At 40.8% G+C, this 1,087,701-nt stretch overlaps 11 protein-coding genes and 5 long non-coding RNA genes across 49 annotated transcripts; 6 read left to right on the forward strand and 10 right to left on the reverse strand.

Moving 5' to 3' along the window:
• Positions 1–54,141: 54,141 nt before the first annotated feature.
• On the forward strand, positions 54,142–591,337 carry FHIT (fragile histidine triad diadenosine triphosphatase). 2 transcript variants are annotated; one of them, XM_065075569.1, is made up of 8 exons: positions 54,142–54,384; positions 159,296–159,342; positions 190,947–191,068; positions 451,330–451,475; positions 452,351–452,380; positions 508,577–508,645; positions 583,910–584,013; positions 591,018–591,337. In XM_065075569.1, the coding sequence occupies exons 3-7, from the start codon at positions 190,969–190,971 to the stop codon at positions 584,009–584,011; spliced, it is 447 nt and encodes a 148-aa protein (XP_064931641.1). In that variant the 5' UTR covers positions 54,142–54,384; positions 159,296–159,342; positions 190,947–190,968; the 3' UTR covers positions 584,012–584,013; positions 591,018–591,337. The 2 variants fall into 2 exon arrangements, with proteins under 2 accessions (XP_064931641.1, XP_064931643.1); XM_065075571.1 differs by lacking the exon at positions 159,296–159,342 and having other exon boundaries at positions 54,252–54,384.
• On the reverse strand, positions 487,347–491,031 carry LOC110362654 (uncharacterized). Its single transcript, XR_002420205.2, has 3 exons — positions 490,537–491,031; positions 489,180–489,228; positions 487,347–488,208 (listed from the first exon to the last, which is right to left on the reverse strand). It is a non-coding gene; the product is annotated as an uncharacterized LOC110362654 (long non-coding RNA).
• Positions 547,170–806,853, reverse strand: LOC110362652 (uncharacterized). The gene is made up of 32 exons (XR_010475128.1): positions 806,643–806,853; positions 772,252–772,424; positions 732,066–732,143; positions 691,706–691,872; positions 665,369–665,466; positions 663,308–663,393; positions 660,350–660,439; positions 653,186–653,252; positions 648,431–650,906; positions 647,941–648,308; positions 647,273–647,505; positions 646,117–646,263; positions 643,751–643,895; positions 643,119–643,384; positions 640,038–640,167; positions 616,379–618,267; positions 615,059–615,468; positions 614,612–614,801; positions 608,325–608,394; positions 605,966–607,434; positions 603,717–603,853; positions 597,804–598,080; positions 594,723–595,153; positions 594,053–594,184; positions 589,089–589,224; positions 586,941–587,122; positions 583,602–583,785; positions 579,908–580,174; positions 572,923–573,642; positions 572,197–572,292; positions 549,662–550,006; positions 547,170–548,611 (listed from the first exon to the last, which is right to left on the reverse strand). It is a non-coding gene; the product is annotated as an uncharacterized LOC110362652 (long non-coding RNA).
• Positions 806,854–830,259: 23,406 nt separating this feature from the next.
• Positions 830,260–876,429, forward strand: CFAP20DC (CFAP20 domain containing). 9 transcript variants are annotated; one of them, XM_065075572.1, is made up of 18 exons: positions 830,434–830,572; positions 831,862–832,088; positions 833,509–833,595; positions 835,760–835,849; positions 836,333–836,426; positions 837,285–837,357; positions 841,366–841,480; positions 842,364–842,520; positions 845,082–845,243; positions 848,077–848,213; positions 848,403–848,583; positions 849,142–849,288; positions 853,206–853,534; positions 855,790–856,203; positions 858,922–859,125; positions 864,256–864,317; positions 873,556–873,647; positions 876,092–876,429. In XM_065075572.1, the coding sequence occupies exons 3-18, from the start codon at positions 833,575–833,577 to the stop codon at positions 876,199–876,201; spliced, it is 2,388 nt and encodes a 795-aa protein (XP_064931644.1). In that variant the 5' UTR covers positions 830,434–830,572; positions 831,862–832,088; positions 833,509–833,574; the 3' UTR covers positions 876,202–876,429. The 9 variants fall into 9 exon arrangements, with proteins under 9 accessions (XP_064931650.1, XP_021150295.2, XP_021150292.2 ...); XM_065075576.1 differs by having other exon boundaries at positions 833,514–833,595; XM_065075575.1 differs by having other exon boundaries at positions 831,862–832,074.
• Positions 871,718–899,745, reverse strand: LOC110362666 (uncharacterized). 6 transcript variants are annotated; one of them, XR_010475134.1, is made up of 5 exons: positions 899,229–899,745; positions 895,798–895,910; positions 887,236–891,777; positions 881,335–881,544; positions 871,718–876,208 (listed from the first exon to the last, which is right to left on the reverse strand). It is a non-coding gene; the product is annotated as an uncharacterized LOC110362666 (long non-coding RNA). The 6 variants fall into 6 exon arrangements; XR_010475130.1 differs by having other exon boundaries at positions 887,236–893,203; XR_010475129.1 differs by having other exon boundaries at positions 887,236–895,910.
• FAM3D (FAM3 metabolism regulating signaling molecule D) lies at positions 897,464–903,258 on the forward strand. 4 transcript variants are annotated; one of them, XM_005507592.3, is made up of 10 exons: positions 897,477–897,675; positions 898,426–898,493; positions 899,254–899,361; positions 899,670–899,690; positions 900,325–900,448; positions 900,708–900,766; positions 901,120–901,170; positions 902,481–902,565; positions 902,709–902,835; positions 903,050–903,258. In XM_005507592.3, the coding sequence occupies exons 2-10, from the start codon at positions 898,481–898,483 to the stop codon at positions 903,137–903,139; spliced, it is 678 nt and encodes a 225-aa protein (XP_005507649.3). In that variant the 5' UTR covers positions 897,477–897,675; positions 898,426–898,480; the 3' UTR covers positions 903,140–903,258. The 4 variants fall into 4 exon arrangements, with proteins under 4 accessions (XP_064931661.1, XP_005507649.3, XP_064931660.1 ...); XM_065075589.1 differs by having other exon boundaries at positions 897,464–897,675; positions 902,709–903,140; XM_065075590.1 differs by lacking the exons at positions 897,477–897,675; positions 898,426–898,493; positions 899,254–899,361; positions 899,670–899,690 and having other exon boundaries at positions 899,787–900,448.
• Positions 903,084–937,290, reverse strand: LOC110362664 (uncharacterized). Of its 4 annotated transcripts, XR_010475137.1 has the most exons (5): positions 937,167–937,290; positions 936,712–936,869; positions 927,939–928,187; positions 917,401–917,478; positions 903,084–915,254 (listed from the first exon to the last, which is right to left on the reverse strand). It is a non-coding gene; the product is annotated as an uncharacterized LOC110362664 (long non-coding RNA). The 4 variants fall into 4 exon arrangements; XR_010475136.1 differs by lacking the exons at positions 936,712–936,869; positions 937,167–937,290 and having other exon boundaries at positions 903,084–913,920; positions 914,963–915,254; positions 927,939–931,247; XR_010475138.1 differs by lacking the exons at positions 936,712–936,869; positions 937,167–937,290 and having other exon boundaries at positions 928,044–931,247.
• Positions 906,085–935,467, forward strand: FAM107A (family with sequence similarity 107 member A). Of its 3 annotated transcripts, none has more exons than XM_021294616.2 (5): positions 906,085–906,290; positions 917,620–917,683; positions 927,491–927,665; positions 931,247–931,403; positions 932,531–935,467. In XM_021294616.2, the coding sequence occupies exons 1-5, from the start codon at positions 906,267–906,269 to the stop codon at positions 932,636–932,638; spliced, it is 528 nt and encodes a 175-aa protein (XP_021150291.2). In that variant the 5' UTR covers positions 906,085–906,266; the 3' UTR covers positions 932,639–935,467. The 3 variants fall into 3 exon arrangements, with proteins under 3 accessions (XP_021150291.2, XP_064931667.1, XP_005507614.1); XM_065075595.1 differs by lacking the exon at positions 906,085–906,290 and adding an exon at positions 917,473–917,489; XM_005507557.4 differs by lacking the exons at positions 906,085–906,290; positions 917,620–917,683 and adding an exon at positions 918,503–919,091.
• A 940-nt stretch (positions 937,291–938,230) lies between the features above and the next one.
• ACOX2 (acyl-CoA oxidase 2) lies at positions 938,231–954,762 on the forward strand. Of its 2 annotated transcripts, none has more exons than XM_021294615.2 (14): positions 938,231–938,394; positions 938,863–939,025; positions 941,320–941,474; positions 942,068–942,175; positions 942,892–943,011; positions 943,421–943,536; positions 943,940–944,112; positions 945,196–945,358; positions 946,238–946,428; positions 947,554–947,715; positions 948,695–948,800; positions 951,090–951,307; positions 953,016–953,148; positions 954,030–954,762. In XM_021294615.2, exons 1-14 carry the CDS (start codon positions 938,235–938,237, stop codon positions 954,090–954,092), a joined length of 2,031 nt encoding a protein of 676 aa, XP_021150290.1. In that variant the 5' UTR covers positions 938,231–938,234; the 3' UTR covers positions 954,093–954,762. The 2 variants fall into 2 exon arrangements, with proteins under 2 accessions (XP_021150290.1, XP_005507613.1); XM_005507556.4 differs by having other exon boundaries at positions 941,323–941,474.
• LOC135580472 (uncharacterized) lies at positions 938,385–949,148 on the reverse strand. The gene is made up of 3 exons (XR_010475139.1): positions 948,816–949,148; positions 948,084–948,344; positions 938,385–938,516 (listed from the first exon to the last, which is right to left on the reverse strand). It is a non-coding gene; the product is annotated as an uncharacterized LOC135580472 (long non-coding RNA).
• Positions 954,763–956,155: 1,393 nt separating the features above from the next.
• Positions 956,156–964,201, reverse strand: KCTD6 (potassium channel tetramerization domain containing 6). 3 transcript variants are annotated; one of them, XM_065075592.1, is made up of 4 exons: positions 963,981–964,113; positions 960,942–961,122; positions 958,749–958,856; positions 956,156–957,555 (listed from the first exon to the last, which is right to left on the reverse strand). In XM_065075592.1, the coding sequence occupies exons 3-4, from the start codon at positions 958,773–958,775 to the stop codon at positions 956,869–956,871; spliced, it is 714 nt and encodes a 237-aa protein (XP_064931664.1). In that variant the 5' UTR covers positions 958,776–958,856; positions 960,942–961,122; positions 963,981–964,113; the 3' UTR covers positions 956,156–956,868. The 3 variants fall into 3 exon arrangements, with proteins under 3 accessions (XP_064931664.1, XP_064931663.1, XP_064931666.1); XM_065075591.1 differs by lacking the exon at positions 960,942–961,122 and having other exon boundaries at positions 963,981–964,201; XM_065075594.1 differs by lacking the exons at positions 960,942–961,122; positions 963,981–964,113 and adding an exon at positions 963,809–963,932.
• Positions 964,202–964,323: 122 nt separating this feature from the next.
• On the forward strand, positions 964,324–968,694 carry PDHB (pyruvate dehydrogenase E1 subunit beta). Its single transcript, XM_065075587.1, has 9 exons — positions 964,324–964,659; positions 964,835–964,942; positions 965,014–965,076; positions 965,159–965,194; positions 965,293–965,578; positions 966,307–966,417; positions 967,062–967,153; positions 967,599–967,740; positions 968,117–968,694. Exons 1-9 carry the CDS (start codon positions 964,522–964,524, stop codon positions 968,260–968,262), a joined length of 1,122 nt encoding a protein of 373 aa, XP_064931659.1. The 5' UTR covers positions 964,324–964,521; the 3' UTR covers positions 968,263–968,694.
• Positions 968,695–969,434: 740 nt separating this feature from the next.
• PXK (PX domain containing serine/threonine kinase like) lies at positions 969,435–1,006,512 on the reverse strand. 7 transcript variants are annotated; one of them, XM_065075583.1, is made up of 19 exons: positions 1,006,283–1,006,512; positions 995,530–995,580; positions 994,823–994,870; positions 990,126–990,312; positions 988,112–988,189; positions 987,875–987,948; positions 986,910–986,984; positions 985,582–985,686; positions 985,326–985,427; positions 984,511–984,672; positions 983,054–983,171; positions 982,545–982,623; positions 980,521–980,569; positions 979,769–979,846; positions 979,230–979,316; positions 978,560–978,629; positions 977,550–977,609; positions 973,838–973,920; positions 969,435–970,529 (listed from the first exon to the last, which is right to left on the reverse strand). In XM_065075583.1, the coding sequence occupies exons 1-18, from the start codon at positions 1,006,382–1,006,384 to the stop codon at positions 973,865–973,867; spliced, it is 1,581 nt and encodes a 526-aa protein (XP_064931655.1). In that variant the 5' UTR covers positions 1,006,385–1,006,512; the 3' UTR covers positions 969,435–970,529; positions 973,838–973,864. The 7 variants fall into 7 exon arrangements, with proteins under 7 accessions (XP_064931655.1, XP_064931654.1, XP_064931652.1 ...); XM_065075582.1 differs by having other exon boundaries at positions 977,550–977,612; XM_065075586.1 differs by lacking the exon at positions 969,435–970,529 and adding an exon at positions 974,187–974,221 and having other exon boundaries at positions 973,841–973,920.
• Positions 1,006,513–1,008,822: 2,310 nt separating this feature from the next.
• HTD2 (hydroxyacyl-thioester dehydratase type 2) lies at positions 1,008,823–1,009,373 on the reverse strand. The gene has a single exon (XM_021294659.2). It carries the CDS (start codon positions 1,009,371–1,009,373, stop codon positions 1,008,858–1,008,860), a length of 516 nt encoding a protein of 171 aa, XP_021150334.1. The 3' UTR covers positions 1,008,823–1,008,857.
• RPP14 (ribonuclease P/MRP subunit p14) lies at positions 1,008,823–1,011,860 on the reverse strand. The gene is made up of 5 exons (XM_065075600.1): positions 1,011,705–1,011,860; positions 1,011,493–1,011,577; positions 1,010,763–1,010,839; positions 1,010,097–1,010,175; positions 1,008,823–1,009,473 (listed from the first exon to the last, which is right to left on the reverse strand). Exons 1-5 carry the CDS (start codon positions 1,011,788–1,011,790, stop codon positions 1,009,417–1,009,419), a joined length of 384 nt encoding a protein of 127 aa, XP_064931672.1. The 5' UTR covers positions 1,011,791–1,011,860; the 3' UTR covers positions 1,008,823–1,009,416.
• A 2,137-nt stretch (positions 1,011,861–1,013,997) lies between these two features.
• Positions 1,013,998–1,067,749, reverse strand: PRKAR2A (protein kinase cAMP-dependent type II regulatory subunit alpha). 3 transcript variants are annotated; one of them, XM_065075598.1, is made up of 12 exons: positions 1,067,305–1,067,728; positions 1,047,571–1,047,606; positions 1,031,908–1,031,960; positions 1,030,255–1,030,338; positions 1,028,434–1,028,540; positions 1,026,323–1,026,476; positions 1,023,087–1,023,188; positions 1,021,301–1,021,375; positions 1,019,493–1,019,558; positions 1,018,676–1,018,814; positions 1,017,984–1,018,124; positions 1,013,998–1,014,511 (listed from the first exon to the last, which is right to left on the reverse strand). In XM_065075598.1, exons 1-11 carry the CDS (start codon positions 1,067,552–1,067,554, stop codon positions 1,017,991–1,017,993), a joined length of 1,200 nt encoding a protein of 399 aa, XP_064931670.1. In that variant the 5' UTR covers positions 1,067,555–1,067,728; the 3' UTR covers positions 1,013,998–1,014,511; positions 1,017,984–1,017,990. The 3 variants fall into 3 exon arrangements, with proteins under 3 accessions (XP_064931670.1, XP_064931669.1, XP_064931671.1); XM_065075597.1 differs by having other exon boundaries at positions 1,013,998–1,018,124; positions 1,067,305–1,067,749; XM_065075599.1 differs by lacking the exon at positions 1,047,571–1,047,606 and having other exon boundaries at positions 1,013,998–1,018,124.
• Between the last annotated feature and the right edge of the window lie 19,952 nt (positions 1,067,750–1,087,701).

A 1,087,701-nucleotide genomic window follows, 5' to 3' on the forward strand; every position in this document is an offset into this window, starting at 1 on the left:
TGCTGAACTTGAGTGTCATAAATTCTGTTATTGCAGAGTTACTGTTCTCCTGCCTCAGGACAGATGCATTCTTTTTAGAGTATGCTGTGAGGCTTTGAAAGTCTTAACAAGGCATCTGAGAACCTGCTGAGAAACAGAGGTGGAGGGCAAGCAAAGTAGCTGTGAGGAAAAAAAAATAAAAGAGGGGTTTATTTCAATATAATCACAGCAATGAGCTGTGTTGTTTGATACGTGAAGACATAAAAACAGATTAACCCAGAGGGGCAGGTAAAGCAAAATGTATGAAAAATGTTGCTGGGTCATGCAAACTCTAAGTAAAGACATACGCTGTAGGTCAGAGATGACTGCAAGTGTTATTAGGCTGCACATCTGCAGCACTTCCAACATTATGTGAAGGAGAGTATTTGAGCACTGACTTGAGTGATATTCCAAGATGTCCTGTCTGGGCAGTGTCCCACAGGGTTTTGCACAAGGTTCTTTTGGAAGACCAATACATTTCTTTTCTTTTGGTCTACAAAAGGAAGCTCCGCCTTAGGGTACCCTTAGGCTAAATCATTCAGAACAGCCACTTGGTCACAAGCTGAAATAGCTACTTGAAAGCTTCATCTTAATCTTGAACTCACACAGGTCTTTTGTCTCCTAAAATGGCCTCAAAATGACTGTATTCTGAAAAAGTGTGTGTTAGTAACAGGTGCGGTGGAGCGTCAGAGTGATCAGCAATGAGTTTCTCTCTTTCAACAGCAACTGCAGTTCGGAGTCCTGTGGTATGACCTTGCTAGGGCTGTATGTGTGTGCTTAATTCACAAATCCTCTCTGGTTGAAAGAAGAAAAAAAATCTACTATCAGTGTACCAGTGAGCAGAGCAAGCATGTTAATGACTGGAGCCGAGAGATGAGCATGGAAGACCCAGCTTGTCTGTTACCATGCAAATAGCTCACCAAGAATTTACTGTCTTTGCAGAATTTAAAGTGGAGACTAACAAGACAACAGACTTATGAACTTTGTTATTGAAAATATTTTTTGTAGGCTTCAATAATATTTGAGTTCAATGTAAGTCTGGGGAATAACAGTTGCAGAAAAGCAAAAATCCTTTTGACTGGGAAGGCTCTATCCAGTCTCAGTGTTTTTGACACTATCATGCAGCTTGCCAGTGAGGTAACTGCAACTATTAGGGGTTTTTCCTACACAGTAAAGTTGACCGAAGGACAGGCAGGATTTGCAGGCAGCATGAACTCAGGCTGAATGTAAGCTGCTGTAAGGAACAGCATGGGCGCAGTGTGCTGGACGCAGACATACTATAGATACCATTAATATCACCAGTCTTCTCATCTCTAATAACCCCTTGTCTTCCAAAGGACTCCAGAGAACCAGTACAACAATGGGGTACCTACTCCTTCAAAGGTCTGATACATTATAAACCAAACATCAGAGTCCATCTTTTCCCCTATAAGTAAATCGAGGAGAATGAATACACTTATTGAAGATGGAATTTCTGCTGTTTCTTTGCCCCTCTTCCATTTCACTGCTGCTTTCTGTCAAAGGAATTAGTGCAACATGCTCCTGCCTCCCTGCATGGATGTCAAAGGGATGTGTCAGAACCTGCTCATGAAGGGTAAAGTCACAGGTGTGCCATGGTCCCAAGGGGGAGAGGCAATAATGGCTCAGTAACAAGCCATGACCTTCTAATACGAACCTATTGCAAATGGTGTCCAAAGCCAGGCCTCTGAAATTGCTCCACAATGAAGACCAATCAAGCAGACTGCAAAAAACACTTTCCTAGCCAATCCCAGGAGAGCACTTAGAGGAAGAAAAAAAAAATCTGTTCTATAAACGGTAGAACTAGTCTCCAAATCTGTCTAAGGAGAGAAGAAAAACTTAAAGAGGAACATTTGCCAAACCCATACTATTTCAGAGAGACACTCTTTCTGAGTGCAGGTATAAGATGACGTGCAAAATTGTATGTTCTGGCTACCTTTTTTAGTTGGTAATATCTTGCAACAGGTTGTGCAGATGTGAATAATTACATGACAGAAATTAATGCAGTCCCTGGTGAGAGGGTGGGAAAGGCCTTGACAGAGCAGGGAAAGAAGTAACATTTGTGTGTTACAGGGACAAGTAAGTCTTACTTTTCTTTTGGGCCCCACATATTGCAGATAGCATATTGTAGGTCGCAGATTGCAGCACAGTTCTGTCTTTGCCATTCCTCTCTGGTTTCACTGATCTGTGGTGGGTTTGTTTGTGTTTGGTTTTGTTTTTTTCTTATAACATTATCAGTTACTCAAATACAGGCTTGTGTGAAGCATTCTGGATTTGAGTGTGGACAGGCAGTACATTAGCTAATACGATTCCATTAAAAAGGGATTCCATAGCCAGTGCCCCAATTAAATGAAGAAGCGTCAATATTAATAAACCTTCCAATGAAAGGGATAAAATCCGATACCCACAGTGACCCCACAGACATGAGCGCTAGTCAGATCGATACATACCCATAAGCACTGATGGAAATAGCTAAACAACAACATATCTAGGCCACTGAAATTTGGCAGTACAGCACACCCACAGAGTACCCTTTGTTCTCTCTGGTTTTGCTTTCCGTTCCCTTACTCTCCAGCCAAAGATTAATGTCCTGAGCTTGAGCTACCTGTCTACAAACAGTTTCTTACCGGAGTTCCTCCTGTCTCCTCTTGGTGCCTGGTCTAAAAAGGGTTTCTTGGAAGCGTAAACATGCTGTCCAAAAAGTTGAATAAGCAGTGATCCAAACCTCTGCCAGCTTACATCCCTAATGCAACTGAAATGATTTTCATTCATCTTTTCAATTGTCATCAAATATAGATCCACTGTAGCTGTGCACAACTCCGCTGACGTAAATGACTGGGCATTCACTTCCTTGGAACTACACCTACTTGGATCCAAGTCAAAGTTTTGCCAGTGTGACCAAATACCACAAAAATGGAGTTGTTACTTTCTACAGTGTTTTGCTACCTTGGAAGTGTCGCAAGGCTTTGCCCTTATCTTTTCTACCCAGATTTCATGTTCACGATGCATATCTTCATGCCATCAAGGTCTGGTGGTTACAATGCACTGCACTCACAGCTACAGTATAGAGGGTTTAAAGCATTTTAGAATTTCAGCATCTGTTTTATGGTGATTTGAGGAGGAGAATGGGAGGAAAAGATGCCAAGTTCCAGAGAGCAATAAACACTTCGGGCCAGATTCTCTCTTCGTCTGTACTGGTGTAAATCTAACATCTCTTCATCCAGCTGACAGATAGATTTGAGCCGATATAATATAGGGCAGAGTCAAGCCCTTTAATTTGGAAGAACACAATTCCTTCCTCTGGCCTATGCCCAAGAAAATATATTTAAGGTATACAATAGATAGTAGAAGAAATTTTAATTAGCAATTTTTAATGGGGATATTGGGTAAAAGCATTCCATTCTGGACTCAAAATGAGGCTTTCAGAACTGAGCCAAAAAGGAGAGTGTTTATCATAAATTCCCAAAAGAGGAGAACAATTAAAATGTGTTTAGAACCTTGAACTGTTCTGTTTAACAGCATGAACTTATAATTCTAGGTTTTAAAATAACTAATGATGTCCAATAGATTTTAGCATCTATATAGAGGTATCATATTAAGACACATTGTTGGGGAAAAAGGAAGCTGAGAATAAACTTGTAAGACTAATTCACGGTAAAGAAATATGAAACCTCATAATTCTTTCCAAAGCATCACAGTTAGTAAAATATTACACTTTTTTGCTACAGGAGAAACACAACAGAACAACATTATTCTCTAGTGGTCAACATTAATTGCAAACTGATGGCCACTTCTGAACATGGGAGGCTTCACTGGGCCACGTTTAATTATGTTAACGGCCGACATGTCAGCCAGCCCAGCTCCGGCAGCCCCGCTCGCGGAGCTGCTGTCGGTGGCATCGGCCAAAGCAGTGGGACCACACGGGGGAGTCTCTCTGCATGCACGGAAAACTTCATGTTTCATAAATCACTGGCTTTGAAACCTGATTTCTCTGTGCTGCAGCTTTGTCAGTTTGTCTGAGAGATAACATAGGATCTGCAACACTTGGCAGGGCAAAAAATAAAGCCTAAACCATGAGGTTTCTATAAAGGAATTGCTTATAAGTAAGGTGGATGGGATTTTGGTGGTGGAAGAGTCTGTGTTAGGCATGATTCTCTTTATTAAACACCGTTTAAGCCACCAACTTGCCTGGTATTTCCATATAGAACACTAAGAAAAGTTTGAGAAATCTCAGCCATCATGTAATAAACTACTACAGATTTTATTAATGATTTAGGAAAGCAGATGGTGTGGCAGGTTCAGTGCATAGCATGGCAACACGTTAGCACAGCAAAAATGGAACAAAAATGCTGGAGCAGGGTTCAGCCATTTCAATATCACACTTTCATTGCAATAGATAGCATAGCCTTCTACCGTACAGTTGCAGGAATAATGGGCATGGTCCCCGGTGTATGCAGTCTCTGAGCACACCTGTCCTGGGATTTAATGAGCCTGGTATCCTGACAAAATCACCTTTCATGAAGTATAGTCCATGAGCAGTGGACAGAAGCCTGAAAATCCTGTAACATATCTTGAGGGGTGAACCATCCTTATTCCCCAAATCCATCTCAGCCCAGATGATGCAGCAGTGATGAGGCTCCTGAACAACACGCAAAGGGAAGTGCTGAGGAAGACCTCTCAGAGTGGCAGGTTTTGTAGCACTGCGTAAGACCATCCTAACGAGGTTTCTCTTGGATTTTCATACATCATTCTTATAACCTTCCCATGCTACACAGGAGACTTACTTTGCTGGCTCATTGTTACCTGCTACTAATACAGGCTGCTGCTAGCACAATATACTATTATCCAGCAAAAAAACATGTACTGACAGACCAAACACTGTTTAGTGATTATTGGCTACCAACCTAATAAAGCCAGGGTCACTGCTGAACAATACCAAAAGAGGTCTCACTAGCTTCTTCTCTCTCCTCCATTGAATGAGCTGTTAATAGACAAGCTGTTATAGAGAAAAAGAACTAAGTAGTTTACAAGCTTACATTTGAAGGCATGTGAATTGCATTAGCTGAGCCAGCTGAGTGAGAGCCAAGGCAATCTCCCTCCCCACGACTGTAGAAAATGTAGCATTGAAGCATGTGGAGGCAAAGGAAGAATGACAGTGACCAGGTTTACAATATGCAAAGCTGGAATAATTACTGCTTTCTGTGGCATAGCATTTTTAGCTGAACTACAATATGGAATAAGCATCTCCTTTAAGTGCATAAATGTGCATGTGTGTTCGTATTTTAAAACTTTATTTGATGCAAATATAAATCTACAGCCTTAATAGGAACTCTTTGAAGTTTAATTTTTCCCTACTGGACCTTTCCCCTTCCTACCCCTCTTTCTCTACTTTCTCTCTCAGTAAGAACAATGACCACAGCCCTTTTTTATTACTCACTGTTTAATTTGTGCCTAGAAGTTATGAATAGGAATATGAAACACTTCCAGTTCAGTTACCTGGACAATTATTTGGGATGAGCGGAACTGGAATGTGCAGCTGAAAAGTTTTTGGGACCCTCTGGTTACCAGCCAAGAGGCTGACAGCGTTCTTCTTTAAAATTTATTTCTGTTTATTTCTGTTCTTTAACTTTACCAGAGACATAAACGTTTTGAAAAGTGGCAGAACAAGAAAAATTATTGCTACAGAAACAATACAGCAGAATTGAAAAGTAAAGAATAGAACCTTCAGGTCATTCATTTTAATACATTTAGTGGTGGAAAAGAATGAAGGAAAGATGAAGGAAAGGACAGTTAAAAACCAGCCACCACTAAACACTGATCACGCAAAATTTCTAACTTTGAGAAAAGCTCAGAAACTTTTGAGAGGTCAGATTTTCACAGAAAATAATTCTTTTGGATCAAACATAATTTCTAAAAGTTTCAGGTTGAAGATTTCAACCTGCTTACAAATTTCCATCTTTATGTTGTCCTCCCAAATTTATACAGTCTTTGTTTAGAAACAAGCCTGGTGACACCTTTAACCCATTGTTGCAATGACAGCTGTCTGAAATCCTGCAGTAAGAGCCGAGGTAGCGGGTTTAACACAGCCCTTAAAAACAACCCGAGGAGATCAGGTGATTGCTGAGAGGATATTCAGCTAGGCATAGCGGTGGCTTTTGCAGTAAACTCCATTAATGGGTAGCTATCTCGAATAGCTCATTTATAGTCCAGTTAAACCAGACAGAAATCAGCCCAACAGGAAACACATTTTTCCCTTCTTAAAAACGGATTTCTTGATATATTATCATATAAACCATTCACAAACGGGACTAGCCTTGGTCAGTGATCCAGACAGTAGCTTTTCTAGTCAGACTTGAGCTTTGCCCCTTAAACTTTGTCTCAGAATCTGAGGATCTTTAGCACAGAGAAACCTTTCAGTCACACTAATTTAGAGTACCAGCCACTTATTGCTTACGTCTGAACAGATGCATTGGTCTGTACTCAGAAATCCAACATCCCTGTACATGGGGCAGGGCTGGAGTAGAATTTCTGCCATTATGTTAAGGCCAATGGCAAAACTCATGTTGACTTCAGAAGGGACAGAGTGACTTGCTGACTTGTTAGATGTTCTTGTTGGCTTCCAGTATTGCAGTAACAGTGTAGGTGAATCAGTTTCTGGAATTATATTCTCCTGAGATCAGACCAAGTATAGATTGTGCCTTTTCAGGTCTTTGATTATGAAACTTCTTCAAATGCAAAGGTCACTCTTTCAGGGTATGCTTACAGTTAATTAATTTCACTAGAATTTCTCTTAATCCTTTTGGAACTCATGCTTTCACATACTTCAATATATCACCCTTTCTTCTGTGTTTTGGGGAACTAAATCCCTAAGTCCTATCTAAGTACTTGCTGATCAAAATTTCCTTTAGAGGCCTCAGAGAAACTATCATGTCAAGGGCAGTTTATTTTGGTGAAAGGCTTAGGATTTACCTAATCAAATCTGGAAATTGTCCCCTTTTGTTTTGGTGGGTTGGTTTTCCTGAGCTGTTCAGTTTACTCTCCTGTTAGATCCTTTCATTCAAGTTAGTAGTTTCCTCAGGTTGGTTGATCTTTATTTCTGCTTTTAATATTCTCTATTGATTTTATTGTAGTTCACTTACATGCTGTTCAACGGACCCCTATTACTGTAAATGAAATGAGATAAATAACTTGGCTTTCTTTCTGCATTTAAAATATTTGACAGCAGCCATCCCGTCCTTTAACTGAGCATTTGACAGTGTTACTGCCAGTATCTGTGAGGGCAGCTCCTGAGACCTGCATGCCCCTCACATGTCACCAGCATCCCCGCTGGTTAGATAAAGCCAGCTTGGAGCCTGCTGATACTACTGGCTGGCTTTATCCAGCAAGCAGAGGTACCAGTAGCATCTGTGCATCTGTTGGATGTGCAGATGGGGGCAGCTGCCCTCTTAGACACTGGCAGCAATAGCAGTGTTAATACATGCGTCTATGACCAAAAGAGATATTGCTTATCTGCAGCTTATGTTAAACTCACTGAGGCTCCCGTTTTCGGATCAGGTAGATGTTATTCCTATCTATCACTTACAGACTTGGGCTTAACTGGTCACTTAAATAACAATGATAAGATACAAAACACAGCTTCATCTTTCTTCCCTCTTGTGACTGCCCTTTGCAGGCATTCCTCTGCCCTGGCCTGTTTCACTGTCCTCAGGGAAACAACCAGCACAGTCAAAGAACAGAAAGTGCATTCCCCTTGGCCAGCAAGAGTCTGTAGAGCATTCCCGGCTCCCACACTCCCTTCAGGCTCCTTGGTGCTTGTGCTGTTACCAGCACAGCTGGAGCTCAAAACAACTGCTGGAGGGCTGGGGCAGCTCCTCAAGCTGAGTCTGCAGCCTGTGCTGGGCTTTGCAGCGCCGCAGTTTGCCAAGTCAGAGCTCACAGTACATGGCTGTGCAGGCTGCAGTACAGTCCTGCCCTGAGAGTACTGTCTTGAGATGGGCCTGCCCAGGGAGCAGCCACGTTACCAGAGCTTATTCGGGCCAGTCTGAGTATTGATAGCACAGCAGCTGACTTCGACTGCTTGAATGAGCGCCAGAATCTGCTGGAGGCTCTACGGTCTGCTGCAGCCAGCAAGGGGCCAGCTTTGTCATTTCACCCTGACTGAGACAGATTGATCTGGGTGCTGCCTCCACGACTTCCCAAGACTGACTGCACCAGGTCTGAGAGGCTCAGTATTGATGTCCGCTACCTCTGCCAGGGTCAGAGATTTCAGCCGTACTGCAGGTGATGCTTACTCGTCTTAAGTCCTTTCTTTCACACGTAGGTTTTGGGGTTTTTTCCCTGTTGTGTCTGTAAGCTAGCACTGAGGATCAAACCTGGGCAGAGGTTCAGATCACTGGTGCCAACAGACCGCTCTATCCGATCTCCAGAAATACACACCCTCTTGCAGATGTGTCTTCCTGCTGTGCTTTGCATGGCTGCGGCCAAGATACCCTATAAACAGACCTTCGCATGGAGTGTGTTCACATCCAGGCATGCTGAAACACTGCCAGCATTTTCTCCAGTGTCCCCAGTTCTAAAGATTTCAGTTCATAGTTACTGGGTTTTACTCATTTTTACTTAAATATATACTAGAGATCTAAAAAGATTGTGTTCTTTTAAATTTGTACTTGTAAAAATAAATCTGTTTCGGTTAGGGAATACAAACTATTTTGAAAAAAGTCAGAGAATATCCTTGTAAATATATTGTGAAAACAAGTAGTTAAAATAGTGAGCAAAAATCGTGTGACGTTAAGAAAGCACATAGAGAGTTATCAAGCAGAGTAAAACCAAACAAGATTAATTTAAGTTAGAGACTCACGTATATGGTGCATTGTATTCTTTGGACTGAACAGAAATGCACGCTGTGAAAGGGTGTTCTGAACTCTATTAGAGAGTAATCTTTGTACACACCAGTAGTGCTGTGCAGATAAATGTTGTGAGGTAAAAATAAATAAGTTTTGAGAAATGAATGACTTTAGCAGTAGTTTGCCAATTAATTAGAACAAAGAGGGAAGTCTACCAGACAACACAAAGAGATAAATAAGGAAGAGTTGAAGTTGCCAGAACAGCTTTTGCTATTCTCTCACTCTACTTGTTGCTGACTCGTCCCCTCACAAGCTTTGTGGGATTTTCTTGGCGGGGGGAAGGGAGCCAAGAGGATACCAAAGCAATTTTGCTCACTTTTGAAATGCTGTCTCAGGCTCTTACCTCAAAAAAGGTTAATTGTAACTTGATCCTTACCACAGTTTGTTCTAACAGGGTGATGGACTGTGAACTAGGATGGAGAAAGAATTAGACAAGATTTAGCTAAGTTGCTTATATTCTGGACAGCAAGACCTGTTACCCTACAGCAGTTAAGGAATTAACCAGTACAATTTCATAATTACTAGTTATCACCTCTTAGAATCTGTGGAGGATAGGTCAAGTCCCAGAAAACTGGAAGAGGGCATATATTGTACCTGCTTTCAAGAAAATGGAAAATCGAAGTCACAAGAAACCACAGTCTAACTTTAAACAAGCTATGACTGGAAAGAATAAATTAGATATTATAACATTTGTGAATGACACCATTTTGGAAGGGACTGGAAATACTATAGCACCACAATTGGAACTAGCGCTCTTGGTAAACTGGGAAAATGATGCCAGTTGAACAAGTTCACATTCACTCAAGTGAAATAAAAAGAACTACGTATAGGCAGCAGAAGCCAAATCTCCACATACCAAAAAAGGCAGCAGAAGCCTGGAAGATCTGAAGGTGATAACATCCACAGTAAATGAGAAGTGAGATGTTCTTGTAAGAAAGCAAATCTTGTAAAATGTTCTAACAGTAGCACTGCCTGTAACATGCCATACACCATTATTCAGGTGTGCTCAGAACTATTGGAGGTTTACTAGTTTACTACTGAATCTGGCTTAAGTACTGTATTTTAAAATAAAAGGTTCAGTCCCAGTGGACAGGAACAGAAATAAATAGAAACCTATAAACCCATAAGCTATGAGAAAAGTTTGGAGAAACAGAGTTTGTTTCGTTTACACAACTGAGGGGAGTATAATAGACTTGATTGTGTAAGAAGCTGCTAAAAGAAGATAGTAATCCAATACCCACGGAGGTCAAGGCATGAAAAATTGCTTTAATTTCCAACAAAGGAGATTTAGGTTATCTTTCTAACTATAAACCTAGGTGAGCACTGGAACAGGCTACTGGAGTGTCTGTAGAACCTCCATTACTTGGGGTTTTAAAGAACAGATTAGATAAAACAGCCATCAACCTTGTTGGGTGTACTTGATCCACATGCCTCAGCAGAGGTGGACTTAAACTAAACATCCTTTAAGCTCCTTGCCAGCCCTACCTTCTTCAGCTCCTGAAATGCTGCAGTTGCATAATTTTGTAGTTGCATATACACGCTAATTTTAGTTAAAAACAAATGTACACCCCCCCCCAAAAAAAAGTGGATCCTAGCATTTCAAAGATCAGAGTTGAGTAAAACAAGTCAGTTTTTTGCTGACTCTGATGAGGGCTGCAGGGGTACAGAACTTAGACAAAGAGGGAACAGAGATGCTGAATGTGGGGAAGGCAGAACCGTGGAATAAGCAACTTCTATTCTCCTACCCACCTTCTAAGAACCTTCTCCATATTTTTATCTCCTGGAAAACCTGGGAATCTGTTGTTCTGGTTTTGCTTGTCTCTGCTTTTGCAAAGAGTCCAGGAAGGGACCCTGTGAGATGCATGAGCAAGAACTTGGTTGGAGCTGGAAGGAGCACACAAAAGGGTCTCTCTGAACACCATGGCCACCATTTCCATGTTCTTCTCCAGCACCGCACAGTCTGTGGTTTGAGACAGAGGATCCTCAGAAAGGAGCTCAGAGGGTATATAAAGGCAGCAACAGAGGAAAGCAAGAGAATGTCTTATGCCGATTCCTCCCCCACCCCAAGAGAACCCATCCCCACACAGTGGTGTCCTCACACAGTGAAATTTGCAGGGACAAAAGTGGCAGATTCAGCAAACATTGGGGGGTAGTTTAATATTGCTTCAACTATCCTCAGGCACTATTATTTTCTGTATGTCCAATTATGCTATGGATTTATTGATAAATAAATCAAGTCTCTGCTTTCTGTTTGCATACTGAGGGAAGCCACTGTTGAGTTGCAGAATTGCAGGAATACAATCATCTTAGCATGTGAAATTCTCTTTGGACTTTGAATCCTCATACAGATAAACTGCACATATGATATTTATGGAGTATCAACATTTCCACACTTAGTTTATAATCCATAGTCCTCTGCCCTTTTGCAAATAACTTCTATTTTGCCCTGAAAGACAGTCTGTCTCAGCTCATGCAGTCTGTTTGTTTATGCCCATCTACATTATTCATATCTCCACTAAAGACATTCTTCTTTTACATGTTCTTATGATGGTGCCTATTATGTATTATTCGGACAGCTACTTTTTGTTGCTGATGAGTTTGTCCACAGCTCCCACCTTTATGTACAAGCTTTCAGCACACAGTTTTGAACGTCTGGCCCACCAGCAGAGTCTCAGTAACGTTACCTCAGCTTTATGCAACAGCAGCAGATTGCCATTTTGAAAGTGAGTTATCAGAGGTACCTGGTGATGTTTGGAGTTTGATCTCAGATTTTCTGAGTGATGCTTTTTCCTTTTGAAAACTCATAGTGTTGATGTTTACTTCTAAGCCGTCATAGTTTTATAAGTCCCATCCAGGAAGACATCAAAGATAGAGCCTACACCATATTTTTCTTGCTTAATTACACCAGGAGAGATGCAGATTCTCTTTAGACAAGATGTAAGTAGTGACTCCTACATATTAACTCGGTATAAAAATATTTGTATTCCACAGCTGGGGGATGAAGAAAACAATATTGCCCTCCTTTTCTTCCCTGATGTATCTTGACCTCAACTAAGAAAGATCCTTCCCCATCCCATCCCATTCCTGCTGAGGCTCAGAGAAGTGCCCTGTGACATCGGGCCAGCAATTGCCACCCATGTCCCCTCCAGTGCCAGCCCTGTGACAACAGCACAGGAGAACCACGAGCTGTCTCTTAGTGATTAGATTGGCAGGAAGCAATAGCTCCAGCTTCTCCTAGAACCTCTCATTTTGCCGTGCCCTGTAGAGAGATTGTAACCATAGTTAGATTTCTAGCACAGCACCTTCTGGTGAGCTACTTACACATTAAAGTAATGCCCAATCCCTATAGTAAGATACACCTGGGAAAATGTCTGCTCCCAGGAGTTACAAGGGAAGGCTCTTGGGTTTTCAATACAAATATTTTAGCAAGCTATACAGCCCCAGTGGAAGTGTTTGCTCCCCAATTCAGTCTGTTGATACTTTTGCCTGAACTAACCAACTCTGCTTTTCACTGTCATTTCTAATTACAGTCTATAAATATTTCATATTACTTTAAAATCAAGTTTTAAAATATTTAAATTAATTGGGGCTGGTGAATTAGATAGCCAGGAATTTGAAACTGAGCTTGTCTAATCCTCTGTGCTGCTTTTTTCAGCTTTTAACTGTAGCACAAACTCCCATTTTCTGTAGGATAAACCAATAGGAGATAATTTTACTTGTAACATATGAATTGTTTGATTCAGTTAGCAGTATTTTGGGGTTTCTTGCAATTATTTCAGCTAACTGAAACTGGGCTAAATGAGTCCCTTCTGAGTATTCAGGCTGCCAAAGGATGAGTTTGGATGGGTGGGCACCACAGAAGATCTGCCTGAGCCTTGTGAAATTTCACAGTTACAACCGGGATTCATCTGTAAAATGGGAACCTGTTGTGATATATCCTGTAGCCAGGCGATGTGCTGTGCCCCGTGTAGCACTCCCTGTATTCCCTCAGCTCTGCTTCAGCAACAAAAGGACCCAGTGAATTATCAGAATGTATCCGTTTCCATGATGTGTCTGGCGACCACGATCGAGAAAGGATGTTTCCAAAATATTATGTATCATAGATATGTCGTGGCAATTGCCAGCAAGTCCAAGAAATGTGTTGCATCCTATAGTGACTACTGGCAGGAATAATCCCACAGACTGCATGCTCAAACTTAAGTTTTTATTTGGCACCTGAGATATACATATAAAGGAAACTTCAGAGCTGAATGTTTTTACTTATTAGTGTGATGTTTCAGTTTAGCACAGGCTTGAGTAGTGTCCATGGAAGATTTCGGATGTGTTGAAATAATTTTGCAGGCTGTTCATCAAGGAGTAACCAGAGCAACAGGTGAAATCTCTGAGAATTTCAGAAAGAGCAAATAAACCTGATGAAAGTGTAATTACTACAGAAGGCAACTTAGAGGCCCTGGGTGTATAAGGTGACGGAAACTATTATGCTTATCCGAGTTGCTTTTTGGAAGTTTTATTTTCTTAAGAAGCTCAAACAAGATCTTATCTTTAATAACTAGCTACTAGTCTGAATGTCAAACCAGATACTGTCAGTCTTATTCAACAAAGCTGTCCATTTGCCTAGCAGCTTGTGCAGTGAGTGGATCTTTCAGAAGAGGAAGAGAAGAAAACAACCATGGGGGAAGGTACATTCCTGCAAGCTCCATCACCATTTATGGAGTTACCTCTTATTCTTTTTAATCATAAAGGGCAGTGTAATATTTAAGAAACATTTCTGTAATATTTAAGAAACATTCAGTATCTTTGAGTATGAAGCTCAAAGATACTGAATAGTAAAGCACAACGAACACCTTTCACTTCTTCTAGTAGAGCTTAAGGCAGTGCGAGGCCAGTGTCTTTTCTCATACACTTGAAACTCCAAGGAAAGAGGAAGTTTTGGGCAAACATATTTAGGATTTTTTCCTTACGTCCAGATCTTGCACTAGATTATTACCTTGTGTATTATCCATGGGCTGAATCAAACTACAGTTTCTCCTAGCATCCCACTTAAACCCTAGAAATAGGGTTTATTTCACACACGGTGCCTAGATGGGAGCAGGGAACGGTATGATCGATTTTCGCTGTGACAAAAGCCACCTGGTCCTCCTGGAGAGAGGACAGGGAGGAGGAACCAGACTCCTCCTTAGTTGAGCTCTTCATCTGTTTCTGCTCTACTAAAGATTATCTAAGGTCATTTTTTCCCACTTTGACTCTGTGTAAGTCATGCTTTGCATTCAAAGGAAATTTGTCCCAGGACTGTAATCATGGCATAAAGAGACCTACGCAGGGCCACCGTGAATCTACATTCACTGAAAATTCACATACCCAGCAGGTCTGTGAGGAACCATTCAATGAGCTGACTAAGTGCATAAAGCATTTGAAAACACTAGCCTTATCTCCTCAAGAGTCGACAGCAAAATGTATGGCCAAGTTGAAGTTTCTGGCAGTTCTAGAAATAGTGCCTGCTGAGCAAATAAGGTCAGAGTGGGTGGGTGAAAATAGATTGTTCTCAAAATTTGGCACATGAAACTTTAAAAGTGCTTTATGAACAGAAATCATTCTCTCAGGTCTTGATCCTGTGAAAGCTCATGTGGGTAGGCTTCTCAAACTCATAGATTTAAAGGTCTGTTTATGTGTTTGCAGGGTGGGGTTTTAGGCTAAATAAAAGAAGGTGAAACATAAGCCATAGGAGGTTTCACCTTCAAAGGAAGATGTCTGTTTATTAGTTTTCCTGTGAGCAAAATACTTGACTAACTCATAGTTTTCATTTGCCCACCATTTCAAAACTTAAGAAGCAGTTCCTCTAAGGCACTTGTTTCAATTTTCCCACTTAGGTATTCTAGGAACTTGCTAAAATCATTTGACGTTTGTGTTAATAACGTAAAATCTTTGTGATTTGAAATCTTTATATAATTAAGCAAAATAATACATCTCCCTATGTGGACTAAAGTAGTTCAGAGAAATTCTCAGTGGAAATAAGGATGACTCATTACTCAAGCAACAGCAACAATTAAGTATACATAAGCTATCAGTTCCCAATTGGAAAAAATGGGGACATTTATATAATAAAGGGCTTTCTTAGTCTGTGTGGAAAGATGATAAGGTATTTGTACGAGCTGAGATTGTATTCAGGAATATGTTTACCAGTACTCAAGTTTATTCTCAAGAGCAGCATCCAGCGAATAACACCATACTGGTGGTAATTTTAAGCTTCTCATACTTGTAAAATCATTATGCTGTCAGTTCTTTCTGATGCCAAAGTCTGCATGCTGTGCATTTACAATTTTAGGTTGAAGGACTGAAAAAAATGTCTACATTTAGGTATTTAGAACCAAACAAGAATTGTGATTTGGGCAAAATCTGAAGAAAATATTCCTTAAAAAATAAAATAACCAAACAGTCTTAGGTGCTGTAAAATCATTATCTTCCTCTTAGAGGTATTTAGTTTTGAAAGTCTATATGTCACTTGGCTTTTTCCTTTGGCATCAACATGCCCCCTTCCTTCACTTCATTTGCCATGGCGTGAGTCTGAGGTCTAATCAGGACCATGTCATTGCATGCTTCGTGCTGGGTGACAGACATTGGGAGCAGCCACACAAACCTGCGGTGCATTTACGTCACCTCTGCCATTTGGGTTTTTGCCTGTCCTGCTGACTGAGAGACCCCTGTGTGGAGAAAGTCAACAATTCCTAACTTAAAACACCACCGGATATCTGTTCCAAATTAATCATGTATTTGCACCTTTTTCTGCTCCAGACCCAAGCTAATCAGCCAGTCCCCATGCTGAAGGTTATGTGGGCTGTGTCGGTGACACTGGCCAGCAGCACTGCCTGGTGCCCCTGTTTTTCCCCCAACACAATTGGAATCCCACGTTATTTATCTCCTGTGGTTTTACACCCTGTTTCCCACTGAAATCTCATATTCTTCTCAACAGGTGGGGACCAGAGCTGAGAGGAGAGACAGCCAGGGTCACAGAGAAGGCTGTGAGGGATGGAACAGTCCTTTGATCCTGCCTACCAGAGGGGACATCCTGCACTGTGAGCCATCCAGATGCTGCGGGGATGGGACCGCACCACGACCAGAGCCAGGCACCTTTTTGTAACCTCTCCACTCCAAGTGCTTACATCTAAGAGCTGCTCAGCTGGTAACAACAACAGCTTTACTGAACGTACGGTTTTATAAATACCAGCACATCATCTATTCTTTCATCCTTTGGCTTTTTAGAGACAGCTTGTCAGGAAGCACAGCGTCTATTAAACACGCAGCTCGACGGAGATGGCTCTCTTGATAGCTAACTTCATTACACGTGTGTCTCTTTGCTTACACAATACACCCAGTTAGCTGCTTCTTTCCTAAGAAGTGAGACTTTTTTTTTAAACTGACAGAGGATTTGATCCACCGTGTTTATAGCACATATTGGATGAACCCTAATTTGCAGGAAGTCTTTACAAGTGGAAAACCTTGCTAAAACACATATTATTGAATGGATATCTTGCTGTGCTTGGATCAATGAAGCTTATACTGTGGCTTAGGCCTAATCTTACTACAATTCAGCCATTGAATCCCCTTATGTTAGGCTACTGGCAATGTTGCAGGATGCATTTTGTATCTGCTGATTAACTGTGTTCAGTTTGTGCATAAAATGAAAGAGAAATCAATGAAAACACTTAGAAAAATGAAACAGAGAGAAAGAGATGGACGTATCAAAAAGCAAAAAGAAAGAACAGCCCTGTAGGTTCTGTAGTGAGGCGGCAGGTTTCTCTGAATTAGTATCTTTTTCTTGGAATGGTTCTTATGTCATCACACTGAAAATTTAATTTTTAAACATTTAGTGCTTTAGTCTTAAAATAGCAGCAGCTCTGGACTTGTGGTGGCTTTATGCAGGACAACTTCAAATAGTCCACTGGAAAGCCATCAGCCATCAGCCAGGGTTGTGATGCCTGATAACATGGTCAAGCAGTGTTTCAAACTGGTTTCTTGGGATCATGCAGTTGTGGGGACGGACACAGGGATGGAGGTCTCTAACTCCTACAGCTTTCATCCGTGGTAGTAGGCTGCAAGAGAAAAGAGATGATCATAGCGCTTCTGCTAAGCGGAAGAAACTTCAACCATATCTCATGCCTTATTAGATATTGGGAACTGCACAGAGGCAATCTGGGTGCCATCCACAGAAAAACAGGCAATGCTGGTTTGGGCTGCTCAGGGAAATACTTGTTATTAATATGGACCTGGGAATTCAACTCTCCCTATTTAAGAATTTTGAAAGTGATTTTCACAGTTGGATTCATCTCCGAACGGCAAAAAAATGTAGGCATAGTAGCCTAGATTTTGATCTTGCAGAGCATTCCCAAGGCCTGTCACTTGGTTCTCGCTAAGTGGCTTCATGCAGCTAGGGACGCATCTTAGCATGTGTATTTAATGCTTTTGAAAGGTGCTTAGCTGAGAGTCTCAGAGGATGATTCATGGGCATATTCTGCCTTCAGACATGATATCAGTGAGAACTGACTTATGAGAGATGTAGGCATCTTACATTTTACTCCTGTCTCTCCTCTGTAACTTTGACTTATTTGCAGCCCTGAACCTTCCCCCTTTTAATTATCACTTTTAATTCTTACATGATTCTTACATGATTGATCAAAGTGTGCCTACTGGAAGTCAGTGCTGGGACTGCAGCTATATGAACACAGCTTGCTTCATCATTTTAATCTTTTTCTTTAGACTAGCCTCAGCATCCCTTGATGATTTCTATAATTCTCCCTTAAATGCCTCTGCTGAGTAAATTATTCTGTATTTGTCTATGTTCTTACACCTTGATCTGATGCAGAATTATCTCACATTGGATTTGTGTTCTGGTGCCTGGTTTTGTACTTGCATCTCTTCCACTGCTTTCCAAATGTGTCTGACTTGCCAAGTTCCTGTTTGGAGACTATTGCTTCCCCTCTCAAAGATCTGAATTTGCTTTTGTTTCTTTGATTTTTCAGTTGTCTCTGTTTTATTCTGTAGCCAGTGGTGCCCACAGAGCCATCCAGATTGAGCCTGGGCAAAAAAAGCACAGGTATCTAGACTGGTAGATAGTCATGGGTGTCAAAATTCCTGGGCTTGGCTGTGGGGCATCACTCTATTTTCCTTACCCCAAAGCCATGGTGACAGCCCTGTCTGATGCCACCAGAGAGGGCAGGGCAAGCAGAATATGGGGTGAGGGAGCAGCACCATCCTCCCTGCTCCTCCCACGAAAGCAGAAAGCGCTACCTTCCTATCCACAAATCTCCCCCTGCTCCTCAGTCCCAGCTCTTTTCTTCCAAAGAGCAAAAATCAAATTTGCCTGCACTTCTGAGAAACCAGGAGCTTTTTTTTCTGATGCCATGAGACTGAAGCATTATCTGCTCTACACTTTTCTTAATATTCACCCTGCCGCCCCGTTCAATTCCCATTGCTTAGAGTTTGTCGTGATTTGAATCATCTGCTCTCTGACAGTAATCAGATTAAAATATTAGGTTTCTACTTTTGAGATTTCCTTTCCTGACACTCACAGAAAAGAACTGCAAGATGAGGTGGTGCCTCAAAAATTGCTATCATAAAGTTCTATATTCACCCAAACTAAGTTGAAATGCACATTGTCTGTACTCTAAGCATCGCTTCCACAGATGATTTTGCCATTACTCTTAAAAGACAATGCCAACAAGCTCTTCTTATGCTGTACTGGTTTTCTAATTTCTTTTCTATTTTAATTTCATCTAAAATCTAACCATAGCCTTCCCACTGTTCAATCTATCGCTTCTCTGCCAGGAAATCATCTTCTGTAAGCATGGTGTTTGTCACCTAACAGCACGCAGATCAGGAAGGAACTTTTGGTTTCTAGAGTTATGCCCAGCGGTTAATAACTGCAGTTTGTAGTGCCAGGTACTTCTTCCTGAGAAAAAAAGCAAATTGTGCTTTTCTGACTAGTGGTAAAAATCAGATAACCCCAAGTGGAAATCATACTAAATCTGCAAAGATGGTAATGTGTGAAGAAGCTGGTCAGGCTTTGGATGACATGTAAAAAGGCCTCTATTTCCTAAGAAATAAGGATGCAAGTGAAGAAGATGAATAAAATCCTGTGGATAAAATGGAAAGTAAAGATCTTTCTCTTGTTTCCAATAAGTGCCTCTAGAGGGTCTCACAAGAGATTTCTGCTAGTCCATGTATTTTAGTTTCCTGGAGTTTCATTGTTTCAACGCAGAAATAGTGAAATAATATAAACAGATGTCACAGCAGATTCTTTTGCTTTATTATCAGCTGTTTGAAGTTTTTAATTTTGACCAAGGTGCTACATTTCATTATTTGCAGTTTAGTTTAGGTTAATTTCTCATCCTAGAGCTAGTGGATTCATTCAGACTTGCAAGCCTGAGTGAGCTGGTCAGGTTGGGGCTGGCAGCCCCCCTGGCAGAGATCCACAATGTGGGTACAACTCAACAGTTGTCCTGTAGTTTGATTTTGAATATTGTAAAAGACTGTTCTTTGATAACATTAGTGCATCATATACTTACGGTAATATTGTACAAACCCTGATTAATAATTACTTGTTTGTCAGTAAGTGTAGCTACATACACACAAAAATGTTTATACATTGAACAATGCTGACATGAACATGATTATGTAAGTGTATGTGTCTTTTGTGCATAAATAGTAGTTTTTATCGCGTTTAACTGCAACAGCCACACTTTTATTAATAGGTTATAAATTCCCTCAGTACAGGACTTCTCAATTATTATTAATTGTTCTTATCCTGGAAGAAACAAGCCCATTAGACTCCAGAGACTCCAGACTCTCATTACCAGTGTACACCTGTGCATAGATTGAAGCTGGGGAATGACTCCGCAGCACTGGGATGACTGGAGCAGTCAGCCTGGGCTTCTCCTCCATGGTCATAGTTATAACTGAAAAGCCAACAATCAAAATTCAAAGGGTGACAGAAGCTTTTGTCCGGGGTAGCATCCAAACCTCATCAGTGGTGGAATCTTCCTCTGCTGTTTCCCAGCAACTGTTTCCCAGATCTTGATTCAATAGCCCTTCTCCCTGCTCTGCTGGGGAGTGCCTCGCTGCAAAAGGCAGAGGGTATTTTCCCCTCTTGGTGCATCGCAGACATAGGAGTTGTGGGGTGCAGACTGTTAAATACTATTGCTCAGGCATCCTAATGCTTGTGAAGGCTCCAGCCACCTGACTGCCCAGCAGTCTGCCCCGTGATTCCCAGAACGGGCATATGCTGTGGCATTGGGCTGCAGCACATTTGCTCCCATTTCTCTGTGCAATAAGTTGTAAGTGCTGAACCGATGTTAAATTTGTGGCCTTTCCACCCTGCCCAGACAGTTTTCTGCCAATGAGCACAAAGGTTGTGATCAGTTGCTGTCCTGCTGCATGCCATGGATGCTTTTAGTTGTGATGGTCCCCACCATGTTCATCCACCAGCTGTTGACACAGGTTGGCATCAATTCCTTCTCATTTCTCATAGCTGTGCTCTACATTTAGCAAAATCTTAGCCTTTAATCTCAAAGACAATCATTTTCAGAAAGTGGTGCATAAGCAAGAAACCCTCCTGAATTTCTGAAATAAAGTTCAAGTGATTTCATGTAATTCTCACCTTTCAACTATCACTTTCAACTTTGCCTTTTATTCTTTTGAGTTGCTCCTTGTCATGTTCCAGTTCAGAAAACATAAAAAGTAACCTTTTCCTAATGTTACAAAATATCAGGAGAGTTGTCTGCCTGAGCAATGGAAGTGTTTAATTTGAAGGGGAGGAGGGAGGAAGTTATCAGCTGACTAATACAAAGGAAAGGAATTACCTCTAGCGGCAAGGTGCCTGGATGGGGACTCAGGGAGTGTCTTCCCATCTGCACTGTGTGAATGTCTTTCTATTCTGTTTTCTCTTTTAAGCTTTATATATCTCATCTACTTAGGCTTGGTGTTCTTTAGGGTAGGGGCTCTACCACGGACCCATTAAACGATGTGGCCCTGAATTTTAATTGGAATGTCTGGGTACTATTTAATTGGAAAAAAAAATAGTAATTATGACTGGCAGAAACTAGTTCTCTTAGATTTTACTCCTAGTGCTAGTGAGTGGCTTAGTGTAGGAAACAGGCAAGCCACACAGCCTGTCTGATTCAGACTCACTCCTAAAGGCACCGTGTTCACTATATTAGCCTTTTATCACTGTCTGAAGTTGGTTCTTTAAACATTCACGCACCAGTAAAGTGTATGCTGAAATTCTCATCTACCTCCTTGGGGTGTTATTAGGTTTAAGGCATTAATATTTATAACTACTTTTATATGCTTGGATGAAAGTAGCTATAGATATACAATAATGCTCTGCATCAACGGGAAGGCTTAACATCAGTAAAGCACTATGGAGAGGGAAAGGGGGACTTGCAGACAAGACACAGCCTTTCTGGGGGCAGCACGAGCCAAACAGGGATCCCAGTCCAGGGACCTTATGGTGGTAAAGTGTGTATTCCTGGAGATGAATGAGACAGGAACACGCTGGCAAGCAAGGCTGAGCATGGTGGGGAATGTGCTTGCTGCTCAGAGCTAGAACGGCACATAACTGTCCTTCCAAACTGCAGCGCTGCAATCCTACAGCTACTGTGCTTCTGCAGCAAGAAGTCTGAAGAGATTTAATTGCTCCAGTTTTAGAACTGGGTAATTATAGCTGGTCAAAGCATTTCGGCACTGAAGTAATAATTAACCATGTAGTGCGCTGGTTCTCCTGACAGACTTACAGTGGGTCTTTGCAAAGCTGATTTCTTCCTTCTCTATTAATAAACATTTGCAACAAAATCAATGCCACTGACCTTCTGTCTGAATGACCATTTGGGCATAGGAAAAGATGCAAGTCAGAACCTCAGAGTTTAAACGCATTTAACTGCACAGCAAAAAAAACCACCACCAACAACAACAAAACGAACCAAAAAAACCAAAAAACCAAACCCACATTTGGTCTGGAAACTAATTTCAGTTCATTTTGAAAAAGAAAAATCTTCATTAAATGAGATGATTTTTGAACGCCAAGATAATCTATTTAGAAAACTTGATGAAAGGGTGTTGCATTTCTGAGTTCCTAGTCTATTTACATTAGAAAAACTTCAGGTGAAAACCATATAATACAGACACTAAGTACATTATACAAATTTATTAAAATTTCAGATTTCAAAAATTCTCCTTGAGAGCAGTATGTGACTGCAAGTCCCTGGGAAGAACTTCCTAGTGGAAACCAAGAGTCCTGTTCCACGTGGACTGAAAAATGCAGCAATAACATTGGGTAGATGTGGAGCTATGATGATTTTGAGTAACATGTGCTGTGAGAGAACACAAAGAAAGAGAGAAACAGAGAAGTCAGGGTTAATGAAGCTGTCTGGCTGTTTGGGACAAATCCTAGAGACATGAGATATTTATAAGATGCTTTGTGGTTACACTGTGGTGGACTCATGGTTCAGTTCAATCCAATTAAATACACCTGGGATAATCAAAGCCTTTGTGAGGCAAGTAACAAGCATATCAGAATTTGAACCAATCTTGGGGTTTGATGTGATTCAAAGTATTATATTTTTCATTCATTTTATTTCAATTTATGTGAGTCTGCCTGGATAGGAAGCATTCCTCCACAACAACAGCAAAAAAGCTTTAAAACAGTGATTAGGTCTCTTGCATCACTTAGAAACCCTCCAACAACAGAACTGGGCAAATGCCAACCTTTTTGTTGTGTTTTGTGTATCTAGAAGCTTGTAATTAAAAAAAGCAATTGCTCTTCAGCAAGTGATCCAAACCCACTCTGAAATGCTCAGCCAGGGCAAGAGTGGGCTCTGCACCCAGGGGAACTGACACTTCTACTGGGGGTAACCTGAGGAAGCTGGTAACAGTAACAGGCGGCTCGTTGGCAGATCTACCATTTAAAGATGTCATTCACACTCTGCCATTGACAGAGATATAGTATTGAAGAAAGTTTTATTTGTACAGGCAGCTATTCAGAGATTCAAAGTATTTTGAACCCTGACAATTAAATAAATGCTACAATGCCAAAACATTCTTGAAATGGCTATTTAGTGTGAATGTATTTACAGAGAATTCGTACAACCTATATTCTAGTGTTGCACATTGCATTTCTGCTTGCAAAAAAAAAAAATCATTTGGAAAGGGAGAACAGGAAATGTGAGTGCATTGTTCTACTGAGGAAAAATAACCTATTTAATTAAAGAGGATTGACTAATTTGAAGAGGTCTGGAAGCTATTTCTGGACAATATTAAGGTGAAGGATAAAATGTATAGTTTATAGGAAACATGGCAAATGATATCTTCTCCGATGATTGGCTTGAAGTATTTGATATGAAACATCTGTCTCTTAATGAAATTGTTCCCCAAAATAATGATTACAAGGCGCTTCAGGAAATATCTAAGTCTAATTTAGCTTTATTACGAGTGTTCTAGGTTAATGAAAAGCATTCCCTATGCAGCTGCACATTGCCTGCTGTGTTTTTTCTTACCATATATCTCATGGCACAACCCACAAGATTATTAAAAAAATACATGCTACAGGGTCATAATGCACTTACAAGCTGGTAGAACAGTGTTAGCATAGAACAATCTGGCTACTGGCTCCAGCACCCCTCTCTGATGTCTGTGGCATTAACAGCAGAAAACAAGTATTTGTGAAGCATTATCCGTGTTCTCCATTTAAGAAAGAAAATAAAATGTAGTGAAACATCCCAATTAAGGTGCTGAAGCACTGGAGAGCCATTTACCAACCATAACTCCTTCCTAATGGAGATTTTTTTGCTTGAAATACTGTGTGCTGCATTATGTCTCTGCACTTTTCAAAGAACACCACCAAAGGTATCTGTAATGCAAAGGAACAGCCATTGATATGGTAATCAAATGTAAATGTCATAGTAGGTTACCTGAGATTATGTATTTTACAACACAATTACATTCCCATTAAATTAATACAGGAATCTTGCATTAGCAAGTCACACTTCGTAGCAAATACCTACTAAATGGTTGTCTGTTACGGTGCAGAAAAATGCAAATTATGACTGATGTTGAAATGCACTACTTTGTTTTAACAGAAAAACAATAACATTCTAGCTGATCTAATTCACAGCGGTTTGTGGGTTTATCTTTTCCTTATCTAATTTCTGGGTTTACAACCTGGGCACCTAATACACTGACCTGCATTTCAGTGTGATTGAAAAAATCCCAGCCAAACCTAATCACTGGGAGAATGTGTAAGTTTTCATATTCAAAGGGGACAAGTTCTAACGATTTATGATTCTAATACTATGCTCTCTTTATCTTCAGCACACACCTCTGAGTTCCAAACTTAAGTGTTTTCCTCACTTAGGATTTTGTGATGAAAATGTAAAAGTGGAACAACCTATTGTACTGTTTACAGTCTTGAGTGCTTCTCTGGCCATGCTACAGGGTTCCCTACATTAATGATTTGTCATTTCCAGTTGACAATATAAAGCTATGGGCATTTGGCAGTGAACATACCGACTGCACTGGGCTTCCTGATACAAAGGGCTTGAATCCCATTTTGTTTTTTTCTTGGTGCAGCAATGGAAATCCCTCCATTCAGCTTCCTGATTTGCTGGAGAGATGGGGAAAATCCTGATTCCTGATGAGAAGTCAGGGAGGAATTAGCATTCTAAAGATTTCCACCCAGAAGCTGTGTCCTTTTCCAAGAACTCTCCAGGACTAATCAGTCATTTGTTTAAACTCATTATGTCTAACTAGGCTCTTTGATACACTGGGAGATACCCTTACTATCTAACCTTAAGTGTTTTCATAAGACATGCTGGATGTTTTCACCTTCTCCAGTGACTGAAAAGAAACTGCTGAAACTCATGGAGGCCACTGCAAAATAAAAATCATTTTATGGAAATTTGGGGTCATTTCCTTGGCTGTGGCAGCTCAGAATAACTCACTAACTCAATACTGCTACACTTAATTACTCTGAGTACAAAATTTTGGTCCGTATTTTCACCAGCCTTCCCAAGCAATAGAATCTTTGTCGCCTACAACACAGCTTTCATGGTGGCATAGAACAGAATTAACTGTGGCCATGAAAACAGCACAGATTGATCACTGAAGTAAAAAGCTTTGCTGCTTACAAAGACAGACTTGCGTAAAGAATGCACAAATCACAGGCTGAGTCAGAGCAGCCTTTCCTATAGCTATTGTCAGAAGCAATGAAATAAAGTGTTTGTGTAGATTCACTTCTCATCACAGATATGAATATGTCCAAGTTCTTTTTTGATTCCTTTCTACAGCCACAAACCTTAGCTCAGTCCTTAATCTCTTGATTTGGCCTCAAACTTAGAAAAAAAAAGGTGGTCATGTAGCCTTTGCAGCTGACTGCAACATAATTTGTAGAATATTCATTTCTGTCTGATTTATTGATGGTGCTCACTTAAATCTTCTGTACCACGATGGACTGCATGTCAGTAAAAGGGGCCAAACCAAAATGGTATTTGGATGAAGTATAAAGCTTTAGACCCTGACCTGAGCACATTCCTAAGACTCAATGACTTCATCATGCAGCCATTGCTAAATTAAAGATGAAGAGCGTAGGAAGCTGCATGTAGCATATGCAAATGTGTTTTATATAGAATATGCTAACTTTGGCTATTTTTTTCTATTGTTTGCACACCCAAGGAAAGTAAGATGAATTTATAGAGATTCTATGTGGGTGTAGGAATTGCACACTCATTCAATAAAGGAAACTATACACATTAAAATTCATTTTTCTCGGAATTTAACCTAATTCATCTCTGTGAAGTAGGCAGTATTTTCATATATATACAAAAAGCCCATTTTTTTCTTCCACATACAAAAAATAATCACTCGTCATCACAAGTCCATCTTAAGAGATACATTATTTAAGTTAAATAGTAGCAAAATTAATAAATTACATCAAAAACTAAGTGATAATGTCCTTGTAGGAGAAAGACTGAATGTATGTTAATCCAAAGCTGAATATGTTTATGAAACAGAGAAAACTTTCAATATCCGCTCTGGAGCTGAAAAGAGTTGGAAACAATCTCCTGTATGCTGAGAAAGAGGTGAAACAGAAAGAAAATCTGAAAGCTGCCTCATACAGTAAGTAACACTATCTGTGATCTACATTTTAAGAGCATCTTCAGCAAGAACCAAGTCAAAACAAGGATTATCAATACAAAAGAATCATCAGCAGGATAGAATTTTATGGGCCTCCTTCCATGCTTAGACAAAGAGAAATAAACTTGTAAGTAGGAGGCTGAGAAATTATGACATAAAATGAAATAATTATGCTTTTGCTTCCACATGTAATCAAATGGAGAAACAACCAAGTAAAACTCAATATATCCTTGCTTCTTTTTCCCTTTGTCTGTCACTCTGATGAGGAAATTACAAATTTACAAGTGATGAAAAATAATAATTCACAAGTTATTCCTTCATTCAGTGTCAGAACTGCTAAACTGTGTTTATTTATGTAGGTATTGTGAATACCTGGAGCAAGGATCATAAGCAGGGTCTGGATTTGCGAACAGACACAAAGGGTGTCCACTTAAAGAACTCAGAACATATAAAGCATGACTGCAAAAAGGATAAATATGTACAAATGGTCATGCATGGAAAGCAACACTGAGTGATGACAATAGTGTTGCTGCTACTGTGACAGTGAACATTGCAGTCCCATCTTTCTGCACATGCTGCTTTTAACCCAGTCGTAGTTTCAAGTGCCATTGCTTATAAAGCCCCAATCAAATGTGTCAAGGTGACCCTGGAATGCTTCGGATATGTTTTCCACCTCTGTTTTTGATGTGTGTATGTTAAATCATTGTTAACTCTTGCTAACAAAGAGCTTGTCTTTTTTCTATTTCTGTATGAGAGCCTAGCTTTATATTTTTAATACACGCAGATACACTTTTACTCATTGTATTTGCCCTAAGCCTTTCTATTTTTATTTAACAGTTTGTTTATATATAACCATTTACTATATGAAGACATTATAAGTTAATAAAAGCAGCATTTACATTGTAATGCAAATGTAGCTATTTCAACCTGATTGACCTTGTTACAGCTCATCTTTCAATTTCTTAATTAAAAAGATGCAATTTTGTTTCTATAAAGCACCTAAGGAAGCTGAAATTCTGAGCCAAAAATAAACTAAACCTCTCTTGGAACTTATTTATAAAGAAATCTCTTATCATATTCCAATGTGAAAGGTCATTGATTTACTGCCCCTGACTAATTATAATTAATTTGGAAAACAGAATGTTTCTTACCCTCATTAATATTTTCCATTACTATAGGGACAGAGGTCCGTGACTTGGACAAAACGAGAAAGGTCATAAATGTAGAGCATCACTCTTTTTCTCTTTTGAGAATCTACTGAAGTCCTCAGAGAGCAAGGTATTTAAGACCGTGCTTCAAAGTCCCATGTCAGTAAAGAACATCAACACATTCTTCTGTTTGCTGGGAGATTTAAGTATCTTTTTATTGTGCCTGGTTAACTGAGCAATCTTTCTAAATTCAGAGATACAGCACAATTTGTACTGTAAGAAGACAGGGAAATATTAATAGAAACACAAATTCCAGCTTCCTTCTAAAAAGGAATCCTAGCATTATTTGTCGACTCCATTTTGCAGGGATGAAAATGGACCATTTATAGATATTTGCAAGATGCTTCCTTGGTAGTGGTGCTTTGCAGTGCGGATTGCTCTTGGATGTTTCCTGTTCAGAGTCTGATAACTATGAAGAGTTCACCTTTGTCTGATGGATTGTCATCCAGTCACTCCAATTCATATGAGAAACTCCATCTATAAAGAAGATGGTAAATTTTGAAAAGCAGCTGCCAGGCTTCCTATCGAACCAGTGATGAGCTCGGCATTTCAAGGAACAAAGGACATGCTACAACTGGTTTATCTAATCCAGCCAAGCCCAGCAGTGTTCTAAAGGTGCTATAGATGTTGTGACCAGTTTAATAGTTAAGGTTTTATTACTTTCTACATAATTTCATAAACAGTTTACAGGAAGTGATGCTAAGACACTCATTCAAGCATTGTGCTTGCAGTTTGAAAATAAACTTGGGAATGTGTTTGTATGTGTTAACGATAATGTCACCAATGTAAACTAAGGACAAACAAACGTAACATTAGCTGGTATACAATATTACGTATCTGAGTGAAAGCTCTTAGAAATCAATGGCAGTAAATCTGTCTGGGGACATCAGTCAGCTTGCTAAATACCAAAACAAATGTGGGTCATTCTGGAAGGTATTTGTGTTTGTTTTCTCCTGGAAAACTGCATTGTGGCACTTGGAATTTTTCCCCTGAGTCAATTAAAAATGAATGCAGGAGGAAGGACTTTTTGCTGAGAGAAAAGCATCTTCTTGATCTTAGATGATTCTAGGTTTAATTACTCACTTCATTAGTTGACACTGCTCCGAATGGCAGTAGTTAAGAAAATACCAACCACTGTTTAAAATCCAGCTTCAAGTATTTGGCTGCAATGAGTTAACAGACAAGATGGATGCAGAAGATGGAGAGGAAGACCTTGTGGCAGGAAGTGCCATGGTGCTGTAGGGCCTGTTGTTTGCAACAAGAGTTTCTGTTGCATGGTCCATTCCATAGGCTATACCCGCACCTATGGATTTTTTGCAGAGGACAGACTGAGGAAGTGGCCTTTGGGGTAATGTTACACATAGCAAAGATGAGAGCTTTTGAATATCATACGTTTATTTCCAGCAAAGGGACACCTTGTCAGCCACTGTCACTGAATGACACTGAATGACTTCTAATTCATCCTTGCCACTAGATGACAGCACAGCAGCACACATCTATGAAGTAATCAGTATTTTGCTACGGGAGAAGAATTCCTGGAGAAATAGATTTCAGGAATTTTAGGACTAGCCCCATGGCAAGAAGAGATGACATGAAATTTCTGTCTTTGGACTTTCTAAAGTCTTTGGACTTCATAATCCAACATTAATGTTGAGAAGGAACTTGCACGACTGTGCTGCTGCCTCACATAGAACCTAATGCTCTACATCTGGATGGTTTCCTTACGTTTGCATAGGTAACACAGAAAGTATGAGAACTGTGGTGGCTAGCAACTCTCAATGCCAAAACACAAACATGACTGCTAAATTCAAATGACTAAAGAGGGTATTTGGTATAAGAAGAAATTATGTGCATACTTTTGAGATCAGGTGATCTCAAAAGAGATCATATTTTTGAGATCAAACTTACAATGTTTTAGTTTAACAGGCCCTTTCTCAATGCTGATCTGGTGACTCCAGTGATAATGTAGATTTGTAGTCTACATATTGAAAGATTAGAGAACTCCGGTACTGATGGATGCTATTGATTGGAAAACACCAATAATTCTGCCATTATTTCATGCACACTTTTTGATACACTCAGCACTTTTTGTAAAGTGCGTAACTTTTGTCAGTTGTTCTGAAGAGAAATAAAGACAATCAAGAGAAAAAAATCCCTGGGTTCAATTTCAGTTTCATCCATGTTAATTCTGGAGAGTTTCCTTGAACACAGGTCTGTCTTTCTTCTCTTCTTCTCTACCCGAAGTTACACTATTCTTCCAAAGTAAGAGGCCGTGGTTTCCAACAACTAAAAGAAGAAAGCTACCACACAAACAGGTCCCTTCTCCAAACTGCTATAATCCATCCCATTTTTCTTTCAAAGTCATTGTAGTCCTTGATTTTGAATTCATACAATACCTAGCTATATTAATCCCTCACTCCCAAAGAAGGAAGATCAAGGAGTAAGTAGATATTCCCATGTCACAAGATAGGACTCTACACTAGACTGGTGGAATAATCTAGACGTAATTAACTGTTTCTTCAAATGAAGCCTTGGATTGGTCTCCCATGCTTGTGCAAGCACCCTACCTTCAAGACATTCTGGCGCCACTCACAGTCTCTTTCTTCCCCTCTACCTTTTACCAAAAATGTCTAAACTTAACGAATTTTTTCACTTGTCAAAAAAAATGGTACATTCCTGTGAAATTTAATTTGAATAGAACAGTTAAAAACCTCCGTAAAATATATATTTATCCTCTTTATCCTTTCTTAAAGATGTACATGTCTAATACTCAATGAAAATAGTATTTGCTTCTGCTTTCCTCCATTTTCAGTCAATGTCCCTAGTAATTAGTGCTACTGCAGTGTGCATGTGTTTTCCATATACAGGTTGTGACACAACAGGACTGTAATATATTAGCATTTTGTGACCAGTTCTTAAACATGTTTACAATTTTCTTCATAATTCTGCTTTCTTTCAGAGGGCAAGGAGAAATTACAGCCCACTGAGAAAAAGAGGAGAGAATAGCTGTGTGTGGGCAGAGAATAAGTATATTCCAGGATTTTGTGGCTTTTTCTTTCATCAATTTCTTTCTATTTGATAATACAGCTGGTGGATACCATACAGAGAGTACTTTATCACTGGCAAAAATTGTGTAGGAGAAAAAAACCCAAGCATGCCATTAATTGCTTATAAATATACGCTCTCAACCCTAGCAATCAGCCTTCAGGATTTCTAACCTCTAAGTTCTGTTCAATACCTTCATTTGAATAAAATTATCAACTTGTATCTTTTCTAGCATGATTAAACACATTACTTGCAGGCAAATTATGATTGAATAGGAAAGATTTGCATTTTTTGAAATACGCAGTCTGTGTTTCTCTCTGTACGTGTGTCTGTGCATATACATGCACCCATATACGCTTATCACATGTACATAAACACACCCATGTGTGTGTCCACGCCTGTATATAAATGGCAGGGGAGGGAGCAGGAAAAGAGCAAGGGAAAGGAAAAACAAAGCTAAGTTAGATGGAATCATCTAGATGTTAATGCTGGATTTTTCAAACTTCTGCAGCCAGTTGCATCCACTGTCACATTCAGAAGAGCTTAGTACTGGATTTCTCTGGCAAGTTTAACACCCAAGACGCTGAGCCTTTCTCACTCTTCCAAGCACATAGCTTAAGGAGCTCAGCTGGAGGTTGTTATTTCTTACCTAGAAGACCTGTGTTTTAAAAGCAAGTAGGAAGAAAAAAGAAACTCTCTCAGCTTGCTGAAAGCTTTTTCTTTAGACAGTTATTCCTCGCATACAAATGGCTGCACCTGCAAACGCTATAGGAACATTTGTGCAGGCCTGCTGAAAAGCTGGCCATAAAAGTAATTTTCCCCAAAGCCATGGCTATAAAAAAAATTTCCTTACCAAAATGTTACATGCTTTTACATCTGTTTTTATTTTCCTCACTTATTATTTACTGTCATTCCCCCTCCCTCTTACAGCGTACCAAGTAACCAATACAGCTGTGCTTGCAGAGAGACATAAACATTCTCTCATGTTATGATCTGACACTGTAAAGTGTTCTGATATTGCAATAATAAATGAGAAAATTAAATGCCTATAATACAACATGTCTGTATATGATAGGAAAAAACACACAAGTGATGGCAGGAAGGGAAGTATCTCATGTCTGCTAAATGGTAATTGGGGCTGAGGTGAGCACATTTGCTGATCATATGCCTGCCTGTGGCAACTGAGTCTGAACTTCATTTTTCCATCACTTGGATGGTTTAACACCAAGACAGCAAGGCTGTAAAATTACAGCCAACTGACACTGGTACAAGAGAAGGGAAAATTAAACCTCTTCTGACTACATATCATCCAGTTGATCTTCTTTCCTCATAGCCTCCAGCTTTCTTCTCCCTGTGGCCAGTTCAGTAGGAGGCTCCATGTCCTTCTAGGGCAGGACACTTAATATGAGGTTGCTGTTCATCTTGCAATTACAGCTGTCAATCAGCTTTAAGAGCTACATTGTCAGTTATGGCCCCATAGGGCCAAAATGCAGAGAAATTCCATGTTATCATTTTCGCTTGTGGTCTTCTATCATGAGAATCAGGAGTTTATCATCTTAATAAGATTATGGTAAGAAGAATGTTATCTAGGCATGACAAATTCTAATGTCATGGGACCCATGTGGTTAGTACAGCTTTTCTATCCATTCATGGATTTGCATTACATCACTGCTGAGAGACTCTGGTGTGCTCCCCAGTAGAGGAGCTTGCAATATAAACAGGCAGGACAGACAAAAGATAGGAAAAAGCACAGTCATCATTCTAGACAGAACTTCTCTGTCTCCATGAGATTAAATGATCTGCCCAAAGCTACACAAATAGTCGGTGGCAGTGACAGTTTTCTGTATTTCATACAGTTTTTTGTAAACCTCTGTGCCAGGTTTTCCAGTTGTCTTTTGACATGTCTTTCATACCATGATCTTATGCTTCAAAATAAGGCCATGACTACAATAACCACTGTAATTCAAAATAGTATACACAACTGCTGCAATTCTTTTGGCTTAATTCTTCACAGGAGAAGTTCCTATTTGATTCCTACCCCATGCATGAAAATAATTTTACATGTTCTTTAAAATGAAACTAGTTCTCAGAATTTCTTTAGTCTCAGTAAGGTTCAATGTTTAAACAAGGAGCAGACGAATTTCCACAGCTTTCTTTTATACACACTCTATGATACATTTTCCCTGTAAATTTTTTTTAACTACTGCAGAACTACTGCAGGTTTAACTGAAGAATGAACATTTTTGAAGTGCATTTGTCAGCTGAGATGACTACCTTTATGTTAGCATAGTTAATTTTAAATTCAAACTGACATCTACGATCAGAATTCTTCTCCCTCCACCATGGGACAACTGGACACCTATCGCACACTTCGTTTCCAGCCTTCAGGCTGAAAGCAACAGTATGAGTTTCAGGCAGCTCATATCACATATACTAATAAACTATATGACATGAAATTTTCTGCACTGTGTATGTGCAATGCCATTGCTCACCTGATGCTTAATTTAATCTCACTAGGTAGAACAGGTTTACCTTGCTCAGTGATTCTCTTGGATCAACAATCAAGCTAGCTTGCAACAGAAAATAAACTGTGCAGAAGTTTGATGAGCTTTACAATACATCCCAAACCTGGCAAACATGGATTGGCTTCATTTTCTGGTTCTGCTCCCTCAGAATTTCATCCCCCTGGATTGCAGCACAGTGGTGGGACACCAGTTTACCCCTGAGGATCTCATTCATGCATCCTCCCTGGCTTTGCAACCTACTGGTGCAAATGCGTCACTTTTGTGATTCTCTCACCACTCAACAGGAGTCAATGATTCTTCGTTGTAAAGAAAATTCACATCATTTTTAATGGGACTTTTACAAAGATACAAAGAGGGATAAAGTTAAGGAGTAGGAGTAGTTTTAAAAATGTATTTGGCAGCAACAAAGCAAAAAGATCTCAGTAAAGTCATGTATCCTGTAACACCGCTGATTCCAGGAAAAGTCTGTCAAATAATTTTGACCCACTCATTTTTCTCTTTATGTGAGGGGTAAGGGATGCTCAGAAAAAGACAATCAGAAAGGACTAAACCAACCACAGATAATTCATATAAAAGGAGCTTATCTGTGTACAGCTGATTAGGAGATAGAAATGATTGTATCTGGACAAGAAAAATCCAGCATTATTTGTGTACTTGCATAGATTGCACTTAAAATGTTTGGAAATGGCATCCATAAGGTGCTAAAATTCTTTAATAAGCCAAATATGTATCTGGGTATATTGGAAAATCAGTTGAAAAAAACCAAGAAAAGGTGTTTACACATACAGGGCAATGCTAGCATGACAGATGGTATTTGTTTTATTTATGTCTTCACAACTATGTTTATGTTCTGTTAGGAAGTCTGTCTGGGCGGAGCGGCGCAGAGAGGGTGTGCAGGCTCCTTACACGGGGAAGCTCTGGACTATGTGCAGACAGAAACAGCTCCAGGCTTCATGGGACAGGCAAGAGATACACAGAATAAAGATGATGGCTTGAATCTCATGCACTGACACTGCAGAGATGGGAATGGGAAACTGCACAAGACATGAAGACACCCTTTCAGGGACAGGAGAACAGAATTTGTTCAGTGACTTCAGAAGTTGTTTAGTTGGCTGGAAGCAATCAATTGCCTGCAAGGACAGAGGGAATATTGGATAGCTGTTTGCAAACATTGTGATGCAGTTCCATCCTTCTCAACTGTTTTAAGTAGTATTTAATTTAAAAGTTTCCTTTCTAGTTTTTCTTCCAGTAAATGTATTTTTCTGAATTTAAAACCATTCTGTCTGCTCTGGGGTGAAGGTCTGGGCACACTGAACTCAGTGCTGTGGTTGAATCACTGTGCTGTCAACAGTCAAAATACAAAAAGTGTTAGAATTAACTAATTTAATACAAAAACCTATTAAGCATTTTCTGCCTTCTTGGGAAAACAGAAAGCACTAGAATTCCTCTAGTGATTATGAATCCTTAAATTATTATTTTGGTCTTTAAACCTTTTTTCAAGAACAACAGATTATATTTAGAAAAAATATGTTCCCTAAGTACTGTGCTTCAGGAAGACTCACACGCTCTTAATGGAAGTTTATTTTTTCCAGACATTTTTAGGAAACAAAGTCCCTTTGGCTCAATTGAATTTTCTCTTAGCACATAGTTCTATCTCCAGGTAAGTCTTTGGAGCAGAGCACTAAAATACTGTTTATTCTTGTCAGTTCTTCAGATAACTTAACTGCTTCAGGTGCTTTTTGGCAATTGTAAAATAGAACTCCTTTACAGTGAAAAGGTTTTGGTTTCTTTTCAGGATGTTCCCAGGAGAACTGGATCATTCAGCTGTCAGTTTCTGTTAGGTAAGCAGCACATCTTGGACCCTAGTGCAGGAGTCTCTCATTGCTACTACTGCATATAGCCTAATGCAAGCAATTTATACTTCCCATTTATGTTAATAGTGATTTATTAAAAATTCATCAGAACAACTGAAGCTGGCAGAATCCCTCAGCATCACTAAATAATTAATAACTCTTCCACAAAGGTGACCTAGGCTCAGCATGAAATACCTATTTTTCGGCTTACCATTGGAGTTTCTTGTTCCCTAGTAGAGCAAATAACTGGTGTCCCTATACCAGTGCCAGGGAAGAACTTGGTATCTTTCAAAGCTACATTGTTGAATAAGATGCTGCCTAATGTAACTGATAGTAAATACCAAGGAGAAAAAAAGTTATTTCCTAATCTCCACTCTTTTCTGGCATTTCCCTCCCTCTGAACTTTACAGATATGAATTGCTGGCTCTCTACTACAGATCTCTTTTCAAAAAATACAGTAAGAAGTGGTGGTGTTGCTACCTTTTATCTAGGTGATGGAGGGTTACAGTGTGAAGGATATGAAAAATACAGACTCAAATATTTTTTAGCTTCAGCAGATTTTAAGAGACATCTTCATCCTTCCAGAAAAATCTGCTTTCCAGCAGCTTGGTTGATTCTGAGAGTTGCTCCCAGTTTTGACTGTTATCATTTTCATTTTATATGACCTATCTAAAATAATATACTTAATTAGAAAATCTAAACTGTAATTGGAGAAAGAACCTTGGACTCCTCGCTTCCCAAGTGAAGAGAGTTTTCAGTAGTGCTAACTATTTTTATCTCTCTATGTATACAAATATATTGAATTTTCAATTAATATTCAATTTTTCCATGTGCTACAAGTTCAAGAGATGAGTATTCTCTCTTAGAATAATCAATAATTGGGTTTTGAGGACAACACAGCCAAACTTGCAGGGTCAAGTCCTCCTCAGGAAGAGAGAAAACTCAATAAGGATCTGTCACATCTTCCATCTGTGCATTTGAACATTTCAGCAAATTTGAGACAGGCTCTGAACTGCTCAGCACTGGCAAAAGGTGTTTCTGACCATGATCAGTTACTACTTGGCTGTTTATGATCATGATCAGCTACTGGTGCACAAGTTTTACATGGATAGACTTTGGGTGACAACTGAAGAGTGAATCTGAGGATGAAATGTGGTGTGTTTAAAGTCACAGGTATCTAAGTCCAGTGTAAGTGCTTCAGATAATCTTTCTCTTACTGAATTGTTATCAGGTGAATAACTAAGGCTATAAAAAGGTGTAATTCTGCACTTTTCATACTGTCATCTATGAATAATTTCAATAGTTTCAGTTGTACCAGTTGATGAAAGAGGGACACATTCATTTCAGTTCTATAGAATTGGAATTATAAATTATTTACATTTGAAATATTTTATATTATGATTAGAAAGATGACTAATAAAATACAATCATTTTAATGAACAATGAAGGTCTGGAGTCTGTTACAACTAGCTATATAAAGCAATACCTTCTTTTATAGCTGTGCAAGTGAAATCATTTGTGCAACTGGGATTCTAAGGTATTGATCAGCAAATCCAGTCCTCCAGTATTTTACCTTTTTTTGTTCCATAAAACTTAACTATCCATTGTCCTTCACCGTAATTTTATAAAAGAACATTGAAATGTATTCCTCCTTTCAAGAGGTCTGAATTACTAATTCTATTGGTTTGACAGTACAATAATGGTGAAGTCAGGAAGTGCTGAATTTGAGCCTGTCACAAAGATCAGAGGGTTTGGGTTTTTTTTGACTGCCAGACAAACTAATCTTAACAGCATATCTCTATTTCCACAGTCTCTAAATGTCTGGAAGGATGCGACAGATATTTGCTTACTCTTACCGAGTTCATGACAATCACCAAAGACATGAAATCTGTTAGTATGGGAAGTGGTTGTACAAAAGAATCTATTGGGCTGAGGGATGTTGTAAAGCGACAAAAAGAAGTCAACAGTGACCTTTAAACATTCTAACTAGAAGACTGCCCTACTAGAACCTGTTTACTTAGGCACAGGAAGAATCTATCTCCTTCACAGAGGAAAACTGCTTGGTTGTTCCTCAGATAACCTGCTTTTTATATGCCACTGTGACATTTCTATCCACTGGCCTTGCTCCTATATAGAAATCACAATGAAAAAGATGGTACAGAACTACAGAACTTACACTCTAACAGTGTGCTGTTCCTATAATGGGAATTACTTCGAGTGACTTAAATGCTTCTTAAGAGCTCCCTTCATCAGTAGAGTGGCAAATGGAGCTACACGGCACAAGGGAGACCAAACAATAACCTGGATCCTCAAACTAGAAGATCTGTGGAAATGAGTAAGTCGCCATCTTGAGTAAGTTTGCCCCCCACTCAGTCCTTCTTTTAGACCGTGATCTTCAGCTATGTGATTCTCCGAGGTGTCTGGTTCTCTCTGACTGAGTACTAAGGTAACTTTAATACTTTTGTGTCACCTTGAATTCTATTCTACTAGAGTGTTGTTGAACTCTTCCAGAAAAATCAAGCCTAATGTCTCAGAACTGCTTTCTGCCCAAGACTCTCGTAAGCTGGAACCACTCTGACTTGCTGCGCTGCACCCTTCCAGGACTGACAGCACCCCATACATGATACAGTAGTGAAAGCTGCAGAATACTGCAGATGGACTTAGATTTTATACATTACATCTTTTCATTAGTATTCTCTCTCTGCATTTTCCTCTTTCTATTGATGCATTTCAGCAAGTGTGGGGTTTTTTTCCAGTTCACTGGGATGATGACTTCAAGTACATATTGACAATAGCCCTTACATATTCTTTTTCTGGTCAGTACTCTGCACAACTTTTCTATTTAATAAGTACTTCCTACTTCCTTACACAAGCCCAAATTACCTGTATTGTTGGAGACTCTGAATGTCAGCTGCTCCTAATTCAAATGCAGTTTATATCCCTTGGTAAAAGCCACTGAATGCCCCTGTGGTTACCCAGCTATGTAGCCTTCCATTATATGCCCACTGACTCATAAGAACTGCACATCCTAATACCCCTGGTTGATGAGCAAGGAGACAAAGAGGAAATCATCTTCCTTTGTCAGACAATGTCTAGGTCTCAGTGTTATTATTACTGAGCCTGCACTCTTCTCCCTTACTGTGAGAGGCAATTTTTTCTTTAAAGAAGCTAACATCTAAACAGACAAGATAAAGGATGGAGAAAGGAAGAATATATTACCCGCTTTATAGATAAGTAACAAAGGTACAGGGAAAGTAAGATACACTCCTGTGGTTACACAGGAGGTCTTTGGCACAGGTATGTTCCAAACAAAGCCTTCGCTCTTTGGTGAGGAGTCTATGAACTGTGAGTTGCAAGGATGTTAAAGATCTTTTGTTAAATCACATTTTCTCTTTTAAGCAACTTACAGCAGGGCTTTTTGTGGGAATCTTCTATGATATTCTAACTAATCATCTTCAGACATATAATTGCAGATTCAGTATCTGTATTTTATGGAGCTAGCATTTGTTCGTTTATTTGTTTGTTTGGTTTTTAGGGGTGTGTATGATGAAACCCTACCTGAATTCCTCCAGGAGCTTTGTTTTGTCTTTATTAAACCTCACTGTCCCAATTTGCTGGCCAACATCCTTGGTTACATTAATTCTGTCTTTACTATGTGTGCAGCAGGTACCTGAGCCAAGTAACTGGCTTGTGCACATAGTGACCAGAGTTAATGGCCTCTGGTGCAGACTGCGTATATCTGCTCTAAATCTGGGATAAAGTGAGAGTGTGAAGCTGGCTGGGTTACCATTGGAGTTCTGTATTGCATGGAAGGAATAAAACCTGTCTCTGGTGGCATTGTGTCCGCACAGTGTAGCACTGCCCTTTCATCTGTATTAGGGTCTCTCTGTCCAGGTAATGAATTGCTTTTGTTCAGAGCTGGGTTAGGCATGAAACTAGTACGTATATACTGCGAACAACTGGAAGGCTTTGGCTTAGAGACAAACAAGTGAACCAACGTGCTAATTGAATTTTTCCACTCAGCACGGGAATTACACTTTTGGTGGATTCTAGCATGGCCTTTTCCCTGAGATCCTCACAGATGTCAGCAGAAAAGATCACTAGAGGACAAGCATGGAAATTTGTCTGATGGCACCATTCCACTTGTATTTCCTTCTCAGGCTGTCCCAGCTTTAGAGCATGGCCTGAAAACTACCATTAGACAGGACAAACAAATTCTCAAACATCTTAAATAATTGTTAGACATCATCTAAGTTTCCAGGAGTTTCTCTGTTCCAGAGGCCATGGCTATGAGGCAGGTCAGGAGCACATGTAGATGGTAACACAGACCTGATTCAGAATACAATTTTATTTGGGAATGGTGAGAATCGAGGGTAAGTGGCAACACGTGAAATGAAAGATATAAAAATACTTACAACTGTGCTCTTCTCAGGGAACAGTTTTTGTCTCAGAGGCATGGTTAAAAATATGACTAAATCTCCATGTGTGTTTGTGATCCCAGGAGTGAGTCAGGGCCTTTCTGTGATATGGAGGCACAGAACAGAGAAGCAGCCACAAAGAGCCTACACAAGAGACAGAAATTACTTTTCTGTTCTAGGATTAAGTGTATTCATCACATCACCATAGCTAGAATTTTTGTGACTCCGTTTCCTTTGTTTGGTTGCTTTGCATTAATATTAAAGGATGACTTGGGGGGAGAGAAGGAATGTCTCTTGAGAAACAGAAATGCAAAGGAAAAAAACCCTTTTGTTTGCAAGTGCATCAGACCTTATAAAAGTATATAATCCATGGATCATTGGCACGATCAACTGTAATGGCTCCAAAAGAGCCATTGTGTTAATGTAGCCGATGAACATGAGTACTACCTCTGCATACTAAAAATCCTCATGAAAATTTCAACAACATGCAGATAGTGGATAAGTGCAGCATGTAGTTGTTTTTAAAATTGAGAACACAGTACTGTAGGTTTCATCAAAATGCAGAAGAGAAACTAAAATATATCCACCAGCAAAATGTAACTTAATAACATCGGATATTTTTTTCTCAGATAAAGTAACTGATTTTTGACAAAGGAAATGAAGTAGGTCTCATTTATCTGGACTTCATAAAGGTTTTTGATATAATACCATTTGGGAAATGACTAGTTAAGCAAGAGAAGTTGGGAATAGTACAAGAAATCTGAAGTAGGCAAGGAAATATCTAAAGAAGAGATAACAATTTAAAGGGAAAGCATTGCAATGAAAATGGCATGCTAATGGAGTTCTTCAAAGACTGATTTAATATTCCCATTAATGAGCATGACACAGAAAGGAAAAATGTGGTAATGAAATTTCCTGAAAACAGAAAATTGGGAGATATCATCAATACAGAAGAGGACCAGAATATCATTTGGGACAACTTAGATGATTCCATGGTTGCAGGAAAACAAATAGAATGGCATTTAATATTGCAGACTGCAAAGTCATAGTTTCAAAGACAAACAGGAAAATTTTTGCTTTTAGCTGGTGAAAGTCCACAAAAGGAGATCTATGAGTCTTAATCAGCTGCAGGATAACTCTAGGGAAAAAATAGTAGTAAGAAAGGAAAACATCATCTTAGGATGTAACAGGAAGGTACAGGAAACAGTATCATATTTAGACAGCAATGTGAGACTTGATCTTGAACATGGTAGAGAATCACAGGCTGAAAGAACAGCATTAGAATTTGACTTGTTTAGCCAGCAAAATAAAGGCTGAGAAAGGTTCTGATTTACGTCTGCAAATTCTACAGAGAGGAAAACACCAGACTAGAGGGTAGATATTTTAGTTACAATTATTGCTGATAATGAACAGTTTCACATTGGCAATGCATACTTTTTAGTTGGAAATTAGAAAGATGATTCTGGACATTGAAGCAGTGACATACTGGAACAACTTCCAATAGGAGTAAGTGTCAAACACCCACGGGTTTCTAATATAGGATGTGAACAGGATGAACAGTAGCTAGTGGTGGCAAGCCCACAAGATGAGAACCATCTTTGCATGCTGGAATATTACCCTATGCAATAATATATTTTGAATAGTAATCTTACTAAGTAACCTCTGAGTGAAAAGTGTGATCTTGGCACATGATTATGTGATTCAAATAGACAGTTACTAACTCAAACTTATGTCATATCTTGTATTGTTTTCAATGAGTCCCATTTATGCTGGATCTGAACTTGTGCATTCAAGAATTTCTGTACAATAAAACGCATGTGTAATTTTATTTGTATCCCTCTTGATTGTTTCCTTTTACAATCTTTGTTCTTTAACTTTCCAGTTTCTACAGATTTTTCACTAAATATGCCATTTTATTGAGTAAACAGTCTTTTTGTTTCCAAATACTCTGGGTTGAGTTTTCTGAAACTCATTAGTTTTTACTTTTATCCAGCAATGATAAAGACTGAATGACATGAACCAAAAAGAGAGAGATGGACAAACACACAGAATTTACAGCCTCAAAAGAGTATTCTGATGTTGCTGTGCATGAAATGATACACTATTAGTTATATATTTACTGTCATATTTTGTATTGTAGGGAATAGTGGGAACTTGCTTTAAATTCCCCATTTTGTTCGCTTTTCTGCTTCTTAAGATTCATCCCTCTTCAATCCTTTGGTACCTAACCTTTTTCCATGAGGTCTCAAAGATGTCTGTCAGATCCTTCTCAGCCAGTTCCTTTAGATCCTTTGGTTGAATATGACTTGGACCTTCTGAATCATAAATATTTAAATTATCTAAATATTCTTTTACCTGCTTTTTTATTAATTCTGCTGCTAGATATTCCCAAAGCCTCATTAATATTTATCTGACTAAGCTCCATGCTTCCTTCTTTTTTTTATATCAAATACTAAAAAAAGGTAGATGTTGAGCAATTCTTTTTCTATCTGACCAGTATCAGTTGACCTTTCTTTTGATTTAGGATGATCTTTGTTTTCTTTTATCTACAGTGTATTTATTTTCTTCTCTCTTCTCTCAGGTTACACCTTTAGCCTGAATTCTATTTTGCCCTCTCCCTTCCTTATTATTTCTATTGTTCTGTATTACAGATGTAGCTGCTTGTATTTTTAGCTCTCGTTGATTATATGTTCTTTTCCTCCTTTCATTTCGTAAATGGGCTGTGTTGCCTTATTTATGACTAAGGGATGTTTCTATGTAGATCTTGTATATTAAAATGCAACGGCCGCATAAAAATATTAAAGTATGTACTTTTTATATTTTTCATATGTACAGCCATATAAGAATAACGTCTGTTTCATTTTGTTAATTTAAAATAATAGAATTTGAAATAGTAATTTAAGGAGGGTTGTTAGATGCATGTGTTTGAATATGACCACTGTGATTAAATGTTGGTATCATTGTAGGCTATGGGAATTTTAACATTGGCTTCAGCTGGGTTAGGTTTGCACTCTGATTCTGCACCTATACATAGACACAACTTCAAGCCTAGAACTAGACCCATGGATTTAGCAGAAGTTGCAATGCAGCAACATTATTCCTCTGCCTAAGAGTTTGCTGAACTGGGACAATACATTCCTAGTAACAAATGTTTTGACACAGAGAACAAAATAACGTAAAATTAAGATTTTCCCATTTTAGAGTTAGTGAACAGTCTGAGTGAAGCCTTCACGCGCATCTATTCAAAAAACTATATAAAAATACTTATGGACAATGTATTCTTTTAAAAGATCAGATATATACACATTCTCATTTGTATAAATGCTCTTTTGCAGTGTTCCATCCACAAGGCTCTTCAAAGAACAAAGCAGAACAATTAAGACAATATTTTATTAATTATCATTAAGCAATAAAAAAATCCTTAAATTATGACATTAAGGAACTCTAATTCTCAAACAGAAGGACTTGTTTGAGTTTGAGTTGAAGTTTTTATTGTTGATCTTCCTTGAGACAGGCTGCTTGAAATACTACTACGACAAAAAATACTACTGCTGTGCTATGACTACTGTTACAGTATAGGAGTGGATGTGTAAAAGGTTTTTTTATACAAGAAAACAAAACTTGCATCGTATAGATAGTTGGAGTGTCATCTAAAATCAGAAAGGTTTGCTAATTGTAAGGTATTCTACAAAAGGTCATGTAATTGATGCCGATATGTATTTGCAAGTGTGGTTGAATGCGAAGGTGAGACTATGTCCCACTGTCTGTCTGCAGACTTGACACTTCAGGCTGGTCCAAGAATACAGCATCTTTTTCTTTGTCTGCATTTAATTTATTGGTTGGGAGTAGTTCTTTGAACTGCATCCTGAGTTTTAAGGAGTTTGCTTTCTTATGTTGTGTAAATAGAAGTCTCTCCATAGATATGACAAAAAGGACTTACTCTTTCAAGTACTTTGTGCTGTTTCTTATTGCCAAGTTAATAGATACTGAAATTTTGAATTTCTTAAAAATTAAGGTTAACATGGAAAAAACAGACATTATATTACCTGTGATGAAACCAAATTTTGTTGTAAATATCATGGGTCCAGCTGTAGCTTTTTTATTGTAGAAGCTATCTTCTCTATTTCATTCAGAATCAATAATGATAAATAAAACAAGACCTTCAGACACTACATAAAAGGACTATATGTAGACTACATTTCAAAGACTCAGTCTACTTTTACAGGTTATTAATATGGATTGCGATTACTGTACTTATGTAATTCAGTTTCCATCTGGTTTTACCTTATGTTCTAGAAAATGCATGTTTGGAGAGTGATCTTGAGTATCTGTCTTACTGGCTAAGCTGCTAGAAGCTGTAGTGCCAAAAGAATGAATGTGAAAACTGACATGCTACGAAGGCTGATAAATAGAGATGCAATAGCATGAAAATTATGGTTATGAATAAAAGATCTATCCTCAAAACCATGATTTTTTATATAGTTTATATCATCGTAGTATACCATTTTCCACTGTCACTTACTCCTCGCTTGTGAGATTCTTCACAGGAAAGTAACTGATACTTCCAAGTCAGGAATACCAGCAATTGTTCAACAGCTAAAACAGGCAGTTGCATGAGAAATGGCCATAAGAGTGAGCTGGAGCTGCTCATCCGGGATCATTTTGTTTATATTGATCTCTTGCCAGTGTTTGCATAGAATAAAATATCTTAGCCAGTTTGTAGCATGGAAATAAATATAAATGTCTAAGGATGTACTGTCTGTATCCTTTCCCAAATGTTGGTGTGCCAGCAGGACTCTTTCCAATTTGCTTGTCTTTCTTCTTAAGTACATAAAAGCCCGTTTCTACCAAGAATAATTAAAGTAATATAGAAACAGATTATTGGGGCCCGACTAAATATAAAATGAAGATTCTTAAATATTTACTAAAGGTTTGTTGCAAAGTACCAGTGGTACTTGAGTAAATCAACAAATGTGGCCACCACCATTAACACAGAAATATGTATGAAAAATGAAGTGAATCACCAGTACTTCTCCACTGCTGTGCAGCTCTAACTCCACCAGTGTCTCTGGTGTGGCAATGCACTACTGTGATCTGTAAGGTGTAATATTTGAGTAAATACAATAAGGGCCCAGAGTCTGCTTCTTTCTACCAGACATTTATATGGTACAGTCAACAAATATCTTCAAGCATGTGGATGTGTCATATATTTCACCTGCTATTGTATCATCAATCGCTTGCTTCGCAGCTTGATTTCACTGGTGTTATGCTAGTGCAACTCTGCCAAGTAACCAATAATCTGTGCTGGGTAGAGGGGTTTCAATTTCAAGTGCATCAGCTGCCAGAGGTTTTCTTTTCCTGTAAGAGCAGGGAGTGGAAACAGAAAGATGCCTGGAATTACTGGGTGCTACTCTGTCTCTATCACAGGTTCTTTTTTAGAGTATAATGTTTAAAACCTTCGATCAAACACTGTGTTCTGCTCCCGGACTGTTGTCTCTCCACACCACTGGCAAGTGGGATGGCTCATCCTTACGCAAAGAGAGGAGAACCTGATGCAGGTGAATTGTTACAAATCACCTCTAACAGGCCCATGTTGTATCTCTCTCAATATTAAATACAAACCAGATAAAATTTTTATTGTGCAGCAAAAATGCACCCCGCACCATATTCACTGTATGTTTGTAAGTGGAATATTTCACCATGATAACTCCAAAGTTAAAACCCCATTGCCTTTGAGTTGTTACACCCAGCTCATTACAGGAGATGCTGTGTGCGGCATCCTTCCTGTTGTGCCAGATAATGAAAACCTTCTTTCTGCATGAAATTCTTCAGGCTTTTCTAAGTCATAGGTGACCACATTGCATATTTCAGAGAAAGGTGATTTTCTAAAGTGAGATGCGATGTGTACTTTAAAAGTCTTCAACACATTCTAAGTACAAAACAAATCGACAAAACGGAAATCTGGATTAATTTGGGTTAAATTTATCACTCAGAATCTAGTGATATCATTTCCACTGGCTTGTTTTTCTGAAGATGAGGTACAAATATCTTATATTACTCTAAAAATTGAAATTTTTCGTCAGATTCTGTTCCACTTGGTTAGTCCTGCACTGCTTAATTTGATGGCAACTTGCAGGGCTGAATTATGATTTTTCTATATATTTCATATTTTCTACAGTCTTTGAATATTCAGCCCAGTTAATCTGACAATGATAGCTGCTCTGAGTTTAGTAACACACAATAAACAGCACTTTACAAGCTTATGCTGCTCTGTGGATAAACGTGTCTTAGATAAGAATGTTATCTGGAAAGGAGACAGTGGTGAAACATAACTGGTATTCATTTATTTAAAATGCCTGTGGTGGATAATGTTCTGATAACTATTTTTTTAGTTTTCTGTAGAGCAATTACTTCAATTGATTTAAATCTAAGCCCTAACGAATGCCATGACACTCAGTCAAAGGCCATACTAAAATGAAATTTTTAAAAAAATTGTTTGGTTCCAACTATTTAATAGTATATATATATTAAAAAATCTCAGCTACTGCCTAGGGATTCACAGTGTAAAAGTAAAAATCTAGAGTAGCTAGCATTTCTAACCTATCATTCTAATCTTGCTTTTGTGCACTTACACATGGGGAGGTGGTACACATAGCAGGTATATACGAGATTTAAGTAAAGAATCCTTTCATAACAAAAACAGCAGTGACCATGCCAAATTAATTTTAAAACAGCCTAATTTTAAAATAGATATTTATGTATTTTAGTATTTTCAAAGTATAATCCTTCATAGTGTTCAAGTGGAATATCTGCAGTTTTAGTAATAGGCAAAATACCTGCACAGGGATAGGTATTATATTTTATGCTAAATATATTGAAATTCAAATGTCATCTTATGGAAAAGAGAATGAAACCGAGAGCCATTTATTAAACATCACATAAAAATTTTAAAGCAGCCAGGGCTAGATTCTGCTCCCTGTGGAGACAGATCATAGTAATGGGTAGAAGTGAGAAAGTAGATACTAGGAAAAACAAGAGGACTTTCTTTTTCAGCACAATAAGTTGGTTACTATTTCTCCTCAGTGCCCAAGGATAGGGCTGCACTCATTTGAACACTGTAGCTTCAAGATGGAATAGTCTTTTACTGACTTCCTTCATATCCTATTATCTATATCCTATTTGCATGCTACTCAGTGCATTTAGTCGTGGTGTTACTAGATCAAACTACATGTTCCTTCTTTGTCAAGCAGAGAGTAGCTACCCATGCATTTTAGAGACTGAGTAAGGAATGAGTGAAGACTAGAGAATTATTCTCTATCTTACAGGAATCATAAACTATATCAGCTAGTAAAAGCCTTTTTGCCTACTCACTGCCTGAGCCGAATGCCAACCCAGGTTAAAATTCTGCCTTTAGCTTTTAGCCATTGTCTTCTACCCAATATAATATTATCCTCTACTAAAATAAAAGAAACATTTTTTCCACCACTTATTTAGGCGAGTGTACTGCATTACATTTAAATGCTCCCATGTGGCCTGATGTTTGTGAGACTGGGATTTATCTGAACGTTTTTGTTGTCATTCTGTTGGCCATCAGTCTGGGCTTGCTGTCTTGCCAACTACGCGATCTTAGTAGTACTATCTGTTTCTTGAGTAGCACCTTTTTTCCCTGTAATTCTCTACTTGCTTCTCAGGTTAAATTTGCTTTGCTTAGAAGCTTCTTGTGATAGTTACGCAGTTTTGCTTTGTACTCGAATCTTTTTACACAAGAAGTATGAAAACAAAACAACAATTTAAAGGCCTGTGGATTTCTCTATCAACTCATGTTCTAGAATACAATTGACTTCATAATGGACCCAGTTGGGATATTTATAAAGGACTGAATCTAAAGCTCAAATGTATTGAATATAGCTTTGGATTAATTTATGAAGCTTGTATTTTTACAAGGCTAGTCTCAGTTGGTTCAGGTCACTTCTGGACGAGTGCTAGGGAGCACACAGGAGACAGCCACAGAGTACTGACGAAGGCGAAAGCAGAGCGGCAGCCCACTGTTAATTACTGTAAATCCTCAATAAAACCACATACCTTCAGATTCTCCCTCTCTCCAACCAGCAGTAGAGGCAACTTTTGTTGATATCTCAGGCTGAAATCCTCTCCTTTCTCCAAAGGAGTGGTGTAGGTGGGAATAACGTGACAAGCGTGTGCTAACTCTGTGACATTGACTGCTGCAAATTCCTGCCAGTCTTTGCACAGGGCCACGCTGCTTCTCCTACAGCTTTCCTAAATCTAGAATGCATTAATGGATTCATGCCAGATGTATGAACCATGTGCTAACAGACAAAACTGGCCATGGTCTCATGCTAATCAGGGAACACCTATTCAAAACTCCAAGGGTCTCTTATTGAAAGAAATGTAAGACAGGGTCAAGATGAAACCACATAAGGAATTTTAAATTTTATCTAAGGTCTGTAGATCCATAGGAGCCATACTGCTCACACAGAGCTTGTGTGTGTAGAGGTAGTCTGTAAAAGAGCAAAGCTTATGACAATGCTTAACTACGCTGCTTTAAGTGCTGTTAATATCGTGCAAATTTTCTCTTTTGTTCCTTCCTAGTAAAGCACAATCCTTTGTAAGTAAAATACTTGGCGAAAATTGAAAATATTTTCTAAATTCTTTTGACATGCCATGTCGTGCCAAAAGTAATTTTCCCTTGATTTTGCAACAAGTACTCCACTTTGATGTATGCCCTTGATAGCATCACAATATGAATATTCTTTGCATTAATATTCCCATCCATTGTTTAACAACTTTTGAAGCTAACATATGTGCTGCCCAACCTTTACTTCTATATTTAATTATTGTAATATGTGTTTTAGTTGCTGTGGCTCCTCGCAAAATTGCCTAGCAGATTTTGAAGGTTAAATGAGTTTTCTGTAGCACATGAGAGCTTCCTTGCGTTCTTTTTTTTTTTTGTGATAAAGATCCAGTTCTTTTTATATTAAAATTATCTTGCTTAAGGTTGTTGTTGCTCCTTTAGTTAAACAGGCACCATACACCATATTTTTTTCAAGCATAGCAGAAAGAATTAAAATAAAACCTGAAACAAACAGAAAATCTTTATGGTTGTTTTCAAAAAGAGGTACTGAACTGTGATCATAAGAGTAAGGTAAATATTGAAGTCTGTATGTATAAACTTGTTTCTTTTTCTGCCTTTGGAATTGATATTCTGTGTAACACCCCCTAACAGTCTCTGAGAGTGTTCATCACTTGGTACCTTTGGAATAGGCCCTCTGTCCACTCAGGCAAGCAGCATTCTGCCCACAGCAGAATCACGCCCACAGTATGTGTACCTCATACACTTGTGATTTAGCTCACTCTGTGTGTCCTTTCCCAGTAGTTTATGATTGCAACATAGGCCAAGTTATACAGTTAGTAAGGTAATTTAATAATATAAACAATTGATAGGTTTTCCTTTAAGCTAGCGCATCAGCACTAGACTTATTTCCAATTTTGTATCATTATTTGAATTATGAAACAGCTGGCTTTCTGTGATGTGTTTTCTTCTCAAAATGGAAGGCTATGTCAACTCTTCATTTCACATATCATGTTTTTACAGTTTCAAATTCTCTAATTTGACCTAAGAATTTTAGGCAAAAATTTGATATAATTAAGCATAGAATGGGAGAAACAGAAGAAAACCTGAGATATGGCCCTTACAACAATTATAACACTTTTTGTCCCTTGTGTAAACTGAGCATCATCAATTACCAGAAATATTTGTGCAAAAATATGTTAAGAAACTTAATTGCTCCTTAGTTTCAAATCACAAAATTGGCATTTTTGAAAGAGAAGTTTCCCAGTATCAGGAGACAAAGATCGGTCTTTGCTCATTCAAAGTACATTACTAACCATCTAAAGAATTACCTAATTTATTTAGTCTGTACTGATTAACTTCATTCTTGATGGAGACAGCTGCTATTTCATGTGATGACAAATGAGACTCCCTACTATGCTGCAAAGTTTTCTGACTAAATTGGCTGGTTTCCTACTAGCCTCAATGGCCACAGAGAGCAAGAAAAAAACAGGTGAAGGAAACATCTCTAATGAGTTAGAAAAATGTTAACAGTTCCCCAAATTTTTCCTTCATCTTTACCAGTTAGCTGAGAGATTGTAGTTTAGATCTTACTTTGATTTTTCTTTTTTTTTCTCCTAAAATTTGAATTCAAGTTAGCAAGCTGCGTTGATTTGAAAATTGCTGTTTATATTTTACTTATTGTATTGTATGCTATGACATATGTCTATGGCCCTACGTCAATTAACCAGTTTCTTTTTCAAGATATGAGTGTTGTTCCAATTATCCTTTTGAAATTTTATTTGTGGCATGCTGTAATTACACCTTGCACATATATTTTGTAAGGTTTCCCATTGAACTGAGAAACTGTGCATTGTGTTCACGAAAACTAGTTTGTTTTGTTCATTGTATTAAGCACACTGTGAAAGCTTGTCTCTTTTGCTCAAAATGTAAATTGGACATAGCTAATTGCATCTACTGCTGGTGAGCATGTTCAGTGAGTGCAGATTTCTGGAGGGGAATGTGCCTACGCTTCTCCTCATGCTTAGATGTAACTGTGAGTCCTCCTTTAGATACGCTCTATTATCGCCAGGGTTAGACTTCCTTGCCAGTGTTTCTTACGAGAAACAAAACCATTTTGTACTCTACTTGTTGATATAAACCTGGAAATGTTTTTCTGTGTTGGATATAGAATACTTCTCATAACTTTCTGTGCAAAACCCACTTCCTGAAATCTTAAGGGATGAAACTTTATCCTTAAAGTAACATTATACTCTTACGCTGTTTGTAGACTCATTCAGTCAAGAGAGAAGTACCACACCTAATATAAAGAGAGGCTGCAGCTCTGTGGTCAGCTGCAGCTGCTGAGGTAGTGAAAAGGAAGGTTCATAAAAGGATGTGGTGCTCTTATTGAAAATACAGAATCATTTACGGATGCCTTGTGGGTGCAGTCACGGGAAATGTAAGGGGTGTAAACTCAGCAGACATCTGGTGATGACAAGCTACCAGAGAGGAATTAATGACTGGTTTCACAGAAAGGGCTGTTTTGGTTAGATGCAGTATCACTGTTACTCTGCCAAAAACATGAATACTTTTCCCAGCTTTGAGGAAAAGAGAAATAACTCATAGTGAGTTAGAAGAAACAGCCAATTGGTCTTAAAAGAAGTAGCTGTTGAGTTGACTAGTGTATAATACGTTGTGCCTTGAAGAAAACATTAGTGAGAGCAAAGCTGCATCACAGTAATAAAGGAGTAGCCGTGACAGTGAAACTGCATTAATGCCCAAGACCCAGCCTCCTTAAAGTAATGGTAATACAACACAGTATATTCTCTGGATTCCATCTAAACAAAACTAACAAAAGATAGCTTTAGGATTGAATACTAAAAAAATAAAACAATGAAAGCTTCTTACAAAAGTCCTATGATGCTTTGTTGCTTTTCTCATGGCTATACACTAACGTATCTTTTTAGTTTGAGGATTGTCAGTAACGTAATTTCACATAGAAAGAAGAAATAGACACACGTTAAATCTCAGAACCCAGCAGAAACAGACCATAAGAAAAATCACCTTGTTTTATGAAGGATGACAAAACTGAGAGAGTTCTACTTACTAATACCATTGTTATTTCTTTCAGAACTACTGTATTCCTGCTTCTTGGATACACAACAAATATTAAGGCAGAAGGCAGAAGAAAGTTTGAAAATAAGTGCTATGTATCATCACAGCTCGAGGACTTGTAATTTAAGATGAAAGTAGTTTCATAATTGAAACCACAGAATTCACTGAAAAATAAACTACAAATAAACTACAATTCCCACGCATCACAGAGCCAGATAGACAATCACCTTCCAGGTAAACCAGCTTTTATAAGGATCTGAAACTGTGAGACTGGCAAAGACAAGTTATTATGGATTCCTGCTAAGGATTAGAGGAAGAAAAAATTTTGTTTCTGCATAACTATAAAGCAGCTCAGTATAAACGAACAAAGTGAAGTGTCCCATCAAACAGATAAGCAGTAGTGAGCTAAAAGAATGTTTTCCTGGGATCTCTACTCAGCTTTTCTTCAAAAGGAAATTCCATGCTCAGTTGAATGTTAGAAGGAGATTATTTAGAAACACACTCCACTTTTGCTTATGTATTGCGTTTGTTTTCCTCTGTTAATAACAAAATTCAGATCTATTTCTTGGTAAGCAAAAGCTTCTGCTGTAGCAGTAACCCACCTCTTCATGTGTTTTTTATATATTTTAGCAGCTGCAAGTATTTATGTAACACATAATCTCTGGTTACAGACAGAGGCTGGACCGTTAGAAATGGAGAATTATGACTAGAGCTATTCAAAGACATCAAGATTTGCAGTTTGTTTTCAACACTGTTGAATAACATTCAGGGCTTTTTCTTTTGTTGATTTCAAAACTTTCTGACATATTTAAGCACATTTTCTGATGTGCTGCTTTACTGAAGTCTCAATTCTTTTCAGTATACACTTCAGTATAGGGTTTTCACAGTTTTCACAGTACCACAAGCATGTGCCTGGAACAACCAAACAATCTGATTTTTTTATCTTTGTCTGCTCACAGACCTCAAAAGAGGGAACGTTCTTGAAATTTTAAAACTGTTTTAAAATATTGAGTACAAAACAAGGGACAACACACACAAAAGGATAAATGAGGGTGTGACGAGCGCATAATCTCACACAGTATGCTTTGATTTGAATGGAGTTCCATCTGAAAATGACAGTGAAACTGTCTATACAGTGAAACTGTCTATATAGAAGTGTGGTGGTCTTTACTTTTACTAGTGACATAGTCTCCTTAACAAGTAATGGCAGTAAAGCACGACATGAAGGGAAAGGTGAGATCCTTACAGGGCAGGATGGCAGGAAAAGTCAAATAACTTAAAGGCAGCAAGGTGATGCAGATGGGGCTGTTGAAGGGAAGAGACAGACTTCACTGTCTTAATGTTCCTTAATGACAAATGGAATCAATTTGGGGAAACAGAGTTGCTGCTATTTCCCTGCTGTACCATTATATATTAACTCAGTTCAGTGAGATCAATAAGACACGAGGAAAACTACCAAATCAGTGCAAGGTAATAAAATCAATGTGCAACTGTAATGTCATTAAAAACACTAGAACTTCATGATAGGACTTCAGGAAAGTACAAAACAATCTTTCTTGAGTCAAAATTTATCATACAGAAATTAGCATTTGCAATGACTTGGTAATTTGAAGGAAACCTCTGTCTGCCATCCAGGGTCTAACTGAAGAAGATAATCATTAAGAAATATACAAAAGTGACTCTGTGATGGCAAAACACTTCACTTGTACTAGATACAGGAATTGTACACACTCTATTTCATTTTGTAAACAAAACAAGCACTTAGTATGTTTCTCAGGATCAAGTGGATATAGGAAGAGCAGCCAGTACAGGATAATCAGTTGCATAATTCTAGAAGACAGGTGTATGAAAGGTAAAAGGGACATAACCGGGGTAGCTGTTCAGAAAACTGACACAAGGGAGCTGTCACTGTGCACTGTCACAAAGGGCTGGCAAAATATGTAACAGCAGGGTGAATTAATGCTGTCACTTCAGCATGGAGTGATTTTGGGGATTAGGCAGGGGACTTTGCTGTATGAAAAGTGCAGATATTGAGGCATTATCCATGAGAGTGGCATCAAAAGGCAATCCTGGCTCTCTGTTGGCATTAAGTAATAATGACGCTTCGTACCATATCCATGGCTGGTGACAACAACGTCTTCAATATGAGTGTACAGGATGAGCTATGATACTTGCAGAATTGGTCATGATTTGTGGCAGTGTTCATTAATACAGCAATAAGAATACAGCAATAAGAAAATCACCTTGCATTAATTCTCAGTGGTAGTGGCTCCAGCAAATGAATCAAACCTGTCTTCCATTTGTTATACTCATTTCCTTTAGAATATAAAATAAAGTTCAAGGTTTGGGCTTGAGCCCAGCATATCTGATTGCCTGAAGCGCTGCCATAATGGTAATGTTCAGCAACATCATTCCTCTACAGTGGATATACATAAAAGTAGCCATTTAAGAGAGCTTTCTTAAATATCACACTGAAAACGAACTTCCCTACAAACCGAGGCTCATTAGAAACCTGGTTTTCTACTTGTCTTCATTAAAAGAGCTCAGTCCAGCTGAACTAAAGCAAGCTATTAACCATGCTTTTCCTTTTTGGAAAAGCGGGGAAGGAAAAATAACGGCAGAAGCAAATTGCAGTGCTGGGTGCTCTGCTCTGGAAGATGCTGCTGCGGAGGGGCTTGAATGAATCTGGTGCTGAGCTGAGGAGCGTCACTGTCCACATCTGTGTCAGGGAATTCAACAGGGACATTACCACTGCACAGACCCTACAAGTTAAAGCCACATGAGATGAAAATTAATGGTAGCGTTGCGACTGTCTCCTGTGTGAGCCAAAAGCAAACACCTGGGCAACAGCAGGAACACGGGCCACACAGAATCACAGAATGTTAGGGATTGGAAGGGACCATAAAACTCATCCAGCCCAATTCTCCCACTGGAGCAGGAACACCCAGATGAGGTTACACAGGAAGGCATCCAGGCAGGTTTGAATGTCTGCAAAGCAGGAGACTCCACAACCCCCTTGGGCAGCACGTTCCAGTGTCTGTTACCCTCACTGAGAAGTTTCTTTTCATATTTAAGTGGAAACTGCTGTGTGGCAATACTTTCCCTATTTGCAAAGGTGTGACCTATTTGTCACGCTGAGCCAAGGAGAGCATCCCCACAGCTGTCAGACCTTGCCCTACCAGTCAGCTTGGGGCACAGCTGAACCCAGACACAGCTTTTACCGTGCAGGTGCGCTCCTCGGCTCACCCCCTGCAACTTGCCTCTCGAACGCTCCGACCCCAGCCCAGCCGGGCACCTGCAGCCGCGTCCTCCCACTGCAGGAACCACCGCGGGGCGCGGTTGGGAACACCCTCAGGCCACGCGCCCAACGGCCGCTCCGCGCGCCCGGAGCGCGCATGTCCCCGCGCGCCCCGGCGGCCATTAGAAGCCGAACCCTCCTCCTCGCCCGCCTCTTGGCTGCGACAGGACGGTGTTCGCTCGCCGCAGACCGCCCCTTCTCCGCCTGCAGCGCATGCGTGTTGGCAGAGGGAGTGTAAGTTTCCATTTTGTGTTCATTTTCCTCCCCCGCTCCCTCGTTGCGCTGTTGAGCGTTCCAGCGGGGAGGTGGTGGCGGCCCCTCGGCAGAGCGCATTCCGCAGGGCCGGCCGCTGCGCGCGGGGCTGCGGCGGCTCCCGGGCTGGGGCCGCCGCGCTGGCGCTTCTTCCCCGTCAGCCTCCCGGCTGGAGACTCAAACACCAGCACTTGGAGCTGCTTTAAGTGTTTCATTTTCCGGGGCCGCTGGGCTCCTCGCTGGGGCTTTGCGTTGGGTGGTGCGTGGGCAGCGCTGCGGTGGCGTTTTCCGGTCTCGTTCGTACACGTTTGCCCCCCATCTAGGAGATCAGGAGGAGAGGGGGGGAACCCGATTTCTGGACAGCAGTGGGTTAAGGCGAGTTAATTTATCTTTGTGCCCTGCAGAACCAAAGCAGTCATTGCAACAACCTACCTATGTTAAAATCACACTCTGGTCAATCACTTGATTTTAAGTTTATATATGATATTAAGACCTAAACTCACTTCGGGTGTTTTACACACTTTGTGCAAGTAATCGTTCTGGTGTCTTAACAAAGGATTTTAGCTGAACCTGGGTGACAACACGGTACACATAGCAAAGGTAGTTGTGTTTTTCGAAGCATAGTGCGTGTTCAAAGAACAGATTCTTAAGAAGTCACTTCAGACATTAGTAAAATAAAGATGGAAAACAAAACAATATAGTCATCTTGTTCTTAGTTCTAAGTTAGAATTGAAAACTGAGCTCAGGGACGTTCAAGTGAGAGTTGCTTTAGAGATAAAAAATATCTTAGTCTGAAATTATTTTTGTGGGGTTTGATATAATTAAAAATCTTATAGTGTTCTTAGAGGAGAATACAAAGTACAGTTCAAAAGTAATTGCACACAATATGACATCTGTAAGCAGTTTTATGAGTAATTAATTTTCAAATGTTGGATGTTGGTGATTCAAATAAGACATTCCAGAGCATCTGGTAAGATCTTGGCTACTTAATTTTAAATTGAATCACTGAAATGTCTGATGGAAAAATGGCATTAAATACTTTGCCTTTTTCCTCTGGGCGAGATGCCTCTTATCTCCGACAAATAGCAGGCCCCCTGATTTCATAACCTTCATTTCCCTTCAAATGCATTTTTAGATACTCTGAGTAGTTTTAAATCTTTGAACGGCAGCCGAGTACCATTCCTATCTTTAAAAGTTACGTTCTGTGTGCTGAAAAGAAATTATGTGCGCATACGCTGCTTTTTTCCTATAAGCGTTGGGCACGGAGTGCTGGTAAAAGCTGAATTTAGTTCACTTGTCAATTCTGCCACATATGATGAAACTTTTGGTTGTATTTCTTTCATCTTGTTTATTTTTTTTCCCTTGTATGATATTTGGGCAGAAATGTTGCAAGTTTCATTCCGTGTGAGCTGTTATGTTTCCAAGTATAGCACTTCTGATGCAAGTTCTAATTAAAACTCTTCAAAACATGCTGTTTATTTAATTGGTATTATAGTCTTGAGAAAACTTAGAAGAATTAAGGCAGCAATATTGAAAATGGTGGAGCCTGCTTGTTTTCATTTGCCTATTTATTAAACAGATTTTTTTTTAGTTGAGTCCATTTTTCAGGTGTTTGTGTTCAGCTCTTTAATATTAGTTTTATCTTTGTTATGGTTTATGTCTCTGTGTCATTGAGAGGAGTGTTAAACTGAGGCTGTAGTAATAGATACTTTAGTTTGACAGCCTCTGAGTTGCATGTTTGCAGCTTCCACTGACTTTATTAATGCACAAATTAATATTTTTAACTTGGGAAAACTGGAGGAAATAGAGATGATATTGGAAACAATGGCTTGGGTCAACTCATAACTTAATGTTGAGCACAGGATTATCCACTTGTCTTGCATATTACAACTGTATATGTACTTTATAGGATTTGCCTTTTTATCCTTACAGTGTGTAATCCTCTCATATTCATTTTGTGATCTGTCACACGAATCCTTTCGTGCATTTGCAGTAAATAGAATTATTCAGTTTTATACATGTTGAAGTCATTCTTTTCTTCTCCAGTGTCTGCAGCTTCATTTGTCAATTACATTTGTTTATGTAGTTTTATGTGTTTATAATTTTGTCTGTTTCTGCAAAAGTTACAACTATTGCTGTTTTACAATCTTGTCAAGTGATTTGTGTATAGACTGTCATTAGTGTGCATATAAACAGCTTCAGACAAATTCATAATGTTTACTACAGAGGCCCAAATGTTGTTTCTTGAAGTCTGCAAGAAAACTGTCACTGACTTGTATAGCCTGAATTCTAATACTAGAATGATTCTGAAATGCAAGTTGATTATTTCCAAATACTTTGTTGCTATATAGGCAACATTTTATTTTACGCATTAAGATTAACTGTTTTTAAGTGAAACTTAGGTTGACCAGTATAATCCATATTTTCACCTTTTATTAGTAATAGCTTAAATGTCTTGTTTGCCTTAGTATTGATTCTTCACACTTATATTTAAATTATTCTTACAGGACTACGTGTTTTTGTTGTCTTGTTATTTCCATAAGCTCTAGGGGAAGACGGATGCTTTAAAAAAGGTCTTAATAAATTACGTTCATTCTTCTTGTCTTTCTCTAGTACACCAGTAATTTTTCAAATAGAACTGTCAGATATGTTTAGCACAATGTGTTCTTTGTGTATCCTTGTAGTTTTAACTCATGTTTTCTCAGCACAATATTAAAATACGTGTCTAAGGAGGTTAAAAAAAAAAAAGGCCTAAGCAAATCTGGGTTTGGTTTATTTGGTAATCAGATGCCTATTGGATTCCTTTGGATGGCTGAGTCTACATGAGGGGAATACAGTCGTACCCAAAGCTAATTCTGAATATCCATCATTGATACTCAGTGTCAGAATTTGAAACCTTTCTCTTAGGAGCATTTGTTTTTTCTAGTGAAGTAGTTACCTATTTACATAATAGCATGCATGCAAAGTAAGGATAAAATTGGGTTGTATGGAATGTAGCTTCATAATATTCAGTATTTAGAAAGCTATACTATTAAAAATGAAACTTATATTAATTGAACTTGATTCCTGTGGGTTTTTTACATTGTGTCTGTAAACTGGATCTAGTCCTGTTTATGACTAACCCATCACTTGCTGTGTTGATACAATTAAAATTTGCCTGTTCTCTCAAAAGACAGTAAGCGACTCAGTTGCTGAAAGAGCTTCTGCAGATGTCCTTAATTACAATTAATTCCTCTCCCCCCTTACAGTTCGAGACAGTAAATATGTTAATTGTATTCCAACAAGGAACAAATGGGAGGGTGGTTGTTAGAAAGACCACTGCTCTACAAGTGCTTGGATTGTGAGAAGGAATCACAGGCTATAAAAGGACCCTAAATGGAGGTTCGACAGAATGCAGTCCCTCAGGTCTATCAGCATGGGAGAGGTGAGGTTACTTTCCAAGAGGAGCAGGGATATCGATAGGTTCCTGCAGGCGGTTCTGGTAACAGGTTGGAAGAAAAGACTGGTTTTGAGAGCACTGCACTTTGTTTTGAAAAATACCACCCTACGCCTGAAAGTTGAAATCATTAACATAAGAAATCTGTAGCTGGACAGCACAATGTATTGAGGCTTTACTTTCTAATTTACTTGTTTCCTCTGTCTTCAGGTGAAGTACAGGAGATAAGCATTGCAAACTTAGTGATTATTTTAATGGCTATTCAGTTTTAATTATGGTGATCTTTTTCTGTTGTGATATTCCACCGGAAGTGGATATCATTGTGCTGAATTTCTAAGATTGGGACAGTAATCAGATGATTCATTAGCTACATTTTAACAGTTATTATCTATACTCAGAGAATTTGCTTTGATCAGCGAATGGAACACTAAAGAATCATTCTTGATTGTTAGTCTGGTTAAGCTTTAGCTAGAGGTGGTGTTGAAGAGGAGCTTGATTATTCATATATAGGAAAACTTGCTTTCTGGAGGCACGTATTGCAGCAATCAGGTTATTATACTTGTGGACAATATGTTACTGACATTTCTAAGGAAATGCTTTGTTGACTGGACTCCTTTTTACTGCAGTAATTACAAATTTCTTATTCCCATTTTATTTCTTACCTGTAGAATGTTGATACAGACTAAGTAGGGTTCAAAAAAAGTAAGATTTTGTAATGAATAGGTAAAAGAGCTATTTTTGAACTTGTTGACGCTTTCTTCTTGTGGAAGTCAGCTACTGATACTGGACCTTTCCACTCCTACTTGCTTTTCCAGATCTTATAAGATTCCTCCAGTTTGCTTCTGCCAGTTGTTCCCTTTAAGTTACCAGGTTTCAGTTTCCTTGGAACAGAAGACACGCAAGATGTACATTTCAAGTGAAATATTCCCCTTGCTAATATTTTGAATGAAGACCAAGGAGTACAGAATGTGTATTTTGAAATACTTAAAAGCAAATTAGAGCACTGACTTGTAAAAAAAGGAAGAGCAGCTTGGGAGTACAAGTAGCTCAATAAACAGTGCTGTACACCTATCGGCCCTGGCCCCTCTTCTGGCAAGAATCCCTGGATCAAATTTGGCTCTTGCTTTATACATGCACAGCACAGAAATGGTGATTGTGTTGTAAAGATTCAGAATACTGATTTGTCTTTGTGTAAGTGAAAGCTTTTGAATGCTAATGTGTATGGTAGTATTGGCTTCTCCAGAAAAGCCATGGATCCCTTGGGTCTTAGAAAAACTGCACAGAAAAACATAGTCCTGTCACGTTATAAAACAAAACAAAAAACCAAACAAACCAAAACAAACAAACCCCACAAAACCCAAACCAACCACACAAAAGAAAATCTGTAGTAATCACTTAAAATAATTATCAACCTTCAACTCCATAGCAGAGTTAAGCATTGTTATTCACTGGAAATCCAATAGATTGCCATGGCTAGAAGGCCCTGGTAATTTTTGCTTTCTCTTTACTCTTAGAAGGAACTTGGAAAGGTCAGGCATGTTTAACGGTCAACAGTGAACAGATGGGCAAAATGTAGAGTTCAGGCAGATCATGCCTCGCAAGGTGATGTAATGAATTCCAGAGAGGCCATTGATAGCTGGTATCTGTTTTTCCTATGTTAAACCCCAGGTATGCTGTGTACTGCATTTCCTTCGAGATAAAGGGTTATATTCCTTTGTGCCACGAGAAACAAGAATATCTTTAGGTAGCAGAGAGGTTTGAGTAATGCCAAATCTTACTCTCACACATGTAAAATTATGGTAGAAATTTTCAAAATGATACAGTGCTGCTAAAGGGCGACTGGTTTTGGAAGTGCTGTGGTTATTCTAGTAGTAAACTTGAAAAATGCTAAATAGGCCTTGGGAAAAGAGCTGTTTCTAACCTTGTGGGCAAGAGTAAGGAAAATGTTCTAACTGAGAGATGTAAAGAAACCTTTTGCTTTTAATCAGAATATGTACTTTTCCCCTCAGCAGTTTCCACTGCAATACTGAATATTCCCAGTATAGCTCATCAGATTTGCAATGTAATGCAACCAACTCAGCAACTACATGTCAGCTTCACGTTTCTGCTCCAGATAGGGGTTTTCTGCATTAGCACTGCGGTGCTGCGTGTTACTGTATCAAAATAATGCTGTGACTGAATGCATGAGTAGTCAAACCCATCTTTGTTAGTTATGAACATAAATGATTCTTAGCATTTGCGCAGATTTAGCGAGGTCTTAAGTTGCTTGAAATCTGATCTGTCTGGTAGGTATTGGCCTCAGAAGGTATTTTGTTGTTTAGAAGTCATTGCACACTAGCATGTTGGAATAGTGTACATATGTCATTTAATTTGTTCTCAAAATTGTTTCTGAAATGTTCAAGAATAAGGCTTTAAACTGGCATAGAGCTGACATTTGGCACTAAGTATGCATAATATTTGCCCCATTCGATGGTGTTATGCAAATACTGAAAATTAAGTACCTTCTGAACTGTTTTGCTAGATTTGTGTACAAGTCTTAACTGAGAACTAAGAGATAATGAAGGCATGTCGGAAAGCACTACATAACATGCAAGGCTCGCATTTGCATTTAGCTTCAATTAAGACTGGGAATCAGTGTTCTATTAATAAAAACTAAATGGTGATTCCCTGAACTGATAAGAAGTAAAGTATTTCATAATATTTTTGGATTTGGAAATAACTTTTAAATGGCATTCATATGCTATTATTTTTCTAAATGGTCATTAAAGTGAAATGATGCTGCATTTTATGCTGTTTTCTGTTGTCAGTATTTTGTTCTTTTTGATGCTGTACCTGATTCTTACCACTTTTTTGATATTCTGCTTGCAAAAAAAAAAAAAAAAATCATTAATTTTAGATACTTTACCCATGATCTTTGGCATCTCAATGCATCAAAACCAGTAGCTTCATTACATGCTTATTTAATATACAGTAGTAGAGCAGCCAAGCTGACAGTCTTTAGATCCTTCTGTAAAAGGACTTTGAAATTACTCTTGCAGAGGAATGTACGTCTCCTTTTTATTTCTTGTGCTGGGACATCTCCTAATGATTTCAGGCTTTCAGTCTCTTTTTAGTGCCTGTTGTGTTATTAAATATTTAAGAATTATATGGCTGTGATGTACACTATTTCAGAATATCAGAATTCTATTCATTGCAGAGAAGTTTCCAGGTCAAATTTGGCGTTAAAACATTTGATTTTAGAAGGAGATGGGGGAAGGACAGAAGGGAGCTTACCTAAGTTTGTAAATGTCTTCTGTCATATTTTTGATTAGGCAGAAGTTTTGCTGAGGAAAATGTGTATTCTTGTTTAAAATATGATTAGGTTCACATATTTATGGAAAAAAGTACAGACAAGTACATCTCGAATGAAGAGCTGATAGTCTACAGAATATTTCAACAGAAAATTTTATGACCCTGGACTTGAAGCTCTACTGCTATGCAAGCTTTCATAGAAGTTGAATTTAAATTATCATGAAACTACAGTGGTATTATTGTTTTGTGCAATGTTGATTGTCAATCTAATGTGCCTGTTTGTGTGTTGCTGCATGTAGATGATCAACTAATATTTTTGGTTCAGTTACCATTACAGACTTGCGTAGGAGTAGTCATTTGCCTATGGAAAGCTCCAACTATTATAGTTTATGTAATAGATATTATCAAATATTTATTTATATAAGGAATTATTATAAATTTATTTAAGTTGTCCTACTAGGTACTGAATTGGAAGAGTGTTCTTGGCAGTTGGAATGTCACAATTAGACTGTTCAGTGTGTGATGGTAAGTGGTTACTAGTCTTGAACTTTGTAACAACTGCAAAGACTAATCCTGATTTTTGTTAGGTAAGAAAATACTGGGTGCAGGATTTAAACCAGGGAAGATTTAGTGGTGGTTGGATGTTTGCGCAAAACAGTGTGAAGAATCTTACTGTGTTTTTTATTTTGAACTCAAAATATGGTTTGAGGTATATTAGACAAAGTAGTGCATTGTAGTATAGATATTTTAATGGTAGTAGTCAAATAAATGAAAAGGGCTTTCTTAGGAAAACAAGTATTTTTAAAGTATGTGTGTGCCTGAAGATGTAGACAAGTCTTATGAGATTCAACCAGTACTAAAAGTAGGACTTACCAACAGAAACTTTCTTTCTTTATATGTATTTTTAATAGCATAACCAGCTCAAGGAAGTCGACATGAAGCAACTCCATCTCAGCTGCTGGTTTCCTTTCTGTGTGTAATGAGTTTGTTATCTTGGTACAGCTGTTTCTTGGCCAGTGGAGACATCTTAACAAACTGATTATACAAAAAAGGTTGTTTTCAACCTTGGCAAAATTGGAAAAGTTCATTGTTCCAATTCATTGCACAGCCTACAGACAGTTGCTCGCATGAGCTTATGCAAAATCTAGAGAGGTGGGAGTTGCTTTAGGTGGAGGAGGAATTGCCAGCCTTACTACCCAGAAGATTGTACTTGGAAACATGGGGTAACGGAGTCCCTCATCCTCTGAACCAGATTTACACTGCTGTAGTGTAGACAAACTGCTGCTTTATTTGTGCATTGTCCCAACAGAGGTGAAAGAGAACAAATTCTAAACAGCACTTTAGCCCTAGTCTTACGTGTGCAAATGCTTCTGTGAGTTCAACAGATTCATTTAAACAAGTTTGATTCAAAGTGGGCTAGATAACCATTCATCTCTTATTGGATTTCTCTGTTGAAAGGTGGCTGCTGCTTAGCTCTTAATGACAGTGGAATGCTCACAGTCAATTTCAGAGATAAGCTGAATGCTGTCATTTCTTTGCAGATACTGTTTACAGACTTTCAGCCATACAGGCACTGCATCAAAATTTGACTTATTCCACGTTGGCATGAAACTGGGATGTGGCCATGTCGTAATGGATCAGCAGCTGAGTTGCATTACTGTGTACAGAAGTATTGACATTAAAATACACATTAAAAAATTATGTATTGACATAAAAATATTGGACAGAAGTTCAGCATAAGATATTTTTTATTAGAGTGTATTACAGACAGGACATACAAGCTCTGCATATCTAGTCAAATAGAACATGGATAGATCATTGACCTACACTCTTAGTGGATTAACAGGGTTTTTCTTGGATATGCTTTCTGAATTCATTTCCCTACATACCTTTGGCAGCCTGCATAGTATATATATTGGATTAGAAGTTTTTTAAAAGTTAAAAATAAACTGCCTTAAAACCTGTTTCTTGAAACATATGTGACTGTCAATGTTTTGTGTTCATAGGAGAAACTTCTTTCTTTAAACTTTGCCGGACAGTTTAGGAGAACTTAGGAAGTTAAATTAGCGGGAATGCATAAAGTCAAGTCTCTTCCATAACCCAGCTCCCTTCCTCATTTGACAGGTCTTGCTGCGTAACAGCTGTTGCTGTTGTTTCAGGAAGTTAGAAAAAACATCTTAAACTGAGGTTGGAAAAAGAGAAAAGCATTTTTAACTTATAGTTTAATGTAGTTAACAGTTTTTACTTTGTGCTTTCTGACTGTTCCAATATCTCAGTGGTGTGTTAAACTGAACATTTCCTAGTAAATGCTAAGAAGTTAAGCTTTAAAACCAACGAGGCTAGAAGTAATCTGAACCAGCGTTGTTAGATTGAAGCACATTATTTGACAAAGCATTATTGTCCTATTGCATCCCTCAAATGGAGTTTAGTCTTGGGTAAATACGAAATGAGGATCTTTGTTCTACTCATTGCTGTTCTATTTTGAAGAGTACCAAAGCCAACAGCATTTTATAAGTGTCTTTGTTTAGTTAGTTGTATTTTAACTCTCACAGTATGTTTTCCAGTTTGGGCAGAACGCTGTTGTCGCAGTCGGGGCGGATGGTCTGATCTGATGGAGGTTGCGCGTTCTGAACCTAAACAGGACTTCCAAGTCAGTGCTAATTCTCATTTCATCAGGCATTAGCAATACAGCCATAGTTGCAGTAAGCTGTTCTGGAGGTTGTATAAAATAAAGGTTTCTTTCTTTGTTTTTCCAAGTGTTACAAGCAATAGTCAGCTTTGGTGGCTGGTAAGTGGTTTATATAATAGCTCTTGTTATAACACCTGTCCTTCCAGAAAGGAAGGTATTGTCAGCTGGTTTCAAGTAAGGCTAATTTGTGAATGGTTCTCAGAATTTATGTTTTTCATAACTAGAGATTTTAACTAGTCAGCACTGCTGGTCAGATTATTTATGCTGCAAGTCTTGATTATTTTTTACTCATTATCTCTGAAAATCTAAGATGAAAAACTTGAATTTTGGTAAAATGTCTTTTTTTTTTTCTTAAGTAGTTTTATCATCTTAGTGTTACTACATGGAAAAAGGCAGACAAACTGTGCAAATCTGATTAAAATTATCTGTGCTATTTCAAAGGTCAGGTGCACTCAGTGAATTTGCTTTCAAATTATTTTGTTTATTCTGTGTATGTATGCATCTTGAGCTGTATAAAGGTCAGGAGAGGAGATTCATTTTGGAATTTAAAGAAGTTAGGTTTTAACTGCTGGTAGCCTGTGTTAGGCTCATTCGAACTAATGAGAATTGTTTTTCTTTGTGTGGTGTTTTTTTTGCTGTCAGTTTTATTCCTCTAGTGAAGCTCCTTTATAACTATGAGGTCCATTTGAAAAACGAAACAGTATTAGGAATGCGTTTTATTTTTTCATATTTTATGACATCTTTAAAATTACTGTTTAATTTGTGCAAATTGTCTTACTTGGCTTTTGGTTTCTTGGCTTGTGTAATTGATATGGCAGAGTAATGTTTTCCTAGCTAGAATAACATATTTAAAGGATACACAGTATTTAACTGCCTCTTGCCACAAATGGTTTAATAAAATAGGGGTTGTGGTGCAGTCCCTTAGAATTTTGAACAGTCCTGCTTTTATTAATGTTCAGGTTGGGTAATATAACCACAAAAGGATTAATGTCTGTCAGTGAAGCATAACTAATTGCAGATTTCAGTCACAGAACCAATGACAATTAGTAAGGAAATAGGATTCTATTAAGTACAAAAGAAAACGCATCTGTACGATGTCTACTTTTGTCCTAAAAAAGGCTGTTCCTGAAGTCCCCCTATGTTGTGGTTCTGTCTGTAGAATGGTAGAAATATTCTTGTTGACTTTTAAATAACATAGCAATAGGGAGATTTTCAAAACAATAGTAATGATGATAGAAGTTGTCTATGTTGGCTTGAGTAAGGCATTTATCACAGTCTCCCACAGCATTCTTACAGCTGAACTGAGGGAGTGCTGCTCTGCATATTTTAATTGTCTTTGCACATGTATTAGATATAGTAGGATAGGACTACTTTGTCTAAGTTACTTCTAGTGTAAATTTGCATGGCGAGTGGGGAAACGGCAAAACTCTGACCGTGCAGAAGAAGGTTTAACGCACAGTAGATGTTTAACCTGGACACGTTTGTTGGCGTGTTCTGAGGGATTGTCTCAGTCCATCAGCTCACACTGGTTTCCCTGGGCACCTCTACATGATGCAGTGGTTGTACTACAGGTGTCTCGTGCAGCATGTGCTGGGACACTGTTACTTTCAACTTCTTGTGGATGTGTACTGCAAACTATGAAAACTAAATATGATAACTACTAATGTTTTCTTAAATGAAAAGAACACAAGTGACTAAGCTGTTTGTGCATGTTGTGTGCGCACCCATAATGTGAAATATTAGTGGCTGATGTTGGCTTCTGGCAACAATGCTGCTGTACCTGTAAATTCTTGAAGCTGAGAAGTTGTGGCTGTAGTCTTCCTTTTTTTGCTTCAGAGGTGTTCCATCATAAGCATAAATAATGTATGTAAAACATGAAAGTAAATTATGCTGAAGATGAGCATTATTCATTCTGTCCATATATATTATGTGTTTATGCTGTTATCAGTTTAGGGTTCTGTGCTTGTAATTGACTGAATTAGTTACACATTTGTTGAGTTTCATTTTGTTTTGGAGTGTGTAGACTGTGTCTTCAGAAAGTTGGAAGAAGCTGGAGAGTAATAAGAATAAAATATTGTCAGTGTTGAAAAAAATACATGAATCAGAAAAAATCTGATAACATTGTTTAAATAGCTTCTCCTAAACTCATAAGATTCTCATTAGTCCAACATCAGAAGACTAATGAATATTAATGAATGAGATCAAAGACATTTAGAAATCAAAGCAAGTAAACAACAATTATTTTTAAGAATTATGTAAGTTTTTAACTGCACAAAATTATGAATCTTAAGTGAACAGCTCCATGAGAAGTTCTTCTTGAAAATATTTTTCCTGAAAATATTTATGTTGAACTAGAAAGGCAATTATGTAACGTAAACAAAACAGAAAAAAATATACATCAAGACCTGAAATGTATAAAATGTTTTCAATGTGATTTGTTGAAATACCTCTAAATTCAGCTGTGGAATCTAACAGGCTGGGAATTTCTGCTTGACTGATACTGTCAGCACATTGATGAAATATTGAGAAGGAAATGACTTCAGAATGTCTCAGACTTCTGCTGTTTACTTCTACATTTCTAGTGCTTTTGGACAAACGTTACATGGCTGGAACATCTACATAGTGTAATTGTGTTAAAGAAGAGGGTTTTTGTATGTCACTTAATAAAGATTCAGATGACTGAATGTCAGAGTAAGATCAGAACTACCTTCATCTCAATTCAATTAGTAATTCTTCTGTTTCACTAAAATAAACTAAAGTTTTCTGTATGAGATGATTTAAACAAAATAATAGTTCTAGGCATCACTTATGGCATCTTTTATTTTCATTTCTGTGATTAAAAAATATATACCTGTATAATCTTTTGTCTTTAAAATTCTGTGAGGAATTTAATCCACTTAATCCACGAAAGACATAATGGAAATATTATTCCAAAGACAGAGATTCCCTGGTGCATCACAGGGAAATGTTCTGGTAGTAAAATATCCAATCCCCATGAGCAGCAGTGATATTATTTGACAGTTTGTGATTCCTACAAACTTTAATGGCAACGTTGCGCTTGCAAGAGAATTCTTGAAATATGGTCAAAGTAACAGTTTCATTTTGAACCTAGATATAAAGCTAATGGTATCTAACAGCTTTTAGTGTCACTGAATCAAATTCCCGAAGTAGAAAGAATGGTTGACATTCTGTTTTAAAGTGACCGTATGTTTGACCCAGTTCTGCGATCGTGGTGTCATCGCAATCGTATCGTGCTGCTGTAGCCTCTTGGAGCCTGACAAGCGGAACAAGTTGCTTCAGCTCACGTGGCTCATCTGTCACACTGAGCAGCTCCCAGATTTCTATTATCTGAATGAAAAGTGGAGGGAGCACTTCTCCATGCTCTCTGCCCATCAGCAGAGTCAGCAACCTGCTCACAGCCCTGGGAACAGAGTGAAATGAAATGTTAGAAAAAATAGAAAATAAAAAAATATTGCCAGAGATGCAAATGTAAGCCATAGGTAATAATTGAAAGGTTTGTGCTTAAAAAACAAAGCAAGCAAAACCAAAACTAAAGAAACCCAACCAACTGCACAAAAATCTGTCCAGGAACCAGATGGAGGGCTTTGGATTGCATGGGAGGTTAAAGTTCAAAGACTTGCAATTACCTCATCTGAAAAGAAAGATGAAAAGCTTTTAGTTGTATATGTAAGATCCAATGCTAAGAACAGTTCTGTTGTTCAGTAGGGCAGTGACAGTCATCCCCATTTTCATTGTGAGCATTTTCTTAGCATTTAAAATGTTGGAACTTCTATGAATATTTTAACATATTTTCCCAAAATAGTGCAGCTCTTGCCATAATTTCACCTAGATGAGGTTACACAGGAAGGCGTCCAGGCGGGTTTTGAATGTCTCCGGAGTAAGAGACTCCACAACCTCCCTGGGCAGCCTGTTCCAGTGTCTGTTACCCTTACTGAGAAGAACCCCTGGGATTTATGGATGTCCAGATTGCTTAACTGCTCCCTAACCCAGTCCTCATCAACCGAGGCAAACTCCTCCATTTTCCTGCCTTCCTCTGGGGCCTCAGTGGTACGGGGTTCCTCAGGACACCCTCTGGCAGAGTAGAGAGAGACAAAGAAGGCATTCAGTAACTCTGCCTTCTCCGTATCTTCTGTCACCAGGGCACCCACTTCGTTCATCAGTAGGCCTACATTGCCTCTGGTGTTAGTTTTATCTGCCACGTATTGGAAAAAGCTCTTCCTGTTGTCCTTGACCCCTTTTGCCAGGTTTAGTTCTAGGGAGGGCTTAGCTTTCCTAGTTGCCTCCCTACACCCTCTGACAACAGCCTTATATTCTCCCAAGTGGCCAGCCCCTCCTTCCATGAGCTCTAAACTCTCCTATTCCACTTGAGCATACCCAGCAGTTCCCTGTTTAACCATGCAGGTCTCCTGGCTCCCTTCCTTGACTTCCTACGTGTCGGGATGCTCTGATCTTGTGCCCGGTAGAAACAGTCCCTAAATACTAACCAACTATCTTGGGCCCCTTTGCCTTCAAGCAGCCTTGCCCATGGGATTTCTCCTAGCAATTGCCTGAAGAGGCTAAAGTTTGCCCCGCTGAAATTCAGGGTTGCAACTCTGCTTGCTATCCTGCTCTTGCCACATGAGATCCTGAACTCCACCGTCTCATGGTCACTGCAACCAAGGCAGCCCTCAACCTTTACTGCTTCAACCAGACCTTCCTTGTTAGTGAGGATGAGGTCCAGCAGCGTACCTCTCCTAGTTGGCTCCTCCACCTTTTGCATCAGAAAGTTATCGTCAAGGCACTGACAACTTCCTAGACTGTGGCTGGCTGGCCGAGTAGTCCTTCCAGTAAACATCAGGGAAGTTAAAATCTCCCACCACAACCAGGGCCTGTGATTGTGAGGCTGCTCTCAGCTGTCTGTAGAAGGCCTTACCAACTTCCTTTGGGAGATACCAATCGATATGACTTGTTACAAAGCTCAACAGCGGCTGATGACAATTCAGCTTGTGAGTTCTGTGGATGACTTAGAGAGCTACAAAAAATATCATCATAATACCCAAGACCTGTGTGGAAACACACTGAAAATAAGTCTCATAAAAATGAACTGGGACATAATGTTAGGGGTTTGAAAAATTATATATAGGTGTTCAGCTGAATTCTGTTTACCTGGTCATTATAGACAGTACCTGCACTCAATATCATGGTTGAGAGCATAGCAAAGAACAAGAATGCCTTCTGGTGATCTTAAACTGAGAGCGTAATGAACTTCCCAGAGTGCAGTTTGTTGGCAAAACTGTTAGTTGTTCGCCTCCTTAGAAAGAAAATAATAAAAAAAGAAAGATAGATTCAGAGAGCCCACCGGCTTGCTCAAAAGAAATAAAACCTGTGGCTTCTGACCAGAATGAATCAATGGTAATATCACAGATGTAAAAAAAATTATCCAAAACAAGCTCTGAAGTAAATGGTAAGTGAACAGGAACATCTTAAAAATGCAGCAGAAGGCTGCTTCTGTAATGAACTCTGCAATATATAAAGGCTAAAACATATATATATATATATATTTTTTTTTGGTAAAAGGCTGAATCAGTTTTGTGTGGATGAGAGAGGGACTCATGAGGGTCCAAACCAATATATGTATTTATTATCCCTTTGTAGCCTTGAAGTACTGAGAGAAGATACTCTGAAGGTAACTGTATTTATTACATTGCATTGACAAACATTGCCTTACACCTTTTGCTGTTATATTCACAGATCTAAGTGCATAGATTAAAGATAAAGCTGACAGGACAACTTCTTTAGCCAGCTGGCTTCCTTATTAAAAAAATGCTGAGTGATAGTTAGATGGAAAATGTAAAGGAACTTGCTTTGCTGAGGGTTGCCCAATCTCAGAGAATGGCTGCTGACTTCTGCTTTGTTCGCAGTGATTAAGTTATTCTGGTGTAGTTATCTTTGCAAAGATTAACGCTAGTGTATTTAAAAATAAATGCGCTGGTACTGCTGCTGTTTTCCAGCTGAATAATGCCAGGTGAGGGGGGAAAAAAAGTGGCTGTTTTGCTTGCTTAGGTAGTAGCATGTGTCAGCCATTTCTATGAAAGAAGGAAGTTAAGATACATAATACTGCATAGCTGTGGATTTTTCACTGTGTATTAAGTGGATAAATACCGAAAAGTGAGGTAGCAAATCATAATAGTTGTCTGTGTATAAAATATCACAGTAACTTTAGTCTTTCCTTTGAAGATAATGAATCATTCTGTACTTACTCATAAATGTGTAACTTAACTGTTCTTTGATTAATAGTTAAAGTAGTAATAGTTTTTGAACTAAAAAGAGATTGGATAATATATTAGGCACCCTGACAGAGACCCATGTTCATCAATAAGCTTGTTTTTGGTCAGATTCAAATATCCCATAATATCATATTAGATTTCTACGTCTTTCTTTCTGAGATTTTCTGTTGTCAGCTTCAGAAAAGTTGAACTGTGATTGTTAAAGCAGCCTGAAACATAAAAAAAAGATTTAGAAATTCAAGATTCTGACATTATGCAGTGAAATTTAAATTTATATCAATTTGTGGTGTCATAAATTGTAAATCACTATAATTAATTATTTAAACACTTGTTAACTGAGTTGTGTAACATAGAAGAAACAAATGTATGCTCTGCTGTGGTATAAGTTTTTTGGTTTTTGTTTCCGTGTTTGCATTTGATGACATGGTAAATTTCAGTTTTAATGTTTATATGTACAGTTAAGCTGTTTATAGGTAAACAAATACAAAAGAGAGATTGGAACAAACATATGTGTTGAATAAAAGTATTTGCAAAGGAAAACTTTTAAGAGAAGCAAGAAAGTGTACTTAGAGATGTGGCAGCAGCAACTTGTAGGTTTACAGCTGTTTGTACCTGCTTAATGTTCTTTTTAACTGTAGTTCTCATGGTACCTGCGGTGTTGTGTGCCATAGGGGACCCGTGAACCAAATAATGTATTTGTCTTAAATTTAGATAGGTTTAGCTTCCATTTCTTACAGTTCTTTTTCCTGTTCTCTTTCTCCTGTTCTTTTTTTTGGGCACAGAGTTAAAATATATGTTAGATTCCTTTTCAGTATCTGCGTCCTTTAGGTGGCACATCTGCACAGTTGCTGTCAGATGCTGTTACCTGCATTAATTGTCAGACTGGCTTTTTCTTCGACAGAAACTGGCAAGAAGAGAAAACTCTGCAGAGGAAGAGATTCATTCTGCCCTACAATGAGCAGATTTTGCAGGTTTTATAGTCCATGCAAATAGAAGCTCTTCACACCTTCATAGCAAGCTGGTGAATCTAAGCCAGCTCCATCCTGAAATTGCTGTCTCACCCTTTTAGTGCTGAGCTGAGCTCGAGCTACTGTGATTTGCCCCTTAGCATAAGCTACTGATCTGGGTTTGATGTCAAATTAAGAGAATCATGCAGCTTTTATTTGGATTGAGAAGGCAGTGTAGATACGCCTTTAGTATGTTGGTAGGACGCCAAGCAAACTGACTGGATGAGCAAAAATCAGTAATGAAGAATCTCTGTTGTAGAACCTTGTGCTTGGTGGTGATGGAGTTGCATGTGTTGATCTGTGTGTCTCACTGAAAGCCCAATTGCTTAGACCTCAGTGGGCCTGGTGAACTGGATCAATTTGTCCAGTGAGAACATGTGGCTTGAATTCACGATTCTCTGAGCATGAGTGCCCGATACAGAAAAGGGGGGTGCTGAAGGCAGCTTGGAGAAGAAAGGAATGCAAGTGTTTTTCCTTCTGCAGTGCTGTGTTCAGTTTGGTAGTGGAAGAGGTGTGAAGAGCTACAGCTGTTCTCTTACCTGGTGGAAGCCAGTAGTAATTTTCTTTATATGAAGTTTATATTTGTGTGTTTGTGTGTGTGAATTGGTAATCTCAAATAACAGATTAGACATGCTGCAAAATCAGAAATATTTTGGGACAACCAGAAGTATGAAAAATCTCTATCTGACCTGAGAAAGGAACTAGTTATGTAGGCAAAATGGAAAGAGTAGACTTGACAGCGTGTTATATCAGCCAGTCATCATTCTGAACTCTGGAAGAGAATTGGCATCCTGAGACAGCCAGGCCTAGAAACTTAAAGAATATATTCTGTTGTGTAAATGTCTATGTCATGGAAATTACTGAAGATGTAATCAAAGTCCAATCTTTTAAACATAAAAGTAACACATATCGAAGCTTGCATAGACTACTGAAATACTAACAAAGAATGTAATGATGAATAACAGGTGCCATTGTACTGCTGTGCAAATTACAGATGACTCTTTATTTCTTTGAGTTGTTGAAGGATTAATGTCTGGCTGCTCTTCTCAGACCATTTGAAAAATGAGGAAAAATTCTTCAAAGGCAACTCTGTGACTAGACTATTAGTCAAAAAAAGTGATGTGAGTGAGTTTGTTTTGTGGAGTATTGACCCACCTCCTGTAGGAGGGGGGGAAAAAAAGTTTGCCTTTTGGCTTGGAATATTAAAATAAATAGGGCTAGCCTAGCTAGAAAGGACTGAGGGAATTAAAGGGGAGGGAGAACAGTACTATGTCAAAATGATGTTGGGTGTTTGAGATACTGACTGTCTGGAAACAAATAATCCTGAATATTGGTTTCTGAGTACTCTAACAGGAAAAAGCACAAGAGACAAGATAGATGGGGTTACAGGACACCCAGCTGTAGTTACAGGTTATATAGATACTTTGAAAATATAATTGCATTGAGCAGCTTAGATTTTTTTTTTTTATTTATTTTTTTTTTAAATGAAATTACCTGAGTTTGGAAGTAGCGGTCTTTGGACTTCTGATTCTGTCCTGTAGAAAGCAGCCTGGTATAATTGGAATGTATGGTTAATATGTCCTTTTTAGAAAGAGAATGTTCATAGTAATAGAATACCAATTATTCTATTGAGGCACCAGAAGAACTGAAAGGTGATTGCTTGAATTAAGATGACATTGTGTGTGAGTGTGATCGAATTTAGGTTCCCTCTTGCCAAACACAATTGGTAAGCCCTTAGAATCTCCGAATAAATACTTGTGCTTTAAGGTCAGTCTAGACCTCATGGATTGCTTTTGCTTTCCCTGATAAAAGCAGATGCAAGCATGCCAAATTGCTTTGCTCCAGCTTAACCTTAGCAATGTTTGAATTCATAAACGCTACAAAAGGAGAGCTTATAAACTCATACAACAGTGAAGTGGAAAAATGTCATGCCTACCTAATCTATTTCCTGGGAAGGGGAGAAAAATCTTTTTATTCTTTTACTGAGACTCGGGGAATAAAATATGAGGACTGGATGTTATATACAAGAACTGTCTTCCATAGTTTCAGTGGATATAAGCCCGATGTCTTCTGTGTCTTTCTGATATTTTCTCTGAAATGAGATGGGAAAGAAACTTATTTTACTGTATTGAATTAGAATAGTATGCTGTATCTGAATTATTATTATTTTTATTTAATTGTATTTGATTACATTATAGCATTACATTAAACAGCTGTTTTTCTGGGGTTCTTGTTTTAAGGTTATAGTTCAACTGGTATCACACCTGTTAGTAGATGAAACAAAGCAGTGATGCATAATATAGTACAAAGTGACTTAGTTGTAGAATTAATTCTGCATCTAATGAAAGTTGAATCTTTCTCTTTTGTCAGGTGATGCTTAAACTTGGATGCCATCTATTGTAGTTCCAAGCCTGAAATGGGGCAGATAATTTTTAAGTTAAAATAGTTTCCCAAGTGTTACAAATTCCTAAAAAAAAAAACCAAAAGCATTTTAGTAGACAAACTGTCAGCCCAGTGGGATATAGACAGGATATTATAGGATGCAGAGGGCAGAGGAAAATCTAGTATTTCACTGCTAGCATATGTTTTTCAGTTTCTTTCCAAAGACAATCTGGTTATTAGGTTGCTAGTTTTCTCACAGAACACAGCACAGGCCTAGCTAATTAGATTGCTTTAGAGCCCATTTGGTAATGCCAATATTTTTCTCATAATACTTTTGCCCAGGGTAGCTTTTGTTAAAGGCTGACTTCTCAGTCTTGGGGGAAAATACTTGTTCACTGGGCTAAACATGAAAAAATGCATTATGCTCGTTGTTATGCTTGATGTTCCTGGTGAAAGTAGAATGTGCAACAGAATTCCCTTTGTATCATGTCTCTTCAAGCGATAGCTTCTGTGCAGAAATGGGGAAAATGTGTCAGATTACAGTGCAAGGGATTCCAGTTAATCATAGTTGGTAAGAAACTAAAGTTTAATCATTCAATTTAAGCTTTAGACCTAACTTTTTAAACACTAGATCAGTAACAAAAAAACCCACTTGGTCTGAGTAAGTATGTGTTGCTTGACACAGCCAAACAGTATGGTCTTTACACTAGCATATTGAAATTTTTGTAAAGGTGTAGTTTGTATTTAATAAAGTCATTGAAAAAATCACCTAGCTGATTTATTTTTATATGCTTTAGAGTTTACCACTAATGACATCTGTGTTGAATTTTCATCCAATTGAAACTGCTGTATGCTTTTTACAATTAAAAGGTAACTATCACGCTTCTGTGGGAGAACAGCAAGACTGGAAGGTGTTATCAGGAAATTGCTTATTCAAAGATACTCAAGCTCAGTTGCAGATAAGTGGAGTCACCAGGAAGATTTAGCAAAAAGCTTTGAAAACTTGCAGGAAAACTTGACACATTCAAGCCTCTCCATGTTTTATGGCATGGCAGGGCCATCCTGTGTTATTAACTATGAGAAAATAAGCTTTTCTTTTTAGATGGTCTTCTTCAGCTATGCTGAAAACAAACAACAAACAAACAAAAACCCAACAAAACCAACCAAACAAAACCCAAAAACTAAAACAAACCACCAACTCAAAATAAACAGAACCCCCCAACCTTGGCCGTATAGCCTCTGGCATCTATTTGTTGTTTTATTGAAAATTATTTCTTAAGGAAAACCCACTTAAATATATCTTCATCCTGAGAAGGGAATTATGTTAGGAATCGAATCAGGGATAGGATATGTCACTGCAGATTAGGCACCCTTTAAACTGATTCAGTTAGGAAGACTGTCAAAAGGTTAATGCAAATCAATTTTCAAAACAGATGTTCTTTATCAAGCACTTCTGAAATTGTGGTTTTCAACTCTTAGTAGAAATTAAATAAAGATTCTAATTTTGTCTTTTGTACTGTATACTGTCAACATAAAAAGCTGATTTAATTCAATAAGAGTTCCAATTTATATCTAGAATTCTATTTTCATTACTGCTACGTAGCTTAGGCATTATTCCTGCTTATCCATGCTAGATGTGTTTAATGTCATTTTTGTATGATGATGAAGTTTAATATCTAAATAATCATACCACTGCAAATGCAGTATTATATGTTACAGTATTTCAGACTTAAGAATAAAAATTTATAACAATTTAAATCAAAGTTGCAGTATTTTACTGTCAATAAATAGTCCAGTGACTACTCAGTAACTCTGCAGTAGTCCAACTCTCTAATAAATTGCTCTTCATTAAACAACTTTCAAGAAGCTTCTGATTACCATTACATACTTGGGATCTGAAAATGAGATGTCAGTTTGCTTGGGAATGCGACAATTCGGAGCAACCTTGAAGGTTTTTGTGTGTTTTTTTATTACTATGTCAATGGTTTTAAGTACTTTGGCAGGCAGAAATAGGTAGAAGGCTCAAAGGCAGATCAAGTTATCCTCAGCGTTGAGATGAACTAGATTTAAATGTATGCATGTACATCAAAAACTTTTTTGAGACTGTTTTCAGAAGATATTTTGAGTTCAGGGAGGAGTTGGTGGTATCATTAAATAAGTTGGCAATTTCTGTAACCAGCTTTTTGGTATTATAGCTCAAGGGAAAGTCAATAAACTTTGATTCCCCGCATTAATGTAATTATTTTGATTTTTTTTTTTTTTTTTAAATTTTCTGGCTCCTTCTGTAGAAGGCTACAGTAATATAATATCAGATGGCCAAAAGCAATTCAGAAAATCAGTGTCCCATAGGATGACGTACAGATGTAGGAAGACGGGGGGTGGAATAAATCACTTCCTCTGATCTTGTTAGGGATGAAATTATTATAGAGAAGCAAATGTAATTTGCTGAATGTTCTGGGAGGAAGAGAAGTATGAAGCTCCTTTGATTACCAAAGGTACTCTTTTTAAAGTGTTTTTCTCATCCTCTCACCTACAGTATTTTCCTTGCAGAGTATACGAAGGTGTTCTCATTACTACTTGTTTTGGTAGTTGTATTATACTACTTTAGATGAGCTGCTACTCTTGTGTTTTAGTTGATTTGGGATAATCAGACATAAATCTTCATCTTTCTCTTGGCCTAGTGAGAAGTTACTTCTAATGTTTCACTAAGAAAACTTGCATTGTTTTTCTCAGTAATTATTCTGATATTAATGTATTCAATTTCATGCTCCCATGAGAGAATATGGAAGACGGGTGAAATGGGTGAATCATCATAATAGAAAGGTGCTATTGAATAGTAGAGGCCAAAGAACTTGCAGATTGACCTTAAAACAAAAAACTCATGATCAACTTCCTGTGAAAGCTCTCTTTTCTATGAACAAATGAAAATTATAAGGTGATCTACTGAATCTTTAAAATGAAGACTTTCCATAGGTAAATGAAATGCATCTTGATGTGTCAGTTGATGAGGAAAAATAAGTGAAAGTGCAATACCTGTTTATACACAGTATTTTTTAAATGTATGTTGTTTTGGAGACCACAGTATGTAAAACAGAGAATCAGAGATTCCTATAACATTTTCTCAGCCTTATTTGCAGAGTTCAAAGAGTAAGAATCCTGACAATAGTTGCTTTTGATGTGTTTGATATTTTTTTTTTTTTCCTTTTGCCCCTTCCCTTTCTTTTTTATTATTTCTTCACTGGTATGTACAAATACAATAAAATGATTTTAAATATTTAGACCTTATCCTTAGAACCTTATCTGCAGAACTCTGGTAGTGACACAAAACCCAAACAGAAGGGGGGAAAAAAATAATCCCAAACAAAGAGTTTGTGTGCTGCCTCAAAGTGGAAAAGAATAGGCTATTTGTTTAGTGTAGATAGTGAGATTCATGAGAGGTGTAGGCAGAAAATGCTGGAAGGCATTATTAATATTATTCTTTGTGAACCTCCACGGTACATCCTGGTGCAGTGCCAGTCACTCTTGGAGCACTCAGCCTGGCCCAGGATGGGGTTTGCTTTAAGTAGCTGGTACGGGGATGATGCTGGAGGAGGATCCTCGGGTGCAGGAGAGGTGACTTCCAGACCCAGCCAAAATTACCCATCAGCTGTAAACAACCTTTGCTGCCGTTCCTTCACTGGGGAGCTGCAGCAGCTCTGGAAGGTTTTTGTTTCACCAGTCAGGCTTAGACCCAGCAGTCTGTCCTCTGCTCCCCAGCCCGATTTCTGCCAGCACAAGCTGTAAATTGTACAAGCACAGCAGACGCTGTTTTCCAGAAGCATTTTGTCTAAAGTGATATGTGGAGTCTCTAGAACATCCTGTTGGGGCTGCGGTTATTTTCACAGCTTCCTACCAAAGACTGCAAGTTAAAATCATTATCTGCACAGTTATTTGAGGCTGACCCACTACGTTGTGCTCAAAGTGTCGTGTATGGCAGTAAAGCTGATCGGGTGTGATTTAGCAGCTGTGGTCATGTAGTTCTGCTCTCAGCCACTTGGGCAGCCAGCAATTAGCAGCTGTCATAGAAGGTGAACTTCAGTGTAAGTCCCAATACATGCCTGCCCTGAAGAACCAAGCCCTAATAACTATTAATATAATGAGGCAAACACAATTTCATATAATTCTTAACTTTCATAATTTGATGTGCAGTGTTTTCCAGTTAAAGCCTGAAGTTGGTTTGAGTTGTCAGTTATTGTTAGGGAGGAATAATGCTCCAAATGGGTAAGTTTAAATGTAAATTTTTCAGATATACCCAACTGACTGAAGTGTGTAAATCCCATTTTTGGAAAAGGCTTATCTTTCAGCAAGGCTAACACTTTCTTTAGCACATGAATTGAATGAACAAGAAAAGAGACTGAATTTACTACTTGGTGGTTAACTCTGTAGTCATTTGCCATGTAAATATTTGTGGAGCACGCTAACATAAGATGCTTTTGTTTCAGTACCTCACACTTAAAACACACTAAGAGACATCTGGGGAATTAATAGATTGTTTCATGATTATTCTTACCTTTGTTTATCATAGTAGCTTCCCCATGAAGACAAATGTGGAGGCTTATCAGTTCAGAGGAACCAGTTTCATGAGGCAATTACAGGTTTGAATGATGCAGCTAATCATGTCTTATAAATCCCACTCCCTGCATTACTAGACATTTGAGGTTTTGGTGACCTCTGGTGATTAGGTTGCATGATCTGTTAAAACAAGGATAAGGCTCATAGGTGACTCATATGCTTTGGGAAATGGTACTTTGTGATGTTTATCCTGTACAAGTGGTATTTTCTGGCATTAAATAGGGAAAATCTTTTACTGCATGTAAAACTGAACCTGAAGAAGGTGTAGTCTAAGTGTTCCTTCCTTCATGATTTGTTCTTGTTTTTTCTAATTTTCCTTTTGGTAAAAACTGGTAATTTGAATATCAGACCTCTGGTAAGAGCTGTTTGTAGACCTGTGAATAGTGCTACACTTAGGAATGCTGCCAGGCCTTGCATAAACCATGATCTGATTTTTCTGCCCTTTAGGCAAGAGGTCAGGATTATGATCCTTTACTATTGAGGCAGGTTCTTGTGCAGTGTGACTAAAGCTTGAAAAATCTATCACATTGTTCTTAAATTTCATGTCTATGGGTTTGATAGTGCCAAGCTGATCCCATGAATCTCTACTTCAGGGGCTTCAGTGCACTGCTCACGAGTGTATTGAGCCAACATGACAGGGAAACACAATTTTTCATGAATAAAGAAAACATGAAAGATGAAACTATAGAGGCTGAATAGAGGCAAAAGTAAATAAATATAATTTGCCTTACTACTTGGTTTTACTTACTATATAGTTATCCTGCTGAAGTTCTGCAGGTAATAAGACATTTTTTTTTGTCACCTTCTTAAAATGTTTTGTTTGCTTCTCTTTCCTGAAGACATCATTTCACCTTTCCCGAGCATATATTTTGCACTTTGAAGTCATCATTACAGTATATCCCTTGGAAATATATTTTATTTACTGAGTTATTGAAAAATTTGGGAGCCATGGGCATATGAGGCTTGCCAAGTACAGTTTCCTGTTAGTAGACAGTAACAGGATATTTTTTTAGTGCTCTTGAGTAGAGACAACTGTCAATCATGTTTACCTTGGCAAAAACAAGTTCTTGCAAGTGGAATATGTCATAAAGGTGGCATGTAAGTAATACTCTGAATGAAAGTAATCATTAATGGTGATTATTAGCAGATGCCACAGTTGCATGTGAAATCGATTGTGTGCAGAACTGTCCTGTACTCTGTACATCTGAAACAGCTGATGTCAGTTGTTATATAGGTAATTAACGCATGTAATGACTTTTTGCATGCTTTCTTGAAAATCTACATGGGAAACCTGAGTTACGTTTAATAGTAGCATCACAGAGGATTATTTTGCATAGTGATGTGTGTTTTATTCCTAGGTGTGTATACACAGATCATTAAATTCCTCTTTGTGGTGCAAATGTTTGTGGTAGTTCAAAACCCTGAATGACCAAGCAAATTTTATAGTTTGAAGTAATCTTCCACAGGCAGTTGGCTGTATGACTAATAGAATTACATATGCGTAAAATTGCTTTTACTGTAGAATCCAAAATGCAGAATAATAGCTTGTCAAACTGTCATTTGCAAGTGAGATCATAGATTTCGTAGTCCAAATTAGGTTGTGTTCTTTTTCTTTTTGTCAGGTCACATTCTAATAACCATATCATGCATTAAACCCTGTGATTATCTGAACACTTGACAGATGGTAGGCTGTTAATTTATATGTAAGAGACAGTGATTGCCTGTGCAGTAATGGTATTCAACAAAATATGAAATGTCAAAATCCACTTTTTTTGTTATGTTTTTACTTGGCTTATTTCAGCAAGATAATTCTAGCAGAGTTATTTTTTTCATACCTAAACACATGCTTCATTTACTATTGTTAACAGGTTTTAGAGTTTTAAATCTTTTTATATTGGGAGATGTTTACATGTTGGTCTAGAGTACAAGAAAATTGTAGAATACAGTGAAAATTAAAAAGTTCTATTTATTAGTCTGGAGTTTTTACTATGTGTATTACTAAATTTCAAGGAAAATGAGATGAGTTTTAGGATCACTTAGGTCTTAGTATGATACCGATCAATTGGTTCAATGCAACTGTACTAACTTTATACCAGAGTTCTGTTAAATTATTGTCAAAGTGACTAGTTAGTTCCTCCTACTGTCTTTTTAAATTATCAGCTTAATTCACTGTTTTATGCAATATTTAAAGCATACCACAGTGGTTGTAACCTGGCATTTCCTTTTTCATATTTTGCAGAATTGTTTGTGACATGTAACCCATTTCCCTTTGAGATAGCGGAGTTCTCAAAGTCCAAACTTGCTGCCAAGAGTTAGCCAGCTATGATAGCTGGAAGAAAGAACGTTGATCCTCGTTAGTGCCTGCTGCTTCTTCTCAAAATCCCTGCTGTTCCTGAATAACTTCTGTAGCCTCTCGCAATGCCTGCCAGACACCTTGTCTATTCAGGTTTCATCTCTAACCTCATAGTTCTTGGAATGAGCTACTTCCTACTGCACTCTTTTCTTGAAGGCAGATAAGAATCAGGGAGGTATATGAATAATATAGAATATTATTAATATAATACATAAAAATAAGTTACAGTGAAACATTTTAATATCTGTACTGGAAATGAGCTTTACAGCTTTGCAGTCAGATTTAGCTTCTGAATTGAGAAGAAATGTGGTGTACTGGCAGACTCTGAGGAATTCTTCAAAGTTAATTGCAATGTAGGTAGTTGCAGCTGGATGAGTATCTGACGAGTTCTATACATGCAGAATAGTAACTAATTCTGTGCGTAGTTGAAGGAAAAGATACATGATATGTAGCCTTTTTGTTACTTTGCTTGTGATTTTTATATGGTGTTGAATATATTTTCAGTGCACCAAAAGTTACTCAGATACTACTTAAAAATTGACATTTTACTTGACAGTGAGTTGTGTTTTCAAATATGAATTATGTTCCAAAGTACCATTTCAAATACTAAGATTGTTTATATTGCTATAGTAAATCCATCTAAGGATCTCACAGCATTTCATAAGTATTAATGAATTAAGCCTCACTGCAAGGTAGGTATTATCCCAATTTCACAGATTGCAGGGAGGTTAATTAACTTGCCCAAAGTCACTCAGTGATCTGTGATGAAATTGGTTGCTATTTAAAAATGTCTTGATGCGCAGTCTCATGCTTTAACCATTAAGCTGTGCTTCCAAAAATCATCTTTTTGGTTGAAAGTAATGTTTAGCTTATTATCAAGTTGTAATAAGCTTGGTCTATGCACAAAATAGAGTTGAAGTGATCAAATTGGTTTTATCTAGGGAATTTGCAAGTTTAGAGTATAGGCCCCTGAGCGGAATTGCATTTGAGCTGGGTTTAATCTAAAATAAACTTAAATGTAAACCCGTTTCCACTCCTCTTACACCGACATGAGAAATCTGGTAGTAAATATTATGGTGCTTGTGTCTTAAGAAACCTGCAGCTTCTTCAGACTGCTGCTGTTTGTTCTGTATGTGTCCTCTGACAGGTCATTTAAACTGGTTTTAATAGTGTTTCTGGATTTGCAAAATCTGCATAATACTTGTACAGTACTTTGAAAGTTTGAAATCTGTTATGATCAGGAAAGTATTTTTATTATAAAAGCGTTAAAAGCTTTTCAAAATAGAATAACCTTTATTTCAAACTTCAGATTCAATCTAATAAATTCTAGTTAAATGCAATTTTGTTTAATGAATGAGGCTGGGATTCATTGCTTCTTCTCTTAATTAGCGGCACTTGACTTTATGCACCAAAATGCCTGATTTGAAAACTGTTAATCCTTTGCAGTTTAAAAAAAAAAAAGGGCATATAGGTGTTGCTTTTTTTTTTTAAATGCCGTATAAATTTTTCATCATGATTGCTGATTACTAGTGATGCAGCACCTATGTAGAACATGCAGTTGTGGCACAACATGGTCTCTTCTGCGAGCATTGTTGCTCCTAAGGTAATGCAATATGTGCATAAGTGAGCATTAAAGTTTTAAATAAGGATGGTATGTCATGTGGCACTCTCATCTAATTTAAACTGATTCTTACAGCTTCAAATGCAGTAAATTTTTAACATCCAGTTGAATACGTTCAGAAGATTTGCCCTGTTCAGAAATAGCACTATCGATGAACCTCTTAATACTTTCTGTTCCGTGTCTCTACTTTCCAATACCATGTTTTTGTTGAAGGCAAGCATTTATTTGTAGTTCACTAACTCGATACTAGTGTTCCTAGATATCTTTTTGTCCAAGCAATGAGAAAGCTTCTAAGCCTATTCTGAAGGTAGTGGTCTACTTCATGCTGACTGCAGCAACTTAAAATCTGGCTCTTCACTTGTATCCAATTTCCATAATGACACTGTGGCCTGTAAGTGTGATATAATATAAAAATACAACATGCTAACCAGGATAAACATTTCGATTTAATAAATGTTTCTCCAACACATTAATCATTCATTGCATATAATTACTTAGAGACTCAGAACAGGCACAGCTGTAATATGGCTGATGTTAAAGTTGAGTGTTTTTCAATAATGTATTTCATAGATGACTTTTTCAGGTTTCCTTCTCTTTGCATTGGGCAGAAAATTACTTCAATACAAAGTGGAATGATTAGGAAATGTTTAGTCTTGCTGCCGCTCAGGCTTCTAAGCAAGTAGACTGGATTGTTCAGTTACACAAATGTATGATTTATAGCAGGTAAAAGCTACTTGTGTTTGTTGGACTCTTCTGTTTTTGAATATGATGTGATGTCTGCTTGAGGAACAGAACCACCATGAGAAGTAGCTGTGCAGAGTTACATACTAACTTCCTATTCAAAGAAACAATACATTTCAAGAACATGTTGCAAACAAAAGCAGGGTCCCAGGTAAATGTATTCTCCAAGACTTGTTTAATTATATTTATACTGTCTAAAATAGAAGGAAGTTATGTATTTCCCCAGACGATTTAAACTTGCAGTATTGATAGTCTTGGTCATCTACTGCATTCTTGAAAACATAAATTTGAGTCAGTTTTGGTACGCACGACTCATTTGGCAAAGAGACTTAATGATTTCTGTTGGACTTCCAAAGTTGCACACAGCTAATGCTCTTCGCTCTTGAAAAATGTGTCCTGTCAGGTAGTGAAAACTGTTCTCAGTATTTTTTCTTCATGTTAATGCCTTTCCATTAATAAATAAGACTTACTAAAAGTAGTAATGTAGTTCATCTGAGTGCTTGGGCTTAGGAAAACCAATACTTAGTACCAAGGGAGGGAACATCAAAAGAGACTATGGCTTAATGCTGACTCTGCAAGTTTTTATCTTTCCTCCAGTTAATCTTGTTTTTAACACATGCCTGTGGAGTGTCAATAGCGTAAGAATTCTTCCCTTCAAAATTCTTACATGTAGTAAAGGGATTTGTTTTATTCATGCTCAGATTTGTTAATGTTCAGATTTGTTGTGGTTCTGTCTAGTGACTCAGAAGTGATTTTCTGACAGGAATTATGAAGCATAAAAATCTACTAAAAAGAGGTCTTGACAATTGAAAATTTTGGAGGAAAACTGGTTTTCTTTTTTCTTTATAAAAGTAACTAGGAACAACAGCCTAGTTCATACTGTAACTTCAGGGCAGAATGTGAGGCTGCTGAAGGTCCAACTGCTCACGTGGCTGTCGACGGAAGTAATTTATGAACAGCAAAAATATTTAAAGGTTTTTTCACTAACTTGCTTTGAGCATATAATGTATTATAGAAATCTGTAATAGAAGTGGCAGAACATGTTAATTTCTGTCTTAAACATGTTGAAAAATGAAGTTGTAGCAAAAAGGTTGGGTTTTTTGTCCCCTCTTTTTCTAAACTCCATGGTCTGTGCTTTCTGCTTTTCTGCTGTAGATTTCATCAAGTGCTTTAGTGAAGTGCTCTGAGATTTGAAGGCAAAAAAGTGTGGATTTAGAACTAAATAATGAAAATCAGGTCTGAGAAACATCTGCATCCTACACATGTTTATAATTGGAATATAATAATCAAGTATATCAGTGATGGAGAACTTGAAGGTAAAAATGAACAAAAAAGAGGTGCTATTCCTGTGCCTTGGCAGTGCATCTAACTCAATGTAGGAGTTATTTTGTATTAATAAGAATGTGTTTCATGTCTAAAAGTGATGTTAAACACAAATGAAAACTGCTTCTAACTATTATAACAACTATGTGTTTCAAATTAATGTTGGCTTATACCAGCTGTTACTGCCTCTACATAACAGCCTTCACAGTGGATGCCTCACCTGTATTGAGTGGAGTATATGCATAAATCTTTGCAAGACTGGAGCTCTAGCATTTCATTAAATGCAAAATGGTAAACTTTTATAGTTCTATGCTTAATGTTTTTGTAAACCAATCTATAATTGCATTATGGCAGGGGAAATTGTCTGAGTTTTATGGCAAGTTGTCTAAACAATGACATTTTCTAAGTCTTTTTGAAGAGGAGAGATAAAATAAATTGGGCTTTTGCAATCACTGGAATATTTTTTTTTAATTTTTAAATTTTTTACGCAGGGCTGGGTGTATCCCTGCACACCCTGTAATTTGAGACTTTTTTTTTTAATGAGCATCTTGTGTTGCTGCTTTTCTCTCCCTGTACTTCTGGCTCAAAGGAGAAAGGCATCAGCATAGGGTAAAAAAGCTTGTTTACTTAGGGGCTCTTGGTAAAAGCCAGTAACTCTGTTTATCCTATCATTGTTCTTAACTTTGCCATATGGCTGTTTTGGTACTCTCACCTATCATGTCATGTCTTTTGATCAAGGCTCTAACAGTTTCTTTTCTTTCTAAGCACATGACTTAGCCTGGTGAGTTGACTAATTGTCTTGGGCTCCCTTTGTATTCAGAGTGGGGGAAAAGCTGGTACAGTCTGTGACTTGGAGCATCTCCAGAGGAGCTGGCATCTCTGCTGCCTTCAGGTGCCACGTATGAGGCTATAAAATGTAGCTGTGCATGACTAAAGCTACATAGGTTGTTGACACACTTCAATGTCTCAAATTCCATTTTTGTGTTAAAAAGCAAGGAACATGAGATTAAGACCAGGCTCAAACTCTTAGAGGTTTTTATAACAAGTCAATACTTGTTTTGTAATTTTTTTTTCTAGTAGAAAAACTGCTTAAGTTTGGTGTTAGAGTTCACTTGTGCCCAGATTTAAAGCTTGTCTCAACTTAGTGTGTGTTCGCATAATACGCATCTTATCAAATTTTGCACAGCTGAGGTTGGAAACTTGTCACTTGGATTTGAATTCTGGTGGTTCAGAGAGGATTTGCTGATCTGGTGTTAATTCGTGATACATATAAGGAGGTAAAGTTCGTAGCGATCTTTAGTATGGTAGAATATAGAAATTAAGTAAAAATCGCCATTCCCCAGTGACTTCTGAATGTGATGGGTAGTTGGGGGTTGGGGGGGTCTGTTTTTTTGTGGGTGGTAGTTTTTTGGGTTTTTTTTGAATGATCCTGGAAGAAACCCAGATTTTTTCTTTAGTATGACTTAATTTTGGAAGTCGTAGCAGGGACAGATGAAAGGCACGTGAATTGAAGTAATGTCCGTTATGCATCTGAATAGCTATGTTAAGGTAGATATACAATGGTGTGTAGTTCATCTTCTTACCCGGCTGTGTTAAAGTGTAGTAGTCTTCTGACAGACTGACTTCAAATTAGAAGCAGGGTTTGTAGATACTTAGATATGTTGATAACAAGATGACACTGCTGGTGGGTTTCCTCTTGTGTGTGTGTGGGGGGGTTTGTATGTGTGTGTGCTGTTCTGTGTGGGTTTTTTTCCTCTGAAAAAGAGCAGAGACTAGCAAAACATGTCGTTTCAGTGATTGAAGCTATTGGTCTGATGCAAAGACAAAACTTCTCCAAACTTTAAATCAAGTAAGAGATCTTAATAGCCATTCTTTTGATTGGCAGGAAATACTTTGACCTGTCATAACTCGATTAAAAACCATAAAACTCAAAACACATTTCCAAGTTTTGTAAAATATTTTTGCAAGAATGAATTACTGATGATAGAATATACTAAGTGTTTTAAGAAAAGAAAATTAACTGTTTTTGTTAAATTCTTTTGGGAGTAAATTTTACTTGAAGCTGTGGTACATACAATTTTCTAAGACATATGTAAATGAACTCATTAGTGCACAGTCATACTGAAATCCCATTTTGGCCCTGGGATAATTTCTCTTTTCAAAGCACAACATGCCATTACTGATTCGTAAAAACATTTTTCTGTTTGTTTAAATGTAATATTATTTCTGTTTCTTCTTTCCATCTTCTTATGTAGCATCCAACATAAAGGTGATGTTTCCCCTCATTTTATTTTTAAATAGATGTTCAAACAAACTTCAAAGTTAATCTTACAGTTAGGCCAGTGGAGGGAGAAGATTAGTCTGTGGTGACAAAGAGCTAAGAATAGAAAATGTACTCCCTAGATGCTGGGAGGATAGAATTGATGGGCTGATCCCAATGGAACTGCTTGAGTGTCTAAAGATAAGTACGTAAGTACTTGCAAAATTCACGGCTAAGTGGCAAATAGAAGGTTTTACGTGGTGCTGCACTCGTTTTGATAAACTTGCTTAAAATAAATCCGAGCTTCCTACCATCATTTTGTTTTTTGTCGTTGTTGCTAAAATAAAATTTGAGCCTATTTGGAAATCCGCACTTAGCATATAATACATAAAGCTCATTTCCTACAGTTCTACTAATTCTTTCACAGATAGGGTTTTACTGAAATAGCAATAACTGCTTTTATTATTACTCTACTATAGTATTGTGACTTTTTTCATTTATTTAGAGAATTGGAGGGGAGGGAACACAGGTATCTGAGTAGTTTAAGAAGCAAAACAAGGTACACATCTTGTATATAAACTGATTGTTTCACAAGAACTTTTGGTTCCTGCTACTGCATCTGTAGGGTACTGGGTTTACTTGTGCTGTCTGATAGTGTTCTAGAGTGGATCTGCAGTAACAGAATTAATTTTATCAAGAAAGGTGAGTTTTGATGTTTTAAATATAAATGAGACTGTCTCTTCTTACAGGTTTTTTTTTTTTTTTGCTTATAATTGTTCAGTTTACTTGTATCTTGCTTTAGAAATGTATGTGCGAGATAATCTGATGTATGTAAATCAGAATGTAAAAGGTTTGTGCTCTACCTAGAATGTTACTGTAGGGAGGTTTGAACCAGGCTTGGAGCTGATTTACATCTGGCTTTTCTGTTGACCCACCTTGAGGTAGCTCTGCCCTTTTGTGACTTTCTTCTTTAGTGCTCATTTACAGGGATCACTTCAAAAAACAACAATAACAAAACCAACCCCAAACAAAAACCCAGTTGTGGTTAGCTTTATGAAATTATTCTAATCCAGCATCAGAAAATAAAAATATACAAGTATGAAACTAAATTGGGATATGAAGTCATTGTACATGATCTAAATCTGTAAATATGGAGGCCTTTTATCTGTTACTTATTCTGTCATTATATAAACAAATGTGTCTAGAATTATAGTTTACAATTAGATATGTAGTTTGACAACAGAGAACATGTCAAGGCTATGTATTTTCTTGACATGTTAATTTACTAAATACCTTTACCTTGTAAAGTGAATCTGTCTTGCAATTTGAACGCACATATTAGAATAAGTTGGAACAACCCCAGGTTCCAGTATAAGTTGGGGAATGACCTGTTAGAGAGCAGTGTAGGGGAAAAGGACCTGGGGGTCCTGGGGGACAGCAGGATGACCATGAGCCAGGATTGTGCCCTGGGGTGTATTAGAAGGGGGGGTGGTCAGTTGGTCGAGAGAGGTTCTCCTGCCCCTCTACTCTTCCCTGGTGAGACCCCATCTGGAATATTGTGTTCAGTTCTGGCCCCTCAGTTCCAGAAGGACAGGGAACGGCTGGAGAGAGTCCAGCATAGGGCAACAAAAATAATGAAGAGAGTGGAGCATCTCCCTCATGAGGAAAGGCTGAGGAAGCTGGGGCTCTTTAGCTTGAAGAAGGGGAGACTGAGGGGCGACCTCATTAATGTTGACCGATATAAAAAGGGTGAGTGTCAGGAGGATGGAGCCAGGCTCTTCTCTGTGAGAACCAGTGATAGGACAAGGGGTAATGGGTTCAAACTGGAACACAAGAGGTTCCACTTAAATTTGAGAAGAAACTTCTTCTCAGTAAGGGTAACAGACACTGGACCAGGCTGCCCAGGGAGGTTGTGGAGTCTCCCACTCTGCAGACATTCAAACCCGCCTGGACACCTTCCTGTGTAACCTCATCTGGGTGTTCCTGCTCTGGCACAGGGATTGGACTGGATGAGCTTTCCAGGTCCCTTCCAATCCCTGCCATTCTGTGATTCTGTATAACTCCAACCCTGTAGTACCTACATGAAAGTATCAAGGAGGAAGATTTTGTTTTAGCTCTTTGGTAGAAATTGAAACAACAAAATACAACCCAGCAACAAAAACTCAACTTGCCTGGATGCAAAAAGTAGGAGAAGAGTTTTTCTAAGTGTTTGGTTGTCTTAACTGCTCTGTCAAGGGGCCAGCCAGAATTGGATTTCAATCTAAGTTAATGTCACAACTGATAATAAGAGCTCTCAGCAAGGAGCAATACTAATAACCCCGATTCCTTGGCATGCCAACAATTCCATGAAGTACTGTGTTCCTTTGAGACACAGTGACTCCTACAGTCATATGGAAATGTATTTGGTGTCTTCAGAAGACTTAATAGGTTCAAATCAAAATTATCTTTTATGATGCTTAATAAACTGGAGACTGTAATAGGCAGTTGATTGTGCCAACTGGAACGGTACGGCTTTCAGCCATATGCTTAGCCCATCAGTCCGTGCTTTGTTTTTAAGGCAAAATAGATATGTGCTTTGTTTCTTGACAACTATGGAATCACTTTAGTTTATTTTTCAGTGTAAGCTCTATTAAAATTAGATAAGAGATGTAAGGTTTTTAATAATGGTTAAAGAGATTTAAAGCATCAAGGCTTTTAGCAACAGAACGTGTAGGGGTCTTATTTATGATGATGCACAACAGCTCTATTTATGTTCATTTTATGTTGGCTGTTTCTTAGGAAAGCTGTAGTTTAGGATGTGGCTGCTGTCTAGATTATGTGTGGGCAAAAAATAGAAATGATGCTGGATAATGCTAAAGCATTTTGGTAAAAAGTCTGAAAAGCTGTTAGAGGATTTTTAAAAACATGAAAAAGTATTTCATGGGGGCAGGTAATAAAATTATTATATAAACTTCAGGAATTTCGTATTGGTAGAATTATTAAAAAACATGCATTCAGTTAATTTATTTTGAGATTCTAAAATATAACATATGTTGCCAAAAAAAAATCAAGATTAGAAGGGTTTTCTTTTGTGGAGGTGAATAGCAGAAAATCCAGTTGAAATACTGAGTGAATGGATTCTCTCCCTTCTTCCCTCCCTCATCCCTTAACTGTTATATACAACGGACAGTTAAACAAGTTGCAGTGGCCATGCAGCTTTGCTGCCTGGTTTATTGTGCATTTAATTTAATTCAGTAAAGGTGACCCTTTTGTATTTCACTACAGAGACACAAACTTTGCTGGCTCTGATTACCTAGGCTTGTGTTGGAACTTCACATGGTAAAAAGGACGTGACAGTTGTCCCCATATGCCATTACCTGACTTCTGAGCATTTGCTTACCTGACTTGGCCCTGTTTTAATCTCCTTATCAGGGTTGCTCACTTTTAGTGGCTTGACTAAAAACTTTTGTCAACCATGTCCTTACCCACTATGTACAAGCCACTTCAAGTAACAGCTACTTCAGCACAGTGTGAAAACCTTTTGGGCTGTTGGTTGGTAAAAACAGGGGATGGTGAGTCCCTCTTGTGCTACTGGTGTTTCTTTGGGTCTGTGATCCACACAGGAATTACTTTGTGAGATATATTTATTTACGGCTTTGAATATATGATGTGAAACCTATTCTCTCAGGAGAAACAGAGAAAAGATGACTTGCAAGCAGCAGTTTCTTTGTGTCCATTCTGGGTGTAAGCTTGAGAACTGGCTGGCCCTCTGGTTAGTTCCCATAGTGTAGCAATTAGCCCTTTTGAACTGGTGGTGGTGTTGGTAGTGATTTTTTTTCAAGTCAGGTAAGGACAAAAAACCAACTGATTGACAAACTTTTCACCTGGACAGATTATCTCCTGTCTAGCTCTAAGTTTTCTTTGTCCTCCCTGGAACTTGGAGCTGTTAAGTCAGTCCTACTGGAAAGACTTCATCAGTAGAACTCTGAGTTACTTCTACTCAGTACTGAATTCCATAAGTAAATTTAGGTGGTTACTGTGAAATACTGATTTTTACTGTGCCTCTTTTTTGTTTCTGAATAATATGTCATAGAATAGCAGTAATTTTGTTCTGTGTTCAGCTCTAACATTGTTAGAATTCAATCTAATTGACATATTTCATTTTTCCAATAGAAGTTTGACTTTAATTTGATGTTTAGACCCAGGTTGAATCTTCTGTCTTTGCATATTAAAATAAGTATTCTAGAAAGGTATCTGATTTTCACAGCCATAAATTTTAACGACTTCTGTTTGTACAGCATTAGAAAACATCTGGTGTTATCAAAACACACAGACAAAATGAACTTGCTGGAGAGAAAACTGTCCCTTTCTGCTCATAATGACCTCAGCTGTTTATTCTACCCTTAAGTAAAAACAAATTTTTGTGTATGTGATAATACAAAGATGCCTGCATGATTAGACTTGGGTATTACATAAAATTTGAGGAGCTGCTTTTGCTTATACATTGATTTGGTATTTTTTTTTAATTTTGGTTTGTAGCAAATAGACATCTCCTAGTGGAAAAAGTGCAGTGTAAAAGCTGCCTTCTTCTAACTTGTGGAGAACTCTCTATTTTTATAGCTGTTATGCTTAAGTGTTTCTTGCAAAAAATACCCAAGAAGCGTAACACTGAACTGCATGAAGGTTTTTTAGAAAATCCATAGATAAAATTTTGGAAGGTTGCTGTGCATGTTTGAACCTGTGCCGTCCACCTGCGGGGGAAAAACCCGAACAGTTATTCTCTTGAGCTTCAAATTTTGTTCACCATTCTATGTGCTGCAGATCTATGGTATTAGCTCTTCATTAAGACAGACTGTCTAGGTCAGCTCTATTAATCTGGTTTGTACTTCTATTTATTTTTTTTTAATATTTACTAATATTTAAAGTAGCAGCAAATAAGAAACATTATCTAATTTAGAAGAATGTTCATGATGTGGGCCTGATACTCAGTCTATTAAGTGTAACTGATTTTTTTTTCCTGAAGGTTGAGGATTATAGTGCAAATTCAATGAGAAGCAGGATGGGCGTAAACAGGGTTTGATCTTCTCATTCAAATCCACCTGAAATAGAAATGACTGTAAGGAATGGAAGTGACCCTAGGGGACGGTGAAAGATCCAGTCTGGAGCTACACACCTGTGCCTAAGGACTCTCCTCAAAGTTGTTCTTTCAAACAACAGTTACAGCTTTTCACAGTAGCAGCATCTACAATATTATGGAAATTCCTCAAGAAAAATGATTTCCCAGTTACTGAACTCCCTGCAGAGTTGCTTTTTTCCAGATCTGATTAGTGCTGCTTACCAAGGTTTGTCTGTATTTTTTTTTTATAAACTTTTGGGTTATTTGAACAACAGGGAGCAAAATAAGCAAGATCTTGGGCTTTTCCTCTTGGGAATGTTGCTGTTTGGCTTCCAGAAGTGCTCAGCCAGGTTTGGAGCCCTGGTGTGCAGCTGCTGGGCTGACCATGGGCTCAGCGCTGTGCTGACAAACTGGCACGCAGGTGTTCTGCCAGGAGAAAATGATGCTACATGGCAGCCGGTTCTTTGGTTCTAGGCTATTTCTAGTGAAATTCATACATGCTTCCTTCAAACTGTGACTATAACAGCTTCAGGAAGGAAATCCTTGCTTGCAGTTTCCAGACCTGGCTCTATAGGTCACACTCTTGTTTTGTGCTCTCCTGGGATTAAACTCATAATGGCTTTTTGGCCTTTTAAAGTTTTTTTTCCTTCTGACACCTCCACAGAGTTAGGGTTGGGGTGGGGTGTTAAATCAGTGAAATGCCTCAGGCTTTGCAAAACCACTTCTACCATTTAAAGCTTGATTATTTTCCAAGAATAACTTTTAGCATAGACCTTTACAAATGATCCTGTGACTTGTTAAGCAGCTTCTGCTGTTTCAGCTACTTGGGTGTATTAAGGAGTTTAAGTGCTTATACCATTTAGCCAAAGAAAGGAGGTTTAGTTAATTAATACAAAAATAATCAAGTTAACATCAACAAATTATATGAGCTACTTTCTGAGTGTAACTTCTTGTGCTTTACTTATGCAGAATAGAAACAAAGGGGCCACTATCTTCAGGGAAGTTAACGTGCTCAGGACTGTCTAGGAAAAAGAATCAGTCCCTTATGCAAAGATATATGGAGAATTAGAGGAAAAAAGGTAGATCTCAGAAGAAAATCCAAATGGTAATTTTCATAATTTATATTTTTAAAATTTATGATAAGGAAGTATTCCGTAGTACTTTTTTCTTCACAGAGATGATCTAAAATTTTATTGTGGATACAACTTAAATTAGAAGTGTTTCATTCAAGGCGGTCTTCCTGGTTTTTATTGAGCACTTAAACTGACATACCTTACCTATTGTTACTGCTAAATTAAATTTCATTTTGACAGTTGACCAGCAAGTCAGTCTTCCACGGACTATTTTGTTCTTGGAGTGAATGTGACATAAGGCAAATGGTTTATCTGAATATTATTTCTTGTCAATGTATTTTTTTGTTGTTGTTTTTACTGACTTTGCCTTTCTTATTGCTGTGCTTGGATACTGGGTGGGCAGTGAGCCTGTCAGAGAGAGAAGCCTGTGCTGCAGTCCCGGCTGTGTTCTGTGGGACCAGCTGTGGTCCTGCCCAGGGCAGCAGCAGCAGTGTGTGGGGGGCAGGTGCTCTTATTGCTGAGCTGAGCTGAAAGATGAAGTTTAAAGAAGGAAGCTGTATCTTCTCATGATGCTGTTCAACCTGTGTGTAGAATGCAATTATCACTATTTTGATCTTTCAGATGATTTAGCTTTCTGCTTTTAAAACCTTTTGTCATTCAGGTATATTAATGCTTGGTTTTGATTTGGCTCATTACTGTCTGTGTAGACTAAACGATGACCATTACTTTTGCTATTAGAATCAGCAGTGTAACTGCAGAAGAAAAAGCCACAGCTATTGGGTAGACATTGAAGAAATATTTCTTGTTTGATGTTCAACTTGTCATGCCTTTTTTCTCATTGGGTTAAAATCTTCCTTTGTTCTTTTGAACGTTTCAGGAATTAGGCTACATAGAAATGACACTTGATCTGAATGTGAGGGTAACCTGACTGCAGCTGTCCCCAGAGTAGAACTCACCAATAACATGAATAAATGAGGAGGCTTTTCGTAGCTGTGAGAAACTTAAAAAACAGCTTGCACTCCCTGACAATTGATGCTTAATTGGTTGAGTTTTAAAGAACCTTAAGACAACATTTATTCATAGCTTTTTTCCAACAGGTTTTCATATTTCTTACCAGAGAGTTTTCTAGCATTAATACACTGATGTTTTGAAATGTAACTAGATAGATAAAAACCACTATTCAGCAATTTTTCTATATACATATGTGTGTATATATATGTATAAAGGGAGCTAGGTTTGTTCAAAGAAATCTGTATTATTTGAGGTTTCGGGGCAGTTTGGGGCCTGAGTCTAGCTGAACTTTAGAATTCTGAGGCTATTATTTATCATAGTCATAACTGCCCATCTTTTAAAATAGATTTCCCTCCCCACGCCTCCCCCCCAGCAGTATATGTATGTGCATTTTTTTACAGCTGGGATGATGCCGTTCTGCTAGAGTGTGCTTTTTTTCCCATTCCTTCTGGGAGACTGAGATTTGTTTGGTTTGCAGGTATCATCAGGTGATTCCATTTCCTCTTTACAGACCCTTATGAGGCCTAAGTGGGGACAGGGACAGACAGTTTGCATGGTCTGCGTGCACAAATGTGTGTTTAATTCACCTCAAGGTGTACAATAAAAACTCTAATACTTTCCTCTGTTGGTAAGGTTCCATAATAGATAACTGCTTCCAAGTGTAAGATAGTGTAAAACTGTGGGGGGGAATTGTACACTGGTAGATGACTATGAGAAGTAGTAGCTTTGGAGTGGGTTTAAGTACATTTTCTACTTGTATCTGAAGTTATTGCAGCTGTTGACAATCAGATTTTTTACCAAACAAATCTAGGAAGTCAAAAGGTGTTTTAAGGACTGGGATGTAAAATATCAGCCCTGAAACAATGACATCTGAATAACTAAGCATTTCACAAGCTGCGTTTCTCAAGCTTTGGTGAAGATTGTTATGGCTGATGGAGAAGTTCTTCCTTAGGAGAGAATAAGAGAAACCTTCCTCTCTTGGTCCCATTCCAGTGGTGGAGAATGAGAACATAAATAATTCATTGTCTCTCTACAGATTTCCAGTAATCTGTTATTAATGCTTGTATTCAAGTAAATGTAACTAAAGCTGACAGATATAAAAACTGTTGCATTCGCATCCCAATGATGCAATGAGGTGTAATAGAACTGGCTAGGACTGTGAATATAGCCTTCTGTGAAACTTAATGACAGTGTCGAACTTTATGATGAAAACACTGTATTGTGAATGTCAGTGCACAGAGAATTGTTTAGACAGACTGCAATCACAATTGCTAAAGAAATATTAAAAGCAATAAAATACAGAACAACAATTTTCCATTGGTTTTGTTATAATTCAAATATGTTATCACTTGGATAGTATAATTTCATACAGAGAATCACATGCAGTATGACAGGTGATTCTTTAAAGGGAAGTCATGGTTAAAAGGTTTGCTTTTAATTGATTAAAAACTTACTATGGATGTTGGCATATATTTTGTCTCTAAAGCCCAATATTATGGCAATTAGAAATGGAAGAAACTTTGAATTAGTTAAACTGTTCCTTATTTTTTTTTGGTGGGTGGAGTTTGAGGCTCTAGCTAACTTACGTTAATAATGAAAAGACCCACTTCTGAACAGAACTGATTTGGACAGTGTTCATACTTAGTGGAAACACTTCATTAAAGGGAGTGTCTGGTTGTACCTTTTTTGCTTCTGCAAATCAAGCAAACCAAAGAAGGCTGCTTTTCTGGTGCTCACCAACAGAAGGTTTGTATTTGTGAACACTTTTTGTTTCTTCAGGACTTGTTTCTTCTATTTAAGATATGTTGAAGTATTGTCTATCTAATAAATCACAGTATGATTATATTTTTAGAAAGGAGAAGGTTTTATCCTCTTAGTACAATAGGTCACTATGTACATGAGTTAGTAAAGCCCTCTGAGTTCCCTCGAAGTTGAAAATAAATTGCACATCCTTGATCTCATGGATCTAAACTGTAACTTTACTAGCAGATCTCAACCCAGTGGTTGGTGAGGTGAAGCCACACAAGCTGCACTACTCAGGGCTGGTACAATAGATGGAAGCGTTGAGACAATCGTGTTTGCACGGACTCTGTCTGATCAATGACTCTTTCCTGGAGCCTTCAATCGAAGTATTTGCAGAACTGGCTGCTGCAGTGGGCGTTTAGAGAAAAGCAGACCACAGGCTGTGTCCTGTGGGTGTGTTCAGCAATGCTGGCTGTTTTGGGGTAACCTTTAGTCCCCATTTGCATATGGGATTTAATCTAGTGGAAGAAAGAGCTACTTTCCTTGTCCACTCCTGCAAAACCAAAACCAAATTAATTAAAAGCTAAATAGCAACAGAGTCTTAAGTTCAGGTCTTATGTGAGCTTTTACATTGATTATGTTGTGAGCTGCTGACAAACTAGGATGACATCTTTTAAAATGTTAAACTTTTATAACTGTGTCTTGCTCAGTACTTTGTTCTGTCATTTCCAATTTCTGTTAGTATCTTCAATTCAATGAGCCCTTCCTAGTGTTATCAAACATGACTCAGTATTGGAAAATATGATGAGAATGTTAGGTTTGAGGTGTTTAGTTTTATTTTCAAGTTTCACTTACTGATAGGAAGCATCCCTCTTATATATATATTGACCTGTTGTTTTGTGTTGTTTCTCTTATGATTAACATAATTAATGAAACACTTCAAGTCCAGGCCATCTGAATACTGATGGTGAATTCATCTTTTGTTCTCTCCTATCCCTCCTTTCCTTCTCCACCTTGCTTTATCTGGATAGCTCATTTTTGTTCCAATTGATTTTGTATTGTAGCAAGGTCAAACTTCTTATTCTTGCTTTTAGGACTGAACTGTGTATGTTCATGGATAGTCTCTGCTTACACTTAAGAACCCCAGTTTTTCTCATGTTCTCCAAAGCTGACTTTTCCTACAGAGGCTGGGAAAGTGTTCTGAAGTCAGGTGAAATACAAACGTGAAAAGAGTGGCCAGGAATAAATGCTTTAAAAAATACAAGTACTGAGTGTGGTGAAAATAATCTTTTAACAGAAATGGGGTATTTGTTTTTTTTTCTTCCTTTCTTTATTCCAGATGAACAGGGTCTATAGAACAAAGGGTAATAGTGGAAAAAGAAAGCTGGGGCCACCAGATCACCTCGGTGCTCCCATTTAAAAGTAGTGATGACCCCTTCTTCCTGGCTTGGATAAGCACTCACCATTCACTCCTTGGGAGGCGGGCACCTGCTTCACATCCAATTTGTATTGACCAGTGGCTACATAATAAATACATGAAGATTAAGATGGAAACAGGGACTAGGGAGATGGTAGACTTTGTCTGATGGCTATTTTGACCTACCTATTTTCTGATTTAGTGGATAATTAACTTGTCATGTGATGTGTTATTTCAGCATTAAAAGTATATCTAAATAAAAAGTAAGTATTTGTCTGTAAACTTATTACAGGGACAAATTCAGCAAAAGTAGAGAGTACTATTCCGTGTTCCTTTTGTTGTTAAATAATTCCAGAGAACAGCCCCATACATCTTAGAATCTGTTACTGGTATGCTAAAATGCAGTCCCCAAGCACAGAGTATTCTTAAATTCTATGCTTGTGTGGAAATGCAAATTTGAGTGAAATATTCACTTTCAGTTGTGTGGGAAGCTCTGGAACATCAAGGGGGGATAACTGGGAATGAGAGGTGTTAAGGCACGTGGAAGAAGGTCTAGGCTAAAGGAATGGATTGGAAGCTACAGCAGAAATGTGTTTGATGTAGGACATAAACTAATCCATAGAGTGCAGGGATGATGATATACTCTTTTTAATATGTAGCTGGCACTTGTGTTCATCATTGGACCTGTAATAATTGAAAAATCCAAACTTTCTTTAAGGAAAAAAGTTCGGAAATAGCCTTTTCTATAATTAATAGCATATCTGGTCAGTGTGCTGCCAAACAAATGTTGAGTATTCCCACTGTGATTTCTTTTTCCATAATGGAAAGAGCAGGAATGGCTTTCATAAAAACTGTTTGTCATCTTTGAAAGCATGTATTGTTCTTATTTCATTGACAAACATGGCCTTTGGCATTCACAACTTGCGCTTTTCATAAATGCAGTTCATTGCCAGAGTTAAGTGTTCTGATGTCTGTAAGAAGCAGGATTGCATCAGTAAACTAACTGGGATGCAGGGTAACACAGACTTTCCATAATGCAGATGAAGTGTTTCCTAGGGAAAAACATCATCGGATTTTTTGACTTTTAATGGAGATACTTCATTTTGGAAGCCTAAATTATATTTGATATGTTAACATTATTTTGTGCTTTCTTCTATATGAGCTTAAATTGTGATTAGAGTGTTAGTTCAAAGATACAATTCATAATGAAGCCTGCTCAGCATAATAGATGGGAAGCTAAAATGCAGCTCCTTGGCTCCAGTTCAGCAAAACAGAATTTGTTTGGTTTTAAGCTGCAGTAAGTGGTATTTTCAACAAATTATTACACAGATGGAAATACTTACAGACCACAGAAGATTAATTATAAATAGATTATTATAGCATTATTAAATTAATATATGATACTGTCATAGATAATTCCACAGAAATATATTAAAAGCCTGTACTTTGTTCTGCAATAATACCCAAGCAGTAGTAACTACTGTTGTGGCTGTTCCTGCTACTGGCAGGTTAAGTTTTGGGTCTGTATGACATGAAATCAAGGGCTGTGTGTTTGTCATGCTTGGGAACCTGTACTTTGGACTTGTGCAAACAAATTCTATCTTTAAGATTAATATTGGCAAAATAACCTTTCCCATGAAATGTGAGATCTGTCACTGTAAGCTTGAGATCTGTATATTAAAAATAACATAGAGCTTTTTTGGAGCAACGCAGAAAGGGCAGTGGGAATCAGGGAGCTCCTTACTGCATGTTGTATTTGTAGAGTTTTTTATTCTCTTCTGTGATCATGGGTGAGGGAAGCAGGAGGTATCCATGGGGATATTTTAGAGAGTTTATTTTTCATTAAAAATGGTTATGCTTCTGGATTCAGTGTGCTTGTGGGTTTTTTTTTTTTTAATCACATTAAGTATTCTACATGAAACACCTTGCAAATGATCATTCCATAGTCTAGGAGGAGATTGTTGTCCCTAAGGAGTTGGCTGCCTAAAATAGGTGACCTTTAACTCTTTTTTTGGAGTGACATTCCACCAGGGCAGAGAACGTTGTTGTTTCAGGATTAATAATAATAGCCAATATTACGCGCATATGTTTTTCTGGGTGAGAAGAATAAAATACTTCATGTGTTAACTGTGACAGGAGTGATGGTGCTAAAGAGTTTGTGTTTGATACCCTTGAGAATTATGGAAGAGAAGGCACAGTCAGGTCTAGTTAAAGGAAAATATCTGTAAACCAGTGAAAAAGAATCTGGGTGGTCAAAACCAACTGGAGACCAGGGAAGATACACAGGGCAGGGAAGAGGCAACACTGGAGGAAAACAAACCAAGAGTTCAGGCAAGGGGAAATGAGAGGAAATCATAGTCTGACAGGGCAACGAAGATGATCAAGGGAGTGAAGCATCTCCCTTATGAGGAAAGGCTGGGGGAGTTGGGGCTCTTTAGCTTGGAAAAGAGGAGACTGAGGGGTGACCTCATTAATGTTTACAGATATATAAAGGGTGAGTGTCAGGAGGATGGAGCCAGGCTCTTGTCAGTGACAACCAATGATAGGACAAGGGGTAATGGGTTCAAGCTGGAACAGAAGAGGTTCCGCTTAAATTTGAGAAGAAACTTCTTCTCAGTAAGGGTAACAGACACTGGACCAGGCTGCCCAGGGGGGCTGTGGAGTCTCCTTCTCTGCAGACATTCAAACCCACCTGGACACCTTCCTGTGTAACCTCATCTGGGTGTTCCTGCTCCATGGGGGGATTGCACTGGATGAGCTTTAGAGGTCCCTTCCAATCCCTAACATTCTGTGATTTTGTAACTAATGTTATATATATAGATATATATTGCTGTTCCTTTTGTCTTTTTGAATAAACAGAGTAGGTGAAGCAGGTCACATATGCCTGAGCTTCACCTTCTTGCAATAGAAAGATCTTATTGTATGGAGGATTCTGCAGCAACTGGAAGGATTGGTAAAGTCAGGTGAGTCCTGTGTCAAAATCTGGCAGAAGAGCGAAGCAATGACTGTTTGGCTGTGAGGGTGTGCTGAAGAAAAACCTGCGAGAGATACTTGTCATCTGGATGGGTAAATCAGTGTGTGTGTGTCTGTACCCACACTGTGCCCATCTTTCTGTAATGAAACAGAACTGCTTAAGAGGCAAAAATGGGAGGCAGACTCTGGAATGGAGTTTCAGCAGCAGAGTTTTACAAGAAGGCATGCTGTTCTCCAAATGCATGAGGGTTTTTGGCATATATTACAATAAAGTAGTCAGTTTCTCACTTTCTGGAAAACTAATTTCAATTATTCCAGTTATCCTGTCAAACTCATGGGGAGACTTGTGTCATGCTCCTCTCCCCTTACCGTAATGAAGAACAGCAAATTGTAAAATGGTTTTTTATTCTAGCAATAATGCTGTTGCATTGTCTTGTGCATTTGTAAATCAAATTTTCTAATAGGATATTATATTGTATGTTTTCTTCTGATCAAGTGATATGAGAAGAAAATAATCCCCAAATTTTGGGGAAATGAATTTGCTGTAAAGTAGGAAAAATGTAATGAAGTGGTGTGGATATATTAGTTTTCTGTAAAAGGCTTTTCCTCTTGGCTGTTGTGTGCAGTTTGCACTTGTACTTATAAATGAAATATTCTTGCACTCCATGTTTATAGTAATTGTTAGTTAGTTTTACTTTGTCAAATCATACCTAGAAGTTTCATAGCTCCACATGTGCATAAGCTCTAAGAATTCCAGAGTAAAAACAAAACAAAACCCAAACAAAAAACCCACAACCCAACAACACCAAAAACCACAACCAAAGCGATTTCATGTAGTTTTGAAGTTCTGCTTCTCTGGAAAAACAGTGAAGTTCCGTAGAAGTTGACTTTTTGTAGGTTACAATATTTTTTATTATCCTTAACATAGTGCCTTCTCCAAAAGCCCAAAGCCTTCTAGAAATTTCATTTTCAACAGTTTTTAAGTGACATTCTTAAATCCCCAAGTTTTATTGACACCAGTAAGACTGAAAGTATATTTGAATTCCATATTAAGTATTCTGGTTTAGAAGGACATGTCCGGAGTTAAAAGAATACTCTTGACTTGTTCCCTCCCTATAATTAATAATTTTGTCATGTGCCTTGTCTTCGCCTCCTCAGTAACCACGATTCACCTTAATACCAGTGTTTGACATTAGAAGCCTCTCCAGAGAGGAAGAAAATCATTCAGAAATGAACTGGATAAAGGTTATTAAACCAACACTTAAAATTCTAGTCCTGCACATTTTCCTTTACCCCTAATTAAATGCCAAGAACAGCAATGTAGAATTTTCACTGCATACATACGCTGAATATACATTTATCAGAGGGAAAAAAAAAAACTGTCAGGGGAAAGAGACTCTATTCCCAGCAGTCACATCCTCTTATATATTTGGAATGCTGTTTTTTAAAATGGGGAAGAAATCTTAGGGATTGAATGTCTTAAAATGGCATGTTGAGGTACATATGTTATACGATTCTTTTCTTACCTTTGCTCCAATGAGTCAGGTTTTTAGCTTAAGTTGTCTTATTGACTTTCAGTAGTACTATTTGTGTAAGTAAAGGCAAACTACATGAGTTAAGTTGGCAATAATGGCTTGATATGTGTATATACATCACTGCTTACAAACTTGTAATTTGTCAGCTCCAGAAGGCTCCAGGACTAACTTCAATGATACGTGGAACAGCATATTAGTTTTCCAGATGACTGAGACCTTTGAATTGTGGGGGGAAAACTTTTAGACCTTCAATTTTTCTGATTCTCGCTCTTCTCCAAACTGTGTAATCTGGGGAAAAAAAATAATCATTAATCCAAAGAATGCAACATACTTTGTTATTTTATCTGTACAGGTAGGAGATACTGGCACCTGCACAGCAGTGATAATTTGCAGTGTTATCATTCTGATTTGCAGTGCATGACCCTAATGAGGTTGGGTCCTTTCAATTAGCGAGATCATGGTGTTAAATCCTCTGCTATTATGCTCTTTGTTGCCAGGTTCTACTTCTGATTTACAGAATATTACATAGGTTGGCCTTTTAAGTCTAATTCCCTCAATAAAAAATTAACACAAAAGTTATTTTATCTAATTTATAAAGCTATCTGGTTCTTTTTCTAACCAATTTTCTTAACCTTGTGCATGTCAAATTAATACTTTGTAAAAGTGTAAAAGGTCTATAAATCTTTAGTCTTGTGTTGGCTTTTTCAGTGAACTTTGCATAATTTATTCAAGTATTTTATTCTTGTGAGCAGTAAACAGGTGATTCAGCTTAGCGGAGTACAGGTACTATTTTTGATATTAAGCACTTACTAGAAAATTTCCAAATATTGTGGCATCTCTAAAAGCTTTAGAATCCCTGAAGTGCCATAAAACTGTGCCGGTCCTTGTCCAGGCTAACTAATGCTTTTTCCACTTCCTTGTGAGAAAACCAGGCTGCCCTGTAAGAACCAAGCGCTGCCTTTTGCAGCCTCTTGACTGAGCTGTCCTGCTTTGATCCGTGTTTACAGGGAATCTGACAGCAAATTTTATTCCCTGATTAGGCTTGTGATACTAAAAATAATAATATGGCACCCCAAAGGTAAATTTTAGCCAAGATGATAATTTCCTAAATTGACAGTACTTCTTATTGTAAGATGGTTTTCAGGCAACACAAAAAGCAATGCTAGGAAAAAAAAAAAAAAAAAGTGAAAATCGGGAAATTCTGTGTGTAGGGGGGTTTATTTTTTTTTTTTTTTTCCCATATGCACTATTTATAAAATAACATTTATTTTGTTTTTTCTCAGTTCTTGAAATTCAGGTAGTATTTGACAATAATGAATTGAAATACCAAGGATAAAATCACACTGATCTAATTAGATAAGTCAGAACAAGAGAGATATTGTAAAAATATGCTGCATGTCTGTACATGCTTTTTTGTTTGCATGTACACATAACCAGTGCTATTTCCATCTCCTTCATGGTTCAGTTTTCAATTAAATACCTGCTAGAAGAGATAGATAAATTGGGAAGAAACAATTACCAGGGAGTCATATCTTTGTGTTGGTTTCCCAGTTTAACATCTGTGAATGCAATTTTTTTTTTTTTGCTAAGTATACAGATTTTGGTTTTAAAGGCTTCTCTGTTTCTTTTTAAGAATGCATATCCACATTTTTGTTTTTATAAGCATTTTGTAATCCTAATTTGTAAATCAAATCATCCTGTTTCTTTTGAAACACTTTACCCAAGTGTAGTTCCGAAGTTCTGCCCCTTGTGTTATTATTGTTCTGTGCAGCATTACTGCTGCTCTTTATCTCTCAAAATTCATGTCACTTGCCTAAAAATCGACTTTAACGGGGCACACAAAATGAGGACATCTGTCCTAAAACTTCTTCATGCTATTTTTAGGTATCCTTCATTTGAATATTGTTTCTTCTCATATTGTTCTACTTTTCGGTCAAATGATGAGAAAACAGCTATACTGCAGTGTCATCGCTATTGATACCTGAGGAGTGTTTATACTCAGTTAAAAGACGCAAAGTTGAGAAATAACTTTTCATTAAAAACATATCTCATTTAACAAATGTAAAATTGAAGAAAGGCTTTCATTCTGCAGCTAGTATGCATATTAATGCACCAGTATTTGTGTTGTTCTCCATATTTCTTTCAGATTTTTCCATTAAAAAAGTGTAGCTTGTCCCATAATATTTTTCTGCTTCCTGCTGGAGATTTACTGGCTTACAAGATCGTGTTTAATTGCAAGCTAAGCTTTATTGCGAAGCATGCAATAAAGTATATAATTTTTTAAATTATTAAATGTTATCCTTTGATAATGTAAACAAACAAGCAAACAATGAGGACAAGGGCTGGAATTTTGTGCAGAATAAATGTGAGAATTTGTTCATAAATCTCTTAGAAACATGGATGGTGAGATGATGTATGTGCTTAAAAATAAGGAAAAAGTCCATAGTGTTTCTCTTCTGAGTTCACTTAAATAATTTTGAAGAAGTTGGGAGAGAAATCCAAGGGGATAATGCTTGAATTTGCCTCAGAGAGGATGGAGGGATAACAATTAAAAACCAACCAACCAACCAGAAAAATCCCAGAAAAACAAAACCACAAACCCAAAGAAACATTGAACAAACAAACCAACCCCAAACAAAACGAACCAACCCATTCTAAGTGATGATGTCCATGGTAGTTGTTAGTGGGGAGGAGAGTGGGAATGCTGCCATGAAGAGATTAATGAATAGTGGAAACAGTGGAAATTACTTCATGAAAAACTGTATCTGGGTTTCCTATCCCCCTGCTGGCTCTATTTGAGTCAGTTTTGTGCGACTCACTCAACTGGTTTTCAGACAGCCTTTTCCTGCAGCAGAGTTTTATGACCCAAAGGATTTTACCAGTCTTTCACGAGGTTATGTAGTAAAAACTGGTCTGTGCCCAAGGGTGGATGTAGAGTTGCTGTGGAGTAACTAATATGCAGTGGGTTATGGTACCAGAATGTCTCTGAAGTGCTCTTCATATTACCGGTCATGCAAGTGATGTTACTGATTTCCTGATCTTGCCCAGTTGGACTGACTGGTCTGGTAACTGTTTAAATTTCTGAGATAAAAGGTATCAACAGTACTGCATCCTTGAAAATCATTATATGGAAGTTTCTATGGAATTCCCTTCCACTCCAGCTGGGTCGGCTGTGAATGTTGTGGCTTGGTGGCAAAACCAGAATGAATGAAGATGTAAAGTTGATATATTGTTCTCTTCTCAACTCTTTTTCCCTCTATCTTCCTAAACAGCAAAACAAGGGAAGTGTTGAATTTTCTTCAAGCTCCCAGGGGTTATTCTGATTTTGGGAGCTAAGATTTTTTGACATTTTTACTTACATAGACCAGGCATGATATGCTGATTTTTAGTAATTATAAAATGTTTAGATACTTGACGTTAGCCTTTCAGTATTGTCTTTTAAATTACTTTTGTAATGCAGTCTGAATTCCTTGCTATTACTGGTATGGCTTATCTGTTGTTCACACATGCACAGGAGCACACACTTGTGTTTGTGTTCTACTTGTTTTTCCATCTGCCTCTGACTCTTTCACATCTTTTTTTTGGAAGGAAACTTGGGAAAGTACACTTATCAATTTGTAGACTTTTTTGTTAATTCAAGAGTCCAGTTGCTGCTTTGTCAGAATCTGATCTGTAGTGAAATTAATAAATAGATTTAATTAAGTGAGTTGGAAGTAGTATTCACTGAGACAAAGAAGCATTCTGATGTGTGATTGATGCTAATGCAGATATTACTGGTACATCTCTTGTCTAAATGATGTTGTTCTTATTTTCTGAGCACTTGGTATGGTTGGTGTCAACTTTCACGTTTTGCACTAGAAGAAAGGAGATGGAAAGTAGCTGTTTTTAAACAATGGAAATATTTTTTTAAATTTTGGCTATTCAGTGTCTTAGGAAAAAAAAAAAAGCATCCTGCTGTACAGTGCAAATCTGGCAATGTCGTGAAGTGGTGTTTGAAGTCCTTGTTAAGATAGTGCTAAAAATAGGCTGGACTGTTTTTTCCTTTATATTTGTCTTTATCAGTCAAATAAGTCACTCTGAAGTATCTGTCGGTGTGCTGCCTCATAAGAATTTAACGATGGCTTTCATTCAGTGTAAGCTGTCAGTAGGTCAGAGATGCCTTGTATCTTGGATGGAGTTATGAAATTTCCTGAGTTTATTACCCTATTAAAATTAATTTTAAATGTCAAAGCTTCTAATTTGTACAAGGAAACTTAATTTAGGAGCATCTTCAAAGTAACACACAATTTTCTCCTTCAGTATCAAGTGAAAGATAAGAATGTAAGACCTTTGCAGCATATGATATTAAATTATTTCTATGTTTTAAATTTAGGTAGTTTGCGGAGGTGGGTATAAGAAATAACTTTGTAATCTTTTATGACTTGCTTTTTACGCTAAAAACAATTTGGGGAAAAAGTCCGACTTGAACCAAGAATGCTGATTTTCTTTCTTTTTTTAAAAAGCCAACTTTCTCAGCAAAGCCCACCTGCCATTTTTTCCTTAGAAAATTCTGAACTTTTCTATACCCAGAATGACTCGTTTGCTTTGACGTGGTTTGTACTCGGTTTTGTAATGTTAATTTAATTTTCTGTCTTGCAAAATTCTGACCAGTCTGCACTACGCTGTGTTCTCTGTGTTGGTTTAGTGCGCATTACTTTGTCTTCTTATTGTATTAAGTGTTTTCCTAGTCTGGTACTTCCAGCTTCAACTACTGAACAAATGTTTTATGGCAGGTAGAAGCAAGACCCACACCTGTCCTGTTAGTCAGCTGCATATAAAACCTGAAGCTGCTAGTTTGATAAATAGATTTTTCTTGTTAATAAAGAAATGTGTCATTAATGATATCAGCTAACATAGGTATTGGTTTGTTGCTCTCTTATTAATTAATTGTGTGGGAGTATGAGGTTAACAATGGAGGATAAAATATCTGGTAAATTACTTGAGTGATAGAGATTGAGGGAGAGTAATCAGGAACAGCTTGCTGGTTTGTGGAGCTGAAATGTTAGATCATTTACAAAAAATAATAGTTTTGGTGTTTATATCCAGTATTACTAGATCCCTGGTGAGTTTTAAGGCTAGCTAATGTGAAGCTAAAGACAGTGTCTGTGATATCCGTTGGTATCATGCAACAGTTCTTATTTCAACAGGAAATTACAGCAGCATAGGAGAAAAATAATTGGAAGCGATTTTAAAGTAATGATGAATTTTGTTTGAAACAAACCTCTTAGTGGTTGATACCTGCATTGTAACTGAGTGTACATAATGTTCACCAGATTCCCCTCATTACTGTGGCTTTCTATAAATGCACATGTTTACACAGTCTAATTGATCATTGTTGTACGTGGGGGTCCTGAGTAGCTGTGCGTAAGGTCGTTAGTCTATACTAGATGTTAGAAGTGTGTATTGTATGCCAAAATCACTGTTAAAACACAACTAAATTGCTTACATAAAAAAAAGAAAGAATGACATGAAAGGAACTAAAAACTTAGATTTAATAATCAGATTTTCATGACTTGAACTTCAAAAGCATTGATGACATTCTGTGCTTATTTAGAATTCAAGTAATTGATATATTCAGCTACTTACATGCTAGCCTTCTCAGCTGAATGTGTTTTTCTGAGGAACTGTTAAAAAAATACTAGTTTTGTGTGTTTCTTGTGACCCCATAAGTAAAAGACTCTGGTTTTTGTTCTACAATGTGAACAAGAATGCAAACTATCCTAAATTCCTGTATTGATGTAAGAGGAGTTAATATTGGCAAACTGAGTGTCTTTCATGTGCTCAAAATGTAGGTTTCAAGACAGTTAATTTCAGAATGGCATATCTCAGCAGATGTGTGGAATTTATAATAGATTTCATCTTCACTATGAGCCATAATATATAGTTATAAAAATTCTAGGGGTGTCAAGAAGAGAAAAAGTCTCAGTGCAAATCAATAACAATTTAGCTGTTTGCTGGATCAGTTGTGTTCTGTGGTTTGTAATTTTTCAATGAATTGACAATAATGTTTTACATATGCATTGTCATTTATTTTGTATTGATAAATCTTAATAGTTCCTTCTAGTTATTAGTGTTGCTATTATTTGTTTGACAGTACCACCTAGCGAATGCAGCCGTTGTGTAAGATACCTTACCAGTAATACCAAAAGCAGGACAAAAATATTATCTCCAATTTACAGATGGCATGCTTAGTGTGAGTACTTACCTCATCTGCTGGGCAGAATTGTACAGTTTGTGCTGGAAACTATTCTGCCACAACTACAGTGTCCAGTGTCACTAGCACTTAAAATAGTAGATTTGAAACCATTTGGGTTATACATTTATAAGCTACAAAAACATCTCTCACTTTCAGTTGTAGGCACGCTCTACTGCAATGCGCTTCAAAGGTGTAACGGGTTCTGTTATTAGCCTTGTGTTAGCAAGAACTGGAGACAAAAGAATCTTCCAAGCTGTGTTTTTTCATCCTCCATTCGACCCAGCCCTGGCACTGGGATAGTTAGCACCTTACTCGGATATTCAGCAGATGTCATATTAAGCTCTAGACAAGGACTGAGTGGAGAGATCAGGGGTTACTGCAGAAGCCTTACCTCCCTGTACTTGGAGTAGCTCGTGCTTCTCTCTGATATTTCTTTGCCACTGAATTTGTTAGTGAACCTAGTTGCTGCTCTCTTTATTCAGGCCTGGAGGTCCCTCTTTTAGACTTGTGTGTTGGGAGTAGTTTCCTAAAAGTGACGTAGTGGTTGGTTTGGGGTGGGGGGTGTTGAGTTTGGCAGTGTGTTGACTGTGGCCTTTCACTACCCTTGTGTGTTTCTGGGCTCTTTACGCAAGTGCTAACCCAGCCTTGGTTGTCTTTTTACTTAGTTTGTGAACACCAGATTTTCTGCCGTAGCATATCATTTATTCTTGGAGTTATGCACCAGTATGCTTGAACACAAGTCTAAAGATGGGAAAAGGAGCTGTGTATGTTTAAACATATTTGGATTCTTCCTTGTGGAGTTGCTTTCTTTTACCTGTGTATACCCTGCTATGGGGACATCTCAGAGCTATCAACAAGTGACTGAGATGAGAAGAAAGAAAATGTGGAGGTTGATGGGCATTTTATTTCTCTAAATCCATGTCCAGAGTATTTTATCCCTCTGCTCCTGATCCTCACCAACAGGAACCAGAACTGCTGATGTTGCCTCTTCCGTTGCCCCCAGCTGACCGTGCTCCTGCAAAGCCTTCTCAAGCCAGGCAGCTTTTTTTCATTGAGCCAGCCTGTGAGCAGCCTGGTGCTGGGCAGGTTCTCTGCAGCTCAGTCTGCTCGGCCTCTGCCCTTGTCTGAGTGCTGGTTGCAGCTGAGTGGTGTCAAACAGTCTTCTGAAGGCTGGGTATGAAATATTAGCTTTTCTTATACCCACTCAGTGGGGGTTATGGCTTGAGTTATGACCATCATTTAGGTCACATATAAGAGTTTGTTCATGTAACTGAGCTATCAAAGGACAGTTTCTTTGTTAATTTAAGAGCCCCTCTACTAAATCAGACAGAAAATCATGACTGGCTTTTTATTCATCAGTGTCAAAAATAGTTCAGAATGAGTACAATGTGTGTATAGTTTGTATGCTTCATTGTTACATTGTTCAATGTACTTATGTACTAAGGATGACTTTCTGGTGTTCGTCTTCCTTGTTGAGTTGGGTAACTATATATGGCTGTGTTGCTCATTAGTTGTATTTGTGAGATTGAGTATTGTGATAGTTCTGTCTGTCTCCAGCTCTGTTTTTCTTTCTCTTCCTTCCTCCTTTAAGCACATGTAGATTTTTGTTGTGGCCATTATGAAAGTCATTCACCAGTTTTCAAGCTGTTGGATTGAAAGCTATATTTTGATAAAAGTAGAATATAAAGAATGAATTTAAACTAGTCAAGGAAGTATATTCACACTTCACAGTGCGTATTCACACACATAAAGACAGACTGTAAAGAATGTTCTGGTCCTCCCGACCACTGTTGTGATCCCCTGATTTTTATTGGCGCAAATAATTGTATCTTGATACTGAAGAGCATGTATCCACATACCAGCTCAAACAATAGAATAGATTTTGGTTTGTTCGATTTGTGTGCTTTTAATATTGTTTAATATAGGTATTGTTGAGTGAGCACATATTCTCTTAGGGGTGACACAAATTAATTCCACTCCCATCATGGAATCTCTCCATGGATTTGTCACAAATTGTGGCAGCTGTGAGTGATTCCGTGCTCTCATGAGAAGTATGAGATTAAAATCTGCCACTACAGTACTATTTTTAATTAATTTAACTTCCAAACTAATCATTTCCCAGAGCTAGTTTCTCTCTCTTTGGTTGAGAGATTAATTAGTTAATATCATATTAATTAGTTAATACAGTCAATGTTTAGAAGCATTTTAAAAGTGGTAAGAATGAGGAGTGCAGATTCTGTAAGTCTTATGGAAGTAGGGGTTCAAGCAGAAGTTGTGTTTTTACATTAGTCACTTGACTGCTCTTGTTGATGTGGACACGGAACACGTTTAGCTGCAACAGCAAGGGTGGAAGTTCAGATACCATAGTCCCAATAGCCAGGTCCTGAAGTTATATTTTTCTGATAATTTGGAAAATAACAAAGCAAAACAGTAATAACTGTGGCAGAGCCAAAAATAACTGTGCTGTGTGCTAAGGAGGGAGCATTCTGTTTCTTTTCAAACGGGAATTGAGGTGTCTTAAAAATAACCATAAATTTTTGAGTTTTTGAAAGTGTTTGAAGTTCTTAACATATTTTATTACTGAGTTGAGTCTGTGCATTCTTATTGAACCATGTCTTTGTCGTAAATAAGGAGGAAATTACTATTTTTACTATTTTAATGCAGAATGCTTGTGCATTTGGGTTGCCTGAGATTAGCCTTACAGGGAAGGCTTAGACAGGGAGTGGGGCAGTGAGCCTTGAAGAGCACCAGTACCTGGGTTGGCAAGGTCTTCTCATCATCAGTTTGAGGAAATCACCAACCAACGTAAGGACCTCTGATCTTGTCAAGTTGAGTATACTTTACTTTAGACAAATGGCTTCTTGTCCCCTCTCAAACAGGCGCATATGTAGTCTCTTATATCAATAAGGTTGGTTCTGCTTACTGTAATGATTAGAACTTAGGGGTAACATTGTAACACAGACACATTAGACTGATAGACTCCTCCAAATAAGTCAAGATTGAGTCTAAATGCTGAAAAAAAGAAGGAACAAAAATGATTCAAAACTTCTTTCTGTAGGAAAACACGTATAAATGGTGTTTGGCTTTTGAACTGTCCAACTCATACCCATATGATTTTCTGAGTACTTGCAAAACTGCTGAATACATATGTGAACTTCATGCTCTCACCTTTACTTGAAAACAGTGCTTAGGTGTGATTTCTTATAATTTCTGAGAAGATGCCAGACTTTAAATACCTGTCACAAGTACAATTTGTCTCTATGTGTAAATGCTTAAATTAAGACTGCTAAGGGTAATGGGATAGGTGCTCACTCTGGTAAATCTGCAGTACTCGGAGGCCCCTTGAGATTAATTATGTGCAAAATGATTATCACCACCATCAGCAGTGCTCTTAACTACCTAAGTATTATACATTAGCAAAACCAAGGTGATGAAACATAATGCAGATTGATTTTAATAGAGAAAATAACATGTCTAGAAACTTTCATGGTAACATGGTAGTTCTGGGTTGTGAGTTAGGTTTTCCCACTCCTGTCAGTTTTCTTGCTAAGGGCTCTGTTTGCCATTCCCAAGTGATGCCTTTGGGGAAAAAATAAATTTGGGAATAGGGCGAAAGAAAAAGATAGAAGATATACCACAACAATGCATGTTGGTTACTTTTTACATATAGATTGCCTTCAGTTAAGAAGATTAGCCTGTACTAGGTGTTGTAGGACTTGGAGATTATCTCTGCAAATATGAATATACTTTTGACAAACCATTAGTACATGAACTCTTTGCTCCTGCATTACACTTTGAGGTTTATTGTTTGTCATTTAGAGACACAGAAAGTTCAGAAATTGTAGAGCTTGGTGAGTTAGTGTGAAGTTGAGGTTCTGTAGCAAAGACAAAGAGATTCATTTTAATGGGAGCTTTAAAGCTTTTTTCATATAAAAAAAAAGAAAACGATTGTACATTTCAGCTGCAGGACAAGCAATGAAGAATGAGAAGTCACAGTTTTTCTTTCAAACACTTTTTTTTTTTTTTCCCCAGTATTTCAGGATTTGAATGAACTGAGCTCTAAACTCAGTGGTTTGAGTAACATTTATTTGATTATTGGAGATTTCTGGGTACTTTAAATTTTATTTCTGTGCTAGAAGAACTTAGTTCAATTTCTTGTTTACTTGCTGTGGAAAGTGACACCTATGTGTTTAGTCATGAGTGTTAAACTGATTTATCTCAATAAGCCAGGTAGGCAGAAAGGATGAATCTTTTGTGCTTAGCATTTTTAATTGTTTTGCTCTCTTACAAGGTCTGACATCCAGACTGTTGAATTAATTCACTGTTTTGAATGATCTTTCTCATCTCTGGGCCTCAGAATTAACCCTGCCTACTGTACCAGAAACAGAAAAGAAAGGACATTTTATTAGTTATTGCAGCTTTGCCATTTTCTTGTGCTGAAACTCTTGCTTATTCTCTGTGCTTACAGCTGCTGGCTGGGCGCTGCAGACAACATTATTAAATTACAATTATTGCTCTGTGTCCTGGCATGATGCAATGCTGTGTCAAGAGGTGCTGATCACTGAGAACGTTTTCTTTTCAGATGCTGGCACCAATACAACTCTGTTGAGATAATTGGCAAAGTAGTGGAGTTTATTATAAGTAATTGTGGTATTGCTACTAATCCCTGCTTGCTTAAAGAATGACTTCTCAAGTAAAGAAGTGCAAAACTGTGTTGAAAATCTGAGTCTCCTTTGATATAGGTAACATGAAATTTTATTTTTCCAATTTCGGAGTTTACAAAGCAACCATAGCAATTTTAAAAGTTGCTCTGATCTTTGTTAACTAACAAAACAAAAATCAATAGTGAAATATTATATTTACTACTTTTATATTGGTATACTGTATGATAAAGAGGCTTTAGAGCGTGGGAAGATCTCTTCTTTCGAGCTCTGACACGGAGGAGCTGTGTGACTTCAGGTGGAAGGTTCACACTCGGAATGCTGGGTCTCATCTCTCAAATCACCACCAGGCGTTGTGGCCCTCGTGTGGCTGACAGGTATTGAACTGCTGGATCTGTGAGCAGAGCCAGGGCCAGTGGCATGTCGAAGGTTGTAATGAGCTCTATGTTATACTTGGATCCTAGTCCAACTCCTGGTCAAGACAGAGCTGACTTGGACTTGAAGTTGGGTTTGTTTAAAGTCTTGCCTGTTGGATGTTAAAAATCTCCAGGACTGGGAGATTCCACAGCATGGATGGGCAGTCTGTGGAAGGAACTTGTATGTTATCCAGTCCAAACATCTGCTTAAAGCATGATTACTGCCAGCAATAAATCAAGTCAACCATTTGCTTGTTTAGTCAAATTTCTGAGGATGTTGATCTGCTGGCTTGCTTAATGCCCAGCTGAATCTCCAAATGTAGAATTGGTGACCATTGCTGCTATTATTAAAGTTATTCTCAAAAACCTTCAATGATGAAATTCCCAGGCTGCTTGGTTAGTCTTTCAACCTCTAAAAAAATATATTCTAATTCTCAAATATGCAAATTTTTCTAGCTTCAGGTGCAAAAACTCAGAATGTTGCACTCTGTCTCACCAGCTGGGGAAAGTCTTCTCTCACTGCTTCATTTGCACAAGTGTTTTGCATGTATTAGGAGATTTAAGTGGAGATTTATGCTCTATTGGGTGTATATGAGGCTAATTCTAGCGTAGTTTGTGTTTGATACTTTACGGCATACTCTTTGTGTCCAAGGTCAGTTTGTATAATTCAAAGGCTTAACCACCTGGTTTGATGCTCATTAGTGTTGCTTTGTTTTGTGTTATTCTGTCAGCTAATGGAGTTGTTCTTCCATTTATCTTGGTCTATGCTCATTCTAAGCATTACTATTTATGAGTAGTAAACTGACTTTATTTCTGAATGTAAAGTCTTTCTACCATATGAAAGAATTTTTATAGAATGATTAATTTTTCTTTAATACCTTTTAAGTGCCATTTCCCAGTGGAGCGGGCTTTATGCTTGCACAGTGCATACCTGCATCTATTCTTTGAAACTTGCATTGTGATGTGTGGTGGTTTTGTGTTTGTGTGGTGGTGGTTGTTTTTTATTCCCACCTCCCCCCTTTTTCCTCTCCCCTTCGCCCCCATGCATTCCTACCTACTCTTTAACACATAATGGAATTTCTCCAGTGATGACTCAGGTATACTTTGAATTTTGTTGGTGTTTCCTGTGTTTCATGCTTAATCTTTTCAAATGCTGTTATCTATGTGATATATTATAAGCTTCCAGGAAGAACAGAACATTATAGTTTCTACATGAATAACTTGTAAGAAAATGACTAAGTGGCCTTGTTTATAGACATAAAGCATGGGGTTTTTAAAAAGAATATAAGAACAACAGACCCTGTTTAACATTCAGTGAAAGTTGGCAGCTTTGTGTGTATTTGCAGATGTCTGCAGAACACAGATAATCAGTATTTGGAAGAGGTGTGCAAATTCAAGATCTACTTCACCAGTCATAATTACAACGTTGTAAGGACAGAGTGGCACTGAGAATTTATAAAGTGGCCTTTAATCTCTTGCACTGGCAATTATAACTTGCTTGTGGCTAGGAGAAAATATTTTGGGGGCTATGTTATACCATTTGTGTGACTGCCAGGTGGGGTTTTCTTAATGCTTTACTCTGAGATAATAAGCATGTGTTGTTTAAGAATTTCTTCAGAGAGAAAAAGCAGCTAAAATTGTGCCTTGTTTCTTGGTGAAAAGTTCATCTGCCACTGGGATTTGGCTGTTGCTCTGAATTCCTTTCTCTCATATTGAAAGACAATGGAGTTTTATGCTTTATATTTTATGACGTTTTAGCTGCCTGTGTTTTATTGAGGTACCACAATGTCTTATTTAGCATTTTAAAACTAACGTCTCTCTCTTCTGTTATAGAGAAAGTGTCTCCATTTGGCTGTTGTGCCGGTTTTACCTATTATTGTTCTTCAGGGTTTTTAGGAGCAGAAACTTTACTGCATTTTGTAGCACTACTTTGCTTTTATTTTTAATTTCTATATGCCCCCGTCTGAATTGTGATTAATTACACTGAATGGAAATACCAGTGTTTCTAGCATTTAAACTCTTCATTAAATCAACAGAAAGCACAAAATGTCAGATTTAATGTTCAGAAGAAAGAAGAAAATACTGAAATGTTCTAGAAGGGAAAATAATGACTTTACAGAATTGGACAAAATCATGCACTGTACCATGAGACCTGCGGGTAAACTTGAAGTTGTTTTGCCTTCCATTACAGAACAAAATTACTGGTGTTCAGAAACACTGTGTAAATTTCTCAGCCCTTTACAAGGGAATACCAAGAGGTAACATTAAGCAACAACTTGTAAATTTTTCTCTGTGTAAGAAAAGCAACTCCAGCATACCTTCAGGTGTAATAAAGCAGGTACTTGACACGTTGTATGAGCTATGTAGTGCAATCAGAGATGATTTTCTTCCACCAGAGGATTAGATTTACACGTTACTGCTAAATAGTGCTTCTCTGTGCTTTTTGTTTCCTAAGGAACAGCAAAATTTATAAGTTGCTGCTTAATACCGCCTGAAGTGCCAGTTTCGTCATAGTGAATTGTGCAATTTGCAAGTGGCTGTTTAACAATGGCCGTGGTCCTGCTCTTTCCTTATGGGGAAGTAAAGCATGTACAGTTCAGAAAAGGTTTTTATTGTGAGCACAGTCCAACATTGCTAACTGGGATGTGGAGAACGTACCATGGATTACCCTGCGGGAAAAGTTGCAGCAGAAGCCGTGGAAATGGGTGATATTGCTGGGGCTTATTCACAGGGCTGGGTACTCTGGCTGTTGATGTGTGTACAGAAATGTTATGCTGAGGATGCCAAATATTCCACTACTTGTACCAGTTGTTTCCCATGCTTTGAGCATACTTTGAAATCTGGGCTTGGGAGACTGTTCTCAGGTGCTCTGGACTGTGTCCATAATTCGGTAGTGGGAGCCAGAATTTCCACTGCAGTGGGTACAAGTAAAGCTGAGTGGAAAAGATACAAGTTCTGTCCAGAAAGCTGCAAGAGCTAATTGCACACAACTGTTATTAACACAATTCAGTATTTTTAGCCTGCTGGATATTCTGTTTACTATTACTGTTTTCTCCCTGATTACAAGAATAAATAATTCTTATGCTGACTGTTCTGTAAACACCTCAACAATAATTCTACTCTTGCATGATATTTTCAGCAGCTACCTGCTTTTATAACAATTGTGGCAATATAGATTGCACCGTTAACGTACTAAAGGAATGTCAGAATTTATGAACAAGATATAGTACTTGAGGTCTTAATAGCTGCAGTTTAATTACATTCATAGTAAATGGGGAATATTCTGAAAATAATTTTGAATTAGAAACTTGACAAGATTGGGAATCGCTGGTGGGTTTTTCTTTCTCTCACATGAAGAATGACTTCGCTTTTCTATTTAGTTTGCTTTGTTTCTACATAGACCAAATGCATTGAAAACTGGGGTATCCTGAGTAGAGCCTTGCTTTTAGGTTATAATTCAGGCCATCAGTTAGATATAAGCAGTCTTTAAAACCTCATTTAGTTTTACTAGCTTTCACAGTAATGTTGACAGAACTATTGTCAGCACCTTTGCTGTGTTATTTAAAGTGCTGACACAAAGGAAACCTGAGCTAGATCAAATATAGATTTATTTTTTTTTTTCTTTTCAAAAATGCCATTCACTTGTTTCTATCATACTTTGATGATTAGAGTCAAATAATTTCAAGCTTATTCTTTTCATTGACTGACTTATTTTTCTTTCAGCTACAGTTAGTTCAGTTGCACCAGTGCTGTTCAGGAAAAGATGGATTGATAGTGACTCTTCTGTGTCTCTCTTGTGACTATGCCAAAGCATCCAAGACCTTCCCAATCTTGCGCTGTGTGATAAAAGCTCTAACCTCCTTTGCTTTTGCTGTGATGCCAGTGAAGCCACCTCACCTGCTGCTTTTATTGCATCATTAGTCTTTGTTCCTTTGCTGATTTTTTCCTTTCTCCTTGTGTCAAACTCAAACTTTTCAATTCTTTCTATTATTTTCCAGTTAGCTGTATTAAAACAAACACCAAAAAACACACACAAAAAACCCAACAAAAAACCCAAAGAGAAAACAAAAAGAGAAACACTAAAAAACACCAAATGACCCCCACACCTAATTCCCTACAAGTGGCAGTATCATTGAATGTGTCAGCAATGTCATGTAATGAAAATTGCTTTCAATTAAAACCCCTCTGATAACATTTTCTGCAATTTCTGTGATCTTAGCATCTTTCTTGATCTGAAGTGAGCACCTGAAGAGTCTGATAGTAGTTAAAATAGATGTTTTTCATTTGTGGTAAGGGTTAGCCTAAGTAGAAGTTTACAATAGGCTGTGCCAATTAGTTCTAACCAATGTACACGCTCCATCTGACAGCCGGGATACATTTGTTGTTTTATGTGCAATTTCCATACATTGAAGCCTATTGACACCTCTGCCTTGCTGTAAAGTGTCACTCCAGCAGGAAAATATGACGAAAAACAAACAAAACCAGCAAAGAAAATGCAGGTTTCCCTTAGGGCAATAACTTTTGCTTTTATATAGCAGCCATTTTCTGAGAGGACACAGAATACCTCACTAAGCTTTCAAGTTCCTTGTATATTTTTCTTTATGCACCTTCCCATGTTCCACTCAAAGCATACAGAGATGTTTTATGCTTTTCTTTCTACCCCACTAAAGCCTTTCCTTGGAGGAAGAGTTCCTTTTCTCTTTGTGACCCTTTCTACTTGGCTTGTTTTGTGTAGAATTACGAAGATGGGAGTCAATACTACTCCTTTTTTTCAACAGAAACAAAATATATATTTTTTTCAAGACTCCTGTACTTAAGCAGGCTTGGAAAGCAGGAACAGGGAATGTAAGTAAATGCAGCTCTTACAGGCATCTCTTTTATAGACAGTGAGTATTTATCAAGCAAGATAAAAGCCTTGACAAACTTCAACATACATATACAAATAATCTCCTGAAATCTGATTTCTCTCTAGCATGTACTGATCTGAAACATTCTTCAAAACTAGAGAAATGATTTATTCCTGGCTTTTTTAGTGCTACTTTAGAACACCTTCATCAAAATCTCTCTGAAAGATATTCTTTTCACTTTGCAATAATATTAACATGGGAAACAGGAATGTTGCTGGCAGGAGTGATAGACCTGTGGTGTTTTGAAGATAAAAAGGGAAGGCGGTATTACTTAAACTAGTTTTATTTATATTATCTAAAGACTGAGCTCCATATATATTTATTTTAAAAAATAGATTTCCCTAGAGAGGCCAATGGTAAGGATTTGATGACTTTTATCATTTGGTGGTGGAAGTGGTGGCGTTCGAAAAGAAGAATAGCAAAGCAGAGCTGCAAAAGAAGTAAAAACATTAAAAATATTAGTAATAAAATTTTGGTTTTGTACCAACAAACCATTCCAGCATTCAGGATTTTCTGAGGCAGGTAACTTCTAAATACGATTGAAATATATTTCTGTTGAGACAACATTTTTACGGTGTTTTGTTCTACCATAGAATGAGCAGAGTTGATGAGAAGCTTTTTGTTTGTTACTTCAGACAAGCTCTTTGTCTTCCTGAAGGAACATGGAGGATGCTTTTAGGCTAATTAACCTCATTAATGTTTACAGATATATAAAGGGTGAGTGTCAGGAGGATGGAGCCAGGCTCTTCTCGGTGACAAGCAGTGGTAGGACAAGAGGTAATGGGTTCAAACTGGAACACAGGAGGTTCCACTTAAATTTGAGAAGAAACTTCTTCATAGTGAGGGTGGCAGAGCCTGGCCCAGGCTGCCCAGGGGGGTTGCGGAGTCTCCTTCTCTGCAGACATTCAAACTCACCTGGACACCTTCCTGTGTAACCTAACCTCATCTGGGTGTTCCTCCTCCGTGGGGGGATTGGACTGGATTATCTTTCCAGGTCCCTTCCAATCCCTGACATTCTGTGATTCTATGGGTCTGTGAATGTTTCTGTGAAACTCTCATTTTTAGTGTTCCAAATGGCAAAGGTATCATTCCCATGCATGAGAGATGGATCTTGGCCACTGCTGCTTTTCCTCGCAAAGCAAGATTCCCCTGGATCAAAGAAGACACGAGGCATTGGTGTGATGGTTGCGGCACTGGTTTTCAATTCTAAACTTGCAGCATGAGCTTGAACAAGGTCACTGTAGGGGTTTGAGAAGCAGAGCAATATTTCGAGAAATTCAAACTGTTTCTGCCTTTGGAAACAATGTGAAGTGTGTGCAGGAGAAAAGCTTCCCAAAGCTCTGAGATCAGTGGTATTCGAAAGCCCTGAGAGAGATGCACCTTTGAATTTTAATGCAGTGGTTTTATGTATCACACAAGAGTACTGGCTGGAAGGTTTGTTATTTGTTGGGGCTTTTTTTTTTTTTAATAATGTATGGAAATAACTTCTAGACTCTGCCTATGGCTGCAGATATGTTAAAATCCTGCTTGGTAAATCGATTTCAGTCTTTTGGGTGAAGGTGTGGAAGTGATTCCAGGTTAAGAGTTTTTGGCTGATTTCCATTGCCAGGCCCTGGGCTAAGAAATGTTATCATGCTTTAAAGTAAAACAAACCAACCTGCAAGTCCTTTTCCAAAGAAAATAAATAGTAAGTCAATGGAGACGTGATTTGTTTTGTGAATAATTTATTTATCCTTGAATAAGAGAAATGTTAATTGTTGGTAAAAAGGTTGCCTAGGTGAGATGGCTACTTATGGGATTCTATTGTTTATGAATTTAAATACATATCACTGTTAGAAAAATATAAAAAGTGGCAAGTATACTAGGGAAATAACAGAATGTAGGCATAATGGCATGTGTAACGAAAATTTACTGAGCAATAAAGTAGATATTGACAACACAGATTTCTTCTAGAAAGATGGATGACACATGGCATAATGGGAACGTGAAGTGTAGTGTTTTGTGGTACAAATAAACAACTCCCTTGAGAAACTTGAAGCACCTTGTTAAATGGGGATGTTACTTGTGCTGTATTGAAATGCACATTTTTACTCTTCTGCTTTTCTTATGACAGCATATTTATATTGGGAAAATGCTTTCTTCTTCTGAATGCAGCTACAGCACTGGAAGTTCTCACATTGGCATAATTATTCCTCCTTATGAATTACTATAATATAATACTGATATATATCAGTAAAAATTTGTATTCTGTGGCTTTCATTGATAAGATCAAGTTAATACCGGATCACTAGTTAATATACTTCAACTTAGAAAACGAATTGTTTACTGTTCTGTTGGAGCGTCTGGATAAGAGAAAGTTTGCTGTAGTAGCACCCTTAGGATAAATGCAACTAAGAACTGTACTGCTGCTGCTACAGTTTATTCGATGTGTTACCTGTAGAGTGTGCTGTTTGTGAAAAGACAGTTTTCCTTGTAAAAATGGTTTCTGTGCTCAGAATTCTGATTGGTGGTTGCACCTTATTTCTCAGGACTCTGGTAGCTGGGCCAGTGCAGACCTTGTTGAATATATATACAGATTATGCGATTTGTGTGAACATCAGCTTTAAATTCTGGCTGAAACTGAGGTTTAAATTGATCACCTGTGCTCTTTCTTAAGCTAGATTTTTAAGCCTAGTAATGCTGGTATAATGGCTTTAACTAATAAAGAAAAACACTTAAGGTAAAAGAGGTAGCTGAGAGAAAAGGCTTTGGACGTAAAAGTTAATAAATATTTAGAAATACTCAGCATTGATCTAATTTGATTAATTTTGAGAAAGTATATAAAAGCTTTCTCATGCCCTATACAGTGGTTTCTGAATAGGTGGAAAAAGATCATTGGAAAGGTTTTTGAAATTACTCTAACGTCTGTGAAATACCTGCTCTTTTGTTCTTACTCAGCTTGCCTCTATCAAGCCTGTATGTCTTACTCCTCTAATAATACATTTATGCCTAATGTAGATAGTGCATTATGTGAGAAGTTATTGGAATTTATGCAAAGGTATGAAAATACCTTAGAATAATTTTGCATTTGCTCCAGGGTCCTGGAGTTCAAGATCCTGTCTTCGACAGCATATTCAAGGGCTAGACGAGTGCTAAGACCTTCTGCTGTTTTTCCATGAAAAAGCAAGTAACTACATAATCTCCAAGGACACTCCAGCTGTGTCTTAAGCATATGAGCCATAGATCCATAAAATTATTTGTGCAAATCTTATTTGTATAGGCACTTAAATATCTACTTGAAAAGCATGATGTAATAATTATCTTTGAAACATTTGGGCTGAGAGAGATGCCAATAAAAGCAGGGAAACAGCAAATGAAGGCTGCAGTCTTGGCCTTACGTTACACGGCCATAGTGCAGAACAAGATGTTATGTGCAGTTCAGATAAGCTTTCAGTGCAGGAGCAGAACTGCCAGAAGAGGTAATGAGGTTTGCTGAAGATCTTGACAGCAGACTACGGAAAATGGCATAGATGGCCTAACACTTCACTGAACATCTGTCAGTGGTTTAAGGGAGTGGATATTTCTATGCCAAATGGGTAAAACCTTTTTCTCTCATCTTAATTAATAATAGCATATTTCATCCTTACCAACTTGAATAAGAAATCCTGAAAGCTGGCTTTCCTTTACTGAAGGTTTTGTGAGAGTGTAGAAATGGAGCTATATGCTTAGACATTTCTATATTTCATGATGTTGCATTCCATATAATGCCCTAGGTGTCATAGTGGTCTAGGGGAACTGACACATACGAGCTTCCAAAGGTCTTGCCATGAGTTCACGCATTAAATGTTCTAAGATAACTTTCATCTCACCTAATGGTGCCATATGTTGTTTCTTTTTAGTGCCTGATCCTTATTTTTGCAGATCTTGGTGCAAAATGCCAATTGTTTAGTAGAGGTTGGCAAAATAACCAAGGCAGAATCAACATTGTTCTTTCCAACCTCACCACTGTAAGTCTTGCACAGGTTTGCAGATTATCCTTCCTTCTCAGAAAAGCTAGGCACTGGTTTAACCTTGCATGTCATGAAAACACTTCAAAGATGTGATTATCAGATTTCTTGAAATCTTAGTTTGTTTAGAGTTGCTGATGCATAGAATGTAGGTGAAGATGAATGGAGACCTAGACTGGCAAGAATTATAAGTGTTTACTGTTATGTTACAAGCAATTTTACCTGCTGTGTTATTCCCCCAGAAGATACAGCAGGCATGTTGAACAAGCAGAATAGTTTAAAAATACATAAAAATTAAAAAAAAAAAATATTATGTGATTTTTATTTTTTTTCGGAGAGCAAAATCAAGGGAGATTGAATTGATTTCCTGACTGCCTGTTGGCTTCAGAGACTTAAAATCTTGACTTCTTACCTACCCATTCTCCTGGTTCATTAGTTTGCTTATGTGAACCGGAGGATCTACGTTTCCCCTTTGTTCAATGTTAGTGCAAAGTATATGTAGTATAAGAAGGTGATGCTGTAGCAGTGTTGCTGTTATTTATGATAATAATAAAGCTTCTATAGATTTAAAAAAAACCCACCCAAAACCAGGAAATTTGAACCTGCAGTTCTATGAATTTGTATGAAAGAAATGAACAGTTCCACCTGGCTCCTCTCCCCCGGGATGGGCATCTTCTCCCATCTCATCTTCGCTTATCACATGCTCTCGGCTTTTACTTATCTTAGGGATGACAAATGTGCAAAGAGTTCAGAGTTATTGCCAGGCTTTTTAAGCTTTTGGGGCTAAATATAATGCTTTCAAACATTTCTTTCTTTGTAAATTATTTTTCAAATTACAAATACCAGCAATAAGAAGGTTCATTAAATAGTTTGAAAATGTGCAATACCAGATCATGCTGATTTGCTACCCACAGGATGTCATTTTCATCTAAAACTTGCTAGGAGTCTTGAGTAAATTACAGTTTTTTCTTCTGTATTTTAATTATTATGATCCATGTTTAATGTGTCTCACCATGACTTTGCCAGCCACCTGATTTCTTTTTGTTTTTAAATGACACCTTTAATATGCTGTCCTATTGGTGAAGTAACTAAGTCCTTTACAGGACGCCTATCTTAGGAACAAGGTTTCACTGGTGTTTGTGGAGGGAGGAGGTTATATTATGCTTTTTCTTGTCCAGGGCCCTGTAAGTTCTCAAGTGTGCATTTAAGCCTTATTTTTAAAAACCTTAGTGTTGCAGGTATCAGTGTAAAGATGTATTTTGCTTTGTATTTTCTACGATTCTGAAAAACAGCAGTTGCTTATTTGGGTTGCAATAATGTTCTGAGATTGCAAGCAGCTGGAAGGTCCTCAGGTACTGGTGTGAACTGGAGACATCCCCAGGTTTATCTTTTTCCTTTATTTCCTACTCTTGACATCTGAAGGCTCCACAGACATCACTGAACTGGCCATCATTAGAGCCACAGAAAGATCAAGTGATGTGTGAAAAACTACTCTTGAAGTTTGTGACACAGCTAAGTAACAAACTCAGGTAACAAGAGTCTCAGTCTAGTGACTAGATGGTAAAATTATGCTTGTTGAATAAGGTGCGGAAAGGAATTTTATGTGAAGTGTAAACTCAGTTTTTTTAACAGTTTCTAAGCAATTTCAAACCTTACAGTTATCTCTAATATAATTAGAACTGTTTTCTGTGAAAGGGGGCAGTTCAGGAAACAAACCTCTCTAGAGATACATAAAAGAATTAAAAGAAAAAAAGAGGAAGAAAAGAAGTATGCCTTGCAGCAGTCACTGGGGAGACTACAATTTATATTTAAGATAATTGTGGAAGGTGGTAGAAATGAGTTTTAAAAGATTTGATACTATTGCCAGTTTTCTCAGACTTCATGCTGGCTGCTGCTCACGACTGCTTCATTGAGATTATTGGTTGGAATTTTAAAGCTATTTATAAGTGATTTATGAACAAACCAAATGGTAGCTTACCCATATCTGTGCTTTGTAAACAAACAGGCTTACAGGAATATAGTGACTTTCTAAACTTACAATACTTAAAGACAATCCTTAATGAAAATCTGTGCAACAAATTTATTTCATACTTTTGTCTCTAAGTTACACCTCTGTACTCCTATGGGTGAGCTTTCAATTGGAAGATTTACACAAGAACAATAGGAAACACATGTTGTGTTGATCTCCAGATTTCCTGGGTGATTTTTAAAAAATCAGTTCTGTAGTTGTTTACCAGCATGTATTTCTTTCCTTCCTTTGTCTACGTATCTCTGTGGTCTCATTGGTGTGATTCTAGACCTTCAGTTTATTCATTTTCTTTGTGGTTTTGCTGTTGTGCTGTCAGGTGACTGGTATGAGACTTTCCTACAGTTGTGTGAACCACTGTAAATGCTTTTTTGCAAATAAAAATTCCTGGGCATAATCATCTTGTTGGTTTCAGTTACAAATCCATTGGATTCATAGAACTTGAACTATTCATCAGCAGTTAACCGTGTTGGCTCGCAGTAGGGTTCCTTCCTGTTAATAGGCCGAGAAGAGTCTGTTTCAAGGCATATAAATCCCCTTTCTCCTTTCCAGCCCTGTCCTCCTAGTCCACCCCCAGAAACCATAGAAACACCCTAAACAAACCCTGAACTGCCAAATAGATAAAAGTACTTCAGACTTGGGATGAATCTTAAGAGAACTTATTCTCAATATCTTCTTTACTGAAGATATGTGCAATCACCTGTACTGTATCATCTCCTATTTGCCTGCTGCTGCACAGTTTCTCTGATGTGGAAATGTCTGATGGAAAAGAATTTTAAGATTGTTGTCTTTTTACTGCATAGAAAAATACCTGAACTTTTACAAAGCTTTCAGAAAATTATTTGCAGTCCATTTAGGAAAACTGGCTGAGCAATAGATAAGTCAGGTCTTTTCTTGTCCCAGGTAGTCTTGAAAGTGAAGAATGCAAAAGGCTGAATTTCTGCTTGAATTTAACAGCTGTGGTTGTTCCAGAGTGAGCACTGAAAAAACTACTGCATATTTTTCTCCAGATCTTCTTTGCTGAGATGATAATGAGGACTGTTGAGGGCATTTATTTTGATAATATAAAATGATAATTTTTCTTTTAAGGTAAGACACTGTTTCAGGGATCACTTTCTGATTTGCGCTTTCCTTAGTTACTCTGTCACAAAAATAACAGTATTTTCAGCTTTCAAGACTTAAGGATAGATTAGATCTTGCCTTTCTGTTTCTATGATTAGTAATCAGGTCCTATATTCCTCTGGAGGGAAGGGAGCATCTTAAACCGTGGGCCAACAAGTTGTGTGGATCCAGTGGTTAAGCCCACAGTAGGGAAGGAAATGTGTGTGCATGTTGTATATCTTACTACTTGTGCCTCTTTCCCACTAGAAGGTCCTTTATCCCAACTTAAGAGCTTGTGTTGTGAGAAAGGGAAGCTTGGGGCTTTTTTTTGTGGCATTTATCACTTGCATACATTATTTCTCATTTCTAAGTATGAAAGGCATAAATGAACAGCTGAGTGCCAGGTGAAGCTTTCTAATGAAATCTGATTTATAGACTGTATGTTCATCTGTTAAGATCTATGATTAAGTCTTGCACTCTCTTGGGAAGCCATCAAGATTAAAGCTTTGATGCAGACTTCAGTTTTAGGAGAGCATGGTGAAGGCTGTTTCATCTGGGTACCATCTTCCTATTTCAAGCAGTTGTCCGGATACTTTTCTAGGTAAAAGATGAGTGTGATTTGTGTAGAGGTTGTGGTGTGGAAACCTCTTGGTTTTTGAATTTCTTGATTGTCTGAAAAAAATATCTATTTTACCTTTCCCTTCCTCTCACCCAAAGCTGATAGTGAAGTGGGTAACATATGAAAGTGGGACTGTGAGCAACAAAAACTTCCACAAGGATTAAGCAGAATTTCAGGAAAAAAAGTAGCATTTTTATAGTGGAAAACTACTAAAGGCTTGAAGTTTTCCCCTAATCTGAATCTCTTGGAGTGAATGGGATGTCTTGAAGGATGGAACATAGAAGATGTAATATTTTATATCACCTGTTCCCCAACATGTTTCCTTTTTCATGTCCTCCCCCAGTTTCCTTTCTGTTGTATTTTTTCCTAGCTGTAAAATATTTAATGATTCTTAAAGTTTAGGGCATCTTTGATTGACATAGTCAATGCAGATTTCGAACAGAGTTCAGAGGAGTTTGGGAATGGTTAAGAAAAGATTGTGTGGGTGAACCGTTTTCTGTTACAGTTCATGGCATTCACACTGAGAAAATAATTTAACAGATACACTATTAACTGTTTTTAGATATTAGAAGTAATCAGGTGTTGTGGAACATCTCTATTGTTGGAAGTACAAGGGAGGAGTGGTGTTCTGCAGCAGTTTATTCTTCCCTTTGTCTGTATAAAGACAATGTAATGACATCTCTCGCTTCTGGGTTTGTGGTCAATGGGAGAAGACAATAATGTACCCTTCACCTAGAAGCCCTCAAAATACAGTTATTATTCAGTGTTTTTCATGAGTATTTCAGTGTCTATTCCCATGTGTTTGTGCTTGTGAAAGTAACTTGGACTTAGAGAAATAACACTGATCATTTAAAGAATCACTCATGATAAAGTATCTCTCTCTGGGAATTTGTGTTCTAGTAGTTTAGCATTATTGGTCATTCTCTCCTCACGTACTCTACAGATGATTTTAGAAATCTGAAGCCGTTATTCTTTTCCTGTCTGATGTAATTACCAGTACAAGGAATAATCTAATTAGAAGACAACAAGGATGCATTCTAATTGTTCTAATAAATTATGTCAATGCTTTATGCTCTCAGTCAGGTTTAGTAAGAAATCATTTGACAAAGTGACAGCTTGTCTTATAGCACTAGCAAATATAACTTTAGTTTTCTCTGCGTGAAGCTTACTGGTGGTAGACTTGAAACTTAGAGGGTTCGGGGTCCTCAGGTGCATTGTAGATTCTTAAAAACTTTTTTCCATCTAGTATTGGTATTACCAGCAAACTGTTCTGTTTCATTGTTGGGGAAATCGGGTGACTTCCTAACGTACCCTATGCAGTTCCTACTATTGTGCAGCAGGATGAGAAACAGTCATTCAAATAAGACCATTCTGAGAGATGCACTACTAAAGTGTTTAATGCTAGCCCAGCCAATCCACTGAGTCTTTTCCAAGATACGTAACTGTACCTAAGACAAAGCACACTTGGATAGTGCGCAGACATTTAATCCGTGTTTAGCTGTTTCTGTTCCCTTTCATGGATTACAACCATTCTAGTCTGCTCTGCAGGACTGTAGAGTTGAATCTTTGTAATAACCACATGCATGCTTCTGATGCCTGTAGAAAACTGTCAGTGCCCCTGCTTCTGTCTAATGGTTGGGGTGCCATTGCTGAGCACGTGAGTGTATGGTACCATATGAGGCTCTCAGGGTGCCTACAGATCTGCCAGGATGGGGTAATTAACCCAGGACTGAGTCCTTCACGTAGAATTAATAAGATCATGCTTATGGCAACAGGACAATGACCTGTGTACATTAAAACCACACAAAATGGAGGAATTGATGATGTGCTTAGGGAAACTGTTCAAATGGATTTTAAGTATATTCTATTCAACTTTTCATATTAGAAATTTCTTTTCCCTGCATACCATCCTTTCTGACGACATTTTCAATTAATTTTCTTTTGCTGACAAAATGTTTCTGGCCACTTAAATCTAATAGGTGCTCTCTCATTCTCCAAAAAGAGATGGAGTACTCAGTTCTCACTAAACTGATCGCTGCATTCACTCTTAATTAGATAAAGTACTGAAGGTGGCATTACTTTTTGTAGTCTCATTATGTTTCCAGGTCAGAGATGAATGTCTGCATCATCTATGATTAGTAGCATTAATGGGCTATTTTAATTGTTGGTAACAAGAACTCAGACTACTAATAAATGCTTTACGATATAATTTAGAAACCTCTTCTCTAGACTTCTGCTCTTCTATTATTATTTTTTTAAATGAACACAAAGTACAAGTAGAATTATCTCAGCCATCCCTGAACTGCTGAGGCCTAGTAAATATGTAATAAATAAAGACTCTTAAGATCTAGTAAGAGATTTAAGATTGCTTAACTTAGCTCTAAACACTGCGTTCAGACTTAACTTTACAGTTGGAAGGCCTGTCCTGACTAATCACCAAAACACATCAACCAGACCTTTAGAAGTTACAGTGATGATCAATAAGGTGGTGAAAGTTTGAATGACAATGAGTCAAAGTAGAAATTGTTGTTATCCTACACCACGTTAGTTCCCTGCATTGGCTTTGAGACATATAGAGGAAGGGTGTAAAAGAGATGCAATTTAAATATTTAAGTAAAAACAGCATTGGTGAAAGTTACATCCATCCTTCTGATGGCTGGACAAAATTGGACTGGGTTCTGTCTATCTCTGTGGGCTCTGTGGCATCCTGCTATTAAATAGTCTTTCTAACTGTGTGTGTGAAGAAGTACCTTGCCCTTCATTTGCTTAATCTAAAATTCAAATGCTCATTGCAGTGTGCAGCTGCATTAGGGGTACTTAGACAAATTAAATGATTCAGTATGGTAGCTTTGAAGAATCTAATTTCCATGTGGGGAATCGTTTTTTATCACCTGGCAAAAAGACAAAAGGGGAATTTTACGTCGGCTGCTTGTTTAGTATCGTTTATGTTGCATGGGGTTTACTTGATTGTTAATGCAAACTCAAAGCATGGCCCTTTTATTTAGCTCATAAATGCTAAACCAACGTTACAGATTTTTAATGCACGTACAGATAGTAATTTGTCTGCTCTGTTCTGATCTTCTCCTTTGCATGCAGGTTCCTCTGAGCTCTGCTGGAGAATTCTTGCACTGATGCAGTTCTGAACCATGATTTTATCTGTGATTTGTACCCAGCTGCCTCTGTAGTGCCATTATGGTTTGTAATGTAATTATGCATGTACAGAATTTAGAAGTATATATGTGGTAGATATGATACCTGGAAGATACCTATGATATATTCAGTGTGTCAATAACTGTTTTGTTGTCGCCTTGTTCTGCTGTCAATATTTCTAAAAAAGACTAATTCATCCCGTGAAAAGTTTTAGTCGCTTTGCAGTAAAGAAGCAGGCCTTTGGTACCTGTTAATATTTGTTTTGAAATCCTGAAAGTGTACAAACTTAAGGAGAAAATGGTATCTAGGCTGCATCTTCAGATATCAATAACCAGTATTGACGAGTTGAGTGAAGTTGCTTCGGGGATTAAAGCAAATTCTGAGAGTGGCTCCAGCAGGTCACGGCCTCAGGCTCCTTGGTGGATCAACACAGGTTGTAACAGCAGTTCTGAGGGAAAGCTGCAGAGCTGCTGCTGAAAGAACTTTCCTCCTTTGTTCATATTTTCTGCCTAACCTCAAGAACCTCAGATGTCATTCTTTTATTGCATTCCTTTTGGATAAATGTGGGCTGCTTTGAAGTTAACAGAAGCTTTGCCACTGGATCTAGGAGATCTGCAATTCATTGCTATGTATAGTTTAGTTCATGGATTTAGATTGCAGAACACTAGATTTTCGGCCTTTCTGTTTGTTTCAGTTACAAGGGGAATAAGGAAAAAAATTAACTGTCCATAAGGCAGATATCAATCTGAAGCTTTTTGCAAGTGAGCAGGAAGGTGATCAGTGCTGCCACATGCTGCCAACCTGCTGTAAATTCTTTATAGGCTCTTAGAAAGCTGGTGCGTAATTAACCTTTGCTTGAAGTTATTCTCTAAACTACAGAAGAAACCTCCCCACGTAAGTGTGAAAAATATAATGGACATTTCTAAATGCTTCTTTCCCTGAACATTTTATGGCTTATTCCCAAGTGAAATTGAAAACCATCAGGGCAGCAGCAGTCTGATCAGTGTATTTGAGACCTTGGGATTTCTGTACAGCCTTTTGTTTCATGTACAGGCCAAAAGTGTATTTGCTACTTTATAGTGTGTAGCAAAATACAGTCTGGAATCTCTGGTGTAGCCAAGACATGCTTTTAGCTAAAGAAGGATTTATTCAGGAAAAAAAAAAGGCATGAAAGTCAAAATCCATCAGGTAGTTCCAAGAATGGGCTTAAAGTAGTGGATGTGGGACCACATGCTGGCAGAAGCTCTATGTCTGTGAGGTTATCAGCTATAGTTCTGAACTAGACACTTTGGTCATAACCTTTGGGCAAATATTTGTTGAAACATGAAGGTTTTGTTGGGTTTAGCCTGGTTCTTTTTAGCTGATTCTAATCTCAGTTTCTCTTCCAGTGAATGCAAGCTGTCAGGAATTTTATATGTTTTTAATACATGACTCTGGACTTACTGGAAACCATCCTAAATGTAGGAGAAAGAGACACATTGAAGTTTTTTGCCTTGTTTGGCCAGGATTCTGGGTGTTAGTTTTCTTTAAAATTCACATTTCTCTCTGCTAGCTGAGGAATAGCAGATACTTATTTATCTTACTGAGCCAGACTCAGCAGGACTCCAGGGAACTGTACATTCAAAGTTCAACCTAGAAAGTTATGGGTGCGAATCTCTGTTTCCTGCATTGACTGCATGTGCTCGGGAATGTATTACGTGGTTTTCTGGTGTGGTATGGGTGGGGTTTTTTGTGTGTGTGATAGTGCTTTCCATCTTTTCGGCAAATAAAAAAGCGTATAAAGATGCCGAGAGAATAGGTAGAAGAACTATTTTTAAGAGGGTGAATAGAATTCTGGGCCTTTCACGTGAGAAGCAAGACATGGCCCCAAAACTGGAGGAAGATGAGAAAATAGGGCATGGATATATCTCAAGGTGATGAATCTTTCATGTCTTTTTCTTTGGTTTACTGTGTTCCCTGGCTATTGGACTGGCAGCAAATCTGGGGATACAAGTATGTGTGTCTCATTCAGTTATCTACTTTTTGGATAAAATGTTCTTCCCCAAGTATGGTCTCCTTGTAAATGCAGCAGTTTTATATTGTGCCTATTAGGAAAAGAGTGGTCTGGGAAGTGCAGGCTGAGTCCTGCTTTTCTCCAAACAAGAGGAGAAGTGATCATATTCACAGGCCAAGCTTTATATCTTCCTTACAAATGAACACTCTAAATTCAGTGGGCTTCTTCGTGTTGTTGGCTTTACTTTACAGAGACTTCTGAAATGCAGGAATTTTAGATGAAATTTGAAATAGCTGTGCTATGGGCAAGGCAAGGATCAGACCAGTTCACTGTCCTTCTAGTATGTGATGACAGTTTTTGCAAAGGTGCCATGGTCAGTATTTATGCGCTGTTCAGCACAAGCCAAGTGCCTTAAACAATGCATGCTTGAATATTGTAACAACTCCCAAATTTGTCTTCAACAATTTTCAACACGTCTTTATCTTCCCATGAAAGATTTTATTTTTTTAATGCTGTGGAAAAAGGTAATACTGGAAAAACTTTTCCAACAGAAAGTATTTTCTTGCTTTTGTCCTGCAGACCTAGGTGTTAGGTGTAAGGGTTCTGGACACAGACTCTTCCAAATCATATTTTGGTATTCCCATCCTTTTGACATTGCCTAAACACTCAGTTCCAAAAGCTTGTATTATCTTCAAGAATCAGAACTTTAGGATGGTTTCATAGTGACCATATACTCATTGTGTTATAAAAAGACCTGTCTTGAGGCATGACCATAAACTGTTATGAGGTTCTTCCAAATGGTTTTGAAATTTCTGTATCTCCCAGCTTTCGTAAATTTTACCCAGATGTCTGATAAACACAACATTTCAAGCAGTATACTAGCCTTGGCAGACACTAAATTCAGCAGAACGTAAATTACATCCTATGTTTTTTATTTATTCTCTTGGCATTTTTCTCCTTCTGTAGACTCAGCACACTTTGTTACCCCAATGAGTCCCATTTACTAGTAGGCTGGAATTCAACTGCATGAGATACTGTTTAAAAAATCTCAAGCAGCTCACCGGAAACTTTTGCTATTATAAAAATTACTTGCTACTTTATTTCTTTATGGTTTTCTCACTTGAACTGTGTATTACAGTTGGGTTTTTAGCATCACTAAACTGTGGCACTAGCTGTTAAATAAAGTATCTATACTAAAGTCTGCTCTAGCAGAAGCTGCTCTTAAATGACTTCTATTAACACCTGCCACTTGAAGGCTTGTACATAAGGATTTTTTAAAATTAATTTCTGTTTTCAAACTTTCTGTGTTTTCAGCTTGGTCTAAAGTCATCTTGCTCTCACACAATGGTAGAAACTTTACAAACACTTAAATCTCTCAATGTATTTTAATTTTTCACATTATATACTAAAGGTTTGACAAGCCATGTTCTCATAAATTGAATTGCTGTAGCACTGAGTAATCAGCTGTGAACCAGAACCCATGTCGAGAGCTGCCCTACAGACCTATGGGGGTAAAGTTTTCTGATCCAGAGAGCTCAGGGCCTCTAAGTGCAAGGCTGGAAGCCGTCAGTATAAATATTGACACGAAATAGGTGAGATTTTGGAAGCACAGAAATAAGGTGCTGGTCAGCATGCTGGGAAGTCTCAAATTCCCAAATCCTCACCTGCTGCTAAGGGTTTTGTAGGTATAACATGTAGGCAAAGTGAACTTTCAAGAATCTGAAGAGAATTTATTTTAAGAGCTGTTAAGCAGCTCTCATCCCTGAGTTGCACTGGATTGCTTGGGTACTCTGCAGCTAATTCTCTCCTTGAATGACTAGTGGACGTCACTTGAACAGAAATGAAGGTTAAATCCTGCCTGAACTAGCTTAACTAATACAGACCCCCATTAGCTGTTAGAGGTGTCTGTGATTAGCCTTCAGTTTAGCAACTACGGAAGAATGTTAAATGCTTTCATTTGACTTTACAAAGCAAAAACAATTTCACATGTTGTCTGCTTGCTCGTGTTTCGTTGGAATAATCTAGTGTTGCATATCTTCATAAAAAAGAAAACACCAAGACTAACAGTATGAGTAAAGCATACAGTAAAACTGCCTCTGTGAGTACTCTTTGGGTTTTGATTTTCTCAGACCGAGCTGCAATTATCAGCTTTTTCCTAGGAAAGAAACACTGAAAGATCTCAGTAGTTAAATATAAACCTTCTAGCTGACATCTTTGCTGTGCCTATAAGTGATGGAGTGAGTAACTGTCCTAGATGGGTTTGGTAAGTTACGTTTACTCCCTCCTCACAGTTGGGAATGTCTGACTGGGAGGGGAGAAGGTTATGTTGTAGGCACTTGCAATTTTTTTGTTAGATTTTTTGATGCAAGATGTAGTATTAAATTAGCGACAAGTTCAAAAGACTGGAATTCATTAGGAAATACTTCATAAATCAGGAAAAAAATAAAATCATCTATGGCAGGCAGCATGACAAGGTTTCAGGAGAGCTTTTGGCTTTTAGGCTCCTGTCTCATACTTCTGTACATGTTTCTCAGTGTTGTGGAACTGTATTTATTCTGGCTGGGACTTAATAAAATAGGATGCACCAATGTCAGTATTAATGAAAATCCATCCACATTGAAATTCAGATATCCCAGATATAGAATATATCTTACTATAAATCACTGGCAGGGGTATAAATCTTAATGTTATGGATGTGTCCAAGGATGAAAATATTGACATGAATTTTTAAAATCTGCAATATTTTAAACAAACAAATCCTTCTTGCTACTGCTTTTTTTAAAATGATGGTGTATGATTAGTGCCATTATCTGGACATGCTTATGTAACAGCTTATAAATCCATCTTAAACCCTTCCTAGAGAAGATAGTCTTTATTACAGTGGTCTTAGTAAATTACTGAGATGACAAACTTAGGAGAAAAAAAAAAAAGCCCTGTAACCCTCATAAAGGAATGTCTATTTCTCTCTTCAACATTTCAAGTGCCAAATCTATCTAAAAAATTCCTGATAGATTTATAAAATTTTTACTTTCTGCTTTGATTTTTCCGTACTTTTTCTTTGAGCCCTCATTATCCTCAAAGAGACATGGTAATTAACGATAATTGCTAATTCGTTGCTTGAGGTTATAATGAAAAACTCACTGAAATAATCAGGTTTCTTGCTGCTCCTTGTTTAAAAGGCTGTCCTGAGTTCTGCCCTGTAAACCTGAGCCTAAAACCCTCCGTTTTTTAAATCCTGTGTTCTTCGTTCCAAAGAGTCCAAATTGTGGACCTTGCAGTCACACCACAGAATAATAATTCATGAAACTGAGAACCTATGGAGTTCTAATATAATGAGTTTAAATCCTGCCTGTAGCCTTTGACAGTTATTTTCAAGTATCTTTCATGTGTCTGTCCGCTTTAGTCTTAAATAATGATTCTGAGACATAAGCTGAGGAGCGAATGTGTCATGTCAAGGAAGGTCAAATAACTGAAATATTACTATAGTTCTAAAACATACCTGAAATATGTTCAAGTATAAGGCTTCTTAATAAGCAGATGGCCAGGCTTTTTGTTAATGTCTGTCTTTGTCAGTCTCTTCGAAGTGTTGACTTGAAAACTGGTGTTTATACACTCTATGTAGATATATATGTATATATATGTCATATCTAAGTTGGTCTCTAACGTTGCCTTTATGCTGCCAAATTGCTTTTCTGGAATAATGTGGGGATGCTTTTTTGCAGGGTAAAGAATAATGGGATTAGGAAGGAAGACAAAATATTTTGGTGCTTCCTTTTATGTGATGAGGAGAATTTTCTTTTTTATTAAAATTTCTTTTAATAGCTTAGATTCTGTAATTATAATGCCTTTTGAAAGAGCTGCATTAAATCAGCTAGCCATGAATGGAAAAGAAAGGAAAAAAAAGGCAAACTATTAATTCCGGGAACACCAATGAAAGCAGCCATGGATGTTTCATAGCTCAAGTGAAGTTGATTTGAATGCTCATGCCAGGGCATTTTATCCTTCCGCGCTGAAGGCTGACAATTTTGTAACAAAGGTTGGCTTTGCTCTCACTTCAAACAGTAAAGAATGTGCACAGTAATCTCTGCAGGGACCGGGCACCCTGTAAAATGATCCCCTTCTGTTCGAGTGGCTTTGTTAGATGTCCCCTTCTAGCTGGGGAAAGGGAGAATCCACATTTATCTTCCTTTCCTTGTTCTTGGCAATGGTGAACACTAAAAGCAGCGTGTGACTTGGTGTTGGTCCCTGCTGTTGGGTCATGGAGACTCCTCAGGACATGGTATATGGACTATTCTGTATTCATTGAGTGTTTAGGACAAGAGGATACATTTGTGCTTGATTTTTAGTCACTAATACAGTAAACTGCTTGAACTACTGAAAATAAAAATTAGGACTCAAACCCAGGCAAATAATTGCTCTAACTTTTAATGCTGTCAAAGGTAACATTAAAGATGTGTTCCTGAAGAAATCTTTCGGTTTTAAGGAATCTGCTCAAGGAGTGTTGTGATATTTTGACCTGCCTTTGAGGATTGCTACTGGAGTGATTGGTTGTTGCTGCTTCTCTCCAGACTTTGTTTCCCAGGATTGTTAGTGATTAACATTCAATTATCCATGAGTTAGTTTTATTCTTTTTTTCCTTGGAGGTACTTTTATCACCTTCTCAATCTTGGGAAGTTTGTTTTTTTTTCTTAGTGCAGATCCTGGTTTAGATATGGTGCTCAAAAATGCTGAAACTTGTCAGCTGAGGATGTTGCTCTGGCGAAGACCCAAGGGGTGTTTTCTCAGGGCATTTTTGGTTAGGTCTCCCAACTTATACTCTGGGTGTCAACTCCATCACTTGCCAGTTCTAATCCAGATACTAGTGCTAAAGTGAACATTCTAGGTAGTCATTAGCAGTCAAGTGTATCAACTCAAGTCCTTAAGTTTTAAAATACTATTTCCCTTCCAACCAGAATTTGTACTTTATTCAAGCCTTTTTTTTGTACATATTTTTGCTGTGCACATTGTTGTTAACTTCTCGTTTACATGTGAGAAAAGTGCTTTGGAAGAATACAAAACCCAGTGTGAATTTCTCCATCTCAAACACTGGAATTATGTTTCTGAAAGCAAATATTTCCTCTTTATAGATGCTTATGTTACTTTTATGAAATCAAAAAGGGTTTATTGGGTGACAGTAAATCATATCGATGGCAACAAAAAATGGGTGAGTGGAAATGACTATCCCACAAAACGTGCACCTGGACAGAGGTATTTAATAGAACCAACGAACTGCTACTTAGAGCGCTTTCCAATGTTGTTAAACACTCTGTAGTCTGACAAAATGCCACATTAGTTTAATTCTGTTCATGGTGGCTTTGTACTTATGCATAGAGAAATCTTCGTGTCCCTAAATTACAATAACAGTGTGAATTGTTGCATATATTTGTCTTCTAAACATTGGCATAGGTCTTACTCCATGCTCATATTTTCTAATAACTCGTAATCAAATCACACTTGGAAAAGGGACTTCCGAATTACTTGGCCAGAATGCAGTCATAGGTTTGGCCTTACTCCTGACCTTCAGCAAATCATATGAGGCAGCTGCATACATCTTGTGCATGACCGGAATGTTTAATTCCTATTCTCGTGTAATGCACTAGGGTAATTGAGAGTGAAATGTGTAGGGTCATATTGTCCCTTCCTTGCATACCACAATATCAGTCTCATCATCCTTCACACTAAGCTATACGCTATGTGTTGTTTTTTTTTTTTTTCTTATCCTTGAAGCTAAAATACTTGTGTATTTAAAATAGGCCTTAGCAAGGAGCTCCTAACAGTGTACAAAAATGTTTTGTTCAGACACTGCATTGGTTTACTGTATAGTGGTGGGAAGTTATGTCATGTCATGTAACCCTTTCAGAAGACTGATCAGCTTCAGCAGTGCTATCTGTCAGGACAGCGTTGTGATTTGTTCTAAAGAGCAGAACAAATTAAAACTCAGAATTCATAATCTTTGGGCTGAGGCTTGAAAGAAAATCTGTATGAAAAAATGTAATGTTGAAGCTTCTTCCCAAATTAAAAATAGGTTTTTCAACTTTCTGCTTTATGGCAAATCTATGTTTAGTGGTTATCCTAAAATACTTGGTATTGATGGTAATACTTTCCAATTATGATACTATTTACTAAACAGACATTTTGGCAGCTGGTACTTCAACAGATAATTGATGTTCTAAATGCTAATGATTACTGAAATTTTTTGCTTTGGTGGTTTTGTGGCAGAAATATGTCCTATGAAGCAAGGTACACGTTTGTAACTATATGCAAAAAAAAAAAGTCATGTAGAAATTGAGTCTTGCCAAATCAAACTGTTCTATTCTGAGTTCAGTAAGATTCCCATGGAGAATACAGCTCTTCCCACACAATGAGCACACGTGGATTAATTTTTCCATTGAATAATTTTGTGACCCTCTCCATTAAAAGCCTCTAAATCGTGTTTTCCTTTTTCAGGTAAATATTGAGTAATACATAGAAGAGGCCTCTTTTAACTTCCTAATAAAAGTGTGTATTTCTCATATGAACATACTATGTTCACTGAGACATGAGACCCATCAGTGGTTTCTTTACATGGTACTGATAGCAATGAACAAAGAAATGAAAAAAAAAAATCCAAATTGCTAACATATTGTCGTGGTGGAGGTAGGCAACATGTATCCATTTCAGTACCCATTTAACCAGTCTTTGGAAACACCTGTTAGGAGGGAAAAGCCACCCCAAAACAGGTGAATCATGTAACAGGAATCTCTGAGTTGCTATATCTACATGCTTCATCTTTGAACCGGTGGCACAACCATGTGCATCGGAACATGTTAGAATGGAACAGAAGGATTACAATAGATCCAGTAATGCAAAACAGCTTTAGGTACTCAGAGCATGGGCTGTATATAAGGCTCTTTGAGTAAGAGATTAGGCTGGAGAGTCCAACCCCCAGTAGACGGAGCTGGGGTTATTTCATGACCTGTGGTAGAGCTTATTCCTCTGTATCTCTTGTAGAAATGTTTTAATCCGTTCACAACAGCAGATTTTTATGAAGCCAAGAGGCTTGGCATGGGTAAGCAGAGTGTACCCAGCTGTACACTTGAACCTCTCAAGAGAGACTGACTTTATCCTGAAATCTTTTGTGAGTCACAGTCAAATACAAAGCTTCTGCTCTCTTTTTCCTCCCTGCCTGTAGCCTTCTGCATCTTCTAATTCTTCACCAAGCCAATGTTACTTAACAGGGAAATGAATTGTGCAGCTGATGTGCCTACATGAATTGTAAAGCCAAAGTTTACTGAAGCCAGAGTATCTCCAGACATTGGAGCCTTAGTCTTTTCTGTTCAAATGCCTGTGGAAACAGTGGGACCCCAAGTGGTCATGCTAGTGAGCTGGTGACTCTAATAGTAATTCCCTGAAGAAATTATACAGTGAAATCAAAACCTTTCAATACTGAACTGTTAGTTTTGCAGGGAGGAAAAACCTCACTGGTTTTAATGCTAAAAGAAAAATCTTAATATAAAATGATCTCCTTATAAGGAACCACCAGGATACTTCTGATTTGGTAAGCAAAGAAGGTTCTTACACTTGGGTTTTATTGCTCGTGTTTGATAGGATTGTGTGTTTGTTTTGGTAGATTGCGTTGAAATACAATGGAAATGATTCAGGAAAGCAGGAGATGGATGATGTGGCTGGTGGTACAATATGTTGAAGTATCAGAGCCTTGGGTATATCATCGGTTTATCATCAATGGTCTCAGCTATTGGAGGTGGAGAGAAGTATGCTGTGTTCCCACTCTCTGAATGAATTTACTGATTAATATAGAACTGATCTAGTTGAAGAGGAATCTCACTTGATTTGACATTTCTTGAGTACTCCTCAGGCTCCAAATTCCTCAGAATTGAGGTAGCTTAGCAAAGAACCAAAACCAAACAAAATAACCCTCAAAACCTTAAGTCCTCAAAAACATAAATGACCATTGCAAAGAGGGTAAATACTTTTTTTTTTTTTTTTTCCCTAGGCCTAAACAGAACAGCTAAACCAGAACACAACTGAAATTTAAACGAAGTTTCAGGTTAGATAAGAAATACAGCAAGGCTAGTTAAGCATGCAAGTTGATCAGAAACTCAATGATCTTCCCATTATGAATATGAATAGGTTAGGACATAACTCCTGTCAGGCTACCTTGCAGCTCTTAGGCTCTTTGATCATCTTGGGTGAGTGAAACTGCTAATACAGAAATGACCTGGGTTTATCCAGCCATAGGGTAAAAATACGAACTACATAATATGCAGAGATACTTGCTTGCCCTTTGATTTATTGAGTGGCATAAAATGAACATGCTGCAGGAGAGTGGGATATCAGACTTCTCCCTCTTCCATTTGTATTTTTATAAAGACAAAGAATTATCAGTCAGTTTAAGAATAAACCCATTATTAACTGTGTAATGTGAAAGGAAAAGTGGTTCATTTGAAAAAGCAATGGATACAATTTGATTAATTGTTAAGCATTATGTAAAAAAATGCTTTGAAACTGCTTCTTGCTCAGCTATGGAATGAGCAACTCAAGCAATTGATGTATTAGCAGACACATATCTGGTAAATTAATTTTAAAGTATTCACTTTGATAACCAGCAGCTATCACATACGTTGATATTTATCACTTTTCCCTCGCATAAAGCTGTGGTTAGTCTGTCATTATAAAATCTTTTTGGAAGAAACTCTTGCTTTTTGGTGATGGGGAGAAGTTGCTTTTTCATTTTGTGCTTTATTCAAGGAATTTCTACTTTCTTACCTGTGACCCAGAGTTTTTTCTTTTTTAAACAGGTCACTTGCAAAAGGGAAACACAATTTAAATTTGTACTTTTTTCCTTCTGGTTCCTCCTCCATAAGCTCTGCTTTATTCTAGAGAAATGAGGTCTTGTCCAGTGGAGGGATACTCAAACCTGACAAAATAGCAGGAGACATTTTCATTTTAGTGACAAGAGAGGAACAAATAATTGTAAAGCTGGTAATAAGGAAGACACAATTATGGCGAGAAAGAGGCAGACACTAGAGCCTGAGTCTGTTATAGCCAGCTTGCTTCCCAAAGGAGCTAAAGAGAGATAGTTGTAAAGGACTGGAAGGTGATACAAGTCTTAGTTGCCCATGTTTTCACCAGCTGCAACAAGGCGATGCTGATAACTGTTAGTTCTGTACTCACATTGGAGATGTGCAAGGGTCAAGTGTCTCTCTGTAAGATGAGCAGCAGCTGATTGTCAGGGAACATCAATATTGTCTTGGCTAAAAGATAAAGCAAATTCCAGATAGGCAGGTGTATTGTTTTTAGTCTCTATTTTGAATCTATGGATATGATGGTTCAAATGCAGTGGCCTGAATTTCTATTGAAATTATTTTTTTAAACTGTCTTGTTCTTCAAAGTATTCTTGACAGATAAGAAATGTGCAATTCCTTATCTTATAATCATATCACCTCTAGGGTGCATCTGGAATAATTGTGTAGTATAATATTTATTTCCCATTTCAATAAATTTCAAATATTTTACTAAACACCTAATGTATTTAAAAGTCTGAAAATAATGATTGTATCATTTTGGATCTTTGCAGAGTAGTGTACATAGTGTACTGCTTTTGAGACAAAGAAGTTATAAATGACCATTAGAGATTTTAATACATGATATCTTTGACATCAGTGAAGTGAACCAGATAGAGATACTTGTGACTATGTCTGCTTGCTGAGAATAAACCAGCAGGTATTTATTTAGGAATTATTGAGAAAACAAACTCAATGTTCTGTTGTGTTATCTGACATCTGGTAAACTAATATATTGTCATCTTTATGGTGAAAATCACCATAAATCATTAAAGATTTTGAGAATCATTCAACTCCTTGCTTTCTAAAAACCACTAATTAAGGTAAAATTTTTTCTCGTTAGCAACATTATTGAATGACAGTAACCCAAGACCAATCTCAGTAGAATCTATTAGCACAGACAATAATAAATGTTAATTCCAGAAGCAGTTTCCCTCTTGAGCAAGCAGGTGGCTATGGTTAGTAGAGTTGGTTTTGTATTGCATGTGGTAGGATACAGTGGAGTTAATCCTGTGATTTAAACTACTTTATTGGTCCCTTCACCAAAGAACTGAGTATCTCTTGCCTATTCTACAATTGGTCAGGACTTCAAAAAGTGTTTTTCAGCTGTTCTTGATATTTCATAGAATTGGTAAAAAATACTGTTTTTTCTGTCTTTTAAAGATGTGGGATTCAGGGTGATGTCCAGATGGTACAAGATAAAAATTTTTTTTAATACACAACTTCAGTATATTCAGTATATTTTTGATGAGTAGCCACTTAAGATTATACATTTGGTTTTAAAGACCAAAATTATTGAATCAAAACTTGTGAAAGAAGTGAAAAAATCTTTAAAAGAAAAATGAAGGCTCTGAAATAGATGGCACAACACTTATTCCTTCACTGAAATGAGCAAGTTCAGGCAATAACATTTGGAGATGGAATCTCCAAGACCATTTCAACTGTCAGGTTCTTCTTGTTAAATCCTTCAGTTTTGTTTGGTGTCAATTTTCTTTTTTAGTGGACTTACGAGGCAGTAGATAGGGGTGTTATGCTGGTCATTTAAAGACGGATGGATGCAAAGCCTATTTTTGAAAAGGCCAGACATCTCTGCCTCTCTCTTTCTCTATTTGCACAATAACTGTCTTTCAAATGCTTGTCACCTTTTAAAGTTTATATCACTTGTTGCAAAGGTTGCCATAGTGGTTTATTTTCCATCGTAACTATTCTCTGTGTAAGGCATTTCTTCCAACATTCTCTTTGAAGATGACCTTTCCTTAGCTTAAGTTCATGCTCCTTGTTGTTATATTTGACACAAGCTCCTATAACCTTATAAACCATACCTTTTTTTTTTGACAATTCTTGTGTCACTTGAGAAGATCTGCTGTTAATTTATTTTTCCAAAGGCTAGACCTCATTCCTCAAAGGCTTTTTTCCCCCGTTATTATTATCCCAGGTCTTCTAGTACCTGCGTGATTGAGTGATATGTTTATATCTTTATTTTTGTATACTTCTCATAAAGCAGTGATTGAAAATGTGAGAATTGTTCCACATGTGCTGAGTCTCATATATGTGCAATAATGTTCCTCTGACTTAGAAACCGTTCAAGATCATATAAATAAGTAGTAGTATTATTTGTCGCGTTTGAACCCATGGTACTATAGGATTAAATTTTCGGTATTTTGTTTTTCATGGTAGCTTTTACTTAAAATATGTTTGTATAGAATTGGCAACTAAAGAAATGAACCCATTTATGGACATAATCTGCACTAGAAAAAGTCAGTTATGTACCAAAAGCAATCTGGCTTTTCATCAACTGAATTGCTGTACAAGTTCATCTACCTGCTATAAAAGTATCTGCACAGAATGGTAATTTGTCAAGATAAATCTGTGTTAATTTTCCCTCAACTCTGCAGTAATTGGTTTAAGTTATTTTTGGTTCTGTAGGAATGAATTTACCATAGGAAGAGAATAAAAAAATCTTTGAATTCTTTTTAAACATTTCTTTAACCATCTTATATGATCTTTAACATTTGAGGGCTCAGTTTGCTCTTGTGATAAGTAGTTTGCCCTATAAATAATGCTTTCACAGGAACTAGACATTTGATGTCCTTGTTCCTTTATGATTAATACTTTCAGTAATATTAGAATTGTTTATCAAATTACTAGGAAGTACTTTTGAGTCTCTTGGATATCTTTTAATTAAAAAATGTATTTTTTTTCCTTTTTTTTTTTTTTTTTTTTTTTTTCAGAGGGTAAGCTGCCTGGAAGGTTGTGTTCTGTAGTTCAAGCTAAAACTGATCTCAATCTGATAAAGTATATACTTTATGTAGGACGTATGCCATCTGAAACTCAGTGGTTGCTTGAACACTTAACTAAATAATTGTCTTAACAGTGTTGTTACCACTTACACTACAACTAATGAACTGTGGGTATCTTCTATGCCTTAATTTGCTACTTCTTTAATGTGCCTCAGAATTCTGTTTGTATCTATTTAACTTCATTGTTAATCTTCTGAAATCAACTCAAACTGTAAAATGTTCTAGTTCCTGATTGTGCTTTGCTGCAGGGCTCATTGCAAGCATCTGTTGATTTCTTTTGCCTTCCTGTAGGGGAAGGGACCAATTTAATAATTACCACATAAAATTTGTTCTGCACTCCACAGTATGACAGAAAACAGGCTTGCTAAGGAAAGTATCCTAAAGGTTGATTAGATAATCGTATTTTCTTTAGAATTCTGTAATTTTTAACATTAGCTGTATGGAAAGATTATGAACTTCATAATAAATTATTTTGAAGCTTTTCATAGAATAGTATTGTTAATGTCTGTGACACATGCTGCTTTTGTCTTTATTAAATCCTGTAGGATATTATCAGATGGATTATTCTTGTGGTGCAACGTAAGTTATAATTCATTGGTGCTTTTTAGCAAGCAATTGTCTTTTAAAATACTATTTTTTCGTTTTGGTTATAGAGAAGTACTTTGGCTATTTGTCATGCCCCATCAATAGCCAGCCCTGTGCATCAGTGCTGTTTGCTTACTGTCACTGCTGCTTTTTGGGTTTTTTGTTTGTTTTTTTTTTGTTTGTTTGTTTGTTTTTTGTTTTTTTTTTAAGTATTTGATCTTGGTAATATTCCTTTCCTGTTTTTTAAAAAAAATCTCAAGTTCAGTTGTGAAAAACGTAAATCCACTAAATATGATCCATCTCAGTGTTGACAAAACACGAAGTCATGGCATGGATACTAAGAATGCACAAAGTACCGTTAGTAAAACACTTCAGCACTGAATCACGTTGTTTGTATTTATAGGATGCTGCATCTTAAATGGTTTGAGCAAGCACTGTCTGTCTAAGCTTGGCCTTGAAGAAGGTATTTTATTTCAGTGTCCGTTTTTTTACTGTCTTTATGTTTGAGCACTGTGCCATCCATGAACAGGAAGATGAACATACTATTAATTACACAGACCTATGCAAAAGGAGCGAATAGTGTGGCTTTTCTAATGTAATACTGGATCCAATATCACTGTCATTTCCTAATTCTGCATATCACCAAGGTGTACTGTGGTGCAAAAGCAGCAGAATGTAGGAATTAATAAGGACTTTTTAATGGAAAGAAACAACATGCAAAAAGGTCTAAGGAAAGAATGCCCACATAAAATAACATAGTGGATTTAAGGATTCTTTCTGAAGATGAGGAAGAAAAACCCTGACTCCAAAAGCTTATTTACACATACGCACGCATGCACATGCACGAAGCTCAAGGTTCATTCTTAGATCTTTTTTTTGCCTCTGGCATGCACTTGGTCTGCCAGGAACAATAACGTTCAGTGCAGGGTCTGCTGTGTAGGGATGAACAAGTCATTCTTGTCATAAGAGTCTAAAGAGAGAGAAATCAAACATACTGGAACCTTGATTTGCATGAAGGAGAAAACAAAAAGTAATATGACAAGTCTCCGTAAGATTGTTTGTTCTGCAGGATATAATAATCTTCACTGACTTTGACTAAAGCTTCTTAGTATTGTCTTATGAAAACAAAAATGCTTTCAAACTATGTTAATATTAAGAATATTTCACTCAGTCTTAGACCATGCTCACCTCAAATCCGATATCCCTGGCATGGGTCATTTTTCTGCATTGCTCGCAAATAGCTGGCAGTACCTTTCTGAGCAGAACAGGCTGTGAATACAAAATATTAATAAACCAGAAACATGTAGTTCGAAGACAAGCAGTTTTTAAAAATTGCATTATGTATACTTAATGCCTAACTGACCTTTTCTGCTGTTTCCTAAATCTCTTAAAAATTCATCTAATTTCAAAGCCAGAGTATTAGCCCATTTATATGTAAATTGTCTTTAATTCATGCATTGATTTGAAAGACTAATCCGAAAGATCCTTTACCACAGGTGACCTTTTTGACACTGTACTTCTGGGAAGACTGTCAAGTGGTTTCTTATGACCTTACATCCACCTGTAGCATAACATATGCCTACTTCAGTCTGTATAAATCAGTCATGAGAGAATGGTTTTCAACCAACATTGAATTATTAACAGAATAACTGTCTCTGTTACAGTTATAGTTAAAATAGGTCCTGGTTAAACCAATTATTATTTTCTGTTGGTGTGTTTGCTCACTTTTAGATGTTAAACACAAAGTTTTTACTGATTATGCTCCTTGAATGATAAAGAGTAGTATGATCTAGTTCTCAAATGGCAATTTCTAAAGATTCTTAATTTCAAAAAACATTCAATATTTATTATTTGCCAGAATTTCATGTCATCACAAGAGCTACTAGAACAAATATGCCAAAGCGGACTTCTGCTGTTTCTTATAGTAAAGATGAAACACTTCCCTTTGCATGAGAGACTATGCAAAACTGGGATTATGTATTAAGGATTATACATTTGTTTTTATCCATTCATGCTCCAGAAAGTGACGCTTGCTCTACATCTGCCGCAATGCACATTGTCCTGCGGAGGGAACGCTTACCTGATGTGATAGGCAGTCTATTATTTATTATTTTCTCACTCTGGCAGGTTATTACTGGGAGGGTCCGTAATAATTCTGCTGAACTACTGCAGTTGTTTATTGCTAATACATTATATTGAAGAAAATAAATGCTATTTTTGTTCCTGATTTCCCTTTTCAGATTTTAGTTTTTCCAGCACTGTGCCCTTGTGGCCAGGAAGGCCAATGGTACCTGGGGTGTATTAGAAGGGGGGGTGGTCAGTAGGTCAGAGAGGTTCTCCACCCCCTCTGCTCTGCCCTGGTGAGACCACATCTGGAATATTGTGTCCAGTTCTGGGCCGCTCAGTTCCAGAAGGACAGGGAACTGCTGGAGAGAGTCCAGCACAGGACAACAGAGATGCTGAAGGGAGTGGAGCATCCCCTGTGTGAAGAAAGGCTGAGGGAGCTGGGGCTCTTTAGTTTGGAGAAGAGGAGACTGAGGGGTGACCTCATTAACGTTTACAGATATATAAAGGGTGAGTGTCAGGAGGATGGAGCCAGGCTCTTCTCGGTGACAACCAATGATAGGACAAGGGGTAATGGGTTCAAGCTGGAACACAAGAGGTTCCGCTTAAATTTGAGAAGAAACTTCTTCTCAGTAAGGGTAACAGACACTGGACCAGGCTGCCCAGGGAGGTTGTGGAGTCTCCTTCTCTGCAGACATTCCAACCCGCCTGGACACCTTCCTGTGTAACCTCATCTGGGTGTTCCTGCTCCATGGGGGGATTGGACTGGATGAGCTTTCCAGGGCCCTTCAACCCCTGACATTCTGGGATTCTGTGAAAAACGGTACAAAGATCTAACATTAAAGATTGTTGCCTACTTGCATAGTCATCAATAAGACAAGAAATTATCTGAAATTCTGAAAATGTATTTTAGTTATGATGCATTTTTTGGACTAAGGAAAAGCAAGATCTGCCTTTTAAAAATCCATTTAGGCAATGAAGTATTCCAGACAGTGAATTTCTATATTATTATACAATAAGTGAAGATTATTTCTGTGTTGCAGGCTTCATGTAATACAACAAAATACAGTGAGTTATAATAAAGGAAGAATGTTTTGCTAGGTTACATACACTCATGGAAAAATGCAGTAACAGAAACAAAAAAGCGTGGAGATAATAAGCTCCAGATTGGCCTGTGTCTATAATTATCACATTTTTTCAGTTGTATCAGGATAAATAAATATTAATGGTCTTTGTTGGAGGACGGGCCTGTCTGCTCTCTATTGACTAAAGAGATTTTTTTTTCTTTCCAGATGAATGAGAACAAGGTGGCACAGGAGTTTTGTTTTATCATTTGCTGTTAAACATGCAGAAAAAAACCCCACACCCACCTCCCCACCATTTTTTACAGGGTAATGTAAATTTTTTTGAGAAGATGATAAAACCACATAACAGAAAAGGGTGCTGGAAACAGTAGCACTTCCTGATAGATATTCTTAATATTGAAACTATCTACTTACCTGCTGGTTTAGTCATAAGTTGTTAATTACATCCTAACTTTGCTTGTGGAGATTTCCTACTGTTAGTAAGCTTTACATTGCTACTGGGTATAGGGTGGTGTTTTTTTTTTTACTTCTGAAATATTGATCTAGCATTTAGTTACTATGAGTAAGTGGTGTTGTCTTGGCATATAAAGATCAAAAGGATTTTATTTAATAGAAGTAAATGTGCAGAACATACTTGGTGAAAAAAGAATTTGGCATTTTGATGAGAACTGGAAAGGTTGGTAAAATCGAACAGTTTTATGCTGAATATTTTTTTAACAGCAACAAAAAGACAAACAAAAAGCCCAAAACAAAACACAAGAAAAAACACATAAAAAACCCCAACAAACCAACCAACCAATCCTCCACAAATAACCCTCCCCACCCCAATACAACTACCCGGAATCCTTGCAGATGGTGTGAAGACATGCCTAAGATCTTGCTTTATATAGAAGGCTTGAATGGTTTTAGCTGTGAAAATCACACGTGCAACGGAACTGAACAACAATATATATCAGTATCCTTGTCTGGTTTGCTTATGCATTTGATTACCCTTATTATTTGCTATGGTAATACAGTTGTCTGCTCAAAAATTAGAGATAATTAGGTAATCAAAGGGATAGCTGTAGGATGGCTACTGAAAATTAGCTGCTCATGCCAGCAAATGTGGTGGTATTTGTGGCTGAGCCAAGATCAAGAGCTAAGGTGTATAATGTGAGATTGGTAATTGCTCAGGAAAAGTTTGCAATGGTAGTATTGGGTTTAATTAGCAAACCCAGGAAGTAGTGTCTGTGGAGAGGTTACCTTGTTTTGCTCTTATTCATAGTGTGGTATGACAGAGAGTAGGATGTTGTCTGGCGTTAGAGAATTTATCAGCTTTTGGGTAGGTGGCAAGGAAATACACATTTCTATTTTTCTTAGACGGGTGTAAATACAGGCATAAACCTATGTACGTGTTTGTTTATGTACATGGACTTATTACCCAGAGAACAAAATACAAGAATAGTATTACCATGAAGTAAATAAGAATGAGATCGGGTGAAAAAGTTTTGATTATTTCTAGTATTTAAACATTCTCATTATCTGTTTCTCCTGGCTGGATAACGGTATGGCTAATAAGAGCTATTTTTCATTATCTTCTGGAGTGTACATGAGAAGGCTGGAGAAGGAAAAGCACAGAAAGACACCAACTTTTCAGGATTTTCTGAATTAGTGAAAAATGTGTTGCACTATGAAGAGTGGGTGATAATACTCATACGTGGCATTACTACAATTTGTTACTTTCAATCTGTCCCAGTGATAAAATTATTTCTGAAAGTTCCGTCCATTATCCTGCTCTCAGCTCTGGACTGGGTTTTGTTTAGCTGATATGAAAAATGTTGGATTTTGATATTGGGTAGCAGTGCAGACAAAAAGAGACTTGAATCTTCAGCTCTTCTAAATGGAAATTATTCTGCTTTGTGTCTTGCATGCAGAGATTTATAAGGTCTAACCATTACACATATATAACCTGTCTCATTTACTGTATGCTAAGTATATAAAATTAAGGACTTTATTTTTTTTTTCTGTAACTATTTCATTGGTATTTTTATTTAAGTATAAAGAGGTGTTCCAGTATAAAGTGGGAAATAGTGCTGCACCTACTATTAACTTAAATACCACTTTGAACAGATGTGAAAAATTAGCTGGAGTTTACAGTATCCATGATTTGAACTCCTTGCGTCCCCACTTGAATGTTGCTGAATGGTTCTCTTCACCATGGCATATACCAAATGTGTCTCAGCAGTGCCTCGTTCAAGTGAAGCCTCGGTTGCAGCTGGTGGCATTTAATGGGGTAGGACTTACAACTTTATGGAAGTCAATTCCTGAGAGGTAAATTTATGTACAAACCTGGGAGGGTGGGGGAGATTGATAATGATATATTCACAGGGTGACTGTCAGGAGGGACATGACTGCAATACCAGGGATAAATGAAGATCTTGGCTCAGCAACATAATACTTCGAAGTGACAGCAAAAATAAGATGACAGAAAACATTTGGATTGATCAAAAGAAATACTTAGCCTTGGGCTAAAGGAACAAAGGGATTAACACAAAGTCATGCAACTGGCATTCAGTGACTAAATTCTGACATGATTCAGTGGACACACCTTGGAAAACCTGTGAATTCAGGTGTCAAGGAGAGGGTTTGATGGCGGTGTTAGTGCTGAAGTATTCTTCAACTGGATGTAAACAGAAAAGAAAAAAAGGGTAGGTGAAGGGGCGTGTGAGGGTACGTACTGAGCTCCTTTCCAGTTTTGCTCAGACTGGTGTGGTGATGGCCCCAATGTCACAAGGTGAAGAAGGGCTGCAGTCACTTCTGTGTGCCAGGGAGACAGCTCGATGCTGCGGTTTGTGTGCAGGATGGCGTGACTTATTGCCCACCAAACACACAGCTGGACTCCCCTTCATAAAAGATGTTCCACTTCACCACGTTTAATGCTCTGTGTTAGCGTGCTTATGTTTTATGAGAGTTACACATGTTACAAGGAGAATGGGGGCCCTTTCTGTAAAGACAGATGAACGTTATCCCTACTGTAATTTTCATGGCTGGAGTTGCACCTTATTACAACAGCAGTACACTAATAAAGCAGGAAATTTATTTTTCCTCGTCAGAAAGGGGCAGTGGTGTTCTGTGGCATTGTTGAGGCATGCAGGGGTATGACATCTTGCCATACATGTCAGGTTTTCGGTGGCGGGTTCACTGCTCAATCTGGTCATCCAGTAAATGAAGTGTAGTGCTCTGTGCTCCCTGTAAGCTTCTGAAATGAAGGGCTCAAGACTCTGTAAAGCGTTCTGTCGGACTTCTGTGTCTCAGAGGAGCAACAGCAGTGTATTAAGCAAGTGTATCAAACATAAGGTGTATCCACATTCAGGCAGGTGAGCTGTAGATGAAGAGCTGTTGGATAACCAAGGGAGGACCACATCCATGTGGGGATGAGGTGTCTGCAGTCTAGTCTTGCTCAAAGGATACTCTGCAGTGGTCCTCAGGATGTATAAATCAACAAGTCCATGCAAATTGAGATTTGTCTCTAAGGTTCTATTGCACTGGAATTTCTGTGCTTTTTCAGGAGGTTTTTAGGATACTCTGCTGCAGAAAGCAGCTTACATTTTTGCCTTGAATTTTCAAATAAGAAAAGAAACTGTCCCTGCGAGCATTTGGTGGGCTCTAGACAGTGAACTGTCCCATTTTCTACCTCAGTTTCAATAGCAATAAATGAATGAAACTCGGTCAGTTTGCCTGAAGAGATCTCCTCTGGCAGAGGGAAAGTCTCTTGTGATATTCACCTATTCAATATCTGTTTTGTTTGTGTATCAGGCAAATGATAGAATGAGATGGGAATGTGGAATGGAGCTGACCCACAGCTTCTTAAGGGGTTGTTCTTGTACCTTTCCCAGTCCAAAGAAATACGTTTCTAAGGTGAGAGGCTTTCTGAACATAGTCCAAAAACATGACAACGAACTTTGACTATGAGCATTTTGTTGAGAACAGTTTCATGCTTTGACTCCCCCCTGTTCTACCTCCCCACCTCTCCTGCCCTACTTTTGTTTCCTTTGAAGTTGAAAATATCCCTGCTTGGAATTTTCTTCTTCCTACAGTTTTGCAGCTTCCAGAATCTTCAATATGGACTTTGTTTTATCCAGTTCTAAATTTCTTCAACACATTTATCTTTCTGTTCAAAAGGAATCATAGAACATAACTAGAAATTTTAACAATCCTTTACAAACCCTACATTAGATGATGACTGAGGTTCTGGTCCTTGTTGTACACAAATATTTAGCAAATAACCCACAAAAAGTTATCTTTCTAATTTACAAATGGTCATCTCAGAACCTTTATATCTTGCGTTTATTTTCTCATTTAAATTCTGATACTAGAGCAATTGGATTGGTTTTTTGATGAAGTTCAATTGAGAGCCTCTCATTGTTCTTCAGAAACTTTCTTTTCATGACACGTGGGTCTGATTTTGAAGTTGTTTTATTTTTTTCCTCTTGATATAATAGATAATCTAAATACCGTGCAATACCAGAGAACATTTTTAGCCTTCTGCAAATAGCATTTCTTGTGTGAATTCTGCAAAGCAAATGGTTTTGCTTGTCTAATTTGTCTTGTGAAATATGTAGTTAAACTAAAGTTTGAGGGTCACTTGTTCTTTTAATCTGCATCCTATTTTATATTTTAGATATAGTAGCTAGTTTCAGGCTAATTCTCAGTATGTGTAGCTCTTTAACCATGAGACATGTAGTTGTCTGATTCTTAAGTTCAAAGGTTTTTTGTGGAAATGGAATATTTACTTGTTCATATCTCTAGTGAATTATTTTCATCTTTAATTTCTGCTGCAGCATCTCTTAATCATTCTTGTAGAGTATGCTGGCTTTGCAGAAGAAAACCTGTCAGATGGGTCTAATGCAAATAACTTGATAATATTTCAGTCTTGTCTCAAAAATGTTTAATGTTATCAGGCCATACCATTCTGCATTACATGTAGTTAGGAGATTTGGAGTATGTTTGAAACCTTAAAGATGTGGTTATCAGCTCTGGCTGAGCAGCAGTTTAGTCTTCAATTTGGATTATAGGGAAGGTAACTGGTGCTATCACCAAGTGCAACAAAGCTGCTTGGGATCAAGGCAAACACCTGTGGTCCAGCCTCTTCTTTTTTCTTTTGGGGTGAGCAGAAATCTGGTCCTCAAGGTCTGAGAATGGATTTCTGTTCCATTTTTTGTTTTGTTATTGTTGGGGTTTTTTGGTGATATTTAAATCTTTCAGTATCAGTTGGTTTTAATAGTAGATGTCTAGTACCTCCACTACTTTTTTTCTCCTCCCTCTTGATATGAGGCAAAAGAAACATTCCACTGTCTCTACTGCTTGCTTCATATCAGGGAATTTGAAATTGTGTTTCCTTGGTTGCATCTTGTCAAGTGATATTTGCATTTGCTGTGGCAGAAGGAACACGTGTTTAATAAAACTATTTCCAGAGTTACTCCAATGTTCACTGATGATGGAAGGAATGCAAATGATTAGTTACACAACAGAGCATTGCTCTAGTTTTCTATTAGGAATAGAAGGGGTAAAAGAAGTCCATGTCTGATCAATAGAAAAGGACCAAATTCGTAGGAGAAGTCATTTTGAACAGAAATACTTGAGAACATTTCATTTGTGGGAAAGTGAACCAAATATGTAAAAATGTGAAAAAAACTTGAAAAATGGAGTTGACTCTCCTTTTTGTTTGATCTCTCTTTTTTTTTCCATATGACAATCTGATTATTTTTTCAATTTAAATCTTGTTTTGAAATGAGAACAACCTAAGTGAATGGGTAGTTTGAGGGGAGAAGGTTGGCTAGACTCCTCTGTCAATGTTATGTTGTATTCAGTTCATACTTCTCTCAATATCACAATGAAACTACATTGTGTAATTTCCATGCATCTTCTTTTGCTTTTTTTCCCCAATTCTAATACCTGCTTGCTGTTGTGTTACAAAAGAATCAAGGAACCAGCGTATTTGCATGAAGGTCATTTCAACTTCTAATGTGAAGGGTGATTATTAATTTTTGTTGTTATACCCATAAAGCTTAATTTCTGCATACACGAAAGATTGTGGGACAGGAATCCATTTTGGAAAAAAACTCTTTCAGATTGGCCTTTCACTTTCTGTCACTTGCTAAATGCAAATTAAAAAGCATACCAAGTCAAAATAGTTCTCATATATTTTAATTTTCTACATCTGTTAACCATAGCATTTGTTTTGAGAACTCATGCTGTCATAAATGTTTCTGACAATTTAGATTCTTTCTAAGTTTACAGTCCTTTTTCCTTCAAACTTTTTTTAGTTTTCTCTTTGCACATTTTTTTTTCTGGAAAATTACCCTGAAAGCTTTTTGGTTTTGTAAATTGTAAACCAGATATACATATATCTTCTTATTTGAATTATTTCCTGAAGGCAGAAATGTATTTGTTCTCAAATGAAATTAAACATAACTTAGTTAATCACTAAAAGGAGCTGCATGCATGGAAACTTATAATTTACTATCATTACTATATTATTAACTGTAACAACAAAGCCACAGAGGTCAGTTTGTTAATGGCATGAAAGGATATAGGTTCTAGTGTTTATAGGCATATTAAAGATAATTGAACACAACTTTGCTGTCTCCAAGAGAGGTGCAGGGTGATCTGAAATGCACTGATTGTTGGCTGGAACCAAGTCCCGTGGATTCTTCCTACATGCTGCTGGGAAAGGTTAACTTGACTTGTTCAGTTATTTATGAGCCCGGGTAACTGCTGGTGGCTGAGGCTCATGAGTGAACATGTTGCAATCAGAGAATCATAGAATGTCCAGAGTTGGAAGGGATTCACAAGGATCATCGAGTCCAACTCCTGTCCCTGCACAGGACAACCCCAAAATTCACACAGTGTGTCTGAGGGCCTTGTCCAGTCTCTTCTTGAACACTGTCAGGCTTGGGGCCGTGACTCCTCCCTGGGGAGCCTGTTCCAGTGTCCAGCACCCTCTGGGTGAAGAACCTTTTCCTAATGTCCAACCTGACCCTCCCCTGGCACATCTTCCTGCCATTCCCTTGGGTTCTGTCACTGGTCACTAAAGAGAAGAGTTTGGCACCTGCCCATCCTCCTTCACTTGTGTAGACCACAATGAGGTCTCTTCTCTAGTTTCCTCTTTTCCAGGCTGAACAAACCAAGTGACTTTAGCTGTTCCTCATATGGCTTCTCCTCCAAACCCTTCACCAACTTCATAGCCCTAATTTCCATGTTAGCTGAATAACACTGACGTAACATGATGTTCTGAGCGAGGAGCAGAGTTTCAGCACAACGGTTGGTCATCACCTTGGAGCATTTCTCCTGTCATGGGTTGAACCTTGCTGTTTGTGTTGGAGCTCAGGTGGATCAGCACTGAGGCTGTTTGCAGAGCCATGGACTCTTTGCCAAATAGGGAATTGATATCTTGCAGTTGGCCTATATTCAAGGCCAAAAAAAGATAAACTAGTTTTTAATTAAAACTTATGTATGTTAGATAAATATATCTCAAAGTATAGGTGGTTACATTTAAGTTTTTCGTATAACTTTAAAAATGAAAGTCCAACAGGAAAAGGATGTTTGAAATCTTAAGCCTAGCTTAGTAAGCCAGAAATTTAGTAAGTGATTATGAGTTAAATATCTGCTATAGCTAAGCTATCAAATGGAAGGTAATGTATTGAGTATTAATTGACCTTAATTGCTTGTGAAAAATCCCAGTATGCTCTTTTCAAGCCATATTAACAATTAAGAGATGACTGCAAGTTTACTAAATACAAGAGGCAGAAGAACAGTGATTTTATAGGTAAGCAATGACATGTTATTTTGACAAAAAAAAGAAAAAGGTGTATATAATACTCCCCAGTGCTTTACTGTGGAGTGGATTAACATCTTTGTGTAGCAGACAATGATTAATTTGTGTTGTAAAGATTGCAGTATTAGGTACTTTTCATTATCTATAGATAATATTTCTGTTTTGATTGTTGGGTATGGAAGTACATAACAAAGTACTTGATGCACTTAGCTGCATTATATTCCTTTGTAAGTAAATGCATGTTATGCCTACTATACTTTAGGTTATAAAGAATAAGAAGTAGTATAGAACTATAAATAAATACACTTTTTGTGCAAGGTGAAAAGTGCAAATGTTACTTTGTTTAAAATTGGTTAAAGTTATACAGAAATATAATATGAATGCATAGCTGTGATTTGTGAAATGTATAGTCAGGAATACAGTGTTAGACGTCAACATTTTAATTACTAATTTGGGAAGAATAGGAGAGAAGGGGATAATATTAATATGAATATACTGTGAATGAGTAGAGAGTTGCATTTGCTTACTCTTTAACAGAAGAAATCAATATCCTGTAGAAATAGCAAAGCTTAGCTTCAATCTGTGGACCAGTATGCTTTATGGAGATACTGCTACTTAGTTATTTCAGTTTGCCAAAAGATATGGAAAGCTGTTTTTCCCTTTTGTGTGATTCTACTGTATGGAGAATTTCTCACTTTAGATTCACAAAAAAATAAATTATCAATTCCTTTCCCTATACAGTAATTTCTTGTTTTAAAAATCCATTTATAGAGTTTTTTCTTGGATGATTTCTTACTCTCCTTAGAAATGGCTATGCTCAGATAATGTGGAAAGATCACTGGTATGGACTCCTGTGGATCGGTAGGTATGGTGATAATAAACCAGATTAAATGTTTAGTATGTTAAGTTAATAATAACTTACTCTGATATCACACTGTTTTACATTACTAAGAGAGGGTCTGACTGCACTGTGATTCTGTGAAGCTTGGGACTTTGGCTTAGAATTATCAAACAACTTGCTGTTCTCTTCAAATGTTGAACAAGAATAAACTCACTAGATCGTGCTAATACTTGACATTTTTCTTCCTGAGCTAGAGGACTCTTATTAGAAAACACATCTGCCTTCATACAGTCTGAAGCATAGGACAACTCTCTTCATATTGATTATGTTTTTTTTGCTTCCTCGTTACTGATTGCAGAATTTGTTTCTTGAAGAAGAGAAAATAATACACTTTCCCCTTTATTTACTGCCTGAACATCTCTAGACTTCTCAGAATTTGCCCTTCCATGGGATTCTTCAGGGCACTTTTGGAAATCCATAGCTAATCACTTTGGTAGGGTACACGCAGAAAGCGTGATACAAATAATGGCACAAGTAGAAGTTTTATTGACTTGAAAGTAAAAACAAAAACAAAAAATTCAGGAAAACTCAACAGGATATTCACTTTGCAAATACAACTTTTTTTTTTTCTTATTAATGTCAATGACCTTTGGTTGATTTATTTTGCAATCAGTGAACTTAGGAACAAACAAAAAATATTTCTCTTCCATCTCTTCTTTCTTCCTATCTAAAAATATTTCCTTCCCCAGCACTGATGATCTTTATTTGGTTTTATATACATCCTACCCTATTTGGGCAAAGTCCAGAGCATCTCATAGTGCTGCCTAGGGAAATTTTACCAGCATCAGAATAATATTAAGAGAAGAAATCAAGCAATTACTTTATTTCAAGGTAAGATCAGCATATATGACTAGATATTATATTACTACGTGTAGCAAAATTTCAAAGTTAATTTAGACTGTGAAGTCAAGTCATCCTTTTTCAAATGCATGAGAAGAGATGATTAAATTTCAGATTCCAGTGTAAATTAGCTTCTAAACATAGAGGTTTGCAGCTTGAATTGAATCAAAGAGTGTTTCAGAGGTTCAGAGTGTTAACTATTTGCTGATGGCTTTGCTTGATTCATTTCTGGAAATTATATCTCACTGGGGTTGTCCAATCCACAGTATATAATAGATTAATGGTTTGGAACTTTATCTATAATTCTTTGGTTTTATGTTTAAACAGTTCATAAACTCTTGATATCCTTTTTTTCCCTCTTGAATTCATTAAGAAAATACCATAAAGGAATGCTAGCCCTTTTCTTTTTTTCATATTTCATTATTTAGAAAATGCATGGTTATAGCAGTATTCTAAACCATTGTATTGTAGTAATTTCAGGACGTTGGGGAAGGAAGAAAACAAGAGTTAGACCTTTGCTGAGTCTCTTCTGTTAAGAAGAGCTAAAATGGACAAATTCATCAAATGCCTTATGGATAGGGTGGTTACCATTTTAGGGCTCAGAAAGCTGATATGCCTTTCCTTTGTAGCTCTTGCAAATCATGTAATACTTGTTACTGTGGGTATGGCAGCTGCTTGGATACAATACAGGACAATAATTGTTTTTATTCTTTGACTTCTTTCATTAATTTATGTGGTACTAACCCTAATCCTAGAATGTGTTCTACAAAAACTGTGATTTCAGTATTCTAAGCTGGACACATGTAGATCTGTCCATGTTTCCTGCCGTTAGCCATTGTCCTGAGATTCATAAGAGTGATTCTGTATCGTATTCACGCAGAATTCTGCTTATTTCCCACGCAGTGGTTTTCGTCTCTTTGCCCTTTGCTTTTGTTAGTCCTTACTTTGCTGTTATATTCAATATTTCTGTTTCAATTCATTTGGCCTAGATGATGAAATATCCTCCTTCATGAGAGCAGTGGCACATGGAGGACAGCATTCTGTCTGACAGCAGTAATTTGAGATGCTGTTTAGGGAGGACACCTGGTTCTTGTCGATGGTCTATCTTTCTTGTCTTCCTAGCATCCTCAGTAGTCATCTTTGATCTTTGCCTAGCAGCTCTAGTTCTGCTCCTTTAATTAGAAATTGAAGACGTTTCTAATATTTTTTAAATGATCTTTCCAAGTTCTAAGACACCTTTATGCTTTCCAGTTCTTTTGGTTCTTTGCATTCTCAATGGCAACATAGAACTTGCCTGCCTATTAGTCCTCTGTGAACTTGGTTTTATCAGTCTGTGCTCTCTGGTTGCTTCCAGGCTGCTTCCTACTCCGTCAGGTAATAAATAATGCAGTGGAATTAAAGTATGGCCACCAAACCTAACTCTAGATGAATGCTTTTTGATATGGATAAGTGAGAAGGAATGAGTGAATACTGAAATAGGAAAAAAATGGCAGGAAGAAATGTTCAATTTAATTTTTACTTCCCCTTCAGGTACACCAAGATAAAAGCTTGTTAAGTATTGAATGCTTAATCTGTGCTCCTGTGGAAAGATTTTCTTCATTGGTAGCTGATATGTACTAGCTCATGTGTCTTAAGAAACATTTCAAAACACTTTTGACACTTGCAATTTTCATGTTCCTTTCATCTTTGTTCCTTACCTCTTTCTTTAAAGAACAAAAGAAAGGCAGAGGGAGCTAGCTTTGTCCAAAATACACAATGTTTCCAACATTAGCAAGTTGGAGATAAGCCCCATGTCTGTGGAACCAGCTCTTCTTCAAATATTCAGCTCTCGGTGTGCGAGTACATCTGATTCAAGCCCAGGAGGCAAAGGGCCAGCTGTGGTTCCTGGGCGTTCCCAGAAGCATCAGCTCTTGCACGGCAGTAGTGTTTGGCTTGATAGTGCCAAGTGTGAGCTGTTCATTGGCTTCTCTGATCTTAGCTTTCCATTCTGGAAATTATACTTTGACAAAGAATCTATACTATTAAGAAATTGGGGAAAACCCAAGCTGGCTGTATTTGTCTTGTTTCCAGATGAATAGTAATATATATGTCTATAATTTTTTAATTATTATTTAATTTTTTAAATTTTTTCTCTCTCTTGAAATTCAGACTTCTGGGCATCAATGTGCATAATTGGTACGTTTTCTTACTCATTGTTCATTGCTCTTGCATAAAGAAATATTATCTTTTATACTTTACTCTCCTGTGTACTAAACTGGCTTGAGGCTTGCAAAAATTAGCAGCTATAGCGACTATCATTTCTGAGGAGGTTTTTCATTTTCAGACTAGTTTGATGGAACTGCATTTTTAATTAACAAGTCAACAAGCACTAGTGTGGTGGTAGTGGAGCTCAGGTGAAACGTAATCAACCAAACCCATAATTTATATAAAACCATTTTAATGAGTAGAATTACTCTAGAGATTAATCTGTCTTGATGTAAAGCGAAAGTGCTAGGAAAAATAGTTGCTATTCTACTTCCCTTGGAAGTTACAGCTGTTTTCCAAAATGTTTTAGAAGCAGTTAGGATTTAGATGTTAGAATCTTCTAAGCTAGGAGCTGGTCAATACTTGAGCTTTATATCCAGCACAGTTTTGATGTCAGATGCAGTATAGAATGGGACATTGAAATTCTTCTTTTCATGTGTATTAATTCTAGTTCTGGTTCCGTGTGAGTTTGTCTGAAAAGAACAAGGAATTAATTTTAGAGGCCAGCTTGAGACGTTCCTACTGGCATGTACTAGAAGCTATTCAGTGAAGGTTTTGCAGACTGCTGTCACAGTATTTGGAATATATTTTAACTTTCCTTTGGCTCAAAGATACCCTAATGCTAGTAGGCTTTATATTTTCATGTAAATAATAGGATAAATGTGAAGCTGTGTAGTCTTGCAAGCGGGATAAGGGACAGGGTGTCATATGTAAATTTTGTCTCCAGCTTTGTCACTGTTAAGACTTCTGCCATGTTATTTATTCCTTTTTTTGCCTTGTTCAGTAAAAAAAAGGGAATAATGCTGCCAGCTTAATATTGTAAAATGTTTTGAAGATGGGGAAAACTTACAGCATGGTGGTGTCGCTTTTCTAAATGTGTTACTGGCTAACTTCAGTTTGGAAAACAACTTTAATTTTTTGGGAGGGAGCAATCTCAGATCCAGATCCTGCATGTAAGACTTGGGGAACGACTGGGCTTTGGGAGCCTGAGTGAGCGCCTAATTGAAAAAATGCTGCTGCCACAAGAGCCAAGGGTGATCGCTCACCCCACCACAGTGACTGCTCCATTTTTTGGAGTGCTCTTGAATTTCTAGTGATAGGTTAAAGATTTTTTGAGAAACTAATCTTGATGTGGAATTATTCAATTTGGAAAATCTTGGATTAATTAATCATGCATGATTTTAATTTAAGGAGTAAATAAAGGAATTAGAAATGTAGCTGACGGCGGCTGTTGGTGGTTACTCCCTCACTTGTGTCTCTCTGCCATTCTGTTTCCTTCTTATGCAGTGATAAAAGCTTTTGCTTTTAGTGCCAAGCAGTATATTCTGCAAATGCGAGTTGTCCTTTCATTACGTCGATGTGTTTAGAGAAATGCTTTACCCATGAAGTGAAGAGAATGGGTGGATGGCACTTATCCACAGCAACTATTAGTTCCAATTTAACAGTAACATCTGAATAAATATGGTTAGATACCATGAAGAAAATATTGAAATGCTTGTTCATTGCCTTTCTAGATGCTGATATAGATCAAGACTGTGACAGCTGAGGACTGAGATTTGAGGTAAGATAGCAAACATTCTGTGTGCATTTGAGGTCTTTGAGCCATTCAAGTACTTTCTTCAATGACTTGTTTTTTCCCCCATATACATTGTTTAGATAATATGCTTGTAGAGGAGAGTGAAATAGAAGCATAAAATATAGAAACCTTTAAAGTGTGTCACTCGGTAAGGTGAATACACCCAGCAGTAGCACACTTCTGTGAAGTACTATGCCAAACATTAACATAACACAGGAAAAAAAATATATGTAGAAACTACAAACTTAGGTCATTGGTTGTAGCAGGATGGGTGTTTGACATAATACTTCAGTGTTTCCTCGAGTGGTAGAAATGGAATCCAAGTAAGTGTATTGATGTAGTGATAAAAAAAAAAAAAAAGAGCAGAATGCATGTGATGCTATTTTGTGTAGGCTATCCTTTGAATAACCTTTTCTGTTTTATAGTTCATACTGATAGTCTCTGTATTATAACTCGTTTTTCAAACAAGGCATTCCCAAATACCAGGTACATGGGGCCATGGACATCTCCAGAATTGGCCCTCCTAATTTGTGCTGATCCTTTTTTTGTTGCGAAAATGGAATTGTGGCCAACTCCCAAGCTCCTGCAAGGCTGAGTGTTTCATGGTATTTGTACTTGTGTTCAGTGCATGCAGGCAAATTTTATTAGGATCAATTAAAGAACAGAAAACCAGGAACTCAGGAATTAGTTGTTTTGCAGTACAGTTAGGACTTGTTTTGCTGTACTTTATGTCTCCATGGAATAATTAAGTAAAATCCAAATAATCAACTATGATGCGTTGGAAGTAAAAGGCACGTGCCAAGAAAGGAAAATGAACAAACTTAATATAGCATAAGCACAATGTTATCCTCATCACACAATGAACTTTTTTTAATGTCCTAGACTTTACCAGTTCATTCTTGTCATGGGATCAATGCCGTATTCCCTGGCCTTCTTGCCAGAACATCTGAAGTTCATTATTCTCTGTTAAGATATTTAGAAGCTGAATTGAGCAATAGCATTTCATTACAAAATATAATGATTGGAAAGAGGGCAAATGGTCATATCCTGAATCTTGTTTATCATTCTTTATTACAGTAAAGCGGCAATTGCATATGCAAAGTGGAATACTAATTACATTCTGCATTTCTGTATAACAGTGTAGTAGTTTTATCAATGCTATTTAGCTGCATAATGTACGTAGCCCGAACTATGGTACAGAAATAAAAATAATCTGTTTAATTTACTATTAATGAATCTACCAAATGGAATGATATTAGTATTTTCAGAACAAGTGTTAATTACAAACGTCATTTGCATATTTCCCTATGTTGCTGCTGTATTTATTTGTTGACATTGGTTATAATCCTTTGGAGGAGAATTTCTCATAGTGGGACATGCCAGGAGGCTCATGCCAAACTGTCTGGATTTTGGCCCAGATATGTCCCTTCTTCAGGATCCTGCACTGAGCCACAGAGTGGTCAAGGTGTTCTGGGTTTTTGAATGTGGGTTTTTTTTTTTGTTATGGGTGAATAGAAAAAAGAAAGCGGAAGACATGCCATGGGAAGTTGTTTTTTCTCATGCACTAGAAACATTGTTTTATCCACTTGCTAATTATGAAACAGATTAGGTGTGAAATACCGGCCATTTGTCAAAGCTGAGTTCTTCTGCATCTCTTTTAAGAAGAATTTTGCTGTCATAAAGGCACAGTGTTTCTGACAGCACAGGAATTCAGCAGTTTACTCATGAAGGCTGGTTTTTGTACCTGCTTTTGTGGGAGGAGCAAAATAGAAATGGGCCCTGAAAACCCAAGCAGTTGGCAAACACAGCATAAGGCTTAATTATCCAGTCACTGTGTGTACTAGGGAAAGAAGGGAGGTGGTTGTTAAATACACCTCAAAGGCCAGCAGCAGAAAGCTCCCTTCCCGAGTTCAATCATTGTCTTAGTGCATAATAAACCATGATAGAGAGGTGAGAATTATTCATTTGTGGCCAAGGCTTTGTTCTGCAAAGGTAGCTGGAATCAGATAATCAATATAATCATTTTTGCTGGATGTTATCTTGTTAGGGAAAAGTACCACTGATTAGGTCTCCTTTGTGGGCAAGTAAAAAACTGTTGCTAATATAGGAAAAAATATTGAAGTTTTAAGGCTGAAGTTCAGATATGTTGACTGTCTCTTGAAAAATAAGTGCTATATCACCTCTCTGAATACATTTTTGTTTGCTTTTGAGCAGGCATTGCTTTTACTGTAACATCAAAATTCCCATTGTTGTCCTGATTTTATTAAACTTTGTCATTCCCTGTTCATCATCATCTTCAGTAAACTCCAGTAAGGCTGAGAGAGCAACAAGGAAGCTTCCTTTTCATCTTTTACCTTTAAATAATTCAATATCTTACTATTTTAAAACTATGTTGTGTTGACAAGAAGCTAGTAGCCCAAATAACAGTTTGCTTAGGAGAAGCTGAGCACCTAAATTATTTAGTTGCTTGCATGTCTGTCTCTTCTTTAGTAACTTAATGGTAGATGCCTGAAGTTAACTGGTGTATATCTGGGTTTACTTGAATTTCTCTCACTCCTGTTGTCTCTGGATTGAACAGTTGCAGCCTGTTAACTTTGTCTCGACATACCCTGGCCTTAAAGAGGAATTATTTGATTCTTGTGTTACGGCTCCTCCTAGGGATACAGGAATTTTAGCAAAAACCATGATTGCTTAGCAGGTCTGAGGTGTTGCTCTCTGCAGTTCTCAGTATAACTTGTTAGTGAAAATAAGAACTGGTGGATTCCCCAACATCAGATGCTGTTAAGATTCAGCTGGACAGGGTGCTGGGCCATCTTGTCTAGACTGTGCTTTTGCCCAGAAAGATTGGACCAGATGATCCTTGTTGGTGCCTTCCAACCTGGTATTCTATGATATTTTGAAAATTGTAGATGACAAGTCAGTGTACATCAGCTACCACTGATAGGCATAATTCCAGCTTTCCATGGCTGCTAATCGCTGTGCTTTAACTGATCTAAAATGCCATAGCTTCTTTCCTCATCTAAGGCTTCTCCTTTCATTTGTTTTGTACTAAGTTACGTTTTTGGTTGGAGATCTCAAAGATAATCAAATATCTGAAATGTTGTGCCTTAAATGGCTGCATGCTATTAGTTTCATGCTTGCATTTATGTTTTGCTTAAAGGCGTTATATATGTACTGTCCTAGTCTATGGTGCCTTATATCTTTTATCAAGAAGAATATGCAGTAGCATGGGTAAGGACCCATAGTTTTAATAATCCTTTCCTTAGCATCAGTCATTGGTTTGCCTCTGGTGTTAACTCCCTTTCGATTGAGTTAGCAAGCAACAAAATCAGATATTTTAAATCTTTGTCTGTTGTCTTGCTCCTTGATAATATACTGATTGTTTTTCTCCTTGTTTGTCATCTTCGAAAAGAGTTGCAGTAGCCTGGAAATTTCAGTTTCTTCGCGTGAGAAGTATATATTTGAGGGGAAGGTAAAGATGATGCTGAAGACTCTGCCCCTGCTTTGCTCTCGATTCTTACCAAGTCTAACATGCAATTGTGGTGAAGTTGTACTTCACTTGACTCAGAATTTAGTTAACTTGACTGAAATTGCTTTGTTTTTCCACCCTGCTTTTTCAACTCTAATAAGCAGAATGAAGATTGCTGTTGAAATATGTGCACCTTCTGTTAAGCCACATGAACCCATAAATCTTTTTGCTAAGATTCGAAAAGTCAGACATTAAGGGGAATCAGAGAAAGGGTACTGGCTGGTCAACAGAAAGTTTATCCAATTCAGTCTTATGGTTAGGCTTATTAGGCTTCATGTCTGCTTCTTTGGAAACAGACACAGCCATTTCTTTTTATCAGCTGTGGCCCTAGACTCATAGAGTACATGCATTAACCAAGAAAATGGTCTGTCTGCAGTTTACTAGTTTAGTCCAGATTTTTTTTTAATGTTATACATGTGTCTTCATATCTTTCTCTTAGCCGAACTAGCATCTTGCCTTCAGTTGTCCATTGTGTATCTTCCACTTGATCCAAATAGACATATGTATGTCTGTAAAAATAGTAGTATATTGCCCTGACCATTCAAAAAAGGAACCCTTGTAGGGGGGAATCCTAATAGGTTTGCCAAGAGTCTTAAGTTTCTTTTGTTGGCTTCGGGCAAGCTTTGATTGTATCACATGATATTTTGCCTTATTTATGCTGGCTTTTTTTCCTGGTGTGCCTGTATTTATTTTAAAAATACTGGTACTATTAGCATTTTGCAGTGAAGGGTTTCTCTCGAAGGAAGAGTTCCTATAATGAGCAAAATAGATTAATCAGCTTGTAGCGGATCTGGATAGTGGAGTTTTTAAGAACAAACAAGACTAGAGCTTTTACCCTCCTTCCTTAATCACACTTGCTTCCTGCTAGCATTGTGTTCCTAAAGTCTTCTCTTCTCAGCTGGGACATCACTGCCGCTCTGGGAAGGTTGGACAGAAAGTTGTGTCAGTTTGCGTTGTGCCACTGCCTGAAGTTACTAGTTTACCACTGCTTCTTTTTTGGAACCCTTCTTTTCAGCTTCCTCTGGTTCCCAGAACTTCAAGCTGTCTGGTTTTCCCAGTTGAAACAGTCTGTGTGCAAATGCACAACATATCTTCAGCCTTCTACTTGCTGTCTCTGTCTCACGAGACTCTCTTAATCAGAGGATTCAGGACACGCCACTTCTGTACATGTTCTAGAATTCTTTAATCTTTTAACTTGCTCTTAATTTTCCTAAGCTTACCCTATAGGTTGAAATCTAACATCCATAAAGTCCTCTGAAAATGCCAATAGAGAATTTTATTGCTGTGGTGGGGTTTGTTTGGTGGCTTTTGTGTGTGGTGGTTTGTCTTTTTTTTTAAATCTGAAAAGTATACAGAATTTGTGAAATACAGACAGGTTAATATTGTTGTTTTAACCTTCCCGTTTGCTGATATTGTTGATATTTGTGCCCTCACTGCCCATGCTCAGCCGATAATTTCTTTGTATTAATGTGACTTTTGCACTTCACTGTGTGTGCATTGGCCAAGATTTTTTTGTGGTGCTGAAGCCTCCTCACATTGGTAGGACTATTAAATTCCTGAAAAGGGATTGGATGATGCAGTAGGTTATCTAATTCTGTTATAGGGCTGAGCAAAATCATAACCCTAAAACTACATTAGAAGCAAAAGCATTTAACACATTTTAATAAAACCTTTTCTGTCATGCTGAGCATCTGTTATCTCTGTTAAGTAGTAGGTTTACAAAATTTAGTTTATGATGACTATATTCTTAAATCTTTCTCAGAAAAACAAGGGAAGTTGAAGAAATCCACTTCAGGGCTAAATTTGTAGTCCAAGTTACAAAATACCGATAATCTTTTTAATATATGATCCTTAAGCAGAAAAAATTGATTTGTTTAAAAAATAAAATTTGATCAGAATATTTAGTAAGTATGGCAAGAACCTCCTGCTCGTCTTTTATTTGGTATTTGATGTTGATACAATTTTGAACAAATGATATATATCTTCTTTGTCTCCCTTTCACTTATTTCTAAAAGTGGGGTAGCAGGTTTTGTTTGTTTTGTTTTGTTTTGTTTTCCCAAAGAGGAGTTTATAATAACAGAAATTCTTTGTCATGTGGGTACATTCTGATTCTTTTAGAGAATCTCAAGTCTGAGAAGGAATTACTGCTAAAAGAGTCAATTCCCCCCACTTGGAAGCTAATTTAGCTACCTCAGTGGAAACCATTGATCTCTGAGCAGCTGATTTTGAACTCCAGTCCACAGTCAGAAGAGCAGGGGCTTGTGCTTTGTGGCAACCTTGAATCAACTTGTACCTCCTTATTTCTAGCAGCTAAATTTCATTAAAAGACAGGCAAATTATATTGAATTGCTTGCTGAAATTACTGTCCAATATAAGCAGTTGCACTTGCAAGTTATTATAGACAAGAGAGAGCTGTGTTTACTGTTTAAGTAATGGCATATTTAAAATAAATTGACTATTCGTGTTCTTGATTATGGCTTCTTGCATTAGGCAGCACCAAGCTATTCGTGTCTCAGGTGTTGTCTTATAAAATACATAATTTCAGGGAATGTTGTACAATAGTCATCAATTGTTTCTGACCCCACAAGGTTATAGAATAAGAATCTATGGTTTTAAAATAAGTAACTTTTTTAGCTTGGGAGGTTTGCTGTTTATCTGAGCACGATAGAGCAGCTGCCCATGACTGAAAAATTCTGATTTGAGTTGCTTCATTCTAATTAGTGATAAACATGCAGCAAAGGAAGCAAACAGGAAGAACTGGAAGTTTGCACGGAAATGCAGGAGTTTGGTCTGGCCGGCAGAGCAGAGATGTGATGCGCTGGTGTCCTGGCTGGAGTGCTCAGAGGTGTGATATGGGATGAACCAGCTGGGGAGTGCGTCCTTTGGGGAGGGCTGGTCGGAATGCACAGAGCTCTGCAGTGGAATAGGTGATGAGCCAATTGAGAGCTTTTTTGGATAAAGATCATTCAGTTAAATGGTAATCAGTAAAAGCCTTTCTCCTCTACAGTGTTTTAATTTGAATACTAACGACAGGAAAGACTTGGCATCAGTAATTTTTTTTAAGGAACTTTTTGTCTCAGCTCCTTTGAGACTAGGGAGCTTTAAAAGGAGTATATCAATATATTATGAACCATTTGCATGTAATATTGAGCAACCTGTGTACTAGAGTTTAGAAAATCAATTTAGGGTATTTCGTCCCCTGTCTTGGTATTATTAATCGTAAAGAACGAGATGGGAGGGGCAGGGGAGGAGTAATCAGAGAGATGGGAAAAAGCAGTTTTACTTATAGGAAGGAGAGATGGCAATAGATAAATTAGGACAATTGTGCTCCATTAAAGCTGTTGTTCCTTGTGTGTTAAAGGAGGCAAGTAAGGCTGTGCAGTGAAAAATTGAACAGGAACAAATGAATAAATACCTTCACAGAAGTCTGGATTCCTCTTTGGAATCTTATCTTGACTTGAGAGGGGATGTACTGGGGGCTTGTATGTGAGATGTGCTTTGACCAGATTAGAAAACTGTCCTATAAGACTAATATTCTTCTTAGGGGTCTGGTAGGAGAAGGGATATTTTACATATGTGAGGTCACGCTGCATAGAGGAGCAGAATTAATTTGTACTAAAATGCAGGAAAGGGGGTTTCTACATTGCAGATATGTAGATTTGTAAAATGCTGATTATGTCAACCAACACGGCAGTAGTTTTCAATATGTAGACAGAATGGGTGGGAAAATGTATGCAATGCAAGCAACGGGTCTGGATTTCAGAAACTTCACCTTTAACAGTGATATTAAAAAATAGCACAGTGGTTGATGGACAGGAAAGAACAAATTATTGTTACATGAAAGTAAAGGTCTAGATGTATCAAATCCTGCGACAGGTTGCTAAAAGAGACCAAGGAACTTATATGTGTATTTCTCTAGTTAGTGCAGAAGATGAGAAGATTATCATGGTGATGTAATTTTTTTTGTCCATGTTTTTTGTTCCAAGATCAGCAGTCCTATAGGGAACAGAAAGTAGCCAATGTGCAGCAGGTGCACTGGGAAGTTCTCTCTTCCTCTGTGAGCACAGGACACCGGCACTGCAGCGAGATTCTTCCCGTTTTGAGGAATCCAGAGAACTAACAGGCACCAGAATAAGATGTGCCTGATTATAAAAGATGACAGTGTTGAGAAAGTTTACTGCATCTGTTTTCTAGGCAGTGGAATAAGCTGGGTTTGATTGCTTAATACTTTGATTTTGGGGCCAGATTTAAAAAAAAAGAAGAAAATTGAAGACTAAACCTCTTGTGCCCTTCTATGAGCGGAATGTAATTTTCAGAAGTGTTCAGTATCCAGTAATTCTCATTAATGTTCATACAGGTCTATTTCAAGAAAACATGGAAGATAATCTTTGCTCTGGAAATACAGCAAATCGGAAATAACTTTTAGCTTGTTCTTTAATAGTGAAAGAAACTTTATCAAAATAAACAAAACAAAAGACTAGAGGGATGCGTGCCTGGTGTTGAAAAGAAATCACAGGCCTCCTTGATAATAAAGAACTCTTCAAGAGCAATTCATCCTTGGGAAGCGATTACTTCTGTCACCCAACCAAGGTCAGTGGCACACTCAGTTAATAGCTACATCAAAGACAGAAGCATAAATTAAAAGAATACAATAAATCTGAGTCAGTTTGGGCAGAAAATAAAAAAAGGCAGTTTGTAGGGTCTACTTTAGCTTTTTCAGTTTTTGCATAAGGTTTTGTAGCCTTTTCTGTCGTAATTGTAATTGCTAATAATTTTCTTCCAAATTGCTTCCAGAAGAGTCCAGGAAAATTAAATCTTGGTTGTGTTCTGTTAATACCAAGACATTGTAACCAATGCAGATAGGTCTGATTTTATGCATACAATCAGTATGTTGATAAGCCTGGAAGAAATCCTACTGAAATGAATTTGACTGCTAATAGTTGACACTAAGTAATAAAGGAAATCTCTGCCCTCAAAAACTGAACATTTCAGTGCTGGATGCATGTATACAGGCACATGTTCTGTCAGCTGGACTCAACTACTAGTGCTGTCACTAGCCAGATTTATGCATACATGAAATTAGTAATTTTATTTGTGCCTTAAACACAAAACATTTTACAAGTTCAAGTATAAACTTAGAGAATTTAAATGATCCCTTCTCCTTTTGCATCCCACTGCCCCAACAAACAGAAACCCTTACCACTGCTTTCCTTGCAGCTTTATTTATAGGTTATATATAATTACTCTCAATAGGTTTTGCTTTGCCAATGTAACAATAGAGTGTGGTGTATATTCAAGTTCAAAAGTTAGATGTCAAACAATTGAGTGAGACAAGGTAATATGACTTTAAAACTGTTTGCTCTTGCCTACTTTAATAAAAAGAGAATAATAGCAGTAGAGAATGTGCCCAAATGAACTTAAGGCAAGATGATGCTGTTACCACATGGGAAACCTTGTTTCATGTCACACAGGCCTGTTGGGAACACTTGCTCTGTCTGCAGCCTTTTAGGGAAAATAAACTATCACATTAGTTAATGTTTTGTGTTGCTTTCCACTCATCTATGTGCGTTCCTCTTGTCTCTCTGTTGTATCTGTTCAGATTGGAGATGGTCTGGGGCAGAGATCACGCTGCTTCTGTCTGGATGTAATGTAGTGGCTCTAGACACCTGTTTGAGTACTTAATGTAGTAATGTTCAATGCTATAATACTGGCAGGGGCTTTTCCTAGGTACGGACCCTTCTATTTTATCTAACGTGACTTGTGGGGAGTAAAGTTTTAGGTTTACTTTGTTTGCTTTTAATTTACCTAATTAGGTCATTTACCTTTTTACGTATTTAAGTGGTTTTTAGAAGTTTTATGAACTTTATGATGTAGAATGAGGTCTTATTTTTTTATATTACAGTGGGTATGATTTAGGGATAGGAAGATGATGTGGCTACATTAATCAAAGCTGTTAGCTCTTGTTACTGGAACTCTTTGTATCAATTTTTAAAGTGTTTAATAACACGTAGGGACTGTTTCTCCTCTTTCTAGTCCGTAGTCATCTAACTGCACTGAAGTCAAGGAAAGTACTTTTTATGTATACCATGGTAATGAGAACAATAGAGTCTCTTCTGCTGAAGGTTTCAGCATCTGGTAAGGAGTTTCCTGTCCTAGGTTGAAAAAGGAATCAGCAGTAGGTAATGGTCTCTGTTGAAAACTCTTGATGGCAGCTTTTACTGGCTAGCTCTAGGGCACTGGTTATCTTAGAAATGAATTTTGGGTGGAAGTCTATGTAAACTCATGTCTGTAAATCAGATATGGCTCTGATTTCATTTGCTTGCTTAAGGAGTGAGAGGATAATTTACTCTCTTGGGTTTTATTACATATTCTCATTTTGCAATTCCATATGAGTGTATTAAAATTAAGTGAGAGAGCTGGATTTTGCCTGAGCCTGGGAAGTACAGTGCCCTCCTTTCAAACCTCTCAAGTTTGTTGTGTAGTAAATGCATAGGCAGTTCTGCTGGGTTTCCAAAATGCAATCCTTCCTGTAACAGACTTTGGCAACTGCGTAATTAAGACAACCATGGAGAACAGCAGTTTAGCTTGGGAAAAAAGCAAGAATATTGCACTGAAGTGAAGTGGAAATTTTGAGGGTGCACCTTAGCCAACTCAGGCTGTCTGACTATTGTAACTACAACAGGGAAAGGAACTCTGCAGCTCTCATGAATGAGAGGAAAAAAGGAAAGGAAACTTGTTTCACTGTGCTTCTGTAAGAGATGTTGAGCACAGGCACCTCTGTAAAAATTAGTGCTGACAGCTTTGCAGGAAGAAATAGAAAAGTGTTTACAAGGAACATTTGAAAACTAATTAGAATGGAAAGCAGTTTCTAGGTCTGACATAGAAAAGTCATCTGAACTTTTTTTTCCTCCTTTTCACTTTTATCAAAGAGATTTTTCATCATATTGCACATCTGCAGCCTTCAGAACAAATTCTGGCAGGAGTACTCAGCATCACCATGAGAAAGAGCCATGGATATATCCCCAGGATAGAAAAAAGCCAACCCCCATCAATTCCCATTTCTCAGACAGGATGATGCCTTTAACACTCTGTAATGAAAGTTTTTAAATGTGAGAAGGGTTACCAACATCAGCCTGTATCGTTCTTTGATGTGCCCCAAAATATTACAGTACTGAAGAATGAATTGTGGGAACTGAGTAGCCCCACCAGCACAGTTTATCTCTTTGCCCATAACCAATTTGTGCCAGGGTGAATCTCTTCCTTCACTGGGCTTGCTGAGTTTCTCTAAGCTTTTCTCTGTGTGTATGTTTTGATTTGTTGTTTTAGTTTCATACATTAATCTCATTTATGTTGATGACTTCTTGTTTTGCATTCATTATTGTCATTTCATAATTTAAGGGGAAGCAGTAAACCAGTAACGATCTTGTGTCAGAGTCCTCCAAACAGTAGAAACAAATTCAGTCCTGTTGATGTGAAGGGGCGGTTTGCATAGGGTTCTGTTTGAGTGTCAGTGAACTGGAAATCGTGAGAACCACTATATTGAAATCTTTACATATTACCTGTTGCCAGTCTACAGAGAATACTTGTGACTTGTGGTTAGATCAGATGTAAGAAAGCCAAGAAGTGCATGTATCTTAGTGCTCATCATTCCCCAGCCGACAGAATTATATCAAAAAATAGCAAAATTAAAAAAACCATGTATTTTGAGTGCTGCTGTATTTGGTCTACATTCCCCACATATTGGCATGATTATATGAAACAATAATTTCCTGATTTTTCTCAAAAAAATCTTCACATACAGAAAAATCAATATGGATTACGTGGAGTTTCATAACTGTTTCTTTTATTATAGAAAATTAATTAATGCATGACTTAGAATAATACATAAGCATAGACTGAAAGATAAAGATCTGCATAAATGATCTGAATAGGGGACAGATAATTTGAGGATTAGCCTCAATTGCAGTTCTGGATCCAGAGCTCAGGTCTGATACGCTTACATTCAAAAATGTGAATAATTAGAAATTTATCCTCTCCCTTAGGGAACTTTGTACCCTTCTAATTTTTAGTAATGTGGAAATATAAATTAAACAGAGCTTTAGCTTTTCTTAATGATTTTTGTTCTTCCCTTGTGATAGATAAGATCAGGCCTTGCATAAAGGGCTGCTCATCTGTTTGGTCTTGATCCCTCCACTGGTTTCCATGAGGTCAGAACACTGACTGGAAGGCTGATGGGTTTCTGGTTTGGTCTTTTCTTTGCTTTTCATTCCCTAAAGAGGACGGTGCCTCTTGCTAAGACAGTTCTTTTTATACTCTATCTTGTTGTAAAAAGTAAGTTGCATTTTAACAAGCCTTCTGTTTTTAAACAAATGAAGACGTGCCCTGAGTGGAGGTATTTATATGACAGTGCAATCATTGTAATGGTTCTCTTCAGGCAAAACAAGACATTTCAAATAAGGTCCTTTCCAATTCAAAGCTCTGAAATCATTAGGGTGGGAGGCTAATAAAGCTCAGTTTTAAATTTTGAAGTAGTGTGGGGTTTGTGTGTGTGTGTGTGTGTGTGTGTGTGTGTGTGTTAGGGGTTACTAGTCTTTGCTCTTCTGTTTGCCAAGTGTAGGTGATCCATTTTTCTGACTCTTGGGAGACCTGCCCTGCTCTTACTGTTCGCTGAAGTGATATTTTGTGTGGCCAGATAATCTTTCACTCTTGGACCTCTCTGAATCCACCTCTTCAGCTTGTTGAATTAGATGACAGATTATTTTTCTTTGCAATGTTTATACTGAAGCTGCTGCATTCCTGATTGGGCTAGGATCTTAGTTTTGCTGTAATGCTAAGAAATTACTTCTTGTGTGTGTGTGTGTGTGTGTGTCTTGTCTCCACATGCTAAAGAAAAGAGCATAAAGACAACAGGTTCCACATAGTGTTGGCTCTCTGGACCAGAAGACTGTTTCCTTCAAAAACTTAAGGCTGAATGGGAGTGGGTAGGTGACAATAGAGACATGTATTTAGTAAGAAAACCAGTACTTCCGTAAGTGCTGGTTTCTTGCAAGAGATTTAGTAATGGTACTTCTGGTTCCCCTTTAAGGAGTTTGGAGCCCATAAAGGTAGCTTTTCTGTATGGAACTTCAATTTCCTTTTGTAATTTTAAGCTTATCTTGGAATGCATTGGGTTACACAGGTCCGTAAGAATGGCATCCACCTTTCTTCTTAACTAGAGGTGTGATGTGATTAGTATGTGCAAGCATACCCTCGTAGTAAGGGTTTTTCTGGAGTAACTTTCTCTTGAGATTCCGGGAGACCTTTATTAGACTTTTGAGAGGCCACGCACCAGCCCTGTAGGATGTGGATATGTATTGCAGTAGTTGGCAGAAACACAATTTTATTGTCTTTCTCCAGAATCGTATAGCCATTGCTGTAATGGAATATAAGTGAGCATGCTTTGATCTACATTGAAGATCCAAAAAACACTGCACTTTCCAATTGGTTCTGAGTTGGCAAGTCCTTCCCTAAAATTGTCAAAGGTTTTCTGTTTAGAGTGGTGCTTATATTTTAGGTGGCACTGAAATGGATCAGAAGCTTCAATACATGTTGGAGTATTGTCTGGAATAGGAATGGCTTTTCTTTTTCAATAGGGAAAAAGTGCCTAAGTGCGCTTCTGAATCAATCTCCAGACTCCAGAAACATCACTTTCTTCTGCCTAAAAAGACACTGCGACATACGGTGACGGCAATGGCAGCTGAATCTTTCACAATTTAGAGCTACGTTGTATGACTTTAACTGGAAATCTAATCCTCAAAAAGACCACTGGCTGTGAAAGGCCACTGCTCCATGTGCTGGTTTATACGGCTCTCCCAGGATTAATTAATTTTTCTGGTACCGATGTTAAGCAATCGTACCTAGTGGTAGTTTTGTAGCTGATAAGTTGATGGAATTCCAGACAATACAAACGTTTAACCATCTGCCTTGTTTGTTTTCATTTGAATAAGCTTTGCCCAGTTCAAACTAAACAACTTTGGAATAAGAGACTGAGGAGAGAAAAAGCCAAATGCCTATTTACTTATGTACAAACCAAAATGTTGTACTTAGTTTTAAGTATTGCTTACACTGTAATCAGCCTTTTAAATTCAGTTTTATACCTGATTGGAAATAAAGACATATGTATAATTAGTGATGACCAGCCTTCTAACAGTCATCCTAAATTCTTTAAGTTATATTTTGAAAGTGAATGTAAATCACTGTTTTTCTGCTGGTGGTGGCAGACTTTTTTGGCCCTGAGAAAACAGGCTGCATACCAAGTTTTTAAGACGGTGCAAAGATAATGTTGATTAATGCGGGTTATTATGTAAGAACTGGACTAGCATTCATAACAAAACCAAAGGTGTAACAGAAATTAAACTTGCATTTAATTTTAATTACAAATTACCTCATTTACTCAGCCCCCTGCCACAGCTGTCTGCTCAGTGATCATTATCGTGACACTAGAAGCACCGAAATATCGGTGATTCTGCTATGTACAGCAGAAAAATTGCCTAAAGGAACATTTCCTACTTTAGAGAGGCAGACACCACTCTGGTCACCTCTAGTCTGGCTTCCACAGCCACTGGACAAAGCCGTTTGACTTCCCAAAATGAAGTAATAGTTGAATTAGATCTTTCAGAAGAATATCTTATCTTGATTTGTTAAAAATTGCTCTTGATTGAAAAATCACTGCTCTTGGTAATTTATTCAAACAATAAGTTATCCTGAAGAGAAATACACTGAACGAAACATGCACTTAATTCCTAATCTGATCTTTTTTTAATAGCTACCATTTTCCATCAATAGAAGCTTTTATACCTTTGTTTTTCTGGATTGTGAAGATCTATGTTTGGAAATGTATATTCCTGGCTTGTAGCTGCTTTTGCACTCAAGACACTTCTCAAGCTTCCCTTCAGTAAGTGAGATAGATGGAGTTCCGTGCACTTTTGCAAAGTATGTTTTCTAATTGATTTGTTGTGTTTGTCTTGCTTGAATATTCTCCAATATATCCACCCGATTTAAAAAATAATAAATCTTTGAATGAGGCCCTATTCCAGCTGTAGCTGTACTGGTGCCAAATACAGAAAGTAGTTTAACATCCATTTGGGTGCCTGTTCAGGGATGATGCTGAACCTTTGCTGCACTTTCTATGAGATGGATTCCCGCAGCTTGTCATTCATGCATTTCTTAGTCATCGGTGTTCTTTGGAACAGGTTTACATTCTTCTGTTCATTATGTATCTTTCCCTACTCATCTAAGCCAAGTTAGTTAATTTTTTTTTTAATCAATCTGACCTAATTTCTGTTTGTTATGACTTTCTTTGAGCTTGCAACATGTTCTTATACAACACCTGAACTTATACACCTCAAGTCGCTTGCTCTCAGCTGACTATTATAATGAACAATTTATACTGTTTTATTATTCAGGTTTCCATAATTGCCTAGTTTATGAATGTTTGCTTAGTTTACTGTTACTTTTTTGTTCTCTTGCAATGTGGATAGTTTTGTTTTGTATGTCTGAATCTTTACTTACTATTTTTGGGAAGGGGTAAGCAAAGGCAAGATGGTGAGGTTTTCTAAGTGGTCTTCCAAGAACTATGCTATAATATTCCCATTTATTTTTTTCAGTCTAGGATTAGTAGATCAATGTACTTCTTTGACTATAGATTGTCACATTTGCTTCCGTTTCGTAGTAACTTTTGACCAAGGAAATTAGTCTGGTGTAGTCTAACTTGTTTCTGCTGTAAAGTATGTATTCGATTTTGATAGACGAATAGGTTTGGAGGTGTATAGTTTAAAGAAAATATTAATTATTTGTCCTAAGTGTTTTTTGACACTATAAATAATCTAGAAATTTGTTTATAATTTCTGAGAAGCCATGTCTGTTAGGTAAAGTATTCCAGTGTTTTGATTTGGAATAGAGATTTTGAGGTACAAGTTGACAGATTGAATACCAAAACAATACTATCTTTATATGGTGAATTTGAGTGTAAGATTGATAACAGTCATCATCATATGACTATACGTCCTCACTTGAATTATTGCCTGAGGAGAAACTGTTCCTGGGTCATCTTTGGTACAAAAGGATACCATCTTTTTCATTTAGAGCACATTTTTTTTTCCCCTTCCCAACTGATGTGACTGCAAAAAAGTCTGCTTTGGTTTGTTCTTCTTTGTATATGAATATTTTCTGCTATAAAACGAATGTAAAATGTGCTAGCTGTAACAGTGAAAGAGTATACATGCTGCTGAAAGTTAATCAGGTGACACAGAAAATTAACTAGTATCATCTTAGGGTTACTTTTGTTTGCAGAAATCACTCTTTGCCCTGCATAGGTAGTTCAAATTATGCAAATAGACGAGTTAATGGAATAAATTAGAAGGGGATTAGTAGTAGATGCTCTTTATTCGTCAGAGGAATGGCAGAGAGCTGTATCTACCACTTAAGAATGAAATTTTCTGGTTCCCATGTTATTTCGTATTATTTTCGTATACTCCTGGTGAAAGAACAGGATGAATCTTGAGTACCCGTTCTTGAATGGAAAAGGTATATCCATTTATAATCCACTTTTTATTCCTCAAGTTTAAGCAACTTTATTAAAATAAGTTAAATCTGGGTCACATACTAGTTTCACATATGGGAGATCCATACCATTGACTGCAGAAATAGGCAAATAGGCTATAAATTCTTTCCAACAGTAAAATAAATTATGGACAATTTACCTAGTTTAACTTCATGTAAGTGAAGTTGCACTAAACGATAGTGGAGCAGACTAGATCTACAATATTCATGTGATAAGGAGGATTTCTGAGAATGTATCTTGAGTCTAGTGTGGATTTCTCCTTCCTGTTGAAAAAGAGTTAGATTGTCTTTAGTAAATTAAACCAAAATAAACATAGAAATTAATTTAAAACAGTGTTGATTCAGAAATAGTTAAGGATGGCAACACTTATATTTAATGTATTCTATAATTGTATGTAAATCCATATTGCACATATGCTTACCTGGTTATTTATATATCATATGCACTATAGTATAATAGCTTTAAATGCCTTGAAATGCGACCTGCTGCTGAGGTTTGATTGCCGATTTGAGATAATACTTCACTTGTGTTTGGAAAATAAATTCCTCTGGGGAAATCAATATTTGTCATGTCAGATTTCATATGTATGTTTGTTGGGAGACAGGGTTCCCTTTGGGGAAGGGTTGATCGTTCGTATGCTACTGTATTAGCAAGATGTGTTTGCAGAATAAAGAATTGCTCAGTCCAGATTCATCGATCATCCTGCTCTCTTTTGCCTTTTTCCTGAACACCCTGTACCAGGGTGGGTAAATTCTACATTCTGAACTTGAGAAAGTAATAGCTCTGGCTCCTGCTGCCTTGGCTGGTTTCCTGTGTACCCAATAAACGTTTGACTGTCTGTATTTGAGTTCTGGAGGGAGAGGGAATACCAGTGTATGGGACTGTAACTAGCTGGAGAAACATGCTTTATTGACGTTTTTCTCCAATGTAGAAATAATGACAAAATGTATGCAATAGAACTTTAGCCTTTTATAACATGTCATGTTGTTGAGTGGTGTATACATGTGCGCACCAAATGTTAGTAAAATAACTCACATACTAATAATATGCTCTGATTTGTTTCCAGAATTCTCCCATAAAGTATGATGCTTGAAATTATTCATCATATATATAGTAATAAATATTAATCATAAATATATTTATTCTTTAGAGAAAAAGCAAATTTAGCCAGCTTCTCTCTATGGACATGTAGAAATTGGAGAATAAAAATTTGCTGTGTCCAGTAAATAATCTCACTATCAATCCGAGAGGGGTTGGCACAAGCATGGTTCCCTCACTGTGCCTTTCAGAAGGTAAATTTGCTCCAAAATGGGATCATTGCACTCTGTTTGCCCCCATGCACAGAACTATGAGTGTTCACTATGGGGGAATGCGGCTGCTCCCCACACCGGTTTTGAGTTTCAAATCACATTTCAAGAGTTGCAGTTGCTTCAGGGAGCTCTTGTTAAAGTAGGCTGGAAGGTGTTAGCTCGTTTTAGAAGACTTCTCGTTTCCTGTATAAATCTTTGCCATCTCAGGATCCCAGAGCTTAGATTTCTCAGCTACATTTTCCTTTTCCTTGTGACCAGATATTATGTGACCCTGCACTTCAGTACATTCTAACAGATTTAAAATAAACCTTTTCTAAGTTAGTGAAAGAAAATTAGAAATTTTTCAGGGAAATCCCTTGCTAGATAGCACATCTGTCAGTGCATTTCAAGCTGGAGTAATTTTCATCAGCTTCCATCAGCAGATTTGTTCAAAACTCAAATAAAATGTTTGCTAAAGGCAAATACAATTATTTTAGGACACATCTCAAACTTCGGTCGAGTACCAAATATTGCACTATTGAAACTGTAATGTCCCAACTTATATCAACAATGAAGTAGTTAAATAAAAAACTAAAAGAAGCATCTGAAATTATGCACAATAGTATGAAAATCTCTGGAGATGTTCTGTAAGCGAAGTGAAACAGAAATGACTACCCTCTCAAGTACTGATAATACGCAGAGAAGTTTGTCTTCATCACTAGCTGAAAATGTGGCATATCACTATGTAAATTTGATTTTAGTCCTAATTAAATATTTAAGAGATGTTGGCTTTGTGTTGCCCTTTTATGAAAGAGGAGTATCCTAGGTACATCACTTTCTGAGTTCATATTACTATAAAAAAATGTTATAAATGTCTAAGATCTGTTGACAAAGTGTGGTGAAGTTGATGTTGAAGAAAGAATGTCTTATATGTAGTCTCTAGAGACATACTTTAGCTGGAATATAATAGATTTCATTTATCTTGATGATATTTAAGACCATTGATAATATTACACAGATAAAAATAGTTAAGACAATATTAGTTTCTTAAGGGTTTGTACAGTTAGTGTCTGGAAAATACATTTTTCCAGAGAAAATGTGATCACTTTCAAATGTTTTAGTATGCAAAAATTTGGTTTTAACTCGAATACACTATACAATTTCAATAGTTGAGCTCTAGGAAACTCCTTGCAGGATCTGGTTCTGATCTTCTCTTGCTGGGTGTAACTCTTCTTGCTTCTAATGAGCAACATACATGTCAGCTAAATGAAATTAGAACTGGAAAACGTCCGGCTTCCTAGAGTCTGCTGCTGGGTCGGATGGCAGGACTCTATCTGTCAGAGGGTGGTCACAGTGGTGTCCGACTGGAGAAGGACTTGCATATAAACCCTCACAAGATCAACCATTACCTGCTCCTACAAGGTGCAGAGGGGCTGTTTTTGCAAAAGGAAGAGAGCACTGGAGAACACATTGGGGAAAGGCTATTTCTCCTTGATTCCCATCTAGCTGAATTTCTGCCTGATATATTTTCACAGGAACTAGCAAAGAGAACATGTCAGCTGCTGTTATTGTTGAGAATTAAAATTGTATGCCTTTGGTAAAAACTGAGAGGACACTCTCCTGATATATTTTCCCTTCCCAGGTGTCTTATAGTAATACATAGTAAGTGTTAACAGAAGTAGCAGTTGGACCATTTCAAGCAATTGAACAGAAAATTCAGTAGAAGCCCTGCTGAATTTACCAAGTCCAGGCAAGCTTCATATTTTATTTTTCTAATGGAATTTTTTTAAACCAAGCTTTGTTCATTACCACTTGTGCATGGAAATCAAAGATTCACAATGGATCCTTTGTATATAAATATTACATGTACAAACTGCATGGAGAGAAAGTTATTAAGAATGCAAAAGCAAGCAATCGAGAGAAGAGGGTGTTAACATTAAGGCTGGCATTGCAACCTAAATTCACCTTCTGTTATGCATATGTATTATGATGAAGTCTTTAACTGTAAGAACATATAATACTTTTCCAGAAGACTCCTTCCTTACTTGGTATACAAGATGGACAGTAGTCAATGAGCAACTATTCAAGCTGTTGTTTTATCTGCAGTGTTTGGTATATGACCATAAGCCTTGTTTACAGCACGTTGTTAAGACTCTGTTCAGAAGACAGAATTATTAATTTCCTCATAGGCTTTTCAGTACTGCTCATCACTACTGTGTCCAAGTTCTTCACAGGTCTTAAATTAAATTTATCTCCACAAAACCCCAGTGAGGGATGCAGTATTATCTCTGTTTTACAGATGGGAGAACTGACAGAGATTAAGGTCAGAAAAATTCACCAAATTTGGATGCACATTTTAAGACATAAGATCGGATTTTTAGAGCCCTTCAGGTAATATAAGTACATACTGCATTCAGAAAAGAGCATTATCTACATCATCTTCAGGTGTGTTTTTCTTGTGTCTAGCCCAGGTATCTCCCCCAGCATCTCAAGTGTGTCAACTGAAAATGTACATGGCACCACTGAGCGCTGAGGAGAAGCTTATATTTGATACTTTCTGTGTTATCACACAGGAACTCTGAGCTTTTCCTGAAAGAGGCAAAACTTCAGTGAATCACCTGCAGAAAACAGGCAGTGGGTCTTGTTGAAAACTCTAGTATATGACTTTATTATTAAGGACTGTGGAACTGGAAGGCTCTTGTACATGTAGAAAGTTGGGAGGTTTTGTCCTGGCTATGAAGTGCACATGCATAAGCCAATACATGCCTTATGACAGCAAGAGAAAATTAATTTTTTAGTAGTTTCAGTCGAAGTCTGTTTTGTTTACAGTTGTAACTGTTTCCAGGTTGCTTCGAAACAGCTATTCCCAGAGCTTTATGGTGTTGCTGTGGCATTACTTACTGAACAACTGCTCGCTGTTGCGGAAAAAAATGGAAGTTAGTGAGAACTTTGCTTGATTAAGGATAATTACCTACAGAGTAGCTTGTGTAGTACATGTATTTCATGTAAATGACCTTTGAAATAATAAAGATCAGGCAAATTACATCCGTTATTTAGGAGGTGCAGTGATAGTCCAAAGTTTGCATGAGAAATAACCAATTTATGCCCACTTTGTGTAAAATATTTGATTCTGGTACTCAGGCAGTGAGGGCTGTAAGTAAAGGGCTGTGGAACTGAGCTAGCAGTAGTTTTTGAGTTATCTGTCTAGTGGAAAGCAGTGCAGTCTTAGGAATTTACAAATAAACCAGAGCTTCAGCTTTGACAAATGCCAGCCAAGTTCTTGAACCTACAGAGGGATCCCCAGTTGCACTCTCTGCCAGTTTGTTGTACTTCAGCCTAAACGTTCATCCTGCAGATTGTAGATTAAGATTTAATCATGTCTATAGATTCCTAATTACTCATGAATATCTTATTAGAAAGCCTTGCTGGCAAGGAACTCCAAAGCGCTTTCAGTAGATTATACAGAAATTTGTTCCAGAATTAGTTGCAGAACAGTCATCTGGCACCCAATTCTTGTTTAAAATGTTATCAGGTTTACTGACAAATGAGAGCATAATACTGTCTCACTTCTTCCAATTCACCGTGTGCCCATAAATGTTTTTTTAATCTTGAAAACTTAAAAGCAGTAACACTAAAAGATTTTTTGTTGATGCCTGAAGTGATGCAGAATTGGAAAGGAAGCCAGAAATACAGCAAAAACACATAGAATTATTTGCTTGTTTATGGCTTGATTATGTGACTCATACAATTGTGTATGGTGAGACTGGGTCAAAAAATAATCATATAGGCTGTTGTCTAAAAGGAATGAAAATAGAGAACCTTAGTGTAGTTACAGATAGATTAAAAAGCACATTTTTTCAGAATACTTCGCAGTCATTAAGTAAAAAGCAAACTGGAGAATGATGTGCATATACAATTAAATGTTCTAATTAGTACATGCTATGGCATACTTATGACATAAGACCATTAAAATAATACACTTGTAGGAATTATGTGCACTTAATATTTTACCTTTGCTTAAAGAAACGTTTTAAGCAGTCCTTAATCTTTTACCAAAGCAGATGCATGCTGGCATGGGAAAATGCAGGTTTAAACCCTTTACCACAGTATCTTCCCCTCTGGTTTGTATTTCTGCTGCGAGAATGACAGTGAAGAGAATATCTTATTACATTTATATTTTTCAAATTTGACTTGAAGAATATTGAAAAGATTACCTTTGACTTATCTTGCTTGTGTAAATTAATCAAAGGAGAAAATGCTGGAGTGTTGTTAATTCCTGATTCTGAAAGTAACCTATTGAAGCTAGGAAACTATTTGATACATTTTAGTGGTTAATTTGCAAAGAGCTTGTGTCTACGGTGGAAAAAGACTCATAAAGAAAGCAATTTAAGGTGGACATCTTTAAATATGAAGTGTGCTTGGGAAATGAATGCAACACTGATGGCTATTTCAGCAGGTGGCATAGTATTCATTGCCCTAATCTAGATAAGGCTTTTTCTGTAGCATTGTGGTGCTGCACAGAAATTATTATGCTCTGTTATTCCAATTTGTGTGCCTAAGTTTCACTAGTGTTATGTCAGGAGACCACACTACAGCCTGTTCTCCTAAGTGCAGACAGTTGAATACAGGGAGATGTAGTGATATTTTCTAGAAAACATGAAAAACAAATTCTCCCAGCATGATTGTGGCCATGGCCACGTTCCAAGCAAAATGGACAAGCACTGCACTGACCATTTTTTCATAAGCATCTGTCACCTATGTTGTGAGGTCTGTGTCTAGTAAGGGCTCTAGCAAACCTCAGCTTGGCTTTAGACAAGGAAATTTGGCTCCTTTGGTGGTGAAGGGAGGTATTCAGGTTTTATTGCTGAAATCTAACCCTAAATCTACTAACATTAGTATCTTACTGGACTAAATCTAATGCATGTGTGTATTAGATAACAGGAACTGCAAGCCACTTTTTTTCAGCAGAAAATATCTTACGAAAAGGGGTAACGCAGTAAATACATGTATTTTGATACAACTGTATGTTATGGTCTAACCTCAGACCGCAGCTTCGACTGCAGTAGCCTGCTCACTCCTCTCCACCCTCTGAGTGGGAGCTGTTTTCACAATTTTCTTTCCACCATTGTTTTCATGCAGTTTGCAGTCCCACTGATTTAAATGAACTGGAAGCAGTAAGAAAAAGTCATGCACGATTGCATTTTGCCAGTGACCACTGTATAAACATTTAGAAAAAAAAATCCAATTTCAACATTAGAACAGCACTTCATCTTTTAATTGCATAGTATATGATTAGATATGTATGTGCACTGTGCTGGTTATATAGTTAGACTGTACAGTTTAACAATACATTTTTGTCCAGTGGCCTTGACCTGCTTATCATGATGGGAGCGTTTTGTTCCTCCCAAGTGTTACGAGTGTTGTTTGGCAGCATCCCATGCAGAAACTTCAGTTTATCCCCAGCACTGCTGGGAGTCTTGGGTGGGGGGAAGAGGTGTGGGAAAGGTGGGCTTCATTAGTTCTAGTGCTGGTGGAACAACCTGGTTTGAATGCTGTTATTTTGGAGAGCACGTACATATATAAGGTGGTAAAGTGAAAGCTAATTGGATGTCTTAAAGATTCCAAAATCAAGTATTAGCCATATAGGTGCTGTACATAAATGTAAAGAATGCATTGTCTGGCATTGTTATATATAAATGTAAATCTGACAATAAGTTCATACAAATGACTCTTTATATGCCTGAGGAATTATTAGGTAAAGTGCAGCATCTGCATTTTCCTCTAAATGTTTGTTACTTCTATTAAATCAGCAAGATGCTTGTGGAGACACCTGTATATCACAGGAATTGCTTCAAATGTAACAAATTCATAGTGTTACAGAGGGAAAACCACATTCTAACGTTAATACATTGCATTTAGAATGAAGTTAAGTATGATAATGCTAATCCCAGACTTGTTCTTACTGTTTGTGTGACTGTGTCTGGAAGCTCACCACGCAACATCTCTTGCTCATCGCACACTTATTTTTGTCTGGACTTGTGCTGAGTTGTGTGGGCCACCCCTTTCCACAGCACACCCTGTGTTCTCTCTCTGTCTGATCCTGCTTGTGTTTGTACCATCACAGCATTTTGGGAAGAGCCATTTCTGTCTTCTCCCCATGGATTTCTACTCCTTGAATCTTTTCACCTAGCTCCCTGCAGTTTTTCTTCTGCAACTCTGTTTGTCCCATCTCTTCTGTCCAATACTATAGATGTCCAAATTGCATTCACTCGAAGGAAACAGTAAGCCACTTCAGGGAAGGCTTAGTCTTGGTGTGTATTTCTAAAGCCTATAAAGTGAGTTTATGTAGTGCTATATAAGTAATAGATTAGAATGCTAAAACACGACAGCTTTTTCTTTTCTCTGCATTTTGAAAGCTGCCTTTTTCCACTGGAGGGTGTAGCAAAAGAACATTCAAAGTTGTTCCGTCATGTCAGTTTGTAGCCTCAAAAGCAATGAGTTTTTGTGCATGTGCCAGTCTCTATAGTGACCTTCCTCCCCCATCTCTACCTTTGCCACGGTAGAGTTTTCCTTATATGCCTCAAGAACTGTCGCAATCTTTTGTTATTTTTCTAGCATGTAATGCAGCCCTAGGTAGCCACCCTAGATAAAAGAATTTTCACACTATAATTTCTGCCATTTACTGCGTACTGTGCAGCATTTTTTATAATTTTTCCTTTTCTGCCTTTCACTTTTCTGCTTTGAAAAATGGCATGATTGATATTAATATTTTTGCCTGATAAGAATGTATTTTCCCTTGATCTTAGTGTTGGTACTACATTATTCAGTGTTCCTTCTTAATAAAAACCAATGCTTGTTGCATTACTCACGATAGATATTACAACACTTAAGGTCTCATTCATCACGGTGACTTGCAGAGGCAAACCCAAAACCCTGATTTCTCCATGAATCAGGATAACAGCCATGGTGAATGTGAGTGATTAAACAATGTTTAAAATGAAATGTCTATGGGGTTTTCTTTGTGTTGTGCAGGGTTTTCTTTTTGGTTGTTTGGGTTTTTTTGTCTTTTTTCTTCTGGGAGATTAACACTAGGGAAAGATTTCTGAACATAATTTATTTTATCGCCTATGTATGCTTGTATATATTTTGCTCTTTCTGTAGAAGTCAGTGTAGTGCTGAACCTGTTGATTGTATTCCATTTCATAGAATATCTTCCTCAAAATCACTGATAAAGTACATGGATTAAGAAAAGTTCCTAGTTATCGCACTTTGGATTCGCATCATCTTCTTGGGTAACAGTGGAAGGAGGAATCGTAACTTGGATCATCTCTGCTAATATGAGGAATAGTGGGCACAACTGTCTAGCAGAGAAGATTGTGAAGCTCTAGATCAACTCCTGGGATTCTGTTTGAAAGATGTGTTCTGTGATATTCCGGTGTATTTAGTTCACACTTATGTATTTTGGCGTAAAATGGACATCAACCAACGCCAGTATAATGCAAGATAGGAATTTTGTGTTAGTCATCATAAAAGTTTTTTGCAAAAAAGACAAGTTGCAGGTATACCTAGGGTGTCAAAACAGGAAAAAAAGCCACAAAAAAACCCCAAACCAACAAACTAAAACCAAAAAACAACGAACCAAACAAACAACCTCCCCAAATCCTATTATATACAAAATTTGAGCTGTTACCTGAGCACAGAGGCAAACAATGAGCTTCTGCTGGAATTATTTTCTCGGTATGGTTAACTGCTGCATGAGTCATCCTCTAGTGAACGCAATTAGAGATGGACATTTGCTGGGTGTAGTGTGCATCTAGTGCTTTCATGTCTCTTCTAAGCCTTCATTTTTCTTAAAGTTTGAAGGATTATACAGTTCTTTTGCCCCTACAAACCTTTTCATTTGTTGTGTGTAACTTTGTACCTGTATTGTAAGAAACAAACACTTGAGCCTAATTTGTATTCTGAAATGTTTGCTATAGAAATGAATTTGACAACTACATCTACACCATTTAAAAATATTTATGCTCTGTACATGTAAATGGATGGTATAGTCCATTTCATCTCTAGCTTGATTCTGGAATGTTGATTAACTTACCAATGTTGCGATTTCTTTACAGTGTTGCTACAGAGCTGTTAATTTTCATTGAGGTGTCTGTATCCTTCTCGGTCAGCAAAGACTTGAGTGTGTGCAGGTTTTAATTGTGTTATTTTGGAAGTTGTGGGGGTTTTTTGGGGAGTGACCAGACTGGGGTTTTAGGTTTGTTTTGTTGGTGTTTTTTGTGTTTGTTTTTATTGTCTTTTTTTTAAGTAAATGCTGTAAAAGGCATGGCAATGACAGACCTGATAACTAGCAGAGAGGAAACTGAGGACAGACTTTATATTCATGTGCCTGTGTGTGCCCACAAATTAGCTTACTGTCTACAGTAGATAAGCTGTTAAATGCCTGAAAAGGAATTATTTTGGAAAAAAATGATAAAGTTTATTTTTAAAATAAATAAACAGGAGGGAAAAAGAACCCAAACAGATGAAGATCTAAACGGGTCAGCAGGAAGATGTTTTAGTAACATGTAAGGCTCTGCTTAAAATTTAACTTGCCGATACTGGCATTTAGAATGGATCTGAGTTTCCATCAGGCCTCTCTCAGGTTTCTGCTCACTATGCTGTTAATGTTAACTGGAGGGTGCTGTGCTCAGAGTTGGGTGCTGCTTGGTCCATAAGCTCCATGTAGGCACATCCCTGGGTCCGCTGGTGTAACCCAAAAGCTTCAAACAGGCAGAGAAGGGACCATTCTCATGGTGGCCACAGTCGTGCCCTGGGACAATCTGCTGTAATGTCAATACCAGCATTCCCAGGTGCAACACTGAGAGCAGAAAGGAAAAATCCTGTCCCGGAGGGGCTGGGAAAAGCTGCTGCAGTGGGGCTGCAAGGGGCAGGCGGTGGGGCTGCGACTACGCATCACACACATCGAGGTGCTCAGGTACTATGCAATATACCACAGTCTATTTTAATTTTAAGTGTAGATAATTTAGCTTGATTGACCATGCTAAGAAAATGGCAATATACTTAAGCAGTAATAATTTTGATGTTTTCCTCTCTGCTAGATTAAGCAGGGGAAGCCACATGTAGTGAATTCAAGTTCATCATAATCTGTGCATGATGTGAGAAATCGGTCCTTGTCAACACAACCAGGATTGGTTGCATGCATCATCTTTAATGGGCTTTCTGTGGGTGGTGAAAATGTAAAATAATCCACACGAGCTTTTTCCTTCAGTGCCATGCAGAGCATTAAATACTGTCCCCATGGAGAGAATCTAGGCTATGGCTGTCAAAGATACTCGAGCACCTTTTCTAGTTTTGTAATTCTTCTTGGCTTTTTCAGAACAGAAATATCCATAGCATGATTTATTTTGGCTCACCGAGAGGGTTTTTTTTTAATTAGAGGCCATTTTCTGAAACGGGAAGAACTCAAAATATGTATTTAAATCTTGTACAAGGGTGGGAGTGAAGGATGCTGAGAGATAAAGCTGCTCTAGGGATAAAGGGCTAGTAGAACAACTGAGTGATTTTTAGAACAAAATGATTTCTTTTTGTGTTTTTAAGTATTCTTTGATCAAAATGACAAATCCTGGCTGGTAGGAACAAGAATATTCATTGCTTCGTGCTCAGGTTAAATAAGTAATATTCTGAATTGCATGGTTTTCATTCTCACAAAGTGGCAGTGAAGGGAAGGAATGAGTAAAAATAACAAAGCATGAAGAGAGGGGAGGTGGCATGCAGGGCATTTCTTTATTGGATATCGCTTCCTGAACATGGTAGAGAATTGAGATGTCTTAAGCAGGAATATCACTTTCCACATAGTCAGACATTTTAGAGGGAAAAACGCCCAATATGCATTTAAGGATATAGTTTTGTAGGATAAAGGGCAATGGATATTGTAGGTTAAAAAGATGATGGAAAAATCTGAAGTTAACCATAAACATAATTTACTGGAGAGTTATTGTTCCCTTAACTATGGTGTGTGACAGAAGTTGTCTTGCTGAATTTTAAAAAAACACAAAGATTTTTTCATAAGACCTTAAAAAAAGAAATCAACTAAGCTGTATTCTTTTGCCACAAAAATTTGCAGTTTTCACAGTGAAACCAAGTACCAGAATCAGTGTGGTGAAATGAATGAACAGATGACATTAACATGGTAAAATGACAAACTTTAAAAATTAAGAATGCACCTCAAATTGTTTCAAAAACTTAACTTACATTAGCACAGGGAGATAATGATATTGTAATTGGTTTCCTTATAGATACACTTTTTAAGTTAGCAGCCCATTTTGTATTATCTTGTGTTCTCTCCTTAGAGCAGATTTGTGGCTTCCCTGGAACAGCACTTGCGTGATTGCTCAGCAAAAGCCTTGAGCTTGGCTCCCACCGGGTGGTGATCTCAACACCTTGTTGTTAAGGATGAGCAATTGTATGATAAAATAAAAGGACATTTTGGAGTACCAGCACAGTCTCAATTAAGTATCCAACGGGGAGGTGTGTGGAGGCAGAAAGCCTTGAAGAATTAGCGCTGTCAGTCCTTATGGTCGTATGGAGAAACTGCCCGTGGGACTCCAGGCTGTTGGTCTGACTGCAGAGATGACATGTAACAAGCAGGTTCTTATCTTGATGTCCTCAGGACCTGTCTTTAGGTGAACCTTATCTTCTGTTCAGAGTTCTCCCTGTATATTTGATACCAATGATTCTACAGCTTCTGCTATTTAAAAAAAAAAGCACAAGATAAATGCCCTAGTCCCCAAAATGAAATAAACTATGAGAATGGAGACCTGTATTCAGATTTCCTCTCAAAAATACATTAAGTATAGGAGAAGTATTTATATAAGCTCAGCAAATGCTCCTTCTTGAAATTTTACAAAACTGTAGTAATGTTTGAAAATCTATCAACATTTTTCTTAATTGTAGCACTCCTATTTTTCAGATTGTAAGGAAGAATGCCAGTGTAATTTTGTTGTTTTTTTTCTAGTAAGGGTTATACAGGTTTGAGATATGTTGTGGCTATAAAATTGCTATGTTAGCCTTTAACACTGTATTCCCACCTACAATGGCAGGAACACAGCTTGAAGGAAATTTAATTAGGAAAATGAGGCAGACGAAATAGGCACTGTAATGTATATGTGCAATATGAAGAAGAGTAAATACACTTTTCATCTGAATAGTCAGAATAGAAACTGTGTTAAACTGGGCTGAAATTTTCTTTGATCAGAAATGGATTTCTTTCATTTTCTAAGATTACTATGTAATTGTCCTCCTTATTACTGGGATTAGAAAGACTACTATCATTAAAGAACAAATTTCACCAACTATATTTAGTTTCTGTTTTAGCTGGCAATGACCTCCTCATTATATAAAAAACAGGAATCCCTGGAGGAACAGACTTAGTGAGGTGATTCCAATCAGGTGGTAAACCTTGTGCACGCACTATTTGCATCTGGTGACCTGCACGCACCTGTGCTCTATTGATTCCTGCTTGTTTACAGGCCATTCAAGCAGTAAGCAGGTAGAATTCAGATAACTGTAAACTTGCTTTGCTGGTAGCAGTTTCCTGCCTCGCTGCGCTCTGGAATATTCCAGCCTCGCTGCAGCGTGTTGCTGCGCAGCCACAGATTTTTTCTGTTGTACCCATTACTCATTTCCCTAATGTATTTCTTAGCATTTGTATTAGTTCTGAGCACAGACGATCATGCTTTACAGAAAAATGCGGAAGATCACTAGGGCAGAAAACAGCTTAAGTAATATAAAATAGATGATGAATAATTGTTTAAGAAAAAAATTCCCATAATCCCCTTTCAGAACTGGGGAGAGTAGCACTGGGAAGTCTGCAGTGTTACCTAGTGCAACCAATAGAACTGACACGCTTGTTCAAAATACACACGCTATATTTATTTAGTCAGAATCAAGAGACTGAAATACATTATTCAGGTATGTTGTTGTATAGTAAGCAAATACAAAAGGTTTTAATACATACATTAATTCTATGCATAAGATTAAAAATGTTCTAATAATTCTGGGTTAACCCAGTTGGGCTGTACCCTGATCCTTCAAACTATTGCTTAGGGAGATGTGAGGCCAGTGCTTTAGATTCACTGATCCTTCCTGGACTTTAACAAGATGACAGTGAAATAACTAATGATGCATGTGGTAGGTTTATTATGAATACATGGTATAATTAACCTAAATTCTGCGGTTCACAGAATCTATGTTGGTTTTGTGTTTAAGTCTGTTCTGTGTCTCTGGACAGTGCGATCAGTTATCAGTAGCCTGGAAAACACAGTAAGAAATTAGCAGTAGTGCTTTTTTGTCTGTAGTACTGCTGGATGCAACGGCTGCTGTGGTGGTACGTTTGTTTTTCCAAATACTGGAGATACTAGCTTACGGTTTCATCACTGGATGGTAGTACTGGCTATTTAATGTGTTTCCTTTATCAGCAACATGTCCTTCATTGTGAAGACAATCATGTCTCTTTATCCTATCATACAAAAACATTCTTGCCTGTTTTAATGAGAATGAGAAACCCCCAGAGGGGTGTTGCTGATGGACTGCTTAAGAGAAATGAGGAAGATTGGTTCAAGTTCCTAATAATTACTTTTTTCCAGACATCAGCACAAGATAGCAGGTGTTTCCTCTGGTAAGCAATTCTAGGAGCTAAAGAGACTTGATTTTTTTGTGCTGTCAAGTTTCAGTATTAATATACGGTAAGGGACACATCTTCTTAGGCACTTAATCTTCTGTTGACTTTATGGGAAAAGAAGTAATTACAGAGCTCTTTCAGATCTTTGAAACAGGGATGGTTAACGTCTCCACTCTTTTGTGGTCTGCTCAAGCATATCCTTTAATCAGTGTTTTTCAGAAATAAAATAAGACATGGTGCCATCTTAGACAATGTTTTTTAGTTGAACGTGTATTCATCTGACTGGTTACTATACCTTATACTACGTTTTTCTGGTATAAAACCTGATTAGATGCATCTGCTCTCCTTATTCTAATTTAGTTAAGTTCTTTTGTGGAATCAGATTGCTGAAAAAGTCAGAACATTCTTCCAAAGAAGAAGCACTTCTCAAAGACACTTTCAAAGTGTGTGCACTTAGGGAGGGTTGTTATATGTACTTTTTGTTGGAGCACATAAAAGGAGTCAAACCTTAAACTGGCATAAATCTTTTAGATTAAGAACCATGATTCGGTTCTGCTTGCAGGAAAAGCAGAAAAAGACCCTACATGACTTGAACAGTATCTTTCCCCATCTGAAGCAGCTTATAAAACTGAATTTTCTGATTTGTTACTTGGTTCAAGCAAGGTAATGTTAATGTAATGCTTTCGATGTGTCTGAAGTATTGTGTCGCATGGAATTCTTCCTTACTTCTTATTTTACCCTGCAGCACCTTGGATATTTCTGATTGAATTAAATACTTCAAATACTCTAGGGCTTAAAGAACTAAAATAGACCAGTTAGGATTGTGCCTTAGTTATTTAAGCAGGATTTTCATCCTCACCAGGAAGAGAGAAATTTTAGTGATTGAATGTGGAAATCTTTGGCCTTCTTTGCATAATAGAAAATGGTGCGCACAACTTGTGATCATCTTCACATTTCAGTTGCTCAAACTAGAAAGCATGGATGGAAAATTACTAAATGTGCTTTCCTTAATTTGTCAGTATTTCTTCAATTGAGATATTTAGTGGAGACATTGATTTAGAAAATGGGGTGGGTTTTTTCTTCCCCCTAAGTTCTGCGTGCATTGATTTGCATCATGGCAAAGGGCATATGAAATACTATGCATGCATCTCCTCGCATACATGACTTAAATGTATACAGTGCAGAATAACTGAAAATGGGAAGGGGAAATTACTTTATTTGCCTAGAATTTTGTAGCCCTACCAATATGATGAGAAAAGGGTTGAAGAAGTTAGATGTAAAATTTTTGTTTTGGAAATAAGCCCTTTTCCACCAGCCCTTCAAAGAAGTGATGCTTTCAGAAAAACCTCACCAACCTTTCCAGTGCCTTGGTGAGCACGGGAGGCACTTTCTTTCAGAAGCTGCCTAGACAATTTGGTTGTCTTATTCCTGTTGTTTGGAAAGGAAATTTTAATTTTCTTTAATTTTCTTAACTATTGTTTCTTTCAGACCCTGAAGATTGGCATTTATCATGCTGAGATTTGGGCAGCACCTCATCAAGCCGTCTGTGGTCTTCCTGAAGACGGAGCTCTCCTTCGCCCTCGTGAACCGCAAGCCGGTGGTCCCAGGCCGTATCCTTTCGAGCAGCATCTTGGTGATGGGCACCCACGCTCGTGGGAAAAGCCCGAGGAGCTCGGGGCACTTCAAAGGCCAGGTAGGATGCTACGGGGTTTATTCTGAAATCAGGCAGGGGAACGTAATACGCTTGATCAGTGTTGCAGAACTGCCGAAAACAGTTGCTTAGCAACTGTGACCTTAGAGGTGAATTTCTATTGACCTTTTCGCCACAGAGGATGTATAAACAGCCAGGTGCTACTAAAAGCATTTTAAAGTGTATCTGAGGTGGTACTGTTTAAATTTCATATTATGCTAAATAACACATCCTGCTTCCCTTTTAATAATGTCACTTATTTTTAGATGTGGTAACTTCTTTATGGAGGATTTTCAACTTCTCCTAGCTACATGTACACAATTTATTAAATGACAGCAGAGTCCTGTATGAAGGCTCTTATTTTTTTGGGCAGATTGTTTCAATTAATTTAGGTAGGCATGGATTAAATAAACCATCTGTATAGTGTACACATTTCCTGAGGAAAAAAAGGAGCCTCATGTCTTAAGTAAAATTCTCAGTTTAGAAGCTGTTTAGGAACTTGATTCTGCAGGATGCTAAATATACCTATTTGGTGTATTTTGTAGTGTGGCATGTTATTTTCCAGTCGAAACTCTGCTACTGTGTAACTTGTGCTGATTTCGGTGGTGTCAGGTGGAACTTTTCAGAAATACTCAAGACTGGTCATTTCCATAGAGGTCCATGGTGAAATTGTAATAGGAACTCAGGCAATGCTTGTATGTACTTTGGCAAAAGAAGAAAGTCAGCTGGAGTTTGTGGAAAACTTTCTTGTTCTTCTGTAGTTTTATGTTGTTTCTTTCATAATTTAATGTAATTTAAAGTTAAGTAACCTTTAATATAGTATTTAAACCCATAAATGTGTCTCTTCTGAAGTATGGAACCTTCCTCTCTTCCTGTCACTTCGGTAGGTTATCACTGTTCAATGTAGAACTCGTCTCTATGCCCGCTTTGAATGGTGTCTGTTTGTACCAGAAATCAGATCATTTGGTTATAAATGCATGGCAAAGCTGCATAGACTTTATGGAAACTTTACAAATGTTACTATCTCACCAATATGTTCTAACAAATGAAATGAACAGTTCTTCTCAACTTCCAGTTTCTGAAGTATCTGTTATAAATCAGTGAGATTTACAAACCTGTTGGCAAAACAAAAACCAAGCAAACAAACCCCAACAACAAAACACCATACCAAGACAAACCACAACCCAAAAAACCAAAACCCAACCAACCAAACAAAAACCCCTCTGTTTTTTCAACACTCCCTAAAGATACTATCACCTCAGTCCATGTGAGATGCAGAGCCTGTAAATGCATGAGTGGTTTGTTGGTATATGCATTCTCCAGATCAGAGAGTAAATAAAATCTTATTGTATTGTGTGGAAGTTTTAAAAACAATAGTTAATGACTTTTTTTCAATTAATCGGTGAACAATTGCATCTGTTGTTAAAAGTAAAACCTTGTTTCAGATGAAAGATACTTGTTTTTAAGTTCTGTGAGCACCTAGTAATGACAATTTAAGCAGCCTATAAAACTTAATTATTACAAGCTTCTTTCCTTCTTAAATAATTAAAGATTTTAAACTCTAGGTTATAGTTATTGCTGTCTGTTTGGGAAATACATTTATTTGCTCAAGTTTAGCTTTGTTATCCCATAATGAGTATTGCAGCATATTTTATACTGTCACATTGTTTTAATAGCTCGTGTGTTGTAATCTATAATGTAGTCTTTGTTTCTTCATTGAATAAGTGTTCAGGTAATAAAAACCCAACCCTTGCCTTTTCTCATTACAAGAAGAAAAGATTAGAAAAGATCTTGATGCAAAAGCTAGAATACAGTAGGTAAAATAGAGCAATTTGCAGTTGTAAGCCCTTAAAACGTCTCTATAATGCAGCATTCATCTTGAGACCTGGCAGTAACAAGTGTATTTTCTTTGTTTTATTGCAATAATTGTATCTGCCTTGTCTTTGGCACACTTGTGACATTCCTTTTCATTTTTTTTTTTCAGTAGAAAATAAAATATTAATGTGTGTGAATTAGAGAGACAAAGGAAATCAGTTTGAAAGCCAGCTCACTCCAGGTGGTGGCTTTAATTAACTGGTAGGGTTGAAATTCCATCCTGAAACAGAACGTTGGATTGGAGTTGTGAATTTGCTGTAATATTTTGAAAATTAAGATATACTCTGGAAAAAAAAAAAAATCATTCAAAATGGTCTCGTGGAGTTCAGCGTTCACAATCTGAGCAATGCCAAAGCACGCTTGTTCTGTTAACACGTTACAAGGTTTTATTTCTTTCCAGCCGCCAATCTTGTGAATTCAGTTTGACACTTGGAAGTCAAACTGTGCTAATAGCAACCAAGAGAAGGAATAGCAAAAATGTAGTATTCGTGGTGAGGAAAGAGTTCCCTGTTCCTGGGGAAAGCTGCCTCGGTTGCCCCAGCATCAGACTCGTGTCTGTTGGGTGCACCCAGTGTTCATTAACTTGGGAACCTGTTTGTTATGGGATCCCTTTGAGGGAAGGTGTGATTATTGCAGATGCTTGAATAGGAGGTAACTGGGATCTTACTGCTGAGTAAGGGATGTCTGGCATTCAGCTGCAGTCTGTAACCGGCAGGTCAGGGAGGTTGTCCTCGCCTTCTATTCTGCCGTTTGTGAGGCCACATCTGGAGTGCTGCATCCAATTATGGGCTCCCCAGCTTAAGAATGATAAGGAATTACTTGAGGCAGTCCAGTGGCAGGCTAAGAAGATGATGAGGGGCCTAGAGCACCCTTCTTTTGAGGAGAGACTGAGAGAGCTGGGTCTGTTCAGCCTGGAGAAGAGAAGCTGAGAGGGCATCTCTTCAGTGTTTATAAATATCTCTAGGATGGGTGTCAAGAGGATGGACTAGACTTTTGTCAGTGGTGCCCAACGACAGGATGAGGGACAACAGGCACAGACTGAAATTGTAGGAGTTTGTGGCTCCCTTGAAAAACCATGCAGTTGTTTTAAAGGTGGCTGGAATAGTGCAGGGATATGTCTGTAGTCAGTAAACACCTTGTTTCTGGCACAGAAAAGGCACAAGACGAACTGAATCGGTTCATGTGACCAGCATGAGCTGAGTTTCTACTCGTCTTCTTAAATTATTTCATTCAGAGCCTGGCTGCTTCCATAGTTCAGAGCAGAACTGTAGTGTCTTTTTCAAGAAAAATCATCTGCTCCTTGACAGGGATTTTTTGCTCTTTAATATGGTAATAAATACTTTGTGAGTGACCTACCATTTTATTGGAGTTTTCCCAGCCATACGCCATAGCTTTACGTGGTTTTGCTCTCATCTTCAAAAAATAACTCGTTTTTTCATCACTGCCTTTCTCATTCCATTGTATGGGGTACTTGCTTTCATCTTGTGTTAAACATGAAGAATGAATCTGAACATTAGTAGAATGCATTTGGGGACTAGGACTTTTATTATAAGTAAAATTATTCATTTGTTATGTCCAATTTTTTTTTAGCAGACAAGGTATTGATCTTTAGATTTGTGTTCGGGATGCCAGAAGAAGAACTAGCACAAAAGGAACACAGCAACAGTTGTAAATTGATTGAATGCAATATGTAATGACAAACATCAGATCTATGGCAATACTATATTATGCAAAGCATTTTTCAGCAGTTTATTGAGTTGGTTATTAAAAAGAACAGGCTTTCCAGCTGGGAACAATGACCTGACAGTTTTCATGACAGAGCAACTTAATAGAAATTTCTGGGGGACAGTGTGGCTCCTTCAATAAGTGCGTATGCACGTGTGTGTGTAATAAATTAGAATAAACACTTTAACAATTAGTTTTCATCTGGATTTGGTTATGAAAACATTTTTTCATTTAAAAAAAGAGAAAAAAATAGAAAAATAAAGAAGATACTGTTCAACTGCTATATAGTGAATTTTGCTGGACTATTTGGTATTGCTATTTCCATAGAGATCTAGTGGTTTTCACCAGAAAATATTCTGGTTGCAGGGAATAGGCCATATATAAAAACCCGAAGCATGTGACATTTCTGGCAGCTTCATTGCTGTATGAACTTAATGGTCATTATTTGTTGCCGAGACAATGTGCTGCACTGTGAGTTACTACAGCTTGTTCCTTTTATTAATGAGCAGAGAAAACATTAGCTGAACCAGATGCTCTTTCAAAGAAGTGATAACACCCGAAGCTGCAGTGTAATTGTTCTGGGTCTGTTGCACGGGTGGGATGGGATCCAGGGTCACGCAATGTAAGAACAGCATCTGCTTTCCTGGACGATTTGTCTGTGAGCATCCCTGTCAGAATTGCTCTATCACTTGAGTCTGACATATTCTGTATTACCACAAATGATCGCTGCTTTTCTTACAGGATTTGCAGTCGGAAAGAAATAATCCTTTTGATTAATATTATTTGTTTTTGTATTTTAAAAGTAATTTATAGTTGAGTTACAGTCATGACAGAATTTAATTGAAGACAGCACACCGGCTCTGGGAAGAACAGCAGTGTTCTCTCACAAGTTTGGTTGATAACCATGGTGTTTGGCATGTATGTGAAATTTTAATTCTTCGTAAAGTTACAGAGCTGCTGTTTATGGTGATCTAGTTAGTTTGTACATTGCACATTTATCACATCTGTATGGATTCCACATAATTATGAATTTTATGGGTTTTAGCCTAAACAAGTGTTAATATGTGCCATAAAACTAAGATTTAGAAAATCAAATTCAGTTATATTGCAGAATATGTAAATTTGTATTTACATATTGCAATAACTGCACTGTTAGAGCTACACATTATGCATATCAAACCCCGTGGGAAAGTACTTTTTAGTGCTTGTTAGAGAAGCTTTGTCTGCATTACTATTATTACTCTGCTCTAGCACAGTGCTAGGGAGCAGTCACGGTCCTTTTAGCTCTTTAGCAAAGAGCTAGAAATAAGGAGTTGTGGTAAAGACTTTGTAACCTAAATGTGATCCTGGAGATAGCAAGTGGATCATATGGAGCCAGAAAATGTTGTTTGGTACAATGAGGAGTGAACTACTTGTATGAATTACTCAAGATGTCTAGGAACTCTAGAAGAAGAGAGTACTAGGAAGAGGATCAGCCTTTGCTGGTGTAGAAGAGAAATCCTGAATGGGAAGAACAGATATAAATGATGGCTCTTGTATGAAAATGAGGGGTAGGTATAGAGTTTGTTTCTTCAGCAGGAATGCAGAACAGATTCAGACTTGCTTTCTGTATTGTTGGTATTAGGTAAATTCTTTCTGAGATATTATACCGAAGCTGTTGAGCATTAGTGGAAAGTCTCAAGATTTTATTTCGTCAGATCCCAAATAGAGCTGTTCAACGACTCTTCCTTACAGAGAAATCCTGATCCCTCATGTATGACTTATTAATGCTGTAATGTTTACTTGCATAAATGAGAGAAAGAATAAATGTTCCTGTGCTTAATAATTTTTAGCTAAATTAAACTGTTGTACAGAGGATAAGGAGTGGGACTGCACCCTTGGCAGCAGCAAGCAGTAGATCAGCTTCACTGTGTTCTCAATCTGCCATCTGGGAGAAGGTCCTCAAACAGCCCAAGGAATGACTGATCTGCCCTGCTCTGTGTATGCAAACTGCTGCAATTTAGTGGTGATAGAGAGGCCAGTTAATTATTGCAGGGCTGGAGTCATTTTGTTTGCAGCCTACAAACAAAGGGATGGTGTTTGACTTGCATTAAGAAGTGCTGTTCTGAAGAGAATAGATTCAGGGCTCTGTGCACAAAAGCTTGCCTGTCCATCTTATTTGTGGGGATGGAGTTCGACTGTATAACTTGGTCTGATAAAAATTATTTCTCTCCCTTCAAATCTTGTCTTGCTTGTAAGGTGCTCACTGTTGAAGAAGAATGTACTTCAGAAGGATTTACTTATTCTGTTTGCGTTGTTATAGTTGCATTAATATAACGGTGTTGATGAAAATCCCATTCTAAATGCTTTGTGCCAGTATTTTAAATAGAAAAGAAAAAAGGAAAGTAATGAAATCAAAGGTACTTCTTGCTGATTTGCAAATGGAGTAAGCTAAAGACTAAATTACTCATTCAGCAGATTAGTGATAAGACTTTCTTAGATTGTGGCACAACCTACATTGGAAGAGGTATTAAAAAAGCCCTATTAAGGCCCTGTCTGGGAGAGGCAGCAGCTCTGAGGTTGGAGCCTGGTGCATGTTACCAAATACCTGAGTAAAACCCAAACTCAACAGCCACAAATGCACAATAGAGAGCACATACATAGGACATGTTTGCTGCCATTGTAATTTTGCCACTACAGAAAATTTAAGTACCTGCATCAAGAGCAGGTAGCCACGTGCTTTGCATTCAATTACCACGACCTTTATAAAATAAAGGAATATAAAGATTTTTTTTTTTTTTTCCCTCCTTAGCACATAACTTGATTTAAATTCAGCTTTTAAAATTCTTTTAAGTAGTTTCTGGCTAATGGAGGAGGTGACAGTTACAAGCCGTTCCTGTTACAGTTTGTGCATGTCTAGGACCTTTTGTCCTCAACACGGCCATCATAATATGATCTGCAGCACACACACAGTTAACTGAGCCTGGGCAAGGTATTGCATGGCTTGCTCTTATGGCAGAATATAATTAAAAGAGATGATTAGAATACATGGTTATTCATAATAGATGTCACACAATTACCATAAGTAATGCAATACATGCAAAATCTCCATTTGCAATGAGAATAGATTTACTGGAAAGTCAATTGTAAGTTTCATTTATTGCTTATTGTTTCTAGCATATTGGAATATTTTGTGCTATTCCGTGTAATACAACTATGTATTTTCTTCAAGTACTTATTTTTGAGAGGCATCTGACATGAATTTCCTGTTGCAAATAGTAAGTGCAGATCTAGTGGTACACTGTTAAACTGCCGTCTCTTCTGTTTGCTGTGCAGAGCCTCATATATAGTATTTTTCTGTTGAAACACGCATTAGTTTTCCTTAGTGTGCCATAATTGTAATGCAAAGAAGATATTTCATAATTTCAGAGGTAATCATCTTGTGCTCCTTATATTTAAAGGACCCCCGTCATGGTTTAACTCCAGTCAACAACTGAGCACCACACAGCCACTTACTCACTTTGCACCAGTGGGATGGGGAAGAGAATTGGAAGGGTGAAGGTGAGGAAAATTTGTGGATTGAGATAAAGACACTTTAATGGGTAAAGCAAAAGCTGTGTGTGCAAGGAAAGCAAAATGAAAAATGTATTAACTAATTCCCATTGTCAGGCAGGTGTTGAGCTGTCTCCAGGAATGCAGGGTTCCATCGCATGCAATGGTTAATTGGGAAAACAAATGCCATCACTTCAAACACATCTGCCCCCATTTCCTCTTCCCCCAGCTTTATATACTGAACATGACATCATATGGGGTGAGATGTCCCTTTGGTCAGCTGTCCCGGCTGTGTCCCTTCCCAAATCCTTGTGCACCCCCAGCCCACTCGTTGGTAGGATGATGTGAGAATTGGAAAAGGCTTTGGTGCTGTGTAAGTGATGTTCAGCCATAACTAAAACATCGAGTTATCAACACTCTTTTCAGCACAAATCCAAAACGCAGCCCTAAACAAGCTACTAGGAAGAAAATTAACACCATCCCAGACAAAACAAGTACAACCTCCAACAGTGAAGAAGGGAAAGGAGGACATGCTGTGTACATAATAAATAAGAAGAAATGCTCTCTAAACATGCAGAAATGAAGGAACAGTGCGCTGTAGTGTGTCATCCTAGTACCTTCTCCAAGGCATGAAGAGTAATAAATAATGCCGTAGCCTAATCTCTTCAGACTACCTGCTGTAGATGTCAGCCCTTTGAGGGTAAATCAAATTTGTTGTATTCCTCCTGTGAATGCAGACACAGAGGTCTGAATGGAGTCCAGTCACTACTATGGCTTTCTTCAAAATCAACTTGAAACTGTTTGCAAAATGGGTATTTTAACACAGTTCCTTTACTCTGAAAGCACAACTAGACTTCTGGATACTTGTGCAAAATAACTGAGTTTTGAGTTGCAAGGCCCCAGCTCTTTTGGGCTTCACCTTTGCTGGCACCTGTTGTTTTCTAGGCAGGACAAAGTCCTTCCCTCCCTCTTTTCCCCCTCTCCACCCCTGTAGCACAGTTTACTCATGCCCGGTGCTGTGCTTTCCTCCTCTGCCTGCTTGGGAAAGCAGCTCATATGGTCTCTCCCACTTTGCTGTGTGCCCAAAGCTGCTGTTTTGTTCCTTCATTTGTTTAGGAAACGCTTTCTTCTGTGCATTTGCACTGGCAGGTGAGGCTGTCGCAGGCAGGGATTCCAAGTGGCCCTGTGATTGCTCTGCAGAGCTTCAGCTGAGGGTCAGCACCTTCTCTGAGCAAGGTAATTGGGTAAATTATATTTCAGTTAATTGTCTCATGTAAAGTTAGATATCAACATAGCAGACAATCGAGGCTTTGTTGTGAAATGAGGCTACAGTAGGAAACAGAGTGCATAATTCATTCATACAGATGTATTTCACTTTATTACTCATACCATGTGTAGGTTTCTGAGGTTGCACAACTATGTACAGTCTGCTATTCATTTGCTAATGTATTTTACTTTTTGCTGCTACTTGTAACCTGCTGACTTGTACTGTTTCTGATCAAAACATATAAACCTCAGCACCTCTCAGAGTGAGCTCTCTTGAGCAGATGTTCATGTTGTACAATAGAAGCTGAAAATTCCCCTGCTGCATCCCCTTCCTCTTCAGTTTAACATCATCCTGCATTCAAATGACTGACCTCTCTACTAAAGCTGCCTAAGAGCAGTTGGTTTTAGTTCAGGATTTATTATCTTTATCAGGTAATGATTGGGACTGCATTGAGATGACCTCATTGCTGTGTGTTTCAGAAAATTGGAAATTGTATGCAACGAATATGAGTTTAAGTAGGTGAATTTGGAAGTTCTGCTTTTTGTGCAGTCTGGTCTGGTGAATTTCATGTTACTGAATACTTTGATATGGTACGTGTGTATATGTAGAAATGAAACTATTTATTAATTAAATTAACAAATGTTTCATTTTGTGCTTCTGTATTTCTTATCCTGTCACTCCCAGCTAGAATTTGTGTGCTTTCAAGGAAAGAATACATGACACAGATTATAGATTGATATTATGCCATAGAAATTGAGGGTGCCAGTAGAAATGCGAAGGCCCCTTCTGTGCAATGGTTGGATTGCTGTTGTGCCCACACATTCCACACAAGTTAATCCATTTTTCCCAACGTGTGTGTGTGTGTGTGATGAGGGAGAAGGCAATGATGTGCAGTGCAGCTTTAACTGTTTTCTCAGATCCTCCTCGATGTTTAACCGTCACATTGATGGTACCTGAATGAATTTAACTTGGTTCCTCAGCTAAAGTGTTGTCCGTAGGGGATTATTTTAGATTGCTTACAAGAGATCAGAGCAAAGAAGATAATCTGATTTGATGGTTGTGTTTTGTCACGATTGAAAAGGCACAGAGAGATGCTCTATTTGTCTTTTTAAATAATGAAAGTTGAATCAGGATTGTCATCTGATCTGTCAAAAGATTCAGCAGCAATAACTATCTTTCATCTCATTACTTCCCCTTCCCTTTTGAAACCTTTTAATCTTTACAAGATAAATTGTTAACTGTTGTAGATCTTAAGTGTTTGTTGTGCGCAGCAGCTGCACAACTTAAGGATACGTACTCGGTTTTAAAATCTCTTCACTGAATTGGTAAGGAGATTATATCATTCTCAGTTGTCACACATATCCTATGTCCCTTATCCCTGCCAATTTGAGGAGAAAAATAATTACTTACCTCATCCAGTAATGTTTTTAATGATGGCTAAGGTTTTTTTTAAGACATATGTTAGATTTTCAAAGCCATTGTTAAGATGATGAGTGACTCCTGTGGTAACTGTTTCCACTTGTGGCAAGGGAAAGGCAGTTTCATTAACTTCAAAAAGATGAGTATTTGTCCTTCTTTAAGCAAGATGTGTGTTCCTGTTATACTTGATGCTGCATGAGTGGGTCAGTAGTCACAGATAGTTGTCCATTTCTATGCACAAAACGTAGAAGATAGCCTAAGAGTAAGACACTCTTAAACCTATAGAATGTAGAATATTTTCCAGTTTGAATCCAGATATTTAGGAACATGTGACCTTTACAATCATGTATTTACAGTTTCTTCATTTAAAAACTGAAAATGCCAGTACGAATACTGGACAGAACAGGAAGAGAAACAATATGGAGGTACAATAATGTGTTGTGTTTTTCTTGTGAGAGACAGTGGGTGGTTGCCTGTCCTATTGTCCCATAGTACTAGAGTGCAATGAAAGTCGGCAGACTCATATAAAACTAATGTTATTCCAAATCTTCAATCTAATTTTTGTTCATTGTCAGTTGAGCTGCTGCACTCTGCAAAGACTCTGCTATCAGAGGCATAGAAATATGAATATCTGTTTAAGAAGGTCCTTTGTGACTTCCTTATTGTATTCATGACAGTCCTGCTTTGTTCAGTATAATAACAAACCAGGAAACTTTCAAAATTAGTTTTAATATAAACATATAATATATGCAACACAGTGATAAACCTTGAAAAACTGCCATTCACACGGAGTAATTGAATATCATTATCTTTAGTTACTACTACTGGACTGTCTGTATTTTGTTTAAGGGAAGCTTAAGTGTCCCGCATATACCAAAAGCAATTCAATTTGCTGGATTAGCAAAGTTTAAGATTGATTTCAGAGGCATGTATCATTTTATGATATTAATTGTTTTGTGCCTCTCAATGAAAAATGTTACCCTTGAAATGGTTTTCCTTTTTATATTGTTGAGGCTTAATTAAACTCTAAACTTGTATGCAGATTCAGCTGAAAATTAAGTTTAAAATATCTATATCCCATAAAAAAGAAAAAGGCAATTGCTACCTTATCATGCTCCTTGGAATTAGTTGTGCTGGACACATTGAGCACTAAGGATGTAACATTGTGTGCCATTGTCTTTAGAGATCTTTGGAGGCTCAGTGCCTTGAGTCTATTGTGCCCCAAACTGATGCCCACGGCCTGGCCTGTGTCACTGTGCAGCGCTTGGTAATAAGGATGTGATGGTGCATTTGACACTGACAAAAGGAAGTAGAAAAGTAATTAGTTGGTTTCACTCTGCAGATGACAGTGCAGCTCAACTTACTTTAGAATATAAAAATACCCCGAATTGTGGACATTTGGAAGTAGTTTCCAATAACTTGAAAATATTTTTTACTGAAGCCATAGAAACAGTAAGGAATAACTACCAGGCTGTTATTGCTTATTTCCCAGTTCCCTTTGATACCTTTTGGCAGCTGTGAGAGATTTAGAACAGTGAAAGAACAGGTAATCTGAAGGAAAGCATTATTTTTCCCCGGTTCTTTAGGAAGCAAGATAGCTCAGTGAAGGAAAGATAGTTAAACTCTTTAGGCCATGTAGGTCTATATGATGGCAGTTATTAACACATTTAACATGTCTGAATTGATTCTCCAAAATGTATTTGTTTGGTTATTTCAACTATATTTCTGTAAATTAGAGGTACTAAACATACACTTTGCCCTACAGAGGGTAAGCTAATACAGAGAAGGAGATTGTGATTCAAACAAAATCATTTGTTAAGAATAAGCAAGCATTAATTGCTTTTTTTTCAACTAACCTTTCAAATCTGATTTCTATCTACGAAGTCATCAAACTCAGCTTGTGAATGTGCTGGGGCAAGTTCCGGGGTGGGCAGAGGAGACGTCCTCTTCTCCTGGAGTGTTTGGCTGCTTCTCCTCCAGTTTCATACATGACTGAGTTAATTTTGATTGCTTAAAATCACATTGCCCATCAGTGGTTCAAGCTAGATAAAGAACCAAAGAACATGCCTAGTGCTTGCTGTAATCTAATGACTTTGCTTCTTTTCCCACACATAAAATAGTGAAATGAATTATGGAGAATCTGATAAAAAGCTTGGATTGGTCTGTTAATATTAGACTCAAAGAGTCATTTAGGAATCAGCCAATCTGAAGCTAAGAAGAAAGTTGCATTTTAGTAAGCCTTTTGTAAGCTGATAAACTACATTAATCTCACAAAGGTCTTGTCTCTATTGTAACTTCTGTGGATTTTAAATGTATATTTCCTTGTATCTCTCAATTTCTCTGCCTATTCTGTGTGTCATTTAGAAGATTGTGGTTGAGTGGAGATGATCAGTACGGTCACAAAGGCTATGATTTCTTAAAGTCTACTTAAATCAATACATAGCTTCTGATGGCTACTTAACGAATGTCTTAGAACCCCTTATTGCTTTTCTTTTTCTGGTCAAGGAAAATGGTTTCGATGGGAGGAAAAGGAAAAACTGTATTAATCCAAAACAAGTCTTTTATGTTACTTTCCATTAGAATTTGCTGGTAAATATTTACACTGAGAACCTGGGGCGAATATTAGGTTTTAATAAAATAGTACTCTTTTGATGCCACAGTAAAAATATGCTGCTTTCTTTTTTCTTGTGATGGTTTTGATCCACCACAGCAGGTTTCGAGTTGTGCTGAGACACTTTGAATCATTGCTTTCAAGAAGAAGAAAATATTGCTGACAACAAAATTTCTGTTTTGCTGCCTGTTTTCTTACGAAAATATTATATTCTCATCTTGTGTACAGATAGCTCAAGTCAATAATCAGTTTCCTCTATCAGTTACAGCTCTGTATTTGAGCCCTTCTTAGGATTACTAAGAAGTAACCTGTAGTAACATAGAAAATATCATAAACTTTCTTAGGCAGTGAAGAACATTACGTTGAGGTGTATCAAGTAAACTTGTCTTTACATGATAATTTGATAGAGCTGAAGAACTATTGTTTGAATTTTCAATATATTTCATTGTCGTGAATGAATATTCAAAATCATGATTTTTTTTTTTTAAATGGAGATGTATCACAGAGACTCTCAAATCTAAATGATATGTACTAGTTTCATTTGGAAGTATAATGAAGGTGTATAATGTCATTTAACTGTTTAATGAACTCTGCATAATGCAATGGAATACAAATATTTGACCTTCCTGACAGTGACTGATGGATTGAAGTTGCACAGCATGGTATCATTAGAATGTCAAATAACATCGTTATTCATGATTATCAGGAATTATTCAGGTGAAATGGCAAATGTAATGGAAAGCTATTATTTGTGTGTGGGCCGCAGATTGACTTTCCTTGTCAGTGCCAGTTTCTTGATGATACAGGGGGAAGATACTCAGATTTATTGAGCTACAAAGAATTAATGTGATAGGTTAAACAAATGTCAATAATATCAGAAGAGTATTTTCAGTAGGTCAGGTCATGTATTAAGTGTCTAAGAGCAACTACTAGTGATAATGGTTTAACTTCTATTCCACTTCTACTGCTGCTAAATATTTAAAAACATCTTTAGAATACAGGGTATTACAACATAAGAATGTATCAATAATCACAGTTTTCAGGGTGACATTTCTGATCAGTAGGAAGAAAAGATACCGTTCAGACTGTTTGCAGTAGAACTGCAGTTTCAACCTCTCTTCTCAGAAGCCTAAATGCAGACTCCAGACTTTTGTTTTAAGAGGCCATTGTTTAGAATGTAAACTGAAATCTCAACTAGATATTTTCCCTTCACTTAAATCCACAGGAAGTTGATGGCCTGGGTTATGAAATACCATATACTTTCAAACAGGCCGTCCAGATACCTAAAATTGAGTGCGTGCTTATGCAGTTTGTTGAATTACGACTTATAAAAATAAATCTGTGTTGATTTGGATAATTAAGATCCTACACCTGAGACATGAAAGACCCGTGAAAATGAATTTTACCTATCAGGCCAAAAACCTGTAAAAATGTTTTATGAAGTGCTTTCTTCTGGATCCGACTCAAGCCAAAAGATAATTTTGAGGTCCTGAGCTGCAGGTACCAACCACATTGTTCTCCATGGGAGGTGGGATGCTTAAAAAGTGGCTGAAGGATCAGTTACTATCTTCACAGTGAAAACAGAACAAAGCTGCAAATTATTTAACTGACTGCACAGAACAGCCAATTTTCTCAGAATTCCTGGAGTTTCCATAGGATTGGGGATGGGGGGTGGTGTCTGTAATGTGTATTTGCCATATAAATTGGCTTTTTTTAACACAAATTGGCTTTTTTAGTAAGAGGTGATTTATAGATAGAACAGTGGCTGCAGGGCAGAGAAAACAGTGACCAGGAAAGCTGTAGGATCGCACACTTTTATGTCATTTTTATGTTGAACCGGGGTTGTGCCTTGGCTTTGGGTTGTGCGATAGGTGTTCATAGCACAGGTTTCCCTACTCACTTCCCAGCACAATCACTTCTGTGCTTTCAAGCTTTAAAAAAAGCTGTGATGGACCATGGTAAATGGCTAAGACTGACAACCCTCCTAATTCCTATAGACACCTAGGTAAATACATGCCATCTGAAGATACCAGAACTATTGTCTTGGTAGAAGCTTTCCTGCGGTTTAACCACATACAACATGGAGTTTAGTAAGACTGGATTTTGTCTTACTTCAGTGTTGAGTTTTGCAATTTCTGTTGAGCTCTATACAGACTCACCTGAAGTCTCTTTTTTCACCTCCTTTTTTCTTTCCTATGGATATACTCAGAGTAATTTGGAGTGCTGCTTGATTTGTATATCAAACCTAAGTCACAATCCTAATGATCTAATTTACCTTCTGTCCATGACATCTAAGTCCTAGACCTAGGCTGAAGTTGGCAGCTTGGGAATTTATGTGGAAGCGTATTTTCTCTTCAGTCCCTGTACGATGTATATGTGCTTGAATGGGCTAACAGAAGGCTAGGTGATTTCCAGTATTTATTTTCAGGGTGTTAAAAACTTCTGAATCTTTGTTTGTTCCCTGCTGCTCTGGGCTTCTACCTCAGTCAACAGGTTTTCAATCTCACCAGAACTCCCACTTCACAAGTTGTCAAACGACTGCTCAAGCAGAAAATGGAAAACTTAAACATGGGGGGTGTGTGAGATTTCAAGTATATGTTATTATAATACCAGGCAGCTGAAAAGTAGCCTATTCTTGAATATTCAAAATACTTGAGACATAACTTGTTACTGATTATTCAAGTCTGGTGATGGGGAAGAGTGATGTTACTGTTGCCATAATTTTTTAAAAATTTTTCTAAAGCACTGGAATATTATTCCAAAACTTTGATGGAGTTTGCCAGTTGTTCATTCCTCCAGCAGCTGGGTGGAAAATCCTTTATGTATCCAGGAGCTGCACCTACAGCAACAGTATGGCTTTGTACAGGATGGTGACAGTGTTTAGGAGATGCTTGCAAGTTATATTCTGCATATACACAGTGTGTTGCTCCTCTGAATACAGAGAACCCTGGCTTGCAAAGCAGTTCTAAAAGAAAGAATTCCTGTGCCAGCAAACTGCAGGTCAGAGCCTGGGGCTGTGACCCTGGTCATGTATACAATATACACGAATTCCTGCGTGATTTTCAGAATCATGTTCTGTGATCTCATTGCATTTATCTTACAGAACAGAATAAAACAAACACAGAAGAGCAGTAAAGGTGGTGCTAATTTGACCTTTGTGTACTGCTGTGAATAATCCTTATTAACTGAAGTTCTTCCTGCTGATTCAAATTAGATCACTTAGAAAAACTAGCTTTGAATACGTCTTTGTAGAAGCTGATACTGTATTTATATCACAAGAATAACATTTTAAAGTTTTATGAAATCATAATAAAAAAATAAAAGACCTTATTACATATTAGTGCCTTTGGTTAAACATTTATAATTTCTTTGAAATAAAAGGAATGATGTATATCAAGACATTAACATTTCAGATATTGAACTGTCTTTTCTAAGTGAGGTTGTCCATTTGCACTAAATTTGCAAGTGAAGAGGTAGAAGGGATTTTGTGTGTGAACAACAGAAAGCACATTTATCATGTATGTATCATGATAACATTTAAATGTTATGAATTCTCTTCAGACTAGAAGAATTCCCTGCCCAATTTTAGCTAGATTTGTCAGAGCGGTGGAGTATATGTCAAATGTGAGTAGGCAGCAGAGTGGGGGAGAGATACTAATGGTGATCCAAAGTGAAGATTTTACAGATTACCTTTTATTAAGCAGTGCAGAAGTCACACTAAACTGATTCCCCAAGACATAAATTCATAGGAAAATGGTTTGAATTTGTGTGGGTTTTTTAAAAATTATTTTCACTGCTCATAAAACTCTTTGTTTATAGTACAATTAGTGATATAGAAATGAAGAAAGTGTGTTCCTATTTAAGAATAGTATTTCTTTTGAAGAATTTGAAATATTTTAATAATATGCATATAATATTGTAATCACACAAGAGCTTAAAATATACATGTATGAGAATGTAATTCATATTTTCAGATACTCCTGTGATTTATTAGGCACGTGCTTTATTTTTGAGAATCCACAACAGTAGCACAATATCATGTAATTTAGCTGATTCCATTCTCAGGTTAGTTTGTTGCTTTAGTCCAATAGGCTGTGCATATGTTATCTTGCTTGATGAGATGGGAAAAATTGGAGTGGATTAAAATGAATTTTAATGAATTATAATTACCTGTATTCATAACATATATTGAAGTAGAAATAGCTTTGTGAGCCATTAGAGTTATAGGAGCAGATCTAAATTCTGTAAAGGTGCAAAGATTTATATTTAGCTCAGACCGAATGGTAAGAGAAACTGAGTGATGACATGGAAAATAAGCATGACATTTAGGTTTAGTCTTTCATCCTTTCAAGTGCAAGTGACTTTGCTTTTCCATGGCTATACATCTTCTATAGTCTTTACTTGAAAGAAGACTAATCATGCTGAAGTGTCTGATGTTGATGTCCTTTATTTTTGCCAAGTCTCGTAACTTCTTTTCCTTTGGCTATACGTACTAAGCAAACAATAAACAAAAAGAATAGCCCTAATTTTGTGTTTACTTGCTTGCATCAAAAAAGAGTAGGATGAAAATTGCACCTCCTCAATTTTTTTGGTGGACATTATTAGTCAGGCCATGTGCTTTGTACTTCAGTTGTTAACGACTATGGAAATGAATACGCTTTAAGGTTACATATGCTTATGAGTAGGACGTGAATTTCCTACTAGAAAGTATGTTTCTCAGAAAAGTCTATTTATGGATGACATACGCATTTTAAGGTTAGAATGAAATTTGGATAATATCGTAATTAAAATTAAAAAAATCAGTTTTTAACAAGTCTATAGCTTTGATGTAAATATGGACGAAGAACACTGCTTCTGGTATTTGAATTCAATCTTTTTTCTTTGTCTTAAGGGAATGTTGGATTTCAGCAATGTAGGGCTGTGCATTGTAAGCATAAAGAAATATTAGAATGATTATGCATGTACTACTTCTCATGAAAACCTTTTTAGTCTACTTTGGGCTTTAAAACAAGTGCTGTTGTAACGGCACATGTAGTTCTTTTCCTGATGTAGTAAATTCTAAGGAAATCAATAAGAGCATAAAGACAGAATTAGTAGCTACCTCGAATGTCTCCATGCAAACGTAAAGGCTGTCTTATCTGAAAGGAGCTGATGGCTATAAAATGAAATGCATTTAAATACATGGCTAAAGATGATTAAAGTATCATACAGAACCAAAGCACTTCAGCTGTAGATATTCATTAAATTGACCATTAATAACTTGTGATATAAAGGAATATTACTGTATTCATAAATTTTGTATGCAGATTTTATTAAGCTGGCGTGTTATATGAATTGATTCCTTGACATCTTTTTGCTGTGGCTGTATAGATAATTGTGTCTCATATGAGTTTTCTATAATCTGGAAATTCTGGTTGGCTGTTTCTAGCTAGGAATTAGAGTTTTGTTCTGTATGACAGTTCTTTCAACTACTTGCCAATCAAAAAACATAACTATAGTGTTGTGTTTGGAATGGCCATAGTGTTATGTCAGCTATTGTGTCACCAGCTCCTTTTTTCCAAGGCTTCTAACTTGGACATAAAAACACCCTCAGACCCGACAATTACCATTACAATTATTTTAACCTGCTTAATTAATCTTTCTTACCTTCACTCTCTCATTGAACTACGGATTCCGTTCTGTACATAATATTTACTAATTAAAATGTAAACTCGTCAGGCCCTTAATGAGGAAAATTTATCAGTAAACCCTTAGCACTTAAGTTGAGAAGTTTTAGGGAACAGCATGAGAAAACAAGTAAAAATGTACAGGGATTCATTACTTAAATAAACTATTTGACAATAGAATATGAATGTAGCTAAAAAACTTGAGAAATCTTGCCTTTCTATTTGTCACTGGTGTAATTTGACTATGGGGAATGTAACAAATGGATGCAGTGGAGGTTCTATGACTTCTTACACAAATGCTCTGTGCTTCTTACTGTTGCCAGGTATCCATATCATACAATTTTCAGTGGTAAACACTGGAAAGTCAAGGCAGTTTGAGAGACAAGAGGTAGAGGGTTTTAAGTTGGCAATCTATAGCTTAGGGATCTTTGATCCAAAGAAAGTGGAAGTATGAAAGCAAGTCCTCAGTCTCAGATGCAGTTATCTATGTGCTTAGGTGATAGCTTTGTTTTCAGGTGCCTAATGAAGAACTTTTGAGAACTGCTCAATATTATGTTGTATAGTGTATGAGGAAACTTTGAGATGACCTTCTCTTAAGGACCTGCATTTTTTGTTTACTACTTTTTTGGAAAAGAATTCCAAGTTTTAGAGCCATGCAACTTTTCAAAATTCCGCTGGCCTATAACAGACCTCAATATTTCCCATGGAAAAAAATCTCCCTTGTCTCCTCTATTCATTTTTAATCTACACAAGGTGCTAGATGCTGGAGTCTTTTTTGAGTCTAATCCTAATGTCTTTATTTGATCAGTCCTTGCATTAAAAAAAAAATAAAAATAGTAGTATTATTTGAATGAAGTAATTACTATGCAAACCTTTCTTTTCAGGCAACCATTTGTATAATAGAAATGTAGCTGATGCTTTTGCAAATAAGAGTGCAAGAGGTTTACTCTCTAAAGAATTAAGGCTTAATTGTCCTAAAAATATGCTTTAAAAAAGGAACTATAATAAGGATATCTGCGCTTGTAACTGCTTGATTTTTTTACTGGCAAAAAGGTACTTTCTGGTATTTCTTTGGTTCATATCTGTGGTAGAGTTGTTTGTATAAAAATATAGTCCTGTGATCTTAACCATGACTCAATGTGTGTCCAGATAGGTCCTTTTGTGGTAACAGTAAATGCATTTTCAGCAAGCTAATGATTCACATACTTCTTACAAAAAAGTCTGGTTATTTAAGAAGCCGGAGTGGAACAAGTAATGGATAATAAAGCATCTGAAAATGCATATTCTATGCCAGCTTATTACTAATGTTGTCATCGGATGTGTTTTTCTTTTGGTGGGAGATCTTGTGTTTTGATACGATATAAGCTGAAAATTACAAACCATTTGCTATCCATTAACAAGAAAACATCTTGTTTTTTTTTCAAAGTGAATTACTTAGATTACTAAGCAAAAGAACACTACTGAATGTAATATATTATACAGTGATTTATCTATATGTGTTCTGAAGGTGGAACTTATTGTTTTTTCTTTAATAATATGTACAAAACAGCTTTGATGTGGCATGAGTAATGATGAAAATTTTAACCATGACATAATTTCTATCAGTGGTTCTGAGATAATAGGATCAATAAGTTTGATGAAGAAGTCAAGAAATAGACTGTTGGAACACAGCATTCACTATGTTTTAGACTTGATGTAGTTAAAAGTAAAGATGTTTCACACATTGGAGCAAAAAGAAAGCTGAGAAAACACTAAGGACTTTGTTCATTAAAGAGTTGCATGCTGCTGCCTGTGCTTGACCTTTTCACAAGAGAAATATGAAATAAAAGCTGAAAATAGGGCTACCATACCCACTTCTTTTTTCTGCCTATTGTTAAAACGCCTATCTCACCAGGCTACTTCCAACAAAATGAGCTTTCCTTTGGTTATTACAGCTGCTCAGAGAAGTGGGTAAGCTCCAGGCTTTAATTATTGACTCTCACACTCTGAAAATAAATAGAGAAGCTATTTCTACTAGCCAGGATTTTATTGCCCTAGGTAGTATCAGGATTTCCTATGAGTTTTGTAATTAGACTGGAAACATTGTGTTCCAGAAAGCATAGATCTGTAAAGGACATGTTAGGCCGCTTAGTGGGATCAGAAAGGCGTTTGTTAAAATACTGTCTCAAACAGAAGCACTCAGAAAGGAGCTGGAACTTTTGCTACATGTACAGGGGAACAAAAAACACAAAAGAAAATGGGATCACAAACAAGAAATGGGTACCATGTTTTACCTCCTTCTGGCAGACATGCAGAAATTCCATTTTTGATGCACTTTCTGTTCTCCCTGGCTTTGCTGAATATTTTCAAAGCCATGTAGTACACAAGATGGGGTTTGCAGTAATGCTTTGAGAGCAGCATGTACACTCTGGCATGGGTTTCTTTGAAAACTATTTCTGAACCTATTTTTCAGTCTGATTTTTTCACATTGTTAGATATGTTGTCAAACAAACAAAAAAGCATAATATCTCAATCGATTCTTTATTTTAAAAAAAAAAAGTCTATGCAGATATGTGTGCACACACACAAATGAACACACCCTTAATATTCAAAGAAATTGTAATACCTACCTGGAGTAGTCAGGCCTTCAGTGATATTTTTTGCTTACACATGGCTTAAGTAAATATCCTGAATTATAAAATAGGGAGTATGTTTAGAGTACGATAATATCAGTGCAGAATGCTGTTAACACAGTTTAGGGTCAGCTCTTGGTAGGAACTAGCAAAACTATCCTATTAGAACTTCTCTTTGTTAAAAAAACACACAAAAACAAAAAAGGTGGAAATAAATCAGAATGAAAAGTCTGAATCTGAAATTTTGACAATACAAACTTAGGTTGATTTCAGTGGGAGTCACAAAAATACAACATTTAAATCATAAGGAAAATATAGTTGCTGTGGTATGATAATATAATTTAAATTGTTCAGGTTTTCTTAGAAATAGCAGATGGTTAGAAAGGTGGTGAGGAAGGAGCAGCAGCCATTCTTTCAGTGTGTCCGTATGCAAATTTTCTACTTAGATGTTCTTCTAAAATAAATATTCTGAGTTACTTAGAAGCAGAGACTTGCTGTAAGAACAACTTGTATAAGGTGCAAGGCAGTGCTTGCTTATCTAGACTTGGAGGTAATAGTTAAATGTGTATTTCTAACCAAAACTATGACACAGAGCAAGGCCATCTTAGAGGGCAGAAACAAAAACTACAGTAAAATAGTACTGCAGTAAGTAACTTTCTACATGTCAGCTCATTGAAAAGTAGTCATTTTGTATTATTTTTCCATTTTGGACCTCTCACGCAAGCACTAGGCCGATCACTGATCTGATCACTGAGAGACGTCACGTTGAACTCATCGCTGGGTACTTTGCATACACAGCCCGGCCAGAGCCTGAATTCATCTCTGCGTGCTCTGGTTGAATGAGGCTGATACGGTGCTTTGGGTTTTATACATCAATTATCCATAGTTGTAAGATGCTTACAGAAATTAAAAAACATTACTAGTGCTAGCTTCCTTGCATAATTTGGCTGTGGGGATGCAGGCTTTTTCTCCAAGCTTCTTTAGCCTAAAATAGAGTAAACCTTATTATCTGCTCACTTTACTCAATGCAGAATTTCCTGACACCCAAATTCACACAGAGGAACGCTCACAGACAAATTGCCATGGCAACCCTGAAGTCACCTCTCCACTGACTTTATGCTGCTTTTCTGTCCAGCTTTTTCAGGTTGGTATCACCAATAAATAAATGGAGAGTTAAAAGACAGTTTCTCTCAAAGCATATGTTTGGCAGGTAATTTGTGTGTCACATAGTGACCCTATAAGAAACTGCTGGACTCTGAATTGTTTATACAACTTCTGACTTTTAATTAAAAATACATTTAAGTGCAGTCATTTAGTGAGCCTAAACTAAGAGAAACTAATGAGCAGCTAACAGAGAATGTTCAAATTCATATTCTAGCAAACAGAAATTTAGTTGGAAGTCACTGAAGTGTGCTCAAAGTTAAAAATGAAAACATAAACCCCAAACACTCTTATTCTCATTCATAAAAGCAAGTAAATCACAAGTGATTTGGAACCTACACCACCCCATGCCTGCTTCCCTACATTTTTCATCTCTCTGACAGGTACTGCCTCACCTTGCTAAGGTTAAGGTATTTATTATTGATTATATGTACATTTCTAAAGCATGTGCTTACTGCATATTGATGGAAAAAGTATGAGGCTGGAGCTGTTTCATACTCTAGTCTGAATAGCATACAAGAATTCTGTGTTTTCCAGAGGGTCTGATTTGTGTTTCTCCCATGGTCCAGGTAGGAGAGTGAATGAGCTTTGAAAACGCAGGTGTTGGAACACGGACAGTATTGCCAGACTCATGTGGGGAGATGGGGCTTCTACAACAGGCAGGGATTTAAAAAATTGCCCTAGAAATATTTCTTGCTTTTTGGTGAAGGCTTGCTACTTGTAATGTTCTCTCTCTCTCTCTCTCTCAAAAAAAAAGGCTAAATAACCAAGAACTGTGAGTTTGTATCAAACTAAAACGTTCAGAGAATCTACTGTAGTAAGTGACACAAATGAAAAAGAGGAAAATATAAAATATAAGGAACTCATCACAAAATGATGGCGTATCACGGATAAGTGGGTCATCGGGGCAGTCAACATGGGTTCACCAAAGGGAAGTCGTGCTTTACCATCCTCATTGACTTTTATGAGGACATAACAAGATCGATGGACGATGTCAGAGCGGTGGACGTGGTCTGCCTTGACTTCAGTAAGGCATTTGACACAGTCTCCCACAGCATCCTCACAGCTAAACTGAGGGAATGTGGTCTGGATGACCGGGTAGTGAGGTGGACTGCGAACTGGCTGAAGGAAAGAAGCCAGAGAGTTGTGGTCAATGGGGCAGAGTCCAGTTGAGACTTGTATCTACTGCAGTGCCTCAGGGGTCAGTGCTGGGGCTGGTATTATTCAATATATTTATCAATTATTTGGATGAGGGAATAGAGTGACTGTCAGCAAGTTTGCTGATGACACCAGGCTGGGAGGAGTGGGTGACACTGGAAGCTGTGCTGCCATCCAGAGACCTGGACAGGCTGGAGAGTTGGGCAGGGAAAAATGTAATGAAATATAACAAGAGAAAATGTAGAGTCTTGCATCTGGGCAGGAACAACCGCAGGTTCCAGTATAAGTTGGGGAATGACCTATTAGAGAGCAGCGCAGGGGAAAGGGACCTGGGGGTCCTGGTGGACAGCAGGATGACCATGAGCCAGCACTGGGCCCAAGTCCCACAGAGCCCAACAAGGTTAGTCAGCACTTGAGAAAAGCACTGTGTGATATATATCTAAAATATTTGTTTTTCCGAGACTTGAGATGGATCTCTGTTGTGTAGCAGCTCCATTAAAAAGGTTTAAATTATACTACTTCATAATGAGTCAAAAATGCAGCTCTCTGAGCTGTTTTGGTTGTTCTCTGGTTTGTTCTCTTCCTTTCCTTTAATGCTTGGAGAACTAAGTGCAGCAACATTGAGTCTGTGTCTTGGAGCAGTGCAGGAATAGTCCAGGATAACTTATCTGGAGCTGGTGTGACTGGGATGCTGAATCCCACCCACTCTTCTTTTTGCACTGCTGAATGTTAATCAAGGAATGGATGTATTGTGAATGTTTCTAAATACTGCATGAGATACACATGTATCAAATACATTAGGTTGAGAAATTGATAAATGTTACAAACGAATACTAACTTTTCATTCCTCTTTGATGTGCCAGACTGCTTCCTGCCATACAAGTTATCTTTGATATATTGAACTGATATTAGAAAGTCTTATGTTTAATCCTTTCATTTATGTTGAACTTTGCAAGTAGAAACACTGAATTTTAATGTAGATGAGCTCTTTATATGTTCTCACAGAAAAAAACACCAGCTAACTAGCTGAAAAGAAATCCCATTTTTGCCAGATTGATGCTTGATTCTTGTTTATCAACATACCATGTTGGTGTCAGAAAGTGAAAATACGCAATTGTTTGACAATCTCTTCTGTTCAATATGTTTCATTGCAATTATGGAAACATAAGCAAAAAAATATTTGAGAGCCCGTCAGGTGATTCACCTGGGCTTTGTATGCTCTGCACAGCTGTTTGCAAAGCTGAGATTAGAAAGCCAGGAGATGCTGGACATGAAAAGAGACCTAGTAAAATATCTCAACAGAGAAATCTGCTGACCAAAAGGTGTGGGAACTGAGACAATAATAGCAGAAATCCAGATCAGACCTTAGGAAGTAGTGTTGGATTGTGGTCTTGGCAATAGTAACCACGCATTCTGCTTAAAACTGTTGACTAGAAACAATTTTTTCTTACGTTTGTCCCTGTCAAGAATAGAATGAAAATTTTCCAAACATTTTTGTTTTGATTAAATCAAAAAGGTTTGTGGTGTTATTGAACGTAAAAGAATATTTAAGGTATTAACACAAATTTAACTTCAGACTTAAAAAAACCCAAGTTATTAAAACTCTTATTTCTGAAAATTCAGGAATATTTTGTCAAGAAACACTGTTTTAGTATATCTTTAGTATATCTTTTAAAGGAATACGTCAAACCAATTTTCGTTGAACTTTTCCTTGTTCAAGGGAAGGTGTTCACCTCCCTCCTTTGCTGACAGACTTCTCATGCTAGTCATCTATGCTGAATTTCTATTCCTATATCCTTGTGTTTTTCCCTTTTAGCACTCCTGTCTGTAAACACCCATCTTATTGTTGATGCACCTGCTCTGGAGGGGCTGTAAGACCATTACCCTATATCCTCCCATAAATACCAGGGAGGGAGGGGAGAGAACTTATACATCACTCCTTTTGGAGTGTGAGGAAAACAAGAAATCTGTTTTCCCACTCAATAGCTATATTTTCCCTTATCTTTCTTCAAGACAGATGCATTTTCTAGACATTGGAAGAGCAGTGTGCCTCTGGAATAGCAGAATCCCAGGAATGAGAATCTCGAAGTTGTTTTCAGCCTCCTCAAACAATTAATAATGCTCAGAATGTGTCTTTGAGCATTCCAGCTGGAGGAGCATGTTTGAGATTCATTAAGCTGAATTGTGCTAAATCTGTTGTTGCCTCCCGGCAGATCGCAAAAGGCTTTGTGGGAAATTTGTCCGACATTGCTATGTGTGCTTCCAGCGGGTTGTTACATGGCTTTGATGGATAGGATACGGGTAGGAAAAATCACCGTAACATCTGGAAGAGCAAGAATATAGGCATGGATGTTCTTCTGGAAAAAGGTGACCACCTAGAGGTAATGGCAGATGGTGAATAAGCAAACTTGTCATGAGATTTGATCAGCTCATTATGGTTTTGGACTGCATCGTGCAGTGATATCAAGCCAGAAGCAATCTATATTTGGTACTGATTTCAGAATACCTGGCATATTGACTCAATTTAATCTCCAATGTGTAACTTCTTCCACATGAGCAGTCATGATGGAGGAGAATACTGTTCTGTTTCAGACACTTTGTTGTCATCAAAACTCTCGCAGTGACGGCAAAGTGAATGCTGCTATCAAAGAAAGCAAAGAGTTTGTTCTTTGAGGAGAGTTATACCTTACAACCAACCTGTTTAAGATGATGTTTTGCTATGGAATGTTCAAATACAAAAGAACGTTTTATCAAGTCATAAAAAGCAGTGTGATGGTTAATAATGAGATACAATGGGGAGGGAGAAAAAGAGCAGAAATCTTACTATCAGAAAAGTTTCTGAGTGTAAGATGTGCCATCAGTGTCTTTATAGTCTGTTACGCTTTACGTGTTTAAAATTTAAGGGTTAAAAGCGCCACTGTGACATAATAGGAGAAGAGTTCTGTGCTCGTGGAGTTCTATTAGATAATTTACTAAATGTTTTTAGAATTCCTGAGTGTCTTTGACGTCTGGGAAATTAAGGCCTGAGGGACCTCTTCCCTGAGCTCTTCAGTTCCAAAAAGTGTTCTGCTTTTACACAGCATTTTTTACTTGGCTTATTGATGGTAACAAATTAGACTTAATAATCCTGATTTATCTTCTTTTTTAAAAAAGCAAGACTTGACTGACTTTCTTAATAAAATGCACATATTATTATTAGTGACACTTGATCTACGTAAGATAACAAGAAAATAAGAAAGCAGCCTTTTGTTTTGTATGCTTTAGCATTCAATGAGGCAGATGATAGATGCCACTTTTTTGGGGGAAGCAAATAATATTTATTCAAGCCACTTGATTTTCCTCTGAAATAGGTTATAATTGCTGCAATTTTAAGATCAAAAAGCCATTCTTATTCATTTAAACAGTAATGTCTTTTGGGGTTTAGGGACTTTACATTAATCTAAAATGTACAAAGGCTTAAAAAAATCTCAAGTTTCTGTAATATGTTTGAAGGAGTGCATGAAATGTGATGGTTCTCTGTGTGAAATGAATATCGTGGAGAGCTTTGTCAGTAGGGGAGAATCAAGCACACTGGAAATCCATGAATTGCCAATATTGGAATAAAAATATCTATGTGTTGAACTTCAATATAATGCATCTAAAATGGAGAGGGTGTGTGTACATGTATACAAATATGCAGCTAGAGATTTAAAAAGCTATTTTTGAGAAAAAAACTATTGTACTATCATACGAAAGTTTCTAATTCTAATGAATGAATTCTTTAACATGCTGGCAAGGCTGCTTTATTGAAATTGAAAATAAAAGATGATATGAAAAGAATATTCCCAAAGTGGTATCCATGAGCTAGAAATAAATGCAGTCAGCAGTAGTGCTGTACTTTAATCTTTGTATTTTCAAGAATCTGCTTTTTAAAATGTCTCTTTCTTGTGGATGTCATACGGACATCCCATTGCTATGTCCTGTAAAGCAGAGCAGTCCTGATGGTTTCTCTGCAGCGCTGGAGAAGTGTCTGCAGCCTTTTCTTGGGCACGTTGCTGTGCTCTGTGAAGCCACATTGGGGGACAGGATGAGGACATGCTGGTCACACTTACACTGTCTGGTTTGGTAACAATCGCTGTGGGAAACACTTCCTCCTATAGCTGGTTCTGAAGTTTTATTATGCTGTGACTGGTGCTCAGGACAGCTTACTATTGCCAGCTGCCTTGTGCGTCCTTCACATCCTCCCTGACATGCTGTTTCTATGCTGTGATTGATCCAGCCTGCTCTTTGGTACCAGTTTGCTATGAGATCTGTTGGCCACTCCTTAGTTTGCTGTTAGCACAAGGCAAACAGACACTTTAGGTTGCACGTTGCCATCAATATGTGGCTTCTGGCACTTTCCAAAGGATTTGTGAAGCTACTGAGAGAAATGGGAATTTGTGCAGTCTGGCCAGTGACAGACTTGCTGAGGTGATGTGGCTGGGATTGGAGTCCGTGCTCCAGGCTGTTGCAGACCACATATACTGTACTTTGTCATTGACATAGTCTTAAATATAGCTGTCTTTATGTATCTGTTTTCATGTTTTTGGTTTTTGTTTGTTTGTTTTTTAGGGGCTTAAGCAATGGAGTATTTAATACAGTTGGCAATATTTCTCTTAGGAAGTGATTTCACTGTGGACTAGGTCCATAGACTGTTATCCTGGATCCTATATCTGTTAGTGTTTGATTACGATTAAATATCTCTAGAAAATGAGTCCCACTCAGCACAACCAGATTATGGATTAAAACAATAAACTATAATCAGACAAGAGTGAAAGAACATGTCCTTGTATAGGGGTGTTTCTCCATGTGATATTGCAGTAGTTCACCAACTGACTAAGTTCAAACATGGTAAATTAGCAACCTAAATTTATAACCCATTTTTTGTTTGCAGTTCACTACAAATTTTCCACAGTATTAACTCATTCACATCTGCCTATTTGCCAGCATATTAAAATATCAATTGTGTGAAATTTTACTGTAATTTTCTGGTGTCCTTAAGCAGGAAGACTACCGAACTCAAATTCCATTCATGTTTTCTCTGAAAAGAAAGCTCTTAATTGGTGATAATAAAACCTGAAAAGGTCTTCAAGGCTGAAGAGCATTAGAAAAAAATAATCGGGGCTAATCGAGGACAGAAAAGATCACAAAAATTTGCTTCCCAGTCTGCTGATAGGGTAGGACCCCAACAGTTTTATGAACTGGGTACTGAAATATTTATTATGCATGGCCTTTTGCAGACAACTGAGGCATCTTTTGATGCTATAAAATCATGGGGGAGAAGTCCTAGGAAAAAAGACCTGTGAGGGAGAGAAGCGTATCTGCCAGGCAATTGCAGAGGCTTCCTACAGAGAAGCAACATCTGGTGGGTGTCATACTTTTGATAAATATTCTAGGAAGCTGTGTCAGTGCACAGCAATGGCGAGTAGGCTTTCCTAGGTCTAAGAACTTCCTTTTCAGCCTGAGACAAAGCCTTTCACTTCAAACTGAGGAAAGAAAACAAAGCTGGCACGGTTTAAAACTTGGTTAACATAAAAACTAAGAGAAAGGAACGGGTTAATTTTCTACAGAATGTGTCCAGGAGTTGTGGCTGGTGTTTAACACCATTATTTTGGAGCACATGCAGTGATTTCAATAACATATTTTTGTTTCTCTTCTGGATGCCATATTTACTTCATGCATCTATCCTATTTATGTTATATAATCTAAAGTTATTGGTCTGTGTTTCTTTAGTTACTCTGAGTTAAGAGTGTTACATACACTGACTTTTAGAGACAGTGGAGTGTGAGAAAAAGTGAATCAACATGTTGTTCTGTAGTTAGTGTTGATTTTCACTATAAAATCAACAGCAAGGGAGAATTGAGCCTAGAAGAAAGGCAGATAAAATCTGCTTTTGATAACTGAATTCTCCACAAAGAAGTACCCAGAACATGCAACTAGTAAACTGCTATTACTCAAAATGAGTATTCAAGTTCAGTGGCTTATTGAATTATATCAGTTCACTGAATGATTATCCTTTCTGTTTTATTACCAGTGTATGGCATAAATAGTATAAAAACAAAAAAAAACCCAAATGTGCCATAGAGTATTTTCTCATTTCTCTCTCTGAACTCTGTTGTTTAGGTAGAGAACCAAGTAATTTTTCCTTTGCAGCTGTAGTGGAGATTTTTTGGAAGAGTCAGAGTTCCACTTGAATGCAAAGATTTTTATTCTCTGTTCTTTAGAAAACCAATCCAGAAACTTTACCCAGTGGGTTTCTTGCTTTCTCCCCACCTTTAGAATGAAAATAAGTACAAAAATTAGTCAAAGAAATATTTTTGTTGATAACTGCCTTATATATGAAATAATAATACCTTGGCTAAGACATTTTAACAAATATGTGATTGAGTAGAGGCCGTGCTCCACGGTGTGAAGAAATGGAGGAGTGATGATATCAGGAGTTAAGTCACAGCCCAGATTTCTTGCTGCTTTGTGGTTTTCTTACATCCTCGTTCCCAGTGGATTCCTGCACAGATATTGGACTACAAACCTGCAAGTATACAAACGGTAAAATACTTTGTGTGGTTTTTGAGATTGGAAAATGCTGGTGTGTTTTCTAGAAGGTGAAAACAGCTGATCTGTATCAATAACTGAATTATATTCTCCAGAAATCTTATGTTCTCTACTATCCATATGGAGGTCAGGGTGTGTGAGTTGTGACTGTGACTCAGTCTCAGTCAGTCCCCTGAGCTCAGCACTGGCTACTCACAGCTATTCCATGTGCTATCAATTAAAATAGGGGAAAATTACTAGAATATTCAGGGCTGAAACTGAGACAGATGCATGAATACTTGTACTGTTTGCAAGCAATCTTAAATCCCAACATTTCAGGTGAATTCACATGCTTCAAAATTGAACATAGAAACCCTTCATCTCCCTAGGAGACATTATTCCATACCAAGAGCAATGCCTTTTTGGGCAGGGTTGAAGGCATCAGCTTCACTGCAGCAGCACAAGCAGTGAGTGGGATTACACGGTTATAATAGTGGCCTAAGAGACCTATTTATCATCACTAAGAAAAAAATAAATTGTAATTTATTTTAATCCTCTCATAAGAGTTTTAAAGATTTTGTTTTCTTGAGGCAGTCTACTGGCAGTACAGGAGGAGCAGAATGAGTTGGTGGTGGAACTTGCGTGTTACAAAGTGCAGAATATTTTACGTTTTAAAGAAAGTGTACTTTAGTGTGGTTTTCTCTTTAGTTTAAACAAATTCGGCTTCAGTAATGAGCAAGTATTGAGGACTTGGAAGTTCTCAAAATGTACCATATTTCTTAAACCCAAGTTATTAATATCTAACTGGGGGAATAGAAGTCTCGTATTTTACATATTTTTATTGCTTTAGATATTAATTTAGAGCTGAAAGAAGGAAAACAAAATATTTTAGTGATATAAATAACGTGGTATCAAAATACACAGTCCACGTCCTTTTGGATAAGTATTATTGACTTCAGTGTTGAAACTAAAGCAAACAAACAGTTCAGTAGTTTGAGCATGTAATGCTCAGTGGACCTGTGAATTGTACTGTGTATGGAGTGAATAGGTATGGGGAAGGTGTTGTTTTGGTTGATTGCATAGAATGTAACACATTTTAATCAAAACTCAATTAGTTTAGTGCTGTTGCCCTGTAGTACAACGATGAGGAGCTCACTTTTTCTGGGTTTTTGTTTAGCTTCTGGTGTCATCTTGCTGTTTGTCGGGGAAGTTCCTGAAGAATTATTCCCATTCAAAGCACAAGTGTTGCACTACCATAAAGAAGCAAATAATCTGAGAAAGTGATCATCTCATTGTTAAGGCAGGCGATAAAGCCTTCAGAACACTGGATTCACTTCTCAGTTATACTGAGAACCGTGTATTCGTTTATCTTTGTCTCAGGAAATGGGGAATTGCAGTGCTGTTCTCACAAGGCTGAGCAGATACTTTCTGATAGCAGAATTATTGTCATTTCACACCTCAAATAGCATGGGAACATTAATGCTTGTAAGATGTTCTGAGATGCTCATTACTACCTACGACATTGTCATCATAAGCATTCTTAATTACTGGAAAAGGAGATGATACAGTTAAAAATAGCATGGCACAGTTAAACGGGAAACATGAATGTTCCTTGAATCCGTTCTTTCAGCCAAAACAAAACCAGAGAGAGATGCAGATCATGAACTACCTTATGATCCATCGCCAAAGCCTAACATTAATAGTGCCCTATGTTTTGTAATTTGTTCAAACTTTGCTTTTAGAGAAGATAAAGTATATGTGCGGGTGTTAGATATGTTCTGCTGCTGGCTGGCAAAGCGGAGTTCTCTGCTTTGTACTGCTGTGGTTAGGTCACTTCTTGTTCTTAGATCCATATGGTACTCTTTAAATATTAAAAATATTCCTGAAGAATAACTTTAAAAGTAAACTTTCACAGATGGGTTTTGGTAAGATGTCAACAAACATGACCTTTCAATCTCTAGTGCAAATGGCAATAAAACCTAGCCTATCTAATCTGCCTGCAAATAGCTGTAGCTTCACTGATCTAGTCTAATCAAAGGAACAAGCCCACAGGGGTTTAAAGGATTTCTTGCTGTTGCTGCAGCCATTAATTTAATTGCGGGAGCACAGTGAACTCTCAGAGTACAGTAAATGTTTGGATCTGCGGGGAGATAAACAGCTGAACCCTTGGAAAAAAATGTAAAGCAAATAGGGTTTTCTCTGCAATTAGTGTTGTCTTAAAGTATGTTTTAAAAGCACGCCCCAGTGGAGCTGACGTGAGTTATCATCTGCATTTCCATGTGATGTACCACTAGTTATTCCAACATGTCCTGCAGTAACTCCAGTGAATGGGCTGAAACTATCAAGTGGAACGCTGAGACATAACTTGTGCCAGTGGCGCGTGGGGGGGTGGCAATGCTCATTCCTTCATCTGCCTTGCCGCTGCCATCCTCCTCCTCTTAAAATTATAGTTTGAATTTTGAGATGCCTGTTCCCTCGCAGATGTATTTTCAAGGTGCTGCTGCACTTGTGATTACATTTAAAGCTAATTACTAGACAGGGCAGTGCTTAAATTATTGCTGGAATGTAAAGAACTAATGATATGGAGGAAAAAGGACTTCTTGTTGTACAGAAAGTACTCTTAACTGTGCAGGTCTGAAGTGATTCCAGCCTGAGGAATGTTTCTGAATTTTAAGTTTTTTGTAATGCTTCTCAAAACAATCGGAGTTGCCTTCTTTGCAGCCTCAAAGGTATTTTAGTTTTGATATTAATAGAAGCATGGCTTTAGCAGTGGTTATATAAGGTGTCTTTTTGTTTTAATAAAGAACAGAAAATTTATGTTGTTTTCAACAAAAATTGTTCCTCTGCAGAAGTTTGTGGACAATTTACCGGTCAGCAAAGTTGGGTGCTTTCCCTTTTGGCAGTGCACATTCCCTCTTACAGAATGGTGAATCGATTTCATTTAATAATGAGAATTGGCTTGAGGGCAAAAGCAAGCTTAGAATAAAATAAAAAATATTCTTATTGGGTTAGGGTTTAAATTGCCCTCCACCTGCTCTGCAGCTCTGCTCCAGCATGGGTCCTTGTTGTGTAGTCCTCTTGCTGACAGGTGTGGAACTTGGGACAGCTGCTGCGAACTGTGTAGGGTTCATGGGATAGATGAGGGTTGTATGTGGGTGCAAATGTTCATCTGTTCGGTGGGACACTTCACCACCAAAAGGAGATTTTAAAATTATTTGCAGGTGCAGGATCCTCAGTACAGTTGCAGATTCTTAACATTTTTGTGTGACATTTTTGGATGGTTAGATGAGCAAGGATTTATTTTTAGTGTATGGGACATGGTTGTGAATTATTAATTAATGAGTTACACATACTGGAGATTTAATTGTATCTTGCAGATATTTAGGAGAAACAAGACTTTTAATGGTATCTTTATAATGCAGAGTGTGAGAGTACAAAGGTGTTAAGAAGTGTATTTGTCTGCTTGCTTTCTAAAGGAAAGTCCAAGACCTGCTTTTAGTTCCCTTTCTCATCGACAAACCCCACTGGCTTTTCCTTAATGAAGGACAACCAGTTTACTGCTCCCTCCTGGCTTTGCAATGTCATGCAGTTCATTCCTTTCTGTCTCACGTACCTTAGGCAATTTTATGAAATGCATTTCTCACTGGGCTTGGCTAATCCAGTGGAAACACTAACGAGAAGGTTTAAAAAAATATAAAGATTGTCAAGTTCATTTATAGATCGAATGTGACTACTGAAGTGCAGGAAAATCCTACAGAAAACTGTTATTGCCTGACTCTAACGGTGTGATCCAAGTTACAATCTTTTACAAATGTACCTTGGAACAAGCCCTCGCTTGCCAGCAGAACCTCCCCACAGTGCTGTGTGGAGCCGCCCACTGAATCCTTCATGTGTTTCTTAAATGTAAATAACTTTACAGGTTAGTTATTCAGTGAGCACCATTGCATCAGTGTGTCCGAAAACGGGGTTTGAAGCTTTCTTTGCAGTCCAGTGCAGTCCTCGGGGGAACATGCTTTGTACATCAGATGTGTCACGCTTTTCGTGTAAAACAATGTGAAAGCTAAGGATAGGCTGTAGGAGTGTTGAGGCACTAAAGATGCAGCTGATTATCCAACCACAGCTTCAGAATTACTTCAGTGAATATTAATTTCTAATGAAGGCCTTTCATAGTTCTGTCTGACCACAGACCATATTTTCCAAGATGAAAAAGGAGCGCTAAGTATCATTTAATGCATACTTTCTTTTTGTTTGTGTTGTGCTGCTTCAGAAAGGAATTAATTTCTATATGCTTACATTGTAATCTAGGACTGTGCTATAAATATACTTAAAATCAGTCAGGTATAGAAGTAAGAAAATTCTAACAGTGCCCTCAATTAAAAAAAAAAAGCTCACTCAGGCATCCAGTAATTAAACCCTTCATGACTGCATGTAATTACATCATTATGTACACAGTTCTGTTTCTGTAATTTGGATCATTGGAGGGCAAAGTGTCAAAATCTTGATAATGATGTTTAATTCCATTTCAACATTTCCTAGAGGGATTGCTTTGAGTTTATTTTCAAACCGCAAAACTTAGAAAACCCCTTGAAGTTTGTGTGAACTATGTAAGTTACAAATACTTTTCTAAAATAGTTTGATAATGCAATCATTAGTTTGCCATACCTTCTGATCTCTCTCTTTGATTCTAACGAACATGTAGGAGTTACAGTAACCTTGTTCTTTTAGTTTTTTCTCAGTACTTTTAGGGGCCTAAATATGGGATTAAGCTACTTCATTTTTACGTGAATACATACTTTTACTGTTTTATATTGTAATCACTATAGAGAAATGTTATGTGTTGCTGTGAGTTTTTGCTGTGAAATACAGTATATGTGGGTTTTTTTAAGCCAGTACAGCAGTGTAATGTGGCTGTTATTGTCCGTGCTGTGCTCTCATTTGCTTAGTTTTACAAAAAGAGGCATGTGTTTTAAAAGAAGATGTACCTTGAGAGCTATAAATACACATGTGTTTTTTTTTTTTTTTTCCCTCAGTTGAGATCTTTTCACTTTGCAGAAATGTTTTTAAAAGCAACCATATTCCTTGAATGAAAATTCTGGAGGCTTGCGATTAATTACTACTGTACTATCATTAAATCTTAAGATACTGAGAGACACCCTTACGGTTGGATTCATCATATGCAATGAGTAACTGTGTGGCTTTGTTTTTTTTAATAGATTTCATCTTTGTTGCTCATGAGATTCTGACTGCTGAATTCAGTAGGCTTAGAATCAAGTTGTAAGTTAGGATTAAAAGCTGCATTGAATCTTAGCAGACACGAGGTCAAGTCTCAGGTCTTCCCGTGACCATCTTTGCCCTTGAAAAGATTTTTTTGCCTCTTCCTGCCTCATTTTCTGTTTTAGCAATAGTGAAACTATAATCACAGTGGTAGAAGTTCCAAGAACTCACATTTCACTTGGGTTCTTAAATGACGCAGTGGTAGAAGTGCCAATTTCTCCATGGATGATGGAGTGAGCCTAAAGCAGCAGGATTGCTAATTAGGCACAATCTAAGCCTCTGTCTCAGTTTCTCCATATACTAGGACAGAATAATTGTTTCACTTCCTTTCCATGTTTTTTTAAAAATGTACTCATTAAATTGTAACCTTTTTGAGACAGACTCTCCCTTATTATGCATGGAACATAATAAGGAGCTATTTTTAGCATAAATTAATATATAAATTAATAAATAGTTTGGGTTTAAAAAATGAATAAAAACTGTTAATTTCTTTAGCAGACGTGCTTACTCTGGAAGGCAAAGAGATGGTTTAAAATTTATCTACGATGTTTTTATATTTCCAAGTGCATAAAGTATCTGCTGCAATTCTCATCAAGAAGAAAAGTTACCTAATAAGTTAAAATACCAGGTCGCTTTGATTCCTTAAAGACTACTGTTAGCTAACCATAGCTCTGTCTATAATTGACCTCTTGGGATGTCTAGTTTTCATTTGTATAGTGGACAGGGTGAACAGGATGCCAAATTATTAACTAGCACAACAAGCCAACAGAATAATAGCATTTTTAAAAAAGCTTGATCCTTTCCACGAGCTTAATAATAGTATATATTTGTTGGACATGAGCTCCTAGGGACCCAGCCTGGAAATCAGGAGTGCTATTACACTAATTACAACATAGACACAGAACAAAAGATGTTCCTGTCCCAAAAAGATGAGAGTACAAATCATACACAAATTGCAGATAGTTCTTTTAATGGTGGTATGTATGAACAGTAAATGCCCATTGTCCCCTGACCTTTATATAAGTGGAGCTTTGCACATATAAAGAAAGGCCTGGAAAGAAAACATCTTTACCCTACCAGATTTGAAAGGCAGAGACACACCAGTTCTTATGGAAAGACAATTTATAATCCAAGTGCCAGGAAGATGTCTTTGTTTACTAGAATGCAGCAGCAAAGCGGACAACTGATACTGCAGAAAAAACCAAGGTTTTTCAGGTTCCTTGTAAAGTGTCCGAGTAACATATTAGATGAGAGAGATCTGCAGGTTTCAAATGGCAAAAAGTCCCTGAAATGCCTATTGGCTAAAAGGAAGGAAAATGAGATAGCATGGCCTTTTAAAACTTAAAAAGGTTTTGAAGGCCAGGTTTGGAATAATCAAAGACTGCTTCATATTTTATAGTGAAAATACTAGTTATACAAGAAGGCAATAAAGATTATAAAGAGAAATATTTAGCACAAAATGAGATGAGCCAAGTATCCCAGGATGAGAATAATTAGAAGAAAGCCAGCAGTCTAAAGACAAACAATTAGAAACTGGCATACATCCAGCTGCTAAAAAGTCAGGTTATTCTAGGGCAAGAAATATACCACAGTATACTGAAATTACAGTCAGCTTATCTTAAGCAGCAGCTTGTATCCAGGCAGTGTGTGGTGGTTCTGAACAAACAGAAACCATATCTCACTAGCAGAAGAAGCAAAGATAAATTCATATGTGAAGGTGCCACTTGTCGGGAATTAGGTGTTTCAACAGACATATTCTTCAGGATGCTGACACTGTATGTATTGGGGGTGGAGAGAGAGAGAATTTGGGGGTTAGACAAATGCCGTAATCTTACTTCAAGAATACACTTTGTAAAAATGTGGAAATGCTTTGTAAGAGATGTTGTTTTTGGCAGCATTACCTGCCACACAGTATTTGGTGGGGCACTGGGGGAAGCTGGCAGCAACTTTCCATTTTTTCAAACTGTAGTTAATTAAATTTGTACTTTGAGTACTCTCGTACAGAAGCTCATTATTCACTTGAAGAACAGGTTCAACAATATGAAAGCACCTCTGTTCCCCCTCTGCAGGTTCCAGAGACAGCTTCTGGTGTGATGCTTCCAAATATATTTGGCCTTTGATGTCAAAGCAAGGTTTACATTGCTATTCATCCTGTCAAGAACCTTCTTGTATGGCTGTAGGGAAGATGTGTAGAGTTATAAGTGTGTGGTTTCAGTTGTGTGTTACAGATAATACAGACTAGCAGACTGATCTGATAGTCTTAGTGTTTCATGGTCTTTTTCCACCTTGTTATTATTTCCATTCTTAAAATATAAGCATTAATTTAAAATACAGACTTTTTTCCCTGTTTCTTCAATGCTCTCCCTTATCCCTTTGTTTCTGTTCTTCCAATTAACACCAATGGCAACATATTTTACAAAAAGATCCAAAATAAAATAGTTCCAGTGGTGTACACTCCCTCTCTTTTTTTTTTTTCCTTTCTAAAAAGGAGTTTCTTCCTTCATAGCAAATCAAGAGCAACAAGCTTGCAGTCAGATTATCAGCATTCCCTTGCTTTGTTCATTTTGCAGCCACAGATAGCACATGTTGGAAAAGCACTTGCCATGTCACCAAAACGCCTTCCCTCAGGGCCAGCTGCAATCCACTTTTGCATGTCTGAGCTTGTTTTCAACTTGTTTTCCTTTCTTGCCATGATTATTTCTACTTCGCATGATATCCTTACAGAGTATACTTTAAAATTTGACACACAAATGCACTGTTCTTGGAAATCACTCCTGTATTTAACAATGTTTCATTTAACTATGACAATCCCATCATTATTTTCCCAAAATGACAACTGCTTAAGAGTCATTTTTTCTTCCATGTTGACTTTGAAAGCTTTAATTATAATCTCAGCAGCAATGATCTTGTTCCAATACAGTCAATGCAAGCATATCTGTCCACCTGTAAATCACTTTAATAACAGTGCTTTTTCTTTAGACTGAGTAAAGCTGCTATTATTACAAAGCAAAATAACACAGGTTTTATTTGCTGGACAGAGCTTGTCATGCCATGTGAAGTCCAGCCCCAACTAATGAAGTCTGCAAGGGAGAGAAGTGTTATCCTTCCAGGACAACTCAATCTCCTCTATGGCCCTACAAATACAGAAAACCTAGAACACAACTGACATTACAATGCCAGTCAGGAGTTAGGAAATACCACAATTAAGATAATTTGTACAGGTTTTTTTCCTTCCTGTGTATATGTGCCATCTCTAATTACATGATCCTAAATTTTCTTTAAGATCTCTGCATCTCTCAGTATGCAGAGAGGGTGGCGCTCCCTTCAGGAGCAGCTGTTAAGGGTTTTGCTTCCCTGCATGGCCCCAGTTTTTATACACTTCTATCTGCAGTATTATTTGCTTTATGGACTTTCCTGTGATACTTACCACAACTGTATGTATTAACTTCACAAATGTAATGACGTTCTACTCACACTGTCTCCTCTGGCAAATGAAGTGATGGTGTTTATTCTCATTTATGCATTTGGAGCTGAGGAACAATGAGCATAAACATCAGCTAATTTGGGGAGCCTGATCTGTGCCATGATTTTTCAGAGCTGTTTTATGTAGCTTTGTAGCATAAAAAGTTGATATCTTGTTTTATTTGCAGAAGAAAAGGAGTAATTTTGCAAATCAGGGCTACACCAAACTGAGGAATATTCAATGAGCAAAAATCCAAAGTAATTTATTTTGCATCACACCCTGCACATCTAGTTTCTGTTGCTCTTTTCTAGATACTGTGCAATCCTCCTGTCCCATTCACTTTAGATAGTCTCTTTTTTTCTCTGACCAGTTTTCACTTCACTCATCCTTTGCAAAGTCTTCACATTTAACTCCTCTGTTTCCCTTTCTCCACCACTAATTCTCTTGGTATCTGAGCTCTCAACCGGACAAAGAAGCTTAAGTGGTTTTATGTTTGGTACTGCAGTCCTTATCTCAAGGTACACTTTTACCAATTGATTAAATTCTCCCTGGTTTTGGCCAGTTTTCAGTGACAGTAGAAGTAGTACGCAGGATTTCTCCACCCATGGGCACGTGTGGTGAGGGCAGCATACAAGCGGTTGAATCTCATGAGAGATGTGTGAAGAGGAAAAACCCGTGTGTCTTCTGTAAGAAAAGAGCAAACCCTTTTATGTTAATACTAAGAGCTGTGGAAGCATCAAACCTCAACATATGGAGACTTCATGGTGATGTTATTTGACTGAGAACATTGAAACGGCACTTTTTCAGCTGGCTTTATTGCACATCAAAGGCAGAGGGATTTCTGACAGAGATACCCAGTGAGCTGCTCCTTCCCACCGCTGGCATCCAAGGTGCAGGAGGTAATCAAAGAAAAGGTCGCCAAACTTTTATAATAGGGAAAAGAAACTTATTTACCACGTAGCCTGTTCTCCAAAATACCTGAAAAGGTTGGTTAAATGCCAGCTGCTTGGAAACAATGGTGTTAGGCATTAAAGGAGAATTCAGCTGGATAATGATTCACATGCAAATGTACAGCATGTTTTTAATAGCTCTTCACTGAAGAGCAAATGTTCAAATGCTTTTAAAGTCTTTTTTCACAAGACTTTGGGGTTGCAGGGATGGGCCTGTTCCCTTGGGGCTGATACTAGAAAGGTCTGGTTCCATTAATTCTGGTACTTGCTGTATAAAGAGTGCCTTCACTTCCAGTGAGGTATTAGAACTGTAAAGTTAAATAGCTTATTATAGTCTAAAATCTAAAAATTGGTAGTTTGAGGAATATGACTGAATCTTGAGCATTTTTGTGTAGGCTTGGTACTCTAAGCAGTAATTGGTTAAAAAGTGATAGATTTTTTTGTAAAGCTTAGTTCTCCTGAATGGGTTGTGTAATACAATTGTACCTGCTTCTTTAGAATTGGCATGTGAATCATATTTACTAGTAGAATAAAATAATTTGATTAGTGAATGTATCCAAATTGTCCATTTTGCAAAGTAGAGTATATACAACAATGAAACTTGGCTTTAATCTGTTTGTTGCAGAAAGCGCATTCTAGTTTGTGTGTGCATGTTGGACAGTAAGTCAATCTGCAGCAAATATCTGCTTAGGTTTCTTTCCCTAGTAAGTTCTTGCAGTCTCTGGGATATTTAACACGCAGTGTGGGGAGAGCAGCCAGACAGAGTAATCTGGGCCAGATTTCACTTTGAGCTTATTTGTTCAGAGGGATCAGCATGCATGGGTGTGGAAAGAGGGGAAGAGTGCCATTGTGTGTGTACATGCACAGTGACTGCTCAAAACACCATGCAGCGAACTATCATCATCATGTTGATAGGGAAAATGTTTCTGGAAAAATATCAGCATGGTACTTGGTTTCTGTTGTGTACCTGTGTGACCTCAGATTATTTCATTTACATTCCCAGTGCTTAGTTTTTTTCCATTTGTGAAACAGCAATAGTTCTGACACACATGCCTCGTCTTTGCTTGCTTGAAAACCCATAGTTTTTGAAAGAGTCTTTCCCTTATGTAGGGTTTGTTCAGTATATTCATAATGGCTCAAGCCCTTTATTGCTTTGCATATAAGTTACTCAACTTGTTGCAATATTGAAAATCTAAACCTTCAATTCTATTTTCTGTTTGTGTAAATACTAGAGGACAAAATTACATGGGGCACTGAAAGAACAAGATGCTGTAGAACAAGTTTAAATTAAAATAATTGATCTAGAGTGTCATAAAAATACTTGATTGAGTTACAAGATGATACTGTGTAGGCAAGATGTAAAGTTTATAGCTTTGATAACAAAGGAAAATGATTTCCAGTTAGAATCTAAGTCCTGTGTTTCCCTTTTTCCTTTTCCCAGCGTTGTTGCCTGTTTTCAAAGCAGAAAACCAGAGGGCTCATCTAGAGACCATTTTGTTAGATGGTAACTAGGATATTGTTGTCTGTGTTGTATTTATTTGGTACAAATAATGAAACATTAATCAAATATTTTTTGGCAATTAACTGTTCTCCATGTTGGGAATATTGAAGAAATAGCAGGGTGTAGGAGCACATTAGTTGAAAGCTCGTATTGTGTCCCTTAGCTCTAAGTAATTCTGTGTGCTTTTTGTAATCTTTGAATGAGGTTGGGTAGTTTCTGCAGATGTGATTGTCTTTGAGAAGAGCATCTGCATTTATCTCTTACAAATTGCTAGTCCCAAATTTTATTTGCTGCTATAGTTTTACATATAGACAATTTTTTTTCTATGAATATACAATAACATATGATGCTACTCGTCAAGCTGTATTCTACAAAGAAATGTGCAGGACAAGCTAAATAAAATGACTCTGTCGTGAGGAATTATGAGACAGTCTTAACTGTATCTGCAAAAAAGTTTCAGAAGTATTTTCAAGTCCTTATGCTTTAAGTGCCCAAAACTCTCAACTGCCACACATAAAACATTTTAAAATGGTCAGTTATTAAATTTACCTTTGTTTGAACAAATGAATGGATGCAAGTCAGAAAATAGTCTTCTAGCTCCGGAACTTGGCTTAACATAAAAGTAACAAAGTTGTTAAATGGTGTCAATATCTTTAGAAGATACGTGTTGTAACAATTTCCTTTCATGTGTTTTCCGAATTAGGGCTTTGCAGTGTGCATAAATATGCGTATTTTACTCATTACTTGTTTTTCTGTCTATGAATATACATATTTATAACCTCTTGTAGCTTCTCAAGTCCTTCAGTAATGGCAGAAAAAACATTGCTACTAAATAAATCTATACTAAGCAGTGGTTTACTTTATGCTTTTGGTTTAATAAGATTGTGTGTATATTCTCTTTGAAAATCCATATATGATAAGTTGGAGCTATACAATGCTATACTTGCAAGTGCTTCAGACCATTTCTGGGGATGGTTTTACAAGACGGCTGCAAGAAGAGCACAAATCCCTTCCTTGGGCTGAGTACAATAATAGGTAAATACCATGAGTATTTGAGCACCTTTGATTCCTTCTGGAGGTGTTTGCTTGGCTTGAAATACTGAAGTAATCATTTAAGGAGAGAGAATAACTTACTCTGTGGAGGATTCTTGGAGTACCAGCCTTGCTTTAGTGAATTCAGTAGAACAGCATCAACTGTGAGACTGTGAAGACTCCACCAGCAGAGTGTCCCGTAATACATCTCCAGGAGGGTTAAGAGGAGGAGAATGAACCCAGATCTCTGAGCTCTCTGGAGGGGCATTTTAAGTGCTGAACTGTACCGTTAAAAGGGAACTGGCTCTACATTCAACTTTTTTTAAGCATACTCTTGTTTTCTATTTGCTTTTCTCATAGATACCCACAATAAATATTTTATGTCAGGTTGAATTAACCATCCTGTGCTGAGCTGAGAAAATCTTGTGCTGTTTCATTGCAGTCCAATGGGGAAAAACAAGGTAAATAATGGAACAGCTTAATCAAAACCAGTTTGAGGTTCTTTAGTGTGTGGTGGGGTTTTTTTTTGTGTGTGTGTGGTGGTGTTTTTTTTTTTTTTTTAACTTCTGAGTTTAAATATTCAACTAGAAACATCAGTTATTCACACTATTCTTCTTATTATCAAACCATTAACTGATTTTTGACACAGCTTATTTGCAATGAACCTGTTCACAGTGGAACACACGGCAGAGCAACCTCCAGCAGATCGCTTGTGCCACAAGTAACAGTATTTTGGGTTGATGTACTTTGTGATGGGAAACATGGAATCTTGTCTTTTTTTTCCTTCTTCCAAGAAAGCAAACCAGTAACCATACTGTCTGTATTTAAACCTGTATGTTGCAATACTGAAATCCAAGATAGTCTCAGAAGCAATGCCCAAGTGCAGTTTTTCAGTGCTGTGTGCTAGACAATATCAAAGGTACTTTAAAAAAAAGGATGGAACTTACATGCTGACCATAATCAAGTCTGCTTCTATCAGAAAAAAGAAAGGAAGACATAATTACATCAATGTATGAGGATGTGCAGTCACTCAGTTTACTTCAAAAATGTTTTCTACATCTTCATTTATCATCATTATAAAGTGTTTCCAAAAGAGTGAATTTACCTTTATCAAGTTGTGAAAGGCATTTGCCTTCATGCATCCTTGCCCACGTAAATTAAAATGTTTGTTTACTTTGATATTTTGAGTTGTACATGTGCATTATTCTTCATAAAAGTTTAAGTGACAAAATATGGATGCAGCTTTTTTTAAAGTAAACATAAAATATGTTAAGCATAAATGAAAGTTTTGTATGAAAAGACTAGAGCAAAGGGAAAAAAATCAAATGATGGACATGGTACATTGAATACAGAATAACAGTTTGCTCTGTGCACTACAGTTCAGCAGTAGAAAATGATGCATATATAGCTATTAAGTAAGTTGCATGGTTTAAGAAGATTATTTTGGTAAAAATGATATCTAGAATCCCAGCACATATAAATATTTGTGCTTCCACAAGTTATGTCATCTGACACTTTGGTTGTGGAAGAAGAGAGCTGGTCTCAAGTAGAAAGCTTTTCAAAGCAAGGGTAGATGTGATGGAGATAATTTCCAGAGTGATGCAGCACATTATGTGTGGCTGCAGTTTTCCTGGAATTGTTTAACCTACCAGTTTACCCTAACATCCATCAAAATATAAGGAGTTTTCAATTCTTTTGGACACATTTTTATATTCTGTATGTTAAGTTTGGTGTTAAGTAGCAGAAGGTGTTTATGGCTTGCATGTCAGTCTCTTGTGGGCCTGGCAAGAAGCCACATGCCAGCTGCTGCAACCTGAACCTCAATAGAAGTGTGAAACAATCAAAATAAACCAAAAATGCCTCTGTCTGCACAAGCACCTTCTTCATATATAGAAGGCAAGTGATAAGTGGTGATATTCCTAATAATTATATTTTTGCAGAAGTACCATTGATTAAAACTAGACATAGAAATTAGGATAGATATAGAGTAGATTTCTTGTTTTCATCTCCTGTGGGTGCCCATGGGCAAAAGAGAATATTTTCTGTTTTTCAGCTGGATTACTGTTTTGCTGCTTGTGGTTATATATATTGCAACTGCAAAAAGAGGATGCTGTTAAGATGAGCAGGCACATCTTCAAAAAAGTGCTAAAAGCTTAAAGTGAGCGGGCTGGGTTTTATGAATTATCTGATTATTTTGGTCCTCTTTTGTAGATAACTGCGGTGGGGTAAGCATATTCTGGTGGCTTTTTTTAATGTCTTTGTTAGTGGTTTTCCATCATCTTTTTATCTTAGACAGCTTTGTCCGCTTTGCTCTGAGTTCATGACTTTTCTAACTATATGGTCCATTCAGTGAAGTTTCTGTTTCTTCAACAGGTTTTAATAGCATTTAGAGTTTATCTAGATTATTTAGGAAAAATACCCTTTGTTTTCAATAACACAATAACGTGTGCATATAATATATTAAATTGTATGTTTATTTTATGTTGTCCTGTAGCATTTAGGTCCTCTTGTTAGAGGCACACCGTGCCTCCTCTGCAGTAGATTAGTTCTAACTGCTGCTTGTGCCTCATGGAACAGCTGTTTTTAGTATTGAGACAAGTTGCGGGGTTTGTGTTTGGTTTGGGGTTGTTTGTTTTTGGTAACTCCTTTGTTTGCCACTTCCTATTTGTAACCAGGCTTACACCTTGCCTACTGAAATGGGTATATATGATTTTCACTCAGGTAAAATAAACATATTTGATTTTCCTGAGCTTGCAATTGCTTTGCTGTTGGCCCCTCCAAAATTGATGCTTTGAAAGAATGATGTGAAGGACATCTGCTTTCAGCGGAGTGTGATTCTTCACAAAGATTGGGACTCATGTTAGGGACCTGTAGGTCATTTTCCTCACTATTCATTTTTGTTAAAGAAACTTTATTATTTTCCTCCTCCCTGACTGTTGTTTGCAGCCCATTTTATTGTATTTTTTCTGCGAGTTTTTCTTTGTTCTGTTTCCTGAAAGGGTAAATCAGCCTTTCCAATAGGATACAGTAGCACTTGAGGGATCCCATCACGTTGCAAGGCTGAGGCATTAGATAAACTGTACTCGGAACAGCTATCAGTGTTGCTTTTGCTGCCAGCATGAGTTAGGAAGATCTGATCCTCCAGAAATGACAACTTTCAAAATTGTGAAAGGAAATGAGGGCGCTTTTTCTGAAAATGAAAAACACCCCAACCCTGGCAGCATTAAACTATTTTTCAGAGTATCCTTGTCAGTTTTTCCTGCTTTATGAATATATGTATTTACTAATGAACTGCTTTTTTTCTTTCTACTAGTTCTGTCCTCCAACTAAATCAGCGTGATCCTTATTAGTCTTTACTTTCTTTGAAACCAACATCTTTATTCTGCTGTTTGCCATTTTCCCTTTGTTGTGTCACATCTGTAGGTGCAGAAACTTGTCATGATCCCTAATCAAAAGCAAATTTTAAACCCTTTTCAGTGGAAAAGGTAAATTTATTTTTCTCTCTTTCTTTAAAATTCAAGATATATCAGTCTCATGTAATGTGGAAAGGTAAACTGGAGGATTACAAGACAACTTTCCTGGCATGACCATTTCTTGCTTGTTTCTGCTATGGATTCAAGTTGAATATTGTCCATAAAATTGCTGCTGTTTCTTTCACAGAGGCATAATAATGATGAAAAAAGAGCTTTCTCTATTTCGCTATTACCACTATAGACTATTTCACACCTTTGTGTATTTATAGAGAGATATATATGCTGTGTAACCATTAGTATTTGCAAAAATATGAGGATAAAAAGAAGAGTTTCTAATGATTCAAAATCAAGGATAATGACTTAATGCTTGCCAACTTTTTTTAAAGAAACAAAGGAAGGGAAAGAGACAAGGAGTACGACGATGTCTTTGTCAGGCTAGCTAATGAATGCATTTTGAATGGGAACCTGGTTGTAGGAGGTAAAATAAAAGGTGACAATTAGACTGGTGGCATGATAATTTCACTCCTACCTCTAGAGCTTGAAATTGCATCTTTTTATGTATCTATGATCTGTTGTTTCTGAAAGAAACACGTCTTGGAGTATCATGCACTGTCACAAAAACATTGCTGTAGGTGTGAAATGAATGTGTGTAATGTCTGTATTCACAGACAATCCATAAAATCTTCCCTTCTCTAACTACAAGCTGGAAGCACGAGAAAAAATGCTTCATTTTTGAAGGGACATCAAGTGTTCCATAATTGAAATAGCTAATATTTGATAATATCAGGATCTGAAATATTAATCACAATCCTACATAGTGATGTGATACAAGAAAGGGAAAATTAGCAATGTACAAGATGCTGCTTATAAAGGAAGAGAATAATAACAAGTGCAGTGTAGATCTAACCAAGGAACAGAATTTATCTAAGAGTTTGCTAGTTAATATATTTATATGTAAGGTACTATGGATAGGCAAAAAGACAAAATAGGAATATTAAGCTGAAAACGATAGTCTGAAGAAAAAGTATTTTAATGATGCTAATAGTGGTGGCTGTTAGGAAGTCTAGAAGAAATACAAAAACATATAGCTTTCTGATAGTGTGATTTATTTTCCCTCTTATGTTAGAGCCTTTCATATGCTATTACTCCAAAAGATAGGAGAGGAAAAGAGGAATGGGGAAAGGCTAAAGTAGCAATGGTTTCGAATTTACAGAAGAAATCCAGATTCTTTAACTGTTCTCTATCTGTTTAGCTGGTATGGAAAATTATAATATCAGAAATGTAGAATTTTTTTTCTTTAAAAGAAGCAAAAATAACTATAAATACAGTGACTTTATTTGTTTGCCCTTCCTTCCAGCCCATTTTAAGCATTTATTTCATGCCCTGAAAAATGCGCACAAGGCACAAACAAAAGTAGAAGAGTCCTGATTGTAACTGGGTCAATTCCAATAGTATCAGGGGATGGAATGCATAAAAGGAGTATAGAACAGGTAAAAATGATTGGATATAATGTTTAGAATACTAAAGAAATGCTAGAGTAATCATAAGCGATATAATGGTTGTACAAAGGTCAGTCTTTAGATCAGCTGGTATTGCGGGGGCAAAAACTGCATATTTTGAGATCAAAGCATGTTTTTAGCTCTTTTGTTGTGCTCCACTTACTGTATATTTGTCCTGATTTACATGTTTGTTTGTTTGTTTGTTTGTTTTTATTAGATTTTACACGTGTTGTCTTAAAATTCACATGAATGGATTGAGAAGTTTCTTCTTAGATGCAGAAATTTCTTCTGTCATTAGGACAAGTTAAGATGATTTGTCTTTGAGATTTCATGGATCATTAACCCTAAATGATACTAACAATGTAGTTTTAAACCTCTCCTTTCCATTCACGGTACAGCTGTATAGCGTGCCAATGTAACATCAAAATTGGAATGTGTCGGTTTCTCTAGAAGGCAGTTAGCAGGGGAATACTGGGACTTATGAAAATGACTGTCTTTTTCACTTTTGTGAGCATGACCTAAAATTGTCATGTCTACTTCCATTTAGTGGATTTTACAAATGGTAAAATGTCTACAAAATAATGTTATCTTCGCTCATTGACTGAATAAAGAGATTGCACTAAAGCTGACACTCCTTCAAGTTACTGAAATGTTTAGTACAATTATAAGGGAAGAGATGTAGAATATGCAGCAAGTCAGGATAATATAATCTGTATCTGAAGAGTACTCTTAAGATGTCCAAAGGAAAAGCATGTACACTGCTTTTAGTCTTGTATTTAGGCTGTGTCTTCAGTGATTTAGTGCAGTATCACAGAATCACAGAATGTCAGGGATTGGAAGGGACCTGGAAAGCTCCAGTGCAATCCAGTGCAATCCCCCCATGGAGCAGGAACACCCAGATGAGGTTGCACAGGAAGGTGTCCAGGCGGGTTTGAATGTCTCCAGAGTGGGAGACTCCACAACCTCCCTGGGCAGCCTGGTCCAGTGTCTGTCACCCTCACTGAGAAGAAGTTCCTTCTCAAATTTAAGCAAAACCTCTTGTGTTCCAGTTTGAACCCATTACCCCTTGTCCTATCATTGGTTGTCACTGGGAAGAGCCTGGCTCCATCCTCCTGACACTCACCCTTTTTATATCTGTAAACATTAATGAGGTCACCCCTCAGTCTCCTCTTCTCCAAACTAAAGAGCCCCAGCTCCCTCAGGCTTTCTTCACACGGCGGATGCTCCACTCCCTTCAGCATCTTTGTTGCCCTGCGCTGGACTCTTTCCAGCAGTTCCCTGTCCTTCTGGAACTGAGTGGCCCAGAACTGGACACAATATTCCAGATGTGGTCTCACCAGGGAAGAGTAGAGGGGCAGGAGAACCTCTCTGACCTACTGGCCACCCCCCTTCTAATCCACCCCAGGTACCATTGGCCTTCCTGGCCACAAGGGCACAGTGCTGGCTTATGGTCATCCTGCTGTCCACCAGGACCCCCAGGTCCCTTTCCCCTACACTGCTCTGTAATAGGTCATTCCCCAACTTATACTGGAACCTGGGTCCACTGTATGGTCCACTGTTTTTAAAAAAATAAAACTGCAGCAGACTTGCATGTGAAATTAGGCACCTACATGTATAAGGCTCGTACCTAGATAATTCTTTTGAATTTTGGATCTAAGCGAAATCCCATTGTAGTTTGGAAGGACACAGATACAAGTATTTGTGAAGAATGCAGGAGAGACTTAAGTGTTTGTGGTGCTGTCATTTAACATTTACATAATTCAGTAGAGCTTTTAAAATGACTGCCACAGCAGAATTTTGTTCATCAAAACAGACTAACAAATGTTGAAAAAATAAAAATCTATGGTGCATATCATGTGGTCAGATTAACAGACCACTTAGAGTGTGGAAATCATCATGTATGTTAGGAATTGGTGTCCTACAAAACATTGTAACCACCAAAACTGGAATATCTTGGTTCTTCAACTATAGAAGTTACTGGTAGGAGAGCCTAACATAAGATTTTTTTTTTTAGATCTAGGAAAGTACTGAAACAGGTGTGTAAATTATTAGTCTAAATAGAATGACAGTTTCAACACTACCTTGCTAAGCAGCAGAATTTATAATATGTATCTCAGTTGCATTCAGCACCTGGAAATACCACTTGTTTTAGATTATGTTCAGGAAATTATGTTTGCCCAAGCACAGAATTTTGAATTTGAAATTAGAACATTTTTATGTTTGGCTGCCATGACATCTGTTTCATCTGTGACAGGGCACATGGCTATAGTTTATTGCAATTTATTTGGAAACAGTTTTGAATTGCAGGGCAGGTGTGTACTTTGAGCATTTCAAGTCCTGTTGTAAAGCTTTCCAGCAGGTATACATCTGAAATTATAAAGTAATATGGGCGCCAATGGTACTCAATGGTATTCTAGAGAAAGGGTTTTTATTGTTCTTTTTTTGGAAGGCATTTTTTGTGATGCTTAACTGAGACCTTGTGAGAAGAGACAAACATGTAAATGAAGTCAACTTCTCAGACCTCTGGGATTTGTTAGAGCATGAGTTACTCTTAACAGATAATTAGCTGGGGCTGTTAATCAAGTTTAACAGGTGTTGAGTAATGAACCGAGACAGGGCATCTGCTGTGACCGGCCTCTCACTCTAATCTGGTTAGGGAACCCAGTGCCAGTTGGAGCCCAGAATTCTTTATAGTGAAATCCAACATTGCTTTTTCCTGATGCTTTCATCAGTCTTGCCATCATTAAAGAAGGATGACATTTGCAACAGTAACACAAAAGGAATCAGTCCAAAATTCCCAAAGTGGAAGCTATTAATGAACACAAGTTTTTAATTTTCTTTTTAGATTTGAAAGCATTTCTTTGTCCAAGTTGAAAAAGCAGTTGAGCTATTGCCCATATCTATTTGCCTTCAAAAATGTAATGAAATACATTTTACAGTACTGCTGAAGATCTTGTAGACCACTGTTGTCAAGGTGGTGGGTAAAGATAGTATTAGTATGTAATTTCTAAGACCTCTTTGCAGTCAGAACTTTGCAACTTCTTACTATGTCCTGTGTTAAATGGTTTTACTTTTTTAAGAGATAAAGGCTTTACACTTCCATGTCACGAAGTAGCAACTTCATTTCATTCCTTTTACTGAGAACATGGTTTGAGCACAAGTTAAATCTGACTTTTGTTGTTGTGAATAGTGTAATTCTGTGATTCTAGCAAAGTCTGAGGCTTTTAGATCTGCTTTGCCATTAAATATATTTGTACTTGTGGCTGTTTTACTCCAGGGGTCTTCTAGAAGATACTTTATTTGTGATGGTCATTATGTATCTTGCTGATCAAAAGCATAACGATGTTTCCAGCTATTCATTTGTTAGCACAACTTGGACTTGTGTATCCAATAATAATTGGCATTTTGCAAAAAATAAGTATGTTTATTGCAACTGGATGGTTCCAGCTGTGTAGTCAACGTTCCTCAAAGGAAAACCAGAGACACTTTCTACTGTTGGCAGTTTGGCATGTGTCTTTTGGTTGGTGTGAAGGATTATGGTGCTCTGATTTATATAGGACTTAAATTCTGAGATTTTAATCACAGATCCCTGGAGTGATCATGGAATTCAGAAAACCCTCTGCAGTGTTTCCTTACATGAGAAGTAAAATTCTGATCCGATGAATTCATCAGCCAGTTCCCGCTGACCTCAGAAGATTTAAGATATTGCTCAAGAAGTCAGGAGAAACTCAGTAGATTTGATAGAACGTATAGCAACAAGTGAGGAGAGAAAAGAGCCCAGAATAAGTACATGAGAATTCAGAATGAGGGAGATGAAGATATAGCACAGCTACAGAGAGAGCAGGAGGAAGATTGAGAACAGTCAAACTGTGCTAGGAAGAGAAAGAGGATCATATAGGTTACAAACATTAGATGAGCGGAGCCTGGAGAAAATCAGGAGATGAATATGGACCAGGTAGGAACCCTGGGGATGAGCAAAACGTGTCCCCAGTGTAGGTGGTGGAGGACCAGGATCAGAGCCAAGAGGATCTGCAGCTTGCTATTTGTTCAGTAACAGGCTTGTGTAATATCTCATGTGTAGTTTTGTATTTTAAACGGTTGTCGGTATTGAGGGGTGTTTGGCTGTTTTATTAGAGAGATACCTTTCAGTACATTTTTATTAAGGACATTTAATTTTACTAATGGGAGCCATTCCTGTCTATTATGTGCATTAAAAGGTATGGTAGAAGTCCTTGAGAAAGCTCTTAATATACATGCAATGTAGGCATAATGCAAAGTAGCCATAACTCAAACATGGGCATCTGATATTTATTTTTTCTTTTCTTTTCCCTTACCTTCAAAAGAATGAAAAGTGATAAAAGCTTATTACGGACTTATCGCTTGCCAAATTTCATTTAAAAAATCCTGTTTTGTAGGGCTATGATCTACTACAAGACCCTCTGGGAAATTGGGTGTAGTCTCATCTCAAGTGTGATATTAACCTGTGCTGTTATTGCAAGTACCGTTTTGTAGGGCTGCTGGATGTGTTTTTTCCTTCGTCTGGTTCATCTCCAGACCTTGTTCATCTCTTCTTCATTGCTCTGTTTAACCTTGGAGAGGATTATTGTTCTGTGTAACTGTTTGCCATCCGGATAACCGTGCATTCCTTTAATTTTACTAGTTAGACACCTTTAACTTTCAGAAAACAGAAAAAAATGTTTTTGCATTTTGTCTCTCCTGTGGATAGAAAAAAAATGAGAATAAATGTCAAAACTTGGGACCTCTCTTCCTTGATGTTGTTTTTACCTACATATGTAGTACAGAATCTGTAGACTCCTTTCCTGAATTAAAAATTAACCCGTCTACTCCTCTGAGCCCTTAACCTTTGCTCCCATAGATAAATCACTTCCTGGAAATGCCTGAGAAGTGTTCAAATTTTCTTCCCCCCCCCTCAGCAACATCTTTTGTACAAATGCTTTTGTTAAGTAAAGTAGGTTTTAGTAATTCAGAGGTCTGTGATTTATTAACAAGTCTTAAATGATTAGTCACCAGTGTCATTTTATTTCCCTTTTCATGTTTTTTGCACTTCAGATTTTTCTTGTTCTCAGAGTGCTTTAGTAGCAAACAGTATTATGTGATTTTTGTCTTTATGTGAATGCATAGTGAAATTGCTTTTGTAAGTAAGGTCAGTATACATTTTCCATCTTATTTCATACAAGAAAACAGATTATGTCTTTAATGTTAGATGGTACTGTGTATCACTGGAAGCCATGCAGGCTCAGGGAAGTAGTTTTTGTTGTCCAGTTGTCGCTGCTAATTAACTTGCTGATACAATAGAATACTTAATGCTGCTTTTTTTTTTTTTTTTTAATAAAGCAGGAATTGGCTAAACCGCGTTGTATTTCCTTCAAATTCTGAGTTTTTGGTGACAAAGAGAGAGCTCTGCAAACTTCCAAAAGTTTCTCCAGAAGGACTTTAACTTCTTTTATGGCTTTCATTAATTTGACTTTGATATCTTTCTGAGAAGTATGTAATAGACACAGTACAGATGTTATCAATATGTGATACCACGTACATAAGGGTAATGCTTTGGTCTATAGGCTGTAAGAACAAATTGAAGTTCTTCTGCATTTCCCCTGGATTTCTGTAACACATATTTTTGATAATGCCAGTTCTATCAGGGAGTCAGAGCAACTACAAGAAACTGGGCCATATACTTCCATATACACTTTTCAAGTATTATTTGAATAATCTTAGGAGTATTCCACTATTCTCACTTGTGTTTTGGAATTGCAGAGCTTCCCAATACCATTAAATGACTCAAAGGAGCATCAAAGTATGTTTAACTAACTGTAGTTTCCGTCAGTTACAACGTTATGTAACCACTAATACATTTGTCTGTATGAATTGCAGAGTTGGTGCCTCTGTCTCTGTATAAATGAGTGCAGACATCAACCAGCCAAAAATTTGAATTCTTCTTTTCAAACACGATCTGTTGCTGCAGATAATGTGGTTTAGTTTCTAAAGCTGGTCTGTGTGTTATCTGCCTATAAGTGAAAAATCCTAAAGCTCACTGATTCTGCATTTCACATTGTGTAAACTGAGTCACATCCACTCCAGCATTTATGGTAGGATTGTGTGCAGAGTTTTATGGTTCAATCTAAAGTATCTGCATTGTCTTGATTACCTTCAATGTCCAGCAGACAACTGGAAACAGTGAAAACCCCAGCCTTGCGTGGCAACAAGTGTTCTCGAAGGTGGTTCTTGTATAGAGGAGGAAAATGCAATGGCTGTATATTGGTTGGAGTGCTGCTTCTGAGACTCTGGAAAAGAATTCTTTTAAACTACACTGGGGCTGAGCAAAAGGCTCTTTTCTTGTCTGTGAGTTGATGAGCGTCTGACAGATGTCAGCTTCAAAGCCAAGATAAAAACATAAAAGCTTGTTTTGGGAAACCCTTTGGGAGAGAAATTCTTGAAATAAGTATTGGATAGGGAAAATAATAGTTGCAGTGCTTCAGCCAGAATCCATAGAGCTTGACGGAGGAACTTTGGAGGCAGCTCAGACTGCTTTGCTGAGCCTAGTTTGGAGTAACTGCAGTTGGTAGATACTCACAGGAGTGCTGGCTGGTATTGTAGGCATCAAGAAGATGCCTCCATTATTTTCCATTTGCTGTTTAGTCTGTTTATGTTACTAATCATCTTTGACACTGCAGAATTTGTTTCAGACTGGTTTTCTGGACTGCTTTGAACTCAGTGTCTGCAGCCTTGGAAGCTGTCCACCCTTTTTCTACATAGTTGTATGGAACTGAGTGTGTTCTTTTTCGCTGCTTAGTATGATGCCCACACTGGCATTCTTCCCACACCCCATTCAGCTTATTTCTACTCAAAAATGAGTTTACAGTATTTTTATTTCTTGCCTTTCCACTCCACTTCCACTCATCTGCCAAATCACTTTTACCTTGAAGGCAAGCAGAATCATAAATATTTTTAAAACAATGTTTTAGTATTTTGAGACGTTGTTCAGGTTATTGGAAGACAGTGAAATTTGGAATGTAGGAAATACTGTTGATGACTGCAACAGTAGTGTAGGTTTGTTTGGCCTTTTTACATGGCAGATTTTGTTTGTTTTAGTGAAATGAACCATATTGTTTTTTCCAACAGGAAAGAAGTTTCCATGGATCGTAGTTTTTGTAGTTCTTATTATAGCATCAAACTGAACATTCTTACAGCAGAGACATCTGTTTTTCACAGTCGCCTTCTGTAGGAAGAGACTTTGTTTTGTTTTGAAATTCTAAGTTCATGTGTTTTAGCTGATATATTTAAGCCAGATTTTGACTGTCATCAGTACAAATTGGGAATTAACTCTGTTTATTTACTTCATCTCTCCCAGTTTGTTAGTGTAAAGGAAAACTGAATCTAATGCATTGGCTGTTCTATTTGTGTTTAATTGTGTTGACAAGCATTACTTTAAGAGAAATGAGACAATGCAATTGCATATAGCTCAGAAAGCTCCAGTATTCTGAAAGCTTATTGGTTTTTATTTTACTGTCTGGAAGAATAACTAGAAGACTTTATTTTGGGTTGACAAATGGTATTTCAGCTTTCTATGTGAAGCCTTGAACATGTTGACACTTTCTTCCAAACCAAAAGGATTTTTAAAAAATTATAAGATTTTGCATTTATTCTTTCTGATGGCCAATTCCTTATGAACTTTATAAAACACTCAGGTTTTGGTTATAGGTGGGAAAAAAATCCACTTTCCATCATGTTGCAGCTACTGCAGTATATTTCCTAAAATGTGTGAATATCTGTTGTGCATCTGAGGTGACAGTATGGAACAATGTGTGAACTCCTACAAAATATATTCTTAAATCTCTGCAAAGCAAATGTTTTGACTTTTGAACTTCAAGGCAAATTTGAGAGTCATACTTAATGTCAGATTGTGGAAATGGAGCTATATACCCAAGTATGTTTGTCTCAGCTTGAACTATTTCTCTTTCCAGTTTTATTTAGCTCCTGGAATAGAAATAGATGTCCATAGTAAATCATGAAATTTTTATAGCTCAAGTTTTATCTTAGGCAAATTATTTGAAAATGCACAGTGCCATTGATCTGACTAGAACTAACAGGCGTTTTAAATAGCAAAGAAAATAAGACCTTTAATGCTGAAAACCTCTTCCTTTCTTCTCCCTTCCTTCCGTCTTTCCATCCTTCCCAAAAACATCAGCAAAAGGAGCTAATAAATGCCATTGATTTGTTTTGAAGTGCTGTCTGTCTTTTTCACTTTTCTGAATAGCAGAGTCTCTGTGGCAGCACTGGCTCCAGATGTCTGAGAGATAAGCTATAATATGTTTCAGAAAGTCCCTGTTTGATTGCATTTGTCTGGGGGAAAAAAAGAATGGGATAAGGTTTGTCTTTGCTACAGTAATGCCTACTTAGCGCCTGGGAACAACCTCACAAGGAAGGAGGGCATTTCTGAACTAGGATTAGCAAATCTCTGTTTGCGGTTGTTTCAGCACATTTGTAGGAAGCACAAGCTTTGTTTTTCTGCAGCATGTGTTATTATAGTTAACATCCCTTTAGTTATACCTCTTTACTGCAAATGCTTGGGCAATATAGCAGAATGCAGTAAGTCATTCTGAAGTCTGCAGTTTGAAGAGGTATCTGTCCTAAACATGTTACATAAGAGCTGTGATGTTTTTCTCACACAGAGTAAGTATTTAAATCACGAAATATTTACTTTATGCGCTTAGCCATGTCTACAAATACAGGCATTCCTGTGAACTTGGAAAACAGCTTCCATCTCTCTTGGAGTTGTCCTTGAATATTTAATTTTAACAGAAAACACCGGAGGCTAAAAGTTAAGGTGCTCCCATGTCGTGCTTTCATTTCAGTTTCTGTAACACTTTGCTGGAACCACTAAATAGGACTTTTTTTGCCAGCTGCAGTGGTCTGTGGTGCAGTTCAAACGATGTGTGTGTGCTTGAAACAGAATGTAAGCATCCAGCACCCAGTAGTGATTGCTCTTGGATGGACTACAAGACATGGTTCCATACAGTGTGGTGCTTTCCCCTTAGTGTGTGTTCCACCAGTGACTTACAGATTGCATGAGTTGGTAAATTATTACATCATTGCTACTAATGACAGATTACTTATTCTCCACAAATCTGTTGAATTTCTCTTTGTATCCTACCTGCTGTTCTGTAAAGATGTGTTCCACAACTAAATTACATGTTGTTTGGAAATTTTCCCACCAGTAGTGCTGTAACGGCTTTTTCACGTAACACTGTCACTTTGTGTGCTTGTAGAGCTTTGGGAAAGATGTTTGGGCCACTGTTCCTACTTGCATACAGGTCTGGAGAACAGAGAATTAACCTTCTCTGATTGTCAGTACTTCAGCTTTTGAATAATTTTGATGTCATTAGGTTGCACTTCTATGCTTTGCTATTCTACGTGCATTATGAGACTGTGAATGACTCAGAGGAATGATGAGGAACGTAATAATTGTGGGTAAATTGTTAAGAAAACAGTCAGGTGAATGGTAATGAAAGGACAGTTCGACATGAGATAAAATATTGGTTTGAGGTGGAGATATGAACACTGCATTACTACTGACTCACTGTGGATTATGGAGAAGGATGTGCTCTGTTGGGACATTTCAAGGTGTGTAATTTCCATGTTGAGAAATTTGGGCAGCATTATGTGTGCGCTTTTCCTCCTGGCAACATCCTTCAATGCATTTTAAAATCAAAAAAACCAAACCTGCCAGGGTTTCCGCCTGTGATCAGTTTTTAAGGAAAGGATATTCATGGTGGAAATTGTCCAACCGCACCAATCTTGACTTTGCAAGGGGATAATTTATTATAAGTGTTTTCCAAGGTTAAGCTTGTTCATGTGTGTCAGGTATAATCTAACTAATTCTGTGTTCCTGGCTTATTGCCACGTCTAATTGCAGTAATTGGAATGGATTTCAGGAAACCTTATTCCCAGTATCAATTGTTTGCATTTTCTTGTTTGTTAAAAAATAGAAATCCTGGGAGTTAGATTGTGTCTTTAAGAGGACCAGCTGTGTTTTTCCTGCACTCTAAGTTTCTCCCAAAGTGGCTCACTTTATTTGTCCTTTATTCAATTTTCAGTAGAAACTTAGTCAAATGTAGCCAGAAAAATGAAGCCAAAAGTTGCTAAGGAGATTTTATGGATATTTGATAAGATATTGTAAGGTATGTGTGGGTTTGTTTGGAGAAGAATAGCAGCTGGGTGCTAAGTCTCTAAACATGTTGGAAAAATAAGATACAAAATTTGATAGACTTAGTTTCCTAGAAGCAATTATCCTGAAGTTTGCTCACTAATTTTTCTGAGGCAAGTACATTTGTAGATTGTCTGAAATGGAAGGAGTGAAGAGGGGGCAATATATTGAGGGGTGGTAACTGTGCATCGGATTAGGGAAAGCACTGAGGCTTAGGTGGAATGACTGCAAGGCAGCACAGGACCTGATTTGTGATCCTGAGGAATCAGGGGAGATCAGAGAGGAGAGGCTTATTGTTTTTCATTGTTGTTTTTTTAAATGGAATCCCTAAAGTATTAACCTTAAAACTAGCACTTAAAATCACAAGCGTGTTAAATAACTGGATGCTAACGATCATTGAGACAGTACAGCTTCAGAGCAACACGCAGCCTGTCTTACCGTGATTCTAAATGTATGTGGCTTTTCTCATACGTGTTCTTTGTCCATGCACTAAGTAAAAAGATGCATTATCTTTGCTGCTGAAATGCCTGGATATTGATTAGATGATACATACAAAAGTAATTATGCTCTACTCTTGAGCTGTATCATAGGAATAGTACAAGATCATTAAGTCTTAGTTTCCTATATATTTGTTACGAGTCTTACTTACAATCTTATTTGCTTCTTGTATATTTTAATACAAGAAGCAAATAAGATTGCTTTTCTGTATATGGACTTTCTTTGCTGGTTTATAAATGAGTTTTTGAACCATATTTCCTGCTGGGTTTCAACTTGTGCCCAAATAAATCCAGTTTCCCAAATAAAAGTCTGTATAAATTTGTAGTTAATGTAAAAAAGAAATATTCTTCTTTCTCTTAATACAAGGCTGGTTGATGTTTCTGATTTGAGTAATGGCTCCTAATTGTCAGCTTTTCCTCTTTCAGAGTGTCTGTGTTTTATTGGTACTGGACTAATAGTTTCTCACCTCCCTTCTCACCCAGATATGAAAGTGGTTCAAATGACACTATTGTGACTTATTCAGTGATGTGTAACTTGAACCACTCTGTACCTTGTTTCTGTCTCCTCTGCTCAGAGGCTTTTCAAGCAACTTGTGTGAATTTTCCAATTTAGCAAAAATAGTGTCTGGGGTACAATGACCAGTCTGTTCTTGGCCTCTTCTTCACTGAAGGAGATTTGCTGTCCAACCTTCTGGATCCTGAGGCCTAGGATAACCCATTTTCCTGCTGTTTTTTTCTTCTTCTCTCTAAATAATGGCTTGTATTAAATGTAGGTGCAGGGGAAAAATAAAATTTTTGTAAGAGGAAACTGGCCTGTTACAACCCCTAATATTTGCTGGAAGTGAAATAATGCAGGATAGACCAAGTCAAATCTTTGGGAGGTGAGATATAGAATGATGACCTTTCCTGGCTTATAAAATATCAAGAGAAGTAAACAAATGTGTTGTATTATCCTTGCTATTGAAAGTCAGAATGTCCTTTTTCCATTAAGAGTGTTTTGTTATTCTTTTAGAAATCTCTTTTAATTAAGGCTGTATAATATGTTTCCAAGGATATGAAAGAAATAATTCACTATGGCTCCAGCAGCTACTGTTGCTCTCTGATGAAGAAAAGCAAATATTTCTTATCACTTGGAGAGGCAGCAAAAGTTAGAAATAGGCTATAGTTAGGAATTAATTCACCTTTCTTTGGGCAGTTTCAAAATATTGTTGGCTATTCTGCTATATTATTCAATGGTGTGCTGATATTGCACTAAGGTATAGTGATCTTCACTGTGCTGGGGCATTTCTGGCAGTACGTAAACTAATAGGGACTTGACTGAACCCTTTTAAAGGTTTCTGAGATGCTACCGGCGTGTTTGCTGTATCATCACAGCAGTCGGTGCCGTCTGTTCGACACAGAGTAAGGGCATCCAAACAGGACCAGAGTTACTATTAACTCCCCAGCTCATATAGCTGCCCACTAGCCTAGAAGCAGTGTCAGGGCACTTTTATCGAGGATGAATAGAGTCCAGTTTCTGCAGTGTCAAATGGACAGAGAAGAATATTTTAAGAGCTTGCTTGACTAATACAGGACTTGCTCGGAGTAATTCTTGGCTGGTCCTTGTCCCAGAGAGAGCAGGAGGTGAAGTGAGAGCCTTGACCACTGCCCCAGTGACCCTGGAACTAAAGAAGAATCTCGTGTGTGCCCCTTAGAAGTTCAGCAGGGCTTCAGCTCCTGCCTGCTCTGCTCCAGATCCTGTTAATGCCCATACAGACCAATAGCTGAATTACAGTCTTCCCCTTACCTCACCTTCACAACCCGACCTGAATTCCTCCGTCTGCTTTTTGGCGATTATCTTAGTCTCCTTCACAATGTAGGTTCATCATAGGGAAAAAACTGCCTGATAAGAGAGAAGGTGAACTGCTAAATATGACAGTGCTAGAAAGTCAAACAAAAAGAACCTTTTTGAATTGTGAAAGGTGATGTTCTTGTAAAAGGCTTCAGTCTGCTTTTTGTTAAACATTTCTTTGAAGAGCTGTCCATCTCATTCACTTCCCCACTGCTTGCAAAAAGGAGCAATGACAGCACTGGCTCCGGGTGTCTGTCAGGAGAGCAATAAAAGTTTCAGCCATACCCTGTGTGATTGTGTTTGATAGGTAAAAACAGACAGATGCTAATTTCAAAAATTGACTTTCAAGTAGACACTTCTCTATATGTCAGGTTAAGGAAATGAGAAGTAAATGTGGCTTACGGAAACAAGTCACTGAGTTTTTATGTGATTAAAAGTATTAAATTAATCTTTAACTTAATACTGCTGATCAGAATTTCTATGAAAAAGGCATGTGCAGCTATTTTCTGCAGGCACTGCAGTTTTACTGTCTCTCTTCAGAACAGAAATGTTGGAAATGAGTAAAATGTGATTCACTGTACATATGATGGTTCCCTTTGAAACAGCACTAATAGCTCTAAGAGCAGGATCTGCCTGGTATCATCTCTGATGTAAAGACCCTATAGTCAGTGGGGTTAAAGTAGACATAATCTAGGCTAGTATGTATTTTTGTGGTTACCTCTTTATTTTCTGCTATTCTCCCTTTTTTATTTTATTTTTAACTTGCATTTTAGATGTGTTCTGAACCTGCTTTTGACAGAATTATTGCTTTATTTATTTAAAGGTTAAAGGTTTGGCACAGCAGTCCCCAGTTGTTGCTTTCCCTTCAGGGCTCCAGGAAAATGTGTATCAGAAATTGATGAAGAACTGAAGGACCAAGTAGTTTCAACAAGTGTTTGTTGTGAATGTGGAAGCTAGTTTAGCATTGGAGATACCTCATTCATGATGCAAGCAGTAAGCATTTTAGGTGAATTCTCAAGTGGCAGAATGAACTGACCTTCAAGTTCTCAGTGGACTGTTGTTAATGATGAAAAACAATAGAAATAAAATGTGTCAACACACAAATAAGCAGCCTGAATATAACTAGATGAAATTATTTGTTTACTTTTAAGGGTATTAAGGTTAGATATGAGTGACATCAGTATTTTTTTCCAGAATGTACACTTATTTCCTTGCACTAGGTGAACTGTTATTCTCAATATGCTATCATGTAACTGAATGAAAATTTAAAGTTGATAACTGGTAATACAATTTATTTCCTTATTGTTCCTTGGATATTCTTCAAAATTGCAGTTCTTGTGGCAAGTGTCACTTTATCAACAGTCACAAAGCATCTTATTTCCAGTTACAAAACATCATGCAAGTATCAGAGAACCAGATACAAGCTCTGAAGACTTTTTAGGATGGAGAACTGTGACACTGTCACAGAATCAAACAGAATGTAAGAATTGCCCTAAATTCATTGCGAGTTCTGGGTACTTTCATTAGTTTGCTGGTGAAATAAATGAGGACATATGTTACCACAGAAAAGTAGCAGGAGATGACAATCTGTTAAACCCTGACAGGTATTGTAGGCTTGAGAATGAATAATGAAAAAAAGTGGCAGTAATTAAAACATGTTTACTTAAGATGACAATTACTTGAAATATGGTTGCATAGTAAAGACCTCATTATGAACCAGACTCTGTATGTAAAAATGATACTTATGTCAAGGGGTAATTAATTTGCTCTTGTAGGTAAGTGATGGGTCACTTGTGGTTCTCTCTCACCTTGTTTCCATTTGTTGGTTCTAGTAGTGCAGATGGTACTGTACTTTGAGCTCTAGTATGCTTTGTGGTTCAACATGATAGTTTTATTTCTGTTTTTAAATGAAAGTATTTTTATACATTCTAAATGAAGGCATGGTAAAGTCTTAAAGTATATAGACTTTCAAACTATGTGTTCTTTTCCATAAATTAGATTTCCTATAGCTGTAATAGTTGGTGTGGCTGATTGGCATCTTCTGTCTTTCAGTTTTTATTTTGACAGTGTGTAGCTAAGAATTGTAATTGAACTATTGCAAACAATTTCAGTACAACAAGGGATTGGGAGATGGAGAAAACACCCAAGAAAAGCAATTGATATGTTTTGTCTTTACTTGATAGACAGTTTGGATTATGCTTGCACTCAGAGAGCAGTTTCTGTGAAGTCCTGTCCGAGTACTTTGAGGGTTGTCCAGGGCTCATGGAACTACTGGACATGTAACATTTCACAATGTTCTAAGAGTCCCAAGTATGATTAATTTTTCTAAGAGTTGAAACATAGGCTGTTGCTGAGGTGGCTATCAGTCTTTAACATTTGCAGAGCCCTATCTAAGAAGGTGATATAGATTTATATTTCTGAAGAGTCTCAGAAGAAGAGCTAAAGATTTTGCACTATTTTTATGTTCCCTTTATATTCCGTTTTTTGATATCATTTTGTTTTCTTATACTCCTATTAGTATGTACTTAAAAAGCATAAAATAGACAGATGGCCACTTCTTTTCCTCTTTGTTCCCTTTCCCTGCCTACCATCCAGTGTAATAATTTTCTGCTGGAGTTCAGCTCTTCTTGACTATAAAAGCTTGGCAATGCACAAAAATTGAACCTTATTAACAATCCCTAAAGGATTTTGATTTTTTTATCACATTTGAAACATATTGTGTGTAATACAGTACAGTAATGATAACATAAATTACAAGGTACAACACAAAACAGTACAATAATTGTATGATGCCGTGTGTTTAAAATTTTGGGGACTCTGCAAAGATTTAATGTGATTGATGCCATAGTGCAATATACTGACTTAGTTTATGCAAGTCTTTAAAAACGTTATCTAGTGCTAAAATAATATGTCCTTCATTCCAAATTATTAATATATTATTTCTCACTACCTCTTAAAAACAAAAGATACTGAGATGCCCAACTGGTATCAGAAACATCTTTCCTGTTCAGCGTGCAGTGTTGTCTCATTTCTCTTGTATATATTGATAATCAGTCATGGTAGAGTGAGGTCTGATAAACAAATTGTGCTTTCACTAGTTCAGATCCGTTTAATATATATTGGGAATGTAAAAATTGTTTTACAGTATCATGCTAGTGGTCTGTCTTGGCCATTATCCTGTTTCTGTAACAGTGCTGAAAAAGGAAAACAAAACAGTTCACTTACTAAAGCATTATAGAATGACACGGTCCTTGGTAGAGGTTGGGAAGAAAACTTTGAATATTGTGGCTGGCTTGCAGCTCTTAAAATGTGTGAGTCTACGGTTCTCCCTCTTCTTATTGTCCTTGCATGTGTGCTTTAGAAATACCTAATCCATTTTTTTGTTTCTATAAGGTTGCTGTACCAAATTTTTGAGACCATATCTTCAATAGGCTTTTTGTGCCATGAATGGGAGGAGAGGGAAAGGGGGGTGTGGGGAAGTTCTCTTCTAACAGTTTGAAATATGCATCGGGAATGTCTGTGCCACATTTTATGACCTCTCACTTTTGTCTTAATTAGTGCCGTCTTAATTAACGTCTCTACTATTTCTGACAAATTTTGACCGAAGATCCTACTCTACTTCTTGTCCATCAGTACATATTTTCCTTAATAGTCTTTTGCATGGGACTTTGAGGAAAAAATGTATTTTGAAATAATAATTTAAAACTGCTTCTTCACGCTAGTATCCATCTTTCAGAGACACACCATGTTAGTTATACGTTTCTACAAGATTTTTTCTAACATGGGAAATCTATAACTTGAACAAGTGTAATTGCCTCTATACCATCACTTTTATAAATACAAATTTTAAGTTCTGACTTGTTCTGTTCAGTCTTTTGTTTGCTGGTTTCCTGCTCTACTTTTCAATTGTTGCAGGGAAGAACAGACTTTTCCTTCAAATTCTGTGCCATCTGAAGCAGCCTCTAACTCTTGAATTGAAAGGCAAAAATTGATCCTGGGATGAAAGGTAACACCCTGGGTTTCCAGGTCACTGAAGTTAACTGTAGAAATGAGGGTGGAAGAACATCGTCACCTTTTATCTCTTCTGCGAGGTGCACAAAATACAGGGTGAGGATGGGGGCAAACCAAAACTATTGGAAACACAAGTCACATTCTTAGTGCCACAATGTGGATTATAGATTCTAGTGTTTTGTAAATCTTTGATATAAACTTCAATACAAGCTTTTCCACCGGTGTCAGATTATTTGACCTGACTGTTTACTAATATTTCTACCATTAGACCATTCTTTCTGTATATGTATTTTACGGATTAACAAAGGTAGCATGTATATATAATTCCTATTCTGGAAATAATTTCAACAGTTGATAGAATAGGGTAAGTTTTTGTATTTTGTTCTGTGATTCTGAAAAACAGTTTTCTTATGAAATTCTAATTTTTTGATAGAGTTGTATACATTCTACCTCAAAATGTCAGATTCAGTATAGACAAACTCACTATACTAATATATAAAAAGGAACACTACTTTTATCTTAATATAATGACAGACTTTCTGAGCAGTTTATTGCTGGCATAGATCACATCAAGGATCAAGGTCACAGTGAATTTTCTAATACTACTTATAATATAAAGCTAATATTTAGTAGAGCTAAGTCTTAGCTAAGAGTGAGCATACTGTGGTCGGTACTTATCCTGCTTCTGCATTCACTCCTATTGATTCGAGTCATTTAGTTCAGAGATTTTGAATTCCCAGAACTACTCCTTGACCTGCTATTGAAGAATAGTGTGGATTTGTCTTGGCAACACAGAGCTGGAGTTCCTTAAATACCCATTAGCTTTAGGTTTATCCTCGTTTTTCTTAGACATACATACACACATGGAGTAATTAGTTCGCTGTTAGCTTACATTTTCTGGATCACATCTACTTATAAAGACATCCCTACAGAAAGCAAATACTTATTACTATCTCAGTAATTCCCCACTAAGGTCTAATTGATTGGCTTGTAGTCCCCAGGTCTACATTGTAAAAGGTTTTATCCTATTAGAAATCGTTCACTTTTCTAGATGGCAGTACTAGCTGGCAAATTGCTTAATTTCCATTGCATGAAAGGGAAAACTGTCCTTGATGACAGTAAAATTATTGTGTGACATGGAAAACTTACTTTAATAGGAGATTTCTCTCTGGCAGTTTTGTGTTTCTTTTTGGTTTGGATTAATTTGTGTTTCGGGTTGAGTTTCTTTGGGTAGTTCCCCCACCCCACTTGAGAGTAAAACAATTCTTCATGTCAGTTCTAAGAATTGATAAAATTTAGTGTGCTTGATCTGATATGAAAAAGAGCCAAATCTGTCATTGAACATTTTTCTAAGTGTTGAGTAAGCGAAATTCCACTGTAGGCAGAATTAGATTTTGGGCCCACAGTAACGTTTTGCTGTCATTTTCACAGCCAGACCATGGCTTCTGGGAGAGAGAAAGGAAAACTGGAAGGGTTAAGCCTGTGTTTTCATGAAATGAAAAGGAAATTTGAGATAAAATTGGCACAACCCATGATTTTTAGAGGCAGTAGGACTTGGGGTTTACTCACCACCCCCCCCCCCCCCTTCTCCTATAGCTCTACCAGTCATTTGAATTTCTTATTTGAAAAAAGACTCTCAGGGACATATACAGATCTCAGTCTGTGTTTGAGATTCCCGCTGACAGCAGTGGGAGATCTGTGTGTGAGCCAACAGTGGTTTATGGCCCATAGTTACTCTATGCCTTAAAGGCACCATACACTTCTGCCACTTAACATTTAATTTACATATTCATAATACATAGGGTTATCCAATTCTTTCCCATAATAGTTCTTCAAAACATGCAGGAGAGGAGAATAGCTGCTGTTGTAGTGCCCTATTGACCACATCTATGGAGTGACTTGGACCTTCTGCTACTGAGTTGTCACTGTGCGTAAGCGGCCTTTGGCCTTGATGGTAAGTTAATGGTTGGGCTCCTGCAGCATAGTGTGGGGGAGAGTAGGGTATAACAGCCACTAATTTTGTGACCTGAGCTTATTCAGGTTGAACAGTGAAGAAAAATGTTGTTTAAATCCTGCTCTGGGAACTTAAAGATTATCTCAGGCATGAGGTAAGGCACTTGCTTCTGACAGAGAATTGCAGACCCAAACCTTTTGAAGTTGGACGCCCATATCATCAAAAACTGAACCAGGAGTGCCCTCAAAAGCCAATCGGAAGTGGGATAGTGATGGTGCCTCCTCCACACAGTGGATGAGGAAGGGCTCCTTTGGGGTGTCAGGCTTTGTCAGGCTGGTCCACCCTCAGCTCTTATGTCTCAGGAAGGTTCTTTGTCTACCAAGACAGCCTCTGTTCTGCCACGAAGTCATGCTTCACACTTCCAAGTGAGTCTGTGCCTTTTGCAAAGGAAAAAAAAAAAAAGTGAAGATATATTTATACATTCATGAATATTTTCAAGCTTCAGTCAACCAGAAGGATGGAAGGAAAAGCCTGACACCACATTCTAGAGATTGGGAAACTTAGTTGTAGGCAGGAATCCCAGGATCCAGTCTCTACTCCAAGGAGTGCCTATGCATTATACATTAAATGAGCACTGCAGAAAATGAAACTTTAAGTGATATTGCCTGTAACAGTTAGCAGCATCTACTTTTGCTGATTCACAGGGATTTGATTGATGTTTTTTGAAAATTGCTTTGAGGTAGTAAAATCCACATGGAGTAGGAGCTCAATATTTATTAAACAGAAACTTGTGGCCAGCTTCACACAACAGACTCCTAGCTCTTCAGATATAATTCAAAACTGCTCTAAAGTTACAAACTGCGATTTTCATACCTGGCACTGATGTAGAGATAGCCAAAGTATCCCATTCAAACTTGTTTCCATTTTCTTGTAGATCTTCCAAGTATTATCTACAAGGCAAGTATTATCTTTCATGCATCCCAGAGACACATTTTAGATCCTAAGCTGAATGGTTTCATTGCATGCTTACCCTTTTTTTGTTGACTATATTGAAAAATTTAGGTGAAGTTATTAATCTGTTTCAAAAATTAATATTAAGGAAAATGTTGGTTTTGAAAATGTTCCGGTGGTCTTTCCTTTGAAAAATTTTTCTAAGCTCTCTGGAATTCTGACCCTGAGCTATGCCAGCATCTCCTAAGGGACCAAGTGTTTGAGAACAGTCTTTACTTCGAGCATTCACATTCCTCATTCTGTTTGAAAATAAAGATGCAGAAGGAGGGAGAGAAAGAGAGAGCACTGGAATTAAGTGGAAGAGGAGTTGAAAACCAATCCATACTTTATTCCATGTCATTGGCCTGATAGGTGAGAAGAGCTTTCCCTACTGATGGAAGAGCTACAGCAGTAAAAAGCACATCAAAAAGCTGTTTTAATTTTCATGCAGTTCTAGTTTTTTGTTTTATATTTCTCTGCAATTCCTGCATGTTTTCAACCTCTCCTAATAAAATAGCTTTCGTACCCCAAGTGAAGCTTCTACATATAGTCACTGAAAAACAACAAAAAAAAACCTGGTTAATGGATTTGGCTGTGAAAGTCACAGAATTATGGAAAAGAGGAATATTTATAGACCTACCAGAGAGTTTGTTAAATAATAATGGAAAATTACAGACAGCAAGGTGGTCTCATTATCTTTGGTACAGAATTAAATCAAGCATCCTGCAGAATTTGTTTAACCTTTCCATGAAATTGTACTGAATTGCTCTAGACAGCAGCATCAACTCTCCAGGCTCTGGTGTGTTGTTTTGTTTTTTTTAAACATCGTTCTAAAAGTTAATGGTGAAGTTTCATGCGGACAGATACTGGAAATATTAGTCTTTAAACAAATGCAACTTGTTTAAAAAGCTGCTTTAATTTTTTTCCCAGTATTTTAATTGCATGAGCCCTATTGATAGAGAAAGTAGGTCCTTGATACTACACTTTTCAGAGGAAAGTGGAATAGTGATCTTTACATTTGAAATAATGAATGGGGAATGGGGAAGGAAGAATGCCCTGCCAGTTAGTGACGGACGTGTTTTTGGTGCAGCAGAACTTTTATAAGACCATTCTGAATTAACGGAGGAATCATCACCCATTAGTGCAGTTTCCACATGCTAGGGGGAGACTGGTTGGAGCCCAGCTTTATACCCTCCGTGGAAGGAGAAGGGGAGATGCAGACCTTAGATTAGGAGCAACTGTGAGCAGAAAGTTATTCTGTTTGTTCTGTGGGAGAAGTGCCAGGTACTGAATTTCCTGGACTTGCTTTTTACCTGAAGAAGGAATGCTGCAGGCCCTCTGGGAAGCCCTGGGGAGCTCTTGGGAGCTCTCAGGTCTGTATCATTCTTTCTTTAAATCTTGTGCACTTTGTCAGAAGGCCCACTTTGAAACAATCGTTTGATAAGAGCATCAGTGCTTGGGACCTGTCTCTGTGAGTCTTTGCATTACTCCTGCTCTTCCTGGTAATGCTTGCTTACCTCTAGTTATCATCTTCTGGGACTTGGGAGCAGCGAGTCCCAAGAGGTCCAGATCAGTGGTGAAGCCCAGACTCTAAGTAGAGAGCTCTGCTGCAGGTAAATTATACAGTGAAAAGGTAAAAACCCAAAACTAAAAGCAGAATCAAAAAGTTAGAATCGTAGAATGGTTTGGGTTGGAAGGGACCTTTAAGGATCAAACCCTCCCTGCTGTGGGCAGGGACATCTTCTACTAAATCAGATTGCTCAAAGCCCCATTCAACCTGACCTTGAATACTTGGAGGGATGGGGCATCCTCAGCTTCTCTGGGCAGCCTGTTCTAGTGTCTCACCACCCTCAATGTAAAGAATGTCTTCCTTAGATCTAATCTAAATCTACCTGGTTTATCTTAAAACTGTAAGTCCTTGCTCTGTCACTACAGGCCCTGGTAAAAAGTCTTTCTCCATCATTCTTACAAGCACCCTTTCAGTATTAAAAGAACACCATAATGTCTCCTCCAGGCTAAAAAAACCCAACTCTCTCAGCCTTTCTTGCTAAGAGAATTGTTCCAGCCCTCTGATTATTAAACTGTGACTGTATCTTTGATTGAGGCATTTCTTAAACCTCTGGGAACTGAGACTTTTGGGAAAGCGATGAGCTTTCAGTATACAGTAATCCTTTGCTTCTCGTAAATGTCCAGTCTAATGCTAGGGATGTGATTTTTGACTGCTCTTTGGCCAGCTTTCAGGAGATACTGTTGCATGTGGCAGCCTAAAGATGTGTCTATTCTGATAAACAGCATTTGTATTTCTTTATGATTGTGACACACTCAGCCTCTGCCAATCTGTAGACGAGGAAATGAGAGTCTTGCTTTAGCCTCCTGCTATGGCCCCAAGTAGAGTGCACTGTATCCGTGCCACTCTGTATAGCCCAGATAAAATACAGGAGCAGTGTGTGCATTCTGAAACAAATATGTTTACAGCCAGTATTATTTGAGGTGAAACTCATCACTGACATAACACTAAGCTGGCCTCTGAGATGTCTTTTATCCAACTCTTTCATCTTCTTAAATATAGCTCAGTGTTTACTTTTTTTTCTGGAGAACAGATGATTGCATTAATTTAAGGAATGACAGTTGGCACACCAGACATGCAAAATGAGTAGGACTATGGAGATTATACAGGGAGTAATTGGTGCATTAAAAGAACGTGATTTTGTCCATTTAAAAAACGAAATACTATTCATTAGTATAAGCCTGTAGTGACAGGTAGCGTCTTTCCTTCACTTCTATATGAGTGTGCTTAGAGATGGCTTGAGGTTGTGCTTCTGTAATGAATGAAAAAAATCTTCAAAGCTTTAAAAATAGGTATATTATTTAGAGAAGGTGGGAAGTTTTTAACTTTTATTCTCTGCAATCACTGCCTGAATGAGTTCAGTTTAATGAGAAACTGATATTGTACTACTCCAAATATATTTTAAAAAAAACTCGAAGTCATCCTGAGTTCAAGTCAACCCTAATTTTCCCTGCAGAAGACTGATGAAAGGCAATGACATCAGCCTTGCTAATAGCCCTTCCTTTAGCTTATTGTTAACGATCACCATCAAATTAAATGCAGACTTGGTGGAATTCCAATGACTTAAACAGAGCTGTACCAGAGATAAATTTTTCCCAGTTTAGATGCCAGGAATACAGGCACTTAGTCCCATGTGCTGTCCAGTGAGCCACTTCTTGCACTAACAGATGTGTATTATTGTTAGGGCAATGTGAATTTAGTAACTCTGTCCTTCCCTCTTAGAAACAGTTGTACAAACAGACATCTTTTACTAATTTCCCTGGGCAAAGGTGGTACATCCACAACATGCCTTCTTTAACCTCCTTTTCAATGTTTTGGAGAATTACCAGGAGAAATCCACATTTTGCAGGTATCATCACCATGCTAAGTATATATTGTAGAAGGACCTTTCTGTTGTGAGCACATCTGTTGGCTAAATAAGAAAGCAGAAATTCAATGATACCTGTCCTTACTGCATACTGCAAACAGGTAACACAATTAACAAAGGATAATTTGTTGCCTTTTACTCATATTTTATCACAAAACATAAAACACACTAAAATTATGGAGAGCTCAGTAACAAGCTCACTAAGAGAGAACACCTGGAACAAAGAACATTTATTTTCCTCATTTCTCTTTCTTCTTTTCCTGTTTGAAAAAGCAGGGAGAAAATACTTTCTCAGCCATCCAAAAGCATGGTTGGATTCAGCAGCTGGAATTGGTTGTTGTGGTGTTACTGCTCTAGATCCATCGATTATTGTTACCTGAAGATGACAGATTGCTGGTGGGTAACGGGGGCACTGCATCTGCACATTGGAGGTCAGACACTTTGCCTTGTGAACTCGTTCAAAAGAATGTACTGGAGGAAAGGAGAGGTGGAGAAATAGGAGGTCTGTTCAGCCTGGAGGACAGCAGGGTAAGAGAGGGATCCAGCTGTGTCCTCCATGACCTTCATGGGGCTGGAGAGAAGCTGGAACCAACTCTTCTCAGAGGAGCAGCTTGAAAGGATGGGGGACAACAGGCACAAGTTGCAGACAGGGAAATTTTGATTTGATGGCAGTGAAAACATCTTCCTCTGTAGAAGTATTTGCAAACTGGAACGGAGGCCTAGGGAGACTGTGGGACACCCAGCCTCGGAGATATTCAAAGCTTGGGAAGGCTGTGAGCTAAGGTCCAATGGGTATTATAATGTTTCACTTTTAGCCACTACAATATCTTTCAGAAACGCAGGATTAATCAGATGAACTCCATGAACAGTTTTTCTCTGATGTTTGAAATTAGGAGGGATGTAGGTATTCTGTGTGTGAGGAAGGTAATTCTGTATTTGAAGCCTGTATTGTAATGCAGGTTGGGAAGGGGTAGAGTCAAGAGCTCCTGAGCTCTGGAATTTCCTGATCTAACAGTGCTTCACTTTGTCATATTTGTGTTTTGAAGTAGATTTCTGCAAAATCTTAGAATTTATGGGTGGGGGAAAAGGTTTTTCAGCTCATACTGATGAAGTGAGGTTGAGCTGTGTTACTGTTCTGATGTAGAATCTTATTTACAATCCTCTGAACTCTTAGTTCATTTAGGTCCGAGTAATTTCCTTAGCTGTAGTACTCAGCTCTCCTAGTCCTTGTGTGTAGTTGACAGTGCACTGATTAAACAAAGGAATCATAAAGGTTACAAAGAGAAAGCAAAATCTTATGTAAATTGAGGTGTTTACATAATTACCACGGCTCACAAGTAGATTTCAAGCCCCAGACCTGAGTCACATCTGTGTGTTGAAAAATTATCTGTATCACTTAGCAATTACTGCAACTATTTGCCAATAGAGCTTTGTATAAAGAAAAGGAATGCTGAGAACTAAAGAGGTTCCTAATGTATCTTAATTGACAACATTTTTGAAGTTCAATAACCACCTTTCAGAAAACCTTCTTTCAGTTGATTTCATGCTCTGCTTTGTAAGCTGTTTGAGTTTACAACTTATGAGTAATTTTGTTTCTGATGTAGGTTTTTTTGAAACAAATGACATAGATTTCACATTTGACAAAATAAATGTGTAGCTGCTGAAGTATTTCTGAGAACTAAATGTCATTATTATGCTTTTCCCTTTTATTTTTGTATAACACCATCTGTTTAGTAAACATCAAAATGGATTGATATGAAACTTTAAAAGTTCATAACAACAACAAAATAATGCATGACAGATTAGATAAGAACAAGTCATTTAAATGGCCTATAAAAGGACAACCATCTGTAGCACTAAAATAATCTATTGATGACAGTAATACTTTCTAAGTCAGTGACAATTTTGGATTTACAGCGTAAATAGTAATCATATGAACCAATCATTGGAATGTATTTTTTGTAATTAATGAATACTCTCTTGCCACCCAGCCCGCCACCCTGAACCCTTGTGAAGAAATAAATTTATACAAAATGCACGTCTATATATTAATAATGACCTGTATATTATCTCCCAAGCTCGCCAAAAGCAATTTCAAGTTCATTAAAAATATTATATGTAACACTAAGTCCCAGAGAAATAATGTTATGTTTACAAAAAATGTCTAATGTCCTTTGCTACTCTGAAAATCATAGTAGTAGGCAAGAAGCATCCAAAACGCTGAGGATGCAACTTCAGTTGCAGATTCAGATGCACATCGATCCCCAGTTGGAGACGCCACTGGGTGTTGTCTGAGCAGAGAACAGCCAGCAGATGACCCAAGAGGACAATATCTATGCGTTATTTTAATTACCTGATCATAATGGTTTGATTATTTGACCTCTTTCAGGGCACGTTATGTGTCTACTTTCAGTTGCACAGAACCTCTGTCTGAGAACCAGCGCCTCTTGCACCAGGATGCCGGGGTCACCTCTGTTGATTTGCATCTTGCTGGAGTTCTCCCTTTCATAACGGATGAGTCCTGTTGGGAGTTGATTTATTTCCTTGTATGTGAAAATTTATGCTCTTAGACTTAAAGCAACCCTTGCTTCCATGCAAAAAGGAATTAATTGAATAGAAAGTATTACCTTTGCTTCTTTTATTAGGCATATAGTTAAAGCCTTTCATCTCCGAAGTACTTTAAAAATGCTAATTAACCTTCACAAAACTTCCCTTCTCTTAATGGTAGGTGGCACATGAATGACTCCCTGCAACATTATAATCCAGATATTTTAGTAATTAGTTTTGAAGTGTAGCACATGAACTAATTAGAAAATCATCCAACTACTAAGCACCTGTTGGCTACAAATGCCTGGGAACTATCCAGAAATGTCCCATAGTTTCAAATGATGTTGTAGTGTACCTCATGGAGTAATTAATTCTTTTGGTGCCTTGAGACAGGTCTCTGGGAGTCAGCAATACCAGAAGTGCTCCTTGAAAGCTTTTCTCATTTCCAGCCTTCCATATCCCCCCAGGCTCTTTCTCCTCGTCAGAGAGCTTTGAGGCAATGGCACCGGAGGGCTGTGCCAAGCAGCCGTGCATTTTATTAATCGCATGCATTGTGCAGAATTAAAGCTGTGGCCAAGAGCCTTGTCTCGCTGCTGAAAGAGTGAACTAGCGTCACAGCTAAGTGGTAGATTAATACCTAAGCAAATCCTACTTTGTCTTGGGCCAGTTCATAGCCCTGCTTTTCAAGCGAAGATAGCCTGAAGCCACCAAAAAGCACGTAGAAAAGTAAGCATGGGCATTCTCTTTGGAGGTTATCTTTCTCTTGTGTGAGAGAGGCTTTACATTCGTGTCAAAGGAAGGGTACAATATGTTCACATTGAATGCTTTTTGACTAGAAAGTTGTTGTTCTTCTTTCTCAACTGTAAAGCAGAGGTGAAACTTGCAACAAATACTGAATACTTAGAGTGTATACCTACGTATGTATGTGTTTGCATATGCAAAAGTACTTCACCCTGTCTATTCTTACTGCTGACTGTTCCCTCTAATTTTGAAATGAAGTTCCTTGGTCTTTCTCAGACAGCATTGCTACCAAACCACAGAGCTCTAATTTACGCAAGTCGGAAGTCCATTTGATTTGACTAAGCAATGCCCTTGTTTTATGTGACATAAGTTTAATTAAAGAAAACTATCTCAGATCAAATAGTCCTAGCCCTAGAAGGTACAGCAGTTAAACCTTGATTCATCTGGGGGGATCAGAGTCTTCAAGGACAATAGTCTATTTCTTTGTGTGTTTCATGTTTTCTGTTCAAGGCACAGCCAAGCAAAACAGCCTGAAACTGGAAATTGAATGTTTCACTTCTTCAAATTGGTTTGCTGCAGTGTCACAGTCCCCGTCTTGCTGACACTTTGAGTCAGTGATGCTGTGATATTTAATAGCTTCACTTTTATATATCAGACTTTTAATAGTATATAAGACAAACTCTGTACAGATAAGCACAGCTGAATTAGTTACTTCCCATGGTAGGGGTGATGAAATTAGTAACCCATGTTACGGTATTGGGTACAGTCTCTGCCTCGGATAAGTTTACAGCAGTTACAAGTGTGTAGCTTGTGATATGTGAGAATGTCACATCACTTGTTTTTGTCTGAGCTGAAGTAGTTTAGTATATTCCTCTGATATTCTGTCCTTTGAAGATATATCTGATTTCACCACTTTATATTTAAACAATGTTGTATAATCATATTTATAATTACTGTATCACTTTTAGATAAGTCAACATACAACTGTACTCAGCAAACAACAGTCACTGACACTATTTTGATATTTCTATTTTCTTTGCTGTCTAAACATCTTCCCAAAATGCCAGTGACAAAAACCAAACTCACTAACAGTATTATTTCATACTAAAAATCATTGCTGTCCTATCAAAGACAGAGGATTAAACTGTTTAGGAATTGTTGCCAGAGTTTTTTGTGTCAACTTTCAGCGATTTTTTTCAGCTGTTTTCCAAGATTAAAATAATTTGTCTAGTTTTGTGAATCAGTGAATAGCCGTGGGCTTTGAATCATTTCAAGCTTATGCTGAACTGTTATTGAATTTTGGAATTCTTTCAAAATTTTGTTAATTTTTTTCAGCAAGGGAAGATAACCCCCATTCTTCTGTGTCGGCAGAATTATATTGGTGTTATATTGGTAGTATAACATGATGTTCAACTGAGTATCAGAAAAAAAACGTTGTATACTTACCTGCCAATTTTTGCAGAAAGATTTTGTTGTTCGGAAATTCTCTGTCACACAGCAATCCGGCTGTTCCTTCTGCCTGTGAAGACTGAGATTTCCTGCAGCTCTTACATAAACTTGATACAAACTTCAATTTTTGAAACTTAATATTTTTGTGCTTTTGGTTTCCACAATTTCAAAAGAATGAACAATTTTTTGGCCAGGAGATCACAGGGACCCTGTAACTCTGCGTTCCCTTTAATCGTTTGTTCTTAACTGTGTTCCACAAAGTATTGAAACCTGCCCTTTTCCTCGAGAACAAAGGATCAAAATAAATATTGAAGATACAATTTTTTAAAACTTGAAACTGTATTTACTCACATATAGCTGTTCTTATCCACAAGTGATTTTTTTTTTTATTTAATTATAGTGTTGAGTGTCTCCAAGTTTTTATTCACCTCAATTTGAGTGTGCTTGTTGGTCAGTAAATATGGAAGTATTATCTTTTACTTAGGTAGGCATTAGATTTATGTATTAGACTAACATATATTAAAATAATAACTGAGTAATTTTTTTAATCTTGTAAATACCAATAATGAGCTGTAGAGTATATTAGAGATGAGCCACAAAAAAAAAGGTAGTATTGTTTGTTTAGTGTCCATAATTTTTAATTCTCAGTGGCTGTGACTATAAACCAATTTAATGTTGTTGAATTGTGGTTGATTGAAACTGTAAACTTTAGCATAGAGTTTAGTGCTTTAATATTATTAATGAATTCAGTATTGGATTTTTCTAAGCACTCACTGGATGAGCGAAGCAATAAATTAAGAGCTGTTTAGTGTAATTCTTCAGCACTGGCTTTGTCAAGGGTTCACTGGGGATTATTTTTTAGAAGAGGGTTTAGAGCAGCTAAGGTGGATTCTCTCCCTTTCTTGTTTCTTCTCTGTTCCTTAGATGAGCTGAATTATTTAGGAGCTGGTCGAAGAGGACAAGATGATAGCACTAGCTGTTCCTTAGGAAAAGTATTGAAAGAATTTGAGAAGTTATAAAATCTATTGGAACTACTGTTAATTCAGGATGTAAAGTATTGTCCTCATTTTGGATGCACAGTGAAAGGGTTTTTTTCATTCATGCCTAAGTTTCAGTAGTGGTTGTAATAGGAATGACTTTAAATTTGCTTTATGATGTTTTTAGGCTAAATCCACCTAGTATCTAATGTGCATTTGTGTGTTTAATGAATTTTTCAAGGTGATACTGCATGTTAAAAATAGTGCATTTGATTTCTTGAGAATCTGCATGCCATCAAAGTGATGTACAACTTACTTGATAAACTGGCCTGAATTCTAAATTCACATGATCCATAAATGAATTTATATAATACTGCTGGCTTCCAACATATTTTTAAATTATGCTTAGTAAAATCCTGCCCTAGGTATTCCTGGCACTAAAAATAAGAGGTAGTATTTGGTGGTACCTGCAAGATGGTACTCTGCCTGCAATCTTGGGTTGTACTCTGAAGTTAATAATACTTCGCGTGATATGTGATTTCCACCAGCTCCTCTGAAATGCTTACTAGTTAACATCATTGTAGATACTTTTAATATGGTAGATCTTGAAAATACAAGAGCAAAATTACATTTCTTATCACAAGTTAGAGTATTTCTTTTACTAATTCACAGTCTGTAGTGTATTTTCAGTGTGAAGCTTATTAAATTGTAATTTATTGGTTTGGTGACTGGTAAATTAATATAAAAATCTGTATTTGTTCTCCTGCAATAAGCCTGTGGGTCTAATCAATCAATTTATGCGTCTCCTCATCTGTTTTTCTACAAATTTCCATGGTGCTCTGCAGTCTGAGAGTTCCCTTTCCCGAATGTGTGCAGTCCTTCCTTGCCCAGAGGTCACCCTGCCCTCTCACATCCTGGTCTGGGTTTGCTCACAGCAGAACCTGCCGCTTGTGCAAATATGCAGGTGCTGATCCTCCACCCATTCTTGAGAACTTTATTTATTTTCTTTAATTATGTTGTTATTCAGATAAGAAGATTAATCTGTACCATCTGCAGGGCGGACTGGGTGAAAATGGCACGATCAAACTGGATCACTTCCTTGCTTGTTTTATGTATACAGAGACCCTTGGGCATTCTTTGCACAGGCTGAAGCCCCAGTTGCACCCGTGAATTATCCGGAGACCAGGAACATAAGGTGTGAAGCCTGAGGGCAGTTGCCTTGGGCAGCTGCACGTAAACCTGGCCCCAGGCAGAAATTGCCCTGTCTGAAGCATTTCATAGCCAAGTAGTTGCATCATGGGGTAGCAATGTTTTTCTGGGGTATGATTCCTGTTTTCCTAATATACAATCCATGGCTGAATTTATTTCTCATATTTTAATACTAAACAAACAAACACAATTTGGTGATTTATACTCTTTTCTCTTTTTACCTACACTGTCATTTAGCTTAATAGCTCTTGCCTCCTTTCATCTTTTCTTTGCCATCCCAGTCCTTTATGTTATAGATATTATAACAACTCAGATCTTCGTCAGCTTCTGTTCTGGTACACTAAACTAGTCTGAGTTTCCCAATAATAAGATATATTGAGTAAATACTTAAGTATATGACAATAAATTTAAAAATCAGCATTGCTTTTCTGTACGCGACGGTTAAAGTTATCTTGTGTATGTGTTGGTAAATCACTTAAAATTGCCTAAATGCAATGTAAAACACGATCACCTCTTCCTTTACTGCCTCCTCCTCCCCCTAAAAAAAGAGATATAACATTTCTTATTTGATGAAGCAGATATTTTGGTGTAAAACAGAAATTAAGACACAACTTTCCAGGCTGTGAAGGTTTTTTTTTTAAGTAAGATTCTACACTAGAAGCTGATGATAGGAGATAACTTCAGGTCAACCTACTTTGTTTTTTCCTTGGTTTTGGCTGAGTTCTTAGAAGTCTTTTATTTCTTAGAAGAAAAATCATGTCTTAGAAGAAAGAGAATTGATTAGAGAATTCATTTCTCAGAAGAGAAACTTTTCTTTCAAGGTGACTGAGCACTGGAACAGGCTGTCAGAGCGGCTGCGGTGTCTCCATCCTTGGAGATATTAAAAAACCTCTTGGACATGGTCCTGGGCAACGTGCTGTAGGTGACTGTGCTTGAACAGGGGGGTTCAGCAGGGGTGGATTAGGTGACCTCAAGGGGTCCATTCCAACCTGAACTGTTCTGTCATTCGTTGATGGAGCATCAGATTTAGCTTTTCAGCATGTGCATTGGTGTTGTGCACTGCAGTGCTTGTCACACAGTCTGATGGTGTGCCCGCATCTGCCCTGAAAACACTGCTTGGTTTGAAAGCAATCCAATACGTTGTTTCTGGCCACACAACCCGCCTGTTCCGTGACTTGTGTCAGTATCTGTGTTTGTTTTGCTGGTGTAGGTTCATAAGGAACTATTACACATCATGAAAATTTCAGAAAAGGGTAAATTTCCATATCTTAAAAGCCAAGTTTCATCCATGTCGAGAACACATTCTAGTCACTTGAACTCAAACTGTAGACCTTTCCACTTTGGAGATCTCTCATTTAGACTTGAAAACATCAGTTCTGTGAACTCCTGTAATATTTCTTGTTTTGGAATTTTAAGTGAATCCAAATTGTTTGCTACTTGTAGAAAACCTGTCACTTAACCCCCTATAACAGTACACAGCTCTGAGTTTCAGGAACACTTATACTACCTCTCCAAACAGATTTCTGTGTTTACTCTGTAGGAAAGTCTCTGTCACTTATAAAAAGTGTTTATCTGGTTTAGGGTTGTGGTTTTTAATTTTGGGGGTTTTGTGGTTGGTTTATTTTTTTTTCAATTGTTATTACTTTCTACTAGTTAGTGTGTACTCATACATTCAGAAAATTTTGACAAATGGCAAGATTCCCAGATATTTCAGATATGACCCAAACTATCCACAGCAAGAATACATGGACTTCCTATAAATATATAAGTATATAATGAGTGCTCATCTGCTCAAGGAATGCTAAGTATGGTGTAAGGCTGCAGGATTCGGGGGTATTGGAGAAAGGTTACTTTTTTTTAAGAGAGAATGGGACTAAGAAAAATGACAGGCATTTTTGAAACATGGCAGTATTTTAACATGATAGAACTGAAACCTGTTTAACCTTTTCCATTTGCTTTCAGAGGAAATCTGACAATTTTTGAGCTGAGCACCTTTTCCAATTTAGTTCTAACTGACTACTAAAAGAGAGCTTTGTAATAGGAATTGATTGCAGGTTTAACTCAGGAACTGTTGCTTCCTTTCCCTAATATTCTTTGCTTCCTCCTTGAGTGTGCTCTGCTAAATCATTTTATCGTGCTCCTTGCTTGACGCAGGCACAGTTGTGTAGCTGCTGGCCCATAACAAAACATTTGTGGCACAGGTGTTTTGGGGAGCGCAAGAGGTTCCTCTCAGACAGTGAGCTGCTCTATGTTTTGATGTCTGCAAGACAGCTTTCTCAGTTTCATTAGATAGGAGGTGGTCCAGAAAATTAAAGGTGCTGACAATTCTAAGCAGCTGATTATAGACTAGAGTTATTAGTCCTTGTAATTTCATGACAGCAGCAATTGTTTATGTTTTTTTGAAGATTCAGGAAAACAATGAAAATCAGGTAGAACATTTAATATGTACTGAAATGAGGAAAGCTTTTATGCTAATAATATTCTTCATTCCTTTTTACTCTAGTTAGGCTAAATTTTATTTCAAAATCATCACGAAAAGCAATATTCACAGTCCCTTTTTAGAGAGAAGAGGAATATATTAAGATGGAATAGAACTATTAGCACTATGTTTTGCAAATCTGATCTTGCTTCTGTGAAGGCAAGCAGGGCCAAGGGAGCAGAAAGGACCAGGGGTTCAAGGAGGGACAGGGTCGTGTGCTGATTAATTCGTCTCGTCTCACTGATAGAGAGGCATTGTTGAATCAATTAAGGCATTGCTTTTAGCAACCTTTCTCATTCTAATTTTTTCATAGAACTGCAAAAGATGTTTTCTTGGCTGCTTGAACCTGAGGCATGATAAAAGATCTTGGAGCAGGGAGGATGATGGTATATGATGCAAAAGGGAAGAGAAGTCACAACAGGAACTGATGTCTTGCACTGTGGGTAGACCTGGAATTTATCTGAAGTCGGTGGAAGTGGTTTGGCCTGGATATCTCAGAGGACCAGGATGGTAAAGACTGAGTTGCCTGTGGTGCCATCCAAGGTGGAACAATACAGCACACTCTTTTTCAGTCTGCCAGTTCTCCACTGTGCCACTGAGGTCTAGTTTTAAAGACCTTGAAAAGGTCCAGCTTGAGGGGCAGAGGTCCATTTCCTGGTTAATTTGTCTAAGCCTGATTTCTGATATGTTATTTCTGTCTCTGAATGTAAGAATGGCTAAACTACGTGAGAACTTGGGCTCTTTCAGGCCAGGAAACTCTCTTTGACAGTTGGCAAAGCAGATGCCAGTGGAAGGGTATGAGAGTATAATAGGTTGAGTACCTGGTGATACTTCACTCCAGTGCTTTCCTGACACCCAGCCATTTGCAGTCTTGGGACTTTCTAAGCCAGAGTAAATTTGTGTGTGTTATGTCCATCAACAAATTTCTCTTCTATGTTCAGTCACTCCTATAAATCCTGATAGATTTTGCAATCTTCAGTATTGTAGGACAAGACTCCATAATTCAACTGTGCAATGTATGAGGAGCTGTCTCCCTTGTGGAACTGTTACTTGATAGCTTAGCATCTCCCCAGTTCTTGTGCTAGAAGAAATCAAGAACAGTTGAACTCTTTCCACACCACTTGCAAGTTCATAGGTGTGTGCTGTATCTTCACCTAGTTGTCTTTTTTTCTAAAGCGAAGAGTCCTCATCTTATTTAGTAATTCTTCATAAGAAAAGGGGTTTATGCCTTTATGTTTTGCTCTTTAAATTTTTCTAGTATAACTCTGTCCTGATTGTGTTCATCCAGCATGATTTCAAGATCATCCTTTTATCTTTGTGTTTGGACAAATCCATTCCCCCTCCCATTTCTGTTTTCCTCTTTCCTGTTAATAGCTATTGCAGTAAATATGTATAATGCTCAAGAACCTTCACACATGTTCCTATGACTGAATTTACCGTAAGGGTGAACTTACAGCTCTGGTTGCCACACCAGTATGTTCCTACAACCTTTGCCTGGTTTACTGGAAACGCTTCTTTCACCACGAATGCCTGTGAGCAGAAGGATGCTCTTTGCTCCTATAACAGTGAGAGGGGGTTCCTTTTGTGTTTTTATTTTATTTTTTTTTTATTATTATTATTTTTAGCACTGTATGGGATGACAATGTCGATAGTTTTCTGGCTTTAGTCTAAGGGACTCTTACGCAAAACCTTACCTTTGCTGTGCTTTATAAACTTCTATATGCCATGCATTCAAGCACGTACTCTTTAGCACAGCATGCTGACCACAAGTCTGAGGACCCCTGATTCAAAACTAGTTGTCACTTTGTTGTTTTGTTTAATAAGTTGCATGCACAGCAGTCTCTCAGCTTCATGCCCTGCTTTCTTTATGGTGTAATATATTTGTAAACATGTTTCTTAACTTCAAAACATGTTTGTTCTGCCTCATTTATTTGCAGATAACTTACTGTCTCTTGGATCTTTAGCTTCTTGTTCTAATGATAGCTTTGAAATATTATTTTAATGAAACTATGAAACACATCATTGTATTCTTTTTTTGTGGTTGGACTGCTAATGATACTCATCCATTAAGTAAATGGTTTTCTAAGCAATACAAATGTAATAAATAAAGTTAGTCACTTCTTTTTTACCACTTTTCTGCTGATAGGCATACCACATGCTGGGAAGGTAATGTTTCATGACCAGAATTGTTCAGTTTGTAGGCGGACTGGGAATCTTTGTCTTTAGATTCAGTTAAAGAGTTTCAAAGAACATCGCAAACTGTAATTTATATACTTCAGAATTTAAATTTTTTAATCTGGTTGCAATGTAAGGTATATATTTGGCTTCAGCCATGTATTCTGAAGCCTTGCAGTTGATTTAGGCCTCACTTTGCCTCGTTGTTGATGGAAATACTAGAACCAAATCCCTTATTATATCACATTGTTTGAAGCTGTCTCTGAAAATTCAGGTAATTCAGCTGCTTGATTCTAAGGGCTCTGAAATATGGGGAGCATTCCAGTGAGAGAAAGAAGGGTCTTGTGGCCGGGACATGTATTATGTGCAGTGAGAAACTTATATTTGCCGTAGGCTGCAGCTGGGAGAGTCTCTACCCGTGTTTTCTAATAGGAAATAGCGAAGGTGCTTTTTGGTCTCAGAAGGGTGTTGGAGCTTATTTCATTAATGCTGTCATATGGTGAATATGGGATTTACACCAAATAATGTTAAGGCTGTTTACTTGGGAAAATTGCATATTTAAAGAATAACAAGTGTACTCAGAGTTAGTTATAAACCAAGGAGGACTAGAGGTAGAAGAAGGTTCTTGTTTCAGTGTTTGAACTGATCTTGAACTGCTGAGAATTAGTCTGAGACCTTCAGTGGAATATGCAAACTCGCTTATTTCAGCACACTGCAGTGATTCTGGCTTATTCCTGTGAAACATCTGGTGGGGTCATCACTACAAATAACCCATTGGATAGATAAATTGTGGAAGAGAGCCATCCTGGCACATTCTCATCACACACATTATAAATGGCTATAAATAATAACATTTCAGTTGACTTGCAAGGGTTAGCATTATAGCTAGGTACCTTCATTTACCAAAAAAAAACTAAAGTAAAAAAAGTAGTATGCAGGTCACAAAAAGATTAGAATTATTGTTATTATAGCTTTCCATTGCTTTAACATTTCTAAGATGAGCTCTTATAGGACTAACTCAAAGCAGATGGTAGAGATGGAAATTTAGAATAGAACCAAAGCCCCTGCCATCCTAAATGGGGAATTTTCTTAAAGAAGAGAGACATTTTCTTTGAATTCTTGAGAGATCAATAGCAAGTGTCACTGTGGAAAACTTATAGGGAAGTGTCAATGGCATAAAAATATCAAACTGGTTGTAGGTTACATTTGCTCAAACTACTAGAGGTGATTCCCTAATAGGATTCATGCCTCTTGATTTATTTTTTAGTATATTTTAATTCTCTAAGGACATCAGAAATCTGTGATTTACAGCTCTGGAATGGAATCAGGCTTAGTCCTGAGAAGTCCAGGTTTAGCCATGCATATGGAAATGCCATAATATTTTACCAGGTAATTATAACTGGATAATGTAGGTTGAGAGGATAGGTCAGAAGTCTTTGAAATGTTATTAATTCACTGAAGAAACGAGAGTTACTATAAGAATTATTATTTTCTCTCTCGGAGAAAGTAGTGCTTTTGCACTGCTCTGATTGGTTCACTGAGACTTAAGCCAAATATCACGAGTTCACTTCCCCCAAGATTTTGAAGGCACCTGCAACTAAGGATGAAAAATGAATTTACTAGTGTATTATAAGGTCTTCTACAATCACTAATAATTTTGAAGAAGATAAAGGCAAGCGTTACCAGCACACATGCTGCTACTGCCCCAGCATTTTTTTTCTTTAGTAGCATTTTAAAATGATTGCCTCAGGCATTCATTCAGGGAAATAAGTACAGAGGTGATGGAAAAATTGAGATTTTCATATGACATCCACACATTAAGATGATTTGGGAAAATTATCCCATTTACTAAATGTCCCACTGTCATGAAATGCACAAAAGATTAGGATTTGCTTTGATTGAATGGTGTTTTTCTTAGGCTTTGACTATGTTCTGAACTCTGACGTCTGCTTGAGTGGGGACTGAAGTGCAGTGTGGGCTGCAGTTGCTGGGTTGACGTTTCTGACTTGTGGAGAATTTTTTTTTAAAAAACATCCTTTAGCTTTTAAAATGCGGGTGTGTATATATTCGCTTAATAAAGCTAAATACAAATTTGAGGTGGTATTTTGATTTATTTTCTACAAGCTGATGCAAATTAGATTGTTATGTTACTCTAAAATTTATGTACTGTGGTGAAGAGAGAAATGAAGGTGAAGTTAAAATAGATTTGATGATTTTCTTGTGTACCACATGGAGATGGATGTTAGGCACTGGGTGTATCCTGGTGGGAAGAAGAAATCATTTGAGATCTCACCCATGGTGCAGAGATACAGATTAAGCTCACAATGTGTAAGTTTTGGGCTGGTTAGGAGATACTTATTGCTCTCTGAATTTTCTCTTCTGAATCACTAAGTTGCTTTGTTGCAATTAATGAAACTCAGATTTCTATTTGTTTATTTTTTAATACTGTGTGTCATACAGTTTCAAAGAGACTATTGCAGGAGGTGCATTAATAGTGGAGAAGTGTCGTAGCCACTGGATGCTGGATTCAAACGTCTCTAGAAAACATAACAAAACAAACCACAAACAATCAAGAACCCAAACAAACAAACAAAACCCAAACAAAAAGAAATCAAAACCAAAATGACCAAACGATTGGAGAATATTAAGATATTTCTGAGCACTTTTTGCTTTGGGTTTTAGAACGAACATATTTTTCTGATTCTGTTCAAAGCTACTAGCTTAGAATTGCCAGCAGTACAGGGACATGTGTGCAGAAAAGTTCAGTGTTTGCGAACCAACTGGAATGCGTGAATAAAGGACAACAAATGCACTGAAGACCTTTCCTAAACGATGATTAATTAAGCTTTTAAGGGATTTTTTTTTTTTCTAGAGATGTGCTGAAGTACTCAACAGTAATTTGAAGTTGGCAACCACTAACGCTTTCCCGTCTCCGTCTGCCCTTCTTCCACTGGCCAGCTTTTGTTGGGACATTGCAGTTATCCCATTTGGAAGTGAGGTGGGAACTGTAGTCCTTTAAATTTTAGCTGTCGTGTCAAATTAGGTCAGACTTTACAGCATGTCACAACACAAAGTGATGCAGCATGTTATAAACAGAGTCTGCTGAAAGTGTGTGTGGTATATGGCCAGTTGTACATTATTTGAGAATGGAAGTGACTTTCTGCTTATAAATCTTCATTGGATTCATAGCTCTTCTGAAAAGATGAATAGCAGGAATTACTGGGTCCTGCAATGTTGCAAATCATTTGTGTTGTTTGACTGTTCTGTTGAAAAATCTATTGCAGTCGACAGCACCAGTTTTCTAAAGAGGGCTGAGGTCTGCACAGAGCACTGAATCACTTCATAAAATAGTTTCTGTGCAGCAAAGTTAAGCATAACAGAGTTTGAAATCCCAGAAATATTGCAGGTAGTTTTACCAGTTTACTGAATTATAGAAATGATTGAATTTATTTCAAAAAGGTGAAGAAAAGCTAGGCTTTTTCTTGCTTGTAAGCAGAAGACCATGAAGGAGAACTCCACCCATTTCAGAAAGTGAGGTATTGTATTACCAGTCTGTTAGACCCAATCTGCTAGACATGCAGGAGAAAGCCATAATATTGCACTTCCAAGTTGGCCAGGTCTCTTACAGTGAAAGTCATTCAGTGTGTCAAACTTGGACAAAGGAATTTATGAGAAAATATTTTTTTTTAAATATACATAAAAAAAAAATATATATCCTATTTCATCTTCCATTAGGCATTTATGAGAAAATTGGATAGGTGTTCATTATCTGGAATTTTTGTACTAGGTTTTATACAGAAGACTCTCATATTACACAGCTGATTTTGAAAAATATCTTGTTGCTTCTCCACTAACCTGGATGTGAATTGAAGTGTGAAATCCATATCCGGAAAAGGACCAGATGGCACGCTGTACTTGAGGCACACTATTCTGATGTTGGTCTTCTGCTAGATAGAGAAATTCAGTCACATATAATCATAGTGCTTACTGTATCCACTGGCATTCTTTGTTATCAACCGTACGTTGTGGCGTGTGCGATACAATCACAGGTATTTCCTGCTACCACAGCCTGATTGGGAAATACACAATCATAGAATGTCCTGAGTTGGAAGGGATTCAGAAGGATCATCGAGTCCAACTCCTGTCCCTGCACAGAACACCCCACAGTTCACACCGTGTGTCTGAGGGCATTGTCCACTCTCTTCTTGAACACTGTCAGGCTTGGGGCTGTGACACCTCCCTGGGGAGCCTGTTCTAGTGTCCAGCACCCTCTGGGTGAAGAACCTTTTCCTAATGTCCAAACTAAACCTCCCCGGCACAATGCAAGATGCAGCAACTCAACACAAGCATGCAAAGAATACCGGGGCTGATGGAAGAGTATTGGTCTGCCTGATTACTGGTGCTCTCAGTGTAATCAATATCTGGAGCGTGTAACACCAGATATGATAAAAAATTTAATGAGTTAATGTGCTCTGCTGTTCTTGGCCTGCCCTGGGTGGTGGCAGATGACCCAGCCACGTGTACTCTTCATCCCATGTCTGGCAATAAACAGTGCAATGCTCTGGATTAAGCTGAAGTGCAGCTGAAAACTGAGAGCCTGTGTGCTTGTTTGTCATGGTAGTTTAGATAAATTTGAAAGATAACGTGACAGGATTCAGAATAAGAGCAGATAAAGTAGTTCTGGCTAACAGCCTCTCTGTCACTTAATACTCCAATAAACCAGCAACACTGACTTTCATGGTTGTATGTCAGGTTGCTGAGTGCATAATGGCTGCTGTGTTTACTTGGCAACAACAAACACTTTGCTCTACTTTAGCATGCCACTTGCTGCTAAAAGCTGATGATTTCTCTTTCTGTAATACGTCCATGGCAATTCTATACCTCAAAAAGGCTATTTTTACTGTTAAAAGGGAATGGAAATGTGAGTATACAAACCAAGCAAGCCTGTGTGTGCACCCACATGCACACACCATGAGCTGTAGATGTTTATCATTCCACACAATGGACTAAAGAACTGTGCAATATATTGCATTTGTTTTTTCCAGCTTGAACTATAGTTTCTGTGCATCCCTCTTCAGCCTAGTTACTAAATGAAGAAACTAGCTGTGGAAATGCATATTATTATTTGTATCATCAACCAAGTCTTTGAATTTTATCACATTTAAGTACCTGGAAGGAGATTATTTCCTGCTCTGAAAATCATACCATGTAAAAATGCAAAATCCATGAAAGACGTAAGACTGTGAGAGGAAAAGGCAGATCTAAAGGGTGAACAGATTTGGGCAAGGTTAAAGAGTGGTTTCAAGACCCTCATGGCTTAAGTTCTCCCCGATATAGTGAATTTATTTGTTTTCCATGCAAATAAAATGAATTATCAGGAACATTTGGTTGAACTTCATTCATTTGGGTCAAGATACGCTTTGTTGCTGGTTGCTGTTTAGATAGAATTTTCAGCCATTTCTAGAGAGTGAACAACCTCCATGAGAGTACTCAGAGCTTCAACTCTGTCACAGAACTACTGACTAGTGGTCTGTTCAGTGAGATAAACCATGAGTTAGTCCTTTGGCAGTTTTGTGACTTTAGCCTTGAAAATACTTTGTGTAGGTGATACTATTACATGTGTTTTATCTGTATGTACAAAATGTGTGGTAGTGACTTGAGCAACATTGCTCAGTAAACTCACCCAAACCAATTCCTTCTAGCTCAACTTTTTACAAGACCTGACAGGTTGGAAAGAGAACAGTCAGCAAGTCAGCTTAGTCTGCTAGTGACTTCTTTTGCTTTTTTTGTTTGTTTTTTTTTCAGCCGACAGAAACAGCTAGGGATTCCCTTCTGTTGACGCTTCAAATTGGACTCACTCCATTTTGTAGCTTTACATACCAATCCTTAATAGATTCACTGATGAACAAGTAAATGATTAAGCATTATGTTCTGTTTGTGAAACTGTAACTGTTTAAGAGTAATATTTCTAAGTCCAGTAAGCCAAAACCAAAAGGATTTTGAATCAAGAGAAGCTGTGCTTGAACTGGAATTGAAATATTTGCATGAAAAAAATCACCCCAAGGAGCATAACCCATCTGTTTAAATAATGTTTGCTGTTACTAATTGGCAGATATGAGAAGATAAACTAGTGCATGGATGCAAAGATCTACAGGATTTTCTGGGCTCATCTGTTTGACATCCCAGTGCAGATCATTTTAGCTATTTGTGTGATTTATAGCTGTTAAAAAGCAGAGAATCATCTGTTGCTGTGTTGGGTTTAGATGGTGGGTTTGGTTTTTTTTGGACTTGGGTTTTTTTTGTGTGATGTTTTTTAGTGTCATTCTGAATAGGATTTTTCCTCTTACTCTGAGCCATAAAGACAGAAAATAACATTTGAAGGAACTGTGGAGATACTGTGTGGGCACTTAATGGAGTTCAACGTACTGTGGTTCATGAGTAGAGTTGAAGGAACCACATGTCTGTTAGAAACCAGCTGCTTGCAAGTCATGCTGCCCTTGGAGAGAAAGGACATAACTGTGCATGTGCTGAAGGACTTGGGGAAGTTAGAGAATGAAGACAGAGCAGAAGACGTGGCAGGGCTTGTAATTTAGTGTCTTGAGTGCCTGATGGGCAGATCACAAATACTCTGTTCTCTCCCACTAAAGAATGGGCTCATTGGTACCCACTGTGTTTAAACACACATTGACTCAATTTTCTGTCTAAATACAATGATCCCTTAGAGTATTTGCTTTAAAACGTGAGCAGATTTTATACTGACTTAGGTTCTGTGATTTTTTCAGTGAGGTGTCTTTACCTGTATGTGGACTATGTATTCTTCTGGGACACTTTTCCTTTGCAGCTCCCTGAGCTGAGAGTAGGGAAATGAGGATTTAAGAGAACCATGATTTTTCTTTATTGTTTCTTCTTTTCTGTTTTGTTCTTATACAGTATTTTATGTGAAATACTGATAGGAAGCAATGTATGTGGCAAACTGCCAGCTCTGCCCAGCTAGGTTTAAAAAACTTCTGCAAAAGATCTTTCTCTTCTCTTCCATAGTCACAAAAGAGAGAAATGCAACAGAATCTGGCAGGTCTGGGAAGAAGCCAGCAGAAGCTCCAGGGAAAGGTTTTACTTGTCTTTCATTGCACTGTACAAGGTTGCTGTTGCTTTGCCTTGACATTAGTTTGCTTTTTTTGGTTAATTCATGCTGGCCCTAAGCAACTGTTTAACACTTAGTGTAATCAGACCTTTTATGTTATACACCCTATATGTACATGCAGTAACAGGCCAAACCTGAGGTATGCTATTTTTTCCACATTATAACCTACCTGCCTTTCTTCATAAAACATTTTATGCATGTTTTGAACCCCAAATTGGTGTCATAGTCCAAAGAGGATATTTTAACCTAATTCCATTTCTACGCTGTTCCCTTTATCATATTATGCGGTCACAGAGCAGTTCAAAACGTCATCATTTCAAAAGTGTTTTGCCCAGGAAAATTCATGGCTCACCACATAAACAGTGTACCCAGAAAAATGACTGTGTTTCCTTTTCATCTCTTGAGGATCTGAGTTAGAGTGATGATGTGTGATTCTGAGGCTGAAATGAACATAAAAGAGAATTAAAGGTGTTTAATAAGCACATCTGAACTCTCCTGAGTAGGACAGGGAAAAGGCAGAGACTTTTTGCGTTGCAACATCTGGTGTGGGCTGGTATTGTGCAATCAGCTGTCAGGAAAGGCTGTTCTTGAACATGCAGATCGTAGACAGAATCTTGTAATACCCAAGAATTACTAAAGCCCCTTAAAAAACCCTGAGCTTCATAAGGGGAATGATACCTTTTGCGATGTGTTTGATTTGAACAATTTTATCTTAAAGTTAATTAGGAATCCAAGGCTTCCAAAATACAATAATGGGAAGGGTGAAGTGAATAATTCAAGAACTCCTGGGGTTGCTCAGGTTATTTGGTTAGTGAAATATTTTTTTGTGTGTCACGCTTAACTTGGAACTTAGATTAAAACAGAACTACTTCACTCTAAACATTGCACTATGTATCTCATTCATAGTCTCTATCAATAAAGATGCCAAAGAGCTTCCAGCTGGAAGACATTCCCAGTTTTTACCATGTTTTTAGTGCAGATACAAATGCACAGATTGCTGCTGATTTAAAGCATGTGGAAAAAGCCCATGGAGATTTATATTTCCTTCATGATTGAATGCTGGTACTTGGTGTTATGTGGGAAGGCAGTCACTTGGTTTAATAGTTGCACAGCTGGTGTTATCCAAAAAATAATCATGATGATAGAATGCACACATTTTTCATGTTTTCTGTCAGGTCTGTCAGAATATGTTCTGTGCTAAGTTTACACACTTCATCTGACATTCCTTAAATTAATATATTAACATATAATAATTTTAAGAATGTCAAAGTTATAAAATGTGACTGTAATTGAAAATATAACAGGGTATGGCTGTGTAAAACAAAGCAATTTGCAGGATGTGTAAAGTGAGAAATTCACTATGATCTCTGTTTAGAAACAACGTGACCTTATTGTCTGGTAAGCAAATAACAAATTGCAAGAATTAAAATAATGCATAACGAAGTCGGCTTCGTAATATGTGCTGATTTGAACATCTTTAAATTACAGTGAATATGAAAATATTAATTTAAAGTGCAAAACAGCTTCATTACAGAAGCTGAATTTCTCTTTGCTCCTCTGTACCTTTTCAGGCCTTTGAAGGAAGTGAAGAGACACTGAACGTTTTGTGGAAGGAGATGTCCCGTAATGTAGGAAGTAGCACACTAATTCTGTACTCAGAAAGTTGTACACAATTTACCTGAAGCATAAGCCTTAATGCGTAAACGATGTTGAATGTAATCTGTTACTACCTGAAAATCCAAATATTTGACTTACGAGAACTCAGAATATTTAGATTGCTTGCTTTGCGTTGCCATGACATTTTCAGGCTCTTCCCAGTATTTAAAAGCTTAACCCCACACTAAAGAGGTTGTATTTTTGCCATGAATATTTCATATCAAGGAAGGGTACAGTAAGCTCAATTCAAATAGAAAAATTCAGGATTTACATGGACGTGCTCCAGCATATGTTATTGTTCTGGTTTAGTTGGCTGTTTCAGTCAAAGTCCTGTAGAAAATTCACCTTTCCTGACATTGGTAAACTTTCCATGCACTCGTAGATAGGGTTCATTCGATAAAGTAGCAATGACTACGCACTTTAAGTTTTCTACAGGCAGAAAAAAATAGGGATAATGGCAGAAAACAGAACTTGCAAGTCACAAGGTTGTCAGCTATCTTTAGTTCCCCACAGTGCAGCCAGAAAACAAAAAGTGTTTATGGCACAAAATGGAAGAACTCTTGAATATGTCCTTAATATTAGAGACAAATGCACTCATTCCAACAGTGCATTCAAGAAGTCTGGCTCACAGAGATTGCTCTTTTATTTCAGTGATTAAGTATTTGTTTGTAAAGATAAATAGCATTCCACACTACTAAAAAATGTTTGGTGTTCAGTTGCCATGGTGGCTTTAATTTTGAAGTTGGGTAGCAGAACCCTGTTTGTGTACAGATGTAATTCTGTCTCCTCTCTCTCTGCCCTCACCTCCTCCGCTTGGCAATTTTCAAAGCTAATCTGACTCTTGAGCTAATTGCTAATTTTCCATTAGTGTTGTTTTATTTTTCGTCCTGTGTTGTTCACCATCAAAGACGCCATGGACACAAGGGGAGATGGTTTGAAGGAGAAAGAAAGTTCATCAGAATGAATTCTGGTCTGTTTATGCAGTACTTGTCAGCAATGTTCATCCCTCTTGTGCTGCTTTTATTAGTTCATTTGCCTTTTTGTGAAATTTTTCAGTGCCCTTCACACCTGTTTTCCTAAGAGTGCAGTCTTAATTGCTGGACACCGAGTCATGATGAACCTGTGCAACTGCTCCAACAGAAGGAGCTGCTCTAGTCCAACAAGGTAGATGCTGCAGTTGTGCTTATCACTAGTTCTCATCACCACTTAGTGGAAATGGGAATGAATTGGTGTCTGCACTGTGATAAGCCGTCCTAGAGCACAGGAATATTGCTGTGAACCCCAAAAGAAGCCTGAAGAGGCTGATGCCAAGCAAAATGAAGTGTGTTAACACTGTGTTGTATTGCACCAGGGATACCAAGCTAACAGACTTCATTTTTAAATAAACAAATAATTTTGTACAACATCTTTCCCCTGTATTTATTTTAAGGCTCATTTTTAAAAAAAATATATATTTTTCTTATGTTTTTACAACACAGCAGTATCTTGCTGTGCATGGATCAATCCAAAATATTGTTATTAGCCAAGAGAAATTTAACTTGCATATAAAAAGAAACTTGTAAACTTAATACACTATTTTTCTATTAAATTGTAAGTTTATTAAATACTCCCTGGTGACACAACAAAGTGCTTGTTCATTCTTATTATTTCAGTAAAATCTTGAGCAAACTTATTTTGCTGCTTAATTTTCAGGACACTGGGAATTCAAATACCTGGAAAATAGAGACCCAGAGTTACAGTTTCACATCATAAACAATAGGTAAACAATAGGTAAACAATAGGAAAAAAAAACCACACTGGGTAGAAAGTATGTTCTGATTTTAAAATGACTGTAATCCCCATTAGTTTATGTTCTGGCTGTGGTTTCAAAACTTTAGGATTTTGCCCGAGTTTTAAGGATGAGCCCATACTTTCTACCTTCCCTGTTGTTCTCAGACATGTTCAGTTAGTGTGGATCCAGGTAACGAGCTGCTTTTGCTTCTGCCTGCAAGAATTCAAGAGGAGACACTTCCCCTGGTGTGATGCCTGTTTACTTTGCAAGAGTAAGTGTGTCCCGTGTCCCTCCCGGTTGTCACTTTGCAGCCGTAGTGTTGGGTTCCCTTCTCTCCCCTCAAGACCTCAGGCTTCCTTTTGATCATAGCACTGGGCTTTGCACTAGAGCTTTTCATGCTTTTGAAGTGAAAGCTTGTTTGTCTTGCTGTGTTTGGGGCCTTGCTCACACTTGAGAAAGAGCAGAATTTTGCCCTTTTATGTTTATATGATGGATTTTTTTTCTCTATAGACCCCAAATCACTTCAGAAAATTTGTAAGCTGGAAGAGACCTTGAGAGTTCATCACGTTTATCCCTCTGCCAAAGGGATGCTCAGCTGAGCCTAAATTATATTTGATTGATGCTTGTCTAACTTAAACTTCTGCATGATTTCTAGGCTTCTTATCACTGGACAATCTGAATTTTGGTGGAGGTCTTTATTGTAAGGATAATTTTTCTCCTCCTACCTCTACTGTTTTAGGAAATGAAGCTCCAGGTTAAACTGGAACAAAACTACACGCTCAGACTTGCTCTCACAAGTAGTTCTATTTCAGTAAATCAGGTTACCCAAATACTATGTAAGTCAATCTAGAACTAGAGAAGAATTAAGTTAATCTAAAACTTGTGTAGTTTGCTCGACAAGGCTTTAATATCCAATATTGCATTTCTTTTCAATGCTTAGTAAATATTCAGTTGTGTATGATTATGTGTATATTATTTTCAGAGCTTTCTGTTGTGGTCACTATGTATATAACATTATTATCTATTATTAAATAAGGTCACTGAATCTGTTTACACTAATATATCTTGAGTATTGTGAAAAGGTTTCAGATTGCTTTGAGGTTATTTGTTTTTTGTTTCATATGCAGTAGTTTATTTCTTTTTTTTTTGGTAAAATATGGGGATTGAAAACACAAATAGATTGATTTTTCAGGCCTGTTTAATTATGGGTATTGATCAGATCTGAGATCTTTGAAGAAAAGTGTCAAGAAGTGTAGGATCAAGCAGCTTATGTAACAACAGCAATGACCACGTGAGCCTCAGTTCTCTTTATTGTGCTGCTGATACTAGTGTTAAAAATTAAGCACAAGTAGCTTGTAAAACCTCATTATTGAAATACAGCTTCTGATTTGGTTTATCCTGCTAAATGCTACTTTGATTTATGCTTTAATATTTTGGAATATAGTCACAAGATTTTCAACTTAAACCACTTTTACATTAATAACATGTTTTATCCACCTGCTATGGAGACATTTATTTTACATATTCCTGAATTTTCTGATAAACGTGCAACGTGAAGGAAATTTGGTTTAGAATTGAAGTGGTAAGAATAACTTGCCTGTTTCCAGACAGACGAAAGATTGAGGCCTCTAAAATACGTGAGTTTGTGGCTGTCAGCGTGTGACAGGAGCTGATGGGCGCTAAACACGGCGCTCTGATGTGTGAGCAGTTTGAGGCTCGCGGGAGTTCCCGCCGTCCCTCGTGAGGCCAGGCAGAAATGGTGCTTCAGCTTTTCTGTGAGGAACATACCTGGAGAAAACAGATGGATCGGTCGACCTGCTAGACCCCCAGTGATTGTGAAAGGTTTGGGGCTTCCTGGAGACCAGGTACAAAGGCAGAGCCTGGGCTTGTTTATTGGTTTGCACCACTGTGTCCCTGGATATGTTGGCACTGAAATTCCTCAGGAAGCCACAAGAAAGCTAGCAGATAGTGAGAGAAGTGTGGACGGGAGTGCAAACAGAGATATGTTACCTGTAAGGACCAGAACCAGCTGCAAAGACAAGGTTGGAAACACTATTGCCTTTATTTTTTTTTCCTTTTTCAATAAATTATTTAGGTTGTAGTATAACAACACCTCATTTATATTACTGGGCTTCTTTGTCCCAATGGGAACATGACATCACTTTCATATTGTCTAACTCCTGGGGAGAAAAGAAAAATCCACTTTCAAGTTTACATCTGTGTTTGTGCAGCTAAATGAATGAGGAGCTCATTCTGCATGCTACAGCAACCCAAGAAATAAATTATCATGTGTTCAGCTTTACTCTAAAACATGATCTGAACATAAAAAAACCTAGCTGTTTATAGCAGTTCAGAGATTCTCAGGTTGAATTTGAGACTGCATGTGTGTGGAGCTGTGTGGTTGTACAATGGTGTAGGGAAAACAGAGCATACGTTGTGTGGAAGGTTTTATAAAGCCAGTCAAGCCTCATGTTAGATTATCACAATCCTTTTCTAGTGCATAACAGTGGTTTTTGGTGGTGGTGGCGTTTCGTTGGGTTTTGTTTGTTTTTGTGTGTGTTTGTTTAAATGGGAGCATAATTAGATATGAAACCAATACTATAAGAATGTTGTGTCCCAAAATGCCAGGATTGTGTTAGGACTTTATTTCAAGCTTGTAGTGTATCATATAACAACTGCCTTAGTTATATGCCAGGTGATCTTAAGTGTTGCAAAATCAAATGCTTTCAGTTGTTCTGAACATTTCTGGATGTTTGAAGAGTAGTTTTCTTTTTGTATGCTTAAAATTCGGGCCTTGAATCCTGACCCGGGTATTTAATTAAAGATGTCCAACATTCAGGTGTAGTCTGCCACACTCCCAGTTTTGTGCACAAGAACTGGGTAGTCTGACAGCTCTTCCTTCTCAGCAGTAGCTCACTTGCCCTGAAGAGTCTAAACCCAAATGGTGGTGTCTGACCTCAGCATCCACATTTGAAAATCTGAGCCTACGTTAAGAAGTAGTCATAGTATATGGACCACCAGCAGAGTTTTGAGAGTGTCTTAAATTACCACCACAGCATTTATGATGAATATATTTGTCTCTTTAGGGTTTTTGTGGCACTGATAATATTTGCTGTTCTCACTAAGGCTCGATTAAATGAATGCCTAAGACTGACGGGGAGTTTGTCAGTAATGACAAGTGCTTGACTGTAGCAGAAAATGATGAGCTGCCCTAGGGAGACATCACCACCCACTTGAGCAAGATCCATGAAGGGTTTATGACCCGTTTGAATCCTGATTGAGCATCACTGTCTTGACCCTCGGGGAGCCAATTGTCTGGAATACTTGCTCTGTCAGTCTGAGCGATGTGCTCAGAATCCCTCTGAAACCTGTACAGCTTGGTTGTGTGTAATACACACAGTGAATTATCAAAATGGTATAAAGATTGGGAAATATTTTATCACTGGGTATTGGTATGTCATAGTTAGAGAGCATGCTGTTTTACTTGTCAAGTAAAATGTACTGTGAGGTTAACCCTTTCAGGAATAAATTATTTCAGATCTGACATTTAGAGGATGAAAGGTTTCCTTTGAGGCAAACCATGTCTGATAGCTGATTACTGAATGCAATTAATCTCCTTCTGGACAGAAAGTCTGTGGCCAGGACTCTAGGGAAGCCTGAGGCCAGATTCTCTTCTGGGGCTTGTCAATGCCCCTCTGTGGGAGCCCACAGTGAGATGTGGGCCCAGGCTGGGTGCAGGTTTTGGACTGTTGAGCAACCATGAATTAGAGCCAAGCTAGGGGGGGTGGCAGCAGTTAGCACAGCCATGGCCTTGGTGGATTTTCTGATCATTAAGGAGGTTTTATAAGTCTATGGCAAGAATGAAGCTGAAGTCCTGTCTCTGCAGTCAGGAATCTACAAAGAGGCAGTTCAGGAGGGCATTGCAGGCTGAGATCACTGTTGGTATCTTCTTTTGAGTGACCATTGCAAGCAGACACCAGGAATGGCCTATGCCAGCTCTGCAGTGCCCTGAGCATGGATGCTGCTCTGCAGCCCTTTAGGAGCTTCAGCTGGGAGCTCCTGTGTACCTGCAGCACAGGCAAATGACAGGTGAAAATGATTTGCTCATTAGTACAGGAAAGTAAAAGCACTAATTTGGATGGCTGCTCAAAGCTTCTGACTTTTCCAGGTATTTTTTTTTTACTTTGAGAAAATTTGTCTTTGTGTTTGGTGGAACACTGAAGAATTATTTTGTTGTCGTTGTTGTGGGTTTTGGATGTGTGGTTGTTTGCGTTTTGGTTTTCTTTGTTTGGGGTTTTTATGAAGTATGGGTGTGTGTGGTTTTTGTTTGTGTTTTTCTTACATTTTAATTACTTTCCTTGCTACCTCTCTGCTGTGCCCAGGTAGGACGAACTCATCATCACAACTTCATAGTAACTTGACTTTGAAAAGCAGGAGAAGCTCTTCAGAACTTTACTTTTGATCTCATTTTTGTTATTGGCTCTTTACATCTAAAGTGTTCTTGTTGTACCAACCGCAGGATGGTCAAACCTTAACCCCATGTGCAATAGGCGGGGAGTTGTCCTTTATCTGCTGGGAAGTCTTTAGGTTGTGTTTGTGTTGCAGGGGAGAAGGAGATAGTTGGACTGCTTGTGCAAGGTTTTTACAGGAAAAAACAACAAACCAAAACAAACACACCCCCACCCTCACCCCCAGGCCCCCCCAAGTTCCAAGGAAAACCAAAACTCAAACAACAATAGAACATGAAAAAGAACCTTCCTCCATCCTACCCTCATCTCCACAAAAGCAGAAAACAATGTCTTAGGAACAGAAATGGAAGAAAATCCTCCTTTGTTTTATAGTTAGTGTTTCACAGCCAGCTAATCTTTATTATTATGGCTGTTGAAGCAATTAAACAGATTAAACAGGATTAACTGTTGTTTTTCTACTAACATAAAGATGGCCTCTTAATTTCTAGTGCTCCTTTTCCTCTGTAAATTGTACTTTCACACCTAATCCCAAGAAAATTGTGGTGGGGTATGTGTTTGTCTATGCAGGTACTGTTGCTGTTAGCAACATTTTTAAAAATTACCACCTAGCATATGTAACTAAAACCATGTTAAAAAAACCATTAAATGTTAAAAAGGTTAGATAAATTAAAGGAAGTAGTAGCAGAACTCTTGTATAACTCAGTACCAGAGAACATCAATATTGCTCATTGAACAGTCTATTCTTCTAATTTGAAAAGAACAACTATTTGTCATGGTTCCTGTCCTTGGGCTGGCAGTTATCTAATTAAATGCATATGAAATTCAAAAGCCTTTACTGAGGGACAGTAATTTTCCTTGGTTGTTTTTAAAGTCACCAAGATGAAAGAAGAATTACATTGAACAGATAATGGATGAATTTCTCCATTGTGCATTAGGGTCTTGGATTGACTAATCATCCCATGGTTATTAATCAATGTGTTATCTTATAGTTGGAAATTAAAGGTTCTGTTCTCATTATTGCTGACTCTAGGTAATAATACTTCCAGTCCTTGATTACTATGACACTACAATGCACTGCCTCACAAAATACCACAAAACTAATCAAAAATAGATCAAATCTATAAAGAACATTCCCAGTGCATTATATTTACATGACTCTTCGGCAAAGTATTTTTCAATCTAGTCTTTTCAGAATGCCCTCTGTAATTTTCCTGTAATGTCTTTCACATTTACTTGAGTATGCCCCTCTTCCCTTACCATCCAAACACAACTTGCTGATTTGCATTTGATGATATTGAAAGATAGAGACACTGCCCAAGATTTTTGCTTAAAGGAGACAATTCTTCCAGTCATGCCAGAATAATTGCAAGTGGTGGATTATTCCAAGTGCCTGGTAAGTGCCCATGCAGCATAGACAGTAAATAACATTTCAGAGTTACAATTTCTGTACTAAATATAATGCAGTGGTCAAAGGGAGCTTGTAGATGCTAATTAGCTATGACTGTGCCTCGTGAAGGGAGCCTGGCAAATTGAAAATGACAATAGTATCTAAATATGTATCACTACAGTTAGGCATATATTCTGGTATTTTTGAAGACCTGTTTCTAACCACTGATTGTTTATAAAGAAGAAAAGACATTACAGCACCAGATGTCAGGATGGATTAGTGGGAGAGTTTTGTTACTTCCACCCCGTTAGCCGGTTCCTATTGCTTTTCTGTCTCTTGCCCTTACTTGTGCCCTGGAGGTGGAAATCTTGTGAAACTCCAGGCTTAGTGCACTTGAGGACCTTCTCTTATATCATTCAAACAGAAGTTATTTTAATTAGAGAGCAAAATAGTCCCTGATTCTGTAATTGAAGCTTATAAGGGCATCATACAGATGCAAAGATCTGACTATTCATGTGCAGCTGTGGAACTGGGATCAAAGAAAGTCGGATGTTATGGTTAATTGCATCTGAAAATAGCATCTGCAAAAAGCCAATGGCAACAATAATAAAAAGTGTATTAAATTCTTATTTCTGACCTAGAACAATGAAGTTCAATAAGTCTTGATCTGTAACATAGTTATAGTGAAAAAATCCAGAGGGTGATGTTGGCTTCTTAGCAGATCTGGGAGATTCTTTGGTTTGAATGGAGCATTAAAAAATACAGTGTAAAGTCTTTTTCATCAACTTCAAAGACAGTGCTCTGTTTAAGGATCAGAATGCTGCTTCTAACCCAAATTATCATTTAGTGAACTGCCAATAATGATCTCTGCTCAGGAATGTTCTAGTATTGAACCCTTTTGACAGCAGAATAATGCTGCTGTTAATAGACTCCTACTGCTATTTTTGGTTTTGTCTACATCAGTGTCATGTTCAAAAGCAGTTAACTAACTCTAATTTCTGGGCTTGTTGGTGTGAATATACACTTCCATCCCTTATTTAAATACTGGGAAAGGGCATTGAAAAGTATTTTCATGAATAGTGAATGTGCTATAAAGCTAAATATTTTAGACTTCTGTCTCTCAAAAGAGGTGAATGATGATAGATTTCACATTCTTTTAAAAAGTATCCATTGTATCGGAAGAAGACTAGAAAGAGCAAGTCATTATACAGAAACAAATGAAACAACCATTCTGTGGTATGTTGGGATTCATATCACCTACATGGGTAGATAAACTAAGATGCAGCAGAGATTAATCAGTAGTTTACTGTAATTAAATCACAAGAAGTGCTTTGTCAGCCTCCTGATTTCAGTGGCCTTTTACTTGCTTATATCCTGGCTGTGCTTGAGCCAACACAAACATAGGAAAAAACCAAACTCTTTGAAAGAAAATATCTCCCAACATGTCAGAGCTGAAAACTCCACAGTATTAAAATTATACTCTGCTGGAGTCTATAATGTCCTAGAGAGATTTCATTATGCTTCATACACTGAAGTTTGTACTGAACTGCCACGTACAGTTCGCACATCTGATAAAATATTAAAGAAGGACAAATGTAGGGCTTGCCAAGCTGAGCTGCTGTAAACTTGTCCGTGCATATTTGGCCTTTCATGACGTATTGTGTATCTTTATTTATTGTTTCTGAACGAAGTGTATTGTCATGAAAATTACATTGTACTTGGAAAAATCCTATCAGGCAAAGTCAACCCCTAAAATAAGTGTTATAATAAATATGCAGAAATGTCATTCTTTACATTAGCCCAAAGGTTTTGTATAGCTTAAGGATATGTGCAGTAAGCTAACTATAAAAATAGAGTCTTGACAGTGGGGATGAATGTGTGTGTCAAAATAATATTATTCTTTCTGGGAGGATGGCAGAAAAAATGACACTACATCCACCAGCATGATTTTTATAGATCTACCTCTTTGCCAGATGTCACCTTTTATAAACTACTTTATAAAAACATGACAGCGCAGTGAAGTAGTGTGTTTATAGCTTGATAAACTTTTGTAATAAAGTCAGGATTGGCTGAAAATGAAAGCCTTAGAGCCTGCTCATTAAGCATTTGGGAAGCTGGCTCTGACTTAAAAAGAAAAATAGTAAAGAAATATGCAGAATGAGTCACCAGCAGTAAGTGGCCTTTTTCAAGAGTGTATGGCTTCTGGTAGTGTTTACCAGTATGCTGCGCAATAACCTATCCTGATATATTACTGGGATTTTAGAGAATAAAGTTTGCATTACTTTTAATGTAAACACACACAGACAAAATATACAGTGTGTTTTAAATTATATGTTTCCAAAGAGTACTATGAGGACATGCAGGATTACGCCATAAATATCTCCCCAGCACACAATTGTTTTATTACATAATAAAGGTCTGTATATTACCCTCTGCTGCACCATGCGACACATAATTTAGACTTTTCATGACATGTCTAATTTATACACGTCTCTGGCTCTAGAAATCATACAGGAATAATATCTTATACTTAAACTGTTACTAGCCTGAAAGACTTCAGCACTGGAATTGCTCTGCCCATAGAACGCTGGTCTGCCGAGGCTGGGGTCGCCACGCCGCACATCTCAGTAACTGCAGCGTGGAGAGGAAAGTCCCCTCCGGTCTGTAGGAAGGTTTGATGGACACCTTAAAGGCATAGATGCAAAGACCTCGTGTACCCTCGTACCTCTTGGAGAATTCCTGTCATACCTCCTTCCTCGCTTCTCCGCTTGGAGAAACTTTTAAAACTGTTCTGTCAAACTTTAGTCCATACATATTAATAGCTGGTGAGGAGAGGCCATTGGCAGTACGTGCTGCTGTGTTTTGTGCATCAGCTGCTCTGATACGGAGGCTCTCGTGAAACAATATGAGGTGAAATCCTTTGTGTGCACATGGTTTGCTTGTAACTGGAAGTACTGATGCACTGAAACATAGAGATGTGACCTCCTGAAAGAACCCAAGCGTATGTGCTCAGCTGCATTCGTTTGACAGATGCAACTTTACAGAAAATCATCCTGTAACATACAGGATCTTGTGTATGGGATGAGCCATAAGCAAGCTCTTTTCACAAGTTATTTCTCTACCTGAGAGTTTTGCAGCAGTGTGAAACACACTCAAACCAAGGCTGAAAATATGACTGTCCTCTTGGCTATGTTTGAAGTTCTTAACCTTTCGAACTTCTACCCACCCAGAGATGCACTTTCTTTTATATCTTGAAACTAAACACTGTCTTTCTCTTGGGCTATGTAGGTTTGCCTTTTCTGTGGAAAAATACACACAAACACAATTTAGAATAATTGAAAAATAGGCTTGAATATGTCTCTCAAGAGATAGTTTAGTGTGCCCTCCTGTCCCAGGGCAGTATCTGCCTGTGTTGGATTATGCTGATGCTTTGCTGCTCAAATGTTTGTTTAACCTTTTTCACCCCCAGATATTTGGTGATGGAGGCTCTACAACATCTCCAGGAAAATCTGTTTCAGTATAATACTTTTCATCTGAGGACATGCTGCAGGGAGGTTTGATTTTTTTTTCCTGATATCTAACCTGATAGGCTTGTCAATTTTTCAGAAGTTATCTGTTTGGAGTTGCTTGGAGTTTTGTTGGGTTTTTGTTGGCTTGCTTTTTAAATAGGCACAGTTAAAAGAGAGAAAACTGTACTGTACATGTTTTGTAGTCCTTATGTACCTTGAGAAAATCTGCTGTGCAGCAGTTAAAGTGCAAATTTGCCTAAACAACTTCCAGCTAAAGTTTACTCTAGTATTTAGTATTAAGAAAATTAATTTAAACCAACCTTTTGTTCTGTAATGAGCATTCAACAAAATATTTCCCTAAAGCACATTTTACCTTAGCATTTGTCAGTGTGATAGTGAGGATGTGTTGCTCTATAAAACATTAATTTGGTGTGGGTTTGAAGCTGGTGGATACTCTGATTTATTTGTACTTAGACTGACGAGGCATATAATTTGGTGCCTAGTCTGTGCTTGCTTGCAGTCTTCTGGCCCTGCAATATTGACAAGGGTGATACCAGGCTTCTCGTACAGTAACATGGAACTGCTTTTATTGGTGGTAATTTTTATATCCTCAGTTCTTCCTGTGTAGTTTATGTCCATACACTTCAAAGCTCTTCAGTATTGAGATGTTCATTTTGTCTGACTTGTTGAAGGACACGCTGTGGGTCAGAGGCAGGACCAGCTGAAAGCCTGGCCTAAGCTACACCTTGTTTTGAGTGTTGTGGGGTTTGTTTGTTTGTTCGGTGTGGTGGTTTTGGTGTGTGGTGGGTTTTTTTCTTAGTGTTTTTTTGTTTTTGGTTGGTTTGTTTTGTGGTTTTGTGTGTGTGTTTGTGTGTGTGGTAAACACCCTCTCCCCCATTTAAAGCACAGACATCGTAAGTCTCTAGCATCCTAATGGGTGAGAGTTCTGCTTTGAATTGCATAATAGTGAAGTGTCTTGCTTATGTGATTAAAGTTCTTTTGCAGGTGTGGTCATATTGTGGGTACCTCTGTAAGTGTGAAAGGCCGCATGGCAGTATGGAGAGAATGGGATATTGCGCTTTTCCTGGGAAATGTTCCGTACAGCTAAGCCCATGAGCACAGGCTCCTGCTGGGAGGCATCCTCTGTTGTGCCATGTGCAAGGTGCAGAAGATCCCAAATGATACCAGCCCCAAAACGCATGGTAGCAATCAGGCAATAGATTGGTAGAGGAGCTGCGTTGTTGTATTGCTAATCCCCAAGATGCAGGACTTGTTGTGAGGGGGAACATGGCAAAAGGTTGAAATGAAGGAGTCTCATAGTTTGAGACTTTGCTCAGACAATAGCACAGAGACTTCCTTCTGCCCTTCCTCTGTCAGGACCGGTCACTAAGCAGGTGGTTCCAAGTCATGTCCTTTCTATACCAATCTTCTGGACCCCTCCTCTGCTGATAGCTAATGTGCCTCTGAGCACTGCTGAATATTTCTCATCTTAAGAAAAAATGTAGGTTATGCTAGAGACAGATCTGTTCCTTAAAATCTTTACCCTGTATAACTGACCGTCCAGATTTTGACAATGGTAATAGATTTTTTTTTTTGAGAAGACACCTGACTGTTTGGGTCCAGTGTCCCTCATGTGTCTCTGTTAATATCCTGTTAGTTATGCAGCACACTGACTGCTCTTCGTACTTATCAGACAGTTAAATAACACAGTCCCTGCCTTACAGAGGCAAGTGTCTATGTTAATGGGGGAATATGAGGTGCTCTAGTAAATATCTAAGTAGTCATTAATAGTTGAAATGGAAATAGAGGAAAATTATATTATGGCATTAGAATGGGTTAGATCTTAGGATATATTTTTACTGTGGTAAGGATTAGTTTTGTTCATTTAAGTATTCATATAGCTTTAAACCTGTGATCTTAGAAAATGTTTCTTTTAACTGCTGATCCTGAGAAGCTTCTGGGAAGTGTTAAAGGCTGGTTACTAGTTAGACCTTTTGGCTTGTATTGAGAGGGACACCAGAATTACAAACAAGGCTTGGTCTTGTTCTGGTTTTTAGAGTCTTGGCATAATAAAATCCTTTGTGCAAAGTGTCATTTTTCTATGCATGATTCCAAAGGGATCGGGTTGCTTAACATTTGGTTTTTGATTTGTAAAAAGCCAACCCTGTGATATTTGTGAAAACCAATCAAATTTACTGTAACAGCACCGAAATTACGCTAAGGTTATGTGGCCATCTCTGGATTCTGTATGTGTATCTTCTTAAGGAAGTTAATTTGCATGAAGCTCAAACTGAATGCATATGGAAAGGTATGTTTGTTCCTCTTAGCATGAGGTTTAACTCTTGTTCTATATGTTTTGTGAGCTCCCAGCCGTCTGTTCCCTTCCATTCTGCTCAGCTCCTGCAGTCCGTACCCACCTGCTGCAGGTCTCTCAGGGGTTGACCTAGTGGGTTTGTTTCCAAAGCTGGATTTAAAGCCCAGGAGGATTCCTTAGTGTTTTGTTAGGCTCATTTCTGTTCAAGATACCCGCTCCCCGCCAGCGCTGAGTGTCAGCTGTAGAGATAAGGACTGATTCTGCATTGTGCACAATGCGCTGTTTTGTTTTGTTCCATTTATTCAATACTTTGTCCTTTATGTTTTCACTCCCTGGTCCTTGACATTTGCTGAGAAAGCATAAAGTGAAGGTTTGAAGCTGATTTAGGAAACAGAATTATGAAAAGTTCCATCAGTTACATGATATGATTATTTGGTCTTTTCGTACATCAGCTACCTCATTTCTCCAAGTTATTTTTTAGAAAAGCTGAGATTTCTTCAAATTCTACTTGCAAGTTATTTTTAAATTGCTTATTCCCAGAAATATTAAATAGTTATCATTATAAAATACAGTGAAAGGATTATATAGCCTTCCATTGTGTGCCAAACATTAGGCATAAAAGTTTTGAGCCAAAAAGAGTGTATACATGGCCATGTACTTTTTCAAATGCTGAATTTTTTAAAACCTATTTTATTGCATTTCTCAAAGTCATTTTTGAAAACAGTGGGTTTGCATTACTTTGTAGCCAGTAAGATCAATGTTTCTGGGTCATTGTCAGGTATGCAGGTTCCTCTGTTGGGGTATCTTTCACTAATTTCCTTCCGAAAATGAATGGGACGACCTACCTCTATCTGTTGCTTCTGAAATATGTCACAAAGATACATTGAATTTGGTGCATCTTCACCCACAAGCCTCACTTCTTCTTTCCCTCAGAAGAGCTCACTCACTGTCTTCATCTTTTCTCAGTTTTGTAGATTTTAGAGAGAGAAGTTGAGCATGGAAACAAGGCGAGAAATGTAACTAATGCTCACATCTATTAGAGGGGGGAAAAAAGTTAGCAAAATTTAATGTTTATTAAGATCCAAATATACTTTCTATAGAAGGAAGGGGCTCAATTAGCTCCATTTGGTTTAGCATCTGACCTGAAGTAGGTCACCAGTGACATACTGTATGGAGAGAATTATCCCAAAAGAAGGATAATCTCCGAATTAGAAAAAGCATAAGGAGGAGTGGATTAGGAAGGGTTTTAAGTAGAATGTTTTTCAGAATATTAATAATTAAACTTTTTAGATTAATGTTTCTGATAAAACAGACAATATTCTTCTCAAAAGTGAACAGTTTTTTTCTGGATGAGTATTTAGTGCTTTGTGTCAATTAATCATTACTTAGTTGAGAAAATCCTGTCAGAACAAGAAGGATATTGTGACAGAAGGGAAAGTATTTACAAGTGATTTATTCACCTTTTAAACTTTAATTGTATGGTTATGAAACTGGTCCCAGGGATGCTGTTGTCTGATGTTGTCATTTTAGTAAAAATTTGAGTGAGGGTTAGGGGTGAGTAGAAGACTATGCACATGCCATTTGTTATGCACCATTTTTTTCATACTGGTTTAGTAAATAATGTTTAATGATATATATAATAATGGAAAATACAGCCAGCAAAATATCTCATCATTGCATCTTAACGGTAGCTGAAATAAATAATCCTTGTTTGTGTGTTACAGAAATTTAGGCTATTCTGGTTTTGCAGCTTTTAGCAGCTGTAGGCTGGTCTTTCTTTTGAATAAAGCTGCTTTATAAAAATAATAATTGTCCAGGAAGAAAGAGAAGCCATGCAAAACATGGCCATTTACAATCTGAGAATCTGAGGATCTTGGCAAATGACTTATTTTGACTTTCCAATAGATTTTTGCTTGTGTGCGTGGCTGGTTTTTTTACAAAGAGAATTCAGTGCAAAAGATCCAAGTACTCATTTTCATTACTCTTGTTTCTCTGACTGCCCCCAAATGATGATTGATGTACATATTCTAACAGCTTTAGCTGAAGGGTCCAGTTAACTGGATCTGGTCTTATTATATTATGGGGCAAGGTAAATAATATTTTTCTTGCATGTATGGTCATCTTTTTTTTTTGGTGGTGGAAATCTGCTTAAAATTCCACTGGCTCTTAAGAGTGGCCGTTTTAAACCTGCCCAAAAATGCAAACTATGGACATACCAGAGCTATTCCCCATGGCTTTCAGAGGAGTAAATGTTATTCCTCCATGTTCCATGCTTTAAAATAAACACTTGGTGGTTTCCATTTCTTCAGTGTGTTGCTATCTTGGATGTTTTGCTGATCTGAGCTACAAAATATGAAGGTCATAATTGTTTTCCACCAACTAACAATTATTTTATGTTAATGTTATTGAGATTGAGTGAAAATATTTTACTCATGGAAGTTTGCTTTTCCTGCGTAACAGTAACACTATTCCTTTGGAAATATATCATCTTAAAATAGTACAGGAGAAAAAGCAAGCTGTTCCAGCATAGGTGTTTCCAGTGTTTTGAAAGGCTCTAAAGAGAGCAACAGGATACACTTTGTGGTTATTGTTGTAATGTCAGTTGCTGAAATTAGTTTTCAGATACCATACCCCCCCCCCCCCCCAAAAAAAAAAAAAATAATAATAAAAAAGTATATATATAGAGAGAGAGACAGATGGAAACTTTTGGACTTATTGAAAGAAAAATAGTTTGTAGTTCATCCAAATAATGCAAAATTGGAAAAGCCAGCTAGTATGAACATTTAAGAAGGAATTGAAGTTCAGATTTTGATTAAGGGACTTCTGTTTGGCCTGCAGTTCAAGTAACTGTTCATACAAGAGCCCTGGAAATCTGTTGCAAACAGATTTGAAAGGGATGGTTAAACCACCTCGACTTCAGCCTCAGACAAAATGTATCTTCTTAATCATTATGACCTTCTGCCATTAGTGCTGAGGTAGGTGATAAATAGCCTGTCAGAGGTCTCTATCCAGCAGTCTTCCTTTATATCTTCGCTATTGCAGCGTGTTAAGTTTCCAGTTCTTTCTGGTGAGCTGTGAGACCATAGATAATCTATTCACTTAAGTGGAGTTCATACTAATTATATTGACAGCAAAATGAAGTATCTTAATTTCACACTATCGATCAAGAGAATTCCTTGGGAGACTCTAGGGCTGAGACAGCTTTCTATTAGACCTGGACTTCAAGCTGGAAGTCTGTAAAGTGGCTAATATAATATATAGCCTTATGCTGCCCTCCATATATGTTCTAATTTCTGATTTGATAGATGTTTTGTATACTGACCAACACTGGTATATGACTTTGTGTATTTAAGGGGTCAGTTTTTAAGGCACAAAATAAAAAATAACCCATTTATATCAACCACGAATGTCAGCCAAAATCTCTTGAGACGCCAGTGCAGCTCAATGTGCGTGAAACACGGTGAGGGCAGCTCCAGAACAAGCCTTGGCCATGTGAGTGGCAGATTGCCTTTCCTGAATGTAGGAGGCTTTGAAACAGCCTGTTGTTAGCAAAGTTAATTCTTGGTTTATTTGTAATTAATCATGTGCTTTTGTCTGACAGTACATAATAGAACCAGAAAACTATCACTTTGAACAGGAAACAACTGTCAATTGATGTGCTAATTAATCAAGTTTACCAAAGGTGAAGCAACTTAGACTCCCAGTGGGAAAATATTAAATTCATAGCTTCTATGCACAGAAAATTCATCCTTTTACATTTCGGATCTGTTTTGTTTTCAAACAGTGGTTCCTCATTGTTCTTGCAGTTTTCACATTGGTACATGCTGATGCTGTACTTGCCCATGTTTAAACTATTAAAATATGATTAAATCTTACCTCTGTGGCTCAGAAAACCTGTGTATTATTTTAGGGGAAAGATGAGAAAGGTCTGAAACCAGGGCTCAGCGTGTTTCAGCAATGCTTTCAATATTATTAAGATGAATAGTCATTGTTTTCAACAGGATGAATCACATAGTACATCTGCTGCAGTGCCAGACATTACCTGTAGTACATATTGGTAATACAAGAGTGCTAGACATTACCTGTAGTACGTATTGGTAATACAAGAGTGCCGGACATTAGCTGTAGTACCTATTGGTAATACAAGAGTGCCAGACAGATGAACTTCTTTAAAATTTGGTATTGCACTGGTACTTGCAAACAGAATCCCAGATGTGCTTGGATATTTCTGTTTACAATTCAGTGTACTCTGCCACAAGTAGGTGAAAATAAAAGTCTGAGACACTTGCATTTGAGAAACAGTCTCTTGGCAATTTGGTATTCTGCCTCAAGGTTTCGGTAACCCACATTTCAGATTTTATTGCAATGTGTTCTGTGATGTTGTTTCACGCTACTTTTTTTTTTCTGTTGAAAAAAAGGAAAAAAAAAGCAGTATTTTTTTTTTGAGCCTTAAAGTTGTTTTTGCAATGAGAACTGGCAAATCTCAGCTCTTCAGTGAACCTAGGCATGAACAGTTATCTTTTTGAAAGAGACCCCATTGATTTGGAATCAGATGCACTGTGAAAAGGTTGCAAACATAGTATCTGTGAAAGCTGCCAACACTGTATATTGCCCCATGGGCTGGGATGTCCAGCAATGCACAGTTTTTTTCCATCTCCACGAAGGAGGAAGGTTGTGAAATGCTGTATATGTGGACATCCAATTTATGGTTTGTTTCAATTTGAAAGCTTTTGTAAATTTACCCCTGTGTTTCAAATGTAAGTGATTTGCATCCTTAAGGAGGGGTTTGGATTTTAATTTTTTTTTTTATATATACACTTAGCATTTGAGTGCAGCAGGAAACCTTTTTGGAGTCAAGCTGATGGGCTTAAAGGTTGATTTTATCCACAACAAACTCGCACAAGAGGTCTCCACACCAAAGTGCCTGTAGTGCTGCTGCCATTTCACACATCTTACCTCGCTGCCTTCAAGTTTACTTGTTTCCTCTTTGTGGTGTCATCTGACTGGATGATACACGTCGTTTAAATTTGAAATGGATCTCAAACGGATTGCTTTTAAATGTAAAAGACACAAAATGCTTTATCTTTAGCCAGACAAGTAAATATGTCCTAGGGCAGCGCTTGAAGTGCCAATAGGAAGCTGTATGAGAGGAAACTATGTGTGTTTCCTAGGCAAATCATTTTGATATTTTCAGCATCTTGCAAACTTAGGCTGGTGTAAAGCAGCACCACAGGAGTTACACTAATGGTGCTTGTGGGCTGGGGAGATCATACCAGCAATGCAACCCGGGCTGTCGTGGTCCATCAACTCATTCTAATTACGGTTGTGGTTTTGTTTCACTCATTTTAAATAATAGATGTATCTCATACTTGGCTTCTGCATTTTTACTGTTTTAATGCAAAATAAGTTTCAATGACATGTAATTATATTAGAGGCAAGAATGGCACCTGTAAAATGGACACGGCCTTTTTAATTGGCTTGCGATGTTATTGCAGGAATTGGTAACTTAAGAATACTACACTTAGTTTAAGATGTGCACTTGTTTGGTAATCTAAGTAAACCAGCTTTTTTCAGACTTTTGTTGTGTATTGTGCATATTAAAAACACTTGGAATTAGCTTTTAATATGTGGAAAAATGTCAAGTAAAGTTTAACTGTGTATTGTGTATTTTTAGTAGTATATTTTAAATATTATATTTTTCACTTGCTTTAGAAGTAGAAAGGGCATAAAAGATATTTTAATATAGAAGTTTATGTAATTATCTATGCAGATGCTGCTGAACAAGTAGACAGCACAGCACAAATAGTAAATACTGTTGTTTTTACACTTTTAAATATGTATAAGTAGCCTTGTAAGTGCTTCTCCAGCTTAAGGCATTTGGCAGTTTGATTCTTATTTCCAGAATATTTCAAGATGTGAATTTCCTAATGTTCAAAAGAAGCAGGGGTGTAAAACACGTTCTTTTGAAACTCCAGGATGAATGGATGATTGGAGACGTTGTTCCTTTAAAGCACCAGCTGAGAGGCCCCATCAGCTGGGTGCCAATAACACGCGGACCCGCAGGGAGCACGACCGTCCAGGAGATCCCTGCAGCCTGAAATATCAGTATTGGCAGGTGCCTAAATAATTCCACAATGGCACTTCAGGCCAGGAATCTTATTAGTGGAACCCGGTCTCACTTCAGTCTTTATATCTCCAGCATGTAAAACTCAGTTGTATCCTCCTAAGACTCAGAGTATTATTTTTTCATTCAATTCGCTCGCTGTGATTGACAAGGACCTCTTCATGAATATGTTAAGAAAGAACTGTTTCCTGGATATTATGTCCTTTCATATCTGTCATAACTAGAATATTCATGATGCTGTTTTTAACAGGCCTCCTATTGTAAAAGAAATATCAGGGAAACATGTTCTAGTTTTCATAAAGTCCATGGAAAAATGAATGCCTTAGGGGCTGATAGGTAAGGGGTTTTTTTAACAATTTAGAAATACAATGTGACAGCTATCAGAATATGTATCAGCAAGCAGAAGGCTCTTAAATAGCACAGAGTTGATAAACTGGTAGGGATTTTATTATTATTTTTATGTTTTCTGATGGCTGTGGTTTCACAATAAATTTATTTTACACGTCTCTATTTATAAATGCAATTATGAAATCAGTTTTTCTTCATAATTTTTTATTTCTGGATGCTGACAATCTTTTTTTCCATCAAATCCTGCCAAAGCCCAGATATGCACAGGCACATGTCTTTGCTGTGCAGGAACGCGGGGCTGGTGAGTGCAAACTGCCCTTTGTCTCAGTGCTGGCATCTCTAGTGGGGGTTTGTATGATATAGGAGAGGACAACGAAAAGCAGCCACCTCTTCCACGCAGAAAGAAACAGATGCAAATTACTGTAGCTTTTTAGAGCAGGTTGAATTATTTGTGGAAGACGCTTTCAAAACAAAATACGATTTTGTCAAAGCAAATTTGCTATATGATCGAAAATGTTTGGTCAAAACACTTCTTCCTATGATAAATATAAGAGAATATTTGGAACTAATGTCATTTTGACTTACAAAGCACTTTAATTTCAGTTTTGGAGGTTAAAAGACAGAAACGAGATCCCATTTTATAGTTAGAATTTCCATTTTGACTCACAAAGCCATGTGACTTTGACCTCAGTCAAAAGTAAACGCATTAGCTTTTCAGATCAGTTAAATAGTTCCCATGGAGAAGTCCCTCTTATTTCCTTTCCCTGAAAAAAAATCTCTCTTGTTTTCTGTGAAAAACATTTTCTTTTAGGAAAAAAAAAAAACAAACTATTTTTCTAGCTGATTCTACTGATTTCTAGTCCAAGACTCATCATCTGGAACTGAACAGTTCGGCTGTGATACATAACTTTGTTAATTTTGGTCCTGGGGTCTTGCAGTATGTTTCCAAATGAGTAATGGAGACACTTAGAAATATGTTACACATTTAAATCCAAACAAGGAGGTGACTTTTTCCTCCTCGATATCTGCTCCTGAAATTGTTATGGTCTTGCTCAGCTTAGTCTAAATAATACATATATACAAGTAACACTTTCCTAACTCTTGGATGCCATTAGTTTGTTCAAAAGACATTATTAATATTATCTTGGCTTTGTTAGGCTTTGGTTGGATTTTTTTGGTGGTGGTGGTTTGGGTTATTTGTGTTTTTTTTTTTGTTTTGTTTTTTTTGGTTTTTTTTTTTTTTTTTTTTGTTTTGTTTTGTTTTTGTTTGTTTGGGTTTATTTTGTTTTGTTTTTCTAATATGTATAGATATAAGAAAAAAAGAGCTTGCTATTTGTAAAAAGCCCTGATGTGTTGTTGGGGAAGCACTCTAGTTACTCCGTGGCTAATCACAGCTACCATCAGCCTTCTGCTGGAGCCTGTTGTGTGCTGCGAGCAGATCCTCCTGGGCTGCAGATGTGATCAAAGCCCTGCACGTACCTGAGAAGCTGCATCTGTCACCACGATTTCAGACAACAAACCAGGGGCAGCCCTGGTGTTTTATTAATGTAATTGGAATAAACCCGAGAACAGCAGTGTGTTTCACCTCGGTCTCTGTACAGCACATATTGACTTTTAGTCAGCAGGAGGTTGCTTCTCCCAAGAGCTGAGATCTCGTGTCCCCCCCAAGCAGCTCCTGGTGGCTGCAGGAGCCAAGGGCAGTGGCTGCGGAACACCCAGCATGTTGCAAGATCAAGCTTCATAAGCTGGGATGAAATTGAAGACACTGACCTACAGGTGAAAGGCTCTGGATCCTATTAGCCGTCTTGGTATCATACAATCCCCCAAAGTAAATTGTTCCTGATCAAAAAGCATGAAACAGCCCTTCTTAGAAGCAAGTGCAAACTTTTTGTGTGGATCAGCGTGCTCTGTCTGTCTTGTGTAGTGAGCATTGTTGGATATTTTCTCTGCCAAAATGAAAAATACGGCTTTTGCGAGGAAGAATGAGATGTATGCACATTGCCCTTCTAGTTTGTTTTCAGATGTCTTCTCAAAACTTTTTTTTTCATAGGAGGCTTGTATGGCAGATGAGAGATGTTCCAGTTGAATTTGAATGCACTTTGATTCCTTAGCAATGGGAATTACTATAGGAGGTAAAAGGCACTGGATTATGCTTTTGCCTCCAAAGAGGTTTCAGCTAGGATTGTTCTTAGCCCTGCCTGTCGAATAAATACATCACAAGTTGTTGAAGCTTTGCTTTGCTTGACTCAAGTGATTCAAGCAACACAAGGGAAATTATAGGTGCTCATTTTTATTATGCTTCCGATGTGGGCAGGTTTTCCACCCTCATGTTCAGCAGGATCTGTACTGGAATAAGCTGGATGAGATTAAGCCAGGGCCTGCAATGCACTGTGCATGTCTTAAGGATGTTCATATTAAATATATTAATATTTTATTTCTGATAGCTAATGGACTCTTAAGGACTTTACAGCCATTTTACCCGTGTCATTGTTTTTGCATCATAAGTCACTGGTGATTCATTGATATCCGAGCACAGATTCCACAAGATTCTTCCACGGGCGCCATTGTTCTAAATATTAAATTATCTTTTCCTTGCTCTTTGTTATCTCTGTCTCTAGCTCTCATGGCTAAAGGGAAGATGGCAAAGCAGAGCCTGGGTGAGTTACATCTGGATGATGTCTGTCTAAAACATGATTAAGTACAAAAAAAAAGGACAGCAATCAAAGTGGTGTTTAATGCCAAAAGCAGTGAATAAAGAATGCTACTGCCTTCTGTCTTAATCCATAAAAATCCCATAGCCAGATTGTATGTAGAATAATCCAATATGAAAGAAACATGGAGAGAGAGAGAGGCTACATTTGCTTGTAACAATCCACGGGTGTTAAATTGTGCTCATCAGCACAAAAAAAAAAAAAAAAAAAAAGACAAACAAAAAGCCCAACTAAAACACGTTACATTAGCATAATTGTGACTTGCAGTACTGTAAGTGTGGATTTCTTTTTAGATGTACTGCAACTACATTTCTGGTTCTTGATTGAGATGGTAAAATTTTTGTAAATAAAAGAATTTTGAACTTGTGTACTATCACTTCTGGTTATGTTTGAGCTATACATTTTCTCCTGCTTTGGATGATTAATATGATCTTGTATTAAGTGAGTTGTATAATAATGAAAGAAATAACAACAGTGAGGAACTACATGGTTTTATGAAGAGATTCTTAATTTCTATGAAAGTTCCATCATTTGGGCATTGAGTGGTTATAGATATGTAGAGATAAAACTGCTTGACCGCTTTCACCATAGTTATAAAAGATAATTCACACCGCAGCTAATACATGCAAATGCCCTTCTGTTATGTGTGTAATTCACAAAAATGTTTATATGGAGTGTGAATACTCTAGGATTTGTATTTATCTCTTCTTAGACCCATGGCTTTCTGAAGCTGCAGATGCTCTGATGCAGTATCTATATGAAGATATTTTAGCTAGTTATAAGTCTGTTTGACAAGTGAAGTCTGTGTTTGAAAGTGTGCACAGCCTGGATAGTTGAGAGGGGCTGATGTGGAGGATGGAGGAGTGAAGCTGGTGGCTGAAACAGGAGAGAATCGAGTGACTTCCTTGCGATAGTGAAATTGTGGGGACAGGAAAATTGGGAGTTGGGAAGAAAGGAAACAGCATTGAGAGCTTTTGGGCAGAGGAAGATGAAAGAGGAAACATGCTCAAATCATGTTGAAAGATTGAACTTGAAAGGCTTCTTGGGGTGGGGGCTGTTTTACCGCATAGTAGCTCTTACTGCATCATGCAGACCCAGGTAGGTCATGTCATGCTGCCACTCACATAGTGACCCCAACAGTGGTGTGGATGCTGTGGAAGAGATGCATTTACAGCTGATCCTCCATTGTGGAGCTGTTGGAGTGACCCAAAGTGATGGCAGAGAGTTCATGTGGGACATAAAACCAATGGGTTTCATGGACAGTGCCTTGGATCCCACTCTGCTGGGCCTCAGTTCCCAATCATATCTTGGTGTCCATCCTGAGCCTGACTCCAAGGAGTATTCTCGTGCTGTATTTCTGAGAATACATCAAACATTTATTTTATTTTTACATACTGTAGCATTTTCCTAATAATAAATTATTCACGATTAGTGGGGCAGAATGTGGGCAGTCAGAGTTGAATGTAGCATACGGTGATATCTCCCCTGTTGTCGCTGAGCAGAAAACAGGAAAACATCTCACCAGATAGTTTTTATATTGAATGATGCAGCTCATCAATAATAACAACTATTCCATAAAACGTTCACCTAAAGTCTATGTTTTGCTAGCCACCATCTTAGCAAGTGTTCAGGAAAGAACATTGTGTATCTTTTGTACAGCACCTCCAATCCTGAATAATTAGAATGGAAAGACTTTCAAGTTGGCTTCAAGTTTTAGGTTGTTATATAAATAAGTTCACAGGGATCTCAAATGCTTTACATAAATCTGACAGCAACTATAAAAGGCTTTTGAACATTTTTGTTGCCAAAGTCCCAGGGATTGCTGGAATCTTAAATAGCCTGTTTTAAGCTTCAATTCAGAAGCTTTTTGTCATGTTTAATAATGTGGTGAATAATTCCTTTTCTGTTCGTAGTTTCCACATTTATAATCCACAAGGATCTTTGAGGCATGGAATAGATGTTTTCCAGAGATATAGGTGTTAGGGGTCTTTCCTACCCCAAACTCAAAACTTGCTTTTCAAGCTCTCTTGTGTTAGTCTTTCTCTATGTCTAGCTTCTTCTAAAGGACTGTCATTAGAAGATGCTAAAATGAAAAGGTTGTCAGTTGTCTGAGGGAACTGTGTTTGAAGTATCAAAGTGTGAGAGTAATCATAATGATAAATACATCGTAAAACCAGATGTGTGCACATGGCTTTGTTAGGGAGAAGTCTACAAACAGCAGAACGGTGACTCAGACTCAGTCCAGGGACTCGAGCTCCACTGAGGTGCACCAGTACATTTTTAGGGTGACTTGTATTGCAGTGCAACATGGTGATTAAAAGCCAAGTGCATCCTGGAAACACAAAGCACAGACGTTCACAGAGGCTCAGAAGTGCCAGTGCCTGTCATCCGGAGATGACACGGGGTGTTGTTCCTGCTGTCACTGTCAAGCTGGTCATTCTTAGAGCTGCAGGTTCAGAATTTCATTTCAGTTTAGTAGAAATGAGTGGAGCTTTTTCTGGTTTGGTTGTATTTTGTAATGGCATTCTTAGTAACACTGTTCCTGTGCCCCAGCCAGGTCAAATTTTGAAATCGGCCTCATGTAGTTCCTTCAATTTTTGTGCATGCTCTTAAGTTGCAGCAATGTGAATTTGTTGCATTCCTAACCCAGGTTGTTAGCATTCATAGATCAGCAGGTAGATAGATTCTCTATATAATTTTCCTCTTGAAATCTGATTTGCAGAGATAGAGTTTGAATCTGCTTAACTTTGTGCCTTATGAATAAGTCTTGGGAATACTGGGATTGAAGAGAGTGTTTGTGAAAATAGCATCTGTATTTGAGCTAAACAGTATTTCTTTGAACTTCCATTTCTTCCTCTTCATTGCCACCATGAAGCAACATTAATTCTCAGTGCACTGTGAAGGAATCATTTGGTAGCAAGATTATTTCAGAAAGTATCTTGCTATATAAATATATGGAATGGTAAATGTTCTTCAACGCATATCTTTTTAGGGCTTTACATACCAAATGGTTGCTTATTTCTGATAGTTGAAGTCCACACTAAAGCTTTCTACAAACCTTAGAAATAATCGTTCTAGCAGATATGAGTATTCTGAATAGTGCTTTTAATCCAAAATCATGGAATTTGTCACAGGCAATCATTTTGTAATCAAAGACTTCAAGGAATTTTAGAATAATGAAACATTTTTAAATTGCTCTAAAATGAAATTTATTTAATTAGAGAACACGGTATAAATAGAATTTTCATTTTGTGATTGAATAAAAAAGGTTTATCTGCCTATTTTGATACCTATTAGTGATTCTGCCTCAGTGATATTAATGCCCCACATTGTTGAACTTTCATCAAAAGACACAATAAAATTGTTTTCTTGTCATGAATAGCTCTGCTGTTTTGCAATCAAACATCTCTCTGCCATTTGTCATTGTATTCACCACTCCTCAGTGCTGCTCTTTAATAAGGTTCTTTTATTTGCTGTTGTACGCTTTCTGGGAATAATTTTTCCATTTCAGGGAAAAGTTTGGTTTATTGTAGTTTTTCTAATCTCTTCATTTGATTTTACTGACTCATACAGTGAGGTCGTTTTTCTTTTCTCTGTATTTTATTGTATGGCCTTCCTAGTACATGGTTCCTATTATTTTATGGCACACTCTCCTACTTCATTTTGCAGTTATTTCCAACAGATTTAACATTTAGCTATCCACATCCTCTTTATGGGTATGTATAATGTATGGATGGCAGTACTGTCCCATTAATTTTTAATGAATTGGCTCTTTATCCAGTGCTATCTAATAAAGATAATCATCAGAGTGCATTGTCATACTGCAGTGCCCAAGAAACTTTTTAATATTCCTTATTGCATATGCATATTCCCAGATTCTCTCTTACTTTCACTCAGTATACCACATCTCAATCACATTTACATCATTTAGTCGGAACTCTGCACGTTTCACTCCTAATACTTGCAGCTCAGTTTGAGCAGTAAATTGGCAGAGGTATGTGAAGAAATCTTAAGTGTTCGGGTGAACACTGCCTTCTCGCTAATGTTTTATTCTTTGCTTTTTTCTGGAACTGAGAGTTAGTAACTTAACCTGAAAATTAAACCAAATCAGTGCATCTCTGCTGATTCAATAAAGTCTTGGTGTTTAAAGTTGCTTGGCTTTCTTACTGAAATTCTTCTGATGCCCACCAGGTAACTGTAAAATCTGAGCCTGTGGTGAGGCTGGACAGTGGGGGAGATAATGCTATGGTTTGCTGAGTTAATCGTAGTTCTGTACATGTGCTGACAGAGAAACCCTGAGTTCAGAGTAAGTAAGCAGATTTGGAGGAGGAATTAGATGCAATCGCAGAACCAGCAGCACAACTGCTGGCTCTCCACAAGCACACATCATTCTCTTTCCAGAGCCTTTCCATTCATCTTGCTTAGCCCTGAAATAGCCAAAATGGTTAGTGATTGCAACTGCAGACAGTTGTCTGTGAGAACATGGGGTGAGGCAGGGAGTTAATTTAACAAGGATCATACGTGTGCCCCCAGATGGTCACAACCCTCTGTCACTCCTGGATATGAATCAAGGATTGGAATGGAAACTTTCATATTACAAACATTGGATTTCTGCCAATGCACAGGTGCATACAGTAAATGTAAATACTCCATTCATGTTTCCCGTTGAGAATAGGTTGCCTTTTATAATTGAAAATTCAGTATTAAAATGTAATGGACTGCTGTCCAAGTCCCTGAAGTCAGTCACACACCTTCCCTTTCCACTCTGATTTTGGTGAGGATAGTAAATTATATCAAATCTAAGTCTTTAGTGTATGTAATTAAATGTGAACCGACCTGCTTTATCAGCTCTATAGGCTGTTCTTGGGCTGTTCTCACAGACAACATCATTTCTCAGCCCTTCTTCCCTGGCTCATCCAGAAGGGATCTCCTCTTGCCCTCCCGCGGGCTGCAGAACCCTGCCTGCCTCACCTCCTCTTTGCACGTCTGTGCTCCTGGCTGGCAGAAGTGAGTGACCCTGGCCCTGAGACGTGGCCAAGAGGGTCATCGCCCCTCAACGTGTCCCGTTTCATGCTCTCTTTGTCCGCAGTTGAGGTGCAGGGCCCCGGGACACAGCACTGTGACTTAAAACCCTCCGCTGGCCTGTAGCGAACTACTTGAAGAAGCAGTTTGATTTTATTACTATAAATTCTAGACGTAATCACGTTCTGATAGTCACATGATTTGATAATTGATCTTCAGATACAGATAACTCTTTAGGGAATAGAGATATTAAAATTGCCTGAGCAGTATTTGAGTCTGTTTCTTCGTAAGAACTAAAGTGCCATCTGTGTGTCAATGTATATATAAAGTTCCTTCCTATTAAGTAAGTGGCTCTTAAGACTCAGGAGATAACATGATTTTAATTGCTGCATTGAATGGATGCTGACTGTCATTATTATTGATGTTGACTGGATTTGTAGTGCTATTTGAATCATCAGAGAGCAGGTTTTGTTGCTTAAACAAAGGCATTTCAGTTCTAATTTGCTAAAATGCTCTTTAATGCTAAGGTTTCTTTACAAAGAAAATTATGATAAGAAGAAAATTACTTTACTGGTAGATTTTCTGTCATAAAAATATGCATTCCAGATCCAGCTATAGTTAGAAAGAAATATAGTTGTGTTCTTCAACACACATGGTGTGTGGGGAAGCCCTTTTGGTAGCTGCTCAGGCTGTAAAAATTTGAATTGCTTTTGGTTTGCCCTTGTGATCAGAAGGTTTTGTGCATTTTCAAGAGATAATATGAAATGTTGCTGACTTTTTTGCTATCTGCTGTTAAAAGAGATATCCCAGAATAACAGTGAGCTTCACAGAACGGCCTAATAATGGAGTCTTTACTTTAGGAATGAGACAATGACAAATGAAATAGGGAAAACACAAAAGTAGTTTGTGGTTTTCTGGCTCAAGAGAAGCACAGTCTTTCTGGATGCGTCTATATTGTAGTAACTTCTGTAGCTTGCCTAAGACCTGTATTAGCTTTAGACTAAAGAGACCAGTCATTGGCATGGCTTGGACAGGAATGTATTATAATAAATCCCAGGATAGTGGTACTCACAGTGTCTCCCTTCACAATTGTACTTTCACAGTTCCTTAGCACGTGGCTTGTATGGTTTTATCTGGCATCTGCTGTTTCTCATTCCTATCTCTGTTCCTGCATATACATCATTTCGGGGGGGCAGGCAGAGGGAGTGCGAACGCTCGCAGTGGTGTTGGGTTACAGCTGCTTCTAAATTCAGAGCCAGTCCAACAGCTGGAATTTAAGAGCGAATCTAAAATCTTCCATTTTATCTATAGTTTGTCTTAGTTATTGCAGAATGAAAAAGAACAGCCACAGCTATTGAATATTGGATGTTTCACAAAGATACAGTTCTTTCCAGCAAAGCAGATAAAAGAAAACTCCCCAAACCCACTGGAATACATTTTTCCTCTCCTAAGCAGCGTTGTTATGCTACTATTATCTTTCCTGTCTTTTCCATTTTACCTAGTAAGCCATTAACTGTTTTTATATGACCAAAAAATGAATGTCAGGTCTGTCATAATAGTAAAAAATGTACTTGGTATACATGCCTGTATATTAGAGTGAAGAAAGGTCCTTTGAAGGTACTATTCCTTCTTTGAAATTTTGTTTCATCGGCCAAAGAGCTGGCAGTCATAAAGACTGTGATGATAGTGAAGGTTTGATAATACAGCTATTGATTTCAGTGGGTGTAGAATTTCACTCCAAGAAAGAAAAATTCGCCTATCATTTTCAAAATGGGATGAACATGTGAAATTCTCCTGCTGCTGACTATTTAAAGTGTTCATTTTGTACAAATTTAACTTTGTCTTTCCTTGCTTTATTTTAAATTAATTTATCTCAAGGTTTTATATTGCTGTATGTTATATTATTATCTGAACATTTTCCATAGAAAATCCAAAGCAGCATGTCTTTGGATTTCATGGATTCTCTGCAACCTCTCATTTCAGGCTAAAAACTGTTTTAGGGACCAGGGACTTGGTTGGTCTTTTGGTATTTTGGATGGAGGCTTATAATGTTCTGGGAAATATGTGGCATTATTTCTGTTTCAGAGCAATCTGCTTGTTAAGTACCTGCTGTCTGGTTTGTGTTGAATTTCTGCTTCCTAAGGTCATCCCATTAGCTTACCTGTTATCCCATCAGAAGGAAAAGGACAGTTGTTGTAAGAAACTATGTGGATGCTTTATCCTTCTTTAGCAAAGAAAACAGTGTTGAGTGAGAATAGCAGGGAAATATTCTGGGTTTTTTTTAATACAAAGAAAAACAAGAAAAAGGAAAATTCAATGATTCTATTGCTAACTTGACGATTTTCAAAATGAAGACAGATTTCACAATAGATGTAAAAATCTCATCTGTATGTGCTTATTTTCATTCCTGATGCCCTCTGCCTTGTCCTCCCCATTCCCTGTTCGCCAACACCAGTGGTGTTTTCCCAGGCAGAGCTAATTTGACATTCACAAGTTACAGTAAGGATCAGCCTATTTATCATTTTCTTAAACTTTCTTTTTAACATGCCTCATCATCCAAAGAATGATGGTAAAAAAAAAAAAAAGGGCAGATTATACAAATTCCTTTGAAAAAGAAGAAATAAAATAAGTTTTTATATGGAGTAACATTTTCCAAACCTGGTTACTGGGTTTTTTGTTTGTAATTTGCACTCATGGACACCAGTCTCTCGACACATCCTAGGGGTGGAAGCTGCGCTCCGGGGTCCAGGATGGTTGTAAATTCTCCCTGCTCACATCAGCCTATGCTGTTTCAATCTAAATCAGTACAGTTTTCAAATCAGCATTATTTTATCAGAACGGCTGTGATTTTGCTTTTTTTCCTGTCGCATATACAGACATTTCTCTTTACTCTGGAACTTTGGTTTAGTTTGTAAATTCTCAGGAGGCAAGCAAACCCAGAAACTTCCAGAGCAAGGATGTGTTGAACCAGAAAAAACAGGACCTGCAGCTTTGAGAAACTGTATCTCTCTCTCTTGATAAGAGCTGAAGCCCTGGGGCATACATATATATAGCCAAAACCACAGTAAATATCAATGCACAAAGTGTGTCACCAGAAAACAAACTGAGAATTCATTCTGTGAGCAAAGATCTGCAAATCAATAAGAAAGGGGGAAGAGAGAGACTTAACAAGAAAACTTACTATGTTTCAATACCCCCTGCCCCGATGTCCAAGAACTGGGTTTTACATTGAAAGCACGGCAGAAATAAGTTCAGCTGTAAATTGTTCACATAACCTCTGTTTTTTAAATTGTTTAAATGCTATGAATATAAAATTATCCTAATGAAAATTATATTTGAGCCAGCATATACTGCATTCAGTGGCACAGTGGCAGAAATAATGTTCTGTTTCTCTTACAGATAGGTATGTTCAACACTCTACTAGGTTTTAATTCAGTGGAGCTGCCTGGTGTGAAAATCACGGCACATCTGCTGTCATGATCTTCAATGGTGTTATTTATAATTTGCATGCAATTGAAGATTTGAGAGATACTTTACAAACAAGTATATCGAGATGGTTGCAGCCACGTGTAGCTTATCACACGGAAATCTGACAGAGAGATGGAGAAGCTGGAGCAAACAAATACTGTCATGATATTTGCCTGTGGTTTCGTAGTCCCAAATTGTTGGTTTTAGTAGTTGAAACAGGAAAGGGGTCTAACTGGATGCTTTTAAGTAGGGGAACTTTGCTCAAGAAGAGGGGAATAGCAAATGGAAAAATGGGGTTTATCTGTATATAGGAAAAAATAAATGGGGCATGAGTGGGAAAAGTAGAGACCTTCATAAGAATGGAGCTGAATCGTTTGGGATCAGGAGGACAGGGGTGTGAGAGGAAATGTAGGAAAGGCAGGAGGCGATATTTGAGCAAGCAAAGAGGCCCAGCAAACTGAACAAATGCAAGTGTGCAAATGGAAGGAAGGCAAACATATATGTGGAAATCAATGGGTATATTGGGAAGCTCGAAGATCAAAATGTACAGTGTTTTGTACAGACTTGGTCTAACATTAGGCATATGTGTGAACTTGAGATAAACAAGCTGGGGCTGATAGAGATGAAAACAAGACATCTTGCTGTTCGGTGCCCTTGGAGAGGTATTGCAAATGCCTATAACCTGGTCTTCTGCCCCATGGAAGTTCCTTCCAGGTAAGAGTGTCAGCTTGGGATTTGGGATCAGAAATGCACTGGTGGGGCTGACTTGTAAGGCCAGGTCCCTGACACCAGCTTAGTCTGGTTTTCTGATGGGTAATGAGCTTGCAAATTGTAAATGCTCTTCGAAACGGCCTGGTTTTGTCAGTGGGAGAAGTGGCCGCAGTAGACGAGCGGGGTGAGCATCTTCCCCCCTCTATCCCCTGTGGCTGTCTTTGGGAAATGTGCATCTTTAAAAAACAAAACAAAATGCTGTTCTGGATTTGTACCCTATTTTACATATACAGTAAATTGGATATGCCAAAACATTAAACCAATTATGAAGAATTCCTGTGATGGAATCACTTATCAGGTTGTTCTTTACTGACCTCTGTCTATGTGACCAGAATTTTTATGTGGTCTGGGCACCTCCTGGGTGTGCCAAGTTCTGCACAGACTATTTGTGTAACACTGGCTTGACAAAGGAAACTAGGGGTCTGCCTTATTTAAGCACTTTCCTATCAGTAAAGCACTATCAGAGATCAAATATAACCTGATTCAGGATTTCTTCTGGTCATTGTAACCCAAGATTAAAGCTAATTACTTGATAGTATCAGTCAGTCAATCAAACCAGCCTTGTAAAAATCAATACAGCTCGTAACATAATAATATCCTTTGTCCAGGCTCTTTATACATCATCTGCCACCTTAATTGGTACTGATGTAGAGCCACACAATGGTTCAAATCTGGACTGATTTGTTTTAGCAGTGACACTTTACCCAGCTAATGCAAGATCATTAACATCATTTTTCCTGTTACTGACCTTGGAGCAGCTGTTCCTAGTTTGCTTATGATAATTGTCATTACCCTTTACTTGTTTTTATTCTGCTTCCTTCTGGATTACTCTTGACAAGAAGAGTCCAGAGCTAAGTCTTAACTGCTTGTGAGCTTATTTTTCTAGCTGAATCTGAATTACTTTGCAGCAATGAAGTTTTTATGATAACTAGGCAAAATTAAATTTCTTGACCTCCAGAAGGATGATACTACACATCGTAAGGCTTAAGAATCAGCAGTAAGTGCCTGGAAGGAGACTATTGCTTCACTTATTCCCATCTCTGTCCCTATAATGCATATTAATACAGAATCTGACAGTAGTTGTGCAGCCATTCAGAAGTGTGGAGGAGAAATTGTTTTAAAAAAGTTCTTATGAGGCCCTTTGGATTAACTAGTTTGCTGTCATCCCGTGAGCCAGGCGACTGCTCAGACTGCAGCAATAGCATCCTCCAAACTTTTCTGTGCCTGAGAAATTTATCAATTCTGTCACATTTAAGAGATTTCTCTTCCTGCAATATGAACATTACTCCAGGGATTTACAAACTTAGCAAAAGCTTTGCAAATAAATTGGATAAATTCCCTAGGCCAAATCCAAGTCTTGCTGAAGTCAAAGGAAATTGTGACAATGATTTTTAGAGACCAAAATGGGATTTAGCATATAGCTGTACGCACACTGGAAACTGATGGCTAGTGGAGGAGGGTAAAGGAGATTACCAGGAAAAATGAACATAGATCTAATTTATGTTGCTGCATGAAGATTATGTGATATCTGCCATATATAATGGTGACTGGGAACTGACATACGTAGTGTAGAATGTGATCTGAAATAAGATACATCATGCTCAGTGAAAACTTTTGCTGGTTGTCCTTACAAGACACTGTTAACAGGCAAAAAGTTATTAATTAAATATATTAGCTGGGCATATTTCATTCAGTTTTGCTAAATGGTCCTCCGGACAGAGCTACCTGTTATTCTGAATGCTTTTGGTAGTCTTTTGATAGTGTTTCAGGTTTTGGTGACTTCGTTTTCTGAATAAGTGTAGGTCATATTAAAATGACAGGGAATGTCCTATAGAATCTCTGGTAGCTGCTAGTGGGGATGAGGTTTATACAAGACACCTGAAACATTATTTGATTACAGATATGCATGAGGGAGTTTTCCCTTTAGACTTCTTTAAATACATGTGCCTGCCAGTTAAAACAGTAATAACGGGCACACTGAAAGGACATGAACCTCAGATCAGTTCAGAAAAGAAGTGGAGGCAGAGTGGAAGAGACCACGTTGTCAGCAGTGCTTCCAGCACCTCATTCCATGCCCTCAGGCAGAAGAGCTCCCAATGTGCCCCCAGAAACTGGTGTTTATCCTTGAAAACTCTCCTAAATATCTAATTTTCCATGGTATGTACACCAGAAATGTAATAGTTTAAAGTTATCAAGAAAAGTTGTTAATAAATAGAGACTACTGTAGTGATGCTGCACAGCATTTTACTGTGTTTCCATCTTGTTCCATGTCTTCTGCTGGATTAAAAGATTTTCAAGCAAGATGACTTTATATTTTGCTTGAAGTGCACGTAGTCTGGGGGTTGTGGTCCATGACTTGGCTCCCAGGTATTTAATTAATGTAAACGATGATGGTGACAATAATCTTGAGTCTGTCACCTCAGTGCCCCACCTAACTCAGCCTTTGAAAGGGACGGGGTAGGGAACCTACGAACCTCCTTGTGGGAATTATTAGCAGTGAATCCTGCAGGAATGTGGTGAGCTCTTCAGTGCTGCTCTCTGCAAACGCTGTCTGGTCGCATTAGAACCTCCTTTTCCCCCCCTCAATATCAAAGGGTCACACTGAGGGGTTTTTTTGCTGCTTGCAATGACAGGATTAAAAATTATAGTAGTGGCAGGGTGGCCATCCTTTGTCCTTCACACTTACTTGGTGGAAGAAACCAAGGGAATGTGTTTCTTTAGGTAGGCACAGCACCGTCCCGAGATTTAATCGTGAGGCGTAACAGGGAAATATTCCGTTAGATCTAAATCGGAGGGAATGCAGGTATCTTAGTTCATCAGGGTCTATTAATTAGGTGCAATTTACAGACTTTAGAAGAAAAGTAAATATAGGTGGTATTAGTTTAGCATTTAGCTGTCTTAAGTAAAGAAAAACAACCTCAAAATAACCTTCCTTTAAGTCTCCCCAGGCTTGTCTACCACATTTCATTCTCATATTTACACAGGATGGAAAAAAAAGAAGAAGCCTGAAACAGAATATTGCAGTGATACAAAACCCTTTCATCTGAGTGTCTCTCAGCATGTTATTCACCATATCACAACAGAAATGATCACACCCCTCAGATTTAATTGGCAAATCCCATTGTTATGAGGCCTCAACATATACTAAAGTGTGTCTGTTTTGCAGTGAGCATGCAATGTGCTATTCTCTGTTGAACACAATGAATATTTATATTCTTCTACCCTTCTCTGGGAGATTCGGGATTGTTTTGTGGTAGCTGCATCCTTCAGGACTCGTTCATTTTGTTTCCCATTTCAAGCCTTAATATTTTCAGTGATCGTGAAAGTGCATCTCGCCCTTTCTGTCACTGTCAGGTCCTAGTTCCTAGATTGATGCTTAGGGTATCTTTCTGGAAGAAAAGCACTTTTTCTTTGATGTCGTTGTTTACCATAATGAGAAACTGGAAAATGAGAGGTGACAACAAAAAAAGCCATCTTAAAAAGTAGTAATTTCTATTATGTAGCACAAAAATAAAAAGTTTAGTTCTGTGAAAGGATATTGCCTCCTCCTAACAATGTTCCCATAATGATTTTCACAGCTGCTCCCTATCATAAGGATAATTTAGAATCTTGCCATCAGTATGTGATTGTGAAGTTGCTTTGTTAAAGTGCTAACAGAAGATACCTGTTTTACCATAAACTAATCCCAAAACTATAACTTTCCTTTGATAATGGAAAAAAATGCCACATGTATGATATACAGAAAATATTCGCGATAGTCAATTACACCTTTAAAGAACCTCTATATTGTGATTGGGAATGTATGATTAACTCAGAAGTCATGTTAAATATTGTACAAGTGCTAGAATAATCCCAAAGCTACCTGCTACAGACAATTCCAATTTTATTTAAATTGCTATTTTCACATAGATATGTGTCCTTTCCAAGGGATACAAGGTTTTACTATTGATTTTACGGGCGGGGTTGTCAAGAGTAATTGTAAAGCTTGAATTGATTTAATGTCAAAGTCCAAATACCACATTACCTATCTGGAAATCTAATTAATTGCAATATATGCCATTTTATTATATTTGTAGTGAAGGTAGTTAACCAATACCTGTAACAAATAGTTTAGCTGCATTCCCCAGGATAATAGAAATGAGGTGGTCTTGATAATGGTTAAGAACAGTCTTTCTTTTTGTCTCAGGATTTACAGTGAATATGAATGTTATTCTTGTTACTACCTGTGGATGGAATTAGATCTGGATTCTGCATGTTCACAGTGTTTGCATTCCCATGGATTGTACAGCATTTCTTGCTAGGCTGTTTACAAAATAGTATTTGTATGTAGGAAACCTGTTCTCCCATCAACTAGTATAAGAGCAGCAAGATAATTTTTTTAATATATTAGATACAGTCAATTCTGGAGAAAAACTGTCAAAACTGCAGAAAAATGTAGATAAAGGTAGTTGGCGGGGGTCAATGTCTCTCCATTACCGGTGTGGAATCTTATGACAGGGACTGGAAACTTTTTTGAAAGATAGCTCACTGTGGGTTATTTTGTAATATAGCATAGGACATTGGTTTTTGAGACTTATTAGAGAAAAAAAAAATCATAGTAAGACTTTTTTTATGTCAGGAGCCTTGTTTCAGAGTGCAGCCCTGACATTTTGTGATAGCAGAGTCTATGGACATTTGGTGTGTAATAATAACATGGCTGGAAAACAAAATGGAAACTTTTTGAGATCCACGTTCCTGGAACTGTTTTGCATTATAGACTGTGTATTGCCATACTTTCTGAAGTATCAAAGTTGATCTTTTAGATTATCTATTTTTAGTCATTAAATTTTCTCTTTTTTTGCCACAAAGTTAATTGTGGGTATATTTTTAATTACACTAAAGAATAGAATTTGAAATACTCTGAGGCAGAATGTACCATGCTTCAAAATATAATAAAACATTTAGAAGATTTTGACATGTTTTTTTCAGGCTGTTGCATCTAAATGGCAAACCTAAATCCCACAGGCAATTAATGGTGTTATCTGCTTACTTCTCATGGGATGCTTTCAAAATGTACACCTCTGGCATAGTGATGCAGAGATACAATAGCATGCTGTCATCATCAATAATATTTATTTTTCCTTCAGAGTTGATCATACATACTGACAATTTAATGTTTTTTCTTGGAGACTCCAGACTAGTGGAAACGATGTGTGTATTGTTTAGTTACCTCATTTGGAAGATGGCTGCATACATTGATATTTGTTACCCTGCATGCAGTGGACACCCACCACTAGCTTTGATTGAAAAAAGTAGGTAGTTGCCTTCTTTTGACCAACATAAATTATTAATACAATACAGCAGTTGGAGTGGGCAGCAAAGAGGGGAAAATACTTCACTATGCTGTAGTTACTTAGAGGTGAGTGCCCAAACACGGTGGTTCTCTGAAAGCTGTTCCTCTGTTCCAGAGTTCTCAGCTGGAACTGGTGCTGGTTGCCTAAAGGTTGCTGGTGAGAACGGGGCTGTGCTGCTGTGAGCGTCGCTGCTGCTGCGCTTGCTTAACAAGTCACTTGTGACTTCAACAAATGCTTTTGCTTTTTGGCCAATGGGAACTTTCTGAACCATCTTTTTTTCTAGTAACAAATAATGAAGTAAAAACACCTAAAGGCGGATCTTCGTGTGAAATGGAAGTGACACTGTATTAATATGGCCACATGTGCGACATCTTTTTGTGTCTTTAATCTTCCTTTTTCTAAATAATGTCATCAGGCCCATCAAAATCTTTTGATTTTTTCCATATTGAAAAAAGGTGGTTTTAAAATAGCGCATATGGAATTTCAAATGAAATGTAGATCTCATTTCCATATCACTGTTTTCTTTACTCTTTTTTTATTTCAGAAAACAGTCAAGGAGTCATTATATTTTCCAGCAAGCTGTCTTGTACACCCTGAAGGGAATATTATAAGATTAAATGCAGAGTAGCATTCCTCTAGCAAGGTGAATGTTTCTCATTACAGAGATCCCTAGTTGATCTCCTAAATATAATTCCCTGTAATAATGTGAAACTTCTGAATTATTTATTGTTTCATATTAGATCAGGAGTATAATTTCTGAAAATAAATTTATTGTCATGAGCAAATCAGCTTATGAAGGTTATCTATAACCATAGAATGAAAGAGAACAGATGCTGTATTTTGCAAGACTATCTATTGTAGCTACTTTTTGGCTTTCAGGAGGAAGCTCTAAATGTGGATTTAAAAATTGATGAACGATGATTCTGTTAATGTGTGAGCTTGGAGTCATAATGCTCTGTGTCTTTACTGTTTTATTCATTTGAATAGAAACATCTTTGAATGAAGATCCAGGATTGTCTCTGACCCTCTCCTCCTGCCCATGGTACAAGGATCACCTGGGTATTCGGAGGTGTAGATGGCACCGCAGAAAGTTAAATCTTAGTATGGGACTCCTAATGCCCAAACCACAGGTGACTTGATGATGCCACCGGTACTTTACAAACCAGTGAGGTGCACATGAACTTTTAATCAAGTCTTTCCAGAAATGACAGGTGTCTTCCACTTCACACAGTCCCCGCTCCTCCAGATGCAGAATGCAGTGGGTCAACATGTCCCAAGCTTCCAGCTCCAGCAGAAGTTTCCTTGCCTTGCTGGGGCACCATCTGCCAGGGTTGCCATTCAGTGCTGGATCTCTTTGAAATGCAGCCGAACTAACAAAGGGGAAATATTGCTGAGTGTCAGAATGTGTCCATAGAGGGCGCTGGTCTTGACGAAGGTGGAGGTTCCCATTTAGCTTCTCCTGGTTACAGCAGTCAAGGTGCTTAGGGAAACTCGAGCATTGGGGGGAGCATCTTTATGATGGATGCAAACTTCTCTCTTTTTCCTTGTGTCTGCTTTTGTCCAGTGTGTTCACCCTCTCTTTGTGTTTTATTGTACGGTTTCAGTGTCCCCATAGTTGAGGAACAGGTGAGCGAGCAAACTCCGTGACTCCCTTCCATTTACTGGGGGAGGTGACAGACTAGGACAGAAGTTTTGGGTTCTTTCGACAGAAACAGCCCTCTATCTGTACATGTCTCAGAACTAGCAAGCAGCTTGCATTGCATTGCGTCTTCTCAGGGCATTCCTCAGAAGTGGTTAATAGCGGCTTGTTAACAAGTCACAAGTACAACTGTGTTTCAGCTCATTAGTAAAATAAACAGTGGTGTGCAAAATCAAACTGATTTTTGGGCTGATGTACAGCACTGAGAAACCTATGAAAACTCCGCCACAGAATGGCTCCATCCACAAGACCTTGGCTATTTTGCAGATCAGGCATTTACTGCTCTATATGCAATGAGACATAGGAAAAAACGTTAAGTGTGTTAGACTGAAGGACTCAGCAGGTAGAGTGTCTGTCTCCTGTCTGGGACAGAGGGTTAAGTCACAGTTGAAGTTTCAATTAACAGGACCTCATGGTTTCCTGCTGTGACTCTAATGGATAATGGTTCACATTAAAAAGAACTAAACATAATTTAGCACATTTTGGTGCAGATGGCTGTCTGTGTTGAAGAGATGGCCACCTGGTGACTGTATTATTTTTCACCCCTGAAGAATGGTTGTTGAGGTCAAGTCTTCAATCATTGGCAGGGATGTGAAAAGGCACTTGTGCTGTGACTCTGCGTGACACCTGCCCTCTCTCATTAAGGACTACCATCTTCTGCTTTGATAGCCCCTCTGCCTTGGTATAAACAAAATTCCGTATGATCACAAACATTCCAAACTGCCTTCTGAATCTGAGAAGGCAAACATGCTGATTTTTAGCTTTATTCATTCTGGTTTGTAATTAAAAATATAGAAGCGAAGGAAAAATGTTTTGTTCTGCGCCTGCCCTGCCTGGAAGTTGACTTCTGGGAATTGATATGGAGTTGAACTCGTGCCTGAATCATTGCAGCTGAGCTAGAGCAACCAATGCAGAACTCCTGCGGACAGCAGTTTCCTTAGCTGACTTTCAAGTTGCAAAAGATACTTCCAGGGCATTCGTGCAATAATTTTGTTACAAAATGTTTTAATTATGAACAATTAAGTAGTTAGCTCAGAGTCAAAAAATGCATGTCTTCTATTCTTGAGCATCTAATTTCTCACTACTGGTAAAGCTTTGAGTACAAAGTCCAGCAGAAGAGTTTCCATAATGCATGTGAAACACCTTTGGTTTTAATATTAAAATACGAAATTATAATTTCAGCATCAAGCTGGGAAATGATTCATTATTTGGATAATCAGAGAAACAAAGATGCACTGGCTCAGATGTATTATGATCCCTTTCATGAGATTCATTAAATAGAGCCCTGACTTCTAGAATCCATATCACTGTTCTCTGTCTTAGGGGGATTAAGCTCTGTTATAGATTATATTTCATTCAACCATAGTGGATTAGTTGCAGTTTCTACCTTTTAATTAAACAGCTGCTGTAACTAAACACAAATTTGAATTATTTAAGAGTCCACAGTATTTTAGTGAACTCACAGTGCTTGGATTTTTTAATTATTTGAAGCTATACATTTTTTATGATGAAGGCTTTAGTCAGATCAATCAACAGCCACTAATATAGTATTCTTTCTAGAAGGCTGAAGTGTTTTCCCAGGGCACAAAAATATTTAAAGTTAATTAAAAAACAAGGCTATCTAAGAAAATGTCTGTGTCACCCAAATTTGCTTTGTGGCTTTTGACAAAAGGTTTGGGGTCTTTTTCTTGGTTTTAAAAGTATTCTATTGCCTCAGTGTTGTCCAATTATAATGTCTGTGTCATTATATCCAAGTGTAAACACTGCAGTAATGTGTAAGAGACGGTAATTGTGCTAGATTAATGAGCATCATGCTCAGATCAAAACATCATGATACTGGGAATTTAAGTGTCAAAATGAATATACGTTTAGGAGTTTTCCTTTGTATGAGTAACTGCAGTCAATGCACAGAATAGTTCTTTATGACATAATTAAAGCATATCAGTCAAGTATCTGTTATCAACAAAAATTAATTTATACTACTGCAATAATTCCTTACATATAGTTAAGGTTTATATCTAGGCCATTTCTTACTTTTGCCTTTCTTGGAATAAAAGGGGCTAAATAACTCAGAGTATATGTGAACACTGTATATCCTAAAAAGACTCTTAAAGCAATTATGGAAAAACTCGCTTGTTTTGGCTTCCACTATGTGAGCTCATGCTAAAGATTGTACACCTGCCTTTAATCTGTTTTTATTGTCACCAAGGAAAATTATAGCTTAACTTGAGTAATCTCTGGTTATATTGCCTCACTTCTACAAGCAGAATTCAACAATGAATCTGCAGTCACTGAAGTTTAAGAGAATGTAACCTGCGTTCAAGGAAGAAATCCTCAATATGTGTTAGGCAGTATACTTTAAAGCAAGGACCAGGATCAGTCTTTATTTGGGTGGCAACAGGAATAACCAGAAAAGGAATAGGAGAAAGATTGTTAGGATAAATATGAAAAAGTCTCATTGCTAAGCAGATAAGAATGAGATAGCTGATTAGTTTCCTTAAAATGAGGAATGGCTGTAAACAGTTAAAGCTTTTTGTAATGGCTAATACATGAATTCATTGAAAAACAAAACAGGTGAAGGTGCGTAAATCTTGTATGTATTGGACTTTTTGAGATTACAGAAAGCACTGAATTCTTAAGTCTTACAGTAAACTTGAAAAATGGATTAGAGATCTGTAAAGAGTAAAAACTAGAAATCTAAGATAATCTTGTATTTGCTGTATCTAATAAGAGGAGTTGTAAACTGGACTTGTGGATTTTAGGCTGCGAAGTTAACAATGCTGGACTGATTGTTGATAGAGAAAACTATTAGAGGTGGATATTGGGGAAACCAGGTGACTGAGAGCAAAAATCTGAAAACTCAGTGCTGAAATTTTAACGAGAATTGCCCAGAAATAGTCTTCTGGAAGGTGTCTTGGAAATAAAGACAAACAAATCAGTAGCAGCAAGTTACAGATGGTTGTCTGTGAGCTTGTTCACAGGCAAAGTGGATTCTCATCAACCAGTTGTGTACGTTTGAGAGAGAACGGGAAGAATTGGTCAGAACAAAAATAGTCCCTGACCTTTGTGACGGGGAGTCGTGTCTCGCTTTGACTGGACACGGGCAAGTCCCTATAGTAACCGAAAGCCTTATTAATGTCACTGGATGGGCAAATATTTATCCGAGGTCTATAGCCTGGGTAAGCAGAGCCTCTGTCAGTTATTGTTGCTGAAAAGGACTTTTGTGTCAATGCCAAGTGAAAATACTTCTCGTTGTTTAATGAGCAGTTTTTGCCTTTTTTCTTGTTGTGATTACCTAGCTAATGCAAATGCGTTTATGCTCTAGTAAGATATGAAGTAATTACTGAAATGTTTGCCATTATCACTTTAATATAATTTAATTGACAATTTTTTAAAAAAATCACCAGCCTGGCAGACAGCTTTCATTTTTATTTCTGTAGCATTAAAAAAGAAAACAAAGTAACATATGTTATTGGTGTTATGAACTATGTTCTTACAAGTTTTTTTTTTTTATCCATAAATCTCTCAGAAGAGCTAAAAATAGCAACTAAAAATCCTTATTTCTGTTTTTTAGTGGCTTGATTTTTCAGAAATGTTGCCATTTTGTGCAAAACAAGTCAATAGTTTGCTTTAAAAAAACAGTAAAATCTGTCAGGCTGAAGTACTTTGTCTTGGAAAGGAAGACTTCAGTCAAATTCTCAAGTTTCTGCAAGGTGGACTTTGTGATGAAATGACTGCAAAGCCTGCTGGCTTTAATCTCTGCTAACACTTACCCTCAGTATTCTTAACCGAGAAGCTCTGGAATTTGGTGAGTCATGGAGGTCTTGGAGGATCCAGCTTGCCATCTGTGTCACCATGGAATTACTCTCACAATTAGTATGTGTCCTGTCTCCTTACCTTCAAAGAGTTATGAAGCTGTATTTTACCTACCACTTCAAGCAGTTAGTGACACACATTTCCTGACATCCCCTATTCTGACCCTATTTTATTTTCGTGTGCTGAACTTGAATGTTCTCTGAGGTCCCAGTAAAGTTTAATTGCTCCATCAGTCAGAGATTCTGTTATCTTTAATTTTCCTTGCTCATAAGGTAGATGTTGTAACAAGGCATATTAGAGGATGCTTCAGGACAAAAAGAAATAGGGAAACTCTTTAAGTCTTTTGCCAAAATGCAAACATTATCATGATGCTTGTGGAAGGTGGAATAATCTTTAAATTGTGTTACCTGTAGCTTGGACAGTCTCTGACTTTTCCAACTGGGTATGAACATGTCATGTTTACATATATTGGCTGCATTTTTTGACTAAGCTCAGCTGATTTTCACAGTGACCTGGTTTCACGGGTGTCAGTGAAGCCGCACACAGAGCTGAACCAGCCACATCTCTTGTCTTTCAGCTTGGTAGCTCTATCAGAGAGAACACTGTGTTAAATAAATGCTCAAGGCTTGTTTATTCAGTTTTTGCTTGAGTATGTTCCCCACTTGCATTGTTGGATTCCAACTTGGGCATCTGCTGTTGTGCAATAAAAAGGGTGTTTGGGCAGTAGTGGTCCTGAATTTGGGGTCTGCATATCGTTTCAGTGTGTGATTCATCTGAGCGGGTTACTTAGTCATTAGGAGGCTACAATTTTTCTGAATGTAATGTTTTGGAGTGGTTTTGTTGTTGTTGTTACAACAGAAAAACTTAGCATGAGTGTTTGTATCTGCACTTTCAGATAAAAATCCCCATAGAGTACAATCAATGGACATTGTTTGGATTTTGTTGTTGTTGTTTAACATTTGTGTATTTTTCTTTAAAACAGTAAGAGCCAAAGCCTCTCTCAGTGCTGTAAAGACGGTAGTGGCTGATGCTCAAGCCAGCAGTTCAGCAGTGCAATTAGGGTTAACTTAGGGTATTACCACAGCAAGTGTATCTTGAAAGGAATGCAAGGAAGAAAAAAACAGGAAAGAAAGATGACTAAATATTGTTGGCACTTGAATAAAACAAAAAACATAGAGTAATAATTTCCTCAGTCCCTGCAGTCATTCTTGAATTTTTAATATTGCTCAGTTTATTGTACCTTTACATTGCAGTCATGTTGTTTACCAAATAATTCCAGGCCATTGTAGTTGGAGAATGATGGCTTCCCAGAGTCCCATTTTCCAGACGTCAATATGTGGTAGGGGCTTCTGGCTGGGTTCTGTTCCTGATTGATTCATTTGATTGTAGGCTGTCAAGTTTGGGGGATTTTTAAATAATTTTTTTCAATTGTGAGGTTACAAATGAGTCATTTTGAAATGTTTCCCTTTTGGTGTTTTTAATGTCTGGGAAAAGTAAATCTAACAATGTCTTTATGTTTTTTCCTCACTCTTTTATTACCAGGTCTTAGGAGTGAAAGCCTTTTTGCAGTTACTTTCAAGGTGTCATTAAGGCCCTGTAAATATATTTAATCAAATTTTTTAGAAATTGTATAAAGTACAAGCTGTACAGACATTTCAAAGGTATTATTGTATTGTTAAGTTTTGGTTGTACTCTCTTATTTTGGCAGCAGGACCCAGAGAAGTACATTCTAGGCTCTTTTCTGCCTAAAGGAGCATAAATGACCCAGTACAGCAATCACAGGTCCATCTGGTTCCTGAAAGGGGCCAGCAGAACAGGGCGAGAAAATAGTCAGGTTTCCCCACAATACTTTCCAGCTCCCAGCATGGATCATTCTTTAGTATAGTAGATGAGTTATTTATGTTGTTGAAGGAGAGAACAATATTGGCCATACACCACACCTCTGGAAAAAAAAGGGAATATTACACATAGGTGTTCACAGTAGGAGGAGATGCCTAACCAAAGTCACTCATTGTACTTTTAATTTAACTCTGTTGTCTTGATGGGAGACATGATGTTTCCACTTGTCTCTATATCAGACACTGTTTTTACTTACTTGCTTTTGACACTTTCTCCTATATTTCAAATGTACAGTGTGTGTAGGCTGTATTTTATGCTTCTGCTGCAGTGTCTTTTGCTAAGAGAAATCCAAGCACCGTGGAGATGGATAGTTAAACTGCATAATCTCCCTGTAGCACACTGCATCCTGCTACTTGTATACAGGTCCTATGTTCCTTGCTCAATTTTCACAGTCTTTACAAAAGCAATTTTCCTTTGACCTATATAGGTGTTTGCTTGAGTGAAAAAGGAGTTCAGATGCCAGATTCAGCTCACTTGTGGCTGAGGTGACAAATAGACTGAGAATGCTTTTACATTTGGGGTTATCATGCGGGAAAGGTAGATTCTAGTTTTGCTTATGTATTTAATCTCTACGCACTCACGTCTGTTTTTCAGAGAAATAGATATATGTTACCTGTAAGGAAAATGAAAGCTAATATTCTTTATTTTCTCAGAGTATACATAGGACTGTGAAAATGATTTTCTACTCCAGTGAGTTTTCTGTTGAATCCGTGGATCAGGATAATTTGCTGCAATGTTTTTGACCAGCTTTTTGACCATCCTTTTATTACGGTGAGAGTAATGTCTATTCTAAGATCATAGTTGATTCTTAGATTTCCAGGTTTGAAAGGACCTTTGAGATAAGGTAGCCTGCTCTTCTGTGCAACACAAGGAGTGGATGGATCAATGTGTCACCAGTGGCAGCCCCTTCAAACAGAAATTGCTTGATCTGAGCTTGTTTTCCAGGTTGGAGTGTGGTACAAAGCATCTCTTTAAAGAAGGCTTTGGGCAATTTATCTTTAAACTTTTGTGGAAGAAATTATGCATGCAAGTAGAAATCTATACACTATGCCTATGTAATTGGAACAGTAACACAGAATTACATTAAAGGAGGAAATTCATTATCATGCAGTGTAATCAGGTACTGCAAGCTCCTGGTCATTAGTTTCACCATTTAAGATGGAGAAATCATAGTTCAGGAAGTTGCACGGAAAGAGCAATCTCAAAGAGAGCTTGAAAGTACCCACAACTAATCTAGCACGAAGAATTAAGTATTTCTCAAAAGATATTGCATATAAAGAAATGAGCACTGCAAAGGAGCGATGGACAACAACCAGGCATGTAAGTCCATCATGAATCCTCATGATAGCAGAGAGTCATTCCCTAAAGAACCTTAAAGGTCACTGATAAGAATCTTAAAAATCAATTTTTTGAGCATCGTGGAATACCTGAAAGAAAATCAAAGTGCACTTAATATGCTGAGGTTGCTTAACACTAGATAAGGCTGTTGCACCTGAATATAAAGTATGCTGAAGTCTGACAGAGGAATATTCCTGTAAACCTGCAAATACATATTTAATAATCAAGACATGATGTTATACATTTACCGTATGAACAAACAGCTGCCACATAATGTCCTCAGCACTGCTGAAGGGAGCCTATGAATTCTTCATCTTTCTGATTAGAGTGAAACCAGACATAGTCATTATAACTGTCTGCAAATGAATGCTTTTAAATATACCTGCTCTTACTCTGGCTCAAATTTCTCTGGCTTATTTTAATCTTTATCCATATCTTGGTCAGGCAGAATAAGGATATTTCTTTTTTTTGCTGCGATTTCTCACAGGTACTGGGGAACTTTCAGCTTAAGAGGGAGAACTGACCTATTTTATAGGATGTGTTTTGTCTCTAAGGGATTTCTCCTTATTTTGTATCTGCCATATAATGAAGAATGCCTTATAATGAAGAATATTGTCAGAGATGTTGTACTTTGATCAGAAGTCACAAAAGTAGCATAAAAATTATAATATTTTAGGGCAACATGGAACTTTTGTTCTTATGAATGATGTAGGTAGTTAACAGTACAATAACATATACTGAATATAGCAAGAAACTATTACAGACTGTAGAGAACCACTGAAAAGAATTGTCTTTCTCTTAGCATCTCTAGGCATTTTTAAGCCTCCCTTTATCAATTCAAACTTGAATATGGGTAATTTCCAGTTAGAAGAGAGCCAGCCATTTAAAATGTATTAAGCATAAACAATATTTTGCTTTCTCTGCTTTGAAATATTTTATGTGCTTTTCCAAGACAGAAGAAGCTAACTTGTATAAAATCTCTGGTTTGGCCCCAGATGTAAATGCTTTAAAAATATGAGAGATTTATGAGTTACCTTACCCTTGCACTTGAATTTCAGCTGGAAATGCAAAGATTAACAGATAGAATCACATGTTGTCCTCATGATTTCCAATTTATTTTTCAGAACTTGCTCCCCCTTCTTTTCTTTGAGCAAGCTCTCAACATTTTAGTCAACTCTCTCTTTTTTTTTCCCCAACTATCAGAACAAATAGCTTCAGGCCCAGTCACTACAGGCTCTTTCCTCTGCTTCTGGGCATCTGCAGCTGTTTCAGAGGATGGAGCAGTTGTCTTGCGGTAGTTCTGAATAGGCTCCCTTCACAAGATTTTAAATGACCTTGTGTTGAGTCTTCTGTCTTTTGATGGGGGACATGGGTCTCTGGAGAAACCCATGAGTAGATGATGTGCCATGGACGCTGTTTCCTTCTAGTGTATGTGTTGGGGAAGAGGTATGCCTAGGTAGGAAGGTTCTTTTCTGCTTACCGTGCCAACCTGGTGTTTGAGCCTGGCCTAAATGGGGAGTTTGCTCCTGGGAGAATGTGTTACTTTTTGTTTGCCTAAGTGTCAGAACTGTTGAGAGGTTAATGAAATGTGGTGTCAGCAGCACCTTGAGGAGTGGGAAGTTTAGAAACAATAGTGACTGAACGGATGCATGTTCTCCTTCTCCCTTCAGCTAAAACGTGCTTCAAATGAATGGGTAGCTGTGGGGGAATGAAGAAAGTTCATTTTCTACCTGCCAGTGCATTAAAGACTATGTCTGGTGGGGTCAAATGCATGGGAGCAATGGAGGTTGCCATAAAATTCGTAACCTCAGAAACACCATGTGTGTCAGCAAACAGTTAATATTAAAATGATTGATTCAGTCTTTTGATGTTCCTCATACCATACAAGCCCTCAAATAAGTGAAGTAAGGTAAGAATTAAAAGAAAGCAAAATAAAACACTGGTCCATTAGCACATGTAACAAAGTGGGTAAAGTTATGCTTTAATATTCACCTGTGTAACCTTATCAGAGAATGCCAGACAATAATTCATCTCTAACTACCACATAAAAGTATCTTCAACAGATATAGTGGTAACTTCCCAGAAAAAGACTAATTTTTAAGACAAAAATAAAAAGGGCAAGGAAGAGAAAAATAACGGTTGTTGTATGAGTAATATGCAATATATTGTACATGCTGCATTTTAAAACCAGTTACATCACAAAAGGCATGTATACCAAAGCCAAGATTTTCTGGAAGAGTAGCCTAAATCCTACTTGGATCTCAGTGTGTGCTAATGATTGCTCAGTGCTCCTGAAAATCAGCCAGGTACCAGAGGCTTTATTTAGGAACCTAAATTTTAGCTTTTCTTATGTTTTTTAAGTATCATGGTCTTCATAACTCTGCACATATACAACTATGTTTGTCTAGTTGACACAGAAGACTTATCAAGAATCAGGACTCATTTGAGTTGAGCACTGCCAGCAGCGTGTTGTTGAGATATTGGGTACTTTGAATCATAAAAGGGATGAAAATGCCTGGTGAAGTGACTATAAATGCGTCTGTTTCAGAGACTGAATGACAGTGAAAAGAACCAGAGCAAAAAGTCAGGCTGCGTACAGCATAATCTCAGGGTAACTGCACCAGCCTGAACTTACACCCAGGGAAGACCCTGGGCACAGTGAGATGCTCTCGGAATCCTAAGTGGTGTGAACAGCTTAGCTAGAAACGTTTCAGGTGCTTGGAGTACAGCTCTGTTTCCTTTGAGGTATCATAGGGGTTTAGTGTTTAATATGGGGGAAGTTCAAGAGGGGCTACTGACTTCCCATGTCCATTAATGCGATGAAAACTCCAGTGCTCACCTGTGTTTCTCTTTGTCTCCCTGACAGTCTGCTTTCCCTTATCTCTGGTGCAGTTTGTTGCCTGCATGGTTCAGCGTATCATCCTCTTTTCTCTCTTCTCATGCTCTTCATTAATAAGAAATTTCTGAGGTACGTATTTTTGTCCCATTTATTCAGCCAACTCAATGCCTCCTATGCATCAAAAGTGTTGGCAAGAGTCTCAACTGTAATCAATGGGCTGTTGCCAAGATATTTTCTTGAAGATGCTACCAAAATATATCACAATGGTATAGTATGCAGGCATGCATTTAATAATACATGTGCAAGATGAGTATTTACTCCTTAGATTTGAGATATTTAGTTATCTAATTTTATTGAGTATAGTCATGTGCTTCCAACCATGTAAGCATAATGCAATCTAGTGTAGTTAGGTAGTTTGAATTATGCCATTTGAAAAATCCAGCCAGCCAGCTGGATTTTAGAAAAGAAGTGAAGGTGTAATATTCTTAAAATTTGAGCTGCTTTCACAGAGACTGAAACTATTTTAGAACCAGCAGAGGTTACTGCATCTTTGTGGAAATGTACAAGGGCTTGATACACTGCCTCTAGGCACAGCAGATGGAAAGCACTCGTCAGAGGAATTTGCAAAGAGTAACCAATACATGTTTTGCAGGTATTTTTGTGGTCTTTGTTCCCTTCAGTTTTTCCCAGTTTAGTCAGTTCTTTTGCTTCGAGGGCTGCCAGAAAGGGAGCACTATATTTATATGTAGCTTGTTTAAAAATAAATTTTTAAAAGTGCCTATTTTATTTTTCTTTACCTCCAAGGTGTTATCCTGTTCTTTCTTGCTTAGCTGTCATTTCTTGGTCCTTCCTCCTGCAGAGAGAAATGCCTTGGTCTTCCAGGTGCTACTGACCAAACTAAATGTTGGTACCCTGACATTTTTCTAGCAGCCAAAACCCTGCCAACCATCAGTGCCACATTCTGTGATAATGACAGTTCCCCACGAGCAGAGGGTGGAGGAAGCTAATTCATATCACTCTGATTTGCACTATTTTCTTCCCTGTGCACTAGAATCCCCAGATTTCTCACTGCCTATTTCACTGTGAGCACAGAAGCGGAAGTGTCTCCGACAGCAGAGTTAGGGAGGCTGTTGCACTTACGCTTTTGGACTCTTCCATGGTTTCTCAGTCTTGTGTTTTTACCACTGGTAGTAAAAGTGTTGTTATTACTGTGCCCAAGGTTTCACCTGGAGCATGTTATGTCTTTTCAGTTGTGTGGTGTTACCACCAAGTGACCCTGAGTCCAGTGCAGAGGGTGTTGAAGAGCCTGCTTGCTCTCTGTTCCTCACTCCAAAAAGCAGCTGAGATGCCTCTCTGGACTCCACAAGCTGAAATAGATATTGCCAGAATAAATGCTCTATTTTAAGGTTTTGAAAATTTGAAAACTTAAGGAGCCTAACCTAGCACTGCTTTCTTCTTCACTAAGCATTTGTAGAAATGCTTTTATAAAGGAGAAATCTAACAATCTTATTGCAGGACTTCGAAAGATAATTGAGTTGTCTACCATAAACTAATGTCTCTTATTCATTCCTGTTGAAAGATCACAAATCTTTATTCGGTGTGAGCTAGTTTTTATGTAAATTGTAGTAAATAATATATGAATGTATAGGCCAGCTAATGTAGGACTGTGCAGTGTTTGGTTTTGAAGAATTGTACACACTTCCCAATGCAAAAGCATAAAGGAGGAGGGAGGAGCAGTTAGTATTTCATATCCATGCATTGCAGGAAATAAAAGTTACAGCTCTAGTAAAATTCATATGCTAGACAACTGCAGAGCTGAAGAGACAGAGAATCCCAGAGGGTTAACTCCTCCTCACCTAAGCAAAGTAAATTATTTGACTTTTTGAAATGTCTTCTGAAATGTAATAAAATCTGAAGGGGGTAAGGATCTTCATCTCATTAATACAGGGTCCCAGCAAATGTCATTTTTTAAGCTGCTTTGGGAAATGGGATTCTTTTCAGATTTCAGCGAATAGTTCGCAGTCACAGTGCATTACTTTAGCAGCACATTTCTCTTCCTTACACATTATATGCAGCACAGTTTAAACAGTAGAGTGAGCTTATTTTGGCTTCATTCCTTTATATGAACAGAGAGAATTTTGATTTGCTATATATTTCACTGCTATTGTAGATTCCCTCTCCTTCTTAAATAGCGGTTTATTAAGATTAAGTGCTTTCTTATGTAGATGTATTGAAAGGATCTTTGATTTGGTTTAAATTAAATTTGATTCAATTAAAATGTAAGATAGATTGAAGCACTATCGTGAAGAGAAAATGAGAAAGGCTTCGTGAAAGAGAACCAAAGCTACAATAGACATGGAATCAGGAGATAGCTATCAGGTAGGCAGAGTTTGAAAACTGGATACCAGAAATGTTACTTTCAGTGAAGAGTCTAACCTTGTGGTTTCTAGGTGGAGCACACAAAGAATGAATCACGTGGCTCGTACCCTAAGTAATTATCCAAAGTGATTGACTGGGTCAGGCCTCTTTAGCATTCAGCATCACTGCTTGGGCATGAAGAGAGAAAGAAGAAAAGAAACATGAAAGCACAGATTAAAGGAGGGGAATGAGACAGGGGAAAAACAGGAGGATTTGTGAAAGCGCTGTGAACCCACTCCTTTTTCCTTTGTACTCTTCTCAACCCACGTTAAATCCATATACGAGGCTGCTAGGATGTCCTCCGGACAGGGCAAAAGAGGATTGTGTGTAGCTCATCTGCACTTAAATCACTGCTGGAGGCCTCCAAAAAGTTTGCCTTGGTACTGAACCTTCAAATGGTCTTTGACCGTCACATGGAGGGGTTTATGAGCTGCCATTAGAGTTTAGAGCCACCATGAGCTGTGGGTTTGGAGCCTAATATTTCACTAAGACAATTGTGCCTCAGGCTGTGGTGAGGATGTGTCGGAGCCTGGAGAAAGGAGCTGGCCCTGGCTGCCAGCCCTGCTGGGGAAGCTGTCCCAGGTGGGGATCCTTGTCTGCTGCTGCAAAGCCACCAGATTTTTCCATACAGACCATGTCTTTAGGTCATTTCCAACACAGGCCGAATTTAAATCAGCAGTCTTGAGATAGGAAGTATTTTATTTTACTGTGAACACCCAGAGCTGCTTAGCCCTCTGCAAAAAGTTTAGAAGGGCTTTTTTTTTAATCTCCGTTTTTCTTTTTCTTTATGCTTCGTTTCAAACCTAGAAATGTATAAAGGCTTTTGCATTCAGTGACATTATATATGTATGATTTTTTACCATTAAGTCATTGTATGATTGTAAATCACTATGATAAACTCACTGATGACTTTGGTTTAGCAATGAAGTGCTAACAGGCCACCATAGATAGTTTGTTTTGTCAGTTACATATAAACTGTCTTCTCATTTACGTAACAGAAATTCTTAGAAATGCTTGAATATATTTCCAGACTGTCAGAGTTAAATAATTAAATTCTCAGCACTGCTTTAAAGATTTTATTTTCTTTTCTCTGAGGCGGAGTCACAAAGATCAAGTTTAATGTTAAAATATCGATTCTAGAAATAGTAATCTGTAAGAATGCCAATTTCAACATTTTTGTCTTGATTTAGTGAATTGCATTTAGATATTTTTCAGCCCGTTTATTGTGTGGTATCACATTTCAAATGTAGTCGTCTGATCATGTTGACTTAGATTTGGCATTTTTCATATATACAAAGTTATTGGAACTTGCACAAGTTTTTCTCCATGCTGCTTGGTGGCAGCTAAAAAGGGTTTGTCCATCATTATGTATTATGGCCAAAGCATCAATTTAATGCCATAGTTTTAAAAATATCTTTTTTTAGAAGAAACACAACAGGATTCTGATTCCGTTTGCAAAAGGATAGGGAATGGTAAAATTCAATTTTTAAAAGGAGCCACTAGGTTCAGATGTATGTATATATGTACGCTGTTCTTGGAATAACTGCGCAGATACATGCTTTTCTTAGGAAACTCACAGTATGTTTTCTGAATGTGCATTAGAAAGAATAAATAGACTGTGGAAAAATGTATTAGGTATCATATAGGTCCATAATACATAATGTGCATTTCTGTTAATTGATGTAGCCAATGTACGGTATAATAGCTGCAAAGGAACTGTTACGGTGCATGCTGTGAAGACATATTAAAACAATACACAATAGTCATTTTAATTCTAATAAGTATTTTCAGATACAGCAGTTATGAATCCAAGAGTATCTCTATGATTTTCCTATCTCAAAGGGACACATGTTTTTATTTCTGCAATATTAGTAGAAAAGAAATCATGAGCCCAAGTAGGTAGTGTTAGTGTATGGACATGTGTATACATGTGTATACATATTGCTTTGGTGTCAGGTATTATGTTATTTCAGGTTAAAGCACATTGAATAATCTTTGTGCTTTAATATGAGCATTTAAACAACAGTTTCTGATAGTATGGTGCTGTTAACTACTTTGAAGAGTCTTTACTGGTTAAAAAGCTGTTGTGTATGATTCTTTTAAACAACCGAATACCTACTTGCCCATGTAATTCAATGTATTTCAAGTATGTGAGATGTCCAGAGCTTTTGACCTCAGTAAATGCAATAACACTGGATAAAGAATTTTTCAATTACCAGAGAACAAAACTTGGTTGCTCGTGTAAAGTCAGATACAGTATCTGTGGCATAAAAGGAAAAATGGGCACTGAACAATGTGGAAGGTTAATAAACAAAGGTAAATAGAAAGGATGTTATTTCACTTGTATGTACCTCAACACAATAGTGTATCTTAGAGAATGTGATGCCCAGAAGCAGTGATCACAAATTAATCAAAAATCACCTGAAAAGTAGAACTAAGGCTGAAAAGGACAGAGCTAATAAAGCAAAGGGTTAGATAAAAGCAAGGATTGCATAGGAAATGTTGTTTGACGACTGGAATACAGCAATAAAGAGAAGGATGAAGAGTGTTTTAAAAATTGCAGCAAGTTCATATCTCACAAAGAAATACTGTAATATTTTTGTAGTTCATCTATATTAAAAAAAAAACAAAAACAAACAAACCTCTCCCTTTAGGGATTTACACTGTAAAACCAAAGAACTAATCCTTTTACAATAGCACCATAAAGGAAACCTCCTAATCCTTGTCAGTGACCGTGTATCCAGTTTTTGCATCAGTTCAGAATTTTTTGACAAACTCCCCTGCATCTGGACTTGTCTGAAAACTAGATTGTCTTGGGTGTCTTGAAACAGGCCGTAGAAAAGCTGTTCTTTCAGGATGAAACACTGTACAGACCCTTAGAAAGTTCATCTAATGAGTTTCGGTTTATACTAAGGAACCCATTGCTACTTAGCTGTCACCTCCCATTTGTCTTGATTTTACCACAGCAAGACTGAAAGTTCAAAGGTGTGTATCAGAATTTAGAGCAGTGGCAATTCTTTGAGCCGAGTTTCAGGTAGACCTTCAGGCAAGATTTACAACGTGTTTTCCTGGAGCTCGCTTTTCACACTCTTCACATCATTAATAATTAGATACGTTGTCTGTGAAAAGCTTAGCTTGAGAATAATTTGTGCAACCCATGATCTTTCCTGCATTTGACCCCGTTTCGCTTTTACTGAGTGCAAAGAGTCCGGTTAACTGGATCAATTCTAAGAAGACAAATGATATTTTTGCCTGGAATCTGAGTCCAATTCAAGGTGACATTTTCAGAGTCCTGCTCTGAAAATACAAACCCTATCTCCATATTTGATTTCCCAGGAAAAGTGGCCCACATCTGCTGGAAATGTGTTCTGGCAGTAGCAAACCTGGACAAGAACTTTGCCTGGCTTGAGCAAGCGGATTTCTGAGCTGCGATAACTCAGATTGCTTTGGAAAGAAGGGAAAGGTCTTTGCTGGTCTCTGTCGATGCCTGTCCTCTGCTGTCACTTTCCCTTCTGTGTCTTGTCTTTTCCTCCTTCAAATTCTTAACTTTTGATAGGAGCGTATTGAGGATATTGACAGAAAATGTGTCTTCCACAAATTTTAAGCACTGAATGATCCTTTGTGTTGTGTTTTTGTTTATGCACAGGGGACAATTCCCAAAATGGGGCTTCTTGCTCACTTTTTTTTTTTCTTTTAAATAATCTCTTTGCAAGTTCTAGCTATTTGCTTTGTCCCTTCTCTTATGGCCCAACGGAGTTTTTCTGCTTTGTGCTGCCCTGCTGATATGCAAGCTGCCAAGCATTACCACCTCTGTCTCCAAAAAAGAGCTGATATCACATGTGAAGGGGAGCAGGCAAGTGCTTTCAACCCAGCGAGCAGCAGAATGGAAAAGAGATCACCATGGCAGCAGTGTTATTAAGTGCAAAGCCTCTTTTCAATCATTTTCATTATATACCAACTTCCCAACAGTATTCTTTTCCCCTAAAGCTGGCAACTGTATTGCCAGCTGGCTGCAAGGCACAGATGCCAGGTTCAGAAATGCATTACAGAGTTTGCTTTGAGCCCAATAAAAATACGATCTTGCAAGATCTGTGCTCCAGGCTTCAGGCTGGCGCCGTGAAGGTTGTGGACACAGTTTATGGGACTGGTGCCAGTTTACATCACTGCTGAGTTGCCTTCCTCATTCAGGTACCATGTTGGTTTTTGTCTTGTCCAGTGATTGTGAGTGCCCCTTTCTTTTTAGTGAGTGCGGTACCTTAGGAGCTAGCTACGTGAAATGCACTTAGTGTTCTCATAAAGTCCTGGAACTGCAATAGGTTTGAGATAATTACACCACTATTATGCTTGATTGCTTAAATATACTTTAAGATTTCATAAACAAGCATAGACTCCTCATGAAATAATAATGAAATAAACACGGCAGATGCAGATTTCCATTTCAAATTTAGATGAGGTGCCTCTGAGTTCAGTTTGTCATTAATTTTACTAAAATACAGTATATGTAATTTGGCTATTTAGATGCAACATGCTTCACTATACATGCTGGCCTACTCTGTATACATTGCCTGAATGTTACTCACACTTTACTCATTTCTCTGCATCTCTTTGCATATTGCAGGAGGACTCTGCTGCGTCTGCACGTGGCTGTTGTGCTGCTGTTTCTTGGTTACTCTTGAGTATTTTATTGGCTCAGACTTTAGGCTGAAGCAACTGTGCAACCTGATGGATGTGTGTTACCAAATCTGCAGGAAAGCGATTGATCTCCTTCTGTCTGTGCTTCCATACTGTCAAAGCCTATGCCAAAATGCAAAACAATGGGATGTTTGGCTCGGTCTTGTAGGGCGGCTTTTGCTCATTAACGAGTTTTTAATCTTAGCTCAAATAATAAGAGTAACAGGAACTCAGCAGTTGCCTGCGTTGTTTATCTCCTCAACAGGTTCTACATCTGTCTCTGTTTCTTGATTTCCTCTATGGTAGAGAGTGCGGAGAGCTACCGCTGGAATTTCATTTTGGCACTGCTCTCTGAACTAGAAAAATAACACTCTTGGGGATTGTAAAAGGGAATGTAAAATGACCTTTCTGTTTTGCTAGCAATGCCATGTCTTCTATTGGCTACAGTGCGTATTTTACCTCATGTCCTTAAGGATGGCACCATTTTGAGCAAAGAAAAAAAAGCAGTAAATTACATAAAACAATACCACAAAGTGAGCTCACCACTGATCAAATAAAACTCAAATTTGGTGTTTCAATAGAGTCTTCTTAATACCTGCACTGAAGCGGATAGAAAGAGAAAGCGTACTGTTGTCTTTATTTTAAAATGAACAGCACTCTAACTATTCTTTTTTGTTTAAAGGAAGAAATAATTGCAGTAGTCTAGTGTTTGATAGCTCTTGGCAAAAGCTGTTTCCTCAAAACAGTAACTGGTATTGCCCAAGGAAAATAAAAAGGAGACATTTCTCAGTGAAAGGGTTGAAATGTAGTGGTTGCTCTAACAAGCTTTTTGCGTATGGGTGAGCAGAACAGAAAAACTTAAGGGTGGAAATTTCCTATAAAAGACATGGCAATAGGATAAGCAGGTGTCCATCACCAATATGATATTTAAGTAGCTCAGAATGCTTTGCTTCTGTCAAAGTCATGAGGCATGGAGCTCACCTAGGGATTCTTTAGAATTACTACTTCTTAAGAACAAAAATTACAGATAATTTTCCTTTCATCTCTTCTTCCTCATTTATATTCCAAGGTCATCATTATCCCCTTAATATCAGGACCCCTCCCTGTAGCAATATGCTAAGATTACTCTTATTTTCTTGGAGGTAATGCTATGAAATTACCTATGATCTTTTGGTAATCCATGCAGTCATGTGAATGAAATCCTATTTTTCCTAGATAGATTGCTATCCATCAGCAGACTGCTTTTGTGCCATGTTGCACAAGGTTTACTGAAAATTCTCTGTGAAAATCTTTTAATTGCCATAAACTTAGTATTTGTTTTTAATGTCTTTTCGTGTTGCCTTTATTTATAGTAATAAGCTGTGTTTAGTTGTCCAGTATCAGGGGTGACTTCATCCCATTAGGACTGAGAGGTCTTTAAAATAAGTTATGGTAGGTTTAAAAAAGGGGAAGGGGCAGCAAAAAATCACTGTGTCTTTTAGCAAAATTAGCCAAATTTAATTTCACATTTTAACAGAACAATTACATCTAGTTTTCTATGCTTTCAGTCAAAACAAACAAGTTGGCACCAGTATATACCTGGCAAATATTCACATAACAATTACAAAATGCCGTTCCATATTTTTGAAAGGGGAGAACTAAAAGCACTCAAGCAGATCTTTTGCATCCTCAGCAAGACGCAGCCAATACTTGTAATTGGAAGAGAACTTATTTAGACATATAGACACGTGCAAACCAAATAACTGATTTTCTGCCCATCAGGAATTGTGTGCCAGCCTCCATTCAAAAAATTCTCCAAAACTTTGCAAAGAGGCTACTAAATCATATGTTATTGTGGGCAACAGTGCTGAATTCTGCTGAGTGAAAGTCAATTGCACTACGTTACCTTCTTATTTTACTATTTATAATCCATGGCATGGATTGGCATAGATAATTTCCATTACTTGGTGTGTATATATGCACATTCTCTCTTCCATTTGCACGCAGACACATATGCCAAACATACATTCTATTGTTACCTTCCTCCTCATTCCCAGGCCTCTCACTTCTTGCAGGTAGCAAGGTGCGAATAGATTTTCCAATGATCTAATTACCTCTGGGTTTGGTTGTCCAGTATCTTACCAACGTGCCTCTTGCAAGAAATTGCTGTGAATGGAAATGAGTGTGATTCGGTGTAGAGACTCTATTTGTCAGCCCAGGCAGAAGGAAGGCACGATGGCTTCTTTTTAACATCCTGACCCTGCAAATTTAGTGACAGAAGACACTCAGAATAACTGAACTGGATGGGTAGCAGAGGAGATGGAATTAAAGAAGGTGGCAGTAGCTTCCTGTGCTATTTCACAGGTTGGTTGTTGTGTTGACCTTTCCCCAGTTCTAATATAACATGGAGGATGGAGTTTTCTGGCTGGCTTTTGACGCAGATGCTCTGTTTCTAAGGAAGACCTTTGCCTCCCCTTCCCCGCCCCCCCCCCTTTTTTTTTAATATAGTCAGTTTTAAGGCTGTATTTCACTTTTCGAGGCACTTTGAAATACCTGAAAAGGACCAACTGAGAAAGGTCTGTAGCAGTTCAAGTTGAAAGATATGATCTAAGTGAAAATTGTAGTCGCTGTGCTCTTACTACTTTAAATAATTTCTTATTTAAATAGACTTATTAATTTTTACTATGCTTCTGTGCTACCCCTTCAGAGTTTGATTTTCACTTCAGCCTAATATCTAATTTTTAAAAGTGAGTTTACAAATAAATGTTGGTCATTCCAGGGCATTCTTGGCTCACTTCATGCTTGACAAGCCATCAAAAAAGGTCAGGTTTCCAGCAGTGGTATACATTTATATGACTGCCCCTATAAAAATGTGATTAAAATGCTTTATAATGTTAAGGTATTGCTTTGGGCACTCTGAATATCTTAGCACATTTTCACAGTGACATATTTGGCTTTCTCATCATATTCTTTATGCAGATTAAAGGTAAATATATCTGGAATGATTGATCAGGTGAAATCTGTATTCTTTGAATGTATAATTTTAACAGCTGTACTTCAGCAGCATGCACACCTGTGTGTGTTGATATACATGTAGGTATTATATTTATAGATGGCACACACCTCTGCTTTTCTGTGTGTTCTCCTGATGCACATGTGGTAGATGGTATATAAATAATGTCTTACTGGATACACTCCAACTTTCTGTCTGGTAACAGACTGTTTTGGGTTGCTTTTTAAAACATCTGCATGCCACAGAGATTTCATTGTTTCCCATCCAAGTGAAGGATTTCACTGCTCAAAGATAATACTGAATCCCAAGTCAGGGACCAAGTTAAGGTTCAGTGTTTTCCAACACACCAAATCTCAGCTTGTGCTATTCAGAGCAGAGATTTCTGACAGCCTTTCTGGACCTGGCAGGTGTGGAGAAAAGGTGCTTTAAAAGGTGACATTTCCATATAAAGAGATTACTTTGAGTCCTTCTTTCACAACCAGGTGTGTTGAGATGAGTCGTAAAGAACCATTTGCCCAGAGCCTCTGCAGACACAGCCGGGTGCTGCACCAGGACCTGGCTCCCTGAGGCCACTTTGGCAAGTGCTTGTGAGCACTGTCAAAGGATCATGTGGTGGCAGCAGGAAATTCAGCGCTAGAAAAACTCCCCCAGATTTCAGTGATTTCAGGGGTTTTGTTTGATAATGTTATTTTCCTCCTTATATGGAGAAATGCAATATTTTTAGAACATGTAGCGTAGAGATATAGTGCATTCATGTTTACGGTACCTACTAATCAATGCACAGTCAGAACAATCTAATTTCTTGCACTAAACAAGGCCTAATGGAGCGATGCTGTTGTTTCAAAGTTTTGGTGATAAAGCATTCTCAGTTCATCTTCCTTTCCTTGCTTCCTGAATCCCTATAATTTACAATGTATTTACAAAAGAACTGAGGTTACATGGCCATGGCTGGAAGCTCTGGGAATTAATTGTGATTAACTGTCTCTGTATTTGTTTTCCTTTGGAGCTTCTAATATGCCGTGCTTAGGTCCTCTGAACACTTCTGCAGTTGACTTTTTAACCATGACTGTTACTCCTCTTATCACTATATCATGTAACTGTTTAAAAAGAAGCTGGCAGAACTAATTTGGGCCTTTTCCCTAAAAATATGTCGGCTGGCAATCTTTGTTTAAAAAGTGTGAATGTTATTAGTCTTGGTCTTTATTTCATTTTTAATCTTAAAATTAGACAGTCCAACTTTGAATAACGTTAAAAATAGACAGTCCAACTTTGAAGCAATTCTCCTGGAGAAGTGAAGATTAGGTCTATGTCACGAATAGTCAGATTGGTTTGTAATCTGCTGTGTGTCTTGTGAGGCAGCTAAAGTTCTGTGTGGTTATTAACCATGTAGATTTTTCATATGGATCATGAATTAACAACTCTGAACATAAATTTACATAATATACCCCATATATGTAATATGTCCTTGGTAGACAATATTCGACTAGTGCAGGTAACGTGCTGCTTTGTCCATCTTGCTAACAGTTTTAGGATATATTGTCAATTGTAATGGAATTATCTGAGTCGTTCACATAAGATTCATAGCAGCAATGAGGTCCATGTTCTCACATAGCACTTACAATGGAAATTGAGTATTGCAGAGGTCTTGCAGTGTCTTTTTACAGAGGCATGAATTTCCATCCTGTGTCTAGTTCATGTAATGGTGTAAGCAAAGATTAATTTGGCATGTCAGAAGTGGAAAGTATAGCTACATTTAGGACTATAATCTTCTCTCATAACATATTAATGACAGTTTTATATCTCTTTCAGAAGGAAAATGTACCACTTAATACTCTTAGTAGTGGAGTATATTTTATTTATTTTATTAGTAAGACAAAGAACACAAGACATGAATTGACATTTCAGCCAATTGTCTTAAAATTACATAGTATAAGGGTATAATTGTTACCTTCAAAAAGCTAGCTGGACTTCTTAATGATGCCTGAAGGTTGTGGTGCCGCTGGAAGCAATTACTGTTGTGTCTTTCACTGCTGCCCTTTTGCATTCATGTAGCAAGAAGCCTAACTGCAAAAGTCAGAAAAAAAGCAAACATTTTAAATAGACTATTTCTTCAGTTGTAACTCCTGGAGGTTTGGCTACTGCCTTTATGAGACAATGGGACTCCAAGGCCAGTCAGAATAACAGCCTTTCATGGCTTTGTTGAAAATCCTTGGTTTTCTCTATCAGCTCATCTTCTTACAATAGGTGGTCAAGGCAGAATGCCAATTTAAAATCAGTTGTTAAAGAAATATTTACTGAACACTTTGATGAATCAATCCATATTTTAATATTTTGGATCAAGGCTTTTGAGAACATTAATCCTAAATTGCCGTCAAGGTTTTTGAGATGATTGAAGGCAATTTTACTTATTTTTGAATGAAATCTTGGAGAATGCTAATACGGCTGGCTGGAAGACACGATTCCAAGGTGCACAAAAACATGATACTGTGAAATCAGCTTCATTTTCACTGGAATGAAAAGGTCTTTTGAAAGGTTTTACAAAATACAAGAGCAAGTAACCTCCTGCACTTACGAAGCGCTTAGGGCATTCATTTGACATGAACCAGATTCAAACCACTGAAAGAAACAGCGTAGAGATTTAATGTTGGGTGTTCTGCATCCCAAATCAGTGTTCTTAGTTTTAAAAGGCATACTGGTCTTCCCCCCCACAACTTTCTATGTGTTGTCTGCGTAATAAATTTGTTCTTCTACATGCTGAGCATAGGCTGTTAAATATGTTGTGGTTTTTTCTTGTTCTTTGGTAACAGTCAAGTAAGTTTTTCCAAGTGAAATGTGTTCATATGAGTGGTTTGGCCCATCCCTTGAGGGCTTTTCAAACTTGCTTTGTTTAGAAGAGTTTAATTGCCACATTGCCATGATGTAGCGATGTGTGCAGTATTGTGGAGCCCCATAACAATACAATGGCTTTGTTGAGGAGACACTGATTCGCTTTAGCTCCTTCAGCTTCCTCAGAAAGTCTCTCTGAGCTGAATTTTCTTCTGCTATGCCAAGCTGCAAGTCCATGGAACTAGCTAGAGCAGTGTCTCTTTACTCTTTTGGCCTTGAACCTGAATTTCCAAGCAGTTAAGGAAAAGAGCACCAGGAACAGGATTATTCTTATTTTTGTTTTTCATGAATCATGTTCTCTCTGTAGCTGAACTGTGTTTTTGCTGGGGCATGAATGGCCTTCTGCACCGGATAGTGCTGGGAGCTGGGCAGATCTTCAGTGTAAAGCCAGCAATATCAGCTAAGCTGGAGGATGGTTCTGTATTAGAATTGCTCGTGCTGTGTTGTAAGTCAGAAAAGCAGTGCCAGCCTTAGGTGAGCTTTTTTGTTTTTTCCTCTTTCTTTGTGCTACTGCCTTATGTGAGAGGAGATGGATTCAGAATTATGTCCCTTATAAATATGTGTTTTGAAATCCTATCTCTTGTTTGGTGCTTTTCAAAAATAAATGGAAAATAGTCAGTAGAAAACATGCTGAAATTTTAGGCTTTCTATTCATAAAGCTTTCCCCAGGCTGCCTTATGATTTCTTAAGTGGCATAGTTCGGTGGCTGATTATACTACCAGTTTTGCAGTACATAACTTCTAACAGAGAAAATCTATTATATGGCTGAAAAAAATGCATATTAGCACTGCCCTTAGCTGCCATATCTATCTCACGGATACACTGCATCAGGTAATATTAAAGTCTCAGTAGTTTTATATTTTGTGTATAAAGTGCTGATAGCAGAGAAACTCTAAGCTTATCAAGGTGTTTGTTTTGCTTTATGGACATTGTATTATGTGTGAGGAAGGAGAAACAATAGGTCAGTAAGAAAAGAGAGCTGGACCAAACTGCTGAACTGGGCAGTGTCAGGCTTACCGGCTGCAAAGGAGAAGATGGAACTCCACAAAGTTACATGGTGCACAAACACAAAGTAAGCGATTGAGAAGAGACTGGAAAGTAAGTATAAGAAGCAAATATGGCAGGAGAATGGGGCAGGGAGGTAAGATGTCATTTGGAAAAGAAGCATAGCACAAGAATTGCAGAACTCAGATAGACTCAGGCATCCTAACTTCTGCACTAACATGCTTCTGAAAACATCCTGCCCTGAAAAATGGCAGTAGGTGCATACTGAAGTAACCTGTGCCAAGCTAGATGTTTCTTTTTATTTTCATTTATAATTCAGGAACCATGTTTTGCAGAAGAATGTTTCAATGGTAATACTGATTACAAGCAGTGTATGCTGTAGGATTCTCATTCTGGGTAGAGAAATACTTGCACTCTGAATCTTTATTCTAGTAAACAACTAACTTAAGATCTGAATTGAGTATTTGTAATTACAAGTATGTTTACAACCGGAAGAGGCCAAGTAATAAAAAAACAAACCAAACAATTTCCTATGTGCAGGACAGGTGTTGCCAGTGCAGTCTCAATATTACACATTCTTGCTCTCATATGTTCTTCCGACTACAGTAACACCTGCTGAGATTATATTGGATTCTTATTTTACAATATCCTTTTTCTAAACTAATTATTTCTTTGTAATCAGTCAATCATGGTTGCTGTTTGTAAACATCTCCAGACAACTCTGACCAAGTGAACTAATGGCAATTAATTTCCAGTGATATTATTTAAGAGACAGAATGATAGTTTGGGCAGTAGTACCTCTTGCTGTCTTTATGAATAGACTCTCAAGATCCTTAATGTCCAAGGAAATAAAAAAGAAGCAGATAGGAGGACAGCACCATCATATGCTGTCTGAAAAGTGGTGTCTTGTGATTGTGCAACCTTCTTGGGAAGGGAAACTGGAATACTGTGTGTCAAGGGGGAAATTAAAGCAATAATCTCATGGACTGGAAAATAAGCGTGACATTACACTATATGTAATGGCTCCCCTTTGAGAAAATATTTTTATTTATAGTCACATAATGATGTTGTCTCTTGTTACAGGTGACCTTTTTAAGCAGATATTTTAGATAATTTGAACTTTCACATATAAAAATAGATTATAAATTGGTTACTTGCATGGAATTTTATTCCCATCAGGAGACAGACTAGTTTGTGGAGTTTTTACTTGTTGCTGCTTCAAAATATAGAATTTTAAATGGGGCAGTTACTATCTAACCAGTCCAAAATGTGACTTGTTTGGACACAGCTGGATGCTGGAAGAGAACAGAGGCAGCCAACAAATGAGGCTGTGAGAAGGTGGTCCCACCTGGGACCTCCCCAGGACAGCAAAAGCAGGAGAAGCGTTGGGTGCTGGTGTGTTGGAGCACTAGGAGGAGGTGGAGCGGCCTTGGGATGGGGAGGAAAATCAGCAAGAAACAAAGCCTTACTGCTGAGGATGCACAAATAATGGAAAGTGGCAACACGAGGTAATGAAAACGAATATATATATACATATGTATATAAAATTGTAAAAAGCCTCGTTAAGATGCTGGAATTTATTGTCGTGCTGCCACTGAAAAGCACACTTAGAATTCAAAACGGTTCTCTTGCCAGCAGAAATGAACTGTGCTCTGGAACAATTAGGCTATGCTTTTGTGTTTAGTATTTACAAGGCTGAATTAAGCTGCAAAATTAATGCTTTAGCCTTTTACTTTCTGTCAGGTTGGTCTACAGGTTGGGTCTTATACTTTCATAAATATATATGATTTTTTTGTTTTGTTTTGTTTTTTGTAAATGCTGGTCTCCATATTTTCATTCGCATTCATGCTATTGCCCACAAAGATGTCTTTAGACTGAAAAACCACCAGTATCACCGTCTGAGACCAGTGATGGGTCATGTAGGGTTAGTTCCTTTGGAGACATCATCCTTTCCTGCCTTCAGAGAACATTCTGCATTTACCTGTTCTCATAAACATTAAACACCCTTCTGATTTTCTCTATCTCGTGGAATGTTTTCCTTACGAAGGGTCCAGAAATATGGTTATCTTAATAGAAACTACATATAGTAGCATACAAACCTGTGCAGAAAGGCAAATTGATTTCTTGTGACTCACATGAGTCATGATATTAAGTGGATTCTAATGTGTTATTAAAGTTAAGAATAAGAGAGGGATATGGGTCTTTCCCTGGGAGAGAGGAGGAGGAGATGTAAGGAGAACTGATCCAAACAAACCTGGGGATTAGGCTGATATTCTTTCTGGTTCTTATTTAAATTAAAAACAATACTTGGGAAGCAAAGTTTGAACTGGTCCGTTCTGTGACTGTTGTGTTAGAGACAGAATTGTGTGGCATCTATTTTACTCATAGATAAGAAATTATTCCTGTAAGATCGTGAGTTTTAATTTCATACATGCATCCAAATAAAAAACTTATTTTCCAAACAATATTTTGGGTATGTTTTGAGTTATGTACAGCTTTTTTTAATAGGTGTATGTGTATTTGTGTGTTTATTTTCCTAGACAGGGCTATTTCCTAGTTTATTGACAAGATATTCTTTTTCATCAGCCTTTAATGCATTGGCACATACGTATCTCTTGCTTTATGAACTAGCTGAGTTGTTCTATCTAAATGTAAAGAGTTTTCCTGGCTAGAATACAGTGTAGAGGATGAGCTGAGTCTCCTGGGTCTTGCTCACAATCATAAGCTGACACTGATAGCATTTTGCAGATGGTGCTTGGATGGACAAAAGAAGCAAACATATACAGATCTAATGAACACGCTGAATTGGTTTCTGTTCAGCATTTCTCACTGGACTACCAGAGAAAGGAAATTAAATCAGCTCACGACAGCTATCTTGCACATCTCACCTGGGAAGGTATGCATGAGGTAGGACAGGCACTGCTTAACATTAATCAGTCTCCTGAAGTCATTACATTCATGAGGAAATGTAATTCACATGTGATTACTTTTTAATTTACTCTGTAATCACATTCCAAGTGAACAGGGCAAGCTTAAAATGAAATTTAAAAGTCAAATACTGCTTTGTATTAAGAATTCACAATTTTTATATGCACTTAGGTTAATAAAGATTTTACAATAACCATTTGTGACTGAACATATAATTTTTTGATAGAAGCTGGTGGCATACTTTGGATAAAATGTATTTGATTTTTGTCCAAGCATTGTAGTGGACCCTAGGAGTTTCAAGATTATGTTTCAGATGAAATTTTCATCTTGTTTTAACTTTCTTTTTTTAATAATAGAACAAAACAAAACGGCTGTATCCCAGATTTGCAAGAATTAATGCATTTTTAATTTCTGCTTTGGCTCTGAGGCAAATTATATGTTTGTTATATCCATCATCAGAACAGGCAGGCGAGATTTTGTAATAACAGAATTGAGTTTATAGATGAAAAATGTCGATGTACAATCACTTCATGGTTCCTCAAGAGTTCCTTAAACTTTTGTTTTGATCCTAATTTCAGTGAATCAATTATGAAATTCCTGTATGTAATAAATGGAGCTGGGATCTTTTTGAAATACCAAAACTCCTTGAAATAATCTAAACCTTTTAGTAATTCTTAGTTCTGTCCTTATCACTTTCATTTATGCAGAATTGTACTTTAACATGAAGTGGCCAGAAGATAGTTTAGTGTTTCTACGTGTGAGTTTTGCAAAGCTGGAAGGATGTCAGGAGTAAAAGCCAATTTACCTTGGTTTAGTTTAAAAGGTGGAGTTCTTTCATTTAACACTGGAATTTTGTTTTCTGTGTGCAGATCTCACCCTCTGTTCCAGGCAGCCTTGCCTGTGGTGTATGAGTGACCTTGCTGCACTTTGCAGAGTGTGCAGAACGTGTTGGTGAGTCCCAGAGAGCCACAGTCTGATTCCCTTTGTATGGGGTACGGGCTATGCCAGCAATAGGGAGAGGACAGAAACAGTGAATTCACCTCGATGCATTCACTAAGATGAGGACCGAGAGCCAGAGCTCACACTGGCAATCACTGTGGATTTACTACTGTGAGATTTTGGGTTCAGAAAGTGAAGAGGGACGCACTCCTTTGAGCTGGACTGTTCAAGCCATGGGCGAGCGGCTGCCTAGAAGGGCGCTTTGTACAGAAAAAGGGTGGCAATTATTTTGTTCTGGTTGTGTCCCGTGAAGAATTTAGAACAAAATGCATATTTTTAGTTCGAACTTGGCTCTGTGAAAGTGATGATTTGATACATATGTTCTAGCTGATATCTTGGCAGTGAAACACAAAGCATTATTAAAAAAGGTAGTATCCACCTACATACAAATACATGTGGTATAGGATTTTGGTTCATTTTCTACTGCTTATCCTCCCCGCATTCTTCATTTTTGCATGAAGGCAGATTATGAATTAAGCTGAAGAAAATTCAGAAACACATGGTAGTGTTGCCTCTAGCCTTCATGAAGCAAGAAAGGGTGATTTACCACTAGACCTCATGGATTTCTGAGTCTACCAAAGATCTCATGCCCTTTGGTCTGCTTAGTAGCATCTTCTAGGGTGAGAAAACTTAACAGGCAAACCTCATCCTGTGGATTCTCGCGGTTTTAGTGTAATCCTGGTCCTTGTCTTCAGAAGTTGCTGGTTCTCTCAGAGCATCACTGGCTTCACTGGGCAGTTTGCACACTGTATCACTTAAGGCTATGACTCACATCCATCTGCTTTTACATGTATCACCCATAATGCAGGTATAAGAGTAATTAGGGACATTGCTTTTCACTTAGACCTTTTAATGGGATGGAGACAAGTTTGAATCTAAAGATCTCTCTGCTGTTCCTCTTGCTGCTTACTAGTTGTTTGGGGATTTCTGATCCCAAAGGCTGGAACACATCTGCAGAAAGAAGACCATGCTGCTAACATTTAAAATGTAAAAGCAGATTTTTATCTTGCAAAGTATTTTAGTCTTTGCCAACATCAATGTAAAACAGATCTTTTGGTGGCATTTTTTAGTGGACTAACAAAAACCTAATATTCCATTTTGAAGGCACATCATGGAATGTGATCAACCATGGAGGTAGGAAATGTCTTAAACTGAGATCTCTGGTCTACTAAAATGCGAAATAAAATTTTACAAATCCTGGGTAAAAAAGAGAACTGCAGCCATAGTCACTTGTCTCTTCTTCGGCTCTTCAAGTCTTTGACTCTTTCATGTTAAACCACACAAAGTCACAATAGATGAGCCATCAGGTCAACTTCTAGGCCTAACCTCCTTAGGAAGCTTTACTTTCAAAACAGAGATTTTCAGTTAAATTAGACCCTTTGTTGTATGCAGGCGTTATCCCTTGTTGGCCATTTGCATGATTTATGATATCACAATGTATTACAAGCTTCAGTACTGAAAAACTTCTGTAAAAGGACAAGTAGAGGCTTTATATATTTCTAAAGCAGATAACCTTCATAAATAAAGGCACTGAGAATGCTGTTGCTAAATTACTTCTAAAATATGGTGAGATATTATTGGAATTAGGTTTCCCATGTGCTTGATCTGTGCCCAGCTCTTCGTATGGGTTTATGGAGCATGAATAATGAAAGAGATTTTGTACACTAACATCTGGAAAGTCATAAAATAGTATTTATCACCACCCAAGATAGTGAAGCTGAAAAATGCTGTAGACCTTGTATGAGTAGCAATAGTAACTGAGGAGGTGAGCTTAATTGATAAAGGTCTCCGGAGTATCTTCTGAGGTATGTCTCTTGTCACATTATTAAAATTGCAATTATAATAGAGATAATTATTGTGAGGCCTTTTGTTCTCAAGGACTGGGTGAAACACAGGTTGTTTTCTGCTAGTCTTAGGACAGCATTTCAACAGATGAAGGTGGAGTGTGGGGCTGCTGAAGGTTTTACAGTTGTTACTTTGTTCATCCTTTCTAGAGAAAAGGATGGAAATCTCTTAGCAGTGCAGTGTCATATGTAAGAGCTGGGAAAAATCACCTTTTATACAAAAAATAAAGTCTGTAGGGAGTCGTGGCCAAAATGTAGTTGGAAATCACCTACAGTGCCCCATCCCTGAGATTATGTGAATTACTATAGGAATTAAGAACAAGAAGCCTTCAGGTCCCAGTTTTTGGTGCCAAATCTCGGTCCGCAGAATGACTCTGAATCACTTCATCAGCACTTTGTCAGCGCTGGTACTACTGTGCAGGAAACCTGCCTTGGGATTGCTCTTGTTCCTACGTATTCACTTCACTTGAAGTGAAATTGGCCTTTTATTTTTCTTGTTTTTTAAATAGGTTTGCTGGTAGATAGATATCTAGAATTGAAGAGGTTGAAAATATTAACAACTCGTTAATTGCAGGGGACTTTAGGGCAGTTTCTGTGACTATAGCACTTTGTTTTGATGAACTTAAAGCAGGCTTCTGCTGACAGTGGGGCTGATGAAATGACCTTTTCCAAAGCCTTTTACTTTCCCACATATTGTATCAACAAGACCAGTGCTACAGTATCGTGCTCAGTGCTGCTGCTCACAGGACGGTGAAAATAGTGAAACTGCAGAAAAGAACAATAACAATGAGTCAAGCAATTGAGAAAACGCCTGAGAGTGGAGAAGCCGTTGTTCAACCTTTAATCAAAAAGAAAGCCGAGAGATGCTGTGGTTACTGGGTCTAAGTGTTGTCATGGGGAGAAAATATTGTGTGCTAAGGCGCTGCTCCAGCTCATGGAATAAGGCAGAAAAATTACAGGAGTGGAAACTAGAGAACCAGCCTCACTGGTTGGAATTGTCCCACCAGGCTGGAGGGGTTGCTTGTGTTTAAAGCTGAGGGTAACAAAACCCAAAAGTTTGTCTCATAATTAGTTAAGGGGCAAAACCAGCAACAAAATGATTTCTTGCCACCTTAAGCAAAGGAATGCAGGCAGCTGAATTTGTGTGGGTTTTTTTTTCCACACAAATAATTTATTTGCTGCTTAAAATAGTCAATGCATAAAAATTGTTTCTGTGGTTGGCATGCACAGCTGTAAGAAATATCAGATTTGACATGTTAAAAATAAATGATTTGGATTTTTGTTCCAGAATAACATTTTCTTCTGAAATCAGTCTGATTTAATTAAGCAAGTTTTCTCATCAGACATGCAGCATCCCAACCTGGAAATCATTAAGTGTAGATTGAAGGGACAGTTCTGGTTAATCTGGAATAAAAATGTGGTGTCATGTCAGATGGTTTCGCTGGTGGTTTTTTGTTTGGTTGTTTTTGTGTGTGTGGTTTTGGTTGTTTTGGTTGTTGGTTGGTTGGTTTTTGTTGTTTTAAAACAAACAAACAAAAACAAAAAACCCACACCAAAACAAACAGCTCTTTTTACATTTTGGCTTGTGAAGTTATAGGTTCTGTGCTTGTGTTTCTTTTTTTTCTGTTTAGCCTGTCATCTTAACAGCATTTACCAGCTCTAGACCTCCCTTTCCTGTTCATTTTAGTTGTGGAAAAAATAGCAGAGTAGCAGATGAATATGAAAATGAGCATTTCCTTGAAGACTTTTGCTTTCATTCATAAGCAAAACATCAAAATGTCACTTTCCTGTTTCCTTTGGCCTGCCCAGGCTGCACAAGCTGGCTTGTGCTCTTTCCAGTGAAATTAATAACTGCATTTCTTTTGGGGGCAGAACACAGTATTCTCTAATAAACCACATCTGGTACAGCTGGAGGATCAGTCATGAGCTGACCTAAATGTGGGTTGGAAGTGCTCCTGAGGGGACACTTCTTTCTTTGGTCCTTTTGATCTTTTAAAAATCCTCAGAAGTGGCAGCCCGGCTATATAAATAGCTCCCGCTCCTAATTAACAGCTCTACCTTGCGGTTGCAGGAGTATATAGACTTTGCTAAGTCAGTCTTGAGTGAGACTGTTTAGTGTTTACCTTTCATTAGGCCAGTGTCTCTTCACAGAAACTCTTTTCTTGGAGGGAACAGTCGCAGGTAAATGTCAGATTTTTTTTTTTTAAGAAAAACTCTCTTCATGGAGTTTAATTTAATTAACCCAAATCTGCTTCAAAAGAGTGTTTTCAGTGATTACTCTGTAGTTTGGCAAGGTGTCCCCAGCAATAGGTCTCTCCCAGCAGTGTGACATTGCTGAATCCTACCAGATTTATATTCAGCCTAGTTATATAGGAACTGCAACAGGGAGAGAAGCGAAGTTGTGCTGCTCAGCAGAACTGTCCAGAACTCGGAAACAAAAGCTGAAGTGATTGATTGTGTGAAGATTTCCGCAAATGATACCAAAATTAAAACATTAAGCTAATGACTTTAAAGAAAATTGCATTGCCATGTGCAATTTATTCAGCGGGGAGAAAGCAAATGCGGTTTCACTAATAACACACACAAAAAAGGACTAAAATCAAGCTGAGCAAAGGAACCTTATTTCTTTCCTTCTTTCTCTATCTCCCTCTGCATGGAGCTTCAAAACTGAGCAGCTCTCAGAATTTTTCATCTATTTGACCTGTCGCAGGGGAGGTCAGCACTGATCAGTGACTACACTTTTTAACAGACGAGAGCTGTAATTGAGAATAATTCCTCTGCAATTTGGTAGGCAGGGGTTGTTTCAAACTGGCTTTCAAAGGCAGTGACAGGATGGAAATGTTAGAAACTCTCTAAGTGAATCGTTTGTTATTTGCAGGGCTGCAGATTTATTCTTAGTTTTGTTTCTGGGCTTTTTTTATCCCTAATGAAACAAGTGCAAACTGGAAACACTCACATTTTGAACAGCAGTGTTTCTTCCAGAAATGACTTAGAGTGTAATCAATTTTTACCATCTCCTGGGGTGCCCTGCAGCTAACACGAGGAGGAGCCCAGAAATGCAGTATTTGCTCTGAGTGACAAAGCGCTGATTGTGAGGGCTCAGATGCCCTGGGCTGGACATGTGGCACAGACAGCTGATGTGCAGATGCCCAAGCAGCTGGTCTGCCGTGGACTCATGCTTGGCAAGAGGAGGCATGGCTGCCAAAAGAAGAATTGTGGGGCTTCTCTGAAGTAGTACTTGGAATAAATGAGTTTATCAGTTCAGCACGGGGAATCTTTGGCGAGAAGTTGTAGTAAGGAGCCAAGGTGAAGCTAGTCCTGGTGCTTCTCGAGCATAAAAGTGGCATAAGTGCTGCAGCAGGGACAGTTGTGTTTACAGGATAAAGGGAACGTTGAGACTCATGATGCTTCTATGCTGGTCTTGGTCCAAGCGTGAGTCAATGGGCACAGGTAACCCAAGAATTATAAGAATTGCAAGTGAAAGATCATTGTTGAGTGCAATGTCCAAGCACAGGAGGTAGACGGCAGCAGTGCCAGAGCTTCACAGTGCCTGAGAAGCCCAGGTTTCTGCTCACTCAGGTGTCCCTGCGCTGGGCTCCATCTCCTTGGGCAGAGCCGCCTTTGGCCAGGCATGTCCTGTACCTGAGACAGTCCTCAGTGTCCCACAGCCATCGTCTTCCACTCAGGACGCTCATTAGCAGTGGCCTGTTTCAATATTGATGTGAATTTTTTGTTGGCTTTTTAGATGATGAGGTTATAGTATCTTGATGAGTTGTAAAGTACACATTCTGCTTAACACCCATCTATGGTTTCTCACTTTCTGAAAAAAAAAAACAAACAGTTTGTTCTTAGAAATCTACAAAACTTGGATGGGTATGAAAAAGTTGCTCAATGCTGCAACATTAGTTTCCTATTTTTTACTCAAAGTACTGTAATATTCACTGTTGGGGTTTTGTTTGTTTGTTTGTTTTTATTTGGGGGTTCCACAGCAGCTTCTTTCTTTGTGAGAATCCATTTCAGAGTGGTCACTGATGCTGGGGTGTGTATTCATTAGGCACTGTCTGGTCACATACAAAGGAATGTTTGAGAAAGACAATGTAAAAATAGGACTGTTTGATTCTCTTTAACCTTCCTCCCAACCCCCTGTTATTCAGCAAAATAAATCCTTCTTTATTTTCCATGTTAACTCTGTGGAGAAAGTTTGAAAACTTCAGGTCATTTGAATACAACTAGGCTGCAAATTCTGAATAAGAAGTATGTTTGTACTGCAGTTGTATACCTTCACTGTACTTAGACTTGATTATGTAAATTAATACATTCAACTTGATTATGTAAATTGAGTTGATTTAGATCACAGCCTAGGCTGAGTACAATGACTATTTGGGGTTATTTGGCACGATACAGTATTATTCCCTTCCTCTCCCCTGGATGTGACTGCATACTCCCAACAGGCCAAAGCACAATTAATTGAGAGACATGATCAAAATCCACAATCATTACTGGATGTTGTCCACAGTCTCTAGAGGGCACTGATAAGAACAACAATAGACTAAGACATGGTAGTCCTCTCATCCAAAGTCTAATTACAAAGTTATATGCTTGGATTCTCAAAGGACAGCCTTTTAGCAGAACTTCAGCATCTTTGGGTTCTCTTTTTTCATTATATCTTTAATTTTATCCTCTTTCTTTCTTTCTTTTACAAAGCATGAGAAACAGAGGCTAAATGTATAATAACTTGAGTCTGCTGTGATGGTATTAAGGGCTTTATCATTGATGGACTGGCTGGTGTGATTCCTGTGAGTGTGAGAGTGACTAAGAAATCCTTTTTTATCGTTTGTAAACAGTCACCGAGAGGACAGGGAGGTGGTTCAGAATTCTCACCACTTTGTTCACAGTGGTGCCCTCGGGACACAGAAACATTTCTTTGACCTTGTCTTGGATTTACTTACTTCCAGCAGTCTCTAATTATGATCACTTTCATTTTTTTTATTGAATAATATTAATAATTAAAAAAAGGAGCTAGAGATCTTGGGCAAACGTAGACCAAAATGATCACATAGCCTGGATAAGAGGCGAAGTTTTACTCTCAGAATTTGAGAAATTAGCTGAAATCACAATTTCAATATACAAACTTTGGAGTATTAGGTTCCAGGGAGCCTTTATTTATGTTAGCAATTTTTTAGCTTTATTACACATTAATAAGATGTGTTTAAATTGTGTTTTCCTTAAATATTATTGATCTGAATATAATATTTTTAATCTTTGTTATTTCCATATTGCCAGATATTAATTTATACCAAATTTCTTCTCCATCTTCAGTGCCACTAGGTATCCCATCCTTCCTCCGGGTGGAGTAAAGACTTGAAAAACAACAAGGATACACTTATTCCTGGTTTTTCAGGTGTCTGTAATCGTGTGAAAAAGATTATACTGGTTCCTGCATTCAGAAATTACTTCTTTTTTTCTGGCATTTAGAGATCTAATATGAACTAGTCCAGTCACTGCAGCAGAAGCATTTAATGAATATTTATACCATCTGACTTTAGCTCTGGTTGGCAGGTTGGACCTGTTGCATATGTGCTTTTCCATAGTGTGATTCTGGTAATCCATCCCATAGGAATAAGACAGACAAGACTGAGTCTCCAAGGAAGTATCTGAATTAGCTTTCTACATGTTGGCATTGTGAATACATGAAGATTTATATAGAGGATATAACAGATTTTGACTGATACTTCTAGCAGGTTTATCTGTATATGAATAGTTACCTTACTGTTCTTATATTCAAACTATACTTCAAGCTTCAAAATGTGTATTTTTTTCAAAATCGATTTATGACAGTGAATGTAATGATGTGATTTTTCTTTTCAATAAGAAAGTAAAATTGATTCACTTTTTTTCTTGCTATTTTTTCTCAAGGTTTTTGGAAAGGATTAAGTAGAGTGACTGTTCTGTATAATGACATATCCCAGCTAATTCTCTGTGCATTCATAGAAGAGAGTTCTGCTGGTAATACGGATGGCTAGGACAGGTTTTGACAGATGTAAATGTAGAAACAATTGGGCTACCTGAAACACGTAACAGATGGAATGGAGCAGAGCTTCATTTGGCACAAATGCCAGTTAGTAAATTTTTCAATTTTGTCATTTCAAAACAAAGCAAAACCAATCTTGAAACATTTAATTTTGTCATTTTCTAAAATAAAGTAAAGTAACTTATTTAAGTGCCAGGCGGAAATGTAACATTTTAATTTTGTCAGAGAAACCTTTTTTGTTTCCTATTTTATGATCTGACAATAAATTTTAGTAATTGTGTTCATTTTCAACCAGAACTAATTTTCATCCCTTTTAATTTTTTTTTTGTTTTTTTCAATTTTGGATGATCTAAATATCTGGCTTGATTTTTCTTCTCATTTCTAATGTGTGAGAGTTATTTAGTCAACATGGGAAGGATATTCATTCTATTATAATTCAGTTTCTCTCAATAGATTTCTAAGAGAAAATTTTTCTTCTAGGATATATGTAAAAACAGACCCTGTGGAAGCCTGGTTGTGAGGTCCTGCTGTCATGGCAAAAACACTGGTAAATATAAAACATACCATTTGGCCCATCAATATCTCCAGAAGGCAGAGAGTCAAACGTGTGGGATGTCAAGTCATCCTTGGGATTTTGCACTGCGGCTTTAGCTAAGGCTCTATTACTTATTCTAAGTATATTTATTGGTGAAGCTGTACACAGGATTTTAGTTATAGTTTCATCATCTTTATGCTGAAGTGCTATGGGATACGGACAGAAAGAATTTATGTAAATCCTCGTAAAGATCTTAGTCTGTGTGGACATAACAGTAATCTGTGCTTGGTGAAGGCGTTTGGTTTGATTTTTCTGTCTTCCCCAAAAAAGAGGCATTAGTAAGAAATGACAGTTTCCTTTCCTCGGTGGTTATATCCTAAAAGGGTTCCAGTGAGTATTCTGATTTTTTTTTTTTTTATTTTTTATTTCTTTTGTGGGTTTTTATACATAAAAATTTTAGGTGAAAACTTGTTGAAGTCCCATTGTCACTCAGCTGGCTTCACAAGTTAAGCTGGAAAAGAACTCAAGATACCACTGGAGCCATAAATGCAGTCACTCCTGTGATGCTATTAAAAAGTCTTCGCCTAAAGAAATCCATTGATGCACTATATTCTAATTTACAGTTCTGTGACTCACATTTGTAGCTATCAGCACCAGCTGCCAACACAGTCAAATAAATTCCAGCAATTCAGGGTATACTGATTTATGATAAGATCCCTTAGAAAGATGCTTGGGAAAATAGATACTGAAAAAAATAAATGTTACTATATATTGCAAAATGATCTTGTGTTCATTCTGTTTTCCAAATAAGATTACCAAGTAGGCAGTAAAATTATGTCAAGATCATCTGCATTAAAATGGCTATTAAAAGTTAAAGGTGCCAAAGTATCTTCTGTAATTTTTCCCTGCTGTTTGTAATAGCACCCTGTGAGGCTTGAAATTGGAATTGGATTGTCATCTGTAATGTTACTGTCTTCTTGTCGTTGTGCTTATGAATGCTGTTGCTGAAAAATGTGTTGAAAAAGATATATTGCATTAAAATCTGCTCCTTTACAATGCTATTGTGAGGCAAGGGCAACGGCAGCTGCAATGTCTCTTCCTGTTGAGATTCGTTACAAAGGTGTTTGTCAAGTGGATCTGTTGCTGATCTCTCCACGTTGATAAACACCAAGAAATGAATCTTTACAATCATCTTTTTAACAGTGGAATCACCAATTTTTAGTTTTGGTTATAAATTTGTTTTTATACATATGTGACGAGAGGAAATGGCCTCGCGTTGTGCCAGAGGTGGTTTAGGTTGGATATTAGGAAAAATTTATTCGTGGAAAGGGTTGTCAGGCATTGGAACAGGCTGCCCAGGGCAGTGGTGGAGTCACCATCCCTGGAGGGGTTTAAAAGATGCGTAAATGTGGCGCTTGGAGATGTGTTTTAGCATTGGACTTGACAGAGCTGGATTTACAGTTGGACTTGATGATCTTGAGGGTCTTTTCCAATCTAAATCACATATGATTTTTTGAACAGGTTGGGGAAAAAACAGTTATGTGGGACAAATGACACGCTGGTCAGAGGAGGGGTAGATGAACAGAAGGAAGGTGAGATGAACAGTACAATGTGCTGAGGAGGAGCAGAGCCCCATGTCCCGAGCTGGGTAATGTGCAGCAGGGAACAGGACTTTGAGGCACCTTGCATTGCACTTTAAAGGCTTTGTTCCACTAAATCAGCCTTCATTTTAATTATGGTACCTGCAGTGGTGAGATACCTTGAAATATTGAAGAGTTTGTGCATAATAGAATGGAGACCAAGTGAAGCAGGGTCTTGCAGTTTGGCAATTCTGATTTGTCGCCTCCAGTTTAAATCTGTTGTCTGATGACTTGTTTTCATGAGATAGGCTTGAGCCATTCTGAAATAATGATTATTGAAAGAATATGAACCTGTTGTGCATTTAACATGGGCAAGATTTGATCATCCCCCTTATTTTCTGCTGCAGAGTAGTTTCCCATATTTCTGTTAGATGTATCTCTCATATACTGGGGGAGTTATTGCCTTTTCCACATTTTCTACTAAAATATTGCCGTACTCCTATGTGGGACTAAAGACTCTGTGTGTGCCGAAAAGCCTTTTAGTAGGACTCTGACCGAGAGCTGTCTGCTGCTGTTACTGTCAACACTGAATAACAGCGATGTTATGGACCCATGTTGGTGGTTCTAATTCTGCAGGAACTGGGGTGTTCTCTCAGGTGGTGTGAATTTTGGTAGTGCTAGTGTTTACTGCTTTTGACTCACGGTCACTAGATTCATGCCTTTCAGTTATTTGAGACCAAACCTGCATCAAAGAGGTTACTCGTGCAGGAGCATTTGCAGCATCAGATTTTGTGTTTGTGCTCTGAAGCAATAAATCTCCTAGGGAGAAGTGTCATTTTTACATGGTATTTTAGACATAAAATCTGTTTGATGTTTAGGTTAGAAAATTTGATTAAAAATCGGGAATTAAAAATTTTAGTACCTCATAATTTGATGGTACCTGTCAACTTCCAGCTCAGGCTATGCATTTCAAATTCATGGGATATTTACTTGAAAATAAATTACAAAATTATGTAGTGTGGGTGGTGGTTTTTTACTGTGGAATGTAGCTTTTATGTCGCTTTATGGAATATTTTTGCCACCTCCTGATAACTGTCGAAAGTGGATTCCTGTGTAACTGGTTTAACTGAAAAAATAATATGATAAGGTGAAGATGTAGGTTGTGGCTTTCTGCTGTAATACCTCAGTTACATCACTTTGGGTTATTCCTGCTATTTACAGAGGACTCTGTTTTCTGAATCAAAAGCATTTAAATTTCATTTAGCGCTTTGTGAGCTAACACTGATGTTTTGTGTTTTGCAGAAGACAGCTGTCAGGCTACTTATTTTCCTCCAAAGTCTCCTACAGTTTCTTTACCTGTATAGTCTTAGAGTACTCCCCTTGTCTTGTCCACCACTGCAATGCTTCTGCCACCAGTCTGACCATTTTTAAGCTCACCTGGGCTGTCTTCCCTTTCATCGATTCATTTTTTAAGAAAACATGCGTTTTCCATTGCACTTCCTGAGATATTGGTGAAATTACTGACCAGAAATAAAAACTGATAGATTTTAGTACATTTAACAACGCTAAAACACCCCTGCCCTCCATCATTAGCCATGCTGATCTTAATACTGCAGAGCAAATGGTTTCAGAGGCAGGGTCCAGGTGGAGTAATTTTAGCTGAGAAACTGCCCTTCAGCTTGCCTGAGATCGAGCCGGTTGTCCTAATCTTACTGCATTACAGCCGAGGAAGGATTAGCATCCTTCTCCCTAAGAGTAAAATCATGTGAAAAATGCATATCTGAGCAGATAGCAGCCTCAGCCAGGAATTACTGCTCTTCTCATAAGGGAAATCATAAGCATGTCTGGGCTCTTCCAGTGCAAATCACAGCAAGGTGGCCTTAAATAATTGAAGATGATTTAGGCAGAAGTGTTTTCCTTTGCGCTGAGATAAAACCAGTTGCTTCACATGCCCAGTCAGTGTGTCTGGGCTGAAGGGATGTATCTCACAGCTGGATAGTAACTTCCCAAACTGCCTGAACAAGTTTGTTACACCAAGAAAGTGGCTGCTGCAGTGACACAGGGAAATGAGAAGCCTGCAACACAAAAAGGTTCAGCAGAATGTGACTTACCAAATACCAGTATTTTCAAACTTCCTGTATAAATATACTTCTGAGCAGTGTAACCTGGTGCTTGCAGTGACAATTCACAAACTGGTAGAAATTCTTAATAGGCCAAATCAGTCTCTGCTCTAATTTTAAGCACTTGCAATTCTTTCCCCTACATTTTCTCAAGGGACACAATAGAGAGCAAATGAGGAATGGCGCGAATGTGTCTTTCACTTGGGCAAACCAAAAGCTCTGGTGTCATTTCATGATGATTCCACTGCAGGTGGGAGGCAGAAGGTTGTAATTTTTGAAATTTTTTATTTTATTTAAAACAGCCCCCATCTACCTTTCTTGTATGCACCATTTCCCTTCACTGTGCCTTAACTGGTGTATTCTCTATCTTTAATTAAAAATTAGAATTAATAATTTTGAATTAAGTGTTTTAACTGATAACAGTGCAACACAACTGCAGTTAAACTTCTCCCGCTGATTTTAGCTTGTGCTTGTTTTAAAAAGGGTTTGTTGCAGAGTGACTTAATTTATAAGTAGCTGAGTGCATGCTCTACCAAGAATGGCCTGGTAATTTGATTCAGTCACTGCATTTCTGGTATGACCCATTTTATCACCTCTGTAAATTCCACTGAAAGGCTTTGCATTGGTCATATACCTATATTATTGTGAATATAGTATACACTGTGGCATTGCCCTCACCCGTCAGCTAAGAGCAATTAAATTGTACCCTGAAAACAGGCCAAATAATCTTAAACAACATGAATATACTTCATCTCCCAAATCTGAGAGCAGTCGCTCTCCTGCTGTCTTACATGCTCACAGCATAATCTGAGTAATCTTTTTGGTTTTTCAGCCTATTTTTGGTGTGCTGTTTGTTTTCCATCTATCTGCATAGCAAGTGTGGGAGGAATGGAGTGCCCTGACCTACATTAACTCAAAGCTGGGTAGCAGCAGCGTTTCTGATTTGATCTGACAACACCTGGTTAAATTGATGCATTTTCTGTCCTAGCTGTTACTTTTTGAGATGACACTCTGTGATCTTCCCTTCCTGTCTGTGCTCTTCCCAACCTCAGTTGCTCAGGGCATTTTTTTTCTGTGGGAGCTAGTGAATCACTGTTCAGGCCTGTGGGCCTTCCCCAAGCTATGTAGAAAGGGATTCTGGCTGATTGTAGGCAGAAATTTCTTCCTTTCTCGAGTAGCAGTGCCACCTATTTGAAAGTCCCTGTGTATAAACTGTTCTCAAGCTTAAGACAAAGAGGGCTGAGAAGGGCCACGTAGCTCCCTTGTCCTTGCAGTAGAGATCCCTCTGACTGCATGGGGAAGAGGATGAATGTTCACCTCCCTCTGGGTTCTTCCTGGATTTTTAACACTTTCTAATAAGGTTTACTTTTTAGCCTTTTATTCAGATATTCAGATACTAAGCCTCTATGTTCCTTACTATTCAGCAGTTGTCCTTTAGCCAGCTTTATCTTTTGTCACACTGGTCACCCATAACTTGGTTTGGAGAACTGAGGATGTCCATTTTAGCTCTGCGAAAACCGTAGCACAGTAAAGCTTACCGCCAGTTTTATTGCCAGAAATAAAAGAGAAATTAGCTTTGCTGTTTATATGCTGGATAGGCTGTTGTCCCAGCTAAGGGTAGGGTATAAGCAGACGTTACAGACATGGATTGTATAAATGGCTTCTTCCAGTAAAAGGTAGACTACATGTTTTCAGTTCAGAGGGGTGACCACATTGTGAGTACTGCCCTTTGAGAATGAAGCTCAGCATTTCTGCAAGTGCTTAAATAGGCAGTGTGTCAATCTTAATCTTGGCCTGGTTTAGCTTTATTTGCCTTAACCACATTTGATCTGTGTGAGGGGGCTGTTTACTGCTCTTAGAAAAGACAAGGGTAGTACTTGCCTTGAGTTGGCATATCTGTGTACCTTTGACTTTTAAGATGTTCATAGTTTGTTTTGTAAAGCATCTGCCTATGCTGTTGGCACTCCTGTAAACATAAACACTACACAGTGCATCATACCAGATCAACACCCCTCCTACACAGTATAAAATAGCGCTCCATCTTACCGAACAACTCTTTGTCATTATATATATATATATATAGCATGTCTTAAAAGTCAGTCAATGTGGACCATAGGATTGGAGGGAGGAGCAGGTTTCAGCATTCTGTCCTTTACTGCACATCTCCATGTATGCTCATGAACTTTTTTCACCTTCCATAAAAAGTGAGCAAACACTTCTTCCTCTTCCAGCCCCTCTTTTCTCCCCGTGTCTCTGCTATATGTCTCACTGCCTGCTCTTTTATTGCAGATGAATGCTGCTTCCTCAGCTTTTTGTGGGTTTCTCCTCTTTCTACTTGTGTGACAGCTTCTAGCTCCTTTGAACACCTGTCTTTGTAAATCCTCCTTTTCCTTACAAAATTCTCCTTCCACTGATGTTCTGCTCCTATCTGTTGCGCATCATTCTGTACCTCTCTCTATGTATTTATTTTTGCGCTTTACCCCTTTATGTGTCTCTAATCTGTGCAGTGAAAAATGCAGTGCTGCTCTTCCTATGGATAACTGTGAAAAGGAGTGAAAGCTGTGGAGGAGATGGCATGACAAGTTTGGGGATCCTCCTTGACAGACTTGATCTAATGACCTTTTGCTGGTGCCATGGACATCTCCTGGGTTGATAGTCTTGGCACCAACTTAGTTAAATCCATGTCCCATAGTAAACATTCTGTTTCCCTGGTTCAAGCTAGGTCATGGTGCACTTCTTCTGGATAGCTAGATTTCTGACTAGAAAAGAACTTCATCTGAGTATAAATTACAGCATGTGTATTATACACACACACATTCTCCCCACTGCTCGTTCTCCACCCCCGCCCACAGACCCACATTTTGCTGTATGGCCTTAGGGAACTCTCTCTGCCTTCCCAGACATTTCTTTTTTCCTAAGATACATTGAAAGCATGTACACGTCGCTGATCGCCAAGTGGCTGGCTGAGCCTTGGGACTTCAGTGTAAATCAGCATTATTTTCTGTTCAGCTATAGTGCTTTGGGCAATTTCTAGTGCTTTTTTTCATTCTAGGTTGGCTTTATCAAAGACCATCTTTGGGTTCTCTAATAATTTATGGCAAAAACTAGTCCTTGTGTCTTCAAGATAGACTATCCAGCACTGCCCATGAAGATGGTAATCACTGTCCTGGCCAGGCATGTGTTGTATTTAAACTGTTGTGCAATCACTTGCAGGTTAAGGTTATGCTAGTTTGTGTCTTGCGGCTGCAGCTCTTTGAAAGATTTGTTACCAAGAATATCAACTCCTCTCAAACTTTTAATGATACTACAATGTGGGGTTTTTCACCCTGCGAAATTTCCAGCCCAATGTTCCTTACCATATTATCCTCAGTACAGCCTATGAAAGGGTTTCTGTATATTAAATCCCATTCCCTGATCTGAGCTATGCTCTGTAATTTCACTGATGTTGCAGTCAGATTCTCTAATGTACACTTAGGGTGATTAGAAATAGTTTAGTGTTCTTTCTCTGTCTCTTACCCTCTTTATTTTTTCTGTCACTGTTACCCAAAGGAATTAAGAACAGAAACTGTATGGAACCACTTCCCTGGTTACATCATTGCTTCACATCTTCAACTTCCCTCTATAATGGATTCAATACCCTGTAATTATTCCCACTGTAACAGTAGGAACACACTTTTGGTAATTCCAATGCTCACTTTCACCACTAAAGTAACATTAGTTTTGTATTTAATATGACAGTATATTTAAGTTTAGTGTATCTCAGAGTTTTACAACATTGGCATTCAGTGTACTGAGATTATCCTTTTTCAACTGCTGCATATTAATGTTGGCTTTGTGTGTATGAACTTTTGTTTTATGAACATGCTGCAATGCACTGTGCTGAAATTTGTAGATAGGCATAACATAGCATTGTGGCTATGCAAGATAAAACTGGGAGCGTAGTAATAGCACAGCTTTCTGACAAGCATAAATGCTGCTTGGATAGAGTGTGGCAGAAAAGCTGAAGAGACAACTGGGAAGATTTTTCCAGCCATTAGGGGAGGTCGGCAAGAGAAATCTTAATCCTTGTGTCACACACTGGTGTTGTTTTTGCTAGTTAAAGGAATTGCTAAGAATGCATACATCTGCCAAGACTCCTGTTCAGGTTGTGGTTTCAAAGTACTGGTAAATATTTAAGCCAGATCCAATGGAACAACAATTATCCTGTGTGATATCGCTGTTCAGAGCAATGTTGTAAACCTTTCTCCTTTACAGCAGCAGCCTTGTGGAATCCAGTCTATGGGAGGGATGCCTGGGTATGATTAGAGACAACAGGATATAAGAGGAATAAATGTGCCTGGGGTTTCACTTTCAGCTCTATATATCACTAGGTTTCTTCACCATTTGTTTTCTCAGAAAGCTCCTTTCCAGTCTTTCGCATGCGGAGAATGTTGCGGAACGCTGAGGACTGAAGCTTATCTAAGGCTTTCAGTCAAGTAGAGTAAATGAAGACCTCCTCAATTCCATTAATTCCTGAAAATTCCATTGCTCCTCTTTGCTAAGCCTGCTGAATATTACATATTAAATCTGGTACCCTGGCTAAATTGCACATTTCAGGATTACACTCTATTTTATCTATAGTCCTCCTCCTGTACCATAATTACCATATTTTTCTTTGCTTCCCACTTGAGACTATACACATTGTTTTTTTGGTTCTTGTACTGAACTTCTGTAGCCATCCTCAGTGAGGTTCTGTAAGTTACTCTTGTGGACCCTAGAACGGGCTGCACTTCAGCTGTGGGTATCATGATTCTTCTGTGCTCGGTCTTCAGAGCGCTTGAAATTAAAGGTATTATGGAGAATTTGAGGCACATATATAAAATTAATACAGTTTTGTCAGTTAATTGATAGTGTATCATTCTGGCTGTCTTTACTCCACTGTATGTCTCACTAGTGGCTCTTTTGGGGCTCTAATGCTGGGAAAAAACAAACGACAACAACAACAAACAGGATAAAAAAGCAACATCCTTGCCATCATCTCCCTGGTATTGATGCTGTCTTGACTACCAGCCTAATGGCACACACGAGACATTTCCTTACCTTTCTTGAACAGAAGTGGTCTTTGACATTTCTAAAGGTTTTCAACCACTTTTCCCACTCGGGTGAATTGCATAGCTTTGGGGTGAAAATAAACCATTGAAAAAATAAATTGTAAAATTTGATTGACAGAGCTTCTTTTCAAAATCCTCATGTTTCCAACTCCTCCTCTGAAGGAAGCAATTGTAAAGAACAATCTCTACCTGGCACTTAAAGACCTAGAAGCTATGTTTTCACCCTGACTGCAATTTCCAATCCGGTTTGCTTTGTGGGATCTTCAAATCACATTGTGAAGGTTTAGATCACATTGGCTAACCTCAAGGATGTTCAGCTGCCACAACAGTTGATTTAACAATTCTTCAAACATTTCCCTGATGCTAGCCTCCTGCTAGAGAAAAAAAATGACATATGTTCCTTATTAAGTTTGTGCTTTCCCTTTCTTATCTCTTTCCCCTTTCTGTGCAAAGGTAATACCTAACATCAGCATTGGCAATGGATTAAGCTATTTTTCATATAGGGCCCTTAGGACCACTTGACTGTTTAGGTCGCCGATGCTTTCACCTGGTGCTGCAGAATGTCCTGGCATATAGTTCCAAGCAGTACCAGAGGTCTTGACATCTGATAAAGTTTGCTTGATGAATCCCAACGTGTCAAGATTGTCTTTCTAGTTTGATTTCTGCAGAGTTTTTGGTGCTCTTCCTTAGGAGCTTTAAAACTTTTTTTTAAAGGAATGAGAAAACATAACTCTTCAAACTCAAGTGTTTTCTTAGAGAACAGTATCAATTGTTAAAGAAGCACCCTCTGACCTTTAAGCTTCAAATGACTTTGTGTTCAGTTCTACTGACAAGCTAAAGAGTACAGATGTACAGAAGTTTGAACACAAATACTTCTTTCAGTGGGGAACAGAACCATGTGTACAATCATTTTATTTTATTTTCCCTTGTTACTCTTGCTTTTTCAACTGAACACTCAGCAGTTATAACTACTACTAAAAGAATTTCTCTCATTGGGAAAATAAGCTGGGCCTGCAAAGCATTCCAAGTGATATGATTAACGTACTGATCAGCTGTAACTCCTACAAAGACAGATAAGAGGTTTACCTCTTTATTTTTGGTATGGAGAAAGTATTCCTGGATTAATGACTGGCATTGGAATAGATCTGGAGCAGAAAATATTTTGTATAATACAGGTGGGTTTCAAAGCTGTATTCTTGGAAAACGTTTTATGCTTGGAATTGTGTTTGAGTGAATCTGTCCATTGGACAGTGGCTCTCTCTGGGTATCTGAGATGCATCAGTTTCTCATCAGTCCTCGTGTCTTTTTTAAGGTGAAGACCACAGCTTGTGATGTTCAGAGAGCTTGAAAAAGACATTTTGAAACATTTAAACTCAAAGGCAAAAGAGTGATATCCCAATGCATATAAATAGCTGTAAAAATTAATTTTTTACGACTCTTGGCAGTGAGGTCAAACAGGGTTTCTAATTTGTTGTTCTGATTGTCCCCTAAGCGGTCAGTCCTGACAAAGGAAAAAGGCAGCTGGAAATGAGAGGAAACAAAAAGCAGATCTTGTCTCAGCTCACAGACATTAAAATGAAAGTCATGCGTCCTACAAGGGGAGGCAGAGCTCTGCTGTTGCCTCGCAGGCTGCTCATCTAAGTTGGGAGCAAACATCACTAAAGAATGTTTATTCACTGCTGGCTTGCAGGTAGCTCTCTGGAGAACTTTCTGTACAAGGTGTAAAAATCCAAGCAATGTCACCTTCCCTGAGACATTTTCAGAGAATACTCTTCAGTATAAATAAATAAATTAATCCCCTGATGTAAGCATTTCTGTACCACTAAATCATCCACTAAAAGTCCCTCCAGGGCACAAGTGTTGGTGTACCTTATCGTGTCTGTCAAACAGGAGTATCTAAGGCCTTTGGATGGTTTCTTCTTAAATTAAAGCTAGCCATGTCCCCACATGTGTTTATAAACATCTTTTAAGCATATTTGCAGGTATATTGGACATTTAATGCTTGCAGTGGCTGCTTAGCATCAAAAGGCTGCATATTCAAATTTTATTTTTATTTTTTTGGCAATTTGCTGTCATTAAATGGACCATTGTGGCACAGTCTAGTAGAAATCAGAAGTCCAGTATGGTAAATGATTGTTAGCTTTGGATTTATTATTATTCAGGAAAGTTTGAAGATAAACAGGGTGAACTGCTCTGAACTTCCGTATCTCCTTTCATCCATGCACAAACCTTCAGTACCAGTCATGCTGTGTTTCTCTGAAGGTGGTCCCCATTTTGAAGTTAACACAGGAACTCTGTGTTCATAAACTCACCAGCTGTTATCTGCACTTGCTAATGTCTGATTTCTGTGGTTTATGGGACTGGATCAGGGTTGTTAGTGAACTGGTTTTGGGTCCTATAAAAATCCATGGAGGGGACTGCAAATATGAGCATCTTCACTTTGTGCCCCTTTATAGGGAGACTGCTGTCCTTTGGAGTTCATGCCAGATACCTGTGTTGTGCCTGAAGGCAGAAAGGAACAAGCAGCTGAGCCAGAGGCAGTTTCCATAGGTACACACAGGACATGCCTGCGGCTCCAGGCTCTCTCAGGACACAGGGAGCAAAAGAGGTCTTGCCTAGGGAAGCAGAACAAAACTTAGTCAAAGCAGAAGTTCAAACATGTGTTGAGACTAAAATTGTTTAAAATTATGCTTTGGTTCCTCCCCCAAAAAGGCGTCAGGTTTGAAAAGTTACTCAGTTTGTGTTTAAAAAAGAAAAATAAAAATGATAGAACTTTTATTTGAAGTAGATGGAGTTGTGTATTACAGGCAGCATTTCTACGTGTGCTCTCACACACGCATTACAGTGGGAGATGGAGAGTGTCTGAGCACTCTTGAAAGTCTGGCTTTTAGTCTTGTTTTCAAGTGTTTTCTAGATCTGTGGAAAAAGATGGATGAAGAGTGTTTGAGTCTCTTAAATCACGGAGCAGACAAAGAAAAGGTATTAGCCAGACAATCTTCTACCCTGCTCTTCAGACGGAGTATGGCATGAGGAACCAACCCGAGCTCTAAGAGGGCTGCACGACTTCTGTCCTTTGTCAACAAAAATTATGATTAGATTTCTCCTCATTAGACGGATAATACAATTTCCATTTTAGTTTTTACTTCCCATTGACCTGTTAAATTCATGTCTTTGTATGTAGATTGCAAACTCTACAAACTGGAATTGTGTTTTTCTGTCATTTGGTGCCTGACACGGTGGTTTCTGCCGCAGCAGGAACAGCACGGAATGTCAGGGGCAGAACTACAATGAGCGGAGCTTTAAATGTGGGACGGCAACAGGTTTTATTTTCTTCTGATTGTGTCACACCAGGTGAAGAGCTGACATCTGGCTGTGTGTTTCCCAGAAAGAATGACTCTCTTGCATTAATGCTTTCTGACATATATAAGGGTTGAAGAACATATAGGAGAGCACAAGAAGTCATACAAACCATTAAATCTTTCTCCTTTCCTAACGCATATAAAAAAATCAGACAACTCCATTAAAATCAAACTGGGTTAAGGAAAAAAAAAAAAAGAAAAAGCCTTGCATTGTCACTGGGTGTAACAAGTCCCAGCCTAGAGCAATTTTGTACTATTTAATTATAAATCCTTGCAAACTGGGACTTATGCTGGTAGCAATGATACAGCCTTAACTGTGGAACAGGAGCATGAACAGTTTCATTAGCGTAGATAAGAGCAGTTGAACTAATGGAGCAAGGTCAAAGTAGACTCGTTTTTCTGGGTCTTCACTTTTGATCACTGAAGACTAACGAAGTACAGATGGGATACAATCTATGTGGCTGAATGCACCTGTATCCTAAATAATTAACGTGACATTTACAAGACTGTTTGCTTACTCTTTTCCTCTTTTTCTTTTTTTTTTTCTTTTTAACCAATTACTTCCAATAATGATAGCAAGCAGGTTTCTACTCCTGACTGAGTTAGTGATTATAATGTCAAAGGGGCTTGTGTAATGTCTTCTGTGTCTTAATAAACCTGTCAGCTGAGGCTACATTGCGTTCTGGTTTCCCCCGGTATAACATGCCGCTGCACAGCTGGGGAGAAATGGCAGAGTTGAGAGCGTGCAGTCTGCTGCTGTGTGTATTTTATTATAAGATTGTGTCCCGATCAAAACATACAAAATGGTTAAGCTTTAAGTTTACAGATTAATTCTATACTTTAAACATGAGTCTGCTGCTCTCTTTTCTGTACTTAGTTTTGCTCTTTGATCTGTATTGTCTGCCTTTTGCATCTTTTTTCTTAGTTTCCATGGTGGTGACTTATTTTAATATGTGGAATATGAATTCCACTTGCAGCAGGGTGCAATCAATTAGTAATCAATACTAATAGCAGCTAGGAAATCTGAACGAATTACTATGGAATATGTATATCTTGATTTTTCTCTGTGTGTGATGTTTTAGAGCAAGTTAAAGCATAAAGCAAGACATAGTGGGAGGAGAATCCATAGTGCTGCAGGTGGCTGGAAAGAGAAGCATCTCATTAGTTAGGGGGATGCAGTGGGAGCATTAGATTAATGGTTGCACTGTGTGAGTTCAGTCCCTTATATTTACTGTAGATAATTATTTGCTTATATGTAAGTGAGGCCTTGCAAAGAGATCTGTAGAGACAGTTCATTCAGATAATTGTGATTTCTACCAGGCAACTCTCCCTTTTACTGAAATTTCCAGGAGATCAGCAGGGACGGTTTGAATGGGAATTCTAAGCAACTGTTTTTCAGCCTTCCTGTACTGGTGCAACAGTTGCATTCCTCAAATTTGTGTTTTAGAAGCATCTTCAAAAGAGAAAAGTGATTCTCAGGATTGCTTGGCTCTTCTTGCTGAGAATGTAGAGTGGCCAAACCACGGCAGCTTTCCTCCTCAGTCATGGGCTGCTGTGCACTGAGGAGACCTGGACTCTTCTGGGTGCTTGTGGGTACCATGTTCAAGGCTTCTCTTGGTTAGACCTATGGTATCAAAACCTTGCTGAGCACCCTTGTTGAATAGACTAAGCCCCCTTGGGGACCCCTCAAAACTACTTCAGAAGTGTTTTGTTTTGGACAGCAGGTAGCACAGTGCAGTCCCAGACTGTCAGCAGCGTGCTGGGATGCTTCATCATAGCAATGGTAAAGTCACCTGTCCTGGACAGGGAACATGCAGGAGATCACCTTGAAGCTACCAAGTCCCGACCATCTTCTTCAAAGTACTGGTATATGCATTTGAGCTTTTTCTACTGTAAACGTAGTGGTATGTGCACACGATATTATCAATTGAACAACTGGAAAAGAATAATTCTCCTAACTGACAAAGCAAACAACAATTGCATGCTGTTTTCCCCACTGAGAAAGGAACACAAAATATTTGCTGTGCTGTCTAATGCATAATCAACAGTAATGTAAACACAGCAATAAGAGAGTGCTGAGTCCAGGCCAGCAGCTGAGCAGACCAGAAAGCCCCAAGTTCCCAATTCAGTCAATACGCTGCTGCTCAGCACATCAGTCGACATCCTACAGCCTTTTTTGCTATTTTCCTTCCCTCCTCAGGAGTCGCTGCTACTGGATATTCTTGTTTTTGTCTCTCTCCCTCTTTCCACAAGCATAATCTCTGCTCTTCCCTGGCATGTTTTTTCCCCCACTCTTGCCACTCAGGGGTTTCCTCCTTCTTTGTCTCCCCAGGAGGGATTACCTTGCCTGAGGGTGCCTCCTCTCCTGGGCAGAAGGAGAGAGGACCACGTCCTCCCCATCCTCTGCAACATGCATCATTTCCCAGTGAGGATTTAATCAGCCATGGGAAAGAGCAATGGTACCTATAGCAGGGAAGGTCCAGCTCTGAGTATATGACAAAGGCTGGAATGACACAGTCCAGCATGCTGGACATACATTCAGCCTGCAAAGGGGGCTGGGTTCTGCATTTCAGTTGCTTGTGACAACTGTGAGAATTTTCTTTCTCTTCTTTTCATTACATTTTCAGGTTTGCATTGTGCAGAGCTAATCAATTATTAAAAGTGGCTCAAAACCTTCTCAAGACATATAGGGATTATTGGCATCTGTGTGTTTAAGTAAGCAGGTATTTTACAGCTTGAAAATAGCATATGCCCAAGGTTTTAAGGTAACAATTTAGTTTTGAAGAGCTGCAGCAGCAACACAAGTGTCTAACTCACCTACCATATGCTGTGGTGTGAGGGGACAGCAGCAAACACTTATGTTACGCGTCCTGTTTCTTTTCTGGAGCTGGCAAAAAATGTGTATTGAAATGTGTTTGGGTTTTTTAAATGGAAAATAACAGCCATTTAAAAATATTTTAGTAAAAATCAGCATTTTAGTGGGCTGAATTTAATATTGAAATGAAAATTGCAAAAAGCATTGAATCCAGTGGATGCCACTGGACTGCTGTACCTTGGTCACTTAAGCGCTACTGGCAATTCCATCTGGAAGCCGTTATTACAGTTTCTGTGTTTTTCAAGGTTTGCGAGTTTGCATACATCGATCATGATTTAAAGCATTTCTCCTTTATTTAGTTAACAAGAAAGCACAGCTGTTTGCTTGCTTCTCCCACCAATCTCTTTTGCAGTGTAGCTGTCTCAGAGGACTAAACTTACCTTGAGTCTCTCTACTCATGTAATTCACCGTATGTTTCGGGAAGACATTTTCCCAAACATTTCTGATATGCATTTTTCTCTTAGTTAAAAAACAAAAAAACACCCAAAAAAGTACACCCCTTAAATAAGAGGTGCAGCAACAGGCATTTAGGATTTTATCTGATCCTACCAGGTTGATTAAGTTGTTGAAGGCAAATTTGTCCACTTTTGACTTAGAGCCTGACTTTAAGGTATGAATGATGCCATTTGTGTTTGGGTAATTTGTTTTCCTGCTTCTTTCTTTCCAAGTAATATTTTAGAGAATGTTGAGGGCACTGGCCCAAATACACAGCTTAGCTGTGACTATAATCTTCCCTTTAGAAGAACGCTGGCTGACAAGGCTGCTAATGTGTCACCTTCTAATAATCTGATAATTATAAATGATGTGGACGGGAGCGTGGGATGGTTGAACAGCAGAGCACCACAGGCATCGCCTGCCTAGTGATTGCACAAAGGGCTGGGGGGGTTCGAAAGCTGCAGGTCCAAAGGCCATGGAACTTGAACCACCTGAGGCACGTTTTAATTACCCTGAAAGGCACAGCCTGTCATGGTCTATTGCTATTATGAGTATATTATGGGAATAAGGTGTTATTTATACATCAGAGAACTTATTGTAGATTATATTTTGCCTTTTATGAATTTAGAAGAGAGGTTGAGTTTTGTCAGTAAATCTGGCGCTCTATTCTTTCAGCAGGGAAAAAAAGTATAATTTGTACTTTAATTAACATTTTTTTTCTAGATTGCAGCCTGTTTTGCAACTAAGAGAGTGTTATTGGTTTGGAATTGATTTTGGTGTCATATGTTGTCATTTGACAAAAAACAGTTTTGCTAAGCTGTTTGACATTAGAACAGCTGGTAATGTCACTTTTGTTAATGTCTTTAACCACATTTTTAACAAAACAGCAGATGCTCATCACAAAAGCCATTTTCCTGTTCCATCCAAATGTGTAAAATCAGCTAACTTACTGCTTCAATTAAAGCCGAGCCTTCTGAACAAGGGAACTGACCTGAAAATACACAACAGTTTTAGGAATGCCCTTTAGATATATATCTGGTTATCATAAAGACCACCTTTAAACCTATGAAATTTCTTTTTTGGAGGAATATGTTCTCCAACACATATGGCTGCTGCAAAGGGACCCCAGATTTATTACCTCTGAATTTTGAAGCATCTGTTTCAATGCTGACATACTCACTGGCCATGGAAAGAACTTATGATTACTATGTATACAGAACTACGTGTTTTACAGTTATTGTGTCCTGTTTATTAATATAAATAATATGTACAACTGAACAGTTCAACAGCTAAGAGGAGCTGTAACCTGGGATGTTCTATACCTCAGATTGTAACAGATGTAAAAATGTTCGTGTTTATTAAAATGTGTCTGTATTTTGCCTGGTTACATAAAAGATGATTTCCAACCAGAGCTGCATGTAAGTACATGCTAACACATAAGAATTTCCCCAGAATCTGCCCATTTCTTTTGGTGAGTGCAAATTTTAGACAAATTTGATTTACGGTGAAAACAAAAGGTAATATGCATTTAGCAAGTACAGCACATGTAGTCCATTTTTATGTTAGTCTTTGAAGTTTCTCAGACATCTGAAGTTCACTTACATTAGATTTCAATTTGGCTTTTGCTGTCAATGTGACAGATTCATCCTCTGTGTCGTGTTTTAGCAACACTTCATAAAATCTTAGCTTGGATGCTAAATGGGAAATGGCTTAATGAAAGGATTATTTAACTCTTTCAGACATTTTAATAGGAAAATGTTAAAATGGCCTTTAGAAATTGTAGCACAGTAATTTTAAAATAATTTTATGTTCTTAATATAACAATACCATCTTCCTCTCTTTTTTCGTTTTTAACTATTTTCTTTATTTTTAGTGGAAGGGCAGTTCCAATATTGTAACTGTTACTAGGCAACAATTAAAAATGTTGTCTCTACAGCTTTTAAATGCTGTTTATTACGCAGAATATGTTAAGCTTACACATGCTTACTATGAAAAAGGAATTATTGTATTATTTTTGTATGTGTACTGACTATGAACCATGTAGTTCATGTTCTGAAATCTACCTTTGAGAAAAGCTCTATGTCTGTAACAATCACTGAAAATTCAAATTTGTTAAACTTTGTTACAAATGGGTATTGACATAGGAAAGTAAAATTATCACTGTTTTACTTAAAAGTTGAAAGCCTTTTTCTAATTCATCATTTTTGTGATAATACAGATTCAACAGTACTGCCCTCGTACTAGAACTGTTTGGATTGTGCTCCAAAATTTCTGCAGCTGTTTTCTTCCATTTGTAGCCAAGTTACCATTTTCATGTCAATTTTCGCTGATTATTTTAACAAATGCGGGCACTAGGCAGGCTAGCAGTAGGAAAAACAAATATTTGCAAGGAATAAATGTATATTGTATTCCAAGCTCCAGATTCTTCCAAACATTTATAGCCATGCTTTTAAGAAGTTGTTCAGTCCATCCTTCTCAAAGAGTTTCTGTTGCAAAGGTCTCTATTAGAGGTGACGAACATTTTCACTTGGCAAAGGTGAGATAGAAAGGGTTACAAGCAGGGCAAACTGAACTCTGGATGGTGATAACGTGAACTACACTGGATGCTGTTGTGCATTTGTCATGACATGGTTGTGATGTTGTTTGTCCCAGCAGCAGCCAGACTTGGTGCTACACTCAGCGGGAGGCAAATGCCTGTGTTGAAGATGGTGGGGCAAAATGAGAGCTGTTTGGAAAGAAAAAAAGTCAAAAAGAAATTACTTTTCTGAAGAAGTATGAATATTTGCATTATTGTGCAGAAAATGGCAGGGCTAAGATGAAATTTTACTAGTCACATAAGATGAACTCCATTATATTAAACTCCAAGCAGAGAGCTGCTACATGGACGTGCCATATCATCGTTGCCTATGCAGCAGGCCTAATTAATCTCAATGTTCTCAATTCTGCATGCACAACCTTGGGTATATAAGAACTTGGTAACATGGTTCTTTGGTGAATGACCAAAACAAATAGCTTCTTTAGCAGCCTGTCTGCCAGTCTATATCTACTCTCTGAATCCTTAGTGTTTGATTCAAAGTATTTTGATAGATTTAGCTGATAATCGAGCCCACGAATGCTCCTGACTGGAAAGATGGATTCTCTTTCACTGCTCAGACAGCAGTACCGGCAACAATCTGCTATCCTGCTATCCTTCAGGAATGTCAAATAAATTACATACAGTTTTTTCAAGCTGAAGTTTTCCTTGATCTGTGTGAATTTAGAGTTATTTAATGAAATGACAAAGTTGAACCAGAAAATATTGATTCATTTAGGTGAGCGTGTTTCAGCTGGAACCTTCCTGGTTCAATGAACTTTTCTGCATATGCAGTGACACTGGAACTGTCTGATCTGGCCAAAAAATGTTAACATCACTTTCCCAACTGCAGCTGCCTGTGAGCCACTGCTTTACCTTTTTGCCAGCTCCAGCACTGATCAGATTCACATAGAATCATAGAATAATTCAGGTTGTAAAAGACTTCACATCTTCAGTGGGATCTTCAATTTGTCTAAGCCTCCATGAGATCCCATCTCTTACTAGGCTGCAGAGATCCAGGAGTTGAAGGAAAAGACATTTTTCATTTTTCCTGCTGTTCATGACATGAATTTGGGATTTGTGGTTTTGCTTTTGTCTATATCCAATAATTGTGAGTGTGAATGATGAAGGGAATAAAAGACGTGTGACACCCCATGGAAACAGGAGATAAAGAAGGAGGAGGAGGTACATGTGTACCCAGAGATGAGGTGGAGTCAAGGACTGAGAGATCCTGGAGTGGGCTAGAAGGTGATGTGTGTTTTGAGGAGTGAACATTGTCACAGGAGATAGAATGAGAATAGGAAACCCTTCCTGGTGGCAGAGAGAAATGTGAAGGTGGAACAGAGTCCAAGACCCACTGGAATCCCATAAATCTTATGATAACTTCACTAATAATGCCAACCCCTCAGTATTGTCAGGTGAACCCTAATATACGATTTTCATTTTATTGAATTTAGATCTTTGAATCTGAGTGCATAGCGAGTGTATTACTTGCTATACCCAAAACTGCTGTCATATTTCGCTTGAATAACACGTAAGGTATTTTTACAAAATGCAGCTTTCTTGTTCCAACCTTTTTGCTAAATACTGCAAAATAATGACAACAAGAAAATAGTTTCTGCAAAGCAGCAGAAGAATTTTCTGACAAAAGCAGCATTTGGAGTAACATTCTAGAAGAGCACAGACACGTTTTTTCCCCCTTGTCACTCTCATTAAGGCTCTGAGAGACTTTTTTGTACCGTGTCTCGCTGTTGGAATACCTGACTCTAAACAGCTTTCTGTAGTGGAAAATCCAATTTAATCTCAAACAGTTTTATCAGTTCTGCACTACTTTTTTCTGCTATTGGAAAAAAAAAAATAAAAAGATCATATGTCAACTTGACTACAAGGTGTAAAGCCTCTGAGCTTGCATTAATAAATTTATGCATCAATTATGTGTTTGCACATTCATATATGTATATCTGAAGGCAGCCTCTTTGTAGGCTAAGGTTTATTTATGCTGCATAGAATATATTTTTCCAATTTCTAGCATTCTTGAAAGGCAGATTTTTCCCAGAGATTGTCCAGCTTTCAGGTCTTCATGAGATGAAACTTAATTTATTTTTCAGGGATAAGGAACTTGAAAAATTAAATAAAATGTCTGTCTGGGAATGCTATATGCATTTATTTACTTTAATTCAAATGCTAACTCATTTTTTCACTGTGTGCTCCTGCTGATAGAAAGGAGTTGCATGTGCTCACTCATTCTCTGCTTTCTACAAACTAGGGTGGGTTTGGAGAGCCCAGAGGCAAAGGAAAAACTTAGATAAGCCTTTTGTTTTAGTTCTGCAGTTCAGAATACATTTAAACACAGGTATCTGAAGATTTTTACCTTCTGCTTCTTTCTGACTTGAAGACACACTCACCCCTGCCAAGGCTTTTGCAGCCATGTGCAGCCATTCCAGGGCTCTGATTGTGCTTAATTGCCCTGATGAGCCTCACCTGGGACCTCCATCCACACACCTTTAGCTTGTTGCTCTGAGGGCTCCATTTCAGCTCAGCCATGAGCTGTGGATGTGTCTATCTCCAGCCCTGGATGGATTCTGGTCTATCACTTGCTGTTTCCAGGCTGCTCAATGGTCTTTTGGAGGAGTGTGTCTTTGCTGCTGTGCCCAGATGTGGTGGGACTCTTGTGAGGGTGAGGTCTGTGGAGCGGCCCCCTATTCATCTTCCTTGTGGAGCAGCTGCTCCCCACTGGTTATACTAGCCTCACACAAATGGCTTGCCTGTGGAACCGTGATGCTTTCAAGCAACATCGTGCCAGCTCTGAATTTTGTATCCCTCTCTGCTTCCTGGGTCAGGTATGTCTGTCAGCTCTGTGGGTCCCCCTGTACCTGTGCTCACTTCCATGTGCCAGGAATGTGCTGCAGAAGGCTGGGGGGGTTGCCTGGAGGAAGGTCCCTTTGTGGCTGCTCATGGCATGGTCTGGGGGGCAGCTCTATCGCTTTCAGGGCTGGGAGATCAATTCTCATCAATGTGAATTTAGGAAGGTGTCATGGAGGCACCCCAGAGTCAGTTTTAGGCGGACAACAAGGTCCAAAACAGACTTTATTCTGACTGGAGAAGTACAGATGCTGAACTGACAAAAAGAGCGTTTATACAATTAGTTAGCACTCTGATAACATAAGATAAAGATTTGGATATCAGTTGAGGAGATTATTGGGGTGCAGCAAATGAGAATAATGAGGATCCACAGCGTGCGTGCATGCACTCACAAGAAACAAAGCCAGAGCCCTCTGACTCCAGGATACTACACTCACCTGAATTAGGCAAGGACTACACTTACCTGGTCGGCAAGGACTTAAATTATCGCTCACCCAAAAGAGGAGGTGAGGCGCTCCCAATCCCAGGAAGTTTCCTCAGACGGTGTTCCCGCCTGAGGGGAGGGCTCTCGCGCAGACCCCCTGCTCTGAGAAGACCACACACAGGGAATCTTTGGTGGGAACCCCGGTTTAAAGTCTGATCAGATCTGGCTGTGGGCATTCCAGAAGCTTCTCAGCTTCTCTGGGCCCCTCCTCCTCCACTAAGGACACTGTCCAACCAACTCCAGGTCCCACGAAAGAGCCATTAACTGCCCTACTGAAGGAGAGGGGGATGTACAACTGCCACAGCAGTTCTCAGAGGGCAGAAGTGCAACTGCCACAGAAGGAAAGATAAACTGGAAACAGAAACCCCATTTCCTTTTTAAACAGCAGCGGTGTGCTTGTACCCGTAGGAGAGAGTACTTACCTTGGCTATGAAATATTGCCCATAGCTAAAAAGCTTTTGGCATTGTAAATGATCACACATTTCAAGGTATTTTCTCTTTCCTTTAGGCAGCGTTGTACAGCTCTATTCCTCAAAACATGACACTCAAACCAAAACATACTGCATCAAACATGTGAAAATAAAGCTAATGCAGGACTAAGAATGAAAAGTACCCCAAAGTCAGGAAATATTAAGGGTCTCGCTGCTTCTGGAGGTGTTTGCTTTGCTTTCCTGTATGCTCTTACATATTTTATGATGTACTGAGGTAGCATGCTGCAAATATATTTGATAAGGAAAGATAAATAGAGAAAAGTATGTGAGGCTTCAGTTAAAATTTTGAAACTGTTGGTATTTCTCAGTTCTTGTAATAAATCTTGTACCAAGACCAAGTTGGTTTACCTTTAATCACATGTTCAAAAGCAGATACAAAGCTTTCTCTGGAGCATTTATAAAGTCTGTGTGTGGTAGGTTTGCACTGACCCCTCGCTTTGCTATGTGGTGTCTCCTTCTCTGGAGACATTTGAGACCTGTGTGGACATGTTCCAGTGCAATCTACTCTAGGTGTACCTGCTTTAGCAGGTGGGTTGGACTAGATGATCTCCAGAGGTCCCTTCCAACCCTAAAAATACTATGATCTTGCTGTAGCTGTGGCTGGAGGGAGTTTCCCCGGCCGTGTGTTGTGGAGCAGCCTTGGCGGGAAGGAGGCTGTGGGGAGATACCGGCCCTGTTCAAAGTTCTGGTGGGTGCCAGAGGGATGAACAATGAGAAGACTAAGAATAGAAATTTTCAGTCCCAATAGTAAATATGTCAGGAGGGGGCTGAAGCATGAGATCAATAATTTTTCTGTCAGTGTTGCTGCTGGTGCCTGCCTATTAATACAGAAACTCTACCAGCGGCCTGTGCCGGCGGTTCCTCATATTGAATGGTACTATCTCCCACAAAGAGCAGGAGCAACAAAACCTGACCTAAACAGTGATCAAAAATGCCTAATAAAGCGAGCTCAGGGATGTGGGGAACTGTGGCCAGAGGGTGGTTTCCAGCCTCTGTGGTCCTGGACAGTGCTGGGGTTCCCACGCTGAGCCCCCCTGTAATGGTCGCGTGTGCCTGAAGCGTCAGGAAAAAAACCTCTTATGTAGATTTTTGTTTTTTTTTTTTTTTTTTGTTTTGAGTTTTGCAGCATATGTTGGTACCTGAGGCGGGTGGTCTGGTTGTGCAGGATGGGAAATCCCAGGTTGAGTGGTGTGTCTGATAATGCCACCCTGGGTCGTGAGGGTCCTTTTCAAATGGGAGCACTCCTGGAAATGGCGCCGTGTGGGCTGCATTTGCAAATCCCATACAGCAGTTGCCAAGAATCAGAGCCTTCAGCTGAATAAAGGTATTATGTTATTTTCACTTGGATATTAACTGATAATTAGTATTCTGTGTGAACATGTCTGCTACATGGGACGTACTCTGTTTACTGAGAGTCCTTAGAAACATCGGTGGTCATTCACTTCATGATCTGAGCTACATTTGAGGTAAAGTGATCTGTGCTTGCTTTATAAATGTTTATTTCCTGCCGCTACTGTTTGTAAATTTAATTTATAATGATCTGCTGCTGGTTATTATCAAGTATAATGTGTGTTTTTGTGGGAAATGATGAGAATAACGCATTAGAGTTAGTTGTGAGCCTTCTTGATAATTGTGTATGTGGGCACGCAGTTTGTTATTGGTTTTGATATGAAGGAAAAAGGGAGGTTAAAACAGTAATGCAGCTGATGTAGGCAAAAATACTTAACAAGGCTTAGTTGGTTGAATCTTCACATTATTTTTTTCAAACACCGCTGTAAAGCGTGCTAGGTATTAGATCTGTGCTATTACATATCACTCAGAGATCTGTGCAGTATCTGATTTGAGAAATATTTATACAAGCTTAAGCTCCAGAAAAAGCCATTTGAAATGAGTGCTGGTGATGGATACACTTGCTGTAGTAACATCCTTGATTTTTACAGCTTTAATGGTAAATCTACTTCATTTATTGCTGTAAATGCTGTCTATGTTAAATTATCAGTATTAGGGGACTTCTGATGTAAAAGCATGTTGCAATTCTCTAAAGGTGATCTGAGCCAATAAGTTTTTTTAAATAAAATGTTTTGTGTGATTGAAGTGGACTAAGCAGAAAAGGATTCTGTATGGTCCCTGAAAAGCAGTATTATTTTCATGCTAATAATCTGCCTGATTGCTAGGTGTCACTGGAATACGTGTATTTTCTTTTGACATGTACAGCAAAAGTGAAAAGCAGCCATTGATGTGGACGATATCAGTGTGTTTAGCTGTCACATCTGACAAAGACCAGCTGAGTCAAATGAGGGCCCTTAGTTCAATGAAATGCATCTGTGTGCATCTGCAGTCAAATGTGTGCATAAGTCAGCTTCCATTTACTCATTTAGCCTTCACAGTCACCTGCAAACTTAAGCCTGATCCTGTACCCTGCTCTACATGGGTGGATTAGGGAGGGTTTACAGGAGCAGATCAGAAGCCGCAGTGAGGACTCATGGTATATCAGTGTTACACAGCAGACCTTATTACCCTCTCTCATTCTGTCTCCTGGTAATAAATGTTTACTTGATTGACTGAAACGGCACTTAAGTAAAACTTGCTGTAACTAGTTTAAAAAAGTAGAAAAAATCTCACAGGCAATTGGCACCTGTTTGGGGTTTTTCTGAACTCTTTATTTAAATAAAAACAGTTTCCTCTGCCCTTTCTCTGTCCAAAGGGTTGATATCTCTCTCTCTTTTAGCCTTATAAACATTTGGTGTGTTGGGAAATGTGTACACTTCAGTGCTTAGGAACATCAAAAGAGATGTTGTGTTCGCATCAGTGATCAGCACTGAGTATCAAGTAGTATTTGGGAAGGAATCTGGCATATCCCTCAGTGACTTATCTGGGAAGTGTGAATGACATTTAACAAAACAGATTTTCCAGCAAATGACAGGCCAGAGCCTAGAAGCAAAAAGTACTTCTGCCCTGTGCCAATCATTCACTTTCTTCCAGCTCAGTGATTTATCCCATGTAAAATGTTCTCATGTTTAAAACTGGTCCACACTGCACCAATGGTAAGGTGTCAAATCCCTCACTGAAGCAATATCATGAAATATGAAAACTGGAACACTAACCAGAGTTGGGTTACTCATCCCTACATGGCCTGCCTGCCTTCCTTCCTGCAGTTATTGGTAGGCATTAAGACTATTCTTGATGAGATATTACTTGGCATCTTCCATCGGGAAATAAGGTCATTGGCTTTGTTTGTGGAGTTGTGGGGAGTTTTTTGTTTTAAAGATATATAAAGAAAAGTAGTTTTGATGTGAAAGTTGGTAGCAAAGTTTACTTAACCTGTCCAGAAGACTTTTGCACAAGAAGGGGAGCTCTGAGTTTCTAGTTTAGTGTGCTGTATAATAAAAGTCTTATCATTGGTATAAAGGGATTGTACAGCCATGGAAACGTTCTCTTGGAAAACTGAACAAGCTATAACTGTGGTAAGACAGAAGTTGTGATAATTTCTTCTGTTGCAGTTTGATCTACTTTGGGCACGTCTTTCCTCTCTGGGACTCCTTTGAGTGAGGTTTTGTCTCTTCAGCTGTATTCCCTTGTAATTCCACAGCCAATCCAAAGACATCTCTTTAGCTCCCCAGCTCCTCTGTGCTTACCCTGTTTTTAGCTCTTGAGTTTTAATTGCATTCCACTTACCACATTCCTTCTTATATTGTTCCTAGTAACAATAGGCTTGTTGCCTAGTACACCTTCAAAGATTAAAATTGTAGTGTAGACAAGATGCTTTTGAATTTTAATATGCACTGTATACTCTAAGAAAGCATTAGTATTCTAGGTACTGTTTGCTTCTACTAATGAAATTATAATAAAACTATAGTTTGCCTTATCTAACCTAAATTTTAACACATTAGATATCTATTAACCAATGTGTTCCTTTCTTGTTTCCCCAAAAATAGTTGTTCACAGGAGATAATATAAACAACTGCTTAGCTAAGTGGGAAATCATGCTTCCCATGTTAGTTTTCTTTTTGTCATAACCCTCAATGTAAACATTGTTCTAAACACCTTTTCAGAGTTTAAATCCTACTAGTAGTAACATCAGCATGCTTCTTCACAGAAAAGAATGTCTTATTCTTCCAAGGTCCTATGTTCTTTTTACAGATCATATTAATTTTCTATAAAAAAGTAATACATTGCAGAATATTGTGACATTAAGCAAGTTCAGTTGTGTTTTGCAGTTGTTAATTACCCTTACAAGGTGGATAAGAAGTCTGTGGGGAATTCCTTAAAAGAGAAGTGCTTTGCCCTTGGGATGTGTATTACCATATGGAAAGCAGGCTTATGTTCTTAGTTAATTATCTTTGTTGTTTCAGTTCATTTAAAGGAAATGTAATAATTTGTTAGTTGTTAGTACCTGTGTATTTTTAAATGGGAAATTGTTAGAATAATAAAGACCCCAAGGGCATGCTTACAGTACTCCAGAAAGACACTTTCAATTATTTTTTCCCAAGGCATTAATTTTTCTAAGCAGAACAGACAAAAATATTAAACAAAGGTGATATACGGCATCTTTGGGAAAGTGTGTTTCATTATTATTGCTATTTTTGCAGATGGTTAAAAACTTTTCTCCTAATAATAATCACATTCCTATTTCTTCTTTCTGCAAGAATGGAATCACACTGACTTTGATAGCTTTGAGCAACAAAATATCAAAGCAACAATTGAAAGTAGGTAGGCTGATAGTACTTAGCCTTGTCTCATGGAAATGTGAAGGTCATGTAAATAGGCAAAGGAAAAAACTCAGTATTATAATAAACAAATGGATATGGGTGTGATTCTATTGAACAGAGAACCTGGGATTATTCCACCTGGCTGGTGACAGGAAACTGCTTCTGTCGTGGTAAAATAGAGTTTTTTGCTTTATAAGGTATTAGGAAGGTCTTTGTTGTTTGGAGGGCAGTCTGCATCCTGCAGAGCTGTGTGGGAAGACAGTGATTTGACTTTTCTAAAAGGCTTAGGACTGATTCTTGTTTTGCTGCTCCTACTGTATTGCTGCACAGTTCCATTAACTTTTGACAATATTTGCAAGAGCTTTAACTTTTTTTTCTTTCAGATAAAATCAGGGTAACTTCTTTTGCTCTCAGTCAAACTAAAATTGTAGTTTATTTTTACTTATAATTTGTAGCTTTTGCTAGTCAAATATTTTTATAAAAGCTTATGAAAACAAAGGTCCAAATTGAAGAGATTATTCCACTGATTTCAAGTACTTGCTTTGGATTTACCTCCATGTGACTGAGAGCACAAAGCATCATCTAAACAAAAGTGCAATTATTTCCAAAGCACTCAGAAATTAGTAGGTTTATTGCATTTCATTCTCTAGAAGAAAACAAAATCAGCTCTAAGCATTTCTTTCCTAAACATTACCTTAGGAAATCATTATGACTCTCTAAAGCTGAAATCAAGAATGGTTGGGAACTTACCATACACATTCGTATCCCTACTACACCTGACACTGGCTAGCAATAGAAAGGATAAGACCTCATTTAGGAGGAGAGGAATTGAACAGTTGGCTTCTGCTGCTTCCATGAACACGAGTAGTCTATGACTAAGGTGTTCTGAAATGGGAATAAAGACTGAAGGGGAATTAAAGCACCCCATTCCTTCCTGTGTCACCGAACAGGTAAATCAGTGCTGTGCAGTCTTGAGGGCATAGTCAGCTCCCCTGTGCTGAGTACTGGAAAAACAAATAGACCTTTCCTTCAGTGTTCATGGGCATGAGTAAACATGTTCAAATGTGTTCCCGGAGGAGTTTCTTGGAGCTTGGAATGGAGTTCATCTAAAAATCCTTACGTAGATTCTCTTTTCAAATTGCAGCAATATTTTCCTTGGCTTGCTACAAATAGCTTGCAACAGACATTGCCTTAAAGTTAAGGTACAACAGAAATATCACCTAAGAATGTCACCTTCTTTGCCAGCAGACCAGTCTCGTGTATAACCTGAGCCACGTGCGCTGCCTTTGTCACACATCTCTACTTGTTTTGTATTCCGGTTAGCCTCACAGAGCCAGGATTGCACAAGTGTAATTGAGGGCAAGGTTTGGTCAGGAGAATCTTGTCGCCGCTGCAGCCTCTGCGGCGTGAACCAGAAAGAGCACAGCTTGACTTTCAGATGCCTGAGGTTGAGTTTGCAGAAAGCTGAGCAAACTTGCTCTGGAAATGCCAGTCATCCTCCAGAGGAGAACTGTGATTTAATCTGGTGAAGTGGCTAGTCCTGACAGCGTTAACTAGCTCAGGTCAGACAGCATCTAAAGCCAGCATCTCCTTGCAGAAACTGTGTCCTGTGCCGAGGCCAGCAATGTTACTGTGCAATTTTAGTTCACCTTTTTTGTGGGGACGCTTCCTTTCCATATTGGTATTGGCCTTCCTTAATTAAAGCAAGGCTGAGGTGGGGTGAGTACATGTGTACCACTGTAGGTATGGTTAATAAGGCATCTTTAGCAAAAGAAGTTTCATTTTGCATTTTTCCCCTCTAATAATTTGTCTCATCAGGTTATTAATATCATTCAGAAGAAAAGAATGCAAATAGATATTGTGTGGAATGGAGATCATTCTGCTGTCTTTGGGGAAAAGCTTTGGATATGTGTGGGAGTACAGATTGCATTTATGAATTTCACGTTTCCAAAAACATGACTGCCTTATCAAACTAAGATTTAACAGACTCGTGGGGCAGGCATGTGAACTCTATATCTGAAAATAGATGCATCTGGTTCTGAACTGTGGTTTTCATCTAGTCTTTTAATTAAGTGTCTTTACACACCAAGAAGCATCTTGGCTTATGTTGTGAAGCTGTTACCTGCATGATTATATTGCTGCTTGATTTCTCTAAAATCTACTTTTAAAAAGTCATGGAATGTAAAATTATGTTGGTAATACAGACATAGAGTTCTCACTTGTCATGAGCTCTGCTTTGAGATTGACTGGTGGTCATTTTATGGTGCTTTCCAGATAAAGTGGCAAAAGATAAATATATCTTTTGAGCCGCTATTTTAAGCCTCACAGCTACAAATGAAAGTGATAGTAGCTTGCAGTTTAGGTCACTTAGTACATCCTATGTAATGCATGATAAACCAAGCACAGGCTGAAGTTCAACACTGCCCTACCTTTCTGACATGGAGAGAGCAGCCTGTCTTGATGTTTAAAGACTAGAAGATCCCATCTTAGCTTTTCTAAATAGCTACTGGCCATTGGTTTGGTCATTTTATAGTACTGTCTTCTCATTAGGAAAATGTAAATTCATTTTCAGAAATTATTTAGCCTTTTTTTTTATGCGTTTCCTGTCAGATATTGTTTATTTTGACTAAGATGATCTCATTTGATCCATAGTAACATAACTATGGAGGAAGTAAGGAAGGAGAAAACACAAACAGCATGTTCATTTGAATGACACCCTGACATAGTAGAATGGAAGACAGCTGGGTTTACAGCCAGGAGTAGTAAACTAGGGATCTTGATTGCTGTGCTATTTCATATTTCTCCCAGATAATGTAAACCGTTTGTTGTTGCTGAAGTCAGTTTTTGCTAAGTGGCCTGTTGGAGGTCCAGCCCTTGCAGGTCCAGCTGTGGGGAGGTCAGGCTACTGGTTCAGATTAGGGGGAATTAGTCTGGGGTGAAATGTGGCCCCGGGTAGATACCTAGCAGATATTTGACTGTGCACATAGCTAGCAGCTATATTTGTGGACAACTGAAATATTTTAAATAGGCCAGAAATAGTAAATAACTAGTGTATGAGCTTTGTTCCAGCCATCCCCACAGAGATGGGGTCTGGTTAAAAATTGAATGACACAGTGTTGTTTGGACTGGCATCACCTGGAATCTCTTTGTCTGGTTTTGGAGGCAGCAGACAGAAGGGGAGGCAATACAGCCTTTGTCAGCTTTGTCCACAGTTGAGTTCAAAAAGCAAGATGGAGAAAATAACTGTCATTCAAAGACATTCGGCCATTCATCCGTGTGGGCTGGGGCAGCGCAGGGTGTCCTTGCTGTGCTCAGCCGCCTCTGACAGCCTGCAGGTTTTTCACTTGAGAGCAAAAAGCACAGCAGCAGCTCCAGGAATTAATGCTTGAGAAGTCAGTTCTCCCCAACCTCCCCCCCCCCCCCCCCCTCCCTTATTTTCTTGATGGATTGTCTATAGGAGAGGGAGGATTTAGGACAAAAGGTTTATCTGAGGTGTTAAGCTGTATCACTGAGAAATGGGCAGGAAAACACCTCAACAAGCTGTGTGAGGAACTCTTAAGGCCATTTAGCTGGAGAGCAGCTGCAGGATGTTCGGAGTGTAGAGCACAGAGGAGCTGAAGAAATACAATGCATTAGACTTTAATGAGCATTACACCAGATCTTCCTAAAGTATTGATTAACTAGGCATCAGGGACTTTTGAACCTTAAATGCCTGCGCACGCAGGGTTTAAAAGACTCATCCCTGCTCCACAGAATAAGAATTAGGTTCTGGGTAAAATGACTGAATACGGCAAAGTCTTTGGTACAGCTATTTTGGGCTACAAAGAGCCTTTGAGTGCTCAACAATAGCATCAGTGTTGGAAGCCCAAGAAGGTAAAAGAACAGAAAAGCCATATATTCCAAAAATCATCTACATGTCATTTAAGCTTGGCTGGGAAAGAATGAAAAGATCCAGATAAAACATGGTACTGCACCAAAAAAAAAAAGTTTTATCTAATTTACATCCTCGCCTCCTATTTGGAGAGACTTTTTAGAAGCTAGGACCGCCAGAAGGAAGAGACATAATTAACAATATGTGTGCCCAGCATTTTCAGACCTTGGTGCTTCATGTTCTTGGGGCTGTGATCATTTTCACAGGCTGGTAGAACTTTACCAGTGGTGCAAATATGCTTAACTCTTCACCTGGTAGACCTGAGTATCCTTAGAAATGAGAGGTCCTACTGCTAAAAATCAAGGTGCTCATGTCTGGTGGTGACTGGGTGTGTAAAGACATTAAGGTAGTCCCACTGAAGAGACACTAATCTCGACACTATGTCGAGATTTTAAACTCAGTATCCTTGGTATTTGATGTGCTTCAGCCATTAACTAGTTTTGGCTGTCTTCATTCTCAAAAACTCATAAAAACAACGGAAGTATAATCAGATCATTTAAAGTAAATGATGAATCTTACCATTCAAAAATTCAAATAAATTATGTGTGCGTATATATATATATATATATATGCCACACCAGGAAGTGGGGAAAAACTACGATGGATGTAAAAGAATTGAATGGCAATTAAGAAGTCTATGACAACTTGGCCAAAGAAAATGAGCATCAAAGATAGATCAGCGTGATTTGAATTTCCAAACACTATAATGAACCAATCTTTTTTTGTTTTTGCTTCAAGTATTCATATGGCACCTGTTCCATTTAGAAATGTGCAAGGAGATGAAATAAAACTGAAGTAGAAATGATAAAGTTCTGGAATAAAATATTCCCATCATATGAACAAAAGGAAAGAAATAATAATAAAAAAAAAAATTAAATCAACCATACTAAAGGCAACAATAAAACTCCTAGGAGAGGGAAGGAGAATCAGCAGAAGGTGAACCTGTATCTGACATAGTGGGTCTGTCCATGGAAACACTGGAAGCCTTGCAGAACATGCTTATTTTAACAAAGAGGAGCAGGTACAGGGATAACGTCCTGGGGTGGAAGGAATGATGCTGTGATAAAGCATGCTTGAAGCCACAGTTTGCATGATTAGTATCTTTTTGATCTTATATAAGCAACAAATTGCCATTTAGTGTAAATCCTGTGGTTATGTTTACTACCTCTATGCACTTAGGAAAATCTCATTGCTGGTTGAATCTGGTTGTTCTGCTAGTTCACCAGTGATTAATTTGGCCCAAGATACCTATGTGTCTGATTAAAATGTAAGATTTTTGCAAATACTTGCTCTTTTATCATAAGACAATTTTGATTAATTGCAAACTAAGTAAAAGCAATTAAAGATTTTTTTTCCTTAATTCTGTCTTGTCAGCACATCACTAAATATTCAGGGCTTTACCTTTGGACAGTATACTCACCTGTGCAAAACTGCACAGAATGAGAAACAATGGGTAGTCCAGCAACACATTAGCAAAATGTCCATGCGACTTGCAAATACCCTTTTCTGCTGTGGTTTGCTGGGCAGGTGAGTGTAACAGAGACAGCGTTGCTAATGTTGGAGTATATTTGCAATTAACGACTTTCACAGTTAACTTACATCTTATCTTTCTGTGACATTTAATCACCTGTGGAAGGCACTTTTTCATTTGTGTATTCTAACATGAATGTTTCCCTTTAATTATAAACAAGGAGCAGTGAATTACTAGCAGTCGAGAAACTCACTGCAGCAAACAAAAAAGGGAATATATATTCAGAAGGTTTCACTTAACAAGGCTTGTTCATCTTTGTACCAGACCTACATTTCAGCCATGCTCACTTTCTCCTGAGAGCTTTTGAATCCATTGTCAGTCTGTAAAATTAGACAGAAGAGTAAGTTAAAACCTGTGGAGAAGCTAGAATTTTTCTATTACAAATTGTCTTTGCCTCAGTAGATTATCTGCATATCTATCCATTGCCAAATGTTCTGAGATCTTTTCATCCTGTCATAATTTTCTTCTCATAGTACTTTAGCACATTTAACAATTGGGAAGTTTGTCTAGATAGTGCTACATAAGAGAAAGTAAATTCTCACAGAGGAGATGGAGAAAAGGTGAAGCCCACAAAGTGTGACAGTATCTCAGAGATGTACATAATGTTGATGTGCAGATTCAGTTGCCACCTAAATAAACAAATGTCTGAATAGAGGTAATGAATAGGACATTTTAGCAGATTATTACATTATTATAATACTCAAAGAATAAAGACTCTATTACTCCTTACATTTCTGCATGTTCAAGTCTGTCACATTTCACTTGAACAAGATGGTATTTGGGAAGATGTATGTACAGGAATATGTCAGTTAATAAAGGCCAGATTCTGCAACAGGTTCCAGGATTAGTCCTGTAATTTGTTAGAACAAGACCAAGTCTTTCCTTTAGAAATGTAAATTGTTTCATAAGAAGGGGTAACAGTGCAGCTCAGCAATCCTTTTCTATTAAGTACAAGTCTGGGTTAGTTATAGCATATGACAGGGTGCAGAAACAAGTAAAACTCTGTAGAGGTGGGAAATTAAAGCATCAGACCTTTACTGGAGCCTATTTATGAGGATGATTTCTAAGCAGGAACATGGTAGGCCAGAACAGTAAACCTTCCAGTAAACCATACTGTTGGGACTTGTGCTGCCAATATTTTAACAAGGACTAGACTATCACATTAGGGTGAATAAATAAATAAATAAATGTCCTGTTAGTGCTGCATCTCAGGGGAGAGGAACAGAGAAGTGGTGAGGTATTGATGCAATTATTTTCCTAATTAAACAAAAATTATTGCAAATTATTACAGGCAAGGGAAGAGGCAGCAGAAGTGCCCTCTGTGGAAAATGATGACACTTTGCACATGATACAGGCATTGAAGGTACCAAGGATGCTACATGGCATTCATTCAGCATCATGCATGTCCTGCTCGTGTTGAGGATGAAATTCTTGGGGACAGGGTAGGAGAAAGACTGTATTTTTTTTATTCTTAATTCACAGTAAAATAATGATGGATATACAGAAATATTTTTCAGAAGTCTTTGTGGCCAGGATTGCTAATCAGAAACATCACCAGGACAGAGAAATCATTGTGAACGCACAGTTAATTTGCATGACAGTTGTTTTAGATGTACACTCAAAAAATGTCTGCTAGGACCTTATTCACCAAGAAATAACAGTCACTCATTTAAAGAGGACTTGTTTGTTAAATGTGTATTTTAATCTGCTAGGATGTTTAAAGCAGTAGTATTTCCTAGATAATCAGGCAATTAATGGTCCTTTCTTTACAGTAGTTTGATTTTATCTTAATAAATAGGGTTAATGGGGTTATAGAATTCAGTTTCTGCTGCTCAGCACTTGTATGGAGTTTGTAATATTTGAATTGTGCAGATGTTCTAACTTAGGACTGCATATTTCTGTCTCAGAGGTACTGCTCTGTACATACCAAGTACTGCAATGTACCTCCAGAATGGGGTTGAAGTGTGTTTTCAGTGAACCTTGCTGTGTTTGCTACATCACTTGAGTGTAGTTTTTCTTGTGCAGAGACTTGATTCAAAGCCCGTTGTTTTTAGTAAAAAGCTATTCTGCCCAAGTGTGGGATGAGCCATGTGTGATCCCTGCTTGCACATCAAAGAGGTGCTAGCAGGCCATGTACTGTGTGAATTAGGAGGTTTTGTCCCCATTCACAATCAGGTATGGTGTCACCACTGTGTTTTCTGTGGTTAAAAGCAGTACCTGGCATACGTGTGCAGGGCAAGTAACAGGTAATCTGTGAGTATGTGGGTTTGCTGCAGAAGGAGACAACATTTTCCACTGATTTTCTATTTCTCACTTACCACAGCATGATTGAGGCATTGTTTCTACCTATAGGTGTGCATTTTCTGTATTGCTGGCATGTCATGTGGCAGCTCTGCCACAATCTGCCTTGATTTGTCTTAGGACATAGTAGTTATTTTCTTATCAAAGAATAATTCATGTGTATTATTAAGACAATGGATTTGACTTTTCAATGAGCTTGTCTTTAAGAACAGTTTTCAGAGAATGAGTCAGCCATATGTTAAATCAAATTTAACATCCATTATGAAACACTGAATCATACTTTATATCTCTGTAATGATAATAAATGATCATCTCTCCCATGTTCCCCTCATTTGTACTACTACTCATCAATCTTGCTAATATCACAAAGATTTATTAAATGAATAATCTTCAAACTATAGCTGTTTTAATATTAATAGCTCCATTTTATGTTGTTTCTCTTATGATAATTCCATTCACATTTAAGCATGCTGACTTTAAAAGTAATAATCCTTTTTATGGTGAAATTTAATGAATAGAAAACCAGCAAATCAATAATAAGGTCCTCCTTAATGAGATTTTGTAATTATACCAATACATTACAAAATACAGTAAATTTCTGAATGTCCTTCATATGTACAAAAATTGCAGAAGTAACAAACTTTGGAATGAAAACTGAGGTAGTACTCAAGAGATATTGCAACACCATTGTGAGTAACCAAAGCTGAGCAAAAATATTCAGTGTATGTTTAAAGTATCCCAAGACTGAAGCACAATGCTCAGTGAGTTACAGCTCAACTCACTTTAATGCAAAACCTCTGTGTTAAAGATACTCACTGGATGTTTCAGTTCTGATGATTCTGTTAATGCAGAAGTCCTGGTTACATTTGGGTCATATCTGGCCTATCTTAATTTCTGCTCGCCAAAAGTGTTTGTTATAATTTTGTTGTATTTTCACTATGACTGAAAGTGACTGTACAGTCACTCTGTAGCGGTGCTGCCAGGAGCTGGTTTGCACAGCACCTGTAGCTCAAGCCCATCTGATCTGTATTTTAACCTCAAAGCTGACCGGTGTTTTAAACTCTTGTATGGTTAGTACCGTTAACCTTTACTTAAATATCTTAGTTTTAATGTCAAAATTTTGTTTTGTTTTTAATAAACATTTCTGGTTCCAAACTAGAGAGTTGGGGAGCCCAGGTGAATTGGGTGACATCCAGGAGAACTGAGAAAGCTCAGGTGGTCTGGGACATTTTCCTTTTGACAAAATAAGTAGGTCTGAGTAAAAGAAGAGTGGGTCTGTTTGTTAAATTTGCCAGGAGAGTCCCTGGGCTCTGGGACAGTGTGGAGGTAAATCTGCTCTCCTCATGGGTGCCTGATGTACAGAGCACCACACAGAGCTCAGTAAGTCCTGAACCTCTGTCTGCCCTGTCATTAGTAACCACATAACACACAGAGGGGCCAAATCTATTTCTTGGGCTCACTGTTGGTGTAGGCGTGGAGAACTATTATTAGAGATGGGTTTTGGAAGACCAGAAGTGCAGTTTGCTGTCTTGCCTGAGGTTCTTGTTAAGCTCTCAGCGTGGGTGCAGTGGGCTGTGCTGAGAGCAACTTATCCCTCCAGCTTCAATATTTTTGTTGTGTTTCAGTTTCTGAAGTGTCTGGTCTGGAAGGCCTGTGAACAATGTGTTTCGATAATCCAGCTGAGATGTAATGAAAGCGTGAATGACAGCCTAGCACCCTCCTGAGACAGCCTTGCTTGTAGCCTTACTTACTGTCCTCGGCAGGTGTGGAAGTTTTTGCCGTGTAGCTAAACTGATAATCAAAAGATGGGCTGATATCAAAGATGACCTTCAGGTCATGAACCTTCAAACCAGACAGTCTAAAACTTCCTTTAAACAGAACTGCAAAGGATGAAGTGCTATTCAAAAGGTATCAGGCACCAGCCAAAATAAGCTCAACATTCTTTAAATCTAATTGCGGGGCATGTTTTTCTGATACCCACAGCTAAACGTCATTTAGGTGTCTCATCAAACAGGAAATTACCTCCCTTGGGTCACCTGTTATAGGAAAATATCAGTATAACAATAGTTTCAAATTATAACCCTCAGTCATAGTTACTAATAAAACCCTAGGAGCACGCAGCAGGCAGCTGTGGATTTAGGTCTGAGGGTCTCCATAGGACATTTCTGGAGAAAAAATAAAAATCTAATTCTGCCTGAGTCAGTGAGAATACCAGGAAGGCAGTGTGCATTTGGGTACTGCTCTAGTGCATGGAGTTGGAGGGGAATGGTGAGGGTAAGAAACTGGGCAGGGAACTCCAAGACCAAGGTTCAATTCCTTGATCCGTTATAGATGTCTTAACGCCTATGCCACTGTTTACTTTTGCTCCTCCTTTTCGATTCAGATCCTAATGAACCGGTAACACCAAGAACAATGTGGTTTTTATTGTTGCAGAGGTCTTCCAGATCTACTGTTGTATAAATGATAAAAATAACTCATCTCTGTGTTAGTCTTTTTGTTTTGGCTTTATGTACTTTCCAGATAAAAATGTCTTCATAAAGGTAGGCATTTTTCCCTTAAAAAGGTTTATCTCTTAGTTCTACTGTCATTACATTATTTTACTCTGAGCTTTAACTGACAAACTGAATTTTTCAGAAATGGGACAATGAGATTATGGTATCATAGCAGTAAATGCTCTGATTTCTTTCTTTCTTTTTTTTCCTAAGCAAAATCTAATGTAGTGTTTTGTGTATAGCTGACCTTACAGGCAACATAGTGAACAATGACTGCCCATTTCTAAAGCTGAAAAGCTGCTTCCTTCTTACCAAAAGGAATTTAGCAGCATGTAAGTTCCCTTGAGCTGCTGCACTGTGTACCCAAGCATTAAAGCTCCTCACTTGGCCCTTCCACTAATCTCTCAGGCTTCTCTACCTTCCTGAAATCAGATATTTTAGATGACTTCAGCCTCTAGAGCTCTCATATTTCAAGAAATAATCTTCTCCTTCTGGACCTCAGAAGTACCTACTGGAAATCTTATCATCCATTTAGTTCAGCATATATTAAAATTTGGCAATTAATTATCCACAGTTCTAATCCAGTGAGTCTGTGCAATTAACATCTGGGATTCAGCACATCCTTTTGCTGCCTTTTTAATTTAAGGACTTGGAGACAGTAGATCCCCTCTAGGAGAGCTGAAATAAGTAAAAATATAACCTGGACCTGAAATTCTTAATCTGTTTCTTGTCTTAGAACCCATCCTGTTACTCACCGTCTCTCTGGTACCTTGATACTCCTGAGCAGCTGTGGCTGTTGCTTGTGATGTTTTAACGTGTGGCAGCAAACTTGTGTGAGCCGAAATGGTCCAATGGAGACAGAGAATATGGAGATGGGGTTTTCTAGGCTCCGTTCTCTTTTTCTTTCAGTATCCAGCAGGTGACGTTGGCTTTTTTGTCCTTTTGTAAAATAATCTGAATGTTATTTGTGTCCCTGGTGTGACAGACTTAATTAATAAACAAACTTATCCTGAAAACCTATTAAAGGATACTATAAAGGTGAAAAAAGCCTGACTGCTGAAGTTAGTAAAAGCCTGTCTGCAGCCCTGCTCGTGGAGCTTAGTTACATATTCATTTAGCAATTGAATCATTTCCTGAAACAGAAGAGAGGAAAAAAAAAATCTGCTCATGGCTAGTATTTGATTCTGGGGAATAGGAGCACCTGATTTCTAGAGAACAATAGTGGAAAATGCACCAGATTACTTGTTTCACAGTAGAAGATAAAATGATACAGGTAACTCTTTTCCTGAAAGGACTGTTCTAGAAATGACTGTAAATTCCTGAGCAGTCAAGCACTCAGCCATACCTTATCCTGCTAACAGAGCATAATCCTCGCCCTTCACATCTTTTAAAGGCAAGAGCACTGCTCAGGACACAGTCCTGGTTTTGCATTATCAAAAAACCCACATTCTACCTTAAATGCATTGAAGTAAAAATGGGTATTCATCTGTCATTCACTTGGTGCCTAGATGCAAATTGCACCTGTGATGCTTAAAATCCTGCTGACTTTCACACAATTCATAAATCCCTTATTATTCAGCTGAGATGAAATGCAGTGACAACGAAGTGTCATTTACAAAATGACACAGCTATGTTTTCTTAGGAGTAGTCACTGATGATGACTCAGGTTTCTTAGGGTAAGGTCTTTTAACAGTTTAATTCATTTATTGGTGTAATGTGTCTTTCTTTTGGGAAAGAAGTTGCTTAATTTCAGTTGCATGTTTGTAGAGAAGCACAAATTATTGCTTGGCATAAAGTACACTCTTTTATTTTTCTCTTTTTTTCTCCTTGGCTATGTTGCTCTTGCACTATTTCTTCCATACTACATCTGTTTTTCTACAGGATTTAGCATTTAGGATGGACTTGAGGCAAACTGTTTGTGAGGGTGAGAACTGGCAAGTTTTTGTGTTTCAGTACAGTTTCCTTCTCTTGCCTGAAATATTCCTGCACGCTGTGGGAAGACCTTGTCAGGATATGTAAAGGCATAACTCAATCAACCTTCACATCATATGTGTATATGCCACAAAATGGAATATTAAAAAAATCTAGGACATGGCAACTACTTACTGACATTCGATGATTTACAGGAGTGTATCTGGAAGCTAAAATAATGTGTAGAAGGTATGGATTAAATATTTAAGAGTTAAGAGACAAACTGTATCTTTAGCATCTATGCCTGGCTGCAGGCATATGGGAAGTACATGGGAAGATGAACTCGAGTGGTTTTATCTCTGAGGTTTTGTAGTGCAAGCTTTCCTGTGACTCATCTACATGGGCAAAAAGCCAGAGCTTTGTTAAGACAGTGTAGAAGGGAGTTGGGTGGGTGACTGAGCCGCAGCATCTGCCACACAGACCCCAGGGGGACTCGGGACCCCACGGAGCTCCGTGCCATACGTAGAGGGACTGCTGCTGCAGTGACCCGTGTAAAAGAGACACCAAAGACAGACAGGTAACAGGTCTCTCAAGGCAACCTACCTGGCAGTCAGTCCGTAATTCTTAAGTAGAGCCCTAGAAATAACAGAGCATGTTCAGTATAATAAAATTGCTTGGGCCTTTCTTGGTTAGAGAAAGTCCTTAGCCCAGGACATGAATGATAATTTCTTTGCAGAAGAGGAGCTCGCTTAAGCTATTATTAAACTGGCCTAGTAGTGGGCATGACAGCCTTCAGGTTTTCAGGAAGCATGAGCTGGCCTCCAAAAATTATAAAATTGGTTTAATAAAATAGGAGTTTGAGGGGAAGGAGGAAGGCTAACCTTGGACATATTGTTGTTTGTCTTTTGGTTTCTGAACATGTCGGGTGCATTGAAATACAATTTTAGGTTTTTCTCATCCATCAGGAAGATTAAAAAATTGCTTTGTGTTTTCAGTAAAAGCAGGAATGTTCCTGAAAGCCATTGATCCCAGCAACCAAGGGGAAAATTCAGCTGTTGCAACGCTAAGTAACACTCCAGGAAGGTCAAGCATGAGACTATTCTAGTTTGTCTTCTGATCATAACACTCTTTGAGACATGCTATATGAGTGGTCCAAAATGGATTTGACCCATGTAATGTACATTTCAAAAGTAAGATTAGTGCTAATAAAAACAAAAGCCTTTACAGGGGACAGTAGAAATCTCTCTAGCAGAGGCAGGTGCTTCTACCAAGCACTTATGGCAAAGTAGGCGTCTTGTAACGGCTTAAAGAACACTGATATCTGGCTCATTGCTTCTTCTGTTTATTTTTTCTTTCACTTTTGTTTTTTAGTTAGCTCTTTTTTTCTTCTCTTGTTGTGATTTAGTTTACATGCCATGGAAAATGCATTTTATTTCAATATTTGTAGCAGCATGGCATGCATGCAAATAACACTTTGTTAGATAGTACCTATTCAGCAGTTGTAGGTGTGTGACCCATTTTTTCATCTTAATTTGTTTGGAGTGAATGGAAATATGTAAAATGATTAAGAAAACAGTAACAGAACTACTATCCAATTAGAAAGGCAGATGTATTTCAAAATGAGAAGCTTAAACTAAAAGACCTAAGCAGTAATGACCCCTGCTCCTTTTACCTAGCCCTGTTATGTTACATATTTTTGAAGCATGCTGCATAAAAGAAAACCTGCCTTTTAAGAAAGGGCTCTGTGATTGAGTTGTAGAACCTTCTGCTTTTGTGTAGCTGCATGTTATCAAGGACTGAGGATGATGTGCAGTTATTAAAGTCTAGAAAGAGAAGGGTTGGCTGAACAGCATTTGCCTTGGGATTTAAGAGTGAAACCTCTAGATTTATAACATGCTAAATGTAGCATCTAACCTAGTCCCTTGCTTTAACTATTTACGCAGTAGCAGTGTGATAATACAAGCAGTTTTCCCTCACCCTTTCCCCAGACATTAGTGTTTGTAAGCAACCTTCAGTGTTTACCTCTTTGTTTGGACTAAATAAAGAAACACAGGGAGCTTGAACTGAGGTCAAGAGCAAAGCCCGTCAGCATCCATTTTCGTAATGGTACCAGCATTGAAGGAAGGAAAGTTTAGCTTGTAAAAGACATTATTTGATGCAGCTTTGAGTCTCTGGAGAGGAAAGCAATGCTTTCCGTAGTGTCACCAGAAATACCTGTCTGAATATGAAAGAGGTTGTTTAACTCTAGGCTCAGGGCTCGTCTGGCTTAGCAGCGGGCACAGAGCTAAGGCACCTCAGTCCAGAGTGGTTCATCCATAGCCAGTGGGCAGAGGTACTTCCATGGGAAGAAAGGATCTCTTAATAGATTATTTAGGGACCCAGTGTGAGGAGTCTTCTCCTAGGTGCCTGATTCTAGAGGTGGAAAGGAGTGGGCAGTTTTACTAGCACATAAACCAACTCATATAATGCTCCAGTGCCTTTGACTCCTGCTCCTTCAATATGGCAGTCTGGCTGTTGAACTCCTTTGCTTCAGGGTTTTACTGAAAATGTGCCTAGTTCATTCCAGTTGGGCTGTGGTTTCACATTTAGTGGCAGATTTATGGTCTCGATGTTTCCCTGGCTCCTGCTCTCATTTCCATGTCACCCATTGTGCTGTGGCAGCACAACATGGTGACCTGGTCAAGGGACTTCCCTAGCTGACTAGAACCTATCATGTGGCCCCCAGCCTCACAAATACAGGCTCAAAATGCTCAAGAGATTTTTCAAAGCACTTTTTAAAAGGACAACCACATGAGCGAAGAGCGAGAGATGAGGAACCTCTCTGCAATGGGAGATGCAAGTGGATAAATTGATTTTGGGGGGTTAGCTGGCAGGCTGGTGGCAGGGCTGACAGCAGAGCTTTCTGCCCGGTAAATTCTGTTTTCCCCCAGCAACAGACTCTGTATTTTCATCTTCTTTGACATTAGCAGTCTGTATGAATAGTTATGGTTATTCTCTTTGCACTTCCGCTCATGTTCTGCAGAACTTAGAGAATGGATTGGAATATCTTTTCAATTTAAAATGACTTGTTCTCAGTAAATCTCTGCTCAAAGGCATGTTGTGAATGCTAGTTAATCTAACATTTCCTTCTGGCTAGCATGTTTTAATTATAAAATGCAGAGCCCCTGGAAGATGGTTTAGGATAACTGATTAAAGGATATTTCTGTGCGTCGTAGCTACCATTAGACGAGCAGCAGGGTGCGGTTTTGGAGTGTTATATAATCTCAACTGATCACTAATGCAGATATAAAAGGTCACATAAGGTTTGACCTCTTGCAATTCCAAATGCAAGAGCCAACACCCAAGTGGCTTTGTTCTGAACTTTTTGGTAAAAGATTAGCTCCTAAGCGAGCTCCCGGTTCACTCAGCGGTGCTGCATCAGACCACAGCACATGTGAGAAGAGCCACGGCTGCTGAGAATCTGAACTGCTGTTACTTTAAGGAGAAAACAGGGCTATAGATAGAAATATAGATAACATTTTTTAATTGTCTTTCTATGGTGTAAATTAATGCAGGTTGTTGCAGTGTGTAGCACGGTGCATGTGACATTCGCTGGGCTGCAGGTAACTGTGAGAGTAACCAAAGTACAGGAGAAGGCAATTGGCTTCCAAACCTGTTGGCAAAGACCAGTGTTTTCTTTGAGGGGTGTGTGAGTGCACCCAGCACAGTGGGACCTTTTTTTTTTTTTTTTTTTTAAATCAAATTCTTTTTTAGATGTTTAGAAATTGCCAGGAAAAAAAAAAAATAGTAAATAACTTTTATTTTGCAGCTGGTGTTTCTAAGTCCTGCCAGTAGCAGAGGCACGAAGAGCCTCTGGGAAATGACCACAGTTGATAACTTTGTCCCTTTCAAATTACTTGTGGTAGGGGTCAAACCTAAGGTCCCAAATCTTATCTTCTGGACTGCCTGAAGGAGCAGGTGGCCCTTCTGACAAGTGAGGAGGTAGCAGGTTACTGAACCACCTAAAGGGGAAGGAAGGGAAAAAAAGAGAGAACATACTGTATATACATTGATATATGTGGACATGTGCTATGTATGCATGTGTACATACAAAAAACCAAATTGATCTATTATTGGGTGTTGCTCTGTGGCCTTTCATATAAAAGTAGTCATTTAATATTCTCCTCTCTGTGGAAAATCTTAGACTTGTTTTATTATTATGTATTTTTTAATTTACCAAGTAAATATATAAATAACTGGAGCAGATATATTATTAATGCAGAACACTTATTGTGTAAGTCACTGAAAGTCACAGATGTGTCATAAAAATAGATGGCAATCAATAATTACAGGAAAATGTTATTTGTTTCTTGCAAAGCTGCAGCTATAAACTCCCCTTCCTGCCAGTAGGAGTGTTATTGCCAAAGCCCTGCATAGGTAGTTCAGAACAGACTGTATCATTCACAGTTTTAAAGAAATCGTCTTTTTTAAAGTAGCAGACTTTCAAGCAAATACAACACTGTCCTGTATTTCAGATCTGGGCTATTTAAAAACAAACCAGAAAAAGCTGACTGGACTATGAAAGTGGTGTCATCTTTGTCTGCATGGAAATGACTATTGCCTCTGCATAATGTATGTATATCTTTTGGCCACTGTTTTCATTATTTTTCTCATATAAAAGTAGTAATGTAGAATGGAAAATGGGATTTGCTGGAGGTTGCTTCTTGCTGTAAAGCTAGAATTTGTTAAAGCAGGCTTGCAAGCCAAGAGGCGTGTATGGTATTTAAGTGATCCTGTAACTGCACTGTTCGATAACTTGAATGACATTCAGAAAGCCCATCTGTGTGAAAGTCATGTCACTTTAATTACAAAGAACAGGTATTAAAATAGTTTTCTGTAGCAAAAAGGAGTCAGTGCTAGAGCCCTGGACCTATTTTCTTCCTGTGCTAACAGACATATGTGCAGATTTGAAACTGTCCTTGTTATTGTGATTGTCCCTTTTTCCTCACCACCAATGCCTTAGTCCAGTTACTGTATTGACAGAACTGCTATAATTACATTAACTAAATATGTTTTTGAGCATATTGGCTTGACTGAGTTGATGGCTTTGATTTTTCTTAAACGTTTTTATTGTTTTGGATCAGTGTGTCCGATACTCCCTGGGTCCTTTGAAAAGAAAAAGGAGCTCGGATTTGTGGTGTGTACTTGGACCCATGGAAAATAGGTGTGCAGGACACCCCATGGAGAAGCCGCAGCCACAGCAGGTCTGGGGTGTTGAGTCAGGGAATTGATTTGGCCAGACTTCTGCAGCCTCAGCCAGCCCCACCAGGTGAGGCAGAAGTTTGTTCCTTTCCACTGCCCGATGCAGGTTATTCCCATCCGTGAGACTGCGCAGCCCCTAGAGCCTGCCCGGGCAGGACTTCAGGGTTTAACCCGACCTAATTTTCTGCCAGACAAGAAGTGTTGGCATGTAGCTGCCACCCTGTTTTCACAGGTATACAGTTTCTGTGACTTATGAATCATGAAGTATGAAAAAAAAAAAAAAAAATACAAACCCAAACTGTTTTGATGTGCTTTTTGGCATCTTATTTCTTTTCACAGATTCCTTATTACATTTTGACAGGTGTCTGACACAAGAAGCTGTCAATACTGTGATTTAACCTTGGTGCACCACCTCCAATTTCAGTGCTGAGGACTGTGAAACAATAGATCTGATCTGAGCTGTTGAAACTTCAATAAAGTTGCCTTTTTTTTTTTTTTTTAAGAGATGCTTATGTGTGTAGAAGAGACTTTTTCCCCTGATGTTCAGGATAGAAGCCAAATTTGTTCACATTTTCTTGATTTGTAGGTTGTCTTTTATGAAAACTATTTTCAGAGAAGTCAGCTCAGACTAGCCTGTCATCTTGCACAGAATACAGTAAAAGAGAGAGTTGTTTTGCTACTTCCTTATGTAATGGTAATTTAACCCATTATAAATATCTAAGCTGCTAATACCAAAACAGTATTAGAGGATGTTACTGGATGAATGTGAAGCAATACAAATAGGTATTTTTTTTAAACAACGTAATCTCTCAGAAACCTGCAGTGAGTCAACTCCCATCTACCTGGGCCCTGCAAATTTGTTTTATTTTGTCCAATTTCCAGAATTTGTGGCTAACAAAGTATACGGATCTCATTCTATTTATCTGCTCCCCCTCCTTGTCTGCCTTAAGCTACTGTGCAGAGCTGCTGCTCCCCCGTGCAGCGGCAGAGCCCGTGTTTAGGAAGGGCTCAGTAGATTATGTTGCAGCCAAAATCAGGAGGGACACCAGACATTCAATAGCCCGAGGTCCTGAGTATTTTCTGTAGCAGGAGCTTGGCTGTATGAGACTTGACTCCAAACCCAGCAAATAAGTGTCTGCCACAGATTTCCCAACCCAACTTCCAGCCTTATTTCCCTTATTTCCTACTGGGCTGACGGAGAAGCACCTACTACAAGTCATTAGTGCTCCTGGAAATGTGATACCTGCCAAACTGAAGTCTGGCACTTCAAAACTATGTTGCCCTGTGTCAACTCTAAAGTATCAAAGATGATGTTGTTGTCACCTGACAGTGTTGGTAGGTGTTGTAGAAGGGGCTGTCATCTGGGCTCCATTGATCACACTAAGCAGCTTCTTTACTTTCAATTACTCATGGATGTCAGGCAGAGAAAGAACACTAGAGAGGTATTATATGCAGTGGCACTTCAAAGGTGATTACTCTTTCTTCCTATCAATCATGTTAAGGAAATTCTCCTAGTGCACTTGATAATCCTATTTTCCTTTGAAGAAAAGAAACAGTGTTGATTCCAAGCTAGCCATAGAATTAGCAGTGTCATTACACATTTTTGAACTCATTAGACTGTACTTAGTATGCCTGAGATATAATGCATTTGAAAGGCAATTTCTCCAATGATGATATGAAGTGGATAACAATTCTTCTCCAAAACAAACTGCAGATCAACTCATCAGTCTTTTTTTCTGAGATTCTTAAGTACAAATGCTTCGCAGTTGTCTAGCTGTATGACTCAGGAGGGGTTAAAATTAATTTACAAAAATAATATAGGGATACAGTAGAGCAAGTAACATAGCATGCGTTTTGATTCAGTGCAAATTTTTCAAGATTATTTCCTAGCCTGTTGTGATGGTACAATTTTCCATTTTTAAATCATGGTACCTGCACACTTGGATTAAATTCATGATCCACCATGCAGCCAATCTATACAGAGAGTTTTGTTTACTTTGAAATCAATAGATTTAATAAGTGTGGGGTGGAGCAAGATTTGAATCTTAATAAAGATAAGGAATTTATTGTCAGCCCTTCCTACTAGGTTACATCTGTTCTCCTGATGCTTTTCATACCATCTGTTTATTGAAAAAAATACACCCAAGTTATCTGCAGCTGAAACATTCAGGTGGTACCTGTGGTGCAGATTGAAAGAAATTTGCAAAGGACTAATGATTCAGATCTGATGGCTCTTCTTAGAACAAATCTCGGCAGAGGCTGCTGGGTCTGCTGCAAAAAGCGGGGTGCCTCCAGTCGACCTCCTCAATCATATGTTTAGACTTTTCTCCCCTATTCATATGCTTTATTTTACAACCCATTCCTGATTTCTTTAATGAATCTCAGAAAGCATGAGCAAAGGAGCCCCTTGGGCTTTGTAGAGACCAATAATGTCTGTGTAAGTGAGCTCATTTGATTTCCCCTTGGGCTTGATTATGCACCTCACAAAGCAGAAGCTTCCCCGAGGGGTCAGGAATTCTGAGGGGGGAAAAGAACTCGGACAAATCAGGAAGCTTCAAGCAAATCCCCCTACTTCCATCCCATGGGCAAAACACGTGAGTCAGCAGTGTTCTGAGATGGAAAAGGAATGGCTTGCTTTGAGAGATTTCATTTGTTGTTAGTTCATTCACAGACTCTGCAAGGTTTGGGTGCTACAGTCAGGGTCTTTTACTAAGAACATTTGCAGTTTTGTCTGAGTGTAGCTGTTGGGAAACATTTTCTTCTTATTCTTGCCTCAAGGCATTAGTAAGCTGATGGTAAATACAACTGGCTGCTCTGTGGCATGACCAGGATCACCAACATCGTTGGATTTCCTGGAATACCTAATATCTCATAAACCTCTATCTGATTTACATAATCAATTTACAGGTAGAGAGGTGCCACCCACCTTCTCCTTCATTTCCAAAGTCTGTGATTCCCTGCCTTTGTGAGCAGGGTATTAGTATATCAGACTGACAACTGAGGATGCTGAGACACAGAGATTAGATGGTTGTCCATCATAAGGAATTGGAAAGGCTGTGAATAGCACTGAGTCTCCATCCCTTGCTCCAACTGCTAGATGTAAAGGTCAAAACAAAGGACAGCATGTGGAGAAAAAAAGATTTGAGCCAGCTTTCTCAACAGCTTTTGGTTGCAACACGTTGAACTGTGATAACACAAGCACATCACACCAGTTGGGCAGAAGTGTGAGATCTGCAGAAGGTTGCAAATGTTCTCGGTGTATCACAATTATAGCCATGGCAGTGCTAAACAACACTGTGAAAATGCAAGGTTGTGTAACCTGCAAGTTCTCACATCTTTGCTGTGCTGGGGTAGATTTTGGGTAAAAATAGGAAAGCACAGGATAAAAGGAAGGGATTTGGATCGCTCCTCTCCTTGACAAGTTCTATTTATGCTTTGGTCAACTGAAGGCAGTCAGAAGTGAGGCTCAAACCCTTGCCTTTGATGCATTAGTGAAATGCCTTAACCACTCCCTGCTGTATCCTCTGAATATCTAAATTCATTGTTTTTCTAAGTGTTTTGACTGCTTGTAATTGCTGGGAGCAACCCTTCCTCCAGGGCTGGGGACAAGAACCTGCACCCAGAAATTAGTAGCTGCAGTAGCAAAGACTCATTCTCTGTCCCTGTGAGCTGCTGCCAGCAGTGGCTAATGTAAATGCTTCGTGAGTCCTCTTGAATTCTTCTGCCTTTGGGAAATATCATAATTCTTTCAGGGTTTGATAAACACTGAATGAATCTCTTGTGGCTCTGTTGACAAGTAGTTTGCAGTGAAGGTGTGTGGAGCTGAGCAGAGATCACGTTCTGCCAGTCTGCCGCAGATCAGTGCTCAGCTGCCTCTGCAGGAAGGAGATGAAGATGTTGAAGAACCTAAACTTGATTCATTCATCCCATTGTCATATCCCATATTAGCAGGCCCCTTTATTACTCAGGGTGGTCATTCTTGGTTTCATGAATGTTAGGGAGGAGAAAGTCAGACTCTTGGCAGGATGCATATCTCTAGAGGACCATTTAAACACCTAGACGTTTAGGAATTTTTTGTTAGTGACTTTGAAGCAGGTTCAAAGCTTAAATCTTACATAATGTCTTTAAACTACTTTTAGAGAGATGTGTTGATATTAACCATGAATATATAATACCAAGAAAGGTAAAACTACCTGGAGAAAATGTGATTCTGATAGAGAGGATAACAAACAGTTCCATCTTGTCCTAGAGCAATTAGTTAAATACCATGTGGGCAGCGTGCCCATGAAGGGCTCCTTGCTTCTGCAGCAGTCCAGAGGTACCTGATGATGAGCTGGTAAGTGGTAAGCAAATACCTGTGTGAGCCATCATCTCATCTTAGGATGTGTTGGAGTCATTGGCTAATTATATAAAAGAAAATACCTCTCTCTTGATTCAGGTGGGATTTCAGGCTAATAGACTAGGGGAAAAATGCTGTTTAAAGTATCAAGTGCCTGATACTGCTTAAAATGATGGGGGAACATGCGTGATTAGAATGATATATTTTGCTTTCACTTTGTTACACTTTGATGTCCTTGTGCTTTTAAGGCAGGCGCACAAAAATGTATCTATTTTCTCCTTCTGTGCCGGTGTGGAAAACACTGCTGACTGTTTGCCCTCTCTCAGCAAAAGATGAGAGATGCCTTAAAAGAAAGCACTTAATCATGGGCCTTACTATACAAAACACTGGCTTTATCTCTGCTTTGTTGTTTTTTTTTTTCCCCTACTAAAATAACAGAAGTTACAGTTGTTTTGGGACAACTGCTTCCAGAATAATTATAGTTAGTACCTTTGCTGGTAAATGAATGCTTTCTCTGGAGCTGTGACTATAGTGGTTTCTGGTTTAGGGTTAATGAGAAATCACATTTAAAAAATATCAGAGTAGCTTTTTCTCCCTAGATTTCACATTTGGGAATTAACCTAGATTGTATTATCAACATAATATATCATTAAAATAATGACACTAAATGATAGTTTACAATGTTCAGTACACGCTGAAGTGGAAAAATATAATTAGCACATCTCCGCTGCAACTCTTTATTAGTTGGTGTAACACCAGCGTACATTCTGGTAAGGACCCTAAATCACAGCCTGTATCACTGCAGTCCTGCTGCTGGTAGATAGTCACAGCCCTTAGATGAGAATTAGCAAGTTTTCTGTGCTACTTGCTTCTCCCACCCTCATAATCAGGGGTTATATTTTACTGTGGCTCCTTGATGGCTAGAAAACGTTGCAGCATTCAGGGGGAGCCACAGAAATGAGTTATAAACTGCAGTAGCAGCAATATTCAGGGGTTTTTTCTATGTCTTTCCCTTTTTTCTTGTCTTTTCAACCTTGAATTAGTGCTTATTTAAAAGAAGTGATAGTGAGGTGAAAGGGTGGGGGTCTGGGACAAGACTAAATGGACAGGTGACAGCAGAGAAATAAATGAGGGATGGAGTAAAGGAGAATGAATGGTCAGAAAGGTTCTGAACAGATAGAAATGAAAGAAAGAATAGAGATGGAAGCAGAAAGGAAGGAGACAGGATGATGTCTTCAAAAATGAAATGAAATAAGGCCTTCTGCCCCCATCAGCCTCATGGTGCCCCTGAGCTGCCAGCCTTGTGTTGTTATTTTGCAGAGCTTATTTGTGTGACAGGATTCACAAGCGGGGTCTGACCCTGGTCCTACAGCAAGCGGCAGATTTGCCGATGAGCTCAGTAGGACCAGTGCTCGCCTGGTCCTGGTGAATAAAGAAACTATGTTTTAAAAGACGCCATGACCTTGCAGCTCGCATCTGTGCACCAAAGTGACATTTTGCACTCCTAGTACCAGTAACAACATGATACCACAATGGAAGGAAATTACTTGCAGAAAATATATTTTTCTCCTTTATCTCATGCAGTTATCATTATGCAGTGAGGTACTTGAACACCATTGCCTGGCCTTGAAATTAGCTATAGCCATAAATCAGTCCTGTTGCTGAGAAGGTACTGCCAAGAAGGTGGCCAGCATTTGGAGTCTAGCAGACTGTTTCTCCAGGGAGGAGAAGCCAATGATGCAGTCTGGTATTTCTTTGCTGCCATCAAGTTTATTCCCAAAGAAAGCAGCCTGTGACCTGGTTCCCCAGACACATTAGGCAGCAGATAACAAGACTACTTTTCTTTGTCTATGAGGCAAAGCCTCTTTCTTGGTTAATGCTTTGCTCAAAGGCTCCATTTGTGGTCTCCCAGGGCAACTTTTCCAGTTCTGTTCTTACTGTATAACTCCGGGGATGTTTCTCTCTGTCTGACACTTAGAAGGTTTAAGGTGTTTCTGTTTCTCTTTCCACTTTCTACATACATACACCTCTCATGACAGTAGTTCCTAGCAAAAAATTCCTGTTTGCACAGGCAGATTCCTAAATAACCTTCCCTGAGGTCTGTATTTGTTTGGATGAATCAGTATTGTTTCAATTATTCAATAATACTTTCTAGCTGTTTCCTACATTTAGTCCAAATGAAGTGGAGCTGCTGAATGTTTCTGCTTCAAACAGATTTCACCTATAATAGTAGCTCATTGACTCAGTTCCTAGGTTAGTTATGTAGAGGCAGGTGTTTTCATTCTAGCAAAAAAAACCAAACCAAACAAAAAGCAGGAAATCCATTAAAGTAAACAGGGATATAAAATGCTAATTTCAAAGTGTGTTGCTTAAACAGAATCCTCCAAATGGTTCTGCTTTTGTAATGAATTCAGTAAACAAACCAAATAATAACCAAAACCAAACACACCAGAATGGTTAGTTGGACACTATTTCTGTCACTGAGCAGCTTGCCTGTTTTCTTAGCGCAGAGTTTAGGATACAGACCTGTGTTGGTTCAGATATTGCTTGACTATACTCTGCTTTTCCCTGACACATGTGTGAGCTGGTCCAAAACTCCAGTTTTGGCAACACCTGTGCTGCCACCCTTTATACATTTTCAGACAGCGCAGAAGAAGATGAGACAAAGCACAAAAACTGTCAGGTGCTGTAATGACGTGTGTTGGAGGCCTGGATTGTGTCTCTGTTAAGCATTTCGCACAGCAAATGAATCCTGGTGTTCCTATATCCTCTTACTTATTTTCCTGTGTCTCCTAAAACCCACTGAGCTAGAAATTTGTTCCTTCCATGTTACTGGTGTCAAAATGATAGGACTGTTACAAGGCCTATTTCAGCCGTGGTTGGGCATTTCTGATTTAGCTGAAGTTATTTTCACGGCTCATTAGGACAGCACAGGAAAAGAGGGATCTCAAAACCAAGCATAAACACTTATATTCAAATCAATATGGGCTCCTCAGGTTCACAGTAAATATGTTGTTCCTAATAAGATGACCCTGAACTTTCAGAAATGAGCTGGAATTGTACAGCCTCATTTTCCGTGTGTAATAATGGACCAGTAACCCAAATATATTACTGAAGTCTCTTTCTGTAGCTTGATCACATCAGACGATCTTTCTTATTTTCCCTTTTGCATTGCAGAAAACTAATTTGAAATATAATTATGTTGCTGCTGGATAACAGCGTGGCTGTGCGGTTGCCTGTGAGCACAGTGATCACCATTTGCTAGGTGACATTGTGCAATATTATCTCCTCATCTATCAGTGTCTCTTCCTCTCTCATACTTGCACAATTCAAGCTAATATCCCAGAACCTGCGTAGTGGGTAACGAGGGTTTATGCTTGTTTATTTGTTGTTTGGTTTATTTTCATCCCAGGTCAGCACCCATTGCTCAGTGCTACCTTAATAAAGGAAAAAAACACCAAGGTTTATAATCAACCAGTGGTTTTATCAGCACAGAAATAGGAGTGATTTTTTTTTTTTTTCTACAATGCTTTTAATATTTTATAGAAAGGATTTTTAAAAAGGTCAGTTGAAAATGAAAGCTGAGTTGTTTTTTTCCTTTAAAAAAAAAGTAATGTTAGCATTGACAGAGGGAGAGTGCTTTAACGAGAGCAGTTCAGTGAGGGTGCCTGTTTTTCTGCAGTGTACTGTCTGAGGGGTTGATTCAATTTCAGTCTGTGAAAACATCACTTACTTGGCATGCTAAAAACCAGACTTTTTATTTGTTTTAGAAGAGTGCGACTTTGTGACACCTGTCTATGCCTCACTGTTTTCCTTTCTTGCTTTGTTACACGTACCCCTTGATATGTCAGGTTTGTTCTGAATGCAGTGCTCCAGGACTGGGACCTGCACGAGGAGCACTTGAAACGCCAGGTCTGTGGTGCACAAAATGCAGCTGCATGGTGTCCTGTGTGTGGAACGTCACAGGGAAGAGGGCTGTAAATCTACAGGGGTTTCAGTGCCTGGAATGTATTAACATATGGATCTCCCTGCTTCAGTTTCTACAGTTTCTTCAGGAAAACAGGAGACATTTTCACTTGTAATGCTACTTGTTGTGTGTCCATGCTTTCTGTTTGAAGAGATTCTTTCTGGCTGATTCTTATAAGTAATTGGTGCTGGGTTTAGGATCTTTATTTAAAGGCAACTCTTTCTTCTCCTCAGGAGATGAAAGCCATGCTTGAAAGCTATGTCTTTGAAAATGAGTTTCTGCTGTTGATGGGTCACTAGACGTGGTTACCCTAAGAATCAGCCAAGCCTGTTCTACAGACTGAAATTATACCTTTTGAAGTTTGAAAAATATGTCAATATGTGTACTAAATTTTGCAGTTGGAAGAAAACAGCCTGCTACTTGAAGCCTTTCTGGGTCTCTGGGGAAAAAAAGACGGAAGACCAAAATCTTTGATGAAATTATGGGGAAGTCTCAGGAATGTCAGTCTGTAGTTTATCCTTTGCAGCTGGCAAAACAATATTGACTCTTGGCAGCTCTGTGTGCACAATGCACCCAATGATGAGACCCAACAGGGCCCTGATGCTACAAATGTCTGGGTTTATAGCCAGTTACTCCAAATTATCATCATTGTTCTATAGAAAATGGCACATCTTTCTTTTGAATTCTGCTTCTCCTTAGCATCTGCTGTTAGCTAGAACTCATCCACTCTCCAGATTGGTATAGGAGTCATTCACTATGGCTCTATCAAATATTACAGCTTCCCCATTATGATGACTGCAATGTGTTCTTGTGTCAGAATTACATAAAAACACCTCAAAGAGGCTTTCAGAAGTTTTCTAATCTGTTCCCTGCTCCAGTTCAGAATCGCCTGTGCCTTTGTCACAAGTGTGAGGTCCCACAATCTCTTTGAACGCATCTACCCCAGAGCCCTTCTGGCCATCCCCCAACAGAAAGATTTTCCTTTCTCCAGTGGCCACTGTATGCTATAAGTTTAAGCTCATGTTTTCTGGCCACCAGACACAGGGAGAACAGTGTCTCCTCTTTGCGACAGATGCTTATATATCTCAAGATGGTTATGTTCGCATATTTTCTTCTTTAGGTTCCTGTAGCCCGTTACCAGTGATGTCACTTAAGATTTTTATTTGAAACCTCCAGCACCCTCCTTAGGCAGAAGACATTTTAAAGAGCTCAGTGGTCAATGATGTGTGACTGTTCATCATAAATGAACATCATCAATACAGATGTTGTACAGGCTGACCAAAACCTGATAAAAAAGAAAAATCTCTTTATTTTCAACGTTATTTATTATATTTTCCTCATTAAAAATGCTCACATCTTCTAGACCTTCTTTCATATAGCATGAAAGAAATAGCTGCCCTCATTGCAGTTTCTTTGCCAAGTGAGGTTAAAGATGTGCAAGATCTATAATTTTGCTATAAAATCTTTCCAAGCTCATGATGTCCCTTTGTGCACAATTGATATGTGTTGGTTGCATCAGCTGTGCCAGGCTCCTTTGCCTCCATTAGCAGACATGTGAATTAAGAGAGACATTTCACTTTGGCCAGTGTGTGTTTTCCACTCTCCTGCTTACAGGGTACTGTGCTTATTTGCTGTAATGCCCCCGAAAATCTTTCCTACTACAAAAAATCAGGAACAATAGCCTACAGTGTGCAACTCCCTGGAGTTTTTGCTGCCTCAGTAACTGGGTAACTTAATATTTTAACTTCTGCCACTTCATCTGCTGTATTTCCTAGTACGAGTATCAATGTGGGGGGTTTGTTTGTCTAGTTTGTTTGGTTTGTTTTGTTTTTTCCTGGGTACCAACAGAGGATAATTCACTGTCCTTGCTGTTCTTGCCTACAGCAGAGTAATTTCAATATGCCATTCTTCCTTTGGCAGAACAGGAACAGATGACACTCATAAAACAGATCTCTGTATTAGTCCTCAGCCCTTCTCCCACATCCCTGGCACCAATAAGATTTATTATTCTTTTAAATATCTCCTGGCAGGCTACTCAGAATGTTGGAAAGATTATAATAAAGGATTTCAGTCTTAGCACAGACAGTATACTTCACTGCTCAAAAAGAGGGGTGAACTATATGCTTCTGCCTGTTAGGCGAAAACATAAAGGAGAAGCATCATGAAATTATGGATAAGCAAGATGTTGTGTGGACCCTAAGGGATGACCAACAGTCCTGGCTGAAATAGCCAGCAAAACAGTTGTCTAAGCCAGTGTAGTAGCTTTACACTCCCTAGTTGTTACTGAAGGTCTCATCACACCATGTCTATGGAGTCGGAAAGTACCCACAGAGCCCAAGGGAGACTCTGTGTAGGAGAAGTAGATAGTGTGATATGGTATTTACTGCTCATCTACAATGCCTCTGTTCAGAGCTTGAACCAACAGACCTTCTCTTTTCCCTCTGCTGTTTCCATACTGCTCTATTGCTAAGGTTGGATTATTCTTCTTTTGGATTATTACTTCTTTTATATTAAGAAGGTAATAACCAGTCTAAAAAGCATCTGGACTTTCTATAGAGAACAAGCAATTAAATATATTTTTGGAGACTCTAGAATTTCCAAATACAGAATCTGGAGGACTCAAATCAAAATCTAAAGCTTTTATTGCCAGTTACTTCTGTAGACACTGATATCACAATTCTGCCAGTAAACGCAGTGCTCCAGAGTTGCTATTCAAATTGAGTGTGTGAGTAAAGCGATTTAGCGATTTTGTAGTTTCTTGAGCTTTTTTTTTTTTCTTTTCAGAATTTAGGATCTCCAGAGGTTATTTCATTTAGAAGGTAAGATTAGTTCTTGTTCTGATGGATCCTTTGATGCATTGCAGATTACTCAGAGAAAAACAAACAAAAAACCCCAGCCTTTCATTGAAGGAATTGGCCAGACATAATTTTGCTGCTTGTGCTACCATGACACAGCCCTGGGTTGTAGGCCAGAGTGTGTCTGGTCTGCTCAGACATATTTGTTCAAGATTGCTGCAAAATGTAGGATGCTCCATTCTGACAGCATGAAGGGAGGTAGGAGCTACAGTACTGTGTGAAATCCAGTAGTGAGAAAATAAGGTTTCAAGATCCATGCAAATATTGTCACCTTTGTAAAGCAGCCTTCAAGACAAGCGAGTCATTATCAGTGAACAAACAGCCAGTCGTTTACTGCACACAGCGGGCTCCCTGGCGAATATGATTAATGGCTTCGGTTTTAGAAATTTCCTTCAGTTGTGTGACATTTCAAGGGAAAACACAGGGAGAACAAGAGTGGTCCTTTCCTTTTCTAACACTCCTAATTAAATAGTGACTGTAGCTTCTAGTGCTCAGGAGAACACATATCCCTTTCTCAGAAGAGGAGTGTTGCAACGTGTTGCCTACTCTCACAGCTTCTGTTTGCTCAGAGAACTTGAATGTTGCCATTCTCCAGTGACCTTGGGCATTTCTCTGTAGATCTTCAGACTTCCCAGGTTAGTCACAGCCCTCAAGGCACTTGGGTTGGCTTCTCCCATAGCCAGAACTTTTACAAGGGGGCAGTTTGAGGTCCTTCCCTGATCCACATTTGCATCTTCCTCAACCTCTGTTTGCAGTCTGAGCCCTAAATTGCGTGCTGCTCAGAGCAGCCATCTGTTCATGAATGGAATAATGTATAGTTTGCACATCCCATCATATGTCTTCTGACATCCCAAATGTGCCTGTGAATCGTGCAGTCCAGTGGCCCCAATAGCCCTCAGAGGCTGCAGGTGCTCAGTGTCCCCAGCCTGTCTCTAAGCGTGGTGTTATCTCCAACTCTCTCCTCTCCTCCTCCCTGCCAATTGCCCTGAAATATCTGTGAATCTTTATGTTGAAACTGTTCTCAGCTAAGGTTTATCAGACCCTGTTGTTCAAGGTCAAAACATTTGGGGATGGGAAAGGCACGGAGGAGAGGCTGGTGCCCAGAACAAGGGACAGAGAGCATGTTTATTGCCTGGGCTTCCTCTCGTTGGGAGATAAAGAGAATACTTTTTCTCCAGAGCATGCACTAAGCAGTTAGAACACATAAAAATTCAGGTAAAACTTAAGAGTCTAAGGGAAAGACGTTACTCTTCTTCTTTTCTATTGGACAAAATAAACAGCCACAATACTTCGAGAAAAAGATGCATTTCTCACGAGACGCAAGCTTTTATTAATGTTTCTCTTGTGAGGTGTGTAATACTAATAGGCAGTGTTCGAATTTTCCACAGAACTCTTTCAGGAAAAAAGTTCCAGTTATTAGTAAGCGGTGCATAATTTCTAGACATCTGTTAAAGTTTTCCCAGTTTAGCTTCTTGCAAGTGGTAAATGTCACACTGCCCAAGGCGGAGGAGAGGGTGAGGTTTTTTCCTTTGGAAGTCAATTCTTTCTTCAAACATATTTGCAGTATGTTAAGAACATTAACTATTTCATCGTATTTCTTCATGTTGTGAATAATTTAAAGGGAATTCAACTCTGTAATCATATTACAAAAGGATCTCGTATTCTGTTGTTCTGCAGTTTAACAATATTTAAGGTCAGTGTGTGGAAAGTATTCATTTCAACATTTCAATAGCCAGATCCTTATGAAAATGCTTTTGGTCTGCCTTGAAATGCAGTGTATTTCATACCCGTTTGAATCTAAGAAATGCTTATTTAGTAAGACACACTTTCAGTTGATTTCAGTGAAAATATACAAAGTAGTCTTGAATTAGGGATTGCTTTCCAACTGTGTGGAAAAAAATATTGTTAGCTAAGGGGCTATTCTTTCTGTGCTATGAGAAAACCCAAATATTGCTGTATTTTCACTCCCTTTGTAAAGAGAGCCCATTTTGTGTGATAGTGTATGATTAAATTTATAACTTTTTTTTCCAGTGTGCCCTGCTGGCACCAATATGGAGACACCTCCAGAAAAAACTGAACAGAAATAGCTGATGTGCTGTGATTTGCTAAACTCACTTTCTGTAGTAAAGAAACATAGATTGCAGGGATAATTCAGATACGGAAGAGGACCTTCTATTAGACTACACTGGTGGTAGGTTTCCAGTTTCTGCAGTTTCTTTTTGCTAAGGATCCAACCCAAAACAGGATCTTTTTTCCCTAAAAGATGGCTCAGAAAATGTTATACCTCCTGTGATACATTAAAGATGCATCAGGAAAAAAATGGCAAAGTAATAAGAAAATAGGCAATGTTAATAGATTTTGTTGTGCGTCCCTGAGATGTGTCTGGTTTTGCTTCTCTGTCAGTGGCAGCTGCTTCCCTTAGACTGCAGTACAACCTATTTTCCTTGGTGAATACCATTGCAGCTTGTTTACAACAGGGTTGAAATCAGTGGCATGATGGTATAGAGAGCGTGCTGAAAACCTTCACTGTGTACTTTTAAAATGCATGGTAGATATTACCATTTAGGATGGAAGGAAATGACAGAATAGAGCAAAGCAACTATGGCACATTAGTCATAGTTACACTCCTTCATTACTGCTTCAAATTGAAAAATGCCAACCACTGCACAGCTCACTGAAGTAAGTTCAGAGAGAACTGCACACATTCAAAGGTCAGAAAAAGGAAAATTATAGACCATATTGTTTTACTGCCTCCACATAATGATATATTTTTTCTTTGTCTTACTTTCCAAGTTGAAAAGATAGAGAGATTGTGCTAGAGAATGAAATTTTAGAAATTAAATTTACTTGCAATGCAACAGCTTTTTTATTTGAGTGGAAAGCTTGTCAAGCAGAGCTGTATTTATAGGCATCCTTTGGGAACTGTGCCTTACAAGGTGAGATTTGAGAAGCTTTGGCGGCTGATTTCTGGATATAAGGCAGGGTAATTTAGCAGGATAGTGGGAGTATTTGCCTCTCCTACCTACCTAATTTAATTTACCTTTTTTTTTTTTTAAATGAGCTATAAAGCATTTTCACTTTATGTGATTTCCATGTTGTGGGATGTCATTATTTTGCACACTGAGATCCTTCCTAATTCTTTCTATTTTATCAAATAACATGTTTCAAAATTCCACTATCCAAAAGTTGTGTGGGTATTTTTTTCTTGTTGTTGTTTGTTTGTTTGTTTGTGCACATTCTGTTGTGATGCCTACATGCTCTGGGACTGCATCTACTTCGAAACTGAAAACACATATGACTTTGCTAAGAGTATCCATGAGCTAAACATTCATTTATTGTTTTGGTTTTTTGTATTAGGTTCTTCTGGTGCAAATGTTTTTGTTTCTATGAACTTCATAGTTAATCTGCCTTAGTGCAGTTTTGACTGAAACTTGCTATATATCATCGGATTTCTATCTGTGCTTATGGAAACAGACAGATATAAAATAGACATGAAATGTCTGCTCTATTTCTGGTTGAGGCTATTGTAATAATTATAACTGTGGCATGGTCTTGACTTCCACTGTTCTGACTGATGCTAAACAGAAGATTAAAACATGCTTGCTTATTGAGAATGTTACTGTGTGATTCTGGTACAGAATAAAATAGCAATAATTGTCATTTCAGTGAAAATAATATAAATGACAAACAGTTTAGGCATTTTGAGAGGTTCCTGTCCAAACCCAGTTGGATATATCTTTATAAGGCACTTGTTATTTCTGTAAGTGTGGTAAATTTTTAGATGAATGGCTTTTATTATTTTCTCACAGTGTAGCTAATTAATGAAGCCTCCATTATTGAAAGGTCTTGGGTGGATTTAACTGCACCCTGGGTTTTTCAGACCTGAATGCAAGACTAGAATTTTGTTTGGCAACGCTAAGCTGCTCGCTCTGTGGAGATGCAGCTTGTTTGTGGACAACAAGGCTGTTTAAATTTAGTGTTGTTGTCAGAAAAGCCTCTTCTTGTTTACCAGTCTTACCCCCTTTACTGTTTTTTGAAGATAAGGTATAAAACGGAGAGGGAAAAAAAACCATATTCTAGCATGATACAATTTATTAGCAATATGAATGGAATTGCAGTATTCTTTTTAGGTAATGCAGTTAGTCACGGATAAAATAAGAGATTGGAGTGCACAAATACAATATAGTCTGTTTATTGGGGTTTTTAGCAGAAAACAGTCAAGCCAGAAGTCTTTACAAAGTAGAGATATATAATGAAAACTTTTCATAGAGTTTCTTTGACTCATTGTCATTTAAAAGTATACATCTGTGTTAGGAGAAGGTGTAGAGGACCAGTTAGCATCAAACTCTGGAAAGACTGAAATGAGATGACAAGGACAAGCATGCACTTCATATCTCCAGTTAAGAGTATGAAGCCTATTAATTTTGTAACAACATGCCCTCATTTTTGAGACAACTTTAATTCCTTATGTAATTTATTCAGCACTGAATTTTAATCAGTACACAGTTTGTTGATTTTTTTTTTATTGTATGAATTTGTAAAAACAACAAGCAATTGTGTGCTGCATAGTAAAAGGATGGTATTTTGGTGGATCAATAATGAAGGATTCAGTGATCCTGAGTTAATCCCTAGATATTGATTCTGTGATCTAAATTCATTTTAAGATTATTTTTCTCAGGCTGTACTGTGGTGCTGTTCTCTGAAGTCTTGGTTGTGATCCTCATTTGTTATATTAATATGTATTCCACATTAAAGTATGTCAAATGAATCAAACAATATAAGTGACATTTGATTGCTGAAGTAGATGTTTGGCTTGGAGTGGTTATTATTTCCTTCTAATCATAATAATGAATTTGTTGTGAAGCTTCATCATTTTATGGTTCAAACAAGGTATAGAGCTTCCAAGAGTTATGCTGCAGTTTCTTGTTGCCAGTGTCTGTCAACCATAAATAATTGTGACTGTCTTGATATTTCTTTACACATCTAGATACGTTGCCCAGTGGAGCAGAGAATACCAATTTAACACTATTTAGGACAGTATTGTGAAGTATGTCTTGAGCTATGAATTATCACTCAGAAGATGCCAGTGGGAAGCTAAGTTCAAAAAGGATGTTCATAAGAATGTGAATTTCTTAAATACAGTTTCTGTGTATTGATTTGTTGGGTACAAACTTAAAAGGTTGCATTTCCTCACGGGCTTTTCACAGGGCAGAGGTTTTCCATATGTGAGACCTTATTAGATCCTGAGGTCCTTCTAAATTCTGCTTGAAAGCAATTGAGTAAGAATGAAAAAAACCAAAGTGTATCATCCCAAAATTTGGAATAATCCAACTGTTTTTTTTACAGTGGGAAAAATACTGGCTCAAATTAAAACCAAAACTCAAGTTTTGGGGAAATTGGAAGAGGAAAGGTTGGACACTGACTTCCAGATAACTTGTGCACAGCACTTAACAAAATGTAGGTCTCTATGTCTTGAAATCAGCCCTGTAAGTTATACAAGTGCTTCTCAAAATAGCTTTTGCAGTCGTAGCTTTGACTCACGATGCTGCTATAGTTAAGTATGTTGAAGAAGAAGGCAATACAAGAAATTGTTTTTAATAAGTGAATTTCAATAAAAGCACATAGGGATTTCTACCCATGCATATTTAAAATCATCACACTTTTCTTTATGAGCAGTGTCTGTGATGGGGATTTTTGGCAATGTCTCAAGACTAATTGAGTGGTAAGGGGATACTAAGTTCTGACTTCCAGAAACTTACCATTTTGAACCTATTTAAAATTTGGCATCTGTATTATACAGACAAAAGTTTTATTTTGCTTATTTAGTCAGCTGAAATTGTCAAGCACCTGCACCCAAAATGGCTGGAATTTTTTCTTGATAACATTGCATTTACAGAACTTATCAGTCTAGTTTATGTTGCTGCTGTTACAGTTAGTGAAGTGTTGGGTAGACACAAGGAAATAGGTTACTTAGATGTACCTTTGAAATGTACTATTTAAAAATAGTTTGTCTCATTTATATTTTACATGATATCCACAATTTTGTTATTCAGATTGGACTGTCTCGCTTCAGGGAAATATTATGAGCAGTTGAGCTGTTGTTTGTTATATGCATATTATTTATATTCCCATCTTGTGTCATGTTATTTGCTTGATCATGTAAAGTCGCGAAGTTTCAAAAACTATTTAATCTGTTCTCTCGCCTGCCCCTAAAATCAGTAGTTAGAATTGCCTAAAGTGAATCTACCGCTGTCTGTTGTTTATCTGCTGCTTGGAGCCAGGAGCTGCACTATGTTTTAGTTGAAAAAGCTCCATAGGACCTGACCTGAAACTCAGGCAATTGATTGTAAGCCTTTCCAGGGACTTCGGAGAACTCTCAGAAAATACTAAGCGTGGTGGAAAATACCCAAACTTGGGAAAAACAAAACCAAAACAACTAACAAAAAATATAGTCAAGCACTAATTTGAAAGCTCAGTTTGGATATCAGAATCCATCAGTAGTTGAGAGACCTGTACTCATGTGTGTAGGGATTGGGAATGAAAGTGGCTTAAGAGAAATCAAATGGTGTAGGGCAGTCAGGAAAGCCATATCAGTCCAAGCAGTAACTTTTCATTGACCATTGCACACTAGACATCTGCTGAGCCTTACTTGCTTAGCGTGATTAAAGAAAACCTTAGAATGGTATTGGCTATGTGTTTCGATATATGTGTAAATATAATTATATCGTAGCAAAAAAATTGCTTTTTGGCCCACTTCCCCTTTTTATGTCATCATTCCCTGTGTCTTTGAGTTCAGCCTTTGAGACCCGCTACTCCTACTAGGGAAGTACAATAAGCTATAGATTATTATTGCTGGAAGAGAGCCACAAAAAGTGAAGACAAATTAAGTTTCATTGCGATTGATTCTAGAAATTCAGCATCTGAGGTTAGAAGTTCAAATCCGTGTCGTGTTATCAGTTCGCATTCTGTTGGCTCAGTTAAATTTTCACCAAATTGTTTTTTTGAAAAAGGAATAAAGAAAGAAATTCCGATAACTGGTGTCTCATCTTGAGAATCCCGTGTCTGAGCCTGTGAGAGAAGATGTGATGTTGCATGTTCCTGACTGGAGGAACATCCTGTTTACTTTAGTTCTGGATCTGATGTCTTGGCATAAAATGTCGCTGTCATGCCAAGGAGAACAGTAATGTAATGAATAGCCTTTCAAATCACGTCTGGATTTGAAGAGAATGGAGGTCACGCTCTGGTTTTAGTTTGTGCAGACCTCTAATACTCTGGCAGTCTCATTGTCTGGCCAAGTAGATTTTTTGTAAATTCTTTGAACCTACTCAAATCCATTACTAAAATATCTCACTTTGCTTTCACACCTGAAGCCAAACATCCTTCAGCACTTCATGAAGTTACAGATGATTGGGCCTGGAGTGTATTTTCTCAGTTACTGGAGGCAATTTCGTGCTGGCTTGAAGAGGAATGAAGAACAAGGCATGTTCAGGGACACCTCCTTGTCAGTGTGTATCTTATGGGAGGGTATCTATCTGTTCTGCTCTACCCATTGCAGACTCTAACAAGGCTTGAATCCCAAATATTCCTGGCAGGTCCTAATATGGCATTGTTTTGGGCATTTCTTTTAATCCTGCTGACTCTTGCACTGTGTAAAATTCTAGATCATGTAGTAGTTTCAGCTTTTGCTCTTGGACTTTAAGTTGGATTTTAGAGAGTCCACCTCATTTCTAGCTTACAAGCAATGAATGGTTCAGGGTGGTGAGATGTGACAGCTCTGAACATCTGCTGGGGAAGGAGGAATTCTGTTCTTGCTCAGAGGTTGGATTCACAGGTGGTGAAGCAATGAGGAGCTCAGAGGCTGATCACTGACATTTGCATGATGGGCAGGAGAGGAGGCTGCTGGTTGCTGATGCTGGTATCCACCTGGTTCTCCTGTGCCCTGTATTGAGCATTTCCTGATGAGTCACTGACAGTTGTTTCTTCACTGATGCAACAGCACATTATTTACTAGGCTTCATTCTTCCTTCTGCTGCAAAGGAAGGTATTTAGGGTCCTCAGCATTTGCCATAGCAATGAAGGGTCACTAAGACTCTTACTGCGTTCTGGTGTCTGAAATGCAGCTCCTGGTTGAGCTGGTTGGTGGAAAGAGCTTCCTTTACTGCCTGGCTTGGCTGTGTACGTGCTGCATTTTGATGTAGTTCTTCAGTTTTCCTTCTTGGGTAGTACAGGAGTTTAAAAATGTAGGCAGCAGAAGACCAAACAGGCAATTAATACAAATCCTCCACACTTACTGTGTGACATGCAAACCCCATGCTTGAAGCTGTCTTTGACTTTCTCAGTCTACTTGTTGACCAATATTTGTAGCCATGTTGTTATTCTATTCATCTCCAGCGTGCCATTCGGTGTGACTAAGCTCTTTGAATCCTGAGGTGGGATTTACTACTGAAGTCCCAGTTTGTTTGTGAACACCCCTTTTGGGGACCACTTTTGTCTGGGCATCTTCTACCATGCACAGAGGAACAGCAGTCAGAACAGATGTAATCTGAGGACACATCAGCTATTTAATGCAAAATGCACATATATAACAGCTAAGACAAATGTGCTGCATGGCAACACATTGTATTTATGTACAGCATATGTATTTATATGTACATATGTATAAGCACAACATAATGTATTTAGCGTTAGTATGCTCACCGCCATCAAGGAGACACTGAAGAGTATCTGTGGCGAGGGAGGCGGAGTGTTGACCTCTGTTGTCTCTTGGAAAAGGCTGATCTTCAGTCTTGCTGAGTATGCCACTTTCTGCTTTTTTGCCTTTTTTATTTCCTCCCTTATAATTTTATATCTTTTCCTGCTGGTATTTTTCACTGAGTAGCTAATGATTATCAACTCAACAATTACACTTTGGTCTCTTTATTCTTCTTATTTTGTAGGGCTTTAGCTCATGGTCTCTATCCCAGCTCAGCAACAGTTTTCCCAGTAAAACTGAACCAAGGTCACCCAGAGGTGTTGCACCAAGCTTGGTATTTGAAATCTGGCCCTAGGCTTTCATCTTTGGCTGAAAGTAATATGTGAGTAGTTAGCTGGCTGGGTGTGAACTGTCCTCCTCATGTGCTGGGCAGAGCACCTTCCTGTCCTGTAGTTAAAATATCTCCAGTTAGCTGAGTTTTTGTTCTCAAGTGTTTGGTTCTTTATTCTGGAATAACCAAAACTATCTGGAAATGAGACAACCTGTGAGCATCGAGAAGTTGCGGGTGTGTTAATGCAGAATGCTGTGTGGAGTCCAGACAGTGCAGGAAGATGCACAAAAATGGGTCGGGAGTGGAATTAGAAATGCTTAAGCATAAATGGTGGTCCTGTCTGTGGTCGACTTGTCTACCTCCTCAGTTTCTTTGTGAAATGGGATTCCTAATATGTATTGCAGAGTAGACAGTGAGGATTATATGATTAATGTTTCACACGGTATTTTGTGAATGCAAAGTGCCATCTATCTTCTAGATGAAACTGTTAGGAGCTATTTATATATATACACATACACATGAAGAGTAAAGATGGTGTTACAAATTTGGTATTAGCCCTAGTCTTAACATTTTAATTCAAAGAAAAGTAAACTTGACTATATATAGATTTGTCTTCTAACTACAGTATTCAAAAAGCACAGATATTTTTAATGCGTCATGCTGTAAATTTTTTATGTTTAAAAATGGGATTCCAGTTATGTAACATCCGGCTTGATTACATTTTTCAGTCTTTCCATGAAGTTCCTAATTTTACTTTAAAATGTAAAAACTATCCCACTCAATGTCAAAATTTTGACATTTTATTTGGGGGGAGATTTACTTTTTGTCTAATCAAGATGAAAACAAGTGGTGAACTTCTAGAATTTCCTCTAAAAGAAAAAAAATCCATTTTGCCACCCTCTCCAATTCTTTGGAACATTTAAGAATTGTGACGCCAGAACTGTCCTGTCTCCCTGTGACTGACAGTTGTGTCTGCACATGTGGGTAGAGCGGGTCCGTAAGGACCTTCCACTAAGAATTAAGGAACTGGAAACTTATTCCGTACTTATCGTGATGTATTTCATGGGTGTTATGGACCTCACTGATGTGTAATTCTACTCTTAGGTACTTTCACAAAGTTTTATTTGCTCACAAATATTCCAGTTACTCTGCAGGTAGATTTCTTTATACTTAGCAGCTACTTTTAATATTTGTACGGAAGAAAATAAACCTTCATCGTAATACCACTGGGCTTGAAGAGTCATAATCAATGTGGAATATTATCACTGTGCCTTACTAAGCAGGTTTCTCATTGCCTTTTCTGGTTAGAGAATCTGGTTTTAAGATACTCTTTTTGAACTAGAAACTCATGTGTCTAGAAGAGTGTTTGACAGGACTTTTTTTTTTTTTGGGTGGTATGGAAGGGTAAAGTGACAAGGAGATGCACACTAAGAGATGTCAGTTCATAGCATCCTGAACCTGGAATTGCTAATGAAGTCTCTTCTCTGCCTCATAGATGATATGCCAGTGCATTTCAGCTTCAAGAGGATAGAAGTACAAAGCAGTCAAGGGTACCTTCCTTATCACATAAGAAGTGAGGTTAAAAATACAAAAGAATGAGACTGTAATTCTGAATGGGAGTGTTCTATTATTCATAAAGTATTTTGTTTCTGTAGAGAATCATATTATGATATGACATTCAGATCTTATTACTTTTTGGTACTGTTGTGCTATGCAGCTGTTCCGCATTAGGGGGCTTCTCCTCCATTTGCTTTACAGATCAATTCCTTTTGAGTAGTTATGTATATTTTTAGGGTGTGGTAGGAGTAGAAAACTTGCGCTTTTTAAAAATTTTTGTCTATTTTTTAAAACATGCATTATTTCTTGCTAAGTCATTAAACAACGTGATTGGGTACAAGAAATTAATACCAGAATTGAAGTACGAACGTAGTAGTAAGAGATATATAAAGAAAAAAGATTTTCCTTCAAAGTGCTGATGTGCTATGCATTTAGAGCATTCTTCATATGTTGTAATGTCATTCTGCGTTTTAATTGTGACACGTCAGGAGTAATACAAATGATTTCCACAGCTCATTTGTATGCAGTTATAATTCTTACAATCTCTTCCTAACTCTTTGTCAGGCTTCTGTTCCAAGTGGGGCACAGAAAATTGCCTCTGTATTATGATGGCAGCTGTGGCTTCCAATTTGTAAGGACAGTTTTTTCTGCAGAAAATTCCATTCTGTCTTAGGGATATTTGTTTCTTCTCAGTCTGTATATCCAAGCAGAAATTCAGATAAATACTTCTGAGCTATAGTGCCCTGCAAGTCAGTTCAAAAAACAGAAAATCATCTATGGAGATTATTGACTTAGATTCACCTAACAGTCCTTAAGGGGGAAAAGAAAAGCATACCCAGCTTTTCTCTGTAGTGCCTGTATCAGCATTTGTGTAATAGCAGTGCTATTTCCAACAAACTTGCTACTTAATGCCAGGTGGGAAACAAGACCACAATGCAAGTCTGTTAGCAGTGCGGGTGAATGAAAAGTATTTAGTCTTAGACACAATTCCCATCCCTGAAAAGGAAAATGCAGCTCTCTCCACATTGCATCAGCTTAACAAATTCACTTTGAAGGGTGAAAGGCTGCAAAGCGTGCGAGCAAAGACTGGCATGGGAGGAAATAGCAGCTTCAGCTTCTTCCTGCCACTTAGCTTTTCTGCAGAGAAAGCTTCATTTATGGTTCCACCCGTAAGCTATTTGGATACAAGCAGGGAAAATCATGCACAAATGCATGATTGTGGGTACAAAGTTGTGTAGATGATAGAAATAGGAAGTCATTTAAAAGGCAGTCAAGATGCTGGGAAACACAGAGCTCCTGCAAGTCCTTTCTTACATACGCAAACACGTAGATTGTTTGTCCCAAACCCAGAGATTTTGTCACATAAGCTAACTACTGTGATCTCTATGTGACATTAAATAGCTGATATTTACAGGTTTTCAGGCTGTTGGAAGGAGGTACGTTCTTACACATAGGTTTCAAACTTGTAAATGGCACAGCCTGCATAATCAGCAGGTTTTGAGAGCCAAGAATTCCACAGTGTAGTACCAAAGTCTAATGTCTGAAATGTAAAAGTAACTTTGGGAGCAGGTGTGAAGTAAGGTAGGAATAGGGCATGCATTTTGGCATGGACACTTGCACTTTTGAGTACTGCAAGTTTGTGGGTATTTTTGATGTGCATAAGTGTTTACAGAATCAAAGTCTAAAGTAGTACAGGAAGAGAAATATGCAATTTTCTGAGTCCTTGTGATCTCTATTAATAGCTCCCATCCCTGATGAGTGTAGGGATTTACATAACAGAGACAAATATACAAGAATCTCTGAATAAGAGCACAATGTCCCCAATCTCCAGCCCTCTGAGAACTCCATTCCAAAATAATAGACACTAGACAAAACAAGATTTTGCTGCATGTGGTGGGCCACAAGACCCTTGTTGTTTGCCACAATGTTTAATTTGTTTCCTTCCATCTCCTTGGCTGATAATTGGAATACTCAACCTATGACTTTTAATAAGCTGCCAGTCCCAAGGTTAATGATAGACTGAAGTTCTGTGGATGCTTTGACTTCTTGTGTTTGGAATAAATAGTCTGCAATAGAAAATATAGATCAAGACCTCAGAAATCAAATTGACTAATTTTAGAAAGAAACGAGAGCAATAGAGACTGTTATTTACAATTACTGTTTCTCTTTGCACATTTTATCTCTGTTTCTTTTTGTTAGATAAATGCCTGTGCAGACAGATATATTTATCAATCTGGACATGTATGTGGTTCTTACAAATATATCTGCCATTCTACTTACTTGCTCGTGCACTCTCTCTTCCCTAAGTTTTGTATCCTAGCGATTCAAAATATATCTAAGTGTCTATGGCAACTTTGTAACTTCAGCATTTTGGGGATTTTAAATTTAATTATTTTTCTAAAATTAGAATTATGGTCTGTGACAAAATAATTGGGAAAAAAATCACAACCTGTTTCAGTTTGATGAAACTTTAAATGATACCCCAAATGTTCAATACGTTGGTGTAAATGGGACGCTAAGATGTGGGAAAAGACAGGGACAGAAGGAAAAGCCTGGTAGTCTTATTAGTCCACTCCTGCATGAAAATGATTGAACAGGAATTATGACTTAGGAAATTAATACGTTGCAAAATAATTTGGTACTCAAGTAAAAGCCAGCCATCATTTGATTTTGTTTGTTTTTAATTATTACATTTAACATGTAGCTTACATTATTGAACTTTTTAAGAGTTGACCATTAATGTTGACTATGAATAGGACTCAGGAGACTGTGCTATTTCCAGAAGACTAGAACAAGTCTAATGTTGTGCCACTATTTAAAGATTTTAAGTTTTACTTTTATGGAAGATAACAGAGCAATTGATATGAGATTTAATTAATAATGCTGAAAAAATGAGAAGTAGGGAATGTTTATCCAGTAAGTTTGCAGCAAATGATTCTTATGAGACTGGCTGGGTTGGACTTAAATTAAATTCTGAGGAGTGCTGGTAAAGCTGATAATACTGGTGTGAGATTTCCATGTAACCTTCATCTTGGTGTCACTGGTCACTTTTAGTGTTTTTATCAGTGGTCAGGATGAACGCACTAGATTGTTACTCTCCAGCTCTGCAGATGGTACAGACCAAGGTGAGGCAAGTCAGAGGATGGTTTGCTGATGCTGAGCAACCTGGACACAATGCCCTAATCTAAGTGTTAGAAATTGGGACCTACTCCCAGCATTGGTACTGCCTGCCTGGCTGCTGTCCTGATACACTAGACTATAATTCAATGCAAGTTCCTGACACTGGCGCCTTTTTTTGCTTTCTGCTTTTCTCTGTTGCCCCAGTACAGTTTACAGAAGACAGGAATTGATGGCTTTGCCTTTCACCTGGAGTCTGTCAGGTCTGGATCTGCGGGTCTTTAAAAGGCAGAGGCAGCCTTTCCTTCCTTGATCAAAAAGCAGTACTAGTGAGAAAGCTGGGAACCAGGCAGAATACCCTCAGAACCACACATTTCCTCGAGTAAGCTGAAATCTTCACTCTGCGCTTGCTGGAAACCTAACTATATCACCCCCACGCACACACACCTCATTGTTACCCAGCCCTTTATTTCATGTGGGTCAGCCCTTGTCTCTGGCAGCCATCTAGGCTGAAAAGCAGCAGATAATTTCAGGAGGCAATTTATCCTGGTTACCTGAGACAGCTGCCATAGGACAGGAAAATTGCTTTCTAGAGAAGTCTTTCTCTTTCCCCTGAGGACAGGTTTAAACTGGATTTAAACACATTTAAACTATCCTAATATTTAGATGGCTAAGGTCAGGTGACATGAGCCCAAGGTATAGAAAGAAATGAGTGGGGGAGTTTATGACTCCCGCGCTATCATATTTAAGGCCCAGGGAGAATTTTCTCTTGGCTCACCCCACAACATCCCTTGGATTCATGAACAGCAAAAAACCATTATTTTTTTAGCATCTTGACAACTTGTGTCTGGAGGAAGCTGCCAGCGCCAGGTACTACATTTTTTAACTGCTCTCAGTTCCTTCCCCTCTCCTCACTTACAGAAATAGCTTTGCCATTCTAAGTGCTACTGGGCAAGACTTGTGGTAGCTCTTGACCATCTCACTGACTGCGAGAACATTGTCTGAGAAGAATCTACATTGCCCATATCCTTAGATGCCCATTACAGTTCTTATAGAATATTACTCAACAGGGACATCTAAATAAGACATAAAAGATAGTTAGCCTACTCCTGAAGTTGTGGGTTGCTTTCAAGTAGTGTCTAAAATTCACTGACAGGTCACAGGTTTTAGGATTAACTATTGGGACCTTGAAGAAATGGCAAGGAAACCTTATTCTAATCACAGTTAGGCATCTGGCTACTTCAGATGCCTGCCCACGCACGTGTGGCTTTACTCCAGCGTAACCGCTAGTCGTGGTAAAGGCACTGCACACATTTAGGTGTTTGTATCATCAGAAACATGGTGAGTAGGATCCAAATAAAGAACTAAGAGGCCTTTGATGGGGAAGTGCACTTGCAAGTTATAATTTTCTCTGTGTTCTGATCCTCACACAATTTATTCTGAAGCCCTTATGTAAAGAAACTGCAGGCTTTCTGGCAGAAAGGCACTTGCAAGGAGCATTCATTAGAATAGCAGAGAGAGTAGTGACACTGAGGGTATTTGCCTGCCCCCTCCTTCCCTCCCACAGAGAGCAGGAGCACGTGTGCCCGTGGCTGGTTCCTACCTTATGCCACTTCAAAGAAGGTTCTTTGAAAGTGTCTTACACAAGTCTTCTGTAGAGAGCTAAATATGCAGATAAAAGTTAACCGAGTGCACTGGGTGACACGGGGCTGCTGGACTCTCGTAAGTGTTTTTTCTATAACCACAGAAGCCCCTGGGAAGCAGCAGCTAATGCTGGAGGAGCACTGGCAGCCAAACCAGGAAAGCCCTGGCTGCTCTCATGGGCAGCATTTTTTTGCATCAGTGGGGAGCTGCACATATGAACTGCTGTTGTGGGACAGCAAGTGATCTTTATTTCTGTGTAACGGGAAGAGCGAGGAGGAGGGGGTGGTTCACGGGTCTGCAAATCAAGGCAAGTCAGTGGCAAGATGGAGACTCGGTGACCCCACATATGGAGGGAGGGGTGTTCACATCAGCAAGTGGGAGGTTTCCAGACCTTGTTGCTAAATAGTAATTTTCTTTGCTTGAACACAAGCTAAGTCCCTTGTACTCACTGATGGCAGATAGTGTGTGCTTGTATAGCTCCTGCAAATCACCTGACGTATTGTAGCTTCTTACCCCCAGCAGTTATTCCAGCCATATGAGATTGTAATTACTTGCTGTTTGTATGTTACAGCAATTCAAATAATGAGCAAATATTGTATGGGTCAGGATATAAACATCTTTGAAAAACCTTGTTTAGTTAGCCCTTGGTGCTTGGTAGTCAGGCAATCAAAGTAGCAGTGAGATAGAGAAGTGGAAAGTTATGCTGCCCTAAAGCCATGTAGACTTATGTGAAAATGTCCTATTTATGCAAATAGATCATAAAAAAAGGACAGAGTCTGGCCTCCGGCACATCTAATAGCGTTCTTAGAATTCGCCAGGCAAGTGTTGCTTCATACCTCATGCTTTTGATAGATGGAAAGTTACCGCTAATGCATTTTTAACTCTGAGTATTGTAGTGAAAATGTCAGTGACTGAAATGCACTCTCTCCTCCACATATGTTGGCTTCCTTAACATGTCAAATGCTGCTAAGTAGATAAAAGGTGCATTTGTAATTAGATGGATCTACTCACATTGTCCTGCTTATGGACTCGGTTCTTTCAGTGTCCAGCATTTCTGATACCGAGTGTTCCATCGTGATGCAGATCCCCAGTGGTGCCAGAGCTCAGCTTGGCTTCTTGAGCGCCAGAGGTGGCAAAGGTTAAAGTTTGAAAACAACTTGACTCCTGGCTGTTGGCTCCCCAGACTGCTCGAAATTACACACAGCAGCAGTGAACCAGCCTGGGCTTGGGGTGGGCTAAGGCACAGCACAGAGATGCACATACCCAGCAGCAGCGTTTAGAGATTGAGCTCTACTGCCTCAGCAACGCCTAGCGTGGCCATGGGACAGCTTAGCCACATAAGAGTCACATTGCATGGCTCAGCTTGGGTGGGTGTTCAGGGCAAGCCCTTCTCTGCTCCCATGCCAGGGGTTTGTGCACCCCGGGAGCTGCGCTGGTGTCTGTTTGCTCACCATGGAGTCTGCACTGGGTGTCAGCGAGTGCCTGTGATCCGTGCCTGCGTGCTCTGCTCGTGTGCCCTGACTTTATAAAAACATGGGCCTTGTTATTCAAAGTAGACAAAGAGGTTTCTAAATGCATTTCCTATTAAAGATCTCCATGGGGATTACTTAAGAACCTACCCATCAAAGCTCTGTTTATTTCCTTTCTTGGGCAGACGTTGCAGTTGGTTTTCCTGCATACCTGTGATGTGGCATATTTTCTGCAGTCTGCCCTTTTTCTCCTCAAGTCCTGAATTGTGTATCACTTAGGAAAATGTTTCATTTATTAAAATAAGGCCCTTACATCCCTGGTTTAGGGCAGCCATTGGTCTACAGACATTCCTGGATTGGCGGCACTACCTGCTTTCGATTTAGCTGGTGCAGAGCCTGTCTGATCTTCGGGCTTGTGCTGCCTTGTGGGGAGCAACTGTGGGAAAGAAGGTGGCTGATGTGTAAATATTCAAACTTAAGCATTCACTGAAGCATTTTCTTGACTCAGAACCCTCAAATCTTGGAGTATGTGATCTGTGTGCTGAAGCTGTGCCAACCAAATATTTACTATTACTCTGCTGCTTCTTGAGAAACATAGAGAATTCACACATATTACAAAAAGTAGCATTTTTTGGAACAGTCACCACTGAAAGACATGCTCTATTAGTAGTGTCCTTTGCACTGTTATAATTAGAGTTTAACTCAAAGAACGTTTTCTCAGTAGCCTCATGTTGTTTGAATAATTCACCTATGAAGAATATTCTGAACCTTTCATGAAAACATACTTCAAGATGTCACTGTTTTAAAATTAAAATAATTTGCCTTTCTCTAGTTACTGATTTCAAATATCTTCCTTTGCTCTTCTAGCATCCTATGTTTAGGCATATAATACAGAGTGACAAAACATATTTCTGGCATTATTTGATGTAAATAGCTAAACTTTGGCACTGATTTGCTTTCTTGCACTCTTAAAATGAGTCCACGTGGATGGGGTTTACATTGAAAAACCCAGTAGTGTTTGCAGTCATCTGCGGCCTGTTTTGCTGAGTTAGATTATGACAGATTTTTAGCACAGTTTCCTTGGGAAATGACATTTATATGCTTGTGCTGCATGTCTCTGGTTTGAACGTGTGTTTTATTTCTTTTTGTTCTGTGTTGCTGTCTCCTGTCTGCCCTGGATGGGTTTTGAGCAGGGACCAGTTCTTACTTTGTCTCTGCAGGACCTCGCACCTTCCATCTAGTTTTGTGCTTTTAGAGCCTGAAGGAACTGGTATTTTACAGTGCAAATAAAAAAATAACTGATGTTGATAAAGAACCGTCTTGTCTACCTTCAAGCCAGGGGAAAAATTGGATTCAGTTCCAAGTGCCCAGTGGAGCCTGCCCATGCTGTGAACCCATTCACCAGCTTTTGCAGGGAAGCGGTCTCAAGTGCTGAGAAGGGAACGGGGGGATATTATGTTCTCTGAGTTTCCCTGGGAACTGAATGGAGATGTTTGGGTGCAGGAAGCAGGCTCCAGTTGCCCTCCCTCGTTTCCCCTGTTCTTCTCTGTTTCTTGCTTACAGCAATAAACCACAGAGACCTTATGAATGGGGACCAGCACAGGGGAGACTTGAGTCAGAGTTTGCAGCCTCCTGCACAGCAAAGGCCAGCAGTCATTGAAATGCAATCCAGGGGAGCCAGCCTGCTCCTGTGCAAGCCTCCCTTGAATTTGCTAATAAACCAAATTTGGTGGAATTCTTTCTCCCTGTGAAGAAAAAAGATCATTTTAATAATCTTTAAAGGAAGTCCTTGTTCCCTTGGGCTGTAATTCCACAATAATTGGTATTTTGGAGGAGGAGGGTCTAACCTTTAAGTGAAATTGAGTCTGTAGTAATTTTTAGGAGCAGTGCATACCCACTGAATTGTGAAAAATACAGGGATTACTATATAGGTCTTAAACCTTAGGGAAACCCTTTGGAGTTGTATAGGCAGCTTAATCTAATCTAAAGGGTGAGCATGGTTCTAAATGTATTTTCTAGTGAGCTCTGTACTCCTAGAAGCAGTAGAGAAAATTGCTTGACCAGCTAATGGGATTAGCCAACCACATTCAAAGGGTTGCATTCCACTACGGAGCAGCTAATCGAGTAAGATGGATATTTCTAATATTCATTGCTTTAATTTTTATGTTTTATTAAGTATGAAAAGCTCAGCAGCTGCTTGGAAGAGAGCTGGAATATCTCCTGAGGGAGAGGTTGTTTAGGGTATAATAAACCAGAAAGGCAGCAAAAAGAGGCAGAGAAGAAAAATGTCTGGAGACCTTCTACCATGCTACGGGTGTTTGTGCATGTACACGTATTACTCAAGTAGACAGTATTATCTTATTGCTATGGTGCCATTGAAGGAGGATGCAACTGTGATTTAAGAAGCTAGAATAAAGATTTATGGAAAATAGTAATTGTTATTAGAATTATCTCAATATACAGCTGCTTTTCCCTATTTATAACTGCTGTAGTGCTCATGAGAAGATGCCATGTGCAAGAACCACAAACTGAACCTTCCTGCAGATGATTCCAGCAACATTACGAGTAGCAGGCTGGTCCTCCCTGCCCCTTCTTTCCTCTCCATCATGTCTTCTTCGTGACCTTGGTGTCTGAACAAAACGAAGGTGTAAGTCCATCTCAATGTCCTCATTGCCTCTGGCATGAGTGTCAGCTCACAGTGTAGGTGACAATGTCAATATTTCTCTGCAGGGCACAGGACTGAGGTTGTCGTGCTGCCCAGATTGCATGGAGCCAGCTGGAAAAGACTGGCCCTGACTCAGCCAGACAGTATGACAGTCATTGATACCAGACCGAAAGCAAGTCCTGAGCTGTCAGGCCTTCAGTCTGAATTATTTTAAGCCTTTTTACAGTTCAGTAAGCTGTCAAGATTAACATCCGTTTAGACAGGGCCAGCTGTGAGTGGAGAGAAAACCCCGTATACAAAATGTTTCTGTGTCCTGATAGCGGTACCTGGAGGGGAATCGGCCTTTCCCACGTGTGCAGCGGGGATGGCCAGCACTGTGGGGCAAGAGAACTTCCTTGCAATTAGCTGTTTCTGAGCCTTCCCAAAGCTTTTGGGAGGGAAAACACCTGTGGCTGACTCAGAGCCAGAGGGCTGTGCGTGCACAGGGGCATTTATCACTCAGCGCTGAAGAAGGAAGGCTCCCAGTGAGGGAGCGGGCAAATAAAATGTACGTTTGATAATATCTCCAATGGAACAGTATCCAAATAAAAATCCTAAAAAGCACACTACAAGCCTTAGGAAAAAAATAAAGCAGATTCAAACAAAATCTGTAAGATACTGTTAGCCATAAAGGCATAAGAAGTCACTTTGATAATGAACATACAGGAATTTCCAAAGATAGTGGGGAATTAACCCCATTAACCTGAAGTGGGGTGGGGGGAGGGGAGGGGAAGAACACATGTCAATAAATATTTACTCTCCTTCTGGTATTTGGAAATGTTCTTATTTGCACAGCCAACTGAAAGCCTTTCTGTGGGGATTTTGTAGAAGTAATATTAATATTAACTTTGTGTCTTTGTTGCTTTATTTTATTTCTTTGAAACAAGTAGTAAATTTACCATTGCAAAATTGAGATTTTTTTTTTTTTTTCAGTTGTAAAATTTATCTCAGCTCATTTGTCATGAAAATTTGCCCCTTAGGACTAGTTTGAACAGTATCCCAGGTGTTTAATGTTGTTCACCTAATGAAGGCACAACTCATGAAAACAACTATTGAACTGTGGTACACTTCATGAATACTGAGGAGGCGTTCAAATTTAAAATGCGTGTAGTAGTAACCGGGTCTATAAACTGCTGCTCCTGAAGCCTTGATGCACTATGCATATTTCTCCATATGAACATTTTTCACTTGCATGTTTTTCTATTTTCAAAGACAGTTTGTATGTCTCCATTTAGCTTCATCAAGCCAGAGAGAGTGCAGTTATAATTAGTTTGGCCATGGAGGGCTGGGTGGATTTTTTTGTGAAATACTCCAATTCATAACATGCCTTACTACATTTCTGTCCCCTTAAATAAGAGGAGATGGATCAGAGTGGGATGCAAATAATGTAGGAGAAAAGGTAAACAGGAAAGAAAGCAAGCTTTTATATCCAGGTGTTGAGGCCAGCTGTGCTTTATGCATTGTTAAAAGAGCACATTATATGAAGATGAGGCATGAATATGGGCAGATTAGGAGAACCCTGCTGAAATGTGTCAAAAAGGAGATTTAAGAAAGAAAAAAAAAGCCTGACCCAGTTGCACCCCTGAGAGGGCAAGGGAACCAAATAGAGGGATGTGGGTAGACACTGAGCAGCAGGCTGCCAGCCCATCCCTGCGGGAACAGCTGCTGCCAAGCGGAGGAGCAGTGGATCTCCCGCCCAAATGTGGTGTGGAGATGCTCCAGCAAAGCTGGAGGGTCTGGGAATGGAGTCTGCCTGGTGCACAAACCCCAGAGATGTCCTGGGGTGAAGCTGCTGTTGAAATGAGGTGTCACCCTTACTACAGGAGAGCTGCAGCTCTGTCACTTGTAGCCTAAAAACACAAAAACCTGTATTTTAGGTTACTGAAATGAAAAAGATGTGGCTGGCTGCCACCGTGAAGACAAACCCACTTTTCTTTTTCACTTTTTTTTTTAATAAGCTTCATTTTGCAGTGCCTGGCCCAAAGGCAGGGGCATTCTGCTCTCTTCACTGAGCTGATGTTGATTAGCTCTGCTAAAAATGCATATCAGCATTTGCCAGATGCAAACGATTGTTCTTGACAGATTATGCAACTTGGATTATAAAAATCCAACATTTTTCTCTTTTCTTCCTCTCTGAAGTTTAAACCAGAAATCTGCAACTTGGCAACACATTGGGAAGCGTTAGTGTTCTCATTTAATTCTCAGAATTGTTAAAATTTGGCATATTTGCAAACTTAGGCTGTCCAGAATATAAGAGTTCCATTCTGGGAAAAAAGAAATGGTTGATGTCCTGTATTTGTTGTTACTGAAATGACTGTTGAGTTTCTCATTAAAAATCCCTCTGAGCATGTAACACAGCACGGAGCAGTCAGGATACTCGTAACAGGAGACAGAGCTCTCTGCAGCATTGCTGTGCTCCAAAAGAATGCTCAAATCCCCTTGTTGTTGTCTGATCTGAGATCACTTAGACTTTGGAGTCCTTTAAATTATTATCATTTTAATTTTTATTTTTTTTAAGCAGTATTTGTCTCATAACCGTGATTTTTATTTTTTTTTTTTTGGTATAGCAGTATTTGCATGTGAATAAACACTAAGTACAGAAGAAAACTACAATAAATGCCAGATAGCTCTACTTTTAAAGTTTACTATATCCTAAAATAGCTCCAGACCTCATTCTGTTCGGAGATCTGCAGCGCACATCTTTGCTCTGATACGCTGCTCTCTTTGTATGTCCTGTATTTTTAGTGAAATCAGTGGGACTGCAGAATCCTGCAGAATCCTCCATCTTCCTTGCTGACCTGAGACTAGATTTTTTTTCCTGTGTTTGAAATGGACACGCTGCTGAGATATTAAAACTGACTGTGGAAAATTTCATTCTCGTTGCTGTCTGGTGGTCAGCGTTTTGTTTTCAGCCTTTTGTATTTCCACTTGAAGAGCAAAGATGAACTCCTGATTCTGTGGTCTGGGTTGGTGTTGGTTTTTGCTTTCTCTTCTATATTGAGGCCACTATGTATGAACACTGTAGATACAATATATTGTGTCACCCCTGCCATGATCCCAACGGCTAAGATGCAAGCAGATTTTTATTTAAGAAGTCCGATCTACCAGATTTGAGGTCCTCTAGGCAGCTGTAATATGTGCCGTATGTGTTGCAGTGGTGAAATGAGAAATGGAGTGTTGCTGAAGAAGTCTCCTTTGCAGATCAAATTTCTTAGCTGTTGTGCTCGAAAGCCAGACACTTAACATCATTTTAATGCAGTTTTTGTGTCTGAATTAATATAATAAATGTCAATGTTGAATAGCATAAGGTCATATTTTACTACTTTGACCAGAAGTGTAATCTTCCAAGATTCAGTTTTATTACTGTTATAACAGTCATGCTGGATAAGGTCACCAATATATCTTTCAATATGAAGTAATATATGAAAGCATGGTTTATACCGACTTCATTCTCTGCGATGTGGGTTTGTGTTATGAGGTGTATTGACAAAGATCTACCTTGAAGATATTTGCATCTAAGTCTGGAGCTGGTGGAGTCGTGTGTTGGTTGTGCTCATTAGGGCCTCAGTCATTGCAAAGAAACGAACCTTTGAGGTTTATACTCTCCTGCTTCAAAAGAAAAAGGGCATTCTCTTCAGCAGTATAGATATTTAGTGTGAAAGGCGCAGCTGTACGCTGCACAGCGTGATGAAAATGATCCCGCTTTTGCATACGTACACTTCGGTTGAACAACAACAGTCACCAGCAGTGCCGGATTTCAGAGGTAAATACATCAAGCGCACATATCAAAACCTGTGTGTGCTTTGCTTATAAAGAGATAGACTGCACCGATCTTTAAAGCTGAAGTAATTGGACACCTACCTGCGTATTTACATTGCATGACATGGTGTTACAGCTGTTTTGTTGTGGCCTCCAGACTGCATTTGTAAAAAAGGCAAAAGATACACTTCATTTTTCTTTTAAGTGAGGGGCCATGCTCCAGGTGAGACCATATCCGTTGCCCTCTTGAAACTCCAGCACTAATGATTTTCTTCTCTTTGGTATTTCTCCTGGTTTGTTTCTTAAAGAATTCTTTATGAATTTTTATTATGTGAGGATGAAATGCTACTCAACTTATTAACTTGTATACCCTACTTTCTTAGAGAAAAGTCACCAGTTTTTGTGGAAATTGAGAGTGAAAAAAATGGAGGGGTTAAAAGGTTTTGCAATATCCAGTGTTGTACTAAATTATGTAAGGCAAAAATATTAAATAATAATATATTTTTTATTGCACATAGCCTATGTGGGGATTATATGGTGTAGGATGGATGGATCCCAGGGTCCTTTCTTCTCTACTTTTTTTTTAAGCATTCTTTTAGGTAAAAAAGTTATATTGGAAAACTTTTTTGCTTTTTTTTTTTTTTTTAATCTCAAGGGTTAGCATTCCTGAATACTAAAACTATTTTGTAAAGCTGAAGTCCCAAAACTCTTTCTGCTTGTGCGGGTTTGTGTGCAAAACAAACAATATCAGCATGCTGTTCTGCCGTCAGTTCTGATCTCCGTTAGCTGTTGCAGAAGATATGTACAAGAAACTGGGGTTTGAATCTTGTTTGACAGCTCTAGAGGGGCTTGTTCTGTTCGTGCATCTATATCTGTAGTTCAAGGTACGTCATGTAGTATGTGCTATCACCAGTGTAGATACATTGTGGGAAAAGGGGGCTGCAAATGTCCCAGCTGCTCAGCCCAGCCTCTTGTCCATCAGTTTAAGCTGTATTTCGGAAAATCATTTCTAAATCCTTCTGCTTGAGGAAACTGAATCAAGGTAAAGCCATTTTCTTGACATCTGCTTCCACAATGCTTTACTTGCCGTTGTGTGCAGATGTATTCCTTCATGTTGTGCTTCCCATTGTGGGAACATTTTGTTCTCTACTGTATTCAAAATGACATTAATTACTTTAGCCTTCACCTGTTGGGACTCCTATTTCTGGAAAATCTTCATAGTGTGCAAACAGAGGAAGTAAATGTGTACGTGCAGGCATGTGAGATAAACCTCCAAGTGAGAGTCCTCTGCTTGTTGTTAAGCTTTGGAGTGTTTTTGATAGATCAGTGGCAGTCTCAGAAATGTGATCCTCTAAAGCACAGTTGTTGTGCATCCATGGGAGTTAAAGCAAGAAAACAATTTAAAAAAAAAATATATATATTTTAAGGAGATGTTCACTGCTCTAGTAATCTCTCCTGCTTTGTTAAAAGTGGTTTACTTTTGTCCTGTAGGTTGTCCTCCAGCACACTTGGGGAAATTGTAGATGTTTTGATATCAGACTTCAGAACAAGGCAACACACTTCGAGTTTCAATGCACGTACACATCTATGTATCTATAGCTTACACAAGTTTAAAGGAAATCAATTAGCAATTGACTATTGCAGAGCAATGGCGATAACATCTAGAGGTGTGGATAGTTTTCTAAGGCTGAGCAAGTCTTTTGAATTGTCCAGTACTTGTTGAGGTCAAAATTACTGGGAGACGAAGAAGCTCCTCCTTGCAGGATTTCATTATTTCTGCAAGTGCAGATAAAAATGCAGAGTGTGTAATTAAAAAGAACAGAGGGCTTATTGAATGTTCCCAAATCTAAGATCTGTAAGAGCCACTGACAAGGCATTCTCCCAGTGGGACCCACAGCTTTGAGCTCTATCTGCTCCTGGTGACCTTGGAAGTGTGTGGGAAGACTCATCCCTTCCCCGAGGCCGGGGGGGACGCGGCTACTGGATGCAGTTTGGGTACTGCTTTCCTGCTCCGTTCTTGCTGCCTAGAAGGGTTGGGTGAAACCATCCAAGATGCCCAAGGGCAAACACACTCTTCTGAATAAACTGGAAAAAGGTTAAAATGTAAAATTACACATTTAACTATTCGTTCTCACCAGCAGAGTGTGCTTTTTATTTTATTCAAACGTTGGCTCCCCAATCTTCCTGTCATTGGAAAACATTAAATTATTATAAGTAATATATGAGTGTTTCATGCATTTTGTAGTACTTAGGTCACAGAGGTGGCCAGTAAGTCTAGTGTTTTACTTTTAAATGTAAGCCCCTTGATGTCTCAGCTGCTGCCACTGGAGGTTTAGGTGTCAAAGTTGTGCTACATGTGTGGTGTCAGCTCTGCCTGTGAGCACAAGCTAGAGCTCCATTTTCCATCCTTTTAATTGGTATTAAAGGAGACAGCAGCAGCCTCACAGCTGGCATCTCATTTCATCAAAGCAGTGATAAAGTTTATATTCAAAAAAACTTCTCTCACTTCAAAATCCTTTAGTTTTGGTGACAAATGTTGGGGTGTATTTGCATACAAATCACTTCCAGGAAAAGGCTTTTTTTTTTTTTTTTATTATTATATATTTTTTTAATGCTTTCTGAACATAGTTTATCTGAAACTTTTATGAACCAGTTCTTTGTTTTCATACACTGTCTGATGAGCTTCCTCTGGAACAGAAGAGACTGAAGCAACATTAAATGGCCTTTTGGTGGTTCTTTTGAGGATATTCTGAGCATGTTTTGCTACGGAACAATTTCCCTTCCCTCCTGTAAATCTTTGGCTTATTGTTTCCATTGATAACTTTGTGTATCTTGCACTTATAAATTAGTAGTACAAATATAATAGGATCTGATGTCATGGCTGCAAGGGATTTTTTTAAATTTACCACTATTGGTTTAAGTTGTTTTGATTTGTAGTATATTTTGAAGTGTGGTTTAAAATGTTGGGGGTTTTATTCAATAGCTTTCCATTCTAATGAAATGTCCTAAGAAAGTGGTAGTTAAATTGAAATTTTATTTACTCTTTCTGATGACAAATCTGGCTTAAAAGAGCTTAATTCTCTCCTACTGAAAATCTATCCTATAGAAGCACTTTCATGTCTTGGTGACTAGTTGCATGGTGAAAACATCTCAGCCTCATCTCTCCTATTCTTGGACACTATTTTATCTCCTCTGCAGTCAACTTTGTCTGTAGTGGAACCAACATTTCTTTTATCACCCAAGGTCTGATCTCTAAGCTTTCACCTTCAAAAGCACAGCCATCCTGAGGTAGACCAGTAGCTCAGAATGATTTATAACTGAGAACTTTGAAGTTCCTATAAACAACCAAAAAGCAGTGTTTTCCGCCTTTTTTAGTTACACTGCTCTTAGTTTGTTCGCTTCGCTTAGGTATCTCTTGTGTCTTCTGTTCTGTACCAGCGACATGCAGCCAGGAATGATTGTGCCACCAGTTTCTGACTGGCCAGATAAGAAGCCTAAGATACAGTAATGCAGAGCCTGGGGAAAAATGGTTCACAAGTGTTTTTCACACCAGAAGTAAGTATCAGCATGGGGTTGCATGTGAAATGCAGACAGGCACGTTCAAGGGGAATCTGAAGAGAAGATGTTTAATCTCCAGAGCAACAAACACGCATGTCACTTTGTGCAGGACTGAGTTTTCTAAGAGTGTACACAGCCATCACTGACATGTTGGGATGTCGCTGGGTGGTTCACATCCAGCAGCTGAACAAGAGGAAGCCAGACAAATGACAATGGAGATGCTTTCATTTGGAGGAGGACCAAATGTTGCTGTTTTTTTCAGCCCCTAGATATAGGATATCTACTTTGTGACCTTCACAAAGAGAAAGACATCCACGTTTCTCAGCAAGATGGCTTTGATGGTGATCATAAACCCCCAAGAAACTCTATGTGCTTGTAATTTAAGAAAGAAACAGAGGGATCTAGAAATTTATTTGCTGGAACTAAGTTTGCGATACCAAATTCAACATCAATTTTCTCCCTCGCATCCAGGATGCAGTTGGAGTACTGTCATCTTCCTTTGGGGTTTTTTTTTGGCATAAATTTACTTTTTTAACATTTAGAACATGTCAGATTTAAAACATTTTTTTCCTCACTCTGGGGAACTGTCTGCCAGCAACAAGCACAGTGACATATTTTTTTATGAGCTTGTATTATGATAACACTGAGAAGTCCAAACGAGAGATCACAGCCCAAACCTTTGGGGGTATGTAGACGTGCTGTGAAGTGCTAACAGCTACTCAGACCTTGCTCCAGTGGGACTTTCAGGCCTGTGATTAATTTGGAGTGCACAGTCATCTTGCAGATTCCCACACTGGTTCCAACAGTGGCAAGGGAAATATGTATTAATGAGGGTGAGGGAGGGTGTAAGGGTTGAAAGTCCATAAAATCAAATGCTTGCCATGAGGGACCTCAGCCTAAAGCATCTGATAACCTTGAACTCTGTCCTCGCACTGTACAGCACTCACAAGGTGCTTCATGCACGTATTGAGGTTCATGTGTATGGTGCTATTCAGCCTGTGCGACTGGGGCTTAATAAATTGGAGGAGGGAGAGGAAAGGAGAAGAGCGGTTCAGGTCTCTACTGAGCAGAAACCCACAGAGGGAGACACAGGAGGTTTCACTCCTGCAAATATCTTCTCATACCCCTTGTTCATTTGATTGTTGTTGATGATCTCACAACTGCAAGATACTCAGGGTCTCCCGGTGGCCTTTTGCTAGCAACCAGTGTTGTGCAGCAGATGTTGTTTTGAGACCTGTATTTGCTTTCGGAAACTCCTGTTTCTGTAGAGCACTAGTCTGATGGATATGGCTCTTCGACAACATGTGCATGTTCTGCGTCTCTCCACAAAGGATGACCTCTGGGTCATCTACTGAGAGCAGCAAAGGAGGATCTTCATCCTGCTGACTTTTGTGAAGGTGATGGGCTGATGTGGAAATGCTCCTGTGGGGCAGAAAGCCAACATTGTGCCATCCAATCCCTTCCTGTACTTATCTCTGCAGGGATTTTGTAATGCTGCATGTGATGGGGCTTGGCACTTATGGAGTACAAGAGGGCAAACAAGAGGGGGGAAATGTCTTCTCCTGCTCTCCTCCTTGAGCACCTGTTTAAGGAGCTGCGCATACGCTGGTTCTGGATTTGCAAATCATTATAGTGACAGACTGTGACAATAAAAAGAGCCATGAAAATAGATCATGTAAAGAAGTCCTGGATTAAGGAATCCCCTGGTACACTGGGACATGATAAAACCCCACTAAGTCAATAATCTGTGCATTAAGAACTATTCTGGTTATGTAAAGGCACTAAAACAGTCTGTTTTTCTCAGTGAGGCAGGGAAGTGGTAGCTTGGGTATGTAATCGCATGATAAAGAGCACTTGCTCTTCAGTAGCCCTTACAGTCTAACTTGATTTACAGATCAGATCTCTGTTGATGACAGTAGAAAGACTGTAATGATGCCAGTGACCGTGTCTGAGAGAGTCTCAGTTGTGTCTTTATTCCAAGTCCACAGAAAGGAAATAATAAAAACAGATAATCACATTAAAGTAATGGTTTCAGATGACACTCACAAAAAATAAGGTTATTTGGAGTTAAACTGCTAGTTTGTCTTCTTCACTCTCATGTTCTTGAATATTGCAGGAATCCTGGATGAGAGTATGAATTTATGTACCGTGCATGCTGAAATGCCCAGCTATGATGTGCAGAGCTGTGAACAATGAACATTAATGACAATAATAGTATTAGAACAGCATCTACAGAGGCAGTCGTGACACAGGGCCCTCTTGTTCTTATCCAAGAGGACTTATTATGCAAGTGGAAAAACAGGGGGGGCATCTACTTTCCGATTCCCTCCTTCTTTATAGCTTTCATTGTCTTGGATGCCTTGTAAGCCATGTTTTACCATCTCGGCTTGAGTTTTATTTTGTATTAAAAGGAGGCCTTCATACGGATCGCTTCATGTTGAAGATATACTCTATGGCTGTTTTTCATTTTCTCAGCCCTTAAGTATGACTTATCCAAAGCTGACGCTCCTGCCAGGTGAGGGAAAATGTGTCTTTGGGAGCATTTTGCCCTGACACGTGCGCTTTCTATGAGCATTCTTGCCTATGCCAAGCTTTTTGTGTTAAAGCAGATGTGAAGTAAGTTGTCAAAATTATGTAGTTAAAGAATAGTGGCCTAAAATAATTTCTTGTCATGTTGGACTGCCTCTGAGTCTCTGCTTAAACACTAAACAATGTCTTTGGTATTTATACCCCACCTTTCCCGCTACTGAAGCTGAGTGAAGGCTGATTCCATGCCTTGCTGCACTAGTTGTTTTAATCCCCAGATATGTAAACTGCAGAAGATGCTATTGTTAAGTTCCTCCTAGTTTTGAAATACATCTTTCAGCTATCAGTTACATTTCCCTTGTTTACCATTTCAGTGTTCCTCTCCTCCAACTATTAATGTTTCTAAGGGTTTCTAAGAATCCCTTAGAATGACAGCCATACTGTTTTCAGTAGTTCCTGCTAAACAGAAAAGAAGTAAAAACATTTTCAAAAACAGTAATAAACTCCTTTACTTGCAAAGTCATTTCTCTACAACATCCACTTGAACTATGTATTAGCCAATGCAATAAAGATGCTCATCTAGGTTCTTTATCATGGACTTTGCAGTTTTAAGCACCCAAAGGAACTGATGGAAATACAATAGGGGATTTATTTTTAGGTGCAGCAGCAAAGATGTGGTCTTGCAAGGCACTGGTATTATGATACGCTGTTCTGCCGTGCAAGTGTAGTGAACAGCTCTTTCATAAGGCAGATAGAACATTCTCTTGTTTTTCAGACTGTTCCTAAAGCTGCTGATGTTCTTACAGAGGGCTAAACCATTCCTGCAAAGGGTGGGGGGAACATTTCTTTTCTGCAAGAGTGCTTCTTTCTCTCCTGTGTTATTCTACTCATGGATTAGTTTGCTGGAACAGCATAGCCCATCCTGTTCCTTTAGAAGCAATTTCAGTAACTAAGCGCACAAAATATGCCATGAGAACTTCCAGCTTAGGAGAAACACAGCTCTCCATTCACTCTAACTGGAGTATTTTTCTGAATGCCCTAACAGAACTGGGTAGAAAACCACTTCTGATAAATTAATGATTATCAGGTGGTGTATTCTATTTGAAAACTTTGAAAATCCCAGCATACATTACAATATTCTTTGAGGAATACACTTAGTGTAAAACAGACTGAATTATCCAAATTCAGTTTTCCAAAACTCCCTGTTATTCATGTTCCTCATTATCTGTCAATTACATTCAAAATTACCTTCATTACCTGGAAACCTTGATTATCCAGACACATTAATTGTCTCCTGTGATATTCTGATAATTGATCTTGTACTGCATTCCTCCAGCTGATGCTTCACTGGTCACAAAATGAAGATGCTATTGGTCTGGCACGTGCTACCACAAGCTTGTCTTTCTCTGTGCTGTTCACTATAGGCTCAGTGGAGTTATAAAGAGCTCTTGATCATCTGCCGTTGATGGGTAGTTGGAGAAAGTGGATCTGTTACCAGTTTCTCCGGCAGCAGGTCCAACAGAACCTTCCTTGAGATTACTTAATTCTAGAGAAAACAGAAGTGGATGGAAGAAGTGAAACTTCCCAAGTAGCAAGAAACTTCAGCACTGCCACAAAGCACTGGCTTTTCACAGTTCCCGCTTGGTTTAACCAATTTACCTTCAAAAGATAAATGCCAGGGAGATTCACCAGATCTGTTTATTTTATTGCTGTGTCCTGCCATAGATGCCCAGAAGAGAAAAAAGAAAGTATGTACTTTCAAGTACCATAGACAACAATGTCAATAATGCTTATGGTTTGTACAGAACTTAATTCCCAACACACTCCGTGGTGTCTTTCTGCCAGGTTAAAGCTTGTTTCCAATAAAACTTAATGCCTGTAATATGGCATCCAATAAATTGCAAGAAAGTAATTTTGTCATAACTAATATTTAGTAATTAATTATTCCGTCATTATAGTTCCTGAATCATGAGCTAGAATATAACTTCATAATGATCACATTATATTTTGAATGTAATGGTGGCACAGCTTTAAATAAGACTCAATGCTGAAGCATTTTCTCATAAGTTGTGTTTTATTCTCAGGTGGAGAGGCTGCATCATGAGCTTGCTTCTCTTTGGGATGAGGCTTTGCAATGAGATGTTATAATTCCAGCAGGGTTAATCTGAATTGAATTCAGTGCAGTTTTCTGGTGGTGCAGGTCATTTGGACGAGTCTCGTAGCTGTTGATCTGCTTTACATGAACATATCACTTCCTATGGCAAATTCCGTTGCTCCAGTGTTTAGGCAAAACTCCCACCCTTCAAGTGTTGCATCCTAAATGCTGTTTGGCTTCTGCTGTCAGCTTCAGGCATGGCTGTTTATTTCAACGGTGTTGTCCATTTATAACTGGTAAATGTACATAGATTTCATGTAATTATTAATAGTTTTGTCATATATTTAGGAGTAGGATATATCATCTGGAGCAGTGTAGATGTAGTTATTAGCCAAAATGGGTTGTTGTACAGAAGTATTTCCTTACAGTGTCTTCTCAGAACATCATACAAATTGCAGATGAAGTCCTTTCATATTGGGACTTCTGCATTTCCACTTTGGCCATTGGTTATTGCCTTTGAGCCTTCCCAGATCAAAAGCTCAATGTGATTCCATAATGTGATCATGATTCCTGGTACAAATGTAACTTTAGTTCTGCAGTAATCTTCCACCAAATGAAACTTGGATCACAGGCGTGTTTCTGAGCCACCATCTCTCCCATGGCCGTTCTCACTGTGGTTCCACTTAGGCACCAGCTATTGCCCGAGGCTGCCCCTGAGGTCAGTAGCTGGCAGAAAAGGACAAATCCTACAGTAAAATACCACTTGCTATGAGGAACTGAGCTCTTAGTTGACCTACTTGACATACCCTAAAGGCATTTAAAGTGACTATCAAATATACAAAAGCCTTGTTTAAAATGAAAAGTGAGCAGTTCTGAGTCTCACATTTCCCCGCTGTGGCTCTGTCTTGTGGAGTCACTGTACTTTGAGTAGCAGTACTTTGTACCATCTAGCATGATTTAGACTATGAGCCCTATATATGTTTAAATTAGATGTACTGAATTTTTCCCTACAGAAAAAGTGAAATCATATTTGTTAATTTGTTGGAACTATTGCAACTTTACATGAAGAATTATTTTAAGTAGCTTCAGTGGGGTGAGAAGATCAGGCAGAGTGGAAAAAAATCCACTGTATAAAAGGTGCAGTGTGGTCTTAAAACAGTGCACATCTCATAGTGCAGAGGGATCCATGTTAAAGATTTACACTGATTGCTCTTCGTTCCACTGGAAGCACTAATTCTCTGTTTTATTGCATAAATCTAGTCTTCTGTGTTAGTGTAAACACGTGCTGAGCTGCATTATCAAGATCAACTGTGTTTAGATAATTCGCCTTATCTTAGTGACTTTTTTATTAATGCTAAGATATGGCATAGCAAGATCAAAAAATGCTTTGTGTGTGGTTTTAATAGGCTGAAGCAATTTTTAAGTTTTTTATTGTCATTTTATTGCGTTTTCTTTGGTTCTTAATCATCTTTATCATTCACAGCTAAGTTTTCTCCTAAACTAGGAAGTTCTAAAGAGTGCTCCTCCACCTCTGCCTATTATGAAATGCTCACTTTTGATCCAAATAGCCTCTACAGATTTCCTTCCAAAGTGAGTCACTCCATCTTACTGAATAAGATTTTTCCCAAGGGGGAAACATAGTTCTTGCATTACTACAGTTCTATGTACATCCTAATTCAGTGAGTTTAGTGAGGTCTGAATGGATGTATTGTTGTAGTAATGAAGTAGAACATGTATTTGATTCATTTTTAGAGGATTTTAGATGCTTGTATGTGTAGGTGCATGAGCTATTTCAGTTGTTTTCGCTTGCTTCTTTACTCCTATATAGGCGGTGTATGTGGAATCATTATTGTTTTCTTCGCATAGAGGAATTGCTCCTGTAGCCTTCAAAATGTGAAGAATTATTCAAGGGCAGGAAAAAGATAAATGACAGGCAGTTGTTTTTCAGTTCTATTAATTTTATTAGTCATGTATTCTCCTGTGTTTTTTCTGAGCTGTGGGACTTCTTTGTGTTAGCAATTAGAGCTTTTGAACAAAGAAAACTTCTGCTTAGATGCAATGATGAATTCAGTACCCCTGCCTACACTTCTCAGTTGAATCTGGGGAAAACGTGGTGAGTTTTAATACCTGAAGCTTTGTCTGACTGATTCTCTCTGCTTGGGGCACTTGATGCAAATTCATGTAAAACAGAGTGTAAGAAAAGAATAATCCCTCACCCAGCTCCCCACAGCGCATTATTTCTGCATTCCCATCAGCTAGTTTATGGATGTGCAGAAGGGGCCTTTCATACAGACGCATGAGATAGAAATAATGATTTTTGTAGTCTTCTGCAGATGGTTCTTCTTCCCAGCAGCCGCACCAAGGGACTGTCTTCCCACCCGGGTGAGGGCTGAGCTGGCCACTGAGCAGCATCACACCAGGGACACCATCCTACATGTCTCCCAGATGCTTCCTCCTGTTAAAAAACATGGCAGCAATATCCACGGTGCTGCAGTCTGTATTAATCCTAAAATGAGCAAAGCCTTGATCTCCAAGGCAGGAATTCTTGCTGAGTGTTGACTGGGAAATGACTGGGACATTTTCAGCCAGGAGAAGGAAGCAGAGGCTACGATGCTGCAAGTTATTCACCCAAGCTTATGAAATACATGAAGCAATATTAAGTCTCCATCTGTACTATAGTTTGGGGCACTTTTTTTTTTTTAAATGAAAACTGGTTAGTCAAAACCAAAATATTAATGGAAAAGTCAGCTTTGATGAGTTTCCCAAGCCTTTAAACTATTAAGGGATGTTTTTATTATTAACTAACCTGCCTTTTGTGTATAAGTTTTAGAATGCTAAAACAGATATTTCAAGAGTTTTAAAAGTTTTTGATAGTTTATGAACTACTATTTATCATCTTTAATATTTTTAATATATTTTAGATCTTGTGCAATTGTGAGAGGGAAGAATTTATAAATCTTCCAAAAGTCACATGAACAGGAGCAGTATTTCCATCACTATGTGAGCTATGGATTCCCAGCCACGTTACACATTGAAAATAAATCATTTTTCTAAGTTAAAACCTTTTGTAACAGATGATTTAGAAAACTAACGATGTTGGTCAAACCCAGGAGCTTCATAAAGCAGCAATTACCCTTTCACTTTTTAATATTCTGCCTTTACCCCCTTGTATTCTGTTCTTTTAAAGCCTCACATATTAAGAAAACCTGACAGTTTTAATGTTTTTAACTGGTTCCTCAGAAAGAAAAAGAGAAAAAAAAGGTGGTTTTTTTCCCCTATTGTTAGAATATCAGTACCTGGAGAGCCTTTAATTTTTTTTCCTTTATAAAGCTTTGAATCGTTCTCTTTGAAGTTCAAATTCAGGAATAAAACAAAAGTCAAAACAATAAGTGTGTTTTCTATATAGCAAACTAATGGACTTAATGAGGAAAAAAGCTGTGTTCTAAAGCTTGTCACATAAAAGGAATTTTAACCTCATTGGGGTTTCTTTTTTTTTTGGTTTTCATTTTTTTGACCTCCCAAGTGCCATTTTTCCAACTTTCCAGAGATACAGGATGTGTGTACCTTGATGTGTGAGAAAATTTATGATGCGCTTTGTGGGATTGATTGGAATCCCATTGAAGGGAATGTGTAGCCTAGCTTAGACCTTAAATACAGAATTACCATAATTTAGGCTTCAAATTTGAAATTCAGAAGAAGCGAATAAAAATTGCTACCGCACATTTGAATTCCAACCACCACTCTGCCTATTAGCAGAGGGAAAATTGCATTTGAAGTGGTGAGCATGCAGATGTTGGCCACGTGTTTTGCTTTTCCTGTAGAATCTGAGCCCTCTCTGTGTGATCAGCTTAGAGTCATTATGCATTTATAGTGGTGACCCATCATCTCCAGCGTGAACATGTCCTTCAGTACTTAGATGTACATGGGAATTTGTGCTTGGCTTAACTGAGCAGAGCTTTGACAGAGTTCGGGCACCTGTGGCTGAACCACGTTGCGGTAAATGCCTCTAAATACCAGTCTCAAAGGGCTGCAGTTACTATGGTCTGAAAAGTTAATGGGAAAGTGAGAGTCATTTATGGAAATGTGTATAATCTTGACTATCGAGGGCTGAGAGCTGGCATGTGAGTTCCAGCATCCTTGCACTGCTGGCATGTGGATCTTGTTGAACCATGCTTACTTGGGCACGAGTCTGAGCTTTTCCAAACAGGTTACAATCCAACAGTTGGAGAAAGGCAGAGGCTGTTAATTTGAATTATGGAGGAGGCTCAGGCTTTGGTGCATTAAACAGCCTGCCTAAGGTTGTGCAGGGAGTGGTCTACTGTGCCCAATATATAAGGTCAAGTGATTTTGTTGAAATCATAGGTCATCCTTATAGCTCAGTTTGAGGGTAATGCGTCTGATCCACTCTTGCTTTACTGCTACTTTATGGTTATGCACTTCCATTAATATACCTGGAGTTTTAGTCTATCTACTAGTAGTCTTTGGAAAATACTGACATTCCTAATTGTTTAATAAATCTTTAATGGAGCTTTTAGTGTGTCTGAGGGTATATATATTGATTTGTGTATGCGTATTTAAGTATTAGGAAAAAAGTAAGGTGGCTGAGAGACTCCTGTGAGATCTAGAAGAGAGGAATGTATGATCGCAGATTATGAGAAGATGTGAAGGTTTTCCACTCCTTAAAATGGAGAAGCTGACGTATTAAATTGCACATACTCTAATGATGCAGACTGACTCAGAGATTTTTAAGGAAATAACAGCTGTGCGTATCAAAGCTTAAAAATAGAAACTTCATCAGTCAGTAGCAGTTTAGAATGAATGAAGAAATCATGAAATTATTAATTATGGTGGTTAGAGAAAGGAAATGTAAAGTTCAAATGTTCTGAAGGCAGAATGCTATCTTCAATTTTGCAGCACATCTGGTGAGTATCAGCCCTTGTCCTGCTGAGCCTCTCTGAAAAGTGGGGGCTGTTGCCCAGATATAGGTACCTACCGCTATTTCAGATACCCCAAGATTACTCTGCCTTCCCACCTGGCTGACAGATACGACACAGGGCATATGGGAGACTCCTGCCCTTCTGGAAGAGCAGCTGGCTGCCCCGAGGCATCTCAGATGGCAGGAGATGCTTCTGTCTAAGGCGTAATTGCATGAAGACATAAGTACAGACTCACTTTCACTTGCATCTGTAATACACAGTCACCTGAAGCACGTCAGTAGTTCATAGCAGCCTTCGCAGTGGGTAATTGCAGAAAGCAATGAACAGTTTATCTAATTTTAAACTTAGGAAGAATTTTGAGGTGTGTAGAACATTTATTCAGATTAAAATCTGACCAGGATGTAAAATGAAAAGCTATCCTAGTGTTAAAAACTGTAGTTAAAAACTGTTGTGGTGAATGGTTGTTTTCTTAATGACCTCAATGCATGAATTCATTCTAACATTTGCCTTTTTATATATTCATAGTTAAATATAACTTGAATGTTGTCCTAATTACATTCTCATTCTGATTCAGAAATTCTATCATTATTCTTTGTAGAATTATTTTGAAATGATGGAAAGTTCAGTAAAGAAGCTTGAGTGCGTGATTGTGCCTTTGAATTATTTATCACATTCAAAGACAGAAATACGGTTAAAACCTAGTTTGAGTTGTAAATGGGTCTTGGTAACGTAAGAAGGAAGTGAAAATCGTTTTTGCAGCATGACGTGGTTTATGGGCACGTCATTTGATATTGCAGGAGCACGTCACGGCCCCACATGAGCCGAGAGCCTCGCAGCTTAATAAGAAAACACCCATTGCACCAACTGGCAATGCTATCCAAGCAGATAAGACAGATAAATTGTGGAAGAGGAGAAAGAGAGGTACAGAGACAACTTGTTCAAATGTCAGAGTGGATTAGTGATAGAATTAAGAAGAGAAATTGGATGTCCTGCCTTGGTCACACCCAGCCTCGCACTTTTTTATCCCTCTGCTATGTGCTATGGAAACAAAAGCTCTCGCAAGCAGCCCATGTTTTTTAGAATGCTTCACAGCGACAAGTAGTACAGTGTTAATATAAGTTTGTAGAAGCCATGATTAATGCAAAAATTCATACTCGTGGCTGCGGCCCTGAGCTGGGTTGAGAACAAACAATTGCTGGTGAGGCGTGTATGAGTCCCAGAGGGGGAGAAGCTGCTGGGAAAAGATTCAAAAGGAGAAAAGGAAACTTGTCTTAGCGTAAGCAGCAGTTTTGCTAGAGGTAAGTGAGGGGAAATTCTTCATTTATAAATGGTTCGTTGACCCATGATAATAAAGCAGTGCTGCAGAAGAAGGATAATTATCTACTTAAGTATCAGATGCCCTAAGGATAAAAGCTTCCCTTCTCTCCTTTTGAAAAATGAACTCGGATTAAACAAATGTCTTTTTTCCTGTTTTACTGTTGACATGGATTTCCTTTTTATGAGTAAAATTAATTAGTTTTTCTATTCCTTTATTCCTGGTATGGAAATCAGGTCTGCCAAGCAAGTTTCCAGATCTTCCCTTGGGCCCTAAGTTCAGCCAACAGCGTCTTTTTTGGAGGTGCTTTGTACAGCGTGCTGGGAAGTCACAAATAAATTTCAGGAGCTTTGTTGTGCCCGGTAGCTTGCCAAGAGGCACAGCATTTTAGAACTAAAACCCCACCAAACTAGGCTTTTTGTCCCCATCCAGCTTTGGTGTATTTCCAAGTACCTGCTTTCTAAACACATGTTTCTCCTTTCTTAAATTTTAATAGAAAATGTTGTCACAAGAGAAAAAGGAAACAGTACTGGGAGAGATCATGCTTTACTAAGAAATGAAAACAAGGGCCAGATTTTCAAAGTAGATTAACATCCACAGATGGGGCCAGTCTTCTCTGGTTCTATTGGGAGCTGCTGGCTGTGGAGCTTGCTCAAAAAATCTGCTCCCGCTTTAGCAAATACCCATTATAATCTCATCTGTCCTCATCTGGATTCTCAAAAATGATCAAAACCTGACCCTACTTCCTTACTTCCAGAAAATGTCTGTTTTTCCCTTGAATCAGAATTTTAAATGTGATTCCTGCGATAAACTTGGTGAACGTAAATATGTTGACTCTGCGTTTATGGAAGTAAATCATCTTTCACATGTGTTAATCTTTATTGCAAGCATCTCAAGTTCCTTGAAAATCAGGTTGATATAACCTTTGTGTGAACCTATTAACTACAGAGCATCTCCTAGTTACATTTCTGGAGTACAGGGAATATTCATGAATACCTGCAGGCTTCAAGATGCAGTAAAAGTATAGACGGCTGTAATACAATGGTATGGAACTTAATTTTCTTCAAATACTCCTTTGAACTCTCATTTTAATACCGAAAAAGTAAGAAGTTGTTAATTTTCATCGCCTTTGGTCATGAAAGTTCAAGTGGTGTTAAAGGTGATTTTAAGGTCTTTATTCTGCAAACACAATACTGGAAGTCAGAAGAAAAATCCTGTCTGCAGGGAATTAAAATGAGAATCAAGTCCCAAGTACTTGGTGGTTAAATTTAGACACCTGAGGGTCTGCTAAGAGTTCTGGACCCTATTAATAATGTTACAAAATTGACTTTCAAGTGAGGAATCAGAGCAGTTATTCATTTCTGTGAACAGAGCAGATCAGGTGACTCTAGATACTGTCTGCGTACTTCCATTGTTTACTTTATACCTTCATTTCGCTGATTCACAAAGTGCAGTCACCAAGGTAGAATAAAATCAAAAAGTATATTTACAGTGTTGTGAACACCACAATTAAAAGGGCATAGTGTTAATTATCTTAATGTATTTCTAAAACCATATATTTGTAACATACGAGCATTCCTTGTGAATGGTAATTAATGTGATGTAGTAATAATCGGCCTGCTATTATCAGTGTAGTGTCAACTTTTCACATTTAGATACCTAAAATTATAGGTGTAGGATCAAGATTTTCAAAAATACATACTGCATGTGTGGAAAAGCATTGTAAACGTCTGCCTCCGATCATACACCCAAACCCATCTGAAATTCCCTTGGCTTTCCCCCATTTTTAATCACAACAGGAAATGTGTTTGATTCTCAGAGGTGTTTAATACACATCTCTCTATCCAAATGGTAACTGAAAACTTTACTTTAGATGTCTCGGTAGTAACATATGGACCTTAGTTTAGTAATTTTGCCTGTATCTGGGGGATCCGAGGAAACAACTTCTGCACGAAGCATTGTATGATTCTCTGTATTTAGCCTTATGTTGTAGTTGCTCTTGCTGTAGTCCTCAGGAAAAGTTTAGGCAATTCAAAGATTAGAAGCGAGTTACGGGCTATGGATTGAGACACTTGTCCTGGACAAGTCAGACTTTCATTTTTCCTTGATGATGCCACCTTCAGATGTCCTTGTTTGTCCCCTGCGGCCAGTGGAGCGTTTCCGTGACTTGAATCCCGAGGAAGTGGCCGATTTATTTCGTACGACGCAAAGGGTCAGCAATGTGGTGGAGAAACACTTCTGCAGCACTTCGCTCACCATTGCCATTCAGGTTTGTAAACCAGTCAACTAAAATGGTTTAATGGTTTGTTTTATCAAGCTTTCAACCTTCTTCCTTAGTCCAATGACAAAATGACTTTCAAACTTCAAGAGGCAATAAGTGCAAAAATAATAATCATAAAAAAGAACAAGAGCTGCATTGCAGTCTGTCAGATTTGCCATTGAAAAAAATGAGGGGCAAACCAGCAGAAAGGTATGGATAATTAATAACTGCAAACTTTGGAATAAGCCAGCGAACGCTCCCAAACACAGTGCTTGCTTGTGAGTATTTCAGCAAATACTCTTCCTTCAGAGCAGGATTTGCAGGATTGACCTAAAGAAGGCAGCCACATGTCCCTGTTCAGCAGGTAACCCTCTGCTTGTGATGAAACAGGTAATTCCTGCTCACAGCTGTTTATCTGCAAGCAGAGAAATGTAGCCATGTAAATATGTTATCAATTCTGACCTTTCAGTTGTTTGTGCTTGGTGTGTTTATACCAAAAAGAGCTTTGTTCAAAGCAAATCAGGAAACTAACCCCATTTCATTAGAATAAGAACTTAAGCAAGCATGCTTTGATTAAATTCTCGCTTATGTGTCTGATTTTATGTTCACAAGGACCAGAAATCTATTGCTACCTATTCAAAAATACAATCTGAAAGAATGAAAAATAACTACTCTTTGTGGTCTAAGATACAGTTTCTCACTTTGCCATGGCATGATGTGGAAAGGCGCCTTGTCCAAAAGTTTTGTGTTGAGTGGTCCCCAGGAAAATATGCTAAATTCATGTACAGTGAAATTTGATGTAAATGGTTGTTGAGTAAGATTTCTGAATCCCTGTGTGATCCTTGTTATTTCCTCTAACCTGAGATTTCTCCCTTTGCTTACAGGATGGCCCCGAAGCTGGACAAACAGTGAAGGTGAGTGGTTATTATACAGAATACAAATTAAGAGACACTTATAAGAACTAATAAGAGATCAAAGGCAGTCATCTGCAGACCATTGCTGTACCATTTTATCCTTGAGATCAAAAAATCCCAAGTGTACAACAGCCGTAAGTACTTTTTATTGAAATTGCACAGGATAATGTTTGCAGGGTTTCTTTCTAGACAAAAATTTTCAATCATGAAAATATCTTTTCTAAGCTGCTGAGTGTATTTATGCAAGGAAAGCAGTAGAAAAGAGGCATCTGATGAAGTTGTTTGTTTTACAAAGAAAATATTTCCCTTCCATTCATAATATCTTTGTTTGTCTTTTTATTGCCTAATGAGTTGTAGCTAATTATAGGAGCAGTTAAACTGAACCACGTCATGAAAACATACCTTTTTTCTATGCTTTCTCCCTACATATTCATATCACATTCTTGTTACTGAAGTTCAAATGTAATGGAGCCAGTGAAGCTTAAAAACAGATTTTAAGGGTATTTCTGAAAAAAAGCTTGGGGGTGGGGAGGAAGAGAAGGATTTATGATTATATTCTCCACTTGAGTAATAACATAGATAACATCCAAGATGGCGCTCCAGCCGTATTTCCCTGCCTTGTAATGCAAATGCATATGTAGTTACATTATATGCCTGAACACAAATAAAGGCTATTTTTTTTACATCTGGAAACAAAGGAAAGTCAAACATGGCTATGGGTTAGCACTTTGTAAATTCACATTACATGTCTCAAAGAAGCTGTTTGGGTTGATTAAGAAAACTGTAACAACCAAATGATGACATATAGAAGCATTATATTTCTTTCCAATTTGCTATGTTGACCTTATTTTTCCTCCTCCTTTTTGTTGCCTGCTTTGCATATTTAGCAGAGAGGTAGTACAGAGAGAGAAGGAGAAATCAGAAAATCCCCAAGATTTGGGAAGCTGAGGAGTTATGAAGCAACCTAATATGATTTACTTTAGTATTGCGATGACACAGATTCCTCAGCTCATGACTTAGAGCGCATTGGGTGGCTGTCACTGGGAATGCCTCTTGATAGGTCAAAATCTCACTTTAGATACTTGGCAAAGTAATTTTTTTTCATTAAAGCCAACATGTTTTAACAAGCAGATCACAAGATTTCTTTTAGTAGGTTGGATAAATGGTTTTGTTTGGTTGGTTTTCTTTTGTTTTGTTTTTTACTGTTTAAAGGAAAGTTTTATAGGAATGCTTATACTACCGTGAGAAAATTTGCTAATATGAATGAGCAAAGCTAGATGTAGAAATTTCCGTCTTCTGTGAGTGTGAACAGTAACAAATGCTTATGTAGGCCCTAAAAAGGCAAGAAATTCTGTCTAATTTTGTATTTGTACTGGAGACAAAGAGCGTTAAGTGTTAATCTATCCAGTGCGTTGCAAAATGATAGCCATCCTTCATCCTTCCTTCTCACACTTTTAATAAGCAATGAGATGAAAATGACCCGCTCTTACAGCTGTGAACCCCTAGATTCTGTAATAAAGAGTGTGTATTCATAAATCAGAGGTTAGCAGTTTGCATTTCTCTACTTTTCTGCATCATTGGGCAACACTGTAATTTATCATCATCACTTTGGGATGTTTATCATCCAAAAAATGCCACAAACTATTTTCTTCAGATAACTTGGAGCTTTCAAAACTTGGATAGGTGAAGAAATTACTATGATCAAGATCTTCTTTAAAGTGAACAACAGTGTAGATATGTAAAGAGCTGGTTCCATTTAAACTATTTTGGATCAGAAAGTTTGAAAAACCACTTATGTTATCTGCAAATAACTTATAAAACTTAAATTCAGTGTGTCATGTGTTTTTGTATGTGTTTTTCTTCATGTACCAGAATGCGCAATAATCCAGTCTTCCTCTAAGGGCACTTTTAATTAAAATTTCTGGAACAGATCAAACATTAGAAAAACATTCTAATAGTAAGAACAGCAAAGCGTCACAATATATATCCAAGGGAGTTTGTGGAGATTCTGTTTCAATAGGGTAGGCGAGTGTTATGTCGGGAGCTAATTGGGTGTAGCTGATCTTGCTTTGAATGGAGTCACATACCAGATGGCTTCAGGAGTCCTTTGTATTTGTTATTTTGCATAATTCCATATACCTGTGTAAATATAGGCTACTGTATGTGCTATATAGGAAAAGAATTACAGGAAGCAAAGGAAGAGTATTGGCTGTTAAATTGGTCAGTGCAAAGCTCTACTGCAAAATGGGAAGAGCTGTCAGCCTTGCTGAAGATGAAAGCTCACTATCTGGAAAAGATGAGAAAATTCTCTTTGTCAACAAGAAGGAATCGTAATCCGTGTCCAAGAAAAATCTTGGACTTCCATTGGAGTATGAGTCTTGGGTCTGGCTTTGCTATGGAGATGCCAAAAATTATGTGCACAATGCATGGACAAGGTTTAAAGGAGATTTCCTTTTCAGTGTGATTTTGGATAGAAATCAATGATAAGATTGTCTGCTGATGTCACACATTCATTATGCTGGTGTGAGACCTGTTGCGATGTGCAGGTTTCAGATGTACCATGTGCCACAATGTCAGGATACTTCAGTGGTGCCCCTGGACTCTGTTGTTGCTGTACTCTGTTCCTTGTGCATGATGTCCTCTTTTGAATCTAAGCTAGAAGAGCCTACAGGTCAGCGTTCTAGGGAAGCTTATGGTCCTTTCCCCCACTATTGCAGTCTGTTTGCCTTGGATGGGTCTTTGGAAGAAATTATATGTGACCCTCAGCTCACCATTACCTTGGAAGTGTAGATGAGTCTTTTCTTTAGCAGGTGGAAATGTTCATTTGCTAAGGAATTCTGAACCACGCCCCAGGTTTCAGACCATAAAATAATACAATATATTGCTTTGTAATCTTTTTCCTATCTATTCACAGATTTTGCCTATTCCAGCCCTGTCACCTATTTATGAGGGACAGATGTCCCTCTCCAAAGGTGGTCACAGATTTGCACACTTTGCACCACCTCACAACAGACAACCTGAGCATCTCTGAGCAGTGATAACCAGTCAGCAAGCATAACCATCATCCAGCATTAAAGATATTTTTAATACTTATTTCTTCTTACTTGAGTAAGGAAGGAAATTGTGGTTAGGTCTTTTCTCAACCAATAGTTATCTCTGCATTTTTGAGCTCTGTTGTTCTTGAAGAACACAAAAACCATGGTGTTCTTGTGCCATGAATGGGTGGGTGAGTTTCATGCTGGTTCTGTTTGAGAGTGCCTTAAGTATCCAGGCAATTTCATGGATCAGGAAAATCAGGTCTACATCTTAATGCAGGGCTCTTACTGCTATGTCAAGTGAGTGACATTTTGAGATTTCCCCAGTATATTTTATAGCCTTCTTTCCAACATCAAGTCACCGAATGCTCTAGCTGCCTTGGTGGATGTATAGCATAGCATAGAACAAACTCGCAGCTTTACCTTTTATGTGACATTCAATCACAAGAAACTCCATGTACTCTCTACTCTGTAAAGGCTAAACAAATCAAGCTGGTAGGAGCATGATGCAACTAATTTATCTGTAGAGACAAGATAATATTGCACAGCAAGTGTCCATTGCCCAAACACATATGAACACATACTCTGTTTTGCAGCAGTGTCAAAGTCTCCAGCAGCTCAGCACTTCCACTCTTATCCATGAGTGTCTGTTTGCCAATTACAGGTTCACCCAAATAAATGAGAAAGCGAGGCTGATGGTGGCAGTGTGGGTGGTATGTGCAGAAATTTTATATCACGCACATTCCACTAATTATTTTACATTGAGAAGGTTGTATCGTGATTATTTTTTGATGTATTATACATGTTTTTCTTTCCCAAATGGTTTTTTAATGCTGTGTTAAATCAATCCACCTGGCTTGTGTTCTTGAGAAGTCTTAACCTGAACTGTGGAGTCCAGGGTTTATTTAAGCCCACAGCAGACTGCTCTTTCATACTATTTGTCTGCTTATCTCTGGACTTGAAGTACTGGACTTCAGGTTTGAGTCTTTAAATCAGATCGTGTTGCAGAGGATTAAATTCACTAACAGCAATACTTTTGATGCCTCAGCTTGCTTTCCCTGCAGACTGGTAGATGTGAGTCCTTGTTTAATGGAGTATTGGAAACCATCTTTTGCCCTTTTAAAAGAAGAAAAAAGTTGGTGTTTGAGAAATGGAAAGGTTTTTCTTACCTCTAAACAAATACAAGAATTCATGTAGAAAAAAACAGGGAAGAAAGAAACAGGCAGTTGAAAACCAGATCGTGCTGAGACATGTGAACAAACGGCCTTGTTTGCTTTACTCTTAAGAACCATGATTCCCTGAAGAACTTGTGGGATGTCCAAAAATGATTTGATGAAGTACAGCAGTCTCTTTGAATTGCTTTGAGAACCACACTAATAGAATTTGTTGAAGAATATGCAATATTGCAGATAGGTAATTGGTACATCAAATTCAGCAGTATCAGGGCTGCTATGTGTTTTGAGCTCATAATTTTCTTCCTATTTTGATACTATACTTAGATTAGAGTGGGTTTTGGTGGGATATTAGTGGTGTATATTTTCAAAGCTAGGATTATACTGCCCTTTACAGAGATGGGGAAGCAGCAGGGGCATCCAGATAGTTTGTTCCCCCACCCTGCTCCTTTTAAAGCCTTTTGCCAGCTCTTTGTTTTATTACTCTAAATAATAACTCTTGCCCTTTCCTTCAATGCCTTTTTCAAAACCTACCTTCTGTTGGTCTAATTCTCCTTTCAGACCCTTGGCCAGGCCTATGTTTTCTGTGATGCAGTTAATAGGTATAGCCCTGGAGTCCCAATTTCCTCTTTGTTTTGTCAGGTCATTATTCCTGTTTAGTACATGTAACATTTAGTTTTTGATTGAACTATAAGCTTTCCAGGAAAAGCATCATGTTGCTTTTTTGTTTGCCATTCTTGTAGCTCAAAGAGGCACTGGTGTATCTACAAACCCTCCCTTAATACAAATAATGATATGCAGAACTTAGAATGAAAATGGTTCTGAAGGCCCCCATAATTTGTACGGATCAGTTCCAAGTACTTATAGCTTAGTAACAGTTGGAAAAAGTAGGATGTGTCTGTGTCCAGTATACACCCATGTAAAGTTACAGAGGGTTTTTGGAAAATTAAGGAGATGAAAGAAAATTGGCAATGTGGAAACAGCCTAGTGATTGATGGACATGACACTTTCCTAACTGAGAATACCAAAGGCTCTGGGGCACTGATAGATTGAAATGATGACCTGGATAATGAAGTCTGATCTAGAAATATTGGGTTGTGAAGTTCCCTGAAGGGATGCAGACAGAAATTTTTGAAAGATTCTCTTTAGCAGTGAATTATTATGGTTCTGAATCTGGATGATTTTGAATTTCCATTAGTGAATGTCATGACATGCTGTACTTCTGACTTGTAAAGAAGTATCATTCTTTGTCCTGGGTCAAACACACAATAGTCTGGTCTAGAATGTAAAGGAAAAAAAAAAAAAAAAGATTAAAAACGTGCAACCATAAATGAGGAGAATAATGGAAATTTCAAAACATCAGGTGTTTCAAAAAGATGGACCCAATTTCAAAACGGTATATTTCATAATGGCAACATGGTACAATTACACAAAACTTCACAAAAGTTTTAATGAGTTATCAAGTGATAATTATTTGAAACTCTATGCCTCACCTTTGAAGTGGAAAGAGTTTCATTCACAGGTGGTTCATGGTTGTTGAGATAGAGTGATTTCAGATTGGGTCTATCTTTTTAAACACCCTGTATTTATGTTGAAGAACAGTAATGAGAAGGAAGATTTTACTATGCCATGCTAGCAATTCTACCCTTTTTTCCTGCTATATGGATTTTAGATGAGCATTCTCTTTAGGCAGCGTAATTCAAAAAATACCCCTAGAGCTAGTCAGAGTTATTGCCACTGCCTAAATTAAACTATAATAAGCAAGTAAGTGGGCTCAAATGTCTGTTTAAATTGCCTTAGTGTGCAGATATTAAAAGTCATGCAGCTCTGTTGGCCACATCTAGCATCGAGCTCTTCCCTTGCCAGGCACAGTTGAGCGCTGGCTGCTGCTTGTGTGTCCTCCTGAAGGCCGGGGGTGAGAGCCGAACTGTGCGCGATGCCTGAGGACCTGCAAAGGTGCTTGTGTGTGTGTGAAATGAAGGGTCTGTGCACTGTCGAGGTGTCCGTGGGAGCACTGATGTGCCTGTTCCAGTCCCCAGCAGCCACATCCTGTGTCATAGAATCAGAGAATGTCCTGAGTTTGAAGGGACCCACAAGGATCATTGAATCCAACTCCTGTTTCTGCATGTGACAACCCCACAGTTCACACCGTGCATCTGAGGACGTTGTCCAGTCTATTCCTGAACACTGTCAGGCTTGGGGCCGTGACACCTCCTGGGGAGCCTGTTCCATGTCCAGCACCCTCTGGGTGAAGAACCTTTTTCTCACGTTCAACCTGACCCTCCCCTGGCACATCTTCCTACCAATCCCTTGGATTCGTTCATTGGTCACTAAAGAGTTCAGCACCTGCCTGTCCTCCTCCTCTTGTGAGGAAGCTGTAGACCATGATGAGGTCTCCTCTTAGTCTTCTCCAGGCTGAGCAAACCCAATGACTTCAGCTGCTCCTCATGTGGCTTCCTCTCCAAACCCTTCACCAACTGTGTAGCCCTCTTCTGGACATTATCTAGTAGCATAATATCTTTTTTATCTTTCTTATATCTTTTTATGTGGTGCCCAGCCCTGCACACAGTGCTCCAGGTGAGGCCGCACCAATGCAGAGCAGAGCGGGACAATCCCCTCTGTGCCCGGTTGGCGATGCTGTGCTTGATGCACCCAGGACACAGTTGGCCCTTTTGGCTGCCAGTTACACTGTTGGCTCATGTTCAACTTGCCATCAACCAGAACCCCCAGATCCCTCTCCGTGGAGCTGCTTTCCAGCATCTCATGCCCCAGTCTATGTACAGCCAGAGTCCTGCAAGCCCAGGAGACGCTGGGGCTGCAGGTGGCTGTGCCAGCAGCTGGTCCAAGTGGCCAGTGGGCAGTTGCCCCACGGAGCCCTGCTCGTGCTGGGACACGGCTTCACGCTGCCCACCGTGACCTGCCTGACTGCTGCAGGGAAGGGTTCAGCCAGGGCTCCCCACGCTCTGCCCTTCTGTGCAGCTCCAGGAGAGCCTGCTCCTGCTTCGACAAAAGCTTTTTATCTATTTATTTTTTTTTTTTCCCTGGTATGTGTTTAGATATTTACAATTTTCATGACAGGAAAATCTTGAACAAATGAGTCATTCAAAAGGGTTTATTTGTGAGGTTGAAAGCTCTTCAATTTTATTTTTTTTTTTCTAAACAGAGTTACATTTCAAAATGAAAAAGTATTTCTAGCACAAAGGTGGAAAAGTTTTGTTCTAAAAATGTTATAACTGGCTATTTTGACAACAAAAGCTTTTTTTTTAATGAAAACAAAACCTCATTGGAAATGCTCTCAGTTTTACTGAGTTGGCATTTTGTGAGAAAAACCAAACAAAACCACTACACCACAGTATGAGGAGGGGTGTTGAGAAATCCATGAATTGCTCTGCATGCTGTTCTCCACTTGTCCCAGAATGACTGATCAAAATTCGATTAGGATCAAAAATCCCATGTTTTAATTAGAGACTTTCTCTCCTTTGTTCCCGTGTTACAGCAATATGTTTTGCATTTAAATCACTGTCTTGTCTCAGAGTATGTACAATCAATCAAATGCCACTCTTGAGTACAGGTCCTACAAATAATCTATTGTACTGTAAATGCAAAACCTCTAGAAATCCCAGACAATGCATGAGGTCTAAAATCATTAATAGCACAGTCAGGGCTGTCTGATTAATTCTTGTGTGGTTAGTGTATGAATTTCTTTCCAAGATCTATCTCAACAATAGTAGTTTTTCTCTTTGTCAAGCTTGTATCTTATAAACCCTTCCATTTAACAGGGAATGCTTGCTTAATTTTTTGTTACAAAACATTGCTTTCAATTAGAATGTAACTCACCAGCAAATGTGCAAGAGCATTCCTGTTTAATTCAGATGTGTAACTTGATGCTCTTGTGTGTTTTGTAGTAAGTGAAAATTGTTTTAAGCAAGTGTTGTAAAGCTGGGTTTCAGTTTAATGGTTTTCTGTCTCTTTCTAAAAATTAATATAATGCTTTATAACAGAAAATTTTGTGCCAATGCTTTGACCTCATGTGATTTTTGCACATTTGTCTCAGAATTCTTACCTACCCAGCACTGCTTTTGCTTTAGCCAAAGATCCACCATAAAATTATTCCTGTGCGGACCACAGATTAGAGGGGATGTCAAAGGGTCATGTGCAAGACAGACTTCTTTATGTCAGCGTGTACCTTCTCTAAGCAGGCGTTTACCTACCCTTAAACTGTTTTGTGGTTGAGTGTATCAGGTGTCCTTGCCCCAAGGCATTTTCAGTTGGCTCATCTGTGTTAAACTTTGGTGTCTCAGGTGTCTGGTTAGATGCTCTGACACTCCAAGTCTCTCAGGGAAGAGCAGAATCACAGGGCTTTGCTCATGTTAATGACCCACTCTCAGCCAGTCAAAGGGAACCCATTTATTAACGTCCTGGCTGCCTTATCAATACAATAATAAAGGAAAAGTTAAGTTTGCTCTGTATTTTTTTCCCTTAAAGTCACCTCCCCTTCTGAAAATCTGTCTACGTAAAGCTCTCCCTGCAGCTCCCCAGAGAACTGCACAGCTTGAAAGAGTTTGTTGCTTAAAAATGTCAATAGGGAAAGAGCATATGTAATGTTTTTGCATGTGATAGCAAGGGAATGAAAGCCTTTCCTAGCTCTATGTTCCTTTATCACGTGGAAGGGTAAGTGGTTACACTGTCCTGTAACCTATTGAAATTCTAAGAACATCTGAAATACATCTGATTTAGTCTGTGCATTTTAGCCTGTTCTGGCAGCACCATGTTAGCCTGTGTAGGACTTTCAGAGAACAAAAAGCCTCTGCTTGGAATGATTTAGAAATGGAAAACTAAGGTTAAAATAATAGAAAAAAATTTGCGCAGAAAGCTCTAGACAGGATGACAGGGTTAAGAGTATGTAATATTTTTGCTGTGGTGGGTTTTTTTTTTGTTTGTTTGTTTGTTTTAAAAAAGGACTATCATTCTGGGTGATGCAGCGGGTTTGTTTTTTTGTCTCTTGCTCATCTCAAGCCAGGCTGGACAAGCCAAGAGCTTCCTGTTAAATAATGGGAAACTCCTCTTTCAAGGCTCATTTCCCCCATCCTCCTGAAAGCTGCTTGGGTGCCCTCTGGCAAGGCCATTCATACACAGGGTCATTCTGCAAAGCTAAGCTGTCGTTTGAAAAATTTTAAATATGCCTTTAAAATCCAGTCTTTGGGAGCTTTAGCAAACATTCCCTCCTCATTCGGTTAGAGGTAGAAAAAGCCCACACTGGCTGGTGATGGAAACATTGCTACAACAGCAAGCTCAAGCTTTCCTTTTTAGCAATAGATCTCCACACACATTTTTCTTTTCCATCACAGACTTCATTTTTTAAGAGTTTGAGATGCCTTAGTCCTCCTCAGGAGTTCTCAGTCCCTTGTTAGGTACAGGAGACTGCTAATTGCATTTTCCCAACCAAATTGTTTTGGCAAAAGTGATTTAAAGAAGGGCCTGATCATTATTCCTGTTTTGTTGAGCAGATGAGGAGTCTGGGGTTGATAACAGTTCTGTCCTTTAGATGTTTCACAGAGTTTGAGGGCAGTGCCCTTCTCTGGCCATGCCAGCAGAGCTTGCCCATGCCTGCGACATTTTGTTGTTTCCCATGTTTCACGTTTGCACCATGTCTTGCTTCTGTCCTAAGCTTTTCTCACTCACATTCCTTCTGCCGTGACCTGGGGCTTGGCTTTGTGCAGGTTGTGGACAGGATCCTTCACTACGGCAGTCCCAGGAAGAAAGGACAGTTCTCCCAAGTGGAGAACCCTGAAAAACTGGTTAGTTTCTCATCATGGATGAAACCTATCAAAGTTCTGTCTGCATGGGCAGATGGAAACAGGCTGGATTTGTTAGCATGGTCTTGGGTCCAGGCTAAGACGCTGCCTCTGATTCTTGTCTGGGAATGACAAACGGAGTCAGAACAAATTTGTTGCTGCCTGTACCCATATGCAAGGACCAGCGCTAAGTGTGGTGTGTCCACATGCCCATCTCCTCTGAGGAAATCCTGCCCAGTAGCACTTCAGAGCAACACCAGGAGCAGGGGAAATCTATACCCTGTGGTAAAGGCAGAAGATTGGAAAGACACCCTGTGTTTGCTAGATTGCTCCGTTTTTTTGAAGGAGAAAAATAACTTCTGCTTTGATAATCTCTTAGCTTATTATCTCTGAGAAATCCAGCTATGGTCTCTTTCATTTATACCTTTTCTGTGTTACCTCCTTCATTGCCACCATTGCAAATTTTTATTTTATGTTGTCTGCCTGGCATCATCAATCCAAATTGTCTCTGTGAGAGGCTGGAAGAAAAGAAGCTAAACCAGATGGAAAGTGCTCATGTTGAATGATTGTCTTGATCTTGCTTGTAAAGATGTTAAAATCTGAAATACTGAAGTCTTCTGATTTCATGTATGCTGTTTTTTTTTCTGTCTGATTTCAAGTCTATTTTAAAGTATTTGAAGTAAAGATCATGCACAGAGGTAGCACTTTTTTTTTTTTCTTTTTTTGATGGATCTGTGAATGAGCTTTATTAGTTCTCTATTGAGAAGGTATAGAAGAGACAATAATACTGTGTTGTTTTCTCACCTGGCCTTCCAGCGCAGCTCAGCTGGAGCAGAGTTATCATTAGTGCGCAATCAGTCTGCCCAGATTGAGGAGTGGATCATTTCACATTGTATTTAATGGATGTTTTTTTCAGCAAATAAGTCATCTCTGAACTCAGCAAGAGCCATTTTTTCAATTGTGGCCTTTTGGTGATGCTGGAATTATGATTGAGCAGAGTATGAATGTGTAACCTGTCTTTGATTCTCTGAGTCCCATGTTAGTAGAACAGCCTTGGTGTCTGAGGCTGGATTGTTCGCTGGTATAAATAGTTCAGTTCACTCATGAAAATATGTGGACTAAATCGGTGGAGCTTTTGCCATTTTTGTACAAACATATTTGACCCTACTTGTGTAAGCAACTCTATGATTTCATACAGTTTGTCATTTAAGCCTAGAATTATTAGTCATATACGGCACATAATTTGATATAGTGGTTTTATTTTTCTTTATATATCTTCTACTTCACCCGAAGTTCAGTTATAGTAACTATCAAGTAAAAAAACAAAAAGAAAAAGGGAAAAAAAATCCCAGAATTTATTACATTCTAATAAACTCCCCTTAGTGCCCATACATTTAGTATCTTCCACTAACATTAATGAGAATTATGCATGCATCCTGGGGAGAATAGGCGTTGTTTTATTTCTCTTCCTTGTTTTCATTATTAAATCTTGTCCTGCAGTCAGTTATGTAGGACATACCTGCATTCCTGCTGCTCAGTTATTTGTTCTACTTAATACATACAGTTTCAGAACCTCCCTTTGCATAGTGAAGGTAGAAAGTTCATAAATTAAAATCTAACAGAATTTGTGGATATACATAAAAAAAAGGGAGATGCAAATTAATGAATTAACAGATTGCTATTGATTACCAGTAAGGCCTAATTAAATAATAAATTTTCCCACACACAATTACTTGTTTTATGTTATTAAATGATCAAATCCATAACGGGTTTGGAAGCTCAGGCTCTTAGAATTAAATGAGGTGTTTAAGAGAGCAAAGTTGTGTTTTGGAGCAACAGGGACAGAGGCAGGGCCTACTTAAAAGGATTTATGATTTAATTTTCTATGTAATCTAATTTAGTGTAACTATTGAGTTTCTAAAAAAAAATGAACTTTGATTAGATTTTGTTGACAAAAATAAATACAGAATATAGGATAGTTTATTCATTATCTGCAGCATATTGAGAGAAGTGACTCATGGGTATTTCGGTGCCTGAAGGGGACTTTTTTCCCCATTTCCTGTGCTTTTAACTGTATTCCGCAGCAGTCAATCATCCTTCAGGCCCATCCAGGTGTAGTGCATCACAAAGATTCGAAATCCGGAGAATACAAAACTCATTTCTGTGGGAAACTTAATTCATTTCATATAAATAACAGCTTCATCACTCCGCATTTCTGAGGTAGACATCAATATTTCATAGAGAGCATTAAGCATGTGAAAGTCCTGGGAAGAAGGTGCACTGGAGAACGAAAGTAAGCAAATAAAGCTCTTCAGTTTGACTTACTCTTCACTTAATTGGGAGTTTTAAGAACAGATCGTGGGAGCAGGAAATGAGTCTTGCAGCTAATTCCATTCTGCATGAAAAGCGCTGCGTGCCAACACACGGCTGTCATGGGCCAGAAAACTCCTCGAGTGCAATTCCTCAGCACAGCTGTGGCTCGGGTGTTGCCTACCTGGCTGCCTTGGTAATTAACAGGAGATTGCAGGACGAGCGATGGCATCTCGTTCATTAGCGACTAGGGCCATGTTTTGCTTGCATTTGCTGGGCTTGCCTGGCAGCCGATTGAAGCGGGGAGACAGATTACTTGTTCTGTGGCAGAAAGCGCTGAGCCAACCTGCGCCGGAGTCTGCACATCTGGATGGACCTGGGCGTGCGTTTGGTTGCCGTTGTGCTGGGGAACACGCTATGGCTGAGATGGCTGAGATAGCTCACTGCAGCCAGGCCAGCAGCAGGATTTAGTAGGGGATATTGCCTTGGGCAGAGCACTATTCTAGGCTGGTTTTATTTGATGGAGCATCTTTGTGCGACGCCCTGAAGACTTATGCTTGCAGTTACAAATCCTGGCCTTCATTTGCCTGGAAGGGTTTCCTGTGCTTGTTCCTTACATAAAATGCATGGACCTGTATTTTAAACCCTTTTCCAGTTCTTTCAATTTTCTGATGATTAATACATTGCGTTTCCATATTAATCTTTCTACATTTTTGTTGAACACCTTGGTTACATAAACAAAAAAGTTGTTCTGTAGTTGCCTGCCTGGTTGACTGTATAATTAACAGCAGATTGCAATGAGTGACATCTTGTTCCTTAATGATTAGGGCTGTGTTTTCCTCACGTTGGGTTGACTTGACCTCTATTGCACACAATATCTTCTGGTCACTCCAGTAAAATAGGATGTGTATGTATAGAAGTGAAAGGCAAAATATTCACGGTAACCATCGAGTGGAACATGCAAACAAATTTCACTAGGCAAGCAAAGACAGGTTGCAAACCCTATTGGGAAATGATAAATTGTTGTTAAATGTTGCAATTATCCCATGACATTCAGGACTGAAACGTAACTAAATTCTGCTGAAAACTTAAAAAATATTGCAGAGAGGTAATGTGATTTAATAAATTAGCCACAGAGTAAGTGAAAAAATGAGAACACAACAGAAAATTAATATTTATCTTTTACCAGTATGTAACAGGCTTTGTTAAAAACAAGTCTGAAAGCGAAGAAGAGTTTGTTAGACAAATTATAATTTTAATTGCAGACGTAATTGATTATACTCAGCATGCTCATTAGGTTAAGGGAGAATACGAGTCAACTCTCGAGGTCATTACAGTAATAGATATTGTAGGCATGTAATTTGTGATAAGCTGGTTCGTGAACATCTAATTGCTCATTCATGGCAGTGTGTCTGGCACTTTTACTCCCCAAACACCTCTTTGTCCAATTTATTTAACACCCCTTAATATTCCAGGGTCAAATTTACTACAGGAGGCATCAAGCAGTGAATTTTCAACCTCCAAATTACTGCAGCACTTCACCCTTTTTGTGCCTCAAAGACAGAGCCTGAATTACTAAAAAATGGTGGTCTGGCACTAAGCAGAGTATATCACAAACAAAAATACTCACCCATGGAGAAAGGCTAAAATTTCTCATGGAAAACAGCTGTTTGCTGCCCTCCCCAATGGCAGCCGTACATTGGAGCAGGATGCCAAAATAGATGTTCTTTTAAAAAAATGCACTAATTAATCACAACTTTGTCTTCATATGTTACTTGGAAGAAGATAAAATAATAGTGTTCTGTTAACTCTTTCATTATAATTTAATTCCAAGAGTTTGACAGAAAGTCATTAATATTAGCTATCTCTGGATAAAAATCATGGAATGTCACTTATCAGCTCTTACAACCACAGAAAATAGAAAGAATCACTTGAAATGTATATCAAATATAAATAACAACTGTACCTTGCTTTGATATAATGCTTTATATTCTTAGGTCTTGGAGAATGAATCACAGTCCTAATTACTGAAATGCAAATAGTTGAAGTCATTTGTCCAGGTCCAAGCAGTAGCACAAGGGTGGCACTGGGAATTGCAGCCAGACATCCTGAGCTGCAGGTCGATTCATTTTCTACCTCCTCAGTACAGTCATTCCATCTTAACACAGCATCAAACTGTTCTGATTTATTAACCAGTAGTAGCACTGCAGAACGGTGGCTGAGGTAAGACAACCAAAGTCATTCCCATTAGATTGAGAAGGCTGATTCAGTCTGCAGTGTAAGGGGAAAATGTAACATTTCATTCAAATATCTTTGGCTGTATTCCAGGAATCAAGGATTTTAGGTTTTGTTTAAAAAGTTAAAAAGCAATAAATAACGTGTCTCTCAGGGCAGCATATAATTTTATAATAACTTTATAATTTCATTATTTGCAATATATTCTTTTTGCTTGACATGGCATAGTCCATGATTATCTATTGCTTATTACTGCAGAATGCAATAGATGCACCTATAGAGATTTAATTATAAACCAAATGAATTCCAATATTATTTCATAGCCATTCTTTGTTAATATTTTTGGAAGATTCAAAGGTTTGGAGTCCTCCTTTGAAAAACATTGCTATATAGCAATATTATTTTCCGTATACTGGCTCTACTCCAGTCTTAGTCCTTGGTGCGGCTTGCTTACCAATATATATCAATCCCTATAAGCACCTTGTAGATTGACCTGCTGAAAAAAATTGTTATGCTAACACACTGCCATCTGTTGTGTAGTTATTTTTCAGTAATAGAACATAAACTGGAGATATGTCAAAGTAATTTAGTAAGTTGACGAATGTAAAATAAGACTTGGTAAATACAGCGTGTTACACTGAGTTTTAGTAATCATTGTCATCCCCCAGAATATAACAGGTATACCAGTCTTTTCAAAGTTTGTCTTGTTTTGTTTCATCCATCAAATAGTGATGTGAGAGCTAGTTATGAGGAACATGATGTGAATTATAATTATTAAATAATTTTAAAACAAGGATTTAAAGAATTCTGCAGCTGATACAAAACCTACTAAAAATTCTGGGAATATCTGAGTAGTTTATAAGAATGTCAGTAAGTCCTAAACATCTTCATTTCCTGAGTTCAGAGTGTACGTTCACATATATACTGGTGGTTATGCTACCTGTTCAAGACAGTGTATGTGGCGCTATCAGTCACTTCTGAAACTGAGCTAATGGTACCCAAATAAAACGGGTACCTCTTAGAAGTAGGTGCTGCTTTTTAAGTAAAGTATTGCAGTAAACTCCATAGAAGAATGAAAAAAATTATTAGTTGGATTCTTGTTCTGTAAGCGTAGTTCTCAAAATGGTGTTTAGACATCCTGATAATTAATGAAGAGGTTTCAAATGAAGCATTTTCCAGTATCGTATCTCTTTGCTAATTTCCATTTTTTTCATTAAGAAAAGATAAATTGTATCCAATTATTGAAAATTATGTAGGTCATTATCATGAATGAAACTGCAATTAAACTCAGTTTTCACAAAGAAAGAAGAGGTTATCTTGTCATAGCATAGGTGTTAGTGTGCCTTGCTTGGCTAGAACTCCTGCCTTCAGGCCAAGATTGGATTAGGGTCAAATCCTGAAGAGCTGGATTTGACTAGAACTGTGCTAAGAGACTTTTAAGCACCGTCAAGACCTGGAGTCTGAACCACATTGGTGGCAGTCCAAGTGTATGTTCACTGTCTCTTAGCAGTTTTTATTTAAACAATCAGCAGGGGATTAACCCTTTTATCCCAAGTGAGATTACTCTTCCCACGGAGAACAAACACAAGCCCTGGCAGCTGGTGGTGTGTCACTGTGAAGTGGACATGGGGTGATCTGTCCCCTGCACCAGCAGCTCCCCGCTATGCTGTGGGATCCAGAACCAGGCTCTTGTCTGAGGCTGCACACAAAGATGTGAGTTTTGTCCCAAAGGACTGATAATTTCACTGTAAATTAGACGTATCAGAGCAGTGAGAGAGCCCTTGTTGATCCTACACCTCCTGCTGCTGGGGGTTGTTCTGGGCATCTCTACCCACTCATGCCAGCAGCCGGCCAGGGCAGTGAGCAGTGGGGTGGGAAGCTTCTGGGCTTGAAAGAGCAGAAGGGAACCCTGCAGTGATCCATGAGAGGAGGGAGATAACATCCCTGAGGAGCAACACTGAGAGAAAATTATAGAGATGGAGGGCAAACCCAAAAAACAAGCTGAGCAAGATTCTGCTGTACTTGCTCATCATAAGAAGGACACTGAAATACTAGAGAGTGCAGAGGAGGCAACGAAGCTGGTGAGGGTCTGGAGCACAAGTGTGATGAGCAGTGGTTGAGGGAACTGGGGCTGTTCAGCCTGGAGAACAGGAGCTGAGGGGAGACCTTATCACTGTCTGCAACTGCCTGAAAGGAGGTTGGAGCATGGAGGGTGTTGGTCTCTTCTCCCAAGGAACAAGTGATAGGACAAGAGGAAATGGCCTCAAGTTGCACCAGGGGAGGTTTAGATTGGATATTAGGAAAAAATTATTCCCAGAGAGGGTTGTCAGGCATTGGAAGAGACTGGCCAGGGCAGTGGTGGAATCACCATCCCTGGAGGGATTTAAAAGGCATTTAGACGAGGTTCTTAGGGACATGGTTTAGTGCTAGGGTTTGGTTATAGCTGGACTCAATGATCCTGATGGTCTCCTTCCAATCAAAATACTTCAACGATTCTATGATTCTGAAGCTCTACACAGCCCCACCCCAAGGGACACCTTCTGGTTTGAAGCTGGGAAGTGTGGTCACTGATCTCTGCTCAGGGCAGTGCTGAAACCCACCTGTCCCTGCAGCACCACCCTGTGCAGGGTTAGAAATGCTCACTCAGAAATTTGGAACAGGCTGCCTGGGAAACTGGTGGAGTCACCATCCCTGGAGGGGTTTAAAAGGCATTTAGACGAGGTTCTTAGGGACATGGTTTAGTGCTAGATTTAGGTTAGGTTATAGTTGGTCTCGGTGATCCTGAGGGTCTCTTCCAACTGAAATGATTCTATGATTCTATGCTAATGATCCCAAATAGCCTTTTTCTTTTCAAACAAACAAAACAACCACCACCAACCAAACGAAGAAAACCACACGACTTCCAAACAGGCTAAGCCCTCAGTGTCACCACAGTGACACCAGCATATAAAGCAGTTGTGGGAAAACAGGTCTGATACACCAAAAAGCCAAGGAGCTGAATTATGGCCGGTGGTTTGAGCTGTGCGGTGACACGCTGTGCTCACCGGCACAACTTTTTGGTTCACTCTGGAGTCGGGTTCACGCCACTCCCCTCCTCCAGGGGTGCTGGTGTTTGTGTGCTTTGCAGAACAGGTGAATTTTATTGAAAGAATTAAGGAGGGCTATGGGGATGTTATTTAGCTGCTTACATTACTCAAAAAGCTGTACCTGAGGAAATGTAAAGAAACTACATTTATTTTATTTTCTAACCAAATTTAATAAACTAATCTAACCCTCTAACTTATATTAAATTACATTACAGTTTTCACATTAGTTTCACCTTAGATTTCACTCCAATTATTACAGGCTTGACTGCAATCACTGGCAATTACAGCTTCCCATCCTTTTCCCGTGATGTATGATGTGAAGTGTTTTGCACTTTACACTTTTTTCTATTTATTGTTCACATCCAGTTGGATGTACTAATAAGCATTAACATGCAAGATTTGATATCCATAGAGAGCAATTGCTAATACAATTAATACATCAAATATGAAAGAGGTTTTTAATTCAAACAGGAAAAAAAAAAGATTAAAAATATTAGCTTTTTATAGAAAAAGCATTTACAATGATTATACGTTCTACTAAGCTTGCAGAAATCTTGAGCTTTGAGTTTGCAGTATCTCTCATTAATGTTTAGCCTCAAGAAAGAGTTTATAAAAAAGGGACTTATACAGACAACAGATAAATAGAAATGATACAGCCAAGAGGGCTGAAGAGCCCTGGGTATGTTTGTTGTTATTCTACCACACTGATTTCCATCAGAGGTGCTGAATATGCCAAGAGTTGTATAGGAGAAGAAGTGAAATGCAATATGCGTTGATAACAGCTAAGGCTAGAATACCAGGTAATTATCTTCTTTTGATTTTCCTCTAAGTTTTCTTTTGCTTGTTATTACTTCCTGTGGGATGTAAGAGGTTAGACCTGGTCCTGCAAACTCAGCTGGTTGGTCTAAACCTGCAGATCTCAGTGGAATGGTAATTGGGAGAAATCTAATGTGCCGTAAAACAGAGGTCAGTGTGGGTAATCTAATGTCCCCTGCTGGTTTTAAAAACTGTGAGTATCTCCTGCAGATGGGAAGGAAATCTTATCTCTGTAGTGACTGTGCGCCTCGTGGTTTTGCTGCTTCTATGCACAGAATTAAGGTCCCTCCCTGTGTGACTTAGACTTTAATGTGGAGGAGGAATAAAAGCAAATCATCATTGTTTCTAGCAGGCAGGCTGAGCTGAGCGGTTTGCTCTAAGGTGCCAAAGAAAAGAAAACAAAAAAGGCCTTCCCTACTTGTTGCAAGCAAAACAGTAATTTATACTGTGTGGCAGACACTACATGAAGTATGAGACTGGGAAGGGAGCTCGGGGCAAAATAAGGAGGGGACAGGGTCGAGGTTTGGTGGAAAAGGCTGACATGCTCTTGTCTACAAGTTGGGTTGGATGTGGCACAAGCTCAGCTGGGAAGAAAGGAGATGGAGCTGCATTATTTGGGCAAGGTGATGGAACTTGGAAAATTCGTATGCATCTAAGTTGAGCTGAATATTCATCCCGAAATAAAATCTGCTAAAAGCAGTCCTCAAATGAAAAATGGAAATGCACCAAAAGTAAGAGCAGTATCAGGACTTTGTTCTCACAGTGTTTGCAATAAATGCTTTCAGTGTTCTAGGGTTGAACTAGAAGAGGGTTGTTTTTTTTCTAATATATATATATTTTTTATGGTCCAGTCAATAAATACCGGTAACCTTAATCTCTTTCTCTAAGTGCCATTATATTTTATGAATTTTTAATAGAAATTAATCACTGAAATATTTAAGTCTTAATTAATTAATTACACCAGAAATTTACAGCCGAAGCAGTGTGATGTCTGTTAGAAAAATGACTTAATAGGCTTTCAGTCCTGCCATTGTTCTGCTTGTCAATGAATTACTTAAGTGTCATTTGTTAAATGAGTTAGGTCAATAAAGTCCTTTAGTTGTTTTTCAGAGAGTGAGCATTATTTCCAGATAATGTATATCTAATTCTCTTTTCACTTTATTCTATCTGCATTGGCTAGTGTGGGTTATTATTAATTAGCCCTTCATAGCAGATTAGGCAGGAAAGATCATGATGCTGTAATAAGTAAAGGTTCACAGAGACAAAATTCTCTAATTAGGAAGTATGGCTTAGTGGTGAGCAGTGTCTTCAAATGGATTACCATCTGTTAAATTAAAACTGATTTCCTTCATTTGCTTATATAATGTTTCTAAAGAAAGGGGCTCTTTTTATTTATGGAAATTATATATTCCTTTTCATTATTTTCTCTTAATTGATTCTGCATTCCTGTAATTAGTAAGCAATAAAAACATACAGTGCAGGAGAAGAGCCACAGTAATGGACAACATGACCCTGTATTAATTGCTATATGAACTGTGGGACATCATTCTGCTTTAAGATGTTCCTTTTGATATGTTTAGATTAAATGAATGTAAATTCAAATTCCTGTTTCCAGGGGAATAAGCTGCATCGGTTTGTGTCCTTTTTTCATACTGGTTACAGTGAACTCTGGAGCAGGCCTAGATACGTAGTCTTTCGCCTTTTAACCTTTTAGGATAAATCACACGGATTCTTGCTTGCACATCTTTTAAAAAGTTACTGGTTTGGTTTGTAAATGCTGGGTTAAATAAATAAGCAGAGTATATTGTGGGCCAACATAGGAAAGAAAATTCTCATGAAAGAAATATACCTTTGCGAAAATTTCCCTGATACTTGAGCCCATCCTAGAAATTGTCACACACCCTTGGACTCCATAGCTTTGCAGGTTTGCTCCTTTGCACAGAAATTGTAATGAAAGAAAACACACCTAGAAAAAAACCCTCTTGAGCTGAAACTCTGTTGTCCATCTTTCTGATTCCTCTTACAGAAGCAGCTGTTTGGTTCTGCATTAAATGGCTGTGAGGACAATTAACACTCAGTGTTTGCTAGAGTGCAATAACAGCTGTATAGACACACCCTGATGTTATTGTCAGCATCTGCAGTGACGAACTCAGAAATTTGTATCTAGTATTTGGTAGCTCCTGCTTGAGGAACATCTGTGGTGGCCCTAAACAAGTTATGAATTATAGTTAAGCCAAAGATTATGCATCCAAGTTCTGCGCCTACCGATTGCATGTGGAGATGTAAAGAAATCTCTTTTCCTGCCTGGATAATGTAGATAATTAGATGTACTGTTTAGAGATATTCAGCTTCTGCTGCGGCATCTGGTAATTGCCAGTCCCACAGCAAGAGATTGGCCCTGATGGGTTCCTGGGCCAGTTCGGGCAGGGGGTGGCACTTGTATGGAGGGTGTCACAGGGTGATGATTTCAGGGTACCTGTGTTACAGGGATGTACTGGGTGCCTTTCCGAAAGAGGAGGGGATAAAAGACCTTAGTTATAACTCACCTTGTGCTACAAATTCCCCAAAGACTCTCCCACTGCATATTCTAGGATTTCATGTGGGCTTTCCAGTGCAACCTAGATATGGTAATTTGTGCGTTATGTATTGAGAAATGGATCAATTAAAAACATAGAAACTGAATTAATCAGATGTTCACTTTATTTATAAACAGATGTTCAGTGATATATTTCTACTGGGATATCGAATGAAACTGAGTCAGAAAAAGAGCAGTTCATAGCCTGCTCCTTAGATGTTCTCCCCTCTCTGGTTTTCAGTTAGAAACAAAGATGTTTCCAGTTTCTTTAAATTTCTTTGTAATGTGGTACTTGATAAAGTTGTAATAGGCAAGGTGGAGTATGGATGGAGGAGTACTACAGAAGTCTATGCAGAGCCCACAAGAATTTCCTTCAGTGAAAAGTTTGAAAGCATCAGAAGGGAAAGACTCACAGTGTTTCATTTAAAAATTCAATATATAGTCCCAAAAGATACCCCCAAGAGGATAAAGGAATCACTCAGGAGAACAAGTGCTAGATTGCAATATAAAAATATTCTCCTTTTAAGTCATCCCATCACAACAGGTTCTTTAAATTGAAAGCATGAAGTTGGGCCTTTTTCAAACTGTAGACAAGACATTAATTGCAGCTTTTTTTTTTTGTGTGTGTGTGTTAAGATTTGATGGGGGGAAAATGCAGAAACATGATATGCAACAATAGAAACATATAAAAAAGTAAATAAAAGGCCTTTCTAGTGTCAATAGAAAGAACACATAAAAATGGGAGTATAGTCAATATCTTCTCTAACGCTTTTTTCTCAATTCCAAACACCTTTTGCCTTTGAAATAGGCAAATGGACCATAGAGAGAGAAAATACACTATGATTTTCTTCTAATAGTCCCAAACTCTTCCTGAAAATGCAATAGAGGCAACTCAGCAATTTTAGTGCCAGATGGATGAAAAAAAAAATGCGTATTAAGCTTTCTTTGTTAATTAAAAATGGAATACCAAGGCTTAGGGTTACAAATGTCTCCAAACAGGTTTATGTCTTGGGACAGGGTGCTGCTAATGCACTAAATATTGGCCTTGGATATTGTTTCGTTAGAATGTTAACAAGGTGGAAATCACTGCTGTTACACAAGAGTAAAACAAAGTAAAGCGAGAGTAGGTAAAACAGCATCTCAGCATCTATCACAGGGAGCAGTGCTGGACGGATAGGGGACCAGACAAAATGGTCTGAGAATTTTGTTCTAGGTCTAACGCTCGAGCTTGCTCTTTGAATTCTATTGCATTTATGTCAATTTAATGGTGCTTAAGTGTAGCACCCCAAGCAAGAGATACACTGAAAGTGCTTGCACATACTCACGGCGAAATTCAATTAGGCTACTGTCTACAGTCCACAGCCCAACACATACTGCAAGGCAAAATCTCTGTCAGATTTGCATGTGCTTATCACTGTAAAAATGATTTGGGGGACGCATGGTATGGGCTGCAGTGTTTAACTGATGCTCCTCATCTTTTCTCCTGTAGGCCCACATGTGTTCAAGGTGATAGAAGTCAGAGCTGCCTGTTTGCTATTAATATATCTCAGATAAAAAGGGGAAGCTGTTTGATCAAAAGCAGAACTCTTATCACAACGCATCGCTTGTTCCCTTTGTCTTATATCTCTTGAAAATCACTTAATGGCTTTTTATTTAAGGCTTTCCATTTTTTCCACGCAAGTTTCACCTACTGAGATTTAGCCGCTGTGCAATCTGCTGCATAGCGTAGCAATGAGAGAGCTTGGTTTGGCAGGAAAGTATCAGGCTTTACACCACCAAATTTAGTGATAAATGTTAAAATGATATCTCTTAAGTACAACATCAGGCAGTGCCGGTGCAGTGCCTTTTTTTTTTTCCTTGTACACAACAGCTGAGTGGAAAGAGATGAGTGGTTTTGCTTACGTTGCGGCTTTTCTGAGTTGATGGCTCTGTTACCACCCAGCAAGCATAACAGAGAACTGGCTGCAACAGATTGCCTGTGACTGTGCTCCTCAACTGGTAGAGAGCAGTGGATTACTGTATTTTTAGAATCAGTGGGAATAAAAGCCATGCTGTAGTTTTAGAGGGCAAAATCTGGGGTTAAATTCTGCTGTTAAAGGAAATGTGTGGTATTTCCCACTAAGTTATACCATATAACAAGAATGAGGAATGAACATCTGTCATGTGTGAAAAGAAGTAATGCAGAGTTATCCTCTGTGCACACAATAAATATATTCCATGCTACAATTTCAGTGGATTTAGACTGATGATATTTCATCTCCTGTCTATCAGGGATTTCTGAATGCTTAGCTTGTGTACTTTTGCCTGTTTGAAAACATTGGCAGGAATTAATTTTTGACTGAAAAGCATAAGTACATCTATTTGCTTTACTTAAAAAGCGAAATAAAATTATTGCCACGCATCCCCTTTGTTGTAGTAGAAGTCTTATCATACTTGCAATTAAACAAATATCGTCTTATGTTAAAATACATTATTTGACAGGAGAGAAGAATGCGATAGGAAAGTGCCATCAGTGGTAGAGGTAGATCTCTCTCGATAGGAAAAAAATTAATGTTTGTTGAAATCAAGAAAAGACAGTGAAATAATGAAGGGATGCAAAGAGAGAGGTAGGGTGGCCAAAGTAACAGGGCAAGGGAGGATCTTTACAGGGCTTTGGGGATAGGTGAAGTGGAGAAGATTAAATTTGCCATGATTTCAGACAGTGCTTCTGACCCAACAAAACAAGCGATGGTTATGGTCTGGTGCAGAAATGTATAAACCTGTGTGTCCTCTGCGAGAGCGGGGAACAACTGGTGTGCATGTGAGGATTCCCAGGGAAAGAGCCCTGGTTCCAACACAGCCATGGAGAAGAAATGACAGGGAAAACATGAGCTTGTCTAAAGGTGTGCTGAGAGAAAGATCAAAACGTAGAAAGTCACCCAAGAGAAGCTCGACTAGTAAAGGGAAGGGCAGAATTTCAAGGAGAGCCACAGAGACTGGAACAGAGATTTTATTAGGAAACGATGGCTAGAAATACAAAGGTCATGCTTCCTTGTCAAGAACTCTTTGCATTACTATATTTATGTAACAATAAACTGTGTCTATGGCTAGAAGGGCTTGTTAGATACCCTGTTGTTCTGTAGGTTTGCTGAGATCTGATTTTTGTAGTAGCTATACAGCAATATGTCCCTGAATGTTGCATTTTTCCCATAGTGTCTTAAAGGCTTTTTGTAGAGAAACTGTCATGATACTTGTCAGAAAACCAACCACACCAGAATGTTTTTAGCTTTACATAAGCAAATACGCTTTTTGTTTTTGCAGAATATAAGAACAGGAAACATAAGCCTGTTAGTGAAAGGAGTGGAAAAAAGCATGAATTATTTAAAAATAAAATAGTAGCAAAAAGCTTATTTGACAACAGACCTAACGTAATTTACCAACATGCAGAAGTAATCCAGTCTTTCACTGTCCTTTTTTTGGCTATTGCCTTGCAAAGAATTTTTTACAATTGATTTTTTTTTTTTAAACAATACCCCTTTGTTATAATAATACAGCAGAACTTTTCTCTACAGATTTTTTTTTTTATTATTTTCAGGTTACCAATACTGAAATTTAGAAGTCCAGTAAAATCAATGATCTACTGTAGGGTGTCTAACAAAGAGTATTCCTTGATATTTTTTCCAAAACAATGACATTTCCAAGGCAAATGTGAGAAGAGAGATTTGTCTGAATAGTCAATTTATTGTTTAAACTTCTTACTAAAAAGATCGGCAATGGGTATTTCTCTGGTCCTAAGTGCTGCCTATTCACAGAGGGCTTCATGTCAACTGATTTTTAATGGTAGAGTGATCAATAACTTCTTTGGGTTTTGCTGAGCTTGCAGATAGTTCACACTATTGAGCAGATCCCTACAATCCCTATGGGTTATTAATGCATGCCAAGATAAAGTGTTGTTTTACCTCAATAACAATGTCTATTTGCAAGGCCTTTATTGCTTCATCTGTGTTCTACTTCTTTTTCACTTCATGGATTTTTAGGTTAATGTCATCTATTTGCATCCATTTGAACCACTCATTTCACATGTGCTTTTTCCAAGTTTATGGTGATTTGCTGACTTTATGGAAGTCCTTATATTGAATTTCCATTCTAAGGTAGTTTAAAAATTAGAATGCTAAAAAATTTTCCATTGTTTGCTTTGTTCAACCAAAAAATGCCAGCCTGTGTCTGTTGTTCCCGTGTTGTGAAGCTCTTTTGTCAATGCTGTGGCAATGAGGTGAAGTCAGCACTCCAACATTCTCCAGACGTTTGCCCATAGATTCACATGTAAGTTTAACATTGTGCGTCTTTTATGTTGTCTTCGTGCAAAGTGAAGAAAATGAAATAGCATCAGAAAAATGAAGCTCACATGAAAATGTTTGGCTTTATTCTATACATGTAAAGATTGAGTTGGGTAGTTTCTGTCATGTTTATGGGTTGTACCCCAAGGTGCTGGGGCAGAGTCTTCCTTTGCTGTTTGCAGCTGGTGGTATCCTTGGGAAATTACATGGTTAGCAGTAGCAAGGCTGAATTTATCATAGAAGGTTCAGAAGGTCAGTCTTAATCCAGAAACTTGCTGGCATTTCTTGCTGCTTCTTCATCCCATGCACAGCATGCCCGATGGGTGACAAAAGACGGAAACTGAGAAAAGATCACTAAGAAATAACGTAGGAGCAGCGTGGTACATTAACATTGTTCGGCCAGCTTGGCTGATACCACTGACTGGTTTTGGTTTCTTTTGTAGTCTAGCAATTTCTCACCAATAATGGGAAATCTTGTGTGCATCAGGATGAAGCCCTGTTGTAGGTAATAATATAATAACCAGCCCTCTGAATACATTCCTTACTGCTCTTTGACATTGGTTTAGTCTCCAGAGGATAAGAAAATTATCACTATACCTCTTTCCAAACAGTGGGTTTGGTTTTTTTGTTTATTTGGGGTTTGTTTGTTTGTTTCTGTTAGTTGGTGTGGGGTTCTAGGAAGGTTTTTTGGTTGGTTGGTTGTTTTTTTTTACTGATATATATTTACTGTTACATATCTTAATACTAAGATCATATACAGCCTTCAGGTTGTCTATAATTTGGAAGAAGATTGAGAGATTTAAATGCACAAATCTCATTGGGAGGTATCATTGAAAATCCCAGCACTAAAATATAAGCAATAGTATGGTCAGAGTTGCACCAGAACAGCCAAACAGCTTTGTATGGCTTGGTTTGGTTGGTTTGGGTTTTTGTTTGTTGTGTGTGTTTGTTTTCTGTTTAACTCCTGAATTTTCCCCCCACGCTTGTGGACAGGGTGTGATCAGCTCCTGTAGCACATCAATACACCACAGCTAGTGGCACATCTGAACTTTTTTCTTGTCTATTCTGTGCCTAATCTAGTACGGTTCCATTACCCAATTTATCTTCTTTCTCATAGAACATATGTTTCTGATAGAGGTAAAATTTTAGGTAGGGAATGCCCAGCAGAGGTCTAGATGCTGAGCTGGTGCCAAGCAACTCGAGGCAGAATTCCTGCATTTGTTTTGCCCTCCAGTGCCTGACCAGGAGGAACCGAACAGCTGTGCATCCAGCAAGCATTGCGCACTGCTGCATCCTTGGGAAATGGGAAGAAATAAGTGATGCTCCAGTGAACATTATGTTGCAGTGATGTCGTTGTGCTGTAAACCTCTTTATCAGTCTTGTGTTTTAATTACACTGCAGAGCTCCCCAGTGAGGCAGGTAAAACAATATATAAAAATTATTCCATCTGTCAGAAAGCAGAGTCACGTTGTTGGAAAAGTACCACGCTATCGTTGAAAAGCAGCATGTGGGAATGTGTAAGAAAAATCTAATGGCCAGATAAAGGCAGGGAAGTGGGGTCTGAATTAGGTGGGACATTGTTACTTCTGTTGCAGTTTGTCCAGGATGTTGTTTCTATCTTGTCTGCTTGTACAGAACAGAGGCCTGGGGTCTCAGATGGCCAGAAGCCAGCACTTCAATCTTATGCCTTTGGTGAAGGTTTCCCAAGTCTCTCTACCTTTTTAACCCTAACTATTAAGTTTTACATCATTCACCTATTAGATGTTACAGTGCATATAAATCTCTGGGTGGAGAGTTGGGTAATAAATGAGTCTTTCTGGTTATGTAGAAAGTGTGACAGATGTTTCACCTCCAGCCATATTGCGAACCAAGGGTCTCTCCCACTTATTTCCAGTTTTTTTAAATCTCTTGTAGTTTACCAATGCCATATGTAAGCTCTGGGGACGCGTAGCAACCTTTCACCTCTCCTGCCATCCTTTTTAGGGTGAATTAACATTGTTCTGCATGAACAGATGAGCTTAATGAGCCTGAGTTTTTCAGGAGTGGTGAACGTGATCGAGCTGGTCTCCATGCCATGTTCTTTAATCACTGCAGACTTCCACGTTCAATCTCCATAAGCAGTAATTGCTCCCTATGCTACTGAGACAGGCATGAATAAATAAATGTGGGTTTGGTCCTGCTCAGGCAAACTAACAGCATAGTAACTCTGTGAGGGATCCCCAAAAAATTGATGTGCATTACGTGATATTTAAAGCTGGAGGAACTGGGCATCTCGCAGGGTGCACCTGTGCTGCTTATCTTCAACTATGGCTGCGTATACTCCCTGCAACCCCTAAAAACGCTCTCTGAGGTTTCAGTGCAGAAGCATTTGGCATGTGATAGATTGTATGACTGCCATATAAGATCATTTAGGGCAGCATCTGTGAAAGGGTGACCGTAGTCAAAGTGCTCTGTGCTCCAGGGGCCAGGCTGGGGAATTTGGGTCTGCAATGATCCCATTGACCAGATTTCTATTCTTGAACTCAACAGTGGCTTGGTACTTGTCTTCAATAAGTCAGTGGTTAGCAGTGTGACTGTGGGCAAGCCATTTCACCCTGTTATTTCCTCTCCCACCCTTTGTCTGTCTTGTCTGTTTAGGCTTTAAATTAAATGTTTCTTCAGGACAGCGACTTGTCTCTTAGGATGTATTTGTTCAGCAAGTACAAATAAGATCAAGGCCCCATAGCTGGGGTTTCTATGTGCTCCCACAACATGAATAATAAATAATAGCAGAGGTAAACTGATTGTGCTATTGCCATTTATGTGCAGAGGTATTATTGAATGAGACAACAAAGGAATACAATGGGAACATTCCTGAGCATTGCATAGAAAATTATTATTTCAAAATAACTTTTTTTGATTTATGGAGGAGTTTGTCTGTATGCAATTCATGCAAAGATTGCTCTTCTCACTGCATTTGTATGGTAACAGCAGTGCATTTAATCTCAAAGTTAGAAATTCTGTTGTTACTGTTTTAGCAAGAGTTAGAAAAACCCAAACTTACTCTTCTTGAGATAAACACAAAAGGAATCCTTGCTATCCAGGATGGTTTGACAGTAGTTGAGATTTAAACCTTTGAGTATTGTGAGCGCTATCTGCTTCCACAGCAACACTGCCTCACTTCCCTCTGGGACTTCTGAGCCCAGCCACACGCTCCTTAAAGCTATGCATGGCTGGATGTTAATGTTGCTATGTACAGGCTTTGAAGTGATTGAACTCCCACCAGAACTTAGATTTTAATCATCGCTTTGATCTATGGCTGTGCTACAGGATCAGTTACAAATGTGTCTTGAATCTGTAAACCTAAAATTGTGGAGGACCTGCTCCGTGTCACCTGTTTCAGAGACAGTGCACATGATGGTATTTGTGAATCAAAGTCAGATCTGAGGGGAAATGTGTGGAAAGTTACTAGAGAGTCTTAAATAGTCTCTAATCTATTTGTTCTTCACTGTTTCTTAGGCTAGAAATAAGAAAACTCTAGAGATGTTGTCAACTTTCTATGTGTTTACTTCCAAACTAAGAGAGGAAACCCAAGTCCCTCATAGGACAGCTGCCAAAGCATTGACATTGTTGCAAGTATTTATTTTTTTATACAACAAGCAATTTTTTTTTTCAAGTGTTTATCATCAGTCTGTGTTCACTTGGCTGACTTCTGCAATCAAACTTCCAGCAGTAACTGTGCAAACTGAATTAGTTCAGTGCTGATTATTTCCTAAAAAGCTGCAAGAGAGTTCATTCTTGTCTCCACAGCAATAACTGCCAAAGACCCATTTGATGACTTCAAGGAAGTCAGTATTTACTATTTTCCTCCTGCGCTATGGCCGATGAGCCAAATAAAAATTTTGGATCGGATGAACCACAGAAGTAGAGTGAAGGATTATGTGCTCAAGGTATTGCTATCTATGCAAATAAAGCCAGGACAAATACATATTTTCACAAGACTTTTCTTAGTTACAGTAAGCTTGGGGATTACTTAGAACTGCAGCAGGAAGAAATATTTATAACAGACTTCAAATTAATTCTTTCCTTAGAAAATTAATTTGTTGTTACGGAGTGCATTTGTGTTGCAAACAAAAAGATTATTATTGCATGAAGGAATTTTCACGTCTGTAGTTGAAACAAGGCAGAAAGACATGAAGGATGCGCTCAGCAATGCGGTAATATTATTTGTGCTTTGGAGGCTCCTCAAGGCATAGACCAGAAACCGTTCTGGATGGTAGACAAGCACGCAGTTTACCATTTTAAAGAGATTGTACTACTTCTTTCACCATGTTTGTAGTCAAAACCCATCAAATGGATAGAGATGTTAAATTTTAACTCTCCTGTAAACATTTTGATGCATCAGTGGGGTGAAACAAAAAATTGAGAGATACCAGAAATAAGAGCGCGGTTGCGCTTATGTCTGCTTGACACACCTGACTCGTACTGTGGAGAAGCTGAGCTACATTGTGTGAAATCAACAGCAGAGTCACGAACGGCTGTAAATGAGACACCGGTTCACCACTTCTTTTCAAGACAGGAACTGATGTGGTATCTGCATGTTCTTGTGCTGATTTGTCTGAGTCTAGTTGTTTTTTTGAGGGAGAATTAAGATGATTGGGCAGTCAGAACAACTATGGTGTGAGCATAGACTTCTACTGTGAGGAGAAGTCCTTTCTGTCTTGTTTAAAACTGAACACTGAATTTAAAAGAGAAAGGATCAACTGGCTTCAGCGTACTCTGAAGAACACCAAAGGAAATCCTGACTAATTCTGTTGCTTTAGTGGATTTATTCTGGGTTTTCATGGCTGTACCCAAAAGGCAAGACTAAATTTTGGGCCAGTCTCTTAGGACTTCAGTTGAAATACTGGCCACAGCAAAAAGGATAGAACAAATATTTCAACTGCCATCAAATAAGCCTTCCCATAATACATATTACAGTTCTTTTGTCTTCATCTTAATGGATTTGGCATTCCCTTAGTTACAGTTTTCGTGCTTCATTTTGCCAAATCCCAGTTTAAGGTTAGCCATAGGAAGACAATTTTAAGCATATTCACTCATCTGATTTTGAAGAGAATGTAGCATTGCTGTTCTTTAGCTGAGTCTTTTTACTCCAAAAAATGAGAGAAACAGAAATAAGATATCATGATATGACAGAATATTTAACTTTAGAAGATGCTTCCTCTCAGCTGTGACATTATCTGTCAGTATATTCCTTATAGTGTGCATTTCTTTATTCGATATCTTAATCGCTAGTTGTTTTTTTTTTTCCCAGTTTTCATCACTAAGCAACTTTAAAATGAATGTTTCACTCTCCATTATAAAACTAAAAAACATAAGTGGAAACATGTTCATGATTAAAATTTCTGTTAGCATCTTCAAAACCAACTTGCCTTAATATTAAATAAATGAATAATATTACTATATTAATATTGCAGCAGCATTTCACATCACTGTATGCACTGTGCAGACACAGCCTCAATTCTTTTGAATGCTCCAGTCCTATATAAGGAAGTACTTTCATGAAATACATGACTACATTTAGTGTTAGAATTGAGCTCAAATAGGTAAAGGAGGCATTGTTATCTTGCTTTATGGAGGACACTGGGAGAGAAGTGACGTGCTGAAATTTAAAGATGGAGCCTGAGGCAGAAGTTGAAATAAATTGATAGCCCCAAATCCTGGTCCAGTGCTATACACTGCATGTCTTGTCATTCTTTCCAGGTTTAATGCCTCTTTCACTTTGAAAAAACAGAGAAAACCAAAACAAGTTGCTAAGTTCTGTCACATGGGCTTCTGCAGCACTGAGTTCTCTTCAGGTGTTTCCTGGTGACTGTGAGAGCCTCCTAACTGAGCTAACTGGATAATCACAGGAGTGGGAATAGCTCTCGATACCTCTCCCTCCTTATCACATCAGAAAGGCTCTTGTTGCCCTTGGTTAGACCCTAGTGGACCTGTGCCATTGCAAAGAGAGCGCTGGTTCCTGGGGAGGTGGTGCAGCTCCAAGCCGTGCTCACTTTTCATCTCTAGAAATTGGTGTTCTGCTGCTGGCAGCACTGCCAAGTGCAGAATTTCCATTGTGCTGCTGCTGTTATTGCAAACACAGTGGGGGAATGATCTTGGCTGTTGTTGGTGCTCACATCATTTTGCTCTTTTCCACAGACCCATGGGGAAGATGGTAGGGCTTATCTCTGGAAGGTGAAAGGTTCACCATTCTCATTAGAGAATAAAAAGAAGAAGAGGACAACTTTGGCTACTTTGGTTCAAATGTTTTTCAAAAAAACATTATACCTAACAGGAAACTGTCAGTTGAAGTAAGAATTCAGAAGGCCTTTATCTTAAATAATTTAATTTTATTGTATTTGTAGACTTGAAAGTGGATTCTGGCTGCTGAGGATTGAAAGGCATTGCCCTAAACTTCTGATAGTGAGCTCAAGGAGCCTTTCAAAGAAAACAAACACACAAAAAGCAATATAGTTTAAAGGTTAGGATTTCTTCTCAATTTCAAGGTTCCTTTGTATCTTTGCCCTAGCATGATTGTGTTCCCCAGCTGACAGTGTTTACTCCCCAAATATTCTACTCCTGTGAAAGTCATCTGGCCTTCTCAAGTTGCGCTGGCCTTTCACAGATTTAGGTCTGATAGACTTGATATAAATGAACTCTGTTGAGCATGAAAGAGAGAAGAGACTCCTTAAGATGGAAAATAGAAAAATGCAACAACCCATACAAACTTTTATGTCCCAGTTGGTCCTTTGTTGCACTCAGCATTACAGCTGTTATTGCAAAGAGCTGGCCCGGGCACTGTGCACAAAATTGCGGGATCTCCACAAAAAACGTGGAAAACAGCAAATATCAGGAGGTGTCTTGGGGGAAAAAAAAAAGGTGTATTGTCTGTTTGGGCTGAAGTTGGGTAAACTCTCTCTGTCTTTGCTCTCAAATGTAATTAGGGTCATAGAATAGCATGCTGGACACTTAAGAGATTGCTACCAAGTGTTCAAATGTAAGCTGAGCCTTTAAAGTAAGAATGCAGCTGTGAATGGCAGACTGAATTTGTTCACTTGTTGTAGAGGAGGTAGCAGTTGTGTTGCAATTTCCCAGTCTGTACTAATAATACCTAAACAACAGTTACTCACATTTGTATTCAGTCAAATACAATCAATAAACATCTGCTTGTACATGAATGACTGTACACTGGTACCTGTTTACTGCTAATTAAGCTTCGTTAGTGATTAGTTTGTCTTCAGAAAGGGAAAAAACCCTCCGTAATTAAGGGCTAGCATATTATGTGGTCCCATATTTTCCCTTTTCAGAACTTGTGTTCTAACAGGACCATTAGTCTGCACTACATTTGTCTCTATTTAAGTATAACTACATTTCCTTGAAAAGACCATCTGTTCGTAAAGACCATCTTTTTCATGCTCCCTGCATGAAAACTTTAGAGAGTAGTAGAATTAGCAGAGGACTGTATTTAAATGAAAATATATGTGGATTGAGACTAGGTAAAGCTTTTCTGTACACATTAGAATGGTTCTGTGCTGCAAAGATTGTAATTATCTTCCTCCTTTACTTCTACAGAATTTTTTATCTGCACTGAATTCTGCCACCTTTGACTGAGTAATTTTGTTCTTTCTACCTACACCTGAATGGAATGTACCAAGTGGCAAATTACTTGAGCAGTGATTGTGGTGAAGCTGTTTTTACTTTGTAGAAAATGAAGCACTTACATTTTCATTTTGCTTCGATTGATCATAAATAGTCACATTACAAACCTGCAGTATAACAGTCTGGATTCCACCCTACCACAGTAACACTGAGTGGTGCTTTATTCTGCAATTTGTCCTATTGTAGTGTTAGGTACTGTTCAGTTTTAGAGTGGCCTGGATGAACGGCAGGTTGATCTCCTGTATTTAAAAGATTCTATTCAATTTAATCCTATGCATAAACGGAAAGAGTAGACTAAACTGAATGTCAATAAGATGGGACTCCACCACCATAAAGAGATCCGTAGAAGAATGTGAGATACCCCAGTGAGGTTGGCAGTATGAAAAATACACAGAAGTGCTGTCAATGTTGATAATGTTTTCATATTACACAAACCAGGTTAAGTATTCTTGCTACTTTAGTGCAGATTATGCAAGTACAGCCCTTCATGACCTACACAGATATAATCAAGGCAATAGAGAGCAAACAAGATAACGTTCTTATCCAGAATTCAGACAGGAGGGAAAATATTAACTCCACACAAGAGTTAAGATAAACTTTTTTGTTGTTGTTTAATTGTTTATTTCTTATACCTACTAAAGCGTGTATACTGCGCTTTCTTGGAAACTTAAGCAAAACACAGAACAGTTGCAACCAGAAACAATAAGCTGAGCAACACTGAAGTACTTGGAACATGATTAATTATTTCCCCCAAAGATGAAGGGAAGATTACAAAGGAAATTCTTGTCATTAGCTAATAGCTTCTTCTGAAGCAGTAAAATCGGTGTAACCAACAGTAAGAGAATCCTCCAGCCATTAGCTCTATTCAGCTTTATCACAGAAGTAAATTGCTGAATATCCGACATAAACAAGTCAGTGTTGTATGGAGCGCCTAAGTGACAGCTCTGTACTGTGGGAGTTATCAAACCTTCAATATCAATATGACCTACTGTATACTCTTCTCAGAAGCATATGCATCTCGTCTGTGACAAGATACCCCTGTATGTCAGAGAGGCTGCCAAACAATTTTATTGTTTGTGTTCTCCACATACTGTTCTCTGGAGGAGATGAATTATGAATAAATGCAAAAAGATTGTCTATTGTATTAGGAATTATTTCTTCCAACAAAATATGAAGTGTTAATGAAAAAAAGACCTGGGACATCTTATTCACAAGTAGTGTATCTTGTTAGATTTTACGTGGATGGTGTTTTTACTGGCCCCTTGTATTCAGTCTTCTCAGAATATTAATATGGATATGATTTTTCATGTGAAAACAAAAGACATTAGTGTCATGATGCCTGATCCAAAGCTCTGGTATGATATCCAGTGGTCTTCTGTAACATTTGAACCAGATCCACACTTGAATAACGTTGGTATACCAAAGCACAGTATGCTAAGGGCAAAAAAGGCCTGTTTAATGCATCTGAAGAGGGAAGCCATGGGAGTATGTTACGATTTTTCTGTTTTGGGCTTTTTTTTTTTCTTTAACCATTTTGGAAAGGTATTCTGACAAATAAAAAGCTGTAAGTCACAATCACAGAAGATAATGTAATGCCTTTGGCTACCTGTTCTGTATTGTAGTTGCAGGTGAGCTCTGCCTGAGGTGCAGGTCGGTGGGATGCAGGGCAGAACTGGTCCAAAAGCCCAAGACTTTCCTAGCATCATGGCGAATGTAAGCTAAAAGCCCAGCAAGCTTGGGCTATGTACCTTGTAAACGTGGTCGTGGTACTTGAATCCATGCTGCATCCCACCTTCTGAGTGTGCAAACAGGGAGTTCTTGTCTGTCTTCAGAAGGCTGTAGACAGAACCATAGCTGGAGGATGAGGGATTTTCCAGAGACAGAGGCTCAGATTTGTCACTTTTGTGGTTGGCAGGAGGTATTTTCCCACTTTTGAACTGGGACAGTTTTTGGAGGCTTCTTTTTCTGTAAGTGGGTTGATAAGCTAAAGAGTATGGTAATTAAAGTGTGTGTTAATGAGGTGCTATCTTGCTACTTATATTAAGCTAGAGAGAAAACCATGATCGGCAGTCGGATTTCCTCCAGTACCCCCCACCTGTCTATCAGTAATACGGCAGGAACACAGGGATCCTAACACTGAAGAAACAGTACTAGGGTGTTTAAATTGGTTCAGATTTTACATTTATGCTCTGAAGATACATAAACAAAGGCATGAAAATTGAAAATTATTAGAGTTTTTGTTTGATTCTTTCTTTTAAAGAAGGACACAGTTGGATCAAAAGTGGAGAGTGCAGGGTGATGGTTCTCAAGAAGTGCAGATGGATCTACTGATCTTACAAAAGTCTGTATCTAAGTATGGAATTCAAACACTACGGAAAAGCCCAGGAAGTGCTGAAATAAAAAAGTGTATCTTTTTGAAAATTCAGTGAGTTATGGAGTTAATAGGCCCAACTGTGTATGCTGCTGTTCAGTCTATGCCTGCAAGGAGTGTGTAAACAAGTCAGGTTTAGCAGGAATGAGCTTGCTTTCAATTGCTCGTCGTGACTAAAAGCCACATCCTTTTTCTGACATGAATTACAAAATCTAAGTTGGTATAAAACAAAACTATCCAGCTTTTATTTCAGTTACCAAACTGTATTTGTTTTCCTTTATGTTGTTGTTCTGCTCCGATTGTGCTGGTGATGATCTCAAGAGCATTTTCAATTGTGACTTTTTTGCTGCTGTTTGATACCTTCTTAGTTCTTCAGACTATGAGATAACATTTGCTGAATGCTTCTGAAGTCCTCCATCAAGTGGCTCTGCCTGCAACTACAAAAGTCTTTCAGTCAAAGATTGCTTCACACTTGGCTTATTACAATTCCCTTTTCAAAAGACCCCCCGTTTTTCTGTATCTTGCCCAAATGGGCTGCTCATTTTACACTGCTGATTTTTGTGCTGCTCACGTGGTCCAAAGTTACTCAGTTACAGTGTCCATTTAACTCAAGTCTAATTTCAACAGGCTGCAGTGGGCTTTTAGCACTCACTAGATAAGAGGAGCACCCTACTTTTGTGTTCTCATTTCTGGGCATTTCCTGGATTTTGTGCTATTTATAGTAATTGTTAAGTAGACGATGCTCAAAGGTACAGCACAATTTCTCACCGAAAAGCATATGAAATCTTCATAAGTGGCTCTAATGTTAGGCTTCTGGGTTGGTTTTATACTGGTGGAAGGCAGGACCTACTGCAAAGGAGACAGGTTTCTCTTCACCAGATGCCCACCTCTTTCTGCTCTATAATTGTGCAAGCCAGTCACCAAAAGAAAAACTCCTTCAAGAAAAAAGCCTTCTACCCTCCAACGCCCATTTGAATGTTTCCAAGACATGTAACTCTGCAGCTTGCTCCTGGGATATCTCAGTGGAGACATTTCGCCCTGTTTCTGAGTGGCTGCTTAGGAATATGATGCTATAATAGTTCCCTGTTCAGCCGTCTGTATCCTGCCATGGTCTCCAGTGTTTGTTAAAGGAGCTCCCCGTACCAAGTTGATGCACATGTTTATTAGCACTATTTAAAAGAGGTAAGAAACATAGAGATTGTTTTGTACAAATGCGCATCACCAATCACCTTGTCTGTGCTCTTGCTGTCACTATTGGACCCTTCATCTTATAGCAGCTTTGCACATAGGTGAGAATTACAATTACATGCATCAGAAACACCTCCACAAAGTTAATCTTACACACTCTACCTATAAGCTCTCCATTGCATAAGCAAACACCCTTTGCACCTAAACAAATCCTGCCCACCTCTTGTGTTTTCTGTGAAGTGGTGGTAGTGTTGCTCAGAAAACATCACCTGTAACAGGAGAAGAAATCAATATGCTATCAATGCAATCATTGATATTAGACTCAACTTCTTAAAGCTAGCATGAAATTAACTGAAACAAATCTGAAAGCCGAGAATTTGATGTTGGTGTCCTAAATCAAATTAAAATTGAGCTAGAATCGAGCACAGCATAAAATCTTATTTATATGAGTTACGTATTCAGTTAGATCTTATCTCATTAGTTTAATCTTACTTGATAGCACGTCAAAATTTCTAATTTTACCAAAAAATCCAATGTTCTTATCTAATGAATATAGCAATTAAATATAATGCTATGTTTTGATTCATGGGATCATTTCATTAGAATTTACTGTGCTAGTATACTGGACAGAAATCATTCTTGCCTGAGATGGGTAAACTATTACTTGATGCGCAAAAAGTTATATGTTTAAAGAAAGTTAGAACTTTAAAATTAAACTCTGAAGGATTAGTAAAAGGCAGAATTAAGACTGCCAGTGTAGCTTTAATTTCGAACATGAATGTGATACAGTCTTAAAGACTTGATCATGAGTTGCTACTTTATTCTGTGCACAGGGCGGACAAGATCAAGTGTTTATTTTTATCTGCATCGTTCAGTGTGCAGTTCCAGTGCTTAGATGCCATCCAGACTCTGCCCTGAATACAAGATTATTAATGTCCTCTAAGTTTTCATACAGTGCTTCTCAGCAGAGTATCTGAAAGTCTCTGAAGCATTAATACATGTATTTTATCTTTTTAGTAATGCTCATTCTCTTTGGGTGACAACTTAGCTTTAGAGCTTGATTTCCTTTGCATATTTAGCAACTTAAATGACAGATTTAGCTCATGGCTCTTAGAGACTACAGTTATGTTGTCATTGCTCAGGATTTCTGCAGACCAGGCCAGCGTGTTTCTTGTAGATGCCCAACTGTGGTGACCAACTGTGAGATGCTCTGGCTGAGGTGGCTTTCCTAGCAGTACAAAATTGTGGCAGAGAAAAGGATAGGCTCAGTTCTGTAAAGTGGTGTTTGATTACCTTGTCCATGGGTTTATACTTAACATTTTTCTTTTAACAGTCTTATGCATAATTTACTGTGCTTTCTCAAATGTCTCTGCCAGATAGAGCAAGGACCATATCGCAGAAAGCCTCACTTAACCTCCATCTGCTGCTAGAACTCTCCCTTGAGCTTTGCATGTTATCAGTCCTTTCTTAAAACAATGTTTTCACTGTTCTCTCTTTCACCTAAATGTTTTAACTGATAATTAAGCATCTATACTGTATTTCTTATCATCATATAGACAGTTGTAAGTTTAATTTACCAAGGTAAAGCTGGTGCAAAGCCGGTGGGGATCCCAGTAGGCAGAGGCTCCTTGAAAGAACCCCGTTACAAACACCCCCAGTCTGCACTACAGCTGTTGAACTGGATGCTGAATGGCCTGCAAGGCTTTGTTGAAAACCTGCTCATCCCTTGTGCGAGCACCTTGAGAACATAATACTCTGCAGGATCGTCCCCACCAGTATCCCCTCTCTAGAGGTTTCTCCTTCTCTGCAAGGTGTCTCTAAGCCTGTTGTGGCCTCTGGCAATGTTCTTTTCCAGGCTGTTTTCAAGGGTCAATGGGCCTTCGATCTCTGTGAAAATGTTGTGCCTCGTGCTCTTTGGGAGGCAGGATCCCTTTGCCATGCTCTCTTGTGTAGCTGTGATGCAGGGCCATTGTTGGCTCAGAGGGAACTAAACTGAGGGGCACGTTTTTTCTGTGTTTCAAAGGACAAGAGGAGCACAGTTAAAATTTCCTTATGCACTCTATGAAGGAAAAACTCCAGCATTGTATTTGAGAAGCCTTGGGATTAAATTATATCATTTAAGAACTCATTAGCCTGTCTTTCAAGTGTATGCACTTTGGGGAATAATCATCTTTCTTCTCCTGCTTTGCCTTTGAGTTGCACACGTGTCCTATCTCTCATGCCTGGGAACTACAGCTTTATGGCAGTTTGGATTGGATAAGCCCCCCTAGCTTTGAAATGTTAAATCCTTCAATTAGTTTGACTTGAAGACTAAAGGCCAAACATTTCAAATGTGGGCACCTGAAGTCGACAGGAGCTGCAGGCATTCATCACCTCTGAAAATCAAACCGATCATGTAGGCAGCTAAATTCAGATGCAGGTACCTTGCTTTTGCCAGCCCAGTTTAATCACCAAAGCCTGTAGTATTACTCTGGATCGTATGGTCTTTCACTAGCCCTTTGCACTTCTCTTGTGTTTTCCATTTCCTTCCAGGCAAAATTTATGAAATTTATGTTTAGATATTCATGTTATTAAGTCCTCTTGACTCTCACAGCAAGTTGCTCCCTGACAAACGGATCCCACTCATTGTGCTGAAAGCACCTATTGTGTTCAGCAGCCTAAAGCAGGCCCTAAGAAATTGCTTAGAAAGGTCTGTATTAACTTACCAAAGATAAATGCTAGTCTTCTCTTGTCCGGGTGGACCTGTGGCCTGTTTTCCTGGTTTTAGCCACTATCACTCCAAGTTGTGCTCTCTGGCTGTCACCCGTGCACGTTCCCAATCAGGATGGTCAAAAAAATTCTGCCTTTCAAAATCTGTACATCTAAATGTATTTGGGCAGCACGAAAACTATTACCCTACTCATAAGTTTTGAGTTACTATATGCTTTTGAAGGAGATAAGGGATCAAGTGCGAGTTGTGTAAATTGGCTGCCTGCTTTTAACTGCCTATACACATGGAAGGAATTGATTTCTTTAACTAATTTTCTGAGTGAAGTAGCAGAACAAGTATGGACAAATCAGCAACAGTGACTTGTGCAGATTTAGATGTTTACTGATACAACTGCTCGAAGAAGTAATTCCATGAGCAAAAATAATTTTTAGATATTTGTATTCATAAGATGAAAAGCCTCTGAAAGAATGTAACAACTCTGGGACTAAACTGCCTTTCCATTGCCATAATCTTCTGCTTCTCCTGATTGTGAATTCTGAAAGTCTGCTCCGCTTCCCCAGAGTCCTGATACAAAATTCATTGTCAGAACTGGAAAGTCAGAAAACTAGCAAAGAGAAAACCCCAAACAAACAAAACTCTCAAACCCCCAAACAAGGAAAGGAGATCTCTTAATTACAGTTGCACCCTAAACAGATGTTAACAAGTCTATTTAAACCTTTTTAGACTGTAATCTACTGCTGGCCTCCTGTCCTCATCTAACTTGGCGTTTCCCTGATCAGCTAATTCTGCCCTGATTAGCATTGCAGAAATGCACAGGTTTTGTCAAACAGCTTCAGAAGCTGTTTTGGAATTCCCATTTGGGTGGCTGGGTTTTTGTGAGCTGCAGATTACAAAGGATAGTTTCCCAGCCTAGTCTGTTATATTTATTCTGGCTTTGATTTAGTGTGAGAAACAATTCCTGACATTGAGATGCAGCAGCTGGATGGAGCTCACAGGGCTGCATCGCCATGGGTTGGATGGTCTCAGTCTGGGTCATTATCCTGCTGTGGTACCAGCATCAGCCCCCTCCCAGTGTCCTCCTACCTCGGCAGGAGAGTACCTGTTTCTCTGGGTGAACAAACTCTCTCAGAATTCAAAGCAGAGGTTTCTCTCCTGCATCTCCCCACCTTATTCTTGTGGAGAGGGCAGGGATCCAGGTCTGTGCTTGGAGAAGTAGGAACTGGAGAGCTTGCTTCCTCGTAGAAATGGCTTGGGGGAAGAACTTCTTTAAGTTATTTTGAAGTTATTGAGAAAATTTGGGAAAAACTGTCCCCTTAAAATGCCTGTTCAGCTGAGCATTTTGGTGTAACTGAATTCAGTGCAGTATTTTCCTTTGTAGAGAAAGAAGGTCCTTTTTTTTTCTATTTTTCCCAGGCCTTGTTTTGTATGTTGCTTCAACAAAGAACAAGCATCTTCTTTGCTTAGACTTCTGAATATGGACTGCTTCCTTTCTCATGCCTAAGAATATGGAATAGTTCATCCCTTTCTTCTGCTTATGCTCTCCTTGTGCCAGTATAAGAGACTTTCATGTCCCTTGTAGTATCATGCGGTGCTTCCCCCACACTACCTGCTCAAAGTCATCATTGCTCATGGCAGTTCTCCCTGGAGAATATATTTCTATCACCTGATAAGAACTTATTTTCCCAGAGATATCAAGGTTCTTTTAAATATATATTGGTCTTTGCTGCTTCTCTCCAGCAGTAGCAAGAGGGTGTTTATTTGCTTCAGTGAGTTTGATACAATATAGAGGTAAATGTTCCTAGCAGCTAAGTTACCAAAGTGGAAGTCTGCATAGCGCTATTTTTAAGCTTAAGTTTGGCTTCATTTTACTTGTCTAGGATGAATGTCATGTGATGATACAAGATTTTGTGATAAACAGGCATGGTGGGACTGATACCAGTTTCTTTACAATTTTGTATAGATTGAACTAGAAAATAATTCCCTGTGCAATAACCTTGACACGTCTCCAAAATAATCAAACCCAGAATAGCTTCTGAAGTGCCTGAACACCATTTGGAAAAGACATATAGGTAGAAGATTTCATGAGAGCTTAACATAGATAAAACAGGGTTTTCAGAACTGATTGGCAATAATGTAGGTGGCTAATTTCTCTGAAGTGTACTGAATGTTGAAGTGCTTTGAAAATATCACAAGAAGTGTCAATGCCACAGTTGCTGCTCATTGCAGAATGACTTTAGAAATTTGGCTTTAAATTTGGGTGTTTGAAGATCTGGCCTAAGAGCAACAGTTACCAAAAGAGTAAATGAACTTATTTTGGCCTTATTTTGAGATGAGGTGCCTAAAAGAAGGCTCTTAAGTGAGTGTTTCTAACGTCTGAATTTGTGATTTAATTTTCAGAATATTGCTTTGCTCTTAGTCACTTTGCACACCCTAAGTTCTAAATACAGGCTAGTTCAGTTCGTGTTGTTTAGCAATTTCTAATGGAATAGGCATAGCTCTATGGGCATAGCTTTCACCTCAGGTTCCTCTGCTGGTTAAACATTTAAGTTGAAATTCAGATGTATTTTTTTCTGTTTACAATCTATGCTGCGAGGTTTTGTATTTATTGTTTTCTTATTCTGCTGAGATGCCAAGAGACTGCCATGATGTGTTCCACGCAAGTGGGGTTCTGCTCACTTGACTGTGTGAAAATAAGAGCAGCAAAGATCAAACTCATCCCTGATGCACCTCCTGGAAGTCAGGATCATTCTGCTGAGGAGAGAATAGAGCTCGTTAGGTGTATCCCTCCCCAACTCCTGCTGCTGTATATAGAAGACTCAGAACTTTTGTATCCAGAATAGCATCCCAGGAGTGTTACCTTCTAGAAACCTGTCCTAAAGCAAAGATGGTGTGATGTAAAAACTGCTTAGCTCTGAGCCACAGTCTTGCAGGTGGTTTTTTGGCAGGGAGGTATAAGGCACCACTGAGATTCTGACACTGAAGAGAGTAACAAGTATTCAAGGCCTCTTAAATTCAGACCTTTGCTGCTGGTGGGCTGAGAGGAATGCAAAGACTGATCTGGGGAGTGTTCAGATTCTTGGAGGGGACAGAAAGTTTGGAGGGACCTTTGGATCAAGTTCTCCTTTATCTGACCTGATTTGCTTATTCCCAGGCAGCCCATACAACTCTCTGAACAGCCCTTGTTAGGAGCACAGGTTACACCTGCTTCACTCTGTAGAACTAGCACTTTTTTTTTTTGCTTTTAATGTGTAAGTGGCCCGAAAGTTGGAGTGACTAACTCTGCTAATTATATGAAACTCTTTAATATGATGCTGGAGGTGTTAAACAATTGTACTTGTATTAAATATGCTGTGGTTACGTAAAAATGCAGCACACAGATTGCAAGTTCAAAAATTTATCAGGCAGACTAATTATTTAAATGTGAGCTATAGGTTACATAAATAAATAGCTCTCCCTGAGTAAATGGCAAGGTGTCATGGTGTTAGCCACGTGGCTTGTAGCAGAGTAGAATTAATGTTAACACTTCTGTAGCTTTCTTTCTCTGATTAGTAATTCTTTCGATGTTGATAGATGATCTGAATTTATGAAAGTTTTGCCTGCCCTCTAGGTCTCTATTTTGTATTCCTTGTGCATTGCAGACTGCTTCTGACTCTGGCAGCGATGCTGGATACTAAACCAGCAATAGCTCAGGCTCCCTGCTCAGCTTGGGGAGGGAGGCAGATCCAAACCAAACTGGGAGCTGCCCCTGGGGCAAGATCCCTGCTCCCCTGGCCCCGTAACCCAGTCCTTCAGTTGCAGAAGCAGCCCATTTGCAATTACCAGCGTGTATTAATATGTCATAGAGCAATGATGTAGAATTGCAAATACCACAAAATAGGCAGATCACTGTGGTAATGAATAAGAAATTTGCTAGGGTGGGCTCCTTGTATTTTGCTGTTACACATAAGCTGCAGAAAAGATGCATGTGTGTTCACACAGAGGCACAAAGTGATAATATGCTATCTGCAACCTTTTAGGATGCTTTTTGAGTGCAGAGTTATGAAAGCCCAGAAAATCCTGTGTGAGAAAAGCTGTTCAAGGTAGTCAGAGAGTTTCATTAAAGTTTCTTGCTGTTATTAGTTTTAAATTCACTTATGTCTGCCTCGGTTTTGTTTCTGAAGGCACCTGCTCTGCTGGCTTTCTGGCAGCAACGCTACAGAAGGTGGAGAGTGTTAAGTGACAGGTTGCCTATTCTTCCTCAGTCCCCTGGAAGTGGATTTTTTCTCCTCTAGCCATGCTAATTTACGTTCAGCTTTCAAACAAAACTTGAGTGTGCATCCTTCCTCTCCTTCCTCATCTATCCCAATTCCCACTCCTCCTTTGGGCATCAGCCTAATCGCCTGGTTTCCCAGAAGTGAAAACCAGGTGTTTCACTTACTCTTCACTCAATGGGAAACCGTGGGCCTGATCCTGCAGCCCTCAAAGGTTGTTCTGGCAAACAGCAGGGAAGGTGCTCAGCACATTGTGGAATGTGCTCTGCCGTTTGCAGCCTGGGCACTGCTGAACTCCCCTGTAGCACTGCACCGGGACTCTTGCCCGTCCACTTCATGGTGGATTTAGGAGGAACCTGCTTTCCTGGCAGTCATTCAGCAGCAATGTCTGCGTTAGGCCCGCTGGAAGCAATTGGATCAACTCCGTTAGTGCAAGGGATTAAAAGAAGCCAGATGCTGTCTTAATGGACAAGCATAAGGCGAAGTTGCAAACTTGGCCTTTTGGGGAAATTGAAAGCAGTTTAGTTCAGGTTCAGCTTAGAGGGTTGAGAAGGAAATTGCCTATTAGTCTCAAACCAGGCTGGCAGTGCACCCACCCCGAGCTCACAGATGTTCTGTGCCTGCCAGGCAGAGCCGCGATGTCACCTGCGGTGACACGGGGACACACACTTCCCCTCGCAGCCTGGCTTAGGCTTGCAGAGCAGCACAAGCAGCAACCCAGATGCCACTGAGCTGCTGCCCCTGAGACCAGCTCTCAGACTAGTGCAAATGGGGCACGTCTGTACAATGTGCGGTCTGCTCTGTCCAAACCAGACTCTGCAGAGCTGCTGGTTGCTCCTCATCCCCCCAGCACTGCAGGGGCAGGATTTGGTCACCTTAGCAACCCCTCAGCCAGCACTTCTGGAGAACACATTGCACCAGGTTTAGGCCAACCAAATCCTTTCCCCAGCCCCCAGAGGAAGGGGAAAGAGGGAGGCAGGTTGTGAGCCTGAGTTATAAGCTGCTCTTAGCTCTGATCCCAGGACAGCGGATCAGTATGTCAAGGCTGACAATGGGACTGTGCTGTAACCCTTCACAGGTAACCTTTGTGTGCAGTGAAAACCAAGGTTGCTTTGCTGGTGCTTTCCTAGCTCAAAGAGAGGGAACAGACACTAATAGAAGCTTCAGTGCCTTCTGCTTTCATGTGTCATCTAAATTGTTTCTGTGAAATGAGCTGCTGGTGAATCATGAAAGCTGCTGTTAAGGTCCAGTTTCAAGCCTTGCATAAACTTACACTGTTTAAAATTATTTAAATTCCTTCACTACTAAATATTTCCTAGAGGCAGTTCGTTCGTTCTTTCTTTTGCTTTCTGGGCACTTTTCATATTGCCAAGGTGTTTAGCTGCAAACATGGAAGGCCATGCAAATAAGACCAAGCCAGCTGCACAGATTTTGCACTCTTTAATTAAGTTGTAGGGCTTCAAATGAATTTGGCTCCAGTTTCTGATGCTTCTATGCCCTGTATTCTGTTCCAGTGTGGGTGTTAAATCATGCAGAAATGGAGCGTGACCTAACTTTCATGTCAGTTGATCTGACAGTAGCTGGTTTTGTGTAACTAATTTAAAAAGATTGATTGTCGGTTAATTACATTAATGAACTGAACCAACATGGGCACAGACCAAGGCTCAGCAGTCTCCTAAACAGTCATTAAGAATAGACATCTATCTTTTCACCTGCTTGCACAGCCTCCTGTTGGGTGGCAGAGTGTGTGGAATTGTAATTCTGAAGGTTAAACGACTTAGGGACGTAATCACAAACTGTTCACCTCTGCTACTCTTCTGCCCATATGGCCCCGGTAGTCACAGTCAAAGTCCATTTGGACGACGTGTCTGTTGAAAGATCTCCAGGACAGCAAGTCTTGTGGTTTCAGCTGGGTTCCTGGCAAACGCCAGTGTTTATTACAAATCCACAAAAGTTCCCTGGTTGAAAGGATTTTGGGGATTTAAACAATTTTGAAAGAGCAACTTTCCCAATTAGGGTAATTCATGCTTACCAAGGTGAAAGTGTACTAAGCAGAACAGTTTGCTCTTTTCTCTAGCCAGCTCATGAATATGAAGAAAGATTGATTCAATAATACATTTCTGTAATTAAATTGGTAACTTAAAATGACAGAGTTCCTGTTTTAGCAGTCAATGGAAGATGCATTTCTGTGTGTTTATCAGTGCTGGCCTTGTAGCCATTCACCACACTTAGGTGGGAGATGTGCAGATGTTGCATGCCGTGCAAGGGCTTACAAAAGAAGTACTTTAAGAGGTTAATAAAAGGCTTGAGACAAGGACGTTGGTAAATTCTCTAACTTGATTTCAAAATATTACACAGTGAATAAAGACTGTGGAATGCATTATTATTTCTTTCTAATTTTGAAGTTTGGGGACCTATTACTGTTTATCCTTTGCCATTATTAGCACATTTACTTGCTAGATTTCTACAAGTCATGAAGGACTTAGCCTCAAGTTAGTAAGTGTGGCCACTGGCTTGAGCAGAAAGGGAAGTAACGCAGGGTTGCATATTATGAAAAATGGCAAGAGAAATTCTGGTTACTTGGGAAATCAACAATGAAAGTACATTTGTCCTGGTAGCCTAGGAGAAGTTATTAGCTTGTATAGGTAGTTGTCAAAACCTTCAAAGGCAACATGTGTTGGTGCTGACGCTGTGTCGTTCTGCAAGGCCTGATCACATAGCTGCTGAGACTGAGTCGTCCTTGCAGGCATTTCAGTCACCTTTGGGTGATGTCCTAGGTGACCTATGAAGTTTGGTTTTCAAGGAGGCTGTTTACTTCCACAAAATCATTTTGTATCTGAAATTCAGGACTGTGTGTGGGAAGTAAGTCAAAGAAAAATAGGATTGACCAACAGTCATATAGTCCATGTGAAAAAAATGATCTTTGTTGATTCTCAGCTCCCTCACTGTATATGGCATCAAAATGATTTTAAATGACAAGGGAGGACACTTACTCCTGTGGGTTGGTTTTATGGGGACTGGTCCTGTTTCCCCACCACCCCAGAGACTTTGGTGGACTGTTGAGGGATGAGCAGCTGCATAAGGGATTTCAGGCTTTGGGTCATGACAGCTTAAAAATACTTTAAATGTGAGGTGAAGAAGTTGTGGAATGACACATATGCAAATGGTGTTTAATTATGGTTTTATCTAAGATCTTCTGTTTCAAGCTAATTGAAAGACAGAGGCCACTGCTGCAGGAGGAAAATATGAAAAGAAAACTATACTGAAACATAAAAGTGTTTCTGATCAAGTAAAATTCTGTTTCTGTTGAATGTTTTATTTTGTTCCAGTCACATAAATTACCATCTTTGAAATACTAAAACTCCCACAATCAGCTTTTTATAACAGAAAATAATTTACATTTAAAAGGTTTAACTGAAGCAGCTAAACCTCAGAGATGAATGTGCACATTTGGCAATAAAACAGAAAAACAGCCCACGTTTTGGAACCCATAAGCTGCTATATATAATTTTAATATTATAAATAACTAAATAGTCTAGTGAGTGCTATAGGTATGCATGAAGATATTTGCTAGTTCTTGGGAAATGTATCCTTAAGGGTATAAAATGCCTCAGTACTGACACACAGCCTTGGAAATATCCCTTAGCACTGATAGATACTGCAATGGAAAGCAGCGTGGCTTGAATGCATTTCGTCCTCTACAGGAAGATATGAGGCTTGTTCACGTTGCCATTGTCGTAGAACTCTTCTTTCTCCTTGCAGTAGCACTTCTCTTCCATCTTTAATGAAAGAGGAGACAGGGACAGTATTTTAATTGTGTCCTTATCATCATGCTAGAAGTTGTTGCAACAGTTGTGTAAAAAGGCAATAACCACAAAAATTAGGATGATTTCCCTCTCAGAATAAGAGTAACTGGTATGTAAGGCTTGGCTTCCCCCTGCCACATCCATTCCTGATTTATGGTCTCTCATTTTCCTCTAATTCCCTACCCCCTGCATTAAAGGGGGAGTGGGCCATTGCTGCTGGAATGCTCTCATTCCCTGCTAGTGGGGAGAAGATATATTTCATTTTTATATTTTCCTCAAATGTACTCAGACACATGGAAGAAATATCTTACAGGTGTTTGTATCATTGCAGATACTCCAGAGAATTGAAAACCCTCTGTATTTACAAGAATAATCTTGCCCTCAACCTCCGTGGTGCCGAGTCGTGCCGTTATTGGAGTCAGTGAGAAAATGGGTGGAAGTTTCAGCGACATGGGGATGAGACCCTGGGTGTTAATCATGGAGCTGCAGAGCCGATGTTGTGGGAGAAGCTGTACACAATTTCATACGTAACAGCGCTCTGTGCTCTCCGAGGCAGCCGGACCTTTCTTGACATTCTTGCCTGGGGGAGTTTGATCCTTACTCTTATTAATATCAGAAAGTAAATTAGCATTATATTTCCCTTCATAACAGACCTTTTAGGGGTCTCCCATCCTTTTCATTTAGATGGGGTCTCTGAGGGAAAAACTCAGTAATAACACACTGGTGTGATAATTAGTAAGCACACACTACATAATTACAATGTTAGCATCTCAGGGGGGAAATGCAAGCCTGTGCTGTCCCTTTAACAGGACAATTTGATAATCCTCTTAGCATTTTCTCTTTTGGTTGATAATATTTCACAAAATTTTACTTTGTAAAATATTCCTAAAGGGAGGCTTAAGCAATAATGCACAGATTATGGAAATGACTCTCATTAAATATAGGGAGAGACTTCAGCAAAGCCATGAACTGCTTCAAAACGTGTAACCCCCATTAGGAGCTTCATTTAAATGTTTATTCACAGAGCAGTAAATGTTTATTATAGAACATTTTATTGAAACATAAATTAGAGAACCCTAATTATACGTATCATAAGTGTTAAAACAATATGCATTTATCAAGACTTAACTAAAGATCAGAGGTGAGGGGAAATGCAATTGCACTTTCATTTGCAACTCAGCAATGCCAAATTTGCACAAAAATACCTGGGCAAAGTGACCCGGAGGGAAGGCAAAGGCACAGGACCTCAAGGCAGGTGTTCTTCAGTTGTCCCTAAATCGGCAGCACCTTCCTGAGCAGCTTCAGAGGCACCTTTGTTGGTTTGTGCATCAGCCTTAACATCTGTGATGTTAATCTGTGATACTTTATACAGGGGCTGCAAGGATTTAGGGTTGTTTTTGCAGTTCTTTGGTATTCAAGGGGTAGAAGATTCTGTGCAGGTCTCACAGTGTTGCAGTTGTAGAGTTGCTGACATATAATCCAGGAAACATGGAGCAGCAGTTTCCTCATCAAGGTCCTTGCTTGGACCAAGGTGGTGTTCTTCCTACTAATTCACACATAGTGGTTGATGCTCCTGCAGTTCTCCTGTCCCATCCACTGTGGGTGCTGGGGGGATGCAGCACTGGATCATGGCAGATCAGAGGAGCTGGCAATGGTCCTTGGCCTGACCTTCCTACCACCATGTGTTCACCTTCATTCCTAGAGTTGCAGACCAGGTCAGAGGCCTGGAAATACCAGTTCAGAAGCACCATCCCACCGTTATTTCTGTTTAGTTTATTCATTTGCTGCCTTTCAGAGGATCTCGTGGGAGATATCCAACTTACAGTTGGATCACCACTTCCAATAAACAGGCTAATTACCCTCATTATTGTGCCAGTTTTCTGGGGTTTCAGGCTGAGGAGGAGAGGTTGGCAGTTCTCTTGTAAATGCTGAAGTTGCCTTCAGCTGTGGAAGTTAGAACTGCAGCTCTCAAGTGGGTTTAAAAATCTTTCTGTGCATGTTTTCGTTAGGTCGACATCTCTCTTCTAGCTCATCCACATCTCATTTCTTTAAAACTTTATATCAGTTGCCAGATACATTATTTATTGAGGATGCTGAATCTGCGCATTTCTCCATGTACGTGTTTGAAGATGTACTCTGCTGCATTTCCCCTACTTGGTTTGGTTTCTGACATATTTGCAAATTCTCTCCATTTTTTTGCTTTCTGAAGTATCTGTTCTCTGTGCTGAGCAAGAAGCTTGATACTCACTTTTCCAGAGGCAACTCCATGGCATAAACATTGATAGAGATCATGGCAAAGCTTTTTTTTTTTCCCTCCTAAAGGTATGTGTACAGTGCGGTGCCCTGCAGACATACACAAATGGGGTGTGATAGGGTCCTCATGGTAGCATCTGGATAGCCTATATGGCCTCCGCTCCCAGAACTTGTTCCCCTGTTTGTTCTCTCTTTGCACCCTCTTTCTCCACAATGTTTGTAATTCACAAACTAAAAATTAAACCACCATCTCCATTCTAGTGGTAGCTCCCACCCTTCCTGTTCTCTGGTGGCTCTTCCAGTCCATTCCCACCTGTGTCTCTGATGTTTCCTTGGCTGTCACCTTGGGCATTCTGAGACAGGTGTGGATTTCCCTGTCCTTCCCTTCCAAAGCATCCCCCCAGCCCCCTGCACGTACTGCTCTCGAGTTGGGCAGTCTGTGACACTCCTTTCCATCTGTATCACATCCTTTCTCAGAACGGTAGAAAAGAAAGCTCCAGGTTTGTGTTTTAATAAAGCAGAGCCAAAGCAAAGGTGTTACAAGAGCACCTTAGTCTGTGCAGCCTTCCTGGGTCTGGAGCAACCCTTACCCCACAACGCCAGAGCTGCTGCCTGGGTGCTGAGTGCCTGCATCTGTACAGCCTCCTGTGTGAGGTTTTAGTGAAGCTGGAAAGGCAAGTGCTGATTCCTAGAAATGGGGCATTTTTGTAGGAAAGGAGTTTTTTCAGGTCGTTTCCTGCCATGTTTTAATATTTTATAAAAATTAGGTCTTGTAAAGTGGTCTGTCTTTGTGTAATGTATAACTCCTGAAAGCGTGGAGAAAAAAATGTTGGCAATAATTTTAAAGTCTGTGAAAACTGAGTATTTTAATTGACCGAAACTCTTTTATTTCCTGATGTTGGATAGGACTTTGTTTTTTTTTTTTTAATTTATTTCTCCATCCCAGCCTAAGTCAGCACTAGGAAAAATGTCAAGCACTCCTGAACTCTTACTGAGCAGAAATTGCTTTCTCATGAGCATGTCTTTGCCAGGGCCTGCTAGGCAAATGCCCTGGAAATTGGGTTTCAATGCCTTGAAAGAACGATTATATTGAATGTAGAGGTGTCTGGGTAATGCGATGTATTTTCGGGGCAGCAGAGGGAGTGCTTTCTGTTAATGAGCTATGGATATACAGGCAGGGCTTTCCACGGAATAATTTTGTAACAGGGATAATTGAGCAGTTAATCAAGAATAGCAAACAAGGGCTCCATGGAAGCCCAGTTTGTGGAGAGCACAAAATTGCCCTATTTTTCATGTGGCTATCTCAGTATTATGGTGGATTTTCTTTATCACCTGCTAACAGTCTTACTTGGAGAATGGTTATTAGTTTGGAATTTCTACAGTTAATCTGGTAGTTTAGAAGAAGCATTATCACAGCCTCCTATAAGAAGCACCTCGCTCTGTAATGGACAGAGACTTTGCAGCAAACAAGGCGTTATCTGCAAACCACCATCCTTTTTCCCAGTGAACTGGCCGATGGGCATCTCCTGGCCTTGCTGCCCACAAATGCTAATGCCCTTCCTGCCCTTCCACCTGCCTGAACACAACAGTGACAGGGACACTGGGATTTACTCTTCCTGGCCCTGATGTCCCTCCATGCCCCACGTCATGGCCTTTCCTGCTCTTGCTGCACCACGAGGACATGGAAGCCTGTGGCTGCAAAGCTTTGTGTCTGTAGAAAGAATGAGAAGTAACAAGGGAAAGGATTAAGCTGCTGAAAGGCGTCTGTTTTGCACAGCTCAGCCACGTTCTGCCCTTGCAGGTGTGGGAGGAACAGCCCTTGCTCTGCCAACTTTTGACACTTGCCTGGTCCTCAAGGTTGCATGACCCACCACCAGTTTTTATGTATTCATCCTATAGCAACATTTATTGCTAATAGACCCTGGGTGCATGCTGAGGAGCTCTTATATAGGCTATTATCTCCCTTTCTGTTGGAAGCTGAGCTTTGTTGCTCTGCTAACCAGCACAGCAGCTGAGCGAACACAACATAATGTTCATGAATTATTGCAGGCAACGTCCATGTCCTCCCCAGTGGTGTGTGGCAGGGTCATCTGCTCTTCACTATTCTGGTCTACCTAGGAAAACTCTTTCAGTGTCTATTTTTGCCTAGTATTTTCACTTTACATCCAGTGCAGTGGTGACACATTGGTTATTCGACCATAATTCAGTATATAAAACCAGCCGTAACTAGGAACATTGCTTTCTGCTTGGCCTTGAGTGCTGAAGCAAAACTCACCTGACCTGAAAGGGTGTTTTTCCAACAAAACAGGCTCCAGCTTTTTTGGCTGAGACTTTTGTGAGCATTTTGCAGCCCGGGTTCACTGGAAATTGGATTTAGATGTATAAATGCCTCTGTTGCTGCCAGATTTCAGCAGGGATGGGATGAGCGTGCTCCAGAGCGACCATCAGCAGCCCCACACTCCCAAAGTTGTGGTGGGAACACCGCGGGGCTTGGTGGAGGAGGTCAGAGATGGCACATACTGGCTCTGCTTCATTTTTTCCTCATGCCACTATAGATTTGTTCCTTGCAGTATGTTTTCCAATTCTCTTGCCGTTCTGGGCATAAATCTCTCAGAAAAACTTCTGTTAAGAATGATTTTGCATCACTTGATAATTCTTATCATTAGGAGTTTCTCGAACTGAGATTTCATTTATAACGTGGTAGGCATGGTGAAGACACAGGGAGCTACAGTCCCAGCCCTACAAAACTGTCAGTCCAAGAATTTTAAATTTGAAGGTGCTATAAAATTCAGCTCCAACATTCTCCTTCCAGCTGCTACTGCCCTGGACATCCCCAGCAGGAAACTTTGTGCCCTGTGTCAAAAGCAACAGATGGGGCTCAGTCATCTTTGACCCACATGGGGACATGTTGCTGTGTCCCTGTGTTGTCATATCCAGCGTGTCCATCTCCTGTGATCACATGGAGCTTTCTCCATCAGTGTCTGGCAAGAGGAGGGAATGGTAGTTACACTCTAAGCAATGAAAATGTCTGTCTGCGTTTTTTTTCTACTCTGATGCAGGTGATATAGATTGGTCCGTTAATGTAAATGTCTTGGCTGTTGTATGTTGCTTTTCTTGCTTATTAATCAAAACAACGCAAAATGAGGGGAAAAAATGAAATACAATCAACAGTGATTGAGTAGAACCTGCTGGAATGTGATGGGACTGTCTGCCACCCACCAGACATGAGGATACCCACAATAACCGAGGAAAAAGTTGAAACTCTTTGACATTTTGTGAACATGTTGTTTGGATTTTTTTTTCCTCTAAGCAGTGTTTTGAAAGAAGATTTGCCTAAATCTGTTTGTTTGGTTAAAAAAGGAAGTGCAGACAAATGTTTTGTCTGTATCTACTGACACATTTCAGTCAACTGCAACTGTCTTTTTGTGAACTGCAGTTATTTGTTTTGCATGGAAAACAAAAAGGACGCAAGAAACTTGAATTTGTGGGCACCTCAAAGTTATTTCTGCTGCTTCCAGTTGGGGAGACCTCCCTGTAGCAGCAGATGCAAAACAGAGGGACATACATGTAATATCTGGGATGTAAATACTCCCACTGAACCAATTCACAGGTTGGAAATTGAGCTGGTGCTTAAGTGCCTTGGTGGATTGAGGCTTTAGGAATAACAAATAATACTAAGGAGCAAAAATGATCAGTTAAAAAACTCCTAATGAATCCAAATGCCAGCATCCCCAAGTCGGGAGGGCCAAAAGCTGAAAGGCTGATTAGAGAAGGTGTGAAATCCCCTGTTTGGTGTGGCAGCCACTGCTCTTTGCTGCTTCCATCTCCCTGTGTTTTCTTGGTTAAGCTGAAGAGAAGGAAACAACTTGAGTCACTACTGCCATTCCTTTTCATTTCTATTACACAAACCATAGGGAGAATACAGATATTTATTTACGTTCCATGCATGGAATTTAAAAATAAAAATTGGGATGTCTAGCAAAAAAATTATTCTCTTTTAAATTGACTGTAACCTCAAACCTTGGAAATACTCATTTGTTTTCCGATACGGTTGACAGATTTTGCTATGCAGCCTGGCATTGTGCTAGAACATAATGCATATAGTAAAGGTGAGTAACCCCTGAGAACGGCCCCACTGATGCCAAGTGGCCCATATGCTGTCATAAACAATTTTTTTTTCCTTTTTTTTATTTTCATGCCGATCGCAAGAGCCCGTGTTAGGTAGAAGGTCCCATGTGAGGCTCATTCATTACCTGCTGTGCTGGTCTGTGCATCTGCAGTGCAGCGTCTCTGCACGGAGCTTTGGGCTCCATCCCTGTGTGCTGTCTGATGTTCCAAATTGTCTGTCTGGGTATCCAGATTGTCTCCCGTGCCCATCCCGGCACATACTGCTGCAGAGATAAAAATTACTCTTAAAGGCAGCTGAACTTTTGGGAGGATAGCTGATGCATATTGATAGCTGATATGAGACTGTATATATATCATCAAGAGAAATTCCTGAAAATTGATATTTATAGCAAAACTGTCAATCCTTGTAGCAGAAGAGGAAGAAACTGATGGGCAGATTCTTCTCTATTTTTATGAATAAATTTACAATCAAACAACAGGTGTGATGCACTAGTGAAATTTTACAGCGCTACTGCAAACTTTAATCTTCTGTTTTATTTTTCTTGAAAGTCTGTCCAAAAGCAAAATCTCAGGCCTAGGGCTACTGAAGACCATCTTTAAAGTTGCCTTGTGATTTTGAGCAATACATCATGAGAGCAGTGATGTTCAGATGATACATGGCACTAATACATCAGAAGAACACTATCGCTCTCATGATATATTAGTATAATACACTATCAGAACACTATCACTAATGTATTACTCAAAACCACAGTTTTTAACCCTCAAGAATCATCCTCATCTCTAGGCTGAATACACTGGATGCTGTTGATAATTATAAGAATAAGCAATCACATATTCAATTTCTCTAGGGTAAGCTAAGGGAAAAAAAAATGAGTGGTATTTAGAACATTTCATTAACTGAAATAACCTTGTGATTTCATTTTATTCACTGAGCAAATGTTTTTATAGATTGAAGTTAATGTAAGTGTGTTTGAATTTTCTTACCATAGCCTAAGAAAGTCTTTTTTGATTTTGGATTTCACTGTAGACTTGTGCCAAGTTTTGAGGATGTTTCAGTGAGATGCATGAATTTCAGCTGATTTCCACCTCGTCAGTTTGAGTCAGGAACAAGCTCTCTAAGTTCTGTGTAAAACATTGGCTGCTGTTTCTGATGCATTAAGAATAAAAGGATTTAGGCACCATCTAAAAAGATCTGGAGGTGCATAAATGTGATCCGTTACTCAAATTATTTGCTGCTTCTCTTCACTGAGGTGGTACATTTTTTTTCCTGAAGAATTATTCTCAGTCGTGTGTTGGATTTGTTTTGGTTTGGTGGGGTTTTTTGGGTTTTTGTTGTTTGGTGGTGAGGTTTTTTTGTTGTGTTTTTGTTTTTTCCCCAAAAGAGAAAGTTGAAAAGATAAAAGAATGCTTTGCAATGTTGTAGCTGAACTTACTGCAGAAAAGCAGATAGCTGAGCGTTTGATTTCCTAGTAGAGTTTGAGTCATGAGAATCTTGAATTACCTTTCCTATATGGTATGATGAGACTGTCATAATCTCTTAAAAAGAACAAAAAAAAAAGTAGTAACAGTAATGATACAACATCAAGTTGGCAAGGCGGCAAGTCATGTATTTATTTGTCCATCTTTTTACTCCTTTTCCCCATATCTGACAAATGACAAAATTACATTGTCCCTTACCTCCCCCACAAAGCCCAAGGCTGCCTGTGCAGCTCCTGGTCCTTAGCTCTGCTACCCAGGTGATGGTCCTGCCACCAGGAGAGCGATGCTCCTGCTTGAGGCTCTGCAAAACCAGGCTCGTAATTCTTGCGTCTCACAGGGTTGGGGACACTGGGTGTGCTGGAGCCCGTGTCCCTGCAGGTGTCTGCCCCCAGCGCACACAGCACATACCGCTGGGGGCTTCAGTCTGTTGTATTCAGGCAAAAACCTGGGAGGAAAAGCAAAATGGTAGTCTTTTTAATCTTGCAAAAGGCATTGTGTTAGCTGTGCTGAACAGCCTGATGTGTGTCCTCGTCTCACAGCCTTTCTGCCTGTGTGGTCTCTTCGTGTCCCATCAGTTCCTCAGGACTGAGCCCAGGGCTGCCCACACCTGCTGTGGCTGTGTCCCGTCACTGGCACCTTCTGTTCTTCTCAGTTTGGAGGTCACAACACGCAGCTCCGAAGTACATTGTCATTTCAAAGCTATGGCTAAATACATCGCTGACTGGCGAATAATTCCACAGAGACCCTGAACTTCCAGGCATTTCACGCTGAAGCTCATACAATACAGCAGAGCTGCTCTCTTGTGTTTTTCATCTTTTGTATTCTCCAAAGAGTTGAGATACAGTTATGGAACAGGTTAATGTTTTCCTCTGAAAATAATGCTGTGGGAGCCCGTGCATGGTTACTTGTATGTGTGGAGAATAATGCTGATAATCCAGAAAAAAATCATGGGCTTGATAATCACCATTATTTTGTTTCATGTTTTCAGCATGTTCATGTCCACATCCTTCCAAGGAGGGCTGGAGACTTCAGCAGGAATGATGATGTCTACGAGGAGGTAAGGGCTGCACTCCATTTCTTGTTCAGAGTTGGTTTTGCTGTTATAAAATCACCTTGATATAGGCCCTGTCTTGAATGGAGGTAGTTAATGGGATCTCTGCATTATATTGGTTGCAAAGAGCCTGTGATGGAGCCAGGATGGAATGGGGGTTTCCCTGTGAGCTCTGGGTCAAGCTGTGGTCACACAGGGTTCCAAGAGAGGATGCAGTCGATGTCTTTGGTACTTCAGTCTGTCGCTGCACACAGAGCGAGGTGACATCTCTACCAATAGTTGTGTTCTCTTATTTTGAGGGCACGGGGGAAAAGGGTGACCACACGGTTAGCGTGGCAAGCAGGGAGCGTGTTCTACCCCAGCTGTCAGCCTGGGGTGCCAAACCTCCCCCTTCCAGACAGGGAAAACACAGGTGGCTCGTTACCGCTCAATAATCACAAATTGCCTTCTGCCCTGCTTTTTGTAGGGCTCTGCTCCGGCTCTGAACAAATCACATTGCAGCCCCAAAACTAAAAATCTAAGTACAGCTATGCATATACATGTAATTGCTCTTTAATTTACATTGTAATATACGCATGTGTGCAGATTGTACGGCAGAACTGGGGACATAAGCTGTTGCAGTGTGACTGACTGGTTTCTGTTCAGATGAACAATGGTACTGGCATTAACAAAAAGTTTTCCCCAGCTTGACAGCTGTCACAATGAGTTAATGAAAAATTCGCACTATTGTTAGATTTACGGATGGTTCTTCGTGGTTTGGTAGGATCCTCTATCTCAAATATGTCATCTCCTCCTCTTTTTGAAAGTAATTAATATAAACTTGTTCAGTGCCACTGTAATATAATCTGCTTGAAAGAGAATTCATGACATATTGTGCTTCTGTATTTTTTCTTTGTGATATATACATGATGACAACTCCTTACTTGCAAAAAAATAGTGTATTTTGAAGTTTTCTAGTGACTTAACTATGCAAAAGTGGTGAAAAAAGTTTATTATTGACCAGTTACATGACAGGTAGAGACTGAGAGTCCCACTAATGAAGGTAAAAACCTTATAATGAGACTGCTGAGCAAGGAGATCAAATGTAAATACATGATGGCCATGGTATGCGCTGCTGTAATTGAAAGCAGTTAAGTGAGGCAACTTGGAAGTTAACATTTTTTACTTTTCAAATGTGCTAAGTAGTTCTAGATGCTGCACCAAGCCACAAACTCTGTTTCCATTTTTAATGTATTTACAATGCCATTTTATTCTCTTTTTTTTAGCACATCTGTTTCTCCCTTGTTATATGTAAATACAAACAGGCAAAACTCTGTTAATGAACTAGACTACACATTTAGTCTTGTTAAATGCAAAAGGATGGCAAATTGGAGAAAAATATTTTCATCTTGTCATTTTCAGTTATAGCAATTGTAGGTGTTGCTTGTAGCAGACATAGAAAACAAAAATATTTAGGCACAGATGTGATAATTTATCTTTTAGCAGAAGAATGTATAGCCTCAGCATCTACCCAGCTATTCTTGCATACCACAGAGCTAATGTGCTTTTGTACACACTGTAGCTGAACAAAGGTTTCATTTCTTAGAATGACAAGGAAAAAAAGAACACATTTGGTGTTATAAAAAGTTTGATACAAAGTTCTTTTGCTGGCTGGATTGGAGGATGGTGGGGCTTAAGCAATATGCTAAGTGAATAAATTTATTTTGAAAAATACAAAATGGACTAGTTATTGAAAATGCAGCTGATTTTGGAAATCATTTGGAGGCTATGTCAGTAAGGCAAAATCTTGTGATATAATGCATCTCTGTGTTGTACCAACAAGACATATCCCTGTGTCAAGAAGAGCTTTTAAAATATTTAGGAAGATATGTAGATCATGGTGGGGACACAAGCTGAAAATCTAGGAGGGACAGAGTACCATTAGGTGCGATGTAGGTGCTGCAGAGAGTATTAAATCCATAATCCATTAAATTTGCACTTAAGACAATCCAAAACATGTTTATAAATGATGCTTCATTTCCATATGTTTGAGCGATAGATGGAGTTGTAGTTTAGGCAGCAAAGACCACCTTCCAAAATCATCCCAACAGCCTTTTCCTTGCAGTATGTGACGTGGGGGGTGATGAGCCTCCCTTAAGCAATTTGTGTAATTGTAAAGTACACCCAGGCTAAATTTTGCATAATATGGTGCCTGTTTAACTACCGCAGCTAAAGGCTTTAGAGCTATTGGGCACAATTTTCACAGATTCTGGATCTCAGCTCTAGTTCAACACATCTATTGCAACCCCCTATCTATCCGTAAATGCCTTTGAGCTCTCCAAGCTCTGCAGATGTCATCTGTGTATGCTCAGCAGATTGCTGACAAATCCCATTGCTCTCAGAGTGTTTGACAGCGAAAGGAATGCCCAGATGTTGAGACATCAGTCCTCTTAGGAGACTTCTAGAGTTGAGACAGATAGAAAATACTTGCAGTCTCTCGCCGTATGTTTTATTTCTCCCATTCTGTTTGGAAGTGACCGCTCATCTGATTGTAAAGACAGAAAAAGCATATCAGGTTGATCCCCGCTTAGCCTGTTTACTTGGCTCTGGTATTTTCAGGCTTTTGGCTGTGAAGCTCTGACATAGCTTCATCTAAAACAGCTTTCAAGTGTAAAGAGTATACTTAAAGGAAAGGTATATCTTTAGCACTTGGGTTTTAATAAGGTTGCTGATGGACACTAATATCTGCTGGTTTCTGGATATATATTTAGAACTTCAATACTGGAACTTTATTTGTGGGAGGGATAGAAGAGGGGCTGACACCTATTCTACAGCACCTGTTCTAAGGCATTTCTTGGTGGAATATGTCACTTAATATTTCAGGTTTCTGTACATCAGTGCATATAAAAGAAGTCACTGTGCAATTTTTCTAATATACAGAGAGAATGATTAATAATGAAAAAAAAAAAATCTGCATTTAATGATTTGGATGTATTTCCTCTGCATCTTTGCAGGGCTATTTCTTGGGAGGGTATTTCCAGGGAGTATTTGCTATCCATCCTTGGGTTTACTGTAGTGGAAAGCTAAAGATACAGTTTTTTGGTTCTTACATTTTCCTGTAATTATTTGAAGCCTAATCCTGCAAGTGTACACATGTCAGAGTTAAGTTGGTCTCACAGGCTTTTTTTTGTAGGATCAGACCCTTCATGTTTTACTATTGCTGGATCACTTTTTTTCATCTACATTTTGAGTAGTTCTTACTCATTGATTCACTTTATTTCTTGGACAGCAAAACTATAGCAGCTAAATGTTAGGAAAACTTTTAGTTAGAGTACATCTTTATTCCTCTATATTCTCTCTTCAGTTCAAAATAGATTAATATTTTTACATTTATTAATCAAGCAGCTTAAAGGCCTTCCCATGAAGGAGTTGCCTGCTTTGAAGCAGACAAGTTTTTGCTATTGTAAGGGCATGTCACAGTAACTGATAAGAACTCAGTATTAATGAACATCTTTACTGTAGAATAGCACCCTGTGTTGTTGCAGTCAGCACAAGTGCTGCAGAATTGTTGGAGGTCATCGTGTCCAAGGCGTTCAAGAACATTATCCTGAAACGTCTCAGCAGTTTCATGCACTCAGCCATCTGTGGGCAGTCCTCACTCAGTGTGTGTGCAAAAAGTCCATAGCACAGCCTGTCCCTGGTCTCCACTGAGTGGTTAGCCATTACCGCAATATAAATAACATTCATCATCCTTTAGGTTGGCAGGTAATAGCTGGACTGGGCCAGAGAGTTTGGGACTTTCTCAGAAAGGAAGACTGCGTCAAAAGTCTGCAATACTGCTGCTATGAGTACTGACCTCAATAAGTTAATTTTGAGGCTGACAGACTCGGATGGGTAAGGGCAGCCTTTCAGTAAAACCCTGAGCCCCTCTGGCATGCAGTGATGTGTTTTGTGGTACAAACCCCTGTTCTTCCCCACGTTCTGTGTCCCACTTGGTGGCCGCATCCTGCTGTAACAGATGCACCTGCAACAGTGATGCACGTGAAGGGCAAAGAGTGCACATCCCCTCACCAGCTTTTCATGCCCACCTCATTTCCTCACCTGTCATCGGTTCCCAACCTAGACTGGAGGGCACTGAAAATACTGCAAAGGGTGAAGCATGAATGAGAGAAGTTAACCCAAACCCGTCTGTCTCCATCCTCCGGCTGCCTGCCAGATCTGCATCATTCACCTCTTGCAATGAGCCTGGGTGAAACTTCCTGATGTGAATTCTTCAGTAACTTAAAGATTTTGTAAAACGCAGAAGCCAGCAAAAGAATTTGCTTCATGCTGGCCTCCTTACCCTCTGGCATTCAGGAAAGCAGTGAGAGAGTCACTTAAGGAAAGATATTTTGACTTAGTGATCTCATTCAGCACATTATGTTAAATCATTTCAGCAAGAATACCTATTAGTAATCATTTCCAATTCCAGGGAGGATAAAGGAGGCATTTTGGCATGTGACTCAAGAACCTGCTGGGCTGCTGCTTTAGGCTGGCAAAACAAGGGAACCGTGGTGAATTTAGAAGTTTAATCAAACAAGCCTGAAGTTTAATTCTCCATGAGTGGTTTGACTGTGACATGCTTTCACTCCAACCTGCAGACAGCATCTCATGTGCTGCTGGGCACAGAGCTGATGGAGGGCTTGAAATGTGCACAGCTGCACTGAACGGTATGGGCTGCTTCCTACTTAAAGATAACGTATCTAATGAAAAGATAAATAAACTCTAATCCTGGTCCTGCTAGATAAAATGGAAAGACGTCCAATGGTTTCTGTGAGCATTGGATAGAACTATTCATGAAAATTAACGGCATGCAGAGCTAATAGGCTTTTCCTTGGCCTCAGAATTATATTGCACCTTCTGGGAATATATTGTAGTCTGCTGGTAGATCAGTCTGCTGCATCTGAGCTCCCTTGGGGCCAGAGTCTGCTTTCTTTGCACCCTGCATGGGTAAACCCATGGAAAGGGAGGGATGCAGCAGGGAATCTAAATCAGTATTAAAAAACAAAACCTTTTTTCCCAGGTACAAGTTTATTTCCCTGTCTTCTTCTGATGCGGCAGCAAATAAATTCTTCCTAGTGGGCTGTGGATTTTGTCCTGGTCTTGCCATGGTTGCTCTTTCTGACTGAGCATCAGAGGAGGTTCTGCTGGCCAAGGACCATAAGCCTTTCCCATTTGCTTTGTGCGTCTTGTGATATTATAGCGACTCCAGCAGGGCAAGTCGGATTAGCTGTGTGTGAACATTTCCAACTGAGAGTATTGCAGTAGAAGCTAGAACTGTACAAATAATTATGTTTTGGGTTTGGTAGCTGAATGGACAAAAAGTCTTTTTTAGTTGACCTAAAACTACTACTTTTTTTTTTTTTCCCACCAAACAAATTTCCTGTTTGAGTTAAACAGGATGATTTACTTTTGCGACCATGATATTTATGTGCTCATGATTTGAAACCCCCTGGAGACTGCTGGCATGCCCTGCAAGCTTCTTGCATTTGCACAACCTACATAAGGCAAACGGGATGAATTTGTCAGTAGGGCCCAGCAGGAATACTGGCAGACATCCTATTGTCACATATATCTCCCCAGATAGGAACCCCAGTGATTGTGCTATTTTCTGCCCTCTCCAACCCTGTGAGGCATTTCTTAATTTGATACCTGAAATCTCTGACACCTTCCTGTCTGCTGTGTACATTGCTCTACTTATTTTAAGATGGCAGGATATCGTAATCAGATCTGATTAAGAGCCATTTCATTCACTGGTATCTTCCATCCGATCTAGAGAAATTGAATCAGCTCAACTATAGGAATGAATTAGAAGTGGTTAGAAGGGTTCCCATTAAGTCAGCCATCCCTCATGATCATACACATGCACTTACACCTCGACTTTGGCTGGAAAGCAATGTACATTTGACATTTTACATATCACTGTGTTGTCTGATTGACCTCTAGCCCAGCTGTGTCTCTGCTTTCCATCACTGCTCTTGCTGCTTCTTACCCTTTCCTGCCTCGAGGTTTCTACTATTGTTTTCCTCATAGGTAAGAAATATCAGCTTCCAGAAATTACTTACATTAAATCTATAATGTAGTAGAGACAAATTATTGTGACCATTACAAAAGATCTCTCGGCCCCTTCTGTTGAATGTTTACTATGTTTAGCTCATGAAGTGTTTGTTCTTTTGTGTTCTTGATGGTAGTTCATCTTGATGGTAGATGGCAAGAGACTTAGTGACAAAGAACCTCCAACCAAAGACAAGCTGGTGATAAAGGGATTAAAACTAACAATAATCTCTCAGGCCTGTTTACTCTGTCCCTGCTTGGATTTGCTTAGCTGCTCAAGTGCTTCTTGTGTATTCCTAGTCCCCAAGGTAAAACTGTCTCCAGACCTCTGCTTATCCTTTGATGCACAGTGTGCACTGAATTCAGACTGGTGGGGAGAACGTACCCCATTAGTATCCTAGATACTTGACTTTTTGGAATTGATGAGATAGAAAGTAAAGAAACTATCAGGGAGCTGGCATTTTCCAAAGAGAGATTTTTCTTCTCAAAGCTGAAAATGTTGCCATAAACTTAAAATGAAATACTCCCTTGCATTCTTTTTAAGGTTCAGGATATAGGAGCAGCTAGTTGGTAACTCAAACTGAATCGCACTGAAATCCAATGTGCTGCACAACATGTGGCTTCAGCACTTTGTTCTACCGATAGCAAGGATTTGGAGGGTCCCTTCTCAATCCGTAGGACCGGTTCTGATGTGACCAGTAGCTCGTGGTGACTCAGCCCTCTGGCCCACATGCAGCTATGTAAAGATGCTGTAATTTTAGCTTGTGATCCCACAAGGAAAAAACTCTTTGTACCATGCGGTTCGGTGCAGTTCCTTTATCTATTATCTCTCAAATGTGGATCACAGTATTTTGAGGGATCAGCTTTATCCAGTGGAAGTTCAAGTGGTGGGTACCTGGGAAGCTGTCATCTCATAGGAGACACCGTCTGAACTGGTTTTTGCTGGCGGTTACATTGGCTCACCCAGCACAGAAGAAGCAGCATCAGTGATTCGGATGCGATGGGATCTGTCACTTTCTAGATATGACTTTTAAAATGAAGATGGAGGTATATTAATTGAGCTAAGTGTTCTTCCTGGTTGGGAAGTAAATAAATGTCTGATGGGATGTGTTTACCAATACCTGCAAGGTCAAGTTAATTTATTTTTGAGTCAAAAAAGTGAAAAAATATATAGATATGAGAAGTAAGTTTTCAAGATCTTATTATGTCACGCCTTTGCTCAGTGTTTCTGCTCCAACAGTCATCAGTGGAACAGTTAACAACATTGAAATATAAATTGTCATCCCTGAGGCTCCAAAGTTAACACCTTTCTGTTACCAGCTTGCTGTGGTTTCACAGTTAACACCTCACCTCTTTCTGTAGAAGACAACACTTTACATTACAGCTTGGGGTCTGGCAAAAATGCTACAGAGTTTATCATAGGCAAGTCTCAGTTTGGTGCATTTAAAACAGTAGCTGAAAAATTCATTGCCAAAGATAGATCAGGCCCCTTCTATACCATCATCGCCATATGTTAAGAAGGACTTAATGTGCATAAAAGGCAAAGCTACAAAATTATTTTAGGTTAAACACTGCAGGAGTATGGCTTCCCTTTCTAGAGGCATTTGCTCCAAATCATTTTATTTTGGGTCCCCAAGATGCAAGTACACAGGGTGGTTGCTGGGATTGCAAGGGCTCAGGTATCCCATGGGCAAACCTGGTGAGGGATGAAGCCCATGGGAAGACTGATGGTAAAATGAGTTACAGAATGAAAGTGGACATCAGTTTTGTTGCAATGTTTTTGCCATGAAGGTAGTCCAAAGAGACGTCAGACCTGTATGCATACTGGGAAAGAAGTTTATCTCAGTTTCAGAAAGGACATTTTAACAAATCATGGCAGCAAAGTGAAAGTTTAGTTGGACAGTGTCAGGATAATTATACACAATTAGGTTTTGCTTAAATGTGTTAAGCACTGTTGTGTCTTTTCCCTGTTAAGAATTTACTTGAGTGCTAGGTTGCAGCGGTTTTCCCTAATTGCTTTAATCCTTGGCCTTAAGAAAATGAATACTTTAAATTTACACTTGTTAAGTACACTGCTAATGAAGAAAAGGCTTTAGCAGGCTTTGACAGACCAAAAGTATATGTAAGGAAAAAAAAAAAAAGCAAAGAGAAAAAAGAGAGAGGGAGAAGCTAATCACCAAACCATTCTGTTAATGCTTATTTTAATCATCCTGCCTGCCCTTCCTGGCAGACAGAGCCATTAGGCTGCAGAGGCAGGAGGCAGCTATCACCGTCAAATGGCGCTGATGTTGAGAATTGGGCCCAGGAGAACAATTTGACTTGTCAGTTTATAGAGACATAAAGCTTCATTGTTGTGCACAGACACCAACTGGCTTTTTAAAAGTCTGTTTCCCTCCTGATGATGTGAGTGTCTGCTCCCCTCTCTCCTACTGTTCTCCAGCCCTCAAATTTCTGAGTGAGCATTTCTAACCCTGCGCAGGGTGGTGCTGCAGGGACAGGTGGGTTTCAGCACTGCCCTGAGCAGATCAGTGACCACACTTCCCAGCTTCAAACCAGAAGGTGTCCCTTGGGGTGGGGCTGTGTAGAGCTTTAGAATCATAGAATCGTTGAATTATTTTGATTGGAAGGAGACCATCAGGATCATTGAGTCCAACTATAACCAAACTCTAGCACTAAACCATGTCCCTAAGAACCTTGTCTAAATGCCTTTTAAACCCCTCCAGGGATGGTGATTCCACCACTGCCCTGGCCAGTCTCTTCCAATGCCTGACAACCCTTTCTGGGAATAATTTTTTCCTAATATCCAATCTAAACCTCCCCTGGTGCAACTTGAGGCCATTTCCTCTTGTCCTATCACTTGTTCCTTGGGAGAAGAGACCAACACCCTCCATGCTCCAACCTCCTTTCAGGCAGTTGCAGACAGTGATAAGGTCTCCCCTCAGCTCCTGTTCTCCAGGCTGAACAGCCCTAGTTCCCTCAACCACTGCTCATCACACTTGTGCTCCAGCCCCTCACCAGCTTCGTTGCCTCCTCTGCACTCCCTATCTCCCACACTGGTGATGTCATGTTGCAGGGAGCTTTAAAATGCCAATATCACTGCGAAGTCTTCAGAATTGTTAATTCTCTGTGGAAATAAGTGTGTGTTTTAGAACACAGGATCCTCAGAAGAAGAGAGGAGCTAATGATATTTCCTTCAGGGAGCAAAACTTAAACACCTCCAAAATGTAATTAGTTACCAGAAATGTATGTTCTCTTTTCAACAACGGTTTGTGTAGCTGTTTTCAATGTATAGAAAACTTTTATCTTTCTGACAGCTAACTTGTGTGCTAACAACTTCTTTTCCCTGAAAACGCCTCCCTGTATTGCTGTGAGCAACCGAAAAGGTTTCGAGCATTTCATTTTTCCCAAACTTCAGCTTTTACATTCTGCAAAATGGAGAAAGTGTTTATTGGTGCCCACATCAAGCAGCAGCCCTTAATGCTTCAGGAAGAAGTAAGTCTCAAAATCCCGCTTGGCTGACTTGCAACCTAATTATAGCTATCCAAGCACCAGGTATTCCTATAACCAGGGAGAGCAGGGAAATAAGGGCAGCCTTTGTCCTGCATTGCCCAGACAGTTGCGGAGTTGTGAATGGGGCTGGCAAAGAACCCCTTCCTGCATTTGATTGCAAAAACTGATCATGAGTTTGTGGCAAACATAAAAGCAAATCCAACTAAGCACTTCTATCTCCCTTTTGCCAATGTAAATTACTTCTGTGTACTGGCAACTTGCTTTTAGGGACTGTAATCTCTGTGGAAGTGGGAAGGTATTGCAATAAATAGAATTTTTAATGGAAGGCCTATGTTTAGAATTGTGTTGTTTTTTTTTTTTTTTTTCTTAAACGATCACTGTTTCTTCCTTTTAGTAAAGAAAAAGTCTATTCTCGTTCATTACGTTAGTGTTTCTGAAGTGGCAAATGCACACAACTGCCACATCACGTACAGCACGAGAGCTACGCAGGGTTTTCTTCAGCTGAGCATGATTGTGAGCAGTAATTGAGATTAGCTCCCCAGGAGAAGGGACTCTGTTCTCCTCCTGACTTTTTTTTCACAGTAAAATAGTTGCACTTAATGCATTTATGAGTAGGCTCTAAGTGCTAACATACTTTCTTCCCATACCCCTGCCATTTCTGTGGCAGGCTGACTGAAGAAATAACAATACATAAAGCTGCAATAAACACTTAAGGTCTTAGGTGTCTGCTTCCTCTGGCACTTTCAGATTTTCTATTTGAAGTTAATTTCCTTCAACACTTTTACGTCTGAAGTGCCTGGGTTTGGAGACCTCAGAGTATTTTTTTTCTACATATGTTAATTAAGGTTCTTGCCAGCTCTGTGTGTGCATTAAGTAATGGTACTTGCAGGTGCGATGCAGAGAGGTGAAGGGACATTGTGAAGTTATGGAGTGAGACAGGGTAAAGCTGCTGAGTGCAGATACATCCATGAATCTCTGAACAAGCAAAAGGAGGGAGGTGGATTGATCACCCATCTACAGCTATGGGCGGTAATTCAACACGTGGAGTTCATTCTGTGGCCTTAAGGTAGCCGATAGATATGCTGGGATGTGCTCCACAGCTTTGAGCAATATTGAAAACTTGGATGGCTCTAAAGAACTTTGCTTCAGCTTTTTTTTCTGGAGAATAATACTGGCATTTACAGTCAGACTGTCACCTGGGAGTGCACTGGCTTAATTCAACTAAGACCTGTGAGCTGTAGCAGTTGCACCTTTGTGAAGGTAGATACCTCAGGTATTTTAACAAGAGGTGACATGTTCACCCACCTGTAGATAAAAGTGGTTTTACTAGGTAGGACTGGGGGTCTATGTTCACTGATGTGGTCTCTCATACCAAATGCTAAGGGAAAACGTTAAAAGAATGAACATATGTATGGAATGTCCCAGCTCTTTTTTTTTCTCCAGAAAGGCACATCCAGGGAGTCCTTTGCTGTGAGTAGATTATCAGGTGGAATTTTCTAAAAAAATATAAGCAAAACAGCTGGGGCATTGCCTGCCATTGGCTTTGAACAGGAGTCAAGTGTCTAAATGCCTTGAAGACTTTTGGAAAGCCAGCCCTTTGTCCTCCTCTATGAAGTTGCAGTGAGTGGTGTTGACACTCAGTAGGATGTTATTGACATGTGATTTTCTCCTCTGATCTTGCACAAGGGCATGAAGCACAATTGCCCTCTGCTGTGTGCGAGCAGAGGAGCTTCAGACTCATGTATCAGCACTTCGTGTTTCTGGGTTGCTCTCGTGAACACATGCGGAAAAAAAATACCAGTAGAACAAGGACAGTTCCCAGGTTAGATAATGTGTTCCATTGATTAACCTTCTTTATTTCACTTTTAAGTGCAGTAAACATAATGAAGCTGAGAACAATCTGGTGTTTTTCCACCACTTTTAGCAACCTCTTGTCATTTTAAGCTGCTGATATTTCTTTTCTGGTACTACCTGGTGATCCTTTTTACACATTTATTACTGTTTCTTCTTCTCAAGAAATAAATTTGCTGAGAGTAAAGAAAGTTGCTCATTAGGGCAATGTAATTAAAGGAAAAGTAGACATCATGCCAAGTTCCGTTTTCTCAACAAAGCGCCACCTTGGAGATTGCCTGAAACTCAATTACTCGTTGCTATGCTTATTAGGGAGAACAATGTGCTGAAATGATCCCTACTCCTAATAACCTTGTTTTCTACATGTGAATCATGTTAATAGTTTTTTCTTTAGTGCCTTAATCACCATTTATAAAATGGGTCTGTTTCTAGAGGGAGAATGGGGAAGGTGGGCTGCTTGGTGGGTGTTCTCTGAATTACCACTCTTCATGGAGAGTTTCTTGTTTCCTGCTGGTCCACAGTCATTCTTGTTTGTTGTTGGTTTCTTTTCATTACATGGAACAGCATTTATTAGCAAATTACATCTTGATAACCAGTTTTTCTCTGGTAACATGAAAATGTTGATCCTCTGCCTTGCTCCCCTCATTTGGGGTACAGTGCCTTCCATGTCTCAGTCTCTTCTGCCTCACCGATGGTTTCACCAAGACAAATAAGTTCTGCAGCAGAAAGATGACATTAACACCAGCTAAATAACCTTGTTCCAGTAACTAGCCCAGTGCCCAACTCTTCTCCCCAGCATGCAACCCTGTTATCTTCCCACTGTTCTCATAACAGTGTCTTCAGGTCCTGTGAAGAGACTGTTCCTGTGGCCACCAAAAACCTGTGTGCCCCTGTGTCGGGCTATGTTACAGGGACCTGTGAGTAACAGTCCTCTGTTGAGGGTTTTGGAAAAGACCTGGGGCCATGAAGGAAACACGATGTACTCCCATCCAGCCCACAACATACCTACGCTCCTTAGCTCCATGCTTAAACCTACCCCTCTAAATGCACAGGCAGCCCATTAACAGGATATTCCAGCAGAAGTGGAGGGCAGAGGTTTTAATCATGGTACCAAGTAGGGCCAAAACTGTCATGGGAATGTGGATAAATTGCCTGAGGTTCAAGCTCTGTGGTGGCCAAGCTCATCCGAGTACTAGTAGTTTCTCCTGAAATTCTCAGTCAAAAATGCCGCAAGCAGTCATAAAATAATTATGCGCAAACCTCACCTTTGATCAGAATTGTGGATAGAAGTTGTTGAATGCTGAAAATATTTAAGGGAGAGAGAGGGAGTTCATTTGTTCGTAAGCAAAGAGGAGATGAGCTCAACTGAGAGAACTTTGCTCCCAGTGTAGAACAGAGCTGGAGAAATTTAAGGCTCTTCTCTCTTTGGTGCATGTCCATGCACATGAGATGAGGCTGGTCCAAATACTATCAGGGTCTTATATAACATGTAAACTGCCCATTATATATTATATGAATATGCTGTTCCTAAAAATTGCTGTGTTTTAATCTTAGAAGAGAATACAGGGCTGTACAGTTGAACATTCCTTCTCCCTCTTTCATGTCAGAATATTTCAGTCCTTTTAAATAGAGTGCAAGGGGACGTGATTGAAGAGGAAAGTCCTACCCCTTGATGTTTATTTGTTGCATTATCCACTTTTCATGGGTCTATTATTCCAGAATCCTATTGAGCCATTCATCACCGAATGGAAATCTCCACTGTTGTCAGTAGGGAATTTCTGCCTCTAAATCACATAAGTTGGCCCCTATTACTTAACTTGGAACCAGATTATCAAAAGTCTTGAGCACCAGATTTCCAAAGGCTTAGCACCTCCCACTGAGGATGGATTTTCAAAACTGCTCAACACAGAACAGCTCCTGTTGTGACCCTTTAAGGACAGATTTGCAAAAGAACGCAGCAGTTCCCTTTCACCAAAGAGCTGAGCCCTTTCCAAAATGAGTCCAGCTTGCTTTAGCGCTGAGCTGGAAGATGAGAATTTGTGAAAATATGGCCTTTAGCAAACTCTCTGGTATGGAAAACACTAAGTTACAAACATCAGGAAGGACTTGAAACAAGTGCTTGAGAAAATACAAACCTCCATGTTTCAAGACGTGCCAATTTTTATTGACTGATAGAGGGGCTGGGAGAAGAATTTGGATCTGAACAGGTTTTCCCATAATTGCCCAGTAGGAGGTTTCCTGCACATTCCCCTGCAGCAGCTGCCGGGCAGGATGCTGGAGCAGAGCACCGCTGTGCTGAGGCAGCATGGCATCCCCCTGCTCCCAAAAATGCATTCACTTAGCAAAATGTGATTTGCAAGCAAAGTAGTGCAAGGCAGCCGTTGTTCTTCCACCAGCCTTCATGGGGGGGAAAAAAAATGAAAAGATAAAAGAAAATAAGTGTCCATTTACTTCTTATAAAAATGTGTTGAACTTTTCTTTTGAAGTTTTAAACCCAAGATTCCCCTTGCCTGCACTACACTGCCTTGTTCTCCAGAGAGGCTTGGCTGATGTGGCCAGCAAGGAAAATCTGTGATGTGACCTGAGGAGTTTATGGGGTAATAGGTGAGAGTGTTAGTTCTTGACCTGAAAGTTATTGCAGGAGGATGGCAATGGAGAATGCAATGAGGAGAAGAGGGTATTTCAGTCTATAAAAATGCAAGACTTTGGATTTTAAGCCTGGGCACCACTTGAGCTCCTTGGAAGGTAGTTCTGATAAACTTCTGTGTTTCAGTAAACTGAAACTGCACATGCTGCTCGTGTCTGCTGGAAGGCGTGTGTTTCGCTCCCATGTGAGAGCAGGCAAAGGAACACTAAAGGCTCAGCAGCCAGTTTGGGGCCTGGCACAGTCCAACGCAAACCAGCCATTTGTTTTTGATCTCTGGAACTGCACAAAACACATAGAGAGCCTTGGCACATCTTGCTATCAGTCTTCTGAGGTCCCCTGTGAACTCGGGACGGCTTTTTGTTTGGTTATCCAGCTCCACTTGCATTTGGTTTCACTCTGACATAAGTGCTTTTTAAGATACTGAAACTGATGAAAAAGAAATAAAGCAAAGGGGGAGGAGCAGGCTTGGTACAAGCTTTTGTCATTGTTACAGGACTGTGCAGATTCTATGATTATCCTTTGCCTTGTTCAGCAGTGTATAATTTAATGATTGCATCCAGGGCATGCTATTAACTTTCTTTTCTACTTCTGCGACCCCAAAGCTCATTCATTCCTTTTACTATTCCCTACTTGATGCGTGTGTATGTGCCGGGGGGGGGCAGTGGCTAAAGAAGCATTATGGATTTCATATCTTTGCTTCATCTGCCACATTATAGCAAATGACAGTTGATTAGGTCTTTCTATAGATCATTACCAATTGTTTTCTACCTTGCAGATACTGCTATTACGACAAATCTATCATATCCTAGAGATCCTATGCAGCTTGTTATTTCTGTGTGATTTATTACACTCACAGTAGAAATGTTGTTAGCGAACATTGGGGAAGCAGTGAATATATTGAGAAATATCAATGTATCCTCATGTTCTGGCTTGCAGTGACAGTCAGTGATCCATCTCACTGACACTTACCTTGTTAACATTTTGATCAGATGGCAAATTTGTCATTTTTCATGGTAACAAGTATAAGTTTGTACAAGAATTGCAAAAACATGGGGAAGATAAAGGGCCCCTCTGTTAGTTTTTCCCAACGTGATGTAATCAGTAATCTTTCTGGAAAATGAAATAATTACTTGGTGAAAAAGCTTATACACTGGAAAATGCGTCAGTGCTAGAAAGCTCAGATTTCTCTTCATTTGAGAACTGAATGAGTTCTCTTTGCAGCCATTAGTGACACTTTGATTAACACACCAAACCGACATGAAATGATTGTATAGAACAAAAAGGTCTACAGTCAGATTTCCTCTCCTTGATTGTGGTGGGGAACACAAAGATCTTGTGAGTAAAAGTGAAGGCATTATCTCTGGGAACAACAGAGTACAAGATACTACAAACACAGTGCTGCAGATTTCTTCTGATGCTCGCGGTCGTAGCTCGCTCTCAGCTCGGCTGCGGGCTCGGCAGCTCTCCTGTGCTGAAGTGTGGGCAGGAAAACTCTGCTCAAAGCACAGGTGGGCTGCACGGGGGGAAATTACAGCCCCATGTGTTACAGAGTCGTCTCAAGTGCCAGTGACTCGTCTGCACAGCCCACAAGCCTTGGGAAGGGGGTAACAAAAGGAGTGAGATGTTGCCTCTTGGAGCAGTACAGCTGTGAACATCTCTGCACGGTGTTAATAAGGGCTTGTCCACCTGGGGGATTGTGCAGGGCAGTGCTGATACACAATCAGCCTGGACAGAGGATGTGTTCAGGACTTAAGCTTCAGGTCAGGACCAAACCAGACTAAAGCCACCAGAAAGGGCCCTTCTCTCGGGACTTGCATTAATTCAGTAGCTGGAAGTTTTGTTCAATCAATTATTCTTTCGGTTTCATCCACTGAAAACTTCTTGGCTGCACTGTTTCAGATATCAGTGAGCCATAAACGGCAGCTGCCAAATGTAACCTCTCAGTCAACATAATGGAAAAACTATGGGCCATACAAACAGTTCTTCATTTTAACCTGATAGTTTTAAAAATACAGGCTGTATACGGTGGAGGAGTATGTCTTGAGAGTACTTGGACTAAAATTTTATTGAAAACATACAGATTTTCATTCTCATCCTCACCTAAATGACTGGCAAGGTCCAATCCTCAGCTGGGTTTGGTTTTATGTTGTTGCTGCTTTTCTAACTTTCTTTATAATGCCTTGTCAGGATGTAAATGTTTTGAATTTATTATTAGAAAGACTCAGATTGTATTCAGAGAACAGACACGGAAACTGAAAACTGCTTCGTTGTGTCACTTTGGTCATAACAGCACAGATTTGAATTTTTTAATTCTCCTAATGTTATGCATAGCGATGCAATAGTTCAGGCGCCAGAGAACTCGAGCAGCGAGTCTTAATGCTCCGCAGCAATTTGAGAAAGCACAATGTCATCTACTAGAAGGTCTAATTGTTATGATTAATATTTAGCATAGGGAAGTCTATGTGAAAGGGCACAAGTTACATCTGCTTGGTGAATTGAATGAATTACTGATTTTTCATTTCCTTTTATTGTTAGCGTCCTGCTGAATAGCAGAAAATGTATGAGTACATACTTGCTATAGCACAATCTCTTGGACTAAAGGCTCTGCCTCTTAAAAAGCCACTCTTCAGATGTCTGCTCCAAGGGAACAGGTGGGCGGCAGCACATTTGCTGCTTGCTGAAGTGTGAGCCGAGGATCTCTAATGGGGAGAACATTTGGGTGCACCACAGGTGCAGCTGCACCAGAGCGCAGAGACCAGACAGATGCAGGAACAGGGCTTATAAAGGTGACAGGAGTGCAGGGAGGTGGCAAGGGGTGGCTTTCCTTCCCGAGACCGACTGTGGCAGAGCATCGTCTCACCAGTGTATCAGGGCTTGGTAGCACAGTTTTTCTTTTTAATATTGCCACACCATAAATACAACCGCCTGATAATTCTAGTCACTTAATAAGCGCTTCTTCTCACTGAAAACAAAGGGATTTAATTAAAAAGGAAGAGAAATACTTAATTTTCAGAGAGTATTGCTGAAGGAAGTTGAGCGAAATGTTTTCTGGAAGAAAAACTAATAGTGAAACAGGTGCAATGAGAGTAGGCAGTGAAGTAAGTTTGAGAGCTGGTTGACAAGATATTGCTGCAATTTGTCTTTAAGATCACACAGAGCGCTGACAGATTTCTCTATGTCTTGGTGACATTCATATAAAAAAAGTTTCGTAAATCACCAGCTGAAATTTCGGACAATGATTTCTGATAAAGGGACATTGGAAAGCTTCACTTTCTGAAATTGGTGACTCATTTACCATTATCTCCATTGAACAGCTGAGATCTTCCCTTTAGGAAGACAGATGAAAAATTATCTTCTGAATGTACCATATTGCTTCCGATTTCAGAGAGGAGAAGGGAATTAATGTTGAGGATGGTGTTGCAGTAATTGGTTTCAGATGCAATGGGCTGCGAGTAAATCCCAACAAGCAGCAAGCGGGGGATTCACCAGCAGAGCAGCTGGAGGGTGGTACTTTTTTTTTCCTAGAATAAGTAATCAGTGTTGTTCATCAGTGTTTTGCTCTTTAATAATTAGAACAAGATTAAAAAAAAAAAGAAAGGCAAAAAGCAGAGCAGTTTATTGCTGGGAACTCATTTATGGCTGGATCAGGAGTTAATGTTAAACTCTGAAGGTGGTTAACGCTTTGACTGAGATAGCATATGGGGGTGTTTGGTGCCTGGCTGTGGGAATGCGGACCACCAGCTTCTGTTCAGTGCTTTGGGAGCTGAGGACATCTGCGCTCACACAGGCTCCTTGGAGTCCTGTCCTGTTCCTAGTTAAACCAGTGTGAAGATATATTAAGCTTGATTTGCATTAAACTGGGCTCTTGAATTAAGAATTCTCCAGAGACTACATAGGATATGGCTGATCCCTCTCTTTCCTCTTTATTTAAGTGATGGAGCTCCTCCTCTTGGGCTGTTGGCATCTCTCTTTTGATGCTGTTGATACAGAGGGATTTTCTGAGCCTGGCTCTTGACCCTCTTGTGCACCCTGTTGTGTCAGACCATGGGATTCGCTACCAGGGGAGTCCCCTGGCTTTGTTGATGCAGTAAGGTCAGATCAGCCAAGACTCATGGTATGAACTGTGGTGTTGTCATATGCAGGGACAGGAGTTGGACTCAATGATCCTTGTGGGTCCCTTCCAACTGAGGACATTCTGTGATTCTAAGACACAGTTCCTTGACCTCAGCTCTCAGGCAGAGCTTTCTGTGTCCCTGGTCACGGGGCTTCTTCCCCGCTCTAGCTACTGCAGCATCTATTTCACAGTAAAGCTGGTTTCATTTAATCATCAATATGCTAGAAATGCTGTGGTCTGCTTTTAAATTTATTTGTTTCACCAAGAACTGAAAGATTATTTCAGTACAAAACTGTATGTTGCTGGATTTCTGTGATTTCTCCTCCTTCGCACATCCTCAGCTTTATAGATATCTGACAAGAAAGCAGCAGCAAGTGTCAAAACAATACATGTTGCCAACAGTAAGGTAAATCATCATCAAAACAATGTTTTTGTATGTGTGTTTTTATTTTTTGTTTCTGGCATCCAGTATCAGTAGGAAGAATTTAATATGAAGAAGAAAAAGCCTGAGCAGGGTGTCTGAAAACCAGGCTTTTACTCAGGTGAGTCAGAAGAACGCTGAACTCAAATGGAGTTATAGACAAATATTGAGTTTTGCTCATTGCGCATTTGACAGCCACTTACAGCAGTTCACTGGCCTTTGCTAATGGGCATTTGGTAATGCCCTATATCTCTAATAGCCATGACTTTATTTTTTAATGGATTTGAGGTTGCTGTAGCTGAGAGGTCCATACATTGACTTCTTGCTAATAGTGCTTAACATTTCTATGAAACTTAGCTGTGTTTCTTCATTTCTTTATTATGGGAATATTACAGCCGTGGCATTCCTGAAATGAGCATGTAATGCATTACCCTCCCTCATTTTCCACTCCTGTGAAAACCTGCTTATGGGAAAGATGGACTTACTTTGTTGTGGGCATGAGATATATAACTTGGCCAGAATTCACAGAGAAACAAAAATGGTTTTGCAGAACTACTGTGGGTTTTATGTTTGCTTTTTTGCTTTTGTGGTTGGCTGGCAACTCTGTAGCATGAGCTGAGTGGTTGCCGGTGTCTGTGTGGTGCTATTTGTCTGCAAATGCCAGATTTTCTTGTCAGGAAATCAAACCCACACAATATGCTTTCATTGCCAAGAATGATGTAAAGGTCTTTTTGCTTTGTTTTATTTATTTATTTTTCCAGAATAGGATTTCTACTGTATCTTTGCTTTGCCAGGATCTCTTGCTTCTGTTTCTGTTCCGGCAGGACCAACGTGACTTTGTTTTGCCTGGAATAATGTATGTCGCTTCAGCCAGGAATTGGACAGTGCTGCTTTGTGCTGATTTGTTATCTAGGTGTTTTTTACAACAGGTGGGGAATTTGGTGAATCTCAGGTGCCCAATGCATAAGTTGTGTCTGTGGCTGCCACAGAGAACCTGCACATTGCAGGTCTTGTCTTATAAAACTTTGACTTTGTTTGGACAGCAAAGTAACCGTGTGTTTTGCTTCACGTGGAAATACACAAATTTGTCCCATTATAAGTTATTTATTTGTCTTGCTTGAGACCGTGTTTGTTCCACTAGGAGTTTTGTTGCTTGTTTCTTTGGTATCTTTCCACTTCAGGGTTAGCATTCTAGTGTGCTCCATAGATAAGCAAATCTGCCCTGCCACCACTTTTCAAAATATTTACCACTAGAAGATAGTATTTAATTTTAAAAAGTAGCGTTGGCTTTGCATATAAGAGCACACTGAATTTAATGAACATGTAGTGTGTGTAATGGAAAATAAGGGGTTAAGGGAGAGATGTTCACTTTTGCTGTAATTACCGGGATGTCCGCCTGCACACTGAATGAATACCCCCAGTTGGGAAACAATTAAATAGACTGGACTGGAGACGTGGAAAAAACAAAATGAACTGATGGATGTTAGGATGACGGACAGAAAAACGCAGCAGGTATTTTCTGTCATTTAACATATACGGCTGTGTGATGCACCACGGGCTCTCCCACCTGAGGGCCACGCGTGCCAGTTGGCACGAGGCTCCCCCCGGCTCGGCATCGCTGCCTTTCTGGGCCAGCCCCACTGAAGGAATGTGATTTGCTGTGAAAAATGTGCCGATCGGGCTTGACTTTGTGCCACCAGGCAGATTAGCAAATTGTTTTGTCTGCCTCCCGTTGCTTTATCCCAGCCAGCGACATCTAAGCCTTGATGATTTTGCGGGTCTTCATTAAAAATAGCTCTTTCTGTATCTGATTACTGAGCCCCATCTGGGGAGAAACGAGCCTTTCATCTGTGTATTATGAGGCCATATCTGAGCATTTTGATTCCATAACACAGTAAAACCAGACAAAATTTCTGTTCAATTGCTTTTCCAGCTCATCTCTGAGTTCTCTATGAGCCCTGTCCCTGTCCCCAGCACTTAATGTCTGGAGTTAGGGCATTTTTCTTGGTTTTGATTGCTCTTTTACTGCTAAATGCAATTTTTGTAATTGGTTACATAACTTGAGGGTTTTCTTTTAAATTAATCTAGCTTTGCAGTCATTCTACATATGTTGTTCTTAACATTTTCCTATTATTTGGATTAATTTAACTAATTTATCACCACTGTTTAGATATGCATTGTTTTTATAACACTTGCAACTGAGTTAAAGCATACTTGTTGGGCTAAAGGCAAAGTTTGCTTCACTAAATCAAGCAGCTTTCTTTTCCCATTCTGTTACTGTATATTTACTCATACAGGTTTTTTTCCTGTGTGCTCCGGTATTCTGCTTTAAAAATGGCAAATACTCTGGTAAATAAATTCAACTTATTTTGATTATAGAGTAAAATTCTAAATTATCCCTCAATATTTAAACACGTAATTAACAGCCAACCTCTCTCACCTAAGGTTAGGTCTAATGCTTGGTGGTGGCAGTAGTGAAAGGAGTAGAACTGATGGTCAACTCCTATTTCTAGTGGGTACCGGGCCTGTCCATCTTCCGAGTATAAAGACAAATGGTCGGGCAGGGTTAACCCAAAAGCCGGTCCAGTCTGTCCTCCCATCAAGGGCTGCGTCACCAGGTCCCTTCTTCACACACAGGGCAAATGGAGATATTTAACAGTGGTGCCAATCTCTCATCTTCCCGTTTTCCAACTAGTGTGCTGTACAGAGACCAGGCAAATACGTAATATGGGAGTTATGGTCAAATTACTTTCTTAAAGGAAAAATATCCTATGAAAGCGGATTTCTGCTGTAAACAGGCTGTACTTCCATGTCTACAAATACAGAAGGAGAAACAGAAACACTGAAATATTTCACTGGATATATATTAAAGCTGCCTTTGGGGACATGGTAAGAAAGGCTTCCTTCTGAATGTGCATGAAAGGAACAGCACACAATTTATTGTTCAACAGCCCTGTCCAAACCCTTTTTAAATGAATATATGCATGTATTTCTGGAGTTTGGCACATGAAAAACCCTTGTGGGTTATCTCTCTGGGTATGCAATGGTATTAATATATAACAGATACCAAGACCAAACTTTTCTCAGCTGAATAACTCTTCTATTGATGGTCACACTGCAAACAACAGATATTTGAGTTAAGGATTTCTCAGGCAGTAGAGAAAGTAGTTCAGATGTTCCATTGACTGTTAGTGGGGAGAGGGGATTTATGTGGTTACAAAAGGACACAGGTCAGGTTAATAAAGGACAACTCACATTCTGTCTAAAGTGAGGAACAGTCATGGTTTTTCTCATAGCTGATCAATTCAGTATATGCAAAATGATATTTTTAAAAAGAAATAAACTGATTCCCTTAGATTCCACTCTTAATCACATGTAACACACAGTGAATTTATTTTGCCGTAGTGTTAACAGAGATTGCATATAGTTATTTTTTCCAACATGTGGTGCTTTGATGATTTCTCACAAATTACAATTTTTAATCTTAAATTGAAAATGTGTCCAGAAATTTAACTAGGCCTAGGCTCGCACTGTAGAAAATAAAGAAAAGGATTGCAGCTCTCATAAACCCTTATCCATGAGTAATTATCTTGTTATGTTAAAGTGGTTCTCCTGAATATTAAAATAATTAGGACCAACAATCTCAGCAATACTTTCCTCAGATGTTGTAATTGGCAGGGGGTGTTAACTAATTAAATGTATTTATATTGCTGGCTGGCTAAAGAAAAGGATGAAGCACTTGTAATTGCTGAAATTTAGCATGAGCACATATTTACTACAGAGAATAAACATATAGATTACAGTATTTGCGGCAGTCTAATAGCTGGAGACAGAAATCTCAGTGCTTCCTGGGGGTGTTTCTCATTGCTGGAGGGGAACTGGAATGAAGGGTTTTGGCAGGGGGGGGTTTGTTGGACCCCATAGGAGGGGGCTCTCCCCACCCAGCACAGCAGCTCGGCAGCCACGGCCACAGGATGAATCCCGAAGCTGCTGGGAATTGTCCTGAGGTGGAGGGAGAAGGCTCAGGGTTCATAGGAAAGACTTAAAAAAAAATATCGCTATAAAACTGTCTATTGTCTGACCTCTGAAGTAATCAATTTTGGATTCAGCCCCCTGTAACAGTTGGACATTTCAGGGTCAGCAGAACAACTTTCTGGCAGATTGAAAAGCTGTGTTTCTGAGCCCAGGGTAGATTAGAGTAAAACCAGGCCAAATAAAATGAGGCTTCAAACATCTCACTTCTATTTCACTGCTATTGGAAGAGGCAGTGAGGGCTGTTCTCAGAGAGCAGGGATGACATAAACCTTTCCCTACTTTGCCATCTCCCCTTCCCAATGTGTGTGCTTCCCCTTCTTTTGGAGGAATCCCAAGCACAAGCCTGACCCTGTGTAGGGTTGATCAGTCACAGCTGCTTTATGAAGCATCCCAAAAAGTGCACAGGGGGGACAGTCCTCTCAGAGGGATGGGACATGAAAGCCAGGAGATGCATCTCCTGTCCCCTGCATCCCCTTTGCTGCCTTCTCTCATCCTTCTCCTCCCTCTTCCTTAATTTCCTTCCTTTTTCTCTCTCCTCTCCTCCAGCTTGGTTCTCCTCCAGCTTTGTTCTCCTCCATTTTTATTTTTTTCTGCCATTTCTTCTTGTTTTCGCTGCCATCCCTCAGTCCACGCTCTCATGACAGCACAGAACAGCAGCATCTTTTTCCCAGCTAGGGGCAAGAAAGAGCCCATTAGCTGCCTCAGACAAATTCATCTCCCCTGCTCGCTCCTCATTTTTAGCCTCCTCATAAATGAAAATTCACTTCACTAGAAGGGACATATGTTTACAATCCCACAGCTGGTAGGTACATGTGTACCAGGAGTGGGTGCCAAGGTTATATAGACACATGTCACTTTTATCCCAGAATCCCATTTGGCGCCTGGGAACATCTTCATGCCATAATGCTGTGGAGGTCATTACTACACCCTGTAATCCTCCATGAAGGTTTTCCGTTTTCATTTATACACAGTAATAAAATACACATCTCAGCATCAGGCATTAGGATTAGTACTGACAAGGCTTAAGCTGCAATGTTTTAAGGATGCATTTCCAATGTGAGTAGAGTAGCTAGCACACAGCATGCAATTATGCTGGCTTCATGGAGGGAAAGATTTATGTTTCTATGTTGTTAATATCACAGTGACACCAACAGCATAAAAGGAATGTTATTTTAAAAATAAAGATTTAATTAGTTTTCCATTGTAGTACCAATCCGGTATTATTATTTTACATTTCTAATGTCAATAACCTACCAGAAGTGTGAGGAGAGATGCCCTTTCTGATTTCAGTGTATCTTTATTTCTTCAAGACAGTTGAAATTCTGGGAAGCTGTGACGTGGGTTGGCTGGCTGGGTTCAGAGCAGGGGATGGCGTTTGAGGCTCTGTCAAGACCCCCACCCAGACCCTGCCTGTGTGTGAGCACGAGCATGTGCCTTGCTCACCTAGTCCCTGTGTGTTTAGAGCCAGGCACGTCAGGGTATTAATCCCCGGTGAAACTCCCAACCTCCAAAGCACAGGCTGCACCGCTGCTGTGTGCCGGGGAGGAGGGAGGGAGCGTGTGTTACTTGCTAGGAGAGCTGACACCTTCCCCTCTTCCTTCTCCCCTAAATGTCACAGCTCTGTTTTAGCAGCCAGAAGAGAAGTGTCCTCTCCCCATGTTCTGCCATCTGCCTCTCCTCTTCCTCAGCTGGAGAAATAGTCTTCCAGGTCCTCCTTGGAGGATGTATGAGGACTGGATGAGATGGAAAAAAAGGGGATCTGCTTCTGATGTCTGCTTCCATGCAGCACATGGGTGACAGCCCTCACGTTCCTGCCCCATCGCCAAAACCCAGAGTAAAAGCAAAGTCAACACAATAACATGGAGTGCATTGCTTCCCGAAAAACCTCGTTATGCACCCCCCATCCTTAGCATCAGGAGGCTCTAGACCAGGGGTGTCAAGCTACTCAAATATTTATACAGTCCTAAAATTATATTCGGCCCTTTGAAGGCAACCACCAGGCTGATGTGGCCTCCAGTGGAAATGAGTTTGACACACCTGCTCTAGAACTCTCCTCCCCACATCACTTCGTGATGGAGAAACAGGTGACCCCACAACAAAATGTAAATTCCTTGTGCCAAATGGATGAAAAGGAACAAACAGATCCATTACAGGCAACAATCTTTTCCTAAAATTTTTTGGAGTTCACCAGTTATTTGAGGTTGGGGAGCCTGGCGCAAGCATGGTCGCTAGGTTATATATTCATTTCTAGTTTCTGGCCATTCTACACTACAATAAGCACAACCGGAGCCCAGCGGGTAGACTGCTTTTACATTGCTAGATTTGCAGTTGCTGGCATACTGGAGATATGAAGCATTGAGAAGCAATTTCATATATTGCTGTTGCCACTTCTGGCAGTTTCCTGCCCTTCAAGATATTTGTTGTGATAGGAGGGAACCACCCTCTCCAAAGGAAATATATTTTTAAAGCCCAAGGAATGCCGTAGCTCAGTGTGCTTCCCTGGGTTTTGTGTATATGTCATTATTTTCTATTTTCTTTTCTAACTCATATTTATTTTTTTAATTGCAGCCTTAACTCCCTCTGCCTTTTAGCAGAAACAAAAAATCACTTAGGCTGTTATAAAAGGAAAACAGATAAGGCTGTAGAAACGACACAGTCATTAAATCCATGTATTCTTACCTTCACTTGTGGGGTGAAGAGGTGCAATTTCCTGCCTTGCAGGATGAGTGCTGTTTTGACAGAAATGTAATGATTAGACAAGGAATTACTGGAGGGAGCCCAATGGAGGGCTATGAACATGATGAGGGGTCTGGAGCCTTTTTCTTATGAGGAAAAACTGAGAGAGCTGGGGCTGTTCAGCCTGGAGAAGAGAAGCTGAGAGAGGATCTCATCAATGTTCATAAATATCTCAGGGCGGGTGTCAAGAGGATGGACCAGACTCTGTTCAGTGGTGCCCAACGACAGGATGAGGGGCAATGGGCACAGGAGGTTCCACCTGAATATGAGGAGAAACTTCTTTGAGGTGCCAGAGCCCCGGAACAGGCTGCTCAGAGCGGCTGTGGAGGAGTCTCCTTCTCCGGAGACATTCAAGACCACCTTGGACACATTCCTGTGTGATCTGCTCTGGTGATCCTGCTTTAGCAGATGGGTTGGACTGGATGATCTCCAGAGGTTCCGTCCAAACCCAACCATTATGTGATTCATTCTGTGATTACATATTACGTTATTGTTTATTTGTAGTACGGCAGCCGTCAGACCCTGGAGGGGACGATGATGTCGGTGTCTAAATGAAGAGCGAGGGGGCAGAGGCAGCCTGGCCTCGTGGGAGGTGTTGGCAATGTCCCATCATGTCTCTGTACCCGGTCCCCTGTCTGTGCTGCTGCTGTCCTGTGCATTTCTCTCATGTTCTTTTCCATTTAATATTTTCCATTTTAGGGCTCAGATGTCATGTCTCCCTGCGTTAGATCAGAGCCATTTCTCCAGCTAAGTGGGACACACACACACACACATTGCATGACCCTGGATGGAGCATCTGTGCTCACGGGTCTGACATCTCATAGGAGCTGCCAGCAACTGCTGGCATCTAGCATCCCACTGCTTTCCTTGATCAAAATTTCTATGGATTTCTGGGGGTATTTCCTCCAAGGACCACGCTCTGAGACCACAGAGCCTCTGCACTCTTGAATGCTGCCCGTGTAAAGCCAAGCCCAGGAGCAGGACGCTGTCGATCATGCATACTTCTGAAATTTTAAGAATCAAAAACCACATTATCGTTGCAATTCATACTAGTGTCCTGTATGTCAGCTTGTGGTACAAAGGAGATCTGTGAAAAATACAGTATAGCAGGTCCCTAGCAGAATAAATATTTTCCTGTTCTATGAACTTTTCATGATGAAATAGTCTCATCTCTGCGGAAAATCATTGTATTGCTCCAGCTGTTGTCAATAACTTTTATGCATTGGCTGCTTTTTCCACTAGACAATATTTACACTTCTCTGCTCACCCCATTGATCTTCATTTTTGCAGGGAATTTTTTGGGGGTAAAATATAACCCGTTTTTTTAAAAAAGGTAAACATCCAGGAATTGCACTCGAGGGAAGATATACAGTGTAGACTTAGTGACAACTTAATAGCTTGTAGTATATCAGATGTCTTCTATGCTGCCATCTTCTCGGGGAAAGTATTTCTATAGCACGTATAAACCTATGCACATAGAAAGCTGTGTACACTCCCTCATTTATTCTTTCTCAGGTGTAGCTTTCTTGGCCCTGGCAGAACATGTACAGTGCTGTACAGGACCAGCACAGTTCCTCTGCTGCAGGAAATGGAAGAAAACATTAATTCTCTTGCTCAAACATTTACAACAAGCCTGTAGATTAACTGTCCCTTCACTGAATAGTGTTTACTCGTTTTATAGAAAATGCATTATTTCATTGATTTAGCTTCTATTTGGTATGCTAAAGAAATCAAATTTCCATATAGAAAAGTATACACAAAGGATATGACCTTTTAAGTTTAGCAGAGAAAATAACTGAGTGCGGTGTAATTAATATGCCATATAAATGCCAACAACAACATTAGTGCACCATAAAACCAGCACAGTTAAAATGATATAGTCTGGAAATGAAAAAGTTAAGTTTCTGTTAGCTTCATTAATTTGCTCACATGGTATTTCTGTGAAAGAAGCACAGGAAAAATAGATACAAAGTGAAAATATGCACTTTTATTCGGAGGAAGCTGGATCCTGCTCAAGTCTTGACCAAGCTCCGGAGAAGTGTCCACCCCCCATATGCTATAGTATAATTTTTCCAGTGTTTATACCCTTTAAAGTTTTTCCTAAAGCATTATGAATGTCTCAGATACAAAGCCTGTCCACACTTGTAGATAGGTCAGCAATAATTTGGTAAAACACTTATATTGCTACAGTTATATCATTATAATATATCTCTTCCTAGAGTAATTATTTTTTCCTAAAGTAGTTTTCTCATGCAGAGAATTTCACTGTCATGGTTATGGTCCAGTTTCCTTATGTAGGTGAAGTCTTCACAGGGGATAAACACTTTCTAAGGTTCAGATGGCAGCTTGTACCTAACTCTAACAGAAAGGGTGTTCTGTGGGCTGTTAACGTGACTGTGTCCAGCTCTTCATCCCTTGTTTTAGTCATTAGAGGTAAAAGGAACAAGGTGGGGTAAGAAACAAAGCCTTAGGTTAAAACAAAAAGGGATCTATTCTTCCTTCTGTATGTGCCCAACTACCATTAATAATAAAATGTTAATGATAGTTATGTGTTCACATCAAAGGCAAACCAGAGCCTTTCATCTCAGTTAAATCTTATTCAAGTAATTAATAGAAGTAGTTGTCTAGGAAATAAAAAAAATAATAAAAAAAATATATATTGAGAAATGTCTTTGTAGACCATTGCAAACTTTGCTGCCCCTGGGGAGCAGCTCCTAGAATTGAGGATGCCAACAAATCGCATTTAAGTGGGTTTGTCTCTGCTTTCCGCCAGCCTTGACTGCACTGCATCCTAAAAAAACTGTGAAACATGTTATTGGCATTGCAATAGATAATCCAACCAAAATCAAATCAAAAATCCCTGACAAGGCCTATGTTATCAAAATAATCATAAATTTTATGTGTGCGCCAGCATTAAGCATTCTGCTCAGGCCTGTGTCGACATAAAAAAAAGGGGAGAAACAAAAGTCATTTGAAGTTCTCAAATCAGCTCTGCAGCTGTCGTCTTCTTCTTTGCGCTGCTGTGGCAGGTCCTGCCAAACCGCGCTGGCCACTCACTTTGGTGCACCAGCACAAATCTGGAACCGCTCCCTCCGTTTCCGACAGGCAGAGAGGGACATGCCCAGTCCACACCTCTTATTAGGCTGGTGTTAGAGTCAGGTCTTATTTCTGATGCCTGTTGGGCTCCCTGCGAATGCTGAAGTGGCCCGTTGAAACTTTGGCTTCTGGTGAATGCGGTAGTTTGTGTTATGGGGTTGCTTTCAGTGGTGTTATGCAAGGGGAGAGAGGGTGGGAAAATGTAGCATGGAGCAGCAGTCCAGCTAGGGTGATACTCCAGGCTCTTGCACGATGGCTCCACATTGCCCATCCCCGATATATCAGTCTTACGACTTGGGAACAGTGTATTTGTGGGCAGTAGGACTCCCTGCCAGCCAAGAAGGGACTTGGAGGTGATTCCTAACAGCTCTGACTGTACCCACACCATTTCTGCCTTTTCAGTTTCACTTTGGCTTGCATGGTCCCCACTCCAAGAGAAGCGCCTGAGGCTTAGCACAAGTATTGATTTCAGGAAGAAGGTTTGTTCAGTGTTTTGGCAGAGCTTTATGCTGCCATCCCCGGAGCGCTCCCCACCGTGGGTCACAGATGTGTGTGCAAAGCCAGAGCTGACAGGGGTTTGCTGGAGATGCAGAGGCACAGCCCACCAGGAAATGCTTCCTGCAAATAGTTTTCAATATTGCTGTCCTTCACATGTGTTACACATCTGTGCTCTTGTGTGGAAGAAAGTCGTGGCAGAAAACACTTAGCCATTTCTGATAGCGTTAGTGATGAGTGACAGAACATACAAAAGTGATGTGTGGGTCCCAGGAGACAGCGGGCATGGAAGAACCTATTTCTTCTCCAGACTCTGATTGCATCAGCAGTCCTGGTCAACTGTTTTGTGTTTCCTTTTCAGTGTTCATTAGATATTAATGGGATAAGTAGTCTGAAAATGATACTGGTATGGACAGTGTCTAGCAAAGTGTAGCATCCAGGGAGACAGCAGTTTGGTACTTTGGTGTGTATTTATCCACATCTCATGGACCCCTGCCATCTGCAAACCCTGGCTCCTTTAGATCTGTGACTTTCACCAAAAAGACCTTGGAGGTAGAGGACAGTAATATATTTTAGAACTTTAGAGATCAGAAAGTTTTTTTATACGTAGATGTGCACTGTAGAAGTGCCTATAAATAGATATTAAAACTTGCAATTTATAGCCTATCATTTCATGGCCTTTCAAGGCTAGAAATAAAGCCATATTCCACTGGGAAAATGAGATTTGTAGTTTTCTGTGGCTTAAAGCTCCTGTTACTAACCCTGATGGGCTGCAAGATATTGGACGAGTTATCTGTCACTGGTCTGGAATATATATAATATATATGAGTGTGTATAAATTAGGGGAAAATGATGAAGTTTCTACCAGCAAATGAAGAAGTTAGGAGATTGTAAGATAGCTTCGTTGTGCCTGGGGCACATATTCCCAGTGAAAGTAATTTTTTTTTTCCTCAGTAATGATAACTTAACAAAGGCAATTAATCCACTCTCCCCAGCAAACGAAGTCAATGGCTTGGTAACCTCCTAATAGTGCTCTGAGGCAAAATGAGCTCCATTAATGCACTTCTGAAGTCATTTTGAAGCTGCAGTAAGTCCCGTGGCAGCGGTGAGAGGGACCTGCCTGGAGGATCTGGCTGTGAGATTTACTCACTCCGGTTTGGCTGGAGCGCGGTGTGGGGCGTGTTCGCCATCACGCCGAGCTCTCACGCTTTTCATGGGAAGGAATAGCCAGCACGACTGCAAAGCAAAAGATTAATTAACAAAATGATGGACAAATAAGCAAGTGACTCAGTGTCATCCTAATACTTGTTTCTCATTTATTTCTCTCCGAGTGTTTCACGGGGCCGAGTGATATGTTATACTGATATTAATGTGTGCAAATCTCTTCAAGGTGGGTAAGTGCCTTCCTCAATGCCAGGGACCTCAGCTTCTAGTGATTGCAGGGGAAAGGGTGCTGGGCCATGTCATTTGAATTAAATGCCCAAAATGAGATGTCTCACTTGCTGTCCTCAGACCTTCTCCCCTCCCTGTTTCTGTTTTTTATGTGGAAGTCTCCAGGATCTTTAGACCAGTTTCCCTTGTAAAAGATTTGGATTTGAAAGCATGTGTGAACAATTCATGCTATAAATTTAAGTAAATTATTTAAGTAACTTGTTCAATATATAAAAAAATTACATGCATATCAAAAGTTTTTGCATTACATATTTATTAAAACAATTTGGAGGTATAAATTATAATCAGTCATAGAGGTATGTGTCTGCTCTGTAACACTGAATTTGAATCTTTGAGCTCCTTCCATCCCTCCAAATTAAATACAAAATTGTATGATTGTCTCATCACCTAAGGGTAGCAAGAACTTCTAATCTGAAGTGGTTTACAATACAACTGCTCTGTTCCAAACCAGGATTGCAAATGAGAGTCCGTCTTTAGCGAAAGCGTAATTTCTGGTCTGGGCATTTATTTTGGTGAGCTGGTAGTTGCACAAGTGTTAAGTTTGCTATAACTTTGTGAGACGTAATATTTTTTTATAAAATATTTTTGCTAATTAAAAAAGGCCTGTGGAGAGATATGTGCATTTGAACTGGGGAATAAATGAAAATTACTGTGTTGTGGTTGAGACACACAACAGAGATGAGAAATTGCAGAAGAAACCAGAAATTTGTTTTTGATATAATTAATGTTGAAATGCAGCATCCTTTATAATCTTCCTTCCCTTTTGTTCCCAGAACTCAAAGCTTTCTATAAACAAAACCTCCTCTTGGGCATATTGCATTTATTATATTTGGGTTGAATACAGAATTGAATTTTTTGGATGTAAGGAAATTTCAGTGAAATCCATTTGACAAAACAGCTTCAGGAAAATTCACATGGCTTCCCCAAGAAGGCAGGCTGAACAGGTTAAGGTTCTCCAGTTGGAAGAGACGCAAAGAAGGAAGGAAATACAGAGATCTCTAAATATCACAGGATAATGTGGAGGGATTGATTAAGAGATGGTTATTGACTGTTCCTCCAAAACCAGGGCAGGAGGGGGCATGTAGTGAAATTTTGAAACAATATATTTGAGATAAACAGTGGAATTAGGTGATGCATAACTGAACCGTGGAAGCTGGAAGCAGCATTGGAACCACTCTGGCTCTCCTGCCCTTTGGAAATGGAGGTGGTAGAGACTCCAGTGTTGGTGAGGACTCATGTTCCTTGCCCTGTGGAGCTGCTGCTCGCCGGGTTTCAGACTGATCCCCAAGTTAGTGTCTGCTGTTTTAGGATTGTTCCATAGCAGAGACTTTGTGACCAGGCTTGAGGGGAAATCCCTGACCTCTGGGTAATAATTGCTGTCTGGGAAGCAAAGGGTTAGATGTGGAGACAAGAGCAACAAAAAGCACTTTTTGTTAATAACCTCTGTTAGGCCTGGGAGAAGCAGAAAAGCACGCTTCCAGAGGAACTTTTGAGTTGGACATTTGTCAACACTGGCAAGGGCAGGTTCACTCTTTTTTCAAGAACGTGTCAACAGTTAATTTATTCCCAGATCCGGGTTTCCACGCTGCTCTTCGCCCCAGCACGGCCACCACGAGCCAGGCCGGCGCGGCTGGGCCTTGTGCTCACGTACGAGAGAGGCACCACACTTATCTTCCCTGATTGCATCAAAGTGCCCCGATCTGCAAGAGATCTGCGAGGGAGGGCTTTTAATTGAAATATTAAATTAAAAACTTTGCAAATTATGGGCCCATTTTCAATTTGTGACATCTTGGGTTAGGGTGCTTGGTCTGGCACTGCCTCATTAACTGCGATAGCTCAGCCTCCAGGATCTCCTTACTGTTTGATGAGGCAAATATCACATCTTTCCTGTAATTTAAGAGGAGATATGTACATCATTTTTTATCTGAGGGCTGAGGTCCTCTAGCATTACACTGCATCTGAATTTCACTGTAATGTGGTAGCTCTGCAAAGTCACAGGACTCTGCTCACCGGATCATTGGTATCTCGTGGCTTCAGAAAGTTTATTTATGAACAAAGTACACAAATTATGAACAAAAGTGGATATTGATAAAGGGGCATTGTTGTTTGGAAACTTCCTAGCAAAATTTTTATATCAAAACTTTTGTCTATATATGATGAAGGCTGACAGTTTTCTCTCATGTGGATGGTAATGGTTACTCTTCCGCTTGATAATTCACATGGAAATGCTGACGGCCTTGTGTTAACAGTTACTCTAATTTCTTTCCCCTGAAGCCGGACTTCTTCTGTCAGAGAGAATTTAGTTTAGAAAACTTCATCCTCACACACTATGCGTGCACTCCCTCATTTATGGATGTATTTCTGTGTGTACAGATACATATTTGTCAACCGAGGAACACAGATGGTTATTGGGGTGGGGTTTTTGTATAATTCTCACATCTTGGAAAGAAAATCAAGGACTAAAGAGATCAAATGTACTTTTAAACTGGTAGAGCAGTATCTAGAAATGTTCCATAGTCATGTCTTTTCAAAACTACTAGGAAAAAATATACTGAAAGCAGAGGATGAAAAATGAATCTCTGCAATTGCAACAGTACCAGTAGCGAGTGAAACAGGGCTGGGGGACATAGGCTGTTAGAGTTCACTGAGAAGGACTTTGTGCTGAAGAATACAACTCGCAAGTCCAAGGAAAAGGCTTAGATGTACAAAAGGGGAAAACCAAACACTCACATATATTTCTGGATGCTGTGAGAGAAGCTGCTTCCAAGGGGGGAAAACCTGCAGGCCTGACTGCAAAGAGGACAACAGAAAAGGGACCTGAGTCTCCTAGAGCCACAGCCCTACCTGGAGGGAAAGCAGAAAAGGAAAAAGGACCTGGTCCAAGCTAAGCAAATACAAAAATGAAAAATTAATGCCATCTCCACCCCTGAATAAAACTCAAAGCTGAGTAAGCATTAGAAATATTGAATACATAAATGTCCACGGCAAGCATGTGGCATCTCTTGTTGGTCAGGAAGCAAAGGAGGAGCATGTGCCTCTTGGGTTAACTGTGTTTGTGAAGGCAAAGGAACTTCCAAAACATTTTTCTAGTTATTAGATCAGTGGTTTTTTTCCATCATCATTATTTCCCCAGTGTTGTTGCACCTGGGGTCCTGCTTCTGATTTAACTGTGATACACTGTTTTGCCCCAGAATATTTCCTTGCAGCTAGTTCCATAGCAGTAAATCTTTACTTCATTCACTCAGAGTGTGCTTCCCAGTGAAAGTCCCAAGAATGTTCAAAACCTTCTACTAGTAAAACTTTGAATTTGTTTAAGTTTTTCTTTCTATTCTTTCCTATTTATTGCCTATAAGAGAAAATAACAACAAAATTTCAAGTATGCACAGTGATTGGAATACCTAAACTCCCCAAACAAACAAAAACCAATTTTTCACTTTGTACTAAGAGCTGAAAAGACATATAATAAATTTGCATGTTCTAATCAACCTGTTTATACTTTACAGATATACTAAAGGCTAATTAAGATCTGATGTTAGCTGAGCAATTTAATAAATTATTAACACTTCTGTTTAGATGCATAATTTATATATAAATGGAAAAAGTAATTTAGTAATCATAGAATCACAGAATTATTTGGATTGGAAGGGACCTTTTGAGGTCACCTAGTCCAACCCTCTTGCAATGAGTAGGGGCACCTTCACCAGCTCAGGCTGCTCAGAGCCCCGTCCAGTCTGGCCTGGGATGTCTCCAGGGATCATTCATCCACCACCTCTCTAGCCAACCTGGGCCAGTGTTTCACCATCCTCATCTTAAAAAATGTCTTCCTTATATCTAGTCTAAATCTATCCTCTTTAGTTTAAAACCATCACCCTTTGTCCTATTGCAATGGGCCCTGCTAAAAAGTCTGTCCCCATCTTTCTTATTGACCCCTTTTAAGCACTGAAAGGCCACAATAAAGTCTCCCTGGAGCCTTCTCTTCTCCAGCTGAACACCCCAACTCCCTCAGCCTGTCCTCCCAGCAGAGCTGTTCCAGCCTCAGATCATTTCTGTGGCTCCTCTGGCCCCTCTCCGGCAGGGTTGTAAAATATGTATTGGCAATTTCATGGCAGATAGCATCTGATATAACAAGTCAGCATCCCCTGCCTGGAGACCTATGGCTGGAGTCTCCCACTGTAGGAATCAGCATTAAGTTAAATTAAGATGAGTTTAGGGCTAGTGCAAGATTTAAATCTGAGAGGAGCAAAGGATCGTGTAAGGGTAGAATTTGGGTTATTTGGAGTTGCAGCCGGCTGCAGCAACTCATCAAGGTAAGAACAGAGGTGCACTGGCCCAGAGCTTTTGGCTGAAGTCAAAGCTATGCCTAATGCCATACTGAGGTTTGCAGAACCTGGCAAGTACCTGTGCAGGCTTAAGGGAAAGAAGAAAAAGAGATTATAGGAACATTTGTTATAGAAAGAGGCAAGGTCTGAGAGGGAAGTGAATGGTGATAAATGAGCCCAGTGTGAAGGGCAATGGAGCAGCCTGCTTGCAGCTCTGCAGGAGGATGACTGCTAAACAGTGCAGGTTTTTAAAGATAAACCAGAAGAAAAGGTAGTGTGAAACTCAGTTTTAAGAAGCGATACAGCTGACTTACCAGCTGACAGACTGCTTCCTATGCAACAGGTACAGAAACATCAGAGTACAGGGAGAAAACAGGAAAATCTCAAGATGGAAGGAAACAACAGGCTTTAGATGCTACACATACGCATTTGTTAAAACCCCAAATATGTTAACAGCATGATTTCCTGTAGATAAGTAGTGAGATGAAGTAAATATTATAAAAAAAATAGCTTGAAATAAGGTATATTTTCATTAGATGGTGCCAATCCTGACACAAAGATGACTGAGTAAATATTTCCTAGTGCCCAGCATTTTGAAAAATGTTGGTGTTCCACAGCTGTGCAGCTGAGTGTGGGGCCAGTGGGGCTGGTGGCCGGGGGACTCCTGGCAGTGGCTAAAGCTGAAGTTGCAGTAGGACAGTGCCAGGGCTTTCGGTGTCTGCAGAAGTTTGGCAAAGCCCTTTATCTCCATCCACGGCAAGTTTTGCAAGCTTACGGTAAAGTCTGGAGTGATCTCAGCTGTAAATCAGATTATACCCACACAACTATGTCCTTAAGGAAACACTCTTGTTTTTGTGATGAAGAGGCAAGGAAGATTATTCCTTCTGATGCGGCCTTGCTATGAGAACAGCAGCTAAAGATGGTAATTTTTTTAATCCCCTGTTTAGAAAAACCTTAGAGACAGCAGAACTTTTGGGTTTGTGGTTTTGTTTTGTTACATCAAAGAGATTATCGTGAGCAACACAGACATATTTTGAATAGATTCTCTGCAATACTGCAAAGTTTGGGGATTCAGAAGCTGCCAGAATCTGAAAATTGCATAGAAAATATAGGATTTGTAGGATTGGTTGTTAATTGGTCTTCTTCAAGAACTGGATGTTCTGCCTTGTAGGCTGAAAATCAGTGAAGTCACGCTGTGATTATATCTAGAAAATGATGCATGGAGATTTAAAATCTTTAATCATTTTTAACTTTGTCAATAAGTGCCTCCAAAGCAAGCTAAAGAACAATTCTGACTGCGATCTAAAACATACTCGTTATAAAAGATTTTTTTCTATGAGGAATAGCATATTTTATTGAAAATAACCATTTTTATTATAAAAGTAGGCTCTTCAATAAATGTCTAAAAAATGGAAGCTGTTAGTTTTCCCATTGAAAATCTGCATATTTTAACGTTCATTGAGCTCACACTCTCTAGTATTTTTCTGATACACTTGAATAATCTGTTGCAAGAAAACTAATACTTGTACTTGATGCTTTCTTTAATCTAACTTGTAGGCATGTAAGTAAGGGACAGAATCTTTAAAAATGCTGATTACTCAGAATTTCTATTGCCTTATAGAACTCCCACCAAGCATCTAAACAAACATTTCAAGTAGAGAAATTGCAGTAATTCAGGGTTTTCTCTTAATTATTTTGCATTAATTATAGCGGAAACTATCTGCTCCTTCATTACAGTTATTTAGCAGTAACAATAAAAGATGAGATGAAGGCATTAGCTGCATTGTTGTGTGAAATAAGGAAACGAATTTTCTCTTTTGGGAAGATACCACCCAAGCACATTGCGTACGCTGTGGCTTCAGTAAGTAACCTGCCCATGTCCGTCCACCTCACTGAATCAGAAAATGCATTTCAAGCAAATAAAATGTCGCTCTAGTTTCTTGCAAGTCTTGAGAGCTACGATTTTATTTAGCCATAAATTTACTGAAGAAAGATTCCTTTAATATTTTATGACTCTAGTGGATTAAACCTTGTATAAATCAACAAATTAGCAGTCACACTATATTTATGTTCAGAAGAGGGCTAGGGAAGGTGAAGGCAAGATTACTCCTTCCTGGCAGGCTGACCAAACTGAAAAGCTAAATTGAATGAGTTCGGCACATGCTTAGAGCAATGCGGAAGTGTGGTGAGGATGATAAATAATACACACTGGCTGCAGTTAAGACAGGTGCAAAGTAGGAGAATATTTATTCTTCTTTGAAGTTTTCTTTTTCTCCCCCTTTGGTGTGGATCAAAGACTTCTCAGTTTTGGGGGGTTCTTTAGGAACTCAAATAAAATCCATGAGACAGCGACCTTCATGCAACTTTTTCTGCCCTGAAGTATATATCTATAGTCACATTTTCAGAAGCGTGGCTCGCGATAGTTGGCCAGAAAAGAAGAATCCATTATCTTTAAAATATTCGGACGTACTGCGCCATCCAGTAATTCCTCAAGTTTTCTTTTGTTTACATAAATAATTTAAATCAGAAAAGAATTGCGGATAGATGAAAACAGGTGCTCCAAGTGTGGAGTGGGCTTTGGAGGCTGGTTTGAAACAGAAGCAAATGGTTCTTGGCATCCTGTGAGTATGTTGAATGGTTTTATTGTACTTACCACCCACCAGTTTGGTTTTCTTCCTTATAAGGAGCAACACAGTGCTGTTGCAGAGGGGATGGCTCTGTGGACAGGCAGAATGGGGCAGATGCCCTCCGGGAAATGCTACTGCCATATTCCACCCTCCTGTTACAAACATAGTATGAACCTGCATGTCTGAGCCTGTTGCCAATTCATTTTTTTGAGGTCCAAAATGAGAACAGCACCTTTGGGAGAGAAAACCTGAGAAAGAGGTGTGCTTACAACACATGAAAACATTTGAAATACTTTTAAAAATTCAAGCCTTAAGGCAACTGGTTCTCTGAAAACAGAGTATCCTACAGTTGGTAGTTTAGAAAATTAATGCAAAAACACCATCTGCTAAACTTCAGATGTATGAATACTATTTGGTCTACAGAGAGTACAGACTGTACAGGAAACTATTGATCCCCCATCTGCTTCAAAATGATCTTTTAAGAATTTCTCTCACTGAATCAAGTACTACATTAGTAACATAACAGTACATGCAGCACAGCATCCCCGTTGCTCTTAGAGGTGCAGTAAGTAGAAATGTATTTCTGTCATCCTTCAGCCACCATAACACAGAAAAATGCTCTTGGCTTTCTGCATGTTTACTTCCTGTGCAGCCAAGAAAACATGGTATAAATCTCAATTAAATGCCCTTGTCTCCAAATATCATGGTTTTGGATGTGTGCATTGTCAGATATTCCTGGGTGTAGACCACACCTTACAGAGAGGTTGCTTCCTTCGTGTCTTCTGTCGCCTAATTAAAAATTAGATAATATCCAGATGGTGAACCATGAGGAAGTCTGTTTTCTGTTACTGTATTTTATACAGTTCTTGTCCCTGAGTGCATTGGGGCTGAGATTTGTGTTCTGAACCTTCAGCTGTAAGACAAATACTCCAACTTGTGCCAATGGACTTGAGCACTGACTGAAGGAGGTACCCCCCTGAGCACAATGTGCCTTCTTTCAAAATCCAGCCCTTCCTTACATGTACGTCCCACCATATTTCTAAATATTTTTGCTGACCCTCTTGTGGGTAGCCATCAAATATTTAGCATCATGTTCTGAAAAGGAGGAAAAAATATGTCCTTTGAGTGATTAGGCTTGGTAAAGAGTAGTCAGTGTAAAATAAGCAGCAAATAATTCACAGGAGATTCCCCCTGCCCTGAGAATGCTCTGTGTGTGTATTCACAAGATAGGCAGACACTTAAGTTATGTAACGTAAAGGAATGCTATTTTATTGTTGTACCAAAAAAATACACAGGTTTAAAAATGTTAAGTATTTCTGTTATTTTACTTCTCCTGGAATAAGATTTGTGTAGAAACAAAGTTAACATTTTTTTCACCAAAACTTCAGGTTAATTCTTATTTTGAATTGCCAAGATGTTACACAGTGAATGTAGGCTCAGTATAAATCCAGAACTCCTGCTTCCCAGTCTTTTGGGCCAGCATCCACCTGTTAGTTCTCATAATTTCTTAGGGGCAGCATGCAGCCTTATCACAGAGCATTAAATTAAAAATACCCAGTGGGCTTTATGCCTCTATGGACCAGATAAGGTTTCCAGCAAGGGCTGCACAGGCTGTCAGTAACCTGTGAACCTGAGCTCGGGAAATGGCGATGTAGAATATCAGTCATTCCTTGTAAGATTCACAGCTCCTTTTGCAGATCAAATTGGCTACACTCCATATTGAGTTCCAGTTATAAATTAAAGGTTAATATATTAGTGTTAGCAGTGATATATTTGTTCATCAGTGACCCAATTTTTATACAGCCCAACAGCTTCAAAAAGCAATTATCGCCGTGACTTGTCATCATTTCTAAAGCTTTCTTTTGTTGTATTTAGGACGATGTCTAATGCATGACACTCGTGTCTGTAGTATACATATAATAACTATTAGTTACTTTTAGACTTTTAAGAGTGGCCTATAAAAGTAGCATGGTTATAGAAATCCAGAATGGCAGAAGAGTTTGGGGAAGTATCAATGTATGCTGAACCTGTTATTTTGCGCTTTCCGTGGGACCCACCACTGGTGACTGATGGAGATGGGTCCTGGGCCAGAGGGATTTGCAGCTCAAGTCGTTCCCCTGCAGTTTTGCTTGAGTTCAGTGCAGTCAGTGAGAGGTTAGTTCTCTTAAAGCACACACACATAAACTAAGCCATTTAATTTGAATTCGTTGTACCCTCCAACCGCCTGACAACAACAAAAGGCAGTTTGTTATCCCAGCCATTGGCTAGCCAGCATCTGTTTTTAATTAATCCCAAGAGAGAGCTGGTAGACATTTTTGTCATAGTTCAGTAAGTTCCGTGTTGCAAAATTTTGCACATTGTATTCTGTCTTTCAAAAGATGTCACACTGTCCCGGATGTCACACTGTGTCTACATCTAACCAGACTGGCCCAAGGTCATCCTATGCAATTCCAAGCACCCCAACTGTTGTACCTGGGGGTGCAGTGGCCCGTGAAGACCATGGGACCCTCAGGTGCCCACTCCTCCTCTGAAGGCAGCATAGGTGCTAATTTCAACCATTTCTTGTCTTGCCGAATGTCAGGTGGATGAGCCCAGACCTGTGTGGTGTTGGGAGAGTGGAAAATTAAGATCTACATTTGCACTTAGAGCAAAGAGAGTGGAAAGAGACCTGGATGAACTAATTTTACCTCCCAGATACCTTTGGGTTATCTGCTGCATACTCGAAGTATTTGTTTCTCCATTAATGAAACACTAATCAGGCCTCAAAGCCATCCATTTGAACAGGTGTAAATAGGAAATAAAAGGCCCAAAGTACCGCACCACGTGAAAGTGTTAAAAGTGAATACGGTTGATGGTTCCACTTAATCAGACACCGTGAGAAATTAAATGTTGTGAAATGCTTATAAGCCTAGGGACTGGGGTGCTCAAAGACAATTAGCAACTAAACATTTCATTAATGAAATAATTATTAATTATAATTACTAATTAAAATTCAGGATTATGCTGTTGGTTTTAAGCATTAACAGGAGTAACGACATTTCCATTTTTAATGACATTCCAATAAGAAAATTAGAATACAACTTAAAAAAACAGGTACAGGCAACAGCAAGATTAAGAGGTATTGTTAAGCCCAGAGGCATAGAATTTTCCCAGCTGGTGAACTTAAGTTAAGTAAGTTTAATGCACTGTAATTTAATTACTAATCATAGTTTTTCTTCACAGTGGGAATTGATACTAGGTTTATATTTTACAAGAACAACAGACAAAATTTGAATACCTGCTCTGTGATGGGTGATGACATTGTGCTACAGGCTACAAAGAAACCAATATTTTGCAGACTTCTGCATTGCATTTGGATTTAGATATATTAGAGTATGATTTGAATATTATTTAATTAATGTTTAGTGCATTAGAAATTAAGTAGCCTGTGTAGATTTGGTAAAACAAATATAATGCAGCCTTTGTGAAGAGCATAGTCAATACAATTTCGTATATATATTTAATATATTTTCTTTGAATAATTCATACAGGAGCATATTAGTAAATGTCAAATTCCCACAAGAAGATAGAATTTGACCTACATTAATAAAGCTATTTAGGATTCATTAATTGTAGACAGATTTCTTAAACTATTTGCTATTACTCACCTTTTCATGCATAATGCAATATGTTGGCTTAAATACAATTCCTGATTTACATAGTGTTGGCTGTGTTGCTCTTCTTGCTATTCACTATTTGACTTCTCTTCACCTGCCTGACTTAGAGGTCTTCTTAGTAATTTGCTGTCTTCTGAAGTTCTCAAATGTCAAGGTCAATTATCAGTCATGTCACAGTTGGTTGTAGCTGAGCAATGAAAGAAATGTTTCTTTTCCTGAATCTTCTGGGACAATAAAGAGGGTTTAATGAAACTATTCTAATGAGAGCCCTGACTCACGTTTCTCTTGATGGTGAGAGATTGTTGTATTGACATCACTGGTGGAGAAAGGCAGATCCTGGAAAAGGAGATTAGTTTCAATTGGATGTGAATATAAGGAATATAAACAAATCTGGAGAGTTTCACACTCACCAATACATTTGTAATACTTCAAGCTGAGATGTGGAAGCCACATATATGCTAAATGTATGTAGGCTCAAGGAAAATTTGCCTTGAGGGATAAAAGGCTTTAAATTGTTATTTATATTTATAATTAGCTCTTTGTGTTCCAAAAAGATACTGCATCCAAGAGAGTGAGCAAATCAGCACAGAACATGCCTGAGGATGTACAAGTAGATGCACAAATGGCTCTGTAGGGTACATATGAATCCAATCCAGTGAAAGGGTTGATGTGGTAGCAGCTCAGGGATATTAAAATCTAATCATTAAACTAGTCATTAGCTCTCCGGGCAGTTTTGGGCATATTCAGGCAGTAGACAGGCTTATAGATGAGCCATTCTCAAAATGAAGTTTGATATGATGTTGCTGTGGGACAGGCTATGTTTTGAGTTGCTACCCTAAATGAATGGTGATGTGAAAGCCCCAGGTATACTCTGGAAGACGGCTTTTTGAGGAATGATGCTTCCTGCTTGTGTTTGGAAAGTAATCAAATCTTCCTGAGAGCGATGGGCTTTCAATCAAAGCCATGTATGTTTGTGTTGGAGTGTTAGAGAGAGATCCTGTCCCAAGAGATGACAACCAGACATCAATTTTGCAACTACTGCTTTTTGCTTTTTTAAAATATTTTTTAAAACACATTTATATTCTAGGTAAAATTCAAATCAACAAACTAATTGTTGTGATCTCAGCAGGTAATTAATTAGAAGTAAAGTTAGCCTACTGCCAGCTTTTCGTTCTAATGGTGCTGCAAATACTATTACTGTCCTGTTTTGCTCTTTCAAAGTGACCCAGAAACTGAGCATATCTGTTACCATAGTAAACTAGCCCTCATATTGTTAAGATACATAAAATAGCGTGGGTAGGCAGCAAAGGAAGCCTGGTTTTGCAAACTAGGCTCCTAGGTTTTGTAATTAGTCTACAGCAAAGATGAAGCTTGACAGTCTTTCTCTTATATTGCTCTCTGGGGTACGAGTGCATGTGTAGCTTTCAGAGAAGAGCTGAAAATCAACCAATACCTGGAATACTAATCTGTTACCTGTACCCTTCTGAATGAGAAAAGCGCGCCTTCTGTCAGCCTCAGGAATGCGTTGGGTTTGTGCCTCTCCTTTGCTTAGTGGCTATGGACAGCGGTCACCACAGAGTACCCGATACCTCAGTAGTTTCTCCTCACGTTAGCATTTTTTCGTGAAAAAAATTGCACAAAGGCATAGAGTACTACTAATATCTGTGGCATTAAATATCAACTCATTGGTATTCTTTTTCTGTCCCAAGAGTCCTCATCAGGCTGCAGACACTGGGGGTAAACTTTCAGGCAGAAGGAGACCTTTGCCTGAGAAAAATACCAAATAATGCTGACATCTCATTGTCCTCACTGAGCTGAAATTGTTCATTAACAATAGCAGCTGGGTGGTACGTGCACGCATGTTTGGCAGGGTAAATAGATACAAAAGGATCTTATTAATTCATAGAACTGAAAGCTTACAATATGTGCTAATTGCAAATACTTCAAATTAGGTATAGTTATAATCTTCAAAGCATGTTGAACAAGGTAGCATTTGATCATGTTGTTGACCTTTTCAATGTACTTTCAGGAGAAACCCGTAGAAATGAGGTGTTGTAAAATTCATCAGAGAGTAATTAATTAATGCAATTAGAAGAATATAATCTGAATTAAGACCTGTGTACATATTAGAACATAAATGGTCTTTAATGTGACTGCACAGGCTTCAGTTTGTAATGAGAATTCATTATATGGACAACTAAGAGAATGCATGAACGGGACCTTCCTCATGCAAGGCAGGCTCAGTGGTAGTCCAGGCATAACTGGAGAACCAGTAGCAATTGTCATTAACTATTTGAAACTTTTTATATGATATGAAAAGGTAAAGCAATCTATGTTTTTAAGCCCAAGGTCTTGTCAAAAGACACGCACCTTTAACATTTGTTTAAAAATGATGTTTCTGTCCCATTTTACAATTTCCAGAGAGCAAGATGTCCTATTTTTCTTTGGCCTGTGTGAATTGAGTCTGCTAGAGTCACCACTTGAAAACAGGGTAAGAAGGAGCCAGCTCAGCCCACTGCTGCTGGTCCTGTGCCTTTGTCTCACAACATCATTAAACAGATAGCAAAGAGCACACCAGAACTAGAACACTGCATCATTCATGTGACTCGGTTCACTTTAGAGACTCAAATCCAATCTACAGGCACCATCTCTCATTGCACTGTTGCTCTTAGGTATAAATTTTGCTTTTCAATTAAAGGACAGGAAGAAGGATATGAGATTAAAATTGCATAAAGCTATAAATAAGGAGTGGAGGCTCCCATGAATCTGTTTTTCTTTTGCATTGCTGTCTTGTAAAGTGTTTTCTGTTATTTCTAACTGGATCAAAGACACAGATCAGATGTTTTTTTCTGACACACATAGTCCAGAAGCACAGTTTAAAAAATATATATGTTAGTTTTAATTCTAACTTGATGCTCCTAGATTTTTTAAAAATAATTAAGCTTTAGTTATTAGATATTCCTTTCATGTTATATTTTTAGGTAATCATCTTTTCTTCCTACTACTATTTTTAATTTTACTTTGTTAGCTGTCAGTTTCTGTGAAGTGTGATCATTCCCCAATGTGGGGTATAAATCTTTGATATGAGCCTAATGTGATTTCAAACTCATCAGCTGAAATCAGTGCACATTGGACTTCCTCTCCATGAGCATCTGACGCTCCTGTTTATCAGATTCTGTATTTTGTAAATTACTGAAGCATAGCTCGAGTAAATAAGCTACCTTAAAATCCGTGCCAGTCAAAATATTTTTCACAGTTTTATGTGAAGGCGTACATTGTTTTTATGCAGCTGTCTCTTTCTGAACTAATTTTATTGCCATACATCACGCTTTAAAGACCATCTCATGTGAAAATTTGCCAATGCTTTAATGGGCTTAAAGTGCTAAGTATTGTTATTTATTTCTCTGTATTTACTTATAGGCACTGCAATGACAAGCAAATGTATGATCAGTGCTACAGAAAGCAGTATATTCAGGCTGAACATACTGCATATGAGCACATGCATTCTGAGTGCAAGAAAAAACAAATCCAAGCATCGCCTATAGATGTCTCCTTCTCCCCCGTTCTGCAGGTTGTCATCTCCAGCAGGGAGGAGAAGCTGGTGGACCCACCCACCTGCTCCCAGTTCTCATTTTAAACTGGGAGCCCTGATGCCCAGCTCTAAGCCCACAAAATCCCATAGATCTGATTTGGCCTGATTGTTCAGGGCAGAGTCAGTTCCTCTGCCAGGTGGCTGATGAAACCCAAGGACAATTCTGGCAGACGTGGGGAGCATCAGCCCTGGGATGTGCCCACAGCCAGAGTGAATCAGGGGATAAGCTGCTTCTTTGCCTCCTAACAGCAGACCTGTGTAGTGTAGGGTGGGTAATCAATGTTGTGCTGGAGGCAGGTGGACCCAGTAGCATCACAGCTGGATCTGGAGCCAGCTATTTAAACCCTCCTTCAGGAGCCCCAACTTCTGCTGCTGCTTTTCTGCTGTTTCACTTGGCCACGGCTGGGGAAGTGGTTTTTCTTCGTTCCTGCCCTTAGCAGCTGAAGGTCAGTTCTAAAAGTTTCTGCTCCAATTGGAGGTTGTTCCTGCAGCTTCTGCCTTGAGCCTCCCATCCAGGATTGATTTGCTATTTGAAGTGGTGTTGTACTGATGGATGTTGTCTTGTTGTAAATGGACATTGCAAAAAGGAACAGCAAATGCATGAGTAAAATTAAGTTGCTGAGCCATTTTAACTGAAGGAAGAAAAGGGAGACTTTAGACTGATAGAGCTGCAAAAGGATATTTTGTGTATCTTGGAAACCAGAAGCTCCTGGTCATCTGGAGATGTCCCTCATAACATGAATGGCCCTAGGAAGCCAAGCTGATATATCCATGTAGTGACGTTCCCTCTGTGGACGAGGAGTCCCTGTCCCTCAGGGAAAGGTGTTGTACTGACCTGGAAGACAGCCCGATGGCTGAGAGCTATTGCTTGCACAGGGTCTGATTTAATATTTGGGCCAGGGAAATAAAATTTCTAGAGGGTTTGACAAGGCAGAAAGCGTGGTGAGAGCTATAGTTTAAAATAAGCTGGTTTTATCTGCTAAACAGCAAAGCTTTGCTGTGGGCTGGCCAGCGTGCTTGTGCAGAAAGCGGACACAGGGACCAGCTGCATGGTGAGACTGGCTTGGGCTGAATGCGGCTGTAACTCTCCATGCTGGAGCCAAAGGTTTCCCCGCTTCTTTCTGTTCTTTCTTGTCCCTTTACAATATCTGTATCCTTTTTCTCTCACCCTCAAACAACTTTCAACATTTTCATTGCATGTCTAACTTAATGAGAAAGTTTGGATGTGCCTGGAGCTGTATCCAAGGCTGTGCTCAGATGTTGAAATCGCTGCCTGAAAATTGGCTTCCCAGGAAATAACCTAGAGCTCAGTGTATGAAGTGTAGCGTGTTGTAGATGTTCTCTCAGTGCAATTTCTTTGAAGAAATAAATTACCACTGTGTTTTGTATTGGGAGAAAGAGCGGTTTGTTGTTAAAAGTGACCCATAAAGATAACAGTACTAGAATTTGGCACTTTACCTTTGCAGGTCTTTTTTTAATAGCTTTAAAGAAACGATAAAGGTTTTCTTATTATAAGGGTCTCCGGATTACTTATCTAAATTATGAGTGAGGTGGATGTTATCCTTCAAAGGACAAGCTTCCTACTTGCTGTGTTCTCAGACAAAGTATTTTCCAGAAACGTGGTCTTCAGTGTTTGCCCACTTTTGCGCTATAATGAGATGTATGCCACTCCAAAACTGCATTAAAAGGCTTTTTAATGCAGTTGGGAGCCACAGCTAACAGGCCTTCTATCAATGTAAGTGCCATAGCTCAAACTGATAAAGAGCTAAATCCCTAACAAGCACTAAGTTACAGCATGGAAATAGAAAGTAGACTTTCTCCTTGCATGTTTTAAGTACCTCGTTAGTTCTCAATACGTCTACATGAGCTGAAAGTAATTGATCACGTTACTATGTGTATAAATGTGGCAAATTTCTTAAATTTTGCAACTTAACTCTGTTTAATTAACCAGTTTGTTAAAATGTATGCCTCTTCAATTAATTACAAGGATGAGAGCGTGAAAGGGAATATATGCATATGTTAGGGTCTAGGGGACAGCGATGCTGAGTCTGATCCAAATCTCAGCTATGGCATTTTGGGATTTTGAGAAGTCTGATCTCCACGGAAAGCAGCGCACAGTACGGGCTATTTGCTGCCGTGGTAGGAGAGCAGCAGTGTCCTGCTGTTTCAGGGGAACAGGGAGACTTGTGACAGTTTCAGTGATGCTGAAGGGAGAGGCTGTCAGAGCCCGTGGCTCTCTACAGTGCTTAGCCAAGTCTGTACTGATATGCTTAAACTTGCTTGCATTGGTAGATCTTGATAATGCACCTGTGGCCCCAGCGCAAGAGTGTTGCTGAGCTGACGCCTTTGGTGAATATGTTTAATGAACAGGCCTTGTGTACACCCTCTGCTCAGAGCAGAATTTCCTTTTCTGTATTTCAGTGCTATAGAATAGTAGATTTTCACTCTCATCGTTCATCTGGATTTCATGAGCCTCTTGGACATGAGATGACTTCCCTCTAAATACCTGCAAAAGGGCCACAGTGTCCTTGATGCTCTGTTAAACAATTGCAATAAATTCCGCTGCAGTGCAGCAGTTTCTGCAGCCCCAGAGCTTAGATATTTCCCATCCCAGCAAGAGGTGCAAGTTGGTCTGAGGTGTGTGATGGGATTTTCCAGAGCTGTGGGGGACTGGTTTTCTTGCATTCTCAGCCCTAAACAGAGCTGCTGCTCTACCTTGCAAATGCCAATGACTTCTGTGGAAGTCACACCAGCAACAGGGCTCTAGACTGCGAACACACATCTAGAAAGATCTAGGCATCTAGGAAAAAGTCCAACCCCACAGAAAAAATAGGGATAGAACAAAGAAAAATAGTTTAAAGGCAAAATATATCGTATTGTAATTTCTGCGATGCTGGAATAAATGTGAAAAGGCTGGAATGCCCACAGCGGAGCCTGTTTAATACCGTTTTGTAGAAGGAGATCTCTAAGTAAGATGTAGCTCTTGCTAAGTAAGGAGATTTCTTGATAGTCTTTGGGGTTTTATTTGTTATGTGATACACATTCCTGAAAAACTGAGCCATAAGGATAGAATAACCAACACAGTGTTTCTACCTCTAGAAGTCTGTGAGTTTGCGTGGCCATCACAGAGTACCGGCTCAGGCTGTCCTGGGGCAGAGCTCTCCTTGTCTACAGTGGGAGTTTTGCCATGTTCTGAATCATGCGATTTAGTTCTGTGATTGTTCAGTTACTTCAATGTTCCTGACAAACTATTTTCTCCCTCTTTAGAGCTTGTGACTTCTAAGAACTTTCTTTGAACAAAGTGATCTGTTTGCTTAGTTACACTACATAAAACATACCTAGAAATATTTGCAGCATGCCCCGCTACTTTTTCTTCAGGAATGAAAGAGCGCATGCTTGTTTATTAATTCTAGCTTTTGGAGGGCAGGGGGTTATTTGTTTTGTGAGTGGGTTCTGTGTGTGACTTTGCCCATAAACCAGATGTTAACACAAGACTCCACATGTTTGTGATCATTAGACAATGTTAAAAACTATCACTCAATCACCATTTGGGAACAAGAACATTGGGTGTTCTGCTACCTGCAACGCAATAAAATTATTGTCTGACACATTTACAATCCCAGAACTAGCAATCTGCTTTTACATGGAATATGGTGTGTTGTTACAATACAGTGTCTTGCTGAGCTGTTCGTATATAACATTTGCATTAGATAATTTAATTTAAATACATAGAGAGAGCACAGTTGTAGGTCTTATAAATAAGAAACTGAATGAGATAATGTTCAGATAGATACTTCTGTAAATAATTGTGTTACTCCGGATTCCTTTTTTTACCTGTCTGCTATTAACCTTTACAATTTTTGCTAAAGAAACTAGAAATGGCTGGATATTTGCAAACAGTTGAGAACTATATTTTTCTTTTATTTAATCATTCTTTTTAACATAGAAACAGTATCAGCATATTTTCCAGTTTCCAGAGGGTTTTAAAAAGAATGATAGGAAACCATAAAACTCCTGAAAGGACTTTACCTTGGCTGAAGGCTTTATATAAAAAGAGATCAATTTTCTGATAAGATTCTCTGGAATGAAAGGACATTTTGTAATTTTAGCAAACATGAATACCAAAACTAGGGATGGCTCTTTGGGACCTGGAGCCTGATACAAACCTCATTATAGACTGTGAAAAGTTTCCTGGAGCTTTTATGGCCTCTGGATCCAGTCCTTTAATGTGTCTGGTAAGGTATGGGTTGAAATAGTGCTCTGGTCTGCTTTCTGAATGCTGCAATGCTGCTGTGGAAGGGCTTTAACTCCCTGGCAAGCCATTTCACAGTTAAAATATAATAATAATTCCCATGTTGGCATCAATTATTACGTGATATTATACCTCTGCCAATATCTATTCCAACCTAACTTCGAGAACAAGAAGCAAAATCTGGCTATCACTATTGATTTCACAATACCAAATAACTTCTGCGTAATCTGCTGTTTTAATTGTGGCAAATCAGCGTTCTGATGGTGAGACTTGCACAATGGAGATGTGTTGTTGGTAGAAGTTTTTGTTAATAATGAGGTGTCCAGCCTGGGAGCTGTGCTGGATCTTGTGGCGGGTTGTGTTTGCACAGACAGCCGTCTCACAGCAACTTTCCCTGTGCTCCTGTGTGATGGGGTAAGCAAGGTGTGGGTGTGATGTGATTTTTTTAAATCAGTTTGAAATGTATATGCATGTGTTACCCTGGCATGCAAAACTAATGCTGGTAACGCCTTTTATAATCAACTCTATCATGTCAGGAAAATGTACTCATCTAACCTAAGACCCGCCATAATGTTCATAGGGCAATAAAACTCCAAAAGCATTAATTTCAATTGCCCATGTACAGTAACTGGCTATTAAATATGCAGTGGTTTCGTGAGAAATTCATCAGTTTGTTCATTTGGGAAGAGAAAAGGAAGCCTGCAGAATTCAATAGCAAGATAAACTTCAGGGCTCTTCTGTCAGGTCAGGGCTTCCCTTTTCTCCATCAACCCCCTGAGAAATGCCCCTGTGAACTCAAAGCAAAATTTGTCTGTGGTTCTGCGGGGTTTGGTTCCAGGCATAAGCTCCATGGCTGCTTTTGGCCAAAGTAGCTATATCACAATTTGCTTTCTACCCACCAACAGGAGTAAAGGGTGGTGACCACATCAAGTTTGCCTGTGAGTCTGGGTTCCCTCCAGCCATGCAAGGTGCACAGCGCTTCCTGCACCATCCCTTGCTATCCTGTGAGCTGGAAGAGTTTGCCAAAAACTTGCCTCCAGTGCTGTGCTTGGTTTTGCAGGATGTGCCATTTCCAGCACCTTTAATGTTGTCTGTGTCTGAGATGGTGACAATATTCTAAGGCAGGGCTGCCGAACTAATTTTCACTAGGGGCCACATCAGCCTTTGCGGTTCTCTTCAAAGGGCCAAATGTGATTTTAAGACTGTATAAATGTAGTAGTTACATTGAAATATAAAGGTTTTATTTGGCTGCAAATATGCCTAGACCATGGGCAAGCAGAAATAGCCACAGAAATAAGGAATACAGGATAACATGGCATAAAACAGGGGCATAATTGCAAGTGGTGAAATACCCAGGGAAATGTGGTAGGAGCAGATATCTGGTACAAGACTTTTCTTACAGTTACCGGCCTTGTGGATTACCCAGATTTATTTTTTTTTTTTAATTATTATTATTTATTTTATTTTTTGTTACCTGGTTGCTGGGTGAGTTTAATGCTTCTCAACAAGGAGGTGAATGGTACTGAAGGCTGAGGTTCTGGGCGGCTGCCATGCAAAGTGGTTGAGACAGAGAGGCCCTGAGTAAGTGCCACAGTAGCTGCAAATTGGCAGGTTTTCTGTGTGGGAATGCCAGATAGCCAATTCCTGCTTCACAGCGTTGAATAATGGACATTGTTTCTAAATTCTTTTAAGAATAAACTCCATTAAGATGCTTGGAATGTAAATACTTACTCCTAGAGAAAGTAATGGTTTTAATTTGTTTTAATTCTATTATTAGGTCTGTTAATAAAAATGTCTATTTAAACTATTTAAGACATCCACTAAAATACTACAATATTAATTTTATGGAGAAATTCCAAAAGAGCTCTATTAGTTTTCCTCCATTAAGGTAACATTATGGATTTTTAATAGAGCTCTTGGCTACAGCAATTTTTACTGACCTAGTTAGTAAATGAATTAATGTTTTTCCCAGTGTCTTCAAAATATGTGACATACTTTAAAAAATTCCAATAAAAAGAAGTATTTAGTAATTTCTCCATTACAACAGCTTTTACTACCCCTTAATCAGATGTATATATGCACTGGGTAAATTGTAGGTCTGATTTAGTTTTGCTTAAGACTTTCTGGACAACTTGGGTAGTGATTTTTAGTCTCTATATAACCTTATTTTTTAAGTAAGGCACAAAAATCAATTCTTACATGATCTCACTCACCAGTTGGTTCCATACAAATAAATCTCAGGATGGGATGTGCTAATTCTTTTAATAATGCTTTTTCTGCTCAATCAGATTGAATAAATGCAGCTAGGTTGCCTGCAGTGGATTATTTGTGGTTGACGATTTCTTTTTTCCAAAGTATTCACGCACCTAGCCGCGATTGTTTGTATCTTGCGTCTAGATTTGATAAATGTTATATTTTCCTGTAGTTTTGGACAGAGTTTACTCTGAGTTTCATAAGAAACTGCATTGTGTTCTTGCCTGTGACTCAGAGGAAGACCTAATCCTTTTCAAAGAGTTCCCATCTGGGCTGCTCTGACAGCCCAAGCTCCTGCTAAGTCTGGGGGTCTCGGCTGGCATCTCAGCATGATGTTCCCAGCAAAGGACTGTGACTGACGTTATCCTAAATTCATCATGAAAACACACAATTCTTCTGGTCTTGGCATTGTTCTGTATTGATATTGCACAGATGTTGGACATGCAGACATTTGTGTGCTCTTTAAAGCCTGCTGCCATTAAATAATCAATCCAGTGGTCCACTAATAAGACATTTTTTGAAAAGTAGAAGCAAAACAAATTAATGACATCCGAGTGTGCTAATAGTTAACTGAAAATTATTTAAATGCCTAGTTAGGTTATAGACAAATAATGTAACTTTTTTTCCAAGGGCTGTTTCATATAAACCAGCACTGTCCTGTCTTCAACCTGAAGACTGATTATTTATGTTTGATTTGTTGTTTTTCAGTGCATTCATTCACATTTCATTTCATATTCTGGACTGTCATGTTGATATGAATACGACCCAGTAGCACATCATACAGCATTTGTGTAACGCAAGCTCTTTGTAATGACATGTCATCCTCAAAACTAGGCATAAAAGAAGTATTTGACCTAAAAGGTTTTAGACTTATTTACTTGCTTAACTGAGCTGGCCACCCGTAGGTGATAATGCCAAGATTTCTGAAGCATCAGTTGTTAAAATTAAATGCTTGGGTCCAAAAGCTAGCAGGAGGTAGCCAGAAAAGTGAATCTATATTGCTACCGATTCTTTGCATCCTGTTTTATTTAGGTGCACTGGATACCTTACATTTAGTGCCTTCCTTAGCTGACACCAGAGAGATGGATGTTTAGCCACCATGCAGGGTCCCACCACTAATTCAGTAAGTGGCTTGGGCTTTTTAAATTACCTATAGGTAATTCTGCATAAGGATCAAGCTCATTCCTGGCCACTGGATGCCAGATGTGCCAGAGTGATTCCACATTGTAGGAGCTAGTGGTCTAGGTCTTGATCTTATAAACACTTGCTACTTAATTTGGCTTTATTCCTCTCTTCAATTTCTTTTCACTTACAGCTTTATTGTATCTGTCTGATGAATGTAAGCACAGTATTTCTATGTTTGGGTCTTCTGAGGTGTGCAAGACCACGTGTACAAGCATTGTAGCTAAATCCTTTTTTGATATAGCAGGATCTTCTTGGGAGTGGGCTGGCAGAGACTACAGATGATGGGCAAGGAAATTGAAGCTGGATACAGAGAGGAGATGAACAAGATTTAAATGCATCACTGCTGACGTTCTTGGCTTGAAAATGCCACTGTGGAAGCTGTGTGTGAGTGCTAGACCTTGCTAGTCTGAAAGCCTAAAGGTTGCACAGGCTTCTTAGTGGAGGTCGTCAGGGAGATGTTTATTTTCAGCACTGTTCTCACACTGACAGCTTCGGAGTGAAATGGATCCACAAATATGTATTCTTGGTGACTTCAAGTAGCACTATCATCACTTTTGCCACTTAGTTCAAAGCTGAGTAAATTCTGGCCAACACATCTATGCCATTTTGCCACTCGTGTATCATAGCTTCAGGCCCAAGAGCTAAATTTGAGATTGTTTAGTGTTTGTTTATTAATATTTTAAAAACAGTGTGGCATAGCACAGTCATGTTTGACTTTTCAAAATATTAAACAATACGGTGATACTAGTGCATCATTTCAGCCTGGGCTAAAAAGCTATTCAGGTAGCAGGGTATTTTAGGGATTGACATCTATACATTGTACATAAAGTATGTGGTGCACATAAGGAAAATTTAACATACGTGTAGTAGCATATCAGTATTATGGGGATGTCAGGTCAACCATACATTTGGGCAAATGCTTTTGGCACAATATATGTGATGTAGATGAGTAATTCCTTGTCTGAATATATACTCATTGTGTGGCTTCATGTAGATGTCTGTCCGCCCCAGCTGTTTATCAGTGTTTATCAGACTACATGGTAATACATTCCCTTCTGCCCCCTGTGTCTGCAAATCACCCTTACAGGGCAGCAGAGGCTCCTCAAGCACCAGAGATAAAGGACCCATAGTCTGAGGTGCCTTCATGTGTCCTTTGATCAATATGATCACACTCAGAACAAGTTCTTCAGTCTTTTCAGGGTCCCTCCTCATTTCCAAAAACAGTGACTCATCTCAGCAATGCATGAAGCCCCGTTTTTGCTTGCAGTCTTTTTTGCAGACTCTGCAACCACCCTGTGCTGCTTTGTACATAGTCTTGCCACTGCAGTAGAGGAACCTTTGCTGTTGTTTCTACCATCTGGAGCAGCCTCCATGTATCTTTCTGCCTCATCAACTCTCCATCTCTTCAACTTTTGTCTTTTTTTTTTATTAAGTAGATTTTCTCATCTGCATATGCCTCTTAATTTTTTCTCACTCTTTTATTGGCCTTATGGCTCAGTGCCTTAATTTATTCATCATACAGTGTCTTTACACCACTGGTTTCTATAATTTATACTGTGTGCTGCCTGCATCCACTGCTTCCTTGTATTTAATTCTGTTCATTGTTTGGGAATACAGTCAGTATGAAAGGCAGCGTATGATATAAAGTTGTATTATATTGTACAGAGGTACAGCAGCATCTGCTACTATACATATAAATATTCTAACTTAGCAACACTTCAATAAAACAAGTAATTTGGTCTACTTTGAAACAGAAAAAATATTTTGTGATAAGATGTATAAAATGAATTTCAAAACAGACCTTAGGTCCTGTATGAATGTGGCTTAATCTCCAGTACAAGGTTTATTAGCTCTTGGTTTTATATAAATATTTTTTTACGCATGTGTCTGCATTTGTGTATGTATTTAGTTTGTACGTAATGCAGTATTGCTAAAAATCTCCATTCTTAGAGGTCTGTGATCAAAGGAAGCCACTGCTTTCTTTTTTCTGCCTTTGGATCATGTTTTTGACGGTTCTGAAATGGGAGGTCTCACCAGGAGAGCTTTGCAGCTGGCTGTCCTGGGTCACAGGAGTGCAGGCGTTGTTTCATCCGCAGTCTGTGCTCGTGTGCTGGCAGTTTGCTGTGGGCACAACACCTGAGACACTCGGAACCAAAGCTACTGGTCTCCCTTTGCAGGTAATCTGAAATCCTCACGTTAGAGGACGGATATGAGAAATGCATCTCAAAAAACCCCCCAAGTACCTGTGGCTTTGTTCAATTCAGAATTAAATTCAAAATTTGATTTGCAGAATGCTGAGCAGTCAAATAATGCTGCTAATACTTTTCTGACCTCCCAGCTGTACACTCCTGGGACTGCAAGTCTGCACCTTTTCAAGCCTCTGAAAGCTCATAGATCTTCCAACACCTGCGGGATTGCACAACTTGGGAATGCTTGACGTTGACCTGGTGGGTACCTTCTGCCCGCAGGGAGATCTGCAGGGCTGTGAGGACTTTCTGGGACCAATCCCTGCCCCAAAGCTGAGTGTGGTTTGTGCTCAGGGCCAGCAGTAGGATTCTCTTCCAGCATTATCCCACAATGGTAATCCCAAAGGCTTGTGGGTATGGCTAAACATGATTTTATTTTAATGATGAAACCAGTATTGTCCATTCTGGGTTTTTCACTTATTTAATTTGGTGTTCGCTGTCCAAGCTGTTGCTGTAAGAACTTCCTTCATGAGCTGAACTAGAATAACAAGAGACAACTATTTAAAGGAAGTAATTTAAAATGAGGATGCTGGTAATAAAAATAGTTAATCTGTGCAACAATATTACATTTGCCATTGTATTTGATTACTAATGAATACAGAGTATTCATCTTGGCAACAAGCAGAGAAGGGGAGGAAAACAAATTTCATATTAAATCAACTAAATGATGAAGTGTGTCAGCAGAGGCTGTTTTAGTGTTCAGAATGCAAAATGTAGGGCTCATAACCATGAAATTTACTGTACCTTTTATAAACATATTTTGATCGTAAATGTGTGTGAGAGAGATAAAAATGCTTAGTTTTTAGGTCAAGATGGACAGCTAATTTTTTAAAAACCATGACATTAATGGCTGGAACTGTAATGGCCCTGTTATTCAATCTTGAAAAAGTTTGCTTACAGTTCACTTCTAATGGCTCATACCATTATCAAATGACTGATAGTCATTGCAAGCATTTTAGCAGCTTTCAGATCTGTTACATTTTTAATTAAATTGGCTGTGAATTGCATAAGTAGCAAAGGTTGACAAAGTAGCACTCAGTGCAGCATCGCTATTTCTTAGTGTAGCTGTCACAGGACATTCTTGATCTTGATTTCTTTAAACGCTTTATAGTTTTATAGGTCGTTTGGTTTGTTTGGTTGGTTTTGTTTTGTTTTTTAATCTGTATGAGATACGTTGACTTGGAACAGTAGGTAAACAGCTCTGGAGAGCAGGATGGGGTGTTGCACAAATACCCCTGAGCCGCTTTGATGGAAGCGGCCGGGTTTAGAGTGCATGGAGCTGTCTGACCTGCATGCTGCCGGCAGAGGCACAGTGGCTGTGGCCTTGTGGAGAATGTGGTCTCTGTGCTTAGGGCTAAAGGACTTGTGTGTAGTGCACATGTCCATGCTAACGCCATGCCCTACTTTCTAGCTGGAAGATGTCACTAAGGTCTCTTGAGCTGTCAAATGTGTTATTGGAACAACATCCATGGTCCCCCTAAGGAATTGCAGATGTCCCTTAACCACCTGTAGGCTGGTACTGTGGCAGCTGGTTTCTTGCAGAAAGACGGATGAAAAATTAGAGGCTTTACCCTATCTTCTGGTGCCATCATTTATTTTAAAATACGTTCCTGCGAACAGTGCCTTTGCTGTCGTTGCCTCTTTATGATTCTTTCTGCTAAGTCCCTCTTCCAGTTCCAAACTGCCAGAGCAACACTGCAAGCATAGGGCAATGTGGCTCTTTCTGTGTTAGTTTTGAATGCAACATGGCAAATCAGCCTATCTTCAACCAAACCAGCTCAGCCTGCCCAAAACCAAGCAATAGCCGTGCTACCATGTATTAAACATAGTGGTAAGTGGGAGCTTCATGCAGCCTCTTTGCAGTCTAGAGGCTTTGTTTAGAGCTGAACTGTCCATGCTGTTGAACTGCATCTGCTGCTGTGTCTGAACCCATCCTCACGTGTTCCTGGAGACCCTCCTCTCGCTTCCAGGGTGGACCTACACCCTTTTTTTTCATTTATGTCTACCTGCACACTTGCTATTTGAGTTTCTGCTGTTACTCATCCCTTCGACCTGGTGTCAGTTGGCACCCACGGTGAGGGTTTGATCAAAGAAACATGATATTTTCCCTACATGCTTAGCAGACGCTTGACCTGATTCTCTGCTTGCTCTGGGTCGGGTAGGGGGGTAAAAGGCACTTGTTCCTCAGTGGAGTGCTCTCCAATGGCTCAGCCCAGAAAGAAAAGCACTGGGGGATGCTCTTCAAAGAGCTACTGTCTCTCAGCTTTAAAGCATCACCTGTCAACCCCAGGCCTGGCTCAGAGCAGCAATGAAATGCTGGAAAATTCAGGCATATGCAAACTTGTATGTCTTTGAAGAATACAGACGTTTTAATCTAAATTCAGCGTCTACAAAGCTTGGCTTCAGCCAGTGGGGTCAGAACACTCCCTACTTCAGAAAGGTGGCAGTTTGTGCTTAAATGGATTAGCAGCTATCCATATCCTCTTGTTAGCGTTGCAATTACACATTAGTACAACATAAAAGCTTGGTATAATTGTGCTGGAAATGAAAAATATCTCTTTATGTTGCACATTTCACAGCCACATTAGACTTGCAGAGCATTGTGGCAATGATTACTTTTTGCTGAGGGGGAGAGAAAAAGATAAATGACTTCTAAATCACCACATGACTCAGCCTGCAAGTTCTGAGTTTATTTGCAAGACATTTATCTCCTTGTATACTCACTAGGAAAAAAAAAAATTATCATTTAATTAATAAACTTAATAGCCTGAGTTATTGTGATCAATAAAAAATAGTACAAGAGAACAGGGCCTGATGCAATGAAATATTGAGTCATCTGCAGACGAGCCCGTGATTTCCTTTAAAACTGATCATGCTTCTGCCTAGTTAGTTAGAGGAGGCTGCATGGTAAGATGCATCGCTCTGCTGAAAATCAAACTGATAGGCCAGTCTGAACAAAAAAATTGAAGCAGCTCCTTGTGCCTTGGAACAATTTCCCCTGTATGTTTTCTCTGTGTGACCTTTCAAGTTTTTTTTCCCCTGCTGGCACTGAGACACTGAACTTGCTTCCACTGAAGCCAATGGGTGTTTTTCCACTGACTGCAGCAGACCCTGGCTGGGTTGAGTTCTGCTGCCGATGGGGCCTGACTCGCTGCCTGCGCCTGTTGTGACATTAGATCAAAGCCCCATTACAGCTCTGCAAATCCACAGTCACCACGCTGGCTCCAGGGCTTATCCTGGATAATGCAGAATAACCAACAGCAAGATGCGCCCCAGTCTCCCATTACCAGCAGCTCAAATGAGAACAGCGGCGGCTGCCTGGCAGGATGGGGTTTGTTTGCTTTATCTGCAGCTCTGTGATGGGCCCAGTTATGTTTTCACCTTTAGCCAAGGGCTGATCTAATGCACAAGTGGTTGCAGGGGGAAATATGCAAATGCATTATTTTTTTTCATTCAATCTGTACTAATAATGTGTCATTAAAGGCCTATGAATATTTGGTACTTTCTTTGTAGATGTGCAGAAAGAGCAGGAATTTTTCATCTCAGTTTGCATGGCAGCTTTACAATGGCAGATAGAAATGGAAGCAATCCACCTCTTCTCACAGACATCAATTAGCTCCATGTGTCATTTCTAACGTCAGGGTTAAATGGTGTATGGGATTTTAATTTGAATATGCTTTTGAAACAGTCTGTTAGAAGAAACAATGTTGTGGACACCGTGACTTTATTCTGAACCGGTTCTCAGTTCATGCTTCCCACGTTGGCAATCCCAGGCCCCTCTCACAGTTGTCCCCTCACCATTGATGGATGAGGTATGTCCCTCAGTCGTGCTAGGTGCTGCACAGCATCTGGTTGGGCATCAAATTAAGTTGAAAGTGAGAGAAAACACAAAGCAGGAAGGGAAGATGCTCAAGGGAAACAAAGGATGGCCAGGATGGTGATGTAGCTCCTTCAAGAGCAGCAGATCATGGTCCTGGCCTCATTGTAGGTGTGCCTGAAACTGATTATCTGGAGCATAAAGGAGCCATCTCCCCACTTTCCCTGGAGCCTGTGCAACCCCTTATTCCCACACTGCCTCTTTTTGAAGCTCCAAAGTGAGACGGAAATACTAGAGTAGGTATTATTCACCTAATTTTTTCACAAATTCAATTGCCAATTATGATCTACTCCTAATTTATTCTGTGTTAATCATGATTCCGAGTTTACATGCAAAGCTACCTTGTTCAGATGAATGCAGGCTCCACCTTTTCTGTGCTTTTTTTATCAAGAACGATTGCTACAGGTTTCTGGACTATTGTGTGAAATCTCACATTTTCCTGTGTCGAGCTCACGGTTATGGAAGACCTGCAGACCCCAATTATCACAGTGGGTCAAGGGACATGCTAGTGGATAAGAAAGATGCTTATGGGTAAACACTGTAAGATGTGGCCCTCCCTTGCTATGTCTCCTTTTACCCTTTAAGTGCCATGCATATTTTCTATGTTGACACACCAGAATACTATAAATAATACTACGCGTTCATTAGCCACAATTGACATGTGTCAGTGGAGAAACTTCTGAAGATGCAGAGAAGAGATGCTAAGAATGAAATGGGTCTTTTTTCCTAAAATTTTTCAGAATGTTTGATTTTGAGCTAGCAGATAACATTTTTATGAAGAATTTCAACTAATTTGTCATAATTTTTCCTTAGTTTCAATCCAGCTCTGCATGCAGTTTTCTGACTCACACTATGACATGATTTCTTGTTTTGTGCTTGTACTGTGCTTACTGCCATATTATGTGGAGCATTCAGATGTCTTCACTTCATCACTGTAATTAAAGCAGGAGTCCTTACTGTCAAATGTGGACCATGAACAGCACACAGCCAGCTATGCTTCTTGGGCTCAGAAGGGTTTTTTAATTATATATGTGCCTACTGGTATTCAGTGCAATCCCATTTTAGCATTTAAGCAAGTGATCAGCTTAAGTGAGATCTTAAGCATATGCTCAGTATTAAGAGAGATCTTAAATGCCCTGCTGAATGGGGATGTGAATCAACTTCTGATTTACTGTTAAAATTGTTATCTAGAGAAAATGTCCTTCCTTCCTACAATCTTATTAGAGGAATTGGAGATAATAGCCTTTTCCTCCTGGTGCCAAAATCAGTACAAGATCTGTCTTTGCATGGTGAGCAAAGGCTTAGTGCAGCAAGCTGGTACAAACTATTTTTCTTTCTTTAGCTTAGTCTCAGCCTTTCCCTCTCCCTTTATTAAGGAATGAATATGAGATGCTTCACAATGTTAATTTTCAGGAGGCTTTTTAGTTGTGAACGTGGATGATATTTTTTGCTATAATAGATTTATCAGAATTTTTAATGATGCCCCAGAACCCCAGAGATGAGTTGGAAGGATAGAAATTCTAGACAGCCATAGTTCCTAATACGGTATTTTTAGCTTTCCTAATGCTCCTAAGGCTCTCTCCTGTAATGTCTCCAGCTGCCTGGCACTGTCATCTCAAGTAAACTTTTTTTAAAAAGGAAATAAGTTGGCCCCAGCTGGGCTCCTTAATCATGAGAAGGTGCAGAGAGATGTCTGGAGGGTGCATCAGCTCAGGTGCAGCACCATGCGAAGGTTTGGCCCTGGATGCTTGAGTAAAGAATTTCTCTGTGACGTGGCTGAGCAGACATTCAAGGCATTCAAGACCTGCCTGGACACCTTCCTGTGTAACCTCATCTGGGTGTTTCTGCTCCATGGGGGGATTGCACTGGATGAGCTTTTGAGGTCCCTCCCAATCCCTGACATTCTGTGATTCTGTGACCAGAGCCATTCCAGGAGCCCAGCGACATTTCACGAAGAAGAGCAGGAGTAAAATCAGGCTTGAAACAGGTTTTGAAATAAGAACAGATTCATGCATAAATGCAGTGTGGTAGTGGTTATAAATGGAAGTGGTGGAAACAGAAAGATAGCAAAGACTTTATTTTTAACTACTGTTTAGATTTTCCAAAGTGTAGTGTGCTATAAAAAACAAAGGGCTGGTAAAAATTCAGGTAAGGGCAAAATGTTACAATAATCAGTATTCCCTGTGAGTAGACAAAGTACTAGAGAGAAATGGTGTGATAAGAAAAAAAACCTTTTTCCACCTAGAAATGTTAGTTTAGAATGTTAGAAAAATTAAGAAGTTATTGATTATTAGTAGATGTTCTCCTCTTACCGGCTTATTTGATATTTTTTAAGCTTCCAGAATTTGCTATGGGGTGCCTCAATTTGAGCAGCAGTAGTGAAAGTTTTAAGCTCTGTAGCATGCTGCCTGCTCTGCCAGCAAAGTAAACAGCATTTTAGATAAGATTGGGGCTTACAGCTTTGCTTAATGAGAACGTAGTCTTTCAGGGCACGGACTTGCTCATGTAACCAAATAGGCCATGCATATCCCTATTTGTTTTAAAAACTAATATACAAAATAAACTCTATCTATGTAGCTATATGTGCAAGTTATATTATGCCTGTGTCCCTATCTGCATAACTTCATTATAGCGTTACTCAGTAGCTCAGAGAAGTGACAGTGAAGCTCTGTGGCATCACGTGGGTGCGTCAGATGGAGAGGACAATCTAACAGTCCTTATACGAGCACTCGTGTGCTGTATCCCCACATCTCCACTGATGATGCTCTCCTCCGCAGTGAGCTCTAGATGCACAGCACAAAATGCTTAGCTCTGAATTGAGGTTCAAATCAATAGGGAATAGAACACAGGAATTTGTACTGTGTGATATTTTATGATAAAATTAAATAGGGTGCTTGTAAGAAGAAAAACAGCTATGCCATATTGCTGCGTGGTTGCTGTTATCTACACGTGTGTTCATTTTTCTTAATGCTAAAATAATGCTGCAAACATGCAGTGAGAAGGAAAATAACATCAGATTTATAATCTGTTTGAGAATGTTGCTCCTTTTACCATGGTGCGAAGAAGAGCTTCCTCACCATGTTTCCCCATTAAAGCAAGAGTTATACTAAATGGTGCTGTCTTTTTATACAGTTCACAGAGAAAAACCAAGGAAAGCAGAAAGAAAGAGTCATGAGGTCCAGCAGTTGCTATGCAGATGGAGAAGCCGTTAACCAGCCTCAACATCTCTATGGGGCATTTAATAACTCTTTGAGATCAGGCAGTTAGAGATCTGGTGCTCTACACAAGCTACATAATGCACAAGGTGCATTACACAAAAGCATTCTTTATTTTACAATAGCTATTTGTGTCATTGTAATTGCATAGTGGCCAGTAAGGCAGAGAGTTCTCCAAGGCCTATCAACAAATTTGCACTTTCCCCTTTTCAAAAAAGAAAAGGGGAAAATTCAGATAGTTAGTTATATGGATTGAGTTTTCTCTCCTAATATAAAATATTCAACCAAAAAATAGTTTAAAAAACCTAGCATTGGAAAATGTAAAACCAAACTTTAAAATTTGCTAATTGTAAACCTCTTTGTCTTTGGAGAGCTGCATACCAGATCATTTCCAAGTAATTATTATGTGAAAGATGTAGGACCTTTTTGGTTCATACATATATCGAAGAGATGCAAAGCCAATATAAAAGGAATTTTAATTGGTTTGAGATAGTAGCAGGAAATTATTTTCCTTCATTTGTAGAATCAAAGAAAAATTAAGGTATCTCAGCTATTAAATTTGGGAAAGTAGTACATATTTCAGTACTGCAGTTATTCATGTGTGAAATACAGAAAAACGTTAATTGAGGTAGGCTTGTGAAGTGAAATTAGTTGCAAGTGAACTGTAGATGAGCAGAGGAATTCTTAGGATGTTGCACCTCAGCCATACTTCGAGGTTAATTCATTAAAGATAATTGGAATGTTAAATAGTTTCCTATAAGGAATTGCTGCTACAGTGGTCTAACACTTTTAGTCTGATTGAATCAAATTCTAATTACTGATATTCAGATTTATGTTATGCTTATTTATGTGCTGGCCACCCTGATCACTTCCTTGACTGCTGGCATTCTTCACTGTCAAGGGTGACAGCCCTTCTGTCACCTGGAAATAAGGGCTTGAATGAGGGGACTTCAGCAAGAGGAACTGTCTGTTCCTGTCCTCATATCCATAAAGTCTGTGTTAAAAATAGGAGCAGTTGAGCAGTCTTTCAGTATGTCATAGCTGACTAAATCCTCACCAATAATTCTAGACTAAATGCAAAGTTTGTGGTATCGTTCTCTGAGTGGGGCTGACAACACTTGGGTACCACTGTACCCAAAAGTCAAGCAAATGGACATTTGGCATGGATGAAACATCAGTGTATTTGCAGCTCAAATACCCAAATTGTGGTCTGGGTACCTTTGGGACCTGAAAGTGGCTTGTTGGACTCAAATCCACGGTCCTCGAGAGCAGGGATGGGAGGTCTGGTCTTCCCAGCTCTGCCCCATCTCCCACCAGGCAGAGACCATTTGATATGGTGGGACACAACAGGAGGGCAAATCAGACAGTGCAGGATGTGTTCTCCATCATAAAGGCAGAACACCAAAGCAACTTGGATGGAAGTGAAAATAAATGTTATTTTACATCAGAGACCCAAATGAAAATCTATAGCCTGTTACTGATTTCTTTTGCTTTCCTTTATTTATTACTGTGACATAACCATCCTCTGCATCTATTTACTCTTACTTGGGGTCTCAGGCTTACATATTTCATTTGCCCAGATGGCCTGCATCGCTCTGTGAAGGATGATCTTTCTGTACCAAAAAGGTATGTGTGCCAGGTCCCATGCATGTTATCACTTATTTATTGTCTCCCTGGTGGCATGCTGTCACAAACAGGCATATAATTAGAATAGCTCAGGCTGGAGACCTGTGGAAAGTATAAGTACTTTGATAATTGGTCAGTAAATGCTGTAGCTTGGCGCTTGGACCCTCAACGATTTCTGCTCTCAAAAGCTCAAGTTTCTTCAGTAACATATTTATCTTTTATTCTTATACAAAGAGGAAATCCTTGCATTTTGGATCTGCTCTCATTTGTGTTGACTTACTTTGATGACTTGTTATTAGAAACAGCCTGCTTTTGCTTTTAGAGAAGCTTCCAGTCATTTAAGCAGAACAGCAGTGTCTCTTCTTGCATTCCCACCCTGACCAAAAAGAGAAAAAGCAAAAAAAGAAAAGTAAGAACAGTGGAAAAACCAGCTAAGCCAACAGCATAATCTGCAAGTTCTGTGCGTACTGTTATGATATCTGAAACATAATTATCAAGCTTAAGTTAATTAGACTAATGCTTAGAAAATCTGGCATGGCAGATTGTGGTACGTAATTATATATACCGATTAAAAGATGTAATACACAGTGAGCAAAAGCAAAATGAAAACTCCATTTGATACAGCCAGTGAGCATAGACAATTAAGAAGTCAAGTAGATGAGCACTGACAAAGATACTGAACTTTGTGGAAGATGATGGGCAAGATGCCAGTTTTCCGATAAAACAGATTTTGCCATAGTACCAGTCAAACTTTTGTTTTCTGAAAATCTGTGCTACTGTTTCCTAACTGAAATATATGAAGGGCCACTTGATTTTTGCTTTAGGATTAGCTGACATGAATACAAGGGTATGTGCAAACAAGAATGTGACATGAGAGTACTAGTTTACATATATATAGAAGTTGTGTAAATGGCTTGTCTTAAAAGCAATTCACAAGATGTCATACGAGAAATAAAGCTGTGAAGACAGTGTCTTCTGCAATTAAATGTAATGTAATAATGCTTACGGGTCAGAATGAATGAGGAGAGCTTGTGTGCCTTTGCACACCTCAGTACGTGCACAGGCTCGACCCTGGAAACAGGCTGAGAACGTGATATTTTTTGTGAATTTTGCCTGAAGGCTAGTTTAAACAAAAAAAAAAAAAGTTAAAGAAAGGAGAGTAACATGTAGCAGTAGATCTTTTGTAGAAGTTCTGCTTGCGAGGTACCCTGCTCTGACTTTGGATTGTGTCTAAATGAATCAAATTATTTTGCAAGTCCTCCACAACTGTACAACCTGTTCCCCAATAACTCCCTCCTGAAGAATGAGTGGGAAACCTGCAAATTCCTAGTCTGGCAAATTGAGATGAAACAATCCCATGCTAGATCCATTCTCACAGCATTTAATCCACAAGTATTTGACTGAGCGTGTGGAGTAATGTACAACCTCTTCTCGGCTGAGCCACGTGTTTTATTCATATCTGCTGGAAATTGCTTTCATTTCTGTTGATCTCGTTGTTTCCTAAGGCATGAACGAACTGATTGAACTGAAAGCAAACAAAATTACTTTATATCTCTGAAAACTGGGAATGTTTGGGTTGCCTTTCCCATCTTTGTACCCTTCCTACCCTCCATCCCCCCATGTTCTTGTGCTCACCCTATGAGTGCAGTGTAGGATTTTCTGTCGCTCCGAGTTCCGGTGAGAGAAGGTGGTATTCTGCTGCCAGGGCATCCTCACTGCCTTAGAACTAGAAAAAAGATTTTAAACAAAAAAGTTCCAGTGACTTTTCCAAATGAATAATTCTGTGCTCATTAATTCTATCCAAAAGCAATGATACTGAAGTCTACGTATTAAATTATAATTGTTATGCAAATGTGATCAATTCATGATTACTGTATAGAAATGTGGGGATGTCTGGGAGGATGTAGCATGGGCAATGGCAACTTTTTTTTTCCTAGGTAGTTTAATAAGATTTTCAACGTATTTTCATCAAAAACACCTTCCTTCTAGAAGAAGCTATCAGCCTTAATTAATGCAACTTGTATCCAGCTAAAATTATTTCTCCCCAAATTGACAATCCCTCCACTGAAATTAATTGCAGAATATTGTATTTCTTCAGTTTGGGCATAATGTGGGTACAACTGTGGTCTTATTCCCCAGAGAAAGAATTTGAATAGAACACTGCAGCTTGGAAGAGGAGCAAATAGATTCTTCCTCCTCCTCTCAGTGAAGGCAGCCTGTGCCCCCCCACCCCCCAAAAAATGCCAGTGTTATCCTAGTCTGAGTTTCACCAAGTAACTAAGGGCTCCTGTATTGAGCCCCTGCTCTGTGACTTGGTGTTCACGTTTGATTTAGTGTATGAGTTAAGAGGTTCATCTGAGGGATGAAGGAATCTACCCAGACAGTACCAAACTTCATTGCTTTCCCTCCTCTTCCCTTGTCTGGATCTTTCTGCTAACGTTGGGAAGGCAGCGCAGGCAGCTCTGACACCTTATGCGTCCATCATCCCAAACAGAATCTTGGGCTATTCTCTGCTATGGGCAGCATATCTTTGTGAAGTTTGTACAGTAGAAAAAAAAAAATAGATTGTGCAAAACCCCATGTGATGTCCCTTAAGAGAACTTCCCACGTATGTTTTATTGCATAATTAACTGACTGGAAAACTGGAAGAAGTTATTGACCATCTGAAATCTCCAATTCTGCTCCCATGTCTGGGTCTGGTGCCATATACGGTCATCATAACATCAAGAAGTGTGAGCCTCTGCTAGGTTTTATAAATATTCTAGAAATTGAAGATATTTTTCTCCCTTTACTGCTACTTTAAGAGATGAATTTGCAGACTCTGGGGCATTTGCCCTTGACAAAGCTTGTCTGGTTCTTATGCCACTAGGTCAGTGGAATATCAATAGATTCTTAATGCAGTCTGTCTTTTAGAGTTTCTTTCATTTCTCAGAACAAGAGTAAATGTCATTCATATTGGCAGGTTATAATGGGAACATTGAGATACTGATTTTAAAGATATACACAGCTTCTTTTAAATAGTCTTGGACTCCCTCTCGTGTGTCTTCAGTGTGTCTATAGCAATTACAAGGTTAGATATCCCTTAAGATGCTAGAAAAGGTCATTTTGTTGTCTTTTCTACCCCGTGCCTCAGTGAAATATTCATGGTATGGCTCAGGTATTTGGGTTTAATGTTTCGTTGCATCACCATCTGTTTTGTTGTTGTCTTTTCCCTTGGTGGAGGGTGAGGGAGCATGGAGGCAGCAGTGAGGGATTCTGGCATATGATATGAAAGATGAGCACTGAATCTGCAGAAACAGAGTTGCTCCTCTGATCTGAGCTATTTTCCTTTTAACATTAAAAGTCTTTCTGGTAAAAATCTGCCATTCTGCATGTAGATCATCAGTGGCAGACAGTCTCTGTGACGCCTCAAAGGCTATGGAGCCACATTAAAGTAGGCTTTTATATGATATGTAAAGTTCATTCATATTACTTAGCACAAGCATTGAAATAAAGCTCCTCACTGAGACAAACGGCATTAACAAGTTCCAAGGGCATATTCAGCAGAGTTTTCCAGGGGATTGCGGTGGCAAGGGACAGCACAGAAGAGCTAAACCTACAGGGGGAGTCAGGGCACCAGGAGGGTTTTGCTGCAGGTGCCCAAGTCCCTAGGCCACATCCAGGCACAACTTCCCAGCTCATGGTGGCACCACATCTTGGCCACCAGACCTGTGGACAACCACAGTGACACAGAGATGTAAGATGGAGAGCACCTTGCAGGAGGGGTAGAGTTGCTTTCTATACAGTGGGTTTCTCACAGATGAGTTTAAAGCTCCTTTGTGACTTTATTTTTACTATAATGAGGGTGTTTGGCCCATAATGTTTCACCAGGATTTTTCAAATCCTTTTTGATCATCTTGCTCTTTTTCAGCATTTCCCTCTTACTGCTGTTGATTTAAATGTCATGACATTTTAAACATGACTTATTATAACAAAACAGTATATAAAACAATATGCTGCATAATAAATGCAGCCGTATTTTTCAGAGTGAATGTTAAACGAGAGCAATTTATTCCTCAACCTATTTTAGTACCTACTTACTAGAGGGTATTGGCTGCTTAAATCCCGGGGAGGCAATCTCAGAGGTGAGGTAGCCTTTTGTGTGCAAGGCTGAAAGCTAAAGAAGTATTTGAGGGACGGCTGGGGGAAAGGGCCATGCTGGGGATGCAGCTTCATCCAGGGGCGCCGTGATCCTGAGGACTGTGCAGAAGGCAGAGAGGACCATCCTGGGAAGGTCTGTTGGCGGGTGAGGGTTCCCCTGAGGAGCACACACAAAAGCAGGCTTTGAAACCCCAGTGGTTTGCCTCAAGCTTGCAGTATGTGTCATTTTAGACATCTGAAGTCGCCTTAAAATCCTCCTACAGTCAGCGGAGACAGTGACTCAGAGTATGAGTTTCCCCAGGACACGCTGACAGAATGTTTTCTTCTTAATTTCAAAAAGTGTTGGTAGGGGTGGGGACTTGTTTAATAGGAATAAGCTAATTCTCCAGAGAATTAAAAAAATCTCGGGCCATTGTGAGCTCATCCTGCAGCTCCCAGAGATGTGATGAGGAGGGTGAAGATCACCCCAGGAGATGGGGACATGCTTGAGTCCCGCAGGCACTAAACCAGCTCTGTGCTGATGCCATGGGACCTGCAGCTGATACCCTTTGGGATGGCAGAAAAATACGGAGAAAACAAATAAACCAAATCAACCTCCCTCACACAAATGTGTCTTCCTTGGCATGTCATAAATCTTATTGAGTGTGCTCAGGGTACGGCAAATATTTGACTAAAGTTAAGAAGATTAGCAGGGGAAGTTCTGACTTTGGCTCCCGACGCAGGGAGTTTCAGAATTTACATCAGCCTGATACGGGTGCCTGGAGGTTATCGCTGCTCTTGGAGGGGGACAAGCACATCGCTCTGCAGCTCTGACCTTTTGGGTAAAGGCTTTCAGTCAAGTAATACATGCACCTGCATGAAATTTTTGAATCACTGACTCTATCCTTGATTAAAATGCTTTTTCTTGATTAAAAATAGCCTTTTTCCAAATGAGTAACGTTGTGTGGCAGGCTGTGCACACGGGGATAATGTTTCCTCCAATATCATCACACTGATGACATTGCCATTTCTTACCCAGGTCTCTGTGCAACACATTTTCTCATGTAGGCTGCCCTCTCTTGCAGAAACTATTAGGAATTTCCCCATGTCCATCTACCTTTCCCAGGTGAGGAAGGCTGCAGAGGTGTTTATAACATTATTTGCCAACTGGGAGGATAATGGGCACGGCGCAAATATATCCAAACACACTTATAGATTCTCTCCTGGATTCGTATCAGGTTGTAAATAGCAATCCTCCAAGTCTTTGGCAGGACTTCTTACCCCAGTGGGTATTCCTTCAAGTATCTCCTTTGTAATGTACTCACTTTCCAATAATTTTTATCTCAGTTGGAGCCAAACTGGAAGTCTGTCAAGAGATTGAGCTCTTCAGAGTGCAATCTACATATTTCACTGAATGGCAAATGTGTTTTCTGTACAACCGTTGTGCTGCTTGTGGGCTTACGTGTCTTTTATACTTTCAAAAGCAAATTTCTTAGGATGCCTTTTATATTTAGTCTTTTTTGTATCATTTTTGTGTGCAGAATGGTTAGAAACTAGCGTTTGCAGAGTTTATTTTAGCAAAGCACTTAAACACATATGCTTAAGGGTTTTACTTGACCTTTATGTGTGTTTCCACAAAGTTAAAAAGGGTGCAGTCATTCATGTGTCCATGTGAAGTGTGAGGTTCGTGTCTTTCCTCGAAGCACAACAATAAAACTGAAAAAATGTCTTTAAAATACAGCTTTGGTAAACTGAGATTTCTAACGGAATATATGCTTTGCAGCAATAATATCAGCAGCTGTGAGGTAGCAGAGTATTTCATGGAGAAGTGATGAAACAACTGGAGAAAGATTTTTCTAGTAAATAGTTAAAAAATTGTGTCACATATAGAATGCAGGCAACTTGATCTTCTTCTCCATCTCCTTAAATAACCCAGATTTAATGCAGCAAGTAAAAACCACCCCAAATAAGGGGTTTCTGATTCATGAAAAGAGAGATATCAGTATGATATAGAATCTTAAGCAAAGTCAGCAGATGAGGAAATTATAGGATGTGGGGGATTTTTTCTGCAGTGTTCACTGTAAATTAGAGCAATTAAATTACAGCAGTCGTGTAGCTGTAATTAAATATGGAGACAGGCCCAGAGATGTGGAGAGCGCTGAACTGCCCGGGCTGCTGTGGCTGGGAGTGATGGTAAAGGCAGCTGATCCTGCAGCATCATTTGCAGGGGGGATACCTGCCCCGCGCTGGGAGCTCCTGTCACAATTACACCCCGGTAGGTAAAATGAAATTTAGGGCCGTGTTGTGTCCAAGCAACAATGCAGAGCAGTCGCAGCATCCCTGAGAAGCTGCTTTGTGAAACCTCTGTGTGGTGTCCATTATGCTTCATTTTTTACATTGCTGGTCAAGTCGAGGCTTGAACCACAACTGAAGGCAAGTGGGCTGGAGGCAGGGACCGGCAGAGGAGCTGCCCACCAAAAAGCTCACGCAACCTTTGGGAAGACAGCACAGGGTGAGGACAGGGTAGAGGGTAGCAGGAGGTACAGATAATAGCAGAAAATGTCACATTTAATTATGTTATGGAGAGAACTGGAAATTGTCTTACTATGAGCATATAAGCAAAATATAAAGAGAAGCGTGAAAGGAAAGCAAGCACTGAGGGGAAAAAAGCAAGAACAAGATCAGGGAGAAGAGGGCAAAGGAGACAACTTGGGAATTAAGTTGATGTAAAGGCAGTACAAGAGAAGGCAGAGATGGCTGGAAGTCATCACCAGAACCTTAGTGTCACCAAAGGGCTAAGGAGCCATAGTCAGCTCAGTTCTTGAGTTCTTACCTAATATCTGATGCAAACTGCTGGCAAATTTTTTTGGTTTTTCGTTAGCTGCTGGGTTTGGTAATACTAAATGTTATAATCACTGAAGCAGTTGAGTTTTGTTGTGCCGCAGCAGTTTGGCATAATTACTCTCCATCAGTATGATTTTTCTTTTAGTTAAACACATTGGAGGTCATAAACTTTTAACTATGAACAGTGAATATTCATGGGGAGTGAGAATAGTGCTAACTACCATAAAAGATTTTTTTTCCCAATACTTTTGGCTAGTGCTTTATATTAGCACAGGTTGCTTTTCTGATGGTGTTATGGCATAAGCAGCAATATAGATGTTACTTCAAACAACAGCCAGTCCTAGACCCAGGGCCCCTCTACTCTGCTGCATTGTGAGTTCTGGGCTCCTCCACAAAGGGCAAGAAGGAGAGATTCCCCAATGCGAATGTGTTATAAAACAATATTGCACTTCCCTTAAGAATTGCAGTGATAAAAACGTAGACCATTCTGCAGCACTAACGACTTTAATAAAATAACATAAAGCACAGCTGTCAGGTCTGCCAGCATCTCACACTGGGAGACGTGAGTGAGAAAATGAACTCTTTTCACAAGCAGAAATATTCAAAGAGCTCCACTGTTTACAAGTAATCAAGACTGACAGTCATAGATTATTGGTGGAAGAGCTTTTTCTGCTTGAGGTGAAAGAAGAGGATAATTTATCAGGAAGCCCAAGAAGTCAGACATCAGTAATGATCTGCTTGAGGAAGGGCATATCTTAGAAATACTGCATTTATTTGTACTGCAAGGCAAGAAGATGTACTAAGTTATAAACAAGAGTCTTAGTGCTTGAAGAATGTTGAGCAGATACAGTGTGTAATTTGCTGGGCAACTGTGATTAGAGAATTGACTAATATGCATCTCAGTGCTTATCCAGAATATTAAAAGAAAAAGTTAACATAATAGAGATTGTCTAAAAGAAATATTCATACTCTCTTATCCTAGCCTCTCCTTTTAGACTTATGTGAAGTACGCTAATCTGATTGCTTACCTTTTAATGCTTGTGCTTCTGAGACACTCCTGTCAATGGGTTCACATTTGGCTTCAGAGAATTTGGGGCTGAGCTTTGCAGCAGAAAATCCTGCCTGTCTGGAGTGGTGCTTCTGCATCACATCTCTCGTGAAAACAGGACAAGTATTGGTAGTTTTAAAATGGTAACTAATTTGGAGTTCTACAGTTCCCAGCACCCGAGCCGTGTTCTGCACGAGGAATTGCTGCACAGATACCAAAAAGCACTGCTTCCTTCCTGGGGTACAGCCTGGAAGAGAAGGATTTGGTTAGACTTAGAAAATGAAGCTTGTATCAGTATAAAATACAATGGAGATCCATCCCCTGTAGTTTGGTATTCATTGTCTCTGTTTTTGCCAGGTTCACCCAAAGCTTATATATATATATATTTATTATTATTGTTGTTGTTGTTATATATTCCTAATTATTCTTTCATTTAGTGTGAGGATTGTATATATAATACGTCCACCTCAGTGTTTTGCAGTTTCTTCTAGAAGCGTTCATGGCAAGAATGGCAACAGTTGTAGATTAGGGCCCTTTGCGGAATATGGAAATAATGTCCCAGGAACTGTAGTAAAGGCAGCAAAAATATTTTGGAGAGGATGTGGTTCAGTCAATCTCCAGTTCTATTTAGATTGTCCAGGAAAATCCGGGCCAAACATCCCTCACAGAAAATCACGTCAGGCAGATTACTTAGGGCTCTGGAGAAGATCTATTTTTTTTCTTTTCAGAGCTTGCAGAAGTCGAGTTATTGTGCATAAAGCATCACAGACTTCAAGCTAATGTGTGTTTGAATATCTCTGAGCAAGGATGTCAGCTCCAGTTCCCCAGCTTTTTCTGACTGGGGAAGAAGCAAGTGGAAATCACTAGTTTTCAGAGATGGATAGCTGGCACATAGAGTGATTTTCTTCCCCTTGCTTTGAGCAGAACCTTTGGGTTTTCTCATGGTACAGGAGAGTGTTGCTTCTCCTGTTTAATCCAAACTTTCAACAGCGTGTCAGGTAGTTGCAAAGATGCACAGTTGGGACTTGGATGTGCGTGTGAATATGAACACACTCCAAGCCACAAAGTCCCTTAGAAACAAGTATTGATTGCTACGCTTGTTTCCCACCTGAATTCTAAATCAATACAATTTAATACTGAAATATGTACGTTCTTCTTCCCTGAAAGCCTCCATTAATTTGTGGCATGCAGAATCTCTGAACTAGAGGTGGTATCAGCAGCCCTTAATTTATTTATCTTCCATTTATTGGTATTGTTGATCTTGAACCCGCATAATGTTTAGCATCCAGAACATCCTCTAGCAAGGTTATTCATGATTTAACATCTGTGCTTCAAAGCGGCTGTGTATACGGTTTGGCTTGTACTGGAGCATGAGGATGTGGGCAACAGGGAAGGGTAGGCAGCCATCAGAGAGAGTTTTTCAAATCTCCACAGCAGTGGTTAGTTAATACCAGAAACTAAGTGGCATTGGGGTGATAACTGCTTATTGCACTTCCAAAATTACCAACACAGTAAGAGGTTTGAACACAGAAGGATCCTGGGGTCTTGTTTGGGTAGACTTAGCAATTTTACACTGCCATAATATTCGTCTGTAAGTCAGTTGAACAATGAACACATGGGCTGTGGCAGTGATTTAACATTGCAGTCGGGTTTTTGTCATAGCGTTCGTCAGCACTGCGGGCTGTGCACCGGAGTCAGGGCTGCTGAACTAGGTTGGTTTTCCTACTTGTTTCAGAATTGGTTCCGGCTCCCCATGTATCAGTTTTCACCTCAAGTCAAAGATTGATTATTTTTAAAGGTTAGCAGTTATGTAGCAAACAAAACCCTCTCCTTTGCCAGCTTTGAGAAGTCACCATGGTTTACAACTTCACACAGTTTTGATTTAGGCAACAACAGCCATCTCAGGATATGCATCCTTATTAGTGGTAACTTCAGCTCCTTTGAACAGGGAAAATAAAAACTACAAGTCAAATCCCCACTTTACTGGTCTCCTCCTGAGCCAGCTCTCACCTGGGCTGCACAAAAACAGGATAGCACAGGAGAACAGCAGCACTAAAAGCACATCTTGTGGGTTAAAGAAGGAGACCTGGGGAACAGGGGCTGCCCTCCCCTGCCTTCTGGCTGTTGCCTGCTGTATCTCCTCCTGAAGCTGGGTCGAATGAGCAAGATGTCACTTTTTTTTAGAAAAGCAGCTCACACCTCAGACAGACAATTGATTTAGCACCACTTGGCTCGTCCCAGTGCATCCTCTTCAAGTGTCAGTGCCCACAGTCCATGGCCAGCACAGGATGCTGTGTGCTATTTCCTATAACTCCCTCTCGCTGCCAGCTCAGCTGTGGTACCTATACCCCATATAGGTGGGTACAGTTGGTGAGAGCAGGCACATGGATTCATGTTAACAGGGTATATACACTGTACCTGTTCCCAGCTTTTAAATCTTTGTCCATAATTCTGTAGCATTATTAGAAAATGGATTTATAACATACCTAGAGCTAATGTAACAATGAAGATTAGTCCTCTACTAGTCGAACAGTAATACACTTTAATTTGCCTACAGCTAGTGTATTGTATTGGCATGAAAGGAAATAGCTTTCTAACACAGCTTTATCTGCTGAGCAGGAAGAAATCTGTGCTGCAGAATGTAAAATCACACAGGACTATAGCTGGCAGCAAAATTCAGAATAGGAGAAGCACAGCACAAATAAAACTATTTGTGAGTTGGATGTATGCTAACAATCCTAGTTTATTGCTAAACATGCCATATACAGTAACGCAGTTTGCTTGGCAGGTTCGATATTGCTTCATCTTTTTCACTGCTTCATCTTGTGTACTAAAATTTGTCCAGGAATAAAAGGTGTAAATTCAGTATTTTCCAACTTTGTTTGTGACATTAACAAAAAGTTTATATTATAATGTTCCTCAGAAGCACGAATGCTGTTAATACAACCTGTGCTATGCTCTGTACCTAGAGACGCACCGGAAATCTCAGTACATAAGTGGTTAATGCAAATGTTTCTGCTTTGTCATAAATGTAGTCTTCCTTTGATGAGTGGCAGACATTCTTTGAGTGGATATATGCACAAACAGTCACTCAAGTGCTGGCACACTGTATTTACTATAAAATAGAACCCCTGTCTTCTGGAGAGCTGCAAAACCAGCAGCTTCTCCTTTCTTCTGAAGAGGCAAAGGATGTATTTGAAATTGTCGTGTCTGGGATAATATCACTTAATACTTAATTGCATATAAGAGAAGACTTCTGTGTGGGGGCATATTATGCAAGCTAGATGCAAAAATTAAATGTTTCACATACTTTTGATCTTTTTTCCCCATTAAATACCAATGAAATATAGTTACGCTTAAAATAACAGGTTTTGTTTCTAGACTAGGGATGTGTCTCACTTTCAACAAGGGCAAGGAAGGACTAATAACGTGCAGGCAGGGAAAACTTCTGAAAACTACTGGTATAAACTGCCAGTGGGAAACAGCTGCAACAGGGCCTTGTTATCACAATAGGTCTTTGATGGGAACGGTGGCCCCATGGGCAGAGGAAAAGCCTGAGAGAAAAGTTTACATGAATTACTGACAGGGTGTCCATGCAGCTTCTGCCTAGCTCACTCCATGGATATAATGGGCACTTCAAAATGCCTGAGTGTGGTAGTTATCCTTATACCTACCAGCTTTGCATCAGAGCCTCACAAGGTATCTGACCATCACCTCACAAAGGTGAACTCTGCTTATCAATCACCTTGGCACCGTGTGTTATCATCATAAATCCATCAGAGCCAGTTAACTAGTGTTACCACTCTAAACCAGTAACCATCACCCTTCATCATGTTTTAATTGCCAGGTCCCTCCATCCTGTGGAAACATGAAATCATTAGATTAGTTGCATACAAGCATGCCCTGAATTTGACAATAAAACTGAAAAAAAAAAATAATCAACTAATTGTGTTCTTTTTTCTTCTTCCTCCCTCAAAAAAAGTTGCAACGACATGACAAGGAGGATTCCTTGGGCAAGTGGAGGACAGAAGAAGAAATGGCAGCTGAAGCGGCAATTCTGAAGAAGTATTTTCAGGAAAATTAGAGGTAATGATTTACACATTAACTTACTTCTGCAACAGCCAAAAACTCTGTTCAATCCTCCATAGACTTCTTAAGGACAGAAGGAGAATATATACAATTGGGACAAAAGAAATAAGAGGTTTGTGTTGTTTCCAAAAGGACACAGCACTCCGACAGTGGCTGAAATAACATGCTCCTCCTTGAACAAATCAGCACCATCCTAGAGCATTGAGTTTCCAGAAAGCAAAAAATAACACATGTGGAAATCGGAATCATCAGCAGTTACTTAACAGGAACATCTAACATAACATATCCTCCTTGTGTTTTTAGAACAGAAAATAGCCTTGGTACCGCTATGATGAGTTAAAAACCAGTGTCTGTGTAAACCCATATGCATACATGCACCTATACAGACAAAATCCCAGCAGAATTCAGTCTATAGAATGGATAAGCAAATGCTAACTTCATTTGGCAGCTCTTAAATCATATGATCACTTCAACTTTCAAAATTAAGCCTTCTGGAAAACTGCCTGTTCTGCTAAATTTTCCATTGGCCCTAAAAAGAAAAAGAAAAAAGATTTGCAGGGAGGAATAGGAAAGAGAAAACTTTGGCAAACACGAACACTGGTGCTTTAGAAATTGAGAGTTTTTAATTTTGTAGCTGCAGTCCCAGACACCAGATTCTTCCAGTAGAAATGAACTGGCCCCCGGAGATCAATGAGATTTACGCTGGGATGTGCTCTGCAGCAGTGATGCCAAAAGCTCCCTCTCCCCTGCTCCCCATATGTTGTTTGCCATCGTCCAGCACTCTCATTGCTCTGTCATTTCTGACTGTTTCATATCTTTTTCCTCTGAAGAACTGAAATCCCATAAATATCCCTCCTCTCTGCCTGTGACTCACTGCTTGAGAAATCTTGAGCTAAACTACACAGTGTGTGCGACACAGGTGACAGCGCCCATCTCCCATGACATTCTGTCATCTCCGTTTGGGTTGGTTGATCAGACTCTTTCCATTCTTTCTTGCATGATCACCATGCTCTTGCCTTTTCCAGTCAAATTATCTGTGCTATTATATCCTTAGGTAATGCATATGTAACTGGTTTTTACTAATAGAGGCATTATATAGTACTTAATCTATGGCATGGCAGAAAATGAACAGTTCTTAGGGTAAAATGGCACATGGCTATTCCAATGTGGTGATGTTCCCCGTTATATATTTGATAGGTTTTGAAGGGTTTTTTTGGCTGGTTAGAAAGGAATTTGAAATACTTCCCTGTGGAGATTCTCAAAGGGGTTGGAATTAAGTCCCCACATATCAATAAAATGTTCTTAGGCTCTTCTTGATGCTAAACACAAAGCTGGATAGATGGTATAAATTCATTCCTGCAAGCAAATTCATGAGGCTGGACTTTTATTTCCATTTGTTATGAAAATAAATCAGTGTGTGTCTGCATGGATGACCTCTTGATAAGTTCCCCAGGATATTAGGGTCATTACCTTTCCTAGAATAGACTGGTAAATTAAATCTTACTGGCATCATTATCATGAGAGTATTTTACCTGGTACAGACAGTCCTTCCAACCCTTGATTCCCAACACAAGTCATCACTGTCAATCTCTTCTCCCTGACATTGTTTTGCTTCTGAGGTTTAAGGCTCTGAACCTGAGATAAAGGATCTGAGCACCTTCTGAATTTCTCAACCTTTACCTGCTCTCTTAACCTTGCTTCTGAAGTGATGAAGATTGAAAACTTCTAGCAAATTAACAAGGTTATATGCATCCTTCTTCAAAGCTATTTTTGGTTTTCACCTACAAAGGATTTATTTTGCCATTTATAAGTTTACCTGGATGCTATTTGACTTGAGTTTTTTCATGAGGCACGGGGAAAGGCAGAAAGAGCTGAATGTGGGTGTTCTGGAGCCAATAAATGGCATTTTTAAGACCTCATGCATTATTTTCTTACTTGTTTTGTTCAAAGAAGCCCAGCTCAGCTAGATTAGCTGAGCTGTCTTTCAAAGCTTTCCCAGCTACTCTTGTATTTATCACAAGTCCTTCACAAACTGTCACAATTCCTATATGACTTGATACTTGGTACAGTAGCACCTTTTACCTGTATTTATTGACTATCTGATCAAGAAAGACTTGCAGGTGACTTTTCTTTTTTTTCTAAGAAATACTTGAACAGGGCAAGTAGCTCTTGATTTTGTTCCTACTACATTTGCTGGCGCTGATCCTTCTTGGGTGGTTGAGTAGCCCAGCTGAGTGCTTGTACACCAGTCCCCAGAAGATAAGAAATATCCAGCCATTTGCTTAAAGACATGAACCCTGTTTAGCTTTCTTAAGTGGACAACCTTAAGAAAATAATTGTCTTAACTTGTTCATGTGTACAATTGCCTAAAGCAGATGAGAGTGAAATCAGTGAGTGAATTTGTCTTTTGCACGTGTTTCTGGTCTTTCATGGCAAGTCCCCATGCCATCTCATTAGAAGGACTCGTCACTTCTTGAACACCCTGAGCATGTGTGGGCTCTGCAAGGCTGCTCATGGTGCTGTGTCTGCAGAGCTGAAGTTCAGCAGAACTTCATGCAGGACAAAAAAAGGAAAAAAAGAAAAAAAACAAACACCTTTGTGGAAAGGATATTTAATATATAATTGCCCCAGTTAGTCATTATCTTGCGTCAAGATTTGACCTCTTTTAGGACATTCTCCTCATTCAAGTTTGCTGTCTTATGGTCAGTTGTGTTTGATGACTGGTCAGGCTTTGAGGTGGATCCACAGGGAAAGAGTCCTTACTCAAAGAGCAAGATTTGATGCAGTATCTTACTTTCCAAACCTTCTTTCAGATGCACCTTTTAAATTTCCTAACTATCTGTAGCTAAGTGTTTTGATAGTCTGTTTTGTGCATTTTAAATTACACATGCCAGCAAAAAGGCTAAAGATTAAAAGTTACTAACCTTCAGATGGTATACGAAAAATGTTTCTCTTCAAAGGCGGTTTCACTCTGTGTTGTTGTTTCTGAAGAAAGAACCAGACTCCACAAGTTTCAGTAGAAGTTTTCCTACTTAATGCATAACTGAAGTCATACTTCTGTGCCATTAGAAAAGCAGTCAGTCTTAAGTACGATGTCAAAGCATCCCTTTGCATAAAGAGGTTGACAGTGATGTTCTGTTGTCTAGTACTTTTGAGTCACAAATATTCAATAGATTTTAATTGCTTAACCATCTGAATATTTCATGTCATTCAACATGTAAAATTCATTTAAAACCTCCCCAAATAATGCGGGCTGCACGGTGGTGCACAATTTCTGATGCCAGTTCTCCCCTTCATCCCCACTCTGGCAATGTTCCTGGAGAATATGGTCTTTTCAACTTTGTTAAAGATTATGAATTTTATTCTATTTTCTTTTTCACCCCACTGTGAAAGAGAGACAATTTCATTCTTTGAGAGCACTCATCCTGCCTCACAGCTGCCTCTTCTGAACCAAGAGCTCAGCATGTGTGAAGGGATGCTGTTCTATTGACTTCAGCAGGGAAATTACCACTGTTAGCAGCAGCTGACCAGAGGGAATTTAAGCTGGCAATTTGGCTTGCATCTGGTTTTGTTCCAGCACCTCTGACAGTCCATGCTGCATGCATGAAAGTGAGCACCAGAGCAATCCCATCCCTTTCCTTAAGTTTAGGCAAGTAGGACAAGATAGGCAACACCCTTCTTTGGTTGCTTTACTGCAAGCAAAACGCTCTCATTGTTTATGATACTTGAAACTGAATAAAAGCACAAAATCATGATTATGCTTCAGAGTGGGGAATGAGAGCAGGGGAGAGGGGTACAGCGCAGGGACCCCTCAGCTGTGAGGGCCTCACTTTATAAGCAGGGCAATTTTTTGAGTGCTTTGGAATAAGATTCAAGGTGGTGCTTGGTCCTGGGGACTTCCCAGAGAACACTGTCGAGATTTGTTCATTGCTGCACTTAGGAGTTGTTTGCATATAATCCCTTAGTAAATACACATCCTAGTGATTGGCTATAGATTTCTCTGCACTCCAGACTTAAATGCTATTAATTACATCCCCCACTTACAAGCCTCCAAGAACTATTAATGAGAAAGCAGGAGCTCACATTTTGGTTGTCTATGTGAAACTATTATGACCTGAGAGTGAAATATAAGCTTCAAAAGAAACATGTTTTATGAAGGTCACCTTGGAAAACATCATAACAATCTGTCAGGAGAAGACAATGCAGCACTCCAAGTGTGCGTTTCAGTGTGACATTATGCTTTAAGTAGTTGGAAATAGCAAAGAGAAGATGGATCAGATCAGAGTGTATATGCTTTTTCACCCAAAATTATCTTTTCCTCTGTAGTAATTACATATAAAGTAATCTTTTTGTGATTTCAATGGAATGCAAGGGAAGTTAATATTAACAGAAATCCAACGGACAAATATAATCTGGCCCTTGCTGGTATTTTTGAAGTGTAAAAGATCCAGACCCACCAACCTCTGCAGCAGAGAGCAGGTTTATGCACAGGAATTAAATTATCTCTTCAAGGGAAGATGTAAACAGCCAGAAGTGCAGCAACTGTGTTCAGCAGTAATACCCACCCTAGAAGGCTCAGGGCAAAAGGCTTCCCCAAATAAATGTGGTTTTGCTAATGCACAGCAGCCTCAGCATCGAGGCTGATTATTTTTCTGGTTGAAACATATAATTATTCTTAGGAAAACAAAGCTACAATTGAGTTAGCTTTAGTTATAAATGAAATGTCTTCCTCTTGTAGGTGGCCAGCATAAACACGATGTCCCCCTCACACCTATTCTAGGGCTCTATTTTGAGGCTGTAAGTAGTACTGTGCTGAAAGTTATACACCTTGTTCTCTGGATTTCCATTTCCCTATAGGTGACCATTTAATTCAGCTGTAAGGAGTACACGAATTCTATACAGCACTGCCTGGTTTCTGTAATTACAGCTACAGGAGAAACGTCATGGCCAGAGACACAGACAAGATTGTACCATGTAAAGGCAAAGCAGCAAATGCATTAATGTTAGCAAAGAAGCCCTGCAGAGAGCCAGATGTTCTCTTACCTTGCACATCCAGCAGCCTGAATGCTTACCTGGGCTGTCTGTCAAAATACCAGGTGTTTTCAGTCTGATCTATTCTTGATTTGTCATTAACTTCATGTGTGTCGCACCATATGAGAGGGAAGTGGGGAAAGCCGAGTGTAACTGATGGAGGTTGTGTCCCAGAACCTGGGATAAAAGAGTGGATATACAGGACAATGCTGAGCTTCAAATAAGGATGATACCAATTGTGGTCAAGTAATTTTATACCCAAACCTGTGCTAAAATGGTGTTACTCTCTTGCCCCCACGGCAAGCTGCAAAAGGATGCACTTACTAAGCAGCCAGACCCTCCTTCAAGCAGACTCACAAAACGCGTGCCAAGTAATTTACAGGCTGCCATCAAACTGTCAGTCAAGATGGGCATACAATGGAAACTGTTGCTCAAAATGCCATCGAAAGGGGAAACATATGTTTCAGTGAGAAAAGACAATCAAACAAAGAAGTGGGCGGCTGGGGAGCTGCAGCCGCAACAGCAGGAAGGATCCAAACCTCATGCACAGCCCTGGGAAACAAGTTTGGGGGCTGTGCCCTCATCTAACAGTTGGGTAACAGCTTTCTGTTTGACAAGCTGAAATAATTGTCCGCGTATTGAAGCCAGCTCTGAACATGGTCTGAAGATACCAAGCAAAAAGCCCACTTCACGCTCAATTATTAGTGAAGGTTTGTACCGTGTTATCCTATTGCTGTAGCTACTGCATAATAGAACTGCCCAGAGAGACACTCTAACCAGCAACTCGAATGTGACCTCAAAGCTTAAAAGCTGCCTTTGTGTGTTTTGGTCTCTAGGCTGTGTAGGTGCAAAGGCATTAATGACTCCTCCAGTAAGTAGTTATTTGAAAAAGGAAGAGGATGATTGATGGACATTGGAAATATAGTGGGCTGAACGTACTTGAGGCTCCATTGTTTGCCAGGATACCAGTCTCTACACGAAAGGACATTTATGTGCAGAGGCAAACCCCAATGCCCAGTTGGTTTTGGCACCTGGGGCTGCAGTTAACACCGCAGTATGTGCAGGGATTTTGCAGACAGTTTTCACAGCTGCAGCTGTCAGGCTCTCAGTGTTTCTGTTTCTCTGCTTCAGGAACACCTTCCAGGTCTGTCATGGCACCTATTACAGGTCTTTTACAAGAATGGACCACCAAGAGGTGCAAAACATTGGAGCAGACATGGGAAGAAACAGGCTGTTCATTCTCAAGTGTATGAGAGTGGGGGCATTTTCAGGGCGCTGGTCCCAATCACCAAATCACACCCTGGCATTCGGTAGAGTCCCATCGCAGGGTCAGGATAGATGAGGACATACAAGAGATGATGATTTTCGAACGAGCATTTGCAGGAGCTTATATAAGAGATCATGCAACCCAAAGACTTGCATGAGATTATTATAGCAAAATTGATTTGAAGAGTAAGAAGCTGGATTTGATGCTACAAGATGCCCTTTCTAATCCTTTGTTCCTGTGACTAGCAGTGCACAGGGCTGGGGACTGTGCTGTCTTACTCGTGGATATCAGAGGTGGCTTCACTTCATGTTTGTTTTTTGTAAAATGATCCTGACCCTCTTTGAAGTGTGCATTGTGAGTCAGGAATGAAAAGCACAATGTGAAAGACAGGCATTACTACTATTTGGAAGTGAAGTTTATAAAAAAGTAGATAATAAATAAAAAAAATACACCCCTTTATTGCTCTGATAACTAATTTTAAAATAGTGTGCTAGAATTTCATCCTTTATCACACAGGCTATGTGCTGTGTATGGAATTAACACTGAACATTTCCTTTTGCCTATTGCTGTCAGTGTTTCCTGTTGGAACACGCTAATGAGCACCTGACTTGTTAGCAATAAACGCAGCCTTATATTTTGTCGTACTAACAAAGATCAAAGGTTCTATTATATGTAACTATCTGTTCTGTTTGATATTTCTTAGGTAACAAAGTGTTTGAAAAACATCTGGTGACATAAGAAACTCCCCAGAATGAAAGACCTCATTCGCCAATTCTGAATGGCCCTGGAGCTGCGACTGAACAATTTTATTATGTTCTACAAATATGGGATTCTTCCATGAAAAATTTTATTGGACCTTTGGATATCATCAAGGTTGAATTTCAGCTAGGATAACTAACAGCACTGATTCAAAATATTGCTCTGAGTAGTAACTCATATTTTCTTGAATTGTGTACTTGGGAACTAATCTTTTTAAATTGTCCCTTGGCCTAAATTGAAATAAAGTGCTAGCAAAATCCAGTAGCTACTGTGTTTAGGTACATTACAAAGTGTTTACTCCATTTTATGCTTTTTGAGATTCAGTTATTGTATGTGAGCTATTCTATCATAGAAAAATTAGATCTTTTAGCAGTATGATGATCCATAAAACCCAAGGCTTTCTTACAGACTAGCCAAGATGAACTTGGAGAGCTACTGTTCTGTCAGGTAAGGTAGTATGACAAGAAATATAATACTTCCTACGATCTTTCCTTCTTCTGTTCCTTTTAATGCATTGTCACAATGCTTTCAGAGCTTCAGGTGACGCAACACCCTTCTGCAACCAATGAATAGGTGAAGCTGCTAATGGGATCGTCATCACATTAGGGTTAGATGGCACCAATGTCCTGCTTGCAGCAACAAATGGCCTGAGTAGGAGCCACCTGTGTGAGGCAAGAAAAGCCATGTTTGGAGCCCCACACACGAAGAAACCCGCCATGGGTTAGTTGCTGATTGCTAATAAGGGAAAAAAGTCAAACAGCTGATGGAAGGGAGAAAAGTCTGCAAGATACACAAGAAAAGAGCACCCGTAATCTTGCTCTTGAATTGCAGGGAAGTGACAACTGAAGATTTCTGTGTCCCCTGAACTCAGGATGGAAAACAAAACGTGCTAAGTCTCTCAGTAAGAGCCAGGCTGAGGGGGTGAAAGGTGCAGAGAGCTTGCGGAGCTCAGGTCCGAGCCAGAGCCTGGCAGTGCTTCGCATCCCTGGCAGCACAGTGCGGTCACCATCCAGAACAAGTTAAAATATTCCACAATAGTTTGTCCTAACAGGTTCCAGCCTGACCTGGGAAGTATGAAAATGCACAATGGATGAACACTCATTATTTTCTCTAATTGTCTCTCTGCTATATACTGCAGAGGAATTCAGTCCATTCGTTTGAACTCTTTGTGCTGGTCGAAAATTCATGGAAACAATGAAGCAAAATTAGTGATGTTTGATTCCAGCTTTTCCTGTGGTGCTGTAAAATACTGCTCCTGAAAAGCCAGTTTGAATCAAAGATTTACCACGGCCAATATCTTCCAACTGTAGAGATTGTAAAGCTATTTCTTTTGCCATGCAAAATAAATGAAAAGTCACTTTGCATGGTGTCTACACTTTTTAGACCCTGAACAAGGACTGAGTAAACAGGAAATGAAGGTCAGGGGCCAAAAAGTGACAGAAAAGAAAAGGTGAGCAGACATGATGGTCAAAGATGCTGGCAAACAGGCCAACACAAATGGTTCTCCTTTTTTCAGTTTAAATAGCTGTGATTTCACATAGAAGGAGCACAACGGTTGTGCTGCTGGGGAAGCGCTAGAAGGAAAATCTGAGCATTAGTTACATTTGCAATGTTTTTCCAAACCTGATGCTCAATGGCTTCCTATTAAGTATGGAATATTCTGTATTAATTCTGTAGCCTGTGATGAGCGGGCGCTGCGCCAACCATTTTGCATGGGGGCTGCCGAGCAGATGAATGCTGGGCTGTATGGAAGATTTCATTTGTGTAAATGAGGAGGCCGTTATCACAGCTCTAAAGGTCCTGTTTGTTTTTTTTTTCTCTTAAAAAAAAAGCCTCCTGTGGTATTATACACAAAACAACCTATTTATGCAGCATGAAAATATTTATGTGCTTTGCTCTGGCTTAAGAAGGGAATTTGCAATAGATGAGGGACTTGAGAAAGGAGGAGAGATTAGGAAAGGCAGATCATGAGGTACATGACATCCTGCAGCACTATGTGGCATAAACCACCCCCCCTCCTTTTTTTTAAGACCTGAGCCATGAGGATGGTGTCACTCATTCATCCACTTCCTATAGACTTAATTTTCCACAGGCAGGGCGCTGCATAGAAAGATACAGTTGCTTGACATGTGAGGATATGCTGTGCTGAAGGCATTTATAACCTACTTTGTCCTTTCCAACCTCAATCGCTTGCCCTCACTCGGGTCATGCCCCGGGGTTGCCTCTGGGCTGGGGGATGCTGCGCTCCCGCACCAAAACCAGAAAACAAGGCGGGGAAAAACATCTCACCTGCAGGAAATCTTCTTGCACTAGGGCAGGCAGGTATTCTGCAGTGCTTTTGATGAAGGCTGTGAGTACAGCATGGGGATATTTTTAATTGCCTTTCAGCAATTCAGCAGTGTTTGGATGGAGATGCACGGCCCCTGGTCCTCCACAGGACAGCCGGTGCCACCCCAGGTAGCTCAAAGGGGCTTCTCTGTTGACAGATCGATGGGCTGGGGATGTGCCACATCAGCTACTTGAAGTCTTTGTGCAGTATTTCAGAAATTGGCTCCGTGCTGCTTCTAACCTTCCCCAGCACACATGCACCCCCTCCACCACCCAGGTATCAGGCTCTCATTTGATCCTGTGCTCAAATAACACGGTGTTTCGTTTTTAATTAATGTTGCAGAGAGGGAAAAATGACTGTTTGGTCTCTGTGGGAGCCTGACTTGGCTGCAGACGCAGGACAACATCTAAGATGGAGGCTCCTGGCTGCGATGGGGGGAGGCAAGGTCAGCTCCTGGCTCGTGACAGCACCCGGCAATGTGACTGGGGCCTGAGCACCCCCTGAAATAAAAATACCTGAAGACACATGGGCTCTGGGGTGATCTCAGACCTTAACTGTAAGGGAATAAAAAGCATAACGCCCCAGTACCTGCAGAGTTAATGAAAAACTTTCAAGCCCAAATACACACATAGTGACAGCCATGAAAGTACCTAAATCATTTCTGGCTCAGCTTTCTGTGTCCTCCTGTCCACTCCCCAGCTCTTGCTGTCACTGCAGTTGGTGGCAGCTGAAAAGCCTTGTCCGATTCCTGCATCTGGTTCTGAACGTACAGGCCAGCAGCGCTGTGAAGGAGAAAACGCTCATGTAAGCTGTCCTGTGCGTTGGCAGGGCTGCGAGTTTCAGAGCAGAGTGATATATTTCAGCTCCTGTGAAATTTCTGAATAATCAGCTCATCAAAAAATATCACGCAGAGTTCCCTTGTAGTCCTCTCCAACTTGCCACCTCTCCTGCCAATAGCTCTGTAGGGTGACCACAGCTTGGCACAGCCCATTAGCAGAGCTCTGCACAATCACTCCTGAATAGAGCTGGCCAGAAAATATCATTTTCCTTCTTGGGAGAAAAAAAGTTCTGGTGGGGCAGTGGGGATGTTTGGCTTGGCATTTCAGGAATAAGATTTTTCTCCACTGCTCCCTCCAGCACCCTCTTCTATCCCCCCCCGCACCCCACTCTTTTTCCTCCCAACCTCTTTTTTTAGAAGGTCACTCCAAGAAAATAAAATTCCACTTCTGAAAGTGGCAAAGTCATTGGATGCTGTTTGATCTGCTAGTGACCTCCTCCCGGCCCCCAGGGCCACAAGTCTCCCGCGGCACAGACACCAACCTGGTGGCACTTTCTCCAGATGGGACTCCTGGGCGAGTTGTCCTTGGACCTTCACTTTTTGCTGCCACTGCCCAGTTTCGTCAAGATATTCCTCTCCTCAAGCAGCTCAAAAACCGGCTGTTTAGGCATCTAGGAGCTGATGATGGCTTAGGTGCTGAAAAGGCCTTGAGGTCAAGCTGACTGGCAGCACTGCAGAGACAAGGGGCCAAGCAGTGGGAGTCACTGGTCTGCCCTCAGCTGCTCCTCTTGCTCCTGGGTTACCTCCAGGTGTGTCCCTTGTGCTTGCCCCTTCCTTTTGGACATGTGTCACTTTGGCTGCACAGGCCAGCTGTCCTTAGCGCGTCCTCCAAGGATGCTCAGGGTTGAAACGTGGGGAGGAGACCAGGCTGGCTGCAGACCCTGTCCTTAAGGCGGGGGGCAAATAGCCAGTGCTGCAGAGGACAGAGGTGCACAAATCAACAGTTAGTGCATAGGCTTAAAGCTGTAGCATGAAACCTTATGTGGCCAGGATTATTTTGGAGGGTTTTTGGGGGGGCCTGTGGTAACTGCATTGACTGTGGCACTTGGTGTAACACGGGCTTAGTACTTGTGTCACTTCGCAAACACACCGGACACAACTGCACCTGCCAGTGAGAGGCGGCTCCAGCACAGATTTCCAGCACTGCCTGTCCCCTCCTTGGCTCTGCCCCCCACCCAGCTGCAGCTGCCGAGCATTTACTCTTGTCCCCCTTTACTTATGTCACCCTATCTCTTTCTGCTCAAGCTTTTGTCATTTCTTTTGTCACCGTAGTGACAGGAAAAGAGTGATGATTGCTGGAGTAATTTTCCATATTAGATAGCACTGGCCTTTCAGCCTAAATCAGCACTTCATTTTCCTGAGGCTCCAGCTAAGTGGCATTAAAAAGTAGTGCTGGAGGGGGCTTGGCACATGGCGGTGCTGCCAGCATCCTCTGGGACAGCCTGGGCAGGGACAGACCCTTCATGTCACTGTGTGTCCCACCTCCGCACACCAGGGATGCGCAGAGAAAAGGGGAAGAGAAATGTTCATTTCTGCAAAGCTTTCTCCCTCAATGCATTTGCTGTGAGTCTTGTGGTTTGTAAAACCAGGAATCTGGACGCTTCTGTCTGTTTTGGGGCACATGCACATCTGCAGGGTGTATAGGAAGAGCTCCCCAGAGGTAACTGCTCACTCCATGCAGCAAGTTGGCAAAGACACCCACATGTACCCCTCACCTGTACTCCCCCATTCTGCACTGGCCTTTCCCATGGAATCCAAACCAGGGCTGGGACCAAACCTGGGCTTACAATGGGGCAAGGGGGCAGCTCAGTACAAAATACTGCCCCCTCCCAGGCTGGGTGAGTTTTTTAGTGCATCCCAGAGAAGCTCACAGGATACACACACACAAGTACATACTTAAACATCAAGATCATTAAGTACACAGATACGTTTAAATAACAAACAAGCTACTGAAAAGCAAAGAAAGGTCACAAAATGTGAAATGAAAGCTGCTCTTCTGTTCTCTGCTCTGGCAGCGCTGGTCCCTGCCACAGAGGAGGAATTATTGAGTCAGCCTTCATTTCAAGCGTGCTGCCTTTTGTCCTCATATCACAACATTAACATTATCCCCACATAATTTTGTGTATTTAATTTTACAATACACTGTGCCAGTGAGCACTGCCTGTAAATATTTGATCACCACCGTTCCTCTAGGATTATCTTATCAAGAGTAAAGATATTAAAATAGAAATCTTGTCATGTTACTGCCTTTATACTTCCAGCCCTGAGAGTTGATTGACAGAAAATGAACTGCCTGAACTAGCTCTAAAGTGTCTTTTCACTGAGAGCTTTAATGCCAGAGGCTACAGAAAAAAAAAGGTAGCTAGTCATTGGAAACTAATGCCTTACTGTAGTTATGGAGCTTTTGTACTGAAGATTAAAAAATATGAATCTACTAGGGGTATTTTTACAAGTGTAAAATGGTGTTGGTCTTTTTGTATCTTTTTGCCATCTCTAATGAGCCTTAAAAAAGAGCCTTCCCTTTTCTTCCTGCACTTGAATATTAGATGCAGCCTCACGGCAGCTCGCAGACACAGGCTGAAGTTTTGTGAGAGTCAGCTCTTGACTTACCTGAGCTACAAAATTTCTTTTTGGTGATAAAACGGATTGCGAGCTAGGACTGAATGTCCCTGTCTAGCTCGGAATATCACACCACTATAGACAAGTCAAGGTTTCTATTTATGGCCAGTTAAAGACACACCGGTAATGCTGTTTTAATGTCACAAAATTGCCCTGAAATTGTCATGCGTCTGAAGAGCACCATGCTGCAAATATATCGGCAGTCCCCGAGGGCTTACGCAGCCTGTGCTCCAGCACAAATCAATAAGAGTTTTTGCTGGAGTAAGGACCCAAGTGCCAATTCAGGAAAGTACCTAAGCACAAGAAACCTTTAATCACAAGCTTGTGCTTGTTAATAAAGACCTGGGGCAAGGGGAATGGAAGGGATGCAGGTCCTGCATCCCTGCAGCACCCGTGCCCAGGCAGATGAAGGGCCAGAGGTTCCCACCATCCCGGCATCCAGAATAAATCTGGCTTCATCCTGTCATGGTCCTGAAGGGCAGGAGAGGGTGGTGAGTTCACGGATCTGTCCCATCGCAATGACAAACTGCAGCCACGGGCATTAAATCACCCAAGGCCTTCAAGATGGTTAACAAAAGTGTTATTGCGGGATGGCTGAGGCTGGAGTGGCCAGAGACAGAGCAACCTGGAGCACTTGGCTTTAGCTAGGTCATTCCTCCCACTTCTTTCCCCTCCAACATGAACAATAACTGTATGAAATGAAAACAATTGGACATTAAGCAGCCTATTGTAGAGCTGACATGAAAGGAGTTTATACAGGTGGTCTCCTTGATGCTGTCCCTGGGTTCTGAATAGAGAAAAGCTTGTCCTAACATTTCACTTACGGTAAAAGGTCAAGAGCTGTGGTTTTGTTCAGTGTGCTCAATATATTCAATTAAAATATACTGGCATGTTCATCAGCTCTTAACTGTCTTTGCAATAGCTGTAATTAAACAGATACTTACCTGTGAAAGGAAATCTTTCAAGACACTCTGACATGGTGGAGAAGAGCAGGAATTTCCCAGGTCTCTGACGTGGGTTTGCTTTGTGTTTCCACGTGAATCCCTCCACTGCTGGGGGTTTTCCTTTCCCTGCCGACGGAGCGAGGACAGCCACTGATTCCCATGTAGACAGGACACGTCAGCAGAAGGCGAAGGGTTGGCCAGATCCAGCTCTGCTTGTCCCTTCCCTGGCAACGCTGGGGCTGAGCTGAGCACCAGCAGTTCCGGACACTTGGCAGTCCTGGGGAGATAAAACCAGCCAGGAAATGTTCTCAACCAGGCAATTCACTTGCAGAAATGTAATTTACCAAGTTCCACTTAGAGCCTCAGGGATAAGAGATGGAGAATGCGAGTTGGCTGCTCAGAATTTTTTAGCAAACTCAGAGGTTTTAGAGGGTTTAGCAGTCGGTGGCATCCAATTCAGTGGGTGGTAGAGGTAAAAGTCACACACCCGGCTTTGAAAACTTCCTCCAAAGAACCTGAAACAAAGAAAAACCCCAACAGACAGACTAGTAGAAAGCAGAGGAAGGAACCGAAGGAAGCAAAAAGTAATTACCTGAGCCAACTGGTCTAATTATATACACACAGCAGACAAACGGTGATAGCAATTGTTGGCACTCTTAAGATGGAGAGTAGGGAAGTGGAGATAGAGTAGAAAATAACATACATTAAGGAATTAGTATTCATTATGCTAAAGAAGGGGGTGTGTATTTACATTAGTCAGAAATCAGGCATGCAGAGAGATGGGTGACAGCAAGAACTATAGCAAGAAAACCCAGAGCGCAGTTTGATGGGTTTCCCTGGTAGCTGTGAACAAAGTGGTGTGAGCAAGGTGTGATGCCACCAGCACCGCTGCTTTTCCACAGAGACTTTTCAGGGCTGAGCAGCACATGCTTTTCCTAAAAGCCATGGTCCATAAGCCAGTTTAGTCTCCTATATGTACCTGCCTACGGTGACAACCAACGGTAGGACAAGGGGTAATGGGTTCAAAATGGAACACAAGAGGTTCCACTTAAATATGAGAAGAAACAACTTCTCAGTGTGGGTGATGGAATCTGGACCAGGCTGCCCAGGGAGGTTGTGGAGTCTCCTTCTGTGCAGACATTCCAACCCGCCTGGACACCTTCCTGTGTAACCTCATCTGGGTGTTCCTGCTCCATGGGGGGATTGCACTGGATGAGCTTTCCAGGTCCCTTCCAATCCCTGACATTCTGGGATTCTGTGAAAATGCAGTTATTTCCCAGGAGGCAAGTGCATGACAAAGGGGTGTACCCTGCACAGGCAATAGTTGTCTGCTAATGGACAGCCCCGTTGAATCGTAGAATCATTTTTATTGGAAGAGACCCTCAAGATCAGAGAGTCCAACTGCTAACCTAACAGGGGCAGTAAATCATGTCCCTAAGAACCCCAGCATTTCTGGATTATCTCACAGCTTTGTGCAGCTGGCAGCATCCAACATGTGGCTCCAGCTTGCCCAGTGTGTGGGGAGCTGAGTGTGCTCCCTCTTGCTGTGGGGCTTTTGGGCGACAATAGAGTGCCGCTACCATGCTGTACCAGCTGGTTTTGGTCTCCTGTGTGCTCATGGTCTTCCAGATCATTCTGCTAAAATGTCCTGAAGCTTCTTTAGAGTTTGTTTCATCCTCCTCACCAGATACCATCAGCAAATGCCCATGTTCATCTGCTGAGGCCCTTAATGAAGACAGACAGTGATCAAAGTAAGCTTCAGCTCAGTCCTTGAAAAACATCTCCTTTCACCATCACTGGGCCCTATTAGCGAGTTCCCCATGCATTTCTGAGGTATTCAATTAATCCTCATCTTCTCTAGCATGGCTTACACTGTTAAATATTCAGAGCATGAAGACAAGGGATTCACTGAAATCCTGGAGGAGGTGAACTGTTGGATTTCCTTTATCTGCAAGATCAGTTAGGGATTTCAGGTTAATCTTGCTTGGTAAATCATGTTGCATTTTCTCCAATTTGCCTTCATGTCTCTGTAAATGGTCTTTCTCTCAGAAAAATGTCACCAAGCTCTGAGCATTGGACCCTGTTCACTTAACGAGCCCTTCTCAAATAGATGCACTATCTCTGCCACACTCCACAGACACAGTCCCACCCCGAGCTGATACACTTGTTAAGCACCCACCTGTGGGTCCATGGGCCAGATCCTTCAAAGTTGCAGGATAGGGACTGCCCACTTTCCAGTGCTGGGCACTCAAGCCCACTCCTTTGGTGCCAAACAAACCAAACCAAGTATGTAAATACCTAAAAAATATCCTGTTGCAAGTTCCCACTGGGTGATTGGGAGCCATAAAACCCAACTCAATATGGACTGTTTGCTTGGGGATTTAATTTTTATATATCTTTCTTAACCTCCAGTTTTGCAGTCAGACCCTTTGCCACTCTGCCTTTAGCCCAGGCTCCAAATCTTCCTCCTCATCCAAAAGCCAGGAATTTCACAGTATCACAGTATGTTTGGGATTGGAAGGGACCTCAAAAGATCATCTAGTCCCACCCCCCTGCTGGAGCAGGAACGCCTAGGTGAGGTCACACAGGAACATGTCCAGACGGGTTTTGAATGTCTCCAGAGAAGGAGACTCCACAACCCCCCTGGGCAGCCTGTTCCAATGCTCTGTCACCCTCACTGAGAAGAAGTTTCTTCTCAAATTTAAGCGGAACCTCTTGTGTTCCAGCTTGATCCCATTACCCCTTGTCCTATCATTGTTTGCCATCGAGAAGAGCCTGGCTCCATCCTCATGGCACTCACCCTTTATATATTTATAAACATTGATAAGGTCCCCTCTTAGTCTGCTCTTCTCCAAACTAAAGAGACCCAGCTCCCTCAGCCTTTCTTCATAAGGGAGAAGCAGCACATGCCATTATGCTTGCCCATTTATGCCTGACCTGTGCTACCAACCAGCAGCTCTCCAGACTTCTCTCCTCGGTCTTTCTCTCGCCCTGTTTGTATTAATAGAAGTTGCGTGTTTGAATAGTCTTTCCCAGGTCTACCTAAGCAAGTCTCCCTTTATCCTTTCCCTTCCTGACCTCTTACACACAGCGTCCTTTGTTGCCAGGGTTTCCTTCTTCGTGCCAATTAGATTCTGCTAAATCTTGGTCTTTCTAAGAAGACATTTTTCTTCCAATTCTGCCTCCAGCTCCTTCTTAAAAGCTTTTTTTCCTTAAACTGAGAGGCACTTTCCAGATCTGAAGCAGGTGGCCTGTCCCTGCCTGCTTGCCATGCAATGATGCAGATGACAGAGTTGCACAGCTCCTTGGGTGATCAAGCACTTTATAATAATTTCAAGCCAGAGTTTTTTGGTTTTTTGTTTTTGTTTGTTTGTTTGTTTTGTTTTGTTTTTTTAAAAAACGAAAAGTAGAAGAAAACCACAAAACAAAACAAACAAAATGAACCAAACCAAAACAAAAAATATCTTTCCGGGAGAGCCCACAATCAACACAACAACTTTAGCTAACTGTACTCAAGCAGAAACGTTGCGCTGCCTTAAGTCTGCACGGATATTTGTGCCGCAGCTAAACTGAGTTTTCTGGGTACCTCCTGCAGGCTCAGTCTCCTCCAGCTGCGCTCACAACCCCCCCTGAGCCCCGTAACCAGAAGGGAAGGGAACACTGAATCCCCAGCCTCTCCTGGCACAAACCAAGCTGCAGATCATAAGCAAACCATCAGTAAGTAGCTGTGCTATAAACACTAAACAGAGGGTTTCTGGTCCAGTCCAGCAGCTGAGAAGAAAAGCATCACTTTCCACCCCTCTGTCTCCTCTCCAAAGACCTAGCAGTCATGGGGCCCTGGAGCAGGGCTCTGGCTCTACACGGTCCTCAGCCACTCTCTGTAGTGACTTTGTGATTAGGTTGAGGCAATGAACGAACGTCAGTAAAACAAGAGAGGAAAATTAGCAGTTCCAAGACAGCAAGCCCCACAGGAACTCCTCTAGTTTCAATCTGTTCTCCAAAAAGCCACAAAGGAGCAGAGTGACACAGCAAGCTCTGATGCGTGTGAGCTTGGAACACTGATTATGCGATTAACGCATGAAGAGCGGGTGGCTTTTCCAAGACTCATTTACGAAGGAACAAAGAAAGTTGTGGGTTCAAGGAGTCTCATGCCTACCTTGCCCAGGTAATTTGACTATGAGCCAAGCACTTTATTCCATAAATCTGACAGCCTGGGTGAGCCTTCTTTGAGTTGTCCTTGCTGGGCAGCATAGTGGTGACCTCCCCTGGAGCTGGGACACCTCTCCTAGTTGCTCCTCAAGGCAGAGAGACCTTTTACCAACGGCAGATCTTTGGTGAGCTACTGATATTGCACATAACCTCATAGTATGTTAACTTTGATTCGAGCACCCAGGGCTCCCCCAGACCCACCAGGCAGGTGATGTGGCCACTGCTGAGCACAGCTGAGCCAGGCACCAGAGCCACAGCCCTGCCAGCAACATACACACAATACCTAGATACAGATATCCAGATACTTATGTAGAAGTTTTTCGGGTATTTATAAGGGTCTGTATACATCTAAAAAATAAATTCTTTTTTATGTTCAAAGTGTCTATTTATATGCATTTATATATATATATATATATATGCTGATTGTATATGTACATATAAAGACCTTTTAAAATACCTTTATACACACACATATTTACCCATATGTGTGTATGCATATATTAAAAAGACCTTTCTATATATTATATTATATTATATTATCACATTTAAACATGTATTACGTATCTCATTTAAATAGAAGTATCTAAGTCTTCTAGGAAAAAAGATATATATGAATGTGCATGTATGTATGTATGTATGTATACTTATATGAATAGGTACACACGCATATACATCTATAAAATTAATATAATTGATATTTCTCTATATACAGATATACTATAAATATTAAATGGTATACATATTACCATGGATATTATATAATATACTAAGCATAATTCTAAAATATATATTGTAATGCTATTCATTATGTACAATTATATTGTTGTAATTTCAGATATATATTCAGAATAGATGTTTTTAAAGGTAATTTAAAAGTTTTTTATATATAAAGTATAATCAGCATATATATATACACATACACATTTTTATATATATCTGGTTGTGCATAGGAATGAAAAAATTAATATGTAAAACCACAGAAACAAGTTTATGGCATTTCAGTTGCAGCCCCTGGGTAGGCCTGAGGTGAGGAAATTGCGCAAATAATTTGGCAGCCTGGTAACGAAAATGCTCTTCTCCAACCGCTTGCACTTAAGCAGCCCTGTTTTAATAATACTTGCTTATTGCCTGGCAGATACAAACGAGAAAAGTTGTAGATAATAACCTCTAATGATCCTAGAAAACGTTATATATCTAAATATATACACACAGGTATGTGTGTGTGTACACATATATATACATATGCACACAAACACATAGAGCATCTTATATTTCTCTCCGGGCCCATCGGAAGGAAAAGCTGCTCGGGAGGGGCTCTCTGGGGCCGGGCTGGCATAAACACTTAGTGCAGAAAATCAGCAACCCATCACCAAAGATTACCGGAATTGTAGGAGAAGAGCGATAATATTGCTCCCTGGAGCTCTGCAAGATTTTATACATGGAAAGTGCGTATGTGTATTTGTAAATGAAGTCAGGTGTAACTGGATAAAACTCCTGCAATATCTATACCATACACGTGCCATTAACTCGGGAGAAGCCCTGGGACAACAGGAGCTGCGGGGCCAGCGCTGGGCTGTGACGATGGGCAAGAAAACCGTCGGGGATGCTCAGAGCACCCTCCTGCTCTGCTCTGCAGGGCAGAACCCCCCCAGCCCTTGCACCAGGAGAAACCCCTGTGTGCAGACACCCGTTTGCACATCTTACTTTTAAATCCACTGGCTGCTGCTTTCGGGCACGGCAGGTGCCCTGGCCCATTCCTTGCCTTTCCTGCCGCCAGCCCGGCCGGGAAGGAGGAGCTGTCACACTGTGGCATTTCTTTCTTCTCTGGCAAAGCGATCTTGCTGAAAGAAGTGAGGAAATAACATCAAAACCCCAGCCGGAGGCTGACAAGCAAACTGACATTTAACAGACAACAAACAACAAAATAAAAAAAAGGTGAAGTGGAAAGAAAAGCCTGGGTGGGTATTTGTCTGTTCGGCTATGGTTGCAAATACTTGGAGTGAGCCTTTCATGCTCCCCAGTGTAAAAGCACTTCCAGCAATGTTCCTAAAACACCAGAAGTATTTTTCCCCCTCTTTTCACTCTCCCAGCACTTCTTGCACTCAGAAGAGCAGTGGTGTTGAGGTACATGTTTCTCTATCTACAACTCCAGCAGCAGGAGAAGGGCAGGCAAGGGTTAAGTGACAGCTTGCTTATGAGTGACGAGGGTATGCAGAAACCTGTGAGATTTTTTTTCGAATTTTCATTGGGTGTCAGACACTTTACAGGCAGCTCTGCTGTCCCTGCGAACGTCACTGTGAAATGGAGAACCAGTGGCATTTACGGACTGAAGTTTCTCCTTGTACTCAATGACAGCATAAAGGTGGAAAATATATAAAAAAAACAATCACAAACCAATGAATGTTTTTAACCAGCAGCACCTCCAGCCTGTTTTCATACCAGCTCTAACTCTGGCTGGTTAGACTCGCTGTGCGCTTGAGCGGCTGGTGGACAACGTTGCATTCTGCTCAAACTATTTCTCACTCGCTTAATTATATCCCACACTTACAGTTTTACAGGGAACAGATGTGAAGGCTTACCTTGGGACAGATACATTATGTATACAGCATTAACTTCACACCCATCCGGTCCCCATTTTAATTACCCAGCCAGTGGGGGACCCAGGATAGTTTGCTGGCAGAGCAGTTGGTTTCATTAGCAATTCCCAAGCTCTGAGCTGCCTGCAAGCATCCTCAGCCACGCAGGCTGAGCTGCGCTGGAGATCCACCCCATGGCAGAGCCCGACCTCTGGGCTGCGATCACCAGCCCCTCCAAAATCACCAACTGGCGCACACCTACGGGCTTGTACAAGCTCCAGCCTGAGATTCACCTTAAACACAAGTATTTTGGAGAAAAGCCTTAATGTGACATGATATGTGAAGCTGAAGGATATTGAAAGACAACTTGGATGCAGAGCGCTGTGGTAGTTTGTCTGATGTCTGACCCCTGTCAAGGAAACATCTCTGTGACAGGTCCCCACAGGTTGCATCTCTCTCCTAATAAAAGCCTTTTAGCAACCATCAGAGAAGGGGTTTGAGCACAGCCTCTTGCTGGGTTTAATAGGTGGTGAAGCACAAGCTAGAATTTGGTTTTGTCGCTCCATTTGACACGTCTCCTCTTTGAACTGACATAAGCAATGCCCTCACATTTTCTTAACTTCACAGGAACTCCAAAAATTCCTCCAAATTTTAACAGATCTAAAACTGGGCAAAAATTTTACTCGTGCTACCATAAAGCAGAGAAAACTGCTCTAAAAGAGCGGTATTTTATTCATCAAGCCCACTGCCTCAGAGCCAGGCAAGGAGGCAGTTTCTGCATTTGTTCCTTCTCAAGGTGAATAGAAAGAAGGGCCATTTTCCTGCTTTCCCCTTTACATCTTTTCCAGGTGGCAAATGGCTCCGCTGAAACCTTTCCCACAGCCACCTTGCATTAGCCAGCCTGCCCTTCTCCCTGCCTGCTACACAGCCACACTGTCCTCTGGTCCCAGCCCAGGGGAGAAATCATCAATATACATATGTCAGGTGAAATTAAAATTGTCCCTATGAGTTATTCTATGACACAAGCTAGCACTGGCTATATTAAATCCCATTAATTAATATTTAATTAATTATTTTCCTTGCCTATAAACAGAGAGCACTGCTGCAGAGCACAGAGGCAATTATTATCTGAGGTGCTTCAAGTTATTATAACTTTCAGAGTTACAAAAACTGCATATTTGTTAGAAACAGCATGACAAATCTGCCGCTGTTAGAGCCGCTCTTCCAAGACTAGAAAAATCCTGAATAAACTGCAATAGGTCAACAATTTGCCAGAAATATCAGCTGAATCAGGAGCCTGAGGTTTCGTCTCACTGGAACATTACTTATTATGTGCACAAAGAGCCCTACCTCAGCAGAACACTGTGCATTACTTACCGAAGGACCAGCAAGGCATGGCTCATGTTTCGCTAACTTCCACTCATTCAAGCTTAATTCTTCTTGTAGTTATTTCTCATCTGCTTTCTGAACTGGTAAGGAAGGGCACACGGTGGGACAGGCAAACTCCACCTCTTGTAGTGCAGAAGATGTTTGCAAGGGTATCTGGTGAAGCACAGCAGTGGGCAAAACTCAGCTGAAGTGGCCAACTGTGAGGAAACACGATGCTTACTGCTTGCCACTTGCTTGAAAGTGATGCAGAAAGCAGAAGAGCACTTTTCTATTTGCTTCTGCTTGTTGGGAAAAAGTTCTTCCAGCCTGAGGGCTGCACGATGGTCATGTTCTTGCTGTGTGCTACCCCACGGTTGGCATGGACAAGGAGGGGTTCAAGGGCTTGGGTGGTCAGAGGGGGTGAGCATCCAGGGCTGCCTTAATCCTGCAGGATGCAGCACTGGTTGGTCCACACATGGTGCAAATGGGTCAGTCAGGCTGGTGACTAACAATTCACCAGCTGATCACAATTTCTACGCTGCCTGAAGAGGTAGCAATGGTTTTGGTCTCCATCCCTACCGGGGTGACAGCTGACGACATCTATTCCCTGATGACTTTCTCAAGTGGCCTTAGGAGACCTGTGAGGTGAAGCCCCCAAACAAGAGCTTTGGTGGCCTTTCAAAAGATTCAGCTCTTTGTTTCCTTGCTGAGAGCAGAAGAGAGGAAAAAAAAAGTCCCCCTTTACTGAAGTTGTTATGCAATGAGTCATTTGCTGCCTGATGGGAGTTGGGCCAGCGTCCCTCTCGGCGCCGCAGTGATTTCACTAATTACTTCTATCTGCTCCAGCAGAAGAGCAGCCTCCTCCAGCCCTTCTGCTGTCTGAGTCCTGTCTGTCAGCAGTGCAGAAGTGGGTAGCGATAGTAAACAACGTCCTTCTGGTCAGGGCTGTGACATTTCGCCTGTTCCTCACCCCTGCTGGGTGGCAGGTCCCAAAATCAAGAACTCCCACTCAGTGAAAAGCCAGGACTGGGTAGGCTGCATATTTTGGTGCTGGTGTGCAGATGTTCGCATCTTCTCAGCATGTCGTGGTTGCCCATTTTGCACGAGCCCATGTCTCCATACGCCTCTTGGCTGCCTCACCGCCAGGTGACAGGTCCATGAGGATGAGGACGCTGCACGGCGCTGCTGCGCTTGCGGTGATTTAGAGCCTCCCTGGGAATTAAGCACGGTGCAGACGGCTAGTTAGTTGTCAGGCTTCAAGGGAAACAGCACTGAGTTTTAAGGTGGTATTTTCTTTTCTCCTGAAGATGATGAGTTCTCCTTGAGTATTTGGGGACTGAACTGCCCTAGATCTCACTTGAGAACATCACCCACCATGGCTTGGCAGAGGTGAGGACGGTACACGGGTGCATGTAGAGCTTCTTCCAGCGTTTGCTAAATGCTGCTGTCTCCTCTGAGCTGCTAAACAGGGCCCAGGACTTCCACAACAGTTAATTAGAGAAGAATGTTATTAAAGTAAATGAGAAGAAAAAGGTAGCTGCGTATGCAAACTGATTATATTTCTACACTTGTTTAAAATCACAACTGTGATTTTTAATTACGGTGGATCAAAGAAAATAACCACATTAATCCAATGTAATCACGTGCGAGCTGATTTGATAACAACATTGTATTTAATTGGCAGTAAGCTCAGGCAATGCTAAATACAAATGAAAAGCACTGACACATTCTGAAGACTAATTAACATGACAGACTGGTAGCAAATGCATTGTTTATTACTATTAATTTCCAGTAGCTGGTTCAACTCCATTTTGTTACTATGATCCCTAGTGCTGTGTCCACCAATGCACGATCTTTAAAAGGAAAATTAAACATGATTTATTTTAAGGAAGAACAAAGGAGTTCAAAGATAATTAAATTATGCATTTCAAATACCAAGCTGCAGATAAAGAGCTTTAAAATACAGGATTTTTCTCTTTCCAACTCTAAGTCCCCCTGATATGTGCACATTATTCACCTCAATGTGCTACATCAGTGATGGAAGACACTTTTTTTCCCTGCACGTTTTAATGCAGTTAACAAACGGTGATTTTTTCAGGGTCTGACACAACTCTCAGTGAAGTAAACAGCGAGATTACCCTCAGGACCCTGCCAAAGCCCAGAAAGCCATTGGAAGAATTTCTCTTGGCTCCAGTGGGCTCTCAATCACATTCTAAGCTTTTCAGATCAGGGTCTGTTATCTTTTTTCATCCTTAGAAAGTACCTAGCAAAAATGAAGAACATTCATTCAGATAAAGTCTCTTAAATACAGTGTCCTGAAAGTTTGCTAAAGCTTTCCAGAGATTCGCACACATGAAAATTCTCTTACCTGGCGGCACTACCTTCCTCAGTTGGTTAAGGACTGTAATGGCACCTATTTGTCACACCTTGTTACAGACCTGGTCAATAGAATAATGGAATAATCAATCATCTATATTTTAGTGTGAGACATAATAAATATAGTGCACAATAGTCAATCAGGTCTTCACCAAGGAAAAGTTGAACAATTATAGTGGTTGTCAATGGTAAACTGTCTATGATAAGTATGCAAACATTGACCCCAAGTGTTACACTGAGAACATGGAAATTAAAATCATCTATCTTACTTGATGCAAAGCCTCCCAGATAACAAGGATGGTATTTAAGGAAAACCTTGGCTGGACTTGGATTGCTTTTTTCTGTTAGATTAAAATTAATTCAAGTCAAAATTTAGAAAATACTGTTTTAATTAAAGATACTTCACTAGCTCATAAATTATACATTCTCTGTCCTGTTGCAAAGTGTAAGTTTGATATTAGGTGTCAGAGCTGCAGAGGATTCCTAAAGGTTAGTCCACATTTATGTGCTGTATAAAGCAAACTCCTGGAAATGAATTACTAATTATCAAAGTTCCCAAATTTCTACCCAGTCTGCTCAGCAAGTGCTCTCTCCCTCATTTCAGCAAAAGCGCTGTTTTCTTCTGCAGATTAGTCCAAATATGCAAAATAAGATGGCCAAAAGAGACCTTGGCCAAAAGCAGACATTAGCATGGAATCAAGCATGAAAATATTAATAGATAATCATCCAGAAAGTAATTACAAAATGTAAAACGTCCAGCTATCTTAGACAGACCACTGCAAGGAACAGTGTTTCAGTTTCATTAGCGAAGCAGCAGAAGGAGAATCCTTGCAAAGTAGTTTTCTGAACTTCCTAATGCTCTTAGCAATGCACATCTGTTAGCTACAGCTACATTCATTCAATTAAAAAAAAATTAACAGTGAAGATGATAACTCATTGAAATATACTGTAGATACAAATAAGGAAAGCAAACAAACACCAGCAACACAAAGATTGGAACAGATGGCTCCCTGGAAATATATTGGAGCCCAGTGCACATTCTTGGGTCATCTCTAGGAAAACAGGTCAAAATGACGCAGCTGGTGACACAAAGCAGGCCAGGCTGGAAGACCTGGCGACTTCTTTTGAACTCAAAACTTCTTAAAATGTACTTAGTCCAAACTAATTAAGTCTAAATTTAGTGGGATTTCGGCAGACTCAGACACATGAGGCAAAAACCCATCCGTGAACTCTCCATCCTTCCATTGCTGTGGTAGAAATAACACTGAGCCCTCCTGGAGACATCTCCACATCAGCTGTGGGTTTGTCCCCGCACATGTGGCCATGGCAGTCATTCCCCTTCCTCATTGCAAGGCCAGGTTACAGAAACCAGCCCTACGCAGGGTGGAATTTAAGCACTCATTTAACGTAAAGCTTGTGCTCCTGTCACACTGACTTTGCCCTCCCCGCATCCACAGCGCTGAGCAGGGGGGAGCAGCCGTATCCACCATCAGCACTTACACTGATGTCTTCTGAGTCGCCTGGCGTACTGTAAAAACAGCCATTACAAACCAAAAGGAGCCTGACAAACGCTCCCTTCGAGAGCAGAGCTACGCTGGGTAACGCAGATGCTCATTGTCAGCTCGCTACCGGTTAACAGTAGCAGTTTCCATCAAGATGCCGCCAACACAGGCTCGGAATGCTTGGCACTGAGACAGTGGGTAACAGATGCCTATCAGTGCTGAGGAAGACTGCTGGAGATGAAGACTGAGGAGAGATAAACTCCCCGGCTCCAGGGAATTTGGAGAACTACAGACATTATTGATTTACAGCCTCGCTAAGAGGCTCCCTTGCTGCTAGGCAGCGCTGGCACTCAGTCAGATGCAATCCTCCATCCAAAGAGTGTCTGTGATTGCCTGAATCAGTGGTAAAGACACACATCAGAGCATCCTGAAATGGTCAGAAAAGCTCCTTATACACTGACCCAGCCATTAGCAGGGTGCTGAGGGGCAGAGCGGGGGGCAAAGCCCTCTGGCATGGCTCTCGGCTGCATTGTACCACCTTTTATTGAGCTTTGCAGAACCACAAAAAATATCTCTGAGATGGTTTAGAAACCCTGGAGCTGATTATTCAGATAAGCCACAATGAGATAAGCTCTGATATCATCAGAAAGGGTGCAAGGCACTGTCACACAAGGGAGAGGGATGGGAAGGATGTGAACTCTATTTAAGCAGTCCCGCGGTAAAACAGCTCACAGCCAGCACACAACTTGCTGTCAGCTCTCTTTGAGCGGCTCCTTTGATTGCTCTGCTCTGTGAAGGAGCGCTTGTCACTTTTTATCGAAGGAGAGCGGAAGAAAGCAAGGCAGCCTGTTGCCAGGAGAAAAGATGCCACTCACTTTAAGTTACAATATAGACAGCTGCAATGCCCTGGCTGCTGGTGATGGAGGACTAGCAGAAGTGCGAAGGAAGTATCAATGCAGGGCAAGGACAAGAAAACAGCAAGAGACTGGAGAGAGCGCAGGGAGGGGAGGGACAATGCCCCAGACTGGTTACCCCTTACAGCAAGTTATCCTCAGCATGTGATGAGCGCTAATTGAAATGGAGAAAAGCCACAGCACAGCCTGTCCTGCAGCCTCTGCCTTCCCGCATCATCCAGCTCAGAGCTGTTCAGTGAAACCCACCTTGGGGAGCTGGAAATCCCTCGCTCCAGAGCAAGAGTATTAAAGCACCGTGATTGTATCTTTGTAAACCAGCTAGCAGAGGAAAACAACCTGGGGAAGGTACAAAAGCTCAAGTAACAGGAGGACTCCTTCCCCCCCTTCCTTTGTCAGGATTCTGCTTGTTCAAGATAACAATCAAAGCAAACAGAAAACCCTGCTCAAAAAGGCTCAGGCAGAGAAAGCCCAATTTCCCCTCAGTCTCTGGTGCTTCTGCTAAGAGTTACTTTGGCACATTAAGAGGCACCAGAGATAACAGCAATAACCAAAAAGATGGAGGGAATGAATGACTCTGCAAACATAGAAGAGACAAAAATGCAAGGCAATATTGCAATATTCTGATTACCATGAGGCAAAGCATTTCCCACTGGAGCTGGGAAAGCTGGTATTTAACAGCTGGTTCCTGCAGACTAACCAATTTGCTTCTATGCTTTTGTTGCTTATAGCAAAGCAGAAAATATTTATAGCTATCATTTCCTAAATTCAGCTTCATCCTTGTCCAATTTGTCCACAAAACCTGTGCAATTTCTGGCAAGACTCTTTGGCAGGACTTCCCCACGCACACTTTGCAAGGTACATTGCATTTCCCAGCCCTGGTGCACTGGCAGCAAGGCTCCGACACCTTGTCCCAGCTACCGGCCTTGGAAGATCATATCTGTCTGTGCAAGTAAGCTGGTGAAGGGTCTGGAACACAAGTCTCCTGAAGAGCAGCTGAGGGATCTGGGATTGTTTAGCCTGGACAAAATGAGGCTGAGGGGGTGTAGCATGGAGGTGTCAGTCTCTTCTCCCACATAACAAGTGACAGGACAAGATTAAATGGCCTCTAGTTGCACCAGGGGAGGTTTAGATCGGACATTAGGAAAAATTCCTTCACTGAAAGGGTTGTCAGGCATTGGAACAGGCTGACCAGGGAAGTGGTGGAGTCACCAGCCCTGGAGATATTTAAAAGATGCGTAGATGTGGCTCTTCAGGACATGGTTTGGTGGTGGACTTGGCAGTGTTAGGTTAACAGTTGGACTTGATGATCTCAAAGGTCTCTTCCAACCTAAATGATTCTATGATTTTAAGTGTCAGAATCACAAATGACATATCTGTCCTGAATTGATGATGTATAGTCTTTAAAAATCATTTATCCACTCACGTTAGCAGTGTTAGAGCACAATTAACTTTGTGTGCTGCAGAAGGTAGATAAGCAGAGGTCTGATTTTTCAGTTGGTTCTAGTTGTCATCAGTCTGCTAGATTTCCTTATGTATGTTGCATATGCTTATACTGTATTTTTCTTTTAATATGAGCACAGGGGCTCGCTCACAGATGCAACAGTTCCGCTGCTAGTATCAGTCTGTGTCTCATGGCACCACACAGCCATCCATCCCAGCAGCAGAGAGCAATCGCTGAGAAATTACACATACATTTGGCAACAAGCAATCCCAATGTCACCTTCTAAACAGGCAACCCAGAGATGCAAGAGGAACAGCCTTTCCCCTGGAAGCAGAGGAAGGCAGCAAGTCCAAGTCCTGCAATATTGAGTTATCATCTGGACCTGGCTCCATTTCCCTGAGACTTGCTTCTCTACATCTCAGCCTCTAGCGGATAGGGGACATATGGACATCTTCATGCTCCTGGCTGTCTTGCCAGAGGTCACAGTCCTTTTCTTTTCCCCTGGTAAGCTGGGGATTGTTCCTGGAAGCATCATGGACTCTTCCCATCCCATCTGCATTTTGCCATATCTGCCTTTGGAGCCCATCAGCTCTCCGCCGTGCACCAACTTTGCATGGAAGGATGTTGGGGGCAACCTTGCCATCGCTGTCCCATGCGTGGCACCTGGGGACACAAGTGTGCATCACCCGCAGGGCAGGCCTGAGCTGAGACAGCATCTCTGCTGTGTAAAGAAATGAAAATGCTTTTTTGTTGTCTTTTGAGGTTTTTTTTTAAATTTATTTCTTTTATTTTTAAGAGAGAAGACTGCAGGTCTTGTCTGTCCCAGGAAATACATTATAAAACTGCAAATTGCCTGTCTTGGCTCTCTCACCCTAGCATTGACCCTAAAGATGAACTCCCATGAATAAGTCTAATCCTGTTTTTCATGTTTCCCCAGGCTAATGAATATTTATGAATCGTTTCTCCAGAGCCAAAGCATGGCCCTTACAACCAGCCACGATAGTTCCATTTGTTTTCTTGCCAATTCTTTGAATTGTTTTTTTGTTGTTCTTCTGGAAACTTGGGAGGGGGGTGGAAAAAGAATCTCATTCCCAGTTGGTTCTTATCAAAGTGTGTGGGGTTTTTGTTTGTTGGGTTTTTTGGGTGTTTTTGTTTTGTTGGGGTGTTTTTTGGTGTTTTTTTCTCAGCTGGTGCTTGGAGACTTTCCAATCAGCTTGAATGATTAATGTGGTGCCACCGACTTGTTTTATGTTTGTATTAAAAAAACAAAAACAAAAACCGCAATTCATGTTTTCCAAAGAGCCAGTTAGGTATCCTGATTGACCATGCCATGTAAGTTTTAAATTGTTCTTTGTGTGCACAAAATGTATAGCAAAAAGGAAGCATTTCCACAGAGATGAATGGAACATTCAAGGTTAGAGACACCGGCAAAAAAGAAAAAATACTGCCTCTCAGCAAGCTGTGTATTAGACTATAATCATTACAAAGCCAGGTCTTAATACCTTACACTTTTTTTAAGAGAGATTTGTTCTTTTGCCTACTATTTATTTAGCTAGTCTAAATTCAGTTTGAATAGCAAAACAGCTTTCCCAGTTTAGCTGCAATACCAAGTCAAGGTCATTCCCCTCAGAGAAAGATCAAGATCCTCTATAAGGAAGAGAAAAAAAGAAAAGAAAAGAAATTACTTTCTCCCCTCGACTGATCTACTGGACATCATTAGCAAAGGGTAAGAGATACCTAAATATGCTCTGTGGTCCATAGACTTGCATGGGTGCTTTCTGAGTGCAAAACAGAAGGAAGTTACACAATTACCTCCAGGAGAAAAATGCTCCTTTAGTGGTATTTGGAAATAAAACAGGATTGTGAAGGGGGGAGGATCCTGAAGGACTCTTACAAGCTGCATGGTTTTGAGTCAATAAAGTGGTAAAGAAATGCAGCTCTATTGATTTGCATTATGTGCCACTTCCCAGGTGAGAGTCCAGCCTTTTATAATGTTTTTCATCCAATGTTTTAATAATTTGTGTAGAAGTTTCATAGCACTTAATAGCATGTATTTATTTAGAAATAATAACTGTGCTTAAACTGGTTAGACTAAGACGTGCCATTGCAATCCCATCACTCAGAGAGTGCTTGGCAAAGCATGGAGGAGCTACATCCAGCAAGTGTAACTTTCACACCAGCCAAAATATACTGCATTATAAAACCCCAAACAACAAAAACTATCACATTCATTTTTATGATTGTATCCTTATGTCAGGTCAAAAAAAAAAAAGGTCACTTTAAAGCCTGAGAGTGAAGGGGAGCCTTTCACAGATTGCTTTGCTGCAAGAAGAAAGACCATTACCAGAGACACAGAAATTGTTTCAAGGGTTGAAATCACTCATGGCATATTCAGGGGGGTTCTCCACAAGGTCAGCCCTACCTGGGGTGGGGAGACAGGCAAGCGGGCTAAGCTGCAGCGGCATGGCCAGGGGATGATGCTCCCCATCATCTGCAGGGTCTCCAGGGCACGAGCTGCTTCCTCCCATTTATTTGAGCAAGACGGATTACAGCTGAGCCCCACAGATGTCAGTGGCCATGAACTTCGGTTCAAGCAGCATTGCAAAAAAGCACTGGGCAAGAGAGCCAAAGAGGTGACATTACTGGGGTGATTCACCTGCTGGGACCCCCAGCCTGGCCCATGCCCTGTGGCGTCCACCCTGATGAGCCCAGCTGGAGCACACAGAATGAGCTCAGAGTCTCCATGACATCTCTGCTGCCCATGTGTGCATAAATAAAAAATATACATACACACATATATACGTGTACACACCCCTCCGTCCCTGTCAGCTAAACAGCAAGACCCCAAAACTTCCCCTTGCAAGTATACCTGGAAATGGTCTGTGAGGCCTCAGTTAAGTTCCAGCTCTTCTTATCCATTGAAAGTTTAACCAGCGATCTCTGTGAAAACAGCCTTTTTATGCACAGTAAGCTCAAAAATCCAGGTGGCTCAGCATCTTTGTGCGATTGAAGGTGCTCTTGTCATCTCCACCATGCTGACAGGTAAACAGCCCCGGTTTTGCTGGTCCCAGGAGGTGTTGGTGGGGAAGGGGGTCACTCTCGGGGCTGCTCGAGGGTTTGAGGAAGGGCCAGCACAGCTCCAACTCGCACATCTGGGAGACTGCAGCATCTGCTGAGTGTCCTGAAGAGATCACACCGCAGAGGCCAAACAAGACTAAGACAGTCTGTCTCCCTGCCTGGCCGCTGCTCAGGGCAAGGAGAGAGCGGCCCTGTTATGATCTGCAATTAAGGAAAAAAAAAAATAAATTAAATTAAACCCCTGTCTTTTTCTTGTCTCCTTTGCCCATTTCATAGGGTGCAGATCCCCACACCCACATTCCCCAGAGCTAGTAAAGACTGGTCGGTGGGCTCACATGGCCCTTACCCATGGCTGGAGGATATGCCCAAGGGGGGAGTGATGCCAACCAGAACCCAAACCTTAATGAACCATTAAGGAAAAACATTGCAGAAAGCCCCATGAGATCCCTGCCCGCTCCTCCGACACACATATCAGGCAGCGACACACATATCAGGCAGCGCGTTTGCTGGTTATCATTGCTGTAAATCAAAGCAGAATTAGCATAGCTGTTCAAGGTTTAGGGTTTGTTTTTACTGAGGTCATGAGCAAGCTGACAGCACTGGGGGTTTTTTACACCACATTGTAATTGTGCTGGCAGCCTAATTTTCAACACCCTGCTCACCTGTGCTCAGTCACAATAGTGTTAATGGCAACTTCCTTCGAAAGAAAACCAATTGTTCCAAGAATGCATCTAAATTCAGCTATATTTCTGTCAATCCAGTGGGCTGTCTTTACTTCTGCCTTCCTTAGGAGACAATCATTGCCTGCTGGGACTTTATGCATAGATTGCTAACTTGCTGTGCATACGCTGATGCAAAGAATAAGCTTTGTAATTTAAATAACAGACTGTGGAATTGATGACAGACACAAACACGGTCATTCACCCAGCTGCCGAAAACAGTGGAGGAAACATATTGCTTTTTAAAGGACTAGAAACACAGCCTGCAGCCACGGCCATCGCATGTAGGACACCACACTTATGCATGCAAAGTCAAGCAGAACACAGCGAACACCCCAAAACAGAAGACAGTATCCTGTTCTGAGCAGAGAGGCCTTCTTCCATTCCCTCACCTGACTGGCTCTTCAGTCCAACTCTGCTGCAAAGTGGAGATGTTCCTTCTTGCAAGGAGACTGGGGAATTAATCCTGGTGGAGGCTCCATGGTCTCTGGGAAGGGCAACTTGGGAAGACTCATGAGCCCAAGGATGGCAGCACCTCTCTGCTGGGCATGGTCATACCCACCGGCACTGCCTACGTCAGCAGAGAGGCAAGGAGCTCCCTCAGCCTCCAAACTGGGCTTTTTGCCTCTGGACACACTGTGATTTAGGCATGGGCTCCCAGCTGGTCATGGGTCCTGCACTGAACAACCTGGGGACCCGCAGTTGGACTGGAGCATTGGGAGCATCCTTGAGGAACTCTGTGCAAGAGGGTCATGCTGCAGGAGAAGCTCTGAGTGTCCCCATTAGTAGGCACAGAGCTGGGGAGGGACCTTCTGAGGGTGGATAGGGCTCACAGGTCACGGAAAAGTGAGCGTGGGTGGACAGGAGCTGGGCAGAGCCACAGTGCCACATGACAGAGCTGCTCCCAGTGAGGAGTTACCTTGCAGAGCAAGACAAGGGCACTGCAGACGAAAATAGGACAACAAGATTACAGAAAATTATTGTAACTACCTGTTCAGGTAAAATAAGCCTCCTTAATCTGGTATGTCTCATTTGCATAACAACAAAAGCTTTTTTTTTTTAAGGGTGATAAAAAGACTCTGACAAGGCCTTTAATCATCAAATCGGCATAAACAACATTATAATACATTAGACTTGGAAATTATAAACTGTTATATGCACCAACTAATTAAATTAGTACTGACAGCTTTCAAAGAGTAGGAGAAAAAGGCAAAATATAACCCTTGCTTTCAGGCATGATTTTTCCTAGAAGAAGTGAAGACAGACAAGCTCTAAGTGTTTTCCATCTGAGAATGAGGATCCACATAGGAAACACCCACACCTGAAACACATCCCTTTTCTAACACTTGGCAAGAAACCCATTTTACAAGTGGGAGCTGAGCCTGGTCAGCTGTGAATAGTGAGCAAAAAGCTAAAGTCAAGTCCTCCTTAAATTGAAATTTAAGAATGCACTGGAAAAGACTAATTACAGCCACTGTGCCACTGAACAAGAGCTACCAGTCTTCTGGCAATAACTTGAATTTTATTGTTTGGAAAGACAAAAGCCTTCACTCGGCTGGGGAATGGCATTAAAAAAATATATAAACAGGAGGGAGACAAACTCTGTTTATTCATGAGTTGCATTAATACCTTTTTGAGGGTTCAAATAATAATTTAGGGTTGCTATGCAACACACCGGTTCAAACTTGATTCCAGTAGCAGCAACAAAGCGAATCATCTGCTAGCTTTGGTAGGACCTGGAGAGACCCTGCACAGACACTGATGGTTACACACAGCACGGTGTCCCAGTTGTGTATTTGTGAGTGAACTGAGGCTAAATGCATTGCAAGCACCCAGATAAGCACTGTGCAAGGTGATGTTTCCATCCCCAGGAACAACAGCAATTGTGGAAACAGAAACACCTCCTAGCCCAAACTCTTGTCATAAATAACACTTGTCAATTTGACAAGATGTTACTTTCTATAAATAAGCTTAATTTACATGTTAATAACATCAAAAAAAACATGGTGTGAGAGGGAGAGAGGAGATTGAGGAGAAAGTGAAGTGGGGAGGAGACAACTGGAACTTCCATTTGAAGTCCTGTCAGAACTGGAAATTTTGAAAGTTTCAGTAAACTCAAAATAAAAACCATCCATTAATTTACTTGCATTTCATGGCAGGACTCTCTCGTTCTGCACCAGCTTTTCATCTTCTGGACACTCTTGCAGGTGGCTGCATTTTGCTCATGACAAACCTTAACTGCTGTGGTTTTGCTTTTTCATCACCAAAGTCCCACCTGTGCCTGCAAAAGCCAAACACACCTTAGAGTCAGCGCTTCACCCTGCCAAAAACCCACAGCATGCCGTGCAGTGAGCCAGCCTGCAGCCTTGCCAGGATTCGCAGGGGACGCACTCACTTCCCAGCATGGAGGAGTTGGCTGGTTGTGATTAGAAAGATGGTGTCTAAATGTGGTGGGGAGAAAAGAAGCAAAAGCAGAAATGCTGCACTCTGGGCTGCAGGAGCTGGGACCCAAGAAAGCATCACTGCATCCCACTTGGGTTGGCAGGGCTGTGGAGGACCAGGCACCTCAAACTATAAAGAAACTCTGAGCTGAACATCCCCAGCCCCACTCAGGGTTTCCAGCCTCCATGGATGGAGCTGGGATGCCCTTAGACTGGTGAGGTCCTGTCAGTCCTCCAGTGACAGACAGCTCCTGTGGTGTGGCAGCTGCGCACAGACACACTGACAGATCCCGGTCCGAGTATTCCCATCCCCAGCACAACCCTCCTCCTCTTCACCAGCTCTCACACCTCCATGTAAGAATGCAGCAATGGGCTTTCAGTCAACCCAACCACCCTTTCACAGCCCAGATCTGGGATCTTCAGTGCATTATTGTTTACCACCTTTTGCTTTCAGATGCTGAACTCTCCCTTCTTTGAAAACTTTGATTCGGTCGTTGTATGCAGGCGTGTTCCCATGATAACTGGGCTTAGGGTGAATATATGGAGAGAACTGGGTAGAACAATGCCAGTCAGCTGTGTGTGTTTATCTGGGTGGAAAGCTGGGGAAGGAGGGGAATCACATTGCTAATATCCAGTCAGTGCCAAAAAACAGAAACTGAAAAATCAGTTTGCTCTGTAAACGGCAGCAGCCAACAAGCTCAGCCACCCCACACTGTTGCAGGCCCTTTTGGTTTAGCTGCCCACCCATGCCAGAGCAAAATCAGTAAAGCTTGTAGTATAAGTCCAACAATCCAGCTTAGAAGACAGCAGAAAACAATATTTTCTGTATTTATTTACTTTGTAATAATGGCCTGGGTCATCAGTTCAGCATTTGTGTTTGCCACAACGTCCCACTGCCAGGGCTGAAGTAAAAATAACATTAAAGCTTTCTTCTTACTCTTTGTACTTGGTCACATCACATCCTTGCAAAAACGCCTAATCAATTCATTTGTGCATGAAAGGACAGATAGAGCGTCCTTCCCGAAGGGCCCCTCCTAGCACAGGCAGCGTGGGAGTAAAAGCAACTTGGAAAGCGATAATTAAAAACCCTACTCAGGACCACAGGCCCTCTACTCTTGCACACATTTAGAGAAGTGTGGGCAGAGGTTCCTCTTCTTCCCTCCCTGCTTCCAGGACTCACAGTTGGGTGTTTTCAGGAGATGCCAAGGATGGATCCAGAGACCCCTTTTCTCTCACCCAGGCCATGAGGGGATGTGGACCCAGCAGGTTTACTAGGCTTTAAGAGCCACGTAAGTCAACTTTACGTCCTTCTAATATATATCAGATAAACAAACTGATCGCAGAATAACAAAGAAATATAACCAGTGCCAGAGAAAGTCCTGCAGCCAGCAAGTCTCTCCTGCATATTTTATCTTATAATCCACTGCACTAATACTTAACCACCACACCAAGCAGGTGGAAGTTTGAGGGCCATTGAGCACCGTGAATTTTCCCAATGCATCACAATTACCAAAACACCTGTGCTAAATAACTCTGTGCAGAGCCACTGTGAAAATTCACAGAGTGCTCAATAGCCCTTGAAATTTCTCATTTCTAACTGGGGCTGGAGTGGCTGAGCGCTCACTCATCACACCGTGGCACGACGCACATAAGGACACTGGTTCAAGACCTCGTAAAGCCCCTCTTTCTCCTCAGCTGGAAGTTATGCCGTCCCTGTGATTTTCAGGCTGCTCCTACTTTGTCTCTGCAATTACACTGACTTGGAGCTGGTGAACTTTCGTGTGAGCAGACTCCAAGCACAGCCAAGCTCCCCGGCTCTGCTGTCCCTCCTTCCCAGCACAGCTGCCTGTCTCAGGACCTTCCTTTTCTTCTTTCATAGCCAGGATGATGCCAAAATCAAGGCACAGAAACCCCTGGGGCCATCCTGAGCTTGGGGCTCAGGATGGCCCCAAGGATGTGGCCTCTCCACACTTCCCATCCCATTTGCATGGGGACACTGGAGCGGGACTAAGGGCTCAAGTCTGACCCTGGACACTGAGGACAGATTTGGCCCTGGGATGCACAGAGCAGGTCAAGGCTGAGTGGGTGGCCAGAAGCTCTTTAGCCATGGTAGAAGATGTAAGAGACTGCACAAGCCCCTGCTGCATCCTGCTGGAAAAGAGGACGAGAACAAATTGCAGGGGTTTCAGCAGGCAGAAGCAAGAAGAATGGGAGGTTGATAAACCTCCCTTACAACAGGGAACTAGAGACATTCAATCCATTTAGTCTGTCCCTGGGAAGGTTAAGAGGTGACTTGAGAGTAGTCAGCAAGTGCCCACACAGAGAAAAGAGTAATAAGATGAGGCTCTTCAGTCTGACAGACGAAGGCATCTTGAGATCCAGTGGCTGGAAACCAAAGGCATTTCTACAGAGAAATAAACTTGTTCTTGGTGCAGAACAGTTAAGGTAATTAATTAACCACTGGAACAATTTACCTGGGGATGTGACAGATTCTCTGTCACTGTGGCTCTTTAGCTCTGTGGGACATCTGAACTCCACCAGAGTACCTGGCTTTGAAGAATGGGGAGGGGAAAGGGGTTCATGCAGGGAAAAAAAATCACTGGTGTGTTCTATTGGGGACTCTTTCTGCACAGCCAGTCCAGAACTGGAGATCTTTGGAAGTCAGACAGGGATAGCAGCTGTCTGCTGCTGTATTAGATACTGGTACAAAGGGGAAGGAAAAGCATAGAGAAGTGAGAAAGATTTACACAACATCATACATCTCATCAGATGTCCCCAAGCCTTACAGGGCAGCCCAGGGCTGTGCCCAGTCCCCGCTCTCTGCCACTTAGCTGCTTAGAAAAGAGCAGAGCCGAAGAAAACCAGCTGCTCCCAGAGGGATGGAGGCTGAGCACGGCCCATGAGTGTCCTAGTCCTGCCATTCCCAACAATGGCTCTGAAATAACCACAACACAACCCATAGCACCCAGCTGTGGCTTCCATGTGCCAGGTGCCCACCAGCCACCCCATGGGACAGAAGAGAAACACCTTGGTGCTGCCTCTGAGGCCAACTCCTTCTCTGAGGGACCATTCAGTTTGGCAGCAATATGTGTGACTGCCCTCAGCAAAGGTCTTTTATTCTGAAATAGACAGACTGAAAGCAAGAGTTCTGATTAAAAATGCATGTTAATAGATTGCCTCATTTTTCCACAGACGAACACAGTGCATTTCAGATTATGAGTGCCCACATTATAATTTCTCTATAGCTTCCCAAGGCAGCCAATTGCACAAACTCAGCTTCTCAGTACTACCCCACCACTTATTTGCAGCAAGTTGCCATGATAATAACATTGAATATCTATAGCCATTCTGTTGATACAAGTACTATAAACCTGATTTTCAAGGTTGCTTAGCTCAGTCACTAAAAGGTTCACCGCATCTCTACCAAACTCCAGCTGAAATCCAAATTATTTTTAAAGAGATGACATTTTAGAAGCCTTAGGCTTTTATGTTACTTTTTCATTTCAGAAAAAGTGGGTTTTGGAGCCCTTGACACAGATAAGAGGTGGATTTCAATGCTCCCAATTTAAATGTATTTTACTGTTAGTTATGTTTAAATACGATTATTTTTGGTAGATTAGCATAGGAACATTAGCACAAAAGCCCAATTTGCTCATGTGGTTTTCTAGTAATTAATACCCTAGACTCTTCTGCTTATACAATGACATAAATACATCAATGCAGCAATACATGAAAAAAAAGACCGGAAGGATCAAAACCTGGCCGTACAAGCACAGCATCCCCACACCTTTCCCTAAGTGATCTATCACACACAGACTCACCAAACCAGGGAGAAAAAGAAGCAAGAAAAACAAGGACTGGAAAAGTAATTTTCTGCTCAAACCACAATTAATGAGGCTGCCTGCACGATTCCCATCTCCACAAAAGCAAGCAGGAAACCCCAAGTCCCCCAGGCAGTACATCCCCATCCTGCGCTGAGGGACAATGAGCCCGACCTGACCCCCAGCTCCCGTGACGCCCCTCTCTGAGCCGGAATGCTCCTCAGGGCACACACAGCCTATGTCAGCTGCAGAAACACCGCCACAGATTCACAGAATCATAGATTAATTTTGGTTAGAGAAGAACTTTAAGATCATCGATTCCACCTGTTAACCCAAGACTGCCAAATCCACCTCTAAACCATGTCTGTAAGAACCTCATCTATGCGTCTCTTGAACACCTCCAGGGATGGGACTCCATCACTTCCCTGGGCAGCCTGTTCCAATGCCCAACAACCCTTTCCATGATGAATTTTTCACTGATATCCAACCAGCCACGAGCTGGGCTTTTCCCAGCCTTGCTCTCCCTGTTGAATTTGCTCAGACAATTAAATTTTTCCATATATTTTGGTGTACTTCTTCACAAATAGCAAAAATATTGCCTTGCTCTATATCAAATAATTATTTTATTGATTGCCCAGGCTTTATCTTTATTAGCAACTCTAAATGGGCAGTGTTGCTATTAACCATCAAATAACCACAGTATTGCAGCCACAGACCACTGTAGACTGTCCAGAAATCTCAAGACTTTCTTATGATACACAGAGAAGGAATAATCAAATCCCCATTAAAATTATAACAAATCCAAACGACCTGAGTCATTAGGTCAATGTCAATGAAAGTGACTCTCAAGCATATGAATTGGAAGGCTTCCACAGATACTGTTCCCTTTTCAGGAGCAAGAGACCACTCCGAATGTCAGTGGAAGGTTGTTTTGTTTTTAATTGGCACCTGAGTTTTATTTGGCTGGTTTCTAAATTATTCCCCCCTCCTTTCTGATTAGGAGAGCTGTCAGATTTTATGCAGAGGGCTCTCAGGCTCTTTGTTCTTCAAGAGGATTTTTTTTTCTTCAAAACAAAACAAAAAAAACAACCACAAAAAAACATCTGCAAACAGAAATGCAGGAAGACAGCCAAAAATCAGATTGTGAGTGTTAACGTTTAACTATCACTGTATTTTACTGTGTGCCTGTACGTGTCTTGTATAAAGACAGACACCCTTATGCTTCATGTCCCCTGGAAGTGGGCAACTGCACATACTCCATTCATAATTAATAGCCCAGCCTTTCCAAAAGCACTAACAACTGCATCTGCTTCTGTCTGTGGAGGATTTGACCCTCAAGGTTTGGCTCCACCAGACTGATGTTCTGCCTGCAAAACAGCCACCTAGGACACAATGGAGCCAGCATTTGTCACCTGGCCCCCAGATGTATCCAAGCCAGAGGTGAATACAACCACAGTCGTCCTCTGGAACCAATGCTGGCGGTGGGCTTGGCCTCCAAACACTCAGATTTCCAAGGTGCTCCATGCTTAGGATTGGGACTAAGACCTCCTGAAGCCTCAAGCAAGCCGGGAGCCCTCGGCACCCCTGCTGAACTGAATTACTGCATTATTTCAAGCCGCTGTGCAGGTGGACACAGCACTGCCAGTGCAGAGCTGCGCCTGTACCGCTCCGTCAGCACTTCAGCTCTCAGCAGGGCAGCAGCGATGCTCCTGGCAGGTATGTTGCTACTAAAAGGCATCAAAAGCCACCTGGAGATGGGCTGATTGGTTTTATTCACTTGTCACCCTGTCTATACAGTGGGATATGCCCTAAGTGTATTTGTTTTGCTGAGGTAACCAGAAAGAAAGGCTCACCAGACCAGGCTCTCTGATTCCCGAGCACTGACTCCAGTGTGATTTTGGTTTTTAAGAGAATACAACACTGTTGGCTGGTGCAGATTCAACCTGAAAATAACCCTCCATTCCTTTTCATGGTGGCTTTTATTTGCACCTTTCTCCACACAGTAAGACAGACCCCTCTCGTGCCCCCTTGGGAGACTTCTCAACAAGGAAAATAAAAGCTTGGCTGCACCAGAAGGCATCAGGGGCTCTGGATGTGCCCTAGGAGAGCCCTCTGCATCATCACCTTCCACAGCTAGTGGCCCATCTGCAAACAGATGCTGGCAGCTGCTCTCCAAAGGCTGAGGCAGCCTTCAGCTCAGCCAGGAACATGGCTCACCACTGTTCATTACGTCCCACCTTCACCATTCATCCTCCAACGCAGAACCCATTACAATTCTTTAGTGAGATGGGAGGAAAAAAATAAATATCAGAAATAAGGTATACCTTGCATCTTCCTTAGACCACCTCCCTATTCCCAACATCTGCCATGCTCTAGGTGGCCATGGAAATCCACAAAAGTCAGGCTTTGTAGACCACAAACTGCCTCTAAGGTGATTCCTTCTCAGAGTAGCTCTTCAAGGGCAGAGGCACTGAATGCCTAGGACAGATGCTAACAAAAAGGTCCCCCCCACAAAGCAACAAATTGAAACCTGCCCCAGAACTTGGCTATACCCTGTGACATAAAATTTTCCATACTTATTCTGTAAATTTTACTTCTCTACTCATCACATTAAGTTCTCAGCAGCAATGACTGCCCATAGGCATGCCCATCTTTACCTCTTCACTTACAGCAAAGCATTTTGCAGGGGGAAGTCCCCTGACAATAATATCCAGAACTGTAGAAATTAAACTTCTTTGTCAAGATGCCCTACATGGATGCAAAAGACCTTGCTCAAACAAAGAATACACCTTGATATGCTTATTCTGCTTTTACCTCTATGTTGGCTGTTTATCTCTCATTCTGTGCGGTTCTTCCTTACTTTGGAGTGATCTGTGAAAAGCTCTAAAGGGATGACATGGAGGGAGCAAAGCTGGATGAAAACCTAGAGTATTTGCCAAACTGACAAAACAAACAAACAGAAGAGAAAACAGCAAGCCAAGCCAAGTCAAATATCAATCTACTTTTGTGTGCTTTGTTTCATTAAATTTACTTTATGATTCATTTGTAACAAACGGGTGTGGATAACGAGTACTTGCATCACAAATCTCTGCGTGCTTAAGAAATCACTCATGCTCCACAAAAAAGGACTGGATAACAAACACGGAGCAACTCCTTCCCTACTGCCCAGCACCCTGCTCACAGGAGCTGCTGCAGTAGCAATGACCACTATGCTGGAAAGGGCATTTCCCATACGACAGCCAGCTAGAAATGAGCTGATCAAGCAGAAAAAAAGCACCCAGGATTGAATTGCAGGCAAACTGCAGGTGTTACGATAATTATATGAGTTTGGCAAACCACGGGAATAGCACATGTTTCCTAAAACAACAGCACAGGCTTTTATACTTTCATTGCAGATAGGTGCATCAGTGTCTCAGCCTCTCTCCCAGGCAGTTAGAAAGTCCACCAGAGCCACACAAAGCCTTTGGGTGAAGGTCCAAACACTCAGCAAAGCAATAAACGGGATCCCAGCCTGTTCTGCTCCCTCACAGCGACTAGACCAGCTGTTGAGGCTGGGAATGTGCTGCATGGTAAGAGGTGACTCGGGATGGTTCATAGCACCATGGCCACTACAGAGCCGGGGAACCTGTCCCTGACACACAACTTCAGCTGTTTTGCTTGGTGAAACCCTCTCAGCCACGCAGGAGAAAGAGCATAGCACACATTTCATGCCTTTTGCAAGCTAGGCTTGATGGAACATGTAGCCAACAGGAAAGGTTTCCACTTCTGCCAACTCCAACTTGGCCTTTCTTTAAGTGTTTTCCCCCTGTATTTTCTACAATTTCCAATATTGCAAGAACTTCAGGGTAAGAATATAGATTCTTTTCCACTATAAGGCCCCAGCAGTAAAGCAACGTTTATTACAGCCTGTATTTCCCCATCTCTGCTGAAGTAGAATTCTCCTGTGGAACAGAAAGCCATGCAAGTTTAGCAGCTTTTACTTTTCTGCGCATCCTGTTAACACACATCACAGTTTCCCACTCATTAATCCTGCAAAGGAGCATTTACAGTGTATTTTAAATGGTTTTCCTCCTTTACTAGCTCCCCGTGGTGCCGTCCAGTTTCTGATCTGAAGAGCAATCAATAAATAAGCTCCACTGTCCACCGGGGTTCTTGGCTGCCCAATTAGAATAGCAAACCTCGACATGCTGTTTTATTATATGATGACAGCAGTCGGCTTTGGCACTGCTCTCAGCGCCTAACGCTGGTTTTAGATGTTTGTATTTGAGTAACAAAGCAGCGTTGGCCTGGGAAGTCGACAGGGCTGTTCTCTGCCAAACTACATACAAATTTGCTCGCCGAAGACTGGAGTCTCCATTGCAGAGCGCTTCCGCCAGCTGCTTGCGTGGGGGTTGACGGCCATGTCATCATTTTAATTGCTTGAAACAGTGAATGGGCGGATTTCTGGCTTGTCAAGGACACTGTATGGAAAAGAAGCACTGTAATTCTCTCCAAAGTCTAGCCGGTGAGCAGCTCCTCAAAACAGCTGAACAGCAAGCAAAACACATTTGGCAAGAGGGCAGACTGCCAGGGCGAGGGCCAGTGTGGGCCATGGCGCAAAGGGAAGGTGCTGCCCGCTGGTGAGCTCTTCTCAAGCTGCTAAATAAATCATATTTAAAAGCCTGGCAAGAGGGAGCATTGACAGAAGGTGCTGCTCCATCTCATATAGTTTTCAGAAAGAGGGATATATCTTCTCGGAGTGCCACAAATGTGCTTTGTGAAACCCTAAACGGGCAACATGAGTAATTGCTTGTGCCAGTGGGGTGTCACCACCTCTCCCCAGTGCCTGGCCAGCAGGGGACTGGGTGTCCACTGATCCTACCAGTAAAGATTGCTGCTCAGATGGTCTGGATCAGGCCTGAGGAACCTGTGGAGAAAGCAAGGACCACATAGATGGGCTCTGCTGCATCCCCCACAGCCTTGGGGGTTCGTGCGGTCTGGCAGATCTGTGCTGATGAGCACTGCAGTTGGTGGGGAAGGAGCAGGACATGACAGAACCAGTTTGCAAGTAGCTGAGGAGAGAAATCCCATCTCACCAGACTGAGGTTTTTAAATGTATTTGAAATGAAAACCAAGCTAACTCTCCAAAGGCGTTCACAGGAGAGGACCATACGGCTTTGCAGGGAAGCATCACCTTCTAACCAGGGTTTCTTCTTCCATTATCTGGTTCCCTGGGTCACCGAGCTCCACAGAGACCTTCACTCTCTGCAGAGAGCATGCTTGCACAAAGAGCAGTTCAGTCCACAGTGTCCCTCATCACGCTAAAGAAGGTACCAAGTGCGAAGAAACAGTTTATACAACAGACACTGGTGGAGGAAGAGGCAGGAATCACCAAGGGACACCAGCATCCTCATTTTCTAGGCCTGTCCCCATGTCACCATTTCCCTTGCCTTTAACACATCCCTGCAAGGCTCAGCCAGTGAGTCTGAACCCAGGCTTGCCTCGCTGCACCCCCACTGCTGGACCCCAGCCCGCCCACCTTGCCCACCACAAAAACCACCCAGCCAGCCACACCACCAGTAACTTTTGAACTAAAATCAGATGTGTGGCAAAAGCAGCAGCATGTTCAGATCAGCCAGCACCACACAGCACCTTGTAGGCAATGAGCAGACTCCACTCCAGCAGGCAACAAACCCAAACAGCTGCCAAATGCCCTCCCCACAGATGTTTTCAAACATTTAATTAAAATACATTTCTTTCTGTTTGAAACACAGCCTTATCAGGGAGTACTGCAGGTCTGAAAAGCTTGAGGTCTATCTTCCAGCACCGCCTTATCCATTGATGGGCAGGTCCCTGCTGCTCATTCACTCTGCTCCTGCCCTCCTCTGCAGCCACCATTCCCAGTCTGCAACCACTACAAGTTCTTCAGGACAAGGGTTGGTTTTGGTGCTTATGCTTATGCTTATGCTTTGGTGCTTATGCTTTGCTACACCAGTGAAATTAAAGTGGTAACTAGTAATTTGTTTTCAGACTTCAGAGTTGATGGGGGGGAGGTGTTTCTTGTTTCGTTTTGTGGGGTTTTTTTGGTTGTTATTGTTGTTGTTTGGTTTGGTTTCTTTAAAAAAAAGGAACATCATCAGAACCGGAAGCACCGAATGCCTAGATATTGGGAGCAGAAGGGACTGCACCCCAGTACAACTGCACACAGGTTTGGCAACTCCAGTCTGAACCATGAACAGACATACATATAACTTGCTGTCACCAAAAATAGGTTGGATGTTCCAGCAGCACAGAGCTCAGACCAGCACGCAAGACACGCAACACAGATCCGAGCCTTTCCCAAAGGGCACACTGCCCTTTGCTAACAGCCTTAAATCCTCCTTAACCACAGGAGTACAAGAAGTAGATGTGGAAATAAAGGATGATGTTGGTCACGCCGCAGGGGATAGCATTATCCTAGGTGAGCCTCCTCTGGGAGTGCAACAGGGATCATTAAAGAACTTACTTGTCCTCATTTAAGTCTCCCCAACTCTACCAGGAGCCCAGTTGACCTGCTGTTACCCAATGGGTAAGCACAGATAGAGAGACTGATTACCTAAGACATTACAGGTCTCTGTGCCTCCTAAGAAGTAAAAAAGACAAGAGATCACCAATTTTCCCGCTGGGAGAAGCAGTCACTTTGCACATCCATAAAGTAGGTCTCCTCAGAGCTATTTGGCCTATACAATAATTAGCCAGCACTAACTAGCTGCTAGCTTAACACCAACAAAAATATTATATTCCTTCAGTCCTATTTTTAAGCACCAGCATCAGGAAGAAAGACACAAGGGACTTAAATCTGTGGGAAGACTTTAAGAGAGAACACATTTCTTCCACCTGCATTTTGCAGATAACACCGAAAATTTCCAGCTTTTCTGACTTATTCCTATTATTTTTTCTACTGTACTACCTGCCCAATGAATGGGGTATTAGCAGACTACAGGCAGAGCTGCAGATACCTCTCGGAGGTAGCTAGAGCATCCTCCAGTGAAGGTCTCTCTGCATCCCTCTCTGAAGTGGCTGAGTACTTCCTCCTGGTCTCGCTCCTGAGTGCTCAGCCCTCTGGTGATGCACACCACACTTGATCTGTCTCCATTAGCAACTTGGCTACTTCTTATGGCTAGCTGATTTTTTTATTTTTCTCCCCTAAGTCATAGAGTATTCAGATTGGCAGCTGCAGCCAAGAAACAGTCCCAGAAAGTTTAGTGCTAAATGGGCACAGAGAAGGTAATTAAACTAAAGAGAGTCCCAGTAGAGTGGAGACATGCAGGAGAACTAGGCAACCCCACCAAAACTGCTGCTGTCAGCCAAAGACCTGTCCGGAGGAGCAGGGAGATGGCTCTAACTCTTGCAGGAAAACTACAGCAGCCATAAGGAAGAGCCACTGCCCTCCTCAGGAACCATTTTAAACAGAGAGACCTTTTAAGACATTTTCCTTACAATCTCTGTGCTCTACAGCTGTGCTTTGCTGTGTTTTCACTTGAGACAAGGCTGATGCTCCAGGCCAAACGCTGCTGCCAAGAAGTGACACCTCCCCGAGCGTATTGCATCCCTGTTTGTCAGGGCCCTTTCACACCTCCCTCCAAAGCAGCTAGTGTTGCCCACAGCCTAAGACAGGCTCCCAGAGCAGATGATTCACTGGTTTGATTAAGCCTGGCAATTCCTACCAAGATGGACCACGACAGGCACGTGCTCTGGATCCAGAAGGCACATAGCAAAGGCTGGGCATAGAATTTAGGCTACATCACATCAGAGCACTGCAGGGTGCAGTATCAGCTTGAGTCTTTCTGTCCCAGTTAGTGGTGAGGTACATCAACAGGCATATCTCAAGAGAGGTCTGCTAAATTATTAAGATGGTTATGGTCACTGGTGAAATAGCTCCAGGACCAGCCTTTACCAAGGCCTTACTGCTCCAGGATGGTCCTTGTTCACAAAGCCAACTCTTCAACTTTCCTTCCTCCAGTGTACTGCAGCAAAGCCGAAGCTGGAGAGTAACTGAGCATCCCCTTCAATGAGGAGCTGCATCTGCCCAGTGCTGCTGCCTCAAGGTTTAGGCTGGGCCCAGCGTCCCCCAAAATCTGCATTTCCAAAACTCTGCTTTGTGCTGCTGCAGCACCTGAAATTCCTACAGTGGCTGAGCCTGGTGGCACAGCAAAGGACTCCCCACCAGCAGTGGGGCTGGCCCCAACATTGTGCAATGGTTAAATAAACACGTAAGTGCTGTGCTGTGAAAGGCCTGAAGTGGTTTCCTCTGCTGCTGAAACAGTCTCATTTCCCCAACTCATATTAAGCCCAAGCCCCATGGATCTGAATCTTTGCTGAACACAGCCCTAAATAAGTAAATCAATCATTTTCCAGTGTATGATCCATCACTGCCTGCTGAGCTGCCTTTCCCGCTTCCCCCGGCCTCTCTCTAATAGGCTCATATTGACATTTAACAGTGAACGGTACAGATGGGAGCCACTGCACGTGGGTGTCCCAGAGGGGTCCACAGGCCCTGCAGACAGCACCCTGTAGTGCCACACACCAGCGGACGCCTGCGGACACAGCACTTCACACTGTGCTAATGACCACGGCAAATCACTAGCGGCACTCAGCTGGTTTGCACCAAACTGCTCTGACGCTTTTGGTTGATACAAGCGGTGATGTGTTAGTGACAGGGAAAAATTAGTCATCCCTAGTCCCCAAATGTGCAGTGGCTTTGCATTCACTTGCCCATAAAATGAGTATCTCTGGGAAACACTGATGAACAGCTTATAAATTCTCCTGGCCCCTGTTAACACCCTACATGTGCTTTCCTTGTTTGCCCTCACCCTACAAGCCCTGTATTAGCTTTTATCATTTATCACCTTACATCTATATCATAATTAGTATGTCAAAAGATTTTCTCCCCAGGAGCTCACAGGAGGTCATTCTGGGTCTCCGAGTGTTTCCCAGGCAGAGAGGAAAACAGTACTCGGCAGGAGATGGGAGGAATATCTGGCTGGTTGGCCAAACTCCCAGTATTTCACTGGACACAGCAAGGAACAATCTGGGGAGATGTGTTCTGTGGCTTTCTTCTAATGAGGTCAGGCATCATGGTATTTTAGCTGGATTAAGGGTCTGCAATCACATGCTTCGTCTTTGGTTTTCATGAGCTGCTCTGTGCTGTGTAGGGCCTGAGGCTGAATCGATTGTTGCTATACTGGAGCTTCACCTTTTCTGCTATTAGCTCAACCTTGCTGGAACTGCACGGATGGCCTCGCCATTGGGAGGTATTTACACACATCATTAACCGGACCTTGGCTCTGAGGGGCTGGGTGATAGGAGCCACCGCTTTAGCCACTCTCACACTGCAGATGCAGACATTTCCCCTTCTCCCTGCCCCGTAAAGGTTTCTACCCCAGGGTGAATCTCAGTCATCAGCACAAGCGAAACATAAACCCTGAGCGTTCAAGAGGAAAAGGGAACAGGACACCTGAGCTTTGATCTGAGATATGGCTAAAGGTGTCCTCTGAGGAGGGATTTAGAAGAGACAAACTGCAAACACCCAAGAGCAATTTAAGCTCCCATCCCACACAGCTCAGTCCAAGAGGTATTGACCATTTCCAAAATTCCCTGGGAGAAGCAAACTGGGGAGGGTCACAAAGAAAAGTGGTGATGGAGAAGGCATAACATACACAAGGGGTGAAGGCATGCATGGCCCCAAAGGCAGCAAAAACCTGTTTCAAAGGACTGTGAAATGTGGTGTTCTGTGTAAAGTTTTTGTAGTCGAAACTGAAACAGCTTTCATGGAGGAAAGCTGCTTTAGAAGTACGAGATGACTCAAAGGTTGACACGTCCTGAGTGCCTGCTGAGGAACTCCAAGGGGAACCCTAACCGAGGAGTTCTCTGCATACTGAACTGCGCTGAGCTGCTCTTGCTGCACCGCCCATGCACAAGCACGCTTCATATCACAGGATAACCTTAAGGGGAATCGCTTTGAAAATTCAGAATTAGATGTTGCTATTAGACATCACAAGAGAAGAGATGCTGGCTTTTAATGTTGCTTCCACCCTGAGACGGGTTTGCACAGGTAGGAAGGAATGTCATGTTTGTTTGCATTACTCACCAGGAGAAAAGATATCAGGAGCATCCGCTGATAACACATTTCTGCCTTTCATGGGCATGCATCAGCCTTCCCTGAACTTCACTGACAAAGCTACTGACAACACATACGCAGCCTCTGACCAGCACTACTGCATGATTAGTCGCTAAACTGCGATACCTTCATCAAGTTTGTTTTCAGAGGAAGACATTACAAATCTGAATTTCAGTGCAAGACACAAGCTGTGACTGCCGAGAACAACCAACTCTACATCAGTACCTGGAAACTTCCTCTCTGTACAACTCCATCCCATGCACGGTAACCTCCGCAGCAGCTACCCTATTGTTAACAGCCGGAAGCAGAGCATCATTCCAGAAGATAAATTCATGATCGTTCCATAAAGATGGGACGTGGTACCAATTTTAAATCCCAACACTGGTTTCAAATGGATGATCTGCTGGCAGATGACTCTGCAGTCACTGGGCAGTGCCCTTCTCCATAAATGCTCACAAAAGAAAAAAGGCTGAAACAAAGGTACCAATCGACTTAAAATCAAAGTGTCCATGCATCCATTCATTTACATATTACACTAGAGGCAAAGCTGTGCCTTATTTAACAATGTCAGAAAAAGAAACTTAGCAGAAAAGGAAAGAGACTTAATCCTATGCCAAATTATCAGACTGCCAAGGAATAAAACCTTGTCGCGTATCATCCATGCACTACATACAGGCTTCACTCTTCTGTAGCTTCTTCCTTGGATCTCAAAGCTGTTTGCAAACATAAATGAATAAAACCTCTCACCTCCCATGAAGCAGGTAATTTGTTTTTATTAATACATAAATGATAGAGGAAATTAATTAAGGAATAGAAAGGGCAAGAGGCCCAAGATCACACAGCAAGAGCACTTTAATCACTACATTCTGGCCACTTAAAGACTAGCACTTGCATGTTAATGTGTTCCTGCTCTCCTGTAAGCATTTGCAATGAACCATGTTTCCTCAGACTCCAGGACTCCAGTCCCGGTCATCTTTGCAACTTTGCAGCATCAGGCACACAGTTTTTCTTCACATTCACACCATCACACCTCTGTCCCCTGGTTTAATTATTATTTGTGCTGAATATAAATAGCAAAGGAGATGATCCTAAGATGAATAATGAAAAGGCAACAAGAGACAAAAAAACTGCTCCAGTCAGCTAGTATCCTACCTGCTTTATATTAAACACATCTTAGCACTGCGTCTCTGCATACTAGAGGAGGAAGGGTGAGTTTTAGGGCCATTGCACAATATGAACTTCCCCAATGTATCACGGTTACAGAACCTCCTGTGCCAAATAACTTTGTGCTGATCCACAGTGGAAATTTACAGTGTTCAACAGCCCTTGAAATTTCTAATTTGTCCGTTCCCATAGAGGTGTGGTGCACTGGGTGCATTTCTTGCCGCTGCACCGTGCATTGGCCGTGGGATCAGGCACTCTCTGGAGCCTGACTGCACTCCCTGAAATTCCTTGTTCTATTTTAATTATTAAGCAATGCATATCTGTCTGCTTCCCCATTTGCATCTGGCACTTTTAACGACAAGAAAATACATCCTTTTTAAATGCTAACCTAGTAAGAGATATTAGGAAAAGCGAATGCTATTACATGTGCAAATTTCAGAGTAATTAGTCACAGAGGCAGAAGCACAGACACAAGATTAGTTCTCAAGTCTCCCGTCTGATGACTAGTTCTCAAGTCTCTGCTCCCATCTGCTTCCCCATCGGAGCCAGCAGTTTTGCCCAGACCCAGGAGGTGAGGGCTACGCTCAGCACCACCGTCACGCGTCAGACCGATTCCCAGAACCCACCACACCATCAGCAAGTGTGATGCTGTTCAGTCAACATCTCCTACAGCTTTGCAAGGCTCTGAACTGGGCATGGGCTGTCAGAGGGAGAGTAGCCAAGGGGCAGAACTCAGAACAGGTTTAAATATAAAAAAACAAGAGTTTTCTTTCTCCCTTTATCTGCAGTCAACATAATCCCACTGAAGATGATCTCCACTGTGGATAAAATACTAAGTGCATGTAGAAAGAGAACATAAATAGCTAAATTCTGTTCATGCAAAGATTTCTTCCCCTGACAGTGCTATTCTAGATGCATCACTGCATATTTACAGTGGAAGATGGAAATACTTCTGGCATTAAAGATAGGGACATCCTTAATTTATATCACATGTGGGAAGGTGCGCATGGGAGGAGTGTGAGCAACTCGTAGGAATACATCCTATGTAGTTTAATAAAGAATAGTACACGTTTCCCCTAGGATTATTTTTAATAAAGCTCAAAATTGTAATAAAAGATTCTTTGCAAAAGTTTAGGAAAAAAATAACTAAGGGAAATAAACCTCATCCTGTGCTCCACTTGTAGGATTTTTTGAGTACTGTGTATATATATATATATAAATAAAGATATTAAATTATTTAAAAATGGAATCCAACTTATTCTGCTTTTACAACACTCTTGAGCACTTACTGAAGCCTGCTTGCTGATCCAAATACCTTTAGATTTTGGATTGTTCCCAGTTTTGGACAAATATGTGGCTACATTTGTGTTGTAGCAGTAAAAACCTGTGCCTGAACGGCCTGTGGACTGTGCCTCCATTCCTTGGAGGTGATGGGAGCTGGGGAGGATCCACCATCCATGAGCGTTCACACCCAGATGCCTACGAAAAGCCAGGTCTCCCACAAGAGTAAGGAGCCCCCTTTGTTGCAAATTTCCCAGGTCACCTTTACTAAATATTCTTTCCCTGTCTATTCTACATCATGCTCTGCAGCAACACAGCCTGCACCTTGCCTGCACAGCATCAAAATCATCCACGCCCTCCATACCTGGAGTGTTTTGTCTGGGAGCTACCACTCCGGTACCGGCTGCAACCAGCAACAGCCACCTGTACTGTGCAATGCAAATGCCTGAGTTACCAACCTATTTGTAAAAACAAAAAATGAGTCTGGTTGTCGGTGTCTGAAGGGACTTTTGTTGTTATTGGTTAAAATCTCCCTCTGCAGCTCTACCGAGGTTTGCCCTGCCTGGGCTCTGGCTACCCAGCAACAACAGCCATCCCTGCATGGGCACTCCAACACCAACCCATGGCTTCGCTCAGCTCTGGAGGGCAGCTCAGCCCAGCCCTGCAAGCGAGGAAGAGGGGGAGAGGGGGAGAAAGGGAGGTTTTCCTGTTGGAAGAGACCTACAACAATTATCCAGTCCAACTGCCTAATCACTTCAGTGTCCTGAGCCGGGCAGGCTACCAGCCGGAGGGTGACGTGCAGAAATGCCGCCTTGTGCCCCAGGAGCTGATCAAGCTCCTAGCAGGAAATTGCAGAGTAAAGGTGCCACACACAGGGGGTCCAGATCCACCCCTGAACACAAGAGCTATAAGTAGTTTATTTTCCTCTTGCTGATAATACATTAGCTAACCTATTTTGTTCATAGATGTTCATGGAAGACCTAAAGATAGTCTGTTATTGTCAACAGAAAATGCAATTCAGTTCTCTAGAAATATCAGGAACACAGGCTATGAAGAGTTTCTTTTCCCTGGTAATGCACTTTTTCATTATTGCCTTGGATTAAAATTAAATTGCTAACATAAGGACAAGCAGATGAATCCATGGTTATGATAGTATAGAAGAATGTCAATACATGCCTGTACGCTGTATGCTCCCTCAGTATTTAAAGATTCTTATCTCTAGAATAATAAAAACTGAAACACACTGAGAGGATCTCACGCTATTAAATGAAGCAATGCTGCACATACTGCATCACTTCTGGGTGCTGTTGTCAGACAGGCAGTATATAATGCTTAGAAAGGACATTTCAGGAGCACTTTCAGGGTTTGCCCATACAGGGAGACATTGTAGTTATTGTTCAATTAGAGAACTGTCTTGTTGTGCCTGCAAACACAAGGGTAACATTGGCAAAATACTCATAAAAATGCTAAAATTGTGGAGCAGCCCTAATCAAACAAGCCCACACCAAACCCCAGCTCACAGCATTGTTGTAGCCAGGACAATGTGCTGTCACAATTTTTGGTGACACAAAAAATAGTGACTCAAGTCCTGAAACATTTAATAACATAATAATGACTTAGGGGGTCAAAGGAATTGTACAATTTCCAATTCCATACAAGAACATAAGGGTAATTGAGAAAGAAAACACTATTTCAGAAAATGGCACATCCATGCATTCTTCCAAGATGCTTCATAAAGACAACCTTTGCTCTGAAAATATCTTTTCTCTTCCCAGCGTGGCAGAATGCTGAGGTGGAGGCTGCAGCCAAATGCCACTGAATTGAACCGAATCTCATTGCCCCACACGTTCCCCCAACCAAAAACCTGATGCTGACAGCTCCAGCTCCATCCTGGAAAAGTTCCTTTATAGACCCTATTTTTGCCAGAGTCAGTATTCTCCTTACTCTTCCATTTTAGCTGGTGAAGAGTAATTCAATTTGCAAAATACATATTTTCGCATTTGTTTTAAAGTAGTTTTATCGCTAAGCCCTATATAAATACATGGGAACAATGACTGACAGAAGAAGGTTACCAACAACAACCACTTTGAACCAATTCATCGGGAAGCGCTTTTGATGGAAATGACATACGCACTGATAATCTGAGTTTTTTTCTTAGCAACCATTTTCCCTGGGATTATTCCCAGGATTCTCCACAGATGCACTTTCCCCTTGAGACCACTGGTCAGTCCAGACACTTGGCAGTCCCTGAGAGAGAACTACTACGAAAGTAGGATTAAAGCACGTGGAGCTGCATGAAATCTGGCTCTCAAGTATTTGAACTCAATGCAAGCCCCATATTGCACAAGCCAAAACTGGCCCTGCAAGCCCTTAGGCTCTGTTGGGAGATCAGAAAGGAGACCAGAGCTTTGTTCTAGGAAAAGCATAAAGGGCTTCAGAAGTCACATTACCAAAGGGCTCTGCAGGCACTGGCCAGAGTGCAGCGTTTTGTTATGTAGTCTCACCTTGTTGGAAACACGCTCTTGGCTTCTAAGTAAAAATAACAGGGATTCGGTTTATATCCATAAACTCAGTTCTTTCTTTACTTTCCAGCCAACTGTTGAGGCTCATGCTTCTATATTCTATATTCGTGCTTGAAAAATATTTATCTAAAATAATATGGACAAAAATATCACTGTTCGTTCTTGGAGTCTCAGGGGAACACAAAATGAAAAAATAATTCTGGACAAATTCTGCTCTTCCTGTGCTGAAAAAAGTAAATGGAAGTATCAAAGTGACACCTCCATCAATTTAGAATTAAGGAATCGACTTTTCTGTCTCGAGTCAGAACACTGCAAAAAAATTCTGACAACCCCAGTTTAGAAAACTGCCATAGGAAAAGCAGCTAATTCATTCTTCAATGCAACCTTTTAGCGTATAAGAAACAGTATATTATACCAACTAATATACCTACTGAATTTTACTCTATGTGATTCTTGTCTCACTTTTCACTTCCATGCTTTCTCTAATTGAGCTTCTGTCCTTCATTATTCGTAAAACAATGTCTCAGGGGATCCTCTGGTTCTCTTTATAAAAATGTAACAAGTGCACCCATGTCTTTATATTAACTTGTATTAATGGGTGTGCTTTAACTGCATAGCTAAATCATTTCAATATACTGGAGAGGACACACTGTACATAGAAAGCTTGTATAGTGTCTACACAGTCTTCCCACACATTTTGCCAGAACTGTGTTGCTCCAAGTCCTCTGACATGCTAAACAAAAACAAATTTGAGCACCAACAAGGGCAAGCCTCTTAAACAGGAACACACAGTATGGAAATACAAGTGTTATTTACCATAAATCATATGGCTGAGATTCTTAAAAGAAGCTCCTTTCCTATAGGATCTCGATGTTACTGAAAGGAGTCAACCCTCAGGATGAGATACTCCCTGCAGGAGGGCTGAACATTAATGCTCCACAATTACGCTTCATGAGCCCTCACCATATGCCACATGCAAAACACATGTACTATAGAGATCAAGGCTCCATCCTGCAGTCAGCTACGAGAAAACTCAGCCATATTCATGCAAGTCCTGACAAGTGAAGAAAAATAATTATGTAAGTTGGAATTTATGAGCTCAGGCATTTACATACTAATTACAATTAACAATGTGTTTATTTCCATCCCTATTCTTCACCTATGTGTTTGCCGTTTATATCAGTCGTGCAAATTATATATGTTAAAAAGGAAGAAGTAATTCAGTTCAGCTAGCAAAAGTTTTCTTTGGGATCAGGAACAAGAGCTGCACAGAACAGAATCTGTCCTACACACGTGTGCCATAAACCACACTGATGCATTGGGGCTCCAGCACATCAGACCTCTGAGCACCCCAAGGTGCTCAGCCCCTGCTCAGCCCAGCTGGAAATGCAAAGGCAGCAGCAGACTCGTGTTCCCACCACCATCCATTTCCAAAAATATCCTCAGAGGGACACTCAGTCCTCAAGTGCCACCAGAAGCCGCGTGGCATGTGCGTTACTGGCAAACGAAGGTGAAAAGATGCAATCACAGTGACAGACTATGGGGTTTTGCTGTGAAAAGTATACTGTTTACAGCCTCTGCTGCTGGATTTTAAACTAACAATCAGAAAGACAGCCTCTTCTCAAGCAAATAGTAAGAAAATACCTTCACATTAACTTTCTGCTCCCCCATGGCAGATCTACAAGGAACTCACCACAGAATGCAGCAAGCAGGTTGTGCCGGTGCACATGGGTGGTAGAGAAAGACTTCGTGCCACATCAGAGCTGGCACTGGTGTTCACAGCTCCACATGCTGCACTTGAATCTCCTTTCTGGGACACATTTCTAGGGATTTTTCCTTGGGTTGCACTGATATTTCCCCTGCAAAGGAGCGTTTTCTTTCAAAGATCAGTTCTTTGCACATTTTTGCACCCAACCTATGCATGGCACATCCAGTGAAGCCGTATTATACATTACACTAGCACTGTAAGGAAAGTGGCGTGTGTATGTATATATATATATATATATATTTTTATATATTATATATACACATACATGACCATTGTATTGCTTTTCCTCAAGTCTGTCAGATGGCTACATTATAACAGAGAGGCTATTACAGACAGGTTTAGTTAGCTGTGCATCATTTCACACCTTCATTACAATCTTTACCAGGAAAATGGATTGCTTTTGAGCCTCTCTCCATTCTCATTAAACTTTCACTCTTGTGAGGTGTCAGAATTGTAAAATACCTAATAGAGCCAGTTAATTATAACACCGCTCACTGCTTTAGCCTTTTCAGTTTCCCACATTTCCTCCGACTAAAGCAGCCAAGCTCCCTCCTAGGGTTAGTCAGACCAAAACTAACAAGAGAGACCAAGGGGTGGCCAGCAAACAGAACAACATGTTCCACCAACCAACACAGGCCCTGGGAAAGCATCAGAAAGCTTTCCACAGCAGGAGACAGCATTTCTTGGAAGGTGGAATGGGAAGTCCGTGCTCATACAAGGACAAGAGATGGAGGTGCAGCAGGTTTTTAACTTCCTTTGCTAACGGTGGTAACTAAAAGTCAGACTCTACTAACCTTATTCAGGAAGCTGTCCATGGAGTTGCTCAGAACAAGAATTGGCAGAAATTAGCCTGAAATCACATAAACAACTTTGATTTCTGCTTTGGGATACAAGTTGCCAGATAACCGGGAGTTACCTCACTCCTTGAGCAGCGTCATGTTCTCACATGGATGGCGAGACCCACAAAACCATGGGCTGATGGCAGCTCCCAGGGATCAGACACTGCAAGTCTCCTCCTCATCCAACAGGACCACTTCCACTCCCTTCTGCAGATGGGAAAAGCAAGGCTTTAGATGAAGTCTTTGACACTTACGCAGAGCAAACTGCTCCCCTGCCCCTTGATTTTTTGGTAATACAGTATTTCAGGGGTGACGTGAAGCTTTCTGAAGTCTCTTAACAGCACAGACACTGTGGTGATGGGGAAGCCTGACATTTCTTCAACCACTGCTTCACAGCTGGATGAAATACTTCTGACCACCCCATCCTGACAGATCCACCCTACCAGCTCCTACTGTTCAAACAAATCTCGATTTAAAGTTTCCCCAAGCAGCAAACCCACCAGGATGCAAAGGAAGATCTTCTGAGGATAAATTACCCTCCTACGTTGCCGACATGACATGTGCCCACACAAAGGACACTACTCGTTTTAGCTCTTTTCTCTTATTACAAAAACAAAGCAACTAAGGATTGCCCAAGTCACGCCCTGCTGTACAAATGAATATTTCATTTTTAACAGCAAATAATTTTCAATGTATTTATGAAGAAAGCCTCCTTTCTGTAAAGGAACACCATGTTCTGGCAGAGACATCCCAAACACAACTGAAAAAGCCATCTCCCTGATGAGGGATCAGAAGATCAAAGTTGTGTTTTATTAGTTGTATAAAAAGTATCTTTAGCTCTCAGTTGAAAGGGAAAATTTGCATTTAAATAGAAAGATTAATAACTGTAATACACAGAGCCCACACTGAATAATTTTTTGTAACAGAAAATAATTCATATTGTTTTATATAAATTGTGCACCTTAAGTCAAGCTACAAAAAATTATAATCGTAATATTTTATGGAACAATTTTAATATAATACAGCTTTGTTATGTTATTATTCTCCATTGTAAATAATGCATGGAGCTTTGGGAAAGGCTGGATTTAAAATACTTATGCCTGAAAATTCAATAGGGTGTGTGATTTTTGGTGTGTTTACACTATGCATGAGTTTTACTTATTAAAACAAAACAAAAACATCTATGAGAAGGATAGGAAGAAACCATCCCTCCCACTGCAAGGACAGACCAGGAGGTGACACCTATGAAGACCTTATTGAATTTTTTCGGCAAGAAAGCTTTTTTTTCTCTGGAACACACAGATTTGGATTCACACAAGTATTTTGAAATGCTGTTTAGTTGTTTTGGTCAGGTCAAAAAACCTGATCTTTAAACTAAAAAAATTACATTTTGACATTCTTTTAGCATTGAAGGGCAGGTCCTATATTTATTTTTTTTTTTTAATGATTTTTCACTTACAACTACATTTTTTAAAACTGACTCCACGCCACAGGAAAACAGCCTCCCTTTTCCATTTCATTCTAACCAAGCCTTTAAAAAAATAATAAAATATTGATGTTTCAGAGAAAACTTCCATAAAAATCCCTTCAGATCAGCCTAAAGCATTTCCTTTCTTGTCTGCGTGTGATTTGCTCCAGCACATGAGTTATCTGCCCAGCGCTGAGGGGGTCAGGGGGAGCAGAAGCTTCTCTCTCCACATTATCCCCCCGGCTGGTCTCCTGTAGCTGCCCCAGCAGGGCTGCGCTACCTCGGGGGCTTTCAGGGTTGCGAATTCTTCCTGCTCCATCCCTCTGGGCTGCCAGTCTCCTCCCTGCCACCCACCCCGCTTGTCTCCAGCCTGACACAAGGGACGGAGGGGGAAGGCTGAGCTGCTGCAGTTGGGCAGAAAAGCTGCATTTTTCCACCTTGCATACTGGGAAAGAGGACAGTGCAGCCCAGGGGCTGCAGCAACTGCTTTAGACAGCTCTGCTGTTGCTATTTGACTTGCTTTCCTCTCCTGGACTAATGCAAGCAGAGCCCTACCACACTCAGTGCATTTACTTTGCTCAGGGTGTAGCTTCTGTTAATCCATCCCATGGCCGGTCCGCTAAAGCCGGGCAGTGCCACAGGCACAGAAAACACAGCAGTTGTCTCCACTCCTGCCAAGGAAATCGGCAGCTACTGGAAGCAGCACAAGCTCCTGTATGCAAAGGGAAAGAAGTTTCTTTGCTGGCCTCATTGTGAGATGCAAAAATCTATTTGTTGCTGCAGCATGAGCACAGAGCTGGGAACTCGCAGCATTTAATTTATCACTTCCTCATATATTTCAGTCCTTGCCAGAAAAACCTGTTCATTAGAGAAGTATCAGGAGGGAGTTGCCCGGCATTCCCCCAGTACCACGCGGATAATAGAAGAAAGCAAAACCCCTCACTCTGCTTGGAGCCGCTAGCACCGTTAATTACCCTCCCAAAATTCAGCTCAGGTTCCTCTCACTGCTCGTTTAATCTCTGTCACTCTTGCTGCCTTTCATCTTATCCTGCAAGCAACAGACACAATCAAGGAAGTTTGGAAGAGCCATTGCTGGCGTACAGCAGAGAACCCAGCGCTCCTTGAAACGAAGGCTCAACAGCAGACAATCAGGAAAAGATGCACAGATGCTCAAAAACACAACGTGTGTCCATTAGGGAGCCCAGCTCTCTCTTTAGGCTCTGATGCATCTGGACTTCAGAGGCTGCAGGCTTTTCTGTTGCTGTGATATGTGCTACTTGCCAGCAGCAGCGCTGAGTTTTTAGGTTGGATGCTGGTGCAGGGATTGAGATGTTTATTGTCACCTTTCTCCTCTCACCCCTAGTGTCACCATGAGGCCAGAGCCCACAGCCTGGGCATCACTGGCAGGGACACATTGCCAGGGCTGGCAGCTCCTGGGGAATCCCACTCCATCACTGTAATTACAGAGCCAACACAAACCAAAGGTGTGCAGGGAACCACATCACTTTGTGAAATTCTGTACAGACACAGATGCATCAAAAACCTAATTAAAAAGTCCCTTTTAACAGTCACAGTGAAAACGCAAAGCCCTTGACAACAACTGGAGCAGAGCACACAGCAGCTAATGAAGATAAGCCCCAACACCAGCCCACCTGGAATGCAGGTGAGATTTAGGTACCAAAACACTGACCTACTGGTGTGGGCTGGGCTCCTTCTGGCCCCTCTGCTCTCTTCGGTTTCGGAGCTCAGACACTCAGGGAGACACAAAAGGATGGCAGGAGCTCACGGGCAGCCCTTCAAATTTGTTTAAGTAGGTGGTTTGCCTCAGGAGATTTGTGCCAGGTGAGATGGATGGCAGCAGATCCCAGTGGCATGAAGGGCTGCTGGACAGGTGTACAGCAGCTGGCCTGATGTGAAGACATCTGGAATTACAGCTTTCCTTGCCTGCCTCGGGACCTAACAGCACAAGATAGTACAAGCTACAGTATATATCCCTTTTTTCCTAAAATAAATAAACACCAGAAACCCCACAAAACCTCAAAAGACAAACAAACAAAAAAACACCAAACCATCCAAACCAGAACAACAAACAAAATAAACATTCAAGTAGGAAGTTTAGGAACTTACGTTACAAATTTCCCCTTGTCAGAAAACACTTTTGGAACATCTCCACCCCAGCAGGGCTGGTTCAGGGACCACCGGGTCAGTACTGGGCGTTGAGAGGCTGAGCTAAGCCAAAAGACAAGTCTCCCATGTATAGGAAGGGCTTGAGCCAGTCCCTTCCACCCCAACCTCCACGCCAGGTCCAAAGCTTGCTCTTACCTCTACTCCTGAGAGGTGACACAGCTTTCAAGGTTTCACAGGAGCTTGCTAGCGAGAGGCAGGGTGACAAGCTGTGGCAGGGAGCTGCCCAGGGCAGAGACCATAGATAGGCAACTTCTCCTCCAGGGACGATCCCAGCCTGGGACTGGGGAGGAAGAGAAGCAGCTGGTTTAAACTTCAGTTCTTACAGCAAGATCTTAACATGCTGCCACTTGCACGTGGTTCTCCTGCAACACAGATGGGGCTTTGAAAGTCCACAAGCATGGATTTACAGGTGCTGCTGAAAACTTTCCACCTTGCACAGCTGCAGAGTCAATCCCTGTGGCCGCAGGACCAAGTTATTCACCAGGATGGCTGAGAGACTGTCTGTCTGCAGCATTTTAATTATCTACCCTCAGATTTAATACCAGATTACAAAAGCTCAACTGTGTCCATGGAAGTGGTCAGGGTAACTTATTTGGAGCAATAAATGGACTTGACAAGTTGGAATCAGTCATCTGAATTTTGTTCAGGGCGAAATATCTTCATTCTTTTTGGTTTCTGCTGTGAATGCAAATCAAAGTACTCCTCCAAAACAGCACGGGTGGTCAGTAGGTCAGAGAGGTTCTCCTTCCCCTCTGCTCTGCCCTGGTGAGACCACACCTGGAATATTGTGTCCAGTTCTGGGCCCTCAGTTCCAGAAGGACAGGGAACTGCTGGAGAGAATCCAGCGTTGGGCAACGAAGATGCTGAAGGGAGTGGAGCATCTCCCTTATGAGGAAAGGCTGAGGGAGCTGGGGCTCTGGAGCTTGGAGGAGACTGAGGGGTGACCTCATTAATGTTTATAAATATATAAAGATTGAGTGTCAGGAGGATGGAGCCAGGCTCTTCTCGGTGACAATCAATGGTAAGACAAGGGGCAACAGGTTCAAACTGGAACACAAGAGGTTCCACTTAAATTTGAGAAGAAACTTCTTCTCAGTAAGGGTGACAGAACCTGGCCCAGGCTGCCCAGGGGGTTGTGGAATCTCCTTCTCTGCAGACATTCCAACCCGCCTGGACACCTTCCTGTGTAACCTCATCTGGGTGTTCCTGCTCCATGGGGGGATTGCACTGGATGAGCTTTCGAGGTCCCTTCCAATCCCTGACATTCTGTGATTCTCTGAAATGCCTGAGAAATCCCCCACACCTGGGCACTTTAGGCTTCCTAAACCACGGGACTGCTTTACCCTCTCTCTTTGATGAGGCTCCAATAAGAAGGGATTGAGATGTTGGATGCTGGAACTTCCAAAAGATGGATCTGAAAACAGGAGGAGAGTTCTGCTGCCCATGGCCACCTGACACCTCTGCACATAGGAAAGATCAACCCTTCCTTCAGCAACTGTTGCGCCTTCAGGCAGCTTTGCAGGAATTCATGGCCTAGTCACCTTTTTTCCCATATTGAGAGGGCAAAGATTGATCAAATCTTTTCTATTTAAAACAGCAATAAAAGCAAAAACCCTGTTTTGTAAAGGCTCATTTTCCTGCACACAATGTCAGTTAGCTTTACAACACGTCATATATTCCTTAGCTACTCATTGTTACTTCTGGAGCTTCTGAATGCAAATATTTCCTGACAAGGAGAAGGATTAAACCACATGATTTGTTATCTCAGTTATACATTCACATATCACATATCCAAAGTTAACAAGTGACTCTCTTGTGTAAAGCAGTTTTCTACTTCCCGTGCATCCAAAATAACAGCTATGAAAATACTTGTCTATTATACAGTAAGATAGCTTGCTGCTTTTATTTTTCTGACCACATGTGTATTGTACAAGCAGAAGACAGAGTCTTTTATGTTCTCATCCTGCTGTCTGGAAATCTCATTCTCCAATCTCTCCTTTTTCATTGCCATTTTCAGATGTTTAATGAAGCGACACATGGATATGAGATGCCCCTGTTATTTCTTTTGCGCAGCCTCTATCGTTTTCAATCTTAGAACTATTGAATAAATGGAAATACAGTTACCAGCTCTGTTTTGCACTTCCTGAACAAAACTCCCATTGGAGGCAATGAGAAATGTGGGTAAGGTAGACAATGCAGTTTTGTCCCTTTTTTCGCACATTGCCTGTGTGGAAGAACATAAAAGGAACATATTCACTGTTCATAGGCCTTGTCTGATTTTTAGCCAAGGGGTGTTTTCTAAATGAATGATCTATGTTCATACTCCACCACAGTCACTCCTTTACCTAGTTGTCTTCCCGTTTTGAACCTCACACTAATACCAGCAAAAATTCAAGATATAAATATGCCGCATTCCTCTGCACACCGGTGGGGATCAGCCCCAAAAAGCTGCACAGAAAGCTGATTTCTCACTGTCTCCAGCCCAGAGGTGCATCACTGACCTTTTCTTCCTGTATAGCCATCTTGAATGACAGGAAAGACCAGGCTTCAACACTGAAGGTCAGTCACATCAACCTTGTCCATTTTCTGCTTGCGTACCAGTTCACATACATCCTTCCGCTCGCCAGGATCACTCTCAGCCCACCAGTCTGCAAGAGCATACATTAGATGGAATTTTAATGATTTGAACTCGTGCTGAACTTCCTCTTTTAGCTGCTGTTTTAGTGATTTGTTGACTCTCCAAGGCTCATTCAGGACTTTTTTTTTTCAGCCTTGACAGAGCAGATAGAGTAGACATGGATTTTATGTGCCAACTCTTTTGTATTTTTGGCACTCCACTCATCACATAGCAGGTCAGTGAAATGCAAGTTCAAGCAACAGAGGATGCCTCCCACGTATATCTGCGGTGTCTCAAAGTAGCCTAAACTAATCTCTCCCTCTCTTCCCCATTAGCAGTGACGCTGAGCTGGAAGCAACGGCTGAGGATGCTTTGACAGCCACACAGAATCTTAATAAGATCTACTTACATTGATATTGTGCATTTCAGGCCGGCTGGCTCAGTTTCCTTAGACACAGCCTCACAAAAGGAGCTAAATACACTGGTTTATTTTTGTGGGCTTTTTAATTATTTTAGTATTGTCTCCGATTTTTGTATCAGCCATCTGCGAAGTGTGGCAGGATGTGTGTAATCTTCTATGGCACATGTTGTACTTTCTCCATTATTATCAGATGGGAGAGAAAACCAAAGTTAAGGGAGATTAAGGTCAGCGTACTCTCAGCATCCAATCGCTGTATAATCCACTGCGTTATCGCTAGGGAAGATTATCAGACTTGATAGGACCCATTCTTTGAGCCATTCAGCTCTGTTGAGGCCCACTTCTCTCGCAGAATGGTATTTCTGCTTGATCTGAACAGAGAGAAATTATACATAAATTTTCCACTGTATCCCACTAATGTGCAGTAAGTGACTGTCTTTGTGCAGGAACGGCATCTCACAGCTGTGCTCTGCGCTGCCCTGGGCCAGAGCAGAAAGGATGCTAACACAGCTACACTGGAGAGCCAGGACTGCCTGCCAAAGCCTTCATCCCAGCAATGGGGAGCAGAATCAATCAGTAAAACACCATGGGGATGAAGACGGAGAAAACAAGCTGCACTCACCAAGGAGCTTCCTCCTGGCCAGGAAGGTGTACTGGGCAGGATCAGGCCTCCAGGGGCAAAAGTCACACACTGTTTTTTGCAAAGGGCCCACAGGTGTGATTTTATTGATGTTAAATGGTCCAAAGAATTATTTGGGGTGGGTGAGGCACGAAGTGCAGTATGCTTGGGACAAGAGTGACTCCATGCCCTGCCTCTCTTCTCCTGGCAGGAATGTGTGACAGCTCAAAAAATGCCTGAAACCAAGATAATTAATGCATTATCTCCCACTGCATCATCTCTCTCTGACAGAAATATAGCTCAATAGACACGCTTCATCTACCAAAGTTCGGTAAGGCTGGGCCACATGCTGCTTCTGAGCATCACTATGTTTAACCAGTTAATGGTCTTTGAGTGTGTTGTGTGCCAAGTGGAGAGCAGGGACAGTATCAAGCAGACACTGGGCTCTGCCACACTTTCAATGGGTTAAATGCACCCCAATAGAGAGTGGGAGGACAGCAATACCTATACACAATTGTAGCCCCACTGTGAAACATCTAAACAATCCATTAGAATGACCATGCTCCAAGAGTAACCAGCATACCCCAGATTTCAGGACAATCTCCCCCTGTTTGCAATTAGTGTGCGAACATAGAAGCATTTTCAAATTACTTTAATTTGCAGTTCCTTACCCACTCCCAACGTGTTAATGACTGTTGCTCCTCCAGAAGTCGTCTCTTAGCAACAAAAAGGCTCCTTAGCTTGGAGGACTCCCTCGATCACTTGATGCTGGGGGTTCATATCGGGCGCCAAAGGAAGGCAAGATGGAAGAGCAGACGCTGACCTCGGGCAGGCAGTATTCAGCTCCAGGAAACTCACTGTCAATTATCACATTGTGAGCAAGTGAATGGGGGATCTTCTGCTCAGTGCTGGGAAGGGACAGACAAACAGGCATCGTCTGGTTCCCACAGGAAGATCCACAGTGTGCACCAGGAGCTGATGTCTCATTACAAGCCTCAGCTGCCGAATCTGCTCCTGACGAATTCCTGCAGGCCTGCAACTAGAGATGTGGTAGAAAAATGCTAAAGAACGACTTGCCATTTGGCTAAATATACAGAAACAACACCTCATTTTGTCCATGGGGCTTTTCAACCATTTGCAAGCTACCTGTGTTGCACCTACCCCTTTCATAGTCCAAATTTTACAGTTGCTTTCCATGGATTTCCACTTATTTCTTCTTTTCAATCACTTCAGATTGAAGTCCTTATCTTCTGTCCCTATTCAGTCCCTGCCTGAAAGGGCATATAGTGTGGATACACATAGGGCAGGAATGCAAACCCCAAAGCCAATAGATCTGGGGCTGAGCAAATGAACAATCAAGACTAATACTGCAGAAGGCATCAAAACAACAATTTCAGCAAGTTGTGTGCAAACGTGGAAAAAAAAACATGAAAAATATTTTTTTCCACTGTGGGAAACCACGCGGCAAGTAGCCCAAACACACCAAAATCCTTCATTTTTAAAAAGTCAAAATATTTCATATCTCCCAAATGAAGCTTGCAGTTTTTTCTCTTCAAAATGTTTTTGGTGTGTAATTCAGTTTTAAAAGAAAGAAAAGCAAAGACTTTCGGGTTGTTGTTTTGGTGTGGTTGTTATGTTTCTAAAGGGTCAGCTCACCTACAAAGTAGCCATGGTATCCTTTCGTTTGATTCACAAATGATTCAGAAATTGCAACCACAGGCTCCTCTTTGAGAACTAAGGATTACTGGGGAGAGATGGGATGCACGCTAATGAAATTGGGCAAGAAGAAGTCAATAGCCTGTTGAGGGGGCTGGATACCAAAGCCCACAAGCAAGGAGGAGTGGGAGGGGAGGAAACACACATGCCCAGGGAAAGCGGGGGAGCCTGAGTGGGAACTGCTACAACTTAAGCTTCTAAGTTGTATTAAAATCAATTAAAACCACACATAACATTTTGCTGCATTTCTTTCCTGAGCAAAAAATGACCATAACTGTCATGAGGAAGGCAAACGAGTACAACGGGAGGGGAGGCAGGTAGGGAAGTGATGTAAAACAGACACTTTCCCCAGTAAGAGAAAAAGCCTAGAGAGCTAAGAGTCCAGTTCTCACCACGGTCCTGGAAAAGCTCTGCTCTTTGCTTTAGGGTTTCCTGCAAGATAAGAGAACATCGCTAAGCCCATAAAACACATCACATCTCTGCTGACAAAGCTGAAAAGCAGCAGCCAAGGCTGAGAGGTGCTCAGAGGCCACATGGGAACAGGATCTGGGTGAGCACCGGCATGGTTTCCAGGGCAGGTTTCTCCTGAGACCTTCCCTAGCAGAGGGGAACCAACCCGCACCCAAGTGAGCAGCACGTTTGCTCCAGTGTGCTAAATCTTCCTGGTGCCTCATCAACTTTCCAGGGAGGGTAAGGTCTTCATTCTGATGTACTTTTAATTTTTTGCTTATAGCTTTAGTATTGCTGTATCATATATAACGGTACTTTCATGCTTGGTTAGCAGCAGTAATAGATCAGCAAGATTTCTTGCACCTTTCTCAGGAGGGAAAGTTTTATTAAATCATTAAATAAAATCATCATGTAGTCTGCCTTTATAAAATAAAAAAAAAAGGTCAGCTTTAGAACTGAAACGAAAGTGGGAAAGTAGGTGGTGTGAACAGTACACCAAAGTGCCTGAATTAGATACTATGTATCAAGGAAGGAATAGAGTACATGAATTTAAGACAAAAAGAGAGAAAAAGAAAAGCAAAAAAAAAAAAAAAAAAAGATCCTTTTGAATTAAGCCTTTTCTCACCTCTAACAAGGCTCTAGAAACAGCACTAATCAATCCAAATGACACTTCAGTGTGGAGATCTATTATATTCCTCAATGATCATATGGCTTTATATGTTATAATTTGGTTCTGAATTATGGCCTACATCAATTATAATTGAACACTGCTTCCCACTCTACAATCAGACTGTGAGGAGAACAGAAAGGCACTGGACATTAGAGGCTTACTATCAGAACCACCTAATTTAATTAAGGAGGAGATTTATTAAAATGGTAACATTAACAGGTGTTTTATGAGACTAATAATTAATAAGGTTTCTGTAGAACATTTGTAAGAGAAATAGACAATATGCAGTGCCAGCAGAACTCCCTGTAATGGGATAACAATAAAGCATTACGAACAGTAGATCAGATATTATGATAATAATCTGATACTGTAAATTATGGTTTGAAGAGGATTAAATGCCATTACTGCAAATTAGTATTTATTTAAGCTCCGGCAGGCCTTTGCACACTGTCTGGAGGAAAGGTGGGCAGCAGACAGGCTCTCCAGCACAGACACTTGCTGTCCTCCTAAATACTGCTACGATGAGTTGAGAACCTTGTCATCTGCCAACACAGCAATAACGCTGCCAGAGTCCACCAAGGCAATTGCAACGGGGCTGTGAGGAAGCGCTTTGTGCCGATAAACTCCAGTGACTCATTTTTGACCTTTTTGGAGTTACCTTCTGAAAGCAGGCACCCCAGGGCTGGAGGCTCAGGGGTGTCCCCATGGGACATGTGTCCCTGCTGTCTCCTGGAGCTCATGGCACACAGAACAGCAGAAGGTGGAAACGGCAATGGCTGCTCTCCCATCTCTTTGAAAACCCTGCAGGCACAGCAAGAGGTGAATCTCAGGAGCGTTAAGAGAGAAAGGGGAAATGAGGTGGGAAACCAAGAGGGAGAAGCTCACTAAAGGAAGGAGTAGAGAGAAAATAATCTCAGGGACTTTTCTGGAAATTAGGGTACCAAAGGACTTTGCCAGAGTTACTCAGCAATTTACAGTTCATGTTAACACCTGGCACTTTCTTAGCTCTAGGCTTCGAAAGGTTTTAGCCCCGGTCCCAGCAGCCCCCCAGGTCAGAGGAGGGAGGTGGCTGAGCTCTTTCTCTAAACCAGCTCCATCCCTGACACAGTGATGGAAGAGGATATTAGCAGCGTGAAATTTTTTCAAGGCCAGTACTTTAATGAGCTCCTAAATAATGACTTTATCTTAGAGGCACACTCAATATTAATTCAGTATCGCACCTGAACAATACCACTGCCCAACTTCAGTCAACAGAAAACAAGTCAAGGCTGGTGTGGGCTGTGCTCCCTCCATCTGCTGCTTCCCCAACCAAATACCTCACAAGCAGAAGAGACTGAGAAGCACCTCTCATCAGTGCAGTGTTGCAGACACTAACAAAATCTCCATCCCATTTTCCAGGGCCAGGAACGGGCTCCTGGGCACTCTGATGCCCAGCTCCCACTTCACTGGCTGGCTCTGTGAATCCAAACCTCATAAATTCCTTTGATATTCCCACCTGTAAGCAGCACACACTTTGTGACTATTAACTAGGAAAATTCCTCGCATTTCACAGGAATGCTCTTTTCATTTGTTTTGTATTGTGGATCACATGAAGAATAGTCTGGGGTTTGCATTTGAGCAAACATAAGTTCCCTACCCTACACAAATAACCCATTCCCATGTACAAGCCAAGTATTCAGACTTTTAAAGGCTGCACCCAGCGATGCCAAGAGCAGGCATCCTGTTGGCTTCACAGGCATCGTACAGGGCTGGAAAAAGTATAGATTATATATTTCAAAGGGCAGAAGGTGCACAGTCTATTCCTTCCCTGAAAGCAAGATCCTCTGGGCCAGTTTGAACAGAATTGTTGCGAAAGCAAAGCCTATTTTCTTCCCTGGTACTGCTATTTAAATCACTTCTATGGGATACCACTGTCAGTCACTGAGTTTTAATATTACCACAGCAGCATTACATGAGAATGAGTGCTGAATCAATAAAAAATTAAAGAAATACAGTTTTTATTAAACAGTGATATTTTGAATTGACCCCTTAGGCTTTTCAGTCGCATCAGTTTTGTTTTATACAGCAGTGGATGGAGTGTCGTCCAAAGTAGTTTGAATGCAAGAACCAATCAGTTGTAATCTGATTTTAAATGGACCACAAGCAAACTGAGAAAATAAAGACAGGCAGAGGCATCATGTTGACAGATATGCCTATGGTATATTGTATCTCTGGTCTGCCTAACTAAGAAAAATACTTCTTCAATTGTTTTATCTATGTATAATGTCAATAACAAGAACAATAAGGGGGAACTTTCTTTCTGCAGGGACATGAAGAATAAATTTATAAGGAAAAAAGTGAAAAGTAAAAATAATATAATCTCTTCTTGGCCTCACTTGTAAAATGCTAAACTAACAGCCAATAAGCATATGAAAAGCATAGAATAAGCAGCATGGGTGTTTCACTTGTTCAGGTTAACAAGGATTTTTCTCTGAGGCCAAAATGCAATTGTTCCTCTGACTCCTCCAGCACAGAGGCTACGATTTGCCTCAAGGAATTGTGGATGAACAAAGACATTGTGATAATCAGCAGGTAGTTACATGCAGCATGGGTGAACATCTTTCTGTAACTTCACCTCACGCTGCAGTCCTAATTAATTTCAACTGCTTTCACCTGCTGTTTGCAATTATGATTTTCTCTTTCATTTCTACCACCATGAGCTCTTACAGTTGACCGGTCCCTCCCTGCATTGCTCCATTAAGCAGGTTCCTAAATCACAGCCTCCTCACTGCTCCCAGTGCTATGAGACAGCAGCACTGACCCATCAGCCGTGCTCCTCGCAGCCAAAATCTGATTCCTCTAAGCAAGCAACTCCCTTATTCTCAGCTTATGATGTTTGAGCACTTCAAGCTTCAGCCTCTGCTTGTTCCACCAAGAGGGCTGAGGGTCTCTATGGGAGATCCTTCTTCCACCTGCCAACCCCCGAGGCTGACTTGACCCCCTATCAGAAATTAGCTGCTGTGCCTTAACGTGCCGTTAGACCCGATCCCTTCCCCAATTGGCAACTTTCTTTGGTCCTCCACTGAATTTTCACCTTTTACCTCCTTATTGAGTCACTCGTCACTGTAATTCCTGCTCTGTCCAGACTCAAACTGCTGTAGTTACTTCCTAAACACAAAGAAAACAGAATTAGAGGCTTGTCTATAAATTTAAGACCCAGTTAAGTATAGGATGCTACCACAGTGCATTAGGAGCCATCACTCTGAGACTCCTCCAGACTTACTGAAATACACTTACCATAATATGGGGAAGAATTACATTATCACAGGGGCTCAACTTCAGGAAACACTTTGGAAACTGATATTTTTCTTACACAAAAAAATATAGCAGTTACACTGAGGTGCTTCAACACTCAATCTCTCTAGATGAAAAAATAGATAAAGAGAATGAATCACCGACCTAAATATTCATCCTGGCGTCACTACCAGCAATCACAACCACATTTCATTTTCCTCTGCAGATAATAGCTTGACCATTAAAGCTGACTGCTGGTTCTTTGAAAAAGCAGCAAGCCAAAACAGAAACTGAAAGTGCTTTTGGGGCAAATAAAGTGTAAGTGAATAATATCCAGGAGGTAAGGAGAAGAGAAAAAACTGTATTTTAAAAAAAAAAATCACAAACCAGAAAAACCCCTACAACCACAAAAGAAGGTTTACCTAGTTAAAAAGGAAAAATAACCAGTTGAAATACAAGCTCTAAAAACAATGGAAAAATTCAATCACAAATGGGTGAAATGATGGCCATGCTCTCAAGGAGCATAAATCAGCAACAGGGAAGAGCAGAACATTTGAAAAAGGAACCTGAATCAATGGAAGTTCTATGACTTGTAGAATTAAAAAAATGGAAATTTAATATAATAGCATGACATTAAATCCTAGAAAGGCTGCAGATTTCATAATAGATGAGGATAGAAAAATTGTCAAACATCATGCAGAAAACGCAGAAATAAACAGCAAACATTTCTGTTCTGTATTTATAGCAACAGAAAATTCATCTTTCACAGCAACATAGCAACAGTTTCTATTCCAATGGTAACAGATTTTTAAAAGCCATTAAATGTAAACATTTAAGTGAGAGCTTGAATAATTTGCTCTCTAGACTCTTAAAACAATTGATAAAGACCTCTCTGAAACAGCCACATTCCTTTCGAGCCATCTGCCTTCAGTGAGGAAGCCTCAAAGGAACCTCAAGAAATTCAGGATCACCCCAATACTGAGCGGGTTTCAGGGGATGACCACAGCACATACCCCCATGCACTGAGCCCTTGGGTTCTCACCCCCAGCCCTCCCCAGACCAACGGAAAAAGGCATTGCTACATTATTTTTTGTCTTCAGAAACCTTCTGCTGTCAGTTTGTTTGATTTCCCCATTCTCCAGCCCACCTTGGAGGACGCTGTTTTAAACGGATCCTACTTGAGAGTTTGTGAATATATTTTGATTGGATTTGATTATCACATATAAACCTCAGAGTACTTGGGTTGGCCAGGAATATAAATACAATTATTAGTAGTAACAAATATTAAAGCAAAGCTGCACTGACTCACTACAAAAGGCTCCTCAAGACCCAGACAAATAAATGCTTTTGCTTTTCTTTCCTGCCCACCCTTTATGCAGTGGTTGTTCTTCGGGGGAAAAGCTGAAACACCTTCACCCAGAGTCCAAGTGTGACTTTTCTACACATTTGCCCTCTTGCTTAAGTTATGCCAGCCCATCTGCAGGCAAAGCTAATCCTCTCGTTAGCTAGCAACTGGTAGCTCAGCTCTGCTCCGCTGTGCTTAGCATTATACAGATCAGCCAAGTATTGATGCAGCATCACTGAGAAGAATCTAGATAATTTTCTTCCCCTGCTTCCTCCTTTTGAAACTTAAAATACATGCTGGAAATAATTTCAAGGACTGCTGAGCATTGCCACAGGGGGAATGCAAGGGGCTTTGGACATTAAAACTAAAAGACAGTTGGAAATTTGCAAGTGGTTGCCTTTGAAATTAGATTTTGAGGCTAAATTCAAAGACGACCCTGTAGCTGGTCCCACTCCCTGCAAATACACGTGATGCTTCTGACAGAGGTTAACAAAATCTCTTCTCTCCTGCTAGGTCCAGCCCACAATGTCTCACCCCGGAGCCCTGGCCCTACCCACGGCATCCAACCAAGAGGCTGCATGGGGGGCTGGCATCAGTCCTGGACCTGCAACAGCATCAGCCAGAGGAGGCCAGGCCAGCAAAACCACTGTGAGAGCGAGGTGCAGGTCAGCTCATGTTTGTTCAGCATGCAAACCGAAGCCCAGATTTCTTCAATGCCAACACACCCGTAGAGACGGGATGAGGAGAGCTCACCTGTGTCCCACCAGGTCCTGGATCACTGGAGACAACCATGAGCCACCAGATGTGGGTGCACATCTTGGGCTGTTATTTACCATCCCTCTTTCAGTAGCACACAGAGGTCTCCAACAGGTCTCCAATGACCTTTTCACTATAAATTCCTCCAAAAAGCATTGGCACTCAAACTAGCTAAAGCAGAACAGGAGGATTATAAACCCAATGGTACAGGAGGAAAAAATAAGTAGGAACTTGCTAAAGTACACAGAAGTAATCTGTGGGAGAAACAGAAACTCAAGCCAGGTATCCTCAAGCTCCAGGTTCAACCTCAGACACTTGCTATAATCCATTTATCCCGCTTTCCCCCACTCCTCAGCCCTCTGAGGCACAACAGTGCCACATCTTCTATTAAATAAAGGAAAGCAGCATTGTATCAGAAGAGGATCTGGTAGGAACAGCCTTTGTACAGCACATGGTGTTTCACTCTTGGTATTCATTTCCATCCATGTAACGTATTTTTAAATGACAAATTTCCACATTTTTGTTTTCCTGTAACCTAAACGTAGCTTAACGAAATCTACTTCCATGCCATCTCCACTTCACGCAAGGAGTGAAGGAGATGTGCCAAGTCATCCTCATGGAGAGGTCACTTAATTTTGGTTTGTAAAGCCAAATCTCCTGCGATCTCCATAATTACCTATCAATTTTACATAAATAGCAAAATTAAGTCCCTTTATTCTCATTTACCACAAAATTAAAGGAATTAATTAAACATGGGAAAAGTGCTAATGTCTGCCAATTTGTTACTTCCAACAGATAAAAACAAATTTCAAAATGATATGCAGAGAAGAGAAGAAAATCAGTTTTCCATCCAGCAACTCAGTGAACTATTGCAAGGAAGACTGTAAATAACAATCAGTGTGCCAGGCTTCTCTATCTGAACACTGGGACAAGAAAGACACGTTCTTTGTTAGGGAGGAAAAAAAGCAACTCTGGAACAATCCCCTTGGCTTTGTTTTTGCAAAACAGAAAAGGCCCTGGGGACTGGTAACAACAGGCTTCAACGAGAATGGTTCTTTCAAACTTTGATTTGTCAAAGGACTGCTGCTCTGTAATTATCGTGAATGGTTTTAGCTAAACATCTCCAAGGAACAAAAGAGGGTGCAAACATTTGGAGACAAATTGTGACCACAGGAAATCTTTGCAGGTGGCTGAATAAAGGGGGGGTTGTGGGTGTGGAGAGAGACTTGCCAAAGTGCAGGAGCCAGGGTTGGGAAAATAGGGAAAAACTGAACCAAGCATTGAAGAGCTTTGAAACTCCAGCGTCTTCCCCTGTCCTAATGAAGATGCATCAACAGGCTGGTTCTGAAGTTACAGTCATAAGACAAATGCATCACTGCAAGCAGTGTTTGAAAGACACTTGCAATTACAGCTGCTCTGGAACAATGAAATATATACTGTTCCTTAAATAAACTGAAAAAATGATAACCTCTTTTAACTGTCGTGGTGTAGTAGAGAGATCTTCATATCTTCCTTAATGAGATTTTTATTGCCAGTGTAAATTTGTCTTGAACAGAATTTTTGTCTTGGGAACTCTGAATTATGTTACACCGAGTTGTTCCTGGTAAGCATGCAGGCTTGCACACACTTTTTGCTGTGAGAATGGCTCCTTCTGGCAAACTGAAAGCAATTGAAGCTCAATTTAATTAGCTGCCTTCTGTAAATATGCCATTATTCTTCTAGCTCAGTGCTGGAGTTATATTTACAAAGGGAACAGATAGCAATAATTATTTCGGGCTGTAGTTAGTCAGTATTAGTTAATGCCTGAGTGTAATTGAGAGGAAATTAAGACAAGTGTAGTCTTTGGGGGGGGACAAAAGAATATATCAGTCTATGGCAGTATAGACACTGCACCTGTGTGTTCCTCTTTGGGCCAGAATACATGCAAAGGTGTAGCTAAAAAGGCAAATGTTTACCCTGTGCTATGGAACTGCTCTGGAACTACGCAGAGTTAAAAATAATCACCTTACATTTTTGTTCATTAAAAATTTGTTGGATTGTTTTTAAATAGCTCTTGCCAACTTTCTTCTCTGAGTTTCTATCTGCTTTTCAAGTTACAGTCCCACGAACGAACAGCCATCTGACTCCTCACCAAGGGAAGGAGCACCGAGCCAAGCAGCTCAGAAAGCTGCAGCAAAGGATCCCCAGCTTGAGGAGAAGCAGCTTGGAAAGGTTTCCCAGTGTCTGAGAGCCCCTGCACGGTTCAGGACAGGGGGAACCTGCTCCAATGACATTTTCATGGATCTCTGAAATGAGTTAATGCTTTCCAGTGCCCATCTTAAAAGCAAATATGATTATTCAAACTGAGGCGCTGCCCCATAGCCCTTTTCATGGGTCTGGATACATTATTCAAATTAACTCTCAGAACAGATTAGTTTAATTACATCACTATGTAGATGCTTCTATTTAGAATTAGAGAGGCCTTAATTCAATTTACCTTAATCCACTTTCAAAATAAATTATAGCAAATGAAGACTTCACTAATTCTAAATGATTGTTCATACTTAGGTTAAACACAGTTTAACTAATTCTATTTAAATGTATGTATCTACTTAATTTTCATTACTTTCCCTTTATGTCACTACAACACATGTTCCCCCTTCTTTGGGCTTGCAAGTGTCAAGCCATAAATGAAATACTAAATAATAATGAGTTAGATATTGCATTCCTTAATGGAGCAAAAATTCTTGAAGAGATTTATGGGATTTCTTTTCTTGCACAAGGATTAGCACATTGGGCCCATTGTTTCCATGCTAAGGTAGTTGTCAATGCACATTGGAGGGACAAGGATGACTTTGAGATTATCTTATTGCACCAAGCATTAGAAGACAGTGTCTGAGACACACATATCCAACAAAAGATCTCTCTGCCATGCTGGACAAGCCCAGCGGGGATGTGATAGCTGAGGAACGTGCCCAAGCCACCAGCATCAACCTCCTGGGATCTCACACTGACAGCCGCTGTGCTAAATGGCTTCTGGCTCCAGGGCTCATTCACTTGCTGTGATGCCTTGTACGATGGAGAAATACCCTCCAGCTCCCGGGTCCTCAGCATCACCTCTAAGACAGGGTGAGGAACCACTTATTTTCACCGGCTCATTGCCCACCCAAATCACTGGCTCAGGACCCTTCAGTGTGGTCATGCACAACCTGGAGAACAGGGGGAACCTGGGGCACAATACACACACGGTGCTTCCCCCACACACAGGTAAGTCAGGCCAGCATTCCCCCTCTGCCCCCAGGCAAAGGCAGGGTGCACCGGGGCTCACAGCACCCTGCTCCCCAAGGCATTGCTGTCCACAGCCTTCCTTTGAATTTGCCTTTAATTCATGTTTGCCTAATCAGAAGCACCAGAAGCAAATTCAGGACACTGCCAAATCTGCAGGTGGCAAGTTAATGCAGTTTGAGTAGCATGACAATGACAAGCCAGAAAGTACCCGAACTCCATAGGTGCTACTAACTCCTGTGCTATTTCCACGCATACAGAGCTCTACAGCAAATGAAAGGACCCCCAGGGTACATTTTCAACAAGGAACAAATTCTCACTTCAGCCATTATGTAAATGAAATGCTAAAACTGTTCTTTTGTTCCTCTGAGGTATTAGTACTACTAATGTGAAGTGCACAAACTTCATAATCGAGTAAAATATTATCTTGTGGTACTTGCAAAGTGCCAGAAGTTTATGGACTACAATCTCTGGGAGACTCACAATGCTCACAGAGCTTTAGATGGCCTTTCACCAAAGTTCAGACAAAAAGCGTTTCCATAATTTAAAATTCTGTTGTAATGTGGAATGGGAAATGACATGCATCTGGCATGTAGCTACTTAGAAATGAAGAGTTAGTAAAATAACAATAAAAAAAGATCTAGTGTGCCTAAGCACACATGGTTTCTCCTGTGTATAACTTATGATTTCAGAGCGCCCTGCCAAAGCTGAGCTGAACTATGAATACCAACTATTTTAGTCTTCAAGAGTTATAGCGCAGGAAATTCACATCTCTGTATTCTTTTCCCTAGCTGTCACTCAGGCTGCTCCTTGTGAAAGACCTGAATCCAAAAGCCAGCTTTGGACATTAATTTGACAGCAGATGGATCAGATAGATTGGACCCCATTCGAGCAGTACAAAGGTGGAATACATTGCCGAGGCGCACGCTGAATTGCTGTAGTGCCTGGCTTATGGTATAACAGCCCTGTTTGCCCTGGCTGGCAGCAGCATTGCTCCGTGGGCTGGAGACAATCTGTCCCAGGGTGCTGCAGACCCACAGGCTCTCACAGACATATTCATCCTGAAGGACACGACGGTCATGCTCTGTGCTGATCCATGAGCAGCACAAGAGTCATGAGAAATCCGTAGGAAGCGCCACTTTCACCTAAGCACCAATCTCCAACCCAGCAGCACACTACAGAGAACTACCTCTGAACAAAGCCGTATCTGCTCTGGTGGCTTCCACCTGCTGACAAAGTTGATAAAGCATCCAAGACAGATCCTCATAGAAACAAATGATACTCTAATTGGATCATCTCTTCAAGAAAATATATCCATCACACTCAGGATTCCACTAATTTAAGTTTCTTGCCTGTACCCAACTTGAACCAGAGCACTTAATAATAAAATTGAGTGCTACAGCTGTAATCAGCAAGACACAAAGGCAGTCCTGAGCAAGTGTCATCAACACTGACCTAAGTGTCCACCATGTCCATCACATTTGGAAATTTGGCTCTGGCCTCCACAAAACCCTACTGAAAGCAGGTGTCAGATGTTCTAGCACTGAGAGATGAGATGCAGAGTCTGGGACACAGACCACAGAAGGAGGAAAGCAATCCTACTCACTCCAGGTGTTGGCATATGTTCAGATTCAGGTGAGACTCTAAGGTAGGAGGCAGGTGGTGAAGAATGGAGCACTGGATCCAAATGAGACACCTGAAGATGAGACAGAGATCATTACTCCCTGGGAAGATGAAAGGCAGCTGGGGTGCAGGTGAGGCTAAGGGGCTGGGGAAGGTGAAGGACATGGGGTAAGGTTTCCAGAGACATTGTCTAGGACAGAGCAGGGAGTGGCTTTCAAAGTCAGCATGCAGACCTGACAATAAGACGAAAAAGGGTTCAGAGCAGGGAGTGAGTTGAACCAGAAGCAGCAGAGGAACGAGCTTGACCTAGATGCCAAGAGCTGTGAAAGAGCAGACAGGCAGAGAGCTTGGGAGCTGCTGGTTACTCTTCCCAGATGAGCGGTAGCTTTTACCGAGCAATGCAACCACAAGAAACACTTCTCTCCACAGCCCCACGTAATTCCAACTGGAGCATTAAATGGTTTTAATACAGGAATAAGTGGACTGAGAAGGGCTCCCTGGGCAGTGAGTCCAGGCTCCTGCAGGACTCACCCGTGTAATCCCTTTAATGCCCTGAGGATGCTCCATTGAGAAGCCAGCTCTGTTTCTTTTTTTTGCCTGACTGCTGTTACTGAACCGTTGTCAGAGTAGCCCTGACCAGACACAAGGAAGCTTCCAGCATCCTAAATTCATGACAAATCAAGCCCCCTTTGCTCTCCTACTAACACTATCCTCAGCTGAAAAAGCTCTTCCCTACTTGCTTGGGTTTTTACCCCTTCATATGCTCACAGGAAGCAATCTAATCCCTTCTCAGCTTTGGTCTGCTTGGCTAAGAAGGCCAAACTCAAGTTTAAATCTATTTGTTAGCTACAACTTTGAAGCAGTTCCCATTAGTTTTCAAACAGAGCTAAAAAGACATGATAGTGACCACTGTTTTTTCCTGCGACAGGCACAAAACTAGAAATATAGACACCTGGTGAATGAAATAGATACAGGATGGTTAACACAGCAACCCAAAGCTCATTTCTACTGCTTACCTTGTGCAACCAGGTAGGATGGTTGAACTGAAGCCAAATCTGGCCCTCTTGGCATGGCAGGAAGCCTGCCAAACAGACATGCCTCACTAACGTCAAATACCTGTATTCAGTGGAAGCTATTTATGTTCCTGCTAGGTCTGCTTTGCAATTCAAAAATTCTAATGCTTCTGAAATGCAGTGTTATGATTGAACACCGGGCATCTTGGACATGGAGACAGACAAATGGACAGCAGGATGCTGCAGAGGGAGGTCACAGCAGTGCAGTCTCAGCAGGGAAAATGAGATGTCCAAAGGACATACACTGGAGCAAGGAAATTTGGGAAGTAAGAGAGGATGCAGACACCAGAAAGGCACAATGTCCAGACAGCTGGAAGATGATGACATTGCCCCATCAGTGAAGTCAAAAGAGAGACAAGAAAACCTACGAAGTGCTGAATTCCCATCAGCATGCAAGGGCAAAACGCTGACTTCTCTATTCCAGACTTACCTGGGTGCAGTAACTGTTCCAAATCAGAGCAGGTAGCAAAGGGCAGGCACAGCCACGAGGACGTGACTTGGAGCAGGGCTGTGCTACACAGCAGCAGAGCTGCCTCAGCTCCACCGCGGTAACACAGACCAAAATGTGCTATTAAACATGTTACTCCGCTCAGCACTGACATATATAAAAATGTTTTTCCGAGATACAATTCACTACAAAAAGAGTTGAGTACGTTTCTCCGTCACAGCAAGAAAAGAAATTGAGTAGCTAGGTTTAAAGGAGAACAAAGCACGTGCCCTGCTTTCTGACCCTGGTTTTTGTTTATTGTTTGTATCCTACACCATATTTTTCTCATTTTCTCCTTCAATTATTTATTAAGGAAAAAAAAGAGATGGAGAACGGTTCTCTGGTCTTGTTTGTGCCACCACTCATGGCTGCTGCTGTGGGAATACAGCTAACAGCAGCTACTAGTGTTTTATTAAAAATAATAAAGTATACCGTTACCATAAAATAGCAATGTGATCAAAAGGATTATTCTCCTATGCCTTTATCTGAGCTCTAACCATAAATTAGAGCTCAGATAAAAACAATCTACTGTAGAGCATATGAAGTCTTAAAAAGCTGATATATTTCTATATAAACTGTTCAGTTAATCTTATATATATATATTACAAAACAACCCCTCCCTGAAAATGTGAATCTCACATATACTTTTTTTTTTTCTTTATGCTGAACCTTTTATTCTGTATTTTATGGATGCACAGGGGGCCGATCGGCTTAACTCTATTGACTTTCATAGTGCTGCTCTGGATCCGGCCCCACTCCCAAGGCAATGAAAAACCTCCCCCCTGCTCGCAGCCCTCTTGGACAGGAACACTGCTCCATCTGCTGGGCTCCTGCACTAGGGACAGGGAAAGGCTGAGGACCAAGTAATATTCAGTGTGTGAGATAAATTCAAGGCATATTGACACCTGGCACTGGGGTATTAAATTTGTCAAGTCAGCCAAAGTCAAGCACAGAGAGCACACGTTGTGTGTCTTCCTAAAATACACACTGTCCTGCAAACAAATGCAAATTAAAAGAAGCAACTGGACACATAAAGAACCCCTACACACCTTATCATTCACAACTCCTATGTGATGCTCTGTGCAAGCACACACACCTACACTGACACTTCTGATGTACAATAACACATTATGGGTTCCCTGAAAACCACAACCCCTCTGCAACATTCTGCTTTCCGACCATCCCCTTTGGTTAAAGCATTGCTGCTTGTTTGCAGATAAATCGTTTTCTTATTTTCAGCCCACAGTACCGACAGTTCTCAGCTGTTACTAATGTCTCTGTTCTACCACCTGGCTCTCTTTTCTAGCTGCTCATATAGATATATATAGATATATATATATATACACACACACACACGGTAGATTACATAGTCAAAACAGACCTGAGGCACAGCCAAACACATCTTCAAGCTCTTGATCTTTCCAATGCAGGCCAGTAGTATTTGTCCCCCACTGCACTCTCATACTCCTTTAAAAATAAGAGTGAGTTAGAAGAATAAAATGGTGTCTTTCTCCATCCACATAACACAGCTTTGCATTGAAACAATCTGTTTAAAATCCATCACATTTTAAAAAAAGTCCTTGTATTGATTATTATTCAAAGCATATTCAGTGACTCAAGTAAAAAAGAAATAAATTAAACATTTGCATTTAACTTCTCTTTTTATTATGCTTTATTATCTTCCTGCATTTCTAAGAGCTCAGACCATGCAAAATATAGGAACTGACTTCCTGGCTTTGTTTTCACTTTCTAAAATATCATCACCTCATAGTCAATTCACTTCAGGGTCCTTTTCATTAACATAAAGCAGTAACATCTGGATTGCAAATGCTGCAAGGCAATATTCATTTATGTAAAAAATGTTCCTGCTGAAAATAAAGAAATAAAAGAAATTCATTCACAGAGGTGTTTTTTATTAACTCAGTAGCTCGCGAAGGTTGAGAACAATATCTAAACAGAGGGACAGCGTGACCTGCCCAAACCACTCACTGATGGCTTCAAACCCAGATTTTTGGGATATGGGTATTGCCAGACAAATTGTTGGGGAGAACCTCTTGCAGCAGGAAGCATTAGCAGAAGCCTGTGCTGCTCACCTTCAGCCCGCTCGGGCACTGCCCATCGCACCACCGCAGAAGCAGAGATCATCTGGGAGCTCACTGAGCCGCAGGAGGAGAATAACAGGTGGCAAGTGAAGGGAGCTCAGAGATGATGAAGCGAACTGGTTTTATGTATCCAGGGTGCATAGTAAAGCAGCAGTCTTAATACTTATCCCCTAGCATTAAGCATTATATTGATGGAGTGACTTTTTGGTCAGAAGCCATCTGCTGTTTCCATGGGTAAGAGTCTAAAAGAATTTGCAAAGCTGGCTATCAAACCAGGAAAAGTTTCATTTGGCTGTGGGTGTTTCCATGAGGCACCAGACCAGCAACAACACTGAGATGCAAAATAAATCCTTTTCTGAAACAAAGCAGAGTGCAGGAGGCCTCCTGCTGCTGAGGCCCCAGGGCAACAGGGGCTGACATTTGCTCACATAGCTGCCCTTTGAGATGCAGAGGGCAAAGGTTTGGTCTTTCTGGGAGAACTGGGATAACTCCTGGTGTTTCCAGCTGAGATGGGCAGGGGTTACACTTGCTGGGTTTACGGATTTCAAATCTGGTAAGGACAAAGGAGGAAAGGGGAGACAGGAGGACAAGGACAGCTTGGAGGGGAAGCAAAGATGAAGCAGGGCAGGAAAGGGACACCAGGAGCACCTCTGGCAGAAGGGCAGGATCTCATGCACATCCTCTGGGGCTGGGCTGCAACAACAGCCCCCGTCCCTTCAGAACAGGTCAGGGAGGGCAGGGTATGGAAAGAGAGTGATGTGCTGTCCTCTGAACAAGTTCAAAATTAATTTACATTGCCAACTACCTCCACATGCCCCAGTGCTGGTCTCTTAGTTTCAGAGCAGTGAATGCACCATAGAATCATAGAATCACAGAATAGTTTGGGTGGGAAAGGACCTTCCCAGCTCCCCCAGTGCCCCCCCTGCCATGAGCAGGGACATCTTCACCAGCTCAGGTTGCTCAGAGCCCCGTCCAGCCTGGTCTGGGATGTCTCCAGGGATGGTTCATCCACCACCTCTCTGGGCAACCTGGGCCAGGCTCTCACCCCAAGCAAAATAAACAGCATCATTTAAAGGTGAAACCAAGTCTTACAGAGCTGGTGTTACGTAGCCTCAGAGCTGACAGCCTAAGATAAGATCCCAAGACACAGGTAGGAAGATGGGCAGCCTTTCAAATTTTCAAGAAGGTCAAGGCAGAGGCGGAGGGAGAGTGAAAGACAGGCCAGCCTGGCAGGAGCAGCCAGGACTGCTGCTCTGCTGTCACTCCCCTGGCACAGAGCAGCCAAATCCCTTCAGTTGTCAAACGTGCACTATGCTATTGTTAATGATGCTATTACTTACCATATGTTTAGCAGTATGGCTGGATTTATTCAGTTTATTCAAATGCGGAATTGAATACTTCAGTATAGCATGTGGCCTCAAGCTCAGGGGGGTTTGAACTGTGGGAGAAAGCAAAAGCTATTGCAGAGGAGGAAAAATGTTAGTTACTTAACAAGGTCAATAGCATAAATTCTTATTTTGTTTACTTCGGAGAGCACAGAAGCCAGTGCTTACACCCTGTTTCTGTTAATTATTTTCAGAGCAGGCTGTAAAATCATTTGCTCTCCTACCTAAAATTGTTCTTTATTCTGCTAGAAAGAGCTTCCAGTCATTTCACCCAGGAATGACTATACTTTGTGGACAGTAAATTGATTCTTTTATATCCTCACAGATGGGGTCAAGCTATAATATTCAGAGCCAGTGATTGCAGGACCTAGAACATTGGTTCAGCCACTTGAAAAAGTAAAGGTTATTTGTAAAATTTAGATTCAGGTTCAGCTTCCAAACCTGCCCAAAGGTTTGGGTTATCCAGTGAGAAAAGCTTGTTAAGAGCTGGCTTGCTTTATCTCTTAACCATGGGTGCTCAAAACCTGTAGCTCCCATCAATTTCATACAAACCTGGGTTCTGCATGTTCAAAAAGCAAGGCCTGGTAATTGCTCAGAGTAGTACAATGCTCCAGAAAAAGATGTAAATAAAGTCTTACTAAAAATCATATTCGTTCAAAAGAGAAATAAACACAAGAGTTGTCTTGTTTCCCTTTGCCTTGCTTCTGTAAAGCAGATGTTGACACCAACTATCTGACCCATAAAATATCTCCATTGGATTCTTATCCAGTAAAACCAGTTTAATTCCCAAGATCATCTTATTACCAGAACTTACTCTGGTAACCAGGTACTCCCAGCTTAGAATACCCTGCAGATGTGGCTGCTTTTACAGAATAATGCAGCACACCCACCTATTTTACCCCTGCCAGTGTCATATTCTGGCTTTTCTTCGATGTATCTAAGCATAGCTCTAAATCCATCACTACCCCAAATTCTTATTCTGGTAAGCCAGGTAATAACAGTTGACAGAAAGGAAGCTTCTTCCAAAATTATTAAAAATACCATTTTATTGGAAGTCTTTAATAAAGCCAGTAAAACTCAGAGCTTGTATAAAATGGGAATTATGCTGGCTGATTTGCAGTTTGACTGGATCACGTAGTCAAGAGAAAAGTAAACAGAAAAATTGCAGAATAGTAAGTGTAATCATATTATTTTCCAAAGCAGCAAGGAATGTTGCAGGACCTCTCCAGCTATTTAACGTGAAATATCCTTCAAGATATTAACTCATCTCAGAATAAAATGTACTTGTTCAGTGCCCATGAACTACACCTTTACTGGCCATGGTTTCCAAGGAACAGACATGGCAGTAATTAGTGGGGCATGAAAATCAATTCTGACGACTCAACAGACAATCTGCGATGCGGAAGTGACGGTGCCTGGAGTAACAAGGAATATACTTTACATTCACAACAAGACAAACTCTTCCTTTGACCACAACCACACTTACATGACACTATAGTTTCAAACCAAACTAGTAGCAGCTCTGAACCCAACCATTACATGGAACTACCAGGTGAAGCACCACTCCTGAAGATAAAAACCCGCATGCTGAAATCAGTGCTGCGACACCAACTCTTTGCCTGGCTTTCATGAAGCTACTGGAGCCTTCACCCCTGAGTCTGTCCCTAACAGCCACGTCTGACCTGGGACACTTAGAACACGCTATCATTCCACGCAAACAAGGAGATGACAACATGGCCCTCGATCCCTCTAATCCCCTGCTTCTGCTAAAAGGGTGTTAATACGTCCATACATGCCTACCAGCGCATTGACAATACATGGAGCTGATACTCACTTCATGCAGAGTACCAGTTCAAAAAATCAATTCCAGTTACCACCATAGGAACATAACATCCCAACACACACTAGGTGACGGGAGTATTCCATATATCATTTTAATGGATCTTCAAAACAGAAAGCCCATCAGCTTCTTCAAGACTAAAAGGTACTTTGGCAGAGAAGAGCAGCCATCAAGCAAATTCACAACAAAAAAGTGTGAACAAAACCAGCAAGTTTCTTCTGCAAACAACATCACATGCTCCCTGTAGATAGAACTGTAATTTACCCAAAGCATCACTAGCCCAGCTGAGAGGCTCCTATTTCACAAGAGCACACACAGACAACCCTGAGAGGCACCTCATCAACGGATAATACAAGGATGGTGCTTGCAGTGCCAGATCTTGGTTAAAACAGAAAATGTGGCTTTTCAGAGTGACTTCAAGGCTGAGGTGCTTTGTAGCATACACAAAACACTCAGTGAGTAACTTGATGTCATTATCACTATGAGCCAATACAGCACAATCATTTGTGAACAACAGCTCATCAGTAGCTGCCTTCATTACTTTTACCTTTGCACACAATGCTGCAGATGTGGGGCCGCCAGCATGATGCCAAATAACGGAAAAACAAATCCTCAGTTGCTTGTAATTCTATTTGTAACAGCAAAACATCCTCAAGGGGACCGTGATGGGAGCTGGCAGCTTGTCTCAGTGCCCAGAGCTGCTGGCACAGAGCTCCTCGGCCAGGCTGGACCAGCCCCTGTTGTACCGAGCAGCCTCTGACCATGCTGCTCCCAACACAGCCCTGTTTCCATTACAGCTGGGGTGTAAAAGACTAATGGTATAAGGAAATTTCAAGCATAAAGGTATCAGAGTAAGCAGAGAAATAGAAAACTACCAGATATACAGAATAGGGAGAGAACAACGCTACACGTAAAAAGAAATTTTAATAAGACACTTCCTTTGGGCCAAGATCTAGGGCCTGGCTTAGTGAGGTAAAAGGCACGAGGAAAGAACAGCAGCGGATGCAAAAGCATCTGGGACTGAAAACAAACAACAGAAAAAAAGAGCAACATTTCAGACCTTAAAGTAGAAACTTAACAGTGGCAGGCTGTTCTTTAGCAAAAACACTGCTTTGATCTGGCATAGTTCTGCCTATGGGTGTGCTATCCCAAGTATTTCAAAGAAATCTCTTATCATGTGTACCTGCCTTGGAGAAATCATACCACTAAAGGAACAAAAAGGTTGATTGTTATTTTAATTGAATTTGTTTTCAATTTATTTTCAAGCTGTCTGGGGGAAACCTTTTACACATGCATTGTTTGATTTGTTTTTAACTTTGGTTCCATTATCCTAATAATGAAGCTTTTAAGGCATTTTAAGAAGCCTGTTTGTCAAAAAAGTTACTCGTGTTGATCAGATCAATACCTACGAAAGTGCCTGAAAGCACTAAATAAATATGGATTAAAAAAAGCGCCAGCATTATTTTACAGAACTTGGGGTTTGTTGTGACCTCAGATGCTCGGCATGAATCACCGACTTGATCTCTGCCAACATACACATCCATGAGCTAATGCGCCAGAGGATTATTTTCCAGCATCCTTTAATGCCGGCTGCCTGCATGAGGTCTCTTTTTCAAAGGTGCTGAACGCTTCCAGCTCCTGCTGCTCCCCGCATTAAGCTCAGGGACAAACCAGGCCAGAAGGACTCCTTGAATGAGATTAGCAGTAAAGCCAGGATTTGTGCTACAAGAGGTTAATTAGTTTTCTAGGTAGTTAGCTAATAGTTCTTTTCAATTTTATAATAAACCAGAGGTGTATGAGCTGCAGGAAAGGGCACGCTGCATGCGGAAAGGGCTGTTGGGCAGCTCTGCTCTCCTTCTGCAGAGGGCGTTGGGATGACGCCCTGGACCGTAGCAGCTCTTCTTCCCACACAATCTCCTTCTGCTGCCCTGAAAGCAGAAAAGGATCGGATAATCCCCTGCTCAGACCAGAGGCATCCTCCCCCTCCGCCCTTCACCCTTAGATCTGGGGAGCCATGCTGGACCTTTTTGTAAAATTACTTCTTCTGCAAGCCCGGATGGTGCGGAGGTGCCGAGGACAAGGCACGGGGAGCCCCTGGGCCAGCAGCGTGGGAGGAGGGATGGCTGGTGCCAATGCACCGCGCTCTGCCCAGGGCCAGCTCCTCGCCTCCTGCTTCTCCTCATCCATTTCTTTCAGGTCCACCTGCAACTTCCCCACTGCTCACCTCCCTCCCACTCTTTGAATATATCAAATTCACTAAAACATCCGATGGCACAAGAAATTGAGGGGTATTTTGTTTCTTTCAAATGTGTTTTTGTATTAAGACAAAAAGGTTTTAAAATTGATCTTTTCACTTCTGAGCTTTCTTCAAGTGATATGCACATCATTTTTTAAAGATGTTTGGAGTATTTTCAAATTTGGAAGCAGTTTTCATTAATAATAAAAAAGACTTAGCTAATCTTCTAATGATCACTTTCTTTAGAGTAGTTTTAGCTCAGTTAACAGTCGAGTTCGCTTGATGCAACAGCAGTAGCTTATACTTAGCTCTTAGACACTCTTTTTGCATTTATGAAATAAATTAATCATTTATTTTCCATAGTAGTAAAACAGCTGGGTGGCATTAGACAGACAGGCCTCATTTTATGTTATTATTTCAGTGGAGATCTATTAATTTTTCTGAATATAAGATTTCTTGAAAAGCAGAAATGAAAGGACCAAAATGACTTGGAATGAGTTGTTTCTGTCACTCTCTTTCCTTCCCTCTAGCCCTAATAAGGAAACAAACTGTCAACACCATTAATTTTTTAAACACTATTTTGAAATTAAATATTGACCTAGGTTTTTAAAAGACAGAGCAGTTTTAAAAATTGAAGATCAGAGAACTGAAGTACTTTTTCAGAGCACAGAGTATTTCTTTTCGGCCACTGAACTATGACTGCTCATTCCACCCAGCCAATTTTTCACTTTTACTACTGATCCAAAATATACACGATTTACTCAGCTCTACCTTCACCTAAGCGGAAAACCAGAAGTTTTAATAATCTGGAGAGGAACCTATTTAATGTAAGGTCCCTAGGGAAGGACCTGCCATTAGTCACATGTTTGTTCAGCATAAAGTTCAAATCTCAGTTCACTGCGAGGCCACATTGCAATACATGTAATGAGAAAGCCTTATGGCCGCAGGATTCATTAAACAGCCCCTACAGGTCAGAAAAAGAGCAGAAATGCTAATGTGGGTACCCTGGGCCAAATTTAAAACCCAGGGAATGACACCAAGAAAGTTCATTTGAAGACACAGGGAATCTCTCAAAGCTGCAATAGTGTTGTTGTAAAGTCACGCCAAGGAGTGACCGCAGTTCATGTTCTGCACCCAGCGGCACAGGGGAAAGCTGCAGCTGCCCACCCGTGCCCCGGGCAGGTCTCACCATGTGTTGGCCCGTGGGCACAATACACGAAAAACAGCTCCAGCTTATTTTCTTACAGGTTTTTTTGTGTCTCCTCATGAAAGTACTAAAGCTGAGGAGTGTTATTACTATGCCCTCAGGTTGCACCACCCCTCCGTGAACCAAGGAGCACTTTCGGGCAGTCCCAGAGAGACAGGTAAAAACCTCAATAAGTACTAGACAGGCAGAAGGCAGCAGCCTGGCCCAAAGTAAAGGCCATTGTTGTACATGGGTCTTATGAACAGGAACCTCTACAGCTAGACCTGAGAAAGCAGCTCTGTTAGTAGCCCTGGCCTGGATCAGCTTGCTGCCGGCAAGACAAATCTGTGCCTGGGCAGATCAGTGGGTGCCAGAACCAGAGGTGGGAGCCCCGCCACCCTCACACGGCTCTGGGGGAGCGGGGATGTGCACCACAGCTCTGCTGCACCCCGAGGCTTTGGGAGACCCCAGACTGAAGGCTTGTCCAGCCAATAAGACCCATGCCATGAACAGCCCTGGGCTCTGTCAGTTTGGCCACCAGCTGGTGTCCATGTTCCTCTGACTACAAAACCTTCATGACTCCTATCCTCAATCCCTTTTAGCAGCCGACAAAGCAGGGAGGACATGCGGCTCTGGCCTCCTTGGGTGGGTACTACCATCACCCTGGTCTCTCAGTATGTCCAAAGGGTATGACATGGTCCTGGTGACACCTGCACGCCAGCCTCCTCACCGTCCTCACAGACTGCTGAAACAGATGATGCCACCACCACTGCCCTCCTGCTTGTGCTTTAATTTCTGCTCCCTGCCATTCGCAGTAGCGAACAATGATGCATTACAGTTTTCAGGTGCCTAAGGCTCAGAGAGCTTTCCTAGATATAATCAGCAGAAAAGAAGGATTCTGCATCGAAAGTCAGTGCCAACATCCCTGCAGTGATAACCATCCCCGTATAATTAAAATGAACATTTCATAAAATGTCATCTCCAAGCAGCATATTTTAGATTTAAAAAAAAAAAAAAAAAAAAACATTTCCAAGATCAAAAGAAGAGAATTATAATTGGGAAAATTGGGAAAGGGTGGAGGTGGGGGATGACAGTGTGACAGCCCCAAGAAGTATTACTATTATTATGAGGCAAAGTTTGCTAAAATGCCAACTGCTCGCCCACAGTGAAAGGAAGCACCAGTTTACTTGTTAATCGCCTTAATTAATTAACTGGCATTGTCCTGGATTTCCTGAAGCTGGGTTTACTGTGGGAATCAATTTTAAAGAGCTTCCAGAAAGAAAATTTAAATTTCTGCTTAAAGACTTTACAGATTAGTAAACAAGAGCCTGCTTCCAAACCATTTGGACAAAACCACAGCCATGATTTATGGAGACACAGTCCTTTTTCCCATAGAGCCTGTCATGATCAGCTATATTGACCTGCTACACAGCACAAAGGTCCCTGAATTAATCCCTCTTCGAACTACAACATCTCTGCTAGAAAAACAGCCCATCCCAATAATAAAATTGGCAGCGCAGCAGAAGCTGGCATCAGCGCGGTGTGCTGTACCAGGGGCCGGCTCCCACTGAAAGCCCTGCTTCTTTCCATCACCGATTTGTTCTCTTCCATACTCCACCTACAACCGGCCTTCCCTTCTGCTAGGATAAAGGGCAATTCGGCAAGCCCTTGCTCCCGGTACAAGCACTTACAGATGGTGACTGACTTTTCATTACCAGGGCTGTGATCTTCCAGACTTCCCCAATTAAATGGGTATGAAACAGGCCATGAGCTTTCTCATAGTCCTCTAAGGCCACTACAGTTCTTAGCATGCTTCTCAAGTTTGGGACATAGTTGCATCCAGTGCCAGATATTAGGGCATCATCTTCTTCCTGAGAGTCATGTTAATATACATAATTATCTGCTCCATACCTTCCGACCACAACGTCACATTAGACTTTCTCCCATCCAACCTGTGCTCCAAGTCTCACTTTAATTGTTGTTTCCAGGGTCAGTGATTCTCACTCTGCAAATGTGATCTCTGCTTTGCTGCAGTTAAACAGATCTTAAAGCTACATGTTACATGAAACAGTAGCTACAAAAGCACAAACACACACACAAACATCTTCACAACTTGAACTTAAGTCTTCCCATGTTCATCAGGGCCCTTTCTTTCCTCAAGCCCTGCAGAAGGCTTAGTTGTGGGATGGTACTCAACCCACTGAGGCCTGAACACCCACAACATCCTTTGTGATCAATGGGCTTTTGGGGTTCATTTCATCTCACCTGTCTTACACATCTATTTTGGGACAGTGAACGACACTTGCAAAGGACCAGTTTCCTTCCACTGACTGTACTAGAAACTGCATGTGTCCAAACTGAGATAAACATACCTATGTCAGGTTAGTTGAATCTCACCCTTTGAGTCTAAATAATATACTGCAGATAAATATAACATGTATGACCTTATTAAAGGGCTCCAGTAGTAAAATACCCATCACATAAATATGAAAGTGCATACTTCTTTAAATAATAGATTTTAAGTGCTAATTTCGATGTTAGATTCTGCTCTTACATGCGTGTAACAAGACAAGAGGGAGTAAGGGGTTCTCTGAGCTCAGTCCTTGTAAAGAATAGCTGGGTGGAATCAGCCCATTCCAAAAACAGACACATGGGGATGGTTGTTCCCTTCTCCAACATGGGCAGCACTACAAAATGGGGATGGAGAATGCATTCCTCTCCTCTATATATTAACATCTCAGTCCCTTTCTGCCTAGGAGTGGCAAGAGAAGGTCCCAGCATAGGAACCTTTTTCTTCTCTTTCTATTTCATGAAAGAGCTCATTTGACAAAGGCAAAATTTTCCCTCAAGAAAACTATGTTCTGTGGAAGAAGGGCTCAACAAATCTAGTCAGGTCTAACTTCCATGGAGACATGGAATACATTGAAAGTCTTCACTTTTAAAAAAATCCCTCTCTTGTTACTGAGTTGCTGGGCCAGATGATATCTGAATAATCCTGCAGAGCAGAGGAAACCAGTGCTGGACAACTAGCAGAACTCTCCAGCATCACGGGGCTTTGCTTCAACAATATGAAGTTTCAGCTGACAGCTTAGTCTTTTCTCTGGAAAAACACTCAAGTACTGACACAGAGCCATGGATAAGTCATGTGCTGGCCCATTGCCCAGCTCAGTGTTTGGTTTGGCTTCAGCAGTTCAGCTGACACACACATCCTTCTGCGGTCTTCCATTTCCCCTACTGTCCCTTTCTTCTCCTGCCCCACCACTTTCCATCACCGCTCAGCCCACTGTGCACGATCCTCATTCACAAGTAGGGTTGCATGTGCTGCCCTCTTCATGTTACACAGACTGTTTTGTGCCTTATGGTGCAAGTTATCACATTAATAAACAAACAAACAAATAAATAAATGAAAACAGGGTTGAGCAGGATATGCTAGACCTGACCGGAAAAGGCAAAACAGCCCAAAGAAGAGAGTGGGAGATGATGTAGTTGTGTCACATCCAGCTTTTTTACATGGCCACATATACTGCCTCCTGGAGCAACAACCCAGCCCATCAAACAGACTCAGCCTTTCTTTCACCTTTGTAGGCACCAGCCACTGGTAATTTGTGCCATTAATCCTGCCTGTCACTAAAGCTACGGCATACCCACACGCTACTAATACTGTACAACAGCTGAATATACTGCATAAGAGCAAGAATCTTCTTAATGGACTTCTGCAGCAAGAGTGGTAAATGGGGGTGTTCCCAGCTACATATATCCTAGTGAGAAGTAATGAACAGCACTCCCATAGCATTTTGCTAATAACCTCAAATAGAGTGAAGAGTTCAGCTGGGAGGGGCGATTTTTTTTTTTTTTGTAAAAGTTTGATGAGCTTTCACAGTCCAATATTTCAGAGCTTGCTCGTTGCTAATTAAGGGTTAGTATACTAAATTAGCAGTAAATTAACGTTCATTTCTCTGCTAGTACACTAGAGCTGCAGGAAATTACCCAAATTATTCAGGTAGTGACATTCATCACTGGATGGAATGACTGTAGCTTAAACAAGATTTAGTGCTACTCTGTAGATAATATTCACAGCTGCAGTGGCAGAGAGGCAGGCTCCCTCATTCACAGTAATTTTGACAGCATAGGTGCCGAGATAGGGTAAAATGTTCATCTGTTGATTCTTGAGGCAACAGGGCATGACAGACCATGCACTGATGAGAGATCACCGCATGCTTGGGGTGCAAATGGGGAGACACCTGGCTGGTGGCTGCGAGTGACTGAATACTGCTGTAAAATGAAAATATCACCCCAAAAATATCTCTGTGCAGTTGCTGGGAATAATTGATGTTGGTGCAGCATTACTTCAAACCAGTCGTAAAGCTCCATCTGTAGCTGCAGTTCCACAGACATTTCATAATTACGTTTAATATTGCAATCCCCTATTTCTAGGGAGGATTCGGGGATCTCTGCGCATTTGTCTAAGGGGTAACCATTTTGCCTCGTGCTTAGGAGCTTACCTTCCTCCTTGGGGGAAGAGAAGCTGCCAACTGCCTTCAGAGCACTCCCCCACCTCCTTGTAGGTCAAACCCAACTCAACCACAGCAGTCTGAAGAGCTTACAGCCAGACAAGCTTTTGATGGTCTAGCACAGAGGTGGTGGGCACCTTACTGCAGCCGTATGCCCATATCCCAGCAGAGACCTTTCCCAATCCATCCACCTTCAAGGAAAAAGCTACACTTGAAGCGCTGAAGCCTGAAGGTCACTGTGTTCCCAGGCCAGGTGATACGCAGTTAATTTGTCACTGGGGAGGATTTGTACCGCCATTATCCACCCTGCCCTACTGCAAACAATATCCTGCTGCTTTCACCAGCCATCCACTTGGAGTACATTCCACACAAGGACTTCAAGTCAACACCAAACATTTATGAAGAATGTAAAATTTGCACATTAGGGCTCTCCTAGGCACTCTGGGCTTTTGGGCAGGGTACAAGCAAGGTGTGCAGGGAGGGAAGGTCCCTGTGGTAAGAATGAGAACTGTCCATGCCCTAGTGCATATCAACAGCAAAGGAGCCAAAAAGCAGGAGGGAAGAAAAGAACCTGCATGAGGAGGAAAATGGAGACTGAGAACAAAATGCTGCCGCTTTCTTATTCACCAAGGCTGCATGTCAAGGCCCAAAAGCCCTTAATAACTGAGAAACTCTTCAGGATACCATTTTACCCATAATTATACTATTAAGAACACAGTCACTCTGTAAAACACATACGCGTGAACAGACACAGTTACTTAGACAACAGGATATATTCCATTTGATCACAAAGAAGTCCATGTGATGTCTGAAGCCTTGTACAAAATGGCAGCATGGGTCTTTACACTCTGTCTTTGAATTTTTCAGCACTCAGATAGGAGGAATGAGCTGTTGCCCCCTGCAAATAACATCCCAGTCTAAAGCATGCATGTTTTTAAGCTCATGGATGGAGGTTTCAGATGCCACCACTATTAATTTTCACTCTTCTGGCTCTATTCCTTATCTGCTGCTGGCAATCACAGTGGGATCAAGAATGAGTCTCAAAATAGGAGGAAAAGACAGTTGTCTACTAGTGCTTTTTACATTCTCTCACAAGCAGCACAAAGCAGGGATGATAATGCATATCTTAATTAACTAAAGCCCTCCACAAACTGTCTGGGGCAGGTTTTTATAGACGCTGGCTTCTGGCTGGACAACTGGCAAGCAGACTTTTACTGCCTGGAAACAAAGGCATTGCAAAAAGCCAGTAAGTTAAATCAATGTTCTATTAATTCATTTTTAAAGTCTCACAGGAACATAGTACTCTTTGTCCAAAAATGTTCCTGAGCTTTAACAGCTGCGCTGCTAGCACGGCAAGCAGGAGAACAGGCTTCTCAGATGTCGATGTGTGCAGGGACATTGCTCTCTCCAGTTTAAAAATCACCAGGCTACACAAAGCTGGTATCAGCTCTATTTTGTCACCCATCTTGCCCTTAAGATTAAAAATCACCAGATTGCTGTGCTAGAAAGAGCTGCTAAAAATGAAAGAAGAAAATATCTAGGGTTTGTGGGGTGGGAAGAACCCCCCAAAACCCCACAGTTTGTGTCTCTTTTCTCATCCTTCATGGTATAGGGTCCCCATGCATGCGCATTGACACTGAGCAGTAGCAGAAGGAATAAATTTCCCCCCCTGGAGTGGCTGTACAGGGTTGACAGCCTAAGAGAAGAATCTATTTATTTGCTCCTTCATGACCTGCAACAAAGAATGAATTTTGCACAGCGCTCTCAGGAGGAACAGCCACTGTCTCCCCTCCCAAAGGATGAAATTTGCTCTCCCTTGGTTTCAGGCTTGCTCTGCCAGGCAACACAGAGAAAACACAGCAAGGGATCTGAAGTCCCCCAGATCTTTTTTAGTGCTGTTTATCCTCAGAGACATAGAAGGGGCAGGACTGCAACTCTCATTAGCCATGGCCCCATCTGAGCCCCCAGCAACAGCTCTCTGCCTTACAAAGCCCTTCCCGCAGGACCGAGCTACTGAGAGCCTCAGTGGAAAACAGCCCTTCCAAATGTCAGAGACCATTGAGGGGAACGTGGAACAAAACCCGACACTACAAGAACAGATGAACAGAAAAACCCAGATATATTTTTTGGTACTGAAGCTGCATTATGATGCTGTGTGGGGCTGCAGAAGCGGCAGCTCCCAGCTTTGGGGCTGTGGTGGGTGACTGCACCCCAACCTGGCCCCATGGCCAGCACCATCCTCGAGAGGAGCAGTAACCGGCTCACCCCATATTCAGTAACACTGCTCTCCAGTAGCTCACAAAGCCTGTACGTTTTACAGAGGGCTGAGGTTGCTGCAGTGACTTCCCTAAGCTCACCCAGGAGGTCTGAGCAGAGCCAAGACCAGACCGCAGGTTTCCCGTGTGCCAAGTTACCAGCTCTCCATTAAGCTAAACTGTCCTACAAGCATAAAGCGCCTCAGAGCACAATTTTTGGGCACGGAGTAGGAGCTGCACAGAGCAGAGCATCTGTGCCGGCGCTGTACCCCAGGCTCAGCCTGCTCTGACTTTGCCCATCCATCTGTACCCTCCCCTTCTCCCAAAGGGCTCTCCCCAACCAAACACTTCTGTACATTTTGGAAGTATTTCCATCCATGGAGATATTTCCTATATGTTTTTAACTTTCCACATTTTTCAAAAGGAAAAAAATAAAAAAGGGCAATTAATGCCTTGCAATGACAAATAACGTATGCTGTGACATTGGAAAACACACAACATCTTATTAACAAATGCTGAAGAACTAGTCTGTTACAGGGACTAAGTCAAAGTGCCAAATTTTTAATGCTGTTTACCAAATCAAACAGACATTTCGCAGTCCACCTGTTCCTAGTGCTGCTGACTTCATGATAGCCATTTTCTGAAGCCAGAGAAATAATTACTAGGCCAGTTTATTGATAGCAGCTGGTTTGGAGAGAAAAAGTCCAAAATGTGCAATAATTAAAGACTGTAGAGGATGCAAGCTATGAAAAGGACAAAGAAAGTAAAACAAACCAGTCCAGAAGGGGCAAATAGACACCTTCCATGGGAACCAAAAATCTCTCCTCCTCCAAACTGATGTATTTACAGACAACTCACCAGGAAGTCAATAAAGGTGGGAAGGGGGATAAAACCAACAAAACAAACTCTTTTTTTTAATCCAGGAATTATAGCCCAGCGGGATTCAAAAGTTCTGGAGTCAGGCAATGGCCTAGAGACCAACCTGTGCCAACTGCTTCAAAAGGCGCTGTAAAAATCCCATAATAGAGGATTACGCACCAGTATGCCTGAGGGAGAAGATGCATTTAGCGTATGGCTGGAAGTACAAAGGATGAAACTCCAGCCCACCTAACTGCAGATGCTATTGCTAATCATACAAACGATGCCAATCTGTCGGTCTCAATATCCCACCTTGTGGCAATGAGTCCCGTAGGCTAATTAAAATTTAGGTTAAAAGTGCTTCCTATTAAATCTGTTCAATGCATTGACTTCGAATTTAATTTGATGTCTCTTTTTCTTCTCCAAGAGTGGAAAAAGTCATGGCATTGTTGTTTTATTTATAACCATCATAGGCTGTCTCTCAGTGGCACATCCCATGTATTGTCTTCCCTAAAATAAACAGACCTAACCTTTTTGCAGTCTCTGCTTGCATGCAAATCTTCTCACTAAAGTATTTTTTGTGTCTCTGATTAGGTTTGTTGCCCTTCACTGAACCTTTTCTATTTTCTGCTCTATCATTTTTTAATTAGGGTAACCAAACCAAATATGCCTCTCGAGGTGAGGCCATATCACCATCTCTAGAACAACACTGTCATATTTTCAGTGTTGTCCTCTATTCAGCAAATTAATGTCGTGCCATTTCATATTTATGCTTTCCTGATCACTGCTCAGACCTGAGCAGCTGTTTTCCATTGAGTTCTTCAAGATCTTTTTCTGTTTTGAAGCTTATCTCATTATAAGATCAACTGTTCCATCTAATTAATAAGAACTTCCTTTTACTCACACTGCATTTTCCTACCAGTATTTTGATCATTATAGCTTTGGTAAATTCCAAAAAAAAACTCTTAAACATTTTTAGATTTGATTAAATTTTGGGGAAAATTTCACCAATTTGTTACTTACAGCCTTTTTCAGATTATCATAAAATACTGGGTACAGGTTCAAGGGGTGCCAACCATACAAATGACTGTGTAACACTGAAGCTCTCCACAGAGAGATAATTTTTTAAAATGTATGTATTATAGCATAAATAAAAGCCTGATTTATTTTTAAAGCATTTTCAAATCTAGAACCTCAGCTTTCTGTCTACAAATGGAAGGAGAGAAGCAACCTCTGTTGCTTCCCAGGGTCTGTTCACACACACACCACCAGGCCAAACCAACCACCTCCTCTACCTGCTGTAGCACAATTTTCAACAAAGGTGAACACAACAATCTTCAAAAGGATTTTAAACAAAACAATGTCAGGAAAGACTTCATCACCCTACATACCACACACTTCTGTAGCCTGTGAAGAGAAATACTCCTCTCGGTGAAATTCAGACCACATGTGGTTTCTGAATGCAGAATGTCTTTTTATAATGATCTGTTCATGCTCACTGCTATCCTTCAGAGACTTTCTGTAGAGTGGATGCTTTTCCTTCAAAAAGAGTTGAATTACTTTAGTGGCAATCAAGTTTCTGAGCATCCACAGGAGGAAGAAGAGGGATGAAGAGAATCTAGATAGAAGTCCCTTTCCAAGGATTTACAGAGATATGCTCCTACTAGAGAAATATTCCCAGGTTCTTGGCAGCACCCTCCTGCAACCGAGAACAGGAGACATTTTGCCCTTCAGATCACTGAAGAGCTCACTCCAAATCACCACTTAGTGCTGTAGTTGCTAGCAATGCCTTTTGAGATGCTATTAATTGCTGGAGATGTTTAAAAAAAAAACCCCACCATCATACAGCTTACTAAGTTGTCACAACTTACTTATTTCTAATGAGAACTCCTGTGTATTAGATCAGAGTCCAGAAGCATAGCTGGGTGTTATTTGAGAAAGCTGTGTTTCCACTGGGAAGGAAAAATCATCACATTTTCCAGCTATCAGTTTTCTAGAAAAGAAAAATGGCTACTTCCCTTTTAGGACAAAAACAATAGTTTCTACCTCAGCTAAAGAATCCCATCTGCTGCGGGCTCTGAGTCATCAGCTTATTAGCAAAATTGTCTCAGGGAAGCATAAATCTGATTTTCTCAGAAACCAAATATGCAGTTAGACAAAAATTTCAGTCTGCTACTTCCCCCTAAATCACGCTCCTTCCTTGGCTGCAATTCATTCCCACCAGCAGCACCCACCAGCCCACGGCCACACAGATGCTCCCCCGCATCTCCTGCAGCATCCCCCCTTTCACCACGAGGCTTTTTGCCATTCCAGCCCCAAAGGGTGGTGCTTCTCTCCCCACCAGACTGTCCATCCACACACTGTAAATTCTGGCTGGTGCCATTTATGCTACAATTCCCTTTTGGCCATATGCACACAGCAACCCCATTTGTTTTGCTTTTCCCACTCTTTGCCTCTCTTTATCATCTGAGTATAATACGCTGTCAGAGCCACACATTGGTCTGTACCTTTTAAGGGCTGTCACCACTCAGCAGCTCACTCCATGCTTCTCTTTTAATGGCACATTTCTCCTCTGCTTTATGGTGAGCCATTATTACTTGGATGACCAATGATACACACTTCTGGGGTCAGGTGTGAGATTGTAAGTTTGCTGGGGTTAATTTCTGAGTTGCTTTTTTGCTCGTACTTAGACATGCTCTCTTAGTAAACCATCAGAGCTAATGGGGAGGAAGCCTGAGGAGGACGATGGAGGCACACTTTACAGGCTGTTTATAGCACTTTCTTCTTTTCTTCATCCAAGCCTGTCATCTGGGGAAGCATCACATCCTGATCTTTACCGATGCAAGATCAAAGCCTTCCAGAGCTGTCAGAACTCTGTGCCTGTCGCTATCTCTATTTACACACATTTATTTTTATATTATTATTAATATTAACTCATCTTGGCAGTTTCTGAGCAGCCAGATCAGCAAGGACCCTAGCTGCTAAATGCTGTACAGATGCAAACCAAAATGATATCTCTCCAAAGAGCTTATAGCCTCAGGAGAAGCTTGTAACAGAGAAGATGTTGAAATGCTGGACTTCATCCAGGGTGACTCGGTGTGAACAGAGCTGTGCCGCACAGGCCGGGTCACCACAGGAATTAAGGGGCTCACTTCTGTCATGGTGAGATGAAAGCAGGCACCAGATGTCTTTGAAGAACTGTCTCAGTCCCTGTGCACCTCATTTTCATTAATGGTTAATGAAGACCTGGAGCAGCACCACAACCTGCACCAGGACCCTGACAGCCCAGTTCATCACTCATTGAGGTACCCAACTGCCCTGAAAGCAGCAAAGTGCTGAGTGCCTGAGGGATTTGGGAGCTCGTTACATTTCGGCAGAGCAATTCCCAAGGTGTGAGATGCCACAAGCACAGAGGCATCATGTTCACGAGTGCACAGGTCCGCTCGCAACTGCTGCTGTGATAAACGGCACAGAAGGAGATGTGTGCCAAATGCAGTTGGAGTTTTATGGTTCTTCCTTTAGCATCTCTTCGGATTTTGTTTAATTCACTCCTGCAACAACAGCTGGGAGCAGTATTTCCTTCAAATTACAGAAAGATTTAGTGTTATCTTAATGTGATACAAGTGTAGCCTGAATTATATTTAGGAGGAAGCACAATATGTGCTAATGAATAATAAAGGCTGTGTACAAGGGTATTAGCTTGTCTCTGACTGCTGCTTCTTTAGCCAGTTCTCACCTTCTTAATAGTGTTAGTAACTCACAATGGCTATGCCACCCAACAGCCTCCTCCCAAGGGAACATATTGGAGACACTCTCTGTTTCCTACAGTTTCAGCAGAGGATTGGCCCCAGTTTCACTCCAAAAACTGGCAGCAAGTCCAAGATGCAATCCTTATTTTGCCCTCCTTCTCTGTTTGTCCATCTGCAATCCAAATGGGAATTTTGCAGAACATTAATGTCTGTATCACTGCCACGGACATGTGACTGGTAGAAAACAGAAGTTTAGTGTAGTCAACAGTAAAGTGTCAGCTGAGATCAAGAATAGCACCAAGACGGTTCACTGATTATCTGAATTACTTCAGGGTATCTTAGCAAATCCCTGCAATGTATCACAACCAGCAAAGGAGCACAGGATTTTATGCAAAGAACATTTTAAAAAGATGCTACCAAAAAAACCCACTGATACAAATGGTTGAGAAAGTACTAATGGATATTCCTTTCTTTCTTGCATTATTTATATTTCATAAAATACTACAGAAACACATTTTTCTCCTACAGAAAGAATAAAAAATAACATATTTGACTTATCTGTTTAGGAAACAGTGACATGTGTCAAACAAATCGTTTCAACACAGGATTCTTCAGTTTCAGCAACTGTCAGAGGGCTCTTTCATTGAAAATAATCAATGCCTTTGACAGATAGAGAGAGGTAATATAGTGACTTATTTTGATACAACTTGACAGCTTTTTTTGACAGTAGTTTTCAGTGTCAGTCTATTGGATTTGAATTTTAACTGGGGCCCATGAGAAATATGCCTTTGGTCTTTCGCACTGAATCTCTGCAAATCAAAAGGGCAGTAGGAACGCAGTACTTACATGCATTTTATTCACCATTACCTATCAGTCTTCAGTTTTAATTACTCAGTTTTAATACCTCTCCAAATTTTTATACTCTGGAGATGTCATAATAAGGCACATTTAAACTATACTTTGCTGCTCCCTTGGCAAGGAGGGACATTTCACACAGCTAGACTTGGAAACAGAGCTATTTTCTAATGTCACTTTGTTCAGAATGACAGTTCAGTTCCATCAAGAGCTCATCTGTTCTGCTCTTATGAGACTGCAGAAACTTAAAAGACATTATTAATATAGATTATGAAATATTCAAACACTTGTCCATGCCGGAGCTTGTGGGGGTAAAGACGTCTTCATTAAAATTCTCTATACAAAACACATCTTTCTATTAAAAGGAAAATTTAATAAATAAATAAATAAAATAAATCAAAGGATCCAGATCTGAATTCTCATAGAACAGGAACAAGGCATTGGAAAGAATTGCTTAAATTACACCCAAAGAGGTGAGGAGCTGCAGGCAGACATGGCCCTTGGATGAAGAGGAGGCAGGGTAGAGAGGACAGAGGGAAATTCCTCATTACCCTGTTTTCTGATAATAGCCTCTTTCAATAATTACCATCTTGAATAACTTCTCCCACTGAGAGGTCAGGCAGAATCCACTTGCTCTGATCCAAACTGTTCACTTCTGGCTGCAATCTTCATGAACATTGTCATGAGATAATTTATTTTGTCTTTGATCCGAGTACGTGACCTTGCAGTGTCTGGTGTCTAAATATTTATTTGTTTCCAAGCCTAAATTCACAGTGTGATGTGTGAAAATTCCCTTTGGTATAACAATGCTCAAAGAGACAAGGCTGCGAGATGACTGAAGGTACAAAGGTGCAGGAAATAAAAGGACTTGTATTCCCAACTCATCATTCCATATACTGCTTGAGACAAGAATCGCATCCTGGCTTTTGATGTATTGTTGTTGTATATGTTGAGAGCTCGGTTATGTTTAAATGTAGTACTTCAGCTCCTTTGCTTAACAACACCTGATAACTTGCTTGACATCTCAAAGAGTTTCTTAAAATATTCTTAAACCTTTGGCATCCCTTCCTGCTCTGGGCTTCATGAATAAAACATTTATCCAGTCAGCAGCTTTAGCAAAGAGGAACAGCCAAGTTCCATCCATCAACGTCAGCAGCTGAATTACTGAGTGATTTCAGATCCTTTAATAACTCTGTTTCTTTATGACTATGTTGGTAAACAATCAAATAGTGCTGGCACCTGGCTTTCAGTGAACATTAATTTTTTTGCATTATCAAATACTACTAATACAGCTCATTGCTATCGTTGTTTCAATTAAAAAATGCCTGCAATGCTGTCCACCTTTGTGAGAATACACTGAGGTTTATTCTTGATTTGTTATGAAGGTCATCGAAAGCTATTCACATTAAACCTGCTGGGACTTCAAAAAAAAAAAAAAGAGCAAGGATAAATAGAGCCTTTACTTCACATATAATGTGTTTCATTTATCATTGGGATCACCAAGTAGTAATACACTGCCCTTTTTGTAAGGTTGTTAATAGAAACTAAGCATTTTGGGGTGAAAAACCAATGATAAAAAGCTTCTGTTGTTGCAGAAGTCCAATGAAGCTTGGAGATCCCAGTACTATAAGGAAATTGCCTACAGATATTCAAAAAGAGGTTCCTGGTTTGAGCTTCTGCGCTGGGGAGGGGGAGGAACGGAGAAGAAAAATCAGAGCTTTCTGAATTGAAAACCTAGCCAGCACAAATGTCCGAGCACATTTGGTTTGAATTAAATGGATATTCAAGATAAAAATCTTTTCAGAGCACTTTACATTGCAGAACAGTAGAAGAGCTTTTCCACACACTTGGATACAAGCACCGGTTTAGCCTCTAATCGGGGCATGCAAATGGAAAGCCCCAATATTCAATCCTCTAACCTCTCATGCAGGAAAACTGTTTTTAGCCATGCAAGAATAACAGATTGAAGTCGAAAGGGTCATCTAAATAAGTGTGACTGGCCATGGTACAGCCCCAGTCTGTCTCCATTCACCAGGGACTGGTGTCTGGAATATAAACAGCAAATACCCACAAACACACTGATGTGAGCATCAAGTTGAATATCTGATCCTGCATAAATGAACCTTTGCAGCTCTGGGAGAGAAACAATTACAAATATTGGATTTGCAGAGGATGAAAAGCAAATAAGGTCTCAAACAACAGAAGAGCACAAGACTCCCTAAGCCCAGCTCGACTTTTGCTCCTAAGCCCTTTGGGTGCAGCTGAAGTTACTGCTGTGTGATCCCCCCAGAGATGGCTCCAGGGGGTCACAGTATTTTCTGTCCCCTCTGGGGACACTCTCTGCTCCCAGCACAGCATCGGTGACAGCTCATGTGTCACCCTGCTCTGCCGAGTGCTCCTGGGCCAGATGCCACCCATGCAGAAATACAGGAGGGTCATTCTCACCCCTCCATACACATTCCCGGCTGCAGAGCAATAGGAAACCACAGCCTGATTGCACCAGAGCAAACATGTTTTTTCCAGGTTTCTGCAGGTTTAAATGAGCTCTGTGCTACTGATGTCAGGGGGCACAGGTAGGGACCAGTAACATTTTCATTTATTGGCATCTTAGAGCCTCTCCATAGGAAAATAAACAGACTCTTCAGTAAAATTACACCCAATTAAGCCACAGGTAAATAATTAAGCCACAGGCTTCAGTATTTAAGCACTTCCCAGTTGCTTGGATAAGTGAAGTGTCACTGTTATGGATTAAGCTTTGAGTTTTCTCTGTTGCATCTTAAAAACCAACACTTGGTTATATCTAACTGAAGACTGGCTCTGAGTCCTTTGTTGAGAGGAAGACAGGTACTGTTCCTGAGGAGCACAAGGTCACTCATTCTTTGATTCTCAGGAAGGGTGACAGCAAAGATTATTAACCATGAACATGCTGGCTTGGTATGACAAAAACCCGGCTCCAGATCCTTGTCACACACACACAACCACACACACCAACCCACACGTGTGTGTGTCACGGCCCGTCATGCTGACCAAATCCATCGCTGCTTTTCCCCATGATCTCCTTGATACCCAGTGTTCATCCCCTCTCACATCCCACTGTCACTGCAGCCTCCCTGGGACGGCCCCACACACCCCCGGGCCAGCTCATGATCCCTTGCTGAAGGTTTTGGGGACCACAGGACACGGAGGAGAAGGTCCCATCAGGATCTTGTCCCACCTGCACAGAGCAGCCCATCAAGGGCAGGAGAGCCAAGAGCCAGGTGGGATTTCCAGCAGGACGCTGTGTGTCCTGCTCTCACCAGCAAAGGTTTGGGGACAATTTCTCAGAAATCTGCCTCCGCAGGCTGAGCCACAGACAGGGGATCCCCCTCAATGTGTTCCAGCACATGCAGGGGCTACTCATAGCTTCAGGGGTTCTATTCTTTCCTAAATTTATTTCAAAATCTGCAGTTCTTCCTATGACCTGTTGAAGAAAAGCCAAATGACTCAATGAGGATCTCTTTGCACTGACCTCTAGTTTCTGCTTTTTTTAAAAGACAAAATAAAATCAAATCTCATTCTATTTCTCCTCGCTGGCTCCCTGGGCTCTGAATTTGTAAATACAAACTGCACCTCACTCATTTGAAATCTGCAACTTCTCCAAAGAAATTAATGACTACTCCAGAGAAATAAATTACTACTTTTTCCTGTGGGGGATTTTTTTTGGTTCTGTTTTGTCTGTTTTAAATATTGTGGATTACATAGCCAGATACTTCTATATCTATTTTTTTTTCTTCTTTAAAAATAAAAAGATAAGTAAATAAAACAGTCCCATCTTCCCTATATCAACAGCAGCTGGAATGCCCAAGGCCAAAAATCCTTTGTCTTGAATTAAAAAAAAGAAAGTATGTTTTTTCCTCCATATCCCCACTGAAACATGTTTCACACTTAGCTACTGGAAACATACCCATGGACATTCACATCACAGGCTTTGTTATTATAAGTCATAGTAAAAGACAAAAGGAACAAGGTTTTGTAACCAGAGGGCAAACATTGCCACTGCTAATTTGTTAGGGGGTGACATTTCTGATAATGCTGCTTCAGTCGAGTTACCATTCCATATTGTAATTTCATTATAGCATCCTATCATGGCACTTAATAGGAAAGATACACATCAACAGATCTACTACCTAAACCAAACAAAGATATTAGGAAACTTCTTGGGACTGAGTTGTATATTGACTTTTGGTCAGCATTTCCAGAGAATTTCATTAAATTTATGTCATCAAAAAACATAACATATGGACCTTCTGAACAGGAACTCATACCAGCAGGAATAACACAATTGTTTTTCCCCATTTTGTGATTTATCATCCATTCCATTACATGTTACACAGAATGTCATTTTTCTTTAAATGTGTTTGATAAAAGAGTTCTTGTTCTACTAGGTCAGGTATTATTATTCACCAGCATTATGTACCAATCAGCACAAACACCAGCAGCAGCTGCAGAGCTGTCGCTGAATATTAGAGTTAGCACTGGGCTTTCCCCCACCATACTGTGGTCCCATAAAATGGGGGAGCCCTGCGTTGAGCCAGACACACACAATCTCACAACTGATATCACAGCAGGAGGCTGCAGAGAACAGAAAGCAGCCCTGCCTTTCCCCAACACAGCCCGTCTAAAAGATTTGGAGCTACGTTTGCTCCCCCGCCGACCCTATCGCAGGTTTGCCACTTGCACAGTTCTGTGGCTGCAATTGCTGGTGGCTCCGTGTCAATCCCACTCTTGCACCTGCAGCCAAGACCTGCTTTAACCAACTTCCCGCAGACTTGACAGAGATTGCATCATGGCAGGGTCAGCGGTGCGGTACCAGGAACCAAGCGTGTCCCTGCCGCCCAGCTGGACCAGCAGCACAAGCAGACGCAGGGCCGGGGACCTGCCCTGCGCATCGACTGTGCCGGCAAATGCTCCCAGCCCCGCGCCTGAGGGACCAGTGTATTGCAGCTCAGCAAAGGCAAGAGGCTCTCTTTGCACTTCTTGCCAGTTCTTAGATGTTCCCTTATCTGCTCTTAATTATCCAGGCTATTTTTACACTGATTCTCCCCCCATCTCCTAATTGCCCAAACTTATTTTCCTGATGGTTTTCTGCTGAAGATGAATTTCAGGAGCTCGGTATCTCAGGCAATTTCAAGATGTAATTAACACCACCACTCCCCTCATTAGTGAGTGGCCTACTTTCTCTCCAGCACTACCATTCCCCTAGAAGTTTGGAGAAAGTCCTTATCATCCCCCTGTAGCTCTTTGACTAGCATTAACTTCTTATGCTTCCCAGGGCTCTCCCCACCTGCAGGTGGGAAGAACCTGCCAGAGTCCCCTTCACTCGTCAGTTTCCTTCTCAAGTTTCTGCGCTGTGTGGTTTTAGTTCCCAGTCACGGATGAAGAGCCTGTCCCAGCATAAAGTCCCTTTTTGCCATCAAGATACACAGCTGACACATAGGTGCTGCTCAGATATCAACATGTGTCCCCATGCCAGAGCATATGCAATCAATACAGAGAAGACAAGGGAGGATGATCATCCCCATGGAAATTTCAGGTACTGAGGCACAAAGTGCAGTTTTACAGCTCAGTTGCAAATCACCTTTTTCTTTTAGGCACCCAAGCATATCTCCTCCCCTCCATCCAAGGAGAACTTCTTTGGACTTCAGTAGGGGTTTTCCTCAACTAAGAAGCCCTGATTTGGGATAGCAGGCAGGACTCCTCCAGCTTTCCTTTCCTATACTCCAACACCCTGGTACTGATATGTCCTACAAACCCATCACTTAATAAGCAAAACCAAATCCTTATTTCCAAAGCTAACCCACTGAGAGCTCACACAGGAGTCTAAACTTAATTCTCTGTGGCTCTAACAGTATCAGATAACCCCTGCAGAGATAAACAAGCAGGCCTGGGAGATTAATATTTTCTTTGATATAAACTTGGTAGGATGCTTTGTTGTCAAAAAGTCCACAGAGATTACGTGTGTTGTAGTAGGTGGCACTTCATTTTCCAGAATCTATGACCCAGCAGAAATTACTGTCAGCTCCCTGACCAGCCAAGGGGTATTGATTCCCCCGTTACTACAGCAACCCATTAGTTATTAGATCGTGTCTCATATGCAGTGACTAATATGCCTCGGCGAGGTCTCGGATTTTGACACTTTTTCATTCTAATCCTTAATTAGTTTATTTGATGCAGCCTGTACATTTTATTTTTATACTAAGTAGTTACTGAAAATACAGTCAAACTGAGCAGAGATCAAAGGAGCAAAACCAGTACACTGTCAACTAAACTAGTTATGCAAAATAAGAAAAAAAAGTAGAATGCCATATAAAATGCATAAGCCAACTTCACTCAACCAAAGCTGCACAAAAATCAACCCAGGACACTTTTCCTTCCCCATGATGAGTGCCCCTGATACGTCACCTCCTTTGTATTGCCTCTGTCCCGATGATTACACCGAAAGACTAGGAAGCTTTCACCAGTAACTTTATCAGCTTCCTTTGATACTTGGCTTCTCAAGGGGGAATAAACTTTGACAGGGATTTTCACTTTACACCAAAAAAACCAGAGACCAGTTATGCTTTTACAACTTAACCTCTCAGGTCACTCCCTAGAGCACAATCTCCAGTGCTTCGTTCAATTTCAAAAGTCCCAGAGATGAAATGGGAATAGATTGAAATAGAAAGGAATTTGGAATTGTCTTGATCTACGTGATGCAGTGTGGGAGTGTACATACATGTGTGCCAGCAGTTTTCCAAACACGTTCACTTTGATCCATTACAAAATTGACCTAGTATGCTCAATAAAGTGTCTTGAATTAGCCCAAGTAACCCATTTATGTTATCATCCATCTTGAACAAGTCTCTGGATGTAACTCATGGAACGGTGGACCAGCTATTAAATCAGAATGCTGCTCTCCAGAGAAATCTAACCCAGACTCTGAGCCCGTAACAGCAAGAGCAGTCAAGTGCTCCACATATAAGCAGCCAAGCCGGGCATACCCTATTACCTAAATGAAAACCCGTAAGCACAGTGGATTTGGTAGTAAATTGCACAACATTTGATTACAATAAGATATATTTCATTGGAAGTTGAAGGAAGCACTAATAAAATGCACAAGAAAGTTTCTCATCACCATTGGTGAAGATGTAGTAAAAATATTAGAGCAAGATGCAGTTGCATCAGTAAAATATCACTTAGAAAATTCAAAGGGATTGGAAATCGGGCATTGGCGTTTAATACAATCGGGCACACAGTTAGAGAACGTGACTGACCAGTAGAAGCACCCAAAGAGCAAAGTCATTGCTCTTCATTAAGAAGATGGGGAGTCAGAAGTGATCACTAATCATACACTAACAAAAGTGTCTGCTAGACAAACTTACACTTTGAGAGAGTATCTCATTACACCATAATACCAATTCCACCATAGATAAATGAGACTTTCAGCCCATTCTTTTTTTTCATAAGCTTAATATTCTAGTTATGAGTAACCCAGCCTCACATTAAAAAAAAAAAAAAAAAAAAAAAACACACAACACAACCAAACAACAACAACAAACAAACACTACCTAAGATTTGAGGCCTTGATTTGAGGCACAGAGTAAGGTCTTAAATCTGTTCCCCATATTCCCAGTCAGAGCCCTCACTCCAGTGCCTTGGCCAGTTTGGACATATCGACCAATGTTCCTGTCCTCTGAGATCTCCCTTCCAAGAGCCCCTATTTCATCCTAGTGCAGACCACAAGTGCTTCCCACAGCCCATTCCTATACCAAACGCCCTTTCCAATTTCTTCTGAAGCCAATGAGAGCACAGTATGTCCTACAGAAGTCCCAGGAGATCGTAGCTCCAAGCCCAAAGGCCCAGCCTTGTTAACACTGTGGAGCTGCACACAAGGCACATCAGCCATCCCCCGGAAGGCTATTTTATTTAATTACCACGGTCAACTGTCTGAAAAGCTAAGAAAGAATTTTAGGAAGATGAGATGGAGAAGAGAAGCAGTGCTAGGAGAAGAGACTTACAAACAGTAAGTCTCTCATACACTCGGACTTGGGGCTGAATGAGAAAGCAGAGGAGACACTGCAGCTAAGGAGCAGTTCCTGACTCTTTATACATCATTATATACCCAGGTACCCACAAATAAAGCACATTCTACACTCCTCTCCACCTCATATTTCAGTCTAGTATATGAATAATCTGATATGCCTGTAAGCAGAGCCCAGTTTCAAGAATATTAAGAAATTGCACAGATATAGTAATAATGAAAGAAAATTCCCAAGCCAGAGAAAACACATCTGTGTGTAATTCATCATGTCACAAGACTGTCATGTGGCTCAACACAAAACCATGCCTTTTGCCTGGCTTAGATAAGACCCTTTTGCTGCAGAAATCACATTAAACCTATGGCAAAATAGAGAATGTGCTTCAGGATATCATACATTTGTCTTGCAAATGTAACCTAACTTGAGATACATCTAGCATAAAGCAATATGCAATGTAAATGTACATACACTGATAGTAAACTGACAAAACTACAGCTGGACACTACAGAGCAGAATGCTGGAGTGCAGCATCTCTCAAGTACAAGTTCTAGGACCATCACCAATAGACATGTCTATGGGCCACATCCTCACATTGATACCAATTAGCGTTATTCCCTTTACTGCAGGGCAGCTATACATAAAAGCATCAGATGAATATGTGGTTTAGCAGTGCCTGTGTGCTAAGTGAGGACAAGAGTCAGTGGAGAGTAAAAGGAACAAGTCTTTAGAAGGCAGTTTATCTTACTTGAACCAAGGACCTATTCCTCTTCTGTACCGTGCTTCACAGCTGCCATGCCTTGGAGGCATTTTCTTCGCTCAGAAAAAGCTGCGCATAGTAACTCTTGCACCTTCTCCTAATGGTGGCTGGCTGTAATCCAATCACTGCTGTGTCCAGTATTAAGGTCAACACGCCTGTAATCATAAATACCAAAATACATTTTGCTAATGATCAAGCATCGTCACTGAGCAAAGACAAATGTGTTCACTGTAAACTCTGAGGGCGCCATAGCATTGCTTTTAGAAAAAGAATAATGCAGTGAAGAACCTGGACTTCCTGTCCCTGGAAATAAGCCATGTCTCCATGGCCTGGTCACCTCTATAAATACAATGAAGTATGGTAAATACATCTGGGATTACATTAGACACGGAGCAATTTGGGAAGATTGGTCGACTGTGGAAATCCAAAATGATCTCACTAAAGCAGCTTAAGTAGTACTAGCTAAGCAGGTTTGGAGCCCACATTTCAATGCAGAACATCATTTTGCGTGAGAACTCACTTTGAAAAACTGTCTAGGCTCAATGTCCATTACTAGACTACTTCATGATTTATTGTGTCATAAGTTGGAACTTCTCCTAGTGCCCTTTGTGTTGATGATGTCATTTGAAGATCACTTCTCTTTATGGTTGGGACATGCAGTAAAAAGATTTACAGTGTTCATATGTCTCCACCAATAGCTCTTGTGCACAACCTTTAAGATCCAAAAACAGGGAGTGGGATTTGCCTCACCTAACCAACATCCCAAAGTCAGGCTTTGCTACATGGGCTCTTTTTCTACAGGGATAGCAGGCTGGACTCCTCCAGCTTTCCTTTCCTATACTCCAACACCCTGGTACTGATATGTCCTACAAACCCATCACTTAATAAGCAAAACCAAATCCTTATTTCCAAAGCTAACCCACTGAGAGCTCACACAGGAGTCTAAACTTAATTCTCTGTGGCTCTAACAGTATCAGATAACCCCTGCAGAGATAAACGAGCAGGCCATCTCCAGATCATGAGTCTTCCCACCTAGCTCAACCACCTACTTGATGAATCCAAGCCAAAATGATGTTACATATTTATCTGATGATGCTATATATGTTCAGTATCACAGGACAGACTTACCCATGCTATGGAGCAGTAAGGCCTCTGCCCTGTAAGCAACATAACTTAAAAAGAGAGGAAGGGGTGGGAAGTGTATTAAGATGGCACATGGCCACCTTAGGTATGTGTTTATAATTACTTTAGTCCAATTTGTATGATAGATTAACTAGATTTTCCCCTCCAAGCTTCACTTACCCTGGAAACCTAGGGAAACAAAAATAGGTGAAAAGACCTGAGCTCCAGGCATTTGTAAGGCTAAATCATGTCACAATTCTCAGGTTTCTGCAGATGCAAGCCCCATAACAAGCAGAGAGAAGCAGTGGAAGTGGATTAATCCCAATCCTTCCCCAACTCCATATGTGCACCCCTCCTGCCTCGCTGAGCTTTGGGGCAGGAGTGTCCCAGAAAGGATTTACCCATTTTCACACAGCAACAGAGAGTTCATCACAGGCACAACGAAAACTAAGCCACCATGTCCCACAGCAGCCACTGAGCTCAGCTTCACCCTGCAGTGAAGCATCTTGGCCTCCACAGCCCTGCGATTTGCAGCCCTGCTCAGCCTGGAAGCACTTTCTGAGCAGCAGAGACAAGTACGGTGATGCCTGGCCAGGGAGGGCAGAGGGGAGCTGGACATGACCCAAAATGCTGCCCTGCACTACTGGTGGGAAGGGGAAAGATACACAGCAGCACCTACAGCAAACCTCAAACTGCAACTCCTTAGAGGGTTAAATAGGGATCCTCGCATTACCTGGAACCTATTGAGGCAGAAGCCTGCTCCATGGCAGCACCAAGGCATCCCAAAAGCATGCTGAAAAAGTCACTTTAAAGATATCAGAGAGCTGTTGTGTCAGTGCAGAACACCAAGCAGCACCCTCACCTTCCCCGTGGGGGCTCAGGCTGGTCCCACCATAGGCAACGGGGTTTTATTCTCTGCTGGCACTGGTTGCTCCACACAGCCCCCTCTGGTGCTTTGTCAGCTTTCCTCTGCCTTTCGGGGCCATGTACATCTCCCACTTCATGGGAGGAACATGCAATGTGGGTGACGCAGCTAGTGGAAACCGGCACATTTCTGGGTGCTGGGACATCTCTCTTCACCAGTATCTTGTGGGACACCCATCAGCACCCTTGCCCTTGCAAATACAAGTCCAGCCTCTGCATCCACAGCAAAAATTAAAACCACACAGCCATTTCCAGTTTTTTAAGATCCTGTTGCCAAATTAGTAAAACATGCAGCTACTGTATGTAATTTTTATTGGATATAAAAAGAACCCATTACATTTATTTGGTACTTTTTGTTGCTGTCATGAATGCCTAAATAATCCTTCTGTGTTTAGAAACAAGCCATTGGGGACCAATGAGACACATTTATTGTAATTATATGATTCTTCTAATTAATTTTTGTCAGGAATTTTCAAAGTAAAAATCTCCAGCTAAATGTGCCCCCCCTTTCCTCCATCCAATAGACATGTTTCTGAGCCTCGCTTAAAAACCTCATTTCCTTTTCGCCTAGTTGAAATAAAGTGGAATTGTTAGTGAGAGTGGGCAGAAAGGAGAGAACATTGTCATTAGACCACATTGTTTAAATCAACCCTTAACAAGCATTTCATTTTGTTTGGGTCATTAACCACATTTGAGTGAAAAATGTGGTTTGCCTGGCAAATTGGTCGGTGGCCAAATGCCTCCAACAGGAGACTCTTCTGGGTTAAACCCAAGGACTGCAACACACACACGCAAATTTTACAGGTGGGAAGCATAAAGGAAGCACGTTTCAAACAAGCATCCAAAGAAGAGGATGCTTATCAAAGACATACACAAAATTCTGTATTTACTGATTTATGAGATTGTACAGCCTGAGGCAGTATTCTCATAATTTATTCTATTCTCCCCTGTAACACAGATCACTAAGTGGCACGAAGTAATTCGGATAAGATAGTCTGTAATTGGGGGCTACTGTTATCAACTCTGCTGGATGCACAGCCACTTCTGACATATGACACCCAAATGCTTTTACTAGAACAATATACCATACCCCTTGATAAGCCTCAAACAAATCCTCGTGAATGGTAAACACCCCTTTCCCAAGCCACACCGGGCTTTAGGAATAGCTCACTTACTTTCTCTCTTGCTGCAATCGTGCAGAATTAAAAAAATCCCACCTCATCCCACTCTGTCTCCCAGTACCTCAAATTAAACAAGCCCATCTTTCTCAGCCTTTCCACACAGCACATGTCCCCCAGCCCTGCAAGGCTCTGTGCAGCTGTCTTTCAGATCCCTCCAGCACCCCCCAAACCACACACTTGGCACAAGCCCCTGTGCTGCTGGGGTGGGCAAGCAAAAGACAACATTCCCTGACCCACACATCACCCAGTGTTATCAGTGACAGCTGGTTTGGTTTTTCTGCAAGAACACACAGTCGCTGACCCCTTTGGTTTCTGATCCTTGAGAATTCTCTGCTACTGAAAACTCAAAGCTAGGTGTTGTGTGTGCATATACTTTTTTAAAAACTGAACTGTTTTCTGATCATTTATCAGTTTTTCAACTGTAACCTTCAATTCTAACACTGCATCTCCAAGGTGATGCCACCTTTCTCAGGCTGGTGTCACCTCCATGTCCTGCATGTAGACTCTTCGCTGCCCAAGTCACAAGCGCAACATTGAACAGTCCCACCTCCTGATAGGCACCGTAAGGTATCTCATCTAAAGCCTTCCCCAGTTTGAGAGCAAATCATTGACAACTTCTCCCTGTACACAATTTGCCATTCACAACCCATCCCAGAGACTCAATTTCCTTCAATTGCTTTGGAGATTCACATGAGAGATGGCATGAAAAGCCTCGTTGCATTCAAGCTGACACCCTCCCTTCTACCCTGTCATACAGAGGAACTAGGTAGAGGTGACATGATGTGTCTCTGACACCCATGGTGCTCCAAGTATGTATGGAAAGATCACTGGATCATTTGCCACAGCAGTGAATTCAAACAGACCAGTCTAGACTTCCCCAGCTCTTCTTTTTCCTCTCAGATGCAGGTGCTACCCACATCTCTTATCCACTGGAGATTCCCCAGACCTCCTTGTACTCTTGAAGATAACTACCAATAGGCCCTGAAAACTGCTCCAGCCTCTTCTCAAAGTGCTCCAAGACCTGGCAACATCCAGTTTGCCCCAGTATCCTAGCAACTGCAGATTTCTGGAAATCTGTAGGGTCTGCTGATGCATTCATTTCCAGAGAACGAAGGGCAGATGTTTTCTCTCCAGGGCTCTGGCAAGCTCAGGGGCTCAGGACTACTGGTCTCTCTTGCTGTCCCACAGACCTTATATGTCAATACTAGAGAACATTTCCTTTAGTTTAAATCATGACCTTTCCTCTCTCAACTATCACCTGCGTTGCTTTTCCCCTTTTCCCATGCCACCATCACGTTTTCCTGCCCAGCCAGCTGCGAAGCTGCTGGGTATCATGTCCTACTGTGTTTCCCTTTCCAAATCCCACCTCGCACTTCCAGTGATCTGACCTGCCAGATGATCAGCAGCTGCCTCATTCACCCCATCTGTCTCTGGCAGACTGCCTGTCCCCAACATCCAGCGCCAGGAGCCTTGTAGCAGATGCCACAACTTCAACCCGGCCATTAGCCTCTCCTCCATGGGCCAAGTCCTCCCTGAACAAGCTCTATGCCCTTCTAGCAGGACTCCAGCCAAGGCCATTTTCTACCAAGCCTCTGCTATGGCATTTGAATTATCACATTGATAGACCTGAAATCCTTCCTTTTTATTCCTTGTGCTGACATACCTTAAAACATTTGACTGATGGACCCTTTAATTTTCTTCTTGTGACAATTATCCCTCCACCTCTCTCAGGTCTCACTCCTGCCAGTGGCTTGATGCGCCACCATCCTCTGCCAATCCTATTTTAAAGCCTTCCACAGCAGCAGCAAATCTCTCCTCGTTATCTGTTTCCTGCACGTGTGGTTCCGCTGGGACAACACATAACACAGGGACAGTCAAGTGTTGTATTTGGTCCCTGCTGCTCTCAACTCTAGTCCCTTGCTGCCTAACATCTTAACCGCAGCAACGTTTATTTAAAACAACACCTCAAGCTATTCTCTCCTACCTTCCTGTTTATGGAAGGGCACTGATTAACCAGAAGATTTTTTTTTTTTTTAAATCTAAAAGTAATTTATATTATATAAGAAAAAAAAGGTCAGGTAGATACTCCATTTATCACTATTACAAAGGGCCGTAACACAGTGATGAAAAGAAAGAGAAATTAATTACAAGTCAGAGGCTGCAATAACTCTCTCTGTAATTGTGACGAAAAATTTAAATTAACGTTTCTGTCACCAAGAGAAGTTTGATTAATTTTACAATAGTGGAGATGCTATCACCTTAATATTGGTGGGTAAGGAAATTTTACTATTTGCAATTTAGATGTAGATCATTTCTTTAAGGCTCAAAAAGTGCCTGCAAGGCACCTTCACACTTTATTAACAGCTCAATCAGTGCCACGCTAAAAATAATTAGCCAAGAAACCATGTAGTAAATATATCTGGACTAGCAAACCGGCAGAATAAGAAGTATGTGGTAAAATCCAGACCCCTCCAAGAGAAACAGCCTCCCTCCAAAGCAAGCGCCACTGCCCAGCTGCCTGCAGTGCAACTCTGCCTTCAGGAGAACAACACAAATATCACATTTTCTGACAGCTTTGTGTTGTTTTCTGTTTATAAGGCTCCACTCGGCTGCAAAGCTGGAGGGCAGAAGGGTTAAATCCCAGCAGCAGCCACTGACATTGCAGCCTCACGCAGCAGCAGCCCTGGACGCTGGGTGCTGTATGAGGTACCAGCTTCCCCCCGGTACAAGAGGTGGGATGGCAAAGGCTGCTGAGGAAATCTTGCCGCTGGCAAACGGTGGGCGAAATGCAATAGGAAAGATACTGAGGCCGGCAGGATTGCTGTGGTGCAGGAGCACGGCCTCCCCCTCCCTGCAGCAGTCACGCCTGAGCACAGTGGCCAGGCAGACCTCCCCTTCCCAGCCCTCAGACACAGAAGTTGGCTTGTTTGGGTTTTGTTTCACTTTTCTCAGTTTTTAATCCTCACAAGACCCCGACCCGAGTGGGGGTCTTGGACAGGACCTGGACATACACAAACACCACCCTGTGTCCACGAAAATTAGACCTACCCCAAAATTAAGCCCTAGCATGATTTGTCAGGATGCTTGAACTATAAGCCCTACTCCAAAAATAAGCCCTAGTTCCAGTTAATTTAAAAAATAGTCAATTTAAAGTAGTGTCCAGGCAGCTATACATGTAAAAAAGTAAGAAGTTTTGGAGCAAGAATTAATACAAGTCCCTGTCTTATTTTTGGGGAAACAGGGTAGTACCCTGGCGCATCAGCAGGCTTCAATATTAAACACCCCCCAGACAAACCCTCACCAGCCCTTTCTCTCTCTGTGCATCTTTAAAGTCTCGTGACCCTCAGGACAGAACCGAACCCCGTAAGGGATGGAACAGACCCGGGCAGCCTCTCCCCTCCAGCCAGGGGCAGCAGCACCCCCTGAACTCAATCCTCACAGATCCTTGCTTTGCAAAGCACAGCATCTGAGCAGGAAAGGACAGCGCTGCCCTGTGATCCCCTCTGAAACCACCCATGTTAACGGTGCACACATCCCCGTGCCCTCCAGGACACTTATCGTTAGTGTCTGCACTGTGTCTGTATGGAGAGGGAACAAGTAATGTATTTTTGTTCCCTGAAGACCTTTCCCACCTCTAGCACGCACAGGGCAATGCAGTGAGGAAGTGCGAGAGGTCGGCAGCCCAGGGTCTGCAAGGACACCAGTTCCCAGCCTTTGCTACCAGAACAACCCCTGCAAAAGCCCAAAGATATAACGCAGGAAAGTAAAGATCAGACCAAACCCCTGGGAAGCTTTCCCAGTTCCTCTCTGCACTGTTTAGCAAAGGTCATTAATTTCTTCCTTCCATAAACACTGCGAACAATGAAAAACTGGAAAATAAAATGAGCCTAATGAAAATGTATCGGTTCTAAGGCAATCAATGCCATTCGGCTTACAGAGAAAAGGAAACAGTTCCCCATCTGTACTCTGCTCCCTGTAGTCAACAAGGCTGACTGTTTCCAGCATGGATCAATGAACCATTTGGTGGGGGAAGTGAACCTGTACGAACAGCATCCATCTCTCTCCTCCAAGATCAAACAGACCTGCATGGGAAGTTTCAAGACTGCTCTCAAAACTTCAAGTCTAGGGAAAGTTGGAGCAGTTGAATGCAGTTTGCACATAAGAGTCTAGCAAATCCTCATACTCGCTGCACCCAGAGACTGAGTGGGAAGCAGGGAACACTGTGCTCATAAAGGTTGAATCATCTCCTCGGCAGAGCAGAGGAAACACTGTACTGTGGGTGCAAGGGCTCATGAAAGGTATTGGGGTGAGCAGAGGGGAAGGGGCTTTCCAAGCTGTCAGATTGTAAGCAATATTAAACAGTCAATGTAGTTTTCTCTTTGAATTTCTTTAGATACAGTGATGTTAAAGGGGGGGAGGGAAAGAAAGACAAGATGGAAGGAAGAAAACAGTGCCATAATATAACCAAAGCAGTCCACTCATCATGCGAAAGGCTTAAAAGATGTGGGTTTGCCCTAGAAAGCTGAAGATCCTTACAATAAATGCTATTAAAAATGTTTATTCCAGAGGTTAAGAGATCCCCCAAAGGAGGCAGGAGCTGGCATTGCTGCAGAGAGCTCAGCCCCTCCACAGCATTCGTGCTGGGGGAAGGGGTGGAGGTAACAGTTTTGTCAAGTGCATGGCTCTTTCTTCAGATGCAACACCATAACATCTGACAAATGGTACCTCCAGGATAGCTGTCAGAGGCTGTCATCAATAGTGTACGAGTAGCCAGTGTAATTCAGCATGACTTTAACTGACATGGGGCAGCACAAGGTCCACAAACCACACTCTTTTAAATAACTAGTAAGCCAAAGAAATCACATGCTGGCCAAGAAGGTGAACTGCAGAAGGCACATAAAAAGGCAAAATATATCACATGGCTAAGGAAAGGCCATGTTCTTTGCTTCCACTGAACTGACACAAAAATTTATGGGAGATCTTTATAAGGACAAGCTATAGAAAGAGGCCCTAAAGGATGTTTCCAATGACTTTAAGGCATTTGGAAATAGACAACAAGAAAGAGAGAAAGTTTCAAAATACACATGCCAGACTGGGTGCAAAAGTTACAGGTGCAATCTCCTCATGTTCTGAATATTGCTGCAAGCCACAGGGAAACACTCACCTACCTTCTGAAAAACAGCTGGAAAAGTGAGATATGGAGAGCAGAGTGAGTGCAAGAGGATAAAGCCATCGTAGCAGCAGGCACTGCAGTCTGAGCCACAGCTGACTGCAAAACTGCACCATGCCAGAGACACCAGCACTGGGCACTAAAATGGGCAAAGCACAGCATGATCTCTGCCAATTCCAGCCACCAAAAGCATTCACCTGTACCACAGGGCCCGTATGAGGCTAATAAAAACAGTTTTCCTCAAATTGCTCCAGCAGCTTTATGGCTGAGCTGCCTCTTAGGACCATGCATTGCCAACAGCCTCCAAGGCAAAAGAGCTCCCCACTAGAGGCAGCTATAATCCTGCTGCCAGGACATTTCAGTAGGGCCTTTCATGCACACTGAAACCTGCAAATACTCCAGTTTAGCGCTTTGGTAACATGCAGCCGGCAGAAGGGGACAGTCCCCTTGAGATGCCGTCACCTCCTTAGCCCACTGGTGCTGCCACATGGTGCAGCACACACAAGTGTAACACTGAGCCCGGCGTTCCTCTGAGTCACACGAGGATCACACTGAGCCCAGCGTTCCTTGGAGTCACACAAGGGTAACGCTGAGCCCAGCATTCCTCGGGGTGCAGCTGCACCTCCTTTCAGCACAGCCACTTCTGATGTCCCTCACCTGCTCCCACAGCCTGGTTTTGCTTTAAACATTTCCCTCTTGCCCATTTCCACAACCAGCATGTACAGATCCACCTCTGCTCGAGCGGATGCCTTTTTCCCAGTAGCCAGGCACTGCCAGAGCGTAACATACACATGAAGCACTAGTTCTCTGATAAGTGTTTGATAGATTAAACATTGCCTTGAGCTTTAGTTCTTCAGTAGAGTTATGAGAAAGAACTTACCACTGGCATTTGCACTTCATGATCACCTGCAGAGTGACTCCCAGTCTGTTGAGGTTCCACTTTGGAGCACATCTGTGCTTGGCAAGTGACCGCTCTCACCCATCAGCTCTGTCTCCTGCTCTCGCAGTGCTGCAAACCAGGAGCAGAGACCCAGTGCCCCAGCTGCCCTGCAGGGATGCCCATCCCCAAGAACAGGGCCGGCTCCCCAGGGGTGCCAAGGACAGACAGTTCATGCCACGTAGAGCCCAGTTTTGATGTTCTGGAAATAAACATTGCAGCACAATTGGAATTTGTCCTAGAGGCCCGATGGACAGAGAATGGCAGAGGGCACAGATGCTGTACATCCAACCACATACTAAGTGAAAGAAAATAAGTAGGGGAAATATTATGATTCTTGTTTTGAGAACTAATGACACATTTAAGAACTTTATGAATCACCTAGAACAGCTACACACTTGTGTGACCTGGCAAGATACGAGGCTTTTCAAGCAGCTTCCTATCACTGAACAAATAAATGTCACAAAGTACCCAACTTCTCTATTACATGTTTTCTTCTTTCTCATCCCCAAAAAGAAATGGATGTTTGGCTTGGGCAGCAACCACAGAGAATCAATTGTACCTGTTTATTGAGAAGACTTTCAAAGCAACAACTGATTCCTTATCAGAAAGGATGCACTCAGGAACTATGTACCATCTACGAATTAGATCCAAAAGCTCTCTAAAACTTAATGTCTTTGAATGATAAAGCTTTTAAGAAGGAAGTAAAAAAAAAAAAGTCCAATAACACTGCTAGTAGCAGTTTACCTTTGAAACTGAAAAAAAAAAAAATCATTACATGTATCTCTCTCAGAATCCATTTTACAAGCTAATATTACTTAGCTTTGCTTTCAATCAGAGATTAAGGCTAATCTCCAGAACTACTGGCACACATGCAGACACGGTGGAATGATGCAAATAACTCCACAGAAGAGGCACAGAGAAGAAAGCTCTTCACCAGAAATCTATTATTCTACATTAAAATGCATCAGCCGATTTACAGTCTCTGTTGGATACTAAAGTACAGCTGGGAACAGGCAGAAGCTCCAAGCCCAGAACACAGCACCATGAAAGCCCGTTACAAATGACTGCACGTGTATCTGTGTCCATCTGGCACGGGGGTATGGGTGCATACTTCAAATGCTTGTCAAATACTGACCTCAACACACCTCATCTTCTCTCCGTTGTAGGAGCTCTGACATGACAGAAGGGTCCATCTGTGAAGGTGCAAGCCTCACAGTGCCCTGTAACACAAACTCTCAGTGACCACTTCCCAAGCTCTCCATACAGGGGAGTCTGACTCCCTGGGCATGGTCAGGAACTCCCAGCAAGAGACTAAATAATGCAGACAAAGATATCACGTCCTGAGACTGCTGTATGATAGACACAGCTCCTCTGCCCTCGTGCTAGCAGGAATAGCTGTGGCTTGTAGAAGACGACCAGTGTGAAGTTCAGGGTTGTATCAGTGTGTTTCTCCTTAAAGAGACTGACAGCTTTACCCCAGGACTGGGCTTCACACAGCATCCTTGACAAAGGCTATCCATGGGATGGTGTTAATGTCCTGGGCACCTGCTGGCAGCTTTAATGCAAAGTACAACAGGTTGCTGCAGAAAATGGGGGAAAGGAGGTAAAATTTTAATTATTCCAATGAAAAAGCTGTCCTGAGGTCCTGTAACCCAGAGACTTGGTTACAGTCTTCTCAAATAAGAGAAGCATACATCCTAAAAATTAACGGACTTGAAAGGGATACGCCATAGGTCAGATACACATGGTGAAGGAGACACTAAGGGGCCGCCACTTTCATCCCTTGATGCCATGAATTTCTCACAATAGTTCAAAGCTTTGCTGTCCAGCCCTTGAAAAAGTTTTCAGAGATCATCCTCAAAAATATACCCCAACTGGTCTGGCTTCAGTTGTGCCCTAAACTATCCCACCACCAGGCTCTGAGGTTGCCACCACCCTTCTGAGTCTTTTTCCTTCCTTATTTCCCTTCCTCCTCAGTTTTCTTTGCTTGGTTTTGTCTGTGCTTAACCAGAGCATGACTTTCCTGACCACAACTGACCAGATGTTTCACTGACATGTTGGTCTATTTATGATTATACTGCTGAAAGAACCACATATTGCTTCTTTTACTTTCCTTTACACCACATCTTGCCCCTTGCAGACACATTAGCACCTGCTGGGAAACTGGCAAATAATTATTTTACACTGTAGAGTAATTCGCTATCCCAAATCTTCTTTCAAGCTCATGTGGACTCCTGCAGCACGTCTACATGGGCAGCAGTGCACCCACAGTACTGCAAACCCCCCTGGGACCACATGAAAAAGACAATCTGGAAATGTGTCAGCAATGAAAGCCCAAGGACATTGTTTTGTAAAATGTGTCTGAAAGCAATGGAAGGTCTGTCTTGTAGTCAAGACCTCATCATTAAAACTCAATCAAAAAGCAGGCAGTAGAACCTTCTAAGTTAAAACACTAAATAAAAGGAGATCAAGATAAATAGCAGATATCATCTGAGCCGGTCATAAGAATGGATGTGCATCAATCTCCAAAAAAGTCACTCGAGATTGATAACACCAAAAGACAACATCCTGATAATCAGTTTTACAGTGATGGATTGAGGGAAAGCTTAATGAGTCAACTACAGGATTGGAATTTCATTAGAGACTTTACCAGAGCTAGAAAAACCTGTAAAAACATAAGACAAAATCTGCCTTGTAAAACATAGGAGTGCATACATTTCTGTCCACGTGGTGACTTATCACATACATTTGCGTCAGGAGGAGTTTGACAAATTCACTGCAGAACAACAAAAAAAAAACACCCCACAATTCTGAGAACTATATTATGCCTACCACTCTGTAAATTAGCAGTTGTGAGAGCTGATCTAACATAACGTAATGGTATTTTAATGTCTTCTATGAGACTAAGACTCATTAGTCATCTTCTAAAGAGAAACACAAGCTGAAGTCACATGTCATCATGCCAAGTTGTCAGGCATATGGCGCACACATCTATTTTCACACTAACCTTGAAGCCAGACTCTGCTGGAGAATGAAATCTGATGGGAGCATCCTTAGGATTCAAACTAAAGTAAAACCAGTTTCAATGTCCATATCAGCAGAGCAGCTAAAAAACTCTGGCCATGTTTCTTGTGTTAAATCTTCATTTTATTTCAAACAGCAAATTTACTCTGCATTCAGTTGATCTGTATCAGATTTCACAGCCAAGACCTAGGTCTTGGTGCTAAAATTGCACAAGTAGAGAAGCAACCATGTTCATTAAAGAATACTTTCTCTTTACATAATAAACTGGTTGCACTCCTCTTGAGGCTTTGCTCCTCCATTTGTTAATCCGCTTGGCTATTTGCCCTACTTATCCGTGTAGCATAACTCAAAATATAATGTGGCACGCTGCTTCAGGAGATAAAATGCTAACATGAAGCTCAAAAATCCCAACTCAAAGGATGCTGCAACATAAGAGAGCCCCAACTTCACTGTTTTTAAGAAAAACTTGAGCTTTAACTTCTATTCTGAGACAGGGTAGTTTTTCCCTGTTGTTGATCCAAATGCCATAAGCAACTTGAATGCTAATATCACACATACACAGTGATTATCAGATTCTCTAGGTGTTACATTAAGAATGTTGCCAACAGCATGTTTTCCTCTGGAAGGCAAACTCATTTTGCAAGGTTTTTTTCTCTTTTACGGCTGAAAGATTTTTCCTTATTACATTAAAAGTGTATAATAATGATGCAGTAACATGAGCATCACGAACAAGAGCATAATCCTTTACACAAGCTATCTGTGCAAGGTATTGACATAGGCAGAAACACCAGGGGAAAAGTTCAGCTATTAAAATAAAGATATAGCCCCTGAGATGACCTAGCAGTGATAAAACAGCTTGTTATTCCTTTTGGAGGATATCTGTTTATGAAAATTTAAAACTTTTCCCATTCCCTAAAAATGAAATATTAATAACAACAGGCCCATCCTTGCCAACCAAGTCCTACCCGTGTAATCCATGTGGAGAAGCATCTCTGCAAGGCACTTCAGCCTGGCGTAAGCGCTGACGGCAACAGGGCAGAGCTCGTATCCAAAGCCACATGTGTGCTTCAGGTGTCTTACTGAAAAGGACAGCCCAGACCTTGCAGAAGCCATAGCTGCGTTGCATGGTTTGCCCTTTTTTTCAGTTTCCATAAAGAAACACAATATTCTTGGCAGGAGGAGACACCTCTCTACCCCTTGCAAGGTTCCCACCACCACCACACCTGCCCAGAAGGTAAGTCCAAGCAAAAGCACATCATGGCATCAGTGTGAAACTCTCCAGTGAGGACAGGACAGGGTGACATCCTTTATAACAGGGATAAAAGGAACATATTTAACAGATTCTGAAGTGAATACCTCTCTGGAAACCTAACTGGCAGACATTTGGGTCTTCCTAAGTGGATAATTGATCACAAGGCTATGCCAGTGATGTTACGGTAATGAACCAAAGAGGGAACTGGGATTTAAGGGTTTCAAATAAGCCTGTCAAAAACATGTAATAATACTGTCAGATCAATTTGCTGTCAAATACAGGTGTGATGCGATAAAGCCTCAGAGTTTTTAGTAGATTATATTATTGAAGCAGTAATTTAAGAATACCTTCCAGGTAAAAAATTACAATAAATCAAACTTTAAAACTTAAAAGCACACACCAGAAGTGTATGATACGAAAACTACAAGTAAATTTAAACTATATCCCCAAGATGGAATAAAGGAAATTCAACTGCTTTAGAAAGATAATGATCAAAGTCTAGTTTTGTATGAAATCAATAAATCTTGCAAAGTTACAAGGAAAAACCTGCTAAATGCTTCTGTCCTTCACCCTCCTGTGTTTCTAGTACAAGCATAACCAAAGGTGGGAAGAGTGCAAGGAACGGTCCTCACAAAACACAGTGGTCAGTAAAATGTACTGCACAAATACAAATCTGTGGTATTTTTAAAATAAATAGTTACCCATAACAAAAGTCCAAGTTCTGTGAGCAGTACCATTTCATTAAAAGGGAAAATATCTTAGGAGGTGCCAAAATTATATCTACTCTCCCAAAGGAAAACACCTGATTTTTAGTTCAAAAGAGTGGAGTTTTTTCATTAAAATTATTTTAATGTCTTCAAATTTACCCCAAAGTGGATATGTCTATCACTTCACCTGTCTCTGTCCTCCAGCACAGCAACAGGGATGGGAAGAGAAGTCTGAAGTCACAGCTTGGACCAGATGGGAAAAATGCCATCAGCTGAGTTTACTGACAAGCACAACACATGGTGCTTAAACTACTGAAACAGGATGTAACCAACCAGCAGGACAATATCATGCCTGGTATTGTCTTAGTGACAAAGAAAGAAAACAATGATTGATTATTGGAATAGTAGCCAGTAGAAATCAGGGAAGAAAATAAGGGAAATCTCATCTAGATCAGTGGAAAGAAGTTTTAGCAGTCTTCAAATGCCTTCCAGCAAAGAAATGCTTTCTAAAAATCAGATTACACCTTGTGCTCCTAAGTCACAAGGTTATTTCTCAAATCTTTTCCTAGTTAATCCATTTTGCAGTTGGTGTTAATTTTAAATTCCAAAAGAAATAACAGAAAACGGACATGTTTATCCTCTTCCACTGCTCAGTGCATTCATAACCACACCGGGTCTCTGCAACGGCCGTTGTAGTCACTTAAGTGGAGAAAAATAGCATGAAGGAGAGCATTTCATGTATTTTTAATACCTTTTAACACAGTTCAGCACCTGGAGACCAGGATCCAGGAGGATGGGGCTGGCCAGCAGTCTACTTTGAAAAGGAATCACTTACTGCCTTACTCGGGGGAATATTCTTCCAGCACAGCAGGAGCTGCCGTCAGGCAGCCAACTCTCCACTGCCCAGGGATTAGAATCAGCAAAATGTTTCCTCTGTTATATTTTACATAGGTTTTCTTACAGAGAAAGAGACAGAGAATATTGTATTTCTCTGCCTTTGATGAACCTCTTTTCCCAGCAATCATTTGCCTCAGGTTTTCCCTTTAGGATTTGGGTCAAAAGCAGCTTTGCTGACTTAACTTCCTGGTGCAGTATATTTTCCTCCGAAAAGCAGAGCCTGAGAGCCAGGTCAGTGTTACAGAAGCGCTAATCTGCCTGCTTCGAGCTGGAACTATTCCACAAAGATGCGTAGATACCCAATTTCTGTCAGGGCTTGCACTTAAAATGCACTGTCAGTTCTCATTTCTCACATTACCACATCAAATGGGCAGAAAAGGACAACTAAACTGGCAATCAGCTTCCAAAAAGAGAAGGTCAGAATAGACTATCTCACGTGAAGGGCTGTTGGCTGTCATAAGGAGGCCATAAGAGCTGCAGCCAGTGGAATGGTACATTTAATGTGCTCGCACCTGAGCAGACCGATTCCAGGAGGTCTGAGCATTAAAAGTATCGCTGATGACCCCCACCAGATCCAGCCCCAGCTTGGTTCTGCATTGCTAAGTGACGCACAGGATCTCCTGCAAACACATCACCCACATGCAGCACTTCTGTTACTGTTTTCCTTATAACCACACTGCAGTGCGGAACAACCACACCACAGACACCGAGGTTTCTCTAGAGCCTGGCAGCTGGATGCTGCCAAAGCTGAAGTGCCACTGAGAACCACACACAAAGCACTGAACAGCACCAAACACCAGGCGTGAACCACGCCAGGGCACGGAAATACTCAAGACAGGTAACGGCTCCACCTCATCTACACAAAACCCCCCGTATATCTGATATTTCTCTCTCGACTCAAAGCACCCCTTCAACGAATAAGACACCCCTGTATCAGAGGCCAAGCTTCCAATCAGTCACTAAGTAAGAAAAGCTGCTATTCAGCAATTTGACAAGAGAAAGGATTAAATGGAAAATAACCCCTTCCTTGTTCCTGGCTAGAAAAGCATGATATCAAAACAGATCTCTGCTTTGCCTTTCTACTGAACACAGGATGAGCCGGTGCCCCATGTTGTACCGAACAGCACTTGGTCTACATTTCCATAAGCTTAGTGTTGTCACAAACTTCATCACGCATTAAAAGCCAATATCTGTATCCCTCTCCCCACCCAGAAGGTGAGTTGATATTGAACTGATGCCTTCTGCTGCTGCAACAAAATAAACCCCTAAAAACCAGAAGTAAATGGGAAACACAGTGCTTTTTATTGATTGTGATGTTTGCAGTTAACTAGGTTGTGCCTGTGGCCGTTCCCCCGCAGCACATGTGCACCAGGGGAAGTGCTGCACTACTCCAGCTAATAACTTTTAGGAAATGGAAAGCTGTGTCTGTTTAATAGATGTTTCCAATTTCTTATATCACCATCAGTATCTGTTTTAGTCACTTGGCAAGTTTTCTATAGCTTCTCAGGCCCAAGCTGATTTCAAACCCATTTGGTAATGTCAATGTGACTTCAAGGTTTAATGATTCATTATATTTTAGACCTGAGAGCAAGAGCATGTGTTAATTTTTTTTCCTGCATAGGCTTAGTGGTTTCCTTCTGGTTTATTCCCTCTATGTATCATTAAAAAGAAGAGCTGATAAGGAAAGAAAAAGCCTTCTCAGTGAAACATACATAAAAGAGACTTCTTTAGTTTAAAAAAAACTATTACAAGCACTCTACCTTTTATAACTTGCAGAACTATTACGAGGGTAATGGTTCTCCATGCAAAACACCCTCTCCAGGAATATTAGACTCTATCCTGAGATAAAGCTCACGTGCACACATATACGTTCAGCATATACTAGGAAGGTCTGAGCCTTGTTCCTTCTCCTGCTTATTATTAAACAGTCATCCTCATAAATAAAAGAAAGAAAGGAGAGGGAAGGGAAACAAATAAACACCCCCAAACAAACAAACCACAAACAAACAAAAATCCCTCCACGCACCAACAAAATATTTCTTCCTTCTTACATTTTTCAACAATGATTGTTGCTGGCACGTGGTCCAAACACAAGGCTAGGCACCCGTTCCAGGATTTCACTATATACACACACTGGAATTTAACCAGTACTTGCCGCTTATCTGAAACTGTCCAAGCCTCAGAGGTAAAGAAGATTGGAAGAATTCACTCAGAGTTTCCTTTCTCCCCATCTTTGCTGTTACTGCTGCAGCTCTAGAAAGCTGATGAAGTTCGTTGAGTTGACACTGGTCAACCAACACTGTCCTGTGGGCAGTCGGTCCCCACAGGGACATGGACAAGCATTGGGCCACAGCCAGTACTGCCCACACAGTGATCCTCACAAGCGACCTGTTGCCTCCTACATCTGGAGAGGGCAGACATGGTCCTAGATGGCACAAATACACAGGGTATAGGGCAAGCAAAGAGATCTTCTAAAGGGATTATTTTCCAAACAACCATTAAAATCTGCTCCTTCATGAGCAAAGTCTTTGGTGTCTTGGCAGTAAAAATACACCCAGCATTAAGATGTCTGCAGTTTCCTCTCAATATTTCAGCTTCTGCATTACTTGGGAGCTGGCTAAGGTTTTTTCCTGCCATAGGAATCAAGATTGGGAGCTGAACGCACCAGGAGCAAGGCAAGATGAACGCTGGCCTGGGGTGTATGGGAAGGGAAGAAGGAAAGCATTTCAACCTCATCTTTCCTAACTGGAAGGGAAAGCATTGGGTTTCAGTTAAGGCAGGGAGGGACTTGGAGTCAAGGCTGGGCTGGTATTTCATCAAACTGCACTCATTCCTTGCTTGTGCCCTTTAGAGCACCTGTCTGGTCTGAACAACCATTGCTGCCAGGGCTGAGGGCATCGCGTGGTGCTGGCAGGGAAGAAACCCTCTCACTGAGACATTAACATGCTGAATACTCTGCAGCTAAATGGCCTCATTCAGCCCAGAACGAAGCAGCAGTTTCACAGAATTTAATGACTGATTAATATTCATTTAATAATTCTTGCCTAAAACTGCAGCAAATGATTTTAAATTATACCATTTGGGAGACAGCAGACTCAATTCAGCAGTATCGCTGTGCTCAGACTGTCCAAGTTGCTCTCTGGATTATTTAGTTCTTCCTTCCCTTGCCGGGTGACTGGCAGGTGTCCACCTTGTCCTTCTTTCTCTACTTATTTCTGCCTTTGTGTGTGTGTGTTTGTTTCGAAATGCACACAGCACTAACAGCACACATAGAGGAACTGCTACCAGAGTGCAGCAATGGCCCTACTGCTCTTACAAACCTTTGGAGACAGCAGGCTGCTGCAAACCAAGAAGGACAAGCCATGCTTGATCTGCTGCCAGCAGACTCCAAAGGGAGCAATAAGGAAAGCATGCAGGGTAGAAAACAGATCTGAGCTTGCAGGCAGCACAGCTTGAGGCTGCCCATGCTCTGGAGGAAGACCGGGATTTTAATGGCTTTTTTTTTTTTTTAATGCAAAACCAGAACAAAAATTAAAGAAGCCTGGTGGGTCCCTGAACACCCACCACTCAGCAGTTCTAGCACCAAAACCTGCACCTACTGGCCCACAAGAAAGTCAAGGGAGAAAAACAAAGCAACAGAATCCACTTTATATTAACTTCAAACCTATCCTTGGGGAGATGGGTCAGTGCCTTATGCGAGGCAGGCAAGCCAAGATGTTTCACAACAGACCTGCAGAGCAGCGACCCCCAACACAATCTGCTTCATCCAGAGCACACACCAAGCCCCAGTGTCCCGTGTGAACTCAGCACAGGCACGACGATGTGGTGTCCAACACAATATTTCTGGAGGGCAGGGATCCACAACACTACAAACACAGCCCAGGCACAGCAGTATGAATTTGTGCAGCTATAGATGCCACAAAACCAATATCTTACCCTCCCACTCAAGCAAAGCCCAGACGTTGAGCAGCCTGCTCTGCTCCCACCTCTACCTCCGAATGGAGGAAAGCTGGCGAGATCAAAAAGCAATGGTGCAGCAGCCCCTCCCATCCCAGAGAACACTACTCCCTCTCCTGGTCTGCACACAGCCCCCACCGTGTTTCCTTGCTGCAGTCTGCCCTGCATGCTCCCCCTCACCCAGAGCCAACCTCCCTTAGAACCATAGAATCAATTTGGTTGGAACTGATCCAACCATAACCCAACTCTAGTACTAACTCATGTCCCTAAGAACCTCATCCAAATGCCTTTTAAACCCCTCAGGGATGGTGACTCCACCACTGCCCTGGGCAGCCTGTTCCAATGCCTGACAACCCTTTCCATGAAGAATTTCTTCCTAATATCCAATCTAAACCTCCCCGGCACAACTTGAGGCCATTTCCTTTTGTCCTATCATTTGTTCCTTGGGAGAAGAGACCAACCCCCTCCATGCTACAACCTCCTTTAAGGTAGCTGTAGACAGCAATAAGGTCTCCCCTCAGCCTCCTTTTCCACCCCCAGCCCAGAGCCTGGCACTCAGCTGGCACCTTCACCCAAACTCCTTCGACATACCTGCATCTGGACAACAATTCTTCCCTTTTCAATTTCAATTTTTATTGATTTTTGAGGCACTCATTTCTGAGATGTATGGTATCATTGGATTACCCTGTTTAGCAATTTATTTGTGTCTCTCTTTATGCGTTGGATTGATTCTTTTTTCCACCGAGCCTCAAAAAAGATGCTGCCACTGTTGTTATTTGGCTATCATAACAGCTCACGTAGCCCTGAACTATTAAGGCAGCGCTGCTCCAAGAAATTTTGTGCTGAGGTAATTTGGAGACTAAATCAAGTTTTATCACTGAATGAGGTTAGTGGATATTAATGGGAAGGCAGGAGTTTGCACTGAATCATTAATGTGGATAAATGGAGAGCGCCTGTTTAATACTTTATACAGCGAGTGCTAATAATGCCTGAAAATGGTGGGGAAATATTGCAAGTTGTATTTAAACACAGCAGAGATGGAGGCCTAATTTGACCTGTTCTGCTACATTAGCTGTGACTATACAGTAGGACCCTCTGTTAGCCTGAGCCAGCTCTCCATGCTGCTCTGCTGTATTTGTGTCCAAGTCCTCACTTTCAGGGATGTTTATGGGTTTCTGTAACTAAGCTGAACAGACACAAATGCAGCTGGGACAATATGTATTTGAAGGAAATTGCTGCAAACAAAAAATTCCAGAAACTTGAAATTCAAAATCATTTTTTTGCACAATGAAAATTAACTTACAAAAGCAATAATAATTAGAGCCAAGTGTGACTGCCAGAACCTGCCTATCAATTAAATGCAAAATGTTTTCTGTACAGGCTCATGAATACATTGATTAGGTTGTTCAGAAGTGCTCAGAACTACTGTGACCTTTGTATGCTAAGGAAGAAGTAAATCTCTGGGATATACCGCTCAAACTGCCTCTCTAACATCCAGCACTTCCAGAAGCCTCTCTGGGAATGAAGGCTTGGAAAGAGCAAAGCTAGAGAGAGATGGACAAAGCCAGGATATACTTCTGCAGCTATAATAAAAGGCCAGAACAATGCACAGAGCATTCCTACATTTCACTTACAGGAAGAAATTCAGTAATAGTTGGCTCACTTGTCCGCACTGGGGTGTGCGCTCCAGCTCTAACGCTGTCTGAGTTTACACAAGTCCTGCAGCAACAGGCACTTCCACTGCCAAGCAACTGTCAGCCCAATTATTCCAAGCTAATTCACACTAAGGAAGCAAACCAAGGTACATTATCAGAAGCAGACACACAGGTCCGAGGTCACCTACTGTACACAGAGGAAAGCTGCAAGAAGATAATGGGATTATAGAGGAAAACTGAAGTAGGTTTATTACTAACAAAAGTAACATGGTATTCTGTGTTTCCCGAGCAAAAGCAACAGCTCAAAGCTTACACTAACCCCCTATAATACTAAGAATAAAGCTCAGCAATACTCACCAGCTGAAGAGACTGAGGCCACAACTGGATATAAACCAGCTCCCCTGTACATGAAGACCAAGACCTGGAAAAGCAAACTGGGAAAAAGCTCCAAGAAAAAGCGAGTCCTGCAATGCAAGAGTTAAAAAAGAACTAGCAAGATACACAGATGCTGTTTGAACAGGGATGACCCATACTGTTAGAAAAGCTTGTGTCTCCTTTTAAGCAACTAAATAAAATGGCTGGTAGCCTAAAATGAGCCCCCAATCCAGCAGCAGCTGAGCACAGGGCTGTTTGTAACAATAAGTTATTGGGCACAGGTGAGCTGGGTGTGATCTGCCCCAAACACAGCTGATAAATAAGCAGCTGATAATTAGCAGATAAAATGGCTTTTGGTATCAGCGACCATTTGCTCTGTTATTGGCTCCCTAATCACAAAGCTGCTGAGAGCTTTGGGGGAGCTCCAACTATTCTACTTTTTTTATGTCCTTGGCACTGCCTTTTCTAGGCTATGTTTCCAATGAGGTGCAATGTCACTAGCTGCCGTGCTATGTTTTAGTATCTAAAATCCTCCCACTGCTGCCTCCTGTGCCTTCCCAGGACATGGGAAACCTCAGGTACCTCCTGACCTCACCTGAGTGCATCTGGTGCCCCATTCCTGCAGGTAGGGCAGGCAGGCAGGTGCTGCACTCAGCTTCCAAAGCACAGTTTTCAAATGCATCCTCTGAGCACAAGAGGAATGCTCTGCAATATTCAGTATTCATTAGCCTAAGCGAGCATCAGTAAAGCAATTAGCGTGAAGCTGATACAGCAGTGATTTGGGGGTTGCTCTTCAGGACAGAGAGTTTGTCACAATTGCAACTGGAATTTTAGAAGAGTTTTCTGAGCAAGCAAATCTACCAAAGAAAAAAAGACATGTGGTGAGCAGGCTTTCAGAAATGCATAGGTTAATATCTGATGCTGTTGTTTGATTTATCCTCTAGGAATTCAACTACATGTTGAGTAGTCCCCACACTTTGCATATGGCTTTGCATTCCCTGGCTGCAGTTCAGACAGGTTTGATTCTGCATTATTGTTGTGCCTGACCTGTGCATATTGCACACGCTGTTGGGAATCCTCAGCAAGAGTGATTAGCAGACAACTAAATCTGTGTGACACAACGGTAGAATCATCTTCTAAACAAGGGAGGAGGGAAGCAAAAAGCTGAGAACAAGTCTGGCAGAGATAGTGACTCCCTCTTGCCCTGCTCCTTCTACTGGAGTAGAAATCAATGAGACTGTATGGGGAGACAAATAAGGAAGGAATATGCCTGGATCCATGCAGGCTACTTAATGTACACTGTGGCTGTAAAATCAGAAATAGCTGGACAGCTGCTAACCATCAGTGTGATCAGCAAGAGGCATGATGAAAGCCTGTGATTACCTGCAGGGAAATGCTGATCCCAGCCACACCAAGAACTGCCCAGCACCTGCAAGCGAGTGCCCCAGGGCTGTGGATCCTGTTCCCGTACCCAGCGCCCGCTGGGGAGGCTGCTTCCCACCGCAAACTCTCCTGTGACCAGAAACTTCAGCCAAATTGAGCTTCTCAGAAACTTTCTCAGGCATAAGGGGGGTTAGCCCAGCTGCAACTCACAGATCAAGTCATGCGGCTGGAAATATACCACTTCAATGGCTTTTCCAAGTAACAAGCTTCAGATAGTGTCATATTTTACTGAATGCATTTCACCAAGTGAATTCTGGAATGCAAAGTCAAAGCCCTGCTGCTAGTGTGCTGTCATCAGCCTTGTCTACACTGACCCAAGTAATTCCCTTTCTAATTCTGAGGAAGCAGAGCTCTTCAGTAAGCTGAACGGGGCTATCTCAGGAAGAACTGACTAAGTTAAACCAAGTTACACCTTGCAGGTGAGCTCAGTTGTTCTTTACAGCCCTAAGTGCAACTGCAATTCATTCAGTATGTAACAACGAATCTCATTCAGTACGTAACAACAGATCTTTCTTGGTATTTGAGCAAATACAGTCTCTTCTCTTTTTATATATTTGCTGAAAAGTACTGGCAAGAACAGAAAGTGAAGAGTTAAAACAATACTAACAGCCACAGCAAAGACAAACACATGAGTAGCGAAACATCATGTAGCAGCGAGAGAATTACGATGAAGAAATGATTACAGTGTAGAAAGGGCACAAAAGAACAATATAAAAGACTGAGTTATAAAAAGAATTTCATGTAAGGGGAAAATATACATAAATAAGGAAGATGCAAAGAGCTACAGAAAATGCTTTAGAAACTCTAAAATCTTTGGGTTTAGCACAGAACAACAATATTTTACAATTGTGAGGATATTATTTGAAGGTTTTTGAATCCTGCAAACTTCTGCAGATCAAGAAAGCAGACGTTTATAGAACTGATAGAGGTTTAAGGACAAAAGAGATTCTTTTTTTCTAGTTTTCTCTCTAACAGAAGAACAACTGGAATTTCACTTTCTGAGTCTTTAGGAGACATCTCCCATTGATTTAAACACCCCACTGGTGGCAAATCTGCCACTTCTTCCTTTAAGCTGTTTCAATTATTAAATACACTCATAGTTAAAAGACCTGGATTTTATTTCCAATGCAAACTTTGCTGACTTTCTATTCTCTGCAGTGAAATCAGGTGCAGTCTACAAACAGGGTAAGTGAATTTTTAAGGCACAGATTATTTTATTTAAATTGCTCTCTGAACTTCTTTTAAAGAACGAGCATCAGAATGGTGGTCACAGCCCACATTAATTCAATACTGTTATATACATAATGAGATTATATATATGTATTTTACATCACATAATCTTAGGAGGGCATGGAAGGGCATTGCTCTTTTGCACACTTTTCCAAAGCTTTGAAACATCCCAACAGTCTTACACCTCCATCAAGTCCTTGGATTATCCAGAGTCTGCTGCCTATCAGGAATCCAGGGTGAGAAATGGTGAAGGATGGTCACTTTTTGGCACATTCTCACCCCCAGTCTCCACACCAATCCCTGCATTCAGAGATAACGGTTATGGTAATGCCTAATAAACTATTTTCAAAGTGTTTTCCAGCTTGCATTAAAAAGACCTCCCTGCAGTTTGGTTATCTGATGAGACAACTTCTAAGAATGTTTGTCAGGTTTCATATCTCTTTTTTTTTTTCCTTCTTGGTGCCGAAATAAAAGTATTTGTGTTTGGAAAGGTGGGAAGCAGGGGAGATGGTTATGCTGCTGGCAGATTTCCTGCACTCAGACCCATGGTACACCAGGGAAATTGTGGCTACTGCAAAGAGAGTAAGGGCTGAAAAGCTGTTTGGAGATGCACGAGCCTCATGCTAGGATGTGCACCTCAAATCCAAGCTCCAAAGGTTAGGCTGGATGGGTCACAAAAGCTACAGACTTCCCTTCAGGGCTGGGTAGGGAACTCATGGCAGTGGTACAATGAGCCACAGCTGCTTGTGCAAACGTAAATGAAATAGTGTAGAAGGCACAGGGCTCCATCTCCATGGAGGAGAGAAACTCTCCCCAGAATGAAGGACTGAAAAGCCAAAATAATCTCTCTAGCCCTAACTGCGAATGAACCAATTTCCAAGGTGGTATTCTTAAAACTGAAAAGCCTCTCTTTTACAGAAAATAAATTGAAGCAGAAATGCTACGGGGGGTGGAAAAATCCATCTCAAAGACAATAATTATTTAGAAGTCTTAGAATCTGTGAAGGAAACTTATTTTGAAAATGTATGTTTCTTCCAAAGCAAACATCACCCCTCTAGGAGCTCCCTGCACATCTTCCCCCGGGAGCACCCAGGGCAACTGCAGATCTACTGCAAACAGTGAAGGGTGGCAGAAAAATAAGTCATAGAGGGTGTATTGAACAATATAGCCCTAAGTTAGAAAACTCACATTTGCTTATTGTATCCCATTGAAGATATAAGTGCTTGTTTTCAAACCAGCACATTAGCCCATAAACAGACAGAAGCCCAAGACTCTCCTCTCTTAAAAAAAAGCACCGTTCCTATCCTACAGCCATACAAGCGGTGTAAGCAGTGTCCATAAAACATTGTACTATTATGGTCCAGGACCTTACAGCTACAAAAATGTTGCTATCAAATTCAATCCTTTTTCATGCATCCTACAGGTAATTTTACCACCATTGTCTTAACCAGAGGCTGCACTGGGACCTGCGCTGCTTCTTGGGAACTGGGGGAATGGCGAGAAGGGCAGATCTCCTGCAGGAATGTGGGAGACATCGTGGGTCTGGGAGCCTGACAGGGTCTGGTCTTGACGGAAAACGGCCATATTAAGAGACCCACTCTACACCTTTGCAAGGAAAATCAAGTTCCTGCTCTATTAATCTCTATTCTCTCTGTTACCATAGTTGCACCACTAGAAATCGTCTTCAAAGGGATGGTTCTCTATGGAGGGGATGGAGTAAGGAGGCATCTGAGAAGGGGGCTGCAAGAGGGGACATCTGCACTCCCCAAGCAAGGACAAGGCAGGGACAGACACAGAAACCAGGTTGAGCACAAAGCTGCGTGGCCACAGCCACCTCGTGGTTTGCATTTTACTCCCAGAGCAGGTCCCCACCTTGAACAAATGCCTACTTAAGCAGCACCCGAAACCCTGGTGACAGGGCTGATCTTGTGAGCTCTGGCCCTAAAAAATTCCTACGAGGTGGCTGTTTCCCTCGAAGAATCAGCTGGGGAGCATTTCCAGGAGCTGGAGACTGTGCTGAAATCAATCAAGTTAAATGGTGGTATATGAGAATAGGAATGAATAAACCTCGAGGGATACCATTTGTCACTTACTGCACTTGTTAAAAGTTACAAAACAGCAGTTCAGCAGAGGTTAGAGAAAGGACAATGCAAGAATACAAACTTTCAACCCATTTCCAAAACTGCTAACAGTTCCAGTATTTTCCAGGAAGATGAAAAATTCATAATGAGGAAAATAATAAGGATTAAAATGACATTTCATTTAATGTCAAAGTAATAAGCTATTCAGACCTCTCAATTACCAGCAACCATTGCTTATAAGGTGAGAGATCCTGATCCAGTCATGAAGAATATTTGGACAATAAAATGCCCATGAACAAACACACAAAAACAATAATAAAGAAAACTGCACATCCAGAGGTCAGACATACTTTAAACTAGGAGCTGAATTCTGATAATTCATAGTAGATTAAATTCAGCAGCAGTAGAGGCTTAGCAAGAAATGTGGATGTTAGGAAGATTTAAGCTGGGAATTGGCCTTATTCTTATTTTACCAAAAGCCAGACATAGACTCATACATGTTTATGAGGAAAAAGCAAAAGTGACTGAATTTCAAAGAATGGGCTCTGTAGAAAATAGTTTGGGCATAACAGGGTCTATGGAAAATGCTGTCAAAAGTTAGAGGGCAATAACTGAAATTTTCATCAGCAACTTTCAACTTTACTTCCAAATGTCAGAAGCCAAAAACCATGGCTAAGAATACAAAGTACAGAATAGTTTTTGAAGCATGTCTAATCTTCCAATGTGAAACTGAGAATTTTGAAAGAGAGCAAATGTTTATTATCAGAATTTTTGTTACTCAACATCAAGCTTTTGACTTGATTAATGTTTTGAGGGATATATTTCTATTAATTATGCTTTGAGGTCCAATTCCATATCCTTTGGAAATAACCCAACCTCTTTGATTATTGGGGGCAACAGAATCTTCAGAGCAAAGCAGGAGACCCAGCAGCTCAGGGCTGCACTGTGCCACCCCCAGTGTAGTCCAGCCAGAAGGCATCAGGCTGGGGATCAAACTGCAGTGTTCTTCTGGATATGCTCCAAAGCAAGTGTGGCCCTGTGCTCATCACTGCCTTCCTTCATCCATCGCACATACTCACGCTCTGTGCTCCTCATGGCACGAGACTGTGCCTTGCAGAGCTGCTGCCACAAGCTGCTGTGTCCCACACAAACTGTGAAATCACAGAATGTCAGGGACTGGAAGGGACCTCGAAAGCTCATCCAGTGCAATCCCCCCATGGAGCAGGAACACCCAGATGAGGTTACACAGGAAGGTGTCCAGGCGGGTTTGAATGTCTGCAGAGAAGGAGACTCCACAACCCCCCTGGGCAGCCTGGTCCAGTGCTCTGTTACCCTTACTGAGAAGAAGTTTCTTCTCAAATTTAAGTGGAACCTTTTGTGTTCCAGTTTGAACCCATTGACCCTTGTCCTGTCATTGGTTGTCACCGAGAAGAGCCTGGCTCCATCCTCCTGACACTCACCCTTTAGATATCTGTAAACATTAATGAGGTCACCCCTCAGTCTCCTCCAAGCTCCAGAGCCCCAGCTCCCTCAGCCTTTCCTCATAAGGGAGATGCTCCACTCCCCAGATTTAGGGACCAGGACACGGACTCGCACAGAGCGGCCTGTGCTTCTGAGGGCTCAGGCATCCGCACAACAGAGAATTTCTTTTGGCAATTTAAAACTTCACATGGAAGAGTCCATCTTGGCATTTACTCTGAAATAAGGTGTCATCTTTGTGGGCCAAGAAGCCCCTTCTGTTTGGCAGAGCCCCGCAACCATTCCCATATTATCAATGGATGGTTCAGGGATTTTGTGAGAGGTTTCTGTGCAGAGGAATTGCAGGATGGTTTCCAGTGACAGGAGGGAAGGGCATCTGCAGGGCAGTGGGGCAAAACTGCCTGTCATTATTATTAGCAGGTGACTATTCCTATAGTCATGTGCTGTCAGAGTTAAATTACAGCCTGCTGAGTTCTTTAGCTATTCCTGTCCATAGACTACTCTTGAGAGGCAGCTGCTGTTGAAGAGATGATATAATTTTGATACCTGCTTAATTTGTGTACCTATATCCTGCCTGACAGAATGATTTCTCTGGCTTTATAAATGGATTCATGTTCCTCCCAATCGGCATTCACCCCTCTCGCTGCAAGAGCATCTGGCTGCCCAAAATCTTCAGAGAAACAGTTCATAGGGAGCACTTAATTGTGATCTCTCTCAAAAAGTTAGTCCTTATTCTTCCTCTGACAAATGAAGACATTGTTCCAACAATATTTTCCTTCTGCACTGACAGTGCTAAATATTTATAACCTGTGCTCCCTAGAAACATTCGTCTCCTCATGAATAAACACCAGGCTAACAACCAGCAGCTTCCAAGGAGGACACAGGGTACAGCTGACCTGCTCACACTCCTTCCCCATTTTAAATACCAGGTTCCCCATGACAGCCACTTAAAATCAACACTGATCCTCATGCCTGACCCGAGTTTTTTGTGTTTGCCAGAAAACACACTTAAATAAGCCCATCTTGGCAGTATGTAAAAAACAAGCTTAAGCCTTGCATTGTAAAATGTTACAACCCAAGCCACATATTGACAATGCAGAAATAAAATGAATGTGCTGTTGGTGAGCCTCAGTAAACACATCCCAATTCCTGTCAGCTCTATTTCACTGTGCAAGCAAGCGTTGGTGTGGTGTTCCTCTTTGCTCTCTTGGTCTTTGCAGGCTGACCTCCAACTATGAGGCTCTAATTTGAAGGGGAAGGTTTCCCCCATTAATCACTGGGGCCCGATCCAGTGGACAGCCCATTGCTGCCAGTGGAAAGGGCTGATGTTTGGTGAATGTGTGTTCATAACCTCCTCACTCTCAGCTTTCTGGGTGTTTTTTTCCCAAAGCACAAGCTGGTCTGGAAGCTGCTTGGCTTCCCAGGTGAGACAAAGCTGCTGAGCAACCCTGGCCACACACCTCCAGCTACACCAGAGCAAGCCTTCTGTCCCAAAGCAAAGCTTTTACTCTCTTCTGTATTTTTATTTCAAGTTTACAAGATGGAAAAAAGGAAGAAAACAAAGTTATAATAGCTGCTGATGTTATTTTCACCATTTAGCATTTTTATTCTTCTGCAGTTCAGGATCACCTCATGCATCAGGAAACAGATGCATCAGCTCCGCTCCTGTCCAAGCCCTCTGTGTCCCCAGGACTCCACCTACAGCAAGGCCATTTACAAAGACATCAAAATAATAATACAATTACATTTATAAGATTCCTTTGTTGTAAAGAGTATCAGAAATGCAGCCAATTTACAGCAGGAGAAGAGCTTTGTATTCTAATTACTGCAAAGTAGGTCTCAAGCAATAATCAAACTAAAAGGTTTTCTCTTCTGAGAGGTGAGTATTGAGCTGATGTGGAGAATTTTGTTACATTAAAGGACCAGCTAGACAATTGGCTAAAACTACAGCACTGGTCCCAGAAGGGGCAGTCCCACACTTCCTACTCATACGGCTATTCAGTATTTTTCCACATTTCAGGATGATTTTCCCTTTTGCTTATGCAGCTGTAGCTGTTGTTGTATTTACATCATCTCTTCTTTCTCCTTTCCTTCCCAAACCTCCAATTACTGTCTGCCCATCAGAAGCCTTCGCAAAGTTCCCAGCTTCTGTGTCTGCTGTTCATACAGCACTGCCCTCTTCTCTTTCGCAGGGCTTTTCAATCCTCAAAACCCAGGCCCCTCTGGAAGAACTGAGCAGCCTGCAGCAATATTTCCCTCAGCTTTAGCCCTCTTACTATCACACACCACTCCCATTTGAAAGTAGCCCATCAATATTTAACTTCCATCCTTACATCTGGTATGGAAAATGCACACTCCTGTCCCTTGTTTGCTCACTCCCCCTGAGCGCCTTTGGAAATTATTCCTATGATGCTGGCTAACAAGCACAAGCCTAAGTAAGGTAAACAAAGTTCTGCATAGCTTCTGCTAGAAAATAAGGCAAAAAATTCCCAGCCTTTCTGCACAAGCAACTACAGTTCCTCTGTGGGATTCCAGAGAAGCACATTTCTGCTGCTAAAGAAGTGTCTACACTATTTCTCTTATACATGAACTGCCCTATGTGTGAGCCAACCCCTCCTAAATATTTTCATGCAAGCTGCATTGCAACAAGTTAAGTAATCCACTGAATGGCATGAATAGGAACACGCTCCTCAAGTCCATAGAAGTGCACTCACACCAGCCCCAGGGCAGCAGCTCAGATTCTGTTACTTAAAAACTGAAAGCATTCAGCTATTGAGCCCCATTTCTCAGTACTTTCAGTACTGCTTTCCAGATGGAAAGGAAACTGAACGCTTCATGTTTAAACAATCACTTTATTTTGATCCCAAGAACACTTACTGAAGAAAAAAAAATACCTCTTTTCTGTGGACAGAAAACTTTACCAGAAATTGCCTACTTTGCCAAGATGCCATCTGCACAACATTGTTTGATTCTGTGTGAAGAGCAATCCAGAAGCATCATTCCTAACATCGTTTAGATCTGAGATAAATATGTTTATTTAGTTAGTTTCTTAAAGATTAGCTTTTAAATCCTGACTCTTCTCACCAGCCTCACAGAGTTTTTGTTTTATTTAAAGGTCTATCACCACCTGTCAGTGCAGCATCAAGAAAACGCTGAAATGTGCCATTAGTCCTGAGCTTGGATAGGACAGATGAGCTTTTTTAGTAGCTGTACTGTATTAATGCCTTGTTAGGGTTTCTTATATGTCTCCTGCTAATAGGAATAACCTCTGGAGCAATAGCAATTTATCCATACATCTAGCTCACACTGCTTGTCACAGTTAGTAGCAGCTGATAACACTCTTGGGCTGCTTTTCATCTTCTGTAGAAGCACTCTCATTCTAGAATACATTATTTTAACCTGTCAGAGTATAAACAGGACAATTACTTAGACCAATGTAGGCTCAAAGTGTTGATAACTAAAGTTAAATCCAGCATTGTCACTCTAATGTGTTCGTGTTAAACCCAGCACAATGAGGCTGCTTGCCTTCTCAAATGGAAACGTTTGTCAAACTCACTAATTCAAAATCGACCTAGTGCAGATCTCTTGATTTGTACCGCTTGCTGACAAGCCTGGGAATGGAAACAGTGGACTGATTATTGGGGCAAAGAGAGAAAATTATCAAGCAGGAAGAACCAAGCTGGCTTTTGTCCCTGAAGGGAGAATTCACCAGACCTCAGGAACAATGGCAGCAACCCACCCATTGCTCTCAGGTTTTGTAAGAATTGCACAAAATCCAGGCCTGCTCCTGCACTCCTGAACACTCAGGAACAATATTTGGTCACTGGGTATTTCTGAGTCCACAAAACCTGGTAGAGCTGCCTCTGCATCCTTCTCTAACTCATTTCCTACCGGCACATACAGCTGTGTTACAGCAATGTCGCTTTGCTCAACACACCTCCAGCAGTAAAACTGCAGTCCACGCACTGGATGCAGCTCACCTGCTCTTGCTGACCAATTTCTTCGAAAAGAAAGGGCAAAAGATGTCAACACCGTTTCCTCCCCCGCATCCCACCCTTCCTACAGCGCCTCTGTCTCGCTTGTCCCATGGGCACAACATTTCCTGCTAAGCCGAGTCAACAGCAATGCTGCTCTCTGCCTTTTCTGCTTTCATCTTCACGGACTGCCCCGGGGCTCTCCGGCAGATTTGACCTTATCTTTCTCCTCTGGCTCCCTCCTCTCCTTATTTAAACCTAACACAAACTCCCCTGCAGTTATTCTCCCTGAAGTCTCTGCTGATCAGACCTGGGGATTTGTCCTGCATCTTCAGCTTCCTTAAACATTCCACTGTTTTCATGCTATTGACTATGGTTTCCTTATACATAAATATTCTACCTCATCTATTTAGGCATTAGCCTCTGATCCAGCTCTGTTCACACTGTGTTGAGACCCTGTCACTTTGTCCTTACTGAGCTTGTAAAATGTCCTTACAGAAATGCAGATCCAAATGTCCTATATCTGCCTCATCACACCTGCTGAAAACAATCCCTGGGGTTGTGTGTTGTTCCCTTAGATACCAAAGCCCCAGGGAGGAACAAAGCAACACACTGTTACTGAACCTAAAAGGAATATGAATATTGTTTGAGCAAAAGTATGATGTCATGTATGTCTTTGTATCAAATCCTCACAAGACACTCCGTATTGGCTCAAATATTTATGCAAAAAATTCAGATGAAGCAAAGGGATGACTTTGACTCTCCAGGATGAACCACAGCAAAACAGTGAGATTGCTCACAATCTGGACCTGGGACCAAGCTGAGTTTTGCACTACTTTGTCAGGCTATGCCTAATCTGACATTAAAATTTCCTGAAATTGGGAAATGTAAATATCCCAGCTGGAAATAAATGGGCATCATTAATTAGATTTCTCTTTTACATAATCGCCATAATCACTTTTTTTCGTGTAACAGCTCTGTTTTGATCTCCCTGTGATTGTGAGCAGAAGTTTGCTTATAGTGATCTGATAACCAACATGAAGGCTTTGAATTGCTAAGCATCTCCAAACTTACTCCTGATTGTTTTCCTTAAAGTTTTTAAATGGCCATTAGATATCATTTTTCAAATGAAATTATATATTTATCATTTCCTTAAGTTTACAGCATTTGTAATTTTTTTCCATTACACTAAGCATACCCTTCAATCTAACACTAACATGGTAACACATCCTTTTAAAATAGTTTGGGCAAGTAATTATAACAATGAACACATGTGCAGCTACTTGCTTGCACCTCTGGATAAAGCCTTAACCCATGCTTTTCAGTAATATTGTTTAATGGGAAAACAGGAATTAAAATTAATAACAATAGGAATGCCATAGGAAACTAACTGGAGACAGGAGATCACAAATAACCACCCGTCAAGGTAGAAGGACTAGGGTTCAGATATTTTCAAGCACAAAAGAGAATGAAATGCTAGTTTGGTCCCATTCAATGTTAGTATTCTCAGTACCCCTTCACTGACAAGACTGTCAGAAAAGATACGTTTTAATAAACCATAGTCCATTTAAAGTCTCAGCTTTGTTAGATGTAGAGGCTAGAAACATAAATGTTTAAAATGCAATCAGAAAAGTTAGATGGGTTCATTGAATATTTCTCCTGCAAAAACCTGTGCCACAGAAAATGAGGAAATATGTAGGATTTTTACACATAGCACAGCCTTTCACTGCACAGTAAGGCAAACACTTGATACACACATTAATATAACCTTCCAGATTCTCTTTGCAGAGTTTCTCCTCTTTTCTTAATGTTATCATTGCATCATGTATCTTCCTTTTCTAATTTGTTCACACAGTTTCAAAGTCTTAATTAATTTCAAAGTCTTCATTCAACTTTCCCCTATGACTGGTTCTTTAAAAGACCAGAGTCCTTATTCATCACTCTGTTACCTTCTTAATCTCTACAGCTTGTTCTTTCCTACTATTTGCTTCTTCATTTTACAAAGGACTAAACCCAAAAGTATCAGTTTGACAAGGGAGAGAGTGTATTTTCCACTGTTGCATTCTTCCCACTCCTTCGGGTACCTCTAAGGGTCTCTGAGATCTCTCTGGAATCACAGAGAGCAATTGGCAAACAAAGGAGCTAATCCCATCCAACCTTTTCAGCCCTGGTATCTTCCTGAACTGCAGGCTCTGGACCCACTGAGAGAAATAAATAACCTGTGTACCTGTCAAAAAACTCACCAATGTACCATCACTACCACTGTATTGGATAACTAAAAGAACCCAGTTAATTCAATTTAATTTATGCTTCTGTCATTTTAGCAGAGAATTTTAAAGTGTTGTTTTCTTCTTCATTTTTTGCTTTTTATTTTTTACAATAAAAAGAGAGGTATATATTTATTTTAAAACATTGCTGTCTAAGATCCAATAGAGACCTAAGCACAACGCTATATTGAATATGATGCCGAAGGCCACAAATCTTGCAGTCTTACTTGGGTATATCACATCCAGTGTAATGAAGAACACATGGCTGATAATTGCAATAAAACCTTGAACAAGCAATCTCGCTGCGGCGTAATGGGGGAGTGAAAGCAGTTATAAACAGGGGGGAATGCCAATAAATATAAAATGTAAAAGAGAGACAGTTGGCAGCAATACACTAGAAGTCAGGAATGACACAAAATTAATAAGGGAAGCAAAAGGACAACTGAAGAAATCAATGGTCAATAAAACTAAGGACAATAAAATGAAGTTTATAAAGTGTGTTGTAACGAAGAGTATCTAACCAACAGCTACTGGTATATTACCACTATGGAAATTATAACATTGTCAATAATACTGCAAGACAGACAACTATGTTCAATAAACACTTCTGTGCTTCAGCTAATGCCAGTGAAGTAGCCTTATGACCAATCAATGCTGATTAAATGCTTCATTTTCCAGTAATAATTAATTGATAAGGATGTTAAACACCATCTCTTACAATCAGAATCTTTAACCAGCAATTCAAACAGTTAATATCCAGGAGTTTAAAGGCTCTGGCTAAAGACTTATTTTGGTCTTTTTCAGTCAGTCTTGACCATTCACAAAATTCCAGGCTTCAATAAAGTTACTCTTGTCACAATATTTAAAATATTTAAGCAAAATGAATGAATGGATTATGGGCCGATTATGGGTTTCAAAGCAAGAAACCCAACTGTCCAAAACAAAACAAAAACCACACACACACACACACAAAAAACAAACAAAAACACCCCAATGAACCAACCAACCAAAAAAAAACCAACACCAACAAGAAAACACCCACAAAGAGCAACCATCACCCACAAAACCTGCCCAGATGATCTAGGATTTAACTGATAAAGAATTAAAAGGAAGTATTTCAAACAAACTAAGCAATGGCAATAAACGTTAATTAAAGGAAAACAGACACTTTTGCTTTGTGTTGTGTAAGATTACAAAGTTTTAATAAGGGTAATGGCCCTACGTAAACAAGAATTCTCCTACCCATTTCAGCATGGCCTCCCACAGTATTTTGGCAAAGAAAACAGAGCAATCCAAATCTACTGAAACAGACATTAAACACGTGTCACAGTGATGCAACCACCCACTGGAGAAACTCTTGGACCAACCCTGTCCTACCTGGAGAGGTCACACCCTCCCATCTCCCTCTACTCTTTCTCGCCATCCTTGTACCCAGCTGTGCTCTTTCCAGGCAGCAGAAGCTGTGGATCCCGTTGAAGGAAATAATTTGAAAGTCAGTGCAGAACAGTTAAAAAACAGCAGGGCCAAGAAAACATTCTGTGAATGGCACTGAATTTATGGACAGGGGCACTGGCAAAATAAGAACAGAGGCTTTGCTCTAGGACTTTGTGGATCAATGTGCAAATTGTTATTCTCATTGTTCAGTAGAACAATTACTAAAATCCATTTGCCGGTAAATGTGCCTTGTCTTGTAAATCATTGGGTCATTAACCTTAACAATGTCAGTGTGTTGTCACTATCCAATTCAATTAAATTACTGACCAAGGTAATACCTAAAAGCACATTTCAGACAAAGGGATCTACTATTATATTATTATTATCTATGACGACACTTAGCAATATCTTAATTTTGTACCTGGAAATAGAAATATATCCTAAAACTCAAGGTAATATATTCTAAAAGCCAGGGGTAGAGACACACAAACAGGCTGAATGGGAGAAATGGGAATGAAATGAAAAGGTTAGAAAAAGAAGAGGGAAGAGAGAGAATTGCAAATGCTACCAATCACCTCCAAGGGGTCATGTGTGTGGTGTTATGTGCCACATTTCAATGTTCCTTGAGGTCAGAAGACAGGGATGCAGGATTTTCTCCTGCACATTAGTTATTAAATCTGGCAACCTGCCTTAGCAAATGTCCAGTGGTGCTTTTGTTAGGAAGGGGCAGTCTCTCCACATGCCAGAGTAAGGAACACAGAAGCGCATGGAAAAGGTGAAGAAAACCCCTGATGACCTGCCCAGGCACAGGCCCGGCCGTCTGTTTGCTGGGAGTGGAAAGAGCAGCCCCTGATTTCCAGTTTCATTGAATAAACAGCTGCATGTGTGACACACGAGGGCTGGAAAGCCACTCTCATCACACCAAGGAGTCTCATTTAGATGCCTTTCTGCTGCGTGCTTCCACTAATACATTCTCACGTTTCGGGCAGATTCTCACCCCGCACTTCAGGGCAGGAAAATCTTCCCGAGTTTTTTTGCTCCCTTTGTTTTCCTCTGGTTTCCTCCTTTAGTCCTAAAAAACCACAGGCTTTATGACACAAAAGCACCAACAGGCGGGCTCAGTGAGGCAGCTTATTACTATCATTTATATGACCCAAATGTCCATGGCCCAAAACTTCACCATCGTAGCTGCTGTAGAAAGCACAAGAAGGCAGGATGGCCCCTGGACCCCAGAGGGTTGTGGAAGGTGGCTGGAAAGTATGTGGAAGCCACAAGGCCACGTTTCTTGGTACCTCAGGCAGTGAGGAGCCCAGCCACTGACATACTTTATGTAGACTGGATGGCAAATGAAATTCTGGTCACTGGTCCAGCCATTGTATTGCAATGAAGAACTCAGTACCGTTAAACCTCAACAATTCTGTAGCGTGTCCTTGCTGGACACTCGTTGGGGTAGGTCTGCCAAGGTGGAATGCTTTACTTTGAATGCGTAATTTCTAGATGTCACGAATGATGGAGGGATTCCTCAGGGATGTCCTTGTGAAGCAATAACACGGCACCACGTTAGACCCAACAAGCTCAGTCAGGAACAGTGGTCACTGTCTTTACAAGAACAATTGAATCTGAGGCACGTATGAAAACTGTGCTCGTGTCTTAGCAAGTTTTGAGCTAGGCCATTGTTTGTCCTTGTTTTGGAAGAACACACAGTTGCAGTTTGAATCAAGAGCTTTACAAACCCTGTATGCATAGGGAGCCCTTGGTCCTACACAGAATGGCAGATAATGCCATGTGCGTTATACAATTTGCTGTAAAATATGAATTTCAGCTCTCAAAGGTAGAGGGAGGAAAACAGAGTGAAAGAAAAATTAACTTCCCAACTTATATAACTGAAAATCTCGAGCAAATAAATGCATTCAACTTTCAGTACAAGTTTTATCTTGAACGGAAAAATGAAAATTACTCTGGCAAATATTTTCTAAAAAGGTATTTGGCCTACAAATGAAGAAAATAGAACTGGATATGAACTAAACTAAATAACCTGCAAAACTTCTATTTTTATGGGAGAAACAACAACGGGAATGGGCTTTAAGCATAACAGCACACACAAAAGGTAGAGTGCTGCTTTGTTAATGAAATTGCACTATGGATCATGAGCCGAATGGATGCAATTTTACGTGAACTGCACACACAAAAAATTCCCTCAATAAACATATGGAACATGAGGCTTCTTTTCTCCTTACTTTAACTAGGCAGCAGGGAAACATTACGATCAAAGAGCAGATATCAGCATTAGAAGACTTATAGCGTTGCTTAAAAGGGAGTTCAAAATAAAATAGAAGGCAAACAAAATAATTGTTTGCGTGACATAAGTCATTGCTGTTTTCCTTATAGGTTTTCCCTTCTTTCAGGAAGTGCTAACCTGGGCACATACATACATTTTTTTAAATTATATTTTTCTTTTAACTGCAGAAGTATCTTCTGGATGTATCAAAAGACCAATATATCCTATAGAGTCTACTAGAGGTCCTTGAGGAAGAAAATACATTTATAACAAACAAGCGTAGTATCTGGAAAAAGAGACACAAAACAAGGCTTACACAATGCCCTGTGCTTTCACTGTTTTTTTCAGGTAGCAGGTAATTAGCTAGACATTAATATTGGACTTGTATTACTTTCCTTTCTTCAGAAGCTGAATTTGGCAGCACACATAAGAGCTTTGCAGAAAGCTCCTTTTTATAAACTAGTAGAGTGAAATCCACATCCCATCTGCAGTTAACTATCCTCTCATCAGATCATCTTTTAGTAGTCCCAGCTTGCAACCCTGCTGGCAGCGACTATTTGTTTTTAAGAAAGCATCTCTTTTTAAAACTTACCTGACACTAAGATGCTCATTATGCTGGAAATCATGGGAAACAAGGACAGCAGTTCTGGACCTAGAAAACCGGCCGTCACTGCTCTCCTGTTCCCCAGTGCCAGGGCCCACAGGGATGATTTCAGCGTGATCCTTGAAACGGTTGTCTTCATCCCTCAAGCCTTGCAAGGAAGGATTTCAACAACACCCTAAAGCTTGCTAAGAGGCAATAACTCATTCAAAGACAAGTGCAGCGGCTTCCAGAGACACATTTTCTTCACAAAAGTTACATGGATACTCCAAGTGCTTTATTGCTGTTTGAAGAAAAACCCTCTCTTTTAGCTGCTGCAGTTTCCAAACCCTCCTTCTAGAATTCTCTGGGCGATCGGTATTTTACTGGCAAAACTCTTTGCCCTTTCCTAGCTTTGAGACGCGTTTTCCAATTATAGAATCTCAAAGGTCTGCCTGGAATGGCTTTGCATTTTTTTCATTCTAGTCTAATTGCAAATTTGTTAAAATCTGCAAGACTTCCCAGTAGGGAATGTGAAGGTTGGTACAGGTATATAAAATACCAGTGCCTACAACCTGATGATCTAGACAGGCTATTTAATGTAACAACTGTGTGGCCCTGAAGAGCAAAACTTGTAGTTTATGATGCATGTTTTCAAAACCTGTTAATTATTTAGAAGGAGGCTATTCTGGCTTGCTAAATGCTAATGACCAAGGCCAAGCAACTGGAAGTTTTAGATTATTGTTGAATTCTCCACGCTGTCAGTAGCACTGACATGCATGTACCACATAGTGTGACTGTGAATACCAACACCCAGAATCTGCCTTGCTTATTCATTGTGCATTAATTGCAACAGACCACACACACCTCACATACTTCATCATCCTGATAAGTTCTTATCGCATGAATCATCTTATGGATTAGCTTTCAGTGCTTGTTCTGATCTTTGATTCCCACAGAGGCACAGCCACACTGCCCCTCACTCACCAGCAGAATCCACATCAGATTCCTCATCTGCCCGTGTACTTGCAGTTTCCAACAGTCCGGGGTTTGCAGAGCAATCAATGACTGCAGTGATGCTGAAATGACTTCATTATGTCGCAAATGACCCTGAGACATGGTGGCCAAACCCTTAGCAAAATGGCATTCTCCAAAAAGTTCCAGACCAGCAAGGCTTTCTGCTGATCCATACTCCCGCTTTGGGAGTACGTAGCACCTAGAGGGGAGCTTCTAAAAACTTTCAGAAAAAGCTCATACTTTACTAACCTGCAGCGAGGCAAGTTGCTAAATTTTTAATAATGGATATCCAGAAAACCACTCCGAAAACAATACAGGAAATCCCAACACAACCTGCAAACATCAATACCTGGGTAAGTTTACTTGTTACTGTGAGGAAAGTCTTGAGCTTACTGAAATTGAATTATCTTAGCTGAACCACAATTTCGTTGTGTTTCTGCAGGGCTTCCCTTCCCAGAAAGGCTGCGTGTGCTTGGCCAGGACTTTTTTTACCACAAAAAGGTGAGTGGCGAATACTCCAAACCCCTATATAAGCTATAGGCACAGTGTGAGTGAAAAATTATTCAAATTGAATAAAGATATTGCACAAAAGACATCATATAAGCACACATGAGCGATTAGGAATGTTGCTCCATTTCATAAATATATTGTAATTAAACAAACGTCAGCAGTTCAGTCTTAACGCAGATATGACCTGACAGTACTTCAGAATCTCAGCTGCACAGTTCAAGGCAATTCTGGGACCCTGTTATTGTTTGCAATGTGATTTTTTTCCTTATGCATTTTACTCTAACAGCCTCTTAGCAAAATTGTACTCATCTTTAATAAACATCAGCTCTAATTAGGCATGGGTGTCTCATTACAAAGCCTTGCTCTTCAGCATGGTGAACACGGTAATGTAATCCTGTTGACCACCTCCCAGCCTTATAAACTCAGAAAAGCTCTGTGTTTCTGTAGATACTGAAATCAAGGTTAAAACCTTCACTGCCAGCTGGCTCTCAGGGCAGCTCTGTCCCCAGGGAATAGCTGTCTTTGTTAAACTGCTTTAAATTCTTCAGCTCCTTGGAGCTGCAGATCACAGAAACTCTGATGAAAAGCCACATTCCAGTTCTACCAGACATCAAGTGAGAGAGGACCAGGACAGTTTTCCACAATCTGACAGAGGAGGGCAAGGCTCTGTGTGACTGTTAATGCCAAACTACACATGTGTCCACCAACAGAACAACCGAGGACCACAGTCAAACGCCATTCCCAGTGGTTGGCACCAACCAGCCAGATGTGTATATTTACAGCTGCCTAAGAAATTCAGATTCTGAAAAGTATATGGGAAGAACAGGGGAAACCCAGAAAGCTCCACTCACATGCTGAGCTCTTCAGGCAGGACCTTCTCCTCTTCCTCTCTCCCATTCACAGTCAGACCCACAAGTCCCCACGCACAACTGGAGACAGCAAAACAAAAAAGAACAGACTATCAGCTCCACTCCCCGTGTTAATTGGTTGCTAATTACAGGGCAACACAAGTGATATCTAGATATGTCTGACACAAAAGCCCATGCCCAAAGCCCTGTGTTTCCTTTATATCACGAGTATTTTGATATCTTTAACAAGAATAAGACATCCAGCAGAGAAAGGAGTTAGTATATAACAGCATCAATTTCTGTCCCAGTAACAAGAGAGTTATATCATTCCAAGTACCTGGCAGCATTTTTTTCTCCAAGCAATAGCTCAATATAACCATTACAGAGGCTGGATATACAGGTAGCAGCATATCTCTGTGTGCTGCTGTAAGGTGCCCATCATATTTGTCTCCTCCTGTGCTCATTCTTGTGCTGATAAAAGAGCAGTTAGTGGCTCTTTGTTAGATAAATGTCAGCAGAGGCAAACAGAGTGGAAATTTGGTGGTCAGGTGTAGGTGGCATAACACTGCTAAGAAAGATTAGGTAGCTGATAGGGAATGGTATTTACCAGCTGCAAAAGGTGTCAGGTGTTGCAGAGGCATTGTTCTCTCAAAAATGGCTTGAAATAGGTTCCTTTTGTTTCCCCTAGGCTTTTCAGCTGCCTGGAAAGGAACCCACTGATCTCCACAAGACAAAGAAGATCCTTGAAATACTTTAAAGCTTGGCTGAACCCTCAGAACTTCTTCCATAGTATTGCTGCACCATGCCTTTGTGCTGAGATCAAAATCACAGAAATACAGCCTTCTTATAAGAAGTGAAATCAGCCATCACCGACTCAAGCATCTTACCAAACTCCTCAGTTTCTCTAAAGGAGATTTATCAAGTGTTTGTAATTACAAGTTGCCCATGCTGCAAATCACTCCAGAGGACGGTCACAAGTCTCCAATGAATTGCAAGAAACCTCAAGCGCTTTCTGTGCAGGCCTTCAGGCAGGATAAATCACGCTTGTTCTCTCCGGTCGGTGGAGCTGCGCTGATTTACATCACGGGGAGATCTGCTCCCTTGTGTGCCACAAGTTTAAAGGGGGAAATAGATTGTGTCTTTCTTGTTCTTTATCCCCATCTCAACTCTGCAGTTAAAAATACATTCCTTGATTATGTCTAGTTGACTTTTGAGTCTGTCTGGGATTATTTGGTGATGCTCTGTCCTCTGACATGGGTATGGAATGACTGCAGACCCAGCTGCGGTACTGCTGCACTGTGGGAGTAGGTAAGAAGCTGCTGAGTGCTTCTATGTATTGTGGTTTTGCTAAGAACTTGTTTTTCAGTATAGTGGGATGTGTCCTCACCTGTCTGGGGTTCAGGCCCACAGCCCAGTTCTTTGGAAGCAGTCAAGCAGTGCTTATACCAGCCCAGAAAACATTTTGCAGCACTGCAATGACAGGACCCGTGCAAAAACCAGGCTCTGTGGCTGAGGCGATAACCAATTCACAGCCAGGATAGACTGGTGGGGCAGTGCATTCTGATCAATGGGTCGCATTTCTTCTTTACATGACATTTAATTCCTTGCTACGGCTTGTGACTGCCTAAAATCCAATATAGGAAGAATGCATTCGCATAAACGTGAACGCTCGAATAAGTACCTCAATAACACCAGGCACTAACTCCTCACCATGAGGATAGCTGGTAACTAATTAAAAGCCTGAATGAACAGACGAGCCAGAAACCATCCTCACGCTTTGTTGAACAGGCTCAGGCTGTGTAAGGGAAGCTTTTGATCCCAAGTGCTCCAGTACTAGACAGAGACAGTTCATCTCCAGAGAAGGCGAGCACACGGCACTCAGATCCAGTCCCTCATTTTGCCCACAACCTCACAGCTCCTCTGATGACACCCTAGGGATGCCAAAGAGCTTTTCCCAGCCTTCAAATGGAAAATTTGGGGACGGGGGGTTACTGGAGCCAGCACTCTGCTTTGCTGAGCAGTGATCCAGAGCAGTTCTTTAGGCGTTAGTGGCACTGGGAGGAAGTCAAAGCATCTCTTCAGTTTTAAGAATCTGCAGCACCGAGAAAAACAAGGTTCCTGTTTGGATGCAGCATGATGTGAAAACTCTGCCTGAGCTGCCACTGACAGAGCTGAAGGTCTGGCCCTACAACAAGCCCCAACTCCATGATCAACATATTTTTGCTGCTCTTTGTCACTGTATTTAGTTCAGTGTTTCTTAAAGATCACTGAAGTGTGACTCTTACATTCAAATGTCTGGTTTGGCAGGCAGAGGACAGAGCACTGATTTTGGTATATGCCATATGAGCTTGTGCTTAGATGCTGCATGGCAGAAACCTGACCTGGTGCAGCTTCATCACTTATTATAATTAGCAATCTGTGGCTTGTCTACACATGCCAAGAATCACACTTCACGGCACAATGCAAACCTAACCTATCTTAGAGTCCACACAGGGAGTTTGTACCAATTTTAATTAAATCAGTCTCCAGAACAATTTGACTACATTTCTTGTGTAGGCATGCCCCAGAAGCAAATGGATTATAAATCTGCTCACTCTCATTTATTATCAGTTTCACATTAACAATTGTTCTTTTTTAAGCCTTAACTTCTGGAATCATGTTATTGCCCATGTTGTTATTGCATCATGTTATTTCTTTTAATCCTGTGTTTCAAAGAATGGGATGAAAAGACATCCTTGTGTCCCACAGCTACCCAAAAATTTGCATGCAAACTGTCCAACATGCATTATTTTTCCTTCTAAACACTAAGTATTTATATGCCCGGCCCATGACAAGCAGGAGCTGTACCCAGGATCTTTGAACCCATGAGTAAACAGCACGAAACTAGAATAAAAGGGACTTCAGGGACACTTAACTGAGACAGCTGCATTACTGGGCTTTCAGCTCTAGGATCTTCCAAATCCCTGCAAAGATCCAGGAACCCCAAGAAGTAGTCCTGATCTTGGCTGTACTGGATTGTCCCTTGGTGGTACCTCTCTCTCCAGTATCTATAATACTTGACAAGGCCAGGAGTGCTCTGTTAAAGGCTCACTATCAGGCAGGACAAATTCAGTGACTCTGCACTGCTGTCCCCTCCAAAGTGAGCAGTGATACCAAGGCAGGGACTGCAGTGCCCACACACCCAGCATCCCTCACATGGAGGATGAAGTGCCTCCCTGTTAAATATAATGAACAAAAGCTATTCTGGAAACATCTGTGTTGCAGTCACAGCTGCAAGCACAGTTTCTCTGTGGCCCAGGGCACACCAGGACTAAGCCTGTAAAAGGGCTCCTGCAATTCCTCGTCCTGCCCACCAGCCCAGCTCTTGCCCCCATGGCACAAACCCTTGCACTGAACGGAGGAAGAGCATCCTGCCAGACATCTGTGAATGATCTGCCGCCCCCCTCTGAAACTGCCAGCACAAAGGAGTTAACAAAATCTGTTTGAGCTGAGAGTATTTATACTTCAGTGATTCCATTAATAGGTATTAAATAACACTCCTTTAAGCTACAATGCTGCAGAATAGGGTTTCAGCCTCATCTTTATGGATGCCTTGTCATAATTTCTAGAATTATAAAGCTTCTTGCCATGCACCTACACACATCCACAAAGTTACAAAATAGTCAAAGATTATTTTTTCTGCCCAGAACTAGCAAAAATTACTTTTCATTAATTAGGATCAGATGAAATGAAACTAAATAAATTCTTCTCCCTAAAGTTTGAGATGCACACAGAGGGAGAAACCAATCCTTCTCAACCTGAGCTCAGCTCAGGAGCTGTAAAGTAAAACCTCAGGTCTGGGTACATTGTTTCCAGAAGGAATTGCCACAACAAATAAGCACTAGCTACTTAGCACCTTTCTGCTACCTGTCCCCCTCCGCACACACAAACGTTCTTTTATGCACACTAAGCTTCCAAAACTCCGGCTGGCTGGACACTTTTCAGTGAGAGAATCAGAATGTCCTTGGCAAATCCAAAACTGCAAGATGCTCTAATCAAGATTCTCTAATCTTACATATTTCCTTTAACCGGCAAGGTTAAAGCTCCAGGATGGACCCACTGCTGCCTTGTCAGATGTTAGATGATTCTCCCCTCTTTATATCATGCCCTTATTCCCAAAATCTCAACCACAGTCTAGTCTGTATGTTTTTTCTTCTACATTGCACATCACAAAACCTCATGAGGCATCACCTCTGAAAGGACCATCCAAGAGATGCTGTATCCAGCATTCCTTCAGGAAAGTCCAAATTTACCCAGAGCAATGATGAGGAGGCAAAGTACTACCCTTGGCAAAAAATGTTGGGGAGTGATGAGAGGTACCGGGTGTGGGAGATGTAATTGTACCTGAGAAGGAGAGAAGTAAATGGTTGTCACTGTAATAATGCAAAATTCACATTGTTTACAGACTTTGGGATTTGCACTGACCCAGAGTCTGAGCTCAGATCTCACATACATCACTTCTAGTGTTCACATATGTGAATGCATCCATAGCAGAGCGGGAGGATCGAGAAAAACCTTGAGTGTGATGCCACTCATGCTGAAATCAATGGATGTTTTGGTTAAAACCTCTCTGAGAATCCCTGAGCACAATAAGATGCCACTTGCATCCCCAGCAACCGCACGCTCCAGGACACAGCAAGCCCTGCTGAGCACCTGTCCTCACACCCATTTATCTCTAGCTGACATTGGAAGGAGGCTTTTAATACTGTTAAAGCCTATTCTGCCCAGCCAAAAAGCATCCAATGCAGTTCTCAGAGCCTTCTGCGTGATAAACGGGAAACCTGAAAAAACACGGGGGAGGCACGTTGAAGCCAAATAAAATGAGATGACATCCTCTGCTCTGCAGAGGCCAAGACAGATTTCTGACTGAACTGTAGCAGCAAACCAGTGTGATAAAAGAGCTAAAGCAAGAGGTTATGATATGCTTGAATCACTTCAGAGAAAGCAAGTGCTGTGTGTAACTAGGGAGATAAATAATCAAGCAGACAAAGTAGCACTGCCCCCCTCACTCGTTTAAATCAAAGCAGCTCCTTTTGCCACCGCTCCACCCACTTGGAACCAGCGTCAGGGAAGTTTAAAAGTTGTCCTTGGGAGGAACAAATAGAGAAGTGCAATTCTGGAACTGAGATATAAACTCAGAGGTAACAGCGATGCCTCTGCAGCTGTGCTGACAGGCATCCCGCAGGGCTGCTCCCCTGGATGCAGCTGCCAGTGCTTGAAAACTGCCCTGACAAGGAGCTTGGTTTCAGAGAGAAGAGGAGCTGGACTGCCATACCCTCAGGATATGTCATGGCCAGCACATACAAGCCAAAATACAGAAGCAAACTGCATTTGGGGTGCTTGGCACAAGTCCTTTTCCCGAGAACCCAATGGCAGGATGTCTGATTAGTTGGCAGTATCTGGCCCCTGACCAACTGATGCTGCTATTCAGCAACTTGGATTTGACCCTCAGCAGGATTTACATTCTGCCTGAAGAGCCATGCATGGAAATCAGAAGGCCATGTGCGTATGTCCAAGGTCAGGTTTTCCTGTAAGTAATACCCTCCACCTCAAAAGCAACTGCATGTTCCTGACAATTATTTGAGAAGGTAATTGAACTCAGCTGTTTCAAATGTGATTTCCATACAATGTGCACTGTACTTTGATACAAAGTTGAAAAAAGGAATAAATAATCCTGCTTTAACCTTGACTTGACATGGCACTTACTATGCAAACACCCTGCCTGCAGATTGCAGAGCCCAAGGAAGAAAGAATGTCACATTCCAGCATGGGGGAAGAGCTACTATTTGATATTTCTGCCCTTTAGCTCCCAGTGCCAAAAAGCCACCTAAAAGCTCATAAAATAGGTAAAAACTTGACAAGAAAAATCTGCTTTGGCCTCCCACTGCATTCAGAAAAGAGGAAACTGAAAACTGCATTTCTCACAAGGAGCAGCTGCCTAATGGTAGAAGGAGGATCTTCAATTCTCTTGCATTATCTTGGTGGATGAAGCCATTGTATTTGCTGCACATCAGAATAAGGGTTTTTTTTTTACCTCTCTGTAGATAAAAAGCAAGTTTCTAAAATGCATCAAGCATGGCTGAGGAGGAACAACTGTGAGAGAGAGATCTTCAAAGGCTGCAGCAAGATCACAGCGATAATATTAAGGATCAGGAAAGAAGTTTCCATGCAGACAGGACTCCAGTGAGCAACCTGCCTGTACGACTCTCACCAACACAGGGTCACAAGCTTCAATAAGTTCAGTCTTGCAGCGCATCTATGAGTTAGAGAAGTGACGCTACTCTCCAGCTGGGAGCAAAGGCAGAGAGAGCCCCAAGAAGCCTGTGGTGGGGTCAGAAAGCTGAACCCAGCTCTAAACTAGCTCAGCTATCTGAGCATCCTAGAGTGAGTCTGGTAAGAGTAGAAAGAGAGAAAAGAACACAAAGAGATGCATACACATGTACCCACCCACTTGGACCAAGGGATAATTTCACATATAAATTACAGTGCAAAAACATATGTGTCTTTGCATGCAAAAAGTGAAGCCGTGCCTGAGAAGTTCTAACTTTTGGGGTGCCGGGAGTAACTCTGAGCTTCCCTTCTATGAAATATAAGGATGTTCCAGAAAGCACAAGATTTTGGAAGAAACAGGCAAAGAAACGTAACTAAAAGCATGACAAAAAAAAGCAACATTACTACTCCAAAAGTGTCTTGAGAAGATCATTGGGGGCACAGCTTGCCCAGCAATACCAAAGGAAAACATATATGCCGTGACTGCACAAAATGAGGTAAAGAACCAGCCAGGAAAGTACTGACAGAGGCAGTGATGGGACAGTAACTCACAGATATTTGCATGAAGCTGTATTTAAACATCTCGCTGGCTTTGATCTGTTACTCTTGCAAAGAAGCCGTTCTTAAGAGTCTTTCTGATCTAATCCCTGTAAGCTGCTCTGTTTACCCTGCTGACGTCTCTGTACAAAAATGCAACAAATACAGTCAGGCATATTTGGGTGCAGGTGTGCCCATCCACGCACAAGCATATGCACAGGGTACATGAAATAAAAGATTGCGTGTGCTTTTTATCTTTGCAACCAGACCATTAACACACAGGACAGAAACCATATATCTTTTTCATCTTCCACTGTGCCCGTGTCCAGAATTAAATACGGGTCATGGCGAGTGAGAAAGGCAAACTCCTCCTCTGTGTATGTAACGATCCGCTCAGAATACACCATGGGATTCACTGATTCTCTACATATGCTTCCTCTCAGCATGCAGGTGTAAGATTTAAAAATCCATATTTTTCTCCAATAAACTTAAAAACAGCTATAATAACAAGTACCAAAAGCACCATCTGTGCTTCACATATAGTGATGATGTTTTTTTTCAGAGCTGATGCTGTTTCTTGCTATAGCTTGATCCTATTTTGTCAACTGCATCACAAAAAGTGCAAAGAACCCCTGTGGATCCAAATGTCTCTGAAACAAGATGCTTTAACAAGTGCATACGACATCTTTCCACTTCTTTAAGGCACTATATTGTTGACTCACATACACAGTAATGTTTAATATTGTAGAAATGTTCAACCCAGACACTGAAGGGCTCCACGCACCTTGGCAGTGATTGACTGGAGATCGCTGTGGCCGGCACAAAACAAGGATCGCTTGTTGGAGGAAAGAAGCAGAAAAAGGCAAGTGCTTCCGAAGCTTTATTTTCCCTGCTGTGCAGGCAGCACCTCCTAGCTGGCCATCTCTTTACTACATATCCACCACTAACACCCCCTTCAAGAAAGTCCATCCCAAGCATTGCTCTCTGTACCCCCATCACTCTCAAAGCTTCTCTGAAGTCCATGAGGACCCTGCTGTTGCAATATGTCTCAAACAGCCAGCAGTCAGAAGCCTCAGTGATGGGTGTGCCTATCAAATTCAAAGAGAGAGACCTGACAAGGTAACTTTGACAGACTCCCCTCCTCACCTACCCTCTGCTGTAAACTGCAACTTAACCCTGGATCTGTCACATCTCCTCAGAGCTGTTAATGCCGTTCCATTAACCTGCTCTATTTAGGGCCACATCAGCATCCACCATCCTTCCCAGAGGTGCTGCACGTATTTTTCACCATACTCCGATGCTGGCAGTGTTGGCATGGGTATCTACTTTAAATCTACAGTTACCCATTTGATGTTTGGTATTTGATTTGACTCAGAAGCCATTATATAGGCAGAAAACCACTCCACATATGGTCACCAAGGCAGACCCCACTCCAGGCCATACTTTGGTATAGCGCCTGCGCCAAGGCCTTCTTTCTCTCTCTTTCTTTCATTCCTTCTTTTGTGTCTCATAATGTCTACAGGCAGAAACGTTACCAAATGCTTCTTTACAGAAGGTTTCTAGTTGAAAATAAAAAAAAGATATTGTAAGAAAGAATCTGGGTCACAACGGGGTACAGAAGTGCAACAGGGTACATTTCACCAAAAAGTTTCCTAAGAATGTATTCTTAGAAAGAAGCAGCAACTTTGAGCAATTTCCTTCAGCAATGTCAGCCTGAGTTCTTTTGTCATCCTTTGGTTGGGTTCCCTTTGCTTCCTCACTTTTATCTTTCCAGTGGAGCACAGCTTCACGTCTGTAATGTTCTCTCTAGCAGAAATGCCGTACCTCAGCCAGCCCAGTGCCCTGCTCTGGAGATACCGTCTCCTTCTTCAGCACCTGTGATGTTTTAAATGGGGCAAACCACACGGCTGCCATCACATAACCCATCATCATGCCATCAAATACACACCAAGGGAGCACGTTTTAGTAACATACCCTGACTTGCCTTCTCTAGAGGTGTTTCTCACCGTGACTTCCTACCTAAGTCAGCATGTTAAGTGAGCAAAAAATAACAGCGTTTCCTCCACAATCTAATACTGCGCACATCCTTTGAAAGTTCACATCTATTTGTTTTGAGCTAAACCCATTTGTACAAGCTCCGTCCTGCTGTACTGCAGGAGATGCTCCTGGTGTATTCTCCTCAAGGCAAGAAATGCCATATGAAGCAAGGATATAACAGCAGACATCAAACTGCATTCTCTGCTGGTGTTAATCAGTGTAGTTCCACCCAAGTCATTCTAGTTTTGCCAGTTTATAACAACACATAACACGTCCCTGCATTTCTTTTCAGCCTGTCACTTGTTAATCAGTTTGAACGACAGTCATCCTATTCATAGTTGCTGGAGTTCATAGCTGCTACTTAGCACCACTGCTTGAATGCTTATTTTTTGGTACCACTCTTAGTAATGCATCTATTTCTTTCATAATTCTTTGCAAACATCAAAAAGAGAGAATAGAAATGATTTACTAGTGAAGCATATTAACATTTAAAACCAGTGACCAATTAGAGATTTGAAAATGTCTGAATAGACCCACTATTCAAAATGCCATCTGCTCTCCTGATTATTCCTTCCATGTACTTCCTCATGACAACGACACAAAAGAAGATTAGGACAAAAATTTTTCTTCAAAAGAAGATCATTTTACTGTACTTAGCTGCTGTCAGTGCTAGGCAGGGTAAACAATCAGCTTCAAAACAAAAGCGAGGTTCCTGAATCAGACTTGTCTTCCACCACTTTCTTTTTGCACAGTTTCCAACATCTATTGACTTACAGTGCAAAGCGGCGAGTGTACCAAAGGCTGTATTCTAAATTCACCCCTATTATCTTTGTGTTGACACTTTATCCTAGAAGATATATGCTGAGCTTCAGGTAGATCATTTGTAACCCTTATAATGATGATGGCAACAAATACAGCACAGTGCCCTCCAACTGACACGGAATGGATACTCGATGCTTCACTATTTTGCAATGAATAAATTGGTTGTCAACATATGTGCATTAGCAGTTTTTTTCCCCAATTTAATGATCATACAGCCATGGCACAGCAGATTTCTATGTATTGTAATGACCAGGAAAGCTTGATTGAAAGATTGTGAGAACGAGTTTCAAGCCAAAGTTGCAGTTGCCCTGGAAAGCAGCAACATGAATTGATTTCTGCGTTGGAGAGATGCCACACAGCAGTTTCACCTCACCTAAGGGTGACCTTCATTAAAATACAGTTGTTTTCTCAGAACAATAAAAGATCTCTCTTATGAAGCATATTTTCATGGACAGGCAGATGCAATACCCATGTCTGTACATCGGGCATTTGTCCTGGCAGTTGGGTGACGTAACAGGTAACTGTGTAGATGGTCACGATATCGCAAGCAAAGGAGATGTGTATTGAGGTACCCAAATGGCATTGCTGCGACAAATAGGTCTATGTAAAGATTACAAGCCATTTCCCTTCTTATATACAAGCTCTGCACAGGGAAATAATCTGTATAGTTCTGTATAAGAATGTAGAAATCTCGTGCACTGTAAGAACTTGGATCTTAGGAGCAGGATGCCTCAATAGCCACAGGAAAGTAGACAAGCCCTGTAAAAGAGTGGACGTGACCTACATCCATGTCCCCATGGGCACCAGCACCTGGACCCCCCCCAGCTAAATGCTGAACTCCCCACCAAAAGCCAACGATCCTGCAAGACTTGATGGTGCCCATCTCTGCCACCGCTCAGTGACATTTCATTTCCAGCACCGTTCAACAAGAAGTCAATTTCAGTTTTACTTTTTCAGCAAAACATCAAATATTTGTTGAAAAATTAAAAAAATCAAAGGGGAACACTAGATACCACCAGTGAGTTCCATTTCCATGTGCAGATCCATCTGACACACAGCAGCAAATTGCTCACAACCCTCCGGCAATGCCTTCAACATTAGGGGACTCTTTAATCCCAGTCCTCTCCTAACCAGAATCAGTAGAATTGAGAGGTAAGTGGCCCTTTATTGATGTTAACAATCTTCATTATGAATTTATATTATGAGTACTTAAAAAATTCACAGAAGCCATTATATTTTGAACACTGAAGACAAAAAAAAAATCCATTGGGATGGACTAATAATGATAAATTATGTGTTAAATATAATATTAGTCCCTGTGCAAAAGGAACAATTGTTTGCCTTTAGGGATTTTCCACACAAATATTTGTGTGGAAAAATAAGCAACTGAACTGTTATTCTGTCCCATTCATCTCATCAGCTGTTAAAGGGAAGAAAGTGCATTAAAACTGAAGGGTTTTTTTCCCATTTTGCCAAACTTGCGGCATTTTTTTCAATACCTTCCTGCTCCCCAGCATATACCTATATACACATGCAGCACTTTCTCTTACTACTTTGTTTTCCTTTTTCTACTTTACTGGAAATACGTTTATTCAATATGTGACTTTCACCTCTCATTGCTTTGCTCATTCTTAATACTTTCCAGTGGGGAAAAAGTCAAGCAAGTGAGGGTAAGTCATTTTCACCTTTCTTCAGTTTTACCAGTGGGAAAAAAACCCAAGGACTCTCGGTGTGCTCTGGAGTATATCAATTAGCATAGCAATTAATTAAAGTATCCAGTACTGATGAAAATTTGGTTCAGTGCAACAGCAACACCATGCGACATTGTCTCACATTCTGAGTACATTTCTTTCTTTCCGCATTACACATGTAGGCCTAGAAATGTCTCACTTTTTTAATTAGTATCTCATACCAGATGGGATGAATAAGAGCAAGCGTTTAAAATTCACATACAAAACTTCTCATCTGCAGGAGCCTGTGACGGTATCTAATTATGTGTCCAGCCATGGGACAGGATGGCAGACCCTCTGTTTTGGGGACATAAGTGCTGAGCGAGGCAGATGAAGACAAGGCAAGAGACACCACTGAAGCAAATTTCAAGCCAGGGTGTGAGTGGGAGCTTGCAGTCATCCTCCTCTTCCTCCCTCGCTGCATTTCAAGGGGCAACTCCACAGCTACTCTGCAGACCTCCCTTCTGCATTCACTGTAGCAGCACATTTTTGAAACCACTTGCAGCTATTATTGCGTTTCTCCACTTTTTCAAATTACACACTTCCCTTTGAATACAATATTTGCTTTAAATATTTGGGGTATGCAGATTTCTTTATTTACATATGCCTGAAAAAGCTCTGACTCTGCTGTGTTCCCTGGGTAATTCAGTAATTCTCATCAGCCTCCTTTCAGTTAATTACTCTGTGAGACTATCTGGTGAAAAATGAATTCTGCCTGATTCCTCTCCTGAAAAAAACACGCAGCAAGTCGGACTAAATCTTGCTGCAACAGAGCAGCGCACGGAACAAACACAGCATGTGAAACAAATCAATATTGTAATCACCAATGCAACCAATCAAACAAAACTCCAGGATCAATCAATACTGTATCTTCCCAGATGACAATGGTAGAACAGAAGCTTTTAATACCTTTCCAAGATAAATCTCTGTCTCCACAATGTGAGGCACAATTTGCCAGTATGTTCTGCAGTTAGGGAAAGATTTTTCTTAGATATTTGCCAGAGTGAAGACTAAAGCAGCCAAACCTTTCTGCATTTGAGGGGATCTCCTTGACACCTGTCCATTCATGGACCCTACTTTTAATACTTAGCCTTCCTCTTCTTCTGTTAAAGACCAAGCAATGCAAACCCTTCACATTTGTCACTTCAGGAGAGCAGATCATTTCATGACTGAACTGCATCTGACAAATTAAACACTTAATGGCCCATAAACTCTTCTTTAGCACCATCCAACTGTGGTTTCAGGGACTAGTTTATGTAAATCACAGATACCAGTGTGTTAATGTTAGCTTTAGTTGATCATGGTCTATCTATGTACTTATTCTGGGAATAAAACCTATCTGTCTCAGCGCTGTGCAATGATTAATAGGTTTTTATCCCATACTACCTGGGTGATGCAGTGGGCTATTAGACCTCTTTGACAGAACCGAGACACAGGGAGATTAAGGCTGTGCCTACACATCTGCAGGCAGATGCAAGTTCCTCTGCCTGTTCTGGCTGGACATGGGTCCATTTGAGCCTGGAAGCCACGAGCACGCTGCTGAGCCCCCACACAGGACGCACCTCATGTGCGGAGGGACACAGGTCTATCTGCAGCCAACCATGGAGACAGGTCTGCTGGGACATGTCCTGATCCAGGGCAACCAGCCAGTTAGTGATGGAGCGCTGAACTAGATAGAGTAGCCACTTCACTAGACTGTTGTTCCTATTCTTCATCTGATAAGCTCCAGGTTTAGGCACAGTACCTGCAAGCCCATGCCTCAGGGAAGAGGAAAAGAGAACATTTAAAGGATTCTCATTCCATCCTAGGGTTGGGAAGAGGGCCCAGGAAATCAAGGTGATCAGCCGTGTGAGCACAGTAAATTATGGCCATGCTTGCAGGAGGGGATCTTCCATTTTATTGCTTTTTATTTTAGAAAAAAGGACTTTCTGGCAACTCCAAAATGATATCATAGCTGTGAGTGGCATCTATTATTGCCCACTTTAAAAGCACAGTAAGAAAAAACAAAACCAAAACCGAACAAACAACAAGTAGTTCTCCCTATTTAGAACAGCTCAGGTTGAGATTAATTTGGTGTATGTCCTTAAAATACAGCCGCAAACATCCAGCCATGATCTTGGCACTTACCCTGGGCATCAAACCTTGTACCTTGCAAAGATCTCTCTTTAGAGCAATGCAGGGTGCATGGAGAGCATCAGCATGAACTACATATTGGAAAAAAGCCTGTTTATAGCAGCTCTCATTAAGGAAGAAGGAGGGAGTTTCCCTTGGAAAGAAGCAACTGAAAGATTAGGTCTTTGATTAATTGATTTTTTAAGCCATTAAGGACCATTCAGATCCTCTTGCTCATTCTCCTGTGTGAAAAGTCAGGGGATTTTCCCAGAGACTGCCAGGGCTCTGCTGGAGATGATGAGCTGTCTGTGGGGACAACCATATGCCCAAGCACTGCCAGTCTCCAGATCAGAGCCTCGGTCTAGCAAGGGCCAAATTTCACAGCCTGCAGACATTTCATTTCCAGTTTGGCATCCTGCAGAATCCATCAGAAGTGCTGACTGAGAAAAGATTGCACATGGACCCTGAACCAGGATCTGGAACAGACAGTAATTCGTTTTTCAAGCATTTTCTGCAGGATTTTAAACAGCATGTCAAGTGTTGTGGTTCCCTCTGCCTCTGAGACGTTGTACCGGAGCTCCTTTCCTTAGGAACTTTTTCCAAGCCTCTTTTGTGCACATTTTATAGAGAGAATCCTAACATGAAGATGACTGTCCTGTGTACCTATTTCTTAGCATTTTTTCTCTCTGCTTTAACTTTCCACTCCAGCAAGTGAAGTTTAACAGAATCAATTTCTCTATGTGCTCAGTAAAAACCTCAGTGGGAGCCACTGCTCTGTAGGCTTCTTTTAGTTATTTATTGCCTGCCTCCTACATATGCTAAAAGATGTACTAAGAGCTTAGAAAACAATTAATCCTATTATTGCTTAGAACATGGAAGCTACAGAAGCAGTAACAGCACCAAGCTGAACTGTGCAGAAGGACTGAGTTCACATCGAAAGGCTGGTTCCAGGACACGGAAACACTTAACCCCATGGATGGCACAAAGCAGCTTTCTCTACACGCTCTACTTGCATTGTCAAGATCCTGGAAGCAGTTCCCAGTCCCACCAGTAAAAACAGGCGACATCCACAGTTCACTAAGATTATCAGCAAACTGCTGCAGATACCATGACTTCCAAAAATCTGGGTGTTTACCTGAAACATGACAGATTTGGATTGTACTCACTTGCCAGACCACTAGCTGTAACAGGAGCTTCATGTATCCTCTCCCTGGTGAAACCCTCACTGACCTGATCACACTCCTGCTATCCATTCTCATTCTAACACATCTGCAGTTGGCAACAACAATATTTTTTTTTTCCCTCAACTCGGTTATCTCTAATCCAAGTGTCTCTCACTTCCACTGACCTGTTGACAGAAAAAGGTTGTTCTGTATGTGGAGATGAAGCCGGGTCTCAGCGTGTCAACTTGGATGACACAGGTCTGCCTGAGATCACCCTCACCCTCACCAAGGATGTTGGTGCTGCCACAGCTACAGCCTTTCAGGAGACAGAAAACACAATCTCAACCCCTGTGGCCAGGATTGATCCCCAAACACTTTGCACTCGGGCAGCAGCGTTAGCAGCTTGCCCTGGCTGAGCTCCACGCTGCTGTCAGCAAGCTGGCTGCTTACCAGCCCCGCAGCACAGAGGGCACCTGCAAACCAAAACACGGCTTGCTTCGAATAGAAATCCTGTGTGCAAAGCACAAGAGCTATAAAAGCAGGAGGAGGGGAGGCTGTTGTGCAGCAATACCCAGCACAAGCTGCCGCAGACTGAGGGCAGAGCTGCAAGAGACACCTGCACGTTACCAACAGTGTCAGCTGGTGACATCCCTGTCCCAGAGAAAGGCAAACATCTCAGTGTGCTTGGTAGAGACCTGGTTCTTGCTTGTCTGGTGTATTGCGCTATCAAGTTTGCAGAGATGATTGGATTGTGACCATTTTTAGCTCAGGCTTAGTAAATCAAGTTATCTGCTGGTTAAATCAATTCATCTCTCTTTGCCTTCATTTCTACATCTATAAAATAAAGTCAGTAGCCTTTCTCTTTGACAAAGTGTTTTAGGATCATAAAGAGCCTGATACAAGAACTCAGGTTTTTTATATAGTTACCACGTGCAGTTATGTTATGCCACCTAATTCCAAATGAAGGCAGTAGTGCTGTGAAATGTTTCAAAAATTGTATTTGTGTACCAAATTAAGACAAAAATGTACAAAAGTGTTGGAATTCCCTCCCCCCCTGCTGCCTATGGACTCTCACAATGCACAACAGCAAGTCCCTCAGGCAGCCACAGGAGCAATAACCTACCTGGGAAATGGGACATCCATAGGGCCTCCAGCCACCACATCTGTAGGACCCTGTGACAGCCCATGGTATGACCAACAGAAAACCAGAATAGCTTTGCCAAATTTTCCCAACTTTAAACCAAATCAAATTGAAATTTCCCAGCATAAAACCTGGTATTCCCCACTGACCGCTTCCAGTGAGGAATCGGTGTGTAGGACACCTGCTCTGGTCCAGGGCTGTCACAACCCCTACACACTGCTGGGCACTCCAATCTCATATATTTGTCATACTTTAACCCTCTGCCTTCCCCTAACCTTCAAGTTCAGGACATCTCCTTCTTCCCCTCTGCTTGCTGGGGTGGCAATTACTTCTCCTGGAATTTTACAGCGTAAGGCAGATGACCCTTCAGTCCTGGTACTTATCACGCTGACAGAGGCCTTACATCTGAGCACCCATCACTGCTCTTCCTGCTCTTGCAGGTCAACTACTGCTTGAGCTTGTCTGTCAGATGCTGGTTCTGTGCAGTGGGCAAGGCTATGGACACAGATGGGCCAACCAAGGTTGACGTCCTGCTGTAAGTACTTTTGGTTTAAGGGAACAAGTTTACTACCGCAGCACTTCCATCCCAGGAACTGCAAACCCATCCACACCCCAAATCCTTTCCTTTTTGCAAGAGGAGTCATTCCTGTGCAGACCAACACACCTCTGATGGAGACTGCTGGGCTGTGGGTTCATGGCTCAAAGCACCACTTTGTCTTCTGAGTGCTGCTCTCACATCTGAATTACTTAAAATTATCTGGACAGACCAGTACCCCTCTCCCAGCTTTCGCACCCATCCTGCTCTGGGCAGAATCCCCACAAGTACTCCCTCTGCTGTTCTCCCTGTCTCTCTATTCCCCAACCCACCTCCTGCTATTTTTCCCATGTCTGCGAAAAACTTTTGCCCTCAGCCCCAGCTCTCAGTTCCCTGGGGCCAGGGAACTTATCAGTCCTTCAGTTGTCACAGACACCAGTGTCAAAGGCTCTGCCACCCACTCGTACACCCCAAAACAGAAAGTCCAGCCTCATATAGCCAGAGGCATCCCCTCTCCCTGCCCATGGATCAGGGAGCCCAGTTTCCCCTTCCAAAATCATGGCCCAAGGGGAACGTTTTAAACACTAAAAGATGATGTTGTCTGAATGTCAGAAGCCAGAAAGCAGTGAAACAGACATTTTTAAAGCCATGAAACAGCTTGGTAACACAATTCTCTACCCTGAGGTCCTCAAAAATGGCAATTTGCTGCTTGGATTATGGACAGAAGCGACTGCTGAGCAAACCTGGCCATTGCTAACAGAATGGGAAATGCAGCCTCCCTCTGGTTTTAGCTTCAGTCCCATCAGTACCAGAAAAAGCAGGTGAATGAGAAGAATAAGCAATTCAGGAACGCAAAGGAAAAAGTCCACTAGCTAGGAACATAATTGCGCAAATCCTGTTTTGGTTTTAAACTTCAGGTTTGGGCAGTTGTGACTTTGACTCACTTTAATAATGCTTAATATTTACAAGCATCCTATAAATTCAGTTTATTTCCAAGTGAATTCTATACGTGGCTCTGATTCTCAGTGAGAAAACTGTTAAAGTCAACAGGAGTTTTTCTATAGGTTTTTGACCCCATTCCCTAATCGCAAATAGAAACAATCTGTCCAAGACAATTTAGGGCAGTACTAGAACACTTTCAGAACAGTTTTACCTGTGAATTTCTATTGCCTACCTCCCTGCTGTGCTGCCAGAATATCAGATATGAAAGAAGGGTCTCCCTCAGTAAAGGTTTGCTCTGGAACATAATTAACATTTCACCGCTACTTTAGCAGGAGCAGAACCAAACTCCGCAGTGAACCCCACACATCAGGGATGAACACATGCAGTCAACACTGTCAAAGCCAACACACCTGCTCCCACTGCTTGGGAGCTCTGAATTTGGACAGACGTGATGCCCTCCACCAAACAGAGCGGGCTGCCATCCCCGCAGTGCTGATTCTCCACCCACAGACACGTATGTCACATACCGGGGAGTTTCTTCCATCTATAAATGAAGCTTTATTAGCTGTTACGGGGGCTTCTGCTGCCCCGTGAAACGTGCCTAAGCCAGGCAGGCTCCCACTGATGGCTTTCTGGGTGGGTTCCTACAGGCAGAAAAATACTGTCAATACTCTGTTCACCTTTCACAGCATGATTAAAGCAATATTTTTTGTATTATTACCAAGGTCTAATACTGTTTTGAATTTGCAGTTATGGAGTTTAAAGCACTTGATTATACTTTGAGAAGAAATAGTCTTACAGTACAAGTCATTTTCTCAAGTACACTTGAAGAAAGGATAGTCTATGGCTCAGTAAATACAACAGACTGAAAAGTTATGAGCTATCAGACTAAGCTGAATTGACTTACTGATATTACCTGCAATGAATGAGTTTTAGATAGCCTCTCATAAATAGAAGGCTACAGAGCCTACGATTTTATGGATGTCTTGTACTTATCAATATATATGAGAAATGATGCTGTCAGGCTTTCGAGGGGATACTATGTGAACCACACCACTGTCAATTTAATTTTTTATGATTAAATATTTGGTGCTGTTAAAGGTTATTTAACATTTAATATAGCTGCTCTTCTACATAGCTGATAACTGTCATCTTTACATAATACCTAACTGAAAATGGATGGGGAAGGCATATTTTTCAGAAGGTTCCATTTTTTTTTCCTTCTATTTACTGTTAGATTTGTTCCAGTAATAGAATAATATTAGGTGAGTTTAAAAGGCTTTCAATATTCAGATGTTCAAAAATTTAGTCTTAGTGCCAGCTGAGCTCAATGTTTGCTACTGAGGCTGCTGAATCTTCCCCTGCAGTAGAAAAACGTCTCCCAGGCTGTATTGCGGGATGGCATCTCACCCCGCGGCAGAGATCCTCAGGATTCTTATTCTAATTAGTTTTTAGATCTTTAAGAGAGACATCATCAACTTAAACGTCACATTCCTGTTCTATAATTATTTTATTTTATCTGGTTAAGGTTACTGTAGCTGAAAGAGATGAAAGAAAACTATTTTTGTATGTTTCACAGAAAGTACTTGTGCAGTGACCAAATGCTGTCCAGGCAGGCACAGGGTCCCCCCACAACCATCCTGCAAACATGTGGAACTGAGAGAAAAATGCACCTGGCTCTACCCAGGCTGATCTCAGCTCTTAATAAGACAACTCACATAAGCAAAGGCAGGCACACAGGCTTATGTTTCCAAAGCTCTTGCATACAACAGCATATAAAAAAGTGTGCATAACAAGAGAAATATGCCAGTTACTAAAGCCAAGAAATTATCAGTAAACTGCACAGACTTAATGGAAAGATCTGGTGTTTATATCACTCTCCACTATTTTTCTTTCCATTTGACAACTGAGCATGTTAGCTGGGTTTCCTGAGCAGAGTCCAAAGCTGCAATTTGGTTTTTCTGCACTCAGGCGTCAAAAAGATGAAGTTTTTAAAACACCTAAAGGCAGAAAATAAATGTTTCTATAATTAAAAATACAAACAAAATGTATAAACAAAACCAGCCACACAACTAGAATGCAGAACCAGGTCAGTTCAGGTCTTGATCCCAATTACATTTTCTGTCAAGTGAATCCCTTTGTGGAACTGAGATTTTGCGCTTTCTTCAGTAGCACTTACCATGGTACATTTATGAAGAAATCTTCATCGCTTTTCAGTGACTGAATTACATTTTTGTGTAATAAAACCCTTTATGCGGACTACCTTTAGTGAAGTATTAATTTAAAGATGTAAGCCGCCTTGTTCTCCAAAAGCAATCATTTGGGTTTGCTCCAGTCTAATGTTGTAGGAAAATAGGAAATTAGGATTTTAGGCCTATATCAGTGTTATAAGCTGTGCTGCTAAGGCTGAAAGTCTCAGCTTGTCCCCTGTACAGTCCTTACCCAGAACCACGAGCGTGGTTACCTTATGCTTGCTTTGTACCTTTAGTTAAGACATTGATAAATGCTATTCTTAGGGTTGCTGATTTCTATGCTAGACTGGTGAACTATGGATAACAAATGAGACAGGTGGAACTTCAAAAGAAGCTAGCCCTGCGACCTGATGACCTGTCGTTCTGTACTTGCCAAGAAAGAAGAAGTGGAACCCGCAGACCACTGGAACGGAAGGAACCTGAGGATATCGACAGTGATAGATATCGACAGTGATAGACAGTGATAGATTTTGTTTAGTTGCATAATACCTGTTAGAACCCTATATAATGACTAGTTATACTGCTGTATGATTGTCACTCTCTGAGGAGGTGACCCAACGCTGCTGTTCCTGTGAATCTTCTACAATAAATACTGCTCAGAGTAACCCACAAGAGTTCGAGTCTCTACCCAGCGCCTACCTACGACCTTTTTTTTTTTCACTAAGGTCTTTGCATGTTCTGCCCTGTCCTGGGGTGAAGGTCCCATCAGCTGGTTCCTGGGTTTCCCAGCGTACCCCACATACAGACATAAATCATTGTTTCGCAGCCTGTCACACATCTCCTGTAACAAAGCTCATTAATTGTGATGACAGCCCCTCAACAACTGAGAAACCAGAGCAGAAGTGTCACTTATCAGTGACATTAAAAAAGGCACATAGGGCTGTTAACGCAGGGACAACAAAGCATCCAGGGCCCAGTGCAGAGAGCCCTGAGCATCAGTCACTCCTGCAGCAACAGGGACATCACCACCATTGTGCTGCCCAAAGGGACACCTCTCACCTGGCTTTTGTTCAATTGTTTTGTTCAGTTTTCTTGAAAATTGCTTAAATCTCCTTCAATACAAAAGGCTTAAACCAGGACCAAATTTTAACCACTCTGAGCTGCAATGACCCTGTGTAACTGCTTCATATCTAACATCAGAGATAAGCAGTCTCTCAGTCTGTGGGTCATTGAATTAAGAGCTTTTTTTGGGAGAATTTCTCTAATTAAACTTTTCATATGCCTACTGCTCCCTTTCAGTGCAGCTGAGAAAATTCAGACATTAACCAAAATAGGCATGTTTTCAGATATTCAAATTACGTTTCTACACCCCCTACTAAAGTATATTTCATTATGTCAGGTCAAACCTGCAAAATAAATCGGGCAAAAATACAGATTTCCATACAAAAAAAAAAACTGAGAAATTGTTAGCGAATATTCTCAAACACTTGAAAGGCCTCTTCTATCTCTTTGCAGCAGAGGTAGGAAGGGCAGAAAATTATGACACAGTAATTATTATGATGGATGTTGAGCCAGTCCTTTATATTAGATACACTGCTTGTGCAGGAACCAGCACTACAGATTGCATACTCCACTAAGCAGGACACTCAAGATTATAATGGGCAATATAGATTAACAACATTAGGTTAAAGCAGGATAATTCTTCTTCTTTCTCATTTCTATTCCTTTCCCATGGACCAGCTTCTGCTTCACATTTCTGTGTTCCTTGCTTCCAAGCCTTAATCTGCACATCAAGCAGGTATTTTCCATTTCAGCCAGTACAAATCTGGAGTAACCTGATGAAAATTCATAAAACTGCATCGGTGTAAAACTCAGTTATGACTAAAGAATCATACCTGTCTGTCACTAATTAAAGGTAACACTGTGTTTGCTTATGCTGTCTCATGCAAACAGTGAGAAAGGTTCATCTTACTCCAAATCAGGATGAGAATTTAAGAGAAAAGCTCGTCTCTGAACAATGTAAATAATCAGCATGCTGTTATAAAAGGGCTTATTTATAATTGTAGCAATTATTTCGGTGCCTGTGTGAGACTGAAGCAGTGTAATACCTTGCATGTAGGCGGGGGCTGAACACTGTCCTATGCTCATCCCTCTCAGATTTGGGGTTGCTACCAAGAAACAGCCAAAACATGCTTCAGTAATTATCTTCCCAAATGCAGCCTCACTCCTGGTGCCCAAGTGGAATCAGATAAATACCTTGTAGAGCTCTGACTCGGATCTTTGTCCCAGCATCACTGGTACCAGCTCACCTCGCGTCCCTCAGCCCAACTTCAGCCAGATCACCCCGCAGGGCTGCAGGAGTCTGGGGCTGAGCAGGGACCAGCCACACACAGTATTTACCCAGCTCCTTTTCTCCTTGGCTACCAAGCTCTTTGTCAATACGGTTACTCTGTCAGTTTTCTCTGAGCTAGTTAACAAGCTTAAAGATAAATTAGCCTGCAGGATCACGGTCACACCAGGGAGAGCAAAGCAGATATGACCTTTGTTTCTTTGGCCAAAATGTATTCCCTTCTCAGGTGACTTGGCATTCAGGTACTAAACTTTACCCAAGAAAGGTCTAGGTATCAGAGATGCCAGGCAAGCATAGCTTTCCTCCAGCTCATCACTCCAAGCAGCATTTCCTCCTGTTTCCATAATACAGCACGTACATTTTACAGTGCTTTTCACATGCATGCTGCAGCTGCTCTCTGCCATGCCCAGATTACAAAAAAAAAAAAAAGGAAAAAAATACCAAAGTCCTCATCGCATTGTGAATTCATACCCAGTTATACAACAGGAGAGAATGAGCAAGACAGTTCCAGGGAGGCATTCAAGACCTGCCTGGACACCTTCCTGTGTAACCTCATCTGGGTGTTCCTGCTCCATGGGGGGATTGCACTGGATGAGCTTTCAAGGTCCCTTCCAGTCCCTGACATTCTGTGATTCTGTGATGGTGGGCTGCTTGTGGGCCTGAGCGACTGAACATGCCCCTCGCAACAGCTCGTGCCAGGCAGAGTATGTGAAAAACCAGCAGATGGTTTCTGGGGTCTGCAGGCAGGGTGATGAACTGTCCCAGTCCCGGCAGCAGCCGCACAGTCGGGTGCACTCCACACCACCCCATGTCTTGCGCAGCCCTGTCCGGGTTGCCGAGGCTCCCTTGCTCAGACAGGCCACAGTTCCTGGCAGGGCTGCTGGCATCGTGCACCCCCTGCTCGCTTCTACACCAATTCCTAAAGGACCATTTTGGTATATGTCAGAGTTACCCTTTCCAGCATGCTACAAGACTGGATTCCAGTACGGCTCATGAGGAGAGCTCTTAAATGTTTAATGCTAGCTGCAGAGGAGAAATGCTGTAAACACTTCCTGTAATTGGTCTGCTTTAAAAATTGATTTCATGTGAAAAAGCAAAGGAAGTACCACACCACATAGTGTGGCTCAGTAAGGCCCGAGATGTAAAAATCAGAGTGAAGGCGTCATCTTTGCAGAATTTCTCTCCCAGCACAGTCGGGAGAGCAGACGTGCCCGTCCCCCAGTAGCCTGTTGATGGGGTGACGCAGAGAGGGGCTGGGGGACACACCAAACCACACAGGCAGCTTACTGGCCTCTCCTGTTTCTATGCTCAGCTCAATGCCTCCGCTGATGGAAAGAAACACAGGAACAGCCAGCAAAATGTCTGCAGAATGGGAAAAGTAAAGCATGAGCATAAAGAAGGGAACTCAGCGACTCAAGTGACAGAGACTGAAAGGACTGGAGATTACCTGTGCTGTGTGATATCAGTCCTTAGGACTGGAGATAACAGAGATGATAATACAAAAGCAAGCTTGCTGTGAATTTATGAATTGGTAAGTCACATTCTTATAACAGCCCACAGTAAATCACTATTTGTTCCCACACTTCTGTAAGTTGTTATGCATTCCCTACCTGCCATCCAGCTTTATCTCCGTTTGCTTATTATTTGTAGGAAAAAGAATTCCAGATTTCTCCTAAGTCAACTTAGCAAAACTCTGACATTTTCAGTCCTCTTGAATATTAGAAAAGGGAGAGGAAAGTGGTTTATTATCTCAAGTCCTCATTCATCTATTTGCAATTTCTGCAGAGTATGGTTAGTCATTTTCTTACGCAGAGAACAGCTGAGATCACACTGGATCTCTGGGTTAGAAGTGGTGGAAAGGCTCAGGGGACCCTGGGATTAACACACAGGAAAGCACTGCTCAGCTCCTGGCTCTGAGCTTCATCTTTTTGGTAAAGGCACAGAATCTCCCTCCCCTCAGACCACAGCCATTGAGCAGAGACGTTCAGCCACTGTCCATCCAGGGGGAGTATTAGCTCTTTACAGTAGTACTACTGTGAATATATATACTGTGTCTTTGATCCCATTCAACTTGGAAGCTCTCAGTGCCATAAACCAGAGATTTTCATGTCCCTTCCCAGGATCTGCCAGCCTAGCATGGGTATTAACTGATCATTCTGTTCATTTTGTTTTGCAGGATTTCCCCATGGTATTATCACCATGACAAAGAACAGTTTTCTTGCTTATAGGGGCTTATGTTAAATCCCTTTCCAATCTTGTGAACATTGGTAGTATTGCCTATATTTCTGTAGGAAAAAAAAAAATGCACAAAAACTACCTATCCTATTTACTAAAGAGTTTGTTATTGTGTTGTGTTCCCCATTCATTCCCTATGAGTGCCTGTCACTTTTTCTTATTTCTTACACAAGAAAATAATTGGTCCTGTCAAAAGTTCTGCTGCTCTTTAATAAGGAGTAATTAGGTATGGAAATAAACAATCTATTTTCCTGCAGATACACAGATTGATTGGCTTAGACTTTAGCTGTACGTACTAGACTGTTGTCTGCATGTGTGCAAGTGGGGTGTGTGTGTGTGTAAGGAAATTACTGAAGGAAACACAGCTTAAAGAAATCAGTTTTGCATTTAGATTGATTTCTGTCCCGAGGCCACTTTCATGTTTAATGTAAATTAAGTGAGACCAAGGTTGCTAGAACTGACTTAAGAGGTTGGGCGCACTGAGAAAAATTCCACTACAAAAAATAAGCTATAAAAAACATCGCAGTTTCTGCATTCCAAGCCTGATTTACTCAAAATACTCTGTTCAAAAGCTTCTCGCTACCACAGTTTATGAAGTGTGTGAAGAACAGCATCACAAACACTAGAACATGCATCTACACCTTGCAACACAAAGCCTTTCCTTGAGAGAACAACCCATGTTGACCAGGAATGTCTGGACAGTCCTAGGGTTTTGCTTTTCCAAAATTACATCAGTTCTGATATCTCACAAAGAAATTCAAGAATCAAGTCTTCCTAATTAAAATGATGAGGATATTTTGTAAGATGATACGCATACCTTATTATGGTTTATTACTGACACATCACAAATTATATCAAAATCCCAACATCCCCTCACTTCTAAGGTATTTTAACTTACACTTCATAGAAAGTTTCAGATTTTTTTTTCCTTTGTACCAATCAGGAAGGAAAACACACACTGAAATTAAAACATCTCCTAAAAATTGACCTCATAAGGTCAATTCATTGCTATGTCCTATATAGTAATAATTCAATCATAACCATAGTCCAGTCTTGTCTGGTGTAATATGTCAAAGAAAATGCTCTGGCTTTTAATGACCATTGTCTTCAAGCTATTTTTTCCCCTCAGAGGTTATTAAACCTTCAGACACTATTAAGTCTCTTACAATGACCCTTTTGCTGTCAGACAATGGGGCATCCCAAAAGGAACTGTAATACTGAGGATGAGTAGTCGTTTTTTCTACTACAGGTCAAGAATATGCAAGAGATCTTGTAATTTAAGCTGCTGAAGAAAGGAATAATTAACTGGCCTGAGGATTCCTGTGCTGCTGCAGAAAAAGTCCTTTTCTTGTTGGATTTCTTGGTTTTCATCACCACTTGCTGCAGGGATTAGGGTAAGCTCTTTTCATTTACAAGTAGAGTTGCTCAGGAAAAGAGGAGCTTGCTTTTCTTTTCATAGATAAAAGCCCTAGCTTTGTGTGCTTTTAAATAGAATTCTAAAGAAAACACCATTCCTAACGCCTCCCGGATTTCCCCACTCAAGGATCAGTCAGTACACCTTTGGCTCTTCTACCAAAACTGTATTTCAAACATTGCTTTCTGTTTCGTAAAAGGTTAATGGTGTAAGCACACTATGCATCACATATATAAGCAGGCAATAAATACCTCTTACAATGGGCCATGGAAACATAGTAGACTCTTGGAGAAGAGGTTTGGTGATGGCCAACTGGGGTATCAGCAAGATCAAGAGGTGCAGGAGGGAAGACCAGGAGGCAAAACTAAACCTACAGGCAGGATGCTGGAGACCCCAGAAAAGTTGTTCATTCCGTATGTGAGACTAGAGAGAGCAAACATCCAACATTTGGTTGGGAAAAGTATTTACAATAGAAAATACTTATTGTAAAGCATTCCTGTGAATTGAAAAGCAGTAATATTCTTGACTATGTAACTGATACAGTGATGTGGTAAGGAAGATTAGATCTACAGTACTGCTTACCACTAAAAAGAGCTGCATAAAAATGATTATTATTAACAAACTAAGAAATTGCAGATAAAAGGGCAAGACATTTATGGGCAGAATGGGTACTATTTAGAAAACCACAGATGTTCAGAAGAAACATTTGCCACTTATCCTTTCACAAGGATCAAATAAAGGTTGATGTGGTCAAACAGAAAGGACGGGGAGGAATAAAGGCCAATAGGAGGCTCTTCTTTAAAAATAGAGATCAGGCCCAAACACATAAAACAGAAGAGGTGAAGTTCAGACACATTAAATAGGAAATGATAAGAAATTAGGCCAAAAAAAGGATTTTGAACAATTAACATGTTAAAGACACAAAAAGTAAATAGAAAAAACTTTTTCAATCCACAACTCAAAGAGGAATCCTACCAGAAAGTCTGCAGGACTGATAAGAAATTGAGCTATTAAAGAAAGATTGAAGGAAGATAAAACCATTGCAAAAAAAAAAAAAAAAAAAAAAAAAATCTAAAAAGGCAAAGAAAAAAAAATCCAGCCCTAACTGAATTCTTATATCGGGTTCCTTGATGAGAGAGATTAAGGATGTTCAGATGTCAGAGAGGTTTTTTGTGGGGTTTGGGCTTTTTTCTTTTCCTACACAAGAAATATGTCTGAGAAATTGTGTCAAGCTGAAATGTCAGTAGGAAAAGCTTCAGAATAAATGAATAAAATTACTAGTAACAAGTTACCAGCACCAAGATAGTATTGGATATAAAATTGCCAAAGTACTTACTGTGGCATGTACCCTATCGCTTACATTCAGCTCAGTATTAAAGACAGGAAGAAATGAAAAAATGACAGCAATTTTTAAAAGGTCTTCCAGAAGACTGGAGGAATGAGATCCATTAAATCTGACTGGTTGGCTGAATCATAGAATCAAAACCATAATAAAGAATTAGCAGACAAATAAATACGGCAGCATGATAACGCACCAACATGTCTATTGTTGAAAGAAATCCTGCCTCATAAATATATCAGAGAAGTGACCTAGGTGAATAAGAGAATAAAACACGGTTGTATTCCTGAGCCCACTCGCAGGGTCAGAGGTGGCAAACCCAGTGTAGGAAGGAACTGTCTCCAGTTGTGGCCCCTCAGTTCCAGAAGGACAGGGAACTGCTGGAGAGAATCCAGCACAGGACAACAAAGATGCTGAAGGGAGTGGAGCATCTCCTGTGTGAGGAAAGGCTGAGGGACCTGGGGCTCTGGAGCTTGGAGGAGACTGAGGGGTGACCTCATTAATGTTTACAGATATCTAAAGGGTGAGTGTCAGGAGGATGGAGCCAGGCTCTTCTCGGTGACAACCAATGATAGGACAAGGGGCAATGGGTGCAAACTGGAACACAAGAGGTTCCACTTAAATACGAGAAGAAACTTCTTCTCAGTAAGGGTAACAGAGCACTGGACCAGGCTTCCCTGGGAGGTTGTGGAGTCTCCTTCTCTGCAGACATTCAAACCCACCTGGACACCTTCCTGTGTAACCTCATCTGGCTGTTCCTGCTCCATGGGGGGATTGCACTGGATGAGCTTTTGAGGTCTCTTTCAAACCCTGACGTTCTGTGATTCTGTGAACCATCTACCCCATGGGATCTGCATTCACTGGGAAGCTGCTATGAATCCTCAGGTGACAAATTCCACTGAATATATACAATAGTTCAGGCATTGCACATAAAACAATGGGGTGATAGAACAGCACATAAAACTCAATGTAAAGAAATTAAAGCCATGAAAAAGAGATCCATACCTATTGATTATCTCCAAATGAACTATGACTACCTAGAAAATACCTCAAAGTCAATGTTAACAGCTCTGTAGAAATATGCTGTTACTTTAAGTGGTGGTCAAAAAAGCAAATGCAATGCTGGGGTCTATTAGGAAGACAATAGTTAATTTAAAAATACAAGAGAGAAACAACCTTTTGTCATTTTGTAAATCAACATGTACCACCTCTGTAGACACAGCAGTTCTGTCTTTCAAAAGCAATGGAGCAAAACTAGGGAAAGCTAGATGAAGGGGCAAAAATTAAAACGCCAGAGATCAGTCTGAAAAAAATCCCCAAAGGAAGGTCCTTTTCACAAAAGCTAGAATTATTTCTTAAACCTTCTCACAACAAGATGTGTGTAATAACTCTTCATACAGGCAGGAGGAAAAATTAGATGAATTCGTGGAAGAAATATTATATGTGATTACATGAACATAACATCCAACTACGAAAATTCACTAAGCCATATATGTCTAGGGAGAAAATTCACACTTCAATTGCTCCCTTTTTCTGCTCTTTCCTTGAATGTCTGCTATTGACCACCACCAAAATCAGAATATGAGACTGAAAAGACTTGAATTATACTGACTGTGGCTATTACTGTGTTCTTATGATAACAAGAACTGTTACGTATGGTTGTTTATATAGAATATATATATAGCAATCTTCAATTATTTCTTTAAGGCACTTTGGTAAATATCCTTCAAGTTAATAGAACTTAAACATAAAATGTGTTTGTGTTGCAGAGGTATTTAAATAAAGATGCTTTAATTAGATATCTTCATAGCAAGTGGCCTTGATAACAAGTTAAATGCAGTTTCCATTTTTACTGAAACTGTTACCATTCTGAAATATCTTGTCTTTGCTATTCGGTTTGGCAAAAATGCCAGAATGCTAAAATTTAGTTTGAGCATTTTAATGACCAAAAAAACGCCCTACAACTTTTTCTTCCAGAGGAATCTTATTTATAGGGAAAGAGTTGTAGTTACAGCAGCCCTTTTCAGAAAATAAATACATAAAAAGAATTTTTAAAACCCTTGTTCTGATAGAAAAAAAAAAAAAAATATATATATATATATAAATATGTACCATCTAGCCTCAGTACTAAATAGGCCCCCTACCCCAGCTACACTTTGGCATAGTTGCTGTGGCAATTCAACTTGATGGGTTTTTCACTGGTGTGCGTGTGTTCATCGCCCAGGTCACACACCAGCGGAAAACACAGAAAACAGCCTCTCAAGACGAAGATACTAATTCTTCTGTGCGCTTTAAAGTGAACCAGATCCTTCTGTTGTTTAGTCTAGATTAAACTCCAAGTATCCACCAACACTGGACCACAACCCTGCTGCTCCATACCCTTCTGCACCAGCTCCCGCTTTCTTCTGAACAAACCCCAGCTGCCGTTCATCAGCCCCTTTCAGTCTCAACCCAGGCTCTGTTTGTACTGTTGTATTACCAACCTTGTTTATGAGACACTGTCAGGTTTGGTGTCTTGAGTTTGTGGTTTTTCTTTCATTCTGTACAAAGCACCTCCAGAATAACTCTTACATGTTCCAGGAGCCAAATAATATATAACAATGCCTGCTGTGTTCCTAAGGACCATAACTGATGTAGGTGGAGGAGCAGGGGGATGTTGCACCCTTGCTGGAAAAGCTCTTAATCTTGATGATCTCTAAGGACAGTGATCAAATTGCATAGCAAACCCAAAATACACAAGTATAACTCAGTCCCGAGATTCACATACCAGCCTTTCCAACAGCACTAGAATTCAAGTGTTGTTTTGGGTGCCCTAGTTCAATTCACTAAAGGGAACTACACCAGAAACAGCATTTCCAAAGCTCCTGTGCATGGCCAAGTTCCTCGCAATGATCTGTAGACAGCAAAACCCAAGATTTATTACTTTAAAAACATCCCTTTGAATAATTCCCAAGTAGTTCAGGAAGATGAGGAGCAGTCTAGGCAAACTGTTTTCTTGTATTTTTTTTTCCTAGATGCAAAAGCAGCAGCAGAAACCTTGTAATTTGCATTTTCATGATTTTCAAGCTATGCAAGTTGTACTACCACTGATATTACACAAACTTGCCAAAATGCTCCTAACTTGAGTGTTAAAAAAAATATTGAGTGTATGCTGGAGTTTTCACTCACTGTGGATTAAATGCCTCTTCATCTTTTACTGCTAATAAAGAATGTTTATCATTTACTCTCAGCTCTATGTAAAATTGTTATAGGTATGTACATCTTGAATAGTTCATAAAGCACATAAAGACAAGGCTGGTGCAGTTACGTTTGCCAAGACTATGACATATTAATCTAATTTAATACTTTTCCTCAGTCAATTTCATTTCAGAATGAAAATAAACCTGCTATTGTTCTGAGATTTCAAAGATTTCCACCTTCACCGTGTGTGTGAATTAGATGGAAACCCTGAGAAACCTCCTGTGTTGAAAGTCTGTGTTTTACCTCAAAGCCTTTGCTCTTCTTCTGTCTCCCAGCTCAGTTCTCATAATCCTCACTCAGTTTCCCTCCTTTTTAAAGCCTGAGAGGCTATTTTGCACAGACTTCTAATGGTTCTTTGCCCTGGGTACAGTCCCTGAATTGCCCCCTCCAGTAAATCCACGACCGCCTCACCTGCACTGCTCTCTTGAGCTCTCATTACCAAGCACAAGCCACAGTCGTTAGTGAAAAACAAAATCTGCTCTTAAAGAGCAGCTATAGAAATCAGCTTGTTCCACTGAACAAACACAACCTGTTCGTTTCCTCCTTTCCTAGGACTGCAAGGTGCAGCTCTTGATCCCAGTCCTGACTTTCAACCTACACCGTCTGTACGGAAGTGATCAATGGAAAACACATTAGCGAGATGGAAGGGACTTGTCTTGCTCAAACTGAAATGTTTGTTGGGAGATTTCTGCAAAATTCATTCTGGATTGATCCAGAACATTTCATTTGGCCCCCAATTCATGTAGCACATTCATCAAATTAGAAAACGTTCTGAGGGACAGCCCATCCCTCCTTCCAGCCAAAACACTCTGTCCTAATTCTTCCAGTACAAAGCCACGATGTTTTCAGCTTCAGTGTCTCAGTTTCCACTCATTTATACCCACGTAGCTGTATATCAAGGAGTCAGAGCCCACTTATTGCCCCATGACTCCAAGTATTTTTATTAAGTAATTCTAGCCAAAGAAAGAATCTGTTTTTGCATGTTTATATTTTTGCTACTCTCAGCTCTGCCCCTTCTTTTCAATGTGATTTACAAGTGACAGCCCTGCAGAAAGTGCTTTTAACACAATGTACCTATAAATTATGAAAAATCAGATTTACAATCTAATCTCTTCATGTGCAGTGATGCATATTAAATAAATTCTGTTAGCATCAGAAACCATTGTAAATTTAGTGCATGCGTAGGAATCTACAGTCCATATAATTTTCCTACCCTGCTCTTCATTAGTCCAAAGCAGCAACAGTCCACTCAAAAAAAAAGACTTAGACTTAATAGTTGATTTTTCTGACTAGTGTCTACTGTTTAGTCATTAGCTAGCAAAATGTTTACTCCTATAAAAATATGTTTCCTAGGGATTATTAATCATAGTTTATTGAGAAGCCATCAGTGATATAGTTGAGTTTCCCACCCCTTTAGAAAATTAAAATGCTGAGATATTCATTTTTGCAACGAATATCTATCCAGTAATTACCATATTTACTTTTCATTTATGAGGGAATAATCTGTTTTAATTAGGCCTAACTGAAGAACTTTTATCAGATGTAATTATCCCTTTCGATAAATATGTCTCCACTAATTACATTTAACCATGGGATTTATAGCTCTTAAGTCATTTGGTGGGAAACATAATAAATCTTTAGTAATACATGCTAAATTACTATAAATTAATTCAGATCATTAACATAATAAACAAATTAGGGTAATTTCACTTAATTAGTTTGGGTGGTTAACTCAAAATCCCTTGTAAAGCTTCATGACAATCAAAATTTTACCAGATAATTTTTCGTAACAAACCTGTTTGAATATTTACTCAGAAAAGTAAACCACTGCTGGAACACAGTACACTCATATTCCTCGTAGGTAATACAGCCTTTTAGGAATTGATGCTTGGTACCTTTTAAAATGCCATTTAATGTGCCTCCTGGGTTTTCAAGTTTGTACCATTGCATATTGAAAACCCTGCACAGAGGTACAGTGAAATTTTGGAAGTGAACTCATCGCCTTTTCTAGTTTTTCTAGTTATCAAAAAGCAGAGGCAAAAGCAACACAGTATACGGTGATCAAGAGCAAGGGGATTCTGCAGAGAAGGTAAAGCTGCTGGCCCTGGCAGGAGCAGCCGACCAGCCAAGGTTCACCCACTGCTGCCTTGTTTCAGGGTGATGCCCTGGGGGACACAACTGGGCTGACAAGCTGCAAGAACACTCAAATAGCCTCTTCCAGGGGCACATCCCAACCTGCACCGTCCAACCATCAAATGCAGGTGTCTCCTCAAATGAAAGCTGCTGCCCCGCTCCATGCCAGGACAACACATAGAATCATTTCAGTTGGAAGAGACCCTCAGGATCATCCAGTCCAATCATAACCAGCCTAATTCTAGCACTAAACCACATCCCTAAGAATCTCGTTTGAACGCCTTATAAACCCCTCCAGGAATGGTCACTCCACCACTGCCCTGGGCAGCCTGTTCTAGTGCCTGACAACCCTTTCTGGGAAGAATTTTTTCCTAATATCCAATCTAAACCTCCCCTGGTGCAACTTGAGGCCATTTCCTCTTGTCCTATCACTTGCTACTTGAGGAAGGAGACAAACACATGAATGGTGGGTCAAGGGACTGACACCACAGACAGAACTCACTCAGTACTATCAGAAACCCCTTCACCATGTTCTTCTTGAACTGACCTCTGGGTGTATTGGCCAAAGATTTTCCTGCTGTGGGTCCTGTTCCAATAGCAGAGTTCTCCCCCCTTCACATAGACCATGGAGACAAACCCTAGAGAATATCCGTGTGCTGGCACACAAACAGTTTGTAACTCCCACAGACAAACATACCATCCCAGCAGTGCTTCCACCTCCTGCTAGCTGCAGATAAGTCTCGAGCTTAGTTCAGCCAAAGTCAAAGCCCATCTATATATTTATAGAGAAATCACTCATCAGATTACATGTTCAAGGTGAGCAATAAAGATGAAAGCAGATGAGCTTTTTAGTCATGAACTTTTGGAGCTTAATCTTCTTAGATGAACTCAGACAAGCAAAGAGTTTCCCTGCAGGCACAATATCTCTCATTAATAGAGAAAAATACCAATCAACAAGACTTATTATTAAAAGCACATTTTAAATCATTTTCCCCAAAGCATTACTGCGTCTTTCTGGTGGGAGTGCCAGCTTTATTCCACGCTGTCCTACTTTGCTGTGCTGATCTGTGAGAGGCAGAGGGTGTTTGGTTTAATGGCCCAGGCTGGCTGCCTTTTTAATGGTCTTTAAGTTGCACCTTGTGTAGGCAAGAGAAATAGGAGACAGACAACTTTCCATGTCTCAGTACCAGGTCTCAGACAATTCCCTGCATATAAAGCAAAACACATAAGATAATTTTGAGTCTTGGCTTGACTTCTACGTGCAAATTTTGTTCTTAGTGTTTTCTCCACTCCCTCACCGCCCAGCAGCCGCCTCTTGGGCCTCCATAAGGGCCTTTTTCTGGGCTCCATAGGCTTTTCAGGCCACAGTGATCCAGTGTCCACAGAACATCTCCCAGCCAGCACATGTCACCCTCTGCCTCTCCTTCCTCCGGTCCCAGGAGGTGGGCAGGAAGAAGGTGCCATGACAGAACACGGCCACAACAGCAGGAGCATTTAGACCATCCCAAGACAGAAAAGTCCACATCAGACCCGCTCAGGGCAGACCCTCCCTTCACTCAAAGCTTTGACTTCAGGGCTCAGACTCCTTGGGAAAAAAATTCACTCTTACCTGCTACATAACACCTATAGGACTAGGGCACTATAAGGCTACCATTGTGCAACGAGCTGGAGCTGTCCTCCTGCAAAGGAATGAATTTCACCCTAAACTGAATCTTTTAATAAGTCGGGAATTGTCCGTCCTCGTGCCTTAGTCTCCAAAGACGGATGGCGTAGATGTTTTATTTGACTTAATGCTGGGAAACTCAAAATCCTATTTGTATTTCCAAACTGCCACGTTAACTTTCCTCCCATTTTACTTAACTCATTTTTCACCTTAGTCATATTAATGGTTATGTAATAATATTAGACAATGTTCGCTAACCATTAACTCCAAAAATAATGGTTGTGCTAAATCAGAGTTAATTAGTGTGTCACAAACTCCAGTCCTAGAACAGGGTAATGACTGAAAAGAATGCAATGTCACTTCACCAAGAATTACATATACAATTTTAAGAGGTATTTTAAATATTTTTCTTAAGAGATGTCAGCAGAAATGATGGGATGTGATTCTTTAGAGAGCATTGCTCTTTACTAAGTACAGGCAAGTGAGCTATCACCAGCCTTACACTGGCTGCAGAAAACAGATTTAACATTAATTTATGAATAGCTGAACTTTTTCTCTTTAATGTTTAATAGTGAATCATGCTCTAAACCCTTTATATTTCACTGCACATCAGCAAGGTTGTCAGGAGCAAAAGATCAGGATAACATAATTCTTTTGGCTTGTTCTTATGCACCCCTCATTTATTCCTGAAGCAGCCTGAATCATCCAGAAAGTAAGACGCATCGGGAGGCAAAATTTAAATGTGAAAGGAGTTGCTCTTTAAGGGCCATCAAGTTTTTAAAAGCATAACTTCCAGCTGAAACCCTGCGAGCGGGATTCATTCTCTCACACAGACACTGAGTCATGCACATTCATTTCCAGAGCCCGTAAGCAAAGGAAGGTCAGGCCACCGGCTGTGCCCACGTCCCCGCAGCCCAGCACGCTTCACAGGTAGGAAGACAATGCAGACGGAAAAGGCTCCCAAGGCTGAGGATTTTCAGCTTTTCAAATCTTGTCTCTAATTCACTTAATGCCACAAAAATCATATGCGAATGTACCACTTCCTCGGTGCCTCGTGAGTCATGAAGCAGGCCTGCCAAAACATAACTTCTGTCATTGTTATCAGCAGGTCACGACATATTCTGGGTTCCATCCATTCTCAACTCTCCAGGGTCTTTCCAGTGTAGAGCAGATACATCAGATCTTCACACACAGTGGAAAACTACATGACACCTTTGACAATACCTGAGACCAGACCATTAAAGCTTAATCCTCAACTGTATGGGGACAGACACTATAAACCTGTTCATGGTACACTGCAGAATCACAGTACGGATGTTAGTTTTCACTTTCAACTTTCTCTTGTTTATGCATGTTTTCCACATTTATAAGCATATGTAAGATTAGATATGTTTACTGCTACTGAGAAGGTTTTTTTTAAATTTCAGGCCTAAAAGATCTATTTATAGGAGATGTCTGAACAGACTTCTTCCTTTGAAAGAAAAAACAAAAATGTCATCACCAAGGGCCTCCCAAGACCAGCAGAAACTGCCAGATTCTGTCATCACACAAGGCAGTATCTTGACAAAGCCTTCTCCACCTTCCTCTCAGAGTTTCCCATGCAACATGGGATGAGGAGCAACACCGGAGCAAAACCACCCCACAAATACCTCGTCACCTCAGGCTGGGTTTTTTATATTAACTTCTGTGGATGCTATCCCCATACCTCTTCTTTCCCTTTCTTGATATCTCATCTCTAATCTCCATGGATGAAAGTTCCTACCCTGCCTTAAGGTTCCTAGAAAGCACTGAGGCAAATCTTCATCATTAGCCCTTCCATGCAAATGGTTGCAAAGGAACTCAAAGGTACCTAACCACAACATGTCCTTACACTATCTCTATTGTTATATCCCTGGACACAAGGCAAAACAACTTTGCTGTATTTTTTTTTTTTTTTTCTACATACTATGCAAAGTAAGAAAATCAAATGCAAGAATTCATTATAATTTATTTAGATATAAAAGGGCAGAGAGCTCAGGCTGTTGGAACTCTGGACATCACTTTATTTGGCCAGTGAGCATGGAGAGCAGAGGCATCAAGCTCTACGAAACAGGCTCCAGTTCAGTTGAAATCAAACAGCTAACTAAGACCAAGGCGTAAAAATATTAAATACCTGGTATGATACTCGGAGACACATGGGCTACTATACAGCTGCTTTCACTGCTGAGCTTTGACAGAAGAACTGTGCTCCCCTCTCATCTGAAAAACCTGAGATCCCTCGATGAGACCCTGTAATAGTGACTCTAATACCTGATGGAGGAGAAAGCTCCAGTAAGAATCTGACCCCCAGTATTATAATGATATAGGAGGAAGATGAGTACTCCGCGGTACTCTTACTGGAAGAAGTGTATTGCCTCACCAAGCAGACAATGGAAGAAAGAAGGTGAAATGGTTTTATATAAGCCTTTTTATTATTACCACTACCAGCTGAGTGTTCTGCCTGCTCCGAATATCTCCCTGATTGTTCAGGTGTGGTGAAACACTGACTAATGCTGGACATAAGAATGGTGAGCCTCAATGATCTCAGGAACTCACAGCATTGCCTGAGCCGTTGAAAACTGTCGACATGCGGCTGCTCTCTCCTCCCCGAGCTGTTTCCTCAGTGACAGGAGATACATCCAGCTCCACTGCTGTATCACCCCTTCAAGTGCTGCCGGTACAAACCATCGATTATAATTTTATAAAGCCATAGAGGCTGGTTGTTATATTAGGTAATCATGAGACTGTTACAGAACTACTCAAGGAAAGGGAAGCCTCGGGTTGTTACAGTAGCTAACAAACCTGTCATTAATTACTGAGGAAAAGCTTTCTGCCTTTTAAATAATTTATACAGCTGGATCTGCAGTAGCAAAAGATTAAACGTAATTAAAATGGAGGGTTTATATTCCAAGGGGCATGCTGACTGCAGGACTTGGCCAGCAGCAGAGCACAGGTAAGGACCAGAGCTAATGATGATCCCCCCTTGGGCTGGCACGTAGCACTTCCAACACTCACCCTGGACTGGGGTTCCCTGGATGAAATAATTTCAGATAACAATAAAAATAAAGACCTGCTAATCTTATAAACTTGCACCTTGGATTCCTTCTTTAAGCACTTTATCCCTGAGCAGAATGTCTTTGGAAGAGCTTCTCTGTCTTAGCCTTTAAAGTTTAGTGAAGGGTAATGTAATCTTCCAACAAGGCTACTACGCTCCCAGATCTCCATTTAACTGGGCTGTGCAGTAGTTCAAGTAGTATGTACTTTTAAAATCTTTGGGTGAATTCAACCCAGGTAAATAATATAGTCCCATAACATGCAAAGCAGTATGCTAATGTATTCCAAACCTGTTTGCATTCTTCTTTCACAGGGAGAAGCTTTTTATATACTGTATTTTAAAATGAAGTAAAACGTAGCAAATCATTAATCTCATTGTTACACTTCATTGTAGCAGTGCTCACTGTCTCTCCTGTTACATCCGAAAACAGATCAGTATTACCCCAGTTTTCAGAACTCCAAAACCTAATGAGAAAACTTCTTGTTTTTCAGCCTGGTGATTCAGCTATCAGATATCAACAAGTCCTCAGACCAAGTCCCTTCAAAACTCTTGAATACTTCAGCTTTCCAGAGTCATTGTGGAGCTCTAAAGATCTGTCTAGCAACACGTGGAAAATTCTGCATATACATATATGTTTAAATATCTACACATACATAGTATGTCAAATTATTGTAACCGGACATGACTATGCTAATCCTCAGCCTATGCAGTCCCATCAGGGGAACATCTCAACCAGTAAAAAAAACTACCTTGGTCTATGCTGGGGTTTTAAGATTATTATTATATTTTAATGCTACTTCAAAGGTTTCTCTCTGTAATCTCTGGCTCAAAGGTAAGAGATTTTTTTGTCAGTGCAGACTTAGGTCATTTTGAATATATCCAATATATCAAATATCTTATTTACATATGGAAATTGTTAACAGCAAGAGCACCGCTACCTTGGTTTTCTGTCTACAGCCTTTAGTCAATACCTGTATTGCTTTATTTCTCTGCACAGAGGTACCACATCATGCAGTGTACGTTTTACAGTACAGTTACAGTGGTCCTCCTCAAAACTACCTACAAGTTATACTTCATTATTACTTTTCAGTGTTAAGGTTATCTCAAAAATGTTATTTGATACAAGTATCCCCCCATTATACTGAGTATTCCTCTAACACCACAATGGTTAACCTATATTAACCTCCACATAGTTAAATTGGCCTTTCATGTCTAATTACACCCTGTGATAGGATATATTAGTTCCAATCCTCACAGCCATAAGGGACCTGTGGTTTCAAGTGTCCTCCATACATGGACAATATTATAAATTAAATAGACACAAAAGTGGAATCAAGGTCTAGACATGTAGGAAACTGGCACAAAATCCAAGCCTCAAGATTGGAAGATTCTGGACACTGTTCTAGTTGGGAGCTCATGGAAAATTAACCTGTTTTAAAACCGGCAGCAAGGAAGTACTCAGCAAATAATCTGTTTTTGCACAGATTAACTTTCTGTCACATGCTTGTATCCTGACAGATTGAGTCCTGTCCTCAGCTACTTGCACTAGCCCTGCACTTACTGTATTGGAGAATATACAAAAGCACTTTGGAATGAGCTAATGAATTTTACCTGAACAATAAACTCTTGCTATCTAATTATTATAGAATAATCAAGTTGACTTTTGATGCTCTCTTAATTTATGATTTTGCAGGTGATGATCTTCCCATCAGTTTTCTCTTCTCATTTATCTGGCCTAATTCTTCTGTAATTTGGTTATTTGGCGACTTTACTAAGGTGTTGAATGTGCATTTAAAACCAAGTCAATGTAAATTAATAGAATTGTGTCAACGAATCACTAAGGAAATGTTAAATTGGTACAAAATATGCCTTTCTTTTGAGATCTGCTTTGAGCAAAACCAACTCTGCGTAGCAGACCAAGCTGTTCAGACTGAAAAGTTCAGGGAACCAACGAGAAGAGCAACATGAAATCCAGTCCTCAGTCACTGCTGTGCACAGTTCTTCATTTGAAAATTTAAATATATTAAAACCATGCGAGTCTTAGCGTTACTGTTTTTCCTCACACAGCAACCGTCCCTCACTGTGCTCCTCCCGAGGCCACATTTCAGTTGTACAGCTGAGCATGAGCAGGATGGAATGGATGTGCTACAAATACTCAGCCAAATATCAAGACATCTTGTGTTCTTCATGCTCAGCATCTCCAGCACAAAACTGGCTGAACTTTACACAGCACCTTAAGCAGCCTGTCTCCAGCAACTTGTAGACTCTAAGGGCATGTCAGGTGTAGGAAGAAAATGTCGGTGCTAGATGATCTTCAGCACAATAGCAGAAATTAACTCCTGTCTCCAGCAGAGAACTAATGCCTGAAGTTCTTTCCTCTGCTGTCGTCAAGGGAGGCATCTGGGAAAATGGGAGTTTTGCCACTGGCTTCACTAAGATTAGGACATTGCCCTTTGGACAGAAGCCATTGTGAACCTCCAGTGAACCCTGAAGAGAGCATTTGTTCAAGCAGTTCAGCACTTTCTCCCACTTCACACATTGCTTAAGCTGAACTGGCCCTGTGGTAACCGCCCTGCAGCGCTGCATGTCAACTCAGCAACAACCGCATCTAACAGTTGTCGTTATTTTGTGCAGTCTGTATCTCATCCAAGTACTTTCAGCCTTTGCAATGTTTTGATGCTGTTTAGCACAACACACGTGGTATATTCAACTCCTCATTCCCTTTTTACCTTTATGCTCAACTGTCATATACAGTACCAGGGCATCTGGTTACCAGTTCTACCTCCTGAAAAACACGCAGAGCAGCACTGCTCTCAGAAGTCAGCCCCTTGCAGAGCTGGCAGTCACTGTAGTTGCAATTCTTGCCATTCACTCAGTCTCCCCTCTGCTGCCTGCTGTCTTCTCCCACACAGCTGGGAGCCCCTGCCCCACTCCACGGTTAAATGAGGGTTCAAAACCCCTCTTCTGCCTTGGATGGTCACCTGGCTGAGAAAAGCAGAGGTGCCTGTGCCAGCATGGAAGGCTGTTACCTGCCCTATAAGGGCACAAACCAACAGCAAATTACAGCCAGGACAGGGAGCAGAGTCTGCCCCACTAACCCCCATCTGGCCCCAGTAAGCCCCACCTGTCATATTGACTCACATCAAGGGACCTTCCCCCAGGCAGCCCCCCAGGTGCCCTCCTGCTAACACCAGCTTGGGGACAAAATGCAAAATGACAAACCTTTGCCCTGTGGTGTCTTCTCCAGCGGGTCAGCATTTCCCATGCAGACTATCAGTTCTACCGTAGACTTGATAGAAATGACAAAAACCACAGCTTCATATTTGCACCAGCTCCTTTTTAATGTCAAGTCTTACACTCTGGCAGATTCTCAGGGGGTGCAAAGCAACACAGACCTGTAGGATGAGAAAGGTGTTGAAAAATCCACGAAGTTGTACCAGCAGAGGGTCTAGACCACTATACTTAATGAGAGTTGACTAAAGATCAAAGCACTACTAATATTTAGTGTCTATAAAGAGCTAAAACTAATAAAACATTCAAAACAGGCAGGGAAAAAATACCCAAAAGGAGAAAAGATATAATTATATAGTATAATTTCCTGAAGTACTTTCGGCACCCACATCTCAGTGTATGACTTTTACTATTAATGACTTAAATGCATAAGGAACAAAGGAGTGTGCTACCATTTGCAGTTCATAATTATGCCACACTTGTCTGCCACCACTGATTCACTAATACTAATTTTGTTTAACATACACTGTGTGGAGAACTATACAATAAATCTTGTGATATAAAGCAATAACTTCTCCCAACCTTATCTGTGTGAGTTCTCCCATCTTTCCCAGAATACAGTTCATCTTTTTCATATTCTCTATACAACGTTTTAGGAATTAATAGCAATAAATGCATGTTTGTATTGCATAAAATGTGAATTATAGCAGAATTGTGTTTGCTGAAAGGTCAGTACTGAGAGCATCTCACTGAATGTGGTATATCAACTGGGAATCAAAGGTCTACAAAGTATAAAATGTATTACCAGTGGAGCCAGAACACAATCTAATTTGGCATTCTTTCCAAATATACACTGCCATGGAAATATTTTACTTGTCAGTGCCTTTCTCCATTTGACACAGATATCATCTTTAATGTTATATTGGTACACTCCAAGACAAATTTTACCTTTTGTTCCCCTGGCCCTATAACCAGATCCTTTACTGCTCTATGAACAATTGGGCTAGATTTTAAATTAATTTTCACAATGATCCACCATATTATTATATTAGAGTTCTTTGTTGTTGAAACCAATATTCAAAGTTACTTTTATATTCTGCATGAAGCTTCTATACTTCCGTAACTAGTGTACATAGTTCGTATTATTCGAAGCTCATGCAGCCAGCCCATGAATATTATAGTGTTCTTCTAAAATTAACTGTTATGTGCATTTTAGTGCAAGACAGTAAAGACTATAAATACAGTTTAGTCTAAACATAGTAATGTCTTCTGAACATATTTTGGAGACAGCCAAAACTTTACACATCAGAGCAGGGGGGAAAGAGTTTTACAAAGTACCTGGTTTACAGAAAGATTTAACAAATATTCTCAGTAAATAACTGAAATCCAGAGTTCATTCATTGCAAGAGATCTGTGTTTCTTACTGACTTTTCCCTAGGTTTGCAAGAAACTGAAGACCAAAAATAATTCCGAATTTGCAAACCACAACATCCAGTACTGTGCAAATGCTACGGATATAGTAATATTTGCTGCACTTCTATTCACTGTAGTTGATTTTTATCTGATTAGGGTGATTACTTACCTATGGAAGACAAAACTGCTCTTGGCCAGCTCTATGACTGCAAAACTTTACCCATAAGTTTCCAGATTTCACCAACATATCAAACATTCAACACCAAAACATCACCCTGAGCTGGTAGGCAACTTAGTTACAGGAGCTAACAACCCTCTTCGGAGCTCTGGTTTTGCCTTTCTTGCCATCCTGCCAGTACAGTTCTATCTATAAAGCAGTACAGCATGGACAAGTAGAGTATAACGATCCAATTAAAACCCAGAAGGAGATGTGTGCCTGATAATTCATCTACCATTTATTTACTCCAGCTGAAACCCAGGAAAGTGATGTAGTAGCATTCAGCTCTGGCTTTGTTCACAGTAACATCATAAGTACGTGCTTAACTTTAATCACATCATTGCTCCCATCCTGGACGTAATTGCTGCCTGACTGCAGATGCTTTCCAGAATAATGTCTTTATGTCAGTCGTTAAGATTTATAGGCATAAATTTAATGGACCAGCTCCAGACTTTTTTCTCACTAACATCAATGGAGAGAAACGGTGACCTGAGACATCTGCACCCACCAGGACCATTCCTACACACAGCCTGGCTCCACCAGCTCTAACTACACTGACAAGTTCCTCCTTGTGCAAGCAGCAGAACAGGGAAAAATGACAGTTCCGTCCTGCAACCAGTGCTGGAAAAGGCAGATACACCCCAAAGCTTCATTGCACACTCCAAGATAAAGATCAAACAAGCTCCGTATTACCCAGTCCAAGCAGTATCTATTCTTCTAAATATATCTTTATCTATTGTTCTGAATATATTATCTTATTCCTTTTATGAAATAAGAAGCATACAACAAATGAGGGCTTATCGCGTACCTAAAGTTTTGGGTAGCAATCGGCTTTTGGATCAAGACATCTAGCTATCCTAGCTTTTCAGAAAAGGAATGATAAAAGATAAAACCTGGTTATGGAAGTGATCCCTCTGATGCCAGAAGTCCAGTCTTAAACCTTCTCCAGTTATCTCTCAAGAAAGAACAACAATTATCTGTCATTACTCAAGATACAGTGTTTGATCTGTGTTGCAGAGGCACAATAGCATATTTAGATCATATCACACAGATGATATAAAACCCAACACGAAAAGTACTTTCCACAGAAATCTCTGCTGTCACTGTTAGCTATCTCTTATGAGATACCAGAGATGTGCTCTGCTCTGTAGAAAACATAGAATATGATACAGTTTGTGTATCAAGGCGTATAAACTCAAATTAAATAAGTTGATTGCATCCTGCATTGATTTCCAGCCACACCATGACACCGAGCACCATTTAACATGTTCTAGCTGCCTCCCAGCTAAACCGAATGCAAAGATTCATACTGCTGGCTGCTATCACATGTAGAGCAGGAGGGTAAACTGAACAGCCCTGCACATCTTGACATTTCTATTTCCATGAACTCCAAAACAGCAAAAAGAAATGTTTCTTCTTTAACATCCTAAACAGTAAACAACAAATAATTTGATAGGTCCCATAAGATCCATCTTATTTTAGTGCTATGTAGTTCAGATTTATTTACCCCAAAGGACTCTTAACTATAGCCTTCTCTAAAATATAAAGTGATCAACTGTAGTATCATACCAGAAGAACATACAGTAATAATCACCCCTTGGTTCAGTCCCATGCAGCCTGGACTCTCAGTTATTTTCATTTCCTGAAATATTTCCCCCATAGATCAGATGTTTCTTTCCTATGTAACTGATACATTAGAGATTTCTATGGATCTGAAAACAAAAGGAACTAAGTAAAGCATTGGGAAATAACTTCCGGATTTATTGAACACACATTCCTCTTTGCACAAAAATAATTAAAACACCCAAGTACTAAATTATTCAAAGTGCACCAAAAATGATTTAAAAATATGATGTTCATGGCACTAACTTTCTTATAACTTCGTCTGATTTTTTTCAGCTACATAATTACATTCTTAATTCTCAGAAAAAAATGTATTTGCAGTCATCCATTAAATAAATTTCAATTGTTAAATAGCAAATTAGGAAGACAGATTAAAGTCTTTATCCTTTACAAAACCAGCTGGGCCTCTACTGCATACCTTGGTATTTCATTTTTAGCATAATATTTATTTAAGCATACTGCTCCAACTCATGAACCACGTCATTACATAACCACCCTACTTCCACTTGATATAATTTAGCACTATGTGAATTGCAAAATTTCAAGTTTTTACAATAATGCTATAAACTGACCATGCAGCGGAAAAGCTCTGAAACATTTGCCAAAAACTCTCCATGAAGTACGAGAATTCAGATTTATACTTAAGCATTTCACCAAGTCCAAACAAATACAAATTTGTATCTGTCTTCAGAGAATGGGGAAAGGAAAATCTAGTTTGGGAACCTCTTCAGTAAGAGAGAACAGGACTTTGCAGGACATGGCGACTCTCAGATACACTTCTTAACATAATTTAATGATAAAAAACAACAGTGATTGGAGGATAATCCCTTCCTGGAAGGATAACCTGTTTTACTGTTGTAGTTACTGGGCATATTTTCACACATCAGTGAGCAGAGACATGGTGGAGGAACCTCCCTCCGTCCTCAGTCACCGACACAAACCCGGCATGTGGAAGAGCCACGACAAAGTCACTGCTTGGGCAGCCATGGGAGAAACAAAGTCTGTGCTCTACTCCTAGCAAAGGAGCTGTTGGAATCTGAAAACTGTGGCCATGATGTGAGCCCTTTCCCTTCTAGCGACAAGCTCCAGTATGAAATAAATGCCCATATCCAGTTTCTTGTTCAGCTGTCATGCTTTTGGCCCTGGAGACCCTTAGTTCAGTTCCCCTGATGTGTGTTCGCTGCCCAAGAATAGGTGGCTGTGCTGTGTTATATATGGATTTCAATTGCAAGACGTGTCAGGCGTCTGGTGCTGTTCACAAAATACCAATGCTTTTCTAGCCTGATGACTGCTTCATTGTGGTGACTCTGATGATGAATGAGCAGTAAACATGCCACAAAATTAATTCAGCCCTATGGCAGATTATCATGAGAAGCTGAACGTTACAAAAATAGACTCATTCTTATTACAGCTTTAAGACTGATAGGTAAATCTCATTCACAAAAGAAAACCATAATGACTTGAACATAAATGTTAATGTGAGGTTCAAATGCAATTTTAAATATTTATCTTGCAGAGGTTAACAGCCACAGTGAATATCTGAAGAGTAAACACACATTAAATCAATTCAAGTGCTTGCAAACTAATCTGTTCTCAAATACATTTACTTAAAGGCAAATAGTCTACATTGCCAAGAACCCAGACGTTCACCGATGTCAACATACTTGAAAAGCATCAGCCTCTTGCAAGCAGCCATCTTCATCAGGTCAGCTCTCCGCCCAACTATTTTTATTTCCCCGACTCTCTTATCACTAATTCTCAGGACAGTTTTTCTCCCTTTAGAGTTGAGATTGAACATTTTTCCTAAAAGTGCACACGGGTGTCCAAAACAAAACCAAAGCTCCAAACATCTCCCTGCTGCCTCTGAGATGGAAGAGAGTCTAAAAAAGCCAATATGTGGATCCATGTTCATACACCATTTTTATTTTCCTTGTCAAAATCCTGGACTAGAGCCAATTGCAGTAGCTGATCTAAAGCCCAGGAAGCTTCCATAGACTAAGCAAGCACTGTGTGGAAATGTTGACTTTTCAGTGGTTTTGACTGATTTTGATGGTTGATATCCAAATGTTTCACAACTTACAGCTTTGGAAACAACTATTTTTGCCTTAGCTTCTTCTAAACTGTAGTTCTGGCATGCGGATGAAATACAATAGAAAATTTCATCAAGTGTGGTGGTCTTCTGGCTTAGCATGACTGGCAAAGGCAGGGACAGACCGGCACTGAAAACAGCAAGACCTTCTGAAACCTCCACTTGACTTCTCTAAACAAACGTGTCATGATATCCTTAGAATGTAATACCAGTTGCCAGGTACAGAGAAGTGGGCCATGTGGGAAACTGGTATCTCTTCAGGAGAAAATGATTATATTTCTAGAAAGTAAAGCTAATTAGGTTTACAAAGGAAAACAAACACACACACACCACAGAAATGGTTCAGAACTTTCAGACTGCTCTATCCACATTATCTATAACATGGTTTATGCATCACTACTTAAAACTACAGAACAGGAAAGTGAAATCTTAATAACTCTCTGTTTTAAACAAATGCTTTATTTGAGCTTTTTAACACAGGCACCTTTTAAACATTCAGTATCTCTCAAGACAGTAATTTTGGCCATTGTCAGAGCTGGACATTACCTACAAAAGAATAATTATGATGTTCAATGAAGACCAGTTAGTCAGAGCTCTTTGGAGTTTGATGAGAGTATAACAACAAAGAGTGGGAAACAAGAATAACTTTCATCTGCAAAATGTAACTAATTATACAAGAATTCATAGATTAAACAAATCTTGTATAAACATAATACACTCATTTGTAGGAATTCCCCCAGTTTAGTTAAGCAATTGCTTTTCTAATTCTTGAGGTGTCATTAAACCTTCCTAATTTGAACAGAAACAGATGTGTATCATAATACCATTGTCAAATGTAACCCTTGATACTTCAACAAATAAATGAAGGAAAAATGATATTTTTCTCATTTGCTACTTAATTACTTGGTAGAACAGGAAATAACTATCGCTAATGATTAAATTAAGGGTTTCAAGATATAATTTTATTAGGCTTTGGCATACAGCAATATTTATCAAGGTGACTTCCAATTCACATAGGCCATAATGTATTTTTAAAGGAAAAGAATTTAAAACCCCAGTATATTATTTGAACTTGGTCACTTCCATAAAACAGCAAGAGATTCCTCAGCTATAATACTAAATCATACCCAGATACAGAGACCACCGACAGTTTGAACTGAAGATGAAGGCAGTTAATGGACCAACATCAGATGTTCTTAGATTATGAAGATGCTTATTTTACAGGATGTTATTATGCTAATAGATTGTAAAAGAGCTTACAAGTACCTGGCTTTAATGTGTTTACCCCTGAAGACCATCCAGAGCCTGCTTTGTAGGCAATACTCATGAATTATTACAGACCTAAAAAACAATTACTGTGTTATCATCTGTTTCAGCTTTCAGGTTCATTACTGTAAATGTACATACAGTAAAAATAGTGAGCAATCTAGTAGAAAATAGATCACTTACAGACAGACAATACGATAATGTAAGATTGATTAGAGAAAATTAGGTAACCTTAAAGTCAGATAAATTAAATAAACAGACACTTCCACCCAAAAAGAAAAAAAAAATAGGTCTTTTAGTCTAGGAACTGTGAAGTATTTCATAAGCATTGGGTTGAACAGCCATTGAAGTTCGCATTTAATTCAGCAAGTCACTTTTCCGCTGTTACCACTGATGGTCCACAGCCAGCTGCTGGGTCCCTTTGAGCCTCTTGCAATCCCACCTCCCTTTTCTCCTTCCCAGTTGTGTATAAGAAAACAGAGTAAGGCAGACAGATCAGCCCAGGTTGGCAGTCAGCTCTGGAAAAACCAATCCAAATCAAAGCCTCTTCACATCTGTCTACCAGCTCCCTTGGGGCAATGAAACTCACTTGACAAATACCTGCCCGAGCTCATGTGGTCCTCATGCTGCAACAAGGCCTGGGTCTCCCTCCATGGGCGTATGCTTCCCATTCTCCGGCCACATTACTCTTAAATTAAGAGGTACAGGTGTTGTCAGGCACTGAAATGTGTTAAACAGAGCTGGCAGGTAGCTGCACTAGTTGCAAAGGGTGTTATTTTAACACCAGATTTTTCAAAAACAAATCCAAGGGTACCTTACAAGCGGCAGCCTGACGCAGGAACAACTGGGCCCGAGAGGTCATGCTTGGCAGTACATGCAGGTCTTGACAGAGCATTGCTAGGCACAATTTATGGTTATAATTTTAAAATTAAAGTAATACAAAGCACTGAACTGAAAAGAGCTCAATTAACATGCATGAGGCCAAACTTCCTGCTGATATAATTCCTCCAACTTCAATGGAACCAGAACAGAAGTGAATCTGCTCGTTATTTCCTATTCTTCTGAAGATGTACAGATGACGGTATCTGTTCTACTGTTCTCACAGCACGGAAAGAAGCCTGTTACAGTGACCACTAATGCACGTGCTGGAGAAAAGATAAATGCTATTTCTTGCTTTCAAACAACGAACAGGAAGATTGTATCTGGTATCACATAAGTTAATATGCATTACATATAGGTTATGGGTTACAGCATTGGTGGATAAGAGCAGCTGACATCATGTACCTGGACTTGTGCAAAGCATTTGATATTGTCACACACAACATCTTTGTCTCTAAATTAGAAAGATGTGGATTTGACAGAAGAAACACTTGGTGTATAAGGGATCGGCTGGATGGTCGCACTCCAAGAGTTGTGGTCAATGACTTGATGTCCAAGTGGAGACCAGCAATGAGTGGTGTTCCTCAGGGGTTGGTGTTGGGACTGTTTAACATCTTTATCAGCAACACAAAGAGTGGGATCGAGTGCACCCTCAGCAAGCTCGCTGACTACATCAAACTCTTTTTATCATTGTATTTAGCCAGGCTCAATGTCCTTCTAGCACTTAGTCCTTTTTCTTTTCAGCAGTAGCAACCCAAGAGATTTCATTAGTCTCATTCTACTCTAGTCAAACATTCCCACTGAGGAACAGCAACTAATTAAGCACATGAAGATTAATGAAAAATATACGAAGAAAAGATATCACAGTTGTTAAATTTAAAATAGCTCCTGTGCCACTATTTAAAAAATTATATCAAATTTCATTACATCCCCATTTGAAGAAATTGTAAGAATTAATATTAACAGCAAATCTTAATTTCTTAGCTAGTCACTAGCAGTTACAAGGCCAAATACCAGCAGTGTGATACTTTCCTTTATTTCTACGGAAAATAAAGCACAGTTGCAATGCTGGACCAGAAAGATAACAGTACGTCTCAAGACATTCCCTGTGAAAACAGGCACCCTTAGAAGACCACTGTGCATCAGATTTCACAGGTAGGTCATGTTCTGCCATCTGCTAATAGTATTACAGGGCATTATCAATTGAGACAGCACACACAGTTGCCTGATGAGACACTAGATAGCTATATAGCTGCGTTAGAAGAATTAGCCAGGACACGTCAGTTTGGTAACCTTACTGTAATGAAATGATAGATGACCAGCTGTTGGGAAAGGACACAGCACCCTGGATCCATGCAGCATTACCTTCTGAATCAAAGCTGACACTAAGTAAGACAGGAACATCTCTCCTCAGGTGGAGCAAGTCTTCAAGGAAGCCTGGGCTCTTGAAATAACAGTATAAATGTAAGATTAGGAGAAACTGAGCTGCAAAGAAATCCTTTGTGTTTAAGGCATCTGAGTGTGCCTTAAGGTGGTTCTTTCTATAGCTTTTTGACAGCTGAAGCAACATCCTTTCCTTGTTAAAAGTGGTTTAGGAGGGTAAAGGAGGTTTGCTTATGATTAAATGCACCACTGCCCAACAAGTAATGGCAATTACATAAATAAAGTGCAATTACTGGTGCTCTTCTGTCCTGGAGATAAGCCCAATGTATATTTCTAAGTGTATGCACGGACTTAAAACATTTTTGCCACGGCCAAGGTGCTACCCAAATGTTACAGCTCATCATTTATCTCATCTGCATCTTAATTCCCTCACGCCATATTTTTGCTGGAAAACTGAAGGCCAGCCTGTTTAGAACGTTCTGTTAAATTCTCACCCTCAGATTCCAACTTCCTTAAAGCCAAAAGAAGTTTGGCAATGAGTTTTTGGATTAGGTCACAGTGTTGCCATGGGATTGAAGACACAACTCCAGATTCCATCACATTTTTCTTGAGCCTTCACCAGCATTTGGCTTCTAGTGAAGCCACAAAACGTTAAACATTTTCTGCTACTCACAGCCCCCACCAGATGTATTAATATCCCAATGAATTAAGCTGCAATTACTTTTCTCACACCTTTGGAATATCCTACAACCGATACATTAATGGCTTGTTTCCTTGCTTCATATCTCAGACCAAATTTGTTCACATTAAGAACCTTATTTGCTTAGTATTATGAAGCAGTAATGTCTGACCCTATTTCTCTAGGGAGGCAGACAGCTGCCTTGGCACGTGTAGCAGGCCAGAAGCACCACAGACACTGCTGTCATAGAATATTCAAGACTGCTGCTAAGATATTTTTGCAGCAAGCCCATAAAAATGCCTGTGATGTTTCTGGCTAAATGGGTAAGAAAAAAGAATGCTTCCTGCAGGAGCTGAAAATGAGAAGGGATAATTAAATCAGCTCTCCATACTGAAAGAACACAGTAATGGTTTCTCTTCTCCCAAACGCACAAAGTTCAGGGTGGTCTGACCTGATTACTGGAGCCCAGAATGACAAAAGAAATGACCCAGTGGAAGAAGTCGTCACTCCCTGGGCACTTGCTGGCATGTGTTTCTGAACAATGGGAAAAAGCTGATACACTGTAGGCTCATCAGGAAGCCTGCACAGTAGGGGCCACGTGCCCACAAGTCACGTCCTGTTCACGACACACGTTCTCACACTTGTTTGTTGTAGAACAATTTTCTTCGTTAGTTGACTGGGAAATGCTGAGAGTGGACCTGCATTCCAAGCTGCTGGGGCAACCACAAGAAAGTGCTGTTCCACATTGGCCTGGAAGAAGAGAGTGGCCAAATGCAGAAATTTTTATTTATTTACTTATTTATTTAAAGCAGTAGGCAGAAAATTCAGACTCCTAAAGGCATTCATGCACATCCATGGGGAGCACTGAGCTGCCCTAGTCTTACTTCTAATCCATGCAGTCAGGACAGAGTTTACACACCAGCCTGATCTGCAGATGCGGGATTTAAAGAGAGAAGAGTGGATCTGCTCTCAAGAGGCATGCTGAGCTCAGGTGAAGGATCAGACTCCTCCAGCACCCTCCCTGGAGATGGGCACCAGACTGGATGGACCCCTGAACTGCTCCAGCCCCGCAGCACCCATAGAGATGAGGAGGGAAGCAGAGTGCTCCTGTTACCATGGCATCCCCAGCAGCAGCCCCCCAAGTCCTAGCCTAATGATTTTGGAGTTTGATGCTTACATGCTTAGTTTAAGAGTATAATGATTTAGGAGTTGACAGGATCCCACCAGAGTAAAGGAAAAGCATTTTGCCTCAAGGCTTTCTTTAGAAATTAGATATATCTCTTTTAAATATGCCCACCAGCATTTTAGTGTACCTCTGAGATGTTTCTGCTCTGGTATGGCATCTCAAAAGCCCAGGAAGATGAAAACACAAAGCCTTCAACATCTACACTGTAGGAGGAGAGGTTGGTGTCCCCAAGGAAATTGTTTGGGACTAATGTATGGAATCACTTTGTAATTCAGACTTTCTAACAAGACTCTCACAGTAAAGGCTCCTAAATCTTCATGCCTTTTGATTGATAAAGTAGGACTATCCCTGGGCAGAATGAGGACAACAGCAAACATGCTTTAAATCAAAGGGAAAGCAAGCTGAGCAAGATGTGACCCAAATAGCTAAATGGCATTGTACAGGCAGCGTTCCTTGTCCAAGCCTCAGGGAATTCCCCAGGCACTGTTCAAACGTGCACTGCTGCCCCAGCACTGTGCAGGAGACCCAGAACAAGACACACAGACAACGATGATAATCACTACTTCATGCATTTTTGCTCAGAACCTCTTACTACAGCTGAGTCAGACAAAACGGGGACCAAGCAGAAGCAGCTAAAACTGAAGTTACAGCTGATGTCGCTTTAATGTCTAATTGTCACCATTACACAGCTTCAACTTTTCAAAAACAAGTTTTCCATAATTATTTCAAGGTTTTGGCCTAATTCCAGCGCAGGCTTTAACAGGGCTCATTCTGACAAGATATAGAATATTGTCCCAATAGAGTCTCATTTGGATATGGGCCACCTGCAATTACCAATAAGCAGAGCTGTGCAAAATTAAAAGCACAGGCAGTATAATTCCTACCTTGTGTCCCATGCTCTGTGGATTTGTTACTCATCCAGCCTGTCCATCTGGGGAGCAAACAGCATGTACTCCTTGATGAGAAACTCTGGCCAACCGACCAGCTGTGCAAAAAATAGATTACCCTTGTCATCTTTTTTCTCCTAGGTAATTTGCTGGGAGTGAAAATAAAATTTCTTTGAAGGTTTGCAGTTAAAAGAAGATCCAAGGGATAGGTCTTATTTATATTTAAAGGCCACCACACTTTTATTTGCTAAATCCAATTTTGAAGATGTAGCACTGATTGAACAGTTTGCCCTGTCATTTGGGACACTGGAAAAGTGAATTTCTATTATTCAGAGTACTGTCAAAACCACAATAGCTATTAAAGGAAAAAGGTCCTTATACATGCACTACCGCACTCTATGAGAGAAAGCAGACATTATTAAAAAGGAATTAAAAAAGTGACGGGGCGGGGGGGGAATCAGATGTTTCTGCTTCGCTCAGGAAACTGAACAGACAGTCTTTTCTTATTCAGGAGGGTTTTGTGCAAAATTCCATGGTGTTTCTGAAATCAAGTTAAGAACAGGGCAGTAACTAAAGATTGCTCTTAAAAGGTAGATAGCTTATAACAGACTAAGTGGCATTATAATACAAAAAATAATACTTTTTGGCATATATTCCGTTGTAGTCACAGGATCATCAGATAGCAGCCCAGATGTCATGCTCACTAATGGATTTACTGCTTGAGCTTAAGAAACAGAGGGTTTTGCTTTTAAAACTTTCTCTAAAACACATCACCAGAACCTGCCAGAAATTCCACCTTTCCAGAGACAGAGAGCAAGAACCCAAGCAGGCCCAGAGAGCACTGTGGGTTTTTAAGGTATACAAGGGATTTCTGCTCCATGCTTTTTAGACTACTTAGATATGCACGTAAGGCTACTGGTCTTAAAACTTTCTGTAACATGTTGCTGCAACTACCAAGCGATTTTAGGAATTTATTGGTGATTGCACATCAGCAGGACTTACTACTCAGCAGTCATCCTAAACTATACCAGCCAATTATGTATAGATTTAGGTCTATCAGTGCAAGAACCACCCTTTCAGAGCCACTGGTTCTGTGCACGTAAATCATGCCATGCAGACTTGAGAGCAGTGAATTTAGCACAACCCCAAACTACATCACGAGAAGTAAAATGCTTTTATATCATCCTGTCATTCCCCACCACCTGCCACAGTTCCAAAATTAAAAAAGTAAATCCCATTATTTTTCTATACCTAAGGGAATATAAAAATTGCAGACAAGTATCCGGAGAGAAAATACTGTTCTCCTTTCTGATTCCCCCATTATCTCTGCTCCACATAATATAAATATCCTTCCTTTCCACGTGTACCGCACTTTCTATACCAGGTAATGGAAAGAGATGGATCTTGGTAATTAGGAAGGGAGAGAAGCCACACCAGGAGAACGTGTGCTTGCTGCGTGTGATGCAGCAGGCGCTAACCTGACCTGACGGGCAGAGGTCGCACAGAAGGCAAAACTCCTGGTGCTGTCTGATGCCTCTGACTTTAAGCACCAAACTCCGCCAGATAACTGAGAGCTCAACAGAACAGCATCTTCAATGTTAAAAGGAGAGAGAAGAACAGATGTGTTCCCCCTGATTGAGAAAAGTCTCTGATAACAGCTTAGCTGTCAAAAGGAGATGTTCGCAGGGAACCTGTGCTACAAGCAGCTGCACAGTCTGCTTACTTGTATGATGCCGAAGATGGAATATCAGGGGGCAGCACTCACCCAGCATATGCAGTGCTGTAACATCAAGACATGTGCTTCAGCAGAGATGACCTCAAGAAATTAAACTGCTTCCCATTCTCGTATTCAAAATTACCTTTGATGTAACGAAATAAGAGAAATATGCCCAAAAACCTTTCTTATCTTGCCTTTAACATTTGTCTTTTTCAATTTATCATGAAGAAAAATAGTAATAACAAAACTCCTGGTGGCTTATGAGTACAGAGTGATGTCAGATGGACCAGTTCACCTTGCAAGACTCACCCAATATTGATTAAAGCAAACTTTCAGTAGCTTTTCAGTAGTAGTACCAATTAAAAAACACCTACCAACAACTTAGTCGAAACTAGTGGTAAAAATCCCACCTTTTTCAAACACTTTTCACCCCAAACAGCTACCCCGTTCCTATAGTTTTCCAAGTATAGAAGCAGCACAGATGCACTCAACAGATATGCACTACAGGAGTAAAATTCAACATCTGTCTTTCTTCAGAGAGTCCTTTCACAGCACCCCTGGGAAAACAGGAGTTCCAGAAATACGATCAAAATGCATGCTTTTTAGTTACGTATTAATGAGCTGTCACTCCAAAGGAAGCCAGTTCACATCAGGGTTTATGGCAATGTAAAAACAAGACAATGTATGTCAACAAAGATTATTTTTTTTGTATCCTGAAGCACCAAAGTTCAGAATTCTGACCATTTAATTATAGAGAAATACATAACCCAATATACACAGAGTGATAAAAAAATTAAATATATATATGCATATATAGGATATATTTCCTACCCAATATTTCAAGTGTATTCTAATCAATGATTTATCAGAAATAGAAGACAGAGACTATTTTCCATTCATGATATAGGCAGCTGTGGTGAACATCATAAAACACCGACTCCACTCACATCCATCTAGTAGTGCACATCTCCACCACAAAGATGGTCTAACACTGGATTAGGAGCCATTTAAGCCTGAGAAATTAGTCTTCACCAGGCCTGTGCACAGGAGTAAGTTTCACATAATGAAGGCAACAGGATTCAACTGCGCAAGGCCGTGTTTTAAGTAAAATGGACAAAAGGCAGCATGCCCAAAACCTACGGTGTTCTGCTGATACATGAGGTGGGAGATATTTAGCCAAATATTCTGCTGGCACACGTCCACTGACTTGGAGTCAAAGCAGTCGTAGCAGTACAGAATCTGCTAACAATTAACCGTATTCAGACACACAAATACATTGACGTGAATACACACAAGCTTATTCCTCACAGTTTCCAGATTAGTCATCTTGTGGGTACAAAAAGATACATGCTCATATTTTATACAGTACATTTGAAGTCTGAGCTACAAAAAGACTCCTGCATGTAAACGTATGGGTACATTTCCTCCGAGTGGAGAGGTATGTCAGGAGAATATGATTTCACAGCCAGATCTGTAACAACCACCCCGGAGACAACCCCAGAGGCAGTTCCGCAGCCAGCTGTTCAGAGTTCACAAAGAATTCAGGCAATAAGCCAGAGCCAAGCCCAGATGCTGCTATTGGGAACCTTCCAAAGCTTTACATCTGGATCCCGCCTCTGCCAAATGCCCCATCTGCCTACAAGGTGATAAATTCCAGCTCTCAGAGGACAAGTAGCAAGAGAACACAGCAGGGAAAGAGAGCACCAACGGCATCAAATCAATAAGAGAGACAGTTAACACTTGGTTGGCATTTAAAAAAGGATTTTCTCAGTGTTGTCTTGCTCCACATTCCCATATCAACCTTCAACAGAAGGCCTCAAGTACTGCTTCTCCACGGCCTTCAGCTGGTGGGACACCAGATATCCAGGAGATCTAAAGCAACAAGGCAAGTGCCAAGCATGCAAGGGCAACACAAAGAGTTTGTGTCTTTTCCCCTCCCAAAGGTATCAACAGAAGGCTGAGGTAAGTGTGAAGAGCACAAGGAGAGGAAAACTGAGCGCCAACATAGAAGCATCAAGGCTGCCAAGGGGCAAGACGGTCCTTATGAAAGGTTGTAGGTTTTAAAAAGGCTATTTAGGAGAAAGAACTAGTACTGCTAGAGGAAAAATTAATTCCTTTATGCTCACAAACAGCAGGGAGAAAGAGAAAACCGCACAGGAACAAAAAATCATGCATTTACTAGTGGGGTAACACATCAGGCTTTTTGTTAAGGACAGTCTCACAGCAGCCAAAGAAGAGTTCAGTAAGTAGTCACATAGGACATTGTGTATCTAGAACTGTACAGTGTGGAGAAATTTAAAAAAAAATACCATGGAAACAGTTTTATGTGCTTTAGGGTTTCTGTTGCACCCCTTTTTGGCACCTTCTTCAAAACCAACAGTATCTCAAATCCCTCTGAATTTCACAGAATTGTCAGTTCTTCTCGCACACTGAATTGCAGAAAATTCAGCTTGGGGTGGGATCCTCATTGAAAAGAACTTATCTGAAAAAGATCCATGGCATTATACAGCTCAAAGCCTTTGTAGTATCACTATTGTTAACAGCAATGGTTTGTACAGCACCTAGAAAACAGCAATTAGTTTTCAACAGGGCTAAGCGTTTGAGGAAAGCTTACATGGCATCCATGCTTAAAAAGGAATTAAGGGCCAATCTAGGAAGCTAGAAAACTGTAACACAGATGAAGATCCTAAACTCGGTGATAAGGCATGGAACAGACGACCCTTTGGACAGGCTGCACACCGAATGGTCCAAGAGGATTTCTAAAGGGCAGGTCAGGCTCAGCAAAGCTTTTGTGAGTACAACAATGAGCAGTTGTCAGGACTGAAGCGAGAAATACAAGGTAGTTGGCTCCACAAATGCTTTTTATACAATATTATATAACACTAGTATCTAAAGATGAATAAGTATGGCAACGATAGCACAATTCATAGATACGAAAGAGAGCTCAGTACTACACCTGAAGCCAGTGATTAGAAATAGATGGTTCAATTTGGAAAGGAGTGAGAGAAGTGACTTGTGTTGCAATACGGTTTTGTGCAGGGCCCAAGTAATAAACAGGGCACAACTGCACCACCGAGTTTACTTCCTGCATATACATTTGTATTTGGCTGAAGCATTTGTCAGTTCTGGAAAAACAGACACAAAAGCAGCTATATCTTTAAAAAAAAACAAAGTAGTAACTGGCAAACCAGTGACTTATACACACTGATAATTTAACATTAAATATCATGGAGAACATAATACTGCTCAGAGGCTAATCAAGTTAATAAGCCTTTGTGCAAGGTACCATGTAAACAGAATAAATACCATCCCCTGCTCCAAAGGCATTACAACTGTGAGACAAAATACAAAATACATGACACAGTGGGATCGACATTTCAAGAAGATAAAAGCTTAATAGCAAGCCTGCTAAAGATACAACAGTAAAAACAGTCCAGAGAACAAAGACAAACAACAACTGAAAACCAAACAAAGATCTGGCAGAAGTTATGGAAATAACCAAGGCTGAGATCAAAATGCAACTGCACAGGAGCAAGCCAACAAAACCTCCTCAGGGGGCTCCTGCAAAAGGGTAAAAAAGGTCCTAAACACAGGAGTTAGAACAACAAAAGGAAATTAAAATACAGGTCAATATAGATATGGATATACACACACACACACGTATATACAGGTATATAAACAGCCACAAGGGATTAGACTGTCCTGGAGACAGCTGTGAGCTGGCCGAGGCTGTGCCGTAGGTCAATGACAAACAATTCTATACGCGATCCTTTAGGCGACTGCCCTAAAGCTGAGCTCTCACAAACAGCCCCGGAGTTTGCGGCACGGACGCTCAGCCCAGCAGGGCTCTGTGCAGGAACGTGCCCAGAGCTGTGGCCGCTCCAGGGCTGGTGGCATCTCTCCCGCCCTTCCGCCAGCTCCCCCTCCCTTTCGCCACATACAAGCTTTTGTCTTTTCTGTCAAACACATCTGATCTAGCGGGAAGAGAAAAATGCAAAACGTCTCAAGTCAAAACCTGATCATTTCCACCAAAAAAAATTCAGATTTTTGTTCTTTAAAAATGATCCATAAACCAATCCACAACTATGCAGGATAAAATATCCCAATTTTAGTAAAACTGAAGACCTGGAGAGCAATGCAAAGAATTTACCTCTCTTGGATCAGTTCTGAGTTCTAACCCCAAAAGGATTCAGAGGGGTTTTGTTCACTCATTGGAAGTTTATTTTGTGGGGGGTGGTTTTGTTTGTTTTGTACATCCAGTAGCACCAATTGTATCTTTATTCTGAATTACCTATTAGCAGTGCACTGCAACACTACTTACATTTGCTCAGTATTCATTAAGATTGCAAAACATGGAGCACGACACCAACTTTAATTCTGGCAAGGTGTGTTTGCCTTAAATACACTGGACATCTATACACTAATTCAGTTTGGCCTTTCATACGAAACAACCACCTCTTCCTAGAGAAATATTAGAAAGAACCAATGAGCTACCCACAGAAACAAGGTGGGCTTGAGCTTTGCAGCTGGATTCAGGGCACAAGGCATGGGGGTGATGGCAGAAATTAGTTTTATGCCCCTTGTTCACCCCATAGCTACAACAAGGACTGAAATAGAGTATCACAGACTCCCTTGTAAAAATAAGCGTGATGCAGTAAACAAAATCTTTGTGTGACTATTACTATTGCGATGCTAGATGAAGTCCTTTTGGTTTGTGCAACTATAATAAGAGACTTCTGGTCCTGACAGGTGCTGGAGTGACCTGCACTATTTTTCAGCATAGAAAGCCAAAGATTTATGTACATTAGTAAAAAAACCCAAAATCTTTCACAAGAATTCAAAAACGCAGCATGTTGCCAAAAGAGCAGAGCTGCTTGTGGAATGTGTTTCTGCAGAGGACTGAGCACCGCTTGGATTTAACACAAGAGCAATGCTGCATTTCTGTGTATCGGCCAGTGTAAGATTAATGCTCTCTGATGTGAGAGTACTGCACACCAGAGAGAACTGACTGACAGAAGCATTAACTAATGTTTGTAACATGATGGTTTTACAACCTGTATCCTCATCTCTTTTTAACCAAGGGCTCCTATAAAGCAGTAGGCAGCACCACATGTCACTTCAATAAGCCTCTAAAACCTAAATTCAAAACCGAGCTGTTTGTGCACACGTGTATACATCTGTGTGCATGCACACACACATGTACACTCTATGAAACTTCTTTTAAGATGAGTGCTTATAACTACTGGTAAGGAATTGCACAAACAGAAGAATTAATGAAAATAGAAGCATTGTGGAATTAGGAGTTTTCCAAATTTTATTGAGAATATTTGTGGCTCTAATGGCACTTCTCTGAGAACTCCAGTTTATTTATATCATTTTCTAACAGGGCACATGAAGTCGGTACAAAATCCAGCCAGTAGTCATGTCAATTTATAGCAAAATCAAATACGGTTTACAAGTGGGAAGCCCAAATTCCAGCTTAGATTTGCCCTTCACTGTAAAACTGAAATTGAGCCATTTTGGGGTTAGAGATGAAAGGAAACAATGTGCTCATAGACTCAGGCTCAATTCTAAGCAAAAGCAAAATAAATAACAGAAAAATTAGTATTCTGAAGCCTGTGGTGAACGCTACTGAGCTGGAGACTCCTCATTTAGTCGTTGCTGGTTTGCAAAATTTAAGACACGTGCCCAGCTTCATCAAGACTAAAATCAAAACTATTTATACTTTTCCTCATCACCAATGCAGATTAATTCATTAAGAACTAAGCAAAGACCATCAATCTAGTTTCCAGGTAATCAATAATAAAGTCCTATAGGTTCAGACTGACCCATCTCTGTTTTCACTGGAAAACAATTAGTGGGTTGAATGTTATTAGAGTATATTGGACCAATTCCGATAGAGATGTAATGAATGGAATTAAACTGATTTAATTAACATCTGCATATTGAAAGACACAGAACAGGCCTGGCCAGAAATCTGCAAGTAATGAGATCCAAATCTGAATCTTCTCTTCAAGCTGCTCTTTGGCACAAGATAACCCTCTTGACTCCAGTCTCCCATTAATTTGCTCTGCAGCTCCCCCTGATCAGGGCAGCCTGGGAGGCTCTGCAGAGGCCTGACCATGAAGCGCCCTTTGCTGTGCTCTGCTATTTCCAGGAGGCAGAGAAGTAACACAGAAACACAACTGGATCGTTCTCACGTGACGACATGCAACCTTGATAGAGTCTGGTCTGCTGAGTACTGTCCAGGCTCTGTGGAATACAGTCAATGTTTGCAAAACTTTAATTTTATTATTTCTTTTAAAATCCTTCCTCCTCTTTATGGGCTTATAATAGATACAAGTAGACATCACTAAATTCTATTGTAGTCCTGTATTGCATCCAGTGTTACAGCAACCTTAATTCTGTAAGAGCTGCAGACCCAAGCACAAGCCATACAAAGATTCTAATACAAATTACAGCAGGAAGAAGAGAACTCAAGCCATCAAGCCCACATCCTTGTTCATGTGACACTGCTTCAGTTCTACCTGTTTAAGGTGCCTTCTTCCTATCTTTGTTCCTATTGTTGCAGGTATGCTCTCTGTGTTTCAGCTAGATTATTTTATTTTGGAGTTCATTTCTCATTCACATCCAATTGTCTATTTCTGTTTGTTTGTTTGCACATTAATAATAAAGCGGGGTGAAAAAAATAAAGCAGGTTCATTTGACAGCAATGCGTTCATTCTTTTTAAACTCTAAACACTGACACAGCTCAAGCAGCTACCTCTATCTCCACATTCCAGCGGACTAATGGCAGGACTGATAACCAGCCCACAAATCATTTCTATGCCTGTGAACACATTAAATACACAGCCTTTCTGTTGTGTGCAAAAGAATCTCTCTATTATCATCCTGTTTTTCCTTAAGTCTTTCCTGCTACAGCTTTTATGTTTCACTTAGGGTGGGGAGAAAAAAAAAAATAACAGATTTGTGATCATCTTTTCCTCTATAGCCACAGCTCAGAAGCGGCAAAAGAGCTGATAATGTGTTTGACCTTGTGGGAGTGGTGGGGCCCCTAGGGCACCATGCTCTCCTGCTCTCCTCCTTTCTTTGGGACTCTTCAAGTGATGGACAGAGGATTAGGAGGAGATTAAAAGATTCCTTTTAAGTTGCTGTTGGAATTAACTGATCAGACTGTCATCTGTAGGGTCCCGCTCTTCCTTTTCTTGCACTCTCCCTGCTGTGGAAATGAAACTCTCTGCAAAGAGAACAAAAGCACCACTCAATTTAACTAGAAGGAGTTCTCTGAAGTGGCAAGCTGTTAATGTACACACTAAAGATCATCTCCCATTGTGCCTGTCAGTCGGTTTGCCAATAATTTACGCTAACGTTATCTTTTTGCTTTATTTTAAAAGTATGCAAGTTGCCATGACAAGTCCAAAAAAAATATCTTAAACACTTCTTCATCTGAATGAAGATAATTGATGGCATGTTAAACTTGAGTCTATAAAGGCTAAGTACCGAATCCTGTCCATCTCAAGCCAGCAAGGTACGGATGCTTGGGAAAAGAGCTCTGCAGAATTCAGATAAAATCCAGCTACAAAAGAACAGCTAAGGAAGTCATCACAAGTTTGTGCTCATTTTGATGGGTAGGACAAAAAAACCCACAAACTTATGACGCATCCACTGCAGAAAGAAGTTACACAAGAGGGACAGACTGGCCCTCCAGTATGAAAAAGCAGCAGACAAATATCACAACTCATGACTGTCAATGCTTAGGGTGGGGGATGTCATCTTTAGATTAAACTCCCAAAATAATGGAGTCCTGATCTCACACCAGGCCATGCAGGCAAAGCTCAACACATCATCAACCACAACAGTCAAGTCTTGGCATTGGAATTCTTTTGGTTAAGCCACTAGTGACTCAAGGAGGTACTTATGATAGAGAAGTCATTTCAGGGTGGAACAATAAGTGTGATTTTCTGCAGGAAAGGAGTGAAGGGGGAGGGAACAAGAGAAAAGACAGCTGATGAGATAGATATTCCTGTGGAAAAAAAGTTGATACAATTGGGTTTTTTTAAATCTCAATATCACCACTAGAAATGCATGCTTCCCATTCAAAGGTGCAGTCCAGCATAAATTTGGTTATGACTATGCTCAGATCAATATTCCTTTAGATTGTGAAAAGTTGTTGTGACCTAGAAAGCCCTAAAGTTACAACTGCTGTTGATAGAGCAACGTCCATTTGCAGACTCTTGGATTAAATTAGCTAGCTCCTGATAGCAAAAATCTTTATCAGAGCAATCTACAATGTTTGGCAACTTCTGCTATCTTTATATTAAATTCAGCTGATGAGCTACTACACTTTAGCACATCCATGTATATTGTTTGTGCAAAGGGCTTTCAAGATGAGGGAGTTTTAGGACACTGAAAATTCTCTTTTCCTTCTTCATACATGCATACACTACCTGGAAATGCACAGGCACCATAACTTTGAAAATGCTGGGACTCCTTTGTAGCTAAGGTAGAAATTTTCTTCTCAGGGTTACTAGCTCTTTAGAGAATACCTGCCTTTAAATTATCTCTTCTTCCTTTCATCAAGATCATTAATTGCATGTGTACTTGCAATGCTATCTGCGACAGGTGTCATCACATCTCTTTGCCCAGCTCGTTTGATTAATTGCCTCCAGAGCATGCCTCTGGCTAGGGAGCATGCCACCTTTTACTACAGTCCCTGCCAGTCACCAGCAATTTATTTGTTGCATGTACGTACGTAGCCCTAGCTAAGAACAGCAAGGATCCACGCTACCATGCCTATCTCATTCAATTAATTGCTTCAGTGGCAGCCCCCTGGCCAGGATGAATTTGGGTAACTGTAGTGTTAAATGACCCATGCAAACACTTTCCACATATATACTAAATCCATTTACTGGATTTACCACTCACCCATTTTCTGTCACCATATACCCCAGTCCTTGCCACTCATTTGAAGGTTAAATATCACATATACAAGCTTGGCTCCAGCTGCTGATCTCAGACTCTGCCCGGCCTTTGCCCTGTGTTCTGGGGTTAGAATATGCTAGGTGAGCTACTACTCTGCCTAGATCTGAATATCGTTCATTAGGTGGAAAGTGTCAGCATGAAAAAGCTAGATGGTATAAAATTTACATTTATGTTTTGTGGAACTTACCACATCCCTTGTTTTTTCACAATGCCCAGATAGCTGCAGCTTACACCAGGTATGCAATGGCCAAAACCTTACTCTTGCACATCCTAAAGAGGATACAAGTCAGGATGAGGAGCTCCAGAAGTCCCCAGCTCAATAAGTGGCATGTGTCATTCAGGCCAATAAAAGTATTAGGTCAGAGTATACATGTCCATGGACTCTGATAAAAAAGATGGACAGTATAACTGCAGTTGTGACTGATGCCTACACAATGTGAATCAGGCACAGGCACGAGGATAGGGACAGAACATACTGCTTTGAATTCATAAATACAGAAAATACTGGATGGGATCCCATCAGCAGAGCCCAAACTTCACAATGTCAGATCCACAACTGTCATTAACTGCAGCAGGACACACTAGTCTACCCCTCTTTAGCTGATTTTACAGTCAGAATTGCAACTGGTAGACATCACTGCTAATTTCTTCATAATAATGATTAATCACTAAATGCTCCCACCCTCGAAAGTTACCCACTAATTAAAAAATGTCATGAGAACAGCATTATAGATGTGTCTGATAAACAATTTAGCCTGACTGCCAGTGATTATGAGTTCATAACACATTACTTTAGTGTCTACATTAGATCAGTCAAAACCATCTCAAGTGTTAGCGTAAGTAATTTATGGGGTAGGAAGTAATACTGGAGAAAAGAAACAATACTGGGAAAATCCTGCTGGTCTGGCATGGTTGGTGCTGTAACCTATGAGCCCTTGATATGTGACAGCTACACTGCACCTCAGCCAGGGAATCACACACACCATCCTCAGTCTGAATTGCACAGAAGTTAAAGTGAACAGTTATCCTCTAGGTTCACAAAAATGGCACAAAAGCTCAAATATACCCTGGCCATCCTTCATTTCAGAGTCACTCACACAGCCACGTGTGCACAGCAGATTTATACACAAGTTAAGCAACTGCTGTTCATTCTGGATGCAGGACCATGCTCAGACTAACGACTGCAGCATGGCTGTATGCATTGGGAATGATGCTATGATTTCTCTGGATATCAGCCACATTTATGGAGCCTTATTTATTGATCTACCAAAGGTTTCTGATACAGTTGACTGCACATTTTTGTTACAGCAATTTAAGCGTGACAGATTTTACTGTAGCTTGGTTTAGCAGCAATATAATTGGTCACTGGGTATTATGGGGAAGCCGGCATTGCAACAGCCCTGCTCTATCTGTGCTGCAAAGAAAGGACATCCTATCCTCTCAGATTGATGGCCTGGTTTCTTTTCTGAATATGGCATATTCACTCACCACAACCCACATGATTCCCCTGAAAAGTCTGCGATAAACAATATCACCCTTATTCTTCAATGGAACCCATCCACAGCTTGCATGCTGGCCAGACAAAGGGACAACAATCCACCCTTCTGCTGCGATTCTGAGCAACCTCAGGATTTGAGGGTCCCCAGCATAATCTTCTGGGCTTTCTCTGAATGCTGCAAGATTGTTCAGTATTTAGTATTGCCGTGTCTCTAACCCTCATCCTAGCAGATATCTAATACTAAGGCTTGCAGAGGGATATGCAAAATCCCCATGAACTTCAGTAAGTCATCTTACTTCAGGTGACAGCAGTCTATGTTAATATCACAGAATGTTACACACAGAATCATGTATGTTGTTTCAAAAGAAAAGAAGTACATATACAAAGTGAAAGAGTTAATTCTGTCAAAAGAAGCACTTACTGCTTTATATATAGTTATCATCTACCTTATTTACCTTATCATCTACCTCCAAAAGCAGAGTGATACACAAGAGAATCTCAATTCCAGAAAAACTGCACAGTGTAACTTGGATTCCTTGGCAATAGAGCAGTTCTGGTCTCAGAAGCTGGATGCCAAGGGGAGCAGCCGTGGCAGGACCAGCACAGCTCTGGCATCCAGGGAAGCACTGAAGCCACCATTTCTGGGCATCCTAAAACACCAGAGGTCTTACTGAACAACACGGCCTGAAAATGGAAGAGAAGGAGCAAATCTGTGAATGGTTCTGGCCAGGCCCTTTATCCACAACACAGGACAGCAAGCAAAGGCAGCCCTTCGTTTTCCTCAGTACTCAGCTCAATATCTGAGATATGATTTTAAAAAGCTCTTTCATTTCAAAGGCTTTATCTGATCACCTACCAGAGCTAATGAAGAATTTGTTTTTCCTCCCAACTGAACAGACACACTCAAGTTCTTATGGTGGTAATCCATAGGATGTGGTTTCCTTCCTCAGATACGTGTTTCTGGGTGGTGCTGGCACAGGTGACCCCGCTTTCTCTGCCTGGGACACACATCTTCCAAAGGCTAAACACTTCAGACTAAAATCATCAGGCTGAAAGTGCAGACACATCAGTGAAAGGTAATGCTTTCTGTTAGCACCGAATTTACTTAATATCTAAGATGATGCAGTGCCCTCATATCACCTTTAACCCTAGGATACCAGTATCTTAATAAGTACACATGGCAGATAAAATTTGAGGTTCAGCAAGAATTAGCACAGCATCTCTAGACCGAGCAATTAACTCGCTTCTGCAGAATATAAAACTGGACTTTGAATGCTATACAGCACTCAAAGATTATGGCTCAGATCACCTTCCCTCAAAATTCCTTAGCAGAAGTGATGAATTGTCCACAAAGCCCCTTACTGGTGGGAATAAGGCAGAAAATGTTCCCTCCCAAAGCCTAGAACATAGGGAGGTGATCTCTCTTATTCCAACAGACCCCGGAATCCATAGCAGAGTTTCTTGATGAAACTTTAGATGGTGCAATTTATAAGAGTTATAATGGTAACATGTGGCCAGAAGCTCTTATAACCTTATGCATTTTTCCCCCATGAAGACAGCTGCTAAAGTGATTCCATACCCTCAAAGAAAGTTGCTGCATGTTCCACTCTACAGTATGTTTTGTTTCTATTTCAGTTCATTTGGGATATTTCCGTACCTCATGTGAAACAACAAAGCTGATCTCCCTTTTACATTCTGATTAAAGATACTGGAATGCATTCCCTGTACACTTCCACACAAAATGGCTTAGGTCCCATTCCAAATTATATGTACTTACTAAAATGGGATCCAAAAATGGAGAGAACTTGAGATCACACATTTATATTAATTTTAATGTTCTCAAGATTAGTCAGAATTTTTTAAGCAAATCATTCATTTACTTGGATCCCTGCTTCACATTAGAGAGGATGGCTGTACAGAGATTTAAAATCAATTTTGGAGTCTTCTTCTACTGAGGATTAAGCTTGATGATTAAAGGGACTTTATGTTAATTTTGATAAAATTTGGCTTCCCTTTTCATTTACTATTTTATCAATTCAGTATGAGAATTTTGCCGAGTCTCAGAGCTCAGCTCTTGTGGTCTAACACAACAGTTTCTTGGTAGGCTGTTCTTTCTCCCTTTTATACTGATGGTGATAGAGGATTTCAGCAATGGTCTCTCTCCCCTTTGACATTAACCTGCTGGAAGACTCAATGTCCTCCTCCCACCCCACTGTTCTCACTAAATATATTTTGACAAAACATCAGAAAGGTGAACGACCAGCACATCCCCGTGACTACTGTGGGTTACCCTCATAGCTGCTAAAGAGAACAAATACAAATCACTGTCTATGAGCAAAAGCCAAGAAAAACTCACAGGCAGAACTGCTGGTGCCTTTAGAAAGCTTTTTACACAATAATGAAAATCCTAGATAGTGTTAAACAACACAAGAGAACAACAAACCAGCTGTGGATTTTAGACCCAAGCAACAGTGACTGTTATCAGAGTCTATATTATGATAGCCCTGGAAGCCACAAAGAACAAAAATATCACATAAGAACGGGCAAGAAAATGCTCCAGGGTCATCAAACTCCTTCCCTACCCAAAGGCAGCAACAGCATGGTTAGCCATTACTCTGTAGTGTTTGTCTTGCCTGTTTAATAACTCTGCCCCTCAGACACTTTGGGTCTGCACAGCCCAAAAGGACCAGTCCCTGCACCACAGCAATGCATGAGCAGAAGGAGGGCAGAATTCATTCCTCCCGTGTTACTCGTGGGTGAGAGGGACCTGCCCAAGGTGTAGTCCCAAATACTTGAGCTAAACAGCTGTCCTAAGACAGGTGACAAAGCTATCCTTCTTCCAGATAGATAACCCCAAACACAGCCCTGCACACCAGACCTGTGCACCTGTGCTTCCAGCTTCAGCAACGCTCCCACAAGAGTCTGGCTGAGACCTGGGCTCAGTTCACAAGGCACTGGCCCTCCAAGTGATTTACAGAACTGAGTGCACAGCTTATAAACACACAGCAGAGACTGACAAAGTAAAATATAAGGAGACCTAGGAAGTCCCGAGGAGTGAGTAAATAATGAGACTGGTACAGAGGGCAAAGGCTACAAAGAAGGCTTTTCACCCAGCACAGAAAGAACTGAAAATAGAGAGCCAGGCATCAGCACAGGAGCATAAAGCAGTTCAGCCTTATCCACAGAGGGGTGAGCCAACAGCATTTAAAAGCAACAACATACATTTCTTCCTAACCCTAAGGTGAAGCAGGGCCAGATGCCCCCCAGCGCCCTTGCTTTCCCCAACTCTTGCCAGCTTCATCAGGAGTTCCTCCGGGAAGGAACAGTCCCCAGCACACACATCCCAGCACTCCATCCCAGGGGGTCACAGGCTCACTGGGACCTCTGTTCCCTATTCTCGTGCAGTGAATCCAAACATAATCAAGAGGAGCAGTGATTGCTTTCGACAGAATAGAGGAAATTTCTCTACACTGTGGTAATAGTATTTTTCCACTTATTTTCTTGTCAGTTTGCCTAAAGATTAGATTTTGTTAACTGTAAGACAAATATTCATAAACATTAAAAATGTCGTTTAATTTTCTCCTCAAAAAAAAAATCCTTCCAATGAAAACTGATAGATTCACAAATAGTCTCTCACCATAAGCCCTGTTTGCACCATGCACACCTACCAAGCACATAAAATATTGTCCAGCTCCAAACATGATACCAGCTTTGCAAAGTACTCAAGGTCAAGCCAGAGGTCAAATTGGTCAAACGGTGAGGGTCAACAAACACACTCTGAGCATCACGCTCCCCTCCACAGCACCTTGCTCCTGCACCACCTCATCCCTTTTTGCTCAGTACCTGTATTAAGAAAAGCTATATAGCCGATATCACTTATATCCTCTCCATGGCTATTTTTAACACCTCAAATCTGTTGCAACTCTCTCCTTCACCCCTTTTTAAAGTAAATCCATCAAAGGAATAAGTCCTTCTCTCTGCAGAACATGGAATTTTTCCCTCTGGGAGATGGGTAGATTTAAGATCCAACATCTAATGATTTAGCAGAGGCTGAAGGAGTTGTTCAGTGCCAGAAATGGAAGAATTTCAACTTTATATTCTGAGAAGCATGGCGTTTGCCTCTTCCCTAACTGTTCCCAAGAAAAGTGTACCTAGAAAAGACATGAAGTCATTTTTAAAAGAGTTTTACACACCCGCTGAGCCCTGTGCCTTTGGACTCATGCCAGCACTACTGGAGGATTACAGTGGATTCCAGCCATTCGTTCTTCACCATGCACATTTCAAACTCAAACAGGAGTGGTTTGCTCTTCCTGCTTCCAATGGAGATTGCCAAGCAACAGCAACGCATGAAATGTTTTTGCTTAGAGGGCAGGCTTATTCATTGTAAAGAGTTTCTTTAGCTCTACTACCTCAGGTCATGGATCTCTTGATGCTCACCTTTCTTTCCAGACTCTTTTTTTTTTGGTATCTCAGAAACAAGAGCACCTGAGCCTCAGCCTTTGGTTGGCTGTTCCCCAGGCTTCACCCCAGGTCTTCTCAGCACTTGTTTCTCCTGCCAAGGGACACATTCCTTACCCTCACTCACAGAAAACAGGCAGAGGCTGCCAAGGGTTGACAACAGGCCAGCGGTACTCTCCTTATCAACAGGCAGGTTTGGGGAATCTCCTTGATGCAAAGGTGCGGACTAAGTTCTTTTCTCCCTGTCCTTTCAGTTCTGCTTTGTTCAAGCCTTGGCATCCTCATAGTCATCATGTTCATAACATAATTATAGAACCCTCCCTTCTCTCTTGCATAAGGCTCTGGCCTATCTTATTGTTTGAGGCAAGACGCCAACCAGATGTCTCACACAGCAGTACAACCCCCTCCACATACTCAATGGACCCTTAGGCAGTTCCTATCCTCACAATTAAATCTAGAGGATGCTACACTGATCTACTGCTCAGTCCTACTCTCCAATTCTCACTTGGCCAGTCTATTCGTAATAAAAAAAGAGAGTACAGAACTTTGTTGCCCTATACTCTAAGTAAGCAACGATCCTCATATGGCTGTCAGAAATATGATCAACATGGTTACTGCTCAGTACAGGTTCCAGAGCTCCTTTTGAGAGATGTGTAGGTAAAACGTTTGTCTTAAGAGCCCACTGGAATTGCTCTGGGTTTAAAATTAGTTTAACACGCTAAGGTGGCTACTAAATGCACAGAAGCTTATGGTTTTATTGCAGTTGTGAATGCAGAGATGCTAGGGACCATCTTTGTTATAACGAAGATACAAAAATCCTTTCTATTCATCCAGGGTTGTGAGTTGAGCCCAAGCTGAAACCAACAGTATCTTTTTCATGGTACAGGGTTCTTAAGATGCCTCTGAAGCTTTTATCAGATATTTCAGCACACAGTTATTGAGCACAGGTGCCAAAATACAGGAGTACTTCCATCTCTGTCTGCACTCCCTGATAGAAGAAAACAGGTTCTCTGCTCTGTGCCACTGCTGCCATCCAGAGCTGGTACGAATGGCTGTTTTTCACAAGTCTGACTCCAGCAGGAGGATATTTGCTAGAATTTCATGCTGCAGCATTGCTGGGTTTTATTTGCTGCATTTGCAATGCCATCCTTTTTCCCTTTAAACAAATTGACCATTAGAGAACATCCTCTGTGAAAAGAGCTCAGAGAATGCTGGCACTTTGAATGTTATGCTGGAGGATGGGAAATTTGTATCTTTTGATGGAACAAAGTCACTGGTTTTACTTTGCTGTCGCTTTTTGTTAAGCATGTGTCCAGCTTCATTTACATGCCTGTCAACATCCCTTTTCCCTTCCTTAGAAACACTGAGGCCGATACCAGAGAGCTCACACTGGAAATGGAAACACAATAATGCCTCTCTCTATATTTATACACTCACAGCCCTCACATCAGTGCCAGGGCACAGCCAGAAGAAAAATACCTCTGCATTTTAGCAATGACAGACACTTAAGGACCAGATTTTCTGAATTTGGTGCCAAAAATATGCAGATTTAGTTTCCTAAATAAACAAAGCATTCTTTGCCACGCACCGACAGCTTTTGTTGTTGTTCTTTAGGGGGATATAGGAGGATAGAAAAGGGGAGGTATAAATTCTGCATTTTACTGATGGATCTATGACACGAGTCCTATCTACTTCATTTTGTTTTCCTCTACTTTCCTAATAAAGACAGCTTCACAGCAAACCCTCTTTGGCATAAAATTTCCTGCCAACTAATGTCAGAAACACACAGTATGTTGCAGCGTTACAGGCTGGATTTAGTTCCCAAAAATGTCAGAGCTAGACTTTGACCAGAGTGGACACTGGTCTCAGTATTTGCAATACTGGCTGTGTAGCAAAGAATGATCACCTGAAATCAAGCAACCCAGCCCCTTCAGCATAACCCTGCACCAAGCAGCAAATGGGTATGGCAAAGGCATGGACAGGGTTTAAACGCAACAGAAAGGTCTTTCCGTATATGATGAAAACAGTCTGATAATGTACAAGCGATGCAGGACTGCATATCCCAGCCTAACCCAGGGGCTGTTCTTGAGGTTACCCAAACCACCATCTGCTGGGTCACCCATATCTGCCATCACAACGGATGGTCCTTCAGAGCAGGAGCCCCGTTCAGCTACACCAAACCCCACCAGCACTGTCCTGCATTGGCATTCCGTTAAAATGGACAGGACCATTTAAAAACAGAAATAAATACTGATAAGGCAGATAGAATTTCCCTTCAAAAGTGTTGTATTTTTAGGCAGCACGGGGGCTGTTGTATCAAACTGCTGGCTTCAGTAAATGCACTCACTGCCTTCCACAAAATGACTGCCTGTCTTAGTCATTTTAGACTGATTTGACAGTGTTCTTGGTAGAATCAAATTTTCCTAAACTTAGAAATTCAGCAGGGAATCTCACTTTGTTTGCAGCTTTAGAACATCAGCACCTTCCAGACAAGTTACTACTAGAAGTGCAATTCACTTTTTTTTTGTACATCTCAGTGCTAATAATAGTGGAAAATGCATTAGGCCTATTTAACAGCAGACAAAAGAATTTTTGGTATGATTTCCAAGGGCTGTATTTTGTTTTGATTAAGCATATCATCATGCAAATGAAATCTTATGCTCCAAAGAAGAATATTTAATTATGTATTTTAAAATCACATTGCACCCTGTGTTCTAGATGAGAAATAGCCAGGGTGCATGCCTGGTTCTTAATCAAGGCCAACTCCATTTCATTAAGACAGAGCCCCTTTGAGAAGGTGTTAGGATGGGATTCAGCAGGTGGCACTGTTACACATAATTTAACACTCTTACAGGATAGTGTACTTTTCGATTTGGATATGGGTTATGCCTTTGTTAATTTTTCCAGTGCAGTTTCTTTCTGAAGAGCAGAAAAGAGAGAAGGACAGTTCTTCCTAACTGTAGGAGGTTCTCTCTCCACTTCAGTCTCTCTCACAGGAGTCGGCAGTTGAAGCAGAAGCTGAGGTGTACACTGGAAACACGGGGAGATGTGATACAATTAATTTTAAGACCATTTCTGTTTTAGGAACAAGGTGTGCACTTAAATCTCACATCAATTTGAATACACCAAACATCTGTATTCCTCAGCTTCCAACAGGGAGTCAACTCACAAAAATTCCTCAGTGACAAAGCCTTCACATCAAAAATGCTCACAGCATTCAGTAGCAGCTAATAAGTAAATAAATAAATAGCTGAGTACCTGATGCTGTTTCTTTTGCTGAATGTTACTTTAATGTACTGGAATTGGCATCCTCCTCTGTGTGAGCACCAGCCAATTGGGGTTAACACCACAAGAAATTTGGGGATACTACTTGAACTCCCCCCTTTTCTCCCATCCTTGTCTTTTTTTCTAGGTTAACTGCAGTCCAGGTCCAATACATGTCATAAACTATTTCCTTCGCTTAGTGCTGCTCCTTGGCCTGATGCCCCCTCTCATAACTACTCCCACCACTAGATTCCCCCAAGATGCACTCATTTGTAGTTCCTCACCAAGGAAGAATTAAGCATCAGGAGAAGCCTTCTCACAGCAAGGAAAACAAACAGTCTGTTTTGGTATAGGCATCACTCTCTAGTTTACTCTTTAAGATCGCCAAGCATCTCTCAGCAATGTGCACAGTAATATTTGGATTGGTCTTGAAGGCAGAAATCTGGTCTCTAGGCTTGAGCTGTGTTTTCCTAGACCGACCTCCCTCCTCCTGTCGGTCACGACAGAATTAATTACTGGCTTGTTACCAATTCACTTCCCACTAGTACGCTCTCTTCCCAGCATAGTTGGGCCCACTACTGACTGCCCATCAGCTCTTTCCAATAATTGTTAAAATGTGACCTCGGTTTCAAGTAACTGATTTTTATCACTTTTGCTAGTACTGCAAGGAAAGAGATTTTGAATCCATGCAGTTCTGCTGCAGAGCGATGGCAGCCAACACTTTTGAATCAGATCTAGCATTTTTTTCGCCTATCTGCTTGCATACAACTCACAAAACATAAAACAAAATAGCTTTTCTTTTTAATCGTACTGTTCACACTGAATTGTACTAATATATGCTATTTGAGGGCAGTATGTAAGGTAAGAAAACCAGCAGAGAAAACTCACAGACCAGTATCAGATGGGCTCAAAGAGACTTTTAGTATGGCAGGACATGCTGGGCTATTCCCTCTATAAAACAATACCATCTGCCTTCCCCCTTTAAAAATTAAAATTCAAATGAAAGCATAATTCTGACTGTTTCAGCCTTTATCAAACTCAACTGTTCAGCACAGCATTAAATAGTATGAAATAAGGACTCTTGGAGGACTGTGCATACTGCATGAAAGCATTCATTAAGTCTAAGTTATGGTTACTTCTGCTGTCAAGTCAACAATGCACAATCAGTGATGGCTAAAATTCTAGGCTGGTGTGTTAGACTAACAAATAGCTTTCGAGCCTATAAATTCCGTTTCCTGCTAATGAGGACAAATTATATGTCACCATGGGATTAATTTCTTTCTTTGCACTAAACAAAACAACAGGAAGAAACTTCTTGCAGACACAACTTTGTAAAAACTTGTCATGGTTTTTGCTAGAAACAGCACTTCTGCCTTCAGCACTCCGGTTGAGCACAAGAGCGAACAAAGATGGGGCAAAGGCGACAAACTAGAAGATTTGCATTTAAACACATCCAGATACTGAAGGGAAAGAATAAAAGGAATTTAAATTCACATCCACACCTGGCTCTGCAAGTGCCCCATGTTGCCACAAAGTTATGGATCCGCATGAAAACAAAACATCTCTGAATCCAAGCTTTATGACCAGGACCAGCACCAGTTAGGATAATTATCTCTTAGTATCACAGACCATCAACTTGAGCTATTAGATTTTATTGAATACTCTTCCTAAAGTTCATAGGCCGCCCTTTGCTGGCTTAACAAAGGCCAACTCAGAGTCATCCAAACCAGCACTGCAGAACAATGTCCCAGTCCCATTTCTCTGTGACTTTATTGCCACCACTTACCATAATCCACTTTAAATCAGGCACAAAAACATGTCTCTCCCTTTGCAGCAATGCACACAAAGCACTTGAACAACAAGTAGGTTGCCAGTGCAGCCCACCAGCTGCCTCACATTAACCAGGACCACCTCGTTAACCTCAGGTGTTCCCCATTTACCAGCTGCCTCCTCTCTTCTATTCCTGTTACCTTTCAAACTAGTTCTTTTGCGGTTCAGTCCCTACCACAGCAGGACTATGGCCCAATGCTGAGGTACCTGGGTGCTACTACAGTGTAACAACATGCTATTACACACTATATTTTCTAAGCTTGTTAGCCAAGCAACCCAACAAGTTTGTTGCCCCCAGTAAAGAAAGCTATGCTTTACTGAAAGAATGGATTACAGAACTAACAACATATCTGAAGGGACACTAACTAAAGCAAAACAATATAGCAAACCAATAATAAGAGACCCTAGATACAAATTAAATACATAATTTGTATCCCAAGACTGCAGTGATGCAGTTTTGGATTATTCTAAGTTTATATTATCACTTCAATATCACTCTGTCAATAGTATACCATATTTATATTGCACTCGGTGCATTCCGGGCAGGATTTCTAGCACTAAGAGCTGGATTTCTACAGATTTTTAAAGTTTATCTACAAAACATTAGGTGTACAGTACTTATAGCAGGAATTAGGAAGAACACCACTGGTCACATCACCATGGATCACACAAAGAGCATTTACCTCCTAATGGAGGACAAAGCTTATGCCTCAGGGACAAAACAAGATCCACAGAGCACTTTGCGGTTAGCATGCTTCCATAGGATCACTAAAACAAAAAGTTACATGTTTTGCAGCCAGATCATGCAGTTGAATTAAGACTAAACATCCCATGCCTCTATCAAGCTGTACACTTCTGATGGGTAACAACCCCAGAAAACAAGCTCCGAGTAGGGGCTGCAAGGCGCACAAGTCAGCTTGTTAGGAAAGAAACGCTGCTTTTCCTTGTAAGAGATAATAAAACTCATTATAAATTGTTTGGAAGAAGGCATAAGTAAAAACATAAACTTACCTTCACCTCATGTTGCACCGGAGTTCAAGTGAAAGCTTGCACAAAGCAGCCCAACAACAAAAGCTTCACATCCCACCCTACAACACAAACAACTCCACACCCTTCAGGCTGCAAACCTGCTGAAGGTGTTTGGCTGATAAGGGCATTGAGCCGCTGACCCTCAGCCCATGGGCTCCTGGGAACTGTAGTTCAAGGTAGTTAAGTGACAAAGTCTGGGGATCAGAGTGAATTGCAGAATGTGATTTCACAGGATTATTCATTAGTATGCAAGAGGAGTCATGAGTTACTTGACGGCATGTTATAGAAGATTAAATCAAGTTCTTTTAGGTTAAAAGGCTTAAATATTTGGGTTACTGCAGGAGGTTAAATTTCTCCTAGAAAGTCAAATTAACCTCAGCTCAAGTAAGGGAGCTGAGATAGAGTTATCTTAGCGAATGTCTCCATAAAGTTTGACGTGATTATTGTTATATTTGATAGGAAGTTCTACAAACTGAGTTGTGTAGGCTTAAATATTTTATATCAAGTCTTGTAATATTTTTAACTAAAAGAGATATTTTTAACCGTCTTTCTGTTTTCTGCAGGAACAAGCCTGCCAGTCACAGTTGATTCCTGATTTCCCAGTGCCTCACAAGGATGTCATCCCCTTCATCCCAAACTAAATCCTTTCTAGCCTTTCAGAAGACAGAAATAAAATCATCTACTCACAGTTTTAGCTACAATAGTTCTGAATAATTTATAGGTAGGGAGAGGGGGAGGAGCCATGTACACCGTATGACTGATCATATTAGCAGAGTACAGCCAGATAAAATATTTTCCAGAAGCAAGGCAGCTTAGTTGCATCTTTGCAAATAACACTCTGAAAACTGAACAAGCAATCGCTTTCAAAATGTAAATATTTCTAATGAAAGCAGTGCATAGCTTCTCCTGCCTTATTGCATAAATATTGATTATTTTTCCTGTAAAAGGAGAAAATAATTATTTGATAGTTTACCAAAATTCCCATCAGCTGCTGCACTGAGGTGTTGGCCTGGGAAGCAGGAATCCACGTCTCATCTACCCAGCTCACGGGTCTTTCAGAGGCAGTGATGGATGGAGCATCGTGCTGAAAGTCAGAAGGCAAATTCTGTTCCCAATTTTGCCAAGTGACCCGTGCCAAAACACTTGTCCTGTTAAAACGCCGAGGTCTTCACAAGATAAAACCAGACCTCCATGAGTTTAAAACCTACAAGACATGAAAAATCTGCAATGTTTAGTGAGATCACAAAATGAGAAGGACCTGGTGCTTGTGCTAGCGTGAAAGAATTAGTGAATTGCCCAAATAATTACATATAATTACTCATTCTGGTTAACAAAACACGCAAACTCTCACAAACAAACCCACAACTCTCAGTCCAAATTTGTCTACTTCCACGTGCCTTTGCAGGCTGCCATCCCCATTAGTAATACAAAATTCCCAATCTATGCCTGCTATAGACCTCACTGGGAAGGGAGTTGGTCCCTGGCTATAGGAATAGTCCTTTGCTTTTCCAGCACTGCCATACAGATTTAATGAAATGGGCCATTTAGAGTTGAACAGGCTCAACAGATGAGGCAAATTTCACCCTTTTCCTGTGCGGTATTCCCTGATTGCACCGGTAGCAGAACGTCTCCCACCAGGAGAGAAGGAAAAGCGGGTGTGAGTGAGAAAGGCTGCACGTGCTACACACATACACAAAACTACAAGGGAAGAAGTTGATGCGGAAAAAACGAGTGAAATGGCTGAACCAAGAGAAGAAGTACACTATCATTCACATGTTACCGCGTGGCCCTCTGCTCCCTAATAGCATCAATCATGATGGTCACTGGAGTGTGCACAGTGGAAACAATATCTTTAGATATTAAGAAAACCCTTTCTAACATTGGGTCAGACACATGAGAGAGGAAATAGCACAAGAGCCACTTGACCAGTTCCCTGGGAAAGGTAAAAGCATTGCCTTTAAAATTTAGTCCAAGGTGGCTGCTCTTTCTTTTCTGTCTGTCTCTTGTGAAGTTGCTCACAGGGAAGTGACGGCTGCCTCACCCCCCCATGAGCCCCGTTTGCAAAGTGGGTTCTGGCAGGAAAGAAAGGTGCTCAGCTCCTGTTTGGACAAGGCTGCTATGTGTTAGTAACCCTGTAGAACAGCCCAAGGAGTCCAAGTGTCACATCTCAGCCCATCTCTGCTTAGGACATGAGCTTAACAGAGAAGAGTAAGTGAAATGCTCTGCTTTCTCTTGTGTCTCTGTAAGAACAAAATACCCAAAAGTCAGACTTAGTAAGTCACCAGGAAACTTTTCATAGTCTTTTTGCATCCAAGGAGGTCTCTTCTACTCACTTCTGATACTTCTTATTTTCCAGACATCCTAGATGCTGCCATGAGGAAACGGGTAATGATCGGGGCCTCAAGATTTAATGTATTTACTGAACCTCGATCTACTAGCAGCTCATGTTCCTCTCAATAAGAATTGAATCAGCAGGTCACACCACGTCACCAGGACAATTAAGAACAGAATGTGTGAGGTTTTTAAAATATGCTATTTTTGGTGTAGTTCTAGTTTATATCAAACATGAATGACAAGAAAAGTCCAAAAGGTTATAACAAATGCTTAGCACAATAAATGGAGAGCAGAATACTATGATATTCAGACCAAATCCTGCTGTTTTTACTGAGTTGAAACACACTTACTTTCAGTTGGAAGATTTATTTTCAAGTTTTTTTGTTTGCCCAAATAACAACTGCAAGATTTGGCCATGTTCACATCCGAACCTAGAGGCATTTCGTTACAATTTATACTGAAACTCAGAGAGCAAATAGACATTTTAAAGTATTTACAAAAGCAATCACTTCTACAGTCCACAATTTCCACACTTCAATTTGGATCTTATTTTTTCACATTTTGCTATTTACTCAGTAATTTCTGTTTATCCAAGAGTGCGCTGCTCAGATGTAACATCTCGCTTTCAGCAAGGCCCTGCTTCTTACCCAATTTTTCACAGCTAAGTTCACTGGAGTAGAAGAAGGTCAATAAGCAACTCTCTCAAGAGTCTTAATATATAATCCAATTATTTTATGCATTTTTTAACTTGACAATGTGAAGGGTTGATAATACCAGAGTCAGACAGACACTAGAAACAGACGTCATAGGCAGACAGAACTGTATTTAGCAACAGGCCAGCTGACCAGAGGTAATTCCTACAAGAACCGGAGTTCTGTCAACAATCTGACTTTCACAAAAGCCTCGTCCCAAAAGCCACACTTAATACACTACTAGTTGAACTATTCCTTACGGTTGTGTTGTGATATGGTTTAAGTTTTTTTATTGAAGACCAATACAGATGGAATTATGCATATGAAAGGTAAGTGATGAAGTAAGGAGAACAGTGTCAGTAAATCAGGAGAGCAGAAAAATGGCCTCTTGGCTGGTCAACAGAAACTCGTGTTTTGTCCATTGCTGCCAAGCAGAATCAACCTTTTTTCATTCAGAAAAATCTCTGCTTATCTAGTCTTTGGTCTTTCTGCAGGAAAGACAGTTTTTTGCACGTATATAATGCAAGAAGTATAGTCAACATGTGTAAGGCTAAGATCTAGACAATTCTTCTCATTCTTTGTGCAGTTGAAGACTCAGGTTCAAAAAATCCCATAATTCTTCTCTTTAGTGTAAAGATTTTTCGAGGTCCGTCCAGCACACCAGTATAGTACTTCTTTTGATTTATCCTGTCTGGTCAAAGTAACAGAATGATGACCAGATTTAGAAGATTAAAGCTAGGACTGATGTTACTGTGATAGATTTAATGGAGCTGAGGGAACACTATGCAGAACTCCAACTTCCTGTGCTCTTTCCTATAGCTAAACCACCTTCCCTGCTGAAGTACAGAACGGAGTTTATTCCTTTTCAGGACTTAAATAAAGGTACAGGAATTAAAATTCCAAGAGATCAAGTGTCACCCAATGGTACCTTTGAATATACATTTAAATCCAGCGGAAACTAACAGTTCCCATTCCCTGCAGGAGGAGAGGACCCCACTCATAAGTTGAAACTCAGCTGGACCAATACCAGCAGTTCCGAGTCAGCCCATCCTTCTTCGATACCTATGTCACAATTGCCAGCACGTGCCCTTGGCTGCCACCAGCAAGCAAGATAGATCATTATGATTTGTTGGCATTATTTCTTTTTCAGAGACATTTTTGAACAGTTTTAATCCTAAAACGTGTCCATTCCTTACTCATATTGCGATTTTGGTGTGCCTAGTCTAAAATTGTCATGTGGTAGAATACTACAGTGTGTGTCAGTGTTTAAAGATAAATTCCATGTGTGGTTCAAAAGTTCAGCTGCGATTTGGATGCTTTGGAGTAGAAAGTAATAAAAGAGCATTGGGGGGGGGGTGGGGAGAAAGAAGGAAAATATAGGATGAAAAATGCAGTTGAGAGGAGGAAAGAGAAAGTTGTAAATGAGCATAGGAGCATTTTAATTACCATATACAGCACACTTGTCAAACGCTACATTTCCCTGCTTTGATGTCTGATCTACAGAGGAAAGCTGTTTGCTGTTCCTTCCAAAACAGTTTGGTTTTGGTTTAGTGATTCGGCAGATACCATTGGATCCTCTGCTCTGGACTTCTGCCAAATGCAGCCCAGAGAATTTCACCAGTTCATTCCTGCACATTGCTCAATAACTTCTTGTTGAACTGGGGCACATCTTTTAGGAAGACATCTGTTCCTGGCTGGGTCCAGAGGTGAGTTGTTTCAATTATTCATTTCCCTTGCTGTTACAAAATTTGCACTTTATTTCCCATTTGAATTTGCCAACCTTTGTTCTACCAGTCACAGGTTTGTACCCTGATGACAGCTCATCTATCAGTTCAGCATTAGACAATTCATATGTGCCAACACAGTTATTGGGAAGGGGACAATTCTGTCTTTGGAAAAACTTTCCTTTAGAGGGGGCAAAAATCCCAACCTTTAATAAAAGCTCCTCAGCAAGAAAACCAGCCTTTAATAAAATCTCCTCTGTAACCAAAGAGTGAATCACAGACTACAGTGAGAAATGATACAGGGAGCAATCAGTAACAGCGCTAGAAGCTATAGTGACAAGCTTGAATGTGTGCAGCTGCTGATGCAAAACCAGCACACCCTCTCAATGACTTTTTAATGACTCAGAGGTCCTGTGTTGGACTCTGCAAATCATCCCTAAAATGGAAGGGATGAAGTGCCCAAAAATTTTCTTTATCACCCAGATAGTCACTGTAGCAAAAAGTTTCTATATTTATTCCTTAATGCCCGCAAAACCAAGTTTTTTAGTTGATCATTGTTGCTACTTTTAACTCCCATCCAATATTTGTGCTACCTGCAAATATTCAAGCATCACTATGTCACCAAGGCCCAAGAGGAGTAGGGCAGTGTCCTCCTATGGACTCAGCGTGGCACCAATGAGCAAAACTCAGCTGGCTGAGGAAAACAGGCAGGTGAGCTTTGTGTAGGGTTAATGTTCTAATGGCAAAAGGACTTGGCTGTGGAACACCGTCTTGCTAAAGCTGGCTTTGCAGATCCAGGGGGTTTGACCCAAACAGACAGCCCTCAGGAACATAGAGGACGGTTCAAGGCATATGCATTTCCTGAATCCATGAGGACACAGTGCAACTATGGGAAATATTAGTGCACCAATTCTGCCAAATGCCAAAGGGGGAAGAGAGTAGAGAACTACCCAGAAAAACAAACAAACAACACCCCCCCCCCAACTTTTATAAGATTAAGTATGCAGGGGCACAATAACACTGGCTACTAGGAAATTTGTATCAGGACAGCAGAATCTCGTCTATAGCCTCTAGACTCTCACCATCTTGATTTTCCCAGTTCTCTGTTAACACGCATGCTATGTGCTTCCCTGAAACCCAGCCTGAAGTCCATGTGTCCATCTATTTACTCACTTGCAAGCTTCCCATTACCTTTTTCCTTCTTTCACTATACGCGCATACACACATATGCATATATATATACATATATATAGTATGCATGTATGTACTAGTTTAATTGTAGTCAAAACAGCACTTAGTTTTCATCATGAAAGATGACTGCCTGCATTCGCTATTGTGCACACAGTCCTTTATGTGCTCTCCATTTGAGTTTTATTTCAAGTCCAGCTCCTTTTCTAGCTACCATTGTTTTATATCACACGGATGAAAATGCCTGAAGCAAACAGAAGGACTAGTTTGTTGATGGAATTGCACAGCAAGCTGACCCACTGTCAACCAACACTCCCTATATATTCCCCGATTCTGACACTCTTAATCTGGCAGATGTAAATGCACACGTGAGAACAACACTTTTTGACCTCGCATGGAGAGCAGATATAGAAGTGATTTTCAGCCAAAACAGTTTGCTTTTTACCCTGTGTATCAGGCATGAAATTAAAAATCACCGGAGCCATGTCTCAAGAATTAAGTTCAAGTTCTCGTGCGTGCATCTACAATTTTGTCTATGAGAGACTGGCAGGTACACCACTGAGCACTGGAAGGGCTTGAATAAATAAACGTTTCTGACTGACAGGTGGTCAATCACATGGTACAAAACTACTCTAACAAAGAGCCTCCTAGATATTGTACCAAAGCAGCTAAGCAGCTGTTCAGGTCAATGTGGAAAAACAAAACAGAAAGGTTAAATGTGAAAAGCTATGTATGAGCTGATTACTGCACCCTCTTCTGCGGAAACCTTCTCCAGAAGGTATGGTAGACCATATCGCACATGTGCTGGATTGCAAGCAAACTGTTGACTTTCCGTGTGGGGAACTCCAAAACAGGATGAATGGTCATCACACTGCAATTCAGCTTCTGCTCAGAGAACTTGTCAGATTGTGCTGGCTCACCCAGATTCAACTACAGACAAGCTGGCTTCCAGGAGGATTCACCATGGAGTCCAAATCAGTTATGTCAGATGAAGGGTCAGTGGTAGAAAGCCAAGGCTGATGAATGGCCGGCAAATGCTGACAAGCACCATATGTGCTTGTTTTATGATGGGCTCAAGGGGGTTTATGGACCAAGGCAGAACGTGACAATGCTGATCATAACCAGGGAAAAAAATGTGCTGGTCACAGATTGCCAAGGCATAAGGGCCCAACGCTTTCAGTATTTGTTTAGCAAAAGTGCAACCACCAGCAGAAATGCGTTGGACTCACTTTTGAGGAGGCTTGGTTGAGCAACCAGTTGTAGCCAAGTGTCTCTATAATGTTACCACAGAACCATTGCCATGGTATACTCAAGAGGAGTCAAAGAAGTAAGCCCTATGGCAAATCTTAATTTTATAGCATTCCTACAAAATAATTTCAAGTTCACAGTCTCCAGGTGACTCTCAGATTGATTTTTGTGCAGTCATATTCATGCATACCCACAGATTCTATCACACTTCATAAATGAATTCAAAAGGTACAAGGCAACAGACGGGCTTAGCAAGTTATGTATCTTACTACATTTTTAGTTAAGTTTCCTAGTGCGTTTTACTATGACTATTACTATTAGTATTACTATTACCATTGCTATTGTGATTACTATTATTACTATTAACTGCCGCTGTTATTGTTATTTTTTTATTTATATTCTTATTTCCTATCACTATTAAATTCGGATGCCCTGGTAATATTGATAGGCTACACTCAAACTGAGCAGTGCTGTGCTGGCCTATATACACATTTTAAGCAGCTTACTGTGGCTCACTGGAAATTTGGATCCTAGGACTAACTGCTTAGGAACTGACTTGGCATTGCCAGTCCCAGACTATTTTGCCCAGCATCCTTCCCCCATAGCAACTTTATAGCACATTCTCACTCCAGTTAGCATAGAGCTCTATGCTAAGAAAGTTACTACATCTGTTAGCTCTGGAAGGCAGCCTGCATCTTCTACACTGCTGTGGTGACTCATAGGCCTCTGAGACAAGTTTTCATTCAAATAAACGTCTTTTGGCTTGCAAAGGAAATTACAGATCTATAGCTTGACCCTTTTCTAGCTCCCTTTCATGTTCTAGCGCTGGATGACGGCTGAAGCCTTGCTAGAGACAAGGAGGAAAAGACTGAGGTGCACCACTTGCTGTATTTTTCACCAGTGGAAAATCTCATGGAAGTTACAGGAATCCTGAATGCAAGCCAGAGCAGTCTTGAAATATCTCTGACTCATTGCAACTCTCATAAGCATCAAGCTTTCTCAATAAAAAGCAGTGCAAATACGGCCTAGAGCCGCCTCTCCCTTTCCGCACTTGATTTCTTTTCTGACTACATTCTTGCACTGGCATAAAGAGACAGGGCCATGTTGCTGAAGTATTTATTACAATCCATGACCACTTGAAATTAGAACTGATTCATAAATAAAGTGGCACAGGCAGATTTGGGGTAAGCATATTTGATTTACAGACTACAGTGCTATGCACAGAAATAGCCTTGATCAGTAGCCGTCGCAATTTAGTAGCTGCCTACTTACAGCACGGTTTGTAATAGACTTTGACTTCATTCATTAGCTGCTCTTGTTCAGTACAATATTTGCTCCTTTATCACACACACCTTTAAGCAAAGCTGCAGGGGAAAGCAATTAAATGCAATCGAAGCAGCGCCTTCTAAACAAAGATATACAGGATATTCCCTCTGCTAACACAGCTGAAGGCCATGATTATAATTTATAACTAAACAAATGCCCATATGTGTGACATTACAAGCTCTGAACCATGATGTGCAGGTAATGAAACGGTAAAATCCTTATTTATGCTATGAAACAAGCTGTTACTTTTATTGCAACTAGATAAACTCTTCTGCTGCTGTACGCAGGTGCGGCTCAAGGGGAATGGAGCAGGATTTGCAAATGCACCCCCGTGGCAGGTCAGGGCTGCCGACTTCAGTATGCGCTAGGTTTTTAAGACCTCATACTCATGGGAGATATCAAATTGTCCTAAATGCTTAGACCCAAGCAGGGTGAAGTGGTTTGAAAACACGTTATAAATGAAACATAGCCTTACAATACATGGGTTTAGGCTTCCTTTGCCCCATTTGACCCACTACTGAACTGTGATAGAAAACGTTCAGCCTCCTTTGCAAAGCACTTTGAGTTCGAGGGATACCAGGTGCTAAGTACAGCAATATTAACAAGTAATTACATTATTTTGAATTCACTGTCATAAACAACCACAAAAAATATAATAATCCAAGAAGCAGTACCAGAACTTTCAATTGGTGCAAGCCTTTCCTGATGCAGTATCTCCTGATTATAGCTACCAAAAGGTATGGCAAGGTCCCAGTTACTAAACCAGAGAAAGCGTAGAAAGACATTTGTCTCTGCATTGTAACCACAAAACACACGACTAGAGGAAAACAGGGAGAGTGTCAGTGCTGTTGGGTTTTCTCAGCTGCTTTGGAGTGCGAGCAGCTGGATGTTGGAGCAGCCTCGAGGTCTCTGGGGGGCAGGTGGTCCCCGCACGCCCCTTTGGGCTCTGCAAGGGGTAACTTCTTCTTTTTGTAAGTCTTTAGCCAGAACCATCTGCTGCCCCACAGCAGCTCAGAATGTCATCTTGTTTTACTGTCCTTTAGTTTCAGCACCATACCCTCTTATTACACCCTCGTCCATCCCTTTTTCTATGGCTGGCACTTTAATAAGAATTAAACCTACTAACACTTCTCTGATGTTAGCTTCAATTTCAGTTTCTGCAGAAAAAGTGTCACAAGGAATTAATACCATTGCATTTAGCAATTCAATTAATAAAAGCATATTAATATTACAGTAGTGATGAGTAAAAAACTATTTAAACCTTTAGCAACATCAGAATTCTCAAACTTCAGTAAAAATATGCAACCCTAATGAATTAATATTAACCCTGGAGCCTGAGCACGACATTTGAATTCTTTGCCACCCAACCACAACTCTGCTCTCAGCCTAACCAGTTATTCACAGTTTTTCTGCTGGTGATGAGGACTCTTTTGTAAACTTATTTCATCAGCCGGTGAGACCCGCGCTGCTTGGTTCCTGCCACCACGGCATGCAGAGAGAAATCCCATCAGAGTTCCAGACCCGAGCGGACGGAGGAAGAAATGCAGCCGACTCAATATGAGTGATAAAGCATACCTCAACTTTATTGCCCGAGATAGCGTGCATTTATACCAAATACCATAATTATGCATACTTGTCTCTATCTAATAGGCTAAGCACATTTACTTACTCCACCTACTTGGGTTTAGCTAGCTATGCGCATCCCACATTCTTCTGACTCTTATCTCTTCAAAAATATCCTGACCCTGCCTTAGTTAGTACTTTTCCGTTCCCCCCTTTCCCACGGCCTAATAGACAAGCTAACTAAGGCCTACTTATGTCAACTAAAATGGGCTCTGCTCGTACAGTTGCTTGGTGGACTCATGTCTGTGCTCCTTGAGCCAATCCCCGACAACGGCACACCAGGCAAGGGCAGTTTTCTGTTGCATGGTGGCACTTGCCGGCAATTCTGAACACCAAAGGAGACTTCTGAAAGCTCAATTTACTGCCAAATGCCAGGGCTTGCCAGCAATTCTGGAGGCAGAAGAATCATTCCAGCTCTCGTCCGATGTGAGCCGTGTGGCTCAGGCTCTGCCACATCATCCCAACAAAGTCGAGCTTGCGCAAGAGCTGGTACCCAGTGGTGCAAGCCCTGGTTTTTCTACCAAATGCCACGGCTTGCCAGCAATTTTCGCAGCTGAGGAATCACTCTGGCTGTTGTGAAACAAAGTCAATTATACTGTTAAGCATGCATTCTTTATTAGCAGCACTGGGGTGGCACTGCGGATACCATAAGTGCTCCAACGACTGGATGCTCTCTCATTGCTTATATTCACACAATTACTGCATATTCATTACAATTTTTGGAAATATTTAACAGACAATACATCTATACTAAGAAATAACTGCATAAACATAAGGTTAGTATGAAGTTAGTTATTTCACAGTCTTTGGTGTCATCTAGCATCCTTTTTCGGGTACTGCAGCCTCTTGGGGAGGCTTCTGAGGGTCTTTTCATGTGTCCACCCATCGACCTCTCCTCAGTGGCAGCTCTTCACACAAGTACACACTTACATAAGTAATTGATTAGTTGCTTACTTGCAATACATCTATTAATTACTAGTCAAATATAAGCTAAGCACTCTGCTTCTAAGCTTAACCTTCTGTCTCCCTCTTGTCATGCAGAAGGATCTAAAACTTGAAAAATAACCCCTCGTTTTGCAGGTGGTTAGAAACCATTTATCACGTCATTTGGTTAATGATGGGTACGTCCTTTGTAACTTAATCACAATATACATTAATTTAGCAGCTTCTCTTCACTTGTCAGCCACGTTGCTCGGCCTCTGCCACGTTGTCCTGCCGGGCACCAGCTCTCACGCAAACCCAACAAGTGGTGTTGGAGCAGGAGCTGGCACCTGGCAATCTTCCGTCATGTGCTGCTGCGTGCTGGCTGTTCTGGCCAAAGGAGAGTTCCATGGCTTGCGGGACGGAACACACCCCGCTCGGTCACTGCCACTGCCATGCACTGGGGTCCATAGCCAGCACATGGTGGCACAAGCTACAATTTTCTCCTAAATGTTGCTGCTTGCCAGAAATTCTGAAAGCTGCACAGGGAGCTGGGTCTCTACCTTGGAGAAGAGGAGACTGAGGGGTGACCTCATTAATGTTTACAGATATATAAAGGGTGAGTGTCAGGAGGATGGAGCCAGGCTCTGTTCAGTGACAACCAATGATAGGACAAGGGGTAATGGGTACAAACTGGAACACAAAAGGCTCCACTTCAATTTGAGAAGAAACTTCTTCTCAATAAGGGTGACAGACACTGGCCCAGGCTGCCCAGGGGGGTTGTGGAGTCTCCTTCTGTGCAGACATTCCAACCCACCTGGACATGTTCCTGTGTAACCTCATCTGGGTGTTCCTGCTCCATGGGGGGATTGCACTGGATGAGCTTTCCAGGTCCCTTTCAATCCCTGACATTCTGTGATTCTGTGATTCTGTGTGATTTTTATTTCCACATGCTTAAATACACACGTAGAAAAAGGTTTATAAAATATCACATTGTTAACCCCCCTCAAATGATAATGAAAATCCTTAAGAACAGACATAAGTTTCATTTCCTTAACCTAACTATACACCTGCAGATCTCCACTCAGCCACTATTTTTTCTGATATACTAGTGTACATTTCTACTACTGTGACAGAGACCTCCAGCAGATCACTATATCTCGGTGTCATTAGAAACATCAACATGTGATAAGTCTCTGTACTCTCACATATTTAATACCTATTCAGTCCACAAGCCATTGAGTTAATTTTCAGCTGTCCCCACCTTCCCTGGAGTAGCTGTATTCTACTTTTCTAGTGCCTCCATGTCACGTATCTACAAAAGACAAGCTATTTTGTTTCTGTATTATTTTCCTCATTTTTAAGGGACAACCTTGCCTTCACCACCTATCCTTCCAATTACCTCTCGTCATCTAGACCCTTCCTTCTCCAAAAGACGAGCTCAAGGCCACCTCCTGCTTCAATGCCAGTAACAGTCAGTAGCCATGAGGAAAGATGAAGCTTCTTTAGATCAGAGAATAATAACCTCAGCCACTTTCAGCTTCAACAAGCATAAGGAACAATGTGGCAAGTTATCATTTATCCTAAAGAAAAATTCAAATGTATCCAAGAAGTAAGACTGCACTTAGTTTATGCATCTTGAGAAGTTCAAGGTGTTATTCTGTTCTGCCTGGCAAAACGTCTGAAACTGGGCACTCCATTTTATTCAAAATCCATTTTCATTTCATAGTAATTCCTAATATAATAATGGATTTATTTTAATGAGTTTTCAGATAGATTATCCCACTCAAAGGTTTATTACTTTCTCTGTATATGGTAAAGGCTGAATTCCTCATTCCATCTCAAGTCCAGACCCTAACTATAAAATCACAACTAATGCTTCCAGAAATCTCTATGGACAGATTTACTAGTGTGGAAAAACACATACTATTCATTCCACAAAAATTAACAGGGCCAAGAAAATGGATTCATACTTGAAAAGGGCTTTCTGCATAAACTGCAGCATCTTTGTCAGAGGTGGAGCCAGAACAGCCCATTATCTTAAAGCTTTCACTGAGAGAAAGGAAGATTGAAAAGTATGGTTTCTTTAAACCAAAAAGCAAGTGCAAATATCTGATAAGGGATATACCATAAGTATGTGATAAGAAAGAGGGTTTCCTTGTCAAGTACTGTGCAAAAGAATAGCCGTGTTTAAATCACGGAGAGACACCTCTCAGCAAAAAAGGCAGCATCTGATTACAAGCAGAAAACTTTCATCTGACAGATTAATTATTTTTGAAGCAACAGCAGCAATGAATTGATTAACACACAGAGCTCTCTATCTTTGTGCTTCTATAACGGTCACATTCGGTAAATTCCATTTCCCTGAAAATATTCAGACTTACTGAAAGGTCTTTATATACTTATAAACGTGTCAACACGTGACAGGGAGGTAAGGGTTTCTAAGAGGTATGAGTGCAACGTATATTTGATAAAGAAATTTGCTGGTTAAATTAGCCAAAGTATAAAGGTCTAATGGGCTTGGGCTACCATTCAAAAAAGCACACACTTCCAGTTGTAGCAAAGATATGATGGATGCTTTCTGCCAGACTACCAAAAACATAGATTAATTTACCTGTTTGCAAGGGAGATATTTTTACAAATAATTTCGGCCACGAGCATGAACTCTTCTCTTTGACAAACCAATCTCCATTACCATATTCAGCAGCTGTTAAATCAATCTTTTGTCTGGATCATTGCAACTTGTCCACTTCAGGAATTCTGTACTGGATATTCACAGAGGGTCACTGGTCACTTCAGTCACAGGTATTGCCACTGTTCTGATCTCTAATTGGATTATTGAAACTAGAAAGTGATAAATAGCAAACAAGCATGCCCATTCTGAATACTTTCAATGTGTACTGAAATCAATTGCATTTTAGGAGTTGAAATTAAGATGGGGATTCACAGACTTACGGGAGCTGCTCAGAGTGCACACGTTGGGGAATTTTATGTTCCCAAAATTAATATAAATCAAACTCAAAGTTTCTATAGTTGATTAGCCATACCAGCCAAAGAGTTGCAACTCAGTGCTACTTACTACACTGGAGAGCAGAGCTGCTTAAAAGTGGAAATCAAAGTCTCTAGGATTTAAAGATGCAGAACATTGGGGAAGCTGTTTGATCAACGCCACTTACATATACACTCAGATTACATGACTAATGCCTTGTAAGGAATGATTCAAGTGCCAGAAATATGTCATGTGTTATCATGGTAAGCTATATAATATGTATATCACTTTTGTTACCTCAAAGTTCATTTTTTACAAAGATGAAAAAAAAGAACTAGTGTGATGTAGTAAAATGGTAATGGAATATTTATGCAAATGCATCGTTCTCATTAAACTACTCAGCAATCAAGATGAATTACAGTTCCTTCTCAACTTGAGACAAATGATAAAATATCAAAATATTTTACAGTTATGCAATTACTTTCACCTGGAAGAACCGTATCTAAAGGGATGATATGAAGTAGTAGAGGGCTTTGGGACAGGGTTTTTTAAAGTAAATACATCCCATATTTCTGTAGAGAATTACGTCACATTTCAGACTTCTATAATAATATGAAATAATGAAAAAAATTGTAAAACTTTACTGGTATGTTAATGGGGTTCATCTTCCAACTAGGTGCCAGATTTATAATTCTTCTTATGAAATGCAACACGTCTTTCAGATTCCTTCTGAGGTGAAAAGAATTAATGTTCATTTCTGGAAGTGTGAGAAATTGTGCTTTATCTGTAAATATAATATCCTTACAGATTCTAGTGTGAAATTAATGCATGACCACTACATAAAATGTATAATTCATGAACTGAGAGTCGGTTGGATGTAGCATCTGATGCATCTGCAAACTAGCAGCACACATCTGGAAAACAAGTGATGTCAACCATCCCATAAAGGTTCCATTTTCACTGCATCTACCTGTTATCGTTGCAATGTAAGATTTAAAAATTGAGACAATACTTAGAAAAAAATATTAATTTTTTTGAGAACAGCCAACAAAATCATTATCATGTATAAATAGGAAGCAAATGAGTTGTTGCAACCTCTAGAAAACAAACAGCTATGTATCATGAAAATCGTTCTGGCATTATCTCTTGGAGAACAGTAGGGGCTCATACTGAAACAAAGATGGAGCTTGTAAATGTTGCTGAGAGCAGAATTTGGTAAAATCTGCAGCAAGCAAACCAGGAGCTAGGGAGACACAATATGTGAAGATGACTGAAGCCATGGAACATATGACACGTAGCACAGAAGCAAAAAAAATGGCGTACAAATTTGTGGATTAGTTTAACTGTCAGTAATTTAAACAATGCAAAGCTAGATATCTTGAATAAAATTTCATAAACAAACAAAACAAAACAAAAATCCAAACCAAGCCAGAATCTGTACAACACATTTACTTGGAGAAGGAACTGAGTGCATTTGAGAGAGAGTGTGTAACAGGTGCCCAGTGTCTGATGCAGCAGATATCACAGCCACAGACTGAAAATGAGAGAACAAAAATGTCTTGCATCTGCCATGGCTGGAACAAGAGTATATAGAGATCACAGCAAGATAAGAAGGAAAAAAACAGTGCAAATTGCTTCTTGTTTTTGCAGCTCTTTACAGAGGTTTGTTTCACGTGTCAGCTCTGTGCCAATGGCCGCACATAACCATTCAAATTACAACCCAAAAGGCAATTGATTGCTGACTGACCCTCAGAGGATTTCCCCAAAGCTTTTCTACTCATCCTCGGGAGAAAATGCTGACACAATTTACAGCATCTTGCACAGAAGCCACAGGAGGCAGAGGCCTCATTCTCCTCCCAATCACCTGAGGCTATACCCAGAAAAACCCTTCTGGCATCCATTGAGCCTGATCTCGCCTTGCTCACCAGCTGCCGCTCACTATTCCAACGGCTTCAAGCAGCCCCAAAGCCTGTTTGCCAGGCACTGGCCAGCAGTTTCCTCACTGATTTTACATTTCCCCAGGAAACGGGACATTTCCAGTGCACCCTGGACGTGCTGCAGTCCCGAGCTGTCAGCACAGCCCCTATAGACACTGGCAGACAAACCATGCGAGGTGACCTGTCACTAGGAACTGCGGCAGAACTTGGATGGCTTCAGGGTACTCGTGGCACCTGAGACAGCCTTAATGCCACCTTCACATGCAGCTGGCTGCTTGCACGGGACTGAAACACAAAAAGAACATTTTAAAAGGATACAAGAGCAAAGCAGCATTTTGTACTGGCTTGTCGTGTTCTCCCTGCTGTGATCTCCACACATTGGCATGCTGGCCTTGATGGATGTAAAGCATTTTTCGTTCCTTCGCTCTCATTTTGCCACAGTGGCACACGTTGCAACAAACACTGTGACTGTATTAATCAATTGATCTCAAATATCCAGCCCCTCCAAAGAGCAAACAAATGTCCCACAAACTCATCACTGCATGTGGCAGGATGTCTTTGCAAAGAGAACTGCAGTTTCTTTTACTTGTATTAAATAAAGAATTAACAGTAGAAGCTACACGTAAAGTTTGAGAAAGAAGCAGGACTTGGTACCTTTAGGCAAAAACAATTTACCAGGCATTAAATATGGTTTAATACTTTCCCACTTTTTTATATCTGTCCAAGATCATGTGCCAATCAGGTCTTGGGGTCTTAATTCCAAGAAATGAAGAGACAAATATGCAATCATTGAATTGACATACAACTTTACTCTTAAGAAAAGAAGACAGAACCTCTTGGAGTCTGGTCTGATGCTCGTTCAAGCCACCAAGTCATAATAACCCCTTTCTGTACTTTTGTCTTAAAAGGCATTAGAATTATTTTTGCTTCCACATCTCTCCTTGGAAAGCTGTTCCAGAATTTTACTTCATCGACAACTAAAAACGTCCTTCTAGTTTCCAAATTTAATTGTATTCATGATTGCTTTATACTCATTTGTCCTTTTGCCAACATTGCTCTTTAGCTTCAGCACTTCTTTTGCTTCCTCAGTCATTTCCCATACACGAGCTTGCAACTTATTAGTCTCCAAATGCACGACCTTGGACCACACAGCAGTGAATTGCATTTGATTTCAACTACTCCAGGCCCCAAGTTCATCCACTTCTTCCTATCTGACAGGCTGCTCCTATTCAGAGTTCAGTCATCTGAATATTTTATGAGTACACATCTCCTTCTTGGGACAATGATATTAACAAATATCAGAAGACCAGTCTTTAAAAACTGTACTGTAACTTAGCCCTTCAACTAAAACCTCCCAGTGTCTCCTGTAGGTCTTACACCATTACATCAGTCTTTACTCACTTCACAATTTTCTTTCTGATGAGCATCATCTCTAATTTTCCTAAGAGATGCCAAATCACACACAAAACTACAGTCCAGCTAGAGTCCAATTGCATTTTGTTACACAGAAAATGAGTTATCTTATCAAAGGTGTCCCCATGGATTTACCCTCAATGTATTCCATCAAATCAGTGCTGAACAGTGGCCAAGATGACAAGTTGCTGAAAGATTGTTTGCGAAAATGCCAGGTGCTATATTTTTTATCCAGCCCAGTTCACCTTCAGTGCTTATAATCCAAAACTCTCTTAGTGGCAAATGTGACATCAGTGCCAATGTTTGTAATTGCTGAGCTAAACCAAATTCCGTCATCCCTTGGACCTGAGTAACCCTATTTATCCCAGCAGTTACCTGGGGGCAGACAAACTCCCCATCTTCCCTGTCTTCAGATTCACTTTGTGTCAAGGTGCAGCATACGCACAGTCAGAAAAGAACAACTTTAGCAGTCAGCTCTGAAAAGAACAAAAAGTTCAGTCAGGGAAAGGACAAGGTAAAAATGTGATCTCTTTTCCCAGGTTCATAATGACATTCATGAAGAACGGAGCCAATAAACAGAGAGTTTCACATCATAACTTCACATTTTACATCACAACAGAGACACGTATTTGTGGTGCATAGTGTGAGAAACCTTACACCTTATCAATGTGAAAAATAAAGTCAAAACCAGTATCAAAACACTAAACAAAAAATCTAACAAGTTGGATGGGCAGCATCAAACTATGTATTTTTCTATATTGTCAGTAAAAATAAACTAAAAAGTGCAAAGCAAACGCCCGCCCCCCGGTAATCAGAACAAATAAAAGTTCTGTTTGTCCTGTCTCAGCACAGAACAACATAGGAAATGTCAGAATAGAAGAGACTGGGAACAATATCGTCTGGTTTACAATAGATAATGTGTCCAGCGCATAACACAGAAACCGTAGAATGATTTCCTAAGAAATCATTGGCAACTTAATTGTACTGGGGGTACTAATTGACAGGAAGCTCAACATGAGCCAACAGTGTGCCCAGGTGGCCAAGAAGGCCAACAGTATCTTGTCCTGTATCAAAAATAGCATGGTCAGCAGGACAAGGGCAGTGATCCTTCCCCTGTACTCTGCATTGGGGAGGCCACACCTGGAGTATTGTGTTCAGTTCTGGGCCCCTCAGTTCAGGAAAGAGATTGAAGTGCTGGAGCGGGTCCAGAGAAGAGCAACAAGACTGGGGAAGGGACTTGAACACAAGCCCTATGGGGAGAGGCTGAGGGAGCTGGGCTTGTTTAGTCTGGAGAAGAGGAGGCTTAGAGGTGAGCTCATCACTCTCTATAACTACCTGAAGGGAAGTTATAGCCAGGTGGGGATTGGTCTCTTCTCCCAGGCAGTCAGCAACAGGACAAGGGGGCATGGGCTTCAACTCTGCCAGGGGAAATTTAGGCTGGATATTAGAAAGAAATTCTTTACGGAGAGAGTGGTCAGGCATTGGAATGGCTGCCCAGGGAGGTGGTGGACTCGCCGTCCCTGGAGGTTTTTAAATTGAGATTGGACATGGCACTTAGTGCCATGATCTAGTAAACGGACTAGAGTTGGACCAAGGGTTGGACTCGATGATCTCTGAGGTCTTTTCCAACCCAGTTGATTCTGTGATTCTGTGCGATTCTGTATTATAAAAATCAATAGTTTATCATTTAACGACTTTAGAGGACAGAGTGGCTATGCTATTTAAAGTTCCCACCGCTCATCCAGAGGCTGCTTTTCTTTAATACATTTCAAAAATTCTCTGAATGAAAAGAAGCACGAACAAACTATAAAAGGCATTAGACAAAATCTCCTTCTACAGTGTAAAGCTGAAACAAAACAACCAATAGACAGGGCGTTTGAAGACGATCATTAATATAAAGCACAACAGCAGGTGCAAAAAGAGGTTTTTTCTCTTTAATGTACCTTGCCAAACTGAAGCACCAATTGCTTCAATACTATAGCAAACCATGGCAGGTTTTTGCTTTTCCTGTACACTTTCACCATTATTATGCAACTTTAATGAACTACTCCAAAGGAATGAAGGGTATTAGCACATGTAGTGCATAAAGGTGATGGGCCTTTCAGTTAAAGGAATGTACTGCCTTTTTTCAGATGGTATCGCATTTATTTTATCTGCAAACAGGTAACGGTTGCACAATATTAAACCAAATATATATATATATATATATTTTTAAAAAAGTAATAAATTAATACTCTTTTTAGCTCTGTGCTGGTTGTCTTTCTACATCGAAGAATACAAGCTAACAAGTTAGGAATTCTCATTAAATACATGGTTGTGATTTTCAGGGTTTGAATGCCTGCTCTGGACTGAAATTTGTCCAACTGATCACATGGGTGGATTCCTATAAAGCCTGACAAGACATAAGTAGCCAATTTTCCAGTTTCAAGTGTTACTGCCTGAGCACTCAGTGCTTTCTGGAGTGGTGCAGAGCCTTTATTTCACAGAAAGAATATGATTTTTGCACGCTTCGTGAACAGAATTAGTCTGGTGATAGCAGGAGACTAATGTCTTCGCTCTCATCTCAGAACTGGCTGCTGCAATGTAAAGAAAAGGCAGTTGCAGAAGAAACTCCACAGCTTTCCTGTCCCCACTGCAGCTGCGTCCAGCCCCTTGACAGAACCCTTGGCCATGGCCCTCATTAGAGTCACCTTCCAAGTTTGAGCAACCAGACTGCACAGCAGCGAGCAGAAACTTGATGGAAGTCTAATCTGGGAAGTACACACCACAGAAATCAGCACAACCAATGTTTTTTTCATAACTATTTACAATCCTCAGACAAAGATTCTTGGAGAATCTCTATTGATGAAGAATTTGTGGGGCTTACAAAAATTGGTTGTGAACTAATGCTCATTTCTAAAGTATTTACCCAAGAACTGTCTTGTCCAAATTGCTGTGTTTTCTGAATTGAAGGTGTTACTCCATCCTTCTGAAAGAAAAGCCTTAAGCTGATGGAAAGATATATGCACCCCTCAGATAAATTATTCTGTTCTAGAAGATCAAACAGAGACAGGCAGGATAGGTAATGAATCCCGCTATTTTATTTCTTTGAACAGTATTATCAGAAAACCGAGATACAAATGAAAATGAGACAATATTCACAGTTCATGTACACGGCTGAAGGAGGAAGCATTCTGCTGGAAAATTCTCAGAGATCCACAAACGGTACTGGATACAATGGTTACATTACCCTGCATGACATAATCTTGGCAAACATGCTCACAGGAAGGTCACTGGAATGCTCAAAGCAAATGAACACCAGCCTGGCGCTGGGGCAAATATGCCTCAGCTCCATGGCAGCTGTTACCAAGCGAAGGCTGAGCAGGCAGCAGGGCACATCACGTCTCCCTTCCCTGTAAATCAAGAATGGCAAGACAGATCTACAGAAACTTTGATAGGATGCCTTTCTTTCTTCGCTTAACTAGTTTTTTTTATCATTTATACAGCTCTCGAAACGTAACATGGCATTTTTATGAAATAGAGTATGACCTAGAAAGACAAGAGATTTCCAGACTACATGAGCTGACAGTCTAAAAAGGCATAAACCAAACCAATACAGAACAATACAATACAGAACAGACAGGCAAATGGTCATCAGAGCTGCAATAGAGCTGTACACAGGAGGGGAGGCCACTTGCCATTTATCAACTGGTCGGCTGTTGTGTGAGCAAGGGCACACGACAGGGCAAAGCCAGGAGCGGATGAAGGAAATTACAGTACTATTCCTACGGATATTAACCCAGACTATGTCAGTGGGCGTCCTTTAAAAATGGCTGGGTTGAGTACCACACATGAATATCTTGAATACTTTCCTAAATTAAATCAATTCACTTCCCAGCATGACACTACTAACATATTGGTATTTTAATTTGAGACAGGAGACCTAACCACACCTTGTACTTAAGGCATTTACAAGAAGAAGGGATGTCCGTATGTTCCAATTTCCTATGCTAAGACATAGTAAAAATCTCTTCACTGAAATATGTTGTACCATGTAAAAGATCAAGTTCAGAACGTAGAAGGGTTGTATTAGAAGATAAATGTAGATGAGTTTTCATGGTTTTCCCCAAAGACCCAAGCACTTGCTGAACACTCATCAAACCTCTCCAGGGCTTTAGTAGATGTACACTGCACAGCAGCCTAAAATGTTTAGCCAAAAAAAAACCCATAACCCAGGCAGCTCAGGTACCAACAGCAGCTGATCCACAAATACAACCTTAAAGAAATCAGTATAACAAACATCTTGACTGTGTGATCATTACTTTTACAGTGTTTCCCACATGACCATCATTCCAAACCAGACCTTGGAAGCACGATGGGCTGAGGCCATAGATGAAACAAATGTAATGAACTAGTTCTAGTTCTACATCACCTGCAATTTTTTCGAGTTATAGTGTATACAACAAATGATACATCTTTTTCTATCAAAATGGAACAAAAAGAGGGAAAAAAAATCCCTTCACAGTGTATCTAACACCAGTTTTCTCCATCAGCTGGCAAAGACTTGTGCAGGCCGGTTCTGCCCTGAGCAGGCAGGTAGCCACTTCCACCCGTTACACTCACAGCTGGATGCTTCATATATGTTTATACCCTTAGGCCCTGCAGCCTGATCTCAGCTTTGAGCTGGAATTTCTTAACTTCTCAGGCCTTAGCATAACTCCTGTCACAAAGGATTTGGGCTTTTTAGATACAAAGTTAGGTGTAACGAATTTCAAGATGACTTCAGGTTAAACCGTATATAATGAACTATGTAGTTTATCTTGGCTACAGAACTCCCCACTAGCTTTTAACCTTTCTTTTGCTATCATCATCTCTCTTTTGTCCTTGTTCTATTAAGTGTTTTTATTTAATAACCTGTAGCTCAGTTTTAGTATGATTGTTTTCCTTATCTCCAGTACCCAAGAACTCTAATCAGTGTAATCCAGTGTATGATAAAACTACATAGGATGTGATTTCTTTGAAAATGCCAAGGTAACATGAAAAAGCTAAAGAAATCTTCTAATTTATTTAACTCATTCCCTTCCTTGGCAGAACCAGGACAGTATCTTTCAGGAGGAAAAGTAAGGAAGGTGCACGGGCTGGAATATGGCAGCGCCTTCAATGGCTCAGCACTTCCAGTTCATGCATTTCATTGAGCTGTGAAGGGTTACAGGGCTCTCAATACTTGTTATTTGTAGAAACATTAAGACACACTTTGAGGAAGAAAAAGGTATTTGATTACTTTTTTTTTTTGTGAAAAGGCTATAAAGTTTCACGAACAAATGCTGTGATCAAAAAAGCAGTTGCTTCAAGGTAAGATCTTATTTGACCAATATCTCATTATAAATATCAAGATATAATTGATTACCCGTGACCTTCTTCCCAGAGGTTTTTGAAGCCATCAGGAGGTGTTTGCTTGTTCTTGACTGTGATGATAAACTAACAGGCCCATCCTTCTCATTTCCTTCACTTAAAGAAAAACGCCAGACCTGCAAGTCCATTCTAATTCCTCAAAAACTGAGGGCTTTGATGTGGCTGCTCTGCCTCATAGCTTCCTACATCCTTCTCAAAAGACACACTTTACACATGAAGCCTTAAAGTGTTTTAGGAGCTGTGTCCTCAGGAACACGTGCACTCAAAAGCCCCTCACAGGTGACACGGTGCCATTTCACACGAGTGCCCCCTGAGGGGGCCAGCACCACCTTCTCTGCCACCTTTAGCCAGGGTTTATTCACTTGGTGGCCCGTGGCAGTCACAGAATCACAGAATGTCAGGGGCTGGAAGGGCCCTGGAAAGCTCATGCAGTGCAATCCCCCCATGGAGCAGGAACACCCAGATGAGGTTACACAGGAAGGTGTCCAGGCGGGTTGGAATGTCTGCAGAGAAGGAGACTCCACAACCTCCCTGGGCAGCCTGTTGCTGTGCTCTGTTACCCTTATTGAGAAGAAGCTTCTTCTCATATTGAAGTGGAAAATCCTGTGTTCCAGTTTGAACCCATTGCCCCTTGTCCTATCACTGGTTGTCACCGAGAAGAGCCTGGCTCCATCCTCATGACACTCACCCTTTACATATTTATAAACATTAATGAGGTCGCCCCTCAGTATCCTCTCCTCCAAGCTGAAGAGCCCCAGCTCCCTCAGCCTTTCCTCATACGGGAGTTGCTCCACTCCATCATCTTTGTTGCCCTGCACTGGACTCTCCAGCAGTTCCCTGTCCTTCTGGAACTGAGGGGCCCAGAACTGGATGCAACATTCCAGATGTGCTCTCACCAGGGCACAGTAGAGGGGGAGTTCAAGGAGCGAAATACACGCCTCACGCTTTTAAGATCCACAGACAATGAAACCCGAACCCACGGACGAAGCCGCAGGTAACGGGCGCCGGCCATGACGGACGGGGTCGAGACACGCCCCGTGCGCCGCCATTTTAACCGGATCCCTCCGTGCTGGGCGGACCCGCCCGGTCCGTAGGTGCCGCCTCGTCCCCGACCACCCTCGCCCAGGTGGGTCCTGGCGTGGGCCGGAGCTCCCGGCCTGAGCGGCCCCGGGTGTCTGTGGCGAGCGGTGGGGACGGAGCGGAGCCGGCACCGGCACCCGGCCAGGGCTGCCCCGGAGTGGCGGGGGGGCCGCCCGGCGCTGGGGGACGCGGCCGTGGCGCCGGTAAACAGGTGTGCGGGGGTGCTGGTGCTCGTGTCTGAACATTTTATGATCAGTTTTTTAAAGTTAAAAGCTTTATTTTATTATTTTTTTAAAGCTTTATGGTCAGTTTTTTAAAGTTAAAAGCTTTATTTTTTTTCCTTCTTAATTCTGGGAGTTGTGTGCAGAGCTGTGCAGCTTTTCGCCTAGGAGCACCAGTAGTCTTAGTGTAGTTTACTAACGGGCTTTCTGCCCGTGAATTATGTTAACTTGTATTTTGAGAAAATATATATAGCAGTGTTACAAACCCAGTTTTAAATATGCAATGGGTGGAATTCATTTAGAAGATGGTAAACCCCTTTGTGGGTGATGAATGGCTCTCGCTGTGTGTCCGGCCATACATCAGCTCTGGCTTTGGGCCCGTGATGGGGAGTTATATGTATTAATGGTTCTGGGTCTAAGCCTGTGTTCCCTGCCAAAAATAGTGTATTTGTCTCATTTGGTGTTTCAATGCAAATCACTAGTAGGTGCATATTCACCTTGCTTCATGCTTGACTTTAGAATAGAAAATGTTAAATAAACACAGCTTTTTCAGTACTGGGATGTTAAACAGAAAAATGTATTTAGATGCTGATGTAAATAGTCCCTTTTAAGTCAAGGGACTAACCATGACTATGAAGGTTTTTAGGACTGTGTGAGTCTGTCCATCTCCGTCTCCCTTGGGGCCAGAACAGTGTGTAGTGTAAGTAATTTAAACAAGCACAAAGGTCTGCTTGCATTTGCTATTTGTGAAATACTCTTTTGCTTGTAACTTACTAGAGACCAACTGTTTGAATCGTGGGGCTACATAAACACAAATATTATTGAAATTATATGAAAAGTTCCAGTTTGAAGAAAAAATATACCTAAGATGTCATAGGATGGAGGGGTTTGTGTGAATGGAAGGATTAGAGGGCCCTTTCCGCTGCTGCTCTAGTTTTGATGTAGGAAACATTGTGTAAGTAATGATCAAATCAGTGCGCAAATCAAGACTTCGCAAGGTAAATCCTGATAGGAATCTGTTCTTCCAAAGATAAATATCTTCCATTGTTGCTTAACTTTATGACCTACGTTCTTGATGGTTTGTCATTGACTGACACTAAGCCTGTGTTTTCAGTTGGAGCTGTTGGTATCTTCCTTCAAAGCCTGGTGTGATTTGCTGTTGGCGGGCTGGCTCTTAGGAAAGTCTGGTGGACTTCATGAGAAAACAGTGAAGAAAACAAAGTATTACTTTCTGTGTCATGCGTGTGATTCTGACTGTGGCCATGTCTGCAGATCCAGTAGCTGTCAACCTTTTTAAGTGGCTTCAACCTTTCCAACCTGAAAGTTGGTATGGTAATGAAGGTGAAACTTGGCCTCTACTTACTACACACTAAACGTTTGTTCCAAAATATGTAGTGTAATTATAGTCAGACTGTTACCAACGCTATGGTTCCTAAGCTTCATTTTACTTATAACCAAAAGGTATAAAATGAACTAGTGTTTCTGGGAGCAGCATGAGATAAATTTCTAATATCTGAATTTTTTTACTTTTTAATTTTATTTACAGACAACTTTTAGACTTAATTTAATTGTTGCTGATTAAAATAATTATGGTTAAACATCAACAGATTTCATCAAGTTTTCCTCAATGAATGATTATATGCTTTTTAAAATAGACTGCTGCTCTAATCCTTTATGAACTCATGCATAAGGTAACTGAATTTCTAGTTCATTCACAGCCATCTATCTTCTTGTAAATTTTGTTAAACTTTTTGTCCCTTTCTGATTGTGGGAATTAAACTGTTCTCTATGAGCAGCCACACGTATATTTAACAAAATGGTTTCAGGTTCAAAAACATCCAGTAATTAAAAGGGGTCTGTGCCTGAACTGAAGCGCAGAACATAAAGTATATTATATAAACGTGAGACACAGTCTTGTGAAAGGATTTTTGCTGAGTTGATGAGCGCTCTGTTTTCACAGGGCAGGTGAACGTTGTCCCCTGTTCTGGTTCTACCTGTCTTTGGAGATCGACAACTGCCTTTTATGTTCAGGGCGCCTTCACTTTCTGTTAAATTTGGGTGAAACTGCAGACACTCAGCAGGATCGAAGGGATGTGCGAGGCTTCCCGTATCAGTCACTTCACTTCTTACTGTTCTGATTCTCTAGCTTCAGACATCTCCTAATTCACATTGACTTAAGCAGCCCTCCAATAACTGAAGTGCTTGGTTTGAGTCGTATCATCCTAAAGAAGAATGCTGCATGTGAAAGAAGATAATTTGTCTCAGAAGTCTCTGCCAAGTGTCTCTAGATGGAGTGGTTTCTATTGCAGCTGTTCCATATGTTTCTCTTTTTCTATATTAAATGTTAAGCTGCTCTTCAACGGAGTCGAATGTTTTCCAGTGGGCGCTCAATAACAAAGGATAATAAAAAATGTGTATTAAAGATTATTCTCAAGCATTTTTAAGGAATAAGGAAACCTTCATTGTTAAAAATAAGGACTGACATAAAATTAGTAATTTTACGTTGAATATAAGAAAAGGCATCGCTGAGTACTTGATGCACAAAGAGAATGTTTCCAAGACAATGTCATTGTTTACATTTTTTTGATCTTAATTCCTTTGTGATAGCACTCTGATGCAGTTGATAAACATTCTATACTCATAAAAAGCATTTTGTAATAGCATTCTTATCTTTTGAAATATGGTTGGGGTTTCAGTATAAGCTTTTTTTATTGTCCAATCCTATATAAAGTTTTTTATCTGTGTTTTTTTTTTTCTCCAGTGCAGTCTGTAAGTGTCCTTACTGATTGAGAAGCTGAAATTATTTTTTGCCTGTGAAAGCTGGAAAATGTTCAAAAATCAATATCAGGTAAAACAGAAGTAGTTTTATTTTTTGCCCTCTTTCGTTTCACCTCTGAGAGAACTCAATTAAATTGGCTTATTCCAGGGGGCAGAAAATCCGGGTACAGAAACGTTTTGAACTGTTTCATTATTCGGTATTTTAATGTAAATATTACGGAACAGCAGGTAGATGCTGATGCTGTCAGGTCTAGAATGGACACCAGCGTGATGTTACCAATGGCTTTTTGTCTTTATTGTCGTGGGGTGGGGAACTCAACCCGGCTGCTCCCACCCCGACATGGGAAGTATAATCAGAAAGGGGGTTGGTTTGTTCTCTTGGTCCAGCACAGGGTTGTGACAATGCTGGTCACATCATTCACATCCCTTTCTCCGCACCGATCCCCTCCCGAGAGAGCAGCCCACCCCAGCCGCCAGATGTGCTACATCAGTACCCAACACTGGTATTTCCGATGCTGTTACCTGGCCTATCTCAGCTTTATATGCTATTTCTGATACTGCTGCCTGGGTGCTGTTGGCTTTGCAGGATTGTGCTCCCCAAAAGATGCCCCATACTCCCCTCTGACTGATGGTGACATTTCACAGCTTCTTGTTGCCCCTGGAGCACCCGGGAGATCCAGCCCATCCACTGCGGCACTGAGTGACTTCACTCAGCTGCTCCTATCAGTGTGTGTTCAGCATTCTCTTCTGTCATGTCTGGTCGTTTTCAGTGTCATGTTCAGTTAGTTTAACCTCAAATCAGGTCCTACTCGAGCACTGAATTATTGAGAAAATGTACTTGTAAATATGCGATAAAAAGCCAATTGTTTGTTAAGATTTGCTACAAGCACATACAACTCTGCAGTCGAGAATCCCTTTTAACTTTCTGAGAGCTTGATCCTTTAGTCGTTAGATATGTCAGGTAACTTTAAAACTGATAGTATGCTGTATTTTTTTTAAATCCATTATAAATTTAAAAATTATTTAATAAGTGTGGTTTATGGAATGCCATTTTGAATCTCCTTAGAACTCAGTAAGTCTAGTTGCTGGGATTAGCAACATGACTGGGCAGAGGAAAACACCTAATTCATATACAGTGCAGCATTGATGTTCTCTGAAAACATACTTTGAAGAGCATTTATTTTGCCGGCAAGGCTGCTCGCCCCTCTTCCTCATTCTGACTTGTTTACAATAGTTTGGGCAGCTGAGCATAAAGAGAACCGGGGAGTGCAGGGAAGGAGGAATGAGAAGGGAGTGGTGGAGTTGTAAGGATGGATTAGGTCAACCATGCTACTCAAAAAGATTCTTATCAAACTACAGGCTGAATACATCAGCTGTCACATTTTTTGTGACATCGAATGTGAAAAATATTGAAGCAAATAATTCCCTAAGCAGAGATGATAAAGCTGCCTCCCCAAGAGCCTGTGGTTAGACTCTGGGCTGTTCTGTCTAAGGAGTTTTCACCTGGCAGGGGCGTTCATAATCTTTTCCCAGTATTAATTTGATGATGCTTATGACGGCTGCAGCATGAGTACAGTCCTTAGGTCTTTATGGTGAGATGGGTAGGATCTGATCTGTGGAGCCGCTTCAGTTGGCTCAGAAATATAGAAAATGTTTGTGGTTTCACAAACTGGTCTAATCAGGTTGCAATTTGGTAACTCGTAGGGAAGTTACTGGGAGATGTCTTTGACATGCTCACATGTGTAGACAGAGCCAAACATATGCACATATGTACACAAATTGTGTATATTTTGTTTGCATAGGAAATCAGACAAAACATCCAATATGCAATATGTTTTTTTCAGTATGCTTTAAAACTGGCTTCATTTGGTGAGCTGTAGAAATAACCCATAGGCAAATATAAATTACTAATCTCCAGCATGTTGTTAGAATTTTTACAATAATTTTGCTTTTTAGAGAATGACATTATAAACGAAATAACTAAAATATTCCATGGTATTCCTTCAGCCTTATGTTCTGATCCTGTAATAAAGCCAAATATTGACTATATGGATTGCTATATTATTTTAGTTTAGAAACTGTTATTAATATTCTGCCATCTGACTGATTGATAATGTTACTGTGGTAACTGCCTGATGTGAGGAGGGATTGTTCTTATGGACTCACCCCAACTGTTGGTGGTTCTGGGCTGAACATGTGGTTGGATCATGTATCTTTAAACCATTTTATCATAGGGTGGCCCATTTGTTGAAATATTCAGTGCTCAAGGCAAGAACCCAGGAGCAAAATGGAAGATTTTTGGCAGCCCATCAGCTATATGGAAAGTAAGTTTTTAAAGAAACTTCTAAAACTTCAAATATAAAACAGAAAAATGTGAATGAAGCTTTAAATTAGATGGTAATGAGGGCTTTGACCTGGCAGAGGAGTTCTCGCTTGCAGTTCTGCCTTTATGACAGACTAAATTAGTTCTTATGCCTGCTTGCAGACTGGCTTGGTCACAGCATAATTTTATAGTTCAAATATTTAGGAAGTAATTTTGCTGTTCTGATAACCGATGGATCAGGCTGAGCCCATAGGATCACGAGTCCTGTTTGTCAGCAATATTTGTTCCTTAAATATATAAGTAAATGACTTATTTCTGTGGATTATGTTATTACCATCATATTTCAACTACTGTCATACATGCAGTGCCACCCGTCATCTGTGATTTTAAAAACAAACAAGTAGCTTTGCATGTTAGTAGCAGGGTTGACTGTGAGAAGAGTTCCATCAGGATGCTTATGTTTGTTTGCTGTTCCTTTTTGTAGGAATATGATAAAGAAGTAAAGGGCTTTGTTTTTGTACTTGAAGGGAGCAGTCAAATCAACAAAATGCAGCTGCCAAAGGAAACTAGACAAACTTGTAAGTATCAAAGAATTAAATGTCTGCGATGCTGTTCAGATTATTAAATCGGTTTTCTATTGGAATGCAAAGCTTACATTATTCTCCCTTACTTTGCGTGTAATTCAGCATTAGCAAAGTGGTTTTTCACTCAGTTTTTAGCAGCAGACGGATGGCTGGCAAATCACTTCTGACTCCATCCAGCACTTGAAGCCAGTAATTCTGTTGGCATTACAGAATGTGGAGTAGTTTCTGTCCCCTTTCTCATTCACTTTTTATAGTATTTTTACTTTTATGTAGCAAAAATTAAAGTAAAATGTATCAAAAGTAAAGTACTACCTATTTTCCCTAAATTCTGAAAGATTTCTTGAGTTTGTTCCCTCAGTTAAGCTCCTTTGTTATTGTTCTAATATCAGAAGCCTCCACTGAATATTGTTATAATGATCTGGATTGCATTTTTACCCAGGGGTTTTTTTTGAAGTTGTTTAATAAGCTGCACATTGTCACAAATGTGAGAGCAACTTTCATACAACTGTAAGATAATCTTGATAGGAAAACATTACTTTATTTTATAGTTCCTATGGGATATTTGGTGTCTACATACTCTTGGAACAGAATGTAGAATTGTAATTTTTTTAAAAAATCCTTTTATTTTCATGAGAGTTCCACCAAAGCCACATAAGGGACTTTTAAACCAACACTTTTCTTGCAGTTTGAATTGGTTTTCTTCAGGTTTTTCTCGCGTTCATCTGTTGTGTGAACATTGGGAAATAGTGTCGCAGGAGCTTATCTGGATGGTACACAATTGAAATGCTTGATGGTGAACTGTGTGTCTGCACGCACATAGCACATGTATTTCATTTTTCTCCTTGTTTCTAGTGGGACTGATCCAGCAGTTTCTGACACTTCAGATTCTTGTGCCACTGGGACAAGACTTCTCTGCTGAGTTACTGTAAGACGCATTAAATTTCCTCAAACACTTAATGTAAATTGAATGTCTGATTGCAGCCATTAATTGCAGTGGCAGATTTTGCATTAAAGCATAGTGACTTATCAAGTCAATAAGAAGTAATTAAGCTAATGAGATCATTATTTTTTGGAAGTTTTAAATAGTGACGTTCCTTTGAAGACAGAACAAGCTCTAAAAATCACACATGAAGTTGATGAAAAATTTGAAAAAATGGGACATGAATTTATCAAACATGAAAATCTGGGCTCGTAAGGGTGTCCTGAAAATTCATAAACAATTTATAAATAACTATTCCAGGACCCTTTGGTTCAGGGCAAACATAAATATATATTCTAATAATCAGGGGAGAGAAAAAAGCAACCAAACGAACGGTAAAAAGCTCGATCAATTTGGAATGCTCAATTGGTATAATTATGTCCATGCTGTAATGAAAGATATCCAGTTGAAACAGACCTTTTTTTTCATTAGTTTGATGTGAAATGATTTAATACAGTTTTAAACTTGGGCAATTGTCAGTCTTTGGACACCATTCCCCACCAGCTGTATGTGACCAGCACAGCCTACTCAGCTTTGTAGCCACTGGAACACTGAAGATTTGGATTAACAAGAGAAATATGCCGTCAAAAACCCTGCAGGAAAATGATAGGTTGAATGATATGCAATTAAACTAAGTAAAGTTAATTCAGATTTGTATTATTGTTTGTCTTTCTGTGAGTTCGCATTCATCTGTACCCGCAGGTGTCAGCTTTTCTTGATTGTCTGAAGGTTCTTGTGCTGGGAGGAAGGGGAAACAACTCTTGTAGGTTTAAGTCAAAGAGAACAAAATGAGATGCTGAGAAAATAGCATTCCAGCTATACTGTAGTAGAGAAATAGCATTCATTATGATGTGAATAATCTATTTCATAAATTTAGGACGGTGTGTTACTTAATGTTGCTGGGTAGTTTTGTTATCTTCTGTACCTTCATATAAGTAGAGTCATCTTGGAATATTTTGTTATTTTAACAAGGAATATGCTAGTGTGAATTGAGTCATATGTGTTAAAATTCTTCCGTGGATTTATAAGAATCCATGCAGGTATTTTAGTCTCAGTGGTTTGTGTTAGGGGGCTTTTGTGACCTGCAGCATGTTGGTAACATTATGTATTCCACTGTGGCATGCTGAATTTCTACCATGGTTTTAGAATCTGAACATTGAGAAAATCTTCCAAGGATAAACAAACAGGATATGTCACACAGTGAACAGAAATCAAGTACATAGATGTAGTTCTCATAGGCATTTTGTAGACAGATGGCAGAGACTTAGTGACAGGTACAGGAATCCAGATTTTCTATGGTGTCGTATTGAGTTGGGTTCTTTTGGGTACTTGCCACCCGTCTATGCCTCTATAAAAACCTTTGCTCTGCTTCTACTTTTGAAAGGTATCAATCAAGGAATTTGTGATTCTTGGTGTTGGTTGAACAGATACAGATGGGTACCAAAATTTATCTGAAGAACTGAATATGTGCTCCACCCAGAATATTCTCAGGCATTGAACTCTCCTTTCCTTCAATGCTTGTAGCCTGTGTTTAATGTGTCATTTGCAGAGGCTGTTTCGTTGGATATTTTTTTTCCCTCGGGTGTTTTGTGGCTGTAATTTCTCATTTCTTCAGTTATTGAAGGGGAGAAGTCAGAATAAGTTTCTCATTTTTGCAACAAAAAAACCCCACCTTCTGTTAAAAGCTATAGGTTCAAAGTTTGTCAGTGGACACATTTCCCAAGGTGAGGAAGGCAGAAAGAAAGGACAACTTTGGGGCTGAAAAATCATCCTGAAACACTGAGAAATTGCTTCCACCTGGAGATCCAGGTGGCTAAAAAATATGAATGTTATCTTCAATTATTTTGATGATAATCTCTTTTGCATTATCTTGGGAGAAAGTTAAAAAAATAAACCCCATAATATCCTGCTAGAGTTAAACCAGAAAACTGGTGTGGTATCTAAATCTGTCCAGTACATAAAGTCTTAGGGTCTAAGTAGCCTGCAGAGCTTGTGAGCTGCTTGGAGCAGCACAAGAGAGGTTTTGATGTCACTACAATTGCTAAGTACTATAATATACCAACATACTAGTAGTAAAGCTTTAGCAGATGATTCTATCTGGATTTTGATCGGGATACAGAGAGATTTCCATTAATAATAAATTGTATGGGACTTTCTCTTTGCTTAGCAACATCAATGAAATATCTGCTTTCGTGTTTGGTAAACTTCCAGTTTAGGTCATTTATGAGGAGAAAAACACTTTCATTTTAAGAACAAGTGAGCCTGATAAATGAAGCATCCCTTCAATAGTCCAGCATCATTTTTTTCTAAGTTCATTTTAAGCCTTGAATTGAACATTAACAAATGGTTATAAACTCTTACATGTACAGAAGCAAAGTGAATAGGTAATCTGAGAAGATGAGTTTATCTGTACTCCTGGGTAGCTGCTGCCATTTACTTGCAATGTCACTATAGTTACCATTGTGAGGAGAATAGTCAATCAAAGTTGAAGGTATAAAATAAAATTGAAAATTGAATTGGAAGGTAATTTTACTTTCAAATGCTTTGTAAATGTAGATGTTAAGTGTGAAATGAATGCCGTTAATGACCATAGCTGGGAGAGTTGTGCACCTGCTGATCACAGGAATATTATTATAAATGAGGTTGATTTTTCCTGTTGACTACCTCATTTTTCTCAACATAGTCTCATTACTTTTCTATCACATGTCTGACCCTTCGATATAAATACTCGAGCACACACAAAATAAAAATACATTAACTCCTACATAGATTTTTGTTGTTGTTGTTTAATGCATCTTTGAAAATCAAATGTGTACTGCAGGTGTTTCTTGCCTTTGTAGGTTTAACATAGGTTGTGTTTCTGATAACAAAAACAATGGTTGAGTTTCACCACAAGTACTCTTGAGTCAGCTTACAACTGAGTTGTGACATTCGAACTCCCTTTGTCAGAATTAGTTCAGAAAAAGTTTCATAAGACTCTTGGTTTAGTTTTATTTTCCAAAAAGCAAAGTAGCTGGGAAGTCTGAAAGTTACAGCAGCTCTCAAATGATATTCTCCAAGGAAATAAATGATTTTACAGAATTTTAAGACCAATTTTGCCTGTTCTTCAAATGTTTCACCTACTTTCACCTGTAGAATATAAATATTTTTGTTTTAAATTTCTTTACTGAAATAAATTTTAAACTTCTTTAGGTGTGATCATAACTTTATATCTATGGTTGGCTGCTTTTTGCAGCACACATAGCATCACAAGAAACAGCTTATTTTAGACTTATATAAGAGATTCTGATATAAATGTGTGTATTTTTATCTAAATGAATGTAGTTTGTGTTGTGTTTCAGAATGTAACTGAGCTGTATGTTTACTAATGGCCTTTCTATTGCTAAGGTACCTGATAATTTTCAGGAGGGAGAAGGATAAAACTTGTGTTATAATTCACATTTGAAGATAATGTGCTCTGGAAGTTAAATGGACAGACAATGTCTTGTGGCTATTTTTAAGATGAGAAAGAGTCTTTATAAAATGACAGAGGCCTTTTTAGGAAAAGAAATCAAATAATGTTTTCTAGTTAGCAGGTGACAGCGTGTCCCAAGACAGCACAAGCTTAAGAGGCAGAAACAAGTGTGACTATTGGCCTACTGGCTTCTCAGTGCGTATGGATTGAATTCTTTCCTAGTCTAAAGGGCTATGGAAATCCAGTAAAGAGTGTAGACTCTCAAAATAAAATTAGCATGTAAAGTGATTTTATATATGTAGGACTATAGCCACCAAGTTTGAATTTGAGCAAGAGATCTTATTGCTCATCTTGTAGAAGTAGTAATTCTTAAATTCTGTGTTTGCTGACACTGACATAAAGGTTCTGCATATGAATACTCCTTTTGTGTTCACCCAAAGATACTTGGTTATTGAATTGACAAAGATCTGTTCCGTTCTCTCTTGCTTTTTCTTTTATAGGATAACTGATTTAGGAAATATTAAAAGAAGATTGTATTTATCAACAGTCCACAAGGAGTTGTCTGTAACCACTCTGCATGCAAAAATTCCTCTGTTTACGATCAAGCGCAATATAGTAGGTACTTTAGGAATATTCCTTGAACTGTGGTTGAGCACAGTTTTTTTATCACAAATGTCTTATGTAAATTTATAGACCTGTTGAAATTACTGCTTGCTTTAGAATTCAGCTCACGCCACTGCAGGGTCCGTGTGAATGACCCTTTACTGGATGGTATCAGAACCGCTTAATCCTACTTACTCTTCTGCCCATCTTCTAACATTAGGAGTTCATTCCCATTTTCCTAGATTAATGTTGTTTGTGATGTGTTTATCTGTCATTTCTGTCTGTTCAGGCTTTATAAAGTTCTCTGTGTCTCTGATACTTTATAGTGTTCCTGTTCATGTGTATCTTCTCCTGTATTGACCTTCAGTCACGTTCATAGGAGCTGCAGGTAGACTGTAGCTGATGGCTGTTTGCACAGGTTTCAGGTTCTTCCAGATGCTGATATATATAAAGCAATGTATATGTCAAACTGATTAAAATAAAACAATAGCCTCAGCTTCAACCTGTTCTCCTCTCCAACCCCCAGCCACAACATATATTGAATAACTTTTCACACCCCTTCCCCCACACACACACCCCCCTCCCCCGAAAACCTTCAATAAATGTCTTTTCTCACAGGTCACCTCAAAATAGCTGCAAAACATACTGTGGATATGCTAGAGCTCATTTGGGCTCGCAGTCACTAAGTCATACATACTAGTTTGTTTGTATAAGTAATTGTTGTAAGTGTGAATACAGCAATATCATTTTATTATCAAAAAGTTATGTGTTGAGGATCGCAGTCTGTGAGAATCTAATATTACACAGTCTTCATTTCTAGGCAACTATACACAAATACTCTTCTGCAATGATTGGTGTTTGGGTTTTATTAAAGAATATTGTTTCTCTCTTCTAGTGGTGCAATATGTGTATTGACTTGGTAGCATTCACCAGTGGAATATTTGGAGGAGCTGTCTTCCAGTCTTTGGATGGAATTATTATTTCAGCTAACTGTAAACTGAGAAAGATCTTCACTTTAAAATCCAAGCCTCAAGATACAGCTGAGGAAGATGGTGTGTTGTAATTACTGTGTAGTCTTAATGAAAACTGTTCGTATTATAAAATCAAAAGCTTCTTAGTCATCAGATTGGCAATTTGAAAGATTACATGATTTCATAAAAAATGAAGTGGTATTACAGCATATTATATCTGATAGGGTTGAACTTCAGGTGACTAATTAAATATATGTGTACTCCTCTGTTTTAAACATTTATATCCTTAGAGGTATTTTATTGAAGACATTCTAGCAAGATTTATCAAGTAGAGAGCCTGGGTTAATGAGGGTATAATATGCTGATAGAAATCGGGTTTTGGCCAATAAGAGAGTATCTGAAAGGCAAGATAAATACCTCAACTCAGCAGCATTTACTGCTTGTTTTCTTAATTTTGGACATCAGCAGCTGATGAAAGCTTTCTTCTTTAAATAATTCAAGGCAAAACTATAACAAAACGTTATTGAATGAAACAGAGCTGTGAAACTATCATAAACGTCTTTCTGTGATCTTTAGTCCGTTTATCCTAATGTGTCCTTGTTCATTGGAAAAGTAATATTGGTGATGAGGTGAAAAATGAGAGATTATATTTGTAGTAGAGCAGGATATTGGTCAGAAGTTTCATAACTAGCATCATAATCCTGAGTCATTATTTTCCAAGGGAGAGAACTTCATTCCTTGCTGATATTTGCAGTAATAGAGGAGGAATTTATAAAAGCACAGCTGGCACTTTCTTATTTTAGAGGCAGCCTAGTTGTGCTTTGATTTCATTCCAGTTCTCGTTCAGTGGTTTTTGAAGGAGCACACCTGAAAAAAGAATTCTGCTTTCCAAAGGAGGGACAGTTAGCAGTATTGTATATTTAACAAAATGCATCTTCCATTTGGAAAACCTAAACCAGTAAGGGAGAGTGTGTTGGTAAGGTTGGGAAGAATATTAACTCAAAAAATGGCTACAGAGAGAATCTGGTGAAGTCTCAGCAGAAACTGCAGTGAGAGGCCTCGTTGGCTTTTTTTCTGTTGGTTCATTTTCTCCCTTCTATAATAAACAGATTTTGAAATGTGCATAAATGTTTTAAATTAGTTCCAAAATTCCAAAATGTAGTTAGCATAATGAATAGACAGCTTTAATAAACTGTGTACATGGTAGAATATCGCACTTTAATTACTGGATTATTAATTCTGTGATTATTACACAGCTGGTGGCCATTAGTATTTTCTGTATATTTACACATTTCCTTATCTAGGCAAGTCTCAAAGTTTGGCTGTATTAAAATAACTCTATATTTCATACTCAGTTACAGAAAAACAATAGTAGTTTTTTGTTATTATTAATGAACTTTGAGTTCACAATGATGATTTGATAAAGCTTGCTTCCTCTCACATGGTCGGACCAGTTAGTGGAGTTCCACTGACTGCAATGACATTGCAACTTGTAATGAGGGTCAAGTTCTCTGCTTAAGCCTCCTTGGTGGTACAAACAGTGATTTCAAGGTGCAACGTGGGTGTTCTTCCTTAGTATGTTTTGCATTCTTAAAATGATAGCAAGTTGAAAGGAGAAACCACGTATACTAAGAAATTATTTCTATATGAGATCATTGAAATAGAAGAGGAAAGAATTTATGTGCCTTGTAACATTGGGGCATACAAGCTTTATATATACCTGGTTTCTGTTTTCTATAGTAATCCTGAGGTTACGTTGTGGTTTTTATCACTAAGTATTGCCTTACAACAGTAAATAATGTACTGGCTTGGTGAAAAAATAAAATGTAGCATGGGACACTTGATTTTTTTTCTATTAGGATCTCAAAACTTGGTTCATTATTTGTGTTCAGTTTGGGGGTTATGTTTTCTTATCCTTGGAAAAGAAGCTAACGTTCATTAACTTAATATATTCAGGTCGTATAAAATTTGGAATGAATTTGCATCACAACATCAGGAATGGTTCTGACTCTGGATATCTGTCTTTGTAGAGAAGAACTATCATAAACTTAGTCTATGTTGGTTATCAAAGGGAAGGCAGAGACAATCAGATCACGTTCTACTAGTGCCTGATGTCCCAAGAATAGATCAGTTCATGGCTTTTTAGTCTGTCCTGAAAGCGTAATGGTGTCCAACCTTTGGAATTAAAGCTTGTGAATTTTTTATTTGCATGTACGGGACTTCTCTGATATCAATACCATTTTCAGACGTTCATTTTGTCTGAAAATCAGGGTGTCAATATTAGAATTAAAGCTGAGTTGTAATAAAAATTAAGGAAATGTATTTTGTGATTCTGTTCTGCTTGTTCATTTGCTAGATGAAAGAAGCTGGTTTATTATGACTATTCCAGCCATTGGTGGGTATTTCTTAATTTAAATGTATTCAATTTTCTTTGCCTAAAAAAATATGTAGTATCACTTCAGAATTTACATACTTACTGTATTAATTGTGGCCAATTGCAGCAAATTTTTCAAATGACCATAATCTATTAAGTTCAGACCCACCATATGAACTGAAGTAAAATAATCTAACAAATAATGTCAGTTGAATTTAATCCCATCGTGTCATCTGAGCAAAGTAAAACCCATGTGTTTTGATTCTAGTTCCCTGTGTCCCGTTTATGCCACGTGGGCCCACAGATGCTATTCCTCGAACCTGCCGGCTGAATACGGATGTGCCGCAAGTTACACAAGTGCTGAACCTGACTAAAATTCACAAGCCAGAAATAAGATGCAGGAGACATCCAGTGACGGCACAAGAAACAGGTGTGTTGTATGAAAACATTGTGAATATGATCTATACAGTATGTGTACAAATAATGGATTTTTTTGTAAAAGTACGCATTAAGAGTTCCAGTGGCTTAAACATGAAAACTCTTGCATAGCTGCAGTATCATGAGCATATAGACACGTCTGTTTTATAGTTTGAGATCTGTGTGCAGCCTGAAGAATTCTAATTCAAACATTGGATTTATAATAATATTTGAGGCATGTCTTCTGAATGTAAATTGAAGTGTGGCCGTTCAGTTGTTACACTCCCGGGTTATTACTGGTTTTGTAAATCCAGTTTCTGTAGATCCACTTGCAATAGTAAATATCCTGGAATATGTACAGGCACTTTTTTAAAAAACAAAAGGGTTATAATGGATTTTAAAAGGAGAATATTTTGTATGCTCTGATTCATCTCCTTCATGGAGAACTGATAATTTAACTTTTTTTATTATAAAAAGTTGAATCGATGGTTATTTTCAGCTTAAACTTAAGAAGTACATAAACTTCTTACTTCTACAGCTTAGAAAAACACACAGTGAAATCTCACTATAGGCATCGTCTTTACTCCTTTCTTACATTGTTATTGGCTTCTGTACAAGACACAAGACTAAGCCTTTAATTTGACCCATATAATAATTGCTATGTCTTACTAAAGTTTTTCGTTTTCCCCTTACTCTGTACCAGCTTTTATGAGTCATTGATTCATCATACTAAACCAGGGCAGTTAGAACATCTTTTGAGAAGGAAGTAGGTCTGAAGTAGCTTCAAAGTGGGTCTGGAGAAGCAAATCAGTTAAAGGATCCATTTCCAATACATCTTCTCCAGCGTAGGCGATGTTAGAAGTGGTGCTGTAGATGAGGAAGCTACATTTTTATTCCACTGTCTTTAGTGCTTTCTCAGGCTTGAGGATTCTCATCCTCAGTGTTTGAATTCAGGGAATGACCATTTCCACCATTTCTGTCAAAATGCTCTGGAAATACTTGTAGAAAGTATTGACCAAATGAATAAGATAAATTACAGGGAATGGTAACCACTGGTGAAGTTTAATAGTATAGAAGACAAGATGATTACAGCCAAAAATCGTATTTAATATGTAGCACTCTAAAGAAAAATTAACTTTGTATGAAGTGTTTCTTTAGGAACAACCTTGATAATATGAAATATTTAAGAAAATACTTTTTAAACTTATTTTCTTCTGCTTTTACTGGTATATGAAAAAGAACTCAAAAAAAAAAAACCAAACAAACAAAAAAAACAACAAAAAAACCCCAAAACTTAAAGATTTGATCATTGTCACTAAGCTACCATGCTGATGCTTGTTCAAGTTGTTGACTTTTGCTCTCATGGTATATTGATACCTCTTGAGTAACAGCAGCCTGTGCCTACAGCAGTGGAAATTTATAGGAGAGGTTCTAAATTCTTGCTTAGGGTAAGACCCATCGTACATTTACTTAAATTACATTCAGCTTTATTTTACACGCTAGTACCAATTTTGTAATATTAAAGGGCAAATAATATTTTTAGAGTATTATCGCCCTACAAGCGGTCAAGCCAAAGTTCTGTTGGGAAGTTTGATTTTACGTTTGTTTTCGAAATAGCAGAGGAAATTGTGGAATTCAGTTTCTCAGTGACTGTATTAAAATCAATACTTCTTGCCTGGGTTGTCAGAATACGAGGGACTGTAAAACTTAGATGAATACAATAGTATGAATGATGTATCTAAACAGAAAAATGGACGTTAATTTAAAATAAGACTCAGATTTTACTGTCTGGACTACAAAGATTTGTAACCATTATGTATATAGAGTAAAATAATTAATTGTAGGATCCCTGAACTGCATGAAAATAAAATGCCTTCAGTTCAAGGTTTAACCTTTATTTTCAATCCCATCTTATGAACATAATGTGTTCTTCCAGACATGTTTTCCAAATTTCAGAAGTTTGCCTTCTTGAAAATGGAAGCTTTGGTATGTTTATGTACATTTTAATTGGAAAATGTTCTAACAAAGTTTAGCAGATAACCAAAAGCTCAAATTATTTCTAGTCTCATCCACTTTTAATTACACGTATTATTTCATTATGCCATCAACACACTGTTATGTGTAGATGTAGGTAATTAATTGCAGTCAATTAATGTGTTTGTAAACAGAAATTTTCATGCAAATCAGCTTTTCTAATTGGAGCTAACAACATCCCAAGATAGTCAGCAAATTAAAGAAATGGATGTTAAACCAAGACAGGTCATCTAATGTTGTGAAATGGCAGCTGTTAGCAGCAACCAAATGTCACATCAGGAGAAAGGGAAGAAGGTAATGGTAGAAAGTGGCTGCTTCTGTGCCTATTAGTATAGTAAATTATGATAGTTGGTGGCTAATGCATTATAAATAGTTCTCTGCTGAGCTGTGGGTGATACCTTGAGAGTCTTGCTTCAGTTTTCTTGTGTTATTATTTATTTATTCTGTTATTTATTAATTATAGTTGTTTTTCCTCTCGCAAGTTCGGCTTTCATTGAAGTTCTAAAGATATCATGCAAGCCATTTTTTTTTTTTTGTTTATAAATAGCTCCTTTTTAAATAAATGTCTAAAGCAAGGGCATTAGAAATATATCTGTGTAATAGACCAGAAGTTTGTTGCTTCTATGTTGACACACTTTTATAAAATGTGCTTTTGCTATTTCTTCCTATTTCTAGCAATTGTGCTGTAAAGGAACGTAATTTTTATCTGTGTTCAGCAGTGGTTTATTTCAGTTGATTTGATGTAAGTATTAATACTTATTCTTTGTAAGTAATGTTATATTTCCTTAAACCTCTTATTTTTCTTAACTTAGGTAGCTTGGTTAATAGAGAACAAGGCAATATACACAGCAGTAAAACTCGGGATGTATCACATATCGCATTTGGATCAAAGATCCTTGGGCCACCTCCATCTTCAAACAGAAGAGTCAATACAAAGGTGTCTAGAGAGGTAGGAAGGCTGAACCACACAGAACTGTACCTACCATAAAGTTTCCTGAAAAGATCATATTTACAAAAAGAAAGAGATTTGGAAACATTTATTTGAAAAATAAGCTTAATTCAAAATGTGTGTTTGCCTTTGAGTATTTTGAAAGCTGTTACATTTTTGTCTTTCATTAAGTAAATAATGTCTTTCAAGGTAACAAAGACCTGGGGTAGCAAAAGCAATAGATCATGCCAACTTCAGAATTCAGGAAAGGGAACTGAATCTGCAGAAGACACTGAGAGATGGGAGCTGTCGTTCTCACCGTGCAATGGTTCTTTTGATCAAGGAGGGAAAAGAAATACTCACCAGACAACTGGAGGTGTAAGTCCAAATGGTAAGAGCATAAAGCAAGGAATATGTGGAGTTCCCAAACTGCCCAAATTTTTGCATGGTTCTGACTTCAGAATGTAAGATTCATTTTCTGCTTTTCTAATCCTTGATCTACCTTGTTTATCACTGAAGACATTTATATTAAATCTTGTTCTCCTGTAGGTGATGGAATAAATGCTTATTCTTGCTTCAGGTATTTGTATTGTGTTTGAGCCAGGGATCAGCACCTGCTGGCAGTAGCCACAGGTTAAACACATATTCCTCCTTCCCTCATGCTGTGGATATAACTGGGCTACTCCAGTGGTTCTCGGTGAATTTGCAGACTTTTGCAAGCTTACTTTTTGTAACTTATGTGATTTGCACTTCTTCCATACCTCGTGTTGAATTTTTACTCTCTTGTGACTGTGATATTCCTGCTGCCCTACAAGATTGCCCTGCTGTTGGGAAGATGTTTATATCCCAGGACAATGCTCCATATGCTGTTTTTTCCATGCGTCAAGTAAGAAAAGCACACAATATGAGTGTTCACAGGCATTTCATAAGCTTCTGGGTTGTCTTTCAGGCCCTGAAATTCAGACTCAGAAAACCTCTGAGAGTGGACAACCAGATTTTCAGCTCAACTCACCACAAGGACCATCAGCAAACAAGAACAGTCATAGAAGATTATCTCCAAAAAATGCAGCCAGAAACACATGGGAGATATCCAGTGGTATGGTGCTAATTTTATGTTATTTTACATCTCAGTTATGTGTGACACAGGGGCATCTGTTGTAAATTTTGAGGGACTCAAACAGTTCACGTAAAATATAAATGTCTGTGTTGTGGGGGATTATGGAAATCAACCACCCAGCAACAGAATTGCTTTTGAGCATTGATAAAGATTTACAGGATTAGGCAGAGTACCAGAGCAGTGAATAGCTTAAAAAAACAGAAAAATTCCATGCTTTCATGTTTAAAGGGAAAGAACTAAAAATAATTTGTTCTTTAAATCCCTATTCAATTTAATGCTAAAGACTCCAAACATCAAATGTATGAGAAATTTTTTACTTGTTCCAGATAAGAGTTTAGGATATTAATTATGGTATCCATATTTGACAGAGTCTCCCACAGCATCCTCACAGCTAAACTGGGGGAGTGTGGTCTGGATGATCGGGTAGTGAGGTGGACTGCGAACTGGCTGAAGGAAAGAAGCCAGAGTTGTGGTCAATGGGGTGAAGTCCAGTTGGAGGCCTGTGTCTAGTGCAGTGCCTCAGAGGTCAGTGCTGGGGCTGGTATTATTCAATATATTCATCAATGATTTGGATGAGGGAATAGAGTGACTGTCAGCAAGTTTGCTGATGACACCAAGCTGGGAGGAGTGGGTGACACACCAGAAGGCTGTGCTGCCATCCAGAGACCTGGACAGGCTGGAGAGTTGGGCAGGGAAAAAATTAATTAAATATAACAAGGGCAAGTGTAGAGTCTTGCACCTGGGCAGGAACAACCCCAGGTTCCGGTATAAGTTGGGGAATGACCTATTAAAGAGCAGCGTAGGGGAAAGGGGCCTGGGGGTCCTGGTAAACAGCAGGATGACCATGAGCCAGCACTGGGCCCTTGTGGCCAGGAAGGCCAATGGTACCTGGGGTCTATTAGAAGGGGGGTGGTCAGTAGGTCAGAGACGTTCTCCTGCCCCTCTGCTCTGCCCTGGTGAGACCACATCTGGAATATTGTGTCCAGTTGTGGCCCCTCAGTTCCAGAAGGACAGGGAACTGCTGGAGAGAATCCAGCACAGGGCAACGAAGATGATGAAGTGAGTGGAGCATCTCCCATGTGAGGAAAGGCTGAGGGAGCTGGGGCTCTTTAGCATGGAGAAGAGGAGACTGAGGGGCGACCTCATTAATGTCTACAGATATATAAAGGGTGAGTGTCAGGAGGATGGAGCCAGGCTCTTCTTGGTGACAAACAATGATAGGACAAGGGGCAATGAGTTCGAACTGGAACACAAGAGTTTCCATTTAAATTTGAGAAGAAACTTCTTCTCAGTGAGGGTGGCAGAGCCTGGCCCAGGCTGCCCAGGGAGGTTGTGGAGTCTCCTTCTGTGCAGACATTCCAACCCGCCTGGACACCTTCCTGTGTAACCTCATCTGGGTGTTCCTGCTCCATGGGGGGATTGCACTGGATGAGCTTTCCAGGTCCCTTTCAATCCCTGACATTCTGTGATTCTGTGTAATATCAGGTTTGCTTTGTCATACGCTAAACTTATCACCAGACATTTATTGTTGAGCCTTGTGCAACTGTATCCTATGGTGAGCTTGGGACAGTGCTGCACTTGTTCTGCCATTAGCTTGAGTAAATATTAATTTAAATTTTAGTGGGGGAAGGGAGTTTTTATAATTGATTGCTCTTATTACCTTAGAGGTTAGACACTGCTATTTATAGTATCTTTTAGATCTATTATAGACCTCAAATCAGCATGTCTCCTGCAGCAGATGTTCAGTACCTTTACCAAGGTAAATTGTTTTTAAGCAAGCTAAAAAATAAAATTGGTGAGCATTGTTTATAGTTTGCCAATCTTATTTATGCAGTGCTGAAACCTTCATTAAAATGTTAGGCTGCAATTAGAAGCTTTAGCATAAGTCTGACTATGTAGAAGAGCTAATTAGATGTTTAGGTGATCATTCTTGCATTTATCTTGTTTGCTGCAGTGTTGTGATTACATAGTAATTTGCATATTTTGCTAAGATACTCCGAATTGTTCATTTCAATTGACATGGAAATGCTGAGTTAAAAAGAAATTCCAGTGTCGTTTGTGGCGGAGAGATAATGGGATTTGGTTTGGTCCAAAACACTCTGTATCTTTCACTAGTAGACTATTAACAAAATGCACCACTAACTGCAGGTTCCAGAAGTTGCTGAGCTCTGTAGGTAGCATAAAATGTCATCTTAAAGCCTTAAACTTTTCTGTCATTCCCCGCACTGTATATTTCATTAAGAATAAATACTGTGGTATACAAACTGATATTTGCATTTAACTTATTACCAACCCAGGTGTATTTCTTCAACATCTCAGGAAACAAAGGATGTTCTTTATAGAGAAGGTTAGACTAAAAAAGCAGAATATTCAGACTGAATACTATGCCGATGCTGAATCTTCACAGTAGTTCTTTGTATTTATGAAGTGCTTTTGATCTGAGTAGAGGCATTAGGAAATAGACTTTTTATGTAGACAATGATCTTCTGAATTGTTTTAAACCAGTGTGATTATCTAACATAAAAAGAGTTTACTTGAAAACTTGGGAGTCTTCATGTAGACACTGAAAAATAGTCTTTTCTGGAACAAGTAGGTGCAAACCGTGAATGTAAAAGATGTGTTAAATCCCTACCTTTCACTGGTTCCTAGGACAAACTCCTGCTTAGGATATTAACTGGAGCTCGGTAGCTTTATTAACTCTCTTCAGTAAATGGGAAAAGTCACAGCAAGCCAGTCAGAAGACAACTGTTTCTCCTGGCGTTCTCATTCTTCCTTCTTTTGCCTTCATTTATGATGGTTCAGATTTCCCCCTTCTCCCCACCCCCAAAGCTGCTGAGTCTGCCTGAAGTGATAATTATCTCTAACAAAACTAAGAAGAGTAGAATACCACAGTAAATTTACTGTCTTCTCTGACAGCAAGCGTTTTATTACTGCAGCGCTACTTTATTATTACGTTTTTAGTATTTTTTATTGAGGCTTTTTTAATACAGTTGAAGGTAACTTTGTTTTATGGAGCCAGAAAGTTTCGAGATCTAGTGAATAATCCACACCACACTACCTTTAATGAAGATAAGGGAGTATTGCATACTTGAGCAATTCTCCTTTTCTCAGATGCTATTTGAGATTGGTTTTAATCAATCAAATTGACATTTTTTTTCTATACCGTCATTCCAAACAGTAAAATATAAGTTAACAATAAGAGTATAAAAATGGCTTTTTCATGTTTATCTGGTGCACTCAATCTTTAAATCCATTTCTGTAGTTTATTGTTTGTTTTAAAATTGGCAGATTAGCACTGCCTGTATTCAGGGAAACCTGGTGAAACAGGGATCTTCGTACATTTTTCATGTCACACTGTTTTTCATCAGAGCTGTAGTTTGAAATTGAGATTTAAACCATAAGTTCTGGGCATAAAAGAAAGTGAAGAATTTCAGCAATAAAGAAGCAGTAGATTGTAATAGTATGAACTTTCCGCCAACTAAGTGTGATTATTTTTTTAAAATGTCAGCCACAAAAAATGCCTATAGAAAAAGATCAATAGCCAGATTTAATAAATTAATGTTTTCCTAGAATGAAATTCAGTTCAACAATTTCAAATCTTAACAGCTAAATAGTTTCAGATTTACAAATTGCGGGTTTGCATATCACATATCACAGCCTGTGGATTTTTTTGAGCTGAGATCTGGAAATGTTTTGATTAACCTTGCCTCGCTTAGAAAACAGCCTGGTCTTTTTTGTTGCGTCCTCGTCACTCTTCCAATTGTATAAATCCAATAAGCAGAATGTCTCTGTATTAAAAAAACCTTATTTTACTGTACAACTTCTGGAGAAAATGAGTGATCAGGTTAACATATAATTTACATACTTACCATTAAAATAAATATTGTACGTTTCAGATGTGTGGGTGTTCCCAGAAGGTTTTGCAGAAGGAGTTCAGTTGGACAGGAGTGAGCAGTTTGTAGCCACTGAAGATTCAGCCTGCTGTAATTTAACCTCACCGCAGAACGCCTCTGAACATCACGGCAAGGAAAGCAGTGATCACCAAACGAATAGGAAAGAGATTTTCACGTTTTCATCAAGCCCTCAGTCAGCTCCTCATGGGAAGTCTCCAAACGTCTCGCCAGAATCTTGCATTTTCCCTTTGGATTTGAAGCAAGACGGTAACGGAGTCCATGGGCAAACCCAAATTGAAGATAACTCTGAAGGAACTGACAGCAGTGAAGAGGTACGCCACTTTGTACATGTAATTCGTGATAAAGTCACCTTCATCCTGAAATTTCTAGGATGAAATTCTGTCTTTGAGCTACACAAAGGGGATAAATCATCTTTTCCCCCTATACCTACAGGTAGATTTGTCTTTGTCAGGCTGTGTTGTCTGTCTGGAGACAGGAGTGAAAATGCAGGTGTACCCTCTGTAACAAGTGGACAAAAGAAACCGAACTCTGTCAGCCCCTCTGCTAACAGAGAGGTGTATGGTTACAACAAAAAAGCTTTTAGGAAAGCCTGCATCATAGATTTGAGTGAGATACAAGCCCTTTACGGTTGAGCGAGAGTGCAGTAAATAAGGCTTCATTCTGCCTTTTCAAACTGTAGGCAGGGACTGTTTTGCTCACCAACATCATCGAAAGCGAATTAAGAAATTTCAGCGTTTCACTGTCACTTGCTTGGTATTTCTGATTTGTATCATGTCTGAGCTGTTTCAGCATCACCAGCTTTAACTCTTTTGCGCTGTCGAAATCTTTCATCAATAAAATAAATGAAAGAAAATAAATGTTTTTTTAACAAATGCATCAGCTGATACTATATAGAAATTCAGCAATTTGTCAATTCACTGAATAGTTGCATTATGTTATTACGGTAACTCCTACTTTTGTCATAGTGCTAATGTATTTCAATTACAAAAATCTGTTTCTTAGCATTCTAATCTGTTGCTCATAGCCGAGAAAATGAAACCAAGTTACATAATAGTAAGATGGACTGAACTTAACAGAAATACCCTATATCCTGTATTTCTGAGAAACCAAAGTGCTGATGGTAATTATAAGAAATATATTTTTTAAAATATATGTTAATCTTACGTGCTGACGTAAGGTATATTGTTCCAGGTTTTCACTCTATTATTGTCTTCTTGTCATTATATTACAGCTTTCTTTAAAATTTGAATGTACATGCTCTTGACCTGTATCAAATAAGATGGGCATCTCAACCTACAATTTCAATAGTTGCATGTGAGCATAAATTGGCTTTCTCCTGGAAAACAGAAATAAAACTTCATTTTAATTAAAAAAAAGCGCATAACTTTGTAGTTTAAATATCTCAGACTGCTAAAAAGTCCAAAAATTCCAAAAGTTTTCTTTGGGTTTATGTCACTGCATCATGAATTAAAAAAAATTACAGCTAAAGGGGCTAAATCACAGTTTTGTCCTAGTCTACATTTGAAGTTAGTGCAGCTGCAAAGGAGAATTATGTACTTTTTTATTAAATCTATGGAAAATCAGTATTAGTTACAAAAAGCTATAAGAGACAGGTTATGCATCAGGATAAATTTCAAATAAGCAAACATCCACTGTTGCAGGTACTGAGATCGGTAAGACATGCACAATAATAACTGTGCTATTAATAGAATTATACAGTTTATGTCACTTTTGGCTTTTGGGGAGGAAATGTTTCTGCCTGCAAATTGAAAACAGCAAGTGTTTATAAATTCCCTTCAGTGGTTACTAATTAGTCACCAAAAGGTCACTCTAGGAAGTCAAGGAAGGGAGCCAGGAGACCTGCGTGGTTGAACAGGGAACTGCTGGGTATGCTCAAGTGGAATAGGAGAGTTTAGAGCTCATGGAAGGAGGGGCTGGCCACTTGGGAGAATACAAGGCTGTTGTCAGAGGGTGTAGGGAGGCAACTAGGAAAGCTAAGCCCTCCCTAGAATTAAACCTGGCAAGAGGGGTCAAGGACAACAGGAAGAGCTCTTTCTAATATGTGGCAGATAAAACTAACACCAGAGGCAATGTAGGCCTACTGATGAACGAAGTGGGTGCCCTGGTGACAGAAGATACAGAGAAGGCAGAGTTACTGAATGCCTTCTTTGTCTCTGTCTACTCTGCCAGAGGGTGTCCTGAGGATCCTGTACCGCTGAGGCCCCAAAGGAAGGCAGGACAATGGAGGAGTTTGCCTCGGTTGATGAGGAATAGTTCAATGCTATTATCCAATTATCAGAGTCAAATATCAGTAAAGGATAAAACTTACTGCTTCTTTTGGGACCATTCACCATCAAGTGACTTATTTTGTAATTATTTGAATGTCTTTGCTTTCAGCTCAAATTTCTGTCAGAGGCTTTGTGTCATTAAACTTATCATGGCAGCAAACCCAAGAACTCTTGCTGTTTGCAAGGGCTGTATGGCTGTGGCAGGTGAGTTCATCAGCAGAGCCTTCAGTGAAGAAATTGAGAATTTTTCTGTCCTTGCTTTTGTTTCCTAAACTTAGGATGACAACAGTGAATTCATCCAGGGTACTGAGAACCTCGAGATGGGCCACAACAGGCAAGGACCGTCTGATCCAGCGGTTTTTAAAGAGATCCCATGGAAGACGATATCATGGGGCAATGAATACTGGAAGAATAAGGGGCACAGCGAACATAACGTTGAAGAGACTGACTTGTGTGAACCACAGAGCTCCACTGTGACAAGAACAGATTCTGCTAGCTCTCAGAGAAGCTTAAAGCCCACCCTTTCTCTTTCTCCAACTGGAAGTAAATCTGAATTCTTTAAAGCAATTCCATATGGATCTGAAAAAACTGAAAGATGTGAAGGAGTTTCTGGTCAATTAAAAAGATCCGTCAGTAAAAAGTCTCTCAAGAAAGTCTCAAGAGAAAATTCATGTATATCAACACAGACTTGTGTAAGTGATTTTTTACTTTGAGGTTGAATTATTAGATTGTATAGAGAAGCTATATTAGATATACCTATTTGCATGAAATAAGACACTGTCTTTCATCCAGGTATATTCACATTTCTTCCTAACAATATTTACCAAACTCAGTGTGAGAGTTATAGTTTTTTGTGGCACACGAAATATTGCACCAAATAAAACAGAAAACACAGCAGTTAATAGATAAAAACGTATAATTGAACAAAGTGATAAAAACAGAACATCCTTGTCCATGAAGGGCATGGAGACTGGTTTGCTATGGGAAAGAAGCAGATTAGGGGGAAGCAAGGGGAGTGAAATACAATAATGCAGGTGAAAATCAGCAGCAGTGCTGAGACCTTATGGTGATGAAACACATCAGTGGCTGCTGATCTTAAAGACAATTTAAAAAAGAAGAAAACCCTACCAATAGCAGCATATGTTCTATGTATTTATTATCTGGAAAAGATGTTAGAATCACCACTAGTTATGTAGAAAATGTGGAAGAATGCGATGCAGGTGTTCTTTTGGTTTGGGGAAGAAATAAGATAATGTTTTAATAACTTTTACTGATAGGAAAACCTCACTTGATACTGATATTAGCTGTGTTAATATCCATGTATCTGTAATTGTATAATAAAATTCGTTTCCATTTTGCATCCCCTTTCCCTCCTAGCTTTATCTATAGGAATTCGTTTTTTCTAGTTTCCAGTAGCTACTCATATTTTTGTGATGAACAGTGTTCCTCCCTGGTTTCCTCATTCTTTCCAGTTTTGGAAAACTGTTCCACTTAAAGTTCAACTGTATTTATTCCTAATCAGAACTGTAATCTAGGCATCCATAACAATGTAGTGGTATGTTGATTACTTTGCTAACAGTGTTATAATGCAGCAATCAACTTGGTTCTGTAGAACAACTATAGACCACCTAGGTGAATTGCAAGTAAGTTTTTAAAGCGTTTGATATCTTTTACAACTTCTTTGTGATATTTTGTTTTAAAAGATGAAGGGGAAGAGGTATCATTTTTCCTCCTTTCAATAAATTGCTAAATTAGACAGGAAGGTTATTACCATGTTGCACTTGTAGTTGTAAATGTATTGCACACATATACCATAATTTGTTGCTTGGAAGTATTTTTTGCAAGGTCAAAGCCTATTATCAATGTGTAGAATATCGGGAGTTACAGACTTTATTTTATTGCTACAAAATACAAGATGAAAATATCTGGCATATTTGATCAAGTAATAAGTTTCCCATCCAGAAGCCTTTCCTTGGACTTCTTTGATACTTCTCTTTGTACTAGGTCACAGTTTGAAAGCAAATCTGAGTGCCACTGACTGCCTCTTCAACAGTCATTTATATTAGAAAACACGTTCACCTGGCGCTTACAGAATAAAGTCAAATATGTATTCTTATTAATTTTTATTAAGAATGCTTCCAATAATTTTAGAATCACTATAATAGGCTACTTCAATGTGGCCTGTTTCTGACCACATACACATGTAAAGCTTTTTTTTGGTACCTATTGGAGCACTTTTACAGGAAGTATTCTAGGTCCACACAAGTTTCAAGAAGTGTTGACATAGTATTGTTAACGACAATGAGATAACACTGGAGGTTTTTTGTTTGCTGTGGGCATGTAATTATTTTACTTCCATTCCGAAACACTGTTCATTGTTTTGAGAATTGAGTCTTTAAGAACCTGGTTGCTTGCAATGTTTTATTAATGTTTTAATAGAGTTCTTTATTATTACATACAAATATTTTTAATTAAGAAAGAGGTACCGCCCTCTGGGTAATACTGCAAGCATGTAGATAGCTGGTAATTAAAGTTTTCCGCATGTATAATGACATTCCAACAATTCTGAACAGGTAACATCGCAAGCTTTGTGAAAAGTGAACAAATAACTGGTAGTAACTGAGCTAAGAACTTGCATTCAGTAAGGGTCTAGAGAAAAATTATGTATTATTTTAGGATTAAAAATGGTAGTAATAATCACATTATTCGGGAATGAAACTTGGACCTGAAAAGCCAGAGGTAAAGAAGGGGGTGGCAGCTGTGCCAACAGCTTCTGTCATCTTCCTGTACCTTGTACGAAATGACAGATTATGTATATATGTGCCAAAAAGTAGCTTCTGAGTGATGGAGGTGATTCCATAGGGAAAAAATAATGAGTATAAAGAAAAATTAAAATATAGTTATGTTAATGTTAAAATATACACACTAGCAAGTTACCAAAATAACTTTTATAACTTAGTGCTGGCATGTGTAGCTTTCCAGAGAAATTTTATGCTGTGCTTGACAAATAACTAAATGTTATGTTGATGGTGTTTATGTTACTGTGATAACTGTGTGGTTGGGTTTATCTCAAGATTTGCATTTACTGCTTAAGCAATTGTAGATGCTGTATTTTTGAGTTTCTGAAAACCTCTTCTGGTTTTAATTGCAGTGGAACGGCAACTTCACCAAACACCCTGGATGCAAATTGCAGTCCACAACAGTGTTTGTGTTCTTCTTCCTTCCTGGCATTATGTGTATATATGCTTGATCTTCATATCTGAACAGAAATCTGTTAACTAATCTGTTTCTCTTTTAGTATTGCAGCTTCTTGAAGATTCTCAAAGAGATTCTCAGAAGTGTGTGTTTCATTCATACATTCTGTTCCATGATCCTGTCTATTTTATTGACTTTTCCATTTTATTTCACAGGAGTATGACTGGAAAAACTACCAGTCAAATAGACTGAGTCCATCTGAACTACAGATGCTGGCCAGCATGGAGAGACAATGGAACGAAGAATTAAGGGATGCTGGGATCTCCCATGGGCTGAGCGCATCACAGATTGACAACTGCAATGTCAGCATAAGTGCAAGCAGCGATGATACAGAAACCTGGAGCTCTTGTTTCCCTTCGGTAAGTCTAAACCTGCAGTATTTTCTCTATATAGTTTCTATCAGTTCTGAGACTCGGGGGTCTTGAATATTAAAACTGCTTTGAGTAGCTCTGAAATTCAAGGTATCAATACCAAAAGGTTTTTACAATTTATCGAGTAAAACACACAGCCAGAACACATGGACTTCCAGCAGGTTCTGTAGTACCGCCATGGACAAAGAGCAAATGTACTGTATGTATTCCATCCTAGAATCCTGAATAATCAAGTAGGCTGTACAGCTTGTCGCAATAGCGGCTGACAACCTGCAGGTGTGTGATACAGTACTTAAAAATAGTTCAAAAAAGAATGAAACCCAGATATACCAGTCAGCAACAGCATTACACTGTGAGTAGTGGAAAATAATTGATGCTTACAGTGATAAAGTCTCATTACTGAAAAGCTAATGAAAGCTATTTCGAGGACTGAAGCAGGAGAAGAGCGGCAAAAAGCTGCAGTAGTTCTGAGCGCTTAGTATGTGACCCTTCTGTATTTTACACCTCATATCATTATTTGTCCTGGTAGAATGTGGTACAAAATCACACACAGCTGCGCTATGTGACAAAGTACTGTTATGAGAAGCAGAGGAATATTTGTTACAGTCCACCGAAGGCTATTGAACGTATGAAATCAAAGAAGAATATTTCAGCAGTTGCATAAAGGTACTTGCAAGAGCTGCTGTAAAACTAGATAACCTTGTGACTCCATCTGTATTTCAGCAACATAATTCTTATTTTATTATAGGTGAAACAATAATAAATAATGAATGTGGCTTAAGTAAAGCGCACAACTCTGAGGCAGATCTAATGTTGGAAGATTAAATGCTGCTGTGTTGCCCCAGTATTGTAGGGTAGATGCTCTAATATGGTAGATGCTAATTACCTCCAGGGATCTATAGGGTCCAAACAGAGGCCTGTAGTAGCCACCTTCCATACTGAATGGTCGACACAGCATTGGGATTTTGCGGTATGCTGGTAAATGAAGGTTTCAAATGAGAAGAGATGTATCCATAAGTGGTCTATTATGCAAATAAGACCTTGGTTTGTCAAATAATATTTTGCAGGATGTCAGAGAAACATTAGTACTTTTTAACTGTTGGAGATATGTCAACGTTATACATTTAATTGATTTCATCATGTTTCCAATGTTTTTTCTCAATACTCACTACATAGACTCAATCATGGTATAAATCTGCAAGACTGGACAAATGGAACTCAAAGAGAATAGCAGCCTCATTAATTTTTTAGTAGTTTAATTATAAGGAAAGTGATAAGAATGTTTAGACATGTCAGGTTTGGTTAATACAAATTACATGACTAAAACAAAATGAACTTTTAAAGTAAACCATACTGCTGCAGTATTCAGTGAAGCACAGTGTGATTGTGGAGTCAGTTCTTTGATCTTTCTGCCTTGATCAGCTTCTGTAGCTTCAGACTAATAGCATCAGTCTGAAGAAGTGTTTAGATATAATAGGTTAGTCATTTAAATTGTAATTTATTATGGCTGTAGTTTTACATAGTAGGCCTTTGTGACTTTCTTTCTCTGCATAAATCAAGTGTAAAAGGCAACATATTTGTCTTTGAGACAGAAGTTTTCCAAATTTCATTCAGTTGTCTGAAGTGGTGATGTGTGCTACACATCGGGTTTCTCCTCTGTGCTTTGCAAGGTGGGCATCGAGGCTTTAAGATGTAGTGGCAAGAACCTCGTTTTCAGAAGAGGGAATTCAGAAAGCAAACTTTCTCAGATAGTATTCTGCCCTCAGAGTATTCATGTGAGGGTGGCAATTCTATTTTCTAGACCTGTAGCATCTAAGAAGGTTATAAACAGCATTTATTAGAACAACACCCCAAGTTGTTCTAACACAGAAGCTTTTAAAACAATAGTTGGGGGCATTTTTGGTATGCTGGTGTTAAATTCTAATCCTTCTGGATTTTCATCTTCTGCCATGCATGGTCTTGGTGTAAGACCTAAAATGAGTAGAGTCATTGTTCCTTCAGCTTCCAGTTTTTACCAATAAGTGTTCCTTATAGAGGTACTTATTCCTTCTATATATTATTTTAAAATATATGTGTAGAATAAAAGCAAATTCATTTTATGTCACTGATCTTTAGTACCATCATCACTGGAGCTGAGTCAAGTGAATTTGCAAATGATCGATCCTTCCAAAATCTAATGTACAGACCACAGAAAAGTTTGTGTATATGTGTAGCCATCTTCCAGTTGTGTAGGCAAATGATTTTAGAAAAGAAATAGAAATAATCCTCTTATCGTACTTCGAGAAATTCAAGACAGCTTGAAATTCTTGTCATGATTAAACTTTCACGCTTACATGTGTTTCCAGGTAGTATTTTTCTGATTATTTAAATCAGTAGTATCTATTGCTTTCTCTTATGTTCTTCAAAGATAAGTAAGGAGTATTTTTATTCCCAGTTTTCATTCATTTTATACAATCTTTTTGTCCCTTAGTGCTAAGTATGGCAACAGCACCACCAAAAGGCAGCTTTTTGTGTGTCTTTCATTTTGAAATACCTATGATGTTTTGTGAGGCAGGGCAGGCTATAATCATGTTAGATAGTGAAGATATGAATCAAAGTAATACTTTCTATATAAACCACATTTTTAGTTAGTTTATTTTTTCTATCGCTTGCCGTTTTTACTCTGATTTCCAGGTTCATTGGGAATTCTCATGTTATTGACTCAAATGAATCTCAGAAACCCTTCTCAATGTAAAGGCACATAGATTGATCATATTGCTAAGTTGCAGTTAGAACAGATGAACAGATGTCCTTAAACAACTGTAAACCAGATATACTAAAGCTGTATTTTATAACTTACGATAGTTTACTGAGAACTGAGTATATCCTGTCAGGAGAAGTCGTTGAAATGTGAGTTGTTTAGCAGCTGCTGTAAACTATGACAGCCAGAAAGGAATAAAACAGCTTTGAATATTATACATTACCCAGCACAGCTATCAGTTATAAATATGAAAAACTTCTATTTTAAAATGTATTTACTTCGAAGGAGAATTGTAAACCCTTGTAAAATGTGTGTGGGGCACCGTTCCAAATCAATAATATGCATGTATGTAGAACTAAATATTTTAAGACTGCATTTGACTGTTTCTTACCTGAATGTTAAGGTCTATGAAATTCCATGTGTAGCTTTGCAACAATATACAAGACACAATTGCGTATATTGCAGAGTATAATGTGAGGTTTCTGTCCACATATATACGTTACTCAGGAAAAGTTGCAAAGCTCACAGAATATTTCTGCTGAAATGCCTTCCTGCGTTCCAGAGCTCCAGTAAGACCTTCCTGCCATGTCAGGGAGTTGGCCTATCCTTGGACAGCTGTTTCCACACCTCAGACACCACTTCAGGTGCAACACAAACATTCTGGAGCAAGATCATATAGAAGAGAATTCAGAGTATCTTCTTCCATAAGGTCCCTGATTCTCAGTGAGAAACACAAAGGAGAAGGAATATTGTCTGAGATTGCTCGTTGATGTGTCTTGGAGGCCTGTGGTGGTGTAATACTCCATTACCAAACTCCAGCATCTGCCCACCACTACGACTTGTCTTTTGAGTAAGAAGTACTCACAGAGAAGAAAGAGAACTTGTTCCCCAAGCAGCTTCCTGAATACAAATTCAGCCACATAGGCCTTGATCTGCGAAATATTTGAAAGAGTATTTCCAGGTTCATACCTGCTTTGTGGAAGGTCTTCTGGCCTCCTTTGTGATGATTCAGAAAAGAAAACCACTTAACACAGAAATGGTCTGGCAGAACTGAAGTCTGACAGACAAGAGGAGTGATATTTAAACCCAGAATTGTTCCAACTGAGAGCTCAGTTTGACAACCCCTGGAGGGATCTGTTCACATCAAGTCAAATTGCAAAACTGAGGCAAACTATTCTTTACTATGAAATGAGCCTAAAAATTATTTAGACAGATATTCTGGTTCACAGACTGACTAATTTACTTTCTGTCTCATCCTCAGTCTTCTGCTAGCCATCATTTGGAAATTGCACTATCCGCCACCAGGCAATGACTCACATTTGGCAGTAATTAGGATATCATTCATTCTCAATGTATATTTTACACCATCCCACTTCCTGAAACCATGAGAACATACTCTTTTTTTATTTATTTGTAAAAAAGCAATTGCTATCACAATGCTTAGTATTTGTTTTTAGCATTTCATGTACTAAATGATACAAGTATTGTTAATGTGTGCTTGTATTTTCACTTCTTTTGCATTTGCTTCAGTAACTTGTTTAGAATTCCTTTTGAGGTGTGTGATAATGGCCAGGGAGTCTCTTTTGGAAGCACCACATATATACTGACAGAAAATGTATATCTGAATTTAGAAATTCTTTAATTTTTATACCAGTTTATGAATATTGATCTTTTTTGCAAATAACTGGTTTTAATGCCTTAAACTACATGTAGTTTAAAACCTTTGGGGCATATTCTTACAATGGGTAAGTAAGATTTGAAGACTGTGGGAAATGATCATATTTTGTGTGAATATCCATTCTGTCCACTGCAGCTATTCATGAACATCTCAATCCAGGTTTCAAATTGGCAGTGCCATGCGCTTCAGCAAACTTCATCTGGGACTGCAAAGATCGCTGTTAATGATGCTTCTGAGGAGGGAGGAACAGTGTCTGCCAGCCCTGTTAGCTCTGGCTCAGTGTTGTTGAGTCTTAAGAACGGTTGTTTCAGTGCAGATCCAACCAAGAGTCCCTGCGCCAAGTGTCCTACAGACATACAGTCCACACCTTTCCATCAGACAAGACTTCGCCACTGTTCCCTCTCTGTTTCCTGACACTCTCAACACTCTCATGGGCAGTAGAGGAATGGCCATGTGGTTGACTCCTTAATTCATATGTATTTCCACCCAGACAAGAATCATAAGTTAATTTGTACTTTTTCATAGCTAGGATCTTTATAATTCCTTTGAATTTTCACAGATAAGCAAAAAAGACTGTAAAATTTTAATATCAGAAGCTGCAAATGTCTGTTCTCATAAAGGGTCTCTTACAAACTTTTAAACATTCTGAAAAATATTTGTGAAGTTATTTTCTCACTATTGTTTTTTTTGTTTTCCATAGCCTGTCAGTCAGGAGCATCACTATCAGAAAGAAATGAGCCCACTTTCTCATTCCAACCCACGGTAAGATACCATTTATAGCCCAGGCAGTAAGGATTCAGTTAGACTGTTCTGAATATTAAATGTGACATTCATTGATTTAATCTTAAATCTCTTTTCGGTTGCAACCTTCTCTCAGAGGGCTTTATTATTGCGTATTTTAGTCATTGTCTGCATTGTCCTGGAACGTAGAACTGAATTCTGCATGTTTTGGATGTACCAGTGTGTATTTAAACTAACTGACACCGGCCTTTCTCCTGCACTTGCTTTGATGTGTGATTCAGCAAATCCTCCTTATCTGACATACAGACACTCTCACCTATTTCTCCATTTCTTCTCTGAAGGCTCAGAACTAGAATTCTGTATGTGACTGTAGGTGTCAGGGAATCCATTCATTACAAAAATGTTAAAAGTTACATGCTTAGACAGTTTTTTTTTTTTTTCGGTAAATAGCCCAGTCAAGAGAGGGTGTTAAAATACTGTGGGATAGTTCAAAGGGATCCTGTCTACAAGATATTTGGCTGTCAGGTTTTTAGCTTGATTTGTTTTGTCTGGAATCAGCAACAAAATCCCTGTGACTTTAACATAAGGTGAGGTGAAGACAAGGGGAGAGGTTGGCTATGGAGAAATAATCTAATTTAATTGTCCAGTTTCAGAACTGCCTCGTGTCTGTGAAACCCCAACATCACTTTGTCAGGATTTTTTAACAGCCTGAACAAGAGGTGCATTTTAAAAAGCCATCTTATTTTACTTTCACTTGGTGTCATGAATATGGATTTTGCTTGTCCAAATTTTAACTGGGCAGTGTATGTGTGTTGGGAGGGGTAGGAGGAGAGGACATTTCAGATACAACTTATTTATCCTCTATCAACAGCCTGAAATGTTTTATGGTAAGGCACTGAAAGTCAATTGTGCAGGATAATACGCATTTCTCGTCACACAGATGTTTTCAGTCACTTGTCTCACTTGCCATCCACATTTTTATTACCTTCTTGTTAGATTTTTATCAAGTGAACACTATGAAACTTGCTGTCCAAGTTCACCCAGAGGCATCAGTTATTGCAGCATGCCACCATATGTTTCCTAGTGCACACAATATATTACTGGAGTTAGAGTATAATCCTGGGTTCCTGTTGCTTTCACATGTAAATCGAAGTGCTCATTGGGTGCTGGTTCTCAGAGGATCTGTCTCTGTCCTCATGAATGGTTGCAATGGATGAAGTGGACACAGACAGTTGCCTGCAGTCCACAGTGTGACATATCAGGTACCTTGTGACTGACAGTTTGTCAAGGACTCTATTCCAGAATCAATTTTGTAATTCTGATAGCATTAGAATTGCCTGTATTTTAGTGCAAGCTACATTGATTGTCTTCTTTTTGCCCATACATTCGTTGAATCAGGTTTTATTAAGTTGTTTTTATGCATGTGCTGAAGTAATTGAGTACTCTGTACATTTTATATACTGAAGAGCAGAATAAACTCCATTATCTGTAGAAATAAAGCATTTCATCATATCAAGTTAATACGATCAACAAATAAACTTGTATTTCCATATAATAAAATTTAAAACAAAATAGTATAAATTATTACTTAGTTCTTATGCTAGTTTAATCCAGTACACAGGGTAGACTTAAATGTCTCTAAAAATCATTTTCGAGAAATGCAAGCAAAGTATTCGTTAAATACCTGACTTGCAAGTGCCTCATAAATTCAGTAGCCCTTGTGAACTGCCAGTGAAGCATTATTGGGCTGTAAATACCGAAGATGACAAAATTATGAGGTCAGTTTGCATCATGATATAAAAACTGGAGATGATGTGACTTGAATACCATCGTTCACATCATTACCTCTCATTTGTAATGGAAAATTCTGTAATGTCTTTTCACATAGGGTGCGTACCTAAATGAAAGGGAGATGAAATTAGTGGTAATTCTATAACTCAGTTCCTAAACTGTTTTTAAAGCAAACTTTAACAATTAATATATGAACAACTGGAAAATGTCTAAGTCTTGTAAGCCTATTGTAGCTATGTGAGGGAACACTCAGAGTATTTGAAAAATTGATATATTGTATGTAGATGGGTGGGTATAAATGCCATGGCACAAAGACGGCTACGTGATGCACTTACTGAAACAACAAATGCCTTCTTCTAAAGAGTGATAAAGAATTTGACAGGTCTCAAATAACTTTTAAAAATGTAGTAGTGCTACTTTCTGGGAAATGAAAAGAGAGCAGTGTGGAAACTATTGTCCAGTAAATGTAGCTTCTGCCTGTAATAAGATAAAACAAGAAGCCAGGAAAGAAAGCACCTGTGAAGATAATGGAAATGCAGTCGATAAAAAGACCCAGCAAGACTCATTTTCCATTGGTTCCACTGGATAAAGGTCATAAGTCTGCCGAGAATATTGCTGGTGCAGTACAAATCACTCCGTGTCGTGCTGCTTTGCGAGGTGCAGATCCAGGTGGTGGAAGGAGAGGGGCTGACCGCAGAGCCCGTCAGCCCAGCGCTGCTGTTCCCTCCGCATGATGTGCTGCTTGGTCCTACCTGAGCTTCCGAATCACTCTCAGAACTTCTGCAAATGCTCTCCACAAAATGTATTTCTGATAAAAGCTAATTTTTTCCATGTTTGAGAGAGGGCTCTTTCACAAGTTCAAACCTATCTTTATAAGCATTGCCTCAGCAGATCCTCTGTTTGCTTCCTACTCAGCTCTTCCCAAGTTAACAAGTAAAATTTGTTCCTCTGAAGCTCAAACAGCTGTTCCACAGAAGCCACACCATAGTAGGACACAAATATTTCAGCTTTTCTCTGGCCATCCTTTTACAAGAAGTATATTTTACTTAAGTAATTTCATACAAATTGTACGCAGCCAAAATTTTCAATTAAGTTTTACCTGGACATTTAATAAAATGTATTCCCATTGTGGGCAGAGAGATTTGATGACAGCATCTGCCTGATTTGGATGATACCCAAGAATATAAGATGAGCACGTAAAACACAGGTGTTGTTTTATGAGAAAGTCTATTGATCAGTGGTCTCAAACCAAATAATGAGCGCTCAAGCTGTTTGTCATTCACAAATGAAAATATTTGTTAAACTGAAGTTTAATTTGTTTTCCCCATTAGTGTCTGCTGGGTTTCGTTTGTTGACAGGTCTAAATTCCAACAGCTTCTCCAAACTACTCTATATATGTAGGGCTGACAGCTTTTCCAAGGAACCTGCAGAAATTAATTAATCAATCAGTGCAAATGATCTTCTGAAGTATTGTCTGTGCCTCTGCTGTGTGCTTGCTCAGGGGTACCGGCATGAAACTATCAGGAGCAAACACAACTCTACTCCCTTGTCACCGCCATCTCCGTCTCCGTGCTGCTGGAAGCTCATGTTTGCCAGGCTGGTATGTTAAAGCGTGTGTATACATCAGTATATAGTGTACCCTCTTCAGCCCTACTCATTAAAAGTACGTTCAGCTTTGAGACTATCATTCAAGTGCTCTCATCCATCCCAGGTGAAAACTAAACATTCCAATAGCTGATGCATGTGTTATCCCAGTGGGAGATTCAGTAAAATTAAGCTCGCCTACAAAATGGTGCAGGTAAAGGAGGACTGTAGCTGTAATGTTTATTTGCTCTACACCGGAACTTCTGCAGCACGTGTGCTGTGAAATTCAGACACAAAAAGTCTTTGTCTCCCATATTTCCAAGCAAAGGCTTAAATAGCAGAATAATTTAAAGTTAAACAGCGCATTTAAAGTTCAGGTTTTGCAAACAAAGAAGCATATTTGGTTTTATGATTCATTATCATATTGAAGTCATACAACTCCCTTACTTCCACAAAACAGACAATATTACATTATGAAGTATTATAAAATTACACAACAGTTGTCAAAATAAGTGAACAAGAACAATACCTCACAAAATGTACTTTGGTTTTTCATTGTACTTGTTCAGTTACTTTACTCATCCACAAAATAGAGTAATTTGCAATAGGCCTCCCAGTCGTTAATCTGAATTAGCAAAGTTCAGCTGCATTTGTCAGGCTATAATAAGCATGAAAAAGAACATGACAAAAGAAGCAAATGGCACAGGAAAGACCTAATTGAAAAGGCTAAATTTTTTAATCCTGATGGCAAAAAGCTTAGCAGGAGAAAGGTTGTTGAGAACCAAGTGGCTAACGTCTAAAAGCTTGTTAAAATAATCCAAAAATGGCTTGCCCTTGTTACGGGAATCTGAGAACTTGCAAACGTGGCAGCATATATATTAAGGCTTTGAATATAAACCATGGCAGATGCTTTCAAATATACTGTTGTGTCTCTATTTATATAAGATAGTTTGTATCTTTTTTTTGTAGTTTCAGGATTTATTGAAGATATCTTTTATTGGTTCCACCCTTTTTCTGCATATTTCTGGGCCATTCAGAGTTGTCTGTCTGTGCTTATGTGTAGAGCTGGAGAACAGGCAGTAAAAGGGTTTACGTGCCCCTAAGATCCCTTAGATTGAAAGGAAGAGATATGAGTTACTTTGTGCTGAGTCTGGGACTCCCGTTCACAGCCACCACCTAAGGTCTGAGTCCAAATTCAGACAACTTTCATTAACTGATTAATTCATTAAATTTATACAGCTGATCTTGTAAGAGATGAATCAAAGCTAGCAAAGGAGAGAGGACTAGTATTAATATCTTACTTATATGATAAATCACTGGTTTGCTTTACTGGTGTCATTAACATTTGCTAGTGAATATCGAGGCTATAATCTAACCAGCAAGCCATGGTAGTGAACTAGAGATTTAGTCTTTTAAGTAAATTCCAATGTTACTATTATATAACAGAAGCTATGATAGAAGTTTTGTGTATTTAACTGCAGAACATTGACCAAATAGCACAATATATTAATTACTAAGCTGCTAAATCTCAAAATCCAGGTCATTTGTATTTTTAGACTGGTGTAGATAACTGTTTTTATTTCTAATAACCTGCACAAATTTATCATTTGAACTGTGATAATGAAAGAAAAATAGGATAGCACTAACAGTTTAAACTTTCAGCTGATACCAGTCAGCATGATTATGCCGTGTGCACTTGTAGTATCGTGTTTACTAAGTAGAATTCACGTTTCCTTTGTTATCCTTGATCCTAATCTGGCACCCACAAGCCAGTTCATTTACAGATTTAAGACTAAGAGGAGCAGATTCAAGTCTTGCCTGCACAGTTGCACTCGTAGCTTTTATGATCTCTTTTTGAGCTACTAATTGAATGAAAATGAAATAACTGAGTTTTTAAGGAGGTCTCTCTGCCTCCGTTAGAAGTCTGGTATTTGGCAGGCTGGACTTGCTGAAGTGGTTTGGAGGAAAGAAAAAGGCATTCTGTAAATAAGCTTGGGATTTTCTAAACCTTGGTGCTAGTAAAAAATAAGTTCCGGTAAGGCATACAGTAAATGAAGATACTGTGTATTAGGGATGGAATGAATCTGTCACTTTGACGGATTGTGAGGCAAAGAACAGATTAACAGATCACTCATAGTCAGAATGCAGCTCAATGTGAAAAATGTGCAGGAAATGGTAAGTGTTGGTTTGTGCTGATTTAATGATATTTTGGAACTACAACAATACTCAAGTACAATAATACAATGTAGCTCATGGCTTGCATTTTGATTGTATTGTTTACAGCTGGCATTGATGGCATAAATAGAGTGGTTTTCATTAGTCAGAATGTGTGGTTGGCTTTGCTTTTTTAAGGAGGTAACCTTCTTAGAGCTTCTTAAAGAAGTTCCCCCCAAAAATATCCTTAATTCAGCCAGAATCAAGACACAGGCCACAGTCTACATTTCTCAGGATGTTGCAGGTTGTCGCTATGCTGGGCTCTACTTTTAGGCAAAGTCTGCAAACTCTTAAGGATTCATTTGATTGTTTAACTTAGCTCATACACTGTCTCATACCCACACGTGCTTTAGTTGCTTCCTAAAATCAGCTGCAGATTTCACCATGGAAACATCTGTCTCGACTGCTACACTGCAGCATCTATCAGAATTACCACTGTAAACCCACTTTTCAGAGGTTTATCAATCAACTGCCAGTATTTACTCTCTACTGCAATTTAACCAAGAAGATTTCTGCATGCATGAGGGGTTTTTTTTTCAGTATTTTAGGAGAAGTTGATATAGACATTGCTAAGAAACGTGTGGAGGTAATAAACCTGGTTTTAATATATATTGTGTAAATTGTTTCAACCTTAAAAGTAGTATTAAGTCAATAATTAATCCCTAATATTACAGTGTTTTGATTATTTGTCATGGTGGGAGGGGTTTGAATAGCAAAACTATTAGTTTTTCTTGGACATGGTGAAAAAAACCCATAAACTAAGTATAGACTGTCTTAATGGGAAAAGTTAAACTGGCTGACACATGTGTTGCCTCTGTCATAAATAACCACTCCTTTGCCTCCCTTTAGAACGATCAAAATCCCCACATCTCACACTTGCACCTACTAGAGAAAAATAATAATTCATATACTCAACCAGATGCATCAAAATAAATATAAAGACATAAAGATGAAATTTAACAACTCCTGTACAGAATTAACTCCAATAAATGAAGGACAAAATGATCCAGCTACTCAGAAATCATCCCATCTCCGATTTCTCAGACTTGATCTTTCACGAGGACCTTCCATAGATGAGACTTCAAGCTAAAATTAATACATTTTCTGACTAATAAGAACTATTAATTTAACAGAACCACTAGTTTAATGACACGTGATTACCTCCCACCCTCGATGTTCTCTAAATGAATTGTCTTTTTCTTTTCCATTGGAGGTAGTTGCCTGACAATCTTTTGTTCTTAGTAACATCCTCTCTGCTTTCCAGGTACCAACTATGTTCTTTAGAAATTCTCTGATACGTACTTTATATGAAAAACACGTATCTTTAAACTCTTCTGTTTTGTGCCAGGCCTGTAGAACTGCAAATACATGCTGAAGCTTCTTTACTTTTCTAACTACATTTGTTGGCCTGAGATAATCTTCTTTAGAAACAAGCACTGTCTTTCCTCTCTCCTTGCCCCACTTTTGCTTCAGCAGTCTTCCAAGAACAAATATTCTAGTTCTTCTCTGGATCTCAAAAGTCACCATCTCTTTAAAAAGTTGTAGTGAATTTGGAAGAAAGGGTGGCTTGGGAAGCGGAGATGGAGATTAGCACTAATAGTTAGTAATTCTTTAAAACTGGTGCAGTTTCTCCAAGAATTTGCCTCTGCTGACATTGTCTTTCAGTGCAATTGTAGAGAATCAGGTAAGTGATACTGGTTTGTGTTCTCTGGCCACGTCCTGTGGGCACAGAGAGGTTCTGCTGTTGGGCTTTTGTTGGCTGATTGTGAAGCAGCACACACGACACGTGCCAAGTGGCAGAAATGGAGAATATATTCTACCCTGCCACTGGGTATCACAGTATGCTTTGAAATATTATTCCTAAAAACTTATGAAGCTTTGGTGTAAATAAAGAGTCTTTGGCTGTATTCAGGGAATGCAAATATGGGGAGCAACGACAGCAAGAGCTAATAATGGGATGTCTGGGCAAGCATATTGCTGTGTGGATTGGTTGTACCAGTTCTCACTGCTGTTAGCTGAACCACAGAAAGGAGAAGGGTTGGTTGTGAAATTGGCCTTATATGTGAAAATAATATGATGGTGTAAAAAAATTTTGAAGTACATTTTTTACATATTGAAATGATGGGAAATTCAATATTTCTTCTTTTAAATCTGCTATACTACTGGCTGGATTTCTACACCAGCAGTTCTGTTTCCTGAAGCAGAAAATTAGGTTTTTCCATTTTGACTGCAAACAGGTAGGCGGTTGTCCCCTGGTTCACCCCAGATTGTCCATACACACCAACAGGAGATGATGTGGAATCAAAGTCCAGAAGTAGCAGAAAAAAAAAGGGAGGGAAGGGCCATTTGCATACTTTAGCAATTATAACACGATTGAGCCTTGCCAGATTTCTCTGTCAGTAGCACATCTCACATGAGATCATCAAGGCTTTTCAGAAAGTAGAAGTACACTACCTGTTCAATTGGTGCTGGACAATTACAATTGAGTTGAGACTATTGCAGTCTGTCAATCGTTAGTAAATTCATCCCTTTTAGAGGAAACCGTGGATGCTGAAGTTACCTCTAAAGCTCTGGCTAATCCCCCTGGTCTCTAGCACAAGTTTGCATGGATAATAATTTTGTGCCAGCTGTTGGAACAGCCACGGCCAAACACAAGTTGAATCAACCCCAAACCAAGTTTAATTTGCTCTGAAGAGCTGCACTGTTCCCATCAGCATGAAGCAAACACAAGGGAATTTAAAGAGCTCTTTTCCCTTCCATTCCCCTTGCCTTGCAGTGAAATGAAATGGTCAAAAAGGATGGAATTGGTTCTATCAAAATGAGCTGACTTACTGAGGTACCTCGAATTCTGTATTCAAGTGTTAACTTGCAATTATTTAGTCTAGTTAATAGTTATATGGAAGGTTTAATGTGTTATGACTCTTTACTGTTGATGAGAAGAGGTGGGAACTTAAGGAAACATCAGCTATGCTCAGTGTACAGAGATTAGTTTCATACATGAAAACAATTACATGACGTGGTCACCTGCACAAGGAATGTCTTAACTTCGTGACTTAGCTGTGTCCTTCCCAGGATGTCTTTCTCTGGTTGATAATATAATATGAGTGACTTTTTCAGTGAAAAAAAATATGCAGTTCAGTTTGCAATAAAAAGCAGTAACAATGAAAACAACTGTTCTCCTTTCTTGGAGCTGTAGCAGTCAAAGACAGTGTATCATAAAGTGGTATATGTGGCATGAACGTTGAACTTTGCATGAATGTATGATAATGTGAAAATCATTTTTACAAGCTATCACAAAGTAATATTCAGGAGGGATGTAAATTGCCTATTAAATTGAATGGGTGAAGAAAGTCCATACTCCCTCCTCTTTGATAAAGATCCCATCAAAACCTTTTTCTTTACAAAAGCAAAATAGCTACATGACAGCTGTGCTGAGGAGTCCTCTGTATGGTCTTTGCCAGTAGCTAAAAGAGGAAGGAAGCCTTAACAGTTAAGAATTGTCTTAACTGTAAAGTTTATTTTCATAATAATAAACCACAGCTGGATTGTGTTTCATCACACATGACAACCTTTGATTTCCTTTGAATTTTTTTTAATAATCAAAATAATTAGAATAAATAGGAACAAGAACTGTTCTTTTACGAATGATAGTTTGATTTGTATTTTTCAGGGACTGGTCGAATGTGTTCAGTCCCCCCATCAATCCTGGAAGCCAAGAGTTGGAAGAGCACACTAAATCTTCAACAAATCAGAGTATTCCAGGTAGGAATTTATGAAGACAATGAAAAGGACCTGGGCAGGAAGACGTTTCTAAATGTTGTTTCTGTAGTGCTGGTTCTGCCTTTTCATAGTTGTCTATACTGCTACATTTTGGTTCCAAGTTGTCTTTTGTTATTCTCAGCTCAAGCTAGCAGAGTTTTCCATGAGGTATTATTTATCTCTGATAGAATAATAACTTATGCAGTTGTAGTTTCCTAATATGCTGGCTCGATATGGATTAATTCATAAAAAACCACATCTTAGTTGTTTAAGGAATTGATGCTAGTGGGGATGGTAAACCTATGAAAGAACACAAAGACTAAACATTCAGGACAATTGCACTTGCATAAGCGGAACTTCTCTTATGAAGAAAAAATTCAGATTTAGCCTTAAATGAAATCTCAGCATGATTTCCTGACTAAAGACTGTTGTCACCACCTAAAGTGCTACAGGCTTTTGTTTATCAATGGTGTTTGTTTAGAGAATGGCAAAGAACAATGGAAAGTCAACAACAATGGAATAAAACAAACACCTTGTTTTCTTCAAATGCCCCGTTCTCCAAATACCCCTTCAAATACCCCTTTCCTTATCGGTTGTCTTAGGAAACGGCAGATATTTTTCTTCAAGTCACGTGAAATCTTATAAATCTCTCCTGTGTATTTTTCTGCCTGAGGGATGAAGATGTCTTGGTGATTTACCATCTAAAATAGACTCTGCCCCTCAAATCGGGAATGTTTTCATAGATCTGTATGTGCAATTCTTTATGGCAGCAAAATAGAATTTTGCTGTCAGGAAGGGACCTTGCACTGAAGAATCAAATAATAGATTTTCTTAAGGGTCTTAAGTAAGCCAAAGAAAATTGGACAGCAATCCTTGAGTTAAAGGCATGTTGGACATAAAGTTGTGATAGGTCTCTGAGCATTTTTTATGTTAGTATTATGAAATCCAAGGCTTGCTGCAATAAAGCTAGAAATTCTGTAAATTTTAAGATTTGGATTATTATCTTTAAAATCTTTAAAAATAAGCATACTTGGGAATTTGTTGGATTTCTTCTGTTCTTCACACTAGACATTCCAAACTGTTTTGTGAATTGTTCCTAACTCATTTTTCTTTACGCTGAGATATTTTACATCATGTGTCTGTGATGGCACATTTGGAGAACAGAAAATCTCTGTATACCATAGCTTTTTATTTTGGCTTTTTATTTTTGTACCTTTATTCAATCAAATTAAATTCTGATGCATCTATACCTATCAGGCATGAATACCATTTGCTTGTTTACTACAATCTGAAGTATAGAAAAAGATGGGGGGTTCTACACCTTCTTTGTGCGCTGCATAAGTTTTCCCAAGAGCTATCCAAACAAAATACCTCTGTTAACCCCATTTAGCTCACCAGGCCTGATGAAGCACCCACAGCAAGGACAGCAACAATTCAGCTTTGCCCTTTCACCTGTGGTTACAGTAAGAGTTTCTTTCTCATGGCATTTGTTAATGCTACTGGGGAAACACAAATGAAATCTCTTCCGAAACAATAAGGTGCACGCTTCTTCTGTATGCATTCAATGCACCAACCTACTTTCTGGTCTCTAGATAATGTAACCTATATATCGTTCTGTGATCCTGGCTGTAAATAGACTCAGAGCATTGTGAAACTGCTGCTGTTAACATCACAGGCCATTACTTATTATGAAGAGTTAGGGCATACAAAGCATTCAGTTTGTATTAGCAGTCTAAGAACGAGATTAACATTCAGCAATGAATTATTTCCTAACAAAAAACTATAGATCTTGTGACTTAGATTTAGGTTGTATGACAGACGTGTTTAGAAAAGGAGCTACAACATACAGAGTGTCTGTAGTGGTCTGTATGGCTTTATCAGTGTGTTTTAGGCTAAGGATTTGTTTCTGCTAGCTGAAAACTTCTCTTGTATTTTAAATAACTTCAGACAACCTAAATTTAAATTTTTTATTGTCTGAAAGAATCTTATTTCCTCTGTTATTGGAAGCTCTTCTGTAGAGGTTTACCTGTACTGGACATTTAGGGAACGTGTTGGATACCAGACATTCAAAATCTTTTGTTCTTACAGCACTTAAGTGCACGCTGACCATCATTGTTCATACTAAAACATTATCGTTTAAGATCATTTTGAAAAAAAGCACTTTGGGAGGCTTTGATCCACTATTAGCAAAGGTGCTTCTGGTGAGCTGCTCCATTCAACTCTGTGAAGTCCGGTTGTTAAGCAAAGTGACTGACATCGTTTCACCTCGACTAAATACAAGTCTTCAGAAATATAATAACAGTGTGAATTGCTGTTATCTTGTTATCAGAAGTCAAAAGATGATGCACTTTAAAGAGACATCCTGTCACATCTGAAAGAAAGGTATTTCCATCTAGTTGTCTAAGTCAACAGGAGTAATTTATTCTTACTTTCCCCACTTGACCCAGGTGAAGATGACCCCAGTGCTGAAGAAGATGAAGTTTTGAATCTTCTGTATGATCCATGTCTGAACTGCTACTTTGATCCAAATTCTGGGAAGTACTATGAGTTGGCATAGTCAGATCCTGAGAGGATAGAATTTTGTATTCAGAGTACGTTTATCTTTTAACTGTTTGTAAAGTGTGACTGAGCTGTATAATTTATCATGTAACATAAAAATTGAATTAACCAATAGTTTTGCAAACAAGTTAATATATTTTGTAAATAGCGTCTTATTTGTATAGTTTTGTATTAAGTTGTTATGCAGTGGAAAATCACATAACATAAAAGTTCCTTGTGACTAAGACATTTGTTAGTCTAATTTATTTCCAGTATTCAGAGTTTCTATGTGGAAACAAATGAAGTTGAACCAGTGCTCAGAGTGCTGGGTTACATGTCTTACATGTTTGTATTAGTTTTTCTGTTACAACTTGCAATAAAATCATGTAATTTGTTTAACCCCTCTGTATGGGGTTTCAGTGCAGTTTGCAGTGACAGTCCTAAAGTTCCAACTTAGCATTTTAAATCCCCTGCATCACTGTGCAGGTTTTTTTTTTATGGCACATAAAATATCCCTATTGACCATGGAGAAAGACTGTAGATATAAACCAGACCATACGTAGCTTTTGCAAATGAAATCATTATATGAAATTAATAAAAAGCTGTGCGTGGACACGTGTCAAACTTTGTCTGCTCTACAAACCAGTCAGCATCACCCTGATGTGTCCACGTGGCCATGGCTGCTCTTTGGCTCCAAGCAGTGCCCGACATTTCTAGCCCCACACCAAGGAGATTCTGTAACACTGTGCAGGGCTGCTTGTCACCACGTCCCCCCTAACAACAGGACACTTGCTAAAAGGGTAAATATACCATTAAAAACGAATCTGCTGCCTGGTATTGAAGAAGAGGTGTCAGGCAGGGGTTGCTGGTGAAACAAGTCCAAGGAGTTGTGTTTAATGGAGTCGAGTTGCTGGAACAGCTTTGGAGCCCACATAATTTTCTGGAAAGGGTTGAAGGGAGTGTCAAAGTCGCATGGCAAAAGTGATCTACAGGCATTTCTGGTGATTCTTGTTCTAAGTTTCCACTTGATTATATCCAGTGCTATTCCACTGTCATTACTTGCAAGCTGATTACTCAGTGAATTTTTTAGAATAATGTGTTTGAATGTCATAAAGTGAGCTTAGTAAGCTCACTGGCAAGTGATTTAAAATGATGTGTCTGTAAATTATATGTAATTATGGATCCTAGTTAATGAATATCCTAGAATCAATTGAAAATGTAGTTGTTAATAGTGACTTGGCATAAGATCAGGTTGTGTATTTGGCTTCTGTGTCGGGTACAAACATATCATCACAAATTGATTCGAGTAGCACTGAAATCCACAGGAAGACAGATACTCTGTTGATGTAATTTACTTAACCTGCCTTAGCCTGTTTCTCCCAGAAAGATTTGTACCTGTTCTTGCTGGTGCCATAATCAGTTTAAAAGTTCAATGAAATCATAATTTTGACCTTCAAAAATCAGATACTAGCTTGTACATTCTTGCACATATCTAACCGCTTGCTTTTTAGCGTCTTGTAGTGATCAGGACCAGGCTCCTTGTATCTGTGACAAGGGCTATTTAAAATGTGATGTTAATTTTCCTTTCGTAGCCGCATGTCTCACAGGACTGGTCTGGGGAGGTATGTCCTGGCTTCTCTGCATCAACCACTGAAGTGCCACATACCAGAATCTACCAGTGGACGTCCGAAGCTTGGACAAGCGGGAGCTTTTGGAGGCTCCTCACTCTTATCCCCACCTTTAGTGAGATAATGAGCAATGCCAAGTTCAGGGCGAGCCTGTTGTTCTAGACAGGTTCATAGGCAAGTCCAGGTACACTCTTTTCCCGTCGTTAGCACGGGTAGTATTTTATAGGCAAGCCCTGCTTTTCAAAATCAGCCGTTTGGGATCCTTGCCCTTTGTGTTCTAGTCAACAGCTCTATGTCTCCAACATCCGCAGGGATTGATTGCTGTAATGCTGTGAACAACACCTGTGAGTTGAGTGGCAAAAAAGCTACAAGTGCTGTAAGTTTTGCTCAGAATGTTTTTCTTAATCATTATTCCGTGAACCTAGAACTAAAGCTCCCCTGGCACGCTGCATGCTTGTTGTTTAGCCAATTTGTCAAAGCCAGCATTTATGGCAAGTGATGAAGGACACAGAGATTTCCTCCTAGCTGTTATCTGCAATGTTTTAGTCCAGGAGAGTCAAAAAAGACACTTGTTGGGCGTAAAGTTTCAGGTTCATGAAGCTGCCAGGATTTATTTCTACACATTCAGCATCAGTTATGATTTTTAGGAATAGAAATTTTGAAATGCAGTGAATTTTAGTGAGGCTTCGTTCATGTTTTTTTCGTGTGCATTGAAAATAGTGGAATTGAAGTTAGCTCGGTGGAGCTGCTGGGGTCAGCACATCACAAGTCAATCCATTGGTCTCCCAGGCCTTTCTGTGTTCCTTACACATGTAAGGTGTGACAGACATCTCTGCTTTGTTTCCAGTTGCTAAAAAACACCATCAACCAGCTTCCAGATAGTTCAAGAGGAAGAACAAATCTTTAAAACACTTCTTAGCCATAGCCCGGAGCAGCGTGTTTCTGTGTCGCTGGCAGGATTCTGCCCATTTCTCTCATTCTTTTTGCCTTAGGTCCATCCACTGAGGTTTTCTCCGAAGCCCAACCAAATAACCAAGCTTGAGCCTTTAGGTTTCTTTGGGCTGCAGCAGCTCAGAATTGCAGCTCGCAGATACGGACTTTTCCAAACAGCTGCTGGGACTTGGTAATCTTTGATCTTGCAGTACTGTCACTTGTCCCCGAGTGCGCTGTGTACGTGTGAGCCTCATTATGTCAAACAAAGAACACTCTGTCCTAAGGAGCTTACAGTAGGACATCAATATTGATTTTTCCCCTCTGCTGCTGTGGTTACTGGGCGAGAAAACATGAAAAGTCATGCTTTATTATCCATATATCCTTCAGCCATTAAGCATTCTGTTTAGGGGCCCATCCTCTAAACTTTGGGTCAAATGGCAAGATTGCACAGGCTGAAAAATCCTTGAAAATAATTTTGCATAATGCATTTCATATTCAAGTTATTTTTCCATGGTATTTCTTTCTTTTAGGAAAGGACTTATTTTTTTAAGCAATGGGCTACATGTAAAATGAAAAGACAATCCAGTCTGTCTTTCCTATGTGGTATTGCTGATAACCACCACTTTTCTCATGGTTACTATAGTAACTTGGCATCCTTATCTGCCACCTTTTTTGGCACCTTGAAAAAAACTATTTAAATTCAGTTCCCTGATAAACAGAAAGCTTGGCTTCACGGTACCCATGGGAGTACATAAGTGTAACAACAATACTTGTCATTTTTCAGTGTTTAACTTGCTTGTTAGCAGCTGTACAGGCAGTTCCAACTGTGATGTTTTGGGATCCTGCTGCAGGTGTTACAACCAGTGCAAATGCGAACACCCTGGATGAAACCCCAGGAACAGCCGTGGGGTCACACGCAGCAGCCCACGATGCAAAGACCTGAGCAGGATTTTGCTCTTATCATGTCACTCTAAAAGCGGTTCCGTTTCCACGCTTGACACTTTTCAAGAGGAAGAATAATCTGTGAACATTAAACTAGATGGTGAGAATTATTATGAGGGTTCCTGTAAATCAATGGTCAATCAACAACCTTGTGATGCTTTTAATCCCATTCCAAGTGTGTGCCACGCAGTCTGCATGGCAGATGAGAGTGGACCAGGCCTGGGGATGCTGGAGAGCTGAGGAACGTTGGAGGTGAGCCCAAGGCCAATGCAAACCCCAGGTGCCCTGGCTGAGTACGGCTGCCCAGCAGTTTCATCTCTTTTTTCCTCTAAGGGCACCAAAATAAATGCTTGTGATCAAGGTTGTTCGTTCCCAGCCATCGGGCACAACGGTCCAGCGTGTCTGCAGCGGGGCTGGACGTTGTGCTGAAGCCAGAGCGTTTGGTGACCAAGCCCTGCAGGTGTGGCCTCTTCAGCAGATCTCAGGCATTTTCCCTTTGTCATCATGTTCTTTTGCCAGGAGTTTTGAAGAGCAGACAGGTTTGAAAGGTACGTGGTTGCAAAACAACAGAGGAAGAATGCTGTCCAAAGCCATTACATAAAAAGCAGTTTTACATCAGCACTGTGGCTGCGGTGATCTTGGGGAGTGACGGTGTGTCCTCATTGACATCCTCCCCTGGCCGCTGCCAGAGCAGAGATACAGTTGTGCCAATAGTGAGTCCTCTGCGCTGACCGGGTATAGCCGCAGTAAAATATTTTTCATAAGAAAACTAGGCTCCTAGTACAGCTGTGTTGGGGTTCAACACCAACCAGCAGCTCAGCCAGGTGGGATGGGGGAGAGAATCAGAAGAGTAAAAATGGGAAGACTTGGGGGTTGAGAGAAAGACAATTTAACAGGGAAAGCAAAAGCCACATGTCCAAGCAAAGCAAACCAAGGGATTCACTCACTGCTTGCCATGGGCAGGCAGGTGTTCAGCCATCCCCATCAGGCGTAACAGTGACTTAGGAAAATAAATGCTGTAATTCTGAACATGCCCCCTTCCTCCTTCTTCCACCAACATTATATACAGGACATGACATCATATGGCATGGGATGTCCCTTTGATCAGTTGGAGTCAGATGTCCTGGCTGCGTCCTCTCTGAACACTCATACTGAAGGCCAGTATGAGAAGCTGAAAAGTCCTTGACTGCTTAGCAACAACTAAAACATCCCTTATTCTCATACAAAATCTGAAACACAGCACTATACCAGCCACCAGGAAGAAAGTTATCCCAGCTGAAACCAGGACAAACTGTTACTACACTGGTACTGCTAGTGTACTTCAAACAACGTTTACATTGCACTGCTTAGGGTTTTTAATATATTTAAAAGTTTATTATTCGATGATTGTGCATTTTATCTGTGTGGGAGACCAAAAAAACCTTAGGTCACGTAATTCTGTTAGCTTAGAGCACTGCATATTTATTAGGCCATCTGCTACTGCAGCGCTCAAGGCAAAAACCTTCGTGCGGGCAATATATTCACAGCTACTATTTTACCACCCGATGTGCAAAATATCAAAGCTCTGGATACATTTATTATTGTGCTGAGTAATTTTCTAATGAATCTATAAAAGCTCAGGAAACGTCCCATGCAAGGTTTTCCTTTACCTTTGACTGCTGTTTTCTCATGGCGCTTGAGAGGGGCCTCTGAGGAGGAATCCCGCCGTGCCAATGGGTTTGTTGTGCTGAACGCACGGCTGGGTGGCACTGCAATTAGTCATTCCAACCTCGCTAAGACTGATTGTGGCTGGAGGGTCTTGGCAGATACCTGCCTGGCGTTTCCCATGTGAAGCCCAAATTAAAATAGCTGCTGTTTTCCTAAGAAAGAAACAAAAAAAAAGCGAGTAGCTTTCAAAAACAGCAAGTTCCAAAGTGGCATTGATGCCTGGGCAAGCTGTGTGTTGTTCACAAGAATTGCAGCTTTTGGGTTACCTCGTTTTTCTAGTAACCAAAGAGCCTCCACAGCATGTGCGCTACACTGCAGCGCCTTTGTGGCCCAAACATCTTTACCCAAACATGTCCTCGTACCCTCTGCGACAGAGCCAGGATCAGACCTGAGACTACGATCAAAATCATCCCGGTGCTGTTCAGAGATGTGCAGGCCACAGCACAGCAGCGAGAAGGAGACGTTGGACACCACTCACCCACCCAGGAAAAAAGCGTTACTTTTCCAGGTACCATTTGCTCCATCCCGGCTCAGTTTTCCACCCTGTTCTGCTACTTGCAGCCATAAACCCCTGAGAGCAGGGAGAGCCGCCCCGTGCCTGGCTCACGCCCTGCACCCAGGGCCTCTCTTCCCGGCCTTGTGCCGCCAGGACTAAACTGCTGCACTTACCCTTTTGCAATTAATTTGCAATACTCAGTGGTGAGTGATGGCGGGTGAACCAAGAGGGCAGGTTCCTGCTCAGGAAAAGCAATGAAGTGTGGTGAAACAGAGTCAGGCCATCTGTGCGCACACACGTCCCTGCGCGGGGCTGTGCCGCAGCACACCATGCTGCTGGAGAGGGGGGACTGAGGAGAGGAAAACAGGGATGGACGGCACTTTGTGGGAGAGCCTGGACACCCACGGAGGGTTCCTGCCACCCCCAGTGAGTTGCTGGTCCCCTGTGGTGCCACAGAGTTCCCCACACACATCAGGGGTCCCAGGTACCAGCCCCAGAGCTGGACATTTGCTATGCTGTGAGGCTCCTAGACACAAGCCTGGAGCATCATCTTCTGAGTAGCAATGGTGTATGTTATTCAGAGGGATGTGTTTCATAAGAGAGTATCTTAAGCAACAGACCCTTCCTCTGCTCTGTGCGCACTTACAGCAAGGCTGAGACTCCTTACACTTGACCTCATAACACTGAGAATCCTCCATCTCTGCACTGAAACAGTTTCATCGGGCCCAGGGGGTCTGCGGCAGCAGCAGAGCTGAGGTGAGGGCCTGGCAGCTATCGTGCCTTTGATACATCACTCTATGCTCACCCTGATCTGCTGCAGTGCGATACACCTTCTTTACTATGATCTATAAATCCTCACGTGCCAATAGAAGGAAATGTCTGATCAGTCCGTAAGGTGCTCAAAGGACACATCTTTTACTGACATCTTCTGTTAACTTCCAGCTCATGAGCAAAGCCAACACACACCAGGTGCTGAGACACCCGAGAGGAGCACGTCGGCTCGCATCGATCCATCACTCCATCTCCTGCTGCGTCTTCCCCTCCAGAGCCACCTGCGAGCTACGCGCACACAGACAGAAGGTATTTATACTTTCCGCCGAGTGGAACAGGGGGCTTGATATTACTTTGTGCACTGATCGTGTTGAGTGTAATCATGGGAATGCTTTGCCACTGTTAGAAGTTAATGATGCATTGTTTAAATGGGAAAGAGACACCGATCGCCAGATTTACAGCTGGGGTTGTAACGCGGAACCCCGGGCACGCTCCTGAGCCATGGCAGCATTGTCACAGCTGGTGGCAGGAGCGACACCTGGGCACCCACGCCCCGGCAATCGTCGGACACGGGTGTTTGCAGGTTCCTGCACAAAGAGCTCCGCTTCATCCAGAGCAGCCCAGGGAAATGAGGGTAATGTTGCTAATTCATCAATTTGCTTTCTCTTGCCAGTCCTCCAATACCGCCAGCTCTGCAGTCCCCCCAGCTGTAAACTTAGTGCCACGAGATTAAAGTGTACAACTATGTGACACCTTATAAACCACATAAATATGAACTGGCAAGGCCCCTTAACAATGAAGGATTTTGCACAAAATCTTCAGGCACTAATTCAGTCTCGGCGCTCTCTTCCCATTGCAGTGGGTATGCAGTGCTGTCAGGAAACCTTGACTGAATTATAACCTTTTATTCTTCTAAAGCATCTTTTTCTTCTGTCTATCTGCAACAAGGCTTTATTTTGACTGAATCATGAACATTAAAGGCATAAGAGATACAAACGCACTTAGTGATAGATTTGTTTCCTTTAGAAAAATGTGCAACATTGTGATGCTAGGAAAACAGCTATTAATTTGAGGTTATTACAAAGCTAATGAATAATTATTATTCTGTGGGATTTTTTTCCCAATGAAGAGTTTAGTTTGCTGAACGGTTCCTTTCTATTTGCAGTGCTGAGGTTTTTCTTGCCCTGCATTAACATGTTACCATTCACAACAAATGACTGTGCTTTTGGCTTTGAATTTTTCTTCCACATTTTTGACAATTGTTTTTTATGTCATGTATAAATCACTGTAGCTCATTATAAAGTCAAGCACATTCAATGCCTGTGAATAGTTCAGTTACTGTTTCTCCTTTGTACAATAGCCCATAACCATATTTAAAAGCAGTCTTTTATCAAGCTCATGTATTGGCATATTTTTGTAACTGGATTACTGAGCATACTCCAACTCTTAAGCAGCTCTCACAGACTGTCATGTAAATCCTTCTTAATTTGCAGTTTATTGAACACAGTGGTTCTGGAGGAGCATCTGATGCAAATTCCCTGCTGTGAGCAGCGTGCCACCTGCAACAACGTCACCATGGAAATTCCCAAAGTTCCTCTTGATAAACACATCTGTGCGTTGCAGAACATTACCGCTCCCACAGGAAAACCAAGGCAGAGAGGTCGCACCGTTTGCAGTGGGTTGGTGAATGGAATAGCCCATGGCCAAGCAGACGCCCCTTAGTCCTGCTGGCACCCCAAAAGCTCATGGGAAAACCCTTAGTCTTGCGTGGGACAAAGGAGCAGGAGCGTCCCATCCCCACAAGCAGGGGGGTCAGCTCAAGGAGACACAGGAGGTGACACCCAGCACTCAGGGACATTTGTGTCTGTAACCAGCCCAACAGCACCCGTGTCTGCAAACCTCATGGGTGCCCCAAATCAGCAGACAGCAACAGCCAGGACACCATTTGCTCAGTGCAATCTGCAGTCAGTGTGGGTGGAAGGGGTTTATTTTGCTCATTTTATGGGCTGATTTATGGCTTGTTTACTTAGATGCTTCACCCATATTGCTAATGTTGTAATTAAACCTCGTTAAAGTGCTCAGGCCCCCTCAGGCATGTGGTGCAACATTTCCCCCCCACCCACAAATGATGTTTATTATATAGGGGGAAAAAAACCTGTGTGGTGAGGAAGGGTGTCGGCAGGCTTGATTGTAATAAATACCTATTTAGCAGGCAGAGGATGTTTAGTCCTAAATCAAATTGCATATTAAAAGTGAAAATTGCTGAGATTTGTGTTTACCTGTGAAGCCAAAATTACTTCGTGAAGAAAATAATTATAGACCCAGGCTCTCTAAAATAAAACCCCAACACAGTTGTGAGTCTTTAGTAAATACTTAAAATCAAGATGCTGCTGTGAAGCACAGCATCAGCCCATCATGTATGGGTCGGCAGAAGCACGCCAGTGGGCTGCGTGTGTACATACCCTATAGAGCTCTAGCCCACATTTTTCTGATGCATTGCAATGCTTTCCAAGTTTTACGTCTTCTAGGAGATAACGAACCCCATGAAGTATTATTAAATCAGGTGAAACAGGGCACAAGGGAGGAATCTTATTACCAGAAAAGGCCAATGAGTTCAGGGAATTAGTGGGGGGAAAATGAAAATTATATTAATAATAGTTGTTTGTTACCTGTAATGAGGCAGCAAACACCTTAATGAGCGAGTAGGGAGGGACATTGCTCACCCACACCCATAGTGCCTGTTTCACAAAAGCCCTTTTCCCCTTATTTTAAAGCAGCTTCAGCTGAATCTTGCTGGAAGCTCAGCAACGGCTGCTTGGATATGGGCTTCTTTTAGTCAGCCCTGTCCAAAAGCAGAGTCTTTCTGGAAATACTCAGTGTTCCTCCTGGAGAAGTGGTTTAAAGCTGGATCTCAGGGAAATGGTTCGGTGCAAATCCCTTGCAATGGGTATTAATGAACCCCTCGGCCACAGCTGCTGCTCCCCAACACACATCATTGATGTGCTGGGACATTCACCATCAGTTTGACAGTGTCTTAAACGTTATGGTATCTGGAAAAGGATTGTTGGGGTGTTAACAGCACTCACCACAGTGCACACAGCACAAGGGGCTCAGCTTTCATGAGCTGAAGAAATATGAGTGTCTTTAGTCCAGAGAAGCACTTTCCCCTCCCGAGGATTAAACAGCTGTGGTGAGGAACCCCTGGCAGCCCAAAAGCCTCGACTGTCACCCGGCAGGGACAGTTTCCCTCAGGAGCTGTGTCACCTCTCCTTGCGGCTCCTGGGTGGATACTCAGTGACTGCCAGAGGTGGGAAGAAACGGGAAAAAAAGATGGAGCTGCATGAAAAATGTCTTTGTAGAGCTTTTTGGGCAATTAGCCAGTGGCACCAGATGGCACGTTGTATCGTTCCTAAAACTGAACAGGTCACAGTGCTGCCCTACATAGAAGTTAGTAGATATTAAAGCCACACAGTTTTCAAAGAAATGCAGACAGAAGTGCAAGCAGTTTGCAACCTGCTTAGCTCAGATACACAGAGTGTGTGTGTGTTCCCTCATTAAGGAGAGCCATTAGCTTTGGCACCAGTTCTCTGGAGTCAAATACAGGAGACCAGCTGTAAGGAGAGCCCAGTGGTGAACTTTTGGATGCTCTAGAAATGCCATTTATTGATGGGAGAGCAGCATCTTGCACTGCCGCAGTCACGGGGGAATTTCTTTAACACGTGTTACGCAAGTGCCCCTTGTGTTTGGCCAGTCTGGCCCAAAAACCTCTGGAGGAATTTGCAGCTTTGCAAATTTTACCGTTTCTTTTAGTATCATCAGCCATCCCCTGCAGGACCAAACTGCTGCTGTGATGGCTTTGAACGGCACAACCGACGAACAGCCTCTTGTGTACAGCAAACTCATTAGCAAAATATGAACTATTGAAATACAGCAGGCAAAAGGAAGACGTTTCACCCTCAGAGACCGTAATGCTTGGACCGTCGGTCCATTTTCACTGTACGGGACGCTGGGGCCGGGGCTTCACGCTTTCCCAGGCTCCTCCATCAGAAAGTGAGGAAAGCAACTCCAGCCTCTCAGCCATCTAATCCCTCGGTGTACTTGTCTTAACCAAGAGTAAATGCTAAATAAACACATCTAAAGAACTGAAAAGCACATCAACATCCAACTTCAAAATAAAATGCAGTGAAGTGTGAAATTATACCTTTTATTCCATAAATCTCCAGCAACTGGCACAGCTCTATAGCTTGTATTACGCTTTAATACTGGCAGAATTTAACACACCATGCAAACCCCATAAAGTAATTACATTTCATCTCAACAAAGAAACAAAATCCCAGCTCATTCAACTCCCTCCATCTGAGGAAGGATTATAGACAATTCAGTGCACGTCGATTTTTGCTGGTGATAAATGCAAAACAGGTCACCAGTGAAACGGTAACGTGGGTTCCCAAGGCAGCTGATTTACCAGGAAAACGGTGAAGTTATTTCGTGTCCTTTAAGGCAGTATCAGCCTGCTTTCTGGAACTCCCTGAGGTTTACCCTCTACTTAAAAGAAGCTTAAAAATGTAGAACTTACCTTAAACAGACCATTACTGCACTTGGTAACTGCTCCTGTGTGAGCTGGTTATATGCTTCACACCAGATTCCCATTCAGCTTTTAAGGAGTTATTACATTTCACAATAAATGAGGCTCTGTGAGTGTTGATGATGACAGCAAGCAGCAGAAGACACTTGCATGTCCACATCTTGCAACACCTGCCATCCAGCCCCAAGGGTTTGGGGTGGAAACATTTGTTATCGGAGCACATATTGGCTGCTCTTCTGCCAAAACAACACACAACAAAACACAGTAAATTTAACTAATGTATCTATTAACTTCCCTCAAATAAGGCATCTGAACTTTGATTAGAGCTTGGTGATTAAATGCAATTAAAAACTCCTAAAGCAAGTCAACGAGGACTGCAAGCACTCCCCTTTCCAAAGCCCAGCACGATGCCACAAACTCACGCAGGAACGGGCAACTGAGAGTGATGGCAAAAGACGTTCTTCCCCACCAGGAACAAAGCAAAACAGCACCAAAGACTTTCTACCGTTCCTGACTCAGCCTCTGCAACAGCACAAGACCTTGGAAAGGAGAGAGGACACAGTGGCCTCCTGAGGGATGGCAATGAGAGGCTTAGAAGTCATAAAAGGGGAGGAGAACATGGTTGCCTGTTCATTATTTTATTGTATCATCTTTATTATGTTATTATATCACTTTTATTATTTGGCTCTCAGGCCCAGCCTTGCTTCCTTGCTTCTGACACAAGCAGACTCTACAATAGATGTTGCACAGTGATGGGAAACCTGGTGGGGAAAAGCCACTGCAGCTTCCCAGCGTCGGTGCTATTGGATAAAATCCAAGGCAGATAATGCAGAAATAACTTGCACAAACATTTCCACACTTTTTCAGTTTATGTGCCTTGTGAATGCATCTCAGTTCACTCCAAGAGACCAAAGACTCGAAATGGTGCACACAGTTATATTGCCACAGTTGAGTCTGGTGCGTGGAGAGGCAGGAGGGAAACCATCACCATTGCCGAGACAGGGAGATCAACACTGCACAGTAGCAGCAGAGGGGATTAAGTTACACCAAGCATCACCTGAACACAGAGTGGGCTTGATGGAAGACATAAAATCTGATGGGAATTTTTTGTATCAAAGCGTCCACAATCTTTCTAGGAGACTATGAGCAGTGGAAGACCGAAATGAGACAAAAAACTGCAAGGTGAGTGCTAGTCAAGTTGCACAGGTCAAAGAATTTGATAATATTACAATCAATTATGATGAAACAGAAAGATGGAACTAGAAAGGGCTCTGAGAGGCCAGGAAATGTCATTGGGGTGGGGGCAGCAAGGAGGTGAGCAGCAAGCAAGAAAAAAACAAGATCCGTTTTCTGCATATAAACCCAAGCCGGGTCCCTCATTCCAGCTTAGGTCATTTCTTTTGCCCTTTAGACTTTTCAAAAAGCTGACACTATGCTATAACTTTAACAACCTCAAATCATCCCTCCTAATGGCACCCGTATTCAGATTTATATTCTGTGGTGAGCTGCAGCGAAAGGCGAGTTGCAATAGGCACCCTGCGGCACGCCAGCCCCTGCGGCTCAGCGTGCGCGCAGCACCAAGACAAACCCAGCAGGGGCAGAAGAGTTCCCCGACTTATTCCCTATTCTCTCTCTAGCAATAAAGATGCCGTTACACCAGGTGGTAACTCTTAGCAGATGGTGACTTTTTAAAGTTGATTGCTGTATAAATGGTACTTTCTGAGTTTGTTCCTTTTAATTCAGATTCTCAGTAGCATGTTCAAATGTCAGAGAGCATCATATTTCTATCTTTTATTTCCTTTGTGAGCAGAAATCTTCTTTAAGAAGTCTAGGAATTACAGCTTGGGAGAAAAGATAGGCTCTCTCGATAAAAGTGATCTGCTTTACAAATGTTACAGAATACAATAAAAGCAGTAGATGCAAAAAGCCTCACTGGTTTTGTTCTCAGTGGAGAGTTTAATTTCTATTGCACTTTTTAAAGAGATATTTTGTCTGCACTGTGATGCTTTACTGGATGGGTGAGGTGCATTAGCAGCTCAAAGGCAGGAATTCCTCTGCTGCAAGTACAGGGAGGGTGGGGGTGGAAGATATCTAATTAATCAGCCACTACTGTGGGCAAATAAAAATAACAGGACACCTGAATGAGTATCTTATTTCCCTCCCAGCTCTCTTGCACGCTCAGTGTCACCGTGGTTCCCATGCAATAGCTCACTCTGCCCGATTACAGCAAACAGGCAATTTTGGAACATTCAGATGCTGCATCCCCATAGTCCTGCTCTGCCGTAACCGATAAGCAAATCTGTCCAGCCTGGCACACAGGGTTGCCATGTGCTCCCTCAAATATTGCTTTCCAATGGCACGGACATATCAGAAATAGCCACAGATAAACTCATTACACTGACACAGCACTGAGGACAGTCTCCTCCTGCTAACATGTGTGTACTCTGGAAAGAAATGGAGGTGACAAATACATGAAGCAGCTGCGTGGTTTGTGCTGCTGCGGACCCCTTGCCACCGCAGGACAGCCCCTGTGTCCCCAGCTTGCGGAAGCTGGACCAAAATCGGTCCCATCGTGGCAAAACGGGGAGATTCGAAGGGCTTTGGTGCAGCCACTAATCTGCCCTCTGCACTTCACGCCCCTCAGAGTCTGTGTCAGGCCGGCTATTTATTGCACCTCGCCAGCAAAAAAAAAAAAGAGTAGGAAAGACATCCACTGGCCAGAGGAAAATGTCCCAATTAAAAAGCAAACGATGCAGTAAAATAGCAGAGCATTCTTGAGAGCAGCGGTAAAAGCGGCCACCTCTTGTCCTCAATTTATGCCGCTCCCATCACCCCGGGCATTATATTTGTGCTGACAAGGATCACTTTAACCCCGGCCTGCAATCTAATAAAAAGCTGGTGTAGTGGAAGCATACATAATCCTTCTTCAGTGTCCTAGGAATGGGTGCAATAAAAATTTGCTGCTGCTGCTGCTTGGTGGCCGCAGCCTCTGCCTGGAATAAATAACTCCCTCCAAGTGCTTTGAACCATGGGCTTCTCGGCCCCTTGTCCCTTTGCACCGCTGCAGCCCAAGATGGGCAAATCATGTCAAAATAGATAAAAATGCCAAAATTACTGTGTGGGTCAGACCAAAGTGTCTGCAATAACTCAGGAGCCCATGGCCTGTGGCGCGGAGCCAAGCGGCCCGTCTGCTCTTCCTCCTCCTCCTCACCCACAGCCCCAGGTGCAGCCTGACACCCCAGCACATCTGTGAGCCCAGCGCCTGTCCCATGGCAGCCACCTACCATTCCTCCGTATTTACCAGGGCAAAGCAAAAGGAAAAGTCCCAAATGCTCTGTGGTCGGTAAACAATGGGATCTTTCCCCCTCTCAACTGACCGCATCAGTGTTGCGGAGCTGGCAGTATGCTCTGCTATGCTTTGTAATGAAATCACTGCCTGTGAGTAAGAAACAAATGTAATGGTATGATACTAATAAGGTTTGAATTTTCCTGGGCAAATATTAATAGTTTATATCTACATTCATTTTTGTAATGCTGCTTGTAGTCAGTAACAAGAAAACGCTGAGTTCTACCAGCCCCTCTCACAGATCTTGTCCAAGGAGAAACCTTTGGGCTGCAGAACCAGAGGGATTTGGGAGCTGGGGTGGAGGGGAATTTTGTTGTAAAAGTAGGAGGAATTTGTGTTAAATGTCCTCTTTTTCAGCAGGAAAAGATTATTTTAAAGGAAGGGCAGTGACTGGGGACTTGAGGGGTTGAAAGAGAAGATAATTCCCTTGGACAGGCATAATTGCTGCAATTCAGAATGCTAAAAATGTGAAATTAGGAATAATCAATGGCTGTTTATGATCTGTGTCTATACTGTGAATTCAGCTAATATGGAGTAATTACACTTTGCTAATTCCTGGGATTTGTCATTGTCCGGTTGCAGAGCTGTCCCGTGAAACAATAAAAACAGATTGGCTGCGCTGGGCCCGCAGACGGGGGGCTTAGCACTGCACAAGCTAATTTCTCTTTTAATGGGAAAAGCTTTTCTGATTTCCCTTATTTATTTTCCTCTCCCTAGCAGCGAAGGGCTGCAGCAGGGCGGTGGATTTGCTGCCCAACAGCACCCCCAACAGTGGGCACACCAAACCCTCACCGACCAAACACCCCCCTTCTCTTGGGAAACTGCTTCCTCACCTTCGTGTCCAATATTGTGATATCATCCCTCCTATCAATCTCTGTCCTTGCACATTTCTTCCTCCAGCCCATCTGGCACAAGGTAACCCCGCTGGCATTGCACCCGGATGCTCGGGATGCTGGTGACACCTGTGGGATGCGTCACCAATTTGCTGGCATGATTCACTCTTTGGTCAATGAAATACAGCTGTTTACTGACCTGCACAGAAGTGGGAGAGGTGAGGTGAGTACCAGAGCAGGACGGTTTGTTGATGGGCAAATAATCCACAGCGGTGGCACAGGTGGGGACTGCGGTGCAACCCTCGCCCTCTCGCACCTCTCACACCGTGCAGGAACTGCAGGTGATGTTTAACACTAGATAAACAGAACAGCAACATTTAACATCTACATTTAACATCTGCGGTACGTGGTTTAGCCCCACGTGCGCAATCTGAAACCATAAAGCCACAGGACTCTTCATGACAAAGTTTGCAAAGCGGCAGTGACCAAACCTTTCCTCTGAGCAGCAGAATTTGGGATTAATTTAGCCCAGTGAGCACTTTGCAAAGCCACACGTCCCTGCAGACACTGCCGAGCCCTGTGGACAAGGGATCTTCAGGGGAAGCCTCCCCCTGGTACTGAGCTCTTGTAGGAAACAGCTCCTCAGAGGGACAACTGGGATTTTTGTCAGGAGCCACCAGCACCCCAACACTCCCCACCACCCACTGAGGTCCCACATGGGGCCCATGCAGGCAGCGCTGGTACAAGGAAGGAGGAGGAGGAAGAAGCGGAGAGCAGCTCCTCACCCATCAGCTCGTTCCTGCTGAGCCCAGCATGATGCTCACCACAGTGCAGTGACTGCACCACAGATTGTTTATTCCCCAGCTTGGCAGGTTTTTTATATAATTTTTTCTTTTTTTCTTAATTTCTGTTTCTCCAAATCATGCAGAAGCTTCCCAGGGGGAGCCTGCAGATGAGCCTGATGTAATTCCATTGCACTGCACAAGTTAATTATTTGCTGAGGCAAGACCAAGCTGATGCCCCAACCCCAGCACTTGATGCATTCAGTGATGTTCTGTGTGATTTAAAAGCACCTTTCTGCCATGTGCCACAGCAAACCTGGGCTACCACAGGGCACGGGGACAGGACACGAGAGCTCCCACATCAGCACCTGGGCTGTGTCACAGCCACATCCCACGCGCAACTCCCCATCCTTTCCTGTGGTTTCAGGGGAACATCTGGCATGAAATACGCAGTTGCAGAGAGCAGAAGCATTTCAGACAAGGTTCTACACTGGGATGACGAGGCCCCCAGCCCTGCTGAAGTGTTTTCCTTGTTTCCTCTGCAAGCAGCAGCAGCAACGTCTCCATCTCCATGGAGGACCCAGGGGGCCTCAGGTCCATTGAAGCAGGAGGATAAATTAATCCCAAAACAGGCATCCCCAGGGTGCTACAAGCCCTGAGTGGATGGGAAGCGGGGGGACAGCACAGAGACCCGTGCCGCAGCACGCCGGGGCTTGGGGCGCTTTGTTATTGAGCCGAGCCAGTTATTGCCAGCAGCTAAACAAACTAATAGGAAGGATATTTCCCGGGAGAGGGAGGAGATTTCTGATTTAGACTGCGCTGTTCAAGCCCAGACTCTCACCACAGCTAAAATTTCCTTCCGAAGGCAATAATTATCCCAATGCCAAGCCCAGGCCTGTGTTTGTTTTTCTGCTCCCTGCCTGGAAGGTTTTGGTGCAGAAGCTGGAATTTCCTCCAGTGTGTAGTCCAGGATGCAGCCTTGGAGCTCTTGCCCAGCACTGGGGATGCAAAGAAAAGGTCAGTGCACAGTGTTCTGCAGAGAGCACCCTCAGGTATTAAACTAATTACTATTACTAATGTTGGTCCCATGGGTGCTTTGCTCCAGCCCCCCCAGCTTTATTCCCACTGCCACGCTACCTGGTGTGCTGGTTTAGTGCAAGTGCAGAGGGTCAGGCTGCTGCCCAGAGGTTTTCCTCTTCTCATATGGCATAAAGAAGAGTGTCAAAGTGGAGAAAACCTCCAAAGGAAACACATGAGCTCACAGCCACAGGAATTACTTTTTTCCCCTCCTGCATAACAGCTGCTCCCAACAGCTCCCGGTCACTGTGCGCCATGGGGGGGCACATGGGGGCACATGGGGGCACCCAGCCCTGTGCCAGACAGCAAGATGAGGTTTGGGTAGGTGCCCCAAGTCACAGAGGGTTGGGTTGGGCTGGGCAGCTGTGCTGCTAAGTACATGGCACCCTATCTACCTGGGATGTACCGGCACCCACACTGTCTGTGGAGAGGAACAGCGTCCCTGGGATGCTGAGCAGAATCAATGAACTACCTGTGTTAATGGCAAGGGTTAAATCCACATTTCCACCCATTACAGGATATGTGGTAGAATCAGCTCTGTGACGTGTTGTCCAGGTCAAACCCCTTTATCCATCAAAGCTATGGATGAATTTGCAGGGTGTTCATCGCACAAAGCATGCGGCTTGTCCAATGCCAAGCTCAGGATATCATCTCTTTTTTTCTTGCACTACTGGAAGAGCTTGTGTAGGGACCGAGTCTTGCTGCCAACACTGCAGCAGTAGGGAAGGCATTATTTTCTTTAAAAAACTGATGGCACCAGCTGGAGACCTGAGAAACCAGACTAGATGCAAGGGTAGGAGGACATGAGATACTAAGTGCTTTCTGTCAGAAAGCAGCAAACACTGGTCATCTGGAAACCTCCTCTGACACGATAACAAAAGCATCCCCACATCCCAAGAGCAACCTCTTTGCACTCAGAGCAGCCAGGGTGCAATAGGGAAAGCAGGAGAGCTGAGCGATGCACAACCCCGACCGCTGGGACACCTCCCACGCACCAGCCGGGAGCCCTTGGGGTGCTGGCACCCAGGGCTTTGCTAACTGCCAAAAATGCATTTCAGGTCCTCCTGTGTGCAAGTACCAAAAACCAGATCCCTTCACTGTGGCTGTCCAGTGCCCCATGGCCCAGCTCACCCTCTGCTTTCTGCCCCAGCCCCTTCCCAGCAGCCAGCTCGCTGCCAGCCCTGAGCACCAGCACTTGTGTCCCTCCTTTTGCCCTGGGGTTTTGGCATGGGGCACTTCAGTACAACCTTCAACCCATGGCACAGGGATCCTCACCAAGCTGCCAGCCACCATTCTCATGCCAAAGGGGATGCGATCACTCCCCTCCATCTCTCATCGCTTTTGCAGCTCCCGATTTACTGCTCAGGGAAACCTCATTGGAGAGGAGCTCATAGGGATTTAACTTTGGGCTCAGTGACACGGACAGAGAACCGGACAAGTGGCCGCCAATGACAAATAAAAGAACAAGAGATGGAATTGATGGTGGCTGTGGTTGGGTGAAGCTGCTCTGACAGCTGCAGGCAGCCGAGTGCAGGAGGGACTGTACCTGCCCTGCAGCACACAGTGGACAGGGGTGCACCTGGCACGGGTACCAAAACCAGCCTGTCCCCTTGGCACAGGTCCCAGGGACTGGCTTCCTCAGCAGCACCTCAGGTGTCACATCCCACCTTGGCCATGGTCCCGCTCCCAGATGCGGAGCCACCACTGTGCATCCTGTTTGGCTTCTGTTTCAGGATCAGGGCCTCACCCCGGTTAACTATTGATTTATGCCAGGGGCATTTTGGCCATAAGATGCTCTCTCCAGCCTTCTGGCACTTACAGTAGCTGGCCGAGCATTTTTATTAGTCGAGGAATTTATAAGCCCTTTGGCAAGCAGTGCTCTCCCATTGAGTAGCTCAGCAAAGCTCTGTCAGATTGACTCGTTTTCAGACTAAAAATAGCATCATAACATCCTCCATCCTCTTATGGTGGGACCAGGCCTGGACACACAGCCAGTGTGCACCCACCCCATGCCGGCCCTTCTTCTGTGCTCCCTGCATTTAGTTTCACAGGAAAACACTGATTTTTGGAGCCGTGACTTGCTGGGTGTGGGCACGGGTGACATCTGGCAGCCACCCTCCTTGGAGCTGCATCCCCACTCCACAGCCAGCTGGGAGAGACAGGGATGGGGTGCAATGAAAAGCAGGAAAAAAAACCCAAACCCAACAAGCTGAAAGTTTCTGGGGAAGAGAAGTGAAACTTTCCTCTGGTGTGGGAGGAAATAGGAACAGTCACCCCCCACATCCTGGAAAACCTCCCTGTGAGGGCAGGGATGTGCCCCGGTTTCTTCTTGGCAGCAATAACTTGGCAGTGCCAAGAGGCACTTCAGTCCTGAGCAGGCTCAGGGTGGAGCCTTTGCCTTACAATGCCACAGAGCTCTTTGGCAATATTTGTCTGAGAAAGTTTTTGTTCCCGGAATGGTTTTTAAGCAAATAGGTTTCCCGTTGTTAGGCAAATAGTTCTGTTTATCACTCACCACAGTTCCTTCCTTTCTCCTTCTCCTGCAAGTTGCCCTCTGGCAGATGCCAAAATACAGATGACTTTTTTTCCAGTGCAGTCTTTAAAAACAAACTTTTTTAAAAAATCAACCTGGAAAATTTAAAAAGAATATAATAGAAACCCCAGAAAACCCAAGACAGGGCTGCCCTCTTGTAATGCAATTAGATTCTAGGAATTTCACCACCCAGGGACCTCACCCAGTAAGTTTTACCGGGGATTAAGGTGAGATAAATAGCCCAAATAAATTAATTACTTCCCTAGAGCTGTAAATCTTTTTATTCTTCCATTTATCTCCCTCTGCAACAAGATCAGTATGTGCAGTAAAAAACACAAATTGGGTGAAGGACAGCACTGTGCAATGAGCCCAGCGAGGCTGGTGTCCCCTTCCGCAGCAGGGACCAAACAGGGACAGGTTTTGCAAACCCAGGGGAGTTTTTTTCCACTCACTGTGACCGAATTGTGGCCCAGGTCTGAATCCTCACCAAGTCCAAATCCTCACCAGGTCCGGGCTTTGCTCATGGCATTTGGAGGGGAACTCGTGAGGCTCCAAAAGCAAATCAATACCAATTTTGAAGATCTTGTGACTTGCCAAGGGGGATTTTAAGGTTCTGCTCTTCTGATCCCATCACAGTTGTCACTTTATCAGGCATTGGGCTGAGGAGCCAGGCATGGGACAGACTCCCTGCATTTAAAAAGTAAACCTTCATGCTCCAAAACTTCCAAACTGCCCTTTTTCAGGTCTGTGGCTCCTCCACCAGCTCAGTGAAACAGGCTTGCTTGTGCCAGCTCCAACAGGAGTTTAAAACCCATTTCAGGGGCACCATGATGTGGGGCTGGGATGGCCCAGGACAAGGTGTCACAGGGAAGAGATGAAGATGTCACAGACCCCTGTGCCACCTCCTGCAGGGACAGATTCCTGCTCACAGCCACCTTCCTCTGGGAGGAACAGCTGCAGAGAGAAGCAAGGTGCTGCTGCGAAGCAAGTGTGCTCTGCTGGTACCCCATCGAAACCACACTGCCACCATACACCAGGGTACACAAACACTTTCCAAGGCTTCCTTTAAAACGCAGATAAGCCATGAGGCCGCTCTCCCATGGGAAGCTGTGAGTGGCTTTGGCAGCTCCTCCTTGCCACAGCCTCATGGCAAACATGGGCACAGCGCTGGGACCTCATGGGGACAAGTACCAGGCTCCAGACAGCTGCAATGTCACTGTGGGGCTGCTGTTCTGGCTGGGCACTGGCTACCCTGGCCCACTGCAAACTGCCTCCAGGGTCTCAGGCCAAGCAGGAAAGCAACCACCCTCCTCCCACAGTGCAGATTGGTTTTCTCCTTGTTTTCTAGGCTGCCTAAAAGCCCCTTACAGTTTTCCTGCTACCCAGAGTGCAGGGGAAGCAAAGGGGAGCATCTCACCAGGGCATGGATAGATGATGGGTCCAGCCCGGTGAGGTGCCAAGGTGGGGATGCTGGGTCCGTCCTGCCCAAAAGAGGATGCTGCACCACGGCCATGGTCAATCATGTGGCTGTGTGCATTTTTCCTGAACTCAAGCCCTGAAGAGGGGCTGGGCAGGAGGCAAAGCTCTTCTCTCCTTCCTCATGACGCAGAAGCCTGAAATCAACCTGCAGCCCAGCCCTGCTTACAACCGGCTGCTCCTTATTTACCCTTCAAACAGGAAAAGCAACTCTCAGCGTAGCTCTTCTAGGAATTTTTTATGCCAAGCCTCACTAAAAGGCTGCTTTATTTAACATTGGGCTGCTAAACTCTGAGCACATGTCTCACAGGTGACAATTCGCCTTAGGACTCCGAGGTGTTTCCAGCACGGACGTTCCCTGAGCTGCATCCCTGAATTCCAAAGGTAGGAGTGGGTCCCCAGCCCTGGGAGCCCGGTGCGGGGGGTGGCAGGTGCCCGTGGCAGCAGCGGTGGGAGGGAGGTGGGCAGATGGGTTGGAAATAGTTCATACTTCAAACTACAACCACTCCCCATCTGCATGAGTGAAGACACTGCAGGATTTGGACAAGGGGAAACATTTCTGTTCTTAAGTCAGGCACCCCAAATCTGGCAGTGCTCTGCCCAGCTCAGCAGCGCTGCCCTCCCTCCCTTTGCTTTCTGATTTTAAGGAGGACAAGCTTGTTCTTGCAGGTTCCTCTGAACGGGTAAGGCCAAATCGCAGCTTGTCCTCAGACAGCATTTTGCAGTCCTTAATATTTGAAACCTGCTTTGCATCTTTCCAGAAGGAAATGCAGCAAAGCCCTGACCAAAAAATGTGTTCCTTGGGCTCACCACTTTCAGCAGAATAGAAAAGAGCGATGGGTTACTGAGAAAAGGACATGAGCAGGAGCACACAGGACAGCAGAGAGGCACTGTGAAGAGTTCAGAGGCTTAAAAATAAAGCAAGCTCAATCCATGCAGCCTGCTCCAGTGTATGGGAGCCAGGACTTCAACATCAGGGTGGGACCGAGCACATGTGCCTGATCAGAACTTATGCACCTTCAGTGACTTCTTAGTTGTTGCAAATATGCTAAACATAGCAATTATTTTTTTCAACTATCTGCCTGGCGTTGGTGGGTTACAGGTATACTTTATGGTATTTTCCTTCTTCCTCAGGGTGACTCGTGACCCTTGGCCACCCCCCTTGGTTGTGCTTTCTCTCCCCACCACCATGCGGGTGTCAGGTAAGGAGGGAGACAGAAATTTACTTTTCTCTGTCTGTTTTTCCACAGTTCTTTATGCTCCTCTCTCATTTACACGACCCCTTCCCAGCCCAACTACCCTGACTTTCCCCTGACAGGGCCATGGCAAAAAGCCTTTGTATAAGCATCAGGTTTTTAACAGATTTGTGTAGATTTCAGCCTGTTGTATTTTTCCCAATGAAACCCTCTGCGGCTGGGAAGATACGGCTATTGAGACATTCCTGGTTCCATAAGAGCCATTCAGCTGCAATATCAGTGTATTTTTCTACTTTCTTTCCATGCAGGGCTGGAACGTTTTGCTCTGATGAGCCCTGCTTTAGAGCCAAATGCCAATCACATTTGTATTAGCAGCTGCTCAGCTGTAGCTAGTGACTAATTGGGGGACAGCAGCCTTCCCAGTGCTGGGAACGTAAGAAATATTTGAATTTACATAGCTTTCTGACTAATTATCAGATTTACTTTAATGCAGAGAGAAATATTAATAGGGGCTCCCAGTAGCAGGGTAATGCCTATCTGAGCATCACCACATGCTCAAGAGATAGTAATTAAGAGATCAGAGTCCTTTTAGAGGATGAAGGAAGAGTATTAAGGTGCCTTCCCATGCCACCCAAGCCCTGGCTGTCACCCCGTGCCTGGTAACCTGGGGACACACAAACCATGTCCCCAAGAAGCCAGATGGAAGCTCCAGTCCCTGACCCACCCTGCCTCTGCTCTCACCTGGCTCCTCTCCCGTCCCTCGCAGGCGTGATCCGGTCCGTGGTTCTGCTCGTCACGCTGCTGGGCACATGGTTCATCGTGCAGACGTACTTTGACCGCAGCTGGAAAGCCATCAGCCTGCGGAGCTGGATCGGTGAGACACCGGCAGGGCTCCAGCCGGCTCCGGAGGGAGGGGGTGGGTGTCCCCTTTGTGAGCCAGACCCCAGAGCTGCATATAGTTGCCATGAACATTTGTACTTGCAGTTCCTGGCCAAGGCTATAACCACCAGTTCTGACCACTGGGGATAGCATGGTGAGAAGTTGCACCAAGGCGGGTGGCTCTGGGGGTGCCTGCAGACATGGGGAGCAGTTTTGGAGAGATAGTGCCTGAACAGCTGCTCCTGCCTTGGGGAAGAGCCAGCATCTCTCTGGGTGTCTAATCCTCCTGCTTGGTACCCACAGGTGCCACCAACAAGCTCGGCAGTGAGTACCGCTCTCAACTTCATCTCCATCACACAACAGTGCTCCATGGCTGAGGGTGATGGTGGAAGCACAACAGGTGCCCTCAAGAGCCCCTTTTCCAAGGCAAAGTCCCACCCTTCCAAATGCAACGGAGTTTCATTATTGCACACAGCAGCAATGTCCTTGGTGGGCTCTGCAAATGCACAAACCCTCAACAATCCCCCTGCCCCAGCAGAAACAGCCCTGGGCCACAGGCTACCGCAGGAAGAGGGTCACCGGCCTGTCCAGGCAGTGTGGCACAGGTCCCTACCCTGGCCAAGAATGGGGAAACTCTGGGCAGAAAAGCCACCAGGGATGGCCTTGAACAAGCGCCAGCTCTGAACATTTGTGGCACACACCCCTCTGATGGCCGTGCCATCCCGCTGCTCACACCCAGAGCAGCACCTGCCAGCTCATCCCACCCACCCCAGCCTCAGCACCATAAACCTCAAACAAGAAGCCAGTCCCAGCCCCAGGACAAGCCTCCTTCATGCAAGAAGCTGGTCCAGGTGTTGTCACGTTATGGGGCACCGTGCCCCAGCACCAGCCCTGCTCAGCCCCTCCTGGACACAGCCGGTGTCCCCCCATGGCTTGCAGCTCCGCTCCCCCCTCGCAGGCCAGCAGCCGCCCCGGCACAAGTGCGGGAACCAGAAGAGCTGCCCCCAGAACCAGTTCGCCTTCAAGATCATCAGTGGTGCCGCAAACGTGGTGGGACCCTCCATCTGCTTCGATGACGTGGTGTAAGCAGCACATTGGAGGGATGGGGCTGCCCTGGCCTTGAATGGGAGAGTTTAGCCTCTGCCAAGCACAATACTGGCCATCACAGGGCATTTGTAGCTAAAAGAAAAGAAAAAAAAAAAAAGGAAATTGTTTTCTTTGCTACCACTCCTGCAGATATTTTGCTGTCTGCAGCCACTTTGCCAAATCACACTGTTTCACTGGCACCAGTATCTCCAGGGCATCCCTGCACTTACTGGTCCTCTCCACTTTCCTTTCCAGCCTCATGAGCAGCGTGAAAAACAACGTTGGCCGAGGCCTGAACATCGCACTGGTGAACGGTGAGTCAAGCAGATACTAACCCCTCTGTCCCCATGGCTGGGGTCCCTTCCTGCTCCTGGGAGGGGACAGGCCACCAGGAACCCCATTCCAGGCACAGTGACTGAGCCAAAAGCACATCAGACAAAGTTACAGTTGCAAGAAATGCCAAGGAGGATGGGAACAAACCCACCTGGCTCATGCACAATGACTCCTGAGCTCCACTGAGCAACACATTCAGTGTCACAGCAAATACGACACACTGAGGGACGAGCAAAGCATTTTGAGGTGGTAACCCCAAGCTGGTGGTCTGGCAAAGCCTAGAGCCACACCAGTGCAAACTCACTGTGCTCTGTTTCGAATTTTAACCTTCTAGGAACAAGTGGGCAGCTCCTGAAAGTGCGTACGTTCGACATGTACTCCGGAGGTAAGCACGGTCCCTTTGCTGCTCCACAGCTCCCAGCCAGGACTTACACTGGCACTGCTGCCTGCTGGCTATTTAGGCTGCTCCTCTGCCGTGTATTTAATGATAAAGTTGAGTGGACTTTGACCAGGGTTGCCAGCCTGGGCGAGAAAAGCTCAGCTTTCCCTGAGGCCCTTGAGCCTGGAGCCCTTGTAATGCATTCATATCCGAGGTTGGCTATTTGTGCATTTTAAGTGCATGTAAAAGCCTGAAAAAAACAAAATTCCATTAAGCTAAATAATCCAGGGCACTTGGGACCTGAGAGTGGCTACTTTCTGAGATCAGGTAGTTACACTAATCCTGAGATTTTGCAGCTTTCACCTCTGTTTTTGAATGCTGCTGGTGGCTGAGCAGCAGCTTGTTTCCCTGCCTTTTGCAGGAGGATAAATGAGGAGCTTGGGGCACAGCAGACGCTGGTGCAGGGCAGGTGAGATGCGGCCCCCAGCCCCAGTGCAGCCAGGCACAGGGAGCAGAGCTTGGTGGCAGCAAAGACCACGTCCCTGTGCCTGCCAGCTTCGAACAATCTTCTAACAGCAAGAAGCTGCCCTGAGCAGGGGCAGCGTCTGCTCACAACCCGGCTCGCGCTGACTTGCAGGATGCTGCAAGTCCCACCATGGTTGCAAATCTGTTACCAAAACTCTGCAGAGTTTTGGCAGGAATACTCAAAATCACATGCTAAAATCACCCCTGTAGGGTGATCCCCATGGATCAATCACCCTTTTTCCTTTTGGGTTTGCCAACTGTTCTCGGTAACTCTGGAGTTTTAAGGAGAAACAGCAATATCGTGAGATTTCCGGCTGAGTTTGTGAGCGAGATGTGCGGTGGGAGAGGCACCTGGAAGAGACAGCAGTCAGCTCCTGTGCCGCTAGATGGGGCATTGGACTCAAACATCCCTTGGATGCAGAATGAGGAATAATTCCAGCAATCCAGCCACAGGCAGGATGGCAGGGCAGGCAGCTCTGCGGCCAAGTGGGTTAATTTCTTGTGGTGGGAAGTAAATTCACATAAGTGGATTTCCCAGCAAACTTTAGGATCGAATTCCCCTTTGCAGTTGTACTAGCAGGGGGAAAGCCCCAGCCCTGGGTGCTGTGGGAGACCCCAGGTGGGAATACAAAATGGGGAACGCAGCACCTGGGAGCCACATCCTTCCCCAAGCCTGTGACCCCAAATCCAGGCTGGCACCAGGATGTTTCTCACCAACCCAGAGGAGATTCCCCAGCAGCCACACAGCTGCTTAATCCCCTTTTCTTCCTTTAATTGCTCTTCTCCCCTAGACATTAAACAATTGGACACCTTCCTCCAAGAGATCAAGTATGGCACCATGGTGCTGACAGCCAGCTACGATGATGCTGCCACAAAGTGAGTCTGGCCCTGGGAACAACACCTGGCTCCCCAAAAACCCACAGCTGGGGGGAGCTGCAGGTGCTGCTGCCAGCAGCAGAGAGGGGACAGGAGGGGACAGCCATCTGCAACCACACTGACACCTTCTTACCCTCTTTCAGGATGAATGACAAAGTACGGGCACATTTTGTGGGGCTGGGCAGCAGCCACGTGAACAAGCTGGGCTTCCGTGACAACTGGGTCTTTTTGGGAGCAAAAGGGCTGAATAACAAGAGCCCCTTTGAAGAGGTACATGGCCCTGCACTGCCACCAGCTCCAGAGGCTCCCAGCTTCTCCATAGCACCTCCTGAGCCACATCTCACGTGCCTTTCTGCAGAAGACATGGGCCAGCAGCGTTATCCCCCCACATCGAGCCAAGCTGCAAGTTTTGCCACGTCTTGCAAATTTGCACTGTGCCGCCAACCTCCTCGTTCATTTATCTCTTTTTTCTTTTTTCCTGCAGCACATCAAAAATAATCAGAGAACAAATAAATATGAGGGCTGGCCTGAGATGCTGGAGATGGAAGGCTGTGTCCCCAGGAAGATGGATTAACATCAAGTCCCAGTCTGCCATGAAGGCGAGACCAGTCTCACAGGGACCCCAGCCCCACCGCAGGGACCCCAGCCCAGCAGCAGCTGTTCACTCCAGGGACCAGCCGTGTCACAGCAGGGGCTGCACAGGGCTTGGAGAAGGGCTGTACAAGCACCCGTAGAGCCCGAGCAAACACCTGGCCAGGTTTGAGCCGAGTTGTCCTCATCTATGGGTCAAATTTGGGCTATTTTTTCTGTCTTCAAACCAAAAACTTTGTAGGAGGTTTTTCGGATTTCTTAAATAAGATATCTATTATAAGACACTACCTTCTCGCTTCCATTTTCAAGCATAATCCCGGCTTTTCCTGGACATTGCCATGTCCTCTGCCACCAGCCAGGTATCACCATCACCACAGCACCGCACACAGCTGCTCCCCTCCCCACATGGCACAGGGTAAGGTCATCCCTGGGGATGCTCAGACCTTGGTGGGTTCCCCCTGGATCTCTTGTCACCCCCGCACACACTGTCTCCTACAGCCACAATAAGGCCCGGTGGCCACAGGGATGGTTTGCAGCAATGCAGGGTAATATTCACAGACCAAAGCATTTCCCCCACCCAATTGCATCCTTCCTGGCTTAAATCAGAGTTTAAGCCCCCACGACAGGTCCCCCAAAGGTTGTGATAACACCAGGGATGCGCCAATCCGACTTTGGCCAGCAAAAAGGGAGGAGGGATGGATGTGCAGGTTTCTCAGGCAGCTGAAATTGTGCAGCACAACCGATAGGTGGGAGCCTTTTACCAGGAGAGCTGGAGCCAGCATCACCCTGGAGGGATACAATACACCAGAGCTGGCACCCCCACAGCCACTTTGCTCGGGGAGCTGTACCCCAACACTGCTGGCCGACCCTGTGGAACAGGAGAGATTCCTGCCCAAAAGCAGGCCAGCAAAGCCCCGCAGACCTCCTTCCAGGATGGTTCCCATCCTGCTGCCCAATGTCGAGGAGGTCCTGGGGGAGCATCTGCCACCAACTCGTGTCTGGGTGTATTCACCCGTCTGTGCCCAAAGCCTCCCCAAGCACGAGCACTGCTGAGATCTGATAAAGCGTGTGAGCAATGGCCCAGGCTTATCTGTCATCATGGACAGGGACAAATTTGCATCATATACAGACTTTAATTTCCTATGATTGTATCAGTATTTTCCTCATTCTTCAAAGCAGACCAGCAGTTTTGCAGAACGTGAGGCTGAAGCATTTCTGCTGGAGCAGGGCAACACGGGGCACTTCTGCACAGCCTTTTCTGCCTCTTAACAGCAGAGTTTGCCCCAGCACAGCTTCTAACAGACAGTTCACATTGGTTGTCTGAGCCCACAGGTCACCCCAGGGGAGCAGAAGTGGGGAATGTTGGCAGGATAAGGCCAGGAAGAGACACAACCTGTCCTGCACCGGCCACCTTAGGGATGAAACCCTGGATCCAAAACCCGGCACGACCATCCAAAACCAACAAGGCAACCAGTTTCCCCTAAAGAAGGAAAAATCCCAAGATAAATTGTGCAACATCTGTAAAAACTTCCAAAAGCAAAACTGAAATAAAACTCCCAAATGGCCATCACAGAGGAATCCCTCAATAGCCGTAGTATTTTATCCCGGCTTATCCTCCTGCGCTCTAAACGTGCACCTGACCACGCCGAGGGAAGCCTCTGCCATAAATCGATCCCTAAATCCGCTGCAACAGCAGCGGTTAATCCTGAGCGCTGAATCATCCCAGCCCATGGCAGCGAGAAATAACCCAACACAACAGACACAACAGCCCTCACATCACCCAGCCCTGCTGCACTGCCAGCATAAATATGCCAACTATTTTAAGCCCCCTCAGAGGATCTAGATTCACTTGTAAGCCAAACTGAAAACAGCCTAAGAGCTGGAAAGGCGGCTGCATGGGGTAAACCAGCGCACGGCATCGGCTACAGCCCGGAAAACACCCGGCACCTTTCAGCCTGGCCCTTTGCAATGCACGTTAGAAATCTGGTTGAAAGCCAAAACAAAGAAAACTTATGTTTCAGCACGCTACAGACAGTTAAAACTAGCTTTGAATCTATCGCTGAGCAGTTACTAAGGTACACCACTATTTTCAATAAATAGGGAGAGCGAAAAGTGCCACTCCTATGGCACCTTAATCATCAGCCAGTGTTTTGAGGAGCCATTCCTGCCAAAGTCACAGTGTCCTGAGAAATAAATGGAAGATTTTCAAAAGTCCAGAATCTGGGAGGCAGGGGTATAGATAAGGCTTCAGGAGTCAAATTTAACCTGCTAATTTTTTAAAAAAGATCTGAAAAGGGTGGTGGGTGCGGGGACAGCAATCCCCAAATGAGGTTTTTTTAGTGCCCTGGCATTTTGAAAGCTGTATTAGTGCAGACACAGGCACCTACCTGGCTGGTTATCACGGTGCCACATCCCCCAAGACTTCAGCAAACACAAGCCCTGACCTGCCCAGCCTCCCAGGACACAACTCAGGGTACCCTGGGCTCACCGGGGGTCTTGGTGGGCTCCAGCAGCAAACGGGCAGCCCAGGGCACTTGCAGGAACAAAGTTTGCAAAATCCAGTGCTGCAAGAAGAGCCAAGAGCCAGGATGTGGACGGGCAGCAGAGGGATAATCCTCCTTTATTTTGGTGGTATGGATTTATTTCGGCAAAGCACCCAAGGAGCAGCTAGGAAGGATGCCACCGGCAAGGACCGACGGGTGCCGGGGCCCCGCAGCCGGGCGAATCCGCGTCCTGTGACATCTTGCCCTGTCAAGTGCAATTACTGTAATCTTCCACAGCCTCTCAAAATACAGATCCCGGCTTAGAAACCGGGCATCCACAGCATGAAAGCTGCCTTTGTGCCTGGGCAGAGCCTGGGTGCGAGCCAGACGTTAGGTGCACGAAGAAAATGAGTTCTCCACGTGCTGGGAGAAGGGAGGAAAAGCAAGATTTCCCGCCCGACCCTGCTGCAGACAGGCTGAATTTCACCCACATCTCCCCGCAGCAGCTGCGGAGGGGCCGAGAGCTGCACAGCCACACATCCCCCCAGGAGTAACGGGGACGGTGACCACGGGCAGCCAGCCAGTCCCTCACCCCAAGTGCGCAGGGCACAGCCAACACGTCAGACCATGGGGGCAGCTCACGGGAAAAAGGTAAGGGGGCTGTATTTTGGGGGCTGCTGAAGTGGTGGTGGGATGATGGACAAGGCGCCATCTGCTCACATGTTGTTTGTTTTGCCCCATGCGTGTTAAGGCAGGTGATGGCAGCAAGGGATTAGAGAGAAGTGACCTGCTCCCGGGTGCGTCTGTCACTCATCAGTGACAGATTAAGTAATTCCACCTGATGGGCTCAGCATCTGGGCCTGCCAGGGCTTTCAGGACAGCAAGGCAGGGGTGAGAGCATTGCACTAGGATAGGCAAAGTTTGGCTTTCTGGGGAGAAACATCAGGCTTGCTCTGAGCATGTCCAGCAGCCTGTGGGATGTCTCCCACAGATGTGGTGCAGAATGAGCCCCAAGTATTCCGTGGCTTGTGAATTTCTGCCAGCTCCTTCCTGGGATGGGGAGGAGCTGGGCCAGGTCCCATGGCACCCACACGCATCTCCCTCTCCTCCAAATCACCCAAGGAGAGCACCCAAACAGCTCCAAAAGGAAACGGGGTTTTACGGAGTCAGAGCCACCCAGAGGTGGCTAGAGAGGGTTGTGCTGAGGATTCTGTTAGATGTCATTTTGTCTTCACGTCTGATGACATCAGTGCCTAGAGATGCATCACCACTATTTGGCTGGGATGCCCTGATCTGCTATTAGACTTCTGGAACTTGCCTCCCAGATCTCCAAGAGAAATGCGCTTGTGTACCACACTAGGTCAGTAACTTCTCTTGCAACAGGGACAACTGCGACTGTTTACACCAAGAGGGACCCTGCATGCTCAGCAGAGCATGGCTTTCTTCCAAAACCAGAGCTAGACACTGGTACAGGGGAAACACACAAAAAAGCCACCTGCTGGCAGCTGCTGACAGCCAGGAGGGCAACTGGGGCTGACATGGGATGAGCAAACATCTACCTGTTTTTCTGGACCTCAGAGAAGTGCCAGGCACAGGAGGTGCTGCTCCCAGCCAGCCTCAGTTTCTCCTGCACCCATCCAAGGCACACAGGGGGGCTGCAGCCAGGCTGGGGGGATGTGGCATTCCCGGGGCTCAGGAATATGATGGCAAACTTGGGAGGAGCCACATTCTGACCACAGTTAATGCCCAGACCATTCCTCACGTGGCTGTGACCTTCAGGCTTTGGCACATGTGCACGGGCATTACTGAAAGCAAGGAAATAAGCTGGTTAGGTCAAGCTTGGCTCAGCGCCAAGCAGTTCAGCCCTGCTGCATTCAATGCAATCTATGACAGCCTCTCGACCCCCAAACCGGATGGTTTTTGGACAGATCTCCCCATTGCTCCCCCTTTCCAAAACACCACAATTCCACCACAGCCCAGCACTGAGTGGCTTTGAAACACTCCTGGGAGCTCGGACTCTCCCATTGCGCCAGCTCACCCTTGGCTTGCTGGCAGCCCCAAAAAAGCTCCAAGACAGTTTTACCTTAATTGGCATCAAAAAGTCAGAGATTTCATTCCTGTCACAGCCTCCCAAACATTGCCTAGGTTGACAAGAGCTTGTGCCACCACACGTCTGTCAACCAGCAGGGACATCTGTGGCAGCTGCTGGGTCGGTGCTGTACCCTGTGACTGAAGGTGATGGGGGATGGAAACAAGGCAGCTCCTTCTGCTGCATTGCCAGAGTGGGCATGAACAGCAGGCTCCAGCCCTCCCCGAGTACCAGGTCAGGTCTAAGTGATGAGCAGAAGAGCTCTGTTTCCCCTAACCAATGTAAAACCAGCCTACTCAGGGCACAGTCACATCAAGGGCTCTGCCAGCACGACCCATCCACCAGCTACAGCCCAGAGGGGACCCGCACGGGAACACAGAGCACGAGGAAGGCTCAGCACCCCTCGCCAGTGCTGCCTGCATTAGCAGTCTCGGCTGCACCCCTTTTAAACTTAGACCAGAGCAGCACTCCAAGGGGATTACAGTAGTGGATTGTGGAGTGCAAGGCAATCCCCAGCTCCACAACAAAAGGGGCCGGAAAGGCTGCCAGCGTGGCTCCAAGGACATTTCTACTTTCAAAGGCTGCAGCTGCTCCCAAAAAAAACCTGTTCTGGTATCACCGTGTCCCATGGGTACAAGCAAACAGCAGGGCTCCAGCAGGACACCGTCCCCTTCCAGGACACCCTTTGCTGTGAGGCAAGGACTCGACAGGGGCTGGTTTAGGGGTGTTGCAGAGCTGGTGCTGATTAGGCTAACATCCCTCTAACCACAGCAAACTGCCTTCAAATAGCCCTGCAAGCGCAGCCTCCCCAGCAGCAGCTCCCAGGGTGGCAGGGCAGATACTCCAGACCCTCCAATAAAGGAAGGGGCTGTTTCCAGGCACCTGCACCTCTCCGCTGCTTTTCTCCCCTGTTTCTCAAGACAGGGTTTGCATAGCAGCCGCTTCCCCAGGGAAAGTTTTCTGTCCCCAAATTCCCAAGAGTGTCAGTTTACACTAATGTCAGATGAGCTGAGATTAGCCTCACTGCCCAGTGAGGAGCTTTGCTCTGCAGTTCATTTAAAACAACAACAGGCAGCACGCCAGTGCCAGGGAGAGGCTCCGCTTGTCCAGGCAAACCACAGTACCTGGCTGACCATGCCGAAAACTGGGGCTTTGAGAGCATCCTTTAAAACTCCTTCATCTGAGCGTTGCAGAAGGAGAGGACCGGCGTTTTTGGGAGCTGCTGGTGGGATTTCCCCACGGACACAACTCACCCCACTTATGAGGGCATCCCCACAGCCCGGCCAGAGAAGTGCCTGTGTCCCAGCTCCCATGGGATGATGCACTTACTGCTCCGTCATCCACCCTTCTCTTCAGGGCAAAGGGGAGGTGGCCCACGACATGCACCGTGTACCTCAGCTGCCCCTATTTCCAATCAACTTTGGCTTCTGCCAACCTGCTCCACCAACACACTGAGCTGCACTTCATAGAGTTCTCTTTTCAGCAATCACACGCATTATTCACACAATAACAGAGGTGAAGGCTACAAAAATCAACACTTCAGCTCCAGAATAAAGAACAAGTCCCAAAATATTCCTCTACAAAAGGGTGGGAGGGGAAATAATTCTGTTGTTAGCAGGAGGAGGCTCTCAAACAGGTAGATAAGTGCCACTGCCCTTCCACCAGCTCTGGGCTCATGATAACAGGGTCATACTCCTACTAAACTTCTCTGTAGAACTCAGTTATCTTGGCTGTCATGAGAATGATCTCAGTTTTTAAAGGCATCTGTTTGCTGCTCTCACAGTACAGGGAGAGAGTAAAATATAAAAGTTGTGATTCTATGGATTTTCCACCCATCCTCAAGGAGGCAGGAAGCAGCAGTGATTTTCCCAGAATCACTTAACATCGAGCAAGGGACTCACTTCCCCAGATCCCCCCACACAGGTGAAATCCCAAACCAGACATCCCTCTCATGGGACTAACCCTGACAGTTCAGCTCCACATGCACGTATCCTGCTTGGAATCACCCCAGCACCAAGCCTACACATTCAGGGTGACTCCAGCTAAAGCAGCATCCACCATGCTCAGCACTGTCTTTTCTCTTGACTAGTGCTGGCTGTGAAAACCATGGTCCAATGGGGAGCAGAGCTCCAAAATGCCAAGGCAACATCTAGAGGGATTTTTTTTTAATCTATATTGTTAAATGAAAGATCCAGATTGACCATAAAGCTGGTTTTTGCCATTCAAGAACTTAGAAACTCTTATCCAGGCTACAAAAAAATCCCAGGCCCTTGTTTTGGAAAGCACAGGTGACAGTAAGCAGAACAAGAGGAGCTGTGTTGGTGACTTGCAGAGGAGAGGTTCATCATGAGAAAATGGCTGTTCCATGCCAGAGAAGCAGAGCACAGGGAAGAAACTGCCATGAAGGGACCAGCACTGTGGCTATCCTGGTATGGGGACACGGATCACATGAGGCTGAAGGATGTGGTCCTGGGACCTGCTATCACCAGTACCTTCCCTGCAGTTACCAGCATGGGCAGCATCTGGAATTGAAACTGCTTCAAAACCAAGATGACAAACGAGACAAACGAGGCCCAAATCGCTCCCAGAGGGAACAGAAAAGCTTAACTGTAGCAAGAGAAAGAGGCATGAAATGCATCAGCTTGTGAACTCAGGACAGGTTCCGTGGTCCAGCAGCCCCTCGTGCAAGAGGGAACATCACAGGGACACAGCCCTTAGAGGCAGAGCTCCATTGTGCCCACCAGACCAGCACGCACAGCGGGATTTTCGTGGCTCTCCCTATTTCAGAAAGCCAGCAGCTGGTGTCCATGTGAGCTCTATCAAAGCATCCTTGTGCCCAGCCAGCACAAAAGCCCTCGAGGGACCCTGCCCGCTGGAGCAGTGGCTGTCCCCACTCACTGGCTAGGGCTGCCACTTTGCTTTCAGCAAGAGGAGCTGTGAGTGCCAAGGCCCACGAACAGAACAAGTCCCACCGACAGCCACTGAATGCCATCAGTTGTTTGGCGGTACTGGCTCCAGGAGCAAATCCAAAAATCAGATGGCAACTGGGAACTGCAACATTTCGGTGTCCTGAAGCATTGCGCTGTTGGGGAGAAGGGTTTGCCACGTGCTGCCTGCAACAAGCCTTGGTTCAGAGGGCCAGGAACAAGAGCTGATGACTTTGCACATCGTGCAAGTCCATAAGTGCCTTGTGAGAGTGGGGAGATCACTGATGAAAAGCCCATTTCTGGGTAACACATGCCCAGAAAACAACATCTCAGGCTCTTGACACAGCAAACACCTCTAAGCCCTCTCTTCTGACACAGCACAGCCCAGAGCAGAGAGCTGGGCCAGGGCTGGTCCCCAGACCTCCACAGAAGCCCTCTAAGATTACTTTATCCTGCCTCTTCTTTCCTTTTTCAACCCTCTGAAGTCTCATAGGTGGTGACATTTGGGAAATCTGATTAAACAGATGCACTGCTCCAGACTTTCATAGGCTTGAGGTTTTTTTAAGATAATATTAAAAACTCTGTAGCATCCCAGCCTCCAGAAGTCAAGCTTGTTACAGTAAGTTGCTCTAACTCCTGGAAAGAGATCTCAGCTTTATTCCTTACCTCTTCAGCCTAAATTCCCAGACAGCACAAGTAAACCAGCTCCAACACCTAATATAACCCACTCCAGAAAGGCTGGCATTTTTGTCCGGGGAGGATTTATATGGGCTCAGTGCAGGCAGGGAACTAATTGGCACACAGCTGCCCCAGTTGAAGGGTCTGCCTTCCCCACCCTGCACTGCTGCTTCTGCAGCTGCACTGGATCAGCTGCCCCCATGTTGCATCCTTCACGGTGCAAAACCAGCTGCCAGCACCCTGCTGTGATACCTGTCCTGGCTCCCTAGACAGCTGACTTTGTGCTGAAGCAGCCAGAAATAAATATTGTCCCCATTTTTCATGTGGCATAAGCCTCCATTTTTGAAAAACACTATTCTTCAAGGCACTTCAGGGTATCTTAATGGTCTCTTTGCAGCATGACAGCAATTCTCTCCAAAACTGCTGGAGCCCTTTTGTACCAGTGACTGATGCTCTTCCCATGCAGTCAGCAGCATTTCCAGAAATAGCACAGCAGTCTTTGGTATCCTCAGTGCCACCACACTTACAGTACAGGGCAAAAACAATCTCCTGAGACAGGTGAAAATTGGTTTATCCATAGCAACAACTTAACTGGTGCCAACAACATTGAGGTGGGCAATGCAAGTATTGCCAACAGGTTGAAGGGTGAGAATTCAGCTCTGCCCTGGCAGACAGCAGTGTTATGTGCTCTGCACGTTGCAAGGGATGAGATTAAAAAGCACTGAACCGCAGGCAAGGATTTCCTTAGGACCACAGGAGAACAGCAGGTTCAGCAGCACCATGCCAATGGATGGATGTGCTGCTCTGGTTTGTGCTATAGAGCTGCCAAGAGCCTCCCTGTGCCCTTAGCCATGGGACGTTGGGCTTCGCAGTCAGCTTGAATGCTGACAAATGAGCCTTGTGTGCTGGCTGCCGCAGGGCTGAGCCCCCTCACTGATTGCTGTCATTAATCTGCAGGAAATTTTCGGCTAAGGTCGGGTGCGTCACGCTCCATCTCCCCAGCAGCCAGCGCCCCATGCAGCAGCATTTGCTCTGGTCTCGGCAGGGAGTTCAGTGGGGTCCCTGCCCCAGGGCTGGTGGCTCTGCTGAGCTCCTGTTCCCATGCTGCTGCTTCCCTGCTTTAGCTCTTTCTGCTCTTCTTTCTGGGCAGGCTGTGAAATTGGGCTTGATTTGCCAGTTTTCAAGGCTGCAGGAGGGCTGGTCTTGCCTTCTGGGGCCAGCCCTGCTGGGAGGACTTGGGAGGAGAATGGGCGAAGACAGGCAGAGGTCAGCGCGGCACTCATCTGTGTCAAATTGTGTTTTCTTTATGAATAAAATAACACCAAGTGCTATTTGAAGCATTTGCAATTTTCCACTTGACTAGGCAGCAAAGTGGCCACCTGGCTGGTGCTCCCCAAGAGGAGCTTCAGTAACATGAGCCTGGCCCTGTACCCAGACCGAGAGATCCCAGCCTCTTTCTGCAAGCCTAAATTTACTAACTGCTGTTGTCAAAAAATCCCCAAGGCTGCTCATCACCCTTCTGAGAGCAGCCACAAAATCCCCAAGGCTGCTGGTGATCCTCCTGAGAATGGCCACGAGCATCTACCTTCAGCTCCACCTTATCCCAAGAAATGCTGCAGATTCATGGAGGTCAAAAGACTGGTCATGAAATGTTACACCAATAACTTGATATTTTCTTAAAGCCCTATGCAATATGATAGGGAAATGAGCCGTGGTTGCGGCCAGGGACCAGGAGTAACACAAGCTCACAGCTTTGCTTGAAAAACCTGCTCAGCCGTGGGCAGCAGGGTATGGAGGGCTGGGCAAGGGCAGCAGAGCACTGGGCAGACTGGGACAGGGAGCAAAGGGGTTGGGCACCACGCTGGAGCAAGCACGGGGTGCCCTGGGGGTTCAGAGGGGCCAATGGGGGGTTCAGCCAGGTGCCACCTGCTGCTGTCCCCCTGCTGAGACCCTTCCCATGACAAGGGCAGCACTGCAACAGCAGATTTCATAGCTGCTGGCTCAGGAGCGCTGGGATGTGCTTTGACACCGACTCCTGGGTGCCTGCCAGTCCCGATTGCAAAACCTGCCAAAATAACAGTGTCCCATAATGAGCTGGGAGCGGAGGAATGTGCACAGTCAAGCTCCCTGCCGCAGAGTAACCCTCCCGAACCCAGAGAGATAAACACACAGTTTCTTGCCACGGCTCCAACAGCAGCGATGTTGTGACCACCACTGGGAAGGGAGGGCGAGCATTGTTATATTGTCTTTCCTAACCCTCAAGAAATTTTGGGAATTCATCTAAACTGGAGCACTTCCTCTGGCCAAGGCCAGCAGGGAACTAGCAGTGATATTAGGTGTTGGGGCATGCTGGTGATTTTTTTTGTGTTTCTCCTTAACAAGAAAATGGTGTCATCTCGACAAACATGTGCACCAGCTTGCTGGATCAAATAAGCCTCAACACCTCACATGGCAAGACTTTGCAGCAGAACAATCGAGCTGACAGATTTTTGTGCATTTACATCACAGATGGGAAAAGGTCTTACTAATCCTCAAAAGTTTCTTCCAGTGGATGATTTCACTGATGTCTCTGGATCAGTCCCAGCTGCTGCAAATGAGCACAGATAGACCAGAATTCAGCAGTAACAGAGGAGATTTAGGCAACAGCTTAGACAACATCTCAGCATCCAGGAGCATGTAAGAGACATTTTCATACAGAGCAGCAGGAGCAGCAAGAGGGTATCTGAGGCTATTTGAAAGCAGTGGTAGAGTACAGTTTGGCTGACCTCTAAATTGCATGTTTTGTGGCTTCATCCCACACAGAAATGCTGGCTTCAATCTGCCAGCCATCAATGCCTTGTTCTGGGTCACGACAACTTCTTTCAAAGCCTCTGGGTTAAGCAATAAGACTTATTTTAGTCAATGGATGCGTTCATTCATTGAACACCAACGTTCCGGACAAAATACCTTTCTCTGAGCCCATCTGCTCCCAAATAGGCTGGGCAATTTCCAACCCTGCTAATGGTGCTTCCCTCCCAAAACCAGGTCTGTGAGAGATTCACATCAGCTCTCAAGCTGGGTGGCATTTTGCCCACTTTAATACCTCTTCATAATCATAATCTGATTGCAGCTATTCCTTGCCTAATTTATTGGCTCAGACTTGGCTATAGTGCAGTACAGATGCTAAGATACACCTCCTTAATGGCATCTGTATTGATCTGAACCTGCCTGAAGCCATCCTCCTCGCCCTTCCCGTGGCTCGCACTCTGACCACGCTGATGGCTTGTTTCCCTAACGGCTTGCATCAAAGCAGAAATGTGCCAAAATTCCCAGGTATCAATTTTGCTGCAAGTAAATATTAGAGCGCCCACGTGTAGGACAAGTAACACTGATTAATGGTTTATACAGAGAGCCTGGCTTTAAGCTGCGGTTGGAGCATTGCAATCCCAAGCAGGGAGCTGCGGAGGAGGATTCCTGCTTAGACCCGGTGTTTCAAAGCAGCCTACACCTGCAAAACTGCCTCCAGACATTTGCTGGAGGAGTTCTTTGCTGTGCATCAGTCAGGACCAGGAACAGTCCTGCTGGGGTATAATGATGCCCAGGATATCTGGGAGTAACATAGAACAGTAAAAGTACATGAGACTACTTACTATTCATACTTTATGTTGCTTTGTTGCATTTAACCCCACTTAATAGCTAATTCCAGCTGAAGTGGTAGGTGTCCCCACTGAGATGGTCACAGCAGGCTGGGGATCCCAGGCAGGAGCTGGCCTGTGGGTTGGAAGTGGTACCTGCTCCCATCAGCCGTGTTTCCAGGATCCTCCTTCTCTTGCTGAAGAAATTCCCTGGCCGGGGCTGCTGCTACCATGGATGGAAGCACCGGGTGGGCTTGGGGCAGCTCCTCCTTCATCCGCCCACCCCACGTGCATCTGTCTCGCTCACCTGCAGAGGGGCACAGTGTTACTGTCTGATGCTAGATTTTGTTAGCACTTCTTAGTCCTGGGTAGATGCAGGCATTTTCCACCCATTTACTGCAAAACACCCTCCCCATCTGAGCCCTCACTGTGACAAACAAAGCCCTCTGACTCCTGCAGTACCTGACCCCCTGCACAGCAGGGTCGGGGACAGAGTCCTGTCCCCCTTTTGTCCCATGGGGAGCAAGTTAAAGTCTCTGTCATTTGAGCAATCATTAACTCCCGTCCATGAGCTGGGGAGGTGTGAGAAGGCATCCTGCTCTGCAAACACACTAATAGCTGGAGTGGAGATTAGCAGGAGTGTGTTTCCAGCCATCCCGTGCCATGGAGGTGACGGGGTATCAGGGACAAGGCACCGCTTTGAACAACCTACATGTCCTTGGCTTTGCCACCACCAAGGTCACCGCCACGGTGCAACAAGCACAACTCAGGTTGTAGTGGGATTGCACAGTGTGTGCAGGGGGACAGGGAGCAGGAGGGAGGGCTGGTCCTCACCATTACAGCCAACATCTTACATTAACCCAGCGGAGGAAATGTTTAACCAGCCTCCAGGACCTCCCTGCAGCAGGAGGTGAAACGTTGTCTGCCTTCGAGTCTGGGCAACTTCAGCGGGGCCAGAATTTTGTCTGAGGATCAGGAGTCTGGACACAACTGACAGCAATGCTGCACTCCCGACCCCATGCTGAGAGTGAGATTTAATAAAGATACAGGCAGGGCCAGGCAAGCTGTCTGCTCAGTAATTCACAGCTTGTATCAGGCTCCTTGGCGCTGCGGCCGGACAGACAGTGAGCCCGTCTTGGCGGCGGCGTTATCTCACTGTCATTGTGTTCATGTCAGGCTGGCTGCGTTACACAACCACGGAAAAGCCAGTGTGTGTGTTGGGTACTCACTTGACTTGTCTGGGGCTTTTTAATACACGGGAGATGTGTCCACACAAGAAAGCTCCTGATGCCGCAGCAATTGGCTAGACCAACAGCAGCCAGCACCTAACATCGCTAGCAAAGTAACTCAACGACTGAAAGTCTATCTAATATACAGCCCCAGTAACGAGGACCCAGCTGTGGGCTCCCCCAGAGCCACCTTCCTCCTTCGGCATTCACTAATTAACCGGACAGCTACCTATCAGTGACACTCTGGGGCACAATCAGCACAGCATTATCTTCTCTTTACTTATACATTGAATGAAAATACCACATCACTTCCTCAGCTGGGCAGAGTCCAAGTCCCAAGAAATCATAGAACAGAATCATAGAATCATTTTGGTTGGAAGAGATCCTCAGGATCATCGAGTCCAAGCGTAACCTACCTCTAGCACTAAACCATGTCCCTAAAGACCTCATCTGTGGGTCCTTTAATCCACTCTAGGGATGGTGACTCCACTGCCCTGGGCAGCTTGTTCCAATACCTGACAACCCTTTCAGTGAAAAAATTTTCCTAATATCCAATTTAAACCTCCCCTGGCACAACTTGAGGCCATTTCCTCTTGTCCTATCACTTGTTACTTGGGAGAAGAGACCAACACCGTCCATGCTACAACCTCCTTTCAGGCAGTTGTAGAGAGCGAGAAGGTCTTCCCTCAGCTCCTGTTCTCCAGCTGAACCCCCCAGGTTCCTGAGCTGCTTCCATCACACTTGTGCTCCAGACCCTTCACCAGCTCCGTTCCCTTCTCTGAACTCGCTCCAGCACCTCAAGGGATTTCTTGTGAGGGGCCCAAAACTGAACACTGTATTCAAGGTGGGTTGTCACCAGTGCCAAGTACAGGGAGACAGTCACTGCCTTGGTCCTGCTGGCCACACTATTCTTGATGCACGCCGAGATGCTGCATTGAGCCAAATGGTTTTTAGGAGCATGCGATTAGACAGGCTATGGAGCCACAGGTGATGTGAGGAGAATCTGCACAGCCATGAAAAGCTCACAGGGCACATGTGGACTGCAAGGCAGGTTGCAGTTTGAGCAAACAAACTGCACAGCCTCCCCACTTAAAGCCCCTTCCTCCACCACAGCCTTGGTCTAGGGGCAAAAGCTGTATTGGACCTTCAAACCCTGCCTGTGTCTAACCCACGTCTGATGGGGCTGGGCTGACCATGCACACACAAGTACACGTACACACATACCAGGCACAGGGGAATGCAGACCAGCCTGCCTCTCACCTCCTGCACTTGAAACTCCGTGTCAGTTAAATTCAACAGCTCCTGGTCAGGAGGTAAAAAAATATATAAATTAATAAGTTTTAATAACAGCAGCAAATGACCAGCAACTCTTCCTACATTTCATCTCCTGTAGCAGAACAATACCTGTGCAGTCCTTTCCCATTTCTCTCTCTTTTCTTCCAGAAAGAATATTCCCTTCAGCCCAAGTGTCCAGGTGGCGGTGGGAAGCCCAGGAGCGGTGGCTCGGGTGAGTCCAGCAGCCTGTGCTCCCCAGGGAGGGAGAGGCTGGGATGTCTGCTCACACCCAGCGCTGCTGAGCCCTTGGCTGGAAAACACGGCTGGGATGGGGGGAAAAAATCCTGGGATGTAGAGAGGAGCAAAATGCGGAGAGGTGGACATAAGTGAATAAGCAGCTCTGTGGCTACGGCAGCCTGGCCCCTTTCTGCAGTCCTTCACAGGGACGGGAGCGTCTGGTCAGGAAGTGGCCACGCTGGTGTGTGCACCCATGGGTGCAGGAATGTGGCTGGTACCTGCACCTTGGTGATGCCCCACAGCATCCCTTATCCCCTTTCTTGGGGTGGAAGTAGTTTCCTGTCCACTTCCTGGGACCAAAATTATGGGCATCTGCAGGCTGGCAAAGAGCGACCTGGGCAGAGCCAGACCACAGTGCCCATCCCAGAGCTGCTGAGGTGGTTAAACTCCTCCTTCAGCTTTGCAGCCTCTGGATTCCCAGGCTGTGGTAATTCAGGGGTGGCCAACATGGTACATCCAGCCACAGCACGGATGGAGACAAGGGGTCCGATCCAGGCAGGGGCTGCATGTCAGCAGGATGAGACCTGGGGCAGCGATGCAGCAGCATCACACAGCCCTGGTGCCACCAGGATGCCCATGGCCCCCACCCAGGGGCTGCTTCTACCTCCTGCAGCCCTTACCCATGAGGTGCAGCAGCTGTTCCCCTGGGACCATGCAGCAGTTGGTAGATGACGGGGTGTTGCAACATGCCAGGGAATAATCACGATAACTCGAGCGGTTGCCCTGGTGCCGGGCTTGGCTGTTGCAGTGGTTGCTAAAGAGAGTGGGCGTGCGGTTTCCTCTGGGGCGATCTGATTTCTCTGGGAGCATGCTTAAGGCACGCTTAGGAGAAATCATTCTCCGTGGAGCAGGGACACAACCTCTCCACTGGCAGCAGCAGCCACACTGAGTGGGCTGCCTGGGCACCTGGGCATGCACAGAGCTGTTTGCTTTGGGAGGAAAAAACAATTAGCTTGTTCCTCTGTCCTGGGAAAACATCGTCAGGCAGCGAAGAGCAAAGGCAGCAAGTTTTCGGGGCAGCAGAGGGACCTTTGGGACCAGCACCGAGGAGCAGGCAAAGCCACCAGCTGCTGCCATCTGAGCTCCAACACTTGCTGGGGTCCCCGTGGGGTGACGAGAGCAACAGGAAGGGAGTGACAGTGCAGCGGCCACCTCCACGTGACCCTCTGTCCCTGCTCCCGCTGGAGAGACCTGACAAGAGCCGGGCAGCTTCGTTGGACCCTGCCAAAAACTCATGCAGGCGCGAGCACAGCCGGGCAGAAGCAGCAGCCTCAGCCCCATGTCATGGGGCACAGGGCAGCACCTGCCCCCCGGGCTCCCCAGGGCCACGCTGCGGAAATCAGGTAAGTCCAGGACCACCTGAGCTGCCTCGGGGGATCCCCACAACTCTGCCAGCTCCCCCCTGCAGGGACGGGCTGCTGAGCTTCCATGGGATTAGTCTGCGCTGCATACATGTTTGCGCACAGGTGACTTTGGACCCTGTTTTAAATTTTATTTGAGATATCAGGTTACTTTAATACTTCAGTAGCTGGCTGAAAAGCTGCCCTTCTGCTTCTGCCCTTCAAAACAGACCCATATCCTGCAAAAAATTCTGTAAGCAAACCCATGTTGCGATTCAAACCTTCTTGGAGAAGCATTGGGCTGGACAGGGGGCACTTGTTAATATAACACAATCCCTGCAAATCAACACGGGAGGATTTTCCCTGTATTCAACAAAATACCTTTGAGCTACCTTAAAACATTCATTAATGATTGATGCGTGTCTCATTCATAGGCAGGCAAATGCACAGAGAAAATATTTGATGAGATATTAAAAGTTTGCGATTATCAAGAAATATTGCTAAGCATCTGTCATTGCTTAACAAAACTAACCAAGTCACTCCAAATGCCACTTGCAAAAGGCACGGGGCTGACACCCCTTGGTGATTGCTACAGAATGGGATCCCAGCCTTGTTATCTTTGCTTATCACAGTCCAAAGTAATGAAATGAAATTATTAACCAGCACACCCAACCCTGCCTGCCTGCAGGCAGAGAGGAGCTTGCTGCTGCCTGACTGTGCAGGCATTTCCAGCATTAGCCAACACAAAACAGGGTACCAGTAACTTCCACACACCAGACAGCTCAGCTAGTCCCAAACCTGCTGGGATTTCCCTCTTCCAAATAAATGTGATGAGTGCAAAGCTCAGCGGGTGATCAGGGTGACATCCCAGGTCCTTTAAATTCGGGGTGATGGCAACTGCTGGTGTGTGAGCTGAGCTGGTGCCCACTCTGTGCCCCCTCACATGGGTGCTATGCTGGAGTAAATGGGGGACCCCAGTCCCATGGGCTGCAGTGCTGGCACGGTGCTCAGCAAGCATGGGCAGGACTAGGAGCACTGGCTATACTGGTGGGAGAACGTTGTCTGTACGGGCGGGGAGCACTGGCTGTACTGGTGGGGAGCTCGGACTGCACTGGTGACCCAGCCCCAGCATGTGCTGGGCAAAGAGGCAGGGACCGGGGTGAGATGTGGCAGCAGTGCCAGGAGCTGCACGGCCCTGTCCCCCTGCCCCATTTTACATTTCCAGTAGGGTTTTCTTTCTCCTTTCCAACCCTGTGACCTCGTGGGTTTTATTCCTGAACACCAGGGCTGAGTGAAGGCGAAGGGACCTGGGGCATCCCTGCCTGCTGCTGCCACCCAATAGCTGGGAACTGCTTCCCACAGCAGCCACATCGAGTTACATTCACTCTATTGCATTATAAATACCAGAATTAGCCTTGCTTAATTATTTAAAACTATAGATTAAAAGCAGACAAAGGCTCTTTGCCTCCTTTCCGGAGCACGCGTATCACTTATCGGTGATACGGTCGCCTGGTGACAAGCAAGGGGGAATGTGCCAGATGCATTGGTATGAGATGTTCCCGAGCTGCTGGCATGGCAGGAACCAGAGGGCAAAATCACTGTGAGGGTAGAAGCTGGTACCATCTTGCCCAGGGTGGGTAACAATTAGCATCTGACAGTCTTAGGGCTCACATTATTATCATTATTATTACTATCATCATCCTTATTAACATCATCATCCATCACCAGGGCAGTAAGCCACAGCAGTCATTAAGCTAATGTGAAGGAATGACAGATATTTTGTCCCAGGCTCAGCCAGATAACAGCAACACACAGATTAGTTGGGACACTAAGGCACATTTTGCAGGCTCAGCTGCAGGGACTCACCCACCAAAGGGCTCCCAGGCACAGTGAGTCACCTCAGCGGGCAGCACCCACATCCGACCCGCTAAAGCCAGCATCTGGGTGCCTTGTCCTGCCCCGAACCCACTGATCACACAACAAGTGTCTTCCAAAAGCAAGTGCCCACCTTTGAGGTCAAACCACTCATCCTCCTGGTGGCAGACCCTCTGCAGTGCAGTTGCACATTCCAAAGCTGCTCTCAGCCCACAAAGCTTTGGGGCTCACAGAGACGAACATGCAGTTGCTTCTCTGCACCATGATGCCAACCCCAGCTATTCTCTGTTTCTAAAATACAATTAATTAATGCTAGGAAAATCATGCAAATTAAAAAATGCCATCAATTCAAGAATCCAAAACTAGAGACAAACTTTCAGCTTCATTCTTTGTAGGATTTAACATACAGCACAACCTCTTGTCCCATTACACTCTCATGGGAAAAGCTGTAGGGCTTAACTCCAGCTCCACTTCAGAGAGTGGAAATGTGTTGTTAGGAGACAGACTGCCTCAGCAGCATTGACTGAAAGTTCATGCTCTAAAATGAAAAACAAAGTTAACTTCTGGTTAACAGGTAGAAGTGTGCGTGTCCCAGTGCTTAAAAGGAACGGCAGCTGATTTAAAGATCCCACGCACATGCAAACCCCTGGGGGGTGTAAGGACAGACCTGCTCCCCTCAGCGTTCCCAAAGAGGGGGGTGTGAGGGATGATCCCTCATCCTGGGGGAAGGAGGGCTCCCCAGGGAGTGAATGCCATTAGGTACCATAGCCCAGAAAAGGGAAGGCTGTCCCCAGGATTGCAGTTAAATGTGTCAGAAACTCACATTATTTCCCAGGCTCAGGTTACTTCTGTAAATAGCTTTAAAGTAGCTCTGCTGACGCATAATGAATGTGTTGGTTTTGCAACCTCTTTACTTGTAGTATGTGTATGACAAGCTTCTTTCAGCATCCCTTCATTAATCTGTTGGTTCTTTAAAAAAAGACACATTCATTAATAAATCCCAAGCATCCACAAAACCAGAGGTTCTTCCCTGTAGCCACACTTTTAAGTGATCATTTCTGCCCAGGAAACAGTCCCTTGGGTCAGTGTTTTTACAAACCCAGATCCAGGGCTCTGACCCTGAGGTTTTTGTGCAGCCTCATCTCTTCTACCAAGTAATAGGGTTTCACAGAATTACAAGTAGCAACATCCTCTGAGCTTGCATCCCATTCCCAGAATAATGCCTTCTGTCTGTTTTTACAGGGATGGCATTTCACAAAGGCACATCCTCTGCCCAGAAAGGGATGCCCAGACAGTATTTTTAACAAAAGCACTTTGGCCATCATCTGCCCTTATTGACAAACCTCTCCTGAGATACTCTAGTTGGAAGTCAGTTCTCAAACAGCACAGACGGCAGAAATAAAAGACTGTGAACTATGGTTGCTTTATAGATTTCGGCTAAAGCTAAACACTGACCCGTGTGGCAGAAGACAGCACACCAGATTTGCGAGTTAAGGATGCTGAGAAGCATCACGGCAGCGTTGCATGGGACAGGGTGCTGCAGAGGGCTAAGGGAAGAGAAACTCACTTTGCAGGTGGTGTGGAAAAGGGCCGAGGGATGCGCAGGGGAAGGGCGAGCAGGTCGCACCAGGGGCAGGACGCCAAGGAGAGCTTGCAAAACAAAAGCCAAGGGGGAGAAGGCATTTCACAGGAAAACCTGCAAAAAAGCAGCCAAACTATGGTTTCTTGCTGCACCTTCTTTTATACAGTTGCAAGTTGAGAGGTGCTAGGTAGGAGCCCAGACCTCCACCCTACAGTTTTCTAAACTCAACAGCTATGGATTAGTTTTCTTTCCAATTTCTCTTGTTTTTTCCCCTTGTGAAGAATGGCTGGAGCCATGCAGGCAGCACCCCTCGGGTTACCTGCCCTTTCCAGCACCGTTAATCCCCTTAACATTCCTGGGGATTATTTCCATCCCGCCTGGATGGTGAAGCCGGCTGCCCATGGCAGCACCCGGAACAGCACACGGTCTGATGCAGAGGGACCTGCGGGGCAGCCCACCGCAGAGAGACAAGTCGCTTAATCCTCAATAAATGCTCTCTGAAGGGCATCTCCTCTGAGGAAAAAGCAAAAAGCAGCAGCAGCAAAAGGAAGGAGAGCTGAGCCCCCCTGTCTGCAACATGAGCCAGTCCTCCTCATCCTCCTCCTCATCCTCTTCCTCCTTCTCCTCCTCCCCAGGAGCAGGCTAAAGCCTTTCTCCTTGCCCTGGGCTGCACAAAAGCCACTCAGCACCCCAAGCAGCCCACCACATCTTACGCACCCAGCAGGGCACAATTAATGTACTATTTGCAAAATTCAGGTTTTCAAAGTCGTTTAATGTTGCACCAAAACTGCCTTGTATCCTGTTCCCCCAAAAACTGGGGCTGAGCATAATCAGAAGTGGAAACAACTTGCTCCAGGACTGCAGAGTGATGATTTTATCACAAGTCTCACAGGAATTTGGAAATGTATAAGCATTTCCAGGTGAGCAGGAATTTGCGCTTTGCTTTAGGTCAGAACAGGCCAAGATTTTATAATGATATTTTTCTCCTCCAACCAGTCCCACACCCTGGGGCAGGAGGGTGGTTGGTCTCTGGGCCACCTCAAAGATGCTGAATATTCTCTGTGGGGGTCTATTGGAAAATTAATCAAGCCTGGGAACTTGTTTCAAAGCTACAGCTGGGAAAGGAGATAACGTCACACAGTCCAAGCACCTGCCAGTGGCCCTGGCCTCCTCCTCCAGGCAGCCTTGCTTTTTACTTACAGAAAAGTCACTTGGAAACGTACCTTCCCTAGAAAGCCTCAGACTTCTAGAAACGAGAAAAGGGAAAATATATAAAAGCAAGCAAAAGACTGAGTATGTCAAAGGAACACAGCTACTTTTTATAAGCAACACTCCAGAGCAGATCTATTTAAAAGGTCATGTTGTCTTTCTGAGTACAGCACAGGGTATTAAAATGCACAGGTTTTGGTTTGTGTTTTTTTTTTTTTTTTGTTATATCTTGCCAAGAACAATATAAAAATGTCTAACACCTTTTGCTGATTTATGATGGTGGCCAAGGAGGTGCCAGAGCAGAGCCTTGTTCATTGATCTATGGCTGAATCATGCAAAACCAGACATCCTGCTGTAAATCCACTCCAGAGACCTGGCTTGATTTATACCTCCAGCACTATAAATACTGACAAAAAGCAGCCTGATAGCAGTCTGTCTCCCCTTACATGGACATGAATTACACCAGGTCTTGAAGATGATAGATCTACTCCCTGAGAAATATTTTGCACTGGGTCCCTATCTGCCAACCTGCAGGAGAAAGGATGCCCCATGCTTACTCCCAGCATAACCCCACACTGTGTTTTAGGCACACCAATATTATTATATTCTCATTTATCTTTTTCTGCTCAATGCAAATGAGACATTCCTTGAATTATTCTAGACTAAGGTCTTCTGAAGGTTTAAAGTGCTGTTCTTGTAGTGAGGTTCAAGGCTCCTTCCAGTCCCGGTCAGGGACAAGATCAGGGCTTTGACTTTGTCCCCGGGGCAGCACCATCACCCACTGGAAGGCAAAGCCTCGGTGCCTGCACAGCCCTGGGCACATCTAGCACAGCGAAAACCAAGCTCAGAGCTACCTGCTGTGTCCTGGCCCCTGCAGAACTGTTCACACAAATGTACTCATTGGGAGGACTTTTGCATGCTGATTTAGCAGCTGCCTGACCAGAAATGCTTCCAGTCCATTTCAGTTCCTCCTACTCCTTCCTTCCCTGTAATTTCTTCATTTCTGCTAGTTTCAGGGAAAAGTTCCCCATCTGCCTTCAGTAAATTGGCTGATAAATTGCTGCTTCTTTGCAAGCCTCGGCCGTGCAATGTTACACTGCAACAGTCTGGAAATAACCACATCAGCCAATTCAAAACCTCCAGGCTCGCCACAGTGCTCCCCCAAAATCTGCATAAGCACAGGGTCCCCCAAGGCCAGGGCAGGGAGGCCTTCCCTGATCATGCTGAGTGTCCAGGGGGTGGAAACACCACAAGACCGAACTGAAGGGCTGGATGACACTGTGCAATGGCACTGCATGTTGCTGGGCATTAGCCCTACGTGGGTGTGGGGACAGCCTGCCCCAAGTGAATCTCCTACAATCTGGGTCTTGGAGATGGGGAAGAAGGGACTCCCACTCCTGTGTTGCAAAAGCAAATCCATACATCACGGAGGCAGGGGGAAAATGTCCTTTATAAGTAACAGTGCTGCACCAGTGCCCCAAGAGCTAGTACAGCTTAGCAGCAGGGCCTGAGAGCTACTTGCTATAGAAAAAAACAAACACCAAAGTCACAAGACTTACAGCCATTTACAGCATCCAGGTTGGTCCTTCAGGCTTGGTTGGCCACGTAATCCTTCCATGCTCGTTGCTCACTGCGTTATCCCCCAGCAGAGAGCAACAGGTGGATTTAAGATGGACAAATCCAAGCCTGATAAGCCCAATAAGCCCAAGCTCTTCTCCTGCTGGATTTGGTACTGAGCACACAGGCAAGTGCAGGCATCTCTGTCACTGAAGGCTGCTCTGGTCTGAACAACGCCACAGGAATAGTGGGAAAAGGGTGACAGACAGGATGACACAGTGACAGTGAGGCTAGTCTGTTAGTATAGTTGCCCAAAAACGGTGTTTCCATTAAGAACACCTGGCGTTTTAGTTAGGTTACTCCACGGAGAGACTTTTTTTTTTGAAGAATGAAGACATTGTTTTGCCATTTGAAACGGGAGCTCATCCATTTCATTAATGCCAAAACAAACCTTTGCTTTTGTACCTTCCTTCCCCGACTTTTGCCTGTCTTTTTTGCTGTAAAAAAAAATAAAAGACCAAAAAAGGAAAGAAGCTGAAGAAGGGGCGGGGAAAAAAAAAAAAGGGTAATTTTATCCCACTGAAAACCTGACATATTTTCTCATTGTTCAAAACCTGGTTTTCATCTAACAAAAATCAGCCATGAAATTGTGCTGCCTTAACCCTTGGCTGTTCCTGGAAGAACTCTCTGGAAGGCAACACTGGGCCCCCAGTTTCAGGCTGTGGAGTCCGGCCCTGCTGGGGTTTGAGCCAGCCTGGCAATTGCCATCGAACATCAAACCACGCCACCGTCCCTTCTGCCAGCAGCGACGTGTGATCCCAGAGGAAAATAATTTGACACAAGAAATCACTGGTTCCAGATTCCAAGTGCCCTTTACATATGTACCAAACTATTCACCCCAGTGCAATGGGCTCTCATTTGTTTTTCTTTGTTCCCAAAGCAGTAAGGCACTGGCTGTCATTAACATTCAATGAGAAGTTGTTTGATATTGAATCATTTCTTCAGCAGCATTATTCCTTACAGAATTCCGTTTGATTGCAATCCACTTTACATTTGATAAGTACTTGCTATGAAAGAATGCCCCAGCCTGCTTTCTCTTGCTTTTTTTTTTTATTGATTTCTCTTTTAAAAGGCTTTTATTCCTTTTATATGTGAGATGGCAATAAGAGAGGCAACATTACTGAACAACTGTTTTCCTTGCTGCTCCACCAACCCATATAACTCCACACTCAACCCCTAGAAATACTGTAACAACAAGACACTTAAAGATATGGAGCTGCCTACACCCTTTTCCTGGGACTTTTTGTTCTTACTGGTAAACTTCCAAATTGTTCAAGTGAATAGTCAGGAATAAATTGCTGTTTCTGAGCCCCTGATTAGATGGTACATGGAATAATTGCAGGCAGCCCCACTGTGCTGTGCATTTAAAGACACAGCTTAACACATGCAGTTTGCCTTACAACTTGTGCTTTGCACTCACTTTGTGTAGGTTTTTTTCGTAAAGGAGAAATATAGAGCACTTGGAAAATACCAACAGCAAACATGCCGTGTGGTTTGCCTGAAATCCAAGCTGTCACCACTTCGAAAACAGTGGGCTCTTGTTCCTACGTTCAGAACGTACAAATTATTACAGCACTACCACATGGGCGAACTGCAATTTTCCTGGCGTTGGGCTCGATCCTGTTTATTAGGCCAGCAGGATATCAACGAAATCTTTCCTTGACAAGAGGTTTCAGATACAGCAGCAGTTTCTCAGGCCTGTGTTCCAGAAGTACCTCAAACCCCACAGCATCCCCTCGTGCTAAGGGGCCGATGGCCTCGGCCAGGATGGCAGAAGCAGCAGCTCAGCACAGTCCAGACATGGCTGTTTCCAATTGTAGTTAGACCTATACTGCATTAATTAAACCTTGGCACTAAACACTGCAGCCACTGAAGCGAGTGGCTGGCAAGTAATTTAAATGATCTAATTAATACGTGTCTCATCCACAACACCAAGGGAATATTTTTTAAAACCTCTAAAAAACCCACACCAGCACATGGAGGCACGTGCATGCAGACACCGACACGGGTGTCGAGCAGCTGGGGCAGACACCATCTCTTCTCCGCTGTCTCGCTCCAGCAGGTTCCCAAAGCACAGCGGGGTGAAGCTGCTGGTGCAAACACCTCTTTTTTCTTCCAGCATCCATGTACACTGAAATACAGCGGGAGCGACCAGACAGTGGGAATATCCTGACTCATCCAGACTACATAGATGGAAACCCAGACCTCATCAAACCTAAAAAGCTCCTCAATCCTGTCAAAGCCTCGAAGAGCCACCAAGAGCTGCACAGGGAGCTGCTGATGAACCACAAAAGGTAAGAGGAGGTTGCAGCCTGGAGTGGTCTGAGAGGCGTTGCAGAACTCAGCAGCCAAGGCAAAAGTGCCAGCGACAGGCTGCAAGTTGAAAGGGCATAATAAATCCCTTCACTTGCAAATGAACACCATGTAAATTTTGCTGTAGTCCTTTCCTGTCCTTTTCTCTGACACAATGATTTGTTTTAAAACAAAAGCAGAACAAAAAGCCCCCTGCTCTGCCATCCTGAAGCATCAGCAAGCACTTTTTGGAGCTGCTCGCTGTTTCCACCCACCTCAAGCCACAAGGGTTGGAAGATACGAGGCATCCCTAGAGCCCCTGCTCGGTGTCCCACACGTGTTTTCTCCCTGGTCCTGGTTCTTCTGTCTCCATCACTGACCTGCCAAGTCTCCAGCAATGTGCAGCCTTCCTGTGTGCTTTAAGGTCAATCCAGAGGCAGTAAGAGCTGCAGGCTGGATGGAGCCGTTGAAAGCTGGGATAGCATCAGGGTGAGATCTTCTGTACAAAGTTAATCACTGTCCCCCTAAAAATCAGACCAATAGAGATAGGTTAGAATTCACGTTCCTGATTTTCTACCCCATCACCCCAATTTAAGTCTTTGGGGGTACAGAAACAACACCAGGGGCTGAAAACCTAAAACTACATAATTCCTTTGCAGCAACTGTCTGAACATCAGTGCCACAAAAGCATATTCAGTTCAGAGCCTTTTTAGCACAGCAAGAAATCGGCTGGCTTTATATTGACATTTTCTGAATACCCAGAAATATTCTGACATAATAGAACTTTGACCATCTAATTAAAAGGAGCACAGCCTCTGTTCCAAAGGACTACAGTCATTACGAGAACCAGACACATATATTAATTCAGCAAACAATCAAGTCTGCCAGCAGGGTTCATTAATCAATACTAGCACTAGCTGGGCATGGGTTTGATTTGATTTTCACACAATCAGGAGAATTACATGGACCATGCCCAGGCCATTCTCCAGCATTGAGGCAGACGTAACTATACCAGTCAGATATTTTTAAAACTCTCTGGTTTGAGAGTGACCACATCCTGACCAGTGACACTGCTCAGTTTAAAGGCTCAGCCACCAGCATTGGCTTTGATCTCACAGAATGTTGTTCCAATCTAGCCATGATGGACCAAAGCATCAAGAAACTCCTGCAATGAAGGTAGCAGACACGAGTGGTGACAGACAGGGTACAGACCCCATGGCACCAGGCTGAGCTGAACTTCAAACTGGCAAATACAAAGCGCATCGTCACTTTGTACTTGAGTGCCATACCTGCCACCACGATATATCCACATGTGCTATCAGATGCTGGCAGTAGGCAGCCCCATCGCAGTCATCCTGCATCTCCTGACCCCTCTTGTTTGAGACCTGTGTGGCTCAGGCATCAATTTAAACCTGCTTTGTCTCTGGTGTCGCAAATATTTTGCAGCAAGTATGTGAAATGAACCCTACTGCAAACAATAATCCATCATTGCTGGTGTCTTGTCACTCTGGAATCCACCAGTTTTGCTTCCTGCTACATGTTACTACAGGATGAGCAAGGGGAGAAGGGAAGAGAAAAGGCTCTATGACTTGCTCCTGTTTTTGCTGTTGTTTTTTCCCTTTAAGCAGCAGTAAGAAACAACTCAAATCAGCAGCTTGCGCAATAAAACCCTTATCTTAGTCAACACCTCTGGGTACTAACAACACAGGCTGATTAAATCAAAGAGTAGCAATAAATCCACAGGCAACATTGCAAGTTGTGGCTCCAGCAAGCCAAGGCAGGTTTGCCTTCTCTCAAGCCCTGGGAAAAGCACATCTGCAGCATCCAAGTTCTTCCTGCCTCGAAAAAACATCATTAAACTTCCAGGGCCTGGTTTGACTGACGCTGTCATGAACTTTGTTCTGTCATAAAGCAAAACAAAATAAATAGCAACAGGAAGCATCACTAAATGTGGCACTGGAGGGGTGCAAGAACTGGTCTCCAGCCACACCGTGACAGCGCAGAGATCTGCTGTATCTGGAGAACATTTTCGCCTCTTGCCTGTCAGTTCAGTTTCTCATGACATGAGATGACATCCCAGCACCTGCCACCTTGCCGAGGAAGCTCCATAGTCCACAGGGTTTGATGTCTCTGCTTTCAAATGACCTCAGCAGAAACCAAACAGCCTTCGGTCAACAGAAACCTCTGGGTGCTGAGGAGGAGCTTAGCATTAATAGCACACCCCCACCCACCGTGCCCTCGGCAAGCCCTCGACACAGACATGGGTCCCCTCCTCAACCCAAAACAGATCCTCACCCACAGGAACATCAAACACCTCCCATTTTACAATGGGACTTGTAAATACTCTCAGCCCATTGATTTCAATGAGTGTTAAACCCAACCCACAAAAGCAGTCAGGCCCTACTCCTTCGCCATGTGTGATAGCTACAAGGTCTTCAATTTGTTCCCAAAAACATAATTTCAACCAGCTAATTCTAAAAGTCTCTCGAAATTCAGCAAATGTTCAGCTTCCCAGCAACTTTACGTTTTTGCCTTCCTCTGACAAAGACTCAGTGGGGTGGAATCACCACTTCTAGTGATTTAAGCCAGGAAGCTGATTCCTTTTGGCATGGAGGAGATGAGTTGGTCAAACCACTATCCTGGAGGGGCAGAAACTGTCCCACAGCCACACAGGAGGACATCTGGACTTGCTCCATGTTCACCCATAGCCCTACACATCCTTCACTACTCCCATGCTTCTAGTGGGGCAGAAGCTGGTGGGAAGGTGGAGGTAAATCTCAGCGTCTAAATTCGGGCATGACAATATTCAAAGTGCTAGATTTCTGAATTATTTTTTTATTTGAGAACTTCTTTCATCTGTTTGCCACATATTTATGCCTTGCCTGCATGTCCTGGCCATGGCTCCTCTCCCGTGATCCCACCCCTCACAGAACAGGGCTTGGAGCAGCCCCACTGTCAGATGCTCTGAGCGGCTGAAGGGGAGTTGGGCATCTGCACCATCGGCAAAGGCTCTGGATTCCAGAAGAAAAGGACATTTCGGTTTGGCTTCTTGACCCAAACTCTGCATGTCATCTCTAGATCTCAGCTCTGAAGCAAAGCCGAGACGCAACGAGGAGGAAAGGAACTGCCGGCATAATTATTGCAGATCAACAACTACCCCTGCTGGTGGAAAACAAAATCGTCATTATTTAAAATGCCCTCAATGCTGCTTGGAGATGCCACTGACATAAATAAAACCAGTACCAGCAGAAGCCAACGGAAGGTCCCATTTCCATATCTGACCCAGAAAAATGTAGCACCTCAGCACAACAGAATTAGCAAAACTGCCACAAGCCCCATACACAGTCAGCAAACTGATGCCCACCCCAGGCCGGCAGCCCAAGGCACCGTCCCACCAGTAAGGTGCTCCCAGTGACACCCTCAAAGCCTTGTGGATGGATTTGTGCATCAGGGCTGGTCTGTGGACCAGGTCTCCCATCTTTCTATTGAGGTCTAAGAAAAGTTCTAGGGTTTCTGGGCCAGCTGTGGTTATAGCCCAGAATACAGGTGCTTTTGCCCTGATTTTTCTGCTTTTTATCCCCAGAGGTTTGGGCGTGGAGAGCAAACCAGAGCTGCAGCGCGTACTCGAGCACCGACGGCGAAACCAGCTCATCAGACAGAAGAAGGAAGAGGAAGAGGCAAAGAAATTGCAGTCTCCTTTTGAAAAAGAGCTATTAAAGAGGCATCAGAGGCTGGATCAGGTAGAATTGAGTTTTCAGTCACCCCCCGGTTATCCTCACCACCTCATGCAAAGCACAGACCACAGGGGAGATGTGTGGGCTAAGATGCAAACCAAGGAACAGCATTGCTACCCCTCCACAAAACAGGAACCCCAATTCCTCCACTGCTGCCCCACAAAGCTGCAGCCCCTCATCCTCACAGTGGGATCCTCTCATTAGTCCCACCTCACCCAGGACCTCCTCTGCATCCCACATGGTGCCCTTGGGGTGCACTTTCCAGCTCAAAGCACCCCGAAAAGCATGGGGGCTGTTGCAGCACCCACCACAGGAGTGCTCAGGACACGGGGGTGCGAGGCCACAGATGCGCTGGAAGGTGCAAAACCTTCTGCAATCACACCCAAGCTGCTTTGGGGAGCAGTTCCTGGCATGTACTCTGGCCAAAAATATGCCTGGGGAGAGCAATATCCAGCGTGGGTGCTTGTCAGTAGCGCAGCCATGTCCTAATGCTCTCTGTGCCTGCCCTTGTACCCAAACGAGTGCAAGAAGCCAGTCAGCTTGTTGAAAAAAAGTCACTCCCTATCCTACTTACCACTATTTGCACTGCAAATGGATGAAACTAGTTTGTTTAATTAATGACACAACAGCTCCCTTGCAATAATACTAGCCAAGATCCCTTGAAAATCAAAGCCCAGCACTCTCAGAGAAGAACTAGGAATATGAAACAAGGTGGTGTAGGGACAGATCCATTAAGAATTTGGATATAAAAGTGAAGCAGTACAACATAACTTAGATGATAAGCTGATGCTGAGAGCTTTTCCCAGGCTCACAGGCCTCCTTTGCTGGGAAGGATTCAAACCTTCCTCTCCTCCATGCCAGGTCTGAAGTGAAGCACCCCCCTGATTTTCTGCTGGAGATGTCCCTCCCTGGAGGAAAAATATGATAAAAATATAAAATATAATTAAAATAATAATAATACTAATAAAGTAATTTGTCCAGAAAAACAGACAGACACATGCCACTACACACCCATTCAGCTTTGAGCAATAATAAACGGACACGCAGCAGCAATGAAGCCCACCATTTTAACGTAGCTAATGCACTTTTGTCCTTTAGCATGCACAGATAACAGTGACTCTGCTTTCCTACAGTTGGAGAAAGAGCAGGAGAAGCAGGAAGACCATGCACCAGAATTCATTAAAGTCAAGGAAAACCTGAGAAGAACATCAACAGTGACTGGGGACGAGAAAGCAGCGTAGCTCCTGCCAAAACTCAACAGGGATCCTACCAAGGCCGGCGCTGACACATACATGCTGATATCTCTGTACATGGTGGACATTCACAGCCGCATCATTGGGGCTATTTATGGTTATTAACACTTGCTCCAGTAGAAGGCACAGAAAAGCTTTTCCCAGCCCAGGAAAGTATCACTGTGGAAAAGGTGCAGTACTCATGAAGGAAATACTCACACAAGGAGAGGCAGATAGAAACGGTGTTATTTTCCCCCCAGGTGGTGGGTGCATGCTAACCTCCAGCTAACTCCTGGTTAACCCTTGAGATGCAGTGACTGTTTAAGCCAGGGAAGTCTGTGGTGGGACGGTTTGGGGGACCCCTGCTTCTTCCCAAAGACGGGCTTGCCAGGCACAAGGTGACAGGAGGGCAGCTGCAGCTCCAGAGAACCTCCTGGAAACCTGGTGTGGTAACTAAAAAGGACAATCTTTATATTACTGAGAAGAGCCCAGACAACAATAACAGCTTTCCCAAGGTATTGCACCGGAGTGTGAGTCAAGCTTCGCCAACACCGTGTGTCCCAGCAGCACATCTGTACCATTAAAATATTACAAAAATCAACCTCTGTGCACCCATACCAATGCAGCACAGGTAGGAGCAACCGATCTTCACGAGCACCTTTAAACTGCATTTCAAACCTCTCCAAAAACAGCTATTTAGGCAGTTCTGCTCAGGCACAAGAGACATTGAACTAACACCACCAGCACCCCGAGCGGGAGGGAAATGCTGGGTGCAGAAAGCAACAGCTGGGTGTTTGCAGCGTGGGTGTTCATGGAAGCATGCAGTGATGAGGCAGCAGATCCCTGTGGATGCAGCAGATGGACAAACTGCTTCTTGCCCCTGGACTACTGAGTTTCAGCCCCTCACCCAGCAGCTGGACATGTGCTACCACAGGCACCCACAAAAATGTCCTGTGGTTGAGAGGTGGCAACGTGGTCACATCATACTGGTGTCAGGCTGCTGTATTGGTGACCCTGCACACAGCTGAAGGCACTGCGAGCTATGGGGCACATAGGTGATGATGCAAAACTACTTGTCAGTGCTTCTCATCCCCTTTTCCAGAGGTCAGAGCTGCCTCATTTCAGTTGCCACCTTGCAAAGCTAAAAATCTTCTTGCTCCTGATACAGAAAATCTGAGATAGATGGTGCATTTGCATCATGTATGGACACATTAGTGGGACACTAGTGCCCTGAGGGGTCCCTATCTAGAGCTAAAATTGCTCCTTCAGGAAGATCTCAGCTTCTTGCTTCTCACATCAGCCCTGATATACAAAGCCTAAACACCTCACCGGCTGCCTTGGAACACAGGTTCTTGAATGGCTCGAGTCAGCTGGGAAGGTAAAACCTGGTTAAACCATAACTACTGTCCACAGCTTCAGCAGATCAATACAGGAATTAAGGGAAACTGGGCATTTGTCATGTATTTATTTAAAAATTACTAATCCTTCCCCTAGTCTTCCCAGTTCAGTGGGGTGTTTCATTTCAGAGGACTGTTACACAACCTGGCAGCTTGAGTAAAACACCTGAGTCAGGTGTCAAGACCAGTGATACAGGTACAGGGCTTTCACAACAGGTTGGACTATGAAATCCCTTCACTCGGTTTCAGTCTTCGAGAGCCCCATCTCATGGCGCTGCCTCTGCGGTGGTTTTATGGTCCTTTCTCATCATGCTGCTTCTAAACAGGTCTTTATTTCAGAAATCCAGTGTGTATGGTCACTATGGGCCAAATAAGACCTGAAAAGAAGCTTTTCATATAGTTTCTCATGAAAAAATAAAAGGTGTTGCTGAGGATGCTTGTACATGGCTGTATGATACTCCATAGATAACATCAGTTTAAATAACAAGCCAGAATTACTATGCTGGGTTTTTGTGAGGGGTTATGGCACAGATCAAGTAACCTTGATCAAAGAGCTCAAAAAAAAACCCAGAAAAATCAGCAAATTAATTTGTAATTTTGCCACAGATGGAAATGCACTCCAGGAGAGGCAATCTGTCACTCCATATGCACCAGTGAAATCAGTGTTACCAGCTCACCTGGGCTGGGACGGGGGCATCTATGCAAGTCCTTGGGTGGGAGCCACCCGGTAAGGTCTGGGTAAGCTCAGAGCAGCAACGCAAAGGTTGAAAATATTTTGCTGCTGTCTTCTTGAGTATGGAACTATTATCTGGAAAAAAAGAGTAAAAATAAAAATCAAGGTATCTCCCTTTGACGTAGTGTCTAAAAAGCACAAAGAGGGGCTGCGCACCAACACAGTCCATGATTGCTAAGGGGTGTCTGGGTCATTTTCAGCTTTTCTCAGCCCTATGAACTGGTACCCACCGCCCTGGCTGGGCTCAGACCCGCAGCCTGTACAACCTTCACCAATGCTCTTGTGCTTCACGGTGCAGCAGCGTGGAGATGGCACCCGAAAAACCACCAGCGTAAGCAGCACCAGGAACATTTGGGGCTATTTTGATTCTATTTTCTTTTAAATGGATTCCTTCCTATGCCCCTAAAACACATTCCTGAATAAATATGGTGTACCCAGAAGATACAGTATTGATGGAAGACAATTTTTTGCACTGTATGTGTTGCATATGTGGTATATAGTCTATATTGTGTGTTGGTGTTTTTACATTTATATAAAAGTATACGTCATGCAACTCTACTTAATTAACTTACACTGTTTAATGTGGACAGTACTGAAGAAATAAACTAAACAATGGTTGTACATTTTGCTCTTTTCCATAAGGAATTGAAAAAGCTTCAAGGATACAAGCAGACAACAGCCAAATAAACTGATTGAACATAAAAACCAGTGAAGTCTGACAGCAACTTCTTTGCTAGGGCTGCGTTAACTTACTCATCAACAAGCTGTTTCCATCATCCACACCCCATGATTCACCCATTGCTTATCCCCAGACCACATCTCAATTTGCTGAAAGTTTAAGGGCACAAAAATTGTGGAATCAGGTTTTGTGCGCTGAAACTCCCAAATGCTTGATTTCTAACTGGCCACAGCCACCCGCCTGCCTGGCGGGGTAACACCCACAAAGCCAAGGAAACACATTGCTCTTGGATTTAGTTTAAAAACTCAGTTTTGATCTGAAAGGTAATCATCACACTAGTGAGCTCACTTCAACATTTTAAAAAAATTGTTCAAGTATTTTAGCAGCAACCAAAGAGCACAGATAAGAAAAAAAGAGGGTATTCAATACGTGCACGTATTACGAAACCTGTAAGTCAGACATGATACCAGGTACATCCAGGCTTACAGAAATGGGGAAAAATGCAAAATTATCAGCAACATAATTGTGGTGTGTTCCAACACACCACAACCAGGTGCTCCTGTGGATTTTGTGGGTTCCCACCACAGCCCGTGAGCACACAGAGCCAAGGTGGATGAGAACGCTGCCGGGTGTGCAGCTCCGGTGGCATTTCAGCCAGACTTCGCTAACACAGATTGGCAATGACCTACCCACGCCTGCTCAAATACAAGCCTGCACAAACATGAGGTTGCAAACGGGTTTGGGGACAGGCTTCTTCCAACCTGTCATCCCTCACCTTTCCTTTGGGAGACCCAGACCCACCAGCTGAACAGCGCTCCAGAAGCACAAGGCTGGGCGCTTCTGACTCCAGCAGTAGAAAACAACAGAGCAAGTAGAGAAAGCCCACGAATAACCTCAGAAAGATGCTGCTGCATCCAAGCGCTGGCAACCACAAGTCACCATAGGATGTGATGCTGTGTGGCACAGACCAGGATAACCAGACACACCTCCATAGGACACCCTGTTGCTCTGGCAGGGTGACAGAGACACACAGCATCATCTTTAATCCATCAGACACCTCCCTAATGCACCATCCACCAGGACACTCCCTGCATCACAGCCAGCTGTTCTGGGTTATTGCTGCCCTTCACGGCCACTGGGCTTGGTTCAATCAGGCTCAAGCTTAACATTGTAGTTACACAAAACTACACCTCATTTCCCATCTTTTGTTTAACTTCCTATATTAAAGCAACTCTAAGGTATTACAGCAACTCTAAGGTACAGTGACTCTCACCTGTTTCACCTCCTTCCCTGACAAAGCAGTTTCCAGCGAGAGACAAGCAGGTCGGGAGCAGCAGCACAGACTCACGGATGGGCTCCTCTGCCGTCAGGTTCACACTGATGTAGCTGGCAGGTGAGTAGCGGCTCCTGCCCACCACACACCAGGGCAGACTGCAACAGGGATGGATTCAGGATTGCCGGAGACGAAGGCAGCACATACCCCGTGGCAACCTCCCCTTCCCCGGCACAATCCATCCCCCGGCACCTCCCCGTTTTCATGGCTTGCTCCCCCAAACTGCGGGAAGGGCTGAGGGAAGCGCCATAACCGAGCTGGGAAAACCTTGAGCAAGTCAGATCCACAGGCAAGGAGCAGTGGGAGCCCAAGGGGTGCTCTCCTCCATCCTCAGCAAGCTAAACTAAACTAAACTAAACAAACAAACAAATAAATAAATAAATAAATATACGCACAAACGGCCTGAAGTGAGATCAGAAAAAGGGCATTTTGTTTTTAAACGCAGAGGCTCTGGTGCTCTCGGCAGTGGGAGCTGTGGGATTTCAGGCCGCTGCCGGCAGAGGTCGGCTCCGACACACCGCCATGAACACCCAGAAACACCCACGGGCTGGGACCAGCTCCCTTGGCCCCTAGGACAAGGTCCCTGCAGCGGGGACGCCGGGAGCCTGGCCCAGGCAGGCAGCAGCCAGACAGCTCCCCAGGGGACGCGTGGGACAAGGTACGTGGGGGTTTGCGTTAGCACGTCGCAGACAGACACACGGATTTTTCCTACGCAGCCTCACGGAAGAGGGAGCTGGCGGCTGAGCCGTCCCGGAGCTCCAGCGGCTCAAGGGCAGGTTTGCGTTACTCCAACCCACGCTGCTTTGAGGCTTTTCTCCCTCCAAGAACAATAGGACACCCTGAGCTTAAGATCTGAGAAGCAAGAATGAAAACATCTTTGCTAGAATTTGCAGAGTTTTAACTTCTTATGGTGCTACAAATAATTCAGGAAGGCAAGCAGCCTCTTCAAGGGAAAAATCTGCTTTATTTTCCACATACCACACGTATTTATTGTTTTTTTTAGTAGTAGTATCCTGCAACAAATCCGGCTAACACGGGAATGATAAGGTTAGGAGTTAATGTAAGCTGAGCCCCGCAGGAAGCAGAGCTGCCTGTGCAGGGCCGGGAGCTGGGGGCAGCATGGGGGGAACAGGCCAGAAACTCCCTTAAACATTAACACATAGCTGTGGATAGTCCAGCAGTACCTCTCATAAAATACCAGGGACAGACTGGAGAAAGACTAAGATTTTATGTTTTTTAAAAAACAAATCAGAAAACCTGCATTTTGATCTCTTGAAAGCGCCCCACATTTTCATTGTCATTACAATGAGGACAGGGCAGCGTCTAAGTATTCATGCAACCCCTGTTGTTTCGCCGTTTTTTAAAAAAAACTAACGTGGAAATCTGGCTATTTACACACCCGCTGAAGGGGTGCCAAGCGCCTAACGAGCCCCATCCCCTCCCAGAGCAGCTCAGCCTCCAGGATGCCTTTGCTGGACACCAGCAAGTACTCGCAGGGCTCGGTCCTCGGCAAGGTAAACCCTGACCTGGCCAGCGAGAGGAGAACGGCCTCCTTCAGCGTGGAAAAGCTCACGGCCTGGCTGGACGGCGGCGCGGAGCAGACGCGGATCCGGAGGGCGGTGGGTGAGTGAGCTGTGGCGTGGTCCCCGGCTGCAGGCTGGTACGGAGCATCCCCATGTCGCTGCTGTTGCTGCTCCTCTGCACAGTGGGTTTTGCACTCCCAGGTTGTTCTGTTTATCACCCATCTATTAAAAATGCGGAAGTGTGGAGATGGGGTCCCATGTTAGTGTAAATCAACACAACTGAGGAACAAAGTCACCTCCGACACCCTGACCGGGGACAGTGCCTTACTCTGCCCTGTCACTATTTCCACTCAGTTCCCCTCCTCTTTTCCCAAACCCACCGCTTTTCAGAGTTAGACGTGACAGCCAGATCCAGTACTGGCAAAGTAAAACCTGCCTGCAGCCACCCTAAAAACTCCCAGCATGGGGATCCAAGACCCAGCCCTGCCTGCTCCTCCACGCAGGGCTCGCAGTGCCTCCCGCAGCCCTCCAGCCCCAGGAGGACCAACTCTGCTGTGTTGCTTTGCAGTCGAAGCTATCGAGAGCGACCCCGTATTCAGCAGAGAAAATCAGTATTTCCAGAGCCAGAATGAGAGGTACGAAGCAGCCGTCAGAAAAGCTGTTCACCTCCAGAGAAAGATGCACGAGATGAGATGGACTGAGAAAGGACCTGAACTCAAGTACATTTACAGGTGATTTTTATTTATTGGTTTAAATGCACAACTATTTTTTTCTTAAAATTTTGTATGCCAAAAAGAACCAGGTTTAGCAAAGGCTGGGAGAGGCCAGCAGTAGATAAATAAGGTTTTGATGCAAACCTGCCGTGGGTTTTTACTTTAGCAGCATGCAGGGGAAAAGGGAAAATGATGATACACAGCAGGAAACTTCTCACAGAGCAGCACATGGGTACAGTGTGACAGATGACAGCAGTTCACATCCTCAGTGTGACATATCCACTGCAGCAAGCTCCTTACCTGCGCTACCGCTCGCATACCACTCCCCAGCCTTTTTAAAACACATAGCCAGAATGTGAAGTGCTGTTGTTTCAGTTCCATTACTGACTTTCAGATAAAGATGACACTTCCTTTATCTAGAAAATCTACATTGTATTAAGAAAAAACAACCAACCAAAAAAACCAAACACACGCACCAAGACCTCAGTTTGTAGATAAATGGAATAAAATATTCCTCACAATTGTTTCCTTAGAAGATTTCTGTAATATTCTGTATAAATTCTGTATAAATTCTGTAAATTGCATGGTGTTGAGCTCCACATTTTAATTGCTTGCCCCTCCTTCTTTCCCCATTTGCTAAATAATTTACTGGTGTGCTCTTCTTCAGTGCACACTGTTGATTTGGTGGGGTTACGTACCCAGTGAGAAGGTTCAAGTTCAAAACCCATTCTAAAGGGCAATGCCTGCACCTCACAAATCACCACTGATGCTCAGCCACTTTCCAATATTCTGTCACACATAAGATGATATTTTTTTATACTAAGCTCTTCACCGCCTACAGTGAATGGGACTGATTAAGGCGGAAATCTTCCATCAAAAAATAAAAAAATCCCAGATTTTTAAAACCTAACAAAACTCAACCACCCCTCCCAGCTGGACTTGGTTTTACCAGACCTCTGATGCCAAGGGCCAGCCCTGCATGCAGCTTTTGTCCGGGTAGGACAACTCTTGTCTGGGGAACCACCAGGTGAGCACCAAGCTCTGCCTGACAAAGTCCTGGTGCTCCGGCTGCCAGACACACTGAATCACACACACACACATTTAAAAACCAGCTTTTAAAAATCACAGTTAAAGTAACATTATTTCTGGATAGGCTGCCAAGGGTTCATTACATCTTTTTCTGTTAATCAAAGCGATTTCCCTTTAACTTCTTTGTTCGTATTTTTCCCCCAGTTTTTCAGTATGACATTTTCTCTCAGGGCCAATATAAAAGAAAGGTTGCAGCCATTTGTTCAGAATAAAAGGTGTCTGTCTAGGATGAGACAGTCACTAGAGCACTGCAGTAAAGCAATGTGCTAGCAGCCATACAAGCTACTGAGAACTGCAGAGCCACTTATTTTTAGGTGTGAGAGCACATGTACTTTTACCTATGAGGCAATTCAACCATATTCTGAGGAATCCCAGGAAGAGGGACTATATTCCTCATATTTTCTTAAAGTTTCTCTCCCTCACACACGCAAAACCTTAAAACAAATGAGTTTCTGATTTGCACCATGGAAATTACTGTACCCAAGTCACCACACACAGCTTCTGGAATAGCGCTTTTTAAGATGTGTGCAGCCCTATCAGCTAGTGATGCCGAAGGACCTGACGAGGCAATAGATCAGGTGTTACAAGGATGTATTCTAATTTTTCCACAAGAAAAAAACACCTCAAGTCAGACCAAGTCCCCGTGAACCTCAGTATTGTTCACCAGCAGCAAACACCACAGCAACAAACCCAACGTACCAAGGTATTTCCCCAGAACAGGAAGGTTCAGGAAATCCAGCTCTCGGATGCCAACATATCTAATTCAGTCTAATGTGCCCTACAGTGAATTGCCAGGGTTTGGGGGTTTTAGGGTAGGGTGGTGGGATTTGTTAGCTCAGCCTTAAAATGTGAATCAAATAATCAGGAAAAAAAAAATCCTCTGAAGTAAAATAGATACAAAAGGCTCTCAAGCTATCATAGCCACAGGAGCTTTGGAGCTGGGCTGTGTTTTTAGGAGCTCAGCATCTGCTACTCAGAACAGAAAATTCCTCCAAGAGCAAGTGAAATAATGAGCTAGCAACACTTCAGCAAACTGTGTTATGAAAGAGGGAACAAAAGCAGCTTGGAAGAGCACTTTTCCTGCAATACTGCATTGGATAACGTATGACAACAAATCAAAAGGCAACAGGTGGTTCTCTTTGGTGGCCACCACAGTGTCACTGCCTCATTCTTCACACCTGTGGAACTTAATCCACACAAAAATACCCCTCGTGCCTTCTCAGCAGGGCACTGTCAGGAGACGTCGCGTTTCTCCTTCACCGTGTCTTCATGAGATGCATTTCAGTGCTGGGCTCCGACAAACAGATTGCCAAATGGATTCCTCCCGCCACCCAGTATCGGCTCATCGGGAGCTACGCCCAGACTGAACTGGGGCATGGTAAGGCTGCAAAGAAAACACAGCGTTTCTGTAGGACGAGAGGCTTTGGGACAGATTCTCGAAGGAATTTGAGTTCAAGCTGTCTGTGCTTCATGGGGGCAGAGGTGGCTGGGGGGGAAAGGCCACTTATGCATTAGAGGCTGATGTCCTCAGTGTTTCCCTGGAAGCTGGATATGCGCTGGCCTTGGTTTTGCTCATGTAGAATAAAACAGAATGAGCAAAGCCAAAGCTCACGGTTAGAGAGCAGGCAGTGACCGCTGGTGAAGGGGATCAGCCGGGTAGCTTGCCCAAGTTGACGGTTGTCACCATGAAGCGGGCAACTTGCCCGAGTTGACGGTTGTCACCATGAAGCGGGCAGCTTGCCCGAGTTGATGTTTGTCACCATGAAGCGGGCATCTTGCCCAAGTACCATGTGGCTTGAGAGACCTTTGCAGAAGATAGTGTGGGGTCACTGGGACAATTGTCCCACAGTTCTCATCATGAGGGTAAACCACAAAAGCCTGGTAGTACTCGCACCAGCCCCCAGCGATTCTCCACCCTCCCTAATCACCCTTGTGATACACCAGAAGATTTTTTATTTTATTTTTTCAAAGGTACTTATCTTCAGGGTTTGGAAACAACAGCAGTCTTTGATATCACTACACAGGAGTTTATACTGAACACACCAAAGATCTCTGCCATGAAGTGGTGGCCTGGAGACAGTAAGTACCACACACGGTATCTTGGTTTTCCTCATTTGCCTCCTTCAGTTACTCGCTCTGCCGCACTCAAGCTCTGTGTTTGAGGGCCCAGGTGCTAGCAGAGAACTTCAGTAAGAGATGCACATATTGAGAGACAATTAAGAGACCAAATGGTTGGGAGCCAATCACCGCCTATCAAAAGCCCTTGGGTCACAGGGCTGGAGAACTTCGCCTCTGCAGGAATTAATCTTCTCTTCTTTGTAAATAATACTCAGACAACCAAAAACTACATGGAGATTATCAGCATCAAGGATCAGCATAAAGGATTCAAGCCATCAGCCAGTCTTGGCATAAAGGATGCAAGTGGGAAATTCATGGCTCCCTTCAGGAAGGTATTTCACAGAAAATAGCTGGAGTTCCTCCAACAGCCACAGCACTTCCCACTCTCTCAGCACTGCTTGAACTTTAACTACTGTTATTTTTTCTTATCTGCTGATGCAAACTGTCCATCCAAGCTGCACTGACAGAGGCAGAAGGGTGATGCAATTTCTGAGACCCAAGAGTGGGCTCAGAACGCAGATTTAGGCTATCTCCAGCTTCCAGCAGCTGTGGGTCGCACCTACACCGACCCATATGTTACCGAGACCTAACACACAATTAGCGCTGACTGCTGTTAACTGTGGAATTGTTTGTGCTGTACCTTGTCTTAAGGGAATGGGGCTGTTTTCCTCTTGCAGTGGGAAGGTCAGCAACCCACGCCGTGGTCTTTGCTCAGCTGTACGTCCACGGGCAGTGCTATGGTGTGCATCCCTTCATCCTGCAGATACGCAGCCTTCAGGACCATTCCCTCTGCCCAGGTAAATGACTCCAGGCATTGCAGCACTCGTGCAGGTGCTCTGACTAGTTCGGCTTTAAATGATTTTAGAGCACTGAGCCCAGGGGGAGTGAGCACAGAGAGCTGTAATTGCCAAAACCAAACCAAGGCAGATACTCAAGGCATATCTATCATTAACCCAAACATCTTCATCTAAATGAAGATTTATTGCACTCTAAGCCCTCTTCTTAACCAGAAACCCGGGCTGTTCTGGCCACCTCTACATTAACACCTCAGTTCTGACATCAACCAACATCACTAACAGGTGGATCACAGAAAACCCACAAGGCATTCAAATTTCATCCCTCAAGGCAAGATCACCCAGCCTGCCGCAAAATGGGGAGAAAAAAGTTCAAGTGGAAGTAAGCAGGCCATGTTTTCTCCCACTGCAGGCATAACCGCAGGAGACATCGGTCCCAAGATGAATTTTGAGCACACTGACAATGGCTATCTCATGCTGCAGAATGTGCGTGTCCCCAAGGAGAACATGCTGAACAAGTTTTGTGAGGTACGTACGGACTCACATCACCAGCACACCCATCAGATTGTCATTACACAGCCAGAGACAACAGGGATCTGCCTGAATTTAGGACAAAAATCTTCTTCTGAGGTGTCCGCAAGCCTCAGCAGTTTTATCAGGGGCAGAAGTTACCTGAATCCTGAATGAAACTCGATGTCAGGAATTGACGTTCAGAGGTTGGGGATCACGGGGCAGGCAGATCCTGAGTCAGAAGCAGTAAGGGTTTGTCTCTGCAAATGGGCATGTTTCACCCATCGCTCACAAAAATATTTAGGTTTGCATTCAGCTAAGGGTTTCGATGTCCATTTTATTCTACGCATAGAGATTACACAACCATGCTAGTATTGAATTATTGAAGAAGGCAGCATCTAACGTCCTCTCTCTGCTCTAGGTTCAGCCGGATGGCACCTATATAAAACGGGGGTCGCCGAAGATCAATTATTTCACAATGACTACAGTGCGCATTTCCCTCATTTCAGACGAAGCTATACTGCCTCTAATGAAAGCCTGCACCATTGCCATCCGATACTCGGCGGTTCGCCGGCAGTCCAAGTTAAAGCCCGGGTAATGCCACGCAAGCCCGCAGCCTTGGGAAGGGGACCATCCACCACCTGCCCACACATCAGCCTGTATTTCTACTTCTCATCTTATCTTTCAGCATATCACTGGCTTGTTTCCTGGCCCAGATAGGGTATTACAAACAGGCTTCCTCATTATTTACATTAACGAGCTTCAGTCAAAGTACAAGAGAATGTTTACAGTTCTTTCTGAGATAAGTTTCATAGTTCGAATAGCTCAGTGGGGTTCACACACGCAACTTATTTTTCTTATAACTGACCTTCCCATATAATCTCGTAACTCAGCAGATCCCAGACAAAGCATACAAGTTGCTGAATTCTTATTCCATAGCATCCTATCACTGAATGCAACATTTAAATACCTTCCAACATCCACACTTTACAACACTGAATTTTATTAGTCCAGTAAGAATCCCTGTAATTTTAAAATAGATACTTTCATTTTAATGGATTTCAAAATTTTCCACTTGAATCTCCTTTCAGAAGAAGATCCTAATGAGAACATAGTTTGGTTCAAACGCAAACCAAACACAAGAGCACAGCAGGCTGAACAATTGTAATAACCAGTTCCATCATTTGAAGCCCTAAGTGTACTAACCACAGCAAAAGTGGTAAAGAACATCCAAGAAAAGCTCAGAAAGCTTAAAATAATTTCGACTCAAATATTTTCAGAGAAATCTGGCTATGCCCAGGGCCACAAAGATCCAGTTTGAAAAGCAAAAGTTTCTTAGGGTGCAGAGCCACCGCTCCCCTATATCATCCAACAACTTGCTGTCCTTGAAGGTTTCATCCTGTCTCACCGTCCCAGCTCCCTCTCAGTGCCGACCGATCACAAGGAGCCTTTTCTGGCCCACCAACACCACAGAAAAATCACCTTTTTCCTAGTTGGGCTTGTTTCTCGAACTGCTCAGCAAGCTGGGCAGATTTGCTGCCATGGCATCAGCACAGTCCTGTTCACACACTGCTTCTTGGTAACAAAAAACACCGCTTCCCATTATGCAATAGGTAAACCAATAGTAGCCGTGCCTGTGTCTGCACTTCCCCTACTTCATCAGCTGTCTTCCAACAGGGAGCAAGAAGCAAAAATCCTTGACTACCAGACCCAGCAAGAGAAATTGCTGCCCCAGCTGGCAGCAGCCTACGCCTTTCATTTCATCAACAAGTACCTGCAGGAGCTGCTCAACAGGGGGTACAGAGAGGTCCAGAAGAAGAATTTCGACAATCTGCCGGAGGTGAGCTGCAGCAGGATTAGAATCATAGAATCATTTCAGTTGAAAGAGACCCTCAGGATCATCAAGTCCAACCATAACCCAACTCCAGCACTAACCCATGTCCCTAAGAACCTTGTCTAAACGCCTTTTAAACCCCTCCAGGGATGGTGACTTCACCACTGCCCCGGGCAGCCTGTTCCAGTGCCTGACAACCCTTCCCATAAAGATTTTTTTCCTAATATCCAATCTAAACTTCCTCTGGCACAACTTGAGGCCATTTCCTCTTGCCCTATCACATACAGCACTTCTCAGCTCTAAATATCAAAGTATTTTAGCAAAAAGGACAAGCATTCCTCTCAGCACCAGAGAACTGGAGAAAGAGGAAGCACTAAGAGATCAAATGGTGTGTCCTAAGTGCACAGCCAGTCAGCAACAGCATTAGCTTTACCAGCCCAAAATTTTCGTTTTGGGAGCTATTGCCGAATGAAAAGTCCTTGAAAAGCACGTCTGTTTGATAAAAACCTTGTTCCAAGCAGCTGGTGGTACAAAGCTTTATTTCACAACTTCGTGTCCAAAAGAGCACGCAAATATTCACTTCTGAGCCAAAACCAAAATCATGACTTTTTAGATAGAATGTCAGATTTTGTAACTGAAAGACTGAAATAAAAACACACTGTGAACAAGCACAGCCAAAGCCACTGTTGGTTGAGAAAAGCCCCAAAATGCACAAACTGACCGCAGTGTGTCCAGCACGAGGGTGTGCAGCACACAAAGGAGGGTCTGACGGGGATTTCATGCCCAGAAATCGCACAAAATTCAAAAAGGACACTTATCCTGAGGATTGCTTGAGAACGTTTTCACTATTAACGCTCTGCCTTTTTGTCTGTTTGTTTGAAACAGCTCCATGCATTTTCTTCGGGCTTCAAAGCCCTGGCGACCCAGTACTGCACTTCTGCAGTGGAGATTTGCCTGCGGGCGTGCGGGGGACACGGTTACTCCTTGCTGAGTGGACTCCCTTCCCTGTACACTAAAATACTCGCCTCTTGTATTTATGAAGGGGAAAACACCATTTTGCTCCTGCAAACTGCCAGGTAACAATTCAAATCTGTTCATCTAAAAGCCTGCCCCTTCATTTATTCAACTTCTACCACTTCTTCTCCAAAACCAGTAAAACCAGCTGCTCCTTTCTCACAGCACTTTCTAAAAATACAGCTTAGGACATAAACTATTCATGTCTTCTGTCTAACAGGCATGGAGGTGTGTGGGAATCAGATTATCTCTTCTGGTTTTGGTTTGGGGACATATGCAGGTGCTGTTCTGCATAACCTCCTTTTCTTCTTTGTCTAGTAGCACAGCAAAAGCATTGCTATACAAGCTTCGCTGTTTATTTCTTAAGCAACCAATATAGCGTGATATTGATAAAGTGAGGGTGATTCAGAGAAGGCAAAGTTGTTGGATACTGAAAGGGGATGAGTCACGCTCCAAGAACACCACTTTGCTCTGAACACGCAGACTGATGATCATCCAGAGCAGGAGAAATACAAAGAAAGAAACCACAGCTGCTTGAACTTTTAATAATGTGTTTTTCCTAGAAGGAGAAAACCAGTACACTTCCCAGGGACAGAGGTGCTGCCGTGCAGCTCTGTGCTCGCGTGCAGACACTCCCGCACTCAGTCAGATTCCTCTTGCAAGATAAATACAAGGTCAAGAGAAGTGCTGTAGCCTTTTACTTCCAGAACTGGTCAGTGCAGGTCATAGCAAAGGTGCCAAAAAAATAAGGGAGTAAGGAATGCTCCTTTGACACATGTGTAGCTCCAAGAAAGGGTCTCATGTTTGTTAACATCACAGGACTGTGTGTCAGGGGTGTCAACGGTGGTTTGGTCTTACCCTCTAAGACACCCAGAATGTTAAGACTCAGGCTGGCAAGTTGATGATGTATCTAATTACCGTGTTGCCAAGTGCTAACAGCCACAGCAAGTTTCTTCCCAAAAATCCATCACTACAGTTTGCTGTAGCATTAAATAGGGTAGACAGGCTACCTGAGACCCATCACAGATCAGGTGAATAACATGCAAAACAAAAGGTTGTTACTTGTTGGAGTGCATCCTGTAGCACTGATGGGATGGGTCACACATCGCTGCTCCTCACCTGAGCCCACTTCACTCTTCGCTGCACGGGGATCACAGCCTTACCCTGCCCTGTTTCCCTCTTCCCAGGTTCTTGATCAAATGCTTCTCAGCAGCCAGCGCCGGGCAGCCCGTCCCGCCATCCGTCATCTATCTGTCTGCTGTGAAAGCCGGGAAGTGTCCAGCCAAGAACAAGCTGGATTTTCTCAGTCCAGATATTTACAGCGAGGCCTATCAACACGCAGCAGTCAGGTCAGTACGGAGGACGGGAGATGGGCTGATGTCTTTGACATCAGAAATGTGTTAAGAGCTCAGCTTCTTCCCCGCTTTAAAGGGAGGTAAAATAACATAAGTTACACAAGAATTGACACCATCTGCTCCCAAAAGAGAAAAGGAAGACTCACACAGGATTAACAGCCACGTCAAATGTTCAATATGATGCTTTGACATTCAGAACATCCGAAGTTTTGAAGCCACGTGCTACCTAACAACCATATTCCATACAGCTGATGGCACCATTTAAATAAACCCCAGACCACATCACCAAGCTGCCATCCAGAGAGACCTTTAGGCCACTGGACTCTGTGCAATTCTATACAGAAAGTTAAAATTTCACATACCTGAGAAACCGATGTTTGTTTTCAATTAGCACCACAGCAAACACAGAGCCTCGCTTTCTGTCCGTAGCCTTTCATCTACTCAACACAAATAAAAACGGCACCATGAGTGGTCTCATTAGTGTTATGTGCACATTTATGGGTCACGTAGGTGTCACCTCTGAAAAGCAGGTGAACAGACAACTGTGCTGTGGCACAAATCAGTGTAAAAACTGTGCAATTCTTCTGAAAGCTTTGGTGTCAATGGGAGCAGGATTTGGATCCCTGTGTAGAAAAGCAGAAACATAATGTAACATGAGTCCAAAATTATCACTGCTTTATTTTGTTTTGCAAACTCTCCTTACACATACACAACCTAAGAAGAACTCGGCAGACCCCTTGGTAAACTACCCTGGAAGCTGAGAATGCAGAAATCCTTCAGAACCGGGGTGCTCTGGGTGCTGCTCCCAATTTGTAATTAGATTTTGCATAATCTAAATTCGCTCATACTGAGTATAGATAACTTCGTATGTCAGAAATGCCATTTAGCCATACGATCACACACGAGCCTGAGTACGAAATGAGCGCATGTGGGCTGCTATATTCATACACAATATGCTTTTCCAATTTTCCAGACTCGTAAGCAGCACAGCAGCTAAACTACAGGACTTGATCCAGTCAGGAGTCAAAAAGCACGAGGCGTGGAACCAGTGCACGGTGCAGCTGGCACAGGCTGCGAAGGTGAGCAAAACTTACCTGCTTCTTTGCTGTTTGTCTTCGTGATATGCGGTAGAATTAGCTTCAAGTCTCAGCACTGTTTGTTGTTTTCTGTTCAAATCAGAAAAGTCAAATAACAGGCACAAAAACCAGCTCCTAGTTCATATGGATTAGGCAGCCTTCAACTGAAGTGGCATCAGCACAGTAGCGTTTGCTCCCCAAAACAGGGGTTAGTACAGAACTAAGCAGAAAAAACAGCAAGAGGAGACAAAAGCCCTAAATTTAAATGAAAATCACAACCACTGATACTTCAGCATCTCCAAAGAACAAAATTCTATTTTTAATATACAATTAAGTGTTATTGCTCTATAATTATGGTGAAGGGCTTCCTTCCTTCCTAAACTGAGGAAAGGAAGACTTTGAAACAGATCCATGGCTTATTTTAACTTCATTCACTTTTTAATGGGAAACATCTTGCTGTAATCTACAATTTGGCCAGAGCCAACCCAAACTGAAACGGGCTTAGCAAGGAGCCCCTGACAGGGAGAAGGAACCCCAGGCATACCAAACTGTGGTGACACCACCTCGGTGATCTCACCTCAATTAGATGAAGTCCTCAATGAGTCAAACTCTTCCTCAGCAACAGCCGAGATCCTTTCAAAACCATCAGAAGTGCTGATGCACTCATACTGGTAAACACGGTCACAATCCTTCAAAACAAGGGGCAAAGGGAGCAAAGACTTGACCTCACAGCAGCATTTTTGTGATCACGCCTGCCATGCGTCACCCCTCATTTTCAGTCACACAGACTCAGTAGAACCAGCAAGTATTCAATGCTGTAAGCTTGAAAAAGAGCAAAAAAACATGTAACTGCCTCAAAAAAGATAGGACAGCCTCTATAAACAAAATGACGTTTTTAAAAATTACTTTAGCAATAATTAAGTGCAAATATAGCTTTAGTGGAATGAAACCGAAGCAAAATGTTCCTATTCGGAGATTACCCCTGGAAAAGGCTTTGACCAATGCTCCCCACACACAAGCCTGAACAAGCCATTGCCTCCTGCACCTCCTCAAATGGGCGGCCAAGGTTTGTGGACTAAAGAGTTGGGGGAAGCCACATGTCAGAGGAGGAGCTGCAATCCAGCTCTCTCCAACGGGTAAGGAAGAGAACCTAGACATGGGACTAGTCAGAAATAAACTGTTTCCGAAGAGCCTAACACATGCAGAGTGGCTGTGGTGGTGTCAGTGGCAATCGTGTTGCTAAACTCTTCAGGAAATGGGCTCTGGGCACCCAAAGTTTCTTAGATACTTCAGGGAGAGGAAGAGTCACCCAAACCCCCTGGGTTTCCACCGTAACTTTAAAACCTTGATAGCCTGCTACCTTCTTGGGGCACTTTTGTATTTACTTTTCATTCCACACCTCCCCTGGAGTGTCACCCACACAGCTGGCACGGCAGCGATGTGAGCTGAGACCCGCCAGGTCTCGACCGAGTGGCTCAGACACCGGGTACGGCTTTGCTGCAGACTCCACGCAGGGTAATTGCTGGAGAAGACACCCAGGTCCTCTGGCAGGTTCTCCCATCCATGCTGGCCTCCACACTGCTTGACCTTGTTGGCATGAAGAGCTGAATTTCAGGTGTGTGGTGCTTCCACCCCCAGCTGGGAGGAGAATGGTGCAGTGGGGAGTGAACCCACACAGGTACCACCATCCCCAACCACCCGCAGTGGTGTCAGCGTAACAGGAGTCACCCCACAAACAGGTGGAGTCACCTGGCTTCACATGCTCTGGACCTTAGCTAGTATTTCCATAACTTAGCAGTTAGACATTCTACTGGTGTTTACCTAAAACCACAAAAGCGAGAGGTAAGTTTGGTTGTTCTTCTGTGACAACAAACGTTTTCAGAGCTGAAGCCCTACAGACACTGAGCCAAATGTACCATGAGCCCAAGGTCTTCAACAAAGAGTTTTCTCCTGTTGGGGTCAACACAAGCACATTCCAATGTGTTTCCATCACACACAGTCTTTGGGGTATTCATCAGAAATATTCAGAATAAGCACTACCATGATTTCTGAAGTGGTTTTCTAGAGTTTACAAATACCACAGTGTTGACTGTTTACACCCCCAATTCTCTCCTCTACTGTTGCTGGAAGACATGAATGCAAAGGCCTGGTCAACCAGCAAACAAAGAATACAGACTGGAAAAGTTCCAGGGAAATGAAAAGGTTTTATATTCTTTGCAAGCACATTTGAGTCCCTTGACCTACTAAAAGTGTTTTGAGGTGCATTCACTGTTGATTGCGTTTGTTTTCCAGGCTCACTGCCACTACATCACAGTGAAGAACTTTGCAGAAACTGTGGAAAAACTCGAGACGGAGGCTGGCATCCAGAAGATTATGAAACATCTTTGTGACCTCTTTGCATTGCATGGGATCTTCTCGAACGCGGGAGTCTTCTTGCACGATGGATACATATCTGGAGCTCAAATGGACATGGTCACAGCATCATACCTGGACCTCCTGGCTGTCATTCGGTGAGCTGCTCTAGTATGAGAGGAAATACATAGCTATTCAGTTTGTCCCTGTGACAGATATAAAACAGTGCTGCTGTACCTATGGCAACATCTCCAAAGTCAATTCACCTCGTTCAGTTTTTATTTTCATTGCCTGGCAGTGCTAGGAATTGATGGAAACATCTACACAGAGCTCGTTTGCACAGCAAAGCAGACCTAAGTGTCCAGCTCCTCTGCAATCTCCAAATTAAAGTGCTGTAACGTGAAATCTGAAATGATAAATCAAGAAATCCTGAACACTTTCTACCATTTGCAGTAGAGCAAAAGCAGGGGAACATGCAGGCAGAGCAGCACTGGCAGGACGCAGCCACAGCAACCGATCACACACTCCAAAATCTGCTTAAGCCGCAGCTAATCCAGCCTACTCTGTTGCCATGGCTGAGTTGCAACTGGTACCCAAACAATCCTGCCCACAGCTAGTTCAGAGGCATCTGCTTGATACCATTGATTACTAACTATGTGAATTCTGAGACATGCTTAGGTTTTCATTTACCCCGATACTCACAAAGGCTGTTTGACAAAGGGTTCATCTTTCACTACCCAGTGCCGTTTAAGAACAGATTGACTTACGGTGCAGAGAAGTGAGTTCTACCGTATGTAAAAGTCTACTTAAGCCATGTGGAGAGAAACAAAAATGCACCATAACCAAGAGCAAAACAGGACTGAGCCAAACAGCATTTTCAGAACTGATTGCAGAATTCAAGCTAACCAATAACCTTAACATAACCTTTTCAAAACCCTAACACATCGTCTCTGGAATATATTGCAATTTCTCTGCGTTACTCCATGCCTTGTTAACAGGGTTCAAGAACAAGGCAGGTATTTATCTGGGCAATTAGAGTCAGTTATTTACAATTAGAAGAAAGGATACAAACGCTTTGCAGTCTGTAGCAAAACCCCAGCCTTTCCCAAATGCCCAGACAGCACTTCCCCAAAAGGAACTGGTGGATGCAAATGCCAACATCTGAGCAAACCGCTTTGCATCCCTGTACATCAGGTGTAGGTACAGCCAGCACCACTTATACACCCAGGACAACGGGAGGACAAGAAAAAGAAACCACCCTGCCAAGGCAAAGATGCTGTCGTTCCGTACCTGTCCTTACGCTCTGTCTGCTGACTGCTCTCAGATTGTCCCTGGGCTGGATGGGCCCTTGGTGTGGTTCAGGGTCGCTTTGTTCTTCCAGACGCAGAGAGCAGATGGCCTGGACACCCCAAGATGAGGGAATAGAAATGCTTAAGAGCAGATGAAGGTTGGAGAAAAGCAAAGCACTCCACATCTGTCTAGTACAACCTTATTCCATTTTGCAACAAACAGGTGCAGCGTAAGAAAAAGAAAGCGACAACAAATGACAAAAACCGAAAGGAAGAATTGGCAGAGTCTGTTGAGAAAATATCAGACATGAGACTGACTCCTAAATTAGGAAATTAGGGACAGACCTCAGGTGATTACGAGACCCTGCAAATACCCGTTCAACAGTACAGATAACCCAGGCCATTAGTAGAACGCACCTCTGAGGAGTCAAAACAAACGGGATTTTCCCCACAGTGCAGGCAAGGGGAAAACCAGCACAAGAGGAATCCAGACAACTGCTGTCAGGTTTGACTTATTTTCCCCCCTTACAAAGCAAACCTGCGTCAGTAACACGAACGCCACCCCTCTGCTCCTCAGGAAGGATGCCGTTCCGCTCGTGGATGCGTTTGACTTCACAGATAAGAGCTTGAACTCCGCGCTGGGCAGTTACGACGGGCAGGTTTACCAGCGGCTTTACGAGTGGGCTCAGAAGTCACCGACCAACACGCAGGTACACGCCTTAGCCAGAGAATAAATGGTTTGCTTTCATTTTAACAAAAGCAATACGGATAAAAGAGCCTTTAATTCTTAGTATCTCACTCTCAACAATGACCTGTAATACGCCAGTTCTGCCACCTATAGTCTTAGCTCAGACGTTTAACCTAACGATGAATTACAGTCTCCAGAGCTTGTACCCAGGAGCTGGACTGTCATGTGCCACCAATGTGGCTTTGGTTCTTGAACTTAGTTCACTGAGGTAACGTTGTACAAAATAAGCTAAAACAAAGGTCTGTTTACATAGTTCACATGTTATGGAACAACACTAGATGGCTGCGAGAGCCACTAATTGCAGGGTATTTCCCATTCACTGGTACTTCCACTAGCGCAATACTTAATTTTTTAAATAATATGTTCAACCAGAAAGAGCGTAAATGTTAAACAAGACAATTTCATCCTTCATGGTCTTTAGCACTTTACTTTCACTTCTTAATTCATCCACATTGTGGAGTAATATAAAATTCTGCACGATGCAAATAGCTATTGCTCTGTTTGAAAACTCATTTTGCCTTAAGTGAGATTTTTACTGTGGTAATCAGCAACCCTTTGAAATTCTACGGGTGAACACAAAATTTGCCTTCAGCAAACATTCAAGTTCAAGCATATTTTTTGAAATTAAATAGTATGCCATTGCATTGGGGATGAGTATTGTGTACTGGTTATGGAGGACAGCACATACTACAGGGAAAGCCATCCTGCAGAGCTGAAGCAGCTGGCCGGTTGGGTTGTTAAACAGACTGGCTTTCTGTATTTCAGAGATCATTCTTAAGAAAAAATTACATCCTTTCCTTCTTAATTACCACCAATTCCCTTCCACATTCTCTTTCTGAACAGTCGAACCCAGCCTATGAAAGGTATTTGAAGCCACTTCTTCACAACACGCTATCAAAATTATGAAGACCACGGGATCCAAGTGAACGCCACACGTCTCCTCCTGCTCTTTGTGCGGCAGCAACTTCATGAAGCATCAGTAATGACTAATCAGAATTAATAATCAGTTGCAAGAAGTATGGAACAAGATTCTCAGCCAGCCGTTTGCATCTAATTACACAGAAGCCAAGCGATGCTGAGTGGTAACCGCTGCTGTAAAGCAACCTGGTCAGAAATAGCCTTGGCTTTGCTGTTTTGCAACATAAAGTGTCCTGATAGCATCAAAATGATGCCATTTGGCTTTCTTACTCTTTTTCTAAATCTACTACACGATGATTAAGGAAAAAAACACAAACAACACATTATGAGCTCCTCCTCAGTGTTATAACTGTGCAGTGCCTTCAAAGCAAACCAAACAAACACCAAAAAACCCCACTTTACTCAAAAACCCAAGCAAGGTCAAATTATGGTCCCTGGTTTCCTAGAACAACTTGATCAAGAAGTATATGAGAAAGTACATCTGTTTGGGCAACTAAAATCACTCTTAACTTGCTTAGCAGTGGACTGTTCCTGGCTAATGAAGATTCAGACAAAGCTGATGCCAACTCCAGGCTGCAGAATTTACTTTCCCATTAGTAGAGCTGCTCGTACTGTCTTTCTATAAATCTTGGGCTCCAATAAAGCGCATTATTTGGAATACCGCTTCTCTAATTATTATACTTCATAATTATGGAAAGGGCAGGCTGATCCAGGCCAGCCATTAATTTGCCAGTAAATGAAGTGCTGCAAAGAACATCTTGTGATTATAATTCAATGCCAGTTAACACAGATATTTCTTACCACGTGTTGCAGAAGGGAAACAACCACTTCTCCTGAGCTTCACCAGGTCAGCCGTTCTTCCCCCACTTGTAGGAAAATAAAGCTCTCACCACCTCTTATTACAGAAGTCAAAACTCCTACAATGTATGAAAAGGGGGAGACAAAAGTATGACAAATACACCCCGAGACAGGCCCGAGGGAGAGATGGGATGAAACGCTCCCGCCTTCAAGAACCAGCAGCCACAACAGAAATCCGGACCCTCTCTTACAACCCCAAAGAGCCGTGGTCTGCACCGGCCTGACAGCAAAGCCGTGGTGGTACGGAACATGTGTGACAAGGACTTCACGGGAGAACACGATCCATTCATCACAACAGGCGTCAGCTCTCTTATCCCGACAGCATTCGAGTTATGGCATAACCAGAAATCCTGCTAATAACTATGACAAAGTGCCCATGATAAGCAGAAATGGTCAATCACAGAATCACAGAATCAACTGGGTTGGAAAAGACCTCAGAGATCATTGAGTCCAACCCTTGGTCCAACTCTAGTCCGTTTACTAGATCATGGCACTAAGTGCCATGTCCATTCTCAGTTTAAAAACCTCCAGGGCTGCTGAGTCCAGCACCTCCCTGGGCAGCCATTCCAATGCCTGACCACTCTCTCCGTAAAGAATTTCTTTCTAATATCCAGCCTAAATTTCCCCTGGCAGAGTTTAAGCCCATGCCCCCTTGTCCTGTTGCTGACTGCCTGGGAGAAGAGACCAATCCCCCCCTGGCTATAACTTCCCTTCAGGTAGTTATAGAGAGTGATGAGGTCACCTCTAAGCCTCCTCAAAATTTTACTCAAAATTGAGTAAAAATACAGAATCCAAGTGCCTTGACTTGAACACCATCAGAACAGCACTCCACGGTTAAAATTATGTAAAGTCACTAGATAAACCGCTGACAAACCAGACACCACTCAGCAGCTACAAGTATTTAGGCTCTGTGTTCCCTCCACCCCTACCCCAGTACACACACTTGCCATTCTTTTGTTCACCGTCATGCAGTTTTCAAAGCATAACCTTTTTCTGTAACAGGGACAGTTAAATCAACTGATTAAGACAAAAAGGATCAAAGTACATCAATAATGGAGAAGAATGGAGCCCTACGAGAGCACGGGAACTACTCTGCAGAATAGAAAAACAGGTTTTGGGTGGGTTTGCTTGGTTGGTTTTGGTTTTTTAAGTATCAGAGTTCTAGAAAACAAACAAAAAAATACAAAATAGTATTCTGTATTTCACATTTTTATTAGGTTCTTGCTGGCAGGCATTACACTTGGGAATAATATTGCACCAGGCATTAAAAAATAAGAATTCTACCACAGGGACATTTTGCATTTAGAATCCAATATAAATATTTCTAATCATATTTCCATGGCTACAGATAATATTTGGTTGCTTGATTTATATGCATAGAAAGAAACAGTTGTCATAACTGTAAGAAACTGTACTTATCAAGTACTTTTAAAGGGTGGGATTGGTTTTCCTAGAATATTACAATACTGTTTATTGATTTAGAAACTAAATTAGTCTACATGATAGCAGCTTTTCCCCAACCGCATCTTAAATTGTTTGTTTCTTGCTCCCAGTATCATAGCATTAGATGGATTAGAAACCATTTTAACGGAGGTAATTTTAGCACTTTAAGTTGCGTCAGAGAATTGTGTTAATGACACAAAATACCCTATCGTACTAATTCTTCGGACTCCCTCTTTCAAACAAAAAGGTGTCTTGACTGAACAGGCACATGCATGTTTTTTTTCTGAACAGGACAAAAGGACAGAGCTGCTAGAGAAGGAAACTCCTCCAGTCTTTATGGATAAACAATAAATAGTCGTATAAAAAAAAGCCCACATTGTTGCTTTAGTCAAAATCCAGACTCTCTCGGGTTTACTGTCCCATTAAGTTGCTAATCACTGAAGTGGCTCCTGCGGAGTCAGAATCAGTCATCTGTTTTCCGTGCCAGTCTGCAGAAAGTCCAGTTGTGCTCCACTGTGTTCTCGTTGGCTCGCTCGCTCATGTGGTGAACGCGGGTGTTCCTGATCGTGAAGCCTTGTTTTGTGATGTACTCCATCAGATGGACTCGGAGCGACACTTCCTGGTGGTAATCGCACGGCCCAAAAGTGAAGGAAACCTGGCAGTCCCTGGTGTCCATCATGTGCTTATTCCACTTAGTGAAGTGGTTTGAAATGCCTTCCAGTAAGGAATGGACTTTCGTCGTGATAGTGAGCTGCGTGATGATGACAGCCACCGGGTTGGAGTACTTGGAAAGTTTCCGTGTGCTGGAGAGCTCCACCACCTCCTCAAAGGTATCCACGGGATACAGCGGCTTGGGGTCATTAAGACACTGAATTAGTGGTTCGATCTGATAGAAGTCCGCTTCCTTTCGAAGTAGGTCAAACTCCTTGAAGTCCAGTGGCAAAGTGAGCTCTGAGGTCCTTAAAAAGTTAAGAACATAACGGAAAAGTGGTCCATCTCTGTCAATGAAGTAATTGCCCTGAGAGTCCCTGGCAGTGGGGAAGTCTCCCCTGAACATGGCCCCGAGCATCGAGTCAGGATATCTCGTGAGAGTTGTGAGGGATGTCGTGTACATGTGTCCACCCACATTTAGCGTGACTGGATCGGTCATCTAGAAAGAGAGAAATGGCAGAGTTTATCAAGCCACCGCAAGAAGACTCGATCCCCTCACCAACACACATGGCAAATACTGTTTGAAAACCGCAGGCTCTGAGGAGTCACACTTCCCCATTCGAAGCCTCTAAGTGGTGTTTAAACCCGAACTAATCTGAGCCACCCAGCAGCAAGGCACAACTGGCAACCAGACAGGATGATACTTAACATTCAGAACGTGCATTTCCAGAATGCTTTGGAAATCTTAACAAGTGAGCTACTGTCACTGAAGTTTTGCATTTGGGCAACAAGTTTTTTTTCCTATTCTACAGATGGGGAAATGAGAACAGAGAGATTTCCTGAAGAACGAGTTAGTCTGAATGAGGCCTGTCAGTGTTCTTTACTTTCAATCTGTTTCTCACTCTAGAACAAACAAAAAGAAGAAGAAAAATATCAGCTGAACAAATCTTAAGGCTCTCTCTCCCCCTCAGAAGAGGATGATGGTGCAAGTTTAGACACAGGACCAAGAGCTCACCATCAAAATAACCCATTAAGAGGCATTACTGAAACAAGAAAACAAAAAATCTTTCAGCTTTTAACTCTATAAAGAAATATTTATTAGCAAATTAGCATGCTGCGTGGAAGAAAGAGGCAGAGCACAAACCCGTCTGCATCAGCTTCCAGATAGCACATGAGGAAGCAAGAGAGAAAGGAACATAAATCCCATCTGGCCACCAACCCTAACAACCAGGACGGAGGCCAGCCAGAGAAAAGAGACATATGCATGGCAGCAGAATGTTTAGAGAAAGGGAAGAGAAAAATAAGATGGATTTGCCTCGTTTGAAACAGGGTTTACATGGAAAAATATTTTTCTTTATAAATAAAATGACAAAGTCCTTAAAATTATATGCAGGAAGCACGAACTACTTTCAGTTTTTGTGTATTAGGAAAACAGTAACCGTGAGCTTAAGGAGTCAGTTAAGTACTCACTGATTGTACCTATGAAATACGAACCTGAGCTCTCCCCACAAACAGCATGCGAGGCAAAGCACTCCAGAGAATGTCAGTAAGCTGTCCTAACACGCAGTTTTCTTCTCACATGACTGAAGCTCTGGATCTACACAAGCCAGATCTGGAAGGACTCTTACCGCAGGATCTCGAAAGCCCAGCTGTACCGCACAGCACAAGCACACACGTCCGCAGGTCACTTACCATATATCCCCAGTCTCCATTATCCATCTGTTCAGTTGCTTGAACCACGGTATTCCAAGTTTACAGAAGGCTGCCGAAAGGATACGCAATTCACCTCTTATTGTCTTCCTGCAGGAAAAAGCACACACAACACCACAAAACAAAGAACAAAACATGGCAGACCGTCAGTACCTACAAGGATAACCGAGGGAAACGCTTCCTAATCACAGGCAGGCTCTCTGCCAGGAGAACATTCAGCTACAAAGCCACATTAGCAGGAGAAACTACAAACGAGCTTTTCCCTCCTTCTCCCTTCCCGCTACCCACAGGGCTGCCTCCGGAGCACACGGGTAATCACCAGCTGCCTGACCATGCCAGTTCTGTTAAGTAACAACCAACGTGCCTCTAAGGATAACGTACGTTCACAAATGGACTCCCTTTCACCTGGGAAACTGTGAGTACTTACAAAGACAGATTCCCTTTTCTCAACTAAAAAAGTTTATTTGGCCGTTAAGGTCATACACGTGATCCGTTAATATTAGTCAAAATTCTCATGCTCCAGTTTCAAACTGCGCAGAAGAATAAATCAGGCATGAAAGTCAATGGACAGTAAGAAGAAAAAAGAATCTCACTGCAGAACTAATAATTCAGTAGTGGAGAACTGCAACTGATGGCAAGAACATTAATCTACAAAGAGTACGAGTGGGCTTCACAGACACTCTCGAAAGAAATCTCTTTAGGGACAAGCCAAAGGACATGAAATATGTTTTCAACAACGCTCCAACAAAAGCAATTTGAGAAGCGGTTCGTGCCGTAACTTCCCAGAAGATGCTGAGCTGCTGACTTGCATAACAAGGGGACTCTCTCCACGCCGATGCAGCGAGGGAAACCCACAGCCCGGGTTGTGCAACTCGAGGAGGGGGAAGCAATGACCCCAGACACCAGTGGAGATTTTCCACAGCAAGCGACGCGTGGACTGGGAAGCCTGTTGTCAACAAGCCTTTATCCCTACCCAGAACCTGCCTCTCTGCTAGAACTGCCGAAAATTTAGGTCAGTCTGTTTTAAGTAGGGTACAGCTTCTCAGCTTTGTTTATTTTTACATCTCAAAGACCACACAGTTACCAAGACTTCTATTCCCATCGTCTTTATCAAAAAATTTCAACACATGCTCACTGAGCTACAAGCAGCACAAAGATTTCGCTGAGCCGGAGCCCTATATTCCAAAACAACTTCCACAGTTCATTCCCAACCAAAAAGATCACTTGCCCTTCTCATTCCCAGCAAACGAGGTCGGTCTCGTTCACCCCAGAACAAGGCAGCACGTCCCAGCTCTGTGGGCTCTGCCACCTGCCCAAACGCCCAGCCTGGGCACAGCCTCAGCTGCCTCTGGATGTATTGAAGAGCAGAAAAAACAAGACCAGTATATGAAAATCGTGAGGTCAGACAACAGAAGACTAAGGAATACTAAGATACAGAACTAGTCATACCAGGATCTTGTTTTTACAAATTAGAGACAGATCATGCCTCAAGAAAGTACATTAAAGCTCCCCCTGCCCTGACAGCAGATAAACCTGGAATACCAGCTCTTTTGCCAACCTCTGTAATTATTTTTAACTGCTCACAAACCAAGAAACGAATTCACTCAGTTTTTTTTAACTTGAAATTGTCATTCAAGTAGAGCTCATTAACTTTTATCAATAGCCCAGACATTTTAAATTCCAGTACTTTTTTCTCTTAAGGAAAATGTACTTAGAGTTATTATTCTGGTCAAGTACAACACCAGTATAACACACAGATGCATAAAACCATAGGAGAGACTGGTACAGGTTTCTGATATTCAAGAAAAAAATTCACTTGGAAAAGAAACTGCGCAGCCAGCCAGAAACTTCCCTGGTAATCATGACAGAAGAGATTTGCAGTCTTAATGAAATTAAGTGGAGTGCTACACTCAGAATATTTCAAAGACAGACAGATGTCCAGAGTTACTTAAACTGATGGACAGATATTTTGGTCAGCATCTAAGTCCACACCACAGATGAATCAGGACTTTATGAGGGAAAGAAACAGATGACGCCGCCTGTCTGTAGGAAAGCATGAAGTAATCTTTGATCACAGCACTGCTATGTAACACCGGAGTGAATAATTTATGAGAGCAATTAGCTGAAACAAACCCAGCCCGCAACATGCAAGTGGCATCGAGAAGTCCCACTGACCTTTCCGTAAGGAGTCACCAGGCACACACAGCACAGCAGCGAGATGCACAACGCGAAGGGACGATATCGAGAGGCCGCCCCAAAGTGGCTGAGTGCGATCGCAACTGTCTGTTGCTTCCCTCATCAGCCTGGGAATTTCTAGACAGCTTCACAGGCAGAAGTAGCTCCGGTCAGGTACAACCTGAGATGAGGATTAGCAAACCACATCACAACAAAGGTGTGGACGTGCACCCTTCGTGACATACGCCCCTTCAGTGATGCTTTAAATCCTTCCTGAATGAAATACAGCGACACATCAGCAGGGCTGGGCAGACACTCATTCCATCCGCGTCCTGGGATGTGCGGCCTCCAGCCAGCTTGTCTGTGTGTCACACAACATCCCACACCCAGGGACAGCCTGACTAACGTGGCCACTCGCATCCAGAGGAGAACAGACGACGTGCAGCCATATCCCAGGACAGCCCGTCTTTAACAACCACAAGAAATACTAATTTAAGATAAAACTCGGCCAAAATGCTGACACCATTTAAGCCAAGCAGGATGACATCCTGTGGTGAGAGCAGAAGTGCGCTGATCGTGTCAAACCACAGCCCGGCTCTCGCTAAGCTTCTCCTGCGAGCAGGGAGACAACACAGCACCGTGATCACAGCTGCTGCCGTAGTGCAGCACCAAGCACATCCAGACCCAGAACCGCGCAATGAGAGGTGAGCAGAAAAGCACTCAAGTCATCATTTTACACTTAATACACCAAACTGGATACCTGCATTTATAAAATGCTTGCTCTTATTTCATATATTATGACTCAGAGGATTACAAGGCCGTTTACCAGCACCACCACCGAAACAGGTAGTCCCATTAACTTCAGCAGCGCTTTTCCCAGAACGGAGCTGCTAACACACAACCATTTCGCAAGCTGAAATTCAGGGAAAGCAAATGAGAGTCAGCCGAACATCTGCATCTGTGAACACACACACACACACACACGCACGTGGGCTCAGGACAGGCCCAGGGGACACGAGCAGCACCGTCAAGCACTTGCACTCCTGGAACCATGTGCTCTACATCTGGTCAGGGCCACAGGCTATGCACTGCACCTGGAGAACATCACACTGTTTGTGTTGTACACAGCTACTTAAAGGAGGAGCAGAAATACACCTTACAGGTAAAAGTCAAGAGGCACACGCCACCTGGTTTGCTCTGAATGTTTTTCATCTAGTTCTTCCAAGAAAAGAATGAAAGGATTTATTTGTGGCACTAGTCTTTAATGGATAGTTTGGTATCAAGGTTACACAACAAGCTGCTTAACCTCAACAGTTACTTTAGATTTCTAGGTCAAATATAGAGTTGATGGGAATTTTACCAATGGCAACTTAAAAAGAGTGAAGCTAGCACTGTATTTATACAGGGTATTTCAAACTACTCACCCACTTAGTGAGCTCGCTGCCTCTCACACTTAGATCTCAAAAGACGAGGAAAAGAAACTCCTGCCCTCCGCACAGTTACACTGCACACGGACAACCTCTCTATTCTCCAGCCACGCATAACATTTGAAAGGCAAGTCTTTATTGTAAATCATTAGGGGTGACTCACCTGAACTGACAAAACCCAAGCTAGCAGCAGGGATGACTGTACTCCACCAAACCGTACAGTGAGAAGACAGTCTCCAAAGCGAAACAGTGAGGATCCAGCACCGCGCTACCTCACCAAAGGAGCAAGGAGGAGGGAAGCTCTTAAAACAACCAGTTAACGAATCTTACGGTAATTCAGTAGATCAGCTTCACTAAAGAAAGCAGCCATCACCTTCTACACATGTCAGGTTTGCAATTACTAATACAGTTTATTAAAAATTAACTTAGTTCTTGCTTTTCTTTAGTTGCTTTTTACTAATAGAAACACTCATACCAGCCACTCAGCATTTTCACTCCTTTATGTCCAGTTGCCTCACTATAAGTTCCAAGGTCCTGAAGTTCCTTCCCTCCTCTAAGGAGCTCTACAACATCCTGGTTTAAGTCCAGGTTCCAAACTTTTATTTTAATTGCTACTTATCCAAAGAGCCCACATCACGATATCACTTTAGGCCTCCTCTCACAAGAGCCAAAGGAAGACACTTGTGTCTAGCCTGGCCTTGCTGGCCCTGTGCTGTTGAAACAACCCAAGGCACCCAGGTTTTCCACACCTATAACAACACTTGGGTTTCACCCCTGTATTTAGCTTCTGTGAAACGAACCAGTAGTTGTCTGCATGTGGAAGTGTGTCTCCAAACAGTTTTGCAGGCTGGCAGGTGCCAGCAACACCGACCTCCCTGCACACACCAGTGGGGCTCAGCACGTGCGTGGACCAAGGAGCAACAGGGAGATGGGGCAGGAATCCCCCCGTGAGCCCCGGCCAGAGAGGGGCCCAGGCTTGCAGCAGGAGCTGGGAAGTGCCACCTTCCATCAGAGAGGAGCCAGAGAGCTCACGGTGGAAGAACTCTCCCCAGGATCACAATGATTCAGCAAAGATGCTGGAAACCAACCCAGACATTTTGCCTCCCCCTAGCAAATGACCCAAGAGCCCAGGCCCTCGCCTGCACCCCAAACCGGTGTCCCAGCTCTGCCTCCTCTCCCGGGCGGGCGGGACAACCCTCTCTTCTCCCGCATGGGGCAAGACCCACGTATCCCAGCCCCTTCCTACCAAAGATCACCCCCGAGCACCCCGGCTCCCACCCTCGCATCCTTCCCGCTCCTTCCGCCAGCCCAGGCGGGCACAGGACCCCGGCACCGCCCGTTCCATCCCCACCCTAACCCCGGAGCCCCGGCCTCCTGCCCCGCGGCCCTCCCCAGCACCGAAAATGCCCCGGGAGCCCAACCCCGCGCCCCGTCCCTCACCGCACCGGGGACGCGCCCGTCCCGCCTCCAGGCGCTCCCCACAGAGGCTGCGGGGACCCCGCCCCACACGGGCCCCAGGCGGCCGGTCCCTCGGCGCTCCCCCGTACCAGGGCAGGCCCCGGGCGCTCGGCCCCGCACCCCCAGCCCCGCGGCGGCCCGGCCCGGCACTCACGGGCGCAACTCCCGGCACTGAGGCAGAGCCCGGCGGCGGCAGCGGCGGGGACGGCTGAGCGTGAGCCCGTGCAGCCGCCGGCAGGGGCGGAGCGAAGGTGTGTCCTGACCGGGCCACGCCCCGCGGCCGCGCCCCCTCCCGGCGGGGGTGGGAGGGGCGATCACCGCCCCCGTTCACCTCAGGGCCGCCAGCCCCGGTGGCCGCGCTCGGCACCCGCCTCGGCCCTGTTCCCGGCCGCGGCGTCACCGCGGGGGTTGGGCGGGTCCCGGCCCGGGCAGCCCCGTCGCCAGGAGGCGAAGCCGCGGCCGCGGTTGGAGCGCGGCAGCCCGAGCCATGCGCGTCCCCGGCGGCGCAGGGCGGGAGCGCGCTCGCCCCCAGCGGGCCCGGCACTGCCGCCACCGCAGGGAAACCGGAAGAGACGTAGAAAGCTCGCGCCGCGCGCCTTCCGCCGTCGCGCGCGCCCGTTCTCGCGAGAGCTCGGGGGGCGTGGCGAAGCCGGTGGCAGGGGGCGGGGCCGCGGGCGGTAGAGGACACGGGCAAGATGGCGGCGGCACTGCGGCTGCTGGCACCGGGACTGCGGGCACCGCTGCGCGCCCGCCTCCCGCCGCAGGGCCGCGCCGCCGGGCGGCCGCTCCAGCAGCGCAGGGGCTTCCGCCTCTCCGCACCCGCCGCCGCACAGGTAGCGCGGCCGCCGCGGGGACGGGGTACCCCGGGGAGAGGGGTTGGGGGAGAGGGGCTTGTCCCCGCTCAGGGCTGGCGGGCGGGCCGTGAGGCGCGGGGCGGCGCGGGAACTCCCCGCGGCCGTGGCGGGTGCGGGCCGTGCCCCCGCCCTGCCCGGTGCCGGTGTCGCGCAGGTGACGGTGCGGGACGCGCTGAACCAGGCGCTGGATGAGGAGCTGGAGCGGGACGAGCGCGTCTTCCTGCTGGGCGAGGAGGTGGCTCAGTATGACGGGGCCTACAAGGTGCGTGGCGGCTTTTACCGGGCCGGGAAGGGGCCTCAGGCGGGGCCTGACTGCTCTGTCCTGCCCCGCAGATCTCCAGGGGACTCTGGAAGAAGTACGGGGACAAGAGGGTGATCGACACCCCCATCTCAGAGGTGAGGCTGCCCCCGCTCCGTCCCCGGCCATCCCTTCATCAGCCGCTCCCCTGCACTTACCCGCGGTTTCCTTCTCTTCCAGATGGGCTTTGCGGGCATCGCCGTGGGTGCTGCTATGGTTTGTAGATTCATATTCTCTTACTTCTAAATTAAACACTCAAAATAAACTATTTTTATATAGAAACATACTAAGATACATCTCAATGTGTTCACTAGGCGGGGTTGAGACCGGTGTGTGAATTCATGACGTTCAACTTCTCCATGCAAGCCATCGATCAGGTTATAAACTCCGCTGCCAAGACCTGTTACATGTCCGCGGGAGCCATCCCAGTTCCCATCGTCTTCCGGGGCCCCAACGGGGCATCAGCCGGAGTCGCTGCTCAGCACTCGCAATGTTTTGCCGCCTGGTACGGACACTGCCCGGGACTGAAAGTTGTTAGTCCTTGGAGCGCAGAAGATGCTAAAGGTCTGCTGAAATCAGCAATCCGGGACGATAATCCAGGTGAACACGGGGAGATCGTGGCAGTACCTACCACTTGATCCTGAAAAGAATGTTTAGTTTCTTCTTCTGCCCTATTTAAACCAAACAAAAAAATATAGTCAAGTCCTAAAACACTTAAAGTGGCTTTACTGCAGTTTTAGGGCACTTACAAGGGTACAGAAGTATTTATTATTTTCTTACGTCACTTGCCTTGCTCACAATAAACTAACTTTGTGCTGTTGTCAGATATATATCTTTAGTGCTCCTTTGGTACCAGTCAGGAAACTTAGAACCATTTATGAATCCTAACATAAAGGGTTTCAAAAGGATGAAGATGAGCGAGGAGTTGGTGCATATACAATGTCTGTGTTACTAATTTTTACAGATCGTGAAACTCCGATGATAAATTGCAAACGTCATTAATTAAAATTGGGGAGCCTTTGTCTTTATTTTTCTGAAACGAGCATGCAAAACCTAAGAGACTTCTAAAACTAGCGATTCTACCATCATGTACCAAAAGCTAAATACCTGATCTCATTTAAGACTGATTCTAGACAGTATTTTAAAATAATTCGGTGTTGAAGTAAAGACTGTGATTTGTATTTTTTAAATTCCTTCTGCAAACACACTCAGGTCCTGGTTGCCTAATGGGCTTCACATCCTGAGCTCCTCTGCTGCAGTATTACCGTTAATCAGGACAGTCCTCTGCCTGCAGATGTACATGTTAATCCAAATATGTTTTCTTCTAGTTGTGATGCTGGAAAATGAATTATTGTATGGTGTTGCCTTTGAATTGTCTGAGCAGGCACAGTCAAAGGATTTTGTTGTTCCAATTGGAAAAGCTAAAATAGAAAGGCCAGGTAAGCTGAGAATAGTTTGTTTCTGTATTAACTGAGCTGCTTGGGGATTGATGGGGTTTTTTTCAGAATACTGCCACCGTGGGGCACACAAAAATATTTCAAGTCTTCAGTGTTCAAGTGTTATTTTATCCTGTAACATATGTAATAGTTCTGTTGCCCATATAAAGAAAAATCACTTGAGTATCTTATCTAAAACGATACCTTTCTAAAAGATTTGTTCCTTAGTACAGAGATTACCTTAGTGTGTAACTTTTGTCAAAAACACAGAAGAGATCACTGTAATATTTCAGTCCATTTGTTCAGAATTCACCACTTAATTATATGAATGTTTGAAAAGGGTAATCTGAAAACTAGAATATCTCCTCAGTTTCCCAAACCGAAGGGTAAAGTTGTGTCTTTACAGAGTCCTTCTGCTACCGCTCTTCATGCTGTGTATGGGTGTAGAATACTTAGCATTTCATATACACTTAAGGAACTTAAATTTACAAGAGAATCCTAATGTTACCTTGAAAGGAGCCTGAGGTCCAGAGAAAAGTTTTAAATCGTAAAGTGTTCTTTTATTATTATTGTTTTATGGGTTGGTTTTGGTGGTGGTGGTTGTTTGGGTTTTTGTTTTTCTTTTTTAACACTTGTTTCTGTTCTAGGCACTCACATTACATTAGTGGCACACTCTAGACCTGTTGGACACTGTATAGAAGCAGCTTCTGTACTCGCCAAAGAAGGTGTAGAGTGTGAGGTGGGTGGCAGTTCTGTTGGTTTTCTCTTTTCCTGAAATGGGAAAAAAAAGAACAACAGAGGGTCTTGTTCAAGCTCTGCAAAATTTCAGTGTAATTACTATAAGCTTCTTTATTTGTAAACGCTTTAACGGTTAGTGAACCAAGCACGGGCATTTCATGTTTCTGCATTTGACCTTTTCATCACAAAATTAAAGCAGAACTGCTAAGGATTTTCAGACTGAGCCAGCCGCATGGTAAGCAGAACAATGACAATATGTATTAGTGTGGTTGTATCTCGATACAGCAAGACTCACTGATCTGGGATGTTCCAGGAGCCACCAGAAACTGTTCTGCACAGTCTCTATCAGGATAAAAAGTTAGACATTTTATTAAAGTCTTGTCTTCAAAGTCAGAGTAAAGTGCTAAAGGACAAAAATCAAGAAGTACCTTTTTTTTTTTCCCCAGGTTATAAATCTGCGTACCATTCGACCAATGGATATTGAAACAGTGGAAGCCAGCGTTGTAAAGACAAACCACCTTGTAACTGTAGAAGGAGGTTGGCCACAGTTTGGAGTAGGAGCCGAAATCTGTGCCAGGATCATGGAAGGTACCGAGTTTTGCAATGTACACGTTCCCTCGTTCCCTAGTCTAAGTCCTGATGACTTCAGATAAAACCAGCTGAAAGCAAAGTTAGGAGTTTATAACTGAGGAGCCTGAGCCCACCTGTCACGCTCTAGAGATTTTCACAGTGTGGATCCAGCTCGTGTTCTGTTGTAATTCTTACCTCACGAACTTGACTGTGTGAGAAGCAGGATGGAAACTTCCTGTCTAAACCATAGTACATGAAGATAAATGAGCAGGAACATTGCTTTCTGGAACATTAGAGCTACGGGAATAAAATTGTTTAAATAGATCAGGACTCAGAAATTGAATTGAGAGAAAAGCGCAGTACATGGTAACCTGACAACCGTCTTCTGTTTCAGGACCTGCCTTTAACTACTTGGATGCTCCAGCTGTGCGTTGTACCGGTGCAGATGTTCCTATGCCTTATGCAAAAATCTTAGAAGATAACTGCACACCTCAAGTGAAGGATATAATATTTGCAGTGAAGAAAACTTTGAATATCTAAGTTGTAAATATATGTTTTAAAGTCCCGCTTTAAAGTTATCAATGGTGACGGGCAAGTTGTATGCGTAACTTTATTGTATAGCTACATGAACTTTTGTACAGTGGACAAAGTATAGTGACCTCCCAGAATATTTATATGGGGTTACCCTCTACGCCACACTTTGTATAAGCAACAATGTGCTAATGTTTGTCTGTTTGACAGTTCAGGTGGGTTAGCGCTACCGTATGTGGAGAATTCCGATTCTAAATTTGGAGTGAGGAGAAAAATCCTCCATTTCTGTTTGACTTGTAATTACCAGCCGAGCTGTGGTAACCTGGCTGTAGCGGTGGGTGAGTGAAGAACCGCAGCAGGAGTCCAGCCCTGGAAGACGCTGTAGAGCTCTCCTGGAGGCCATGGCCGTGAGGCTTATTAAAGGTGAATGGTCAAACTGGAGTGAGCGAAGCCTTGTTTTCGGTTCAACAGTTGAGTGCAACTGCCTGTGCAAAGGGGCTTTGGAAACCTGCAGTATGGGCTAAGAGATGGCTGATGTGTTTAGCTGGAAGAGCGCTCCGCTCCTGCAGGAAAGCTGCTGCACAAGAGCTTAAACAAAGGTCCTGATCCTCTTCAGTCTGTGATGGAAGACACTACCTACTTTTCCTTTACTAGCTGCCACATACAGTGATAATACTTGCCCAGATGCTTTGCCTTCTATATTACTTTTTCTAAACTCATCACGTGGGCTAAGAGCATGCGCAAACTATAGTTCTTGCAGTGCAAAATAAATTACTTCATTCAGATGTACCGAGCCTGGGTCTGCGGCGGCAGCAGAGGTTGTGTTTGAGGAGCCGGGTCGCAGCAGCAGCCTGTGGGCAGCTCTGTGTGCCGGGGTTTAGCCCAGGGCTGCTCCTGCCGGGCAGGGAGAGCCCTGCTGGGCTTTGCTCAGCAGCTTCTGGAGCAGAGGAGCCGCTGCAGCGCGGTGTGTCCTGCACTGGGCAGCCTGCCCGGCCGCGGGACTGTGGGAGAGGAGACACTTACCTCTGTGAGCAGACCCAACACCTCGGGTGCTATTTCAGGCGAGGGCCAGGAATAACACTTCAGGGCATTTCTTTTTAGCAGAAGTCCTCTTAGGTTCTTAGAAAGTCCAGCTGGCAGGTGCAATCCTAGCTGAACATACCCACCACCACGCTGCCGAAGGAATTCCATTAACGTTTTAATAAAAATGACCGAATATCACAGGTTACATGAAACTTTGTACAGACATTCTCTGCATAGTAACAAACACTGATGTACTTGAATTTAAAAAAATGGATTATCTATAATCCTTTAAAGTGCAATTTGTTTAAGGTTTTAAATCAAAAAAGGATCTTTCAATAAAGTTGTAGAATTAACTTGAAGTAACTTTGCCTTTAACTAAATCAAGAGTAATATCCCAGTGCCCTATTAACTCCCATTTCAACTGTTTCCTCATTTAGAAACACTTTCCCTTAGAGTTACAGGTAGGGTGTCCATTTAGACAATTTAATGAAACAGCATTTTTACTCCACCAGCAAATACGGTATGAATAAGATTTAATTCTCCAGTTCCCTCACCTGTGCAGTACGTTTAACAGTTGGGGGGCAGGAGGGTGTTGGATTATCTAAAACAAAACTCGCTGATTCAGCACAGCAAGAATCAAGATGAGTTAAAACTGGGTGAAAAGTGCTGAAAAACCGAGCAGACTAAAACTACATTCCTGCAATTTGGAAAAACAACAAAAAAAAAGAGGGTGGAATAGAACTAGAAAAACAATGCATTAATTCACCATGATCATGGTCATTCCTATTTTGGCATTTTTATTCAGCTACATAGAAGTTGCTGTACCCCTGAAACTGTAGCTAGAGAACAAAGTTCTTGAAAGCAAGTAAAGAAGGGAGTTCTCGCAGCACGGCAGCGATTCGGGGTAGTGCTGCTACTCCAGAAAAGCTGAGAAAAGAAGTAAATGGAGCTACAGCAAGATGAGCCGCTACGTGCTGGTGCATCGGGCTCGTTCCGAGACGGCACAGGAGCGGGAGAGGGAATTGAATCCTGGCGTGGCCAGCGGCCTCAGCTGATCCTGGGAGCGCTGTAGTCGCAGGTCTGTGTTTTCTTCAGAGTTCCTTTCTGAAAGTTTTGGATGGAGCTGAGCAAGGCTCCGCGGCTCGCGGTGACCTGGGGCTGCGGGCTGGGCTGCGCTGGCACCTCTGCACTCGGGGGAGGAGCTGCTGGTGGCAGGGGCGGCGGTGGCGGTGCTGGGGGTATCGACAACGCTCCTGTTAAGTTGAGAGAGAAGATGGAGTTTGATTACGTCGAGGAGGTCCTGCCGCACAGGACTGCGGCTGCTTGGTTGGACTGGGTCAGTCCTGCACTAGTCACCTCGTTCCTTCAGAGCCAGTGGAGTGTGAAAAACAGAACGGATGAAAAAATGCCCAAGTGATCAGATCCCTCTATCTGCAGGTGAGCTGTGTCTTCTGAGACACCTCTAAAACAAAGGCTGAAGTGCCTCAGTACTCAGGGATGCAAACATGACTCAAATGTGACCTTGTACTGAGGGAGATGGAGATCACTGAACAGAAATTCCCAGCCTCAGTTTCTCTTGTTTGTCCCCAGTGACTTAGTTTGCTCTTTGGGTCATGAACAGTAAGAAAGTCTGGAAGCAAATCTTGCTACTTGTTCTTATTCACACAACTAATTTTACATTCTGACAAAGGAGCACATCACTGCAGGATTTGTGATGACTGCTTGGTCAGATTACATTCCATTTTTAAAGCACTAACTGCAGATAGAGTTTTCTGGAAGCGTTTTACACTTCCACAGAACTGTCAGACTTTCTCCGAACATGTTATAACAAATACACGTTTCACAGAATGAATGAATCACAACCACCTGCCACTCACACCCCGTGCCTGCCTCTTGCGCTCCCACCAGTCACTTCTGCACTTCGGCTTTTGCTTTCTACCCCAGTCACATCCATCTCCTGTTTCTCCTCATGTCTCAACCTCCACATCATGACTCCCTGGGAAGCCGGAGCCCAACAGCGGCGTGTGGAGGTGTCTCCTGGCCGCTCAGCTCCAGGCAGGTGGCCCTATTTGCCCTCAACACCCTGATCTTGTGCAACTCAGCTGCTGCACATTGCTCCATCATTTCCACACAAGCACCATCAAAGATTCGTGCTGGAGTCAGAGCAAAGGGTTTCAGAGGTGAGCGCCTGCCGTCCCACAGGACATCCGCGTGAAGGTGGCATCTACAGCACATCCCCAGTCTATGGGGAATGAAGGGCTTGTCTAGTCTCCTCTTCTGGAATGAGCAGAGGCATAATTATTAATACCTTAGAACTATTAAACAGTGAATCATAAGTTACTTCAAAGTAAGACTAGAGAGACAGATGGTATATATAGTTTAACACTTGCTTTTGGTAGCTCTACCCTACAAAGAGGAATATATTAGTGAGTGGCAAGAACAATGATACATATCTTATCTATGTATCAAGTAGTACACGAATCTAAAGCAACAAGATTCAGCATATAAATAACTATAAAAAAAATAAAATTGCTCAGATTGCTGTCTTTCAAAGATGTAAAAGTACCAGAAATAACAAGAGTGCCCAAAAAATCTCATGTGATAGGCCACTCTATATAGAAGATATGGAAATATTTAAGTAGAGTCTCATTTTTGCTTTGGAGAAATTACTCTGTAAATGTTTATGGTTGGACTCCATGATCTTGAGGGTCTCTTCCAACCAAAACTACAAACAACCTGAGGACAGCCAAGAGACGATGGTTACTGAAGTAGAACTGCTTGCTGTGAAGTAAGCAAGTACTGAGCAAGAGCAATCCTTTAAGTAAAGGACGTTCTGCCACACGGACTCGAGGCATTCAATGAAAGGTAAAGCTCGGCTACAGAAAACAAAAAGCAGGCAAAGCTCTCTGTGCTCCACTTCTCTCTCAATTCCTCACTAACACTTGCTCTTAGATTAACAAGTAATAGTACAAAAAGTAACTGCTGTAATTTAAAAAAGCAGTAATACTACATGAAAGTCGTAACTCAAAGCTCCGTCATGTTCTGTTTGTACCAGTCTTCGAAAGGAGACTTTTTCCACATGGGAGCAAGCTCAAAATGCAGAGTATTCACACAAAGCATCCAATTTTGCCAGTGTACTTTAATTCATGCTGTGATTTTAGCACTTCCAGCTCTTCAGGAGACATTCTCATTGGCACGAAAGCCTTCTGTGGCAACTAAACATGGATATACATATTGGGCTCATCTTCGCGCTCCTCCTTTCCAGAAGAAATACTCAAGTCCTAGTAGAAATTTCAGAGATCAACGGAAAGAATTCAACATGCCTGTTGCATGTGGATCGACCGCTCTCTTAAGTAATCAAAACATTACACAATGTTAGCACAAACTGAAGTAAACTGCATAGTGATGCCTTGGGGCCATCTAAGTTCCTAATCTACTTTCTTACACCAGCCAAAGCTGTAAGTCAATTTGTCATCAAAAATACTGGAAAACCATCCCGTAGGTTAGAGTCCCATTCCTCACGGGTGTACAGATAGCCAGCAAAGCACAGGAAAGCAAATCCTGACACTTTGCCAAAGGAAGAACAAGACTGAGGACAGTTACAGTAAAATAATCACTGTTGTGGTTAAAGTGGAGAGAGCAGAACAGCGGGGACTGGCGCACCCGCGCCATCGCCAAACCGATCCGATGAACACTGTAAAAGGGCCAGGACCAGCTCATCATAAACGAAATGGCTTGAAAGAGATGCAAGAACTGCGGAGAACAGAGACAAGATTCTTTGGCTGGAATTGCACGGTGAGGTTGAAGAGGCTACGCAAGTAGTTGTACAAGAATGACACAAGGAATGACCGTGGAAACAGTGGCCAGGACTCCGTACGGAATACAAATACAATGGTAACGTGCAGTGAAACAAGGTACACGTGACAGAGAGGGGGGCGATAAAGCCACTAAGTGCCTGGATCACTAAGTGTTATTACGTCAAGATTCCATGTGTCACATTCAGATTTTGGTCTGGTTATTTTACAATGGGAGCAAAAAGACGGGGAAGTAGAGGGAGAGGCCGCTTTCCTTCCTGTAAGTTGGGTAAATTCCTCCGGACTGACTATTACTGAAATGTTGCTGCTGACATCGTACAGTTAAACTAGTGGGAGATTGCCTACAGGCAATGATACTCCTACACCTGAGCTCTGCCTTAAAACAAATACACACAGGTCTTAGGGTGATATCTGACTAGCTATGAGCATTACTTATTGAACCTGTTAATTCAGAGTGTGGTTCTGGTAATCTTCAAATCAACTCATTTCAATTAGTCAATCAAAACCAGGCTGTCCTTCCCTTCTTGACATGAGCGGTGCAAAGGAAATCTTAATTCACACTGGATATGCAGTTATGTCTACAGTTCAAATTGCTCTGTCCAACAGTGAAATGTTTTCCTGTATTTACTAGAAAAAACAGTTATAACTAGAGCTTTCCAATACATATGTTGGAAGAAGTTGCCTGCAAACACACATTTTACTCATTCATGCAGTGATAAGAATAAAACACACAAACAAGAACTTACCAAGGGTTTTTTACAGGGACATTTTTGTTAAGAGAGTGTGTTAAAAGGAATAGGAAGTAAATCAGATGCTGTAAACTTGATGCCTGAATTGAAACAAAAACTTAATTATGAATTTAAAGTGACAGTAATTGTGCAAACAGCATTAAAAACGTGGCTGAGAATGGAATGCAAACTAGTCATTTTAGTGATAGAGTTTTTAAAGATGCTATATTTCATTAAAATAATTCATAAGAACGTTGAGATCTTTTTCTTCTATTCCCTCCCAATACTAAGCAAGTTCAAGATTTGCATTCAGCTTTCCCATACAGAAACAGAGCATCTTTAAAGAGATAAATCAGCATTAGCTTACTTTTCCGAAAATTCGCGTTCAAAATGATGCATGCTCTATTGAAGACAGCAGAGAAAGAAAGAGGACACAAGTTAATCAGCCGGTTCTCGTGGCAAAGTAAGAAATACAGATTCCGTTAGCTGAAAAGTTAGTACAAAACCAATACATTCTTATGCACTGACAAACATGAGGATAGCAGATTGACTGTCTCATATTACATATACAATACTTTGATTCTAAATAATGAACCACAATTTTCCATGCTGTAAACATTATTATACTTGATGAACAAATACAACACACACGCTTTCAGTTCCACATGCCATAATTCGAGTTTTACAGGATTAAAGTGCATTTAGAGAGATTTAGCAAGAAATCTGCAGGACGATTAGCTATAGAAGAGGAAACCCACTCCGTTTAAGGAACAATTCCTGTCATATTAACACCTGTATTTACAGTTATGCTCCACGGATAAGTGCTACTCAAGAACAGCATTTGCTGAAGCATTCAGATTGTCTTACAGAAAGGTGAAGAGCAGAAGAGATGCACCATATGGGTGTCTATGAAACATATGTTGTACTGAAGGATTCAGAACAACTGGCACAGAAATGACAGCTAAAGTTAAGTACAACTCTCTCACTGTTATGCCCACAGGGAAGCAAAAATGGTGCCCTCAAGACTTCTCTCTGTTGTAACAGAGCTCACTGGTATGTTATGGGCTTACTGGATTTAGAAAAGATGCAGCGAAATTTTAAATAACCCATACCCAGTGTTCTCCATCCCTTCTGATCCCAGACACAGCTCAGAGCCACAAAGAAAAATAACACATTTTCAAGAAGGCAAAGAATTGTGCAAGAGGGGAAAAAAAAAATCAAGAGAGAATATCAGAAACATGGGAAAATACACGAGAATCACTTGCCACGATCTAAACAATGTATTTCAAAGATTATATTTAGCCAAGTATCTGCAACAAAACCAGCCCCAAACATTCTAGTCAATGAGAAAAGCCCATGAGTGCCGCGTTTCTAGTAACACCTTTCCCCTTGCAGCAGGTCGTGCATCTGATCCTCCAGCTATCGCTACGAAGACAACTGAAGCCAGCAATCATTTTATTTCTCGCTATGTTTTGCATTGACCGTACCAAGCACCCTGCTGCAAGCTAAGTCTCACAAGGCCTTTATTCAGGAACAAAGCACAGCTCAAAGTGTGAGGAACCCCCTGAACAAGGTTCCTTCCCCAGGGCACCTCAACCTGGAGCCTGTTCCCCTCTGCTCAGCGTCTCTGGCTCTGCACGTACCCACACACAACACAGATTTGGTTGGTTACGGGCCAGGACAAGGGCAAAAGCTTCTGCTGGGCACACTTCTCCATGTCAGCCTTTGTTTTGCCGTGGCATCATATCAGCAAGATGCTTTGATGTGTCATGATTCTAACACAACCACAACCAAGCCAGACAGACAGATGGAAAGCCTCATTCCCCTTCTGACAGTCATCTCAACACACTGATACCCACAAGCAATTTTGGTTTGGAGGTAAAGGTCCTTTGTAAGTACAAAGAAACTGGAAGAGAGAGATACAAGCTATAGATCCATCATCTGTCGCAAAGAAAGTCTACCCTGGGGCCAGCGAGTCTTAACAGGGTCATTAATAGCACACTCGCTTAGAACAGCTAAAACTACAATATCACTGGTGAAAAAAATTAAGTATACTAGCTTTCGTTAGAGCTAATATCTCAAATCTCTTCTGTGAATTCTACTCACAAAAGCATTCCTGAAATGGTGACAGTTGCCCTTCCACCCGATCAAATGCATCGAAGCCATCGGCACAATGAAACACTTTCCCATTTGAAGGCATTAGGGCAAAGTGCCCCGTGTCGAACGGGGCTGATCAGCATGAGTCACCATGAGGACACCGACAGCAGGGTGACCACTCCACTGTGACAACAGACCCCGATTCTGAGCCCAAACTTGAGCCATTTTTAGCCATCTGAGCCATGTCTACACATAAACCTGCATCGCATGCTCAAAACTCTAAAAGGCTTTCAACCAAGTTCCAACATGTTACAGTTAAAATGTAAGTAAAAGGTAGTTTTATTGCAGAAAAAAAAAAAAGGTATTCTAAACATCTGTCCATTTGGGAGGCATAAGGATTTCTTTTGCATTTTTAGCTATTTCCTCTTTAAAAAGCGCATAGAACTTGAAATAAACCCTCCAGCTAAGAGTCAGTATGTCCAGTGAGCAGCACTGTTACTGTGCAACACAATAACAGTAATTACCTTGTTTAGACTAAGTGGGACAAGTTAGTTCATAAAATATACACTTGAACATACCCCCAACCTGGAGGAGAAACGACTAATTTGAATTTCATCCTGACTTGAATCGCATCATGCTGACTGCAGTGCCCTTTGAAAGACCATCCGCAGCAAACGCAAATTTGATTGTGTTGCTTCAGTTAACGAGTTGTGCTGTGCAGAAAGTTCCTGGGACTAGAAATCATATGGCATGAGTCACCATAACAAACGGCAACGCCACGGACTGCTTCCCTCCTAGAAATGTGTTCCAATAACACCTTGTGCTCTTACTGTTTTCCGGTGCTCCTCTTCCAGCCTTTCAGACTGAAGCACATTCGCTATTGCTCAATATTCACATTTGTAATCAGATTTTCACAGGCATTTCTATTGCCCACTCAAGCAGATTCTTTACCACTTCCCACCACCTGTCCTAAATATTTAGCAAAACTGTTTGCACAGCTACCCAGCAAACTGGAAGAGGGAACTGGGCAAAAATTTTAAAAAATACATCATTTTTGTCTGTCAAAAGTAATAAAGATATTATTTTTAAGCCGGATCAGCCTCTGACTTGTTTCTACCAGTTCTCCTGGTGTTATCAATGGGCTGTAGCAGAATGGGGGAGATTTACGCAGCCTAAGCCACTGAATTTGTCACACCCAAAATTCCTGAAGCTACAATCACAGCAGTACAGGTGTAGAGAGACAACATACAAAAACAAAGGGTCAGCAACCAGTATTTCAAAGTCAACAGACCATTAACAGCAGAACAAATGCACTGTAACATGAGGCCCAGAAAACGTCTGGAAAATAGTGATGTCGGTAGGACTAGAGCAATACAGATTTTGAAGTAAGCACTTATACTCTATGGGTAAATCATATCATGTGTAACTCAAGAGAGGTTATTAGATGAAAAAGAACAGTATTAAAGGGTTCTCTATGGCCCTCAAAAGAGAGCAAATAACCGCACGGACACAAGATAAAAGCCATCTGTGTTCCACTCTTGAAAGCCACCATTCCTTGGGAATAACACCCCCAGTTGGGGCAAGGAAAATAAAAACAAAGAAAAAGACAAACGCTGTAATGACTCGAACTTACCTGCTGTAGAGGGCGGAGTGGGGGATGATGGAGATGTTAATGGGGAACTCGCCCCAGAGCCTGCTAAATAAAACAACAGTCTAGTAACTAAAGCTGTGACATTAAAATTCAACACAGGCAGACACGACAGACTGTTAGAAACAGGCCGGCTTTATTGACTGAAGATCCAATCCTGCTTCCACTGAAATCTGGGCAAGGATTCCCATTCATGCAAACAGTGTCACTCAGACCCCAGCTGACCAGCGAGGCTTTTCCAGCACACAGGAGAACGTCCAACCCCATAAGAACCGCACTCAACAGTATTCCTCAATGGGAAACAATTCTTTTCTGTTGCTTAGGCTGTTGGATTTCAGTGTCCAAATTCTGTTCTCCTTAAGAGTTGTGCCACTGCACAGATGGCACCCCAGCTCTCCTTCTAAGAGATGATTTACAGTCAGTTGCTGTACTCCACAAGTTAATCTGATACCTGACTATTCCACAACAAGCTGCTTTTGAACACATTTTAGCCAGGCAAGTCAGCTCTATTACACTGTTCAGTAGCACTGACCGTTCTCTTTAACTAAATACAAGCTCTGTTGTTTCAGAATCTGGCACTGATGCAGCAGTTAAACAGATAATTTTCTCATTCATCTTAACACCTTCATACAGAATACAGATCACCGGAGTTTCTCCCTGAAGGCTGCATGAAGTGGCCCAAATAGTGGATGTTATAATTATTCCACTCAAATGTCAAACAGATTGAAGAGAGAGTTGGGTTTTTTTTTAGGAATGAGGCACAGAAGAGAGGACACATTGTTTTGTATTAGGCAGCTGAAAATCTAACACTGACAATATTTTAAAGCCTTCAATATATCTGTTATTAAATACCCAAAACAATGGTATTGGGTTTAGTACAACATTAATGTATAAACTGCTGGTGACCCTGGATCTTTTAAGCCAGAAAATGACAGCAACAAAACAAACAACATTGACATAGCAGTGTAGAAGAGAACTCTCCTCTCTGTAGTTACCTGAGTTATTTGAGTTGCTGTATTTTGCTGAGTGTTCTTCCCCACTTTCATAGGCAGAGCGTTTCGATTTCTTTAAAGCAAGCAGAAGAAACAGAAGGCAGGAGTGAATAACTGCTCCCCGTGATAAGGGCTGAACTGACACACGGATTTGTAACAGCACCCGCTGTATCACACAAGGTTTATCAACAGCCAGCATCCCTCTCCCCACACCCAACACGTGCTGCCACAATGAAAAGCACAGTGAGGCTGTTCTGCACTCAGGTATCTCCAGGCCAGTAACCAGGGCACCTTCAGAGCCCTCTGACCACAAGGGAAAGGCAGAAAACTGACCCAGCAAAAAGGAAGGAATGCAGGAGCTGACTGGAAAAGGCTCCGATGCCTCCCAGGGCAGCAGGAAGCAGCACAGGCTGTTGGTCACCTGTGTGCGAGGTGCTGACTAAGCCCGATTTCATACAGAACCTCGGTTAAACAAATAAGCAAGTCAGCTACCATTGTAATTTAAACTTCTTAAGTAGCTTGTTGGGTTGCTACAGAAGTGAAAACAACCAGGAAGCAGCACAGAAAAACACAGGAGAGAACAGAGTAGCATACCTGTGGTTGTGTGTGCTAAACATTCAAAAAAGATATGAGTCTTTTTTCTGTATGAGAAGCCTAATTAAAGGCGGCTCACCTTTCGGGCTAAGATCTTCCTTTTCTTTTTCTCCTCCTCAGAGCCATGATGAGATTGAGCTCTTGTCAGCCTTCTGTGCTGGTGAATCTTCAGAATGAAGGGAAAAACACAAAAAAAAGACCATGTTAAGATCTTAAATGTTATCAGACACGGTTGGGGTACAAGGAAACACACTGTAGTCACTTTGCATGTTTAGTGCTCTTTTGTTATTTTGAGTTTTTAACTTTGCTGTTGCTGGTAGACGGTGGAGCCTCGTACTGCAGTTCAAGTGATCCTTTAATGTAGGTGCCACTGCCTGTGAGGCAGCATCACTTAAAACAGTGAAATGCCATACAGCCAACAGCTGTTCAACTCCTCACACTGCATTTTAGAGAAAACAAATCTGCTGATGAAAGCCTTTATTACTCAAAATCACTTTAAGCGAGTAAAAACTCATTTTCCCCGTGTAAAAGTGTTGTCACTGCCAGCTGATGTGGTGATAAGTGATAAGAGGAAATGGAATGTCTGTAGGAAATACAATAAAAGAATGCAGACGTTACCAATTTCTGTTCTTCTGTTAATCGCTTTTCTATGCATTCCTTGGAGGTTTTCAATGCCTCCTTTAGCTTAGTAGGAATCTAGTACAGAATGGAGAACAAAAAAATCATAGCACAAAATGTGATAAAGGGAAACCCAACTTCACCAGCCAAATCTCACCACTTATCTGATCATGTTGCTCATCTAAAGCCCCAAGTTCTGACACTATTCCCTTAGTGAGGGAGAAAAGAACACTGTAAATGCATGTTTTCCATTCCGAACCTAGCTACAGATCTAACAGCAGAGACAAAGAAACACCAAATAATGGAAGGGCCACTCTAATGGCAGGGCCAGCCAACTATTCTGATACTCCAGTCACATCCCCAAACTGCCACGGATGGGGCTCCTCAAACGCCCCAGCGCTGCAGTGCTGGAACTGACGGTCTCACCCAGCAAAATCAGCTTTTTGTTTCCTCTCACTGCAAGGGACCCGTGTTACTCAGCAGCCTCTGCTTGGATAGACCAGCAGCATCAGTCCCAAAAATGAGCTACAGAGAGGAGCTGCACTTGAACACACGTGGGTCACACCGTGTCCCCCTTCTAAGGGGTGATATAATGTTCTTGGGTACAAGTCAGCAAAGAAATCCAAATGCTGAAGGCAATCACCATAAAGTCAAATCAAGGCAGCTCTCCTCTATCCTGCCTGTCCATCAATGCACAGCTACCCACAGCCTGGCGCTTCCACAAACATCAGCAAATCAATGGTCAACTCTACCTTAAACTGCGGTTTCTCGGAGTTTGTTAGCAGGACGTCACTGAATAATCTGTGAGTAGAAGAAAAAAGGAAAAACACAACAAAAAAAATTAATCTTATCCCCATGAGACAGGCAGAACCACAGCGAATGTATTACTGGTACTGTTCACTTAAGTCCCTCTTTCTCTTTTTGCTTCTCTGTCCTCATCCCCAGGCCACTGGTGGTTTTTTTCTCACAGGTTTTTATGTACTGCTCTTTATTTTCCAAGCACTGCTGTAAAATTAGCAGCATCCAGCCTTCAGAATGGGGCCATTACTGATGGCACTGTAAGCAAGAAGTATTTTGAAAGCTGATAGAACGGGTACAGGTATCAAAGGCAGAGAAGGGTTCTCTCTCTCTCTCAAAAAAAGCCTTTTCCTTAAAAATATATCGATTCTTTAATGACAAGAGATTACCAGGCACTTTATTTTACATTTCACCTAAACAAAATCCTTGCTCTTTTGAAGAAAACTCTCTTAGCACATCTATTGTTTTAGCTTTACCATGAACCATGTGAAAGATCAATGAGTGAACTTAACGTTTGAAAATATTTGCACTCTTGTCTGTACTCCAGCAAAGGCAACTAAAGCAAATATTCTAATATCTATGCTATCAGCAGCAACAGTGTAAATGATTAATCCTTCTCCATCCAGAACAAAGACACTAGAGGGCAATGGTAGTCTGCAAATAAACTAGTTAGTCCATTTCAAGATACTTTGCTCTGGAGAACATACTAGAAAACCATCCCAGAAAGAGATCTCAAATCTGCTCTGAGATAAATATTTCCGAGATCTTTTGTTGCTGTTCACTGTGGAAAACTATCACAGGCCTTTATTAGAGAAAACAAATCTAAGTCCAGAATCAAGTTTATAAGAACAGTATTGCGTGAAAAAATCAGAAATAAAGCAAATATTAAGACTTCAAAAACAAACAAGAAAGTTCAGCCCTGTTTATAGGGTGTTTGTCTGACCTTTTTTGATTACATGTCCTTAAAACATAGTTTATATGGTCACAAAAAATAGTAAAGGTTAACAAATATTTAAATTAATTTCTTTAAATTACATTAACTGTATTGCACATCTATGTAGAACAGCTTTGTGAAGAGCATTGGTATGAAGGGAATGTAGTATAACATCCTACATTTCAGCAGCAGCTGCACTTGGCTTGTTCAACATCTGCTAAGACCTATATATTCCTGAGTTTTCCTATAGTATTTCTGCCCAATTACATTCTTCTACCTCCCACCTCCTTTGAGAGCAGAGGAAGGGAGCAGGAGAAGGAATTGAAGGTGAGACAAGCCGGCAGTGACTCTTCCCAGCCAGGAAATACGAATCTTGGAACACGCTCTAAACATCCTGGAATCTGTACACGGTGAGATCAGACCCAGATTTAGGTACAGGCAATCAGTCATTTATAAGGTCGCGACTCTGGCACCTCGTATTAAGAAAAAATAAAAGAACTCCCCACCAGGAACTGTGGTTCTACGCTCAACATGCTGGTGACATTTATTCTGTCTAAGCTTCAGAGAATCCCTAAGCCAGGCCTGCAAAAAACAGCCAGAACTACACAATGTTTGATACCCAGACCCGGTCTAAAAGTCACTGCTGAGGAAAGCGAGATATCTATTTTTCTGGTCATAAGTAAATTGACAGCAAAATCTACCAAAACATGCAAAACACTCCTTATTCTAAATGCTTTAAAACGTGATCTTAATTGTGCTTGCACTGTTTTAATAGCTGGATCAATTTAAACCATAGCACCATGCGAAATAAAATGCATTCATAACAGCTCCAATACACCAAGAGACAAAGAAATGTCAAAAGAGCATCTATCATATTCACAAAGGATGAGTTCTATCAATTTTAAAGCTTCATTTGGGATACTCTGTACATCCCTCAGAATGAGGAGCAAATCTTTCTAAAAAGGAACAAGAACAGAAAAGTTCTTCCTGCAGATATAATTAAAACCATTGCTATGAGTATAAAACAAGTAAAACAAGACTTACGGCATCTGTAAGAGCCGTGAAACAGTTGGCATGCCATTCTTCATAGCTTCACAGGTCAGAATGGATTCCAACACAGACACTACCAAAGAAAGAATAAGAACTAACACATTTTTGCACGGCAGGATAGCAATTGATTTAGAATGGATGTCTGGCACCACTGTGTGATGTTCCCCTAAGTATTGCATCAATTAAGCTGTGATGAAGCTCTGTGGCATCTGTTTTTTATTATAATGTTACTATTACACATAAAAACTTTTCAAGAATGTTAGACACGAGGCAAGGGAATCCAGACATCTAATTACTTACTACACACTGCTTTATCACTCAGTCAAAAAAAAAAAGGTTTATTTACACGCTACATATATTTCAGGAAGAACACACTATCTGTTTTTACAAATTATTAACTAATTCTTTCTGGTCACAGTCTGCAAAGACCTTAAGCTGCTATTTCACAGCACTTCAGCTTAGGGAAAAGGTAAAAGTACCCGTTTTCTCGACTTTGTACTAACCAACAAACACTGATGGTGCAGGAGGGAAGTTGTCAACTGGAATCATATCTGGGGGTCTTCCATATGTCATTTCATACAGTAAGTGTCCAAAGCAATGTACATCAACACCTTCTAAAGTCTGTGAAGGAACAACAAAAACCAAAAGAAAACCCAACTTGTTAGAACTAATCAGTTTTTCAACTGGTTTGAAAACGTGTGATAACCCATTAAAGAGTGGTCTTGCATTTGAAGACAGAAAAGAGGAACCACTGAAACAGTTCGTAACCCAAACCACTTCCCTGCATAACTTCAGTTCAAAAGAGATCTTCAAGTTTAAGCTAAAGAAGCTACTGCTGTCTTTCTGTACGTGATGATGTAAATGGGATAGCAGTATAGTCATGTTCCATAAAAACACGTGAAGTAGTGAACTCTTTTAAGATACAGCAACTTAGGGCACCATCCATTGATAAGAATCACAACAAAGCACATTTTCCTAACTAAGTCAAAGAGCAAAGAGTGAGATTCATAATATGACCGGCTTCACATTACAGGGAGATAGATAAAAAGAGAGCAAAAATGCAAATGCATACCAAACAAACGTTCCACTCCTCCTTAGGTTTGTGCAAGCTGTACATACATGCTAAGCTCCCAGACGGCATATTTCCGAGATTTTTGATTCATGTTTAAACAGAAATGGCTCCTCTTACTGGAAAAGGCTTAGAGCTCTGATGGTACTAACAGATTAGGACTAATCCTGAACTTTTGATCGTTTCTGTGACAACGCAGTAGAACTTGTTCAGCAAGGTCAGCAAGCAGCTGTCTTGTGATGCTATACGGAATTATTACAATGAGCACTTTAAGGCAGGGCAAGATGCTGGCTAGAAAACTGTATTGCTGCAACAGGGCAAATTTGTTTTCCTATTTTTGTAAGAAGATAGCGTTTTGCTTTGCAAGCCTGCAGTTAAGAGACACCCTTTAAACAAATAAAACCCAGCTTTTAATAGCTAGATATCTGCAAGCATCTGATCAATTTTCACAGCATCCAAAGAGAGGGATGATTACTGCTCCCAGCTAAGGCCAAGTAATACGCTGCACTCATGGTACAGACATACGAGTGAAAAAGTGTGGCAGACAATACGCACGTTCCTATGAAATACAAGACCAGGGTGGAAAAACATCTTAAAAGAACTGGCCATTTACCTCTATTCGTGCCAGCACTGCTGTGATGAAAACACTCACCTGTAGCCCCCATCTGCCCACTCACCTGTGGCCTCAGCCCCACTTCAGTGTCCTGCAACAAAAGTTCTGTGCAGCCAGAGTGTGATTTGGAGGGAGCAGAAAAGGGATTTGATGGAGAAAAGCTCAGATTAAAGAAAAGGAGTTATGAGCTTTTTTTCATTCTAGTCAGTTCTCCACAAACAGAAGGTGAGGTTAAAGGGATGCCTAAGAGTCAGCTGAACTAATTATCTGAATCTTACGTTAATTTTCCGAAACTGTGAAAAGTACGATCGATAAAATGATGGAAGTCCCAACAAGGAGTTTTCTAGATCCAGTAACTTGCAGGTGTCCCCATCCAGCATCACATTGGCAGAGTGAAGATGGCCGTAGGGAAAACCTTTCTCATGCAAGAACTTTAATACCTGCAAAAAATCCAATACAGAAGCACTGTCACAAGATGCTCTGATGATCTCAAGATCTTAAGTGCTCCAATACTAAAGCAGATACATAACAAACGAGGCCCCTATTTGGAATGCTTGCTTGACTTGATCTTCTATCTACATCAACTTTAGCTGACTATTCATTTCCATTTCACTGGTAACATCTCTCACAAAACAAACATTCGATGCTGATCTTCAAAGCAGGCTGATAGACACCTCCCAGAGAGATATGGGAACTAAAATTCACAATTCAGCTGAGTATTATAGTTTAAAACCACATTAACGACAATGAATTTATGGCACATGTTTCTGCAGGCTATGAATTACTTCTTTCTCTTTTTCCACGAGGCAGAAACTACATTGTCACCTCCCTCGCACTTGAGCGCCACATATACCAACTGCCTTTTTTTTTTGGTGGGAAATGGCCTCACACATATCTACCTAAATTCAATTCCCAGCAGCCAAGTCTGCTGCTGAAATAAAGCTTGCGTCCTCAAAAGTTTGCCTACTTCTTCTAGTTAAACCAGTTGGCCTAAAAACCCCCAAAAACCAAAACACCACAGGCCTAAACAAAAAACAAACCAAAAAAAACCCACAACCAAACAAAAAATCCACAGTAAATAAAGCAAAATTACCTCTAATATTTGCCTTCCATATGTTTTTATTTGCTGAAGTTCAAGACCTTGGATTTTTTTAGGATTGCAATACTTCTTCAGGAATGGGTCTTTTGGCTTTGCCTTGAAAAGAAACACACGTATCAAGCATCACGCCCAGAAAAGCCAATAATTGTCTTAGTTTGCTTAGGAATAGATAAACAGTTTTATAAAAGACATGTTGTGGTCATTCCAGGAAACATTCTACCATTTGAGTTGGGGGTGGGGGAGACATTACCTTATAAATAAGGTCCTTTAGTGTCCCTTTTTCACTGAATGGTCTAATAACCAGCGCTGAAGATTCATTGGCAGTGGCAAAAGTGATTTTGTAAATATAGGGATGCTACCAAAAGAAGAAACTGTAGGTAAGTTTTAGATGACAGATTCTGTAATTTGTCTTTGCTTCATTCACAAGTAAGCAAAGATCTGCCTGAATTGTATATTTAATGTAATAAAATAGATTCTGTCAGTGACATTTGCTCAAGTCTTAACCTGGAGTAAAAAGATGCAAGGAAAATTTCAAAAGGATATTGTTCAATTTCCACATAAATAATAATAATAAAAAACACACTATATTTTTTAACAAAACAGACCAGGAGTTTAAAGAAATGAAGAATCCAGTCCCATTAGCACTTATACATGAGCAACTTTACTGCAAGTTTAAGTCATGCTAAGCTAATAAATTCATTCAGTTTCATACAACGATGGCACATATGGAAACTCAGCATTAATAACTGTCATAACAGTTTGATGTCTTCAGAAATTATTGTAACAACTTCCTGCAACTTTGTGAAACCAAATGAGACGGCCCAGTTGGAAACAGATTACACATGCAACACATAGACAAATTGAAATTGCTCGTTAGGAAAAGACCCCTTGTTCATGTCTTGCTTTAATACGGTAGTTTCAGTGTGGTTTGGGGGTTGGAAAGCCCGGTTTTCAGCCTCTTCTGTTGTGTGCATCTGCTGAGTTTCAGGACTGCAGAGGTTTAACCGTTCAAACACCACCCTGCTCAGCCAGTCTCTCACATGCTTCACATCCTTAAAGAGAAACTCCTTTCGGAGCCAAATGCCAGTTTTCCAGACAGAGATGCCTAATAGATTTATAACGCGGCACTGCACAGGAGCTTAAACTGTATGGCCTCCATTGTACCTCTACAAGATACTCCTGTCTTAAATTCAAAGAACTGAAAAAACAATGAGACTCGTTCCACTGCCTGAGAGTATCCCCAGAGATTACACCCCGACAACACTACCCTAACAGCCTAAAAGTGTTGAGGAGATGCAATAAAAGCTCATGATCTCACAGTACTGCACCAAAAGAGAAAAATACAATTAGCCACAACTCTGAATCTCCTGTAACAATCCTGCGGGATTATTATTTGTGCTGAGAACATGTGAACTCACATTGTGTGGGAAATTTAATTAAAAGGTTTGCACATCTTTAAATGAAAGCAACTCTAAAATTACAAACTGTGTCTACAAGGCTACATGTGCTTTGGCAAGATCAGTCCTTGACAAGCACTTTTGTGCTGCTGTAATTTAAAAGTCTTCAAGTAATACTCACAGAACAGGAAGAAAGAAGTTTCACAGCATACTGTAAATCTTTGTCAGACAAGTATTTATCAGGGCCAAGATCAGCCTGGAAATAAATAGGAAAAGAAAGGCGTCGTGACAGATGTTGCATTCTCTAATGAAAATGTGATCTATATTCTGCTCTCACAAATCAAGACAGCTGCTTGAAGGTATAATTTTGAAGAGCGAGCAAGGAAATTACACATACAGAATGAATCTTGAAGACGTTGAATTAGGCCATGGTTTCACAATACAAGGCATCTGACAGTAAGTAAGTATTATTGCCTCCTTCCTCCCCCGTATCTGACGCGCTTTACTACCGCTGAATGAACTCTGCCAACCCCAAACTGGGGACTGTGTGCATTGTGAACTGATAAGGCTGAAACATCCACCTTCTTCCTCTCCAGCGATAAAAAACAACCTTCCCTCCTACTGCTGACTTTAGTGATATCTGCTCTCCAGTGAAGTCTCACAAACAGCTGTGCCAATATCATCAGCGGGGCAGAACATTTGAGCGCATGAGCATGTGTTTGGTAACAAAAAACTACTTGGTGTTGATAAATGTCCACCCTAAAGGAGCAATTCATGCCTCTCTCACCTGTTAGTCAGTACAACTAAAGATCCGAATAAGAAAAGCCACCACTTTAAATCGGATCACCTTGTTATTTTCAGTGAGCAAATTTATCCTGCGGTCAACAGCTCCATCATTACAACTAAAGGAACTTGATGTGCAGGAATGGGAACAAATGACCAGGCACAGAAACCTGCAAACTGGATTTCCCACTAAAGAAACACAACAAGTTCCCACACCACACATCCACCTAAGGGCTCTCAAGGCTCTTCCAAAACCTGAGCTTTTAAGTCTGTCTCTCCATCACTCACACATGGCAGTCAATATCAATTAAATCAGCCACGTTCATTAAGAAAGACTTGAGTATGAGATGAAAGTATATATACCCAGCTTAGCATTAGTCGCTCCTTTGGTTGATTCTTAATCTTCATTAAGAAATATTTCTTACGTATTCGCCAACCTACAAAACAAAAAGTCATCAGCAGCTTAACCACTACTAAATCACGCAGCTTACAGGCAGGACGAGCTCTGTAAGCAAAAGTACTATTGTAACCTCAGGAAAACTCGTATAGTTTGGGAAAAAAAAAATCAGACAAGTTTTTATGCATATATGCTCTCCTTACCTATATCTTTTAATGGTTCTACCACTTCCCACTTTGGCTCTGATCGGAAGAACATTGAAACATGCTGTAAGGCAATTTCTGGAAAGAAAAAAAAAGGTTTTTAAGAGACTATATAAGATTATTATCCATGTTAGGTAATGTTCAATGCCAGAAAGAAACCTGCAGGAATTCAGACTGAAAGTCAGCAAAATCACTTTAAAAGGAAATCAGATAAAAGCACAGTTAAAGGGCATTTGCATTTTTAACCTGAGATCTCAAATCCGCAGAGAAAACAAAGCAAGCTCTGCCTTCAAAAATCTTACCTTACCCAGCTTCTATCTGTACTAGATCTACATTTCTAAGTCCAAATCCAATGCTCGCAGCTAAGATTCCCCACACTATGTAAGATCATGAAATGTTTCTGCTACACCTGTAAAAGAGCCAACTTTTCCATCTCTTTAATGTGCACCTACATTGCCATTACTACACGTAAACTAGTCAGTTCTGTTTCACTAGGTGTTATTCTGCCCTTTTCTGTGCAGGCAAAGGTATTTTGCAAGCTACCATGATCCAACACACATTTCTGAGGCAGGGGGTGGGGGATAAAGTCACCCTTCTGGTTGCTGAATTCTCCCACAGCTGGAAACACAACTGGTTTATCCATGAAGCGCTTTGAGGGGAAATCTCAGTGAGAAGTGGAGACAGCAGGAGGAGAAAGGGAATCATGCCAACCAGGAGTTTTCTCTAACACGGCTTATCTTGGCATAGAAGCTCAGAAAAAATGTAAGGATGCACTGATACTCCTGCCCTGCATCTTGTCTATCTGAAAACAGGCTAGGAAAAAAAGAGAGAACAGTGCAATAAATATCAGCCCACGGCTCCAGTATCTAAAAAATGACAAACTGATGGTGACTCCAAAGACCACAAGCAACAACTTGATTGCTACTAACTTCCCTGCAACTTGCTGAGAAAACAATCTTGATGTAAGCGCTCAGAATTAACACAGAAGTCACAGCGTCTCCTTGAGGATTGAAATTGCTGGCTCAGCATCGGGCAGACAAACTGCATCCTTAAAGAGTTACTCATCATTTACAACTCCTCCACAGCTCACCATAAACATCCGGGAAATGTTCTCTGCACTTTGAAGCTGAAGGCACGAGAATGTTACATAAAGGGAGAGCAAAAAGACAAGTGAAAAGGAAGCAGCAAGTTCCTGCTTCAGTGGGCTCTGCTTCTGTGAAAACAAGCTTTGCATTTTGCAAAGAGTTGTTTTGCCTGTGAACTAAATCTGTAGATGGGGTTTCATGACTAAGAGGAAGTTGTTTTTTAGTCCGTAAAGCAAATATTTAACAATCTCCAATGGCTGAAGCTGAAGGGAGACAAATTGAAAGAAGGAACAATCACGAAGAGAACTGATCACTGGATATCATTTGAAGGGACGCAGTGATTTTCCAGTATTTGGGGGAGAGGATGTGTGACTTGTTCGAGCCTTGAAAAAGTCCTCAGCCTAGCTCGAACAATTAGTTCTAGGAAGTCTCACAACCCAAACTGATAGTGGGAGCCAGACAAGATGACCACAATTGTTCCTGTTGATTTGAAAAATGAAAAAAGCAACACTCGGTGTTCAGACAACCGTCCGTTTTAACAGAACGCAGACCTGACAAACTTAACTCAACCTTCACGCTCTGGTAGACGATTTCCAAACACCAACCCTCCGCTTTTATCACAAACTGTGAAAAAGTAGATGTCGCTTTCATCAACTCCCCCCTCCTAAGTCCTGCTTACATAGATCTTGACCCTCATCACTCCTCTGTAAGATAATTCAAATATTTAGGTTTGCGAATCGCAGCGTGATTCATGCACAAAGCTAGAGAAGCATTTTACTAAATAATCACATGCACAGGATGATAATTCTGGAAGTTGTTCCCCCATCCACCCGCCACGTTCCAGTGTAAATCCTTGCCAGAATCAATGGAAGATACACACACAAAGGCTCAAGGGAAACTGGAAAGCAGTTTTGCAATCCCTCACTTACCAGTGTAGTTTACAGAATAGCTGTTTGGGTCCAAGAATTTTTTTACCAGCTCACAGTTAGACAGTATGTGATGGGAAGTAATTGCATCGAGATAGGCCTGGAGTCCTTTCTGTCTTTCAGCTATGAATTCACGCTCCATATTCCCAATCAATTTTTTTGGAGGAAGAGGTAGACTTAGAGTTGAGATCTGAAAAAGAGAGGAAAAATTACTACCCTCGCTCTCAAAATGCCTCAGGGATAGAAACTCGCAACCCAGAAAGTAAAAGACTCTCAGCAGCAAGCTAACTACCGGATAACTCTTTTTGGACTGCGTATATGTACAGGCTTTTATGTTTTTTCTAAGTACTGTTATCAGGGTAAGCTAGACAGACAACAGCTCCCATCCCGCTGTGAAGAGATTAGTAAGTGGAATGACACTGAAAATGCGAGGAGAGAAATTCTTGCTAGTGAGTCATGCATTGAAGATCCCCACACAAAACTTTCAGATACTAAATGACTACAATTTTCAGCCAAAGCCTTTCTAGGATCTATCTCCACCACAGCACAAAAAGGATTCATGCCTCACAATTTACTCTGGATAAGATTTATGCTTTCTTATTTCATGAAGTGCAGATTAATAACTTTGCCTCTACCGCCTTTATAGGTAATTCAATGCCCTTACTGCCAGTATTTTAAATCTGTAATTTCAAATACGCTTCAACTTTTCAATTTTCTCTTCTGAATTAGTTGCTGTACAGTTTTTAAACAGCTTTCAACCCAGAAATAGCTGCAATCTACCAGTGGATGTACAGTAGTTGGTTTATGTTGACATAAGTGATCCAAAACTTGAGGAAAAAAATCAGGGGAATATTTCGAAACAGGACGATGGAAAAATGTACAGGAATTCAAAGCCTTATGCAAGTCACATCAAAGAGATCATCTTTAGAAAACAAAACTAGGATTGCACACAGTGTTTATATTCAATTAGGTCATGTGAATTGCCAGAATAAATTTTTCAGGTTGTTAACACATCGTTGTCCTGCAGATCAAAGCACCTGCCTTGGGTGCCCTGCATCTCCAGGGGGGCTGGCTTGGAGAAGAGTGTGTTGCAGGAATCAATTACACCAGATGCAACAACCTCATTTCTAAAGCAAACAGTTCACCGGGGAGAAGACAGTGACGTGGTGTCTGAACAACGCATTTTAACTAGTGAAAAAGGAAAGGATTAGTTCAATGAACTGGGGCAGAAGCAGCAACCCCTTTTCGTTTTCTCCTCCTTTTGAACGCAGGAGTTCAACCTCAGCCACTTCTATTTCCCGTTTCTAACTGCAAATCACGGGCTGGTAAAGTTACAGCTCTAACTGTGCCTGAATTGCAGAAAAATAATCCAATCCAGTGAGCATTTTTTAATGCTCTGTTACACACAAGGGGGGAAAAAAACACATCAAGGAATAAACTCAAAACTAACAATTTATGACTTAAAGCTAATTTGGTGCATTACTGGCTGTAACGCCAGAGGCACACAAGAGTTTCATTTGGCAGACCACTCTTACTTCCATTCACAAACAAGTTTCTAAACAACAATTAAATCCATTTCTGGTATAACTCACTGGAAAAGTACATCAAATCATAATCACCTTCACCTCCCTGACCTGACGGCTAGCTCCCAGCAGAGCGAAAAGGACTCTAGTTCCGATGCTTTTAGCCCACTATTGTTTTAAAATTTATTTCAATACCCCGCACATCTGCTATATTTCAGCAGAAAGCACCATTCACCCGCAGGTTTTTGTAGCTATCTGCCACAGCATCCAGCAGAGCGGGAGCACCGTCTGCCGCTGAACAAGACCTCAGTGCGGTCCTGACCTGGCAAAGACCTCACAAGCTTTCAATCACGGCAACTCATCAGCGTCCCCAGCTCAGCGCTGGAGCCAGGATGGGCTTCACCACAGAAGAACCTGGGAATTAACACTCTTATCTTCAAATCGCAGCCCGCTCAGGAATGTCTGTTCAAAAGCCGCAATAAAACGCTTCTGTATCTTGCTGTACCAGTAGTTCACCGAACAAAAGAACAGCCAGTGATCTCCACACATCTCTGTCAAATAAGAGAAGAGGAAGAAATGCAGGATGGTCTGGAAGGGGCTTTTAACTCCAGCACATGGCTGAGAGTTCAGGGAATCTGCCTTGAAACCTTCTGATGCAGATCAGGGTCACAAGCAAACACTTCTCATTATTTCCAAGGTGGGTGGTAGGACTGCATCCCCCAGTGTACACAGTTTAGAAATTCTTGGTCCTTGCTTTTATTGCACAGGTAGCAGCAGATTAACAGCAGAAAAGTTGCATTCCAGCTCAGCTGCAGCTACGTGTTCCAACACAACCACCCAAACCTACAGAGAGGTCCAGTATGGCACAGAACTGGAAGAAACTTGGGGCTTTACACCCAAAAGAAAACCCAGCAGTTTGTCCAGCAATGTTTTCATTTTCAAGGATGGAGATTGGGTTTTGGTATTTTCTTATTGCTCATTGCTTTATACTGTTCGGGGGGTTGTTTTGTTTGGAGATTGTTTGTTTACTCTGATTTCAATGTACACAGATGAGAGTTTAAAGAGTTTAATCATGGGACCTAAACATTGTGATGAAATATTGTCACTTAGAGTTCTAGATGGAAAGAACTGGGGAGTGTTTCATGTCTTAAGGGATCAGAAAACTTCAGCTCCAGCATCACAAAGAGCAATTTATAAAAACAAAATCTCAAACAGTGGGAGAAATGAGCAATTTTAACACGCTCCTCGTCAGCTGCTCTCTGCTGTCTCTCAAGCCCTGGCATACGGGTCTCAGCTGGAGAAGCAGTGGTGTTTGTCAAAAGCAGAGCTGTGCATCTTTGGTACACATTTAAAGCGTTGTCCCTGCCATTCTGCTGGGCACGTAACAAGGAATTACACCTCTTGGGGTGGCTCTCAGCCGGCTGTCTCCAAACAGAGAGAGATCTTTGCCGTTCCAGACTATGGCAAGTAGAAACAGGAGTTTGAACATGAGCGGTAGTTTACACTGAAGGAGATCAAGTGCTAATGAACACAGCCTCTTAATTTAGCCGCCCTCTGCACATCCTCCTACCCGTGTCAGAGGTATGTCTTGATGATTCTGTTTGATCTCTTCTAGCCATACAAGTAGCTGATGTTTTCGTCCCAGATCTTGGTATCTTCTATCTGCAAAATTTCTCATTTCAAATTCCTCCTTGTCCCACTCTGCAAGTTGGTGTCGAATAACTTCCTGAACCCTCCACTTCTATCACTCACCTTTGTCTCAGATACAAGGTGCTCTTCTTCCTGTACCACATCACACATAACCTGTTTACTTTCACTTCCTAGACCTTCCACCTTGGCCTAACCTTCCAGTACCTGTCATTTCTGCATTTTAAGTCTTAAAGGTCCATTGGCTTCTCTACTAAAGCTGCCTCATTTGAAAGTTAAATGAGAAGACAACAAAGCTTTTTCACATTCTATTCCCCACGGTTAAGAGGAGCTTGTTATAGGCGACTGCAAAAGTGAACTCTTTCTTATTTTTAAATCTTTCTCAAAATTCATTCTCTGTGATCTCTATCAAAACTTGACTATGGTTAAGACTACTGTGGACTATGATGACTAGTACCATGTCATTTCCTTGTCTTCCCATGGGTGCTTATCTAACCAGAAATGCTCTTTGGAGCTGGAGACATCTTTGTACCGCATTTATTCAGCACACCACACAAGAGGTTTCTAGGTCACGATAAGAGTTCCTACGTGCCACTGTACATTCAATAAAATAATTCCACAATGCAACCACATTTCATCTGTTGAATTGTGACTAATATGCCCTTCCATCCACCTTCTAGCGCAGGAATCAGTTAGAGCAGACTATCAGAGTGCACAATTCAACATCCTACGTGGTTTTCTCACTGACGTTTATCAAGCAAATAACTGATTCGATGAAGGTGGGGGAGAGGAAGGAGAAGCAGCATTAAGCTCCTGAATTCATGCAACATTTAACAGGGGAAAAAAGTTTCAAAGTCACAAAAATCTACCCTCAAATCGCAGAAGCATTCACTTTTTATCTTGCTGGCATAGTACTATGGAAATCTGGAGTAACAAGTTTCATTCCTGGAGATGCCAGTTGCTGCTGCTCCCCCCGCTTCCCAAACACACTCACATACCCTCCTTTTTCCCACACAAACTAAAAAGAAATAATTGTCCAAAAAAGCACAAGAAAACACACAGTAAGTCCAGTGTTTAACTACGGAACACTTCCCAGTGATACAGAAAACCATCACATGATGAGCAGCATCTGGTAGTGCTTTTAGACGAGTATAAATAATGAGACGTAGCACTTCAATGCTGAATTTATAAGGTTGGTGTGTGCTGCTTTGGCTTTCTTCGAATCAAAGGAGGAACAAATAATAACACATAAAACCGGAACAAGTCGCAGTACTGAAGGGAAAGATTCAGTATCTGCCAGTTTCCTCCATTTCTGTATAAACTGGTCCTGTTGGTGCTAAAATTAGAGTTTTACAAGAGAAAAGAGTGAAAAAAGTAGGCGTTAAAATTACACGCGAAGTCATTGTTTCTATTTACAGCTACGTGAATTTGTATCTTTTCTTCACTGCAATGCATAGAAGTATCACAAGCCATTTGATATAAATCCTTCTTACGGACATTTGATATTTACATATAAGGGGTAAAAGTTACCTGCAAGCTGTTATTAAGCAAGTCAAAGTCACTGTATCGCCTCACAATCTGCAAAACATAATAACAAAGTTCAGGAAATATATTACTTTTCCCATTAGCATTTCACCCTTCAAAATCCCATCAGAGAAAAGTAATTCCCGTGTATAAGTTTTTCTTCTTTTAACCATTTTTGTACAAATCCATAACTGCCAGAGAGCAAAGAAATGTTTTTAATCACATCTTGACCAGAATGAAAATACATTTCAGACGTTACCTTAAAACAGCACTTGTGAGCATCTTTGCGAGCAAAGCTGTCAGCAAACAATGTATTTTTGCCGTGTTATATGCAACAACTTTTCACAGTCACCTTCATTACTCCTATGTCTCATTGCTCATGTATCAGCAAGGCTGATTTTAGCACTAGGGAAGGCAAACTGGAATTGGAGATTTAAAAATGATGGTCGTGCAGCACACAGTAGTAACACGACAGGCATTTTCCCTGTTTTCCTGGAATATTCACAATAGCAGCAGACACCATGCCTTCTGCAGCTGGCAGTAATGCTGCCTTTCTCTTCGTTTTTGACCAAAAGTATTCAAGCACTTTGTGTCTTCAGTTCCAAACCAACATTTCCCTCTCTAGCTCAAATTTCAAAAGCTAGGAAGAGACAATTTCCAAGTTCTTCCTAAAAAGGCATCCTGGTTACACGAACCACAGTTCAAGAAATTACCTGCCAACTGTTTTCCGCTGAAACTCCTCTCTGAACGCGGATGATGTATTCCTAATAAAAGGAAAAACATTATTAGAAATGAGAAGTAACAAGCCGAAGAAAGTTATAAGGTACTTCTCCAAATATGACCACTATCAGATTATGAAACACTCAAGAACAGAGGATTCAGATGAAGACTTTCCATGGCTGGGTGAAGGTCGGAGCGGGTTTGCTCAGACCCACCACTAGCAGCTCCCTCTGCTTCACCGAGGAAGAGATGAGGAGTCCAAGAGCTCACAAACCTGTGAAGCACGTGAACAGTTCATTGAGTTAAGAAAAAGACAGTAAGAGTGTACTCACCACACACAGCAGCTGAAGAAGCGTCTCCACACCACCAGTATCTAACCAGTAACCCCCAGTATCTAACCAGTAACCCCCATCACCACAGACCAAAACGCCGGCACAGACCCAGAGCTGCCCAACCTCGGGTTATCTTTCTATGAGCAACGTTACCACAAAAGCTTTGGGGTGCGCTTGGGTAACTGGAACGTATCAGTTTACCATTAGGATCATGCTTCATTTTTAATGCATGCTTAATGTTAATTATTTATATATTAACTGTGCAAATGTATCTAAATCTCAGCGAATCACTTTTAGATTTTAAGAATTAATAATTCTCCCACCACAACTTCATTCATCAAACACAATTCTTTTCAGTCTCTTCATTTCAAGCTCCGATGTACGTTTTGTAGACCAATACCTGGTCAATACAGCAATATCATTATGTGATTTATCTAATTATCTTAAGAACAGATACCAAGCATTGTGTATACCTACTCAGGCACACTTCAAAGAAGCTATGATTTTGTTTACACCTATTATGTTTAAGTTTGAAAACAGCTCTAAAAACACTTTTGACATTTCAAAGATCGTAAACGAGGCAAGTTCCTTTCCTAGAAAGCCCATAATCTCCATTTTAGATATTGTGTAATTAGCAAGAATAAAAATTAATCTGGGCTAACTGTAGTGAGGGATACTTCCTCTTCCAGTTGCATACACTGAAAGCTCTATAAATGCAGCTCTTTTTAAAGTCTTATTATACAGATAATCCCATGACCACATAATTTACATTGAAAAACATGTAAATGGAGAGCCAAAAAGGTAAAGAAAAGCCTGAGAAAATGCAACTCTCAAGACTGAAAAGAGCTGGAGAGCACTCAGAGTCAGAAGGGGGGGAAGAAGCCACACAGGTGCTTATGTTTTACACTTTCCTTCCAATTGTGTCAGGCTGACATTGCCAGAGAGCCCCGTGTCCTCAGCGTGTTCCTGTTCTGCTGTTCCTGGCCGGGGCAGCAGGACCCACCACCGGTGCTCAAAGTCCTACTTGGACCCCCCGAATTTCCTCACCCAACACGCTCAGTCGCTCCGCACACCCACGGCCACAAAACTCAAAGTGAGAACCTGAAAAATCTAAACCAAATACAAAGCCAAGCCACGGCTCACGGTATTTCTAGGCTGGAACGCACAAAAAGCTCTTTGCATTTGTGCCAAGCGACGCATGAGTAGCCACCCAGTTACTGCCCGCGGTGCAGCAACGTCACACGATGAATCAGTTGTTAGTCAGCTCAGACGGCTCCATCCACCCCGCTTCGAACTTTCAAATGTATTTTATGTAAAGTGCTGAGTAATTTTTTCAATTTCAAACGCCACCGGAGTTTGCTGAACTGCTTACATCAATAGGAGTCTCACACAAACAAAAGGACAGATCAGAGCATTATGCACCATTTTTTTCAGGTATTAAAATGAATGCTGCATTCCAAATGATTATGAATAGACAATAATGAAATAATAATGAATAAACAAAGGCATTTCCATTACCTTGAATCTAGGTACAAGATTTGTCCATCCTGTAACAGTAACTATCTGGCATGTACCTGCATACCAGCTAGATAATTCAATTAATTAAGGGTTTGATCCATGAAGTATTATAAATTCAGCTTCACAGTTAAAAATGCATTTATTAGTACTTTCTTTCTGGTACCAGAAGCATCTTCTGGTTTTGCAAGTTGCCTTCAGAACCACACAGAACTAATCCTCCTCTTTCAAATGAAATGAAATTAAAAGCTTGTACACTGGAAAACATAAACATACTATCGGATGCAAACAAAGTGGGGCACATCAGAGCATCCCTCCATAGAATTAAATTCTCATTTAACATTTACCATCATGAAAGTAAGTAGTGTAAATCAAGAATTATGACTATTCCAGACAAGAGGCAAAGGCAACACTTATCAGATGGCATTACCTTGTGTGTTCAGTGTTAACTAATCTGGAATATATTTACTGAAGTTTCCTTCCAAAGCACAATGTTGCTCAGGCAAAAATGCTTTATTATCAAGAGCTGGCAAATATCTGTAGCAATTTTGAACTATCAAGCCTTGAGAACAAATTCAAGATTAGTAAGCATGAAAACTGAAGTGATTTAAAACACTTCATGTCCTAGCAGCTTAGCTGGAAATGACAGAGATCCAAGATGTCACAGACCAAAACACATAACTACTGTACTGGAATTGGAGTGTCTATTTTCAGAAAGTCAGCCTGACATACTCTCTCCATATTCTCTTCTCTTACTCATTTGAAATTACAATTAAGGTATTTTCCTGCAAAACAAGGAGCCCAGATCCTCATAAACAGTAACAAAAATCCACAGAGCTGATTGCAATCAACCATGTAATTATGTTTGGAAACTGTGCGACAGAAACTGATTAAAGGGACACCTGGAAACCCAGATTTACCACTAACGTGGCTTTTCCTGTTTCGTGATTGTTGCTGCATTTGGGAAGTAGGAAGAGGCTGCTTCACACACCGCCAAAAAATTGCAGCAACCGCTTATTCAGCAAGTCTCACAGGAACGTTGGCTGTTTCTCTGAAAAACCACGTTGGTCATGATTCACCATGTTCAGTCATTCATCTTTTCTAGGGTTTTGAAAGAAGCAGAGTTATTGCTCAATCCCTTGTAGCACTTACTCTTTGTCCAGCGATTAACCTTTCCTATTGCACCCCAAGAAAATGTTCTCAGGCAGGTAGAACACCCCGATTCATTAGACAAACGCCAAAGTACCTTACTGCACGCAACCCCTCCGATCAATCCAACCGTCGTCTCTTCTGCAGAGCCTGGTGATGGACAGCTCAGGGCTCAGAGCTCATTCTCACAGTGAGATTGTATCACAAAACCCTGTCAGGACAGACATGGACCTGCTGGAGAGGGGCCAGAGGAGCCACAGGAATGATCCGAGGCGGGAACAGCTCTGCTGGGAGGACAGGCTGAGAGAGCTGGGGTGTTCAGCTGGAGAAGAGAAGCTCCGGGGAGACCTTATTGTGGCCTTTCAGTGCTTAAAAGGGGCCGATAAGAAAGATTAAACTAAAGGAGGGAGATTCAGGCCAGACATGAGGAAGAAATGGTTGCCCTGAGGGTGCTGAGAGCCTGGCCCAGGTTGGCCAGAGAGGTGGTAGATGAACCATCCCTGGAGACATCCCAGGCCAGGCTGGACGGGGCTCTGAGCAACCTGAGCTGGTGAAGATGTCCCTGTCATGGCAGGGGGGGCACTGGGGGAGCTGGGAAGGTCCTTCAACCCAAACCATCCTGTGATTCTATGAAAAATACACTTGGTCCACAACTATTTCTTCCATGCAGACTCCAGAATTTTCCCATCTAGTTTTACTTTGGCACCCTAAAGCATTAATCAAGACCCCTCTGCACACCACAGCTTCACAAACTGAAACTAGAGCATCGCTCGTTCATCCTAACATCGTTAGTTCTGCCTGTATGGAAAAGGTTTAAGTCTCTCTCCATCAGTGTTGACTGTAATGAAGAACTGGCCACCTCAGCACTACCACTGAGGAAAAAAACCTGAATGGTCTTCCAGAGTTTTGGTTTGGGTCTTTGTTTGTTTGTTTCTTTGGGGTTTTTTATTTTGTTTGTTTTTTCCCAGAGTTGATAACGTGACTGAAAGCCAAATAATAGCTATGGTAGAAAAGCCATGATAAGAAACACGACACGATTCCCAATATCTGCCATGGCTACACATAATCAGCAGACCACAGTTCGCTGAGTTCTAGTGAGAAGCTGACACTTCCTATTGCCTCCGCACACCAACAAGCTTGTCTTGGGATTACAATTGGCACCGCTGATATCTGCTTCCCATAGGACCAAAGAACAGCTTTTAGCTCTTCAAGGAAAAAGCCTAAATGCGCAAAAGCCTTTATTACTCTGCCAAATCCTATTTTGTTTTGGAAAAAAATCTGAATTGTGACAATTTTCTTCTGAAACAGCCTGATTTGATAGTGAGACTGAGACTGTGCATAGGAAATATGTGAAAGTGTAAAGAAAACAGATAGGCACGCTCAGAATCATTTCTGTTTAGCTGCATAACCTGAGAAAATATGATGGAAAAGGCTTTAGAAAGGGCTGGTAATTATCAGAGTTCACTCCTGCCGACAGTTTTAGGGATTAACAACCAGGCTCGGTGAGCTCTAGGTCAGCTACGCTCATGCAGAAATTCCCATGGCATCTTTCACTCCTACATGAATGGCTCAAAATCTTTCCTATGACTCAGTTTACCAACCAACATCAAAGGAGCCCTAACAGCTGCTGGCTGGCAAAGCAAGCTCTCGGCTTGCAGGACACAGATGACCTCCTGCAACTAATTTCACTCACAGGCAATAACTACACAGGCCATCAACCCAGTCCCCAGGAGAACCTCCCTGAGTCCCTCCAGCCTCCCACTCAGGTGAGGTCTGTACATCCCCTGCTCTCCCCACCAACACCACCAAGCCAGGTCCTGCCACAACCTGGGTATTCCAGCAGCAGTTCAATATATAATACATGTTTAAAGATGCCGAGCAAAGCGGTTTTACCTACAGGATCATTTCCTGGCTGCTTCAGTTAGTCAAGAAAGCGGAAAGCGCTGCTGGGAGGAGGGTTTGGAGCAGAGAAAGCTGTATAACCCCTGTCACACGCTGTCATTTCCTAAGTATCTTCTTCCTACCGCTACAGAGCGCTGGGTAAATTTTCTGAAAAAGAGTATTTTCCAAACATCCACGTGGCTCAGTGACAACCATGCTGCATTTCTTCAGTCTTTTGCCAGTAACAGTTTCACAATGGCTGCCCGGGATTAATGTTACCCTGAACTCACCCATTTTCATGCAGAGCAAACATTTAGGTGTTTTTTTCCCAAAAAATTCACTAGATTATTCCCTGGTATTCCAGCACTTGTTAAAATACCAGCAGCTCAGAGCTGCTCAGATAATTCTGTTAATGTTCCTAGGTGAAAGTGACACAGCGAAACATGTCAAAATATTTAATGATTGCTGTTTATCATCTTTCCTAGTTTTTGAAACTGAAAGCAAACAGGAAAGAAAGGCTTTTACAGAGACAAAATAGGAAATAACAAGTGGTGAATTTGGAGACTGATATAATAAAACCTAGAGAGTTTCGCCAATATTGGGTAATACATTCTGGTTTTCCTAGAAAATAGTCTCTCAATTTCTGGCCTACGATAATCAGTCTGTTTTTCCACAGGTTTCTGCTGTACGTCTGCTCAATCCAAGAGACTTGAAAAGCCAACCATTATGAAGACCCAGGCCACCTCCAGGTCACATCAACCAAAACTTTGAAAGGGCTTTATTTTATAAGCATTAAAGAGAGGAAAGCCTAATTAAGCACGAATACAATCCCTGCTTAAATGGGCTGGATTGAAACAATATCCAGTAAGAAGCGCTTTTAAATGTTTATTTAGAAAATCACCCATGTGAACAGCAGCAACCAGATCAGGAAAACTGCTCGACCTCTTCACTACAGGCACAGCATTTATTTGCTGTTGCACAACCTGCCATTAAGCCCATCTGGGGTAGGAGCAGCAGCAATGGGGTTTACCTGCGTTGTAAACAACGCACGTGTTTGTCCGGGGACATTATCTGTTACACAGACAGTTATCCCTGGTGTAGTAATGAGTAACCCATTCAACAAGTGAAAGCTGTGAAGTAGGACAACGGCGGAAAAAAAACAACCAAAAAATAGGACACGCACTTGCATGTAATGAAATGTACTGAACAAGAACAGCTCTGGAGACAGACGAGAGAAATAACAGCTTGGCAGGACCTGCATCACTGCGCCCTCCACCCAAAGAGCAAAACACTCGGTATTTTTCAGGAATGACTCAGTAGCCAATAAAAATATTCTAATGACAACGCAACATCTCGCAGGCACTGGATTTACCAACATATAACACGGCAACTAATGCTTTGACTGCCTTTTTTGCAGGAGCTACCAACGCGATGCTAATTTAGTAAGTGGAAACAATAAGGTTGGGGTATCTAAAATTAGGTGTGCTGAACCAGTATCTTGTTTGAGCTCAAGCTTGGCGAGGGGCAGGTGGTCCAGCTTGCTTACTAAGCCCAGTGGATAAACTGTATTTCCAAAGCCTCAAACAAGTGAATTCTAACAGTTCCTTGTCTAAAACCACCTCAAAAAGTAACTTCATTATTTTTTTTCCCAAAGCGAAGGCAACGCTGCAGAGATTTAATTCCTTATAAAGCAGACGTGCAAAGTCCTTTACAAGCTTTTCAAATAAATCCTACGGTTCTAGAAATATGTGGCTCCATTTCTGTATCCAAGAACAACACAGGAAAAATATACATGCTTTTTCAACATTTTTCTAATCTAAAAGCTATGAGTGTTAACATTCCCGATTGCTTAAGGAAAACACAAAAACTCTGGGAGTGTGTTATGAGAGGGATTTATTTCAGCTGTTCATTTCCAAATGCCTTTAAGTCAACAACGTACCGTGGCAAAATTGGCTGTTTCACTACTTCAATTTCGACACAAAATGCATGAAAAGGGAAAATCGCTTCAGAAAAGAATTAAGGAATGTTCAGAAGTATTTGTATAACTTGATAGTGGTTTTACTGCTGTAAAGTGCTCTAAAACTTGTATGTACAGATGGGTAGTTCTTATTAAGGAATATGTCTAGATTTTTGTGGAAGAAAATAGCATCCTATTTTAAGGCTTAGAAAGAAAGCCACTTTTAAATAGCGAATATACAGATGAATTATTGTAATATGAAGCAAACTCAATAGCCAAAATTTATCATATTAAAGCTTTAGAGCTGAAAATGCCTCTGTTGTCAGAGCACGTTTGGCATTGAGACACTTGCAAATGGCTTAATATACTGGTTGTAATTCCACTCCTATTGAACTCGAGGAATGCGATGGCAACAAAACAACTTGATTTTCCGCAAACCAGTTGGTACACGTAGCTACCGAGAGCACCGAAGCGTGCCTGTGAAAAGGTGCCCAACGCACGCCTGGAAATCGGGCGGCACCAGTCACTGAAACACAGAGCAGGGCACAAAATGAAGCTGACAGGGTTTGCTCGTGTCATTTCAGATCTGTTAAGTGAGGTGCCATTGGAATGTGCCCGCAATATACATTTATGTGGCTTTCAAAATGAAAAGGGCTCCATAAACACTGCACTATAGAATGATTTGTATGTAAGGGCACATTCCAACAAAACTCAAGACTGCTTGTAATACACTTGACTGGGGAAACAACTCCAGTAAAAAAGAAAAGGCGTCATTTTCATCTTCAATTATCATGGGAAATAAATAGGCAGAGAGAAAACCTCAGCTGACAATGTCTTTGTTGCAACACAAAAGCATGGAGGTTATGTACCAGCTGAGATGTTCTAACTCAAGTGAGAACCTCTGAGCTCTTCTGACTTGAAAGAAACACAAAGAGCTTGTGAGCATATCCGAAAACTTTGCAGTTGATCACCTAACAACCTAAAAACCACATTTGCTAGGGCGTTGACATGTTCTTACTAACCCAAAAGTGCAAACCCTCAGAAGTACAGTTTAAATACTAAATACCAGCTTTGTCCCTTCTTAGGTTTCTGGAGAATTCACGTAAGTATGTAGTAGTTTGGGGCTTTGTTTTCAGTTTTGTTTTCTTAGTTTCACCTTCATGCCCAGGAAACAGAAACTCAACCTCTGCCAAGTACAGCCCTTCGTTCAACGCTATTAAGTTTACACTTACCCAGTCTGCTCTATTACATTTAAATTAACAGAAGCTGCATAGAACAATAGACAAGCAAAACATTCATTTGACACAAGCTTTGGTCTTCTGTGTGGTTTTTCACAACATCTACAGAGCTCTTCCTGAAATTCTTCACCTTTTCCTTAGCTGGTTATTCAGAAGACTGGCTATTGTCAGCACCCGTAGAAGGTTCCTATTAGTACTAGTTCAGCTGGACGTTAAAGCTGCATCTAACCTGGGCCTAAATCATCTTCCTGAGAGTGCTTTTACAAGCAATGATCTGTAGTCATAAAATTGTAAATGCAAGCTTAAAGCAATTCTTGCAACACTAAACAGCATTATAAAATCTTAATACATCCTGCTGACAAAAGAATAGAAAATGTTTTCATGGATGCCTTTGCATTTCAGCTTTAGAACAAGTCTAGTGTCTGAAGACCTAGTTCTCCAAACATCAGTTGGGGATGAAGAATTGTATAGATCTACATCGGTTTGAGGTGGACTGATGAACAAACCCAAAAAGCACTCAGTTAATGACAACCCACTCCCTTATATTTATAATATAACAAAGAAAAATACAGTCTTAACGCCCCACAAAAGCACTTCAACCCGTATTTCTTCGAGGGGCTTCATTCACACACCTCTTCAAACACAAGGGTCTATTTGTGTGGCTTATTTAAACCAGGAAAGTTCAAATCAGGGACAGCATCACCCACCACTAAACAAATTATTCATGTACGAGGGACATAAGAGGAAGTGTCCAAAATGACAAAATAGTGAACTCACATCAAATAAGAAACTAAGTCTCTGTGATGGCTTCCTGTATTTTGTTATCCCACACTGCCTCTATATAAACCATCTGTGCTACACACACTTCAAGCCATCTTTCAACTATCAACAGGGCTTCTGCAGTAAAAACAAACAATTACTAATAGATGTATCTTAGAGACAGATTTTAAATCAAAAGGCACAGTGCTCCTGCATTCTGTTATTAACAAAAGATCAGAACAAATCAGCGGAGACTTTTTTTCTGAGCATGCATTAGTAACAGCACACAGCGCTGACAGACAGAGAGAGGGGAGCAACATTTGTGATCGTACTCCCCCAGAAAAGACAACACACACACACAGTCTGGATTGAACAACTACTTCCAAGCGCTCATTCTAAAATAATATTGTGGCTTTTTTTTTTCCTAACCAGAATCATGCAAACCAAATGAAAGAACACAAAAAGCTATTGTCATTTGAACTAGTAAAAAAAAAAACCCAAAAGACTAATAAGGCCTGACTGAAACAAGGTAACAGTGAAACCATAATGTGGCCTGTGAACTGGGGAGCATTACAAGTTATACAACTTCTCTTGGGATTTGGCACATACGCCCCTCAGCTATTGACACAGGTAAAAAGTATCACGAGAAAATAAGCCTCATGAGTTTTATTTACAGGAGGAGTTGCAACAATCGAGAGCCACAGCCTGCTGGATTCACAAGACTTTCTGGATGACTTCTCATATGTAACTTCTGAGGAAGACTGAGGAACATTAGTTAATGCAAGCTCCTCCTACAACAAAACACTTCTTATGTGTGAATTGCTTACAGGAAGGGTATTTAATGAGACAGCCTACAGATTAGTTGTATATCCTGTGGTGAACCTACAATTATTGTCATTCATGTCAAGAGTATTCACCAGATGCGAGGAGCTGGGTAGAGAGGTGAACAAGGCAGGAATGGGAGCTGCGTGAAGGCAGAACAGCCTCTCCATTTAAAACACGCTCCCCGTTAACGTACCTGCTGCTCAGGTACCTCCAGGCTCCTCTTCAGCCCAGCATCCCGCTCCAACTACAGCAGCAATGACAAATGACAGCCAGTTCTCTCTCTGATTCTCAGTCCTGCTTGGTCATACCGTAAGCAAACCTCGTTTTTAAAGTGGAAAATAACTGCAAGCAGGAGATTATGAAATTTGGGCTCGAAGTCAGTACAGTTCTTAGGGAGGCAGCGTGCATGTGGACCAGACACCCCGGGAGAATTAACGCGTGACATAAAGTCACGGCGGGGCTGGTTCTGCCGAGTGTCATCGCTCCCCACGGCAAATCCACGGGGCTGCTCCCCGGGGTGTCCCCGCAGCTCCACAGCCCTGGGAGGTAAATACAGCCCGTTCCAATGGAACTTCATCACAGCTACTGAAACGAGGCAACCAGATCCCACCTCTGCTCCAAACGCGGTTCGCAGACCCCGAAAAAACTGAAATTACAACAACTTAATTCAGCCAGACGGGACCAGGCCTCGTCGGGTCGGTGTGGGGGGAGCCGGCCCGGAGCCCCCGCTCTGCCCGCACCCCGGGGCCGCGGCGGCTACCGGCGGAAAAGCCGCTTCACGGGAACGAGCAGACGGAGCCCAACAACTCCCGGTTCGCTGGGGGAGACCGGGACACGGCGGCACCGCCACATTCCCCACCCCGGGCTGCCCGGGAGGTGCAACCCCCGCTCCCGGGGTCTCACCCCCCCGCACCACACCGGCTGCCCCAGGCCCGGGGCCCTGCCTCGCTGCCCTCGGGCTCGCTCCCGCCGGGCTAAGCCTCAAAACCCCCCCGCCCCGCTCCCCGCGTTCCCCGGTTCCTCCTCGCCCCCTCCGCCCGCTCCCGCCGCCCCCCGCGGCCCGGCCTGCCCGCCGGCCGGCGCCGCTCACCGTGTGGGAGTGCAGGCTCTGGCTCGCCTCGATCTGCGCTGTCAGCGGCACCGTGTCGTCCAGCAGCACCTTCCCGGCCGGCGGCTTCTCCATGAAGGCCATAGCGGGGCGGGAAGCGCGGGAGCCCCGGCGCCGCCAACCTGCTTCCCGGGGCAGCTCCCGGCGCGGCCGCCGCTGTCAACACGACAGCGACGCCGACGCCGCCCGACACCGACCGCCAGGGGGCGCCGCGCCACCGGCGCGCTCCCGGGCCTGCCCCGAGCGGCCGCGCCCGCGGCCGCTCGGGGCAGGCCCGGGAGCGCGCCGGCGGTGGCGGGAAACGGCGCGTGCCCGGCGGCGGTAACGGGGAAGGAGCTGCGGGGGCGCGCAGCGATCGGTAACGCGCCGCGATCGGTAACGCGCCCCGCCGGTGGCGCGAACGGCTGCGGGAGGGGATGAGCCCCGAGTACACGGCGCGGTCCGGTGGGGAGAGAGACTGGAAAGGGCTGGTACACGTGTTACTCTTTACATCTTGGTAGGGTTTTATTTTAGTGAAATTATCATTTGAAAAAATCAAATGGCGTTCAAAAATCTTCTCAATGTGTAGATTTTTATTTCCGTTGAGGTTTTTTTTAGTTAAATGATCATTTAAAAAAAATCAAACGGCGCCCAAAATCTTCTCATCATCGTGTAGATTTTTGGTTTTATCGTTTTGATTTTTTTCTTCGTTAAATTATCATTTAAATAATCAAATGGCGTCCAAAAATCTTCTCCTCAATGTGTAGATTTTTTGATTTTTTTAGTTAAACGACCATTTATAAAAAAATCAAATGGCATTCAATATCTTCTCAACGTGTAGATTTGCCTTTTTGCTGTTTTGATTTTGTTTGTTTGGGGTTTTTGGCAAACACAGATTTAAAGTTGTTTAATTGAGTTCCACAACCTCGCTTTTATTGTAGCAGCATGGAAAACCCTTTATTTCAATACTTAGCACTCGATACCTCCTGCCTGTTGAACACTTGTTGGCATTTCCTTGTGTCTTTTTACACTGGGTCAGGAATTAATTTTGCTTGAGATGCTGTAACTGAGACTGCAGAGCTGGAGTTTGTTTTACGCTTCCATTATCACAAACAGCCTCGTCCCTGTCCGGCAGCTCCACGTTGACAGGAAAACGGGCCGTGTGCTGTGGTTAACCAGCTGAACAGCAGCATCTTGCCAAACTTCTCATACAGCGACCCAGGAGGCCAGATAAGAGGTTTGATTCCTTTTGTTAACCGGCACTTACATGACAGCTTCTCATCTAGAGAGGCAGGGGAACAAGGAACAAGGGAAGAATCATTCCTGCTTGGAAAACCGGCGTTTCATACAGTGTTTCAGGCAGCGAAACAATGCAGAAGGAAACAGGAAGCGAAGGAACTGCTACGGACCAAAGCTCTGGCCGAGTCCTGGTTCCACGCTGTGAACACACCAAATCCCGCGCTTTGTTAAGTCCAGCAGCTTAAATGTGACCCCTCCCTCTGATCCAGTTTGCTGTTAACACCTAGGTTTTGGTTACAGCAAAGCTGCATTAAAGAACAAGACCTCATCCCTCAGACCGCGTAACTGCTGTTCCAGGAGCTTTCACCAGTTTGAGGACAAATTCTTGTTTCATAGCAAACGACTTGTGAGGTGATAACATATTTTGCCAGAAAATTATGAGCCACCTTATGTTGGTACTAAAACAATTTAACTTGGTTGATTTACTAATTAATTGACCAAAAGCCTCCTATACCAGCAACCAAGGTACTTTCAGTGGGGAAGGGGGAATATGCATCCACCCAGATGAGTAAGCAGAGAGAAGCCATGTAGTTACCGCTCAACAACACTGCCCCTGCTTGTCTTGCCCACAGGGGCACAAGGAGGCAGTAAGTACAAGCAGTGACTCTTTTGTTTGCTTATAATCAGGTTTTGTAAGGTATGTAAAGAATTTGGAAGTCTTGTGAGAGCCACATCTCCGGCTAAACCAGGCAAGGTGACGCTGTTTGTGTGAAGGCCAACTACTCCTGATGTGCAAAGCTAAGGAAGGCTTTACTAGCTAGAGCAGTGCAGAGGAGCACGCTGCAGCGACAGCAGCTAGAGCTGCCACCGAGGTTACTACACACCTCGCAGTCCATGTGTGTCAATACCTCCACTTCTGTTCTGCTGGTTAAACACACAGCATCCTCCCCTCCCTGTTTGTCAGTGATACAACTACTTTGTAAAGAAGGAATTCATTTTAACTGAACTCAGCTAGTGCGGACTGTGATTTTGCGAAGAGTAACAGCCTCAGTCTAAGCCCCAGCACTGCAGACTTCCCACTGGAGCAAAGGCTTTTCTAAACGTGCTGCTTTCATCATAATAAGTGCCAGTTCCATTGGTTTCAACTTGGCAGTACACAGGGAAAAATGAAAAGACTGACGTTTCTTAACACAGTTGTTATGTGCATTGGGTGTGCACGCTGCCTTTGAAACAGTTTGAAGGGTTTTTCTGATGCAACTTCACTGGGTTAAACGACGTCACATAAAAACAGTCAAAACCAAGTGCACATTTCTGGCCTTTATAGCAAAGCAGCACAGGATCAACAGCTCCCACTGTCTGACACCATGACTTTCACCATCCCTTCCATTACAGTCTTTCCACTTTCTTTGACTTTACACAACACTGAAATGTGTGCAATAGAACCCTTCAGTCGTTTAACCTCCGCTGCAGCTACGACTTCTTCTCCAGTATACAAAGGAGCTGGAAATCGGATCTCCTGAGAAAGAAACACACAACCTTGACCGGGCATTTTAGTTCCCAGAACTGCAGAAATAAGTCCATTGATTAAAACTCCATGCACAATAGTTCTCCCAAACCTAGATTTCTTTGCAAAATCTTCATTTAAATGCAAAGGGTTTGTGTCACCTGTTAAATCAGAAAAAGTAACAACATCACTCTGTGTAAAAGCTTTGGTAAGTTCAGCTTTGTCTCCAACCTTTACGTGTAAACTCTGAAGTACAGGACGTCCAAGCAGTGAGTTGATGTCTGTCAGCTTTGTCAGGGCTCTTTGTCGGAAACCCCCTGCAGAAACTCCGTACCTGAAGGGCTGCAACATCCCAAGCAACATCTGCTTTGTACAGCCAAACCAACAACCGCGTTCAGTCCAAGACGAGTTCCCTGCTGTTCCCAGCTAACGCAAGAAGAAATGGAGATGTCTAGTTCGGGGGAGAAACAAAAACAAAGCGAGAAACAAACTAAAGCATTTGAAAATAAAACCAAAAAAACCCTCAAATGCACTCAACGTTGAAAATGCTTAAGTTTCCCTTTTACAGAAAAGATTAAAAACTTAGAGCTATGCCCAAGCAGATTTTTGTTTAGTCATTGTTTCAGAGACAATTCTTGGAACTCATTAAGTAGCGTCCTGAAGAAAAAAATGACCTCTGGAAGTGCAGTTTTATGCATGAATTTTTAAATAAGGTCAGTTGACAGTAACTATGAGAAAGGGAAGAAATGGGGTAGGGAAATAAAAGATTGGACCAAGGTGTAGGCCAAGAACAAAACTTTCCAAATCTTGTAGATGTATTGAGATCAGGAATTCTTATTGAAATTAAACTATAAAGCAATGAGACAGCCGCTACTGTCACATGTTACAAGATTCATTGTGAGAATTGCTTGAACAGGGGCCTACGCATTGGCACAGAAAAGCATTTCACTCCCAAACCAAGAGGTTTTTGCACCCAGGCTGTTTTTGCACGAAGAGGCAGCGTGTTCAGCGAGCCAGACGGCCCCACGGTGAGAGCTGACACGGGACGGCCATCCAGCCCCCGCGGGGCTTTACCTGCAGCACGCGAAACGCACACCTCCTGTTCTGGTAGGAACCCAGCAACGTCAGAGCGCTCCACAGCTTCACAAGGCCACTGAGGAAAAAGAACAAGAAATATATTAATAAAATTTGCTTTCCCCAGTCTCTCTGCAGCACAAATATCTTAAATAACATTACATAAGGATTAACGCAACCTTAACCAAGTTTAACATCAGGTGACTTCACCAGTGAATTCTAGTAGCAAACCATGCTCTGGAGGGTTATTGCACTGCCTGCAGTCTCTTGTCCTTAACATACAGAGATGCAAAGTGTAACATTTTCAGATTCACTTTACCAGACCCGTTCTTGTTCTTTCCGTGCCTTTAAGCTCCTTCTTCCCCTACATCACCTGCAGTTGTCTTCACCATTTAAATCTGGTAACCACTCTCAGCGTTACTATAGGAAGAGATTTAAAGCAACATATTTCAAATGTCCTGCCAGACCATTGTCATAAAGTAGGAGTAACGTACCGATGCATGCAGGTTACCAAATCTTGCTGGGTTTTTGTTTTCTGCATACTCTATGCAGACATCTGCAAGTTAGGCTTAACTCTTCAAAGACTATTCTTAGCTTAAGAGTTCTGGTTTCTTATGAAACATATTTTAATGGCAGTATTTGAAGTGTGTACTTACTGTACCTTACCTGCTAATAACTCTTAATATGGCAGACAGAGTTTTTTCATCATATGTCAAGATATCAACAGGCAAAGCTGCTCCAACCTATGAAAAAAATACATTCTTTAATAAGTACCATGCTATGCTCTTGGAGTGGTTTGTGAGCAAGTGAACTCGTTGCCAGTACATGACGCTAAAGGCATTATCGTTACGCTCAAATGAGTGTTGCAGCTACAGCAGCACTAGATTTCATACAGCTCCCTTCCTCTCAGAGCTCTTTAGAGTGAAGCCACTTTTAGTTCCACACCACAGCTGCAGAAACAGGGACCCAGCGGTGCTGCGACCACTTCAAGTCACCCAGTAACAACAGCACTGGGGACTTCCCCATCCCAGAAGCCGTTCTCTTCCCGCCGTCCTCCTTTTAAAGCCTCACAACAGCGAAAGCATCGACCCCCCACATCCTAAAACCTGCTGTGCTGGAGCCACTTGGCTACGGACGCTCAGACAAAACTACAACCCGGCTGCGTTCGGAGTGAGTCCCAGCGCGGGCTGGAGAGCAGGGAGCAGGTTACGGGCGAGGCGAAGCGCAGACTCGTCTCCTGCCCCGCCCGCCCCGCTGCTTCCCCGCCCGACGGGCGGACGCCAGGCGGCAGAGCCGGCGGGAACCCCCGGGCACACCGGCCGCCCCCGGAAGGCTCTGCCGGGCTCGGGCTGAAGCCGCCAGCAGAGGGAAGGAGCCCAGCCCGGCCCCAGCGCACCTCTCCGTGCAGCTCCCGCAGCGCCGACACCACCAGCTGCTTCAACTGCGCGACGCTGGGCCGGGCCCCGCCGTCCGGCAGCTCCCTGCGGGGAAGCAGAGCACAGGGCGGGCTGGCGGGGACCCGCGGGGCGGGGGATCCCACCCGGGGCGGGGGATCCCACCCGGGCCCGCGCACACGCCCGGTCCGCGCGCCCCCGGCCCCGCGCTCACAGCCGCACGTGCAGGTACTGGTGCTCCGCCGCCCCCCGCAGCACCCGCCGCTCGAACGTGGCGGCCGCCGCCTCCGCTCGCGCCATCCGCCCGCCAGTCCGCGCGCCCCCGCGCGCGTCCCCGCCCAGCCAATAGCGGCGCGGAACCGCCCGCCCTTCTACGGTGGCTGCGCGGGCTCAGCTCCTAGCGCCCCGCCCGGCGTCGCTATGGGCACGGGCGCGAGGCGTCCGCTCGCAGCCCGTCGCTGCAGCCCCGGCCCGGGCGGCTGCCGGGGAAGGACCCGCTCCCGCCGCGGCCCGGGCACGGCCTGGGGCAGCAGCCTCTTGCCTGGCTCGGTTCCCGCTGTCCACCGGGAAGCGCTGGGCCTCTGGGCCGGGGAAACGGCCGGTTCCCGCTTACACCGCCCGGGGGAGCGGCCGCTGCGGCCGGGTCGGTGCTTGACGTGGCGCTGCTGCCGCCTCCCTGTGCCCAAACCCCCTAAACCAGCCCTGGCAGGAACCTCAGCTGCACCGCTTCACCTCGAGGAACACGACGAGCAGCCCCTGGGGCTGAAATTAATCTCTGGGAACAGGCGCAGGTTCCAAGTGCCACACGCTGGCTTTTCGCTTCACAAGGGCGGAACGCTCCTCACGAAACCCGCTGTTGGACCGGGCAGCAGAGACCAGCCTTCGCTTCCCCGTTACGCAAGCTACGTTGGTCCTGATGCAGTTCCCGACACCACGACACAAGGCACCACGTTACTCTCCCATTTAGCAGCATTGCACAACTGAAACAGCTCCGAAAAGTCCACAGAAGGAGGCTGACAGCACATCTTGGCATCTCACTGCTCAGCACCAAGTTGAGGGAGGAGAACAACAGTAGCACCAACGTGAATCCTTGGAGCCGAGCTGCAGATTGGTGCCAAACGCATCCTTTGGAGAGAAACGGCAGAAAGGATGGAAGTAGCTTTGCTCTGCCAGAGTGATCAAATATCATCCTCAGCGTAAGAACTTTGCAGAATTTTAATTCTAAAAATAAATAAATAAATAAACAAACCACAGCTTCATGCAGGAATTAATATTCCCGCCAGCAGGGTAACACTGCTGTAGCCCAACACCCTTCTGCTGCACTGGAGTTAGGGATCGGCTCACAAGACTCTCTGCACTTGCCATCAAGCTGCTCAGTCTGTGCAAAGGAACTTCAGAGTTGGAGCCATTTTCTGTTTGGATTTGGGGTTTCCTCTCTGGCCCACGGACAGCCTGGCCTCCTTCATCCCAGGTGTTTCGTGAGCTTTGGACCTGAGCCCCAGGACACTGTCGGGCACTGATCTCTCTGCTGCTGATGTGGCACAAAACCCGCAGACAGCGTATTTGTGTCAGCTAAAGCCCTTGGTGATTTCAAACAGGTACTCATGAGAAAACAGCAGCACAGCTCAGCAGCCTCCCCAGGAGGTTATCTAATTCACCCCTGCCTCAAACAGTTATTGTGAGCATTGGGTAGAGGGAATACATATAGTACTGGAAGGTTTTGCGCTCCCCTAAGTGGTCTGTTCTAGTGTCTTCCACACAGATCTTTATCCCAGTTTTTCCCTTCTGTAAAATTTAACATTTCCTAGATACTTGTTTATCGTGCTGCTGCCCCCTGGCCCTTTCAGATGTCAAGATCTTCCTTGAGCTCAAGTACCAAGTGCTGCTGTACATTATTCTGGCAGAGGCTTCCTCACGATTAGCACCACAACCCATCTGAATGACTCTCCCAGACTCATTTAAAAATTGTACATAAAATACTAAGTATTCAGAAACAAAACTTCTGCAAAAGCAAATATTGAGTATCTGAACAGGCAATTTCACACGTACTAAAGTAGTTTTCTTTTTGAAGTGTTAGTTAGGTTAAAAAAGGCAGCTTGCCACATAAAATTCAGTAGCTGTAAGTGTAGGGCAGCAAGAGACCTTCAGGAATATTGTGTTTCTCTGACAACCACAAACAACAAATCTGTTCTAAGGTAATTTGTCAGACACCTCAGAGCAGCCAGTTTTATTGGGAGCAATAATATCTACATAAGTGGGTATTATTTTTAAGATCTTAGTAAAGTTTTATCACCACGCAGTAAAACTTGGTGATCAGATCATGTGCAAATCTCTTTCGGTTATTGCGACAAGGCGAGGGCTGTTTTTCCGTGAGGCTCTGGGAACACAAGCAACAGTGATCCAGGCACTCTGAGTAAGTCTGGCTACCTGTTGTAAAGTCCACTCCTGATGTAAGTGCTGGGGGTTGTGTCAGCTGCACAAGTCAATAAAGAGCACACACAGGATCGTACAGGAAGGCTGGACACAACATGTCAGGTTTTTATTAACCAAAAGTGAAGCTGAACCCCAGAATGGTTTAACTCGTTAAAACCGTATGTTTATATGGCAAGTATTTTTCTTTCACGTTCAACACTATAGTGCAAGAACCAAACTTCGCAGCTGTTCATCCTTTGAGAATCAAGTAGTAAATATACAATGAATTAAAATAAGGGTCCCTCAATGAACCAATTAAAAAAAAAACCAAACACATTTAATTCAGAACAGACCAATCTTAAGAACTGTCTTATGAAATTCTCCCAAGTGAAAGACTTTTAAAAGCACTTGGAGCCTTGAGGTAGCAACTTTATGCAGAATTTAATTCCCCTCCTGCCCCACAGAGCAGAGGAAAATTAGTAGCACGTTATTAGCTCCAGCCAGCAAAGCGGAGTTGAGTGTTCTCCTGTGAGGTTAGTGACTTGCTCTTGCATCTTGGAATAGCAGTGTAGTGCTGCAGACCGTCAGGAGGAAATCCACAAGGAAGGCCTATTGAAATAAAATGTATGATTTGAAAAAAAAGTGAAAATAACCAGCAATAACCATAACAACAACAATTAGCTGGAGTGAAAATAACCAAAATGTTTGTATTTTGGCAAGACTAGTTTACAAATACACGTCAAGAACAAGAGTCAGCTTTCAACCAACAGAAAAGAAGGGAAGTGACATTCAAAGGGGTTTCATTTTTTGCCCTCTGTGCAAAATTGCACTTTGCTTTTAAAGTTTTGTTTTACAGCTTTAAGTTCTGCACTTTTGTTTCTAAAAAGAGGGCACTTTGGCCCTTTTTTGTTCTTTTACATTGTGAAACCTGTGCTGTGACATTAAACAAAAAGACCATATGCCAGGATATTTGACCACTGAAAACTCCTCTCACTGACTTCACAACAATCACAAGCAGGGCATCGCAAACAAGAGACTTTTTTCTTCTAAGTCTCAAAGACACTGTCCTCTTTGCCCACTTTGCTGCTGAGTTCTTTTATTAAAAACCAGATCTCTCTCTGCTGCCAATTTCAGAGACTCCACGGTGGATTTACTGAACACTGAGTAATAACAACAAAAAACCCGGGGTTGTTCTGCACAACAACTGCGATGAACAGTCACAGTGAGCAGGGATGAGCTGAGACACAGTCACACCAGCAGGTCTTTACAGGCACCTCACTTCACTCCCAGGTCTCGCTGTCACCGTTCACATGCCTTCCAACGTTAATCATTGCTGGTGCTCTGACCAGAAACGCTGAGTACCTTACTACAAGTTTCTCTCGCTATCTTCACGCTCCAAAATTCTGCAGAAGAGGTTGGTTAAGCCACACCAAACTCATCAGGCACACTGCAAATTACAGCTGTGAAAAGGACGACCCTTCATATGGGTTCATCCTTGCACCACGGTGACGCCGCACAGCTCCTGGCTGCAGGACGGCTTTGCCCACTCTGTCCTTGTTCAGGGTGTCTAGAAGGAAAAACTTGAAGAGCTTGTTCTTGCTCACATGGGAACCTGATCTTTTGATTTTACTTTCTCATCCTTTTGACTTCTAGAAGCCACCAAATCCTCCCTTCCAGGCAGAATTACCTTAAGAATCTAACATCGGCCTCGCCCGTTTTTTTTTTGGTTAAGCTTCGGAACCGTTGCCAATATTTGCGTACGCTGAGGTAAACAGTCCTGTCCTGCAGAGGAGCAAGGGCTGTAAGAACCAGAACCAACCTGCCAGGCTCCCCCGGATGAAGGAGAGGATGTTCAGCCTGGAGCGACAAGGGCCAGCTGATGGTATTCAGGGCCAGTTTCTCTTTAGTTCACGTGACAGTTTAGACAGCACAGAAACTCAGCCTGTCCTGGAGACCAGCTTACGTGTGGTTTGCAGGACAGTCATGAGCTGGCTCCAAAAAGACTCTTTTCTTGGAGCCCAAAGTATCTTAAATTTTTATGTGTTACCAATGCAAGGACCTGATGAGTGTGGGGGTTTTGTTTATTTTGTTGTGGTTCTGGTTTGGGTTTTTTTGTTTGGTTTGGTTCTTTTTGTTCATTTGTTTTTGCTTAGGTTTGTTTTATCTGTTTTTTAATTCTGTAATCAAACAACAGCTTTGTCTTTGGTGTTGAAACTTGGAAGCATGAATGAAGTACCGGCTGTAATTTACAACAAAAAACCAGCCCAGTAAAGCAAGGGAAATTCACTGTTCTAAATACATGCAGTTAGAACAGCCGCTAGACATCACAACCAGGACTTTAATAATATGGAAACACCTAGTCCAGTGGTGTCTGTTACAAATCATTTGCATTATATAAAAATATTACTCCAATTACAGTAACTGGACAACAGCCATTCAAACTTACAAAGTTTCCACCTTACTCGTATTGCAGGAACTGGGAGGAGCTCATCCATTTAGGGGAAAAAAATTGTCCAGAAATCAACTTAGGAGTTGTAGTTAAGCATCTCATGCCTTAAACATCCACTGTGATAACTAGAAGCAGGAATTCAACATTAGCATCCTTCTATTCTTGCTCACGTGGCCACAAATAAAAAGAGCAGGTTCCGTTATACTAGCACCCACAATTAAAATTTTATAACCCCGTAAAACACCAGTAAGTTTTGCATGAGCTGCAGAAAAATGCAAATTCAAAGGGTCACTAGATTTATTACCTACAAATTCAATGTCTTAATATAATTATTCTGTTTGTACACCATAAAAATGTCCTTCTTATATGGTCTCATTCTTAATGAGATAATACTCTGATAAAATCTCAGCAGTACGCCAGTTAAGGTCATTAAAGCTATAGAAACAGAATCTACCTAATAAATGCTGCAAATTTAACAGGTATTTTAGATAAACATCAGTAGCTTAGTTATCACCTAAACCAAAAAGACTCCTCAAACACACCAACTACGTAGTTAGCAAAGACATTTGCTTTACAAAGTCAAATGTCGCCAGCTTTTGAAAAGTTGAGCAAATCAACGTGGCATTTGGGAGCATCCAAGTGTCTAATGAAGTCAGAATACTGTGTAATGTAACTGTGTGACTGGGGGGAGCTCCTGTAAACGAGTACAGAAGTAGTCTTCAATTACAAAACATTCACCTTTTTAAAAAGCTTTAAAACAGACCCAGTCAACAACAGCGCCCTGGGAAGTCTAGCAGTAGAAAGGATCTCTGTGAGCAAGAGAAGGTCATATATTGTGATCTCACCACAATAAAATGTACCCAGTGTCAGGAAAAAGGAGCAGATTTGGGGAGATGACAATTATGACGCCTTCAAGCCATTTAATCTGAACCACTGCACTTTTTTGGGCAGCATATAGTAAAGCAATTTTCTTTGCTACTCAGAAAACACTTAAAATATCGTAATGCTCCATTTTCTGCATTTTGCTGCTAAGCAGACTCTCCCATGTCCCCAGCTCAGTTTACTTGGTTTAAAGAGCCATAGCACCTGCTGCTTTCAGCAGGTGGAAGAAAACTTCAGTGCCACCTTACTAACTGGCTCCATTGATATCTGAACTTCAAACCCAGATGCTACAATTAAAAGCAAATTTGACAATGTGAAAGGAAAGCATCAGATGAAGGTAATAAGCCCGTAAAAGGCTCATATTCCACAGGCTGCCTTTGCTGAACAGGCAACCTCCCACTACAGAATCTGATCTGAACATGTATCCCAACAGTAACAGCAGAGGAAGGAGGCTTCCGTATCTTGCACACTTTGGGTTTCACATCAGGCACTTGAACTGTTGGACAGATGCCATTCTGAATGAAGTAAGTGAACATAGGGTTAGAATAATCTTTAATCTAGGTCTAATAATGAAGTATCAGCAGCAAAGTGGAGGCAGGGAGTGAGCAATCCATCTGTGCTGAGACTTGTTCATGGTTTCTAAAATGCCCAAGAAGACAGCAGCAGGAACTGTTCCTTAGTGCCCATTTTCCTTGTGGGTTGTGTTGCCGATAGGTTTTTCTGTGTCGAACTAAGAAGGCATTGAAGTACCCTGTGCCTAATTCCCTGGATCCAACAGGTCCATGCTAGAACCAAACATTGCCACCAGCTGCTCCTCGTAATGTGTTATGTTCCTCTTCATGATGTCCATGCACGGTCCAAGCAACCTCTCAAACGCTTGCACATCCATGACTGCAAAGGAACAGAAGTGAAAACAAGAGCGTTTGTAATGATTACGTGCATTACCTTGCTTATTGTCTTTGCTGCTCCAAACTAGAGTGTAACAAGCTTATTGTTTTAACTAAACGCATCATCTTTTTCTTGCGATACCTTGAAATAGACAGTAAAATAAGCGTACTCTTGTTGGTGTCTCTGTCCTTCCTCTTGACACCCTCGATTGGCAAAACAACACCTGCCCTCACGGACAAATACAGATCATGCTAGCAGTAAAGGATCATCTGGAATTTCTGTGTGACAAACAAGCTGTAGACAAGAAGCTGATGCTACCTACGCCTTCAAAGAGTATAGGCCATACAAGCAGAAAAAGCAGAATCTACTGGAAGCAGCTGTGCTTCTCAAACTCCAACACGGAGATGTGTTCCAGGCCACGCTGGGAGCTTCTCCTGCCTGAACACCAGTTACCAAAAGGCTGCTGCTACCTTTGGAACAGCTGCTCACTCAGGCACGGTGCACAAAACAAGCAAAGACCAGAAAAGGTGAGCTAGAAACACACATCTGCTTACCTAAACATTTGACCTCCCCAACGGCATAAGCAGAGGCTGCTCTGGGTTTGTTGGTAACAAGTGCGAGCTCTCCAAAATACTGCCCTCTGTGACACCGGGCGATCTCCACTTCTTGGTTAGCTTCTCTACTCGTCTTAGTCTGTCAAACAGTACGATTATTTGCATGCACTTGTGTCTTTGTACAATGCTGAAATTAATCCTGGGTATCTTACAGATGTGCAACAGCTCACTGGCTTAGGGCTTTTAAACTACCAAGCTCCAAGTCATGCTCTGTACTGTAGAACAGCTGAACAGCATGTTCGATTGGAAGTTTGATTAGAAAAGTGTATGCCAGCCCGCAAGTTTTGAGATTGGCAGGTATTTACTGTTACAGCTTTGGGAACTGCTATTACATTAGTGTAACACAGCTTTTATCGTGCACAAAATGTTGTTCCTTAAGGCTGCTCACAGTGTACAAATCTGTTCAAATGCCAATCTCTAGTATGTCCCTAAAGAAAATATACACGAGGTTTTGTAAGTTGCATTTTTCTATAATCCTCGGAGAAAATTTTCATCTCAACCTTTAAGGCCAGGGACAGTATATCAAGTCAGTTTGCAGAGGAGCAAATACAAGCAAAAGACTTTGCAAGTTTAGTAAAGTGACTTCTGGCCACTTCAGAACGGGTATGGGGATTTACAGCCAACATTACATCAGTAACAATGATAAATATCACAAAATAACATCTTAAAATAAGTCAGGGTAGGCTTTTTACATGACTGGTATTCATCAATCAAATCAGGGGTTGACCTAAAGCATCATCACCCAATTCGAACTCACCTTGCTTTTAATCAAGATTTTTACTTCCCCAGATTCTACAATGTAAAAACAATCTGCTTTATCGCCCTGTAAAGACAAAAAGGTAAAACAAAATATTTTTTAGTTTACTGTAAAAGTACATGTAAATGGTAGGATGACCTCCAGAGGTCTCTGCAAACCTCAAACAGCTTGTGATTCTGTGAGAGTTTCTAAAGCCTTTGTCACATCTCTCCAAACCGCATCAGGTTGCAGACGTTCAACAGATCCCAGTTTACATCTGCTCCAGTGAGCTTCGGCAAGACTTCATATTTTTCAAGTTTTAGCTGTGAAAGAGAAAACTTTTCCCTTTCTATACCAACTGAAGTTACAGTTACAACTTGAGTACAAAGCATGGGCTGCAAGAAGGTGATGAAAGATTTAACGCGGAGTTACAGAAGAAATTAGGCCATTAGGTAAACTTCCCAGGACCATCAGGAACCACCCAGCACAAAGCTTTTCATTCACTGTCGCCATCTCTCACAACACAAACTAATACACTCTGCACAATTCTGACAGAGTACTTAGTTTTTTAAAAGAATGAAAACAAACCGAGTAGGAGACATCCTTGTGACACCGACAGGCACTAACCGCTTAAGTGCTTCAAAGCATACTGCTCCTAACTGAAGAGGCAAATTCAGAAATCTAACTGAAATGTAAAATTATCCACAGAAAAGGGGTTCATGGTATCGATGCAACTGCTGTAATGCAAGAGCTATCACATCTTTTCCAAGCATACCGTTTCATCATCTTTAACAGTGTATTACCATCACCCAAGACCTATCCAGATTATTAATCCTCCTTTAAAGGTAATGATATCCTTGTCTTTAATTTAGTTCTTAGAAAAGATTAAAACCAACTGCGTAATTGGATCACCGGTTACGTAGGTTCCCAGTTTTGAGACTGATTTATAAGCTTTGATTTTGCTGACAGTTCAGTTTTCTCAGGGTCTGAAGCAACAAGACTTTCAACTTAAAAAACTGAGGGTATTTTTGGAGGGAAGGAATTTGGCAGTATTTGCTTATAGTCCACCAAGTTTTCCTGCATTCAGATTTATCTGACATTCGATGTAATTAATTATTCAAGACATTATCAAGGAGTCATATTCTGCTTATAAAACACGACAACAATTGCAATTAAAAGCCTGCAATTTCAGGTAAGCCAAGGAGAAAATATATATCAATAAGCAAAGGCTGTGGATTGAAGCCAGACTACTTCACCACTGAAATAGTCTTTTTAAGAGCATCAGGAAAAACAGTGGGTTTAATAACCCTGATAACTTCTTAGAATAGTTAACTGAATTAGGTCCAACTAGTGTAATATGCCAAATGACTTCATTTAGTTTCATCCCAGTCATGCCCCTGTTGTTTGGTTTTGTGGTTTAGTCAGACCCAGGAATTAGAGCTGCCTTTACTACATGCTTGTGACTCCTTGTTTCATCTGGTTGTAGGTGCCAATGAAAAGTCTAGCTGGGGGCTGTCATGGAAAATTGCACAGAGACACATTTAATTTCAGCTTCTTCAGGCATACTCCTCTTGAAACCTTGCAAAGACCATTTATAAAAAACAAAGAGATGAGAGACGAAAAACCCAGAAGCTAAAGTAACAGAATAAATTTGGAGCAAAACACATCCTGGTTGTTCCCCAAACATCCAAGAAGGGATTAAATAAATCAGAAGTATTAAAAGAATATGCAATGCCAAGTTGGTCCAAGTAATAGGATTCTATAAGTCAATTCCAAACAGCAAAAAAAGAGGCAGAGAAAGTCGAATGAGAAATTTAGACTTCAAGTACCTGAGAAATGATACGTTCCCCATCATGATACACTTTCTCCCCTATAACATCCACTATCTTCATTCGCTCTGATGCCTGGAACAAAGAGGGAAATTAGACATAATCATCTACTGCAGTGCACCTCTTGTAAACTTTGCAGCCCTGAAATGAAAGTCACTAGACACACAAACAGTATGTGGGTCCTGAAAAATAGAGCCCCTACAACAACACCGTCGTACTGCACCACAGCTTTCGAGACTACCGTAATGCATAGGGAAAGAAAAATGTCTCGTGTCCCATCCATGCGCTTTTCTTACCCCCAAAGTTAACAAATAACTGATTTGGCTGGTTTAAAGCAAAGAAGCAAACAAACAAACAAAACAAACCCACCACTAAACTTCAATGAGAAACATCAGCAACACATTTTCAAAGTATTTTAATCACTGTCTACTTGAATTTGTGGGGTGTTTTTCGTTTCCCAAAACTCATTCCTAGCATGAGAGGTGGATATGGAAAGGCTCCTGGCTCTGAATTGTTAGCAGGCACTACAACAGGGTGCCCAGCAAGGGCAAGCGGTTCATCTGACACGCAATGAAACACACCTGAGTCTACAAGAACAGGGAGGGAGAAAGAACACTTAAATTTATCTTCAGTTTCCCACTGCTTATCTAGAACACCACGAAACAGTTCTATTGGTTCAGAAAAGTGTAAAAAACACACTGAGAAAGGAAGAAAATGCTACAGTTAAAATGAATATCTCAACAGATGATTCAGTTGTAATCCGTTCCTTCCACAAATGCACCTCAATCTAGCCCACATTTGAGAAACTTAATTCTGATCCACACATGATTCAGTTGCAGTGTGTCATGCAAAAAACCATCCAGTGCTAATGAGTTATTTTTCTATATCTTTACATAATTATGAGTCATTTCTGTGCTCAAAAAAGTCACATTGATGAAACTAGTTTAAGTCAGGTACCGAGGGAGAAGGTGGTGTGCGATTTACACAGCTACCAACAGAGGTGCAAAAGAGTATATATTAGAGGGTGCTATTCACACCTAATGATGTTTTGCCATTTTGTAATCTCCTCTCCAAGGGATTAAAAGCTTTTCTCAAATCATAAAGATTAATCCTGAAAAAAATATTCTTATGATGAGATAACAAAGAAAAGATCAGTTATGCTGTAAAGCACACACTTACTAATTTCAAAGCACTTTGGCATGGCTCCAAAAGCCCTCTGAAGAACAGCTCAGAATTTCTAACTTACACACATCAACATGACATCTGCCTGCACATTTTGTTTGCAGGTAGAGCAGTGCTTCCTTTCAGCCTGTTCTTAGTTTACCTCCTGAATATCAGTTAAGGTTAAAGCAAGACCTACTGCTGCCAGGTCTTTGTCTCAAGTTTAAAATCTTCCATGGCTGATAAAGGCCAAACATCCCAGTGATTGTATCATGACTTCAATATCACACCCACCAAGGGAACCACAGCCCTAAGTTCCAATTTTCGCTTTAATACCTGGCCTCTCTGACATATTGACGGATGGTTTTTGTTTTGTGGTGTTTTGTGATTTTTTTACAAAAATCTTTACGCAGACTTGAGATAAAAATCGGCAAGTCGCTGTGAGCAAAAGATACGGAAAGAACGGTGTACAACTTCAACAATGCAAATTAATTTGTACGGCAAACGTGATACCAAAGCGGCTCTTATAATTTAGATCTAAGCAAAAATGACACAGATTTCTGACACAGCACAAACACGGTGGAGCTAATGCAAGAATTTGATGCGAATGTCTGAGAGGCTTTACCTCCAAGGATTTGAGAAGGGGCACAGACTCAATAAATAATTCATATGTCTTCCTCTTCTTTGCGTTGTTTTTCAATATAATTCTTCTGAATGTCACCCGATCCTGCAAGAAACAGCACAGAGAAATATGTTATTCCTCTTGACTGAAATGCTCCCTGTTTAAAGAACTGACAAACCCGGACCAGGATTTGCAACAAACATCGGGTTTGAGACGCAAACTGTTAAAATGATGCCATATCCATCACAATGGTGATCGTAACAGCTCTTCGGAGAGTACTTGCTGCAGTAACAAATGGAAAAACAGGGAGCTGTAAGAGCTGGTCCTCCTCAGATAAGCATTTAAGAATTCAGTTTTTATTCTATCTTGTACTGGTTTGCAGGGCTGAGTTTTGGGGTTTTGTTTGGCTGTTTGTTACTTTATCTTTCATGCTTCCACATACAATGAAGAAGTTCTGCTCTTCTTGCAGAAGCCACATGAAACTGCCATTTCCATCACTTTTTTGTTAAGGCAACTGCAGGATTAAGTCTGAACTGGATTCTCCTGTACCGGAGTCACAGATTCCAAAAGTAAGTTGGAGATTTATACTGGTCTCAAATAGATGAGGAACAGAATATCAAACAGCAATAGGCTCGATTCACTCCTCCGCCTCCCAGAACCCAAGGCAGCTTTTCACAACAACTGCTTCCTAACCGCCAGCTGTCCCTGTGTACCATACGCACCTTCCTGACGGGAAAAGTGTTTGGTTTGGTTTTGAAGTGCAAATATTGAGCAAGATTCCCACCCACCCCCTGCCATGCCTCCTGCTCTGGCACGTTCCCAGGCAGCAGCCGGTGCCGTGCGGGCTCTGCAGCCGCTGGGCGGCACTGCCCGCCTGAGCGAACGCAACGGGAGCTCCGGTAACCGCGGCTCCGGTGCCGGTACCTGCGCCGGCAGACATCTTCCAGAGGTTACTGCCAGGGCTCTGAACGAAACACCTTTTATTTTCAGGGGGAAAGGGTCAGGCTCAACTACCGCAAACACCACTGAGAATGGCCACAAGAGCTGAAGCTAAAGGGCAGGTCCAGGCTAAGCAGACGGGCACTTGCCCACCAGGATTTGAGTTTGTGTTTGCATTATCCTAATGCCTGTGGTCCCTGTGAGAGTCAGCACTGATGTACGAACAGAGAGAGCTGCAGAGTTTACCTTACACAACATGAAGCTGCGAGTGTAAAAAATCAGAAACAAACATCAGAGGAAAGTTTGTTTAGAAAAATGGTAAAAACAAAACAACCACCACCCAAAACCAAACCATAACCACCAAAAAAACCCACATTTTTATCTATAAAAAAATAGCAGAAACATCCAAAGTCCCGAGAGCCATTCCTCTGGATTGCATTTTCTGAAAACATCAACTGCTACTGTAGAGGCAACATTTTGAAGAGGTATTTTTGAAGAGTTTTATGGGATGCAGGCTGCACATACTTGTAAGTTGAAACAATGACTGATACAGGTGACACTAGTGGAATATAAAACTTGGAAGGAAGTGAAAGATGAAGGGAAGAATGGTATTACTGTTATCCAAAGGAGAACAGGAGATGATAAAGAATAAGGGATTGTTTTATTTTTATTTTTTAAAGAAATTATTCAGTGGTAGAAGTCTCTTCAAATCTACATGTCCGGAGAAGCAGAAAGGTGCAGAAACTGTCAGAAGAATCGCAAAAGTGTAAAAAAATCATAAGTCATTTGTTTGAGAGTATCAGTGAGGAAGGAGAAGCAGCAGTATTGGAACAGAAAAGGCAGAGCAGTGAGGGAACTGGGCGTGATGGTGAGATTTTCCCCAGACATGTTCAATAGCAAAGGCTGAGGATGTTTCTCTGCTCCAGAAGAGACCCACGTGGGATTACTGCTTTTGTGGGCTTAAGTCTGCAGCGCAGCAGTAGTAATCCACAATTCCTAAATGGCAGATAGCCCATAAGCTTCAGCAATTACTTCTGCAGACTAATAAAAATATGTTTAAATCACATCAGGCAAAAAATAGTGCTACAAAACATGGCAGTGACAGAATAGCTGAAGTTTTAGGCAGAAAAATGCAGCCTTAGTTAATAAAATATGGACAGGACAGATGAATGGCAAGGTCCCCCTCAAACTACACCTTGTTAATTAAGTGAATGTAATCACAGGGGAAAAAAAATTAACCCAGTTTTTGCAGTTATTTCAAAGGCAAACGGGAACAAAGAATCATCTTCTCATTTTCTTCCTTTTATGAATGAGCTCAGTTTGTAGGCAGCTGCTTTATTCTGTCTTGTTCAAGAAATCAGATTCTGACATTACTCCCTGGTTGATTTTACCCAAATCTTTTCTTTCGGCTCACAAAGGGAAGTCAGATCTCTCAGCAAGCGCTGAGGCTGCACCAGCACACGGTGTGTAGCAGCTTATCAGTCCCGTAATCAAGGTCACAACACGATAGTTGCCGAGGAGCCCGCGCACACAGAGCAGACAACACTTCTGGCTTCAAAGGCGTTGATCGCACAATCCACTTATTATGTGAGCCCTCGCAGATGAGTAAGAGAGCACTGGGAAAATAACCCTATCCAAATAGTGCAGAGAAAAGAACTAAAAAAGGAAACTAATGTCTGCGGCTTCACATTCAACACCGCTGGGCTAAAGAAAAAGCAACGCTGCCATTTAGCTTGGTATCTCGTAGGTCACGCTGACCTGAGAACCTCTTCCAGGGTAACACAAAGGGACCAGAAACATCGTGACAGTTTGTTTTGAAGGTAAGCAAAACTCTGGGCAGTTTTCCTAGCTCTTCAAATTACTGACATCCTCAAGAAGAAATTGAACACCTTCCCATTCCCCTTAAAGCAGACAAAATGGTAAGAAGGTGAATTGAAAATAAAGAATGTCATTTAGATACTGTTTCTCCATTCCACAAAATATGTGCATTAATGCCTCCATTGTCCTCTGCAGAATGAAAACAAAACCAGGTGGGTTTTTTTAGCCCAACAAAAGCCACAATTACAGCAAATGCAAAATAATAAAGGGACAGATAAAACTAGTGATACAGTTTTCACAGACAAGTTGTTCTAGAAAGGTGGCCAAAAAAATTTGCACAATGGATCTCTTATGCCAGGAGGTGAGAGAACAGATCATGATAAAATAGCGATTTAGCACAATGAGTCATACCAAGAGAAGCACTGGACACAGTGCGTTACTGTTTAAAATATTATGCAGGTGGGAGCAATTCCCTTCCTTACCAGTCCCCAAAGGGCTCCTTCTGTCACAGCAACAATGGTGGCAGCTCTAGGAGTGTTGTACATCAACGCCAGCTCCCCAAAACTGCCGTGATTGTCATAGCGGCCCACACAGCGCGACTGATTGTCTTTTGCTACAATAATATCATACAGTCCCCTGGAAAACAATGGGATATATGCTTTCTGTTAGACAACATTTCAGTACAGATCATAACAAATGGTGTTTTGCTGTTGTACAAATAGTGCTCTTATTGCTGGGTGAGATGGAACATGCTTTATTGAAGACGCAGGTAGAAGTCCAGCGAGTCAAAGCTAAAGACGCAAATGCAGATCAAAACGCACGACAGCAACTGCACATGAAGAAACAGGCTGTGCACTGAAATGTAGCCTTTTTAAAAGTTAAACAAGCGTCTACAACATCCTCAGGACTGTCTTAAGCTTGAGGCTTCAAAAGAATAATTTTAAAATACACCTTGACTAGGCTTGATTAATTCTCAGCTACGGCACCAGAGATCATTCGGGTACTAGTCACTGGCCTAAGAAACTTTACAAAACATGTCACACCCTGGAGAAAAGCAGGTAAGGAACACCTTCCTGGCTTAAAGCAGCTGAACACACACCCGATTACATACAGTTTTCCCCAGAAGTTTAGATCTTTGTCAGAAGGAACAGTATTATCGCCCAGAACATCATTAGCACGCAATACAAAGATGAATGTACAGCAATGGAAGTAGAAATTAGGAATCACTGCTCTGCATACATCTCATCTTTGCAGAGCTGGTGGCTCTGGCTCCCCTGGGCTCTGGTCTGCACCTCGCTCTTACCCGCGACAGCCTGGTCTCCCCAGTGAGCACAGCAGGAGAAGGAACCTGCCCTGTCCAGCCAAAGACACAGGACAGGGCTGAGGCAGATAAACAAGTGTAGAAATGGAGCACTGGTTTAAAATGGGGTGGTATCATAGAGGACAGGGGAACCGGTATAGGGTCAGAATGTAATTGAGGTAGCTTTATGTTCTATAATTCCACTAATCAGAGGGGGGAATGTCCTTAAAATGAACGAGGATCACCTAAAATCAACGATTTCTAACCTAGAAATTCTTAGGCAAATTCCATAAACACAGCAGAAACGATAATTCAAAGGGCAACACGTTGTCTTGAAGAACTGCTCTGAAAGCATTTAATACAATATTAATGGTGCCATTATTTCAATGATAAGGAAGATATCAGTACATCACAAAACATATTTTCCTAAGATTGTGTTCCAACATTCATAATTCATAACTAAGCTGTTCGATACTACAGGCTTACTGGAGGAAATACATTGTGTCCTTAACTCTTCTACAAATTCGGCGATTAAAAGTAACATTAGCCAGAATTTCTTCCAAAAGGCTAAAAGATACTCAAAATGTGCATGTGCACACATATCTATCATATGCCTGTTGCACATACATATGATCTACAAAATTATCATGTGAATTTGCTTGATGTAAGAAATTGCAAAACGGCACCTTAAACTCCACAAATACAAGTCACACAACCAACAGAAGCAAAGTAACCACAAGTCTCTCTAAAATCAGTGATCAAAGCTAATTGGACAAAGTCCAAGTTGTTCCATGGTAGCCACTACCATGGAGTTTTATTTCCCATACTCTCCTGCCTCAAAATATTCTCCTAGCCCTTTCTTTGCTATATGGTTTCTATTGCTGCTTTTCCCTCTCTTTAGAGAAAACACATCCTGGGCTAGATACAATATGTAATACAGCTGCTTTTAAGCTATGCACATGCTGATGGGCACAAAACCTAAACTGGACAAATCACAGGCAAGTTCATGCCGCAGCCCTTTCCTCAAAGTGGTAGTTGAGTTTTTATGCAGTCACACAGAATGTCTTAAAACCCAGCAGGTTTGAAATGTCTGCCTCTGCCAAAACCAACTGCCCTGGGCACACGATCCAGAAGTCTATGGAGGCCTAAAGGGGAAAACGGAAAGATCAAAGGAAGAGGCAATACCTGCAAAAAGGAAGTTTCCTTCAGAAACTGTCCTGCAGTAGCATTCCCTGCCAGGTCAAAGAACCTGAAAAGAAACACACTCTACGTTTCGAAGGCACAGCTGCTTACCGCTCGATGACATAGAAGTTGTCTCCATCATCCCCTTGGTCAATCACATGTTCCTGAGGTTTCACCTTCCTCTCAAACATGGCATCAAGGACCTGAGACAGCTGCTCCTATAAAACGAACAGGATAAAAAATAATTAAAAAAAAGAAAAGTCTCATCATTGTGGACAAGGGTGAGTTCATTCTATCTGAAGAGTGAAGTGCAACATGCACTGCATTATTTTTACTGTATGCAAATACAAGTAATACTGATATTAAATGTTGACTTCCACTAGTATCCCACTTGTTTCCAGCTTATTAATATAAGTTCAGTAATGCAGACAAACACGAATACTTTCATTACAGAAGAGCTATGATCTCAAATTTATGTCCGAACGGCTTACCCCATGCACACCATTTCAGTGCCAAAGCACAGGCGCACAGCAAGCTCCCACTTGGGATAATCCAACATGGCTTCACAGCAATGGATACATATTGACTTATGTCAACAGCACATATATTTAATAATATGTATGTATGTCTAGAAACTGTACCGCAGTTTATTAGTAACTTATTTGTACTGTCATCATCTAAGAGCCCCAGTCATGATCAGGACTGTACTGAACAAGACTCCATACAAAGAGAGGTATTTCCTCAGACAGTCTCTGGCTTGGAGAACCTGGAAGTCCAGCACAAGACGAGATCAGACCAGCACAGATGGGGAGCACACACAGAAAATGGGATAATGCTGGTCTGCACAGCAGACCCAAGCTAGGTTTGTCTGATGGGCCATGACTAAACTGGTTTTGTAGGCAGCACAGGCAGGGAGGCCGTGGAAGCCAGGAGAGACGATGCCGCAGTAACGCCTGGTCTCGACGCTCAGCTGCTTTACCACCTTTGTTATTCCCAAGTCCATTAACAATAGACTTTCACTGCATTTTCAGTGACCATATGTTCAAAGTTGAAGACATGGATCCCAGCTGAGTTTCTAAAAATATGCTACATGAATACACCAATTAGTCTTTATGCTGCTAGATACACTCGAAGTATTTACTGCACTCCTTAAGCTGGGAATAATCAATGCAGCATCTGTAGGCAGCTCTATATCAAAAATACTGCCTATCCTTTCACTGGAATCCTATTTTCTTGTCTTTAAAAAACTCTCCTGATATTTAAACTAAAAATCATGTATGAAAGCCATTTATTTTAACCACGTATTTCACAGCATGCATTGAAGTAACAGTTGTCAGAAAACACGAAATGCAGATTTTAAAAAGCTTTTTTAAAATGCTGTAACTCAATAATGCTTTGTTTGGAGGGTAAACGGGCACAAAACTTATTTGAAGTAAATAAAACACTGAGCTCTTCTGTCAATAGAAGAACAAGCTTTGTCAGATTTCTGAACTGCCAAAAACCCTTTTGGTTTAAATATGGTTACTGAGCATGTTCAGGGGCCTTGCTGGTAAAGATAACAGTCATTGCTCCCACCCAGCAGAAAATCCAGTTTTAACTAGGATTCTACAAACCTAGGGGAAAAAAAATGAGGTGCAATGGTACACACGAGCAAATATTGAAAGATGAGCAAAGGAATTAATAGAAAAAACCAACAGGAAAAAAATTTGCGGAGAGAGGGATTTGACTGTCCTGGTAACCGACAATTCGACGTGTTTGTTTATATTGTTCATTGATTGTTGATCTCAAAACACATGTCCCAGTCCAGCCTGCATATAATTAATAATTCATTAGCTACCACAGTGCAAACAAGTGTCCGGACTGTTACATCGAGCTATTATCTGTACCTACAAAGCACCAACTCCAGTTAAGATTGCCTTAAAATGGTATTACCTGATCGAGGTTTTTGAAGAGCAGGATATCTTTACACGCTTCCTGCAGCCTGCAGCGCTGCTCGTCAGTTTTGGGGTGAACTACCTTTAAAACAAAGTAAAACAAAACTGCCATGACAACAAAGAAACGTGATTACAAACTGAACCTTCAGAGTGAAAAAGCAGAACACAATTTAAGTGTCAAAGTATACAGTTCTTTTTGTTGTTTGCATAAAGAGTATTTATATATAAACATACAATGCAAGACAGAATGAAAGAGACATAAGAAATACATTAGGGTGACAATTAACACATGCAAAATAAGAGGCAAGAAAGACAAGGATGCCTCTTCCTTCCCCTTCCTTTCTAATGTGGCCACAGATAGAGTCAAGGCTTAAACGTTTCTAATGGAGGAAAAAGTCGAGTTTCCTAAACTCTGGGTATATTAGTCCTATTAGATTTACTGTTGGCATACAGGTAGTTTATGAGATTTATGATACATGCGTATTTCAGTCCATCTAATAACAAATGTTATCTAAGAAGTGTATTTTTTCAACAAAATTACTTAAACCAAGTTTTGCTGTTTGAGGGATTTTCTTTTTGTTCTTCCCAATTATAAACATTTCATCAGCTTAAAGGAACCAACACTCACTGTGTCATAAAAATGTTTATTTAAGTGCTTGTTTGGGGGTAATTATGAAAATTTATCTAAAAAATACTAATTACCTCATATTTACCATGTTAACTATATTTCTGGAATAACAAGAATTCCAAACAACAGTTACATTAGTACACGTTTCTAAAAACTCATTGTCCAAAGTTAAGCAGATCTCAGATCCTTGTTGTAAAAGAAAACTGAATATCGAATCAGCAGTCAGTAAAATGAAGAATTTTGATGGAATAAATGTATCCAGGTTTACAAACATCTGGATGATCAGACACATTCAGAGTCTTGTTTTTCCCTTTTAATAACATCTTATTTATGAAGTATCTTCTTTTGGAAGAGCAATTAGACTAGACTTAGATTTTCATTGCAGAAATGGAAGCATCCTTGAGATGGAATCTGCAAATGGAACACCAGAAATTTAGAGAGCAAACAGTGACCTTCACCAGCCAGGCCACAGGATTTGCTCACATAGAAGCATCTCTAAAGAAAAACAACCTTAATAGTTGGACTTGCATTTCCTAGAAACTCTCACTTTTCAAGAACAATAGAACAACAGGTGGCTACAGTCTCAAAATATTTGAACAACTACCCAGGCAGAACACTTTGACAAGAAAGGCAGTAAAAAACATCTGAGGAATTTTAAGCAACCATGAAGAAACAGCTGTGGTAAAGCTTAACTAACTATTCACAACAGCATCGATGCTCTAGGAATTGCCTCAACAAGCCTCTAAGATAATTGAGGATGGAAAACATCCAAAATGTTAAAGATGGTAGACTTCAGTGCAATCCTCAAATCCTTTGAAGTAAACTTATATTAAAGCTATAGTGACTAAAAAAGTGCGTGAGACAACGCGGCCCTACATTTCAGAGCAATGTCACTTTGTCAATGTCGGCGTATCACAGCCGCTCAGAACGAACGCGCACGTGGAAAGGAGAAGGTGACGTACAGACAGGTGCCAGGTGCCTGTCACACTGCAGAGGAGCCCGATGCAATTCACTCATCCTTACCCTTTGTTCCGTGTCTTCCTCCTCCTCATCGGGGTTGAAAGCCTCGGCACAAACTTGGAAGACAAAGAGAGAAGAAATTACTAAAAAGAAGCAATCACATGAGAACATCAAACAGATCAAGTTTAAATTCCTTTCTTCTGTATTTTATTTTCCTACAGGGAAAACAAAATCGCTTCTGTTTTTATGTTGTTACAGTGTCAGAAGCTTAAATCCTATCTATTCTCTGAGCAGGCACAGCATGGCTGTTCTTGAACTCTGAAGTACAAAGTCTGTAACTTCCAACAGAAAATAACCTTGCCTAGCGAGTGCTCCAAAGCACGCACACAGATTACCTTTGGTTTCTTATCGAAGCATAACGATCTCCATTCAGATTTATAAACATCTTCTCTAAAATGCAGTGGAAAAATACTGCTTTGTTCTTTGCAGTGCAATGTATGTAGCAAAACACGCTAAATAAGAAAAGTACAAGGAGACGTGGCACTCTCTCCACCTCAAGCCAAATCTGCAAGTGAGTGTCTATATGCTGGGGTTCCTTCAATATAGAGAAATCACGTTCACACAGAAATTAACCTGGGAAATGAACAATCAGCTTGACCACAGTATATTCTATGTCAAAAAATGTTTACTTCCCTCCTCTATACGCTCCTGTATCTTAATACATTTGAATAAAATGAATGTCAGGTTGAAATATAAAAACAACTTGGAAAAAAATACAGAAAGGTTATTTGGTTTTGTTTTTAAGTATAAGAACATCTGTGCAAACCATACACTGTAGTGACAGGAACTAGGCTCTGCCAGACATGTCATTATAAGCACAGGATCCATTGTACGAGAGGCAGCAGTAATGGTGAGCTGCTAAAATTTCGTTCTCCAGGTTTACACCATTAAACACAAACACCTTTGGCTGCCAAAAGCCTACATCTCTAGCTCAGATTTCCTTATTAATTTGTAGACATCTGCAGTTCTTACATGTCAAAGAGACCCCTCCATTCCAACTAGCTGTACAGATAGAGAAAGCGGGAGTCAGTCCTGTTTTCATCTAGCTCTGCTTCCCATTTTAATAAGGGTGCTCTTCTTCCTCGGGGTATACGCCACTTGTAAGATTTTACAAGGCAACACAGACAAGCGTTTTTCTTCGTACTTTATCCAGCAACCTGACAATACTGAAGCCTTGGCAGAATGCCCAGCAGCTCACTGCAATGACATCTAACCACTGAATGGACTTGGAAAGTATCAATAAAAACAAGCAGATTTTAAAAAAAAATAAAATCTAGAAGGCCTAGCGTTCAGCAACTTGCAAATGATTTGAAAATGCGTACAGGACTATTGACCTTGTCATCATGCTTTGAAAATTGCTATAAAAATGCACAACTCCAGCATAATTTGCTAGGAGAGACTTGTATATTTCTTTCTGCCTCAAATGTACACATCTTTCCTAGCAAATTAGATTTTAATTCATTTTTTTCCTGAAGAGGTTGAAGAGACCGCAATACAACACAAGTATTCCACTTAGCAAACCACAACGTAAAAACCCAACCATGTAATCATTAGGCATTAATAAGTAGCTATTGCTCATACAATAAACCCAGTGTCGCGCCGCCGCTTTTGCTTCGCACCATTCAACAATATAGAAATGGTACATTAACAGCGTTCCTACAACAAACACACGCTTTTTGTTTAACAGAGCGGTCCGCCCACACGCAGGGCAGATCCTTCCCAAAGGATAAACAACATTCATCCCCAGCTAAAGCAGCAGCCCAGCCCACCACAGTCCAACCGTGTCTGTATTGTGGGAAGGCAGATGCCTAAAAAGCTGCAGAACTGGGGCTGATAGGCGAAGATCCACTTAATATACAACACAAAGGCACTAACGAAGACAACACGATTAGCATTTTGGGGTGAAAACTTTCCTCCTCCTTCCGTTTTACAGTAAGGATCAAAGTCTATTGTAAAAGCTTTGGATTTTCTAATAAAGAACATTTTCTTAGAAGAAAGGCTCCTTGGTTTAAACAGTATGGGTGAAACTGGAGATTTAAAGTATCTCTATTTATTTACAACCAGTAACTAGAGTTCAATTCTTTACTACACACTACAGTATGTACTAGAAACACACTTAACGTGTGTTTCTGACAGTACCTGGCACACAAGCACATTCAAGCTCTGTATCCATGAATTCAAAGATCACCATATTCCATTATATCGTTCTACCATTTAAATTCTCAATATTAAGCGGCAAATTCGACTTTGTTCCCACCTCAACTGCAGGGAAGCTACTGCTAAGAATATGCTTTGGAACTGAGGAAATTCTCTTCCAAGATTCCCTTGGGAAAAGAAGTTTAATTACCACAGGTAAGTGACAGTACTAGAGCAAAACTTTACCTTAAAACATGCGGGAAAACAACACAGTTCTCTGCAACTTCAGTATCAAAAGGTTTTGGTTGGGATTTGTATACGTAAGTCTCCCCTAATTCATCCAACCCAGTAAGCACAAAACCAGCTTCAAACAGCCCAGTAAGGACACAGACCAGGACTGAGGGCCATTCCTTACACATGGAAATCACTGCTGGAGCGCCCAAGAATGGGCACCACAGAAATCAAACAAAAATGTGGCAAAAGCGCTACTTCTTCCCATGCTGTCCAGTCCAAAGCCTTCCCGTTGGACTTTGTGTTCTTCAGCCTCCTGCCGGGAGTTCTTTTTTCATGTAGAGGGGTAGGGCAGACATTTTGGACTTTGATTGACAGATCTGATTGACAGGAGTTTGTTTACTTTCAGGCAGAACTGTAACCCTTAACGTAACATATCTGTTGTGGGATGGTTAGAAAAAGGGGAGAGAGACTAAAATGATTAATTCTGACCTCAAGCTTAAATTAATACTGCGATACGCTGGAAAGTTCTTCAGCCTACTCATAACAACCAACAGCATTTTCCAAATATTTCTAAACATGACTAATGCAGAGAAAAGGCAAACATTACATCAACACCATCCTGTGGTTTACGTCACAATACATCCAATTTTTAATTGGTAAATTATTTTTAATTGGTAAATTACTTGTGGAAGGCTGTACTGGTGAACATATGACATATGTCAGTCTTACCTTCAATAGGTTTCATGTTATCTGTGCTTAACAGTGCTGCTTCTCTATTCTTAGGAAGGAAAAAACATTCCTGGAACTACCCTAAAGTCTGCAACCCCTTTTAGAAATCTGTGGCCGTTAACTTGACTCCCGAAGGTTCGTCATCCCCAGGCTGCAGTACGGCCAGTCAAAATGAAAAACCGCTTGATCCTTCATCCTGACACAGTGAAAATACACTTGCCCAACTATTTTATACATGACTGAATTAAAATATTAACTATTTGAGCATCTCAATAAAACAGGTACTCCAAGGCAAGCTAATTTCTCACAAGATTATCCTGAAGAAATGTGTTGGCAGCATGTTTTCAGACTGCCTGGAACCGCAGGTGGAAGGGATCTCTCTCAAGTTCTCCCAGCCCAATCTACCCCCGAAAGGGGAGATATTTGCCATGCTATCAGGGTTGACCTGGAAACCTCCCTGGGTGAAGATCGCACATCTTCCTGGCTCACCTGCTGCACCGCCCTCTTGGGAGAAGGTTTTCTTAATGTGCAACCTAAAGTTCACCAATATCTTGATATAATTTGAAGTGACTTCTGAAATCACACCTTTCCTACGTGAGATTTTCAGCACAGATCTGCCCTTGAGCAAATGCTAAACATGAGTATATATGAGTGTGACACACACCCCAATTATTTATGTCCAATACTACAGCTATTATCAGCATATATCATGCAGACCAAGCTTCCTTCCAAATCTGCCCACATACTTCAAATAGCTTCGGAACATTAAAAAAAACACAGTTTTCAGTTTTAAGAAGCTCTAAGATAAAAAGAAATCCGGGCTTTTATCCTACCATCTATGCTTAGTCTTTCTTAGCTGCTGCAGCTTCTGGTTTAGCTTTCTCCTCATACAGCACCTCCTTTGGCTTTCAAGAACACGCACATCTGTTAACACTTCTGAAGGCTCCGAAATGATACAGCTCGATCGCTGCTTTCTTACGCAGGTGCTGAAAGCAATAAAGATCTTTCTAGCTGCAGCAATGACATAGCAGTGGATGGGTGAGGGGGAAGCAAGGGCTGGCGAGAGAATGAGAAGTAACAAGGAAAGTTTGCCAGTACAACTTTGTTATCTTCCTTTATGCAAGTTCTAATCGCTGCCAAGATAATATTGTTCTGCAAAATGTGTTTTGTCAAGATCAACGTCCTTGCACTCTATGCAAATTTGCATAATAGTTCAACATTTAGCTCCCACAAGCAAGCAAAGCCTTTGTGAGAAATGTATAGCATCCCACTAGTTAAGAGATTGCTGTTACTTCTTTTTTTTTTTTTTTTTTTTTTTTAATAGTAGCCAAGAGGCTGGACCCTGAAGACCTTCAGACACACAAAAGAGGAGGAAACATTTTCATATCAGACATGAAAACTCTACATTTTGTGTAAGGTGAAAGCATTTTTAATCACAAAATGTCAGGGGTTGGAAGGGAAAGCTCATCCAGTGCAATCTCCCCACGGAGCAGGAACACCCAGATGAGGTTACACAGGAAGGTGTCCAGGCGGGTTGGAATGTCTGCAGAGAAGGAGACTCCACAACCCCCCTGGGCAGCCTGGGCCAGGCTCTGCCACCCTCACTGAGAAGAAGTTTCTTCTCAAATTTAAGTGGAACTTCCTGTGTTCCAATTTGAACCCATTACCCTTGTCCTATCATTGGTTGTCACTAAGAGCCTGGCTCCATCCTCCTGACACTCACCCTTTATATATCTGTAAACATTAATAAGGTCACCCCTCAGTCTCCTCCAAGCTCCAGAGCCCCAGCTCCCTCAGCCTTTCCTCACACAGGAGATGCTCCACTCCCTTCATCATCTTCGTTGCCCTGTGCTGGACTCTCTCCAGCAGTTCCCTGTCCTGCTGGAACTGAGGGGCCACAACTGGACACAATATTCCAGGTGTGGTCTCCCCAGGGCAGAGCAGAGGGGCAGGAGAACGTCTCTGACCTACTGACCACCCCCTTCTAATACACCCCAGGTACCATTGGCCTTCCTGGCCACAAGGGCCCAGTATTTCTGTTGTTATTGGAAGAAGCAGCAAAGAAACACTGTCATATTCTCTTTGCAATTTTGGATAGCACCATCTGTACTTCAGAGTGAAAACCTATTCACTTATCTTTATGAACCCGCATCACCTCCAACTGATCCTATGAGACTCAGCAATGAAAATCCCCCCAGAGTGGTACACACAGAACTTTTCTCGTTATTTATTCAGATCAGTAATCTTGCGCTATGTTTAAGGCACTGTTCTTCACTTCTGAGTTTGCCAAAGCTTCAAACACTTTTTGCAAGTCTCTCGAAGGACAGATGTGCAGCCTCTTCTGGGAGCGCAACGCCAGCTGGAAAGGTGACCACTTCCAGTGGCTTGTCATTCCCTCCTTGACAGCTGAGTTGCTAAAGCAGGCACTTCCAAAATGATGCAGTCGAGATGAACTTAGGAAGCTTAAACTGAGCTTATACACAGGTCTTTGCTGGCACAGCTCAACGTGATTTTCTGTACTTCAAGTTTCCTCTCACTTCTGTTGCTGGATAGCTCTGAACTTTGTGGTTTAGAAATCGCACTTGGTTTGCTGAGTTAAAGATCTCACCACGTCAAAGCAGATGACAGATTCATACCTCAACCCATCAAGTGGGAAACAGAACCTGCACCCATTCACACTACCTGAACAATCTGCACATTTATGACAGAATGAAAAGCAACACTGAAACCTGAAAAACAGTGAAGGCATCTGCAGGAAAATCAGCTGTTTCAGCCTTCAGTTCACTAATGAGAACTGACTGAAATCAAGTGTAAATTTTTAGTTAAAAAGAATGTCATTGCCTCAGCCCAAAACTCAGATCTCAGGTCTTTCTCTTTTACATTATGTGCCACATGAAAATCCCCAGATGCAGGAGTACCCACAGCAGCATCACTTCATCACTTCATTCTTAATTCTCAGAGGCATAACTGAGACGTGACTTACAATGACTGGGACTTGAGCAAACCCTCCCCCTCAAATCTTTGTCAAATACCAACGCAGAATATTCAAGCACACAACCACCTGCGTGCCCATATATGTCAAATCAAGTGTAAGGTTTTTCAGTTGAGAAATATTTAGAAATAATGAAGTGGCAAAGGAAAATTCACCTGGCCCACCCAAAGCTTTGCTTACACCCCTAATTCAAATGTAAAACGCCCGTCTCTGTTCAGGTGTCGGTAACATCCACATCAGAGCAGTAAATCTGAGGGCACAGGCAGAGCCGGTTCTGCCCAGGGAGCTGGGGCACCGCAGCCGTTCCAGAGAACAGAAGATCACAGCACTTGCTGTCCTTGCCTTTAGGAACCTCTGCTAACCGTTCCCTCTGTATGACTCCACACTTCCCAGTACTATCGTCATCTAAATCTCCAGCTTGTTTTCTTCCCAACAAATCAAGACAGAAATGCACCAGTTCCAGTGAAAACGGCTTGTGATAAAACAGTGTCACACACTCCTCCTCCACACTACATTTCAGTCATGAGTTCAGAACACACTGCGGAATCCATTATAAATGCTGCCTTTTATGATATTTTCTTTTTTTTGCAGGAAATCCAACTCTACATCCACAGACAACTTTTCTCCCAGATGCATAAGCACAGGCAATAGAATAAGCCCTTTAAAATTATGACAATTAGTTGGCAACTATTTCCACGAGTACATTTGGTTTACATATTCTGAATGCATTTTTCAAATATTTTTACTAAATTCGTATAGATTAATAAAAATATTGTTCCAAGTGTGTATTTAAAAGGCATTATCTTCAGATATAGCGTAAAACAAATGAGACAATTCATTACAGCAGAACAGCCAGGGAAATTATACATCCCCAAATTAAATTCTTTTCCCCCTACAGGAAGATTTGGCAAAGTATTTAAAATTACATTTCCCTAGGGACAAATGAGAACTTTCATGATGAAAGACCTAGAATAATAAACAGAAAGTAAATAATCACATTCTCTTTTAGATTTATATCTTTATGTACATATAAAGAAAGCATTACCATGCAGACAATGCTGCTTCAGCTAGATTTTTGAAGAGAAACATAAAGCACTTTTAACTTACAACACAATGCCTTCCTAGTAGAGAACCTGCTCCTGGGATCTAGTATGGAAAAATATCTCCTGTCAAAGAGGCAAATTGAGGAGGGGGCATCCTACTGAACCGCAAGAAAACTTCAGAAGACAATCCTCAGTCTCCATATCTTTATTTAAATCCTCCTACTTATGTGCAATTAAAACAAAAAACTTGGGCCCATGCAAGACAGGAGACAGAATTCTCTTAGGCTCTTCTACTGCTTTGCTATAACCAGATTAACATGACATTTGCCTCTTTATTTTGTTTTGGTTTTGTTTAATTAAACCAACAGCTGTTTATCATTGGATTTACTTTATGTTGTTGCCTGTTGAATGATATAGAGACACAACTTTTACTTAATACCTTTATGTATGAGTTATGCAGAGTGCTTCAGCTTATCATTCCACTTTACGTGCTCACACGTGGCTAAAGCATCACACCCTCCCACCTCACCGAGCCAGGTGCAGGGGAATAACAGTAATGAAGTTACAAGGCTACTTAATTTTGTAGAGTAAAACACTGGCAAAAATAACTGTATAAAACGCCCCTAGATCATCTAAATATACATTTGTGCAAACACTCTCCTGCACGGCTGGAGAAGCCAAGGGACAAGACAACCTGATTTCAGCGAGCTCAGCTGCTAGGGAAGCCACAAGAAGGGCTCCTGCCCTTGTGGTTTCTGTGTCTATTTGTCCCAGCAGAGTCCCGTGTCCCATCAGACACCCGTGTGTTCTGCGCCTTGCGGTAACAGGCGAGTCTGCATGAGAAACACAAATAAAACAACAGAAAGCTTTCCATCATGGTAGAGGACTAATTGAAAATAAGAAAGCTTTCCATGTGTCAGCATCAAAGGTGCTCGCCGCTCTGACACGGTAACAACCAAATCCAAAATATTGATCCTTAGTTACTAAACAGCAATTTAAAACTTGCTGCTTCTGTTCCCAACTCCCTTTATTACATTTAAACAAAAACCTTCAAATGGCAGCTGGGTATTTTAGAGTTACACATTATTCTTCTATGTGGCGCAGCCTGAGAAATTCAACTGAAGCAAGCTTTATTCTTGCAAGTTAAGAAATCAGAAGACTGCAATGGATAAACACACTGCTGACCTTGTTCAAGCCTTGTAAGAGAGCCTTACCGATGAGATAGTCAGCCATAAAAAAGGTCTCCTGGAAAACATGATGCTACTACTATTTCAGAGCACCCAGCTTCACAATTGTAGAAGTCAGCCTTCTGCTTTCATGATCTTCTGTTATAGCCCATCACATAAATCTCACCACACTTCTAAATGGTTACATAACCCAGGCAGATAAAACCAGAAATTAAGCACCAAAAAGTGTTTACATGCCAGCTAAAAACAGTGATACTGTATCTCAGTTAAAAACAGCATGGAGAACATTCATTTTACATTTGGTTTACATGTAAACACCCCAAGTCCCAGAAAAGGGCTCAAATATACATCTTCCAAAAAAAAGGCATGTATCTCATAGGCAAAGTTGCAAGCAGTAGATAGCAAATACAATCTGAGGAATATAACCTACCTCAGGAATAAAACAGAAAAAGTGTTTTTCCAGTCTAGAAATAAGAAATTATCTTTTTGTTTCCAGACCATGGCTTTTTATCCCCCCCAATTCTGATATGTGAATTGCTAAACTTGCGATTAGGCACATAATAATTTAAAAGAACCCGAGCATCTTGTGGAAAGTGCACTGAAGCACCTGTATGCTAGGGCAAAGCAGATATTCAGCAATGAAAATTACCCATGTCTTTCTGACGTCTATTGTGACAGAGAACTGAGGGATGCCAGAGTGTCAGATGGCATTTCTGAAATGAATGGTTCAGCAACTTAGATATGACTTTTACAGATTTCTAGAGAATGTCTAAATAGCTTAAAAAGCACGTTACCCCTAATGGCACAAGTATTCTCCATCTATCTGGCAGCGAACACTATGAAGATGCTGCGGTTTTGACACAGGACTGTGTGCAGAGCAATGATGTGGAATCCCCGGATCCCTGAGCTTTGAAACGACTGAGTCCTGTCCTGGCACATCAGCAACTCAAGGAACGTGAAAACCTGCTGTCCCGTCCCTGCGTGAAAATCCCACCAGGTACCCCCATTTCTGAGCAGCTCGATGTCCCGATGATTGCCAGTAATGGGCAAGGCAGAACTGTTTGACATGGTGCCGCTCATCTTCAGGATGAGTCAACCGTCGGCTTCAGTGCCTCACTGAACAAATTGATTTCATTTACAGAAAGACTCGGTTAAAGCAGTGTGGCAAAAGACTAATGTTAAGCAGAGCGTCATCAGTTAGAATTTGTAGGCTTTATTTATAACCACTTAGTTCTGTGTTTTTCTGTTACAGAAGATGAACAAGTTTCAGAAGGTTGCTTTCATTCCTAGCACAAATAATAGAGACGTGGGAAAAATGTATATTGACACGCTGATCCGGATCAGGTAAGGGCTTCAGGCCGCCAAGTACCCGTGTAGAAGCCATCTCCCAAAGCCAAGTCTTGATTTAAGTCTCTCTTTAAATGAGAGCACTATAAAAGCGCTCACAGCGCTTCCTGAGACTACTTTAAACCCACTGTATCCCCCGTAGCTCGTTTTTTAGCAGGTTGACTAAAGCTTTACATTATTTGGAGTACACACAGTCTCATCAAGGCGTTCAGGTGTTAAAAACGACTGAGTGAAGTTTCTGGAAACACATGGGATGTCCTTTCACATTTAAATCAGATATGTTTAAACTATTCTGTCCTATATGGACTATTCAATCCATTTCACATTTAATCTGAAGACACAGCAACCTAAACTTGTTGTGAGTGTATTAATCAGTAAAAAATCTATGACTTAGTCTAAAATTTTATCTTAAAAAAGGGATAAATTGCTGCTGTATTTATCTACGGGGAAAATGCAAAGCACAACTAACTCCCATCGCTCCACGTCTCTATATCGCAGCACTATGTTTTGCACTATGTTTAAAACCACCTTTTAAGCCTGTATTGTGACATGCATTTTGAGGTTTCCTCCAGTGTGTTTGCTTTCAGGTTCTCGTGCACAACAAAACACGTAGGAATATTTTAATTTGGGCTTCAATTCACACATGAAAAACCAGCTTCGTTTCAAAACAAAAGGAAAAAAACCCAGCAATTCTCATTCCACCTCACCTCAAAAAAAGAAAATGAAATTCTAACCCATCAAAAAGTGAGAGAATGTAATTATATTTTTAAAAAAATTAGCATCTGAAGGCTGTTTTCAGAAGTATTTATGTATCTAAAGATATGGAGCAGCATCTATATCGGCTTTTTAAAGATCTTTAATATTCAAGACTAGCAAAAGTTAATCAACTGCATCTTTTGCCACCTGAATACTTCTGAAAAACTGGTCCTCACTGCATTAGTGGCTTAATAAACATGTATAGCTATACCTTATACCCTCAATTAATAAGGACTAATTTGAGTTAAGATATTTTACTTCAGAGGAACATCTTTTTATCATTAGGTAACATAAGCATTACAAATTAAGAATACATTAAAAAAAAGGAAAACGGACTTAATTCTATTCCATTGCAGCACTTATATTCGCACTGAGTAGATTGGATTAGATTTTGTCTGACCATGTACTGCACTGACTTAAGTTTTAAATAAGGATTCTCACTGAGTGTTGTATTTCTCTTTATGTCATAAAAAATACAAATCCACCCATTACAAGCAGGATTATTCACAACTGTGCAATCCAAGTAATTGTGAAGTCACGACTGTTAATTTCCAAAAATAAGCTTTTCATTATTCACTGAATGCCAATTACATGCCAAGGATTTTTAAATAAGTCCCAATATTGCAACAAAAAAACAAGCTTTTTTTCTGTTTAACGAATAATGGTTCAGGCACTTTCTTACAGGAGAGCACCCACACAATTTATCACCACTTTCATCTGTCATCCCACACACTTGGCTTTTGCTCATATCAACATTTTTCAAAATGAATTATTTTCACTCAAGTGATGATATCAGTTTTGCAATCATTAGGGACAGCAAAAAATTACAGAAGCATCAGGTTGCTGAAACAGGCAAGCTGTTTGTGCCATTAGTAAAAATGTGATTTTTAAGTCAGAAGTCTCTTACAATTTATCATCTGCCTGAAAACCTTTCAGCAGAAGTTATTATACCATCAGTTTTGAAAGATGGTGAATAATCAATATAGAAATCCACTAATAGCTGCAAGAGAAGAAATCAGATCATGATTTCCAAGTCACCCTCTGATAATCAGCTATTCTTGTAAGCAGAAAGCAAAGAGAAGAGCACAGAGAAAGTCACTCAGTCTTCCTCCCTTGGTGATTTGATGAGATTTTATCACTGAATTAGTAGATAGTATCCTGCAAGAGAAAATACTCAAAACAGCCTCCCAAAACAAGAGTTGCTTCATTGCTACTATTTACATGTCCAAATTCAAGAGGATCCCAAAACTGTATTCTTTACCAAATACTAAAATGCTGCATGGCAATAACTAATATAAAAGCTTTCTTGGAAAATTATTTTTTAAATGTAATTTTAAAAGGCTAAAGCTATTAAAAAGATTTTACTATGCATAGTATTATCATATCCTGACATCTCAACTTGCCAGAGTGTGACGAAAACGCTTTATCTCACTAGAAAGCCCAGAGAGACATCAGACTTGAACAGTCAGCTCATTAAGTAGAAATGTTGTTCATCTTTGGTAGGAGCCGGAAGAATAAGGCATTGAAGGTGAAGAGTCTCCCATTGTCAAAATGGAGAAGAACCAGTGATTCTGAAGAACCAATTTTCATCCAAACCTCTTATGGAAGTTCAATCATATTTTAGGAGATGAATTCTGATTCTGGGGACAGCAGATTTGATCCTTCTCACTTGAGCAAGTCTCTGTTGAGAGCTGCCCTACCAGAGGGGCCAACTGAAGCAAGTCTTGTTCATTTGATAGTCACAGATCCTGACAGTCATGTTACTTTGCCAGTATAAAAATATTGGGGAAATAACTATAACATATAGCTTCTCTAGATTCTATAATTCATTTATTCTGTTTATATAGTTGAGTGTGAAAACGTAATCCCATTCCTATCCCACAGAGGCCAAATGAAGATGGAGGGAGCACAAGGATGTGCAAGAGAGATAAATTATACCAGGTCACTCAGATAAACAGGATTAATCAGAGAAAACAGATGAAATCATTTCCTTACGTGTATATGGTATGGGTGTCACATTTCGTCAAGATTTTTTTTCTATCTGGTAAAGAAGTCAGCAAGTCTGCTGGGAGTGGGTGTTCTGTGGAATGAATCAAAGGTGCCTAGAAAAGGCAATACAGAAATCTAGAAGAAAACTTTACTTTTCTAAAACTAAAAGAGGAGAAACTATGCCCAAGTGAGACTGTAGTAGGCGTCACACTCTTCATTCCAAAACCACAATTAACTTTCATTCATATACTGCCAGCAGCAAAATTCTCCTCAATGTTACGTATCAGTTGTTATAGTGGGACAAATATCAATGCTCTCTTCCCCCTAGTTTTGAAATAGCTTTGATATTATTACTTGTGAAAGGAGGTATCATGGATCTGTCCCACCTCCCCGCACCCTGTAGTCACTAACCAAGGGCTGAGACACTCCCTAGAGTGTTCTCTGCGGTCTCTTTCACTATAGAAAAGGAAATGACTAACAGAATAAAGTTTGTCAGGAGCCCCTGTGCTTGGAGGAAAATCAAGAAACGTCATCAAGCAAGTATGAATTTCACCACAGTCCAACTCTTGGGAGGAAGGAATCTGCACGGTCTTCAGGCTATCCAAGCCAGCCTGGGCAGCCCGGGTCGGTCAGCACACCGTGTAACATGAGTTCCCCACGCTGGCAAAGGCTCAGACAGCACTAATTCACTTAAAGCAGCAGCGAGAGAACCGTTCTGCCGGGTGATCAGCACTGAAACTGCCCTGGGCACCACGTCATACGTAACTGGCGTCTTAGAGCTCAGAGATTTAAAAATTAGTGGGTTGGGGGTTGTGTTGTTTGGTTTTGTTTGTTTTGGTTGGTTGGTTTTGGTTTGCTTTTTAATTTCTACATAGGGATAGCTTATGATTTTGGAAACAGACAACCATGTTAATCAAATCAGCCACCGGCTTATACACAAATTAGAACTGACCGACACAATATTTGGGGTTTGTGCACATGCCATGGAACCTCAACATGTTACATGTCCAATCTCGCTATACATCAGTAAACTATTAATTAGATACATTTCTAGGGGAACATCAAGCTCTAATTTCTCTTTCTCCCTCCTGGCATTTCCTGGAAAAGGCTGTTTCTCTTCATGAGAACACTACTTTACCGCTCTGTGCTTCTATAAATAATTCCGGGAACATGATTAGATAAGCCCCCTTTTCCAGGACGACCCTCCTGCACGGCTCATGGCGTTTCCCACCACCCCACTCCCAGAGCAGCTTTGCTGGCTCAGTCTGACCCGCACACAAAGCCACGTTCTCCGGCCAAGGAGCCAACGGGATTCCCTGCGGAGCTTCGTGGCTGTTGAACCCCCACAAAGATAAATACAACCCACAACATCCCCCACCCCAAACTGCTTCTGTACTTTTCCTGCCAAGAAAAGGAAAATGGGGTCTCCTTGTGTATGCATAGATGCTCTTTACACCTCTTTCATATTTTAACAAATCCCACACTGATCATGGCCTGTACATTATATTTTTTCCTCCATTTTGTATATATATATTTTTCTTAATTGTGAAAAGTATTTAACACACAATAGTAAAATGCATTCTATTAATGTTTCTCTCCATGAGAATTCTAACATGTACTGTAAACTCGGAATTATTGTAGCTCTCCTTGGAGCAGCAGCGTTATTAAGCATCTAAACAGTCCACCTTAATCTAATTGCCTAAGTTAGCAATTCAATTTTACATTTGCTCTTTAGTTGTTCACATTAACCTTTAGACCCCTTCAACGAAGGAACCTGGTTTTTATCTTAGAGTAGCTCGGTACTATGAGAGCACCAATATTATATTTCACCATTGAAGATTCAAAAGGATTACAAGCACCCTCTGATTAAGGCTCAACCTCTTAAATTCGGCAATAAGTCAGGCTTTATTTAAATGTAAATCTGAGACGTATTCACTTCTCATTTGTAAGATTTCACTCCATCAGCAGGTTTTAGGAAACATTAACTAGCAGAGAAACTAAAATGTGTTGCAAGTTTCCAGATTAAGATACTCTACAATGTATGACTTCCAATATTTACTATCAAAGTATCAAACTCCATCATTCAAGAGACAGTTTTTTCTTGCCTAAATTTCTAATGTAATAATATACCAAAACTACGAGCACTGTCGATTTTTAAGAGTTATGACGTTCTCATTATACGCACAATTACGTACTATGTAGTGGCATAAACACACATCATACCCTTAATCATACCCAAGCACAGCAGTAAAGCGACTGGACTGCATGGGTATAAGGACATCTTGCAGATAAAATTAACCAGGTATTTATGTCACATATATTTATATTATATATATATATATAAAATCAACAATGTCCCACTGTAACTATCACACCAAAGAACATGTCAGATAATATACACAAGTTACAAACTGAGCAGACTTGAACTGAAAACTAGAGAGAAAACACTGAACCCACTGGCATTTTTAGGAAGCAATTCTTCAAATAAGAACCATAACAACTTTCTAGACCAGCTGAATGTTACAATTAAATATTTAAAGAAAAAAAGTAAGTTATGCACAGCAATGCGCATTGCACCTCAGATGCATAAATACAATACCTTCTCACCTACACATTGCATTTTGTTCACATGATACTGTTCAAAAACAACTTTAAAAATGATTTGTTTGGAATAACAGCTACTCAATAAAGCATTCAATAATGGTTGAGATAGAAAACAAACAAACAAGTATAATCTGCATCTCCAGAACAAGTGAAGAGCCACAAATCCAACAACTTTAAATCAGCTGCACAAGCAAGGGGCTAAAACACCACAGAGAGGGGACATCGCCTACCCCCTCATATTTCTGTATTCTCACCAGAGATAAAATGATCAGCAACACGGAAGATGAGGAGATGTGCTCCAGCAAAAAGCAGCTGCCACTTCTCCAATTCACTGCAAAACAAGCTTTTGCCATAATTATTACGTTGCAAAGTTCTGGGAAGTTTTTCTGGGCAGAATCATCACTGCTGAAGTTGCTTCAACAGCCTGTGACACCCCCCAGAACTTGTCTAAACTACTCTTGCTGTGCTGCCTATTGGTTTCTAAAGTAAATTAATAAACTATTCTCGTTATTTCAAATAAAAATACTGCAAGAAGTACAAGAAATACGGCAGTGATTAAAAGTATGGCCATTTTAAATGTAATTCCTTTACTCAAATACACATTTCAGTACTTCTTGAGAAACATTACATTCTTAAAAGGAAATCATACCTGATACTCTCCTGTTGTACCGTTTAATGACCGGAGCTGCAAAAGAAACAAATTGAAATTACAAATGCTGTTTATTATTACAAATTAAAAGTCATCATCTTGGATAATCAAGATACATTTTTACCACACAAATCCCATACAAGTTAAAGAAAAGCTTCAATATAAACCCTTCATCCACTTACTTGCCAGACTTGCCAAGTGTCTGTTCAAAGTTAAAACTTGATTTTCCAGAAGGCCATTACATGCTAAGATGAAGGGTAAGCAGTTTTGGGGTTTTGTACCCGATTCTGAAAGAAACATACTTCTACAGAGGTCACCCAATCTTAACCCATCATCAGTTCCCAGCCCACTTCACCTGGCGTTATGACAAAACGTTTCAAAGCGCTTTAAGTTATCTATACCTACTTAACACGATCAAGATCGGATGGAATTTATTAGCTACAGCATTCTATACTCCTACAGCACACACGCAGGTAACCGCACCGGCAGGGCCCCCAGACTGACTCCAGCCACCCATCCCTCACCACAGGTAACAACCAAAGTAATTCTATTCCGAATGCTTCGAGCTTTCCCATTCCTGTTGAACAGCACGAATAGACTACAGAAAGCTCTGACATACTCTGGGTACCATAGAAAAAAAAATCCATGTTTCCAAGACTATGGCTTCTTTTAGAATCTTGATTATTTTATCCTATCACAGGCTTTAGTGTCATCGAAACAGCATCAAGTTTTCCACAGTGTTAAACATGAGAAAAAAAACATAGCCTTTTAAGGACAGTTAAAGAGAGCACTATTATTCTGCCTCCACAAAGCTTTTAAGATTAAAATGATAGCTTGCTTTTCTTACACCAGTGAGAGTTTTCAGATGTATAAAATTTCAGGTTTACTTTTATATGTTGTCAGAAGATTATTTTTATTCTAAAGAGATAAAATCTGCCATTTCCTACTACAGAAAATTAGCATTTTCTTTTGTTGTGGGTCACCAATGAAAAGTTCTGTTTGTTTATGACTATTTTCAGTACTGCACAGACAGTACAGCCCCTGCTATGGCATCCTTGTGTTTTGCCATTAGAAGAACACGGAGGCAAGCCTGGAATCAAGGACGGCCGAGAGAACAACTCGTGAAGGTCCCGCACACACCTAGATTAGACCGCGGACACATGCCAAAAAATTAGATGGGGCGGAAGAGAATAATACTTATGGTTAGCCCAGCCTGTTTCCTAGCCTGAACACTAACGGGCGTCTAATTTAAAGCTATAGCGATAGATACACTAATATTAACCTCTTACAGCAGCGCAGCCATGAGCACATCTCTGCCTACACCACAACAAGAACACAGTGAGCCCAGCACACCACCCCAGTACCACTCAGTGCAGCTGGGATCTCCACCAATACAAAGAAATTGGTGCTTTGAAACAGGAAGACATCTTTTTTCTTCTTTTGTACAATTAGAACTTCCCACCTGCACGCCAACAAGCCATGTCGCAGGTCAGTGATACGTTAATTGCAGAAATTATAATGAGATTAAAAGATCTCGCTGCCAGACAATTGTATTGCGAACTCTCCATTGTGTCAAAACCTCAGGTGCAGCAACATTCAAGTTCAAAATGTCTCATACTTGCAGCAGACTCCCTGCGTTTACTTGGCTCACGGGAGCCAAGACCCAGTAATTGGGTAAACACAACAAAAACTGATGTACATTAAATCATTGTACCAGAGACCAAACTGGCCCGATTTCCTCCCTGGCAGCCAAAGGCCGAGTGACACGGGCAGTGGGGAGGCCCATCAACCCTGCATCCCACAGCTTGGCCAGGACCGACTCAGGACAATGATCCAACTGCACTGTTCAAGAAAAATCAGAAACATCTGCTGAACGTGGGTGTATTTTCCATATTGGCCTGAGGCACAGCCTGAGTTCAGCACTAGATAGGAACACCAAACAGGGGCTGTTTCAGATTGAAAAATTTACAGGTTTCTGGCTGTAGGATGATTTTTTCTTTACAACTGCTTTTTCTTGAACCAGTCAGTTCTCTAGTTTAATTCAGGTGCTTATTAAACAGGTTCAACTTTATGTCACTATCACGTCACTCATCATTCTCCTGTTCCCATGCTGGAAGAGAAAAAATAGCGAGAATTCATTCATTCATATATATATATATATATATATATATACACACACACACATATATGAATGCCACATACATATTATAAATAGTCAAAGAAGGAACAATGCTATAAAGGTACCCAGCTTCTCAATTTCAAAAACATTTTATACTAACTTCAATCAGCCAGCTCTGCAAAAATTAGTTACGCACATATTTGCTAATAAAAGACTGCACAACCTTTCTTCCTCAAAGTAAAGGTACAGCATTCCATTTATTCAATAAAAATTTTGAATCATTTGCATAGATTAATCAATACTGTACCTTTTGTTAAATTGACAGATGCACATGATAGCAAACAGCACTACTGCCATGCAGTCATCCTAACACTGTTAGCGGCTCCATTCCATTTGGTTTCATCACTTGAAAAATTAGGGATATGAAGTGGAGAAACAGAGACTGGTATGTGATAATGCTGCGAACCACTGACCTCAAATACAGGGGGTTTGGTTTTTTTAATACTTTCCAAAATTGAAGAAATGGGAAATTATCCAATATTTTTCTGTTTGCTTTGGCATTGAGATCTTCTCTGAAATACTTGATGCTGGATTTTGGTTCACCATGTTTAACTTACAAGAGTTCTAACTATGGTTATAGGCAAGTGTTAAGGCTCAGCCCTATAGGTGATAAAGTATATAAGAGAAAAAGGACACAGATACAACCTTTTTTTACCCCCGCTTTCAAAACCAAACCAACAATTGAAGTATTTAAGCCTAGCAAGTGACAGTAAAATGATTCTCCAACCAGATCTAAAAGAACACTTTCCCTACAGTGCATGGGACCCCTACTTTGTCAGAGTAACAAAAGTGACTGGTAAAAAACACCAGCAAGCTTTTTAAAAGTTACACTACTACCGTAATAGTAGAAGCTATTTCTCGATGCTACTCATTAGCATTGTACAGTAACAGAAGACACTAAAGCCTGAAATGAACAGAGAAATTACAACAATAATACTCCCAGCTACGGCAATCCTCTTCTTATACATACTAAGAACATTAAATTCTTAATGAAAGGATAAATAAGACTCAAAAGATCAGTTCAGGGTCACAGGAAAAAAAATCAGGGACAAAGAAAGGAAAGAACTGGTGTCCCAGGCACGAGCTGACAGTACCAGATGTTACCCCTCTGCACTGGATACTGTGCAAACTTCATTCCTCTTCCTCCACAAGCACTTGGCTTTTCACAAGGACAACTGGGAATAAAAACCAACCCACATGCTGATTGTTTGTGATACTGGATACAATTTATAGCAGCAGACTAAGTTAAATCATTGTGCACACAAAAATCTAATACAGATGTAACACTCTCATCAACTTAACAATCTTTTTAAGGTTTTCTGATGAAACATAGAGCAAAGTTCACATATGAGAGGTTGCATAAAGTAAGCAGTATAGTAGTTGGATTTCATAGAACATAGACATAAAACACCAGCTTTAAAAAAAGAAAACACAACAGAAATTAGTGGTTTCCAGGGTACATTCCCATCGAATCGTGGAACAAGATCATCCTACGTGAACAGAGACAAAAGGAGAAACAGAATGTAAACTGTTCGTATTTAACAAGTCAATTAAGATTATCCAAACAACATGTGAGCTGACACTATATTAAAGCTGAAATACCAGAAGCAGAGTGGAGTATAAATCTGAGGCGTGACTGTCTCCACGGAATGTTATATCAAGTTACGATAAGGAAGTGCTAGACTACAGCTGTCAAACTGTTTTTCTACGCACCAAGATGTTAACGGACTTACATGAGTATGAACCACGGAACTGTGAGAAAATGTAAAGATTCAAGTATCAACCTTTTAGGATTTCTAGTAACTAAAAAGTAATGCTATAGCAGAAACAAGACTTCCATCATCAGATATGCAATCACACTTTAATACATGCAAATCTGAACTTGTTTTTCAACAAGTAAGTAAAATAATGGGACTCTCTGTGACTATTACTAATACAATAGTTGTGTATCCATGATTTCCTTCAGGATGTCCCTGCTGGTCAGTGGCAAATTCCACTAACCCCTTCCTGCTTGACAAGGTGGGGAATGTGAGTGGGGCTACAAACTATTCCATTTGTTTTCAGAGGCAGTTCTGGAACCCAACAGTCCACACGTCAACGTTTCTTTCAGAAAAGCAAAACAGACAGAAATGGAAGTTTTACAGGTGCCATTGTTTTTTTCCTTCTATTCTCACCCCCCCCAGAAAAGGATGGAAACTCAGAACCTGGTTAGGACAGGCAGGAGAGATAGTGACGGTGTCAGCTGAAGCACGCCAGATATTTGGAGGAAGACAAAAGGTCAGGGAACGCTAGGGAGGAAGTGAGTTCTTTCAGAAGACAAACGGAGCACAGAACGTTAGAAAAAGAAGGCAGGAAAATGGAAACCATGGTCCAGGATTGTCTGTGTACACACACACACTTCACCTTTCTGTAAGAGAGGAAACCAATAACAAAAAATACATGAATATTAAACACTGTGTTCCTCTGCTAAAGTAATAGAGGCATAGATACCTTTACATTCCCAGGATTTAAAAAGAGATCTCATCAGTAGCAAGCGATAATAAAATATAAACCCAAAGTAGTAACACATCCTGGTCTCCATTTTAATTGATTTTTTAATTTGGACTTTAAAATTACTGACATGAAAAGGGAAAACACTGTCAGGAGCCCCTGAGTTCTTTAGAACCCCTCTGATAGAAAGGATAACTACTTCTGGAGGAAAAAAATTGAGTCAACAAGCAAGACATCTCTGGCAGTCAAAAGAAGATGTTTTACAAAGTTATTAAAGCTGTTGTGCTATTTTGGTTGGCTGTTTTCTTAAACAGAGAAGAAAAATTAATATGCCCTCTGGAATGGACAGACTTTAAATAGCTGAAAAATTCAAGAAAATCATAAATGTTTACTTGACCCTCTGAAAGAAATTTAGAGGAACCTCTGGTTGTAACATCTTGTCAAGAACTGTCAGTAAAAGTTTTGTTTGTTTTGAATTAAAGGCATTCTTTAGCAAAAACATATCACCGTTTCAATATTCTCATTCCATGACTAAACTTGAACAGTCGTGCATGGTACTATTTTGATTATGTTTCTCAGCAGATATTAATTCAATGCAAAAAAGGACCACGATTGGTGTGCAGTGCACCCTGCTCTCAGAATTCAGGAGTTAATTCAGCCTGACTGAAGCCCAAGTACAGGAGAACGAATACCCATCAAGCAGCACCCCGTATTATCTGACATTGCAATGGCATGACCCACACAGCCCTCTCTTATTTCTTGCTGACATGTTTCAGATATCTAGCCAAACACAGCACTTTTTTTTTGCCTCGATTTTTTATGAGCGTAATCTATATTATGAAGATCAAAGAGATCGCAGTAAGGCATGCGCTTGCTTTACAGACATGAAATTAGACAAATTCCCAGCGCTAAGATACAATCTCAGTGGAAAGGATATATTTCCCAGTGATTAAAGATATAACTGAATGCTGATACTACAATGGAGATTGTCAGGGACTGAAATGAAAGACTGGAGAATTTTTTCAAGGAAAGACAAAATTATACGTTGCACGGAAAATGAAGGATGCTGCAAAGAACCAGGAGGGTTAAGAAGCAACCGGCAAATCTTCAAAGTATTGTCAGAAGAGGCAAGACACTGGAGGGCACAGCAAAGCAAGACACAATAAGTGAAAAAGGGACATTTGCTTTGGCTTTAGGAGCAAGCTTAAAGAGAAAGGCGTTTTAGAGATAGGGAAGCAATGAAGCCACATTAGTAATACAACAGAAGTTTTAAAGCCCAGAATGACGTTAGGCTTACAGACCCAACATCAAGTAGATCATAAAAAGTAAAGATCCTGAACATATTTGGAAATGACTTTCACAGGGATTCCCTGACAATGAAAAAGCCAGAAGGGGCCAAAGATGAGTATGAGACTCTAGAGTACCAGAAACATCATATCAAGGTGAAATAACTGAAAAATTCTTTAAAATAAATGCTTCATACAGGAAAAGATAGCGGCATCTTACCTAGGGAAGCACAAGGCTAATGAGTGAGACACATGGGCACCTGAGCCGCGTGTCCAGGCACAGTGGCGAAGGCAGCACAGCCTCTGCCTGTCCAAGTCTCTTGACTCTTCCCTTCTACCTCACCCGTCCTGCTTTCAAACTTCACCTCTTTATCCACCACACTCCCATCCCACCAGAAATCATAGATATATTAGAAGGGAGGACTCATACTTCAGGTATTTAAGATACTTGAAATGTACCAAAGACAAGTTTTATCTGAAATATTTTTGGTTGAAACTTCAGAAACGCGGTTTAAAGCAACGTTTGACAAGTACAGAAAAAAAAGTAATATGGATGAAGTGGAAAATGCTTTCACTGGCACTGGCTTGAGTGTTTACACAGCCTTAGGTATAAGTTATTGTAAAATTAAGTATAAAAAGGGTAGGAGGCAAGCATGCCACAGCCATGGTCATAGCACTAGCGAGTTAAACAGTGTACTGGATTTACGTATTTTGTGCCTTCTGTCACTTCCTTCCCTATCACCCCTTCCCTCTGTGCACAGCCGCTCACTCCCTTCTCACACAACCACATTCTGCCTGGGAGGGCAAGACAACTGCAGCTGAAAAGAGGAAAGTTCCCGTTCCCACTCACATACAAACCCTCTGCTTTCTGTTTCAATACAACACTTACCCTGTTACTTCCAAGACTTTTTGACATATTCCCGCTACCAAAGCTTTACTCCACATCCCAAGGACTGCCACGGAAACGCAGTAAATACTTAAGCAATTAATCCACACGCTTTCCCAGCTGGGTTGCTGCTGTTTGCTGACAGCTTCCTTTGGGTCTGCAACAGGCCACGCTGCAGCGCACCACTGAGTCCTTGCTGCTCTCTTTGTTTCCAGTGTTACACCACCCCTCCTATCCAGGGTGAACTCTTCCTAATACACCTCACATAACACCTTCAAATCCCAATTAAATACATACTCCTATATATATTTTACATAGCTTTTGTCAATGAACTCCTCAACTCACAGACACCCTACATTTCAACTGTTATGTATTGCCTCGTATCTGTCCTTTAGGCAGAGACATATTTTAAGGCACAGCAAATGTTGCACGCACTCCTAATAGTTTTCTAGGTACATCTGGCATTTAACACAACTTCAATAAGGCATAATGCTGTATTTTTACTTGGATGCATAGTGAAGAGTTGATTTCCTCCTATATATAAAGATGGCAACAATACACAGATATTCTTGTGGTTGAGTAATGAAAAACAAAGAAAAAAGGAATTATTTTGACTGCCTCTCCGTTTCCACCAGAAACCCAACCTTAATTTTACACTCACTGCATTGTATTTTAAAGATATTCCATCTGCTCTGTCTGTAGTACACATTAATATTCAGAAGACATCTGCAGTGTGCAGACCAAGCTTTTAATTGGAATCATGTCACAGCTACCATCACACAACACTGAATGTAAATGTTGGCTATCTGCACTTGGCAGCTGCTTGGCAGGTTTATTGTAAAGTCCTGCTGAGACTGATAGTGTCTTTAAATAATGTGGTATCAGGACATTAAAGGTATCTTGAAAAATCAAATATTTACTATCATGAAACAGTTCTACAATGCCATCCGTACCTAATATAGTTTACTAGCACCTTAAACTACTTATAAGCAGAACGGTTTATATTCAGTCAATTTTCACAGAGAGACAACGAACTGACAAAACTGAATGCTCACACCTTTCATTAAGATACAGATTTAGGCAAATCTAACCAGTAAACAAAAGAGGACAAAGAAAACTGAACTTTAGTGCAACTGAAACTGAGTAGTGAAGCTCAAAGCATTCATAAAAATCTAAAACGTGACCATTGCTAAGCATGTAAGAGTACCCAAATAAAAGAATTCAATTAACAGGTGTGCTCAGTGATTCAAGATACTTTCCTACTATGTCGGACTGATTATTCTTGAATGAACAACATAGTTACCTATTTTTTAAGATTAAAATAACGCTAAGTTAATAGCATCATCATTTGCTTCAAATACTTACCAAATGATGGTAATATAAATTTACATTTTCCCAATCATCTATGTGTTTTCGGCTTGTACCCATCTGTAAGTTTCTGACAAATGGGGCAGTCATCAGCAATCTATATGAAGAAAAGTATGTATGTGTGCATATTACACACACACACAAAGTAAAGTTCTCTCTAATACAAGCAACTAGCTGTTACATGTTACACCTTCAAACTGATGTAATACATTTTTCAACTTATATAAATCTTAACAGAGTTCCTATGTCCCTTTTATCTAAGAACAACACTTGCTTTTCATGAAATACATGTTTTCTTGGGGAACCGGCCTTCCGCTATCTTTGCCATAGTATTGTAACAAACACTTCTTCACAAATCTAACGAAACTTCAAGATGATAGCTCATTAGGTATGTTGCCACAAAAAATAATTACACAAGTAGAGGCAACGTAAGAACAGAAAATCACGGTGATCCAAGTTTAACTCTGGTGCCCTTCTTCTGATAGACTAATGGGCTTAACGGACACAGCTTAGCTCCAGCACAGCCTCCAAGAGAAGTGAGCGAGTTACACAGAAAGGGAAGACACAATTGGTCATGCTCAGGGTGTAATACATGGTCAGTCTCCAGTCTCTACTTGCACACCCACCACCATTTCAGAACACACAATGCAATGGCAACAAAGGGGGAAAGAGTGTGGTTTCAGTCCAAAACCTGAGCACACAACCAGAGGATTGACGGCCCAATTGCAGCAGCACTTCCAATCTGTTTCAGTGCAAAGGAAAAAAGGGTCAGTCTTACATCTTCAGTGATACACAGCTGGTCTGCTCAAGTTTGCACTGGAACAGAAAGAACTAACACAGGCAGTTACGGATAAGATGCAGCATAAGCAGCTTTTCCTTTTGCCTCTTAGCTATTTACAGTCTCAGCTAAAACAGGTTGGAGTCACTGCACAGTCTGGTACTATGTGGCAGACGGTAAGAAACAAGTGGAACTGCACTGGTTCTACAAAAGAGAGCAATTCCAAAGAAAAATACAGACAAGAAGATCTGAAGCTCAGCAGAAACAAAGAGCCACACTGAAAGAGCAGAGTGTTTTATATGCCCTGCATAGATGTTCCACAGCTATACTTGCCAGGTCAGCCTCAGTTCAGGATTGTATAATTACACTTACATAGGTAGGACTTAAGAATAGCATCCATCCTATAGCTAAAACAGGAGGCACATAAAAGCCCAGAGTTCTTTGGTAGGGTCACTTCTAATTTCATTACCAATTCCTGTCATTACTGATTTGGATGATGAAACATAGCATGTTTTTACATCAGACAAAGCTGGAATGGCGTATGCCGTCATCTGATTTGATCTGTATGAAAGAACAAGAGAAATTTCAATTAGACCAGCATCAAGCGTCACTTCAAGCTGATTCAGAGCCTGATTTCACACATTCACATTTAAATCGGGGCACCAAGTACACTTGTGTGTGCCAGGCTGGTTTCACGGCTTCACCAGGAGCAGCGTCACCAGCAGGTCAAAGGAGCTGGTCCTTCCCTCCTGCTACTTCATTGCCAGTAAAATTATACCCATTGATAATTCACAAGTGAATCTTGTTCCATTCAGATATAACTTGGTAAGGTTCTTGTAGTAAACCAAGTATACATAAAGTTGAGTAGATTCTAAATACGTATGTTTTAAAATGTAGAAAAGTTGTTATCAAGGCAATCTTCACGTTGTGATACACAACAAAATTAGGAGTAAAAAATAACTTCTCTACCACATCTCAAATTAATGTATTTTATACTTTTTAGTCCATCAAATTTATGCTTTAACAATATTAAGTCAATATTCAGCAAACCCTACTTAAAACATATTGTTGTAAAAAGAGTAATCTCCATGTAAAAAAGTATTTTGACAGACAACCCCCACACACATACACTTCCAGTAATTGCATCCTGTGCACTTTCACGGGAAGATGATTTTGGGGAAAGAGGAAGGCTGAAGACAGATTTGTCCTGTTTCCCAAGAAGGGATAATAGTAAAAGAAACTGTGTGTTCTCCCCAGGCCAGGGAAAATCCTCTTTTATACTCATGAATGTTTGAAGTCCCTGCAAGAGTGTACATGTTGGCATTCACCCTAATACAAATATGCCAGTAACAACAACAGAAATTCCCTGACTTGAGTGAGCTGCAGCAGGTGGCAAGTCCTACATGGTTCAGCTTCTGCATGAACCGATTTTTAGTAGAACTTCTAGTCTGAAGCTCCGCACAGTCACTGTTACTTATTACTTCAAAACAAACGCTACACAAAGCAAATCTTTTAGCCATGAAAAGTTAGCAGTATCTGCATGTGAAACTATGAAAAGAAAAACTGACACACGCTAGCAAAACCAATCTATACACCGTACAAAGTGATATTGCTTCACAGTGCTATAAAAATAACAAGATACAACACTTAAATGTCTTCAGCAGCAAGAAATTAAAATTACTTCACAGGGCTCTACAAGATGCTCATACAGACCACAAGAGAAACCGAAGCCCAGTTCATCATAAAGTTACCATCTCAAGATCAGACCTAAAATCATTATACAAATTATATCCAGTGATATTTAACTTCTATATTCTTGAGAAACTAGAGTATTTAAAGCAACAATGCCACTCTGAATAATACCAAGTTTCAGCATTTTAGAACAAGAATACTTGTGGAATCATGCCCCCAACGATGTTAGAGCCAGAAGACTGAATGTTAATCTGTTTTAATGAGCCATCTTTCATAAATTATCCCTGAGAAAGCAACTCCATCATCCTTTAATTTTCATTCCAGGGCTGTCCATGAGACACCTTTCACAGAGAGCTATTCCTCATATCCATGACAAGCTGAGATGGACCAGTTCCTTACACTACAGCATGTCCTTAAGGAAGCAAATCTTCCTGAAGGATCAGGATTAGCACAAGTGTTGCCACAGAAATTGCAGCATTTACTGGAGCCCCTACAGGGGAAAACAAAACAAAACACGACACACACGACCCACAAATATTTGTATTTTTCTTTTCTTAAAATGTCTTCTGTGGAATATAGCTTTCTCAGTAGGAAGCAAAAAACAGTATGTTAGCCCAAGGGAGGAAGAACCAAAATGGAAATGAAGGGCCATTGTGACATCCTGCTTTCTAACCGTCTGTCAATATACAATCACCAAGAACAAGGAACTTGGCACTACAGCTTATTCAAAAAATACACAGGAAAACTACAAAGCAGTTTCTCCACCCTCATCTAAAAAACACGTAGTTTGCTCCCCACACAAACTCCGTGCATGTTTTTCAAATGCTCTGCAACAAGAGCAGCAGTGCTCGAAGCTCTGCAACCCTTCACTGCACACCACTCCAACTCGGAGAAACACAGAAACAGTTGTAGACGGAAGAACATATTTTTACCCAAACCAGCACTGCATCTCCAGCTTGCAATCCTAATCCTTCACACAACAGGTTAGAGAGAGATTTTGTGGCAGTTTGCTCAGTTTTGCAGGTAAGGTCCGTGATCATGTACCATCTTGGTTTGGACTTCACCAATAGCCAAAAGGAGCACGGGGTTCCAGATGTCTGTAAAATGAACTCAGAAATGGAGTTCCTGCAGGCTGGAGATCATTTCTGAGGAGAAGCAAACCTGTTCTTCAAGCCACCCTCAAAGTCAACAGGAAGCAGAGGGAGGCAACAGAGTGGCTTATTTTTTTTTCTTAGAAAAGTAAAAAACAAGTTTGCTTGTTGTTGCTTTTAAATGATCAGAAAAGCAATGCTGCAGAAGGAATCCCTGCAGTCGCTCCCACACGCCTTGAAGGCAGGCTGTTCCTAGCCATGTCTTCCCTCCTAAAGGGAATTTCCAAGTCCATGCAGAACTGCCACTACTCATCATTTGCAACTTCCACATAAAAAAGAAATGCCCCAGGATGGGACGGGCTAATAGTATAACTGCTACTAATACAACACTGGGCTTCATTATATGATTTATCGTATATTTATAAAACAGAGGCCAAATTCTAGTAGTATAATAACTGTAAAACAGGCTTGCTTTCTAAATCTCATCTCTCTTCTAAGTATCCTACTCATTAAAGCACACAGAGAACAATGACATGATCACCACAATTTTCACCACCTCACAGACAAAACACAAATGACCACAAAACTGCTGCTTATTCTGTGTACCAGACCTCTGGAGTTTCCACCTGATGATCCCTCTTTTAGATCCATATTTTTAAAAGAAAAGGATCCTTTTGCATGAAGATCTCATAACCACACTCCCTTTAGCAGAATTAGTATCTTGGTGCAAGAGACTTTTATAAATCAGTGTTCCATCCACACTCAGATTGCTTACTTTTCTAACTGACATTATCATTTATGTGTTATCTTGTCTGTTTCATATTACAGTGACATGCAAACATACTGAAAACGCAGAGTGCAGAAGAGTGCACATCATTCGCTGTGGAACTGATGGTATTTCAGGAAAAAAATGAAACCTACGTGAATGGAAGAATCCTGATGTGTCAAAAAAAACCCCAACCAATTGTTACATACCGACCATGGTAGGTATGGAACACAAAGATGCAAGTGCAGCAGCATACCTGAATGAATCTAAAGGACTACACAGAGGCAAGAATAACATCCCTCTAAAAGAGGAACCGGTACGTTTGTTAGAATTATATTTGTCATAGTCTCCCTCTTCTTTCACAAAAAAATATGAATGATCATTCATACAGTTGAAAACGTTACTAAAGCCAGCGAGAAACATTCATAGCTCATCTTGGCTCCAGTTCCAGTCTTCATTTGAATAATCAGCAACTGCTCTTTGTTAAACATTAATGCTTTTTAATGAGTGGCTGGTGAATAATTTGAAGCGAGTTCGTTCTCTGTTGTCTCCTCCTCTTCCCCGAGATCTCCATTGTTCTATTTTAGGTAAGAGGATACAACTAAACTCCAGTATTAGGAAAAGGGGAAGATGGCACTCTGCAACACTGGCGGAATTGTCTCTGCACTCTAATAATAGTGTATTAAATGAAAAAAAAATAGCACAGTTAAAAAGAAGCTGGTATTCAGTACAATACCTACTATTGCAATACAACCATTTCCTTTAGTTTAATTTCAAACCAGCTAGAATAATCCAATTTTAGAAGTTTCACAGTATTTTTCTTACAATAAACTTTTTCAATATGGAATCACAAGCATTTAAGAATTCAGCAATTATTTACAAAGGCTACTTATCCACTTCCTTTACAGCGATGTTCTTTTCATAGGCTAGTACATAGAGTAATGCAGTTTCTACTTGCCCAAAGTAACAGAAAGATATTTAAAAAGCAGAAACTGAGTCTAGAATTTAATTTATCTATATGGTTATATATAGTACCAAAAGCTCTTTCAGGAAATATCAAGCTTAACAGTCAAACAAAAATGCAACAGACCACAAATATGAACTTAAAAGAAATTTTAAACAAAAAAGTACTGCTTGCTTCCTCACATTTTAGAATTTATGGATCACTTAAGGAAAGCAGAACAATTATGTCAAGCCACTAATAGCAAACCAGATTAAGAGGATATTTTTCTTGAGAGATTCTAAGGACTGTCTAGTAGATGCTATAGCAGTAATAACAGTGCCAATGTCCGGACGTTACAAATAACTCTGTGAGTGCACTATGTCGAAATTGCAAGAAACCCATATTTGAAAATTAACATAGAAGTTCCTCCTTCCTGATGTAGATCAATAGACATTTAGCAACACCCAGTGATACCTGCAAATTTCAGCCAAGTCATCTACAATTCTCTGTTCCTCAGCCAGCAACTTTTATCCCTTCACTTCATACTTTCAGTTCTGTTACTATCTCAGGTAAGAACAGCATATTACACCTGTATTTTAATTGTCCTTTGTACTGAAGATTACTGATGAAACCTTCCTTCGGGTTCCACTGATACAAACGTTGACCTTCTTAGAACGACATCACTTAGCAAAAAAAGTCCTAGTCTAACCTTTTAATAGAGTAAATACAATCTTAAGAACAAACGCTGAAAAGCAAGTCTCTTGTGATAAGCAAATACAGACGCAAAAAGACTTCCAGAAAAAAAGCTTTAGATATTTTGTCCACGTAACTAAAGAGAAGTTACCTCAGTCTTCCTTAATACTTCGTTTATCTGCAAAGTTCCACTGTGTGAACAAGATAAATATAGGGAGTGAAGTTCCATTAGTACTAACAGCAGTTACTCTATTTAATCCTTCAGATTTAAGTTAGTGAGAACTCTCTGCAAAAGCAAAGACGTGCGAGTACAGCAGCTGCACAACGGCAGTCTTTCACTTGGTATTTCTTATGCTAAACACGTTCAAGACACTATGCTGCCAAGACCTATCAAAATTAGAAAATTAAGTGTAGACATATACTCCTCTTAAAACACGGATGTGTCACTAATACTTTGCTTTATAATTGCTATCATGTTATTGATGGAGGTAAAAGAATAAATAAAACTCTAAAGTTTCTTCTGTACCTTCAGGTTGCTAGGCTTGCTCACATACACACCATTTGAAAACATATTCCAAAGGAATCATGCATATTTCTTCCTTTGTACACTAAACTCAAATGCTTAATACAGTTAAATCATAATCTAAAGCTTCTTCATCCATCTCCCTAAATATCTAGTAACTACTTAAGTAGAGCACAAAACACTTTTGTTATAATTACTCTATTAAGCAATTAAGCCACATGAGTCAGTAAAACAATTTTTTAAAATGTAGCAATAGTAATTATCAGATTATGAAAGTGCCCACTGTGCTACCTAGATTTTAAATACAGTAACCATTCTTTGGACTGAATTTGCATCATACAATGCAATAATAGTGCAAAAAAGATGTTCTGCAAAGAGAAGCTCTTTTAATGTTAAGGTCAAACAAAACATTGAGGAGAGAGCTACTGTGCTTTATTCCCAGTAAATTAACAATTATGGAGGAAGTATATAGGTGAAAGTATCACTAAAAAGTTAAAAGTACTTTCATTTTAAAGGTGACAGAAACAATTGCAATAAGCCATGAATCGGAATTACATCTGAAAACTTGAACAGTGTTCTTCAGAAGGACCACTATTCTCCTTATGCTATCCTTCAAACGTCTTAAAATCATCTGACATCTGCCTTTCGATAAATTTCCTTGAATTATTTCAGGAAAACAGCAAGGAGTTATGCCTGACCTGTGAACTGATGTAGGCAGAGCACTAATGCTGTGTGATTGATGTAACACGGTAATTCCTGAGGAATTCCACAGGACACATCAGCAAAGTACAGAATAAGAAAGCATAAGCTTAAGAAGAGAAGTAATCTGAAACAGGTTTAATTTAATATTAAGCACTTCCATTAACAATTAAAAAGAGAAATATTTCAAGGATGGACTGAGCTCTTACTCTGTACCACGTCCAAGATCTGATGACGTAAAAGTCCACTTCCCTATTCCCTCCTCCCTGCATCTCTTCTGCTCAGACATCCTATTGCTGGTTTAGAAATGACATTTCACAAATCCTTGAATTTTAGTTGAGAAGCTCAGTGCAGAACTAGACAGGATCTTTTCACCTCTTCATCCAGATTCTTATGCACCATTTTCCTTCCTAACAATAGAGCATACTGAGGAGGATTATTTCAAAAGCAATATCATGAGAAGTGCTTTCTTTTGCTCAGGGAGCAGCTGAAAAGCACATAATCTTTGCCTCAGTGTCAAGGAGAAACCCTGGGAGGGAAAAATTCAATTTGCACTAAAATACTTGCCATTAGTTAAAACATCTGAGTTGCTCAAGTTAGTATATAATCTCAAAACCATTTTAGTTCCACTGTTAGTTATGTTTAATATCTCCAAGAATAAATACAGGTGTTTTATTAATTAACTGATCACCGTTACAAACAAGGACATAAAATGGAAAGCTAACGGTGCAGCACCTTGCACCTTTGTGCAATGGCCTCGACTGATGGGAGGAAAGCTGCCAGCATTCCTTCAGATGTGCTGCTCACAACAGGAGGTTTTGGTTTCCAAAAGCCATGACTCAGTCTCAAACAGTGGATGGACCATTTCTGTGGCTTTAATTTCGCAGCCTTAACACATCCATTCAGAGCTTCCTTGTTAAAATTACAAGTGTCGCAGTCAAGGACACATTTTGAGAAGACATAGTCATCCTTGGTTATGTCCTCAGCCTCATTTTTTATATTGTCACTTTGCATCTTTTCCCAACTCTATCAGCTTGTTGATTTTGCAGTTATACTAATCAAATAAAGGCTCTGAGGAAAGCTTCGTATGTATATATTCTCTGTCACAGCCCATTGGATAAATGTTTCTGGAGGTTTTCCTCCCACTATGATCATTTTATTTCTACACATTCCTTACACACCACTCTCTGCTGAACAGCCAGATCCCGATGTCCTTTGATCACATTTACAAAACCCCTTAAAATGAGAGATGAAACTCCAGGGGGTTCAGAGAATAAACATAAACCTGGAAGTAACTTCTTACGTGTCACAAGAAAACAGAAGGGTTTTTGTAGTCCTCTTAGTTTCAGTGACTTTTACCACATTAATAAGTGTCATTAGGGCAGACAAGGAACCACTGGTGTCACTATGACTACATGAAGACGTTGCCCACATGGTTTACACCAAAGGCCAAGAACTCACTCTGATTTTAAGTTATTTCTCACTTCTATTGCCATATGTACTCAAAGCATACCAAAAAGACACAAAACTTATCCAAAGTGTCTTCTAACTCATAGCATGTAGATGCAGCGTAGTGAGACGCATAAATTCAATATTGTGCCAGAAACATGAATACAAGCACATTATTTTTGCAGACATCTTTCACACTCCCAACAAACACAACTATTTTAACTATCTTTAAATTTTTCTTAACATAGTACTTTACAAAAACAATTGCTCAATTTTATCTTTATATTTAAAAACAGCTATGGCAACATTTTTAAAACATCCATTTGACCTGTCTTTGCAACTCAGAGGTAAAAAATTGTTAACCTATGAAAACACGGTGAAATTAATTCAAGTCTTTCCTAAGTTGCCCAGGATGAAAAAATGCAATCCTAATAAACAGTAGTAGGGCCTGGCCAATGAGATTATCTGAAACTCTCTCATTTTGTGTGTTTTCTCTATCTTTAAGTGTCATTTAAATGCTAAGCAGTCTACAAGCACACAGGACCTGGTCTTCCAGAACAAGGCAGATGTATTGTCCTACTTACAATATTCACCGAAGACAAAGATACCAGAACCTCTGGCTGAACATTTTCTCATTAATAAAGCTGTCTATAAATCTAAAAAACATACAGCCACAGTTGACTGCCACCCACACCAGTAAACACCACAGGAAAGACTCGTTTCCCTGACCCTGCAGAGAGACCCTCGCCTGCTGTTGCACAGATCATCACACTCTCCTCCACAGGTCTCTGAAACACTAAGGAGGGAATAGTTCAGGTTTTCAGGTGGGCAGCAAGACAAGCGCTACTGACAGCGCCACTTGCCGAAGGGCTCTGACTACAACAAGTGATACTGACTGGCCTCGTTAAATTATTTTCTCTCTGACTAAGATAGAAAGATGATGAGTAGAAACTTGAAGCAAAGGAACCACCCTTCTGCTTTGGACAGCCTCACCTCATAAAGCTGTAACTGCAATGTTGTTTGCCACCATCAAGTTTTTAGATTTTTATCTGAAAACATTTAACTTCAGAGGATCCTTTCAGCTGCAGTTGCCAACATTCACTAGGAAAATTACACTTCCCTGGAGAAGGTCTGTCAAACCCTAAAAGAAGATAAACTGATCAAGAAATAGAAAAGTTGCTTTCAATTACATTAAAAGCTCTGGTGGAGTGGTGTTTTTTGTGAATTTGTTTTTTTTTTTTTTTAAAAAAAAGGAAAATGTTATATACAAAGATATTGAACATTTTTAAAAAATTACATCCAACTATTTACTGCAATTTTTCCAATCTAGAACTTCATTTTCAAATAATACATCTTACACAAAATTGTAACTTCTTTTATATTTAAAGATATTTGAAAATATTGCTGACTTGGGTTGCAGGACAAGCGAAATCACTTGTAATTACTGTCATAGATCTGTGCTCACACTTGCACATCCCCTTAATTTCAACCCAGTCCGTACCAGCATCCACCTCTTTACCCTTCCATCTTCTCCATGCCATAAACAGAACCTCTCTCTCATTAGAAAAAGAAAAAAATCAAATCTAGGCAGTAATTGCAAAGTGCTTTTTAATTCATTCTGACAGTGCATTTTATTCTTCTCCTCTCACATATTTCATGTCCTGGTTAGGTGGTATATTTTCAAGAGCTGAAGCTGTGTTTTACTTTGTGAAGTTCCCAGCCTAGAAGGGCTGAAAAAAATAGCTGGTCTCTCTATTCTTCTTTAATAAATACAAATATTTGTTCCATGGTTTAATTTCTTCTTATTTCTTTAAAACTGTTAACCACAGCACAGATTTAAGAACGCTCTGCATCCACAAGGTGACACACAGTAATTGGTCTAAAACAGGATCCTCTGTCAATAAAAGTCAGAAACCTTTACTCAAGTTATAGGTCAAGGGCACAAGACCTCCAACCGAGGGCATTGAAAGCTTATGGAAAGCATGCCTTTTCTCACCTTGCCCTCTCCCCTTAAGTTATTTTCTAGTTATGAGAGAGTATTCAGCGATTTCAGGTCCAAAATTCTGGGTGTGCCAAGAAGTCCCATTCACAAACATTTTAAATAACTTGTGGCATTGACGCTCAATTACAGTTCGAATTACAAACACTGCACATTGCAGAACACACATAGTATATTTTGACAGAATAAAAACGAAGTATCACAAGCCAATCATTGTCTAGATCAGGTAAGCTATACTATAAGCAGGAATATACAGGTGGGTTTGAATTTTTGCTTGTTCGCAACGTATTAAAAAGTTATTGCAGTGCCTTATAATAACCACTTTAAACACACAACGGTGGCAATAAACATCCCCTCTGTCAATGAAAAAACACTTGCCCGCAATGATTTAAAGACAGAAACGTAAAGATAAGCACAGAAGAGGTTGCACAATAACACATGATCTTCCCTATCACATGCCTGGCAGTCTGCTCAATGCACTGATAACCCAGCCGTTACACGGCAGCTCTGTGCAGCTGCTTTCTGACATCCCACCCGGGGAACGAGGCTCCTCTTGGAGTCCACGGGCCTGGCGTCAGGGCGAGCAAGGGCTCCGGCCGAGAGGCCAGTTCTGCGGCGCCCCGGAGGGAGGGACCCCGGCAGCACCCGCGCTGCCAGGGGACGCGGCCGGAGCCTCTTCCCCCATTCAATCCATCCCGCCCGGCAGCCCCGAGCGGCAGCGGCCGGGACAACGGCACCGAGGACGGGGTGGCCGAGGCTCCCGACTGGCCTTCCGGGCTGCTCCCCGCGCCGGGGCAGGACCCCGCGGCCCTCGGCGCTTCCTCACCGCCACGGGCAGCCCCGCAGAGCCCCGCACAGCCTCCCGCCGCCGCCCCTCGCCGCCCGTACTCACGCTCGAAGTCGGAGTCGGAGTCCTCGTCGCGGCGGTCGGGCTCCTCTTCGCCGTTGGACTCCGTCTGCATGGGCTCCCCGTCGAAGCTCACCACCCTGCGGCCGCCGGCCGCCTCCTGCTCGCGGGCATCCCGCCGGCGGGTGAAGTAGTCGGCGGCGAAGCCCAGCAGGTCGGGCGGCCGCTGCCGCAGCACCTCCACCGTGAAGCTCTGCAGCAGTTCGGTGAGGCCCGGCGGGATCTCGATGTTCATGGTGCCGGACACCGAGGAGACCGCCGCCTCTCCCCCCCTCCGCGGCCGGCTGTGGCGGTGGCGGGCTCGGGGCCTCCCTCCGCGGGCGCTGACTGACTCCCGCCGCTCCGGTCACACGAGCCTCGCCGGAGGAGAGGAGGGGAGGGGGGAGCCGGGGACGGGAGCGGCTCCGGCTGCGCAGGCGCGGGAGCGGGCGCGGGTCCAACGGCCGCGCACGCGCCGAGCGGGGAGGCGCGTGCGTCACGGGGGAGGCGCGCGCGCGCGCGTCATTGCGAGGCGCGAGCGGAGGCGCCGGGCACGAGGGTGGTGGCGGCGGCGCGCGGGGGAGCCCGGTGTCCTCCAGTGTCCCCCGGTGCCACCCGGTGTCCGGCGGGACCGCAGGGGCCCGGCAGGGGCGGGGATCCCGGGAGCGGCTCGGCGGAGCAGCCGCTCGTGCGGGCGGTTCAGCCCGTGGGAAACCTGAGCAGGGTCCGGGCGTCTGCCCGGGCGGAACGGGCTGGAATCGTCCGGCCCCGGTCACGGCGGTTCGGAACGGGCTTGGGCGCTGTTTGCAAACCCTCGGAGCAGAGCCGGTGTCGGGGTGGGGAGGGGCAAGGGCCAGCGGTGGACGGTCGTGCGGATCTTTGTCTCTGGTCACGCAGCGCCTGGGCTGTCAGCAGTGGCTCCGCACGGCACGGGGCAGCCTTCACAGCTGCCTTTTGAATTCTTTATTTTTTTCCCCTTCAGATAGTGACCTCGTGTGCTCATTTCTTCTTCTCTTTCCCCACGGTGTCTGTGAGGGTGTTTCACAGCTCCCACACAAGTGGGAGAAAGGAGTTTTCTTTGATCTTGGTCAGATCTCATCTAAATTGTGATCTAATTCTCGGTCGCAATTAGATTTAGGCCCTCTGACCCCTCTGGTTTCTTGACAGAATTAAGTCATTAAATAAACGTTCTTAAAACTAATGAGCACAAGAGAAGAAGCGTGCAGGTCTTCACACCTTTTGGTAAAACCCATGTAAAGCCATAATGTCACCTGTGACATAGTGTCATCTGTGAAATGGTGGCAATGGTGTTGATCTGCTAAGCTCATACTGAACACCTGAGAGCGTCAAAAAGGAAGAATTTGAGAAAAGTGAAGCATCTGATTTATTGCTTCTATGTGCAAGCTTTGGAGCTACCCATTTGCATGTGGTTAAATGTGCTTTATTCAGATTTTTGCTTGTATTCTCTGTACAAAACCTGTTATCTGTTTGTGTGTACGAGGGAGGTTTGGCGGATGCCCAGGAGCTGGCGACTGGCTGCGTGGCGTGGAGCCATCAGCCCTTGAGGTTTGACGTTGCTGGAAAACAAGTCTTGGAAGAAAACAGGCCTGTGCAAACATGGGTCGGGGAGAATCGGGATGTTGGCTCAGTGACGCCACTGCATGTTGTCAGTGTAAATGTTTTTATTTAATTCTTCTTTTGTTCCGACAATAAAAAAGCAGAAATCAACTTGTACTCAAAATACGAAATTTCACTTAGAAGCCCAGAGTCGGCTGAGGGAATTCATTGTGTGTTTTGGTTTTGTTTGCTCGTGTGCCGAAGGGTCCCATTGTTTATCCAGATGGTTCTCACCACACTCCCAGGCAAAAATAGTCTGTTCATCAGCACAGGGCACAACTGTGGGTCCCACAACACCCCATCCAGCGCTTTTATTGACTGTGAGGGCTCCAGCTGGAAATCTTGTGCCACTGACTACAGCACCCAGTCTCCCTGGTAAAAGATGTTCTTTGTAATACGGCTCCCATATTTTTATGCAGGGTGAGATTGTGACTTGTATCCATACAAAACTAATTAAAAACAAGCACAGGAGGTAGCTTTGCCACATTTAGTAAGTTTCTCTGTAGACGTTGTTTTTCCAGCAGGCACAACAATTACTGTATCATCCCTCTTCCGCAAAGATAATTGATACTGCTTTTTTATGTATCACTCCTACCATATTACTTTTCGGATAATAAATTGTCTCAAACAATACAAAAGCACATTTCACTGCTCAATGTACATACTTTACTGATAGCACTGGTGCAAGGTAATGATTTTGGTCAACAGGAAGACCATATTTTGTTAGTTCTCCCCAAAATTAAGTAAGATTTCTGATGAGATCTTTCCTCTGCCAGTTGGTTGCTGAAAATTCTACTGTTGGTGAAGAGGTAAAAATGCAATTTTAAAAATGCTGTAAAAAAAGGTAAAATCCCAAATTAAAAAGCATTGGCAGGTAGGGTCAGAGGAAGAAAGTCTAATTGCAAGGGAATACACTTATTTTTCTTTCCCACTCTCTTGCACAACAGCCAGACACCTGACAACTGCCTGCTTTTGGCATGAGTCAGCTCTTGTATTAGCTTTCAACGTTTGTTGATAGTTTTCTCTCATTTGTGCCTGTGGATATAAATCTGGTTATTTGGATGAAAAAAAATGTGTTACCAGTAAATATTGTTAAGTCTCTAAAGAGCTACAGTGTGTTAGCATTCTGGTATTTATATGTCCACATGTAACTAATCAGCTTCAGAGGAAAGTAAACAGCAGAAGTGTGTTTGGCCTCCTTCTGAAGGTCAACGGACAAAATAAAAAGCATCCAAGGTCACATGAAGCGCGTTTTCAAGCTGGATTACACCACAGTTTCTTCCATGCCTTTAGACACCTTTTTATTTTGTGAGCATCAGAGCTGATGGCGCATATATGCATGAGATTTGTCTGTGGTCAAGTTAATTATAATACCGCCTGCTGTGCATACCTATAGCTCATCATGCACTTTGTTTCACCCTAAATTTGCATCGCTTTTTAAATTATTACTATAATAAGCATCCACAGTAAAAGAATGGAAGAAATTAGGAAATGCACTTCCATTAATTCGATCCCTTTTATAATGTTTTTAATTCATGGAGCGTAACCAATGCAATTTCTTTCCGCTGGCTTTGTGGCGTGTTCAGCACCCAGTATGGAATTAGACTTGTGTAACTGATGAAGCTGGACCTCACAATATTCCTATCAAAATGTATAGGTTTTTCGGAACTGTATTTTTTCCTAAGACTTTCTTAGTATCTGAAAGCTATTCCCATATTTATCATGTGTCTGTGCTCCCAAATGTTGAGGTCTCTTCGCTCTGTCCAGTGCTGTGTAACTTGGATGCACCTTTGGTGAAACTATGATGGAGCTTCAGTGCTTGTCCTACTAGCAGGAGCAGCGAAGTTGCAAGTGAAAGAGCAAAATAGTCTGTGTAGTCTTGCATTGGGGAAAAATAATCACACTAAACCTCCAGACTGGCTCTTTAAAAAGTAAAATAAATCTTTTTATAACAAGTAATACTTCACTTCTCATAAACCTGTCAGCACCAGCCAGACCTCAGACACTATATAAACATACGTACATCTTGGATTAATTACACTTGCCTCCAAATCCACTGCAAGTAATTCAGTACAAAAAAACACTAAGTATTTTGGTGGTTGGCGTTAGAAAACACTGTCTCTTGTTTAAGAAAAGTTAGATTAATTACCACGGGTATGGCTGTTGCGTGTTGTCGCGGGTGTCACCCCAGCGAGCTCCCTCAAGCCGGGCATGTCCCAGTGCCGCCTCCCTCCTTGCCCCGCCGAGGTGTGGAGTTCAGCCGTGTGGGAGGCTTTTGGCACAAAAAACCCTGAGCTGAGGAGGAGTAGGTTCAGCAGTGGCTTTGAAATTCAATGGTTGCTTTAGTTTTAAATTATTTGTCAGTTCTTGCCATTATCCTGTGTTTCCTGCCTGGTAACCACTGCACGTTTTTAAAGCCAACATCATGGAGCTGCAGAGTTGAGGAGAAACAGAACCGTTTGATAATCTCATGCAAAATGTTGTAAACCTCAGGACATCACATTTTCCGCATCCCCCGTGTGCGGCAGCCGGTGACCAGGGTTTGTCCCTGTTTCGACCAGGGCAGGAGGAGATTCTCCTTGTGGAGGAGACATGAGCCCGGCCACGGTCTGCAGCCTGGTCCCCGTGTAGTCCTGTGGCATCCCCAGTTGTCCTGTTAGGGATGTCAGAGGGTGTTTGTTTCCATTTCCAGCTCAAGGACTGCTCTTCATGACTCTCTCATCTCGTTTTGAAAGCGCAAGTGCAATGAGCTTCCACAGTGTCTCACGGCAGCAAGTTCCACAAGCTAAATACCTGTTAGATAAAGCGCCATTTCTCTTTCCTCAGTTTTGAAACACTCTTCCCAGATTTACCAAATGTTCCCTGCTCCTGCTGTCGCAGGATTTGGTGAATGGTGGTTCTGCATGTGTTTAATTTGCTATTTTGTGATATCGTAAACCTTGATCTTATCTTGCTTCAGCCTTCTCCAAATTATGTCCCACAGTCTTACCAGTCTCTCCTCTAAAGGCAGCTGCTTCATCTCCAGGGTCACGTTAAATGATCTTTTCTGTATTTTCTCAACTTTGCTGTGCCTTCCGTGAGCACCGTGTGCAGGTCTGGTCTGCACATCCCAAAATCCGCGGTTTCACACAGCAGAAAAAACATAGTGTTTTGTTCTCTAACAGATTTGTTTGGGGGTTTTTTGGCTGCCACGTGATAATGAACTGAAGGTATCCAGTCTTCATGTTAAGACATAAAAAGATTTAAAATTTCCCTCTTCCCTTGGTCTGTTCTCCAGTGGTTGATCTCCCTCATTGTAAAAAGTATATGACGAGTTTTGTATCTGAAATTTTCTGTTTCATGTTCAAACTTCAGGGTTTTTTTGTTTTTCTGTCTGCTGCTTTCTCCTGTCACTGTAAATGTCACTTCATGCATAATGTACAGAAAATGTTTGAGCTTTCCTTTTAGCAGAGGAAGTAATTCTAACAAAAGACAGAGAAATCCTGGGCTTAGCTACCAGGATGCAGAGATCCTTCAAAGCAGCGCACAGGAAAGAACTGCTTCTCCTGCCTCTGTTTGATTTTTTCCTTAGGAAAGTACTTATCTTCAGAAACCAAAGCTTTGGTACTGTAATGAGCCAGTTTGCTTGTGGCAGGAAGTACAATTCAGTATATATTTTTCTTGTTGAATTTGGAGTGAGTAGCTTGAGTACTACTTATTTCAAGAAATTATACAGAACTGTCTATCACTAATACAAAGACAGGAGGAAAAAATCAGCCTTTTGAATAGATGTACATAAATACTGGTGTCAGCTGAAATGTGTTACTTTGCCACTACCTTCAGTCCATCAAACATTATTTGGATATTCTTGGGAAGATACTTTGCAGTATTCATGGATGAATGTTAAGCTAGGAGAAACATCTGTGTAGATGTCCAGATTTTTGTTGGCATAATTTAGTTTGTGAACACACATAACACTGGTTCTGTTGGCAGCAATTACAAGTTTTCAGACAGTAGAAAACATCTGTTTTAAAATGCTTGATTTGGTAAAACATGTCCTAGCCATTACCTAGGTGTAAAAATAAGTATCTCTGAATATCAGTTGTGTTGTACCTACGATGTAAAATGTCACATGTATGAATCTAGATAAAAGTAGTCTCTGCGTCGTAAGACGTGGGATGACTACGTCATTTAAACTACTCTGAGCAACACTACGTGGCAGATGTAAATTTATGGGTTCCACATCAGAGAGGCCATAGGCAGCTAGACTCTGATGTGTAAGTGGGGGATATTCAAATAAGAACTTAGCTAATCATTTGGTTCCCTCGAATACAAAGTGAAAACCATACCTGGTTTGATTGGACTGATTTTCTGTCCCCAGCACTGAAAATATCACATTTCCTACATCTGGTGGGAACAGACCTTTGTGCAAGTCCTGTGGCAGCGGATAGTCCTGACCCTGCTGGAATGGCTGTGTTGGGGTTACACTTCGCGGACACCAAATAAAGGCTAAAGGTTTTTAGATTGTTTTATTTTGGGAGAAGACAGCAAGTTAACCTGCCTGTACATTGGTCAAAGACTGAGTCTGAATTATTGATTTCTTTCTACATTTTCCAGCAGACCCTATTAAAAAGAAGTTTGTTGGAGTTTAGGGATGTGTCCCACAAAAAGCTCTGAAATCCGTTTCTTCCTTGAGCCTTTGTTTGTGCATCTGGGATTGTGTTTTCCTGCATGCACACACTTGTCCCTTCCCTCCCTATCTTCTCATGTTTCTGTAACGTGGTCCCAACCCACCACTGCCGGTCCCATGGAGCCCTTCAGACATGAATCGCTCTGTTGCCATTGCTTCTGTTTCCCCATCTTCCGTTGTCACCATTGTCCAATTGATCTGCCATGCAGACACCTCAGCATTTTCCTATTGATCACATATCTTCACCAGCTTCTTGTTAAGTAACCGTTGCCATTCCCAAAGCTTCACCCCTGAGGTTTACCCCAGATGTGTCCCTTGCCCCATCTTGCCCATCTTCCCCATGGGGCACTTGGAACCTCTCCCCAGACGGAGCCCACGTCTCTCAAGCCGGGACTCATGGCAGCTTCACTCTTTGGCCTCTTTTTATGGCAACTGCAAGAAGCCGTTAACACATTTCACTGTTCCCGGTGTTTATGTCCCTGCCCCTTGGTGCCCACAGATCCACCCCACGCACAGAACACAGGGCAGTCCTGCAATGGATGCATTTCACCAGTCCTTCCAGCTCGGCACAGTATGTTGGCTAATTCCCGGTACTAAAATTGCAGTATTAAATGTAAATTACAACAGTAATAAATGAGCTTTATCCATCAAATCAACAACATTTTATATTTTACTCTGAAAACCCTTTTATGAGCTCTATTATAGCTGCTAGCGCTTGTTTTAATTAAACTTACAGCACAGCATGCAGCTCAGTTAACCACTTTCCAGTTTTCAGAGAAAATCAGTAAGCAGTTCCAGTTGCATTTTTCTGCTGTTCTTCACATGCTATACGTTATAAAAATGTTCATAGGGGATTATATCTCTCAGGAGAGGAGAATGGGGACATGAAACTTCTTGCTTCTTGGCTCTTTGTTCCAACCTAGTTTAGGTTGCTAAGTTTTATAAAAGTATTTGGTGTTTGACTACAGCTTGGACGTCTGTATTAAAGGAAACAGGTGGTCCCCCAGGCCTGAGGGTTATAAGGCCACCTCACCATGATCCCTCATTGTCAGTCCGTGCAAAAAAATGATTGGTTTGTAGGGCTGAAAAACCCTTGCTGCCTTCAGCTAAAGCTTAAATCATGACTATCAGAAACTAATTGTATGGGAGTTCCATGTACAGTGCTTCTACTGAGGTTTTTTGGCTGACTTTAATTCCCGAGACTATCAGCCCAAGAGTTGTATTAAGGAAAAAAATAAAAGAAAATAAGAAAATAAAAGTAAAAGAAGAATCTGTTTTCGGAGAATGCAGTGGCACAGCCTTTTGTTGCAGCTGGTTTGAAGTGTCTCTCCATTGACATCTAGTGTCCGTGCAGAAAGATCTTTAGATTCTTCACAGCCGTGCTGGCAATATTTATCTCTAAGTGTCTGAAGATTTTTTCCATCTGTAGTTATTAAGATCTCTCATTGATATACCAGGTCAGCCAGCAGGTGAGACTGATGGTGAAAACACAGGAATCTCCCTACACACAGCGTTTTGTGATATCAGTGACATCCACAGAAGTCGACGTTCTGAATGGCTCCAGAAACCATTTCAATGCCTTGCAGTTCAAAATTATTACCCTTAAGTTATCCTGTAAATACCTGCAAAATACTGTCAATCTCTGTCTCTTTCCTCAGAGCGTACAAGCAGTTGTGAACCAATAAATATTCGAGACAGATTTTATAAAGTATTGTACCTCTGTAGTCAGGCATTATTCTAATTTTCTTTAAAGTAAAATAGAGTCTCTCTCAATAGAAAACCCTTTATTACACTCAATTATATCACTAAAATCTATTTAATAAAGAACTGTCTATTCTTATAATGATGATGAGTTACCTTCATATTGATTTATTTATATTGTAGAAATTCCAAGGTTTTACAAAAGGATTTCCTATTTTGCTCCTGCAGCGTTTTGCATGGTGACAGCGAGCAATGAATCGTGTTGTTCCTGTACCCTTTGCTCTGTGAGCGGCCCCACCTTCTCAGTCCTTCCTCCTGCTCCCTCAGTCAGCCTGAAATGCTTGTGTTGGGGTCGTGCACCCAGGAGCTGTGCCCCCCATGCGTGGTCCTCAGCTGGGGTGGAAACGTCTTTCCCTATTCTGAAAACTCCCCATAGGTTCGTATTTCGAGCATTTCCATTGTTAGAATCTGTTTTCAAAGGCAATAATTTTGAATAAATGATGTTATGAATGCTTAACAAGATTTATTGCCCTAATATTTGTATGTTACAGCTTCAGGAGAAGAGCAGGACATGCCTGAGGATGCACACCGGGCATGGCTCCTGTCCAGGGCTGACTCTGCGGCTCCGAAGGACTCATGGATTCCACCATTTCTAGACAGTGCTTTTCTGATCCATCCCTTTCCTCAATATAAGCTCCAGAAGAGCTCTCTCTTGGTTTGATGATACCTGACACAGCGGGGTCCTGTCCTTGCTGGTTAGTGGAAACTACTAGTGTGCAAATGATAAATCTTTGCCTTGGAGCAATAGGAAACTTCCACTGAAAAAGAGCCTTGAACATTTTCTGTGAAGGTCAGAAGAGGGTGATACGATATTTCCCACACTTTCTAGAAAAGGAGCTGTCATCAATTTCTGTGGACAGTCAATTATTTTTCCTCTTTCTCCTTTCACTGTTCTGTTATTTAAAAATATACATTAGCCCAACTGTCAGAGAATCTGTATTGAAAGGACCTGCTGAATCCATACATCCAGAATAGGAGCGAAAGCATCATTAAGATGTATCCTGCTTAGGTTATTCATGATTTAACTATAAAGCGAAAACATGTGATCATGAGCAATAAAGCAATGTGACATAAATAATTTCATTCAGAGCAGCACGTTAGTGCCAGCACTGGCAAAGCTGCTGCTGCAGCAGCCAGAGCCTTTAATATGAAACTGCTTTACAGTGAGACTTACAAATATACATTTGTATCTGTCCTAGCCATGAACCTTCAGCAAACCCAGCTTTTCATGCCCAGTAGGACTCGGTGCTTCCAGCAACCCCCAATTCCCCCTCCACGGTGTCAATGGAAGGACGCAGCGGCTGCAGCCAAGAGCATCGCGTTGCTATGGCAACACATCCCACTTCCCTGGGGACCCCGTTGCCTCGGCGACGTCAGGCGGGCAGGGACCGGTGCATCAAATGGTCTCAAAGCAGCTGCCCCCCCAAAAAGCAAGGCAGCCCTGGCCTTCAGGACGTGAGCGTATGGGGGTAGATGACCAGATGGGTGTAGGACCGTGCACTCACCGCCTGGGTCTGGATTAGGAGAGGGCGACCGTGTGCCTGGTTCTTTGCAGGCACTGAGGCGAGGCTATGACAAAAGGAGCTTACCAGTTAGTGTGTTAAAATAAGACGGCAGGAAAGACAATGTCAGCAGGAGAGGATAAGCTGAAGGGAGCAGGTGCTGAGGCTACTGTTCTTGGTTTGTGTAATGAGGACCTGCAAAAATACTGAATATCAGAAATAATTGTCTCTTGTTCTGCAATGCATCTAGAAATGGAGGTAATCTTGCACGTTCATTTTAGGATAGTCCAGTGCTGCATTACGCTGTGTCACACACAGTACACTGCGTCATGTAGGCAGAGGATTAAAGATCAATTTACATAGGCAAGTACCCGTGTTAATACTGTGAGGCACAGAACCTCCCACCCGTGTGCCTGCAGGTGCCCCTGCCACTGGACGCAACCCAGGGCAACACACTGGCAAGTTTTTAAGAGCCCGTAGACCCCTTACCAAAACCGTGTTCACGGAGATTGGCACCAAAAGCGTTCTGTGGACGTCACTAGAGCCGTCCGTTGCTGCTAAGATGAGGGGGTTCAAAGTTTGGTGCGTGGACATCAGTTCTCCACAGCACGACAGACAATTTGAAAACAAGGAAGATAGAAAAGGACAGAAGGATTTACTCAAGAAAGGTAATTTCCTTGTCATTTGTCCATTCTTCTAGTAGGAATATTTTCTCCCTTTACACTGTGGGATTAAGAAGCCTCTTGCTTACAGTCATTATCCTTTGAATAAATAGCATCTCTTAAATAGAAATCTCTGTGTCCTGTTTTTGTGTCATAGTGGTGTTTGGTTTGGTTTTTTTAAGCCTTACACTGATTCTTGCAGAAGAGCAGAGGCTGCTTCAGGGGGTCTAGTGTTACTTTTCACCTCCGGAGACATTACCATATGCTGCAGAGCTATGTCTCAATGATGTTAACATACCTGGTTTTAAGTAAACATTGCCCGTACTTACCGTTACAGCTCTACTACTTGATTTATCCTTGTATTTCTGATATTGGCCTTACCCTCTCTGACCCATTCTTTGTGCATTTTCTGCAAGACATCAGCAGTCTTCCTTCTTACAATCAAAACTGTGGTTAATTGCATTTACAAAGGAATCCTGAACTGTGAGAAATGTTTCTCAGAGTGTGCGGTTTTGCATCATTTAACTTTGAAAGGACGCTGCTTTCCCTGACCTCTTGCTGTTTTTTCTCAATGACTCTGGCAATTGCATCAGTAGCCTTCTAAGTCACATTTTCCTTTCACATCTAGGAAAGATCCAACCTTTCCTTACGCCCTCCCAGCTGAATCACACATCCAGTCCCTCCTTTATTCTGTGTCTCAGCCACACCAGCTCTCTTTCTCTCCCGTTGGAGGGGTTCATCTGCCATATTTCACCTAATATTTAAATTCAGACTGCCTTTTGTTTGCTTCAGCACACTGAGAAGCCAAAAAACAACAGCCAGGATTGCATCCCAAACCCACACATTTTGGATTCTGATGTCACCTCAAAGCCGCTTGGTCCCCACATTGATGCTCCACGTTATCTGCAGTTGTGCAGGGGTTTCCCTTTCGAACACACAGCAGTAGTGTCAGTTCCCCAAGGATTAATTTGCAGTCAGCAAGAAACTAGAGGCATCAGGCAGAAAAAGAACCTGTTTCTTCTCTTTCCTCACACCCCTTTAAAGGTGACTGGTTTTTCTGAGTCTCAGCTAACACAAACTTGTTGGAAAAGATTGAGCCTAGATTTATACTACGGCTTACAGGAACATAAAAGACCATTTAGCGTTTGAAGTATTATTCTGAATTACTAATGAAGCCCCTTGTCTGGCTGAACTCAGTCAAGTCCTTCTTCAGGTTTTGTGGAGCTTATTTCTCTCGTCACCCTGAGCAATCTTTGATGAGCAGCACACAGGTTGGCGGATGAAATGGGGAGATCGCTGGCAGCATTTGGCTCTGTGTGTTTGCAGGAGGATCTCGGTGCAGGGGATGCGCGCTGCAGTTGTTCCTTTGTTCATATTTAATCATACGAGAAAGAAGAATGTAATTATGGCCTGTCTCCCTCAATCTCCTCCCTACCTCAGAGTATTTGAACTCTTTGAGTTAAAGGCAAGTGGGAATGTAGTGTTTTCTGGCAGCAGAGTGCATCCCCGAGGAGATCAGAAGTGTTTCCATTTGACGATGGTTTCCTGCTGAGCCTTCTCCCGTGTGCAGGAACGTGGCCATTACTAACAGCATCGCAAGTACCAAACCTGATCCAAGCTGGAAGCACAGTGTTTCCTCTGGGTTTCCTTTGTACATTTGACAGCCCTGTCAGACCATGATTGCTTCGCCTTTCCCCTCAATAGCTGGAAAGACCTTTATGTAGTTACTACTTTTGAGGATACAGGATCAAAATGGGACTTGGCTCAGAAATAGACTTTTTTCCCCCTCTATTTGGCAATTTTAGCTGTTTACTTTCTATTTAGTTTTGTATAGCAAGCACTTACACTCTAAAACTATCAACCCCTTTACACCTCAGCACAGGGTTACGGAAGATTTGCTGCCAAAGAATTCCAAAAATTGGAAGTGTCTTATTGAAAAGGGTGTTTTGAGCTTGCTGTTGTAGTTGGCCTCAGGCTGAAATGAAGCCGTGACAGCAAAGTTAAGAAAGGACTGGAAGGTGCAGAGAAGGATGAGTGGACCCACATGAATCCTAGGACAAGGGCTCAGGCTGGTGGTGCGAGAGCCAGTTTGGGATGCTGGTGGCAAGGGGTGATGTTCAACCAAACCAAGGAGAAACCCCCAGAGCCTGAGCAGTGTGGCAGTGCCAAAGCTACAGAAAAAACAGCTGATGAGAGGCCACTTGATCGATGGAATTGCCCAAAATGAGGAAGGAGGGAAAAGGCTGTAATATGTAAAAACTTTAATTGTGAAGTTGTTTAATCTGAGCTGTCCCAGGAGCTGACAAGCTCTTACTGCTGCTTCCCGGACTATGTACCAGGCACAGAGACTGACAGGGAAATTTTCCACTTAGTGGCAGGGATATTACGTTATTAAAAAAAAAATGATAAGAGTTTATCTCAAAAGCAATGAGCTGCTATTTTCTCAAGACCTTGCTGCTGAACTTTAAAAGAAGTACCGTGGAAATCAAAGCGGTGCTCAAAAGGAAATAAATCTGTTACAGAAAGAATGCTGGTTTAAATCTTCTCTCAGTTTGAAAAATTGTTTTTACCAACAGAGAGGCTTTAAACAAGAGGAAAATGTATTCCAGTCGCTTGGGATCAAAATCTATGTCTTAGACACACAGAATAATAGTCCAGAGAGAGAAGCCAATAATTAGCTACTGAAAAAAGCCATGGCAGATGAGAAACTCGGTAGGGGTGGAAAGTGAAAGAGGAGAAAGGATGAAATAATGGAAAATGTTCTTGCTGTAGCAAAAGTGCAGCTAAAATAGGTGATTTGAATATGTGAGGAAAAAGCAAAAGGTTATAGGGGAGGATTTTTTGGGAGTTAGTGAGTATGAAGGTCACACGGTGGTAGTTTAGAAGGAAAGCTGTACTCCTTATTAAACATGTGTCTTTATTAAACACGTGTCTTCTCAGACTGAAGCTGAGTAGAAGAACAAGAAGGGATGGTATCTCATATTAAAGGACACAGTTGCTTGCCCAGTTATCACTATCACAGGATTCAGCTTTTGCTCGCAGTCAAAAGCAAGTAGTTTAAAATGCACATTAAAATATGCCAGTACTTTGGGAAAGGTCAAATTCTAGTTGGAATTTTGGCCAATATATATTTTTACAGGAAAATTCCCAATAAAGAAAGTAAAATAGAGACGGCGGAAAGCAAGCACTGTATGAGCAATTCAGGCTCCCAGGCTGCTGAGAAGAACTGCCCTCAGGGAAATGAGATGGCATATATATAAGAACAGATTTCTCATTCATCTCTAAACTCATATTGAAACCGATTAGGCAAGAGCTATTGGAACAGGAGGAAAATCACAACCAAACCTTAGGGGCGGTATTTGATCACCAGGTGAAGTCCCAGGGAAAGCTGTTTTGGAAATGAATACTCTAGTTGCTAGAACAAGTTAGTGGGATTAAAGACGTCTGCTCTGTGCTTTCATTAGATGGAAACCTCTTTATGTATTTATTTACTTATTTTTGAAAAGAAGTCACTTAAGCAATATTTAGGGCAAAGAAAGTCTCAGGAAAAAAAGGAGTAATCGAAAATAAGCAGAACATTAAATAATGAATTTTAAAGATCAGAAATTTAAAAATTTATATTTAGAATTAAGTTTAATTTCATAGCATATGACAGAAAAGTCTGACGCCTTATGAAAATGAAAATCAAGTGGTAAGGACCATTGATTTTAATATATAGTAATTCAGGAGCACCAGTGTTTTCAGTGAGATACATGTTGTAGCAAACTGTGTACTACTTGTGTTATTTACTTATTAAAAAAGAAAGCCTTTATGCAACAACAACAAAAAACCCTATATGTAACAATTTATCAACTATTACGTTAATTAAATGTATAAAGAATAGCAAAATAAGACATCCCAGAGGAAAAGAAAAAGAAAAAAAAACACATAGCAAGAGCAGAAGAGATGATGCCTTCCCAGCTGGATTCTATCAAGCATTTACAATTCTTTGGGAGGCGCTTGGGTTTGTATCCTGTGTGCAACAACATAACATGTGAAAATGAGCCTTTTTTCCCCCATATATGTAACGCCCTTGTTCTCTTGTAGCCCTTTAAGGTGTCTTAGAAAGTACCAGGTTCTGCCAGAGTCAGGTATCGCTACTGAATCCCGAGGTGTTCACGTCTCCGTCTGCACAAGCTGTAATCCATTAACCGGGTTTAAACAAACAGCGCTCAGACCGGCTTTGCAGAGCCTGGGCAGATGCCAGGTGTTCCCCGTGAATGACTCGCAGCTGCTCGTGGTGCCACATCCCGTCACAGAGAGAGGTTTCTGTTGTCATTTGGCACAGAAAAGGCTCTGAAGGGATGGGGCAGAACCTGGGAGCAGAGTCCCCTCCAGCTGGAAATTCCTCCTCATCCTCCCCATTGTTAAATGATGCACCCAGAGCTGGGGGAAGCTGCTGTGGGGCTGGGGGTCACCAGGGGATGACCCTTCGACCAGATGTTCTGTGGGTCTGGGAGTGTCTGAACCTCAGAGTTACTCTTGATGTGCAGCTGAAAGTGTCTGTCTCATAATGAGGCTGGATTTCCCATTTTCACCACCACGGTCACCCAGGTGAGGGTGGCACCGCTGTTCCCTCACATTCCTCAACACAAACATCCCAGGAAAACAGTGATTTTGGGAAGATCCTCCCCTTGTAAGTTGAATTGTGGCAAATTTCAGAAATGAATGACACATATTTGCCAAAGATCTTCCTTCAGAAAATACTTGTGAGCAAACACTTAACAGATACCAAGTTTCCTAGCAATTGCATTTCAGAGACTCTAGAACAGCCATATGACTAATATGATAAGCAGGTCCTTCAGCAAGTAAAACTACCCACAGAAATTAAGATGAGCATCTTCCATGGACAGCCCACTTCAAGATCTTACTATTACTCTGAGCAAAGCTTTAGCGGGTGAGCTGAAGCGTGAATAAGATGGACATGAAGTAAGGAGACGACACACTCTATGCAGTGGGATGGGCATTGTCGATGTCATCATTACGAGCAACCAAGTCAGGATAAAGAAAGGGCTGAGCAGTCTTCTGCTCAGAAAAACAGTACTTATTCATTGATGGTGTAAATGTTGCTAGGTTACGTGGATTAAATTAAAAATCCCATCCTTTCCCCATGTGTACACCACCTTCAGCAAAGAATGCTCTGTGAATTTAGTATGATTTTTTTCCCCAGATGATTCAAATTTACCATAAATGATGGAGCAGAGGGTTTTAATTATAGAAGAACTATAGAAGACAGAATATTAACCAACTACTCAATAAAGAATCTTTTCAGCCTATGTAGAAATCAATACCAATTTTAATTAATTGACTGTGCCAGTGCCCAGAGGAAAATAATAGAGAATAAAATAGAAAATATCAATATGACTGTATAGAAACTATTATCTTTTAATAAGAAATGGTATGCAGAACTAGAAGAAATACAAAAAAGGATGAAAGGAGGTTCACGGTTTTATACAAGGAGAGGTTAAATAAGGCGTCAGTTTGTTAAAGGACCCAAAGGACAAGGGGTCAAGAAGTCACAAATCATTTCAGAAAAGATGAAGGCAAAGCAATTTGTTATTGTTTCTCACAATACAAGATTAAAGAGCCACCAGTGAAATCGTCTTTCAGCCAATCTGAAACAAAGCAGCACATAATTAAACATAATAATTAAACGGTGCCAGTCACTGCCGTTGGATATTGTGGAGGCCAAAACCGGGAAGGTGTCCAAAAGGTGATTACACTGAAAACCATGTCTAGAGCTCCAGGTGCAGACGCAGCCTCCAGCCCAGTACATCCCAGTGCGTGGCTGTGGGTGTCAGAGCCTGACGGGGCACCCTGGGGAGGTCCAGCTGGTGCTTTGTGCCTCCTGTGTTCCTCGCCGGGCAGAGCTTTGGGCTGAGACACCTGAGCAAGGAAGATCTCGGTGACACGGTGTGCTTTTGTCTTTTCCAGAAAGTGTAACCTTAGCCGTACGAAATTCTAGTCGCTGTCTAAGGGAGCAAGGTGGGGGAAGCGAGCTTCTCAGTCCAGCTCCCAGTGGGACATGTCCCTGCAGATCTGGGGCAGACCTTTTAGCAGGGCCTGTTACAATAGGTGATGGTTTTAAACTAAAGGAGGGGAGATTCAGGCCAGACATGAGGAAGAAATTTTTTAAGATGAGGGTGATGGAAGCCCGGCCCAGGATGGCCAGAAAGTGGTGAATGAACCATCTCTGGAGACAGCCCAGGCCAGGCTGGACGGGGCTCTGAGCAACCTGAGCTGGTGAAGATGTCCCTGCTCATGGCAGGGGGGGCACTGGGTGAGCTTTGAAGGTCCCTTCCAACCCAAACTATGATTCTACAATATTCTATGATTCCGTGGTCTCCTCTATCTGCCCCTGCGCCCGGAGCGTGGCTGTGGGACGGGGCGGGAGGAGCAGGCAGCACAGACCCATCCCCGGGAAGGGCTGCTCTCCGCTTCCAGCAAACAGTTCTGGCATCTCTAAACATGCCCCTGCGGGTAAGCAGGATAGCTGCACGCTTTGTTTTGTGGTTAATGAGTGAAACGCAGCAGTGATCTGTGCCACACGGTAAGTGGGACAGAGGGGTGCTTCATCCCCTTAGCTGAACCCACGGGGAGGAAAATGGGGAAAAGCCCAACAATCTATCATCAGCACACAAGAGAATTCATCCATATCAGAAGCAATTGCTCGTCTCAGGAGAGACAGACTTTACACCTGCCCCATCTCACGGTGCCTCATCCACAATGCCCCCAGCAGAAGCAAAAACCACCACCAGGCACCTCCCCAGCCCAGGAGACATTGAACTTTGTTTTCTCAATGCAGTTTTTGCTGAAGGGAGTCGGGGTGGATCAGGGACAGCTCAGCTTCCCCAGTCTGAAGCTGCTGGGGCAGTGGGCAAGGACAGAGACCAGGAGAGCTACCCAGGGCTCTTCATCCACGCTCTGTCCCCATCCCGGGGGTGGCAGATGCCAGCCTGTTCCCTAGGGTGCTGGCGCCCTGCTCCCACCTCCTGCCCAGCGCAGCTTCAGGCTCCTTTCCAGGGAAAGCCGGTGCTGCTGGAGCCGAGGTTCAACCACCCTGCAGAAGCTCACTATGCCTCGCGGCCAAGCACGCCTGGGACACGGGTGGCCGGGCTGGGAGAACAGCGAGTTCCCTCCGCCGAGTGATCTCCTGCCATCAACTGCCAGTTCTGAACTTTGGCTCCAGCCAGGAGGCCGTAAACGAAGCAGATAATTGCCACTCAGTGATGGATGGGGAGTCAAGGGTGAGTGGGGAGGGAGGGGAAGGGATGGGCAGGAGGATTATGTTTCAGAGGGAAATATTTTTTTAGGGTTCGTCCATGCTGGCGGTTGGGAGCTTTTCTGTATCACATGGGCATAACCCGAGTGGGAGGACTTGCTGTAATTTTACACCTTTTCAGCATTTCAGCTGGTTCTGCTGAAATCTGCATAGGGATTAAAGATGGGAAGGGACAGATAATTTATTTCCTTGCCTGCAGTCTACCAGGACAAATATTCAAGGCTAAATAACAGTTCAGAATTTTTTGATGGTACGACTGGAGAGAGGAAGGAGCAAGCACCTGCCAGCAATAAATAACTATTAGGAAACAGTATTAGGAAATAGTACCAAGAAGAAATGTTGCCGCTAGGATACACTTTCAGTGTTGGGGGATCCATAACCAGGCAGCTCAAAATTTACTTTGGTATTCAGAGCTCGTGTGCAACTTCTCCCAGACCCAGAGCAGCAGCGATGCCGTTAGAGAAGCTCGAGCTCGGGTCTCCAATGGAGAAGGGAGTTCAGTTTGTTGCACAAATAAACATCGCAGGCTTCCACTCGGCCATGCTGAGGGTTAGCAACAGCATTGTGGACCTCAGCAAATCTACATTGAAATTGTGACCTGCAAAGGGAAGTGAGGTTTATCTATAGCCTATTGCTGTAGCTTTGATACTGGTCTTTATAGCCAGTAAGGCTACGGAGAACCTATGCATTACAAACTGCTTAAACCAAGCTGTCTGAGCTTAGGCGGAACCATCTAAATTCAGACAGACGTTAGTAAAAATCCTGTCCAATCTCTACTTCAGGCTTACATTGTTGCCAGATTTGAGATACACTTGCAGAACTATTCTAATACATTGAGGTAATGGAAAATCTCCTCAGTTTTATACACAAATCTCCCTGAATTAGAAATGGTTTTCCATTTCAAGCACCCAGCATCAGGCAGCCCGTCCGCTCTCCTTCGCCGGGCGGCTTTCTCAGGGCTGGGTCTACCGGCCAGAAGGAAAAAGCGCAGTGAAAACCACAGTCAGGGCCACGTCCATGGCTGCTGAGCCAGCAGTCTGCCTGGTTTTAGGAATGACCACAGAATGAGCACAGATCCCCCAAAATGCATCCTGGACAGCGGGGAGGAGCAGGAACCCCAGCAATCCCAACAGCCCCCAGCTTCAGGTGTATTCCAAGCACCTTGCTGTCATTATAGCAGTGCTGAGTGTACACGAAAGCCATTTGCACGCAACGGGCAGAGAAATGGAAGATTTGAAATGCAAGCATGGAAGATTTCTGTATCATGGATTATTTCTGCAATACTTCCAGGCACCTTGAATCACCACTGGAAAAATCACCCTCATCAAAGCAGGATGGGCCAAGAAGATGTACAGCAAGTAATCCTGTGGAACTCTATGTTGGTTTTGATATAGCAAAAACATGTACTATTGTCACAAAGACCGTAAAGACAAATGTCATCAGTATCCTGTGCTGGTACAGAGACCCAGCTTACCAGCTGCTGCTGCATCCCATTAATGTCTGTGCTGCCTCGATTCCCACAAAGAGCTGGACAATTAGAAAACAACATTTGAATGCAAATCTAGGCGAGAGTCCTCAGTGTGCAGGAAACTGCACCTGTGTTTAAATCCCTCTCTCATTCTAAGGCTGCACACACCAGGGAGCAGGGATTTGGTACATTTTGTGTGGCAGAATCTTGAGAGACAGGAGCAGCTTTTAAAACATTTCCATGGTGCATGAGTTTCAGTTTTGAACAAATAAACAGATGTGTCTGATCGGCCTTGCCAAAGCTGCTCTCCTCCCACCACTGTCTTTGGAAAGCAGCCTCTCATCCTTGGTTCCCTTCTTCCATATTTTACTGACCTAAAAGCACCAAACGAAATCAAGCATATTAAACAGCCAGAAATTTACCAGGCAAAATACAGAGCTCTGGAAAAACTTCAGATTAGGGAGAATATAATTTGGATAATTTAAATGGGAAAAAGAATCTTAAATGCTTTTGAAAAAGTATGGAAATGGGTTGTTTGGCAGAAAGGAGATAGTTTACAGTTACCAGTAACAACTGAAGTATTAGAAAGTGTAGGGAATTTCTGAGTCTTTCAGGGCAGACGCTGCTTAAGGCCACAGACAGGTGACCCCGAGCTGGTGCCGGCGCAGCCAAGGTTAGTGCTGGAGCACCAAGCAAGAGGCCAGCACATGGACTAAAGGGCTTCTTGTTGCCCTCATGGAAGAGCTGAGCTCTTAACCCCAGCAACTGAACTCAAGGCATCACCACTCCCTGATTTATTTTCCAATAATTAAATGTTTTTTCACAAACTGCAGCACTCCAGCCTGATAGAACTGGGATGGGAGGGAGGACTCGGTGCAATGTGCAGCTCACCACCAGGCGTGGAGGATCACAATCTTCCCTGGCAGATGTGCAGAAGAGGCTCCTGCCTTCCAGCTGTCTGTCTGTCCTTGTCAGAGATGTAAAAATACTGCAGCCTGACTCAGAAAGCTGCAGCTGCCACGAGCGGTCGCAGAGCCCAGCCAGCGGCTTCCTCGCCTCTGACCTTGCCTTGGGACCTGCGGGTTTGTCCCACTGGCTGACAGCCCCAGACAGCCATCTGCTGGGCAGCAGCGTCAGAAACCAACCCAGAACAGCACTCCCAACCTGGAGGATTCTGCTTCAGTTCTTCCTGGGAGACCAGGAGCTCATCAGGATGCATATTTGGGCAGAACGGCTGGGATGGGCAGAGTTAAGCATCAGTGTCTGGAATTTTAGGAAAGAAGATGTACGTCTATCGCTCACAAGAAGTGTCAGTATTTCTTGAATACATATATAAAAGGGAAGGAAAAAATTCAGCTTTATAACACCAATGAAAGTTGCTTTGAGGCATCAGAGCCCAAGCA

This window comes from Columba livia, chromosome 10 (assembly GCF_036013475.1).
Source record: "Columba livia isolate bColLiv1 breed racing homer chromosome 10, bColLiv1.pat.W.v2, whole genome shotgun sequence".
Taxonomy (NCBI): domain Eukaryota; kingdom Metazoa; phylum Chordata; class Aves; order Columbiformes; family Columbidae; genus Columba; species Columba livia.

What these genes read in the sequence shown, in the direction of transcription:
- FHIT (XM_065075569.1), top strand. Translation starts at nt 190,969, where the DNA reads ATGCTGAGATTTGGGCAGCACCTCATCAAGCCGTCTGTGGTCTTCCTG. An exon ending in CAAGCCGGTGGTCCCAGGCC is followed by an intron (nt 191,069 to 451,329) that starts GTATCCTTTCGA and finishes TGCCACCTTCAG; the next exon opens with ATGTCCTTGTTTGTCCCCTG. An exon ending in CGCTCACCATTGCCATTCAG is followed by an intron (nt 451,476 to 452,350) that starts GTTTGTAAACCA and finishes CTTTGCTTACAG; the next exon opens with GATGGCCCCGAAGCTGGACA.
- CFAP20DC (XM_021294620.2), top strand. Translation starts at nt 833,575, where the DNA reads ATGTTCAAAAATCAATATCAG. An exon ending in ATACAAAGGTGTCTAGAGAG is followed by an intron (nt 848,214 to 848,402) that starts GTAGGAAGGCTG and finishes ATGTCTTTCAAG; the next exon opens with GTAACAAAGACCTGGGGTAG. An exon ending in GAACTGACAGCAGTGAAGAG is followed by an intron (nt 853,535 to 855,789) that starts GTACGCCACTTT and finishes TCCTAAACTTAG; the next exon opens with GATGACAACAGTGAATTCAT.
- FAM3D (XM_065075588.1), top strand. Translation starts at nt 900,075, where the DNA reads ATGGCCGTGCCATCCCGCTGCTCACACCCAGAGCAGCACCTGCCAGCT. An exon ending in ATCTGCTTCGATGACGTGGT is followed by an intron (nt 900,449 to 900,707) that starts GTAAGCAGCACA and finishes TTTCCTTTCCAG; the next exon opens with CCTCATGAGCAGCGTGAAAA. An exon ending in GTTCGACATGTACTCCGGAG is followed by an intron (nt 901,171 to 902,480) that starts GTAAGCACGGTC and finishes CTTCTCCCCTAG; the next exon opens with ACATTAAACAATTGGACACC.
- FAM107A (XM_005507557.4), top strand. Translation starts at nt 918,983, where the DNA reads ATGCAGGCGCGAGCACAGCCGGGCAGAAGCAGCAGCCTCAGCCCCATG. An exon ending in GGCCACGCTGCGGAAATCAG is followed by an intron (nt 919,092 to 927,490) that starts GTAAGTCCAGGA and finishes TTTTTCTTCCAG; the next exon opens with CATCCATGTACACTGAAATA. An exon ending in CTGCTGATGAACCACAAAAG is followed by an intron (nt 927,666 to 931,246) that starts GTAAGAGGAGGT and finishes TTTTATCCCCAG; the next exon opens with AGGTTTGGGCGTGGAGAGCA.
- ACOX2 (XM_021294615.2), top strand. Translation starts at nt 938,235, where the DNA reads ATGCCTTTGCTGGACACCAGCAAGTACTCGCAGGGCTCGGTCCTCGGC. An exon ending in TGCTGAACAAGTTTTGTGAG is followed by an intron (nt 943,537 to 943,939) that starts GTACGTACGGAC and finishes TCTCTGCTCTAG; the next exon opens with GTTCAGCCGGATGGCACCTA. An exon ending in AGCTGGCACAGGCTGCGAAG is followed by an intron (nt 948,801 to 951,089) that starts GTGAGCAAAACT and finishes TTTGTTTTCCAG; the next exon opens with GCTCACTGCCACTACATCAC.
- KCTD6 (XM_065075591.1), bottom strand. Translation starts at nt 958,775, where the DNA reads ATGGATAATGGAGACTGGGGATATATG. An exon ending in ATGGAGACTGGGGATATATG is followed by an intron (nt 957,556 to 958,748) that starts GTAAGTGACCTG and finishes CTCTCTTTCTAG; the next exon opens with ATGACCGATCCAGTCACGCT.
- PDHB (XM_065075587.1), top strand. Translation starts at nt 964,522, where the DNA reads ATGGCGGCGGCACTGCGGCTGCTGGCACCGGGACTGCGGGCACCGCTG. An exon ending in AGTATGACGGGGCCTACAAG is followed by an intron (nt 964,943 to 965,013) that starts GTGCGTGGCGGC and finishes CCTGCCCCGCAG; the next exon opens with ATCTCCAGGGGACTCTGGAA. An exon ending in AGCTAAAATAGAAAGGCCAG is followed by an intron (nt 966,418 to 967,061) that starts GTAAGCTGAGAA and finishes TTTCTGTTCTAG; the next exon opens with GCACTCACATTACATTAGTG.
- PXK (XM_065075579.1), bottom strand. Translation starts at nt 1,006,384, where the DNA reads ATGGCCTTCATGGAGAAGCCGCCGGCCGGGAAGGTGCTGCTGGACGAC. An exon ending in CACAGTTTCGGAAAATTAAC is followed by an intron (nt 983,172 to 984,510) that starts GTAAGATTCAGA and finishes GTTCCTTCACAG; the next exon opens with ACTTTAGAAGGTGTTGATGT. An exon ending in TGCACCATCAGTGTTTGTTG is followed by an intron (nt 982,624 to 983,053) that starts GTTAGTACAAAG and finishes TTTCTTTGGTAG; the next exon opens with TGTCTGTGTTGGAATCCATT.
- HTD2 (XM_021294659.2), bottom strand. Translation starts at nt 1,009,373, where the DNA reads ATGTTGCAGCCCTTCAGGTACGGAGTTTCTGCAGGGGGTTTCCGACAA.
- RPP14 (XM_065075600.1), bottom strand. Translation starts at nt 1,011,790, where the DNA reads ATGGCGCGAGCGGAGGCGGCGGCCGCCACGTTCGAGCGGCGGGTGCTG. An exon ending in TGCGGGAGCTGCACGGAGAG is followed by an intron (nt 1,010,840 to 1,011,492) that starts GTGCGCTGGGGC and finishes TTTTTTTCATAG; the next exon opens with GTTGGAGCAGCTTTGCCTGT. An exon ending in ATATTAAGAGTTATTAGCAG is followed by an intron (nt 1,010,176 to 1,010,762) that starts GTAAGGTACAGT and finishes CTTTTTCCTCAG; the next exon opens with TGGCCTTGTGAAGCTGTGGA.
- PRKAR2A (XM_065075597.1), bottom strand. Translation starts at nt 1,067,554, where the DNA reads ATGAACATCGAGATCCCGCCGGGCCTCACCGAACTGCTGCAGAGCTTC. An exon ending in GTACAACAGGAGAGTATCAG is followed by an intron (nt 1,031,961 to 1,047,570) that starts GTATGATTTCCT and finishes TTGTCTTCCAAG; the next exon opens with TTTGTGCCGAGGCTTTCAAC. An exon ending in AAATCTTGATTAAAAGCAAG is followed by an intron (nt 1,018,815 to 1,019,492) that starts GTGAGTTCGAAT and finishes ACTGTTTGACAG; the next exon opens with ACTAAGACGAGTAGAGAAGC.